The sequence below is a fragment of the Phalacrocorax carbo genome, chromosome 27 (assembly GCF_963921805.1).
Source record: "Phalacrocorax carbo chromosome 27, bPhaCar2.1, whole genome shotgun sequence".
Classification (NCBI taxonomy): Eukaryota; Metazoa; Chordata; class Aves; order Suliformes; family Phalacrocoracidae; genus Phalacrocorax; species Phalacrocorax carbo.
In genome coordinates, this window is record NC_087539.1 from 3,295,209 (window position 1) to 4,397,208 (window position 1,102,000).

At 61.8% G+C, this 1,102,000-nt stretch overlaps 22 protein-coding genes and 5 long non-coding RNA genes across 47 annotated transcripts; 8 read left to right on the forward strand and 19 right to left on the reverse strand.

Annotated features, from left to right (window-relative positions):
* Window positions 1-12,087: 12,087 nt before the first annotated feature.
* DTX3 (deltex E3 ubiquitin ligase 3) lies at window positions 12,088-17,007 on the reverse strand. The gene is made up of 5 exons (XM_064474315.1): window positions 16,893-17,007; window positions 16,051-16,118; window positions 15,037-15,725; window positions 13,503-13,720; window positions 12,088-12,529 (listed from the first exon to the last, which is right to left on the reverse strand). Exons 2-5 carry the CDS (start codon window positions 16,061-16,063, stop codon window positions 12,454-12,456), a joined length of 996 nt encoding a protein of 331 aa, XP_064330385.1. The 5' UTR covers window positions 16,064-16,118; window positions 16,893-17,007; the 3' UTR covers window positions 12,088-12,453.
* A 307-nt stretch (window positions 17,008-17,314) lies between these two features.
* PIP4K2C (phosphatidylinositol-5-phosphate 4-kinase type 2 gamma) lies at window positions 17,315-20,792 on the reverse strand. The gene is made up of 10 exons (XM_064474267.1): window positions 20,598-20,792; window positions 20,217-20,314; window positions 20,029-20,125; window positions 19,790-19,930; window positions 19,555-19,701; window positions 19,412-19,450; window positions 19,010-19,123; window positions 18,620-18,875; window positions 18,415-18,518; window positions 17,315-18,091 (listed from the first exon to the last, which is right to left on the reverse strand). The coding sequence occupies exons 1-10, from the start codon at window positions 20,742-20,744 to the stop codon at window positions 18,011-18,013; spliced, it is 1,224 nt and encodes a 407-aa protein (XP_064330337.1). The 5' UTR covers window positions 20,745-20,792; the 3' UTR covers window positions 17,315-18,010.
* An 858-nt stretch (window positions 20,793-21,650) lies between these two features.
* On the reverse strand, window positions 21,651-46,791 carry KIF5A (kinesin family member 5A). 2 transcript variants are annotated; one of them, XM_064474265.1, is made up of 30 exons: window positions 46,017-46,791; window positions 45,731-45,918; window positions 43,291-43,378; window positions 42,779-42,852; window positions 42,586-42,690; window positions 42,442-42,490; window positions 42,127-42,182; window positions 41,934-42,021; window positions 41,404-41,528; window positions 40,918-41,022; window positions 40,672-40,820; window positions 39,731-39,879; window positions 39,431-39,639; window positions 39,120-39,188; window positions 38,294-38,500; window positions 36,577-36,723; window positions 34,932-35,120; window positions 33,821-33,938; window positions 33,334-33,401; window positions 32,569-32,678; window positions 31,190-31,291; window positions 30,318-30,378; window positions 30,140-30,211; window positions 29,600-29,704; window positions 25,285-25,501; window positions 23,500-23,620; window positions 23,039-23,109; window positions 22,908-22,935; window positions 22,736-22,830; window positions 21,651-22,169 (listed from the first exon to the last, which is right to left on the reverse strand). In XM_064474265.1, the coding sequence occupies exons 2-29, from the start codon at window positions 45,857-45,859 to the stop codon at window positions 22,752-22,754; spliced, it is 3,090 nt and encodes a 1,029-aa protein (XP_064330335.1). In that variant the 5' UTR covers window positions 45,860-45,918; window positions 46,017-46,791; the 3' UTR covers window positions 21,651-22,169; window positions 22,736-22,751. The 2 variants fall into 2 exon arrangements, with proteins under 2 accessions (XP_064330335.1, XP_064330336.1); XM_064474266.1 differs by having other exon boundaries at window positions 32,569-32,675; window positions 45,731-46,791.
* A 645-nt stretch (window positions 46,792-47,436) lies between these two features.
* On the forward strand, window positions 47,437-56,886 carry DCTN2 (dynactin subunit 2). The gene is made up of 14 exons (XM_064474290.1): window positions 47,437-47,544; window positions 48,558-48,626; window positions 51,818-51,914; window positions 52,033-52,094; window positions 54,772-54,870; window positions 54,948-55,108; window positions 55,217-55,364; window positions 55,447-55,512; window positions 55,593-55,631; window positions 55,754-55,831; window positions 55,971-56,042; window positions 56,162-56,264; window positions 56,371-56,462; window positions 56,571-56,886. Exons 1-14 carry the CDS (start codon window positions 47,509-47,511, stop codon window positions 56,655-56,657), a joined length of 1,209 nt encoding a protein of 402 aa, XP_064330360.1. The 5' UTR covers window positions 47,437-47,508; the 3' UTR covers window positions 56,658-56,886.
* A 1,863-nt stretch (window positions 56,887-58,749) lies between these two features.
* Window positions 58,750-68,180, reverse strand: LOC135317820 (dynactin subunit 2-like). Its single transcript, XM_064474289.1, has 14 exons — window positions 68,082-68,180; window positions 67,003-67,071; window positions 63,722-63,818; window positions 63,542-63,603; window positions 60,766-60,864; window positions 60,528-60,688; window positions 60,272-60,419; window positions 60,124-60,189; window positions 60,005-60,043; window positions 59,805-59,882; window positions 59,594-59,665; window positions 59,372-59,474; window positions 59,174-59,265; window positions 58,750-59,065 (listed from the first exon to the last, which is right to left on the reverse strand). The coding sequence occupies exons 1-14, from the start codon at window positions 68,115-68,117 to the stop codon at window positions 58,979-58,981; spliced, it is 1,209 nt and encodes a 402-aa protein (XP_064330359.1). The 5' UTR covers window positions 68,118-68,180; the 3' UTR covers window positions 58,750-58,978.
* A 7,334-nt stretch (window positions 68,181-75,514) lies between these two features.
* On the forward strand, window positions 75,515-962,784 carry LOC135317799 (tubulin alpha-1C chain-like). 5 transcript variants are annotated; one of them, XM_064474234.1, is made up of 5 exons: window positions 957,778-957,975; window positions 961,452-961,511; window positions 961,627-961,682; window positions 961,913-961,982; window positions 962,555-962,784. In XM_064474234.1, exons 2-5 carry the CDS (start codon window positions 961,473-961,475, stop codon window positions 962,678-962,680), a joined length of 291 nt encoding a protein of 96 aa, XP_064330304.1. In that variant the 5' UTR covers window positions 957,778-957,975; window positions 961,452-961,472; the 3' UTR covers window positions 962,681-962,784. The 5 variants fall into 5 exon arrangements, with proteins under 5 accessions (XP_064330300.1, XP_064330302.1, XP_064330301.1 ...); XM_064474232.1 differs by lacking the exons at window positions 957,778-957,975; window positions 961,452-961,511 and adding an exon at window positions 75,520-75,597; XM_064474233.1 differs by lacking the exon at window positions 961,913-961,982.
* LOC135317762 (acrosin-like) lies at window positions 103,864-105,904 on the reverse strand. The gene is made up of 4 exons (XM_064474169.1): window positions 105,708-105,904; window positions 105,105-105,370; window positions 104,640-104,822; window positions 103,864-104,234 (listed from the first exon to the last, which is right to left on the reverse strand). Exons 1-4 carry the CDS (start codon window positions 105,884-105,886, stop codon window positions 103,864-103,866), a joined length of 999 nt encoding a protein of 332 aa, XP_064330239.1. The 5' UTR covers window positions 105,887-105,904.
* Window positions 207,821-210,437, reverse strand: LOC135317800 (acrosin-like). The gene is made up of 5 exons (XM_064474235.1): window positions 210,186-210,437; window positions 209,665-209,865; window positions 209,062-209,327; window positions 208,634-208,779; window positions 207,821-208,168 (listed from the first exon to the last, which is right to left on the reverse strand). The coding sequence occupies exons 1-5, from the start codon at window positions 210,254-210,256 to the stop codon at window positions 207,821-207,823; spliced, it is 1,032 nt and encodes a 343-aa protein (XP_064330305.1). The 5' UTR covers window positions 210,257-210,437.
* On the reverse strand, window positions 247,019-249,142 carry LOC135317785 (acrosin-like). The gene is made up of 3 exons (XM_064474209.1): window positions 248,692-249,142; window positions 248,264-248,409; window positions 247,019-247,798 (listed from the first exon to the last, which is right to left on the reverse strand). The coding sequence occupies exons 1-3, from the start codon at window positions 248,945-248,947 to the stop codon at window positions 247,451-247,453; spliced, it is 750 nt and encodes a 249-aa protein (XP_064330279.1). The 5' UTR covers window positions 248,948-249,142; the 3' UTR covers window positions 247,019-247,450.
* On the reverse strand, window positions 280,939-283,062 carry LOC135317784 (acrosin-like). Its single transcript, XM_064474208.1, has 3 exons — window positions 282,612-283,062; window positions 282,184-282,329; window positions 280,939-281,718 (listed from the first exon to the last, which is right to left on the reverse strand). Exons 1-3 carry the CDS (start codon window positions 282,865-282,867, stop codon window positions 281,371-281,373), a joined length of 750 nt encoding a protein of 249 aa, XP_064330278.1. The 5' UTR covers window positions 282,868-283,062; the 3' UTR covers window positions 280,939-281,370.
* LOC135317830 (electroneutral sodium bicarbonate exchanger 1-like) lies at window positions 304,214-306,837 on the reverse strand. The gene is made up of 6 exons (XM_064474306.1): window positions 306,746-306,837; window positions 306,035-306,208; window positions 305,796-305,933; window positions 305,247-305,344; window positions 304,635-304,739; window positions 304,214-304,375 (listed from the first exon to the last, which is right to left on the reverse strand). The coding sequence occupies exons 1-5, from the start codon at window positions 306,803-306,805 to the stop codon at window positions 304,652-304,654; spliced, it is 558 nt and encodes a 185-aa protein (XP_064330376.1). The 5' UTR covers window positions 306,806-306,837; the 3' UTR covers window positions 304,214-304,375; window positions 304,635-304,651.
* Window positions 406,338-408,071, reverse strand: LOC135317797 (acrosin-like). Its single transcript, XM_064474228.1, has 3 exons — window positions 407,689-408,071; window positions 407,261-407,406; window positions 406,338-406,794 (listed from the first exon to the last, which is right to left on the reverse strand). Exons 1-3 carry the CDS (start codon window positions 407,942-407,944, stop codon window positions 406,447-406,449), a joined length of 750 nt encoding a protein of 249 aa, XP_064330298.1. The 5' UTR covers window positions 407,945-408,071; the 3' UTR covers window positions 406,338-406,446.
* On the reverse strand, window positions 427,817-430,622 carry LOC135317798 (electroneutral sodium bicarbonate exchanger 1-like). The gene is made up of 6 exons (XM_064474229.1): window positions 430,545-430,622; window positions 429,834-430,007; window positions 429,595-429,732; window positions 429,046-429,143; window positions 428,434-428,538; window positions 427,817-428,174 (listed from the first exon to the last, which is right to left on the reverse strand). The coding sequence occupies exons 1-5, from the start codon at window positions 430,602-430,604 to the stop codon at window positions 428,451-428,453; spliced, it is 558 nt and encodes a 185-aa protein (XP_064330299.1). The 5' UTR covers window positions 430,605-430,622; the 3' UTR covers window positions 427,817-428,174; window positions 428,434-428,450.
* On the reverse strand, window positions 633,228-633,883 carry LOC135317811 (uncharacterized). The gene is made up of 2 exons (XR_010376454.1): window positions 633,845-633,883; window positions 633,228-633,585 (listed from the first exon to the last, which is right to left on the reverse strand). It is a non-coding gene; the product is annotated as an uncharacterized LOC135317811 (long non-coding RNA).
* Window positions 744,480-746,342, reverse strand: LOC135317789 (acrosin-like). Its single transcript, XM_064474214.1, has 3 exons — window positions 745,892-746,342; window positions 745,464-745,609; window positions 744,480-744,998 (listed from the first exon to the last, which is right to left on the reverse strand). Exons 1-3 carry the CDS (start codon window positions 746,145-746,147, stop codon window positions 744,651-744,653), a joined length of 750 nt encoding a protein of 249 aa, XP_064330284.1. The 5' UTR covers window positions 746,148-746,342; the 3' UTR covers window positions 744,480-744,650.
* LOC135317803 (electroneutral sodium bicarbonate exchanger 1-like) lies at window positions 760,526-763,356 on the reverse strand. Its single transcript, XM_064474241.1, has 6 exons — window positions 763,254-763,356; window positions 762,543-762,716; window positions 762,304-762,441; window positions 761,755-761,852; window positions 761,143-761,247; window positions 760,526-760,883 (listed from the first exon to the last, which is right to left on the reverse strand). The coding sequence occupies exons 1-5, from the start codon at window positions 763,311-763,313 to the stop codon at window positions 761,160-761,162; spliced, it is 558 nt and encodes a 185-aa protein (XP_064330311.1). The 5' UTR covers window positions 763,314-763,356; the 3' UTR covers window positions 760,526-760,883; window positions 761,143-761,159.
* Window positions 917,118-919,728, reverse strand: LOC135317763 (acrosin-like). The gene is made up of 5 exons (XM_064474170.1): window positions 919,658-919,728; window positions 919,137-919,337; window positions 918,522-918,799; window positions 918,109-918,248; window positions 917,118-917,643 (listed from the first exon to the last, which is right to left on the reverse strand). Exons 1-5 carry the CDS (start codon window positions 919,726-919,728, stop codon window positions 917,296-917,298), a joined length of 1,038 nt encoding a protein of 345 aa, XP_064330240.1. The 3' UTR covers window positions 917,118-917,295.
* Window positions 962,785-978,171: 15,387 nt separating the features above from the next.
* Window positions 978,172-979,144, forward strand: LOC135317936 (uncharacterized). The gene is made up of 3 exons (XR_010376504.1): window positions 978,172-978,230; window positions 978,461-978,530; window positions 979,103-979,144. It is a non-coding gene; the product is annotated as an uncharacterized LOC135317936 (long non-coding RNA).
* A 7,292-nt stretch (window positions 979,145-986,436) lies between these two features.
* Window positions 986,437-987,603, forward strand: LOC135317927 (uncharacterized). The gene is made up of 3 exons (XR_010376502.1): window positions 986,437-986,495; window positions 986,726-986,795; window positions 987,368-987,603. It is a non-coding gene; the product is annotated as an uncharacterized LOC135317927 (long non-coding RNA).
* Window positions 987,604-994,710: 7,107 nt separating this feature from the next.
* Window positions 994,711-995,877, forward strand: LOC135317928 (uncharacterized). The gene is made up of 3 exons (XR_010376503.1): window positions 994,711-994,769; window positions 995,000-995,069; window positions 995,642-995,877. It is a non-coding gene; the product is annotated as an uncharacterized LOC135317928 (long non-coding RNA).
* A 2,001-nt stretch (window positions 995,878-997,878) lies between these two features.
* On the forward strand, window positions 997,879-1,000,096 carry LOC135317770 (acrosin-like). The gene is made up of 5 exons (XM_064474184.1): window positions 997,879-998,057; window positions 998,395-998,660; window positions 998,943-999,088; window positions 999,554-999,807; window positions 1,000,036-1,000,096. Exons 1-5 carry the CDS (start codon window positions 997,879-997,881, stop codon window positions 1,000,094-1,000,096), a joined length of 906 nt encoding a protein of 301 aa, XP_064330254.1.
* Window positions 1,000,097-1,000,984: 888 nt separating this feature from the next.
* On the reverse strand, window positions 1,000,985-1,003,484 carry LOC135317771 (tubulin alpha-1C chain-like). Its single transcript, XM_064474185.1, has 2 exons — window positions 1,003,407-1,003,484; window positions 1,000,985-1,001,332 (listed from the first exon to the last, which is right to left on the reverse strand). The coding sequence occupies exons 1-2, from the start codon at window positions 1,003,476-1,003,478 to the stop codon at window positions 1,000,985-1,000,987; spliced, it is 420 nt and encodes a 139-aa protein (XP_064330255.1). The 5' UTR covers window positions 1,003,479-1,003,484.
* A 13,830-nt stretch (window positions 1,003,485-1,017,314) lies between these two features.
* Window positions 1,017,315-1,025,907, reverse strand: ARHGAP9 (Rho GTPase activating protein 9). Of its 4 annotated transcripts, none has more exons than XM_064474575.1 (19): window positions 1,025,476-1,025,907; window positions 1,023,990-1,024,340; window positions 1,023,268-1,023,467; window positions 1,022,209-1,022,421; window positions 1,021,648-1,021,725; window positions 1,021,330-1,021,440; window positions 1,021,189-1,021,250; window positions 1,020,563-1,020,631; window positions 1,020,336-1,020,423; window positions 1,020,083-1,020,178; window positions 1,019,647-1,019,745; window positions 1,019,427-1,019,550; window positions 1,019,223-1,019,336; window positions 1,018,692-1,018,790; window positions 1,018,533-1,018,610; window positions 1,018,354-1,018,407; window positions 1,018,128-1,018,262; window positions 1,017,940-1,018,045; window positions 1,017,315-1,017,629 (listed from the first exon to the last, which is right to left on the reverse strand). In XM_064474575.1, the coding sequence occupies exons 1-19, from the start codon at window positions 1,025,534-1,025,536 to the stop codon at window positions 1,017,449-1,017,451; spliced, it is 2,319 nt and encodes a 772-aa protein (XP_064330645.1). In that variant the 5' UTR covers window positions 1,025,537-1,025,907; the 3' UTR covers window positions 1,017,315-1,017,448. The 4 variants fall into 4 exon arrangements, with proteins under 4 accessions (XP_064330645.1, XP_064330646.1, XP_064330643.1 ...); XM_064474576.1 differs by lacking the exon at window positions 1,025,476-1,025,907 and adding an exon at window positions 1,025,037-1,025,449; XM_064474573.1 differs by lacking the exon at window positions 1,025,476-1,025,907 and adding an exon at window positions 1,024,477-1,024,998.
* Window positions 1,025,908-1,026,028: 121 nt separating this feature from the next.
* Window positions 1,026,029-1,031,238, forward strand: MARS1 (methionyl-tRNA synthetase 1). 3 transcript variants are annotated; one of them, XM_064474570.1, is made up of 22 exons: window positions 1,026,029-1,026,176; window positions 1,026,300-1,026,390; window positions 1,026,469-1,026,547; window positions 1,026,627-1,026,761; window positions 1,026,929-1,027,004; window positions 1,027,094-1,027,266; window positions 1,027,362-1,027,474; window positions 1,027,619-1,027,735; window positions 1,027,839-1,028,042; window positions 1,028,202-1,028,403; window positions 1,028,509-1,028,583; window positions 1,028,670-1,028,840; window positions 1,028,929-1,029,024; window positions 1,029,114-1,029,231; window positions 1,029,476-1,029,689; window positions 1,029,769-1,029,900; window positions 1,029,996-1,030,100; window positions 1,030,175-1,030,358; window positions 1,030,466-1,030,537; window positions 1,030,642-1,030,668; window positions 1,030,797-1,030,880; window positions 1,030,977-1,031,238. In XM_064474570.1, exons 1-22 carry the CDS (start codon window positions 1,026,074-1,026,076, stop codon window positions 1,031,127-1,031,129), a joined length of 2,724 nt encoding a protein of 907 aa, XP_064330640.1. In that variant the 5' UTR covers window positions 1,026,029-1,026,073; the 3' UTR covers window positions 1,031,130-1,031,238. The 3 variants fall into 3 exon arrangements, with proteins under 3 accessions (XP_064330640.1, XP_064330641.1, XP_064330642.1); XM_064474571.1 differs by lacking the exon at window positions 1,030,642-1,030,668; XM_064474572.1 differs by lacking the exon at window positions 1,029,996-1,030,100.
* On the reverse strand, window positions 1,031,193-1,032,715 carry DDIT3 (DNA damage inducible transcript 3). The gene is made up of 4 exons (XM_064474588.1): window positions 1,032,581-1,032,715; window positions 1,032,143-1,032,190; window positions 1,031,871-1,032,035; window positions 1,031,193-1,031,777 (listed from the first exon to the last, which is right to left on the reverse strand). The coding sequence occupies exons 3-4, from the start codon at window positions 1,032,009-1,032,011 to the stop codon at window positions 1,031,370-1,031,372; spliced, it is 549 nt and encodes a 182-aa protein (XP_064330658.1). The 5' UTR covers window positions 1,032,012-1,032,035; window positions 1,032,143-1,032,190; window positions 1,032,581-1,032,715; the 3' UTR covers window positions 1,031,193-1,031,369.
* A 148-nt stretch (window positions 1,032,716-1,032,863) lies between these two features.
* MBD6 (methyl-CpG binding domain protein 6) lies at window positions 1,032,864-1,046,957 on the forward strand. 11 transcript variants are annotated; one of them, XM_064474578.1, is made up of 10 exons: window positions 1,032,866-1,033,230; window positions 1,033,665-1,033,755; window positions 1,034,192-1,034,340; window positions 1,034,408-1,034,510; window positions 1,034,899-1,034,986; window positions 1,036,096-1,036,244; window positions 1,037,124-1,037,307; window positions 1,037,476-1,037,621; window positions 1,038,913-1,038,965; window positions 1,039,034-1,041,569. In XM_064474578.1, exons 3-10 carry the CDS (start codon window positions 1,034,228-1,034,230, stop codon window positions 1,039,296-1,039,298), a joined length of 1,101 nt encoding a protein of 366 aa, XP_064330648.1. In that variant the 5' UTR covers window positions 1,032,866-1,033,230; window positions 1,033,665-1,033,755; window positions 1,034,192-1,034,227; the 3' UTR covers window positions 1,039,299-1,041,569. The 11 variants fall into 11 exon arrangements, 10 of the variants coding, with proteins under 10 accessions (XP_064330648.1, XP_064330657.1, XP_064330650.1 ...); XM_064474580.1 differs by lacking the exon at window positions 1,033,665-1,033,755 and having other exon boundaries at window positions 1,032,867-1,033,230; window positions 1,039,034-1,039,109; window positions 1,041,436-1,046,957; XR_010376501.1 differs by lacking the exon at window positions 1,033,665-1,033,755 and adding an exon at window positions 1,038,048-1,038,501 and having other exon boundaries at window positions 1,032,864-1,033,230; window positions 1,038,913-1,039,152.
* A 4,588-nt stretch (window positions 1,046,958-1,051,545) lies between these two features.
* On the reverse strand, window positions 1,051,546-1,053,163 carry LOC135317832 (uncharacterized). Its single transcript, XR_010376464.1, has 3 exons — window positions 1,053,008-1,053,163; window positions 1,052,800-1,052,913; window positions 1,051,546-1,051,672 (listed from the first exon to the last, which is right to left on the reverse strand). It is a non-coding gene; the product is annotated as an uncharacterized LOC135317832 (long non-coding RNA).
* Window positions 1,053,164-1,102,000: the final 48,837 nt, after the last annotated feature.

Below are 1,102,000 nucleotides of genomic sequence, written 5' to 3' on the forward strand. Positions count from 1 at the left end.
ACTGTCACAGCCCCCTGTCCCCCATCCCGCTGTCCCGTCCCACTGTCACAGCCCCCTGTCCCCATCCCGCTGTCCCGTCCCACTGTCACAGCCCCCTGTCCCCATCCCGCTGTCCCGTCCCACTGTCACAGCCCCCTGTCCCCATCCCGCTGTCCCGTCCCACTGTCACAGCCCCCTGTCCCCATCCCGCTGTCCCGTCCCACTGTCACAGCCCCCTGTCCCCATCCCGCTGTCCCGTCCCACTGTCACAGCCCCCGTGTCCCCATCCCGCTGTCCCGTCCCACTGTCACAGCCCCGTGTCCCCATCCCGCTGTCCCGTCCCACTGTCACAGCCCCGTGTCCCCATCCCGCTGTCCCGTCCCACTGTCACAGCCCCGTGTCCCCATCCCGCTGTCCCGTCCCACTGTCACAGCCCCGTGTCCCCATCCCGCTGTCCCGTCCCACTGTAACAGCCCCCTGTCCCCATCCCGCTGTCCCGTCCCACTGTCACAGCCCCGTGTCCCCATCCCGCTGTCCCGTCCCACTGTCACAGCCCCCGTGTCCCCATCCCGCTGTCCCGTCCCACTGTCACAGCCCCGTGTCCCCATCCCGCTGTCCCGTCCCACTGTCACAGCCCCGTGTCCCCATCCCGCTGTCCCGTCCCACTGTCACAGCCCCCTGTCCCATCCCGCTGTCCCGTCCCACTGTCACAGCCCCCTGTCCCCATCCCGCTGTCCCGTCCCACTGTCACAGCCCCCTGTCCCATCCCGCTGTCCCGTCCCACTGTCACAGCCCCGTGTCCCCATCCCGCTGTCCCGTCCCACTGTCACAGCCCCCTGTCCCCATCCCGCTGTCCCGTCCCACTGTCACAGCCCCCTGTCCCCATCCCGCTGTCCCGTCCCACTGTAACAGCCCCGTGTCCCCATCCCGCTGTCCCGTCCCACTGTCACAGCCCCGTGTCCCCATCCCGCTGTCCCGTCCCACTGTCACAGCCCCCTGTCCCCATCCCGCTGTCCCGTCCCACTGTAACAGCCCCCTGTCCCCATCCCGCTGTCCCGTCCCACTGTCACAGCCCCGTGTCCCCATCCCGCTGTCCCGTCCCACTGTCACAGCCCCCTGTCCCCATCCCGCTGTCCCGTCCCACTGTCACAGCCCCGTGTCCCATCCCGCTGTCCCGTCCCACTGTCACAGCCCCCTGTCCCCATCCCGCTGTCCCGTCCCACTGTCACAGCCCCGTGTCCCCATCCCGCTGTCCCGTCCCACTGTCACAGCCCCCGTGTCCCCATCCCGCTGTCCCGTCCCACTGTCACAGCCCCGTGTCCCCATCCCGCTGTCCCGTCCCACTGTCACAGCCCCCTGTCCCCATCCCGCTGTCCCGTCCACTGTCACAGCCCCTGTCCCCATCCCGCTGTCCCGTCCCACTGTCACAGCCCCGTGCCCCATCCCGCTGTCCCGTCCCACTGTCACAGCCCCGTGCCCCATCCCGCTGTCCCGTCCCACTGTCACAGCCCCGTGTCCCATCCCGCTGTCCCGTCCCACTGTCACAGCCCCCTGTCCCCATCCCGCTGTCCCGTCCCACTGTCACAGCCCCGTGTCCCCATCCCGCTGTCCCGTCCCACTGTCACAGCCCCGTGTCCCATCCCGCTGTCCCGTCCCACTGTCACAGCCCCGTGTCCCCATCCTGCTGTCCCGTCCCACTGTCACAGCCCCGTGTCCCCATCCCGCTGTCCCGTCCCACTGTAACAGCCCCGTGTCCCCATCCCGCTGTCCCGTCCCACTGTCACAGCCCCGTGTCCCATCCCGCTGTCCCGTCCCACTGTCACAGCCCCGTGTCCCATCCCGCTGTCCCGTCCCACTGTCACAGCCCCCTGTCCCCATCCCGCTGTCCCGTCCCACTGTCACAGCCCCCTGTCCCCATCCCGCTGTCCCGTCCCACTGTCACAGCCCCGTGTCCCATCCCGCTGTCCCGTCCCACTGTCACAGCCCCGTGTCCCCATCCCGCTGTCCCATCCCACTGTCACAGCCCCGTGTCCCATCCCGCTGTCCCGTCCCACTGTCACAGCCCCGTGTCCCCATCCGCTGTCCCGTCCCACTGTCACAGCCCCGTGTCCCATCCCGCTGTCCCGTCCCACTGTCACAGCCCCGTGTCCCCATCCCGCTGTCCCGTCCCACTGTCACAGCCCCGTGTCCCCATCCCGCTGTCCCGTCCCACTGTCACAGCCCCCTGTCCCCATCCCGCTGTCCCGTCCCACTGTCACAGCCCCCTGTCCCCATCCCGCTGTCCCGTCCCACTGTCACAGCCCCCTGTCCCCATCCCGCTGTCCCGTCCCACTGTCACAGCCCCGTGTCCCCATCCCGCTGTCCCGTCCCACTGTCACAGCCCCGTGTCCCCATCCTGCTGTCCCGTCCCACTGTCACAGCCCCGTGTCCCATCCCGCTGTCCCGTCCCACTGTCACAGCCCCCTGTCCCCATCCCGCTGTCCCGTCCCACTGTCACAGCCCCGTGTCCCCATCCCGCTGTCCCGTCCCACTGTCACAGCCCCGTGTCCCCATCCCGCTGTCCCGTCCCACTGTCACAGCCCCGTGTCCCCATCCCGCTGTCCCGTCCCACTGTCACAGCCCCCTGTCCCCATCCCGCTGTCCCGTCCCACTGTCACAGCCCCCTGTCCCCATCCCGCTGTCCCGTCCCACTGTCACAGCCCCGTGCCCCATCCCGCTGTCCCGTCCCACTGTCACAGCCCCGTGTCCCCATCCCGCTGTCCCGTCCCACTGTCACAGCCCCCTGTCCCCATCCCGCTGTCCCGTCCCACTGTCACAGCCCCGTGTCCCATCCCGCTGTCCCGTCCCACTGTCACAGCCCCGTGTCCCATCCCGCTGTCCCCGTCCCACTGTAACAGCCCCGTGTCCCCATCCCGCTGTCCCGTCCCACTGTCACAGCCCCGTGTCCCCATTGTCCCGTCCCACTGTCACAGCCCCCTGTCCCCATCATCCTCCGCTGTCCCGTCCCACTGTCACAGCCCCGTGTCCCCATCCCGCTGTCCCGTCCCACTGTCACAGCCCCCTGTCCCCATCCCGCTGTCCCGTCCCACTGTCACAGCCCCGTGTCCCCATCCCGCTGTCCCGTCCCACTGTCACAGCCCCGTGTCCCCATCCCGCTGTCCCGTCCCACTGTCACAGCCCCGTGTCCCCATCCCGCTGTCCCGTCCCACTGTCACAGCCCCGTGTCCCATCCCGCTGTCCCGTCCCACTGTAACAGCCCCGTGTCCCATCCCGCTGTCCCGTCCCACTGTCACAGCCCCGTGTCCCCATCCCGCTGTCCCGTCCCACTGTCACAGCCCCCTGTCCCCATCCCGCTGTCCCGTCCCACTGTCACAGCCCCGTGTCCCATCCCGCTGTCCCGTCCCACTGTAACAGCCCCGTGTCCCATCCCGCTGTCCCGCCCCACTGTCACAGCCCCGTGTCCCCATCCCGCTGTCCCGTCCCACTGTCACAGCCCCCTGTCCCCATCCCGCTGTCCCGTCCCACTGTCACAGCCCCGTGTCCCCATCCCGCTGTCCCGTCCCACTGTCACAGCCCCCTGTCCCCATCCCGCTGTCCCGTCCCACTGTCACAGCCCCGTGTCCCCATCCCGCTGTCCCGTCCCACTGTCACAGCCCCGTGTCCCATCCCGCTGTCCCGTCCCACTGTCACAGCCCCCTGTCCCCATCCCGCTGTCCCGTCCCACTGTCACAGCCCCCTGTCCCCATCCCGCTGTCCCGTCCCACTGTAACAGCCCCTGTCCCCATCCCGCTGTCCCGTCCCACTGTCACAGCCCCGTGTCCCCATCCCGCTGTCCCGTCCCACTGTCACAGCCCCCTGTCCCCATCCCGCTGTCCCGTCCCACTGTCACAGCCCCGTGTCCCCATCCCGCTGTCCCGTCCCACTGTCACAGCCCCGTGTCCCCATCCCGCTGTCCCGTCCCACTGTCACAGCCCCCTGTCCCCATCCCGCTGTCCCGTCCCACTGTCACAGCCCCGTGTCCCATCCCGCTGTCCCGTCCCACTGTCACAGCCCCGTGTCCCCATCCCGCTGTCCCGTCCCACTGTCACAGCCCCATGTCCCCATCCCGCTGTCCCGTCCCACTGTCACAGCCCCGTGTCCCATCCCGCTGTCCCGTCCCACTGTCACAGCCCCCTGTCCCATCCCGCTGTCCCGTCCCACTGTCACAGCCCCGTGTCCCCATCCCGCTGTCCCGTCCCACTGTCACAGCCCCCTGTCCCCATCCCGCTGTCCCGTCCCACTGTCACAGCCCCGTGTCCCCATCCCGCTGTCCCGTCCCACTGTCACAGCCCCGTGTCCCCATCCCGCTGTCCCGTCCCACTGTAACAGCCCCGTGTCCCATCCCGCTGTCCCGTCCCACTGTCACAGCCCCGTGTCCCCATCCGCTGTCCCGTCCCACTGTCACAGCCCCGTGTCCCATCCCGCTGTCCCGTCCCACTGTCACAGCCCCCTGTCCCCATCCCGCTGTCCCGTCCCACTGTCACAGCCCCGTGTCCCCATCCCGCTGTCCCGTCCCACTGTCACAGCCCCCTGTCCCCATCCCGCTGTCCCGTCCCACTGTCACAGCCCCCTGTCCCCATCCCGCTGTCCCGTCCCACTGTCACAGCCCCGTGTCCCCATCCCGCTGTCCCGTCCCACTGTCACAGCCCCCTGTCCCCATCCCGCTGTCCCGTCCCACTGTCACAGCCCCCTGTCCCATCCCGCTGTCCCGTCCCACTGTCACAGCCCCCTGTCCCCATCCCGCTGTCCCATCCCACTGTCACAGCCCCCTGTCCCCATCCCGCTGTCCCGTCCCACTGTCACAGCCCCGTGTCCCCATCCCGCTGTCCCGTCCCACTGTCACAGCCCACTGTCCCATCCCGCTGTCCCGTCCCACTGTCACAGCCCCCTGTCCCCATCCCGCTGTCCCGTCCCACTGTCACAGCCCCGTGTCCCATCCCGCTGTCCCGTCCCACTGTCACAGCCCCCTGTCCCCATCCCGCTGTCCCGTCCCACTGTAACAGCCCCCTGTCCCCATCCCGCTGTCCCGTCCCACTGTCACAGCCCCCTGTCCCCATCCCGCTGTCCCGTCCCACTGTCACAGCCCCGTGTCCCATCCCGCTGTCCCGTCCCACTGTCACAGCCCCCTGTCCCCATCCCGCTGTCCCGTCCCACTGTCACAGCCCCCTGTCCCCATCCCGCTGTCCCGTCCCACTGTCACAGCCCCGTGTCCCCATCCCGCTGTCCCGTCCCACTGTCACAGCCCCGTGTCCCATCCCGCTGTCCCGTCCCACTGTCACAGCCCCCTGTCCCCATCCCGCTGTCCCGTCCCACTGTCACAGCCCCCTGTCCCCATCCCGCTGTCCCGTCCCACTGTCACAGCCCCCTGTCCCATCCCGCTGTCCCGTCCCACTCTAACAGCCCCGTGTCCCATCCCGCTGTCCCGTCCCACTGTCACAGCCCCGTGTCCCCATCCCGCTGTCCCGTCCCACTGTCACAGCCCCCTGTCCCCATCCCGCTGTCCCGTCCCACTGTCACAGCCCCCTGTCCCCATCCCGCTGTCCCGTCCCACTGTAACAGCCCCCTGTCCCCATCCCGCTGTCCCGTCCCACTGTCACAGCCCCCTGTCCCCATCCCGCTGTCCCGTCCCACTGTAACAGCCCCCTGTCCCATCCCGCTGTCCCGTCCCACTGTCACAGCCCCCTGTCCCCATCCCGCTGTCCCGTCCCACTGTCACAGCCCCCTGTCCCCATCCCGCTGTCCCGTCCCACTGTCACAGCCCCCTGTCCCCATCCCGCTGTCCCGTCCCACTGTCACAGCCCCGTGTCCCCATCCCGCTGTCCCGTCCCACTGTCACAGCCCCGTGTCCCATCCCGCTGTCCCGCCCCACTGTCACAGCCCCGTGTCCCCATCCCGCTGTCCCGTCCCACTGTCACAGCCCCGTGTCCCCATCCCGCTGTCCCGTCCCACTGTCACAGCCCCCTGTCCCCATCCCGCTGTCCCGTCCCACTGTCACAGCCCCGTGTCCCCATCCCGCTGTCCCGTCCCACTGTCACAGCCCCCTGTCCCCATCCCGCTGTCCCGTCCCACTGTCACAGCCCCCTGTCCCCATCCCGCTGTCCCGTCCCACTGTCACAGCCCCCTGTCCCCATCCCGCTGTCCCGTCCCACTGTCACAGCCCCGTGTCCCATCCCGCTGTCCCGTCCCACTGTCACAGCCCCGTGTCCCCATCCCGCTGTCCCGTCCCACTGTAACAGCCCCGTGTCCCATCCCGCTGTCCCGTCCCACTGTCACAGCCCCGTGTCCCCATCCGCTGTCCCGTCCCACTGTCACAGCCCCGTGTCCCATCCCGCTGTCCCGTCCCACTGTCACAGCCCCCTGTCCCCATCCCGCTGTCCCGTCCCACTGTCACAGCCCCGTGTCCCCATCCCGCTGTCCCGTCCCACTGTCACAGCCCCGTGTCCCCATCCCGCTGTCCCGTCCCACTGTCACAGCCCCGTGTCCCCATCCCGCTGTCCCGTCCCACTGTCACAGCCCCCTGTCCCCATCCCGCTGTCCCGTCCCACTGTCACAGCCCCCTGTCCCCATCCCGCTGTCCCGTCCCACTGTCACAGCCCCCTGTCCCATCCCGCTGTCCCGTCCCACTGTCACAGCCCCCTGTCCCCATCCCGCTGTCCCGTCCCACTGTCACAGCCCCCTGTCCCCATCCCGCTGTCCCGTCCCACTGTCACAGCCCCCTGTCCCCATCCCGCTGTCCCGTCCCACTGTCACAGCCCCGTGTCCCCATCCCGCTGTCCCGTCCCACTGTCACAGCCCACTGTCCCATCCCGCTGTCCCGTCCCACTGTCACAGCCCCCTGTCCCCATCCCGCTGTCCCGTCCCACTGTCACAGCCCCGTGTCCCATCCCGCTGTCCCGTCCCACTGTCACAGCCCCCTGTCCCCATCCCGCTGTCCCGTCCCACTGTCACAGCCCCCTGTCCCCATCCCGCTGTCCCGTCCCACTGTCACAGCCCCGTGTCCCCATCCCGCTGTCCCGTCCCACTGTCACAGCCCCGTGTCCCCATCCCGCTGTCCCGTCCCACTGTCACAGCCCCGTGTCCCCATCCCGCTGTCCCGTCCCACTGTCACAGCCCCGTGTCCCCATCCCGCTGTCCCGTCCCACTGTCACAGCCCCGTGTCCCATCCCGCTGTCCCGTCCCACTGTCACAGCCCCGTGTCCCCATCCCGCTGTCCCGTCCCACTGTCACAGCCCCCTGTCCCATCCCGCTGTCCCGTCCCACTGTCACAGCCCCATGTCCCATCCCGCTGTCCCGTCCCACTGTCACAGCCCCGTGTCCCCATCCCGCTGTCCCGTCCCACTGTCACAGCCCCGTGTCCCATCCCGCTGTCCCGTCCCACTGTCACAGCCCCGTGTCCCCATCCCGCTGTCCCGTCCCACTGTAACAGCCCCCTGTCCCCATCCCGCTGTCCCGTCCCACTGTCACAGCCCCGTGTCCCCATCCCGCTGTCCCGTCCCACTGTAACAGCCCCGTGTCCCATCCCGCTGTCCCGTCCCACTGTCACAGCCCCGTGTCCCATCCCGCTGTCCCGTCCCACTGTCACAGCCCCTGTCCCCATCCCGCTGTCCCGTCCCACTGTCACAGCCCCGTGTCCCATCCCGCTGTCCCGTCCCACTGTCACAGCCCCGTGTCCCCATCCCGCTGTCCCGTCCCACTGTCACAGCCCCGTGTCCCCATCCCGCTGTCCCGTCCCACTGTCACAGCCCCTGTCCCCATCCCGCTGTCCCGTCCCACTGTCACAGCCCCGTGTCCCCATCCCGCTGTCCCGTCCCACTGTCACAGCCCCTGTCCCCATCCCGCTGTCCCGTCCCACTGTCACAGCCCCTGTCCCCATCCCGCTGTCCCGTCCCACTGTCACAGCCCCGTGTCCCATCCCGCTGTCCCGTCCCACTGTCACAGCCCCCTGTCCCCATCCCGCTGTCCCGTCCCACTGTCACAGCCCCCTGTCCCCATCCCGCTGTCCCGTCCCACTGTCACAGCCCCGTGTCCCCATCCCGCTGTCCCGTCCCACTGTCACAGCCCCGTGTCCCATCCCGCTGTCCCGTCCCACTGTCACAGCCCCCTGTCCCCATCCCGCTGTCCCGTCCCACTGTCACAGCCCCTGTCCCCATCCCGCTGTCCCGTCCCACTGTCACAGCCCCCTGTCCCATCCCGCTGTCCCGTCCCACTCTAACAGCCCGTGTCCCATCCCGCTGTCCCGTCCCACTGTCACAGCCCCGTGTCCCCATCCCGCTGTCCCGTCCCACTGTCACAGCCCCCTGTCCCCATCCCGCTGTCCCGTCCCACTGTCACAGCCCCGTGTCCCCATCCCGCTGTCCCGTCCCACTGTCACAGCCCCCTGTCCCCATCCCGCTGTCCCGTCCCACTGTCACAGCCCCCTGTCCCCATCCCGCTGTCCCGTCCCACTGTCACAGCCCCGTGTCCCCATCCCGCTGTCCCCGTCCCACTGTCACAGCCCCGTGTCCCCATCCCGCTGTCCCGTCCCACTGTCACAGCCCCGTGTCCCCATCCCGCTGTCCCGTCCCACTGTCACAGCCCCCTGTCCCCATCCCGCTGTCCCGTCCCACTGTCACAGCCCCGTGTCCCCATCCCGCTGTCCCGTCCCACTGTCACAGCCCCGTGTCCCCATCCCGCTGTCCCGTCCCACTGTCACAGCCCCGTGTCCCATCCCGCTGTCCCGTCCCACTGTCACAGCCCCCTGTCCCCATCCCGCTGTCCCGTCCCACTGTCACAGCCCCCTGTCCCCATCCCGCTGTCCCGTCCCACTGTCACAGCCCCGTGTCCCCATCCCGCTGTCCCGTCCCACTGTCACAGCCCCCTGTCCCCATCCCGCTGTCCCGTCCCACTGTAACAGCCCCCTGTCCCCATCCCGCTGTCCCGTCCCACTGTCACAGCCCCGTGTCCCATCCCGCTGTCCCGTCCCACTGTCACAGCCCCGTGTCCCCATCCCGCTGTCCCGTCCCACTGTCACAGCCCCGTGTCCCCATCCCGCTGTCCCGTCCCACTGTCACAGCCCCGTGTCCCATCCCGCTGTCCCGTCCCAGTGTCACAGCCCCCTGTCCCCATCCCGCTGTCCCGTCCCACTGTCACAGCCCCCTGTCCCCATCCCGCTGTCCCATCCCACTGTAACAGCCCCGTTTCCCATCCCGCTGTCCCGTCCCACTGTCACAGCCCCCTGTCCCCATCCCGCTGTCCCGTCCCACTGTCACAGCCCCGTGTCCCCATCCCGCTGTCCCGTCCCACTGTCACAGCCCCCTGTCCCCATCCCGCTGTCCCGTCCCACTGTCACAGCCCCGTGTCCCATCCCGCTGTCCCGTCCCACTGTCACAGCCCCGTGTCCCCATCCCGCTGTCCCGTCCCACTGTCACAGCCCCGTGTCCCCATCCCGCTGTCCCGTCCCACTGTCACAGCCCCCTGTCCCCATCCCGCTGTCCCGTCCCACTGTCACAGCCCCCTGTCCCATCCCGCTGTCCCGTCCCACTGTCACAGCCCCGTGTCCCATCCCGCTGTCCCGTCCCACTGTCACAGCCCCCTGTCCCCATCCCGCTGTCCCGTCCCACTGTCACAGCCCCGTGTCCCATCCCGCTGTCCCGTCCCACTGTCACAGCCCCCTGTCCCCATCCCGCTGTCCCGTCCCACTGTCACAGCCCCGTGTCCCATCCCGCTGTCCCGTCCCACTGTCACAGCCCCGTGTCCCATCCCGCTGTCCCGTCCCACTGTCACAGCCCCCTGTCCCCATCCCGCTGTCCCGTCCCACTGTCACAGCCCCCTGTCCCCATCCCGCTGTCCCGTCCCACTGTCACAGCCCCGTGTCCCCATCCCGCTGTCCCGTCCCACTGTCACAGCCCCGTGTCCCATCCCGCTGTCCCGTCCCACTGTCACAGCCCCCTGTCCCCATCCCGCTGTCCCGTCCCACTGTCACAGCCCCCTGTCCCCATCCCGCTGTCCCGTCCCACTGTCACAGCCCCCTGTCCCCATCCCGCTGTCCCGTCCCACTGTCACAGCCCCCTGTCCCCATCCCGCTGTCCCGTCCCACTGTAACAGCCCCCTGTCCCCATCCCGCTGTCCCGTCCCACTGTCACAGCCCCCTGTCCCCATCCCGCTGTCCCGTCCCACTGTCACAGCCCCCTGTCCCCATCCCGCTGTCCCGTCCCACTGTCACAGCCCCGTGTCCCCATCCCGCTGTCCCGTCCCACTGTCACAGCCACGTGTCCCATCCCGCTGTCCCGTCCCACTGTCACAGCCCCCTGTCCCCATCCCGCTGTCCCGTCCCACTGTCACAGCCCCGTGTCCCATCCCGCTGTCCCGTCCCACTGTCACAGCCCCGTGTCCCCATCCCGCTGTCCCGTCCCACTGTCACAGCCCCGTGTCCCATCCCGCTGTCCCGTCCCACTGTCACAGCCCCGTGTCCCATCCCGCTGTCCCGTCCCACTGTCACAGCCCCCTGTCCCCATCCCGCTGTCCCGTCCCACTGTCACAGCCCCCTGTCCCCATCCCGCTGTCCCGTCCCACTGTCACAGCCCCCTGTCCCCATCCCGCTGTCCCGTCCCACTGTCACAGCCCCGTGTCCCATCCCGCTGTCCCGTCCCACTGTCACAGCCCCGTGTCCCCATCCCGCTGTCCCGTCCCACTGTCACAGCCCCCTGTCCCATCCCGCTGTCCCGTCCCACTGTCACAGCCCCGTGTCCCCATCCCGCTGTCCCGTCCCACTGTCACAGCCCCCTGTCCCCATCCCGCTGTCCCGTCCCACTGTCACAGCCCCCTGTCCCATCCCGCTGTCCCGTCCCACTGTCACAGCCCCGTGTCCCCATCCCGCTGTCCCGTCCCACTGTCACAGCCCCATGTCCCCATCCCGCTGTCCCGTCCCACTGTCACAGCCCCGTGTCCCCATCCCGCTGTCCCGTCCCACTGTCACAGCCCCCTGTCCCCATCCCGCTGTCCCGTCCCACTGTCACAGCCCCGTGTCCCATCCCGCTGTCCCGTCCCACTGTCACAGCCCCGTGTCCCCATCCCGCTGTCCCGTCCCACTGTCACAGCCCCGTGTCCCATCCCGCTGTCCCGTCCCACTGTCACAGCCCCGTGTCCCCATCCCGCTGTCCCGTCCCACTGTCACAGCCCCGTGTCCCCATCCCGCTGTCCCGTCCCACTGTCACAGCCCCCTGTCCCCATCCCGCTGTCCCGTCCCACTGTCACAGCCCCCTGTCCCCATCCCGCTGTCCCGTCCCACTGTCACAGCCCCGTGTCCCATCCCGCTGTCCCGTCCCACTGTCACAGCCCCATGTCCCCATCCCGCTGTCCCGTCCCACTGTCACAGCCCCGTGTCCCATCCCGCTGTCCCGTCCCACTGTCACAGCCCCGTGTCCCCATCCCGCTGTCCCGTCCCACTGTCACAGCCCCGTGTCCCATCCCAACCATCCCACCCCTCCATGCCCTCTCTATATCCCCGTTCCTATGCCTATCGCATCCCAGTCTGGTCTCCCATCCCAGTGTCCCCATCCTCGTGCTCCGTTTCAGTTTAACACTTGACGTCCCAGCCTCGTGTCCTACGGGAATGTCCCGTCCCAGGGTCCCATCCCAGTATCCCAAAGCTGTTTTCCACCTCAGTGTCCCCCCCCGTGTACCTTCCCAATGTCCCCATTCCAGGTACCCTCCTTGCGGCCCCATCCCCGTTTCCCCATCCAAATGTCCCATCCGCTTCTCTTTCCCAGTGCCTGAACCTAATGTTCCAACCCAGTATCCCATGCTGGTGCCCTCCACCCCCAGTATCCCCATCCCAGTGTCCCATCCCGTCATTCCCAGCCCGGTGTCCCCAGCTCAGTGTTCCCAGTTTAATGGCCCATCCCGACACCCCCAATCCAGGTCACGTCCCAGCGTCCCCATCCCGACATCCCCATCCCAGTGTCCCCAGTCTGATGTCCCATCCCTGTAGCCCCAGCCCCGCCCCCCACCCCAGTTTGGCCCCGCCCACTCCCACCCTGGGAGGGACCCCGGCGGTGGGTGGGGCACACCCCGCCCCCCGGACGCCCCTCGCAGTGTTGCATATTTTTATTGGATCAAAGTTACAGAGCGGGGGGGGGGGGGGGCGGGGGGGGATAGAAATAAAAAATAAATTAACCCCCCGCCCCCCCGGGGGCACCGACCCGCTGTGGGGCTGGGGGGGGGGGAGTGCAGAGGGCACAGGACCCCCCCCAGCCTGTCTGTCTGTCCTGGGGGGGCTGTGGGGGGTATGTACAGAGTGACACCGTCTGTCCGTCCGTGCCAGGGTGTGGGGGGGCTGCGTGGCACCGTGCCCCCCCCTCGGCAGGCCCTGGCACGCTCCTTGTGCCCCCGGCACGGGCAGCAGCTGCCAGCCGGGGGGGTCCTGCTGCCCGGGGGGGTCCTCGCCGCCCCCCAGGCTCAGTCCTCAGTGATGCCCTTGGCCCGCAGCTCCTCCTGCACCCTGGCGAGGTACGTGGGGTCGGGGTATCCGAACCTGGGGGTGGGGAGGTGTCACGTCAGTGGGGGCCACCCCCCACGGCTGGGTGCTCCTCTCCCCCCCCAGCAGCTTCACCCTCCCTGCCCAGGGAGATCCCCCCACCCCGCACCCCCAGAGCTTGTCATCAGGGTGCTCCCCTCAGCCTGCAGCTATGCCAGGGGTGATGCCCCCCCCAGCCCCCCATACCTGTCCCCGGGGTGTTGCCCCCCCACCCCAGAGCCACGCCAGGGGTGATGCCCCCCCAGCCCCCCAAAACTGGTCCCTGGGATTCCCCCCCAGCCCGAGGTTCCAGGATTCCCTGTCCCAAAATTGCACCCCAAAACCTACAGCCGCTCCAGGGGCAATACCCCCCCAGCCCCCAGGCATGCCCCCTCCCCTCCAGGGGTGCTGGCCAATGCCCCACCTGACTGTTTGGGGTCCCCCCCCACCCTACAGAGGTGCCAGGGGTGATGCCCCCCTTCTTTACCCTGTCCCAAGATTGCACCCCCCCATCTACAGCCATACTAGCAGTGATGCCCCCCCCATATCCGTGCCCAGGGATGCCCCCTTCCCCCCAGGGGTGCCAGCCAATGCCCCCCCCCGAGCATTTGGGGTGCCCCCCTAACACCAGGGGTGCCAAGGGTGATGCCCCCCCTCTCCTATACCCTTCCCAAGACTGCACCCCCAAACCTACAGCCATGCCAGGGCGATGCCCCGCCATCCCCCAGGGACGCCCCTTCCCCTCCAGGGGTGCCAGCCAATGCCCCCCCCCAAGCATTTGGGGTGCCCCCCTAACACCAGGGGTGCCAAGGGTGATGCCCCCCCTCTCCTATACCCTTCCCAAGATTGCACCCTGCAACCTACAGCCATACTAGCAGCCGTGCCCCCCCAGCCCCCACAGGGACGCCCCCTCCTCCCCAGGGGTGCCGGCCAACGCCCCCCCCCCAGCATTCGGGGTGCCCCCCAGCCCCGGGCGATGCCCCCCACGTACAGCTGGGGCCCGCCGGTGCAGTTGGTCTTGTGGTGGATGTCGTTCCAGGTGATGACGTTGGCGCGGCCGGTGGTCATGGAGGTGCCGACGGTGAAGGTGAGGCGCTGGTCGAAGGCCTTGCGGAACAGCCCCAGCACCTTGTTGCCCTCGGGGCAGTCGGGCAGGTACGCGACGCGCGTGGTGCCGGGGTACCGCACCCCCGGGTTGGGGTGCTCCACCTGCGGGGGGGGCGGCGGGGGGCGGTCAGTGCCCCGGGGGGGGCACGCCCCGACAGAGCTGGCCGTGGTGGGTGATGGCAGGGGGGGGCCGGGAGCGGTGGGCTGGGCTGGGGGCACCCGGTAGGGTTTGGGGGTACCCAGGGGTGCCAGTGACTCCCAGCAGTGTTTTGGGGGTACCCAGGGGCATCCAAGGGGCACGGAGCTGGGTCAGGGACACCCAGCACAGTTTGGGGTACCCAGGGGTGTCAGTGACTCCCAGCAGGGTTTTTGGGGTACCCAGGGGCATCCAAGGGGCACGGAGCTGGGTCAGGGACACCCAGCACAGTTTGGGGTACCCAGGGGTGTCAGTGACTCCCAGCAGGGTTTTTGGGGTACCCAGGGGCATCCAAGGGGCACGGAGCTAGGTCAGGGACACCCAGCAGGATTTTGGGGGGTACCCAGGAGTACCAGTAACTCTCAGCAGGGTTTTGGGGGTACCTAGGGGTACCCAGGGGGCATGGAGCTGGGTCAGGGACACCCGGCACAGTTTGGGGGTACCCAGGGGCACCCAGAATGGTTTGGGGGTGCCCAAGGGGGATGGGGGGGGGCAGGGCAGGACACCCCAGCAGAGCTGGGGGATTGAGGTTGGGTGGGTGGGGGGCAATGGCGTGGGGGTGGGTGAGGGGGGCAGGAGTGCTGGGCTGGCTTGGGGGCACCCAGAAGGGTCTGGGGGATACCCAGGGGCAAATAAGGGGCCAGCGTCACCCAGCAGGGTCTGGGGGGTACCCAAGGGACCCAGGGGCACTGGGTTGGGGGCACCCAACAGGGCTTTGGGGGTACTTCAGGGTGCCAGTGGCACTCAGCAGGGTTCAGGGGCACCCAAGGGTGCCCGGGGCACAGAGCTAGGGGTGGGGAGGACCCAGAAGGGTCCAGGAGTGCTAGGGGCACTGGGCTGGACTGGGGCACCCAGCAGGGTTTAGGGGTGCCCAAGGGCACAGAGTTGGGTAAGGAACACCCGCCAGGTTTTGAGGTCACCCAGGGGTGCTGGGGCACAGAACTGGGCTGGGGCACCCAGCAGGGTTCGGGGGTGCCCAAGGGGGTCAGGGACACCCAGCAGGGTTTAGGGGTACCCACTGGGTGTCAGTGACACCCACCAGGCTTTGGGGGTGCGCGGGGGAGTCAGCGACACCCAGAAGGGTTTGGGGGTGCCCAGGGGTGTCAGTCTGGCTGAGAAGCACCCACTGGGTGCCAGCAGCACCCAGCCCCTCTGGGACCACCGAGGCTGGCGGGGAGGCGGGGGGGGAGGAGGCGGGTGGGAGGCACCGGCGCCATCTTACCCCTTGGACGCCGGGCGGGAAGACGTACTGGATGATGATGGTGCCGAACTTCTCGTAGCCGGGCAGGAGGAGGCCGGCGTCCCTGGTGACCAGCATGCGCCCGTTGGGGGGCTGGTTGCCCACCAGTTGCCCATAGAAGCGCCCGCACATGGGACAGGCCGTCTTCACCTGCAGCGCCCGGGTGATGCAGTCCTCGCAGAAGGAATGTCGGCATTTCTCCAACGTCTTCATCTTCTGGATCTCCCCCAGGCAGATGGGACACTGCCGGTCGGGTTCCTCATCCCGCGAACAACCGGCTGCCGCCGCCGACCCGCCGCCGCGGCCCCCCGTCGACCCCCGGCCCCCCAAACCGGCCCCGCCGGGCTCCAGGACGGTGACACAACCCACCAACTCGCCGTGACGTTGAGTTTTTTTCTTCAACTCTTTCTCCGTTTCCTTCAATAAAGCTTTGAGGGCTTTACGGGCCGGGCAGAGCCCCCCGGGGGGGCCGGGGGGGGGCACGCAGAGCTGCAGGACGTAGATGTCGGAGGTCTCACCATCCACCATGATGCTGACCTTGGTCTCCTCCTTCAGGCGGGCCAGCTTGGCCGGGCTCTCCTTGGTCAAGAAGTCCCACACCCGCTTGGAGACCGTCACCTTGTTCTTAGCGGCCCCCCCGCAGGCCGCCATCCTGGAGAGGACAAATGACACTGCGGGGGGCGGGGGGGGGGGCCCCCCAGGTGTCAGAGCCCGGTGAGGGGCACCCAAGGGTGGCCCCGCTTGGGCCAGGGTGTCCCCCCCAGCCCCGGTGGGATGTAGTGGGGGGATATTTGCCCGCCTAAGGTGGTACCTCAAGGATTAAACCTCCCCCACCCAGAAATAAAGCCAAGGGGGTGTCACAGCCCCACGAGCACTGGGGGGGGTGGGAGCGAGGTTTGGGGTGCCCCCATCCTAGGGGAGGAGGCAGGAGCGGGGGGCTGCCCGCACGGCCCGAGGGGGGTCCCTGCACCCCGGGGTGGGGGGGGTGGCACCCACCTGGCGAGCCCATGGGGGACAGCGCGAGCTGGAGACGCCAGCGGATCAGCGGAGCCACGAGCCACAGGCTGGGGAAACACGGGGGGGGTCACACAGAGACCCCCGGCCCCCCCAGAAGACCCGACAATAACAAGGGCAGCGCAATCCACCCCCGCCCCTCCATGTCCCCAGGAGACCCTACAATAACAATTGGGCCCAGTGTCCCCCCCCACCCGGAGCAGTTGGGGGGTTACAAGCTTCTCGGTGCCCCCCCCCAGACCCCTTTGCCCCCCCAAACCCCTTCAGCACCCCAGGATTAGTGGGGGGGTGTTTACCCATCAGTGTACGGGGGGGGTCCCTACTGCTGGGGGGCTCAGAGCAGCTGCTGCCCCCTCCACGTCTCCCCTCCGGTATGGGGTCACCCCTCCCAGGGGCCTCCGTGCCGGGGAGGGGGATCGCGGGCGGTGGGGACTGATGGAGGGGGGCAGGATGGGGGGAGAGGTGAGATCCCGGGGGGGGCCGGGATGGAGCCCCGGGGGGTCCCGGGGGGGGCAGGATGTGGCTGGGGGGGGGGGGCAGGGGAATAGGCCCGGGGGGGGCTCGGAGGGCCCGGGGGGGTCCGGATGAGGCGGGGGGGGCTCGGGGGGTCCGGAGGAGGCCCGGGGCAGGGAGGGCTCCGGATGGGGTCAGCGGCGCGGGGCCGGGGACGCCGCTGCGGCCCGTTCCCGGGGCCCTAGGATGGAGCCCGGGGGCGCTCGGGGGAGGCCGGGCCGGGCCGGTGCCGCGGGCAGGCCCAGCGGAGGCCGTGCCGGTAGCAGGGCAGGAAGGGTCCCCCGTCCCCCGCCCCCCCTCCTCGGACCCACCATCGCCGGGCGGCCGCAGCATGGCGGGGCGGGGGCGGCGGGGCCGGAGCGGGGCGGCGGCGGCGGCGGCGGCGGCGGCGCGGGGGGGGCCGGGCCCTGCCCGGAGCCGCCGCGCGTCACGTGATCGCGCGGGGCGGGGCCGCCATGGCAACGGGGTGGGGGCCATGGCAACGGCGCGCGGCACGGGAGGGGCCGGCAGCGACGGAGTCCCGAGCGCGTCGCCATAGGAACGGCGCGTGATGGCGGGGCGGAGCCCCGCGGGCCGGGGCGGGGCCAAGGCGTGCGGGGCGGGGCCACGAACTCCGGGGACGGGGCGGGCCGGGCCGGTGGGCCCCGGGCGGGGGGGGGGGGGGGGGGAGGGTCCCCGCTAACCGGAAGGAGCCGGAGGCGTTCGAGGGTCCCGGTAACGGGGCAGAGCCGGGTCCGCTTCAATAATTTATTTCTCAGTACACAGTGGGGGGCGGGGAGGAGCCCCTCCCATGCGGGGTTGGGCCCTGCTGGTAACGGGGGGCAGGGGCTTGAGGACAGACACGCACCCCCCCCCGGACCCCCTCGTGCGTGGGGGGGGGGGTCACCCCTCAGAGCCCTGCACCGGCCCCCCGGGGGCGGTCATACAGGGCTGGGGTCCCCCCCATGGGAACTGGGGTCACCCCTGGGGCCTGCAGTAAAGGGGGGGCACTGATGCCCCCCAGGTCCCACATGGAGGGGGAGGGGCAAGGAATTGCCCCACCCCCCCAGCCTGGCTCAGAAGGTGGGGTCGGGGGCTGTACCCCCACCCTGGGCCCTTGCCAGAAGAGGGGTTGCTGCACCTCCCCAGGGGGGAAGAAAGGGGGTGTCCTCCCCTCACCCTGGGGCAAGTAGTGTTTGATTCCCCCCTCCCCCACCATGGGGGGGGGGGCAGATGGGTCCCAGATCCCCTGTGTTTGGGAGGGGAGCCCCAGACACCACCCCCCCACCCCCCCCAATAAAGTTAAGGCACTTGAGTAGCAAAGCCCCCGCCTGTGGCTGGGGGGGGGCCCCACACCTGTGGGGGTGACTGGGGGGCCCGAGGAGCTGTGCACACCGATGGGGGGGTCAGCACAGCCCGGGGGGGGGTCTTGGTCCGGGGGGGGCCCCCCCTAGGCGAATATGTTGGTGATGAAGTCGAGGAAGCGCTTGGCGTATTGCTCGGGGTGCACGGTGGAGATCTCCGCTCCTGCCTGGGGGGGGTGCAGGGTCAGACCCCACCAGAACCCTCCCCCGCACCACTGATCCCTCCCCTGGACACCCCCTCCCACCAAGCACCTGCAGCCCCCCTCCCCAAGACACCCCCCAATCCTCCCCCCAACAATACAGCCCCCCCCCAATAACCCTGCCAGGGGGCTGCCCCCCAGTGCCCCCCATCCCTTCCCTTTTCTACCCCCTCAGGGCTCTTAACACCCTCAATCCCCCCAAAATAAGGGAGGGTTCCCTGCCAGCCCCCCCAAATAATAAGGGGGTCCCTTCCAGCCCTGCCCCCAAGTTTGGGGGTGCCCCCCCTCACCCCGTGCTTGACAGTCTTGGCCGCGTGTGCCGCCTTCTTGCGGGCGTCGTACTGGGTGAGGACATCGATCAGCCCCATGAAGTACACCTCCCGTCGGGGGGCAGCTGGGGGGGGACAAGGGGGGGGAGGGAGGCGGTGTCAGCCCTGGGGGTGCCCCCCACACACCCCAAAGCCCCCCCCAAGCCAAACCCCCCACCCTGCTCACCCTCGGCACCGCGGAGGGCGTAGACATCAACGTAGGGGTCAAAGTCGCCGGGGCCAAGGGGGCGGTGGGAGTTGAGGTAGCTGCCGATGCCCTCGGGGGAGGTCCCATAGGAGCCCCCCCACACTGCTGTCCCCCCCTCGTCACCCCCCCCGCCCTCTTCTTCCTCCACCTCCTCCTCTTCCTCCTGCTCTGCCCGCCCCACCTCGTGGATCCCCAGCAGCAGGCTGTAGTCCATGATCTTCAGCTGCACCAGGAACTGGGGGGGCCAACCAAGAAATCATTTGGGGTGGGGGAACCCACACCGACAGGGGGGCACTCTGATGTCCCTGGGGGGGTGCACCCCCCCCGATGGCTCTCAAGGCGGGGTGCAGCCCCCCACAACTCACCCACCTCCACGTCTCTCTTGAGCTTCTCCATGAAGTCCCTCTGGTCCTCCTCGGCCACGTAGACCTTCTCGTTCTTGTTCAAGAAGTCCATGTCCTTCAGGGTGGGCAGGTCCTTGCCCTGGGGGGGGGCACACGTGGGGCAGCCCCCCCAAAAAAAGTCAGGCCGGGGGGGGGAGGAGGGCAGCCAGGGGTTCCCCAGGGATGAAGGGGACTCCCCAGAGCAGGGGACGTGGCCACGGTGGTCAAAGGGCTTGGATCTCCTGCACCAGCCACATCGTTAGGATAATGAACCATCATTATGGGGGGGCAGGTAATGAGATACCATTATGGGGGGGGCAGATAATGAAGCCTGGAAACCCCTCCCCTCAAGCCTGGGGGGGGTCAGAACGTCACCCCACCCTGGTACCTTCTCCTTGTCGCTGGCCTCTCGGGACACGAGGGAGCCCTGGAGGAAGGGGGTGAAATAGAGGTGACATGAGGCGACGGGGGTTCCAGCTGCTCCCCAAGGGGGGGGTGTCCCAGATTTGGGGGGGTGGGGTACCCCATTACCTTCAGGTCGTATTTCCTGTGGACAGGGAGGCGGTGACTGAACATGTTCCTCATGACCAGCAGGTAGGTCTCCTCACTGTCCACGCTCACCCGGTACATCCCCAGGAAGCGGGGCAGCAGTGTGCTGCCGTGGCACTGCACCACGTACTGGGGACACACACACACACGCGAGGGGGACAGTGACACGCCAGGACACACGGTGACACCCCCCCACGGAGCCCCCAGCTCGCCATACCTGGTGGTAGTGGGACAAGAGACCGTGGACGTCGGCCACGTCCTCGCTCGACAACTCCTTCGCCACCAGCGTCCGGTCGGAGGAGAGCAGGACCCGCCGGTCGCTGCCCTCCCAGTGCGGGGGGCTCCGCGTCAGCGACACCTTTTTGGGGAGGGGGACAGGGGACAAGGAGGGTGGCAGATGTCAAACGAGGGGGTTTCTGTGCTGTGGGACCCCCCCAGACGGGGCGCCACCCCCACCTGGTAGTCCTGGTCGTCGATGCCGAAGCGCTCGCGGAGGTTGCGGAAGACCTGGGGACAGTACTCCTTGAACTTGAAGTGGCTGGGTAGGTTCTCCCTGGGGATTTGGGGGTTCAGGGGAGAACCATGAGATACCGGGGCTCCCCCCGTGGGGTGGGCCCCCCACTCGTGTCCCCCCCACAGCTCACCGGTTGAAGAGGTGGTTGTTGACCTTGATTTTGGAGCTGGCTTTGAAGTCGTCGGGCAGCAGCATGACGGGCAGCGGGACCTGGCTCAGCTCGCTGATCTGGGGCGGGGGTCGAGGGTCGGGTTGGGTCCCCCAGAACCAGCACCCACCCCACACCCCGCCAAGCGTCACCCACCGGGTTCAGCGGCGACAACCGGGCCCGTTAACCCACCTCCGCTGGAGGTAACCCGGGGTGGGGGCGGTAACGGGCCGCGGTTGGCCCTGCGGGGGGGACAAAAAAGGCAGCGGACAGAAAGGGACGGGGCCGGGGTCCCGGGGGGGGGCGGGAAGGTGGGTGTCCCGGTCCTGTCCCGGGAGGGCCGCTCCCGGTGCCCGGGCTCACCTGGTGGTTGACGCCCCAGGCCAGCACGGCCAGAAGCGGGTCGGCGGCCCGCGGCACCTTCACCCGCTGCGGCACGAACCGTTTCTGCTTCTTCTTGGTCTTGGTACGCGGCGCCGCGGGCCCGGTCGCTGCCGTCGCCGCCGCCATGGCCGCCGCTTCCGCCAGACCCCTCCGCCCGCTTCCGCCCGCCTCGCCGCGGCGCCGGAAGTCGGAAGCCGCCCGCCAGAAGCCGGCTAGGACAAGCCTCGCGCATGCGCTCTGCGCCCGCAGGCCCCGCCAGGGCCGGACCCGCGTTCCCTATAGGGGACGTGTGCTCCCTATGGGGGATGTGTGTTTGCTATAGGGGACGTGTGTGATCCCTATAGGGGGGCCTGTGTTTGCTACAGGGGATGCATGTGCTCCCTACCGGGGGCAAGTGTTTGCTATAGGGTACATATGCTCCCTATAGGGGACGCGTGCTTGCTCTAGGGCGACGCGTGCTCCCACAACGGGTGGGGCTCGCTCTTGGGGTGATGCGTGGTCCCTATAGGGTGCTGTGCCTTTATTGGAACGCCCTGTGATCCCTGGAGGGGGTGTCTGTTCCCTATGGGGTAACGTGTTCCCTATAGGAACCTAGACCACCCTATGGGGCGCCGCCTGCTCCTTATGGGGCGCTGTGGGCTTCCTATGGGGGTGAGGCACTCTCCATGCTGGGGTGCCAAGTGCTCGCTATAGGGGAGCTACGTGTGGGGTGGGTCCGGCTCCAGCTGGGGAAATTGAGGGTCCCCTGGCCCCTCAACACCCCCCGCCCCCGGACTCCTGCCCCCCCCGGCCCCCCCAATCCCCCCATGGCCTCCTGCCCCCCCATTTTGCTCCATGTCCCCCTGGCTCCCCCTGATCCCCCCACGGTCCCCGCCGCCGTCTCCTCCATGTCCCCCAATATCCCACTGCCCCCCCCCACCCTGCCATGTCCCCCTGATCCCTCCATGTCCTCCCATGGTCCCTCCCGGCCCCCCACGTCCCCCCTGGCTCCCCCATGCCCCCCCAATCCCCCCACATCTCCCCAGGCTCCTCTCAGCATCTCTGGCCTTTATTGAGCCGCTCCCAGTGGCGCTGGGGCGGGACATGCAGCGCGGGGGGGGTGCGGGGGGTGGGCTGGGCCCCGAGGGACCCCACACACATGTGGGGGGGCGGGGGGGGGGCACAGCAGGTCCCGGGGACGGGGGGGGGCACAGCCGAGGTGCCAAGCAGGGGGACGTGGTGGGGAGGAGGGTGCGAGGAAGGGGGGGGTGACCCCCGTTTATGGGGCTGACCCCCACTTGGGGGGCTGGGGACGAGGGTGGGGGGGCCCAGACATTCCTCCAGGTATCGGCTTAAGGCATCTCGAAGCGGACCCCGGGCAGCACCCCCAGCCCCGGCCGGGCCCCCCCAGGAGGGTGGGGGGTCCGGGGGAGGGCCTGGCGGGGCAGGCGGCCCCCCCCGGGGACGGGCCCCCCCCTCGCCGTTGGGGTGGGACGGGGCGAGCTTGGTGGTGAGCACACAGGGCACGGAGGTGACACCGGGACATGCGAGCGGAGACGGGTCCGGCGGGACCTGGGGGGGACACGCAGGGTTGGGGGGTGCAGACTGCCCCGCCTGGGCGTCCCCGAGGTATGTGGGGGGACCCCAGACCCTGCAGGGCTCCGGGTGGGCGTGCCCAGGGGGTGTGAGGAACCCCAGGGATATGGGGACACCCAAGGGTTGGGGGCGATGCAGGGTCTTGGGGGTACCCAAAGGAGGGGGGAGTCTTAGAGTGGAGGGGTGTAGGGATTTGGGGGTACCCAAGGGATGGGGCAGTCTGGGGAGGATGGAGGGTCTTGCGGGTGCCCAAGGGTTGGGGGGGGACTGGGGGAGATGGGGGGGTCCCAAGGGGATGCAGGGAGTCCCTGGGGGATGCTGGGTAACCTCAAGGGGCGGGAGGGGACACGTGAGGTTTGGGGACCTGAGATATGGAGGGGCACCCAAGGGATATGGGGGGGAACATGGACTTTGGGGTCCCAAGGGGATGGGGGGCTCAAGGGATGTAGGGGGAACCCAAAGAACACGGGGGGATGGTGCTGGGGGGGGTGCGGGTCCCCTGGGGCACCTGAGGAATGGGGGGTGTGGGGGGTCCCCAGTACCTGGTGGGGGGGGCCATTAGCTGGCTGCCGTCTCCTGGCGCAGGGGGAAGAGCTTGGATTGCTCCTCGGCCTCGCAGGCGCAGGACAGGTCACTCCTGGGGGTGACACGGGGGTCACCCCGGGCCTGGCACCCCCCGCCCGTGGCCCCAAGACCCCCCCGGCCTCCCCTTACCTGTTATCATTGATGTCTGTCACGTTCCCTGCAAGAAAGAGCAGCAGCTCCAGGGGTGGTTACAGGGACCCCCCCCAGTGCCCCCATTGCACAACCGGGGATCCCCCCGTCCCCCCGTGGCCCCCCCTCACCGTTATCCACGTTGAGCTGCTGGTACGTGTCCGGGGGGGTGCTGGAGAGCGTGGTGGGGCCGCTGGCAAAGCTAGGGGGGCACATGAGGGTGGGGGGGACATGGGGGCATGGGGACAGAGGCCTTGAGACCCCCTGGGCACTGCTGGCACCGGGGGGGGGGCACCCCATGCCCTGCAACCCTCTACCCCCCTACAAGCCCAGTGTCCGGCCACCTCCCACAGCCCCTGCACCCCCACCCTGACCCTGCACCCCCTCCATGCCCCCCACACTCTCCCCCGAGTCCCCCCTGCACCCCCCACCCTGACCCTGCACCCCCCCGTGCTCCCCACACCCTTCATCATCCCCCCCGTGCCCCCCCATCTTTTCCCATCCCCCCCCGCGCCCCCCCCGACCCCGTATGCCCCCGTGCCCCCCTGCACCCCCCCCCGACCCCGACCCCCGCCGTGCCCCCCCCACTCACAGGCCCTGGGGGCCGGGGCCGGGCAGGGGCCCCCCCGCGGGGTACCCCTGGAAGAGGCTGTTGGTGTAGCTGAGGCCAGTGGGCGACGCCGCTGGCAACTGCCCGGGCCGCACCGGCTTGGCTGGGGGGGACGGGGGGCTGAGGGGTGCTGGCTGGCACCCGCCACCCCGGGGTCTCTCGGGGTGCCCCCTCCAGTGTCTGCGCCACCCCCCGGGCCAGGCTCCCCTGCCCCTGTGCCCCCCAGGGGGTGCGAGGCTGGGTGCCAGGCCCTGCACCCCCCACGCACCCCAGAGCAAGCCAGGTGCCTGTGCCCACCCTGCGCACCCCATGTGCTTGTTCCCCGCTGCACCCCAGGTCCCCGTGCTCACCCCCTGCACCCTGGGGTCCTGTGCCCACCCCGTGCACCCCATCTACTCGTTTTCCCCCCGCCTCCCATGCCCTGTGACCATCCCCTGCACCCCAAGTCCCCGTGCCCACCCCCCGTCCCCCAGGTCCCCCCTGCTCTCCCCGCTCCCCCCGTCCCTGTGCCCACCCCCGGTGCTCCCCTCCCCACAGGTCCCCGTGCCCACCCCCAGCCCCCCAGGTCTCTATGCCCCACTCCCCCCAGGTCCCCGCGCCCACCCCCCACCCCCCATGCCCTCCCTCTCCCGCCCCCAGGTCTCTATGCCCCACTCCCCCCAGGTCCCCGCACCCACCCCCCACCCCCCATGCCCTCCCTCTCCCGCCCCCCAGGTCCCGATGCCCCACTCCCCCCAGGTCCCCGCGCCCACCCCCCACCCCCCATGCCCTCCCTCTCCCGCCCCCCAGGTCCCGATGCCCCACTCCCCCCAGGTCCCCGCGCCCACCCCCAGCCCCCCATGCCCTCCCTCTCCCGTCCCCCAGGTCCCGATGCCCCACTCCCCCCAGGGTCCCGCGCCCACCCCCCACCCCCCATGCCCTCCCTCTCCCGCCCCCCAGGTCCCGATGCTCCACTCCCCCCAGGTCCCCGCGCCCACCCCCAGCCCCCCATGCCCTCCCTCTCCCGACCCCAGGTCCCGATGCCCCACTCCCCCCAGGTCCCCGCGCCCACCCCCCACCCCCCATGCCCTCCCTGTCCCGCCCTCAGGTCCCGATGCCCCACTCCCCCCAGGTCCCCGCGCCCACCCCCAGCCCCCCATGCCCTCCCTCTCCCGTCCCCCAGGTCCCGATGCCCCACTCCCCCCAGGTCCCCGCGCCCACCCCCCAGCCCCCCATGCCCTCCCTCTCCCGCCCTCAGGTCCCGATGCCCCACTCCCCCCAGGTCCCCGCGCCCACCCCCCACCCCCCATGCCCTCCCTCTCCCGTCCCCCAGGTCCCGATGCCCCACTCCCCCCAGGTCCCCGCGCCCACCCCCCAGCCCCCCATGCCCTCCCTCTCCCGCCCCCAGGTCCCGATGCCCCACTCCCCCCAGGTCCCCGCGCCCACCCCCCAGCCCCCCATGCCCTCCCTCTCCCGCCCTCAGGTCCCGATGCCCCACTCCCCCCAGGTCCCCGCGCCCACCCCCCACCCCCCATGCCCTCCCTGTCCCGCCCTCAGGTCCCGATGCCCCACTCCCCCCAGGTCCCCGCGCCCACCCCCAGCCCCCCATGCCCTCCCTCTCCCGTCCCCCAGGTCCCGATGCCCCACTCCCCCCAGGTCCCCGCCCCGCCCCCGCCCCGCCCCGCCCCGCCCCGCCCCCAGCCCCGCCCCGCCCCGCCCCGCCCCGCCCCGCCCCCCGCCCCGCCCCCAGCCCCGCCCCGCCCCGCCCCGCCCCGCCCCGCCCCGTACCGATGTGGGCGCTGTGGGCGCGGCGGGCGCCCCCCCGGGCCCGCACGGCCTCGCGGATCCGCTCCACCTCCTGCTGGTAGCGGCGCTTGTCGAGGCGCGCCCCCTCCTTGGCCTCCCTCAGCGCCCCCTCCAGGGCCTGCACTCGCCCAGCCGTAGCGCGCAGGCGTTTCTCCAGCTTCGGAAGCTCGCAGCGCAGGTCTGCATTGTCACGGACCAGCTGCGCGGCCGCGTCAGCGCGCCCCCGGCACCCATCGGCGCCCCCCGGCACCCATCGGTGCCCACCAGAACCCACTGGCACCTCTGGCACCCATCAGCGCCCCCCGGCACCCATCGGTGCCCACCAGAACCCACTGGCACCACTGGCACCCATCAGTGCCCACCAGAACCCACTGGCACCACCAGCACCCATCAGCGCCCCCCGGCACACCTGGCACCCATCAGTGCCCACCAGAACCCACTGGCACCTCCGGCACCCATCAGTGCCCCCTGGCACCCATCGGTGCCCACCAGAACCCACTGGCACCACCGGCACCCATCAGCGCCCCCTGGCACCCATCGGTGCCCACCAGAACCCACTGGCACCACCGGCGCCCATCAGCGCCCCCCGGCACCCATCGGTGCCCACCAGAACCCACTGGCACCACCGGCACCCATCAGTGCCCACCAGAACCCACTGGCACCACCGGCACCCATCAGTGCCCCCTGGCACCCATCGGTGCCCACCAGAACCCACTGGCACCACCGGCACCCATCAGCGCCCCCCGGCACCCATCGGTGCCCACCAGAACCCACTGGCACCACCAGCACCCATCAGCGCCCCCCGGCACCCATCAGTGCCCACCAGAACCCACTGGCACCACCAGCACCCATCAGTGCCCCCCGGCACCCATCGGTGCCCACCAGAACCCACTGGCACCACCGGCACCCATCAGTGCCCCCCGGCACCCATCGGTGCCCACCAGAACCCACTGGCACCACCGGCACCCATCAGTGCCCACCAGAACCCACTGGCACCACCGGCACCCATCAGCGCCCCCCGGCACCCATCGGTGCCCACCAGAACCCACTGGCACCACCGGCACCCATCAGCGCCCCCCGGCACCCATCGGTGCCCACCAGAACCCACTGGCACCACCGGCACCCATCAGCGCCCCCCGGCACCCATCGGTGCCCACCAGAACCCACTGGCACCACCAGCACCCATCAGCGCCCCCCGGCACACCTGGCACCCATCAGTGCCCACCAGAACCCACTGGCACCTCCGGCACCCATCAGTGCCCCCTGGCACCCATCGGTGCCCACCAGAACCCACTGGCACCACCGGCACCCATCAGCGCCCCCCGGCACCCATCGGTGCCCACCAGAACCCACTGGCACCACCGGCACCCATCGGTGCCCACCAGAACCCACTGGCACCACCGGCACCCATCAGTGCCCCCTGGCACCCATCGGTGCCCACCAGAACCCACTGGCACCACCGGCACCCATCAGCGCCCCCCGGCACCCATCGGTGCCCACCAGAACCCACTGGCACCACCAGCACCCATCAGCGCCCCCCGGCACCCATCAGTGCCCACCAGAACCCACTGGCACCACCAGCACCCATCAGTGCCCCCCGGCACCCATCGGTGCCCACCAGAACCCACTGGCACCACCGGCACCCATCAGTGCCCCCCGGCACCCATCGGTGCCCACCAGAACCCACTGGCACCACCGGCACCCATCAGTGCCCACCAGAACCCACTGGCACCACCGGCACCCATCAGCGCCCCCCGGCACCCATCGGTGCCCACCAGAACCCACTGGCACCACCGGCACCCATCAGCGCCCCCCGGCACCCATCGGTGCCCACCAGAACCCACTGGCACCACCGGCACCCATCAGCGCCCCCCGGCACCCATCGGTGCCCACCAGAACCCACTGGCACCACCGGCACCCATCAGTGCCCACCAGAACCCACTGGCACCACCAGCACCCATCAGCGCCCCCCGGCACCCATCGGTGCCCACCAGAACCCACTGGCACCTCCGGCACCCATCAGTGCCCCCCGGCACCCATCGGTGCCCACCAGAACCCACTGGCACCTCCGGCACCCATCAGTGCCCACCAGAACCCCCCAGCCCCCACCAGCACCGTCAGCACCCCTCCGCACCACCGGCACCCATCAGTGCCCCCCGGCACCCATCAGTGCCCACCAGCACCACCGGCACTCCCCCACGCTCACCAGCACCACTGCCACCATTGGCACCCACTGGCGCCCACCAACATCCACCTGCGCCCACCAGCACCCACCAGTGCCCCCCGGTACCCATCGGTGCCCACCAGAACCCACTGGCCACCCCCAGCACCATCAGCACCCCTCGGCACCACTGGCACCCATCAGCGCCCACCAGCACCCATCAGCACCCACCGGCGCCCACCCGCAACAGGGCGCCGGTCGGCACCACGCACCTGCCCGCAACGGGCACCCAGCTGCATCGGGCACCGGAGGCACCCGGCGCCCACCCGGTCCCCATGAGCGCCCACCCACAGGAGCCCCCCGCCGGCATCGAGAACCCACCCGCGCCCAGCACCCACCCACAGCGGGCGCCCGCCCGCACCCAGCTCCCAGCGGCACTGGGCGCCCACCATCGCCGGCGCCCACCGGCACCCGCTACCGGCAGCTCCAGGGTGCCTCAGAGCAACCATCCAGGCCCCCCGAGACCCCCCCAGCAGTGCCTCGGGGGGGTCCCAGCGCCCCCAGCCCCCCCAGCAGTGCCTCGGGGGGTGCCAGCCCCTCCAGCCCCCCCAGCAGTGCCTCGGGGGGTGCCAGCCCCTCCAGCCCCCCCAGCAGTGCCTCGGGGGGTGCCAGCCCCCCCAGCAGTGCCTCGGGGGGTGCCAGCCCCCCCAGCCCCCCCAGCAGTGCCTCGGGGGGTGCCAGCCCCTCCAGCCCCCCCAGCAGTGCCTCGGGGGGTGCCAGCCCCTCCAGCCCCCCCAGCAGTGCCTCGGGGGGTCCCAGCCCCCCCAGCAGTGCCTCGGGGGGTGCCAGCCCCCCCAGCCCCCCCAGCAGTGCCTCGGGGGGGGTCCCAGTGCCCCCAGCCCCCCCAGCAGTGCCTCGGGGGGTGCCAGCCCCTCCAGCCCCCCCAGCAGTGCCTCGGGGGGGTCCCAGCGCCCCCAGCCCCCCCAGCAGTGCCTCGGGGGGTGCCAGCCCCTCCAGCCCCCCCAGCAGTGCCTCGGGGGGTGCCAGCCCCTCCAGCCCCCCCAGCAGTGCCTCGGGGGGGTCCCAGCGCCCCCAGCCCCCCCAGCAGTGCCTCGGGGGGTCCCAGCCCCCCCAGCAGTGCCTCGGGGGGGTCCCAGCGCCCCCAGCCCCCCCAGCAGTGCCTCGGGGGGTGCCAGCCCCTCCAGCCCCCCCAGCAGTGCCTCGGGGGGGTCCCAGCGCCCCCAGCCCCCCCCAGCAGTGCCTCGGGGGGTGCCAGCCCCTCCAGCCCCCCCAGCAGTGCCTCGGGGGGTGCCAGCCCCTCCAGCCCCCCCAGCAGTGCCTCGGGGGGTCCCAGCCCCCCCAGCAGTGCCTCGGGGGGTGCCAGCCCCCCCAGCCCCCCCAGCAGTGCCTCGGGGGGTCCCAGCCCCCCCAGCAGTGCCTCGGGGGGGTCCCAGCCCCTCCAGCCCCCCCAGCAGTGCCTCGGGGGGTCCCAGCCCCCCCCAGCAGTGCCACCGTGGCCACATGCAGCGGTGGGGCCGTGACTGCGAAGCTGAGCTGGGGGGGGGCAGGCAGTGAGCTGGGGGGGCACCACAGCCACGCGGGGGGGGGGGAAGGCGCGGGGGGGGGCAGGAAAGTGCTGGAGATCAGGGCAGTGCCCCCTCCCCCCCCCAGCCTGGGTGGGCTCCGGGCGGCTGGGGCAGAGGGGACTTGGGGGGGGGTCTATCCCCTGCCCCACATCTATCCCTCGCGGGGGGTGTGGGGGCCCCCCACGCGTGTGCAGCCCGTGAGGGTGGGGGGGGGGGGTGTGCGGTACCTTGGACACCCAGAGATCCAGCTAGGGAGGAGGCAGCGAGGGGGGGGGCAACAGAGCGCCCATCAGCGTGTGCGCCCCCCCGGCCGTGCCACCCCGCGGAGGGGCTTTGGGGGGGGGGGAACCCCAGGATGGAGCAGGGCGCTGGGGGGGGGGGTGTGAAGCGGGGGGGGGGGCACTGGGAAAGCAAGGGGGAAGCTTACAGTACAGGGGCGCTGGGGGGTCCCTGGGGTGGGGTGGGGGCCCCCCCTTTTGCCCCCCTTTCTGGCCTCTCTTTTTTTGCCCCCCCCCCTTTCTGCCCCCCCCCCCTTGCCCCCCCCGCCCACCTGTTTGTGAACCTTTGTAAGCTGCTCCAGGTTGTTCTCAAGAAAGGAAATCTTCTGCTTCTGGGAGTGCAGCCCCCCACTGTCCTCAGGCTCCAGCTCTGCGCTCTGCGGGGGCGGGGGGCGTGGAGGGACCCCCAAGCCCGGGACGGCACCCCCCCACCTGGCCTGACACCCCCCACCTGGGGCAGGGTCCCCCCCCCCCGATGCCCAGGCTGGGAGCCCCATGGCCAACCTGGGACCCCCACCCACGCCCAAGTCTGGGACCCCCCTAACTGGGCTGACACCCCCCCACCTGGGGTGAGACACCCCCCCCCCATCTGAACTGGGGCCCCCACACTCAGGCTGGCCCCCCCACTCCCTGGCTTGGACCCCCCGTCACCCCCCTGGCCAGGAACTCCCCCCCTCTTCCCCTCAACACCCCCCTCCCATCCCTCACACCCCCCTTCCCCCCAGCTCTGCCCCCACTTTCTCCCCTTACCCCACTTTCGGCTCCTGCCGCCCCCATTTTTGGCCCCCCCCCCATTTCACCCCCTCCCTCACTTTCTTGACTCGAGTCGTGACGTCTTGAACAAACAGCTTGCGCAGGTTGTGGAGGGTCTGGAGTTCACGGGCCTGGGGCGGGGGGGGGACACGGACAGGGGGTGAGGGGGTGCACAGTGACCCCCGGACTCCCCCCGAACCCTCCCAGGCCCCCCCCAGACCCCTCCCCCCCACCTACCACGGTCTCCTCCAGCCCCTTGAGGTCCTGCTTGGACTGCTCGTGGCGCTCGTAGAGAAACCTGGGGGGAGATGGGGGGTCACCCCAAGGTTGGGGGGGGTCGCCCAAAGGATGGGGGGTCACTCCAAGGATGGGCGGGGGGTTTGGGGGTTTGGGGGGGGCTCAGGGGGGACAAGGATGCTGGGGGTGTTGCTGAGGGCTCCTGGGGGCTTGGAGGGGCCTCAGGGGTCTTGGGGGGGGGGGGGCTGGGGGCTGAAAGGGGGCCCCAAGGTGGTGCAGGGTCTTGAGGGGTGTCCCCATGGCATGGGGGGTCCTGGTAGTGTTGGGTGTCTTGGGAGGGTCCCCAAGGCTCCTGGGGGTGTTGGGGGTCCCAGGGCTTCTGGAGGTGATGCAGGGTCCTGGGGGTGTCCCCATGGGTGGGGTCCCACTGATGTTGGGAGTCCCAGGAGTGATGGGGTGGGGTCCCCAAAGCCCTTGGAGGCCCCAGGGCTCCTGGGTGTGGCACAGGGTCCTGGAGGGCATCTGTGGGGTCCTGGTGATGTTGGGGGTCCCAGGGGTGATGTGGGGGGTCCCAGGGGTAAAAGGGGGGTCATCAGGGCTCCTGGTGATGTTGGGGGTCCCAGGGCTCCTGAAGGTGGCGCAGGGTCCTGGAGGCGACGCCATGGGGTGGGGGTGGGGTGCCAGGGGTGGTGTTGGGGGTCCCGGGGGTGATGGGGGTGTCCTGGAGGTGTCAAGCAGGACACCTCAGGGGGCAGGGGTCCCAGGACTCCTGGGCGTGGAGGGGGATGCTGTGGCTCTGGGGGTCCCAGGGGTGTCAGTGGGGGCTGGGGGTGGGGCTGGGGTCTGGGGGACCCCCGGGGGTGGGGTCTCACGTGAGCTCCTGCAGCCGGGCAGCCTTGGCCCGCTCCTCGCCCCGCAGCGCCTCGTGCTCCGCGCGCAGCTTCTCCAGCTCCAGCTCCAGCTTCTGGTTCAGGCTGCGGGACGGACGGACGGACGGACGGGTGGGTGGTCAGGGGATGGACGGACAGACCCACAGGGGGACAGTTGCTGCCCACCCCCTCCACCCGGCCAGGGATGAGTCCAGGGAAGGGCTGGGGTCAGGGTCAGGGCTGGGGTCAGGGCTGGGATCCGGTTTGGGGTCAGAGTCAGGGCTGGGGTCAGGGTTGGGATCAGGTTTGGGGTCAGGGTCAGGGCTGGGGTCAGGGTCAGGGCTGGGGTCAGGGTCAGGGCTGGGGTCAGGGCTGGGATCAGGTTTGGGGTCAGGGTCAGGGCTGGGGTCAGGGTCAGGGCTGGGGTCAGGGTCAGGGCTGGGGTCAGGGCTGGGATCCGGTTTGGGGTCAGGGTCAGGGCTGGGGTCAGAGTCAGGGCTGGGGTCAGGGCTGGGATCAGGTTTGGGGCCAGGGTCAGGGCTGGGGTCAGGGTCAGGGCTGGGGTCAGGGTTGGGATCAGGTTTGGGGTCAGGGTCAGGGCTGGGGTCAGGGTCAGGGCTGGGGTCAGGGCTGGGGTCAGGGTCAGGGCTGGGGTCAGGGTCAGGGCTGGGGTCAGGGCTGGGGTCAGGGTTGGGGTCAGGGTCAGGGCTGGGGTCAGGGCTGGGGTCAGGGTCAGGGTTGGGATCAGGTTTGGGGTCAGGGTCAGGGTTGGGGTCAGGGTCAGGGCTGGGGTCAGGGCTGGGGTCAGGGTCCGGGCTGGGGTCAGGGTTGGGATCAGGTTTGGGGTCAGGGTCAGGGCTGGGGTCAGGGTCAGGGCTGGGGTCAGGGTTGGGGTCAGGGTCAGGGCTGGGGTCAGGGCTGGGGTCAGGGCTGGGGTCAGGGTCAGGGCTGGGGTCAGGGTCAGGGCTGGGGTCAGGGCTGGGGTCAGGGTCAGGGCTGGGGTCAGGGTCAGGGCTGGGGTCAGGGCTGGGGTCAGGGTCAGGGCTGGGGTCAGGGTCAGGGCTGGGGTCAGGGCTGGGGTCAGGGTCAGGGCTGGGGTCAGGGTCAGGGCTGGGGTCAGGGCTGGGGTCAGGGTTGGGGTCAGGGTCAGGGCTGGGGTCAGGGCTGGGGTCAGGGTCAGGGCTGGGGTCAGGGTCAGGGCTGGGGTCAGGGTCAGGTCTGGGGTCAGGGTCAGGGCTGGGGTCAGGGTTGGGATCAGGGCTGGTGTCAGGGTTGGGGTCAGGGCTGGGGTCAGGGTTGGGGTCAGGGCTGGGGTCAGGGCTGGGGTCAGGGTCAGGGCTGGGGTCAGGGTCAGGGCTGGGGTCAGGGCTGGGGTCACTCACTCCCGCAGCTCATCGATGGTTTTCTGCCTCTCGTTGACCTCATCCCGCAGCCGGGCCAGCTGCTTGTGCTGGGCCTCGCGCTGGCTCTCCAGCTGCAGCTCCAGCGCCTTCTGCGCCCGCCACCCTCAGCCTGGGGCTGGGACCCCCGCACGACCGCGCCCCCCCGCGACCCCCAGCAACCCACCCCCCCCACCATGACCCCCAGCACCCCCCACGACCCCCAGCAGACCTGCACCCCCACACCCCCGTGACCCCCAGCACCTCCCACGACTCCCAGCACCCCCTGCACCCCCACACCCCTGTGACACACAGCACCCCCTGCGACCCCCACATCCCCCGCACCCCACACCCCCATGACCCCCAGCATCCCCATGACCCCCAGCACTCCCCATGAGCCCCCCACCCCCCACGACACCCAGCACCCCCTCGCCAGCCCTCCCGCACCGCTTGCGACGCCCAGCACCCACCCGCCAGCCCCCCCACACCCCAACACCCCCCATGACCCCCAGCACTCCCCAGCACCCCCAGACCCCAGCTTCTCCCAGGGACCCCAGCACCCTCAGACACCGACACCTCCTGGGGACCCCCGGCACCCCCAGACCCCAGCTCCTCCCAGGGATCTTCACCCCACCTCTAGGACATGCCACGTGCCGTAAGGCCCCCCATCTGCCCCCCACCCCCTGCAGCCTTCTACACCCTTGGGGACCCTGGACACCCCCAGTGACCCCCAGGGGTGCCCTGCCCCCCTCCCCAGCACCCTCTCACCTTGACCTCATCAGTGTCCTGGGTCTCATCCTGCTCCCGCTCCTTCCGGGCCACCCCCTGCGCCGTCTCTGTGGGCCAGAGCTTGTGTTGGGGGGACAAGCCAGGGACCCCCCTGACCCCCCGAGTCCCACTGACCCCCCCCAGGCCCCTGAGCCCCTCCAGCTCCCCAGGCCACACCCTCCCCAGTCCCCAAACTCCCACAGTGCCCCCAGCCCCCAAACCCCTCTGTACCCCCCAGCCCCCTGAGCCCCACTGTGACCCCCCAGCCCCTCTGTAGCCCCCAGCCCCAAGCCCCACTGTGACCCCCACAGCCCCTCTGTACCCCCAGCCTGAGCCCACCATGGCCCCCAACCCCCAAGTGGCACTGTGCCCTCAGCCTCCCAGGGCCCCCAGCCCCACCATGGACCTCAGCCCCACTGTCACACCCCAGCCCCCCTATACCCCCTGAGCCCCCTCCATGCCCCCGAGCCCCCCCAGCCCCCCGCACCCTGAGCCTGCAGCCGGGCCAGCTCCTCGCTCAGGGCATCGTACGACTCTTCCAGGTGCCGCTTCTTCAGCTCCACCGTCTGCATGTACTCGGTCAGCGAGCGGATCTTCGCCTCGTGCTGCGGGACCAGCCTCAGCCACCGCCCCCCGGCCGGGGGCACGCAGCCACCACCCCTGCCACCCCCAGGGCCACCCTGTCACCACACCCTGGTGTCACCAAACCCCAGGCCACCAAGGCCCAGGGTCACCAACCCTGGGATCACCAAACCTTAGGGTCACCAAATGCAGGGGCCGCCTAACCCTGGGGTCACAAAATCCCAGGTTCACCAAACCCTGGGCCAACAAATGCTGGGGTCACCAAACCCTGGGTGTCACCAAGCCCCAGGGTCACCAAACCCTGGGCCAACAAATGCTGGGGTCACCAAACCCTGGGTGTCACCAAGCCCCAGGGTCACCAAACCCTGGGCCAGCAAATGCTGGGGTCACCAAACCCTGGGTGTCACCAAGCCCCAGGGTCACCAAACCCTGGGCCAGCAAATGCTGGGATCACCAAACCTTGGGTGTCACCAAGCCCCAGGGTCACCAAACCCTGGGCCAACAAACGCTGGGGTCACCAAACCCTGGGTGTCACCAAGCCCCAGGGTCACCAAACCCTGGGCCAGCAAATGCTGGGGTCACCAAACCCTGGGTGTCACCAAGCCCCAGGGTCACCAAACCCTGGGCCAACAAACGCTGGGGTCACCAAGCCCTGGGGTCGCAAAATCCTAGAGCCAACAAACCCTGGGGCTACCGAACCCTGGGGCCACCGAACCACAGGGTCACCAAACCCTGGGGCCATTAAACACCAGATTCATCAAGTGCCAGGTCCACCAAACCCTGGGGCCATCAAACCTCAGGGTCACCAAACCCTTGAGCCACCAAACCCTGGGGCCACCAAACCCTTGAGCCACCAAACCCTGGGGCCACCAAACCCTTGAGCCGCCAAACCCTGGGGCCACCAAGCCCACGGTCACCAAACTCTGCAGCCACCACAGCAGCGGCATCGCTCCTGGGAGGTGCCCGGTGGTGGCAGCCCCAGGGTCTGTCCCCAGGCGTTCCCGTCGCCAGCCCACCTGGGAGATGAGGAGCTGGCAGGAGGAGAGCTCGCGCCCGGTCACCTCCATCTTGCGGTGGCACTCCACCTGCAGGTTCTCCAGCTGCCGGCACCGCTTCACCACCGACTTCACCTCTGACTTGATCTTGCTGATGTAGAGCCGGGCGACAGTGAACTCCTCCTCGATGGCGCCGCTCACCTCCACCGGCTGGGCACGGGCACGGCACGTGGGTCAGCACGGCATGGCATGGCACGGCACGGCACGGCATGGCATGGCACAACACAGCACAGCACGGCATGGCACGGCACGGCACGGCACAGCACGGCATGGCATGGCATGGCACGGCACGGCACGGCATGGCATGGCATGGCATGGCACGGCATGGCATGGCACGGCACGGCATGGCACGGCACGGCACGGCATGGCATGGCATGGCACGGCATGGCACGGCATGGCACGGCACGGCACGGCACAGCACGGCACGGCACGGCATGGCACGGCACGGCACGGCACGGCACGGCACGGCATGGCATGGCACAACACAGCACAGCACGGCATGGCACGGCATGGCACAGCACGGCACGGCATGGCATGGCATGGCACAACACAGCACGGCACGGCATGGCACGGCACAACACAGCACGGCACGGCACGGCACGGCACGGCACGGCACAGCACGGCACGGCATGGCATGGCACGGCACAGCACGTGGGTCAGCACGGCATGGCATGGCATGGCATGGCATGGCACGGCACGGCATGGCACGGCACGTGGGTCAGCACGGCATGGCATGGCATGGCACGGCATGGCACGGCACGTGGGTCAGCACGGCATGGCATGGCACGGCATGGCATGGCATGGCACGGCATGTCACGGCACGTGGGTCAGCACGGCATGGCATGGCACGGCACAGCACGGCACGGCATGGCATGGCACGGCACGGCACGTGGGTCAGCACGGCATGGCATGGCATGGCATGGCATGGCACGGCACGGCATGGCACGGCACGTGGGTCAGCACGGCATGGCATGGCATGGCACGGCATGGCACGGCACGTGGGTCAGCACGGCATGGCATGGCACGGCATGGCACAGCACGGCACGGCATGGCATGGCATGGCATGTCATGGCATGGCACGGCATGGCACAACATGGCATAGCATGGCACGGCATGGCACGGCACGGCATGGCACGGCACGGCACGGCATGGCATGGCATGGCACGGCATGGCACAACATGGCATAGCATGGCACGTCATGGCACGGCACGGCATGGCACGGCACGGCGTGGCACGGCATGGCACAGGCATGTAGCACACATGAGTAGGACATGGCACGCGGGTCAGCACGGCACAGCACCGGCACGGCACGCACATGGGTACGACATGGCATGGGCTCTGCGGCGTGGCACGGGCACGGCGTGGCACGGGCACAGCGCACACACGGGCACAGCGTGGCACGGGCACGGCGCACACACGGGCACGGCGTGGCACGGTCACGGCGCACCACGCGTGTGAGTACAGCGTGAGGGGCGCACAGTGTGGCTACAGCACGGCGTGGCACGGCAACGGCACATGCACGGCTACGGCACGGCGTGGGTGCAGCACGGCACGAGCGCGTCCCACCCATGGGTGCAGCCTGGCAGGGGTGCCCCCCGCCCCTCACCAGCTTGATCTCGCCGTTGCCCACGATGAGGCTGAACTCGCTCAGGTCCTTCATGAGCCCGTTGAGCACCTCGGCCGCCCGCTTGCGCTGCTGCCCCCCCAGCTCCCGCACCCGCTGCAGCTCCGTCTCCAGCGACAGCGTCGTCGCCTGCGGGCACAGCGCGGTTTGGCACCCCCAGCACCCCCACCCCCAGCACCCCCTGTCCTGGCACCCCGGCACCCCGCCAGCACCCCTCCGGGCACCCATGGCATCCCCCCGAAACCCCCTGCCCTGGCACCCCAGGACCCCCAGCAACCCCCCGGGCACTGTGACACCCCCCAGCACCCCCCGCTCCATCACCCCCTGCCCTGGGACACCCAGCAGCCCCCAGCACCTCTGATCCCCCCCCAGCACCCCAAGATCCAGCCCTCTCCACCTGGGGGTGCAGCTCTTGGTCCCCTGGGAGCACCCAGTCTGGCACCCCAGTTTAAGGGGGGAGTCTCCCCATTTGGGATCTGGTTTTGGGGCGTGGGTTCCCCATCTTTGGGGTCTGGTTTGAGGGGTGGGTGTGGGTCTCCTCTATGGAGTATGTTTAGGGAAGGGGATTCCTCTTTTGGGTCTGGTCTGGGGGGTTTGGGACGGGTCCCCTCTTTGGGCTGTGTTTGGAGTGGGGGGTCCCTCTTTGTGGTCTGGTTTGGGGAGGGGGTCCCTCTTGGGCTATGATTGGAGGGGGTCCCCCTCTTTGGGGGTCTCAGTTGAGGGGTGTGTGTGTGTGTGTCCTCCTCTTTGGGGTCTGGTTTGGGGTTTAGGGGGCTCCCAGATCTGAGGCTCCTGTTTTGGGGGGTCCCTGGCCCAAAGCATCCCAGTTTGGGTCTGGGAGACCCAGTTTGGACCTGGGGGACTGGGCTCTGGGAGTTGCTGGTTCAGGGCTGGGGGTCCCAGTTTGGGTCTGGTTGGGACCTGGGGGTCCCAGTTGCCAGATCCCAGTGTGGTCCTGGGGTGCTGGTGTGGGGGTCCCAGTTTGGAGGGGCCCTGGCTCTGGGGGCCCCAGGTGGGGTGCTGATGGGGGTCCCAGATGATTTCTGGTCTGGGTCTCATTTGCCAGTCAAGGGTCCCAGTGGGGTCCCAGTGGGACTCTGAGGGTCACCAGTAGGGTTCCCAGTGGGGTTCTCAGTTGAGGAGCCACTTTGGGGATCCCAGTAGAGATCCCAGCTGGGCTGGCAACTGGGGTTCCCAGTAAGGTCCTGGTGGGGTTCCCAGTAGGGTCCTAGTGGGGTTCCCAGTTGAGGAACAAGTTTAGGGCTCCCAAAAGGGTCCAGTAGGGATCCCAATTTGGTGCCCATTGGGGTTCCCAGTAGGGTCCTAGTGGGGTTCCCTGCTGAGAACCCAGTTTGGGGGATCCCAGTGGGGTCTAGTGGGGGTCCCAGTAGAGATCCCAGCTGGGCTGGCAACTGGGGTTCCCAGTAAGGTCTTAGTGGGGTTCCCAGCTGAGGAGCCAGTTTGGGTATCCCAGTGCAGGTTCCCAGTAGGGATCCCAGTTGGGTGCCCATGGGGGTTGCCAGTAGGATCCTAGTGGGGTTCCCAGTTGAAGATCCACTTTGGGGTTCCCAGTGGGGTCTAGTGGGGTTCCCAGTAGGGATCCCAGCTGGGTGCCCATCACGCTTCCCAGTAGGATCCCACTGGGAATCCTGGTTGGGTGCCTGCTGGGGGTCCCAGCGGGGGGTCCCGGGGGGGTCACCTCGGTGCGGGCCAGCTCATCGGCCAGCCGGCGGTTGTGGCGGCCGGTGTCCTCGGCCTCCTGTGCCTTGCGGTCGTAGCTGCGTGCCAGCTCCTCCAGCGCCGCCAGCACCTCGGCCACCTCGGCGCGGGCTGCCCCGTGCTCGGCACGCAGCGCCGCCAGCTCCCGCCGCGCCGCCTCCCCGCCCCCCCGCGCCGCCGCCAGCACCTGGGGGGCCCAAAGGGGTCCAGGGAGTCAGGGTGGGTGGCCCAGAGGGGTCCCAAAGGGTCAGGAGGGCGTCAGGGTGGGTCCTGGGGGGGGGTAGGGGTCAGGGTGGAGGGGCCCACGGGGGTCCCAGGAGGGGTCCCAGAGGGGATCCAGCAGGGTCAGGTTGGGGGTTCCCAGGGGCTCAGGGTGGGGTCCCAGAGGGATCCCAAAGGGTAAAGGTGGAGCGGTTCAGGGGGGTCAGGACGGGGATCCCAGGGGGATCCTAGGGGTCAGGGTGGGCGTTCTAGAGGGGGCCCGGTGGCTCAGTTGGTGGAATCCCAGGGTAAGGGTCCCAGACAGGTCCAGCGGGTCAGATGGGGGTCCCAGGGGTCATAGTGGGGGTCCCAGAGAGGTCCCAACAGGGTCACGTTGGGAGGGTCCCAGGGGTCAGGTTGGGGTGTCCCAGGGACTTGAGTTGGAGGGGTCCAAGTGATCAGGGTGGGGATCCCAGAAGGGCCCAAGTGGGTCCCAGGGGGTCTGGATGGGGGCCCAGAGGAATCAGTCTGGGGTCCCAGCAGGGTGAGGTTACAAGGTCAGCGCCCAGAGATGGGGGCTGAGGGGGCAGGGGTGGGCCCCTCACCTCCTCCTGGTCCAGCATCTGTTGCTTGAGCTTCTCCATGATTTGGCTCTGCTGGTTGATCTCGTCGTCCTGGACGGACATGGAGGGTCAGTGCTGGCCGCCCCGAGGGGCTGGGGGCAGCAGGGGTTTCTTGGGGGGGTTCTGGAGGTTGCCAGAAGGTCCCAGGGGTCCTGGTGTGCTGAGAGTCGTGGGGGATGCTGGGGGGACTGGGAGCTCCCCAAGGGTTCTGGGGAGTCTCATGGGTCCTGGGAGGGTCCTGGCAGGTCTTTGGGGGTCCCCAGGGAACCGGGGAGGGGTCCGGGGGTCCCCACCTTGTCATCCAGCTGCTTGTAGAGCTTGCGGATCTCCTCCTCGTACTTGCGGCGCTCCTCGTCAGAGATGTGGATGACGATAGAGGAGCTGTTATCGTTGAGGGGGGTCTCGCTGGTGGGTCCCGTCTCCAGCCCCTCGCCCGTCCCCTCGCCCGTCCCGGCCTCCGCCTCGGCCCCGCTCAGCTGCTCCGTCTCCGGCACGGCCTCCCCTGGGGACACGGCCTCAGTTTCCCCATCTGGCGCTTGGGGGAGGTGGGGTGGGGTGGGGTCCCCTCCCGGACGCTGGGGTCCCCCCCTCACCACTCCGCCAGCGGCTCAGCTCGGCCTCCAGCTTCCCGATGGTCTCCTTCAGCGCCTTGTTCTTCTCCTTCTCCTTCTCATACTTCTTCTTCCACTGCTCGGCCGTCAGCTCCAGGTTCACCGACGCCGTGTTCTTGATGGTCTTGGCCCTGGACGGAGGGGGGGACCCCTCAACCGGGACCCCTGCTGCTCCCCCTTTCCAGGCAGCATCCCCCAGGGACCCCCCCTGAGATGCCCACCACAGCAACCCCCATCTCAGGGCCCACCTTCCCCCCCCACTCCCCTCCCAGGTCTGGGGATCCCTGATGCAGCTCCCTTTCCCTGCCGAGGGGTGTGGGGGGTGCTGTTGGTGGGCAGTGGGTGCTGTTGGGGGGCAGGTGGCATGCAACAGGTGTGAGGGGTGTGGTTGGAGCGCATGGGATGCTGATAGAGTGCAGCTGGGGTGCACTGGGTGCTTGGGGTGCACTTGAGGTACAAGGAGTGGAGCTGGGGTGTAATGGGTGCTCTTGGGGTGAAGTTGGGGTGCGATGAGCCTGTAGGATGCACCCGGCGTACAACAGGTGCACGGGGTGCTGTTGAGGTACAGCTGGGCTGCAATGGGTGCTGTTGGGGTGCAGTTGGGTTGTAATGGGTACACGTGGTGCCATTGGGGCGCAGTTGGGGTGCAGTTGGGGTGCAGCTGAGGTGCAGTTGGGGCACAATGGGTGCATGGGGTGTGGTTGGGGTACAGTGGGTGCATGGGGTGCTATTGGGACACAATGGATGCATGTGGTGCTGTTGAGGGGCAGTGGGTGCATGGGGCGAGTTGGGTGCAGTTGGGGTACAGCTGGCATGCAGCTGGGGTTCAACGGGTGCATGGGGTGCTGTTGGGGTCCAGCTGAGGTGCAGGGGGGTGCAGAGAGGTGCCGGGGAACCCCAACACCCCTGGCCCCGTCCCCTACCTCTGCCCAAACATGAGGGTGGACTTGGTCTCGGCGTCATTGTAGCTGGAGGGGGAGCAGCAGATGAACATGGTGGTGCGGCAGTTCCCCCCCAGCGAGTCCTGCAGGATCCGCGTCATCTTGCTGTCCCGGTAGGGCACGTAGGCCTTCTGCGGGGGGTGGCACAGGGGCTCAGTAGGGTCCCCCCCAGCCCCAGGGTCCCTGGGGCAGAGTGGGTGGGCGGGGGGGGGACACGCGGACTCTCACCGTGCCCTCGGCCAGGGCCGAGATGACATTGCCCAGCGCCGACAGCGACTTGTTGATGTTCTTGGCTTCGTCCAGCACGGCCCCCTCAGCCCCCGTCTTGCTGACCTGTGGGGCCAGGCAGCTCAGAGACCCCCACGGGACCACCCCTACTCCTGGCACCTCCACCCCAGGGACACCCCCAACCCAGGAACCCCCCCAAGACCCCCAAACTCAAGGACACCACCAGCAGAGACCCCCAATCCAGAGACCCTTCATCCAAAGACCCACCCCAGCTTGAAGACCCCTAACGCCAGTGTCCCACAGTCCCCCCACAAGGCCCCCACCCTCCCAATGTCCCCCCTGGGGACCTCCTCCACCCAAGCTCCCCCAGAGCCCCCCCAATCCCACATACCACAGCCCAGGGCTCTCCAAAGACGCCCCCCCAGTACCAACCCCGCCCCCCCCCCAAGGCCCCCCAGGGTCCCTCAGCGCCGGGGTCCCCTTGACCTTCTCGCTCCCGGCCAGGTCGACCAGGTAGAGCTTCCCGCTGAGCTTCTGCTCCGTCTCCACGTTCTCCTGCTTGATGTTGATGAGGAAGATGCTGTGGCTGCGGGAGCTGTGCTCGTTCATGTCTGTGGGCACGGGGAGAGGCTGCACGCCCACACCTCTACCTCCCGGGGACCCCCGCGGCACCCCTGCAGCATCCCACAGTGCCCCAGGGACCCCACAGTGCCCCAGGGACCCCACAGTGCCCCAGGGGTCCCCCACTGGACTCCAGGGACCCCATGATTCCCCAGGGACTCCGTGGTAGCCCAATGACTCTTGCAGCACCCCAGGGACCCCCCAATGCCCCAGGGACCCCGCAGTGCCCAGGGAACCCCATGGTGCCCCAATGACTCCTACAGCACCCCAGGGACTCCCATGGTCCCCCAGAACCTCCCATCAGCCCATAGCCTCACCAATACCCTGCACAGCAGGGACCAGCACCCCATAGTCGCCCCATCACCTGCCCCCCACCGTGTCCCCGGGACGCTCACTGGTGACAGCCACGTGCCGGTTGGATTTCCCCTCATCGATCACGTCCAGGATCTCCTCCGGGCTGGAGACGAAGCGCTCGGTGCAGCCCTGGGGGTGTGGGGAGGGTGAGCCTAGAGGTCGGCCCCAACCCCCCCCCTCTGGGGGTGCTCCTTGGGGTCCCCCACCCACGGGAACCCCTGAGCCGCTCCTCACCTTGACGTAGGGAACCCGGTTTTTGTCCTCGTGCACCGACAGGTTGGTCTTGGTCACTGGTAGGGGGGGACATGGCATGGTGGGGCTGGGGGAGTGGTGACCCCCCAACGTGCCCTAGGAGCTCCCAGGGCCATCCAGTGGCTCTCAGTGCTCCCACATACCCTTCCACTGACTCCCAGTGCTCCCCAATACCCATCCAGTGCCTCCCAGTGTTCCCCAGTGTCTCCCAGTGTTCCCCAGTGCCTCCAAGCTTCACAGTGCTCCCAATGCATCCCAATACCCACCCAGTATCTCCCAGTGCCCCCCACCACTCACTGTCCAGCAGGTCCCGGATCTTGTCCAGATAAATTTCAAAGTAAGAAACCTGGTAGGAGGGAATTGGGGGTGTCAGGGTGTGTGTGGGGGTCAGGACCCAACCTCCCAGTGCTCCCAGTGCTCCCAGTTCCCCCCAGTTCCCACCTTGATGTGGAACTCGAGGTTCTCATCCATGGCGTAGATGTGGTTGAAGATGTCCTGGGCGATGCGCGGGATGATGCCCATCTGCTGGGGGTCATGCAGCTTGCCCTGAGTGGGGGGTGGGGTGGTGAGCACCCGGGGGGTGTCAGGGCCCAGGGGGGGCTAGGCACCCCCCAAAGCCCCCCTGGCCCCTCACCTCCATGGTGTGGGTCTTGCCCGATGACGTCTGCCCGTAGGCGAAGATGGTGCCATTGTACCCAGCCAGCACATCTGTGGGGAGGGGTGAGGGTGGACAGAAGCCCCTCAGGGACCCCCAGAACCCTCAGGGACCTCATAGCCCCCCCAGACCTCGAGGCGCTCCCCCTGAGACCCCAAGGGCTCCCTGACCCCCTCCCAAGGCACCTAAGATCACCCCCAAGACCCCCAGCGATGCCCAAGGACCCCTGAGACACCCCAAAAGACCCCACGGGTAGCCCCAAACCCCCTGGAGACTGCAGAAACCCCCCAAAGTCCTGCAGAAATCCCAAGACCTCCTGGACACCCCTAAGGACCCCCTGTACAAGAGCTTCCCTTGTCCCCTCAACCTGCTCCTGTCACCTCCCAACACCCTCCAGGTCCCCATGGATCTGGGTGTCCCTGGAGGAGGGTCCCGCAGTTAGGGCCCTTCTGGGGGCCCCCCCAGGGCTCCCCCAAGCCCCTGGCCCTCACCTTTGACAATCTGCATGGCACAGGCGTGGTAGACCTGCTCCTGGGTGGTGTTGGGGGGGAAGACACGGTCGAAGACATAGGGTTTGCCCTGGAGCGGGGGGACATGGGGGTCAGCCTCCAGGAGAGACCCCCCACAAGTTGCTGGGGGCTGTGCCAGCCTCAGGGCTCCCCTTGCAGGGTGACCAGTAAGTTCCAGTGAATCCCAGTAAGGGAGGTAGGAGGTTGCTGGGAGCCTCTCAGCCCCAATCTCATACCCCACTACCCCCCCAAAACCCAAGGACCCCCCCATACACCCATGTCCCCCCATACTTCCCCCTTTAACATCAGCCCCTCTTCACTGCCAGCCCCCCACATATACCCCCTGCCCTCCCATAGGCTCCCCCCACACCCCCTCCCCTGCCCCCATACACCTCCTCAAACACCCCCATCCCCCATTCCCCACCCCCTATGCAGCTTCTCATGAGCCCCAAGCCCGCCATAGACCACCTGGGGCTCCCTGTGTACCCCACTATACCCCCAGCTCCCCCAGGCCCCCATAATCCCTGGAACACCTTAGGACCCCACACCTCCTCCAGGCCCCCCATCTACCACCCCCTCGCCCATATACCCCCCTGTACCCCAAATACTCCCCCACTCCCAGTGTACCCCATACACCCCCCGGCTCCCCTAAAAGCCACACATACCCCGGACCCCTAATCCACTCCCCACACCCCCCTCCAGACTTCACACTCTCCGTACACTCCCATATACCCTTGGACTCCCGTACACCCCCCTAGACCCCCAGAACTGCCTAGACTCCCCCATAACCTCCCCATAGACTCCCCATATACCCCCAACCCCACATACAGCCCCATATACTCCCCATACATCCCATAGGCTCAAGCCTTGCCATACAGCTCCGTACACCCGCTCATGACCCCTCAGCCCCTCCATAGGCCCCCACCGACCCCCAGATGTCCCATACAGCTCCACAGACCCCCCCATAGACCCCTCATCACCCATAGAGCAACATACAGCCCCATGCACCCCGGTAGATCCACACAGACCCCCATAGACCCCCATAGATCTCCAAAACCCCATACAGCCCCATATACCCCAAGCCCCCCCAGACCAATAGACCCCCTGCCCCCCCTATAGGCCCACCTAGACCCTCACAGTTCCTCATAGGCCCCCATAGACCCCTCAGCCCCCCATACACCCCCATAGTCCTCCATAGACCTCTCAGCCCCCCCTACACCCCCAGCCGCCCATACAACGCCATAGACTCCCCCAGCCCCCCCGTCCCCCCATACAGCCCCCTCACAGACTCCCCCAGCCCCCCATAACCCCACAGGCTCCCCCAGCCCCCCATACAGCCCCCACACCCCAGCCCCCCCACCCAAACCCCCCGTCCTCCCCCGCCCCCCCGGCCGGGAGCTGTCCAGGCCCCGGTGCTGAACCGCCGCAGCCACCGCGGGGACACGCGGACACACGGACACGGCGACAGCCGGCAGCACCGGCCCCCGCACCCCCGCCCAGCGCAACCCCCGCAGCACGGCGCAGGCACACCCGCCCCACCCGCCGCCGGTCACGCATCCCCCCCCCCCCGCACCCCCACCAACCACCCCCCGCAGCCCCTGCCGCTCACCGCCCCCCCCCCCAACAGCCCCACGCAACACCCCCGCATTGCGCCGGGACAACCGCACAGCGACACAACACCCACGGAGCCGGCACAGCCCCCACCCCCGCCCCACGGCATCCCCGGGGGACCCCGCTGCTGCCCACCCCCAAGGACCCCCCGCATTCCCTATGCCCCCGCCCCAGGGCCGGGGGGCCCAGGCCGGGCGGGCCCCTCCTTGCAGGAAAGCACGCCCCCCCCCCCCCCCCCACCCCGTACCCGGGCCCGTGCAATGGGGGGCATTATGGGGGGCCGTCTTATTGGGGGGCACTGCCGCGGTCCCTGAGCCCCCCCGCCGGTTTCACCCCCTAACAAAGGGCCGGGCCGCAGCGGGGGGTGGGGGGGCAGGATCTGCGGCAACCCGCCACCCCACCCCCCGGTGCTGCCCCCGGGGCCCGATCGTGGCCCCCCCCCCGGGGGTCAGGGCGTCTCCGCTCATTGTAAACAACACCCCCCCCCGGCACTGGGCCAGATTGGGGGAAACTGGGAGTGCCGGGAACCTTAGACAAGGAATGGGGGGGGAGGGGAGGGGCATGAGGGGGGCTGGGGAAACACCGCGGGAGGGGGTCCTGGGCCCTTTTGGGCACCGGCCACACCCAGGGCGACTCCCCCCCCCCAAAAAAAAAACCAGACTCTGCCCCCCCAATCTGATTGTCCCCTCCCCCCTGCGGCCGGTTACCCTCCACCCTGGCTATTCCCCCCCTCCCCCTCCGGCTGTGTCCCCGTCCCCGGTCCCCCCCGAGGCTGGGGGCCCCCTATGCCCCCCACCCGCCCCGCACTCACCCCCACCACCACGCTGTCGTCCCCCTGGAAGACGGGCAGGAACTTGTCCCCCCGCAGGATCTCCGCCTGGTTGAGGGGCCGGAACCGGCACAGGACCTTGATGCTGCACTCGGTGCTGGGCTCGGCCATGGCGGGAGGGGGGGGGCCCGGTGTGCGTCAGGAAGAGACTGGGGGGGGGCCTAAGGGTGCTGTTGGTACCCAAGGGTGGGGGATGTCACCCGGGGATGCTGGTTACAGCCTAAGGGTCAAGCGGTCCCCAGGGATGCGGGATGCTGTTGGGTGGTACCCAGGGATGCAGGATGCTGCCCGGGATGCGGGATGCTGCCCAGGGATGCGGGATGCTGCCCAGGGATGGGGGATGCTGCCTGGGATGCCGGCGGTCCCCAGGGATGCGGAATGCTGCCGGGTGGTACCCAGGGATGCAGGATGCTGCCCGGAGATGCGGGATACTGCCCAAGGATGCAGGATGCTGCCCGGAGATGCGGGATACTGCCCAGGGATGCAGAATGCTGCCCGGGATGCTGGGTGGTACCCAGAGATGCGGGATACTGCCCAGGGATGCAGGATGCTGCCCAGGGATGCGGGATACTGCCCAGGGATGCGGAATGCTGCCCAGGATGCTGGGTGGTACCCAGAGATGCGGGATACTGCCCAGGGATGCAGGATGCTGCCCGGGATGCCGGCGGTACCCAGGGATGCGGGATGCGACGGGAGGGCGGCGCCGGGCGGGGGATGCTCCGCAGCGCTCCTGCTGCCCCCTGCTCCAGTGACCGCGCTGCTGTCGCCACTGCAGCCCCGGTACCGGGTGATGGGGGGGGGAGAGGCCGCCCCCCCCTCCGCACGCACACGCCTCCCCCCGCCTCGCGTTAAGGTGGAGCTGCCCGCGGCTCTTAAGGTGGACGGGGATGGGGGACACGCACACGCCTCGCCCTGGGAACCGTCCCCCCAAAATGCTGATTCATTGCGGGGGGGGAGGGGGCAGCGGACCCTGTCCCGGCTGGGGAGGGGGGGTCGGCGCAGGGCCAACACCCCTCCCCCACGCGGGAAGCCAGCAGCCCTGACTCACGCCTTCTCCCTCCCCCCTCGCCCCCGGCGCTGAGGCCGGACACAATCGTGTCCTTGGTGGCCCTGCCCAGGCCCGGGGGAGCCAGGCGGGGGCACGGACGCGCAGTCAGGGTGCACCATCCCCCCCGCCCCGTGACCCCCAAAACACTCAGGAGTGCCTGCGCGGAGCTCACCCCGGGGGCACTCCCACGGGCGGGAGTGGGCAGCCCCTCCGTGTGCCCCAGCCCGTGTGCCCCCCGTCCGTGGGTACCCACCCGTGTGCCCCCCCCGGGAGAGCCCCCCGTACGTACCCACCCACCTACCCCCCGTGACCCATGGGAAACCCACCCGTGTGTCCCCCACCCGTGCGTGCCCTCCCGTGCCTCCCCCCGTGTGCCCCCCGCACCCCGCGCAGGCCCCGCCCCCGGGCCCGCCCCCGCAGGCCCCGCCCGCTGCTCTCGCGAGACTCGCCCCGCCCGCCCCGGCCCTGCTCGGCCCCGGCCCCCGTTACCGGCCCCCCTGTTACCGACCCCCCCGTTACCGGCCCCCCTGTTACCGACCCCCCCGTTACCGGCCCCCCCTCCGTTACCGACCCCCCGTTACCGAACCCCCCCTCCGTTACCGACCCCCCCGCGCGGGCCCCCCGTTACCGCCCCCCCCGTTACCGCCCCCCCCGTTACCGACCCCCCGTTACCGACCCCCCCGTTACCGACCCCCCGTTACCGACCCCGGCCATGGCCGACCCCAAGTACGCCGACCTGCCCGGCATCGTGAGTGCGGGAGCGGATCGGGGGATCGGGGGGGGGCCCTGGGGGTCTGAGGGGATCCGCGGGACCTGGGGGAGAATGAGGGGATCAGGGGGATTTGGGGGGGGGGGGTCTGAGGGAATTGGGGTGTCTGTGGGGATGGGGGGCCCTTGGGGTCTGAGGGGAGCAGGGGGACAGGGAATCAAAGGGGGTCTGAGGGGATCGGGGGAGGCTGGGAGAAAATGAGGGGATGGGGGTGATTTTGGGGAGTATGAGGGAATTGGGGGATGGGGAGTCTGACGGGAGCAGGGGGCTTGGGGGAGATTGAGGTGGTCTGAGGGGATCGGGGAGGTCTGGGGGTGTCTGAGAAGATCACAGGGGGTCTGAGGGGATCCGGGGGCCTGGGGGAGAATGAGGGGACCAGGGGGATTTGGGGGGGTCTGAGTGGGTTGTGGCGGGTCTGAGGGGATCCAGAGGGTCTGGTGGAGCTGGGGGCTCTGGGGAAACTGGGGGGATTGATGGGGACCGAGGGGCTTGGGGGGGCTCCCGGTCAGTAAATGGAGCACCTGGGGAGACTGGGGGTGTCAGGGGAATGGAGGGTGTTGGAGGGGGCACCCAGGGCGGTCGGAGGCATTTGGGGTGTCCGGGGGATCGGAGGAGGCGGGGCTGCAGTGGGTGTTTGGGGAGCTGGGGGGAAGTGGGGACTGTCTGGGGGGGGGACAGGCGTGTCGGGGGGTTGGGAGTGCCCGGGGTATTGGGGGCGATTGTGGGAGTGGGGGTACCTGCCAGGGCCCCGGGCATTTGGAGGTGTCGGGGGGACGGGGGAGGGTGTGGGGAGTTTGGGGACGTCAGGGGTGCCCAGAGGGATGTGGAGTCTTTGGGGAGACGGAGGTCGTGGGGGCAGGGAGGTGCCGCGGGTGTCCCTGGGCTGGGGGGCATCGGAAGCAGTTTGGGGCGGTTGCGGGGTATTTGATCACAAAGGGATAATAAAGCGCCGCGGAGAGCTGGGGTTTCAGCGGAGCCCGTTTCCGCCCCAGGCCTGGAACGAGCCCGACGTGTACGAGACCAGCGACCTGCCCGAGGATGACCAGGCTGAGTTCGAGGCGGTAAGGGCTGGGGGTGCCGTGCCGCGGGATGGGGGGCGAGCGACTGTGCCCGTGCCCCATCCCGCAGCCACCCGGCGCGGCGGGACCAGCACCGCCGCAGGGAAACGGCTCCTGTCCCCGCACGCGCCCCTGCGGCGCCACGTCCCCCCGTGCCGTGTGCCAGCGAGGCGGCACCCCCATCCCACAGGCTGCCGGTGCTTTGGGGGCCGAGAAGCGAGGCCGGGGCGCAGCCCCCCGCCCGTGCAGGGTGGCCGTCCCCAACCCCAGCATCCGCACCCTGCGAAATGCGGCCGAGGGCAGCGAAGCGAGCAGGGCTGGCCAGCCCCCCGGCCCCGGCCCTTGGCACAGGCGGTGCTCCATGGGCAGCACATGGAGGACGAGGGGGGCCCGTTGAGGCGGGTTCGCCCCATAACCCAGCTCCCAGCCCTGCGCCGGGGCCCATCACACCCGGGCTGTGGCCATTATCTGTGGGGCTGCCGTGCAGAGGCTTGGACGTGGGGTGACAGCGGGGCCCGTCCTCAAGGCCAGCACGGCACGAGGGGCGCAGCTGGTGCTGCGTGGTGACCCCCGGCTCTGCCAGCGAGGCTGAAAGCCGACGGGTGCTTGTGGCTCACGGCCCAGATGGCTGCCGGGTCCCCCCCGGCCCCGCTCCGCCGGCGCACGCTCCCAGTGAGGGGGCAGCCAGGCCTCGGCAGCGCACAGGCGAGACGCGGCTCCTCCCCGCGGCACAGCCAGCGTTTGTGGGGGACACGGGGTCGGTGTGTCCCCACCAGCATGGGCTGGCGTGGCACCGTACGCTGCAGGCGGGCAGGGGCACGCCAGGCACCTGGACGTGGTTATGAGGGGGGCAGAGAGATCCCTCGCAAGAGCCAGGGCATCGAGATGGACTGAAACGGGTTGTTTCCACCCAAAGTTGCCCCCGTCAGGCCTCGGTCACACCAAAACGGTGCCCAAGAATAGAGCGGCGCCGCAGCAGTGCCTCCCGCAGTGTTTTCGCTGCCCTGCGGCCCCGTTGCAGGCAGAGGGGAAGGGTTGCCGGGGTTTAAGTGCTGTCATCTCCTCTGGCGGGAGTCCCTCGCGCAGCTTCGTTGTGTTTCTTGGCTCTCACGCGCTGAACTGACCTGAGTTTCCCACCGCTCTTCCCCTCCCTGCTCCCCACCTTGCCTGGACACTAGTTTGCACAAGTAAGCCCGTTTGCTCCTTCAGTGTTGCATGCCCTTTGCGTTGCGTTTTGCATGCGGTAGATGTGCAGGGGGTCCCGTAGCTGCTGCCTGTCGCTGCGTCGCCTGGTCCCGGCTGTGGGTCACCGCGCCGTGGGGCGGAGGGGAGGCAGCCGGCAGCAGCTGTGCGTCCCCGGGTGCGACGTGGTGCTGCCGCTGCCTCCCTGCTCTCCCGTGCCCTCTTTGCATCTGCCCTGCCTGCCTGCACACGCTGCCCTCCTTGTCCTTTGGGACCCCAGGGACCCCCGGCCCCCCACGACGGGTCTGGGCCACGCCGCGCTCCCGCCCCGGCGGCCCCGTGCCCTCCCCAGCGATGCTGCCTGCGCAGAGGGGTGCTGCCCAGGGGCGGTCGCTGCCATCCCGCCGCAGCCCATCCTGCCAAGCCTTGCAGCACGCTGCGGGGCAGGCAGGGCACGGGCAGGCGAGGGAGGCCGCGCCGAGCCCCCACCCCTGCTGCGAGTGCCGCACGGGGCTGGCTGCAAAGCAGGGCACAGCTTGTGCCCCTCCTGGGACCGGCGTGGGGGTTTAGCCCCCCGGACCGCAGCTGTTGCCTCCCTCTACCCCCTGGAGCCCCGGGGAAGTGCCAGGCCTGGGGCTGCTCCGTGGGGGCCCGTCCTGCCCCAGGCTCTGCTCACATCCCCCCCAGGGGAAAGAAGCTGGAGCTGGAGGGAGGTTATCCGCGCGGGGGCTTGGCCGTGGCGCCCCCAGACTCGGGGCGCATCCTGCTCCCACGCTTTCTCTGGGCGCCTTGACCAGCCCTCGCAGCAGCCGCCACCAGGCCGTCCCCAGCCCCGGCTGCCCTGGGGCGCCCGGCTGAGGGGTCCAGCCCCCCCCGCTGCCCCCCTGTCTCACAGCCGCTGCCCCCCCACCGCTGCCCTCGCCTCCGCGCTGGCGGCCCCCGCATCCCGCATGGCTCCTGAGCCCTCGCGCGGGGCAGCGGGGCCACCCTGGCACGGCCTCGGCGCAGGGACGTGGGTGACGGCGGGCCGCGCATGGGGCCAACCTTCTAACGCGATTTTTGTCTCTCTCTCCCCCCTCTGCTCCTAACCTTGCTCTGACTTTCTCACCTCTGGGAAACACAAGGAGCTGGTAAGAGCCCGTCTGTCGGCCGCCGTAACCCTGCGCTCTGCTCGCGGGCGCTCGCCGCTGCCTCCCCCAGCCGGAGGGCTCCCCCCAACGCTGCTCCCGCTGCTCCCGCTGCTCTCACCCCTTCTTCTCCATCTGCAGTGCGCCAGGGCTCCCCAAAAGCGTGTCAGGCCACGGCCGGTTGCGGGGGCTGGAAGCGGGCTGCCGTGGCCCAGGGCAGCAGGTGGGGGGGGGTCCTTTGGGTGCCTCCCGCAGAGTCCTGCTGGGTCGGGGTCACCCGACCGCGGTGTGAGGCCAGGAGAGCCCAGACTCCCCGTCCGCACTCGCCCTGCCAGGCTCTCCAGGCTAAGCCCGTTTGCCCTTTGAGGGGTTGAAGTCCCACAACGCCCCCCGGGTGGTGGGAGCCACCCCGAAACGCGGCCGCGGGGCAGTTCCAGCCCTGCTGGGCCGGGGGCCGCCCCGGCTGCCCACGACACGTGTGGGCTCAGCAGCAGGTTGCCTGATACTGGTCGTGGGGCTGCCCGAAGGTTTCACGCCTCGCCGTACACTTGCACCTCTGGCCGCGCCACCGCGCCCTCGGGGGGGTTTCCTGCCGGCCGGGCCGGGCCGGGCCAGGGTCCGATCTCCCTGCGGCAGGCCCTGGGGATGCGCCGCGTCCCGGACAGCCCCCGCTGCCCTGGGCAGACCCTTTGCCTGGCTCTGTCCCTGCCTGTCGGTCCCTGGGGCTGTGCCTCTGTCCTGGGGGGGACGGGGCCGCCTTCGCCCCCCGTTACTGTCCATCCTCTCCCCAGTGGCCCTGGGCGGCCGCCGGCGCTGCAGGGAGGCGGCGGCTCTGCCAACGACCCCCGCGGCTGCCGCGTCCCTAATGCTGAGCGTTGTGTGCAGGAGGAGCTCACCAGCACCAGCGTGGAGCACCTCATCATCAACCCCAACGCTGCGTACGAGAAGTTCAGGGACAAGCGCCTGGGCACCAAGGGAGTGGGTGAGCCGGGGGGGCCGGGGAAGGGTGGGCTCTGGGCAGCCTGGCTCCCTGAGCCCACCCCACGGAGGGCACAGCCGCCCCGGGGTTCTGGGGTGACGCCCTGCTCTTCCTCTTCCAGACTTCTCTGACAGCGTCAGCAAGAGCAGGACAACGGGCTACGAGTCTGGGGAGTATGAAATGGTGAGTCCCGAGCGCACGGGGATGTGAGCCACCCCGGCGCACGGTCCCTCGTCCCCACCCACCCCACAGCGACGTCCCTGCCCAGGGCCACAAGTCACGCGGAATCTCGGAGCGCTGGCGGTGGGAAGGGGCCTCCGGAGGTCATCTGGTCCAAGCCCTGCTCAAGCAGGGCCACCTAGGCCTGGTTGCCCGGGACCGCGTCCAGATGGCTTCAGAATAGCTCCAAGGACGGAGACTCCACCGTCTCCCCGGGCAGCCTGTGCCAGTGCGAGGTGGCCCTCGCAGGAAAAATGTGTTCCCTGGTGTTCAGGGGGAACCTCCCGCGCTTCGGTTTGTGCCCGTGGCCTCTCTGCTCCTGGCACTGGGCACCGCTGAGACGAGCCAGGCTCCGTCCTCTCGGCGCCCTCCCTGCAGGTATTGGGAAGATCCCCCCCGGGCCGTCCCTCCTCCGGGCTGAGCAGTGCCAGCTCTCTCAGCCTTTCCTCAGAGGAGAGACGTTGCAGCCCCGTCAGCATCGCGGCGGCCACTTGTTGGACTCTCTGCGCTATGTCCGTGTCTCTCGTACTGGGGAGCCCAGCACGGGACAGGGCACGCCAGGAGCGGCCCCAGCAGTGCTGCGGAGAGGGGAAGGATCCCCTCCCTCGACCACAACGCCGCTCGTGCTGCCCAGGACATCGTTAGCCTTCTCTGCCGCATCACGTTTAGCTCGGTGCCCACCAGGGACCCGCGGCCTTTTCCACAGAGCTGCGTCCAGCTGGGGAGCCCCAGCGCATCCCGGGGCCGGGGTTGCTCCTCCCCACGAGCCGGACTTTGCACCTCCCGCCCTTGAACTCCATGAGGTTGCTGTTGGCCTGTTTCTCCAGCCTGTGCAGGTCCCTCTGGACGGCAGCACGACCCTCTGGCGCCTCAGCCCCTGCTCCCAGCGAGGGGTCTCCTGCAAACCCGCTGAGGGTTCGCCCTGCCCCATCACCCAGAGCGTTAAGGGAGATGCTAGAGAGGACCGGAGCCAGCACTGACCCCTGGCCTACACCGGTCGTTGCTGGCCCCCAACTAGACGCTGGGCCGATGCCCACCACCCTCTGTCTTGGCTGTCCGGCCATTCCACAGCACCTCACTGCCTGCTCGTCCCGCCCCGGCGTCAGCAGCTGCTCTTGGAGGAGCCCGTGGGAGACAGTGCCCGGGGCTTCCCTGAACTCCCGGTAGACAATCCCCGCTGCTCTCCTCGTCTGCCAGGCCAGTCGTTGCGTTGTAGGAGTTTATCGAGGTGGTCGGGCACGACTGCCCTCGGGGAAGCCAGGCTGATTTCTCTTGACGGTGCTTCTGTCGTTCATGCTCCTGGAAATGGTTTCCAGGAGGAGCTGCTCCATCACCTTCCCAGGGAGAAGGTGAGGCTGACCGGCCGTGGTTGCCCGGGTCCTCCCTGACCTGCTTGAAGTTGGGGGTGACATCCCGACATGACGCCAGGCTGGCGCTTCTCCCAGTGACCCGTCAGAGATGGTCACGGGTGGCCTTGCAACGCCATCAGCCAGATCCCTCAGCCCTGGCGGGTGCATCCCGTCTGTGCCCGGCGCTTCTGTCTGTCCCCTTTCCTGGAGTCTTCCCTGCCCTGACCCCTTTCCGCCAAGGCTACGTCTGCCTTGCTCCAGCCTTTCCCGCAGCCTCTGTGACCTGGGATTCCTGACGGCAGGTGGGGCTGGTGGAGGCAGAGGCAAAAGCAGCCTTCAGTGCCTCAGCCTTTCCCGCCTCCCGTGTCCCCAGGTCCCACGTCTCGTTCAGCACCGGGCCCCCATTTCCACTCGCCGTCCTTCTCTCACCTGAGCGCTTACACAAGCCCTTCTTGTTGCCTTGGACATCCCTGGCCAGGCTGAATTCCAGCTGGGTTGTGGCTTTCCTAACGCCATCCCTGGCCGCTCGGGCAATGTCTCCATCCCTCCCGGTTCCCTGCCCCTGCTCCAGGCTCTGCCTCCCTCCTTTCCGTGCCTGGCGTTGCCCAGGAGCTCCTGTTCCCCCGGGCAGCCTCCTGCCTCTCTTCCCCGACTGCCCACTCGCTGCGACGGAGCGCTCTGGAGCTTGGCGGGGGGGATGCTTGAACCTCAGCCACCTTTGTTGGGCCCCTCTTCCCTCCGTTGCCTCACGCCAGGGGACTCTGCCAAGCAGACCCTCGAAGGGGCCAGAGTCCGCTCTCCCAAAGCCCCGGGCTCTGAGCCCCCTCCTCCCCGCCCCCAGCATCCCCAGCTCCACCACCTCGTGGTCGCTGCAGCCCAGGCTGCCTTGGCCCTCCACATCCCATCCCCTCGCTGGTGAAGAGGAGCTCGGCGGAGCCCCTCTCCTCCTCGCTGGCTCCTCCCTCGGTCACTTGGAGGAGGATGTTGTCGTCGAGGCACTGATGGCCCTCCTGGACTGCTTGTGTCCCGCTGTGCTGCCCCTCCAGCAGGGCTCCCTGAAGCCCCCCATGAGGACCCGGTTCCTGGGGGCATGGGGCTGCTCCGACCTGTCTGTCGGGGGCCTCACCCGCTGGTTCTCCCTGCTCGCTCCCTTTTCTTGCCTTTTTGCGCAGGTTTGGGTGGGCACCGAGGGGAGCCGGGTACCAGCGTCCCGGCCACCCCCTGCCCTGGGTGCCTGGTGCCGCGGTCGGGCCGTGAGCCCCCGCCTGACCCCCCTCTTGCTCCCTCTGCAGCTCGGCGAGGGCCTTGGTGCCAAAGAGACGCCCCAGCAGCGGTACCGGCGGCTGCAGCACGAGGTGCAGGAGCTGGTCAGGGAGGTGGAGCAGATCCAGGTGAGCATCCCCCCTGCCCTGGGGGCCGTGGGGAGGCTGTGCCGGGGGGTGACGTGGCCGCCTTCCCCCCGCCCCAGAGCTCGGTGAAGGAGTCGGCGGCGGAGGAGGAGCTGACGCCCATGGCCTTGGCCAGGCAGGTGGAGGGCCTGAAGCAGCATCTGGTCTCCAGCCACCTGGAGAAGCTGCTGGGCCCCACCGCAGCCATCGACTTTGCGGACCCCGACGGTGCCCTGGCCAAGTGAGTGGGGTGCCGGGATTCGGGGCGCAGCGCGGGGAGCCGGGGGCGGATGCCAGCAGCCGCGCGGGGCGGTGCCGGGGCCCCGCGCCCACCTTTCCCCCTGCCCAGGCGCCTGCTGCAGCAGCTGGAGGTGGCAAAGTGCAGCAAGGCGGCGCCGGGGAAGAGCCCCGCCAAAGCCCCGGCGCCCACCGGAGACGCCGTCACCTTTGAGCTGTACTGGAGGCCAGAGCAGGAGCAGTTTGCCCAGACCGCCAAGGTGAGCGTGGGGAGGGGGGGCACGCTGCGCCTGGCCCCAAAACGGGGTGCCCTGCCGGCTCACCCCCCTCGTCTCCCCCCAGATGGCGGAGCTGGAGAAGCGGCTGGCGCAGCTGGAGGCGACGGTGCGGTGCGAGCCCGACAGCCAGGTGAGGGGCCGGGGCTCCTGCCCTGCCACGGGGCTCCTGCCCCCCGTCCTGCCCCACTGACGCACTCTCCTTCCCCGCAGAACCCGCTGCTGGTGGGGCTGAAGGGCACCAGCCTCATGGTGAGTCCGGCAGGGGCCGCGGGCACGCAGGGACCCTTTCCCCACACCCCGTGCCCATAGCAGTTGCGGGGGGCAGTGCCAGGGTGCTGCCGTGCCCCCCCTCACCTGCTCCCCCTCCCCAGGAGACCGTGCAGGTCCTGCAGGCCAAGGTCAACATCCTGGACGTGGCAGTGCTGGACCAAGTGGAGGCCCGGCTGCAGGTGAGGGGGGCGGCGGGGGGAGCTGCGCGGCGGGTGTCACGGGGCCGTGGCAGAGCCGCGGGACGGCACTGCCCGCGGCCGGGAGATCGGCGGTGGGCACTGCTGGATCTGGGGGCTCACATCTGCTCCCCCTCCCCAGAGCGTCCTGGGGAAGGTGAATGAAATCGCCAAGCACAAGGCAACCGTGCAAGACGCCGACACCCAGAGCAAGGTAAGAGCCGCTGGGGGGGCCCCCAGAGGCAACCCCGGCGTGGCGGGGGATATACGGAGCCCCCCTCCAGGCTGTGCTGACCCCCCCGCACACTCTTCTTGCCCTGCCCCGTCCCCCAGATCCACCAGATCTATGAGACGATGCAGCGCTGGGACCCCGTGGCCAGCACCCTGCCCGACGTCGTGCAGAGGCTGGTGACCCTCAGGGACCTGCACGAGCAAGGTGAGGGGCTGGGGGGGACGTTGGGGACAGTGGCCGGGCGTGACGGGGAGCAGCTCACGGGGGGCACTGCTCCCCCCCCCCCACTGAGCCTTCTCGTCCCTCCCAGCCACACGGTTCGGGCAGGTCCTCGTGCACTTGGACACCACGCAGCAGGAGATAGCCGGTGCTCTCAAGGACAACACCGTGCTGCTGGCGGAGGTGGGGCCCACCGAGACCCACCTGCTGGGGTGGAGTGGGGAGGGGCGGGGTTGGGGTCCCCCTCCTGCTCCCCCTGCTCACCCCTTCCCCACGCCCCCCCCACCCCAGGTCCAGAAGACAATGAAGGAAAACCTGGCCATCGTAGAGGACAACTTTGCGGACATCGATGCCCGCATCAAGCGGCTGCAGCAGTGAGAGCACCCTGCAGACCCCCCCCGCACCGGGCGTCCCTGCCCCCCCGGGCCCCTGGGAATCCCTCCCTCCCGCCGCAGGTACCAGCCCCTGCTTGTGGGTACCCTGGCTCTGGCCCCTGCCCAGTGTGGGGTCTGGAGGGGTCCTCCCCGCCCCTCCGTGCCCACCTCAGGGGGGGACGGGACGGTCTCTGTGCCCCCCAGCTTCACCCCAATAAATGGCTCAGCTCCAAGTGCATCGTGTCGACGTCTCCTTCGGGCTGTGGGGCACGAGTGGGGCCTGGCAGCCGCGTTTTAAATGCATCTTTTAAGGGTGTGTAACTCCCCCCTCAAGGGGAAAGCTTCGACCCACAGGGGAACGTCTGTTCTCGTCGTTGCGACCCCTGGGCAGTGGGCAGTGTTGGGGGGGCGGGGATGATCCCGAGGGGGTGGGCACGGCCCAGGCCTGGGGCGTGTGGCCCCCAGGCTGTGGGAGATGATTATTACTGGTACTGGGGGATGAGAAGGGGGGAACCTTGTTTTTGGTGAGGGAGAGGCTTGCGCTAAACTAACCCTGAGTGGATCCAGCCGTTGGGCCGCGACACCCCCCATGCCTGAGGTAATGGGGGCAGTGGGACCCCCCCCAACATGGGGCATAGGCGCTGGGGATGGACCCCGCGGCTGCCTCCCCTAGCACCAATCCAGCCTCCCCTAGCACCAATCCAGCCCCCCAGCACGGGGGATTGCCGGGAGTGGGGCCGCCAGTAACACTGGTGGGTTCAAGCCCCATGGGCAGGTGCGGGGCCATGGCCTCGCTGGGGCGACGGGGAGGTGGTGGGATGGCTGCCAGCACGGGGGGACATGGGGTGGGCAAGGCTGAGGCGCTGAGGCCACCTTTGCCTCCATCTCGACCAGCCCCACCTGCCGTCAGGAATCCCAGGTCACAGAGGCCGCGGGAAAGGCTGGAGCAAGGCCGACGTAGCCTTGGCAGGAAGGGGTCAGGGCAGGGAAGACTCCAGGAAACGGGACTGACGAAGCACCGGCACAGGTGACCCCCAAAATGACACAGGGGTCCCTGCTCGGAGCTCACCCCGGGGGCAATCCCATGGGTGGGAGTGGGGAGACCCGCCATGTGACCCAGCCCATGTGCCCTCCGAGCCTTCCCCCCCCCCCGTCTCCCCCTCCAGCACCCCACACGTGTGCTGCCCTTGTGTGGCCACCCCTGTGTCTCCCCTCCCATGCATCCCCCCCCTTGCTTCCCCCACTGAGTGCACCCCTGGGCCCTGCCATGTCCCCCTGACCCCCCCAATGGGATCTGTATCCGCACCCACCCTGCAAGCTGCTCTTGTGAAACCCATTACTGACCCCTCATTAATGTCTCCCTACTTTACTGCTCCCGTTACCGGCCCCCGGCCGCGGCTGACCCCAAGTACGCCGACCTGCCCGGCATTTTGAATGCAGGGGCGAGCTGGGGGGGATTGGGGGGGTCTGAGGGGGTCAGGGGATCTTGGAGAGAATGAGGGAATCACGGGGATCTGGGGGGTGTCTGAGGGGATCTGAGAGGATCAGACTGGGTCTGGGGGAGAATGAGGGGATTAGCAGGATTTGGAGGGGTTAGAGGGAGTCTGAGGGTGTCGAGGGGACTTGAGGGGCAGCGAAGCGAGCAGGGCTGGCCAGCCCCCCGGCCCCGGCCCTTGGCACAGGCGGTGCTCGACGGGCAGCACACGGAGGACGGGGGGGCCCGTTGAGGTGAGTTCACTCCATAACCCAACGCCAAATGACGGTGGGGTCCCGCAGCCCAGCCCTGTGCCGGGGCCCATCACACCCGGGCTGTGGCCATTATCTGTGGGGCTGCCGTGCAGAGGCTTGGCTGTGGGGTGACAGCGGGGCTGGCATGGCACAATGGGTGTTTTCCTCCAGTGCACTGGCACTTCTCCCAGTCACCATGAGTCTTCGAACATTGTCGAGAGTGGCCTTGCGATGCCATCAGCCAGACTGCACAGAGGGGCACAGGGGTTCTGGGGGTTGGTTAACTTAAGTTAAAAGAGGCATTTAAAACGCGGCTGCCAGGCCCCACTCGTGCCCCACAGCCCGAAGGAGACGTCGACACGATGCACTTGGAGCTGAGCCATTTATTGGGGTGAAGCTGGGGGGCACAGAGACCGTCCCGTCCCCCCCTGAGGTGGGCACGGAGGGGCGGGGAGGACCCCTCCAGACCCCACACTGGGCAGGGGCCAGAGCCAGGGTACCCACAAGCAGGGGCTGGTACCTGCGGCGGGAGGGAGGGATTCCCAGGGGCCCGGGGGGGCAGGGACGCCCGGTGCGGGGGGGGTCTGCAGGGTGCTCTCACTGCTGCAGCCGCTTGATGCGGGCATCGATGTCCGCAAAGTTGTCCTCTACGATGGCCAGGTTTTCCTTCATTGTCTTCTGGACCTGGGGTGGGGGGGGCGTGGGGAAGGGGTGAGCAGGGGGAGCAGGAGGGGGACCCCAACCCCGCCCCTCCCCACTCCACCCCAGCAGGTGGGTCTCGGTGGGCCCCACCTCCGCCAGCAGCACGGTGTTGTCCTTGAGAGCACCGGCTATCTCCTGCTGCGTGGTGTCCAAGTGCACGAGGACCTGCCCGAACCGTGTGGCTGGGAGGGACGAGAAGGCTCAGTGGTGGTGGGGGAGCAGTGCCCCCCGTGAGCTGCTCCCCGTCACGCCCGGCCACTGTCCCCAATGTCCCCCCCAGCCCCTCACCTTGCTCGTGCAGGTCCCTGAGGGTCACCAGCCTCTGCACGACGTCGGGCAGGGTGCTGGCCACGGGGTCCCAGCGCTGCATCGTCTCATAGATCTGGTGGATCTGGGGGACGGGGCAGGGCAAGAAGAGTGTGCGGGGGGGTCAGCACAGCCTGGAGGGGGGCTCCGTATATCCCCCGCCACGCCGGGGTTGCCTCTGGGGGCCCCCCCAGCGGCTCTTACCTTGCTCTGGGTGTCGGCGTCTTGCACGGTTGCCTTGTGCTTGGCGATTTCATTCACCTTCCCCAGGACGCTCTGGGGAGGGGGAGCAGATGTGAGCCCCCAGATCCAGCAGTGCCCACCGCCGATCTCCCGGCCGCGGGCAGTGCCGTCCCGCGGCTCTGCCACGGCCCCGTGACACCCGCCGCGCAGCTCCCCCCGCCGCCCCCCTCACCTGCAGCCGGGCCTCCACTTGGTCCAGCACTGCCACGTCCAGGATGTTGACCTTGGCCTGCAGGACCTGCACGGTCTCCTGGGGAGGGGGAGCAGGTGAGGGGGGGCACGGCAGCACCCTGGCACTGCCCCCCGCAACTGCTATGGGCACGGGGTGTGGGGAAAGGGTCCCTGCGTGCCCGCGGCCCCTGCCGGACTCACCATGAGGCTGGTGCCCTTCAGCCCCACCAGCAGCGGGTTCTGCGGGGAAGGAGAGTGCGTCAGTGGGGCAGGACGGGGGGCAGGAGCCCCGTGGCAGGGCAGGAGCCCCGGCCCCTCACCTGGCTGTCGGGCTCGCACCGCACCGTCGCCTCCAGCTGCGCCAGCCGCTTCTCCAGCTCCGCCATCTGGGGGGAGACGAGGGGGGTGAGCCGGCAGGGCACCCCGTTTTGGGGCCAGGCGCAGCGTGCCCCCCCTCCCCACGCTCACCTTGGCGGTCTGGGCAAACTGCTCCTGCTCTGGCCTCCAGTACAGCTCAAAGGTGACGGCGTCTCCGGTGGGCGCCGGGGCTTTGGCGGGGCTCTTCCCCGGCGCCGCCTTGCTGCACTTTGCCACCTCCAGCTGCTGCAGCAGGCGCCTGGGCAGGGGGAAAGGTGGGCGCGGGGCCCCGGCACCGCCCCGCGCAGCTGCTGGCATCCGCCCCCGGCTCCCCGCGCTGCGCCCCGAATCCCGGCACCCCACTCACTTGGCCAGGGCACCGTCGGGGTCCGCAAAGTCGATGGCTGCGGTGGGGCCCAGCAGCTTCTCCAGGTGGCTGGAGACCAGATGCTGCTTCAGGCCCTCCACCTGCCTGGCCAAGGCCATGGGCGTCAGCTCCTCCTCCGCCGCCGACTCCTTCACCGAGCTCTGGGGCGGGGGGAAGGCGGCCACGTCACCCCCCGGCACAGCCTCCCCACGGCCCCCAGGGCAGGGGGGATGCTCACCTGGATCTGCTCCACCTCCCTGACCAGCTCCTGCACCTCGTGCTGCAGCCGCCGGTACCGCTGCTGGGGCGTCTCTTTGGCACCAAGGCCCTCGCCGAGCTGCAGAGGGAGCAAGAGGGGGGTCAGGCGGGGGCTCACGGCCCGACCGCGGCACCAGGCACCCAGGGCAGGGGGTGGCCGGGACGCTGGTACCCGGCTCCCCTCGGTGCCCACCCAAACCTGCGCAAAAAGGCAAGAAAAGGGAGCGAGCAGGGAGAACCAGCGGGTGAGGCCCCCGACAGACAGGTCGGAGCAGCCCCATGCCCCCAGGAACCGGGTCCTCATGGGGGGCTTCAGGGAGCCCTGCTGGAGGGGCAGCACAGCGGGACACAAGCAGTCCAGGAGGGCCATCAGTGCCTCGACGACAACATCCTCCTCCAAGTGACCGAGGGAGGAGCCAGCGAGGAGGAGAGGGGCTCCGCCGAGCTCCTCTTCACCAGCGAGGGGATGGGATGTGGAGGGCCAAGGCAGCCTGGGCTGCAGCGACCACGAGGTGGTGGAGCTGGGGATGCTGGGGGCGGGGAGGAGGGGGCTCAGAGCCCGGGGCTTCGGGAGAGCAGACTCTGGCCCCTTCGAGGGTCTGCTTGGCAGAGTCCCCTGGCGTGAGGCAACGGAGGGAAGAGGGGCCCAACAAAGGTGGCTGAGGTTCAAGCATCCCCCCCGCCAAGCTCCAGAGCGCTCCGTCGCAGCGAGTGGGCAGTCGGGGAAGAGAGGCAGGAGGCTGCCCAGGGGAACAGGAGCTCCTGGGCAACGCCAGGCACGGAAAGGAGGGAGGCAGAGCCTGGAGCAGGGGCAGGGAACCGGGAGGGATGGAGACATTGCCCGAGCGGCCAGGGATGGCGTTAGGAAAGCCACAACCCAGCTGGAATTCAGCCTGGCCAGGGATGTCCAAGGCAACAAGAAGGGCTTGTGTAAGCGCTCAGGTGAGAGAAGGACGGCGAGTGGAAATGGGGGCCCGGTGCTGAACGAGACGTGGGACCTGGGGACACGGGAGGCGGGAAAGGCTGAGGCACTGAAGGCTGCTTTTGCCTCTGCCTCCACCAGCCCCACCTGCCGTCAGGAATCCCAGGTCACAGAGGCTGCGGGAAAGGCTGGAGCAAGGCAGACGTAGCCTTGGCGGAAAGGGGTCAGGGCAGGGAAGACTCCAGGAAAGGGGACAGACAGAAGCGCCGGGCACAGACGGGATGCACCCGCCAGGGCTGAGGGATCTGGCTGATGGCGTTGCAAGGCCACCCGTGACCATCTCTGACGGGTCACTGGGAGAAGCGCCAGCCTGGCGTCATGTTGGAATGTCACCCCCGACTTCAAGCAGGTCAGGGAGGACCCGGGCAACCACGGCCGGTCAGCCTCACCTTCTCCCTGGGAAGGTGATGGAGCAGCTCGTCCTGGAAACCATTTCCAGGAGCATGAACGACAGAAGCACCGTCAAGAGAAATCAGCCTGGCTTCCCCGAGGGCAGTCGTGCCCGACCACCTCGATAAACTCCTACAACGCAACGACTGGCCTGGCAGACGAGGAGAGCAGCGGGGATTGTCTACCGGGAGTTCAGGGAAGCCCCGGGCACTGTCTCCCACGGGCTCCTCCAAGAGCAGCTGCTGACGCCGGGGCGGGACGAGCAGGCAGTGAGGTGCTGTGGAATGGCCGGACAGCCAAGACAGAGGGTGGTGGGCATCGGCCCAGCGTCTAGTTGGGGGCCAGCAACGACCGGTGTAGGCCAGGGGTCAGTGCTGGCTCCGGTCCTCTCTAGCATCTCCCTTAACGCTCTGGGTGATGGGGCAGGGCGAACCCTCAGCGGGTTTGCAGGAGACCCCTCGCTGGGAGCAGGGGCTGAGGCGCCAGAGGGTCGTGCTGCCGTCCAGAGGGACCTGCACAGGCTGGAGAAACAGGCCAACAGCAACCTCATGGAGTTCAAGGGCGGGAGGTGCAAAGTCCGGCTCGTGGGGAGGAGCAACCCCGGCCCCGGGATGCGCTGGGGCTCCCCAGCTGGACGCAGCTCTGTGGAAAAGGCCGCGGGTCCCTGGCGGGCACCGAGCTAAACGTGATGCGGCAGAGAAGGCTAACGATGTCCTGGGCAGCACGAGCGGCGTTGTGGTCGAGGGAGGGGATCCTTCCCCTCTCCGCAGCACTGCTGGGGCCGCTCCTGGCGTGCCCTGTCCCGTGCTGGGCTCCCCAGTACGAGAGACACGGACATAGCGCAGAGAGTCCAACAAGTGGCCGCCGCGATGCTGACGGGGCTGCAACATCTCTCCTCTGAGGAAAGGCTGAGAGAGCTGGCACTGCTCAGCCCGGAGGAGGGACGGCTCGGGGGGGATCTTCCCAATACCTGCAGGGAGGGCGCCGAGAGGACGGAGCCTGGCTCGTCTCAGCGGTGCCCAGTGCCAGGAGCAGAGAGGCCACGGGCACAAACCGAAGCGCGGGAGGTTCCCCCTGAACACCAGGGAACACATTTTTCCTGCGAGGGCCACCTCGCACTGGCACAGGCTGCCCGGGGAGACGGTGGAGTCTCCGTCCTTGGAGCTATTCTGAAGCCATCTGGACGCGGTCCCGGGCAACCAGGCCTAGGTGGCCCTGCTTGAGCAGGGCTTGGACCAGATGACCTCCAGAGGCCCCTTCCCACCTCCAGCGCTCCGAGATTCCGCGTGACTTGTGGCCCTGGGCAGGGACGTCGCTGTGGGGTGGGTGGGGACGAGGGACCGTGCGCCGGGGTGGCTCACATCCCCGTGCGCTCGGGACTCACCATTTCATACTCCCCAGACTCGTAGCCCGTTGTCCTGCTCTTGCTGACGCTGTCAGAGAAGTCTGGAAGAGGAAGAGCAGGGCGTCACCCCAGAACCCCGGGGCGGCTGTGCCCTCCGTGGGGTGGGCTCAGGGAGCCAGGCTGCCCACAGCCCACCCTTCCCCGGCCCCCCCGGCTCACCCACTCCCTTGGTGCCCAGGCGCTTGTCCCTGAACTTCTCGTACGCAGCGTTGGGGTTGATGATGAGGTGCTCCACGCTGGTGCTGGTGAGCTCCTCCTGCACACAACGCTCAGCATTAGGGACGCGGCAGCCGCGGGGGTCGTTGGCAGAGCCGCCGCCTCCCTGCAGCGCCGGCGGCCGCCCAGGGCCGCTGGGGAGAGGATGGACAGTAACGGGGGGCGAAGGCGGCCCCGTCCCCCCCAGGACAGAGGCACAGCCCCAGGGACCGACAGGCAGGGACAGAGCCAGGCAAAGGGTCTGCCCAGGGCAGCGGGGGCTGTCCGGGACGCGGCGCATCCCCAGGGCCTGCCGCAGGGAGATCGGACCCTGGCCCGGCCCGGCCGGCAGGAAACCCCCCCGAGGGCGCGGTGGCGCGGCCAGAGGTGCAAGTGTACGGCGAGGCGTGAAACCTTCGGGCAGCCCCACGACCAGTATCGGGCAACCTGCTGCTGAGCCCACACGTGTCGTGGGCAGCCGGGGCGGCCCCCGGCCCAGCAGGGCTGGAACTGCCCCGCGGCCGCGTTTCGGGGTGGCTCCCACCACCCGGGGGGCGTTGTGGGACTTCAACCCCTCAAAGGGCAAACGGGCTTAGCCTGGAGAGCCTGGCAGGGCGAGTGCGGACGGGGAGTCTGGGCTCTCCTGGCCTCACACCGCGGTCGGGTGACCCCGACCCAGCAGGACTCTGCGGGAGGCACCCAAAGGACCCCCCCCACCTGCTGCCCTGGGCCACGGCAGCCCGCTTCCAGCCCCCGCAACCGGCCGTGGCCTGACACGCTTTTGGGGAGCCCTGGCGCACTGCAGATGGAGAAGAAGGGGTGAGAGCAGCGGGAGCAGCGGGAGCAGCGTTGGGGGGAGCCCTCCGGCTGGGGGAGGCAGCGGCGAGCGCCCGCGAGCAGAGCGCAGGGTTACGGCGGCCGACAGACGGGCTCTTACCAGCTCCTTGTGTTTCCCAGAGGTGAGAAAGTCAGAGCAAGGTTAGGAGCAGAGGGGGGAGAGAGAGACAAAAATCGCGTTAGAAGGTTGGCCCCATGCGCGGCCCGCCGTCACCCACGTCCCTGCGCCGAGGCCGTGCCAGGGTGGCCCCGCTGCCCCGCGCGAGGGCTCAGGAGCCATGCGGGATGCAGGGGCCGCCAGCGCGGAGGCGAGGGCAGCGGTGGGGGGGCAGCGGCTGTGAGACAGGGGGGCAGCGGGGGGGGCTGGACCCCTCAGCCGGGCGCCCCAGGGCAGCCGGGGCTGGGGACGGCCTGGTGGCGGCTGCTGCGAGGGCTGGTCAAGGCGCCCAGAGAAAGCGTGGGAGCAGGATGCGCCCCGAGTCTGGGGGCGCCACGGCCAAGCCCCGCGCGGATAACCTCCCTCCAGCTCCAGCTTCTTTCCCCTGGGGGGGATGTGAGCAGAGCCTGGGGCAGGACGGGCCCCCACGGAGCAGCCCCAGGCCTGGCACTTCCCCGGGGCTCCAGGGGGTAGAGGGAGGCAACAGCTGCGGTCCGGGGGGCTAAACCCCCACGCCGGTCCCAGGAGGGGCACAAGCTGTGCCCTGCTTTGCAGCCAGCCCCGTGCGGCACTCGCAGCAGGGGTGGGGGCTCGGCGCGGCCTCCCTCGCCTGCCCGTGCCCTGCCTGCCCCGCAGCGTGCTGCAAGGCTTGGCAGGATGGGCTGCGGCGGGATGGCAGCGACCGCCCCTGGGCAGCACCCCTCTGCGCAGGCAGCGTCGCTGGGGAGGGCACGGGGCCGCCGGGGCGGGAGCGCGGCGTGGCCCAGACCCGTCGTGGGGGGCCGGGGGTCCCTGGGGTCCCGAAGGACAAGGAGGGCAGTGTGTGCAGGCAGGCAGGGCAGATGCAAAGAGGGCACGGGAGAGCAGGGAGGCAGCGGCAGCACCACGTCGCACCCGGGGACGCACAGCTGCTGCCGGCTGCCTCCCCTCCGCCCCACGGCGCGGTGACCCACAGCCGGGACCAGGCGACGCAGCGACAGGCAGCAGCTACGGGACCCCCTGCACATCTACCGCATGCAAAACGCAACGCAAAGGGCATGCAACACTGAAGGAGCAAACGGGCTTACTTGTGCAAACTAGTGTCCAGGCAAGGTGGGGAGCAGGGAGGGGAAGAGCGGTGGGAAACTCAGGTCAGTTCAGCGCGTGAGAGCCAAGAAACACAACGAAGCTGCGCGAGGGACTCCCGCCAGAGGAGATGACAGCACTTAAACCCCGGCAACCCTTCCCCTCTGCCTGCAACGGGGCCGCAGGGCAGCGAAAACACTGCGGGAGGCACTGCTGCGGCGCCGCTCTATTCTTGGGCACCGTTTTGGTGTGACCGAGGCCTGACGGGGGCAACTTTGGGTGGAAACAACCCGTTTCAGTCCATCTCGATGCCCTGGCTCTTGCGAGGGATCTCTCTGCCCCCCTCATAACCACGTCCAGGTGCCTGGCGTGCCCCTGCCCGCCTGCAGCGTACGGTGCCACGCCAGCCCATGCTGGTGGGGACACACCGACCCCGCGTCCCCCACAAACGCTGGCTGTGCCGCGGGGAGGAGCCGCGTCTCGCCTGTGCGCTGCCGAGGCCTGGCTGCCCCCTCACTGGGAGCGTGCGCCGGCGGAGCGGGGCCGGGGGGGACCCGGCAGCCATCTGGGCCGTGAGCCACAAGCACCCGTCGGCTTTCAGCCTCGCTGGCAGAGCCGGGGGTCACCACGCAGCACCAGCTGCGCCCCTCGTGCCGTGCTGGCCTTGAGGACGGGCCCCGCTGTCACCCCACGTCCAAGCCTCTGCACGGCAGCCCCACAGATAATGGCCACAGCCCGGGTGTGATGGGCCCCGGCGCAGGGCTGGGAGCTGGGTTATGGGGCGAACCCGCCTCAACGGGCCCCCCTCGTCCTCCATGTGCTGCCCATGGAGCACCGCCTGTGCCAAGGGCCGGGGCCGGGGGGCTGGCCAGCCCTGCTCGCTTCGCTGCCCTCGGCCGCATTTCGCAGGGTGCGGATGCTGGGGTTGGGGACGGCCACCCTGCACGGGCGGGGGGCTGCGCCCCGGCCTCGCTTCTCGGCCCCCAAAGCACCGGCAGCCTGTGGGATGGGGGTGCCGCCTCGCTGGCACACGGCACGGGGGGACGTGGCGCCGCAGGGGCGCGTGCGGGGACAGGAGCCGTTTCCCTGCGGCGGTGCTGGTCCCGCCGCGCCGGGTGGCTGCGGGATGGGGCACGGGCACAGTCGCTCGCCCCCCATCCCGCGGCACGGCACCCCCAGCCCTTACCGCCTCGAACTCAGCCTGGTCATCCTCGGGCAGGTCGCTGGTCTCGTACACGTCGGGCTCGTTCCAGGCCTGGGGCGGAAACGGGCTCCGCTGAAACCCCAGCTCTCCGCGGCGCTTTATTATCCCTTTGTGATCAAATACCCCGCAACCGCCCCAAACTGCTTCCGATGCCCCCCAGCCCAGGGACACCCGCGGCACCTCCCTGCCCCCACGACCTCCGTCTCCCCAAAGACTCCACATCCCTCTGGGCACCCCTGACGTCCCCAAACTCCCCACACCCTCCCCCGTCCCCCCGACACCTCCAAATGCCCGGGGCCCTGGCAGGTACCCCCACTCCCACAATCGCCCCCAATACCCCGGGCACTCCCAACCCCCCGACACGCCTGTCCCCCCCCCAGACAGTCCCCACTTCCCCCCAGCTCCCCAAACACCCACTGCAGCCCCGCCTCCTCCGATCCCCCGGACACCCCAAATGCCTCCGACCGCCCTGGGTGCCCCCTCCAACACCCTCCATTCCCCTGACACCCCCAGTCTCCCCAGGTGCTCCATTTACTGACCGGGAGCCCCCCCAAGCCCCTCGGTCCCCATCAATCCCCCCAGTTTCCCCAGAGCCCCCAGCTCCACCAGACCCTCTGGATCCCCTCAGACCCGCCACAACCCACTCAGACCCCCCCAAATCCCCCTGGTCCCCTCATTCTCCCCCAGGCCCCCGGATCCCCTCAGACCCCCTGTGATCTTCTCAGACACCCCCAGACCTCCCCGATCCCCTCAGACCACCTCAATCTCCCCCAAGCCCCCTGCTCCCGTCAGACTCCCCATCCCCCAATTCCCTCATACTCCCCAAAATCACCCCCATCCCCTCATTTTCTCCCAGCCTCCCCCGATCCCCTCAGACCCCCTTTGATTCCCTGTCCCCCTGCTCCCCTCAGACCCCAAGGGCCCCCCATCCCCACAGACACCCCAATTCCCTCAGACCCCCCCCCCAAATCCCCCTGATCCCCTCATTCTCCCCCAGGTCCCGCGGATCCCCTCAGACCCCCAGGCCCCCCCCCGATCCCCCGATCCGCTCCCGCACTCACGATGCCGGGCAGGTCGGCGTACTTGGGGTTGGCCATGGCCGGGGTCGGTAACGGGGGGTCGGTAACGGGGGGGGCGGTAACGGGGGGGGCGGTAACGGGGGGTCGGTAACGGGGGCCGGGGCCGAGCAGGGCCGGAGCGGGCGCGGCGAGTCTCGCGAGAGCAGCGGGCGGGGCCCGCGCGGGGGCGGGGCCTGCGGGGGGCGGGGCCTGCGGGGGGGCGGGGCCCGCGCGGGGGCGGGGGGGGCGCTGCCGCCCTCTCGCCATCCCTCCCAGTTCCCTGCCCCTGCTCCAGGCTCTGCCTCCCTCCTTTCCGTGCCTGGCGTTGCCCAGGAGCTCCTGTTCCCCCGGGCAGCCTCCTGCCTCTCTTCCCCGACTGCCCACTCGCTGCGACGGAGCGCTCTGGAGCTTGGCGGGGGGGATGCTTGAACCTCAGCCACCTTTGTTGGGCCCCTCTTCCCTCCGTTGCCTCACGCCAGGGGACTCTGCCAAGCAGACCCTCCAAGGGGCCAGAGTCCGCTCTCCCGAAGCCCCGGGCTCTGAGCCCCCTCCTCCCCGCCCCCAGCATCCCCAGCTCCACCACCTCGTGGTCGCTGCAGCCCAGGCTGCCTTGGCCCTCCACATCCCATCCCCTCGCTGGTGAAGATGAGCTCGGCGGAGCCCCTCTCCTCCTCGCTGGCTCCTCCCTCGGTCACTTGGAGGAGGATGTTGTCGTCGAGGCACTGATGGCCCTCCTGGACTGCTTGTGTCCCGCTGTGCTGCCCCTCCAGCAGGGCTCCCTGAAGTCCCGCCTGGGTCTCTAAGGGCTCTGCCCCAAAAGAGGGATGAAAGACCCCCAGATAGGGTGGCCAGAAGACCCCCCCTACCCCCGCTCTGGGAGGCCTGGAGCTGGCTTTGATGCTTTGCCAGCGCTGCTCAGCACCAGCCAAATCATGGGGGGGTGACCAGCGCTGCACCAGCCACAGGCCGGAGACCCAGGTTCCCACCAGGGCTGCAATGGAGACAAACACCCCCCACCCAGCCAGCCCCTGCTAACAGGGCCTTCCATCTCCTGCAGCACTGTGCCCCACCAGTTCCCTGAGGTGGCAGCACTGGCTCTTCCCAGCGTCTCCCCACCATGCTGAGGGGTTGTGGGGGGTGTCTTGGAGCTGGGGGTGACCCTAAAGTCTTGCACCATGCTATCCTCCTTGGGAGGGTCCCCACAATCAGGCTGGGTGGAGGCCCCCCTTCTCCCCAGGGAACCCACCCAGCCTGTCCAGGGCCCTGCTGCCACCTCCCCAGGGTCCCCCAACCTTGCTGACCTGCAGGGTCACGTGGCGCCCCCACCCCCCAGTTTCACCTCCCATGGTGGCTGTTAGGATTTACATCCACTGGCCACTGTAACAGGGACTGTCCCGGGGAGCCACCGGTGAATGTCAGGTCTGAGGGAAGGTTTCCAGTTGCTCTTGGATTAGGTATCACGCCCAGCCTGAGCAGGGTGCCTCCAGAGAGGGACCCCTGCCCCATATTGCACCCCTGCCCCACCCATCACCCGATTGCCAAGTCCAACCCCTTCATTCCGGTCAGTGGGCTCTTGATTTCTCACTGGGTTTCACTTTTTCCGAGGTGACCTTGTTCTCTTGGGATTGGACCTGTTGCAGCGGGGCCAGAGGGGGCACAGAAATGCTCCGAGGGCCGGAGCCCCCCTGCTGCGAGGCCGGGCTGGGAGAGCTGGGGCTGTGCAGCTGGGGAAGGGGAGGCTGCGGGGAGACCTTATTGCGGCCTCCCAGTGCTCAAAGGGGGTTATAAGAAAGATGGGACAGTTTTTAGCAGGGCCTGCAGTGACAGGACAAGGGGTGACGGTTTTAAACTAAAAGAGGGGAGATTCGTACTGGATCTAAGGATAAAATATTTTACGCTGAGGGCGGTGAGACCCTGGCAGAGGCTGCCTGGGGGGTGGTGGGTGCCCCATCCCTGGCCATGTTCAAGGTCAGGCTGGCCGGGGCTCGGGGCAACCCGCTCTGGTGGGAGATGTCCCTGCTTGCGCCGGGGGTTGGACGGGGTGACCCGTAAAGGTCCCTCCCGACCCCAGCCCTGCTGTGATTCCATTAATCATTTCCTCAGTCCTTCTCGCCTTCGTCCCGCTCCCACCTGCCGGATTCTGCGAGTTTTGGGTTTGCAGTATGAGTTTTCCCAGACAGTTTGGGCTCAGCCAGCTCCTGCTGCCTGAGGCCCCAGCTCCTGCAGCTGCTGGCACTGAGCTGCTCCTGCAACCCGAGGCCCGTCAGGGAGCAGAGCATGGTTCGTCAGACTTCTGTCATGACCCCAGTGCCTCTTGCATGGGGGTCCCTGCACACCCGCACCTTGGCAGGGCAGGTCCCCTCACACCGTGGGAGCCGCGTGGGATCTGGAAGTAGCCTTTAGGCAACTCAGTAGGACCCAAAACACCCCAGTGGTATCATACATGGGCTGTTTTGCTCCCAAACCCAAGGCTGCTGCCAAGAAAAATAACTCTGTCCTGTGCAGAGCAGTAAAGTGGGGTCCTGCACAACCACCCCCCATCACATGGGGGTCCTGCACAACCACCCCTCATCACATGGGGGTCCTGCACAACCACCCCCATCACACAGGGGTCCTGCACAACCACCCCTATCGCACAGGGGACTTGCAGAACCACCCCCATCTCATGGGGGTCCTGCACAATCACCCCCATCACACAGGGGTCCTGCACAACCACCCCCATCACATGGGCGTCCTGCACAACCACCCCCAACACACAGGGTCCTGCACAAGCACTGCCATCACAGGGGGGTCCTGCACAATCCCCACCACTGCACAAGGATCCCTACATGCCAGCCCCCGTTGCACAGAGGACTTGCACACCAGCTCCCATTACACAAGGATCCCTGTGCACCCACCCCTCACCGCACAGGGGTCCCTGCACAGCCACCCCCATTGCATGGGGGTCCCCACGCGCTGACCCCACTGCACAGGGATCACTGCATGCCAACCCAATTGTGCAAGGGTCTTCGTGCACTGGGCCCCCATTGCACGGGGGTCTCCGCACACTGACATCCAGTTGCATAAGTGTCCCTGCACAATCGCCACCATTGCACGGGGGTCCCCACACACTGCCACTGCCACTGCAGGGAGTGGGGCTGGGGGGGGCTGTGTGCCCTGGGTGGGACTGGTGAGGGGAGCTGGGGAGGCTCTGTGCCCTGGGGGACAGGGAATGAGGCTGGGGGGGGCCTGTGTGCCCTGGGGACACAGGGGAGTGGGGCTGGGGGGGGCTGTGTGCCCTAGGGGGACTGGGAACTGGAGCTGGGGGGGACTGTGGTCCCCAAGGAGCTGGGGAATAGGGCTGTGAGCACTGGGTGGGACTGGGGAGTGGGGCTGGGAGTTGCATGCCAGCCTGGGGGGGCTGCAAGCTCAGAGGGGGTGCTGGGAGCTGTGGGGGTCCCACACCTTTCCCTGCCCACCCCAGTCTGCCCAGTCGCCAGCCCAGTGTCACACATGAGGAACCTCAAAGGAGCGGATTTTGCCCCCCAGCTGGACAGCCAGGAGGGCATAGAGAAGCTGCTCCTCGAGCTGAAGGTGAGCTGGGGACTGAGGGGCTCTGCTGCGGCACCGTGGGGAAGGGTGACCCTCCCCCGAGGGCCCTGGGCTGGGTGCCGGGGGTCTGACACCCTCCCCTGCCCAGAAACACCTCTTACCCTTCCAGGGCAATGCCAGCCAGGCCTCCCGGCTGCGGAAAAGCCAGGTCTGCGACAAAGTCCTGCGGCTGTGTGTCGAGCGGATGGCCGAGCCGGGGGGCTCGCCGGCACTTGCCGCCAGCGTGGCAGCCGCAGCCGAGGCAGCGTGCCAGGGCTACCTGAGCGCCGCGCCGCAGCCCGCTGCTCTACACCTGGAGAAGATCCTCTACCACCTGCTGAGGAACGTGGCCGGCCGCGGGAGCGGCGGTGCCTGCTGGAGGGTGGCCGACCTCCTCCGTGCCCGGCTGCTGACCTACCGCCCCGGCCAGGCACCCTCCAAGGACTTCGCGGCCATCGCCTACAGCAGCTTCAGCGTGCTCTGGAGAGGGGCCGACACGCTGGCCGAGCCCGACCGGCCGCAGGAGGAGGGTAGAGCCGTCCTCTTGGCCCGTCTGCGAGCCCTGCGCTTCCTCCTGCTGCGTGAGGAGTGTGGAATAATCGCTGGAGGTGACTTAGAAGTTAAACTTATGTTTCTAGATAAGGTACAGCATTGAAGAAGCTGTCAGGGTGGAGTGCAGCTGATGTGTGAGGAATCCATTCCACCGAAGTTCCCCAGTAACCACCGATGTCGGCAGTGCCAGGAGAACTTGGTGTACTGACTCCAAGAGGAGCTGTCTGGAGGGTGGAGCGGTGCGGAGGCATCGCGGCCAGGGTCAGTGAGAAATGGGAACTTGAGGTACCATGGAGCTGGCACGCTGCGTATTTGCCACCCTGGGCCAACAGTCCGTCATACTTTTGACAAAATGATGTCCTTTTGGTGAACTTTGCTCATTATAATATCATTATAGTAGCAAAACACACCTCCATCCAAAAAGTTACCCGCCTCTAAGGTGTGACCACCCCTCACTGGGCATGCGTTTGGAATTTCTTCTAGTCTACGCTTTTAAAAGTAAAGGGAGGAAAATTTACACCAATCATAATACAGGTTTGTATGACCAGAGTCACTCAAGCTCCACCTGAAAGACAAAAAATAGCATAAAATGTGTGAAGAGAAAGAGGGTGTTAGGGAAGATACCATCGCGTACCACTCTGACTTCTGGGACCTGTTGATGGGCTGAGCCTCTCTTCCCCCCCACTGGGATGCCTTTGGGTAAGACTGGAAACCTCTACAGAGTCACTTTAAATCTCTAACGCATTAGAGTCGCTTCACATTAGAGTTGCTTCATGTTTGTTCTGCGTAAATCTCTAAGGCATTGGAGTCGCCTTGTAAATCTCCATTGTGCAGAGTCGCCTCATATTCATTTAGCACACTTGTAGCCTAGCATGTCTTTGGCATTTATGTGTGTCTTGTAACCAGCAATCTTATCATCGGCAATCCAAAGAACCTGTGTATCTGTTGCTTTAATAAATTGCAATATTTGTTAATCTAGCCGTGATCGTTCTCATTGAATGCTACCGGCTGCGGCAGCTGCCAAATTAGTTACCAACAACAAATACTCTGATGAGTGGTTACTTCTACAGCCCTTAGAAAGTAAACCGTTGACCAAGTCTGAGACTAAGACTGGACTTAGCTGCACCTAGACTCCTCTCAGAGAAGGAGTTTAGAAAGCAAGGGGGTCCTGCCTGAACCTCATGACTCAGTGGTAGGGTCTCCCCCTAGCCGCTCCTCAGACTCCAACTATTAATGCAACAAAGGGGACGGGGCGGCCTTGCTGCTGCTGCAGCCCCTCTTCTTCACCTCCCAGACAGCACAGCAGGCAGCTGCCGCCTTGTACGAAGCCCAGCGGGCGCCATCCTCGGCTTTCCTCAGCCGGCAGCTCGGGGACTGCTTGCTTGCGACTCTGCGAAGGGAGGCGGCGGAGCCCCCCACCCTCCAGCAATCCCTCTGCTTCTTCGAGCTCACCCTGGAGCAGTGCCGGCATCTCTGCAAGCGCGGCCAGTACAGGGAGGCGGAGGAGGCAGTAGAGGTCGACCACGTAACGTGGTTGATCAGAGCCTCTGTGAGTAGCTGGAGGGTTCGTAACCCTGCTGCGGGCTCGGTGCTCCCCTTAATGCATCAGCAGTGTGTCCCTCTCTGGTGTCCCTGGCTGCCGGCAGTGCTCGGTGCTGCCCTGGCCCCACGAAAGCTGCTTTTCTCCTTCCCTCCCCTCTGCAGGTTCCTCCTGATGGTGTCGAAGAGAAGCTCACAGCGAAAGGGCTGCTCTATCGCAGCCTTCAGCTCTTGCCAGTGTGACCTACGATGCTTTCCAGTGCTCCCAGGTACCAGGGGCCGTACCAGTCCCTGGCACTGGGGGTGGGCGAGACCCTCGTGGTGCTGGGTGTCTTCTCCCATCAGAGGTGGTGGCACATTGGTGGGGTTGGAAGGGGCTGCTCACGCCACCCCGGGGAGGTTCTGCGGGGGCTGTGGGTCGCTGGTGGCCTCTTGCCGGCCATCCTCTCCCTCTCCCTGGAGCCGTTGCAGGCGGCGGGCTGGCTGGGTCTGGAGCGGCTGACGGCGGGCTGCAGGGCGAGCGTGGTGTGGATGCTGGAGGCACTGGAGGGGCTCCCCGAGAGCGAGCGAGCCAAGTACTTCGACGTCACCGGTCAGTGCCGTGACAGGTGGGACCAAACCCAGCTCCTCGGCCCTGTCTCAGGTCGAATGCGGTGGCAGAGCTCAGTGTCCGTGACCTGAGGGGGTTCTCTGCCACGCAGAGTATGTGGCTGGTGGGGCCAGGGCAGAGGGTGACCGTCCCTGGCTGGGTAAGGAGAGGGAGGGGTCGTTCTCTCTCCGTCGTGTCTTTAATATCTGGGTTTCCCTTGCGGCAGTGCTGTGCACGTTCAAGCTGGCCTACATCTTCCACAACCAGAACCTTCACGAGGAGGCCGGCTCTGTCCATGAGCTCTTCTGCAAGAGGCTATAGATGGCAGGTGCCTATGCATGTCCAGAGATCCCCCCGGAGAGGGTCAGCCCTTGTGTAATGCTTCTGGCAGAAACTGGGCTGAAAAGCCTGGTCCTGGTGCTCGGGGAGGAGAGGATGGGACTAGCTTTTGCTCCAGGGGTTTTGGGGATAGAAGGCTCTTTCTAATCCCTCTCTCCAGCAGCTCCTCCCTGGGCTCCGTCCATGAAGCCCCTAGACTCAAGTACCTTGCCAGGGCAGCCCCTGTTGCCTACAGGCTCCCCGGCTGCCTGCAGTGAGGGCTGGGGGTCCCTGTCCCTGTGGAGCAACAATGGGGCGTCGCAGGGGGGGGTCTGCTACTGCTACTGCTTTAGTTTAGTTTAACGGAAGTGTTTTTATTTGGGTTCTGTGACAATAAAGCTGCTGCCTTTGGCACTGTCCCCCTCATCTCTCCTGCCCCCTGTCTGAGTCCCTCCTGCCCCTGCACCCTGCTCCCCTTTGACCGCCTGGGGAGGGTCCCTGGGGCTCCTGCCCTCCTCCTCTGCTGCTGGAGGTGACCCAGAGCCCCATCCCTTGGTTTTTGGGGTTGGGGGGAACCTCAGGAGAGTGGGAAAGTGTCAGGGGGTTGTTGCGCTGCTTGCTCAGGGCTCCATCGCCATGGCAGTGCTGGGCCGTAGCCTCTGCCCCTTGGGGGGGACCCTCGATGCCCCCTCTGGGGGGGTGGGTGTGGGGTGGTTGTTAGGGCCCTGCAAGGGGGCGGCCCTGCCGCCCGCCCCCCGCCCCTTTTCGGGGCTGCTGCCTCCCGCGGTCCGGAGCGCTGCCGGCCGCCGGCCGCCAGGGGGCGCTGTGCAGCGGGGCAGCGAGAGGCGCATTGGCGCCAGAGCGTCGCGGCGGGCCAAGATGGCGGCGGGCGTGAAGGTGGTGGAGCTGGTGGTGCGGCAGGTGGAGCCGCTCCAGGGGCAGCTGGAGCAGGTGGGGCCGGTCCGGGGGTGCTGTGTGGGTCGGTCCTGCCCGGCCGGGGCTGTTGTGGGGGCGATGTGTGTGAGCGGCGTGGGCCGTGGGTCTGGGGGATGATGTTGGGGCCTGGCAGGGCTGGGAGGGCAGAGTGGCCTGTGGAGGCTGGAGGCGGTGTGTGGGAGCGGGCTGGACTGGGGGGCCTGGGGGGGAATGAGTGTGGCCAGAGTGGGCGCGGGGAAGGGGATGTTTGAGACCATGGTGGGCTGGGAGGAGTGGGGGAGAGTTACTGGACCGGGCTGGCGTGTGGGGAGTGGGGAGGGATGTGTGGGGGCAGAGTGGGCTGTTGGAACTGGGAAAGACGATGTGGGGAAGGTGACAATGGGGGTCCCTGGCAGTGGCCTGGAGAGCTCATTGCCTCTTGTGGGGATGGGGTAGAGTCGGTGCCAGCCCCAAGGAGCGATGGTGTCCCAGCCCCCTTCCTAGGGGTCCCGTGGGTTCCCCCCAGGAGGCAAAGGCAGCAGATTGTTGCTGCCAGATTATTTTGTCGGTGGGAACACGGAGCACAATGATCAGCCGCGGGGCTGGGGGGTGCCCGTGTATGGGGACAATACCGGGACACCCCAATGCCCTTGGGGGTGTTGGCATGTGTGTGTGAGCAGTGACAGGGTGCTGGGGTGTTTTTGTGGGTAGGGGGTTCCCTAACTATTACCGGCTAGCAGTGGTGACAGGAGGTGGCAGGGACATTGCCCTGCCCTGCCCCCCGGGTATTATAGGGGGCTGCGCTGGGTGCTCCTTGCCCCTCATGCTCGGCCCCGTAACAACTTGGGCATAGGGTGGCCATGGTGAGGGCCGGGCAGGGTGGCCTGGGAACATCGCATGGGCCTGGACAGCCTGGGGGTTGTGAGATTCCCGGGGCTGTGTGTGGGGCAGCGGTCTGGTGGGTGAAGGCTCCTTGCGAGTGGGGGACACCCCGTGGGGCTGGGCCTGCCGAACACTTGCACACCGCAGAGCAGGCCCTGAGGTGGGTGGATACGGGGTCCTGTGTGCCCCCGGTGTGTGTGGGGCCCAGAGCCTTTTCGCCCCCTAGCCAGGGCTTGCAGGCTGCGTGCTCCCACCGCCGACTGTCTCCCCCCTCCAGGCTCCCTGCCCCTCTGGGGTACACTGTGTGGGCCAGGCTCCCACAGACCCCCTGGGTGCCCTGGAGTCTCCCTGAGCTGCGAGGGGAACCTGCCCAGAGCAGGGAGTGGGGGGTGCCAGTGGGACCCTACTGCCGCCCTCTCCTTCGGAAAGGGAGCGCCCCTCGATGGGAGCACGGGTGGGAGCGGTTCACGGCGGTGTGGAGCGATGGCAGGGGCAGCCGCCGCTCTCACAGCGCCCTGGGCACGAGCAGCAGTGTCTGCAATGGGGGAAACTCTTCCCAAGCAGGGGGTGATGGCGGTGCTGGGACTGTGTGGGGTGGTGCAGGGGCTGGCAGAGAAAAGGGGGATTCCTCTTTCTGTGGGGACTGGGGGTGCACTGGAAGTGGGAGGGGGTGATGGGCATCCCTGCAGCGAAGGGACTGAAGTTGTCGCTGTCCCGGTGCAGGCCTTGGCTGGAGGGGACTGGGGAACCTGGGAACCCTGGGGAAGCCCAGCTCTCAGCTCTGGGGCAGTGGCGGGCTGAAAGGCTCCAAGCAGCGTTAGTGGGGGGGGCTGCCCCCAGCCGAGCCTGAGCCCCCATCTTTGCCCCCGCAGCATGAGTGCATCTCCCTCCGTGGGTTCCGTTTCCCCACAGCAGACCCCTTGGGTTGTGCTGGGCACAGGCACTGCAAGGGGCAGCTCCTGGAGCAGGAAGGAGCCGACTGTCCCCCAGTCCCTGCGGGAAGCGGCCCCTTTCCCTGAGGGCAGGTCATGCCAATGCACAGGGCGCCGTGGCTGGAAGCAGAGCTGGGGCACTCGGGCAGGTGCCTGCCCCTGCCTGCGTCCCCGAGACAAGAGTCCCCAAAGGCCTGAGACCCTGGGGTGAATATTTTCCTTCCTGGGCAACTTGGTAGCAGCTTAAATTCAGAATGACTGATGGACCTGTCTTGTTTTCTCTCCCCTTCTTCCAGACTGACCAGTGCACGAAGCTGCAGGGATTCCTGGTCTTCCACAGCTTTGGGGGCGGCACCAGCTCCAGCTTTACCTCCCTGCTCATGGAGGCCCTCTGCCTCAAGGACAGCAAGATGTCCAGGCTGGAGTTTTCCATCTGCCGAGTCCTGCAGGCCTCCACAGCCGTGGTGTTGCCCTACAACTCCATCCTGAACACCCATTCGAGCCTGGCGCGCTCATGGTGGACAACGAGGCCACAACAGGACGTTGAGAGGCTCACCTGCTGCAACCGTAGTAGGTTGATAGAGCAAATCGTGTCCTCAGCCACAGCCTCCCTGTACTTCGGTGGGGCGCTGAACGCTGGCTGAGCCAAGTGAGCGATCCTGGGCGAGGATGAACGAGCAGACAGGGAAGGGTGACGTTGTAGAGGGTGCCAGCCACAGGCTGCCTGAGCAGGGAGAACAAGCGGGTGAGGCCATCGACAGACAGGTTGGAGCAGCCCCATGTCCACAGGAACCGGGTCCTCATGGGGGGCTTCAGAGAGCCCTGCTGGAGGGGCAGCACAGCGGGACAACAAGCAGTCCAGGAGGCCCCTCAGAGCGTCGATGAGAACATCCTCCTCCAAGTGACCGAGGAGCCAACGAGGAGGAGAGGAGCTCTGCTGAGCTCATCTGCACCAGCGAGGAGGGGCTCTTGGAGATGTGGAGGGCAAAGGCTCGATGTGGAGCATGAAGGGGACGTGTGAGGTGGGTCCATGTGGGTCTCTGGGACGCGTGCTCAGCAACGGCAGTGCCCGTGGGGCAGCAGCCTTGTGTGTTTCTTGGAGGAGCTGCTGGTGGTGCCCCCGTGCAGGGGCTGAAGAGGAAGGAGCTGCCTGTGTCCTCTGGAGGTTTCGCTGGGGTCTGGAGCTCTACAGAAGCAGGAGAGGGGCCACGGGCAGCGGCTCCTGCCGACACAGCGAGGGCAGCCGCTCGTGCAGGATGGTGGAAACGGCCTCCTGCCTCCCCACTGGGCAAGAGCCAGGTCTGAGGCAGAGCGGTCGTGGGGCACACAGGCAGAAGGGAAAGCAGCAGCATCACCTCCTTCTGAACCGTCAGCTGATGTTGATTGACAAGGTCACGCACTTGTCCTACCATCACAGATTTCCTTCTAATCTTTCGAGTTTTATTTCAAAAGTACCGGGACCTCCCCGGGCGGCTCCCAAAGGCGTCCATGTCTGCCAGCTTCGGTGGTAGGACCCAGTTCAGGATGTCCCTCTAGAGCAGGACTAGGATGAAGATGGCGATCTCCAGGAAGGCAAGGAACAGAAAAAGTGTCCTGTGGGACAGGAGAGGGGTCAGGCAGAGCTGGGGCAAATTTGTCTCAGCTCTTTCCAACCAGCCAGCGTGAACGCCACCGTGGGACCTTTCCCCATGCTGGGCGCAACACTGCCCCTGCTCAGGACTGGAGTGAGGGGCCCAGGCATCTCTCTCGGCTCTAATGAACGTCTCCCTCGTGGGCCCCCAAATCCCTCCCTGTGTGCCCCCCCACTAGGAAGAGAATAAATACTGCAACGTTCCATCCCAGGCAAGTTCCCGAGATGCATAATGCCCTTGGCCCACTGGCACGAGCATCCCACTGCCCATGGAAGAGCCCCGGCACCCCAAGCCCCCAGGGCAACTCACCGCAGCCAAGAGGTGATCTGATGCCTCCTTGACACCCGCCGCTCCTCCTACAGACCAAGGCACACAGAGAGATGTGTTAGGGTGTGCGAGGCGGCCGAGGCTTGGGGGCTCAGATCCCCTCCCTTGTCCTCCTTAAGATGAGTGCTCCCCCGTGCCCTGGGCACTGTGCAGACCCTTCCCTCCCCAAGGCCCACAGCGGGGTTGTCTGTCCTACCAGCCGCACAGCCACCATCTCCTGCATCAGCGACTCCCCTGTGCCCTCTGCCTGTGCTGTCTTCCTCCTGCTACAGACACCGTGGGGTTCAGGGCTGTGAGAAGAGACCTCGGCCGGCATGGTGACCCCCCCGGGTGGCCGCTAGGGTGCTGCCCAGCCTCTGCTGGGGCTGGCACCGGGCACCCTAGCAAGCCCTTACTGCATGGACCCACCTCCCCACCCTGTCCCACCCCAGGCCTTATGGGCATGGAGGAGAGCCTGGGAGCTGCCCAGAGTTGTGCAGAGCTGCTTCCAGAAGTCCTGAGTTGCTCAGAGAGTTTTTGAGGTGCTCAGGAGAAGACAAAGGGATCTCCAGAGCAGGCGGGAGGAGCGGACAGGAGCCAGAAAGATGTCTGCAGTGGCAGACACCTGCCCAAAGCTGCTCAGCACCCTCCACCCCGCTGCCCCAGGTTTCACTCAGGGCCCCGTTGCCACTCACAAAGCTGTTGGGTCTCGGAGGCATTCCCATCTCTCCTGGAGGTGCTGGAGCTTGTTCCTGAGCAGCTGGACAAGCAGAGGATGTGGTGAGGAGTCTGTGCCATGCCCACTCTGAGGGGCCTTCCCCCCACAAGCATGTGACCCCCCCGTCCCTCCTGTCCTCAGTACCTTAATGACCTCAACCTGCTCCTTAACAGCTGTAACCAGTTCTGCGCACTGACGCCACTGCAAAGCAAGCGGGACACACTGCAGGGAGCCATGGTGTGAAAGGGCACCCCCAGTCAGTCCCCAGGGCACTGGGAGGTGAGGGCAGGGCCAGGGCGTGCTGGGAGGGAAGAGGGAACAGGAACGTCTGTCTCCAGGAGGGGCAGGGGGTGGAGGAGGCCCCCCATGACACCAGCTGGGGCCCAGTGCCAGAGTATCCAGCAACCCCCTCCAGCCCATGCCTGGCAGGCCGTTACACGCGGCTTCCCCTGACACACAAGGGAGGGTCACTCATCCCACCCCCTTCCCAAAGCCATGCTGCTGTGCCTGCCGACCCACATCAGGCTCCCCTCTGCAGCACAGCCACAGCCAGGAGCCTGGGGGACGTCCAGAGGCCCAAGCCCTCCATCACGGATGCCCTATCCCGGAGTAAATCTCCTCCCCAGCCACACCACTGACTGTGGCTGCTGGGCTGTGTGGACCCAGCACTGGCACCCCGTTCCCTGACCCTTTCAGCACACGCCTCCTTTTCCCCTCTACCTTCTGCGCCACTTGCAGGCTCGCGGCTGCTTCCATCATTGCCACATGGACGTGGGCCTGCAGGAGAGGAGGGGAAGAGGAGCTGCCGTCAGGGCACCCGGGCACTGCCACGAGTGCACTGCCCTTGGCATTATCCCCTCCCAGACCCCCTCGGGCTCTGCCTTTGCCCTCGCGTCCCCTTTCCTTCCCCGGCCCTGCAGGCGCGAGGGGCAGGCAGAGGGAGGGACCCCCAGGCCCAGCTCTGGGCACGCTCCACATCTGGACATGGTCCCGAGCAGGTGGCTCTCGCTGACCCTGCTTCAGCAGGGCCATTGGACAAGGCCAGATGATCTCCAGAGGCCCCTTCCAGCCTCAACCAGCCTGTGATTCTGTGAGCTGACCTTCATCTGGGCCACCAGCCCCTCCAGCCGCTGCAGCTCCTGGCAGTTGTTCTCGAAACACTGCGCCACAACACGGTTCTGGAAGAGGAGCCGGACACAGGCACTCAGCCCCTGGCACAGCCACAGGAGCCGCAGCTGGGGCCAGGGCAGAGGAGGGGACACTGACCTTCTGGCTGAGCTCCTGCATGGTTTCCTGCAGCTCCTGCTGCTTCTTCCCCTGCGTGGGGAAAGGAAGGGTCAGGGGCTCAGCGCTCGCAGCTGCAGCCCCTGGGGACAAGGGCAGCACTGCACACCTACCAGGCACTGCAGCAGCTCCTTGTGCCTTTTGGTCTCGGCAGAACAGCGCACCAGGCGCTCCCGGAGCTTGCGGAGCTCTTCCTTAGCCACTTCGGTCTGCATGGCTGCACCTGCGCGTCGGGAGGCAGCAGGGTGTGAGGGGCAGAGCCACGTGCCCTATCGGCAGGGACAGTGGCAGGGATGCTGCCCTACCCAGACACACAATCGTACACGGACACGCGGGTGCGCTTAGAGGAATGCACCCCCCGCACAGCTGAGCACAGCCACGCCACCCTGCTCACCTGTAGCTGTGCCCAGCACCGTGGGTGCTGCCACAGGTGCAGTCGTACGCGCGTGGGCACAGCCACGCACGACCTTGTGCTCCCCAAGCACAGGAGTACCCACGCTCTCTCACGCACCAGGCATGGCCACACACATGCACAGTCGGGGCTGCCGAGGGCTGGCATGGGAGCCTCCCCCAGAGAGGGGCACCGTCGGCCGTCTGCACACTCACACCTGCACCCCCCACCCCAAGCAGCGGTCCTGTGCACGCGTGCGCACTAGTTCTGTGCCCGGCTCGGCCTGCGCCAGCTGTGTGCTGAGCACGTGGCAGGAGGTGGTGGAGGGCATCAGGGACCGCTGAGGAGAGAAGGAGCTTCCCCTGGCCTGCTTTGCTGGGTGCCCGTGGGCCCCTCCTGCTGGCAGGGCTGCCCTGCCCTGGGGCCTCTGCGACACCTCCAGTGTCACCGTCCTGCCCTGTGAGGTCTCAACACACCTGCCCCGGCACCCCTTTCCTTTGGCTTCCCACGCACCCCAGCAGCACAGGCGTCCTCCTCGCCTGCCCTGCTACGGACCAGGCTTGCTGCCTTCCCCCATTGCTCACAGCCGCTGGCTGTGGGGACCACGGGGATGCTCTGCCCTCACCCTCCACTCCTGCGTCGGGAGCCTTCCACTGCACGGCAGACACAGGACAGCACCTTGGCGAGGACCCTCCAAACTCCTGCCCAGCAGCACTGAGCTTCTGCTCCAGATGCTCCTCAGCCCCCGGGAGCAGCCCTCTTTATACCCGCTCGGGCACCCGTGTCACAGGCGCACGGTGACACCGACGGCCACAGCTGCCCACTGTGACACGGCCGTCACCTCCCTGGGGCTGGCACCAGGACTGACGTGGGGCCCAGCCTTCCCAGTTACCGGGGAAACAGGGCACCACTCTCAGCACCCACTTATCGCTGGCAGAGCAGACGCTCTGGGGCCTGACTGAGGCGCCAGCAGAGATTCTGTGCAGAGCTGCTCACAACTTGCAAGCAGCGAGGAGCAACTGCAGCTTATTAGGTGAGGAGCGGCTCCTGGTGTTCAAGCGCTGTGGCTTCAAACCCTGCACAAACGGCTGCCCTCGCTGTGTCGGCAGGAGCCGCTGCCCGTGGCCCCTCTCCTGCTTCTGTACAGCTCCAGCCCCCAGCACAACTTCCAGTAGGACGCAGGCAGCTCCTTCCTCTTCAGCGCCCACCCAGGAACACCACCACCAGCTCCTCCACGAAACACGCAAGGCTGCTGCCCCACGGGCACTGCCGCTGCTGAGCACGTGTCCCAGAGACCCACACGGACCCACCTCGTGCTGGCCGCTCCAGACCCATGCTCACTGCAAACACGCAGCACTTCCCTCTCCCTTTCCCAGTCCCTTTCTGTGATCTTTTCCTGTGCTACCAACCCTGTTCTGATGGAAAATACCAACCCCCGGCATGGCCCTCCTGCATTTTGGGGGCAAGAAATCACTCCTCCCAACATCCTCCTCTGTTTTTTGGTGGTGGAGTCAAAATCAACCTAGAATGACTCACAAAGAGACCGGAGATGGAAAGAGCAAAGGGGACCCTCCCATTGACCTTTACATACAGAGTGATTAGAAGTAAGACACATAATAATGTGCGAGCTAATAAAAGCACAACTGGATGAAGCACTAGATTCAAAGTTCCTGTTGCTCTCGGTGACCACCAAGTAAGGTATCCCACCCATGATGTTCTCCATCCTTTTTCACTCTTTCCGGAACATGGTGCATTTCTTTTGCATCATCATAATGAACTGTAATCGGGCTTCTTTGTCCACTGTCTTGAACTTGTTTCAGCTTTAGTGGGGCACTAAAGGAAGCTTCTGGCCAATGGAACCTGGTCCTGATGGGTGACTTCCACTACGCAGACATCTGCTGGAAGAACAAGACAGCAGCTCGCATGTCATCCACCAAATTTCTGGAATGGATAGAGGGCTGTTTCCTGATACAAACGTTAGATGTGCCAACCAGGAATGAGGTACTGCTGGTCTTGTTATTCACAAACCGAGAAAACCTGCTCTGTAGTATCTCGGTTAGTGAGAGCCTTGGCTGCAGGGACCACAATATTGTGGAGTTCGGGGTCCTGCTGAGCGTGCTGAAGGTCAGCTCTAAGACAAGGGTTCTGGATCTTAGAAGAGCAAACCTCAGTGCACTCAGGGCTCAGCTGGGAGGGATTCGGTGGGAGGCTTCCATGGAATACAAAGGAGCTAGCGAGAGCTGGGAATTCTTCAAGAACTTTCTATTGGAAGCACAAAACCTGTTTATCCCCTACAAAGGAAAGGGAAGTCAGCGGAGCAAGAGGCCCCCTTGGCTCAACCGTGACCTCCTGGGTCTTCTCAAATCCAAAAGGGAAGCACAGCAGAGATGGAGAAGTGGAGGATTATCCGTTGAGAGCTACAAGAGCATTGCCAGAGTGTGCAGAGATGCAGTTAGAAAAGCAAAAGCCCAGCTCGAATTGAAACTGGCTGTAGATGTGAAAAATAACAAGAAAGGTTTCTTCAGGGGTGTCAACCATAAGCAGGAAAAGAAGGAAAACATACGACGAGACAAGATGACCTCCAGCGGTCCCTTCAAACCGCTGAGCCCCAGTGACGTGCAGAAAGTAGACTCCACAATCTGTAGGATTGTAAAGCAGGTATGTTTATTCAGCGCTGGGCAGCACGGGGGGTAGTCCCACCCAAGTCGTGCACGCCCCCGTGATAGTTTGTCTTGCATTTATACAGTAAAGCATTACATATACCTAAGATTTCCCAATACGCCTATACATATGCATGACATTTCCTCACTTCGTATTAAAATTAGCCAAAAAAAGTTATTGCCGTAGATCTTTCCCAACTGCGCTTGCGCAGTGCCTCCTCGTGGTGGTCGTCGGGGCACGTAAAGATGAAGGCTGACGGCTCCTCTTCATCACCGCTAGTAACCTTTTGGTTTTGCGCAGACTCAGTCACCTCTTGACACTTGTCCAAACTGCAAAGTAGGTTTTAGCTGGTTCTTGAGACAGTTTTCTATCCTTATCAGGAATTGCTCCTTCGCTGGTGGATTCCAGGCCTCCTTGCTAATTATTTTACACAGCGGCTAGAAAAGCGTTCCGCAACAATTACCTTTCAGCTGGATAAGCATTCAGCGATGGAACAGTTAACCTTTGGTATTGCATCTTAAAAGCCCCTTCCCCCTATCACCAGCCTGCGCAGCTCTGGGACGTGGGCAGAGGAGGGGACACCAGCCTTACTGCTGAGCATCTGCAGGGCATCGTGCGTGCCCTGGTGGTTCTCCTCCTGCATGCGGAAAGGAGAGCAGGGGCTCAGGGTCTGCAGAAACACCTCTTGGTCACCTGCAAGCGCTCCTCTCAGCCAGGAGCAGCCACCAGGCACCCGGGCACTCTCACGAGTGCACTCCCCTCCGCATTATGGCCCACACAGCTCCCCTCGGGCACTGCCTTCTCCCTCGTGCCCCCTCTCTTCTCCGGCCTCGCAGGCACCGGCCGGGGGGCGCCAGGCAGGGGCACCCTCAGGCCTAACTCTGCACACGGCCCACATCTGACCACCCTCTGCACCCAACACCCCCAGCGAGCACCACCTACCCACCCCTGCTCAACCACCCTCCTATAGGGTGCAGCAGCCAATCAGCGCCCTCCGGCCTTCTGCTCTACCAACGAGCAAGCAGCTCCTGCTGCAAGGGGCGTGGCCGCTCACACACCCATCATGGCTCCTCACAGCCGGCCCCGCCCCGTCGGCAGTGCTCCCGGGCCCCGAAGCGGCGGCAGTCACACCGGCCTCGCCCCCTCCTGGCTGCCCTCCCCCACGCCCCCCTCTGCTGCATTTGAGCCCTGCTCAGGCTCCTTTGCACGCCTTTCTGCCTTTGCTCGCTGGCGGGAGAGCAAACCTCTGCTACAGCACCGCTCTCGGGCCGAAACGGGAACCATCTCCAGCAGGAACCACTGGAAGGAGCAAACCGGCCTTGCCGGTGCTCGGTGCAACCGGCTGGATTTAGTTTTCCCTGTGAATTGTCCCCAGCTGCCTTGCTATGTTCTTCTGTGGTGTCACCACTCCCGGGTGGGGAGGCAACAAGTCCCCACCCTCAGCCTCCCCCCTGTTTGGTGGGAACAGCTCCCCACCATCGCCCTCCGCCCAGACTGTGGCAGGCAGAATAACTCCCTCCCATTGCCCAAATGCCTCGAAAATGCCCCCCAGCCACGCCGTACCCCAAGTAGGCTGACTTGCCCAGCATCATGAGTGTGGGGCCTGGCCAGGGACCGGGCCAGGGGGGTTCTGGAGGAAGCAGGACCTTGAGGGGACTAGGTACCTGGGGTACCTGAAAGGAGCGGGCTTTCTGGGGGCAACTGGCGGGATCGGGAGGGTCTGGGTAGGGGGAGCTGCGGGGGCTGGGGGTGTCTGGAGAGAACTGAGATGATGGGGTGCCTGCCGAGAAGTGAAGGCAATGGAGGGTGTGCAGGGGGGACCTGAGGAGAAGGAGGGAGGGACCGTGAGAGGAACTGAAGGGATTCGATGTGTCTGAAGAGGGGAGCTGAGGGGCCAGGGTCTGTGGGGGGGAACTGACGGGTGTGGGCTTTGACTGAAGCCTAGAGCATTACTAGGGGGAAGATGTGGATCTTCACGTCCCCCTTAGCGTGGGTCCCATGCGTACACCCCCTGGCAACAATAATCAGGGTGACACGGGAATGGCCACGCAGCTCCGCCCCGGTTGCGTCACAGGCATCCCACAAAGCCCGGCAAGTTGGTGCTCTCTGAGTGTGGCCTACATCTACATGCAGCCCAGCTCTAGGGGACACCGAGGGGGCTCAACCCCCTGCGGCTCTTCCCGAGTGACCTCCCCAGGGTGGCAGGCTGAAGCGTGGAGCACTTTGGCAGAAGGTGCCTTTGCTGCCTGCATACCTCTCGGAGAGCCGGGGGGGTGAGACGGACACCTGGAGGATGCTCTGCTGAATGTGGCTGGGTTAAAGAGCCCAACCTTCGGGTCGGGCTCTCTCCAAAGTGACTCAGAGAAGCAAGAAATTCTGCCAGCTCTCCCGTGGGACAATCTCCTTTGGGAAGGCCTGACAGTGCTCCTCGTGCTTGCTCCGGCGGAGCATCTCACCAAAGTGTCAATTTTGGTGGTAAACAAGCTACTTAAGGAGCGAATCCCACCCCCTTTACCTGGCAGGAGGCGCCACAGCTTCCTGAAGCAGAGCCAGAGACTCTGCCATAAGAGCGCTTTTTTGCCAAGGAACGCACGCTGTGGAGCCCTCCCGCCCCGGGGCCTGTGGGCACCCATCTCTTTTCCCCCAGCCCTTTCAGCACTCCCTCATTTTCCTGCTTAACCTCCTGCAGCCAGGACACCATGCGGGCACAGTGCTTTTCCACCTGCAAAACAACCGGCGTATCACCCTCGTCCCTCTCGATGCCTCTCGCTCTCTGCGCCTCATTTTCACCGGAGGCAGGCTCCAAAGTTCACAATGTCCAAGAACTGCTCCCACACAAAAGGTGCCAGCACTGAAAGCTATTGCTGGGCCTCAGCAGCCCTTGGCAGCCCTTTCACAGCCGCACCAGCAGTGGGGCTCTGCGCCTGCCTAGCCTCCCAAAACTCCACGCGTTCTCTCCCTCTCTGGCTCTCATTTTCACCAGAGACCATGGGTGTGTGCACGTGCACGGACGGCCACACCGCGTGGGCTCCAGCACAGGGCTCAAGCATCCATCCCCAACGGGATCCAGCATCCAGCCCCGAGGCGGAACCACAGCCCAGGAAGGGGAAACATAAAGAGCAGCCCTCTGCTCTAGGCCCCGCAGGCACTGGGCTTGCGGGCTCCCAAGAGCAATGGGGTCTCCCTCTTGCTCAGAGCGCAGCTGCGGCACGCGGGGGGACAGCAGGAGGAAGGGGTGGGGGCAGGGGGCAGGCAGGCAGTGACCCACGTGCTTCAGCTGCACCCTTGGAGCGGCTGCGTGCAGCGGCGCCGCGTTCAGGGCTTGGCAGGTCGGGTGGCTCCAGCCTCCACGCGACGGGGCCTTTGCCCTCGGAGGGCAAACCTGCGAGCGGCTGGAGAAGCTGGCAGGGAGCAGCCGGGGCCGTGCCGGGCGGTGGCTGTGGGGTCAGCAGGGGCGGGGCCCTGGGGACAGGGCCAGCGGCTACGAGATTGCTAGAACGAGACCCGTGGGAGCGACCGGCAACGGGGCCATGGGGAGCGCACCGCTGGGGATGGGGCCGAGGAGCCACAGGGCTGTGGGACCACCAGCGATGAGAGCCTGGGCAGGCGGGGAGACCAAGGTCATGGGGACTTTGGGGAGGGAGAAGGACACAGGGTTGGGTGCTGTGGCGTGGGATGGGCCGCGTGGGGTCCATAGGGGCTGTAAGGTGAGAGGGCAGGTGAGTACCTGCAGGGTTGTGGGGAGCTGTGGGGAGGAAGGCAGTGGAGCATGCGGGGGCCATGGGGCTGGCCTGCGAGGAAATGTGTCCCCAGTTCCTGGTGCCTCAGTACTCTCAGACTCACTTACAGGGGCTGGCCAGGACATTGCTAAAGGGTTGCCAGCCTCCAATGGTGGAGAATAAAATCTACCGTGGCCTGAGAAGACGGTGGTTCCCCCTGGTTCTACAGTGGCATCAATACCGTGCGGGGACGGAGGGCAGGAGGGAGGGCAGCTGAGGCTGGCACGCAGGGACCCAGCTTGCGGCAGGCGGCGGGGTGGCACCCAGTGCCTAGCAGCTGAGACTGGCCCTGGCCTCGAGGGTATGCAGGGACTGGCATGCGGGGCAAGACCCTCTCCGCGCGCCCCAACAAACACACCCCAGTACATGGAGGTTCAGGTAGAAAAGGCTTTATTGAGGGTGGGGGGCTGTCAGAAGGGCAGCGGCTCGTCCATGACCCTGGGGAAGATCTTTCCCATGCAATTGCCTGGTCGATGTTGGTCTCACACAGCACATGCAACAGCAGGCGGTGGAAGAGCTCGGGGTCGTACCAGGAGGCGTAGAGGACAACAGCAGCCAGAGCAAAGCCGACAGCCAGCTGCAGGCTGACCAAGAGCAGGATGAGCGTCCTGTGGGGCAGAAGAGGGATGGGAGGCAGGGCAGGCTGGATGCGTCCCAACCAGATCCTGCCTATGGGATGCAGGGTGTGTTCTGGGAGCCCCACAGCCTGCTTCCCCCGCCATTTCTCATTGCTCCCCCGGGCAGGGTGGTGCACGAGACACCGCAAGCCCAGGAAAGAGCCCTGGCTCAGGGAAAAGCAACGCTGAGCACTTCCCAGCTGCAAAGCCCACAGCCAGCCAGCTGCTCCCCAGCTTGTGAGCCCTGCTGGCTGGAGCAGGGGTCCGGCCCATGCCAGCCGCTGCCCGGGAGCGGGCCCCACGGCACCCACTGGGGACACTCACTGCAGCCAATAAATGAAGCCGCGTCTCCTCGCCAGCATGTCCCTCTCCTGCAGGTCAACACAGAGCAAGGACACTTGTCGCGCCCTGCAGCGCAGCCGGGACAGCTGGAGTCGCTCGGTGCCACTGGCCTCTGCCTCATGCAGGAGCATAGCCCGTGCGTGGCTGTGACCTCCATGGACCCCGGTTCCCAGGGAGACCCCGCTGGCCAGGGCAGGGGCTGGCACGGGCATCCCCCTTTCCAGCTGTGCTTCCACCAGCTCCGGCAGTGTAGTCCCCGGCACCTCTGCCTCCTTCTTCCTCTGCTGCTGGCTGCAGGCAACAGGGCATGGTTGGACGAGTTACAGACCTCCAGGGCCATGCATTGGGTCCCCTTCCAACCATACAGCACCCCAGGCAGGCAGGGAATGGGCTCCCCTGTCACACCGTGTGCTGCACATACCCCCCACACCATTGCCTGGCTCCAGCACTGGCAGCCCCATCGCTCTGGGTGCTGCAGAGACCGCCCTAGACACCTGTGTGGGGCGAGGGGCCCAACTCACCACATCTCCTCCTCCTCCAGTGCCTCTTCAAGACTTTTTATTTGCTGACGCAGCACCTGGGAGAAGGAAGGGTCTGAGTCCCGGAGTCCGCTGCCACCCTTCTCCAGCCCTCCCACCCCGGGGCCTGTGGGCACCCATCTCTTTTCCCCCAGCCCTTTCAGCACTACCTCAGTCCCCTGGTTAAACTCCTGCAGCCAGGACACCATGTGGGCAGAGTGCTTTTCCACCTGCAAAACCACCGGCGTATCACCCTCGTCCCTCTCCAGCCCCAGGGCCATGCCCACTTGCTGCCCCACTGCCCCAGGGCACTGGGAGACTGGGCAAATCACAGGGCCACGCATAGCGAAGGGATGGACACCCCCATCTCCTGGGGAAAATGTCCTCCCCAGTCACGCTTCTGCCCGCAGCCGCTGGCCCAGCGCAGCGAGGTGACCCTCCTTGCGCAGCGGGGCTGGACGAGACAAGATGACCTCCAGCGGCCCCTTCGAACCGCTGAGCCCCAGCCTGCGCAGCTCTGGGACGTGGGCAGAGGAGGGGACACCAGCCTTACTGCTGAGCATCTGCAGGGCATCGTGCGTGCCCTGATGGTTCTCCTCCTGCATGCGGAAAGGAGAGCAGGGGCTCAGGGTCTGCAGAAACACCTCTTGGTCACCTGCAAGCGCTCCTCTCAGCCAGGAGCAGCCACCAGGCACCCGGGCACTCTCACGAGTGCACTCCCCTCCGCATTATGGCCCACACAGCTCCCCTCGGGCACTGCCTTCTCCCTCGTGCCCCCTCTCTTCTCCGGCCTCGCAGGCACCGGCCGGGGGGCGCCAGGCAGGGGCACCCTCAGGCCTAACTCTGCACACGGCCCACATCTGACCACCCTCTGCACCCAACACCCCCAGCGAGCACCACCTACCCACCCCTGCTCAACCACCCTCCTATAGGGTGCAGCAGCCAATCAGCGCCCTCCGGCCTTCTGCTCTACCAACGAGCAAGCAGCTCCTGCTGCAAGGGGCGTGGCCGCTCACACACCCATCATGGCTCCTCACAGCCGGCCCCGCCCCGTCGGCAGTGCTCCCGGGCCCCGAAGCGGCGGCAGTCACACCGGCCTCGCCCCCTCCTGGCTGCCCTCCCCCACGCCCCCCTCTGCTGCATTTGAGCCCTGCTCAGGCTCCTTTGCACGCCTTTCTGCCTTTGCTCGCTGGCGGGAGAGCAAACCTCTGCTACAGCACCGCTCTCGGGCCGAAACGGGAACCATCTCCAGCAGGAACCACTGGAAGGAGCAAACCGGCCTTGCCGGTGCTGGGTGCAACCGGCTGGATTTAGTTTTCCCTGTGAATTGTCCCCAGCTGCCTTGCTATGTTCTTCTGTGGTGTCACCACTCCCGGGTGGGGAGGCAACAAGTCCCCACCCTCAGCCTCCCCCCTGTTTGGTGGGAACAGCTCCCCACCATCGCCCTCCGCCCAGACTGTGGCAGGCAGAATAACTCCCTCCCATTGCCCAAATCCCTCGAAAATGCCCCCCAGCCACACCTGACCCCAAGTAGGCTGACTTGCCCAGCATCATGAGTGTGGGGCCTGGCCAGGGACCGGGCCAGGGGGGTTCTGGAGGAAGCAGGACCTTGAGGGGACTAGGTACCTGGGGTACCTGAAAGGAGCGGGCTTTCTGGGGGCAACTGGCGGGATCGAGAGGGTCTGGGTAGGGGGAGCTGCGGGGGCTGGGGGTGTCTGGAGAGAACTGAGATGATGGGGTGCCTGCCGAGAAGTGAAGGCAATGGAGGGTGTGCAGGGGGGACCTGAGGAGAAGGAGGGAGGGACCGTGAGAGGAACTGAAGGGATTCGATGTGTCTGAAGAGGGGAGCTGAGGGGTCAGGGTCTGCGGGGGGGAACTGACGGGTGTGGGCTTTGACTGAAGCCTAGAGCATTACTAGGGGGAAGATGTGGATCTTCACGTCCCCCTTAGCGTGGGTCCCATGCGTACACCCCCTGGCAACAATAATCAGGGTGACACGGGAATGGCCACGCAGCTCCGCCCCGGTTGCGTCACAGGCATCCCACAAAGCCCGGCAAGTTGGTGCTCTCTGAGTGTGGCCTACATCTACATGCAGCCCAGCTCTAGGGGACACCGAGGTGGCTCAACCCCCTGCGGCTCTTCCCGAGTGACCTCCCCAGGGTGGCAGGCTGAAGCGTGGAGCACTTTGGCAGAAGGTGCCTTTGCTGCCTGCATACCTCTCGGAGAGCCGGGGGGGTGAGACGGACACCTGGAGGATGCTCTGCTGAATGTGGCTGGGTTAAAGAGCCCAACCTTCGGGTCGGGCTCTCTCCAAAGTGACTCAGAGAAGCAAGAAATTCTGCCAGCTCTCCCGTGGGACAATCTCCTTTGGGAAGGCCTGACAGTGCTCCTCGTGCTTGCTCCGGCAGAGCATCTCACCAAAGTGTCAATTTTGGTGGTAAACAAGCTACTTAAGGAGCGAATCCCACCCCCTTTACCTGGCAGGAGGCGCCACAGCTTCCTGAAGCAGAGCCAGAGACTCTGCCATAAGAGCGCTTTTTTGCCAAGGAACGCACGCTGTGGAGCCCTCCTGCCCCGGGGCCTGTGGGCACCCATCTCTTTTCCCCCAGCCCTTTCAGCACTCCCTCATTTTCCTGCTTAACCTCCTGCAGCCAGGACACCATGTGGGCACAGTGCTTTTCCACCTGCAAAACAACCGGCGTATCACCCTCGTCCCTCTCGATGCCTCTCGCTCTCTGCGCCTCATTTTCACCGGAGGCAGGCTCCAAAGTTCACAATGTCCAAGAACTGCTCCCACACAAAAGGTGCCAGCACTGAAAGCTATTGCTGGGCCTCAGCAGCCCTTGGCAGCCCTTTCACAGCCGCACCAGCAGTGGGGCTCTGCGCCTGCCTAGCCTCCCAAAACTCCAAGCGTTCTCTCCCTCTCTGGCTCTCATTTTCACCAGAGACCATGGGTGTGTGCACGTGCACGGACGGCCACACCGCGTGGGCTCCAGCACAGGGCTCAAGCATCCATCCCCAACGGGATCCAGCATCCAGCCCCGAGGCGGAACCACAGCCCAGGAAGGGGAAACATAAAGAGCAGCCCTCTGCTCTAGGCCCCGCAGGCACTGGGCTTGCGGGCTCCCAAGAGCAATGGGGTCTCCCTCTTGCTCAGAGCGCAGCTGCGGCACGCGGGGGGACAGCAGGAGGAAGGGGTGGGGGCAGGGGGCAGGCAGGCAGTGACCCACGTGCTTCAGCTGCACCCTTGGAGCGGCTGCGTGCAGCGGCGCCGCGTTCAGGGCTTGGCAGGTCGGGTGGCTCCAGCCTCCACGCGACAGGGCCTTTGCCCTCGGAGGGCAAACCTGCGAGCGGCTGGAGAAGCTGGCAGGGAGCAGCCGGGGCCGTGCCGGGCGGTGGCTGTGGGGTCAGCAGGGGCGGGGCCCTGGGGACAGGGCCAGCGGCTACGAGATTGCTAGAACGAGACCCGTGGGAGCGACCGGCAACGGGGCCATGGGGAGCGCACCGCTGGGGATGGGGCCGAGGAGCCACAGGGCTGTGGGACCACCAGCGATGAGAGCCTGGGCAGGCGGGGAGACCAAGGTCATGGGGACTTTGGGGAGGGAGAAGGACACAGGGTTGGGTGCTGTGGCGTGGGATGGGCCGCGTGGGGTCCATAGGGGCTGTAAGGTGAGAGGGCAGGTGAGTACCTGCAGGGTTGTGGGGAGCTGTGGGGAGGAAGGCAGTGGAGCATGCGGGGGCCATGGGGCTGGCCTGCGAGGAAATGTGTCCCCAGTTCCTGGTGCCTCAGTACTCTCAGACTCACTTACAGGGGCTGGCCAGGACATTGCTAAAGGGTTGCCAGCCTCCAATGGTGGAGAATAAAATCTACTGTGGCCTGAGAAGACGGTGGTTCCCCCTGGTTCTACAGTGGCATCAATACCGTGCGGGGACGGAGGGCAGGAGGGAGGGCAGCTGAGGCTGGCACGCAGGGACCCAGCTTGCGGCAGGCGGCGGGGTGGCACCCAGTGCCTAGCAGCTGAGACTGGCCCTGGCCTCGAGGGTATGCAGGGACTGGCATGCGGGGCAAGACCCTCTCCGCGCGCCCCAACAAACACACCCCAGTACATGGAGGTTCAGGTAGAAAAGGCTTTATTGAGGGTGGGGGGCTGTCAGAAGGGCAGCGGCCCGTCCATGACCCTGGGGAAGATCTTTCCCAGTGCAATTGCCTGGTCGATGTTGGTCTCACACAGCACATGCAACAGCAGGCGGTGGAAGAGCTCGGGGTCGTACCAGGAGGCGTAGAGGACAACAGCAGCCAGAGCAAAGCCGACAGCCAGCTGCAGGCTGACCAAGAGCAGGATGAGCGTCCTGTGGGGCAGAAGAGGGATGGGAGGCAGGGCAGGCTGGATGCGTCCCAACCAGATCCTGCCTATGGGATGCAGGGTGTGTTCTGGGAGCCCCACAGCCTGCTTCCCCCGCCATTTCTCATTGCTCCCCCGGGCAGGGTGGTGCACGAGACGCCGCAAGCCCAGGAAAGAGCCCTGGCTCAGGGAAAAGCAACGCTGAGCACTTCCCAGCTGCAAAGCCCACAGCCAGCCAGCTGCTCCCCAGCTTGTGAGCCCTGCTGGCTGGAGCAGGGGTCCGGCCCATGCCAGCCGCTGCCCGGGAGCGGGCCCCACGGCACCCACTGGGGACACTCACTGCAGCCAATAAATGAAGCCGCGTCTCCTCGCCAGCATGTCCCTCTCCTGCAGGTCAACACAGAGCAAGGACACTTGTCGCGCCCTGCAGCGCAGCCGGGACAGCTGGAGTTGCTCGGTGCCACTGGCCTCTGCCTCATGCAGGAGCATAGCCCGTGCGTGGCTGTGACCTCCATGGACCCCGGTTCCCAGGGAGACCCCGCTGGCCAGGGCAGGGGCTGGCACGGGCATCCCCCTTTCCAGCTGCGCTTCCACCAGCTCCGGCAGTGTAGTCCGCGGCACCTCTGCCTCCTTCTTCCTCTGCTGCTGGCTGCAGGCAACAGGGCATGGTTGGACGAGTTACAGACCTCCAGGGCCATGCATTGGGTCCCCTTCCAACCATACAGCACCCCAGGCAGGCAGGGAATGGGCTCCCCTGTCACACCGTGTGCTGCACATACCCCCCACACCATTGCCTGGCTCCAGCACTGGCAGCCCCATCGCTCTGGGTGCTGCAGAGACCGCCCTAGACACCTGTGTGGGGCGAGGGGCCCAACTCACCACATCTCCTCCTCCTCCAGTGCCTCTTCAAGACTTTTTATTTGCTGACGCAGCACCTGGGAGAAGGAAGGGTCTGAGTCCCGGAGTCCGCTGCCACCCTTCTCCAGCCCTCCCACCCCGGGGCCTGTGGGCACCCATCTCTTTTCCCCCAGCCCTTTCAGCACTACCTCAGTCCCCTGGTTAAACTCCTGCAGCCAGGACACCATGTGGGCAGAGTGCTTTTCCACCTGCAAAACCACCGGCGTATCACCCTCGTCCCTCTCCAGCCCCAGGGCCATGCCCACTTGCTGCCCCACTGCCCCAGGGCACTGGGAGACTGGGCAAATCACAGGGCCACGCATAGCGAAGGGATGGACACCCCCATCTCCTGGGGAAAATGTCCTCCCCAGTCACGCTTCTGCCCGCAGCCGCTGGCCCAGCGCAGCGAGGTGACCCTCCTTGCGCAGCGGGGCTGGACGAGACAAGATGACCTCCAGCGGCCCCTTCGAACCGCTGAGCCCCAGCCTGCGCAGCTCTGGGACGTGGGCAGAGGAGAGGACACCAGCCTTACTGCTGAGCATCTGCAGGGCATCGTGCGTGCCCTGATGGTTCTCCTCCTGCATGCGGAAAGGAGAGCAGGGGCTCAGGGTCTGCAGAAACACCTCTTGGTCACCTGCAAGCGCTCCTCTCAGCCAGGAGCAGCCACCAGGCACCCGGGCACTCTCACGAGTGCACTCCCCTCCGCATTATGGCCCACACAGCTCCCCTCGGGCACTGCCTTCTCCCTCGTGCCCCCTCTCTTCTCCGGCCTCGCAGGCACCGGCCGGGGGGCGCCAGGCAGGGGCACCCTCAGGCCTAACTCTGCACACGGCCCACATCTGACCACCCTCTGCACCCAACACCCCCAGCGAGCACCACCTACCCACCCCTGCTCAACCACCCTCCTATAGGGTGCAGCAGCCAATCAGCGCCCTCCGGCCTTCTGCTCTACCAACGAGCAAGCAGCTCCTGCTGCAAGGGGCGTGGCCGCTCACACACCCATCATGGCTCCTCACAGCCGGCCCCGCCCCGTCGGCAGTGCTCCCGGGCCCCGAAGCGGCGGCAGTCACACCGGCCTCGCCCCCTCCTGGCTGCCCTCCCCCACGCCCCCCTCTGCTGCATTTGAGCCCTGCTCAGGCTCCTTTGCACGCCTTTCTGCCTTTGCTCGCTGGCGGGAGAGCAAACCTCTGCTACAGCACCGCTCTCGGGCCGAAACGGGAACCATCTCCAGCAGGAACCACTGGAAGGAGCAAACCGGCCTTGCCGGTGCTCGGTGCAACCGGCTGGATTTAGTTTTCCCTGTGAATTGTCCCCAGCTGCCTTGCTATGTTCTTCTGTGGTGTCACCACTCCTGGGTGGGGAGGCAACAAGTCCCCACCCTCAGCCTCCCCCCTGTTTGGTGGGAACAGCTCCCCACCATCGCCCTCCGCCCAGACTGTGGCAGGCAGAATAACTCCCTCCCATTGCCCAAATCCCTCGAAAATGCCCCCCAGCCACACCTGACCCCAAGTAGGCTGACTTGCCCAGCATCATGAGTGTGGGGCCTGGCCAGGGACCGGGCCAGGGAGGTTCTGGAGGAAGCAGGACCTTGAGGGGACTAGGTACCTGGGGTACCTGAAAGGAGCGGGCTTTCTGGGGGCAACTGGCGGGATCAGGAGGGTCTGGGTAGGGGGAACTGCGGGGGCTGGGGGTGTCTGGAGAGAACTGAGATGATGGGGTGCCTGCCGAGAAGTGAAGGCAATGGAGGGTGTGCAGGGGGGACCTGAGGAGAAGGAGGGAGGGACCGTGAGAGGAACTGAAGGGATTCGATGTGTCTGAAGAGGGGAGCTGAGGGGTCAGGGTCTGCGGGGGGGAACTGACGGGTGTGGGCTTTGACTGAAGCCTAGAGCATTACTAGGGGGAAGATGTGGGTCTTCACGTCCCCCTTAGCGTGGGTCCCATGCGCACACCCCCTGGCAACAATAATCAGGGTGACACGGGAATGGCCACGCAGCTCCGCCCCGGTTGCGTCACAGGCATCCCACAAAGCCCGGCAAGTTGGTGCTCTCTGAGTGTGGCCTACATCTACATGCAGCCCAGCTCTAGGGGACACCGAGGGGGCTCAACCCCCTGCGGCTCTTCCCGAGTGACCTCCCCAGGGTGGCAGGCTGAAGCGTGGAGCACTTTGGCAGAAGGTGCCTTTGCTGCCTGCATACCTCTCGGAGAGCCGGGGGGGTGAGACGGACACCTGGAGGATGCTCTGCTGAATGTGGCTGGGTTAAAGAGCCCAACCTTCGGGTCGCGCTCTCTCCAAAGTGACTCAGAGAAGCAAGAAATTCTGCCAGCTCTCCCGTGGGACAATCTCCTTTGGGAAGGCCTGACAGTGCTCCTCGTGCTTGCTCCGGCGGACCATCTCACCAAAGTGTCAATTTTGGTGGTAAACAAGCTACTTAAGGAGCGAATCCCACCCCCTTTACCTGGCAGGAGGCGCCACAGCTTCCTGAAGCAGAGCCAGAGACTCTGCCATAAGAGCGCTTTTTTGCCAAGGAACGCACGCTGTGGAGCCCTCCCGCCCCGGGGCCTGTGGGCACCCATCTCTTTTCCCCCAGCCCTTTCAGCGCTCCCTCATTTTCCTGCTTAACCTCCTGCAGCCAGGACACCATGCGGGCACAGTGCTTTTCCACCTGCAAAACAACCGGCATATCACCCTCGTCCCTCTCGATGCCTCTCGCTCTCTGCGCCTCATTTTCACCGGAGGCAGGCTCCAAAGTTCACAATGTCCAAGAACTGCTCCCACACAAAAGGTGCCAGCACTGAAAGCTATTGCTGGGCCTCAGCAGCCCTTGGCAGCCCTTTCACAGCCGCACCAGCAGTGGGGCTCTGCGCCTGCCTAGCCTCCCAAAACTCCACGCGTTCTCTCCCTCTCTGGCTCTCATTTTCACCAGAGACCATGGGTGTGTGCACGTGCACGGACGGCCACACCGCGTGGGCTCCAGCGCAGGGCTCAAGCATCCATCCCCAACGGGATCCAGCATCCAGCCCCGAGGCGGAACCACAGCCCAGGAAGGGGAAACATAAAGAGCAGCCCTCTGCTCTAGCCCCCGCAGGCACTGGGCTTGCGGGCTCCCAAGAGCAATGGGGTCTCCCTCTTGCTCAGAGCGCAGCTGCGGCACGCGGGGGGACAGCAGGAGGAAGGGGTGGGGGCAGGGGGCAGGCAGGCAGTGACCCACGTGCTTCAGCTGCACCCTTGGAGCGGCTGCGTGCAGCGGCGCCGCGTTCAGGGCTTGGCAGGTCGGGTGGCTCCAGCCTCCACGCGACAGGGCCTTTGCCCTCGGAGGGCAAACCTGCGAGCGGCTGGAGAAGCTGGCAGGGAGCAGCCGGGGCCGTGCCGGGCGGTGGCTGTGGGGTCAGCAGGGGCGGGGCCCTGGGGACAGGGCCAGCGGCTACGAGATTGCTAGAACGAGACCCGTGGGAGCGACCGGCAACGGGGCCATGGGGAGCGCACCGCTGGGGATGGGGCCGAGGAGCCACAGGGCTGTGGGACCACCAGCGATGAGAGCCTGGGCAGGCGGGGAGACCAAGGTCATGGGGACTTTGGGGAGGGAGAAGGACACAGGGTTGGGTGCTGTGGCGTGGGATGGGCCGCGTGGGGTCCATAGGGGCTGTAAGGTGAGAGGGCAGGTGAGTACCTGCAGGGTTGTGGGGAGCTGTGGGGAGGAAGGCAGTGGAGCATGCGGGGGCCATGGGGCTGGCCTGCGAGGAAATGTGTCCCCAGTTCCTGGTGCCTCAGTACTCTCAGACTCACTTACAGGGGCTGGCCAGGACATTGCTAAAGGGTTGCCAGCCTCCAATGGTGGAGAATAAAATCTACCGTGGCCTGAGAAGACGGTGGTTCCCCCTGGTTCTACAGTGGCATCAATACCGTGCGGGGACGGAGGGCAGGAGGGAGGGCAGCTGAGGCTGGCACGCAGGGACCCAGCTTGCGGCAGGCGGCGGGGTGGCACCCAGTGCCTAGCAGCTGAGACTGGCCCTGGCCTCGAGGGTATGCAGGGACTGGCATGCGGGGCAAGACCCTCTCCGCGCGCCCCAACAAACACACCCCAGTACATGGAGGTTCAGGTAGAAAAGGCTTTATTGAGGGTGGGGGGCTGTCAGAAGGGCAGCGGCCCGTCCATGACCCTGGGGAAGATCTTTCCCAGTGCAATTGCCTGGTCGATGTTGGTCTCACACAGCACATGCAACAGCAGGCGGTGGAAGAGCTCGGGGTCGTACCAGGAGGCGTAGAGGACAACAGCAGCCAGAGCAAAGCCGACAGCCAGCTGCAGGCTGACCAAGAGCAGGATGAGCGTCCTGTGGGGCAGAAGAGGGATGGGAGGCAGGGCAGGCTGGATGCGTCCCAACCAGATCCTGCCTATGGGATGCAGGGTGTGTTCTGGGAGCCCCACAGCCTGCTTCCCCCGCCATTTCTCATTGCTCCCCCGGGCAGGGTGGTGCACGAGACGCCGCAAGCCCAGGAAAGAGCCCTGGCTCAGGGAAAAGCAACGCTGAGCACTTCCCAGCTGCAAAGCCCACAGCCAGCCAGCTGCTCCCCAGCTTGTGAGCCCTGCTGGCTGGAGCAGGGGTCCGGCCCATGCCAGCCGCTGCCCGGGAGCGGGCCCCACGGCACCCACTGGGGACACTCACTGCAGCCAATAAATGAAGCCGCGTCTCCTCGCCAGCATGTCCCTCTCCTGCAGGTCAACACAGAGCAAGGACACTTGTCGCGCCCTGCAGCGCAGCCGGGACAGCTGGAGTCGCTCGGTGCCACTGGCCTCTGCCTCACGCAGGAGCATAGCCCGTGCGTGGCTGTGACCTCCATGGACCCCGGTTCCCAGGGAGACCCCGCTGGCCAGGGCAGGGGCTGGCACGGGCATCCCCCTTTCCAGCTGTGCTTCCACCAGCTCCGGCAGTGTAGTCCCCGGCACCTCTGCCTCCTTCTTCCTCTGCTGCTGGCTGCAGGCAACAGGGCATGGTTGGACGAGTTACAGACCTCCAGGGCCATGCATTGGGTCCCCTTCCAACCATACAGCACCCCAGGCAGGCAGGGAATGGGCTCCCCTGTCACACCGTGTGCTGCACATACCCCCCACACCATTGCCTGGCTCCAGCACTGGCAGCCCCATCGCTCTGGGTGCTGCAGAGACCGCCCTAGACACCTGTGTGGGGCGAGGGGCCCAACTCACCACATCTCCTCCTCCTCCAGTGCCTCTTCAAGACTTTTTATTTGCTGACGCAGCACCTGGGAGAAGGAAGGGTCTGAGTCCCGGAGTCCGCTGCCACCCTTCTCCAGCCCTCCCACCCCGGGGCCTGTGGGCACCCATCTCTTTTCCCCCAGCCCTTTCAGCACTACCTCAGTCCCCTGGTTAAACTCCTGCAGCCAGGACACCATGTGGGCAGAGTGCTTTTCCACCTGCAAAACCACCAGCGTATCACCCTCGTCCCTCTCCAGCCCCAGGGCCATGCCCACTTGCTGCCCCACTGCCCCAGGGCACTGGGAGACTGGGCAAATCACAGGGCCACGCATAGCGAAGGGATGGACACCCCCATCTCCTGGGGAAAATGTCCTCCCCAGTCACGCTTCTGCCCGCAGCCGCTGGCCCAGCGCAGCGAGGTGACCCTCCTTGCGCAGCGGGGCTGGACGAGACAAGATGACCTCCAGCGGCCCCTTCGAACCGCTGAGCCCCAGCCTGCGCAGCTCTGGGACGTGGGCAGAGGAGAGGACACCAGCCTTACTGCTGAGCATCTGCGGGGCATCGTGCGTGCCCTGATGGTTCTCCTCCTGCATGCGGAAAGGAGAGCAGGGGCTCAGGGTCTGCAGAAACACCTCTTGGTCACCTGCAAGCGCTCCTCTCAGCCAGGAGCAGCCACCAGGCACCCGGGCACTCTCACGAGTGCACTCCCCTCCGCATTATGGCCCACACAGCTCCCCTCGGGCACTGCCTTCTCCCTCGTGCCCCCTCTCTTCTCCGGCCTCGCAGGCACCGGCCGGGGGGCGCCAGGCAGGGGCACCCTCAGGCCTAACTCTGCACACGGCCCACATCTGACCACCCTCTGCACCCAACACCCCCAGCGAGCACCACCTACCCACCCCTGCTCAACCACCCTCCTGTAGGGTGCAGCAGCCAATCAGCGCCCTCCGGCCTTCTGCTCTACCAACGAGCAAGCAGCTCCTGCTGCAAGGGGCGGGGTCGCTCACACACCCATCATGGCTCCTCACAGCCGGCCCCGCCCCGTCGGCAGTGCTCCCGGGCCCCGAAGCGGCGGCAGTCACACCGGCCTCGCCCCCTCCTGGCTGCCCTCCCCCACGCCCCCCTCTGCTGCATTTGAGCCCTGCTCAGGCTCCTTTGCACGCCTTTCTGCCTTTGCTCGCTGGCGGGAGAGCAAACCTCTGCTACAGCACCGCTCTCGGGCCGAAACGGGAACCATCTCCAGCAGGAACCACTGGAAGGAGCAAACCGGCCTTGCCGGTGCTCGGTGCAACCGGCTGGATTTAGTTTTCCCTGTGAATTGTCCCCAGCTGCCTTGCTATGTTCTTCTGTGGTGTCACCACTCCCGGGTGGGGAGGCAACAAGTCCCCACCCTCAGCCTCCCCCCTGTTTGGTGGGAACAGCTCCCCACCATCGCCCTCCGCCCAGACTGTGGCAGGCAGAATAACTCCCTCCCATTGCCCAAATCCCTCAAAAATGCCCCCCAGCCACACCTGACCCCAAGTAGGCTGACTTGCCCAGCATCATGAGTGTGGGGCCTGGCCAGGGACCGGGCCAGGGGGGTTCTGGAGGAAGCAGGACCTTGAGGGGACTAGGTACCTGGGGTACCTGAAAGGAGCGGGCTTTCTGGGGGCAACTGGCGGGATCGGGAGGGTCTGGGTAGGGGGAGCTGCGGGGGCTGGGGGTGTCTGGAGAGAACTGAGATGATGGGGTGCCTGCCGAGAAGTGAAGGCAATGGAGGGTGTGCAGGGGGGACCTGAGGAGAAGGAGGGAGGGACCGTGAGAGGAACTGAAGGGATTCGATGTGTCTGAAGAGGGGAGCTGAGGGGTCAGGGTCTGCGGGGGGGAACTGACGGGTGTGGGCTTTGACTGAAGCCTAGAGCATTACTAGGGGGAAGATGTGGATCTTCACGTCCCCCTTAGCGTGGGTCCCATGCGCACACCCCCTGGCAACAATAATCAGGGTGACACGGGAATGGCCACGCAGCTCCGCCCCGGTTGCGTCACAGGCATCCCACAAAGCCCGGCAAGTTGGTGCTCTCTGAGTGTGGCCTACATCTACACGCAGCCCAGCTCTAGGGGACACCGAGGTGGCTCAACCCCCTGCGGCTCTTCCCGAGTGACCTCCCCAGGGTGGCAGGCTGAAGCGTGGAGCACTTTGGCAGAAGGTGCCTTTGCTGCCTGCATACCTCTCGGAGAGCCGGGGGGGTGAGACGGACACCTGGAGGATGCTCTGCTGAATGTGGCTGGGTTAAAGAGCCCAACCTTCGGGTCGGGCTCTCTCCAAAGTGACTCAGAGAAGCAAGAAATTCTGCCAGCTCTCCCGTGGGACAATCTCCTTTGGGAAGGCCTGACAGTGCTCCTCGTGCTTGCTCCGGCGGAGCATCTCACCAAAGTGTCAATTTTGGTGGTAAACAAGCTACTTAAGGAGCGAATCCCACCCCCTTTACCTGGCAGGAGGCGCCACAGCTTCCTGAAGCAGAGCCAGAGACTCTGCCATAAGAGCGCTTTTTTGCCAAGGAACGCACGCTGTGGAGCCCTCCCGCCCCGGGGCCTGTGGGCACCCATCTCTTTTCCCCCAGCCCTTTCAGCACTCCCTCATTTTCCTGCTTAACCTCCTGCAGCCAGGACACCATGTGGGCACAGTGCTTTTCCACCTGCAAAACAACCGGCGTATCACCCTCGTCCCTCTCGATGCCTCTCGCTCTCTGCGCCTCATTTTCACCGGAGGCAGGCTCCAAAGTTCACAATGTCCAAGAACTGCTCCCACACAAAAGGTGCCAGCACTGAAAGCTATTGCTGGGCCTCAGCAGCCCTTGGCAGCCCTTTCACAGCCGCACCAGCAGTGGGGCTCTGCGCCTGCCTAGCCTCCCAAAACTCCAAGCGTTCTCTCCCTCTCTGGCTCTCATTTTCACCAGAGACCATGGGTGTGTGCACGTGCACGGACGGCCACACCGCGTGGGCTCCAGCACAGGGCTCAAGCATCCATCCCCAACGGGATCCAGCATCCAGCCCCGAGGCGGAACCACAGCCCAGGAAGGGGAAACATAAAGAGCAGCCCTCTGCTCTAGCCCCCGCAGGCACTGGGCTTGCGGGCTCCCAAGAGCAATGGGGTCTCCCTCTTGCTCAGAGCGCAGCTGCGGCACGCGGGGGGACAGCAGGAGGAAGGGGTGGGGGCAGGGGGCAGGCAGGCAGTGACCCACGTGCTTCAGCTGCACCCTTGGAGCGGCTGCGTGCAGCGGCGCCGCGTTCAGGGCTTGGCAGGTCGGGTGGCTCCAGCCTCCACGCGACAGGGCCTTTGCCCTCGGAGGGCAAACCTGCGAGCGGCTGGAGAAGCTGGCAGGGAGCAGCCGGGGCCGTGCCAAGACATTGCGTTTTGCACACCCGGCAAACGAATGCGCTTTTTGGGATAACAATCCCACGGTGGCGCTGAGCACCCTCCTCTCAGACCAGGCACGCTTTCGGCCCTTTTGAGTGAGTTTCTGAGCCCCTTTGTGCCCTACGCGGCTGCCTGCAGCCTCCCTTTGCAGGTGCCGGCCATGGAAGTCCTTGCCTTGCGCAGGAGCTGAATTGGACCGAAGCGTGCTTGTCTGTGAAGAATGGCAACTTTATTTCCAGAACTAAGACACCTTCAGCGTTTGCGGGCACTCGAGGAGCACGGGCAGGACAGAGCAGGCCTTAGACACGGAGGCGGCCGTTGCAGCAGCAGGCGTTGCCCCAGGGGGAAATGGTCGTGGTACACCGCAGCCTGCGCTGCGTGCTCTTCGTGCTGCTGCTCAAGCCCTTTTTCCCCTCAGGACCTGCAGGAGCTCCTGCAGCACATTAAAGAATTCCACCAGCTTCTGGCGTGGAAACGGGCAGGGCGTAAACCTGCCCGGTTGCGTTGGTGTTGGCCTCGGCCTCTGAAAGGGGGTTGAGGTGAAGCCTGGCCGTGGCGCTGGAGTAGCCGTTACTGCTGGGCGCAGGCCCATCTGCACCGAGATCCAGTCGTAAAAGTGCTGAGTGGAGGTGTAGACTCCGGGCTGTTTTGCTCTGGCACAGCCTTTCCCCCAGCTCGTCACTCCGACAAGCCAGAAGTAGTCCGCGTTGTTGTCTTTGCAGACGAGAGGACCACCGCTGTCACCCTGCAGCGGAGGATTAAGAGCGGCTTAGGGTGGTGTTGGGTGGCCTCTGCCAGCACTGTGGCTGTCTCCTCCTGTCTCTCAGCACCTGCCGGAGCTGTATTCAGCGCAGAGCACGGCTCTGCTGAGGCGCTGGAGCCTAGAGAAGCTTTTCTAGGAAGGGGCGATGGGCCTGCAAGGCAGGGCTCTCATCTCATCTCTCCACTCTGATGCTGGGTATGTGGCAGGCGGCTGTTGCAGGACCGGGATCTGCCAAGAGCATTGGCTGGGCTTTCTGGGCAGAGTCGCAGGCCTCCGGGACAAGGGGGGCACTGGGCAGGGACGTGCAGCTGGGGAAGGGGAGGTGAGCGCCAGCCCCAAGAGCGGTGGGAGGGTGACCTGGCAAGCAACGCGCACGCCAGGGTACGCCTGGGCGGTGGTGCCAGGGCTGCCTGTGCTGCTGGGGCTTGACTTGTAGCGCGCTCCCACCTGGCAGGTGTCGATGCCACCCTGCGCATAGCCGGCACACAAGTTGTGGCTGTGGATGGCCCCTCTGTACCACCAGCTGCTGTTGCAGAGGTTGACGTCAATGAGGCGGACCTTGGCCTCCTGCAGGACATCAGTCGAGCCTCCAGCTGTGAGCACAGAAAGGAATTAAGACCCAGCAGCTGGCTGCCAGTTCTCCCCCCCTCTCGGGGTGAACCCCTTCCCTAGGGCTTGGCTTTGCATCCTGAGAGGCATCGTACCGCTGCGTCCCTTCGGTCTTGCTTTGGGTAAAGGGTCAGGCCCGCCTCTCTCTAGGCGTACGTCCCCACAGCCTGACTCCGGCTTTCGCCTCTGCTGCCCGGAAGCCCAAGCCCAGTCTCCCCAGCGTGCCAAGCCTGCCCTCAGGACACGAGTACTCGTTGGGAACTCACATCTTGCAGTCGTGGAACCCCAACCACTGATGTAGCAGGCTGTCATCTCTGACACTCTCAGCGAGGCGTCAGGCACGCAGGCAAGCTGTATGTAGGAGCTGCACTGGACAGGCTGGTCCAATTCCAGCAACGCAATGTCGTTCCTCTCCGAGATACTAGTGTAGTGTTCGTGAGCCAGGAGCCGCTTAATATTGCGCACTTGGGCCTCGGGGCCCAGCTGAGTCAACCGAGTGGCCCCGATCACCACGCGCCACATGGTGATGTGCCTGGAAGGCAGATGGAGAGAGAGGTGAGGGGAGCAGAGCCACGTGCTGCAGCAGTCCAGCAGCTCCCTGCCTTCTGCTTGCCCGGGGAGAGCGGGAAGCAGCGCTACGGAGGGTGCGACTGCCCTAGCACGCCTTAGGCTGCAGGAACGTCGAGCTGGAGGCTGCTAGGAAGCAGCGGCACGAGCCCAGCCTTGTCCTGAGCAGCGTCTCAGGAGGGCTCTGCAGTGCCCAGGCACTGGGCGTACTGCAAGGAAGCGGGATGGGAGTAGCACGTGGTGCTGCGGATGTGGTACCTGCCGGTGGTGTGGGGCTGTCCCCGTTGCCTGGTCCTCCTTACCTAGCCTTGATGAAGCAGTGGGCTGCTGTGAGGACCCACTGTGGGCTGATGAGGGACCCTCCGCATATATGCCCCGTGCCTGTTTTCCCAGGATCCTGGATGCTGACGATCCAGGGCCAGGCCCCTGGCTGGGCATCTGTGCCGCCCACGACGCGCAACGTGCCGTAGTGAGAAGCCATGGGCCGGAGCCCGCAGGTCCCTCTGTAACCAGAAACTCCTTACTGTCGTGCTGGCTGGCTGGCTGGCTGCTGTTGAGGCTGAATGTCAGCCGTCTTCCCTCCCCACAAGGCGCTGCATGGCCAGCAGGGCCAGGGAACGCCGTGGGGCGTGAGTCCGTCCGCCCCAGTTCCCGTTGTAGCCCTGTAGGCGAGTTGTGCCAGCAGCCTGGGTGCCGGCGAGGAAAGGAGGCTCCCACATAGGGCTCGGGAAGCTGTGGGGCGGTCACAGAGGACAAGCGGGCACCCTCCGGTGAACGCCCTAAGGGGTGCCCCAGCTCCCTCCCCGAGCCTCGGGCCACTTACCCACAGTTGTCCCATGTGCCGTACACAGGCCAGCACGCGGCCAGCAGGACCAGGACGGCCAGCAAAGTCATTGCCGACAGCGTCACGTGGCAGCTGCAAGACCGGAGGGCTCGTCGCCACCAGTGCAGCAGGCGACGTAGTGCCCGCAGTGCTCGCGCTGCCTGCGGAGCCCTCGGCCCTGGGGCTGATGTCACAGAGTCGCTGGTTCCGGGCACTGGGCGTGGTGGGCTCTCGGGGAGGCGGGGGGAGTCATGGCGGGTTCAGAGCAGGAGGGGATGCAGAACCTGGGATCGGACACCCCCGACAGGGCCCCGTGGAACGCTCTGCTTGCAGGCTGAGGGTGTGCAGGCCCCCCCGTGGCAGGCAGCAGCGCCTGGCTCCGAGCACTGCCTGCTAAAAGCTAGCAGGAAAAACCCACTGGGGCTCTGTGCCTGCCCAGCCTCCCAAACACCCGAACGCTCTCTCCGCCTCTGCGCCTCATTTTCACCGGAGGCAGGCTCCAAAGTTCACAATGTCCAAGAACTGCTCCCACACAAAAGGTGCCAGCACTGAAAGCTATTGCTGGGCCTCAGCAGCCCTTGGCAGCCCTTTCACAGCTGCACCAGCAGTGGGGCTCTGCGCCTGCCTAGCCTCCCAAAACTCCAAGCGTTCTCTCCCTCTCTGGCTCTCATTTTCACCAGAGACCATGGGTGTGTGCACCGGCTACAAGATTGCTAGGATGAGACCCGTGGGAGCAACCAGCAACCAACTGGAACGGGGTTGCTCTCTTGCTCAGAGCGCAGTGTTTTCCTTGACGCCGAAGAAAGTAGTTGCCATTTTGAGATGCATCCCAACAAAACCTCTGAAACTGTACCGGTGTGTATTGGGAACGGATGTGCTTGGGTGAGAACCCTTTGTGAGGGTATATTTCTCAGCAATGTTACTGCAGATATAAGCAATCACTCAAATAGCTGTATCCGTGATTTTGCCAAAATTCTGGCATGCGCTTTAACTATTCAGCTCCTGTCAGGTCTCAGCATTTACTACAGTCTAACTGGACATGGTACCAAGATTTGTTCCCTACACCCATTGGAACAAACCTTACGTTGGTAAGAAAGCAATTGCAGCATGGTCATCTCTACTGATTCACAGAATCACAGAATCCCAGGTTGGAAGGGACCTCAGGGATCATCTAGTCCAACCTTTCTAGGAAGAGCGCAGTCTAGATAAGACAGCCCAGCACCCTGCCCAGACAACTCTTGAAGGTGCCCAACGAGGCCGAGTCAGCCACTTCCCTGGGGAGGTTACTCCAATGGTGACTGTCCTCACTGTGAAACACTTCCCTCTCGTGTCCAATCGGCATCTCCCCAAGAGCAACTTGTGTCCATCCCCCTTGCCCTCTCCATGGGACTCCGTGTGAAAAGGGAGTCTCCGTCTTCTTTGTTGCTACCCCTTAAGTACTGGTACGTGGTGATGAGATCCCCTCTGAGCCTCCTTTTCTCAAGGCTGAACAAACCCAGCTCTCCCAGCCTATCCTTGTATGGCAGCTGCCCAGTCCTGTGATCATCCTGGTGGCCCTTCTCTGGGCCCCTTCCAGCCTGGCCACATCCTTTTTGTACAGCGAGGACCAGAACTGCACACAGTGCTCCAGGTGTGGCCTGACCAGCGCTGAGCAGAGCGGGATAATGACTTCTTTCTCTCTGCTGGCGATGCCCTTTTTGATGCAGCCCAGCATCCCGTTGGCCTTCTTGGCCGCAGCAGCCACTGTTCCCTCATGTTGAGGCTCCCGTCCACCAGGACCCCCAGGGCCCTTTCCACAGAGCTGCCCTCCAGCCAGGTGGATCCCAGTCTGTGCTGCACTCCCGGATTATGTTTTCCCAGGTGCATGATCTTACACTCCTCCTTGTTGAACTTCATAAGGTTCCTGCTGGCCCACTCTTCCAGCCTACCCAGACCTCCCTGCAGAGCAGCTCTCCCTTCTGGAGCGTCTACTTCCCCACTCAACTTGGTGTCATCCGCAAACTTCATCAGGCTACACTGGATCCCGTTATCCAGATCACTCAGGAAGATATTGAATAACATTGGGCCCAATATCGATCCCTGGGGGGCCCCACTAGTGGCAGGTCACCACTTGGAAAAGGAGCTATTTACCACCACCCTTTGGGTGCGGCCTGTCAGCCAGGTCCCCACCCACTGCACAGACCCCTTGTCTGGGCCTTAACGCTTTAATTTCTCCAGGAGGAGACTGGGGGGGACCGTATCAAACGCCTTGGAGAAGTCCAGGCAGACAATGTCCACCGCCTGCCCCATGTCAACCAGGCAAGTCACTCTGTCATAGAAGGCCACCAGGTTTGTCAAGCACGATCTGCCTTTAGCGAACCCATGTTAACTTTTCCCAGTCAACGTGCTTCATTTGACTTGTGACGGCCCCCAGGAGGATTCATTCCATAACTTTCCCAGGGATTGAAGTAAGGCTGATGGGCCTATAGTAGCCTGGACCCTCCCGCGAGCCTTTCTTGTAGATAGGGGTAACATTTGCCTTCCTCCAGTCCTCTGGGACATCCCCCGTTCTCCACGACTTCTCAAAGATTACGGAGAGTGGCCTTGCGATGGTGTCAGCCAGCTCTCTCAACACCCTTGGGTGGATGGGTCAGGGCCCATGGATTTGTAGGGGTCAAGCTCCTGTAGTAATGCATGTACTAACTATTCCTTCACTGTTGGTGGGTCGGTGTTTGGATCAACTGGCAATTTTGTTCCCAAAGCCTGGGACGCGGCAGTGCTGGTAAAGACAGAGGTGAAGAAATTGTTGAGGACCTCTGCCTTTTCTGCCTCATTGGTGATTGACTCTCCTTTGCCATTTAAGAGTGGGCCTATGTTTTCCTTCTTTTCCTGCTTATGGTTGACACCCCTGAAGAAACCTTTCTTGTTATTTTTCACATCTACAGCCAGTTTCAATTCGAGCTGGGCTTTTGCTTTTCTAACTGCATCTCTGCACACTCTGGCAATGCTCTTGTAGCTCTCGACGGATAGTCCTCCACTTCTCCATCTCTGCTGTGCTTCCCTTTTGGATTTGAGAAGACCCAGGAGGTCATGGTTGAGCCAAGGGGGCCTCTTGCTCCGCTGACTTCCCTTTCCTTTGTAGGGGATAAACAGGTTTTGTGCTTCCAATAGAAAGTTCTTGAAGAATTCCCAGCTCTCGCTAGCTCCTTTGTATTCCATGGAAGCCTCCCACCGAATCCCTCCCAGCTGAGCCCTGAGTGCACTGAGGTTTGCTCTTCTAAGGGTTCTAAGATCCAGAACCCTTGTCTTAGAGCTGACCTTCAGCACGCTCAGCAGGACCCCGAACTCCACAATATTGTGGTCCCTGCAGCCAAGGCTCTCACTAACCGAGATACTACAGAGCAGGTTTTCTCGGTTTGTGAATAACAAGACCAGCAGTACCTCATTCCTGGTTGGCACATCTAACATTTGTATGCGTGTTTCGTGGAGGAGCTGGTGGTGGTGCCCCTGTGCAGGGGCTGAAGAGGAAGGAGCTGCCTGTGTCCTCTGGAGGTTTCGCTGGGGTCTGGAGCTCTACAGAAGCAGGAGAGGGGCCACGGGCAGCGGCTCCTGCCGACACAGCGAGGGCAGCCGCTCGTGCAGGATGTGTGTTTCTTAACACACAAGGCTGCTGCCCCACGGGCACTGCTGTTACTGAGCACGTGTCCCAGAGACCCACGTGGACCCACCTCACACGTCCCCTTCATGCTCCACATCGAGCCTTTGCCCTCCACATCTCCAAGAGCCCCTCCTCGCTGGTGCAGATGAGCTCAGCAGAGCTCCTCTCCTCCTCGTTGGCTCCTCGGTCACTTGGAGGAGGATGTTCTCATCGACGCTCTGAGGGGCCTCCTGGACTGCTTGTTGCCCCGCTGTGCTGCCCCTCCAGCAGGGCTCTCTGAAGCCCCCCATGAGGACCCGGTTCCTGTGGACATGGGGCTGCTCCAACCTGTCTGTCGATGGCCTCACCCGCTTGTTCTCCCTGCTCAGGCAGCCTGTGGCCGGCACCCTCTACAACGTCACCCTTCCCTGTCTGCTCGTTCATCCTCGCCCAGGATCGCTCACTTGGCTCAGTCAGCGTTCAGCGCCCCACCGAAGGACAGGGAGGCTGTGACTGAGGACACGATTTGCTCTATCAACCTACTACGGTTGCAGCAGTTGAGCCTCTCAACGTCCTGTTGTGGCCTCGTTGTCCACCATGAGTGCGCCAGGCTCGAATGGGTGTTCAGGATGGAGTTGTAGGGCAACACCACGGCTGTGGAGGCCTGCAGGACTCGGCAGATGGAAAACTCCAGCCTGGACATCTTGCTGTCCTTGAGGCAGAGGGCCTCCATGAGCAGGGAGGTAAAGCTGGAGCTGGTGCCGCCCCCCCAAAGCTGTGGAAGACCAGGAATCCCTGCAGCTTCGTGCACTGGTCAGTCTGGAAGAAGGGGAGAGAAAACAAGACAGGTCCATCAGTAATTCTGAATTTAAGCTGCTACCAAGTTGCCCAGGAAGGAAAATATTCACCCCAGGGTCTCAGGCCTTTGGGGACTCTTGTCTCGGGGACGCAGGCAGGGGCAGGCACCTGCCCGAGTGCCCCAGCTCTGCTTCCAGCCACGGCGCCCTGTGCATTGGCATGACCTGCCCTCAGGGAAAGGGGCCGCTTCCCGCAGGGACTGGGGGACAGCCGGCTCCTTCCTGCTCCAGGAGCTGCCCCTTGCAGTGCCCGTGCCCAGCACAACCCAAGGGGTCTGCTGTGGGGAAACGGAACCCACGGAGGGAGATGCACTCATGCTGCGGGGGCAAAGATGGGGGCTCAGGCTCGGCTGGGGGCAGCCCCCCCCACTAACGCTGCTTGGAGCCTTTCAGCCCGCCACTGCCCCAGAGCTGAGAGCTGGGCTTCCCCAGGGTTCCCAGGTTCCCCAGTCCCCTCCAGCCAAGGCCTGCACCGGGACAGCGACAACTTCAGTCCCTTCACTGCAGGGATGCCCATCACCCCCTCCCAGTTCCAGTGCACCCCCAGTCCCCACAGAAAGAGGAATCCCCCTTTTCTCTGCCAGCCCTTGCACCACCCCACACAGTCCCAGCACCGCCATCACCCCCTGCTTGGGAAGAGTTTCCCCCATTGCAGACACTGCTGCTCGTGCCCAGGGCGCTGTGAGAGCGGCGGCTGCCCCTGCCATCGCTCCACACCGCCGTGAACCGCTCCCACCCGTGCTCCCATCGAGGGGCGCTCCCTTTCCGAAGGAGAGGGCGGCAGTAGGGTCCCACTGGCACCCCCCACTCCCTGCTCTGGGCAGGTTCCCCTCGCAGCTCAGGGAGACTCCAGGGCACCCAGGGGGGCTGTGGGAGCCTGGCCCACACAGTGTACCCCAGAGGGGCAGGGAGCCTGGAGGGGAGACAGTCGGCGGTGGGAGCACGCAGCCTGCAAGCCCTGGCTAGGGGGCTGTCGTGGTTTAGCGGCAGCTCAGCCCCACACAGTCGCTCGCTCACTCCCCCACCGGTAGATGGGGGAGAGAATCAGAAGGGTAACGCTCGTGGGTTGGGATAAGAACAGTTTAATAATTAAAATTAAAAGAAAACAACAGTAGAAATGCAATGTAAAGGAGAACAACGAGAGGCGCAAAGCCCCGGGGTGGGGGGGGGGGGAGAGGGGGAAAGAACCGCCGGAACAAACTGCCCGCGCCGCAGCCGCTCGCCGCCCGCCGACCCGACGCCGCGCCGCCTCCGCGCTGGCGCTGCAACTGCCCCCCCCTCAATATATTGGTCATGGTGTCACATGGTATGGAATGAACCTGCCATTGGCCAGTCGGGGTCAGCCGTCCCCACCATGGCCCTGCCCCTCCCAGCCCCCCCCGCCACGCGGCAGAGCGCGGGAAGCTGGAAAGGTAGCCAACCCCCACAGTGAGGAGAATTAACCCCTTCTCAGCCAAAACCAGCACATGAGCTCATCTGCACCAGCGAGGAGGGGCTCTTGGAGATGTGGAGGGCAAAGGCTCGATGTGGAGCATGAAGGGGACGTGTGAGGTGGGTCCATGTGGGTCTCTGGGACGCGTGCTCAGCAACGGCAGTGCCCGTGGGGCAGCAGCCTTGTGTGTTTCTTGGAGGAGCTGCTGGTGGTGCCCCCGTGCAGGGGCTGAAGAGGAAGGAGCTGCCTGTGTCCTCTGGAGGTTTCGCTGGGGGCTGGAGCTCTACAGAAGCAGGAGAGGGGCCACGGGCAGCGGCTCCTGCCGACACAGCGAGGGCAGCCGCTCGTGCAGGATGGTGGAAACGGCCTCCTGCCTCCCCACTGGGCAAGAGCCAGGTCTGAGGCAGAGCGGTCGTGGGGCACACAGGCAGAAGGGAAAGCAGCAGCATCACCTCCTTCTGAACCGTCAGCTGATGTTGATTGACAAGGTCACACACTTGTCCTACCATCACAGATTTCCTTCTAATCTTTCGAGTTTTATTTCAAAAGTACCGGGACCTCCCCGGGTGGCTCCCAAAGGCGTCCATGTCTGCCAGCTTCGGTGGTAGGACCCAGTTCAGGATGTCCCTCTAGAGCAGGACTAGGATGAAGATGGCGATCTCCAGGAAGGCAAGGAACAGAAAAAGTGTCCTGTGGGACAGGAGAGGGGTCAGGCAGAGCCGGGGCAAATTTGTCTCAGCTCTTTCCAACCACCCAGCGTGAACGCCACCGTGGGACCTTTCCCCATGCTGGGCGCAACACTGCCCCTGCTCAGGACTGGAGTGAGGGGCCCAGGCATCTCTCTCGGCTCTAATGAACGTCTCCCTCGTGGGCCCCCAAATCCCTCCCTGTGTGCCCCCCCACTAGGAAGAGAACAAATACTGCAACGTTCCATCCCAGGCAAGTTCCCGAGATGCATAACGCCCTTGGCCCACTGGCACGAGCATCCCACTGCCCATGGAAGAGCCCCGGCACCCCAAGCCCCCAGGGCAACTCACCGCAGCCAAGAGGTGATCTGATGCCTCCTTGACACCCGCCGCTCCTCCTACAGGCCAAGGCACACAGAGAGATGTGTTAGGGTGTGCGAGGCGGCCGAGGCTTGGGGGCTCAGATCCCCTCCCTTGTCCTCCTTAAGATGAGTGCTCCCCCGTGCCCTGGGCACTGTGCAGACCCTTCCCTCCCCAAGGCCCACAGCGGGGTTGTCTGTCCTACCAGCCGCACAGCCACCATCTCCTGCATCAGCGACTCCCCTGTGCCCTCTGCCTGTGCTGTCTTCCTCCTGCTACAGACACCGTGGGGTTCAGGGCTGTGAGAAGAGACCTCGGCCGGCATGGTGACCCCCCCCGGGTGGCCGCTAGGGTGCTGCCCAGCCTCTGCTGGGGCTGGCACCGGGCACCCTAGCAAGCCCTTACTGCATGGACCCACCTCCCCACCCTGTCCCACCCCAGGCCTTATGGGCATGGAGGAGAGCCTGGGAGCTGCCCAGAGTTGTGCAGAGCTGCTTCCAGAAGTCCTGAGTTGCTCAGAGGGTTTTTGAGGCGCTCAGGAGAAGACAAAGGGATCTCCAGAGCAGGCGGGAGGAGCGGACAGGAGCCAGAAAGATGTCTGCAGTGGCAGACACCTGCCCAAAGCTGCTCAGCACCCTCCACCCCGCTGCCCCAGGTTTCACTCAGGGCCCCGTTGCCACTCACAAAGCTGTTGGGTCTCGGAGGCATTCCCATCTCTCCTGGAGGTGCTGGAGCTTGTTCCTGAGCAGCTGGACAAGCAGAGGATGTGGTGAGGAGTCTGTGCCATGCCCACTCTGAGGGGCCTTCCCCCCACAAGCATGTGACCCCCCCGTCCCTCCTGTCCTCAGTACCTTAATGACCTCAACCTGCTCCTTAACAGCTGTAACCAGTTCTGCGCACTGACGCCACTGCAAAGCAAGCGGGACACACTGCAGGGAGCCATGGTGTGAAAGGGCACCCCCAGTCAGTCCCCAGGGCACTGGGAGGTGAGGGCAGGGCCAGGGCGTGCTGGGAGGGAAGAGGGAACAGGAACGTCTGTCTCCAGGAGGGGCAGGGGGTGGAGGAGGCCCCCCATGACACCAGCTGGGGCCCGGTGCCAGAGTATCCAGCAACCCCCTCCAGCCCATGCCTGGCAGGCCGTTACACGCGGCTTCCCCTGACACACAAGGGAGGGTCACTCATCCCACCCCCTTCCCAAAGCCATGCTGCTGTGCCTGCCGACCCACATCAGGCTCCCCTCTGCAGCACAGCCACAGCCAGGAGCCTGGGGGACGTCCAGAGGCCCAAGCCCTCCATCACGGATGCCCTATCCCGGAGTAAATCTCCTCCCCAGCCACACCACTGACTGTGGCTGCTGGGCTGCGTGGACCCAGCACTGGCACCCCGTTCCCTGACCCTTTCAGCACACGCCTCCTTTTCCCCTCTACCTTCTGCGCCACTTGCAGGCTCGCGGCTGCTTCCATCATTGCCACATGGACGTGGGCCTGCAGGAGAGGAGGGGAAGAGGAGCTGCCATCAGGGCACCCGGGCACTGCCACGAGTGCACTGCCCTTGGCATTATCCCCTCCCAGACCCCCTCGGGCTCTGCCTTTGCCCTCGCGTCCCCTTTCCTTCCCCGGCCCTGCAGGCGCGAGGGGCAGGCAGAGGGAGGGACCCCCAGGCCCAGCTCTGGGCACGCTCCACATCTGGACATGGTCCCGAGCAGGTGGCTCTCGCTGACCCTGCTTCAGCAGGGCCATTGGACAAGGCCAGATGATCTCCAGAGGCCCCTTCCAGCCTCAACCAGCCTGTGATTCTGTGAGCTGACCTTCATCTGGGCCACCAGCCCCTCCAGCCGCTGCAGCTCCTGGCAGTTGTTCTCGAAACACTGCGCCACAGCACGGTTCTGGAAGAGGAGCCGGACACAGGCACTCAGCCCCTGGCACAGCCACAGGAGCCGCAGCTGGGGCCAGGGCAGAGGAGGGGACACTGACCTTCTGGCTGAGCTCCTGCATGGTTTCCTGCAGCTCCTGCTGCTTCTTCCCCTGCGTGGGGAAAGGAAGGGTCAGGGGCTCAGCGCTCACAGCTGCAGCCCCTGGGGACAAGGGCAGCACTGCACACCTACCAGGCACTGCAGCAGCTCCTTGTGCCTTTTGGTCTCGGCAGAACAGCGCACCAGGCGCTCCCGGAGCTTGCGGAGCTCTTCCTTAGCCACTTCGGTCTGCATGGCTGCACCTGCGCGTCGGGAGGCAGCAGGGTGTGAGGGGCAGAGCCACGTGCCCTATCGGCAGGGACAGTGGCAGGGATGCTGCCCTACCCAGACACACAATCGTACACGGACACGCGGGTGCGCTTAGAGGAATGCACCCCCCGCACAGCTGAGCACAGCCACGCCACCCTGCTCACCTGTAGCTGTGCCCAGCACCGTGGGTGCTGCCACAGGTGCAGTCGTACGCGCGTGGGCACAGCCACGCACGACCTTGTGCTCCTCAAGCACAGGAGTACCCACGCTCTCTCACGCACCGGGCACGGCCACACACATGCACAGTCGGGGCTGCCGAGGGCTGGCATGGGAGCCTCCCCCAGAGAGGGGCACCGTCGGCCGTCTGCACACTCACACCTGCACCCCCCACCCCAAGCAGCGGTCCTGTGCACGCGTGCGCACTAGTTCTGTGCCCGGCTCGGCCTGCGCCAGCTGTGTGCTGAGCACGTGGCAGGAGGTGGTGGAGGGCATCAGGGACCGCTGAGGAGAGAAGGAGCTTCCCCTGGCCTGCTTTGCTGGGTGCCCGTGGGCCCCTCCTGCTGGCAGGGCTGCCCTGCCCTGGGGCCTCTGCGACACCTCCAGTGTCACCGTCCTGCCCTGTGAGGTCTCAACACACCTGCCCCGGCACCCCTTTCCTTTGGCTTCCCACGCACCCCAGCAGCACAGGCGTCCTCCTCGCCTGCCCTGCTACGGACCAGGCTTGCTGCCTTCCCCCATTGCTCACAGCCGCTGGCTGTGGGGACCACGGGGATGCTCTGCCCTCACCCTCCACTCCTGCGTCGGGAGCCTTCCACTGCACGGCAGACACAGGACAGCACCTTGGCGAGGACCCTCCAAACTCCTGCCCAGCAGCACTGAGCTTCTGCTCCAGATGCTCCTCAGCCCCCGGGAGCAGCCCTCTTTATACCCGCTCGGGCAGCCGTGTCACAGGCGCACGGTGACACTGATGGCCACAGCTGCCCACTGTGACACGGCCGTCACCTCCCTGGGGCTGGCACCAGGACTGACGTGGGGCCCAGCCTTCCCAGTTACCGGGGAAACAGGGCACCACTCTCAGCACCCACTTATCGCTGGCAGAGCAGGCGCTCTGGGGCCTGACTGAGGCGCCAGCAGAGATTCTGTGCAGAGCTGCTCACAACTTGCAAGCAGCGAGGAGCAACTGCAGCTTATTAGGTGAGGAGCGGCTCCTGGTGTTCAAGCGCTGTGGCTTCAAACCCTGCACGAGCGGCTGCCCTCGCTGTGTCGGCAGGAGCCGCTGCCCATGGCCCCTCTCCTGCTTCTGTACAGCTCCAGCCCCCAGCACAACTTCCAGTAGGACGCAGGCAGCTCCTTCCTCTTCAGCGCCCACCCAGGAACACCACCACCAGCTCCTCCACGAAACACGCAAGGCTGCTGCCCCACGGGCACTGCCGCTGCTGAGCACGTGTCCCAGAGACCCACACGGACCCACCTCGTGCTGGCCGCTCCAGACCCATGCTCACTGCGAACACGCAGCACTTCCCTCTCCCTTTCCCAGGTCCCTTTCTGTGATCTTTTCCTGTGCTACCAACCCTGTTCTGATGGAAAATACCAACCCCCGGCATGGCCCTCCTGCATTTTGGGGGCAAGAAATCACTCCTCCCAACATCCTCCTCTCTTTTTTGGTGGTGGAGTCAGAATCAACCTAGAATGACTCACAAAGAGACCGGAGATGGAAAGAGCAAAGGGGACCCTCCCATTGACCTTTACATACAGAGTGATTAGAAGTAAGACACATAATAATGTGCGAGCTAATAAAAGCACAACTGGATGAAGCACTAGATTCAAAGTTCCTGTTGCTCTCGGTGACCACCAAGTAAGGTATCCCACCCATGATGTTCTCCATCCTTTTTCACTCTTTCCGGAACATGGTGCATTTCTTTTGCATCATCATAATGAACTGTAATCGGGCTTCTTTGTCCACTGTCTTGAACTTGTTTCAGCTTTAGTGGGGCACTAAAGGAAGCTTCTGGCCAACGGAACCTGGTCCTGATGGGTGACTTCCACTACGCAGACATCTGCTGGAAGAACAAGACAGCAGCTCGCATGTCATCCACCAAATTTCTGGAATGGATAGAGGGCTGTTTCCTGATACAAATGTTAGATGTGCCAACCAGGAATGAGGTACTGCTGGTCTTGTTATTCACAAACCGAGAAAACCTGCTCTGTAGGATCTCGGTTAGTGAGAGCCTTGGCTGCAGGGACCACAATATTGTGGAGTTCGGGGTCCTGCTGAGCGTGCTGAAGGTCAGCTCTAAGACAAGGGTTCTGGATCTTAGAACCCTTAGAAGAGCAAACCTCAGTGCACTCAGGGCTCAGCTGGGAGGGATTCGGTGGGAGGCTTCCATGGAATACAAAGGAGCTAGCGAGAGCTGGGAATTCTTCAAGAACTTTCTATTGGAAGCACAAAACCTGTTTATCCCCTACAAAGGAAAGGGAAGTCAGCGGAGCAAGAGGCCCCCTTGGCTCAACCATGACCTCCTGGGTCTTCTCAAATCCAAAAGGGAAGCACACCAGAGATGGAGAAGTGGAGGATTATCCGTCGAGAGCTACAAGAGCATTGCCAGAGTGTGCAGAGATGCAGTTAGAAAAGCAAAAGCCCAGCTCGAATTGAAACTGGCTGTAGATGTGAAAAATAACAAGAAAGGTTTCTTCAGGGGTGTCAACCATAAGCAGAAAAAGAAGGAAAACATACGACGAGACAAGATGACCTCCAGCGGTCCCTTCAAACTGCTGAGCCCCAGTGACGTGCAGAAAGTAGACTCCACAATCTGTAGGATTGCAAAGCAGGTATGTTTATTCAGCGCTGGGCAGCACGGGGGGTAGTCCCACCCAAGTCGTGCACGCCCCCGTGATAGTTTGTCTTGCATTTATACAGTAAAGCATTACATATACCTAAGATTTCCCAATACGCCTATACATATGCATGACATTTCCTCACTTCGTATTAAAATTAGCCAAAAAAAGTTATTGCCGTAGATCTTTCCCAACTGCGCTTGCGCAGTGCCTCCTCGTGGTGGTCGTCGGGGCACGTAAAGATGAAGGCTGACGGCTCCTCTTCATCACCGCTAGTAACCTTTTGGTTTTGCGCAGACTCAGTTACCTCTTGACACTTGTCCAAACTGCGAAGTTGGTTTTAGCTGGTTCTTGAGACAGTTTTCTATCCTTATCAGGAATTGCTCCTTCGCTGGTGGATTCCAGGCCTCCTTGCTAATTATTTTACACAGCGGCTAGAAGAGCGTTCCGCAACAATTACCTTTCAGCTGGATAAGCATTCAGCGATGGAACAGTTAACTTTTGGTTTTGCATCTTAAAAGCCCCTTCGAACCGCTGAGCCCCAGCCTGCGCAGCTCTGGGACGTGGGCAGAGGAGGGGACACCAGCCTTACTGCTGAGCATCTGCAGGGCATCGTGCGTGCCCTGATGGTTCTCCTCCTGCATGCGGAAAGGAGAGCAGGGGCTCAGGGTCTGCAGAAACACCTCTTGGTCACCTGCAAGCGCTCCTCTCAGCCAGGAGCAGCCACCAGGCACCCGGGCACTCTCACGAGTGCACTCCCCTCCGCATTATGGCCCACACAGCTCCCCTCGGGCACTGCCTTCTCCCTCGTGCCCCCTCTCTTCTCCGGCCTCGCAGGCACCGGCCGGGGGGCGCCAGGCAGGGGCACCCTCAGGCCTAACTCTGCACACGGCCCACATCTGACCACCCTCTGCACCCAACACCCCCAGCGAGCACCACCTACCCACCCCTGCTCAACCACCCTCCTATAGGGTGCAGCAGCCAATCAGCGCCCTCCGGCCTTCTGCTCTACCAACGAGCAAGCAGCTCCTGCTGCAAGGGGCGTGGCCGCTCACACACCCATCATGGCTCCTCACAGCCGGCCCCGCCCCGTCGGCAGTGCTCCCGGGCCCCGAAGCGGCGGCAGTCACACCGGCCTCGCCCCCTCCTGGCTGCCCTCCCCCACGCCCCCCTCTGCTGCATTTGAGCCCTGCTCAGGCTCCTTTGCACGCCTTTCTGCCTTTGCTCGCTGGCGGGAGAGCAAACCTCTGCTACAGCACCGCTCTCGGGCCGAAACGGGAACCATCTCCAGCAGGAACCACTGGAAGGAGCAAACCGGCCTTGCCGGTGCTCGGTGCAACCGGCTGGATTTAGTTTTCCCTGTGAATTGTCCCCAGCTGCCTTGCTATGTTCTTCTGTGGTGTCACCACTCCCGGGTGGGGAGGCAACAAGTCCCCACCCTCAGCCTCCCCCCTGTTTGGTGGGAACAGCTCCCCACCATCGCCCTCCGCCCAGACTGTGGCAGGCAGAATAACTCCCTCCCATTGCCCAAATCCCTCGAAAATGCCCCCCAGCCACGCCGTACCCCAAGTAGGCTGACTTGCCCAGCATCATGAGTGTGGGGCCTGGTCAGGGACCGGGCCAGGGGGGTTCTGGAGGAAGCAGGACCTTGAGGGGACTAGGTACCTGGGGTACCTGAAAGGAGCGGGCTTTCTGGGGGCAACTGGCGGGATCGGGAGGGTCTGGGTAGGGGGAGCTGCGGGGGCTGGGGGTGTCTGGAGAGAACTGAGATGATGGGGTGCCTGCCGAGAAGTGAAGGCAATGGAGGGTGTGCAGGGGGGACCTGAGGAGAAGGAGGGAGGGACCGTGAGAGGAACTGAAGGGATTCGATGTGTCTGAAGAGGGGAGCTGAGGGGTCAGGGTCTGCGGGGGGGAACTGACGGGTGTGGGCTTTGACTGAAGCCTAGAGCATTACTAGGGGGAAGATGTGGATCTTCACGTCCCCCTTAGCGTGGGTCCCATGCGTACACCCCCTGGCAACAATAATCAGGGTGACACGGGAATGGCCACGCAGCTCCGCCCCGGTTGCGTCACAGGCATCCCACAAAGCCCGGCAAGTTGGTGCTCTCTGAGTGTGGCCTACATCTACACGCAGCCCAGCTCTAGGGGACACCGAGGTGGCTCAACCCCCTGCGGCTCTTCCCGAGTGACCTCCCCAGGGTGGCAGGCTGAAGCGTGGAGCACTTTGGCAGAAGGTGCCTTTGCTGCCTGCATACCTCTCGGAGAGCCGGGGGGGTGAGACGGACACCTGGAGGATGCTCTGCTGAATGTGGCTGGGTTAAAGAGCCCAACCTTCGGGTCGGGCTCTCTCCAAAGTGACTCAGAGAAGCAAGAAATTCTGCCAGCTCTCCCGTGGGACAATCTCCTTTGGGAAGGCCTGACAGTGCTCCTCGTGCTTGCTCCGGCAGACCATCTCACCAAAGTGTCAATTTTGGTGGTAAACAAGCTACTTAAGGAGCGAATCCCACCCCCTTTACCTGGCAGGAGGCGCCACAGCTTCCTGAAGCAGAGCCAGAGACTCTGCCATAAGAGCGCTTTTTTGCCAAGGAACGCACGCTGTGGAGCCCTCCCGCCCCGGGGCCTGTGGGCACCCATCTCTTTTCCCCCAGCCCTTTCAGCACTCCCTCATTTTCCTGCTTAACCTCCTGCAGCCAGGACACCATGTGGGCACAGTGCTTTTCCACCTGCAAAACAACCGGCGTATCACCCTCGTCCCTCTCGATGCCTCTCGCTCTCTGCGCCTCATTTTCACCGGAGGCAGGCTCCAAAGTTCACAATGTCCAAGAACTGCTCCCACACAAAAGGTGCCAGCACTGAAAGCTATTGCTGGGCCTCAGCAGCCCTTGGCAGCCCTTTCACAGCCGCACCAGCAGTGGGGCTCTGCGCCTGCCTAGCCTCCCAAAACTCCAAGCGTTCTCTCCCTCTCTGGCTCTCATTTTCACCAGAGACCATGGGTGTGTGCACGTGCACGGACGGCCACACCGCGTGGGCTCCAGCGCAGGGCTCAAGCATCCATCCCCAACGGGATCCAGCATCCAGCCCCGAGGCGGAACCACAGCCCAGGAAGGGGAAACATAAAGAGCAGCCCTCTGCTCTAGCCCCCGCAGGCACTGGGCTTGCGGGCTCCCAAGAGCAATGGGGTCTCCCTCTTGCTCAGAGCGCAGCTGCGGCACGCGGGGGGACAGCAGGAGGAAGGGGTGGGGGCAGGGGGCAGGCAGGCAGTGACCCACGTGCTTCAGCTGCACCCTTGGAGCGGCTGCGTGCAGCGGCGCCGCGTTCAGGGCTTGGCAGGTCGGGTGGCTCCAGCCTCCACGCGACAGGGCCTTTGCCCTCGGAGGGCAAACCTGCGAGCGGCTGGAGAAGCTGGCAGGGAGCAGCCGGGGCCGTGCCGGGCGGTGGCTGTGGGGTCAGCAGGGGCGGGGCCCTGGGGACAGGGCCAGCGGCTACGAGATTGCTAGAACGAGACCCGTGGGAGCGACCGGCAACGGGGCCATGGGGAGCGCACCGCTGGGGATGGGGCCGAGGAGCCACAGGGCTGTGGGACCACCAGCGATGAGAGCCTGGGCAGGCGGGGAGACCAAGGTCATGGGGACTTTGGGGAGGGAGAAGGACACAGGGTTGGGTGCTGTGGCGTGGGATGGGCCGCGTGGGGTCCATAGGGGCTGTAAGGTGAGAGGGCAGGTGAGTACCTGCAGGGTTGTGGGGAGCTGTGGGGAGGAAGGCAGTGGAGCATGCGGGGGCCATGGGGCTGGCCTGCGAGGAAATGTGTCCCCAGTTCCTGGTGCCTCAGTACTCTCAGACTCACTTACAGGGGCTGGCCAGGACATTGCTAAAGGGTTGCCAGCCTCCAATGGTGGAGAATAAAATCTACCGTGGCCTGAGAAGACGGTGGTTCCGCCTGGTTCTACAGTGGCATCAATACCGTGCGGGGACGGAGGGCAGGAGGGAGGGCAGCTGAGGCTGGCACGCAGGGACCCAGCTTGCGGCAGGCGGCGGGGTGGCACCCAGTGCCTAGCAGCTGAGACTGGCCCTGGCCTCGAGGGTATGCAGGGACTGGCATGCGGGGCAAGACCCTCTCCGCGCGCCCCAACAAACACACCCCAGTACATGGAGGTTCAGGTAGAAAAGGCTTTATTGAGGGTGGGGGGCTGTCAGAAGGGCAGCGGCCCGTCCATGACCCTGGGGAAGATCTTTCCCAGTGCAATTGCCTGGTCGATGTTGGTCTCACACAGCACATGCAACAGCAGGCGGTGGAAGAGCTCGGGGTCGTACCAGGAGGCGTAGAGGACAACAGCAGCCAGAGCAAAGCCGACAGCCAGCTGCAGGTCACAAGAGCAGGATGAGCGTCCTGTGGGGCAGAAGAGGGATGGGAGGCAGGGCAGGCTGGATGCGTCCCAACCAGATCCTGCCTATGGGATGCAGGGTGTGTTCTGGGAGCCCCACAGCCTGCTTCCCCCGCCATTTCTCATTGCTCCCCCGGGCAGGGTGGTGCACGAGACGCCGCAAGCCCAGGAAAGAGCCCTGGCTCAGGGAAAAGCAACGCTGAGCACTTCCCAGCTGCAAAGCCCACAGCCAGCCAGCTGCTCCCCAGCTTGTGAGCCCTGCTGGCTGGAGCAGGGGTCCGGCCCATGCCAGCCGCTGCCCGGGAGCGGGCCCCACGGCACCCACTGGGGACACTCACTGCAGCCAATAAATGAAGCCGCGTCTCCTCGCCAGCATGTCCCTCTCCTGCAGGTCAACACAGAGCAAGGACACTTGTCGCGCCCTGCAGCGCAGCCGGGACAGCTGGTGTCGCTCGGTGCCACTGGCCTCTGCCTCACGCAGGAGCATAGCCCGTGCGTGGCTGTGACCTCCATGGACCCCGGTTCCCAGGGAGACCCCGCTGGCCAGGGCAGGGGCTGGCACGGGCATCCCCCTTTCCAGCTGTGCTTCCACCAGCTCCGGCAGTGTAGTCCCCGGCACCTCTGCCTCCTTCTTCCTCTGCTGCTGGCTGCAGGCAACAGGGCATGGTTGGACGAGTTACAGACCTCCAGGGCCATGCATTGGGTCCCCTTCCAACCATACAGCACCCCAGGCAGGCAGGGAATGGGCTCCCCTGTCACACCGTGTGCTGCACATACCCCCCACACCATTGCCTGGCTCCAGCACTGGCAGCCCCATCGCTCTGGGTGCTGCAGAGACCGCCCTAGACACCTGTGTGGGGCGAGGGGCCCAACTCACCACATCTCCTCCTCCTCCAGTGCCTCTTCAAGACTTTTTATTTGCTGACGCAGCACCTGGGAGAAGGAAGGGTCTGAGTCCCGGAGTCCGCTGCCACCCTTCTCCAGCCCTCCCACCCCGGGGCCTGTGGGCACCCATCTCTTTTCCCCCAGCCCTTTCAGCGCTACCTCAGTCCCCTGGTTAAACTCCTGCAGCCAGGACACCATGTGGGCACAGTGCTTTTCCACCTGCAAAACCACCGGCGTATCACCCTCGTCCCTCTCCAGCCCCAGGGCCATGCCCACTTGCTGCCCCACTGCCCCAGGGCACTGGGAGACTGGGCAAATCACAGGGCCACGCATAGCGAAGGGATGGACACCCCCATCTCCTGGGGAAAATGTCCTCCCCAGTCACGCTTCTGCCCGCAGCCGCTGGCCCAGCGCAGCGAGGTGACCCTCCTTGCGCAGCGGGGCCGGACGAGACAAGATGACCTCCAGCGGCCCCTTCGAACCGCTGAGCCCCAGCCTGCGCAGCTCTGGGACGTGGGCAGAGGAGAGGACACCAGCCTTACTGCTGAGCATCTGCAGGGCATCGTGCGTGCCCTGATGGTTCTCCTCCTGCATGCGGAAAGGAGAGCAGGGGCTCAGGGTCTGCAGAAACACCTCTTGGTCACCTGCAAGCGCTCCTCTCAGCCAGGAGCAGCCACCAGGCACCCGGGCACTCTCACGAGTGCACTCCCCTCCGCATTATGGCCCACACAGCTCCCCTCGGGCACTGCCTTCTCCCTCGTGCCCCCTCTCTTCTCCGGCCTCGCAGGCACCGGCCGGGGGGCGCCAGGCAGGGGCACCCTCAGGCCTAACTCTGCACACGGCCCACATCTGACCACCCTCTGCACCCAACACCCCCAGCGAGCACCACCTACCCACCCCTGCTCAACCACCCTCCTATAGGGTGCAGCAGCCAATCAGCGCCCTCCGGCCTTCTGCTCTACCAACGAGCAAGCAGCTCCTGCTGCAAGGGGCGTGGCCGCTCACACACCCATCATGGCTCCTCACAGCCGGCCCCGCCCCGTCGGCAGTGCTCCCGGGCCCCGAAGCGGCGGCAGTCACACCGGCCTCGCCCCCTCCTGGCTGCCCTCCCCCACGCCCCCCTCTGCTGCATTTGAGCCCTGCTCAGGCTCCTTTGCACGCCTTTCTGCCTTTGCTCGCTGGCGGGAGAGCAAACCTCTGCTACAGCACCGCTCTCGGGCCGAAACGGGAACCATCTCCAGCAGGAACCACTGGAAGGAGCAAACCGGCCTTGCCGGTGCTCGGTGCAACCGGCTGGATTTAGTTTTCCCTGTGAATTGTCCCCAGCTGCCTTGCTATGTTCTTCTGTGGTGTCACCACTCCCGGGTGGGGAGGCAACAAGTCCCCACCCTCAGCCTCCCCCCTGTTTGGTGGGAACAGCTCCCCACCATCGCCCTCCGCCCAGACTGTGGCAGGCAGAATAACTCCCTCCCATTGCCCAAATCCCTCGAAAATGCCCCCCAGCCACGCCTGACCCCAAGTAGGCTGACTTGCCCAGCATCATGAGTGTGGGGCCTGGCCAGGGACCGGGCCAGGGGGGTTCTGGAGGAAGCAGGACCTTGAGGGGACTAGGTACCTGGGGTACCTGAAAGGAGCGGGCTTTCTGGGGGCAACTGGCGGGATCGGGAGGGTCTGGGTAGGGGGAGCTGCGGGGGCTGGGGGTGTCTGGAGAGAACTGAGATGATGGGGTGCCTGCCGAGAAGTGAAGGCAATGGAGGGTGTGCAGGGGGGACCTGAGGAGAAGGAGGGAGGGACCGTGAGAGGAACTGAAGGGATTCGATGTGTCTGAAGAGGGGAGCTGAGGGGTCAGGGTCTGCGGGGGGGAACTGACGGGTGTGGGCTTTGACTGAAGCCTAGAGCATTACTAGGGGGAAGATGTGGATCTTCACGTCCCCCTTAGCGTGGGTCCCATGCGTACACCCCCTGGCAACAATAATCAGGGTGACACGGGAATGGCCACGCAGCTCCGCCCCGGTTGCGTCACAGGCATCCCACAAAGCCCGGCAAGTTGGTGCTCTCTGAGTGTGGCCTACATCTACACGCAGCCCAGCTCTAGGGGACACCGAGGTGGCTCAACCCCCTGCGGCTCTTCCCGAGTGACCTCCCCAGGGTGGCAGGCTGAAGCGTGGAGCACTTTGGCAGAAGGTGCCTTTGCTGCCTGCATACCTCTCGGAGAGCCGGGGGGGTGAGACGGACACCTGGAGGATGCTCTGCTGAATGTGGCTGGGTTAAAGAGCCCAACCTTCGGGTCGGGCTCTCTCCAAAGTGACTCAGAGAAGCAAGAAATTCTGCCAGCTCTCCCGTGGGACAATCTCCTTTGGGAAGGCCTGACAGTGCTCCTCGTGCTTGCTCCGGCGGACCATCTCACCAAAGTGTCAATTTTGGTGGTAAACAAGCTACTTAAGGAGCGAATCCCACCCCCTTTACCTGGCAGGAGGCGCCACAGCTTCCTGAAGCAGAGCCAGAGACTCTGCCATAAGAGCGCTTTTTTGCCAAGGAACGCACGCTGTGGAGCCCTCCCGCCCCGGGGCCTGTGGGCACCCATCTCTTTTCCCCCAGCCCTTTCAGCACTCCCTCATTTTCCTGCTTAACCTCCTGCAGCCAGGACACCATGTGGGCACAGTGCTTTTCCACCTGCAAAACAACCGGCGTATCACCCTCGTCCCTCTCGATGCCTCTCGCTCTCTGCGCCTCATTTTCACCGGAGGCAGGCTCCAAAGTTCACAATGTCCAAGAACTGCTCCCACACAAAAGGTGCCAGCACTGAAAGCTATTGCTGGGCCTCAGCAGCCCTTGGCAGCCCTTTCACAGCCGCACCAGCAGTGGGGCTCTGCGCCTGCCTAGCCTCCCAAAACTCCAAGCGTTCTCTCCCTCTCTGGCTCTCATTTTCACCAGAGACCATGGGTGTGTGCACGTGCACGGACGGCCACACCGCGTGGGCTCCAGCACAGGGCTCAAGCATCCATCCCCAACGGGATCCAGCATCCAGCCCTGAGGCGGAACCACAGCCCAGGAAGGGGAAACATAAAGAGCAGCCCTCTGCTCTAGCCCCCGCAGGCACTGGGCTTGCGGGCTCCCAAGAGCAATGGGGTCTCCCTCTTGCTCAGAGCGCAGCTGCGGCACGCGGGGGGACAGCAGGAGGAAGGGGTGGGGGCAGGGGGCAGGCAGGCAGTGACCCACGTGCTTCAGCTGCACCCTTGGAGCGGCTGCGTGCAGCGGCGCCGCGTTCAGGGCTTGGCAGGTCGGGTGGCTCCAGCCTCCACGCGACAGGGCCTTTGCCCTCGGAGGGCAAACCTGCGAGCGGCTGGAGAAGCTGGCAGGGAGCAGCCGGGGCCGTGCCGGGCGGTGGCTGTTGGGTCAGCAGGGGCGGGGCCCTGGGGACAGGGCCAGCGGCTACGAGATTGCTAGAACGAGACCCGTGGGAGCGACCGGCAACGGGGCCATGGGGAGCGCACCGCTGGGGATGGGGCCGAGGAGCCACAGGGCTGTGGGACCACCAGCGATGAGAGCCTGGGCAGGTGGGGAGACCAAGGTCATGGGGACTTTGGGGAGGGAGAAGGACACAGGGTTGGGTGCTGTGGCGTGGGATGGGCCGCGTGGGGTCCATAGGGGCTGTAAGGTGAGAGGGCAGGTGAGTACCTGCAGGGTTGTGGGGAGCTGTGGGGAGGAAGGCAGTGGAGCATGCGGGGGCCATGGGGCTGGCCTGCGAGGAAATGTGTCCCCAGTTCCTGGTGCCTCAGTACTCTCAGACTCACTTACAGGGGCTGGCCAGGACATTGCTAAAGGGTTGCCAGCCTCCAATGGTGGAGAATAAAATCTACCGTGGCCTGAGAAGACGGTGGTTCCCCCTGGTTCTACAGTGGCATCAATACCGTGCGGGGACGGAGGGCAGGAGGGAGGGCAGCTGAGGCTGGCACGCAGGGACCCAGCTTGCGGCAGGCGGCGGGGTGGCACCCAGTGCCTAGCAGCTGAGACTGGCCCTGGCCTCGAGGGTATGCAGGGACTGGCATGCGGGGCAAGACCCTCTCCGCGCGCCCCAACAAACACACCCCAGTACATGGAGGTTCAGGTAGAAAAGGCTTTATTGAGGGTGGGGGGCTGTCAGAAGGGCAGCGGCCCGTCCATGACCCTGGGGAAGATCTTTCCCATGCAATTGCCTGGTCGATGTTGGTCTCACACAGCACATGCAACAGCAGGCGGTGGAAGAGCTCGGGGTCGTACCAGGAGGCGTAGAGGACAACAGCAGCCAGAGCAAAGCCGACAGCCAGCTGCAGGCTGACCAAGAGCAGGATGAGCGTCCTGTGGGGCAGAAGAGGGATGGGAGGCAGGGCAGGCTGGATGCGTCCCAACCAGATCCTGCCTATGGGATGCAGGGTGTGTTCTGGGAGCCCCACAGCCTGCTTCCCCCGCCATTTCTCATTGCTCCCCCGGGCAGGGTGGTGCACGAGACGCCGCAAGCCCAGGAAAGAGCCCTGGCTCAGGGAAAAGCAACGCTGAGCACTTCCCAGCTGCAAAGCCCACAGCCAGCCAGCTGCTCCCCAGCTTGTGAGCCCTGCTGGCTGGAGCAGGGGTCCGGCCCATGCCAGCCGCTGCCTGGGAGCGGGCCCCACGGCACCCACTGGGGACACTCACTGCAGCCAATAAATGAAGCCGCGTCTCCTCGCCAGCATGTCCCTCTCCTGCAGGTCAACACAGAGCAAGGACACTTGTCGCGCCCTGCAGCGCAGCCGGGACAGCTGGAGTTGCTCGGTGCCACTGGCCTCTGCCTCATGCAGGAGCAGAGCCCGTGCGTGGCTGTGACCTCCATGGACCCCGGTTCCCAGGGAGACCCCGCTGGCCAGGGCAGGGGCTGGCACGGGCATCCCCCTTTCCAGCTGTGCTTCCACCAGCTCCGGCAGTGTAGTCCCCGGCACCTCTGCCTCCTTCTTCCTCTGCTGCTGGCTGCAGGCAACAGGGCATGGTTGGACGAGTTACAGACCTCCAGGGCCATGCATTGGGTCCCCTTCCAACCATACAGCACCCCAGGCAGGCAGGGAATGGGCTCCCCTGTCACACCGTGTGCTGCACATACCCCCCACACCATTGCCTGGCTCCAGCACTGGCAGCCCCATCGCTCTGGGTGCTGCAGAGACCGCCCTAGACACCTGTGTGGGGCGAGGGGCCCAACTCACCACATCTCCTCCTCCTCCAGTGCCTCTTCAAGACTTTTTATTTGCTGACGCAGCACCTGGGAGAAGGAAGGGTCTGAGTCCCGGAGTCCGCTGCCACCCTTCTCCAGCCCTCCCACCCCGGGGCCTGTGGGCACCCATCTCTTTTCCCCCAGCCCATTCAGCGCTACCTCAGTCCCCTGGTTAAACTCCTGCAGCCAGGACACCATGTGGGCAGAGTGCTTTTCCACCTGCAAAACCACCGGCGTATCACCCTCGTCCCTCTCCAGCCCCAGGGCCATGCCCACTTGCTGACCCACTGCCCCAGGGCACTGGGAGACTGGGCAAATCACAGGGCCACGCATAGCGAAGGGATGGACACCCCCATCTCCTGGGGAAAATGTCCTCCGCAGTCACGCTTCTGCCCGCAGCCGCTGGCCCAGCGCAGCGAGGTGACCCTCCTTGCGCAGCGGGGCTGGACGAGACAAGATGACCTCCAGCGGCCCCTTCGAACCGCTGAGCCCCAGCCTGCGCAGCTCTGGGACGTGGGCAGAGGAGAGGACACCAGCCTTACTGCTGAGCATCTGCAGGGCATCGTGCGTGCCCTGATGGTTCTCCTCCTGCATGCGGAAAGGAGAGCAGGGGCTCAGGGTCTGCAGAAACACCTCTTGGTCACCTGCAAGCGCTCCTCTCAGCCAGGAGCAGCCACCAGGCACCCGGGCACTCTCACGAGTGCACTCCCCTCCGCATTATGGCCCACACAGCTCCCCTCGGGCACTGCCTTCTCCCTCGTGCCCCCTCTCTTCTCCGGCCTCGCAGGCACCGGCCGGGGGGCGCCAGGCAGGGGCACCCTCAGGCCTAACTCTGCACACGGCCCACATCTGACCACCCTCTGCACCCAACACCCCCAGCGAGCACCACCTACCCACCCCTGCTCAACCACCCTCCTATAGGGTGCAGCAGCCAATCAGCGCCCTCCGGCCTTCTGCTCTACCAACGAGCAAGCAGCTCCTGCTGCAAGGGGCGTGGCCGCTCACACACCCATCATGGCTCCTCACAGCCGGCCCCGCCCCGTCGGCAGTGCTCCCGGGCCCCGAAGCGGCGGCAGTCACACCGGCCTCGCCCCCTCCTGGCTGCCCTCCCCCACGCCCCCCTCTGCTGCATTTGAGCCCTGCTCAGGCTCCTTTGCACGCCTTTCTGCCTTTGCTCGCTGGCGGGAGAGCAAACCTCTGCTACAGCACCGCTCTCGGGCCGAAACGGGAACCATCTCCAGCAGGAACCACTGGAAGGAGCAAACCGGCCTTGCCGGTGCTCGGTGCAACCGGCTGGATTTAGTTTTCCCTGTGAATTGTCCCCAGCTGCCTTGCTATGTTCTTCTGTGGTGTCACCACTCCCGGGTGGGGAGGCAACAAGTCCCCACCCTCAGCCTCCCCCCTGTTTGGTGGGAACAGCTCCCCACCATCGCCCTCCGCCCAGACTGTGGCAGGCAGAATAACTCCCTCCCATTGCCCAAATCCCTCGAAAATGCCCCCCAGCCACACCTGACCCCAAGTAGGCTGACTTGCCCAGCATCATGAGTGTGGGGCCTGGCCAGGGACCGGGCCAGGGGGGTTCTGGAGGAAGCAGGACCTTGAGGGGACTAGGTACCTGGGGTACCTGAAAGGAGCGGGCTTTCTGGGGGCAACTGGCGGGATCGGGAGGGTCTGGGTAGGGGGAACTGCGGGGGCTGGGGGTGTCTGGAGAGAACTGAGATGATGGGGTGCCTGCCGAGAAGTGAAGGCAATGGAGGGTGTGCAGGGGGGACCTGAGGAGAAGGAGGGAGGGACCGTGAGAGGAACTGAAGGGATTCGATGTGTCTGAAGAGGGGAGCTGAGGGGTCAGGGTCTGTGGGGGGGAACTGACGGGTGTGGGCTTTGACTGAAGCCTAGAGCATTACTAGGGGGAAGATGTGGATCTTCACGTCCCCCTTAGCGTGGGTCCCATGCGTACACCCCCTGGCAACAATAATCAGGGTGACACGGGAATGGCCACGCAGCTCCGCCCCGGTTGCGTCACAGGCATCCCACAAAGCCCGGCAAGTTGGTGCTCTCTGAGTGTGGCCTACATCTACATGCAGCCCAGCTCTAGGGGACACCGAGGTGGCTCAACCCCCTGCGGCTCTTCCCGAGTGACCTCCCCAGGGTGGCAGGCTGAAGCGTGGAGCACTTTGGCAGAAGGTGCCTTTGCTGCCTGCATACCTCTCGGAGAGCCGGGGGGGTGAGACGGCCACCTGGAGGATGCTCTGCTGAATGTGGCTGGGTTAAAGAGCCCAACCTTCGGGTCGGGCTCTCTCCAAAGTGACTCAGAGAAGCAAGAAATTCTGCCAGCTCTCCCGTGGGACAATCTCCTTTGGGAAGGCCTGACAGTGCTCCTCGTGCTTGCTCCGGCAGACCATCTCACCAAAGTGTCAATTTTGGTGGTAAACAAGCTACTTAAGGAGCGAATCCCACCCCCTTTACCTGGCAGGAGGCGCCACAGCTTCCTGAAGCAGAGCCAGAGACTCTGCCATAAGAGCGCTTTTTTGCCAAGGAACGCACGCTGTGGAGCCCTCCCGCCCCGGGGCCTGTGGGCACCCATCTCTTTTCCCCCAGCCCTTTCAGCACTCCCTCATTTTCCTGCTTAACCTCCTGCAGCCAGGACACCATGCGGGCACAGTGCTTTTCCACCTGCAAAACAACCGGCGTATCACCCTCGTCCCTCTCGATGCCTCTCGCTCTCTGCGCCTCATTTTCACCGGAGGCAGGCTCCAAAGTTCACAATGTCCAAGAACTGCTCCCACACAAAAGGTGCCAGCACTGAAAGCTATTGCTGGGCCTCAGCAGCCCTTGGCAGCCCTTTCACAGCCGCACCAGCAGTGGGGCTCTGCGCCTGCCTAGCCTCCCAAAACTCCAAGCGTTCTCTCCCTCTCCGGCTCTCATTTTCACCAGAGACCATGGGTGTGTGCACGTGCACGGACGGCCACACCGCGTGGGCTCCAGCACAGGGCTCAAGCATCCATCCCCAACGGGATCCAGCATCCAGCCCCGAGGCGGAACCACAGCCCAGGAAGGGGAAACATAAAGAGCAGCCCTCTGCTCTAGCCCCCGCAGGCACTGGGCTTGCGGGCTCCCAAGAGCAATGGGGTCTCCCTCTTGCTCAGAGCGCAGCTGCGGCACGCGGGGGGACAGCAGGAGGAAGGGGTGGGGGCAGGGGGCAGGCAGGCAGTGACCCACGTGCTTCAGCTGCACCCTTGGAGCGGCTGCGTGCAGCGGCGCCGCGTTCAGGGCTTGGCAGGTCGGGTGGCTCCAGCCTCCACGCGACGGGGCCTTTGCCCTCGGAGGGCAAACCTGCGAGCGGCTGGAGAAGCTGGCAGGGAGCAGCCGGGGCCGTGCCGGGCGGTGGCTGTGGGGTCAGCAGGGGCGGGGCCCTGGGGACAGGGCCAGCGGCTACGAGATTGCTAGAACGAGACCCGTGGGAGCGACCGGCAACGGGGCCATGGGGAGCGCACCGCTGGGGATGGGGCCGAGGAGCCACAGGGCTGTGGGACCACCAGCGATGAGAGCCTGGGCAGGCGGGGAGACCAAGGTCATGGGGACTTTGGGGAGGGAGAAGGACACAGGGTTGGGTGCTGTGGCGTGGGATGGGCCGCGTGGGGTCCATAGGGGCTGTAAGGTGAGAGGGCAGGTGAGTACCTGCAGGGTTGTGGGGAGCTGTGGGGAGGAAGGCAGTGGAGCATGCGGGGGCCATGGGGCTGGCCTGCGAGGAAATGTGTCCCCAGTTCCTGGTGCCTCAGTACTCTCAGACTCACTTACAGGGGCTGGCCAGGACATTGCTAAAGGGTTGCCAGCCTCCAATGGTGGAGAATAAAATCTACCGTGGCCTGAGAAGACGGTGGTTCCGCCTGGTTCTACAGTGGCATCAATACCGTGCGGGGACGGAGGGCAGGAGGGAGGGCAGCTGAGGCTGGCACGCAGGGACCCAGCTTGCGGCAGGCGGCGGGGTGGCACCCAGTGCCTAGCAGCTGAGACTGGCCCTGGCCTCGAGGGTATGCAGGGACTGGCATGCGGGGCAAGACCCTCTCCGCGCGCCCCAACAAACACACCCCAGTACATGGAGGTTCAGGTAGAAAAGGCTTTATTGAGGGTGGGGGGCTGTCAGAAGGGCAGCGGCCCGTCCATGACCCTGGGGAAGATCTTTCCCATGCAATTGCCTGGTCGATGTTGGTCTCACACAGCACATGCAACAGCAGGCGGTGGAAGAGCTCGGGGTCGTACCAGGAGGCGTAGAGGACAACAGCAGCCAGAGCAAAGCCGACAGCCAGCTGCAGGCTGACCAAGAGCAGGATGAGCGTCCTGTGGGGCAGAAGAGGGATGGGAGGCAGGGCAGGCTGGATGCGTCCCAACCAGATCCTGCCTATGGGATGCAGGGTGTGTTCTGGGAGCCCCACAGCCTGCTTCCCCCGCCATTTCTCATTGCTCCCCCGGGCAGGGTGGTGCACGAGACGCCGCAAGCCCAGGAAAGAGCCCTGGCTCAGGGAAAAGCAACGCTGAGCACTTCCCAGCTGCAAAGCCCACAGCCAGCCAGCTGCTCCCCAGCTTGTGAGCCCTGCTGGCTGGAGCAGGGGTCCGGCCCATGCCAGCCGCTGCCCGGGAGCGGGCCCCACGGCACCCACTGGGGACACTCACTGCAGCCAATAAATGAAGCCGCGTCTCCTCGCCAGCATGTCCCTCTCCTGCAGGTCAACACAGAGCAAGGACACTTGTCGCGCCCTGCAGCGCAGCCGGGACAGCTGGAGTTGCTCGGTGCCACTGGCCTCTGCCTCATGCAGGAGCATAGCCCGTGCGTGGCTGTGACCTCCATGGACCCCGGTTCCCAGGGAGACCCCGCTGGCCAGGGCAGGGGCTGGCACGGGCATCCCCCTTTCCAGCTGTGCTTCCACCAGCTCCGGCAGTGTAGTCCCCGGCACCTCTGCCTCCTTCTTCCTCTGCTGCTGGCTGCAGGCAACAGGGCATGGTTGGACGAGTTACAGACCTCCAGGGCCATGCATTGGGTCCCCTTCCAACCATACAGCACCCCAGGCAGGCAGGGAATGGGCTCCCCTGTCACACCGTGTGCTGCACATACCCCCCACACCATTGCCTGGCTCCAGCACTGGCAGCCCCATCGCTCTGGGTGCTGCAGAGACCGCCCTAGACACCTGTGTGGGGCGAGGGGCCCAACTCACCACATCTCCTCCTCCTCCTCCAGTGCCTCTTCAAGACTTTTTATTTGCTGACGCAGCACCTGGGAGAAGGAAGGGTCTGAGTCCCGGAGTCCGCTGCCACCCTTCTCCAGCCCTCCCACCCCGGGGCCTGTGGGCACCCATCTCTTTTCCCCCAGCCCATTCAGCGCTACCTCAGTCCCCTGGTTAAACTCCTGCAGCCAGGACACCATGTGGGCAGAGTGCTTTTCCACCTGCAAAACCACCGGCGTATCACCCTCGTCCCTCTCCAGCCCCAGGGCCATGCCCACTTGCTGCCCCACTGCCCCAGGGCACTGGGAGACTGGGCAAATCACAGGGCCACGCATAGCGAAGGGATGGACACCCCCAGCTCCTGGGGAAAATGTCCTCCCCAGTCACGCTTCTGCCCGCAGCCGCTGGCCCAGCGCAGCGAGGTGACCCTCCTTGAGCAGCGGGGCTGGACGAGACAAGATGACCTCCAGCGGCCCCTTCGAACCGCTGAGCCCCAGCCTGCGCAGCTCTGGGACGTGGGCAGAGGAGAGGACACCAGCCTTACTGCTGAGCATCTGCAGGGCATCGTGCGTGCCCTGATGGTTCTCCTCCTGCATGCGGAAAGGAGAGCAGGGGCTCAGGGTCTGCAGAAACACCTCTTGGTCACCTGCAAGCGCTCCTCTCAGCCAGGAGCAGCCACCAGGCACCCGGGCACTCTCACGAGTGCACTCCCCTCCGCATTATGGCCCACACAGCTCCCCTCGGGCACTGCCTTCTCCCTCGTGCCCCCTCTCTTCTCCGGCCTCGCAGGCACCGGCCGGGGGGCGCCAGGCAGGGGCACCCTCAGGCCTAACTCTGCACACGGCCCACATCTGACCACCCTCTGCACCCAACACCCCCAGCGAGCACCACCTACCCACCCCTGCTCAACCACCCTCCTATAGGGTGCAGCAGCCAATCAGCGCCCTCCGGCCTTCTGCTCTACCAACGAGCAAGCAGCTCCTGCTGCAAGGGGCGTGGCCGCTCACACACCCATCATGGCTCCTCACAGCCGGCCCCGCCCCGTCGGCAGTGCTCCCGGGCCCCGAAGCGGCGGCAGTCACACCGGCCTCGCCCCCTCCTGGCTGCCCTCCCCCACGCCCCCCTCTGCTGCATTTGAGCCCTGCTCAGGCTCCTTTGCACGCCTTTCTGCCTTTGCTCGCTGGCGGGAGAGCAAACCTCTGCTACAGCACCGCTCTCGGGCCGAAACGGGAACCATCTCCAGCAGGAACCACTGGAAGGAGCAAACCGGCCTTGCCGGTGCTCGGTGCAACCGGCTGGATTTAGTTTTCCCTGTGAATTGTCCCCAGCTGCCTTGCTATGTTCTTCTGTGGTGTCACCACTCCCGGGTGGGGAGGCAACAAGTCCCCACCTCAGCCTCCCCCCTGTTTGGTGGGAACAGCTCCCCACCATCGCCCTCCGCCCAGACTGTGGCAGGCAGAATAACTCCCTCCCATTGCCCAAATCCCTCGAAAATGCCCCCCAGCCACGCCTGACCCCAAGTAGGCTGACTTGCCCAGCATCATGAGTGTGGGGCCTGGTCAGGGACCGGGCCAGGGGGGTTCTGGAGGAAGCAGGACCTTGAGGGGACTAGGTACCTGGGGTACCTGAAAGGAGCGGGCTTTCTGGGGGCAACTGGCGGGATCGGGAGGGTCTGGGTAGGGGGAGCTGCGGGGGCTGGGGGTGTCTGGAGAGAACTGAGATGATGGGGTGCCTGCCGAGAAGTGAAGGCAATGGAGGGTGTGCAGGGGGGACCTGAGGAGAAGGAGGGAGGGACCGTGAGAGGAACTGAAGGGATTCGATGTGTCTGAAGAGGGGAGCTGAGGGGTCAGGGTCTGCGGGGGGGAACTGACGGGTGTGGGCTTTGACTGAAGCCTAGAGCATTACTAGGGGGAAGATGTGGATCTTCACGTCCCCCTTAGCGTGGGTCCCATGCGTACACCCCCTGGCAACAATAATCAGGGTGACACGGGAATGGCCACGCAGCTCCGCCCCGGTTGCGTCACAGGCATCCCACAAAGCCCGGCAAGTTGGTGCTCTCTGAGTGTGGCCTACATCTACACGCAGCCCAGCTCTAGGGGACACCGAGGTGGCTCAACCCCCTGCGGCTCTTCCCGAGTGACCTCCCCAGGGTGGCAGGCTGAAGCGTGGAGCACTTTGGCAGAAGGTGCCTTTGCTGCCTGCATACCTCTCGGAGAGCCGGGGGGGTGAGACGGCCACCTGGAGGATGCTCTGCTGAATGTGGCTGGGTTAAAGAGCCCAACCTTCGGGTCGCGCTCTCTCCAAAGTGACTCAGAGAAGCAAGAAATTCTGCCAGCTCTCCCGTGGGACAATCTCCTTTGGGAAGGCCTGACAGTGCTCCTCGTGCTTGCTCCGGCGGAGCATCTCACCAAAGTGTCAATTTTGGTGGTAAACAAGCTACTTAAGGAGCGAATCCCACCCGCTTTACCTGGCAGGAGGCGCCACAGCTTCCTGAAGCAGAGCCAGAGACTCTGCCATAAGAGCGCTTTTTTGCCAAGGAACGCACGCTGTGGAGCCCTCCCGCCCCGGGGCCTGTGGGCACCCATCTCTTTTCCCCCAGCCCTTTCAGCGCTCCCTCATTTTCCTGCTTAACCTCCTGCAGCCAGGACACCATGCGGGCACAGTGCTTTTCCACCTGCAAAACAACCGGCGTATCACCCTCGTCCCTCTCGATGCCTCTCGCTCTCTGCGCCTCATTTTCACCGGAGGCAGGCTCCAAAGTTCACAATGTCCAAGAACTGCTCCCACACAAAAGGTGCCAGCACTGAAAGCTATTGCTGGGCCTCAGCAGCCCTTGGCAGCCCTTTCACAGCCGCACCAGCAGTGGGGCTCTGCGCCTGCCTAGCCTCCCAAAACTCCAAGCGTTCTCTCCCTCTCTGGCTCTCATTTTCACCAGAGACCATGGGTGTGTGCACGTGCACGGACGGCCACACCGCGTGGGCTCCAGCACAGGGCTCAAGCATCCATCCCCAACGGGATCCAGCATCCAGCCCCGAGGCGGAACCACAGCCCAGGAAGGGGAAACATAAAGAGCAGCCCTCTGCTCTAGCCCCCGCAGGCACTGGGCTTGCGGGCTCCCAAGAGCAATGGGGTCTCCCTCTTGCTCAGAGCGCAGCTGCGGCACGCGGGGGGACAGCAGGAGGAAGGGGTGGGGGCAGGGGGCAGGCAGGCAGTGACCCACGTGCTTCAGCTGCACCCTTGGAGCGGCTGCGTGCAGCGGCGCCGCGTTCAGGGCTTGGCAGGTCGGGTGGCTCCAGCCTCCACGCGATGGGGCCTTTGCCCTCGGAGGGCAAACCTGCGAGCGGCTGGAGAAGCTGGCAGGGAGCAGCCGGGGCCGTGCCGGGCGGTGGCTGTGGGGTCAGCAGGGGCGGGGCCCTGGGGACAGGGCCAGCGGCTACGAGATTGCTAGAACGAGACCCGTGGGAGCGACCGGCAACGGGGCCATGGGGAGCGCACCGCTGGGGATGGGGCCGAGGAGCCACAGGGCTGTGGGACCACCAGCGATGAGAGCCTGGGCAGGCGGGGAGACCAAGGTCATGGGGACTTTGGGGAGGGAGAAGGACACAGGGTTGGGTGCTGTGGCGTGGGATGGGCCGCGTGGGGTCCATAGGGGCTGTAAGGTGAGAGGGCAGGTGAGTACCTGCAGGGTTGTGGGGAGCTGTGGGGAGGAAGGCAGTGGAGCATGCGGGGGCCATGGGGCTGGCCTGCGAGGAAATGTGTCCCCAGTTCCTGGTGCCTCAGTACTCTCAGACTCACTTACAGGGGCTGGCCAGGACATTGCTAAAGGGTTGCCAGCCTCCAATGGTGGAGAATAAAATCTACCGTGGCCTGAGAAGACGGTGGTTCCCCCTGGTTCTACAGTGGCATCAATACCGTGCGGGGACGGAGGGCAGGAGGGAGGGCAGCTGAGGCTGGCACGCAGGGACCCAGCTTGCGGCAGGCGGCGGGGTGGCACCCAGTGCCTAGCAGCTGAGACTGGCCCTGGCCTCGAGGGTATGCAGGGACTGGCATGCGGGGCAAGACCCTCTCCGCGCGCCCCAACAAACACACCCCAGTACATGGAGGTTCAGGTAGAAAAGGCTTTATTGAGGGTGGGGGGCTGTCAGAAGGGCAGCGGCCCGTCCATGACCCTGGGGAAGATCTTTCCCAGTGCAATTGCCTGGTCGATGTTGGTCTCACACAGCACATGCAACAGCAGGCGGTGGAAGAGCTCGGGGTCGTACCAGGAGGCGTAGAGGACAACAGCAGCCAGAGCAAAGCCGACAGCCAGCTGCAGGCTGACCAAGAGCAGGATGAGCGTCCTGTGGGGCAGAAGAGGGATGGGAGGCAGGGCAGGCTGGATGCGTCCCAACCAGATCCTGCCTATGGGATGCAGGGTGTGTTCTGGGAGCCCCACAGCCTGCTTCCCCCGCCATTTCTCATTGCTCCCCCGGGCAGGGTGGTGCACGAGACGCCGCAAGCCCAGGAAAGAGCCCTGGCTCAGGGAAAAGCAACGCTGAGCACTTCCCAGCTGCAAAGCCCACAGCCAGCCAGCTGCTCCCCAGCTTGTGAGCCCTGCTGGCTGGAGCAGGGGTCCGGCCCATGCCAGCCGCTGCCCGGGAGCGGGCCCCACGGCACCCACTGGGGACACTCACTGCAGCCAATAAATGAAGCCGCGTCTCCTCGCCAGCATGTCCCTCTCCTGCAGGTCAACACAGAGCAAGGACACTTGTCGCGCCCTGCAGCGCAGCCGGGACAGCTGGAGTTGCTCGGTGCCACTGGCCTCTGCCTCATGCAGGAGCATAGCCCGTGCGTGGCTGTGACCTCCATGGACCCCGGTTCCCAGGGAGACCCCGCTGGCCAGGGCAGGGGCTGGCACGGGCATCCCCCTTTCCAGCTGTGCTTCCACCAGCTCCGGCAGTGTAGTCCCCGGCACCTCTGCCTCCTTCTTCCTCTGCTGCTGGCTGCAGGCAACAGGGCATGGTTGGACGAGTTACAGACCTCCAGGGCCATGCATTGGGTCCCCTTCCAACCATACAGCACCCCAGGCAGGCAGGGAATGGGCTCCCCTGTCACACCGGGTGCTGCACATACCCCCCACACCATTGCCTGGCTCCAGCACTGGCAGCCCCATCGCTCTGGGTGCTGCAGAGACCGCCCTAGACACCTGTGTGGGGCGAGGGGCCCAACTCACCACATCTCCTCCTCCTCCAGTGCCTCTTCAAGACTTTTTATTTGCTGACGCAGCACCTGGGAGAAGGAAGGGTCTGAGTCCCGGAGTCCGCTGCCACCCTTCTCCAGCCCTCCCACCCCGGGGCCTGTGGGCACCCATCTCTTTTCCCCCAGCCCTTTCAGCGCTACCTCAGTCCCCTGGTTAAACTCCTGCAGCCAGGACACCATGTGGGCAGAGTGCTTTTCCACCTGCAAAACCACCGGCGTATCACCCTCGTCCCTCTCCAGCCCCAGGGCCATGCCCACTTGCTGCCCCACTGCCCCAGGGCACTGGGAGACTGGGCAAATCACAGGGCCACGCATAGCGAAGGGATGGACACCCCCATCTCCTGGGGAAAATGTCCTCCCCAGTCACGCTTCTGCCCGCAGCCGCTGGCCCAGCGCAGCGAGGTGACCCTCCTTGCGCAGCGGGGCTGGACGAGACAAGATGACCTCCAGCGGTCCCTTCGAACCGCTGAGCCCCAGCCTGCACAGCTCTGGGACGTGGGCAGAGGAGAGGACACCAGCCTTACTGCTGAGCATCTGCAGGGCATCGTGCGTGCCCTGATGGTTCTCCTCCTGCATGCGGAAAGGAGAGCAGGGGCTCAGGGTCTGCAGAAACACCTCTTGGTCACCTGCAAGCGCTCCTCTCAGCCAGGAGCAGCCACCAGGCACCCGGGCACTCTCACGAGTGCACTCCCCTCCGCATTATGGCCCACACAGCTCCCCTCGGGCACTGCCTTCTCCCTCGTGCCCCCTCTCTTCTCCGGCCTCGCAGGCACCGGCCGGGGGGCGCCAGGCAGGGGCACCCTCAGGCCTAACTCTGCACACGGCCCACATCTGACCACCCTCTGCACCCAACACCCCCAGCGAGCACCACCTACCCACCCCTGCTCAACCACCCTCCTATAGGGTGCAGCAGCCAATCAGCGCCCTCCGGCCTTCTGCTCTACCAACGAGCAAGCAGCTCCTGCTGCAAGGGGCGGGGTCGGTTGCGAGCGCCCTGTGCTGCGTGGCCGCTCACACACCCATCATGGCTCCTCACAGCCGGCCCCGCCCCGTCGGCAGTGCTCCCGGGCCCCGAAGCGGCGGCAGTCACACCGGCCTCGCCCCCTCCTGGCTGCCCTCCCCCACGCCCCCCTCTGCTGCATTTGAGCCCTGCTCAGGCTCCTTCGCACGCCTTTCTGCCTTTGCTCGCTGGCGGGAGAGCAAACCTCTGCTACAGCACCGCTCTCGGGCCGAAACGGGAACCATCTCCAGCAGGAACCACTGGAAGGAGCAAACCGGCCTTGCCGGTGCTCGGTGCAACCGGCTGGATTTAGTTTTCCCTGTGAATTGTCCCCAGCTGCCTTGCTATGTTCTTCTGTGGTGTCACCACTCCCGGGTGGGGAGGCAACAAGTCCCCACCCTCAGCCTCCCCCCTGTTTGGTGGGAACAGCTCCCCACCATCGCCCTCCGCCCAGACTGTGGCAGGCAGAATAACTCCCTCCCATTGCCCAAATCCCTCGAAAATGCCCCCCAGCCACACCTGACCCCAAGTAGGCTGACTTGCCCAGCATCATGAGTGTGGGGCCTGGCCAGGGACCGGGCCAGGGGGGTTCTGGAGGAAGCAGGACCTTGAGGGGACTAGGTACCTGGGGTACCTGAAAGGAGCGGGCTTTCTGGGGGCAACTGGCGGGATCGGGAGGGTCTGGGTAGGGGGAACTGCGGGGGCTGGGGGTGTCTGGAGAGAACTGAGATGATGGGGTGCCTGCCGAGAAGTGAAGGCAATGGAGGGTGTGCAGGGGGGACCTGAGGAGAAGGAGGGAGGGACCGTGAGAGGAACTGAAGGGATTCGATGTGTCTGAAGAGGGGAGCTGAGGGGTCAGGGTCTGCGGGGGGGAACTGACGGGTGTGGGCTTTGACTGAAGCCTAGAGCATTACTAGGGGGAAGATGTGGATCTTCACGTCCCCCTTAGCGTGGGTCCCACGCGTACACCCCCTGGCAACAATAATCAGGGTGACACGGGAATGGCCACGCAGCTCCGCCCCGGTTGCGTCACAGGCATCCCACAAAGCCCGGCAAGTTGGTGCTCTCTGAGTGTGGCCTACATCTACATGCAGCCCAGCTCTAGGGGACACCGAGGGGGCTCAACCCCCTGCGGCTCTTCCCGAGTGACCTCCCCAGGGTGGCAGGCTGAAGCGTGGAGCACTTTGGCAGAAGGTGCCTTTGCTGCCTGCATACCTCTCGGAGAGCCGGGGGGGTGAGACGGACACCTGGAGGATGCTCTGCTGAATGTGGCTGGGTTAAAGAGCCCAACCTTCGGGTCGCGCTCTCTCCAAAGTGACTCAGAGAAGCAAGAAATTCTGCCAGCTCTCCCGTGGGACAATCTCCTTTGGGAAGGCCTGACAGTGCTCCTCGTGCTTGCTCCGGCGGAGCATCTCACCAAAGTGTCAATTTTGGTGGTAAACAAGCTACTTAAGGAGCGAATCCCACCCCCTTTACCTGGCAGGAGGCGCCACAGCTTCCTGAAGCAGAGCCAGAGACTCTGCCATAAGAGCGCTTTTTTGCCAAGGAACGCACGCTGTGGAGCCCTCCCGCCCCGGGGCCTGTGGGCACCCATCTCTTTTCCCCCAGCCCTTTCAGCGCTCCCTCATTTTCCTGCTTAACCTCCTGCAGCCAGGACACCATGTGGGCACAGTGCTTTTCCACCTGCAAAACAACCGGCGTATCACCCTCGTCCCTCTCGATGCCTCTCGCTCTCTGCGCCTCATTTTCACCGGAGGCAGGCTCCAAAGTTCACAATGTCCAAGAACTGCTCCCACACAAAAGGTGCCAGCACTGAAAGCTATTGCTGGGCCTCAGCAGCCCTTGGCAGCCCTTTCACAGCCGCACCAGCAGTGGGGCTCTGTGCCTGCCTAGCCTCCCAAAACTCCACGCGTTCTCTCCCTCTCTGGCTCTCATTTTCACCAGAGACCATGGGTGTGTGCACGTGCACGGACGGCCACACCGCGTGGGCTCCAGCGCAGGGCTCAAGCATCCATCCCCAACGGGATCCAGCATCCAGCCCCGAGGCGGAACCACAGCCCAGGAAGGGGAAACATAAAGAGCAGCCCTCTGCTCTAGGCCCCGCAGGCACTGGGCTTGCGGGCTCCCAAGAGCAATGGGGTCTCCCTCTTGCTCAGAGCGCAGCTGCGGCACGCGGGGGGACAGCAGGAGGAAGGGGTGGGGGCAGGGGGCAGGCAGGCAGTGACCCACGTGCTTCAGCTGCACCCTTGGAGCGGCTGCGTGCAGCGGCGCCGCGTTCAGGGCTTGGCAGGTCGGGTGGCTCCAGCCTCCACGCGACAGGGCCTTTGCCCTCGGAGGGCAAACCTGCGAGCGGCTGGAGAAGCTGGCAGGGAGCAGCCGGGGCCGTGCCGGGCGGTGGCTGTGGGGTCAGCAGGGGCGGGGCCCTGGGGACAGGGCCAGCGGCTACGAGATTGCTAGAACGAGACCCGTGGGAGCGACTGGCAACGGGGCCATGGGGAGCGCACCGCTGGGGATGGGGACGAGGAGCCACAGGGCTGTGGGACCACCAGCGATGAGAGCCTGGGCAGGTGGGGAGACCAAGGTCATGGGGACTTTGGGGAGGGAGAAGGACACAGGGTTGGGTGCTGTGGCGTGGGATGGGCCGCGTGGGGTCCATAGGGGCTGTAAGGTGAGAGGGCAGGTGAGTACCTGCAGGGTTGTGGGGAGCTGTGGGGAGGAAGGCAGTGGAGCATGCGGGGGCCATGGGGCTGGCCTGCGAGGAAATGTGTCCCCAGTTCCTGGTGCCTCAGTACTCTCAGACTCACTTACAGGGGCTGGCCAGGACATTGCTAAAGGGTTGCCAGCCTCCAATGGTGGAGAATAAAATCTACCGTGGCCTGAGAAGACGGTGGTTCCGCCTGGTTCTACAGTGGCATCAATACCGTGCGGGGACGGAGGGCAGGAGGGAGGGCAGCTGAGGCTGGCACGCAGGGACCCAGCTTGCGGCAGGCGGCGGGGTGGCACCCAGTGCCTAGCAGCTGAGACTGGCCCTGGCCTCGAGGGTATGCAGGGACTGGCATGCGGGGCAAGACCCTCTCCGCGCGCCCCAACAAACACACCCCAGTACATGGAGGTTCAGGTAGAAAAGGCTTTATTGAGGGTGGGGGGCTGTCAGAAGGGCAGCGGCCCGTCCATGACCCTGGGGAAGATCTTTCCCAGTGCAATTGCCTGGTCGATGTTGGTCTCACACAGCACATGCAACAGCAGGCGGTGGAAGAGCTCGGGGTCGTACCAGGAGGCGTAGAGGACAACAGCAGCCAGAGCAAAGCCGACAGCCAGCTGCAGGCTGACCAAGAGCAGGATGAGCGTCCTGTGGGGCAGAAGAGGGATGGGAGGCAGGGCAGGCTGGATGCGTCCCAACCAGATCCTGCCTATGGGATGCAGGGTGTGTTCTGGGAGCCCCACAGCCTGCTTCCCCCGCCATTTCTCATTGCTCCCCCGGGCAGGGTGGTGCACGAGACGCCGCAAGCCCAGGAAAGAGCCCTGGCTCAGGGAAAAGCAACGCTGAGCACTTCCCAGCTGCAAAGCCCACAGCCAGCCAGCTGCTCCCCAGCTTGTGAGCCCTGCTGGCTGGAGCAGGGGTCCGGCCCATGCCAGCCGCTGCCCGGGAGCGGGCCCCACGGCACCCACTGGGGACACTCACTGCAGCCAATAAATGAAGCCGCGTCTCCTCGCCAGCATGTCCCTCTCCTGCAGGTCAACACAGAGCAAGGACACTTGTCGCGCCCTGCAGCGCAGCCGGGACAGCTGGAGTCGCTCGGTGCCACTGGCCTCTGCCTCATGCAGGAGCATAGCCCGTGCGTGGCTGTGACCTCCATGGACCCCGGTTCCCAGGGAGACCCCGCTGGCCAGGGCAGGGGCTGGCACGGGCATCCCCCTTTCCAGCTGTGCTTCCACCAGCTCCGGCAGTGTAGTCCCCGGCACCTCTGCCTCCTTCTTCCTCTGCTGCTGGCTGCAGGCAACAGGGCATGGTTGGACGAGTTACAGACCTCCAGGGCCATGCATTGGGTCCCCTTCCAACCATACAGCACCCCAGGCAGGCAGGGAATGGGCTCCCCTGTCACACCGTGTGCTGCACATACCCCCCACACCATTGCCTGGCTCCAGCACTGGCAGCCCCATCGCTCTGGGTGCTGCAGAGACCGCCCTAGACACCTGTGTGGGGCGAGGGGCCCAACTCACCACATCTCCTCCTCCTCCAGTGCCTCTTCAAGACTTTTTATTTGCTGACGCAGCACCTGGGAGAAGGAAGGGTCTGAGTCCCGGAGTCCGCTGCCACCCTTCTCCAGCCCTCCCACCCCGGGGCCTGTGGGCACCCATCTCTTTTCCCCCAGCCCTTTCAGCACTACCTCAGTCCCCTGGTTAAACTCCTGCAGCCAGGACACCATGTGGGCAGAGTGCTTTTCCACCTGCAAAACCACCAGCGTATCACCCTCGTCCCTCTCCAGCCCCAGGGCCATGCCCACTTGCTGCCCCACTGCCCCAGGGCACTGGGAGACTGGGCAAATCACAGGGCCACGCATAGCGAAGGGATGGACACCCCCAGCTCCTGGGGAAAATGTCCTCCCCAGTCACGCTTCTGCCCGCAGCCGCTGGCCCAGCGCAGCGAGGTGACCCTCCTTGCGCAGCGGGGCTGGACGAGACAAGATGACCTCCAGCGGCCCCTTCGAACCGCTGAGCCCCAGCCTGCGCAGCTCTGGGACGTGGGCAGAGGAGAGGACACCAGCCTTACTGCTGAGCATCTGCAGGGCATCGTGCGTGCCCTGATGGTTCTCCTCCTGCATGCGGAAAGGAGAGCAGGGGCTCAGGGTCTGCAGAAACACCTCTTGGTCACCTGCAAGCGCTCCTCTCAGCCAGGAGCAGCCACCAGGCACCCGGGCACTCTCACGAGTGCACTCCCCTCCGCATTATGGCCCACACAGCTCCCCTCGGGCACTGCCTTCTCCCTCGTGCCCCCTCTCTTCTCCGGCCTCGCAGGCACCGGCCGGGGGGCGCCAGGCAGGGGCACCCTCAGGCCTAACTCTGCACACGGCCCACATCTGACCACCCTCTGCACCCAACACCCCCAGCGAGCACCACCTACCCACCCCTGCTCAACCACCCTCCTATAGGGTGCAGCAGCCAATCAGCGCCCTCCGGCCTTCTGCTCTACCAACGAGCAAGCAGCTCCTGCTGCAAGGGGCGGGGTCGGTTGCGAGCGCCCTGTGCTGCGTGGCCGCTCACACACCCATCATGGCTCCTCACAGCCGGCCCCGCCCCGTCGGCAGTGCTCCCGGGCCCCGAAGCGGCGGCAGTCACACCGGCCTCGCCCCCTCCTGGCTGCCCTCCCCCACGCCCCCCTCTGCTGCATTTGAGCCCTGCTCAGGCTCCTTTGCACGCCTTTCTGCCTTTGCTCGCTGGCGGGAGAGCAAACCTCTGCTACAGCACCGCTCTCGGGCCGAAACGGGAACCATCTCCAGCAGGAACCACTGGAAGGAGCAAACCGGCCTTGCCGGTGCTCGGTGCAACCGGCTGGATTTAGTTTTCCCTGTGAATTGTCCCCAGCTGCCTTGCTATGTTCTTCTGTGGTGTCACCACTCCCGGGTGGGGAGGCAACAAGTCCCCACCCTCAGCCTCCCCCCTGTTTGGTGGGAACAGCTCCCCACCATCGCCCTCCGCCCCGACTGTGGCAGGCAGAATAACTCCCTCCCATTGCCCAAATCCCTCGAAAATGCCCCCCAGCCACGCCTGACCCCAAGTAGGCTGACTTGCCCAGCATCATGAGTGTGGGGCCTGGCCAGGGACCGGGCCAGGGGGGTTCTGGAGGAAGCAGGACCTTGAGGGGACTAGGTACCTGGGGTACCTGAAAGGAGCGGGCTTTCTGGGGGCAACTGGCGGGATCGGGAGGGTCTGGGTAGGGGGAGCTGCGGGGGCTGGGGGTGTCTGGAGAGAACTGAGATGATGGGGTGCCTGCCGAGAAGTGAAGGCAATGGAGGGTGTGCAGGGGGGACCTGAGGAGAAGGAGGGAGGGACCGTGAGAGGAACTGAAGGGATTCGATGTGTCTGAAGAGGGGAGCTGAGGGGTCAGGGTCTGCGGGGGGGAACTGACGGGTGTGGGCTTTGACTGAAGCCTAGAGCATTACTAGGGGGAAGATGTGGATCTTCACGTCCCCCTTAGCGTGGGTCCCACGCGTACACCCCCTGGCAACAATAATCAGGGTGACACGGGAATGGCCACGCAGCTCCGCCCCGGTTGCGTCACAGGCATCCCACAAAGCCCGGCAAGTTGGTGCTCTCTGAGTGTGGCCTACATCTACACGCAGCCCAGCTCTAGGGGACACCGAGGTGGCTCAACCCCCTGCGGCTCTTCCCGAGTGACCTCCCCAGGGTGGCAGGCTGAAGCGTGGAGCACTTTGGCAGAAGGTGCCTTTGCTGCCTGCATACCTCTCGGAGAGCCGGGGGGGTGAGACGGACACCTGGGGGATGCTCTGCTGAATGTGGCTGGGTTAAAGAGCCCAACCTTCGGGTCGCGCTCTCTCCAAAGTGACTCAGAGAAGCAAGAAATTCTGCCAGCTCTCCCGTGGGACAATCTCCTTTGGGAAGGCCTGACAGTGCTCCTCGTGCTTGCTCCGGCGGAGCATCTCACCAAAGTGTCAATTTTGGTGGTAAACAAGCTACTTAAGGAGCGAATCCCACCCCCTTTACCTGGCAGGAGGCGCCACAGCTTCCTGAAGCAGAGCCAGAGACTCTGCCATAAGAGCGCTTTTTTGCCAAGGAACGCACGCTGTGGAGCCCTCCCGCCCCGGGGCCTGTGGGCACCCATCTCTTTTCCCCCAGCCCTTTCAGCACTCCCTCATTTTCCTGCTTAACCTCCTGCAGCCAGGACACCATGTGGGCACAGTGCTTTTCCACCTGCAAAACAACCGGCGTATCACCCTCGTCCCTCTCGATGCCTCTCGCTCTCTGCGCCTCATTTTCACCGGAGGCAGGCTCCAAAGTTCACAATGTCCAAGAACTGCTCCCACACAAAAGGTGCCAGCACTGAAAGCTATTGCTGGGCCTCAGCAGCCCTTGGCAGCCCTTTCACAGCCGCACCAGCAGTGGGGCTCTGCGCCTGCCTAGCCTCCCAAAACTCCACGCGTTCTCTCCCTCTCCGGCTCTCATTTTCACCAGAGACCATGGGTGTGTGCACGTGCACGGACGGCCACACCGCGTGGGCTCCAGCACAGGGCTCAAGCATACATCCCCAACGGGATCCAGCATCCAGCCCCGAGGAGGAACCACAGCCCAGGAAGGGGAAACATAAAGAGCAGCCCTCTGCTCTAGGCCCCGCAGGCACTGGGCTTGCGGGCTCCCAAGAGCAATGGGGTCTCCCTCTTGCTCAGAGTGCAGCTGCGGCACGCGGGGGGACAGCAGGAGGAAGGGGTGGGGGCAGGGGGCAGGCAGGCAGTGACCCACGTGCTTCAGCTGCACCCTTGGAGCGGCTGCGTGCAGCGGCGCCGCGTTCAGGGCTTGGCAGGTCGGGTGGCTCCAGCCTCCACGCGACAGGGCCTTTGCCCTCGGAGGGCAAACCTGCGAGCGGCTGGAGAAGCTGGCAGGGAGCAGCCGGGGCCGTGCCGGGCGGTGGCTGTGGGGTCAGCAGGGGCGGGGCCCTGGGGACAGGGCCAGCGGCTACGAGATTGCTAGAACGAGACCCGTGGGAGCGACCGGCAACGGGGCCATGGGGAGCGCACCGCTGGGGATGGGGCCGAGGAGCCACAGGGCTGTGGGACCACCAGCGATGAGAGCCTGGGCAGGCGGGGAGACCAAGGTCATGGGGACTTTGGGGAGGGAGAAGGACACAGGGTTGGGTGCTGTGGCGTGGGATGGGCCGCGTGGGGTCCATAGGGGCTGTAAGGTGAGAGGGCAGGTGAGTACCTGCAGGGTTGTGGGGAGCTGTGGGGAGGAAGGCAGTGGAGCATGCGGGGGCCATGGGGCTGGCCTGCGAGGAAATGTGTCCCCAGTTCCTGGTGCCTCAGTACTCTCAGACTCACTTACAGGGGCTGGCCAGGACATTGCTAAAGGGTTGCCAGCCTCCAATGGTGGAGAATAAAATCTACCGTGGCCTGAGAAGACGGTGGTTCCCCCTGGTTCTACAGTGGCATCAATACCGTGCGGGGACGGAGGGCAGGAGGGAGGGCAGCTGAGGCTGGCACGCAGGGACCCAGCTTGCGGCAGGCGGCGGGGTGGCACCCAGTGCCTAGCAGCTGAGACTGGCCCTGGCCTCGAGGGTATGCAGGGACTGGCATGCGGGGCAAGACCCTCTCCGCGCGCCCCAACAAACACACCCCAGTACATGGAGGTTCAGGTAGAAAAGGCTTTATTGAGGGTGGGGGGCTGTCAGAAGGGCAGCGGCCCGTCCATGACCCTGGGGAAGATCTTTCCCAGTGCAATTGCCTGGTCGATGTTGGTCTCACACAGCACATGCAACAGCAGGCGGTGGAAGAGCTCGGGGTCGTACCAGGAGGCGTAGAGGACAACAGCAGCCAGAGCAAAGCCGACAGCCAGCTGCAGGCTGACCAAGAGCAGGATGAGCGTCCTGTGGGGCAGAAGAGGGATGGGAGGCAGGGCAGGCTGGATGCGTCCCAACCAGATCCTGCCTATGGGATGCAGGGTGTGTTCTGGGAGCCCCACAGCCTGCTTCCCCCGCCATTTCTCATTGCTCCCCCGGGCAGGGTGGTGCACGAGACGCCGCAAGCCCAGGAAAGAGCCCTGGCTCAGGGAAAAGCAACGCTGAGCACTTCCCAGCTGCAAAGCCCACAGCCAGCCAGCTGCTCCCCAGCTTGTGAGCCCTGCTGGCTGGAGCAGGGGTCCGGCCCATGCCAGCCGCTGCCCGGGAGCGGGCCCCACGGCACCCACTGGGGACACTCACTGCAGCCAATAAATGAAGCCGCGTCTCCTCGCCAGCATGTCCCTCTCCTGCAGGTCAACACAGAGCAAGGACACTTGTCGCGCCCTGCAGCGCAGCCGGGACAGCTGGAGTCGCTCGGTGCCACTGGCCTCTGCCTCATGCAGGAGCATAGCCCGTGCGTGGCTGTGACCTCCATGGACCCCGGTTCCCAGGGAGACCCCGCTGGCCAGGGCAGGGGCTGGCACGGGCATCCCCCTTTCCAGCTGTGCTTCCACCAGCTCCGGCAGTGTAGTCCCCGGCACCTCTGCCTCCTTCTTCCTCTGCTGCTGGCTGCAGGCAACAGGGCATGGTTGGACGAGTTACAGACCTCCAGGGCCATGCATTGGGTCCCCTTCCAACCATACAGCACCCCAGGCAGGCAGGGAATGGGCTCCCCTGTCACACCGTGTGCTGCACATACCCCCCACACCATTGCCTGGCTCCAGCACTGGCAGCCCCATCGCTCTGGGTGCTGCAGAGACCGCCCTAGACACCTGTGTGGGGCGAGGGGCCCAACTCACCACATCTCCTCCTCCTCCAGTGCCTCTTCAAGACTTTTTATTTGCTGACGCAGCACCTGGGAGAAGGAAGGGTCTGAGTCCCGGAGTCCGCTGCCACCCTTCTCCAGCCCTCCCACCCCGGGGCCTGTGGGCACCCATCTCTTTTCCCCCAGCCCTTTCAGCACTACCTCAGTCCCCTGGTTAAACACCTGCAGCCAGGACACCATGTGGGCAGAGTGCTTTTCCACCTGCAAAACCACCGGCGTATCACCCTCGTCCCTCTCCAGCCCCAGGGCCATGCCCACTTGCTGCCCCACTGCCCCAGGGCACTGGGAGACTGGGCAAATCACAGGGCCACGCATAGCGAAGGGATGGACACCCCCAGCTCCTGGGGAAAATGTCCTCCCCAGTCACGCTTCTGCCCGCAGCCGCTGGCCCAGCGCAGCGAGGTGACCCTCCTTGCGCAGCGGGGCTGGACGAGACAAGATGACCTCCAGCGGCCCCTTCGAACCGCTGAGCCCCAGCCTGCGCAGCTCTGGGACGTGGGCAGAGGAGAGGACACCAGCCTTACTGCTGAGCATCTGCAGGGCATCGTGCGTGCCCTGATGGTTCTCCTCCTGCATGCGGAAAGGAGAGCAGGGGCTCAGGGTCTGCAGAAACACCTCTTGGTCACCTGCAAGCGCTCCTCTCAGCCAGGAGCAGCCACCAGGCACCCGGGCACTCTCACGAGTGCACTCCCCTCCGCATTATGGCCCACACAGCTCCCCTCGGGCACTGCCTTCTCCCTCGTGCCCCCTCTCTTCTCCGGCCTCGCAGGCACCGGCCGGGGGGCGCCAGGCAGGGGCACCCTCAGGCCTAACTCTGCACACGGCCCACATCTGACCACCCTCTGCACCCAACACCCCCAGCGAGCACCACCTACCCACCCCTGCTCAACCACCCTCCTATAGGGTGCAGCAGCCAATCAGCGCCCTCCGGCCTTCTGCTCTACCAACGAGCAAGCAGCTCCTGCTGCAAGGGGCGTGGCCGCTCACACACCCATCATGGCTCCTCACAGCCGGCCCCGCCCCGTCGGCAGTGCTCCCGGGCCCCGAAGCGGCGGCAGTCACACCGGCCTCGCCCCCTCCTGGCTGCCCTCCCCCACGCCCCCCTCTGCTGCATTTGAGCCCTGCTCAGGCTCCTTTGCACGCCTTTCTGCCTTTGCTCGCTGGCGGGAGAGCAAACCTCTGCTACAGCACCGCTCTCGGGCCGAAACGGGAACCATCTCCAGCAGGAACCACTGGAAGGAGCAAACCGGCCTTGCCGGTGCTCGGTGCAACCGGCTGGATTTAGTTTTCCCTGTGAATTGTCCCCAGCTGCCTTGCTATGTTCTTCTGTGGTGTCACCACTCCCGGGTGGGGAGGCAACAAGTCCCCACCCTCAGCCTCCCCCCTGTTTGGTGGGAACAGCTCCCCACCATCGCCCTCCGCCCAGACTGTGGCAGGCAGAATAACTCCCTCCCATTGCCCAAATCCCTCGAAAATGCCCCCCAGCCACGCCTGACCCCAAGTAGGCTGACTTGCCCAGCATCATGAGTGTGGGGCCTGGCCAGGGACCGGGCCAGGGGGGTTCTGGAGGAAGCAGGACCTTGAGGGGACTAGGTACCTGGGGTACCTGAAAGGAGCGGGCTTTCTGGGGGCAACTGGCGGGATCGGGAGGGTCTGGGTAGGGGGAGCTGCGGGGGCTGGGGGTGTCTGGAGAGAACTGAGATGATGGGGTGCCTGCCGAGAAGTGAAGGCAATGGAGGGTGTGCAGGGGGGACCTGAGGAGAAGGAGGGAGGGACCGTGAGAGGAACTGAAGGGATTCGATGTGTCTGAAGAGGGGAGCTGAGGGGTCAGGGTCTGCGGGGGGGAACTGACGGGTGTGGGCTTTGACTGAAGCCTAGAGCATTACTAGGGGGAAGATGTGGATCTTCACGTCCCCCTTAGCGTGGGTCCCATGCGTACACCCCCTGGCAACAATAATCAGGGTGACACGGGAATGGCCACGCAGCTCCGCCCCGGTTGCGTCACAGGCATCCCACAAAGCCCGGCAAGTTGGTGCTCTCTGAGTGTGGCCTACATCTACATGCAGCCCAGCTCTAGGGGACACCGAGGTGGCTCAACCCCCTGCGGCTCTTCCCGAGTGACCTCCCCAGGGTGGCAGGCTGAAGCGTGGAGCACTTTGGCAGAAGGTGCCTTTGCTGCCTGCATACCTCTCAGAGAGCCGGGGGGGTGAGACGGCCACCTGGAGGATGCTCTGCTGAATGTGGCTGGGTTAAAGAGCCCAACCTTCGGGTCGGGCTCTCTCCAAAGTGACTCAGAGAAGCAAGAAATTCTGCCAGCTCTCCCGTGGGACAATCTCCTTTGGGAAGGCCTGACAGTGCTCCTCGTGCTTGCTCCGGCGGAGCATCTCACCAAAGTGTCAATTTTGGTGGTAAACAAGCTACTTAAGGAGCGAATCCCACCCCCTTTACCTGGCAGGAGGCGCCACAGCTTCCTGAAGCAGAGCCAGAGACTCTGCCATAAGAGCGCTTTTTTGCCAAGGAACGCACGCTGTGGAGCCCTCCCGCCCCGGGGCCTGTGGGCACCCATCTCTTTTCCCCCAGCCCTTTCAGCACTCCCTCATTTTCCTGCTTAACCTCCTGCAGCCAGGACACCATGTGGGCACAGTGCTTTTCCACCTGCAAAACAACCGGCGTATCACCCTCGTCCCTCTCGATGCCTCTCGCTCTCTGCGCCTCATTTTCACCGGAGGCAGGCTCCAAAGTTCACAATGTCCAAGAACTGCTCCCACACAAAAGGTGCCAGCACTGAAAGCTATTGCTGGGCCTCAGCAGCCCTTGGCAGCCCTTTCACAGCCGCACCAGCAGTGGGGCTCTGCGCCTGCCTAGCCTCCCAAAACTCCACGCGTTCTCTCCCTCTCTGGCTCTCATTTTCACCAGAGACCATGGGTGTGTGCACGTGCACGGACGGCCACACCGTGTGGGCTCCAGCACAGGGCTCAAGCATCCATCCCCAACGGGATCCAGCATCCAGCCCCGAGGCGGAACCACAGCCCAGGAAGGGGAAACATAAAGAGCAGCCCTCTGCTCTAGCCCCCGCAGGCACTGGGCTTGCGGGCTCCCAAGAGCAATGGGGTCTCCCTCTTGCTCAGAGCGCAGCTGCGGCACGCGGGGGGACAGCAGGAGGAAGGGGTGGGGGCAGGGGGCAGGCAGGCAGTGACCCACGTGCTTCAGCTGCACCCTTGGAGCGGCTGCGTGCAGCGGCGCCGCGTTCAGGGCTTGGCAGGTCGGGTGGCTCCAGCCTCCACGCGACAGGGCCTTTGCCCTCGGAGGGCAAACCTGCGAGCGGCTGGAGAAGCTGGCAGGGAGCAGCCGGGGCCGTGCCGGGCGGTGGCTGTGGGGTCAGCAGGGGCGGGGCCCTGGGGACAGGGCCAGCGGCTACGAGATTGCTAGAACGAGACCCGTGGGAGCGACCGGCAGCGGGGCCATGGGGAGCGCACCGCTGGGGATGGGGCCGAGGAGCCACAGGGCTGTGGGACCACCAGCGATGAGAGCCTGGGCAGGCGGGGAGACCAAGGTCATGGGGACTTTGGGGAGGGAGAAGGACACAGGGTTGGGTGCTGTGGCGTGGGATGGGCCGCGTGGGGTCCATAGGGGCTGTAAGGTGAGAGGGCAGGTGAGTACCTGCAGGGTTGTGGGGAGCTGTGGGGAGGAAGGCAGTGGAGCATGCGGGGGCCATGGGGCTGGCCTGCGAGGAAATGTGTCCCCAGTTCCTGGTGCCTCAGTACTCTCAGACTCACTTACAGGGGCTGGCCAGGACATTGCTAAAGGGTTGCCAGCCTCCAATGGTGGAGAATAAAATCTACCGTGGCCTGAGAAGACGGTGGTTCCGCCTGGTTCTACAGTGGCATCAATACCGTGCGGGGACGGAGGGCAGGAGGGAGGGCAGCTGAGGCTGGCACGCAGGGACCCAGCTTGCGGCAGGCGGCGGGGTGGCACCCAGTGCCTAGCAGCTGAGACTGGCCCTGGCCTCGAGGGTATGCAGGGACTGGCATGCGGGGCAAGACCCTCTCCGCGCGCCCCAACAAACACACCCCAGTACATGGAGGTTCAGGTAGAAAAGGCTTTATTGAGGGTGGGGGGCTGTCAGAAGGGCAGCGGCCCGTCCATGACCCTGGGGAAGATCTTTCCCAGTGCAATTGCCTGGTCGATGTTGGTCTCACACAGCACATGCAACAGCAGGCGGTGGAAGAGCTCGGGGTCGTACCAGGAGGCGTAGAGGACAACAGCAGCCAGAGCAAAGCCGACAGCCAGCTGCAGGCTGACCAAGAGCAGGATGAGCGTCCTGTGGGGCAGAAGAGGGATGGGAGGCAGGGCAGGCTGGATGCGTCCCAACCAGATCCTGCCTATGGGATGCAGGGTGTGTTCTGGGAGCCCCACAGCCTGCTTCCCCCGCCATTTCTCATTGCTCCCCCGGGCAGGGTGGTGCACGAGACGCCGCAAGCCCAGGAAAGAGCCCTGGCTCAGGGAAAAGCAACGCTGAGCACTTCCCAGCTGCAAAGCCCACAGCCAGCCAGCTGCTCCCCAGCTTGTGAGCCCTGCTGGCTGGAGCAGGGGTCCGGCCCATGCCAGCCGCTGCCCGGGAGCGGGCCCCACGGCACCCACTGGGGACACTCACTGCAGCCAATAAATGAAGCCGCGTCTCCTCGCCAGCATGTCCCTCTCCTGCAGGTCAACACAGAGCAAGGACACTTGTCGCGCCCTGCAGCGCAGCCGGGACAGCTGGAGTTGCTCGGTGCCACTGGCCTCTGCCTCACGCAGGAGCAGAGCCCGTGCGTGGCTGTGACCTCCATGGACCCCGGTTCCCAGGGAGACCCCGCTGGCCAGGGCAGGGGCTGGCACGGGCATCCCCCTTTCCAGCTGTGCTTCCACCAGCTCCGGCAGTGTAGTCCCCGGCACCTCTGCCTCCTTCTTCCTCTGCTGCTGGCTGCAGGCAACAGGGCATGGTTGGACGAGTTACAGACCTCCAGGGCCATGCATTGGGTCCCCTTCCAACCATACAGCACCCCAGGCAGGCAGGGAATGGGCTCCCCTGTCACACCGGGTGCTGCACATACCCCCCACACCATTGCCTGGCTCCAGCACTGGCAGCCCCATCGCTCTGGGTGCTGCAGAGACCGCCCTAGACACCTGTGTGGGGCGAGGGGCCCAACTCACCACATCTCCTCCTCCTCCAGTGCCTCTTCAAGACTTTTTATTTGCTGACGCAGCACCTGGGAGAAGGAAGGGTCTGAGTCCCGGAGTCCGCTGCCACCCTTCTCCAGCCCTCCCACCCCGGGGCCTGTGGGCACCCATCTCTTTTCCCCCAGCCCTTTCAGCACTACCTCAGTCCCCTGGTTAAACTCCTGCAGCCAGGACACCATGTGGGCAGAGTGCTTTTCCACCTGCAAAACCACCGGCGTATCACCCTCGTCCCTCTCCAGCCCCAGGGCCATGCCCACTTGCTGATCCACTGCCCCAGGGCACTGGGAGACTGGGCAAATCACAGGGCCACGCATAGCGAAGGGATGGACACCCCCAGCTCCTGGGGAAAATGTCCTCCCCAGTCACGCTTCTGCCCGCAGCCGCTGGCCCAGCGCAGCGAGGTGACCCTCCTTGCGCAGCGGGGCTGGACGAGACAAGATGACCTCCAGCGGCCCCTTCGAACCGCTGAGCCCCAGCCTGCGCAGCTCTGGGACGTGGGCAGAGGAGAGGACACCAGCCTTACTGCTGAGCATCTGCGGGGCATCGTGCGTGCCCTGATGGTTCTCCTCCTGCATGCGGAAAGGAGAGCAGGGGCTCAGGGTCTGCAGAAACACCTCTTGGTCACCTGCAAGCGCTCCTCTCAGCCAGGAGCAGCCACCAGGCACCCGGGCACTCTCACGAGTGCACTCCCCTCCGCATTATGGCCCACACAGCTCCCCTCGGGCACTGCCTTCTCCCTCGTGCCCCCTCTCTTCTCCGGCCTCGCAGGCACCGGCCGGGGGGCGCCAGGCAGGGGCACCCTCAGGCCTAACTCTGCACACGGCCCACATCTGACCACCCTCTGCACCCAACACCCCCAGCGAGCACCACCTACCCACCCCTGCTCAACCACCCTCCTATAGGGTGCAGCAGCCAATCAGCGCCCTCCGGCCTTCTGCTCTACCAACGAGCAAGCAGCTCCTGCTGCAAGGGGCGTGGCCGCTCACACACCCATCATGGCTCCTCACAGCCGGCCCCGCCCCGTCGGCAGTGCTCCCGGGCCCCGAAGCGGCGGCAGTCACACCGGCCTCGCCCCCTCCTGGCTGCCCTCCCCCACGCCCCCCTCTGCTGCATTTGAGCCCTGCTCAGGCTCCTTTGCACGCCTTTCTGCCTTTGCTCGCTGGCGGGAGAGCAAACCTCTGCTACAGCACCGCTCTCGGGCCGAAACGGGAACCATCTCCAGCAGGAACCACTGGAAGGAGCAAACCGGCCTTGCCGGTGCTCGGTGCAACCGGCTGGATTTAGTTTTCCCTGTGAATTGTCCCCAGCTGCCTTGCTATGTTCTTCTGTGGTGTCACCACTCCCGGGTGGGGAGGCAACAAGTCCCCACCCTCAGCCTCCCCCCTGTTTGGTGGGAACAGCTCCCCACCATCGCCCTCCGCCCAGACTGTGGCAGGCAGAATAACTCCCTCCCATTGCCCAAATCCCTCGAAAATGCCCCCCAGCCACACCTGACCCCAAGTAGGCTGACTTGCCCAGCATCATGAGTGTGGGGCCTGGCCAGGGACCGGGCCAGGGGGGTTCTGGAGGAAGCAGGACCTTGAGGGGACTAGGTACCTGGGGTACCTGAAAGGAGCGGGCTTTCTGGGGGCAACTAGCGGGATCGGGAGGGTCTGGGTAGGGGGAGCTGCGGGGGCTGGGGGTGTCTGGAGAGAACTGAGATGATGGGGTGCCTGCCGAGAAGTGAAGGCAATGGAGGGTGTGCAGGGGGGACCTGAGGAGAAGGAGGGAGGGACCGTGAGAGGAACTGAAGGGATTCGATGTGTCTGAAGAGGGGAGCTGAGGGGTCAGGGTCTGCGGGGGGGAACTGACGGGTGTGGGCTTTGACTGAAGCCTAGAGCATTACTAGGGGGAAGATGTGGATCTTCACGTCCCCCTTAGCGTGGGTCCCACGCGTACACCCCCTGGCAACAATAATCAGGGTGACACGGGAATGGCCACGCAGCTCCGCCCCGGTTGCGTCACAGGCATCCCACAAAGCCCGGCAAGTTGGTGCTCTCTGAGTGTGGCCTACATCTACACGCAGCCCAGCTCTAGGGGACACCGAGGGGGCTCAACCCCCTGCGGCTCTTCCCGAGTGACCTCCCCAGGGTGGCAGGCTGAAGCGTGGAGCACTTTGGCAGAAGGTGCCTTTGCTGCCTGCATACCTCTCGGAGAGCCGGGGGGGTGAGACGGACACCTGGAGGATGCTCTGCTGAATGTGGCTGGGTTAAAGAGCCCAACCTTCGGGTCGGGCTCTCTCCAAAGTGACTCAGAGAAGCAAGAAATTCTGCCAGCTCTCCCGTGGGACAATCTCCTTTGGGAAGGCCTGACAGTGCTCCTCGTGCTTGCTCCGGCGGAGCATCTCACCAAAGTGTCAATTTTGGTGGTAAACAAGCTACTTAAGGAGCGAATCCCACCCCCTTTACCTGGCAGGAGGCGCCACAGCTTCCTGAAGCAGAGCCAGAGACTCTGCCATAAGAGCGCTTTTTTGCCAAGGAACGCACGCTGTGGAGCCCTCCCGCCCCGGGGCCTGTGGGCACCCATCTCTTTTCCCCCAGCCCTTTCAGCACTCCCTCATTTTCCTGCTTAACCTCCTGCAGCCAGGACACCATGCGGGCACAGTGCTTTTCCACCTGCAAAACAACCGGCGTATCACCCTCGTCCCTCTCGATGCCTCTCGCTCTCTGCGCCTCATTTTCACCGGAGGCAGGCTCCAAAGTTCACAATGTCCAAGAACTGCTCCCACACAAAAGGTGCCAGCACTGAAAGCTATTGCTGGGCCTCAGCAGCCCTTGGCAGCCCTTTCACAGCCGCACCAGCAGTGGGGCTCTGCGCCTGCCTAGCCTCCCAAAACTCCACGCGTTCTCTCCCTCTCTGGCTCTCATTTTCACCAGAGACCATGGGTGTGTGCACGTGCACGGACGGCCACACCGCGTGGGCTCCAGCACAGGGCTCAAGCATCCATCCCCAACGGGATCCAGCATCCAGCCCCGAGGCGGAACCACAGCCCAGGAAGGGGAAACATAAAGAGCAGCCCTCTGCTCTAGCCCCCGCAGGCACTGGGCTTGCGGGCTCCCAAGAGCAATGGGGTCTCCCTCTTGCTCAGAGCGCAGCTGCGGCACGCGGGGGGACAGCAGGAGGAAGGGGTGGGGGCAGGGGGCAGGCAGGCAGTGACCCACGTGCTTCAGCTGCACCCTTGGAGCGGCTGCGTGCAGCGGCGCCGCGTTCAGGGCTTGGCAGGTCGGGTGGCTCCAGCCTCCACGCGACGGGGCCTTTGCCCTCGGAGGGCAAACCTGCGAGCGGCTGGAGAAGCTGGCAGGGAGCAGCCGGGGCCGTGCCGGGCGGTGGCTGTGGGGTCAGCAGGGGCGGGGCCCTGGGGACAGGGCCAGCGGCTACGAGATTGCTAGAACGAGACCCGTGGGAGCGACCGGCAACGGGGCCATGGGGAGCGCACCGCTGGGGATGGGGCCGAGGAGCCACAGGGCTGTGGGACCACCAGCGATGAGAGCCTGGGCAGGCGGGGAGACCAAGGTCATGGGGACTTTGGGGAGGGAGAAGGACACAGGGTTGGGTGCTGTGGCGTGGGATGGGCCGCGTGGGGTCCATAGGGGCTGTAAGGTGAGAGGGCAGGTGAGTACCTGCAGGGTTGTGGGGAGCTGTGGGGAGGAAGGCAGTGGAGCATGCGGGGGCCATGGGGCTGGCCTGCGAGGAAATGTGTCCCCAGTTCCTGGTGCCTCAGTACTCTCAGACTCACTTACAGGGGCTGGCCAGGACATTGCTAAAGGGTTGCCAGCCTCCAATGGTGGAGAATAAAATCTACCGTGGCCTGAGAAGACGGTGGTTCCCCCTGGTTCTACAGTGGCATCAATACCGTGCGGGGACGGAGGGCAGGAGGGAGGGCAGCTGAGGCTGGCACGCAGGGACCCAGCTTGCGGCAGGCGGCGGGGTGGCACCCAGTGCCTAGCAGCTGAGACTGGCCCTGGCCTTGAGGGTATGCAGGGACTGGCATGCGGGGCAAGACCCTCTCCGCGCGCCCCAACAAACACACCCCAGTACATGGAGGCTCAGGTAGAAAAGGCTTTATTGAGGGTGGGGGGCTGTCAGAAGGGCAGCGGCCCGTCCATGACCCTGGGGAAGATCTTTCCCATGCAATTGCCTGGTCGATGTTGGTCTCACACAGCACATGCAACAGCAGGCGGTGGAAGAGCTCGGGGTCGTACCAGGAGGTGTAGAGGACAACAGCAGCCAGAGCAAAGCCGACAGCTAGCTGCAGGCTGACCAAGAGCAGGATGAGGGGGCAGAAGAGGGATGGGAGGCAGGGCAGGCTGGATGCGTCCCAACCAGATCCTGCCTATGGGATGCAGGGTGTGTTCTGGGAGCCCCACAGCCTGCTTCCCCCGCCATTTCTCATTGCTCCCCCGGGCAGGGTGGTGCACGAGACGCCGCAAGCCCAGGAAAGAGCCCTGGCTCAGGGAAAAGCAACGCTGAGCACTTCCCAGCTGCAAAGCCCACAGCCAGCCAGCTGCTCCCCAGCTTGTGAGCCCTGCTGGCTGGAGCAGGGGTCCGGCCCATGCCAGCCGCTGCCCGGGAGCGGGCCCCACGGCACCCACTGGGGACACTTACTGCAGCCAATAAATGAAGCCGCGTCTCCTCGCCAGCATGTCCCTCTCCTGCAGGTCAACACAGAGCAAGGACACTTGTCGCGCCCTGCAGCGCAGCCGGGACAGCTGGAGTCGCTCGGTGCCACTGGCCTCTGCCTCACGCAGGAGCATAGCCCGTGCGTGGCTGTGACCTCCATGGACCCCGGTTCCCAGGGAGACCCCGCTGGCCAGGGCAGGGGCTGGCACGGGCATCCCCCTTTCCAGCTGTGCTTCCACCAGCTCCGGCAGTGTAGTCCCCGGCACCTCTGCCTCCTTCTTCCTCTGCTGCTGGCTGCAGGCAACAGGGCATGGTTGGACGAGTTACAGACCTCCAGGGCCATGCATTGGGTCCCCTTCCAACCATACAGCACCCCAGGCAGGCAGGGAATGGGCTCCCCTGTCACACCGTGTGCTGCACGTACCCCCCACACCATTGCCTGGCTCCAGCACTGGCAGCCCCATCGCTCTGGGTGCTGCAGAGACCGCCCTAGACACCTGTGTGGGGCGAGGGGCCCAACTCACCACATCTCCTCCTCCTCCAGTGCCTCTTCAAGACTTTTTATTTGCTGACGCAGCACCTGGGAGAAGGAAGGGTCTGAGTCCCGGAGTCCGCTGCCACCCTTCTCCAGCCCTCCCACCCCGGGGCCTGTGGGCACCCATCTCTTTTCCCCCAGCCCTTTCAGCACTACCTCAGTCCCCTGGTTAAACTCCTGCAGCCAGGACACCATGTGGGCAGAGTGCTTTTCCACCTGCAAAACCACCGGCGTATCACCCTCGTCCCTCTCCAGCCCCAGGGCCATGCCCACTTGCTGCCCCACTGCCCCAGGGCACTGGGAGACTGGGCAAATCACAGGGCCACGCATAGCGAAGGGATGGACACCCCCAGCTCCTGGGGAAAATGTCCTCCCCAGTCACGCTTCTGCCCGCAGCCGCTGGCCAAGCGCAGCGAGGTGACCCTCCTTGAGCAGCGGGGCTGGACGAGACAAGATGACCTCCAGCGGCCCCTTCGAACCGCTGAGCCCCAGCCTGCGCAGCTCTGGGACGTGGGCAGAGGAGAGGACACCAGCCTTACTGCTGAGCATCTGCAGGGCATCGTGCGTGCCCTGATGGTTCTCCTCCTGCATGCGGAAAGGAGAGCAGGGGCTCAGGGTCTGCAGAAACACCTCTTGGTCACCTGCAAGCGCTCCTCTCAGCCAGGAGCAGCCACCAGGCACCCGGGCACTCTCACGAGTGCACTCCCCTCCGCATTATGGCCCACACAGCTCCCCTCGGGCACTGCCTTCTCCCTCGTGCCCCCTCTCTTCTCCGGCCTCGCAGGCACCGGCCGGGGGGCGCCAGGCAGGGGCACCCTCAGGCCTAACTCTGCACACGGCCCACATCTGACCACCCTCTGCACCCAACACCCCCAGCGAGCACCACCTACCCACCCCTGCTCAACCACCCTCCTATAGGGTGCAGCAGCCAATCAGCGCCCTCCGGCCTTCTGCTCTACCAACGAGCAAGCAGCTCCTGCTGCAAGGGGCGTGGCCGCTCACACACCCATCATGGCTCCTCACAGCCGGCCCCGCCCCGTCGGCAGTGCTCCCGGGCCCCGAAGCGGCGGCAGTCACACCGGCCTCGCCCCCTCCTGGCTGCCCTCCCCCACGCCCCCCTCTGCTGCATTTGAGCCCTGCTCAGGCTCCTTTGCACGCCTTTCTGCCTTTGCTCGCTGGCGGGAGAGCAAACCTCTGCTACAGCACCGCTCTCGGGCCGAAACGGGAACCATCTCCAGCAGGAACCACTGGAAGGAGCAAACCGGCCTTGCCGGTGCTCGGTGCAACCGGCTGGATTTAGTTTTCCCTGTGAATTGTCCCCAGCTGCCTTGCTATGTTCTTCTGTGGTGTCACCACTCCCGGGTGGGGAGGCAACAAGTCCCCACCCTCAGCCTCCCCCCTGTTTGGTGGGAACAGCTCCCCACCATCGCCCTCCGCCCAGACTGTGGCAGGCAGAATAACTCCCTCCCATTGCCCAAATCCCTCGAAAATGCCCCCCAGCCACACCTGACCCCAAGTAGGCTGACTTGCCCAGCATCATGAGTGTGGGGCCTGGCCAGGGACCGGGCCAGGGGGGTTCTGGAGGAAGCAGGACCTTGAGGGGACTAGGTACCTGGGGTACCTGAAAGGAGCGGGCTTTCTGGGGGCAACTGGCGGGATCGGGAGGGTCTGGGTAGGGGGAGCTGCGGGGGCTGGGGGTGTCTGGAGAGAACTGAGATGATGGGGTGCCTGCCGAGAAGTGAAGGCAATGGAGGGTGTGCAGGGGGGACCTGAGGAGAAGGAGGGAGGGACCGTGAGAGGAACTGAAGGGATTCGATGTGTCTGAAGAGGGGAGCTGAGGGGTCAGGGTCTGCGGGGGGGAACTGACGGGTGTGGGCTTTGACTGAAGCCTAGAGCATTACTAGGGGGAAGATGTGGATCTTCACGTCCCCCTTAGCGTGGGTCCCACGCGTACACCCCCTGGCAACAATAATCAGGGTGACACGGGAATGGCCACGCAGCTCCGCCCCGGTTGCGTCACAGGCATCCCACAAAGCCCGGCAAGTTGGTGCTCTCTGAGTGTGGCCTACATCTACACGCAGCCCAGCTCTAGGGGACACCGAGGGGGCTCAACCCCCTGCGGCTCTTCCCGAGTGACCTCCCCAGGGTGGCAGGCTGAAGCGTGGAGCACTTTGGCAGAAGGTGCCTTTGCTGCCTGCATACCTCTCGGAGAGCCGGGGGGGTGAGACGGACACCTGGAGGATGCTCTGCTGAATGTGGCTGGGTTAAAGGGCCCAACCTTCGGGTCGGGCTCTCTCCAAAGTGACTCAGAGAAGCAAGAAATTCTGCCAGCTCTCCCGTGGGACAATCTCCTTTGGGAAGGCCTGACAGTGCTCCTCGTGCTTGCTCCGGCGGAGCATCTCACCAAAGTGTCAATTTTGGTGGTAAACAAGCTACTTAAGGAGCGAATCCCACCCCCTTTACCTGGCAGGAGGCGCCACAGCTTCCTGAAGCAGAGCCAGAGACTCTGCCATAAGAGCGCTTTTTTGCCAAGGAACGCACGCTGTGGAGCCCTCCCGCCCCGGGGCCTGTGGGCACCCATCTCTTTTCCCCCAGCCCTTTCAGCACTCCCTCATTTTCCTGCTTAACCTCCTGCAGCCAGGACACCATGCGGGCACAGTGCTTTTCCACCTGCAAAACAACCGGCGTATCACCCTCGTCCCTCTCGATGCCTCTCGCTCTCTGCGCCTCATTTTCACCGGAGGCAGGCTCCAAAGTTCACAATGTCCAAGAACTGCTCCCACACAAAAGGTGCCAGCACTGAAAGCTATTGCTGGGCCTCAGCAGCCCTTGGCAGCCCTTTCACAGCCGCACCAGCAGTGGGGCTCTGCGCCTGCCTAGCCTCCCAAAACTCCACGCGTTCTCTCCCTCTCTGGCTCTCATTTTCACCAGAGACCATGGGTGTGTGCACGTGCACGGACGGCCACACCGCGTGGGCTCCAGCACAGGGCTCAAGCATCCATCCCCAACGGGATCCAGCATCCAGCCCCGAGGCGGAACCACAGCCCAGGAAGGGGAAACATAAAGAGCAGCCCTCTGCTCTAGCCCCCGCAGGCACTGGGCTTGCGGGCTCCCAAGAGCAATGGGGTCTCCCTCTTGCTCAGAGCGCAGCTGCGGCACGCGGGGGGACAGCAGGAGGAAGGGGTGGGGGCAGGGGGCAGGCAGGCAGTGACCCACGTGCTTCAGCTGCACCCTTGGAGCGGCTGCGTGCAGCGGCGCCGCGTTCAGGGCTTGGCAGGTCGGGTGGCTCCAGCCTCCACGCGACAGGGCCTTTGCCCTCGGAGGGCAAACCTGCGAGCGGCTGGAGAAGCTGGCAGGGAGCAGCCGGGGCCGTGCCGGGCGGTGGCTGTGGGGTCAGCAGGGGCGGGGCCCTGGGGACAGGGCCAGCGGCTACGAGATTGCTAGAACGAGACCCGTGGGAGCGACCGGCAACGGGGCCATGGGGAGCGCACCGCTGGGGATGGGGCCGAGGAGCCACAGGGCTGTGGGACCACCAGCGATGAGAGCCTGGGCAGGCGGGGAGACCAAGGTCATGGGGACTTTGGGGAGGGAGAAGGACACAGGGTTGGGTGCTGTGGCGTGGGATGGGCCGCGTGGGGTCCATAGGGGCTGTAAGGTGAGAGGGCAGGTGAGTACCTGCAGGGTTGTGGGGAGCTGTGGGGAGGAAGGCAGCGGAGCATGCGGGGGCCATGGGGCTGGCCTGCGAGGAAATGTGTCCCCAGTTCCTGGTGCCTCAGTACTCTCAGACTCACTTACAGGGGCTGGCCAGGACATTGCTAAAGGGTTGCCAGCCTCCAATGGTGGAGAATAAAATCTACCGTGGCCTGAGAAGACGGTGGTTCCCCCTGGTTCTACAGTGGCATCAATACCGTGCGGGGACGGAGGGCAGGAGGGAGGGCAGCTGAGGCTGGCACGCAGGGACCCAGCTTGCGGCAGGCGGCGGGGTGGCACCCAGTGCCTAGCAGCTGAGACTGGCCCTGGCCTTGAGGGTATGCAGGGACTGGCATGCGGGGCAAGACCCTCTCCGCGCGCCCCAACAAACACACCCCAGTACATGGAGGCTCAGGTAGAAAAGGCTTTATTGAGGGTGGGGGGCTGTCAGAAGGGCAGCGGCCCGTCCATGACCCTGGGGAAGATCTTTCCCATGCAATTGCCTGGTCGATGTTGGTCTCACACAGCACATGCAACAGCAGGCGGTGGAAGAGCTCGGGGTCGTACCAGGAGGTGTAGAGGACAACAGCAGCCAGAGCAAAGCCGACAGCTAGCTGCAGGCTGACCAAGAGCAGGATGAGGGGGCAGAAGAGGGATGGGAGGCAGGGCAGGCTGGATGCGTCCCAACCAGATCCTGCCTATGGGATGCAGGGTGTGTTCTGGGAGCCCCACAGCCTGCTTCCCCCGCCATTTCTCATTGCTCCCCCGGGCAGGGTGGTGCACGAGACGCCGCAAGCCCAGGAAAGAGCCCTGGCTCAGGGAAAAGCAACGCTGAGCACTTCCCAGCTGCAAAGCCCACAGCCAGCCAGCTGCTCCCCAGCTTGTGAGCCCTGCTGGCTGGAGCAGGGGTCCGGCCCATGCCAGCCGCTGCCCGGGAGCGGGCCCCACGGCACCCACTGGGGACACTTACTGCAGCCAATAAATGAAGCCGCGTCTCCTCGCCAGCATGTCCCTCTCCTGCAGGTCAACACAGAGCAAGGACACTTGTCGCGCCCTGCAGCGCAGCCGGGACAGCTGGAGTCGCTCGGTGCCACTGGCCTCTGCCTCACGCAGGAGCATAGCCCGTGCGTGGCTGTGACCTCCATGGACCCCGGTTCCCAGGGAGACCCCGCTGGCCAGGGCAGGGGCTGGCACGGGCATCCCCCTTTCCAGCTGTGCTTCCACCAGCTCCGGCAGTGTAGTCCCCGGCACCTCTGCCTCCTTCTTCCTCTGCTGCTGGCTGCAGGCAACAGGGCATGGTTGGACGAGTTACAGACCTCCAGGGCCATGCATTGGGTCCCCTTCCAACCATACAGCACCCCAGGCAGGCAGGGAATGGGCTCCCCTGTCACACCGGGTGCTGCACATACCCCCCACACCATTGCCTGGCTCCAGCACTGGCAGCCCCATCGCTCTGGGTGCTGCAGAGACCGCCCTAGACACCTGTGTGGGGCGAGGGGCCCAACTCACCACATCTCCTCCTCCTCCAGTGCCTCTTCAAGACTTTTTATTTGCTGACGCAGCACCTGGGAGAAGGAAGGGTCTGAGTCCCGGAGTCCGCTGCCACCCTTCTCCAGCCCTCCCACCCTGGGGCCTGTGGGCACCCATCTCTTTTCCCCCAGCCCTTTCAGTGCTACCTCAGTCCCCTGGTTAAACTCCTGCAGCCAGGACACCATGTGGGCAGAGTGCTTTTCCACCTGCAAAACCACCGGCGTATCACCCTCGTCCCTCTCCAGCCCCAGGGCCATGCCCACTTGCTGCCCCACTGCCCCAGGGCACTGGGAGACTGGGCAAATCACAGGGCCACGCATAGCGAAGGGATGGACACCCCCAGCTCCTGGGGAAAATGTCCTCCCCAGTCACGCTTCTGCCCGCAGCCGCTGGCCCAGCGCAGCGAGGTGACCCTCCTTGCGCAGCGGGGCTGGACGAGACAAGATGACCTCCAGCGGCCCCTTCGAACCGCTGAGCCCCAGCCTGCGCAGCTCTGGGACGTGGGCAGAGGAGAGGACACCAGCCTTACTGCTGAGCATCTGCAGGGCATCGTGCGTGCCCTGATGGTTCTCCTCCTGCATGCGGAAAGGAGAGCAGGGGCTCAGGGTCTGCAGAAACACCTCTTGGTCACCTGCAAGCGCTCCTCTCAGCCAGGAGCAGCCACCAGGCACCCGGGCACTCTCACGAGTGCACTCCCCTCCGCATTATGGCCCACACAGCTCCCCTCGGGCACTGCCTTCTCCCTCGTGCCCCCTCTCTTCTCCGGCCTCGCAGGCACCGGCCGGGGGGCGCCAGGCAGGGGCACCCTCAGGCCTAACTCTGCACACGGCCCACATCTGACCACCCTCTGCACCCAACACCCCCAGCGAGCACCACCTACCCACCCCTGCTCAACCACCCTCCTATAGGGTGCAGCAGCCAATCAGCGCCCTCCGGCCTTCTGCTCTACCAACGAGCAAGCAGCTCCTGCTGCAAGGGGCGTGGCCGCTCACACACCCATCATGGCTCCTCACAGCCGGCCCCGCCCCGTCGGCAGTGCTCCCGGGCCCCGAAGCGGCGGCAGTCACACCAGCCTCGCCCCCTCCTGGCTGCCCTCCCCCACGCCCCCCTCTGCTGCATTTGAGCCCTGCTCAGGCTCCTTTGCACGCCTTTCTGCCTTTGCTCGCTGGCGGGAGAGCAAACCTCTGCTACAGCACCGCTCTCGGGCCGAAACGGGAACCATCTCCAGCAGGAACCACTGGAAGGAGCAAACCGGCCTTGCCGGTGCTCGGTGCAACCGGCTGGATTTAGTTTTCCCTGTGAATTGTCCCCAGCTGCCTTGCTATGTTCTTCTGTGGTGTCACCACTCCCGGGTGGGGAGGCAACAAGTCCCCACCCTCAGCCTCCCCCCTGTTTGGTGGGAACAGCTCCCCACCATCGCCCTCCGCCCAGACTGTGGCAGGCAGAATAACTCCCTCCCATTGCCCAAATCCCTCGAAAATGCCCCCCAGCCACACCTGACCCCAAGTAGGCTGACTTGCCCAGCATCATGAGTGTGGGGCCTGGCCAGGGACCGGGCCAGGGGGGTTCTGGAGGAAGCAGGACCTTGAGGGGACTAGGTACCTGGGGTACCTGAAAGGAGCGGGCTTTCTGGGGGCAACTGGCGGGATCGGGAGGGTCTGGGTAGGGGGAGCTGCGGGGGCTGGGGGTGTCTGGAGAGAACTGAGATGATGGGGTGCCTGCCGAGAAGTGAAGGCAATGGGGGGTGTGCAGGGGGGACCTGAGGAGAAGGAGGGAGGGACCGTGAGAGGAACTGAAGGGATTCGATGTGTCTGAAGAGGGGAGCTGAGGGGTCAGGGTCTGCGGGGGGGAACTGACGGGTGTGGGCTTTGACTGAAGCCTAGAGCATTACTAGGGGGAAGATGTGGATCTTCACGTCCCCCTTAGCGTGGGTCCCATGCGTACACCCCCGGCAACAATAATCAGGGTGACACGGGAATGGCCACGCAGCTCCGCCCCGGTTGCGTCACAGGCATCCCACAAAGCCCGGCAAGTTGGTGCTCTCTGAGTGTGGCCTACATCTACACGCAGCCCAGCTCTAGGGGACACCGAGGTGGCTCAACCCCCTGCGGCTCTTCCCGAGTGACCTCCCCAGGGTGGCAGGCTGAAGCGTGGAGCACTTTGGCAGAAGGTGCCTTTGCTGCCTGCATACCTCTCGGAGAGCCGGGGGGGTGAGACGGACACCTGGAGGATGCTCTGCTGAATGTGGCTGGGTTAAAGGGCCCAACCTTCGGGTCGGGCTCTCTCCAAAGTGACTCAGAGAAGCAAGAAATTCTGCCAGCTCTCCCGTGGGACAATCTCCTTTGGGAAGGCCTGACAGTGCTCCTCGTGCTTGCTCCGGCGGAGCATCTCACCAAAGTGTCAATTTTGGTGGTAAACAAGCTACTTAAGGAGCGAATCCCACCCCCTTTACCTGGCAGGAGGCGCCACAGCTTCCTGAAGCAGAGCCAGAGACTCTGCCATAAGAGCGCTTTTTTGCCAAGGAACGCACGCTGTGGAGCCCTCCCGCCCCGGGGCCTGTGGGCACCCATCTCTTTTCCCCCAGCCCTTTCAGCACTCCCTCATTTTCCTGCTTAACCTCCTGCAGCCAGGACACCATGCGGGCACAGTGCTTTTCCACCTGCAAAACAACCGGCGTATCACCCTCGTCCCTCTCGATGCCTCTCGCTCTCTGCGCCTCATTTTCACCGGAGGCAGGCTCCAAAGTTCACAATGTCCAAGAACTGCTCCCACACAAAAGGTGCCAGCACTGAAAGCTATTGCTGGGCCTCAGCAGCCCTTGGCAGCCCTTTCACAGCCGCACCAGCAGTGGGGCTCTGCGCCTGCCTAGCCTCCCAAAACTCCAAGCGTTCTCTCCCTCTCCGGCTCTCATTTTCACCAGAGACCATGGGTGTGTGCACGTGCACGGACGGCCACACCGCGTGGGCTCCAGCACAGGGCTCAAGCATCCATCCCCAACGGGATCCAGCATCCAGCCCCGAGGCGGAACCACAGCCCAGGAAGGGGAAACATAAAGAGCAGCCCTCTGCTCTAGGCCCCGCAGGCACTGGGCTTGCGGGCTCCCAAGAGCAATGGGGTCTCCCTCTTGCTCAGAGCGCAGCTGCGGCACGCGGGGGGACAGCAGGAGGAAGGGGTGGGGGCAGGGGGCAGGCAGGCAGTGACCCACGTGCTTCAGCTGCACCCTTGGAGCGGCTGCGTGCAGCGGCGCCGCGTTCAGGGCTTGGCAGGTCGGGTGGCTCCAGCCTCCACGCGACAGGGCCTTTGCCCTCGGAGGGCAAACCTGCGAGCGGCTGGAGAAGCTGGCAGGGAGCAGCCGGGGCCGTGCCGGGCGGTGGCTGTGGGGTCAGCAGGGGCGGGGCCCTGGGGACAGGGCCAGCGGCTACGAGATTGCTAGAACGAGACCCGTGGGAGCGACCGGCAACGGGGCCATGGGGAGCGCACCGCTGGGGATGGGGCCGAGGAGCCACAGGGCTGTGGGACCACCAGCGATGAGAGCCTGGGCAGGCGGGGAGACCAAGGTCATGGGGACTTTGGGGAGGGAGAAGGACACAGGGTTGGGTGCTGTGGCGTGGGATGGGCCGCGTGGGGTCCATAGGGGCTGTAAGGTGAGAGGGCAGGTGAGTACCTGCAGGGTTGTGGGGAGCTGTGGGGAGGAAGGCAGTGGAGCATGCGGGGGCCATGGGGCTGGCCTGCGAGTAAATGTGTCCCCAGTTCCTGGTGCCTCAGTACTCTCAGACTCACTTACAGGGGCTGGCCAGGACATTGCTAAAGGGTTGCCAGCCTCCAATGGTGGAGAATAAAATCTACCGTGGCCTGAGAAGACGGTGGTTCCCCCTGGTTCTACAGTGGCATCAATACCGTGCGGGGATGGAGGGCAGGAGGGAGGGCAGCTGAGGCTGGCACGCAGGGACCCAGCTTGCGGCAGGCGGCGGGGTGGCACCCAGTGCCTAGCAGCTGAGACTGGCCCTGGCCTCGAGGGTATGCAGGGACTGGCATGCGGGGCAAGACCCTCTCCGCGCGCCCCAACAAACACACCCCAGTACATGGAGGTTCAGGTAGAAAAGGCTTTATTGAGGGTGGGGGGCTGTCAGAAGGGCAGCGGCCCGTCCATGACCCTGGGGAAGATCTTTCCCAGTGCAATTGCCTGGTCGATGTTGGTCTCACACAGCACATGCAACAGCAGGCGGTGGAAGAGCTCGGGGTCGTACCAGGAGGCGTAGAGGACAACAGCAGCCAGAGCAAAGCCGACAGCCAGCTGCAGGCTGACCAAGAGCAGGATGAGCGTCCTGTGGGGCAGAAGAGGGATGGGAGGCAGGGCAGGCTGGATGCGTCCCAACCAGATCCTGCCTATGGGATGCAGGGTGTGTTCTGGGAGCCCCACAGCCTGCTTCCCCCGCCATTTCTCATTGCTCCCCCGGGCAGGGTGGTGCACGAGACGCCGCAAGCCCAGGAAAGAGCCCTGGCTCAGGGAAAAGCAACGCTGAGCACTTCCCAGCTGCAAAGCCCACAGCCAGCCAGCTGCTCCCCAGCTTGTGAGCCCTACTGGCTGGAGCAGGGGTCCGGCCCATGCCAGCCGCTGCCCGGGAGCGGGCCCCACGGCACCCACTGGGGACACTCACTGCAGCCAATAAATGAAGCCGCGTCTCCTCGCCAGCATGTCCCTCTCCTGCAGGTCAACACAGAGCAAGGACACTTGTCGCGCCCTGCAGCGCAGCCGGGACAGCTGGAGTCGCTCGGTGCCACTGGCCTCTGCCTCATGCAGGAGCATAGCCCGTGCGTGGCTGTGACCTCCATGGACCCCGGTTCCCAGGGAGACCCCACTGGCCAGGGCAGGGGCTGGCACGGGCATCCCCCTTTCCAGCTGTGCTTCCACCAGCTCCGGCAGTGTAGTCCCCGGCACCTCTGCCTCCTTCTTCCTCTGCTGCTGGCTGCAGGCAACAGGGCATGGTTGGACGAGTTACAGACCTCCAGGGCCATGCATTGGGTCCCCTTCCAACCATACAGCACCCCAGGCAGGCAGGGAATGGGCTCCCCTGTCACACCGGGTGCTGCACATACCCCCCACACCATTGCCTGGCTCCAGCACTGGCAGCCCCATCGCTCTGGGTGCTGCAGAGACCGCCCTAGACACCTGTGTGGGGCGAGGGGCCCAACTCACCACATCTCCTCCTCCTCCAGTGCCTCTTCAAGACTTTTTATTTGCTGACGCAGCACCTGGGAGAAGGAAGGGTCTGAGTCCCGGAGTCCGCTGCCACCCTTCTCCAGCCCTCCCACCCCGGGGCCTGTGGGCACCCATCTCTTTTCCCCCAGCCCTTTCAGCACTACCTCAGTCCCCTGGTTAAACTCCTGCAGCCAGGACACCATGTGGGCAGAGTGCTTTTCCACCTGCAAAACCACCGGCGTATCACCCTCGTCCCTCTCCAGCCCCAGGGCCATGCCCACTTGCTGACCCACTGCCCCAGGGCACTGGGAGACTGGGCAAATCACAGGGCCACGCATAGCGAAGGGATGGACACCCCCAGCTCCTGGGGAAAATGTCCTCCCCAGTCACGCTTCTGCCCGCAGCCGCTGGCCCAGCGCAGCGAGGTGACCCTCCTTGCGCAGCGGGGCTGGACGAGACAAGATGACCTCCAGCGGCCCCTTCGAACCGCTGAGCCCCAGCCTGCGCAGCTCTGGGACGTGGGCAGAGGAGAGGACACCAGCCTTACTGCTGAGCATCTGCAGGGCATCGTGCGTGCCCTGATGGTTCTCCTCCTGCATGCGGAAAGGAGAGCAGGGGCTCAGGGTCTGCAGAAACACCTCTTGGTCACCTGCAAGCGCTCCTCTCAGCCAGGAGCAGCCACCAGGCACCCGGGCACTCTCACGAGTGCACTCCCCTCCGCATTATGGCCCACACAGCTCCCCTCGGGCACTGCCTTCTCCCTCGTGCCCCCTCTCTTCTCCGGCCTCGCAGGCACCGGCCGGGGGGCGCCAGGCAGGGGCACCCTCAGGCCTAACTCTGCACACGGCCCACATCTGACCACCCTCTGCACCCAACACCCCCAGCGAGCACCACCTACCCACCCCTGCTCAACCACCCTCCTATAGGGTGCAGCAGCCAATCAGCGCCCTCCGGCCTTCTGCTCTACCAACGAGCAAGCAGCTCCTGCTGCAAGGGGCGTGGCCGCTCACACACCCATCATGGCTCCTCACAGCCGGCCCCGCCCCGTCGGCAGTGCTCCCGGGCCCCGAAGCGGCGGCAGTCACACCGGCCTCGCCCCCTCCTGGCTGCCCTCCCCCACGCCCCCCTCTGCTGCATTTGAGCCCTGCTCAGGCTCCTTTGCACGCCTTTCTGCCTTTGCTCGCTGGCGGGAGAGCAAACCTCTGCTACAGCACCGCTCTCGGGCCGAAACGGGAACCATCTCCAGCAGGAACCACTGGAAGGAGCAAACCGGCCTTGCCGGTGCTCGGTGCAACCGGCTGGATTTAGTTTTCCCTGTGAATTGTCCCCAGCTGCCTTGCTATGTTCTTCTGTGGTGTCACCACTCCCGGGTGGGGAGGCAACAAGTCCCCACCCTCAGCCTCCCCCCTGTTTGGTGGGAACAGCTCCCCACCATCGCCCTCCGCCCAGACTGTGGCAGGCAGAATAACTCCCTCCCATTGCCCAAATCCCTCGAAAATGCCCCCCAGCCACGCCTGACCCCAAGTAGGCTGACTTGCCCAGCATCATGAGTGTGGGGCCTGGCCAGGGACCGGGCCAGGGGGGTTCTGGAGGAAGCAGGACCTTGAGGGGACTAGGTACCTGGGGTACCTGAAAGGAGCGGGCTTTCTGGGGGCAACTGGCGGGATCGGGAGGGTCTGGGTAGGGGGAGCTGCGGGGGCTGGGGGTGTCTGGAGAGAACTGAGATGATGGGGTGCCTGCCGAGAAGTGAAGGCAATGGAGGGTGTGCAGGGGGGACCTGAGGAGAAGGAGGGAGGGACCGTGAGAGGAACTGAAGGGATTCGATGTGTCTGAAGAGGGGAGCTGAGGGGTCAGGGTCTGCGGGGGGGAACTGACGGGTGTGGGCTTTGACTGAAGCCTAGAGCATTACTAGGGGGAAGATGTGGATCTTCACGTCCCCCTTAGCGTGGGTCCCACGCGTACACCCCCTGGCAACAATAATCAGGGTGACACGGGAATGGCCACGCAGCTCCGCCCCGGTTGCGTCACAGGCATCCCACAAAGCCCGGCAAGTTGGTGCTCTCTGAGTGTGGCCTACATCTACATGCAGCCCAGCTCTAGGGGACACCGAGGTGGCTCAACCCCCTGCGGCTCTTCCCGAGTGACCTCCCCAGGGTGGCAGGCTGAAGCGTGGAGCACTTTGGCAGAAGGTGCCTTTGCTGCCTGCATACCTCTCGGAGAGCCGGGGGGGTGAGACGGACACCTGGAGGATGCTCTGCTGAATGTGGCTGGGTTAAAGAGCCCAACCTTCGGGTCGGGCTCTCTCCAAAGTGACTCAGAGAAGCAAGAAATTCTGCCAGCTCTCCCGTGGGACAATCTCCTTTGGGAAGGCCTGACAGTGCTCCTCGTGCTTGCTCCGGCGGAGCATCTCACCAAAGTGTCAATTTTGGTGGTAAACAAGCTACTTAAGGAGCGAATCCCACCCCCTTTACCTGGCAGGAGGCGCCACAGCTTCCTGAAGCAGAGCCAGAGACTCTGCCATAAGAGCGCTTTTTTGCCAAGGAACGCACGCTGTGGAGCCCTCCCGCCCCGGGGCCTGTGGGCACCCATCTCTTTTCCCCCAGCCCTTTCAGCACTCCCTCATTTTCCTGCTTAACCTCCTGCAGCCAGGACACCATGCGGGCACAGTGCTTTTCCACCTGCAAAACAACCGGCGTATCACCCTCGTCCCTCTCGATGCCTCTCGCTCTCTGCGCCTCATTTTCACCGGAGGCAGGCTCCAAAGTTCACAATGTCCAAGAACTGCTCCCACACAAAAGGTGCCAGCACTGAAAGCTATTGCTGGGCCTCAGCAGCCCTTGGCAGCCCTTTCACAGCCGCACCAGCAGTGGGGCTCTGCGCCTGCCTAGCCTCCCAAAACTCCAAGCGTTCTCTCCCTCTCCGGCTCTCATTTTCACCAGAGACCATGGGTGTGTGCACGTGCACGGACGGCCACACCGCGTGGGCTCCAGCACAGGGCTCAAGCATCCATCCCCAACGGGATCCAGCATCCAGCCCCGAGGCGGAACCACAGCCCAGGAAGGGGAAACATAAAGAGCAGCCCTCTGCTCTAGCCCCCGCAGGCACTGGGCTTGCGGGCTCCCAAGAGCAATGGGGTCTCCCTCTTGCTCAGAGCGCAGCTGCGGCACGCGGGGGGACAGCAGGAGGAAGGGGTGGGGGCAGGGGGCAGGCAGGCAGTGACCCACGTGCTTCAGCTGCACCCTTGGAGCGGCTGCGTGCAGCGGCGCCGCGTTCAGGGCTTGGCAGGTCGGGTGGCTCCAGCCTCCACGCGACGGGGCCTTTGCCCTCGGAGGGCAAACCTGCGAGCGGCTGGAGAAGCTGGCAGGGAGCAGCCGGGGCCGTGCCGGGCGGTGGCTGTGGGGTCAGCAGGGGCGGGGCCCTGGGGACAGGGCCAGCGGCTACGAGATTGCTAGAACGAGACCCGTGGGAGCGACCGGCAACGGGGCCATGGGGAGCGCACCGCTGGGGATGGGGACGAGGAGCCACAGGGCTGTGGGACCACCAGCGATGAGAGCCTGGGCAGGCGGGGAGACCAAGGTCATGGGGACTTTGGGGAGGGAGAAGGACACAGGGTTGGGTGCTGTGGCGTGGGATGGGCCGCGTGGGGTCCATAGGGGCTGTAAGGTGAGAGGGCAGGTGAGTACCTGCAGGGTTGTGGGGAGCTGTGGGGAGGAAGGCAGTGGAGCATGCGGGGGCCATGGGGCTGGCCTGCGAGGAAATGTGTCCCCAGTTCCTGGTGCCTCAGTACTCTCAGACTCACTTACAGGGGCTGGCCAGGACATTGCTAAAGGGTTGCCAGCCTCCAATGGTGGAGAATAAAATCTACCGTGGCCTGAGAAGACGGTGGTTCCGCCTGGTTCTACAGTGGCATCAATACCGTGCGGGGACGGAGGGCAGGAGGGAGGGCAGCTGAGGCTGGCACGCAGGGACCCAGCTTGCGGCAGGCGGCGGGGTGGCACCCAGTGCCTAGCAGCTGAGACTGGCCCTGGCCTCGAGGGTATGCAGGGACTGGCATGCGGGGCAAGACCCTCTCCGCGCGCCCCAACAAACACACCCCAGTACATGGAGGTTCAGGTAGAAAAGGCTTTATTGAGGGTGGGGGGCTGTCAGAAGGGCAGCGGCTCGTCCATGACCCTGGGGAAGATCTTTCCCATGCAATTGCCTGGTCGATGTTGGTCTCACACAGCACATGCAACAGCAGGCGGTGGAAGAGCTCGGGGTCGTACCAGGAGGCGTAGAGGACAACAGCAGCCAGAGGAAAGCCGACAGCCAGCTGCAGGCTGACCAAGAGCAGGATGAGCGTCCTGTGGGGCAGAAGAGGGATGGGAGGCAGGGCAGGCTGGATGCGTCCCAACCAGATCCTGCCTATGGGATGCAGGGTGTGTTCTGGGAGCCCCACAGCCTGCTTCCCCCGCCATTTCTCATTGCTCCCCCGGGCAGGGTGGTGCACGAGACGCCGCAAGCCCAGGAAAGAGCCCTGGCTCAGGGAAAAGCAACGCTGAGCACTTCCCAGCTGCAAAGCCCACAGCCAGCCAGCTGCTCCCCAGCTTGTGAGCCCTGCTGGCTGGAGCAGGGGTCCGGCCCATGCCAGCCGCTGCCCGGGAGCGGGCCCCACGGCACCCACTGGGGACACTCACTGCAGCCAATAAATGAAGCCGCGTCTCCTCACCAGCATGTCCCTCTCCTGCAGGTCAACACAGAGCAAGGACACTTGTCGCGCCCTGCAGCGCAGCCGGGACAGCTGGAGTCGCTCGGTGCCACTGGCCTCTGCCTCATGCAGGAGCATAGCCCGTGCGTGGCTGTGACCTCCATGGACCCCGGTTCCCAGGGAGACCCCGCTGGCCAGGGCAGGGGCTGGCACGGGCATCCCCCTTTCCAGCTGTGCTTCCACCAGCTCCGGCAGTGTAGTCCCCGGCACCTCTGCCTCCTTCTTCCTCTGCTGCTGGCTGCAGGCAACAGGGCATGGTTGGACGAGTTACAGACCTCCAGGGCCATGCATTGGGTCCCCTTCCAACCATACAGCACCCCAGGCAGGCAGGGAATGGGCTCCCCTGTCACACCGGGTGCTGCACATACCCCCCACACCATTGCCTGGCTCCAGCACTGGCAGCCCCATCGCTCTGGGTGCTGCAGAGACCGCCCTAGACACCTGTGTGGGGCGAGGGGCCCAACTCACCACATCTCCTCCTCCTCCAGTGCCTCTTCAAGACTTTTTATTTGCTGACGCAGCACCTGGGACAAGGAAGGGTCTGAGTCCCGGAGTCCGCTGCCACCCTTCTCCAGCCCTCCCACCCCGGGGCCTGTGGGCACCCATCTCTTTTCCCCCAGCCCATTCAGCGCTACCTCAGTCCCCTGGTTAACCTCCTGCAGCCAGGACACCATGTGGGCAGAGTGCTTTTCCACCTGCAAAACCACCGGCGTATCACCCTCGTCCCTCTCCAGCCCCAGGGCCATGCCCACTTGCTGCCCCACTGCCCCAGGGCACTGGGAGACTGGGCAAATCACAGGGCCACGCATAGCGAAGGGATGGACACCCCCAGCTCCTGGGGAAAATGTCCTCCCCAGTCACGCTTCTGCCCGCAGCCGCTGGCCAAGCGCAGCGAGGTGACCCTCCTTGAGCAGCGGGGCTGGACGAGACAAGATGACCTCCAGCGGCCCCTTCGAACCGCTGAGCCCCAGCCTGCGCAGCTCTGGGACGTGGGCAGAGGAGAGGACACCAGCCTTACTGCTGAGCATCTGCAGGGCATCGTGCGTGCCCTGATGGTTCTCCTCCTGCATGCGGAAAGGAGAGCAGGGGCTCAGGGTCTGCAGAAACACCTCTTGGTCACCTGCAAGCGCTCCTCTCAGCCAGGAGCAGCCACCAGGCACCCGGGCACTCTCACGAGTGCACTCCCCTCCGCATTATGGCCCACACAGCTCCCCTCGGGCACTGCCTTCTCCCTCGTGCCCCCTCTCTTCTCCGGCCTCGCAGGCACCGGCCGGGGGGCGCCAGGCAGGGGCACCCTCAGGCCTAACTCTGCACACGGCCCACATCTGACCACCCTCTGCACCCAACACCCCCAGCGAGCACCACCTACCCACCCCTGCTCAACCACCCTCCTATAGGGTGCAGCAGCCAATCAGCGCCCTCCGGCCTTCTGCTCTACCAACGAGCAAGCAGCTCCTGCTGCAAGGGGCGTGGCCGCTCACACACCCATCATGGCTCCTCACAGCCGGCCCCGCCCCGTCGGCAGTGCTCCCGGGCCCCGAAGCGGCGGCAGTCACACCGGCCTCGCCCCCTCCTGGCTGCCCTCCCCCACGCCCCCCTCTGCTGCATTTGAGCCCTGCTCAGGCTCCTTTGCACGCCTTTCTGCCTTTGCTCGCTGGCGGGAGAGCAAACCTCTGCTACAGCACCGCTCTCGGGCCGAAACGGGAACCATCTCCAGCAGGAACCACTGGAAGGAGCAAACCGGCCTTGCCGGTGCTCGGTGCAACCGGCTGGATTTAGTTTTCCCTGTGAATTGTCCCCAGCTGCCTTGCTATGTTCTTCTGTGGTGTCACCACTCCCGGGTGGGGAGGCAACAAGTCCCCACCCTCAGCCTCCCCCCTGTTTGGTGGGAACAGCTCCCCACCATCGCCCTCCGCCCCGACTGTGGCAGGCAGAATAACTCCCTCCCATTGCCCAAATCCCTCGAAAATGCCCCCCAGCCACGCCGTACCCCAAGTAGGCTGACTTGCCCAGCATCATGAGTGTGGGGCCTGGCCAGGGACCGGGCCAGGGGGGTTCTGGAGGAAGCAGGACCTTGAGGGGACTAGGTACCTGGGGTACCTGAAAGGAGCGGGCTTTCTGGGGGCAACTGGCGGGATCGGGAGGGTCTGGGTAGGGGGAGCTGCGGGGGCTGGGGGTGTCTGGAGAGAACTGAGATGATGGGGTGCCTGCCGAGAAGTGAAGGCAATGGAGGGTGTGCAGGGGGGACCTGAGGAGAAGGAGGGAGGGACCGTGAGAGGAACTGAAGGGATTCGATGTGTCTGAAGAGGGGAGCTGAGGGGTCAGGGTCTGCGGGGGGGAACTGACGGGTGTGGGCTTTGACTGAAGCCTAGAGCATTACTAGGGGGAAGATGTGGATCTTCACGTCCCCCTTAGCGTGGGTCCCACGCGTACACCCCCTGGCAACAATAATCAGGGTGACACGGGAATGGCCACGCAGCTCCGCCCCGGTTGCGTCACAGGCATCCCACAAAGCCCGGCAAGTTGGTGCTCTCTGAGTGTGGCCTACATCTACACGCAGCCCAGCTCTAGGGGACACCGAGGGGGCTCAACCCCCTGCGGCTCTTCCCGAGTGACCTCCCCAGGGTGGCAGGCTGAAGCGTGGAGCACTTTGGCAGAAGGTGCCTTTGCTGCCTGCATACCTCTCGGAGAGCCGGGGGGGTGAGACGGACACCTGGAGGATGCTCTGCTGAATGTGGCTGGGTTAAAGAGCCCAACCTTCGGGTCGGGCTCTCTCCAAAGTGACTCAGAGAAGCAAGAAATTCTGCCAGCTCTCCCGTGGGACAATCTCCTTTGGGAAGGCCTGACAGTGCTCCTCGTGCTTGCTCCGGCGGAGCATCTCACCAAAGTGTCAATTTTGGTGGTAAACAAGCTACTTAAGGAGCGAATCCCACCCCCTTTACCTGGCAGGAGGCGCCACAGCTTCCTGAAGCAGAGCCAGAGACTCTGCCATAAGAGCGCTTTTTTGCCAAGGAACGCACGCTGTGGAGCCCTCCCGCCCCGGGGCCTGTGGGCACCCATCTCTTTTCCCCCAGCCCTTTCAGCACTCCCTCATTTTCCTGCTTAACCTCCTGCAGCCAGGACACCATGCGGGCACAGTGCTTTTCCACCTGCAAAACAACCGGCGTATCACCCTCGTCCCTCTCGATGCCTCTCGCTCTCTGCGCCTCATTTTCACCGGAGGCAGGCTCCAAAGTTCACAGTGTCCAAGAACGGCTCCCACACAAAAGGTGCCAGCACTGAAAGCTATTGCTGGGCCTCAGCAGCCCTTGGCAGCCCTTTCACAGCCGCACCAGCAGTGGGGCTCTGCGCCTGCCTAGCCTCCCAAAACTCCAAGCGTTCTCTCCCTCTCTGGCTCTCATTTTCACCAGAGACCATGGGTGTGTGCACGTGCACGGACGGCCACACCGCGTGGGCTCCAGCACAGGGCTCAAGCATCCATCCCCAACGGGATCCAGCATCCAGCCCCGAGGCGGAACCACAGCCCAGGAAGGGGAAACATAAAGAGCAGCCCTCTGCTCTAGCCCCCGCAGGCACTGGGCTTGCGGGCTCCCAAGAGCAATGGGGTCTCCCTCTTGCTCAGAGCGCAGCTGCGGCACGCGGGGGGACAGCAGGAGGAAGGGGTGGGGGCAGGGGGCAGGCAGGCAGTGACCCACGTGCTTCAGCTGCACCCTTGGAGCGGCTGCGTGCAGCGGCGCCGCGTTCAGGGCTTGGCAGGTCGGGTGGCTCCAGCCTCCACGCGACAGGGCCTTTGCCCTCGGAGGGCAAACCTGCGAGCGGCTGGAGAAGCTGGCAGGGAGCAGCCGGGGCCGTGCCGGGCGGTGGCTGTGGGGTCAGCAGGGGCGGGGCCCTGGGGACAGGGCCAGCGGCTACGAGATTGCTAGAACGAGACCCGTGGGAGCGACCGGCAACGGGGCCATGGGGAGCGCACCGCTGGGGATGGGGCCGAGGAGCCACAGGGCTGTGGGACCACCAGCGATGAGAGCCTGGGCAGGCGGGGAGACCAAGGTCATGGGGACTTTGGGGAGGGAGAAGGACACAGGGTTGGGTGCTGTGGCGTGGGATGGGCCGCGTGGGGTCCATAGGGGCTGTAAGGTGAGAGGGCAGGTGAGTACCTGCAGGGTTGTGGGGAGCTGTGGGGAGGAAGGCAGTGGAGCATGCGGGGGCCATGGGGCTGGCCTGCGAGGAAATGTGTCCCCAGTTCCGGGTGCCTCAGTACTCTCAGACTCACTTACAGGGGCTGGCCAGGACATTGCTAAAGGGTTGCCAGCCTCCAATGGTGGAGAATAAAATCTACCGTGGCCTGAGAAGACGGTGGTTCCGCCTGGTTCTACAGTGGCATCAATACCGTGCGGGGACGGAGGGCAGGAGGGAGGGCAGCTGAGGCTGGCACGCAGGGACCCAGCTTGCGGCAGGCGGCGGGGTGGCACCCAGTGCCTAGCAGCTGAGACTGGCCCTGGCCTCGAGGGTATGCAGGGACTGGCATGCGGGGCAAGACCCTCTCCGTGCGCCCCAACAAACACACCCCAGTACATGGAGGTTCAGGTAGAAAAGGCTTTATTGAGGGTGGGGGGCTGTCAGAAGGGCAGCGGCCCGTCCATGACCCTGGGGAAGATCTTTCCCAGTGCAATTGCCTGGTCGATGTTGGTCTCACACAGCACATGCAACAGCAGGCGGTGGAAGAGCTCGGGGTCGTACCAGGAGGCGTAGAGGACAACAGCAGCCAGAGCAAAGCCGACAGCCAGCTGCAGGCTGACCAAGAGCAGGATGAGCGTCCTGTGGGGCAGAAGAGGGATGGGAGGCAGGGCAGGCTGGATGCGTCCCAACCAGATCCTGCCTATGGGATGCAGGGTGTGTTCTGGGAGCCCCACAGCCTGCTTCCCCCGCCATTTCTCATTGCTCCCCCGGGCAGGGTGGTGCACGAGACGCCGCAAGCCCAGGAAAGAGCCCTGGCTCAGGGAAAAGCAACGCTGAGCACTTCCCAGCTGCAAAGCCCACAGCCAGCCAGCTGCTCCCCAGCTTGTGAGCCCTGCTGGCTGGAGCAGGGGTCCGGCCCATGCCAGCCGCTGCCCGGGAGCGGGCCCCACGGCACCCACTGGGGACACTCACTGCAGCCAATAAATGAAGCCGCGTCTCCTCGCCAGCATGTCCCTCTCCTGCAGGTCAACACAGAGCAAGGACACTTGTCGCGCCCTGCAGCGCAGCCGGGACAGCTGGAGTCGCTCGGTGCCACTGGCCTCTGCCTCATGCAGGAGCATAGCCCGTGCGTGGCTGTGACCTCCATGGACCCCGGTTCCCAGGGAGACCCCGCTGGCCAGGGCAGGGGCTGGCACGGGCATCCCCCTTTCCAGCTGTGCTTCCACCAGCTCCGGCAGTGTAGTCCCCGGCACCTCTGCCTCCTTCTTCCTCTGCTGCTGGCTGCAGGCAACAGGGCATGGTTGGACGAGTTACAGACCTCCAGGGCCATGCATTGGGTCCCCTTCCAACCATACAGCACCCCAGGCAGGCAGGGAATGGGCTCCCCTGTCACACCGGGTGCTGCACATACCCCCCACACCATTGCCTGGCTCCAGCACTGGCAGCCCCATCGCTCTGGGTGCTGCAGAGACCGCCCTAGACACCTGTGTGGGGCGAGGGGCCCAACTCACCACATCTCCTCCTCCTCCAGTGCCTCTTCAAGGCTTTTTATTTGCTGACGCAGCACCTGGGACAAGGAAGGGTCTGAGTCCCGGAGTCCGCTGCCACCCTTCTCCAGCCCTCCCACCCCGGGGCCTGTGGGCACCCATCTCTTTTCCCCCAGCCCATTCAGCGCTACCTCAGTCCCCTGGTTAACCTCCTGCAGCCAGGACACCATGTGGGCAGAGTGCTTTTCCACCTGCAAAACCACCGGCGTATCACCCTCGTCCCTCTCCAGCCCCAGGGCCATGCCCACTTGCTGCCCCACTGCCCCAGGGCACTGGGAGACTGGGCAAATCACAGGGCCACGCATAGCGAAGGGATGGACACCCCCAGCTCCTGGGGAAAATGTCCTCCCCAGTCACGCTTCTGCCCGCAGCCGCTGGCCAAGCGCAGCGAGGTGACCCTCCTTGAGCAGCGGGGCTGGACGAGACAAGATGACCTCCAGCGGCCCCTTCGAACCGCTGAGCCCCAGCCTGCGCAGCTCTGGGACGTGGGCAGAGGAGAGGACACCAGCCTTACTGCTGAGCATCTGCAGGGCATCGTGCGTGCCCTGATGGTTCTCCTCCTGCATGCGGAAAGGAGAGCAGGGGCTCAGGGTCTGCAGAAACACCTCTTGGTCACCTGCAAGCGCTCCTCTCAGCCAGGAGCAGCCACCAGGCACCCGGGCACTCTCACGAGTGCACTCCCCTCCGCATTATGGCCCACACAGCTCCCCTCGGGCACTGCCTTCTCCCTCGTGCCCCCTCTCTTCTCCGGCCTCGCAGGCACCGGCCGGGGGGCGCCAGGCAGGGGCACCCTCAGGCCTAACTCTGCACACGGCCCACATCTGACCACCCTCTGCACCCAACACCCCCAGCGAGCACCACCTACCCACCCCTGCTCAACCACCCTCCTATAGGGTGCAGCAGCCAATCAGCGCCCTCCGGCCTTCTGCTCTACCAACGAGCAAGCAGCTCCTGCTGCAAGGGGCGTGGCCGCTCACACACCCATCATGGCTCCTCACAGCCGGCCCCGCCCCGTCGGCAGTGCTCCCGGGCCCCGAAGCGGCGGCAGTCACACCGGCCTCGCCCCCTCCTGGCTGCCCTCCCCCACGCCCCCCTCTGCTGCATTTGAGCCCTGCTCAGGCTCCTTTGCACGCCTTTCTGCCTTTGCTCGCTGGCGGGAGAGCAAACCTCTGCTACAGCACCGCTCTCGGGCCGAAACGGGAACCATCTCCAGCAGGAACCACTGGAAGGAGCAAACCGGCCTTGCCGGTGCTCGGTGCAACCGGCTGGATTTAGTTTTCCCTGTGAATTGTCCCCAGCTGCCTTGCTATGTTCTTCTGTGGTGTCACCACTCCCGGGTGGGGAGGCAACAAGTCCCCACCCTCAGCCTCCCCCCTGTTTGGTGGGAACAGCTCCCCACCATCGCCCTCCGCCCAGACTGTGGCAGGCAGAATAACTCCCTCCCATTGCCCAAATCCCTCGAAAATGCCCCCCAGCCACACCTGACCCCAAGTAGGCTGACTTGCCCAGCATCATGAGTGTGGGGCCTGGCCAGGGACCGGGCCAGGGGGGTTCTGGAGGAAGCAGGGCCTTGAGGGGACTAGGTACCTGGGGTACCTGAAAGGAGCGGGCTTTCTGGGGGCAACTGGCGGGATCGGGAGGGTCTGGGTAGGGGGAACTGCGGGGGCTGGGGGTGTCTGGAGAGAACTGAGATGATGGGGTGCCTGCCGAGAAGTGAAGGCAATGGAGGGTGTGCAGGGGGGACCTGAGGAGAAGGAGGGAGGGACCGTGAGAGGAACTGAAGGGATTCGATGTGTCTGAAGAGGGGAGCTGAGGGGTCAGGGTCTGCGGGGGGGAACTGACGGGTGTGGGCTTTGACTGAAGCCTAGAGCATTACTAGGGGGAAGATGTGGATCTTCACGTCCCCCTTAGCGTGGGTCCCATGCGCACACCCCCTGGCAACAATAATCAGGGTGACACGGGAATGGCCACGCAGCTCCGCCCCGGTTGCGTCACAGGCATCCCACAAAGCCCGGCAAGTTGGTGCTCTCTGAGTGTGGCCTACATCTACATGCAGCCCAGCTCTAGGGGACACCGAGGTGGCTCAACCCCCTGCGGCTCTTCCCGAGTGACCTCCCCAGGGTGGCAGGCTGAAGCGTGGAGCACTTTGGCAGAAGGTGCCTTTGCTGCCTGCATACCTCTCGGAGAGCCGGGGGGGTGAGACGGCCACCTGGAGGATGCTCTGCTGAATGTGGCTGGGTTAAAGAGCCCAACCTTCGGGTCGGGCTCTCTCCAAAGTGACTCAGAGAAGCAAGAAATTCTGCCAGCTCTCCCGTGGGACAATCTCCTTTGGGAAGGCCTGACAGTGCTCCTCGTGCTTGCTCCGGCGGAGCATCTCACCAAAGTGTCAATTTTGGTGGTAAACAAGCTACTTAAGGAGCGAATCCCACCCCCTTTACCTGGCAGGAGGCGCCACAGCTTCCTGAAGCAGAGCCAGAGACTCTGCCATAAGAGCGCTTTTTTGCCAAGGAACGCACGCTGTGGAGCCCTCCTGCCCCGGGGCCTGTGGGCACCCATCTCTTTTCCCCCAGCCCTTTCAGCACTCCCTCATTTTCCTGCTTAACCTCCTGCAGCCAGGACACCATGTGGGCACAGTGCTTTTCCACCTGCAAAACAACCGGCGTATCACCCTCGTCCCTCTCGATGCCTCTCGCTCTCTGCGCCTCATTTTCACCGGAGGCAGGCTCCAAAGTTCACAATGTCCAAGAACTGCTCCCACACAAAAGGTGCCAGCACTGAAAGCTATTGCTGGGCCTCAGCAGCCCTTGGCAGCCCTTTCACAGCCGCACCAGCAGTGGGGCTCTGCGCCTGCCTAGCCTCCCAAAACTCCAAGCGTTCTCTCCCTCTCCGGCTCTCATTTTCACCAGAGACCATGGGTGTGTGCACGTGCACGGACGGCCACACCGCGTGGGCTCCAGCACAGGGCTCAAGCATCCATCCCCAACGGGATCCAGCATCCAGCCCCGAGGCGGAACCACAGCCCAGGAAGGGGAAACATAAAGAGCAGCCCTCTGCTCTAGCCCCCGCAGGCACTGGGCTTGCGGGCTCCCAAGAGCAATGGGGTCTCCCTCTTGCTCAGAGCGCAGCTGCGGCACGCGGGGGGACAGCAGGAGGAAGGGGTGGGGGCAGGGGGCAGGCAGGCAGTGACCCACGTGCTTCAGCTGCACCCTTGGAGCGGCTGCGTGCAGCGGCGCCGCGTTCAGGGCTTGGCAGGTCGGGTGGCTCCAGCCTCCACGCGACAGGGCCTTTGCCCTCGGAGGGCAAACCTGCGAGCGGCTGGAGAAGCTGGCAGGGAGCAGCCGGGGCCGTGCCGGGCGGTGGCTGTGGGGTCAGCAGGGGCGGGGCCCTGGGGACAGGGCCAGCGGCTACGAGATTGCTAGAACGAGACCCGTGGGAGCGACCGGCAACGGGGCCATGGGGAGCGCACCGCTGGGGATGGGGCCGAGGAGCCACAGGGCTGTGGGACCACCAGCGATGAGAGCCTGGGCAGGCGGGGAGACCAAGGTCATGGGGACTTTGGGGAGGGAGAAGGACACAGGGTTGGGTGCTGTGGCGTGGGATGGGCCGCGTGGGGTCCATAGGGGCTGTAAGGTGAGAGGGCAGGTGAGTACCTGCAGGGTTGTGGGGAGCTGTGGGGAGGAAGGCAGTGGAGCATGCGGGGGCCATGGGGCTGGCCTGCGAGGAAATGTGTCCCCAGTTCCTGGTGCCTCAGTACTCTCAGACTCACTTACAGGGGCTGGCCAGGACATTGCTAAAGGGTTGCCAGCCTCCAATGGTGGAGAATAAAATCTACCGTGGCCTGAGAAGACGGTGGTTCCGCCTGGTTCTACAGTGGCATCAATACCGTGCGGGGACGGAGGGCAGGAGGGAGGGCAGCTGAGGCTGGCACGCAGGGACCCAGCTTGCGGCAGGCGGCGGGGTGGCACCCAGTGCCTAGCAGCTGAGACTGGCCCTGGCCTCGAGGGTATGCAGGGACTGGCATGCGGGGCAAGACCCTCTCCGCGCGCCCCAACAAACACACCCCAGTACATGGAGGTTCAGGTAGAAAAGGCTTTATTGAGGGTGGGGGGCTGTCAGAAGGGCAGCGGCCCGTCCATGACCCTGGGGAAGATCTTTCCCAGTGCAATTGCCTGGTCGATGTTGGTCTCACACAGCACATGCAACAGCAGGCGGTGGAAGAGCTCGGGGTCGTACCAGGAGGCGTAGAGGACAACAGCAGCCAGAGGAAAGCCGACAGCCAGCTGCAGGCTGACCAAGAGCAGGATGAGCGTCCTGTGGGGCAGAAGAGGGATGGGAGGCAGGGCAGGCTGGATGCGTCCCAACCAGATCCTGCCTATGGGATGCAGGGTGTGTTCTGGGAGCCCCACAGCCTGCTTCCCCCGCCATTTCTCATTGCTCCCCCGGGCAGGGTGGTGCACGAGACGCCGCAAGCCCAGGAAAGAGCCCTGGCTCAGGGAAAAGCAACGCTGAGCACTTCCCAGCTGCAAAGCCCACAGCCAGCCAGCTGCTCCCCAGCTTGTGAGCCCTGCTGGCTGGAGCAGGGGTCCGGCCCATGCCAGCCGCTGCCCGGGAGCGGGCCCCACGGCACCCACTGGGGACACTCACTGCAGCCAATAAATGAAGCCGCGTCTCCTCGCCAGCATGTCCCTCTCCTGCAGGTCAACACAGAGCAAGGACACTTGTCGCGCCCTGCAGCGCAGCCGGGACAGCTGGAGTTGCTCGGTGCCACTGGCCTCTGCCTCATGCAGGAGCATAGCCCGTGCGTGGCTGTGACCTCCATGGACCCGGTTCCCAGGGAGACCCCGCTGGCCAGGGCAGGGGCTGGCACGGGCATCCCCCTTACCAGCTGTGCTTCCACCAGCTCCGGCAGTGTAGTCCCCGGCACCTCTGCCTCCTTCTTCCTCTGCTGCTGGCTGCAGGCAACAGGGCATGGTTGGACGAGTTACAGACCTCCAGGGCCATGCATTGGGTCCCCTTCCAACCATACAGCACCCCAGGCAGGCAGGGAATGGGCTCCCCTGTCACACCGTGTGCTGCACATACCCCCCACACCATTGCCTGGCTCCAGCACTGGCAGCCCCATCGCTCTGGGTGCTGCAGAGACCGCCCTAGACACCTGTGTGGGGCGAGGGGCCCAACTCACCACATCTCCTCCTCCTCCAGTGCCTCTTCAAGACTTTTTATTTGCTGACGCAGCACCTGGGAGAAGGAAGGGTCTGAGTCCCGGAGTCCGCTGCCACCCTTCTCCAGCCCTCCCACCCCGGGGCCTGTGGGCACCCATCTCTTTTCCCCCAGCCCTTTCAGTGCTACCTCAGTCCCCTGGTTAAACTCCTGCAGCCAGGACACCATGTGGGCACAGTGCTTTTCCACCTGCAAAACAACCGGCGTATCACCCTCGTCCCTCTCGATGCCTCTCGCTCTCTGCGCCTCATTTTCACCGGAGGCAGGCTCCAAAGTTCACAATGTCCAAGAACTGCTCCCACACAAAAGGTGCCAGCACTGAAAGCTATTGCTGGGCCTCAGCAGCCCTTGGCAGCCCTTTCACAGCTGCACCAGCAGTGGGGCTCTGCGCCTGCCTAGCCTCCCAAAACTCCAAGCGTTCTCTCCCTCTCCGGCTCTCATTTTCACCAGAGACCATGGGTGTGTGCACCGGCTACAAGATTGCTAGGATGAGACCCGTGGGAGCAACCAGCAACCAGCTGGAACGGGGTTGCTCTCTTGCTCAGAGCGCAGTGTTTTCCTTGACGCCGAAGATAGTAGTTGCCATTTTGAGATGCATCCCAACAAAACCTCTGAAACTGTACCGGTGTGTATTGGGAACGGATGTGCTTGGGTGAGAACCCTTTGTGAGGGTATATTTCTCAGCAATGTTACTGCAGATATAAGCAATCACTCAAATAGCTGTATCCGTGATTTTGCCAAAATTCTGGCATGCGCTTTAACTATTCAGCTCGTGTCAGGTCTCAGCATTTACTACAGTCTAACTGGACATGGTACCAAGATTTGTTCCCTACACCCATTGGAACAAACCTTACGTTGGTAAGAAAGCAATTGCAGCATGGTCATCTCTACTGATTCACAGAATCACAGAATCCCAGGTTGGAAGGGACCTCAGGGATCATCTAGTCCAACCTTTCTAGGAAGAGCGCAGTCTAGATAAGACAGCCCAGCACCCTGCCCAGACAACTCTTGAAGGTGCCCAACGAGGCCGAGTCAGCCACTTCCCTGGGGAGATTACTCCAATGGTGACTGTCCTCACTGTGAAACACTTCCCTCTCGTGTCCAATCGGCATCTCCCCAAGAGCAACTTGTGTCCATCCCCCTTGTCCTCTCCATGGGACTCCGTGTGAAAAGGGAGTCTCCGTCTTCTTTGTTGCTACCCCTTAAGTACTGGTACGTGGTGATGAGATCCCCTCTGAGCCTCCTTTTCTCAAGGCTGAACAAACCCAGCTCTCCCAGCCTATCCTTGTATGGCAGCTGCCCAGTCCTGTGATCATCCTGGTGGCCCTTCTCTGGGCCCCTTCCAGCCTGGCCACATCCTTTTTGTACAGCGAGGACCAGAACTGCACACAGTGCTCCAGGTGTGGCCTGACCAGCGCTGAGCAGAGCGGGATAATGACTTCTTTCTCTCTGCTGGCGATGCCCTTTTTGATGCAGCCCAGCATCCCGTTGGCCTTCTTGGCCGCAGCAGCCACTGTTCCCTCATGTTGAGGCTCCCGTCCACCAGGACCCCCAGGGCCCTTTCCACAGAGCTGCCCTCCAGCCAGGTGGATCCCAGTCTGTGCCGCACTCCCGGATTATGTTTTCCCAGGTGCATGATCTTACACTCCTCCTTGCTGAACTTCATAAGGTTCCTGCTGGCCCACTCTTCCAGCCTACCCAGACCTCCCTGCAGAGCAGCTCTCCCTTCTGGAGCGTCTACTTCCCCACTCAACTTGGTGTCATCCGCAAACTTCATCAGGCTACACTGGATCCCGTTATCCAGATCACTCAGGAAGATATTGAATAACATTGGGCCCAATATCGATCCCTGGGGGGCCCCACTAGTGGCAGGTCGCCACTTGGAAAAGGAGCTATTTACCACCACCCTTTGGGTGCGGCCTGTCAGCCAGGTCCCCACCCACTGCACAGACCCCTTGTCTGGGCCTTAACGCTTTAATTTCTCCAGGAGGAGACTGTGGGGGACCGTATCAAACGCCTTGGAGAAGTCCAGGCAGACAATGTCCACCGCCTGCCCCATGTCAACCAGGCAAGTCACTCTGTCATAGAAGGCCACCAGGTTTGTCAAGCACGATCTGCCTTTAGCGAACCCATGTTAACTTTTCCCAGTCAACGTGCTTCATTTGACTTGTGACGGCCCCCAGGAGGATTCATTCCATAACTTTCCCAGGGATTGAAGTAAGGCTGATGGGCCTATAGTAGCCTGGACCCTCCCGCGAGCCTTTCTTGTAGATAGGGGTAACATTTGCCTTCCTCCAGTCCTCTGGGACATCCCCCGTTCTCCACGACTTCTCAAAGATTACGGAGAGTGGCCTTGCGATGGTGTCAGCCAGCTCTCTCAACACCCTTGGGTGGATGGGTCAGGGCCCATGGATTTGTAGGGGTCAAGCTCCTGTAGTAATGCATGTACTAACTATTCCTTCACTGTTGGTGGGTCGGTGTTTGGATCAACTGGCAATTTTGTTCCCAAAGCCTGGGACACGGCAGTGCTGGTAAAGACAGAGGTGAAGAAATTGTTGAGGACCTCTGCCTTTTCTGCCTCATTGGTGATTGACTCTCCTTTGCCATTTAAGAGTGGGCCTATGTTTTCCTTCTTTTCCTGCTTATGGTTGACACCCCTGAAGAAACCTTTCTTGTTATTTTTCACATCTACAGCCAGTTTCAATTCGAGCTGGGCTTTTGCTTTTCTAACTGCATCTCTGCACACTCTGGCAATGCTCTTGTAGCTCTCGACGGATAATCCTCCACTTCTCCATCTCTGGTGTGCTTCCCTTTTGGATTTGAGAAGACCCAGGAGGTCATGGTTGAGCCAAGGGGGCCTCTTGCTCCGCTGACTTCCCTTTCCTTTGTAGGGGATAAACAGGTTTTGTGCTTCCAATAGAAAGTTCTTGAAGAATTCCCAGCTCTCGCTAGCTCCTTTGTATTCCATGGAAGCCTCCCACCGAATCCCTCCCAGCTGAGCCCTGAGTGCACTGAGGTTTGCTCTTCTAAGATCCAGAACCCTTGTCTTAGAGCTGACCTTCAGCACGCTCAGCAGGACCCCGAACTCCACAATATTGTGGTCCCTGCAGCCAAGGCTCTCACTAACCGAGATACTACAGAGCAGGTTTTCTCGGTTTGTGAATAACAAGACCAGCAGTACCTCATTCCTGGTTGGCACATCTAACATTTGTATGCGTGTTTCGTGGAGGAGCTGGTGGTGGTGCCCCTGTGCAGGGGCTGAAGAGGAAGGAGCTGCCTGTGTCCTCTGGAGGTTTCGCTGGGGTCTGGAGCTCTACAGAAGCAGGAGAGGGGCCATGGGCAGCGGCTCCTGCCGACACAGCGAGGGCAGCCGCTCGTGCAGGATGTGTGTTTCTTAACACACAAGGCTGCTGCCCCACGGGCACTGCTGTTACTGAGCACGTGTCCCAGAGACCCACGTGGACCCACCTCACACGTCCCCTTCATGCTCCACATCGAGCCTTTGCCCTCCACATCTCCAAGAGCCCCTCCTCGCTGGTGCAGATGAGCTCAGCAGAGCTCCTCTCCTCCTCGTTGGCTCCTCGGTCACTTGGAGGAGGATGTTCTCATCGACGCTCTGAGGGGCCTCCTGGACTGCTTGTTGCCCCGCTGTGCTGCCCCTCCAGCAGGGCTCTCTGAAGCCCCCCATGAGGACCCGGTTCCTGTGGACATGGGGCTGCTCCAACCTGTCTGTCGATGGCCTCACCCGCTTGTTCTCCCTGCTCAGGCAGCCTGTGGCTGGCACCCTCTACAACGTCACCCTTCCCTGTCTGCTCGTTCATCCTCGCCCAGGATCGCTCACTTGGCTCAGTCAGCGTTCAGCGCCCCACCGAAGGACAGGGAGGCTGTGACTGAGGACACGATTTGCTCTATCAACCTACTACGGTTGCAGCAGGTGAGCCTCTCAACGTCCTGTTGTGGCCTCGTTGTCCACCATGAGTGCGCCAGGCTCGAATGGGTGTTCAGGATGGAGTTGTAGGGCAACACCACGGCTGTGGAGGCCTGCAGGACTCGGCAGATGGAAAACTCCAGCCTGGACATCTTGCTGTCCTTGAGGCAGAGGGCCTCCATGAGCAGGGAGGTAAAGCTGGAGCTGGTGCCGCCCCCAAAGCTGTGGAAGACCAGGAATCCCTGCAGCTTCGTGCACTGGTCAGTCTGGAAGAAGGGGAGAGAAAACAAGACAGGTCCATCAGTAATTCTGAATTTAAGCTGCTACCAAGTTGCCCAGGAAGGAAAATATTCACCCCAGGGTCTCAGGCCTTTGGGGACTCTTGTCTCGGGGACGCAGGCAGGGGCAGGCACCTGCCCGAGTGCCCCAGCTCTGCTTCCAGCCACGGCGCCCTGTGCATTGGCATGACCTGCCCTCAGGGAAAGGGGCCGCTTCCCGCAGGGACTGGGGGACAGCCGGCTCCTTCCTGCTCCAGGAGCTGCCCCTTGCAGTGCCTGTGCCCAGCACAACCCAAGGGGTCTGCTGTGGGGAAACGGAACCCACGGAGGGAGATGCACTCGTGCTGCGGGGGCAAAGATGGGGGCTCAGGCTCGGCTGGGGGCAGCCCCCCCCACTAACGCTGCTTGGAGCCTTTCAGCCCGCCACTGCCCCAGAGCTGAGAGCTGGGCTTCCCCAGGGTTCCCAGGTTCCCCAGTCCCCTCCAGCCAAGGCCTGCACCGGGACAGCGACAACTTCAGTCCCTTCACTGCAGGGATGCCCATCACCCCCTCCCACTTCCAGTGCACCCCCAGTCCCCACAGAAAGAGGAATCCCCCTTTTCTCTGCCAGCCCTTGCACCACCCCACACAGTCCCAGCACCGCCATCACCCCCTGCTTGGGAAGAGTTTCCCCCATCGCAGACACTGCTGCTCGTGCCCAGGGCGCTGTGAGAGCGGCGGCTGCCCCTGCCATCGCTCCACACCGCCGTGAACCGCTCCCACCCGTGCTCCCATCGAGGGGCGCTCCCTTTCCGAAGGAGAGGGCAGCAGTAGGGTCCCACTGGCACCCCCCACTCCCTGCTCTGGGCAGGTTCCCCTCGCAGCTCAGGGAGACTCCAGGGCACCCAGGGGGTCTGTGGGAGCCTGGCCCACACAGTGCACCCCAGAGGGGCAGGGAGCCTGGAGGGGGGAGACAGTCGGCGGTGGGAGCACGCAGCCTGCAAGCCCTGGCTAGGGGGCTGTCGTGGTTTAGCGGCAGCTCAGCCCCACACAGTCGCTCGCTCACTCCCCCACCGGTAGATGGGGGAGAGAATCACAAAGGTAACGCTCGTGGGTTGGGATAAGAACAGTTTAACAATTAAAATTAAAAGAAAACAACAGTAGAAATGCAATGTAAAGGAGAACAACGAGAGGCGCAAAGCCCCGGGGCGGGGGGGGGAAGGGAGGGGAGAGGGGGAACGAACCGCCGGAACAAACTGCCCGCGCCGCAGCCGCTCGCCGCCCGCCGACCCGACGCCGCGCTGCCTCCGCGCTGGCGCTGCAACTGCCCCCCCCTCAATATATTGGTCATGGTGTCACATGGTATGGAATGAACCTGCCATTGGCCAGTCGGGGTCAGCCGTCCCCACCATGGCCCTGCCCCTCCCAGCCCCCCCCGCCACGCGGCAGAGCGCGGGAAGCTGGAAAGGTAGCCGACCCCCACAGTGAGGAGAATTAACCCCTTCTCAGCCAAAACCAGCACATTCTCCACCCCTTATTCCATACCATTTACACCATGCCCAGGTCCCATATGATGCAATACAACCGTACCAACCACCACCCCTCCCCTTCCCATCCTTTAACATAATACACAGACATCATTCCCTTAGTTCATGGACCTTCCCTGTACAATGTCCATTAAAAATGTCCATTGAGTTCATCCAGTCCATGACTCTGGGCTCCATCTGTTGTATCAGTCTTTCCGGGTGGGAGGGATGGTGTGTGGCGTTGGGTTGCTGCATACCGAGTCAGTCATCCTTCCATCACTGCTGCACGGCTTGTTTCATAGTTGATCTTCCATGGGTTGGGAGGCTCGTACTCTGATATCATTGGTACAACACAGAGGTGACACACACTATTATATAGCAGTTCACATTGTGCCATGCAGTTCATTGACTGTTTTCACCCAAAATCAAATCCCCTTGAGGCACACATCGGATTTCTCCATCCTCCCGCACCACCCACCAAGTGCACCCAGGTCCTCGAGCAAAAGCAATCCCACGAATGGGTTTGCCTTTGCCGGAGGCAGGAAGAACCCAGACTGTGTTGCCCAGCGTACTTTTTGTGTGCACTACAGGGACTCCATCCCCTTCCACAGTACGTAGGATTTCTGACTGGGCTGGGCCAGCTCGCCTGGCAGATCCCCTCGTGTTGACTAACCACGTGGCTTTTGCTAAATGTGTATCCCAGTGCTTGAATGTCCCACCCCCCATTGCTCTCAGCGTAGTTTTTAACAGTCCATTGTACCGCTCCATTTTCCCAGAGGCTGGTGCGTGACAGGGGGTGTGATACACCCACTCAATGCCGTGCTCTTTGGCCCAGGTGTCTATGAGGCTATTTCGGAAATGAGTCCCGTTGCCTGACTCAGTTCTCTCTGGGGTGCCATGTCACCACAGCACTTGTTTCTCAAGACCCAGGATAGTGTTCCGGGCAGTGGCGTGGGGGACAGGAGATGTTTCCAGCCAGCCAGTCATTGTTTCTACCATTGTAAGCACATGGCGCTTGCCTTGGCGGGTCTGTGGGAGTGTGATATAGTCAATTTGTCAGGCCTCCCCATATTTATATTTCAGCCATCGTCCCCCATACCACAGAGGCTTTACCCGCTTCGCTTGCTTGACTGCAGCGCATGTGTCACATTCGTGGATAACCTGCGCAATAACGTCCATGGTCAAGTCCACCCCTCGATCACGAGCCCACCTGTATGTTGCATCTCTCCCTTGATGGCCTGAGGTGTCGTGGGCCCACCGAGCTAGAAATAGTTCACCCTGATGCTGCCAGTCCAGATCCACCTCAGCCACTTCAATCTTGGCAGCCTGATCCACCTGCTGGTTGTTTCGATGCCCTTCAGTGGCCCGACTCTTGGGGACGTGAGCATCCACATGCCGTACCTTTACAACCAGGTTCTCTACCCGGGCAGCAATATCTTGCCACAATGTGGCAGCCCAGATGGGTTTGCCTCTGCGCTGCCAGTTGCTTTGCTTCCACTGCTGCAGCCAGCCCCACAGGGCATTTGCCACCATCCAGGAGTCAGTAGAGAGACAGAGCACTGGCCACTTTTCCCGTTCAGCGATGTCTAAGGCCAGCTGGATGGCCTTTACCTCTGCAAACTGGCTCGATTCACCTTCTCCTTCAGCAGTTTCTGCTACTTGTCGTGTAGGACTCCATACAGCAGCCTTCCATCTCCGGTGCTTTCCCACAAGGCGACAGGACCCATCAGTGAACAGGGCATACTGCTTCTCATTTTCTGGCAGTTGGTTATACAGTGGGGCTTCTTCAGCACGTCGCACCCCCTCCTCTGGTGATAATCCAAAATCTTTGCCTTCTGGCCAGTCCATAATCACTTCCAAGATTCCTGGGTGACTGGGGTTTCCTACTCGAGCCCGCTGGGTGATCAGTGCAACCCATTTACTCCACGTAGCATCAGTTGCATGGTGTGTGGAGGGGACGTTCCCTCTGAACATCCAGCCCAGCACTGGCAGTCGGGGTGCCAGGAGCAGCTGTGCCTCAGTACCAACCACTTCTGAAGCAGCTCGGACCCCTTCATATGCTGCCAATATCTCTTTTTCAGTTGGAGTATAGCGGGCTTCGGACCCTCTGTATCTCCGACTCCAAAACCCTAGGGGTCGACCCCGGGTCTCCCCTGGTGCTTTCTGCCAGAGGCTCCAGGTAGGGCCATTCTCCCCGGCTGCAGTGTAGAGCACATTTTTTACATCTTGTCCTGCCCGGACTGGCCCAAGAGCTACTGCATGGACTATTTCTCGTTTAATCTGTTCAAAGGCTTGTCGTTGCTCAGGGCCCCATTTGAAATCATTCTTTTTCCAGGTCACTTGATAGAGAGGGCTTACGATCAGACTGTAATTTGGAATATGCATTCTCCAAAAACCCACAACGCCCAAGAAAGCTTGTGTTTCCTTTTTGCTGGTTGGTGGAGACATGGCTGCTATTTTGTTGATCACATCCATTGGAATATGACGACGACCATCTTGCCATTTGATTCCTAAGAACTGGATCTCTTGTGCGGGTCCCTTCACCTTACTTTGTTTTATGGCAAAACCAGCTTTCAGAAGGATTTGGACTATTTTCTCTCCTTTCTCAAAAACTTCTTCCGCTGTGCTGCCCCACACAATGATGTCATCAATGTACTGAAGGTGTTCTGGAGCTTCTCCCTGTTCCAGTACAGTCTGAATCAGTCCATGGCAAATGGTAGGGCTGTGTTTCCACCCCTGGGGCAGTCGATTCCAGGTATACTGGACGCCCCTCCGTGTGAAAGCAAACTGTGGCCTGCACTCTGCTGCCAGAGGGGTTGAGAAGAATGCATTAGCGATATCAGTTGTGGCATACCACTTGGCCGCCTTGGACTCCAGTTTGTATTGAAGTTCTAGCATGTCTGGCACAGCAGCACTCAACGGTGGAGTGACTTCATTCAGGCCACGGTAGTCTACTGTTAGCCTCCACTCTCCATTAGACTTCCGGACTGGCCATATGGGGCTGTTAAAGGGTGAGTGGGTTTTACTGATGACTCCTTGGCTCTCCAGTCGACGAATGAGCCCGTGGATGGGGATCAGAGAGTCTCTGTTGGTGCGATATTGCCGCCGGTGCACTGTTGTGGTGGCGATTGGCACCTGTTGTTCTTTGACCTTCAGCAACCCCACCACAGAAGGGTCCTTTGAGAGACCGGGCAAGGTAGACAGCTGTTTAGTTTCCTCCGTCTCCAAGGCGGCTACACCAAAAGCCCACTTGTAACCTTTTGGGTCCTTGAAATACCCTCTCCTGAGGTAGTCTATGCCAAGGATGCACGGAGCCTCTGGGCCAGTCACAATGGGGCGCTTCTGCCACTCATTGCCAGTGAGGCTCACTTCGGCCTCCAATACAGTTAGCTCTTGGGATCCCCCTGTCACTCCAGCAATGCTGATGGGTTCTGCCCCTATATAGTTCGATGGCATTAAGGTGCACTGTGCGCCGGTGTCCACTAAAGCTTTATACTCCTGTGGGTCGGACGTGCCAGGCCATCGGATCCACACAGTCCAGTAAGCCCGGTTATCCCTTTCCTCCACCCGGCTGGAGGCAGGGCCCCTCTAGTCCTGATCATGGCAGTCACAACTCACTTCCTGCAAATGTGAATCAGGAGTCCCTCTATTACACTTAGAAATAAAATCTGCGCTTCTACTCCTCTGTCTGGGGACTTGTTCACTGGAAATTGGAGCAGCGGCTTTCCTGGAAGAGCCTCCCTGAGTGACTGTTCTTCCTTGCAGTTCATGCACTCGTGCCTGTAGGGTCGAGGTAGGCTTGCCATCCCACCTCATCATGTCCTCTCCGTGGTCACGCAGGTAGAACCATAGGGTGGCCCGTGGTGTGTATCCCCTTCTTTGAGCCAAAGGACGCTTATTCCTAACAGCTGAGACACTGCTCTGTCGAGGTGGGGAGTAGGACAGATCTTCTTTGAGTTGCTGGACCACTTGGGATAGTTTCTCCACAGCAGAGACAAGCGAGGAAGATATATTTGTGTCGTAATCTCGGAGTCTATCTATCACCTCTGCCACCGTTGGTGTCTCGTCATCTTTCCAGGACATCACTGCCAATGAGTTGCATACGAGGATGGTGCGCTCCGTACAAACTTCCGCCACGTGGGTCGTGTGCACTCGGCTTCATCTGGATCTTTGGATGACCGTTGATCGTCCAGGTCACCATAAATCACCTCAAACACAGCTAATTCCCTTAGATACTGGATGCCTTTCTCCATAGTTGTCCATTTTCCTGGGTGATATGTAACATCTTCTTTAAAGGGATACCTTTCCTTCACTCCAGACAGGAGTCACCTCCAGAGGCTGAGGGCTTGTGGCTTTTTTCCTATTGCTTTGTCAACACCCCCTTCACCATAAAGGGATCCCAATTGTTTGGCTTCTTTTCCCTCTAGTTCCAGGCTACTGGCCCCATTATCCCAGCATCGGAGCAGCCAGGTGACAATGTGCTCACCTGAAAAACGGCTATAATCTTTTCGCATATCTCGCAACTCGCTTAAGGACAGGGATCGGGTGGTCTCTATTTCATTTATTACTTCTCCCTCCTCTCCCCGCGATGGCCCTGGTTCTTCATCATCCCGTTCTAAACGAGTTGATGTCCGCTTCCAATATTTCGTCTTGTGTATGGGGGCAACTGATACTGGTACAGGTTTATTTTCTGAGCCAGCTCCGGTACTTGTTGTGGGGGTTTGAGTGGCTGCAGTGCCTGTCGTCAGGGCTGGATTGTCTACAGTGCCAGTCACTTTGCATTTCAATCCAGAGACCTTCTCTTCCCCTTGGGGGCACTGAATGCTGTTGGGCAGGGCTCGGTATGCATGGGCCAGACCCCAGCACATTGCAGTTATCTGTGTCTCTCTGGAGTTCCCAGCACAACAACATACTTTCTCCAAATATTCTACTAGTTTTTTAGGATTCTGCACTTGTTCGGGGGTGAAACTCCAAAACACTGGGGGTGCCCACTGCCCTAGGTATTTGCCCATGCTATCCCACATGCCCTGCCACTCGTAACTATCAAGCCTCGGGGCAGATTTCTGGGTGATATTCTTAAGTTGCTTAGTCAGAACCAAAACAACCTGCCCAAAAACTAACAATAAGTGCACCTTAACCACCCAAGGATGGTCAAGATACAAAGACGTTGTTGTAACAAAGGCACAGGCATCATAGAACAAAGTTGCAAAGGTATTATTCTGTATTTCCTCCATATAAAATCTCTCAGGGGAGGAGGTATAATTTCTAATTGCCTCAACAAGGTGGTATCCGAAGTACAGTAACGGTTTCAGCAAAAACCCCAAATACCAGAAAAAGCTGAAAACGAGTGTTTGTATAACAAATCTTGTAGGCAAAACATTACTAATCACAGCAGAACACAGCAGACTCAACAAACCAACACCAATCTTTAACACCAACTGCAAGAAGGACAACATGGTGCTGTGACCAGCAGCTGTTATTGTCTCCAACCCTTGAGCCCCACGTTGGGCGCCAAAAAGACTGTCGTGGTGTAGCGGCAGCTCAGCCCCACACAGTCGCTCGCTCACTCCCCACCGGTAGATGGGGGAGAGAATCAGAAGGGTAACGCTCGTGGGTTGGGATAAGAACAGTTTAACAATTAAAATTAAAAGAAAACAACAGTAGAAATGCAATGTAAAGGAGAACAACGAGAGGCGCAAAGCCCCGGGGTGGGGGGTGGGAGAGGGGGAAAGAACCGCCAGAACAAACTGCCCGCGCCGCAGCCGCTCGCCGCCCGCCGACCCGACGCCGCGCCGCCTCCGCGCTGGCGCTGCAACTGCCCCCCCCTCAATATATTGGTCATGGTGTCACGTGGTATGGAATGAACCTGCCATTGGCCAGTCGGGGTCAGCCGTCCCCACCATGGCCCTGCCCCTCCCAGCCCCCCCCGCCACGCGGCAGAGCGCGGGAAGCTGGAAAGGTAGCCAACCCCCACAGTGAGGAGAATTAACCCCTTCTCAGCCAAAACCAGCACATGAGCTCATCTGCACCAGCGAGGAGGGGCTCTTGGAGATGTGGAGGGCAAAGGCTCGATGTGGAGCATGAAGGGGACGTGTGAGGTGGGTGCATGTGGGTCTCTGGGACGCGTGCTCAGCAACGGCAGTGCCCGTGGGGCAGCAGCCTTGTGTGTTTCTTGGAGGAGCTGCTGGTGGTGCCCCCGTGCAGGGGCTGAAGAGGAAGGAGCTGCCTGTGTCCTCTGGAGGTTTCGCTGGGGGCTGGAGCTCTACAGAAGCAGGAGAGGGGCCACGGGCAGCGGCTCCTGCCGACACAGCGAGGGCAGCCGCTCGTGCAGGATGGTGGAAACGGCCTCCTGCCTCCCCACTGGGCAAGAGCCAGGTCTGAGGCAGAGCGGTCGTGGGGCACACAGGCAGAAGGGAAAGCAGCAGCATCACCTCCTTCTGAACCGTCAGCTGATGTTGATTGACAAGGTCACGCACTTGTCCTACCATCACAGATTTCCTTCTAATCTTTCGAGTTTTATTTCAAAAGTACCGGGACCTCCCTGGGCGGCTCCCAAAGGCGTCCATGTCTGCCAGCTTCAGTGGTAGGACCCAGTTCAGGATGTCCCTCTAGAGCAGGACTAGGATGATGATGGCGATCTCCAGGAAGGCAAGGAACAGAAAAAGTGTCCTGTGGGACAGGAGAGGGGTCAGGCAGAGCCGGGGCAAATTTGTCTCAGCTCTTTCCAACCAGCCAGCGTGAACGCCACCGTGGGACCTTTCCCCATGCTGGGCGCAACACTGCCCCTGCTCAGGACTGGAGTGAGGGGCCCAGGCATCTCTCTCGGCTCTAATGAACGTCTCCCTCGTGGGCCCCCAAATCCCTCCCTGTGTGCCCCCCCACTAGGAAGAGAATAAATACTGCAACGTTCCATCCCAGGCAAGTTCCCGAGATGCATAATGCCCTTGGCCCACTGGCACGAGCATCCCACTGCCCATGGAAGAGCCCCGGCACCCCAAGCCCCCAGGGCAACTCACCGCAGCCAAGAGGTGATCTGATGCCTCCTTGACACCCGCCGCTCCTCCTACAGGCCAAGGCACACAGAGAGATGTGTTAGGGTGTGCGAGGCGGCCGAGGCTTGGGGGCTCAGATCCCCTCCCTTGTCCTCCTTAAGATGAGTGCTCCCCCGTGCCCTGGGCACTGTGCAGACCCTTCCCTCCCCAAGGCCCACAGCGGGGTTGTCTGTCCTACCAGCCGCACAGCCACCATCTCCTGCATCAGCGACTCCCCTGTGCCCTCTGCCTGTGCTGTCTTCCTCCTGCTACAGACACCGTGGGGTTCAGGGCTGTGAGAAGAGACCTTGGCCGGCATGGTGACCCCCCCCGGGTGGCCGCTAGGGTGCTGCCCAGCCTCTGCTGGGGCTGGCACCGGGCACCCTAGCAAGCCCTTACTGCATGGACCCACCTCCCCACCCTGTCCCACCCCAGGCCTTATGGGCATGGAGGAGAGCCTGGGAGCTGCCCAGAGTTGTGCAGAGCTGCTTCCAGAAGTCCTGAGTTGCTCAGAGGGTTTTTGAGGCGCTCAGGAGAAGACAAAGGGATCTCCAGAGCAGGCGGGAGGAGCGGACAGGAGCCAGAAAGATGTCTGCAGTGGCAGACACCTGCCCAAAGCTGCTCAGCACCCTCCACCCCGCTGCCCCAGGTTTCACTCAGGGCCCCGTTGCCACTCACAAAGCTGTTGGGTCTCGGAGGCATTCCCATCTCTCTTGGAGGTGCTGGAGCTTGTTCCTGAGCAGCTGGACAAGCAGAGGATGTGGTGAGGAGTCTGTGCCATGCCCACTCTGAGGGGCCTTCCCCCCACAAGCATGTGACCCCCCCGTCCCTCCTGTCCTCAGTACCTTAATGACCTCAACCTGCTCCTTAACAGCTGTAACCAGTTCTGCGCACTGACGCCACTGCAAAGCAAGCGGGACACACTGCAGGGAGCCATGGTGTGAAAGGGCACCCCCAGTCAGTCCCCAGGGCACTGGGAGGTGAGGGCAGGGCCAGGGCGTGCTGGGAGGGAAGAGGGAACAGGAACGTCTGTCTCCAGGAGGGGCAGGGGGTGGAGGAGGCCCCCCATGACACCAGCTGGGGCCCAGTGCCAGAGTATCCAGCAACCCCCTCCAGCCCATGCCTGGCAGGCCGTTACACGCGGCTTCCCCTGACACACAAGGGAGGGTCACTCATCCCACCCCCTTCCCAAAGCCATGCTGCTGTGCCTGCCGACCCACATCAGGCTCCCCTCTGCAGCACAGCCACAGCCAGGAGCCTGGGGGACGTCCAGAGGCCCAAGCCCTCCATCACGGATGCCCTATCCCGGAGTAAATCTCCTCCCCAGCCACACCACTGACTGTGGCTGCTGGGCTGTGTGGACCCAGCACTGGCACCCCGTTCCCTGACCCTTTCAGCACACGCCTCCTTTTCCCCTCTACCTTCTGCGCCACTTGCAGGCTCGCGGCTGCTTCCATCATTGCCACATGGACGTGGGCCTGCAGGAGAGGAGGGGAAGAGGAGCTGCCATCAGGGCACCCGGGCACTGCCACGAGTGCACTGCCCTTGGCATTATCCCCTCCCAGACCCCCTCGGGCTCTGCCTTTGCCCTCGCGTCCCCTTTCCTTCCCCGGCCCTGCAGGCGCGAGGGGCAGGCAGAGGGAGGGACCCCCAGGCCCAGCTCTGGGCACGCTCCACATCTGGACATGGTCCCGAGCAGGTGGCTCTCGCTGACCCTGCTTCAGCAGGGCCATTGGACAAGGCCAGATGATCTCCAGAGGCCCCTTCCAGCCTCAACCAGCCTGTGATTCTGTGAGCTGACCTTCATCTGGGCCACCAGCCCCTCCAGCCGCTGCAGCTCCTGGCAGTTGTTCTCGAAACACTGCGCCACAGCACGGTTCTGGAAGAGGAGCCGGACACAGGCACTCAGCCCCTGGCACAGCCACAGGAGCCGCAGCTGGGGCCAGGGCAGAGGAGGGGACACTGACCTTCTGGCTGAGCTCCTGCATGGTTTCCTGCAGCTCCTGCTGCTTCTTCCCCTGCGTGGGGAAAGGAAGGGTCAGGGGCTCAGCGCTCGCAGCTGCAGCCCCTGGGGACAAGGGCAGCACTGCACACCTACCAGGCACTGCAGCAGCTCCTTGTGCCTTTTGGTCTCGGCAGAACAGCGCACCAGGCGCTCCCGGAGCTTGCGGAGCTCTTCCTTAGCCACTTCGGTCTGCATGGCTGCACCTGCGCGTCGGGAGGCAGCAGGGTGTGAGGGGCAGAGCCACGTGCCCTATCGGCAGGGACAGTGGCAGGGATGCTGCCCTACCCAGACACACAATCGTACACGGACACGCGGGTGCGCTTAGAGGAATGCACCCCCCGCACAGCTGAGCACAGCCACGCCACCCTGCTCACCTGTAGCTGTGCCCAGCACCGTGGGTGCTGCCACAGGTGCAGTCGTACGCGCGTGGGCACAGCCACGCACGACCTTGTGCTCCCCAAGCACAGGAGTACCCACGCTCTCTCACGCACCGGGCACGGCCACACACATGCACAGTCGGGGCTGCCGAGGGCTGGCATGGGAGCCTCCCCCAGAGAGGGGCACCGTCGGCCGTCTGCACACTCACACCTGCACCCCCCACTCCAAGCAGCGGTCCTGTGCACGCGTGCGCACTAGTTCTGTGCCCGGCTCGGCCTGCGCCAGCTGTGTGCTGAGCACGTGGCAGGAGGTGGTGGAGGGCATCAGGGACCGCTGAGGAGAGAAGGAGCTTCCCCTGGCCTGCTTTGCTGGGTGCCCGTGGGCCCCTCCTGCTGGCAGGGCTGCCCTGCCCTGGGGCCTCTGCGACACCTCCAGTGTCACCGTCCTGCCCTGTGAGGTCTCAACACACCTGCCCCGGCACCCCTTTCCTTTGGCTTCCCACGCACCCCAGCAGCACAGGCGTCCTCCTCGCCTGCCCTGCTACGGACCAGGCTTGCTGCCTTCCCCCATTGCTCACAGCCGCTGGGTGTGGGGACCACGGGGATGCTCTACCCTCACCCTCCACTCCTGCGTCGGGAGCCTTCCACTGCACGGCAGACACAGGACAGCACCTTGGCGAGGACCCTCCAAACTCCTGCCCAGCAGCACTGAGCTTCTGCTCCAGATGCTCCTCAGCCCCCGGGAGCAGCCCTCTTTATACCCGCTCGGGCACCCGTGTCACAGGCGCACGGTGACACTGATGGCCACAGCTGCCCACTGTGACACGGCTGTCACCTCCCTGGGGCTGGCACCAGGACTGACGTGGGGCCCAGCCTTCCCAGTTACCGGGGAAACAGGGCACCACTCTCAGCACCCACTTATCGCTGGCAGAGCAGGCGCTCTGGGGCCTGACTGAGGCGCCAGCAGAGATTCTGTGCAGAGCTGCTCACAACTTGCAAGCAGCGAGGAGCAACTGCAGCTTATTAGGTGAGGAGCGGCTCCTGGTGTTCAAGCGCTGTGGCTTCAAACCCTGCACAAACGGCTGCCCTCGCTGTGTCGGCAGGAGCCGCTGCCCGTGGCCCCTCTCCTGCTTCTGTACAGCTCCAGCCCCCAGCACAACTTCCAGTAGGACGCAGGCAGCTCCTTCCTCTTCAGCGCCCACCCAGGAACACCACCACCAGCTCCTCCACGAAACACACAAGGCTGCTGCCCCACGGGCACTGCCGCTGCTGAGCACGTGTCCCAGAGACCCACATGGACCCACCTCGTGCTGGCCGCTCCAGACCCATGCTCACTGCAAACACGCAGCACTTCCCTCTCCCTTTCCCAGGTCCCTTTCTGTGATCTTTTCCCGTGCTACCAACCCTGTTCTGATGGAAAATACCAACCCCCGGCATGGCCCTCCTGCATTTTGGGGGCAAGAAATCACTCCTCCCAACATCCTCCTCTGTTTTTTGGTGGTGGAGTCAGAATCAACCTAGAATGACTCACAAAGAGACCGGAGATGGAAAGAGCAAAGGGGACCCTCCCATTGACCTTTACATACAGAGTGATTAGAAGTAAGACACATAATAATGTGCGAGCTAATAAAAGCACAACTGGATGAAGCACTAGATTCAAAGTTCCTGTTGCTCTCGGTGACCACCAAGTAAGGTATCCCACCCATGATGTTCTCCATCCTTTTTCACTCTTTCCGGAACATGGTGCATTTCTTTTGCATCATCATAATGAACTGTAATCGGGCTTCTTTGTCCACTGTCTTGAACTTGTTTCAGCTTTAGTGGGGCACTAAAGGAAGCTTCTGGCCAACGGAACCTGGTCCTGATGGGTGACTTCTACTACGCAGACATCTGCTGGAAGAACAAGACAGCAGCTCGCATGTCATCCACCAAATTTCTGGAATGGATAGAGGGCTGTTTCCTGATACAAACGTTAGATGTGCCAACCAGGAATGAGGTACTGCTGGTCTTGTTATTCACAAACCGAGAAAACCTGCTCTGTAGTATCTCGGTTAGTGAGAGCCTTGGCTGCAGGGACCACAATATTGTGGAGTTCGGGGTCCTGCTGAGCGTGCTGAAGGTCAGCTCTAAGACAAGGGTTCTGGATCTTAGAAGAGCAAACCTCAGTGCACTCAGGGCTCAGCTGGGAGGGATTCGGTGGGAGGCTTCCATGGAATACAAAGGAGCTAGCGAGAGCTGGGAATTCTTCAAGAACTTTCTATTGGAAGCACAAAACCTGTTTATCCCCTACAAAGGAAAGGGAAGTCAGCGGAGCAAGAGGCCCCCTTGGCTCAACCGTGACCTCCTGGGTCTTCTCAAATCCAAAAGGGAAGCACAGCAGAGATGGAGAAGTGGAGGATTATCCGTCGAGAGCTACAAGAGCATTGCCAGAGTGTGCAGAGATGCAGTTAGAAAAGCAAAAGCCCAGCTCGAATTGAAACTGGCTGTAGATGTGAAAAATAACAAGAAAGGTTTCTTCAGGGGTGTCAACCATAAGCAGAAAAAGAAGGAAAACATACGACGAGACAAGATGACCTCCAGCGGTCCCTTCAAACCGCTGAGCCCCAGTGACGTGCAGAAAGTAGACTCCACAATCTGTAGGATTGTAAAGCAGGTATGTTTATTCAGCGCTGGGCAGCACGGGGGGTAGTCCCACCCAAGTCGTGCACGCCCCCGTGATAGTTTGTCTTGCATTTATACAGTAAAGCATTACATATACCTAAGATTTCCCAATACGCCTATACATATGCATGACATTTCCTCACTTCGTATTAAAATTAGCCAAAAAAAGTTATTGCCGTAGATCTTTCCCAACTGCGCTTGCGCAGTGCCTCCTCGTGGTGGTCGTCGGGGCACGTAAAGATGAAGGCTGACGGCTCCTCTTCATCACCGCTAGTAACCTTTTGGTTTTGCGCAGACTCAGTCACCTCTTGACACTTGTCCAAACTGCAAAGTAGGTTTTAGCTGGTTCTTGAGACAGTTTTCTATCCTTATCAGGAATTGCTCCTTCGCTGGTGGATTCCAGGCCTCCTTGCTAATTATTTTACACAGCGGCTAGAAAAGCGTTCCGCAACAATTACCTTTCAGCTGGATAAGCATTCAGCGATGGAACAGTTAACCTTTGGTTTTGCATCTTAAAAGCCCCTTCGAACCGCTGAGCCCCAGCCTGCGCAGCTCTGGGACGTGGGCAGAGGAGAGGACACCAGCCTTACTGCTGAGCATCTGCAGGGCATCGTGCGTGCCCTGATGGTTCTCCTCCTGCATGCGGAAAGGAGAGCAGGGGCTCAGGGTCTGCAGAAACACCTCTTGGTCACCTGCAAGCGCTCCTCTCAGCCAGGAGCAGCCACCAGGCACCCGGGCACTCTCACGAGTGCACTCCCCTCCGCATTATGGCCCACACAGCTCCCCTCGGGCACTGCCTTCTCCCTCGTGCCCCCTCTCTTCTCCGGCCTCGCAGGCACCGGCCGGGGGGCGCCAGGCAGGGGCACCCTCAGGCCTAACTCTGCACACGGCCCACATCTGACCACCCTCTGCACCCAACACCCCCAGCGAGCACCACCTACCCACCCCTGCTCAACCACCCTCCTATAGGGTGCAGCAGCCAATCAGCGCCCTCCGGCCTTCTGCTCTACCAACGAGCAAGCAGCTCCTGCTGCAAGGGGCGTGGCCGCTCACACACCCATCATGGCTCCTCACAGCCGGCCCCGCCCCGTCGGCAGTGCTCCCGGGCCCCGAAGCGGCGGCAGTCACACCGGCCTCGCCCCCTCCTGGCTGCCCTCCCCCACGCCCCCCTCTGCTGCATTTGAGCCCTGCTCAGGCTCCTTTGCACGCCTTTCTGCCTTTGCTCGCTGGCGGGAGAGCAAACCTCTGCTACAGCACCGCTCTCGGGCCGAAACGGGAACAATCTCCAGCAGGAACCACTGGAAGGAGCAAACCGGCCTTGCCGGTGCTCGGTGCAACCGGCTGGATTTAGTTTTCCCTGTGAATTGTCCCCAGCTGCCTTGCTATGTTCTTCTGTGGTGTCACCACTCCCGGGTGGGGAGGCAACAAGTCCCCACCCTCAGCCTCCCCCCTGTTTGGTGGGAACAGCTCCCCACCATCGCCCTCCGCCCAGACTGTGGCAGGCAGAATAACTCCCTCCCATTGCCCAAATCCCTCGAAAATGCCCCCCAGCCACACCTGACCCCAAGTAGGCTGACTTGCCCAGCATCATGAGTGTGGGGCCTGGCCAGGGACCGGGCCAGGGGGGTTCTGGAGGAAGCAGGACCTTGAGGGGACTAGGTACCTGGGGTACCTGAAAGGAGCGGGCTTTCTGGGGGCAACTGGCGGGATCGGGAGGGTCTGGGTAGGGGGAGCTGCGGGGGCTGGGGGTGTCTGGAGAGAACTGAGATGATGGGGTGCCTGCCGAGAAGTGAAGGCAATGGAGGGTGTGCAGGGGGGACCTGAGGAGAAGGAGGGAGGGACCGTGAGAGGAACTGAAGGGATTCGATGTGTCTGAAGAGGGGAGCTGAGGGGTCAGGGTCTGCGGGGGGGAACTGACGGGTGTGGGCTTTGACTGAAGCCTAGAGCATTACTAGGGGGAAGATGTGGATCTTCACGTCCCCCTTAGCGTGGGTCCCATGCGTACACCCCCTGGCAACAATAATCAGGGTGACACGGGAATGGCCACGCAGCTCCGCCCCGGTTGCGTCACAGGCATCCCACAAAGCCCGGCAAGTTGGTGCTCTCTGAGTGTGGCCTACATCTACATGCAGCCCAGCTCTAGGGGACACCGAGGGGGCTCAACCCCCTGCGGCTCTTCCCGAGTGACCTCCCCAGGGTGGCAGGCTGAAGCGTGGAGCACTTTGGCAGAAGGTGCCTTTGCTGCCTGCATACCTCTCGGAGAGCCGGGGGGGTGAGACGGCCACCTGGAGGATGCTCTGCTGAATGTGGCTGGGTTAAAGAGCCCAACCTTCGGGTCGGGCTCTCTCCAAAGTGACTCAGAGAAGCAAGAAATTCTGCCAGCTCTCCCGTGGGACAATCTCCTTTGGGAAGGCCTGACAGTGCTCCTCGTGCTTGCTCCGGCGGAGCATCTCACCAAAGTGTCAATTTTGGTGGTAAACAAGCTACTTAAGGAGCGAATCCCACCCCCTTTACCTGGCAGGAGGCGCCACAGCTTCCTGAAGCAGAGCCAGAGACTCTGCCATAAGAGCGCTTTTTTGCCAAGGAACGCACGCTGTGGAGCCCTCCCGCCCCGGGGCCTGTGGGCACCCATCTCTTTTCCCCCAGCCCTTTCAGCACTCCCTCATTTTCCTGCTTAACCTCCTGCAGCCAGGACACCATGCGGGCACAGTGCTTTTCCACCTGCAAAACAACCGGCGTATCACCCTCGTCCCTCTCGATGCCTCTCGCTCTCTGCGCCTCATTTTCACCGGAGGCAGGCTCCAAAGTTCACAATGTCCAAGAACTGCTCCCACACAAAAGGTGCCAGCACTGAAAGCTATTGCTGGGCCTCAGCAGCCCTTGGCAGCCCTTTCACAGCCGCACCAGCAGTGGGGCTCTGCGCCTGCCTAGCCTCCCAAAACTCCAAGCGTTCTCTCCCTCTCTGGCTCTCATTTTCACCAGAGACCATGGGTGTGTGCACGTGCACGGACGGCCACACCGCGTGGGCTCCAGCACAGGGCTCAAGCATCCATCCCCAACGGGATCCAGCATCCAGCCCCGAGGCGGAACCACAGCCCAGGAAGGGGAAACATAAAGAGCAGCCCTCTGCTCTAGCCCCCGCAGGCACTGGGCTTGCGGGCTCCCAAGAGCAATGGGGTCTCCCTCTTGCTCAGAGCGCAGCTGCGGCACGCGGGGGGACAGCAGGAGGAAGGGGTGGGGGCAGGGGGCAGGCAGGCAGTGACCCACGTGCTTCAGCTGCACCCTTGGAGCGGCTGCGTGCAGCGGCGCCGCGTTCAGGGCTTGGCAGGTCGGGTGGCTCCAGCCTCCACGCGACAGGGCCTTTGCCCTCGGAGGGCAAACCTGCGAGCGGCTGGAGAAGCTGGCAGGGAGCAGCCGGGGCCGTGCCAGGACATTGCGTTTTGCACACCGGGCAAACGAATGCGCTTTTTGGGATAACAATCCCACGGTGGCGCTGAGCACCCTCCTCTCAGACCAGGCACGCTTTCGGCCCTTTTGAGTGAGTTTCTGAGCCCCTTTGTGCCCTGCGCGGCTGCCTGCAGCCTCCCTTTGCAGGTGCCGGCCATGGAAGTCCTTGCCTTGCGCAGGAGCTGAATTGGACCGAAGCGTGCTTGTCTGTGAAAACTGGCAACTTTATTTCCAGAACTAAGTCACCTTCAGCGTTTGCGGGCACTCGAGGAGCACGGGCAGGACAGAGCAGGCCTTAGACACGGAGGCGGCCGTTGCAGCAGCAGGCGTTGCCCCAGGGGGAAATGGTCGTGGTACACCGCAGCCTGCGCTGCGTGCTCTTCGTGCTGCTGCTCAAGCCCTTTTTCCCCTCAGGACCTGCAGGAGCTCCTGCAGCACATTAAAGAATTCCACCAGCTTCTGGCGTGGAAACGGGCAGGGCGCAAACCTGCCCGGTTGCGTTGGTGTTGGCCTCGGCCTCTGAAAGGGGGTTGAGGTGAAGCCTGGCCGTGGCGCTGGAGTAGCCGTTACTGCTGGGCGCAGGCCCATCTGCACCGAGATCCAGTCGTAAAAGTGCTGAGTGGAGGTGTAGACTCCGGGCTGTTTTGCTCTGGCACAGCCTTTCCCCCAGCTCGTCACTCCGACAAGCCAGAAGTAGTCCGCGTTGTTGTCTTTGCAGACGAGAGGACCACCGCTGTCACCCTGCAGCGGAGGATTAAGAGCGGCTTAGGGTGGTGTTGGGTGGCCTCTGCCAGCACTGTGGCTGTCTCCTCCTGTCTCTCAGCACCTGCCGGAGCTGTATTCAGCGCAGAGCACGGCTCTGCTGAGGCGCTGGAGCCTAGAGAAGCTTTTCTAGGAAGGGGCGATGGGCCTGCAAGGCAGGGCTCTCATCTCATCTCTCCACTCTGATGCTGGGTATGTGGCAGGCGGCTGTTGCAGGACCGGGATCTGCCAAGAGCATTGGCTGGGCTTTCTGGGCAGAGTCGCAGGCCTCCGGGACAAGGCGGGCACTGGGCAGGGACGTGCAGCTGGGGAAGGGGAGGTGAGCGCCAGCCCCAAGAGTGGTGGGAGGGTGACCTGGCAAGCAACGCGCACGCCAGGGTACGCCTGGGCGGTGGTGCCAGGGCTGCCTGTGCTGCTGGGGCTTGACTTGTAGCGCGCTCCCACCTGGCAGGTGTCGATGCCGCCCTGCGCATAGCCGGCACACAAGTTGTGGCTGTGGATGGCCCCTCTGTACCACCAGCTGCTGTTGCAGAGGTTGACGTCGATGAGGTGGACCTTGGCCTCCTGCAGGACATCAGTCGAGCCTCCAGCTGTGAGCACAGAAAGGAATTAAGACCCAGCAGCTGGCTGCCAGTTCTCCCCCCCTCTCGGGGTGAACCCCTTCCCTAGGGCTTGGCTTTGCATCCTGAGAGGCATCGTACCGCTGTGTCCCTTCGGTCTTGCTTTGGGTAAAGGGTCAGGCCCGCCTCTCTCTAGGCGTACGTCCCCACAGCCTGACTCCGGCTTTCGCCTCTGCTGCCCGGAAGCCCAAGCCCAGTCTCCCCAGCGTGCCAAGCCTGCCCTCAGGACACGAGTACTCGTTGGGAACTCACATCTTGCAGTCGTGGAACCCCAACCACTGATGTAGCAGGCTGTCATCTCTGACACTCTCAGCGAGGCGTCAGGCACGCAGGCAAGCTGTATGTAGGAGCTGCACTGGACAGGCTGGTCCAATTCCAGCAACGCAATGTCGTTCCTCTCCGAGATACTAGTGTAGTGTTCGTGAGCCAGGAGCCGCTTAATATTGCGCACTTGGGCCTCGGGGCCCAGCTGAGTCAACCGAGTGGCCCCGATCACCACGCGCCACATGGTGATGTGCCTGGAAGGCAGATGGAGAGAGAGGTGAGGGGAGCAGAGCCACGTGCTGCAGCAGTCCAGCAGCTCCCTGCCTTCTGCTTGCCCGGGGAGAGCGGGAAGCAGCGCTACGGAGGGTGCGACTGCCCTAGCACGCCTTAGGCTGCAGGAACGTCGAGCTGGAGGCTGCTAGGAAGCAGCGGCACGAGCCCAGCCTTGTCCTGAGCAGCGTCTCAGGAGGGCTCTGCAGTGCCCAGGCACTGGGCGTACTGCAAGGAAGCGGGATGGGAGTAGCACGTGGTGCTGCGGATGTGGTACCTGCCGGTGGTGTGGGGATGTCCCCGTTGCCTGGTCCTCCTTACCTAGCCTTGATGAAGCAGTGGGCTGCTGTGAGGACCCACTGTGGGCTGATGAGGGACCCTCCGCATATATGCCCCGTGCCTGTTTTCCCAGGATCCTGGATGCTGACGATCCAGGGCCAGGCCCCTGGCTGGGCATCTGTGCCGCCCACGACGCGCAACGTGCCGTAGTGAGAAGCCATGGGCCGGAGCCCGCAGGTCCCTCTGTAACCAGAAACTCCTTACTGTCGTGCTGGCTGGCTGGCTGGCTGCTGTTGAGGCTGAATGTCAGCCGTCTTCCCTCCCCACAAGGCGCTGCATGGCCAGCAGGGCCAGGGAACACCGTGGGGCGTAAGTCCGTCCGCCCCAGTTCCTGTTGTAGCCCTGTAGGCGAGTTGTGCCAGCAGCCTGGGTGCCGGCGAGGAAAGGAGGCTCCCACATAGGGCTCGGGAAGCTGTGGGGCGGTCACAGAGGACAAGCGGGCACCCTCCGGTGAACGCCCTAAGGGGTGCCCCAGCTCCCTCCCCGAGCCTCGGGCCACTTACCCACAGTTGTCCCATGTGCCGTACACAGGCCAGCACACGGCCAGCAGGACCAGGACGGCCAGCAAAGTCATTGCCGACAGCGTCACGTGGCAGCTGCAAGACCGGAGGGCTCGTCGCCACCAGTGCAGCAGGCGACGTAGTGCCCGCAGTGCTCGCGCTGCCTGCGGAGCCCTCGGCCCTGGGGCTGATGTCACAGAGTCGCTGGTTCCGGGCACTGGGCGTGGTGGGCTCTCGGGGAGGCGGGGGGAGTCATGGCGGGTTCAGAGCAGGGGGGGATGCAGAACCTGGGATCGGACACCCCCGACAGGGCCCCGTGGAACGCTCTGCTTGCAGGCTGAGGGTGTGCAGGCCCCCCCGTGGCAGGCAGCAGCGCCTGGCTCCAAGCACTGCCTGCTAAAAGCTAGCAGGAAAAACCCACTGGGGCTCTGTGCCTGCCCAGCCTCCCAAACACCCGAACGCTCTCTCCGCCTCTGCGCCTCATTTTCACCGGAGACCATGGGTGTGTGCACCGGCTACAAGATTGCTAGGATGAGACCCGTGGGAGCAACCAGCAACCAACTGGAACGGGGTCGCTCTCTTGCTCAGAGCGCAGTGTTTTCCTTGACGCCGAAGAAAGTAGTTGCCATTTTGAGATGCATCCCAACAAAACCTCTGAAACTGTACCGGTGTGTATTGGGAACGGATGTGCTTGGGTGAGAACCCTTTGTGAGGGTATATTTCTCAGCAATGTTACTGCAGATAAAGCAATCACTCAAATAGCTGTATCCGTGATTTTGCCAAAATTCTGGCATGCGCTTTAACTATTCAGCTCCTGTCAGGTCTCAGCATTTACTACGGTCTAACTGGACATGGTACCAAGATTTGTTCCCTACACCCATTGGAACAAACCTTACGTTGGTAAGAAAGCAATTGCAGCATGGTCATCTCTACTGATTCACAGAATCACAGAATCCCACGTTGGAAGGGACCTCAGGGATCATCTAGTCCAACCTTTCTAGGAAGAGCGCAGTCTAGATAAGACGGCCCAGCACCCTGCCCAGACAACTCTTGAAGGTGCCCAACGAGGCCGAGTCAGCCACTTCCCTGGGGAGATTACTCCAATGGTGACGGTCCTCACTGTGAAACACTTCCCTCTCGTGTCCAATCGGCATCTCCCCAAGAGCAACTTGTGTCCATCCCCCTTGTCCTCTCCATGGGACTCCGTGTGAAAAGGGAGTCTCCGTCTTCTTTGTTGCTACCCCTTAAGTACTGGTACGTGGTGATGAGATCCCCTCTGAGCCTCCTTTTCTCAAGGCTGAACAAACCCAGCTCTCCCAGCCTGTCCTCGTATCGCAGCTTCCCAGTCCTGTGATCATCCTGGTGGCCCTTCTCTGGGCCCCTTCCAGCCTGGCCACATCCTTTTTGTACAGCGGGGACCAGAACTGCACACAGTGCTCCAGGTGTGGCCTGACCAGCGCTGAGCAGAGCGGGATAATGACTTCTTTCTCTCTGCTGGCGATGCCCTTTTTGATGCAGCCCAGCATCCCGTTGGCCTTCTTGGCCGCAGCAGCCACTGTTCCCTCATGTTGAGGCTCCCGTCCACCAGGACCCCCAGGGCCCTTTCCACAGAGCTGCCCTCCAGCCAGGTGGATCCCAGTCTGTGCCGCACTCCCGGATTATGTTTTCCCAGGTGCATGATCTTACACTCCTCCTTGTTGAACTTCATAAGGTTCCTGCTGGCCCACTCTTCCAGCCTACCCAGACCTCCCTGCAGAGCAGCTCTCCCTTCTGGAGCGTCTACTTCCCCACTCAACTTGGTGTCATCCGCAAACTTCATCAGGCTACACTGGATCCCGTTATCCAGATCACTCAGGAAGATATTGAATAACATTGGGCCCAATATCGATCCCTGGGGGGCCCCACTAGTGGCAGGTCACCACTTGGAAAAGGAGCTATTTACCAGCACCCTTTGGGTGCGGCCTGTCAGCCAGGTCCCCACCCACTGCACAGACCCCTTGTCTGGGCCTTAACGCTTTAATTTCTCCAGGAGGAGACTGTGGGGGACCGTATCAAACGCCTTGGAGAAGTCCAGGCAGACAATGTCCACCGCCTGCCCCATGTCAACCAGGCAAGTCACTCTGTCATAGAAGGCCACCAGGTTTGTCAAGCACGATCTGCCTTTAGCGAACTCATGTTAACTTTTCCCAGTCAACGTGCTTCATTTGACTTGTGACGGCCCCCAGGAGGATTCATTCCATAACTTTCCCAGGGATTGAAGTAAGGCTGATGGGCCTATAGTAGCCTGGACCCTCCCGCGAGCCTTTCTTGTAGATAGGGGTAACATTTGCCTTCCTCCAGTCCTCTGGGACATCCCCCGTTCTCCACGACTTCTCAAAGATTACGGAGAGTGGCCTTGCGATGGTGTCAGCCAGCTCTCTCAACACCCTTGGGTGGATGGGTCAGGGCCCATGGATTTGTAGGGGTCAAGCTCCTGTAGTAATGCATGTACTAACTATTCCTTCACTGTTGGTGGGTCGGTGTTTGGATCAACTGGCAATTTTGTTCCCAAAGCCTGGGACGCGGCAGTGCTGGTAAAGACAGAGGTGAAGAAATTGTTGAGGACCTCTGCCTTTTCTGCCTCATTGGTGATTGACTCTCCTTTGCCATTTAAGAGTGGGCCTATGTTTTCCTTCTTTTCCTGCTTATGGTTGATACCCCTGAAGAAACCTTTCTTGTTATTTTTCACATCTACAGCCAGTTTCAATTCGAGCTGGGCTTTTGCTTTTCTAACTGCATCTCTGCACACTCTGGCAATGCTCTTGTAGCTCTCGACGGATAATCCTCCACTTCTCCATCTCTGGTGTGCTTCCCTTTTGGATTTGAGAAGACCCAGGAGGTCATGGTTGAGCCAAGGGGGCCTCTTGCTCCGCTGACTTCCCTTTCCTTTGTAGGGGATAAACAGGTTTTGTGCTTCCAATAGAAAGTTCTTGAAGAATTCCCAGCTCTCGCTAGCTCCTTTGTATTCCATGGAAGCCTCCCACCGAATCCCTCCCAGCTGAGCCCTGAGTGCACTGAGGTTTGCTCTTCTAAGGATTCTAAGATCCAGAACCCTTGTCTTAGAGCTGACCTTCAGCACGCTCAGCAGGACCCCGAACTCCACACTATTGTGGTCCCTGCAGCCAAGGCTCTCACTAACCGAGATACTACAGAGCAGGTTTTCTCGGTTTGTGAATAACAAGACCAGCAGTACCTCATTCCTGGTTGGCACATCTAACATTTGTATCAGGAAACAGCCCTCTATCCATTCCAGAAATTTGGTGGATGACATGCGAGCTGCTGTCTTGTTCTTCCAGCAGATGTCTGCGTAGTGGAAGTCACCCATCAGGACCAGGTTCCTTTGGCCAGAAGCTTCCTTTAGTGCCCCACTAAAGCTGAAACAAGTTCAAGACAGTGGACAAAGAAGCCCGATTACAGTTCATTATGATGATGCAAAAGAAATGCACCATGTTCCGGAAAGAGTGAAAAAGGATGGAGAACATCATGGGTGGGATACCTTACTTGGTGGTCACCGAGAGCAACAGGAACTTTGAATCTAGTGCTTCATCCAGTTGTGCTTTTATTAGCTCGCACATTATTATGTGTCTTACTTCTAATCACTCTGTATGTAAAGGTCAATGGGAGGGTCCCCTTTGCTCTTTCCATCTCCGGTCTCTTTGTGAGTCATTCTAGGTTGATTCTGACTCCACCACCAAAAAACAGAGGAGGATGTTGGGAGGAGTGATTTCTTGCCCCCAAAATGCAGGAGGGCCATGGAGGGGGTTGGTATTTTCCATCAGAACAGGGTTGGTAGCACAGGAAAAGATCACAGAAAGGGACCTGGGAAAGGGAGAGGGAAGTGCTGCGTGTTTGCAGTGAGCATGGGTCTGGAGCGGCCAGCACGAGGTGGGTCCGTGTGGGTCTCTGGGACACGTGCTCAGCAGCGGCAGTGCCCGTGGGGCAGCAGCCTTGCGTGTTTCGTGGAGGAGCTGGTGGTGGTGCCCCCGTGCAGGGGCTGAAGAGGAAGGAGCTGCCTGTGTCCTCTGGAGGTTTCGCTGGGGTCTGGAGCTCTACAGAAGCAGGAGAGGGGCCACGGGCAGCGGCTCCTGCCGACACAGCGAGGGCAGCCGCTCGTGCAGGATGTGTGTTTCTTAACACACAAGGCTGCTGCCCCACGGGCACTGCCGTTGCTGAGCACGTGTCCCAGAGACCCACATGGACCCACCTCACACGTCCCCTTCATGCTCCACATCGAGCCTTTGCCCTCCACATCTCCAAGAGCCCCTCCTCGCTGGTGCAGATGAGCTCAGCAGAGCTCCTCTCCTCCTCGTTGGCTCCTCGGTCACTTGGAGGAGGATGTTCTCATCGACGCTCTGAGGGGCCTCCTGGACTGCTTGTTGTCCCGCTGTGCTGCCCCTCCAGCAGGGCTCTCTGAAGCCCCCCATGAGGACCCGGTTCCTGTGGACATGGGGCTGCTCCAACCTGTCTGTCGATGGCCTCACCCGCTTGTTCTCCCTGCTCAGGCAGCCTGTGGCCGGCACCCTCTACAACGTCACCCTTCCCTGTCTGCTCGTTCATCCTCGCCCAGGATCGCTCACTTGGCTCAGCCAGCGTTCAGCGCCCCACCGAAGTACAGGGAGGCTGTGACTGAGGACACGATTTGCTCTATCAACCTACTACGGTTGCAGCAGGTGAGCCTCTCAACGTCCTGTTGTGGCCTCGTTGTCCACCATGAGTGCGCCAGGCTCGAATGGGTGTTCAGGATGGAGTTGTAGGGCAGCACCACGGCTGTGGAGGCCTGCAGGACTCGGCAGATGGAAAACTCCAGCCTGGACATCTTGCTGTCCTTGAGGCAGAGGGCCTCCATGAGCAGGGAGGTAAAGCTGGAGCTGGTGCCGCCCCCAAAGCTGTGGAAGACCAGGAATCCCTGCAGCTTCGTGCACTGGTCAGTCTGGAAGAAGGGGAGAGAAAACAAGACAGGTCCATCAGTAATTCTGAATTTAAGCTGCTACCAAGTTGCCCAGGAAGGAAAATATTCACCCCAGGGTCTCAGGCCTTTGGGGACTCTTGTCTCGGGGACGCAGGCAGGGGCAGGCACCTGCCCGAGTGCCCCAGCTCTGCTTCCAGCCACGGCGCCCTGTGCATTGGCATGACCTGCCCTCAGGGAAAGGGGCCGCTTCCCGCAGGGACTGGGGGACAGCCGGCTCCTTCCTGCTCCAGGAGCTGCCCCTTGCAGTGCCTGTGCCCAGCACAACCCAAGGGGTCTGCTGTGGGGAAACGGAACCCACAGAGGGAGATGCACTCATGCTGCGGGGGCAAAGATGGGGGCTCAGGCTCGGCTGGGGGCAGCCCCCCCCACTAACGCTGCTTGGAGCCTTTCAGCCCGCCACTGCCCCAGAGCTGAGAGCTGGGCTTCCCCAGGGTTCCCAGGTTCCCCAGTCCCCTCCAGCCAAGGCCTGCACCGGGACAGCGACAACTTCAGTCCCTTCACTGCAGGGATGCCCATCACCCCCTCCCACTTCCAGTGCACCCCCAGTCCCCACAGAAAGAGGAATCCCCCTTTTCTCTGCCAGCCCTTGCACCACCCCACACAGTCCCAGCACCGCCATCACCCCCTGCTTGGGAAGAGTTTCCCCCATCGCAGACACTGCTGCTCGTGCCCAGGGCGCTGTGAGAGCGGCGGCTGCCCCTGCCATCGCTCCACACCGCCGTGAACCGCTCCCACCCATGCTCCCATCGAGGGGCGCTCCCTTTCCGAAGGAGAGGGCGGCAGTAGGGTCCCACTGGCACCCCCCACTCCCTGCTCTGGGCAGGTTCCCCTCGCAGCTCAGGGAGACTCCAGGGCACCCAGGGGGTCTGTGGGAGCCTGGCCCACACAGTGTACCCCAGAGGGGCAGGGAGCCTGGAGGGGAGACAGTCGGCGGTGGGAGCACGCAGCCTGCAAGCCCTGGCTAGGGGGCTGTCGTGGTTTAGCGGCAGCTCAGCCCCACACAGTCGCTCGCTGACTCCCCCACCGGTAGATGGGGGAGAGAATCACAAGGTTAACCGTCGTGGGTTGGGATAAGAACAGTTTAACAATTAAAATTAAAAGAAAACAACAGTAGAAATGCAATGTAAAGGAGAACAACGAGAGGCGCAAAGCCCCGGGGTGGGGGGGGGGAGAGGGGGAACGAACCGCCGGAACAAACTGCCCACGCCGCAGCCGCTCGCCGCCCGCCGACCCGACGCCGCGCTGCCTCCGCGCTGGCGCTGCAACTGCCCCCCCCTCAATATATTGGTCATGGTGTCACATGGTATGGAATGAACCTGCCATTGGCCAGTCGGGGTCAGCCGTCCCCACCATGGCCCTGCCCCTCCCAGCCCCCCCCCGCCACGCGGCAGAGCGCGGGAAGCTGGAAAGGTAGCCGACCCCCACAGTGAGGAGAATTAACCCCTTCTCAGCCAAAACCAGCACATGAGCTCATCTGCACCAGCGAGGAGGGGCTCTTGGAGATGTGGAGGGCAAAGGCTCGATGTGGAGCATGAAGGGGACGTGTGAGGTGGGTCCATGTGGGTCTCTGGGACGCGTGCTCAGCAACGGCAGTGCCCGTGGGGCAGCAGCCTTGTGTGTTTCTTGGAGGAGCGGCTGGTGGTGCCCCCGTGCAGGGGCTGAAGAGGAAGGAGCTGCCTGTGTCCTCTGGAGGTTTCGCTGGGGGGCTGGAGCTCTACAGAAGCAGGAGAGGGGCCACGGGCAGCGGCTCCTGCCGACACAGCGAGGGCAGCTGCTCGTGCAGGATGGTGGAAACGGCCTCCTGCCTCCCCACTGGGCAAGAGCCAGGTCTGAGGCAGAGCGGTCGTGGGGCACACAGGCAGAAGGGAAAGCAGCAGCATCACCTCCTTCTGAACCGTCAGCTGATGTTGATTGACAAGGTCACGCACTTGTCCTACCATCACAGATTTCCTTCTAATCTTTCGAGTTTTATTTCAAAAGTACCGGGACCTCCCTGGGCGGCTCCCAAAGGCGTCCATGTCTGCCAGCTTCAGTGGTAGGACCCAGTTCAGGATGTCCCTCTAGAGCAGGACTAGGATGATGATGGCGATCTCCAGGAAGGCAAGGAACAGAAAAAGTGTCCTGTGGGACAGGAGAGGGGTCAGGCAGAGCCGGGGCAAATTTGTCTCAGCTCTTTCCAACCAGCCAGCGTGAACGCCACCGTGGGACCTTTCCCCATGCTGGGCGCAACACTGCCCCTGCTCAGGACTGGAGTGAGGGGCCCAGGCATCTCTCTCGGCTCTAATGAACGTCTCCCTCGTGGGCCCCCAAATCCCTCCCTGTGTGCCCCCCCACTAGGAAGAGAATAAATACTGCAACGTTCCATCCCAGGCAAGTTCCCGAGATGCATAATGCCCTTGGCCCACTGGCACGAGCATCCCACTGCCCATGGAAGAGCCCCGGCACCCCAAGCCCCCAGGGCAACTCACCGCAGCCAAGAGGTGATCTGATGCCTCCTTGACACCCGCCGCTCCTCCTACAGGCCAAGGCACACAGAGAGATGTGTTAGGGTGTGCGAGGCGGCCGAGGCTTGGGGGCTCAGATCCCCTCCCTTGTCCTCCTTAAGATGAGTGCTCCCCCGTGCCCTGGGCACTGTGCAGACCCTTCCCTCCCCAAGGCCCACAGCGGGGTTGTCTGTCCTACCAGCCGCACAGCCACCATCTCCTGCATCAGCGACTCCCCTGTGCCCTCTGCCTGTGCTGTCTTCCTCCTGCTACAGACACCGTGGGGTTCAGGGCTGTGAGAAGAGACCTTGGCCGGCATGGTGACCCCCCCCGGGTGGCCGCTAGGGTGCTGCCCAGCCTCTGCTGGGGCTGGCACCGGGCACCCTAGCAAGCCCTTACTGCATGGACCCACCTCCCCACCCTGTCCCACCCCAGGCCTTATGGGCATGGAGGAGAGCCTGGGAGCTGCCCAGAGTTGTGCAGAGCTGCTTCCAGAAGTCCTGAGTTGCTCAGAGAGTTTTTGAGGCGCTCAGGAGAAGACAAAGGGATCTCCAGAGCAGGCGGGAGGAGCGGACAGGAGCCAGAAAGATGTCTGCAGTGGCAGACACCTGCCCAAAGCTGCTCAGCACCCTCCACCCCGCTGCCCCAGGTTTCACTCAGGGCCCCGTTGCCACTCACAAAGCTGTTGGGTCTCGGAGGCATTCCCATCTCTCCTGGAGGTGCTGGAGCTTGTTCCTGAGCAGCTGGACAAGCAGAGGATGTGGTGAGGAGTCTGTGCCATGCCCACTCTGAGGGGCCTTCCCCCCACAAGCATGTGACCCCCCCGTCCCTCCTGTCCTCAGTACCTTAATGACCTCAACCTGCTCCTTAACAGCTGTAACCAGTTCTGCGCACTGACGCCACTGCAAAGCAAGCGGGACACACTGCAGGGAGCCATGGTGTGAAAGGGCACCCCCAGTCAGTCCCCAGGGCACTGGGAGGTGAGGGCAGGGCCAGGGCGTGCTGGGAGGGAAGAGGGAACAGGAACGTCTGTCTCCAGGAGGGGCAGGGGGTGGAGGAGGCCCCCCATGACACCAGCTGGGGCCCAGTGCCAGAGTATCCAGCAACCCCCTCCAGCCCATGCCTGGCAGGCCGTTACACGCGGCTTCCCCTGACACACAAGGGAGGGTCACTCATCCCACCCCCTTCCCAAAGCCATGCTGCTGTGCCTGCCGACCCACATCAGGCTCCCCTCTGCAGCACAGCCACAGCCAGGAGCCTGGGGGACGTCCAGAGGCCCAAGCCCTCCATCACGGATGCCCTATCCCGGAGTAAATCTCCTCCCCAGCCACACCACTGACTGTGGCTGCTGGGCTGTGTGGACCCAGCACTGGCACCCCGTTCCCTGACCCTTTCAGCACACGCCTCCTTTTCCCCTCTACCTTCTGCGCCACTTGCAGGCTCGCGGCTGCTTCCATCATTGCCACTTGGACGTGGGCCTGCAGGAGAGGAGGGGAAGAGGAGCTGCCATCAGGGCACCCGGGCACTGCCACGAGTGCACTGCCCTTGGCATTATCCCCTCCCAGACCCCCTCGGGCTCTGCCTTTGCCCTCGCGTCCCCTTTCCTTCCCCGGCCCTGCAGGCGCGAGGGGCAGGCAGAGGGAGGGACCCCCAGGCCCAGCTCTGGGCACGCTCCACATCTGGACATGGTCCCGAGCAGGTGGCTCTCGCTGACCCTGCTTCAGCAGGGCCATTGGACAAGGCCAGATGATCTCCAGAGGCCCCTTCCAGCCTCAACCAGCCTGTGATTCTGTGAGCTGACCTTCATCTGGGCCACCAGCCCCTCCAGCCGCTGCAGCTCCTGGCAGTTGTTCTCGAAACACTGCGCCACAGCACGGTTCTGGAAGAGGAGCCGGACACAGGCACTCAGCCCCTGGCACAGCCACAGGAGCCGCAGCTGGGGCCAGGGCAGAGGAGGGGACACTGACCTTCTGGCTGAGCTCCTGCATGGTTTCCTGCAGCTCCTGCTGCTTCTTCCCCTGCGTGGGGAAAGGAAGGGTCAGGGGCTCAGCGCTCGCAGCTGCAGCCCCTGGGGACAAGGGCAGCACTGCACACCTACCAGGCACTGCAGCAGCTCCTTGTGCCTTTTGGTCTCGGCAGAACAGCGCACCAGGCGCTCCCGGAGCTTGCGGAGCTCTTCCTTAGCCACTTCGGTCTGCATGGCTGCACCTGCGCGTCGGGAGGCAGCAGGGTGTGAGGGGCAGAGCCACGTGCCCTATCGGCAGGGACAGTGGCAGGGATGCTGCCCTACCCAGACACACAATCGTACACGGACACGCGGGTGCGCTTAGAGGAATGCACCCCCCGCACAGCTGAGCACAGCCACGCCACCCTGCTCACCTGTAGCTGTGCCCAGCACCGTGGGTGCTGCCACAGGTGCAGTCGTACGCGCGTGGGCACAGCCACGCACGACCCTGTGCTCCCCAAGCACAGGAGTACCCACGCTCTCTCACGCACCGGGCACGGCCACACACATGCACAGTCGGGGCTGCCGAGGGCTGGCATGGGAGCCTCCCCCAGAGAGGGGCACCGTCGGCCGTCTGCACACTCCCACCTGCACCCCCCACCCCAAGCAGCGGTCCTGTGCACGCGTGCGCACTAGTTCTGTGCCCGGCTCGGCCTGCGCCAGCTGTGTGCTGAGCACGTGGCAGGAGGTGGTGGAGGGCATCAGGGACCGCTGAGGAGAGAAGGAGCTTCCCCTGGCCTGCTTTGCTGGGTGCCCGTGGGCCCCTCCTGCTGGCAGGGCTGCCCTGCCCTGGGGCCTCTGCGACACCTCCAGTGTCACCGTCCTGCCCTGTGAGGTCTCAACACACCTGCCCCGGCACCCCTTTCCTTTGGCTTCCCACGCACCCCAGCAGCACAGGCGTCCTCCTCGCCTGCCCTGCTACGGACCAGGCTTGCTGCCTTCCCCCATTGCTCACAGCCGCTGGCTGTGGGGACCACGGGGATGCTCTACCCTCACCCTCCACTCCTGCGTCGGGAGCCTTCCACTGCACGGCAGACACAGGACAGCACCTTGGCGAGGACCCTCCAAACTCCTGCCCAGCAGCACTGAGCTTCTGCTCCAGATGCTCCTCAGCCCCCGGGAGCAGCCCTCTTTATACCCGCTCGGGCACCCGTGTCACAGGCGCACGGTGACACTGATGGCCACAGCTGCCCACTGTGACACGGCCGTCACCTCCCTGGGGCTGGCACCAGGACTGACGTGGGGCCCAGCCTTCCCAGTTACCGGGGAAACAGGGCACCACTCTCAGCACCCACTTATCGCTGGCAGAGCAGACGCTCTGGGGCCTGACTGAGGCGCCAGCAGAGATTCTGTGCAGAGCTGCTCACAACTTGCAAGCAGCGAGGAGCAACTGCAGCTTATTAGGTGAGGAGCGGCTCCTGGTGTTCAAGCGCTGTGGCTTCAAACCCTGCACAAACGGCTGCCCTCGCTGTGTCGGCAGGAGCCGCTGCCCGTGGCCCCTCTCCTGCTTCTGTACAGCTCCAGCCCCCAGCACAACTTCCAGTAGGACGCAGGCAGCTCCTTCCTCTTCAGCGCCCACCCAGGAACGCCACCAGCAGCTCCTCCACGAAACACGCAAGGCTGCTGCCCCACGGGCACTGCCGCTGCTGAGCACGTGTCCCAGAGACCCACACGGACCCACCTTGTGCTGGCCGCTCCAGACCCATGCTCACTGCAAACACGCAGCACTTCCCTCTCCCTTTCCCAGGTCCCTTTCTGTGATCTTTTCCCGTGCTACCAACCCTGTTCTGATGGAAAATACCAACCCCCGGCATGGCCCTCCTGCATTTTGGGGGCAAGAAATCACTCCTCCCAACATCCTCCTCTGTTTTTTGGTGGTGGAGTCAGAATCAACCTAGAATGACTCACAAAGAGACCGGAGATGGAAAGAGCAAAGGGGACCCTCCCATTGACCTTTACATACAGAGTGATTAGAAGTAAGACACATAATAATGTGCGAGCTAATAAAAGCACAACTGGATGAAGCACTAGATTCAAAGTTCCTGTTGCTCTCGGTGACCACCAAGTAAGGTATCCCACCCATGATGTTCTCCATCCTTTTTCACTCTTTCCGGAACATGGTGCATTTCTTTTGCATCATCATAATGAACTGTAATCGGGCTTCTTTGTCCACTGTCTTGAACTTGTTTCAGCTTTAGTGGGGCACTAAAGGAAGCTTCTGGCCAACGGAACCTGGTCCTGATGGGTGACTTCCACTACGCAGACATCTGCTGGAAGAACAAGACAGCAGCTCGCATGTCATCCACCAAATTTCTGGAATGGATAGAGGGCTGTTTCCTGATACAAACGTTAGATGTGCCAACCAGGAATGAGGTACTGCTGGTCTTGTTATTCACAAACCGAGAAAACCTGCTCTGTAGTATCTCGGTTAGTGAGAGCCTTGGCTGCAGGGACCACAATAGTGTGGAGTTCGGGGTCCTGCTGAGCGTGCTGAAGGTCAGCTCTAAGACAAGGGTTCTGGATCTTAGAAGAGCAAACCTCAGTGCACTCAGGGCTCAGCTGGGAGGGATTCGGTGGGAGGCTTCCATGGAATACAAAGGAGCTAGCGAGAGCTGGGAATTCTTCAAGAACTTTCTATTGGAAGCACAAAACCTGTTTATCCCCTACAAAGGAAAGGGAAGTCAGCGGAGCAAGAGGCCCCCTTGGCTCAACCATGACCTCCTGGGTCTTCTCAAATCCAAAAGGGAAGCACACCAGAGATGGAGAAGTGGAGGATTATCCGTTGAGAGCTACAAGAGCATTGCCAGAGTGTGCAGAGATGCAGTTAGAAAAGCAAAAGCCCAGCTCGAATTGAAACTGGCTGTAGATGTGAAAAATAACAAGAAAGGTTTCTTCAGGGGTGTCAACCATAAGCAGAAAAAGAAGGAAAACATACGACGAGACAAGATGACCTCCAGCGGTCCCTTCAAACCGCTGAGCCCCAGTGACGTGCAGAAAGTAGACTCCACAATCTGTAGGATTGTAAAGCAGGTATGTTTATTCAGCGCTGGGCAGCACGGGGGGTAGTCCCACCCAAGTCGTGCACGCCCCCGTGATAGTTTGTCTTGCATTTATACAGTAAAGCATTACATATACCTAAGATTTCCCAATACGCCTATACATATGCATGACATTTCCTCACTTCGTATTAAAATTAGCCAAAAAAAGTTATTGCCGTAGATCTTTCCCAACTGCGCTTGCGCAGTGCCTCCTCGTGGTGGTCGTCGGGGCACGTAAAGATGAAGGCTGACGGCTCCTCTTCATCACCGCTAGTAACCTTTTGGTTTTGCGCAGACTCAGTCACCTCTTGACACTTGTCCAAACTGCAAAGTAGGTTTTAGCTGGTTCTTGAGACAGTTTTCTATCCTTATCAGGAATTGCTCCTTCGCTGGTGGATTCCAGGCCTCCTTGCTAATTATTTTACACAGCGGCTAGAAAAGCGTTCCGCAACAATTACCTTTCAGCTGGATAAGCATTCAGCGATGGAACAGTTAACCTTTGGTATTGCATCTTAAAAGCCCCTTCCCCCTATCACCAGCCTGCGCAGCTCTGGGACGTGGGCAGAGGAGAGGACACCAGCCTTACTGCTGAGCATCTGCGGGGCATCGTGCGTGCCCTGATGGTTCTCCTCCTGCATGCGGAAAGGAGAGCAGGGGCTCAGGGTCTGCAGAAACACCTCTTGGTCACCTGCAAGCGCTCCTCTCAGCCAGGAGCAGCCACCAGGCACCCGGGCACTCTCACGAGTGCACTCCCCTCCGCATTATGGCCCACACAGCTCCCCTCGGGCACTGCCTTCTCCCTCGTGCCCCCTCTCTTCTCCGGCCTCGCAGGCACCGGCCGGGGGGCGCCAGGCAGGGGCACCCTCAGGCCTAACTCTGCACACGGCCCACATCTGACCACCCTCTGCACCCAACACCCCCAGCGAGCACCACCTGCCCACCCCTGCTCAACCACCCTCCTATAGGGTGCAGCAGCCAATCAGCGCCCTCCGGCCTTCTGCTCTACCAACGAGCAAGCAGCTCCTGCTGCAAGGGGCGTGGCCGCTCACACACCCATCATGGCTCCTCACAGCCGGCCCCGCCCCGTCGGCAGTGCTCCCGGGCCCCGAAGCGGCGGCAGTCACACCGGCCTCGCCCCCTCCTGGCTGCCCTCCCCCACGCCCCCCTCTGCTGCATTTGAGCCCTGCTCAGGCTCCTTTGCACGCCTTTCTGCCTTTGCTCGCTGGCGGGAGAGCAAACCTCTGCTACAGCACCGCTCTCGGGCCGAAACGGGAACCATCTCCAGCAGGAACCACTGGAAGGAGCAAACCGGCCTTGCCGGTGCTCGGTGCAACCGGCTGGATTTAGTTTTCCCTGTGAATTGTCCCCAGCTGCCTTGCTATGTTCTTCTGTGGTGTCACCACTCCCGGGTGGGGAGGCAACAAGTCCCCACCCTCAGCCTCCCCCCTGTTTGGTGGGAACAGCTCCCCACCATCGCCCTCCGCCCAGACTGTGGCAGGCAGAATAACTCCCTCCCATTGCCCAAATCCCTCGAAAATGCCCCCCAGCCACACCTGACCCCAAGTAGGCTGACTTGCCCAGCATCATGAGTGTGGGGCCTGGCCAGGGACCGGGCCAGGGGGGTTCTGGAGGAAGCAGGACCTTGAGGGGACTAGGTACCTGGGGTACCTGAAAGGAGCGGGCTTTCTGGGGGCAACTGGCGGGATCAGGAGGGTCTGGGTAGGGGGAACTGCGGGGGCTGGGGGTGTCTGGAGAGAACTGAGATGATGGGGTGCCTGCCGAGAAGTGAAGGCAATGGAGGGTGTGCAGGGGGGACCTGAGGAGAAGGAGGGAGGGACCGTGAGAGGAACTGAAGGGATTCGATGTGTCTGAAGAGGGGAGCTGAGGGGTCAGGGTCTGCGGGGGGGAACTGACGGGTGTGGGCTTTGACTGAAGCCTAGAGCATTACTAGGGGGAAGATGTGGATCTTCACGTCCCCCTTAGCGTGGGTCCCACGCGTACACCCCCTGGCAACAATAATCAGGGTGACACGGGAATGGCCACGCAGCTCCGCCCCGGTTGCGTCACAGGCATCCCACAAAGCCCGGCAAGTTGGTGTTCTCTGAGTGTGGCCTACATCTACATGCAGCCCAGCTCTAGGGGACACCGAGGGGGCTCAACCCCCTGCGGCTCTTCCCGAGTGACCTCCCCAGGGTGGCAGGCTGAAGCGTGGAGCACTTTGGCAGAAGGTGCCTTTGCTGCCTGCATACCTCTCGGAGAGCCGGGGGGGTGAGACGGCCACCTGGAGGATGCTCTGCTGAATGTGGCTGGGTTAAAGAGCCCAACCTTCGGGTCGGGCTCTCTCCAAAGTGACTCAGAGAAGCAAGAAATTCTGCCAGCTCTCCCGTGGGACAATCTCCTTTGGGAAGGCCTGACAGTGCTCCTCGTGCTTGCTCCGGCGGAGCATCTCACCAAAGTGTCAATTTTGGTGGTAAACAAGCTACTTAAGGAGCGAATCCCACCCCCTTTACCTGGCAGGAGGCGCCACAGCTTCCTGAAGCAGAGCCAGAGACTCTGCCATAAGAGTGCTTTTTTGCCAAGGAACGCACGCTGTGGAGCCCTCCCGCCCCGGGGCCTGTGGGCACCCATCTCTTTTCCCCCAGCCCTTTCAGCACTCCCTCATTTTCCTGCTTAACCTCCTGCAGCCAGGACACCATGCGGGCACAGTGCTTTTCCACCTGCAAAACAACCGGCGCATCACCCTCGTCCCTCTCGATGCCTCTCGCTCTCTGCGCCTCATTTTCACTGGAGGCAGGCTCCAAAGTTCACAATGTCCAAGAACTGCTCCCACACAAAAGGTGCCAGCACTGAAAGCTATTGCTGGGCCTCAGCAGCCCTTGGCAGCCCTTTCACAGCCGCACCAGCAGTGGGGCTCTGCGCCTGCCTAGCCTCCCAAAACTCCAAGCGTTCTCTCCCTCTCCGGCTCTCATTTTCACCAGAGACCATGGGTGTGTGCACGTGCACGGACGGCCACACCGCGTGGGCTCCAGCACAGGGCTCAAGCATCCATCCCCAACGGGATCCAGCATCCAGCCCCGAGGCGGAACCACAGCCCAGGAAGGGGAAACATAAAGAGCAGCCCTCTGCTCTAGCCCCCGCAGGCACTGGGCTTGCGGGCTCCCAAGAGCAATGGGGTCTCCCTCTTGCTCAGAGCGCAGCTGCGGCACGCGGGGGGACAGCAGGAGGAAGGGGTGGGGGCAGGGGGCAGGCAGGCAGTGACCCACGTGCTTCAGCTGCACCCTTGGAGCGGCTGCGTGCAGCGGCGCCGCGTTCAGGGCTTGGCAGGTCGGGTGGCTCCAGCCTCCACGCGACAGGGCCTTTGCCCTCGGAGGGCAAACCTGCGAGCGGCTGGAGAAGCTGGCAGGGAGCAGCCGGGGCCGTGCCGGGCGGTGGCTGTGGGGTCAGCAGGGGCGGGGCCCTGGGGACAGGGCCAGCGGCTACGAGATTGCTAGAACGAGACCCGTGGGAGCGACCGGCAACGGGGCCATGGGGAGCGCACCGCTGGGGATGGGGCCGAGGAGCCACAGGGCTGTGGGACCACCAGCGATGAGAGCCTGGGCAGGCGGGGAGACCAAGGTCATGGGGACTTTGGGGAGGGAGAAGGACACAGGGTTGGGTGCTGTGGCGTGGGATGGGCCGCGTGGGGTCCATAGGGGCTGTAAGGTGAGAGGGCAGGTGAGTACCTGCAGGGTTGTGGGGAGCTGTGGGGAGGAAGGCAGTGGAGCATGCGGGGGCCATGGGGCTGGCCTGCGAGGAAATGTGTCCCCAGTTCCTGGTGCCTCAGTACTCTCAGACTCACTTACAGGGGCTGGCCAGGACATTGCTAAAGGGTTGCCAGCCTCCAATGGTGGAGAATAAAATCTACCGTGGCCTGAGAAGACGGTTGTTCCCCCTGGTTCTACAGTGGCATCAATACCGTGCGGGGACGGAGGGCAGGAGGGAGGGCAGCTGAGGCTGGCACGCAGGGACCCAGCTTGCGGCAGGCGGCGGGGTGGCACCCAGTGCCTAGCAGCTGAGACTGGCCCTGGCCTCGAGGGTATGCAGGGACTGGCATGCGGGGCAAGACCCTCTCCGCGCGCCCCAACAAACACACCCCAGTACATGGAGGTTCAGGTAGAAAAGGCTTTATTGAGGGTGGGGGGCTGTCAGAAGGGCAGCGGCTCGTCCATGACCCTGGGGAAGATCTTTCCCAGTGCAATTGCCTGGTCGATGTTGGTCTCACACAGCACATGCAACAGCAGGCGGTGGAAGAGCTCGGGGTCGTACCAGGAGGCGTAGAGGACAACAGCAGCCAGAGCAAAGCCGACAGCCAGCTGCAGGCTGACCAAGAGCAGGATGAGCGTCCTGTGGGGCAGAAGAGGGATGGGAGGCAGGGCAGGCTGGATGCGTCCCAACCAGATCCTGCCTATGGGATGCAGGGTGTGTTCTGGGAGCCCCACAGCCTGCTTCCCCCGCCATTTCTCATTGCTCCCCCGGGCAGGGTGGTGCACGAGATGCCGCAAGCCCAGGAAAGAGCCCTGGCTCAGGGAAAAGCAACGCTGAGCACTTCCCAGCTGCAAAGCCCACAGCCAGCCAGCTGCTCCCCAGCTTGTGAGCCCTGCTGGCTGGAGCAGGGGTCCGGCCCATGCCAGCCGCTGCCCGGGAGCGGGCCCCACGGCACCCACTGGGGACACTCACTGCAGCCAATAAATGAAGCCGCGTCTCCTCGCCAGCATGTCCCTCTCCTGCAGGTCAACACAGAGCAAGGACACTTGTCGCGCCCTGCAGCGCAGCCGGGACAGCTGGAGTTGCTCGGTGCCACTGGCCTCTGCCTCATGCAGGAGCATAGCCCGTGCGTGGCTGTGACCTCCATGGACCCCGGTTCCCAGGGAGACCCCGCTGGCCAGGGCAGGGGCTGGCACGGGCATCCCCCTTTCCAGCTGTGCTTCCACCAGCTCCGGCAGTGTAGTCCCCGGCACCTCTGCCTCCTTCTTCCTCTGCTGCTGGCTGCAGGCAACAGGGCATGGTTGGACGAGTTACAGACCTCCAGGGCCATGCATTGGGTCCCTTTCCAACCATACAGCACCCCAGGCAGGCAGGGAATGGGCTCCCCTGTCACACCGTGTGCTGCACATACCCCCCACACCATTGCCTGGCTCCAGCACTGGCAGCCCCATCGCTCTGGGTGCTGCAGAGACCGCCCTAGACACCTGTGTGGGGCGAGGGGCCCAACTCACCACATCTCCTCCTCCTCCAGTGCCTCTTCAAGACTTTTTATTTGCTGACGCAGCACCTGGGAGAAGGAAGGGTCTGAGTCCCGGAGTCCGCTGCCACCCTTCTCCAGCCCTCCCACCCCGGGGCCTGTGGGCACCCATCTCTTTTCCCCCAGCCCATTCAGCGCTACCTCAGTCCCCTGGTTAAACTCCTGCAGCCAGGACACCATGTGGGCAGAGTGCTTTTCCACCTGCAAAACCACCGGCGTATCACCCTCGTCCCTCTCCAGCCCCAGGGCCATGCCCACTTGCTGCCCCACTGCCCCAGGGCACTGGGAGACTGGGCAAATCACAGGGCCACGCATAGCGAAGGGATGGACACCCCCATCTCCTGGGGAAAATGTCCTCCCCAGTCACGCTTCTGCCCGCAGCCGCTGGCCCAGCGCAGCGAGGTGACCCTCCTTGAGCAGCGGGGCTGGACGAGACAAGATGACCTCCAGCGGCCCCTTCGAACCGCTGAGCCCCAGCCTGCGCAGCTCTGGGACGTGGGCAGAGGAGAGGACACCAGCCTTACTGCTGAGCATCTGCGGGGCATCGTGCGTGCCCTGATGGTTCTCCTCCTGCATGCGGAAAGGAGAGCAGGGGCTCAGGGTCTGCAGAAACACCTCTTGGTCACCTGCAAGCGCTCCTCTCAGCCAGGAGCAGCCACCAGGCACCCGGGCACTCTCACGAGTGCACTCCCCTCCGCATTATGGCCCACACAGCTCCCCTCGGGCACTGCCTTCTCCCTCGTGCCCCCTCTCTTCTCCGGCCTCGCAGGCACCGGCCGGGGGGCGCCAGGCAGGGGCACCCTCAGGCCTAACTCTGCACACGGCCCACATCTGACCACCCTCTGCACCCAACACCCCCAGCGAGCACCACCTACCCACCCCTGCTCAACCACCCTCCTATAGGGTGCAGCAGCCAATCAGCGCCCTCCGGCCTTCTGCTCTACCAACGAGCAAGCAGCTCCTGCTGCAAGGGGCGTGGCCGCTCACACACCCATCATGGCTCCTCACAGCCGGCCCCGCCCCGTCGGCAGTGCTCCCGGGCCCCGAAGCGGCGGCAGTCACACCGGCTTCGCCCCCTCCTGGCTGCCCTCCCCCACGCCCCCCTCTGCTGCATTTGAGCCCTGCTCAGGCTCCTTTGCACGCCTTTCTGCCTTTGCTCGCTGGCGGGAGAGCAAACCTCTGCTACAGCACCGCTCTCGGGCCGAAACGGGAACCATCTCCAGCAGGAACCACTGGAAGGAGCAAACCGGCCTTGCCGGTGCTCGGTGCAACCGGCTGGATTTAGTTTTCCCTGTGAATTGTCCCCAGCTGCCTTGCTATGTTCTTCTGTGGTGTCACCACTCCCGGGTGGGGAGGCAACAAGTCCCCACCCTCAGCCTCCCCCCTGTTTGGTGGGAACAGCTCCCCACCATCGCCCTCCGCCCAGACTGTGGCAGGCAGAATAACTCCCTCCCATTGCCCAAATCCCTCGAAAATGCCCCCCAGCCATGCCGTACCCCAAGTAGGCTGACTTGCCCAGCATCATGAGTGTGGGGCCTGGCCAGGGACCGGGCCAGGGGGGTTCTGGAGGAAGCAGGACCTTGAGGGGACTAGGTACCTGGGGTACCTGAAAGGAGTGGGCTTTCTGGGGGCAACTGGCGGGATCGGGAGGGTCTGGGTAGGGGGAACTGCGGGGGCTGGGGGTGTCTGGAGAGAACTGAGATGATGGGGTGCCTGCCGAGAAGTGAAGGCAATGGAGGGTGTGCAGGGGGGACCTGAGGAGAAGGAGGGAGGGACCGTGAGAGGAACTGAAGGGATTCGATGTGTCTGAAGAGGGGAGCTGAGGGGCCAGGGTCTGCGGGGGGGAACTGACGGGTGTGGGCTTTGACTGAAGCCTAGAGCATTACTAGGGGGAAGATGTGGATCTTCACGTCCCCCTTAGCGTGGGTCCCATGCGTACACCCCCTGGCAACAATAATCAGGGTGACACGGGAATGGCCACGCAGCTCCGCCCCGGTTGCGTCACAGGCATCCCACAAAGCCCGGCAAGTTGGTGCTCTCTGAGTGTGGCCTACATCTACATGCAGCCCAGCTCTAGGGGACACCGAGGGGGCTCAACCCCCTGCGGCTCTTCCCGAGTGACCTCCCCAGGGTGGCAGGCTGAAGCGTGGAGCACTTTGGCAGAAGGTGCCTTTGCTGCCTGCATACCTCTCGGAGAGCCGGGGGGGTGAGACGGACACCTGGAGGATGCTCTGCTGAATGTGGCTGGGTTAAAGAGCCCAACCTTTGGGTCGGGCTCTCTCCAAAGTGACTCAGAGAAGCAAGAAATTCTGCCAGCTCTCCCGTGGGACAATCTCCTTTGGGAAGGCCTGACAGTGCTCCTCGTGCTTGCTCCGGCGGAGCATCTCACCAAAGTGTCAATTTTGGTGGTAAACAAGCTACTTAAGGAGCGAATCCCACCCCCTTTACCTGGCAGGAGGCGCCACAGCTTCCTGAAGCAGAGCCAGAGACTCTGCCATAAGAGCGCTTTTTTGCCAAGGAACGCACGCTGTGGAGCCCTCCTGCCCCGGGGCCTGTGGGCACCCATCTCTTTTCCCCCAGCCCTTTCAGCACTCCCTCATTTTCCTGCTTAACCTCCTGCAGCCAGGACACCATGTGGGCACAGTGCTTTTCCACCTGCAAAACAACCGGCGTATCACCCTCGTCCCTCTCGATGCCTCTCGCTCTCTGCGCCTCATTTTCACCGGAGGCAGGCTCCAAAGTTCACAATGTCCAAGAACTGCTCCCACACAAAAGGTGCCAGCACTGAAAGCTATTGCTGGGCCTCAGCAGCCCTTGGCAGCCCTTTCACAGCCGCACCAGCAGTGGGGCTCTGCGCCTGCCTAGCCTCCCAAAACTCCAAGCGTTCTCTCCCTCTCTGGCTCTCATTTTCACCAGAGACCATGGGTGTGTGCACGTGCACGGACGGCCACACCGCGTGGGCTCCAGCACAGGGCTCAAGCATCCATCCCCAACGGGATCCAGCATCCAGCCCCGAGGCGGAACCACAGCCCAGGAAGGGGAAACATAAAGAGCAGCCCTCTGCTCTAGCCCCCGCAGGCACTGGGCTTGCGGGCTCCCAAGAGCAATGGGGTCTCCCTCTTGCTCAGAGCGCAGCTGCGGCACGCGGGGGGACAGCAGGAGGAAGGGGTGGGGGCAGGGGGCAGGCAGGCAGTGACCCACGTGCTTCAGCTGCACCCTTGGAGCGGCTGCGTGCAGCGGCGCCGCGTTCAGGGCTTGGCAGGTCGGGTGGCTCCAGCCTCCACGCGACAGGGCCTTTGCCCTCGGAGGGCAAACCTGCGAGCGGCTGGAGAAGCTGGCAGGGAGCAGCCGGGGCCGTGCCGGGCGGTGGCTGTGGGGTCAGCAGGGGCGGGGCCCTGTGGACAGGGCCAGCGGCTACGAGATTGCTAGAACGAGACCCGTGGGAGCGACCGGCAACGGGGCCATGGGGAGCGCACCGCTGGGGATGGGGACGAGGAGCCACAGGGCTGTGGGACCACCAGCGATGAGAGCCTGGGCAGGCGGGGAGACCAAGGTCATGGGGACTTTGGGGAGGGAGAAGGACACAGGGTTGGGTGCTGTGGCGTGGGATGGGCCGCGTGGGGTCCATAGGGGCTGTAAGGTGAGAGGGCAGGTGAGTACCTGCAGGGTTGTGGGGAGCTGTGGGGAGGAAGGCAGTGGAGCATGCGGGGGCCATGGGGCTGGCCTGCGAGGAAATGTGTCCCCAGTTCCTGGTGCCTCAGTACTCTCAGACTCACTTACAGGGGCTGGCCAGGACATTGCTAAAGGGTTGCCAGCCTCCAATGGTGGAGAATAAAATCTACCGTGGCCTGAGAAGACGGTGGTTCCGCCTGGTTCTACAGTGGCATCAATACCGTGCGGGGACGGAGGGCAGGAGGGAGGGCAGCTGAGGCTGGCACGCAGGGACCCAGCTTGCGGCAGGCGGCGGGGTGGCACCCAGTGCCTAGCAGCTGAGACTGGCCCTGGCCTTGAGGGTATGCAGGGACTGGCATGCGGGGCAAGACCCTCTCCGCGCGCCCCAACAAACACACCCCAGTACATGGAGGCTCAGGTAGAAAAGGCTTTATTGAGGGTGGGGGGCTGTCAGAAGGGCAGCGGCCCGTCCATGACCCTGGGGAAGATCTTTCCCAGTGCAATTGCCTGGTCGATGTTGGTCTCACACAGCACATGCAACAGCAGGCGGTGGAAGAGCTCGGGGTCGTACCAGGAGGCGTAGAGGACAACAGCAGCCAGAGCAAAGCCGACAGCCAGCTGCAGGTCACAAGAGCAGGATGAGCGTCCTGTGGGGCAGAAGAGGGATGGGAGGCAGGGCAGGCTGGATGCGTCCCAACCAGATCCTGCCTATGGGATGCAGGGTGTGTTCTGGGAGCCCCACAGCCTGCTTCCCCCGCCATTTCTCATTGCTCCCCCGGGCAGGGTGGTGCACGAGACGCCGCAAGCCCAGGAAAGAGCCCTGGCTCAGGGAAAAGCAACGCTGAGCACTTCCCAGCTGCAAAGCCCACAGCCAGCCAGCTGCTCCCCAGCTTGTGAGCCCTGCTGGCTGGAGCAGGGGTCCGGCCCATGCCAGCCGCTGCCCGGGAGCGGGCCCCACGGCACCCACTGGGGACACTCACTGCAGCCAATAAATGAAGCCGCGTCTCCTCGCCAGCATGTCCCTCTCCTGCAGGTCAACACAGAGCAAGGACACTTGTCGCGCCCTGCAGCGCAGCCGGGACAGCTGGAGTTGCTCGGTGCCACTGGCCTCTGCCTCATGCAGGAGCAGAGCCCGTGCGTGGCTGTGACCTCCATGGACCCCGGTTCCCAGGGAGACCCCGCTGGCCAGGGCAGGGGCTGGCACGGGCATCCCCCTTTCCAGCTGTGCTTCCACCAGCTCCGGCAGTGTAGTCCCCGGCACCTCTGCCTCCTTCTTCCTCTGCTGCTGGCTGCAGGCAACAGGGCATGGTTGGACGAGTTACAGACCTCCAGGGCCATGCATTGGGTCCCCTTCCAACCATACAGCACCCCAGGCAGGCAGGGAATGGGCTCCCCTGTCACACCGTGTGCTGCACATACCCCCCACACCATTGCCTGGCTCCAGCACTGGCAGCCCCATCGCTCTGGGTGCTGCAGAGACCGCCCTAGACACCTGTGTGGGGCGAGGGGCCCAACTCACCACATCTCCTCCTCCTCCAGTGCCTCTTCAAGACTTTTTATTTGCTGACGCAGCACCTGGGAGAAGGAAGGGTCTGAGTCCCGGAGTCCGCTGCCACCCTTCTCCAGCCCTCCCACCCCGGGGCCTGTGGCACCCATCTCTTTTCCCCCAGCCCATTCAGCGCTACCTCAGTCCCCTGGTTAAACTCCTGCAGCCAGGACACCATGTGGGCAGAGTGCTTTTCCACCTGCAAAACCACCGGCGTATCACCCTCGTCCCTCTCCAGCCCCAGGGCCATGCCCACTTGCTGCCCCACTGCCCCAGGGCACTGGGAGACTGGGCAAATCACAGGGCCACGCATAGCGAAGGGATGGACACCCCCAGCTCCTGGGGAAAATGTCCTCCCCAGTCACGCTTCTGCCCGCAGCCGCTGGCCCAGCGCAGCGAGGTGACCCTCCTTGAGCAGCGGGGCTGGACGAGACAAGATGACCTCCAGCGGCCCCTTCGAACCGCTGAGCCCCAGCCTGCGCAGCTCTGGGACGTGGGCAGAGGAGAGGACACCAGCCTTACTGCTGAGCATCTGCAGGGCATCGTGCGTGCCCTGATGGTTCTCCTCCTGCATGCGGAAAGGAGAGCAGGGGCTCAGGGTCTGCAGAAACACCTCTTGGTCACCTGCAAGCGCTCCTCTCAGCCAGGAGCAGCCACCAGGCACCCGGGCACTCTCACGAGTGCACTCCCCTCCGCATTATGGCCCACACAGCTCCCCTCGGGCACTGCCTTCTCCCTCGTGCCCCCTCTCTTCTCCGGCCTCGCAGGCACCGGCCGGGGGGCGCCAGGCAGGGGCACCCTCAGGCCTAACTCTGCACACGGCCCACATCTGACCACCCTCTGCACCCAACACCCCCAGCGAGCACCACCTACCCACCCCTGCTCAACCACCCTCCTATAGGGTGCAGCAGCCAATCAGCGCCCTCCGGCCTTCTGCTCTACCAACGAGCAAGCAGCTCCTGCTGCAAGGGGCGTGGCCGCTCACACACCCATCATGGCTCCTCACAGCCGGCCCCGCCCCGTCGGCAGTGCTCCCGGGCCCCGAAGCGGCGGCAGTCACACCGGCCTCGCCCCCTCCTGGCTGCCCTCCCCCACGCCCCCCTCTGCTGCATTTGAGCCCTGCTCAGGCTCCTTTGCACGCCTTTCTGCCTTTGCTCGCTGGCGGGAGAGCAAACCTCTGCTACAGCACCGCTCTTGGGCCGAAACGGGAACCATCTCCAGCAGGAACCACTGGAAGGAGCAAACCGGCCTTGCCGGTGCTCGGTGCAACCGGCTGGATTTAGTTTTCCCTGTGAATTGTCCCCAGCTGCCTTGCTATGTTCTTCTGTGGTGTCACCACTCCTGGGTGGGGAGGCAACAAGTCCCCACCCTCAGCCTCCCCCCTGTTTGGTGGGAACAGCTCCCCACCATCGCCCTCCGCCCAGACTGTGGCAGGCAGAATAACTCCCTCCCATTGCCCAAATCCCTCGAAAATGCCCCCCAGCCACACCTGACCCCAAGTAGGCTGACTTGCCCAGCATCATGAGTGTGGGGCCTGGCCAGGGACCGGGCCAGGGGGGTTCTGGAGGAAGCAGGACCTTGAGGGGACTAGGTACCTGGGGTACCTGAAAGGAGCGGGCTTTCTGGGGGCAACTGGCGGGATCGGGAGGGTCTGGGTAGGGGGAGCTGCGGGGGCTGGGGGTGTCTGGAGAGAACTGAGATGATGGGGTGCCTGCCGAGAAGTGAAGGCAATGGAGGGTGTGCAGGGGGGACCTGAGGAGAAGGAGGGAGGGACCGTGAGAGGAACTGAAGGGATTCGATGTGTCTGAAGAGGGGAGCTGAGGGGTCAGGGTCTGCGGGGGGGAACTGACGGGTGTGGGCTTTGACTGAAGCCTAGAGCATTACTAGGGGGAAGATGTGGATCTTCACGTCCCCCTTAGCGTGGGTCCCACGCGTACACCCCCTGGCAACAATAATCAGGGTGACACGGGAATGGCCACGCAGCTCCGCCCCGGTTGCGTCACAGGCATCCCACAAAGCCCGGCAAGTTGGTGCTCTCTGAGTGTGGCCTACATCTACACGCAGCCCAGCTCTAGGGGACACCGAGGGGGCTCAACCCCCTGCGGCTCTTCCCGAGTGACCTCCCCAGGGTGGCAGGCTGAAGCGTGGAGCACTTTGGCAGAAGGTGCCTTTGCTGCCTGCATACCTCTCGGAGAGCCGGGGGGGTGAGACGGCCACCTGGAGGATGCTCTGCTGAATGTGGCTGGGTTAAAGAGCCCAACCTTCGGGTCGGGCTCTCTCCAAAGTGACTCAGAGAAGCAAGAAATTCTGCCAGCTCTCCCGTGGGACAATCTCCTTTGGGAAGGCCTGACAGTGCTCCTCGTGCTTGCTCCGGCGGAGCATCTCACCAAAGTGTCAATTTTGGTGGTAAACAAGCTACTTAAGGAGCGAATCCCACCCCCTTTACCTGGCAGGAGGCGCCACAGCTTCCTGAAGCAGAGCCAGAGACTCTGCCATAAGAGCGCTTTTCTGCCAAGGAACGCACGCTGTGGAGCCCTCCCGCCCCGGGGCCTGTGGGCACCCATCTCTTTTCCCCCAGCCCTTTCAGCACTCCCTCATTTTCCTGCTTAACCTCCTGCAGCCAGGACACCATGTGGGCACAGTGCTTTTCCACCTGCAAAACAACCGGCGTATCACCCTCGTCCCTCTCGATGCCTCTCGCTCTCTGCGCCTCATTTTCACCGGAGGCAGGCTCCAAAGTTCACAATGTCCAAGAACTGCTCCCACACAAAAGGTGCCAGCACTGAAAGCTATTGCTGGGCCTCAGCAGCCCTTGGCAGCCCTTTCACAGCCGCACCAGCAGTGGGGCTCTGCGCCTGCCTAGCCTCCCAAAACTCCAAGCGTTCTCTCCCTCTCTGGCTCTCATTTTCACCAGAGACCATGGGTGTGTGCACGTGCACGGACGGCCACACCGCGTGGGCTCCAGCACAGGGCTCAAGCATCCATCCCCAACGGGATCCAGCATCCAGCCCCGAGGCGGAACCACAGCCCAGGAAGGGGAAACATAAAGAGCAGCCCTCTGCTCTAGCCCCCGCAGGCACTGGGCTTGCGGGCTCCCAAGAGCAATGGGGTCTCCCTCTTGCTCAGAGCGCAGCTGCGGCACGCGGGGGGACAGCAGGAGGAAGGGGTGGGGGCAGGGGGCAGGCAGGCAGTGACCCACGTGCTTCAGCTGCACCCTTGGAGCGGCTGCGTGCAGCGGCGCCGCGTTCAGGGCTTGGCAGGTCGGGTGGCTCCAGCCTCCACGCGACAGGGCCTTTGCCCTCGGAGGGCAAACCTGCGAGCGGCTGGAGAAGCTGGCAGGGAGCAGCCGGGGCCGTGCCGGGCGGTGGCTGTGGGGTCAGCAGGGGCGGGGCCCTGGGGACAGGGCCAGCGGCTACGAGATTGCTAGAACGAGACCCGTGGGAGCGACCGGCAACGGGGCCATGGGGAGCGCACTGCTGGGGATGGGGACGAGGAGCCACAGGGCTGTGGGACCACCAGCGATGAGAGCCTGGGCAGGCGGGGAGACCAAGGTCATGGGGACTTTGGGGAGGGAGAAGGACACAGGGTTGGGTGCTGTGGCGTGGGATGGGCCGCGTGGGGTCCATAGGGGCTGTAAGGTGAGAGGGCAGGTGAGTACCTGCAGGGTTGTGGGGAGCTGTGGGGAGGAAGGCAGTGGAGCATGCGGGGGCCATGGGGCTGGCCTGCGAGGAAATGTGTCCCCAGTTCCTGGTGCCTCAGTACTCTCAGACTCACTTACAGGGGCTGGCCAGGACATTGCTAAAGGGTTGCCAGCCTCCAATGGTGGAGAATAAAATCTACCGTGGCCTGAGAAGACGGTGGTTCCGCCTGGTTCTACAGTGGCATCAATACCGTGCGGGGACGGAGGGCAGGAGGGAGGGCAGCTGAGGCTGGCACGCAGGGACCCAGCTTGCGGCAGGCGGCGGGGTGGCACCCAGTGCCTAGCAGCTGAGACTGGCCCTGGCCTCGAGGGTATGCAGGGACTGGCATGCGGGGCAAGACCCTCTCCGCGCGCCCCAACAAACACACCCCAGTACATGGAGGCTCAGGTAGAAAAGGCTTTATTGAGGGTGGGGGGCTGTCAGAAGGGCAGCGGCCCGTCCATGACCCTGGGGAAGATCTTTCCCATGCAATTGCCTGGTCGATGTTGGTCTCACACAGCACATGCAACAGCAGGCGGTGGAAGAGCTCGGGGTCGTACCAGGAGGCGTAGAGGACAACAGCAGCCAGAGCAAAGCCGACAGCCAGCTGCAGGTCACAAGAGCAGGATGAGCGTCCTGTGGGGCAGAAGAGGGATGGGAGGCAGGGCAGGCTGGATGCGTCCCAACCAGATCCTGCCTATGGGATGCAGGGTGTGTTCTGGGAGCCCCACAGCCTGCTTCCCCCGCCATTTCTCATTGCTCCCCCGGGCAGGGTGGTGCACGAGACGCCGCAAGCCCAGGAAAGAGCCCTGGCTCAGGGAAAAGCAACGCTGAGCACTTCCCAGCTGCAAAGCCCACAGCCAGCCAGCTGCTCCCCAGCTTGTGAGCCCTGCTGGCTGGAGCAGGGGTCTGGCCCATGCCAGCCGCTGCCCGGGAGCGGGCCCCACGGCACCCACTGGGGACACTCACTGCAGCCAATAAATGAAGCCGCGTCTCCTCGCCAGCATGTCCCTCTCCTGCAGGTCAACACAGAGCAAGGACACTTGTCGCGCCCTGCAGCGCAGCCGGGACAGCTGGAGTTGGTCGGTGCCACTGGCCTCTGCCTCATGCAGGAGCATAGCCCGTGCGTGGCTGTGACCTCCATGGACCCCGGTTCCCAGGGAGACCCCGCTGGCCAGGGCAGGGGCTGGCACGGGCATCCCCCTTTCCAGCTGTGCTTCCACCAGCTCCGGCAGTGTAGTCCCCGGCACCTCTGCCTCCTTCTTCCTCTGCTGCTGGCTGCAGGCAACAGGGCATGGTTGGACGAGTTACAGACCTCCAGGGCCATGCATTGGGTCCCCTTCCAACCATACAGCACCCCAGGCAGGCAGGGAATGGGCTCCCCTGTCACACCGTGTGCTGCACATACCCCCCACACCATTGCCTGGCTCCAGCACTAGCAGCCCCATCGCTCTGGGTGCTGCAGAGACCGCCCTAGACACCTGTGTGGGGCGAGGGGCCCAACTCACCACATCTCCTCCTCCTCCAGTGCCTCTTCAAGACTTTTTATTTGCTGACGCAGCACCTGGGAGAAGGAAGGGTCTGAGTCCCGGAGTCCGCTGCCACCCTTCTCCAGCCCTCCCACCCCGGGGCCTGTGGCACCCATCTCTTTTCCCCCAGCCCATTCAGCGCTACCTCAGTCCCCTGGTTAAACTCCTGCAGCCAGGACACCATGTGGGCAGAGTGCTTTTCCACCTGCAAAACCACCGGCGTATCACCCTCGTCCCTCTCCAGCCCCAGGGCCATGCCCACTTGCTGCCCCACTGCCCCAGGGCACTGGGAGACTGGGCAAATCACAGGGCCACGCATAGCGAAGGGATGGACACCCCCAGCTCCTGGGGAAAATGTCCTCCCCAGTCACGCTTCTGCCCGCAGCCGCTGGCCCAGCGCAGCGAGGTGACCCTCCTTGAGCAGCGGGGCTGGACGAGACAAGATGACCTCCAGCGGCCCCTTCGAACCGCTGAGCCCCAGCCTGCGCAGCTCTGGGACGTGGGCAGAGGAGAGGACACCAGCCTTACTGCTGAGCATCTGCAGGGCATCGTGCGTGCCCTGATGGTTCTCCTCCTGCATGCGGAAAGGAGAGCAGGGGCTCAGGGTCTGCAGAAACACCTCTTGGTCACCTGCAAGCGCTCCTCTCAGCCAGGAGCAGCCACCAGGCACCCGGGCACTCTCACGAGTGCACTCCCCTCCGCATTATGGCCCACACAGCTCCCCTCGGGCACTGCCTTCTCCCTCGTGCCCCCTCTCTTCTCCGGCCTCGCAGGCACCGGCCGGGGGGCGCCAGGCAGGGGCACCCTCAGGCCTAACTCTGCACACGGCCCACATCTGACCACCCTCTGCACCCAACACCCCCAGCGAGCACCACCTACCCACCCCTGCTCAACCACCCTCCTATAGGGTGCAGCAGCCAATCAGCGCCCTCCGGCCTTCTGCTCTACCAACGAGCAAGCAGCTCCTGCTGCAAGGGGCGGGGTCGGTTGCGAGCGCCCTGTGCTGCGTGGCCGCTCACACACCCATCATGGCTCCTCACAGCCGGCCCCGCCCCGTCGGCAGTGCTCCCGGGCCCCGAAGCGGCGGCAGTCACACCGGCCTCGCCCCCTCCTGGCTGCCCTCCCCCACGCCCCCCTCTGCTGCATTTGAGCCCTGCTCAGGCTCCTTTGCACGCCTTTCTGCCTTTGCTCGCTGGCGGGAGAGCAAACCTCTGCTACAGCACCGCTCTTGGGCCGAAACGGGAACCATCTCCAGCAGGAACCACTGGAAGGAGCAAACCGGCCTTGCCGGTGCTCGGTGCAACCGGCTGGATTTAGTTTTCCCTGTGAATTGTCCCCAGCTGCCTTGCTATGTTCTTCTGTGGTGTCACCACTCCCGGGTGGGGAGGCAACAAGTCCCCACCCTCAGCCTCCCCCCTGTTTGGTGGGAACAGCTCCCCACCATCGCCCTCCGCCCAGACTGTGGCAGGCAGAATAACTCCCTCCCATTGCCCAAATCCCTCGAAAATGCCCCCCAGCCACACCTGACCCCAAGTAGGCTGACTTGCCCAGCATCATGAGTGTGGGGCCTGGCCAGGGACCAGGCCAGGGGGGTTCTGGAGGAAGCAGGACCTTGAGGGGACTAGGTACCTGGGGTACCTGAAAGGAGCGGGCTTTCTGGGGGCAACTGGCGGGATCGGGAGGGTCTGGTTAGGGGGAGCTGCGGGGGCTGGGGGTGTCTGGAGAGAACTGAGATGATGGGGTGCCTGCCGAGAAGTGAAGGCAATGGAGGGTGTGCAGGGGGGACCTGAGGAGAAGGAGGGAGGGACCGTGAGAGGAACTGAAGGGATTCGATGTGTCTGAAGAGGGGAGCTGAGGGGTCAGGGTCTGCGGGGGGGAACTGACGGGTGTGGGCTTTGACTGAAGCCTAGAGCATTACTAGGGGGAAGATGTGGATCTTCACGTCCCCCTTAGCGTGGGTCCCATGCGTACACCCCCTGGCAACAATAATCAGGGTGACACGGGAATGGCCACGCAGCTCCGCCCCGGTTGCGTCACAGGCATCCCACAAAGCCCGGCAAGTTGGTGCTCTCTGAGTGTGGCCTACATCTACATGCAGCCCAGCTCTAGGGGACACCGAGGGGGCTCAACCCCCTGCGGCTCTTCCCGAGTGACCTCCCCAGGGTGGCAGGCTGAAGCGTGGAGCACTTTGGCAGAAGGTGCCTTTGCTGCCTGCATACCTCTCGGAGAGCCGGGGGGGTGAGACGGCCACCTGGAGGATGCTCTGCTGAATGTGGCTGGGTTAAAGAGCCCAACCTTCGGGTCGGGCTCCCTCCAAAGTGACTCAGAGAAGCAAGAAATTCTGCCAGCTCTCCCGTGGGACAATCTCCTTTGGGAAGGCCTGACAGTGCTCCTCGTGCTTGCTCCGGCGGAGCATCTCACCAAAGTGTCAATTTTGGTGGTAAACAAGCTACTTAAGGAGCGAATCCCACCCCCTTTACCTGGCAGGAGGCGCCACAGCTTCCTGAAGCAGAGCCAGAGACTCTGCCATAAGAGCGCTTTTTTGCCAAGGAACGCACGCTGTGGAGCCCTCCCGCCCCGGGGCCTGTGGGCACCCATCTCTTTTCCCCCAGCCCTTTCAGCACTCCCTCATTTTCCTGCTTAACCTCCTGCAGCCAGGACACCATGCGGGCACAGTGCTTTTCCACCTGCAAAACAACCGGCGTATCACCCTCGTCCCTCTCGATGCCTCTCGCTCTCTGCGCCTCATTTTCACCGGAGGCAGGCTCCAAAGTTCACAATGTCCAAGAACTGCTCCCACACAAAAGGTGCCAGCACTGAAAGCTATTGCTGGGCCTCAGCAGCCCTTGGCAGCCCTTTCACAGCCGCACCAGCAGTGGGGCTCTGCGCCTGCCTAGCCTCCCAAAACTCCAAGCGTTCTCTCCCTCTCTGGCTCTCATTTTCACCAGAGACCATGGGTGTGTGCACGTGCACGGACGGCCACACCGCGTGGGCTCCAGCACAGGGCTCAAGCATCCATCCCCAACGGGATCCAGCATCCAGCCCCGAGGCGGAACCACAGCCCAGGAAGGGGAAACATAAAGAGCAGCCCTCTGCTCTAGGCCCCGCAGGCACTGGGCTTGCGGGCTCCCAAGAGCAATGGGGTCTCCCTCTTGCTCAGAGCGCAGCTGCGGCACGCGGGGGGACAGCAGGAGGAAGGGGTGGGGGCAGGGGGCAGGCAGGCAGTGACCCACGTGCTTCAGCTGCACCCTTGGAGCGGCTGCGTGCAGCGGCGCCGCGTTCAGGGCTTGGCAGGTCGGGTGGCTCCAGCCTCCACGCGACAGGGCCTTTGCCCTCGGAGGGCAAACCTGCGAGCGGCTGGAGAAGCTGGCAGGGAGCAGCCGGGGCCGTGCCGGGCGGTGGCTGTGGGGTCAGCAGGGGCGGGGCCCTGGGGACAGGGCCAGCGGCTACGAGATTGCTAGAACGAGACCCGTGGGAGCGACCGGCAACGGGGCCATGGGGAGCGCACCGCTGGGGATGGGGACGAGGAGCCACAGGGCTGTGGGACCACCAGCGATGAGAGCCTGGGCAGGCGGGGAGACCAAGGTCATGGGGACTTTGGGGAGGGAGAAGGACACAGGGTTGGGTGCTGTGGCGTGGGATGGGCCGCGTGGGGTCCATAGGGGCTGTAAGGTGAGAGGGCAGGTGAGTACCTGCAGGGTTGTGGGGAGCTGTGGGGAGGAAGGCAGTGGAGCATGCGGGGGCCATGGGGCTGGCCTGCGAGGAAATGTGTCCCCAGTTCCTGGTGCCTCAGTACTCTCAGACTCACTTACAGGGGCTGGCCAGGACATTGCTAAAGGGTTGCCAGCCTCCAATGGTGGAGAATAAAATCTACCGTGGCCTGAGAAGACGGTGGTTCCGCCTGGTTCTACAGTGGCATCAATACCGTGCGGGGACGGAGGGCAGGAGGGAGGGCAGCTGAGGCTGGCACGCAGGGACCCAGCTTGCGGCAGGCGGCGGGGTGGCACCCAGTGCCTAGCAGCTGAGACTGGCCCTGGCCTCGAGGGTATGCAGGGACTGGCATGCGGGGCAAGACCCTCTCCGCGCGCCCCAACAAACACACCCCAGTACATGGAGGTTCAGGTAGAAAAGGCTTTATTGAGGGTGGGGGGCTGTCAGAAGGGCAGCGGCCCGTCCATGACCCTGGGGAAGATCTTTCCCAGTGCAATTGCCTGGTCGATGTTGGTCTCACACAGCACATGCAACAGCAGGCGGTGGAAGAGCTCGGGGTCGTACCAGGAGGCGTAGAGGACAACAGCAGCCAGAGCAAAGCCGACAGCCAGCTGCAGGCTGACCAAGAGCAGGATGAGCGTCCTGTGGGGCAGAAGAGGGATGGGAGGCAGGGCAGGCTGGATGCGTCCCAACCAGATCCTGCCTATGGGATGCAGGGTGTGTTCTGGGAGCCCCACAGCCTGCTTCCCCCGCCATTTCTCATTGCTCTCCCGGGCAGGGTGGTGCACGAGACGCCGCAAGCCCAGGAAAGAGCCCTGGCTCAGGGAAAAGCAACGCTGAGCACTTCCCAGCTGCAAAGCCCACAGCCAGCCAGCTGCTCCCCAGCTTGTGAGCCCTGCTGGCTGGAGCAGGGGTCCGGCCCATGCCAGCCGCTGCCCGGGAGCGGGCCCCACGGCACCCACTGGGGACACTCACTGCAGCCAATAAATGAAGCCGCGTCTCCTCACCAGCATGTCCCTCTCCTGCAGGTCAACACAGAGCAAGGACACTTGTCGCGCCCTGCAGCGCAGCCGGGACAGCTGGAGTCGCTCGGTGCCACTGGCCTCTGCCTCACGCAGGAGCAGAGCCCGTGCGTGGCTGTGACCTCCATGGACCCCGGTTCCCAGGGAGACCCCGCTGGCCAGGGCAGGGGCTGGCACGGGCATCCCCCTTTCCAGCTGTGCTTCCACCAGCTCCGGCAGTGTAGTCCCCGGCACCTCTGCCTCCTTCTTCCTCTGCTGCTGGCTGCAGGCAACAGGGCATGGTTGGACGAGTTACAGACCTCCAGGGCCATGCATTGGGTCCCCTTCCAACCATACAGCACCCCAGGCAGGCAGGGAATGGGCTCCCCTGTCACACCGTGTGCTGCACATACCCCCCACACCATTGCCTGGCTCCAGCACTGGCAGCCCCATCGCTCTGGGTGCTGCAGAGACCGCCCTAGACACCTGTGTGGGGCGAGGGGCCCAACTCACCACATCTCCTCCTCCTCCAGTGCCTCTTCAAGACTTTTTATTTGCTGACGCAGCACCTGGGAGAAGGAAGGGTCTGAGTCCCGGAGTCCGCTGCCACCCTTCTCCAGCCCTCCCACCCCGGGGCCTGTGGGCACCCATCTCTTTTCCCCCAGCCCTTTCAGTGCTACCTCAGTCCCCTGGTTAAACTCCTGCAGCCAGGACACCATGTGGGCAGAGTGCTTTTCCACCTGCAAAACCACCGGCGTATCACCCTCGTCCCTCTCCAGCCCCAGGGCCATGCCCACTTGCTGCCCCACTGCCCCAGGGCACTGGGAGACTGGGCAAATCACAGGGCCACGCATAGCGAAGGGATGGACACCCCCAGCTCCTGGGGAAAATGTCCTCCCCAGTCACGCTTCTGCCCGCAGCCGCTGGCCAAGCGCAGCGAGGTGACCCTCCTTGAGCAGCGGGGCTGGACGAGACAAGATGACCTCCAGCGGCCCCTTCGAACCGCTGAGCCCCAGCCTGCGCAGCTCTGGGACGTGGGCAGAGGAGAGGACACCAGCCTTACTGCTGAGCATCTGCAGGGCATCGTGCGTGCCCTGATGGTTCTCCTCCTGCATGCAGAAAGGAGAGCAGGGGCTCAGGGTCTGCAGAAACACCTCTTGGTCACCTGCAAGCGCTCCTCTCAGCCAGGAGCAGCCACCAGGCACCCGGGCACTCTCACGAGTGCACTCCCCTCCGCATTATGGCCCACACAGCTCCCCTCGGGCACTGCCTTCTCCCTCGTGCCCCCTCTCTTCTCCGGCCTCGCAGGCACCGGCCGGGGGGCGCCAGGCAGGGGCACCCTCAGGCCTAACTCTGCACACGGCCCACATCTGACCACCCTCTGCACCCAACACCCCCAGCGAGCACCACCTGCCCACCCCTGCTCAACCACCCTCCTATAGGGTGCAGCAGCCAATCAGCGCCCTCCGGCCTTCTGCTCTACCAACGAGCAAGCAGCTCCTGCTGCAAGGGGCGTGGCCGCTCACACACCCATCATGGCTCCTCACAGCCGGCCCCGCCCCGTCGGCAGTGCTCCCGGGCCCCGAAGCGGCGGCAGTCACACCGGCCTCGCCCCCTCCTGGCTGCCCTCCCCCACGCCCCCCTCTGCTGCATTTGAGCCCTGCTCAGGCTCCTTTGCACGCCTTTCTGCCTTTGCTCGCTGGCGGGAGAGCAAACCTCTGCTACAGCACCGCTCTCGGGCCGAAACGGGAACCATCTCCAGCAGGAACCACTGGAAGGAGCAAACCGGCCTTGCCGGTGCTCGGTGCAACCGGCTGGATTTAGTTTTCCCTGTGAATTGTCCCCAGCTGCCTTGCTATGTTCTTCTGTGGTGTCACCACTCCCGGGTGGGGAGGCAACAAGTCCCCACCCTCAGCCTCCCCCCTGTTTGGTGGGAACAGCTCCCCACCATCGCCCTCCGCCCAGACTGTGGCAGGCAGAATAACTCCCTCCCATTGCCCAAATCCCTCGAAAATGCCCCCCAGCCACACCTGACCCCAAGTAGGCTGACTTGCCCAGCATCATGAGTGTGGGGCCTGGCCAGGGACCGGGCCAGGGGGGTTCTGGAGGAAGCAGGACCTTGAGGGGACTAGGTACCTGGGGTACCTGAAAGGAGCGGGCTTTCTGGGGGCAACTGGCGGGATCGGGAGGGTCTGGGTAGGGGGAGCTGCGGGGGCTGGGGGTGTCTGGAGAGAACTGAGATGATGGGGTGCCTGCCGAGAAGTGAAGGCAATGGAGGGTGTGCAGGGGGGACCTGAGGAGAAGGAGGGAGGGACCGTGAGAGGAACTGAAGGGATTCGATGTGTCTGAAGAGGGGAGCTGAGGGGTCAGGGTCTGCGGGGGGGAACTGACGGGTGTGGGCTTTGACTGAAGCCTAGAGCATTACTAGGGGGAAGATGTGGATCTTCACGTCCCCCTTAGCGTGGGTCCCATGCGTACACCCCCTGGCAACAATAATCAGGGTGACACGGGAATGGCCACGCAGCTCCGCCCCGGTTGCGTCACAGGCATCCCACAAAGCCCGGCAAGTTGGTGCTCTCTGAGTGTGGCCTACATCTACATGCAGCCCAGCTCTAGGGGACACAGAGGTGGCTCAACCCCCTGCGGCTCTTCCCGAGTGACCTCCCCAGGGTGGCAGGCTGAAGCGTGGAGCACTTTGGCAGAAGGTGCCTTTGCTGCCTGCATACCTCTCGGAGAGCCGGGGGGGTGAGACGGCCACCTGGAGGATGCTCTGCTGAATGTGGCTGGGTTAAAGAGCCCAACCTTCGGGTCGGGCTCCCTCCAAAGTGACTCAGAGAAGCAAGAAATTCTGCCAGCTCTCCCGTGGGACAATCTCCTTTGGGAAGGCCTGACAGTGCTCCTCGTGCTTGCTCCGGCGGAGCATCTCACCAAAGTGTCAATTTTGGTGGTAAACAAGCTACTTAAGGAGCGAATCCCACCCCCTTTACCTGGCAGGAGGCGCCACAGCTTCCTGAAGCAGAGCCAGAGACTCTGCCATAAGAGCCCTTTTTTGCCAAGGAACGCACGCTGTGGAGCCCTCCCGCCCCGGGGCCTGTGGGCACCCATCTCTTTTCCCCCAGCCCTTTCAGCACTCCCTCATTTTCCTGCTTAACCTCCTGCAGCCAGGACACCATGCGGGCACAGTGCTTTTCCACCTGCAAAACAACCGGCGTATCACCCTCGTCCCTCTCGATGCCTCTCGCTCTCTGCGCCTCATTTTCACCGGAGGCAGGCTCCAAAGTTCACAATGTCCAAGAACTGCTCCCACACAAAAGGTGCCAGCACTGAAAGCTATTGCTGGGCCTCAGCAGCCCTTGGCAGCCCTTTCACAGCCGCACCAGCAGTGGGGCTCTGCGCCTGCCTAGCCTCCCAAAACTCCAAGCGTTCTCTCCCTCTCTGGCTCTCATTTTCACCAGAGACCATGGGTGTGTGCACGTGCACGGACGGCCACACCGCGTGGGCTCCAGCACAGGGCTCAAGCATCCATCCCCAACGGGATCCAGCATCCAGCCCCGAGGCGGAACCACAGCCCAGGAAGGGGAAACATAAAGAGCAGCCCTCTGCTCTAGCCCCCGCAGGCACTGGGCTTGCGGGCTCCCAAGAGCAATGGGGTCTCCCTCTTGCTCAGAGCGCAGCTGCGGCACGCGGGGGGACAGCAGGAGGAAGGGGTGGGGGCAGGGGGCAGGCAGGCAGTGACCCACGTGCTTCAGCTGCACCCTTGGAGCGGCTGCGTGCAGCGGCGCCGCGTTCAGGGCTTGGCAGGTCGGGTGGCTCCAGCCTCCACGCGACAGGGCCTTTGCCCTCGGAGGGCAAACCTGCGAGCGGCTGGAGAAGCTGGCAGGGAGCAGCCGGGGCCGTGCCAGGACATTGCGTTTTGCACACCGGGCAAACGAATGCGCTTTTTGGGATAACAATCCCACGGTGGCGCTGAGCACCCTCCTCTCAGACCAGGCACGCTTTCGGCCCTTTTGAGTGAGTTTCTGAGCCCCTTTGTGCCCTACGCGGCTGCCTGCAGCCTCCCTTTGCAGGTGCCGGCCATGGAAGCCCTTGCCTTGCGCAGGAGACTGAATTGGACCGAAGCGTGCTTGTCTGTGAAAACTGGCAACTTTATTTCCAGAACTAAGTCACCTTCAGCGTTTGCGGGCACTCGAGGAGCACGGGCAGGACAGAGCAGGCCTTAGACACGGAGGCGGCCGTTGCAGCAGCAGGCGTTGCCCCAGGGGGAAATGGTCGTGGTACACCGCAGCCTGCGCTGCGTGCTCTTCATGCTGCTGCTCAAGCCCTTTTTCCCCTCAGGACCTGCAGGAGCTCCTGCAGCACATTAAAGAATTCCACCAGCTTCTGGCGTGGAAACGGGCAGGGCGTAAACCTGCCCGGTTGCGTTGGTGTTGGCCTCGGCCTCTGAAAGGGGGTTGAGGTGAAGCCTGGCCGTGGCGCTGGAGTAGCCGTTACTGCTGGGCGCAGGCCCATCTGCACCGAGATCCAGTCGTAAAAGTGCTGAGTGGAGGTGTAGACTCCGGGCTGTTTTGCTCTGGCACAGCCTTTCCCCCAGCTCGTCACTCCGACAAGCCAGAAGTAGTCCGCGTTGTTGTCTTTGCAGACGAGAGGACCACCGCTGTCACCCTGCAGCGGAGGATTAAGAGCGGCTTAGGGTGGTGTTGGGTGGCCTCTGCCAGCACTGTGGCTGTCTCCTCCTGTCTCTCAGCACCTGCCGGAGCTGTATTCAGCGCAGAGCACGGCTCTGCTGAGGCGCTGGAGCCTAGAGAAGCTTTTCTAGGAAGGGGCGATGGGCCTGCAAGGCAGGGCTCTCATCTCATCTCTCCACTCTGATGCTGGGTATGTGGCAGGCGGCTGTTGCAGGACCGGGATCTGCCAAGAGCATTGGCTGGGCTTTCTGGGCAGAGTCGCAGGCCTCCGGGACAAGGGGGGCACTGGGCAGGGACGTGCAGCTGGGGAAGGGGAGGTGAGCGCCAGCCCCAAGAGCGGTGGGAGGGTGACCTGGCAAGCAACGCGCACGCCAGGGTACGCCTGGGCGGTGGTGCCAGGGCTGCCTGTGCTGCTGGGGCTTGACTTGTAGCACGCTCCCACCTGGCAGGTGTCGATGCCACCCTGCGCATAGCCGGCACACAAGTTGTGGCTGTGGATGGCCCCTCTATACCACCAGCTGCTGTTGCAGAGGTTGACGTCAATGAGGTGGACCTTGGCCTCCTGCAGGACATCAGTCGAGCCTCCAGCTGTGAGCACAGAAAGGAATTAAGACCCAGCAGCTGGCTGCCAGTTCTCCCCCCCTCTCGGGGTGAACCCCTTCCCTAGGGCTTGGCTTTGCATCCTGAGAGGCATCGTACCGCTGCGTCCCTTCGGTCTTGCTTTGGGTAAAGGGTCAGGCCCGCCTCTCTCTAGGCGTACGTCCCCACAGCCTGACTCCGGCTTTCGCCTCTGCTGCCCGGAAGCCCAAGCCCAGTCTCCCCAGCGTGCCAAGCCTGCCCTCAGGACACGAGTACTCGTTGGGAACTCACATCTTGCAGTCGTGGAACCCCAACCACTGATGTAGCAGGCTGTCATCTCTGACACTCTCAGCGAGGCGTCAGGCACGCAGGCAAGCTGTATGTAGGAGCTGCACTGGACAGGCTGGTCCAATTCCAGCAACGCAATGTCGTTCCTCTCCGAGATACTAGTGTAGTGTTCGTGAGCCAGGAGCCGCTTAATATTGCGCACTTGGGCCTCGGGGCCCAGCTGAGTCAACCGAGTGGCCCCGATCACCACGCGCCACATGGTGATGTGCCTGGAAGGCAGATGGAGAGAGAGGTGAGGGGAGCAGAGCCACGTGCTGCAGCAGTCCAGCAGCTCCCTGCCTTCTGCTTGCCCGGGGAGAGCGGGAAGCAGCGCTACGGAGGGTGCGACTGCCCTAGCACGCCTTAGGCTGCAGGAACGTCGAGCTGGAGGCTGCTAGGAAGCAGCGGCACGAGCCCAGCCTTGTCCTGAGCAGCGTCTCAGGAGGGCTCTGCAGTGCCCAGGCACTGGGCGTACTGCAAGGAAGCGGGATGGGAGTAGCACGTGGTGCTGCGGATGTGGTACCTGCCGGTGGTGTGGGGCTGTCCCCGTTGCCTGGTCCTCCTTACCTAGCCTTGATGAAGCAGTGGGCTGCTGTGAGGACCCACTGTGGGCTGATGAGGGACCCTCCGCATATATGCCCCGTGCCTGTTTTCCCAGGATCCTGGATGCTGACGATCCAGGGCCAGGCCCCTGGCTGGGCATCTGTGCCGCCCACGACGCGCAACGTGCCGTAGTGAGAAGCCATGGGCCGGAGCCCGCAGGTCCCTCTGTAACCAGAAACTCCTTACTGTCGTGCTGGCTGGCTGGCTGGCTGCTGTTGAGGCTGAATGTCAGCCGTCTTCCCTCCCCACAAGGCGCTGCATGGCCAGCAGGGCCAGGGAACGCCGTGGGGCGTGAGTCCGTCCGCCCCAGTTCCCGTTGTAGCCCTGTAGGCGAGTTGTGCCAGCAGCCTGGGTGCCGGCGAGGAAAGGAGGCTCCCACATAGGGCTCGGGAAGCTGTGGGGCGGTCACAGAGGACAAGCGGGCACCCTCCGGTGAACGCCCTAAGGGGTGCCCCAGCTCCCTCCCCGAGCCTCGGGCCACTTACCCACAGTTGTCCCATGTGCCGTACACAGGCCAGCACGCGGCCAGCAGGACCAGGACGGCCAGCAAAGTCATTGCCGACAGCGTCACGTGGCAGCTGCAAGACCGGAGGGCTCGTCGCCACCAGTGCAGCAGGCGACGTAGTGCCCGCAGTGCTCGCGCTGCCTGCGGAGCCCTCGGCCCTGGGGCTGATGTCACAGAGTCGCTGGTTCCGGGCACTGGGCGTGGTGGGCTCTCGGGGAGGCGGGGGGAGTCATGGCGGGTTCAGAGCAGGAGGGGATGCAGAACCTGGGATCGGACACCCCCGACAGGGCCCCGTGGAACGCTCTGCTTGCAGGGTGAGGGTGTGCAGGCCCCCCCGTGGCAGGCAGCAGCGCCTGGCTCCGAGCACTGCCTGCTAAAAGCTAGCAGGAAAAACCCACTGGGGCTCTGTGCCTGCCCAGCCTCCCAAACACCCGAACGCTCTCTCCGCCTCTGCGCCTCATTTTCACCGGAGGCAGGCTCCAAAGTTCACAATGTCCAAGAACTGCTCCCACACAAAAGGTGCCAGCACTGAAAGCTATTGCTGGGCCTCAGCAGCCCTTGGCAGCCCTTTCACAGCTGCACCAGCAGTGGGGCTCTGCGCCTGCCTAGCCTCCCAAAACTCCAAGCGTTCTCTCCCTCTCTGGCTCTCATTTTCACCAGAGACCATGGGTGTGTGCACCGGCTACAAGATTGCTAGGATGAGACCCGTGGGAGCAACCAGCAACCAACTGGAACGGGGTTGCTCTCTTGCTCAGAGCGCAGTGTTTTCCTTGACGCCGAAGAAAGTAGTTGCCATTTTGAGATGCATCCCAACAAAACCTCTGAAACTGTACCGGTGTGTATTGGGAACGGATGTGCTTGGGTGAGAACCCTTTGTGAGGGTATATTTCTCAGCAATGTTACTGCAGATATAAGCAATCACTCAAATAGCTGTATCCGTGATTTTGCCAAAATTCTGGCATGCGCTTTAACTATTCAGCTCCTGTCAGGTCTCAGCATTTACTACAGTCTAACTGGACATGGTACCAAGATTTGTTCCCTACACCCATTGGAACAAACCTTACGTTGGTAAGAAAGCAATTGCAGCATGGTCATCTCTACTGATTCACAGAATCACAGAATCCCAGGTTGGAAGGGACCTCAGGGATCATCTAGTCCAACCTTTCTAGGAAGAGCGCAGTCTAGATAAGACAGCCCAGCACCCTGCCCAGACAACTCTTGAAGGTGCCCAACGAGGCCGAGTCAGCCACTTCCCTGGGGAGGTTACTCCAATGGTGACTGTCCTCACTGTGAAACACTTCCCTCTCGTGTCCAATCGGCATCTCCCCAAGAGCAACTTGTGTCCATCCCCCTTGCCCTCTCCATGGGACTCCGTGTGAAAAGGGAGTCTCCGTCTTCTTTGTTGCTACCCCTTAAGTACTGGTACGTGGTGATGAGATCCCCTCTGAGCCTCCTTTTCTCAAGGCTGAACAAACCCAGCTCTCCCAGCCTATCCTTGTATGGCAGCTGCCCAGTCCTGTGATCATCCTGGTGGCCCTTCTCTGGGCCCCTTCCAGCCTGGCCACATCCTTTTTGTACAGCGAGGACCAGAACTGCACACAGTGCTCCAGGTGTGGCCTGACCAGCGCTGAGCAGAGCGGGATAATGACTTCTTTCTCTCTGCTGGCGATGCCCTTTTTGATGCAGCCCAGCATCCCGTTGGCCTTCTTGGCCGCAGCAGCCACTGTTCCCTCATGTTGAGGCTCCCGTCCACCAGGACCCCCAGGGCCCTTTCCACAGAGCTGCCCTCCAGCCAGGTGGATCCCAGTCTGTGCTGCACTCCCGGATTATGTTTTCCCAGGTGCATGATCTTACACTCCTCCTTGTTGAACTTCATAAGGTTCCTGCTGGCCCACTCTTCCAGCCTACCCAGACCTCCCTGCAGAGCAGCTCTCCCTTCTGGAGCGTCTACTTCCCCACTCAACTTGGTGTCATCCGCAAACTTCATCAGGCTACACTGGATCCCGTTATCCAGATCACTCAGGAAGATATTGAATAACATTGGGCCCAATATCGATCCCTGGGGGGCCCCACTAGTGGCAGGTCACCACTTGGAAAAGGAGCTATTTACCACCACCCTTTGGGTGCGGCCTGTCAGCCAGGTCCCCACCCACTGCACAGACCCCTTGTCTGGGCCTTAACGCTTTAATTTCTCCAGGAGGAGACTGGGGGGGACCGTATCAAACGCCTTGGAGAAGTCCAGGCAGACAATGTCCACCGCCTGCCCCATGTCAACCAGGCAAGTCACTCTGTCATAGAAGGCCACCAGGTTTGTCAAGCACGATCTGCCTTTAGCGAACCCATGTTAACTTTTCCCAGTCAACGTGCTTCATTTGACTTGTGACGGCCCCCAGGAGGATTCATTCCATAACTTTCCCAGGGATTGAAGTAAGGCTGATGGGCCTATAGTAGCCTGGACCCTCCCGCGAGCCTTTCTTGTAGATAGGGGTAACATTTGCCTTCCTCCAGTCCTCTGGGACATCCCCCGTTCTCCACGACTTCTCAAAGATTACGGAGAGTGGCCTTGCGATGGTGTCAGCCAGCTCTCTCAACACCCTTGGGTGGATGGGTCAGGGCCCATGGATTTGTAGGGGTCAAGCTCCTGTAGTAATGCATGTACTAACTATTCCTTCACTGTTGGTGGGTCGGTGTTTGGATCAACTGGCAATTTTGTTCCCAAAGCCTGGGACGCGGCAGTGCTGGTAAAGACAGAGGTGAAGAAATTGTTGAGGACCTCTGCCTTTTCTGCCTCATTGGTGATTGACTCTCCTTTGCCATTTAAGAGTGGGCCTATGTTTTCCTTCTTTTCCTGCTTATGGTTGACACCCCTGAAGAAACCTTTCTTGTTATTTTTCACATCTACAGCCAGTTTCAATTCGAGCTGGGCTTTTGCTTTTCTAACTGCATCTCTGCACACTCTGGCAATGCTCTTGTAGCTCTCGACGGATAGTCCTCCACTTCTCCATCTCTGCTGTGCTTCCCTTTTGGATTTGAGAAGACCCAGGAGGTCATGGTTGAGCCAAGGGGGCCTCTTGCTCCGCTGACTTCCCTTTCCTTTGTAGGGGATAAACAGGTTTTGTGCTTCCAATAGAAAGTTCTTGAAGAATTCCCAGCTCTCGCTAGCTCCTTTGTATTCCATGGAAGCCTCCCACCGAATCCCTCCCAGCTGAGCCCTGAGTGCACTGAGGTTTGCTCTTCTAAGGGTTCTAAGATCCAGAACCCTTGTCTTAGAGCTGACCTTCAGCACGCTCAGCAGGACCCCGAACTCCACAATATTGTGGTCCCTGCAGCCAAGGCTCTCACTAACCGAGATACTACAGAGCAGGTTTTCTCGGTTTGTGAATAACAAGACCAGCAGTACCTCATTCCTGGTTGGCACATCTAACATTTGTATGCGTGTTTCGTGGAGGAGCTGGTGGTGGTGCCCCTGTGCAGGGGCTGAAGAGGAAGGAGCTGCCTGTGTCCTCTGGAGGTTTCGCTGGGGTCTGGAGCTCTACAGAAGCAGGAGAGGGGCCACGGGCAGCGGCTCCTGCCGACACAGCGAGGGCAGCCGCTCGTGCAGGATGTGTGTTTCTTAACACACAAGGCTGCTGCCCCACGGGCACTGCTGTTACTGAGCACGTGTCCCAGAGACCCACGTGGACCCACCTCACACGTCCCCTTCATGCTCCACATCGAGCCTTTGCCCTCCACATCTCCAAGAGCCCCTCCTCGCTGGTGCAGATGAGCTCAGCAGAGCTCCTCTCCTCCTCGTTGGCTCCTCGGTCACTTGGAGGAGGATGTTCTCATCGACGCTCTGAGGGGCCTCCTGGACTGCTTGTTGCCCCGCTGTGCTGCCCCTCCAGCAGGGCTCTCTGAAGCCCCCCATGAGGACCCGGTTCCTGTGGACATGGGGCTGCTCCAACCTGTCTGTCGATGGCCTCACCCGCTTGTTCTCCCTGCTCAGGCAGCCTGTGGCCGGCACCCTCTACAACGTCACCCTTCCCTGTCTGCTCGTTCATCCTCGCCCAGGATCGCTCACTTGGCTCAGCCAGCGTTCAGCGCCCCACCGAAGGACAGGGAGGCTGTGACTGAGGACACGATTTGCTCTATCAACCTACTACGGTTGCAGCAGTTGAGCCTCTCAACGTCCTGTTGTGGCCTCGTTGTCCACCATGAGTGCGCCAGGCTCGAATGGGTGTTCAGGATGGAGTTGTAGGGCAACACCACGGCTGTGGAGGCCTGCAGGACTCGGCAGATGGAAAACTCCAGCCTGGACATCTTGCTGTCCTTGAGGCAGAGGGCCTCCATGAGCAGGGAGGTAAAGCTGGAGCTGGTGCCGCCCCCCCAAAGCTGTGGAAGACCAGGAATCCCTGCAGCTTCGTGCACTGGTCAGTCTGGAAGAAGGGGAGAGAAAACAAGACAGGTCCATCAGTAATTCTGAATTTAAGCTGCTACCAAGTTGCCCAGGAAGGAAAATATTCACCCCAGGGTCTCAGGCCTTTGGGGACTCTTGTCTCGGGGACGCAGGCAGGGGCAGGCACCTGCCCGAGTGCCCCAGCTCTGCTTCCAGCCACGGCGCCCTGTGCATTGGCATGACCTGCCCTCAGGGAAAGGGGCCGCTTCCCGCAGGGACTGGGGGACAGTCGGCTCCTTCCTGCTCCAGGAGCTGCCCCTTGCAGTGCCTGTGCCCAGCACAACCCAAGGGGTCTGCTGTGGGGAAACGGAACCCACGGAGGGAGATGCACTCATGCTGCGGGGGCAAAGATGGGGGCTCAGGCTCGGCTGGGGGCAGCCCCCCCCACTAACGCTGCTTGGAGCCTTTCAGCCCGCCACTGCCCCAGAGCTGAGAGCTGGGCTTCCCCAGGGTTCCCAGGTTCCCCAGTCCCCTCCAGCCAAGGCCTGCACCGGGACAGCGACAACTTCAGTCCCTTCACTGCAGGGATGCCCATCACCCCCTCCCAGTTCCAGTGCACCCCCAGTCCCCACAGAAAGAGGAATCCCCCTTTTCTCTGCCAGCCCTTGCACCACCCCACACAGTCCCAGCACCGCCATCACCCCCTGCTTGGGAAGAGTTTCCCCCATTGCAGACACTGCTGCTCGTGCCCAGGGCGCTGTGAGAGCGGCGGCTGCCCCTGCCATCGCTCCACACCGCCGTGAACCGCTCCCACCCGTGCTCCCATCGAGGGGCGCTCCCTTTCCGAAGGAGAGGGCGGCAGTAGGGTCCCACTGGCACCCCCCACTCCCTGCTCTGGGCAGGTTCCCCTCGCAGCTCAGGGAGACTCCAGGGCACCCAGGGGGGCTGTGGGAGCCTGGCCCACACAGTGTACCCCAGAGGGGCAGGGAGCCTGGAGGGGAGACAGTCGGCGGTGGGAGCACGCAGCCTGCAAGCCCTGGCTAGGGGGCTGTCGTGGTTTAGCGGCAGCTCAGCCCCACACAGTCGCTCGCTCACTCCCCCACCGGTAGATGGGGGAGAGAATCAGAAGGGTAACGCTCGTGGGTTGGGATAAGAACAGTTTAATAATTAAAATTAAAAGAAAACAACAGTAGAAATGCAATGTAAAGGAGAACAACGAGAGGCGCAAAGCCCCGGGGTGGGGGGGGGGGGGAGAGGGGGAAAGAACCGCCGGAACAAACTGCCCGCGCCGCAGCCGCTCGCCGCCCGCCGACCCGACGCCGCGCCGCCTCCGCGCTGGCGCTGCAACTGCCCCCCCCTCAATATATTGGTCATGGTGTCACATGGTATGGAATGAACCTGCCATTGGCCAGTCGGGGTCAGCCGTCCCCACCATGGCCCTGCCCCTCCCAGCCCCCCCCGCCACGCGGCAGAGCGCGGGAAGCTGGAAAGGTAGCCAACCCCCACAGTGAGGAGAATTAACCCCTTCTCAGCCAAAACCAGCACATGAGCTCATCTGCACCAGCGAGGAGGGGCTCTTGGAGATGTGGAGGGCAAAGGCTCGATGTGGAGCATGAAGGGGACGTGTGAGGTGGGTCCATGTGGGTCTCTGGGACGCGTGCTCAGCAACGGCAGTGCCCGTGGGGCAGCAGCCTTGTGTGTTTCTTGGAGGAGCTGCTGGTGGTGCCCCCGTGCAGGGGCTGAAGAGGAAGGAGCTGCCTGTGTCCTCTGGAGGTTTCGCTGGGGGCTGGAGCTCTACAGAAGCAGGAGAGGGGCCACGGGCAGCGGCTCCTGCCGACACAGCGAGGGCAGCCGCTCGTGCAGGATGGTGGAAACGGCCTCCTGCCTCCCCACTGGGCAAGAGCCAGGTCTGAGGCAGAGCGGTCGTGGGGCACACAGGCAGAAGGGAAAGCAGCAGCATCACCTCCTTCTGAACCGTCAGCTGATGTTGATTGACAAGGTCACACACTTGTCCTACCATCACAGATTTCCTTCTAATCTTTCGAGTTTTATTTCAAAAGTACCGGGACCTCCCCGGGTGGCTCCCAAAGGCGTCCATGTCTGCCAGCTTCAGTGGTAGGACCCAGTTCAGGATGTCCCTCTAGAGCAGGACTAGGATGAAGATGGCGATCTCCAGGAAGGCAAGGAACAGAAAAAGTGTCCTGTGGGACAGGAGAGGGGTCAGGCAGAGCCGGGGCAAATTTGTCTCAGCTCTTTCCAACCACCCAGCGTGAACGCCACCGTGGGACCTTTCCCCATGCTGGGCGCAACACTGCCCCTGCTCAGGACTGGAGTGAGGGGCCCAGGCATCTCTCTCGGCTCTAATGAACGTCTCCCTCGTGGGCCCCCAAATCCCTCCCTGTGTGCCCCCCCACTAGGAAGAGAACAAATACTGCAACGTTCCATCCCAGGCAAGTTCCCGAGATGCATAACGCCCTTGGCCCACTGGCACGAGCATCCCACTGCCCATGGAAGAGCCCCGGCACCCCAAGCCCCCAGGGCAACTCACCGCAGCCAAGAGGTGATCTGATGCCTCCTTGACACCCGCCGCTCCTCCTACAGGCCAAGGCACACAGAGAGATGTGTTAGGGTGTGCGAGGCGGCCGAGGCTTGGGGGCTCAGATCCCCTCCCTTGTCCTCCTTAAGATGAGTGCTCCCCCGTGCCCTGGGCACTGTGCAGACCCTTCCCTCCCCAAGGCCCACAGCGGGGTTGTCTGTCCTACCAGCCGCACAGCCACCATCTCCTGCATCAGCGACTCCCCTGTGCCCTCTGCCTGTGCTGTCTTCCTCCTGCTACAGACACCGTGGGGTTCAGGGCTGTGAGAAGAGACCTCGGCCGGCATGGTGACCCCCCCCGGGTGGCCGCTAGGGTGCTGCCCAGCCTCTGCTGGGGCTGGCACCGGGCACCCTAGCAAGCCCTTACTGCATGGACCCACCTCCCCACCCTGTCCCACCCCAGGCCTTATGGGCATGGAGGAGAGCCTGGGAGCTGCCCAGAGTTGTGCAGAGCTGCTTCCAGAAGTCCTGAGTTGCTCAGAGGGTTTTTGAGGCGCTCAGGAGAAGACAAAGGGATCTCCAGAGCAGGCGGGAGGAGCGGACAGGAGCCAGAAAGATGTCTGCAGTGGCAGACACCTGCCCAAAGCTGCTCAGCACCCTCCACCCCGCTGCCCCAGGTTTCACTCAGGGCCCCGTTGCCACTCACAAAGCTGTTGGGTCTCGGAGGCATTCCCATCTCTCCTGGAGGTGCTGGAGCTTGTTCCTGAGCAGCTGGACAAGCAGAGGATGTGGTGAGGAGTCTGTGCCATGCCCACTCTGAGGGGCCTTCCCCCCACAAGCATGTGACCCCCCCGTCCCTCCTGTCCTCAGTACCTTAATGACCTCAACCTGCTCCTTAACAGCTGTAACCAGTTCTGCGCACTGACGCCACTGCAAAGCAAGCGGGACACACTGCAGGGAGCCATGGTGTGAAAGGGCACCCCCAGTCAGTCCCCAGGGCACTGGGAGGTGAGGGCAGGGCCAGGGCGTGCTGGGAGGGAAGAGGGAACAGGAACGTCTGTCTCCAGGAGGGGCAGGGGGTGGAGGAGGCCCCCCATGACACCAGCTGGGGCCCGGTGCCAGAGTATCCAGCAACCCCCTCCAGCCCATGCCTGGCAGGCCGTTACACGTGGCTTCCCCTGACACACAAGGGAGGGTCACTCATCCCACCCCCTTCCCAAAGCCATGCTGCTGTGCCTGCCGACCCACATCAGGCTCCCCTCTGCAGCACAGCCACAGCCAGGAGCCTGGGGGACGTCCAGAGGCCCAAGCCCTCCATCACGGATGCCCTATCCCGGAGTAAATCTCCTCCCCAGCCACACCACTGACTGTGGCTGCTGGGCTGCGTGGACCCAGCACTGGCACCCCGTTCCCTGACCCTTTCAGCACACGCCTCCTTTTCCCCTCTACCTTCTGCGCCACTTGCAGGCTCGCGGCTGCTTCCATCATTGCCACATGGACGTGGGCCTGCAGGAGAGGAGGGGAAGAGGAGCTGCCATCAGGGCACCCGGGCACTGCCACGAGTGCACTGCCCTTGGCATTATCCCCTCCCAGACCCCCTCGGGCTCTGCCTTTGCCCTCGCGTCCCCTTTCCTTCCCCGGCCCTGCAGGCGCGAGGGGCAGGCAGAGGGAGGGACCCCCAGGCCCAGCTCTGGGCACGCTCCACATCTGGACATGGTCCCGAGCAGGTGGCTCTCGCTGACCCTGCTTCAGCAGGGCCATTGGACAAGGCCAGATGATCTCCAGAGGCCCCTTCCAGCCTCAACCAGCCTGTGATTCTGTGAGCTGACCTTCATCTGGGCCACCAGCCCCTCCAGCCGCTGCAGCTCCTGGCAGTTGTTCTCGAAACACTGCGCCACAGCACGGTTCTGGAAGAGGAGCCGGACACAGGCACTCAGCCCCTGGCACAGCCACAGGAGCCACAGCTGGGGCCAGGGCAGAGGAGGGGACACTGACCTTCTGGCTGAGCTCCTGCATGGTTTCCTGCAGCTCCTGCTGCTTCTTCCCCTGCGTGGGGAAAGGAAGGGTCAGGGGCTCAGCGCTCACAGCTGCAGCCCCTGGGGACAAGGGCAGCACTGCACACCTACCAGGCACTGCAGCAGCTCCTTGTGCCTTTTGGTCTCGGCAGAACAGCGCACCAGGCGCTCCCGGAGCTTGCGGAGCTCTTCCTTAGCCACTTCGGTCTGCATGGCTGCACCTGCGCGTCGGGAGGCAGCAGGGTGTGAGGGGCAGAGCCACGTGCCCTATCGGCAGGGACAGTGGCAGGGATGCTGCCCTACCCAGACACACAATCGTACACGGACACGCGGGTGCGCTTAGAGGAATGCACCCCCCGCACAGCTGAGCACAGCCACGCCACCCTGCTCACCTGTAGCTGTGCCCAGCACCGTGGGTGCTGCCACAGGTGCAGTCGTACGCGCGTGGGCACAGCCACGCACGACCTTGTGCTCCTCAAGCACAGGAGTACCCACGCTCTCTCACGCACCGGGCACGGCCACACACATGCACAGTCGGGGCTGCCGAGGGCTGGCATGGGAGCCTCCCCCAGAGAGGGGCACCGTCGGCCGTCTGCACACTCACACCTGCACCCCCCACCCCAAGCAGCGGTCCTGTGCACGCGTGCGCACTAGTTCTGTGCCCGGCTCGGCCTGCGCCAGCTGTGTGCTGAGCACGTGGCAGGAGGTGGTGGAGGGCATCAGGGACCGCTGAGGAGAGAAGGAGCTTCCCCTGGCCTGCTTTGCTGGGTGCCCGTGGGCCCCTCCTGCTGGCAGGGCTGCCCTGCCCTGGGGCCTCTGCGACACCTCCAGTGTCACCGTCCTGCCCTGCGAGGTCTCAACACACCTGCCCCGGCACCCCTTTCCTTTGGCTTCCCACGCACCCCAGCAGCACAGGCGTCCTCCTCGCCTGCCCTGCTACGGACCAGGCTTGCTGCCTTCCCCCATTGCTCACAGCCGCTGGGTGTGGGGACCACGGGGATGCTCTGCCCTCACCCTCCACTCCTGCGTCGGGAGCCTTCCACTGCACGGCAGACACAGGACAGCACCTTGGCGAGGACCCTCCAAACTCCTGCCCAGCAGCACTGAGCTTCTGCTCCAGATGCTCCTCAGCCCCCGGGAGCAGCCCTCTTTATACCCGCTCGGGCAGCCGTGTCACAGGCGCACGGTGACACTGATGGCCACAGCTGCCCACTGTGACACGGCCGTCACCTCCCTGGGGCTGGCACCAGGACTGACGTGGGGCCCAGCCTTCCCAGTTACCGGGGAAACAGGGCACCACTCTCAGCACCCACTTATCGCTGGCAGAGCAGGCGCTCTGGGGCCTGACTGAGGCGCCAGCAGAGATTCTGTGCAGAGCTGCTCACAACTTGCAAGCAGCGAGGAGCAACTGCAGCTTATTAGGTGAGGAGCGGCTCCTGGTGTTCAAGCGCTGTGGCTTCAAACCCTGCACGAGCGGCTGCCCTCGCTGTGTCGGCAGGAGCCGCTGCCCATGGCCCCTCTCCTGCTTCTGTACAGCTCCAGCCCCCAGCACAACTTCCAGTAGGACGCAGGCAGCTCCTTCCTCTTCAGCGCCCACCCAGGAACACCACCACCAGCTCCTCCACGAAACACGCAAGGCTGCTGCCCCACGGGCACTGCCGCTGCTGAGCACGTGTCCCAGAGACCCACACGGACCCACCTCGTGCTGGCCGCTCCAGACCCATGCTCACTGCGAACACGCAGCACTTCCCTCTCCCTTTCCCAGGTCCCTTTCTGTGATCTTTTCCTGTGCTACCAACCCTGTTCTGATGGAAAATACCAACCCCCGGCATGGCCCTCCTGCATTTTGGGGGCAAGAAATCACTCCTCCCAACATCCTCCTCTCTTTTTTGGTGGTGGAGTCAGAATCAACCTAGAATGACTCACAAAGAGACCGGAGATGGAAAGAGCAAAGGGGACCCTCCCATTGACCTTTACATACAGAGTGATTAGAAGTAAGACACATAATAATGTGCGAGCTAATAAAAGCACAACTGGATGAAGCACTAGATTCAAAGTTCCTGTTGCTCTCGGTGACCACCAAGTAAGGTATCCCACCCATGATGTTCTCCATCCTTTTTCACTCTTTCCGGAACATGGTGCATTTCTTTTGCATCATCATAATGAACTGTAATCGGGCTTCTTTGTCCACTGTCTTGAACTTGTTTCAGCTTTAGTGGGGCACTAAAGGAAGCTTCTGGCCAACGGAACCTGGTCCTGATGGGTGACTTCCACTACGCAGACATCTGCTGGAAGAACAAGACAGCAGCTCGCATGTCATCCACCAAATTTCTGGAATGGATAGAGGGCTGTTTCCTGATACAAATGTTAGATGTGCCAACCAGGAATGAGGTACTGCTGGTCTTGTTATTCACAAACCGAGAAAACCTGCTCTGTAGGATCTCGGTTAGTGAGAGCCTTGGCTGCAGGGACCACAATATTGTGGAGTTCGGGGTCCTGCTGAGCGTGCTGAAGGTCAGCTCTAAGACAAGGGTTCTGGATCTTAGAACCCTTAGAAGAGCAAACCTCAGTGCACTCAGGGCTCAGCTGGGAGGGATTCGGTGGGAGGCTTCCATGGAATACAAAGGAGCTAGCGAGAGCTGGGAATTCTTCAAGAACTTTCTATTGGAAGCACAAAACCTGTTTATCCCCTACAAAGGAAAGGGAAGTCAGCGGAGCAAGAGGCCCCCTTGGCTCAACCATGACCTCCTGGGTCTTCTCAAATCCAAAAGGGAAGCACACCAGAGATGGAGAAGTGGAGGATTATCCGTCGAGAGCTACAAGAGCATTGCCAGAGTGTGCAGAGATGCAGTTAGAAAAGCAAAAGCCCAGCTCGAATTGAAACTGGCTGTAGATGTGAAAAATAACAAGAAAGGTTTCTTCAGGGGTGTCAACCATAAGCAGGAAAAGAAGGAAAACATACGACGAGACAAGATGACCTCCAGCGGTCCCTTCAAACTGCTGAGCCCCAGTGACGTGCAGAAAGTAGACTCCACAATCTGTAGGATTGCAAAGCAGGTATGTTTATTCAGCGCTGGGCAGCACGGGGGGTAGTCCCACCCAAGTCGTGCACGCCCCCGTGATAGTTTGTCTTGCATTTATACAGTAAAGCATTACATATACCTAAGATTTCCCAATACGCCTATACATATGCATGACATTTCCTCACTTCGTATTAAAATTAGCCAAAAAAAGTTATTGCCGTAGATCTTTCCCAACTGCGCTTGCGCAGTGCCTCCTCGTGGTGGTCGTCGGGGCACGTAAAGATGAAGGCTGACGGCTCCTCTTCATCACCGCTAGTAACCTTTTGGTTTTGCGCAGACTCAGTCACCTCTTGACACTTGTCCAAACTGCAAAGTAGGTTTTAGCTGGTTCTTGAGACAGTTTTCTATCCTTATCAGGAATTGCTCCTTCGCTGGTGGATTCCAGGCCTCCTTGCTAATTATTTTACACAGCGGCTAGAAAAGCGTTCCGCAACAATTACCTTTCAGCTGGATAAGCATTCAGCGATGGAACAGTTAACCTTTGGTATTGCATCTTAAAAGCCCCTTCCCCCTATCACCAGCCTGCGCAGCTCTGGGACGTGGGCAGAGGAGAGGACACCAGCCTTACTGCTGAGCATCTGCGGGGCATCGTGCGTGCCCTGATGGTTCTCCTCCTGCATGCGGAAAGGAGAGCAGGGGCTCAGGGTCTGCAGAAACACCTCTTGGTCACCTGCAAGCGCTCCTCTCAGCCAGGAGCAGCCACCAGGCACCCGGGCACTCTCACGAGTGCACTCCCCTCCGCATTATGGCCCACACAGCTCCCCTCGGGCACTGCCTTCTCCCTCGTGCCCCCTCTCTTCTCCGGCCTCGCAGGCACCGGCCGGGGGGCGCCAGGCAGGGGCACCCTCAGGCCTAACTCTGCACACGGCCCACATCTGACCACCCTCTGCACCCAACACCCCCAGCGAGCACCACCTACCCACCCCTGCTCAACCACCCTCCTATAGGGTGCAGCAGCCAATCAGCGCCCTCCGGCCTTCTGCTCTACCAACGAGCAAGCAGCTCCTGCTGCAAGGGGCGTGGCCGCTCACACACCCATCATGGCTCCTCACAGCCGGCCCCGCCCCGTCGGCAGTGCTCCCGGGCCCCGAAGCGGCGGCAGTCACACCGGCTTCGCCCCCTCCTGGCTGCCCTCCCCCACGCCCCCCTCTGCTGCATTTGAGCCCTGCTCAGGCTCCTTTGCACGCCTTTCTGCCTTTGCTCGCTGGCGGGAGAGCAAACCTCTGCTACAGCACCGCTCTCGGGCCGAAACGGGAACCATCTCCAGCAGGAACCACTGGAAGGAGCAAACCGGCCTTGCCGGTGCTCGGTGCAACCGGCTGGATTTAGTTTTCCCTGTGAATTGTCCCCAGCTGCCTTGCTATGTTCTTCTGTGGTGTCACCACTCCCGGGTGGGGAGGCAACAAGTCCCCACCCTCAGCCTCCCCCCTGTTTGGTGGGAACAGCTCCCCACCATCGCCCTCCGCCCAGACTGTGGCAGGCAGAATAACTCCCTCCCATTGCCCAAATCCCTCGAAAATGCCCCCCAGCCATGCCGTACCCCAAGTAGGCTGACTTGCCCAGCATCATGAGTGTGGGGCCTGGCCAGGGACCGGGCCAGGGGGGTTCTGGAGGAAGCAGGACCTTGAGGGGACTAGGTACCTGGGGTACCTGAAAGGAGTGGGCTTTCTGGGGGCAACTGGCGGGATCGGGAGGGTCTGGGTAGGGGGAACTGCGGGGGCTGGGGGTGTCTGGAGAGAACTGAGATGATGGGGTGCCTGCCGAGAAGTGAAGGCAATGGAGGGTGTGCAGGGGGGACCTGAGGAGAAGGAGGGAGGGACCGTGAGAGGAACTGAAGGGATTCGATGTGTCTGAAGAGGGGAGCTGAGGGGCCAGGGTCTGCGGGGGGGAACTGACGGGTGTGGGCTTTGACTGAAGCCTAGAGCATTACTAGGGGGAAGATGTGGATCTTCACGTCCCCCTTAGCGTGGGTCCCATGCGTACACCCCCTGGCAACAATAATCAGGGTGACACGGGAATGGCCACGCAGCTCCGCCCCGGTTGCGTCACAGGCATCCCACAAAGCCCGGCAAGTTGGTGCTCTCTGAGTGTGGCCTACATCTACATGCAGCCCAGCTCTAGGGGACACCGAGGGGGCTCAACCCCCTGCGGCTCTTCCCGAGTGACCTCCCCAGGGTGGCAGGCTGAAGCGTGGAGCACTTTGGCAGAAGGTGCCTTTGCTGCCTGCATACCTCTCGGAGAGCCGGGGGGGTGAGACGGCCACCTGGAGGATGCTCTGCTGAATGTGGCTGGGTTAAAGAGCCCAACCTTTGGGTCGGGCTCTCTCCAAAGTGACTCAGAGAAGCAAGAAATTCTGCCAGCTCTCCCGTGGGACAATCTCCTTTGGGAAGGCCTGACAGTGCTCCTCGTGCTTGCTCCGGCGGAGCATCTCACCAAAGTGTCAATTTTGGTGGTAAACAAGCTACTTAAGGAGCGAATCCCACCCCCTTTACCTGGCAGGAGGCGCCACAGCTTCCTGAAGCAGAGCCAGAGACTCTGCCATAAGAGCGCTTTTTTGCCAAGGAACGCACGCTGTGGAGCCCTCCTGCCCCGGGGCCTGTGGGCACCCATCTCTTTTCCCCCAGCCCTTTCAGCACTCCCTCATTTTCCTGCTTAACCTCCTGCAGCCAGGACACCATGTGGGCACAGTGCTTTTCCACCTGCAAAACAACCGGCGTATCACCCTCGTCCCTCTCGATGCCTCTCGCTCTCTGCGCCTCATTTTCACCGGAGGCAGGCTCCAAAGTTCACAATGTCCAAGAACTGCTCCCACACAAAAGGTGCCAGCACTGAAAGCTATTGCTGGGCCTCAGCAGCCCTTGGCAGCCCTTTCACAGCCGCACCAGCAGTGGGGCTCTGCGCCTGCCTAGCCTCCCAAAACTCCAAGCGTTCTCTCCCTCTCTGGCTCTCATTTTCACCAGAGACCATGGGTGTGTGCACGTGCACGGACGGCCACACCGCGTGGGCTCCAGCACAGGGCTCAAGCATCCATCCCCAACGGGATCCAGCATCCAGCCCCGAGGCGGAACCACAGCCCAGGAAGGGGAAACATAAAGAGCAGCCCTCTGCTCTAGCCCCCGCAGGCACTGGGCTTGCGGGCTCCCAAGAGCAATGGGGTCTCCCTCTTGCTCAGAGCGCAGCTGCGGCACGCGGGGGGACAGCAGGAGGAAGGGGTGGGGGCAGGGGGCAGGCAGGCAGTGACCCACGTGCTTCAGCTGCACCCTTGGAGCGGCTGCGTGCAGCGGCGCCGCGTTCAGGGCTTGGCAGGTCGGGTGGCTCCAGCCTCCACGCGACAGGGCCTTTGCCCTCGGAGGGCAAACCTGCGAGCGGCTGGAGAAGCTGGCAGGGAGCAGCCGGGGCCGTGCCGGGCGGTGGCTGTGGGGTCAGCAGGGGCGGGGCCCTGTGGACAGGGCCAGCGGCTACGAGATTGCTAGAACGAGACCCGTGGGAGCGACCGGCAACGGGGCCATGGGGAGCGCACCGCTGGGGATGGGGACGAGGAGCCACAGGGCTGTGGGACCACCAGCGATGAGAGCCTGGGCAGGCGGGGAGACCAAGGTCATGGGGACTTTGGGGAGGGAGAAGGACACAGGGTTGGGTGCTGTGGCGTGGGATGGGCCGCGTGGGGTCCATAGGGGCTGTAAGGTGAGAGGGCAGGTGAGTACCTGCAGGGTTGTGGGGAGCTGTGGGGAGGAAGGCAGTGGAGCATGCGGGGGCCATGGGGCTGGCCTGCGAGGAAATGTGTCCCCAGTTCCTGGTGCCTCAGTACTCTCAGACTCACTTACAGGGGCTGGCCAGGACATTGCTAAAGGGTTGCCAGCCTCCAATGGTGGAGAATAAAATCTACCGTGGCCTGAGAAGACGGTGGTTCCGCCTGGTTCTACAGTGGCATCAATACCGTGCGGGGACGGAGGGCAGGAGGGAGGGCAGCTGAGGCTGGCACGCAGGGACCCAGCTTGCGGCAGGCGGCGGGGTGGCACCCAGTGCCTAGCAGCTGAGACTGGCCCTGGCCTTGAGGGTATGCAGGGACTGGCATGCGGGGCAAGACCCTCTCCGCGCGCCCCAACAAACACACCCCAGTACATGGAGGCTCAGGTAGAAAAGGCTTTATTGAGGGTGGGGGGCTGTCAGAAGGGCAGCGGCCCGTCCATGACCCTGGGGAAGATCTTTCCCAGTGCAATTGCCTGGTCGATGTTGGTCTCACACAGCACATGCAACAGCAGGCGGTGGAAGAGCTCGGGGTCGTACCAGGAGGCGTAGAGGACAACAGCAGCCAGAGCAAAGCCGACAGCCAGCTGCAGGCTGACCAAGAGCAGGATGAGCGTCCTGTGGGGCAGAAGAGGGATGGGAGGCAGGGCAGGCTGGATGCGTCCCAACCAGATCCTGCCTATGGGATGCAGGGTGTGTTCTGGGAGCCCCACAGCCTGCTTCCCCCGCCATTTCTCATTGCTCCCCCGGGCAGGGTGGTGCACGAGACGCCGCAAGCCCAGGAAAGAGCCCTGGCTCAGGGAAAAGCAACGCTGAGCACTTCCCAGCTGCAAAGCCCACAGCCAGCCAGCTGCTCCCCAGCTTGTGAGCCCTGCTGGCTGGAGCAGGGGTCCGGCCCATGCCAGCCGCTGCCCGGGAGCGGGCCCCACGGCACCCACTGGGGACACTCACTGCAGCCAATAAATGAAGCCGCGTCTCCTCGCCAGCATGTCCCTCTCCTGCAGGTCAACACAGAGCAAGGACACTTGTCGCGCCCTGCAGCGCAGCCGGGACAGCTGGAGTTGCTCGGTGCCACTGGCCTCTGCCTCATGCAGGAGCAGAGCCCGTGCGTGGCTGTGACCTCCATGGACCCCGGTTCCCAGGGAGACCCCGCTGGCCAGGGCAGGGGCTGGCACGGGCATCCCCCTTTCCAGCTGTGCTTCCACCAGCTCCGGCAGTGTAGTCCCCGGCACCTCTGCCTCCTTCTTCCTCTGCTGCTGGCTGCAGGCAACAGGGCATGGTTGGACGAGTTACAGACCTCCAGGGCCATGCATTGGGTCCCCTTCCAACCATACAGCACCCCAGGCAGGCAGGGAATGGGCTCCCCTGTCACACCGTGTGCTGCACATACCCCCCACACCATTGCCTGGCTCCAGCACTGGCAGCCCCATCGCTCTGGGTGCTGCAGAGACCGCCCTAGACACCTGTGTGGGGCGAGGGGCCCAACTCACCACATCTCCTCCTCCTCCAGTGCCTCTTCAAGACTTTTTATTTGCTGACGCAGCACCTGGGAGAAGGAAGGGTCTGAGTCCCGGAGTCCGCTGCCACCCTTCTCCAGCCCTCCCACCCCGGGGCCTGTGGCACCCATCTCTTTTCCCCCAGCCCATTCAGCGCTACCTCAGTCCCCTGGTTAAACTCCTGCAGCCAGGACACCATGTGGGCAGAGTGCTTTTCCACCTGCAAAACCACCGGCGTATCACCCTCGTCCCTCTCCAGCCCCAGGGCCATGCCCACTTGCTGCCCCACTGCCCCAGGGCACTGGGAGACTGGGCAAATCACAGGGCCACGCATAGCGAAGGGATGGACACCCCCAGCTCCTGGGGAAAATGTCCTCCCCAGTCACGCTTCTGCCCGCAGCCGCTGGCCCAGCGCAGCGAGGTGACCCTCCTTGAGCAGCGGGGCTGGACGAGACAAGATGACCTCCAGCGGCCCCTTCGAACCGCTGAGCCCCAGCCTGCGCAGCTCTGGGACGTGGGCAGAGGAGAGGACACCAGCCTTACTGCTGAGCATCTGCAGGGCATCGTGCGTGCCCTGATGGTTCTCCTCCTGCATGCGGAAAGGAGAGCAGGGGCTCAGGGTCTGCAGAAACACCTCTTGGTCACCTGCAAGCGCTCCTCTCAGCCAGGAGCAGCCACCAGGCACCCGGGCACTCTCACGAGTGCACTCCCCTCCGCATTATGGCCCACACAGCTCCCCTCGGGCACTGCCTTCTCCCTCGTGCCCCCTCTCTTCTCCGGCCTCGCAGGCACCGGCCGGGGGGCGCCAGGCAGGGGCACCCTCAGGCCTAACTCTGCACACGGCCCACATCTGACCACCCTCTGCACCCAACACCCCCAGCGAGCACCACCTACCCACCCCTGCTCAACCACCCTCCTATAGGGTGCAGCAGCCAATCAGCGCCCTCCGGCCTTCTGCTCTACCAACGAGCAAGCAGCTCCTGCTGCAAGGGGCGGGGTCGGTTGCGAGCGCCCTGTGCTGCGTGGCCGCTCACACACCCATCATGGCTCCTCACAGCCGGCCCCGCCCCGTCGGCAGTGCTCCCGGGCCCCGAAGCGGCGGCAGTCACACCGGCCTCGCCCCCTCCTGGCTGCCCTCCCCCACGCCCCCCTCTGCTGCATTTGAGCCCTGCTCAGGCTCCTTTGCACGCCTTTCTGCCTTTGCTCGCTGGCGGGAGAGCAAACCTCTGCTACAGCACCGCTCTCGGGCCGAAACGGGAACCATCTCCAGCAGGAACCACTGGAAGGAGCAAACCGGCCTTGCCGGTGCTCGGTGCAACCGGCTGGATTTAGTTTTCCCTGTGAATTGTCCCCAGCTGCCTTGCTATGTTCTTCTGTGGTGTCACCACTCCCGGGTGGGGAGGCAACAAGTCCCCACCCTCAGCCTCCCCCCTGTTTGGTGGGAACAGCTCCCCACCATCGCCCTCCGCCCAGACTGTGGCAGGCAGAATAACTCCCTCCCATTGCCCAAATCCCTCGAAAATGCCCCCCAGCCACGCCTGACCCCAAGTAGGCTGACTTGCCCAGCATCATGAGTGTGGGGCCTGGCCAGGGACCGGGCCAGGGGGGTTCTGGAGGAAGCAGGACCTTGAGGGGACTAGGTACCTGGGGTACCTGAAAGGAGCGGGCTTTCTGGGGGCAACTGGCGGGATCGGGAGGGTCTGGGTAGGGGGAGCTGCGGGGGCTGGGGGTGTCTGGAGAGAACTGAGATGATGGGGTGCCTGCCGAGAAGTGAAGGCAATGGAGGGTGTGCAGGGGGGACCTGAGGAGAAGGAGGGAGGGACCGTGAGAGGAACTGAAGGGATTCGATGTGTCTGAAGAGGGGAGCTGAGGGGTCAGGGTCTGCGGGGGGGAACTGACGGGTGTGGGCTTTGACTGAAGCCTAGAGCATTACTAGGGGGAAGATGTGGATCTTCACGTCCCCCTTAGCGTGGGTCCCACGCGTACACCCCCTGGCAACAATAATCAGGGTGACACGGGAATGGCCACGCAGCTCCGCCCCGGTTGCGTCACAGGCATCCCACAAAGCCCGGCAAGTTGGTGCTCTCTGAGTGTGGCCTACATCTACACGCAGCCCAGCTCTAGGGGACACCGAGGGGGCTCAACCCCCTGCGGCTCTTCCCGAGTGACCTCCCCAGGGTGGCAGGCTGAAGCGTGGAGCACTTTGGCAGAAGGTGCCTTTGCTGCCTGCATACCTCTCGGAGAGCCGGGGGGGTGAGACGGCCACCTGGAGGATGCTCTGCTGAATGTGGCTGGGTTAAAGAGCCCAACCTTTGGGTCGGGCTCTCTCCAAAGTGACTCAGAGAAGCAAGAAATTCTGCCAGCTCTCCCGTGGGACAATCTCCTTTGGGAAGGCCTGACAGTGCTCCTCGTGCTTGCTCCGGCGGAGCATCTCACCAAAGTGTCAATTTTGGTGGTAAACAAGCTACTTAAGGAGCGAATCCCACCCCCTTTACCTGGCAGGAGGCGCCACAGCTTCCTGAAGCAGAGCCAGAGACTCTGCCATAAGAGCGCTTTTTTGCCAAGGAACGCACGCTGTGGAGCCCTCCCGCCCCGGGGCCTGTGGGCACCCATCTCTTTTCCCCCAGCCCTTTCAGCACTCCCTCATTTTCCTGCTTAACCTCCTGCAGCCAGGACACCATGTGGGCACAGTGCTTTTCCACCTGCAAAACAACCGGCGTATCACCCTCGTCCCTCTCGATGCCTCTCGCTCTCTGCGCCTCATTTTCACCGGAGGCAGGCTCCAAAGTTCACAATGTCCAAGAACTGCTCCCACACAAAAGGTGCCAGCACTGAAAGCTATTGCTGGGCCTCAGCAGCCCTTGGCAGCCCTTTCACAGCCGCACCAGCAGTGGGGCTCTGCGCCTGCCTAGCCTCCCAAAACTCCAAGCGTTCTCTCCCTCTCTGGCTCTCATTTTCACCAGAGACCATGGGTGTGTGCACGTGCACGGACGGCCACACCGCGTGGGCTCCAGCACAGGGCTCAAGCATCCATCCCCAACGGGATCCAGCATCCAGCCCCGAGGCGGAACCACAGCCCAGGAAGGGGAAACATAAAGAGCAGCCCTCTGCTCTAGCCCCCGCAGGCACTGGGCTTGCGGGCTCCCAAGAGCAATGGGGTCTCCCTCTTGCTCAGAGCGCAGCTGCGGCACGCGGGGGGACAGCAGGAGGAAGGGGTGGGGGCAGGGGGCAGGCAGGCAGTGACCCACGTGCTTCAGCTGCACCCTTGGAGCGGCTGCGTGCAGCGGCGCCGCGTTCAGGGCTTGGCAGGTCGGGTGGCTCCAGCCTCCACGCGACAGGGCCTTTGCCCTCGGAGGGCAAACCTGCGAGCGGCTGGAGAAGCTGGCAGGGAGCAGCCGGGGCCGTGCCGGGCGGTGGCTGTGGGGTCAGCAGGGGCGGGGCCCTGGGGACAGGGCCAGCGGCTACGAGATTGCTAGAACGAGACCCGTGGGAGCGACCGGCAACGGGGCCATGGGGAGCGCACTGCTGGGGATGGGGACGAGGAGCCACAGGGCTGTGGGACCACCAGCGATGAGAGCCTGGGCAGGCGGGGAGACCAAGGTCATGGGGACTTTGGGGAGGGAGAAGGACACAGGGTTGGGTGCTGTGGCGTGGGATGGGCCGCGTGGGGTCCATAGGGGCTGTAAGGTGAGAGGGCAGGTGAGTACCTGCAGGGTTGTGGGGAGCTGTGGGGAGGAAGGCAGTGGAGCATGCGGGGGCCATGGGGCTGGCCTGCGAGGAAATGTGTCCCCAGTTCCTGGTGCCTCAGTACTCTCAGACTCACTTACAGGGGCTGGCCAGGACATTGCTAAAGGGTTGCCAGCCTCCAATGGTGGAGAATAAAATCTACCGTGGCCTGAGAAGACGGTGGTTCCGCCTGGTTCTACAGTGGCATCAATACCGTGCGGGGACGGAGGGCAGGAGGGAGGGCAGCTGAGGCTGGCACGCAGGGACCCAGCTTGCGGCAGGCGGCGGGGTGGCACCCAGTGCCTAGCAGCTGAGACTGGCCCTGGCCTCGAGGGTATGCAGGGACTGGCATGCGGGGCAAGACCCTCTCCGCGCGCCCCAACAAACACACCCCAGTACATGGAGGCTCAGGTAGAAAAGGCTTTATTGAGGGTGGGGGGCTGTCAGAAGGGCAGCGGCCCGTCCATGACCCTGGGGAAGATCTTTCCCATGCAATTGCCTGGTCGATGTTGGTCTCACACAGCACATGCAACAGCAGGCGGTGGAAGAGCTCGGGGTCGTACCAGGAGGCGTAGAGGACAACAGCAGCCAGAGCAAAGCCGACAGCCAGCTGCAGGTCACAAGAGCAGGATGAGCGTCCTGTGGGGCAGAAGAGGGATGGGAGGCAGGGCAGGCTGGATGCGTCCCAACCAGATCCTGCCTATGGGATGCAGGGTGTGTTCTGGGAGCCCCACAGCCTGCTTCCCCCGCCATTTCTCATTGCTCCCCCGGGCAGGGTGGTGCACGAGACGCCGCAAGCCCAGGAAAGAGCCCTGGCTCAGGGAAAAGCAACGCTGAGCACTTCCCAGCTGCAAAGCCCACAGCCAGCCAGCTGCTCCCCAGCTTGTGAGCCCTGCTGGCTGGAGCAGGGGTCTGGCCCATGCCAGCCGCTGCCCGGGAGCGGGCCCCACGGCACCCACTGGGGACACTCACTGCAGCCAATAAATGAAGCCGCGTCTCCTCGCCAGCATGTCCCTCTCCTGCAGGTCAACACAGAGCAAGGACACTTGTCGCGCCCTGCAGCGCAGCCGGGACAGCTGGAGTTGGTCGGTGCCACTGGCCTCTGCCTCATGCAGGAGCATAGCCCGTGCGTGGCTGTGACCTCCATGGACCCCGGTTCCCAGGGAGACCCCGCTGGCCAGGGCAGGGGCTGGCACGGGCATCCCCCTTTCCAGCTGTGCTTCCACCAGCTCCGGCAGTGTAGTCCCCGGCACCTCTGCCTCCTTCTTCCTCTGCTGCTGGCTGCAGGCAACAGGGCATGGTTGGACGAGTTACAGACCTCCAGGGCCATGCATTGGGTCCCCTTCCAACCATACAGCACCCCAGGCAGGCAGGGAATGGGCTCCCCTGTCACACCGTGTGCTGCACATACCCCCCACACCATTGCCTGGCTCCAGCACTAGCAGCCCCATCGCTCTGGGTGCTGCAGAGACCGCCCTAGACACCTGTGTGGGGCGAGGGGCCCAACTCACCACATCTCCTCCTCCTCCAGTGCCTCTTCAAGACTTTTTATTTGCTGACGCAGCACCTGGGAGAAGGAAGGGTCTGAGTCCCGGAGTCCGCTGCCACCCTTCTCCAGCCCTCCCACCCCGGGGCCTGTGGCACCCATCTCTTTTCCCCCAGCCCATTCAGCGCTACCTCAGTCCCCTGGTTAAACTCCTGCAGCCAGGACACCATGTGGGCAGAGTGCTTTTCCACCTGCAAAACCACCGGCGTATCACCCTCGTCCCTCTCCAGCCCCAGGGCCATGCCCACTTGCTGCCCCACTGCCCCAGGGCACTGGGAGACTGGGCAAATCACAGGGCCACGCATAGCGAAGGGATGGACACCCCCAGCTCCTGGGGAAAATGTCCTCCCCAGTCACGCTTCTGCCCGCAGCCGCTGGCCCAGCGCAGCGAGGTGACCCTCCTTGAGCAGCGGGGCTGGACGAGACAAGATGACCTCCAGCGGCCCCTTCGAACCGCTGAGCCCCAGCCTGCGCAGCTCTGGGACGTGGGCAGAGGAGGGGACACCAGCCTTACTGCTGAGCATCTGCAGGGCATCGTGCGTGCCCTGATGGTTCTCCTCCTGCATGCGGAAAGGAGAGCAGGGGCTCAGGGTCTGCAGAAACACCTCTTGGTCACCTGCAAGCGCTCCTCTCAGCCAGGAGCAGCCACCAGGCACCCGGGCACTCTCACGAGTGCACTCCCCTCCGCATTATGGCCCACACAGCTCCCCTCGGGCACTGCCTTCTCCCTCGTGCCCCCTCTCTTCTCCGGCCTCGCAGGCACCGGCCGGGGGGCGCCAGGCAGGGGCACCCTCAGGCCTAACTCTGCACACGGCCCACATCTGACCACCCTCTGCACCCAACACCCCCAGCGAGCACCACCTACCCACCCCTGCTCAACCACCCTCCTATAGGGTGCAGCAGCCAATCAGCGCCCTCCGGCCTTCTGCTCTACCAACGAGCAAGCAGCTCCTGCTGCAAGGGGCGGGGTCGGTTGCGAGCGCCCTGTGCTGCGTGGCCGCTCACACACCCATCATGGCTCCTCACAGCCGGCCCCGCCCCGTCGGCAGTGCTCCCGGGCCCCGAAGCGGCGGCAGTCACACCGGCCTCGCCCCCTCCTGGCTGCCCTCCCCCACGCCCCCCTCTGCTGCATTTGAGCCCTGCTCAGGCTCCTTTGCACGCCTTTCTGCCTTTGCTCGCTGGCGGGAGAGCAAACCTCTGCTACAGCACCGCTCTTGGGCCGAAACGGGAACCATCTCCAGCAGGAACCACTGGAAGGAGCAAACCGGCCTTGCCGGTGCTCGGTGCAACCGGCTGGATTTAGTTTTCCCTGTGAATTGTCCCCAGCTGCCTTGCTATGTTCTTCTGTGGTGTCACCACTCCCGGGTGGGGAGGCAACAAGTCCCCACCCTCAGCCTCCCCCCTGTTTGGTGGGAACAGCTCCCCACCATCGCCCTCCGCCCAGACTGTGGCAGGCAGAATAACTCCCTCCCATTGCCCAAATCCCTCGAAAATGCCCCCCAGCCACACCTGACCCCAAGTAGGCTGACTTGCCCAGCATCATGAGTGTGGGGCCTGGCCAGGGACCAGGCCAGGGGGGTTCTGGAGGAAGCAGGACCTTGAGGGGACTAGGTACCTGGGGTACCTGAAAGGAGCGGGCTTTCTGGGGGCAACTGGCGGGATCGGGAGGGTCTGGTTAGGGGGAGCTGCGGGGGCTGGGGGTGTCTGGAGAGAACTGAGATGATGGGGTGCCTGCCGAGAAGTGAAGGCAATGGAGGGTGTGCAGGGGGGACCTGAGGAGAAGGAGGGAGGGACCGTGAGAGGAACTGAAGGGATTCGATGTGTCTGAAGAGGGGAGCTGAGGGGTCAGGGTCTGCGGGGGGGAACTGACGGGTGTGGGCTTTGACTGAAGCCTAGAGCATTACTAGGGGGAAGATGTGGATCTTCACGTCCCCCTTAGCGTGGGTCCCATGCGTACACCCCCTGGCAACAATAATCAGGGTGACACGGGAATGGCCACGCAGCTCCGCCCCGGTTGCGTCACAGGCATCCCACAAAGCCCGGCAAGTTGGTGCTCTCTGAGTGTGGCCTACATCTACATGCAGCCCAGCTCTAGGGGACACCGAGGGGGCTCAACCCCCTGCGGCTCTTCCCGAGTGACCTCCCCAGGGTGGCAGGCTGAAGCGTGGAGCACTTTGGCAGAAGGTGCCTTTGCTGCCTGCATACCTCTCGGAGAGCCGGGGGGGTGAGACGGCCACCTGGAGGATGCTCTGCTGAATGTGGCTGGGTTAAAGAGCCCAACCTTCGGGTCGGGCTCCCTCCAAAGTGACTCAGAGAAGCAAGAAATTCTGCCAGCTCTCCCGTGGGACAATCTCCTTTGGGAAGGCCTGACAGTGCTCCTCGTGCTTGCTCCGGCGGAGCATCTCACCAAAGTGTCAATTTTGGTGGTAAACAAGCTACTTAAGGAGCGAATCCCACCCCCTTTACCTGGCAGGAGGCGCCACAGCTTCCTGAAGCAGAGCCAGAGACTCTGCCATAAGAGCGCTTTTTTGCCAAGGAACGCACGCTGTGGAGCCCTCCCGCCCCGGGGCCTGTGGGCACCCATCTCTTTTCCCCCAGCCCTTTCAGCACTCCCTCATTTTCCTGCTTAACCTCCTGCAGCCAGGACACCATGCGGGCACAGTGCTTTTCCACCTGCAAAACAACCGGCGTATCACCCTCGTCCCTCTCGATGCCTCTCGCTCTCTGCGCCTCATTTTCACCGGAGGCAGGCTCCAAAGTTCACAATGTCCAAGAACTGCTCCCACACAAAAGGTGCCAGCACTGAAAGCTATTGCTGGGCCTCAGCAGCCCTTGGCAGCCCTTTCACAGCCGCACCAGCAGTGGGGCTCTGCGCCTGCCTAGCCTCCCAAAACTCCAAGCGTTCTCTCCCTCTCTGGCTCTCATTTTCACCAGAGACCATGGGTGTGTGCACGTGCACGGACGGCCACACCGCGTGGGCTCCAGCACAGGGCTCAAGCATCCATCCCCAACGGGATCCAGCATCCAGCCCCGAGGCGGAACCACAGCCCAGGAAGGGGAAACATAAAGAGCAGCCCTCTGCTCTAGCCCCCGCAGGCACTGGGCTTGCGGGCTCCCAAGAGCAATGGGGTCTCCCTCTTGCTCAGAGCGCAGCTGCGGCACGCGGGGGGACAGCAGGAGGAAGGGGTGGGGGCAGGGGGCAGGCAGGCAGTGACCCACGTGCTTCAGCTGCACCCTTGGAGCGGCTGCGTGCAGCGGCGCCGCGTTCAGGGCTTGGCAGGTCGGGTGGCTCCAGCCTCCACGCGACAGGGCCTTTGCCCTCGGAGGGCAAACCTGCGAGCGGCTGGAGAAGCTGGCAGGGAGCAGCCGGGGCCGTGCCGGGCGGTGGCTGTGGGGTCAGCAGGGGCGGGGCCCTGGGGACAGGGCCAGCGGCTACGAGATTGCTAGAACGAGACCCGTGGGAGCGACCGGCAACGGGGCCATGGGGAGCGCACCGCTGGGGATGGGGCCGAGGAGCCACAGGGCTGTGGGACCACCAGCGATGAGAGCCTGGGCAGGCGGGGAGACCAAGGTCATGGGGACTTTGGGGAGGGAGAAGGACACAGGGTTGGGTGCTGTGGCGTGGGATGGGCCGCGTGGGGTCCATAGGGGCTGTAAGGTGAGAGGGCAGGTGAGTACCTGCAGGGTTGTGGGGAGCTGTGGGGAGGAAGGCAGTGGAGCATGCGGGGGCCATGGGGCTGGCCTGCGAGGAAATGTGTCCCCAGTTCCTGGTGCCTCAGTACTCTCAGACTCACTTACAGGGGCTGGCCAGGACATTGCTAAAGGGTTGCCAGCCTCCAATGGTGGAGAATAAAATCTACCGTGGCCTGAGAAGACGGTGGTTCCGCCTGGTTCTACAGTGGCATCAATACCGTGCGGGGACGGAGGGCAGGAGGGAGGGCAGCTGAGGCTGGCACGCAGGGACCCAGCTTGCGGCAGGCGGCGGGGTGGCACCCAGTGCCTAGCAGCTGAGACTGGCCCTGGCCTCGAGGGTATGCAGGGACTGGCATGCGGGGCAAGACCCTCTCCGCGCGCCCCAACAAACACACCCCAGTACATGGAGGTTCAGGTAGAAAAGGCTTTATTGAGGGTGGGGGGCTGTCAGAAGGGCAGCGGCCCGTCCATGACCCTGGGGAAGATCTTTCCCAGTGCAATTGCCTGGTCGATGTTGGTCTCACACAGCACATGCAACAGCAGGCGGTGGAAGAGCTCGGGGTCGTACCAGGAGGCGTAGAGGACAACAGCAGCCAGAGCAAAGCCGACAGCCAGCTGCAGGCTGACCAAGAGCAGGATGAGCGTCCTGTGGGGCAGAAGAGGGATGGGAGGCAGGGCAGGCTGGATGCGTCCCAACCAGATCCTGCCTATGGGATGCAGGGTGTGTTCTGGGAGCCCCACAGCCTGCTTCCCCCGCCATTTCTCATTGCTCTCCCGGGCAGGGTGGTGCACGAGACGCCGCAAGCCCAGGAAAGAGCCCTGGCTCAGGGAAAAGCAACGCTGAGCACTTCCCAGCTGCAAAGCCCACAGCCAGCCAGCTGCTCCCCAGCTTGTGAGCCCTGCTGGCTGGAGCAGGGGTCCGGCCCATGCCAGCCGCTGCCCGGGAGCGGGCCCCACGGCACCCACTGGGGACACTCACTGCAGCCAATAAATGAAGCCGCGTCTCCTCACCAGCATGTCCCTCTCCTGCAGGTCAACACAGAGCAAGGACACTTGTCGCGCCCTGCAGCGCAGCCGGGACAGCTGGAGTCGCTCGGTGCCACTGGCCTCTGCCTCACGCAGGAGCAGAGCCCGTGCGTGGCTGTGACCTCCATGGACCCCGGTTCCCAGGGAGACCCCGCTGGCCAGGGCAGGGGCTGGCACGGGCATCCCCCTTTCCAGCTGTGCTTCCACCAGCTCCGGCAGTGTAGTCCCCGGCACCTCTGCCTCCTTCTTCCTCTGCTGCTGGCTGCAGGCAACAGGGCATGGTTGGACGAGTTACAGACCTCCAGGGCCATGCATTGGGTCCCCTTCCAACCATACAGCACCCCAGGCAGGCAGGGAATGGGCTCCCCTGTCACACCGTGTGCTGCACATACCCCCCACACCATTGCCTGGCTCCAGCACTGGCAGCCCCATCGCTCTGGGTGCTGCAGAGACCGCCCTAGACACCTGTGTGGGGCGAGGGGCCCAACTCACCACATCTCCTCCTCCTCCAGTGCCTCTTCAAGACTTTTTATTTGCTGACGCAGCACCTGGGAGAAGGAAGGGTCTGAGTCCCGGAGTCCGCTGCCACCCTTCTCCAGCCCTCCCACCCCGGGGCCTGTGGGCACCCATCTCTTTTCCCCCAGCCCTTTCAGTGCTACCTCAGTCCCCTGGTTAAACTCCTGCAGCCAGGACACCATGTGGGCAGAGTGCTTTTCCACCTGCAAAACCACCGGCGTATCACCCTCGTCCCTCTCCAGCCCCAGGGCCATGCCCACTTGCTGCCCCACTGCCCCAGGGCACTGGGAGACTGGGCAAATCACAGGGCCACGCATAGCGAAGGGATGGACACCCCCAGCTCCTGGGGAAAATGTCCTCCCCAGTCACGCTTCTGCCCGCAGCCGCTGGCCAAGCGCAGCGAGGTGACCCTCCTTGAGCAGCGGGGCTGGACGAGACAAGATGACCTCCAGCGGCCCCTTCGAACCGCTGAGCCCCAGCCTGCGCAGCTCTGGGACGTGGGCAGAGGAGAGGACACCAGCCTTACTGCTGAGCATCTGCAGGGCATCGTGCGTGCCCTGATGGTTCTCCTCCTGCATGCAGAAAGGAGAGCAGGGGCTCAGGGTCTGCAGAAACACCTCTTGGTCACCTGCAAGCGCTCCTCTCAGCCAGGAGCAGCCACCAGGCACCCGGGCACTCTCACGAGTGCACTCCCCTCCGCATTATGGCCCACACAGCTCCCCTCGGGCACTGCCTTCTCCCTCGTGCCCCCTCTCTTCTCCGGCCTCGCAGGCACCGGCCGGGGGGCGCCAGGCAGGGGCACCCTCAGGCCTAACTCTGCACACGGCCCACATCTGACCACCCTCTGCACCCAACACCCCCAGCGAGCACCACCTGCCCACCCCTGCTCAACCACCCTCCTATAGGGTGCAGCAGCCAATCAGCGCCCTCCGGCCTTCTGCTCTACCAACGAGCAAGCAGCTCCTGCTGCAAGGGGCGTGGCCGCTCACACACCCATCATGGCTCCTCACAGCCGGTCCCGCCCCGTCGGCAGTGCTCCCGGGCCCCGAAGCGGCGGCAGTCACACCGGCCTCGCCCCCTCCTGGCTGCCCTCCCCCACGCCCCCCTCTGCTGCATTTGAGCCCTGCTCAGGCTCCTTTGCACGCCTTTCTGCCTTTGCTCGCTGGCGGGAGAGCAAACCTCTGCTACAGCACCGCTCTCGGGCCGAAACGGGAACCATCTCCAGCAGGAACCACTGGAAGGAGCAAACCGGCCTTGCCGGTGCTCGGTGCAACTGGCTGGATTTAGTTTTCCCTGTGAATTGTCCCCAGCTGCCTTGCTATGTTCTTCTGTGGTGTCACCACTCCCGGGTGGGGAGGCAACAAGTCCCCACCCTCAGCCTCCCCCCTGTTTGGTGGGAACAGCTCCCCACCATCGCCCTCCGCCCAGACTGTGGCAGGCAGAATAACTCCCTCCCATTGCCCAAATCCCTCGAAAATGCCCCCCAGCCACACCTGACCCCAAGTAGGCTGACTTGCCCAGCATCATGAGTGTGGGGCCTGGCCAGGGACCGGGCCAGGGGGGTTCTGGAGGAAGCAGGACCTTGAGGGGACTAGGTACCTGGGGTACCTGAAAGGAGCGGGCTTTCTGGGGGCAACTGGCGGGATCGGGAGGGTCTGGGTAGGGGGAGCTGCGGGGGCTGGGGGTGTCTGGAGAGAACTGAGATGATGGGGTGCCTGCCGAGAAGTGAAGGCAATGGAGGGTGTGCAGGGGGGACCTGAGGAGAAGGAGGGAGGGACCGTGAGAGGAACTGAAGGGATTCGATGTGTCTGAAGAGGGGAGCTGAGGGGTCAGGGTCTGCGGGGGGGAACTGACGGGTGTGGGCTTTGACTGAAGCCTAGAGCATTACTAGGGGGAAGATGTGGATCTTCACGTCCCCCTTAGCGTGGGTCCCATGCGTACACCCCCTGGCAACAATAATCAGGGTGACACGGGAATGGCCACGCAGCTCCGCCCCGGTTGCGTCACAGGCATCCCACAAAGCCCGGCAAGTTGGTGCTCTCTGAGTGTGGCCTACATCTACATGCAGCCCAGCTCTAGGGGACACAGAGGTGGCTCAACCCCCTGCGGCTCTTCCCGAGTGACCTCCCCAGGGTGGCAGGCTGAAGCGTGGAGCACTTTGGCAGAAGGTGCCTTTGCTGCCTGCATACCTCTCGGAGAGCCGGGGGGGTGAGACGGCCACCTGGAGGATGCTCTGCTGAATGTGGCTGGGTTAAAGAGCCCAACCTTCGGGTCGGGCTCCCTCCAAAGTGACTCAGAGAAGCAAGAAATTCTGCCAGCTCTCCCGTGGGACAATCTCCTTTGGGAAGGCCTGACAGTGCTCCTCGTGCTTGCTCCGGCGGAGCATCTCACCAAAGTGTCAATTTTGGTGGTAAACAAGCTACTTAAGGAGCGAATCCCACCCCCTTTACCTGGCAGGAGGCGCCACAGCTTCCTGAAGCAGAGCCAGAGACTCTGCCATAAGAGCCCTTTTTTGCCAAGGAACGCACGCTGTGGAGCCCTCCCGCCCCGGGGCCTGTGGGCACCCATCTCTTTTCCCCCAGCCCTTTCAGCACTCCCTCATTTTCCTGCTTAACCTCCTGCAGCCAGGACACCATGCGGGCACAGTGCTTTTCCACCTGCAAAACAACCGGCGTATCACCCTCGTCCCTCTCGATGCCTCTCGCTCTCTGCGCCTCATTTTCACCGGAGGCAGGCTCCAAAGTTCACAATGTCCAAGAACTGCTCCCACACAAAAGGTGCCAGCACTGAAAGCTATTGCTGGGCCTCAGCAGCCCTTGGCAGCCCTTTCACAGCCGCACCAGCAGTGGGGCTCTGCGCCTGCCTAGCCTCCCAAAACTCCAAGCGTTCTCTCCCTCTCTGGCTCTCATTTTCACCAGAGACCATGGGTGTGTGCACGTGCACGGACGGCCACACCGCGTGGGCTCCAGCACAGGGCTCAAGCATCCATCCCCAACGGGATCCAGCATCCAGCCCCGAGGCGGAACCACAGCCCAGGAAGGGGAAACATAAAGAGCAGCCCTCTGCTCTAGCCCCCGCAGGCACTGGGCTTGCGGGCTCCCAAGAGCAATGGGGTCTCCCTCTTGCTCAGAGCGCAGCTGCGGCACGCGGGGGGACAGCAGGAGGAAGGGGTGGGGGCAGGGGGCAGGCAGGCAGTGACCCACGTGCTTCAGCTGCACCCTTGGAGCGGCTGCGTGCAGCGGCGCCGCGTTCAGGGCTTGGCAGGTCGGGTGGCTCCAGCCTCCACGCGACAGGGCCTTTGCCCTCGGAGGGCAAACCTGCGAGCGGCTGGAGAAGCTGGCAGGGAGCAGCCGGGGCCGTGCCAGGACATTGCGTTTTGCACACCGGGCAAACGAATGCGCTTTTTGGGATAACAATCCCACGGTGGCGCTGAGCACCCTCCTCTCAGACCAGGCACGCTTTCGGCCCTTTTGAGTGAGTTTCTGAGCCCCTTTGTGCCCTACGCGGCTGCCTGCAGCCTCCCTTTGCAGGTGCCGGCCATGGAAGCCCTTGCCTTGCGCAGGAGACTGAATTGGACCGAAGCGTGCTTGTCTGTGAAAACTGGCAACTTTATTTCCAGAACTAAGTCACCTTCAGCGTTTGCGGGCACTCGAGGAGCACGGGCAGGACAGAGCAGGCCTTAGACACGGAGGCGGCCGTTGCAGCAGCAGGCGTTGCCCCAGGGGGAAATGGTCGTGGTACACCGCAGCCTGCGCTGCGTGCTCTTCATGCTGCTGCTCAAGCCCTTTTTCCCCTCAGGACCTGCAGGAGCTCCTGCAGCACATTAAAGAATTCCACCAGCTTCTGGCGTGGAAACGGGCAGGGCGTAAACCTGCCCGGTTGCGTTGGTGTTGGCCTCGGCCTCTGAAAGGGGGTTGAGGTGAAGCCTGGCCGTGGCGCTGGAGTAGCCGTTACTGCTGGGCGCAGGCCCATCTGCACCGAGATCCAGTCGTAAAAGTGCTGAGTGGAGGTGTAGACTCCGGGCTGTTTTGCTCTGGCACAGCCTTTCCCCCAGCTCGTCACTCCGACAAGCCAGAAGTAGTCCGCGTTGTTGTCTTTGCAGACGAGAGGACCACCGCTGTCACCCTGCAGCGGAGGATTAAGAGCGGCTTAGGGTGGTGTTGGGTGGCCTCTGCCAGCACTGTGGCTGTCTCCTCCTGTCTCTCAGCACCTGCCGGAGCTGTATTCAGCGCAGAGCACGGCTCTGCTGAGGCGCTGGAGCCTAGAGAAGCTTTTCTAGGAAGGGGCGATGGGCCTGCAAGGCAGGGCTCTCATCTCATCTCTCCACTCTGATGCTGGGTATGTGGCAGGCGGCTGTTGCAGGACCGGGATCTGCCAAGAGCATTGGCTGGGCTTTCTGGGCAGAGTCGCAGGCCTCCGGGACAAGGGGGGCACTGGGCAGGGACGTGCAGCTGGGGAAGGGGAGGTGAGCGCCAGCCCCAAGAGCGGTGGGAGGGTGACCTGGCAAGCAACGCGCACGCCAGGGTACGCCTGGGCGGTGGTGCCAGGGCTGCCTGTGCTGCTGGGGCTTGACTTGTAGCGCGCTCCCACCTGGCAGGTGTCGATGCCACCCTGCGCATAGCCGGCACACAAGTTGTGGCTGTGGATGGCCCCTCTATACCACCAGCTGCTGTTGCAGAGGTTGACGTCAATGAGGTGGACCTTGGCCTCCTGCAGGACATCAGTCGAGCCTCCAGCTGTGAGCACAGAAAGGAATTAAGACCCAGCAGCTGGCTGCCAGTTCTCCCCCCCTCTCGGGGTGAACCCCTTCCCTAGGGCTTGGCTTTGCATCCTGAGAGGCATCGTACCGCTGCGTCCCTTCGGTCTTGCTTTGGGTAAAGGGTCAGGCCCGCCTCTCTCTAGGCGTACGTCCCCACAGCCTGACTCCGGCTTTCGCCTCTGCTGCCCGGAAGCCCAAGCCCAGTCTCCCCAGCGTGCCAAGCCTGCCCTCAGGACACGAGTACTCGTTGGGAACTCACATCTTGCAGTCGTGGAACCCCAACCACTGATGTAGCAGGCTGTCATCTCTGACACTCTCAGCGAGGCGTCAGGCACGCAGGCAAGCTGTATGTAGGAGCTGCACTGGACAGGCTGGTCCAATTCCAGCAACGCAATGTCGTTCCTCTCCGAGATACTAGTGTAGTGTTCGTGAGCCAGGAGCCGCTTAATATTGCGCACTTGGGCCTCGGGGCCCAGCTGAGTCAACCGAGTGGCCCCGATCACCACGCGCCACATGGTGATGTGCCTGGAAGGCAGATGGAGAGAGAGGTGAGGGGAGCAGAGCCACGTGCTGCAGCAGTCCAGCAGCTCCCTGCCTTCTGCTTGCCCGGGGAGAGCGGGAAGCAGCGCTACGGAGGGTGCGACTGCCCTAGCACGCCTTAGGCTGCAGGAACGTCGAGCTGGAGGCTGCTAGGAAGCAGCGGCACGAGCCCAGCCTTGTCCTGAGCAGCGTCTCAGGAGGGCTCTGCAGTGCCCAGGCACTGGGCGTACTGCAAGGAAGCGGGATGGGAGTAGCACGTGGTGCTGCGGATGTGGTACCTGCCGGTGGTGTGGGGCTGTCCCCGTTGCCTGGTCCTCCTTACCTAGCCTTGATGAAGCAGTGGGCTGCTGTGAGGACCCACTGTGGGCTGATGAGGGACCCTCCGCATATATGCCCCGTGCCTGTTTTCCCAGGATCCTGGATGCTGACGATCCAGGGCCAGGCCCCTGGCTGGGCATCTGTGCCGCCCACGACGCGCAACGTGCCGTAGTGAGAAGCCATGGGCCGGAGCCCGCAGGTCCCTCTGTAACCAGAAACTCCTTACTGTCGTGCTGGCTGGCTGGCTGGCTGCTGTTGAGGCTGAATGTCAGCCGTCTTCCCTCCCCACAAGGCGCTGCATGGCCAGCAGGGCCAGGGAACGCCGTGGGGCGTGAGTCCGTCCGCCCCAGTTCCTGTTGTAGCCCTGTAGGTGAGTTGTGCCAGCAGCCTGGGTGCCGGCGAGGAAAGGAGGCTCCCACATAGGGCTCGGGAAGCTGTGGGGCGGTCACAGAGGACAAGCGGGCACCCTCCGGTGAACGCCCTAAGGGGTGCCCCAGCTCCCTCCCCGAGCCTCGGGCCACTTACCCACAGTTGTCCCATGTGCCGTACACAGGCCAGCACACGGCCAGCAGGACCAGGACGGCCAGCAAAGTCATTGCCGACAGCGTCACGTGGCAGCTGCAAGACCGGAGGGCTCGTCGCCACCAGTGCAGCAGGCGACGTAGTGCCCGCAGTGCTCGCGCTGCCTGCGGAGCCCTCGGCCCTGGGGCTGATGTCACAGAGTCGCTGGTTCCGGGCACTGGGCGTGGTGGGCTCTCGGGGAGGCGGGGGGAGTCATGGCGGGTTCAGAGCAGGGGGGGATGCAGAACCTGGGATCGGACACCCCCGACAGGGCCCCGTGGAACGCTCTGCTTGCAGGGTGAGGGTGTGCAGGCCCCCCCGTGGCAGGCAGCAGCGCCTGGCTCCGAGCACTGCCTGCTAAAAGCTAGCAGGAAAAACCCACTGGGGCTCTGTGCCTGCCCAGCCTCCCAAACACCCGAACGCTCTCTCCGCCTCTGCGCCTCATTTTCACCGGAGGCAGGCTCCAAAGTTCACAATGTCCAAGAACTGCTCCCACACAAAAGGTGCCAGCACTGAAAGCTATTGCTGGGCCTCAGCAGCCCTTGGCAGCCCTTTCACAGCCTCACCAGCAGTGGGGCTCTGCGCCTGCCTAGCCTCCCAAAACTCCACGCGTTCTCTCCCTCTCTGGCTCTCATTTTCACCAGAGACCATGGGTGTGTGCACCGGCTACAAGATTGCTAGGATGAGACCCGTGGGAGCAACCAGCAACCAACTGGAACGGGGTCGCTCTCTTGCTCAGAGCGCAGTGTTTTCCTTGACGCCGAAGAAAGTAGTTGCCATTTTGAGATGCATCCCAACAAAACCTCTGAAACTGTACCGGTGTGTATTGGGAACGGATGTGCTTGGGTGAGAACCCTTTGTGAGGGTATATTTCTCAGCAATGTTACTGCAGATATAAGCAATCACTCAAATAGCTGTATCCGTGATTTTGCCAAAATTCTGGCATGCGCTTTAACTATTCAGCTCGTGTCAGGTCTCAGCATTTACTACGGTCTAACTGGACATGGTACCAAGATTTGTTCCCTACACCCATTGGAACAAACCTTACGTTGGTAAGAAAGCAATTGCAGCATGGTCATCTCTACTGATTCACAGAATCACAGAATCCCAGGTTGGAAGGGACCTCAGGGATCATCTAGTCCAACCTTTCTAGGAAGAGCGCAGTCTAGATAAGACGGCCCAGCACCCTGCCCAGACAACTCTTGAAGGTGCCCAACGAGGCCGAGTCAGCCACTTCCCTGGGGAGATTACTCCAATGGTGACTGTCCTCACTGTGAAACACTTCCCTCTCGTGTCCAATAGGCATCTCCCCAAGAGCAACTTGTGTCCATCCCCCTTGTCCTCTCCATGGGACTCCGTGTGAAAAGGGAGTCTCCGTCTTCTTTGTCGCTACCCCTTAAGTACTGGTACGTGGTGATGAGATCCCCTCTGAGCCTCCTTTTCTCAAGGCTGAACAAATCCAGCTCTCCCAGCCTATCCTTGTATGGCAGCTGCCCAGTCCTGTGATCATCCTGGTGGCCCTTCTCTGGACCCCTTCCAGCCTGGCCACATCCTTTTTGTACAGCGGGGACCAGAACTGCACACAGCGCTCCAGGTGTGGCCTGACCAGCGCTGAGCAGAGCGGGATGACTTTCTCTCTGCTGGCGATGCCCTTTTTGATGCAGCCCAGCATCCCGTTGGCCTTCTTGGCCGCAGCAGCCACTGTTCCCTCATGTTGAGGCTCCCGTCCACCAGGACCCCCAGGGCCCTTTCCACAGAGCTGCCCTCCAGCCAGGTGGATCCCAGTCTGTGCCGCACTCCCGGATTATGTTTTCCCAGGTGCATGATCTTACACTCCTCCTTGTTGAACTTCATAAGGTTCCTGCTGGCCCACTCTTCCAGCCTACCCAGACCTCCCTGCAGAGCAGCTCTCCCTTCTGGAGCGTCTACTTCCCCACTCAACTTGGTGTCATCCGCAAACTTCATCAGGCTACACTGGATCCCGTTATCCAGATCACTCAGGAAGATATTGAATAACATTGGGCCCAATATCGATCCCTGGGGGGCCCCACTAGTGGCAGGTCACCACTTGGAAAAGGAGCTATTTACCAGCACCCTTTGGGTGCGGCCTGTCAGCCAGGTCCCCACCCACTGCACAGACCCCTTGTCTGGGCCTTAACGCTTTAATTTCTCCAGGAGGAGACTGTGGGGGACCGTATCAAACGCCTTGGAGAAGTCCAGGCAGACAATGTCCACCGCCTGCCCCATGTCAACCAGGCAAGTGACTCTGTCATAGAAGGCCACCAGGTTTGTCAAGCACGATCTGCCTTTAGCGAACCCATGTTAACTTTTCCCAATCAACGTGCTTCATTTGACTTGTGACGGCCCCCAGGAGGATTCATTCCATAACTTTCCCAGGGATTGAAGTAAGGCTGATGGGCCTATAGTAGCCTGGACCCTCCCGCGAGCCTTTCTTGTAGATAGGGGTAACATTTGCCTTCCTCCAGTCCTCTGGGACATCCCCCGTTCTCCACGACTTCTCAAAGATTACGGAGAGTGGCCTTGCGATGGTGTCAGCCAGCTCTCTCAACACCCTTGGGTGGATGGGTCAGGGCCCATGGATTTGTAGGGGTCAAGCTCCTGTAGTAATGCATGTACTAACTATTCCTTCACTGTTGGTGGGTCGGTGTTTGGATCAACTGGCAATTTTGTTCCCAAAGCCTGGGACGCGGCAGTGCTGGTAAAGACAGAGGTGAAGAAATTGTTGAGGACCTCTGCCTTTTCTGCCTCATTGGTGATTGACTCTCCTTTGCCATTTAAGAGTGGGCCTATGTTTTCCTTCTTTTCCTGCTTATGGTTGACACCCCTGAAGAAACCTTTCTTGTTATTTTTCACATCTACAGCCAGTTTCAATTCGAGCTGGGCTTTTGCTTTTCTAACTGCATCTCTGCACACTCTGGCAATGCTCTTGTAGCTCTCGACGGATAATCCTCCACTTCTCCATCTCTGCTGTGCTTCCCTTTTGGATTTGAGAAGACCCAGGAGGTCATGGTTGAGCCAAGGGGGCCTCTTGCTCCGCTGACTTCCCTTTCCTTTGTAGGGGATAAACAGGTTTTGTGCTTCCAATAGAAAGTTCTTGAAGAATTCCCAGCTCTCGCTAGCTCCTTTGTATTCCATGGAAGCCTCCCACCGAATCCCTCCCAGCTGAGCCCTGAGTGCACTGAGGTTTGCTCTTCTAAGGGTTCTAAGATCCAGAACCCTTGTCTTAGAGCTGACCTTCAGCACGCTCAGCAGGACCCCGAACTCCACACTATTGTGGTCCCTGCAGCCAAGGCTCTCACTAACCGAGATACTACAGAGCAGGTTTTCTCGGTTTGTGAATAACAAGACCAGCAGTACCTCATTCCTGGTTGGCACATCTAACATTTGTATGCGTGTTTCGTGGAGGAGCTGGTGGTTGACGGAAAACCAGCGGGAGACAGGCACCATCCGATGATGATCATCAAGTCTCGTTTATTGGCACTTAGCAAATATCTTTTATACCGTTCGTAAATTAGCTCATACCTATTTGCAAAAGCATAGCTCATCCTTGGCTGGGAGGTAGATGCCAACTCCTCCCATGCTTAGCTCTTGTGTTCAGCCTTGCAATTAGCAGTTACTTGTTTCTCACACTCCTTTACCGGTCAACAGCAGCTGGGCTCACACTCCCTTGTAAAACACCAGCTGGCCTCACATTCTTCTGTTGACCAACAGCTAGGCCCAAGGTTGCTCTAACTCTGAGCCTGCTTTTCTACTTCAATGCCCTCTTTCTGCTAGCCATTCCCGGGCTAGGCTCTCCCACAGGTGGTGGTGCCCCTGTGCAGGGGCTGAAGAGGAAGGAGCTGCCTGTGTCCTCTGGAGGTTTCGCTGGGGTCTGGAGCTCTACAGAAGCAGGAGAGGGGCCATGGGCAGCGGCTCCTGCCGACACAGCGAGGGCAGCCGCTCGTGCAGGATGTGTGTTTCTTAACACACAAGGCTGCTGCCCCATGGGCACTGCCGTTGCTGAGCACGTGTCCCAGAGACCCACATGGACCCACCTCACATGTCCCCTTCATGCTCCACATCGAGCCTTTGCCCTCCACATCTCCAAGAGCCCCTCCTCGCTGGTGCAGATGAGCTCAGCAGAGCTCCTCTCCTCCTCGTTGGCTCCTCGGTCACTTGGAGGAGGATGTTCTCATCGACGCTCTGAGGGACCTCCTGGACTGCTTGTTGTCCCAGTGTGCTGCCCCTCCAGCAGGGCTCTCTGAAGCCCCCCATGAGGACCCGGTTCCTGTGGACATGGGGCTGCTCCAACCTGTCTGTCGATGGCCTCACCCGCTTGTTCTCCCTGCTCAGGCAGCCTGTGGCCGGCACCCTCTACAACGTCACCCTTCCCTGTCTGCTCGTTCATCCTCGCCCAGGATCGCTCACTTGGCTCAGCCAGCGTTCAGCGCCCCACCGAAGGACAGGGAGGCTGTGACTGAGGACACGATTTGCTCTATCAACCTACTACGGTTGCAGCAGGTGAGCCTCTCAACGTCCTGTTGTGGCCTCGTTGTCCACCATGAGTGCACCAGGCTCGAATGGGTGTTCAGGATGGAGTTGTAGGGCAACACCACGGCTGTGGAGGCCTGCAGGACTCGGCAGATGGAAAACTCCAGCCTGGACATCTTGCTGTCCTTGAGGCAGAGGGCCTCCATGAGCAGGGAGGTAAAGCTGGAGCTGGTGCTGCCCCCAAAGCTGTGGAAGACCAGGAATCCCTGCAGCTTCGTGCACTGGTCAGTCTGGAAGAAGGGGAGAGTAAACAAGACAGGTCCATCAGTAATTCTGAATTTAAGCTGCTACCAAGTTGCCCAGGAAGGAAAATATTCACCCCAGGGTCTCAGGCCTTTGGGGACTCTTGTCTCGGGGACGCAGGCAGGGGCAGGCACCTGCCCGAGTGCCCCAGCTCTGCTTCCAGCCACGGCGCCCTGTGCATTGGCATGACCTGCCCTCAGGGAAAGGGGCCGCTTCCCGCAGGGACTGGGGGACAGCCGGCTCCTTCCTGCTCCAGGAGCTGCCCCTTGCAGTGCCCGTGCCCAGCACAACCCAAGGGGTCTGCTGTGGGGAAACGGAACCCACGGAGGGAGATGCACTCGTGCTGCGGGGGCAAAGATGGGGGCTCAGGCTCGGCTGGGGGCAGCCCCCCCCACTAACGCTGCTTGGAGCCTTTCAGCCCGCCACTGCCCCAGAGCTGAGAGCTGGGCTTCCCCAGGGTTCCCAGGTTCCCCAGTCCCCTCCAGCCAAGGCCTGCACCGGGACAGCGACAACTTCAGTCCCTTCACTGCAGGGATGCCCATCACCCCCTCCCACTTCCAGTGCACCCCCAGTCCCCACAGAAAGAGGAATCCCCCTTTTCTCTGCCAGCCCCTGCACCACCCCACACAGTCCCAGCACCGCCATCACCCCCTGCTTGGGAAGAGTTTCCCCCATTGCAGACACTGCTGCTCGTGCCCAGGGCGCTGTGAGAGCGGCGGCTGCCCCTGCCATCGCTCCACACCGCCGTGAACCGCTCCCACCCGTGCTCCCATCGAGGGGCGCTCCCTTTCCGAAGGAGAGGGCGGCAGTAGGGTCCCACTGGCACCCCCCACTCCCTGCTCTGGGCAGGTTCCCCTCGCAGCTCAGGGAGACTCCAGGGCACCCAGGGGGTCTGTGGGAGCCTGGCCCACACAGTGTACCCCAGAGGGGCAGGGAGCCTGGAGGGGAGACAGTCGGCGGTGGGAGCACGCAGCCTGCAAGCCCTGGCTAGGGGGCTGTCGTGGTTTAGCGGCAGCTCAGCCCCACACAGTCGCTCGCTCACTCCCCCACCGGTAGATGGGGGAGAGAATCACAAGGGTAACGCTCGTGGGTTGGGATAAGAACAGTTTAACAATTAAAATTAAAAGAAAACAACAGTAGAAATGCAATGTAAAGGAGAACAACGAGAGGCGCAAAGCCCCGGGGCGGGGGCGGGAAGGGAGGGGAGAGGGGGAACGAACCGCCGGAACAAACTGCCCGCGCCGCAGCCGCTCGCCGCCCGCCGACCCGACGCCGCGCCGCCTCCGCGCTGGCGCTGCAACTGCCCCCCCCTCAATATATTGGTCATGGTGTCACATGGTATGGAATGAACCTGCCATTGGCCAGTCGGGGTCAGCCGTCCCCACCATGGCCCTGCCCCTCCCAGCCCCCCCCGCCACGCGGCAGAGCGCGGGAAGCTGGAAAGGTAGCCGACCCCCACAGTGAGGAGAATTAACCCCTTCTCAGCCAAAACCAGCACATTCTCCACCCCTTATTCCATACCATTTACACCATGCCCAGGTCCCATATGATGCAATACAACCGTACCAACCACCACCCCTCCCCTTCCCATCCTTTAACATAATACACAGACATCATTCCCTTAGTTCATGGACCTTCCCTGTACAATGTCCATTAAAAATGTCCATTGAGTTCATCCAGTCCATGACTCTGGGCTCCATCTGTTGTATCAGTCTTTCCGGGTGGGAGGGATGGTGTGTGGCGTTGGGTCGCTGCATACCGAGTCAGTCATCCTTCCATCACTGCTGCACGGCTTGTTTCATAGTTGATCTTCCATGGGTTGGGAGGCTCGTACTCTGATATCATTGGTACAACACAGAGGTGACACACAGTATTATATAGCAGTTCACATTGTGCCATGCAGTTCATTGACTGTTTTCACCCAAAATCAAATCCCCTTGAGGCACACATCGGATTTCTCCATCCTCCCACACCACCCACCAAGTGCACCCAGGTCCTCGAGCAAAAGCAATCCCACGAATGGGTTTGCCTTTGCCGGAGGCAGGGAGGACCCAGACTGTGTTGCCCAGCGTACTTTTTGTGTGCACTACAGGGACTCCATCCCCTTCCACAGTATGTAGGATTTCTGACTGGGCAGGGCCAGCTCGGTTGGCAGATCCCCTCGTGTTGACTAACCACGTGGCTTTTGCTAAATGTGTATCCCAGTGCTTGAATGTCCCACCCCCCCTTGCTCTCAGTGTAGTTTTTAACAGTCCATTGTACCGTTCAATTTTTCCAGAGGCTGGTGCGTGATAGGGGATGTGATACACCCACTCAATGCCGTGCTCTTTGGCCCAGGTGTCTATGAGGCTATTTCGGAAATGAGTCCCGTTGTCTGACTCATTTCTCTCTGGGGTGCCATGTCGCCACAGCACTTGTTTCTCAAGACCCAGGATAGTGTTCCGGGCAGTGGTGTGGGGGACAGGAGATGTTTCCAGCCAGCCAGTCGTTGTTTCTACCATTGTAAGCACATGGCGCTTGCCTTGGCGGGTCTGTGGGAGTGTGATATAGTCAATTTGCCAGGCCTCCCCATATTTATATTTCAGCCATCGTCCCCCATACCACAGAGGCTTTACCCGCTTCGCTTGCTTGACTGCAGCGCATGTGTCACATTCGTGGATAACCTGCGCAATAACGTCCATGGTCAAGTCCACCCCTCGATCACGAGCCCACCTGTATGTTGCATCTCTCCCTTGATGGCCTGAGGTGTCATGGGCCCATCGAGCTAGAAATAGTTCACCCTGATGCTGCCAGTCCAGATCCACCTCAGCCACTTCAATCTTGGCAGCCTGATCCACCTGCTGGTTGTTTCGATGCTCTTCAGTGGCCCGACTCTTGGGGACGTGAGCATCCACATGCCGTACCTTTACAACCAGGTTCTCTACCCGGGCAGCAATATCTTGCCACAGTGCGGCAGCCCAGATGGGTTTGCCTCTGCGCTGCCAGTTGCTTTGCTTCCACTGCTGCAGCCAGCCCCACAGGGCATTTGCCACCATCCAGGAGTCAGTATAGAGAGAGAGCACTGGCCACTTTTCCCGTTCAGCGATGTCTAAGGCCAGCTGGATGGCCTTTACCTCTGCAAACTGGCTCGATTCACCTTCTCCTTCAGCAGTTTCTGCGACTTGTCGTGTAGGACTCCATACAGCAGCCTTCCACCTCCGGTGTTTTCCTACAAGGCGACAGGACCCATCAGTGAACAGGGCGTATTGCTTCTCATTTTCTGGCAGTTGGTTATACAGTGGGGCTTCTTCAGCACGTGTCACCTCCTCCTCTGGTGATATTCCAAAGTCTTTGCCTTCTGGCCAGTCCATAATCACTTCCAGGATTCCTGGGCGACTGGGGTTTCCTACTCGAGCCCGCTGGGTAATCAGTGCAACCCATTTACTCCACGTAGCATCAGTTGCATGGTGTGTGGAGGGGACGTTCCCTCTGAACATCCAGCCCAGCACTGGCAGTCGGGGTGCCAGAAGCAGCTGTGCCTCAGTACCAACCACTTCTGAAGCAGCTCGGACCCCTTCATATGCTGCCAATATCTCTTTTTCAGTTGGAGTATAGCGGGCTTCGGACCCTCTGTATCCCCGACTCCAAAACCCTAGGGGTCGACCTCGGGTCTCCCCTGGTGCTTTCTGCCAGAGGCTCCAGGTAGGGCCATTCTCCCCGGCTGCAGTGTAGAGCACATTTTTTACATCTTGTCCTGCCCGGACTGGCCCAAGAGCTACTGCATGGACTATTTCTCGTTTAATCTGTTCAAAGGCTTGTCGTTGCTCAGGGCCCCATTTGAAATCATTCTTTTTCCGGGTCACTTGATAGAGAGGGCTTACGATCAGACTGTAATTTGGAATATGCATTCTCCAAAAACCCACAACGCCCAAGAAAGCTTGTGTTTCCTTTTTGCTGGTTGGTGGAGACATGGCTGCTATTTTGTTGATCACATCCATTGGAATATGACGACGACCATCTTGCCATTTGATTCCTAAGAACTGGATCTCTTGTGCGGGTCCCTTCACCTTACTTTGTTTTATGGCAAAACCAGCTTTCAGAAGGATTTGGACTATTTTCTCTCCTTTCTCAAAAACTTCTTCCGCTGTGCTGCCCCACACAATGATGTCATCAATGTACTGAAGGTGTTCTGGAGCTTCTCCCTGTTCCAGTACAGTCTGAATCAGTCCATGGCAAATGGTAGGGCTGTGTTTCCACCCCTGGGGCAGTCGATTCCAGGTATACTGGACGCCCCTCCGTGTGAAAGCAAACTGTGGCCTGCACTCTGCTGCCAGAGGGATTGAGAAGAATGCATTAGCGATATCGATTGTGGCATACCACTTGGCCGCCTTGGACTCCAGTTCATATTGAAGTTCTAGCATGTCTGGCACAGCAGCACTCAACGGTGGAGTGACTTCATTCAGGCCACGGTAGTCTACTGTTAGCCTCCACTCTCCATTAGACTTCCGGACTGGCCATATGGGGCTGTTAAAGGGTGAGTGGGTTTTACTGATGACTCCTTGGCTCTCCAGTCGACGAATGAGCCCGTGGATGGGGATCAGAGAGTCTTGGTTGGTGCGATATTGCCGCCGGTGCACTGTTGTGGTGGCGATTGGCACCTGTTGTTCTTTGACCTTCAGCAACCCCACCACAGAAGGGTCCTTTGAGAGACCGGGCAAGGTAGACAGCTGTTTAGTTTCCTCCGTCTCCAAGGCGGCTACACCAAAAGCCCACTTGTAACCTTTTGGGTCCTTGAAATACCCTCTCCTGAGGTAGTCTATGCCAAGGATGCACGGAGCCTCTGGGCCAGTCACAATGGGGCGCTTCTGCCACTCATTGCCAGTGAGGCTCACTTCGGCCTCCAATACAGTTAGCTCTTGGGATCCCCCTGTCACTCCAGCAATGCTGATGGGTTCTGCCCCTATATAGTTCGATGGCATTAAGGTGCACTGTGCGCCGGTGTCCACTAAAGCTTTATACTCCTGTGGGTCGGACGTGCCAGGCCATCGGATCCACACAGTCCAGTAAGCCCGGTTATCCCTTTCCTCCACCCGGCTGGAGGCAGGGCCCCTCTAGTCCTGATCATGGCAGTCACAACTCACTTCCTGCAAATGTGAATCAGGAGTCCCTCTATTACACTTAGAAATAAAATCTGCGCTTCTACTCCTCTGTCTGGGGACTTGTTCACTGGAAATTGGAGCAGCGGCTTTCCTGGAAGAGCCCCCCTGAGTGACTGTTCTTCCTTGCAGTTCATGCACTCGTGCCTGTAGGGTCGAGGTAGGCTTGCCATCCCACCTCATCATGTCCTCTCCGTGGTCACGCAGGTAGAACCATAGGGTGGCCCGTGGTGTGTATCCCCTTCTTTGAGCCAAAGGACGCTTATTCCTAACAGCTGAGACACTGCTCTGTCGAGGTGGGGAGTAGGACAGATCTTCTTTGAGTTGCTGGACCACTTGGGATAGTTTCTCCACAGCAGAGACAAGCGAGGAAGATATATTTGTGTCGTAATCTCGGAGTCTATCTATCACCTCTGCCACCGTTGGTGTCTCGTCATCTTTCCAGGACATCACTGCCAATGAGTTGCATACGAGGATGGTGCGCTCCGTACAAACTTCCGCCACGTGGGTCGTGTGCACTCGGCTTCATCTGGATCTTTGGATGACCGTTGATCGTCCAGGTCACCATAAATCACCTCAAACACAGCTAATTCCCTTAGATACTGGATGCCTTTCTCCATAGTTGTCCATTTTCCTGGGCGATATGTAACATCTTCTTTAAAGGGATACCTTTCCTTCACTCCAGACAGGAGTGGCCTCCAGAGGCTGAGGGCTTGTGGTTTTTTTCCCAATTGCTTTGTCAACACCCCCTTCCCCAGAAAGGGATCCCAATTGTTTGGCTTCTTTTCCCTCTAGTTCCAGGCTACTGGCCCCATTATCCCAGCATCGGAGCAGCCAGGTGACAATGTGCTCACCTGAAAAACGGCTATAATCTTTTCGCATATCTCGCAACTCGCTTAAGGACAGGGATCGGGTGGTCTCTATTTCATTTATTACTTCTCCCTCCTCTCCCCGTGATGGCCCTGGTTCTTCATCATCCCGTTCTAAACGAGTTGATGCCCGCTTCCAATATTTCGTCTTGGGTATGGAGGCAACTGATACTGGTACAGGTTTATTTTCTGAGCCAGCTCCGGTACTTGTTGTGGGGGTTTGAGTGGCTGCAGTGCCTGTCCTCAGGGCTGGATTGTCTACAGTGCCAGTCACTTTGCATTTCAATCCAGAGACCTTCTCTTCCCCTTGGGGGCACTGAATGCTGTTGGGCAGGGCTCGGTATGCATGGGCCAGACCCCAGCACACTGCAGTTATCTGTGTCTCTCTGGAGTTCCCAGCACAACAACATACTTTCTCCAAATATTCTACTAGTTTTCTAGGATTCTGCTCTTGTTCGGGGGTGAAACTCCAAAACACTGGGGGTGCCCACTGCCCTAGATATTTGCCCATGCTAGCCCACATGCCCTGCCACTCGTAACTATCAAGCCTCGGGGCAGATTTCTGGGTGATACTCTTAAGTTGCTTAGTCAGAACCAAAACAACCTGCCCAAAAACTAACAATAAGTGCACCTTAACCACCCAAGGATGGTCAAGATACAAAGACGTTGTTGTAACAAAGGCACAGACATCATAGAACAAAGTTGCAAAGGTACAACTCTGTATTTCCTCCATATAAAATCTCTCAGGGGAGGAGGTATAATTTCTAATTGCCTCAACAAGGTGGTATCCGAAGTACAGTAACGGTTTCAGCAAAAACCCCAAATACCAGAAAAAGCTGAAAACGAGTGTTTGTATAACAGATCTTGTAGGCAAAACATTACTAATCACAGCAGAACACAGCAGACTCAACAAACCAACACCGATCTTTAACACCAACTGCAAGAAGGACAACCTGGTGCTGTGACCAGCAGCTGTTATTGTCTCCAACCCTTGAGCCCCACGTTGGGTGCCAAAAAGACTGTCGTGGTTTAGCGGCAGCTCAGCCCCACACAGCCGCTCGCTCACTCCCCCACCGGTAGATGGGGGAGAGAATCACAAGGGTAACGCTCGTGGGTTGGGATAAGAACAGTTTAATAATTAAAATTAAAAGAAAACAACAGTAGAAATGCAATGTAAAGGAGAACAACGAGAGGCGCAAAGCCCCGGGGTGGGGGGGGGGAGAGGGGGAACGAACCGCCGGAACAAACTGCCCGCGCCGCAGCCGCTCGCCGCCCGCCGACCCGACGCCGCGCCGCCACCGCGCTGGCGCTGCAACTGCCCCCCCCTCAATATATTGGTCATGGTGTCACATGGTATGGAATGAACCTGCCATTGGCCAGTCGGGGTCAGCCGCCCCCACCATGGCCCTGCCCCTCCCAGCCCCCCCTGCCACGCGGCAGAGCGTGGGAAGCTGGAAAGGTAGCCAACCCCCACAGTGAGGAGAATTAACCCCTTCTCAGCCAAAACCAGCACACCATCCCACTTCTTCATGTCCTCTCCGTGATCACACAGGTAAAACCATAGGGTGCCCCGTCGTGTGTATCCCTTCTCTTGAGCCAAGGGACGCTTACTCCTAATGGCTGAGATACTGGTCCATACTGGTGGGGAGCAGGACCTATCTTCCTTGAGTTGCTGGACCTCTCGGGACAGTTTCTCAACAGCAGAGACGAGCGAGGAAGAGAGATTCACTTCATATTCCCGGAGTCTATCAATCAACTCAGCCACCGTTGGTGTCTCGTCATCTTTCCAGGACATCACTGCCAATGAGTTTGCATACGAGGATGGTGCGCTCCGTACAAACTTCCGCCACATGGGTCGTGTGCACTCAGCTTCATCTGGATCTTTGGATGACCGTTGATCGTCCAGGTCACCATAAACCACCTCAAGCACGGCTAATTCCCTTAGATGCTGAATGCCTTTCTCCATGGTCATCCATTTTCCTAGGCGAAATACAATATCTTCTTTGAAGGGATACCTCTCTCTCACCGCGGACAGGAGCCGCCTCCAGAGGCTGAGGGCTTGTGTTCCTTTTCCAATTGCTTTATCAATGCCCCCTTCCCTAGAGAGGGATCCCAGTTGTTTGGCTTCCTTCCCCTCTAATTCCAAACTACTGGCCCCATTATCCCAGCATCGGAGCAGCCAGGTGAGAACGTGCTCACCTGAATGATGCCCGAAATCTTTCCGTATATCCCGCAACTCACTCAAGGATAGGGATCGGGTAGTTTCCGTTTCTTGTACACATGGTTCCTCCTCCTCCTCCTCTTCTCATGATGGCCCTGGTTCCTCGTAATCTCTTTCTAAACGAGTTGACCTTCTCTTCCATGATTTCTTCTTGCGTATAGGGGCGACTGATACTGGCACAGGTTGGTCCTCTGGTTTAGCTGCAATGCTTGGCACTGGGGTTGGAGTAGCTGCAGTGCCTGTCGTGGGGGTTTGGGTGGCCGCAGTGCTTGTCACTGGGGTTGGAGTAGCTGCAGTGTCTGTCGTGGGGGTTTGGGTGGCCGCAGTGCTTGGCACTGGGGTTGGAGTAGCTGCAGTGCCTGTCGTGGGGGTTTGGGTGGCCGCAGTGCTTGTCACGGGGGTTGGAGTAGCTGCAGTGCCTGTCGTGGGGGTTTGGGTGGCCGCAGTGCTTGTCACGGGGGTTGGAGTAGCTGCAGTGTCTGTCGCGGCGGGTTGGGTGGCCGCAGTGCTTGTCACGGGGGTTGGAGTAGCTGCAGTGTCTGTCGCAGCAGGTTGGGTGGTCGCAGTGCTTGTCACGGGGGTTGGAGTAGCTGCAGTGTCTGTCGTGGGGGTTTGGGTGGCCGCAGTGCTTGTCACGGGGGTTGGAGTAGCTGCAGTGTCTGTCGTGGGGGTTTGGGTGGCCGCAGTACTTGTCACGGGGGTCGGAGTAGCTGCAGTGTCTGTCGCGGCGGGTTGGGTGGCCGCAGTGCTTGTCACGGGGGTTGGAGTAGCTGCAGTCTCTGTCGCGGCGGGTTGGGTGGCCGCAGTGCTTGTCACGGGGGTTGGAGTAGCTGCAGTCTCTGTCGCGGCGGGTTGGGTGGCCGCAGTGCTTGTCACGGGGGTTGGAGTAGCTGCAGTCTCTGTCGTGGGGGTTTGGGTGGCCGCAGTGCTTGTCACGGGGGTTGGAGTAGCTGCAGTGTCTGTCGTGGGGGTTTGGGTGGCCGCAGTGCTTGTCACTGGGGTTGGAGTAGCTGCAGTCTCTGTCGTGGGGGTTTGGGTGGCCGCAGTGCTTGTCACTGGGGTTGGAGTAGCTGCAGTCTCTGTCGTGGGGGTTTGGGTGGCCGCAGTGCTTGTCACGGGGGTTGGAGTAGCTGCAGTGTCTGTCGTGGGGGTTTGGGTGGCCGCCGTGCTTGTCACGGGGGTTGGAGTAGCTGCAGTGTCTGTCGTGGGGGTTTGGGTGGCTGCTGTGCTTGTCACTGGGGTTGGAGTAGCTGCAGTCTCTGTCACGGCGGTTTGGGTGGCCGCCGTGCTTGTCACGGGGGTTGGAGTAGCTGCAGTGTCTGTCGTGGGGGTTTGGGTGGCCGCTGTGCTTGTCACGGGGGTTGGAGTAGCTGCAGTGCCTGTCGTGGGGGTTTGGGTGGCCGCAGTGCTTGTCACGGGGGTTGGAGTAGCTGCAGTGCCTGTCGTGGGGGTTTGGGTGGCCGCAGTGCTTGTCACGGGGGTTGGAGTAGCTCCCTTCTCTTTCCATTGGGGGCACTGAATAGTGTTAAATAGGGCTCGATAGGCGTGAGCCAGACCCCAGCACATGGCAGTGATTTGTATCTCTCTGGAACTGCCAGGGTGACAACATACTTCCTCCAAATGTTCTACTAATTTTCAGGATTCTGCACTGGTTCAGGGGTGAAGTCCCACGTCACGGGGGGTGCCCACCGTCTTAGGCATTTGCCCATACTATCCCACATACCCTGCCATGCATAGCTATCGAGCCTTGGGGCAGATCTCTGGGTGAGATTCTTAACTTGCTTACTAACCTTAGGCAGATCTGATACCACCTGCCAAAGCAATATCAACAGATGTATCTGGACTACACAAGGATGTTCAAGATACTGAAAAGTTGTTGTAATGAAGGAGGAGACATTATATAAGATGGTAGCCAAGGTGCCATTCTTTATTTCCTCCATAAAAAGCCTCTCAGAGGAGGAGGCGTAATTGCTAATTGCCTCCATGAGGTGGCAGCTGAAGTACAGTAAAGGCTTCCACGCAAGACCTAAATAACCGATAACGGTCAAGGCCAGTGTTTTAATAACAAGCCTCCTAGGAAAAACATCTCTAATCACTGCAGAGCACAGCAAACTGCAAAAACCAACAGCAATTTTTAACATGTACTTTACAATCGGCATGGGAAAGACTGGACAAACTAATACTGCGAGCACATGAATCAATGCTGTGACCAGCAACTGTTATTATCTCAAACCCTTCGTGCCCCACATTGGGCGCCAAAAATTGACTGTCGTGGTTCAGCCTCAGCTGGCAACTGAACACCCGGCAGCCGCTCGCTCACACCCCCCCCCACCCCTGTGGGATGGGGAAGAGAATCGGACGAGCAAAAGAACTTGTGGGTTGAGATAAGCACAGTTTAATAACTACAATAGAATGATGATGATAAATGATTATGATAATAATGACAATAATGTTACTATAATAAAATGGAAAAGGAAGGGAAAGGGAAAACAGGAAAAAACCCACAGAAACACAAGGGACACAGCCGCTCCCCCCCCGCCGACCGACGCTGCCCGTCCCCGAGCCGCGACTGCTGCCCCCTCCCCCGGCCAGCCCCTCCCAGGTGCCGCACTGGGCATGACGTTCCATGAGATGGAATATCCCTTTGGCCAGTTTGGATCCGCTCTCTCGGCTGTGCCCCCTCCCCTCCCGGCTCCTTGTGCCCCCGGCAGAGCCTGGGAAGCTGGAAATGCCCTTGGCTGGTACAAGCGCTGCCCAGCAACAGCCCAGACATCTGTGTGTTATCTCAACAGGTTTTTTTCCATGCTAATTTCAAAGCACAGCACTATACCAGCTAGAGTGAAGAGAATTAACTCTATCCCAGCTAAAACCATGACAGAGGGTTTTTCCCCCTGCCCCGTGTAATTCTCCTCTGCAGAAGGAAGCAGGAAACCCTGGCAAAACCAGGAGCCGTCCGTGGGTGTCTGGGGTAGAAAGGGGGCCGGCAGGCGGAGCGCTGGGTCCCGCCAGCCCCGCGTGTAACCAGGGTGATGAAGTGAACCAGCCGTGGATGCTGCTGTGTCCCGCAACTGAACGTTAAGTCTGGGGACAACCAGTGTATTCTTTAATCATGAATGCAATAGATAATGTGCTTCTGTCAGAACCCCGCTCCTTTCAGACTCAAAGCCTAAGTTTCAGATCCCCAAAGCCTCACCCCTAGAGCTTAGGGGCCAAACCTCTGTTTTAAGGGCTACATTACAGCCTCACGTTTAGGCAGCGGTGATTCAGGGTATAAATGGTTGGGAGTTACTGATACAGTCTAGTGCAGCTCAGCTAAGGCTGGGACCCGGAGCCAAAACCTGGCCGGGGTAAGGAGGCAGCCAAAACAAGAACAGCCTGCACGAGGACTAAAGCTTGTTGCTTTAGGGAGTCAGAGAGGCCTCGAGATTCGAAGGACCTAAACAAAGTCACGATGACGTTTGGCCTTAAGAAAAGCAGCCGTACAGAGCCACAAAGGTGAGGAACTGCAGAGCAGAGACTCAGCCAGAACAGAGCAGCCCTCACGGGCAGCACGGGCGTCATCTCAGAAGCGAGTTGGCGGGAACACAAGGGTTAAGTAGCGGACACCGGGAGGAAGAGTATGTCCTTCATCCAGAGCCCCCTGAGGAGCAGCCGGAGACACCAGCAGGCGTGGGCAAGTAACCTCTGCCTATCTGTAGCTGTTATCAGAAAGCTAATGAATGTGCCTGGGAAGCACGTACTTAACGGGCACAAAGAGACCTGCGGGGTGCCCGGTAGGAGGAGGATCCCCCGTGCAGCCGCCCCCCCCCCCGCAAATACAGAATGCTGCCTTTTAACTCTGCGCTGGTGCCACCAGGCTCAGCCCCGAGCTCGGGGACATCAAGAGCAAAACCAAAGCTGCGCCTGGAGAAGGGGCTGCGCTCGGGCACCTCGGGGAAGCCCGGGTCGCTCTGTAAACCAGCAATTGCCAAGGCAGCTGCCAGCGTGTCGCAGCCCCCTGAGGCCGGGGAGATGCAGACCCCCGCGGAGCCCGCACTTCACTACAACCCACTTGGCTTTTCCCTCCGGGGTGGGTTTCTTTTGTTCCGAAGTTGCAGAGATGCCTGGCCCGGGCTGAAACCGACCCCAGCCCCCGGCCCTGCTCCCTGCGAGGAGGGAGCGCAATCCGGCTGGGCTCTCCTTGTGCACAGGGGAGAAGGAAAACGGGGAAAACCAGCGTTCTCCTTTCTTTAGGAGGGCGATAATTGCGTTTCAGGGGCAGGGCGGCAGGGACCGGTCCCACCCGCCCAGCCCCGCAGCCAGGGCTCTTCACTGGCTCAGACCCCCACGGGAACGGAGGGTCATTGCCCAAGCGGAGGAGAGCGCAGGGCTCCCGGCCACCGGCAGCTTTCCCCTCCGGGCAGGCAGAGGCGGCGGGTCGGAGCAGCCAGCGCAGCCCCACGCTCAGAGCACAGGAAGGCAGCGTGGACAGGGCGCGCACGGGCGTCACGGGGGGAGAGCGGCAGGAAAACCCAGCCTTTGCCCCCTGCCCTTTCTCCAAGCCTCGATTTTTAGCCTCCCCTCCTTTTCAAAGAGCTAACCCAGCCTCCTCCCCCTCCGACAGTTACCGTGCCGAGCTGGCTCCGGTCAAAGTACCCTTTGCAAAACCCCATGAAAGGGGGAGTTACTGAATGCCGCCTTTGCCTGGGCCTTTACTGCTAAGGCCGGCCCTCCGGCATCTCAGCCCCCAGAGGAGAGAGCACAAATCGGGAGAAGGGAAGACTTACCAGCGGCTCAGAAGGACTGGCTCAGAGACCACCTGTGCAAACTGGGTCCTCGCCAACCCACGGGCCCCGATGGGATGCACCCACGGGTGCTGAGGGAGCTGGCGGAGGGATTCTGGCCGAGCCCCTGTGCATCATCTTTGAAAGGCCGTGGGGGACAGGAGAGGTGCCCGAGGGCTGGAGGACAGCAAATGTCACTCCAGTCCTGAAAAAGGGCAGGAAGGAGGAGCTGGGGAACTCTAAGCCAGGCAGCCTCACCTCCGTCCCTGGAGAGGGGATGGAGCACTTCATCCTGGAGGTCATCTCCAGGCACGCAGGGGACAAGAAGGTTATCAGGAAGAGTCAGCATGGATGCACCAAGGGAAGCTCATGCCTGACCAACCCGACAGCCTTCTCTGATGGCGTGACTGGCTGGGTGGACGACGGGAGAGCAGTGGGTGTTGTCAGTCTTGACTTGAGTAAGGCATTCGACAGCGTCTCCCACAGCATCCTCACAGGCAAGCTAAGGCAGTGGGGGTTGGAGGAGGGGACAGTGAGGTGGCCAGAGCCCTGGCTCAACAACAGAGCTCAGAGGGTCGTGATCAGTGGAGCAGAGCCTGGCTGGAGGCCTGTCACTAGTGGTGTTCCCCAGGGGTCTGTGCTGGGCCCAGTCCTGGCCAACATATCCATCAGTGACCTGGATGATGGGATCGAGTGTCACCTCAGCAAGTTCCCTGCCGATGCCAAGCTGGGAGGAGCGGCTGATGCACCAGAGGGCCGTGCTGCCACCCAGCGAGACCTGGCCAGGCTGGAGAGCTGGGCCCAGGGGACCTGATGAAATTCAACACGAGCACGTGCAGGGTCCTGCCCCGGGGGAGGAAGAACCCCCCGCACCGGCACAGGCTGGGGGCTGAACTGCTGGGGAGCGGCTCTCTTGAGAAGGCCCTGGGAGTGCTGGGGGGCAGCGAGGTGACCCTGAGCCAGCACCGGGCCCTTTGGGCCAGGAAGGCCAATGGTACCCAAGGATGCATGAAAAGGCGTGTGGAGCATCTCCCTTGGGAGGAAAGGCTGAGAGAGCAGGGTCTGTTCAGCCGCAGAAGAGGAGGCTGAGGGGGGATCCCATCAGTACCTATAAATATCTGAAGGGCGGGTGTCAGGGGGATGGGGCCGGGCTCTTTTCAGTGGTGGCAGCGACAGGCCAAGGGGCCACGGGCACAAGCTGGAACACGGGAAGTTCCACCTCAGTATAAGGACAAACCCCTTCCCTGTGCGGGTGCCAGAGCAGGGGCACAGGCTGCCCAGAGGGGCTGTGGGGTCCCTTCCCTGGAGACATTCACCCCCCGCCTGGACGCGGCCCTGTGCCCCTGCTCTGGGGGTGCCTGCTCGGGCAGGGGGTGGGACGGGGTGAGCTCCCGAGGGCCCTGCCAGCCCCCACCACGCTGGGATTCTGTGAAAAGCCCTCTGATGTTGGCCTTTGCTTGTGACGTGCTGCTTTCATCCTCCCAGAGCCATTTTGTATTTATATCAACTGTATATTTTCTATAACCTCATTCATCTTTATTTTCTCTCCCCTTTGCAAGGAGCGACAACCTGCTGTTGGCATCTTGGGTTGGGTCGATGCACGAAAAGGCTCCCGCAGCGGATGGGAGAAGCCGACGGCAGGAGGGGGTGCGGCCCCGTCCCAGCTGGGCACGGGGCACCGCCTGCAGATGCCAAGAGCCTGGAGCCCGTGCTGAGCCCACAGCGAGGCGCAGGGATGCAAGGGCACCTTTTCTTCCAGGTCCTCCTCTCCTCCCAGGCTCCAGAGCCACCCGACCCGACCGCGCGTGCCGGGGGTGACACCACGGCCCAGCAACCCCCCAGACTGCGAAGGGAGCACAACAACCAGCTCTGCTTGACGGCTTCTTCCTGCAAAGCGGCAGGAAAGGAAAGGCAGGAGGGAAAAAGCACCTGCCCGCTTCCCTCCTGGCTCGTCCCTCCCTGTGAGAGAAAAGGCTTTGCAAGGACAGGGGTGAAGAAGAAACCACCCAGAGTCCCCGGGAGGTAAAAGGCAGGGAAGCGGCGGAACAAGGCAGGGGACAGCCCCGGGGCGCAGAGCCCCACGCCTCACCTGCCCGCTCCCACGACCACACGCTGCACTCAAGGCGCTCCATGTTCAGTGCTCCCTTCCATTCAGGTGACAGCCAGGGGACAAGAAGGGGGCATTTCTGCACTTTGCACCTTCCCGGCCGACGGCAGAGCCAAAGCAAAGGCGAGAAATCAAAACAAGAACCAAAGGGGGCGGAACTGGAGCGCAGGCAGCAAATGCTCGTCCTTCGCCTGGGCCCAACTGCTCGGAGGGTCCTTCCGCTGCCCCGCCACGGAGGGCGTCCCTCTCGGCCCAGGGAGAGACGCGGGAGTGGACTCAAAGGAGGAGCCCGAGCCAGAGCACGAACCTTTTCGGGACGAAGAGGCAAGCGCAGAACGCGTCACACCTCACAGAAGGTGTTTGTGTACATTCAGAGTTTATATTTGGAGAAAAGAGAAAGGCGAGGAGGAATTGGAGACTGAAAAAATAGCCCTGAATGAGGGAGCGGTAGCAGCCCCTCGACCACTACAAAACCGCACCAACACACGCATGTACACACGGAGGCGTAACAACACCCAGCTCCCACGGACTGTGACGCGCCCCTCGGTTTGCTGCTCTGGGGATACTGAACGCCTGAAGCACACCCAGGGTAACCGACAACATCTGCATGGCTTTAATGGGAATCCTCCGGCTGAAGGGAAGCGGTTTCTCCCCGGGCCTGCGTCGGCACATCCCTGAGTCACGTTCTCACTCCTCTCCTTCAGAGTCAACATTCCTAGTTGTGAAAAGTGGGGCGGGGGGAAAGAGAAGAAGAGGGAGAGCGTCGTCAGCGCCAGAGCGGCCGGCTGCTGCCGATTCAGCCCCGTGTGTGGCACCAGCCCGGCAGGGAGGAGCTGGTTTGCATGCCACGGCCCCTGCTGCCTGTGCCCAGGGCCGGGCCGCTCGCTCGGCAGTGCTGGCCAGAGCACGGCACAGCCGTAGGCACGCGCCGTCGCCGCAGAGGAGCACGGTCGCCCTCACGGGCCAGCCTTTACCTCTTTCCTCCCCAGAGTCAGAGCGTTTCCCTCTTCATCGTCAGCGCCTTCCACACGGTCATGTTGGACATCTCGTCTGAGATATTAATCTCCGAAGGATCAGCCCTGCAATAAATATTGCCCAGGGCAACGCGTGATTCTGGGAACTGACGGCACCAAGTGCGTTAGCGTCGGCGAGAGGAACAGGGGGGCTCGGAGGAGCAAAGCTCAGCACAGGCACAGGGGCCTTTGCCGCGGGAGGAGGTTTGGGAGGCGAGCCCGAGAGCTGCAGAGCAACGGCTCCGTGCAACGGCTCTCGCTGCTGTGCAGCCCTGGAGCGGGCTCCTAAGCCACTGCTGCTACAGATCATGCCTGCAGCTCCTCAGCTGGAAGTACGAGGCTCTCCAGCTGCGTAAAGTCACTGACGATGAGGGTGCCCGGGCTCCAACGTGAGCTGTGCAGCCACTCTGCTTGGAGGCAGAGCCCTGCCATCGCCTCCTGCAGCCCTGATTTTCCCCCCAAGCTGACTGCTGGTGCCTAAGGGATGCTCAGGAAAGAGGCAAGTGGAGAAGATTGGGCCAAACCCCTGCAAATCCATCCTGCCAGGGGCCCTGGGCCTCCACGGGGCTTTACCTGTCACTGGGTTGCTGTGGGATATCCAAGCCGCTGGTCTCCCCCAGTTCCAGCTGAACGCAATTTGCAGCAGCAGCTGCCATCGTCTTCTGGGACTCCTGGCGTAAAAAGGGACAAATCAATTTCTCCGTCTGTGACCAAAGTGGAGAGAAACACACCAGGCGGTAAAAGCGCTGCATGTGCCCTCTCCTTGGGACCCATGGCAGCTTCAGCTCTTAGTGCAGCAGGGTATCGACCTCCGCTCCAAACGTTTTGCAAGGCTTAAAAACACTATTAGCAGCAAATCTTCCCACCGTGAGTATCATCATCATCATCTTCTTCCTCACCTTTTTTCCTCAAAGACTACTTTTTAAAATTCTCCCTCACTCAAGTGTTAAGCTCACTGCTAATTCAGGGAAAGACACGCTGAAGCTGTGGGATCCGGGCTATTGGGATCTATTTCTATTGCGTTCTGCTCCTCCCCCAACATTTCAAGACCAGCTGGGACAGAAAGAGGCCATCTCACAGCCCAAGGGAGACGTCCGGCCCCGAGCCCCCAGCAAGCGTTACCTCTTCTTCTTGGGCTTCGGTTTTGGCGTCGCCCAACCTCTGCTTCTTGCTTTCTGGCATCAGGTCATCCAGAAAGCTGAGCTCTCGCTTGGAGAAGCAGAAATCCATCACTTTGCGCACAAAAACGAGAGCCAACACCTTTGTGAGGAAGAGGGAAGATGCGGTGAGGCCAGAGGCGACGTTACATCTCCCTCCAACGCTGCAAACCTCCTGCTGCCGACACCGGCAGCGGCTCTTACCATCATGGGAAAGATGATGGCGGCACGGGACGCCTTGATGCCCCAGAGCAGGACGAGGCAGATCAGCTGGACGGTGGTGAAGAAATGCACCTTTCGCAAGGGCACGTGCCGCAGGTAGACGAAATCCGGCTGGTGTTTCGCCGGCATCCAGAACAGCTTCAAGCGATCGAAGAACTGCAAAAAGCCAAGGGGGAAAAGTTGCCACCGTGGGACTGCGGAAGGTTTCTGGCCCTGTGGAGACGCGGACGCAGTTCTCAGGGTCTCGCTTGCAAGGAGAGGTCGCGGAGCCCGCTCGCTTCCTCCTGGGAGCAGCCCCCACTTTCCCTTCGCTCCACCCAGCTTGCCCGCCAGAGCTGCCCACCAAATTGCAAGGAGTCCACGTTCTTCTCTCAGCACCATTTCTTGGCCCACCCAATCCCCCGGCAAGGATTTCCACCGGTGGCAGAAACTGCCTTCCCTTGGCACTGAATTCCCCCGCTTCCACCTCACCAAAGCCCGACCTGCCCTAAGCCGTGACACAGAGAGCCCTGACCGTGCCCGCTCCCCCAGCCCTACGCCCCTCCTGGGCCTCCCCCGAGCTGCTGCTCACACAAAACACTTTCAGCGCTTGCTCCCGGAGAGGTGTTTTCCCACGCCACTGCTTTCTGCCCGCTCCTACGGCCGGGAAATACCAGGGAGCAGGCGTGCTGCGCGCTGTAACAGAGCCCCTACCTGAATTCCTCTGAGGGACGACACACCCATGTAGAGGAAGACGCCGTAAAGCACAGGCATTGGGATGAACTGAAAACAAGAATGGAATCCTTCGTTTTGTTCTCCATCACATTTTCACTCTTACCACTCTCTTCTACGGGCACTGCCTGAAGTTGCCCAAAGCTCTGCAGCACCCACGGGCTTGGAGGTGGGTCGGATTTTAACCGGGAGAGATTTTGTGCGTGCGAGGGAGCCAACGCTCTGCTTCAGGCTGAACAGACTCTGAGTTCCCTTTTGTCACAATAAGCCTCTTTTCCAGAGAGGTGGGAGGAAAAGAGGCCACTTCACCCGTGCCACCGCGTACCGCGCTCTGTGACGGTAGAAAACCATTTCTACGTGTTCTTGTGGCAACGCGCAAAGGCGCTGGGCCTCCTTTTAGCCTAGAGATGGCATTATTTTGTGTGAGGAACATGCAAGGAAGCCCTCGGGGACCATTTCGGCGTGTTTGGCTACTTGGAATGGCTGTTCTGAGGCGCTTGCGGGAGCCAGTCGCCACCGAGAAGGTGCTGCCTGTTTGAAAGGGAGCAGAGGTACTGCTCTGAGGAGGTGCTGGAGCTTGTTCCTGAGCAGCTGGACAAGCAGAGGATGTGGTGAGGAGTCTGTGCCATGCCCACTCTGAGGGGCCTTCCCCCCACAAGCATGTGACCCCCCCGTCCCTCCTGTCCTCAGTACCTTAATGACCTCAACCTGCTCCTTAACAGCTGTAACCAGTTCTGCGCACTGACGCCACTGCAAAGCAAGCGGGACACACTGCAGGGAGCCATGGTGTGAAAGGGCACCCCCAGTCAGTCCCCAGGGCACTGGGAGGTGAGGGCAGGGCCAGGGCGTGCTGGGAGGGAAGAGGGAACAGGAACGTCTGTCTCCAGGAGGGGCAGGGGGTGGAGGAGGCCCCCCATGACACCAGCTGGGGCCCAGTGCCAGAGTATCCAGCAACCCCCTCCAGCCCATGCCTGGCAGGCCGTTACACGCGGCTTCCCCTGACACACAAGGGAGGGTCACTCATCCCACCCCCTTCCCAAAGCCATGCTGCTGTGCCTGCCGACCCACATCAGGCTCCCCTCTGCAGCACAGCCACAGCCAGGAGCCTGGGGGACGTCCAGAGGCCCAAGCCCTCCATCACGGATGCCCTATCCCGGAGTAAATCTCCTCCCCAGCCACACCACTGACTCTGGCTGCTGGGCTGCGTGGACCCAGCACTGGCACCCCGTTCCCTGACCCTTTCAGCACACGCCTCCTTTTCCCCTCTACCTTCTGCGCCACTTGCAGGCTCGCGGCTGCTTCCATCATTGCCACTTGGACGTGGGCCTGCAGGAGAGGAGGGGAAGAGGAGCTGCCATCAGGGCACCCGGGCACTGCCACGAGTGCACTGCCCTTGGCATTATCCCCTCCCAGACCCCCTCGGGCTCTGCCTTTGCCCTCGCGTCCCCTTTCCTTCCCCGGCCCTGCAGGCGCGAGGGGCAGGCAGAGGGAGGGACCCCCAGGCCCAGCTCTGGGCACGCTCCACATCTGGACATGGTCCCGAGCAGGTGGCTCTCGCTGACCCTGCTTCAGCAGGGCCATTGGACAAGGCCAGATGATCTCCAGAGGCCCCTTCCAGCCTCAACCAGCCTGTGATTCTGTGAGCTGACCTTCATCTGGGCCACCAGCCCCTCCAGCCGCTGCAGCTCCTGGCAGTTGTTCTCGAAACACTGCGCCACAGCACGGTTCTGGAAGAGGAGCCGGACACAGGCACTCAGCCCCTGGCACAGCCACAGGAGCCGCAGCTGGGGCCAGGGCAGAGGAGGGGACACTGACCTTCTGGCTGAGCTCCTGCATGGTTTCCTGCAGCTCCTGCTGCTTCTTCCCCTGCGTGGGGAAAGGAAGGGTCAGGGGCTCAGCGCTCGCAGCTGCAGCCCCTGGGGACAAGGGCAGCACTGCACACCTACCAGGCACTGCAGCAGCTCCTTGTGCCTTTTGGTCTCGGCAGAACAGCGCACCAGGCGCTCCCGGAGCTTGCGGAGCTCTTCCTTAGCCACTTCGGTCTGCATGGCTGCACCTGCGCGTCGGGAGGCAGCAGGGTGTGAGGGGCAGAGCCACGTGCCCTATCGGCAGGGACAGTGGCAGGGATGCTGCCCTACCCAGACACACAATCGTACACGGACACGCGGGTGCGCTTAGAGGAATGCACCCCCCGCACAGCTGAGCACAGCCACGCCACCCTGCTCACCTGTAGCTGTGCCCAGCACCGTGGGTGCTGCCACAGGTGCAGTCGTACGCGCGTGGGCACAGCCACGCACGACCCTGTGCTCCCCAAGCACAGGAGTACCCACGCTCTCTCACGCACCGGGCATGGCCACACACATGCACAGTCGGGGCAGAAGAGGGATGGGAGGCAGGGCAGGCTGGATGCGTCCCAACCAGATCCTGCCTATGGGATGCAGGGTGTGTTCTGGGAGCCCCACAGCCTGCTTCCCCCGCCATTTCTCATTGCTCCCCCGGGCAGGGTGGTGCACGAGACGCCGCAAGCCCAGGAAAGAGCCCTGGCTCAGGGAAAAGCAACGCTGAGCACTTCCCAGCTGCAAAGCCCACAGCCAGCCAGCTGCTCCCCAGCTTGTGAGCCCTGCTGGCTGGAGCAGGGGTCCGGCCCATGCCAGCCGCTGCCCGGGAGCGGGCCCCACGGCACCCACTGGGGACACTCACTGCAGCCAATAAATGAAGCCGCGTCTCCTCGCCAGCATGTCCCTCTCCTGCAGGTCAACACAGAGCAAGGACACTTGTCGCGCCCTGCAGCGCAGCCGGGACAGCTGGAGTTGCTCGGTGCCACTGGCCTCTGCCTCATGCAGGAGCATAGCCCGTGCGTGGCTGTGACCTCCATGGACCCCGGTTCCCAGGGAGACCCCGCTGGCCAGGGCAGGGGCTGGCACGGGCATCCCCCTTTCCAGCTGTGCTTCCACCAGCTCCGGCAGTGTAGTCCCCGGCACCTCTGCCTCCTTCTTCCTCTGCTGCTGGCTGCAGGCAACAGGGCATGGTTGGATGAGTTACAGACCTCCAGGGCCATGCATTGGGTCCCCTTCCAACCATACAGCACCCCAGGCAGGCAGGGAATGGGCTCCCCTGTCACACCGGGTGCTGCACATACCCCCCACACCATTGCCTGGCTCCAGCACTGGCAGCCCCATCGCTCTGGGTGCTGCAGAGACCGCCCTAGACACCTGTGTGGGGCGAGGGGCCCAACTCACCACATCTCCTCCTCCTCCAGTGCCTCTTCAAGACTTTTTATTTGCTGACGCAGCACCTGGGAGAAGGAAGGGTCTGAGTCCCGGAGTCCGCTGCCACCCTTCTCCAGCCCTCCCACCCCGGGGCCTGTGGGCACCCATCTCTTCCCCCAGCCCATTCAGCGCTACCTCAGTCCCCTGGTTAAACTCCTGCAGCCAGGACACCATGTGGGCAGAGTGCTTTTCCACCTGCAAAACCACCGGCGTATCACCCTCGTCCCTCTCCAGCCCCAGGGCCATGCCCACTTGCTGCCCCACTGCCCCAGGGCACTGGGAGACTGGGCAAATCACAGGGCCACGCATAGCGAAGGGATGGACACCCCCAGCTCCTGGGGAAAATGTCCTCCCCAGTCACGCTTCTGCCCGCAGCCGCTGGCCCAGCGCAGCGAGGTGACCCTCCTTGAGCAGCGGGGCTGGACGAGACAAGATGACCTCCAGCGGTCCCTTCGAACCGCTGAGCCCCAGCCTGCGCAGCTCTGGGACGTGGGCAGAGGAGGGGACACCAGCCTTACTGCTGAGCATCTGCAGGGCATCGTGCGTGCCCTGATGGTTCTCCTCCTGCATGCGGAAAGGAGAGCAGGGGCTCAGGGTCTGCAGAAACACCTCTTGGTCACCTGCAAGCGCTCCTCTCAGCCAGGAGCAGCCACCAGGCACCCGGGCACTCTCACGAGTGCACTCCCCTCCGCATTATGGCCCACACAGCTCCCCTCGGGCACTGCCTTCTCCCTCGTGCCCCCTCTCTTCTCCGGCCTCGCAGGCACCGGCCGGGGGGCGCCAGGCAGGGGCACCCTCAGGCCTAATTCTGCACACGGCCCACATCTGACCACCCTCTGCACCCAACACCCCCAGCGAGCACCACCTACCCACCCCTGCTCAACCACCCTCCTATAGGGTGCAGCAGCCAATCAGCGCCCTCCGGCCTTCTGCTCTACCAACGAGCAAGCAGCTCCTGCTGCAAGGGGCGTGGCCGCTCACACACCCATCATGGCTCCTCACAGCCGGCCCCGCCCCGTCGGCAGTGCTCCCGGGCCCCGAAGCGGCGGCAGTCACACCGGCCTCGCCCCCTCCTGGCTGCCCTCCCCCACGCCCCCCTCTGCTGCATTTGAGCCCTGCTCAGGCTCCTTTGCACGCCTTTCTGCCTTTGCTCGCTGGCGGGAGAGCAAACCTCTGCTACAGCACCGCTCTCGGGCCGAAACGGGAACCATCTCCAGCAGGAACCACTGGAAGGAGCAAACCGGCCTTGCCGGTGCTCGGTGCAACCGGCTGGATTTAGTTTTCCCTGTGAATTGTCCCCAGCTGCCTTGCTATGTTCTTCTGTGGTGTCACCACTCCCGGGTGGGGAGGCAACAAGTCCCCACCTCAGCCTCCCCCCTGTTTGGTGGGAACAGCTCCCCACCATCGCCCTCCGCCCAGACTGTGGCAGGCAGAATAACTCCCTCCCATTGCCCAAATCCCTCGAAAATGCCCCCCAGCCACACCTGACCCCAAGTAGGCTGACTTGCCCAGCATCATGAGTGTGGGGCCTGGCCAGGGACCGGGCCAGGGGGGTTCTGGAGGAAGCAGGACCTTGAGGGGACTAGGTACCTGGGGTACCTGAAAGGAGCGGGCTTTCTGGGGGCAACTAGCGGGATCGAGAGGGTCTGGGTAGGGGGAGCTGCGGGGGCTGGGGGTGTCTGGAGAGAACTGAGATGATGGGGTGCCTGCCGAGAAGTGAAGGCAATGGAGGGTGTGCAGGGGGGACCTGAGGAGAAGGAGGGAGGGACCGTGAGAGGAACTGAAGGGATTCGATGTGTCTGAAGAGGGGAGCTGAGGGGTCAGGGTCTGCGGGGGGGAACTGACGGGTGTGGGCTTTGACTGAAGCCTAGAGCATTACTAGGGGGAAGATGTGGATCTTCACGTCCCCCTTAGCGTGGGTCCCACGCGTACACCCCCTGGCAACAATAATCAGGGTGACACGGGAATGGCCACGCAGCTCCGCCCCGGTTGCGTCACAGGCATCCCACAAAGCCCGGCAAGTTGGTGCTCTCTGAGTGTGGCCTACATCTACACGCAGCCCAGCTCTAGGGGACACCGAGGGGGCTCAACCCCCTGCGGCTCTTCCCGAGTGACCTCCCCAGGGTGGCAGGCTGAAGCGTGGAGCACTTTGGCAGAAGGTGCCTTTGCTGCCTGCATACCTCTCGGAGAGCCGGGGGGGTGAGACGGCCACCTGGAGGATGCTCTGCTGAATGTGGCTGGGTTAAAGAGCCCAACCTTCGGGTCGGGCTCTCTCCAAAGTGACTCAGAGAAGCAAGAAATTCTGCCAGCTCTCCCGTGGGACAATCTCCTTTGGGAAGGCCTGACAGTGCTCCTCGTGCTTGCTCCGGTGGAGCATCTCACCAAAGTGTCAATTTTGGTGGTAAACAAGCTACTTAAGGAGCGAATCCCACCCCCTTTACCTGGCAGGAGGCGCCACAGCTTCCTGAAGCAGAGCCAGAGACTCTGCCATAAGAGCGCTTTTTTGCCAAGGAACGCACGCTGTGGAGCCCTCCCGCCCCGGGGCCTGTGGGCACCCATCTCTTTTCCCCCAGCCCTTTCAGCACTCCCTCATTTTCCTGCTTAACCTCCTGCAGCCAGGACACCATGCGGGCACAGTGCTTTTCCACCTGCAAAACAACCGGCGCATCACCCTCGTCCCTCTCGATGCCTCTCGCTCTCTGCGCCTCATTTTCACCGGAGGCAGGCTCCAAAGTTCACAATGTCCAAGAACTGCTCCCACACAAAAGGTGCCAGCACTGAAAGCTATTGCTGGGCCTCAGCAGCCCTTGGCAGCCCTTTCACAGCCGCACCAGCAGTGGGGCTCTGCGCCTGCCTAGCCTCCCAAAACTCCAAGCGTTTTCTCCCTCTCTGGCTCTCATTTTCACCAGAGACCATGGGTGTGTGCACGTGCACGGACGGCCACACCGCGTGGGCTCCAGCACAGGGCTCAAGCATCCATCCCCAACGGGATCCAGCATCCAGCCCCGAGGCGGAACCACAGCCCAGGAAGGGGAAACATAAAGAGCAGCCCTCTGCTCTAGGCCCCGCAGGCACTGGGCTTGCGGGCTCCCAAGAGCAATGGGGTCTCCCTCTTGCTCAGAGCGCAGCTGCGGCACGCGGGGGGACAGCAGGAGGAAGGGGTGGGGGCAGGGGGCAGGCAGGCAGTGACCCACGTGCTTCAGCTGCACCCTTGGAGCGGCTGCGTGCAGCGGCGCCGCGTTCAGGGCTTGGCAGGTCGGGTGGCTCCAGCCTCCACGCGACAGGGCCTTTGCCCTCGGAGGGCAAACCTGCGAGCGGCTGGAGAAGCTGGCAGGGAGCAGCCGGGGCCGTGCCGGGCGGTGGCTGTGGGGTCAGCAGGGGCGGGGCCCTGGGGACAGGGCCAGCGGCTACGAGATTGCTAGAACGAGACCCGTGGGAGCGACCGGCAACGGGGCCATGGGGAGCGCACCGCTGGGGATGGGGCCGAGGAGCCACAGGGCTGTGGGACCACCAGCGATGAGAGCCTGGGCAGGCGGGGAGACCAAGGTCATGGGGACTTTGGGGAGGGAGAAGGACACAGGGTTGGGTGCTGTGGCGTGGGATGGGCCGCGTGGGGTCCATAGGGGCTGTAAGGTGAGAGGGCAGGTGAGTACCTGCAGGGTTGTGGGGAGCTGTGGGGAGGAAGGCAGTGGAGCATGCGGGGGCCATGGGGCTGGCCTGCGAGGAAATGTGTCCCCAGTTCCTGGTGCCTCAGTACTCTCAGACTCACTTACAGGGGCTGGCCAGGACATTGCTAAAGGGTTGCCAGCCTCCAATGGTGGAGAATAAAATCTACCGTGGCCTGAGAAGACGGTGGTTCCCCCTGGTTCTACAGTGGCATCAATACCGTGCGGGGACGGAGGGCAGGAGGGAGGGCAGCTGAGGCTGGCACGCAGGGACCCAGCTTGCGGCAGGCGGCGGGGTGGCACCCAGTGCCTAGCAGCTGAGACTGGCCCTGGCCTCGAGGGTATGCAGGGACTGGCATGCGGGGCAAGACCCTCTCCGCGCACCCCAACAAACACACCCCAGTACATGGAGGTTCAGGTAGAAAAGGCTTTATTGAGGGTGGGGGGCTGTCAGAAGGGCAGCGGCCCGTCCATGACCCTGGGGAAGATCTTTCCCAGTGCAATTGCCTGGTCGATGTTGGTCTCACACAGCACATGCAACAGCAGGCGGTGGAAGAGCTCGGGGTCGTACCAGGAGGCGTAGAGGACAACAGCAGCCAGAGCAAAGCCGACAGCCAGCTGCAGGCTGACCAAGAGCAGGATGAGCGTCCTGTGGGGCAGAAGAGGGATGGGAGGCAGGGCAGGCTGGATGCGTCCCAACCAGATCCTGCCTATGGGATGCAGGGTGTGTTCTGGGAGCCCCACAGCCTGCTTCCCCCGCCATTTCTCATTGCTCCCCCGGGCAGGGTGGTGCACGAGACGCCGCAAGCCCAGGAAAGAGCCCTGGCTCAGGGAAAAGCAACGCTGAGCACTTCCCAGCTGCAAAGCCCACAGCCAGCCAGCTGCTCCCCAGCTTGTGAGCCCTGCTGGCTGGAGCAGGGGTCCGGCCCATGCCAGCCGCTGCCCGGGAGCGGGCCCCACGGCACCCACTGGGGACACTCACTGCAGCCAATAAATGAAGCCGCGTCTCCTCGCCAGCATGTCCCTCTCCTGCAGGTCAACACAGAGCAAGGACACTTGTCGCGCCCTGCAGCACAGCCGGGACAGCTGGAGTCGCTCGGTGCCACTGGCCTCTGCCTCATGCAGGAGCATAGCCCGTGCGTGGCTGTGACCTCCATGGACCCCGGTTCCCAGGGAGACCCCGCTGGCCAGGGCAGGGGCTGGCACGGGCATCCCCCTTTCCAGCTGTGCTTCCACCAGCTCCGGCAGTGTAGTCCCCGGCACCTCTGCCTCCTTCTTCCTCTGCTGCTGGCTGCAGGCAACAGGGCATGGTTGGACGAGTTACAGACCTCCAGGGCCATGCATTGGGTCCCCTTCCAACCATACAGCACCCCAGGCAGGCAGGGAATGGGCTCCCCTGTCACACCGTGTGCTGCACATACCCCCCACACCATTGCCTGGCTCCAGCACTGGCAGCCCCATCGCTCTGGGTGCTGCAGAGACCGCCCTAGACACCTGTGTGGGGCGAGGGGCCCAACTCACCACATCTCCTCCTCCTCCAGTGCCTCTTCAAGACTTTTTATTTGCTGACGCAGCACCTGGGAGAAGGAAGGGTCTGAGTCCCGGAGTCCGCTGCCACCCTTCTCCAGCCCTCCCACCCCGGGGCCTGTGGGCACCCATCTCTTTTCCCCCAGCCCATTCAGCGCTACCTCAGTCCCCTGGTTAAACTCCTGCAGCCAGGACACCATGTGGGCAGAGTGCTTTTCCACCTGCAAAACCACCGGCGTATCACCCTCGTCCCTCTCCAGCCCCAGGGCCATGCCCACTTGCTGCCCCACTGCCCCAGGGCACTGGGAGACTGGGCAAATCACAGGGCCACGCATAGCGAAGGGATGGACACCCCCAGCTCCTGGGGAAAATGTCCTCCCCAGTCACGCTTCTGCCCGCAGCCGCTGGCCCAGCGCAGCGAGGTGACCCTCCTTGCGCAGCGGGGCTGGACGAGACAAGATGACCTCCAGCGGCCCCTTCGAACCGCTGAGCCCCAGCCTGCGCAGCTCTGGGACGTGGGCAGAGGAGAGGACACCAGCCTTACTGCTGAGCATCTGCAGGGCATCGTGCGTGCCCTGATGGTTCTCCTCCTGCATGCGGAAAGGAGAGCAGGGGCTCAGGGTCTGCAGAAACACCTCTTGGTCACCTGCAAGCGCTCCTCTCAGCCAGGAGCAGCCACCAGGCACCCGGGCACTCTCACGAGTGCACTCCCCTCCGCATTATGGCCCACACAGCTCCCCTCGGGCACTGCCTTCTCCCTCGTGCCCCCTCTCTTCTCCGGCCTCGCAGGCACCGGCCGGGGGGCGCCAGGCAGGGGCACCCTCAGGCCTAACTCTGCACACGGCCCACATCTGACCACCCTCTGCACCCAACACCCCCAGCGAGCACCACCTACCCACCCCTGCTCAACCACCCTCCTATAGGGTGCAGCAGCCAATCAGCGCCCTCCGCCCTTCTGCTCTACCAACGAGCAAGCAGCTCCTGCTGCAAGGGGCGGGGTCGGTTGCGAGCGCCCTGTGCTGCGTGGCCGCTCACACACCCATCATGGCTCCTCACAGCCGGCCCCGCCCCGTCGGCAGTGCTCCCGGGCCCCGAAGCGGCGGCAGTCACACCGGCCTCGCCCCCTCCTGGCTGCCCTCCCCCACGCCCCCCTCTGCTGCATTTGAGCCCTGCTCAGGCTCCTTTGCACGCCTTTCTGCCTTTGCTCGCTGGCGGGAGAGCAAACCTCTGCTACAGCACCGCTCTCGGGCCGAAACGGGAACCATCTCCAGCAGGAACCACTGGAAGGAGCAAACCGGCCTTGCCGGTGCTCGGTGCAACCGGCTGGATTTAGTTTTCCCTGTGAATTGTCCCCAGCTGCCTTGCTATGTTCTTCTGTGGTGTCACCACTCCTGGGTGGGGAGGCAACAAGTCCCCACCTCAGCCTCCCCCCTGTTTGGTGGGAACAGCTCCCCACCATCGCCCTCCGCCCAGACTGTGGCAGGCAGAATAACTCCCTCCCATTGCCCAAATCCCTCGAAAATGCCCCCCAGCCACGCCTGACCCCAAGTAGGCTGACTTGCCCAGCATCATGAGTGTGGGGCCTGGCCAGGGACCGGGCCAGGGGGGTTCTGGAGGAAGCAGGACCTTGAGGGGACTAGGTACCTGGGGTACCTGAAAGGAGCGGGCTTTCTGGGGGCAACTGGCGGGATCGGGAGGGTCTGGGTAGGGGGAACTGCGGGGGCTGGGGGTGTCTGGAGAGAACTGAGATGATGGGGTGCCTGCCGAGAAGTGAAGGCAATGGAGGGTGTGCAGGGGGGACCTGAGGAGAAGGAGGGAGGGACCGTGAGAGGAACTGAAGGGATTCGATGTGTCTGAAGAGGGGAGCTGAGGGGTCAGGGTCTGCGGGGGGGAACTGACGGGTGTGGGCTTTGACTGAAGCCTAGAGCATTACTAGGGGGAAGATGTGGATCTTCACGTCCCCCTTAGCGTGGGTCCCATGCGTACACCCCCTGGCAACAATAATCAGGGTGACACGGGAATGGCCACGCAGCTCCGCCCCGGTTGCGTCACAGGCATCCCACAAAGCCCGGCAAGTTGGTGCTCTCTGAGTGTGGCCTACATCTACACGCAGCCCAGCTCTAGGGGACACCGAGGTGGCTCAACCCCCTGCGGCTCTTCCCGAGTGACCTCCCAAGGGTGGCAGGCTGAAGCGTGGAGCACTTTGGCAGAAGGTGCCTTTGCTGCCTGCATACCTCTCGGAGAGCCGGGGGGGTGAGACGGACACCTGGAGGATGCTCTGCTGAATGTGGCTGGGTTAAAGAGCCCAACCTTCGGGTCGGGCTCTCTCCAAAGTGACTCAGAGAAGCAAGAAATTCTGCCAGCTCTCCCGTGGGACAATCTCCTTTGGGAAGGCCTGACAGTGCTCCTCGTGCTTGCTCCGGCGGAGCATCTCACCAAAGTGTCAATTTTGGTGGTAAACAAGCTACTTAAGGAGCGAATCCCACCCCCTTTACCTGGCAGGAGGCGCCACAGCTTCCTGAAGCAGAGCCAGAGACTCTGCCATAAGAGCGCTTTTTTGCCAAGGAACGCACGCTGTGGAGCCCTCCCGCCCCGGGGCCTGTGGGCACCCATCTCTTTTCCCCCAGCCCTTTCAGCACTCCCTCATTTTCCTGCTTAACCTCCTGCAGCCAGGACACCATGCGGGCACAGTGCTTTTCCACCTGCAAAACAACCGGCGTATCACCCTCGTCCCTCTCGATGCCTCTCGCTCTCTGCGCCTCATTTTCACCGGAGGCAGGCTCCAAAGTTCACAATGTCCAAGAACTGCTCCCACACAAAAGGTGCCAGCACTGAAAGCTATTGCTGGGCCTCAGCAGCCCTTGGCAGCCCTTTCACAGCCGCACCAGCAGTGGGGCTCTGCGCCTGCCTAGCCTCCCAAAACTCCACGCGTTCTCTCCCTCTCTGGCTCTCATTTTCACCAGAGACCATGGGTGTGTGCACGTGCACGGACGGCCACACCGCGTGGGCTCCAGCACAGGGCTCAAGCATCCATCCCCAACGGGATCCAGCATCCAGCCCCGAGGCGGAACCACAGCCCAGGAAGGGGAAACATAAAGAGCAGCCCTCTGCTCTAGGCCCCGCAGGCACTGGGCTTGCGGGCTCCCAAGAGCAATGGGGTCTCCCTCTTGCTCAGAGCGCAGCTGCGGCACGCGGGGGGACAGCAGGAGGAAGGGGTGGGGGCAGGGGGCAGGCAGGCAGTGACCCACGTGCTTCAGCTGCACCCTTGGAGCGGCTGCGTGCAGCGGCGCCGCGTTCAGGGCTTGGCAGGTCGGGTGGCTCCAGCCTCCACGCGACAGGGCCTTTGCCCTCGGAGGGCAAACCTGCGAGCGGCTGGAGAAGCTGGCAGGGAGCAGCCGGGGCCGTGCCGGGCGGTGGCTGTGGGGTCAGCAGGGGCGGGGCCCTGGGGACAGGGCCAGCGGCTACGAGATTGCTAGAACGAGACCCGTGGGAGCGACCGGCAACGGGGCCGTGGGGAGCGCACCGCTGGGGATGGGGCCGAGGAGCCACAGGGCTGTGGGACCACCAGCGATGAGAGCCTGGGCAGGCGGGGAGACCAAGGTCATGGGGACTTTGGGGAGGGAGAAGGACACAGGGTTGGGTGCTGTGGCGTGGGATGGGCCGCGTGGGGTCCATAGGGGCTGTAAGGTGAGAGGGCAGGTGAGTACCTGCAGGGTTGTGGGGAGCTGTGGGGAGGAAGGCAGTGGAGCATGCGGGGGCCATGGGGCTGGCCTGCGAGGAAATGTGTCCCCAGTTCCTGGTGCCTCAGTACTCTCAGACTCACTTACAGGGGCTGGCCAGGACATTGCTAAAGGGTTGCCAGCCTCCAATGGTGGAGAATAAAATCTACCGTGGCCTGAGAAGACGGTGGTTCCGCCTGGTTCTACAGTGGCATCAATACCGTGCGGGGACGGAGGGCAGGAGGGAGGGCAGCTGAGGCTGGCACGCAGGGACCCAGCTTGCGGCAGGCGGCGGGGTGGCACCCAGTGCCTAGCAGCTGAGACTGGCCCTGGCCTCGAGGGTATGCAGGGACTGGCATGCGGGGCAAGACCCTCTCCGCGCGCCCCAACAAACACACCCCAGTACATGGAGGTTCAGGTAGAAAAGGCTTTATTGAGGGTGGGGGGCTGTCAGAAGGGCAGCGGCCCGTCCATGACCCTGGGGAAGATCTTTCCCAGTGCAATTGCCTGGTCGATGTTGGTCTCACACAGCACATGCAACAGCAGGCGGTGGAAGAGCTCGGGGTCGTACCAGGAGGCGTAGAGGACAACAGCAGCCAGAGCAAAGCCGACAGCCAGCTGCAGGCTGACCAAGAGCAGGATGAGCGTCCTGTGGGGCAGAAGAGGGATGGGAGGCAGGGCAGGCTGGATGCGTCCCAACCAGATCCTGCCTATGGGATGCAGGGTGTGTTCTGGGAGCCCCACAGCCTGCTTCCCCCGCCATTTCTCATTGCTCCCCCGGGCAGGGTGGTGCACGAGACGCCGCAAGCCCAGGAAAGAGCCCTGGCTCAGGGAAAAGCAACGCTGAGCACTTCCCAGCTGCAAAGCCCACAGCCAGCCAGCTGCTCCCCAGCTTGTGAGCCCTGCTGGCTGGAGCAGGGGTCCGGCCCATGCCAGCCGCTGCCCGGGAGCGGGCCCCACGGCACCCACTGGGGACACTCACTGCAGCCAATAAATGAAGCCGCGTCTCCTCGCCAGCATGTCCCTCTCCTGCAGGTCAACACAGAGCAAGGACACTTGTCGCGCCCTGCAGCGCAGCCGGGACAGCTGGAGTTGCTCGGTGCCACTGGCCTCTGCCTCATGCAGGAGCATAGCCCGTGCGTGGCTGTGACCTCCATGGACCCCGGTTCCCAGGGAGACCCCGCTGGCCAGGGCAGGGGCTGGCACGGGCATCCCCCTTTCCAGCTGTGCTTCCACCAGCTCCGGCAGTGTAGTCCCCGGCACCTCTGCCTCCTTCTTCCTCTGCTGCTGGCTGCAGGCAACAGGGCATGGTTGGACGAGTTACAGACCTCCAGGGCCATGCATTGGGTCCCCTTCCAACCATACAGCACCCCAGGCAGGCAGGGAATGGGCTCCCCTGTCACACCGTGTGCTGCACATACCCCCCACACCATTGCCTGGCTCCAGCACTGGCAGCCCCATCGCTCTGGGTGCTGCAGAGACCGCCCTAGACACCTGTGTGGGGCGAGGGGCCCAACTCACCACATCTCCTCCTCCTCCAGTGCCTCTTCAAGACTTTTTATTTGCTGACGCAGCACCTGGGAGAAGGAAGGGTCTGAGTCCCGGAGTCCGCTGCCACCCTTCTCCAGCCCTCCCACCCCGGGGCCTGTGGGCACCCATCTCTTTTCCCCCAGCCCTTTCAGCACTACCTCAGTCCCCTGGTTAAACTCCTGCAGCCAGGACACCATGTGGGCAGAGTGCTTTTCCACCTGCAAAACCACCGGCGTATCACCCTCGTCCCTCTCCAGCCCCAGGGCCATGCCCACTTGCTGCCCCACTGCCCCAGGGCACTGGGAGACTGGGCAAATCACAGGGCCACGCATAGCGAAGGGATGGACACCCCCAGCTCCTGGGGAAAATGTCCTCCCCAGTCACGCTTCTGCCCGCAGCCGCTGGCCCAGCGCAGCGAGGTGACCCTCCTTGCGCAGCGGGGCTGGACGAGACAAGATGACCTCCAGCGGCCCCTTCGAACCGCTGAGCCCCAGCCTGCGCAGCTCTGGGACGTGGGCAGAGGAGAGGACACCAGCCTTACTGCTGAGCATCTGCAGGGCATCGTGCGTGCCCTGATGGTTCTCCTCCTGCATGCGGAAAGGAGAGCAGGGGCTCAGGGTCTGCAGAAACACCTCTTGGTCACCTGCAAGCGCTCCTCTCAGCCAGGAGCAGCCACCAGGCACCCGGGCACTCTCACGAGTGCACTCCCCTCCGCATTATGGCCCACACAGCTCCCCTCGGGCACTGCCTTCTCCCTCGTGCCCCCTCTCTTCTCCGGCCTCGCAGGCACCGGCCGGGGGGCGCCAGGCAGGGGCACCCTCAGGCCTAACTCTGCACACGGCCCACATCTGACCACCCTCTGCACCCAACACCCCCAGCGAGCACCACCTACCCACCCCTGCTCAACCACCCTCCTATAGGGTGCAGCAGCCAATCAGCGCCCTCCGGCCTTCTGCTCTACCAACGAGCAAGCAGCTCCTGCTGCAAGGGGCGTGGCCGCTCACACACCCATCATGGCTCCTCACAGCCGGCCCCGCCCCGTCGGCAGTGCTCCCGGGCCCCGAAGCGGCGGCAGTCACACCGGCCTCGCCCCCTCCTGGCTGCCCTCCCCCACGCCCCCCTCTGCTGCATTTGAGCCCTGCTCAGGCTCCTTTGCACGCCTTTCTGCCTTTGCTCGCTGGCGGGAGAGCAAACCTCTGCTACAGCACCGCTCTCGGGCCGAAACGGGAACCATCTCCAGCAGGAACCACTGGAAGGAGCAAACCGGCCTTGCCGGTGCTCGGTGCAACCGGCTGGATTTAGTTTTCCCTGTGAATTGTCCCCAGCTGCCTTGCTATGTTCTTCTGTGGTGTCACCACTCCCGGGTGGGGAGGCAACAAGTCCCCACCCTCAGCCTCCCCCCTGTTTGGTGGGAACAGCTCCCCACCATCGCCCTCCGCCCAGACTGTGGCAGGCAGAATAACTCCCTCCCATTGCCCAAATCCCTCGAAAATGCCCCCCAGCCACACCTGACCCCAAGTAGGCTGACTTGCCCAGCATCATGAGTGTGGGGCCTGGCCAGGGACCGGGCCAGGGGGGTTCTGGAGGAAGCAGGACCTTGAGGGGACTAGGTACCTGGGGTACCTGAAAGGAGCGGGCTTTCTGGGGGCAACTGGCGGGATCGGGAGGGTCTGGGTAGGGGGAACTGCGGGGGCTGGGGGTGTCTGGAGAGAACTGAGATGATGGGGTGCCTGCCGAGAAGTGAAGGCAATGGAGGGTGTGCAGGGGGGACCTGAGGAGAAGGAGGGAGGGACCGTGAGAGGAACTGAAGGGATTCGATGTGTCTGAAGAGGGGAGCTGAGGGGTCAGGGTCTGCGGGGGGGAACTGACGGGTGTGGGCTTTGACTGAAGCCTAGAGCATTACTAGGGGGAAGATGTGGATCTTCACGTCCCCCTTAGCGTGGGTCCCACGCGTACACCCCCTGGCAACAATAATCAGGGTGACACGGGAATGGCCACGCAGCTCCGCCCCGGTTGCGTCACAGGCATCCCACAAAGCCCGGCAAGTTGGTGCTCTCTGAGTGTGGCCTACATCTACATGCAGCCCAGCTCTAGGGGACACCGAGGTGGCTCAACCCCCTGCGGCTCTTCCCGAGTGACCTCCCCAGGGTGGCAGGCTGAAGCGTGGAGCACTTTGGCAGAAGGTGCCTTTGCTGCCTGCATACCTCTCGGAGAGCCAGGGGGGTGAGACGGACACCTGGAGGATGCTCTGCTGAATGTGGCTGGGTTAAAGAGCCCAACCTTCGGGTCGGGCTCTCTCCAAAGTGACTCAGAGAAGCAAGAAATTCTGCCAGCTCTCCCGTGGGACAATCTCCTTTGGGAACGCCTGGCAGTGCTCCTCGTGCTTGCTCCGGCGGACCATCTCACCAAAGTGTCAATTTTGGTGGTAAACAAGCTACTTAAGGAGCGAATCCCACCCCCTTTACCTGGCAGGAGGCGCCACAGCTTCCTGAAGCAGAGCCAGAGACTCTGCCATAAGAGCGCTTTTTTGCCAAGGAACGCACGCTGTGGAGCCCTCCCGCCCCGGGGCCTGTGGGCACCCATCTCTTTTCCCCCAGCCCTTTCAGCACTCCCTCATTTTCCTGCTTAACCTCCTGCAGCCAGGACACCATGTGGGCACAGTGCTTTTCCACCTGCAAAACAACCGGCGTATCACCCTCGTCCCTCTCGATGCCTCTCGCTCTCTGCGCCTCATTTTCACCGGAGGCAGGCTCCAAAGTTCACAATGTCCAAGAACTGCTCCCACACAAAAGGTGCCAGCACTGAAAGCTATTGCTGGGCCTCAGCAGCCCTTGGCAGCCCTTTCACAGCCGCACCAGCAGTGGGGCTCTGCGCCTGCCTAGCCTCCCAAAACTCCAAGCGTTCTCTCCCTCTCTGGCTCTCATTTTCACCAGAGACCATGGGTGTGTGCACGTGCACGGACGGCCACACCGCGTGGGCTCCAGCACAGGGCTCAAGCATCCATCCCCAACGGGATCCAGCATCCAGCCCCGAGGCGGAACCACAGCCCAGGAAGGGGAAACATAAAGAGCAGCCCTCTGCTCTAGCCCCCGCAGGCACTGGGCTTGCGGGCTCCCAAGAGCAATGGGGTCTCCCTCTTGCTCAGAGCGCAGCTGCGGCACGCGGGGGGACAGCAGGAGGAAGGGGTGGGGGCAGGGGGCAGGCAGGCAGTGACCCACGTGCTTCAGCTGCACCCTTGGAGCGGCTGCGTGCAGCGGCGCCGCGTTCAGGGCTTGGCAGGTCGGGTGGCTCCAGCCTCCACGCGACAGGGCCTTTGCCCTCGGAGGGCAAACCTGCGAGCGGCTGGAGAAGCTGGCAGGGAGCAGCCGGGGCCGTGCCAGGCCATTGCGTTTTGCACACCGGGCAAACGAATGCGCTTTTTGGGATAACAATCCCACGGTGGCGCTGAGCACCCTCCTCTCAGACCAGGCACGCTTTCGGCCCTTTTGAGTGAGTTTCTGAGCCCCTTTGTGCCCTACGCGGCTGCCTGCAGCCTCCCTTTGCAGGTGCCGGCCATGGAAGCCCTTGCCTTGCGCAGGAGACTGAATTGGACCGAAGCGTGCTTGTCTGTGAAAACTGGCAACTTTATTTCCAGAACTAAGTCACCTTCAGCGTTTGCGGGCACTCGAGGAGCACGGGCAGGACAGAGCAGGCCTTAGACACGGAGGCGGCCGTTGCAGCAGCAGGCGTTGCCCCAGGGGGAAATGGTCGTGGTACACCGCAGCCTGCGCTGCGTGCTCTTCATGCTGCTGCTCAAGCCCTTTTTCCCCTCAGGACCTGCAGGAGCTCCTGCAGCACATTAAAGAATTCCACCAGCTTCTGGCGTGGAAACGGGCAGGGCGTAAACCTGCCCGGTTGCGTTGGTGTTGGCCTCGGCCTCTGAAAGGGGTTTGAGGTGAAGCCTGGCCGTGGCGCTGGAGTAGCCGTTACTGCTGGGCGCAGGCCCATCTGCACCGAGATCCAGTCGTAAAAGTGCTGAGTGGAGGTGTAGACTCCGGGCTGTTTTGCTCTGGCACAGCCTTTCCCCCAGCTCGTCACTCCGACAAGCCAGAAGTAGTCCGCGTTGTTGTCTTTGCAGACGAGAGGACCACCGCTGTCACCCTGCAGCGGAGGATTAAGAGCGGCTTAGGGTGGTGTTGGGTGGCCTCTGCCAGCACTGTGGCTGTCTCCTCCTGTCTCTCAGCACCTGCCGGAGCTGTATTCAGCGCAGAGCACGGCTCTGCTGAGGCGCTGGAGCCTAGAGAAGCTTTTCTAGGAAGGGGCGATGGGCCTGCAAGGCAGGGCTCTCATCTCATCTCTCCACTCTGATGCTGGGTATGTGGCAGGCGGCTGTTGCAGGACCGGGATCTGCCAAGAGCATTGGCTGGGCTTTCTGGGCAGAGTCGCAGGCCTCCGGGACAAGGGGGGCACTGGGCAGGGACGTGCAGCTGGGGAAGGGGAGGTGAGCGCCAGCCCCAAGAGCGGTGGGAGGGTGACCTGGCAAGCAACGCGCACGCCAGGGTACGCCTGGGCGGTGGTGCCAGGGCTGCCTGTGCTGCTGGGGCTTGACTTGTAGCGCGCTCCCACCTGGCAGGTGTCGATGCCACCCTGCGCATAGCCGGCACACAAGTTGTGGCTGTGGATGGCCCCTCTGTACCACCAGCTGCTGTTGCAGAGGTTGACGTCAATGAGGCGGACCTTGGCCTCCTGCAGGACATCAGTCGAGCCTCCAGCTGTGAGCACAGAAAGGAATTAAGACCCAGCAGCTGGCTGCCAGTTCTCCCCCCCTCTCGGGGTGAACCCCTTCCCTAGGGCTTGGCTTTGCATCCTGAGAGGCATCGTACCGCTGTGTCCCTTCGGTCTTGCTTTGGGTAAAGGGTCAGGCCCGCCTCTCTCTAGGCGTACGTCCCCACAGCCTGACTCCGGCTTTCGCCTCTGCTGCCCGGAAGCCCAAGCCCAGTCTCCCCAGCGTGCCAAGCCTGCCCTCAGGACACGAGTACTCGTTGGGAACTCACATCTTGCAGTCGTGGAACCCCAACCACTGATGTAGCAGGCTGTCATCTCTGACACTCTCAGCGAGGCGTCAGGCACGCAGGCAAGCTGTATGTAGGAGCTGCACTGGACAGGCTGGTCCAATTCCAGCAACGCAATGTCGTTCCTCTCCGAGATACTAGTGTAGTGTTCGTGAGCCAGGAGCCGCTTAATATTGCGCACTTGGGCCTCGGGGCCCAGCTGAGTCAACCGAGTGGCCCCGATCACCACGCGCCACATGGTGATGTGCCTGGAAGGCAGATGGAGAGAGAGGTGAGGGGAGCAGAGCCACGTGCTGCAGCAGTCTAGCAGCTCCCTGCCTTCTGCTTGCCCGGGGAGAGCGGGAAGCAGCGCTACGGAGGGTGCGACTGCCCTAGCACGCCTTAGGCTGCAGGAACGTCGAGCTGGAGGCTGCTAGGAAGCAGCGGCACGAGCCCAGCCTTGTCCTGAGCAGCGTCTCAGGAGGGCTCTGCAGTGCCCAGGCACTGGGCGTACTGCAAGGAAGCGGGATGGGAGTAGCACGTGGTGCTGCGGATGTGGTACCTGCCGGTGGTGTGGGGCTGTCCCCGTTGCCTGGTCCTCCTTACCTAGCCTTGATGAAGCAGTGGGCTGCTGTGAGGACCCACTGTGGGCTGATGAGGGACCCTCCGCATATATGCCCCGTGCCTGTTTTCCCAGGATCCTGGATGCTGACGATCCAGGGCCAGGCCCCTGGCTGGGCATCTGTGCCGCCCACGACGCGCAACGTGCCGTAGTGAGAAGCCATGGGCCGGAGCCCGCAGGTCCCTCTGTAACCAGAAACTCCTTACTGTCCCGCTGGCTGGCTGGCTGGCTGCTGTTGAGGCTGAATGTCAGCCGTCTTCCCTCCCCACAAGGCGCTGCATGGCCAGCAGGGCCAGGGAACGCCGTGGGGCGTGAGTCCGTCCGCCCCAGTTCCCGTTGTAGCCCTGTAGGCGAGTTGTGCCAGCAGCCTGGGTGCCGGCGAGGAAAGGAGGCTCCCACATAGGGCTCGGGAAGCTGTGGGGCGGTCACAGAGGACAAGCGGGCACCCTCCGGTGAACGCCCTAAGGGGTGCCCCAGCTCCCTCCCTGAGCCTCGGGCCACTTACCCACAGTTGTCCCATGTGCCGTACACAGGCCAGCACGCGGCCAGCAGGACCAGGACGGCCAGCAAAGTCATTGCCGACAGCGTCACGTGGCAGCTGCAAGACCGGAGGGCTCGTCGCGACCAGTGCAGCAGGCGACGTAGTGCCCGCAGTGCTCGCGCTGCCTGCGGAGCCCTCGGCCCTGGGGCTGATGTCACAGAGTCGCTGGTTCCGGGCACTGGGTGTGGTGGGCTCTCGGGGAGGCGGGGGGAGTCATGGCGGGTTCAGAGCAGGAGGGGATGCAGAACCTGGGATCGGGCACCCCCGACAGGGCCCCGTGGAACGCTCTGCTTGCAGGGTGAGGGTGTGCAGGCCCCCCCGTGGCAGGCAGCAGCGCCTGGCTCCGAGCACTGCCTGCTAAAAGCTAGCAGGAAAAACCCACTGGGGCTCTGTGCCTGCCCAGCCTCCCAAACACCCGAACGCTCTCTCCGCCTCTGCGCCTCATTTTCACCGGAGGCAGGCTCCAAAGTTCACAATGTCCAAGAACTGCTCCCACACAAAAGGTGCCAGCACTGAAAGCTATTGCTGGGCCTCAGCAGCCCTTGGCAGCCCTTTCACAGCCGCACCAGCAGTGGGGCTCTGCGCCTGCCTAGCCTCCCAAAACTCCAAGCGTTCTCTCCCTCTCCGCCTCTCATTTTCACCAGAGACCATGGGTGTGTGCACCGGCTACAAGATTGCTAGGATGAGACCCGTGGGAGCAACCAGCAACCAACTGGAACGGGGTCGCTCTCTTGCTCAGAGCGCAGTGTTTTCCTTGACGCCGAAGATAGTAGTTGCCATTTTGAGATGCATCCCAACAAAACCTCTGAAACTGTACCGGTGTGTATTGGGAACGGATGTGCTTGGGTGAGAACCCTTTGTGAGGGTATATTTCTCAGCAATGTTACTGCAGATATAAGCAATCACTCAAATAGCTGTATCCGTGATTTTGCCAAAATTCTGGCATGCGCTTTAACTATTCAGCTCGTGTCAGGTCTCAGCATTTACTACAGTCTAACTGGACATGGTACCAAGATTTGTTCCCTACACCCATTGGAACAAACCTTACGTTGGTAAGAAAGCAATTGCAGCATGGTCATCTCTACTGATTCACAGAATCACAGAATCCCAGGTTGGAAGGGACCTCAGGGATCATCTAGTCCAACCTTTCTAGGAAGAGCGCAGTCTAGATAAGACGGCCCAGCACCCTGCCCAGACAACTCTTGAAGGTGCCCAACGAGGCCGAGTCAGCCACTTCCCTGGGGAGATTACTCCAATGGTGACTGTCCTCACTGTGAAACACTTCCCTCTCGTGTCCAATCGGCATCTCCCCAAGAGCAACTTGTGTCCATCCCCCTTGTCCTCTCCATGGGACTCCGTGTGAAAAGGGAGTCTCCGTCTTCTTTGTCGCTACCCCTTAAGTACTGGTACGTGGTGATGAGATCCCCTCTGAGCCTCCTTTTCTCAAGGCTGAACAAACCCAGCTCTCCCAGCCTATCCTTGTATGGCAGCTGCCCAGTCCTGTGATCATCCTGGTGGCCCTTCTCTGGGCCCCTTCCAGCATGGCCACATCCTTTTTGTACAGCGGGGACCAGAACTGCACACAGCGCTCCAGGTGTGGCCTGACCAGCGCTGAGCAGAGCGGGATAATGACTTCTTTCTCTCTGCTGGCGATGCCCTTTTTGATGCAGCCCAGCATCCCGTTGGCCTTCTTGGCCGCAGCAGCCACTGTTCCCTCATGTTGAGGCTCCCGTCCACCAGGACCCCCAGGGCCCTTTCCACAGAGCTGCCCTCCAGCCAGGTGGATCCCAGCCGCACTCCCGGATTATGTTTTCCCAGGTGCATGACCTTACACTCCTCCTTGTTGAACTTCATAAGGTTCCTGCTGGCCCACTCTTCCAGCCTACCCAGACCTCCCTGAAGAGCAGCTCTCCCTTCTGGAGCGTCTACTTCCCCACTCAACTTGGTGTCATCCGCAAACTTCATCAGGCTACACTGGATCCCGTTATCCAGATCACTCAGGAAGATATTGAATAACATTGGGCCCAATATCGATCCCTGGGGGGCCCCACTAGTGGCAGGTCACCACTTGGAAAAGGAGCTATTTACCAGCACCCTTTGGGTGCGGCCTGTCAGCCAGGTCCCCACCCACTGCACAGACCCCTTGTCTGGGCCTTAACGCTTTAATTTCTCCAGGAGGAGACTGGGGGGGACCGTATCAAACGCCTTGGAGAAGTCCAGGCAGACAATGTCCACCGCCTGCCCCATGTCAACCAGGCAAGTCACTCTGTCATAGAAGGCCACCAGGTTTGTCAAGCACGATCTGCCTTTAGCGAACCCATGTTAACTTTTCCCAGTCAACGTGCTTCATTTGACTTGTGACGGCCCCCAGGAGGATTCATTCCATAACTTTCCCAGGGATTGAAGTAAGGCTGATGGGCCTATAGTAGCCTGGACCCTCCCGCGAGCCTTTCTTGTAGATAGGGGTAACATTTGCCTTCCTCCAGTCCTCTGGGACATCCCCCGTTCTCCACGACTTCTCAAAGATTACGGAGAGTGGCCTTGCGATGATGTCAGCCAGCTCTCTCAACACCCTTGGGTGGATGGGTCAGGGCCCATGGATTTGTAGGGGTCAAGCTCCTGTAGTAATGCATGTACTAACTATTCCTTCACTGTTGGTGGGTCGGTGTTTGGATCAACTGGCAATTTTGTTCCCAAAGCCTGGGATGCGGCAGTGCTGGTAAAGACAGAGGTGAAGAAATTGTTGAGGACCTCTGCCTTTTCTGCCTCATTGGTGATTGACTCTCCTTTGCCATTTAAGAGTGGGCCTATGTTTTCCTTCTTTTCCTGCTTATGGTTGACACCCCTGAAGAAACCTTTCTTGTTATTTTTCACATCTACAGCCAGTTTCAATTCGAGCTGGGCTTTTGCTTTTCTAACTGCATCTCTGCACACTCTGGCAATGCTCTTGTAGCTCTCGACGGATAATCCTCCACTTCTCCATCTCTGCTGTGCTTCCCTTTTGGATTTGAGAAGACCCAGGAGGTCATGGTTGAGCCAAGGGGGCCTCTTGCTCCGCTGACTTCCCTTTCCTTTGTAGGGGATAAACAGGTTTTGTGCTTCCAATAGAAAGTTCTTGAAGAATTCCCAGCTCTCGCTAGCTCCTTTGTATTCCATGGAAGCCTCCCACCGAATCCCTCCCAGCTGAGCCCTGAGTGCACTGAGGTTTGCTCTTCTAAGGGTTCTAAGATCCAGAACCCTTGTCTTAGAGCTGACCTTCAGCACGCTCAGCAGGACCCCGAACTCCACAGTATTGTGGTCACTGCAGCCAAGGCTCTCACTAACCGAGATACTACAGAGCAGGTTTTCTCGGTTTGTGAATAACAAGACCAGCAGTACCTCATTCCTGGTTGGCACATCTAACATTTGTATGCGTGTTTCGTGGAGGAGCTGGTGGTTGACGGAAAACCAGCGGGAGACAGGCACCATCCGATGATGATCATCAAGTCTCGTTTATTGGCAATTAGCAAATATCTTTTATACCGTTCGTAAATTAGCTCATACCTATTTGCAAAAGCATAGCTCATCCTTGGCTGGGAGGTAGATGCCAACTCCTCCCATGCTTAGCTCTTGTGTTCAGCCTTGCAATTAGCAGTTACTTGTTTCTCACACTCCTTTACCGGTCAACAGCAGCTGGGCTCACACTCCCTTGTAAAACACCAGCTGGCCTCACATTCTTCTGTTGACCAACAGCTAGGCCCAAGGTTGCTCTAACTCTGAGCCTGATTTTCTACTTCAATGCCCTCTTTCTGCTAGCCATTCCCGGGCTAGGCTCTCCCACAGGTGGTGGTGCCCCCGTGCAGGGGCTGAAGAGGAAGGAGCTGCCTGTGTCCTCTGGAGGTTTCGCTGGGGTCTGGAGCTCTACAGAAGCAGGAGAGGGGCCATGGGCAGCGGCTCCTGCCGACACAGCGAGGGCAGCCGCTCGTGCAGGATGTGTGTTTCTTAACACACAAGGCTGCTGCCCCACGGGCACTGCCGTTGCTGAGCACGTGTCCCAGAGACCCACATGGACCCACCTCACACGTCCCCTTCATGCTCCACATCGAGCCTTTGCCCTCCACATCTCCAAGAGCCCCTCCTCGCTGGTGCAGATGAGCTCAGCAGAGCTCCTCTCCTCCTCGTTGGCTCCTCGGTCACTTGGAGGAGGATGTTCTCATCGACGCTCTGAGGGGCCTCCTGGACTGCTTGTTGTCCCACTGTGCTGCCCCTCCAGCAGGGCTCTCTGAAGCCCCCCATGAGGACCCGGTTCCTGTGGACATGGGGCTGCTCCAACCTGTCTGTCGATGGCCTCACCCGCTTGTTCTCCCTGCTCAGGCAGCCTGTGGCTGGCACCCTCTACAACGTCACCCTTCCCTGTCTGCTCGTTCATCCTCGCCCAGGATCGCTCACTTGGCTCAGCCAGCGTTCAGCGCCCCACCGAAGGACAGGGAGGCTGTGACTGAGGACACGATTTGCTCTATCAACCTACTACGGTTGCAGCAGGTGAGCCTCTCAACGTCCTGTTGTGGCCTCGTTGTCCACCATGAGTGCGCCAGGCTCGAATGGGTGTTCAGGATGGAGTTGTAGGGCAACACCACGGCTGTGGAGGCCTGCAGGACTCGGCAGATGGAAAACTCCAGCCTGGACATCTTGCTGTCCTTGAGGCAGAGGGCCTCCATGAGCAGGGAGGTAAAGCTGGAGCTGGTGCCGCCCCCAAAGCTGTGGAAGACCAGGAATCCCTGCAGCTTCGTGCACTGGTCAGTCTGGAAGAAGGGGAGAGAAAACAAGACAGGTCCATCAGTAATTCTGAATTTAAGCTGCTACCAAGTTGCCCAGGAAGGAAAATATTCACCCCAGGGTCTCAGGCCTTTGGGGACTCTTGTCTCGGGGACGCAGGCAGGGGCAGGCACCTGCCCGAGTGCCCCAGCTCTGCTTCCAGCCACGGCGCCCTGTGCATTGGCATGACCTGCCCTCAGGGAAAGGGGCCGCTTCCCGCAGGGACTGGGGGACAGCCGGCTCCTTCCTGCTCCAGGAGCTGCCCCTTGCAGTGCCTGTGCCCAGCACAACCCAAGGGGTCTGCTGTGGGGAAACGGAACCCACGGAGGGAGATGCACTCATGCTGCGGGGGCAAAGATGGGGGCTCAGGCTCGGCTGGGGGCAGCCCCCCCCACTAACGCTGCTTGGAGCCTTTCAGCCCGCCACTGCCCCAGAGCTGAGAGCTGGGCTTCCCCAGGGTTCCCAGGTTCCCCAGTCCCCTCCAGCCAAGGCCTGCACCGGGACAGCGACAACTTCAGTCCCTTCACTGCAGGGATGCCCATCACCCCCTCCCACTTCCAGTGCACCCCCAGTCCCCACAGAAAGAGGAATCCCCCTTTTCTCTGCCAGCCCTTGCACCACCCCACACAGTCCCAGCACCGCCATCACCCCCTGCTTGGGAAGAGTTTCCCCCATTGCAGACACTGCTGCTCGTGCCCAGGGTGCTGTGAGAGCGGCGGCTGCCCCTGCCATCGCTCCACACCGCCGTGAACCGCTCCCACCCGTGCTCCCATCGAGGGGCGCTCCCTTTCCGAAGGAGAGGGCGGCAGTAGGGTCCCACTGGCACCCCCCACTCCCTGCTCTGGGCAGGTTCCCCTCGCAGCTCAGGGAGACTCCAGGGCACCCAGGGGGTCTGTGGGAGCCTGGCCCACACAGTGTACCCCAGAGGGGCAGGGAGCCTGGAGGGGAGACAGTCGGCGGTGGGAGCACGCAGCCTGCAAGCCCTGGCTAGGGGGCTGTCGTGGTTTAGCGGCAGCTCAGCCCCACACAGTCGCTCGCTCACTCCCCCACCGGTAGATGGGGGAGAGAATCACAAAGGTAACGCTCGTGGGTTGGGATAAGAACAGTTTAATAATTAAAATTAAAAGAAAACAACAGTAGAAATGCAATGTAAAGGAGAACAACGAGAGGCGCAAAGCCCCGGGGTGGGGGAGGGGTGGAAGGGAGGGGAGAGGGGGAACGAACCGCCGGAACAAACTGCCCGCGCCGCAGCCGCTCGCCGCCCGCCGACCCGACGCCGCGCCGCCTCCGCGCTGGCGCTGCAACTGCCCCCCCCTCAATATATTGGTCATGGTGTCACATGGTATGGAATGAACCTGCCATTGGCCAGTCGGGGTCAGCCGCCCCCACCATGGCCCTGCCCCTCCCAGCCCCCCCCGCCACGCGGCAGAGCGCGGGAAGCTGGAAAGGTAGCCGACCCCCACAGTGAGGAGAATTAACCCCTTCTCAGCCAAAACCAGCACATTCTCCACCCCTTATTCCATACCATTTACACCATGCCCAGGTCCCATATGATGCAATACAACCGTACCAACCACCACCCCTCCCCTTCCCATCCTTTAACATAATACACAGACATCATTCCCTTAGTTCATGGACCTTCCCTGTACAATGTCCATTAAAAATGTCCATTGAGTTCATCCAGTCCATGACTCTGGGCTCCATCTGTTGTATCAGTCTTTCCGGGTGGGAGGGATGGTGTGTGGCGTTGGGTTGCTGCATACCGAGTCAGTCATCCTTCCATCACTGCTGCACGGCTTGTTTCATAGTTGATCTTCCATGGGTTGGGAGGCTCGTACTCTGATATCATTGGTACAACACAGAGGTGACACACAGTATTATATAGCAGTTCACATTGTGCCATGCAGTTCATTGACTGTTTTCACCCAAAATCAAATCCCCTTGAGGCACACATCGGATTTCTCCATCCTCCCGCATCACCCACCAAGTGCACCCAGGTCCTCCAGCAAACACAATCCCACGAGTGGGTTTGCCTCTGCCTGAAGCAGGAATAACCCAGACTGTGTTGCCCAGCGTACTTTTTGTGTGCACTACAGGGACTCCATCCCCTTCCACAGTATGTAGGATTTCTGACTGGGCAGGGCCAGCTCGGTTGGCAGATCCCCTCGTGTTGACTAACCACGTGGCTTTTGCTAAATGTGTATCCCAGTGCTTGAATGTCCCACCCCCCCTTGCTCTCAGCGTAGTTTTTAACAGTCCATTGTACCGTTCAATTTTCCCAGAGGCTGGTGCGTGACAGGGGGTGTGATACACCCACTCAATGCCGTGCTCTTTGGCCCAGGTGTCTATGAGGCTATTTCGGAAATGAGTCCCATTATCTGACTCAATTCTCTCTGGGGTGCCATGTCACCACAGCACTTGTTTCTCAAGACCCAGGAGAGTGTTCCGGGCAGTGGCGTGGGGGACAGGAGATGTTGCCAGCCAGCCAGTCGTTGTTTCTACCATTGTAAGCACATGGCGCTTGCCTTGGCGGGTCTGTGGGAGTGTGATATAGTCAATTTGCCAGGCCTCCCCATATTTATATTTCAGCCATCGTCCCCCATACCACAGAGGCTTTACCCGCTTCGCTTGCTTGACTGCAGCGCATGTGTCACATTCGTGGATAACCTGCGCAATAACGTCCATGGTCAAGTCCACCCCTCGATCACGAGCCCACCTGTATGTTGCATCTCTCCCTTGATGGCCTGAGGTGTCATGGGCCCACCGAGCTAGAAATAGTTCACCCTGATGCTGCCAGTCCAGATCCACCTCAGCCACTTCAATCTTGGCAGCCTGATCCACCTGCTGGTTGTTTCGATGCCCTTCAGTGGCCCGACTCTTGGGGACGTGAGCATCCACATGCCGTACCTTTACAACCAGGTTCTCTACCCGGGCAGCAATATCTTGCCACAGTGTGGCAGCCCAGATGGGTTTGCCTCTGCGCTGCCAGTTGCTTTGCTTCCACTGCTGCAGCCAGCCCCACAGGGCATTTGCCACCATCCAGGAGTCAGTATAGAGGGAGAGCACTGGCCACTTTTCCCTTTCAGCGATGTCTAAGGCCAGCTGGATGGCCTTTACCTCTGCAAACTGGCTCGATTCACCTTCTCCTTCAGCAGTTTCTGCGACTTGTCGTGTAGGACTCCATACAGCAGCCTTCCGTCTCCGGTGCTTTCCCACAAGGCGACAGGACCCATCAGTGAACAGGGCGTATTGCTTCTCATTTTCTGGCAGTTGGTTATACAGTGGGGCTTCTTCAGCACGTGTCACCCCCTCCTCTGGTGATAATCCAAAATCTTTGCCTTCTGGCCAGTCCATAATCACTTCCAAGATTCCTGGGTGACTGGGGTTTCCTACTCGAGCCCGCTGGGTGATCAGTGCAACCCATTTACTCCACGTAGCATCAGTTGCATGGTGTGTGGAGGGGACGTTCCCTCTGAACATCCAGCCCAGCACTGGCAGTCGGGGTGCCAGGAGCAGCTGTGCCTCAGTACCAACTACTTCTGAAGCAGCTCGGACCCCTTCATATGCTGCCAATATCTCTTTTTCAGTTGGAGTATAGCGGGCTTCGGACCCTCTGTATCTCCGACTCCAAAACCCTAGGGGTCGACCCCGGGTCTCCCCTGGTGCTTTCTGCCAGAGGCTCCAGGTAGGGCCATTCTCCCCGGCTGCAGTGTAGAGCACATTTTTTGCATCTTGTCCTGCCCGGACTGGCCCAAGAGCTACTGCATGGACTATTTCTCGTTTAATCTGTTCAAAGGCTTGTCGTTGCTCAGGGCCCCATTTGAAATCATTCTTTTTCCGGGTCACTTGATAGAGAGGGCTTACGATCAGACTGTAATTTGGAATATGCATTCTCCAAAAACCCACAACGCCCAAGAAAGCTTGTGTTTCCTTTTTGCTGGTTGGTGGAGACATGGCTGCTATTTTGTTGATCACATCCATTGGAATATGACGACGACCATCTTGCCATTTGATTCCTAAGAACTGGATCTCTTGTGCGGGTCCCTTCACCTTACTTTGTTTTATGGCAAAACCAGCTTTCAGAAGGATTTGGACTATTTTCTCTCCTTTCTCAAAAACTTCTTCCGCTGTGCTGCCCCACACAATGATGTCATCAATGTACTGAAGGTGTTCTGGAGCTTCTCCCTGTTCCAGTACAGTCTGAATCAGTCCATGGCAAATGGTAGGGCTGTGTTTCCACCCCTGGGGCAGTCGATTCCAGGTGTACTGGACGCCCCTCCGTGTGAAAGCAAACTGTGGCCTGCACTCTGCTGCCAGAGGGATTGAGAAGAATGCATTAGCGATATCGATTGTGGCATACCACTTGGCCGCCTTGGACTCCAGTTTGTATTGAAGTTCTAGCATGTCTGGCACAGCAGCACTCAACGGTGGAGTGACTTCATTCAGGCCACGGTAGTCTACTGTTAGCCTCCACTCTCCATTAGACTTCCGGACTGGCCATATGGGGCTGTTAAAGGGTGAGTGGGTTTTACTGATGACTCCTTGGCTCTCCAGTCGACGAATGAGCCCGTGGATGGGGATCAGAGAGTCTCTGTTGGTGCGATATTGCCGCCGGTGCACTGTTGTGGTGGCGATTGGCACCTGTTGTTCTTTGACCTTCAGCAACCCCACCACAGAAGGGTCCTTTGAGAGACCGGGCAAGGTAGACAGCTGTTTAGTTTCCTCCGTCTCCAAGGCGGCTACACCAAAAGCCCACTTGTAACCTTTTGGGTCCTTGAAATACCCTCTCCTGAGGTAGTCTATGCCAAGGATGCACGGAGCCTCTGGGCCAGTCACAATGGGGCGCTTCTGCCACTCATTCCCAGTTAGGCTCACTTCAGCCTCCAATACAGTTAGCTCTTGGGATCCCCCTGTCACTCCAGCAATGCTGATGGGTTCTGCCCCTATATAGTTCGATGGCATTAAGGTGCACTGTGCGCCGGTGTCCACTAAAGCTTTATACTCCTGTGGGTCGGACGTGCCAGGCCATCGGATCCACACAGTCCAGTAAGCCCGGTTATCCCTTTCCTCCACCCGGCTGGAGGCAGGGCCCCTCTAGTCCTGATCATGGCAGTCACAACTCACTTCCTGCAAATGTGAATCAGGAGTCCCTCTATTACACTTAGAAATAAAATCTGCGCTTCTACTCCTCTGTCTGGGGACTTGTTCACTGGAAATTGGAGCAGCAGCTTTCCTGGAAGAGCCTCCCTGAGTGACTGTTCTTCCTTGCAGTTCATGCACTCGTGCCTGTAGGGTCGAGGTAGGCTTGCCATCCCACCTCATCATGTCCTCTCCGTGGTCACGCAGGTAGAACCATAGGGTGGCCCGTGGTGTGTATCCCCTTCTTTGAGCCAAAGGACGCTTATTCCTAACAGCTGAGACACTGCTCTGTCGAGGTGGGGAGTAGGACAGATCTTCTTTGAGTTGCTGGACCACTTGGGATAGTTTCTCCACAGCAGAGACAAGCGAGGAAGATATATTTGTGTCGTAATCTCGGAGTCTATCTATCACCTCTGCCACCGTTGGTGTCTCGTCATCTTTCCAGGACATCACTGCCAATGAGTTGCATACGAGGATGGTGCGCTCCGTACAAACTTCCGCCACGTGGGTCGTGTGCACTCGGCTTCATCTGGATCTTTGGATGACCGTTGATCGTCCAGGTCACCATAAATCACCTCAAACACAGCTAATTCCCTTAGATACTGGATGCCTTTCTCCATAGTTGTCCATTTTCCTGGGCGATATGTAACATCTTCTTTAAAGGGATACCTTTCCTTCACTCCAGACAGGAGTGGCCTCCAGAGGCTGAGGGCTTGTGGTTTTTTTCCCAATTGCTTTGTCAACACCCCCTTCCCCAGAAAGGGATCCCAATTGTTTGGCTTCTTTTCCCTCTAGTTCCAGGCTACTGGCCCCATTATCCCAGCATCGGAGCAGCCAGGTGACAATGTGCTCACCTGAAAAACGGCTATAATCTTTTCGCATATCTCGCAACTCGCTTAAGGACAGGGATCGGGTGGTCTCTATTTCATTTATTACTTCTCCCTCCTCTCCCCGTGATGGCCCTGGTTCTTCATCATCCCGTTCTAAACGAGTTGATGTCCGCTTCCAATATTTCGTCTTGTGTATGGGGGCTACTGATACTGGTACAGGTTTATTTTCTGAGCCAGCTCCGGTACTTGTTGTGGGGGTTTGAGTGGCTGCAGTGCCTGTCCTCAGGGCTGGATTGTCTACAGTGCCAGTCACTTTGCATTTCAATCCAGAGACCTTCTCTTCCCCTTGGGGGCACTGAATGCTGTTGGGCAGGGCTCGGTATGCATGGGCCAGACCCCAGCACACTGCAGTTATCTGTGTCTCTCTGGAGTTCCCAGCACAACAACATACTTTCTCCAAATATTCTACTAGTTTTCTAGGATTCTGCTCTTGTTCGGGGGTGAAACTCCAAAACACTGGGGGTGCCCACTGCCCTAGGTATTTGCCCATGCTAGCCCACATGCCCTGCCACTCGTAACTATCAAGCCTCGGGGCAGATTTCTGGGTGATATTCTTAAGTTGCTTAGTCAGAACCAAAACAACCTGCCCAAAAACTAACAATAAGTGCACCTTAACCACCCAAGGATGGTCAAGATACAAAGACGTTGTTGTAACAAAGGCACAGGCATCATAGAACAAAGTTGCAAAGGTACAACTCTGTATTTCCTCCATATAAAATCTCTCAGGGGAGGAGGTATAATTTCTAATTGCCTCAACAAGGTGATATCCGAAGTACAGTAACGGTTTCAGCAAAAACCCCAAATACCAGAAAAAGCTGAAAACGAGTGTTTGTATAACAGATCTTGTAGGCAAAACATTACTAATCACAGCAGAACACAGCAGACTCAACAAACCAACACCGATCTTTAACACCAACTGCAAGAAGGACAACATGGTGCTGTGACCAGCAGCTGTTGTTATCTCCAACCCTTGAGCCCCACGTTGGGCGCCAAAAAGACTGTCGTGGTTTAGCCGGCAGCTCAGCCCCACACAGCCGCTCGCTCACTCCCCCACCGGTAGATGGGGGAGAGAATCACAAGGGTAACGCTCGTGGGTTGGGATAAGAACAGTTTAATAATTAAAATTAAAAGAAAACAACAGTAGAAATGCAATGTAAAGGAGAACAACGAGAGGCGCAAAGCCCCGGGGTGGGGGGGGGGAGAGGGGGAACGAACCGCCGGAACAAACTGCCCACGCCGCAGCCGCTCGCCGCCCGCCGACCCGACGCCGCGCCGCCTCCGCGCTGGCGCTGCAACTGCCCCCCCCTCAATATATTGGTCAGGGTGTCACGTGGTATGGAATGAACCTGCCATTGGCCAGTCGGGGTCAGCCGTCCCCACCATGGCCCTGCCCCTCCCAGCCCCCCCCGCCACGCGGCAGAGCGCGGGAAGCTGGAAAGGTAGCCGACCCCCACAGTGAGGAGAATTAACCCCTTCTCAGCCAAAACCAGCACATGAGCTCATCTGCACCAGCGAGGAGGGGCTCTTGGAGATGTGGAGGGCAAAGGCTCGATGTGGAGCATGAAGGGGACGTGTGAGGTGGGTCCATGTGGGTCTCTGAGACGCGTGCTCAGCAACGGCAGTGCCCGTGAGGCAGCAGCCTTGTGTGTTTCTTGGAGGAGCTGCTGGTGGTGCCCCCGTGCAGGGGCTGAAGAGGAAGGAGCTGCCTGTGTCCTCTGGAGGTTTCGCTGGGGGCTGGAGCTCTACAGAAGCAGGAGAGGGGCCACGGGCAGCGGCTCCTGCCGACACAGCGAGGGCAGCCGCTCGTGCAGGATGGTGGAAACGGCCTCCTGCCTCCCCACTGGGCAAGAGCCAGGTCTGAGGCAGAGCGGTCGTGGGGCACACAGGCAGAAGGGAAAGCAGCAGCATCACCTCCTTCTGAACCGTCAGCTGATGTTGATTGACAAGGTCACGCACTTGTCCTACCATCACAGATTTCCTTCTAATCTTTCGAGTTTTATTTCAAAAGTACCGGGACCTCCCTGGGCGGCTCCCAAAGGCGTCCATGTCTGCCAGCTTCAGTGGTAGGACCCAGTTCAGGATGTCCCTCTAGAGCAGGACTAGGATGATGATGGCGATCTCCAGGAAGGCAAGGAACAGAAAAAGTGTCCTGTGGGACAGGAGAGGGGTCAGGCAGAGCTGGGGCAAATTTGTCTCAGCTCTTTCCAACCACCCAGCGTGAACGCCACCGTTGGGACCTTTCCCCATGCTGGGCGCAACACTGCCCCTGCTCAGGACTGGAGTGAGGGGCCCAGGCATCTCTCTCGGCTCTAATGAACGTCTCCCTCGTGGGCCCCCAAATCCCTCCCTGTGTGCCCCCCCACTAGGAAGAGAACAAATACTGCAACGTTCCATCCCAGGCAAGTTCCCGAGATGCATAATGCCCTTGGCCCACTGGCACGAGCATCCCACTGCCCATGGAAGAGCCCCGGCACCCCAAGCCCCCAGGGCAACTCACCGCAGCCAAGAGGTGATCTGATGCCTCCTTGACACCCGCCGCTCCTCCTACAGGCCAAGGCACACAGAGAGATGTGTTAGGGTGTGCGAGGCGGCCGAGGCTTGGGGGCTCAGATCCCCTCCCTTGTCCTCCTTAAGATGAGTGCTCCCCCGTGCCCTGGGCACTGTGCAGACCCTTCCCTCCCCAAGGCCCACAGCGGGGTTGTCTGTCCTACCAGCCGCACAGCCACCATCTCCTGCATCAGCGACTCCCCTGTGCCCTCTGCCTGTGCTGTCTTCCTCCTGCTACAGACACCGTGGGGTTCAGGGCTGTGAGAAGAGACCTCGGCCGGCATGGTGACCCCCCCCGGGTGGCCGCTAGGGTGCTGCCCAGCCTCTGCTGGGGCTGGCACCGGGCACCCTAGCAAGCCCTTACTGCATGGACCCACCTCCCCACCCTGTCCCACCCCAGGCCTTATGGGCATGGAGGAGAGCCTGGGAGCTGCCCAGAGTTGTGCAGAGCTGCTTCCAGAAGTCCTGAGTTGCTCAGAGGGTTTTTGAGGTGCTCAGGAGAAGACAAAGGGATCTCCAGAGCAGGCAGGAGGAGCGGACAGGAGCCAGAAAGATGTCTGCAGTGGCAGACACCTGCCCAAAGCTGCTCAGCACCCTCCACCCCGCTGCCCCAGGTTTCACTCAGGGCCCCGTTGCCACTCACAAAGCTGTTGGGTCTCGGAGGCATTCCCATCTCTCCTGGAGGTGCTGGAGCTTGTTCCTGAGCAGCTGGACAAGCAGAGGATGTGGTGAGGAGTCTGTGCCATGCCCACTCTGAGGGGCCTTCCCCCCACAAGCATGTGACCCCCCCGTCCCTCCTGTCCTCAGTACCTTAATGACCTCAACCTGCTCCTTAACAGCTGTAACCAGTTCTGCGCACTGACGCCACTGCAAAGCAAGCGGGACACACTGCAGGGAGCCATGGTGTGAAAGGGCACCCCCAGTCAGTCCCCAGGGCACTGGGAGGTGAGGGCAGGGCCAGGGCGTGCTGGGAGGGAAGAGGGAACAGGAACGTCTGTCTCCAGGAGGGGCAGGGGGTGGAGGAGGCCCCCCATGACACCAGCTGGGGCCCAGTGCCAGAGTATCCAGCAACCCCCTCCAGCCCATGCCTGGCAGGCCGTTACACGCGGCTTCCCCTGACACACAAGGGAGGGTCACTCATCCCACCCCCTTCCCAAAGCCATGCTGCTGTGCCTGCCGACCCACATCAGGCTCCCCTCTGCAGCACAGCCACAGCCAGGAGCCTGGGGGACGTCCAGAGGCCCAAGCCCTCCATCACGGATGCCCTATCCCGGAGTAAATCTCCTCCCCAGCCACACCACTGACGGTGGCTGCTGGGCTGCGTGGACCCAGCACTGGCACCCCGTTCCCTGACCCTTTCAGCACACGCCTCCTTTTCCCCTCTACCTTCTGCGCCACTTGCAGGCTCGCGGCTGCTTCCATCATTGCCACTTGGACGTGGGCCTGCAGGAGAGGAGGGGAAGAGGAGCTGCCGTCAGGGCACCCGGGCACTGCCACAAGTGCACTGCCCTTGGCATTATCCCCTCCCAGACCCCCTCGGGCTCTGCCTTTGCCCTCGCGTCCCCTTTCCTTCCCCGGCCCTGCAGGCGCGAGGGGCAGGCAGAGGGAGGGACCCCCAGGCCCAGCTCTGGGCACGCTCCACATCTGGACATGGTCCCGAGCAGGTGGCTCTCGCTGACCCTGCTTCAGCAGGGCCATTGGACAAGGCCAGATGATCTCCAGAGGCCCCTTCCAGCCTCAACCAGCCTGTGATTCTGTGAGCTGACCTTCATCTGGGCCACCAGCCCCTCCAGCCGCTGCAGCTCCTGGCAGTTGTTCTCGAAACACTGCGCCACAGCACGGTTCTGGAAGAGGAGCCGGACACAGGCACTCAGCCCCTGGCACAGCCACAGGAGCCGCAGCTGGGGCCAGGGCAGAGGAGGGGACACTGACCTTCTGGCTGAGCTCCTGCATGGTTTCCTGCAGCTCCTGCTGCTTCTTCCCCTGCGTGGGGAAAGGAAGGGTCAGGGGCTCAGCGCTCGCAGCTGCAGCCCCTGGGGACAAGGGCAGCACTGCACACCTACCAGGCACTGCAGCAGCTCCTTGTGCCTTTTGGTCTCGGCAGAACAGCGCACCAGGCGCTCCCGGAGCTTGCGGAGCTCTTCCTTAGCCACTTCGGTCTGCATGGCTGCACCTGCGCGTCGGGAGGCAGCAGGGTGTGAGGGGCAGAGCCACGTGCCCTATCGGCAGGGACAGTGGCAGGGATGCTGCCCTACCCAGACACACAATCGTACACGGACACGCGGGTGCGCTTAGAGGAATGCACCCCCCGCACAGCTGAGCACAGCCACGCCACCCTGCTCACCTGTAGCTGTGCCCAGCACCGTGGGTGCTGCCACAGGTGCAGTCGTACGCGCGTGGGCACAGCCACGCACGACCCTGTGCTCCCCAAGCACAGGAGTACCCACGCTCTCTCACGCACCGGGCACGGCCACACACATGCACAGTCGGGGCTGCCGAGGGCTGGCATGGGAGCCTCCCCCAGAGAGGGGCACCGTCGGCCGTCTGCACACTCACACCTGCACCCCCCACTCCAAGCAGCGGTCCTGTGCACGCGTGCGCACTAGTTCTGTGCCCGGCTCGGCCTGCGCCAGCTGTGTGCTGAGCACGTGGCAGGAGGTGGTGGAGGGCATCAGGGACCGCTGAGGAGAGAAGGAGCTTCCCCTGGCCTGCTTTGCTGGGTGCCCGTGGGCCCCTCCTGCTGGCAGGGCTGCCCTGCCCTGGGGCCTCTGCGACACCTCCAGTGTCACCGTCCTGCCCTGTGAGGTCTCAACACACCTGCCCCGGCACCCCTTTCCTTTGGCTTCCCACGCACCCCAGCAGCACAGGCGTCCTCCTCGCCTGCCCTGCTACGGACCAGGCTTGCTGCCTTCCCCCATTGCTCACAGCCGCTGGCTGTGGGGACCACGGGGATGCTCTACCCTCACCCTCCACTCCTGCGTCGGGAGCCTTCCACTGCACGGCAGACACAGGACAGCACCTTGGCGAGGACCCTCCAAACTCCTGCCCAGCAGCACTGAGCTTCTGCTCCAGATGCTCCTCAGCCCCCGGGAGCAGCCCTCTTTATACCCGCTCGGGCACCCGTGTCACAGGCGCACGGTGACACTGACGGCCACAGCTGCCCACTGTGACACGGCCGTCACCTCCCTGGGGCTGGCACCAGGACTGACGTGGGGCCCAGCCTTCCCAGTTACCGGGGAAACAGGGCACCACTCTCAGCACCCACTTATCGCTGGCAGAGCAGACGCTCTGGGGCCTGACTGAGGCGCCAGCAGAGATTCTGTGCAGAGCTGCTCACAACTTGCAAGCAGCGAGGAGCAACTGCAGCTTATTAGGTGAGGAGCGGCTCCTGGTGTTCAAGCGCTGTGGCTTCAAACCCTGCACAAACGGCTGCCCTCGCTGTGTCGGCAGGAGCCGCTGCCCGTGGCCCCTCTCCTGCTTCTGTACAGCTCCAGCCCCCAGCACAACTTCCAGTAGGACGCAGGCAGCTCCTTCCTCTTCAGCGCCCACCCAGGAACGCCACCAGCAGCTCCTCCACGAAACACGCAAGGCTGCTGCCCCACGGGCACTGCCGCTGCTGAGCACGTGTCCCAGAGACCCACACGGACCCACCTCGTGCTGGCCGCTCCAGACCCATGCTCACTGCAAACACGCAGCACTTCCCTCTCCCTTTCCCAGGTCCCTTTCTGTGATCTTTTCCCGTGCTACCAACCCTGTTCTGATGGAAAATACCAACCCCCGGCATGGCCCTCCTGCATTTTGGGGGCAAGAAATCACTCCTCCCAACATCCTCCTCTGTTTTTTGGTGGTGGAGTCAGAATCAACCTAGAATGACTCACAAAGAGACCGGAGATGGAAAGAGCAAAGGGGACCCTCCCATTGACCTTTACATACAGAGTGATTAGAAGTAAGACACATAATAATGTGCGAGCTAATAAAAGCACAACTGGATGAAGCACTAGATTCAAAGTTCCTGTTGCTCTCGGTGACCACCAAGTAAGGTATCCCACCCATGATGTTCTCCATCCTTTTTCACTCTTTCCGGAACATGGTGCATTTCTTTTGCATCATCATAATGAACTGTAATCGGGCTTCTTTGTCCACTGTCTTGAACTTGTTTCAGCTTTAGTGGGGCACTAAAGGAAGCTTCTGGCCAACGGAACCTGGTCCTGATGGGTGACTTCCACTACGCAGACATCTGCTGGAAGAACAAGACAGCAGCTCGCATGACATCCACCAAATTTCTGGAATGGATAGAGGACTGTTTCCTGATACAAATGTTAGATGTGCCAACCAGGAATGAGGTACTGCTGGTCTTGTTATTCACAAACCGAGAAAACCTGCTCTGTAGTATCTCGGTTAGTGAGAGCCTTGGCTGCAGGGACCACAATATTGTGGAGTTCGGGGTCCTGCTGAGCGTGCTGAAGGTCAGCTCTAAGACAAGGGTTCTGGATCTTAGAAGAGCAAACCTCAGTGCACTCAGGGCTCAGCTGGGAGGGATTCGGTGGGAGGCTTCCATGGAATACAAAGGAGCTAGCGAGAGCTGGGAATTCTTCAAGAACTTTCTATTGGAAGCACAAAACCTGTTTATCCCCTACAAAGGAAAGGGAAGTCAGCGGAGCAAGAGGCCCCCTTGGCTCAACCATGACCTCCTGGGTCTTCTCAAATCCAAAAGGGAAGCACAGCAGAGATGGAGAAGTGGAGGATTATCCGTCGAGAGCTACAAGAGCATTGCCAGAGTGTGCAGAGATGCAGTTAGAAAAGCAAAAGCCCAGCTCGAATTGAAACTGGCTGTAGATGTGAAAAATAACAAGAAAGGTTTCTTCAGGGGTGTCAACCATAAGCAGAAAAAGAAGGAAAACATACGACGAGACAAGATGACCTCCAGCGGTCCCTTCAAACCGCTGAGCCCCAGTGACGTGCAGAAAGTAGACTCCACAATCTGTAGGATTGTAAAGCAGGTATGTTTATTCAGCGCTGGGCAGCACGGGGGGTAGTCCCACCCAAGTCGTGCACGCCCCCGTGATAGTTTGTCTTGCATTTATACAGTAAAGCATTACATATACCTAAGATTTCCCAATACGCCTATACATATGCATGACATTTCCTCACTTCGTATTAAAATTAGCCAAAAAAAGTTATTGCCGTAGATCTTTCCCAACTGCGCTTGCGCAGTGCCTCCTCGTGGTGGTCGTCGGGGCACGTAAAGATGAAGGCTGACGGCTCCTCTTCATCACCGCTAGTAACCTTTTGGTTTTGCGCAGACTCAGTCACCTCTTGACACTTGTCCAAACTGCAAAGTAGGTTTTAGCTGGTTCTTGAGACAGTTTTCTATCCTTATCAGGAATTGCTCCTTCGCTGGTGGATTCCAGGCCTCCTTGCTAATTATTTTACACAGCGGCTAGAAAAGCGTTCCGCAACAATTACCTTTCAGCTGGATAAGCATTCAGCGATGGAACAGTTAACCTTTGGTTTTGCATCTTAAAAGCCCCTTCGAACCGCTGAGCCCCAGCCTGCGCAGCTCTGGGACGTGGGCAGAGGAGAGGACACCAGCCTTACTGCTGAGCATCTGCAGGGCATCGTGCGTGCCCTGATGGTTCTCCTCCTGCATGCGGAAAGGAGAGCAGGGGCTCAGGGTCTGCAGAAACACCTCTTGGTCACCTGCAAGCGCTCCTCTCAGCCAGGAGCAGCCACCAGGCACCCGGGCACTCTCACGAGTGCACTCCCCTCCGCATTATGGCCCACACAGCTCCCCTCGGGCACTGCCTTCTCCCTCGTGCCCCCTCTCTTCTCCGGCCTCGCAGGCACCGGCCAGGGGGCGCCAGGCAGGGGCACCCTCAGGCCTAACTCTGCACACGGCCCACATCTGACCACCCTCTGCACCCAACACCCCCAGCGAGCACCACCTACCCACCCCTGCTCAACCACCCTCCTATAGGGTGCAGCAGCCAATCAGCGCCCTCCGGCCTTCTGCTCTACCAACGAGCAAGCAGCTCCTGCTGCAAGGGGCGGGGCCGCTCACACACCCATCATGGCTCCTCACAGCCGGCCCCGCCCCGTCGGCAGTGCTCCCGGGCCCCGAAGCGGCGGCAGTCACACCGGCCTCGCCCCCTCCTGGCTGCCCTCCCCCACGCCCCCCTCTGCTGCATTTGAGCCCTGCTCAGGCTCCTTTGCACGCCTTTCTGCCTTTGCTCGCTGGCGGGAGAGCAAACCTCTGCTACAGCACCGCTCTCGGGCCGAAACGGGAACCATCTCCAGCAGGAACCACTGGAAGGAGCAAACCGGCCTTGCCGGTGCTCGGTGCAACCGGCTGGATTTAGTTTTCCCTGTGAATTGTCCCCAGCTGCCTTGCTATGTTCTTCTGTGGTGTCACCACTCCCGGGTGGGGAGGCAACAAGTCCCCACCCTCAGCCTCCCCCCTGTTTGGTGGGAACAGCTCCCCACCATCGCCCTCCGCCCAGACTGTGGCAGGCAGAATAACTCCCTCCCATTGCCCAAATCCCTCGAAAATGCCCCCCAGCCACGCCGTACCCCAAGTAGGCTGACTTGCCCAGCATCATGAGTGTGGGGCCTGGCCAGGGACCGGGCCAGGGGGGTTCTGGAGGAAGCAGGACCTTGAGGGGACTAGGTACCTGGGGTACCTGAAAGGAGCGGGCTTTCTGGGGGCAACTGGCGGGATCGGGAGGGTCTGGGTAGGGGGAGCTGCGGGGGCTGGGGGTGTCTGGAGAGAACTGAGATGATGGGGTGCCTGCCGAGAAGTGAAGGCAATGGAGGGTGTGCAGGGGGGACCTGAGGAGAAGGAGGGAGGGACCGTGAGAGGAACTGAAGGGATTCGATGTGTCTGAAGAGGGGAGCTGAGGGGTCAGGGTCTGCGGGGGGGAACTGACGGGTGTGGGCTTTGACTGAAGCCTAGAGCATTACTAGGGGGAAGATGTGGATCTTCACGTCCCCCTTAGCGTGGGTCCCACGCGTACACCCCCTGGCAACAATAATCAGGGTGACACGGTAATGGCCACGCAGCTCCGCCCCGGTTGCGTCACAGGCATCCCACAAAGCCCGGCAAGTTGGTGCTCTCTGAGTGTGGCCTACATCTACATGCAGCCCAGCTCTAGGGGACACCGAGGTGGCTCAACCCCCTGCGGCTCTTCCCGAGTGACCTCCCCAGGGTGGCAGGCTGAAGCGTGGAGCACTTTGGCAGAAGGTGCCTTTGCTGCCTGCATACCTCTCGGAGAGCCGGGGGGGTGAGACGGACACCTGGAGGATGCTCTGCTGAATGTGGCTGGGTTAAAGAGCCCAACCTTCGGGTCGGGCTCTCTCCAAAGTGACTCAGAGAAGCAAGAAATTCTGCCAGCTCTCCCGTGGGACAATCTCCTTTGGGAAGGCCTGACAGTGCTCCTCGTGCTTGCTCCGGCGGACCATCTCACCAAAGTGTCAATTTTGGTGGTAAACAAGCTACTTAAGGAGCGAATCCCACCCCCTTTACCTGGCAGGAGGCGCCACAGCTTCCTGAAGCAGAGCCAGAGACTCTGCCATAAGAGCGCTTTTTTGCCAAGGAACGCACGCTGTGGAGCCCTCCCGCCCCGGGGCCTGTGGGCACCCATCTCTTTTCCCCCAGCCCTTTCAGCACTCCCTCATTTTCCTGCTTAACCTCCTGCAGCCAGGACACCATGTGGGCACAGTGCTTTTCCACCTGCAAAACCACCGGCGTATCACCCTCGTCCCTCTCGATGCCTCTCGCTCTCTGCGCCTCATTTTCACCGGAGGCAGGCTCCAAAGTTCACAATGTCCAAGAACTGCTCCCACACAAAAGGTGCCAGCACTGAAAGCTATTGCTGGGCCTCAGCAGCCCTTGGCAGCCCTTTCACAGCCGCACCAGCAGTGGGGCTCTGCGCCTGCCTAGCCTCCCAAAACTCCACGCGTTCTCTCCCTCTCTGGCTCTCATTTTCACCAGAGACCATGGGTGTGTGCACGTGCACGGACGGCCACACCGCGTGGGCTCCAGCACAGGGCTCAAGCATCCATCCCCAACGGGATCCAGCATCCAGCCCCGAGGCGGAACCACAGCCCAGGAAGGGGAAACATAAAGAGCAGCCCTCTGCTCTAGGCCCCGCAGGCACTGGGCTTGCGGGCTCCCAAGAGCAATGGGGTCTCCCTCTTGCTCAGAGCGCAGCTGCGGCACGCGGGGGGACAGCAGGAGGAAGGGGTGGGGGCAGGGGGCAGGCAGGCAGTGACCCACGTGCTTCAGCTGCACCCTTGGAGCGGCTGCGTGCAGCGGCGCCGCGTTCAGGGCTTGGCAGGTCGGGTGGCTCCAGCCTCCACGCGACGGGGCCTTTGCCCTCGGAGGGCAAACCTGCGAGCGGCTGGAGAAGCTGGCAGGGAGCAGCCGGGGCCGTGCCGGGCGGTGGCTGTGGGGTCAGCAGGGGCGGGGCCCTGGGGACAGGGCCAGCGGCTACGAGATTGCTAGAACGAGACCCGTGGGAGCGACCGGCAACGGGGCCATGGGGAGCGCACCGCTGGGGATGGGGCCGAGGAGCCACAGGGCTGTGGGACCACCAGCGATGAGAGCCTGGGCAGGCGGGGAGACCAAGGTCATGGGGACTTTGGGGAGGGAGAAGGACACAGGGTTGGGTGCTGTGGCGTGGGATGGGCCGCGTGGGGTCCATAGGGGCTGTAAGGTGAGAGGGCAGGTGAGTACCTGCAGGGTTGTGGGGAGCTGTGGGGAGGAAGGCAGTGGAGCATGCGGGGGCCATGGGGCTGGCCTGCGAGGAAATGTGTCCCCAGTTCCTGGTGCCTCAGTACTCTCAGACTCACTTACAGGGGCTGGCCAGGACATTGCTAAAGGGTTGCCAGCCTCCAATGGTGGAGAATAAAATCTACCGTGGCCTGAGAAGACGGTGGTTCCGCCTGGTTCTACAGTGGCATCAATACCGTGCGGGGACGGAGGGCGGGAGGGAGGGCAGCTGAGGCTGGCACGCAGGGACCCAGCTTGCGGCAGGCGGCGGGGTGGCACCCAGTGCCTAGCAGCTGAGACTGGCCCTGGTCTCGAGGGTATGCAGGGACTGGCATGCGGGGCAAGACCCTCTCCGCGTGCCCCAACAAACACACCCCAGTACATGGAGGTTCAGGTAGAAAAGGCTTTATTGAGGGTGGGGGGCTGTCAGAAGGGCAGCGGCCCGTCCATGACCCTGGGGAAGATCTTTCCCAGTGCAATTGCCTGGTCGATGTTGGTCTCACACAGCACACGCAACAGCAGGCGGTGGAAGAGCTCGGGGTCGTACCAGGAGGCGTAGAGGACAACAGCAGCCAGAGCAAAGCCGACAGCCAGCTGCAGGTCACAAGAGCAGGATGAGCGTCCTGTGGGGCAGAAGAGGGATGGGAGGCAGGGCAGGCTGGATGCGTCCCAACCAGATCCTGCCTATGGGATGCAGGGTGTGTTCTGGGAGCCCCACAGCCTGCTTCCCCCGCCATTTCTCATTGCTCCCCCGGGCAGGGTGGTGCACGAGACGCCGCAAGCCCAGGAAAGAGCCCTGGCTCAGGGAAAAGCAACGCTGAGCACTTCCCAGCTGCAAAGCCCACAGCCAGCCAGCTGCTCCCCAGCTTGTGAGCCCTGCTGGCTGGAGCAGGGGTCCGGCCCATGCCAGCCGCTGCCCGGGAGCGGGCCCCACGGCACCCACTGGGGACACTCACTGCAGCCAATAAATGAAGCCGCGTCTCCTCACCAGCATGTCCCTCTCCTGCAGGTCAACACAGAGCAAGGACACTTGTCGCGCCCTGCAGCGCAGCCGGGACAGCTGGAGTTGCTCGGTGCCGCTGGCCTCTGCCTCATGCAGGAGCATAGCCCGTGCGTGGCTGTGACCTCCATGGACCCCGGTTCCCAGGGAGACCCCGCTGGCCAGGGCAGGGGCTGGCACGGGCATCCCCCTTTCCAGCTGTGCTTCCACCAGCTCCGGCAGTGTAGTCCCCGGCACCTCTGCCTCCTTCTTCCTCTGCTGCTGGCTGCAGGCAACAGGGCATGGTTGGACGAGTTACAGACCTCCAGGGCCATGCATTGGGTCCCCTTCCAACCATACAGCACCCCAGGCAGGCAGGGCATGGGCTCCCCTGTCACACCGTGTGCTGCACATACCCCCCACACCATTGCCTGGCTCCAGCACTGGCAGCCCCATCGCTCTGGGTGCTGCAGAGACCGCCCTAGACACCTGTGTGGGGCGAGGGGCCCAACTCACCACATCTCCTCCTCCTCCAGTGCCTCTTCAAGACTTTTTATTTGCTGACGCAGCACCTGGGAGAAGGAAGGGTCTGAGTCCCGGAGTCCGCTGCCACCCTTCTCCAGCCCTCCCACCCCGGGGCCTGTGGGCACCCATCTCTTTTCCCCCAGCCCATTCAGCACTACCTCAGTCCCCTGGTTAACCTCCTGCAGCCAGGACACCATGTGGGCAGAGTGCTTTTCCACCTGCAAAACCACCGGCGTATCACCCTCGTCCCTCTCCAGCCCCAGGGCCATGCCCACTTGCTGCCCCACTGCCCCAGGGCACTGGGAGACTGGGCAAATCACAGGGCCACGCATAGCGAAGGGATGGACACCCCCAGCTCCTGGGGAAAATGTCCTCCCCAGTCACGCTTCTGCCCGCAGCCGCTGGCCCAGCGCAGCGAGGTGACCCTCCTTGAGCAGCGGGGCTGGACGAGACAAGATGACCTCCAGCGGCCCCTTCGAACCGCTGAGCCCCAGCCTGCGCAGCTCTGGGACGTGGGCAGAGGAGAGGACACCAGCCTTACTGCTGAGCATCTGCGGGGCATCGTGCGTGCCCTGATGGTTCTCCTCCTGCATGCGGAAAGGAGAGCAGGGGCTCAGGGTCTGCAGAAACACCTCTTGGTCACCTGCAAGCGCTCCTCTCAGCCAGGAGCAGCCACCAGGCACCCGGGCACTCTCACGAGTGCACTCCCCTCCGCATTATGGCCCACACAGCTCCCCTCGGGCACTGCCTTCTCCCTCGTGCCCCCTCTCTTCTCCGGCCTCGCAGGCACCGGCCGGGGGGCGCCAGGCAGGGGCACCCTCAGGCCTAACTCTGCACACGGCCCACATCTGACCACCCTCTGCACCCAACACCCCCAGCGAGCACCACCTACCCACCCCTGCTCAACCACCCTCCTATAGGGTGCAGCAGCCAATCAGCGCCCTCCGGCCTTCTGCTCTACCAACGAGCAAGCAGCTCCTGCTGCAAGGGGCGTGGCCGCTCACACACCCATCATGGCTCCTCACAGCCGGCCCCGCCCCGTCGGCAGTGCTCCCGGGCCCCGAAGCGGCGGCAGTCACGCCGGCCTCGCCCCCTCCTGGCTGCCCTCCCCCACGCCCCCCTCTGCTGCATTTGAGCCCTGCTCAGGCTCCTTTGCACGCCTTTCTGCCTTTGCTCGCTGGCGGGAGAGCAAACCTCTGCTACAGCACCGCTCTCGGGCCGAAACGGGAACCATCTCCAGCAGGAACCACTGGAAGGAGCAAACCGGCCTTGCCGGTGCTCGGTGCAACCGGCTGGATTTAGTTTTCCCTGTGAATTGTCCCCAGCTGCCTTGCTATGTTCTTCTGTGGTGTCACCACTCCCGGGTGGGGAGGCAACAAGTCCCCACCCTCAGCCTCCCCCCTGTTTGGTGGGAACAGCTCCCCACCATCGCCCTCCGCCCAGACTGTGGCAGGCAGAATAACTCCCTCCCATTGCCCAAATCCCTCGAAAATGCCCCCCAGCCACGCCGTACCCCAAGTAGGCTGACTTGCCCAGCATCATGAGTGTGGGGCCTGGCCAGGGACCGGGCCAGGGGGGTTCTGGAGGAAGCAGGACCTTGAGGGGACTAGGTACCTGGGGTACCTGAAAGGAGCGGGCTTTCTGGGGGCAACTAGCGGGATCGAGAGGGTCTGGGTAGGGGGAGCTGCGGGGGCTGGGGGTGTCTGGAGAGAACTGAGATGATGGGGTGCCTGCCGAGAAGTGAAGGCAATGGAGGGTGTGCAGGGGGGACCTGAGGAGAAGGAGGGAGGGACCGTGAGAGGAACTGAAGGGATTCGATGTGTCTGAAGAGGGGAGCTGAGGGGTCAGGGTCTGCGGGGGGGAACTGACGGGTGTGGGCTTTGACTGAAGCCTAGAGCATTACTAGGGGGAAGATGTGGATCTTCACGTCCCCCTTAGCGTGGGTCCCACGCGTACACCCCCTGGCAACAATAATCAGGGTGACACGGTAATGGCCACGCAGCTCCGCCCCGGTTGCGTCACAGGCATCCCACAAAGCCCGGCAAGTTGGTGCTCTCTGAGTGTGGCCTACATCTACACTCAGCCCAGCTCTAGGGGACACCGAGGGGGCTCAACCCCCTGCGGCTCTTCCCGAGTGACCTCCCCAGGGTGGCAGGCTGAAGCGTGGAGCACTTTGGCAGAAGGTGCCTTTGCTGCCTGCATACCTCTCGGAGAGCCGGGGGGGTGAGACGGACACCTGGAGGATGCTCTGCTGAATGTGGCTGGGTTAAAGAGCCCAACCTTCGGGTCGGGCTCTCTCCAAAGTGACTCAGAGAAGCAAGAAATTCTGCCAGCTCTCCCGTGGGACAATCTCCTTTGGGAAGGCCTGACAGTGCTCCTCGTGCTTGCTCCGGCGGACCATCTCACCAAAGTGTCAATTTTGGTGGTAAACAAGCTACTTAAGGAGCGAATCCCACCCCCTTTACCTGGCAGGAGGCGCCACAGCTTCCTGAAGCAGAGCCAGAGACTCTGCCATAAGAGCGCTTTTTTGCCAAGGAACGCACGCTGTGGAGCCCTCCCGCCCCGGGGCCTGTGGGCACCCATCTCTTTTCCCCCAGCCCTTTCAGCACTCCCTCATTTTCCTGCTTAACCTCCTGCAGCCAGGACACCATGCGGGCACAGTGCTTTTCCACCTGCAAAACAACCGGCGCATCACCCTCGTCCCTCTCGATGCCTCTCGCTCTCTGCGCCTCATTTTCACCGGAGGCAGGCTCCAAAGTTCACAATGTCCAAGAACTGCTCCCACACAAAAGGTGCCAGCACTGAAAGCTATTGCTGGGCCTCAGCAGCCCTTGGCAGCCCTTTCACAGCCGCACCAGCAGTGGGGCTCTGCGCCTGCCTAGCCTCCCAAAACTCCACGCGTTCTCTCCCTCTCTGGCTCTCATTTTCACCAGAGACCATGGGTGTGTGCACGTGCACGGACGGCCACACCGCGTGGGCTCCAGCACAGGGCTCAAGCATCCATCCCCAACGGGATCCAGCATCCAGCCCCGAGGCGGAACCACAGCCCAGGAAGGGGAAACATAAAGAGCAGCCCTCTGCTCTAGGCCCCGCAGGCACTGGGCTTGCGGGCTCCCAAGAGCAATGGGGTCTCCCTCTTGCTCAGAGCGCAGCTGCGGCACGCGGGGGGACAGCAGGAGGAAGGGGTGGGGGCAGGGGGCAGGCAGGCAGTGACCCACGTGCTTCAGCTGCACCCTTGGAGCGGCTGCGTGCAGCGGCGCCGCGTTCAGGGCTTGGCAGGTCGGGTGGCTCCAGCCTCCACGCGACGGGGCCTTTGCCCTCGGAGGGCAAACCTGCGAGCGGCTGGAGAAGCTGGCAGGGAGCAGCCGGGGCCGTGCCGGGCGGTGGCTGTGGGGTCAGCAGGGGCGGGGCCCTGGGGACAGGGCCAGCGGCTACGAGATTGCTAGAACGAGACCCGTGGGAGCGACCGGCAACGGGGCCATGGGGAGCGCACCGCTGGGGATGGGGCCGAGGAGCCACAGGGCTGTGGGACCACCAGCGATGAGAGCCTGGGCAGGCGGGGAGACCAAGGTCATGGGGACTTTGGGGAGGGAGAAGGACACAGGGTTGGGTGCTGTGGCGTGGGATGGGCCGCGTGGGGTCCATAGGGGCTGTAAGGTGAGAGGGCAGGTGAGTACCTGCAGGGTTGTGGGGAGCTGTGGGGAGGAAGGCAGTGGAGCATGCGGGGGCCATGGGGCTGGCCTGCGAGGAAATGTGTCCCCAGTTCCTGGTGCCTCAGTACTCTCAGACTCACTTACAGGGGCTGGCCAGGACATTGCTAAAGGGTTGCCAGCCTCCAATGGTGGAGAATAAAATCTACCGTGGCCTGAGAAGACGGTGGTTCTGCCTGGTTCTACAGTGGCATCAATACCGTGCGGGGACGGAGGGCAGGAGGGAGGGCAGCTGAGGCTGGCACGCAGGGACCCAGCTTGCGGCAGGCGGCGGGGTGGCACCCAGTGCCTAGCAGCTGAGACTGGCCCTGGCCTCGAGGGTATGCAGGGACTGGCATGCGGGGCAAGACCCTCTCCGCGCGCCCCAACAAACACACCCCAGTACATGGAGGTTCAGGTAGAAAAGGCTTTATTGAGGGTGGGGGGCTGTCAGAAGGGCAGCGGCCCGTCCATGACCCTGGGGAAGATCTTTCCCATGCAATTGCCTGGTCGATGTTGGTCTCACACAGCACATGCAACAGCAGGCGGTGGAAGAGCTCGGGGTCGTACCAGGAGGTGTAGAGGACAACAGCAGCCAGAGCAAAGCCGACAGCCAGCTGCAGGCTGACCAAGAGCAGGATGAGCGTCCTGTGGGGCAGAAGAGGGATGGGAGGCAGGGCAGGCTGGATGCGTCCCAACCAGATCCTGCCTATGGGATGCAGGGTGTGTTCTGGGAGCCCCACAGCCTGCTTCCCCCGCCATTTCTCATTGCTCCCCCGGGCAGGGTGGTGCACGAGACGCCGCAAGCCCAGGAAAGAGCCCTGGCTCAGGGAAAAGCAACGCTGAGCACTTCCCAGCTGCAAAGCCCACAGCCAGCCAGCTGCTCCCCAGCTTGTGAGCCCTGCTGGCTGGAGCAGGGGTCCGGCCCATGCCAGCCGCTGCCCGGGAGCGGGCCCCACGGCACCCACTGGGGACACTCACTGCAGCCAATAAATGAAGCCGCGTCTCCTCGCCAGCATGTCCCTCTCCTGCAGGTCAACACAGAGCAAGGACACTTGTCGCGCCCTGCAGCGCAGCCGGGACAGCTGGAGTTGCTCGGTGCCACTGGCCTCTGCCTCATGCAGGAGCATAGCCCGTGCGTGGCTGTGACCTCCATGGACCCCGGTTCCCAGGGAGACCCCGCTGGCCAGGGCAGGGGCTGGCACGGGCATCCCCCTTTCCAGCTGTGCTTCCACCAGCTCCGGCAGTGTAGTCCGCGGCACCTCTGCCTCCTTCTTCCTCTGCTGCTGGCTGCAGGCAACAGGGCATGGTTGGACGAGTTACAGACCTCCAGGGCCATGCATTGGGTCCCCTTCCAACCATACAGCACCCCAGGCAGGCAGGGCATGGGCTCCCCTGTCACACCGTGTGCTGCACATACCCCCCACACCATTGCCTGGCTCCAGCACTGGCAGCCCCATCGCTCTGGGTGCTGCAGAGACCGCCCTAGACACCTGTGTGGGGCGAGGGGCCCAACTCACCACATCTCCTCCTCCTCCAGTGCCTCTTCAAGACTTTTTATTTGCTGACGCAGCACCTGGGAGAAGGAAGGGTCTGAGTCCCGGAGTCCGCTGCCACCCTTCTCCAGCCCTCCCACCCCGGGGCCTGTGGGCACCCATCTCTTTTCCCCCAGCCCATTCAGCGCTACCTCAGTCCCCTGGTTAACCTCCTGCAGCCAGGACACCATGTGGGCAGAGTGCTTTTCCACCTGCAAAACCACCGGCGTATCACCCTCGTCCCTCTCCAGCCCCAGGGCCATGCCCACTTGCTGCCCCACTGCCCCAGGGCACTGGGAGACTGGGCAAATCACAGGGCCACGCATAGCGAAGGGATGGACACCCCCAGCTCCTGGGGAAAATGTCCTCCCCAGTCACGCTTCTGCCCGCAGCCGCTGGCCCAGCGCAGCGAGGTGACCCTCCTTGCGCAGCGGGGCTGGACGAGACAAGATGACCTCCAGCGGCCCCTTCGAACCGCTGAGCCCCAGCCTGCGCAGCTCTGGGACGTGGGCAGAGGAGAGGACACCAGCCTTACTGCTGAGCATCTGCAGGGCATCGTGCGTGCCCTGATGGTTCTCCTCCTGCATGCGGAAAGGAGAGCAGGGGCTCAGGGTCTGCAGAAACACCTCTTGGTCACCTGCAAGCGCTCCTCTCAGCCAGGAGCAGCCACCAGGCACCCGGGCACTCTCACGAGTGCACTCCCCTCCGCATTATGGCCCACACAGCTCCCCTCGGGCACTGCCTTCTCCCTCGTGCCCCCTCTCTTCTCCGGCCTCGCAGGCACCGGCCGGGGGGCGCCAGGCAGGGGCACCCTCAGGCCTAACTCTGCACACGGCCCACATCTGACCACCCTCTGCACCCAACACCCCCAGCGAGCACCACCTACCCACCCCTGCTCAACCACCCTCCTATAGGGTGCAGCAGCCAATCAGCGCCCTCCGGCCTTCTGCTCTACCAACGAGCAAGCAGCTCCTGCTGCAAGGGGCGGGGTCGGTTGCGAGCGCCCTGTGCTGCGTGGCCGCTCACACACCCATCATGGCTCCTCACAGCCGGCCCCGCCCCGTCGGCAGTGCTCCCGGGCCCCGAAGCGGCGGCAGTCACACCGGCCTCGCCCCCTCCTGGCTGCCCTCCCCCACGCCCCCCTCTGCTGCATTTGAGCCCTGCTCAGGCTCCTTTGCACGCCTTTCTGCCTTTGCTCGCTGGCGGGAGAGCAAACCTCTGCTACAGCACCGCTCTCGGGCCGAAACGGGAACCATCTCCAGCAGGAACCACTGGAAGGAGCAAACCGGCCTTGCCGGTGCTCGGTGCAACCGGCTGGATTTAGTTTTCCCTGTGAATTGTCCCCAGCTGCCTTGCTATGTTCTTCTGTGGTGTCACCACTCCCGGGTGGGGAGGCAACAAGTCCCCACCCTCAGCCTCCCCCCTGTTTGGTGGGAACAGCTCCCCACCATCGCCCTCCGCCCAGACTGTGGCAGGCAGAATAACTCCCTCCCATTGCCCAAATCCCTCGAAAATGCCCCCCAGCCACGCCGTACCCCAAGTAGGCTGACTTGCCCAGCATCATGAGTGTGGGGCCTGGCCAGGGACCGGGCCAGGGGGGTTCTGGAGGAAGCAGGACCTTGAGGGGACTAGGTACCTGGGGTACCTGAAAGGAGCGGGCTTTCTGGGGGCAACTGGCGGGATCGGGAGGGTCTGGGTAGGGGGAACTGCGGGGGCTGGGGGTGTCTGGAGAGAACTGAGATGATGGGGTGCCTGCCGAGAAGTGAAGGCAATGGAGGGTGTGCAGGGGGGACCTGAGGAGAAGGAGGGAGGGACCGTGAGAGGAACTGAAGGGATTCGATGTGTCTGAAGAGGGGAGCTGAGGGGTCAGGGTCTGCGGGGGGGAACTGACGGGTGTGGGCTTTGACTGAAGCCTAGAGCATTACTAGGGGGAAGATGTGGATCTTCACGTCCCCCTTAGCGTGGGTCCCATGCGTACACCCCCTGGCAACAATAATCAGGGTGACACGGTAATGGCCACGCAGCTCCGCCCCGGTTGCGTCACAGGCATCCCACAAAGCCCGGCAAGTTGGTGCTCTCTGAGTGTGGCCTACATCTACATGCAGCCCAGCTCTAGGGGACACCGAGGGGGCTCAACCCCCTGCGGCTCTTCCCGAGTGACCTCCCCAGGGTGGCAGGCTGAAGCGTGGAGCACTTTGGCAGAAGGTGCCTTTGCTGCCTGCATACCTCTCGGAGAGCCGGGGGGGTGAGACGGACACCTGGAGGATGCTCTGCTGAATGTGGCTGGGTTAAAGAGCCCAACCTTCGGGTCGGGCTCTCTCCAAAGTGACTCAGAGAAGCAAGAAATTCTGCCAGCTCTCCCGTGGGACAATCTCCTTTGGGAACGCCTGGCAGTGCTCCTCGTGCTTGCTCCGGCGGAGCATCTCACCAAAGTGTCAATTTTGGTGGTAAACAAGCTACTTAAGGAGCGAATCCCACCCCCTTTACCTGGCAGGAGGCGCCACAGCTTCCTGAAGCAGAGCCAGAGACTCTGCCATAAGAGCGCTTTTTTGCCAAGGAACGCACGCTGTGGAGCCCTCCCGCCCCGGGGCCTGTGGGCACCCATCTCTTTTCCCCCAGCCCTTTCAGCACTCCCTCATTTTCCTGCTTAACCTCCTGCAGCCAGGACACCATGTGGGCACAGTGCTTTTCCACCTGCAAAACAACCGGCGTATCACCCTCGTCCCTCTCGATGCCTCTCGCTCTCTGCGCCTCATTTTCACCGGAGGCAGGCTCCAAAGTTCACAATGTCCAAGAACTGCTCCCACACAAAAGGTGCCAGCACTGAAAGCTATTGCTGGGCCTCAGCAGCCCTTGGCAGCCCTTTCACAGCCGCACCAGCAGTGGGGCTCTGCGCCTGCCTAGCCTCCCAAAACTCCAAGCGTTCTCTCCCTCTCTGGCTCTCATTTTCACCAGAGACCATGGGTGTGTGCACGTGCACGGACGGCCACACCGCGTGGGCTCCAGCACAGGGCTCAAGCATCCATCCCCAACGGGATCCAGCATCCAGCCCCGAGGCGGAACCACAGCCCAGGAAGGGGAAACATAAAGAGCAGCCCTCTGCTCTAGGCCCCGCAGGCACTGGGCTTGCGGGCTCCCAAGAGCAATGGGGTCTCCCTCTTGCTCAGAGCGCAGCTGCGGCACGCGGGGGGACAGCAGGAGGAAGGGGTGGGGGCAGGGGGCAGGCAGGCAGTGACCCACGTGCTTCAGCTGCACCCTTGGAGCGGCTGCGTGCAGCGGCGCCGCGTTCAGGGCTTGGCAGGTCGGGTGGCTCCAGCCTCCACGCGACAGGGCCTTTGCCCTCGGAGGGCAAACCTGCGAGCGGCTGGAGAAGCTGGCAGGGAGCAGCCGGGGCCGTGCCGGGCGGTGGCTGTGGGGTCAGCAGGGGCGGGGCCCTGGGGACAGGGCCAGCGGCTACGAGATTGCTAGAACGAGACCCGTGGGAGCGACCGGCAACGGGGCCATGGGGAGCGCATCGCTGGGGATGGGGCCGAGGAGCCACAGGGCTGTGGGACCACCAGCGATGAGAGCCTGGGCAGGCGGGGAGACCAAGGTCATGGGGACTTTGGGGAGGGAGAAGGACACAGGGTTGGGTGCTGTGGTGTGGGATGGGCCGCGTGGGGTCCATAGGGGCTGTAAGGTGAGAGGGCAGGTGAGTACCTGCAGGGTTGTGGGGAGCTGTGGGGAGGAAGGCAGTGGAGCATGCGGGGGCCATGGGGCTGGCCTGCGAGGAAATGTGTCCCCAGTTCCTGGTGCCTCAGTACTCTCAGACTCACTTACAGGGGCTGGCCAGGACATTGCTAAAGGGTTGCCAGCCTCCAATGGTGGAGAATAAAATCTACCGTGGCCTGAGAAGACGGTGGTTCCCCCTGGTTCTACAGTGGCATCAATACCGTGCGGGGACGGAGGGCAGGAGGGAGGGCAGCTGAGGCTGGCACGCAGGGACCCAGCTTGCGGCAGGCGGCGGGGTGGCACCCAGTGCCTAGCAGCTGAGACTGGCCCTGGTCTCGAGGGTATGCAGGGACTGGCGTGCGGGGCAAGACCCTCTCCGCGCGCCCCAACAAACACACCCCAGTACATGGAGGTTCAGGTAGAAAAGGCTTTATTGAGGGTGGGGGGCTGTCAGAAGGGCAGCGGCTCGTCCATGACCCTGGGGAAGATCTTTCCCAGTGCAATTGCCTGGTCGATGTTGGTCTCACACAGCACATGCAACAGCAGGCGGTGGAAGAGCTCGGGGTCGTACCAGGAGGCGTAGAGGACAACAGCAGCCAGAGCAAAGCCGACAGCCAGCTGCAGGTCACAAGAGCAGGATGAGCGTCCTGTGGGGCAGAAGAGGGATGGGAGGCAGGGCAGGCTGGATGCGTCCCAACCAGATCCTGCCTATGGGATGCAGGGTGTGTTCTGGGAGCCCCACAGCCTGCTTCCCCCGCCATTTCTCATTGCTCCCCCGGGCAGGGTGGTGCACGAGACGCCGCAAGCCCAGGAAAGAGCCCTGGCTCAGGGAAAAGCAACGCTGAGCACTTCCCAGCTGCAAAGCCCACAGCCAGCCAGCTGCTCCCCAGCTTGTGAGCCCTGCTGGCTGGAGCAGGGGTCCGGCCCATGCCAGCCGCTGCCCGGGAGCGGGCCCCACGGCACCCACTGGGGACACTCACTGCAGCCAATAAATGAAGCCGCGTCTCCTCGCCAGCATGTCCCTCTCCTGCAGGTCAACACAGAGCAAGGACACTTGTCGCGCCCTGCAGCGCAGCCGGGACAGCTGGAGTCGCTCGGTGCCACTGGCCTCTGCCTCACGCAGGAGCATAGCCCGTGCGTGGCTGTGACCTCCATGGACCCCGGTTCCCAGGGAGACCCCGCTGGCCAGGGCAGGGGCTGGCACGGGCATCCCCCTTTCCAGCTGTGCTTCCACCAGCTCCGGCAGTGTAGTCCGCGGCACCTCTGCCTCCTTCTTCCTCTGCTGCTGGCTGCAGGCAACAGGGCATGGTTGGACGAGTTACAGACCTCCAGGGCCATGCATTGGGTCCCCTTCCAACCATACAGCACCCCAGGCAGGCAGGGAATGGGCTCCCCTGTCACACCGTGTGCTGCACATACCCCCCACACCATTGCCTGGCTCCAGCACTGGCAGCCCCATCGCTCTGGGTGCTGCAGAGACCGCCCTAGACACCTGTGTGGGGCGAGGGGCCCAACTCACCACATCTCCTCCTCCTCCAGTGCCTCTTCAAGACTTTTTATTTGCTGACGCAGCACCTGGGAGAAGGAAGGGTCTGAGTCCCGGAGTCCGCTGCCACCCTTCTCCAGCCCTCCCACCCCGGGGCCTGTGGGCACCCATCTCTTTTCCCCCAGCCCTTTCAGTGCTACCTCAGTCCCCTGGTTAAACTCCTGCAGCCAGGACACCATGTGGGCAGAGTGCTTTTCCACCTGCAAAACCACCGGCGTATCACCCTCGTCCCTCTCCAGCCCCAGGGCCATGCCCACTTGCTGCCCCACTGCCCCAGGGCACTGGGAGACTGGGCAAATCACAGGGCCACGCATAGCGAAGGGATGGACACCCCCAGCTCCTGGGGAAAATGTCCTCCCCAGTCACGCTTCTGCCCGCAGCCGCTGGCCAAGCGCAGCGAGGTGACCCTCCTTGAGCAGCGGGGCCGGACGAGACAAGATGACCTCCAGCGGCCCCTTCGAACCGCTGAGCCCCAGCCTGCGCAGCTCTGGGACGTGGGCAGAGGAGAGGACACCAGCCTTACTGCTGAGCATCTGCGGGGCATCGTGCGTGCCCTGATGGTTCTCCTCCTGCATGCGGAAAGGAGAGCAGGGGCTCAGGGTCTGCAGAAACACCTCTTGGTCACCTGCAAGCGCTCCTCTCAGCCAGGAGCAGCCACCAGGCACCCGGGCACTCTCACGAGTGCACTCCCCTCCGCATTATGGCCCACACAGCTCCCCTCGGGCACTGCCTTCTCCCTCGTGCCCCCTCTCTTCTCCGGCCTCGCAGGCACCGGCCGGGGGGGCGCCAGGCAGGGGCACCCTCAGGCCTAACTCTGCACACGGCCCACATCTGACCACCCTCTGCACCCAACACCCCCAGCGAGCACCACCTACCCACCCCTGCTCAACCACCCTCCTATAGGGTGCAGCAGCCAATCAGCGCCCTCCGGCCTTCTGCTCTACCAACGAGCAAGCAGCTCCTGCTGCAAGGGGCGTGGCCGCTCACACACCCATCATGGCTCCTCACAGCCGGCCCCGCCCCGTCGGCAGTGCTCCCGGGCCCCGAAGCGGCGGCAGTCACACCGGCCTCGCCCCCTCCTGGCTGCCCTCCCCCACGCCCCCCTCTGCTGCATTTGAGCCCTGCTCAGGCTCCTTTGCACGCCTTTCTGCCTTTGCTCGCTGGCGGGAGAGCAAACCTCTGCTACAGCACCGCTCTCGGGCCGAAACGGGAACCATCTCCAGCAGGAACCACTGGAAGGAGCAAACCGGCCTTGCCGGTGCTCGGTGCAACCGGCTGGATTTAGTTTTCCCTGTGAATTGTCCCCAGCTGCCTTGCTATGTTCTTCTGTGGTGTCACCACTCCCGGGTGGGGAGGCAACAAGTCCCCACCTCAGCCTCCCCCCTGTTTGGTGGGAACAGCTCCCCACCATCACCCTCCGCCCAGACTGTGGCAGGCAGAATAACTCCCTCCCATTGCCCAAATCCCTCGAAAATGCCCCCCAGCCACACCTGACCCCAAGTAGGCTGACTTGCCCAGCATCATGAGTGTGGGGCCTGGCCAGGGACCGGGCCAGGGGGGTTCTGGAGGAAGCAGGACCTTGAGGGGACTAGGTACCTGGGGTACCTGAAAGGAGCGGGCTTTCTGGGGGCAACTGGCGGGATCGGGAGGGTCTGGGTAGGGGGAACTGCGGGGGCTGGGGGTGTCTGGAGAGAACTGAGATGATGGGGTGCCTGCCGAGAAGTGAAGGCAATGGAGGGTGTGCAGGGGGGACCTGAGGAGAAGGAGGGAGGGACCGTGAGAGGAACTGAAGGGATTCGATGTGTCTGAAGAGGGGAGCTGAGGGGTCAGGGTCTGCGGGGGGGAACTGACGGGTGTGGGCTTTGACTGAAGCCTAGAGCATTACTAGGGGGAAGATGTGGATCTTCACGTCCCCCTTAGCGTGGGTCCCATGCGCACACCCCCTGGCAACAATAATCAGGGTGACACGGGAATGGCCACGCAGCTCCGCCCCGGTTGCGTCACAGGCATCCCACAAAGCCCGGCAAGTTGGTGCTCTCTGAGTGTGGCCTACATCTACATGCAGCCCAGCTCTAGGGGACACCGAGGTGGCTCAACACCCTGCGGCTCTTCCCGAGTGACCTCCCCAGGGTGGCAGGCTGAAGCGTGGAGCACTTTGGCAGAAGGTGCCTTTGCTGCCTGCATACCTCTCGGAGAGCCGGGGGGGTGAGACGGACACCTGGAGGATGCTCTGCTGAATGTGGCTGGGTTAAAGAGCCCAACCTTCGGGTCGGGCTCTCTCCAAAGTGACTCAGAGAAGCAAGAAATTCTGCCAGCTCTCCCGTGGGACAATCTCCTTTGGGAAGGCCTGACAGTGCTCCTCGTGCTTGCTCCGGCGGAGCATCTCACCAAAGTGTCAATTTTGGTGGTAAACAAGCTACTTAAGGAGCGAATCCCACCCCCTTTACCTGGCAGGAGGCGCCACAGCTTCCTGAAGCAGAGCCAGAGACTCTGCCATAAGAGCGCTTTTTTGCCAAGGAACGCACGCTGTGGAGCCCTCCCGCCCCGGGGCCTGTGGGCACCCATCTCTTTTCCCCCAGCCCTTTCAGCACTCCCTCATTTTCCTGCTTAACCTCCTGCAGCCAGGACACCATGTGGGCACAGTGCTTTTCCACCTGCAAAACAACCGGCGTATCACCCTCGTCCCTCTCGATGCCTCTCGCTCTCTGCGCCTCATTTTCACCGGAGGCAGGCTCCAAAGTTCACAATGTCCAAGAACTGCTCCCACACAAAAGGTGCCAGCACTGAAAGCTATTGCTGGGCCTCAGCAGCCCTTGGCAGCCCTTTCACAGCCGCACCAGCAGTGGGGCTCTGCGCCTGCCTAGCCTCCCAAAACTCCAAGCGTTCTCTCCCTCTCTGGCTCTCATTTTCACCAGAGACCATGGGTGTGTGCACGTGCACGGACGGCCACACCGCGTGGGCTCCAGCACAGGGCTCAAGCATCCATCCCCAACGGGATCCAGCATCCAGCCCCGAGGCGGAACCACAGCCCAGGAAGGGGAAACATAAAGAGCAGCCCTCTGCTCTAGGCCCCGCAGGCACTGGGCTTGCGGGCTCCCAAGAGCAATGGGGTCTCCCTCTTGCTCAGAGCGCAGCTGCGGCACGCGGGGGGACAGCAGGAGGAAGGGGTGGGGGCAGGGGGCAGGCAGGCAGTGACCCACGTGCTTCAGCTGCACCCTTGGAGCGGCTGCGTGCAGCGGCGCCGCGTTCAGGGCTTGGCAGGTCGGGTGGCTCCAGCCTCCACGCGACAGGGCCTTTGCCCTCGGAGGGCAAACCTGCGAGCGGCTGGAGAAGCTGGCAGGGAGCAGCCGGGGCCGTGCCGGGCGGTGGCTGTGGGGTCAGCAGGGGCGGGGCCCTGGGGACAGGGCCAGCGGCTACGAGATTGCTAGAACGAGACCCGTGGGAGCGACCGGCAACGGGGCCATGGGGAGCGCACCGCTGGGGATGGGGCCGAGGAGCCACAGGGCTGTGGGACCACCAGCGATGAGAGCCTGGGCAGGCGGGGAGACCAAGGTCATGGGGACTTTGGGGAGGGAGAAGGACACAGGGTTGGGTGCTGTGGTGTGGGATGGGCCGCGTGGGGTCCATAGGGGCTGTAAGGTGAGAGGGCAGGTGAGTACCTGCAGGGTTGTGGGGAGCTGTGGGGAGGAAGGCAGTGGAGCATGCGGGGGCCATGGGGCTGGCCTGCGAGGAAATGTGTCCCCAGTTCCTGGTGCCTCAGTACTCTCAGACTCACTTACAGGGGCTGGCCAGGACATTGCTAAAGGGTTGCCAGCCTCCAATGGTGGAGAATAAAATCTACCGTGGCCTGAGAAGACGGTGGTTCCCCCTGGTTCTACAGTGGCATCAATACCGTGCGGGGACGGAGGGCAGGAGGGAGGGCAGCTGAGGCTGGCACGCAGGGACCCAGCTTGCGGCAGGCGGCGGGGTGGCACCCAGTGCCTAGCAGCTGAGACTGGCCCTGGTCTCGAGGGTATGCAGGGACTGGCATGCGGGGCAAGACCCTCTCCGCGCGCCCCAACAAACACACCCCAGTACATGGAGGTTCAGGTAGAAAAGGCTTTATTGAGGGTGGGGGGCTGTCAGAAGGGCAGCGGCCCGTCCATGACCCTGGGGAAGATCTTTCCCAGTGCAATTGCCTGGTCGATGTTGGTCTCACACAGCACATGCAACAGCAGGCGGTGGAAGAGCTCGGGGTCGTACCAGGAGGCGTAGAGGACAACAGCAGCCAGAGCAAAGCCGACAGCCAGCTGCAGGCTGACCAAGAGCAGGATGAGCGTCCTGTGGGGCAGAAGAGGGATGGGAGGCAGGGCAGGCTGGATGCGTCCCAACCAGATCCTGCCTATGGGATGCAGGGTGTGTTCTGGGAGCCCCACAGCCTGCTTCCCCCGCCATTTCTCATTGCTCCCCCGGGCAGGGTGGTGCACGAGACGCCGCAAGCCCAGGAAAGAGCCCTGGCTCAGGGAAAAGCAACGCTGAGCACTTCCCAGCTGCAAAGCCCACAGCCAGCCAGCTGCTCCCCAGCTTGTGAGCCCTGCTGGCCGGAGCAGGGGTCCGGCCCATGCCAGCCGCTGCCCGGGAGCGGGCCCCACGGCACCCACTGGGGACACTCACTGCAGCCAATAAATGAAGCCGCGTCTCCTCGCCAGCATGTCCCTCTCCTGCAGGTCAACACAGAGCAAGGACACTTGTCGCGCCCTGCAGCGCAGCCGGGACAGCTGGAGTCGCTCGGTGCCACTGGCCTCTGCCTCATGCAGGAGCATAGCCCGTGCGTGGCTGTGACCTCCATGGACCCCGGTTCCCAGGGAGACCCCGCTGGCCAGGGCAGGGGCTGGCACGGGCATCCCCCTTTCCAGCTGTGCTTCCACCAGCTCCGGCAGTGTAGTCCGCGGCACCTCTGCCTCCTTCTTCCTCTGCTGCTGGCTGCAGGCAACAGGGCATGGTTGGACGAGTTACAGACCTCCAGGGCCATGCATTGGGTCCCCTTCCAACCATACAGCACCCCAGGCAGGCAGGGAATGGGCTCCCCTGTCACACCGTGTGCTGCACATACCCCCCACACCATTGCCTGGCTCCAGCACTGGCAGCCCCATCGCTCTGGGTGCTGCAGAGACCGCCCTAGACACCTGTGTGGGGCGAGGGGCCCAACTCACCACATCTCCTCCTCCTCCAGTGCCTCTTCAAGACTTTTTATTTGCTGACGCAGCACCTGGGAGAAGGAAGGGTCTGAGTCCCGGAGTCCGCTGCCACCCTTCTCCAGCCCTCCCACCCCGGGGCCTGTGGGCACCCATCTCTTTTCCCCCAGCCCATTCAGCGCTACCTCAGTCCCCTGGTTAAACTCCTGCAGCCAGGACACCATGTGGGCAGAGTGCTTTTCCACCTGCAAAACCACCGGCGTATCACCCTCGTCCCTCTCCAGCCCCAGGGCCATGCCCACTTGCTGCCCCACTGCCCCAGGGCACTGGGAGACTGGGCAAATCACAGGGCCACGCATAGCGAAGGGATGGACACCCCCAGCTCCTGGGGAAAATGTCCTCCCCAGTCACGCTTCTGCCCGCAGCCGCTGGCCAAGCGCAGCGAGGTGACCCTCCTTGAGCAGCGGGGCCGGACGAGACAAGATGACCTCCAGCGGCCCCTTCGAACCGCTGAGCCCCAGCCTGCGCAGCTCTGGGACGTGGGCAGAGGAGAGGACACCAGCCTTACTGCTGAGCATCTGCAGGGCATCGTGCGTGCCCTGATGGTTCTCCTCCTGCATGCGGAAAGGAGAGCAGGGGCTCAGGGTCTGCAGAAACACCTCTTGGTCACCTGCAAGCGCTCCTCTCAGCCAGGAGCAGCCACCAGGCACCCGGGCACTCTCACGAGTGCACTCCCCTCCGCATTATGGCCCACACAGCTCCCCTCGGGCACTGCCTTCTCCCTCGTGCCCCCTCTCTTCTCCGGCCTCGCAGGCACCGGCCGGGGGGCGCCAGGCAGGGGCACCCTCAGGCCTAACTCTGCACACGGCCCACATCTGACCACCCTCTGCACCCAACACCCCCAGCGAGCACCACCTACCCACCCCTGCTCAACCACCCTCCTATAGGGTGCAGCAGCCAATCAGCGCCCTCCGGCCTTCTGCTCTACCAACGAGCAAGCAGCTCCTGCTGCAAGGGGCGGGGTCGGTTGCGAGCGCCCTGTGCTGCGTGGCCGCTCACACACCCATCATGGCTCCTCACAGCCGGCCCCGCCCCGTCGGCAGTGCTCCCGGGCCCCGAAGCGGCGGCAGTCACACCGGCCTCGCCCCCTCCTGGCTGCCCTCCCCCACGCCCCCCTCTGCTGCATTTGAGCCCTGCTCAGGCTCCTTTGCACGCCTTTCTGCCTTTGCTCGCTGGCGGGAGAGCAAACCTCTGCTACAGCACCGCTCTCGGGCCGAAACGGGAACCATCTCCAGCAGGAACCACTGGAAGGAGCAAACCGGCCTTGCCGGTGCTCGGTGCAACCGGCTGGATTTAGTTTTCCCTGTGAATTGTCCCCAGCTGCCTTGCTATGTTCTTCTGTGGTGTCACCACTCCCGGGTGGGGAGGCAACAAGTCCCCACCCTCAGCCTCCCCCCTGTTTGGTGGGAACAGCTCCCCACCATCGCCCTCCGCCCAGACTGTGGCAGGCAGAATAACTCCCTCCCATTGCCCAAATCCCTCGAAAATGCCCCCCAGCCACACCTGACCCCAAGTAGGCTGACTTGCCCAGCATCATGAGTGTGGGGCCTGGCCAGGGACCGGGCCAGGGGGGTTCTGGAGGAAGCAGGACCTTGAGGGGACTAGGTACCTGGGGTACCTGAAAGGAGCGGGCTTTCTGGGGGCAACTGGCGGGATCGGGAGGGTCTGGGTAGGGGGAGCTGCGGGGGCTGGGGGTGTCTGGAGAGAACTGAGATGATGGGGTGCCTGCCGAGAAGTGAAGGCAATGGAGGGTGTGCAGGGGGGACCTGAGGAGAAGGAGGGAGGGACCGTGAGAGGAACTGAAGGGATTCGATGTGTCTGAAGAGGGGAGCTGAGGGGTCAGGGTCTGCGGGGGGGAACTGACGGGTGTGGGCTTTGACTGAAGCCTAGAGCATTACTAGGGGGAAGATGTGGATCTTCACGTCCCCCTTAGCGTGGGTCCCACGCGTACACCCCCTGGCAACAATAATCAGGGTGACACGGGAATGGCCACGCAGCTCCGCCCCGGTTGCGTCACAGGCATCCCACAAAGCCCGGCAAGTTGGTGCTCTCTGAGTGTGGCCTACATCTACATGCAGCCCAGCTCTAGGGGACACCGAGGGGGCTCAACCCCCTGCGGCTCTTCCCGAGTGACCTCCCCAGGGTGGCAGGCTGAAGCGTGGAGCACTTTGGCAGAAGGTGCCTTTGCTGCCTGCATACCTCTCGGAGAGCCGGGGGGGTGAGACGGACACCTGGAGGATGCTCTGCTGAATGTGGCTGGGTTAAAGAGCCCAACCTTCGGGTCGGGCTCTCTCCAAAGTGACTCAGAGAAGCAAGAAATTCTGCCAGCTCTCCCGTGGGACAATCTCCTTTGGGAAGGCCTGACAGTGCTCCTCGTGCTTGCTCCGGCGGAGCATCTCACCAAAGTGTCAATTTTGGTGGTAAACAAGCTACTTAAGGAGCGAATCCCACCCCCTTTACCTGGCAGGAGGCGCCACAGCTTCCTGAAGCAGAGCCAGAGACTCTGCCATAAGAGCGCTTTTTTGCCAAGGAACGCACGCTGTGGAGCCCTCCTGCCCCGGGGCCTGTGGGCACCCATCTCTTTTCCCCCAGCCCTTTCAGCACTCCCTCATTTTCCTGCTTAACCTCCTGCAGCCAGGACACCATGTGGGCACAGTGCTTTTCCACCTGCAAAACAACCGGCGTATCACCCTCGTCCCTCTCGATGCCTCTCGCTCTCTGCGCCTCATTTTCACCGGAGGCAGGCTCCAAAGTTCACAATGTCCAAGAACTGCTCCCACACAAAAGGTGCCAGCACTGAAAGCTATTGCTGGGCCTCAGCAGCCCTTGGCAGCCCTTTCACAGCCGCACCAGCAGTGGGGCTCTGCGCCTGCCTAGCCTCCCAAAACTCCAAGCGTTCTCTCCCTCTCTGGCTCTCATTTTCACCAGAGACCATGGGTGTGTGCACGTGCACGGACGGCCACACCGCGTGGACTCCAGCACAGGGCTCAAGCATCCATCCCCAACGGGATCCAGCATCCAGCCCCGAGGCGGAACCACAGCCCAGGAAGGGGAAACATAAAGAGCAGCCCTCTGCTCTAGCCCCCGCAGGCACTGGGCTTGCGGGCTCCCAAGAGCAATGGGGTCTCCCTCTTGCTCAGAGCGCAGCTGCGGCACGCGGGGGGACAGCAGGAGGAAGGGGTGGGGGCAGGGGGCAGGCAGGCAGTGACCCACGTGCTTCAGCTGCACCCTTGGAGCGGCTGCGTGCAGCGGCGCCGCGTTCAGGGCTTGGCAGGTCGGGTGGCTCCAGCCTCCACGCGACAGGGCCTTTGCCCTCGGAGGGCAAACCTGCGAGCGGCTGGAGAAGCTGGCAGGGAGCAGCCGGGGCCGTGCCGGGCGGTGGCTGTGGGGTCAGCAGGGGCGGGGCCCTGGGGACAGGGCCAGCGGCTACGAGATTGCTAGAACGAGACCCGTGGGAGCGACCGGCAACGGGGCCATGGGGAGCGCACCGCTGGGGATGGGGCCGAGGAGCCACAGGGCTGTGGGACCACCAGCGATGAGAGCCTGGGCAGGCGGGGAGACCAAGGTCATGGGGACTTTGGGGAGGGAGAAGGACACAGGGTTGGGTGCTGTGGCGTGGGATGGGCCGCGTGGGGTCCATAGGGGCTGTAAGGTGAGAGGGCAGGTGAGTACCTGCAGGGTTGTGGGGAGCTGTGGGGAGGAAGGCAGTGGAGCATGCGGGGGCCATGGGGCTGGCCTGCGAGGAAATGTGTCCCCAGTTCCTGGTGCCTCAGTACTCTCAGACTCACTTACAGGGGCTGGCCAGGACATTGCTAAAGGGTTGCCAGCCTCCAATGGTGGAGAATAAAATCTACCGTGGCCTGAGAAGACGGTGGTTCCGCCTGGTTCTACAGTGGCATCAATACCGTGCGGGGACGGAGGGCAGGAGGGAGGGCAGCTGAGGCTGGCACGCAGGGACCCAGCTTGCGGCAGGCGGCGGGGTGGCACCCAGTGCCTAGCAGCTGAGACTGGCCCTGGTCTCGAGGGTATGCAGGGACTGGCATGCGGGGCAAGACCCTCTCCGCGCGCCCCAACAAACACACCCCAGTACATGGAGGTTCAGGTAGAAAAGGCTTTATTGAGGGTGGGGGGCTGTCAGAAGGGCAGCGGCCCGTCCATGACCCTGGGGAAGATCTTTCCCAGTCCAATTGCCTGGTCGATGTTGGTCTCACACAGCACATGCAACAGCAGGCGGTGGAAGAGCTCGGGGTCGTACCAGGAGGCGTAGAGGACAACAGCAGCCAGAGCAAAGCCGACAGCCAGCTGCAGGTCACAAGAGCAGGATGAGCGTCCTGTGGGGCAGAAGAGGGATGGGAGGCAGGGCAGGCTGGATGCGTCCCAACCAGATCCTGCCTATGGGATGCAGGGTGTGTTCTGGGAGCCCCACAGCCTGCTTCCCCCGCCATTTCTCATTGCTCCCCCGGCCAGGGTGGTGCACGAGACGCCGCAAGCCCAGGAAAGAGCCCTGGCTCAGGGAAAAGCAACGCTGAGCACTTCCCAGCTGCAAAGCCCACAGCCAGCCAGCTGCTCCCCAGCTTGTGAGCCCTGCTGGCTGGAGCAGGGGTCCGGCCCATGCCAGCCGCTGCCCGGGAGCGGGCCCCACGGCACCCACTGGGGACACTCACTGCAGCCAATAAATGAAGCCGCGTCTCCTCGCCAGCATGTCCCTCTCCTGCAGGTCAACACAGAGCAAGGACACTTGTCGCGCCCTGCAGCACAGCCGGGACAGCTGGAGTTGCTCGGTGCCACTGGCCTCTGCCTCATGCAGGAGCATAGCCCGTGCGTGGCTGTGACCTCCATGGACCCCGGTTCCCAGGGAGACCCCGCTGGCCAGGGCAGGGGCTGGCACGGGCATCCCCCTTTCCAGCTGTGCTTCCACCAGCTCCGGCAGTGTAGTCCCCGGCACCTCTGCCTCCTTCTTCCTCTGCTGCTGGCTGCAGGCAACAGGGCATGGTTGGACGAGTTACAGACCTCCAGGGCCATGCATTGGGTCCCCTTCCAACCATACAGCACCCCAGGCAGGCAGGGAATGGGCTCCCCTGTCACACCGGGTGCTGCACATACCCCCCACACCATTGCCTGGCTCCAGCACTGGCAGCCCCATCGCTCTGGGTGCTGCAGAGACCGCCCTAGACACCTGTGTGGGGCGAGGGGCCCAACTCACCACATCTCCTCCTCCTCCAGTGCCTCTTCAAGACTTTTTATTTGCTGACGCAGCACCTGGGAGAAGGAAGGGTCTGAGTCCCGGAGTCCGCTGCCACCCTTCTCCAGCCCTCCCACCCCGGGGCCTGTGGGCACCCATCTCTTTTCCCCCAGCCCTTTCAGCACTACCTCAGTCCCCTGGTTAAACTCCTGCAGCCAGGACACCATGTGGGCAGAGTGCTTTTCCACCTGCAAAACCACCGGCGTATCACCCTCGTCCCTCTCCAGCCCCAGGGCCATGCCCACTTGCTGACCCACTGCCCCAGGGCACTGGGAGACTGGGCAAATCACAGGGCCACGCATAGCGAAGGGATGGACACCCCCATCTCCTGGGGAAAATGTCCTCCCCAGTCACGCTTCTGCCCGCAGCCGCTGGCCCAGCGCAGCGAGGTGACCCTCCTTGAGCAGCGGGGCTGGACGAGACAAGATGACCTCCAGCGGCCCCTTCGAACCGCTGAGCCCCAGCCTGCGCAGCTCTGGGACGTGGGCAGAGGAGAGGACACCAGCCTTACTGCTGAGCATCTGCAGGGCATCGTGCGTGCCCTGATGGTTCTCCTCCTGCATGCGGAAAGGAGAGCAGGGGCTCAGGGTCTGCAGAAACACCTCTTGGTCACCTGCAAGCGCTCCTCTCAGCCAGGAGCAGCCACCAGGCACCCGGGCACTCTCACGAGTGCACTCCCCTCCGCATTATGGCCCACACAGCTCCCCTCGGGCACTGCCTTCTCCCTCGTGCCCCCTCTCTTCTCCGGCCTCGCAGGCACCGGCCGGGGGGCGCCAGGCAGGGGCACCCTCAGGCCTAACTCTGCACACGGCCCACATCTGACCACCCTCTGCACCCAACACCCCCAGCGAGCACCACCTACCCACCCCTGCTCAACCACCCTCCTATAGGGTGCAGCAGCCAATCAGCGCCCTCCGGCCTTCTGCTCTACCAACGAGCAAGCAGCTCCTGCTGCAAGGGGCGTGGCCGCTCACACACCCATCATGGCTCCTCACAGCCGGCCCCGCCCCATCGGCAGTGCTCCCGGGCCCCGAAGCGGCGGCAGTCACACCGGCCTCGCCCCCTCCTGGCTGCCCTCCCCCACGCCCCCCTCTGCTGCATTTGAGCCCTGCTCAGGCTCCTTTGCACGCCTTTCTGCCTTTGCTCGCTGGCGGGAGAGCAAACCTCTGCTACAGCACCGCTCTCGGGCCGAAACGGGAACCATCTCCAGCAGGAACCACTGGAAGGAGCAAACCGGCCTTGCCGGTGCTCGGTGCAACCGGCTGGATTTAGTTTTCCCTGTGAATTGTCCCCAGCTGCCTTGCTATGTTCTTCTGTGGTGTCACCACTCCTGGGTGGGGAGGCAACAAGTCCCCACCTCAGCCTCCCCCCTGTTTGGTGGGAACAGCTCCCCACCATCGCCCTCCGCCCAGACTGTGGCAGGCAGAATAACTCCCTCCCATTGCCCAAATCCCTCGAAAATGCCCCCCAGCCACACCTGACCCCAAGTAGGCTGACTTGCCCAGCATCATGAGTGTGGGGCCTGGCCAGGGACCGGGCCAGGGGGGTTCTGGAGGAAGCAGGACCTTGAGGGGACTAGGTACCTGGGGTACCTGAAAGGAGCGGGCTTTCTGGGGGCAACTGGCGGGATCGGGAGGGTCTGGGTAGGGGGAACTGCGGGGGCTGGGGGTGTCTGGAGAGAACTGAGATGATGGGGTGCCTGCCGAGAAGTGAAGGCAATGGAGGGTGTGCAGGGGGGACCTGAGGAGAAGGAGGGAGGGACCGTGAGAGGAACTGAAGGGATTCGATGTGTCTGAAGAGGGGAGCTGAGGGGTCAGGGTCTGCGGGGGGGAACTGACGGGTGTGGGCTTTGACTGAAGCCTAGAGCATTACTAGGGGGAAGATGTGGATCCTCACGTCCCCCTTAGCGTGGGTCCCATGCGTACACCCCCTGGCAACAATAATCAGGGTGACACGGGAATGGCCACGCAGCTCCGCCCCGGTTGCGTCACAGGCATCCCACAAAGCCCGGCAAGTTGGTGCTCTCTGAGTGTGGCCTACATCTACATGCAGCCCAGCTCTAGGGGACACCGAGGTGGCTCAACACCCTGCGGCTCTTCCCGAGTGACCTCCCCAGGGTGGCAGGCTGAAGCGTGGAGCACTTTGGCAGAAGGTGCCTTTGCTGCCTGCATACCTCTCGGAGAGCCGGGGGGGTGAGACGGCCACCTGGAGGATGCTCTGCTGAATGTGGCTGGGTTAAAGAGCCCAACCTTCGGGTCGGGCTCTCTCCAAAGTGACTCAGAGAAGCAAGAAATTCTGCCAGCTCTCCCGTGGGACAATCTCCTTTGGGAAGGCCTGACAGTGCTCCTCGTGCTTGCTCCGGCGGAGCATCTCACCAAAGTGTCAATTTTGGTGGTAAACAAGCTACTTAAGGAGCGAATCCCACCCCCTTTACCTGGCAGGAGGCGCCACAGCTTCCTGAAGCAGAGCCAGAGACTCTGCCATAAGAGCGCTTTTTTGCCAAGGAACGCACGCTGTGGAGCCCTCCCGCCCCGGGGCCTGTGGGCACCCATCTCTTTTCCCCCAGCCCTTTCAGCACTCCCTCATTTTCCTGCTTAACCTCCTGCAGCCAGGACACCATGCGGGCACAGTGCTTTTCCACCTGCAAAACAACCGGCGTATCACCCTCGTCCCTCTCGATGCCTCTCGCTCTCTGCGCCTCATTTTCACCGGAGGCAGGCTCCAAAGTTCACAATGTCCAAGAACTGCTCCCACACAAAAGGTGCCAGCACTGAAAGCTATTGCTGGGCCTCAGCAGCCCTTGGCAGCCCTTTCACAGCCGCACCAGCAGTGGGGCTCTGCGCCTGCCTAGCCTCCCAAAACTCCAAGCGTTCTCTCCCTCTCTGGCTCTCATTTTCACCAGAGACCATGGGTGTGTGCACGTGCACGGACGGCCACACCGCGTGGGCTCCAGCACAGGGCTCAAGCATCCATCCCCAACGGGATCCAGCATCCAGCCCCGAGGCGGAACCACAGCCCAGGAAGGGGAAACATAAAGAGCAGCCCTCTGCTCTAGGCCCCGCAGGCACTGGGCTTGCGGGCTCCCAAGAGCAATGGGGTCTCCCTCTTGCTCAGAGCGCAGCTGCGGCACGCGGGGGGACAGCAGGAGGAAGGGGTGGGGGCAGGGGGCAGGCAGGCAGTGACCCACGTGCTTCAGCTGCACCCTTGGAGCGGCTGCGTGCAGCGGCGCCGCGTTCAGGGCTTGGCAGGTCGGGTGGCTCCAGCCTCCACGCGACGGGGCCTTTGCCCTCGGAGGGCAAACCTGCGAGCGGCTGGAGAAGCTGGCAGGGAGCAGCCGGGGCCGTGCCGGGCGGTGGCTGTGGGGTCAGCAGGGGCGGGGCCCTGGGGACAGGGCCAGCGGCTACGAGATTGCTAGAACGAGACCCGTGGGAGCGACCGGCAACGGGGCCATGGGGAGCGCACCGCTGGGGATGGGGCCGAGGAGCCACAGGGCTGTGGGACCACCAGCGATGAGAGCCTGGGCAGGCGGGGAGACCAAGGTCATGGGGACTTTGGGGAGGGAGAAGGACACAGGGTTGGGTGCTGTGGCGTGGGATGGGCCGCGTGGGGTCCATAGGGGCTGTAAGGTGAGAGGGCAGGTGAGTACCTGCAGGGTTGTGGGGAGCTGTGGGGAGGAAGGCAGTGGAGCATGCGGGGGCCATGGGGCTGGCCTGCGAGGAAATGTGTCCCCAGTTCCTGGTGCCTCAGTACTCTCAGACTCACTTACAGGGGCTGGCCAGGACATTGCTAAAGGGTTGCCAGCCTCCAATGGTGGAGAATAAAATCTACCGTGGCCTGAGAAGACGGTGGTTCCCCCTGGTTCTACAGTGGCATCAATACCGTGCGGGGACGGAGGGCAGGAGGGAGGGCAGCTGAGGCTGGCACGCAGGGACCCAGCTTGCGGCAGGCGGCGGGGTGGCACCCAGTGCCTAGCAGCTGAGACTGGCCCTGGTCTCGAGGGTATGCAGGGACTGGCATGCGGGGCAAGACCCTCTCCGCGCGCCCCAACAAACACACCCCAGTACATGGAGGTTCAGGTAGAAAAGGCTTTATTGAGGGTGGGGGGCTGTCAGAAGGGCAGCGGCCCGTCCATGACCCTGGGGAAGATCTTTCCCAGTGCAATTGCCTGGTCGATGTTGGTCTCACACAGCACATGCAACAGCAGGCGGTGGAAGAGCTCGGGGTCGTACCAGGAGGCGTAGAGGACAACAGCAGCCAGAGCAAAGCCGACAGCCAGCTGCAGGCTGACCAAGAGCAGGATGAGCGTCCTGTGGGGCAGAAGAGGGATGGGAGGCAGGGCAGGCTGGATGCGTCCCAACCAGATCCTGCCTATGGGATGCAGGGTGTGTTCTGGGAGCCCCACAGCCTGCTTCCCCCGCCATTTCTCATTGCTCCCCCGGGCAGGGTGGTGCACGAGACGCCGCAAGCCCAGGAAAGAGCCCTGGCTCAGGGAAAAGCAACGCTGAGCACTTCCCAGCTGCAAAGCCCACAGCCAGCCAGCTGCTCCCCAGCTTGTGAGCCCTGCTGGCCGGAGCAGGGGTCCGGCCCATGCCAGCCGCTGCCCGGGAGCGGGCCCCACGGCACCCACTGGGGACACTCACTGCAGCCAATAAATGAAGCCGCGTCTCCTCGCCAGCATGTCCCTCTCCTGCAGGTCAACACAGAGCAAGGACACTTGTCGCGCCCTGCAGCGCAGCCGGGACAGCTGGAGTCGCTCGGTGCCACTGGCCTCTGCCTCATGCAGGAGCATAGCCCGTGCGTGGCTGTGACCTCCATGGACCCCGGTTCCCAGGGAGACCCCGCTGGCCAGGGCAGGGGCTGGCACGGGCATCCCCCTTTCCAGCTGTGCTTCCACCAGCTCCGGCAGTGTAGTCCGCGGCACCTCTGCCTCCTTCTTCCTCTGCTGCTGGCTGCAGGCAACAGGGCATGGTTGGACGAGTTACAGACCTCCAGGGCCATGCATTGGGTCCCCTTCCAACCATACAGCACCCCAGGCAGGCAGGGAATGGGCTCCCCTGTCACACCGTGTGCTGCACATACCCCCCACACCATTGCCTGGCTCCAGCACTGGCAGCCCCATCGCTCTGGGTGCTGCAGAGACCGCCCTAGACACCTGTGTGGGGCGAGGGGCCCAACTCACCACATCTCCTCCTCCTCCAGTGCCTCTTCAAGACTTTTTATTTGCTGACGCAGCACCTGGGAGAAGGAAGGGTCTGAGTCCCGGAGTCCGCTGCCACCCTTCTCCAGCCCTCCCACCCCGGGGCCTGTGGGCACCCATCTCTTTTCCCCCAGCCCATTCAGCGCTACCTCAGTCCCCTGGTTAAACTCCTGCAGCCAGGACACCATGTGGGCAGAGTGCTTTTCCACCTGCAAAACCACCGGCGTATCACCCTCGTCCCTCTCCAGCCCCAGGGCCATGCCCACTTGCTGCCCCACTGCCCCAGGGCACTGGGAGACTGGGCAAATCACAGGGCCACGCATAGCGAAGGGATGGACACCCCCATCTCCTGGGGAAAATGTCCTCCCCAGTCACGCTTCTGCCCGCAGCCGCTGGCCAAGCGCAGCGAGGTGACCCTCCTTGAGCAGCGGGGCCGGACGAGACAAGATGACCTCCAGCGGCCCCTTCGAACCGCTGAGCCCCAGCCTGCGCAGCTCTGGGACGTGGGCAGAGGAGAGGACACCAGCCTTACTGCTGAGCATCTGCGGGGCATCGTGCGTGCCCTGATGGTTCTCCTCCTGCATGCGGAAAGGAGAGCAGGGGCTCAGGGTCTGCAGAAACACCTCTTGGTCACCTGCAAGCGCTCCTCTCAGCCAGGAGCAGCCACCAGGCACCCGGGCACTCTCACGAGTGCACTCCCCTCCGCATTATGGCCCACACAGCTCCCCTCGGGCACTGCCTTCTCCCTCGTGCCCCCTCTCTTCTCCGGCCTCGCAGGCACCGGCCGGGGGGCGCCAGGCAGGGGCACCCTCAGGCCTAACTCTGCACACGGCCCACATCTGACCACCCTCTGCACCCAACACCCCCAGCGAGCACCACCTACCCACCCCTGCTCAACCACCCTCCTATAGGGTGCAGCAGCCAATCAGCGCCCTCCGGCCTTCTGCTCTACCAACGAGCAAGCAGCTCCTGCTGCAAGGGGCGGGGTCGGTTGCGAGCGCCCTGTGCTGCGTGGCCGCTCACACACCCATCATGGCTCCTCACAGCCGGCCCCGCCCCGTCGGCAGTGCTCCCGGGCCCCGAAGCGGCGGCAGTCACACCGGCCTCGCCCCCTCCTGGCTGCCCTCCCCCACGCCCCCCTCTGCTGCATTTGAGCCCTGCTCAGGCTCCTTTGCACGCCTTTCTGCCTTTGCTCGCTGGCGGGAGAGCAAACCTCTGCTACAGCACCGCTCTTGGGCCGAAACGGGAACCATCTCCAGCAGGAACCACTGGAAGGAGCAAACCGGCCTTGCCGGTGCTCGGTGCAACCGGCTGGATTTAGTTTTCCCTGTGAATTGTCCCCAGCTGCCTTGCTATGTTCTTCTGTGGTGTCACCACTCCCGGGTGGGGAGGCAACGAGTCCCCACCCTCAGCCTCCCCCCTGTTTGGTGGGAACAGCTCCCCACCATCGCCCTCCGCCCAGACTGTGGCAGGCAGAATAACTCCCTCCCATTGCCCAAATCCCTCGAAAATGCCCCCCAGCCACACCTGACCCCAAGTAGGCTGACTTGCCCAGCATCATGAGTGTGGGGCCTGGCCAGGGACCGGGCCAGGGGGGTTCTGGAGGAAGCAGGACCTTGAGGGGACTAGGTACCTGGGGTACCTGAAAGGAGCGGGCTTTCTGGGGGCAACTGGCGGGATCGGGAGGGTCTGGGTAGGGGGAGCTGCGGGGGCTGGGGGTGTCTGGAGAGAACTGAGATGATGGGGTGCCTGCCGAGAAGTGAAGGCAATGGAGGGTGTGCAGGGGGGACCTGAGGAGAAGGAGGGAGGGACCGTGAGAGGAACTGAAGGGATTCGATGTGTCTGAAGAGGGGAGCTGAGGGGTCAGGGTCTGCGGGGGGGAACTGACGGGTGTGGGCTTTGACTGAAGCCTAGAGCATTACTAGGGGGAAGATGTGGATCTTCACGTCCCCCTTAGCGTGGGTCCCACGCGTACACCCCCTGGCAACAATAATCAGGGTGACACGGGAATGGCCACGCAGCTCCGCCCCGGTTGCGTCACAGGCATCCCACAAAGCCCGGCAAGTTGGTGCTCTCTGAGTGTGGCCTACATCTACATGCAGCCCAGCTCTAGGGGACACCGAGGTGGCTCAACCCCCTGCGGCTCTTCCCGAGTGACCTCCCCAGGGTGGCAGGCTGAAGCGTGGAGCACTTTGGCAGAAGGTGCCTTTGCTGCCTGCATACCTCTCGGAGAGCCGGGGGGGTGAGACGGCCACCTGGAGGATGCTCTGCTGAATGTGGCTGGGTTAAAGAGCCCAACCTTCGGGTCGGGCTCTCTCCAAAGTGACTCAGAGAAGCAAGAAATTCTGCCAGCTCTCCCGTGGGACAATCTCCTTTGGGAAGGCCTGACAGTGCTCCTCGTGCTTGCTCCGGCGGACCATCTCACCAAAGTGTCAATTTTGGTGGTAAACAAGCTACTTAAGGAGCGAATCCCACCCCCTTTACCTGGCAGGAGGCGCCACAGCTTCCTGAAGCAGAGCCAGAGACTCTGCCATAAGAGCGCTTTTTTGCCAAGGAACGCACGCTGTGGAGCCCTCCCGCCCCGGGGCCTGTGGGCACCCATCTCTTTTCCCCCAGCCCTTTCAGCACTCCCTCATTTTCCTGCTTAACCTCCTGCAGCCAGGACACCATGCGGGCACAGTGCTTTTCCACCTGCAAAACAACCGGCGTATCACCCTCGTCCCTCTCGATGCCTCTCGCTCTCTGCGCCTCATTTTCACCGGAGGCAGGCTCCAAAGTTCACAGTGTCCAAGAACTGCTCCCACACAAAAGGTGCCAGCACTGAAAGCTATTGCTGGGCCTCAGCAGCCCTTGGCAGCCCTTTCACAGCCGCACCAGCAGTGGGGCTCTGCGCCTGCCTAGCCTCCCAAAACTCCAAGCGTTCTCTCCCTCTCTGGCTCTCATTTTCACCAGAGACCATGGGTGTGTGCACGTGCACGGACGGCCACACCGCGTGGGCTCCAGCACAGGGCTCAAGCATCCATCCCCAACGGGATCCAGCATCCAGCCCCGAGGCGGAACCACAGCCCAGGAAGGGGAAACATAAAGAGCAGCCCTCTGCTCTAGCCCCCGCAGGCACTGGGCTTGCGGGCTCCCAAGAGCAATGGGGTCTCCCTCTTGCTCAGAGCGCAGCTGCGGCACGCGGGGGGACAGCAGGAGGAAGGGGTGGGGGCAGGGGGCAGGCAGGCAGTGACCCACGTGCTTCAGCTGCACCCTTGGAGCGGCTGCGTGCAGCGGCGCCGCGTTCAGGGCTTGGCAGGTCGGGTGGCTCCAGCCTCCACGCGACAGGGCCTTTGCCCTCGGAGGGCAAACCTGCGAGCGGCTGGAGAAGCTGGCAGGGAGCAGCCGGGGCCGTGCCGGGCGGTGGCTGTGGGGTCAGCAGGGGCGGGGCCCTGGGGACAGGGCCAGCGGCTACGAGATTGCTAGAACGAGACCCGTGGGAGCGACCGGCAGCGGGGCCATGGGGAGCGCACCGCTGGGGATGGGGACGAGGAGCCACAGGGCTGTGGGACCACCAGCGATGAGAGCCTGGGCAGGCGGGGAGACCAAGGTCATGGGGACTTTGGGGAGGGAGAAGGACACAGGGTTGGGTGCTGTGGCGTGGGATGGGCCGCGTGGGGTCCATAGGGGCTGTAAGGTGAGAGGGCAGGTGAGTACCTGCAGGGTTGTGGGGAGCTGTGGGGAGGAAGGCAGTGGAGCATGCGGGGGCCATGGGGCTGGCCTGCGAGGAAATGTGTCCCCAGTTCCTGGTGCCTCAGTACTCTCAGACTCACTTACAGGGGCTGGCCAGGACATTGCTAAAGGGTTGCCAGCCTCCAATGGTGGAGAATAAAATCTACCGTGGCCTGAGAAGACGGTGGTTCCGCCTGGTTCTACAGTGGCATCAATACCGTGCGGGGACGGAGGGCAGGAGGGAGGGCAGCTGAGGCTGGCACGCAGGGACCCAGCTTGCGGCAGGCGGCGGGGTGGCACCCAGTGCCTAGCAGCTGAGACTGGCCCTGGTCTCGAGGGTATGCAGGGACTGGCATGCGGGGCAAGACCCTCTCCGCGCGCCCCAACAAACACACCCCAGTACATGGAGGTTCAGGTAGAAAAGGCTTTATTGAGGGTGGGGGGCTGTCAGAAGGGCAGCGGCCCGTCCATGACCCTGGGGAAGATCTTTCCCATGCAATTGCCTGGTCGATGTTGGTCTCACACAGCACATGCAACAGCAGGCGGTGGAAGAGCTCGGGGTCGTACCAGGAGGCGTAGAGGACAACAGCAGCCAGAGCAAAGCCGACAGCCAGCTGCAGGTCACAAGAGCAGGATGAGCGTCCTGTGGGGCAGAAGAGGGATGGGAGGCAGGGCAGGCTGGATGCGTCCCAACCAGATCCTGCCTATGGGATGCAGGGTGTGTTCTGGGAGCCCCACAGCCTGCTTCCCCCGCCATTTCTCATTGCTCCCCCGGGCAGGGTGGTGCACGAGACGCCGCAAGCCCAGGAAAGAGCCCTGGCTCAGGGAAAAGCAACGCTGAGCACTTCCCAGCTGCAAAGCCCACAGCCAGCCAGCTGCTCCCCAGCTTGTGAGCCCTGCTGGCTGGAGCAGGGGTCCGGCCCATGCCAGCCGCTGCCCGGGAGCGGGCCCCACGGCACCCACTGGGGACACTCACTGCAGCCAATAAATGAAGCCGCGTCTCCTCGCCAGCATGTCCCTCTCCTGCAGGTCAACACAGAGCAAGGACACTTGTCGCGCCCTGCAGCACAGCCGGGACAGCTGGAGTTGCTCGGTGCCACTGGCCTCTGCCTCATGCAGGAGCATAGCCCGTGCGTGGCTGTGACCTCCATGGACCCCGGTTCCCAGGGAGACCCCGCTGGCCAGGGCAGGGGCTGGCACGGGCATCCCCCTTTCCAGCTGTGCTTCCACCAGCTCCGGCAGTGTAGTCCCCGGCACCTCTGCCTCCTTCTTCCTCTGCTGCTGGCTGCAGGCAACAGGGCATGGTTGGACGAGTTACAGACCTCCAGGGCCATGCATTGGGTCCCCTTCCAACCATACAGCACCCCAGGCAGGCAGGGAATGGGCTCCCCTGTCACACCGTGTGCTGCACATACCCCCCACACCATTGCCTGGCTCCAGCACTGGCAGCCCCATCGCTCTGGGTGCTGCAGAGACCGCCCTAGACACCTGTGTGGGGCGAGGGGCCCAACTCACCACATCTCCTCCTCCTCCAGTGCCTCTTCAAGACTTTTTATTTGCTGACGCAGCACCTGGGAGAAGGAAGGGTCTGAGTCCCGGAGTCCGCTGCCACCCTTCTCCAGCCCTCCCACCCCGGGGCCTGTGGGCACCCATCTCTTTTCCCCCAGCCCTTTCAGCACTACCTCAGTCCCCTGGTTAAACTCCTGCAGCCAGGACACCATGTGGGCAGAGTGCTTTTCCACCTGCAAAACCACCGGCGTATCACCCTCGTCCCTCTCCAGCCCCAGGGCCATGCCCACTTGCTGCCCCACTGCCCCAGGGCACTGGGAGACTGGGCAAATCACAGGGCCACGCATAGCGAAGGGATGGACACCCCCATCTCCTGGGGAAAATGTCCTCCCCAGTCACGCTTCTGCCCGCAGCCGCTGGCCCAGCGCAGCGAGGTGACCCTCCTTGAGCAGCGGGGCTGGACGAGACAAGATGACCTCCAGCGGCCCCTTCGAACCGCTGAGCCCCAGCCTGCGCAGCTCTGGGACGTGGGCAGAGGAGAGGACACCAGCCTTACTGCTGAGCATCTGCAGGGCATCGTGCGTGCCCTGATGGTTCTCCTCCTGCATGCGGAAAGGAGAGCAGGGGCTCAGGGTCTGCAGAAACACCTCTTGGTCACCTGCAAGCGCTCCTCTCAGCCAGGAGCAGCCACCAGGCACCCGGGCACTCTCACGAGTGCACTCCCCTCCGCATTATGGCCCACACAGCTCCCCTCGGGCACTGCCTTCTCCCTCGTGCCCCCTCTCTTCTCCGGCCTCGCAGGCACCGGCCGGGGGGCGCCAGGCAGGGGCACCCTCAGGCCTAACTCTGCACACGGCCCACATCTGACCACCCTCTGCACCCAACACCCCCAGCGAGCACCACCTACCCACCCCTGCTCAACCACCCTCCTATAGGGTGCAGCAGCCAATCAGCGCCCTCCGGCCTTCTGCTCTACCAACGAGCAAGCAGCTCCTGCTGCAAGGGGCGTGGCCGCTCACACACCCATCATGGCTCCTCACAGCCGGCCCCGCCCCATCGGCAGTGCTCCCGGGCCCCGAAGCGGCGGCAGTCACACCGGCCTCGCCCCCTCCTGGCTGCCCTCCCCCACGCCCCCCTCTGCTGCATTTGAGCCCTGCTCAGGCTCCTTTGCACGCCTTTCTGCCTTTGCTCGCTGGCGGGAGAGCAAACCTCTGCTACAGCACCGCTCTCGGGCCGAAACGGGAACCATCTCCAGCAGGAACCACTGGAAGGAGCAAACCGGCCTTGCCGGTGCTCGGTGCAACCGGCTGGATTTAGTTTTCCCTGTGAATTGTCCCCAGCTGCCTTGCTATGTTCTTCTGTGGTGTCACCACTCCCGGGTGGGGAGGCAACAAGTCCCCACCCTCAGCCTCCCCCCTGTTTGGTGGGAACAGCTCCCCACCATCGCCCTCCGCCCAGACTGTGGCAGGCAGAATAACTCCCTCCCATTGCCCAAATCCCTCGAAAATGCCCCCCAGCCACACCTGACCCCAAGTAGGCTGACTTGCCCAGCATCATGAGTGTGGGGCCTGGCCAGGGACCGGGCCAGGGGGGTTCTGGAGGAAGCAGGACCTTGAGGGGACTAGGTACCTGGGGTACCTGAAAGGAGCGGGCTTTCTGGGGGCAACTGGCGGGATCGGGAGGGTCTGGGTAGGGGGAGCTGCGGGGGCTGGGGGTGTCTGGAGAGAACTGAGATGATGGGGTGCCTGCCGAGAAGTGAAGGCAATGGAGGGTGTGCAGGGGGGACCTGAGGAGAAGGAGGGAGGGACCGTGAGAGGAACTGAAGGGATTCGATGTGTCTGAAGAGGGGAGCTGAGGGGTCAGGGTCTGCGGGGGGGAACTGACGGGTGTGGGCTTTGACTGAAGCCTAGAGCATTACTAGGGGGAAGATGTGGATCTTCACGTCCCCCTTAGCGTGGGTCCCATGCGTACACCCCCTGGCAACAATAATCAGGGTGACACGGGAATGGCCACGCAGCTCCGCCCCGGTTGCGTCACAGGCATCCCACAAAGCCCGGCAAGTTGGTGCTCTCTGAGTGTGGCCTACATCTACACGCAGCCCAGCTCTAGGGGACACCGAGGTGGCTCAACCCCCTGCGGCTCTTCCCGAGTGACCTCCCTAGGGTGGCAGGCTGAAGCGTGGAGCACTTTGGCAGAAGGTGCCTTTGCTGCCTGCATACCTCTCGGAGAGCCGGGGGGGTGAGACGGCCACCTGGAGGATGCTCTGCTGAATGTGGCTGGGTTAAAGAGCCCAACCTTCGGGTCGGGCTCTCTCCAAAGTGACTCAGAGAAGCAAGAAATTCTGCCAGCTCTCCCGTGGGACAATCTCCTTTGGGAAGGCCTGACAGTGCTCCTCGTGCTTGCTCCGGCGGACCATCTCACCAAAGTGTCAATTTTGGTGGTAAACAAGCTACTTAAGGAGCGAATCCCACCCCCTTTACCTGGCAGGAGGCGCCACAGCTTCCTGAAGCAGAGCCAGAGACTCTGCCATAAGAGCGCTTTTTTGCCAAGGAACGCACGCTGTGGAGCCCTCCCGCCCCGGGGCCTGTGGGCACCCATCTCTTTTCCCCCAGCCCTTTCAGCACTCCCTCATTTTCCTGCTTAACCTCCTGCAGCCAGGACACCATGTGGGCACAGTGCTTTTCCACCTGCAAAACAACCGGCGCATCACCCTCGTCCCTCTCGATGCCTCTCGCTCTCTGCGCCTCATTTTCACCGGAGGCAGGCTCCAAAGTTCACAATGTCCAAGAACTGCTCCCACACAAAAGGTGCCAGCACTGAAAGCTATTGCTGGGCCTCAGCAGCCCTTGGCAGCCCTTTCACAGCCGCACCAGCAGTGGGGCTCTGCGCCTGCCTAGCCTCCCAAAACTCCAAGCGTTCTCTCCCTCTCTGGCTCTCATTTTCACCAGAGACCATGGGTGTGTGCACGTGCACGGACGGCCACACCGCGTGGGCTCCAGCACAGGGCTCAAGCATCCATCCCCAACGGGATCCAGCATCCAGCCCCGAGGCGGAACCACAGCCCAGGAAGGGGAAACATAAAGAGCAGCCCTCTGCTCTAGCCCCCGCAGGCACTGGGCTTGCGGGCTCCCAAGAGCAATGGGGTCTCCCTCTTGCTCAGAGCGCAGCTGCGGCACGCGGGGGGACAGCAGGAGGAAGGGGTGGGGGCAGGGGGCAGGCAGGCAGTGACCCACGTGCTTCAGCTGCACCCTTGGAGCGGCTGCGTGCAGCGGCGCCGCGTTCAGGGCTTGGCAGGTCGGGTGGCTCCAGCCTCCACGCGACAGGGCCTTTGCCCTCGGAGGGCAAACCTGCGAGCGGCTGGAGAAGCTGGCAGGGAGCAGCCGGGGCCGTGCCGGGCGGTGGCTGTGGGGTCAGCAGGGGCGGGGCCCTGGGGACAGGGCCAGCGGCTACGAGATTGCTAGAACGAGACCCGTGGGAGCGACCGGCAGCGGGGCCATGGGGAGCGCACCGCTGGGGATGGGGACGAGGAGCCACAGGGCTGTGGGACCACCAGCGATGAGAGCCTGGGCAGGCGGGGAGACCAAGGTCATGGGGACTTTGGGGAGGGAGAAGGACACAGGGTTGGGTGCTGTGGCGTGGGATGGGCCGCGTGGGGTCCATAGGGGCTGTAAGGTGAGAGGGCAGGTGAGTACCTGCAGGGTTGTGGGGAGCTGTGGGGAGGAAGGCAGTGGAGCATGCGGGGGCCATGGGGCTGGCCTGCGAGGAAATGTGTCCCCAGTTCCTGGTGCCTCAGTACTCTCAGACTCACTTACAGGGGCTGGCCAGGACATTGCTAAAGGGTTGCCAGCCTCCAATGGTGGAGAATAAAATCTACCGTGGCCTGAGAAGACGGTGGTTCCGCCTGGTTCTACAGTGGCATCAATACCGTGCGGGGACGGAGGGCAGGAGGGAGGGCAGCTGAGGCTGGCACGCAGGGACCCAGCTTGCGGCAGGCGGCGGGGTGGCACCCAGTGCCTAGCAGCTGAGACTGGCCCTGGCCTCGAGGGTATGCAGGGACTGGCATGCGGGGCAAGACCCTCTCCGCGCGCCCCAACAAACACACCCCAGTACATGGAGGCTCAGGTAGAAAAGGCTTTATTGAGGGTGGGGGGCTGTCAGAAGGGCAGCGGCTCGTCCATGACCCTGGGGAAGATCTTTCCCATGCAATTGCCTGGTCGATGTTGGTCTCACACAGCACATGCAACAGCAGGCGGTGGAAGAGCTCGGGGTCGTACCAGGAGGCGTAGAGGACAACAGCAGCCAGAGCAAAGCCGACAGCCAGCTGCAGGTCACAAGAGCAGGATGAGCGTCCTGTGGGGCAGAAGAGGGATGGGAGGCAGGGCAGGCTGGATGCGTCCCAACCAGATCCTGCCTATGGGATGCAGGGTGTGTTCTGGGAGCCCCACAGCCTGCTTCCCCCGCCATTTCTCATTGCTCCCCCGGGCAGGGTGGTGCACGAGACGCCGCAAGCCCAGGAAAGAGCCCTGGCTCAGGGAAAAGCAACGCTGAGCACTTCCCAGCTGCAAAGCCCACAGCCAGCCAGCTGCTCCCCAGCTTGTGAGCCCTGCTGGCTGGAGCAGGGGTCCGGCCCATGCCAGCCGCTGCCCGGGAGCGGGCCCCACGGCACCCACTGGGGACACTCACTGCAGCCAATAAATGAAGCCGCGTCTCCTCGCCAGCATGTCCCTCTCCTGCAGGTCAACACAGAGCAAGGACACTTGTCGCGCCCTGCAGCGCAGCCGGGACAGCTGGAGTCGCTCGGTGCCACTGGCCTCTGCCTCACGCAGGAGCATAGCCCGTGCGTGGCTGTGACCTCCATGGACCCCGGTTCCCAGGGAGACCCCGCTGGCCAGGGCAGGGGCTGGCACGGGCATCCCCCTTTCCAGCTGTGCTTCCACCAGCTCCGGCAGTGTAGTCCGCGGCACCTCTGCCTCCTTCTTCCTCTGCTGCTGGCTGCAGGCAACAGGGCATGGTTGGACGAGTTACAGACCTCCAGGGCCATGCATTGGGTCCCCTTCCAACCATACAGCACCCCAGGCAGGCAGGGAATGGGCTCCCCTGTCACACCGGGTGCTGCACATACCCCCCACACCATTGCCTGGCTCCAGCACTGGCAGCCCCATCGCTCTGGGTGCTGCAGAGACCGCCCTAGACACCTGTGTGGGGCGAGGGGCCCAACTCACCACATCTCCTCCTCCTCCAGTGCCTCTTCAAGACTTTTTATTTGCTGACGCAGCACCTGGGAGAAGGAAGGGTCTGAGTCCCGGAGTCCGCTGCCACCCTTCTCCAGCCCTCCCACCCCGGGGCCTGTGGGCACCCATCTCTTTTCCCCCAGCCCTTTCAGCGCTACCTCAGTCCCCTGGTTAAACTCCTGCAGCCAGGACACCATGTGGGCAGAGTGCTTTTCCACCTGCAAAACCACCGGCGTATCACCCTCGTCCCTCTCCAGCCCAAGGGCCATGACCACTTGCTGCCCCACTGCCCCAGGGCACTGGGAGACTGGGCAAATCACAGGGCCACGCATAGCGAAGGGATGGACACCCCCAGCTCCTGGGGAAAATGTCCTCCCCAGTCACGCTTCTGCCCGCAGCCGCTGGCCCAGCGCAGCGAGGTGACCCTCCTTGCGCAGCGGGGCCGGACGAGACAAGATGACCTCCAGCGGCCCCTTCGAACCGCTGAGCCCCAGCCTGCGCAGCTCTGGGACGTGGGCAGAGGAGGGGACACCAGCCTTACTGCTGAGCATCTGCAGGGCATCGTGCGTGCCCTGATGGTTCTCCTCCTGCATGCGGAAAGGAGAGCAGGGGCTCAGGGTCTGCAGAAACACCTCTTGGTCACCTGCAAGCGCTCCTCTCAGCCAGGAGCAGCCACCAGGCACCCGGGCACTCTCACGAGTGCACTCCCCTCCGCATTATGGCCCACACAGCTCCCCTCGGGCACTGCCTTCTCCCTCGTGCCCCCTCTCTTCTCCGGCCTCGCAGGCACCGGCCGGGGGGCGCCAGGCAGGGGCACCCTCAGGCCTAACTCTGCACACGGCCCACATCTGACCACCCTCTGCACCCAACACCCCCAGCGAGCACCACCTACCCACCCCTGCTCAACCACCCTCCTATAGGGTGCAGCAGCCAATCAGCGCCCTCCGGCCTTCTGCTCTACCAACGAGCAAGCAGCTCCTGCTGCAAGGGGCGGGGTCGGTTGCGAGCGCCCTGTGCTGCGTGGCTGCTCACACACCCATCATGGCTCCTCACAGCCGGCCCCGCCCCGTCGGCAGTGCTCCCGGGCCCCGAAGCGGCGGCAGTCACACCGGCCTCGCCCCCTCCTGGCTGCCCTCCCCCACGCCCCCCTCTGCTGCATTTGAGCCCTGCTCAGGCTCCTTTGCACGCCTTTCTGCCTTTGCTCGCTGGCGGGAGAGCAAACCTCTGCTACAGCACCGCTCTCGGGCCGAAACGGGAACCATCTCCAGCAGGAACCACTGGAAGGAGCAAACCGGCCTTGCCGGTGCTCGGTGCAACCGGCTGGATTTAGTTTTCCCTGTGAATTGTCCCCAGCTGCCTTGCTATGTTCTTCTGTGGTGTCACCACTCCCGGGTGGGGAGGCAACAAGTCCCCACCCTCAGCCTCCCCCCTGTTTGGTGGGAACAGCTCCCCACCATCGCCCTCCGCCCAGACTGTGGCAGGCAGAATAACTCCCTCCCATTGCCCAAATCCCTCGAAAATGCCCCCCAGCCACACCTGACCCCAAGTAGGCTGACTTGCCCAGCATCATGAGTGTGGGGCCTGGCCAGGGACCGGGCCAGGGGGGTTCTGGAGGAAGCAGGACCTTGAGGGGACTAGGTACCTGGGGTACCTGAAAGGAGCGGGCTTTCTAGGGGCAACTGGCGGGATCGGGAGGGTCTGGGTAGGGGGAACTGCGGGGGCTGGGGGTGTCTGGAGAGAACTGAGATGATGGGGTGCCTGCCGAGAAGTGAAGGCAATGGAGGGTGTGCAGGGGGGACCTGAGGAGAAGGAGGGAGGGACCGTGAGAGGAACTGAAGGGATTCGATGTGTCTGAAGAGGGGAGCTGAGGGGTCAGGGTCTGCGGGGGGGAACTGACGGGTGTGGGCTTTGACTGAAGCCTAGAGCATTACTAGGGGGAAGATGTGGATCTTCACGTCCCCCTTAGCGTGGGTCCCATGCGTACACCCCCTGGCAACAATAATCAGGGTGACACGGGAATGGCCACGCAGCTCCGCCCCGGTTGCGTCACAGGCATCCCACAAAGCCCGGCAAGTTGGTGCTCTCTGAGTGTGGCCTACATCTACATGCAGCCCAGCTCTAGGGGACACCGAGGTGGCTCAACCCCCTGCGGCTCTTCCCGAGTGACCTCCCCAGGGTGGCAGGCTGAAGCGTGGAGCACTTTGGCAGAAGGTGCCTTTGCTGCCTGCATACCTCTCGGAGAGCCGGGGGGGTGAGACGGCCACCTGGAGGATGCTCTGCTGAATGTGGCTGGGTTAAAGAGCCCAACCTTCGGGTCGGGCTCTCTCCAAAGTGACTCAGAGAAGCAAGAAATTCTGCCAGCTCTCCCGTGGGACAATCTCCTTTGGGAAGGCCTGACAGTGCTCCTCGTGCTTGCTCCGGCGGAGCATCTCACCAAAGTGTCAATTTTGGTGGTAAACAAGCTACTTAAGGAGCGAATCCCACCCCCTTTACCTGGCAGGAGGCGCCACAGCTTCCTGAAGCAGAGCCAGAGACTCTGCCATAAGAGCGCTTTTTTGCCAAGGAACGCACGCTGTGGAGCCCTCCCGCCCCGGGGCCTGTGGGCACCCATCTCTTTTCCCCCAGCCCTTTCAGCACTCCCTCATTTTCCTGCTTAACCTCCTGCAGCCAGGACACCATGTGGGCACAGTGCTTTTCCACCTGCAAAACAACCGGCGTATCACCCTCGTCCCTCTCGATGCCTCTCGCTCTCTGCGCCTCATTTTCACCGGAGGCAGGCTCCAAAGTTCACAATGTCCAAGAACTGCTCCCACACAAAAGGTGCCAGCACTGAAAGCTATTGCTGGGCCTCAGCAGCCCTTGGCAGCCCTTTCACAGCCGCACCAGCAGTGGGGCTCTGCGCCTGCCTAGCCTCCCAAAACTCCAAGCGTTCTCTCCCTCTCTGGCTCTCATTTTCACCAGAGACCATGGGTGTGTGCACGTGCACGGACGGCCACACCGCGTGGGCTCCAGCACAGGGCTCAAGCATCCATCCCCAACGGGATCCAGCATCCAGCCCCGAGGCGGAACCACAGCCCAGGAAGGGGAAACATAAAGAGCAGCCCTCTGCTCTAGCCCCCGCAGGCACTGGGCTTGCGGGCTCCCAAGAGCAATGGGGTCTCCCTCTTGCTCAGAGCGCAGCTGCGGCACGCGGGGGGACAGCAGGAGGAAGGGGTGGGGGCAGGGGGCAGGCAGGCAGTGACCCACGTGCTTCAGCTGCACCCTTGGAGCGGCTGCGTGCAGCGGCGCCGCGTTCAGGGCTTGGCAGGTCGGGTGGCTCCAGCCTCCACGCGACAGGGCCTTTGCCCTCGGAGGGCAAACCTGCGAGCGGCTGGAGAAGCTGGCAGGGAGCAGCCGGGGCCGTGCCGGGCGGTGGCTGTGGGGTCAGCAGGGGCGGGGCCCTGGGGACAGGGCCAGCGGCTACGAGATTGCTAGAACGAGACCCGTGGGAGCGACCGGCAACGGGGCCATGGGGAGCGCACCGCTGGGGATGGGGACGAGGAGCCACAGGGCTGTGGGACCACCAGCGATGAGAGCCTGGGCAGGCGGGGAGACCAAGGTCATGGGGACTTTGGGGAGGGAGAAGGACACAGGGTTGGGTGCTGTGGCGTGGGATGGGCCGCGTGGGGTCCATAGGGGCTGTAAGGTGAGAGGGCAGGTGAGTACCTGCAGGGTTGTGGGGAGCTGTGGGGAGGAAGGCAGTGGAGCATGCGGGGGCCATGGGGCTGGCCTGCGAGGAAATGTGTCCCCAGTTCCTGGTGCCTCAGTACTCTCAGACTCACTTACAGGGGCTGGCCAGGACATTGCTAAAGGGTTGCCAGCCTCCAATGGTGGAGAATAAAATCTACCGTGGCCTGAGAAGACGGTGGTTCCCCCTGGTTCTACAGTGGCATCAATACCGTGCGGGGACGGAGGGCAGGAGGGAGGGCAGCTGAGGCTGGCACGCAGGGACCCAGCTTGCGGCAGGCGGCGGGGTGGCACCCAGTGCCTAGCAGCTGAGACTGGCCCTGGTCTCGAGGGTATGCAGGGACTGGCATGCGGGGCAAGACCCTCTCCGCGCGCCCCAACAAACACACCCCAGTACATGGAGGTTCAGGTAGAAAAGGCTTTATTGAGGGTGGGGGGCTGTCAGAAGGGCAGCGGCTCATCCATGACCCTGGGGAAGATCTTTCCCATGCAATTGCCTGGTCGATGTTGGTCTCACACAGCACATGCAACAGCAGGCGGTGGAAGAGCTCGGGGTCGTACCAGGAGGCGTAGAGGACAACAGCAGCCAGAGCAAAGCCGACAGCCAGCTGCAGGCTGACCAAGAGCAGGATGAGCGTCCTGTGGGGCAGAAGAGGGATGGGAGGCAGGGCAGGCTGGATGCGTCCCAACCAGATCCTGCCTATGGGATGCAGGGTGTGTTCTGGGAGCCCCACAGCCTGCTTCCCCCGCCATTTCTCATTGCTCCCCCGGGCAGGGTGGTGCACGAGACGCCGCAAGCCCAGGAAAGAGCCCTGGCTCAGGGAAAAGCAACGCTGAGCACTTCCCAGCTGCAAAGCCCACAGCCAGCCAGCTGCTCCCCAGCTTGTGAGCCCTGCTGGCTGGAGCAGGGGTCCGGCCCATGCCAGCCGCTGCCCGGGAGCGGGCCCCACGGCACCCACTGGGGACACTCACTGCAGCCAATAAATGAAGCCGCGTCTCCTCGCCAGCATGTCCCTCTCCTGCAGGTCAACACAGAGCAAGGACACTTGTCGCGCCCTGCAGCGCAGCCGGGACAGCTGGAGTTGCTCGGTGCCACTGGCCTCTGCCTCATGCAGGAGCATAGCCCGTGCGTGGCTGTGACCTCCATGGACCCCGGTTCCCAGGGAGACCCCGCTGGCCAGGGCAGGGGCTGGCACGGGCATCCCCCTTTCCAGCTGTGCTTCCACCAGCTCCGGCAGTGTAGTCCCCGGCACCTCTGCCTCCTTCTTCCTCTGCTGCTGGCTGCAGGCAACAGGGCATGGTTGGACGAGTTACAGACCTCCAGGGCCATGCATTGGGTCCCCTTCCAACCATACAGCACCCCAGGCAGGCAGGGAATGGGCTCCCCTGTCACACCGTGTGCTGCACATACCCCCCACACCATTGCCTGGCTCCAGCACTGGCAGCCCCATCGCTCTGGGTGCTGCAGAGACCGCCCTAGACACCTGTGTGGGGCGAGGGGCCCAACTCACCACATCTCCTCCTCCTCCAGTGCCTCTTCAAGACTTTTTATTTGCTGACGCAGCACCTGGGAGAAGGAAGGGTCTGAGTCCCGGAGTCCGCTGCCACCCTTCTCCAGCCCTCCCACCCCGGGGCCTGTGGGCACCCATCTCTTTTCCCCCAGCCCTTTCAGCACTACCTCAGTCCCCTGGTTAAACTCCTGCAGCCAGGACACCATGTGGGCAGAGTGCTTTTCCACCTGCAAAACCACCGGCGTATCACCCTCGTCCCTCTCCAGCCCCAGGGCCATGCCCACTTGCTGCCCCACTGCCCCAGGGCACTGGGAGACTGGGCAAATCACAGGGCCACGCATAGCGAAGGGATGGACACCCCCATCTCCTGGGGAAAATGTCCTCCCCAGTCACGCTTCTGCCCGCAGCCGCTGGCCCAGCGCAGCGAGGTGACCCTCCTTGCGCAGCGGGGCTGGACGAGACAAGATGACCTCCAGCGGCCCCTTCGAACCGCTGAGCCCCAGCCTGCGCAGCTCTGGGACGTGGGCAGAGGAGAGGACACCAGCCTTACTGCTGAGCATCTGCAGGGCATCGTGCGTGCCCTGATGGTTCTCCTCCTGCATGCGGAAAGGAGAGCAGGGGCTCAGGGTCTGCAGAAACACCTCTTGGTCACCTGCAAGCGCTCCTCTCAGCCAGGAGCAGCCACCAGGCACCCGGGCACTCTCACGAGTGCACTCCCCTCCGCATTATGGCCCACACAGCTCCCCTCGGGCACTGCCTTCTCCCTCGTGCCCCCTCTCTTCTCCGGCCTCGCAGGCACCGGCCGGGGGGCGCCAGGCAGGGGCACCCTCAGGCCTAACTCTGCACACGGCCCACATCTGACCACCCTCTGCACCCAACACCCCCAGCGAGCACCACCTACCCACCCCTGCTCAACCACCCTCCTATAGGGTGCAGCAGCCAATCAGCGCCCTCCGGCCTTCTGCTCTACCAACGAGCAAGCAGCTCCTGCTGCAAGGGGCGTGGCCGCTCACACACCCATCATGGCTCCTCACAGCCGGCCCCGCCCCGTCGGCAGTGCTCCCGGGCCCCGAAGCGGCGGCAGTCACACCGGCCTCGCCCCCTCCTGGCTGCCCTCCCCCACGCCCCCCTCTGCTGCATTTGAGCCCTGCTCAGGCTCCTTTGCACGCCTTTCTGCCTTTGCTCGCTGGCGGGAGAGCAAACCTCTGCTACAGCACCGCTCTTGGGCCGAAACGGGAACCATCTCCAGCAGGAACCACTGGAAGGAGCAAACCGGCCTTGCCGGTGCTCGGTGCAACCGGCTGGATTTAGTTTTCCCTGTGAATTGTCCCCAGCTGCCTTGCTATGTTCTTCTGTGGTGTCACCACTCCCGGGTGGGGAGGCAACAAGTCCCCACCCTCAGCCTCCCCCCTGTTTGGTGGGAACAGGTCCCCACCATCGCCCTCCGCCCAGACTGTGGCAGGCAGAATAACTCCCTCCCATTGCCCAAATCCCTCGAAAATGCCCCCCAGCCACACCTGACCCCAAGTAGGCTGACTTGCCCAGCATCATGAGTGTGGGGCCTGGCCAGGGACCGGGCCAGGGGGGTTCTGGAGGAAGCAGGACCTTGAGGGGACTAGGTACCTGGGGTACCTGAAAGGAGCGGGCTTTCTGGGGGCAACTGGCGGGATCGGGAGGGTCTGGGTAGGGGGAGCTGCGGGGGCTGGGGGTGTCTGGAGAGAACTGAGATGATGGGGTGCCTGCCGAGAAGTGAAGGCAATGGAGGGTGTGCAGGGGGGACCTGAGGAGAAGGAGGGAGGGACCGTGAGAGGAACTGAAGGGATTCGATGTGTCTGAAGAGGGGAGCTGAGGGGTCAGGGTCTGCGGGGGGGAACTGACGGGTGTGGGCTTTGACTGAAGCCTAGAGCATTACTAGGGGGAAGATGTGGATCTTCACGTCCCCCTTAGCGTGGGTCCCATGCGTACACCCCCTGGCAACAATAATCAGGGTGACACGGGAATGGCCACGCAGCTCCGCCCCGGTTGCGTCACAGGCATCCCACAAAGCCCGGCAAGTTGGTGCTCTCTGAGTGTGGCCTACATCTACATGCAGCCCAGCTCTAGGGGACACCGAGGTGGCTCAACCCCCTGCGGCTCTTCCCGAGTGACCTCCCCAGGGTGGCAGGCTGAAGCGTGGAGCACTTTGGCAGAAGGTGCCTTTGCTGCCTGCATACCTCTCGGAGAGCCGGGGGGGTGAGACGGACACCTGGAGGATGCTCTGCTGAATGTGGCTGGGTTAAAGAGCCCAACCTTCGGGTCGGGCTCTCTCCAAAGTGACTCAGAGAAGCAAGAAATTCTGCCAGCTCTCCCGTGGGACAATCTCCTTTGGGAAGGCCTGACAGTGCTCCTCGTGCTTGCTCCGGCGGACCATCTCACCAAAGTGTCAATTTTGGTGGTAAACAAGCTACTTAAGGAGCGAATCCCACCCCCTTTACCTGGCAGGAGGCGCCACAGCTTCCTGAAGCAGAGCCAGAGACTCTGCCATAAGAGCGCTTTTTTGCCAAGGAACGCACGCTGTGGAGCCCTCCCGCCCCGGGGCCTGTGGGCACCCATCTCTTTTCCCCCAGCCCTTTCAGCACTCCCTCATTTTCCTGCTTAACCTCCTGCAGCCAGGACACCATGCGGGCACAGTGCTTTTCCACCTGCAAAACAACCGGCGTATCACCCTCGTCCCTCTCGATGCCTCTCGCTCTCTGCGCCTCATTTTCACCGGAGGCAGGCTCCAAAGTTCACAATGTCCAAGAACTGCTCCCACACAAAAGGTGCCAGCACTGAAAGCTATTGCTGGGCCTCAGCAGCCCTTGGCAGCCCTTTCACAGCCGCACCAGCAGTGGGGCTCTGCGCCTGCCTAGCCTCCCAAAACTCCAAGCGTTCTCTCCCTCTCTGGCTCTCATTTTCACCAGAGACCATGGGTGTGTGCACGTGCACGGACGGCCACACCGCGTGGGCTCCAGCACAGGGCTCAAGCATCCATCCCCAACGGGATCCAGCATCCAGCCCCGAGGCGGAACCACAGCCCAGGAAGGGGAAACATAAAGAGCAGCCCTCTGCTCTAGGCCCCGCAGGCACTGGGCTTGCGGGCTCCCAAGAGCAATGGGGTCTCCCTCTTGCTCAGAGCGCAGCTGCGGCACGCGGGGGGACAGCAGGAGGAAGGGGTGGGGGCAGGGGGCAGGCAGGCAGTGACCCACGTGCTTCAGCTGCACCCTTGGAGCGGCTGCGTGCAGCGGCGCCGCGTTCAGGGCTTGGCAGGTCGGGTGGCTCCAGCCTCCACGCGACGGGGCCTTTGCCCTCGGAGGGCAAACCTGCGAGCGGCTGGAGAAGCTGGCAGGGAGCAGCCGGGGCCGTGCCGGGCGGTGGCTGTGGGGTCAGCAGGGGCGGGGCCCTGGGGACAGGGCCAGCGGCTACGAGATTGCTAGAACGAGACCCGTGGGAGCGACCGGCAACGGGGCCATGGGGAGCGCACCGCTGGGGATGGGGACGAGGAGCCACAGGGCTGTGGGACCACCAGCGATGAGAGCCTGGGCAGGCGGGGAGACCAAGGTCATGGGGACTTTGGGGAGGGAGAAGGACACAGGGTTGGGTGCTGTGGCGTGGGATGGGCCGCGTGGGGTCCATAGGGGCTGTAAGGTGAGAGGGCAGGTGAGTACCTGCAGGGTTGTGGGGAGCTGTGGGGAGGAAGGCAGTGGAGCATGCGGGGGCCATGGGGCTGGCCTGCGAGGAAATGTGTCCCCAGTTCCTGGTGCCTCAGTACTCTCAGACTCACTTACAGGGGCTGGCCAGGACATTGCTAAAGGGTTGCCAGCCTCCAATGGTGGAGAATAAAATCTACCGTGGCCTGAGAAGACGGTGGTTCCCCCTGGTTCTACAGTGGCATCAATACCGTGCGGGGACGGAGGGCAGGAGGGAGGGCAGCTGAGGCTGGCACGCAGGGACCCAGCTTGCGGCAGGCGGCGGGGTGGCACCCAGTGCCTAGCAGCTGAGACTGGCCCTGGTCTCGAGGGTATGCAGGGACTGGCATGCGGGGCAAGACCCTCTCCGCGCGCCCCAACAAACACACCCCAGTACATGGAGGTTCAGGTAGAAAAGGCTTTATTGAGGGTGGGGGGCTGTCAGAAGGGCAGCGGCCCGTCCATGACCCTGGGGAAGATCTTTCCCAGTGCAATTGCCTGGTCGATGTTGGTCTCACACAGCACATGCAACAGCAGGCGGTGGAAGAGCTCGGGGTCGTACCAGGAGGCGTAGAGGACAACAGCAGCCAGAGCAAAGCCGACAGCCAGCTGCAGGCTGACCAAGAGCAGGATGAGCGTCCTGTGGGGCAGAAGAGGGATGGGAGGCAGGGCAGGCTGGATGCGTCCCAACCAGATCCTGCCTATGGGATGCAGGGTGTGTTCTGGGAGCCCCACAGCCTGCTTCCCCCGCCATTTCTCATTGCTCCCCCGGGCAGGGTGGTGCACGAGACGCCGCAAGCCCAGGAAAGAGCCCTGGCTCAGGGAAAAGCAACGCTGAGCACTTCCCAGCTGCAAAGCCCACAGCCAGCCAGCTGCTCCCCAGCTTGTGAGCCCTGCTGGCTGGAGCAGGGGTCCGGCCCATGCCAGCCGCTGCCCGGGAGCGGGCCCCACGGCACCCACTGGGGACACTCACTGCAGCCAATAAATGAAGCCGCGTCTCCTCGCCAGCATGTCCCTCTCCTGCAGGTCAACACAGAGCAAGGACACTTGTCGCGCCCTGCAGCGCAGCCGGGACAGCTGGAGTTGCTCGGTGCCACTGGCCTCTGCCTCATGCAGGAGCATAGCCCGTGCGTGGCTGTGACCTCCATGGACCCCGGTTCCCAGGGAGACCCCGCTGGCCAGGGCAGGGGCTGGCACGGGCATCCCCCTTTCCAGCTGTGCTTCCACCAGCTCCGGCAGTGTAGTCCGCGGCACCTCTGCCTCCTTCTTCCTCTGCTGCTGGCTGCAGGCAACAGGGCATGGTTGGACGAGTTACAGACCTCCAGGGCCATGCATTGGGTCCCCTTCCAACCATACAGCACCCCAGGCAGGCAGGGAATGGGCTCCCCTGTCACACCGGGTGCTGCACATACCCCCCACACCATTGCCTGGCTCCAGCACTGGCAGCCCCATCGCTCTGGGTGCTGCAGAGACCGCCCTAGACACCTGTGTGGGGCGAGGGGCCCAACTCACCACATCTCCTCCTCCTCCAGTGCCTCTTCAAGACTTTTTATTTGCTGACGCAGCACCTGGGAGAAGGAAGGGTCTGAGTCCCGGAGTCCGCTGCCACCCTTCTCCAGCCCTCCCACCCCGGGGCCTGTGGGCACCCATCTCTTTTCCCCCAGCCCTTTCAGCACTACCTCAGTCCCCTGGTTAAACTCCTGCAGCCAGGACACCATGTGGGCAGAGTGCTTTTCCACCTGCAAAACCACCGGCGTATCACCCTCGTCCCTCTCCAGCCCCAGGGCCATGCCCACTTGCTGCCCCACTGCCCCAGGGCACTGGGAGACTGGGCAAATCACAGGGCCACGCATAGCAAAGGGATGGACACCCCCAGCTCCTGGGGAAAATGTCCTCCCCAGTCACGCTTCTGCCCGCAGCCGCTGGCCAAGCGCAGCGAGGTGACCCTCCTTGAGCAGCGGGGCTGGACGAGACAAGATGACCTCCAGCGGCCCCTTCGAACCGCTGAGCCCCAGCCTGCGCAGCTCTGGGACGTGGGCAGAGGAGAGGACACCAGCCTTACTGCTGAGCATCTGCAGGGCATCGTGCGTGCCCTGATGGTTCTCCTCCTGCATGCGGAAAGGAGAGCAGGGGCTCAGGGTCTGCAGAAACACCTCTTGGTCACCTGCAAGCGCTCCTCTCAGCCAGGAGCAGCCACCAGGCACCCGGGCACTCTCACGAGTGCACTCCCCTCCGCATTATGGCCCACACAGCTCCCCTCGGGCACTGCCTTCTCCCTCGTGCCCCCTCTCTTCTCCGGCCTCGCAGGCACCGGCCGGGGGGCGCCAGGCAGGGGCACCCTCAGGCCTAACTCTGCACACGGCCCACATCTGACCACCCTCTGCACCCAACACCCCCAGCGAGCACCACCTACCCACCCCTGCTCAACCACCCTCCTATAGGGTGCAGCAGCCAATCAGCGCCCTCCGGCCTTCTGCTCTACCAACGAGCAAGCAGCTCCTGCTGCAAGGGGCGGGGTCGGTTGCGAGCGCCCTGTGCTGCGTGGCCGCTCACACACCCATCATGGCTCCTCACAGCCGGCCCCGCCCCGTCGGCAGTGCTCCCGGGCCCCGAAGCGGCGGCAGTCACACCGGCCTCGCCCCCTCCTGGCTGCCCTCCCCCACGCCCCCCTCTGCTGCATTTGAGCCCTGCTCAGGCTCCTTTGCACGCCTTTCTGCCTTTGCTCGCTGGCGGGAGAGCAAACCTCTGCTACAGCACCGCTCTCGGGCCGAAACGGGAACCATCTCCAGCAGGAACCACTGGAAGGAGCAAACCGGCCTTGCCGGTGCTCGGTGCAACCGGCTGGATTTAGTTTTCCCTGTGAATTGTCCCCAGCTGCCTTGCTATGTTCTTCTGTGGTGTCACCACTCCTGGGTGGGGAGGCAACAAGTCCCCACCCTCAGCCTCCCCCCTGTTTGGTGGGAACAGGTCCCCACCATCGCCCTCCGCCCAGACTGTGGCAGGCAGAATAACTCCCTCCCATTGCCCAAATCCCTCGAAAATGCCCCCCAGCCACACCTGACCCCAAGTAGGCTGACTTGCCCAGCATCATGAGTGTGGGGCCTGGCCAGGGACCGGGCCAGGGGGGTTCTGGAGGAAGCAGGACCTTGAGGGGACTAGGTACCTGGGGTACCTGAAAGGAGCGGGCTTTCTGGGGGCAACTGGCGGGATCGGGAGGGTCTGGGTAGGGGGAGCTGCGGGGGCTGGGGGTGTCTGGAGAGAACTGAGATGATGGGGTGCCTGCCGAGAAGTGAAGGCAATGGAGGGTGTGCAGGGGGGACCTGAGGAGAAGGAGGGAGGGACCGTGAGAGGAACTGAAGGGATTCGATGTGTCTGAAGAGGGGAGCTGAGGGGTCAGGGTCTGCGGGGGGGAACTGACGGGTGTGGGCTTTGACTGAAGCCTAGAGCATTACTAGGGGGAAGATGTGGATCTTCATGTCCCCCTTAGCGTGGGTCCCATGCGTACACCCCCTGGCAACAATAATCAGGGTGACACGGGAATGGCCACGCAGCTCCGCCCCGGTTGTGTCACAGGCATCCCACAAAGCCCGGCAAGTTGGTGCTCTCTGAGTGTGGCCTACATCTACATGCAGCCCAGCTCTAGGGGACACCGAGGTGGCTCAACCCCCTGCGGCTCTTCCCGAGTGACCTCCCCAGGGTGGCAGGCTGAAGCGTGGAGCACTTTGGCAGAAGGTGCCTTTGCTGCCTGCATACCTCTCGGAGAGCCGGGGGGGTGAGACGGACACCTGGAGGATGCTCTGCTGAATGTGGCTGGGTTAAAGAGCCCAACCTTCGGGTCGGGCTCTCTCCAAAGTGACTCAGAGAAGCAAGAAATTCTGCCAGCTCTCCCGTGGGACAATCTCCTTTGGGAAGGCCTGACAGTGCTCCTCGTGCTTGCTCCGGCGGAGCATCTCACCAAAGTGTCAATTTTGGTGGTAAACAAGCTACTTAAGGAGCGAATCCCACCCCCTTTACCTGGCAGGAGGCGCCACAGCTTCCTGAAGCAGAGCCAGAGACTCTGCCATAAGAGCGCTTTTTTGCCAAGGAACGCACGCTGTGGAGCCCTCCTGCCCCGGGGCCTGTGGGCACCCATCTCTTTTCCCCCAGCCCTTTCAGCACTCCCTCATTTTCCTGCTTAACCTCCTGCAGCCAGGACACCATGTGGGCACAGTGCTTTTCCACCTGCAAAACAACCGGCGTATCACCCTCGTCCCTCTCGATGCCTCTCGCTCTCTGCGCCTCATTTTCACCGGAGGCAGGCTCCAAAGTTCACAATGTCCAAGAACTGCTCCCACACAAAAGGTGCCAGCACTGAAAGCTATTGCTGGGCCTCAGCAGCCCTTGGCAGCCCTTTCACAGCCGCACCAGCAGTGGGGCTCTGCGCCTGCCTAGCCTCCCAAAACTCCAAGCGTTCTCTCCCTCTCTGGCTCTCATTTTCACCAGAGACCATGGGTGTGTGCACGTGCACGGACGGCCACACCGCGTGGGCTCCAGCACAGGGCTCAAGCATCCATCCCCAACGGGATCCAGCATCCAGCCCCGAGGCGGAACCACAGCCCAGGAAGGGGAAACATAAAGAGCAGCCCTCTGCTCTAGGCCCCGCAGGCACTGGGCTTGCGGGCTCCCAAGAGCAATGGGGTCTCCCTCTTGCTCAGAGCGCAGCTGCGGCACGCGGGGGGACAGCAGGAGGAAGGGGTGGGGGCAGGGGGCAGGCAGGCAGTGACCCACGTGCTTCAGCTGCACCCTTGGAGCGGCTGCGTGCAGCGGCGCCGCGTTCAGGGCTTGGCAGGTCGGGTGGCTCCAGCCTCCACGCGACAGGGCCTTTGCCCTCGGAGGGCAAACCTGCGAGCGGCTGGAGAAGCTGGCAGGGAGCAGCCGGGGCCGTGCCGGGCGGTGGCTGTGGGGTCAGCAGGGGCGGGGCCCTGGGGACAGGGCCAGCGGCTACGAGATTGCTAGAACGAGACCCGTGGGAGCGACCGGCAGCGGGGCCATGGGGAGCGCACCGCTGGGGATGGGGACGAGGAGCCACAGGGCTGTGGGACCACCAGCGATGAGAGCCTGGGCAGGCGGGGAGACCAAGGTCATGGGGACTTTGGGGAGGGAGAAGGACACAGGGTTGGGTGCTGTGGCGTGGGATGGGCCGCGTGGGGTCCATAGGGGCTGTAAGGTGAGAGGGCAGGTGAGTACCTGCAGGGTTGTGGGGAGCTGTGGGGAGGAAGGCAGTGGAGCATGCGGGGGCCATGGGGCTGGCCTGCGAGGAAATGTGTCCCCAGTTCCTGGTGCCTCAGTACTCTCAGACTCACTTACAGGGGCTGGCCAGGACATTGCTAAAGGGTTGCCAGCCTCCAATGGTGGAGAATAAAATCTACCGTGGCCTGAGAAGACGGTGGTTCCCCCTGGTTCTACAGTGGCATCAATACCGTGCGGGGACGGAGGGCAGGAGGGAGGGCAGCTGAGGCTGGCACGCAGGGACCCAGCTTGCGGCAGGCGGCGGGGTGGCACCCAGTGCCTAGCAGCTGAGACTGGCCCTGGCCTCGAGGGTATGCAGGGACTGGCATGCGGGGCAAGACCCTCTCCGCGCGCCCCAACAAACACACCCCAGTACATGGAGGTTCAGGTAGAAAAGGCTTTATTGAGGGTGGGGGGCTGTCAGAAGGGCAGCGGCCCGTCCATGACCCTGGGGAAGATCTTTCCCAGTGCAATTGCCTGGTCGATGTTGGTCTCACACAGCACATGCAACAGCAGGCGGTGGAAGAGCTCGGGGTCGTACCAGGAGGCGTAGAGGACAACAGCAGCCAGAGCAAAGCCGACAGCCAGCTGCAGGCTGACCAAGAGCAGGATGAGCGTCCTGTGGGGCAGAAGAGGGATGGGAGGCAGGGCAGGCTGGATGCGTCCCAACCAGATCCTGCCTATGGGATGCAGGGTGTGTTCTGGGAGCCCCACAGCCTGCTTCCCCCGCCATTTCTCATTGCTCCCCCGGGCAGGGTGGTGCACGAGACGCCGCAAGCCCAGGAAAGAGCCCTGGCTCAGGGAAAAGCAACGCTGAGCACTTCCCAGCTGCAAAGCCCACAGCCAGCCAGCTGCTCCCCAGCTTGTGAGCCCTGCTGGCTGGAGCAGGGGTCCGGCCCATGCCAGCCGCTGCCCGGGAGCGGGCCCCACGGCACCCACTGGGGACACTCACTGCAGCCAATAAATGAAGCCGCGTCTCCTCGCCAGCATGTCCCTCTCCTGCAGGTCAACACAGAGCAAGGACACTTGTCGCGCCCTGCAGCGCAGCCGGGACAGCTGGAGTTGCTCGGTGCCACTGGCCTCTGCCTCATGCAGGAGCATAGCCCGTGCGTGGCTGTGACCTCCATGGACCCCGGTTCCCAGGGAGACCCCGCTGGCCAGGGCAGGGGCTGGCACGGGCATCCCCCTTTCCAGCTGTGCTTCCACCAGCTCCGGCAGTGTAGTCCGCGGCACCTCTGCCTCCTTCTTCCTCTGCTGCTGGCTGCAGGCAACAGGGCATGGTTGGACGAGTTACAGACCTCCAGGGCCATGCATTGGGTCCCCTTCCAACCATACAGCACCCCAGGCAGGCAGGGAATGGGCTCCCCTGTCACACCGTGTGCTGCACATACCCCCCACACCATTGCCTGGCTCCAGCACTGGCAGCCCCATCGCTCTGGGTGCTGCAGAGACCGCCCTAGACACCTGTGTGGGGCGAGGGGCCCAACTCACCACATCTCCTCCTCCTCCAGTGCCTCTTCAAGACTTTTTATTTGCTGACGCAGCACCTGGGAGAAGGAAGGGTCTGAGTCCCGGAGTCCGCTGCCACCCTTCTCCAGCCCTCCCACCCCGGGGCCTGTGGGCACCCATCTCTTTTCCCCCAGCCCTTTCAGCACTACCTCAGTCCCCTGGTTAAACTCCTGCAGCCAGGACACCATGTGGGCAGAGTGCTTTTCCACCTGCAAAACCACCGGCGTATCACCCTCGTCCCTCTCCAGCCCCAGGGCCATGCCCACTTGCTGCCCCACTGCCCCAGGGCACTGGGAGACTGGGCAAATCACAGGGCCACGCATAGCAAAGGGATGGACACCCCCAGCTCCTGGGGAAAATGTCCTCCCCAGTCACGCTTCTGCCCGCAGCCGCTGGCCAAGCGCAGCGAGGTGACCCTCCTTGAGCAGCGGGGCTGGACGAGACAAGATGACCTCCAGCGGCCCCTTCGAACCGCTGAGCCCCAGCCTGCGCAGCTCTGGGACGTGGGCAGAGGAGAGGACACCAGCCTTACTGCTGAGCATCTGCAGGGCATCGTGCGTGCCCTGATGGTTCTCCTCCTGCATGCGGAAAGGAGAGCAGGGGCTCAGGGTCTGCAGAAACACCTCTTGGTCACCTGCAAGCGCTCCTCTCAGCCAGGAGCAGCCACCAGGCACCCGGGCACTCTCACGAGTGCACTCCCCTCCGCATTATGGCCCACACAGCTCCCCTCGGGCACTGCCTTCTCCCTCGTGCCCCCTCTCTTCTCCGGCCTCGCAGGCACCGGCCGGGGGGCGCCAGGCAGGGGCACCCTCAGGCCTAACTCTGCACACGGCCCACATCTGACCACCCTCTGCACCCAACACCCCCAGCGAGCACCACCTACCCACCCCTGCTCAACCACCCTCCTATAGGGTGCAGCAGCCAATCAGCGCCCTCCGGCCTTCTGCTCTACCAACGAGCAAGCAGCTCCTGCTGCAAGGGGCGGGGTCGGTTGCGAGCGCCCTGTGCTGCGTGGCCGCTCACACACCCATCATGGCTCCTCACAGCCGGCCCCGCCCCGTCGGCAGTGCTCCCGGGCCCCGAAGCGGCGGCAGTCACACCGGCCTCGCCCCCTCCTGGCTGCCCTCCCCCACGCCCCCCTCTGCTGCATTTGAGCCCTGCTCAGGCTCCTTTGCACGCCTTTCTGCCTTTGCTCGCTGGCGGGAGAGCAAACCTCTGCTACAGCACCGCTCTCGGGCCGAAACGGGAACCATCTCCAGCAGGAACCACTGGAAGGAGCAAACCGGCCTTGCCGGTGCTCGGTGCAACCGGCTGGATTTAGTTTTCCCTGTGAATTGTCCCCAGCTGCCTTGCTATGTTCTTCTGTGGTGTCACCACTCCCGGGTGGGGAGGCAACAAGTCCCCACCCTCAGCCTCCCCCCTGTTTGGTGGGAACAGCTCCCCACCATCGCCCTCCGCCCAGACTGTGGCAGGCAGAATAACTCCCTCCCATTGCCCAAATCCCTCAAAAATGCCCCCCAGCCACACCTGACCCCAAGTAGGCTGACTTGCCCAGCATCATGAGTGTGGGGCCTGGCCAGGGACCGGGCCAGGGGGGTTCTGGAGGAAGCAGGACCTTGAGGGGACTAGGTACCTGGGGTACCTGAAAGGAGCGGGCTTTCTGGGGGCAACTGGCGGGATCGGGAGGGTCTGGGTAGGGGGAACTGCGGGGGCTGGGGGTGTCTGGAGAGAACTGAGATGATGGGGTGCCTGCCGAGAAGTGAAGGCAATGGAGGGTGTGCAGGGGGGACCTGAGGAGAAGGAGGGAGGGACCGTGAGAGGAACTGAAGGGATTCGATGTGTCTGAAGAGGGGAGCTGAGGGGTCAGGGTCTGCGGGGGGGAACTGACGGGTGTGGGCTTTGACTGAAGCCTAGAGCATTACTAGGGGGAAGATGTGGATCTTCACGTCCCCCTTAGCGTGGGTCCCATGCGTACACCCCCTGGCAACAATAATCAGGGTGACACGGGAATGGCCACGCAGCTCCGCCCCGGTTGCGTCACAGGCATCCCACAAAGCCCGGCAAGTTGGTGCTCTCTGAGTGTGGCCTACATCTACATGCAGCCCAGCTCTAGGGGACACCGAGGGGGCTCAACCCCCTGCGGCTCTTCCCGAGTGACCTCCCCAGGGTGGCAGGCTGAAGCGTGGAGCACTTTGGCAGAAGGTGCCTTTGCTGCCTGCATACCTCTCGGAGAGCCGGGGGGGTGAGACGGACACCTGGAGGATGCTCTGCTGAATGTGGCTGGGTTAAAGAGCCCAACCTTCGGGTCGGGCTCTCTCCAAAGTGACTCAGAGAAGCAAGAAATTCTGCCAGCTCTCCCGTGGGACAATCTCCTTTGGGAAGGCCTGACAGTGCTCCTCGTGCTTGCTCCGGCGGAGCATCTCACCAAAGTGTCAATTTTGGTGGTAAACAAGCTACTTAAGGAGCGAATCCCACCCCCTTTACCTGGCAGGAGGCGCCACAGCTTCCTGAAGCAGAGCCAGAGACTCTGCCATAAGAGCGCTTTTTTGCCAAGGAACGCACGCTGTGGAGCCCTCCCGCCCCGGGGCCTGTGGGCACCCATCTCTTTTCCCCCAGCCCTTTCAGCACTCCCTCATTTTCCTGCTTAACCTCCTGCAGCCAGGACACCATGCGGGCACAGTGCTTTTCCACCTGCAAAACAACCGGCGTATCACCTTCGTCCCTCTCGATGCCTCTCGCTCTCTGCGCCTCATTTTCACCGGAGGCAGGCTCCAAAGTTCACAATGTCCAAGAACTGCTCCCACACAAAAGGTGCCAGCACTGAAAGCTATTGCTGGGCCTCAGCAGCCCTTGGCAGCCCTTTCACAGCCGCACCAGCAGTGGGGCTCTGCGCCTGCCTAGCCTCCCAAAACTCCACGCGTTCTCTCCCTCTCTGGCTCTCATTTTCACCAGAGACCATGGGTGTGTGCACGTGCACGGACGGCCACACCGCGTGGGCTCCAGCACAGGGCTCAAGCATCCATCCCCAACGGGATCCAGCATCCAGCCCCGAGGCGGAACCACAGCCCAGGAAGGGGAAACATAAAGAGCAGCCCTCTGCTCTAGCCCCCGCAGGCACTGTGCTTGCGGGCTCCCAAGAGCAATGGGGTCTCCCTCTTGCTCAGAGCGCAGCTGCGGCACGCGGGGGGACAGCAGGAGGAAGGGGTGGGGGCAGGGGGCAGGCAGGCAGTGACCCACGTGCTTCAGCTGCACCCTTGGAGCGGCTGCGTGCAGCGGCGCCGCGTTCAGGGCTTGGCAGGTCGGGTGGCTCCAGCCTCCACGCGACAGGGCCTTTGCCCTCGGAGGGCAAACCTGCGAGCGGCTGGAGAAGCTGGCAGGGAGCAGCCGGGGCCGTGCCAGGACATTGCGTTTTGCACACCAGGCAAACGAATGCGCTTTTTGGGATAACAATCCCACGGTGGCGCTGAGCACCCTCCTCTCAGACCAGGCACGCTTTCGGCCCTTTTGAGTGAGTTTCTGAGCCCCTTTGTGCCCTACGCGGCTGCCTGCAGCCTCCCTTTGCAGGTGCCGGCCATGGAAGTCCTTGCCTTGCGCAGGAGCTGAATTGGACCGAAGCGTGCTTGTCTGTGAAGACTGGCAACTTTATTTCCAGAACTAAGTCACCTTCAGCGTTTGCGGGCACTCGAGGATCACGGGCAGGACAGAGCAGGCCTTAGACACGGAGGCGGCCGTTGCAGCAGCAGGCGTTGCCCCAGGGGGAAATGGTCGTGGTACACCGCAGCCTGCGCTGCGTGCTCTTCATGCTGCTGCTCAAGCCCTTTTTCCCCTCAGGACCTGCAGGAGCTCCTGCAGCACATTAAAGAATTCCACCAGCTTCTGGCGTGGAAATGGGCAGGGCGTAAACCTGCCCGGTTGCGTTGGTGTTGGCCTCGGCCTCTGAAAGGGGGTTGAGGTGAAGCCTGGCCGCGACGCTGGAGTAGCCGTTACTGCTGGGCGCAGGCCCATCTGCACCGAGATCCAGTCGTAAAAGTGCTGAGTGGAGGTGTAGACTCCGGGCTGTTTTGCTCTGGCACAGCCTTTCCCCCAGCTCGTCACTCCGACAAGCCAGAAGTAGTCCGCGTTGTTGTCTTTGCAGACGAGAGGACCACCGCTGTCACCCTGCAGCGGAGGATTAAGAGCGGCTTAGGGTGGTGTTGGGTGGCCTCTGCCAGCACTGTGGCTGTCTCCTCCTGTCTCTCAGCACCTGCCGGAGCTGTATTCAGCGCAGAGCACGGCTCTGCTGAGGCGCTGGAGCCTAGAGAAGCTTTTCTAGGAAGGGGCGATGGGCCTGCAAGGCAGGGCTCTCATCTCATCTCTCCACTCTGATGCTGGGTATGTGGCAGGCGGCTGTTGCAGGACCGGGATCTGCCAAGAGCATTGGCTGGGCTTTCTGGGCAGAGTCGCAGGCCTCCGGGACAAGGGGGGGCACTGGGCAGGGACGTGCAGCTGGGGAAGGGGAGGTGAGCGCCAGCCCCAAGAGTGGTGGGAGGGTGACCTGGCAAGCAACGCGCACGCCAGGGTACGCCTGGGCGGTGGTGCCAGGGCTGCCTGTGCTGCTGGGGCTTGACTTGTAGCGCGCTCCCACCTGGCAGGTGTCGATGCCACCCTGCGCATAGCCGGCACACAAGTTGTGGCTGTGGATGGCCCCTCTATACCACCAGCTGCTGTTGCAGAGGTTGACGTCAATGAGGCGGACCTTGGCCTCCTGCAGGACATCAGTCGAGCCTCCAGCTGTGAGCACAGAAAGGAATTAAGACCCAGCAGCTGGCTGCCAGTTCTCCCCCCCTCTCGGGGTGAACCCCTTCCCTAGGGCTTGGCTTTGCATCCCGAGAGGCATCGTACCGCTGTGTCCCTTCGGTCTTGCTTTGGGTAAAGGGTCAGGCCCGCCTCTCTCTAGGCGTACGTCCCCACAGCCTGACTCCGGCTTTCGCCTCTGCTGCCCGGAAGCCCAAGCCCAGTCTCCCCAGCGTGCCAAGCCTGCCCTCAGGACACGAGTACTCGTTGGGAACTCACATCTTGCAGTCGTGGAACCCCAACCACTGATGTAGCAGGCTGTCATCTCTGACACTCTCAGCGAGGCGTCAGGCACGCAGGCAAGCTGTATGTAGGAGCTGCACTGGACAGGCTGGTCCAATTCCAGCAACGCAATGTCGTTCCTCTCCGAGATACTAGTGTAGTGTTCGTGAGCCAGGAGCCGCTTAATATTGCGCACTTGGGCCTCGGGGCCCAGCTGAGTCAACCGAGTGGCCCCGATCACCACGCGCCACATGGTGATGTGCCTGGAAGGCAGATGGAGAGAGAGGTGAGGGGAGCAGAGCCACGTGCTGCAGCAGTCCAGCAGCTCCCTGCCTTCTGCTTGCCCGGGGAGAGCGGGAAGCAGCGCTACGGAGGGTGCGACTGCCCTAGCACGCCTTAGGCTGCAGGAACGTCGAGCTGGAGGCTGCTAGGAAGCAGCGGCATGAGCCCAGCCTTGTCCTGAGCAGTGTCTCAGGAGGGCTCTGCAGTGCCCAGGCACTGGGCGTACTGCAAGGAAGCGGGGTGGGAGTAGCACGTGGTGCTGCGGATGTGGTACCTGCCGGTGGTGTGGGGCTGTCCCCGTTGCCTGGTCCTCCTTACCTAGCCTTGATGAAGCAGTGGGCTGCTGTGAGGACCCACTGTGGGCTGATGAGGGACCCTCCGCATATATGCCCCGTGCCTGTTTTCCCAGGATCCTGGATGCTGACGATCCAGGGCCAGGCCCCTGGCTGGGCATCTGTGCCGCCCACGACGCGCAACGTGCCGTAGTGAGAAGCCATGGGCCGGAGCCCGCAGGTCCCTCTGTAACCAGAAACTCCTTACTGTCGTGCTGGCTGGCTGGCTGGCTGCTGTTGAGGCTGAATGTCAGCCGTCTTCCCTCCCCACAAGGCGCTGCATGGCCAGCAGGGCCAGGGAACGCCGTGGGGCGTGAGTCCGTCCGCCCCAGTTCCCGTTGTAGCCCTGTAGGCGAGTTGTGCCAGCAGCCTGGGTGCCGGCGAGGAAAGGAGGCTCCCAGATAGGGCTCGGGAAGCTGTGGGGCGGTCACAGAGGACAAGCGGGCACCCTCCGGTGAACGCCCTAAGGGGTGCCCCAGCTCCCTCCCCGAGCCTCGGGCCACTTACCCACAGTTGTCCCATGTGCCGTACACAGGCCAGCACGCGGCCAGCAGGACCAGGACGGCCAGCAAAGTCATTGCCGACAGCGTCACGTGGCAGCTGCAAGACCGGAGGGCTCGTCGCCACCAGTGCAGCAGGCGACGTAGTGCCCGCAGTGCTCGCGCTGCCTGCGGAGCCCTCGGCCCTGGGGCTGATGTCACAGAGTCGCTGGTTCCGGGCACTGGGCGTGGTGGGCTCTCGGGGAGGCGGGGGGAGTCATGGCGGGTTCAGAGCAGGGGGGGATGCAGAACCTGGGATCGGACACCCCCGACAGGGCCCCGTGGAACGCTCTGCTTGCAGGCTGAGGGTGTGCAGGCCCCCCCGTGGCAGGCAGCAGCGCCTGGCTCCGAGCACTGCCTGCTAAAAGCTAGCAGGAAAAACCCACTGGGGCTCTGTGCCTGCCTAGCCTCCCAAACACCCGAACGCTCTCTCCGCCTCTGCGCCTCATTTTCACCGGAGACCATGGGTGTGTGCACCGGCTACAAGATTGCTAGGATGAGACCCGTGGGAGCAACCAGCAACCAACTGGAACAGGGTCACTCTCTTGCTCAGAGCGCAGTGTTTTCCTTGACGCCGAAGATAGTAGTTGCCATTTTGAGATGCATCCCAACAAAACCTCTGAAACTGTACCGGTGTGTATTGGGAATGGATGTGCTTGGGTGAGAACCCTTTGTGAGGGTATATTTCTCAGCAATGTTACTGCAGATATAAGCAATCACTCAAATAGCTGTATCCGTGATTTTGCCAAAATTCTGGCATGTGCTTTAACTATTCAGCTCCTGTCAGGTCTCAGCATTTACTACAGTCTAACTGGACATGGTACCAAGATTTGTTCCCTACACCCATTGGAACAAACCTTACGTTGGTAAGAAAGCAATTGCAGCATGGTCATCTCTACTGATTCACAGAATCACAGAATCCCAGGTTGGAAGGGACCTCAGGGATCATCTAGTCCAACCTTTCTAGGAAGAGCGCAGTCTAGATAAGACGGCCCAGCACCCTGCCCAGACAACTCTTGAAGGTGCCCAACGAGGCCGAGTCAGCCACTTCCCTGGGGAGATTACTCCAATGGTGACTGTCCTCACTGTGAAACACTTCCCTCTCGTGTCCAATCGGCATCTCCCCAAGAGCAACTTGTGTCCATCCCCCTTGTCCTCTCCATGGGACTCCGTGTGAAAAGGGAGTCTCCGTCTTCTTTGTTGCTACCCTTTAAGTACTGGTACGTGGTGATGAGATCCCCTCTGAGCCTCCTTTTCTCAAGGCTGAACAAACCCAGCTCTCCCAGCCTATCCTTGTATGGCAGCTGCCCAGTCCTGTGATCATCCTGGTGGCCCTTCTCTGGGCCCCTTCCAGCCTGGCCACATCCTTTTTGTACAGCGGGGACCAGAACTGCACACAGTGCTCCAGGTGTGGCCTGACCAGCGCTGAGCAGAGCGGGATAATGACTTCTTTCTCTCTGCTGGCGATGCCCTTTTTGATGCAGCCCAGCATCCCGTTGGCCTTCTTGGCCGCAGCAGCCACTGTTCCCTCATGTTGAGGCTCCCGTCCACCAGGACCCCCAGGGCCCTTTCCACAGAGCTGCCCTCCAGCCAGGTGGATCCCAGTCTGTGCCGCACTCCCGGATTATGTTTTCCCAGGTGCATGACCTTACACTCCTCCTTGTTGAACTTCATAAGGTTCCTGCTGGCCCACTCTTCCAGCCTACCCAGACCTCCCTGCAGAGCAGCTCTCCCTTCTGGAGCGTCTACTTCCCCACTCAACTTGGTGTCATCCGCAAACTTCATCAGGCTACACTGGATCCCGTTATCCAGATCACTCAGGAAGATATTGAATAACATTGGGCCCAATATCGATCCCTGGGGGGCCCCACTAGTGGCAGGTCACCACTTGGAAAAGGAGCTATTTACCAGCACCCTTTGGGTGCGGCCTGTCAGCCAGGTCCCCACCCACTGCACAGACCCCTTGTCTGGGCCTTAACGCTTTAATTTCTCCAGGAGGAGACTGGGGGGGACCGTATCAAACGCCTTGGAGAAGTCCAGGCAGACAATGTCCACCGCCTGCCCCATGTCAACCAGGCAAGTCACTCTGTCATAGAAGGCCACCAGGTTTGTCAAGCACGATCTGCCTTTAGCGAAGCCATGTTAACTTTTCCCAGTCAACGTGCTTCATTTGACTTGTGACGGCCCCCAGGAGGATTCATTCCATAACTTTCCCAGGGATTGAAGTAAGGCTGATGGGCCTATAGTAGCCTGGACCCTCCCGCGAGCCTTTCTTGTAGATAGGGGTAACATTTGCCTTCCTCCAGTCCTCTGGGACATCCCCCGTTCTCCACGACTTCTCAAAGATTACGGAGAGTGGCCTTGCGATGGTGTCAGCCAGCTCTCTCAACACCCTTGGGTGGATGGGTCAGGGCCCATGGATTTGTAGGGGTCAAGCTCCTGTAGTAATGCATGTACTAACTATTCCTTCACTGTTGGTGGGTCGGTGTTTGGATCAACTGGCAATTTTGTTCCCAAAGCCTGGGACGCGGCAGTGCTGGTAAAGACAGAGGTGAAGAAATTGTTGAGGACCTCTGCCTTTTCTGCCTCATTGGTGATTGACTCTCCTTTGCCATTTAAGAGTGGGCCTATGTTTTCCTTCTTTTCCTGCTTATGGTTGACACCCCTGAAGAAACCTTTCTTGTTATTTTTCACATCTACAGCCAGTTTCAATTTGAGCTGGGCTTTTGCTTTTCTAACTGCATCTCTGCACACTCTGGCAATGCTCTTGTAGCTCTCGACGGATAATCCTCCACTTCTCCATCTCTGGTGTGCTTCCCTTTTGGATTTGAGAAGACCCAGGAGGTCATGGTTGAGCCAAGGGGGCCTCTTGCTCCGCTGACTTCCCTTTCCTTTGTAGGGGATAAACAGGTTTTGTGCTTCCAATAGAAAGTTCTTGAAGAATTCCCAGCTCTCGCTAGCTCCTTTGTATTCCATGGAAGCCTCCCACCGAATCCCTCCCAGCTGAGCCCTGAGTGCACTGAGGTTTGCTCTTCTAAGGGTTCTAAGATCCAGAACCCTTGTCTTAGAGCTGACCTTCAGCACGCTCAGCAGGACCCCGAACTCCACAGTATTGTGGTCCCTGCAGCCAAGGCTCTCACTAACCGAGATACTACAGAGCAGGTTTTCTCGGTTTGTGAATAACAAGACCAGCAGTACCTCATTCCTGGTTGGCACATCTAACATTTGTATGCGTGTTTCGTGGAGGAGCTGGTGGTTGACGGAAAACCAGCGGGAGACAGGCACCATCCGATGATGATCATCAAGTCTCGTTTATTGGCAATTAGCAAATATCTTTTATACCGTTCGTAAATTAGCTCATACCTATTTGCAAAAGCATAGCTCATCCTTGGCTGGGAGGTAGATGCCAACTCCTCCCATGCTTAGCTCTTGTGTTCAGCCTTGCAATTAGCAGTTACTTGTTTCTCACACTCCTTTACCGGTCAACAGCAGCTGGGCTCACACTCCCTTGTAAAACACCAGCTGGCCTCACATTCTTCTGTTGACCAACAGCTAGGCCCAAGGTTGCTCTAACTCTGAGCCTGCTTTTCTACTTCAATGCCCTCTTTCTGCTAGCCATTCCCGGGCTAGGCTCTCCCACAGGTGGTGGTGCCCCCGTGCAGGGGCTGAAGAGGAAGGAGCTGCCTGTGTCCTCTGGAGGTTTCGCTGGGGTCTGGAGCTCTACAGAAGCAGGAGAGGGGCCATGGGCAGCGGCTCCTGCCGACACAGCGAGGGCAGCCGCTCGTGCAGGATGTGTGTTTCTTAACACACAAGGCTGCTGCCCCACGGGCACTGCCGTTGCTGAGCACGTGTCCCAGAGACCCACATGCACCCACCTCACACGTCCCCTTCATGCTCCACATCGAGCCTTTGCCCTCCACATCTCCAAGAGCCCCTCCTCGCTGGTGCAGATGAGCTCAGCAGAGCTCCTCTCCTCCTCGTTGGCTCCTCGGTCACTTGGAGGAGGATGTTCTCATCGACGCTCTGAGGGGCCTCCTGGACTACTTGTTGTCCCGCTGTGCTGCCCCTCCAGCAGGGCTCTCTGAAGCCTCCCATGAGGACCCGGTTCCTGTGGACATGGGGCTGCTCCAACCTGTCTGTCGATGGCCTCACCCGCTTGTTCTCCCTGCTCAGGCAGCCTGTGGCTGGCACCCTCTACAACGTCACCCTTCCCTGTCTGCTCGTTCATCCTCGCCCAGGATCGCTCACTTGGCTCAGCCAGCGTTCAGCGCCCCACCGAAGGACAGGGAGGCTGTGACTGAGGACACGATTTGCTCTATCAACCTACTACGGTTGCAGCAGGTGAGCCTCTCAACGTCCTGTTGTGGCCTCGTTGTCCACCATGAGTGCGCCAGGCTCGAATGGGTGTTCAGGATGGAGTTGTAGGGCAACACCACGGCTGTGGAGGCCTGCAGGACTCGGCAGATGGAAAACTCCAGCCTGGACATCTTGCTGTCCTTGAGGCAGAGGGCCTCCATGAGCAGGGAGGTAAAGCTGGAGCTGGTGCCGCCCCCAAAGCTGTGGAAGACCAGGAATCCCTGCAGCTTCGTGCACTGGTCAGTCTGGAAGAAGGGGAGAGAAAACAAGACAGGTCCATCAGTAATTCTGAATTTAAGCTGCTACCAAGTTGCCCAGGAAGGAAAATATTCACCCCAGGGTCTCAGGCCTTTGGGGACTCTTGTCTCGGGGACGCAGGCAGGGGCAGGCACCTGCCCGAGTGCCCCAGCTCTGCTTCCAGCCACGGCGCCCTGTGCATTGGCATGACCTGCCCTCAGGGAAAGGGGCCGCTTCCCGCAGGGACTGGGGGACAGCCGGCTCCTTCCTGCTCCAGGAGCTGCCCCTTGCAGTGCCCGTGCCCAGCACAACCCAAGGGGTCTGCTGTGGGGAAACGGAACCCACGGAGGGAGATGCACTCATGCTGCGGGGGCAAAGATGGGGGCTCAGGCTCGGCTGGGGGCAGTCCCCCCCACTAACGCTGCTTGGAGCCTTTCAGCCCGCCACTGCCCCAGAGCTGAGAGCTGGGCTTCCCCAGGGTTCCCAGGTTCCCCAGTCCCCTCCAGCCAAGGCCTGCACCGGGACAGCGACAACTTCAGTCCCTTCACTGCAGGGATGCCCATCACCCCCTCCCACTTCCAGTGCACCCCCAGTCCCCACAGAAAGAGGAATCCCCCTTTTCTCTGCCAGCCCTTGCACCACCCCACACAGTCCCAGCACCACCATCACCCCCTGCTTGGGAAGAGTTTCCCCCATTGCAGACACTGCTGCTCGTGCCCAGGGCGCTGTGAGAGCGGCGGCTGCCCCTGCCATCGCTCCACACCGCCGTGAACCGCTCCCACCCGTGCTCCCATCGAGGGGCGCTCCCTTTCCGAAGGAGAGGGTGGCAGTAGGGTCCCACTGGCACCCCCCACTCCCTGCTCTGGGCAGGTTCCCCTCGCAGCTCAGGGAGACTCCAGGGCACCCAGGGGGTCTGTGGGAGCCTGGCCCACACAGTGTACCCCAGAGGGGCAGGGAGCCTGGAGGGGAGACAGTCGGCGGTGGGAGCACGCAGCCTGCAAGCCCTGGCTAGGGGGCTGTCGTGGTTTAGCGGCAGCTCAGCCCCACACAGTCGCTCGCTCACTCCCCCACCGGTAGATGGGGGAGAGAATCACAAAGGTAACGCTCGTGGGTTGGGATAAGAACAGTTTAACAATTAAAATTAAAAGAAAACAACAGTAGAAATGCAATGTAAAGGAGAACAACGAGAGGCGCAAAGCCCCGGGGTGCGGGGGGGGAGAGGGGGAACGAACCGCCGGAACAAACTGCCCGCGCCGCAGCCGCTCGCCGCCCGCCGACCCGACGCCGCGCCGCCTCCGCGCTGGCGCTGCAACTGCCCCCCCCTCAATATATTGGTCATGGTGTCACATGGTATGGAATGAACCTGCCATTGGCCAGTCGGGGTCAGCCGTCCCCACCATGGCCCTGCCCCTCCCAGCCCCCCCCGCCACGCGGCAGAGCGCGGGAAGCTGGAAAGGTAGCCGACCCCCACAGTGAGGAGAATTAACCCCTTCTCAGCCAAAACCAGCACATTCTCCACCCCTTATTCCATACCATTTACACCATGCCCAGGTCCCATATGATGCAATACAACCGTACCAACCACCACCCCTCCCCTTCCCATCCTTTAACATAATACACAGACATCATTCCCTTAGTTCATGGACCTTCCCTGTACAATGTCCATTAAAAATGTCCATTGAGTTCATCCAGTCCATGACTCTGGGCTCCATCTGTTGTATCAGTCTTTCCGGGTGGGAGGGATGGTGTGTGGCGTTGGGTTGCTGCATACCGAGTCAGTCATCCTTCCATCACTGCTGCACGGCTTGTTTCATAGTTGATCTTCCATGGGTTGGGAGGCTCGTACTCTGATATCATTGGTACAACACAGAGGTGACACACAGTATTATATAGCAGTTCACATTGTGCCATGCAGTTCATTGACTGTTTTCACCCAAAATCAAATCCCCTTGAGGCACACATCGGATTTCTCCATCCTCCCGCACCACCCACCAAGTGCACCCAGGTCCTCGAGCAAAAGCAATCCCACGAATGGGTTTGCCTTTGCCGGAGGCAGGAAGAACCCAGACTGTGTTGCCCAGCGTACTTTTTGTGTGCACTACAGGGACTCCATCCCCTTCCACAGTATGTAGGATTTCTGACTGGGCAGGGCCAGCTCGGTTGGCAGATCCCCTCGTGTTGACTAACCACGTGGCTTTTCCTAAATGTGTATCCCAGTGCTTGAATGTCCCACCCCCCATTGCTCTCAGCGTAGTTTTTAACAGTCCATTGTACCGTTCAATTTTCCCAGAGGCTGGTGCGTGACAGGGGGTGTGATACACCCACTCAATGCCGTGCTCTTTGGCCCAGGTGTCTATGAGGCTATTTCGGAAATGAGTCCCGTTGTCTGACTCATTTCTCTCTGGGGTGCCATGTCACCACAGCACTTGTTTCTCAAGACCCAGGATAGTGTTCTGGGCAGTGGCGTGGGGGACAGGAGATGTTGCCAGCCAGCCAGTCATTGTTTCTACCATTGTAAGCACATGGCGCTTGCCTTGGCGGGTCTGTGGGAGTGTGATATAGTCAATTTGCCAGGCCTCCCCATATTTATATTTCAGCCATCGTCCCCCATACCACAGAGGCTTTACCCGCTTCGCTTGCTTGATTGCAGCGCATGTGTCACATTCGTGGATAACCTGCGCAATAACGTCCATGGTCAAGTCCACCCCTCGATCACGAGCCCACCTGTATGTTGCATCTCTCCCTTGATGGCCTGAGGTGTCATGGGCCCACCGAGCTAGAAATAGTTCACCCTGATGCTGCCAGTCCAGATCCACCTCAGCCACTTCAATCTTGGCAGCCTGATCCACCTGCTGGTTGTTCCGATGTTCTTCAGTGGCCCGACTCTTGGGGACGTGAGCATCCACATGCCGTACCTTTACAACCAGGTTCTCTACCCGGGCAGCAATATCTTGCCACAGTGTGGCAGCCCAGATGGGTTTGCCTCTGCGCTGCCAGTTGCTTTGCTTCCACTGCTGCAGCCAGCCCCACAGGGCATTTGCCACCATCCAGGAGTCAGTATAGAGACAGAGCACTGGCCACTTTTCCCGTTCAGCGATGTCTAAGGCCAGCTGGATGGCCTTTACCTCTGCAAACTGGCTCGATTCACCTTCTCCTTCAGCAGTTTCTGCTACTTGTCGTGTAGGACTCCATACAGCAGCCTTCCATCTCCGGTGCTTTCCCACAAGGCGACAGGACCCATCAGTGAACAGGGCGTATTGCTTCTCATCTTCTGGCAGTTGGTTATACAGTGGGGCTTCTTCAGCACGTGTCACCTCCTCCTCTGGTGATAATCCAAAATCTTTGCCTTCTGGCCAGTCCATAATCACTTCCAAGATTCCTGGGCGACTGGGGTTTCCTACTCGAGCCCGCTGGGTGATCAGTGCAACCCATTTACTCCACGTAGCATCAGTTGCATGGTGTGTGGAGGGGACGTTCCCTCTGAACATCCAGCCCAGCACTGGCAGTCGGGGTGCCAGAAGCAGCTGTGCCTCAGTACCAACCACTTCTGAAGCAGCTCAGACCCCTTCATATGCTGCCAATATCTCTTTTTCAGTTGGAGTATAGCGGGCTTCGGACCCTCTGTATCCCCGACTCCAAAACCCTAGGGGTCGACCCCGGGTCTCCCCTGGTGCTTTCTGCCAGAGGCTCCAGGTAGGGCCATTCTCCCCGGCTGCAGTGTAGAGCACATTTTTTGCATCTTGTCCTGCCCGGACTGGCCCAAGAGCTACTGCATGGACTATTTCTCGTTTAATCTGTTCAAAGGCTTGTCGTTGCTCAGGGCCCCATTTGAAATCATTCTTTTTCCGGGTCACTTGATAGAGAGGGCTTACGATCAGACTGTAATTTGGAATATGCATTCTCCAAAAACCCACAACGCCCAAGAAAGCTTGTGTTTCCTTTTTGCTGGTTGGTGGAGACATGGCTGCTATTTTGTTGATCACATCCATTGGAATATGACGACGACCATCTTGCCATTTGATTCCTAAGAACTGGATCTCTTGTGCGGGTCCCTTCACCTTACTTTGTTTTATGGCAAAACCAGCTTTCAGAAGGATTTGGACTATTTTCTCTCCTTTCTCAAAAACTTCTTCCGCTGTGCTGCCCCACACAATGATGTCATCAATGTACTGAAGGTGTTCTGGAGCTTCTCCCTGTTCCAGTACAGTCTGAATCAGTCCATGGCAAATGGTAGGGCTGTGTTTCCACCCCTGGGGCAGTCGATTCCAGGTGTACTGGACGCCCCTCCGTGTGAAAGCAAACTGTGGCCTGCACTCTGCTGCCAGAGGGGTTGAGAAGAATGCATTAGCGATATCAGTTGAGGCATACCACTTGGCCGCCTTGGACTCCAGTTCGTATTGAAGTTCTAGCATGTCTGGCACAGCAGCACTCAACGGTGGAGTGACTTCATTCAGGCCACGGTAGTCTACTGTTAGCCTCCACTCTCCATTAGACTTCCAGACTGGCCATATGGGACTGTTAAAGGGTGAGCGGGTTTTACTGATGACTCCTTGGCTCTCCAGTCGACGAATGAGCCCGTGGATGGGGATCAGAGAGTCTCTGTTGGTGCGATATTGCCGCCGGTGCACTGTTGTGGTGGCGATCGGCACCTGTTGTTCTTTGACCTTCAGCAACCCCACCACAGAAGGGTCCTTTGAGAGACCGGGCAAGGTAGACAGCTGTTTAGTTTCCTCCGTCTCCAAGGCGCCTACACCAAAAGCCCACTTGTAACCTTTTGGGTCCTTGAAATACCCTCTCCTGAGGTAGTCTATGCCAAGGATGCACGGAGCCTCTGGGCCAGTCACAATGGGGCGCTTCTGCCACTCATTGCCAGTGAGGCTCACTTCGGCCTCCAATACAGTTAGCTCTTGGGATCCCCCTGTCACTCCAGCAATGCTGATGGGTTCTGCCCCTATATAGTTTGATGGCATTAAGGTGCACTGTGCGCCGGTGTCCACTAAAGCTTTATACTCCTGTGGGTCGGACGTGCCAGGCCATCGGATCCACACAGTCCAGTAAGCCCGGTTATCCCTTTCCTCCACCCGGCTGGAGGCAGGGCCCCTCTAGTCCTGATCATGGCAGTCACAACTCACTTCCTGCAAATGTGAATCAGGAGTCCCTCTATTACACTTAGAAATAAAATCTGCGCTTCTACTCCTCTGTCTGGGGACTTGTTCACTGGAAATTGGAGCAGCAGCTTTCCTGGAAGAGCCCCCCTGAGTGACTGTTCTTCCTTGCAGTTCATGCACTCGTGCCTGTAGGGTCGAGGTAGGCTTGCCATCCCACCTCATCATGTCCTCTCCGTGGTCACGCAGGTAGAACCATAGGGTGGCCCGTGGTGTGTATCCCCTTCTTTGAGCCAAAGGACGCTTATTCCTAACAGCTGAGACACTGCTCTGTCGAGGTGGGGAGTAGGACAGATCTTCTTTGAGTTGCTGGACCTCTTGGGATAGTTTCTCCACAGCAGAGACAAGCGAGGAAGATATATTTGTGTCGTAATCTCGGAGTCTATCTATCACCTCTGCCACCGTTGGTGTCTCGTCATCTTTCCAGGACATCACTGCCAATGAGTTGCATACGAGGATGGTGCGCTCCGTACAAACTTCCGCCACGTGGGTCGTGTGCACTCGGCTTCATCTGGATCTTTGGATGACCGTTGATCGTCCAGATCACCATAAATCACCTCAAACACAGCTAATTCCCTTAGATACTGGATGCCTTTCTCCATAGTTGTCCATTTTCCTGGGCGATATGTAACATCTTCTTTAAAGGGATACCTTTCCTTCACTCCAGACAGGAGTGGCCTCCAGAGGCTGAGGGCTTGTGGCTTTTTTCCTATTGCTTTGTCAACACCCCCTTCCCCAGAAAGGGATCCCAATTGTTTGGCTTCTTTTCCCTCTAGTTCCAGGCTACTGGCCCCATTATCCCAGCATCGGAGCAGCCAGGTGACAATGTGCTCACCTGAAAAACGGCTATAATCTTTTCGCATATCTCGCAACTCGCTTAAGGACAGGGATCGGGTGGTGTCTATTTCATTTATTACTTCTCCCTCCTCTCCCCGTGATGGCCCTGGTTCTTCATCATCCCATTCTAAACGAGTTGATGTCCGCTTCCAATATTTCGTCTTGGGTATGGAGGCAACTGATACTGGTACAGGTTTATTTTCTGAGCCAGCTCCGGTACTTGTTGTGGGGGTTTGAGTGGCTGCAGTGCCTGTCCTCAGGGCTGGATTGTCTACAGTGCCAGTCACTTTGCATTTCAATCCAGAGACCTTCTCTTCCCCTTGGGGGCACTGAATGCTGTTGGGCAGGGCTCGGTATGCATGGGCCAGACCCCAGCACATTGCAGTTATCTGTGTCTCTCTGGAGTTCCCAGCACAACAACATACTTTCTCCAAATATTCTACTAGTTTTTTAGGGTTCTGCACTTGTTCGGGGGTGAAACTCCAAAACACTGGGGGTGCCCACTGCCCTAGGTATTTGCCCATGCTATCCCACATGCCCTGCCACTCGTAACTATCAAGCCTCGGGGCAGATTTCTGGGTGATATTCTTAAGTTGCTTAGTCAGAACCAAAACAACCTGCCCAAAAACTAACAATAAGTGCACCTTAACCACCCAAGGATGTTCAAGATACAAAGACGTTGTTGTAACAAAGGCACAGACATCATAGAACAAAGTTGCAAAGGTACAACTCTGTATTTCCTCCATATAAAATCTCTCAGGGGAGGAGGTATAATTTCTAATTGCCTCAACAAGGTGATATCCGAAGTACAGTAACGGTTTCAGCAAAAACCCCAAATACCAGAAAAAGCTGAAAACGAGTGTTTGTATAACAGATCTTGTAGGCAAAACATTACTAATCACAGCAGAACACAGCAGACTCAACAAACCAACACCGATCTTTAACACCAACTGCAAGAAGGACAACATGGTGCTGTGACCAGCAGCTGTTATTGTCTCCAACCCTCGAGCCCCACGTTGGGCGCCAAAAAGACTGTCGTGGTTTAGCGGCAGCTCAGCCCCACACAGTCGCTCGCTCACTCCCCACCGGTAGATGGGGGAGAGAATCAGAAGGGTAACGCTCGTGGGTTGGGATAAGAACAGTTTAACAATTAAAATTAAAAGAAAACAACAGTAGAAATGCAATGTAAAGGAGAACAACGAGAGGCGCAAAGCCCCGGGGTGGGGGGGGGAGAGGGGGAACGAACCGCCGGAACAAACTGCCCACGCCGCAGCCGCTCGCCGCCCGCCGACCCGACGCCGCGCCGCCTCCGCGCTGGCGCTGCAACTGCCCCCCCCCCAATATATTGGTCATGGTGTCACATGGTATGGAATGAACCTGCCATTGGCCAGTCGGGGTCAGCCGCCCCCACCATGGCCCTGCCCTCCCAGCCCCCCCCGCCACGCGGCAGAGCGCGGGAAGCTGGAAAGGTAGCCAACCCCCACAGTGAGGAGAATTAACCCCTTCTCAGCCAAAACCAGCACACCATCCCACTTCTTCATGTCCTCTCCGTGATCACGCAGGTAAAACCATAGGGTGCCCCATCGTGTGTATCCCTTCTCTTGAGCCAAGGGACGCTTACTCCTAATGGCTGAGATACTGGTCCGTACTGGTGGGGAGCAGTACCTATCTTCCTTGAGTTGCTGGACCTCTCGGGACAGTTTCTCAACAGCAGAGACAAGCGAGGAAGATATATTTGTGTCGTAATCTCGGAGTTTATCTATCACCTCTGCCACCGTTGGTGTCTCGCCATCTTTCCAGGACATCACTGCCAATGAGTTTGCATACGAGGATGGTGCGCTCCGTACAAACTTCCGCCACATGGGTCGTGTGCACTCGGCTTCATCTGGATCTTTGGAGGACCGTTGATCGTCCAGGTCACTATAAACCACCTCAAGCACGGCTAATTCCCTTAGATGCTGAACGCCTTTCTCCATGGTCGTCCATTTTCCTAGGCGAAATACAATATCTTCTTTGAAGGGATACCTCTCTCTCACCGCGGCCAGGAGCCGCCTCCAGAGGCTGAGGGCTTGTGTTCCTTTTCCAATTGCTTTATCAATGCCCCCTTCCCTAGAGAGGGATCCCAGTTGTTTGGCTTCCTTCCCCTCTAATTCCAAACTACTGGCCCCATTATCCCAGCATCGGAGCAGCCAGGTGAGAACGTGCTCACCTGAATGACGCCCGAAATCTTTCCGTATATCCCGCAACTCACTCAAGGATAGGGATCGGGTAGTTTCCGTTTCTTGTACACATGGTTCCTCCTCCTCCTCCTCTTCTCATGATGGCCCTGGTTCCTCGTAATCTCTTTCAAAACGAGTTGACCTTCTCTTCCATGATTTCTTCTTGCGTATAGGGGCGACTGATACTGGCACAGGTTGGTCCTCTGGTTTAGCTGCAGTGCTTGGCACTGGGGTTGGAGTAGCTGCAGTGCCTGTCGTGGGGGTTTGGGTGGCCGCTGTGCTTGTCACTGGGGTTGGAGTAGCTGCAGTGCCTGTCGTGGGGGTTTGGGTGGCCGCAGTACTTGTCACGGGGGTTGGAGTAGCTGCAGTGTCTGTCGTGGGGGTTTGGGTGGCCGCAGTGCTTGTCACGGGGGTTGGAGTAGCTCCCTTCTCTTTCCATTGGGGGCACTGAATAGTGTTAAATAGGGCTCGATAGGCGTGAGCCAGACCCCAGCACATGGCAGTGATCTGTATCTCTCTGGAACTGCCAGGGTGACAACATACTTCCTCCAAATGTTCTACTAATTTTCAGGATTCTGCACTGGTTCAGGGGTGAAGTCCCACGTCACGGGGGGTGCCCACCGTCTTAGGCATTTGCCCATACTATCCCACATACCCTGCCACGCATAGCTATCGAGCCTTGGGGCAGATCTCTGGGTGAGATTCTTAACTTGCTTACTAACCTTAGGCAGATCTGATACCACTTGCCAAAGCAATATCAACAGATGTATCTGGACTACACAAGGATGTTCAAGATACTGAAAAGTTGTTGTAATGAAGGAGGAGACATTATATAAGATGGTAGCCAAGGTGCCATTCTGTATTTCCTCCATAAAAAGCCTCTCAGAGGAGGAGGCGTAATTGCTAATTGCCTCCATGAGGTGGCAGCTGAAGTACAGTAAAGGCTTCCACGCAAGACCTAAATAACCGATAACGGTCAAGGCCAGTGTTTTAATAACAAGCCTCCTAGGAAAAACATCTCTAATCACTGCAGAGCACAGCAAACTGCAAAAACCAACAGCAATTTTTAACATGTACTTTACAATCGGCATGGGAAAGACTGGACAAACTAATACTGCGAGCACATGAATCAATGCTGTGACCAGCAACTGTTATTATCTCAAACCCTTCGTGCCCCACATTGGGCGCCAAAAATTGACTGTCGTGGTTCAGCCTCAGCTGGCAACTGAACACCCGGCAGCCGCTCGCTCACACCCCCCCCACCCCTGTGGGATGGGGAAGAGAATCGGACGAGCAAAAGAACTTGTGGGTTGAGATAAGCACAGTTTAATAACTACAATAGAATGATGATGATAAATGATTATGATAATAATGACAATAATGTTACTATAATAAAATGGAAAAGGAAGGGAAAGGGAAAACAGGAAAAAACCCACAGAAACACAAGGGACACAGCCGCTCCCGCCCCGCCGACCGACACTGCCCGTCCCCGAGCCGCGACTGCTGCCCCCTCCCCCGGCCAGCCCCTCCCAGGTGCCGCACTGGGCATGACGTTCCATGAGATGGAATATCCCTTTGGCCAGTTTGGATCCGCTCTCTCGGCTGTGCCCCCTCCCCTCCCGGCTCCTTGTGCCCCCCGCAGAGCCTGGGAAGCTGGAAATGCCCTTGGCTGGTACAAGCGCTGCCCAGCAACAGCCCAGACATCTGTGTGTTATCTCAACAGGTTTTTTTCCATGCTAATTTCAAAGCACAGCACTATACCAGCTAGAGTGAAGAGAATTAACTCTATCCCAGCTAAAACCATGACAGAGGGTTTTTCCCCCTGCCCCGTGTAATTCTCCTCTGCAGAAGGAAGCAGGAAACCCTGGCAAAACCAGGAGCCGTCCGTGGGTGTCTGGGGTAGAAAGGGGGCCGGCAGGCAGAGCGCTGGGTCCCGCCAGCCCCGCGTGTAACCAGGGTGATGAAGTGAACCAGCCGTGGATGCTGCTGTGTCCCGCAACTGAACGTTAAGTCTGGGGACAACCAGTGTATTCTTTAATCATGAATGCAATAGATAATGTGCTTCTGTCAGAACCCCGCTCCTTTCAGACTCAAAGCCTAAGTTTCAGATCCCCAGAGCCTCACCCCTAGAGCTTAGGGGCCAAACCTCTGTTTTAAGGGCTACATTACAGCCTCACGTTTAGGCAGCGATGATTCAGGGTATAAATGGTTGGGAGTTACTGATACAGTCTAGTGCAGCTCAGCTAAGGCTGGGACCCGGAGCCAAAACCTGGCCGGGATAAGGAGGCAGCCGAAACAAGAACAGCCTGCACGAGGACTAAAGCTTGTTGCTTTAGGGAGTCAGAGAGGCCTCGAGATTCGAAGGACCTAAACAAAGTCACGATGACGTTTGGCCTTAAGAAAAGCAGCCGTACAGAGCCACAAAGGTGAGGAACTGCAGAGCAGAGACTCAGCCAGAACAGAGCAGCCCTCACGGGCAGCACGGGCGTCATCTCAGAAGCGAGTTGGCGGGAACACAAGGGTTAAGTAGCGGACACCGGGAGGAAGAGTATGTCCTTCATCCAGAGCCCCCTGAGGAGCAGCCGGAGACACCAGCAGGCGTGGGCAAGTAACCTCTGCCTATCTGTAGCTGTTATCAGAAAGCTAATGAATGTGCCTGGGAAGCACGTACTTAACGGGCACAAAGAGACCTGCGGGGTGCCCGGTAGGAGGAGGATCCCCCGTGCAGCCGCCCCCCCCCCGCAAATACAGAATGCTGCCTTTTAACTCTGCGCTGGTGTCACCAGGCTCAGCCCCGAGCTCGGGGACATCAAGAGCAAAACCAAAGCTGCGCCTGGAGAAGGGGCTGCGCTCGGGCACCTCGGGGAAGCCCGGGTCGCTCTGTAAACCAGCAATTGCCAAGGCAGCTGCCAGCGTGTCGCAGCCCCCTGAGGCCGGGGAGATGCAGACCCCCGCGGAGCCCGCACTTCACTACAACCCACTTGGCTTTTCCCTCCGGGGTGGGTTTCTTTTGTTCCGAAGTTGCAGAGATGCCCGGCCCGGGCTGAAACCGACCCCAGCCCCCGGCCCTGCTCCCTGCGAGGAGGGAGCGCAATCCGGCTGGGCTCTCCTTGTGCACAGGGGAGAAGGAAAACGGGGAAAACCAGCGTTCTCCTTTCTTTAGGAGGGCGATAATTGCGTTTCAGGGGCAGGGCGGCAGGGACCGGTCCCACCCGCCCAGCCCCGCAGCCAGGGCTCTTCACTGGCTCAGACCCCCACGGGAACGGAGGGTCATTGCCCAAGCGGAGGAGAGCGCAGGGCTCCCGGCCACCGGCAGCTTTCCCCTCCGGGCAGGCAGAGGCGGCGGGTCGGAGCAGCCAGCGCAGCCCCACGCTCAGAGCACAGGAAGGCAGCGTGGACAGGGCGCGCACGGGCGTCACGGGGGGAGAGCGGCAGGAAAACCCAGCCTTTGCCCCCTGCCCTTTCTCCAAGCCTCGATTTTTAGCCTCCCCTCCTTTTCAAAGAGCTAACCCAGCCTCCTCCCCCTCCGACAGTTACCGTGCTGAGCTGGCTCCGGTCAAAGTACCCTTTGCAAAACCCCATGAAAGGGGGAGTTACTGAATGCCGCCTTTGCCTGGGCCTTTACTGCTAAGGCCGGCCCTCCGGCATCTCAGCCCCCAGAGGAGAGAGCACAAATCGGGAGAAGGGAAGACTTACCAGCGGCTCAGAAGGACTGGCTCAGAGACCACCTGTGCAAACTGGGTCCTCGCCAACCCACGGGCCCCGATGGGATGCACCCACGGGTGCTGAGGGAGCTGGCGGAGGGATTCTGGCCGAGCCCCTGTGCATCATCTTTGAAAGGCCGTGGGGGACAGGAGAGGTGCCCGAGGGCTGGAGGACAGCAAATGTCACTCCAGTCCTGAAAAAGGGCAGGAAGGAGGAGCTGGGGAACTCTAGGCCAGGCAGCCTCACCTCCGTCCCTGGAGAGGGGATGGAGCACTTCATCCTGGAGGTCATCTCCAGGCACGCAGGGGACAAGAAGGTTATCAGGAAGAGTCAGCATGGATGCACCAAGGGAAGCTCATGCCTGACCAACCCGACAGCCTTCTCTGATGGCGTGACTGGCTGGGTGGACGACGGGAGAGCAGTGGGTGTTGTCAGTCTTGACTTGAGTAAGGCATTCGACAGCGTCTCCCACAGCATCCTCACAGGCAAGCTAAGGCAGTGGGGGTTGGAGGAGGGGACAGTGAGGTGGCCAGAGCCCTGGCTCAACAACAGAGGTCAGAGGGTCGTGATCAATGGAGCAGAGCCTGGCTGGAGGCCTGTCACTAGTGGTGTTCCCCAGGGGTCTGTGCTGGGCCCAGTCCTGGCCAACATATCCATCAGTGACCTGGATGGTGGGATTGAGTGTCACCTCAGCAAGTTCCCTGACGATGCCAAGCTGGGAGGAGCAGCTGATGCACCAGAGGGCCGTGCTGCCACCCAGCGAGACCTGGCCAGGCTGGAGAGCTGGGCCCAGGGGACCTGATGAAATTCAACACGAGCATGTGCAGGGTCCTGCCCCGGGGGAGGAAGAACCCCCCGCACCGGCACAGGCTGGGGGCTGAACTGCTGGGGAGCGGCTCTCTTGAGAAGGCCCTGGGAGTGCTGGGGGACAAGAAGGTGACCCTGAGCCAGCACCGGGCCCTTTGGGCCAGGAAGGCCAATGGTACCCAAGGATGCATGAAAAGGCGTGTGGAGCATCTCCCTTGGGAGGAAAGGCTGAGAGAGCAGGGTCTGTTCAGCCGCAGAAGAGGAGGCTGAGGGGGGATCCCATCAGTACCTATAAATATCTGAAGGGCGGGTGTCAGGGGGATGGGGCCGGGCTCTTTTCAGTGGTGCCCAACGACAGGCCAAGGGGCAACGGGCACAAGTTGGAACACGGGAAGTTCCACCTCAGTATAAGGACAAACCCCTTCCCTGTGCGGGTGCCAGAGCAGGGGCACAGGCTGCCCAGAGGGGCTGTGGGGTCCCTTCCCTGGAGACATTCACCCCCCGCCTGGACGCGGCCCTGTGCCCCTGCTCTGGGGGTGCCTGCTCGGGCAGGGGGTGGGACGGGGTGAGCTCCCGAGGGCCCTGCCAGCCCCCACCATGCTGGGATTCTGTGAAAAGCCCTCTGATGTTGGCCTTTGCTTGTGACGTGCTGCTTTCATCCTCCCAGAGCCATTTTGTATTTATATCAACTGTATATTTTCTATAACCTCATTCATCTTTATTTTCTCTCCCCTTTGCAAGGAGCGACAACCTGCTGTTGGCATCTCGGGTTGGGTCGATGCATGAAAAGGCTCCCGCAGCGGATGGGAGAAGCCGACGGCAGGAGGGGGTGCGGCCCCGTCCCAGCTGGGCACGGGGCACCGCCTGCAGATGCCAAGAGCCTGGAGCCCGTGCTGAGCCCACAGCGAGGCGCAGGGATGCAAGGGCACCTTTTCTTCCAGGTCCTCCTCTCCTCCCAGGCTCCAGAGCCACCCGACCCGACCGCGCGTGCCGGGGGTGACACCACGGCCCAGCAACCCCCCAGACTGTGAAGGGAGCACAACAACCAGCTCTGCTTGACGGCTTCTTCCTGCAAAGCGGCAGGAAAGGAAAGGCAGGAGGGAAAAAGCACCTGCCCGCTTCCCTCCTGGCTCGTCCCTCCCTGTGAGAGAAAAGGCTTTGCAAGGACAGGGGTGAAGAAGAAACCACACAGAGTCCCCGGGAGGTAAAAGGCAGGGAAGCGGCGGAACAAGGCAGGGGACAGCCCCGGGGCGCAGAGCCCCACGCCTCACCTGCCCGCTCCCACGACCACACGCTGCACTCAAGGCGCTCCATGTTCAGTGCTCCCTTCCATTCAGGTGACAGCCAGGGGACAAGAAGGGGGCATTTCTGCACTTTGCACCTTCCCGGCCGACGGCAGAGCCAAAGCAAAGGTGAGAAATCAAAACAAGAACCAAAGGGGGCGGAACTGGAGCGCAGGCAGCAAATGCTCGTCCTTCGCCTGGGCCCAACTGCTCGGAGGGTCCTTCCACTGCCCCGCCACGGAGGGCGTCCCTCTCGGCCCAGGGAGAGACGCGGGAGTGAACTCAAGGGAGGAGCCCGAGCCAGAGCACGAACCTTTTCGGGACGAAGAGGCAAGCGCAGAACGCGTCACACCTCACAGAAGGTGTTTGTGTACATTCAGAGTTTATATTTGGAGAAAAGAGAAAGGCGAGGAGGAATTGGAGACTGAAAAAATAGCCCTGAATGAGGGAGCGGTAGCAGCCCCTCGACCACTACAAAACCGCACCAACACACGCACGTACACACGGAGGCGTAACAACACCCAGCTCCCACGGACTGTGACGCGCCCCTCAGTTTGCTGCTCTGGGGATACTGAACGCCTGAAGCACACCCAGGGTAACCGACAACATCTGCATGGCTTTAATGGGAATCCTCCGGCTGAAGGGAAGCGGTTTCTCCCCGGGCCTGCGTCGGCACATCCCGCAGTCACGTTCTCACTCCCCTCCTTCAGAGTCAACATTCCTAGTTGTGAAAAGTGGGGCGGGGGGAAAGAGAAGAAGAGGGAGAGCGTCGTCAGCGCCAGAGCGGCCGGCTGCTGCCGATTCAGCCCCGTGTGTGGCACCAGCCCGGCAGGGAGGAGCTGGTTTGCATGCCACGGCCCCTGCTGCCTGTGCCCAGGGCCGGGCCGCTCGCTCGGCAGTGCTGGCCAGAGCACGGCACAGCCGTAGGCACGCGCCGTCGCCGCAGAGGAGCACGGTCGCCCTCACGGGCCAGCCTTTACCTCTTTCCTCCCCAGAGTCAGAGCGTTTCCCTCTTCATCGTCAGCGCCTTCCACACGGTCATGTTGGACATCTCCTCTGAGATATTAATCTCCGAAGGATCAGCCCTGCAATAAATATTGCCCAGGGCAACGCGTGATTCTGGGAACTGACGGCACCAAGTGCGTTAGCGTCGGCGAGAGGAACAGGGGGGCTCGGAGGAGCAAAGCTCAGCACAGGCACAGGGGCCTTTGCCGCGGGAGGAGGTTTGGGAGGCGAGCCCGAGAGCTGCAGAGCAACGGCTCCGTGCAACGGCTCTCGCTGCTGTGCAGCCCTGGAGCGGGCTCCTAAGCCACTGCTGCTACAGATCATGCCTGCAGCTCCTCAGCTGGAAGTACGAGGCTCTCCAGCTGCGTAAAGTCATTGACGATGAGGGTGCCCGGGCTCAAACGTGAGCTGTGCAGCCACTCTGCTTGGAGGCAGAGCCCTGCCATCGCCTCCTGCAGCCCTGATTTTCCCCCCAAGCTGACTGCTGGTGCCTAAGGGATGCTCAGGAAAGAGGCAAGTGGAGAAGATTGGGCCAAACCCCTGCAAATCCATCCTGCCAGGGGCCCTGGGCCTCCACGGGGCTTTACCTGTCACTGGGTTGCTGTGGGATATCCAAGCCGCTGGTCTCCCCCAGTTCCAGCTGAACGCAATTTGCAGCAGCAGCTGCCATCGTCTTCTGGGACTCCTGGCGTAAAAAGGGACAAATCAATTTCTCCGTCTGTGACCAAAGTGGAGAGAAACACACCAGGCGGTAAAAGCGCTGCATGTGCCCTCTCCTTGGGACCCATGGCAGCTTCAGCTCTTAGTGCAGCAGGGTATCGACCTCCGCTCCAAACGTTTTGCAAGGCTTAAAAACACTATTAGCAGCAAATCTTCCCACCGTGAGTATCATCATCATCATCTTCTTCCTCACCTTTTTTCCTCAAAGACTACTTTTTAAAATTCTCCCTCACTCAAGTGTTAAGCTCACTGCTAATTCAGGGAAAGACACGCTGAAGCTGTGGGATCTGGGCTATTGGGATCTATTTCTATTGCGTTCTGCTCCTCCCCCAACATTTCAAGACCAGCTGGGACAGAAAGAGGCCATCTCACAGCCCAAGGGAGACGTCCGGCCCCGAGCCCCCAGCAAGCGTTACCTCTTCTTCTTGGGCTTCGGTTTTGGCGTCGCCCAACCTCTGCTTCTTGCTTTCTGGCATCAGGTCATCCAGAAAGCTGAGCTCTCGCTTGGAGAAGCAGAAATCCATCACTTTGCGCACAAAAACGAGAGCCAACACCTTTGTGAGGAAGAGGGAAGATGCGGTGAGGCCAGAGGCGACGTTACATCTCCCTCCAACGCTGCAAACCTCCTGCTGCCGACACCGGCAGCGGCTCTTACCATCATGGGAAAGATGATGGCGGCACGGGACGCCTTGATGCCCCAGAGCAGGACGAGGCAGATCAGCTGGACGGCGGTGAAGAAATGCACCTTTCGCAAGGGCATGTGCCGCAGGTAGACGAAATCCGGCTGGTGTTTCGCCGGCATCCAGAACAGCTTCAAGCGATCGAAGAACTGCAAAAAGCCAAGGGGGAAAAGTTGCCACCGTGGGACTGCGGAAGGTTTCTGGCCCTGTGGAGACGCGGACGCAGTTCTCAGGGTCTCGCTTGCAAGGAGAGGTCGCGGAGCCCGCTCGCTTCCTCCTGGGAGCAGCCCCCACTTTCCCTTCGCTCCACCCAGCTTGCCCGCCAGAGCTGCCCACCAAATTGCAAGGAGTCCACGTTCTTCTCTCAGCACCATTTCTTGGCCCACCCAATCCCCCGGCAAGGATTTCCACCGGTGGCAGAAACTGCCTTCCCTTGGCACTGAATTCCCCCGCTTCCACCTCACCAAAGCCCGACCTGCCCTAAGCCGTGACACAGAGAGCCCTGACCGTGCCCGCTCCCCCAGCCCTACGCCCCTCCTGGGCCTCCCCCGAGCTGCTGCTCACACAAAACACTTTCAGCGCTTGCTCCCGGAGAGGTGTTTTCCCACGCCACTGCTTTCTGCCCGCTCCTACGGCCGGGAAATACCAGGGAGCAGGCGTGCCGCGCGCTGTAACAGAGCCCCTACCTGAATTCCTCTGAGGGACGACACACCCATGTAGAGGAAGACGCCGTAAAGCACAGGCATTGGGATGAACTGAAAACAAGAATGGAATCCTTCGTTTTGTTCTCCATCACATTTTCACTCTTACCACTCTCTTCTACGGGCACTGCCTGAAGTTGCCCAAAGCTCTGCAGCACCCACGGGCTTGGAGGTGGGTCGGATTTTAACCGGGAGAGATTTTGTGCGTGCGAGGGAGCCAACGCTCTGCTTCAGGCTGAACAGACTCTGAGTTCCCTTTTGTCACAATAAGCCTCTTTTCCAGAGAGGTGGGAGGAAAAGAGGCCACTTCACCCGTGCCACCGCGTACCGCGCTCTGTGACGGTAGAAAACCATTTCTACGTGTTCTTGTGGCAACGCGCAAAGGCGCTGGGCCTCCTTTTAGCCTAGAGATGGCATTATTTTGTGGGAGGAACATGCAAGGAAGCCCTCGGGGACCATTTCGGCGTGTTTGGCTACTTGGAATGGCTGTTCTGAGGCGCTTGCGGGAGCCAGTCGCCACCGAGAAGGTGCTGCCTGTTTGAAAGGGAGCAGAGGTACTGCTCTGAGGAGGTGCTGGAGCTTGTTCCTGAGCAGCTGGACAAGCAGAGGATGTGGTGAGGAGTCTGTGCCATGCCCACTCTGAGGGGCCTTCCCCCCACAAGCATGTGACCCCCCCGTCCCTCCTGTCCTCAGTACCTTAATGACCTCAACCTGCTCCTTAACAGCTGTAACCAGTTCTGCGCACTGACGCCACTGCAAAGCAAGCGGGACACACTGCAGGGAGCCATGGTGTGAAAGGGCACCCCCAGTCAGTCCCCAGGGCACTGGGAGGTGAGGGCAGGGCCAGGGCGTGCTGGGAGGGAAGAGGGAACAGGAACGTCTGTCTCCAGGAGGGGCAGGGGGTGGAGGAGGCCCCCCATGACACCAGCTGGGGCCCAGTGCCAGAGTATCCAGCAACCCCCTCCAGCCCATGCCTGGCAGGCCGTTACACGCGGCTTCCCCTGACACACAAGGGAGGGTCACTCATCCCACCCCCTTCCCAAAGCCATGCTGCTGTGCCTGCCGACCCACATCAGGCTCCCCTCTGCAGCACAGCCACAGCCAGGAGCCTGGGGGACGTCCAGAGGCCCAAGCCCTCCATCACGGATGCCCTATCCCGGAGTAAATCTCCTCCCCAGCCACACCACTGACTGTGGCTGCTGGGCTGTGTGGACCCAGCACTGGCACCCCGTTCCCTGACCCTTTCAGCACACGCCTCCTTTTCCCCTCTACCTTCTGCGCCACTTGCAGGCTCGCGGCTGCTTCCATCATTGCCACTTGGACGTGGGCCTGCAGGAGAGGAGGGGAAGAGGAGCTGCCGTCAGGGCACCCGGGCACTGCCACGAGTGCACTGCCCTTGGCATTATCCCCTCCCAGACCCCCTCGGGCTCTGCCTTTGCCCTCGCGTCCCCTTTCCTTCCCCGGCCCTGCAGGCGCGAGGGGCAGGCAGAGGGAGGGACCCCCAGGCCCAGCTCTGGGCACGCTCCACATCTGGACATGGTCCCGAGCAGGTGGCTCTCGCTGACCCTGCTTCAGCAGGGCCATTGGACAAGGCCAGATGATCTCCAGAGGCCCCTTCCAGCCTCAACCAGCCTGTGATTCTGTGAGCTGACCTTCATCTGGGCCACCAGCCCCTCCAGCCGCTGCAGCTCCTGGCAGTTGTTCTCGAAACACTGCGCCACAGCACGGTTCTGGAAGAGGAGCCGGACACAGGCACTCAGCCCCTGGCACAGCCACAGGAGCCGCAGCTGGGGCCAGGGCAGAGGAGGGGACACTGACCTTCTGGCTGAGCTCCTGCATGGTTTCCTGCAGCTCCTGCTGCTTCTTCCCCTGCGTGGGGAAAGGAAGGGTCAGGGGCTCAGCGCTCGCAGCTGCAGCCCCTGGGGACAAGGGCAGCACTGCACACCTACCAGGCACTGCAGCAGCTCCTTGTGCCTTTTGGTCTCGGCAGAACAGCGCACCAGGCGCTCCCGGAGCTTGCGGAGCTCTTCCTTAGCCACTTCGGTCTGCATGGCTGCACCTGCGCGTCGGGAGGCAGCAGGGTGTGAGGGGCAGAGCCACGTGCCCTATCGGCAGGGACAGTGGCAGGGATGCTGCCCTACCCAGACACACAATCGTACACGGACACGCGGGTGCGCTTAGAGGAATGCACCCCCCGCACAGCTGAGCACAGCCACGCCACCCTGATCACCTGTAGCTGTGCCCAGCACCGTGGGTGCTGCCACAGGTGCAGTCGTATGCGCGTGGGCACAGCCACGCACGACCTTGTGCTCCCCAAGCACAGGAGTACCCACGCTCTCTCACGCACCGGGCACGGCCACACACATGCACAGTCGGGGCAGAAGAGGGATGGGAGGCAGGGCAGGCTGGATGCGTCCCAACCAGATCCTGCCTATGGGATGCAGGGTGTGTTCTGGGAGCCCCACAGCCTGCTTCCCCCGCCATTTCTCATTGCTCCCCCGGGCAGGGTGGTGCACGAGACGCCGCAAGCCCAGGAAAGAGCCCTGGCTCAGGGAAAAGCAACGCTGAGCACTTCCCAGCTGCAAAGCCCACAGCCAGCCAGCTGCTCCCCAGCTTGTGAGCCCTGCTGGCTGGAGCAGGGGTCCGGCCCATGCCAGCCGCTGCCCGGGAGCGGGCCCCACGGCACCCACTGGGGACACTCACTGCAGCCAATAAATGAAGCCGCGTCTCCTCGCCAGCATGTCCCTCTCCTGCAGGTCAACACAGAGCAAGGACACTTGTCGCGCCCTGCAGCGCAGCCGGGACAGCTGGAGTTGCTCGGTGCCACTGGCCTCTGCCTCACGCAGGAGCATAGCCCGTGCGTGGCTGTGACCTCCATGGACCCCGGTTCCCAGGGAGACCCCGCTGGCCAGGGCAGGGGCTGGCGCAGGCATCCCCCTTTCCAGCTGTGCTTCCACCAGCTCCGGCAGTGTAGTCCCCGGCACCTCTGCCTCCTTCTTCCTCTGCTGCTGGCTGCAGGCAACAGGGCATGGTTGGACGAGTTACAGACCTCCAGGGCCATGCATTGGGTCCCCTTCCAACCATACAGCACCCCAGGCAGGCAGGGAATGGGCTCCCCTGTCACACCGTGTGCTGCACATACCCCCCACACCATTGCCTGGCTCCAGCACTGGCAGCCCCATCGCTCTGGGTGCTGCAGAGACCGCCCTAGACACCTGTGTGGGGCGAGGGGCCCAACTCACCACATCTCCTCCTCCTCCAGTGCCTCTTCAAGACTTTTTATTTGCTGACGCAGCACCTGGGAGAAGGAAGGGTCTGAGTCCCGGAGTCCGCTGCCACCCTTCTCCAGCCCTCCCACCCCGGGGCCTGTGGGCACCCATCTCTTTTCCCCCAGCCCATTCAGCGCTACCTCAGTCCCCTGGTTAAACTCCTGCAGCCAGGACACCATGTGGGCAGAGTGCTTTTCCACCTGCAAAACCACCGGCGTATCACCCTCGTCCCTCTCCAGCCCCAGGGCCATGCCCACTTGCTGACCCACTGCCCCAGGGCACTGGGAGACTGGGCAAATCACAGGGCCACGCATAGCGAAGGGATGGACACCCCCATCTCCTGGGGAAAATGTCCTCCCCAGTCACGCTTCTGCCCGCAGCCGCTGGCCCAGCGCAGCGAGGTGACCCTCCTTGAGCAGCGGGGCTGGACGAGACAAGATGACCTCCAGCGGCCCCTTCGAACCGCTGAGCCCCAGCCTGCGCAGCTCTGGGACGTGGGCAGAGGAGAGGACACCAGCCTTACTGCTGAGCATCTGCGGGGCATCGTGCGTGCCCTGATGGTTCTCCTCCTGCATGCGGAAAGGAGAGCAGGGGCTCAGGGTCTGCAGAAACACCTCTTGGTCACCTGCAAGCGCTCCTCTCAGCCAGGAGCAGCCACCAGGCACCCGGGCACTCTCACGAGTGCACTCCCCTCCGCATTATGGCCCACACAGCTCCCCTCGGGCACTGCCTTCTCCCTCGTGCCCCCTCTCTTCTCCGGCCTCGCAGGCACCGGCCGGGGGGCGCCAGGCAGGGGCACCCTCAGGCCTAACTCTGCACACGGCCCACATCTGACCACCCTCTGCACCCAACACCCCCAGCGAGCACCACCTACCCACCCCTGCTCAACCACCCTCCTATAGGGTGCAGCAGCCAATCAGCGCCCTCCGGCCTTCTGCTCTACCAACGAGCAAGCAGCTCCTGCTGCAAGGGGCGTGGCCGCTCACACACCCATCATGGCTCCTCACAGCCGGCCCCGCCCCGTCGGCAGTGCTCCCGGGCCCCGAAGCGGCGGCAGTCACACCGGCCTCGCCCCCTCCTGGCTGCCCTCCCCCACGCCCCCCTCTGCTGCATTTGAGCCCTGCTCAGGCTCCTTTGCACGCCTTTCTGCCTTTGCTCGCTGGCGGGAGAGCAAACCTCTGCTACAGCACCGCTCTCGGGCCGAAACGGGAACCATCTCCAGCAGGAACCACTGGAAGGAGCAAACCGGCCTTGCCGGTGCTCGGTGCAACCGGCTGGATTTAGTTTTCCCTGTGAATTGTCCCCAGCTGCCTTGCTATGTTCTTCTGTGGTGTCACCACTCCCGGGTGGGGAGGCAACAAGTCCCCACCCTCAGCCTCCCCCCTGTTTGGTGGGAACAGCTCCCCACCATCGCCCTCCGCCCAGACTGTGGCAGGCAGAATAACTCCCTCCCATTGCCCAAATCCCTCGAAAATGCCCCCCAGCCACGCCTGACCCCAAGTAGGCTGACTTGCCCAGCATCATGAGTGTGGGGCCTGGCCAGGGACCGGGCCAGGGGGGTTCTGGAGGAAGCAGGACCTTGAGGGGACTAGGTACCTGGGGTACCTGAAAGGAGCGGGCTTTCTGGGGGCAACTGGCGGGATCGGGAGGGTCTGGGTAGGGGGAACTGCGGGGGCTGGGGGTGTCTGGAGAGAACTGAGATGATGGGGTGCCTGCCGAGAAGTGAAGGCAATGGAGGGTGTGCAGGGGGGACCTGAGGAGAAGGAGGGAGGGACCGTGAGAGGAACTGAAGGGATTCGATGTGTCTGAAGAGGGGAGCTGAGGGGTCAGGGTCTGCGGGGGGGAACTGACGGGTGTGGGCTTTGACTGAAGCCTAGAGCATTACTAGGGGGAAGATGTGGATCTTCACGTCCCCCTTAGCGTGGGTCCCATGCGTACACCCCCTGGCAACAATAATCAGGGTGACACGGGAATGGCCACGCAGCTCCGCCCCGGTTGCGTCACAGGCATCCCACAAAGCCCGGCAAGTTGGTGCTCTCTGAGTGTGGCCTACATCTACATGCAGCCCAGCTCTAGGGGACACCGAGGTGGCTCAACCCCCTGCGGCTCTTCCCGAGTGACCTCCCCAGGGTGGCAGGCTGAAGCGTGGAGCACTTTGGCAGAAGGTGCCTTTGCTGCCTGCATACCTCTCGGAGAGCCGGGGGGGTGAGACGGACACCTGGAGGATGCTCTGCTGAATGTGGCTGGGTTAAAGAGCCCAACCTTCGGGTCGGGCTCTCTCCAAAGTGACTCAGAGAAGCAAGAAATTCTGCCAGCTCTCCCGTGGGACAATCTCCTTTGGGAAGGCCTGACAGTGCTCCTCGTGCTTGCTCCGGCGGACCATCTCACCAAAGTGTCAATTTTGGTGGTAAACAAGCTACTTAAGGAGCGAATCCCACCCCCTTTACCTGGCAGGAGGCGCCACAGCTTCCTGAAGCAGAGCCAGAGACTCTGCCATAAGAGCGCTTTTTTGCCAAGGAACGCACGCTGTGGAGCCCTCCCGCCCCGGGGCCTGTGGGCACCCATCTCTTTTCCCCCAGCCCTTTCAGCACTCCCTCATTTTCCTGCTTAACCTCCTGCAGCCAGGACACCATGTGGGCACAGTGCTTTTCCACCTGCAAAACAACCGGCGTATCACCCTCGTCCCTCTCGATGCCTCTCGCTCTCTGCGCCTCATTTTCACCGGAGGCAGGCTCCAAAGTTCACAATGTCCAAGAACTGCTCCCACACAAAAGGTGCCAGCACTGAAAGCTATTGCTGGGCCTCAGCAGCCCTTGGCAGCCCTTTCACAGCCGCACCAGCAGTGGGGCTCTGCGCCTGCCTAGCCTCCCAAAACTCCAAGCGTTCTCTCCCTCTCTGGCTCTCATTTTCACCAGAGACCATGGGTGTGTGCACGTGCACGGACGGCCACACCGCGTGGGCTCCAGCACAGGGCTCAAGCATCCATCCCCAACGGGATCCAGCATCCAGCCCCGAGGCGGAACCACAGCCCAGGAAGGGGAAACATAAAGAGCAGCCCTCTGCTCTAGCCCCCGCAGGCACTGGGCTTGCGGGCTCCCAAGAGCAATGGGGTCTCCCTCTTGCTCAGAGCGCAGCTGCGGCACGCGGGGGGACAGCAGGAGGAAGGGGTGGGGGCAGGGGGCAGGCAGGCAGTGACCCACGTGCTTCAGCTGCACCCTTGGAGCGGCTGCGTGCAGCGGCGCCGCGTTCAGGGCTTGGCAGGTCGGGTGGCTCCAGCCTCCACGCGACAGGGCCTTTGCCCTCGGAGGGCAAACCTGCGAGCGGCTGGAGAAGCTGGCAGGGAGCAGCCGGGGCCGTGCCGGGCGGTGGCTGTGGGGTCAGCAGGGGCGGGGCCCTGGGGACAGGGCCAGCGGCTACGAGATTGCTAGAACGAGACCCGTGGGAGCGACCGGCAACGGGGCCATGGGGAGCGCACCGCTGGGGATGGGGCCGAGGAGCCACAGGGCTGTGGGACCACCAGCGATGAGAGCCTGGGCAGGCGGGGAGACCAAGGTCATGGGGACTTTGGGGAGGGAGAAGGACACAGGGTTGGGTGCTGTGGCGTGGGATGGGCCGCGTGGGGTCCATAGGGGCTGTAAGGTGAGAGGGCAGGTGAGTACCTGCAGGGTTGTGGGGAGCTGTGGGGAGGAAGGCAGTGGAGCATGCGGGGGCCATGGGGCTGGCCTGCGAGGAAATGTGTCCCCAGTTCCTGGTGCCTCAGTACTCTCAGACTCACTTACAGGGGCTGGCCAGGACATTGCTAAAGGGTTGCCAGCCTCCAATGGTGGAGAATAAAATCTACCGTGGCCTGAGAAGACGGTGGTTCCGCCTGGTTCTACAGTGGCATCAATACCGTGCGGGGACGGAGGGCAGGAGGGAGGGCAGCTGAGGCTGGCACGCAGGGACCCAGCTTGCGGCAGGCGGCGGGGTGGCACCCAGTGCCTAGCAGCTGAGACTGGCCCTGGCCTCAAGGGTATGCAGGGACTGGCATGCGGGGCAAGACCCTCTCCGCGCGCCCCAACAAACACACCCCAGTACATGGAGGTTCAGGTAGAAAAGGCTTTATTGAGGGTGGGGGGCTGTCAGAAGGGCAGCGGCCCGTCCATGACCCTGGGGAAGATCTTTCCCATGCAATTGCCTGGTCGATGTTGGTCTCACACAGCACATGCAACAGCAGGCGGTGGAAGAGCTCGGGGTCGTACCAGGAGGCGTAGAGGACAACAGCAGCCAGAGCAAAGCCGACAGCCAGCTGCAGGCTGACCAAGAGCAGGATGAGCGTCCTGTGGGGCAGAAGAGGGATGGGAGGCAGGGCAGGCTGGATGCGTCCCAACCAGATCCTGCCTATGGGATGCAGGGTGTGTTCTGGGAGCCCCACAGCCTGCTTCCCCCGCCATTTCTCATTGCTCCCCCGGGCAGGGTGGTGCACGAGACGCCGCAAGCCCAGGAAAGAGCCCTGGCTCAGGGAAAAGCAACGCTGAGCACTTCCCAGCTGCAAAGCCCACAGCCAGCCAGCTGCTCCCCAGCTTGTGAGCCCTGCTGGCTGGAGCAGGGGTCCGGCCCATGCCAGCCGCTGCCCGGGAGCGGGCCCCACGGCACCCACTGGGGACACTCACTGCAGCCAATAAATGAAGCCGCGTCTCCTCGCCAGCATGTCCCTCTCCTGCAGGTCAACACAGAGCAAGGACACTTGTCGCGCCCTGCAGCGCAGCCGGGACAGCTGGAGTTGCTCGGTGCCACTGGCCTCTGCCTCACGCAGGAGCATAGCCCGTGCGTGGCTGTGACCTCCATGGACCCCGGTTCCCAGGGAGACCCCGCTGGCCAGGGCAGGGGCTGGCACGGGCATCCCCCTTTCCAGCTGTGCTTCCACCAGCTCCGGCAGTGTAGTCCCCGGCACCTCTGCCTCCTTCTTCCTCTGCTGCTGGCTGCAGGCAACAGGGCATGGTTGGATGAGTTACAGACCTCCAGGGCCATGCATTGGGTCCCCTTCCAACCATACAGCACCCCAGGCAAGCAGGGAATGGGCTCCCCTGTCACACCGTGTGCTGCACATACCCCCCACACCATTGCCTGGCTCCAGCACTGGCAGCCCCATCGCTCTGGGTGCTGCAGAGACCGCCCTAGACACCTGTGTGGGGCGAGGGGCCCAACTCACCACATCTCCTCCTCCTCCTCCAGTGCCTCTTCAAGACTTTTTATTTGCTGACGCAGCACCTGGGAGAAGGAAGGGTCTGAGTCCCGGAGTCCGCTGCCACCCTTCTCCAGCCCTCCCACCCCGGGGCCTGTGGGCACCCATCTCTTTTCCCCCAGCCCTTTCAGTGCTACCTCAGTCCCCTGGTTAAACTCCTGCAGCCAGGACACCATGTGGGCAGAGTGCTTTTCCACCTGCAAAACCACCGGCGTATCACCCTCGTCCCTCTCCAGCCCCAGGGCCATGCCCACTTGCTGACCCACTGCCCCAGGGCACTGGGAGACTGGGCAAATCACAGGGCCACGCATAGCAAAGGGATGGACACCCCCAGCTCCTGGGGAAAATGTCCTCCCCAGTCACGCTTCTGCCTGCAGCCGCTGGCCCAGCGCAGGGAGGTGACCCTCCTTGCGCAGCGGGGCCGGACGAGACAAGATGACCTCCAGCGGCCCCTTCGAACCGCTGAGCCCCAGCCTGCGCAGCTCTGGGACGTGGGCAGAGGAGAGGACACCAGCCTTACTGCTGAGCATCTGCGGGGCATCGTGCGTGCCCTGATGGTTCTCCTCCTGCATGCGGAAAGGAGAGCAGGGGCTCAGGGTCTGCAGAAACACCTCTTGGTCACCTGCAAGCGCTCCTCTCAGCCAGGAGCAGCCACCAGGCACCCGGGCACTCTCACGAGTGCACTCCCCTCCGCATTATGGCCCACACAGCTCCCCTCGGGCACTGCCTTCTCCCTCGTGCCCCCTCTCTTCTCCGGCCTCGCAGGCACCGGCCGGGGGGCGCCAGGCAGGGGCACCCTCAGGCCTAACTCTGCACACGGCCCACATCTGACCACCCTCTGCACCCAACACCCCCAGCGAGCACCACCTACCCACCCCTGCTCAACCACCCTCCTATAGGGTGCAGCAGCCAATCAGTGCCCTCCGGCCTTCTGCTCTACCAACGAGCAAGCAGCTCCTGCTGCAAGGGGCGTGGCCGCTCACACACCCATCATGGCTCCTCACAGCCGGCCCCGCCCCGTCGGCAGTGCTCCCGGGCCCCGAAGCGGCGGCAGTCACACCGGCCTCGCCCCCTCCTGGCTGCCCTCCCCCACGCCCCCCTCTGCTGCATTTGAGCCCTGCTCAGGCTCCTTTGCACGCCTTTCTGCCTTTGCTCGCTGGCGGGAGAGCAAACCTCTGCTACAGCACCGCTCTCGGGCCGAAACGGGAACCATCTCCAGCAGGAACCACTGGAAGGAGCAAACCGGCCTTGCCGGTGCTCGGTGCAACCGGCTGGATTTAGTTTTCCCTGTGAATTGTCCCCAGCTGCCTTGCTATGTTCTTCTGTGGTGTCACCACTCCCGGGTGGGGAGGCAACAAGTCCCCACCCTCAGCCTCCCCCCTGTTTGGTGGGAACAGCTCCCCACCATCGCCCTCCGCCCAGACTGTGGCAGGCAGAATAACTCCCTCCCATTGCCCAAATCCCTCGAAAATGCCCCCCAGCCACACCTGACCCCAAGTAGGCTGACTTGCCCAGCATCATGAGTGTGGGGCCTGGCCAGGGACCGGGCCAGGGGGGTTCTGGAGGAAGCAGGACCTTGAGGGGACTAGGTACCTGGGGTACCTGAAAGGAGCGGGCTTTCTGGGGGCAACTGGCGGGATCAGGAGGGTCTGGGTAGGGGGAACTGCGGGGGCTGGGGGTGTCTGGAGAGAACTGAGATGATGGGGTGCCTGCTGAGAAGTGAAGGCAATGGAGGGTGTGCAGGGGGGACCTGAGGAGAAGGAGGGAGGGACCGTGAGAGGAACTGAAGGGATTCGATGTGTCTGAAGAGGGGAGCTGAGGGGTCAGGGTCTGCGGGGGGGAACTGACGGGTGTGGGCTTTGACTGAAGCCTAGAGCATTACTAGGGGGAAGATGTGGATCTTCACGTCCCCCTTAGCGTGGGTCCCATGCGTACACCCCCTGGCAACAATAATCAGGGTGACACGGGAATGGCCACGCAGCTCCGCCCCGGTTGCGTCACAGGCATCCCACAAAGCCCGGCAAGTTGGTGCTCTCTGAGTGTGGCCTACATCTACACGCAGCCCAGCTCTAGGGGACACCGAGGTGGCTCAACCCCCTGCGGCTCTTCCCGAGTGACCTCCCCAGGGTGGCAGGCTGAAGCGTGGAGCACTTTGGCAGAAGGTGCCTTTGCTGCCTGCATACCTCTCGGAGAGCCGGGGGGGTGAGACGGACACCTGGAGGATGCTCTGCTGAATGTGGCTGGGTTAAAGAGCCCAACCTTCGGGTCGGGCTCTCTCCAAAGTGACTCAGAGAAGCAAGAAATTCTGCCAGCTCTCCCGTGGGACAATCTCCTTTGGGAAGGCCTGACAGTGCTCCTCGTGCTTGCTCCGGCGGAGCATCTCACCAAAGTGTCAATTTTGGTGGTAAACAAGCTACTTAAGGAGTGAATCCCACCCCCTTTACCTGGCAGGAGGCGCCACAGCTTCCTGAAGCAGAGCCAGAGACTCTGCCATAAGAGCGCTTTTTTGCCAAGGAACGCACGCTGTGGAGCCCTCCCGCCCCGGGGCCTGTGGGCACCCATCTCTTTTCCCCCAGCCCTTTCAGCACTCCCTCATTTTCCTGCTTAACCTCCTGCAGCCAGGACACCATGTGGGCACAGTGCTTTTCCACCTGCAAAACAACCGGCGTATCACCCTCGTCCCTCTCGATGCCTCTCGCTCTCTGCGCCTCATTTTCACCGGAGGCAGGCTCCAAAGTTCACAATGTCCAAGAACTGCTCCCACACAAAAGGTGCCAGCACTGAAAGCTATTGCTGGGCCTCAGCAGCCCTTGGCAGCCCTTTCACAGCCGCACCAGCAGTGGGGCTCTGCGCCTGCCTAGCCTCCCAAAACTCCAAGCGTTCTCTCCCTCTCTGGCTCTCATTTTCACCAGAGACCATGGGTGTGTGCACGTGCACGGACGGCCACACCGCGTGGGCTCCAGCACAGGGCTCAAGCATCCATCCCCAACGGGATCCAGCATCCAGCCCCGAGGCGGAACCACAGCCCAGGAAGGGGAAACATAAAGAGCAGCCCTCTGCTCTAGCCCCCGCAGGCACTGGGCTTGCGGGCTCCCAAGAGCAATGGGGTCTCCCTCTTGCTCAGAGCGCAGCTGCGGCACGCGGGGGGACAGCAGGAGGAAGGGGTGGGGGCAGGGGGCAGGCAGGCAGTGACCCACGTGCTTCAGCTGCACCCTTGGAGCGGCTGCGTGCAGCGGCGCCGCGTTCAGGGCTTGGCAGGTCGGGTGGCTCCAGCCTCCACGCGACAGGGCCTTTGCCCTCGGAGGGCAAACCTGCGAGCGGCTGGAGAAGCTGGCAGGGAGCAGCCGGGGCCGTGCCGGGCGGTGGCTGTGGGGTCAGCAGGGGCGGGGCCCTGGGGACAGGGCCAGCGGCTACGAGATTGCTAGAACGAGACCCGTGGGAGCGACCGGCAACGGGGCCATGGGGAGCGCACCGCTGGGGATGGGGCCGAGGAGCCACAGGGCTGTGGGACCACCAGCGATGAGAGCCTGGGCAGGCGGGGAGACCAAGGTCATGGGGACTTTGGGGAGGGAGAAGGACACAGGGTTGGGTGCTGTGGCGTGGGATGGGCCGCGTGGGGTCCATAGGGGCTGTAAGGTGAGAGGGCAGGTGAGTACCTGCAGGGTTGTGGGGAGCTGTGGGGAGGAAGGCAGTGGAGCATGCGGGGGCCATGGGGCTGGCCTGCGAGGAAATGTGTCCCCAGTTCCTGGTGCCTCAGTACTCTCAGACTCACTTACAGGGGCTGGCCAGGACATTGCTAAAGGGTTGCCAGCCTCCAATGGTGGAGAATAAAATCTACCGTGGCCTGAGAAGACGGTGGTTCCCCCTGGTTCTACAGTGGCATCAATACCGTGCGGGGACGGAGGGCAGGAGGGAGGGCAGCTGAGGCTGGCACGCAGGGACCCAGCTTGCGGCAGGCGGCGGGGTGGCACCCAGTGCCTAGCAGCTGAGACTGGCCCTGGCCTCGAGGGTATGCAGGGACTGGCATGCGGGGCAAGACCCTCTCCGTGCGCCCCAACAAACACACCTCAGTACATGGAGGTTCAGGTAGAAAAGGCTTTATTGAGGGTGGGGGGCTGTCAGAAGGGCAGCGGCTCGTCCATGACCCTGGGGAAGATCTTTCCCATGCAATTGCCTGGTCGATGTTGGTCTCACACAGCACATGCAACAGCAGGCGGTGGAAGAGCTCGGGGTCGTACCAGGAGGCGTAGAGGACAACAGCAGCCAGAGCAAAGCCGACAGCCAGCTGCAGGTCACAAGAGCAGGATGAGCGTCCTGTGGGGCAGAAGAGGGATGGGAGGCAGGGCAGGCTGGATGCGTCCCAACCAGATCCTGCCTATGGGATGCAGGGTGTGTTCTGGGAGCCCCACAGCCTGCTTCCCCCGCCATTTCTCATTGCTCCCCCGGGCAGGGTGGTGCACGAGACGCCGCAAGCCCAGGAAAGAGCCCTGGCTCAGGGAAAAGCAACGCTGAGCACTTCCCAGCTGCAAAGCCCACAGCCAGCCAGCTGCTCCCCAGCTTGTGAGCCCTGCTGGCTGGAGCAGGGGTCCGGCCCATGCCAGCCGCTGCCCGGGAGCGGGCCCCACGGCACCCACTGGGGACACTCACTGCAGCCAATAAATGAAGCCGCGTCTCCTCACCAGCATGTCCCTCTCCTGCAGGTCAACACAGAGCAAGGACACTTGTCGCGCCCTGCAGCGCAGCCGGGACAGCTGGAGTTGCTCGGTGCCACTGGCCTCTGCCTCATGCAGGAGCATAGCCCGTGCGTGGCTGTGACCTCCATGGACCCCGGTTCCCAGGGAGACCCCGCTGGCCAGGGCAGGGGCTGGCACGGGCATCCCCCTTTCCAGCTGTGCTTCCACCAGCTCCGGCAGTGTAGTCCGCGGCACCTCTGCCTCCTTCTTCCTCTGCTGCTGGCTGCAGGCAACAGGGCATGGTTGGACGAGTTACAGACCTCCAGGGCCATGCATTGGGTCCCCTTCCAACCATACAGCACCCCAGGCAGGCAGGGAATGGGCTCCCCTGTCACACCGGGTGCTGCACGTACCCCCCACACCATTGCCTGGCTCCAGCACTGGCAGCCCCATCGCTCTGGGTGCTGCAGAGACCGCCCTAGACACCTGTGTGGGGCGAGGGGCCCAACTCACCACATCTCCTCCTCCTCCAGTGCCTCTTCAAGACTTTTTATTTGCTGACGCAGCACCTGGGAGAAGGAAGGGTCTGAGTCCCGGAGTCCGCTGCCACCCTTCTCCAGCCCTCCCACCCCGGGGCCTGTGGCACCCATCTCTTTTCCCCCAGCCCATTCAGCGCTACCTCAGTCCCCTGGTTAAACTCCTGCAGCCAGGACACCATGTGGGCAGAGTGCTTTTCCACCTGCAAAACCACCGGCGTATCACCCTCGTCCCTCTCCAGCCCCAGGGCCATGCCCACTTGCTGCCCCACTGCCCCAGGGCACTGGGAGACTGGGCAAATCACAGGGCCACGCATAGCGAAGGGATGGACACCCCCATCTCCTGGGGAAAATGTCCTCCCCAGTCACGCTTCTGCCCGCAGCCGCTGGCCCAGCGCAGCGAGGTGACCCTCCTTGAGCAGCGGGGCTGGACGAGACAAGATGACCTCCAGCGGCCCCTTCGAACCGCTGAGCCCCAGCCTGCGCAGCTCTGGGACGTGGGCAGAGGAGAGGACACCAGCCTTACTGCTGAGCATCTGCAGGGCATCGTGCGTGCCCTGATGGTTCTCCTCCTGCATGCGGAAAGGAGAGCAGGGGCTCAGGGTCTGCAGAAACACCTCTTGGTCACCTGCAAGCGCTCCTCTCAGCCAGGAGCAGCCACCAGGCACCCGGGCACTCTCACGAGTGCACTCCCCTCCGCATTATGGCCCACACAGCTCCCCTCGGGCACTGCCTTCTCCCTCGTGCCCCCTCTCTTCTCCGGCCTCGCAGGCACCGGCCGGGGGGCGCCAGGCAGGGGCACCCTCAGGCCTAACTCTGCACACGGCCCACATCTGACCACCCTCTGCACCCAACACCCCCAGCGAGCACCACCTACCCACCCCTGCTCAACCACCCTCCTATAGGGTGCAGCAGCCAATCAGCGCCCTCCGGCCTTCTGCTCTACCAACGAGCAAGCAGCTCCTGCTGCAAGGGGCGGGGTCGGTTGCGAGCGCCCTGTGCTGCGTGGCCGCTCACACACCCATCATGGCTCCTCACAGCCGGCCCCGCCCCGTCGGCAGTGCTCCCGGGCCCCGAAGCGGCGGCAGTCACACCGGCCTCGCCCCCTCCTGGCTGCCCTCCCCCACGCCCCCCTCTGCTGCATTTGAGCCCTGCTCAGGCTCCTTTGCACGCCTTTCTGCCTTTGCTCGCTGGCGGGAGAGCAAACCTCTGCTACAGCACCGCTCTCGGGCCGAAACGGGAACCATCTCCAGCAGGAACCACTGGAAGGAGCAAACCGGCCTTGCCGGTGCTCGGTGCAACCGGCTGGATTTAGTTTTCCCTGTGAATTGTCCCCAGCTGCCTTGCTATGTTCTTCTGTGGTGTCACCACTCCCGGGTGGGGAGGCAACAAGTCCCCACCCTCAGCCTCCCCCCTGTTTGGTGGGAACAGCTCCCCACCATCGCCCTCCGCCCAGACTGTGGCAGGCAGAATAACTCCCTCCCATTGCCCAAATCCCTCGAAAATGCCCCCCAGCCACACCTGACCCCAAGTAGGCTGACTTGCCCAGCATCATGAGTGTGGGGCCTGGTCAGGGACCGGGCCAGGGGGGTTCTGGAGGAAGCAGGACCTTGAGGGGACTAGGTACCTGGGGTACCTGAAAGGAGCGGGCTTTCTGGGGGCAACTGGCGGGATCGGGAGGGTCTGGGTAGGGGGAGCTGCGGGGGCTGGGGGTGTCTGGAGAGAACTGAGATGATGGGGTGCCTGCCGAGAAGTGAAGGCAATGGAGGGTGTGCAGGGGGGACCTGAGGAGAAGGAGGGAGGGACCGTGAGAGGAACTGAAGGGATTCGATGTGTCTGAAGAGGGGAGCTGAGGGGTCAGGGTCTGCGGGGGGGAACTGACGGGTGTGGGCTTTGACTGAAGCCTAGAGCATTACTAGGGGGAAGATGTGGATCTTCACGTCCCCCTTAGCGTGGGTCCCATGCGTACACCCCCTGGCAACAATAATCAGGGTGACACGGGAATGGCCACGCAGCTCCGCCCCGGTTGCGTCACAGGCATCCCACAAAGCCCGGCAAGTTGGTGCTCTCTGAGTGTGGCCTACATCTACACGCAGCCCAGCTCTAGGGGACACCGAGGTGGCTCAACCCCCTGCGGCTCTTCCCGAGTGACCTCCCCAGGGTGGCAGGCTGAAGCGTGGAGCACTTTGGCAGAAGGTGCCTTTGCTGCCTGCATACCTCTCGGAGAGCCGGGGGGGTGAGACGGCCACCTGGAGGATGCTCTGCTGAATGTGGCTGGGTTAAAGAGCCCAACCTTCGGGTCGGGCTCTCTCCAAAGTGACTCAGAGAAGCAAGAAATTCTGCCAGCTCTCCCGTGGGACAATCTCCTTTGGGAAGGCCTGACAGTGCTCCTCGTGCTTGCTCCGGCGGAGCATCTCACCAAAGTGTCAATTTTGGTGGTAAACAAGCTACTTAAGGAGCGAATCCCACCCCCTTTACCTGGCAGGAGGCGCCACAGCTTCCTGAAGCAGAGCCAGAGACTCTGCCATAAGAGCGCTTTTTTGCCAAGGAACGCACGCTGTGGAGCCCTCCCGCCCCGGGGCCTGTGGGCACCCATCTCTTTTCCCCCAGCCCTTTCAGCGCTCCCTCATTTTCCTGCTTAACCTCCTGCAGCCAGGACACCATGCGGGCACAGTGCTTTTCCACCTGCAAAACAACCGGCGTATCACCCTCGTCCCTCTCGATGCCTCTCGCTCTCTGCGCCTCATTTTCACCGGAGGCAGGCTCCAAAGTTCACAATGTCCAAGAACTGCTCCCACACAAAAGGTGCCAGCACTGAAAGCTATTGCTGGGCCTCAGCAGCCCTTGGCAGCCCTTTCACAGCCGCACCAGCAGTGGGGCTCTGCGCCTGCCTAGCCTCCCAAAACTCCAAGCGTTCTCTCCCTCTCTGGCTCTCATTTTCACCAGAGACCATGGGTGTGTGCACGTGCACGGACGGCCACACCGCGTGGGCTCCAGCACAGGGCTCAAGCATCCATCCCCAACGGGATCCAGCATCCAGCCCCGAGGCGGAACCACAGCCCAGGAAGGGGAAACATAAAGAGCAGCCCTCTGCTCTAGCCCCCGCAGGCACTGGGCTTGCGGGCTCCCAAGAGCAATGGGGTCTCCCTCTTGCTCAGAGCGCAGCTGCGGCACGCGGGGGGACAGCAGGAGGAAGGGGTGGGGGCAGGGGGCAGGCAGGCAGTGACCCACGTGCTTCAGCTGCACCCTTGGAGCGGCTGCGTGCAGCGGCGCCGCGTTCAGGGCTTGGCAGGTCGGGTGGCTCCAGCCTCCACGCGACAGGGCCTTTGCCCTCGGAGGGCAAACCTGCGAGCGGCTGGAGAAGCTGGCAGGGAGCAGCCGGGGCCGTGCCGGGCGGTGGCTGTGGGGTCAGCAGGGGCGGGGCCCTGGGGACAGGGCCAGCGGCTACGAGATTGCTAGAACGAGACCCGTGGGAGCGACCGGCAACGGGGCCATGGGGAGCGCACCGCTGGGGATGGGGCCGAGGAGCCACAGGGCTGTGGGACCACCAGCGATGAGAGCCTGGGCAGGCGGGGAGACCAAGGTCATGGGGACTTTGGGGAGGGAGAAGGACACAGGGTTGGGTGCTGTGGCGTGGGATGGGCCGCGTGGGGTCCATAGGGGCTGTAAGGTGAGAGGGCAGGTGAGTACCTGCAGGGTTGTGGGGAGCTGTGGGGAGGAAGGCAGTGGAGCATGCGGGGGCCATGGGGCTGGCCTGCGAGGAAATGTGTCCCCAGTTCCTGGTGCCTCAGTACTCTCAGACTCACTTACAGGGGCTGGCCAGGACATTGCTAAAGGGTTGCCAGCCTCCAATGGTGGAGAATAAAATCTACCGTGGCCTGAGAAGACGGTGGTTCCGCCTGGTTCTACAGTGGCATCAATACCGTGCGGGGACGGAGGGCAGGAGGGAGGGCAGCTGAGGCTGGCACGCAGGGACCCAGCTTGCGGCAGGCAGCGGGGTGGCACCCAGTGCCTAGCAGCTGAGACTGGCCCTGGCCTCGAGGGTATGCAGGGACTGGCATGCGGGGCAAGACCCTCTCCGCGCGCCCCAACAAACACACCCCAGTACATGGAGGTTCAGGTAGAAAAGGCTTTATTGAGGGTGGGGGGCTGTCAGAAGGGCAGCGGCCCGTCCATGACCCTGGGGAAGATCTTTCCCATGCAATTGCCTGGTCGATGTTGGTCTCACACAGCACATGCAACAGCAGGCGGTGGAAGAGCTCGGGGTCGTACCAGGAGGTGTAGAGGACAACAGCAGCCAGAGCAAAGCCGACAGCCAGCTGCAGGCTGACCAAGAGCAGGATGAGCGTCCTGTGGGGCAGAAGAGGGATGGGAGGCAGGGCAGGCTGGATGCGTCCCAACCAGATCCTGCCTATGGGATGCAGGGTGTGTTCTGGGAGCCCCACAGCCTGCTTCCCCCGCCATTTCTCATTGCTCCCCCGGGCAGGGTGGTGCACGAGACGCCGCAAGCCCAGGAAAGAGCCCTGGCTCAGGGAAAAGCAACGCTGAGCACTTCCCAGCTGCAAAGCCCACAGCCAGCCAGCTGCTCCCCAGCTTGTGAGCCCTGCTGGCTGGAGCAGGGGTCCGGCCCATGCCAGCCGCTGCCCGGGAGCGGGCCCCACGGCACCCCCTGGGGACACTCACTGCAGCCAATAAATGAAGCCGCGTCTCCTCGCCAGCATGTCCCTCTCCTGCAGGTCAACACAGAGCAAGGACACTTGTCGCGCCCTGCAGCGCAGCCGGGACAGCTGGAGTTGCTCGGTGCCACTGGCCTCTGCCTCACGCAGGAGCATAGCCCGTGCGTGGCTGTGACCTCCATGGACCCCGGTTCCCAGGGAGACCCCGCTGGCCAGGGCAGGGGCTGGCACGGGCATCCCCCTTTCCAGCTGTGCTTCCACCAGCTCCGGCAGTGTAGTCCCCGGCACCTCTGCCTCCTTCTTCCTCTGCTGCTGGCTGCAGGCAACAGGGCATGGTTGAATGAGTTACAGACCTCCAGGGCCATGCATTGGGTCCCCTTCCAACCATACAGCACCCCAGGCAGGCAGGGAATGGGCTCCCCTGTCACACCGTGTGCTGCACATACCCCCCACACCATTGCCTGGCTCCAGCACTGGCAGCCCCATCGCTCTGGGTGCTGCAGAGACCGCCCTAGACACCTGTGTGGGGCGAGGGGCCCAACTCACCACATCTCCTCCTCCTCCTCCAGTGCCTCTTCAAGACTTTTTATTTGCTGACGCAGCACCTGGGAGAAGGAAGGGTCTGAGTCCCGGAGTCCGCTGCCACCCTTCTCCAGCCCTCCCACCCCGGGGCCTGTGGGCACCCATCTCTTTTCCCCCAGCCCTTTCAGTGCTACCTCAGTCCCCTGGTTAAACTCCTGCAGCCAGGACACCATGTGGGCAGAGTGCTTTTCCACCTGCAAAACCACCGGCGTATCACCCTCGTCCCTCTCCAGCCCCAGGGCCATGCCCACTTGCTGCCCCACTGCCCCAGGGCACTGGGAGACTGGGCAAATCACAGGGCCACGCATAGCAAAGGGATGGACACCCCCATCTCCTGGGGAAAATGTCCTCCCCAGTCACGCTTCTGCCTGCAGCCGCTGGCCCAGCGCAGCGAGGTGACCCTCCTTGCGCAGCGGGGCTGGACGAGACAAGATGACCTCCAGCGGCCCCTTCGAACCGCTGAGCCCCAGCCTGCGCAGCTCTGGGACGTGGGCAGAGGAGAGGACACCAGCCTTACTGCTGAGCATCTGCAGGGCATCGTGCGTGCCCTGATGGTTCTCCTCCTGCATGCGGAAAGGAGAGCAGGGGCTCAGGGTCTGCAGAAACACCTCTTGGTCACCTGCAAGCGCTCCTCTCAGCCAGGAGCAGCCACCAGGCACCCGGGCACTCTCACGAGTGCACTCCCCTCCGCATTATGGCCCACACAGCTCCCCTCGGGCACTGCCTTCTCCCTCGTGCCCCCTCTCTTCTCCGGCCTCGCAGGCACCGGCCGGGGGGCGCCAGGCAGGGGCACCCTCAGGCCTAACTCTGCACACGGCCCACATCTGACCACCCTCTGCACCCAACACCCCCAGCGAGCACCACCTACCCACCCCTGCTCAACCACCCTCCTATAGGGTGCAGCAGCCAATCAGCGCCCTCCGGCCTTCTGCTCTACCAACGAGCAAGCAGCTCCTGCTGCAAGGGGCGGGGTCGGTTGCGAGCGCCCTGTGCTGCGTGGCCGCTCACACACCCATCATGGCTCCTCACAGCCGGCCCCGCCCCGTCGGCAGTGCTCCCGGGCCCCGAAGCGGCGGCAGTCACACCGGCCTCGCCCCCTCCTGGCTGCCCTCCCCCACGCCCCCCTCTGCTGCATTTGAGCCCTGCTCAGGCTCCTTTGCACGCCTTTCTGCCTTTGCTCGCTGGCGGGAGAGCAAACCTCTGCTACAGCACCGCTCTCGGGCCGAAACGGGAACCATCTCCAGCAGGAACCACTGGAAGGAGCAAACCGGCCTTGCCGGTGCTCGGTGCAACCGGCTGGATTTAGTTTTCCCTGTGAATTGTCCCCAGCTGCCTTGCTATGTTCTTCTGTGGTGTCACCACTCCCGGGTGGGGAGGCAACAAGTCCCCACCCTCAGCCTCCCCCCTGTTTGGTGGGAACAGCTCCCCACCATCGCCCTCCGCCCAGACTGTGGCAGGCAGAATAACTCCCTCCCATTGCCCAAATCCCTCGAAAATGCCCCCCAGCCACACCTGACCCCAAGTAGGCTGACTTGCCCAGCATCATGAGTGTGGGGCCTGGCCAGGGACCGGGCCAGGGGGGTTCTGGAGGAAGCAGGACCTTGAGGGGACTAGGTACCTGGGGTACCTGAAAGGAGCGGGCTTTCTAGGGGCAACTGGCGGGATCGGGAGGGTCTGGGTAGGGGGAACTGCGGGGGCTGGGGGTGTCTGGAGAGAACTGAGATGATGGGGTGCCTGCCGAGAAGTGAAGGCAATGGAGGGTGTGCAGGGGGGACCTGAGGAGAAGGAGGGAGGGACCGTGAGAGGAACTGAAGGGATTCGATGTGTCTGAAGAGGGGAGCTGAGGGGTCAGGGTCTGCGGGGGGGAACTGACGGGTGTGGGCTTTGACTGAAGCCTAGAGCATTACTAGGGGGAAGATGTGGATCTTCACGTCCCCCTTAGCGTGGGTCCCATGCGTACACCCCCTGGCAACAATAATCAGGGTGACACGGGAATGGCCACGCAGCTCCGCCCCGGTTGCGTCACAGGCATCCCACAAAGCCCGGCAAGTTGGTGCTCTCTGAGTGTGGCCTACATCTACATGCAGCCCAGCTCTAGGGGACACCGAGGTGGCTCAACCCCCTGCGGCTCTTCCCGAGTGACCTCCCCAGGGTGGCAGGCTGAAGCGTGGAGCACTTTGGCAGAAGGTGCCTTTGCTGCCTGCATACCTCTCGGAGAGCCGGGGGGGTGAGACGGACACCTGGAGGATGCTCTGCTGAATGTGGCTGGGTTAAAGAGCCCAACCTTCGGGTCGGGCTCTCTCCAAAGTGACTCAGAGAAGCAAGAAATTCTGCCAGCTCTCCCGTGGGACAATCTCCTTTGGGAAGGCCTGACAGTGCTCCTCGTGCTTGCTCCGGCGGAGCATCTCACCAAAGTGTCAATTTTGGTGGTAAACAAGCTACTTAAGGAGCAAATCCCACCCCCTTTACCTGGCAGGAGGCGCCACAGCTTCCTGAAGCAGAGCCAGAGACTCTGCCATAAGAGCGCTTTTTTGCCAAGGAACGCACGCTGTGGAGCCCTCCCGCCCCGGGGCCTGTGGGCACCCATCTCTTTTCCCCCAGCCCTTTCAGCACTCCCTCATTTTCCTGCTTAACCTCCTGCAGCCAGGACACCATGCGGGCACAGTGCTTTTCCACCTGCAAAACAACCGGCGTATCACCCTCGTCCCTCTCGATGCCTCTCGCTCTCTGCGCCTCATTTTCACCGGAGGCAGGCTCCAAAGTTCACAATGTCCAAGAACTGCTCCCACACAAAAGGTGCCAGCACTGAAAGCTATTGCTGGGCCTCAGCAGCCCTTGGCAGCCCTTTCACAGCCGCACCAGCAGTGGGGCTCTGCGCCTGCCTAGCCTCCCAAAACTCCAAGCGTTCTCTCCCTCTCTGGCTCTCATTTTCACCAGAGACCATGGGTGTGTGCACGTGCACGGACGGCCACACCGCGTGGGCTCCAGCACAGGGCTCAAGCATCCATCCCCAACGGGATCCAGCATCCAGCCCCGAGGCGGAACCACAGCCCAGGAAGGGGAAACATAAAGAGCAGCCCTCTGCTCTAGCCCCCGCAGGCACTGGGCTTGCGGGCTCCCAAGAGCAATGGGGTCTCCCTCTTGCTCAGAGCGCAGCTGCGGCACGCGGGGGGACAGCAGGAGGAAGGGGTGGGGGCAGGGGGCAGGCAGGCAGTGACCCACGTGCTTCAGCTGCACCCTTGGAGCGGCTGCGTGCAGCGGCGCCGCGTTCAGGGCTTGGCAGGTCGGGTGGCTCCAGCCTCCACGCGACAGGGCCTTTGCCCTCGGAGGGCAAACCTGCGAGCGGCTGGAGAAGCTGGCAGGGAGCAGCCGGGGCCGTGCCGGGCGGTGGCTGTGGGGTCAGCAGGGGCGGGGCCCTGGGGACAGGGCCAGCGGCTACGAGATTGCTAGAACGAGACCCGTGGGAGCGACCGGCAACGGGGCCATGGGGAGCGCACCGCTGGGGATGGGGACGAGGAGCCACAGGGCTGTGGGACCACCAGCGATGAGAGCCTGGGCAGGCGGGGAGACCAAGGTCATGGGGACTTTGGGGAGGGAGAAGGACACAGGGTTGGGTGCTGTGGCGTGGGATGGGCCGCGTGGGGTCCATAGGGGCTGTAAGGTGAGAGGGCAGGTGAGTACCTGCAGGGTTGTGGGGAGCTGTGGGGAGGAAGGCAGTGGAGCATGCGGGGGCCATGGGGCTGGCCTGCGAGGAAATGTGTCCCCAGTTCCTGGTGCCTCAGTACTCTCAGACTCACTTACAGGGGCTGGCCAGGACATTGCTAAAGGGTTGCCAGCCTCCAATGGTGGAGAATAAAATCTACCGTGGCCTGAGAAGACGGTGGTTCCGCCTGGTTCTACAGTGGCATCAATACCGTGCGGGGACGGAGGGCAGGAGGGAGGGCAGCTGAGGCTGGCACGCAGGGACCCAGCTTGCGGCAGGCGGCGGGGTGGCACCCAGTGCCTAGCAGCTGAGACTGGCCCTGGCCTCGAGGGTATGCAGGGACTGGCATGCGGGGCAAGACCCTCTCCGCGCGCCCCAACAAACACACCCCAGTACATGGAGGTTCAGGTAGAAAAGGCTTTATTGAGGGTGGGGGGCTGTCAGAAGGGCAGCGGCCCGTCCATGACCCTGGGGAAGATCTTTCCCATGCAATTGCCTGGTCGATGTTGGTCTCACACAGCACATGCAACAGCAGGCGGTGGAAGAGCTCGGGGTCGTACCAGGAGGCGTAGAGGACAACAGCAGCCAGAGCAAAGCCGACAGCCAGCTGCAGGCTGACCAAGAGCAGGATGAGCGTCCTGTGGGGCAGAAGAGGGATGGGAGGCAGGGCAGGCTGGATGCGTCCCAACCAGATCCTGCCTATGGGATGCAGGGTGTGTTCTGGGAGCCCCACAGCCTGCTTCCCCCGCCATTTCTCATTGCTCCCCCGGGCAGGGTGGTGCACGAGACGCCGCAAGCCCAGGAAAGAGCCCTGGCTCAGGGAAAAGCAACGCTGAGCACTTCCCAGCTGCAAAGCCCACAGCCAGCCAGCTGCTCCCCAGCTTGTGAGCCCTGCTGGCTGGAGCAGGGGTCCGGCCCATGCCAGCCGCTGCCCGGGAGCGGGCCCCACGGCACCCACTGGGGACACTCACTGCAGCCAATAAATGAAGCCGCGTCTCCTTGCCAGCATGTCCCTCTCCTGCAGGTCAACACAGAGCAAGGACACTTGTCGCGCCCTGCAGCGCAGCCGGGACAGCTGGAGTCGCTCGGTGCCACTGGCCTCTGCCTCACGCAGGAGCATAGCCCGTGCGTGGCTGTGACCTCCATGGACCCCGGTTCCCAGGGAGACCCCGCTGGCCAGGGCAGGGGCTGGCACGGGCATCCCCCTTACCAGCTGTGCTTCCACCAGCTCCGGCAGTGTAGTCCCCGGCACCTCTGCCTCCTTCTTCCTCTGCTGCTGGCTGCAGGCAACAGGGCATGGTTGGACGAGTTACAGACCTCCAGGGCCATGCATTGGGTCCCCTTCCAACCATACAGCACCCCAGGCAGGCAGGGAATGGGCTCCCCTGTCACACCGTGTGCTGCACATACCCCCCACACCATTGCCTGGCTCCAGCACTGGCAGCCCCATCGCTCTGGGTGCTGCAGAGACCGCCCTAGACACCTGTGTGGGGCGAGGGGCCCAACTCACCACATCTCCTCCTCCTCCAGTGCCTCTTCAAGACTTTTTATTTGCTGACGCAGCACCTGGGAGAAGGAAGGGTCTGAGTCCCGGAGTCCGCTGCCACCCTTCTCCAGCCCTCCCACCCCGGGGCCTGTGGGCACCCATCTCTTTTCCCCCAGCCCTTTCAGTGCTACCTCAGTCCCCTGGTTAAACTCCTGCAGCCAGGACACCATGTGGGCAGAGTGCTTTTCCACCTGCAAAACCACCGGCGTATCACCCTCGTCCCTCTCCAGCCCCAGGGCCATGCCCACTTGCTGCCCCACTGCCCCAGGGCACTGGGAGACTGGGCAAATCACAGGGCCACGCATAGCGAAGGGATGGACACCCCCATCTCCTGGGGAAAATGTCCTCCCCAGTCACGCTTCTGCCCGCAGCCGCTGGCCCAGCGCAGCGAGGTGACCCTCCTTGAGCAGCGGGGCCGGACGAGACAAGATGACCTCCAGCGGCCCCTTCGAACCGCTGAGCCCCAGCCTGCGCAGCTCTGGGACGTGGGCAGAGGAGAGGACACCAGCCTTACTGCTGAGCATCTGCAGGGCATCGTGCGTGCCCTGATGGTTCTCCTCCTGCATGCGGAAAGGAGAGCAGGGGCTCAGGGTCTGCAGAAACACCTCTTGGTCACCTGCAAGCGCTCCTCTCAGCCAGGAGCAGCCACCAGGCACCCGGGCACTCTCACGAGTGCACTCCCCTCCGCATTATGGCCCACACAGCTCCCCTCGGGCACTGCCTTCTCCCTCGTGCCCCCTCTCTTCTCCGGCCTCGCAGGCACCGGCCGGGGGGCGCCAGGCAGGGGCACCCTCAGGCCTAACTCTGCACACGGCCCACATCTGACCACCCTCTGCACCCAACACCCCCAGCGAGCACCACCTACCCACCCCTGCTCAACCACCCTCCTATAGGGTGCAGCAGCCAATCAGCGCCCTCCGGCCTTCTGCTCTACCAACGAGCAAGCAGCTCCTGCTGCAAGGGGCGTGGCCGCTCACACACCCATCATGGCTCCTCACAGCCGGCCCCGCCCCGTCGGCAGTGCTCCCGGGCCCCGAAGCGGCGGCAGTCACACCGGCCTCGCCCCCTCCTGGCTGCCCTCCCCCACGCCCCCCTCTGCTGCATTTGAGCCCTGCTCAGGCTCCTTTGCACGCCTTTCTGCCTTTGCTCGCTGGCGGGAGAGCAAACCTCTGCTACAGCACCGCTCTCGGGCCGAAACGGGAACCATCTCCAGCAGGAACCACTGGAAGGAGCAAACCGGCCTTGCCGGTGCTCGGTGCAACCGGCTGGATTTAGTTTTCCCTGTGAATTGTCCCCAGCTGCCTTGCTATGTTCTTCTGTGGTGTCACCACTCCCGGGTGGGGAGGCAACAAGTCCCCACCCTCAGCCTCCCCCCTGTTTGGTGGGAACAGCTCCCCACCATCGCCCTCCGCCCAGACTGTGGCAGGCAGAATAACTCCCTCCCATTGCCCAAATCCCTCGAAAATGCCCCCCAGCCACGCCTGACCCCAAGTAGGCTGACTTGCCCAGCATCATGAGTGTGGGGCCTGGCCAGGGACCGGGCCAGGGGGGTTCTGGAGGAAGCAGGACCTTGAGGGGACTAGGTACCTGGGGTACCTGAAAGGAGCGGGCTTTCTGGGGGCAACTGGCGGGATCGGGAGGGTCTGGGTAGGGGGAGCTGCGGGGGCTGGGGGTGTCTGGAGAGAACTGAGATGATGGGGTGCCTGCCGAGAAGTGAAGGCAATGGAGGGTGTGCAGGGGGGACCTGAGGAGAAGGAGGGAGGGACCGTGAGAGGAACTGAAGGGATTCGATGTGTCTGAAGAGGGGAGCTGAGGGGTCAGGGTCTGCGGGGGGGAACTGACGGGTGTGGGCTTTGACTGAAGCCTAGAGCATTACTAGGGGGAAGATGTGGATCTTCACGTCCCCCTTAGCGTGGGTCCCATGCGTACACCCCCTGGCAACAATAATCAGGGTGACACGGGAATGGCCACGCAGCTCCGCCCCGGTTGCGTCACAGGCATCCCACAAAGCCCGGCAAGTTGGTGCTCTCTGAGTGTGGCCTACATCTACATGCAGCCCAGCTCTAGGGGACACCGAGGTGGCTCAACCCCCTGCGGCTCTTCCCGAGTGACCTCCCCAGGGTGGCAGGCTGAAGCGTGGAGCACTTTGGCAGAAGGTGCCTTTGCTGCCTGCATACCTCTCGGAGAGCCGGGGGGGTGAGACGGCCACCTGGAGGATGCTCTGCTGAATGTGGCTGGGTTAAAGAGCCCAACCTTCGGGTCGGGCTCTCTCCAAAGTGACTCAGAGAAGCAAGAAATTCTGCCAGCTCTCCCGTGGGACAATCTCCTTTGGGAAGGCCTGACAGTGCTCCTCGTGCTTGCTCCGGCGGAGCATCTCACCAAAGTGTCAATTTTGGTGGTAAACAAGCTACTTAAGGAGCGAATCCCACCCCCTTTACCTGGCAGGAGGCGCCACAGCTTCCTGAAGCAGAGCCAGAGACTCTGCCATAAGAGCGCTTTTTTGCCAAGGAACGCACGCTGTGGAGCCCTCCCGCCCCGGGGCCTGTGGGCACCCATCTCTTTTCCCCCAGCCCTTTCAGCACTCCCTCATTTTCCTGCTTAACCTCCTGCAGCCAGGACACCATGTGGGCACAGTGCTTTTCCACCTGCAAAACAACCGGCGTATCACCCTCGTCCCTCTCGATGCCTCTCGCTCTCTGCGCCTCATTTTCACCGGAGGCAGGCTCCAAAGTTCACAATGTCCAAGAACTGCTCCCACACAAAAGGTGCCAGCACTGAAAGCTATTGCTGGGCCTCAGCAGCCCTTGGCAGCCCTTTCACAGCCGCACCAGCAGTGGGGCTCTGCGCCTGCCTAGCCTCCCAAAACTCCAAGCGTTCTCTCCCTCTCTGGCTCTCATTTTCACCAGAGACCATGGGTGTGTGCACGTGCACGGACGGCCACACCGCGTGGGCTCCAGCACAGGGCTCAAGCATCCATCCCCAACGGGATCCAGCATCCAGCCCCGAGGCGGAACCACAGCCCAGGAAGGGGAAACATAAAGAGCAGCCCTCTGCTCTAGGCCCCGCAGGCACTGGGCTTGCGGGCTCCCAAGAGCAATGGGGTCTCCCTCTTGCTCAGAGCGCAGCTGCGGCACGCGGGGGGACAGCAGGAGGAAGGGGTGGGGGCAGGGGGCAGGCAGGCAGTGACCCACGTGCTTCAGCTGCACCCTTGGAGCGGCTGCGTGCAGCGGCGCCGCGTTCAGGGCTTGGCAGGTCGGGTGGCTCCAGCCTCCACGCGACAGGGCCTTTGCCCTCGGAGGGCAAACCTGCGAGCGGCTGGAGAAGCTGGCAGGGAGCAGCCGGGGCCGTGCCGGGCGGTGGCTGTGGGGTCAGCAGGGGCGGGGCCCTGGGGACAGGGCCAGCGGCTACGAGATTGCTAGAACGAGACCCGTGGGAGCGACCGGCAACGGGGCCATGGGGAGCGCACCGCTGGGGATGGGGCCGAGGAGCCACAGGGCTGTGGGACCACCAGCGATGAGAGCCTGGGCAGGCGGGGAGACCAAGGTCATGGGGACTTTGGGGAGGGAGAAGGACACAGGGTTGGGTGCTGTGGCGTGGGATGGGCCGCGTGGGGTCCATAGGGGCTGTAAGGTGAGAGGGCAGGTGAGTACCTGCAGGGTTGTGGGGAGCTGTGGGGAGGAAGGCAGTGGAGCATGCGGGGGCCATGGGGCTGGCCTGCGAGGAAATGTGTCCCCAGTTCCTGGTGCCTCAGTACTCTCAGACTCACTTACAGGGGCTGGCCAGGACATTGCTAAAGGGTTGCCAGCCTCCAATGGTGGAGAATAAAATCTACCGTGGCCTGAGAAGACGGTGGTTCCGCCTGGTTCTACAGTGGCATCAATACCGTGCGGGGACGGAGGGCAGGAGGGAGGGCAGCTGAGGCTGGCACGCAGGGACCCAGCTTGCGGCAGGCGGCGGGGTGGCACCCAGTGCCTAGCAGCTGAGACTGGCCCTGGCCTCGAGGGTATGCAGGGACTGGCATGCGGGGCAAGACCCTCTCCGCGCGCCCCAACAAACACACCCCAGTACATGGAGGTTCAGGTAGAAAAGGCTTTATTGAGGGTGGGGGGCTGTCAGAAGGGCAGCGGCCCGTCCATGACCCTGGGGAAGATCTTTCCCAGTGCAATTGCCTGGTCGATGTTGGTCTCACACAGCACATGCAACAGCAGGCGGTGGAAGAGCTCGGGGTCGTACCAGGAGGCGTAGAGGACAACAGCAGCCAGAGGAAAGCCGACAGCCAGCTGCAGGTCACAAGAGCAGGATGAGCGTCCTGTGGGGCAGAAGAGGGATGGGAGGCAGGGCAGGCTGGATGCGTCCCAACCAGATCCTGCCTATGGGATGCAGGGTGTGTTCTGGGAGCCCCACAGCCTGCTTCCCCCGCCATTTCTCATTGCTCCCCCGGGCAGGGTGGTGCACGAGACGCCGCAAGCCCAGGAAAGAGCCCTGGCTCAGGGAAAAGCAACGCTGAGCACTTCCCAGCTGCAAAGCCCACAGCCAGCCAGCTGCTCCCCAGCTTGTGAGCCCTGCTGGCTGGAGCAGGGGTCCGGCCCATGCCAGCCGCTGCCCGGGAGCGGGCCCCACGGCACCCACTGGGGACACTCACTGCAGCCAATAAATGAAGCTGCGTCTCCTCGCCAGCATGTCCCTCTCCTGCAGGTCAACACAGAGCAAGGACACTTGTCGCGCCCTGCAGCACAGCCGGGACAGCTGGAGTCGCTCGGTACCACTGGCCTCTGCCTCATGCAGGAGCATAGCCCGTGCGTGGCTGTGACCTCCATGGACCCCGGTTCCCAGGGAGACCCCGCTGGCCAGGGCAGGGGCTGGCACGGGCATCCCCCTTTCCAGCTGTGCTTCCACCAGCTCCGGCAGTGTAGTCCCCGGCACCTCTGCCTCCTTCTTCCTCTGCTGCTGGCTGCATCAACAGGGCATGGTTGGACGAGTTACAGACCTCCAGGGCCATGCATTGGGTCCCCTTCCAACCATACAGCACCCCAGGCAGGCAGGGAATGGGCTCCCCTGTCACACCGTGTGCTGCACATACCCCCCACACCATTGCCTGGCTCCAGCACTGGCAGCCCCATCGCTCTGGGTGCTGCAGAGACCGCCCTAGACACCTGTGTGGGGCGAGGGGCCCAACTCACCACATCTCCTCCTCCTCCAGTGCCTCTTCAAGACTTTTTATTTGCTGACGCAGCACCTGGGAGAAGGAAGGGTCTGAGTCCCGGAGTCCGCTGCCACCCTTCTCCAGCCCTCCCACCCCGGGGCCTGTGGGCACCCATCTCTTTTCCCCCAGCCCTTTCAGCACTACCTCAGTCCCCTGGTTAAACTCCTGCAGCCAGGACACCATGTGGGCAGAGTGCTTTTCCACCTGCAAAACCACCGGCGTATCACCCTCGTCCCTCTCCAGCCCCAGGGCCATGCCCACTTGCTGCCCCACTGCCCCAGGGCACTGGGAGACTGGGCAAATCACAGGGCCATGCATAGCGAAGGGATGGACACCCCCATCTCCTGGGGAAAATGTCCTCCCCAGTCACGCTTCTGCCCGCAGCCGCTGGCCCAGCGCAGCGAGGTGACCCTCCTTGCGCAGCGGGGCCGGACGAGACAAGATGACCTCCAGCGGCCCCTTCGAACCGCTGAGCCCCAGCCTGCGCAGCTCTGGGACGTGGGCAGAGGAGAGGACACCAGCCTTACTGCTGAGCATCTGCAGGGCATCGTGCGTGCCCTGATGGTTCTCCTCCTGCATGCGGAAAGGAGAGCAGGGGCTCAGGGTCTGCAGAAACACCTCTTGGTCACCTGCAAGCGCTCCTCTCAGCCAGGAGCAGCCACCAGGCACCCGGGCACTCTCACGAGTGCACTCCCCTCCGCATTATGGCCCACACAGCTCCCCTCGGGCACTGCCTTCTCCCTCGTGCCCCCTCTCTTCTCCGGCCTCGCAGGCACCGGCCGGGGGGCGCCAGGCAGGGGCACCCTCAGGCCTAACTCTGCACACGGCCCACATCTGACCACCCTCTGCACCCAACACCCCCAGCGAGCACCACCTACCCACCCCTGCTCAACCACCCTCCTATAGGGTGCAGCAGCCAATCAGCGCCCTCCGGCCTTCTGCTCTACCAACGAGCAAGCAGCTCCTGCTGCAAGGGGCGGGGTCGGTTGCGAGCGCCCTGTGCTGCGTGGCCGCTCACACACCCATCATGGCTCCTCACAGCCGGCCCCGCCCCGTCGGCAGTGCTCCCGGGCCCCGAAGCGGCGGCAGTCACACCGGCCTCGCCCCCTCCTGGCTGCCCTCCCCCACGCCCCCCTCTGCTGCATTTGAGCCCTGCTCAGGCTCCTTTGCACGCCTTTCTGCCTTTGCTCGCTGGCGGGAGAGCAAACCTCTGCTACAGCACCGCTCTCGGGCCGAAACGGGAACCATCTCCAGCAGGAACCACTGGAAGGAGCAAACCGGCCTTGCCGGTGCTCGGTGCAACCGGCTGGATTTAGTTTTCCCTGTGAATTGTCCCCAGCTGCCTTGCTATGTTCTTCTGTGGTGTCACCACTCCTGGGTGGGGAGGCAACAAGTCCCCACCCTCAGCCTCCCCCCTGTTTGGTGGGAACAGCTCCCCACCATCGCCCTCCGCCCAGACTGTGGCAGGCAGAATAACTCCCTCCCATTGCCCAAATCCCTCGAAAATGCCCCCCAGCCACACCTGACCCCAAGTAGGCTGACTTGCCCAGCATCATGAGTGTGGGGCCTGGCCAGGGACCGGGCCAGGGGGGTTCTGGAGGAAGCAGGACCTTGAGGGGACTAGGTACCTGGGGTACCTGAAAGGAGCGGGCTTTCTGGGGGCAACTGGCAGGATCGGGAGGGTCTGGGTAGGGGGAGCTGCGGGGGCTGGGGGTGTCTGGAGAGAACTGAGATGATGGGGTGCCTGCCGAGAAGTGAAGGCAATGGAGGGTGTGCAGGGGGGACCTGAGGAGAAGGAGGGAGGGACCGTGAGAGGAACTGAAGGGATTCGATGTGTCTGAAGAGGGGAGCTGAGGGGTCAGGGTCTGCGGGGGGGAACTGACGGGTGTGGGCTTTGACTGAAGCCTAGAGCATTACTAGGGGGAAGATGTGGATCTTCACGTCCCCCTTAGCGTGGGTCCCATGCGTACACCCCCTGGCAACAATAATCAGGGTGACACGGGAATGGCCACGCAGCTCCGCCCCGGTTGCGTCACAGGCATCCCACAAAGCCCGGCAAGTTGGTGCTCTCTGAGTGTGGCCTACATCTACATGCAGCCCAGCTCTAGGGGACACCGAGGTGGCTCAACCCCCTGCGGCTCTTCCCGAGTGACCTCCCCAGGGTGGCAGGCTGAAGCGTGGAGCACTTTGGCAGAAGGTGCCTTTGCTGCCTGCATACCTCTCGGAGAGCCGGGGGGGTGAGACGGACACCTGGAGGATGCTCTGCTGAATGTGGCTGGGTTAAAGAGCCCAACCTTCGGGTCGGGCTCTCTCCAAAGTGACTCAGAGAAGCAAGAAATTCTGCCAGCTCTCCCGTGGGACAATCTCCTTTGGGAAGGCCTGACAGTGCTCCTCGTGCTTGCTCCGGCGGAGCATCTCACCAAAGTGTCAATTTTGGTGGTAAACAAGCTACTTAAGGAGCGAATCCCACCCCCTTTACCTGGCAGGAGGCGCCACAGCTTCCTGAAGCAGAGCCAGAGACTCTGCCATAAGAGCGCTTTTTTGCCAAGGAACGCACGCTGTGGAGCCCTCCCGCCCCGGGGCCTGTGGGCACCCATCTCTTTTCCCCCAGCCCTTTCAGCACTCCCTCATTTTCCTGCTTAACCTCCTGCAGCCAGGACACCATGCGGGCACAGTGCTTTTCCACCTGCAAAACAACCGGCGTATCACCCTCGTCCCTCTCGATGCCTCTCGCTCTCTGCGCCTCATTTTCACCGGAGGCAGGCTCCAAAGTTCACAATGTCCAAGAACTGCTCCCACACAAAAGGTGCCAGCACTGAAAGCTATTGCTGGGCCTCAGCAGCCCTTGGCAGCCCTTTCACAGCCGCACCAGCAGTGGGGCTCTGCGCCTGCCTAGCCTCCCAAAACTCCAAGCGTTCTCTCCCTCTCTGGCTCTCATTTTCACCAGAGACCATGGGTGTGTGCACGTGCACGGACGGCCACACCGCGTGGGCTCCAGCACAGGGCTCAAGCATCCATCCCCAACGGGATCCAGCATCCAGCCCCGAGGCGGAACCACAGCCCAGGAAGGGGAAACATAAAGAGCAGCCCTCTGCTCTAGCCCCCGCAGGCACTGGGCTTGCGGGCTCCCAAGAGCAATGGGGTCTCCCTCTTGCTCAGAGCGCAGCTGCGGCACGCGGGGGGACAGCAGGAGGAAGGGGTGGGGGCAGGGGGCAGGCAGGCAGTGACCCACGTGCTTCAGCTGCACCCTTGGAGCGGCTGCGTGCAGCGGCGCCGCGTTCAGGGCTTGGCAGGTCGGGTGGCTCCAGCCTCCACGCGACAGGGCCTTTGCCCTCGGAGGGCAAACCTGCGAGCGGCTGGAGAAGCTGGCAGGGAGCAGCCGGGGCCGTGCCGGGCGGTGGCTGTGGGGTCAGCAGGGGCGGGGCCCTGGGGACAGGGCCAGCGGCTACGAGATTGCTAGAACGAGACCCGTGGGAGCGACCGGCAACGGGGCCATGGGGAGCGCACCGCTGGGGATGGGGACGAGGAGCCACAGGGCTGTGGGACCACCAGCGATGAGAGCCTGGGCAGGCGGGGAGACCAAGGTCATGGGGACTTTGGGGAGGGAGAAGGACACAGGGTTGGGTGCTGTGGCGTGGGATGGGCCGCGTGGGGTCCATAGGGGCTGTAAGGTGAGAGGGCAGGTGAGTACCTGCAGGGTTGTGGGGAGCTGTGGGGAGGAAGGCAGTGGAGCATGCGGGGGCCATGGGGCTGGCCTGCGAGGAAATGTGTCCCCAGTTCCTGGTGCCTCAGTACTCTCAGACTCACTTACAGGGGCTGGCCAGGACATTGCTAAAGGGTTGCCAGCCTCCAATGGTGGAGAATAAAATCTACCGTGGCCTGAGAAGACGGTGGTTCCCCCTGGTTCTACAGTGGCATCAATACCGTGCGGGGACGGAGGGCAGGAGGGAGGGCAGCTGAGGCTGGCACGCAGGGACCCAGCTTGCGGCAGGCGGCGGGGTGGCACCCAGTGCCTAGCAGCTGAGACTGGCCCTGGCCTCGAGGGTATGCAGGGACTGGCATGCGGGGCAAGACCCTCTCCGCGCGCCCCAACAAACACACCCCAGTACATGGAGGTTCAGGTAGAAAAGGCTTTATTGAGGGTGGGGGGCTGTCAGAAGGGCAGCGGCCCGTCCATGACCCTGGGGAAGATCTTTCCCAGTGCAATTGCCTGGTCGATGTTGGTCTCACACAGCACATGCAACAGCAGGCGGTGGAAGAGCTCGGGGTCGTACCAGGAGGCGTAGAGGACAACAGCAGCCAGAGGAAAGCCGACAGCCAGCTGCAGGTCACAAGAGCAGGATGAGCGTCCTGTGGGGCAGAAGAGGGATGGGAGGCAGGGCAGGCTGGATGCGTCCCAACCAGATCCTGCCTATGGGATGCAGGGTGTGTTCTGGGAGCCCCACAGCCTGCTTCCCCCGCCATTTCTCATTGCTCCCCCGGGCAGGGTGGTGCACGAGACGCCGCAAGCCCAGGAAAGAGCCCTGGCTCAGGGAAAAGCAACGCTGAGCACTTCCCAGCTGCAAAGCCCACAGCCAGCCAGCTGCTCCCCAGCTTGTGAGCCCTGCTGGCTGGAGCAGGGGTCCGGCCCATGCCAGCCGCTGCCCGGGAGCGGGCCCCACGGCACCCACTGGGGACACTCACTGCAGCCAATAAATGAAGCCGCGTCTCCTCGCCAGCATGTCCCTCTCCTGCAGGTCAACACAGAGCAAGGACACTTGTCGCGCCCTGCAGCACAGCCGGGACAGCTGGAGTCGCTCGGTGCCACTGGCCTCTGCCTCATGCAGGAGCATAGCCCGTGCGTGGCTGTGACCTCCATGGACCCCGGTTCCCAGGGAGACCCCGCTGGCCAGGGCAGGGGCTGGCACGGGCATCCCCCTTTCCAGCTGTGCTTCCACCAGCTCCGGCAGTGTAGTCCCCGGCACCTCTGCCTCCTTCTTCCTCTGCTGCTGGCTGCAGGCAACAGGGCATGGTTGGACGAGTTACAGACCTCCAGGGCCATGCATTGGGTCCCCTTCCAACCATACAGCACCCCAGGCAGGCAGGGAATGGGCTCCCCTGTCACACCGTGTGCTGCACATACCCCCCACACCATTGCCTGGCTCCAGCACTGGCAGCCCCATCGCTCTGGGTGCTGCAGAGACCGCCCTAGACACCTGTGTGGGGCGAGGGGCCCAACTCACCACATCTCCTCCTCCTCCAGTGCCTCTTCAAGACTTTTTATTTGCTGACGCAGCACCTGGGAGAAGGAAGGGTCTGAGTCCCGGAGTCCGCTGCCACCCTTCTCCAGCCCTCCCACCCCGGGGCCTGTGGGCACCCATCTCTTTTCCCCCAGCCCTTTCAGCACTACCTCAGTCCCCTGGTTAAACTCCTGCAGCCAGGACACCATGTGGGCAGAGTGCTTTTCCACCTGCAAAACCACCGGCGTATCACCCTCGTCCCTCTCCAGCCCCAGGGCCATGCCCACTTGCTGCCCCACTGCCCCAGGGCACTGGGAGACTGGGCAAATCACAGGGCCACGCATAGCGAAGGGATGGACACCCCCATCTCCTGGGGAAAATGTCCTCCCCAGTCACGCTTCTGCCCGCAGCCGCTGGCCCAGCGCAGCGAGGTGACCCTCCTTGCGCAGCGGGGCCGGACGAGACAAGATGACCTCCAGCGGCCCCTTCGAACCGCTGAGCCCCAGCCTGCGCAGCTCTGGGACGTGGGCAGAGGAGAGGACACCAGCCTTACTGCTGAGCATCTGCAGGGCATCGTGCGTGCCCTGATGGTTCTCCTCCTGCATGCGGAAAGGAGAGCAGGGGCTCAGGGTCTGCAGAAACACCTCTTGGTCACCTGCAAGCGCTCCTCTCAGCCAGGAGCAGCCACCAGGCACCCGGGCACTCTCACGAGTGCACTCCCCTCCGCATTATGGCCCACACAGCTCCCCTCGGGCACTGCCTTCTCCCTCGTGCCCCCTCTCTTCTCCGGCCTCGCAGGCACCGGCCGGGGGGCGCCAGGCAGGGGCACCCTCAGGCCTAACTCTGCACACGGCCCACATCTGACCACCCTCTGCACCCAACACCCCCAGCGAGCACCACCTACCCACCCCTGCTCAACCACCCTCCTATAGGGTGCAGCAGCCAATCAGCGCCCTCCGGCCTTCTGCTCTACCAACGAGCAAGCAGCTCCTGCTGCAAGGGGCGTGGCCGCTCACACACCCATCATGGCTCCTCACAGCCGGCCCCGCCCCGTCGGCAGTGCTCCCGGGCCCCGAAGCGGCGGCAGTCACACCGGCCTCGCCCCCTCCTGGCTGCCCTCCCCCACGCCCCCCTCTGCTGCATTTGAGCCCTGCTCAGGCTCCTTTGCACGCCTTTCTGCCTTTGCTCGCTGGCGGGAGAGCAAACCTCTGCTACAGCACCGCTCTTGGGCCGAAACGGGAACCATCTCCAGCAGGAACCACTGGAAGGAGCAAACCGGCCTTGCCGGTGCTCGGTGCAACCGGCTGGATTTAGTTTTCCCTGTGAATTGTCCCCAGCTGCCTTGCTATGTTCTTCTGTGGTGTCACCACTCCCGGGTGGGGAGGCAACAAGTCCCCACCCTCAGCCTCCCCCCTGTTTGGTGGGAACAGCTCCCCACCATCGCCCTCCGCCCAGACTGTGGCAGGCAGAATAACTCCCTCCCATTGCCCAAATCCCTCGAAAATGCCCCCCAGCCACGCCGTACCCCAAGTAGGCTGACTTGCCCAGCATCATGAGTGTGGGGCCTGGCCAGGGACCGGGCCAGGGGGGTTCTGGAGGAAGCAGGACCTTGAGGGGACTAGGTACCTGGGGTACCTGAAAGGAGCGGGCTTTCTGGGGGCAACTGGCGGGATCGGGAGGGTCTGGGTAGGGGGAGCTGCGGGGGCTGGGGGTGTCTGGAGAGAACTGAGATGATGGGGTGCCTGCCGAGAAGTGAAGGCAATGGAGGGTGTGCAGGGGGGACCTGAGGAGAAGGAGGGAGGGACCGTGAGAGGAACTGAAGGGATTCGATGTGTCTGAAGAGGGGAGCTGAGGGGTCAGGGTCTGCGGGGGGGAACTGACGGGTGTGGGCTTTGACTGAAGCCTAGAGCATTACTAGGGGGAAGATGTGGATCTTCACGTCCCCCTTAGCGTGGGTCCCACGCGTACACCCCCTGGCAACAATAATCAGGGTGACACGGGAATGGCCACGCAGCTCCGCCCCGGTTGCGTCACAGGCATCCCACAAAGCCCGGCAAGTTGGTGCTCTCTGAGTGTGGCCTACATCTACATGCAGCCCAGCTCTAGGGGACACCGAGGTGGCTCAACCCCCTGCGGCTCTTCCCGAGTGACCTCCCCAGGGTGGCAGGCTGAAGCGTGGAGCACTTTGGCAGAAGGTGCCTTTGCTGCCTGCATACCTCTCGGAGAGCCGGGGGGGTGAGACGGACACCTGGAGGATGCTCTGCTGAATGTGGCTGGGTTAAAGAGCCCAACCTTCGGGTCGGGCTCTCTCCAAAGTGACTCAGAGAAGCAAGAAATTCTGCCAGCTCTCCCGTGGGACAATCTCCTTTGGGAAGGCCTGACAGTGCTCCTCGTGCTTGCTCCGGCGGACCATCTCACCAAAGTGTCAATTTTGGTGGTAAACAAGCTACTTAAGGAGCGAATCCCACCCCCTTTACCTGGCAGGAGGCGCCACAGCTTCCTGAAGCAGAGCCAGAGACTCTGCCATAAGAGCGCTTTTTTGCCAAGGAACGCACGCTGTGGAGCCCTCCCGCCCCGGGGCCTGTGGGCACCCATCTCTTTTCCCCCAGCCCTTTCAGCACTCCCTCATTTTCCTGCTTAACCTCCTGCAGCCAGGACACCATGTGGGCACAGTGCTTTTCCACCTGCAAAACAACCGGCGTATCACCCTCGTCCCTCTCGATGCCTCTCGCTCTCTGCGCCTCATTTTCACCGGAGGCAGGCTCCAAAGTTCACAATGTCCAAGAACTGCTCCCACACAAAAGGTGCCAGCACTGAAAGCTATTGCTGGGCCTCAGCAGCCCTTGGCAGCCCTTTCACAGCCGCACCAGCAGTGGGGCTCTGCGCCTGCCTAGCCTCCCAAAACTCCAAGCGTTCTCTCCCTCTCCGGCTCTCATTTTCACCAGAGACCATGGGTGTGTGCACGTGCACGGACGGCCACACCGCGTGGGCTCCAGCACAGGGCTCAAGCATCCATCCCCAACGGGATCCAGCATCCAGCCCCGAGGCGGAACCACAGCCCAGGAAGGGGAAACATAAAGAGCAGCCCTCTGCTCTAGGCCCCGCAGGCACTGGGCTTGCGGGCTCCCAAGAGCAATGGGGTCTCCCTCTTGCTCAGAGCGCAGCTGCGGCACGCGGGGGGACAGCAGGAGGAAGGGGTGGGGGCAGGGGGCAGGCAGGCAGTGACCCACGTGCTTCAGCTGCACCCTTGGAGCGGCTGCGTGCAGCGGCGCCGCGTTCAGGGCTTGGCAGGTCGGGTGGCTCCAGCCTCCACGCGACAGGGCCTTTGCCCTCGGAGGGCAAACCTGCGAGCGGCTGGAGAAGCTGGCAGGGAGCAGCCGGGGCCATGCCGGGCGGTGGCTGTGGGGTCAGCAGGGGCGGGGCCCTGGGGACAGGGCCAGCGGCTACGAGATTGCTAGAACGAGACCCGTGGGAGCGACCGGCAACGGGGCCATGGGGAGCGCACCGCTGGGGATGGGGACGAGGAGCCACAGGGCTGTGGGACCACCAGCGATGAGAGCCTGGGCAGGCGGGGAGACCAAGGTCATGGGGACTTTGGGGAGGGAGAAGGACACAGGGTTGGGTGCTGTGGCGTGGGATGGGCCGCGTGGGGTCCATAGGGGCTGTAAGGTGAGAGGGCAGGTGAGTACCTGCAGGGTTGTGGGGAGCTGTGGGGAGGAAGGCAGTGGAGCATGCGGGGGCCATGGGGCTGGCCTGCGAGGAAATGTGTCCCCAGTTCCTGGTGCCTCAGTACTCTCAGACTCACTTACAGGGGCTGGCCAGGACATTGCTAAAGGGTTGCCAGCCTCCAATGGTGGAGAATAAAATCTACCGTGGCCTGAGAAGACGGTGGTTCCGCCTGGTTCTACAGTGGCATCAATACCGTGCGGGGACGGAGGGCAGGAGGGAGGGCAGCTGAGGCTGGCACGCAGGGACCCAGCTTGCGGCAGGCGGCGGGGTGGCACCCAGTGCCTAGCAGCTGAGACTGGCCCTGGCCTCAAGGGTATGCAGGGACTGGCATGCGGGGCAAGACCCTCTCCGCGCGCCCCAACAAACACACCCCAGTACATGGAGGTTCAGGTAGAAAAGGCTTTATTGAGGGTGGGGGGCTGTCAGAAGGGCAGCGGCCCGTCCATGACCCTGGGGAAGATCTTTCCCATGCAATTGCCTGGTCGATGTTGGTCTCACACAGCACATGCAACAGCAGGCGGTGGAAGAGCTCGGGGTCGTACCAGGAGGCGTAGAGGACAACAGCAGCCAGAGCAAAGCCGACAGCCAGCTGCAGGCTGACCAAGAGCAGGATGAGCGTCCTGTGGGGCAGAAGAGGGATGGGAGGCAGGGCAGGCTGGATGCGTCCCAACCAGATCCTGCCTATGGGATGCAGGGTGTGTTCTGGGAGCCCCACAGCCTGCTTCCCCCGCCATTTCTCATTGCTCCCCCGGGCAGGGTGGTGCACGAGACGCCGCAAGCCCAGGAAAGAGCCCTGGCTCAGGGAAAAGCAACGCTGAGCACTTCCCAGCTGCAAAGCCCACAGCCAGCCAGCTGCTCCCCAGCTTGTGAGCCCTGCTGGCTGGAGCAGGGGTCCGGCCCATGCCAGCCGCTGCCCGGGAGCGGGCCCCACGGCACCCACTGGGGACACTCACTGCAGCCAATAAATGAAGCCGCGTCTCCTCGCCAGCATGTCCCTCTCCTGCAGGTCAACACAGAGCAAGGACACTTGTCGCGCCCTGCAGCGCAGCCGGGACAGCTGGAGTTGCTCGGTGCCACTGGCCTCTGCCTCACGCAGGAGCATAGCCCGTGCGTGGCTGTGACCTCCATGGACCCCGGTTCCCAGGGAGACCCCGCTGGCCAGGGCAGGGGCTGGCACGGGCATCCCCCTTTCCAGCTGTGCTTCCACCAGCTCCGGCAGTGTAGTCCCCGGCACCTCTGCCTCCTTCTTCCTCTGCTGCTGGCTGCAGGCAACAGGGCATGGTTGGATGAGTTACAGACCTCCAGGGCCATGCATTGGGTCCCCTTCCAACCATACAGCACCCCAGGCAAGCAGGGAATGGGCTCCCCTGTCACACCGTGTGCTGCACATACCCCCCACACCATTGCCTGGCTCCAGCACTGGCAGCCCCATCGCTCTGGGTGCTGCAGAGACCGCCCTAGACACCTGTGTGGGGCGAGGGGCCCAACTCACCACATCTCCTCCTCCTCCAGTGCCTCTTCAAGACTTTTTATTTGCTGACGCAGCACCTGGGAGAAGGAAGGGTCTGAGTCCCGGAGTCCGCTGCCACCCTTCTCCAGCCCTCCCACCCCGGGGCCTGTGGGCACCCATCTCTTTTCCCCCAGCCCTTTCAGTGCTACCTCAGTCCCCTGGTTAAACTCCTGCAGCCAGGACACCATGTGGGCAGAGTGCTTTTCCACCTGCAAAACCACCGGCGTATCACCCTCGTCCCTCTCCAGCCCCAGGGCCATGCCCACTTGCTGACCCACTGCCCCAGGGCACTGGGAGACTGGGCAAATCACAGGGCCACGCATAGCAAAGGGATGGACACCCCCAGCTCCTGGGGAAAATGTCCTCCCCAGTCACGCTTCTGCCTGCAGCCGCTGGCCCAGCGCAGGGAGGTGACCCTCCTTGCGCAGCGGGGCCGGACGAGACAAGATGACCTCCAGCGGCCCCTTCGAACCGCTGAGCCCCAGCCTGCGCAGCTCTGGGACGTGGGCAGAGGAGAGGACACCAGCCTTACTGCTGAGCATCTGCGGGGCATCGTGCGTGCCCTGATGGTTCTCCTCCTGCATGCGGAAAGGAGAGCAGGGGCTCAGGGTCTGCAGAAACACCTCTTGGTCACCTGCAAGCGCTCCTCTCAGCCAGGAGCAGCCACCAGGCACCCGGGCACTCTCACGAGTGCACTCCCCTCCGCATTATGGCCCACACAGCTCCCCTCGGGCACTGCCTTCTCCCTCGTGCCCCCTCTCTTCTCCGGCCTCGCAGGCACCGGCCGGGGGGCGCCAGGCAGGGGCACCCTCAGGCCTAACTCTGCACACGGCCCACATCTGACCACCCTCTGCACCCAACACCCCCAGCGAGCACCACCTACCCACCCCTGCTCAACCACCCTCCTATAGGGTGCAGCAGCCAATCAGCGCCCTCCGGCCTTCTGCTCTACCAACGAGCAAGCAGCTCCTGCTGCAAGGGGCGTGGCCGCTCACACACCCATCATGGCTCCTCACAGCCGGCCCCGCCCCGTCGGCAGTGCTCCCGGGCCCCGAAGCGGCGGCAGTCACACCGGCCTCGCCCCCTCCTGGCTGCCCTCCCCCACGCCCCCCTCTGCTGCATTTGAGCCCTGCTCAGGCTCCTTTGCACGCCTTTCTGCCTTTGCTCGCTGGCGGGAGAGCAAACCTCTGCTACAGCACCGCTCTTGGGCCGAAACGGGAACCATCTCCAGCAGGAACCACTGGAAGGAGCAAACCGGCCTTGCCGGTGCTCGGTGCAACCGGCTGGATTTAGTTTTCCCTGTGAATTGTCCCCAGCTGCCTTGCTATGTTCTTCTGTGGTGTCACCACTCCCGGGTGGGGAGGCAACAAGTCCCCACCCTCAGCCTCCCCCCTGTTTGGTGGGAACAGCTCCCCACCATCGCCCTCCGCCCAGACTGTGGCAGGCAGAATAACTCCCTCCCATTGCCCAAATCCCTCGAAAATGCCCCCCAGCCACGCCGTACCCCAAGTAGGCTGACTTGCCCAGCATCATGAGTGTGGGGCCTGGCCAGGGACCGGGCCAGGGGGGTTCTGGAGGAAGCAGGACCTTGAGGGGACTAGGTACCTGGGGTACCTGAAAGGAGCGGGCTTTCTGGGGGCAACTGGCGGGATCGGGAGGGTCTGGGTAGGGGGAGCTGCGGGGGCTGGGGGTGTCTGGAGAGAACTGAGATGATGGGGTGCCTGCCGAGAAGTGAAGGCAATGGAGGGTGTGCAGGGGGGACCTGAGGAGAAGGAGGGAGGGACCGTGAGAGGAACTGAAGGGATTCGATGTGTCTGAAGAGGGGAGCTGAGGGGTCAGGGTCTGCGGGGGGGAACTGACGGGTGTGGGCTTTGACTGAAGCCTAGAGCATTACTAGGGGGAAGATGTGGATCTTCACGTCCCCCTTAGCGTGGGTCCCACGCGTACACCCCCTGGCAACAATAATCAGGGTGACACGGGAATGGCCACGCAGCTCCGCCCCGGTTGCGTCACAGGCATCCCACAAAGCCCGGCAAGTTGGTGCTCTCTGAGTGTGGCCTACATCTACATGCAGCCCAGCTCTAGGGGACACCGAGGTGGCTCAACCCCCTGCGGCTCTTCCCGAGTGACCTCCCCAGGGTGGCAGGCTGAAGCGTGGAGCACTTTGGCAGAAGGTGCCTTTGCTGCCTGCATACCTCTCGGAGAGCCGGGGGGGTGAGACGGACACCTGGAGGATGCTCTGCTGAATGTGGCTGGGTTAAAGAGCCCAACCTTCGGGTCGGGCTCTCTCCAAAGTGACTCAGAGAAGCAAGAAATTCTGCCAGCTCTCCCGTGGGACAATCTCCTTTGGGAAGGCCTGACAGTGCTCCTCGTGCTTGCTCCGGCGGACCATCTCACCAAAGTGTCAATTTTGGTGGTAAACAAGCTACTTAAGGAGCGAATCCCACCCCCTTTACCTGGCAGGAGGCGCCACAGCTTCCTGAAGCAGAGCCAGAGACTCTGCCATAAGAGCGCTTTTTTGCCAAGGAACGCACGCTGTGGAGCCCTCCCGCCCCGGGGCCTGTGGGCACCCATCTCTTTTCCCCCAGCCCTTTCAGCACTCCCTCATTTTCCTGCTTAACCTCCTGCAGCCAGGACACCATGTGGGCACAGTGCTTTTCCACCTGCAAAACAACCGGCGTATCACCCTCGTCCCTCTCGATGCCTCTCGCTCTCTGCGCCTCATTTTCACCGGAGGCAGGCTCCAAAGTTCACAATGTCCAAGAACTGCTCCCACACAAAAGGTGCCAGCACTGAAAGCTATTGCTGGGCCTCAGCAGCCCTTGGCAGCCCTTTCACAGCCGCACCAGCAGTGGGGCTCTGCGCCTGCCTAGCCTCCCAAAACTCCAAGCGTTCTCTCCCTCTCTGGCTCTCATTTTCACCAGAGACCATGGGTGTGTGCACGTGCACGGACGGCCACACCGCGTGGGCTCCAGCACAGGGCTCAAGCATCCATCCCCAACGGGATCCAGCATCCAGCCCCGAGGCGGAACCACAGCCCAGGAAGGGGAAACATAAAGAGCAGCCCTCTGCTCTAGGCCCCGCAGGCACTGGGCTTGCGGGCTCCCAAGAGCAATGGGGTCTCCCTCTTGCTCAGAGCGCAGCTGCGGCACGCGGGGGGACAGCAGGAGGAAGGGGTGGGGGCAGGGGGCAGGCAGGCAGTGACCCACGTGCTTCAGCTGCACCCTTGGAGCGGCTGCGTGCAGCGGCGCCGCGTTCAGGGCTTGGCAGGTCGGGTGGCTCCAGCCTCCACGCGACAGGGCCTTTGCCCTCGGAGGGCAAACCTGCGAGCGGCTGGAGAAGCTGGCAGGGAGCAGCCGGGGCCATGCCGGGCGGTGGCTGTGGGGTCAGCAGGGGCGGGGCCCTGGGGACAGGGCCAGCGGCTACGAGATTGCTAGAACGAGACCCGTGGGAGCGACCGGCAACGGGGCCATGGGGAGCGCACCGCTGGGGATGGGGCCGAGGAGCCACAGGGCTGTGGGACCACCAGCGATGAGAGCCTGGGCAGGCGGGGAGACCAAGGTCATGGGGACTTTGGGGAGGGAGAAGGACACAGGGTTGGGTGCTGTGGCGTGGGATGGGCCGCGTGGGGTCCATAGGGGCTGTAAGGTGAGAGGGCAGGTGAGTACCTGCAGGGTTGTGGGGAGCTGTGGGGAGGAAGGCAGTGGAGCATGCGGGGGCCATGGGGCTGGCCTGCGAGGAAATGTGTCCCCAGTTCCTGGTGCCTCAGTACTCTCAGACTCACTTACAGGGGCTGGCCAGGACATTGCTAAAGGGTTGCCAGCCTCCAATGGTGGAGAATAAAATCTACCGTGGCCTGAGAAGACGGTGGTTCCGCCTGGTTCTACAGTGGCATCAATACCGTGCGGGGACGGAGGGCAGGAGGGAGGGCAGCTGAGGCTGGCACGCAGGGACCCAGCTTGCGGCAGGCGGCGGGGTGGCACCCAGTGCCTAGCAGCTGAGACTGGCCCTGGCCTCAAGGGTATGCAGGGACTGGCATGCGGGGCAAGACCCTCTCCGCGCGCCCCAACAAACACACCCCAGTACATGGAGGTTCAGGTAGAAAAGGCTTTATTGAGGGTGGGGGGCTGTCAGAAGGGCAGCGGCCCGTCCATGACCCTGGGGAAGATCTTTCCCATGCAATTGCCTGGTCGATGTTGGTCTCACACAGCACATGCAACAGCAGGCAGTGGAAGAGCTCGGGGTCGTACCAGGAGGCGTAGAGGACAACAGCAGCCAGAGCAAAGCCGACAGCCAGCTGCAGGCTGACCAAGAGCAGGATGAGCGTCCTGTGGGGCAGAAGAGGGATGGGAGGCAGGGCAGGCTGGATGCGTCCCAACCAGATCCTGCCTATGGGATGCAGGGTGTGTTCTGGGAGCCCCACAGCCTGCTTCCCCCGCCATTTCTCATTGCTCCCCCGGGCAGGGTGGTGCACGAGACGCCGCAAGCCCAGGAAAGAGCCCTGGCTCAGGGAAAAGCAACGCTGAGCACTTCCCAGCTGCAAAGCCCACAGCCAGCCAGCTGCTCCCCAGCTTGTGAGCCCTGCTGGCTGGAGCAGGGGTCCGGCCCATGCCAGCCGCTGCCCGGGAGCGGGCCCCACGGCACCCACTGGGGACACTCACTGCAGCCAATAAATGAAGCCGCGTCTCCTCGCCAGCATGTCCCTCTCCTGCAGGTCAACACAGAGCAAGGACACTTGTCGCGCCCTGCAGCGCAGCCGGGACAGCTGGAGTTGCTCGGTGCCACTGGCCTCTGCCTCACGCAGGAGCATAGCCCGTGCGTGGCTGTGACCTCCATGGACCCCGGTTCCCAGGGAGACCCCGCTGGCCAGGGCAGGGGCTGGCACGGGCATCCCCCTTTCCAGCTGTGCTTCCACCAGCTCCGGCAGTGTAGTCCCCGGCACCTCTGCCTCCTTCTTCCTCTGCTGCTGGCTGCAGGCAACAGGGCATGGTTGGATGAGTTACAGACCTCCAGGGCCATGCATTGGGTCCCCTTCCAACCATACAGCACCCCAGGCAAGCAGGGAATGGGCTCCCCTGTCACACCGTGTGCTGCACATACCCCCCACACCATTGCCTGGCTCCAGCACTGGCAGCCCCATCGCTCTGGGTGCTGCAGAGACCGCCCTAGACACCTGTGTGGGGCGAGGGGCCCAACTCACCACATCTCCTCCTCCTCCTCCAGTGCCTCTTCAAGACTTTTTATTTGCTGACGCAGCACCTGGGAGAAGGAAGGGTCTGAGTCCCGGAGTCCGCTGCCACCCTTCTCCAGCCCTCCCACCCCGGGGCCTGTGGGCACCCATCTCTTTTCCCCCAGCCCTTTCAGTGCTACCTCAGTCCCCTGGTTAAACTCCTGCAGCCAGGACACCATGTGGGCAGAGTGCTTTTCCACCTGCAAAACCACCGGCGTATCACCCTCGTCCCTCTCCAGCCCCAGGGCCATGCCCACTTGCTGACCCACTGCCCCAGGGCACTGGGAGACTGGGCAAATCACAGGGCCACGCATAGCAAAGGGATGGACACCCCCAGCTCCTGGGGAAAATGTCCTCCCCAGTCACGCTTCTGCCTGCAGCCGCTGGCCCAGCGCAGGGAGGTGACCCTCCTTGCGCAGCGGGGCCGGACGAGACAAGATGACCTCCAGCGGCCCCTTCGAACCGCTGAGCCCCAGCCTGCGCAGCTCTGGGACGTGGGCAGAGGAGAGGACACCAGCCTTACTGCTGAGCATCTGCGGGGCATCGTGCGTGCCCTGATGGTTCTCCTCCTGCATGCGGAAAGGAGAGCAGGGGCTCAGGGTCTGCAGAAACACCTCTTGGTCACCTGCAAGCGCTCCTCTCAGCCAGGAGCAGCCACCAGGCACCCGGGCACTCTCACGAGTGCACTCCCCTCCGCATTATGGCCCACACAGCTCCCCTCGGGCACTGCCTTCTCCCTCGTGCCCCCTCTCTTCTCCGGCCTCGCAGGCACCGGCCGGGGGGCGCCAGGCAGGGGCACCCTCAGGCCTAACTCTGCACACGGCCCACATCTGACCACCCTCTGCACCCAACACCCCCAGCGAGCACCACCTACCCACCCCTGCTCAACCACCCTCCTATAGGGTGCAGCAGCCAATCAGCGCCCTCCGGCCTTCTGCTCTACCAACGAGCAAGCAGCTCCTGCTGCAAGGGGCGTGGCCGCTCACACACCCATCATGGCTCCTCACAGCCGGCCCCGCCCCGTCGGCAGTGCTCCCGGGCCCCGAAGCGGCGGCAGTCACACCGGCCTCGCCCCCTCCTGGCTGCCCTCCCCCACGCCCCCCTCTGCTGCATTTGAGCCCTGCTCAGGCTCCTTTGCACGCCTTTCTGCCTTTGCTCGCTGGCGGGAGAGCAAACCTCTGCTACAGCACCGCTCTTGGGCCGAAACGGGAACCATCTCCAGCAGGAACCACTGGAAGGAGCAAACCGGCCTTGCCGGTGCTCGGTGCAACCGGCTGGATTTAGTTTTCCCTGTGAATTGTCCCCAGCTGCCTTGCTATGTTCTTCTGTGGTGTCACCACTCCCGGGTGGGGAGGCAACAAGTCCCCACCCTCAGCCTCCCCCCTGTTTGGTGGGAACAGCTCCCCACCATCGCCCTCCGCCCAGACTGTGGCAGGCAGAATAACTCCCTCCCATTGCCCAAATCCCTCGAAAATGCCCCCCAGCCACGCCGTACCCCAAGTAGGCTGACTTGCCCAGCATCATGAGTGTGGGGCCTGGCCAGGGACCGGGCCAGGGGGGTTCTGGAGGAAGCAGGACCTTGAGGGGACTAGGTACCTGGGGTACCTGAAAGGAGCGGGCTTTCTGGGGGCAACTGGCGGGATCGGGAGGGTCTGGGTAGGGGGAGCTGCGGGGGCTGGGGGTGTCTGGAGAGAACTGAGATGATGGGGTGCCTGCCGAGAAGTGAAGGCAATGGAGGGTGTGCAGGGGGGACCTGAGGAGAAGGAGGGAGGGACCGTGAGAGGAACTGAAGGGATTCGATGTGTCTGAAGAGGGGAGCTGAGGGGTCAGGGTCTGCGGGGGGGAACTGACGGGTGTGGGCTTTGACTGAAGCCTAGAGCATTACTAGGGGGAAGATGTGGATCTTCACGTCCCCCTTAGCGTGGGTCCCACGCGTACACCCCCTGGCAACAATAATCAGGGTGACACGGGAATGGCCACGCAGCTCCGCCCCGGTTGCGTCACAGGCATCCCACAAAGCCCGGCAAGTTGGTGCTCTCTGAGTGTGGCCTACATCTACATGCAGCCCAGCTCTAGGGGACACCGAGGTGGCTCAACCCCCTGCGGCTCTTCCCGAGTGACCTCCCCAGGGTGGCAGGCTGAAGCGTGGAGCACTTTGGCAGAAGGTGCCTTTGCTGCCTGCATACCTCTCGGAGAGCCGGGGGGGTGAGACGGACACCTGGAGGATGCTCTGCTGAATGTGGCTGGGTTAAAGAGCCCAACCTTCGGGTCGGGCTCTCTCCAAAGTGACTCAGAGAAGCAAGAAATTCTGCCAGCTCTCCCGTGGGACAATCTCCTTTGGGAAGGCCTGACAGTGCTCCTCGTGCTTGCTCCGGCGGACCATCTCACCAAAGTGTCAATTTTGGTGGTAAACAAGCTACTTAAGGAGCGAATCCCACCCCCTTTACCTGGCAGGAGGCGCCACAGCTTCCTGAAGCAGAGCCAGAGACTCTGCCATAAGAGCGCTTTTTTGCCAAGGAACGCACGCTGTGGAGCCCTCCCGCCCCGGGGCCTGTGGGCACCCATCTCTTTTCCCCCAGCCCTTTCAGCACTCCCTCATTTTCCTGCTTAACCTCCTGCAGCCAGGACACCATGTGGGCACAGTGCTTTTCCACCTGCAAAACAACCGGCGTATCACCCTCGTCCCTCTCGATGCCTCTCGCTCTCTGCGCCTCATTTTCACCGGAGGCAGGCTCCAAAGTTCACAATGTCCAAGAACTGCTCCCACACAAAAGGTGCCAGCACTGAAAGCTATTGCTGGGCCTCAGCAGCCCTTGGCAGCCCTTTCACAGCCGCACCAGCAGTGGGGCTCTGCGCCTGCCTAGCCTCCCAAAACTCCAAGCGTTCTCTCCCTCTCTGGCTCTCATTTTCACCAGAGACCATGGGTGTGTGCACGTGCACGGACGGCCACACCGCGTGGGCTCCAGCACAGGGCTCAAGCATCCATCCCCAACGGGATCCAGCATCCAGCCCCGAGGCGGAACCACAGCCCAGGAAGGGGAAACATAAAGAGCAGCCCTCTGCTCTAGGCCCCGCAGGCACTGGGCTTGCGGGCTCCCAAGAGCAATGGGGTCTCCCTCTTGCTCAGAGCGCAGCTGCGGCACGCGGGGGGACAGCAGGAGGAAGGGGTGGGGGCAGGGGGCAGGCAGGCAGTGACCCACGTGCTTCAGCTGCACCCTTGGAGCGGCTGCGTGCAGCGGCGCCGCGTTCAGGGCTTGGCAGGTCGGGTGGCTCCAGCCTCCACGCGACAGGGCCTTTGCCCTCGGAGGGCAAACCTGCGAGCGGCTGGAGAAGCTGGCAGGGAGCAGCCGGGGCCATGCCGGGCGGTGGCTGTGGGGTCAGCAGGGGCGGGGCCCTGGGGACAGGGCCAGCGGCTACGAGATTGCTAGAACGAGACCCGTGGGAGCGACCGGCAACGGGGCCATGGGGAGCGCACCGCTGGGGATGGGGCCGAGGAGCCACAGGGCTGTGGGACCACCAGCGATGAGAGCCTGGGCAGGCGGGGAGACCAAGGTCATGGGGACTTTGGGGAGGGAGAAGGACACAGGGTTGGGTGCTGTGGCGTGGGATGGGCCGCGTGGGGTCCATAGGGGCTGTAAGGTGAGAGGGCAGGTGAGTACCTGCAGGGTTGTGGGGAGCTGTGGGGAGGAAGGCAGTGGAGCATGCGGGGGCCATGGGGCTGGCCTGCGAGGAAATGTGTCCCCAGTTCCTGGTGCCTCAGTACTCTCAGACTCACTTACAGGGGCTGGCCAGGACATTGCTAAAGGGTTGCCAGCCTCCAATGGTGGAGAATAAAATCTACCGTGGCCTGAGAAGACGGTGGTTCCGCCTGGTTCTACAGTGGCATCAATACCGTGCGGGGACGGAGGGCAGGAGGGAGGGCAGCTGAGGCTGGCACGCAGGGACCCAGCTTGCGGCAGGCGGCGGGGTGGCACCCAGTGCCTAGCAGCTGAGACTGGCCCTGGCCTCAAGGGTATGCAGGGACTGGCATGCGGGGCAAGACCCTCTCCGCGCGCCCCAACAAACACACCCCAGTACATGGAGGTTCAGGTAGAAAAGGCTTTATTGAGGGTGGGGGGCTGTCAGAAGGGCAGCGGCCCGTCCATGACCCTGGGGAAGATCTTTCCCATGCAATTGCCTGGTCGATGTTGGTCTCACACAGCACATGCAACAGCAGGCGGTGGAAGAGCTCGGGGTCGTACCAGGAGGCGTAGAGGACAACAGCAGCCAGAGCAAAGCCGACAGCCAGCTGCAGGCTGACCAAGAGCAGGATGAGCGTCCTGTGGGGCAGAAGAGGGATGGGAGGCAGGGCAGGCTGGATGCGTCCCAACCAGATCCTGCCTATGGGATGCAGGGTGTGTTCTGGGAGCCCCACAGCCTGCTTCCCCCGCCATTTCTCATTGCTCCCCCGGGCAGGGTGGTGCACGAGACGCCGCAAGCCCAGGAAAGAGCCCTGGCTCAGGGAAAAGCAACGCTGAGCACTTCCCAGCTGCAAAGCCCACAGCCAGCCAGCTGCTCCCCAGCTTGTGAGCCCTGCTGGCTGGAGCAGGGGTCCGGCCCATGCCAGCCGCTGCCCGGGAGCGGGCCCCACGGCACCCACTGGGGACACTCACTGCAGCCAATAAATGAAGCCGCGTCTCCTCGCCAGCATGTCCCTCTCCTGCAGGTCAACACAGAGCAAGGACACTTGTCGCGCCCTGCAGCGCAGCCGGGACAGCTGGAGTTGCTCGGTGCCACTGGCCTCTGCCTCACGCAGGAGCATAGCCCGTGCGTGGCTGTGACCTCCATGGACCCCGGTTCCCAGGGAGACCCCGCTGGCCAGGGCAGGGGCTGGCACGGGCATCCCCCTTTCCAGCTGTGCTTCCACCAGCTCCGGCAGTGTAGTCCCCGGCACCTCTGCCTCCTTCTTCCTCTGCTGCTGGCTGCAGGCAACAGGGCATGGTTGGATGAGTTACAGACCTCCAGGGCCATGCATTGGGTCCCCTTCCAACCATACAGCACCCCAGGCAAGCAGGGAATGGGCTCCCCTGTCACACCGTGTGCTGCACATACCCCCCACACCATTGCCTGGCTCCAGCACTGGCAGCCCCATCGCTCTGGGTGCTGCAGAGACCGCCCTAGACACCTGTGTGGGGCGAGGGGCCCAACTCACCACATCTCCTCCTCCTCCTCCAGTGCCTCTTCAAGACTTTTTATTTGCTGACGCAGCACCTGGGAGAAGGAAGGGTCTGAGTCCCGGAGTCCGCTGCCACCCTTCTCCAGCCCTCCCACCCCGGGGCCTGTGGGCACCCATCTCTTTTCCCCCAGCCCTTTCAGTGCTACCTCAGTCCCCTGGTTAAACTCCTGCAGCCAGGACACCATGTGGGCAGAGTGCTTTTCCACCTGCAAAACCACCGGCGTATCACCCTCGTCCCTCTCCAGCCCCAGGGCCATGCCCACTTGCTGACCCACTGCCCCAGGGCACTGGGAGACTGGGCAAATCACAGGGCCACGCATAGCAAAGGGATGGACACCCCCAGCTCCTGGGGAAAATGTCCTCCCCAGTCACGCTTCTGCCTGCAGCCGCTGGCCCAGCGCAGGGAGGTGACCCTCCTTGCGCAGCGGGGCCGGACGAGACAAGATGACCTCCAGCGGCCCCTTCGAACCGCTGAGCCCCAGCCTGCGCAGCTCTGGGACGTGGGCAGAGGAGAGGACACCAGCCTTACTGCTGAGCATCTGCGGGGCATCGTGCGTGCCCTGATGGTTCTCCTCCTGCATGCGGAAAGGAGAGCAGGGGCTCAGGGTCTGCAGAAACACCTCTTGGTCACCTGCAAGCGCTCCTCTCAGCCAGGAGCAGCCACCAGGCACCCGGGCACTCTCACGAGTGCACTCCCCTCCGCATTATGGCCCACACAGCTCCCCTCGGGCACTGCCTTCTCCCTCGTGCCCCCTCTCTTCTCCGGCCTCGCAGGCACCGGCCGGGGGGCGCCAGGCAGGGGCACCCTCAGGCCTAACTCTGCACACGGCCCACATCTGACCACCCTCTGCACCCAACACCCCCAGCGAGCACCACCTACCCACCCCTGCTCAACCACCCTCCTATAGGGTGCAGCAGCCAATCAGCGCCCTCCGGCCTTCTGCTCTACCAACGAGCAAGCAGCTCCTGCTGCAAGGGGCGGGGTCGGTTGCGAGCGCCCTGTGCTGCGTGGCCGCTCACACACCCATCATGGCTCCTCACAGCCGGCCCCGCCCCGTCGGCAGTGCTCCCGGGCCCCGAAGCGGCGGCAGTCACACCGGCCTCGCCCCCTCCTGGCTGCCCTCCCCCACGCCCCCCTCTGCTGCATTTGAGCCCTGCTCAGGCTCCTTTGCACGCCTTTCTGCCTTTGCTCGCTGGCGGGAGAGCAAACCTCTGCTACAGCACCGCTCTCGGGCCGAAACGGGAACCATCTCCAGCAGGAACCACTGGAAGGAGCAAACCGGCCTTGCCGGTGCTCGGTGCAACCGGCTGGATTTAGTTTTCCCTGTGAATTGTCCCCAGCTGCCTTGCTATGTTCTTCTGTGGTGTCACCACTCCCGGGTGGGGAGGCAACAAGTCCCCACCCTCAGCCTCCCCCCTGTTTGGTGGGAACAGCTCCCCACCATCGCCCTCCGCCCAGACTGTGGCAGGCAGAATAACTCCCTCCCATTGCCCAAATCCCTCGAAAATGCCCCCCAGCCACACCTGACCCCAAGTAGGCTGACTTGCCCAGCATCATGAGTGTGGGGCCTGGTCAGGGACCGGGCCAGGGGGGTTCTGGAGGAAGCAGGACCTTGAGGGGACTAGGTACCTGGGGTACCTGAAAGGAGCGGGCTTTCTGGGGGCAACTGGCGGGATCGGGAGGGTCTGGGTAGGGGGAACTGCGGGGGCTGGGGGTGTCTGGAGAGAACTGAGATGATGGGGTGCCTGCCGAGAAGTGAAGGCAATGGAGGGTGTGCAGGGGGGACCTGAGGAGAAGGAGGGAGGGACCGTGAGAGGAACTGAAGGGATTCGATGTGTCTGAAGAGGGGAGCTGAGGGGCCAGGGTCTGTGGGGGGGAACTGACGGGTGTGGGCTTTGACTGAAGCCTAGAGCATTACTAGGGGGAAGATGTGGATCTTCACGTCCCCCTTAGCGTGGGTCCCACGCGTACACCCCCTGGCAACAATAATCAGGGTGACACGGGAATGGCCACGCAGCTCCGCCCCGGTTGCGTCACAGGCATCCCACAAAGCCCGGCAAGTTGGTGCTCTCTGAGTGTGGCCTACATCTACACGCAGCCCAGCTCTAGGGGACACCGAGGTGGCTCAACCCCCTGCGGCTCTTCCCGAGTGACCTCCCCAGGGTGGCAGGCTGAAGCGTGGAGCACTTTGGCAGAAGGTGCCTTTGCTGCCTGCATACCTCTCGGAGAGCCGGGGGGGTGAGACGGACACCTGGAGGATGCTCTGCTGAATGTGGCTGGGTTAAAGAGCCCAACCTTCGGGTCGGGCTCTCTCCAAAGTGACTCAGAGAAGCAAGAAATTCTGCCAGCTCTCCCGTGGGACAATCTCCTTTGGGAAGGCCTGACAGTGCTCCTCGTGCTTGCTCCGGCGGAGCATCTCACCAAAGTGTCAATTTTGGTGGTAAACAAGCTACTTAAGGAGCGAATCCCACCCCCTTTACCTGGCAGGAGGCGCCACAGCTTCCTGAAGCAGAGCCAGAGACTCTGCCATAAGAGCGCTTTTTTGCCAAGGAACGCACGCTGTGGAGCCCTCCCGCCCCGGGGCCTGTGGGCACCCATCTCTTTTCCCCCAGCCCTTTCAGCACTCCCTCATTTTCCTGCTTAACCTCCTGCAGCCAGGACACCATGTGGGCACAGTGCTTTTCCACCTGCAAAACAACCGGCGTATCACCCTCGTCCCTCTCGATGCCTCTCGCTCTCTGCGCCTCATTTTCACCGGAGGCAGGCTCCAAAGTTCACAATGTCCAAGAACTGCTCCCACACAAAAGGTGCCAGCACTGAAAGCTATTGCTGGGCCTCAGCAGCCCTTGGCAGCCCTTTCACAGCCGCACCAGCAGTGGGGCTCTGCGCCTGCCTAGCCTCCCAAAACTCCAAGCGTTCTCTCCCTCTCCGGCTCTCATTTTCACCAGAGACCATGGGTGTGTGCACGTGCACGGACGGCCACACCGCGTGGGCTCCAGCACAGGGCTCAAGCATCCATCCCCAACGGGATCCAGCATCCAGCCCCGAGGCGGAACCACAGCCCAGGAAGGGGAAACATAAAGAGCAGCCCTCTGCTCTAGCCCCCGCAGGCACTGGGCTTGCGGGCTCCCAAGAGCAATGGGGTCTCCCTCTTGCTCAGAGCGCAGCTGCGGCACGCGGGGGGACAGCAGGAGGAAGGGGTGGGGGCAGGGGGCAGGCAGGCAGTGACCCACGTGCTTCAGCTGCACCCTTGGAGCGGCTGCGTGCAGCGGCGCCGCGTTCAGGGCTTGGCAGGTCGGGTGGCTCCAGCCTCCACGCGACAGGGCCTTTGCCCTCGGAGGGCAAACCTGCGAGCGGCTGGAGAAGCTGGCAGGGAGCAGCCGGGGCCGTGCCGGGCGGTGGCTGTGGGGTCAGCAGGGGCGGGGCCCTGGGGACAGGGCCAGCGGCTACGAGATTGCTAGAACGAGACCCGTGGGAGCGACCGGCAACGGGGCCATGGGGAGCGCACCGCTGGGGATGGGGCCGAGGAGCCACAGGGCTGTGGGACCACCAGCGATGAGAGCCTGGGCAGGCGGGGAGACCAAGGTCATGGGGACTTTGGGGAGGGAGAAGGACACAGGGTTGGGTGCTGTGGCGTGGGATGGGCCGCGTGGGGTCCATAGGGGCTGTAAGGTGAGAGGGCAGGTGAGTACCTGCAGGGTTGTGGGGAGCTGTGGGGAGGAAGGCAGTGGAGCATGCGGGGGCCATGGGGCTGGCCTGCGAGGAAATGTGTCCCCAGTTCCTGGTGCCTCAGTACTCTCAGACTCACTTACAGGGGCTGGCCAGGACATTGCTAAAGGGTTGCCAGCCTCCAATGGTGGAGAATAAAATCTACCGTGGCCTGAGAAGACGGTGGTTCCGCCTGGTTCTACAGTGGCATCAATACCGTGCGGGGACGGAGGGCAGGAGGGAGGGCAGCTGAGGCTGGCACGCAGGGACCCAGCTTGCGGCAGGCGGCGGGGTGGCACCCAGTGCCTAGCAGCTGAGACTGGCCCTGGCCTCGAGGGTATGCAGGGACTGGCATGCGGGGCAAGACCCTCTCCGCGCGCCCCAACAAACACACCCCAGTACATGGAGGTTCAGGTAGAAAAGGCTTTATTGAGGGTGGGGGGCTGTCAGAAGGGCAGCGGCCCGTCCATGACCCTGGGGAAGATCTTTCCCATGCAATTGCCTGGTCGATGTTGGTCTCACACAGCACATGCAACAGCAGGCGGTGGAAGAGCTCGGGGTCGTACCAGGAGGCGTAGAGGACAACAGCAGCCAGAGCAAAGCCGACAGCCAGCTGCAGGCTGACCAAGAGCAGGATGAGCGTCCTGTGGGGCAGAAGAGGGATGGGAGGCAGGGCAGGCTGGATGCGTCCCAACCAGATCCTGCCTATGGGATGCAGGGTGTGTTCTGGGAGCCCCACAGCCTGCTTCCCCCGCCATTTCTCATTGCTCCCCGGGCAGGGTGGTGCACGAGACGCCGCAAGCCCAGGAAAGAGCCCTGGCTCAGGGAAAAGCAACGCTGAGCACTTCCCAGCTGCAAAGCCCACAGCCAGCCAGCTGCTCCCCAGCTTGTGAGCCCTTCTGGCTGGAGCAGGGGTCCGGCCCATGCCAGCCGCTGCCCGGGAGCGGGCCCCACGGCACCCACTGGGGACACTCACTGCAGCCAATAAATGAAGCCGCGTCTCCTCGCCAGCATGTCCCTCTCCTGCAGGTCAACACAGAGCAAGGACACTTGTCGCGCCCTGCAGCGCAGCCGGGACAGCTGGAGTCGCTCGGTGCCACTGGCCTCTGCCTCATGCAGGAGCATAGCCCGTGCGTGGCTGTGACCTCCATGGACCCCGGTTCCCAGGGAGACCCCGCTGGCCAGGGCAGGGGCTGGCACGGGCATCCCCCTTTCCAGCTGTGCTTCCACCAGCTCCGGCAGTGTAGTCCGCGGCACCTCTGCCTCCTTCTTCCTCTGCTGCTGGCTGCAGGCAACAGGGCATGGTTGGACGAGTTACAGACCTCCAGGGCCATGCATTGGGTCCCCTTCCAACCATACAGCACCCCAGGCAGGCAGGGAATGGGCTCCCCTGTCACACCGTGTGCTGCACATACCCCCCACACCATTGCCTGGCTCCAGCACTGGCAGCCCCATCGCTCTGGGTGCTGCAGAGACCGCCCTAGACACCTGTGTGGGGCGAGGGGCCCAACTCACCACATCTCCTCCTCCTCCAGTGCCTCTTCAAGACTTTTTATTTGCTGACGCAGCACCTGGGAGAAGGAAGGGTCTGAGTCCCGGAGTCCGCTGCCACCCTTCTCCAGCCCTCCCACCCCGGGGCCTGTGGGCACCCATCTCTTTTCCCCCAGCCCTTTCAGCGCTACCTCAGTCCCCTGGTTAAACTCCTGCAGCCAGGACACCATGTGGGCAGAGTGCTTTTCCACCTGCAAAACCACCAGCGTATCACCCTCGTCCCTCTCCAGCTCCAGGGCCATGCCCACTTGCTGCCCCACTGCCCCAGGGCACTGGGAGACTGGGCAAATCACAGGGCCACGCATAGCGAAGGGATGGACACCCCCATCTCCTGGGGAAAATGTCCTCCCCAGTCACGCTTCTGCCCGCAGCCGCTGGCCCAGCGCAGCGAGGTGACCCTCCTTGCGCAGCGGGGCTGGACGAGACAAGATGACCTCCAGCGGCCCCTTCGAACCGCTGAGCCCCAGCCTGCGCAGCTCTGGGACGTGGGCAGAGGAGAGGACACCAGCCTTACTGCTGAGCATCTGCAGGGCATCGTGCGTGCCCTGATGGTTCTCCTCCTGCATGCGGAAAGGAGAGCAGGGGCTCAGGGTCTGCAGAAACACCTCTTGGTCACCTGCAAGCGCTCCTCTCAGCCAGGAGCAGCCACCAGGCACCCGGGCACTCTCACGAGTGCACTCCCCTCCGCATTATGGCCCACACAGCTCCCCTCGGGCACTGCCTTCTCCCTCGTGCCCCCTCTCTTCTCCGGCCTCGCAGGCACCGGCCGGGGGGCGCCAGGCAGGGGCACCCTCAGGCCTAACTCTGCACACGGCCCACATCTGACCACCCTCTGCACCCAACACCCCCAGCGAGCACCACCTACCCACCCCTGCTCAACCACCCTCCTATAGGGTGCAGCAGCCAATCAGCGCCCTCCGGCCTTCTGCTCTACCAACGAGCAAGCAGCTCCTGCTGCAAGGGGCGTGGCCGCTCACACACCCATCATGGCTCCTCACAGCCGGCCCCGCCCCGTCGGCAGTGCTCCCGGGCCCCGAAGCGGCGGCAGTCACACCGGCCTCGCCCCCTCCTGGCTGCCCTCCCCCACGCCCCCCTCTGCTGCATTTGAGCCCTGCTCAGGCTCCTTTGCACGCCTTTCTGCCTTTGCTCGCTGGCGGGAGAGCAAACCTCTGCTACAGCACCGCTCTCGGGCCGAAACGGGAACCATCTCCAGCAGGAACCACTGGAAGGAGCAAACCGGCCTTGCCGGTGCTCGGTGCAACCGGCTGGATTTAGTTTTCCCTGTGAATTGTCCCCAGCTGCCTTGCTATGTTCTTCTGTGGTGTCACCACTCCCGGGTGGGGAGGCAACAAGTCCCCACCCTCAGCCTCCCCCCTGTTTGGTGGGAACAGCTCCCCACCATCGCCCTCCGCCCAGACTGTGGCAGGCAGAATAACTCCCTCCCATTGCCCAAATCCCTCGAAAATGCCCCCCAGCCACACCTGACCCCAAGTAGGCTGACTTGCCCAGCATCATGAGTGTGGGGCCTGGCCAGGGACCGGGCCAGGGGGGTTCTGGAGGAAGCAGGACCTTGAGGGGACTAGGTACCTGGGGTACCTGAAAGGAGCGGGCTTTCTGGGGGCAACTGGCGGGATCGGGAGGGTCTGGGTAGGGGGAGCTGCGGGGGCTGGGGGTGTCTGGAGAGAACTGAGATGATGGGGTGCCTGCCGAGAAGTGAAGGCAATGGAGGGTGTGCAGGGGGGACCTGAGGAGAAGGAGGGAGGGACCGTGAGAGGAACTGAAGGGATTCGATGTGTCTGAAGAGGGGAGCTGAGGGGCCAGGGTCTGTGGGGGGGAACTGACGGGTGTGGGCTTTGACTGAAGCCTAGAGCATTACTAGGGGGAAGATGTGGATCTTCACGTCCCCCTTAGCGTGGGTCCCACGCGTACACCCCCTGGCAACAATAATCAGGGTGACACGGGAATGGCCACGCAGCTCCGCCCCGGTTGCGTCACAGGCATCCCACAAAGCCCGGCAAGTTGGTGCTCTCTGAGTGTGGCCTACATCTACACGCAGCCCAGCTCTAGGGGACACCGAGGTGGCTCAACCCCCTGCGGCTCTTCCCGAGTGACCTCCCCAGGGTGGCAGGCTGAAGCGTGGAGCACTTTGGCAGAAGGTGCCTTTGCTGCCTGCATACCTCTCGGAGAGCCGGGGGGGTGAGACGGACACCTGGAGGATGCTCTGCTGAATGTGGCTGGGTTAAAGAGCCCAACCTTCGGGTCGGGCTCTCTCCAAAGTGACTCAGAGAAGCAAGAAATTCTGCCAGCTCTCCCGTGGGACAATCTCCTTTGGGAAGGCCTGACAGTGCTCCTCGTGCTTGCTCCGGCGGACCATCTCACCAAAGTGTCAATTTTGGTGGTAAACAAGCTACTTAAGGAGCGAATCCCACCCCCTTTACCTGGCAGGAGGCGCCACAGCTTCCTGAAGCAGAGCCAGAGACTCTGCCATAAGAGCGCTTTTTTGCCAAGGAACGCACGCTGTGGAGCCCTCCTGCCCCGGGGCCTGTGGGCACCCATCTCTTTTCCCCCAGCCCTTTCAGCACTCCCTCATTTTCCTGCTTAACCTCCTGCAGCCAGGACACCATGTGGGCACAGTGCTTTTCCACCTGCAAAACAACCGGCGCATCACCCTCGTCCCTCTCGATGCCTCTCGCTCTCTGCGCCTCATTTTCACCGGAGGCAGGCTCCAAAGTTCACAATGTCCAAGAACTGCTCCCACACAAAAGGTGCCAGCACTGAAAGCTATTGCTGGGCCTCAGCAGCCCTTGGCAGCCCTTTCACAGCCGCACCAGCAGTGGGGCTCTGCGCCTGCCTAGCCTCCCAAAACTCCAAGCGTTCTCTCCCTCTCTGGCTCTCATTTTCACCAGAGACCATGGGTGTGTGCACGTGCACGGACGGCCACACCGCGTGGGCTCCAGCACAGGGCTCAAGCATCCATCCCCAACGGGATCCAGCATCCAGCCCCGAGGCGGAACCACAGCCCAGGAAGGGGAAACATAAAGAGCAGCCCTCTGCTCTAGCCCCCGCAGGCACTGGGCTTGCGGGCTCCCAAGAGCAATGGGGTCTCCCTCTTGCTCAGAGCGCAGCTGCGGCACGCGGGGGGACAGCAGGAGGAAGGGGTGGGGGCAGGGGGCAGGCAGGCAGTGACCCACGTGCTTCAGCTGCACCCTTGGAGCGGCTGCGTGCAGCGGCGCCGCGTTCAGGGCTTGGCAGGTCGGGTGGCTCCAGCCTCCACGCGACAGGGCCTTTGCCCTCGGAGGGCAAACCTGCGAGCGGCTGGAGAAGCTGGCAGGGAGCAGCCGGGGCCGTGCCGGGCGGTGGCTGTGGGGTCAGCAGGGGCGGGGCCCTGGGGACAGGGCCAGCGGCTACGAGATTGCTAGAACGAGACCCGTGGGAGCGACCGGCAACGGGGCCATGGGGAGCGCACCGCTGGGGATGGGGCCGAGGAGCCACAGGGCTGTGGGACCACCAGCGATGAGAGCCTGGGCAGGCGGGGAGACCAAGGTCATGGGGACTTTGGGGAGGGAGAAGGACACAGGGTTGGGTGCTGTGGCGTGGGATGGGCCGCGTGGGGTCCATAGGGGCTGTAAGGTGAGAGGGCAGGTGAGTACCTGCAGGGTTGTGGGGAGCTGTGGGGAGGAAGGCAGTGGAGCATGCGGGGGCCATGGGGCTGGCCTGCGAGGAAATGTGTCCCCAGTTCCTGGTGCCTCAGTACTCTCAGACTCACTTACAGGGGCTGGCCAGGACATTGCTAAAGGGTTGCCAGCCTCCAATGGTGGAGAATAAAATCTACCGTGGCCTGAGAAGACGGTGGTTCCGCCTGGTTCTACAGTGGCATCAATACCGTGCGGGGACGGAGGGCAGGAGGGAGGGCAGCTGAGGCTGGCACGCAGGGACCCAGCTTGCGGCAGGCGGCGGGGTGGCACCCAGTGCCTAGCAGCTGAGACTGGCCCTGGCCTCGAGGGTATGCAGGGACTGGCATGCGGGGCAAGACCCTCTCCGCGCGCCCCAACAAACACACCCCAGTACATGGAGGTTCAGGTAGAAAAGGCTTTATTGAGGGTGGGGGGCTGTCAGAAGGGCAGCGGCCCGTCCATGACCCTGGGGAAGATCTTTCCCATGCAATTGCCTGGTCGATGTTGGTCTCACACAGCACATGCAACAGCAGGCGGTGGAAGAGCTCGGGGTCGTACCAGGAGGCGTAGAGGACAACAGCAGCCAGAGGAAAGCCGACAGCCAGCTGCAGGCTGACCAAGAGCAGGATGAGCGTCCTGTGGGGCAGAAGAGGGATGGGAGGCAGGGCAGGCTGGATGCGTCCCAACCAGATCCTGCCTATGGGATGCAGGGTGTGTTCTGGGAACCCCACAGCCTGCTTCCCCCGCCATTTCTCATTGCTCCCCCGGGCAGGGTGGTGCACGAGACGCCGCAAGCCCAGGAAAGAGCCCTGGCTCAGGGAAAAGCAACGCTGAGCACTTCCCAGCTGCAAAGCCCACAGCCAGCCAGCTGCTCCCCAGCTTGTGAGCCCTGCTGGCTGGAGCAGGGGTCCGGCCCATGCCAGCCGCTGCCCGGGAGCGGGCCCCACGGCACCCACTGGGGACACTCACTGCAGCCAATAAATGAAGCCGCGTCTCCTCGCCAGCATGTCCCTCTCCTGCAGGTCAACACAGAGCAAGGACACTTGTCGCGCCCTGCAGCGCAGCCGGGACAGCTGGAGTTGCTCGGTGCCACTGGCCTCTGCCTCATGCAGGAGCATAGCCCGTGCGTGGCTGTGACCTCCATGGACCCCGGTTCCCAGGGAGACCCCGCTGGCCAGGGCAGGGGCTGGCACGGGCATCCCCCTTTCCAGCTGTGCTTCCACCAGCTCCGGCAGTGTAGTCCGCGGCACCTCTGCCTCCTTCTTCCTCTGCTGCTGGCTGCAGGCAACAGGGCATGGTTGGACGAGTTACAGACCTCCAGGGCCATGCATTGGGTCCCCTTCCAACCATACAGCACCCCAGGCAGGCAGGGAATGGGCTCCCCTGTCACACCGTGTGCTGCACATACCCCCCACACCATTGCCTGGCTCCAGCACTGGCAGCCCCATCGCTCTGGGTGCTGCAGAGACCGCCCTAGACACCTGTGTGGGGCGAGGGGCCCAACTCACCACATCTCCTCCTCCTCCAGTGCCTCTTCAAGACTTTTTATTTGCTGACGCAGCACCTGGGAGAAGGAAGGGTCTGAGTCCCGGAGTCCGCTGCCACCCTTCTCCAGCCCTCCCACCCCGGGGCCTGTGGCACCCATCTCTTTTCCCCCAGCCCATTCAGCGCTACCTCAGTCCCCTGGTTAAACTCCTGCAGCCAGGACACCATGTGGGCAGAGTGCTTTTCCACCTGCAAAACCACCGGCGTATCACCCTCGTCCCTCTCCAGCCCCAGGGCCATGCCCACTTGCTGCCCCACTGCCCCAGGGCACTGGGAGACTGGGCAAATCACAGGGCCACGCATAGCGAAGGGATGGACACCCCCAGCTCCTGGGGAAAATGTCCTCCCCAGTCACGCTTCTGCCCGCAGCCGCTGGCCAAGCGCAGCGAGGTGACCCTCCTTGAGCAGCGGGGCTGGACGAGACAAGATGACCTCCAGCGGCCCCTTCGAACCGCTGAGCCCCAGCCTGCGCAGCTCTGGGACGTGGGCAGAGGAGAGGACACCAGCCTTACTGCTGAGCATCTGCAGGGCATCGTGCGTGCCCTGATGGTTCTCCTCCTGCATGCGGAAAGGAGAGCAGGGGCTCAGGGTCTGCAGAAACACCTCTTGGTCACCTGCAAGCGCTCCTCTCAGCCAGGAGCAGCCACCAGGCACCCGGGCACTCTCACGAGTGCACTCCCCTCCGCATTATGGCCCACACAGCTCCCCTCGGGCACTGCCTTCTCCCTCGTGCCCCCTCTCTTCTCCGGCCTCGCAGGCACCGGCCGGGGGGCGCCAGGCAGGGGCACCCTCAGGCCTAACTCTGCACACGGCCCACATCTGACCACCCTCTGCACCCAACACCCCCAGCGAGCACCACCTACCCACCCCTGCTCAACCACCCTCCTATAGGGTGCAGCAGCCAATCAGCGCCCTCCGGCCTTCTGCTCTACCAACGAGCAAGCAGCTCCTGCTGCAAGGGGCGGGGTCGGTTGCGAGCGCCCTGTGCTGCGTGGCCGCTCACACACCCATCATGGCTCCTCACAGCCGGCCCCGCCCCGTCGGCAGTGCTCCCGGGCCCCGAAGCGGCGGCAGTCACACCGGCCTCGCCCCCTCCTGGCTGCCCTCCCCCACGCCCCCCTCTGCTGCATTTGAGCCCTGCTCAGGCTCCTTTGCACGCCTTTCTGCCTTTGCTCGCTGGCGGGAGAGCAAACCTCTGCTACAGCACCGCTCTCGGGCCGAAACGGGAACCATCTCCAGCAGGAACCACTGGAAGGAGCAAACCGGCCTTGCCGGTGCTCGGTGCAACCGGCTGGATTTAGTTTTCCCTGTGAATTGTCCCCAGCTGCCTTGCTATGTTCTTCTGTGGTGTCACCACTCCCGGGTGGGGAGGCAACAAGTCCCCACCCTCAGCCTCCCCCCTGTTTGGTGGGAACAGCTCCCCACCATCGCCCTCCGCCCAGACTGTGGCAGGCAGAATAACTCCCTCCCATTGCCCAAATCCCTCGAAAATGCCCCCCAGCCACGCCTGACCCCAAGTAGGCTGACTTGCCCAGCATCATGAGTGTGGGGCCTGGCCAGGGACCGGGCCAGGGGGGTTCTGGAGGAAGCAGGACCTTGAGGGGACTAGGTACCTGGGGTACCTGAAAGGAGCGGGCTTTCTGGGGGCAACTGGCGGGATCGGGAGGGTCTGGGTAGGGGGAGCTGCGGGGGCTGGGGGTGTCTGGAGAGAACTGAGATGATGGGGTGCCTGCCGAGAAGTGAAGGCAATGGAGGGTGTGCAGGGGGGACCTGAGGAGAAGGAGGGAGGGACCGTGAGAGGAACTGAAGGGATTCGATGTGTCTGAAGAGGGGAGCTGAGGGGTCAGGGTCTGCGGGGGGGAACTGACGGGTGTGGGCTTTGACTGAAGCCTAGAGCATTACTAGGGGGAAGATGTGGATCTTCACGTCCCCCTTAGCGTGGGTCCCACGCGTACACCCCCTGGCAACAATAATCAGGGTGACACGGGAATGGCCACGCAGCTCCGCCCCGGTTGCGTCACAGGCATCCCACAAAGCCCGGCAAGTTGGTGCTCTCTGAGTGTGGCCTACATCTACATGCAGCCCAGCTCTAGGGGACACCGAGGGGGCTCAACCCCCTGCGGCTCTTCCCGAGTGACCTCCCCAGGGTGGCAGGCTGAAGCGTGGAGCACTTTGGCAGAAGGTGCCTTTGCTGCCTGCATACCTCTCGGAGAGCCGGGGGGGTGAGACGGACACCTGGAGGATGCTCTGCTGAATGTGGCTGGGTTAAAGAGCCCAACCTTCGGGTCGGGCTCTCTCCAAAGTGACTCAGAGAAGCAAGAAATTCTGCCAGCTCTCCCGTGGGACAATCTCCTTTGGGAAGGCCTGACAGTGCTCCTCGTGCTTGCTCCGGCGGAGCATCTCACCAAAGTGTCAATTTTGGTGGTAAACAAGCTACTTAAGGAGCGAATCCCACCCCCTTTACCTGGCAGGAGGCGCCACAGCTTCCTGAAGCAGAGCCAGAGACTCTGCCATAAGAGCGCTTTTTTGCCAAGGAACGCACGCTGTGGAGCCCTCCCGCCCCGGGGCCTGTGGGCACCCATCTCTTTTCCCCCAGCCCTTTCAGCACTCCCTCATTTTCCTGCTTAACCTCCTGCAGCCAGGACACCATGTGGGCACAGTGCTTTTCCACCTGCAAAACAACCGGCGTATCACCCTCGTCCCTCTCGATGCCTCTCGCTCTCTGCGCCTCATTTTCACCGGAGGCAGGCTCCAAAGTTCACAATGTCCAAGAACTGCTCCCACACAAAAGGTGCCAGCACTGAAAGCTATTGCTGGGCCTCAGCAGCCCTTGGCAGCCCTTTCACAGCCGCACCAGCAGTGGGGCTCTGCGCCTGCCTAGCCTCCCAAAACTCCAAGCGTTCTCTCCCTCTCTGGCTCTCATTTTCACCAGAGACCATGGGTGTGTGCACGTGCACGGACGGCCACACCGCGTGGGCTCCAGCACAGGGCTCAAGCATCCATCCCCAACGGGATCCAGCATCCAGCCCCGAGGCGGAACCACAGCCCAGGAAGGGGAAACATAAAGAGCAGCCCTCTGCTCTAGCCCCCGCAGGCACTGGGCTTGCGGGCTCCCAAGAGCAATGGGGTCTCCCTCTTGCTCAGAGCGCAGCTGCGGCACGCGGGGGGACAGCAGGAGGAAGGGGTGGGGGCAGGGGGCAGGCAGGCAGTGACCCACGTGCTTCAGCTGCACCCTTGGAGCGGCTGCGTGCAGCGGCGCCGCGTTCAGGGCTTGGCAGGTCGGGTGGCTCCAGCCTCCACGCGACAGGGCCTTTGCCCTCGGAGGGCAAACCTGCGAGCGGCTGGAGAAGCTGGCAGGGAGCAGCCGGGGCCGTGCCAAGACATTGCGTTTTGCACACCGGGCAAACGAATGCGCTTTTTGGGATAACAATCCCACGGTGGCGCTGAGCACCCTCCTCTCAGACCAGGCACGCTTTCGGCCCTTTTGAGTGAGTTTCTGAGCCCCTTTGTGCCCTACGCGGCTGCCTGCAGCCTCCCTTTGCAGGTGCCGGCCATGGAAGTCCTTGCCTCGCGCAGGAGACTGAATTGGACCGAAGCGTGCTTGTCTGTGAAGACTGGCAACTTTATTTCCAGAACTAAGTCACCTTCAGCGTTTGCGGGCACTCGAGGAGCACGGGCAGGCCAGAGCAGGCCTTAGACACGGAGGCGGCCGTTGCAGCAGCAGGCGTTGCCCCAGGGGGAAATGGTCGTGGTACACCGCAGCCTGCGCTGCGTGCTCTTCATGCTGCTGCTCAAGCCCTTTTTCCCCTCAGGACCTGCAGGAGCTCCTGCAGCACATTAAAGAATTCCACCAGCTTCTGGCGTGGAAACGGGCAGGGCGTAAACCTGCCCGGTTGCGTTGGTGTTGGCCTCGGCCTCTGAAAGGGGGTTGAGGTGAAGCCTGGCCGTGGCGCTGGAGTAGCCGTTACTGCTGGGCGCAGGCCCATCTGCACCGAGATCCAGTCGTAAAAGTGCTGAGTGGAGGTGTAGACTCCGGGCTGTTTTGCTCTGGCACAGCCTTTCCCCCAGCTCGTCACTCCGACAAGCCAGAAGTAGTCCGCGTTGTTGTCTTTGCAGACGAGAGGACCACCGCTCTCACCCTGCAGCGGAGGATTAAGAGCGGCTTAGGGTGGTGTTGGGTGGCCTCTGCCAGCACTGTGGCTGTCTCCTCCTGTCTCTCAGCACCTGCCGGAGCTGTATTCAGCGCAGAGCACGGCTCTGCTGAGGCGCTGGAGCCTAGAGAAGCTTTTCTAGGAAGGGGCGATGGGCCTGCAAGGCAGGGCTCTCATCTCATCTCTCCACTCTGATGCTGGGTATGTGGCAGGCGGCTGTTGCAGGACCGGGATCTGCCAAGAGCATTGGCTGGGCTTTCTGGGCAGAGTCGCAGGCCTCCGGGACAAGGGGGGGCACTGGGCAGGGACGTGCAGCTGGGGAAGGGGAGGTGAGCGCCAGCCCCAAGAGTGGTGGGAGGGTGACCTGGCAAGCAACGCGCACGCCAGGGTACGCCTGGGCGGTGGTGCCAGGGCTGCCTGTGCTGCTGGGGCTTGACTTGTAGCGCGCTCCCACCTGGCAGGTGTCGATGCCACCCTGCGCATAGCCGGCACACAAGTTGTGGCTGTGGATGGCCCCTCTGTACCACCAGCTGCTGTTGCAGAGGTTGACGTCAATGAGGCGGACCTTGGCCTCCTGCAGGACATCAGTCGAGCCTCCAGCTGTGAGCACAGAAAGGAATTAAGACCCAGCAGCTGGCTGCCAGTTCTCCCCCCCTCTCGGGGTGAACCCCTTCCCTAGGGCTTGGCTTTGCATCCTGAGAGGCATCGTACCGCTGCGTCCCTTCGGTCTTGCTTTGGGTAAAGGGTCAGGCCCGCCTCTCTCTAGGCGTACGTCCCCACAGCCTGACTCCGGCTTTCGCCTCTGCTGCCCGGAAGCCCAAGCCCAGTCTCCCCAGCGTGCCAAGCCTGCCCTCAGGACACGAGTACTCGTTGGGAACTCACATCTTGCAGTCGTGGAACCCCAACCACTGATGTAGCAGGCTGTCATCTCTGACACTCTCAGCGAGGCGTCAGGCACGCAGGCAAGCTGTATGTAGGAGCTGCACTGGACAGGCTGGTCCAATTCCAGCAACGCAGTGTCGTTCCTCTCCGAGATACTAGTGTAGTGTTCGTGAGCCAGGAGCCGCTTAATATTGCGCACTTGGGCCTCGGGGCCCAGCTGAGTCAACCGAGTGGCCCCGATCACCACGCGCCACATGGTGATGTGCCTGGAAGGCAGATGGAGAGAGAGGTGAGGGGAGCAGAGCCACGTGCTGCAGCAGTCCAGCAGCTCCCTGCCTTCTGCTTGCCCGGGGAGAGCGGGAAGCAGCGCTACGGAGGGTGCGACTGCCCTAGCACGCCTTAGGCTGCAGGAACGTCGAGCTGGAGGCTGCTAGGAAGCAGCGGCACGAGCCCAGCCTTGTCCTGAGCAGCGTCTCAGGAGGGCTCTGCAGTGCCCAGGCACTGGGCGTACTGCAAGGAAGCGGGATGGGAGTAGCACGTGGTGCTGCGGATGTGGTACCTGCCGGTGGTGTGGGGATGTCCCCGTTGCCTGGTCCTCCTTACCTAGCCTTGATGAAGCAGTGGGCTGCTGTGAGGACCCACTGTGGGCTGATGAGGGACCCTCCGCATATATGCCCCGTGCCTGTTTTCCCAGGATCCTGGATGCTGACGATCCAGGGCCAGGCCCCTGGCTGGGCATCTGTGCCGCCCACGACGCGCAACGTGCCGTAGTGAGAAGCCATGGGCCGGAGCCCGCAGGTCCCTCTGTAACCAGAAACTCCTTACTGTCGTGCTGGCTGGCTGGCTGGCTGCTGTTGAGGCTGAATGTCAGCCGTCTTCCCTCCCCACAAGGCGCTGCATGGCCAGCAGGGCCAGGGAACGCCGTGGGGCGTGAGTCCGTCCGCCCCAGTTCCTGTTGTAGCCCTGTAGGCGAGTTGTGCCAGCAGCCTGGGTGCCGGCAAGGAAAGGAGGCTCCCACATAGGGCTCGGGAAGCTGTGGGGCGGTCACAGAGGACAAGCGGGCACCCTCCGGTGAACGCCCTAAGGGGTGCCCCAGCTCCCTCCCCGAGCCTCGGGCCACTTACCCACAGTTGTCCCATGTGCCGTACACAGGCCAGCACGCGGCCAGCAGGACCAGGACGGCCAGCAAAGTCATTGCCGACAGCGTCACGTGGCAGCTGCAAGACCGGAGGGCTCGTCGCGACCAGTGCAGCAGGTGACGTAGTGCCCGCAGTGCTCGCGCTGCCTGCGGAGCCCTCGGCCCTGGGGCTGATGTCACAGAGTCGCTGGTTCCGGGCACTGGGCGTGGTGGGCTCTCGGGGAGGCGGGGGGAGTCATGGCGGGTTCAGAGCAGGGGGGGATGCAGAACCTGGGATCAGACACCCCCGACAGGGCCCCGTGGAACGCTCTGCTTGCAGGGTGAGGGTGTGCAGGCCCCCCCGTGGCAGGCAGCAGCGCCTGGCTCCGAGCACTGCCTGCTAAAAGCTAGCAGGAAAAACCCACTGGGGCTCTGTGCCTGCCCAGCCTCCCAAACACCCGAACGCTCTCTCCGCCTCTGCGCCTCATTTTCACCGGAGACCATGGGTGTGTGCACCGGCTACAAGATTGTTAGGATGAGACCCGTGGGAGCAACCAGCAACCAACTGGAACGGGGTCGCTCTCTTGCTCAGAGCGCAGTGTTTTCCTTGACGCCGAAGATAGTAGTTGCCATTTTGAGATGCATCCCAACAAAACCTCTGAAACTGTACCGGTGTGTATTGGGAACGGATGTGCTTGGGTGAGAACCCTTTGTGAGGGTATATTTCTCAGCAATGTTACTGCAGATATAAGCAATCACTCAAATAGCTGTATCCGTGATTTTGCCAAAATTCTGGCATGCGCTTTAACTATTCAGCTCGTGTCAGGTCTCAGCATTTACTACAGTCTAACTGGACATGGTACCAAGATTTGTTCCCTACACCCATTGGAACAAACCTTACGTTGGCAAGAAAGCAATTGCAGCATGGTCATCTCTACTGATTCACAGAATCACAGAATCCCAGGTTGGAAGGGACCTCAGGGATCATCTAGTCCAACCTTTCTAGGAAGAGCGCAGTCTAGATAAGACGGCCCAGCACCCTGCCCAGACAACTCTTGAAGGTGCCCAACGAGGCCGAGTCAGCCACTTCCCTGGGGAGATTACTCCAATGGTGACTGTCCTCACTGTGAAACACTTCCCTCTCATGTCCAATCGGCATCTCCCCAAGAGCAACTTGTGTCCATCCCCCTTGTCCTCTCCATGGGACTCCGTGTGAAAAGGGAGTCTCCGTCTTCTTTGTCGCTACCCCTTAAGTACTGGTACGTGGTGATGAGATCCCCTCTGAGCCTCCTTTTCTCAAGGCTGAACAAACCCAGCTCTCCCAGCCTATCCTTGTATGGCAGCTGCCCAGTCCTGTGATCATCCTGGTGGCCCTTCTCTGGGCCCCTTCCAGCCTGGCCACATCCTTTTTGTACAGCGGGGACCAGAACTGCACACAGTGCTCCAGGTGTGGCCTGACCAGCGCTGAGCAGAGCGGGATAATGACTTCTTTCTCTCTGCTGGCGATGCCCTTTTTGATGCAGCCCAGCATCCCGTTGGCCTTCTTGGCCGCAGCAGCCACTGTTCCCTCATGTTGAGGCTCCCGTCCACCAGGACCCCCAGGGCCCTTTCCACAGAGCTGCCCTCCAGCCAGGTGGATCCCAGCCGCACTCCCGGATTATGTTTTCCCAGGTGCATGACCTTACACTCCTCCTTGTTGAACTTCATAAGGTTCCTGCTGGCCCACTCTTCCAGCCTACCCAGACCTCCCTGCAGAGCAGCTCTCCCTTCTGGAGCGTCTACTTCCCCACTCAACTTGGTGTCATCCGCAAACTTCATCAGGCTACACTGGATCCCGTTATCCAGATCACTCAGGAAGATATTGAATAACATTGGGCCCAATATCGATCCCTGGGGGGCCCCACTAGTGGCAGGTCACCACTTGGAAAAGGAGCTATTTACCAGCACCCTTTGGGTGCGGCCTGTCAGCCAGGTCCCCACCCACTGCACAGACCCCTTGTTTGGGCCTTAACGCTTTAATTTCTCCAGGAGGAGACTGGGGGGGACCGTATCAAACGCCTTGGAGAAGTCCAGGCAGACAATGTCCACCGCCTGCCCCATGTCAACCAGGCAAGTCACTCTGTCATAGAAGGCCACCAGGTTTGTCAAGCACGATCTGCCTTTAGCGAAGCCATGTTAACTTTTCCCAGTCAACGTGCTTCATTTGACTTGTGACGGCCCCCAGGAGGATTCATTCCATAACTTTCCCAGGGATTGAAGTAAGGCTGATGGGCCTATAGTAGCCTGGACCCTCCCGCGAGCCTTTCTTGTAGATAGGGGTAACATTTGCCTTCCTCCAGTCCTCTGGGACATCCCCCGTTCTCCACGACTTCTCAAAGATTACGGAGAGTGGCCTTGCGATGGTGTCAGCCAGCTCTCTCAACACCCTTGGGTGGATGGGTCAGGGCCCATGGATTTGTAGGGGTCAAGCTCCTGTAGTAATGCATGTACTAACTATTCCTTCACTGTTGGTGGGTCGGTGTTTGGATCAACTGGCAATTTTGTTCCCAAAGCCTGGGACGCGGCAGTGCTGGTAAAGACAGAGGTGAAGAAATTGTTGAGGACCTCTGCCTTTTCTGCCTCATTGGTGATTGACTCTCCTTTGCCATTTAAGAGTGGGCCTATGTTTTCCTTCTTTTCCTGCTTATGGTTGACACCCCTGAAGAAACCTTTCTTGTTATTTTTCACATCTACAGCCAGTTTCAATTCGAGCTGGGCTTTTGCTTTTCTAACTGCATCTCTGCACACTCTGGCAATGCTCTTGTAGCTCTCGACGGATAATCCTCCACTTCTCCATCTCTGGTGTGCTTCCCTTTTGGATTTGAGAAGACCCAGGAGGTCATGGTTGAGCCAAGGGGGCCTCTTGCTCCGCTGACTTCCCTTTCCTTTGTAGGAGATAAACAGGTTTTGTGCTTCCAATAGAAAGTTCTTGAAGAATTCCCAGCTCTCGCTAGCTCCTTTGTATTCCATGGAAGCCTCCCACCGAATCCCTCCCAGCTGAGCCCTGAGTGCACTGAGGTTTGCTCTTCTAAGATCCAGAACCCTTGTCTTAGAGCTGACCTTCAGCACGCTCAGCAGGACCCCGAACTCCACAGTATTGTGGTCCCTGCAGCCAAGGCTCTCACTAACCGAGATACTACAGAGCAGGTTTTCTCGGTTTGTGAATAACAAGACCAGCAGTACCTCATTCCTGGTTGGCACATCTAACATTTGTATGCGTGTTTCGTGGAGGAGCTGGTGGTTGACGGAAAACCAGCGGGAGACAGGCACCATCCGATGATGATCATCAAGTCTCGTTTATTGGCAATTAGCAAATATCTTTTATACCGTTCGTAAATTAGCTCATACCTATTTGCAAAAGCATAGCTCATCCTTGGCTGGGAGGTAGATGCCAACTCCTCCCATGCTTAGCTCTTGTGTTCAGCCTTGCAATTAGCAGTTACTTGTTTCTCACACTCCTTTACCGGTCAACAGCAGCTGGGCTCACACTCCCTTGTAAAACACCAGCTGGCCTCACATTCTTCTGTTGACCAACAGCTAGGCCCAAGGTTGCTCTAACTCTGAGCCTGCTTTTCTACTTCAATGCCCTCTTTCTGCTAGCCATTCCCGGGCTAGGCTCTCCCACAGGTGGTGGTGCCCCCGTGCAGGGGCTGAAGAGGAAGGAGCTGCCTGTGTCCTCTGGAGGTTTCGCTGGGGGCTGGAGCTCTACAGAAGCAGGAGAGGGGCCATGGGCAGCGGCTCCTGCCGACACAGCGAGGGCAGCCGCTCGTGCAGGATGTGTGTTTCTTAACACACAAGGCTGCTGCCCCACGGGCACTGCCGTTGCTGAGCACGTGTCCCAGAGACCCACATGGACCCACCTCACATGTCCCCTTCATGCTCCACATCGAGCCTTTGCCCTCCACATCTCCAAGAGCCCCTCCTCGCTGGTGCAGATGAGCTCAGCAGAGCTCCTCTCCTCCTCGTTGGCTCCTCGGTCACTTGGAGGAGGATGTTCTCATCGACGCTCTGAGGGACCTCCTGGACTGCTTGTTGTCCCACTGTGCTGCCCCTCCAGCAGGGCTCTCTGAAGCCTCCCATGAGGACCCGGTTCCTGTGGACATGGGGCTGCTCCAACCTGTCTGTCGGGGGCCTCACCCGCTTGTTCTCCCTGCTCAGGCAGCCTGTGGCTGGCACCCTCTACAACGTCACCCTTCCCTGTCTGCTCGTTCATCCTCGCCCAGGATCGCTCACTTGGCTCAGCCAGCGTTCAGCGCCCCACCGAAGGACAGGGAGGCTGTGACTGAGGACACGATTTGCTCTATCAACCTACTACGGTTGCAGCAGGTGAGCCTCTCAACGTCCTGTTGTGGCCTCGTTGTCCACCATGAGTGCGCCAGGCTCGAATGGGTGTTCAGGATGGAGTTGTAGGGCAACACCACGGCTGTGGAGGCCTGCAGGACTCGGCAGATGGAAAACTCCAGCCTGGACATCTTGCTGTCCTTGAGGCAGAGGGCCTCCATGAGCAGGGAGGTAAAGCTGGAGCTGGTGCCGCCCCCAAAGCTGTGGAAGACCAGGAATCCCTGCAGCTTCGTGCACTGGTCAGTCTGGAAGAAGGGGAGAGAAAACAAGACAGGTCCATCAGTCATTCTGAATTTAAGCTGCTACCAAGTTGCCCAGGAAGGAAAATATTCACCCCAGGGTCTCAGGCCTTTGGGGACTCTTGTCTCGGGGACGCAGGCAGGGGCAGGCACCTGCCCGAGTGCCCCAGCTCTGCTTCCAGCCACGGCGCCCTGTGCATTGGCATGACCTGCCCTCAGGGAAAGGGGCCGCTTCCCGCAGGGACTGGGGGACAGCCGGCTCCTTCCTGCTCCAGGAGCTGCCCCTTGCAGTGCCCGTGCCCAGCACAACCCAAGGGGTCTGCTGTGGGGAAACGGAACCCACGGAGGGAGATGCACTCGTGCTGCGGGGGCAAAGATGGGGGCTCAGGCTCGGCTGGGGGCAGCCCCCCCCACTAACGCTGCTTGGAGCCTTTCAGCCCGCCACTGCCCCAGAGCTGAGAGCTGGGCTTCCCCAGGGTTCCCAGGTTCCCCAGTCCCCTCCAGCCAAGGCCTGCACCGGGACAGCGACAACTTCAGTCCCTTCACTGCAGGGATGCCCATCACCCCCTCCCACTTCCAGTGCACCCCCAGTCCCCACAGAAAGAGGAATCCCCCTTTTCTCTGCCAGCCCTTGCACCACCCCACACAGTCCCAGCACCGCCATCACCCCCTGCTTGGGAAGAGTTTCCCCCATTGCAGACACTGCTGCTCGTGCCCAGGGCGCTGTGAGAGCGGCGGCTGCCCCTGCCATCGCTCCACACCGCCGTGAACCGCTCCCACCCGTGCTCCCATCGAGGGGCGCTCCCTTTCCGAAGGAGAGGGCGGCAGTAGGGTCCCACTGGCACCCCCCACTCCCTGCTCTGGGCAGGTTCCCCTCGCAGCTCAGGGAGACTCCAGGGCACCCAGGGGGTCTGTGGGAGCCTGGCCCACACAGTGTACCCCAGAGGGGCAGGGAGCCTGGAGGGGAGACAGTCGGCGGTGGGAGCACGCAGCCTGCAAGCCCTGGCTAGGGGGCTGTCGTGGTTTAGCGGCAGCTCAGCCCCACACAGTCGCTCGCTCACTCCCCCACCGGTAGATGGGGGACAGAATCACAAGGGTAACGCTCGTGGGTTGGGATAAGAACAGTTTAACAATTAAAATTAAAAGAAAACAACAGTAGAAATGCAATGTAAAGGAGAACAACGAGAGGCACAAAGCCCCGGGGTGGGGGGGGGGAGAGGGGGAAAGAACCGCCGGAACAAACTGCCCGCGCCGCAGCCGCTCGCCGCCCGCCGACCCGACGCCGCGCCGCCTCCGCGCTGGCGCTGCAACTGCCCCCCCCTCAATATATTGGTCATGGTGTCACATGGTATGGAATGAACCTGCCATTGGCCAGTCGGGGTCAGCCGCCCCCACCATGGCCCTGCCCCTCCCAGCCCCCCCTGCCACGCGGCAGAGCGCGGGAAGCTGGAAAGGTAGCCGACCCCCACAGTGAGGAGAATTAACCCCTTCTCAGCCAAAACCAGCACATGAGCTCATCTGCACCAGCGAGGAGGGGCTCTTGGAGATGTGGAGGGCAAAGGCTCGATGTGGAGCATGAAGGGGACGTGTGAGGTGGGTCCATGTGGGTCTCTGAGACGCGTGCTCAGCAACGGCAGTGCCCGTGGGGCAGCAGCCTTGTGTGTTTCTTGGAGGAGCTGCTGGTGGTGCCCCCGTGCAGGGGCTGAAGAGGAAGGAGCTGCCTGTGTCCTCTGGAGGTTTCGCTGGGGGCTGGAGCTCTACAGAAGCAGGAGAGGGGCCATGGGCAGCGGCTCCTGCCGACACAGCGAGGGCAGCCGCTCGTGCAGGATGGTGGAAACGGCCTCCTGCCTCCCCACTGGGCAAGAGCCAGGTCTGAGGCAGAGCGGTCGTGGGGCACACAGGCAGAAGGGAAAGCAGCAGCATCACCTCCTTCTGAACCGTCAGCTGATGTTGATTGACAAGGTCACACACTTGTCCTACCATCACAGATTTCCTTCTAATCTTTCGAGTTTTATTTCAAAAGTACCGGGACCTCCCCGGGTGGCTCCCAAAGGCGTCCATGTCTGCCAGCTTCAGTGGTAGGACCCAGTTCAGGATGTCCCTCTAGAGCAGGACTAGGATGAAGATGGCGATCTCCAGGAAGGCAAGGAACAGAAAAAGTGTCCTGTGGGACAGGAGAGGGGTCAGGCAGAGCCGGGGCAAATTTGTCTCAGCTCTTTCCAACCAGCCAGCGTGAACGCCACCGTGGGACCTTTCCCCATGCTGGGCGCAACACTGCCCCTGCTCAGGACTGGAGTGAGGGGCCCAGGCATCTCTCTCGGCTCTAATGAACGTCTCCCTCGTGGGCCGCCAAATCCCTCCCTGTGTGCCCCCCCACTAGGAAGAGAATAAATACTGCAACGTTCCATCCCAGGCAAGTTCCCGAGATGCATAATGCCCTTGGCCCACTGGCACGAGCATCCCACTGCCCATGGAAGAGCCCCGGCACCCCAAGCCCCCAGGGCAACTCACCGCAGCCAAGAGGTGATCTGATGCCTCCTTGACACCCGCCGCTCCTCCTACAGGCCAAGGCACACAGAGAGATGTGTTAGGGTGTGCGAGGCGGCCGAGGCTTGGGGGCTCAGATCCCCTCCCTTGTCCTCCTTAAGATGAGTGCTCCCCCGTGCCCTGGGCACTGTGCAGACCCTTCCCTCCCCAAGGCCCACAGCGGGGTTGTCTGTCCTACCAGCCGCACAGCCACCATCTCCTGCATCAGCGACTCCCCTGTGCCCTCTGCCTGTGCTGTCTTCCTCCTGCTACAGACACCGTGGGGTTCAGGGCTGTGAGAAGAGACCTTGGCCGGCATGGTGACCCCCCCCGGGTGGCCGCTAGGGTGCTGCCCAGCCTCTGCTGGGGCTGGCACCGGGCACCCTAGCAAGCCCTTACTGCATGGACCCACCTCCCCACCCTGTCCCACCCCAGGCCTTATGGGCATGGAGGAGAGCCTGGGAGCTGCCCAGAGTTGTGCAGAGCTGCTTCCAGAAGTCCTGAGTTGCTCAGAGAGTTTTTGAGGCGCTCAGGAGAAGACAAAGGGATCTCCAGAGCAGGCGGGAGGAGCGGACAGGAGCCAGAAAGATGTCTGCAGTGGCAGACACCTGCCCAAAGCTGCTCAGCACCCTCCACCCCGCTGCCCCAGGTTTCACTCAGGGCCCCGTTGCCACTCACAAAGCTGTTGGGTCTCGGAGGCATTCCCATCTCTCCTGGAGGTGCTGGAGCTTGTTCCTGAGCAGCTGGACAAGCAGAGGATGTGGTGAGGAGTCTGTGCCATGCCCACTCTGAGGGGCCTTCCCCCCACAAGCATGTGACCCCCCCGTCCCTCCTGTCCTCAGTACCTTAATGACCTCAACCTGCTCCTTAACAGCTGTAACCAGTTCTGCGCACTGACGCCACTGCAAAGCAAGCGGGACACACTGCAGGGAGCCATGGTGTGAAAGGGCACCCCCAGTCAGTCCCCAGGGCACTGGGAGGTGAGGGCAGGGCCAGGGCGTGCTGGGAGGGAAGAGGGAACAGGAACGTCTGTCTCCAGGAGGGGCAGGGGGTGGAGGAGGCCCCCCATGACACCAGCTGGGGCCCAGTGCCAGAGTATCCAGCAACCCCCTCCAGCCCATGCCTGGCAGGCCGTTACACGCGGCTTCCCCTGACACACAAGGGAGGGTCACTCATCCCACCCCCTTCCCAAAGCCATGCTGCTGTGCCTGCCGACCCACATCAGGCTCCCCTCTGCAGCACAGCCACAGCCAGGAGCCTGGGGGACGTCCAGAGGCCCAAGCCCTCCATCACGGATGCCCTATCCCGGAGTAAATCTCCTCCCCAGCCACACCACTGACTCTGGCTGCTGGGCTGCGTGGACCCAGCACTGGCACCCCGTTCCCTGACCCTTTCAGCACACGCCTCCTTTTCCCCTCTACCTTCTGCGCCACTTGCAGGCTCGCGGCTGCTTCCATCATTGCCACTTGGACGTGGGCCTGCAGGAGAGGAGGGGAAGAGGAGCTGCCATCAGGGCACCCGGGCACTGCCACGAGTGCACTGCCCTTGGCATTATCCCCTCCCAGACCCCCTCGGGCTCTGCCTTTGCCCTCGCATCCCCTTTCCTTCCCCGGCCCTGCAGGCGCGAGGGGCAGGCAGAGGGAGGGACCCCCAGGCCCAACTCTGGGCACGCTCCACATCTGGACATGGTCCCGAGCAGGTGGCTCTCGCTGACCCTGCTTCAGCAGGGCCATTGGACAAGGCCAGATGATCTCCAGAGGCCCCTTCCAGCCTCAACCAGCCTGTGATTCTGTGAGCTGACCTTCATCTGGGCCACCAGCCCCTCCAGCCGCTGCAGCTCCTGGCAGTTGTTCTCGAAACACTGCGCCACAGCACGGTTCTGGAAGAGGAGCCGGACACAGGCACTCAGCCCCTGGCACAGCCACAGGAGCCGCAGCTGGGGCCAGGGCAGAGGAGGGGACACTGACCTTCTGGCTGAGCTCCTGCATGGTTTCCTGCAGCTCCTGCTGCTTCTTCCCCTGCGTGGGGAAAGGAAGGGTCAGGGGCTCAGCGCTCGCAGCTGCAGCCCCTGGGGACAAGGGCAGCACTGCACACCTACCAGGCACTGCAGCAGCTCCTTGTGCCTTTTGGTCTCGGCAGAACAGCGCACCAGGCGCTCCCGGAGCTTGCGGAGCTCTTCCTTAGCCACTTCGGTCTGCATGGCTGCACCTGCGCGTCGGGAGGCAGCAGGGTGTGAGGGGCAGAGCCACGTGCCCTATCGGCAGGGACAGTGGCAGGGATGCTGCCCTACCCAGACACACAATCGTACACGGACACGCGGGTGCGCTTAGAGGAATGCACCCCCCGCACAGCTGAGCACAGCCACGCCACCCTGCTCACCTGTAGCTGTGCCCAGCACCGTGGGTGCTGCCACAGGTGCAGTCGTACGCGCGTGGGCACAGCCACGCACGACCCTGTGCTCCCCAAGCACAGGAGTACCCACGCTCTCTCACGCACCGGGCACGGCCACACACATGCACAGTCGGGGCTGCCGAGGGCTGGCATGGGAGCCTCCCCCAGAGAGGGGCACCGTCGGCCGTCTGCACACTCACACCTGCACCCCCCACTCCAAGCAGCGGTCCTGTGCACGCGTGCGCACTAGTTCTGTGCCCGGCTCGGCCTGCGCCAGCTGTGTGCTGAGCACGTGGCAGGAGGTGGTGGAGGGCATCAGGGACCGCTGAGGAGAGAAGGAGCTTCCCCTGGCCTGCTTTGCTGGGTGCCCGTGGGCCCCTCCTGCTGGCAGGGCTGCCCTGCCCTGGGGCCTCTGCGACACCTCCAGTGTCACCGTCCTGCCCTGTGAGGTCTCAACACACCTGCCCCGGCACCCCTTTCCTTTGGCTTCCCACGCACCCCAGCAGCACAGGCGTCCTCCTCGCCTGCCCTGCTACGGACCAGGCTTGCTGCCTTCCCCCATTGCTCACAGCCGCTGGGTGTGGGGACCACGGGGATGCTCTACCCTCACCCTCCACTCCTGCGTCGGGAGCCTTCCACTGCACGGCAGACACAGGACAGCACCTTGGCGAGGACCCTCCAAACTCCTGCCCAGCAGCACTGAGCTTCTGCTCCAGATGCTCCTCAGCCCCCGGGAGCAGCCCTCTTTATACCCGCTCGGGCACCCGTGTCACAGGCGCACGGTGACACTGACGGCCACAGCTGCCCACTGTGACACGGCCGTCACCTCCCTGGGGCTGGCACCAGGACTGACGTGGGGCCCAGCCTTCCCAGTTACCGGGGAAACAGGGCACCACTCTCAGCACCCACTTATCGCTGGCAGAGCAGACGCTCTGGGGCCTGACTGAGGTGCCAGCAGAGATTCTGTGCAGAGCTGCTCACAACTTGCAAGCAGCGAGGAGCAACTGCAGCTTATTAGGTGAGGAGCGGCTCCTGGTGTTCAAGCGCTGTGGCTTCAAACCCTGCACAAACGGCTGCCCTCGCTGTGTCGGCAGGAGCCGCTGCCCGTGGCCCCTCTCCTGCTTCTGTACAGCTCCAGCCCCCAGCACAACTTCCAGTAGGACGCAGGCAGCTCCTTCCTCTTCAGCGCCCACCCAGGAACACCACCACCAGCTCCTCCACGAAACACGCAAGGCTGCTGCCCCACGGGCACTGCCGCTGCTGAGCACGTGCCCCAGAGACCCACACGGACCCACCTCGTGCTGGCCGCTCCAGACCCATGCTCACTGCGAACACGCAGCACTTCCCTCTCCCTTTCCCAGGTCCCTTTCTGTGATCTTTTCCTGTGCTACCAACCCTGTTCTGATGGAAAATACCAACCCCCTCCATGGCCCTCCTGCATTTTGGGGGCAAGAAATCACTCCTCCCAACATCCTCCTCTGTTTTTTGGTGGTGGAGTCAGAATCAACCTAGAATGACTCACAAAGAGACCGGAGATGGAAAGAGCAAAGGGGACCCTCCCATTGACCTTTACATACAGAGTGATTAGAAGTAAGACACATAATAATGTGCGAGCTAATAAAAGCACAACTGGATGAAGCACTAGATTCAAAGTTCCTGTTGCTCTCGGTGACCACCAAGTAAGGTATCCCACCCATGATGTTCTCCATCCTTTTTCACTCTTTCCGGAACATGGTGCATTTCTTTTGCATCATCATAATGAACTGTAATCGGGCTTCTTTGTCCACTGTCTTGAACTTGTTTCAGCTTTAGTGGGGCACTAAAGGAAGCTTCTGGCCAACGGAACCTGGTCCTGATGGGTGACTTCCACTACCCAGACATCTGCTGGAAGAACAAGACAGCAGCTCGCATGTCATCCACCAAATTTCTGGAATGGATAGAGGGCTGTTTCCTGATACAAATGTTAGATGTGCCAACCAGGAATGAGGTACTGCTGGTCTTGTTATTCACAAACCGAGAAAACCTGCTCTGTAGTATCTCGGTTAGTGAGAGCCTTGGCTGCAGGGACCACAATAGTGTGGAGTTCGGGGTCCTGCTGAGCGTGCTGAAGGTCAGCTCTAAGACAAGGGTTCTGGATCTTAGAAGAGCAAACCTCAGTGCACTCAGGGCTCAGCTGGGAGGGATTCGGTGGGAGGCTTCCATGGAATACAAAGGAGCTAGCGAGAGCTGGGAATTCTTCAAGAACTTTCTATTGGAAGCACAAAACCTGTTTATCCCCTACAAAGGAAAGGGAAGTCAGCGGAGCAAGAGGCCCCCTTGGCTCAACCATGACCTCCTGGGTCTTCTCAAATCCAAAAGGGAAGCACACCAGAGATGGAGAAGTGGAGGATTATCCGTCGAGAGCTACAAGAGCATTGCCAGAGTGTGCAGAGATGCAGTTAGAAAAGCAAAAGCCCAGCTCGAATTGAAACTGGCTGTAGATGTGAAAAATAACAAGAAAGGTTTCTTCAGGGGTGTCAACCATAAGCAGAAAAAGAAGGAAAACATACGACGAGACAAGATGACCTCCAGCGGTCCCTTCAAACTGCTGAGCCCCAGTGACGTGCAGAAAGTAGACTCCACAATCTGTAGGATTGTAAAGCAGGTATGTTTATTCAGCGCTGGGCAGCACGGGGGGTAGTCCCACCCAAGTCGTGCACGCCCCCGTGATAGTTTGTCTTGCATTTATACAGTAAAGCATTACATATACCTAAGATTTCCCAATACGCCTATACATATGCATGACATTTCCTCACTTCGTATTAAAATTAGCCAAAAAAAGTTATTGCCGTAGATCTTTCCCAACTGCGCTTGCGCAGTGCCTCCTCGTGGTGGTCGTCGGGGCACGTAAAGATGAAGGCTGACGGCTCCTCTTCATCACCGCTAGTAACCTTTTGGTTTTGCGCAGACTCAGTCACCTCTTGACACTTGTCCAAACTGCAAAGTAGGTTTTAGCTGGTTCTTGAGACAGTTTTCTATCCTTATCAGGAATTGCTCCTTCGCTGGTGGATTCCAGGCCTCCTTGCTAATTATTTTACACAGCGGCTAGAAAAGCGTTCCGCAACAATTACCTTTCAGCTGGATAAGCATTCAGCGATGGAACAGTTAACCTTTGGTTTTGCATCTTAAAAGCCCCTTCGAACCGCTGAGCCCCAGCCTGCGCAGCTCTGGGACGTGGGCAGAGGAGAGGACACCAGCCTTACTGCTGAGCATCTGCAGGGCATCGTGCGTGCCCTGATGGTTCTCCTCCTGCATGCGGAAAGGAGAGCAGGGGCTCAGGGTCTGCAGAAACACCTCTTGGTCACCTGCAAGCGCTCCTCTCAGCCAGGAGCAGCCACCAGGCACCCGGGCACTCTCACGAGTGCACTCCCCTCCGCATTATGGCCCACACAGCTCCCCTCGGGCACTGCCTTCTCCCTCGTGCCCCCTCTCTTCTCCGGCCTCGCAGGCACCGGCCGGGGGGCGCCAGGCAGGGGCACCCTCAGGCCTAACTCTGCACACGGCCCACATCTGACCACCCTCTGCACCCAACACCCCCAGCGAGCACCACCTACCCACCCCTGCTCAACCACCCTCCTATAGGGTGCAGCAGCCAATCAGCGCCCTCCGCCCTTCTGCTCTACCAACGAGCAAGCAGCTCCTGCTGCAAGGGGCGGGGTCGGTTGCGAGCGCCCTGTGCTGCGTGGCCGCTCACACACCCATCATGGCTCCTCACAGCCGGCCCCGCCCCGTCGGCAGTGCTCCCGGGCCCCGAAGCGGCGGCAGTCACACCGGCCTCGCCCCCTCCTGGCTGCCCTCCCCCACGCCCCCCTCTGCTGCATTTGAGCCCTGCTCAGGCTCCTTTGCACGCCTTTCTGCCTTTGCTCGCTGGCGGGAGAGCAAACCTCTGCTACAGCACCGCTCTCGGGCCGAAACGGGAACCATCTCCAGCAGGAACCACTGGAAGGAGCAAACCGGCCTTGCCGGTGCTCGGTGCAACCGGCTGGATTTAGTTTTCCCTGTGAATTGTCCCCAGCTGCCTTGCTATGTTCTTCTGTGGTGTCACCACTCCCGGGTGGGGAGGCAACAAGTCCCCACCCTCAGCCTCCCCCCTGTTTGGTGGGAACAGCTCCCCACCATCGCCCTCCGCCCAGACTGTGGCAGGCAGAATAACTCCCTCCCATTGCCCAAATCCCTCGAAAATGCCCCCCAGCCACGCCTGACCCCAAGTAGGCTGACTTGCCCAGCATCATGAGTGTGGGGCCTGGCCAGGGACCGGGCCAGGGGGGTTCTGGAGGAAGCAGGACCTTGAGGGGACTAGGTACCTGGGGTACCTGAAAGGAGCGGGCTTTCTGGGGGCAACTGGCGGGATCGGGAGGGTCTGGGTAGGGGGAACTGCGGGGGCTGGGGGTGTCTGGAGAGAACTGAGATGATGGGGTGCCTGCCGAGAAGTGAAGGCAATGGAGGGTGTGCAGGGGGGACCTGAGGAGAAGGAGGGAGGGACCGTGAGAGGAACTGAAGGGATTCGATGTGTCTGAAGAGGGGAGCTGAGGGGTCAGGGTCTGCGGGGGGGAACTGACGGGTGTGGGCTTTGACTGAAGCCTAGAGCATTACTAGGGGGAAGATGTGGATCTTCACGTCCCCCTTAGCGTGGGTCCCATGCGTACACCCCCTGGCAACAATAATCAGGGTGACACGGGAATGGCCACGCAGCTCCGCCCCGGTTGCGTCACAGGCATCCCACAAAGCCCGGCAAGTTGGTGCTCTCTGAGTGTGGCCTACATCTACATGCAGCCCAGCTCTAGGGGACACCGAGGGGGCTCAACCCCCTGCGGCTCTTCCCGAGTGACCTCCCCAGGGTGGCAGGCTGAAGCGTGGAGCACTTTGGCAGAAGGTGCCTTTGCTGCCTGCATACCTCTCGGAGAGCCGGGGGGGTGAGACGGACACCTGGAGGATGCTCTGCTGAATGTGGCTGGGTTAAAGAGCCCAACCTTCGGGTCGGGCTCTCTCCAAAGTGACTCAGAGAAGCAAGAAATTCTGCCAGCTCTCCCGTGGGACAATCTCCTTTGGGAAGGCCTGACAGTGCTCCTCGTGCTTGCTCCGGCGGAGCATCTCACCAAAGTGTCAATTTTGGTGGTAAACAAGCTACTTAAGGAGCGAATCCCACCCCCTTTACCTGGCAGGAGGCGCCACAGCTTCCTGAAGCAGAGCCAGAGACTCTGCCATAAGAGCGCTTTTTTGCCAAGGAACGCACGCTGTGGAGCCCTCCCGCCCCGGGGCCTGTGGGCACCCATCTCTTTTCCCCCAGCCCTTTCAGCACTCCCTCATTTTCCTGCTTAACCTCCTGCAGCCAGGACACCATGCGGGCACAGTGCTTTTCCACCTGCAAAACAACCGGCGTATCACCCTCGTCCCTCTCGATGCCTCTCGCTCTCTGCGCCTCATTTTCACCGGAGGCAGGCTCCAAAGTTCACAATGTCCAAGAACTGCTCCCACACAAAAGGTGCCAGCACTGAAAGCTATTGCTGGGCCTCAGCAGCCCTTGGCAGCCCTTTCACAGCCGCACCAGCAGTGGGGCTCTGCGCCTGCCTAGCCTCCCAAAACTCCAAGCGTTCTCTCCCTCTCTGGCTCTCATTTTCACCAGAGACCATGGGTGTGTGCACGTGCACGGACGGCCACACCGCGTGGGCTCCAGCACAGGGCTCAAGCATCCATCCCCAACGGGATCCAGCATCCAGCCCCGAGGCGGAACCACAGCCCAGGAAGGGGAAACATAAAGAGCAGCCCTCTGCTCTAGCCCCCGCAGGCACTGGGCTTGCGGGCTCCCAAGAGCAATGGGGTCTCCCTCTTGCTCAGAGCGCAGCTGCGGCACGCGGGGGGACAGCAGGAGGAAGGGGTGGGGGCAGGGGGCAGGCAGGCAGTGACCCACGTGCTTCAGCTGCACCCTTGGAGCGGCTGCGTGCAGCGGCGCCGCGTTCAGGGCTTGGCAGGTCGGGTGGCTCCAGCCTCCACGCGACAGGGCCTTTGCCCTCGGAGGGCAAACCTGCGAGCGGCTGGAGAAGCTGGCAGGGAGCAGCCGGGGCCGTGCCAGGACATTGCGTTTTGCACACCGGGCAAACGAATGCGCTTTTTGGGATAACAATCCCACGGTGGCGCTGAGCACCCTCCTCTCAGACCAGGCACGCTTTCGGCCCTTTTGAGTGAGTTTCTGAGCCCCTTTGTGCCCTGCGCGGCTGCCTGCAGCCTCCCTTTGCAGGTGCCGGCCATGGAAGTCCTTGCCTTGCGCAGGAGCTGAATTGGACCGAAGCGTGCTTGTCTGTGAAGACTGGCAACTTTATTTCCAGAACTAAGTCACCTTCAGCGTTTGCGGGCACTCGAGGAGCACGGGCAGGACAGAGCAGGCCTTAGACACGGAGGCGGCCGTTGCAGCAGCAGGCGTTGCCCCAGGGGGAAATGGTCGTGGTACACCGCAGCCTGCGCTGCGTGCTCTTCGTGCTGCTGCTCAAGCCCTTTTTCCCCTCAGGACCTGCAGGAGCTCCTGCAGCACATTAAAGAATTCCACCAGCTTCTGACGTGGAAACGGGCAGGGCGCAAACCTGCCCGGTTGCGTTGGTGTTGGCCTCGGCCTCTGAAAGGGGGTTGAGGTGAAGCCTGGCCGTGGCGCTGGAGTAGCCGTTACTGCTGGGCGCAGGCCCATCTGCACCGAGATCCAGTCGTAAAAGTGCTGAGTGGAGGTGTAGACTCCGGGCTGTTTTGCTCTGGCACAGCCTTTCCCCCAGCTCGTCACTCCGACAAGCCAGAAGTAGTCCGCGTTGTTGTCTTTGCAGACGAGAGGACCACCGCTCTCACCCTGCAGCGGAGGATTAAGAGCGGCTTAGGGTGGTGTTGGGTGGCCTCTGCCAGCACTGTGGCTGTCTCCTCCTGTCTCTCAGCACCTGCCGGAGCTGTATTCAGCGCAGAGCACGGCTCTGCTGAGGCGCTGGAGCCTAGAGAAGCTTTTCTAGGAAGGGGCGATGGGCCTGCAAGGCAGGGCTCTCATCTCATCTCTCCACTCTGATGCTGGGTATGTGGCAGGCGGCTGTTGCAGGACCGGGATCTGCCAAGAGCATTGGCTGGGCTTTCTGGGCAGAGTCGCAGGCCTCCGGGACAAGGGGGGCACTGGGCAGGGACGTGCAGCTGGGGAAGGGGAGGTGAGCGCCAGCCCCAAGAGCGGTGGGAGGGTGACCTGGCAAGCAACGCGCACGCCAGGGTACGCCTGGGCGGTGGTGCCAGGGCTGCCTGTGCTGCTGGGGCTTGACTTGTAGCGCGCTCCCACCTGGCAGGTGTCGATGCCGCCCTGCGCATAGCCGGCACACAAGTTGTGGCTGTGGATGGCCCCTCTGTACCACCAGCTGCTGTTGCAGAGGTTGACGTCGATGAGGTGGACCTTGGCCTCCTGCAGGACATCAGTCGAGCCTCCAGCTGTGAGCACAGAAAGGAATTAAGACCCAGCAGCTGGCTGCCAGTTCTCCCCCCCTCTCGGGGTGAACCCCTTCCCTAGGGCTTGGCTTTGCATCCTGAGAGGCATCGTACCGCTGCGTCCCTTCGGTCTTGCTTTGGGTAAAGGGTCAGGCCCGCCTCTCTCTAGGCGTACGTCCCCACAGCCTGACTCCGGCTTTCGCCTCTGCTGCCCGGAAGCCCAAGCCCAGTCTCCCCAGCGTGCCAAGCCTGCCCTCAGGACACGAGTACTCGTTGGGAACTCACATCTTGCAGTCGTGGAACCCCAACCACTGATGTAGCAGGCTGTCATCTCTGACACTCTCAGCGAGGCGTCAGGCACGCAGGCAAGCTGTATGTAGGAGCTGCACTGGACAGGCTGGTCCAATTCCAGCAACGCAATGTCGTTCCTCTCCGAGATACTAGTGTAGTGTTCGTGAGCCAGGAGCCGCTTAATATTGCGCACTTGGGCCTCGGGGCCCAGCTGAGTCAACCGAGTGGCCCCGATCACCACGCGCCACATGGTGATGTGCCTGGAAGGCAGATGGAGAGAGAGGTGAGGGGAGCAGAGCCACGTGCTGCAGCAGTCCAGCAGCTCCCTGCCTTCTGCTTGCCCGGGGAGAGCGGGAAGCAGCGCTACGGAGGGTGCGACTGCCCTAGCACGCCTTAGGCTGCAGGAACGTCGAGCTGGAGGCTGCTAGGAAGCAGCGGCACGAGCCCAGCCTTGTCCTGAGCAGTGTCTCAGGAGGGCTCTGCAGTGCCCAGGCACTGGGCGTACTGCAAGGAAGCGGGATGGGAGTAGCACGTGGTGCTGCGGATGTGGTACCTGCCGGTGGTGTGGGGATGTCCCCGTTGCCTGGTCCTCCTTACCTAGCCTTGATGAAGCAGTGGGCTGCTGTGAGGACCCACTGTGGGCTGATGAGGGACCCTCCGCATATATGCCCCGTGCCTGTTTTCCCAGGATCCTGGATGCTGACGATCCAGGGCCAGGCCCCTGGCTGGGCATCTGTGCCGCCCACGACGCGCAACGTGCCGTAGTGAGAAGCCATGGGCCGGAGCCCGCAGGTCCCTCTGTAACCAGAAACTCCTTACTGTCCCGCTGGCTGGCTGGCTGGCTGCTGTTGAGGCTGAATGTCAGCCGTCTTCCCTCCCCACAAGGCGCTGCATGGCCAGCAGGGCCAGGGAACACCGTGGGGCGTAAGTCCGTCCGCCCCAGTTCCTGTTGTAGCCCTGTAGGCGAGTTGTGCCAGCAGCCTGGGTGCCGGCGAGGAAAGGAGGCTCCCACATAGGGCTCGGGAAGCTGTGGGGCGGTCACAGAGGACAAGCGGGCACCCTCCGGTGAACGCCCTAAGGGGTGCCCCAGCTCCCTCCCCGAGCCTCGGGCCACTTACCCACAGTTGTCCCATGTGCCGTACACAGGCCAGCACGCGGCCAGCAGGACCAGGACGGCCAGCAAAGTCATTGCCGACAGCGTCACGTGGCAGCTGCAAGACCGGAGGGCTCGTCGCGACCAGTGCAGCAGGCGACGTAGTGCCCGCAGTGCTCGCGCTGCCTGCGGAGCCCTCGGCCCTGGGGCTGATGTCACAGAGTCGCTGGTTCCGGGCACTGGGCGTGGTGGGCTCTCGGGGAGGCGGGGGGAGTCATGGCGGGTTCAGAGCAGGAGGGGATGCAGAACCTGGGATCGGACACCCCCGACAGGGCCCCGTGGAACGCTCTGCTTGCAGGCTGAGGGTGTGCAGGCCCCCCCGTGGCAGGCAGCAGCGCCTGGCTCCAAGCACTGCCTGCTAAAAGCTAGCAGGAAAAACCCACTGGGGCTCTGTGCCTGCCCAGCCTCCCAAACACCCGAACGCTCTCTCCGCCTCTGCGCCTCATTTTCACCGGAGACCATGGGTGTGTGCACCGGCTACAAGATTGCTAGGATGAGACCCGTGGGAGCAACCAGCAACCAACTGGAACGGGGTCGCTCTCTTGCTCAGAGCGCAGTGTTTTCCTTGACGCCGAAGAAAGTAGTTGCCATTTTGAGATGCATCCCAACAAAACCTCTGAAACTGTACCGGTGTGTATTGGGAACGGATGTGCTTGGGTGAGAACCCTTTGTGAGGGTATATTTCTCAGCAATGTTACTGCAGATAAAGCAATCACTCAAATAGCTGTATCCGTGATTTTGCCAAAATTCTGGCATGCGCTTTAACTATTCAGCTCCTGTCAGGTCTCAGCATTTACTACAGTCTAACTGGACATGGTACCAAGATTTGTTCCCTACACCCATTGGAACAAACCTTACGTTGGTAAGAAAGCAATTGCAGCATGGTCATCTCCACTGATTCACAGAATCACAGAATCCCACGTTGGAAGGGACCTCAGGGATCATCTAGTCCAACCTTTCTAGGAAGAGCGCAGTCTAGATAAGACGGCCCAGCACCCTGCCCAGACAACTCTTGAAGGTGCCCAACAAGGCCGAGTCAGCCACTTCCCTGGGGAGATTACTCCAACGGTGACTGTCCTCACTGTGAAACACTTCCCTCCCGTCTCCAATCGGCATCTCCCCAAGAGCAACTTGTGTCCATCCCCCTTGCTCTCTCCATGGGACTCCGTGTGAAAAGGGAGTCTCCGTCTTCTTTGTCGCTACCCCTTAAGTACTGGTACGTGGTGATGAGATGCCCTCTGAGCCTCCTTTTCTCAAGGCTGAACAAATCCAGCTCTCCCAGCCTATCCTTGTATGGCAGCTGCCCAGTCCTGTGATCATCCTGGTGGCCCTTCTCTGGGCCCCTTCCAGCCTGGCCACATCCTTTTTGTACAGCGGGGACCAGAACTGCACACAGCACTCCAGGTGTGGCCTGACCAGCGCTGAGCAGAGCGGGATAATGACTTCTTTCTCTCTGCTGGCGATGCCCTTTTTGATGCAGCCCAGCATCCCGTTGGCCTTCTTGGCCGCAGCAGCCACTGTTCCCTCATGTTGAGGCTCCCGTCCACCAGGACCCCCAGGGCCCTTTCCACAGAGCTGCCCTCCAGCCAGGTGGATCCCAGTCTGTGCCGCACTCCCGGATTATGTTTTCCCAGGTGCATGATCTTACACTCCTCCTTGTTGAACTTCATAAGGTTCCTGCTGGCCCACTCTTCCAGCCTACCCAGACCTCCCTGCAGAGCAGCTCTCCCTTCTGGAGCGTCTACTTCCCCACTCAACTTGGTGTCATCCGCAAACTTCATCAGGCTACACTGGATCCCGTTATCCAGATCACTCAGGAAGATATTGAATAACATTGGGCCCAATATCGATCCCTGGGGGGCCCCACTAGTGGCAGGTCACCACTTGGAAAAGGAGCTATTTACCACCACCCTTTGGGTGCGGCCTGTCAGCCAGGTCCCCACCCACTGCACAGACCCCTTGTTTGGGCCTTAACGCTTTAATTTCTCCAGGAGGAGACTGGGGGGGACCGTATCAAACGCCTTGGAGAAGTCCAGGCAGACAATGTCCACCGCCTGCCCCATGTCAACCAGGCAAGTCACTCTGTCATAGAAGGCCACCAGGTTTGTCAAGCACGATCTGCCTTTAGCGAAGCCATGTTAACTCTTCCCAATCAACGTGCTTCATTTGACTTGTGACGGCCCCCAGGAGGATTCATTCCATAACTTTCCCAGGGATTGAAGTAAGGCTGATGGGCCTATAGTAGCCTGGACCCTCCCGCGAGCCTTTCTTGTAGATAGGGGTAACATTTGCCTTCCTCCAGTCCTCTGGGACATCCCCCGTTCTCCACGACTTCTCAAAGATTACAGAGAGTGGCCTTGCGATGGTGTCAGCCAGCTCTCTCAACACCCTTGGGTGGATGGGTCAGGGCCCATGGATTTGTAGGGGTCAAGCTCCTGTAGTAATGCATGTACTAACTATTCCTTCACTGTTGGTGGGTCGGTGTTTGGATCAACTGGCAATTTTGTTCCCAAAGCCTGGGACGCGGCAGTGCTGGTAAAGACAGAGGTGAAGAAATTGTTGAGGACCTCTGCCTTTTCTGCCTCATTGGTGATTGACTCTCCTTTGCCATTTAAGAGTGGGCCTATGTTTTCCTTCTTTTCCTGCTTATGGTTGACACCCCTGAAGAAACCTTTCTTGTTATTTTTCACATCTACAGCCAGTTTCAATTCGAGCTGGGCTTTTGCTTTTCTAACTGCATCTCTGCACACTCTGGCAATGCTCTTGTAGCTCTCGACGGATAATCCTCCACTTCTCCATCTCTGGTGTGCTTCCCTTTTGGATTTGAGAAGACCCAGGAGGTCACGGTTGAGCCAAGGGGGCCTCTTGCTCCGCTGACTTCCCTTTCCTTTGTAGGGGATAAACAGGTTTTGTGCTTCCAATAGAAAGTTCTTGAAGAATTCCCAGCTCTCGCTAGCTCCTTTGTATTCCATGGAAGCCTCCCACCGAATCCCTCCCAGCTGAGCCCTGAGTGCACTGAGGTTTGCTCTTCTAAGATCCAGAACCCTTGTCTTAGAGCTGACCTTCAGCACGCTCAGCAGGACCCCGAACTCCACAATATTGTGGTCCCTGCAGCCAAGGCTCTCACTAACCAAGATACTACAGAGCAGGTTTTCTCGGTTTGTGAATAACAAGACCAGCAGTACCTCATTCCTGGTTGGCACATCTAACATTTGTATCAGGAAACAGCCCTCTATCCATTCCAGAAATTTGGTGGATGACATGCGAGCTGCTGTCTTGTTCTTCCAGCAGATGTCTGGGTAGTGGAAGTCGCCCACCAGGACCAGGTTCCGTTGGCCAGAAGCTTCCTTTAGTGCCCCACTAAAGCTGAAACAAGTTCAAGACAGTGGACAAAGAAGCCCGATTACAGTTCATTATGATGATGCAAAAGAAATGCACCATGTTCCGGAAAGAGTGAAAAAGGATGGAGAACATCATGGGTGGGATACCTTACTTGGTGGTCACCGAGAGCAACAGGAACTTTGAATCTAGTGCTTCATCCAGTTGTGCTTTTATTAGCTTGCACATTATTATGTGTCTTACTTCTAATCACTCTGTATGTAAAGGTCAATGGGAGGGTCCCCTTTGCTCTTTCCATCTCCGGTCTCTTTGTGAGTCATTCTAGGTTGATTCTGACTCCACCACCAAAAAACAGAGGAGGATGTTGGGAGGAGTGATTTCTTGCCCCCAAAATGCAGGAGGGCCATGGAGGGGGTTGGTATTTTCCATCAGAACAGGGTTGGTAGCACAGGAAAAGATCACAGAAAGGGACCTGGGAAAGGGAGAGGGAAGTGCTGCGTGTTCGCAGTGAGCATGGGTCTGGAGCGGCCAGCACGAGGTGGGTCCATGTGGGTCTCTGGGACACGTGCTCAGCAGCGGCAGTGCCCGTGGGGCAGCAGCCTTGCGTGTTTCGTGGAGGAGCTGCTGGTGGTGCCCCCGTGCAGGGGCTGAAGAGGAAGGAGCTGCCTGTGTCCTCTGGAGGTTTCGCTGGGGGCTGGAGCTGTACAGAAGCAGGAGAGGGGCCACGGGCAGCGGCTCCTGCCGACACAGCGAGGGCAGCCGCTCGTGCAGGATGTGTGTTTCTTAACACACAAGGCTGCTGCCCCACGGGCACTGCCGTTACTGAGCACGTGTCACAGAGACCCACGTGGACCCACCTCACACGTCCCCTTCATGCTCCACATCGAGCCTTTGCCCTCCACATCTCCAAGAGCCCCTCCTCGCTGGTGCAGATGAGCTCAGCAGAGCTCCTCTCCTCCTCGTTGGCTCCTCGGTCACTTGGAGGAGGATGTTCTCATCGACGCTCTGAGGGGCCTCCTGGACTGCTTGTTGTCCCGCTGTGCTGCCCCTCCAGCAGGGCTCTCTGAAGCCCCCCATGAGGACCCGGTTCCTGTGGACATGGGGCTGCTCCAACCTGTCTGTCGGGGGCCTCACCCGCTTGTTCTCCCTGCTCAGGCAGCCTGTGGCCGGCACCCTCTACAACGTCACCCTTCCCTGTCTGCTCGTTCATCCTCGCCCAGGATCGCTCACTTGGCTCAGCCAGCGTTCAGCGCCCCACCGAAGTACAGGGAGGCTGTGACTGAGGACACGATTTGCTCTATCAACCTACTACGGTTGCAGCAGGTGAGCCTCTCAACGTCCTGTTGTGGCCTCGTTGTCCACCATGAGCGCGCCAGGCTCGAATGGGTGTTCAGGATGGAGTTGTAGGGCAGCACCACGGCTGTGGAGGCCTGCAGGACTCGGCAGATGGAAAACTCCAGCCTGGACATCTTGCTGTCCTTGAGGCAGAGGGCCTCCATGAGCAGGGAGGTAAAGCTGGAGCTGGTGCCGCCCCCAAAGCTGTGGAAGACCAGGAATCCCTGCAGCTTCGTGCACTGGTCAGTCTGGAAGAAGGGGAGAGAAAACAAGACAGGTCCATCAGTAATTCTGAATTTAAGCTGCTACCAAGTTGCCCAGGAAGGAAAATATTCACCCCAGGGTCTCAGGCCTTTGGGGACTCTTGTCTCGGGGACGCAGGCAGGGGCAGGCACCTGCCCGAGTGCCCCAGCTCTGCTTCCAGCCACGGCGCCCTGTGCATTGGCATGACCTGCCCTCAGGGAAAGGGGCCGCTTCCCGCAGGGACTGGGGGACAGCCGGCTCCTTCCTGCTCCAGGAGCTGCCCCTTGCAGTGCCTGTGCCCAGCACAACCCAAGGGGTCTGCTGTGGGGAAACGGAACCCACGGAGGGAGATGCACTCATGCTGCGGGGGCAAAGATGGGGGCTCAGGCTCGGCTGGGGGCAGCCCCCCCCACTAACGCTGCTTGGAGCCTTTCAGCCCGCCACTGCCCCAGAGCTGAGAGCTGGGCTTCCCCAGGGTTCCCAGGTTCCCCAGTCCCCTCCAGCCAAGGCCTGCACCGGGACAGCGACAACTTCAGTCCCTTCACTGCAGGGATGCCCATCACCCCCTCCCACTTCCAGTGCACCCCCAGTCCCCACAGAAAGAGGAATCCCCCTTTTCTCTGCCAGCCCTTGCACCACCCCACACAGTCCCAGCACCGCCATCACCCCCTGCTTGGGAAGAGTTTCCCCCATCGCAGACACTGCTGCTCGTGCCCAGGGCGCTGTGAGAGCGGCGGCTGCCCCTGCCATCGCTCCACACCGCCGTGAACCGCTCCCACCCGTGCTCCCATCGAGGGGCGCTCCCTTTCCGAAGGAGAGGGCGGCAGTAGGGTCCCACTGGCACCCCCCACTCCCTGCTCTGGGCAGGTTCCCCTCGCAGCTCAGGGAGACTCCAGGGCACCCAGGGGGTCTGTGGGAGCCTGGCCCACACAGTGTACCCCAGAGGGGCAGGGAGCCTGGAGGGGAGACAGTCGGCGGTGGGAGCACGCAGCCTGCAAGCCCTGGCTAGGGGGCTGTCGTGGTTTAGCGGCAGCTCAGCCCCACACAGTCGCTCGCTCACTCCCCCACCGGTAGATGGGGGAGAGAATCACAAGGGTAACGCTCGTGGGTTGGGATAAGAACAGTTTAACAATTAAAATTAAAAGAAAACAACAGTAGAAATGCAATGTAAAGGAGAACAACGAGAGGCGCAAAGCCCCGGGGTGGGGGGGGGAGAGGGGGAACGAACCGCCGGAACAAACTGCCCGCGCCGCAGCCGCTCGCCGCCCGCCGACCCGACGCCGCGCTGCCTCCGCGCTGGCGCTGCAACTGCCCCCCCCTCAATATATTGGTCATGGTGTCACATGGTATGGAATGAACCTGCCATTGGCCAGTCAGGGTCAGCCGTCCCCACCATGGCCCTGCCCCTCCCAGCCCCCCCCGCCACGCGGCAGAGCGCGGGAAGCTGGAAAGGTAGCCAACCCCCACAGTGAGGAGAATTAACCCCTTCTCAGCCAAAACCAGCACATTCTCCACCCCTTATTCCATACCATTTACACCATGCCCAGGTCCCATATGATGCAATACAACCGTACCAACCACCACCCCTCCCCTTCCCATCCTTTAACATAATACACAGACATCATTCCCTTAGTTCATGGACCTTCCCTGTACAATGTCCATTAAAAATGTCCATTGAGTTCATCCAGTCCATGACTCTGGGCTCCATCTGTTGTATCAGTCTTTCCGGGTGGGAGGGATGGTGTGTGGCGTTGGGTTGCTGCATACCGAGTCAGTCATCCTTCCATCACTGCTGCACGGCTTGTTTCATAGTTGATCTTCCATGGGTTGGGAGGCTCGTACTCTGATATCATTGGTACAACACAGAGGTGACACACAGTATTATATAGCAGTTCACATTGTGCCATGCAGTTCATTGACTGTTTTCACCCAAAATCAAATCCCCTTGAGGCACACATCGGATTTCTCCATCCTCCCGCATCACCCACCAAGTGCACCCAGGTCCTCGAGCAAAAGCAATCCCACGAATGGGTTTGCCTTTGCCGGAGGCAGGAAGAACCCAGACTGTGTTGCCCAGCGTACTTTTTGTGTGCACTACAGGGACTCCATCCCCTTCCACAGTACGTAGGATTTCTGACTGGGCTGGGCCAGCTCGCCTGGCAGATCCCCTCGTGTTGACTAACCACGTGGCTTTTGCTAAATGTGTATCCCAGTGCTTGAATGTCCCACCCCCCATTGCTCTCAGCGTAGTTTTTAACAGTCCATTGTACCGCTCCATTTTCCCAGAGGCTGGTGCGTGACAGGGGGTGTGATACACCCACTCAATGCCGTGCTCTTTGGCCCAGGTGTCTATGAGGCTGTTTCGGAAATGAGTCCCGTTGTCTGACTCATTTCTCTCTGGGGTGCCATGTCACCACAGCACTTGTTTCTCAAGACCCAGGAGAGTGTTCTGGGCAGTGGCGTGGGGGACAGGAGATGTTTCCAGCCAGCCAGTCGTTGTTTCTACCACTGTAAGCACATGGCGCTTGCCTTGGCGGGTCTGTGGGAGTGTGATATAGTCAATTTGCCAGGCCTCCCCATATTTATATTTCAGCCATCGTCCCCCATACCACAGAGGCTTTACCCGCTTCGCTTGCTTGACTGCAGCGCATGTGTCACATTCGTGGATAACCTGTGCAATAATATCCATGGTCAAGTCCACCCCTCGATCATGAGCCCACCTGTATGTTGCATCTCTCCCTTGATGGCCTGAGGTGTCATGGGCCCACCGAGCTAGAAATAGTTCACCCTGATGCTGCCAGTCCAGATCCACCTCAGCCACTTCAATCTTGGCAGCCTGATCTACCTGCTGGTTGTTTCGATGTTCTTCAGTGGCCCAACTCTTAGGGACGTGAGCGTCCACATGCCGTACCTTTACAACCAGGTTCTCTACCCGGGCAGCAATATCTTGCCCCAGTGCGGCAGCCCAGATGGGTTTGCCTCTGCGCTGCCAGTTGCTTTGCTTCCACTGCTGCAGCCAGCCCCACAGGGCATTTGCCACCATCCAGGAGTCAGTAGAGAGACAGAGCACTGGCCACTTTTCCCGTTCAGCGATGTCTAAGGCCAGCTGGATGGCCTTTACCTCTGCAAACTGGCTCGATTCACCTTCTCCTTCAGCAGTTTCTGCGACTTGTCGTGTAGGACTCCATACAGCAGCCTTCCACCTCCGGTGCTTTCCCACAAGGCGACAGGACCCATCAGTGAACAGGGCATATTGCTTCTCATTTTCTGGCAGTTGGTTATACAGTGGGGCTTCTTCAGCACGTGTCACCTCCTCCTCTGGTGATAATCCAAAATCTTTGCCTTCTGGCCAGTCCATAATCACTTCCAAGATTCCTGGGTGACTGGGGTTTCCTACTCGAGCCCGCTGGGTGATCAGTGCAACCCATTTACTCCACGTAGCATCAGTTGCATGGTGTGTGGAGGGGACGTTCCCTCTGAACATCCAGCCCAGCACTGGCAGTCGGGGTGCCAGGAGCAACTGTGCCTCAGTACCAACCACTTCTGAAGCAGCTCGGACCCCTTCATATGCTGCCAATATCTCTTTTTCAGTTGGAGTATAGCGGGCTTCGGACCCTCTGTATCCCCGACTCCAAAACCCTAGGGGTCGACCCCGGGTCTCCCCTGGTGCTTTCTGCCAGAGGCTCCAGGTAGGGCCATTCTCCCCGGCTGCAGTGTAGAGCACATTTTTTACATCTTGTCCTGCCCGGACTGGCCCAAGAGCTACTGCATGGACTATTTCTCGTTTAATCTGTTCAAAGGCTTGTCGTTGCTCAGGGCCCCATTTGAAATCATTCTTTTTCCGGGTCACTTGATAGAGAGGGCTTACGATCAGACTGTAATTTGGAATATGCATTCTCCAAAAACCCACAACGCCCAAGAAAGCTTGTGTTTCCTTTTTGCTGGTTGGTGGAGACATGGCTGCTATTTTGTTGATCACATCCATTGGAATATGACGACGACCATCTTGCCATTTGATTCCTAAGAACTGGATTTCTCGTGCAGGTCCCTTCACCTTACTTTGTTTTATGGCAAAACCAGCTTTCAGAAGGATTTGGACTATTTTCTCTCCTTTCTCAAAAACTTCTTCTGCTGTGCTGCCCCACACAATGATGTCATCAATGTACTGAAGGTGTTCTGGAGCTTCTCCCTGTTCCAGTACAGTCTGAATCAGTCCATGGCAAATGGTAGGGCTGTGTTTCCACCCCTGGGGCAGTCGATTCCAGGTATACTGGACGCCCCTCCGTGTGAAAGCAAACTGTGGCCTGCACTCTGCTGCCAGAGGGATTGAGAAGAATGCATTAGCGATATCGATTGTGGCATACCACTTGGCCGCCTTGGACTCCAGTTTGTATTGAAGTTCTAGCATGTCTGGCACAGCAGCACTCAACGGTGGAGTGACTTCATTCAGGCCACGGTAGTCTACTGTTAGCCTCCACTCTCCATTAGACTTCCGGACTGGCCATATGGGGCTGTTAAAGGGTGAGTGGGTCTTACTGATGACTCCTTGGCTCCTCAGTTGGTGAATGAGTTTATGGATGGGGATCAGAGAGTCTCTGTTGGTGCGATATTGCCGCCGGTGCACTGTTGTGGTGGCGATTGGCACCTGTTGTTCTTTGACCTTCAGCAACCCCACCACAGAAGGGTCCTTTGAGAGACCGGGCAAGGTAGACAGCTGTTCAGTTTCCTCCGTCTCCAAGGCAGCTACACCAAAAGCCCACTTGTAACCTTTTGGGTCCTTGAAATACCCTCTCCTGAGGTAGTCTATGCCAAGGATGCACGGAGCCTCTGGGCCAGTCACAATGGGGCGCTTCTGCCACTCATTGCCAGTGAGGCTCACTTCGGCCTCCAATACAGTTAGCTCTTGGGATCCCCCTGTCACTCCAGCAATGCTGATGGGTTCTGCCCCTATATAGTTCGATGGCATTAAGGTGCACTGTGCGCCGGTGTCCACTAAAGCTTTATACTCCTGTGGGTCGGACGTGCCAGGCCATCGGATCCACACAGTCCAGTAAGCCCGGTTATCCCTTTCCTCCACCCGGCTGGAGGCAGGGCCCCTCTAGTCCTGATCATGGCAGTCACAACTCACTTCCTGCAAATGTGAATCAGGAGTCCCTCTATTACACTTAGAAATAAAATCTGCGCTTCTACTCCTCTGTCTGGGGACTTGTTCACTGGAAATTGGAGCAGCGGCTTTCCTGGAAGAGCCTCCCTGAGTGACTGTTCTTCCTTGCAGTTCATGCACTCGTGCCTGTAGGGTCGAGGTAGGCTTGCCATCCCACCTCATCATGTCCTCTCCGTGGTCACGCAGGTAGAACCATAGGGTGGCCCGTGGTGTGTATCCCCTTCTTTGAGCCAAAGGACGCTTATTCCTAACAGCTGAGACACTGCTCTGTCGAGGTGGGGAGTAGGACATATCTTCTTTGAGTTGCTGGACCACTTGGGATAGTTTCTCCACAGCAGAGACAAGCGAGGAAGATATATTTGTGTCGTAATCTCGGAGTCTATCTATCACCTCTGCCACCGTTGGTGTCTCGTCATCTTTCCAGGACATCACTGCCAATGAGTTGCATACGAGGATGGTGCGCTCCGTACAAACTTCCGCCACGTGGGTCGTGTGCACTCGGCTTCATCTGGATCTTTGGATGACCGTTGATCGTCCAGGTCACCATAAATCACCTCAAACACAGCTAATTCCCTTAGATACTGGATGCCTTTCTCCATAGTTGTCCATTTTCCTGGGCGATATGTAACATCTTCTTTAAAGGGATACCTTTCCTTCACTCCAGACAGGAGTCGCCTCCAGAGGCTGAGGGCTTGTGGCTTTTTTCCTATTGCTTTGTCAACACCCCCTTCCCCAGAAAGGGATCCCAATTGTTTGGCTTCTTTTCCCTCTAGTTCCAGGCTACTGGCCCCATTATCCCAGCATCGGAGCAGCCAGGTGACAATGTGCTCACCTGAAAAACGGCTATAATCTTTTCGCATATCTCGCAACTCGCTTAAGGACAGGGATCGGGTGGTCTCTATTTCATTTATTACTTCTCCCTCCTCTCCCCGTGATGGCCCTGGTTCTTCATCATCCCGTTCTAAACGAGTTGATGCCCGCTTCCAATATTTCGTCTTGTGTATGGGGGCAACTGATACTGGTACGGGTTTATTTTCTGAGCCAGCTCCACTACTTGTTGTGGGGGTTTGAGTGGCTGCAGTGCCTGTCGTCAGGGCTGGATTGTCTACAGTGCCAGTCACTTTGCATTTCAATCCAGAGACATTCTCTTCCCCTTGGGGGCACTGAATGCTGTTGGGCAGGGCTCGGTATGCATGGGCCAGACCCCAGCACACTGCAGTTATCTGTGTCTCTCTGGAGTTCCCAGCACAACAACATACTTTCTCCAAATATTCTACTAGTTTTTTAGGATTCTGCACTTGTTCGGGGGTGAAACTCCAAAACACTGGGGGTGCCCACTGCCCTAGGTATTTGCCCATGCTATCCCACATGCCCTGCCACTCGTAACTATCAAGCCTCGGGGCAGATTTCTGGGTGATATTCTTAAGTTGCTTAGTCAGAACCAAAACAACCTGCCCAAAAACTAACAATAAGTGCACCTTAACCACCCAAGGATGGTCAAGATACAAAGACGTTGTTGTAACAAAGGCACAGACATCATAGAACAAAGTTGCAAAGGTACAACTCTGTATTTCCTCCATATAAAATCTCTCAGGGGAGGAGGTATAATTTCTAATTGCCTCAACAAGGTGGTATCCGAAGTACAGTAACGGTTTCAGCAAAAACCCCAAATACCAGAAAAAGCTGAAAACGAGTGTTTGTATAACAGATCTTGTAGGCAAAACATTACTAATCACAGCAGAACACAGCAGACTCAACAAACCAACACCGATCTTTAACACCAACTGCAAGAAGGACAACATGGTGCTGTGACCAGCAGCTGTTATTGTCTCCAACCCTTGAGCCCCACGTTGGGCGCCAAAAAGACTGTCGTGGTTTAGCCGGCAGCTCAGCCCCACACAGTCGCTCGCTGACTCCCCCACCGGTAGATGGGGGAGAGAATCAGAAGGGTAACGCTCGTGGGTTGGGATAAGAACAGTTTAATAATTAAAATTAAAAGAAAACAACAGTAGAAATGCAATGTAAAGGAGAACAACGAGAGGCGCAAAGCCCCGGGGTGGGGGGGGAAGAGGGGGAACGAACCGCCAGAACAAACTGCCCGCGCCGCAGCCGCTCGCCGCCCGCCGACCCGACGCCGCGCCGCCTCCGCGCTGGCGCTGCAACTGCCCCCCCCTCAATATATTGCTCAGGGTGTCACATGGTATGGAATGAACCTGCCATTGGCCAGTCGGGGTCAGCCGTCCCCACCATGGCCCTGCCCCTCCCAGCCCCCCCCGCCACGCGGCAGAGCGCAGGAAGCTGGAAAGGTAGCCGACCCCCACAGTGAGGAGAATTAACCCCTTCTCAGCCAAAACCAGCACATGAGCTCATCTGCACCAGCGAGGAGGGGCTCTTGGAGATGTGGAGGGCAAAGGCTCGATGTGGAGCATGAAGGGGACGTGTGAGGTGGGTCCATGTGGGTCTCTGGGACGCGTGCTCAGCAACGGCAGTGCCCGTGGGGCAGCAGCCTTGTGTGTTTCTTGGAGGAGCTGCTGGTGGTGCCCCCGTGCAGGGGCTGAAGAGGAAGGAGCTGCCTGTGTCCTCTGGAGGTTTCGCTGGGGGGCTGGAGCTCTACAGAAGCAGGAGAGGGGCCACGGGCAGCGGCTCCTGCCGACACAGCGAGGGCAGCCGCTCGTGCAGGATGGTGGAAACGGCCTCCTGCCTCCCCACTGGGCAAGAGCCAGGTCTGAGGCAGAGCGGTCGTGGGGCACACAGGCAGAAGGGAAAGCAGCAGCATCACCTCCTTCTGAACCGTCAGCTGATGTTGATTGACAAGGTCACGCACTTGTCCTACCATCACAGATTTCCTTCTAATCTTTCGAGTTTTATTTCAAAAGTACCGGGACCTCCCCGGGCGGCTCCCAAAGGCGTCCATGTCTGCCAGCTTCGGTGGTAGGACCCAGTTCAGGATGTCCCTCTAGAGCAGGACTAGGATGAAGATGGCGATCTCCAGGAAGGCAAGGAACAGAAAAAGTGTCCTGTGGGACAGGAGAGGGGTCAGGCAGAGCCGGGGCAAATTTGTCTCAGCTCTTTCCAACCACCCAGCGTGAACACCACCGTGGGACCTTTCCCCATGCTGGGCGCAACACTGCCCCTGCTCAGGACTGGAGTGAGGGGCCCAGGCATCTCTCTCGGCTCTAATGAACGTCTCCCTCGTGGGCCCCCAAATCCCTCCCTGTGTGCCCCCCCACTAGGAAGAGAATAAATACTGCAACGTTCCATCCCAGGCAAGTTCCCGAGATGCATAATGCCCTTGGCCCACTGGCACGAGCATCCCACTGCCCATGGAAGAGCCCCGGCACCCCAAGCCCCCAGGGCAACTCACCGCAGCCAAGAGGTGATCTGATGCCTCCTTGACACCCGCCGCTCCTCCTACAGGCCAAGGCACACAGAGAGATGTGTTAGGGTGTGCGAGGCGGCCGAGGCTTGGGGGCTCAGATCCCCTCCCTTGTCCTCCTTAAGATGAGTGCTCCCCCGTGCCCTGGGCACTGTGCAGACCCTTCCCTCCCCAAGGCCCACAGCGGGGTTGTCTGTCCTACCAGCCGCACAGCCACCATCTCCTGCATCAGCGACTCCCCTGTGCCCTCTGCCTGTGCTGTCTTCCTCCTGCTACAGACACCGTGGGGTTCAGGGCTGTGAGAAGAGACCTCGGCCGGCATGGTGACCCCCCCCGGGTGGCCGCTAGGGTGCTGCCCAGCCTCTGCTGGGGCTGGCACCGGGCACCCTAGCAAGCCCTTACTGCATGGACCCACCTCCCCACCCTGTCCCACCCCAGGCCTTATGGGCATGGAGGAGAGCCTGGGAGCTGCCCAGAGTTGTGCAGAGCTGCTTCCAGAAGTCCTGAGTTGCTCAGAGGGTTTTTGAGGCGCTCAGGAGAAGACAAAGGGATCTCCAGAGCAGGCGGGAGGAGCGGACAGGAGCCAGAAAGATGTCTGCAGTGGCAGACACCTGCCCAAAGCTGCTCAGCACCCTCCACCCCGCTGCCCCAGGTTTCACTCAGGGCCCCGTTGCCACTCACAAAGCTGTTGGGTCTCGGAGGCATTCCCATCTCTCTTGGAGGTGCTGGAGCTTGTTCCTGAGCAGCTGGACAAGCAGAGGATGTGGTGAGGAGTCTGTGCCATGCCCACTCTGAGGGGCCTTCCCCCCACAAGCATGTGACCCCCCCGTCCCTCCTGTCCTCAGTACCTTAATGACCTCAACCTGCTCCTTAACAGCTGTAACCAGTTCTGCGCACTGACGCCACTGCAAAGCAAGCGGGACACACTGCAGGGAGCCATGGTGTGAAAGGGCACCCCCAGTCAGTCCCCAGGGCACTGGGAGGTGAGGGCAGGGCCAGGGCGTGCTGGGAGGGAAGAGGGAACAGGAACGTCTGTCTCCAGGAGGGGCAGGGGGTGGAGGAGGCCCCCCATGACACCAGCTGGGGCCCAGTGCCAGAGTATCCAGCAACCCCCTCCAGCCCATGCCTGGCAGGCCGTTACACGCGGCTTCCCCTGACACACAAGGGAGGGTCACTCATCCCACCCCCTTCCCAAAGCCATGCTGCTGTGCCTGCCGACCCACATCAGGCTCCCCTCTGCAGCACAGCCACAGCCAGGAGCCTGGGGGACGTCCAGAGGCCCAAGCCCTCCATCACGGATGCCCTATCCCGGAGTAAATCTCCTCCCCAGCCACACCACTGACTGTGGCTGCTGGGCTGCGTGGACCCAGCACTGGCACCCCGTTCCCTGACCCTTTCAGCACACGCCTCCTTTTCCCCTCTACCTTCTGCGCCACTTGCAGGCTCGCGGCTGCTTCCATCATTGCCACTTGGACGTGGGCCTGCAGGAGAGGAGGGGAAGAGGAGCTGCCATCAGGGCACCCGGGCACTGCCACGAGTGCACTGCCCTTGGCATTATCCCCTCCCAGACCCCCTCGGGCTCTGCCTTTGCCCTCGCGTCCCCTTTCCTTCCCCGGCCCTGCAGGCGCGAGGGGCAGGCAGAGGGAGGGACCCCCAGGCCCAGCTCTGGGCACGCTCCACATCTGGACATGGTCCCGAGCAGGTGGCTCTCGCTGACCCTGCTTCAGCAGGGCCATTGGACAAGGCCAGATGATCTCCAGAGGCCCCTTCCAGCCTCAACCAGCCTGTGATTCTGTGAGCTGACCTTCATCTGGGCCACCAGCCCCTCCAGCCGCTGCAGCTCCTGGCAGTTGTTCTCGAAACACTGCGCCACAGCACGGTTCTGGAAGAGGAGCCGGACACAGGCACTCAGCCCCTGGCACAGCCACAGGAGCCGCAGCTGGGGCCAGGGCAGAGGAGGGGACACTGACCTTCTGGCTGAGCTCCTGCATGGTTTCCTGCAGCTCCTGCTGCTTCTTCCCCTGCGTGGGGAAAGGAAGGGTCAGGGGCTCAGCGCTCGCAGCTGCAGCCCCTGGGGACAAGGGCAGCACTGCACACCTACCAGGCACTGCAGCAGCTCCTTGTGCCTTTTGGTCTCGGCAGAACAGCGCACCAGGCGCTCCCGGAGCTTGCGGAGCTCTTCCTTAGCCACTTCGGTCTGCATGGCTGCACCTGCGCGTCGGGAGGCAGCAGGGTGTGAGGGGCAGAGCCACGTGCCCTATCGGCAGGGACAGTGGCAGGGATGCTGCCCTACCCAGACACACAATCGTACACGGACACGCGGGTGCGCTTAGAGGAATGCACCCCCCGCACAGCTGAGCACAGCCACGCCACCCTGCTCACCTGTAGCTGTGCCCAGCACCGTGGGTGCTGCCACAGGTGCAGTCGTACGCGCGTGGGCACAGCCACGCACGACCTTGTGCTCCCCAAGCACAGGAGTACCCACGCTCTCTCACGCACCGGACATGGCCACACACATGCACAGTCGGGGCTGCCGAGGGCTGGCATGGGAGCCTCCCCCAGAGAGGGGCACCGTCGGCCGTCTGCACACTCGCACCTGCACCCCCCACCCCAAGCAGCGGTCCTGTGCACGCGTGCGCACTAGTTCTGTGCCCGGCTCGGCCTGCGCCAGCTGTGTGCTGAGCATGTGGCAGGAGGTGGTGGAGGGCATCAGGGACCGCTGAGGAGAGAAGGAGCTTCCCCTGGCCTGCTTTGCTGGGTGCCCGTGGGCCCCTCCTGCTGGCAGGGCTGCCCTGCCCTGGGGCCTCTGCGACACCTCCAGTGTCACCGTCCTGCCCTGTGAGGTCTCAACACACCTGCCCCGGCACCCCTTTCCTTTGGCTTCCCACGCACCCCAGCAGCACAGGCGTCCTCCTCGCCTGCCCTGCTACGGACCAGGCTTGCTGCCTTCCCCCATTGCTCACAGCCGCTGGCTGTGGGGACCACGGGGATGCTCTGCCCTCACCCTCCACTCCTGCGTCAGGAGCCTTCCACTGCACGGCAGACACAGGACAGCACCTTGGCGAGGACCCTCCAAACTCCTGCCCAGCAGCACTGAGCTTCTGCTCCAGATGCTCCTCAGCCCCCGGGAGCAGCCCTCTTTATACCCGCTCGGGCAGCCGTGTCACAGGCGCACGGTGACACTGACGGACACAGCTGCCCACTGTGACACGGCCGTCACCTCCCTGGGGCTGGCACCAGGACTGACGTGGGGCCCAGTCTTCCCAGTTACCGGGGAAACAGGGCACCACTCTCAGCACCCACTTATCTCTGGCAGAGCAGACGCTCTGGGGCCTGACTGAGGCGCCAGCAGAGATTCTGTGCAGAGCTGCTCACAACTTGCAAGCAGCGAGGAGCAACTGCAGCTTATTAGGTGAGGAGCGGCTCCTGGTGTTCAAGCGCTGTGGCTTCAAACCCTGCACAAACGGCTGCCCTCGCTGTGTCGGCAGGAGCCGCTGCCCGTGGCCCCGCTCCTGCTTCTGTACAGCTCCAGCCCCCAGCACAACTTCCAGTAGGACGCAGGCAGCTCCTTCCTCTTCAGCGCCCACCCAGGAACACCACCACCAGCTCCTCCACGAAACACGCAAGGCTGCTGCCCCACGGGCACTGCCGCTGCTGAGCACGTGTCCCAGAGACCCACACGGACCCACCTCGTGCTGGCCGCTCCAGACCCATGCTCACTGCAAACACGCAGCACTTCCCTCTCCCTTTCCCAGGTCCCTTTCTGTGATCTTTTCCCGTGCTACCAACCCTGTTCTGATGGAAAATACCAACCCCCGGCATGGCCCTCCTGCATTTTGGGGGCAAGAAATCACTCCTCCCAACATCCTCCTCTGTTTTTTGGTGGTGGAGTCAGAATCAACCTAGAATGACTCACAAAGAGACCGGAGATGGAAAGAGCAAAGGGGACCCTCCCATTGACCTTTACATACAGAGTGATTAGAAGTAAGACACATAATAATGTGCGAGCTAATAAAAGCACAACTGGATGAAGCACTAGATTCAAAGTTCCTGTTGCTCTCGGTGACCACCAAGTAAGGTATCCCACCCATGATGTTCTCCATCCTTTTTCACTCTTTCCGGAACATGGTGCATTTCTTTTGCATCATCATAATGAACTGTAATCGGGCTTCTTTGTCCACTGTCTTGAACTTGTTTCAGCTTTAGTGGGGCACTAAAGGAAGCTTCTGGCCAACGGAACCTGGTCCTGATGGGCGACTTCCACTACCCAGACATCTGCTGGAAGAACAAGACAGCAGCTCGCATGTCATCCACCAAATTTCTGGAATGGATAGAGGGCTGTTTCCTGATACAAATGTTAGATGTGCCAACCAGGAATGAGGTACTGCTGGTCTTGTTATTCACAAACCGAGAAAACCTGCTCTGTAGTATCTCGGTTAGTGAGAGCCTTGGCTGCAGGGACCACAATAGTGTGGAGTTCGGGGTCCTGCTGAGCGTGCTGAAGGTCAGCTCTAAGACAAGGGTTCTGGATCTTAGAAGAGCAAACCTCAGTGCACTCAGGGCTCAGCTGGGAGGGATTCGGTGGGAGGCTTCCATGGAATACAAAGGAGCTAGCGAGAGCTGGGAATTCTTCAAGAACTTTCTATTGGAAGCACAAAACCTGTTTATCCCCTACAAAGGAAAGGGAAGTCAGCGGAGCAAGAGGCCCCCTTGGCTCAACCATGACCTCCTGGGTCTTCTCAAATCCAAAAGGGAAGCACAGCAGAGATGGAGAAGTGGAGGATTATCCGTCGAGAGCTACAAGAGCATTGCCAGAGTGTGCAGAGATGCAGTTAGAAAAGCAAAAGCCCAGCTCGAATTGAAACTGGCTGTAGATGTGAAAAATAACAAGAAAGGTTTCTTCAGGGGTGTCAACCATAAGCAGAAAAAGAAGGAAAACATACGACGAGACAAGATGACCTCCAGCGGTCCCTTCAAACTGCTGAGCCCCAGTGACGTGCAGAAAGTAGACTCCACAATCTGTAGGATTGTAAAGCAGGTATGTTTATTCAGCGCTGGGCAGCACGGGGGGTAGTCCCACCCAAGTCGTGCACGCCCCCGTGATAGTTTGTCTTGCATTTATACAGTAAAGCATTACATATACCTAAGATTTCCCAATACGCCTATACATATGCATGACATTTCCTCACTTCGTATTAAAATTAGCCAAAAAAAGTTATTGCCGTAGATCTTTCCCAACTGCGCTTGCGCAGTGCCTCCTCGTGGTGGTCGTCGGGGCACGTAAAGATGAAGGCTGACGGCTCCTCTTCATCACCGCTAGTAACCTTTTGGTTTTGCGCAGACTCAGTCACCTCTTGACACTTGTCCAAACTGCAAAGTAGGTTTTAGCTGGTTCTTGAGACAGTTTTCTATCCTTATCAGGAATTGCTCCTTCGCTGGTGGATTCCAGGCCTCCTTGCTAATTATTTTACACAGCGGCTAGAAAAGCGTTCCGCAACAATTACCTTTCAGCTGGATAAGCATTCAGCGATGGAACAGTTAACCTTTGGTTTTGCATCTTAAAAGCCCCTTCGAACCGCTGAGCCCCAGCCTGCGCAGCTCTGGGACGTGGGCAGAGGAGAGGACACCAGCCTTACTGCTGAGCATCTGCAGGGCATCGTGCGTGCCCTGATGGTTCTCCTCCTGCATGCGGAAAGGAGAGCAGGGGCTCAGGGTCTGCAGAAACACCTCTTGGTCACCTGCAAGCGCTCCTCTCAGCCAGGAGCAGCCACCAGGCACCCGGGCACTCTCACGAGTGCACTCCCCTCCGCATTATGGCCCACACAGCTCCCCTCGGGCACTGCCTTCTCCCTCGTGCCCCCTCTCTTCTCCGGCCTCGCAGGCACCGGCCGGGGGGCGCCAGGCAGGGGCACCCTCAGGCCTAACTCTGCACACGGCCCACATCTGACCACCCTCTGCACCCAACACCCCCAGCGAGCACCACCTACCCACCCCTGCTCAACCACCCTCCTATAGGGTGCAGCAGCCAATCAGCGCCCTCCGGCCTTCTGCTCTACCAACGAGCAAGCAGCTCCTGCTGCAAGGGGCGGGGTCGGTTGCGAGCGCCCTGTGCTGCGTGGCCGCTCACACACCCATCATGGCTCCTCACAGCCGGCCCCGCCCCGTCGGCAGTGCTCCCGGGCCCCGAAGCGGCGGCAGTCACACCGGCCTCGCCCCCTCCTGGCTGCCCTCCCCCACGCCCCCCTCTGCTGCATTTGAGCCCTGCTCAGGCTCCTTTGCACGCCTTTCTGCCTTTGCTCGCTGGCGGGAGAGCAAACCTCTGCTACAGCACCGCTCTCGGGCCGAAACGGGAACCATCTCCAGCAGGAACCACTGGAAGGAGCAAACCGGCCTTGCCGGTGCTCGGTGCAACCGGCTGGATTTAGTTTTCCCTGTGAATTGTCCCCAGCTGCCTTGCTATGTTCTTCTGTGGTGTCACCACTCCCGGGTGGGGAGGCAACAAGTCCCCACCCTCAGCCTCCCCCCTGTTTGGTGGGAACAGCTCCCCACCATCGCCCTCCGCCCAGACTGTGGCAGGCAGAATAACTCCCTCCCATTGCCCAAATCCCTCGAAAATGCCCCCCAGCCACACCTGACCCCAAGTAGGCTGACTTGCCCAGCATCATGAGTGTGGGGCCTGGCCAGGGACCGGGCCAGGGGGGTTCTGGAGGAAGCAGGACCTTGAGGGGACTAGGTACCTGGGGTACCTGAAAGGAGCGGGCTTTCTGGGGGCAACTGGCGGGATCGGGAGGGTCTGGGTAGGGGGAGCTGCGGGGGCTGGGGGTGTCTGGAGAGAACTGAGATGATGGGGTGCCTGCCGAGAAGTGAAGGCAATGGAGGGTGTGCAGGGGGGACCTGAGGAGAAGGAGGGAGGGACCGTGAGAGGAACTGAAGGGATTCGATGTGTCTGAAGAGGGGAGCTGAGGGGTCAGGGTCTGCGGGGGGGAACTGACGGGTGTGGGCTTTGACTGAAGCCTAGAGCATTACTAGGGGGAAGATGTGGATCTTCACGTCCCCCTTAGCGTGGGTCCCACGCGTACACCCCCTGGCAACAATAATCAGGGTGACACGGGAATGGCCACGCAGCTCCGCCCCGGTTGCGTCACAGGCATCCCACAAAGCCCGGCAAGTTGGTGCTCTCTGAGTGTGGCCTACATCTACATGCAGCCCAGCTCTAGGGGACACCGAGGTGGCTCAACCCCCTGCGGCTCTTCCCGAGTGACCTCCCCAGGGTGGCAGGCTGAAGCGTGGAGCACTTTGGCAGAAGGTGCCTTTGCTGCCTGCATACCTCTCGGAGAGCCGGGGGGGTGAGACGGACACCTGGAGGATGCTCTGCTGAATGTGGCTGGGTTAAAGAGCCCAACCTTCGGGTCGGGCTCTCTCCAAAGTGACTCAGAGAAGCAAGAAATTCTGCCAGCTCTCCCGTGGGACAATCTCCTTTGGGAAGGCCTGACAGTGCTCCTCGTGCTTGCTCCGGCGGAGCATCTCACCAAAGTGTCAATTTTGGTGGTAAACAAGCTACTTAAGGAGCGAATCCCACCCCCTTTACCTGGCAGGAGGCGCCACAGCTTCCTGAAGCAGAGCCAGAGACTCTGCCATAAGAGCGCTTTTTTGCCAAGGAACGCACGCTGTGGAGCCCTCCCGCCCCGGGGCCTGTGGGCACCCATCTCTTTTCCCCCAGCCCTTTCAGCACTCCCTCATTTTCCTGCTTAACCTCCTGCAGCCAGGACACCATGTGGGCACAGTGCTTTTCCACCTGCAAAACAACCGGCGTATCACCCTCGTCCCTCTCGATGCCTCTCGCTCTCTGCGCCTCATTTTCACCGGAGGCAGGCTCCAAAGTTCACAATGTCCAAGAACTGCTCCCACACAAAAGGTGCCAGCACTGAAAGCTATTGCTGGGCCTCAGCAGCCCTTGGCAGCCCTTTCACAGCCGCACCAGCAGTGGGGCTCTGCGCCTGCCTAGCCTCCCAAAACTCCAAGCGTTCTCTCCCTCTCTGGCTCTCATTTTCACCAGAGACCATGGGTGTGTGCACGTGCACGGACGGCCACACCGCGTGGGCTCCAGCACAGGGCTCAAGCATCCATCCCCAACGGGATCCAGCATCCAGCCCCGAGGCGGAACCACAGCCCAGGAAGGGGAAACATAAAGAGCAGCCCTCTGCTCTAGGCCCCGCAGGCACTGGGCTTGCGGGCTCCCAAGAGCAATGGGGTCTCCCTCTTGCTCAGAGCGCAGCTGCGGCACGCGGGGGGACAGCAGGAGGAAGGGGTGGGGGCAGGGGGCAGGCAGGCAGTGACCCACGTGCTTCAGCTGCACCCTTGGAGCGGCTGCGTGCAGCGGCGCCGCGTTCAGGGCTTGGCAGGTCGGGTGGCTCCAGCCTCCACGCGACAGGGCCTTTGCCCTCGGAGGGCAAACCTGCGAGCGGCTGGAGAAGCTGGCAGGGAGCAGCCGGGGCCGTGCCGGGCGGTGGCTGTGGGGTCAGCAGGGGCGGGGCCCTGGGGACAGGGCCAGCGGCTACGAGATTGCTAGAACGAGACCCGTGGGAGCGACCGGCAACGGGGCCATGGGGAGCGCACCGCTGGGGATGGGGCCGAGGAGCCACAGGGCTGTGGGACCACCAGCGATGAGAGCCTGGGCAGGCGGGGAGACCAAGGTCATGGGGACTTTGGGGAGGGAGAAGGACACAGGGTTGGGTGCTGTGGCGTGGGATGGGCCGCGTGGGGTCCATAGGGGCTGTAAGGTGAGAGGGCAGGTGAGTACCTGCAGGGTTGTGGGGAGCTGTGGGGAGGAAGGCAGTGGAGCATGCGGGGGCCATGGGGCTGGCCTGCGAGGAAATGTGTCCCCAGTTCCTGGTGCCTCAGTACTCTCAGACTCACTTACAGGGGCTGGCCAGGACATTGCTAAAGGGTTGCCAGCCTCCAATGGTGGAGAATAAAATCTACCGTGGCCTGAGAAGACGGTGGTTCCGCCTGGTTCTACAGTGGCATCAATACCGTGCGGGGACGGAGGGCGGGAGGGAGGGCAGCTGAGGCTGGCACGCAGGGACCCAGCTTGCGGCAGGCGGCGGGGTGGCACCCAGTGCCTAGCAGCTGAGACTGGCCCTGGCCTCGAGGGTATGCAGGGACTGGCATGCGGGGCAAGACCCTCTCCGCGCGCCCCAACAAACACACCCCAGTACATGGAGGTTCAGGTAGAAAAGGCTTTATTGAGGGTGGGGGGCTGTCAGAAGGGCAGCGGCCCGTCCATGACCCTGGGGAAGATCTTTCCCAGTGCAATTGCCTGGTCGATGTTGGTCTCACACAGCACATGCAACAGCAGGCGGTGGAAGAGCTCGGGGTCGTACCAGGAGGCGTAGAGGACAACAGCAGCCAGAGCAAAGCCGACAGCCAGCTGCAGGCTGACCAAGAGCAGGATGAGCGTCCTGTGGGGCAGAAGAGGGATGGGAGGCAGGGCAGGCTGGATGCGTCCCAACCAGATCCTGCCTATGGGATGCAGGGTGTGTTCTGGGAGCCCCACAGCCTGCTTCCCCCGCCATTTCTCATTGCTCCCCCGGGCAGGGTGGTGCACGAGACGCCGCAAGCCCAGGAAAGAGCCCTGGCTCAGGGAAAAGCAACGCTGAGCACTTCCCAGCTGCAAAGCCCACAGCCAGCCAGCTGCTCCCCAGCTTGTGAGCCCTGCTGGCTGGAGCAGGGGTCCGGCCCATGCCAGCCGCTGCCCGGGAGCGGGCCCCACGGCACCCACTGGGGACACTCACTGCAGCCAATAAATGAAGCCGCGTCTCCTCGCCAGCATGTCCCTCTCCTGCAGGTCAACACAGAGCAAGGACACTTGTCGCGCCCTGCAGCGCAGCCGGGACAGCTGGAGTTGCTCGGTGCCACTGGCCTCTGCCTCACGCAGGAGCATAGCCCGTGCGTGGCTGTGACCTCCATGGACCCCAGTTCCCAGGGAGACCCCGCTGGCCAGGGCAGGGGCTGGCACGGTCATCCCCCTTTCCAGCTGTGCTTCCACCAGCTCCGGCAGTGTAGTCCCCGGCACCTCTGCCTCCTTCTTCCTCTGCTGCTGGCTGCAGGCAACAGGGCATGGTTGGACGAGTTACAGACCTCCAGGGCCATGCATTGGGTCCCCTTCCAACCATACAGCACCCCAGGCAGGCAGGGAATGGGCTCCCCTGTCACACCGTGTGCTGCACATACCCCCCACACCATTGCCTGGCTCCAGCACTGGCAGCCCCATCGCTCTGGGTGCTGCAGAGACCGCCCTAGACACCTGTGTGGGGCGAGGGGCCCAACTCACCACATCTCCTCCTCCTCCAGTGCCTCTTCAAGACTTTTTATTTGCTGACGCAGCACCTGGGAGAAGGAAGGGTCTGAGTCCCGGAGTCCGCTGCCACCCTTCTCCAGCCCTCCCACCCCGGGGCCTGTGGGCACCCATCTCTTTTCCCCCAGCCCATTCAGCGCTACCTCAGTCCCCTGGTTAAACTCCTGCAGCCAGGACACCATGTGGGCAGAGTGCTTTTCCACCTGCAAAACCACCAGCGTATCACCCTCGTCCCTCTCCAGCCCCAGGGCCATGCCCACTTGCTGCCCCACTGCCCCAGGGCACTGGGAGACTGGGCAAATCACAGGGCCACGCATAGCGAAGGGATGGACACCCCCAGCTCCTGGGGAAAATGTCCTCCCCAGTCACGCTTCTGCCCGCAGCCGCTGGCCCAGCGCAGCGAGGTGACCCTCCTTGAGCAGCGGGGCTGGACGAGACAAGATGACCTCCAGCGGTCCCTTCGAACCGCTGAGCCCCAGCCTGCGCAGCTCTGGGACGTGGGCAGAGGAGAGGACACCAGCCTTACTGCTGAGCATCTGCGGGGCATCGTGCGTGCCCTGATGGTTCTCCTCCTGCATGCGGAAAGGAGAGCAGGGGCTCAGGGTCTGCAGAAACACCTCTTGGTCACCTGCAAGCGCTCCTCTCAGCCAGGAGCAGCCACCAGGCACCCGGGCACTCTCACGAGTGCACTCCCCTCCGCATTATGGCCCACACAGCTCCCCTCGGGCACTGCCTTCTCCCTCGTGCCCCCTCTCTTCTCCGGCCTCGCAGGCACCGGCCGGGGGGCGCCAGGCAGGGGCACCCTCAGGCCTAACTCTGCACACGGCCCACATCTGACCACCCTCTGCACCCAACACCCCCAGCGAGCACCACCTACCCACCCCTGCTCAACCACCCTCCTATAGGGTGCAGCAGCCAATCAGCGCCCTCCGGCCTTCTGCTCTACCAACGAGCAAGCAGCTCCTGCTGCAAGGGGCGGGGTCGGTTGCGAGCGCCCTGTGCTGCGTGGCCGCTCACACACCCATCATGGCTCCTCACAGCCGGCCCCGCCCCGTCGGCAGTGCTCCCGGGCCCCGAAGCGGCGGCAGTCACACCGGCCTCGCCCCCTCCTGGCTGCCCTCCCCCACGCCCCCCTCTGCTGCATTTGAGCCCTGCTCAGGCTCCTTTGCACGCCTTTCTGCCTTTGCTCGCTGGCGGGAGAGCAAACCTCTGCTACAGCACCGCTCTCGGGCCGAAACGGGAACCATCTCCAGCAGGAACCACTGGAAGGAGCAAACCGGCCTTGCCGGTGCTCGGTGCAACCGGCTGGATTTAGTTTTCCCTGTGAATTGTCCCCAGCTGCCTTGCTATGTTCTTCTGTGGTGTCACCACTCCCGGGTGGGGAGGCAACAAGTCCCCACCCTCAGCCTCCCCCCTGTTTGGTGGGAACAGGTCCCCACCATCGCCCTCCGCCCAGACTGTGGCAGGCAGAATAACTCCCTCCCATTGCCCAAATCCCTCGAAAATGCCCCCCAGCCACACCTGACCCCAAGTAGGCTGACTTGCCCAGCATCATGAGTGTGGGGCCTGGCCAGGGACCGGGCCAGGGGGGTTCTGGAGGAAGCAGGACCTTGAGGGGACTAGGTACCTGGGGTACCTGAAAGGAGCGGGCTTTCTGGGGGCAACTGGCGGGATCGGGAGGGTCTGGGTAGGGGGAGCTGCGGGGGCTGGGGGTGTCTGGAGAGAACTGAGATGATGGGGTGCCTGCCGAGAAGTGAAGGCAATGGAGGGTGTGCAGGGGGGACCTGAGGAGAAGGAGGGAGGGACCGTGAGAGGAACTGAAGGGATTCGGTGTGTCTGAAGAGGGGAGCTGAGGGGCCAGGGTCTGTGGGGGGGAACTGACGGGTGTGGGCTTTGACTGAAGCCTAGAGCATTACTAGGGGGAAGATGTGGATCTTCACGTCCCCCTTAGCGTGGGTCCCACGCGTACACCCCCTGGCAACAATAATCAGGGTGACACGGGAATGGCCACGCAGCTCCGCCCCGGTTGCGTCACAGGCATCCCACAAAGCCCGGCAAGTTGGTGCTCTCTGAGTGTGGCCTACATCTACATGCAGCCCAGCTCTAGGGGACACCGAGGTGGCTCAACCCCCTGCGGCTCTTCCCGAGTGACCTCCCCAGGGTGGCAGGCTGAAGCGTGGAGCACTTTGGCAGAAGGTGCCTTTGCTGCCTGCATACCTCTCGGAGAGCCGGTGGGGTGAGACGGACACCTGGAGGATGCTCTGCTGAATGTGGCTGGGTTAAAGAGCCCAACCTTCGGGTCGGGCTCTCTCCAAAGTGACTCAGAGAAGCAAGAAATTCTGCCAGCTCTCCCGTGGGACAATCTCCTTTGGGAAGGCCTGACAGTGCTCCTCGTGCTTGCTCCGGCGGAGCATCTCACCAAAGTGTCAATTTTGGTGGTAAACAAGCTACTTAAGGAGCGAATCCCACCCCCTTTACCTGGCAGGAGGCGCCACAGCTTCCTGAAGCAGAGCCAGAGACTCTGCCATAAGAGCGCTTTTTTGCCAAGGAACGCACGCTGTGGAGCCCTCCCGCCCCGGGGCCTGTGGGCACCCATCTCTTTTCCCCCAGCCCTTTCAGCACTCCCTCATTTTCCTGCTTAACCTCCTGCAGCCAGGACACCATGTGGGCACAGTGCTTTTCCACCTGCAAAACAACCGGCGTATCACCCTCGTCCCTCTCGATGCCTCTCGCTCTCTGCGCCTCATTTTCACCGGAGGCAGGCTCCAAAGTTCACAATGTCCAAGAACTGCTCCCACACAAAAGGTGCCAGCACTGAAAGCTATTGCTGGGCCTCAGCAGCCCTTGGCAGCCCTTTCACAGCCGCACCAGCAGTGGGGCTCTGCGCCTGCCTAGCCTCCCAAAACTCCAAGCGTTCTCTCCCTCTCTGGCTCTCATTTTCACCAGAGACCATGGGTGTGTGCACGTGCACGGACGGCCACACCGCGTGGGCTCCAGCACAGGGCTCAAGCATCCATCCCCAACGGGATCCAGCATCCAGCCCCGAGGCGGAACCACAGCCCAGGAAGGGGAAACATAAAGAGCAGCCCTCTGCTCTAGGCCCCGCAGGCACTGGGCTTGCGGGCTCCCAAGAGCAATGGGGTCTCCCTCTTGCTCAGAGCGCAGCTGCGGCACGCGGGGGGACAGCAGGAGGAAGGGGTGGGGGCAGGGGGCAGGCAGGCAGTGACCCACGTGCTTCAGCTGCACCCTTGGAGCGGCTGCGTGCAGCGGCGCCGCGTTCAGGGCTTGGCAGGTCGGGTGGCTCCAGCCTCCACGCGACAGGGCCTTTGCCCTCGGAGGGCAAACCTGCGAGCGGCTGGAGAAGCTGGCAGGGAGCAGCCGGGGCCGTGCCGGGCGGTGGCTGTGGGGTCAGCAGGGGCGGGGCCCTGGGGACAGGGCCAGCGGCTACGAGATTGCTAGAACGAGACCCGTGGGAGCGACCGGCAACGGGGCCATGGGGAGCGCACCGCTGGGGATGGGGCCGAGGAGCCACAGGGCTGTGGGACCACCAGCGATGAGAGCCTGGGCAGGCGGGGAGACCAAGGTCATGGGGACTTTGGGGAGGGAGAAGGACACAGGGTTGGGTGCTGTGGCGTGGGATGGGCCGCGTGGGGTCCATAGGGGCTGTAAGGTGAGAGGGCAGGTGAGTACCTGCAGGGTTGTGGGGAGCTGTGGGGAGGAAGGCAGTGGAGCATGCGGGGGCCATGGGGCTGGCCTGCGAGGAAATGTGTCCCCAGTTCCTGGTGCCTCAGTACTCTCAGACTCACTTACAGGGGCTGGCCAGGACATTGCTAAAGGGTTGCCAGCCTCCAATGGTGGAGAATAAAATCTACCGTGGCCTGAGAAGACGGTGGTTCCGCCTGGTTCTACAGTGGCATCAATACCGTGCGGGGACGGAGGGCAGGAGGGAGGGCAGCTGAGGCTGGCACGCAGGGACCCAGCTTGCGGCAGGCGGCGGGGTGGCACCCAGTGCCTAGCAGCTGAGACTGGCCCTGGCCTCGAGGGTATGCAGGGACTGGCATGCGGGGCAAGACCCTCTCCGCGCGCCCCAACAAACACACCCCAGTACATGGAGGTTCAGGTAGAAAAGGCTTTATTGAGGGTGGGGGGCTGTCAGAAGGGCAGCGGCTCGTCCATGACCCTGGGGAAGATCTTTCCCATGCAATTGCCTGGTCGATGTTGGTCTCACACAGCACATGCAACAGCAGGCGGTGGAAGAGCTCGGGGTCGTACCAGGAGGCGTAGAGGACAACAGCAGCCAGAGCAAAGCCGACAGCCAGCTGCAGGCTGACCAAGAGCAGGATGAGCGTCCTGTGGGGCAGAAGAGGGATGGGAGGCAGGGCAGGCTGGATGCGTCCCAACCAGATCCTGCCTATGGGATGCAGGGTGTGTTCTGGGAGCCCCACAGCCTGCTTCCCCCGCCATTTCTCATTGCTCCCCCGGGCAGGGTGGTGCACGAGACGCCGCAAGCCCAGGAAAGAGCCCTGGCTCAGGGAAAAGCAACGCTGAGCACTTCCCAGCTGCAAAGCCCACAGCCAGCCAGCTGCTCCCCAGCTTGTGAGCCCTGCTGGCTGGAGCAGGGGTCCGGCCCATGCCAGCCGCTGCCCGGGAGCGGGCCCCACGGCACCCACTGGGGACACTCACTGCAGCCAATAAATGAAGCCGCGTCTCCTCGCCAGCATGTCCCTCTCCTGCAGGTCAACACAGAGCAAGGACACTTGTCGCGCCCTGCAGCATAGCCGGGACAGCTGGAGTTGCTCGGTGCCACTGGCCTCTGCCTCATGCAGGAGCATAGCCCGTGCGTGGCTGTGACCTCCATGGACCCCGGTTCCCAGGGAGACCCCGCTGGCCAGGGCAGGGGCTGGCACGGGCATCCCCCTTTCCAGCTGTGCTTCCACCAGCTCCGGCAGTGTAGTCCCCGGCACCTCTGCCTCCTTCTTCCTCTGCTGCTGGCTGCAGGCAACAGGGCATGGTTGGACGAGTTACAGACCTCCAGGGCCATGCATTGGGTCCCCTTCCAACCATACAGCACCCCAGGCAGGCAGGGAATGGGCTCCCCTGTCACACCGTGTGCTGCACATACCCCCCACACCATTGCCTGGCTCCAGCACTGGCAGCCCCATCGCTCTGGGTGCTGCAGAGACCGCCCTAGACACCTGTGTGGGGCGAGGGGCCCAACTCACCACATCTCCTCCTCCTCCAGTGCCTCTTCAAGACTTTTTATTTGCTGACGCAGCACCTGGGAGAAGGAAGGGTCTGAGTCCCGGAGTCCGCTGCCACCCTTCTCCAGCCCTCCCACTCCGGGGCCTGTGGGCACCCATCTCTTTTCCCCCAGCCCTTTCAGTGCTACCTCAGTCCCCTGGTTAAACTCCTGCAGCCAGGACACCATGTGGGCAGAGTGCTTTTCCACCTGCAAAACCACCGGCGTATCACCCTCGTCCCTCTCCAGCCCCAGGGCCATGCCCACTTGCTGCCCCACTGCCCCAGGGCACTGGGAGACTGGGCAAATCACAGGGCCACGCATAGCGAAGGGATGGACAGCCCCAGCTCCTGGGGAAAATGTCCTCCCCAGTCACGCTTCTGCCCGCAGCCGCTGGCCAAGCGCAGCGAGGTGACCCTCCTTGCGCAGCGGGGCTGGACGAGACAAGATGACCTCCAGCGGCCCCTTCGAACCGCTGAGCCCCAGCCTGCGCAGCTCTGGGACGTGGGCAGAGGAGAGGACACCAGCCTTACTGCTGAGCATCTGCAGGGCATCGTGCGTGCCCTGATGGTTCTCCTCCTGCATGCGGAAAGGAGAGCAGGGGCTCAGGGTCTGCAGAAACACCTCTTGGTCACCTGCAAGCGCTCCTCTCAGCCAGGAGCAGCCACCAGGCACCCGGGCACTCTCACGAGTGCACTCCCCTCCGCATTATGGCCCACACAGCTCCCCTCGGGCACTGCCTTCTCCCTCGTGCCCCCTCTCTTCTCCGGCCTCGCAGGCACCGGCCGGGGGGCGCCAGGCAGGGGCACCCTCAGGCCTAACTCTGCACACGGCCCACATCTGACCACCCTCTGCACCCAACACCCCCAGCGAGCACCACCTACCCACCCCTGCTCAACCACCCTCCTATAGGGTGCAGCAGCCAATCAGCGCCCTCCGGCCTTCTGCTCTACCAACGAGCAAGCAGCTCCTGCTGCAAGGGGCGGGGTCGGTTGCGAGCGCCCTGTGCTGCGTGGCCGCTCACACACCCATCATGGCTCCTCACAGCCGGCCCCGCCCCGTCGGCAGTGCTCCCGGGCCCCGAAGCGGCGGCAGTCACACCGGCCTCGCCCCCTCCTGGCTGCCCTCCCCCACGCCCCCCTCTGCTGCATTTGAGCCCTGCTCAGGCTCCTTTGCACGCCTTTCTGCCTTTGCTCGCTGGCGGGAGAGCAAACCTCTGCTACAGCACCGCTCTCGGGCCGAAACGGGAACCATCTCCAGCAGGAACCACTGGAAGGAGCAAACCGGCCTTGCCGGTGCTCGGTGCAACCGGCTGGATTTAGTTTTCCCTGTGAATTGTCCCCAGCTGCCTTGCTATGTTCTTCTGTGGTGTCACCACTCCCGGGTGGGGAGGCAACAAGTCCCCACCCTCAGCCTCCCCCCTGTTTGGTGGGAACAGCTCCCCACCATCGCCCTCCGCCCAGACTGTGGCAGGCAGAATAACTCCCTCCCATTGCCCAAATCCCTCGAAAATGCCCCCCAGCCACACCTGACCCCAAGTAGGCTGACTTGCCCAGCATCATGAGTGTGGGGCCTGGCCAGGGACCGGGCCAGGGGGGTTCTGGAGGAAGCAGGACCTTGAGGGGACTAGGTACCTGGGGTACCTGAAAGGAGCGGGCTTTCTGGGGGCAACTGGCGGGATCGGGAGGGTCTGGGTAGGGGGAGCTGCGGGGGCTGGGGGTGTCTGGAGAGAACTGAGATGATGGGGTGCCTGCCGAGAAGTGAAGGCAATGGAGGGTGTGCAGGGGGGACCTGAGGAGAAGGAGGGAGGGACCGTGAGAGGAACTGAAGGGATTCGATGTGTCTGAAGAGGGGAGCTGAGGGGTCAGGGTCTGCGGGGGGGAACTGACGGGTGTGGGCTTTGACTGAAGCCTAGAGCATTACTAGGGGGAAGATGTGGATCTTCACGTCCCCCTTAGCGTGGGTCCCACGCGTACACCCCCTGGCAACAATAATCAGGGTGACACGGGAATGGCCACGCAGCTCCGCCCCGGTTGCGTCACAGGCATCCCACAAAGCCCGGCAAGTTGGTGCTCTCTGAGTGTGGCCTACATCTACACGCAGCCCAGCTCTAGGGGACACCGAGGGGGCTCAACCCCCTGCGGCTCTTCCCGAGTGACCTCCCCAGGGTGGCAGGCTGAAGCGTGGAGCACTTTGGCAGAAGGTGCCTTTGCTGCCTGCATACCTCTCGGAGAGCCGGGGGGGGTGAGACGGACACCTGGAGGATGCTCTGCTGAATGTGGCTGGGTTAAAGAGCCCAACCTTCGGGTCGGGCTCTCTCCAAAGTGACTCAGAGAAGCAAGAAATTCTGCCAGCTCTCCCGTGGGACAATCTCCTTTGGGAAGGCCTGACAGTGCTCCTCGTGCTTGCTCCGGCGGAGCATCTCACCAAAGTGTCAATTTTGGTGGTAAACAAGCTACTTAAGGAGCGAATCCCACCCCCTTTACCTGGCAGGAGGCGCCACAGCTTCCTGAAGCAGAGCCAGAGACTCTGCCATAAGAGCGCTTTTTTGCCAAGGAACGCACGCTGTGGAGCCCTCCCGCCCCGGGGCCTGTGGGCACCCATCTCTTTTCCCCCAGCCCTTTCAGCACTCCCTCATTTTCCTGCTTAACCTCCTGCAGCCAGGACACCATGTGGGCACAGTGCTTTTCCACCTGCAAAACAACCGGCGTATCACCCTCGTCCCTCTCGATGCCTCTCGCTCTCTGCGCCTCATTTTCACCGGAGGCAGGCTCCAAAGTTCACAGTGTCCAAGAACTGCTCCCACACAAAAGGTGCCAGCACTGAAAGCTATTGCTGGGCCTCAGCAGCCCTTGGCAGCCCTTTCACAGCCGCACCAGCAGTGGGGCTCTGCGCCTGCCTAGCCTCCCAAAACTCCAAGCGTTCTCTCCCTCTCTGGCTCTCATTTTCACCAGAGACCATGGGTGTGTGCACGTGCACGGACGGCCACACCGCGTGGGCTCCAGCACAGGGCTCAAGCATCCATCCCCAACGGGATCCAGCATCCAGCCCCGAGGCGGAACCACAGCCCAGGAAGGGGAAACATAAAGAGCAGCCCTCTGCTCTAGGCCCCGCAGGCACTGGGCTTGCGGGCTCCCAAGAGCAATGGGGTCTCCCTCTTGCTCAGAGCGCAGCTGCGGCACGCGGGGGGACAGCAGGAGGAAGGGGTGGGGGCAGGGGGCAGGCAGGCAGTGACCCACGTGCTTCAGCTGCACCCTTGGAGCGGCTGCGTGCAGCAGCGCCGCGTTCAGGGCTTGGCAGGTCAGGTGGCTCCAGCCTCCACGCGACAGGGCCTTTGCCCTCGGAGGGCAAACCTGCGAGCGGCTGGAGAAGCTGGCAGGGAGCAGCCGGGGCCGTGCCGGGCGGTGGCTGTTGGGTCAGCAGGGGCGGGGCCCTGGGGACAGGGCCAGCGGCTACGAGATTGCTAGAACGAGACCCGTGGGAGCGACCGGCAACGGGGCCATGGGGAGCGCACCGCTGGGGATGGGGCCGAGGAGCCACAGGGCTGTGGGACCACCAGCGATGAGAGCCTGGGCAGGCGGGGAGACCAAGGTCATGGGGACTTTGGGGAGGGAGAAGGACACAGGGTTGGGTGCTGTGGCGTGGGATGGGCCGCGTGGGGTCCATAGGGGCTGTAAGGTGAGAGGGCAGGTGAGTACCTGCAGGGTTGTGGGGAGCTGTGGGGAGGAAGGCAGTGGAGCATGCGGGGGCCATGGGGCTGGCCTGCGAGGAAATGTGTCCCCAGTTCCTGGTGCCTCAGTACTCTCAGACTCACTTACAGGGGCTGGCCAGGACATTGCTAAAGGGTTGCCAGCCTCCAATGGTGGAGAATAAAATCTACCGTGGCCTGAGAAGACGGTGGTTCCCCCTGGTTCTACAGTGGCATCAATACCGTGCAGGGACGGAGGGCAGGAGGGAGGGCAGCTGAGGCTGGCACGCAGGGACCCAGCTTGCGGCAGGCGGCGGGGTGGCACCCAGTGCCTAGCAGCTGAGACTGGCCCTGGCCTCGAGGGTATGCAGGGACTGGCATGCGGGGCAAGACCCTCTCCGCGCGCCCCAACAAACACACCCCAGTACATGGAGGTTCAGGTAGAAAAGGCTTTATTGAGGGTGGGGGGCTGTCAGAAGGGCAGCGGCCCGTCCATGACCCTGGGGAAGATCTTTCCCAGTGCAATTGCCTGGTCGATGTTGGTCTCACACAGCACATGCAACAGCAGGCGGTGGAAGAGCTCGGGGTCGTACCAGGAGGCGTAGAGGACAACAGCAGCCAGAGCAAAGCCGACAGCCAGCTGCAGGCTGACCAAGAGCAGGATGAGCGTCCTGTGGGGCAGAAGAGGGATGGGAGGCAGGGCAGGCTGGATGCGTCCCAACCAGATCCTGCCTATGGGATGCAGGGTGTGTTCTGGGAGCCCCACAGCCTGCTTCCCCCGCCATTTCTCATTGCTCCCCCGGGCAGGGTGGTGCACGAGACGCCGCAAGCCCAGGAAAGAGCCCTGGCTCAGGGAAAAGCAACGCTGAGCACTTCCCAGCTGCAAAGCCCACAGCCAGCCAGCTGCTCCCCAGCTTGTGAGCCCTGCTGGCTGGAGCAGGGGTCCGGCCCATGCCAGCCGCTGCCCGGGAGCGGGCCCCACGGCACCCACTGGGGACACTCACTGCAGCCAATAAATGAAGCCGCGTCTCCTCGCCAGCATGTCCCTCTCCTGCAGGTCAACACAGAGCAAGGACACTTGTCGCGCCCTGCAGCGCAGCCGGGACAGCTGGAGTCGCTCGGTGCCACTGGCCTCTGCCTCATGCAGGAGCATAGCCCGTGCGTGGCTGTGACCTCCATGGACCCCGGTTCCCAGGGAGACCCCGCTGGCCAGGGCAGGGGCTGGCACGGGCATCCCCCTTTCCAGCTGTGCTTCCACCAGCTCCGGCAGTGTAGTCCGCGGCACCTCTGCCTCCTTCTTCCTCTGCTGCTGGCTGCAGGCAACAGGGCATGGTTGGACGAGTTACAGACCTCCAGGGCCATGCATTGGGTCCCCTTCCAACCATACAGCACCCCAGGCAGGCAGGGAATGGGCTCCCCTGTCACACCGTGTGCTGCACATACCCCCCACACCATTGCCTGGCTCCAGCACTGGCAGCCCCATCGCTCTGGGTGCTGCAGAGACCGCCCTAGACACCTGTGTGGGGCGAGGGGCCCAACTCACCACATCTCCTCCTCCTCCAGTGCCTCTTCAAGACTTTTTATTTGCTGACGCAGCACCTGGGAGAAGGAAGGGTCTGAGTCCCGGAGTCCGCTGCCACCCTTCTCCAGCCCTCCCACCCCGGGGCCTGTGGGCACCCATCTCTTTTCCCCCAGCCCTTTCAGCACTACCTCAGTCCCCTGGTTAAACTCCTGCAGCCAGGACACCATGTGGGCAGAGTGCTTTTCCACCTGCAAAACCACCGGCGTTATCACCCTCGTCCCTCTCCAGCCCCAGGGCCATGCCCACTTGCTGCCCCACTGCCCCAGGGCACTGGGAGACTGGGCAAATCACAGGGCCACGCATAGCGAAGGGATGGACACCCCCATCTCCTGGGGAAAATGTCCTCCCCAGTCACGCTTCTGCCCGCAGCCGCTGGCCCAGCGCAGCGAGGTGACCCTCCTTGAGCAGCGGGGCTGGACGAGACAAGATGACCTCCAGCGGCCCCTTCGAACCGCTGAGCCCCAGCCTGCGCAGCTCTGGGACGTGGGCAGAGGAGAGGACACCAGCCTTACTGCTGAGCATCTGCGGGGCATCGTGCGTGCCCTGATGGTTCTCCTCCTGCATGCGGAAAGGAGAGCAGGGGCTCAGGGTCTGCAGAAACACCTCTTGGTCACCTGCAAGCGCTCCTCTCAGCCAGGAGCAGCCACCAGGCACCCGGGCACTCTCACGAGTGCACTCCCCTCCGCATTATGGCCCACACAGCTCCCCTCGGGCACTGCCTTCTCCCTCGTGCCCCCTCTCTTCTCCGGCCTCGCAGGCACCGGCCGGGGGGCGCCAGGCAGGGGCACCCTCAGGCCTAACTCTGCACACGGCCCACATCTGACCACCCTCTGCACCCAACACCCCCAGCGAGCACCACCTACCCACCCCTGCTCAACCACCCTCCTATAGGGTGCAGCAGCCAATCAGCGCCCTCCGGCCTTCTGCTCTACCAACGAGCAAGCAGCTCCTGCTGCAAGGGGCGTGGCCGCTCACACACCCATCATGGCTCCTCACAGCCGGCCCCGCCCCGTCGGCAGTGCTCCCGGGCCCCGAAGCGGCGGCAGTCACACCGGCCTCGCCCCCTCCTGGCTGCCCTCCCCCACGCCCCCCTCTGCTGCATTTGAGCCCTGCTCAGGCTCCTTTGCACGCCTTTCTGCCTTTGCTCGCTGGCGGGAGAGCAAACCTCTGCTACAGCACCGCTCTCGGGCCGAAACGGGAACCATCTCCAGCAGGAACCACTGGAAGGAGCAAACCGGCCTTGCCGGTGCTCGGTGCAACCGGCTGGATTTAGTTTTCCCTGTGAATTGTCCCCAGCTGCCTTGCTATGTTCTTCTGTGGTGTCACCACTCCCGGGTGGGGAGGCAACAAGTCCCCACCCTCAGCCTCCCCCCTGTTTGGTGGGAACAGCTCCCCACCATCGCCCTCCGCCCAGACTGTGGCAGGCAGAATAACTCCCTCCCATTGCCCAAATCCCTCGAAAATGCCCCCCAGCCACGCCTGACCCCAAGTAGGCTGACTTGCCCAGCATCATGAGTGTGGGGCCTGGCCAGGGACCGGGCCAGGGGGGTTCTGGAGGAAGCAGGACCTTGAGGGGACTAGGTACCTGGGGTACCTGAAAGGAGCGGGCTTTCTGGGGGCAACTGGCGGGATCGGGAGGGTCTGGGTAGGGGGAGCTGCGGGGGCTGGGGGTGTCTGGAGAGAACTGAGATGATGGGGTGCCTGCCGAGAAGTGAAGGCAATGGAGGGTGTGCAGGGGGGACCTGAGGAGAAGGAGGGAGGGACCGTGAGAGGAACTGAAGGGATTCGATGTGTCTGAAGAGGGGAGCTGAGGGGTCAGGGTCTGCGGGGGGGAACTGACGGGTGTGGGCTTTGACTGAAGCCTAGAGCATTACTAGGGGGAAGATGTGGATCTTCACGTCCCCCTTAGCGTGGGTCCCACGCATACACCCCCTGGCAACAATAATCAGGGTGACACGGGAATGGCCACGCAGCTCCGCCCCGGTTGCGTCACAGGCATCCCACAAAGCCCGGCAAGTTGGTGCTCTCTGAGTGTGGCCTACATCTACATGCAGCCCAGCTCTAGGGGACACCGAGGGGGCTCAACCCCCTGCGGCTCTTCCCGAGTGACCTCCCCAGGGTGGCAGGCTGAAGCGTGGAGCACTTTGGCAGAAGGTGCCTTTGCTGCCTGCATACCTCTCGGAGAGCCGGGGGGGGTGAGACGGACACCTGGAGGATGCTCTGCTGAATGTGGCTGGGTTAAAGAGCCCAACCTTCGGGTCGGGCTCTCTCCAAAGTGACTCAGAGAAGCAAGAAATTCTGCCAGCTCTCCCGTGGGACAATCTCCTTTGGGAAGGCCTGACAGTGCTCCTCGTGCTTGCTCCGGCGGAGCATCTCACCAAAGTGTCAATTTTGGTGGTAAACAAGCTACTTAAGGAGCGAATCCCACCCCCTTTACCTGGCAGGAGGCGCCACAGCTTCCTGAAGCAGAGCCAGAGACTCTGCCATAAGAGCGCTTTTTTGCCAAGGAACGCACGCTGTGGAGCCCTCCTGCCCCGGGGCCTGTGGGCACCCATCTCTTTTCCCCCAGCCCTTTCAGCACTCCCTCATTTTCCTGCTTAACCTCCTGCAGCCAGGACACCATGTGGGCACAGTGCTTTTCCACCTGCAAAACAACCGGCGTATCACCCTCGTCCCTCTCGATGCCTCTCGCTCTCTGCGCCTCATTTTCACCGGAGGCAGGCTCCAAAGTTCACAGTGTCCAAGAACTGCTCCCACACAAAAGGTGCCAGCACTGAAAGCTATTGCTGGGCCTCAGCAGCCCTTGGCAGCCCTTTCACAGCCGCACCAGCAGTGGGGCTCTGCGCCTGCCTAGCCTCCCAAAACTCCAAGCGTTCTCTCCCTCTCTGGCTCTCATTTTCACCAGAGACCATGGGTGTGTGCACGTGCACGGACGGCCACACCGCGTGGGCTCCAGCACAGGGCTCAAGCATCCATCCCCAACGGGATCCAGCATCCAGCCCCGAGGCGGAACCACAGCCCAGGAAGGGGAAACATAAAGAGCAGCCCTCTGCTCTAGGCCCCGCAGGCACTGGGCTTGCGGGCTCCCAAGAGCAATGGGGTCTCCCTCTTGCTCAGAGCGCAGCTGCGGCACGCGGGGGGACAGCAGGAGGAAGGGGTGGGGGCAGGGGGCAGGCAGGCAGTGACCCACGTGCTTCAGCTGCACCCTTGGAGCGGCTGCGTGCAGCAGCGCCGCGTTCAGGGCTTGGCAGGTCAGGTGGCTCCAGCCTCCACGCGACAGGGCCTTTGCCCTCGGAGGGCAAACCTGCGAGCGGCTGGAGAAGCTGGCAGGGAGCAGCCGGGGCCGTGCCGGGCGGTGGCTGTTGGGTCAGCAGGGGCGGGGCCCTGGGGACAGGGCCAGCGGCTACGAGATTGCTAGAACGAGACCCGTGGGAGCGACCGGCAACGGGGCCATGGGGAGCGCACCGCTGGGGATGGGGACGAGGAGCCACAGGGCTGTGGGACCACCAGCGATGAGAGCCTGGGCAGGCGGGGAGACCAAGGTCATGGGGACTTTGGGGAGGGAGAAGGACACAGGGTTGGGTGCTGTGGCGTGGGATGGGCCGCGTGGGGTCCATAGGGGCTGTAAGGTGAGAGGGCAGGTGAGTACCTGCAGGGTTGTGGGGAGCTGTGGGGAGGAAGGCAGTGGAGCATGCGGGGGCCATGGGGCTGGCCTGCGAGGAAATGTGTCCCCAGTTCCTGGTGCCTCAGTACTCTCAGACTCACTTACAGGGGCTGGCCAGGACATTGCTAAAGGGTTGCCAGCCTCCAATGGTGGAGAATAAAATCTACCGTGGCCTGAGAAGACGGTGGTTCCCCCTGGTTCTACAGTGGCATCAATACCGTGCGGGGACGGAGGGCAGGAGGGAGGGCAGCTGAGGCTGGCACGCAGGGACCCAGCTTGCGGCAGGCGGCGGGGTGGCACCCAGTGCCTAGCAGCTGAGACTGGCCCTGGCCTCGAGGGTATGCAGGGACTGGCATGCGGGGCAAGACCCTCTCCGCGCGCCCCAACAAACACACCCCAGTACATGGAGGTTCAGGTAGAAAAGGCTTTATTGAGGGTGGGGGGCTGTCAGAAGGGCAGCGGCCCGTCCATGACCCTGGGGAAGATCTTTCCCAGTGCAATTGCCTGGTCGATGTTGGTCTCACACAGCACATGCAACAGCAGGCGGTGGAAGAGCTCGGGGTCGTACCAGGAGGCGTAGAGGACAACAGCAGCCAGAGCAAAGCCGACAGCCAGCTGCAGGTCACAAGAGCAGGATGAGCGTCCTGTGGGGCAGAAGAGGGATGGGAGGCAGGGCAGGCTGGATGCGTCCCAACCAGATCCTGCCTATGGGATGCAGGGTGTGTTCTGGGAGCCCCACAGCCTGCTTCCCCCGCCATTTCTCATTGCTCCCCCGGGCAGGGTGGTGCACGAGACGCCGCAAGCCCAGGAAAGAGCCCTGGCTCAGGGAAAAGCAACGCTGAGCACTTCCCAGCTGCAAAGCCCACAGCCAGCCAGCTGCTCCCCAGCTTGTGAGCCCTGCTGGCTGGAGCAGGGGTCCGGCCCATGCCAGCCGCTGCCCGGGAGCGGGCCCCACGGCACCCACTGGGGACACTCACTGCAGCCAATAAATGAAGCCGCGTCTCCTCGCCAGCATGTCCCTCTCCTGCAGGTCAACACAGAGCAAGGACACTTGTCGCGCCCTGCAGCACAGCCGGGACAGCTGGAGTCGCTCGGTGCCACTGGCCTCTGCCTCATGCAGGAGCATAGCCCGTGCGTGGCTGTGACCTCCATGGACCCCGGTTCCCAGGGAGACCCCGCTGGCCAGGGCAGGGGCTGGCACGGGCATCCCCCTTTCCAGCTGTGCTTCCACCAGCTCCGGCAGTGTAGTCCGCGGCACCTCTGCCTCCTTCTTCCTCTGCTGCTGGCTGCAGGCAACAGGGCATGGTTGGACGAGTTACAGACCTCCAGGGCCATGCATTGGGTCCCCTTCCAACCATACAGCACCCCAGGCAGGCAGGGAATGGGCTCCCCTGTCACACCGTGTGCTGCACATACCCCCCACACCATTGCCTGGCTCCAGCACTGGCAGCCCCATCGCTCTGGGTGCTGCAGAGACCGCCCTAGACACCTGTGTGGGGCGAGGGGCCCAACTCACCACATCTCCTCCTCCTCCAGTGCCTCTTCAAGACTTTTTATTTGCTGACGCAGCACCTGGGAGAAGGAAGGGTCTGAGTCCCGGAGTCCGCTGCCACCCTTCTCCAGCCCTCCCACCCCGGGGCCTGTGGGCACCCATCTCTTTTCCCCCAGCCCTTTCAGCACTACCTCAGTCCCCTGGTTAAACTCCTGCAGCCAGGACACCATGTGGGCAGAGTGCTTTTCCACCTGCAAAACCACCGGCGTTATCACCCTCGTCCCTCTCCAGCCCCAGGGCCATGCCCACTTGCTGCCCCACTGCCCCAGGGCACTGGGAGACTGGGCAAATCACAGGGCCACGCATAGCGAAGGGATGGACACCCCCATCTCCTGGGGAAAATGTCCTCCCCAGTCACGCTTCTGCCCGCAGCCGCTGGCCCAGCGCAGCGAGGTGACCCTCCTTGAGCAGCGGGGCTGGACGAGACAAGATGACCTCCAGCGGCCCCTTCGAACCGCTGAGCCCCAGCCTGCGCAGCTCTGGGACGTGGGCAGAGGAGAGGACACCAGCCTTACTGCTGAGCATCTGCGGGGCATCGTGCGTGCCCTGATGGTTCTCCTCCTGCATGCGGAAAGGAGAGCAGGGGCTCAGGGTCTGCAGAAACACCTCTTGGTCACCTGCAAGCGCTCCTCTCAGCCAGGAGCAGCCACCAGGCACCCGGGCACTCTCACGAGTGCACTCCCCTCCGCATTATGGCCCACACAGCTCCCCTCGGGCACTGCCTTCTCCCTCGTGCCCCCTCTCTTCTCCGGCCTCGCAGGCACCGGCCGGGGGGCGCCAGGCAGGGGCACCCTCAGGCCTAACTCTGCACACGGCCCACATCTGACCACCCTCTGCACCCAACACCCCCAGCGAGCACCACCTACCCACCCCTGCTCAACCACCCTCCTATAGGGTGCAGCAGCCAATCAGCGCCCTCCGGCCTTCTGCTCTACCAACGAGCAAGCAGCTCCTGCTGCAAGGGGCGTGGCCGCTCACACACCCATCATGGCTCCTCACAGCCGGCCCCGCCCCGTCGGCAGTGCTCCCGGGCCCCGAAGCGGCGGCAGTCACACCGGCCTCGCCCCCTCCTGGCTGCCCTCCCCCACGCCCCCCTCTGCTGCATTTGAGCCCTGCTCAGGCTCCTTTGCACGCCTTTCTGCCTTTGCTCGCTGGCGGGAGAGCAAACCTCTGCTACAGCACCGCTCTCGGGCCGAAACGGGAACCATCTCCAGCAGGAACCACTGGAAGGAGCAAACCGGCCTTGCCGGTGCTCGGTGCAACCGGCTGGATTTAGTTTTCCCTGTGAATTGTCCCCAGCTGCCTTGCTATGTTCTTCTGTGGTGTCACCACTCCCGGGTGGGGAGGCAACAAGTCCCCACCCTCAGCCTCCCCCCTGTTTGGTGGGAACAGCTCCCCACCATCGCCCTCCGCCCAGACTGTGGCAGGCAGAATAACTCCCTCCCATTGCCCAAATCCCTCGAAAATGCCCCCCAGCCACACCTGACCCCAAGTAGGCTGACTTGCCCAGCATCATGAGTGTGGGGCCTGGCCAGGGACCGGGCCAGGGGGGTTCTGGAGGAAGCAGGACCTTGAGGGGACTAGGTACCTGGGGTACCTGAAAGGAGCGGGCTTTCTGGGGGCAACTGGCGGGATCGGGAGGGTCTGGGTAGGGGGAGCTGCGGGGGCTGGGGGTGTCTGGAGAGAACTGAGATGATGGGGTGCCTGCCGAGAAGTGAAGGCAATGGAGGGTGTGCAGGGGGGACCTGAGGAGAAGGAGGGAGGGACCGTGAGAGGAACTGAAGGGATTTGATGTGTCTGAAGAGGGGAGCTGAGGGGTCAGGGTCTGCGGGGGGGAACTGACGGGTGTGGGCTTTGACTGAAGCCTAGAGCATTACTAGGGGGAAGATGTGGATCTTCACGTCCCCCTTAGCGTGGGTCCCACGCGTACACCCCCTGGCAACAATAATCAGGGTGACACGGGAATGGCCACGCAGCTCCGCCCCGGTTGCGTCACAGGCATCCCACAAAGCCCGGCAAGTTGGTGCTCTCTGAGTGTGGCCTACATCTACACGCAGCCCAGCTCTAGGGGACACCGAGGTGGCTCAACCCCCTGCGGCTCTTCCCGAGTGACCTCCCCAGGGTGGCAGGCTGAAGCGTGGAGCACTTTGGCAGAAGGTGCCTTTGCTGCCTGCATACCTCTCGGAGAGCCGGGGGGGTGAGACGGACACCTGGAGGATGCTCTGCTGAATGTGGCTGGGTTAAAGAGCCCAACCTTCGGGTCGGGCTCTCTCCAAAGTGACTCAGAGAAGCAAGAAATTCTGCCAGCTCTCCCGTGGGACAATCTCCTTTGGGAAGGCCTGACAGTGCTCCTCGTGCTTGCTCCGGCGGAGCATCTCACCAAAGTGTCAATTTTGGTGGTAAACAAGCTACTTAAGGAGCGAATCCCACCCGCTTTACCTGGCAGGAGGCGCCACAGCTTCCTGAAGCAGAGCCAGAGACTCTGCCATAAGAGCCCTTTTTTGCCAAGGAACGCACGCTGTGGAGCCCTCCCGCCCCGGGGCCTGTGGGCACCCATCTCTTTTCCCCCAGCCCTTTCAGCACTCCCTCATTTTCCTGCTTAACCTCCTGCAGCCAGGACACCATGCGGGCACAGTGCTTTTCCACCTGCAAAACAACCGGCGTATCACCCTCGTCCCTCTCGATGCCTCTCGCTCTCTGCGCCTCATTTTCACCGGAGGCAGGCTCCAAAGTTCACAGTGTCCAAGAACTGCTCCCACACAAAAGGTGCCAGCACTGAAAGCTATTGCTGGGCCTCAGCAGCCCTTGGCAGCCCTTTCACAGCCGCACCAGCAGTGGGGCTCTGCGCCTGCCTAGCCTCCCAAAACTCCACGCGTTCTCTCCTTCTCTGGCTCTCATTTTCACCAGAGACCATGGGTGTGTGCACGTGCACGGACGGCCACACCGCGTGGGCTCCAGCACAGGGCTCAAGCATCCATCCCCAACGGGATCCAGCATCCAGCCCCGAGGCGGAACCACAGCCCAGGAAGGGGAAACATAAAGAGCAGCCCTCTGCTCTAGGCCCCGCAGGCACTGGGCTTGCGGGCTCCCAAGAGCAATGGGGTCTCCCTCTTGCTCAGAGCGCAGCTGCGGCACGCGGGGGGACAGCAGGAGGAAGGGGTGGGGGCAGGGGGCAGGCAGGCAGTGACCCACGTGCTTCAGCTGCACCCTTGGAGCGGCTGCGTGCAGCGGCGCCGCGTTCAGGGCTTGGCAGGTCGGGTGGCTCCAGCCTCCACGCGACAGGGCCTTTGCCCTCGGAGGGCAAACCTGCGAGCGGCTGGAGAAGCTGGCAGGGAGCAGCCGGGGCCGTGCCGGGCGGTGGCTGTGGGGTCAGCAGGGGCGGGGCCCTGGGGACAGGGCCAGCGGCTACGAGATTGCTAGAACGAGACCCGTGGGAGCGACCGGCAACGGGGCCATGGGGAGCGCACCGCTGGGGATGGGGACGAGGAGCCACAGGGCTGTGGGACCACCAGCGATGAGAGCCTGGGCAGGCGGGGAGACCAAGGTCATGGGGACTTTGGGGAGGGAGAAGGACACAGGGTTGGGTGCTGTGGCGTGGGATGGGCCGCGTGGGGTCCATAGGGGCTGTAAGGTGAGAGGGCAGGTGAGTACCTGCAGGGTTGTGGGGAGCTGTGGGGAGGAAGGCAGTGGAGCATGCGGGGGCCATGGGGCTGGCCTGCGAGGAAATGTGTCCCCAGTTCCTGGTGCCTCAGTACTCTCAGACTCACTTACAGGGGCTGGCCAGGACATTGCTAAAGGGTTGCCAGCCTCCAATGGTGGAGAATAAAATCTACCGTGGCCTGAGAAGACGGTGGTTCCCCCTGGTTCTACAGTGGCATCAATACCGTGCGGGGACGGAGGGCAGGAGGGAGGGCAGCTGAGGCTGGCACGCAGGGACCCAGCTTGCGGCAGGCGGCGGGGTGGCACCCAGTGCCTAGCAGCTGAGACTGGCCCTGGTCTCGAGGGTATGCAGGGACTGGCATGCGGGGCAAGACCCTCTCCGCGCGCCCCAACAAACACACCCCAGTACATGGAGGTTCAGGTAGAAAAGGCTTTATTGAGGGTGGGGGGCTGTCAGAAGGGCAGCGGCCCGTCCATGACCCTGGGGAAGATCTTTCCCAGTGCAATTGCCTGGTCGATGTTGGTCTCACACAGCACATGCAACAGCAGGCGGTGGAAGAGCTCGGGGTCGTACCAGGAGGCGTAGAGGACAACAGCAGCCAGAGCAAAGCCGACAGCCAGCTGCAGGTCACAAGAGCAGGATGAGCGTCCTGTGGGGCAGAAGAGGGATGGGAGGCAGGGCAGGCTGGATGCGTCCCAACCAGATCCTGCCTATGGGATGCAGGGTGTGTTCTGGGAGCCCCACAGCCTGCTTCCCCCGCCATTTCTCATTGCTCCCCCGGGCAGGGTGGTGCACGAGACGCCGCAAGCCCAGGAAAGAGCCCTGGCTCAGGGAAAAGCAACGCTGAGCACTTCCCAGCTGCAAAGCCCACAGCCAGCCAGCTGCTCCCCAGCTTGTGAGCCCTGCTGGCTGGAGCAGGGGTCCGGCCCATGCCAGCCGCTGCCCGGGAGCGGGCCCCACGGCACCCACTGGGGACACTCACTGCAGCCAATAAATGAAGCCGCGTCTCCTCGCCAGCATGTCCCTCTCCTGCAGGTCAACACAGAGCAAGGACACTTGTCGCGCCCTGCAGCGCAGCCGGGACAGCTGGAGTTGCTCGGTGCCACTGGCCTCTGCCTCACGCAGGAGCATAGCCCGTGCGTGGCTGTGACCTCCATGGACCCCGGTTCCCAGGGAGATCCCGCTGGCCAGGGCAGGGGCTGGCACGGGCATCCCCCTTTCCAGCTGTGCTTCCACCAGCTCCGGCAGTGTAGTCCGCGGCACCTCTGCCTCCTTCTTCCTCTGCTGCTGGCTGCAGGCAACAGGGCATGGTTGGACGAGTTACAGACCTCCAGGGCCATGCATTGGGTCCCCTTCCAACCATACAGCACCCCAGGCAGGCAGGGAATGGGCTCCCCTGTCACACCGTGTGCTGCACATACCCCCCACACCATTGCCTGGCTCCAGCACTGGCAGCCCCATCGCTCTGGGTGCTGCAGAGACCGCCCTAGACACCTGTGTGGGGCGAGGGGCCCAACTCACCACATCTCCTCCTCCTCCAGTGCCTCTTCAAGACTTTTTATTTGCTGACGCAGCACCTGGGAGAAGGAAGGGTCTGAGTCCCGGAGTCCGCTGCCACCCTTCTCCAGCCCTCCCACCCCGGGGCCTGTGGGCACCCATCTCTTTTCCCCCAGCCCATTCAGCGCTACCTCAGTCCCCTGGTTAAACTCCTGCAGCCAGGACACCATGTGGGCAGAGTGCTTTTCCACCTGCAAAACCACCGGCGTATCACCCTCGTCCCTCTCCAGCCCCAGGGCCATGCCCACTTGCTGCCCCACTGCCCCAGGGCACTGGGAGACTGGGCAAATCACAGGGCCACGCATAGCGAAGGGATGGACACCCCCATCTCCTGGGGAAAATGTCCTCCCCAGTCACGCTTCTGCCCGCAGCCGCTGGCCCAGCGCAGCGAGGTGACCCTCCTTGCGCAGCGGGGCCGGACGAGACAAGATGACCTCCAGCGGCCCCTTCGAACCGCTGAGCCCCAGCCTGCGCAGCTCTGGGACGTGGGCAGAGGAGGGGACACCAGCCTTACTGCTGAGCATCTGCAGGGCATCGTGCGTGCCCTGATGGTTCTCCTCCTGCATGCGGAAAGGAGAGCAGGGGCTCAGGGTCTGCAGAAACACCTCTTGGTCACCTGCAAGCGCTCCTCTCAGCCAGGAGCAGCCACCAGGCACCCGGGCACTCTCACGAGTGCACTCCCCTCCGCATTATGGCCCACACAGCTCCCCTCGGGCACTGCCTTCTCCCTCGTGCCCCCTCTCTTCTCCGGCCTCGCAGGCACCGGCCGGGGGGCGCCAGGCAGGGGCACCCTCAGGCCTAACTCTGCACACGGCCCACATCTGACCACCCTCTGCACCCAACACCCCCAGCGAGCACCACCTGCCCACCCCTGCTCAACCACCCTCCTATAGGGTGCAGCAGCCAATCAGCGCCCTCCGGCCTTCTGCTCTACCAACGAGCAAGCAGCTCCTGCTGCAAGGGGCGTGGCCGCTCACACACCCATCATGGCTCCTCACAGCCGGCCCCGCCCCGTCGGCAGTGCTCCCGGGCCCCGAAGCGGCGGCAGTCACACCGGCCTCGCCCCCTCCTGGCTGCCCTCCCCCACGCCCCCCTCTGCTGCATTTGAGCCCTGCTCAGGCTCCTTTGCACGCCTTTCTGCCTTTGCTCGCTGGCGGGAGAGCAAACCTCTGCTACAGCACCGCTCTCGGGCCGAAACGGGAACCATCTCCAGCAGGAACCACTGGAAGGAGCAAACCGGCCTTGCCGGTGCTCGGTGCAACCGGCTGGATTTAGTTTTCCCTGTGAATTGTCCCCAGCTGCCTTGCTATGTTCTTCTGTGGTGTCACCACTCCTGGGTGGGGAGGCAACAAGTCCCCACCTCAGCCTCCCCCCTGTTTGGTGGGAACAGCTCCCCACCATCGCCCTCCGCCCAGACTGTGGCAGGCAGAATAACTCCCTCCCATTGCCCAAATCCCTCGAAAATGCCCCCCAGCCACACCTGACCCCAAGTAGGCTGACTTGCCCAGCATCATGAGTGTGGGGCCTGGCCAGGGACCGGGCCAGGGGGGTTCTGGAGGAAGCAGGACCTTGAGGGGACTAGGTACCTGGGGTACCTGAAAGGAGCGGGCTTTCTGGGGGCAACTGGCGGGATCGGGAGGGTCTGGGTAGGGGGAACTGCGGGGGCTGGGGGTGTCTGGAGAGAACTGAGATGATGGGGTGCCTGCCGAGAAGTGAAGGCAATGGAGGGTGTGCAGGGGGGACCTGAGGAGAAGGAGGGAGGGACCGTGAGAGGAACTGAAGGGATTCGATGTGTCTGAAGAGGGGAGCTGAGGGGTCAGGGTCTGCGGGGGGGAACTGACGGGTGTGGGCTTTGACTGAAGCCTAGAGCATTACTAGGGGGAAGATGTGGATCCTCACGTCCCCCTTAGCGTGGGTCCCATGCGTACACCCCCTGGCAACAATAATCAGGGTGACACGGGAATGGCCACGCAGCTCCGCCCCGGTTGCGTCACAGGCATCCCACAAAGCCCGGCAAGTTGGTGCTCTCTGAGTGTGGCCTACATCTACATGCAGCCCAGCTCTAGGGGACACCGAGGTGGCTCAACACCCTGCGGCTCTTCCCGAGTGACCTCCCCAGGGTGGCAGGCTGAAGCGTGGAGCACTTTGGCAGAAGGTGCCTTTGCTGCCTGCATACCTCTCGGAGAGCCGGGGGGGTGAGACGGCCACCTGGAGGATGCTCTGCTGAATGTGGCTGGGTTAAAGAGCCCAACCTTCGGGTCGGGCTCTCTCCAAAGTGACTCAGAGAAGCAAGAAATTCTGCCAGCTCTCCCGTGGGACAATCTCCTTTGGGAAGGCCTGACAGTGCTCCTCGTGCTTGCTCCGGCGGAGCATCTCACCAAAGTGTCAATTTTGGTGGTAAACAAGCTACTTAAGGAGCGAATCCCACCCCCTTTACCTGGCAGGAGGCGCCACAGCTTCCTGAAGCAGAGCCAGAGACTCTGCCATAAGAGCGCTTTTTTGCCAAGGAACGCACGCTGTGGAGCCCTCCCGCCCCGGGGCCTGTGGGCACCCATCTCTTTTCCCCCAGCCCTTTCAGCACTCCCTCATTTTCCTGCTTAACCTCCTGCAGCCAGGACACCATGTGGGCACAGTGCTTTTCCACCTGCAAAACAACCGGCGTATCACCCTCGTCCCTCTCGATGCCTCTCGCTCTCTGCGCCTCATTTTCACCGGAGGCAGGCTCCAAAGTTCACAATGTCCAAGAACTGCTCCCACACAAAAGGTGCCAGCACTGAAAGCTATTGCTGGGCCTCAGCAGCCCTTGGCAGCCCTTTCACAGCCGCACCAGCAGTGGGGCTCTGCGCCTGCCTAGCCTCCCAAAACTCCAAGCGTTCTCTCCCTCTCTGGCTCTCATTTTCACCAGAGACCATGGGTGTGTGCACGTGCACGGACGGCCACACCGCGTGGGCTCCAGCGCAGGGCTCAAGCATCCATCCCCAACGGGATCCAGCATCCAGCCCCGAGGCGGAACCACAGCCCAGGAAGGGGAAACATAAAGAGCAGCCCTCTGCTCTAGGCCCCGCAGGCACTGGGCTTGCGGGCTCCCAAGAGCAATGGGGTCTCCCTCTTGCTCAGAGCGCAGCTGCGGCACGCGGGGGGACAGCAGGAGGAAGGGGTGGGGGCAGGGGGCAGGCAGGCAGTGACCCATGTGCTTCAGCTGCACCCTTGGAGCGGCTGCGTGCAGCGGCGCCGCGTTCAGGGCTTGGCAGGTCGGGTGGCTCCAGCCTCCACGCGACAGGGCCTTTGCCCTCGGAGGGCAAACCTGCGAGCGGCTGGAGAAGCTGGCAGGGAGCAGCCGGGGCCGTGCCGGGCGGTGGCTGTGGGGTCAGCAGGGGCGGGGCCCTGGGGACAGGGCCAGCGGCTACGAGATTGCTAGAACGAGACCCGTGGGAGCGACCGGCAACGGGGCCATGGGGAGCGCACCGCTGGGGATGGGGCCGAGGAGCCACAGGGCTGTGGGACCACCAGCGATGAGAGCCTGGGCAGGCGGGGAGACCAAGGTCATGGGGACTTTGGGGAGGGAGAAGGACACAGGGTTGGGTGCTGTGGTGTGGGATGGGCCGCGTGGGGTCCATAGGGGCTGTAAGGTGAGAGGGCAGGTGAGTACCTGCAGGGTTGTGGGGAGCTGTGGGGAGGAAGGCAGTGGAGCATGCGGGGGCCATGGGGCTGGCCTGCGAGGAAATGTGTCCCCAGTTCCTGGTGCCTCAGTACTCTCAGACTCACTTACAGGGGCTGGCCAGGACATTGCTAAAGGGTTGCCAGCCTCCAATGGTGGAGAATAAAATCTACCGTGGCCTGAGAAGACGGTGGTTCCGCCTGGTTCTACAGTGGCATCAATACCGTGCGGGGACGGAGGGCAGGAGGGAGGGCAGCTGAGGCTGGCACGCAGGGACCCAGCTTGCGGCAGGCGGCGGGGTGGCACCCAGTGCCTAGCAGCTGAGACTGGCCCTGGTCTCGAGGGTATGCAGGGACTGGCGTGCGGGGCAAGACCCTCTCCGCGCGCCCCAACAAACACACCCCAGTACATGGAGGTTCAGGTAGAAAAGGCTTTATTGAGGGTGGGGGGCTGTCAGAAGGGCAGCGGCTCGTCCATGACCCTGGGGAAGATCTTTCCCAGTGCAATTGCCTGGTCGATGTTGGTCTCACACAGCACATGCAACAGCAGGCGGTGGAAGAGCTCGGGGTCGTACCAGGAGGCGTAGAGGACAACAGCAGCCAGAGCAAAGCCGACAGCCAGCTGCAGGTCACAAGAGCAGGATGAGCGTCCTGTGGGGCAGAAGAGGGATGGGAGGCAGGGCAGGCTGGATGCGTCCCAACCAGATCCTGCCTATGGGATGCAGGGTGTGTTCTGGGAGCCCCACAGCCTGCTTCCCCCGCCATTTCTCATTGCTCTCCCGGGCAGGGTGGTGCACGAGACGCCGCAAGCCCAGGAAAGAGCCCTGGCTCAGGGAAAAGCAACGCTGAGCACTTCCCAGCTGCAAAGCCCACAGCCAGCCAGCTGCTCCCCAGCTTGTGAGCCCTGCTGGCTGGAGCAGGGGTCCGGCCCATGCCAGCCGCTGCCCGGGAGCGGGCCCCACGGCACCCACTGGGGACACTCACTGCAGCCAATAAATGAAGCCGCGTCTCCTCGCCAGCATGTCCCTCTCCTGCAGGTCAACACAGAGCAAGGACACTTGTCGCGCCCTGCAGCGCAGCCGGGACAGCTGGAGTTGCTCGGTGCCACTGGCCTCTGCCTCACGCAGGAGCATAGCCCGTGCGTGGCTGTGACCTCCATGGACCCCGGTTCCCAGGGAGACCCCGCTGGCCAGGGCAGGGGCTGGCACGGGCATCCCCCTTTCCAGCTGTGCTTCCACCAGCTCCGGCAGTGTAGTCCGCGGCACCTCTGCCTCCTTCTTCCTCTGCTGCTGGCTGCAGGCAACAGGGCATGGTTGGACGAGTTACAGACCTCCAGGGCCATGCATTGGGTCCCCTTCCAACCATACAGCACCCCAGGCAGGCAGGGAATGGGCTCCCCTGTCACACCGTGTGCTGCACATACCCCCCACACCATTGCCTGGCTCCAGCACTGGCAGCCCCATCGCTCTGGGTGCTGCAGAGACCGCCCTAGACACCTGTGTGGGGCGAGGGGCCCAACTCACCACATCTCCTCCTCCTCCAGTGCCTCTTCAAGACTTTTTATTTGCTGACGCAGCACCTGGGAGAAGGAAGGGTCTGAGTCCCGGAGTCCGCTGCCACCCTTCTCCAGCCCTCCCACCCCGGGGCCTGTGGGCACCCATCTCTTTTCCCCCAGCCCATTCAGCGCTACCTCAGTCCCCTGGTTAAACTCCTGCAGCCAGGACACCATGTGGGCAGAGTGCTTTTCCACCTGCAAAACCACCGGCGTATCACCCTCGTCCCTCTCCAGCCCCAGGGCCATGCCCACTTGCTGCCCCACTGCCCCAGGGCACTGGGAGACTGGGCAAATCACAGGGCCACGCATAGCGAAGGGATGGACACCCCCATCTCCTGGGGAAAATGTCCTCCCCAGTCACGCTTCTGCCCGCAGCCGCTGGCCAAGCGCAGCGAGGTGACCCTCCTTGCGCAGCGGGGCCGGACGAGACAAGATGACCTCCAGCGGCCCCTTCGAACCGCTGAGCCCCAGCCTGCGCAGCTCTGGGACGTGGGCAGAGGAGAGGACACCAGCCTTACTGCTGAGCATCTGCGGGGCATCGTGCGTGCCCTGATGGTTCTCCTCCTGCATGCGGAAAGGAGAGCAGGGGCTCAGGGTCTGCAGAAACACCTCTTGGTCACCTGCAAGCGCTCCTCTCAGCCAGGAGCAGCCACCAGGCACCCGGGCACTCTCACGAGTGCACTCCCCTCCGCATTATGGCCCACACAGCTCCCCTCGGGCACTGCCTTCTCCCTCGTGCCCCCTCTCTTCTCCGGCCTCGCAGGCACCGGCCGGGGGGCGCCAGGCAGGGGCACCCTCAGGCCTAACTCTGCACACGGCCCACATCTGACCACCCTCTGCACCCAACACCCCCAGCGAGCACCACCTACCCACCCCTGCTCAACCACCCTCCTATAGGGTGCAGCAGCCAATCAGCGCCCTCCGGCCTTCTGCTCTACCAACGAGCAAGCAGCTCCTGCTGCAAGGGGCGGGGTCGGTTGCGAGCGCCCTGTGCTGCGTGGCCGCTCACACACCCATCATGGCTCCTCACAGCCGGCCCCGCCCCGTCGGCAGTGCTCCCGGGCCCCGAAGCGGCGGCAGTCACACCGGCCTCGCCCCCTCCTGGCTGCCCTCCCCCACGCCCCCCTCTGCTGCATTTGAGCCCTGCTCAGGCTCCTTTGCACGCCTTTCTGCCTTTGCTCGCTGGCGGGAGAGCAAACCTCTGCTACAGCACCGCTCTCGGGCCGAAACGGGAACCATCTCCAGCAGGAACCACTGGAAGGAGCAAACCGGCCTTGCCGGTGCTCGGTGCAACCGGCTGGATTTAGTTTTCCCTGTGAATTGTCCCCAGCTGCCTTGCTATGTTCTTCTGTGGTGTCACCACTCCCGGGTGGGGAGGCAACAAGTCCCCACCCTCAGCCTCCCCCCTGTTTGGTGGGAACAGCTCCCCACCATCGCCCTCCGCCCAGACTGTGGCAGGCAGAATAACTCCCTCCCATTGCCCAAATCCCTCGAAAATGCCCCCCAGCCACACCTGACCCCAAGTAGGCTGACTTGCCCAGCATCATGAGTGTGGGGCCTGGCCAGGGACCGGGCCAGGGGGGTTCTGGAGGAAGCAGGACCTTGAGGGGACTAGGTACCTGGGGTACCTGAAAGGAGCGGGCTTTCTGGGGGCAACTGGCGGGATCGGGAGGGTCTGGGTAGGGGGAGCTGCGGGGGCTGGGGGTGTCTGGAGAGAACTGAGATGATGGGGTGCCTGCCGAGAAGTGAAGGCAATGGAGGGTGTGCAGGGGGGACCTGAGGAGAAGGAGGGAGGGACCGTGAGAGGAACTGAAGGGATTCGATGTGTCTGAAGAGGGGAGCTGAGGGGTCAGGGTCTGCGGGGGGGAACTGACGGGTGTGGGCTTTGACTGAAGCCTAGAGCATTACTAGGGGGAAGATGTGGATCTTCACGTCCCCCTTAGCGTGGGTCCCACGCGTACACCCCCTGGCAACAATAATCAGGGTGACACGGGAATGGCCACGCAGCTCCGCCCCGGTTGCGTCACAGGCATCCCACAAAGCCCGGCAAGTTGGTGCTCTCTGAGTGTGGCCTACATCTACATGCAGCCCAGCTCTAGGGGACACCGAGGGGGCTCAACCCCCTGCGGCTCTTCCCGAGTGACCTCCCCAGGGTGGCAGGCTGAAGCGTGGAGCACTTTGGCAGAAGGTGCCTTTGCTGCCTGCATACCTCTCGGAGAGCCGGGGGGGTGAGACGGACACCTGGAGGATGCTCTGCTGAATGTGGCTGGGTTAAAGAGCCCAACCTTCGGGTCGGGCTCTCTCCAAAGTGACTCAGAGAAGCAAGAAATTCTGCCAGCTCTCCCGTGGGACAATCTCCTTTGGGAAGGCCTGACAGTGCTCCTCGTGCTTGCTCCGGCGGAGCATCTCACCAAAGTGTCAATTTTGGTGGTAAACAAGCTACTTAAGGAGCGAATCCCACCCCCTTTACCTGGCAGGAGGCGCCACAGCTTCCTGAAGCAGAGCCAGAGACTCTGCCATAAGAGCGCTTTTTTGCCAAGGAACGCACGCTGTGGAGCCCTCCTGCCCCGGGGCCTGTGGGCACCCATCTCTTTTCCCCCAGCCCTTTCAGCACTCCCTCATTTTCCTGCTTAACCTCCTGCAGCCAGGACACCATGCGGGCACAGTGCTTTTCCACCTGCAAAACAACCGGCGTATCACCCTCGTCCCTCTCGATGCCTCTCGCTCTCTGCGCCTCATTTTCACCGGAGGCAGGCTCCAAAGTTCACAATGTCCAAGAACTGCTCCCACACAAAAGGTGCCAGCACTGAAAGCTATTGCTGGGCCTCAGCAGCCCTTGGCAGCCCTTTCACAGCCGCACCAGCAGTGGGGCTCTGCGCCTGCCTAGCCTCCCAAAACTCCACGCGTTCTCTCCCTCTCTGGCTCTCATTTTCACCAGAGACCATGGGTGTGTGCACGTGCACGGACGGCCACACCGCGTGGACTCCAGCACAGGGCTCAAGCATCCATCCCCAACGGGATCCAGCATCCAGCCCCGAGGCGGAACCACAGCCCAGGAAGGGGAAACATAAAGAGCAGCCCTCTGCTCTAGCCCCCGCAGGCACTGGGCTTGCGGGCTCCCAAGAGCAATGGGGTCTCCCTCTTGCTCAGAGCGCAGCTGCGGCACGCGGGGGGACAGCAGGAGGAAGGGGTGGGGGCAGGGGGCAGGCAGGCAGTGACCCACGTGCTTCAGCTGCACCCTTGGAGCGGCTGCGTGCAGCGGCGCCGCGTTCAGGGCTTGGCAGGTCGGGTGGCTCCAGCCTCCACGCGACAGGGCCTTTGCCCTCGGAGGGCAAACCTGCGAGCGGCTGGAGAAGCTGGCAGGGAGCAGCCGGGGCCGTGCCGGGCGGTGGCTGTGGGGTCAGCAGGGGCGGGGCCCTGGGGACAGGGCCAGCGGCTACGAGATTGCTAGAACGAGACCCGTGGGAGCGACCGGCAACGGGGCCATGGGGAGCGCACCGCTGGGGATGGGGCCGAGGAGCCACAGGGCTGTGGGACCACCAGCGATGAGAGCCTGGGCAGGCGGGGAGACCAAGGTCATGGGGACTTTGGGGAGGGAGAAGGACACAGGGTTGGGTGCTGTGGCGTGGGATGGGCCGCGTGGGGTCCATAGGGGCTGTAAGGTGAGAGGGCAGGTGAGTACCTGCAGGGTTGTGGGGAGCTGTGGGGAGGAAGGCAGTGGAGCATGCGGGGGCCATGGGGCTGGCCTGCGAGGAAATGTGTCCCCAGTTCCTGGTGCCTCAGTACTCTCAGACTCACTTACAGGGGCTGGCCAGGACATTGCTAAAGGGTTGCCAGCCTCCAATGGTGGAGAATAAAATCTACCGTGGCCTGAGAAGACGGTGGTTCCGCCTGGTTCTACAGTGGCATCAATACCGTGCGGGGACGGAGGGCAGGAGGGAGGGCAGCTGAGGCTGGCACGCAGGGACCCAGCTTGCGGCAGGCGGCGGGGTGGCACCCAGTGCCTAGCAGCTGAGACTGGCCCTGGCCTCGAGGGTATGCAGGGACTGGCATGCGGGGCAAGACCCTCTCCGCGCGCCCCAACAAACACACCCCAGTACATGGAGGTTCAGGTAGAAAAGGCTTTATTGAGGGTGGGGGGCTGTCAGAAGGGCAGCGGCCCGTCCATGACCCTGGGGAAGATCTTTCCCAGTGCAATTGCCTGGTCGATGTTGGTCTCACACAGCACATGCAACAGCAGGCGGTGGAAGAGCTCGGGGTCGTACCAGGAGGCGTAGAGGACAACAGCAGCCAGAGCAAAGCCGACAGCCAGCTGCAGGTCACAAGAGCAGGATGAGCGTCCTGTGGGGCAGAAGAGGGATGGGAGGCAGGGCAGGCTGGATGCGTCCCAACCAGATCCTGCCTATGGGATGCAGGGTGTGTTCTGGGAGCCCCACAGCCTGCTTCCCCCGCCATTTCTCATTGCTCCCCCGGGCAGGGTGGTGCACGAGACGCCGCAAGCCCAGGAAAGAGCCCTGGCTCAGGGAAAAGCAACGCTGAGCACTTCCCAGCTGCAAAGCCCACAGCCAGCCAGCTGCTCCCCAGCTTGTGAGCCCTGCTGGCTGGAGCAGGGGTCCGGCCCATGCCAGCCGCTGCCCGGGAGCGGGCCCCACGGCACCCACTGGGGACACTCACTGCAGCCAATAAATGAAGCCGCGTCTCCTCGCCAGCATGTCCCTCTCCTGCAGGTCAACACAGAGCAAGGACACTTGTCGCGCCCTGCAGCACAGCCGGGACAGCTGGAGTTGCTCGGTGCCACTGGCCTCTGCCTCATGCAGGAGCATAGCCCGTGCGTGGCTGTGACCTCCATGGACCCCGGTTCCCAGGGAGACCCCGCTGGCCAGGGCAGGGGCTGGCACGGGCATCCCCCTTTCCAGCTGTGCTTCCACCAGCTCCGGCAGTGTAGTCCCCGGCACCTCTGCCTCCTTCTTCCTCTGCTGCTGGCTGCAGGCAACAGGGCATGGTTGGACGAGTTACAGACCTCCAGGGCCATGCATTGGGTCCCCTTCCAACCATACAGCACCCCAGGCAGGCAGGGAATGGGCTCCCCTGTCACACCGGGTGCTGCACATACCCCCCACACCATTGCCTGGCTCCAGCACTGGCAGCCCCATCGCTCTGGGTGCTGCAGAGACCGCCCTAGACACCTGTGTGGGGCGAGGGGCCCAACTCACCACATCTCCTCCTCCTCCAGTGCCTCTTCAAGACTTTTTATTTGCTGACGCAGCACCTGGGAGAAGGAAGGGTCTGAGTCCCGGAGTCCGCTGCCACCCTTCTCCAGCCCTCCCACCCCGGGGCCTGTGGGCACCCATCTCTTTTCCCCCAGCCCTTTCAGCACTACCTCAGTCCCCTGGTTAAACTCCTGCAGCCAGGACACCATGTGGGCAGAGTGCTTTTCCACCTGCAAAACCACCGGCGTATCACCCTCGTCCCTCTCCAGCCCCAGGGCCATGCCCACTTGCTGCCCCACTGCCCCAGGGCACTGGGAGACTGGGCAAATCACAGGGCCACGCATAGCGAAGGGATGGACACCCCCATCTCCTGGGGAAAATGTCCTCCCCAGTCACGCTTCTGCCCGCAGCCGCTGGCCCAGCGCAGCGAGGTGACCCTCCTTGAGCAGCGGGGCTGGACGAGACAAGATGACCTCCAGCGGCCCCTTCGAACCGCTGAGCCCCAGCCTGCGCAGCTCTGGGACGTGGGCAGAGGAGAGGACACCAGCCTTACTGCTGAGCATCTGCAGGGCATCGTGCGTGCCCTGATGGTTCTCCTCCTGCATGCGGAAAGGAGAGCAGGGGCTCAGGGTCTGCAGAAACACCTCTTGGTCACCTGCAAGCGCTCCTCTCAGCCAGGAGCAGCCACCAGGCACCCGGGCACTCTCACGAGTGCACTCCCCTCCGCATTATGGCCCACACAGCTCCCCTCGGGCACTGCCTTCTCCCTCGTGCCCCCTCTCTTCTCCGGCCTCGCAGGCACCGGCCGGGGGGCGCCAGGCAGGGGCACCCTCAGGCCTAACTCTGCACACGGCCCACATCTGACCACCCTCTGCACCCAACACCCCCAGCGAGCACCACCTACCCACCCCTGCTCAACCACCCTCCTATAGGGTGCAGCAGCCAATCAGCGCCCTCCGGCCTTCTGCTCTACCAACGAGCAAGCAGCTCCTGCTGCAAGGGGCGTGGCCGCTCACACACCCATCATGGCTCCTCACAGCCGGCCCCGCCCCGTCGGCAGTGCTCCCGGGCCCCGAAGCGGCGGCAGTCACACCGGCCTCGCCCCCTCCTGGCTGCCCTCCCCCACGCCCCCCTCTGCTGCATTTGAGCCCTGCTCAGGCTCCTTTGCACGCCTTTCTGCCTTTGCTCGCTGGCGGGAGAGCAAACCTCTGCTACAGCACCGCTCTCGGGCCGAAACGGGAACCATCTCCAGCAGGAACCACTGGAAGGAGCAAACCGGCCTTGCCGGTGCTCGGTGCAACCGGCTGGATTTAGTTTTCCCTGTGAATTGTCCCCAGCTGCCTTGCTATGTTCTTCTGTGGTGTCACCACTCCTGGGTGGGGAGGCAACAAGTCCCCACCTCAGCCTCCCCACTGTTTGGTGGGAACAGCTCCCCACCATCGCCCTCCGCCCAGACTGTGGCAGGCAGAATAACTCCCTCCCATTGCCCAAATCCCTCGAAAATGCCCCCCAGCCACACCTGACCCCAAGTAGGCTGACTTGCCCAGCATCATGAGTGTGGGGCCTGGCCAGGGACCGGGCCAGGGGGGTTCTGGAGGAAGCAGGACCTTGAGGGGACTAGGTACCTGGGGTACCTGAAAGGAGCGGGCTTTCTGGGGGCAACTGGCGGGATCGGGAGGGTCTGGGTAGGGGGAACTGCGGGGGCTGGGGGTGTCTGGAGAGAACTGAGATGATGGGGTGCCTGCCGAGAAGTGAAGGCAATGGAGGGTGTGCAGGGGGGACCTGAGGAGAAGGAGGGAGGGACCGTGAGAGGAACTGAAGGGATTCGATGTGTCTGAAGAGGGGAGCTGAGGGGTCAGGGTCTGCGGGGGGGAACTGACGGGTGTGGGCTTTGACTGAAGCCTAGAGCATTACTAGGGGGAAGATGTGGATCTTCACGTCCCCCTTAGCGTGGGTCCCACGCGTACACCCCCTGGCAACAATAATCAGGGTGACACGGGAATGGCCACGCAGCTCCGCCCCGGTTGCGTCACAGGCATCCCACAAAGCCCGGCAAGTTGGTGCTCTCTGAGTGTGGCCTACATCTACACGCAGCCCAGCTCTAGGGGACACCGAGGTGGCTCAACCCCCTGCGGCTCTTCCCGAGTGACCTCCCCAGGGTGGCAGGCTGAAGCGTGGAGCACTTTGGCAGAAGGTGCCTTTGCTGCCTGCATACCTCTCGGAGAGCCGGGGGGGTGAGACGGCCACCTGGAGGATGCTCTGCTGAATGTGGCTGGGTTAAAGAGCCCAACCTTCGGGTCGGGCTCTCTCCAAAGTGACTCAGAGAAGCAAGAAATTCTGCCAGCTCTCCCGTGGGACAATCTCCTTTGGGAAGGCCTGACAGTGCTCCTCGTGCTTGCTCCGGCGGACCATCTCACCAAAGTGTCAATTTTGGTGGTAAACAAGCTACTTAAGGAGCGAATCCCACCCGCTTTACCTGGCAGGAGGCGCCACAGCTTCCTGAAGCAGAGCCAGAGACTCTGCCATAAGAGCGCTTTTTTGCCAAGGAACGCACGCTGTGGAGCCCTCCCGCCCCGGGGCCTGTGGGCACCCATCTCTTTTCCCCCAGCCCTTTCAGCACTCCCTCATTTTCCTGCTTAACCTCCTGCAGCCAGGACACCATGTGGGCACAGTGCTTTTCCACCTGCAAAACAACCGGCGTATCACCCTCGTCCCTCTCGATGCCTCTCGCTCTCTGCGCCTCATTTTCACCGGAGGCAGGCTCCAAAGTTCACAATGTCCAAGAACTGCTCCCACACAAAAGGTGCCAGCACTGAAAGCTATTGCTGGGCCTCAGCAGCCCTTGGCAGCCCTTTCACAGCCGCACCAGCAGTGGGGCTCTGCGCCTGCCTAGCCTCCCAAAACTCCAAGCGTTCTCTCCCTCTCTGGCTCTCATTTTCACCAGAGACCATGGGTGTGTGCACGTGCACGGACGGCCACACCGCGTGGGCTCCAGCACAGGGCTCAAGCATCCATCCCCAACGGGATCCAGCATCCAGCCCCGAGGCGGAACCACAGCCCAGGAAGGGGAAACATAAAGAGCAGCCCTCTGCTCTAGGCCCCGCAGGCACTGGGCTTGCGGGCTCCCAAGAGCAATGGGGTCTCCCTCTTGCTCAGAGCGCAGCTGCGGCACGCGGGGGGACAGCAGGAGGAAGGGGTGGGGGCAGGGGGCAGGCAGGCAGTGACCCATGTGCTTCAGCTGCACCCTTGGAGCGGCTGCGTGCAGCGGCGCCGCGTTCAGGGCTTGGCAGGTCGGGTGGCTCCAGCCTCCACGCGACGGGGCCTTTGCCCTCGGAGGGCAAACCTGCGAGCGGCTGGAGAAGCTGGCAGGGAGCAGCCGGGGCCGTGCCGGGCGGTGGCTGTGGGGTCAGCAGGGGCGGGGCCCTGGGGACAGGGCCAGCGGCTACGAGATTGCTAGAACGAGACCCGTGGGAGCGACCGGCAACGGGGCCATGGGGAGCGCACCGCTGGGGATGGGGACGAGGAGCCACAGGGCTGTGGGACCACCAGCGATGAGAGCCTGGGCAGGCGGGGAGACCAAGGTCATGGGGACTTTGGGGAGGGAGAAGGACACAGGGTTGGGTGCTGTGGTGTGGGATGGGCCGCGTGGGGTCCATAGGGGCTGTAAGGTGAGAGGGCAGGTGAGTACCTGCAGGGTTGTGGGGAGCTGTGGGGAGGAAGGCAGTGGAGCATGCGGGGGCCATGGGGCTGGCCTGCGAGGAAATGTGTCCCCAGTTCCTGGTGCCTCAGTACTCTCAGACTCACTTACAGGGGCTGGCCAGGACATTGCTAAAGGGTTGCCAGCCTCCAATGGTGGAGAATAAAATCTACCGTGGCCTGAGAAGACGGTGGTTCCCCCTGGTTCTACAGTGGCATCAATACCGTGCGGGGACGGAGGGCAGGAGGGAGGGCAGCTGAGGCTGGCACGCAGGGACCCAGCTTGCGGCAGGCGGCGGGGTGGCACCCAGTGCCTAGCAGCTGAGACTGGCCCTGGTCTCGAGGGTATGCAGGGACTGGCATGCGGGGCAAGACCCTCTCCGCGCGCCCCAACAAACACACCCCAGTACATGGAGGTTCAGGTAGAAAAGGCTTTATTGAGGGTGGGGGGCTGTCAGAAGGGCAGCGGCCCGTCCATGACCCTGGGGAAGATCTTTCCCAGTGCAATTGCCTGGTCGATGTTGGTCTCACACAGCACATGCAACAGCAGGCGGTGGAAGAGCTCGGGGTCGTACCAGGAGGCGTAGAGGACAACAGCAGCCAGAGGAAAGCCGACAGCCAGCTGCAGGCTGACCAAGAGCAGGATGAGCGTCCTGTGGGGCAGAAGAGGGATGGGAGGCAGGGCAGGCTGGATGCGTCCCAACCAGATCCTGCCTATGGGATGCAGGGTGTGTTCTGGGAGCCCCACAGCCTGCTTCCCCCGCCATTTCTCATTGCTCTCCCGGGCAGGGTGGTGCACGAGACGCCGCAAGCCCAGGAAAGAGCCCTGGCTCAGGGAAAAGCAACGCTGAGCACTTCCCAGCTGCAAAGCCCACAGCCAGCCAGCTGCTCCCCAGCTTGTGAGCCCTGCTGGCCGGAGCAGGGGTCCGGCCCATGCCAGCCGCTGCCCGGGAGCGGGCCCCACGGCACCCACTGGGGACACTCACTGCAGCCAATAAATGAAGCCGCGTCTCCTCGCCAGCATGTCCCTCTCCTGCAGGTCAACACAGAGCAAGGACACTTGTCGCGCCCTGCAGCGCAGCCGGGACAGCTGGAGTCGCTCGGTGCCACTGGCCTCTGCCTCATGCAGGAGCATAGCCCGTGCGTGGCTGTGACCTCCATGGACCCCGGTTCCCAGGGAGACCCCGCTGGCCAGGGCAGGGGCTGGCACGGGCATCCCCCTTTCCAGCTGTGCTTCCACCAGCTCCGGCAGTGTAGTCCGCGGCACCTCTGCCTCCTTCTTCCTCTGCTGCTGGCTGCAGGCAACAGGGCATGGTTGGACGAGTTACAGACCTCCAGGGCCATGCATTGGGTCCCCTTCCAACCATACAGCACCCCAGGCAGGCAGGGAATGGGCTCCCCTGTCACACCGTGTGCTGCACATACCCCCCACACCATTGCCTGGCTCCAGCACTGGCAGCCCCATCGCTCTGGGTGCTGCAGAGACCGCCCTAGACACCTGTGTGGGGCGAGGGGCCCAACTCACCACATCTCCTCCTCCTCCAGTGCCTCTTCAAGACTTTTTATTTGCTGACGCAGCACCTGGGAGAAGGAAGGGTCTGAGTCCCGGAGTCCGCTGCCACCCTTCTCCAGCCCTCCCACCCCGGGGCCTGTGGGCACCCATCTCTTTTCCCCCAGCCCATTCAGCGCTACCTCAGTCCCCTGGTTAAACTCCTGCAGCCAGGACACCATGTGGGCAGAGTGCTTTTCCACCTGCAAAACCACCGGCGTATCACCCTCGTCCCTCTCCAGCCCCAGGGCCATGCCCACTTGCTGCCCCACTGCCCCAGGGCACTGGGAGACTGGGCAAATCACAGGGCCACGCATAGCGAAGGGATGGACACCCCCATCTCCTGGGGAAAATGTCCTCCCCAGTCACGCTTCTGCCCGCAGCCGCTGGCCAAGCGCAGCGAGGTGACCCTCCTTGAGCAGCGGGGCCGGACGAGACAAGATGACCTCCAGCGGCCCCTTCGAACCGCTGAGCCCCAGCCTGCGCAGCTCTGGGACGTGGGCAGAGGAGAGGACACCAGCCTTACTGCTGAGCATCTGCGGGGCATCGTGCGTGCCCTGATGGTTCTCCTCCTGCATGCGGAAAGGAGAGCAGGGGCTCAGGGTCTGCAGAAACACCTCTTGGTCACCTGCAAGCGCTCCTCTCAGCCAGGAGCAGCCACCAGGCACCCGGGCACTCTCACGAGTGCACTCCCCTCCGCATTATGGCCCACACAGCTCCCCTCGGGCACTGCCTTCTCCCTCGTGCCCCCTCTCTTCTCCGGCCTCGCAGGCACCGGCCGGGGGGGCGCCAGGCAGGGGCACCCTCAGGCCTAACTCTGCACACGGCCCACATCTGACCACCCTCTGCACCCAACACCCCCAGCGAGCACCACCTACCCACCCCTGCTCAACCACCCTCCTATAGGGTGCAGCAGCCAATCAGCGCCCTCCGGCCTTCTGCTCTACCAACGAGCAAGCAGCTCCTGCTGCAAGGGGCGGGGTCGGTTGCGAGCGCCCTGTGCTGCGTGGCCGCTCACACACCCATCATGGCTCCTCACAGCCGGCCCCGCCCCGTCGGCAGTGCTCCCGGGCCCCGAAGCGGCGGCAGTCACACCGGCCTCGCCCCCTCCTGGCTGCCCTCCCCCATGCCCCCCTCTGCTGCATTTGAGCCCTGCTCAGGCTCCTTTGCACGCCTTTCTGCCTTTGCTCGCTGGCGGGAGAGCAAACCTCTGCTACAGCACCGCTCTCGGGCCGAAACGGGAACCATCTCCAGCAGGAACCACTGGAAGGAGCAAACCGGCCTTGCCGGTGCTCGGTGCAACCGGCTGGATTTAGTTTTCCCTGTGAATTGTCCCCAGCTGCCTTGCTATGTTCTTCTGTGGTGTCACCACTCCCGGGTGGGGAGGCAACAAGTCCCCACCCTCAGCCTCCCCCCTGTTTGGTGGGAACAGCTCCCCACCATCGCCCTCCGCCCAGACTGTGGCAGGCAGAATAACTCCCTCCCATTGCCCAAATCCCTCGAAAATGCCCCCCAGCCACACCTGACCCCAAGTAGGCTGACTTGCCCAGCATCATGAGTGTGGGGCCTGGCCAGGGACCGGGCCAGGGGGGTTCTGGAGGAAGCAGGACCTTGAGGGGACTAGGTACCTGGGGTACCTGAAAGGAGCGGGCTTTCTGGGGGCAACTGGCGGGATCGGGAGGGTCTGGGTAGGGGGAGCTGCGGGGGCTGGGGGTGTCTGGAGAGAACTGAGATGATGGGGTGCCTGCCGAGAAGTGAAGGCAATGGAGGGTGTGCAGGGGGGACCTGAGGAGAAGGAGGGAGGGACCGTGAGAGGAACTGAAGGGATTCGATGTGTCTGAAGAGGGGAGCTGAGGGGTCAGGGTCTGCGGGGGGGAACTGACGGGTGTGGGCTTTGACTGAAGCCTAGAGCATTACTAGGGGGAAGATGTGGATCTTCACGTCCCCCTTAGCGTGGGTCCCATGCGTACACACCCTGGCAACAATAATCAGGGTGACACGGGAATGGCCACGCAGCTCCGCCCCGGTTGCGTCACAGGCATCCCACAAAGCCCGGCAAGTTGGTGCTCTCTGAGTGTGGCCTACATCTACATGCAGCCCAGCTCTAGGGGACACCGAGGTGGCTCAACCCCCTGCGGCTCTTCCCGAGTGACCTCCCCAGGGTGGCAGGCTGAAGCGTGGAGCACTTTGGCAGAAGGTGCCTTTGCTGCCTGCATACCTCTCGGAGAGCCGGGGGGGTGAGACGGACACCTGGAGGATGCTCTGCTGAATGTGGCTGGGTTAAAGAGCCCAACCTTCGGGTCGGGCTCTCTCCAAAGTGACTCAGAGAAGCAAGAAATTCTGCCAGCTCTCCCGTGGGACAATCTCCTTTGGGAAGGCCTGACAGTGCTCCTCGTGCTTGCTCCGGCGGAGCATCTCACCAAAGTGTCAATTTTGGTGGTAAACAAGCTACTTAAGGAGCGAATCCCACCCCCTTTACCTGGCAGGAGGCGCCACAGCTTCCTGAAGCAGAGCCAGAGACTCTGCCATAAGAGCGCTTTTTTGCCAAGGAACGCACGCTGTGGAGCCCTCCTGCCCCGGGGCCTGTGGGCACCCATCTCTTTTCCCCCAGCCCTTTCAGCACTCCCTCATTTTCCTGCTTAACCTCCTGCAGCCAGGACACCATGTGGGCACAGTGCTTTTCCACCTGCAAAACAACCGGCGTATCACCCTCGTCCCTCTCGATGCCTCTCGCTCTCTGCGCCTCATTTTCACCGGAGGCAGGCTCCAAAGTTCACAATGTCCAAGAACTGCTCCCACACAAAAGGTGCCAGCACTGAAAGCTATTGCTGGGCCTCAGCAGCCCTTGGCAGCCCTTTCACAGCCGCACCAGCAGTGGGGCTCTGCGCCTGCCTAGCCTCCCAAAACTCCAAGCGTTCTCTCCCTCTCTGGCTCTCATTTTCACCAGAGACCATGGGTGTGTGCACGTGCACGGACGGCCACACCGCGTGGGCTCCAGCACAGGGCTCAAGCATCCATCCCCAACGGGATCCAGCATCCAGCCCCGAGGCGGAACCACAGCCCAGGAAGGGGAAACATAAAGAGCAGCCCTCTGCTCTAGCCCCCGCAGGCACTGGGCTTGCGGGCTCCCAAGAGCAATGGGGTCTCCCTCTTGCTCAGAGCGCAGCTGCGGCACGCGGGGGGACAGCAGGAGGAAGGGGTGGGGGCAGGGGGCAGGCAGGCAGTGACCCACGTGCTTCAGCTGCACCCTTGGAGCGGCTGCGTGCAGCGGCGCCGCGTTCAGGGCTTGGCAGGTCGGGTGGCTCCAGCCTCCACGCGACAGGGCCTTTGCCCTCGGAGGGCAAACCTGCGAGCGGCTGGAGAAGCTGGCAGGGAGCAGCCGGGGCCGTGCCGGGCGGTGGCTGTGGGGTCAGCAGGGGCGGGGCCCTGGGGACAGGGCCAGCGGCTACGAGATTGCTAGAACGAGACCCGTGGGAGCGACCGGCAACGGGGCCATGGGGAGCGCACCGCTGGGGATGGGGCCGAGGAGCCACAGGGCTGTGGGACCACCAGCGATGAGAGCCTGGGCAGGCGGGGAGACCAAGGTCATGGGGACTTTGGGGAGGGAGAAGGACACAGGGTTGGGTGCTGTGGCGTGGGATGGGCCGCGTGGGGTCCATAGGGGCTGTAAGGTGAGAGGGCAGGTGAGTACCTGCAGGGTTGTGGGGAGCTGTGGGGAGGAAGGCAGTGGAGCATGCGGGGGCCATGGGGCTGGCCTGCGAGGAAATGTGTCCCCAGTTCCTGGTGCCTCAGTACTCTCAGACTCACTTACAGGGGCTGGCCAGGACATTGCTAAAGGGTTGCCAGCCTCCAATGGTGGAGAATAAAATCTACCGTGGCCTGAGAAGACGGTGGTTCCCCCTGGTTCTACAGTGGCATCAATACCGTGCGGGGACGGAGGGCAGGAGGGAGGGCAGCTGAGGCTGGCACGCAGGGACCCAGCTTGCGGCAGGCGGCGGGGTGGCACCCAGTGCCTAGCAGCTGAGACTGGCCCTGGTCTCGAGGGTATGCAGGGACTGGCATGCGGGGCAAGACCCTCTCCGCGCGCCCCAACAAACACACCCCAGTACATGGAGGTTCAGGTAGAAAAGGCTTTATTGAGGGTGGGGGGCTGTCAGAAGGGCAGCGGCCCGTCCATGACCCTGGAGAAGATCTTTCCCAGTGCAATTGCCTGGTCGATGTTGGTCTCACACAGCACATGCAACAGCAGGCGGTGGAAGAGCTCGGGGTCGTACCAGGAGGCGTAGAGGACAACAGCAGCCAGAGCAAAGCCGACAGCCAGCTGCAGGTCACAAGAGCAGGATGAGCGTCCTGTGGGGCAGAAGAGGGATGGGAGGCAGGGCAGGCTGGATGCGTCCCAACCAGATCCTGCCTATGGGATGCAGGGTGTGTTCTGGGAGCCCCACAGCCTGCTTCCCCCGCCATTTCTCATTGCTCCCCCGGGCAGGGTGGTGCACGAGACGCCGCAAGCCCAGGAAAGAGCCCTGGCTCAGGGAAAAGCAACGCTGAGCACTTCCCAGCTGCAAAGCCCACAGCCAGCCAGCTGCTCCCCAGCTTGTGAGCCCTGCTGGCTGGAGCAGGGGTCCGGCCCATGCCAGCCGCTGCCCGGGAGCGGGCCCCACGGCACCCACTGGGGACACTCACTGCAGCCAATAAATGAAGCCGCGTCTCCTCGCCAGCATGTCCCTCTCCTGCAGGTCAACACAGAGCAAGGACACTTGTCGCGCCCTGCAGCACAGCCGGGACAGCTGGAGTTGCTCGGTGCCACTGGCCTCTGCCTCATGCAGGAGCATAGCCCGTGCGTGGCTGTGACCTCCATGGACCCCGGTTCCCAGGGAGACCCCGCTGGCCAGGGCAGGGGCTGGCACGGGCATCCCCCTTTCCAGCTGTGCTTCCACCAGCTCCGGCAGTGTAGTCCCCGGCACCTCTGCCTCCTTCTTCCTCTGCTGCTGGCTGCAGGCAACAGGGCATGGTTGGACGAGTTACAGACCTCCAGGGCCATGCATTGGGTCCCCTTCCAACCATACAGCACCCCAGGCAGGCAGGGAATGGGCTCCCCTGTCACACCGGGTGCTGCACATACCCCCCACACCATTGCCTGGCTCCAGCACTGGCAGCCCCATCGCTCTGGGTGCTGCAGAGACCGCCCTAGACACCTGTGTGGGGCGAGGGGCCCAACTCACCACATCTCCTCCTCCTCCAGTGCCTCTTCAAGACTTTTTATTTGCTGACGCAGCACCTGGGAGAAGGAAGGGTCTGAGTCCCGGAGTCCGCTGCCACCCTTCTCCAGCCCTCCCACCCCGGGGCCTGTGGGCACCCATCTCTTTTCCCCCAGCCCTTTCAGCACTACCTCAGTCCCCTGGTTAAACTCCTGCAGCCAGGACACCATGTGGGCAGAGTGCTTTTCCACCTGCAAAACCACCGGCGTATCACCCTCGTCCCTCTCCAGCCCCAGGGCCATGCCCACTTGCTGCCCCACTGCCCCAGGGCACTGGGAGACTGGGCAAATCACAGGGCCACGCATAGCGAAGGGATGGACACCCCCATCTCCTGGGGAAAATGTCCTCCCCAGTCACGCTTCTGCCCGCAGCCGCTGGCCCAGCGCAGCGAGGTGACCCTCCTTGAGCAGCGGGGCTGGACGAGACAAGATGACCTCCAGCGGCCCCTTCGAACCGCTGAGCCCCAGCCTGCGCAGCTCTGGGACGTGGGCAGAGGAGAGGACACCAGCCTTACTGCTGAGCATCTGCGGGGCATCGTGCGTGCCCTGATGGTTCTCCTCCTGCATGCGGAAAGGAGAGCAGGGGCTCAGGGTCTGCAGAAACACCTCTTGGTCACCTGCAAGCGCTCCTCTCAGCCAGGAGCAGCCACCAGGCACCCGGGCACTCTCACGAGTGCACTCCCCTCCGCATTATGGCCCACACAGCTCCCCTCGGGCACTGCCTTCTCCCTCGTGCCCCCTCTCTTCTCCGGCCTCGCAGGCACCGGCCGGGGGGCGCCAGGCAGGGGCACCCTCAGGCCTAACTCTGCACACGGCCCACATCTGACCACCCTCTGCACCCAACACCCCCAGCGAGCACCACCTACCCACCCCTGCTCAACCACCCTCCTATAGGGTGCAGCAGCCAATCAGCGCCCTCCGGCCTTCTGCTCTACCAACGAGCAAGCAGCTCCTGCTGCAAGGGGCGTGGCCGCTCACACACCCATCATGGCTCCTCACAGCCGGCCCCGCCCCGTCGGCAGTGCTCCCGGGCCCCGAAGCGGCGGCAGTCACACCGGCCTCGCCCCCTCCTGGCTGCCCTCCCCCACGCCCCCCTCTGCTGCATTTGAGCCCTGCTCAGGCTCCTTTGCACGCCTTTCTGCCTTTGCTCGCTGGCGGGAGAGCAAACCTCTGCTACAGCACCGCTCTCGGGCCGAAACGGGAACCATCTCCAGCAGGAACCACTGGAAGGAGCAAACCGGCCTTGCCGGTGCTCGGTGCAACCGGCTGGATTTAGTTTTCCCTGTGAATTGTCCCCAGCTGCCTTGCTATGTTCTTCTGTGGTGTCACCACTCCTGGGTGGGGAGGCAACAAGTCCCCACCTCAGCCTCCCCCCTGTTTGGTGGGAACAGCTCCCCACCATCGCCCTCCGCCCAGACTGTGGCAGGCAGAATAACTCCCTCCCATTGCCCAAATCCCTCGAAAATGCCCCCCAGCCACACCTGACCCCAAGTAGGCTGACTTGCCCAGCATCATGAGTGTGGGGCCTGGCCAGGGACCGGGCCAGGGGGGTTCTGGAGGAAGCAGGACCTTGAGGGGACTAGGTACCTGGGGTACCTGAAAGGAGCGGGCTTTCTGGGGGCAACTGGCGGGATCGGGAGGGTCTGGGTAGGGGGAACTGCGGGGGCTGGGGGTGTCTGGAGAGAACTGAGATGATGGGGTGCCTGCCGAGAAGTGAAGGCAATGGAGGGTGTGCAGGGGGGACCTGAGGAGAAGGAGGGAGGGACCGTGAGAGGAACTGAAGGGATTCGATGTGTCTGAAGAGGGGAGCTGAGGGGTCAGGGTCTGCGGGGGGGAACTGACGGGTGTGGGCTTTGACTGAAGCCTAGAGCATTACTAGGGGGAAGATGTGGATCTTCACGTCCCCCTTAGCGTGGGTCCCATGCGTACACCCCCTGGCAACAATAATCAGGGTGACACGGGAATGGCCACGCAGCTCCGCCCCGGTTGCGTCACAGGCATCCCACAAAGCCCGGCAAGTTGGTGCTCTCTGAGTGTGGCCTACATCTACATGCAGCCCAGCTCTAGGGGACACCGAGGGGGCTCAACCCCCTGCGGCTCTTCCCGAGTGACCTCCCCAGGGTGGCAGGCTGAAGCGTGGAGCACTTTGGCAGAAGGTGCCTTTGCTGCCTGCATACCTCTCGGAGAGCCGGGGGGGTGAGACGGACACCTGGAGGATGCTCTGCTGAATGTGGCTGGGTTAAAGAGCCCAACCTTCGGGTCGGGCTCTCTCCAAAGTGACTCAGAGAAGCAAGAAATTCTGCCAGCTCTCCCGTGGGACAATCTCCTTTGGGAAGGCCTGACAGTGCTCCTCGTGCTTGCTCCGGCGGAGCATCTCACCAAAGTGTCAATTTTGGTGGTAAACAAGCTACTTAAGGAGCGAATCCCACCCCCTTTACCTGGCAGGAGGCGCCACAGCTTCCTGAAGCAGAGCCAGAGACTCTGCCATAAGAGCGCTTTTTTGCCAAGGAACGCACGCTGTGGAGCCCTCCCGCCCCGGGGCCTGTGGGCACCCATCTCTTTTCCCCCAGCCCTTTCAGCACTCCCTCATTTTCCTGCTTAACCTCCTGCAGCCAGGACACCATGTGGGCACAGTGCTTTTCCACCTGCAAAACAACCGGCGTATCACCCTCGTCCCTCTCGATGCCTCTCGCTCTCTGCGCCTCATTTTCACCGGAGGCAGGCTCCAAAGTTCACAATGTCCAAGAACTGCTCCCACACAAAAGGTGCCAGCACTGAAAGCTATTGCTGGGCCTCAGCAGCCCTTGGCAGCCCTTTCACAGCCGCACCAGCAGTGGGGCTCTGCGCCTGCCTAGCCTCCCAAAACTCCAAGCGTTCTCTCCCTCTCCGGCTCTCATTTTCACCAGAGACCATGGGTGTGTGCACGTGCACGGACGGCCACACCGCGTGGGCTCCAGCACAGGGCTCAAGCATCCATCCCCAACGGGATCCAGCATCCAGCCCCGAGGCGGAACCACAGCCCAGGAAGGGGAAACATAAAGAGCAGCCCTCTGCTCTAGGCCCCGCAGGCACTGGGCTTGCGGGCTCCCAAGAGCAATGGGGTCTCCCTCTTGCTCAGAGCGCAGCTGCGGCACGCGGGGGGACAGCAGGAGGAAGGGGTGGGGGCAGGGGGCAGGCAGGCAGTGACCCACGTGCTTCAGCTGCACCCTTGGAGCGGCTGCGTGCAGCGGCGCCGCGTTCAGGGCTTGGCAGGTCGGGTGGCTCCAGCCTCCACGCGACAGGGCCTTTGCCCTCGGAGGGCAAACCTGCGAGCGGCTGGAGAAGCTGGCAGGGAGCAGCCGGGGCCGTGCCGGGCGGTGGCTGTGGGGTCAGCAGGGGCGGGGCCCTGGGGACAGGGCCAGCGGCTACGAGATTGCTAGAACGAGACCCGTGGGAGCGACCGGCAACGGGGCCATGGGGAGCGCACCGCTGGGGATGGGGACGAGGAGCCACAGGGCTGTGGGACCACCAGCGATGAGAGCCTGGGCAGGCAGGGAGACCAAGGTCATGGGGACTTTGGGGAGGGAGAAGGACACAGGGTTGGGTGCTGTGGTGTGGGATGGGCCGCGTGGGGTCCATAGGGGCTGTAAGGTGAGAGGGCAGGTGAGTACCTGCAGGGTTGTGGGGAGCTGTGGGGAGGAAGGCAGTGGAGCATGCGGGGGCCATGGGGCTGGCCTGCGAGGAAATGTGTCCCCAGTTCCTGGTGCCTCAGTACTCTCAGACTCACTTACAGGGGCTGGCCAGGACATTGCTAAAGGGTTGCCAGCCTCCAATGGTGGAGAATAAAATCTACCGTGGCCTGAGAAGACGGTGGTTCCCCCTGGTTCTACAGTGGCATCAATACCGTGCGGGGACGGAGGGCAGGAGGGAGGGCAGCTGAGGCTGGCACGCAGGGACCCAGCTTGCGGCAGGCGGCGGGGTGGCACCCAGTGCCTAGCAGCTGAGACTGGCCCTGGTCTCGAGGGTATGCAGGGACTGGCATGCGGGGCAAGACCCTCTCCGCGCGCCCCAACAAACACACCCCAGTACATGGAGGTTCAGGTAGAAAAGGCTTTATTGAGGGTGGGGGGCTGTCAGAAGGGCAGCGGCCCGTCCATGACCCTGGGGAAGATCTTTCCCAGTGCAATTGCCTGGTCGATGTTGGTCTCACACAGCACATGCAACAGCAGGCGGTGGAAGAGCTCGGGGTCGTACCAGGAGGCGTAGAGGACAACAGCAGCCAGAGCAAAGCCGACAGCCAGCTGCAGGTCACAAGAGCAGGATGAGCGTCCTGTGGGGCAGAAGAGGGATGGGAGGCAGGGCAGGCTGGATGCGTCCCAACCAGATCCTGCCTATGGGATGCAGGGTGTGTTCTGGGAGCCCCACAGCCTGCTTCCCCCGCCATTTCTCATTGCTCCCCCGGGCAGGGTGGTGCACGAGACGCCGCAAGCCCAGGAAAGAGCCCTGGCTCAGGGAAAAGCAACGCTGAGCACTTCCCAGCTGCAAAGCCCACAGCCAGCCAGCTGCTCCCCAGCTTGTGAGCCCTGCTGGCTGGAGCAGGGGTCCGGCCCATGCCAGCCGCTGCCCGGGAGCGGGCCCCACGGCACCCACTGGGGACACTCACTGCAGCCAATAAATGAAGCCGCGTCTCCTCGCCAGCATGTCCCTCTCCTGCAGGTCAACACAGAGCAAGGACACTTGTCGCGCCCTGCAGCGCAGCCGGGACAGCTGGAGTTGCTCGGTGCCACTGGCCTCTGCCTCACGCAGGAGCATAGCCCGTGCGTGGCTGTGACCTCCATGGACCCCGGTTCCCAGGGAGACCCCGCTGGCCAGGGCAGGGGCTGGCACGGGCATCCCCCTTTCCAGCTGTGCTTCCACCAGCTCCAGCAGTGTAGTCCGCGGCACCTCTGCCTCCTTCTTCCTCTGCTGCTGGCTGCAGGCAACAGGGCATGGTTGGACGAGTTACAGACCTCCAGGGCCATGCATTGGGTCCCCTTCCAACCATACAGCACCCCAGGCAGGCAGGGAATGGGCTCCCCTGTCACACCGTGTGCTGCACATACCCCCCACACCATTGCCTGGCTCCAGCACTGGCAGCCCCATCGCTCTGGGTGCTGCAGAGACCGCCCTAGACACCTGTGTGGGGCGAGGGGCCCAACTCACCACATCTCCTCCTCCTCCAGTGCCTCTTCAAGACTTTTTATTTGCTGACGCAGCACCTGGGAGAAGGAAGGGTCTGAGTCCCGGAGTCCGCTGCCACCCTTCTCCAGCCCTCCCACCCCGGGGCCTGTGGGCACCCATCTCTTTTCCCCCAGCCCTTTCAGCGCTACCTCAGTCCCCTGGTTAAACTCCTGCAGCCAGGACACCATGTGGGCAGAGTGCTTTTCCACCTGCAAAACCACCGGCGTATCACCCTCGTCCCTCTCCAGCCCCAGGGCCATGCCCACTTGCTGCCCCACTGCCCCAGGGCACTGGGAGACTGGGCAAATCACAGGGCCACGCATAGCGAAGGGATGGACACCCCCATCTCCTGGGGAAAATGTCCTCCCCAGTCACGCTTCTGCCCGCAGCCGCTGGCCAAGCGCAGCGAGGTGACCCTCCTTGAGCAGCGGGGCCGGACGAGACAAGATGACCTCCAGCGGCCCCTTCGAACCGCTGAGCCCCAGCCTGCGCAGCTCTGGGACGTGGGCAGAGGAGAGGACACCAGCCTTACTGCTGAGCATCTGCGGGGCATCGTGCGTGCCCTGATGGTTCTCCTCCTGCATGCGGAAAGGAGAGCAGGGGCTCAGGGTCTGCAGAAACACCTCTTGGTCACCTGCAAGCGCTCCTCTCAGCCAGGAGCAGCCACCAGGCACCCGGGCACTCTCACGAGTGCACTCCCCTCCGCATTATGGCCCACACAGCTCCCCTCGGGCACTGCCTTCTCCCTCGTGCCCCCTCTCTTCTCCGGCCTCGCAGGCACCGGCCGGGGGGCGCCAGGCAGGGGCACCCTCAGGCCTAACTCTGCACACGGCCCACATCTGACCACCCTCTGCACCCAACACCCCCAGCGAGCACCACCTGCCCACCCCTGCTCAACCACCCTCCTATAGGGTGCAGCAGCCAATCAGCGCCCTCCGGCCTTCTGCTCTACCAACGAGCAAGCAGCTCCTGCTGCAAGGGGCGTGGCCGCTCACACACCCATCATGGCTCCTCACAGCCGGCCCCGCCCCGTCGGCAGTGCTCCCGGGCCCCGAAGCGGCGGCAGTCACACCGGCCTCGCCCCCTCCTGGCTGCCCTCCCCCACGCCCCCCTCTGCTGCATTTGAGCCCTGCTCAGGCTCCTTTGCACGCCTTTCTGCCTTTGCTCGCTGGCGGGAGAGCAAACCTCTGCTACAGCACCGCTCTCGGGCCGAAACGGGAACCATCTCCAGCAGGAACCACTGGAAGGAGCAAACCGGCCTTGCCGGTGCTCGGTGCAACCGGCTGGATTTAGTTTTCCCTGTGAATTGTCCCCAGCTGCCTTGCTATGTTCTTCTGTGGTGTCACCACTCCTGGGTGGGGAGGCAACAAGTCCCCACCTCAGCCTCCCCCCTGTTTGGTGGGAACAGCTCCCCACCATCGCCCTCCGCCCAGACTGTGGCAGGCAGAATAACTCCCTCCCATTGCCCAAATCCCTCGAAAATGCCCCCCAGCCACACCTGACCCCAAGTAGGCTGACTTGCCCAGCATCATGAGTGTGGGGCCTGGCCAGGGACCGGGCCAGGGGGGTTCTGGAGGAAGCAGGACCTTGAGGGGACTAGGTACCTGGGGTACCTGAAAGGAGCGGGCTTTCTGGGGGCAACTGGCGGGATCGGGAGGGTCTGGGTAGGGGGAACTGCGGGGGCTGGGGGTGTCTGGAGAGAACTGAGATGATGGGGTGCCTGCCGAGAAGTGAAGGCAATGGAGGGTGTGCAGGGGGGACCTGAGGAGAAGGAGGGAGGGACCGTGAGAGGAACTGAAGGGATTCGATGTGTCTGAAGAGGGGAGCTGAGGGGTCAGGGTCTGCGGGGGGGAACTGACGGGTGTGGGCTTTGACTGAAGCCTAGAGCATTACTAGGGGGAAGATGTGGATCTTCACGTCCCCCTTAGCGTGGGTCCCATGCGTACACACCCTGGCAACAATAATCAGGGTGACACGGGAATGGCCACGCAGCTCCGCCCCGGTTGCGTCACAGGCATCCCACAAAGCCCGGCAAGTTGGTGCTCTCTGAGTGTGGCCTACATCTACATGCAGCCCAGCTCTAGGGGACACCGAGGTGGCTCAACACCCTGCGGCTCTTCCCGAGTGACCTCCCCAGGGTGGCAGGCTGAAGCGTGGAGCACTTTGGCAGAAGGTGCCTTTGCTGCCTGCATACCTCTCGGAGAGCCGGGGGGGTGAGACGGCCACCTGGAGGATGCTCTGCTGAATGTGGCTGGGTTAAAGAGCCCAACCTTCGGGTCGGGCTCTCTCCAAAGTGACTCAGAGAAGCAAGAAATTCTGCCAGCTCTCCCGTGGGACAATCTCCTTTGGGAAGGCCTGACAGTGCTCCTCGTGCTTGCTCCGGCGGAGCATCTCACCAAAGTGTCAATTTTGGTGGTAAACAAGCTACTTAAGGAGCGAATCCCACCCCCTTTACCTGGCAGGAGGCGCCACAGCTTCCTGAAGCAGAGCCAGAGACTCTGCCATAAGAGCGCTTTTTTGCCAAGGAACGCACGCTGTGGAGCCCTCCCGCCCCGGGGCCTGTGGGCACCCATCTCTTTTCCCCCAGCCCTTTCAGCACTCCCTCATTTTCCTGCTTAACCTCCTGCAGCCAGGACACCATGTGGGCACAGTGCTTTTCCACCTGCAAAACAACCGGCGTATCACCCTCGTCCCTCTCGATGCCTCTCGCTCTCTGCGCCTCATTTTCACCGGAGGCAGGCTCCAAAGTTCACAATGTCCAAGAACTGCTCCCACACAAAAGGTGCCAGCACTGAAAGCTATTGCTGGGCCTCAGCAGCCCTTGGCAGCCCTTTCACAGCCGCACCAGCAGTGGGGCTCTGCGCCTGCCTAGCCTCCCAAAACTCCAAGCGTTCTCTCCCTCTCTGGCTCTCATTTTCACCAGAGACCATGGGTGTGTGCACGTGCACGGACGGCCACACCGCGTGGGCTCCAGCACAGGGCTCAAGCATCCATCCCCAACGGGATCCAGCATCCAGCCCCGAGGCGGAACCACAGCCCAGGAAGGGGAAACATAAAGAGCAGCCCTCTGCTCTAGGCCCCGCAGGCACTGGGCTTGCGGGCTCCCAAGAGCAATGGGGTCTCCCTCTTGCTCAGAGCGCAGCTGCGGCACGCGGGGGGACAGCAGGAGGAAGGGGTGGGGGCAGGGGGCAGGCAGGCAGTGACCCACGTGCTTCAGCTGCACCCTTGGAGCGGCTGCGTGCAGCGGCGCCGCGTTCAGGGCTTGGCAGGTCGGGTGGCTCCAGCCTCCACGCGACAGGGCCTTTGCCCTCGGAGGGCAAACCTGCGAGCGGCTGGAGAAGCTGGCAGGGAGCAGCCGGGGCCGTGCCGGGCGGTGGCTGTGGGGTCAGCAGGGGCGGGGCCCTGGGGACAGGGCCAGCGGCTACGAGATTGCTAGAACGAGACCCGTGGGAGCGACCGGCAACGGGGCCATGGGGAGCGCACCGCTGGGGATGGGGACGAGGAGCCACAGGGCTGTGGGACCACCAGCGATGAGAGCCTGGGCAGGCGGGGAGACCAAGGTCATGGGGACTTTGGGGAGGGAGAAGGACACAGGGTTGGGTGCTGTGGTGTGGGATGGGCCGCGTGGGGTCCATAGGGGCTGTAAGGTGAGAGGGCAGGTGAGTACCTGCAGGGTTGTGGGGAGCTGTGGGGAGGAAGGCAGTGGAGCATGCGGGGGCCATGGGGCTGGCCTGCGAGGAAATGTGTCCCCAGTTCCTGGTGCCTCAGTACTCTCAGACTCACTTACAGGGGCTGGCCAGGACATTGCTAAAGGGTTGCCAGCCTCCAATGGTGGAGAATAAAATCTACCGTGGCCTGAGAAGACGGTGGTTCCCCCTGGTTCTACAGTGGCATCAATACCGTGCGGGGACGGAGGGCAGGAGGGAGGGCAGCTGAGGCTGGCACGCAGGGACCCAGCTTGCGGCAGGCGGCGGGGTGGCACCCAGTGCCTAGCAGCTGAGACTGGCCCTGGTCTCGAGGGTATGCAGGGACTGGCATGCGGGGCAAGACCCTCTCCGCGCGCCCCAACAAACACACCCCAGTACATGGAGGTTCAGGTAGAAAAGGCTTTATTGAGGGTGGGGGGCTGTCAGAAGGGCAGCGGCCCGTCCATGACCCTGGGGAAGATCTTTCCCAGTGCAATTGCCTGGTCGATGTTGGTCTCACACAGCACATGCAACAGCAGGCGGTGGAAGAGCTCGGGGTCGTACCAGGAGGCGTAGAGGACAACAGCAGCCAGAGCAAAGCCGACAGCCAGCTGCAGGCTGACCAAGAGCAGGATGAGCGTCCTGTGGGGCAGAAGAGGGATGGGAGGCAGGGCAGGCTGGATGCGTCCCAACCAGATCCTGCCTATGGGATGCAGGGTGTGTTCTGGGAGCCCCACAGCCTGCTTCCCCCGCCATTTCTCATTGCTCCCCCGGGCAGGGTGGTGCACGAGACGCCGCAAGCCCAGGAAAGAGCCCTGGCTCAGGGAAAAGCAACGCTGAGCACTTCCCAGCTGCAAAGCCCACAGCCAGCCAGCTGCTCCCCAGCTTGTGAGCCCTGCTGGCCGGAGCAGGGGTCCGGCCCATGCCAGCCGCTGCCCGGGAGCGGGCCCCACGGCACCCACTGGGGACACTCACTGCAGCCAATAAATGAAGCCGCGTCTCCTCGCCAGCATGTCCCTCTCCTGCAGGTCAACACAGAGCAAGGACACTTGTCGCGCCCTGCAGCGCAGCCGGGACAGCTGGAGTCGCTCGGTGCCACTGGCCTCTGCCTCATGCAGGAGCATAGCCCGTGCGTGGCTGTGACCTCCATGGACCCCGGTTCCCAGGGAGACCCCGCTGGCCAGGGCAGGGGCTGGCACGGGCATCCCCCTTTCCAGCTGTGCTTCCACCAGCTCCGGCAGTGTAGTCCGCGGCACCTCTGCCTCCTTCTTCCTCTGCTGCTGGCTGCAGGCAACAGGGCATGGTTGGACGAGTTACAGACCTCCAGGGCCATGCATTGGGTCCCCTTCCAACCATACAGCACCCCAGGCAGGCAGGGAATGGGCTCCCCTGTCACACCGTGTGCTGCACATACCCCCCACACCATTGCCTGGCTCCAGCACTGGCAGCCCCATCGCTCTGGGTGCTGCAGAGACCGCCCTAGACACCTGTGTGGGGCGAGGGGCCCAACTCACCACATCTCCTCCTCCTCCTCCAGTGCCTCTTCAAGACTTTTTATTTGCTGACGCAGCACCTGGGAGAAGGAAGGGTCTGAGTCCCGGAGTCCGCTGCCACCCTTCTCCAGCCCTCCCACCCCGGGGCCTGTGGGCACCCATCTCTTTTCCCCCAGCCCATTCAGCGCTACCTCAGTCCCCTGGTTAAACTCCTGCAGCCAGGACACCATGTGGGCAGAGTGCTTTTCCACCTGCAAAACCACCGGCGTATCACCCTCGTCCCTCTCCAGCCCCAGGGCCATGCCCACTTGCTGCCCCACTGCCCCAGGGCACTGGGAGACTGGGCAAATCACAGGGCCACGCATAGCGAAGGGATGGACACCCCCATCTCCTGGGGAAAATGTCCTCCCCAGTCACGCTTCTGCCCGCAGCCGCTGGCCAAGCGCAGCGAGGTGACCCTCCTTGAGCAGCGGGGCCGGACGAGACAAGATGACCTCCAGCGGCCCCTTCGAACCGCTGAGCCCCAGCCTGCGCAGCTCTGGGACGTGGGCAGAGGAGAGGACACCAGCCTTACTGCTGAGCATCTGCGGGGCATCGTGCGTGCCCTGATGGTTCTCCTCCTGCATGCGGAAAGGAGAGCAGGGGCTCAGGGTCTGCAGAAACACCTCTTGGTCACCTGCAAGCGCTCCTCTCAGCCAGGAGCAGCCACCAGGCACCCGGGCACTCTCACGAGTGCACTCCCCTCCGCATTATGGCCCACACAGCTCCCCTCGGGCACTGCCTTCTCCCTCGTGCCCCCTCTCTTCTCCGGCCTCGCAGGCACCGGCCGGGGGGCGCCAGGCAGGGGCACCCTCAGGCCTAACTCTGCACACGGCCCACATCTGACCACCCTCTGCACCCAACACCCCCAGCGAGCACCACCTACCCACCCCTGCTCAACCACCCTCCTATAGGGTGCAGCAGCCAATCAGCGCCCTCCGGCCTTCTGCTCTACCAACGAGCAAGCAGCTCCTGCTGCAAGGGGCGGGGTCGGTTGCGAGCGCCCTGTGCTGCGTGGCCGCTCACACACCCATCATGGCTCCTCACAGCCGGCCCCGCCCCGTCGGCAGTGCTCCCGGGCCCCGAAGCGGCGGCAGTCACACCGGCCTCGCCCCCTCCTGGCTGCCCTCCCCCACGCCCCCCTCTGCTGCATTTGAGCCCTGCTCAGGCTCCTTTGCACGCCTTTCTGCCTTTGCTCGCTGGCGGGAGAGCAAACCTCTGCTACAGCACCGCTCTCGGGCCGAAACGGGAACCATCTCCAGCAGGAACCACTGGAAGGAGCAAACCGGCCTTGCCGGTGCTCGGTGCAACCGGCTGGATTTAGTTTTCCCTGTGAATTGTCCCCAGCTGCCTTGCTATGTTCTTCTGTGGTGTCACCACTCCCGGGTGGGGAGGCAACAAGTCCCCACCCTCAGCCTCCCCCCTGTTTGGTGGGAACAGCTCCCCACCATCGCCCTCCGCCCAGACTGTGGCAGGCAGAATAACTCCCTCCCATTGCCCAAATCCCTCGAAAATGCCCCCCAGCCACACCTGACCCCAAGTAGGCTGACTTGCCCAGCATCATGAGTGTGGGGCCTGGTCAGGGACCGGGCCAGGGGGGTTCTGGAGGAAGCAGGACCTTGAGGGGACTAGGTACCTGGGGTACCTGAAAGGAGCGGGCTTTCTGGGGGCAACTGGCGGGATCGGGAGGGTCTGGGTAGGGGGAGCTGCGGGGGCTGGGGGTGTCTGGAGAGAACTGAGATGATGGGGTGCCTGCCGAGAAGTGAAGGCAATGGAGGGTGTGCAGGGGGGACCTGAGGAGAAGGAGGGAGGGACCGTGAGAGGAACTGAAGGGATTCGATGTGTCTGAAGAGGGGAGCTGAGGGGTCAGGGTCTGCGGGGGGGAACTGACGGGTGTGGGCTTTGACTGAAGCCTAGAGCATTACTAGGGGGAAGATGTGGATCTTCACGTCCCCCTTAGCGTGGGTCCCATGCGTACACCCCCTGGCAACAATAATCAGGGTGACACGGGAATGGCCACGCAGCTCCGCCCCGGTTGCGTCACAGGCATCCCACAAAGCCCGGCAAGTTGGTGTTCTCTGAGTGTGGCCTACATCTACATGCAGCCCAGCTCTAGGGGACACCGAGGTGGCTCAACCCCCTGCGGCTCTTCCCGAGTGACCTCCCCAGGGTGGCAGGCTGAAGCGTGGAGCACTTTGGCAGAAGGTGCCTTTGCTGCCTGCATACCTCTCGGAGAGCCGGGGGGGTGAGACGGCCACCTGGAGGATGCTCTGCTGAATGTGGCTGGGTTAAAGAGCCCAACCTTCGGGTCGGGCTCTCTCCAAAGTGACTCAGAGAAGCAAGAAATTCTGCCAGCTCTCCCGTGGGACAATCTCCTTTGGGAAGGCCTGACAGTGCTCCTCGTGCTTGCTCCGGCGGACCATCTCACCAAAGTGTCAATTTTGGTGGTAAACAAGCTACTTAAGGAGCGAATCCCACCCCCTTTACCTGGCAGGAGGCGCCACAGCTTCCTGAAGCAGAGCCAGAGACTCTGCCATAAGAGCGCTTTTTTGCCAAGGAACGCACGCTGTGGAGCCCTCCCGCCCCGGGGCCTGTGGGCACCCATCTCTTTTCCCCCAGCCCTTTCAGCACTCCCTCATTTTCCTGCTTAACCTCCTGCAGCCAGGACACCATGCGGGCACAGTGCTTTTCCACCTGCAAAACAACCGGCGTATCACCCTCGTCCCTCTCGATGCCTCTCGCTCTCTGCGCCTCATTTTCACCGGAGGCAGGCTCCAAAGTTCACAATGTCCAAGAACTGCTCCCACACAAAAGGTGCCAGCACTGAAAGCTATTGCTGGGCCTCAGCAGCCCTTGGCAGCCCTTTCACAGCCGCACCAGCAGTGGGGCTCTGCGCCTGCCTAGCCTCCCAAAACTCCAAGCGTTCTCTCCCTCTCTGGCTCTCATTTTCACCAGAGACCATGGGTGTGTGCACGTGCACGGACGGCCACACCGCGTGGGCTCCAGCACAGGGCTCAAGCATCCATCCCCAACGGGATCCAGCATCCAGCCCCGAGGCGGAACCACAGCCCAGGAAGGGGAAACATAAAGAGCAGCCCTCTGCTCTAGGCCCCGCAGGCACTGGGCTTGCGGGCTCCCAAGAGCAATGGGGTCTCCCTCTTGCTCAGAGCGCAGCTGCGGCACGCGGGGGGACAGCAGGAGGAAGGGGTGGGGGCAGGGGGCAGGCAGGCAGTGACCCACGTGCTTCAGCTGCACCCTTGGAGCGGCTGCGTGCAGCGGCGCCGCGTTCAGGGCTTGGCAGGTCGGGTGGCTCCAGCCTCCACGCGACGGGGCCTTTGCCCTCGGAGGGCAAACCTGCGAGCGGCTGGAGAAGCTGGCAGGGAGCAGCCGGGGCCGTGCCGGGCGGTGGCTGTGGGGTCAGCAGGGGCGGGGCCCTGGGGACAGGGCCAGCGGCTACGAGATTGCTAGAACGAGACCCGTGGGAGCGACCGGCAACGGGGCCGTGGGGAGCGCACCGCTGGGGATGGGGCCGAGGAGCCACAGGGCTGTGGGACCACCAGCGATGAGAGCCTGGGCAGGCGGGGAGACCAAGGTCATGGGGACTTTGGGGAGGGAGAAGGACACAGGGTTGGGTGCTGTGGCGTGGGATGGGCCGCGTGGGGTCCATAGGGGCTGTAAGGTGAGAGGGCAGGTGAGTACCTGCAGGGTTGTGGGGAGCTGTGGGGAGGAAGGCAGTGGAGCATGCGGGGGCCATGGGGCTGGCCTGCGAGGAAATGTGTCCCCAGTTCCTGGTGCCTCAGTACTCTCAGACTCACTTACAGGGGCTGGCCAGGACATTGCTAAAGGGTTGCCAGCCTCCAATGGTGGAGAATAAAATCTACCGTGGCCTGAGAAGACGGTGGTTCCCCCTGGTTCTACAGTGGCATCAATACCGTGCGGGGACGGAGGGCAGGAGGGAGGGCAGCTGAGGCTGGCACGCAGGGACCCAGCTTGCGGCAGGCGGCGGGGTGGCACCCAGTGCCTAGCAGCTGAGACTGGCCCTGGCCTCGAGGGTATGCAGGGACTGGCATGCGGGGCAAGACCCTCTCCGCGCGCCCCAACAAACACACCCCAGTACATGGAGGTTCAGGTAGAAAAGGCTTTATTGAGGGTGGGGGGCTGTCAGAAGGGCAGCGGCCCGTCCATGACCCTGGGGAAGATCTTTCCCAGTGCAATTGCCTGGTCGATGTTGGTCTCACACAGCACATGCAACAGCAGGCGGTGGAAGAGCTCGGGGTCGTACCAGGAGGCGTAGAGGACAACAGCAGCCAGAGCAAAGCCGACAGCCAGCTGCAGGCTGACCAAGAGCAGGATGAGCGTCCTGTGGGGCAGAAGAGGGATGGGAGGCAGGGCAGGCTGGATGCGTCCCAACCAGATCCTGCCTATGGGATGCAGGGTGTGTTCTGGGAGCCCCACAGCCTGCTTCCCCCGCCATTTCTCATTGCTCCCCCGGGCAGGGTGGTGCACGAGACGCCGCAAGCCCAGGAAAGAGCCCTGGCTCAGGGAAAAGCAACGCTGAGCACTTCCCAGCTGCAAAGCCCACAGCCAGCCAGCTGCTCCCCAGCTTGTGAGCCCTGCTGGCTGGAGCAGGGGTCCGGCCCATGCCAGCCGCTGCCCGGGAGCGGGCCCCACGGCACCCACTGGGGACACTCACTGCAGCCAATAAATGAAGCCGCGTCTCCTCGCCAGCATGTCCCTCTCCTGCAGGTCAACACAGAGCAAGGACACTTGTCGCGCCCTGCAGCACAGCCGGGACAGCTGGAGTCGCTCGGTGCCACTGGCCTCTGCCTCATGCAGGAGCATAGCCCGTGCGTGGCTGTGACCTCCATGGACCCCGGTTCCCAGGGAGACCCCGCTGGCCAGGGCAGGGGCTGGCACGGGCATCCCCCTTTCCAGCTGTGCTTCCACCAGCTCCGGCAGTGTAGTCCGCGGCACCTCTGCCTCCTTCTTCCTCTGCTGCTGGCTGCAGGCAACAGGGCATGGTTGGACGAGTTACAGACCTCCAGGGCCATGCATTGGGTCCCCTTCCAACCATACAGCACCCCAGGCAGGCAGGGAATGGGCTCCCCTGTCACACCGTGTGCTGCACATACCCCCCACACCATTGCCTGGCTCCAGCACTGGCAGCCCCATCGCTCTGGGTGCTGCAGAGACCGCCCTAGACACCTGTGTGGGGCGAGGGGCCCAACTCACCACATCTCCTCCTCCTCCAGTGCCTCTTCAAGACTTTTTATTTGCTGACGCAGCACCTGGGAGAAGGAAGGGTCTGAGTCCCGGAGTCCGCTGCCACCCTTCTCCAGCCCTCCCACCCCGGGGCCTGTGGGCACCCATCTCTTTTCCCCCAGCCCTTTCAGCACTACCTCAGTCCCCTGGTTAAACTCCTGCAGCCAGGACACCATGTGGGCAGAGTGCTTTTCCACCTGCAAAACCACCGGCGTATCACCCTCGTCCCTCTCCAGCCCCAGGGCCATGCCCACTTGCTGCCCCACTGCCCCAGGGCACTGGGAGACTGGGCAAATCACAGGGCCACGCATAGCGAAGGGATGGACACCCCCATCTCCTGGGGAAAATGTCCTCCCCAGTCACGCTTCTGCCCGCAGCCGCTGGCCCAGCGCAGCGAGGTGACCCTCCTTGAGCAGCGGGGCTGGACGAGACAAGATGACCTCCAGCGGCCCCTTCGAACCGCTGAGCCCCAGCCTGTGCAGCTCTGGGACGTGGGCAGAGGAGAGGACACCAGCCTTACTGCTGAGCATCTGCAGGGCATCGTGCGTGCCCTGATGGTTCTCCTCCTGCATGCGGAAAGGAGAGCAGGGGCTCAGGGTCTGCAGAAACACCTCTTGGTCACCTGCAAGCGCTCCTCTCAGCCAGGAGCAGCCACCAGGCACCCGGGCACTCTCACGAGTGCACTCCCCTCCGCATTATGGCCCACACAGCTCCCCTCGGGCACTGCCTTCTCCCTCGTGCCCCCTCTCTTCTCCGGCCTCGCAGGCACCGGCCGGGGGGCGCCAGGCAGGGGCACCCTCAGGCCTAACTCTGCACACGGCCCACATCTGACCACCCTCTGCACCCAACACCCCCAGCGAGCACCACCTACCCACCCCTGCTCAACCACCCTCCTATAGGGTGCAGCAGCCAATCAGCGCCCTCCGGCCTTCTGCTCTACCAACGAGCAAGCAGCTCCTGCTGCAAGGGGCGTGGCCGCTCACACACCCATCATGGCTCCTCACAGCCGGCCCCGCCCCGTCGGCAGTGCTCCCGGGCCCCGAAGCGGCGGCAGTCACACCGGCCTCGCCCCCTCCTGGCTGCCCTCCCCCACGCCCCCCTCTGCTGCATTTGAGCCCTGCTCAGGCTCCTTTGCACGCCTTTCTGCCTTTGCTCGCTGGCGGGAGAGCAAACCTCTGCTACAGCACCGCTCTCGGGCCGAAACGGGAACCATCTCCAGCAGGAACCACTGGAAGGAGCAAACCGGCCTTGCCGGTGCTCGGTGCAACCGGCTGGATTTAGTTTTCCCTGTGAATTGTCCCCAGCTGCCTTGCTATGTTCTTCTGTGGTGTCACCACTCCTGGGTGGGGAGGCAACAAGTCCCCACCCTCAGCCTCCCCCCTGTTTGGTGGGAACAGCTCCCCACCATCGCCCTCCGCCCAGACTGTGGCAGGCAGAATAACTCCCTCCCATTGCCCAAATCCCTCGAAAATGCCCCCCAGCCACACCTGACCCCAAGTAGGCTGACTTGCCCAGCATCATGAGTGTGGGGCCTGGCCAGGGACCGGGCCAGGGGGGTTCTGGAGGAAGCAGGACCTTGAGGGGACTAGGTACCTGGGGTACCTGAAAGGAGCGGGCTTTCTAGGGGCAACTGGCGGGATCGGGAGGGTCTGGGTAGGGGGAACTGCGGGGGCTGGGGGTGTCTGGAGAGAACTGAGATGATGGGGTGCCTGCCGAGAAGTGAAGGCAATGGAGGGTGTGCAGGGGGGACCTGAGGAGAAGGAGGGAGGGACCGTGAGAGGAACTGAAGGGATTCGATGTGTCTGAAGAGGGGAGCTGAGGGGTCAGGGTCTGCGGGGGGGAACTGACGGGTGTGGGCTTTGACTGAAGCCTAGAGCATTACTAGGGGGAAGATGTGGATCTTCACGTCCCCCTTAGCGTGGGTCCCATGCGTACACCCCCTGGCAACAATAATCAGGGTGACACGGGAATGGCCACGCAGCTCCGCCCCGGTTGCGTCACAGGCATCCCACAAAGCCCGGCAAGTTGGTGCTCTCTGAGTGTGGCCTACATCTACATGCAGCCCAGCTCTAGGGGACACCGAGGTGGCTCAACCCCCTGCGGCTCTTCCCGAGTGACCTCCCCAGGGTGGCAGGCTGAAGCGTGGAGCACTTTGGCAGAAGGTGCCTTTGCTGCCTGCATACCTCTCGGAGAGCCGGGGGGGTGAGACGGCCACCTGGAGGATGCTCTGCTGAATGTGGCTGGGTTAAAGAGCCCAACCTTTGGGTCGGGCTCTCTCCAAAGTGACTCAGAGAAGCAAGAAATTCTGCCAGCTCTCCCGTGGGACAATCTCCTTTGGGAAGGCCTGACAGTGCTCCTCGTGCTTGCTCCGGCGGAGCATCTCACCAAAGTGTCAATTTTGGTGGTAAACAAGCTACTTAAGGAGCGAATCCCACCCCCTTTACCTGGCAGGAGGCGCCACAGCTTCCTGAAGCAGAGCCAGAGACTCTGCCATAAGAGCGCTTTTTTGCCAAGGAACGCACGCTGTGGAGCCCTCCTGCCCCGGGGCCTGTGGGCACCCATCTCTTTTCCCCCAGCCCTTTCAGCACTCCCTCATTTTCCTGCTTAACCTCCTGCAGCCAGGACACCATGTGGGCACAGTGCTTTTCCACCTGCAAAACAACCGGCGTATCACCCTCGTCCCTCTCGATGCCTCTCGCTCTCTGCGCCTCATTTTCACCGGAGGCAGGCTCCAAAGTTCACAATGTCCAAGAACTGCTCCCACACAAAAGGTGCCAGCACTGAAAGCTATTGCTGGGCCTCAGCAGCCCTTGGCAGCCCTTTCACAGCCGCACCAGCAGTGGGGCTCTGCGCCTGCCTAGCCTCCCAAAACTCCAAGCGTTCTCTCCCTCTCTGGCTCTCATTTTCACCAGAGACCATGGGTGTGTGCACGTGCACGGACGGCCACACCGCGTGGGCTCCAGCACAGGGCTCAAGCATCCATCCCCAACGGGATCCAGCATCCAGCCCCGAGGCGGAACCACAGCCCAGGAAGGGGAAACATAAAGAGCAGCCCTCTGCTCTAGGCCCCGCAGGCACTGGGCTTGCGGGCTCCCAAGAGCAATGGGGTCTCCCTCTTGCTCAGAGCGCAGCTGCGGCACGCGGGGGGACAGCAGGAGGAAGGGGTGGGGGCAGGGGGCAGGCAGGCAGTGACCCACGTGCTTCAGCTGCACCCTTGGAGCGGCTGCGTGCAGCGGCGCCGCGTTCAGGGCTTGGCAGGTCGGGTGGCTCCAGCCTCCACGCGACAGGGCCTTTGCCCTCGGAGGGCAAACCTGCGAGCGGCTGGAGAAGCTGGCAGGGAGCAGCCGGGGCCGTGCCGGGCGGTGGCTGTGGGGTCAGCAGGGGCGGGGCCCTGGGGACAGGGCCAGCGGCTACGAGATTGCTAGAACGAGACCCGTGGGAGCGACCGGCAACGGGGCCATGGGGAGCGCACCGCTGGGGATGGGGACGAGGAGCCACAGGGCTGTGGGACCACCAGCGATGAGAGCCTGGGCAGGCGGGGAGACCAAGGTCATGGGGACTTTGGGGAGGGAGAAGGACACAGGGTTGGGTGCTGTGGCGTGGGATGGGCCGCGTGGGGTCCATAGGGGCTGTAAGGTGAGAGGGCAGGTGAGTACCTGCAGGGTTGTGGGGAGCTGTGGGGAGGAAGGCAGTGGAGCATGCGGGGGCCATGGGGCTGGCCTGCGAGGAAATGTGTCCCCAGTTCCTGGTGCCTCAGTACTCTCAGACTCACTTACAGGGGCTGGCCAGGACATTGCTAAAGGGTTGCCAGCCTCCAATGGTGGAGAATAAAATCTACCGTGGCCTGAGAAGACGGTGGTTCCCCCTGGTTCTACAGTGGCATCAATACCGTGCGGGGACGGAGGGCAGGAGGGAGGGCAGCTGAGGCTGGCACGCAGGGACCCAGCTTGCGGCAGGCGGCGGGGTGGCACCCAGTGCCTAGCAGCTGAGACTGGCCCTGGCCTCGAGGGTATGCAGGGACTGGCATGCGGGGCAAGACCCTCTCCGCGCGCCCCAACAAACACACCCCAGTACATGGAGGTTCAGGTAGAAAAGGCTTTATTGAGGGTGGGGGGCTGTCAGAAGGGCAGCGGCCCGTCCATGACCCTGGGGAAGATCTTTCCCAGTGCAATTGCCTGGTCGATGTTGGTCTCACACAGCACATGCAACAGCAGGCGGTGGAAGAGCTCGGGGTCGTACCAGGAGGCGTAGAGGACAACAGCAGCCAGAGCAAAGCCGACAGCCAGCTGCAGGCTGACCAAGAGCAGGATGAGCGTCCTGTGGGGCAGAAGAGGGATGGGAGGCAGGGCAGGCTGGATGCGTCCCAACCAGATCCTGCCTATGGGATGCAGGGTGTGTTCTGGGAGCCCCACAGCCTGCTTCCCCCGCCATTTCTCATTGCTCCCCCGGGCAGGGTGGTGCACGAGACGCCGCAAGCCCAGGAAAGAGCCCTGGCTCAGGGAAAAGCAACGCTGAGCACTTCCCAGCTGCAAAGCCCACAGCCAGCCAGCTGCTCCCCAGCTTGTGAGCCCTGCTGGCCGGAGCAGGGGTCCGGCCCATGCCAGCCGCTGCCCGGGAGCGGGCCCCACGGCACCCACTGGGGACACTCACTGCAGCCAATAAATGAAGCCGCGTCTCCTCGCCAGCATGTCCCTCTCCTGCAGGTCAACACAGAGCAAGGACACTTGTCGCGCCCTGCAGCGCAGCCGGGACAGCTGGAGTTGCTCGGTGCCACTGGCCTCTGCCTCACGCAGGAGCATAGCCCGTGCGTGGCTGTGACCTCCATGGACCCCGGTTCCCAGGGAGACCCCGCTGGCCAGGGCAGGGGCTGGCACGGGCATCCCCCTTACCAGCTGTGCTTCCACCAGCTCCGGCAGTGTAGTCCCCGGCACCTCTGCCTCCTTCTTCCTCTGCTGCTGGCTGCAGGCAACAGGGCATGGTTGGACGAGTTACAGACCTCCAGGGCCATGCATTGGGTCCCCTTCCAACCATACAGCACCCCAGGCAGGCAGGGAATGGGCTCCCCTGTCACACCGTGTGCTGCACATACCCCCCACACCATTGCCTGGCTCCAGCACTGGCAGCCCCATCGCTCTGGGTGCTGCAGAGACCGCCCTAGACACCTGTGTGGGGCGAGGGGCCCAACTCACCACATCTCCTCCTCCTCCAGTGCCTCTTCAAGACTTTTTATTTGCTGACGCAGCACCTGGGAGAAGGAAGGGTCTGAGTCCCGGAGTCCGCTGCCACCCTTCTCCAGCCCTCCCACCCCGGGGCCTGTGGGCACCCATCTCTTTTCCCCCAGCCCTTTCAGCACTACCTCAGTCCCCTGGTTAAACTCCTGCAGCCAGGACACCATGTGGGCAGAGTGCTTTTCCACCTGCAAAACCACCGGCGTATCACCCTCGTCCCTCTCCAGCCCCAGGGCCATGCCCACTTGCTGCCCCACTGCCCCAGGGCACTGGGAGACTGGGCAAATCACAGGGCCACGCATAGCGAAGGGATGGACACCCCCAGCTCCTGGGGAAAATGTCCTCCCCAGTCACGCTTCTGCCCGCAGCCGCTGGCCAAGCGCAGCGAGGTGACCCTCCTTGAGCAGCGGGGCTGGACGAGACAAGATGACCTCCAGCGGCCCCTTCGAACCGCTGAGCCCCAGCCTGCGCAGCTCTGGGACGTGGGCAGAGGAGGGGACACCAGCCTTACTGCTGAGCATCTGCGGGGCATCGTGCGTGCCCTGATGGTTCTCCTCCTGCATGCGGAAAGGAGAGCAGGGGCTCAGGGTCTGCAGAAACACCTCTTGGTCACCTGCAAGCGCTCCTCTCAGCCAGGAGCAGCCACCAGGCACCCGGGCACTCTCACGAGTGCACTCCCCTCCGCATTATGGCCCACACAGCTCCCCTCGGGCACTGCCTTCTCCCTCGTGCCCCCTCTCTTCTCCGGCCTCGCAGGCACCGGCCGGGGGGCGCCAGGCAGGGGCACCCTCAGGCCTAACTCTGCACACGGCCCACATCTGACCACCCTCTGCACCCAACACCCCCAGCGAGCACCACCTACCCACCCCTGCTCAACCACCCTCCTATAGGGTGCAGCAGCCAATCAGCGCCCTCCGGCCTTCTGCTCTACCAACGAGCAAGCAGCTCCTGCTGCAAGGGGCGGGGTCGGTTGCGAGCGCCCTGTGCTGCGTGGCCGCTCACACACCCATCATGGCTCCTCACAGCCGGCCCCGCCCCGTCGGCAGTGCTCCCGGGCCCCGAAGCGGCGGCAGTCACACCGGCCTCGCCCCCTCCTGGCTGCCCTCCCCCACGCCCCCCTCTGCTGCATTTGAGCCCTGCTCAGGCTCCTTTGCACGCCTTTCTGCCTTTGCTCGCTGGCGGGAGAGCAAACCTCTGCTACAGCACCGCTCTCGGGCCGAAACGGGAACCATCTCCAGCAGGAACCACTGGAAGGAGCAAACCGGCCTTGCCGGTGCTCGGTGCAACCGGCTGGATTTAGTTTTCCCTGTGAATTGTCCCCAGCTGCCTTGCTATGTTCTTCTGTGGTGTCACCACTCCCGGGTGGGGAGGCAACAAGTCCCCACCCTCAGCCTCCCCCCTGTTTGGTGGGAACAGCTCCCCACCATCGCCCTCCGCCCAGACTGTGGCAGGCAGAATAACTCCCTCCCATTGCCCAAATCCCTCGAAAATGCCCCCCAGCCACACCTGACCCCAAGTAGGCTGACTTGCCCAGCATCATGAGTGTGGGGCCTGGCCAGGGACCGGGCCAGGGGGGTTCTGGAGGAAGCAGGACCTTGAGGGGACTAGGTACCTGGGGTACCTGAAAGGAGCGGGCTTTCTGGGGGCAACTGGCGGGATCGGGAGGGTCTGGGTAGGGGGAGCTGCGGGGGCTGGGGGTGTCTGGAGAGAACTGAGATGATGGGGTGCCTGCCGAGAAGTGAAGGCAATGGAGGGTGTGCAGGGGGGACCTGAGGAGAAGGAGGGAGGGACCGTGAGAGGAACTGAAGGGATTCGATGTGTCTGAAGAGGGGAGCTGAGGGGTCAGGGTCTGCGGGGGGGAACTGACGGGTGTGGGCTTTGACTGAAGCCTAGAGCATTACTAGGGGGAAGATGTGGATCTTCACGTCCCCCTTAGCGTGGGTCCCACGCGTACACCCCCTGGCAACAATAATCAGGGTGACACGGGAATGGCCACGCAGCTCCGCCCCGGTTGCGTCACAGGCATCCCACAAAGCCCGGCAAGTTGGTGCTCTCTGAGTGTGGCCTACATCTACACGCAGCCCAGCTCTAGGGGACACCGAGGTGGCTCAACCCCCTGCGGCTCTTCCCGAGTGACCTCCCCAGGGTGGCAGGCTGAAGCGTGGAGCACTTTGGCAGAAGGTGCCTTTGCTGCCTGCATACCTCTCGGAGAGCCGGGGGGGTGAGACGGCCACCTGGAGGATGCTCTGCTGAATGTGGCTGGGTTAAAGAGCCCAACCTTCGGGTCGGGCTCTCTCCAAAGTGACTCAGAGAAGCAAGAAATTCTGCCAGCTCTCCCGTGGGACAATCTCCTTTGGGAAGGCCTGACAGTGCTCCTCGTGCTTGCTCCGGCGGAGCATCTCACCAAAGTGTCAATTTTGGTGGTAAACAAGCTACTTAAGGAGCAAATCCCACCCCCTTTACCTGGCAGGAGGCGCCACAGCTTCCTGAAGCAGAGCCAGAGACTCTGCCATAAGAGCGCTTTTTTGCCAAGGAACGCACGCTGTGGAGCCCTCCCGCCCCGGGGCCTGTGGGCACCCATCTCTTTTCCCCCAGCCCTTTCAGCACTCCCTCATTTTCCTGCTTAACCTCCTGCAGCCAGGACACCATGTGGGCACAGTGCTTTTCCACCTGCAAAACAACCGGCGTATCACCCTCGTCCCTCTCGATGCCTCTCGCTCTCTGCGCCTCATTTTCACCGGAGGCAGGCTCCAAAGTTCACAATGTCCAAGAACTGCTCCCACACAAAAGGTGCCAGCACTGAAAGCTATTGCTGGGCCTCAGCAGCCCTTGGCAGCCCTTTCACAGCCGCACCAGCAGTGGGGCTCTGCGCCTGCCTAGCCTCCCAAAACTCCACGCGTTCTCTCCCTCTCTGGCTCTCATTTTCACCAGAGACCATGGGTGTGTGCACGTGCACGGACGGCCACACCGCGTGGGCTCCAGCACAGGGCTCAAGCATCCATCCCCAACGGGATCCAGCATCCAGCCCCGAGGCGGAACCACAGCCCAGGAAGGGGAAACATAAAGAGCAGCCCTCTGCTCTAGGCCCCGCAGGCACTGGGCTTGCGGGCTCCCAAGAGCAATGGGGTCTCCCTCTTGCTCAGAGCGCAGCTGCGGCACGCGGGGGGACAGCAGGAGGAAGGGGTGGGGGCAGGGGGCAGGCAGGCAGTGACCCACGTGCTTCAGCTGCACCCTTGGAGCGGCTGCGTGCAGCGGCGCCGCGTTCAGGGCTTGGCAGGTCGGGTGGCTCCAGCCTCCACGCGACAGGGCCTTTGCCCTCGGAGGGCAAACCTGCGAGCGGCTGGAGAAGCTGGCAGGGAGCAGCCGGGGCCGTGCCGGGCGGTGGCTGTGGGGTCAGCAGGGGCGGGGCCCTGGGGACAGGGCCAGCGGCTACGAGATTGCTAGAACGAGACCCGTGGGAGCGACCGGCAACGGGGCCATGGGGAGCGCACCGCTGGGGATGGGGCCGAGGAGCCACAGGGCTGTGGGACCACCAGCGATGAGAGCCTGGGCAGGCGGGGAGACCAAGGTCATGGGGACTTTGGGGAGGGAGAAGGACACAGGGTTGGGTGCTGTGGCGTGGGATGGGCCGCGTGGGGTCCATAGGGGCTGTAAGGTGAGAGGGCAGGTGAGTACCTGCAGGGTTGTGGGGAGCTGTGGGGAGGAAGGCAGTGGAGCATGCGGGGGCCATGGGGCTGGCCTGCGAGGAAATGTGTCCCCAGTTCCTGGTGCCTCAGTACTCTCAGACTCACTTACAGGGGCTGGCCAGGACATTGCTAAAGGGTTGCCAGCCTCCAATGGTGGAGAATAAAATCTACCGTGGCCTGAGAAGACAGTGGTTCCGCCTGGTTCTACAGTGGCATCAATACCGTGCGGGGACGGAGGGCAGGAGGGAGGGCAGCTGAGGCTGGCACGCAGGGACCCAGCTTGCGGCAGGCGGCGGGGTGGCACCCAGTGCCTAGCAGCTGAGACTGGCCCTGGCCTCGAGGGTATGCAGGGACTGGCATGCGGGGCAAGACCCTCTCCGCGCACCCCAACAAACACACCCCAGTACATGGAGGTTCAGGTAGAAAAGGCTTTATTGAGGGTGGGGGGCTGTCAGAAGGGCAGCGGCCCGTCCATGACCCTGGGGAAGATCTTTCCCAGTGCAATTGCCTGGTCGATGTTGGTCTCACACAGCACATGCAACAGCAGGCGGTGGAAGAGCTCGGGGTCGTACCAGGAGGCGTAGAGGACAACAGCAGCCAGAGCAAAGCCGACAGCCAGCTGCAGGTCACAAGAGCAGGATGAGCGTCCTGTGGGGCAGAAGAGGGATGGGAGGCAGGGCAGGCTGGATGCGTCCCAACCAGATCCTGCCTATGGGATGCAGGGTGTGTTCTGGGAGCCCCACAGCCTGCTTCCCCCGCCATTTCTCATTGCTCCCCCGGGCAGGGTGGTGCACGAGACGCCGCAAGCCCAGGAAAGAGCCCTGGCTCAGGGAAAAGCAACGCTGAGCACTTCCCAGCTGCAAAGCCCACAGCCAGCCAGCTGCTCCCCAGCTTGTGAGCCCTGCTGGCTGGAGCAGGGGTCCGGCCCATGCCAGCCGCTGCCCGGGAGCGGGCCCCACGGCACCCACTGGGGACACTCACTGCAGCCAATAAATGAAGCCGCGTCTCCTCGCCAGCATGTCCCTCTCCTGCAGGTCAACACAGAGCAAGGACACTTGTCGCGCCCTGCAGCGCAGCCGGGACAGCTGGAGTCGCTCGGTGCCACTGGCCTCTGCCTCATGCAGGAGCATAGCCCGTGCGTGGCTGTGACCTCCATGGACCCCGGTTCCCAGGGAGACCCCGCTGGCCAGGGCAGGGGCTGGCACGGGCATCCCCCTTACCAGCTGTGCTTCCACCAGCTCCGGCAGTGTAGTCCCCGGCACCTCTGCCTCCTTCTTCCTCTGCTGCTGGCTGCAGGCAACAGGGCATGGTTGGACGAGTTACAGACCTCCAGGGCCATGCATTGGGTCCCCTTCCAACCATACAGCACCCCAGGCAGGCAGGGAATGGGCTCCCCTGTCACACCGTGTGCTGCACATACCCCCCACACCATTGCCTGGCTCCAGCACTGGCAGCCCCATCGCTCTGGGTGCTGCAGAGACCGCCCTAGACACCTGTGTGGGGCGAGGGGCCCAACTCACCACATCTCCTCCTCCTCCAGTGCCTCTTCAAGACTTTTTATTTGCTGACGCAGCACCTGGGAGAAGGAAGGGTCTGAGTCCCGGAGTCCGCTGCCACCCTTCTCCAGCCCTCCCACCCCGGGGCCTGTGGGCACCCATCTCTTTTCCCCCAGCCCTTTCAGTGCTACCTCAGTCCCCTGGTTAAACTCCTGCAGCCAGGACACCATGTGGGCAGAGTGCTTTTCCACCTGCAAAACCACCGGCGTATCACCCTCGTCCCTCTCCAGCCCCAGGGCCATGCCCACTTGCTGCCCCACTGCCCCAGGGCACTGGGAGACTGGGCAAATCACAGGGCCACGCATAGCGAAGGGATGGACACCCCCAGCTCCTGGGGAAAATGTCCTCCCCAGTCACGCTTCTGCCCGCAGCCGCTGGCCAAGCGCAGCGAGGTGACCCTCCTTGCGCAGCGGGGCCGGACGAGACAAGATGACCTCCAGCGGCCCCTTCGAACCGCTGAGCCCCAGCCTGCGCAGCTCTGGGACGTGGGCAGAGGAGAGGACACCAGCCTTACTGCTGAGCATCTGCAGGGCATCGTGCGTGCCCTGATGGTTCTCCTCCTGCATGCGGAAAGGAGAGCAGGGGCTCAGGGTCTGCAGAAACACCTCTTGGTCACCTGCAAGCGCTCCTCTCAGCCAGGAGCAGCCACCAGGCACCCGGGCACTCTCACGAGTGCACTCCCCTCCGCATTATGGCCCACACAGCTCCCCTCGGGCACTGCCTTCTCCCTCGTGCCCCCTCTCTTCTCCGGCCTCGCAGGCACCGGCCGGGGGGCGCCAGGCAGGGGCACCCTCAGGCCTAACTCTGCACACGGCCCACATCTGACCACCCTCTGCACCCAACACCCCCAGCGAGCACCACCTACCCACCCCTGCTCAACCACCCTCCTATAGGGTGCAGCAGCCAATCAGCGCCCTCCGGCCTTCTGCTCTACCAACGAGCAAGCAGCTCCTGCTGCAAGGGGCGGGGTCGGTTGCGAGCGCCCTGTGCTGCGTGGCCGCTCACACACCCATCATGGCTCCTCACAGCCGGCCCCGCCCCGTCGGCAGTGCTCCCGGGCCCCGAAGCGGCGGCAGTCACACCGGCCTCGCCCCCTCCTGGCTGCCCTCCCCCACGCCCCCCTCTGCTGCATTTGAGCCCTGCTCAGGCTCCTTTGCACGCCTTTCTGCCTTTGCTCGCTGGCGGGAGAGCAAACCTCTGCTACAGCACCGCTCTCGGGCCGAAACGGGAACCATCTCCAGCAGGAACCACTGGAAGGAGCAAACCGGCCTTGCCGGTGCTCGGTGCAACCGGCTGGATTTAGTTTTCCCTGTGAATTGTCCCCAGCTGCCTTGCTATGTTCTTCTGTGGTGTCACCACTCCCGGGTGGGGAGGCAACAAGTCCCCACCCTCAGCCTCCCCCCTGTTTGGTGGGAACAGGTCCCCACCATCGCCCTCCGCCCAGACTGTGGCAGGCAGAATAACTCCCTCCCATTGCCCAAATCCCTCGAAAATGCCCCCCAGCCACACCTGACCCCAAGTAGGCTGACTTGCCCAGCATCATGAGTGTGGGGCCTGGCCAGGGACCGGGCCAGGGGGGTTCTGGAGGAAGCAGGACCTTGAGGGGACTAGGTACCTGGGGTACCTGAAAGGAGCGGGCTTTCTGGGGGCAACTGGCGGGATCGGGAGGGTCTGGGTAGGGGGAGCTGCGGGGGCTGGGGGTGTCTGGAGAGAACTGAGATGATGGGGTGCCTGCCGAGAAGTGAAGGCAATGGAGGGTGTGCAGGGGGGACCTGAGGAGAAGGAGGGAGGGACCGTGAGAGGAACTGAAGGGATTCGATGTGTCTGAAGAGGGGAGCTGAGGGGTCAGGGTCTGCGGGGGGGAACTGACGGGTGTGGGCTTTGACTGAAGCCTAGAGCATTACTAGGGGGAAGATGTGGATCTTCACGTCCCCCTTAGCGTGGGTCCCACGCGTACACCCCCTGGCAACAATAATCAGGGTGACACGGGAATGGCCACGCAGCTCCGCCCCGGTTGCGTCACAGGCATCCCACAAAGCCCGGCAAGTTGGTGCTCTCTGAGTGTGGCCTACATCTACACGCAGCCCAGCTCTAGGGGACACCGAGGTGGCTCAACCCCCTGCGGCTCTTCCCGAGTGACCTCCCCAGGGTGGCAGGCTGAAGCGTGGAGCACTTTGGCAGAAGGTGCCTTTGCTGCCTGCATACCTCTCGGAGAGCCGGGGGGGTGAGACGGACACCTGGAGGATGCTCTGCTGAATGTGGCTGGGTTAAAGAGCCCAACCTTCGGGTCGGGCTCTCTCCAAAGTGACTCAGAGAAGCAAGAAATTCTGCCAGCTCTCCCGTGGGACAATCTCCTTTGGGAAGGCCTGACAGTGCTCCTCGTGCTTGCTCCGGCGGAGCATCTCACCAAAGTGTCAATTTTGGTGGTAAACAAGCTACTTAAGGAGCGAATCCCACCCCCTTTACCTGGCAGGAGGTGCCACAGCTTCCTGAAGCAGAGCCAGAGACTCTGCCATAAGAGCGCTTTTTTGCCAAGGAACGCACGCTGTGGAGCCCTCCCGCCCCGGGGCCTGTGGGCACCCATCTCTTTTCCCCCAGCCCTTTCAGCACTCCCTCATTTTCCTGCTTAACCTCCTGCAGCCAGGACACCATGTGGGCACAGTGCTTTTCCACCTGCAAAACAACCGGCGTATCACCCTCGTCCCTCTCGATGCCTCTCGCTCTCTGCGCCTCATTTTCACCGGAGGCAGGCTCCAAAGTTCACAATGTCCAAGAACTGCTCCCACACAAAAGGTGCCAGCACTGAAAGCTATTGCTGGGCCTCAGCAGCCCTTGGCAGCCCTTTCACAGCCGCACCAGCAGTGGGGCTCTGCGCCTGCCTAGCCTCCCAAAACTCCACGCGTTCTCTCCCTCTCTGGCTCTCATTTTCACCAGAGACCATGGGTGTGTGCACGTGCACGGACGGCCACACCGCGTGGGCTCCAGCACAGGGCTCAAGCATCCATCCCCAACGGGATCCAGCATCCAGCCCCGAGGCGGAACCACAGCCCAGGAAGGGGAAACATAAAGAGCAGCCCTCTGCTCTAGCCCCCGCAGGCACTGGGCTTGCGGGCTCCCAAGAGCAATGGGGTCTCCCTCTTGCTCAGAGCGCAGCTGCGGCACGCGGGGGGACAGCAGGAGGAAGGGGTGGGGGCAGGGGGCAGGCAGGCAGTGACCCACGTGCTTCAGCTGCACCCTTGGAGCGGCTGCGTGCAGCGGCGCCGCGTTCAGGGCTTGGCAGGTCGGGTGGCTCCAGCCTCCACGCGACAGGGCCTTTGCCCTCGGAGGGCAAACCTGCGAGCGGCTGGAGAAGCTGGCAGGGAGCAGCCGGGGCCGTGCCAGGACATTGCGTTTTGCACACCGGGCAAACGAATGCGCTTTTTGGGATAACAATCCCACGGTGGCGCTGAGCACCCTCCTCTCAGACCAGGCACGCTTTCGGCCCTTTTGAGTGAGTTTCTGAGCCCCTTTGTGCCCTGCGCGGCTGCCTGCAGCCTCCCTTTGCAGGTGCCGGCCATGGAAGTCCTTGCCTTGCGCAGGAGACTGAATTGGACCGAAGCGTGCTTGTCTGTGAAAACTGGCAACTTTATTTCCAGAACTAAGTCACCTTCAGCGTTTGCGGGCACTCGAGGAGCACGGGCAGGACAGAGCAGGCCTTAGACACGGAGGCGGCCGTTGCAGCAGCAGGCGTTGCCCCAGGGGGAAATGGTCGTGGTACACCGCAGCCTGCGCTGCGTGCTCTTCATGCTGCTGCTCAAGCCCTTTTTCCCCTCAGGACCTGCAGGAGCTCCTGCAGCACATTAAAGAATTCCACCAGCTTCTGGCGTGGAAACGGGCAGGGCGTAAACCTGCCCGGTTGCGTTGGTGTTGGCCTCGGCCTCTGAAAGGGGGTTGAGGTGAAGCCTGGCCGTGGCGCTGGAGTAGCCGTTACTGCTGGGCGCAGGCCCATCTGCACCGAGATCCAGTCGTAAAAGTGCTGAGTGGAGGTGTAGACTCCGGGCTGTTTTGCTCTGGCACAGCCTTTCCCCCAGCTCGTCACTCCGACAAGCCAGAAGTAGTCCGCGTTGTTGTCTTTGCAGACGAGAGGACCACCGCTGTCACCCTGCAGCGGAGGATTAAGAGCGGCTTAGGGTGGTGTTGGGTGGCCTCTGCCAGCGCTGTGGCTGTCTCCTCCTGTCTCTCAGCACCTGCCGGAGCTGTATTCAGTGCAGAGCACGGCTCTGCTGAGGCGCTGGAGCCTAGAGAAGCTTTTCTAGGAAGGGGCGATGGGCCTGCAAGGCAGGGCTCTCATCTCATCTCTCCACTCTGATGCTGGGTATGTGGCAGGCGGCTGTTGCAGGACCGGGATCTGCCAAGAGCATTGGCTGGGCTTTCTGGGCAGAGTCGCAGGCCTCCGGGACAAGGGGGGCACTGGGCAGGGACGTGCAGCTGGGGAAGGGGAGGTGAGCGCCAGCCCCAAGAGCGGTGGGAGGGTGACCTGGCAAGCAACGCGCACGCCAGGGTACGCCTGGGCGGTGGTGCCAGGGCTGCCTGTGCTGCTGGGGCTTGACTTGTAGCGCGCTCCCACCTGGCAGGTGTCGATGCCACCCTGCGCATAGCCGGCACACAAGTTGTGGCTGTGGATGGCCCCTCTGTACCACCAGCTGCTGTTGCAGAGGTTGACGTCAATGAGGCGGACCTTGGCCTCCTGCAGGACATCAGTCGAGCCTCCAGCTGTGAGCACAGAAAGGAATTAAGACCCAGCAGCTGGCTGCCAGTTCTCCCCCCCTCTCGGGGTGAACCCCTTCCCTAGGGCTTGGCTTTGCATCCTGAGAGGCATCGTACCGCTGCGTCCCTTCGGTCTTGCTTTGGGTAAAGGGTCAGGCCCGCCTCTCTCTAGGCGTACGTCCCCACAGCCTGACTCCGGCTTTCGCCTCTGCTGCCTGGAAGCCCAAGCCCAGTCTCCCCAGCGTGCCACGCCTGCCCTCAGGACACGAGTACTCGTTGGGAACTCACATCTTGCAGTCGTGGAACCCCAACCACTGATGTAGCAGGCTGTCATCTCTGACACTCTCAGCGAGGCGTCAGGCACGCAGGCAAGCTGTATGTAGGAGCTGCACTGGACAGGCTGGTCCAATTCCAGCAACGCAATGTCGTTCCTCTCCGAGATACTAGTGTAGTGTTCGTGAGCCAGGAGCCGCTTAATATTGCGCACTTGGGCCTCGGGGCCCAGCTGAGTCAACCGAGTGGCCCCGATCACCACGCGCCACATGGTGATGTGCCTGGAAGGCAGATGGAGAGAGAGGTGAGGGGAGCAGAGCCACGTGCTGCAGCAGTCTAGCAGCTCCCTGCCTTCTGCTTGCCCGGGGAGAGCGGGAAGCAGCGCTACGGAGGGTGCGACTGCCCTAGCACGCCTTAGGCTGCAGGAACGTCGAGCTGGAGGCTGCTAGGAAGCAGCGGCACGAGCCCAGCCTTGTCCTGAGCAGCGTCTCAGGAGGGCTCTGCAGTGCCCAGGCACTGGGCGTACTGCAAGGAAGCGGGATGGGAGTAGCACGTGGTGCTGCGGATGTGGTACCTGCCGGTGGTGTGGGGCTGTCCCCGTTGCCTGGTCCTCCTTACCTAGCCTTGATGAAGCAGTGGGCTGCTGTGAGGACCCACTGTGGGCTGATGAGGGACCCTCCGCATATATGCCCCGTGCCTGTTTTCCCAGGATCCTGGATGCTGACGATCCAGGGCCAGGCCCCTGGCTGGGCATCTGTGCCGCCCACGACGCGCAACGTGCCGTAGTGAGAAGCCATGGGCCGGAGCCCGCAGGTCCCTCTGTAACCAGAAACTCCTTACTGTCGTGCTGGCTGGCTGGCTGGCTGCTGTTGAGGCTGAATGTCAGCCGTCTTCCCTCCCCACAAGGCGCTGCATGGCCAGCAGGGCCAGGGAACGCCGTGGGGCGTGAGTCCGTCCGCCCCAGTTCCTGTTGTAGCCCTGTAGGCGAGTTGTGCCAGCAGCCTGGGTGCCGGCGAGGAAAGGAGGCTCCCACATAGGGCTCGGGAAGCTGTGGGGCGGTCACAGAGGACAAGCGGGCACCCTCCGGTGAACGCCCTAAGGGGTGCCCCAGCTCCCTCCCTGAGCCTCGGGCCACTTACCCACAGTTGTCCCATGTGCCGTACACAGGCCAGCACGCGGCCAGCAGGACCAGGACGGCCAGCAAAGTCATTGCCGACAGCGTCACGTGGCAGCTGCAAGACCGGAGGGCTCGTCGCGACCAGTGCAGCAGGCGACGTAGTGCCCGCAGTGCTCGCGCTGCCTGCGGAGCCCTCGGCCCTGGGGCTGATGTCACAGAGTCGCTGGTTCCGGGCACTGGGCGTGGTGGGCTCTCGGGGAGGCGGGGGGAGTCATGGCGGGTTCAGAGCAGGGGGGGATGCAGAACCTGGGATCGGACACCCCCGACAGGGCCCCGTGGAACGCTCTGCTTGCAGGGTGAGGGTGTGCAGGCCCCCCCGTGGCAGGCAGCAGCGCCTGGCTCCGAGCACTGCCTGCTAAAAGCTAGCAGGAAAAACCCACTGGGGCTCTGTGCCTGCCCAGCCTCCCAAACACCCCAACGCTCTCTCCGCCTCTGCGCCTCATTTTCACCGGAGGCAGGCTCCAAAGTTCACAATGTCCAAGAACTGCTCCCACACAAAAGGTGCCAGCACTGAAAGCTATTGCTGGGCCTCAGCAGCCCTTGGCAGCCCTTTCACAGCCGCACCAGCAGTGGGGCTCTGCGCCTGCCTAGCCTCCCAAAACTCCAAGCGTTCTCTCCCTCTCCGCCTCTCATTTTCACCAGAGACCATGGGTGTGTGCACCGGCTACAAGATTGCTAGGATGAGACCCGTGGGAGCAACCAGCAACCAACTGGAACGGGGTCGCTCTCTTGCTCAGAGCGCAGTGTTTTCCTTGACGCCGAAGATAGTAGTTGCCATTTTGAGATGCATCCCAACAAAACCTCTGAAACTGTACCGGTGTGTATTGGGAACGGATGTGCTTGGGTGAGAACCCTTTGTGAGGGTATATTTCTCAGCAATGTTACTGCAGATATAAGCAATCACTCAAATAGCTGTATCCGTGATTTTGCCAAAATTCTGGCATGCGCTTTAACTATTCAGCTCGTGTCAGGTCTCAGCATTTACTACAGTCTAACTGGACATGGTACCAAGATTTGTTCCCTACACCCATTGGAACAAACCTTACGTTGGTAAGAAAGCAATTGCAGCATGGTCATCTCTACTGATTCACAGAATCACAGAATCCCAGGTTGGAAGGGACCTCAGGGATCATCTAGTCCAACCTTTCTAGGAAGAGCGCAGTCTAGATAAGACGGCCCAGCACCCTGCCCAGACAACTCTTGAAGGTGCCCAACGAGGCCGAGTCAGCCACTTCCCTGGGGAGATTACTCCAATGGTGACTGTCCTCACTGTGAAACACTTCCCTCTCGTGTCCAATCGGCATCTCCCCAAGAGCAACTTGTGTCCATCCCCCTTGTCCTCTCCATGGGACTCCGTGTGAAAAGGGAGTCTCCATCTTCTTTGTCGCTACCCCTTAAGTACTGGTACGTGGTGATGAGATCCCCTCTGAGCCTCCTTTTCTCAAGGCTGAACAAACCCAGCTCTCCCAGCCTATCCTTGTATGGCAGCTGCCCAGTCCTGTGATCATCCTGGTGGCCCTTCTCTGGGCCCCTTCCAGCCTGGCCACATCCTTTTTGTACAGCGGGGACCAGAACTGCACACAGTGCTCCAGGTGTGGCCTGACCAGCGCTGAGCAGAGCGGGATAATGACTTCTTTCTCTCTGCTGGCGATGCCCTTTTTGATGCAGCCCAGCATCCCGTTGGCCTTCTTGGCCGCAGCAGCCACTGTTCCCTCATGTTGAGGCTCCCGTCCACCAGGACCCCCAGGGCCCTTTCCACAGAGCTGCCCTCCAGCCAGGTGGATCCCAGCCGCACTCCCGGATTATGTTTTCCCAGGTGCATGACCTTACACTCCTCCTTGTTGAACTTCATAAGGTTCCTGCTGGCCCACTCTTCCAGCCTACCCAGACCTCCCTGCAGAGCAGCTCTCCCTTCTGGAGCGTCTACTTCCCCACTCAACTTGGTGTCATCCGCAAACTTCATCAGGCTACACTGGATCCCGTTATCCAGATCACTCAGGAAGATATTGAATAACATTGGGCCCAATATCGATCCCTGGGGGGCCCCACTAGTGGCAGGTCACCACTTGGAAAAGGAGCTATTTACCAGCACCCTTTGGGTGCGGCCTGTCAGCCAGGTCCCCACCCACTGCACAGACCCCTTGTCTGGGCCTTAACGCTTTAATTTCTCCAGGAGGAGACTGGGGGGGACCGTATCAAACGCCTTGGAGAAGTCCAGGCAGACAATGTCCACCGCCTGCCCCATGTCAACCAGGCAAGTCACTCTGTCATAGAAGGCCACCAGGTTTGTCAAGCACGATCTGCCTTTAGCGAACCCATGTTAACTTTTCCCAGTCAACGTGCTTCATTTGACTTGTGACGGCCCCCAGGAGGATTCATTCCATAACTTTCCCAGGGATTGAAGTAAGGCTGATGGGCCTATAGTAGCCTGGACCCTCCCGCGAGCCTTTCTTGTAGATAGGGGTAACATTTGCCTTCCTCCAGTCCTCTGGGACATCCCCCGTTCTCCACGACTTCTCAAAGATTACGGAGAGTGGCCTTGCGATGATGTCAGCCAGCTCTCTCAACACCCTTGGGTGGATGGGTCAGGGCCCATGGATTTGTAGGGGTCAAGCTCCTGTAGTAATGCATGTACTAACTATTCCTTCACTGTTGGTGGGTCGGTGTTTGGATCAACTGGCAATTTTGTTCCCAAAGCCTGGGACGCGGCAGTGCTGGTAAAGACAGAGGTGAAGAAATTGTTGAGGACCTCTGCCTTTTCTGCCTCATTGGTGATTGACTCTCCTTTGCCATTTAAGAGTGGGCCTATGTTTTCCTTCTTTTCCTGCTTATGGTTGACACCCCTGAAGAAACCTTTCTTGTTATTTTTCACATCTACAGCCAGTTTCAATTCGAGCTGGGCTTTTGCTTTTCTAACTGCATCTCTGCACACTCTGGCAATGCTCTTGTAGCTCTCGACGGATAATCCTCCACTTCTCCATCTCTGCTGTGCTTCCCTTTTGGATTTGAGAAGACCCAGGAGGTCATGGTTGAGCCAAGGGGGCCTCTTGCTCCGCTGACTTCCCTTTCCTTTGTAGGGGATAAACAGGTTTTGTGCTTCCAATAGAAAGTTCTTGAAGAATTCCCAGCTCTCGCTAGCTCCTTTGTATTCCATGGAAGCCTCCCACCGAATCCCTCCCAGCTGAGCCCTGAGTGCACTGAGGTTTGCTCTTCTAAGGGTTCTAAGATCCAGAACCCTTGTCTTAGAGCTGACCTTCAGCACGCTCAGCAGGACCCCGAACTCCACAGTATTGTGGTCACTGCAGCCAAGGCTCTCACTAACCGAGATACTACAGAGCAGGTTTTCTCGGTTTGTGAATAACAAGACCAGCAGTACCTCATTCCTGGTTGGCACATCTAACATTTGTATGCGTGTTTCGTGGAGGAGCTGGTGGTTGACGGAAAACCAGCGGGAGACAGGCACCATCCGATGATGATCATCAAGTCTCGTTTATTGGCAATTAGCAAATATCTTTTATACCGTTCGTAAATTAGCTCATACCTATTTGCAAAAGCATAGCTCATCCTTGGCTGGGAGGTAGATGCCAACTCCTCCCATGCTTAGCTCTTGTGTTCAGCCTTGCAATTAGCAGTTACTTGTTTCTCACACTCCTTTACCGGTCAACAGCAGCTGGGCTCACACTCCCTTGTAAAACACCAGCTGGCCTCACATTCTTCTGTTGACCAACAGCTAGGCCCAAGGTTGCTCTAACTCTGAGCCTGATTTTCTACTTCAATGCCCTCTTTCTGCTAGCCATTCCCGGGCTAGGCTCTCCCACAGGTGGTGGTGCCCCCGTGCAGGGGCTGAAGAGGAAGGAGCTGCCTGTGTCCTCTGGAGGTTTCGCTGGGGTCTGGAGCTCTACAGAAGCAGGAGAGGGGCCATGGGCAGCGGCTCCTGCCGACACAGCGAGGGCAGCCGCTCGTGCAGGATGTGTGTTTCTTAACACACAAGGCTGCTGCCCCACGGGCACTGCCGTTGCTGAGCACGTGTCCCAGAGACCCACATGGACCCACCTCACATGTCCCCTTCATGCTCCACATCGAGCCTTTGCCCTCCACATCTCCAAGAGCCCCTCCTCGCTGGTGCAGATGAGCTCAGCAGAGCTCCTCTCCTCCTCGTTGGCTCCTCGGTCACTTGGAGGAGGATGTTCTCATCGACGCTCTGAGGGGCCTCCTGGACTGCTTGTTGTCCCACTGTGCTGCCCCTCCAGCAGGGCTCTCTGAAGCCTCCCATGAGGACCCGGTTCCTGTGGACATGGGGCTGCTCCAACCTGTCTGTCGATGGCCTCACCCGCTTGTTCTCCCTGCTCAGGCAGCCTGTGGCTGGCACCCTCTACAACGTCACCCTTCCCTGTCTGCTCGTTCATCCTCGCCCAGGATCGCTCACTTGGCTCAGCCAGCGTTCAGCGCCCCACCGAAGGACAGGGAGGCTGTGACTGAGGACACGATTTGCTCTATCAACCTACTACGGTTGCAGCAGGTGAGCCTCTCAACGTCCTGTTGTGGCCTCGTTGTCCACCATGAGTGCGCCAGGCTCGAATGGGTGTTCAGGATGGAGTTGTAGGGCAACACCACGGCTGTGGAGGCCTGCAGGACTCGGCAGATGGAAAACTCCAGCCTGGACATCTTGCTGTCCTTGAGGCAGAGGGCCTCCATGAGCAGGGAGGTAAAGCTGGAGCTGGTGCCACCCCCAAAGCTGTGGAAGACCAGGAATCCCTGCAGCTTCGTGCACTGGTCAGTCTGGAAGAAGGGGAGAGAAAACAAGACAGGTCCATCAGTAATTCTGAATTTAAGCTGCTACCAAGTTGCCCAGGAAGGAAAATATTCACCCCAGGGTCTCAGGCCTTTGGGGACTCTTGTCTCGGGGACGCAGGCAGGGGCAGGCACCTGCCCGAGTGCCCCAGCTCTGCTTCCAGCCACGGCGCCCTGTGCATTGGCATGACCTGCCCTCAGGGAAAGGGGCCGCTTCCCGCAGGGACTGGGGGACAGCCGGCTCCTTCCTGCTCCAGGAGCTGCCCCTTGCAGTGCCTGTGCCCAGCACAACCCAAGGGGTCTGCTGTGGGGAAACGGAACCCACGGAGGGAGATGCACTCGTGCTGCGGGGGCAAAGATGGGGGCTCAGGCTCGGCTGGGGGCAGCCCCCCCCACTAACGCTGCTTGGAGCCTTTCAGCCCGCCACTGCCCCAGAGCTGAGAGCTGGGCTTCCCCAGGGTTCCCAGGTTCCCCAGTCCCCTCCAGCCAAGGCCTGCACCGGGACAGCGACAACTTCAGTCCCTTCACTGCAGGGATGCCCATCACCCCCTCCCACTTCCAGTGCACCCCCAGTCCCCACAGAAAGAGGAATCCCCCTTTTCTCTGCCAGCCCTTGCACCACCCCACACAGTCCCAGCACCGCCATCACCCCCTGCTTGGGAAGAGTTTCCCCCATTGCAGACACTGCTGCTCGTGCCCAGGGCGCTGTGAGAGCGGCGGCTGCCCCTGCCATCGCTCCACACCGCCGTGAACCGCTCCCACCCGTGCTCCCATCGAGGGGCGCTCCCTTTCCGAAGGAGAGGGCGGCAGTAGGGTCCCACTGGCACCCCCCACTCCCTGCTCTGGGCAGGTTCCCCTCGCAGCTCAGGGAGACTCCAGGGCACCCAGGGGGTCTGTGGGAGCCTGGCCCACACAGTGTACCCCAGAGGGGCAGGGAGCCTGGAGGGGGGAGACAGTCGGCGGTGGGAGCACGCAGCCTGCAAGCCCTGGCTAGGGGGCTGTCGTGGTTTAGCGGCAGCTCAGCCCCACACAGTCGCTCGCTCACTCCCCCACCGGTAGATGGGGGAGAGAATCACAAAGGTAACGCTCGTGGGTTGGGATAAGAACAGTTTAATAATTAAAATTAAAAGAAAACAACAGTAGAAATGCAATGTAAAGGAGAACAACGAGAGGCGCAAAGCCCCGGGGTGGGGGGGGGGTGGAAGGGAGGGGAGAGGGGGAACGAACCGCCGGAACAAACTGCCCGCGCCGCAGCCGCTCGCCGCCCGCCAACCCGACGCCGCGCCGCCTCCGCGCTGGCGCTGCAACTGCCCCCCCCTCAATATATTGGTCATGGTGTCACATGGTATGGAATGAACCTGCCATTGGCCAGTCGGGGTCAGCCGTCCCCACCATGGCCCTGCCCCTCCCAGCCCCCCCCGCCACGCGGCAGAGCGCGGGAAGCTGGAAAGGTAGCCGACCCCCACAGTGAGGAGAATTAACCCCTTCTCAGCCAAAACCAGCACATTCTCCACCCCTTATTCCATACCATTTACACCATGCCCAGGTCCCATATGATGCAATACAACCGTACCAACCACCACCCCTCCCCTTCCCATCCTTTAACATAATACACAGACATCATTCCCTTAGTTCATGGACCTTCCCTGTACAATGTCCATTAAAAATGTCCATTGAGTTCATCCAGGCCATGACTCTGGGCTCCATCTGTTGTATCAGTCTTTCCGGGTGGGAGGGATGGTGTGTGGCGTTGGGTCGCTGCATACCGAGTCAGTCATCCTTCCATCACTGCTGCACGGCTTGTTTCATAGTTGATCTTCCATGGGTTGGGAGGCTCGTACTCTGATATCATTGGTACAACACAGAGGTGACACACAGTATTATATAGCAGTTCACATTGTGCCATGCAGTTCATTGACTGTTTTCACCCAAAATCAAATCCCCTTGAGGCACACATCGGATTTCTCCATCCTCCCGCATCACCCACCAAGTGCACCCAGGTCCTCGAGCAAAAGCAATCCCACGAATGGGTTTGCCTTTGCCGGAGGCAGGAAGAACCCAGACTGTTTTGCCCAGCGTACTTTTTGTGTGCACTACAGGGACTCCATCCCCTTCCACAGTATGTAGGATTTCTGACTGGGCAGGGCCAGCTCGGTTGGCAGATCCCCTCGTGTTGACTAACCACATGGCTTTTGCTAAATGTGTATCCCAGTGCTTGAATGTCCCACCCCCCCATTGCTCTCAGCGTAGTTTTTAACAGTCCATTGTACTGTTCAATTTTCCCAGAGGCTGGTGCGTGACAGGGGGTGTGATACACCCACTCAATGCCGTGCTCTTTGGCCCAGGTGTCTATGAGGCTATTTCGGAAATGAGTCCCGTTGTCTGACTCATTTCTCTCTGGGGTGCCATGTCACCACAGCACTTGTTTCTCAAGGCCCAGGATAGTGTTCTGGGCAGTGGCGTGGGGGACAGGAGATGTTGCCAGCCAGCCAGTCATTGTTTCTACCATTGTAAGCACATGGCGCTTGCCTTGGCGGGTCTGTGGGAGTGTGATATAGTCAATTTGCCAGGCCTCCCCATATTTATATTTCCGCCATCGTCCCCCACACCACAGAGGCTTTACCCGCTTCGCTTGCTTGACTGCAGCGCATGTGTCACATTCGTGGATAACCTGTGCAATAATATCCATGGTCAAGTCCACCCCTCGATCACGAGCCCACCTGTATGTTGCATCTCTCCCTTGATGGCCTGAGGTGTCATGGGCCCACCGAGCTAGAAATAGTTCACCCTGATGCTGCCAGTCCAGATCCACCTCAGCCACTTCAATCTTGGCAGCCTGATCCACCTGCTGGTTGTTCCGATGTTCTTCAGTGGCCCGACTCTTGGGGACGTGAGCATCCACATGCCGTACCTTTACAACCAGGTTCTCTACCCGGGCAGCAATATCTTGCCACAATGTGGCAGCCCAGATGGGTTTGCCTCTGCGCTGCCAGTTGCTTTGCTTCCACTGCTGCAGCCAGCCCCACAGGGCATTTGCCACCATCCAGGAGTCAGTATAGAGACAGAGCACTGGCCACTTTTCCCGTTCAGCGATGTCTAAGGCCAGCTGGATGGCCTTTACCTCTGCAAACTGGCTCGATTCACCTTCTCCTTCAGCAGTTTCTGCTACTTGTCGTGTAGGACTCCATACAGCAGCCTTCCGTCTCCGGTGCTTTCCCACAAGGCGACAGGACCCATCAGTGAACAGGGCGTATTGCTTCTCATCTTCTGGCAGTTGGTTATACAGTGGGGCTTCTTCAGCACGTGTCACCTCCTCCTCTGGTGATAATCCAAAATCTTTGCCTTCTGGCCAGTCCATAATCACTTCCAAGATTCCTGGGTGACTGGGGTTTCCTACTCGAGCCCGCTGGGTGATCAGTGCAACCCATTTACTCCACGTAGCATCAGTTGCATGGTGTGTGGAGGGGACGTTCCCTCTGAACATCCAGCCCAGCACTGGCAGTCGGGGTGCCAGGAGAAACTGTGCCTCAGTACCAACCACTTCTGAAGCAGCTCGGACCCCTTCATATGCTGCCAATATCTCTTTTTCAGTTGGAGTATAGCGGGCTTCGGACCCTCTGTATCCCCGACTCCAAAACGCTAGGGGTCGACCCCGGGTCTCCCCTGGCGCTTTCTGCCAGAGGCTCCAGGTAGGGCCATTCTCCCCGGCTGCAGTGTAGAGCACATTTTTTACATCTTGTCCTGCCCGGACTGGCCCAAGAGCTACTGCATGGACTATTTCTCGTTTAATCTGTTCAAAGGCTTGTCGTTGCTCAGGGCCCCATTTGAAATCATTCTTTTTCCGGGTCACTTGATAGAGAGGGCTTACGATCAGACTGTAATTTGGAATATGCATTCTCCAAAAACCCACAACGCCCAAGAAAGCTTGTGTTTCCTTTTTGCTGGTTGGTGGAGACATGGCTGCTATTTTGTTGATCACATCCATTGGAATATGACGACGACCATCTTGCCATTTGATTCCTAAGAACTGGATCTCTTGTGCGAGTCCCTTAACTTTACTTTGTTTTATGGCAAAACCAGCTTTCAGAAGGATTTGGACTATTTTCTCTCCTTTCTCAAAAACTTCTTCCGCTGTGCTGCCCCACACAATGATGTCATCAATGTACTGAAGGTGTTCTGGAGCTTCTCCCTGTTCCAGTACAGTCTGAATCAGTCCATGGCAAATGGTAGGGCTGTGTTTCCACCCCTGGGGCAGTCGATTCCAGGTGTACTGGACGCCCCTCTGTGTGAAAGCAAACTGTGGCCTGCACTCTGCTGCCAGAGGGGTTGAGAAGAATGCATTAGCAATATCAATTGTGGCATACCACTTGGCCGCCTTGGACTCCAGTTTGTATAGAAGTTCTAGCATGTCTGGCACAGCAGCACTCAACGGTGGAGTGACTTCATTCAGGCCACGATAGTCTACTGTTAGCCTCCACTCTCCATTAGACTTCCGGACTGGCCATATGGGACTGTTAAAGGGTGAGCGGGTTTTACTGATGACTCCTTGGCTCTCCAGTCGACGAATGAGCCCGTGGATAGGGATCAGAGAGTCTCTGTTGGTGCGATATTGCCGCCGGTGCACTGTTGTGGTGGCGATTGGCACCTGTTGTTCTTTGACCTTCAGCAACCCCACCACAGAAGGGTCCTTTGAGAGACCGGGCAAGGTAGACAGCTGTTCAGTTTCCTCCGTCTCCAAGGCGGCTACACCAAAAGCCCACTTGTAACCTTTTGGGTCCTTGAAATACCCTCTCCTGAGGTAGTCTATGCCAAGGATGCACGGAGCCTCTGGGCCAGTCACAATGGGGCGCTTCTGCCACTCATTGCCAGTGAGGCTCACTTCGGCCTCCAATACAGTTAGCTCTTGGGATCCCCCTGTCACTCCAGCAATGCTGATGGGTTCTGCCCCTATATAGTTCGATGGCATTAAGGTGCACTGTGCGCCGGTGTCCACTAAAGCTTTATACTCCTGTGGGTCGGACGTGCCAGGCCATCGGATCCACACAGTCCAGTAAGCCCGGTTATCCCTTTCCTCCACCCGGCTGGAGGCAGGGCCCCTCTAGTCCTGATCATGGCAGTCACAACTCACTTCCTGCAAATGTGAATCAGGAGTCCCTCTATTACACTTAGAAATAAAATCTGCGCTTCTACTCCTCTGTCTGGGGACTTGTTCACTGGAAATTGGAGCAGCAGCTTTCCTGGAAGAGCCTCCCTGAGTGACTGTTCTTCCTTGCAGTTCATGCACTCGTGCCTGTAGGGTCGAGGTAGGCTTGCCATCCCACTTCATCATGTCCTCTCCGTGGTCACGCAGGTAGAACCATAGGGTGGCCCGTGGTGTGTATCCCCTTCTTTGAGCCAAAGGACGCTTATTCCTAACAGCTGAGACACTGCTCTGTCGAGGTGGGGAGTAGGACAGATCTTCTTTGAGTTGCTGGACCACTTGGGATAGTTTCTCCACAGCAGAGACAAGCGAGGAAGATATATTTGTGTCGTAATCTCGGAGTCTATCTATCACCTCTGCCACCGTTGGTGTCTCGTCATCTTTCCAGGACATCACTGCCAATGAGTTGCATACGAGGATGGTGCGCTCCGTACAAACTTCCGCCACGTGGGTCGTGTGCACTCGGCTTCATCTGGATCTTTGGATGACCGTTGATCGTCCAGATCACCATAAATCACCTCAAACACAGCTAATTCCCTTAGATACTGGATGCCTTTCTCCATAGTTGTCCATTTTCCTGGGCGATATGTAACATCTTCTTTAAAGGGATACCTTTCCTTCACTCCAGACAGGAGTGGCCTCCAGAGGCTGAGGGCTTGTGGCTTTTTTCCTATTGCTTTGTCAACGCCCCCTTCCCCAGAAAGGGATCCCAATTGTTTGGCTTCTTTTCCCTCTAGTTCCAGGCTACTGGCCCCATTATCCCAGCATCGGAGCAGCCAGGTGACAATGTGCTCACCTGAACGACGGCTATAATCTTTTCGCATATCTCGCAACTCGCTTAAGGACAGGGATCGGGTGGTCTCTATTTCATTTATTACTTCTCCCTCCTCTCCCCGTGATGGCCCTGGTTCTTCATCATCCCGTTCTAAACGAGTTGATGCCCGCTTCCAATATTTCATCTTGGGTATGGAGGCAACTGATACTGGTACAGGTTTATTTTCTGAGCCAGCTCCGGTACTTGTTGTGGGGGTTTGAGTGGCTGCAGTGCCTGTCGTCAGGGCTGGATTGTCTACAGTGCCAGTCACTTTGCATTTCAATCCAGAGACCTTCTCTTCCCCTTGGGGGCACTGAATGCTGTTGGGCAGGGCTCGGTATGCATGGGCCAGACCCCAGCACATTGCAGTTATCTGTGTCTCTCTGGAGTTCCCAGCACAACAACATACTTTCTCCAAATATTCTACTAGTTTTTTAGGATTCTGCACTTGTTCGGGGGTGAAACTCCAAAACACTGGGGGTGCCCACTGCCCTAGGTATTTGCCCATGCTATCCCACATGCCCTGCCACTCGTAACTATCAAGCCTCGGGGCAGATTTCTGGGTGATATTCTTAAGTTGCTTAGTCAGAACCAAAACAACCTGCCCAAAAACTAACAATAAGTGCACCTTAACCACCCAAGGATGGTCAAGATACAAAGACGTTGTTGTAACAAAGGCACAGACATCATAGAACAAAGTTGCAAAGGTATTATTCTGTATTTCCTCCATATAAAATCTCTCAGAGGAGGAGGTATAATTTCTAATTGCCTCAACAAGGTGGTATCCGAAGTACAGTAACGGTTTCAGCAAAAACCCCAAATACCAGATAAAGCTGAAAACGAGTGTTTGTATAACAGATCTTGTAGGCAAAACATTACTAATCACAGCAGAACACAGCAGACTCAACAAAGCAACACCAATCTTTAACACCAACTGCAAGAAGGACAACCTGGTGCTGTGACCAGCAGCTGTTATTGTCTCCAACCCTTGAGCCCCACGTTGGGCGCCAAAAAGACTGTCGTGGTTTAGCGGCAGCTCAGCCCCACACAGCCGCTCGCTCACTCCCCCACCGGTAGATGGGGGAGAGAATCACAAGGGTAACGCTCGTGGGTTGGGATAAGAACAGTTTAATAATTAAAATTAAAAGAAAACAACAGTAGAAATGCAATGTAAAGGAGAACAACGAGAGGCGCAAAGCCCCGGGGGGGGGGGGGGGGTGGAAGGGAGGGGAGAGGGGGAAAGAACCGCCGGAACAAACTGCCCGCGCCGCAGCCGCTCGCCGCCCGCCGACCCGACGCCGCGCCGCCACCGCGCTGGCGCTGCAACTGCCCCCCCCTCAATATATTGGTCATGGTGTCACATGGTATGGAATGAACCTGGCATTGGCCAGTCGGGGTCAGCCGCCCCCACCATGGCCCTGCCCTCCCAGCCCCCCCCGCCACGCGGCAGAGCGCGGGAAGCTGGAAAGGTAGCCAACCCCCACAGTGAGGAGAATTAACCCCTTCTCAGCCAAAACCAGCACACCATCCCACTTCTTCATGTCCTCTCCGTGATCACGCAGGTAAAACCATAGGGTGCCCCGTCGTGTGTATCCCTTCTCTTGAGCCAAGGGACGCTTACTCCTAATGGCTGAGATACTGGTCCGTACGGGTGGGGAGCAGGACCTATCTTCCTTGAGTTGCTGGACCTCTCGGGACAGTTTCTCAACAGCAGAGACGAGCGAGGAAGAGAGATTCCCTTCATATTCCCGGAGTCTATCAATCAACTCAGCCACCGTTGGTGTCTCGTCATCTTTCCAGGACATCACTGCCAATGAGTTGCATACGAGGATGGTGCGCTCCGTACAAACTTCCGCCACATGGGTCGTGTGCACTCAGCTTCATCTGGATCTTTGGATGACCGTTGATCGTCCAGGTCACCATAAACCACCTCAAGCACGGCTAATTCCCTTAGATGCTGAACGCCTTTCTCCATGGTCGTCCATTTTCCTAGGCGAAATACAATATCTTCTTTGAAGGGATACCTCTCTCTCACCGCGGCCAGGAGCCGCCTCCAGAGGCTGAGGGCTTGTGTTCCTTTTCCAATTGCTTTATCAATGCCCCCTTCCCTAGAGAGGGATCCCAGTTGTCTGGCTTCCTTCCCCTCTAATTCCAAACTACTGGCCCCATTATCCCAGCATCGGAGCAGCCAGGTGAGAACGTGCTCACCTGAATGACGCCCGAAATCTTTCCGTATATCCCGCAACTCACTCAAGGATAGGGATCGGGTAGTTTCCGTTTCTTGTACACATGGTTCCTCCTCCTCCTCCTCTTCTCATGATGGCCCTGGTTCCTCGTAATCTCTTTCTAAACGAGTTGACCTTCTCTTCCATGATTTCTTCTTGCGTATAGGGGCGACTGATACTGGCACAGGTTGGTCCTCTGGTTTAGCTGCAATGCTTGGCACTGGGGTTGGAGTAGCTGCAGTGCCTGTCGTGGGGGTTTGGGTGGCCGCAGTGCTTGTCACGGGGGTTGGAGTAGCTGCAGTGTCTGTCGTGGGGGTTTGGGTGGCCGCCGTGCTTGTCACGGGGGTTGGAGTAGCTGCAGTGTCTGTCGTGGGGGTTTGGGTGGCCGCCGTGCTTGTCACGGGGGTTGGAGTAGCTGCAGTGTCTGTCGTGGGGGTTTGGGTGGCCGCAGTGCTTGTCACGGGGGTTGGAGTAGCTCCCTTCTCTTTCCATTGGGGGCACTGAATAGTGTTAAATAGGGCTCGATAGGCGTGAGCCAGACCCCAGCACATGGCAGTGATTTGTATCTCTCTGGAACTGCCAGGGTGACAACATACTTCCTCCAAATGTTCTACTAATTTTCAGGATTCTGCACTGGTTCAGGGGTGAAGTCCCACGTCACGGGGGGTGCCCACCGTCTTAGGCATTTGCCCATACTATCCCACATACCCTGCCACGCATAGCTATCGAGCCTTGGGGCAGATCTCTGGGTGAGATTCTTAACTTGCTTACTAACCTTAGGCAGATCTGATACCACCTGCCAAAGCAATATCAACAGATGTATCTGGACTACACAAGGATGTTCAAGATACTGAAAAGTTGTTGTAATGAAGGAGGAGACATTATATAAGATGGTAGCCAAGGTGCCATTCTGTATTTCCTCCATAAAAAGCCTCTCAGAGGAGGAGGCGTAATTGCTAATTGCCTCCATGAGGTGGCAGCTGAAGTACAGTAAAGGCTTCCACGCAAGACCTAAATAACCGATAACGGTCAAGGCCAGTGTTTTAATAACAAGCCTCCTAGGAAAAACATCTCTAATCACTGCAGAGCACAGCAAACTGCAAAAACCAACAGCAATTTTTAACATGTACTTTACAATCGGCATGGGAAAGACTGGACAAACTAATACTGCGAGCACATGAATCAATGCTGTGACCAGCAACTGTTATTATCTCAAACCCTTCGTGCCCCACATTGGGCGCCAAAAATTGACTGTCGTGGTTCAGCCTCAGCTGGCAACTGAACACCCGGCAGCCGCTCGCTCACACCCCCCCCCCACCCCTGTGGGATGGGGAAGAGAATCGGACGAGCAAAAGAACTTGTGGGTTGAGATAAGCACAGTTTAATAACTACAATAGAATGATGATGATAAATGATTATGATAATAATGACAATAATGTTACTATAATAAAATGGAAAAGGAAGGGAAAGGGAAAACAGGAAAAAACCCACAGAAACACAAGGGACACAGCCGCTCCCCCCCCGCCGACCGACACTGCCCGTCCCCGAGCCGCGACTGCTGCCCCCTCCCCCGGCCAGCCCCTCCCAGGTACCGCACTGGGCATGACGTTCCATGAGATGGAATATCCCTTTGGCCAGTTTGGATCCGCTCTCTCGGCTGTGCCCCCTCCCCTCCCGGCTCATTGTGCCCCCCGCAGAGCCTGGGAAGCTGGAAATGCCCTTGGCTGGTACAAGCGCTGCCCAGCAACAGCCCAGACATCTGTGTGTTATCTCAACAGGTTTTTTTCCATGCTAATTTCAAAGCACAGCACTATACCAGCTAGAGTGAAGAGAATTAACTCTATCCCAGCTAAAACCATGACAGAGGGTTTTTCCCCCTGCCCCGTGTAATTCTCCTCTGCAGAAGGAAGCAGGAAACCCTGGCAAAACCAGGAGCCGTCCGTGGGTGTCTGGGGTAGAAAGGGGGCCGGCAGGCGGAGCGCTGGGTCCCGCCAGCCCCGCGTGTAACCAGGGTGATGAAGTGAACCAGCCGTGGATGCTGCTGTGTCCCGCAACTGAACGTTAAGTCTGGGGACAACCAGTGTATTCTTTAATCATGAATGCAATAGATAATGTGCTTCTGTCAGAACCCCGCTCCTTTCAGACTCAAAGCCTAAGTTTCAGATCCCCAAAGCCTCACCCCTAGAGCTTAGGGGCCAAACCTCTGTTTTAAGGGCTACATTACAGCCTCACGTTTAGGCAGCGGTGATTCAGGGTATAAATGGTTGGGAGTTACTGATACAGTCTAGTGCAGCTCAGCTAAGGCTGGGACCCGGAGCCAAAACCTGGCCGGGGTAAGGAGGCAGCCGAAACAAGAACAGCCTGCACGAGGACTAAAGCTTGTTGCTTTAGGGAGTCAGAGAGGCCTCGAGATTCGAAGGACCTAAACAAAGTCACGATGACGTTTGGCCTTAAGAAAAGCAGCCGTACAGAGCCACAAAGGTGAGGAACTGCAGAGCAGAGACTCAGCCAGAACAGAGCAGCCCTCACGGGCAGCACGGGCGTCATCTCAGAAGCGAGTTGGCGGGAACACAAGGGTTAAGTAGCGGACACCGGGAGGAAGAGTATGTCCTTCATCCAGAGCCCCCTGAGGAGCAGCCGGAGACACCAGCAGGCGTGGGCAAGTAACCTCTGCCTATCTGTAGCTGTTATCAGAAAGCTAATGAATGTGCCTGGGAAGCACGTACTTAACGGGCACAAAGAGACCTGCGGGGTGCCCGGTAGGAGGAGGATCCCCCGTGCAGCCGCCCCCCCCCGCAAATACAGAATGCTGCCTTTTAACTCTGCGCTGGTGCCACCAGGCTCAGCCCCGAGCTCGGGGACATCAAGAGCAAAACCAAAGCTGCGCCTGGAGAAGGGGCTGCGCTCGGGCACCTCGGGGAAGCCCGGGTCGCTCTGTAAACCAGCAATTGCCAAGGCAGCTGCCAGCGTGTCGCAGCCCCCTGAGGCCGGGGAGATGCAGACCCCCGCGGAGCCCGCACTTCACTACAACCCACTTGGCTTTTCCCTCCGGGGTGGGTTTCTTTTGTTCCGAAGTTGCAGAGATGCCCGGCCCGGGCTGAAACCGACCCCAGCCCCCGGCCCTGCTCCCTGCGAGGAGGGAGCGCAATCCGGCTGGGCTCTCCTTGTGCACAGGGGAGAAGGAAAACGGGGAAAACCAGCGTTCTCCTTTCTTTAGGAGGGCGATAATTGCGTTTCAGGGGCAGGGCGGCAGGGACCGGTCCCACCCGCCCAGCCCCGCAGCCAGGGCTCTTCACTGGCTCAGACCCCCACGGGAACGGAGGGTCATTGCCCAAGCGGAGGAGAGCGCAGGGCTCCCGGCCACCGGCAGCTTTCCCCTCCGGGCAGGCAGAGGCGGCGGGTCGGAGCAGCCAGCGCAGCCCCACGCTCAGAGCACAGGAAGGCAGCGTGGACAGGGCGCGCACGGGCGTCACGGGGGGAGAGCGGCAGGAAAACCCAGCCTTTGCCCCCTGCCCTTTCTCCAAGCCTCGATTTTTAGCCTCCCCTCCTTTTCAAAGAGCTAACCCAGCCTCCTCCCCCTCCGACAGTTACCGTGCCGAGCTGGCTCCGGTCAAAGTACCCTTTGCAAAACCCCATGAAAGGGGGAGTTACTGAATGCCGCCTTTGCCTGGGCCTTTACTGCTAAGGCCGGCCCTCCGGCATCTCAGCCCCCAGAGGAGAGAGCACAAATCGGGAGAAGGGAAGACTTACCAGTGGCTCAGAAGGACTGGCTCAGAGACCACCTGTGCAAACTGGGTCCTCGCCAACCCACGGGCCCCGATGGGATGCACCCACGGGTGCTGAGGGAGCTGGCGGAGGGATTCTGGCCGAGCCCCTGTGCATCATCTTTGAAAGGCCGTGGGGGACAGGAGAGGTGCCCGAGGGCTGGAGGACAGCAAATGTCACTCCAGTCCTGAAAAAGGGCAGGAAGGAGGAGCTGGGGAACTCTAAGCCAGGCAGCCTCACCTCCGTCCCTGGAGAGGGGATGGAGCACTTCATCCTGGAGGTCATCTCCAGGCACGCAGGGGACAAGAAGGTTATCAGGAAGAGTCAGCATGGATGCACCAAGGGAAGCTCATGCCTGACCAACCCGACAGCCTTCTCTGATGGCGTGACTGGCTGGGTGGACGATGGGAGAGCAGTGGGTGTTGTCAGTCTTGACTTGAGTAAGGCATTCGACAGCGTCTCCCACAGCATCCTCACAGGCAAGCTAAGGCAGTGGGGGTTGGAGGAGGGGACAGTGAGGTGGCCAGAGCCCTGGCTCAACAACAGAGCTCAGAGGGTCGTGATCAGTGGAGCAGAGCCTGGCTGGAGGCCTGTCACTAGTGGTGTTCCCCAGGGGTCTGTGCTGGGCCCAGTCCTGGCCAACATATCCATCAGTGACCTGGATGATGGGATCGAGTGTCACCTCAGCAAGTTCCCTGCCGATGCCAAGCTGGGAGGAGCGGCTGATGCACCAGAGGGCCGTGCTGCCACCCAGCGAGACCTGGCCAGGCTGGAGAGCTGGGCCCAGGGGACCTGATGAAATTCAACACGAGCACGTGCAGGGTCCTGCCCCGGGGGAGGAAGAACCCCCCGCACCGGCACAGGCTGGGGGCTGAACTGCTGGGGAGCGGCTCTCTTGAGAAGGCCCTGGGAGTGCTGGGGGGCAGCGAGGTGACCCTGAGCCAGCACCGGGCCCTTTGGGCCAGGAAGGCCAATGGTACCCAAGGATGCATGAAAAGGCGTGTGGAGCATCTCCCTTGGGAGGAAAGGCTGAGAGAGCAGGGTCTGTTCAGCCGCAGAAGAGGAGGCTGAGGGGGGATCCCATCAGTACCTATAAATATCTGAAGGGCGGGTGTCAGGGGGATGGGGCCGGGCTCTTTTCAGTGGTGCCCAGCGACAGGCCAAGGGGCCACGGGCACAAGCTGGAACACGGGAAGTTCCACCTCAGTATAAGGACAAACCCCTTCCCTGTGCGGGTGCCAGAGCAGGGGCACAGGCTGCCCAGAGGGGCTGTGGGGTCCCTTCCCTGGAGACATTCACCCCCCGCCTGGACGCGGCCCTGTGCCCCTGCTCTGGGGGTGCCTGCTCGGGCAGGGGGTGGGACGGGGTGAGCTCCCGAGGGCCCTGCCAGCCCCCACCACGCTGGGATTCTGTGAAAAGCCCTCTGATGTTGGCCTTTGCTTGTGACGTGCTGCTTTCATCCTCCCAGAGCCATTTTGTATTTATATCAACTGTATATTTTCTATAACCTCATTCATCTTTATTTTCTCTCCCCTTTGCAAGGAGCGACAACCTGCTGTTGGCATCTCGGGTTGGGTCGATGCACGAAAAGGCTCCCGCAGCGGATAGGAGAAGCCGACGGCAGGAGGGGGTGCGGCCCCGTCCCAGCTGGGCACGGGGCACCGCCTGCAGATGCCAAGAGCCTGGAGCCCGTGCTGAGCCCACAGCGAGGCGCAGGGATGCAAGGGCACCTTTTCTTCCAGGTCCTCCTCTCCTCCCAGGCTCCAGAGCCACCCGACCCGACCGCGCGTGCCGGGGGTGACACCACGGCCCAGCAACCCCCCAGACTGCGAAGGGAGCACAACAACCAGCTCTGCTTGACGGCTTCTTCCTGCAAAGCGGCAGGAAAGGAAAGGCAGGAGGGAAAAAGCACCTGCCCGCTTCCCTCCTGGCTCGTCCCTCCCTGTGAGAGAAAAGGCTTTGCAAGGACAGGGGTGAAGAAGAAACCACCCAGAGTCCCCGGGAGGTAAAAGGCAGGGAAGCGGCGGAACAAGGCAGGGGACAGCCCCGGGGCGCAGAGCCCCACGCCTCACCTGCCCGCTCCCACGACCACACGCTGCACTCAAGGCGCTCCATGTTCAGTGCTCCCTTCCATTCAGGTGACAGCCAGGGGACAAGAAGGGGGCATTTCTGCACTTTGCACCTTCCCGGCCGACGGCAGAGCCAAAGCAAAGGCGAGAAATCAAAACAAGAACCAAAGGGGGCGGAACTGGAGCGCAGGCAGCAAATGCTCGTCCTTCGCCTGGGCCCAACTGCTCAGAGGGTCCTTCCACTGCCCCGCCACGGAGGGCGTCCCTCTCGGCCCAGGGAGAGACGCGGGAGTGAACTCAAGGGAGGAGCCCGAGCCAGAGCACGAACCTTTTCGGGACGAAGAGGCAAGCGCAGAACGCGTCACACCTCACAGAAGGTGTTTGTGTACATTCAGAGTTTATATTTGGAGAAAAGAGAAAGGCGAGGAGGAATTGGAGACTGAAAAAATAGCCCTGAATGAGGGAGCGGTAGCAGCCCCTCGACCACTACAAAACCGCACCAACACACGCACGTACACACGGAGGCGTAACAACACCCAGCTCCCACGGACTGTGACGCGCCCCTCAGTTTGCTGCTCTGGGGATACTGAACGCCTGAAGCACACCCAGGGTAACCGACAACATCTGCATGGCTTTAATGGGAATCCTCCGGCTGAAGGGAAGCGGTTTCTCCCCGGGCCTGCGTCGGCACATCCCGCAGTCACGTTCTCACTCCCCTCATTCAGAGTCAACATTCCTAGTTGTGAAAAGTGGGGCGGGGGGAAAGAGAAGAAGAGGGAGAGCGTCGTCAGCGCCAGAGCGGCCGGCTGCTGCCGATTCAGCCCCGTGTGTGGCACCAGCCCGGCGGGGAGGAGCTGGTTTGCATGCCACGGCCCCTGCTGCCTGTGCCCAGGGCCGGGCCGCTCGCTCGGCAGTGCTGGCCAGAGCACGGCACAGCCGTAGGCACGCGCCGTCGCCGCAGAGGAGCACGGTCGCCCTCACGGGCCAGCCTTTACCTCTTTCCTCCCCAGAGTCAGAGCGTTTCCCTCTTCATCGTCAGCACCTTCCACACGGTCATGTTGGACATCTCGTCTGAGATATTAATCTCCGAAGGATCAGCCCTGCAATAAATATTGCCCAGGGCAACGCGTGATTCTGGGAACTGACGGCACCAAGTGCGTTAGCGTCGGCGAGAGGAACAGGGGGGCTCGGAGGAGCAAAGCTCAGCACAGGCACAGGGGCCTTTGCCGCGGGAGGAGGTTTGGGAGGCGAGCCCGAGAGCTGCAGAGCAACGGCTCCGTGCAACGGCTCTCGCTGCTGTGCAGCCCTGGAGCGGGCTCCTAAGCCACTGCTGCTACAGATCATGCCTGCAGCTCCTCAGCTGGAAGTACGAGGCTCTCCAGCTGCGTAAAGTCACTGACGATGAGGGTGCCCGGGCTCAAACGTGAGCTGTGCAGCCACTCTGCTTGGAGGCAGAGCCCTGCCATCGCCTCCTGCAGCCCTGATTTTCCCCCCAAGCTGACTGCTGGTGCCTAAGGGATGCTCAGGAAAGAGGCAAGTGGAGAAGATTGGGCCAAACCCCTGCAAATCCATCCTGCCAGGGGCCCTGGGCCTCCACGGGGCTTTACCTGTCACTGGGTTGCTGTGGGATATCCAAGCCGCTGGTCTCCCCCAGTTCCAGCTGAATGGAATTTGCAGCAGCAGCTTCCATCATCTTCTGGGACTCCTGGCGTAAAAAGGGACAAATCAATTTCTCCGTCTGTGACCAAAGTGGAGAGAAACACACCAGGCGGTAAAAGCGCTGCATGTGCCCTCTCCTTGGGTCCCATGGCAGCTTCAGCTCTTAGTGCAGCAGGGTATCGACCTCCGCTCCAAATGTTTTGCAAGGCTTAAAAACACTATTAGCAGCAAATCTTCCCACCGTGAGTATCACCATCATCATCATCTTCCTCACCTTTTTTCCTCAAAGACTACTCTTTAAAATTCTCCCTCACTCAAGTGTTAAGCTCACTGCTAATTCAGGGAAAGACACGCTGAAGCTGTGGGATCCGGGCTATTGGGATCTATTTCTATTGCGTTCTGCTCCTCCCCCAACATTTCAAGACCAGCTGGGACAGAAAGAGGCCATCTCACAGCCCAAGGGAGACGTCCGGCCCCGAGCCCCCAGCAAGCGTTACCTCTTCTTCTTGGGCTTTGGTTTTGGCGTCGCCCAACCTCTGCTTCTTGCTTTCTGGCATCAGGTCATCCAGAAAGCTGAGCTCTCGCTTGGAGAAGCAGAAATCCATCACTTTGCGCACAAAAACGAGAGCCAACACCTTTGTGAGGAAGAGGGAAGATGCGGTGAGGCCAGAGGCGACGTTACATCTCCCTCCAACGCTGCAAACCTCCTGCTGCCGACACCGGCAGCGGCTCTTACCATCATGGGAAAGATGATGGCGGCACGGGACGCCTTGATGCCCCAGAGCAGGACGAGGCAGATCAGCTGGATGGCGGTGAAGAAATGCACCTTTCGCAAGGGCACGTGCCGCAGGTAGATGAAATCCGGCTGGTGTTTCGCCGGCATCCAGAACAGCTTCAAGCGATCGAAGAACTGCAAAAAGCCAAGGGGGAAAAGTTGCCACCGTGGGACTGCGGAAGGTTTCTGGCCCTGTGGAGACGCGGACGCAGTTCTCAGGGTCTCGCTTGCAAGGAGAGGTCGTGGAGCCCGCTCGCTTCCTCCTGGGAGCAGCCCCCAGTTTCCCTTCGCTCCACCCAGCTTGCCCGCCAGAGCTGCCCACCAAATTGCAAGGAGTCCATGTTCTTCTCTCAGCACCATTTCTTGGCCCACCCAATCCCCCGGCAAGGATTTCCACCGGTGGCAGAAACTGCCTTCCCTTGGCACTGAATTCCCCCGCTTCCACCTCACCAAAGCCCGACCTGCCCTAAGCCGTGACACAGAGAGCCCTGACCGTGCCCGCTCCCCCAGCCCTACGCCCCTCCTGGGCCTCCCCCGAGCTGCTGCTCACACAAAACACTTTCAGCGCTTGCTCCCGGAGAGGTGTTTTCCCACGCCACTGCTTTCTGCCCGCTCCTACGGCCGGGAAATACCAGGGAGCAGGTGTGCCGTGCGCTGTAACAGAGCCCCTACCTGAATTCCTCTGAGGGACGACACACCCATGTAGAGGAAGACGCCGTAAAGCACAGGCATTGGGATGAACTGAAAACAAGAATGGAATCCTTCGTTTTGTTCTCCATCACATTTTCACTCTTACCACTCTCTTCTACGGGCACTGCCTGAAGTTGCCCAAAGCTCTGCAGCACCCACGGGCTTGGAGGTGGGTCGGATTTTAACCGGGAGAGATTTTGTGTGTGCAAGGGAGCCAACGCTCTGCTTCAGGCTGAACAGACTCTGAGTTCCCTTTTGTCACAATAAGCCTCTTTTCCAGAGAGGTGGGAGGAAAAGAGGCCACTTCACCCGTGCCACCGCGTACCGCGCTCTGTGACGGTAGAAAACCATTTCTACGTGTTCTTGTGGCAATGCGCAAAGGCGCTGGGCCTCCTTTTAGCCTAGAGATGGCATTATTTTGTGGGAGGAACATGCAAGGAAGCCCTCGGGGACCATTTTGGCGTGTTTGGCTACTTGGAATGGCTGTTCTGAGGCGCTTGCGGGAGCCAGTCGCCACCGAGAAGGTGCTGCCTGTTTGAAAGGGAGCAGAGGTACTGCTCTGAGGAGGTGCTGGAGCTTGTTCCTGAGCAGCTGGACAAGCAGAGGATGTGGTGAGGAGTCTGTGCCATGCCCACTCTGAGGGGCCTTCCCCCCACAAGCATGTGACCCCCCCGTCCCTCCTGTCCTCAGTACCTTAATGACCTCAACCTGCTCCTTAACAGCTGTAACCAGTTCTGCGCACTGACGCCACTGCAAAGCAAGCGGGACACACTGCAGGGAGCCATGGTGTGAAAGGGCACCCCCAGTCAGTCCCCAGGGCACTGGGAGGTGAGGGCAGGGCCAGGGCGTGCTGGGAGGGAAGAGGGAACAGGAACGTCTGTCTCCAGGAGGGGCAGGGGGTGGAGGAGGCCCCCCATGACACCAGCTGGGGCCCAGTGCCAGAGTATCCAGCAACCCCCTCCAGCCCATGCCTGGCAGGCCGTTACACGCGGCTTCCCCTGACACACAAGGGAGGGTCACTCATCCCACCCCCTTCCCAAAGCCATGCTGCTGTGCCTGCCGACCCACATCAGGCTCCCCTCTGCAGCACAGCCACAGCCAGGAGCCTGGGGGACATCCAGAGGCCCAAGCCCTCCATCACGGATGCCCTATCCCGGAGTAAATCTCCTCCCCAGCCACACCACTGACTGTGGCTGCTGGGCTGTGTGGACCCAGCACTGGCACCCCGTTCCCTGACCCTTTCAGCACACGCCTCCTTTTCCCCTCTACCTTCTGCGCCACTTGCAGGCTCACGGCTGCTTCCATCATTGCCACTTGGACGTGGGCCTGCAGGAGAGGAGGGGAAGAGGAGCTGCCATCAGGGCACCCGGGCACTGCCACGAGTGCACTGCCCTTGGCATTATCCCCTCCCAGACCCCCTCGGGCTCTGCCTTTGCCCTCGCGTCCCCTTTCCTTCCCCGGCCCTGCAGGCGCGAGGGGCAGGCAGAGGGAGGGACCCCCAGGCCCAGCTCTGGGCACGCTCCACATCTGGACATGGTCCCGAGCAGGTGGCTCTCGCTGACCCTGCTTCAGCAGGGCCATTGGACAAGGCCAGATGATCTCCAGAGGCCCCTTCCAGCCTCAACCAGCCTGTGATTCTGTGAGCTGACCTTCATCTGGGCCACCAGCCCCTCCAGCCGCTGCAGCTCCTGGCAGTTGTTCTCGAAACACTGCGCCACAGCACGGTTCTGGAAGAGGAGCCGGACACAGGCACTCAGCCCCTGGCACAGCCACAGGAGCCGCAGCTGGGGCCAGGGCAGAGGAGGGGACACTGACCTTCTGGCTGAGCTCCTGCATGGTTTCCTGCAGCTCCTGCTGCTTCTTCCCCTGCGTGGGGAAAGGAAGGGTCAGGGGCTCAGCGCTCGCAGCTGCAGCCCCTGGGGACAAGGGCAGCACTGCACACCTACCGGGCACTGCAGCAGCTCCTTGTGCCTTTTGGTCTCGGCAGAACAGCGCACCAGGCGCTCCCGGAGCTTGCGGAGCTCTTCCTTAGCCACTTCGGTCTGCATGGCTGCACCTGCGCGTCGGGAGGCAGCAGGGTGTGAGGGGCAGAGCCACGTGCCCTATCGGCAGGGACAGTGGCAGGGATGCTGCCCTACCCAGACACACAATCGTACACGGACACGCGGGTGCGCTTAGAGGAATGCACCCCCCGCACAGCTGAGCACAGCCACGCCACCCTGCTCACCTGTAGCTGTGCCCAGCACCGTGGGTGCTGCCACAGGTGCAGTCGTACGCGCGTGGGCACAGCCACGCACGACCTTGTGCTCCCCAAGCACAGGAGTACCCACGCTCTCTCACGCACCGGGCATGGCCACACACATGCACAGTCAGGGCAGAAGAGGGATGGGAGGCAGGGCAGGCTGGATGCGTCCCAACCAGATCCTGCCTATGGGATGCAGGGTGTGTTCTGGGAGCCCCACAGCCTGCTTCCCCCGCCATTTCTCATTGCTCCCCCGGGCAGGGTGGTGCACGAGACGCCGCAAGCCCAGGAAAGAGCCCTGGCTCAGGGAAAAGCAACGCTGAGCACTTCCCAGCTGCAAAGCCCACAGCCAGCCAGCTGCTCCCCAGCTTGTGAGCCCTGCTGGCTGGAGCAGGGGTCCGGCCCATGCCAGCTGCTGCCCGGGAGCGGGCCCCACGGCACCCACTGGGGACACTCACTGCAGCCAATAAATGAAGCCGCGTCTCCTCGCCAGCATGTCCCTCTCCTGCAGGTCAACACAGAGCAAGGACACTTGTCGCGCCCTGCAGCACAGCCGGGACAGCTGGAGTTGCTCGGTGCCACTGGCCTCTGCCTCATGCAGGAGCATAGCCCGTGCGTGGCTGTGACCTCCATGGACCCCGGTTCCCAGGGAGACCCCGCTGGCCAGGGCAGGGGCTGGCACGGGCATCCCCCTTTCCAGCTGTGCTTCCACCAGCTCCGGCAGTGTAGTCCCCGGCACCTCTGCCTCCTTCTTCCTCTGCTGCTGGCTGCAGGCAACAGGGCATGGTTGGACGAGTTACAGACCTCCAGGGCCATGCATTGGGTCCCCTTCCAACCATACAGCACCCCAGGCAGGCAGGGAATGGGCTCCCCTGTCACACCGTGTGCTGCACATACCCCCCACACCATTGCCTGGCTCCAGCACTGGCAGCCCCATCGCTCTGGGTGCTGCAGAGACCGCCCTAGACACCTGTGTGGGGCGAGGGGCCCAACTCACCACATCTCCTCCTCCTCCAGTGCCTCTTCAAGACTTTTTATTTGCTGATGCAGCACCTGGGAGAAGGAAGGGTCTGAGTCCCGGAGTCCGCTGCCACCCTTCTCCAGCCCTCCCACCCCGGGGCCTGTGGGCACCCATCTCTTTTCCCCCAGCCCATTCAGCGCTACCTCAGTCCCCTGGTTAAACTCCTGCAGCCAGGACACCATGTGGGCAGAGTGCTTTTCCACCTGCAAAACAACCGGCGTATCACCCTCGTCCCTCTCCAGCCCCAGGGCCATGCCCACTTGCTGACCCACTGCCCCAGGGCACTGGGAGACTGGGCAAATCACAGGGCCACGCATAGCGAAGGGATGGACACCCCCAGCTCCTGGGGAAAATGTCCTCCCCAGTCACGCTTCTGCCCGCAGCCGCTGGCCCAGCGCAGCGAGGTGACCCTCCTTGAGCAGCGGGGCTGGACGAGACAAGATGACCTCCAGCGGCCCCTTCGAACCGCTGAGCCCCAGCCTGCGCAGCTCTGGGACGTGGGCAGAGGAGAGGACACCAGCCTTACTGCTGAGCATCTGCGGGGCATCGTGCGTGCCCTGATGGTTCTCCTCCTGCATGCGGAAAGGAGAGCAGGGGCTCAGGGTCTGCAGAAACACCTCTTGGTCACCTGCAAGCGCTCCTCTCAGCCAGGAGCAGCCACCAGGCACCCGGGCACTCTCACGAGTGCACTCCCCTCCGCATTATGGCCCACACAGCTCCCCTCGGGCACTGCCTTCTCCCTCGTGCCCCCTCTCTTCTCCGGCCTCGCAGGCACCGGCCGGGGGGCGCCAGGCAGGGGCACCCTCAGGCCTAACTCTGCACACGGCCCACATCTGACCACCCTCTGCACCCAACACCCCCAGCGAGCACCACCTACCCACCCCTGCTCAACCACCCTCCTATAGGGTGCAGCAGCCAATCAGCGCCCTCCGGCCTTCTGCTCTACCAACGAGCAAGCAGCTCCTGCTGCAAGGGGCGTGGCCGCTCACACACCCATCATGGCTCCTCACAGCCGGCCCCGCCCCGTCGGCAGTGCTCCCGGGCCCCGAAGCGGCGGCAGTCACACCGGCCTCGCCCCCTCCTGGCTGCCCTCCCCCACGCCCCCCTCTGCTGCATTTGAGCCCTGCTCAGGCTCCTTTGCACGCCTTTCTGCCTTTGCTCGCTGGCGGGAGAGCAAACCTCTGCTACAGCACCGCTCTCGGGCCGAAACGGGAACCATCTCCAGCAGGAACCACTGGAAGGAGCAAACCGGCCTTGCCGGTGCTCGGTGCAACCGGCTGGATTTAGTTTTCCCTGTGAATTGTCCCCAGCTGCCTTGCTATGTTCTTCTGTGGTGTCACCACTCCCGGGTGGGGAGGCAACAAGTCCCCACCCTCAGCCTCCCCCCTGTTTGGTGGGAACAGCTCCCCACCATCGCCCTCCGCCCAGACTGTGGCAGGCAGAATAACTCCCTCCCATTGCCCAAATCCCTCGAAAATGCCCCCCAGCCACACCTGACCCCAAGTAGGCTGACTTGCCCAGCATCATGAGTGTGGGGCCTGGCCAGGGACCGGGCCAGGGGGGTTCTGGAGGAAGCAGGACCTTGAGGGGACTAGGTACCTGGGGTACCTGAAAGGAGCGGGCTTTCTGGGGGCAACTGGCGGGATCGGGAGGGTCTGGGTAGGGGGAGCTGCGGGGGCTGGGGGTGTCTGGAGAGAACTGAGATGATGGGGTGCCTGCCGAGAAGTGAAGGCAATGGAGGGTGTGCAGGGGGGACCTGAGGAGAAGGAGGGAGGGACCGTGAGAGGAACTGAAGGGATTCGATGTGTCTGAAGAGGGGAGCTGAGGGGTCAGGGTCTGCGGGGGGGAACTGACGGGTGTGGGCTTTGACTGAAGCCTAGAGCATTACTAGGGGGAAGATGTGGATCTTCACGTCCCCCTTAGCGTGGGTCCCATGCGCACACCCCCTGGCAACAATAATCAGGGTGACACGGGAATGGCCACGCAGCTCCGCCCCGGTTGCGTCACAGGCATCCCACAAAGCCCGGCAAGTTGGTGCTCTCTGAGTGTGGCCTACATCTACATGCAGCCCAGCTCTAGGGGACACCGAGGGGGCTCAACCCCCTGCGGCTCTTCCCGAGTGACCTCCCCAGGGTGGCAGGCTGAAGCGTGGAGCACTTTGGCAGAAGGTGCCTTTGCTGCCTGCATACCTCTCGGAGAGCCGGGGGGGTGAGACGGCCACCTGGAGGATGCTCTGCTGAATGTGGCTGGGTTAAAGAGCCCAACCTTCGGGTCGGGCTCTCTCCAAAGTGACTCAGAGAAGCAAGAAATTCTGCCAGCTCTCCCGTGGGACAATCTCCTTTGGGAAGGCCTGACAGTGCTCCTCGTGCTTGCTCCGGCGGAGCATCTCACCAAAGTGTCAATTTTGGTGGTAAACAAGCTACTTAAGGAGCGAATCCCACCCCCTTTACCTGGCAGGAGGCGCCACAGCTTCCTGAAGCAGAGCCAGAGACTCTGCCATAAGAGCGCTTTTTTGCCAAGGAACGCACGCTGTGGAGCCCTCCCGCCCCGGGGCCTGTGGGCACCCATCTCTTTTCCCCCAGCCCTTTCAGCACTCCCTCATTTTCCTGCTTAACCTCCTGCAGCCAGGACACCATGCGGGCACAGTGCTTTTCCACCTGCAAAACAACCGGCGTATCACCCTCGTCCCTCTCGATGCCTCTCGCTCTCTGCGCCTCATTTTCACCGGAGGCAGGCTCCAAAGTTCACAATGTCCAAGAACTGCTCCCACACAAAAGGTGCCAGCACTGAAAGCTATTGCTGGGCCTCAGCAGCCCTTGGCAGCCCTTTCACAGCCGCACCAGCAGTGGGGCTCTGCGCCTGCCTAGCCTCCCAAAACTCCACGCGTTCTCTCCCTCTCTGGCTCTCATTTTCACCAGAGACCATGGGTGTGTGCACGTGCACGGACGGCCACACCGCGTGGGCTCCAGCACAGGGCTCAAGCATCCATCCCCAACGGGATCCAGCATCCAGCCCCGAGGCGGAACCACAGCCCAGGAAGGGGAAACATAAAGAGCAGCCCTCTGCTCTAGCCCCCGCAGGCACTGGGCTTGCGGGCTCCCAAGAGCAATGGGGTCTCCCTCTTGCTCAGAGCGCAGCTGCGGCACGCGGGGGGACAGCAGGAGGAAGGGGTGGGGGCAGGGGGCAGGCAGGCAGTGACCCACGTGCTTCAGCTGCACCCTTGGAGCGGCTGCGTGCAGCGGCGCCGCGTTCAGGGCTTGGCAGGTCGGGTGGCTCCAGCCTCCACGCGACGGGGCCTTTGCCCTCGGAGGGCAAACCTGCGAGCGGCTGGAGAAGCTGGCAGGGAGCAGCCGGGGCCGTGCCGGGCGGTGGCTGTGGGGTCAGCAGGGGCGGGGCCCTGGGGACAGGGCCAGCGGCTACGAGATTGCTAGAACGAGACCCGTGGGAGCGACCGGCAACGGGGCCATGGGGAGCGCACCGCTGGGGATGGGGCCGAGGAGCCACAGGGCTGTGGGACCACCAGCGATGAGAGCCTGGGCAGGCGGGGAGACCAAGGTCATGGGGACTTTGGGGAGGGAGAAGGACACAGGGTTGGGTGCTGTGGCGTGGGATGGGCCGCGTGGGGTCCATAGGGGCTGTAAGGTGAGAGGGCAGGTGAGTACCTGCAGGGTTGTGGGGAGCTGTGGGGAGGAAGGCAGTGGAGCATGCGGGGGCCATGGGGCTGGCCTGCGAGGAAATGTGTCCCCAGTTCCTGGTGCCTCAGTACTCTCAGACTCACTTACAGGGGCTGGCCAGGACATTGCTAAAGGGTTGCCAGCCTCCAATGGTGGAGAATAAAATCTACCGTGGCCTGAGAAGACGGTGGTTCCCCCTGGTTCTACAGTGGCATCAATACCGTGCGGGGACGGAGGGCAGGAGGGAGGGCAGCTGAGGCTGGCACGCAGGGACCCAGCTTGCGGCAGGCGGCGGGGTGGCACCCAGTGCCTAGCAGCTGAGACTGGCCCTGGCCTCGAGGGTATGCAGGGACTGGCATGCGGGGCAAGACCCTCTCCGCGCGCCCCAACAAACACACCCCAGTACATGGAGGTTCAGGTAGAAAAGGCTTTATTGAGGGTGGGGGGCTGTCAGAAGGGCAGCGGCCCGTCCATGACCCTGGGGAAGATCTTTCCCATGCAATTGCCTGGTCGATGTTGGTCTCACACAGCACATGCAACAGCAGGCGGTGGAAGAGCTCGGGGTCGTACCAGGAGGCGTAGAGGACAACAGCAGCCAGAGGAAAGCCGACAGCCAGCTGCAGGCTGACCAAGAGCAGGATGAGCGTCCTGTGGGGCAGAAGAGGGATGGGAGGCAGGGCAGGCTGGATGCGTCCCAACCAGATCCTGCCTATGGGATGCAGGGTGTGTTCTGGGAGCCCCACAGCCTGCTTCCCCCGCCATTTCTCATTGCTCCCCCGGGCAGGGTGGTGCACGAGACGCCGCAAGCCCAGGAAAGAGCCCTGGCTCAGGGAAAAGCAACGCTGAGCACTTCCCAGCTGCAAAGCCCACAGCCAGCCAGCTGCTCCCCAGCTTGTGAGCCCTGCTGGCTGGAGCAGGGGTCCGGCCCATGCCAGCCGCTGCCCGGGAGCGGGCCCCACGGCACCCACTGGGGACACTCACTGCAGCCAATAAATGAAGCCGCGGCTCCTCGCCAGCATGTCCCTCTCCTGCAGGTCAACACAGAGCAAGGACACTTGTCGCGCCCTGCAGCGCAGCCGGGACAGCTGGAGTTGCTCGGTGCCACTGGCCTCTGCCTCATGCAGGAGCATAGCCCGTGCGTGGCTGTGACCTCCATGGACCCCGGTTCCCAGGGAGACCCCGCTGGCCAGGGCAGGGGCTGGCACGGGCATCCCCCTTTCCAGCTGTGCTTCCACCAGCTCCGGCAGTGTAGTCCCCGGCACCTCTGCCTCCTTCTTCCTCTGCTGCTGGCTGCAGGCAACAGGGCATGGTTGGACGAGTTACAGACCTCCAGGGCCATGCATTGGGTCCCCTTCCAACCATACAGCACCCCAGGCAGGCAGGGAATGGGCTCCCCTGTCACACCGTGTGCTGCACATACCCCCCACACCATTGCCTGGCTCCAGCACTGGCAGCCCCATCGCTCTGGGTGCTGCAGAGACCGCCCTAGACACCTGTGTGGGGCGAGGGGCCCAACTCACCACATCTCCTCCTCCTCCTCCAGTGCCTCTTCAAGACTTTTTATTTGCTGACGCAGCACCTGGGAGAAGGAAGGGTCTGAGTCCCGGAGTCCGCTGCCACCCTTCTCCAGCCCTCCCACCCCGGGGCCTGTGGGCACCCATCTCTTTTCCCCCAGCCCTTTCAGTGCTACCTCAGTCCCCTGGTTAAACTCCTGCAGCCAGGACACCATGTGGGCAGAGTGCTTTTCCACCTGCAAAACCACCGGCGTATCACCCTCGTCCCTCTCCAGCCCCAGGGCCATGCCCACTTGCTGACCCACTGCCCCAGGGCACTGGGAGACTGGGCAAATCACAGGGCCACGCATAGCGAAGGGATGGACACCCCCAGCTCCTGGGGAAAATGTCCTCCCCAGTCACGCTTCTGCCCGCAGCCGCTGGCCCAGCGCAGCGAGGTGACCCTCCTTGAGCAGCGGGGCTGGACGAGACAAGATGACCTCCAGCGGCCCCTTCGAACCGCTGAGCCCCAGCCTGCGCAGCTCTGGGACGTGGGCAGAGGAGGGGACACCAGCCTTACTGCTGAGCATCTGCAGGGCATCGTGCGTGCCCTGATGGTTCTCCTCCTGCATGCGGAAAGGAGAGCAGGGGCTCAGGGTCTGCAGAAACACCTCTTGGTCACCTGCAAGCGCTCCTCTCAGCCAGGAGCAGCCACCAGGCACCCGGGCACTCTCACGAGTGCACTCCCCTCCGCATTATGGCCCACACAGCTCCCCTCGGGCACTGCCTTCTCCCTCGTGCCCCCTCTCTTCTCCGGCCTCGCAGGCACCGGCCGGGGGGCGCCAGGCAGGGGCACCCTCAGGCCTAACTCTGCACACGGCCCACATCTGACCACCCTCTGCACCCAACACCCCCAGCGAGCACCACCTACCCACCCCTGCTCAACCACCCTCCTATAGGGTGCAGCAGCCAATCAGCGCCCTCCGGCCTTCTGCTCTACCAACGAGCAAGCAGCTCCTGCTGCAAGGGGCGTGGCCGCTCACACACCCATCATGGCTCCTCACAGCCGGCCCCGCCCCGTCGGCAGTGCTCCCGGGCCCCGAAGCGGCGGCAGTCACACCGGCCTCGCCCCCTCCTGGCTGCCCTCCCCCACGCCCCCCTCTGCTGCATTTGAGCCCTGCTCAGGCTCCTTTGCACGCCTTTCTGCCTTTGCTCGCTGGCGGGAGAGCAAACCTCTGCTACAGCACCGCTCTCGGGCCGAAACGGGAACCATCTCCAGCAGGAACCACTGGAAGGAGCAAACCGGCCTTGCCGGTGCTCGGTGCAACCGGCTGGATTTAGTTTTCCCTGTGAATTGTCCCCAGCTGCCTTGCTATGTTCTTCTGTGGTGTCACCACTCCCGGGTGGGGAGGCAACAAGTCCCCACCCTCAGCCTCCCCCCTGTTTGGTGGGAACAGCTCCCCACCATCGCCCTCCGCCCAGACTGTGGCAGGCAGAATAACTCCCTCCCATTGCCCAAATCCCTCGAAAATGCCCCCCAGCCACACCTGACCCCAAGTAGGCTGACTTGCCCAGCATCATGAGTGTGGGGCCTGGCCAGGGACCGGGCCAGGGGGGTTCTGGAGGAAGCAGGACCTTGAGGGGACTAGGTACCTGGGGTACCTGAAAGGAGCGGGCTTTCTGGGGGCAACTGGCGGGATCGGGAGGGTCTGGGTAGGGGGAGCTGCGGGGGCTGGGGGTGTCTGGAGAGAACTGAGATGATGGGGTGCCTGCCGAGAAGTGAAGGCAATGGAGGGTGTGCAGGGGGGACCTGAGGAGAAGGAGGGAGGGACCGTGAGAGGAACTGAAGGGATTCGATGTGTCTGAAGAGGGGAGCTGAGGGGTCAGGGTCTGCGGGGGGGAACTGACGGGTGTGGGCTTTGACTGAAGCCTAGAGCATTACTAGGGGGAAGATGTGGATCTTCACGTCCCCCTTAGCGTGGGTCCCATGCGTACACCCCCTGGCAACAATAATCAGGGTGACACGGGAATGGCCACGCAGCTCCGCCCCGGTTGCGTCACAGGCATCCCACAAAGCCCGGCAAGTTGGTGCTCTCTGAGTGTGGCCTACATCTACACGCAGCCCAGCTCTAGGGGACACCGAGGGGGCTCAACCCCCTGCGGCTCTTCCCGAGTGACCTCCCCAGGGTGGCAGGCTGAAGCGTGGAGCACTTTGGCAGAAGGTGCCTTTGCTGCCTGCATACCTCTCGGAGAGCCGGGGGGGTGAGACGGCCACCTGGAGGATGCTCTGCTGAATGTGGCTGGGTTAAAGAGCCCAACCTTCGGGTCGGGCTCTCTCCAAAGTGACTCAGAGAAGCAAGAAATTCTGCCAGCTCTCCCGTGGGACAATCTCCTTTGGGAAGGCCTGACAGTGCTCCTCGTGCTTGCTCCGGCGGAGCATCTCACCAAAGTGTCAATTTTGGTGGTAAACAAGCTACTTAAGGAGTGAATCCCACCCCCTTTACCTGGCAGGAGGCGCCACAGCTTCCTGAAGCAGAGCCAGAGACTCTGCCATAAGAGCGCTTTTTTGCCAAGGAACGCACGCTGTGGAGCCCTCCCGCCCCGGGGCCTGTGGGCACCCATCTCTTTTCCCCCAGCCCTTTCAGCACTCCCTCATTTTCCTGCTTAACCTCCTGCAGCCAGGACACCATGCGGGCACAGTGCTTTTCCACCTGCAAAACAACCGGCGTATCACCCTCGTCCCTCTCGATGCCTCTCGCTCTCTGCGCCTCATTTTCACCGGAGGCAGGCTCCAAAGTTCACAATGTCCAAGAACTGCTCCCACACAAAAGGTGCCAGCACTGAAAGCTATTGCTGGGCCTCAGCAGCCCTTGGCAGCCCTTTCACAGCCGCACCAGCAGTGGGGCTCTGCGCCTGCCTAGCCTCCCAAAACTCCACGCGTTCTCTCCCTCTCTGGCTCTCATTTTCACCAGAGACCATGGGTGTGTGCACGTGCACGGATGGCCACACCGCGTGGGCTCCAGCGCAGGGCTCAAGCATCCATCCCCAACGGGATCCAGCATCCAGCCCCGAGGCGGAACCACAGCCCAGGAAGGGGAAACATAAAGAGCAGCCCTCTGCTCTAGCCCCCGCAGGCACTGGGCTTGCGGGCTCCCAAGAGCAATGGGGTCTCCCTCTTGCTCAGAGCGCAGCTGCGGCACGCGGGGGGACAGCAGGAGGAAGGGGTGGGGGCAGGGGGCAGGCAGGCAGTGACCCACGTGCTTCAGCTGCACCCTTGGAGCGGCTGCGTGCAGCGGCGCCGCGTTCAGGGCTTGGCAGGTCGGGTGGCTCCAGCCTCCACGCGACAGGGCCTTTGCCCTCGGAGGGCAAACCTGCGAGCGGCTGGAGAAGCTGGCAGGGAGCAGCCGGGGCCGTGCCGGGCGGTGGCTGTGGGGTCAGCAGGGGCGGGGCCCTGGGGACAGGGCCAGCGGCTACGAGATTGCTAGAACGAGACCCGTGGGAGCGACCGGCAACGGGGCCATGGGGAGCGCACCGCTGGGGATGGGGCCGAGGAGCCACAGGGCTGTGGGACCACCAGCGATGAGAGCCTGGGCAGGCGGGGAGACCAAGGTCATGGGGACTTTGGGGAGGGAGAAGGACACAGGGTTGGGTGCTGTGGCGTGGGATGGGCCGCGTGGGGTCCATAGGGGCTGTAAGGTGAGAGGGCAGGTGAGTACCTGCAGGGTTGTGGGGAGCTGTGGGGTGGAAGGCAGCGGAGCATGCGGGGGCCATGGGGCTGGCCTGCGAGGAAATGTGTCCCCAGTTCCTGGTGCCTCAGTACTCTCAGACTCACTTACAGGGGCTGGCCAGGACATTGCTAAAGGGTTGCCAGCCTCCAATGGTGGAGAATAAAATCTACCGTGGCCTGAGAAGACGGTGGTTCCGCCTGGTTCTACAGTGGCATCAATACCGTGCGGGGACGGAGGGCAGGAGGGAGGGCAGCTGAGGCTGGCACGCAGGGACCCAGCTTGCGGCAGGCGGCGGGGTGGCACCCAGTGCCTAGCAGCTGAGACTGGCCCTGGCCTCGAGGGTATGCAGGGACTGGCGTGCGGGGCAAGACCCTCTCCGCGCGCCCCAACAAACACACCCCAGTACATGGAGGCTCAGGTAGAAAAGGCTTTATTGAGGGTGGGGGGCTGTCAGAAGGGCAGCGGCCCGTCCATGACCCTGGGGAAGATCTTTCCCATGCAATTGCCTGGTCGATGTTGGTCTCACACAGCACATGCAACAGCAGGCGGTGGAAGAGCTCGGGGTCGTACCAGGAGGTGTAGAGGACAACAGCAGCCAGAGCAAAGCCGACAGCCAGCTGCAGGCTGACCAAGAGCAGGATGAGCGTCCTGTGGGGCAGAAGAGGGATGGGAGGCAGGGCAGGCTGGATGCGTCCCAACCAGATCCTGCCTATGGGATGCAGGGTGTGTTCTGGGAGCCCCACAGCCTGCTTCCCCCGCCATTTCTCATTGCTCCCCCGGGCAGGGTGGTGCACGAGACGCCGCAAGCCCAGGAAAGAGCCCTGGCTCAGGGAAAAGCAACGCTGAGCACTTCCCAGCTGCAAAGCCCACAGCCAGCCAGCTGCTCCCCAGCTTGTGAGCCCTGCTGGCTGGAGCAGGGGTCCGGCCCATGCCAGCCGCTGCCCGGGAGCGGGCCCCACGGCACCCACTGGGGACACTTACTGCAGCCAATAAATGAAGCCGCGTCTCCTCGCCAGCATGTCCCTCTCCTGCAGGTCAACACAGAGCAAGGACACTTGTCGCGCCCTGCAGCGCAGCCGGGACAGCTGGAGTCGCTCGGTGCCACTGGCCTCTGCCTCACGCAGGAGCATAGCCCGTGCGTGGCTGTGACCTCCATGGACCCCGGTTCCCAGGGAGACCCCGCTGGCCAGGGCAGGGGCTGGCACGGGCATCCCCCTTTCCAGCTGTGCTTCCACCAGCTCCGGCAGTGTAGTCCCCGGCACCTCTGCCTCCTTCTTCCTCTGCTGCTGGCTGCAGGCAACAGGGCATGGTTGGACGAGTTACAGACCTCCAGGGCCATGCATTGGGTCCCCTTCCAACCATACAGCACCCCAGGCAGGCAGGGAATAGGCTCCCCTGTCACACCGTGTGCTGCACGTACCCCCCACACCATTGCCTGGCTCCAGCACTGGCAGCCCCATCGCTCTGGGTGCTGCAGAGACCGCCCTAGACACCTGTGTGGGGCGAGGGGCCCAACTCACCACATCTCCTCCTCCTCCTCCAGTGCCTCTTCAAGACTTTTTATTTGCTGACGCAGCACCTGGGAGAAGGAAGGGTCTGAGTCCCAGAGGCCGCTGTGGTTGGAAGGGGTTCCAGCCCTCCCACCCCGGGGCCTGTGGGCACCCATCTCTTTTCCCCCAGCCCTTTCAGCACTACCTCAGTCCCCTGGTTAAACTCCTGCAGCCAGGACACCATGTGGGCAGAGTGCTTTTCCACCTGCAAAACCACCGGCGTATCACCCTCGTCCCTCTCCAGCCCCAGGGCCATGCCCACTTGCTGCCCCACTGCCCCAGGGCACTGGGAGACTGGGCAAATCACAGGGCCACGCATAGCGAAGGGATGGACACCCCCAGCTCCTGGGGAAAATGTCCTCCCCAGTCACGCTTCTGCCCGCAGCCGCTGGCCCAGCGCAGCGAGGTGACCCTCCTTGAGCAGCGGGGCTGGACGAGACAAGATGACCTCCAGCGGTCCCTTCGACCCGCTGAGCCCCAGCCTGCGCAGCTCTGGGACGTGGGCAGAGGAGAGGACACCAGCCTTACTGCTGAGCATCTGCAGGGCATCGTGCGTGCCCTGATGGTTCTCCTCCTGCATGCGGAAAGGAGAGCAGGGGCTCAGGGTCTGCAGAAACACCTCTTGGTCACCTGCAAGCGCTCCTCTCAGCCAGGAGCAGCCACCAGGCACCCGGGCACTCTCACGAGTGCACTCCCCTCCGCATTATGGCCCACACAGCTCCCCTCGGGCACTGCCTTCTCCCTCGTGCCCCCTCTCTTCTCCGGCCTCGCAGGCACCGGCCGGGGGGCGCCAGGCAGGGGCACCCTCAGGCCTAACTCTGCACACGGCCCACATCTGACCACCCTCTGCACCCAACACCCCCAGCGAGCACCACCTACCCACCCCTGCTCAACCACCCTCCTATAGGGTGCAGCAGCCAATCAGCGCCCTCTGGCCTTCTGCTCTACCAACGAGCAAGCAGCTCCTGCTGCAAGGGGCGTGGCCGCTCACACACCCATCATGGCTCCTCACAGCCGGCCCCGCCCCGTCGGCAGTGCTCCCGGGCCCCGAAGCGGCGGCAGTCACACCGGCCTCGCCCCCTCCTGGCTGCCCTCCCCCACGCCCCCCTCTGCTGCATTTGAGCCCTGCTCAGGCTCCTTTGCACGCCTTTCTGCCTTTGCTCGCTGGCGGGAGAGCAAACCTCTGCTACAGCACCGCTCTCGGGCCGAAACGGGAACCATCTCCAGCAGGAACCACTGGAAGGAGCAAACCGGCCTTGCCGGTGCTCGGTGCAACCGGCTGGATTTAGTTTTCCCTGTGAATTGTCCCCAGCTGCCTTGCTATGTTCTTCTGTGGTGTCACCACTCCCGGGTGGGGAGGCAACAAGTCCCCACCCTCAGCCTCCCCCCTGTTTGGTGGGAACAGCTCCCCACCATCGCCCTCCGCCCAGACTGTGGCAGGCAGAATAACTCCCTCCCATTGCCCAAATCCCTCGAAAATGCCCCCCAGCCACGCCTGACCCCAAGTAGGCTGACTTGCCCAGCATCATGAGTGTGGGGCCTGGCCAGGGACCGGGCCAGGGGGGTTCTGGAGGAAGCAGGACCTTGAGGGGACTAGGTACCTGGGGTACCTGAAAGGAGCGGGCTTTCTGGGGGCAACTGGCGGGATCGGGAGGGTCTGGGTAGGGGGAGCTGCGGGGGCTGGGGGTGTCTGGAGAGAACTGAGATGATGGGGTGCCTGCCGAGAAGTGAAGGCAATGGAGGGTGTGCAGGGGGGACCTGAGGAGAAGGAGGGAGGGACCGTGAGAGGAACTGAAGGGATTCGATGTGTCTGAAGAGGGGAGCTGAGGGGTCAGGGTCTGCGGGGGGGAACTGACGGGTGTGGGCTTTGACTGAAGCCTAGAGCATTACTAGGGGGAAGATGTGGATCTTCACGTCCCCCTTAGCGTGGGTCCCATGCGCACACCCCCTGGCAGCAATAATCAGGGTGACACGGGAATGGCCACGCAGCTCCGCCCCGGTTGCGTCACAGGCATCCCACAAAGCCCGGCAAGTTGGTGCTCTCTGAGTGTGGCCTACGTCTACATGCAGCCCAGCTCTAGGGGACACCGAGGGGGCTCAACCCCCTGTGGCTCTTCCCGAGTGACCTCCCCAGGGTGGCAGGCTGAAGCGTGGAGCACTTTGGCAGAAGGTGCCTTTGCTGCCTGCATACCTCTCGGAGAGCCGGGGGGGTGAGACGGACACCTGGAGGATGCTCTGCTGAATGTGGCTGGGTTAAAGAGCCCAACCTTCGGGTCGGGCTCTCTCCAAAGTGACTCAGAGAAGCAAGAAATTCTGCCAGCTCTCCCGTGGGACAATCTCCTTTGGGAAGGCCTGACAGTGCTCCTCGTGCTTGCTCCGGCGGAGCATCTCACCAAAGTGTCAATTTTGGTGGTAAACAAGCTACTTAAGGAGCGAATCCCACCCCCTTTACCTGGCAGGAGGCGCCACAGCTTCCTGAAGCAGAGCCAGAGACTCTGCCATAAGAGCGCTTTTTTGCCAAGGAACGCACGCTGTGGAGCCCTCCCGCCCCGGGGCCTGTGGGCACCCATCTCTTTTCCCCCAGCCCTTTCAGCACTCCCTCATTTTCCTGCTTAACCTCCTGCAGCCAGGACACCATGCGGGCACAGTGCTTTTCCACCTGCAAAACAACCGGCGTATCACCCTCGTCCCTCTCGATGCCTCTCGCTCTCTGCGCCTCATTTTCACCGGAGGCAGGCTCCAAAGTTCACAATGTCCAAGAACTGCTCCCACACAAAAGGTGCCAGCACTGAAAGCTATTGCTGGGCCTCAGCAGCCCTTGGCAGCCCTTTCACAGCCGCACCAGCAGTGGGGCTCTGCGCCTGCCTAGCCTCCCAAAACTCCACGCGTTCTCTCCCTCTCTGGCTCTCATTTTCACCAGAGACCATGGGTGTGTGCACGTGCACGGACGGCCACACCGCGTGGGCTCCAGCACAGGGCTCAAGCATCCATCCCCAACGGGATCCAGCATCCAGCCCCGAGGCGGAACCACAGCCCAGGAAGGGGAAACATAAAGAGCAGCCCTCTGCTCTAGGCCCCGCAGGCACTGGGCTTGCGGGCTCCCAAGAGCAATGGGGTCTCCCTCTTGCTCAGAGCGCAGCTGCGGCACGCGGGGGGACAGCAGGAGGAAGGGGTGGGGGCAGGGGGCAGGCAGGCAGTGACCCACGTGCTTCAGCTGCACCCTTGGAGCGGCTGCGTGCAGCGGCGCCGCGTTCAGGGCTTGGCAGGTCGGGTGGCTCCAGCCTCCACGCGACAGGGCCTTTGCCCTCGGAGGGCAAACCTGCGAGCGGCTGGAGAAGCTGGCAGGGAGCAGCCGGGGCCGTGCCGGGCGGTGGCTGTGGGGTCAGCAGGGGCGGGGCCCTGGGGACAGGGCCAGCGGCTACGAGATTGCTAGAACGAGACCCGTGGGAGCGACCGGCAACGGGGCCATGGGGAGCGCACCGCTGGGGATGGGGACGAGGAGCCACAGGGCTGTGGGACCACCAGCGATGAGAGCCTGGGCAGGCAGGGAGACCAAGGTCATGGGGACTTTGGGGAGGGAGAAGGACACAGGGTTGGGTGCTGTGGCGTGGGATGGGCCGCGTGGGGTCCATAGGGGCTGTAAGGTGAGAGGGCAGGTGAGTACCTGCAGGGTTGTGGGGAGCTGTGGGGAGGAAGGCAGTGGAGCATGCGGGGGCCATGGGGCTGGCCTGCGAGGAAATGTGTCCCCAGTTCCTGGTGCCTCAGTACTCTCAGACTCACTTACAGGGGCTGGCCAGGACATTGCTAAAGGGTTGCCAGCCTCCAATGGTGGAGAATAAAATCTACCGTGGCCTGAGAAGACGGTGGTTCCGCCTGGTTCTACAGTGGCATCAATACCGTGCGGGGACGGAGGGCAGGAGGGAGGGCAGCTGAGGCTGGCACGCAGGGACCCAGCTTGCGGCAGGCGGCGGGGTGGCACCCAGTGCCTAGCAGCTGAGACTGGCCCTGGCCTCGAGGGTATGCAGGGACTGGCATGCGGGGCAAGACCCTCTCCGCGCGCCCCAACAAACACACCCCAGTACATGGAGGTTCAGGTAGAAAAGGCTTTATTGAGGGTGGGGGGCTGTCAGAAGGGCAGCGGCCCGTCCATGACCCTGGGGAAGATCTTTCCCATGCAATTGCCTGGTCGATGTTGGTCTCACACAGCACATGCAACAGCAGGCGGTGGAAGAGCTCGGGGTCGTACCAGGAGGCGTAGAGGACAACAGCAGCCAGAGCAAAGCCGACAGCCAGCTGCAGGCTGACCAAGAGCAGGATGAGCGTCCTGTGGGGCAGAAGAGGGATGGGAGGCAGGGCAGGCTGGATGCGTCCCAACCAGATCCTGCCTATGGGATGCAGGGTGTGTTCTGGGAGCCCCACAGCCTGCTTCCCCCGCCATTTCTCATTGCTCCCCCGGGCAGGGTGGTGCACGAGACGCCGCAAGCCCAGGAAAGAGCCCTGGCTCAGGGAAAAGCAACGCTGAGCACTTCCCAGCTGCAAAGCCCACAGCCAGCCAGCTGCTCCCCAGCTTGTGAGCCCTGCTGGCTGGAGCAGGGGTCCGGCCCATGCCAGCCGCTGCCCGGGAGCGGGCCCCACGGCACCCACTGGGGACACTCACTGCAGCCAATAAATGAAGCCGCGTCTCCTCGCCAGCATGTCCCTCTCCTGCAGGTCAACACAGAGCAAGGACACTTGTCGCGCCCTGCAGCGCAGCCGGGACAGCTGGAGTTGCTCGGTGCCACTGGCCTCTGCCTCACGCAGGAGCATAGCCCGTGCGTGGCTGTGACCTCCATGGACCCCGGTTCCCAGGGAGACCCCGCTGGCCAGGGCAGGGGCTGGCACGGGCATCCCCCTTTCCAGCTGTGCTTCCACCAGCTCCGGCAGTGTAGTCCCCGGCACCTCTGCCTCCTTCTTCCTCTGCTGCTGGCTGCAGGCAACAGGGCATGGTTGGACGAGTTACAGACCTCCAGGGCCATGCATTGGGTCCCCTTCCAACCATACAGCACCCCAGGCAGGCAGGGAATGGGCTCCCCTGTCACACCGTGTGCTGCACATACCCCCCACACCATTGCCTGGCTCCAGCACTGGCAGCCCCATCGCTCTGGGTGCTGCAGAGACCGCCCTAGACACCTGTGTGGGGCGAGGGGCCCAACTCACCACATCTCCTCCTCCTCCAGTGCCTCTTCAAGACTTTTTATTTGCTGACGCAGCACCTGGGAGAAGGAAGGGTCTGAGTCCCGGAGTCCGCTGCCACCCTTCTCCAGCCCTCCCACCCCGGGGCCTGTGGGCACCCATCTCTTTTCCCCCAGCCCTTTCAGTGCTACCTCAGTCCCCTGGTTAAACTCCTGCAGCCAGGACACCATGTGGGCAGAGTGCTTTTCCACCTGCAAAACCGCCGGCGTATCACCCTCGTCCCTCTCCAGCCCCAGGGCCATGCCCACTTGCTGCCCCACTGCCCCAGGGCACTGGGAGACTGGGCAAATCACAGGGCCACGCATAGCGAAGGGATGGACAGCCCCAGCTCCTGGGGAAAATGTCCTCCCCAGTCACGCTTCTGCCCGCAGCCGCTGGCCCAGCGCAGCGAGGTGACCCTCCTTGCGCAGCGGGGCTGGACGAGACAAGATGACCTCCAGCGGCCCCTTCGAACCGCTGAGCCCCAGCCTGCGCAGCTCTGGGACGTGGGCAGAGGAGGGGACACCAGCCTTACTGCTGAGCATCTGCAGGGCATCGTGCGTGCCCTGATGGTTCTCCTCCTGCATGCGGAAAGGAGAGCAGGGGCTCAGGGTCTGCAGAAACACCTCTTGGTCACCTGCAAGCGCTCCTCTCAGCCAGGAGCAGCCACCAGGCACCCGGGCACTCTCACGAGTGCACTCCCCTCCGCATTATGGCCCACACAGCTCCCCTCGGGCACTGCCTTCTCCCTCGTGCCCCCTCTCTTCTCCGGCCTCGCAGGCACCGGCCGGGGGGCGCCAGGCAGGGGCACCCTCAGGCCTAACTCTGCACACGGCCCACATCTGACCACCCTCTGCACCCAACACCCCCAGCGAGCACCACCTACCCACCCCTGCTCAACCACCCTCCTATAGGGTGCAGCAGCCAATCAGCGCCCTCCGGCCTTCTGCTCTACCAACGAGCAAGCAGCTCCTGCTGCAAGGGGCGTGGCCGCTCACACACCCATCATGGCTCCTCACAGCCGGCCCCGCCCCGTCGGCAGTGCTCCCGGGCCCCGAAGCGGCGGCAGTCACACCGGCCTCGCCCCCTCCTGGCTGCCCTCCCCCACGCCCCCCTCTGCTGCATTTGAGCCCTGCTCAGGCTCCTTTGCACGCCTTTCTGCCTTTGCTCGCTGGCGGGAGAGCAAACCTCTGCTACAGCACCGCTCTCGGGCCGAAACGGGAACCATCTCCAGCAGGAACCACTGGAAGGAGCAAACCGGCCTTGCCGGTGCTCGGTGCAACCGGCTGGATTTAGTTTTCCCTGTGAATTGTCCCCAGCTGCCTTGCTATGTTCTTCTGTGGTGTCACCACTCCCGGGTGGGGAGGCAACAAGTCCCCACCTCAGCCTCCCCCCTGTTTGGTGGGAACAGCTCCCCACCATCGCCCTCCGCCCAGGCTGTGGCAGGCAGAATAACTCCCTCCCATTGCCCAAATCCCTCGAAAATGCCCCCCAGCCACGCCTGACCCCAAGTAGGCTGACTTGCCCAGCATCATGAGTGTGGGGCCTGGCCAGGGACCGGGCCAGGGGCGTTCTGGAGGAAGCAGGACCTTGAGGGGACTAGGTACCTGGGGTACCTGAAAGGAGCGGGCTTTCTGGGGGCAACTGGCGGGATCGGGAGGGTCTGGGTAGGGGGAACTGCGGGGGCTGGGGGTGTCTGGAGAGAACTGAGATGATGGGGTGCCTGCCGAGAAGTGAAGGCAATGGAGGGTGTGCAGGGGGGACCTGAGGAGAAGGAGGGAGGGACCGTGAGAGGAACTGAAGGGATTCGATGTGTCTGAAGAGGGGAGCTGAGGGGTCAGGGTCTGCGGGGGGAACTGACGGGTGTGGGCTTTGACTGAAGCCTAGAGCATTACTAGGGGGAAGATGTGGATCTTCACGTCCCCCTTAGCGTGGGTCCCATGCGTACACCCCCTGGCAACAATAATCAGGGTGACACGGGAATGGCCACGCAGCTCCGCCCCGGTTGCGTCACAGGCATCCCACAAAGCCCGGCAAGTTGGTGCTCTCTGAGTGTGGCCTACATCTACACGCAGCCCAGCTCTAGGGGACACCGAGGGGGCTCAACCCCCTGCGGCTCTTCCCGAGTGACCTCCCCAGGGTGGCAGGCTGAAGCGTGGAGCACTTTGGCAGAAGGTGCCTTTGCTGCCTGCATACCTCTCGGAGAGCCGGGGGGGTGAGACGGCCACCTGGAGGATGCTCTGCTGAATGTGGCTGGGTTAAAGAGCCCAACCTTCGGGTCGGGCTCTCTCCAAAGTGACTCAGAGAAGCAAGAAATTCTGCCAGCTCTCCCGTGGGACAATCTCCTTTGGGAAGGCCTGACAGTGCTCCTCGTGCTTGCTCCGGCGGAGCATCTCACCAAAGTGTCAATTTTGGTGGTAAACAAGCTACTTAAGGAGCGAATCCCACCCCCTTTACCTGGCAGGAGGCGCCACAGCTTCCTGAAGCAGAGCCAGAGACTCTGCCATAAGAGCGCTTTTTTGCCAAGGAACGCACGCTGTGGAGCCCTCCCGCCCCGGGGCCTGTGGGCACCCATCTCTTTTCCCCCAGCCCTTTCAGCACTCCCTCATTTTCCTGCTTAACCTCCTGCAGCCAGGACACCATGCGGGCACAGTGCTTTTCCACCTGCAAAACAACCGGCGTATCACCCTCGTCCCTCTCGATGCCTCTCGCTCTCTGCGCCTCATTTTCACCGGAGGCAGGCTCCAAAGTTCACAATGTCCAAGAACTGCTCCCACACAAAAGGTGCCAGCACTGAAAGCTATTGCTGGGCCTCAGCAGCCCTTGGCAGCCCTTTCACAGCCGCACCAGCAGTGGGGCTCTGCGCCTGCCTAGCCTCCCAAAACTCCAAGCGTTCTCTCCCTCTCCGGCTCTCATTTTCACCAGAGACCATGGGTGTGTGCACGTGCACGGACGGCCACACCGCGTGGGCTCCAGCACAGGGCTCAAGCATCCATCCCCAACGGGATCCAGCATCCAGCCCCGAGGCGGAACCACAGCCCAGGAAGGGGAAACATAAAGAGCAGCCCTCTGCTCTAGCCCCCGCAGGCACTGGGCTTGCGGGCTCCCAAGAGCAATGGGGTCTCCCTCTTGCTCAGAGCGCAGCTGCGGCACGCGGGGGGACAGCAGGAGGAAGGGGTGGGGGCAGGGGGCAGGCAGGCAGTGACCCACGTGCTTCAGCTGCACCCTTGGAGCGGCTGCGTGCAGCGGCGCCGCGTTCAGGGCTTGGCAGGTCGGGTGGCTCCAGCCTCCACGCGACAGGGCCTTTGCCCTCGGAGGGCAAACCTGCGAGCGGCTGGAGAAGCTGGCAGGGAGCAGCCGGGGCCGTGCCGGGCGGTGGCTGTGGGGTCAGCAGGGGTGGGGCCCTGGGGACAGGGCCAGCGGCTACGAGATTGCTAGAACGAGACCCGTGGGAGCGACCGGCAACGGGGCCATGGGGAGCGCACCGCTGGGGATGGGGCCGAGGAGCCACAGGGCTGTGGGACCACCAGCGATGAGAGCCTGGGCAGGCGGGGAGACCAAGGTCATGGGGACTTTGGGGAGGGAGAAGGACACAGGGTTGGGTGCTGTGGCGTGGGATGGGCCGCGTGGGGTCCATAGGGGCTGTAAGGTGAGAGGGCAGGTGAGTACCTGCAGGGTTGTGGGGAGCTGTGGGGAGGAAGGCAGTGGAGCATGCGGGGGCCATGGGGCTGGCCTGCGAGGAAATGTGTCCCCAGTTCCTGGTGCCTCAGTACTCTCAGACTCACTTACAGGGGCTGGCCAGGACATTGCTAAAGGGTTGCCAGCCTCCAATGGTGGAGAATAAAATCTACCGTGGCCTGAGAAGACGGTGGTTCCGCCTGGTTCTACAGTGGCATCAATACCGTGCGGGGACGGAGGGCAGGAGGGAGGGCAGCTGAGGCTGGCACGCAGGGACCCAGCTTGCGGCAGGCGGCGGGGTGGCACCCAGTGCCTAGCAGCTGAGACTGGCCCTGGCCTCGAGGGTATGCAGGGACTGGCATGCGGGGCAAGACCCTCTCCGTGCGCCCCAACAAACACACCCCAGTACATGGAGGTTCAGGTAGAAAAGGCTTTATTGAGGGTGGGGGACTGTCAGAAGGGCAGCGGCCCGTCCATGACCCTGGGGAAGATCTTTCCCAGTGCAATTGCCTGGTCGATGTTGGTCTCACACAGCACATGCAACAGCAGGCGGTGGAAGAGCTCGGGGTCGTACCAGGAGGCGTAGAGGACAACAGCAGCCAGAGCAAAGCCGACAGCCAGCTGCAGGCTGACCAAGAGCAGGATGAGCGTCCTGTGGGGCAGAAGAGGGATGGGAGGCAGGGCAGGCTGGATGCGTCCCAACCAGATCCTGCCTATGGGATGCAGGGTGTGTTCTGGGAGCCCCACAGCCTGCTTCCCCCGCCATTTCTCATTGCTCTCCCAGGCAGGGTGGTGCACGAGACGCCGCAAGCCCAGGAAAGAGCCCTGGCTCAGGGAAAAGCAACGCTGAGCACTTCCCAGCTGCAAAGCCCACAGCCAGCCAGCTGCTCCCCAGCTTGTGAGCCCTGCTGGCTGGAGCAGGGGTCCGGCCCATGCCAGCCGCTGCCCGGGAGCGGGCCCCACGGCACCCACTGGGGACACTCACTGCAGCCAATAAATGAAGCCGCGTCTCCTCGCCAGCATGTCCCTCTCCTGCAGGTCAACACAGAGCAAGGACACTTGTCGCGCCCTGCAGCGCAGCCGGGACAGCTGGAGTCGCTCGGTGCCACTGGCCTCTGCCTCACGCAGGAGCATAGCCCGTGCGTGGCTGTGACCTCCATGGACCCCGGTTCCCAGGGAGACCCCGCTGGCCAGGGCAGGGGCTGGCACGGGCATCCCCCTTTCCAGCTGTGCTTCCACCAGCTCCGGCAGTGTAGTCCCCGGCACCTCTGCCTCCTTCTTCCTCTGCTGCTGGCTGCAGGCAACAGGGCATGGTTGGACGAGTTACAGACCTCCAGGGCCATGCATTGGGTCCCCTTCCAACCATACAGCACCCCAGGCAGGCAGGGAATGGGCTCCCCTGTCACACCGTGTGCTGCACATACCCCCCACACCATTGCCTGGCTCCAGCACTGGCAGCCCCATCGCTCTGGGTGCTGCAGAGACCGCCCTAGACACCTGTGTGGGGCGAGGGGCCCAACTCACCACATCTCCTCCTCCTCCAGTGCCTCTTCAAGACTTTTTATTTGCTGACGCAGCACCTGGGAGAAGGAAGGGTCTGAGTCCCGGAGTCCGCTGCCACCCTTCTCCAGCCCTCCCACCCCGGGGCCTGTGGGCACCCATCTCTTTTCCCCCAGCCCTTTCAGTGCTACCTCAGTCCCCTGGTTAAACTCCTGCAGCCAGGACACCATGTGGGCAGAGTGCTTTTCCACCTGCAAAACCACCGGCGTATCACCCTCGTCCCTCTCCAGCCCCAGGGCCATGCCCACTTGCTGACCCACTGCCCCAGGGCACTGGGAGACTGGGCAAATCACAGGGCCACGCATAGCGAAGGGATGGACACCCCCAGCTCCTGGGGAAAATGTCCTCCCCAGTCACGCTTCTGCCCGCAGCCGCTGGCCCAGCGCAGCGAGGTGACCCTCCTTGAGCAGCGGGGCTGGACGAGACAAGATGACCTCCAGCGGTCCCTTCGAACCGCTGAGCCCCAGCCTGCGCAGCTCTGGGACGTGGGCAGAGGAGAGGACACCAGCCTTACTGCTGAGCATCTGCAGGGCATCGTGCGTGCCCTGATGGTTCTCCTCCTGCATGCGGAAAGGAGAGCAGGGGCTCAGGGTCTGCAGAAACACCTCTTGGTCACCTGCAAGCGCTCCTCTCAGCCAGGAGCAGCCACCAGGCACCCGGGCACTCTCACGAGTGCACTCCCCTCCGCATTATGGCCCACACAGCTCCCCTCGGGCACTGCCTTCTCCCTCGTGCCCCCTCTCTTCTCCGGCCTCGCAGGCACCGGCCGGGGGGCGCCAGGCAGGGGCACCCTCAGGCCTAACTCTGCACACGGCCCACATCTGACCACCCTCTGCACCCAACACCCCCAGCGAGCACCACCTACCCACCCCTGCTCAACCACCCTCCTATAGGGTGCAGCAGCCAATCAGCGCCCTCCGGCCTTCTGCTCTACCAACGAGCAAGCAGCTCCTGCTGCAAGGGGCGTGGCCGCTCACACACCCATCATGGCTCCTCACAGCCGGCCCCGCCCCGTCGGCAGTGCTCCCGGGCCCCGAAGCGGCGGCAGTCACGCCGGCCTCGCCCCCTCCTGGCTGCCCTCCCCCACGCCCCCCTCTGCTGCATTTGAGCCCTGCTCAGGCTCCTTTGCACGCCTTTCTGCCTTTGCTCGCTGGCGGGAGAGCAAACCTCTGCTACAGCACCGCTCTCGGGCCGAAACGGGAACCATCTCCAGCAGGAACCACTGGAAGGAGCAAACCGGCCTTGCCGGTGCTCGGTGCAACCGGCTGGATTTAGTTTTCCCTGTGAATTGTCCCCAGCTGCCTTGCTATGTTCTTCTGTGGTGTCACCACTCCCGGGTGGGGAGGCAACAAGTCCCCACCCTCAGCCTCCCCCCTGTTTGGTGGGAACAGCTCCCCACCATCGCCCTCCGCCCAGACTGTGGCAGGCAGAATAACTCCCTCCCATTGCCCAAATCCCTCGAAAATGCCCCCCAGCCACACCTGACCCCAAGTAGGCTGACTTGCCCAGCATCATGAGTGTGGGGCCTGGCCAGGGACCGGGCCAGGGGGGTTCTGGAGGAAGCAGGACCTTGAGGGGACTAGGTACCTGGGGTACCTGAAAGGAGCGGGCTTTCTGGGGGCAACTGGCGGGATCGGGAGGGTCTGGGTAGGGGGAGCTGCGGGGGCTGGGGGTGTCTGGAGAGAACTGAGATGATGGGGTGCCTGCCGAGAAGTGAAGGCAATGGAGGGTGTGCAGGGGGGACCTGAGGAGAAGGAGGGAGGGACCGTGAGAGGAACTGAAGGGATTCGATGTGTCTGAAGAGGGGAGCTGAGGGGTCAGGGTCTGCGGGGGGGAACTGACGGGTGTGGGCTTTGACTGAAGCCTAGAGCATTACTAGGGGGAAGATGTGGATCTTCACGTCCCCCTTAGCGTGGGTCCCATGCGTACACCCCCTGGCAACAATAATCAGGGTGACACGGGAATGGCCACGCAGCTCCGCCCCGGTTGCGTCACAGGCATCCCACAAAGCCCGGCAAGTTGGTGCTCTCTGAGTGTGGCCTACATCTACATGCAGCCCAGCTCTAGGGGACACCGAGGGGGCTCAACCCCCTGCGGCTCTTCCCGAGTGACCTCCCCAGGGTGGCAGGCTGAAGCGTGGAGCACTTTGGCAGAAGGTGCCTTTGCTGCCTGCATACCTCTCGGAGAGCCGGGGGGGTGAGACGGACACCTGGAGGATGCTCTGCTGAATGTGGCTGGGTTAAAGAGCCCAACCTTCGGGTCGGGCTCTCTCCAAAGTGACTCAGAGAAGCAAGAAATTCTGCCAGCTCTCCCGTGGGACAATCTCCTTTGGGAAGGCCTGACAGTGCTCCTCGTGCTTGCTCCGGCGGACCATCTCACCAAAGTGTCAATTTTGGTGGTAAACAAGCTACTTAAGGAGCGAATCCCACCCCCTTTACCTGGCAGGAGGCGCCACAGCTTCCTGAAGCAGAGCCAGAGACTCTGCCATAAGAGCGCTTTTTTGCCAAGGAACGCACGCTGTGGAGCCCTCCTGCCCCGGGGCCTGTGGGCACCCATCTCTTTTCCCCCAGCCCTTTCAGCACTCCCTCATTTTCCTGCTTAACCTCCTGCAGCCAGGACACCATGCGGGCACAGTGCTTTTCCACCTGCAAAACAACCGGCGTATCACCCTCGTCCCTCTCGATGCCTCTCGCTCTCTGCGCCTCATTTTCACCGGAGGCAGGCTCCAAAGTTCACAATGTCCAAGAACTGCTCCCACACAAAAGGTGCCAGCACTGAAAGCTATTGCTGGGCCTCAGCAGCCCTTGGCAGCCCTTTCACAGCCGCACCAGCAGTGGGGCTCTGCGCCTGCCTAGCCTCCCAAAACTCCAAGCGTTCTCTCCCTCTCTGGCTCTCATTTTCACCAGAGACCATGGGTGTGTGCACGTGCACGGACGGCCACACCGCGTGGGCTCCAGCACAGGGCTCAAGCATCCATCCCCAACGGGATCCAGCATCCAGCCCCGAGGCGGAACCACAGCCCGGGAAGGGGAAACATAAAGAGCAGCCCTCTGCTCTAGCCCCCGCAGGCACTGGGCTTGCGGGCTCCCAAGAGCAATGGGGTCTCCCTCTTGCTCAGAGCGCAGCTGCGGCACGCGGGGGGACAGCAGGAGGAAGGGGTGGGGGCAGGGGGCAGGCAGGCAGTGACCCACGTGCTTCAGCTGCACCCTTGGAGCGGCTGCGTGCAGCGGCGCCGCGTTCAGGGCTTGGCAGGTCGGGTGGCTCCAGCCTCCACGCGACAGGGCCTTTGCCCTCGGAGGGCAAACCTGCGAGCGGCTGGAGAAGCTGGCAGGGAGCAGCCGGGGCCGTGCCGGGCGGTGGCTGTGGGGTCAGCAGGGGTGGGGCCCTGGGGACAGGGCCAGCGGCTACGAGATTGCTAGAACGAGACCCGTGGGAGCGACCGGCAGCGGGGCCATGGGGAGCGCACCGCTGGGGATGGGGACGAGGAGCCACAGGGCTGTGGGACCACCAGCGATGAGAGCCTGGGCAGGTGGGGAGACCAAGGTCATGGGGACTTTGGGGAGGGAGAAGGACACAGGGTTGGGTGCTGTGGCGTGGGATGGGCCGCGTGGGGTCCATAGGGGCTGTAAGGTGAGAGGGCAGGTGAGTACCTGCAGGGTTGTGGGGAGCTGTGGGGAGGAAGGCAGTGGAGCATGCGGGGGCCATGGGGCTGGCCTGCGAGGAAATGTGTCCCCAGTTCCTGGTGCCTCAGTACTCTCAGACTCACTTACAGGGGCTGGCCAGGACATTGCTAAAGGGTTGCCAGCCTCCAATGGTGGAGAATAAAATCTACCGTGGCCTGAGAAGACGGTGGTTCCGCCTGGTTCTACAGTGGCATCAATACCGTGCGGGGACGGAGGGCAGGAGGGAGGGCAGCTGAGGCTGGCACGCAGGGACCCAGCTTGCGGCAGGCGGCGGGGTGGCACCCAGTGCCTAGCAGCTGAGACTGGCCCTGGCCTCGAGGGTATGCAGGGACTGGCATGCGGGGCAAGACCCTCTCCGCGCGCCCCAACAAACACACCCCAGTACATGGAGGTTCAGGTAGAAAAGGCTTTATTGAGGGTGGGGGGCTGTCAGAAGGGCAGCGGCTCGTCCATGACCCTGGGGAAGATCTTTCCCATGCAATTGCCTGGTCGATGTTGGTCTCACACAGCACATGCAACAGCAGGCGGTGGAAGAGCTCGGGGTCGTACCAGGAGGCGTAGAGGACAACAGCAGCCAGAGCAAAGCCGACAGCCAGCTGCAGGCTGACCAAGAGCAGGATGAGCGTCCTGTGGGGCAGAAGAGGGATGGGAGGCAGGGCAGGCTGGATGCGTCCCAACCAGATCCTGCCTATGGGATGCAGGGTGTGTTCTGGGAGCCCCACAGCCTGCTTCCCCCGCCATTTCTCATTGCTCCCCCGGGCAGGGTGGTGCACGAGACGCCGCAAGCCCAGGAAAGAGCCCTGGCTCAGGGAAAAGCAACGCTGAGCACTTCCCAGCTGCAAAGCCCACAGCCAGCCAGCTGCTCCCCAGCTTGTGAGCCCTGCTGGCTGGAGCAGGGGTCCGGCCCATGCCAGCCGCTGCCCGGGAGCGGGCCCCACGGCACCCACTGGGGACACTCACTGCAGCCAATAAATGAAGCCGCGTCTCCTCGCCAGCATGTCCCTCTCCTGCAGGTCAACACAGAGCAAGGACACTTGTCGCGCCCTGCAGCGCAGCCGGGACAGCTGGAGTTGCTCGGTGCCACTGGCCTCTGCCTCACGCAGGAGCATAGCCCGTGCGTGGCTGTGACCTCCATGGACCCCGGTTCCCAGGGAGACCCCGCTGGCCAGGGCAGGGGCTGGCACGGGCATCCCCCTTTCCAGCTGTGCTTCCACCAGCTCCGGCAGTGTAGTCCGCGGCTCCTCTGCCTCCTTCTTCCTCTGCTGCTGGCTGCAGGCAACAGGGCATGGTTGGACGAGTTACAGACCTCCAGGGCCATGCATTGGGTCCCCTTCCAACCATACAGCACCCCAGGCAGGCAGGGAATGGGCTCCCCTGTCACACCGTGTGCTGCACATACCCCCCACACCATTGCCTGGCTCCAGCACTGGCAGCCCCATCGCTCTGGGTGCTGCAGAGACCGCCCTAGACACCTGTGTGGGGCGAGGGGCCCAACTCACCACATCTCCTCCTCCTCCAGTGCCTCTTCAAGACTTTTTATTTGCTGACGCAGCACCTGGGAGAAGGAAGGGTCTGAGTCCCGGAGTCCGCTGCCACCCTTCTCCAGCCCTCCCACCCCGGGGCCTGTGGGCACCCATCTCTTTTCCCCCAGCCCTTTCAGTGCTACCTCAGTCCCCTGGTTAAACTCCTGCAGCCAGGACACCATGTGGGCAGAGTGCTTTTCCACCTGCAAAACCACCGGCGTATCACCCTCGTCCCTCTCCAGCCCCAGGGCCATGCCCACTTGCTGCCCCACTGCCCCAGGGCACTGGGAGACTGGGCAAATCACAGGGCCACGCATAGCGAAGGGATGGACACCCCCAGCTCCTGGGGAAAATGTCCTCCCCAGTCACGCTTCTGCCTGCAGCCGCTGGCCCAGCGCAGCGAGGTGACCCTCCTTGAGCAGCGGGGCGGGACGAGACAAGATGACCTCCAGCGGCCCCTTCGAACCGCTGAGCCCCAGCCTGTGCAGCTCTGGGACGTGGGCAGAGGAGAGGACACCAGCCTTACTGCTGAGCATCTGCTGTTTCGTGGAGGAGCTGCTGGTGGTGCCCCCGTGCAGGGGCTGAAGAGGAAGGAGCTGCCTGTGTCCTCTGGAGGTTTCGCTGGGGTCTGGAGCTGTACAGAAGCAGGAGAGGGGCCACGGGCAGCGGCTCCTGCCGACACAGCGAGGGCAGCCGCTCGTGCAGGATGTGTGTTTCTTAACACACAAGGCTGCTGCCCCACGGGCACTGCCGTTACTGAGCACGTGTCCCAGAGACCCACCTCACACGTCCCCTTCATGCTCCACATCGAGCCTTTGCCCTCCACATCTCCAAGAGCCCCTCCTCGCTGGTGCAGATGAGCTCAGCAGAGCTCCTCTCCTCCTCGTTGGCTCCTCGGTCACTTGGAGGAGGATGTTCTCATTGACGCTCTGAGGGGCCTCCTGGACTGCTTGTTGCCCCGCTGTGCTGCCCCTCCAGCAGGGCTCTCTGAAGCCTCCCATGAGGACCCGGTTCCTGTGGACATGGGGCTGCTCCAACCTGTCTGTCGATGGCCTCACCCGCTTGTTCTCCCTGCTCAGGCAGCCTGTGGCCGGCACCCTCTACAACGTCACCCTTCCCTGTCTGCTCGTTCATCCTCGCCCAGGATCGCTCACTTGGCTCAGCCAGCGTTCAGCGCCCCACCGAAGGACAGGGAGGCTGTGACTGAGGACACGATTTGCTCTATCAACCTACTACGGTTGCAGCAGGTGAGCCTCTCAACGTCCTGTTGTGGCCTCGTTGTCCACCATGAGTGCGCCAGGCTCGAATGGGTGTTCAGGATGGAGTTGTAGGGCAACACCACGGCTGTGGAGGCCTGCAGGACTCGGCAGATGGAAAACTCCAGCCTGGACATCTTGCTGTCCTTGAGGCAGACGGCCTCCATGAGCAGGGAGGTAAAGCTGGAGCTGGTGCCGCCCCCAAAGCTGTGGAAGACCAGGAATCCCTGCAGCTTCGTGCACTGGTCAGTCTGGAAGAAGGGGAGAGAAAACAAGACAGGTCCATCAGTCATTCTGAATTTAAGCTGCTACCAAGTTGCCCAGGAAGGAAAATATTCACCCCAGGGTCTCAGGCCTTTGGGGACTCTTGTCTCGGGGACGCAGGCAGGGGCAGGCACCTGCCCGAGTGCCCCAGCTCTGCTTCCAGCCACGGCGCCCTGTGCATTGGCATGACCTGCCCTCAGGGAAAGGGGCCGCTTCCCGCAGGGACTGGGGGACAGTCGGCTCCTTCCTGCTCCAGGAGCTGCCCCTTGCAGTGCCTGTGCCCAGCACAACCCAAGGGGTCTGCTGTGGGGAAACGGAACCCACGGAGGGAGATGCACTCGTGCTGCGGGGGCAAAGATGGGGGCTCAGGCTCGGCTGGGGGCAGCCCCCCCCACTAACACTGCTTGGAGCCTTTCAGCCCGCCACTGCCCCAGAGCTGAGAGCTGGGCTTCCCCAGGGTTCCCAGGTTCCCCAGTCCCCTCCAGCCAAGGCCTGCACCGGGACAGCGACAACTTCAGTCCCTTCACTGCAGGGATGCCCATCACCCCCTCCCACTTCCAGTGCACCCCCAGTCCCCACAGAAAGAGGAATCCCCCTTTTCTCTGCCAGCCCTTGCACCACCCCACACAGTCCCAGCACCGCCATCACCCCCTGCTTGGGAAGAGTTTCCCCCATTGCAGACACTGCTGCTCGTGCCCAGGGCGCTGTGAGAGCGGCGGCTGCCCCTGCCATCGCTCCACACCGCCGTGAACCGCTCCCACCCGTGCTCCCATCGAGGGGCGCTCCCTTTCTGAAGGAGAGGGCGGCAGTAGGGTCCCACTGGCACCCCCCACTCCCTGCTCTGGGCAGGTTCCCCTCGCAGCTCAGGGAGACTCCAGGGCACCCAGGGGGTCTGTGGGAGCCTGGCCCACACAGTGTACCCCAGAGGGGCAGGGAGCCTGGAGGGGAGACAGTCGGCGGTGGGAGCACGCAGCCTGCAAGCCCTGGCTAGGGGGCTGTCGTGGTTTAGCGGCAGCTCAGCCCCACACAGCCGCTCGCTCACTCCCCCACCGGTAGATGGGGGAGAGAATCAGAAGGGTAACGCTCGTGGGTTGGGATAAGAACAGTTTAATAATTAAAATTAAAAGAAAACAACAGTAGAAATGCAATGTAAAGGAGAACAACGAGAGGCGCAAAGCCCCGGGGTGGGGGGGGGGAGAGGGGGAACGAACCGCCGGAACAAACTGCCCGCGCCGCAGCCGCTCGCCGCCCGCCGACCCGACGCCGCGCCGCCTCCGCGCTGGCGCTGCAACTGCCCCCCCCTCAATATATTGGTCAGGGTGTCACGTGGTATGGAATGAACCTGCCATTGGCCAGTCGGGGTCAGCCGTCCCCACCATGGCCCTGCCCTCCCAGCCCCCCCCGCCACGCGGCAGAGCGCGGGAAGCTGGAAAGGTAGCCGACCCCCACAGTGAGGAGAATTAACCCCTTCTCAGCCAAAACCAGCACATGAGCTCATCTGCACCAGCGAGGAGGGGCTCTTGGAGATGTGGAGGGCAAAGGCTCGATGTGGAGCATGAAGGGGACGTGTGAGGTGGGTCCATGTGGGTCTCTGGGACACGTGCTCAGCAACGGCAGTGCCCGTGGGGCAGCAGCCTTGTGTGTTTCTTGGAGGAGCTGCTGGTGGTGCCCCCGTGCAGGGGCTGAAGAGGAAGGAGCTGCCTGTGTCCTCTGGAGGTTTCGCTGGGGGCTGGAGCTCTACAGAAGCAGGAGAGGGGCCATGGGCAGCGGCTCCTGCCGACACAGCGAGGGCAGCCGCTCGTGCAGGATGGTGGAAACGGCCTCCTGCCTCCCCACTGGGCAAGAGCCAGGTCTGAGGCAGAGCGGTCGTGGGGCACACAGGCAGAAGGGAAAGCAGCAGCGTCAGCTCCTTCTGAACCGTCAGCTGATGTTGATTGACAAGGTCACGCACTTGTCCTACCATCACAGATTTCCTTCTAATCTTTCGAGTTTTATTTCAAAAGTGCCGGGACCTCCCCGGGCGGCTCCCAAAGGCGTCCATGTCTGCCAGCTTCGGTGGTAGGACCCAGTTCAGGATGTCCCTCTAGAGCAGGACTAGGATGAAGATGGCGATCTCCAGGAAGGCAAGGAACAGAAAAAGTGTCCTGTGGGACAGGAGAGGGGTCAGGCAGAGCTGGGGCAAATTTGTCTCAGCTCTTTCCAACCACCCAGCGTGAACGCCACCGTGGGACCTTTCCCCATGCTGGGCGCAACACTGCCCCTGCTCAGGACTGGAGTGAGGGGCCCAGGCATCTCTCTCGGCTCTAATGAACGTCTCCCTCGTGGGCCCCCAAATCCCTCCCTGTGTGCCCCCCCACTAGGAAGAGAATAAATACTGCAACGTTCCATCCCAGGCAAGTTCCCGAGATGCATAATGCCCTTGGCCCACTGGCACGAGCATCCCACTGCTCATGGAAGAGCCCCGGCACCCCAAGCCCCCAGGGCAACTCACCGCAGCCAAGAGGTGATCTGATGCCTCCTTGACATCCGCCGCTCCTCCTACAGGCCAAGGCACACAGAGAGATGTGTTAGGGTGTGCGAGGCGGCCGAGGCTTGGGGGCTCAGATCCCCTCCCTTGTCCTCCTTAAGATGAGTGCTCCCCCGTGCCCTGGGCACTGTGCAGACCCTTCCCTCCCCAAGGCCCACAGCGGGGTTGTCTGTCCTACCAGCCGCACAGCCACCATCTCCTGCATCAGCGACTCCCCTGTGCCCTCTGCCTGTGCTGTCTTCCTCCTGCTACAGACACCGTGGGGTTCAGGGATGTGAGAAGAGACCTCGGCCGGCATGGTGACCCCCCCCGGGTGGCCGCTAGGGTGCTGCCCAGCCTCTGCTGGGGCTGGCACCGGGCACCCTAGCAAGCCCTTACTGCATGGACCCACCTCCCCACCCTGTCCCACCCCAGGCCTTATGGGCATGGAGGAGAGCCTGGGAGCTGCCCAGAGTTGTGCAGAGCTGCTTCCAGAAGTCCTGAGTTGCTCAGAGGGTTTTTGAGGCGCTCAGGAGAAGACAAAGGGATCTCCAGAGCAGGCGGGAGGAGCGGACAGGAGCCAGAAAGATGTCTGCAGTGGCAGACACCTGCCCAAAGCTGCTCAGCACCCTCCACCCCGCTGCCCCAGGTTTCACTCAGGGCCCCGTTGCCACTCACAAAGCTGTTGGGTCTCGGAGGCATTCCCATCTCTCCTGGAGGTGCTGGAGCTTGTTCCTGAGCAGCTGGACAAGCAGAGGATGTGGTGAGGAGTCTGTGCCATGCCCACTCTGAGGGGCCTTCCCCCCACAAGCATGTGACCCCCCGTCCCTCCTGTCCTCAGTACCTTAATGACCTCAACCTGCTCCTTAACAGCTGTAACCAGTTCTGCGCACTGACGCCACTGCAAAGCAAGCGGGACACACTGCAGGGAGCCATGGTGTGAAAGGGCACCCCCAGTCAGTCCCCAGGGCACTGGGAGGTGAGGGCAGGGCCAGGGCGTGCTGGGAGGGAAGAGGGAACAGGAACGTCTGTCTCCAGGAGGGGCAGGGGGTGGAGGAGGCCCCCCATGACACCAGCTGGGGCCCAGTGCCAGAGTATCCAGCAACCCCCTCCAGCCCATGCCTGGCAGGCCGTTACACGCGGCTTCCCCTGACACACAAGGGAGGGTCACTCATCCCACCCCCTTCCCAAAGCCATGCTGCTGTGCCTGCCGACCCACATCAGGCTCCCCTCTGCAGCACAGCCACAGCCAGGAGCCTGGGGGACGTCCAGAGGCCCAAGCCCTCCATCACGGATGCCCTATCCCGGAGTAAATCTCCTCCCCAGCCACACCACTGACTGTGGCTGCTGGGCTGCGTGGACCCAGCACTGGCACCCCGTTCCCTGACCCTTTCAGCACACGCCTCCTTTTCCCCTCTACCTTCTGCGCCACTTGCAGGCTCGCGGCTGCTTCCATCATTGCCACTTGGACGTGGGCCTGCAGGAGAGGAGGGGAAGAGGAGCTGCCATCAGGGCACCCGGGCACTGCCACGAGTGCACTGCCCTTGGCATTATCCCCTCCCAGACCCCCTCGGGCTCTGCCTTTGCCCTCGCGTCCCCTTTCCTTCCCCGGCCCTGCAGGCGCGAGGGGCAGGCAGAGGGAGGGACCCCCAGGCCCAGCTCTGGGCACGCTCCACATCTGGACATGGTCCCGAGCAGGTGGCTCTCGCTGACCCTGCTTCAGCAGGGCCATTGGACAAGGCCAGATGATCTCCAGAGGCCCCTTCCAGCCTCAACCAGCCTGTGATTCTGTGAGCTGACCTTCATCTGGGCCACCAGCCCCTCCAGCCGCTGCAGCTCCTGGCAGTTGTTCTCGAAACACTGCGCCACAGCACGGTTCTGGAAGAGGAGCCGGACACAGGCACTCAGCCCCTGGCACAGCCACAGGAGCCGCAGCTGGGGCCAGGGCAGAGGAGGGGACACTGACCTTCTGGCTGAGCTCCTGCATGGTTTCCTGCAGCTCCTGCTGCTTCTTCCCCTGCGTGGGGAAAGGAAGGGTCAGGGGCTCAGCGCTCGCAGCTGCAGCCCCTGGGGACAAGGGCAGCACTGCACACCTACCAGGCACTGCAGCAGCTCCTTGTGCCTTTTGGTCTCGGCAGAACAGCGCACCAGGCGCTCCCGGAGCTTGCGGAGCTCTTCCTTAGCCACTTCGGTCTGCATGGCTGCACCTGCGCGTCGGGAGGCAGCAGGGTGTGAGGGGCAGAGCCACGTGCCCTATCGGCAGGGACAGTGGCAGGGATGCTGCCCTACCCAGACACACAATCGTACACGGACACGCGGGTGCGCTTAGAGGAATGCACCCCCCGCACAGCTGAGCACAGCCACGCCACCCTGCTCACCAGTAGCTGTGCCCAGCACCGTGGGTGCTGCCACAGGTGCAGTCGTACGCGCGTGGGCACAGCCACGCACGACCCTGTGCTCCCCAAGCACAGGAGTACCCACGCTCTCTCACGCACCGGGCACGGCCACACACATGCACAGTCGGGGCTGCCGAGGGCTGGCATGGGAGCCTCCCCCAGAGAGGGGCACCGTCGGCCGTCTGCACACTCGCACCTGCACCCCCCACCCCAAGCAGCGGTCCTGTGCACGCGTGCGCACTAGTTCTGTGCCCGGCTCGGCCTGCGCCAGCTGTGTGCTGAGCATGTGGCAGGAGGTGGCGGAGGGCATCAGGGACCGCTGAGGAGAGAAGGAGCTTCCCCTGGCCTGCTTTGCTGGGTGCCCGTGGGCCCCTCCTGCTGGCAGGGCTGCCCTGCCCTGGGGCCTCTGCGACACCTCCAGTGTCACCGTCCTGCCCTGTGAGGTCTCAACACACCTGCCCCGGCACCCCTTTCCTTTGGCTTCCCACGCACCCCAGCAGCACAGGCGTCCTCCTCGCCTGCCCTGCTACGGACCAGGCTTGCTGCCTTCCCCCATTGCTCACAGCCGCTGGCTGTGGGGACCACGGGGATGCTCTGCCCTCACCCTCCACTCCTGCGTCGGGAGCCTTCCACTGCACGGCAGACACAGGACAGCACCTTGGCGAGGACCCTCCAAACTCCTGCCCAGCAGCACTGAGCTTCTGCTCCAGATGCTCCTCAGCCCCCGGGAGCAGCCCTCTTTATACCCGCTCGGGCACCTGTGTCACAGGCGCACGGTGACACTGATGGCCACAGCTGCCCACTGTGACACGGCCGTCACCTCCCTGGGGCTGGCACCAGGACTGACATGGGGCCCAGCCTTCCCAGTTACCGGGGAAACAGGGCACCACTCTCAGCACCCACTTATCGCTGGCAGAGCAGACGCTCTGGGGCCTGACTGAGGTGCCAGCAGAGATTCTGTGCAGAGCTGCTCACAACTTGCAAGCAGCGAGGAGCAACTGCAGCTTATTAGGTGAGGAGCGGCTCCTGGTGTTCAAGCGCTGTGGCTTCAAACCCTGCACAAACGGCTGCCCTCGCTGTGTCGGCAGGAGCCGCTGCCCGTGGCCCCGCTCCTGCTTCTGTACAGCTCCAGCCCCCAGCACAACTTCCAGTAGGACGCAGGCAGCTCCTTCCTCTTCAGCGCCCACCCAGGAACACCACCACCAGCTCCTCCACGAAACACGCAAGGCTGCTGCCCCACGGGCACTGCCGCTGCTGAGCACGTGTCCCAGAGACCCACACGGACCCACCTTGTGCTGGCCGCTCCAGACCCATGCTCACTGCAAACACGCAGCACTTCCCTCTCCCTTTCCCAGGTCCCTTTCTGTGATCTTTTCCCGTGCTACCAACCCTGTTCTGATGGAAAATACCAACCCCCGGCATGGCCCTCCTGCATTTTGGGGGCAAGAAATCACTCCTCCCAACATCCTCCTCTGTTTTTTGGTGGTGGAGTCAGAATCAACCTAGAATGACTCACAAAGAGACCGGAGATGGAAAGAGCAAAGGGGACCCTCCCATTGACCTTTACATACAGAGTGATTAGAAGTAAGACACATAATAATGTGCGAGCTAATAAAAGCACAACTGGATGAAGCACTAGATTCAAAGTTCCTGTTGCTCTCGGTGACCACCAAGTAAGGTATCCCACCCATGATGTTCTCCATCCTTTTTCACTCTTTCCGGAACATGGTGCATTTCTTTTGCATCATCATAATGAACTGTAATCGGGCTTCTTTGTCCACTGTCTTGAACTTGTTTCAGCTTTAGTGGGGCACTAAAGGAAGCTTCTGGCCAACGGAACCTGGTCCTGATGGGCGACTTCCACTACCCAGACATCTACTGGAAGAACAAGACAGCAGCTCGCATGTCATCCACCAAATTTCTGGAATGGATAGAGGGCTGTTTCCTGATACAAATGTTAGATGTGCCAACCAGGAATGAGGTACTGCTGGTCTTGTTATTCACAAACCGAGAAAACCTGCTCTGTAGGATCTCGGTTAGTGAGAGCCTTGGCTGCAGGGACCACAATATTGTGGAGTTCGGGGTCCTGCTGAGCGTGCTGAAGGTCAGCTCTAAGACAAGGGTTCTGGATCTTAGAAGAGCAAACCTCAGTGCACTCAGGGCTCAGCTGGGAGGGATTTGGTGGGAGGCTTCCATGGAATACAAAGGAGCTAGCGAGAGCTGGGAATTCTTCAAGAACTTTCTATTGGAAGCACAAAACCTGTTTATCCCCTACAAAGGAAAGGGAAGTCAGCGGAGCAAGAGGCCCCCTTGGCTCAACCGTGACCTCCTGGGTCTTCTCAAATCCAAAAGGGAAGCACACCAGAGATGGAGAAGTGGAGGATTATCCGTCGAGAGCTACAAGAGCATTGCCAGAGTGTGCAGAGATGCAGTTAGAAAAGCAAAAGCCCAGCTCGAATTGAAACTGGCTGTAGATGTGAAAAATAACAAGAAAGGTTTCTTCAGGGGTGTCAACCATAAGCAGAAAAAGAAGGAAAACATACGACGAGACAAGATGACCTCCAGCGGTCCCTTCAAACCGCTGAGCCCCAGTGACGTGCAGAAAGTAGACTCCACAATCTGTAGGATTGTAAAGCAGGTATGTTTATTCAGCGCTGGGCAGCACGGGGGGTAGTCCCACCCAAGTCATGCGCGCCCCCGTGATAGTTTGTCTTGCATTTATACAGTAAAGCATTACATATACCTAAGATTTCCCAATACGCCTATACATATGCATGACATTTCCTCACTTCGTATTAAAATTAGCCAAAAAAAGTTATTGCCGTAGATCTTTCCCAACTGCGCTTGCGCAGTGCCTCCTCGTGGTGGTCGTCGGGGCACGTAAAGATGAAGGCTGACGGCTCCTCTTCATCACCGCTAGTAACCTTTTGGTTTTGCGCAGACTCAGTTACCTCTTGACACTTGTCCAAACTGCAAAGTAGGTTTTAGCTGGTTCTTGAGACAGTTTTCTATCCTTATCAGGAATTGCTCCTTCGCTGGTGGATTCCAGGCCTCCTTGCTAATTATTTTACACAGCGGCTAGAAAAGCGTTCCGCAACAATTACCTTTCAGCTGGATAAGCATTCAGCGATGGAACAGTTAACCTTTGGTTTTGCATCTTAAAAGCCCCTTCGAACCGCTGAGCCCCAGCCTGCGCAGCTCTGGGACGTGGGCAGAGGAGAGGACACCAGCCTTACTGCTGAGCATCTGCAGGGCATCGTGCGTGCCCTGATGGTTCTCCTCCTGCATGCGGAAAGGAGAGCAGGGGCTCAGGGTCTGCAGAAACACCTCTTGGTCACCTGCAAGCGCTCCTCTCAGCCAGGAGCAGCCACCAGGCACCCGGGCACTCTCACGAGTGCACTCCCCTCCGCATTATGGCCCACACAGCTCCCCTCGGGCACTGCCTTCTCCCTCGTGCCCCCTCTCTTCTCCGGCCTCGCAGGCACCGGCCGGGGGGCGCCAGGCAGGGGCACCCTCAGGCCTAACTCTGCACACGGCCCACATCTGACCACCCTCTGCACCCAACACCCCCAGCGAGCACCACCTACCCACCCCTGCTCAACCACCCTCCTATAGGGTGCAGCAGCCAATCAGCGCCCTCCGGCCTTCTGCTCTACCAACGAGCAAGCAGCTCCTGCTGCAAGGGGCGTGGCCGCTCACACACCCATCATGGCTCCTCACAGCCGGCCCCGCCCCGTCGGCAGTGCTCCCGGGCCCCGAAGCGGCGGCAGTCACACCGGCCTCGCCCCCTCCTGGCTGCCCTCCCCCACGCCCCCCTCTGCTGCATTTGAGCCCTGCTCAGGCTCCTTTGCACGCCTTTCTGCCTTTGCTCGCTGGCGGGAGAACAAACCTCTGCTACAGCACCGCTCTCGGGCCGAAACGGGAACCATCTCCAGCAGGAACCACTGGAAGGAGCAAACCGGCCTTGCCGGTGCTCGGTGCAACCGGCTGGATTTAGTTTTCCCTGTGAATTGTCCCCAGCTGCCTTGCTATGTTCTTCTGTGGTGTCACCACTCCCGGGTGGGGAGGCAACAAGTCCCCACCCTCAGCCTCCCCCCTGTTTGGTGGGAACAGCTCCCCACCATCGCCCTCCGCCCAGACTGTGGCAGGCAGAATAACTCCCTCCCATTGCCCAAATCCCTCGAAAATGCCCCCCAGCCACGCCGTACCCCAAGTAGGCTGACTTGCCCAGCATCATGAGTGTGGGGCCTGGCCAGGGACCGGGCCAGGGGGGTTCTGGAGGAAGCAGGGCCTTGAGGGGACTAGGTACCTGGGGTACCTGAAAGGAGCGGGCTTTCTGGGGGCAACTGGCGGGATCGGGAGGGTCTGGGTAGGGGGAGCTGCGGGGGCTGGGGGTGTCTGGAGAGAACTGAGATGATGGGGTGCCTGCCGAGAAGTGAAGGCAATGGAGGGTGTGCAGGGGGGACCTGAGGAGAAGGAGGGAGGGACCGTGAGAGGAACTGAAGGGATTCGATGTGTCTGAAGAGGGGAGCTGAGGGGTCAGGGTCTGCGGGGGGGAACTGACGGGTGTGGGCTTTGACTGAAGCCTAGAGCATTACTAGGGGGAAGATGTGGATCTTCACGTCCCCCTTAGCGTGGGTCCCACGCGTACACCCCCTGGCAACAATAATCAGGGTGACACGGGAATGGCCACGCAGCTCCGCCCCGGTTGCGTCACAGGCATCCCACAAAGCCCGGCAAGTTGGTGCTCTCTGAGTGTGGCCTACATCTACATGCAGCCCAGCTCTAGGGGACACCGAGGGGGCTCAACCCCCTGCGGCTCTTCCCGAGTGACCTCCCCAGGGTGGCAGGCTGAAGCGTGGAGCACTTTGGCAGAAGGTGCCTTTGCTGCCTGCATACCTCTCGGAGAGCCGGGGGGGTGAGACGGCCACCTGGAGGATGCTCTGCTGAATGTGGCTGGGTTAAAGAGCCCAACCTTCGGGTCGGGCTCTCTCCAAAGTGACTCAGAGAAGCAAGAAATTCTGCCAGCTCTCCCGTGGGACAATCTCCTTTGGGAAGGCCTGACAGTGCTCCTCGTGCTTGCTCCGGCGGAGCATCTCACCAAAGTGTCAATTTTGGTGGTAAACAAGCTACTTAAGGAGCGAATCCCACCCCCTTTACCTGGCAGGAGGCGCCACAGCTTCCTGAAGCAGAGCCAGAGACTCTGCCATAAGAGCGCTTTTTTGCCAAGGAACGCACGCTGTGGAGCCCTCCCGCCCCGGGGCCTGTGGGCACCCATCTCTTTTCCCCCAGCCCTTTCAGCACTCCCTCATTTTCCTGCTTAACCTCCTGCAGCCAGGACACCATGTGGGCACAGTGCTTTTCCACCTGCAAAACAACCGGCGTATCACCCTCGTCCCTCTCGATGCCTCTCGCTCTCTGCGCCTCATTTTCACCGGAGGCAGGCTCCAAAGTTCACAATGTCCAAGAACTGCTCCCACACAAAAGGTGCCAGCACTGAAAGCTATTGCTGGGCCTCAGCAGCCCTTGGCAGCCCTTTCACAGCCGCACCAGCAGTGGGGCTCTGCGCCTGCCTAGCCTCCCAAAACTCCACGCGTTCTCTCCCTCTCTGGCTCTCATTTTCACCAGAGACCATGGGTGTGTGCACGTGCACGGACGGCCACACCGCGTGGGCTCCAGCACAGGGCTCAAGCATCCATCCCCAACGGGATCCAGCATCCAGCCCCGAGGCGGAACCACAGCCCGGGAAGGGGAAACATAAAGAGCAGCCCTCTGCTCTAGGCCCCGCAGGCACTGGGCTTGCGGGCTCCCAAGAGCAATGGGGTCTCCCTCTTGCTCAGAGCGCAGCTGCGGCACGCGGGGGGACAGCAGGAGGAAGGGGTGGGGGCAGGGGGCAGGCAGGCAGTGACCCACGTGCTTCAGCTGCACCCTTGGAGCGGCTGCGTGCAGCGGCGCCGCGTTCAGGGCTTGGCAGGTCGGGTGGCTCCAGCCTCCACGCGACAGGGCCTTTGCCCTCGGAGGGCAAACCTGCGAGCGGCTGGAGAAGCTGGCAGGGAGCAGCCGGGGCCGTGCCGGGCGGTGGCTGTGGGGTCAGCAGGGGCGGGGCCCTGGGGACAGGGCCAGCGGCTACGAGATTGCTAGAACGAGACCCGTGGGAGCGACCGGCAACGGGGCCATGGGGAGCGCACCGCTGGGGATGGGGCCGAGGAGCCACAGGGCTGTGGGACCACCAGCGATGAGAGCCTGGGCAGGCGGGGAGACCAAGGTCATGGGGACTTTGGGGAGGGAGAAGGACACAGGGTTGGGTGCTGTGGCGTGGGATGGGCCGCGTGGGGTCCATAGGGGCTGTAAGGTGAGAGGGCAGGTGAGTACCTGCAGGGTTGTGGGGAGCTGTGGGGAGGAAGGCAGTGGAGCATGCGGGGGCCATGGGGCTGGCCTGCGAGGAAATGTGTCCCCAGTTCCTGGTGCCTCAGTACTCTCAGACTCACTTACAGGGGCTGGCCAGGACATTGCTAAAGGGTTGCCAGCCTCCAATGGTGGAGAATAAAATCTACCGTGGCCTGAGAAGACGGTGGTTCCGCCTGGTTCTACAGTGGCATCAATACCGTGCGGGGACGGAGGGCAGGAGGGAGGGCAGCTGAGGCTGGCACGCAGGGACCCAGCTTGCGGCAGGCGGCGGGGTGGCACCCAGTGCCTAGCAGCTGAGACTGGCCCTGGCCTCGAGGGTATGCAGGGACTGGCATGCGGGGCAAGACCCTCTCCGCGCGCCCCAACAAACACACCCCAGTACATGGAGGTTCAGGTAGAAAAGGCTTTATTGAGGGTGGGGGGCTGTCAGAAGGGCAGCGGCCCGTCCATGACCCTGGGGAAGATCTTTCCCATGCAATTGCCTGGTCGATGTTGGTCTCACACAGCACATGCAACAGCAGGCGGTGGAAGAGCTCGGGGTCGTACCAGGAGGCGTAGAGGACAACAGCAGCCAGAGCAAAGCCGACAGCCAGCTGCAGGTCACAAGAGCAGGATGAGCGTCCTGTGGGGCAGAAGAGGGATGGGAGGCAGGGCAGGCTGGATGCGTCCCAACCAGATCCTGCCTATGGGATGCAGGGTGTGTTCTGGGAGCCCCACAGCCTGCTTCCCCCGCCATTTCTCATTGCTCCCCCGGGCAGGGTGGTGCACGAGACGCCGCAAGCCCAGGAAAGAGCCCTGGCTCAGGGAAAAGCAACGCTGAGCACTTCCCAGCTGCAAAGCCCACAGCCAGCCAGCTGCTCCCCAGCTTGTGAGCCCTGCTGGCTGGAGCAGGGGTCCGGCCCATGCCAGCCGCTGCCCGGGAGCGGGCCCCACGGCACCCACTGGGGACACTCACTGCAGCCAATAAATGAAGCCGCGTCTCCTCGCCAGCATGTCCCTCTCCTGCAGGTCAACACAGAGCAAGGACACTTGTCGCGCCCTGCAGCGCAGCCGGGACAGCTGGAGTTGCTCGGTGCCACTGGCCTCTGCCTCATGCAGGAGCATAGCCCGTGCGTGGCTGTGACCTCCATGGACCCCGGTTCCCAGGGAGACCCCGCTGGCCAGGGCAGGGGCTGGCACGGGCATCCCCCTTTCCAGCTGTGCTTCCACCAGCTCCGGCAGTGTAGTCCGCGGCACCTCTGCCTCCTTCTTCCTCTGCTGCTGGCTGCAGGCAACAGGGCATGGTTGGACGAGTTACAGACCTCCAGGGCCATGCATTGGGTCCCCTTCCAACCATACAGCACCCCAGGCAGGCAGGGAATGGGCTCCCCTGTCACACCGTGTGCTGCACATACCCCCCACACCATTGCCTGGCTCCAGCACTGGCAGCCCCATCGCTCTGGGTGCTGCAGAGACCGCCCTAGACACCTGTGTGGGGCGAGGGGCCCAACTCACCACATCTCCTCCTCCTCCAGTGCCTCTTCAAGACTTTTTATTTGCTGACGCAGCACCTGGGAGAAGGAAGGGTCTGAGTCCCGGAGTCCGCTGCCACCCTTCTCCAGCCCTCCCACCCCGGGGCCTGTGGGCACCCATCTCTTTTCCCCCAGCCCTTTCAGTGCTACCTCAGTCCCCTGGTTAAACTCCTGCAGCCAGGACACCATGTGGGCAGAGTGCTTTTCCACCTGCAAAACCACCGGCGTATCACCCTCGTCCCTCTCCAGCCCCAGGGCCATGCCCACTTGCTGCCCCACTGCCCCAGGGCACTGGGAGACTGGGCAAATCACAGGGCCACGCATAGCGAAGGGATGGACACCCCCATCTCCTGGGGAAAATGTCCTCCCCAGTCACGCTTCTGCCCGCAGCCGCTGGCCCAGCGCAGCGAGGTGACCCTCCTTGCGCAGCGGGGCTGGACGAGACAAGATGACCTCCAGCGGCCCCTTCGAACCGCTGAGCCCCAGCCTGCGCAGCTCTGGGACGTGGGCAGAGGAGAGGACACCAGCCTTACTGCTGAGCATCTGCGGGGCATCGTGCGTGCCCTGATGGTTCTCCTCCTGCATGCGGAAAGGAGAGCAGGGGCTCAGGGTCTGCAGAAACACCTCTTGGTCACCTGCAAGCGCTCCTCTCAGCCAGGAGCAGCCACCAGGCACCCGGGCACTCTCACGAGTGCACTCCCCTCCGCATTATGGCCCACACAGCTCCCCTCGGGCACTGCCTTCTCCCTCGTGCCCCCTCTCTTCTCCGGCCTCGCAGGCACCGGCCGGGGGGCGCCAGGCAGGGGCACCCTCAGGCCTAACTCTGCACACGGCCCACATCTGACCACCCTCTGCACCCAACACCCCCAGCGAGCACCACCTACCCACCCCTGCTCAACCACCCTCCTATAGGGTGCAGCAGCCAATCAGCGCCCTCCGGCCTTCTGCTCTACCAACGAGCAAGCAGCTCCTGCTGCAAGGGGCGTGGCCGCTCACACACCCATCATGGCTCCTCACAGCCGGCCCCGCCCCGTCGGCAGTGCTCCCGGGCCCCGAAGCGGCGGCAGTCACACCGGCCTCGCCCCCTCCTGGCTGCCCTCCCCCACGCCCCCCTCTGCTGCATTTGAGCCCTGCTCAGGCTCCTTTGCACGCCTTTCTGCCTTTGCTCGCTGGCGGGAGAGCAAACCTCTGCTACAGCACCGCTCTCGGGCCGAAACGGGAACCATCTCCAGCAGGAACCACTGGAAGGAGCAAACCGGCCTTGCCGGTGCTCGGTGCAACCGGCTGGATTTAGTTTTCCCTGTGAATTGTCCCCAGCTGCCTTGCTATGTTCTTCTGTGGTGTCACCACTCCCGGGTGGGGAGGCAACAAGTCCCCACCCTCAGCCTCCCCCCTGTTTGGTGGGAACAGCTCCCCACCATCGCCCTCCGCCCAGACTGTGGCAGGCAGAATAACTCCCTCCCATTGCCCAAATCCCTCGAAAATGCCCCCCAGCCACACCTGACCCCAAGTAGGCTGACTTGCCCAGCATCATGAGTGTGGGGCCTGGCCAGGGACCGGGCCAGGGGGGTTCTGGAGGAAGCAGGACCTTGAGGGGACTAGGTACCTGGGGTACCTGAAAGGAGCGGGCTTTCTGGGGGCAACTGGCGGGATCGGGAGGGTCTGGGTAGGGGGAGCTGCGGGGGCTGGGGGTGTCTGGAGAGAACTGAGATGATGGGGTGCCTGCCGAGAAGTGAAGGCAATGGAGGGTGTGCAGGGGGGACCTGAGGAGAAGGAGGGAGGGACCGTGAGAGGAACTGAAGGGATTCGATGTGTCTGAAGAGGGGAGCTGAGGGGTCAGGGTCTGCGGGGGGGAACTGACGGGTGTGGGCTTTGACTGAAGCCTAGAGCATTACTAGGGGGAAGATGTGGATCTTCACGTCCCCCTTAGCGTGGGTCCCATGCGTACACCCCCTGGCAACAATAATCAGGGTGACACGGGAATGGCCACGCAGCTCCGCCCCGGTTGCGTCACAGGCATCCCACAAAGCCCGGCAAGTTGGTGCTCTCTGAGTGTGGCCTACATCTACACGCAGCCCAGCTCTAGGGGACACCGAGGTGGCTCAACCCCCTGCGGCTCTTCCCGAGTGACCTCCCCAGGGTGGCAGGCTGAAGCGTGGAGCACTTTGGCAGAAGGTGCCTTTGCTGCCTGCATACCTCTCGGAGAGCCGGGGGGGTGAGACGGACACCTGGAGGATGCTCTGCTGAATGTGGCTGGGTTAAAGAGCCCAACCTTCGGGTCGGGCTCTCTCCAAAGTGACTCAGAGAAGCAAGAAATTCTGCCAGCTCTCCCGTGGGACAATCTCCTTTGGGAAGGCCTGACAGTGCTCCTCGTGCTTGCTCCGGCGGAGCATCTCACCAAAGTGTCAATTTTGGTGGTAAACAAGCTACTTAAGGAGCGAATCCCACCCGCTTTACCTGGCAGGAGGCGCCACAGCTTCCTGAAGCAGAGCCAGAGACTCTGCCATAAGAGCGCTTTTTTGCCAAGGAACGCACGCTGTGGAGCCCTCCCGCCCCGGGGCCTGTGGGCACCCATCTCTTTTCCCCCAGCCCTTTCAGCACTCCCTCATTTTCCTGCTTAACCTCCTGCAGCCAGGACACCATGTGGGCACAGTGCTTTTCCACCTGCAAAACAACCGGCGTATCACCCTCGTCCCTCTCGATGCCTCTCGCTCTCTGCGCCTCATTTTCACCGGAGGCAGGCTCCAAAGTTCACAATGTCCAAGAACTGCTCCCACACAAAAGGTGCCAGCACTGAAAGCTATTGCTGGGCCTCAGCAGCCCTTGGCAGCCCTTTCACAGCCGCACCAGCAGTGGGGCTCTGCGCCTGCCTAGCCTCCCAAAACTCCACGCGTTCTCTCCCTCTCTGGCTCTCATTTTCACCAGAGACCATGGGTGTGTGCACGTGCACGGATGGCCACACCGCGTGGGCTCCAGCGCAGGGCTCAAGCATCCATCCCCAACGGGATCCAGCATCCAGCCCCGAGGCGGAACCACAGCCCAGGAAGGGGAAACATAAAGAGCAGCCCTCTGCTCTAGGCCCCGCAGGCACTGGGCTTGCGGGCTCCCAAGAGCAATGGGGTCTCCCTCTTGCTCAGAGCGCAGCTGCGGCACGCGGGGGGACAGCAGGAGGAAGGGGTGGGGGCAGGGGGCAGGCAGGCAGTGACCCACGTGCTTCAGCTGCACCCTTGGAGCGGCTGCGTGCAGCGGCGCCGCGTTCAGGGCTTGGCAGGTCGGGTGGCTCCAGCCTCCACGCGACAGGGCCTTTGCCCTCGGAGGGCAAACCTGCGAGCGGCTGGAGAAGCTGGCAGGGAGCAGCCGGGGCCGTGCCGGGCGGTGGCTGTGGGGTCAGCAGGGGCGGGGCCCTGGGGACAGGGCCAGCGGCTACGAGATTGCTAGAACGAGACCCGTGGGAGCGACCGGCAACGGGGCCATGGGGAGCGCACCGCTGGGGATGGGGCCGAGGAGCCACAGGGCTGTGGGACCACCAGCGATGAGAGCCTGGGCAGGCGGGGAGACCAAGGTCATGGGGACTTTGGGGAGGGAGAAGGACACAGGGTTGGGTGCTGTGGCGTGGGATGGGCCGCGTGGGGTCCATAGGGGCTGTAAGGTGAGAGGGCAGGTGAGTACCTGCAGGGTTGTGGGGAGCTGTGGGGAGGAAGGCAGTGGAGCATGCGGGGGCCATGGGGCTGGCCTGCGAGGAAATGTGTCCCCAGTTCCTGGTGCCTCAGTACTCTCAGACTCACTTACAGGGGCTGGCCAGGACATTGCTAAAGGGTTGCCAGCCTCCAATGGTGGAGAATAAAATCTACCGTGGCCTGAGAAGACGGTGGTTCCGCCTGGTTCTACAGTGGCATCAATACCGTGCGGGGACGGAGGGCAGGAGGGAGGGCAGCTGAGGCTGGCACGCAGGGACCCAGCTTGCGGCAGGCGGCGGGGTGGCACCCAGTGCCTAGCAGCTGAGACTGGCCCTGGCCTCGAGGGTATGCAGGGACTGGCATGCGGGGCAAGACCCTCTCCGCGCGCCCCAACAAACACACCCCAGTACATGGAGGTTCAGGTAGAAAAGGCTTTATTGAGGGTGGGGGGCTGTCAGAAGGGCAGCGGCTCATCCATGACCCTGGGGAAGATCTTTCCCATGCAATTGCCTGGTCGATGTTGGTCTCACACAGCACATGCAACAGCAGGCGGTGGAAGAGCTCGGGGTCGTACCAGGAGGTGTAGAGGACAACAGCAGCCAGAGCAAAGCCGACAGCCAGCTGCAGGTCACAAGAGCAGGATGAGCGTCCTGTGGGGCAGAAGAGGGATGGGAGGCAGGGCAGGCTGGATGCGTCCCAACCAGATCCTGCCTATGGGATGCAGGGTGTGTTCTGGGAGCCCCACAGCCTGCTTCCCCCGCCATTTCTCATTGCTCCCCCGGGCAGGGTGGTGCACGAGACGCCGCAAGCCCAGGAAAGAGCCCTGGCTCAGGGAAAAGCAACGCTGAGCACTTCCCAGCTGCAAAGCCCACAGCCAGCCAGCTGCTCCCCAGCTTGTGAGCCCTGCTGGCTGGAGCAGGGGTCCGGCCCATGCCAGCCGCTGCCCGGGAGCGGGCCCCACGGCACCCACTGGGGACACTCACTGCAGCCAATAAATGAAGCCGCGTCTCCTCGCCAGCATGTCCCTCTCCTGCAGGTCAACACAGAGCAAGGACACTTGTCGCGCCCTGCAGCGCAGCCGGGACAGCTGGAGTTGCTCGGTGCCACTGGCCTCTGCCTCACGCAGGAGCAGAGCCCGTGCGTGGCTGTGACCTCCATGGACCCCGGTTCCCAGGGAGACCCCGCTGGCCAGGGCAGGGGCTGGCACGGGCATCCCCCTTTCCAGCTGTGCTTCCACCAGCTCCGGCAGTGTAGTCCCCGGCACCTCTGCCTCCTTCTTCCTCTGCTGCTGGCTGCAGGCAACAGGGCATGGTTGGACGAGTTACAGACCTCCAGGGCCATGCATTGGGTCCCCTTCCAACCATACAGCACCCCAGGCAGGCAGGGAATGGGCTCCCCTGTCACACCGTGTGCTGCACATACCCCCCACACCATTGCCTGGCTCCAGCACTGGCAGCCCCATCGCTCTGGGTGCTGCAGAGACCGCCCTAGACACCTGTGTGGGGCGAGGGGCCCAACTCACCACATCTCCTCCTCCTCCAGTGCCTCTTCAAGACTTTTTATTTGCTGACGCAGCACCTGGGAGAAGGAAGGGTCTGAGTCCCGGAGTCCGCTGCCACCCTTCTCCAGCCCTCCCACCCCGGGGCCTGTGGGCACCCATCTCTTTTCCCCCAGCCCTTTCAGCACTACCTCAGTCCCCTGGTTAAACTCCTGCAGCCAGGACACCATGTGGGCAGAGTGCTTTTCCACCTGCAAAACCACCGGCGTATCACCCTCGTCCCTCTCCAGCCCCAGGGCCATGCCCACTTGCTGCCCCACTGCCCCAGGGCACTGGGAGACTGGGCAAATCACAGGGCCACGCATAGCGAAGGGATGGACACCCCCATCTCCTGGGGAAAATGTCCTCCCCAGTCACGCTTCTGCCCGCAGCCGCTGGCCCAGCGCAGCGAGGTGACCCTCCTTGCGCAGCGGGGCCGGACGAGACAAGATGACCTCCAGCGGCCCCTTCGAACCGCTGAGCCCCAGCCTGCGCAGCTCTGGGACGTGGGCAGAGGAGGGGACACCAGCCTTACTGCTGAGCATCTGCAGGGCATCGTGCGTGCCCTGATGGTTCTCCTCCTGCATGCGGAAAGGAGAGCAGGGGCTCAGGGTCTGCAGAAACACCTCTTGGTCACCTGCAAGCGCTCCTCTCAGCCAGGAGCAGCCACCAGGCACCCGGGCACTCTCACGAGTGCACTCCCCTCCGCATTATGGCCCACACAGCTCCCCTCGGGCACTGCCTTCTCCCTCGTGCCCCCTCTCTTCTCCGGCCTCGCAGGCACCGGCCGGGGGGCGCCAGGCAGGGGCACCCTCAGGCCTAACTCTGCACACGGCCCACATCTGACCACCCTCTGCACCCAACACCCCCAGCGAGCACCACCTACCCACCCCTGCTCAACCACCCTCCTATAGGGTGCAGCAGCCAATCAGCGCCCTCCGGCCTTCTGCTCTACCAACGAGCAAGCAGCTCCTGCTGCAAGGGGCGTGGCCGCTCACACACCCATCATGGCTCCTCACAGCCGGCCCCGCCCCGTCGGCAGTGCTCCCGGGCCCCGAAGCGGCGGCAGTCACACCGGCCTCGCCCCCTCCTGGCTGCCCTCCCCCACGCCCCCCTCTGCTGCATTTGAGCCCTGCTCAGGCTCCTTTGCACGCCTTTCTGCCTTTGCTCGCTGGCGGGAGAGCAAACCTCTGCTACAGCACCGCTCTCGGGCCGAAACGGGAACCATCTCCAGCAGGAACCACTGGAAGGAGCAAACCGGCCTTGCCGGTGCTCGGTGCAACCGGCTGGATTTAGTTTTCCCTGTGAATTGTCCCCAGCTGCCTTGCTATGTTCTTCTGTGGTGTCACCACTCCCGGGTGGGGAGGCAACAAGTCCCCACCCTCAGCCTCCCCCCTGTTTGGTGGGAACAGCTCCCCACCATCGCCCTCCGCCCAGACTGTGGCAGGCAGAATAACTCCCTCCCATTGCCCAAATCCCTCGAAAATGCCCCCCAGCCACACCTGACCCCAAGTAGGCTGACTTGCCCAGCATCATGAGTGTGGGGCCTGGCCAGGGACCGGGCCAGGGGGGTTCTGGAGGAAGCAGGACCTTGAGGGGACTAGGTACCTGGGGTACCTGAAAGGAGCGGGCTTTCTGGGGGCAACTGGCGGGATCGGGAGGGTCTGGGTAGGGGGAACTGCGGGGGCTGGGGGTGTCTGGAGAGAACTGAGATGATGGGGTGCCTGCCGAGAAGTGAAGGCAATGGAGGGTGTGCAGGGGGGACCTGAGGAGAAGGAGGGAGGGACCGTGAGAGGAACTGAAGGGATTCGATGTGTCTGAAGAGGGGAGCTGAGGGGTCAGGGTCTGCGGGGGGGAACTGACAGGTGTGGGCTTTGACTGAAGCCTAGAGCATTACTAGGGGGAAGATGTGGATCTTCACGTCCCCCTTAGCGTGGGTCCCATGCGTACACCCCCTGGCAACAATAATCAGGGTGACACGGGAATGGCCACGCAGCTCCGCCCCGGTTGCGTCACAGGCATCCCACAAAGCCCGGCAAGTTGGTGCTCTCTGAGTGTGGCCTACATCTACACGCAGCCCAGCTCTAGGGGACACCGAGGGGGCTCAACCCCCTGCGGCTCTTCCCGAGTGACCTCCCCAGGGTGGCAGGCTGAAGCGTGGAGCACTTTGGCAGAAGGTGCCTTTGCTGCCTGCATACCTCTCGGAGAGCCGGGGGGGTGAGACGGCCACCTGGAGGATGCTCTGCTGAATGTGGCTGGGTTAAAGAGCCCAACCTTCGGGTCGGGCTCTCTCCAAAGTGACTCAGAGAAGCAAGAAATTCTGCCAGCTCTCCCGTGGGACAATCTCCTTTGGGAAGGCCTGACAGTGCTCCTCGTGCTTGCTCCGGCGGAGCATCTCACCAAAGTGTCAATTTTGGTGGTAAACAAGCTACTTAAGGAGCGAATCCCACCCCCTTTACCTGGCAGGAGGCGCCACAGCTTCCTGAAGCAGAGCCAGAGACTCTGCCATAAGAGCGCTTTTTTGCCAAGGAACGCACGCTGTGGAGCCCTCCCGCCCCGGGGCCTGTGGGCACCCATCTCTTTTCCCCCAGCCCTTTCAGCACTCCCTCATTTTCCTGCTTAACCTCCTGCAGCCAGGACACCATGTGGGCACAGTGCTTTTCCACCTGCAAAACAACCGGCGTATCACCCTCGTCCCTCTCGATGCCTCTCGCTCTCTGCGCCTCATTTTCACCGGAGGCAGGCTCCAAAGTTCACAATGTCCAAGAACTGCTCCCACACAAAAGGTGCCAGCACTGAAAGCTATTGCTGGGCCTCAGCAGCCCTTGGCAGCCCTTTCACAGCCGCACCAGCAGTGGGGCTCTGCGCCTGCCTAGCCTCCCAAAACTCCAAGCGTTCTCTCCCTCTCTGGCTCTCATTTTCACCAGAGACCATGGGTGTGTGCACGTGCACGGACGGCCACACCGCGTGGGCTCCAGCACAGGGCTCAAGCATCCATCCCCAACGGGATCCAGCATCCAGCCCCGAGGCGGAACCACAGCCCAGGAAGGGGAAACATAAAGAGCAGCCCTCTGCTCTAGGCCCCGCAGGCACTGGGCTTGCGGGCTCCCAAGAGCAATGGGGTCTCCCTCTTGCTCAGAGCGCAGCTGCGGCACGCGGGGGGACAGCAGGAGGAAGGGGTGGGGGCAGGGGGCAGGCAGGCAGTGACCCACGTGCTTCAGCTGCACCCTTGGAGCGGCTGCGTGCAGCGGCGCCGCGTTCAGGGCTTGGCAGGTCGGGTGGCTCCAGCCTCCACGCGACAGGGCCTTTGCCCTCGGAGGGCAAACCTGCGAGCGGCTGGAGAAGCTGGCAGGGAGCAGCCGGGGCCGTGCCGGGCGGTGGCTGTGGGGTCAGCAGGGGCGGGGCCCTGGGGACAGGGCCAGCGGCTACGAGATTGCTAGAACGAGACCCGTGGGAGCGACCGGCAACGGGGCCATGGGGAGCGCACCGCTGGGGATGGGGCCGAGGAGCCACAGGGCTGTGGGACCACCAGCGATGAGAGCCTGGGCAGGCGGGGAGACCAAGGTCATGGGGACTTTGGGGAGGGAGAAGGACACAGGGTTGGGTGCTGTGGCGTGGGATGGGCCGCGTGGGGTCCATAGGGGCTGTAAGGTGAGAGGGCAGGTGAGTACCTGCAGGGTTGTGGGGAGCTGTGGGGAGGAAGGCAGTGGAGCATGCGGGGGCCATGGGGCTGGCCTGCGAGGAAATGTGTCCCCAGTTCCTGGTGCCTCAGTACTCTCAGACTCACTTACAGGGGCTGGCCAGGACATTGCTAAAGGGTTGCCAGCCTCCAATGGTGGAGAATAAAATCTACCGTGGCCTGAGAAGACGGTGGTTCCGCCTGGTTCTACAGTGGCATCAATACCGTGCGGGGACGGAGGGCAGGAGGGAGGGCAGCTGAGGCTGGCACGCAGGGACCCAGCTTGCGGCAGGCGGCGGGGTGGCACCCAGTGCCTAGCAGCTGAGACTGGCCCTGGCCTCGAGGGTATGCAGGGACTGGCATGCGGGGCAAGACCCTCTCCGCGCGCCCCAACAAACACACCCCAGTACATGGAGGTTCAGGTAGAAAAGGCTTTATTGAGGGTGGGGGGCTGTCAGAAGGGCAGCGGCCCGTCCATGACCCTGGGGAAGATCTTTCCCAGTGCAATTGCCTGGTCGATGTTGGTCTCACACAGCACATGCAACAGCAGGCGGTGGAAGAGCTCGGGGTCGTACCAGGAGGCGTAGAGGACAACAGCAGCCAGAGCAAAGCCGACAGCCAGCTGCAGGCTGACCAAGAGCAGGATGAGCGTCCTGTGGGGCAGAAGAGGGATGGGAGGCAGGGCAGGCTGGATGCGTCCCAACCAGATCCTGCCTATGGGATGCAGGGTGTGTTCTGGGAGCCCCACAGCCTGCTTCCCCCGCCATTTCTCATTGCTCTCCCGGGCAGGGTGGTGCACGAGACGCCGCAAGCCCAGGAAAGAGCCCTGGCTCAGGGAAAAGCAACGCTGAGCACTTCCCAGCTGCAAAGCCCACAGCCAGCCAGCTGCTCCCCAGCTTGTGAGCCCTGCTGGCTGGAGCAGGGGTCCGGCCCATGCCAGCCGCTGCCCGGGAGCGGGCCCCACGGCACCCACTGGGGACACTCACTGCAGCCAATAAATGAAGCCGCGTCTCCTCGCCAGCATGTCCCTCTCCTGCAGGTCAACACAGAGCAAGGACACTTGTCGCGCCCTGCAGCGCAGCCGGGACAGCTGGAGTTGCTCGGTGCCACTGGCCTCTGCCTCACGCAGGAGCATAGCCCGTGCGTGGCTGTGACCTCCATGGACCCCGGTTCCCAGGGAGACCCCGCTGGCCAGGGCAGGGGCTGGCACGGGCATCCCCCTTTCCAGCTGTGCTTCCACCAGCTCCGGCAGTGTAGTCCCCGGCACCTCTGCCTCCTTCTTCCTCTGCTGCTGGCTGCAGGCAACAGGGCATGGTTGGACGAGTTACAGACCTCCAGGGCCATGCATTGGGTCCCCTTCCAACCATACAGCACCCCAGGCAGGCAGGGAATGGGCTCCCCTGTCACACCGTGTGCTGCACGTACCCCCCACACCATTGCCTGGCTCCAGCACTGGCAGCCCCATCGCTCTGGGTGCTGCAGAGACCGCCCTAGACACCTGTGTGGGGCGAGGGGCCCAACTCACCACATCTCCTCCTCCTCCAGTGCCTCTTCAAGACTTTTTATTTGCTGACGCAGCACCTGGGAGAAGGAAGGGTCTGAGTCCCGGAGTCCGCTGCCACCCTTCTCCAGCCCTCCCACCCCGGGGCCTGTGGGCACCCATCTCTTTTCCCCCAGCCCTTTCAGCACTACCTCAGTCCCCTGGTTAAACTCCTGCAGCCAGGACACCATGTGGGCAGAGTGCTTTTCCACCTGCAAAACCACCGGCGTATCACCCTCGTCCCTCTCCAGCCCCAGGGCCATGCCCACTTGCTGCCCCACTGCCCCAGGGCACTGGGAGACTGGGCAAATCACAGGGCCACGCATAGCGAAGGGATGGACACCCCCATCTCCTGGGGAAAATGTCCTCCCCAGTCACGCTTCTGCCCGCAGCCGCTGGCCCAGCGCAGCGAGGTGACCCTCCTTGAGCAGCGGGGCTGGACGAGACAAGATGACCTCCAGCGGTCCCTTCGAACCGCTGAGCCCCAGCCTGCGCAGCTCTGGGACGTGGGCAGAGGAGAGGACACCAGCCTTACTGCTGAGCATCTGCGGGGCATCGTGCGTGCCCTGATGGTTCTCCTCCTGCATGCGGAAAGGAGAGCAGGGGCTCAGGGTCTGCAGAAACACCTCTTGGTCACCTGCAAGCGCTCCTCTCAGCCAGGAGCAGCCACCAGGCACCCGGGCACTCTCACGAGTGCACTCCCCTCCGCATTATGGCCCACACAGCTCCCCTCGGGCACTGCCTTCTCCCTCGTGCCCCCTCTCTTCTCCGGCCTCGCAGGCACCGGCCGGGGGGCGCCAGGCAGGGGCACCCTCAGGCCTAACTCTGCACACGGCCCACATCTGACCACCCTCTGCACCCAACACCCCCAGCGAGCACCACCTACCCACCCCTGCTCAACCACCCTCCTATAGGGTGCAGCAGCCAATCAGCGCCCTCTGGCCTTCTGCTCTACCAACGAGCAAGCAGCTCCTGCTGCAAGGGGCGTGGCCGCTCACACACCCATCATGGCTCCTCACAGCCGGCCCCGCCCCGTCGGCAGTGCTCCCGGGCCCCGAAGCGGCGGCAGTCACACCGGCCTCGCCCCCTCCTGGCTGCCCTCCCCCACGCCCCCCTCTGCTGCATTTGAGCCCTGCTCAGGCTCCTTTGCACGCCTTTCTGCCTTTGCTCGCTGGCGGGAGAGCAAACCTCTGCTACAGCACCGCTCTCGGGCCGAAACGGGAACCATCTCCAGCAGGAACCACTGGAAGGAGCAAACCGGCCTTGCCGGTGCTCGGTGCAACCGGCTGGATTTAGTTTTCCCTGTGAATTGTCCCCAGCTGCCTTGCTATGTTCTTCTGTGGTGTCACCACTCCCGGGTGGGGAGGCAACAAGTCCCCACCTCAGCCTCCCCCCTGTTTGGTGGGAACAGCTCCCCACCATCGCCCTCCGCCCAGACTGTGGCAGGCAGAATAACTCCCTCCCATTGCCCAAATCCCTCGAAAATGCCCCCCAGCCACGCCTGACCCCAAGTAGGCTGACTTGCCCAGCATCATGAGTGTGGGGCCTGGCCAGGGACCGGGCCAGGGGGGTTCTGGAGGAAGCAGGACCTTGAGGGGACTAGGTACCTGGGGTACCTGAAAGGAGCGGGCTTTCTGGGGGCAACTAGCGGGATCGAGAGGGTCTGGGTAGGGGGAACTGCGGGGGCTGGGGGTGTCTGGAGAGAACTGAGATGATGGGGTGCCTGCCGAGAAGTGAAGGCAATGGAGGGTGTGCAGGGGGGACCTGAGGAGAAGGAGGGAGGGACCGTGAGAGGAACTGAAGGGATTCGATGTGTCTGAAGAGGGGAGCTGAGGGGTCAGGGTCTGCGGGGGGGAACTGACGGGTGTGGGCTTTGACTGAAGCCTAGAGCATTACTAGGGGGAAGATGTGGATCTTCACGTCCCCCTTAGCGTGGGTCCCATGCGTACACCCCCTGGCAACAATAATCAGGGTGACACGGGAATGGCCACGCAGCTCCGCCCCGGTTGCGTCACAGGCATCCCACAAAGCCCGGCAAGTTGGTGCTCTCTGAGTGTGGCCTACATCTACACGCAGCCCAGCTCTAGGGGACACCGAGGTGGCTCAACCCCCTGCGGCTCTTCCCGAGTGACCTCCCCAGGGTGGCAGGCTGAAGCGTGGAGCACTTTGGCAGAAGGTGCCTTTGCTGCCTGCATACCTCTCGGAGAGCCGGGGGGGTGAGACGGCCACCTGGAGGATGCTCTGCTGAATGTGGCTGGGTTAAAGAGCCCAACCTTCGGGTCGGGCTCTCTCCAAAGTGACTCAGAGAAGCAAGAAATTCTGCCAGCTCTCCCGTGGGACAATCTCCTTTGGGAAGGCCTGACAGTGCTCCTCGTGCTTGCTCCGGCGGAGCATCTCACCAAAGTGTCAATTTTGGTGGTAAACAAGCTACTTAAGGAGCGAATCCCACCCCCTTTACCTGGCAGGAGGCGCCACAGCTTCCTGAAGCAGAGCCAGAGACTCTGCCATAAGAGCGCTTTTTTGCCAAGGAACGCACGCTGTGGAGCCCTCCCGCCCCGGGGCCTGTGGGCACCCATCTCTTTTCCCCCAGCCCTTTCAGCACTCCCTCATTTTCCTGCTTAACCTCCTGCAGCCAGGACACCATGCGGGCACAGTGCTTTTCCACCTGCAAAACAACCGGCGTATCACCCTCGTCCCTCTCGATGCCTCTCGCTCTCTGCGCCTCATTTTCACCGGAGGCAGGCTCCAAAGTTCACAATGTCCAAGAACTGCTCCCACACAAAAGGTGCCAGCACTGAAAGCTATTGCTGGGCCTCAGCAGCCCTTGGCAGCCCTTTCACAGCCGCACCAGCAGTGGGGCTCTGCGCCTGCCTAGCCTCCCAAAACTGCACGCGTTCTCTCCCTCTCTGGCTCTCATTTTCACCAGAGACCATGGGTGTGTGCACGTGCACGGACGGCCACACCGCGTGGGCTCCAGCACAGGGCTCAAGCATCCATCCCCAACGGGATCCAGCATCCAGCCCCGAGGCGGAACCACAGCCCAGGAAGGGGAAACATAAAGAGCAGCCCTCTGCTCTAGCCCCCGCAGGCACTGGGCTTGCGGGCTCCCAAGAGCAATGGGGTCTCCCTCTTGCTCAGAGCGCAGCTGCGGCACGCGGGGGGACAGCAGGAGGAAGGGGTGGGGGCAGGGGGCAGGCAGGCAGTGACCCACGTGCTTCAGCTGCACCCTTGGAGCGGCTGCGTGCAGCGGCGCCGCGTTCAGGGCTTGGCAGGTCGGGTGGCTCCAGCCTCCACGCGACAGGGCCTTTGCCCTCGGAGGACAAACCTGCGAGCGGCTGGAGAAGCTGGCAGGGAGCAGCCGGGGCCGTGCCGGGCGGTGGCTGTGGGGTCAGCAGGGGCGGGGCCCTGGGGACAGGGCCAGCGGCTACGAGATTGCTAGAACGAGACCCGTGGGAGCGACCGGCAACGGGGCCATGGGGAGCGCACCACTGGGGATGGGGACAAGGAGCCACAGGGCTGTGGGACCACCAGCGATGAGAGCCTGGGCAGGCGGGGAGACCAAGGTCATGGGGACTTTGGGGAGGGAGAAGGACACAGGGTTGGGTGCTGTGGCGTGGGATGGGCCGCGTGGGGTCCATAGGGGCTGTAAGGTGAGAGGGCAGGTGAGTACCTGCAGGGTTGTGGGGAGCTGTGGGGAGGAAGGCAGTGGAGCATGCGGGGGCCATGGGGCTGGCCTGCGAGGAAATGTGTCCCCAGTTCCTGGTGCCTCAGTACTCTCAGACTCACTTACAGGGGCTGGCCAGGACATTGCTAAAGGGTTGCCAGCCTCCAATGGTGGAGAATAAAATCTACCGTGGCCTGAGAAGACGGTGGTTCCCCCTGGTTCTACAGTGGCATCAATACCGTGCGGGGACGGAGGGCAGGAGGGAGGGCAGCTGAGGCTGGCACGCAGGGACCCAGCTTGCAGCAGGCGGCGGGGTGGCACCCAGTGCCTAGCAGCTGAGACTGGCCCTGGCCTCGAGGGTATGCAGGGACTGGCATGCGGGGCAAGACCCTCTCCGCGCGCCCCAACAAACACACCCCAGTACATGGAGGTTCAGGTAGAAAAGGCTTTATTGAGGGTGGGGGGCTGTCAGAAGGGCAGCGGCCCGTCCATGACCCTGGGGAAGATCTTTCCCATGCAATTGCCTGGTCGATGTTGGTCTCACACAGCACATGCAACAGCAGGCGGTGGAAGAGCTCGGGGTCGTACCAGGAGGCGTAGAGGACAACAGCAGCCAGAGCAAAGCCGACAGCCAGCTGCAGGCTGACCAAGAGCAGGATGAGCGTCCTGTGGGGCAGAAGAGGGATGGGAGGCAGGGCAGGCTGGATGCGTCCCAACCAGATCCTGCCTATGGGATGCAGGGTGTGTTCTGGGAGCCCCACAGCCTGCTTCCCCCGCCATTTCTCATTGCTCCCCCGGGCAGGGTGGTGCACGAGACGCCGCAAGCCCAGGAAAGAGCCCTGGCTCAGGGAAAAGCAACGCTGAGCACTTCCCAGCTGCAAAGCCCACAGCCAGCCAGCTGCTCCCCAGCTTGTGAGCCCTGCTGGCTGGAGCAGGGGTCCGGCCCATGCCAGCCGCTGCCCGGGAGCGGGCCCCACGGCACCCACTGGGGACACTCACTGCAGCCAATAAATGAAGCCGCGTCTCCTCGCCAGCATGTCCCTCTCCTGCAGGTCAACACAGAGCAAGGACACTTGTCGCGCCCTGCAGCGCAGCCGGGACAGCTGGAGTCGCTCGGTGCCACTGGCCTCTGCCTCACGCAGGAGCATAGCCTGTGCGTGGCTGTGACCTCCATGGACCCCGGTTCCCAGGGAGACCCCGCTGGCCAGGGCAGGGGCTGGCACGGGCATCCCCCTTTCCAGCTGTGCTTCCACCAGCTCCGGCAGTGTAGTCCCCGGCACCTCTGCCTCCTTCTTCCTCTGCTGCTGGCTGCAGGCAACAGGGCATGGTTGGACGAGTTACAGACCTCCAGGGCCATGCATTGGGTCCCCTTCCAACCATACAGCACCCCAGGCAGGCAGGGAATGGGCTCCCCTGTCACACCGTGTGCTGCACATACCCCCCACACCATTGCCTGGCTCCAGCACTGGCAGCCCCATCGCTCTGGGTGCTGCAGAGACCGCCCTAGACACCTGTGTGGGGCGAGGGGCCCAACTCACCACATCTCCTCCTCCTCCTCCAGTGCCTCTTCAAGACTTTTTATTTGCTGACGCAGCACCTGGGAGAAGGAAGGGTCTGAGTCCCGGAGTCCGCTGCCACCCTTCTCCAGCTCTCCCACCCCGGGGCCTGTGGGCACCCATCTCTTTTCCCCCAGCCCTTTCAGCACTACCTCAGTCCCCTGGTTAAACTCCTGCAGCCAGGACACCATGTGGGCAGAGTGCTTTTCCACCTGCAAAACCACCGGCGTATCACCCTCGTCCCTCTCCAGCCCCAGGGCCATGCCCACTTGCTGCCCCACTGCCCCAGGGCACTGGGAGACTGGGCAAATCACAGGGCCACGCATAGCGAAGGGATGGACACCCCCATCTCCTGGGGAAAATGTCCTCCCCAGTCACGCTTCTGCCCGCAGCCGCTGGCCCAGCGCAGCGAGGTGACCCTCCTTGCGCAGCGGGGCTGGACGAGACAAGATGACCTCCAGCGGCCCCTTCGACCCGCTGAGCCCCAGCCTGCGCAGCTCTGGGACGTGGGCAGAGGAGAGGACACCAGCCTTACTGCTGAGCATCTGCAGGGCATCGTGCGTGCCCTGATGGTTCTCCTCCTGCATGCGGAAAGGAGAGCAGGGGCTCAGGGTCTGCAGAAACACCTCTTGGTCACCTGCAAGCGCTCCTCTCAGCCAGGAGCAGCCACCAGGCACCCGGGCACTCTCACGAGTGCACTCCCCTCCGCATTATGGCCCACACAGCTCCCCTCGGGCACTGCCTTCTCCCTCGTGCCCCCTCTCTTCTCCGGCCTCGCAGGCACCGGCCGGGGGGCGCCAGGCAGGGGCACCCTCAGGCCTAACTCTGCACACGGCCCACATCTGACCACCCTCTGCACCCAACACCCCCAGCGAGCACCACCTACCCACCCCTGCTCAACCACCCTCCTATAGGGTGCAGCAGCCAATCAGCGCCCTCCGGCCTTCTGCTCTACCAACGAGCAAGCAGCTCCTGCTGCAAGGGGCGGGGTCGGTTGCGAGCGCCCTGTGCTGCGTGGCCGCTCACACACCCATCATGGCTCCTCACAGCCGGCCCCGCCCCGTCGGCAGTGCTCCCGGGCCCCGAAGCGGCGGCAGTCACACCGGCCTCGCCCCCTCCTGGCTGCCCTCCCCCACGCCCCCCTCTGCTGCATTTGAGCCCTGCTCAGGCTCCTTTGCACGCCTTTCTGCCTTTGCTCGCTGGCGGGAGAGCAAACCTCTGCTACAGCACCGCTCTCGGGCCGAAACGGGAACCATCTCCAGCAGGAACCACTGGAAGGAGCAAACCGGCCTTGCCGGTGCTCGGTGCAACCGGCTGGATTTAGTTTTCCCTGTGAATTGTCCCCAGCTGCCTTGCTATGTTCTTCTGTGGTGTCACCACTCCCGGGTGGGGAGGCAACAAGTCCCCACCCTCAGCCTCCCCCCTGTTTGGTGGGAACAGCTCCCCACCATCGCCCTCCGCCCAGACTGTGGCAGGCAGAATAACTCCCTCCCATTGCCCAAATCCCTCGAAAATGCCCCCCAGCCACACCTGACCCCAAGTAGGCTGACTTGCCCAGCATCATGAGTGTGGGGCCTGGCCAGGGACCGGGCCAGGGGGGTTCTGGAGGAAGCAGGACCTTGAGGGGACTAGGTACCTGGGGTACCTGAAAGGAGCGGGCTTTCTGGGGGCAACTGGCGGGATCGGGAGGGTCTGGGTAGGGGGAGCTGCGGGGGCTGGGGGTGTCTGGAGAGAACTGAGATGATGGGGTGCCTGCCGAGAAGTGAAGGCAATGGAGGGTGTGCAGGGGGGACCTGAGGAGAAGGAGGGAGGGACCGTGAGAGGAACTGAAGGGATTCGATGTGTCTGAAGAGGGGAGCTGAGGGGTCAGGGTCTGCGGGGGGGAACTGACGGGTGTGGGCTTTGACTGAAGCCTAGAGCATTACTAGGGGGAAGATGTGGATCTTCACGTCCCCCTTAGCGTGGGTCCCATGCGTACACCCCCTGGCAACAATAATCAGGGTGACACGGGAATGGCCACGCAGCTCCGCCCCGGTTGCGTCACAGGCATCCCACAAAGCCCGGCAAGTTGGTGCTCTCTGAGTGTGGCCTACATCTACATGCAGCCCAGCTCTAGGGGACACCGAGGGGGCTCAACCCCCTGCGGCTCTTCCCGAGTGACCTCCCCAGGGTGGCAGGCTGAAGCGTGGAGCACTTTGGCAGAAGGTGCCTTTGCTGCCTGCATACCTCTCGGAGAGCCGGGGGGGTGAGACGGACACCTGGAGGATGCTCTGCTGAATGTGGCTGGGTTAAAGAGCCCAACCTTCGGGTCGGGCTCTCTCCAAAGTGACTCAGAGAAGCAAGAAATTCTGCCAGCTCTCCCGTGGGACAATCTCCTTTGGGAAGGCCTGACAGTGCTCCTCGTGCTTGCTCCGGCGGACCATCTCACCAAAGTGTCAATTTTGGTGGTAAACAAGCTACTTAAGGAGCGAATCCCACCCCCTTTACCTGGCAGGAGGCGCCACAGCTTCCTGAAGCAGAGCCAGAGACTCTGCCATAAGAGCGCTTTTTTGCCAAGGAACGCACGCTGTGGAGCCCTCCCGCCCCGGGGCCTGTGGGCACCCATCTCTTTTCCCCCAGCCCTTTCAGCACTCCCTCATTTTCCTGCTTAACCTCCTGCAGCCAGGACACCATGCGGGCACAGTGCTTTTCCACCTGCAAAACAACCGGCGTATCACCCTCGTCCCTCTCGATGCCTCTCGCTCTCTGCGCCTCATTTTCACCGGAGGCAGGCTCCAAAGTTCACAATGTCCAAGAACTGCTCCCACACAAAAGGTGCCAGCACTGAAAGCTATTGCTGGGCCTCAGCAGCCCTTGGCAGCCCTTTCACAGCCGCACCAGCAGTGGGGCTCTGCGCCTGCCTAGCCTCCCAAAACTCCACGCGTTCTCTCCCTCTCTGGCTCTCATTTTCACCAGAGACCATGGGTGTGTGCACGTGCACGGACGGCCACACCGCGTGGGCTCCAGCACAGGGCTCAAGCATCCAGCCCCAACGGGATCCAGCATCCAGCCCCGAGGCGGAACCACAGCCCAGGAAGGGGAAACATAAAGAGCAGCCCTCTGCTCTAGCCCCCGCAGGCACTGGGCTTGCGGGCTCCCAAGAGCAATGGGGTCTCCCTCTTGCTCAGAGCGCAGCTGCGGCACGCGGGGGGACAGCAGGAGGAAGGGGTGGGGGCAGGGGGCAGGCAGGCAGTGACCCACGTGCTTCAGCTGCACCCTTGGAGCGGCTGCGTGCAGCGGCGCCGCGTTCAGGGCTTGGCAGGTCGGGTGGCTCCAGCCTCCACGCGACAGGGCCTTTGCCCTCGGAGGGCAAACCTGCGAGCGGCTGGAGAAGCTGGCAGGGAGCAGCCGGGGCCGTGCCGGGCGGTGGCTGTGGGGTCAGCAGGGGCGGGGCCCTGGGGACAGGGCCAGCGGCTACGAGATTGCTAGAACGAGACCCGTGGGTGCGACCGGCAACGGGGCCATGGGGAGCGCACCGCTGGGGATGGGGACGAGGAGCCACAGGGCTGTGGGACCACCAGCGATGAGAGCCTGGGCAGGCGGGGAGACCAAGGTCATGGGGACTTTGGGGAGGGAGAAGGACACAGGGTTGGGTGCTGTGGTGTGGGATGGGCCGCGTGGGGTCCATAGGGGCTGTAAGGTGAGAGGGCAGGTGAGTACCTGCAGGGTTGTGGGGAGCTGTGGGGAGGAAGGCAGTGGAGCATGCGGGGGCCATGGGGCTGGCCTGCGAGGAAATGTGTCCCCAGTTCCTGGTGCCTCAGTACTCTCAGACTCACTTACAGGGGCTGGCCAGGACATTGCTAAAGGGTTGCCAGCCTCCAATGGTGGAGAATAAAATCTACCGTGGCCTGAGAAGACGGTGGTTCCCCCTGGTTCTACAGTGGCATCAATACCGTGCGGGGACGGAGGGCAGGAGGGAGGGCAGCTGAGGCTGGCACGCAGGGACCCAGCTTGCGGCAGGCGGCGGGGTGGCACCCAGTGCCTAGCAGCTGAGACTGGCCCTGGTCTCGAGGGTATGCAGGGACTGGCATGCGGGGCAAGACCCTCTCCGCGCGCCCCAACAAACACACCCCAGTACATGGAGGTTCAGGTAGAAAAGGCTTTATTGAGGGTGGGGGGCTGTCAGAAGGGCAGCGGCCCGTCCATGACCCTGGGGAAGATCTTTCCCAGTGCAATTGCCTGGTCGATGTTGGTCTCACACAGCACATGCAACAGCAGGCGGTGGAAGAGCTCGGGGTCGTACCAGGAGGCGTAGAGGACAACAGCAGCCAGAGCAAAGCCGACAGCCAGCTGCAGGCTGACCAAGAGCAGGATGAGCGTCCTGTGGGGCAGAAGAGGGATGGGAGGCAGGGCAGGCTGGATGCGTCCCAACCAGATCCTGCCTATGGGATGCAGGGTGTGTTCTGGGAGCCCCACAGCCTGCTTCCCCCGCCATTTCTCATTGCTCCCCCGGGCAGGGTGGTGCACGAGACGCCGCAAGCCCAGGAAAGAGCCCTGGCTCAGGGAAAAGCAACGCTGAGCACTTCCCAGCTGCAAAGCCCACAGCCAGCCAGCTGCTCCCCAGCTTGTGAGCCCTGCTGGCTGGAGCAGGGGTCCGGCCCATGCCAGCCGCTGCCCGGGAGCGGGCCCCACGGCACCCACTGGGGACACTCACTGCAGCCAATAAATGAAGCCGCGTCTCCTCGCCAGCATGTCCCTCTCCTGCAGGTCAACACAGAGCAAGGACACTTGTCGCGCCCTGCAGCGCAGCCGGGACAGCTGGAGTCGCTCGGTGCCACTGGCCTCTGCCTCACGCAGGAGCATAGCCCGTGCGTGGCTGTGACCTCCATGGACCCCGGTTCCCAGGGAGACCCCGCTGGCCAGGGCAGGGGCTGGCACGGGCATCCCCCTTTCCAGCTGTGCTTCCACCAGCTCCGGCAGTGTAGTCCCCGGCACCTCTGCCTCCTTCTTCCTCTGCTGCTGGCTGCAGGCAACAGGGCATGGTTGGACGAGTTACAGACCTCCAGGGCCATGCATTGGGTCCCCTTCCAACCATACAGCACCCCAGGCAGGCAGGGAATGGGCTCCCCTGTCACACCGGGTGCTGCACATACCCCCCACACCATTGCCTGGCTCCAGCACTGGCAGCCCCATCGCTCTGGGTGCTGCAGAGACCGCCCTAGACACCTGTGTGGGGCGAGGGGCCCAACTCACCACATCTCCTCCTCCTCCTCCAGTGCCTCTTCAAGACTTTTTATTTGCTGACGCAGCACCTGGGAGAAGGAAGGGTCTGAGTCCCGGAGTCCGCTGCCACCCTTCTCCAGCCCTCCCACCCCGGGGCCTGTGGGCACCCATCTCTTTTCCCCCAGCCCTTTCAGCACTACCTCAGTCCCCTGGTTAAACTCCTGCAGCCAGGACACCATGTGGGCAGAGTGCTTTTCCACCTGCAAAACCACCGGCGTATCACCCTCGTCCCTCTCCAGCCCCAGGGCCATGCCCACTTGCTGCCCCACTGCCCCAGGGCACTGGGAGACTGGGCAAATCACAGGGCCACGCATAGCGAAGGGATGGACACCCCCATCTCCTGGGGAAAATGTCCTCCCCAGTCACGCTTCTGCCCGCAGCCGCTGGCCCAGCGCAGCGAGGTGACCCTCCTTGAGCAGCGGGGCTGGACGAGACAAGATGACCTCCAGCGGCCCCTTCGAACCGCTGAGCCCCAGCCTGCGCAGCTCTGGGACGTGGGCAGAGGAGGGGACACCAGCCTTACTGCTGAGCATCTGCAGGGCATCGTGCGTGCCCTGATGGTTCTCCTCCTGCATGCGGAAAGGAGAGCAGGGGCTCAGGGTCTGCAGAAACACCTCTTGGTCACCTGCAAGCGCTCCTCTCAGCCAGGAGCAGCCACCAGGCACCCGGGCACTCTCACGAGTGCACTCCCCTCCGCATTATGGCCCACACAGCTCCCCTCGGGCACTGCCTTCTCCCTCGTGCCCCCTCTCTTCTCCGGCCTCGCAGGCACCGGCCGGGGGGCGCCAGGCAGGGGCACCCTCAGGCCTAACTCTGCACACGGCCCACATCTGACCACCCTCTGCACCCAACACCCCCAGCGAGCACCACCTACCCACCCCTGCTCAACCACCCTCCTATAGGGTGCAGCAGCCAATCAGCGCCCTCCGGCCTTCTGCTCTACCAACGAGCAAGCAGCTCCTGCTGCAAGGGGCGTGGCCGCTCACACACCCATCATGGCTCCTCACAGCCGGCCCCGCCCCGTCGGCAGTGCTCCCGGGCCCCGAAGCGGCGGCAGTCACACCGGCCTCGCCCCCTCCTGGCTGCCCTCCCCCACGCCCCCCTCTGCTGCATTTGAGCCCTGCTCAGGCTCCTTTGCACGCCTTTCTGCCTTTGCTCGCTGGCGGGAGAGCAAACCTCTGCTACAGCACCGCTCTCGGGCCGAAACGGGAACCATCTCCAGCAGGAACCACTGGAAGGAGCAAACCGGCCTTGCCGGTGCTCGGTGCAACCGGCTGGATTTAGTTTTCCCTGTGAATTGTCCCCAGCTGCCTTGCTATGTTCTTCTGTGGTGTCACCACTCCCGGGTGGGGAGGCAACAAGTCCCCACCCTCAGCCTCCCCCCTGTTTGGTGGGAACAGCTCCCCACCATCGCCCTCCGCCCAGACTGTGGCAGGCAGAATAACTCCCTCCCATTGCCCAAATCCCTCGAAAATGCCCCCCAGCCACACCTGACCCCAAGTAGGCTGACTTGCCCAGCATCATGAGTGTGGGGCCTGGCCAGGGACCGGGCCAGGGGGGTTCTGGAGGAAGCAGGACCTTGAGGGGACTAGGTACCTGGGGTACCTGAAAGGAGCGGGCTTTCTGGGGGCAACTGGCGGGATCGGGAGGGTCTGGGTAGGGGGAGCTGCGGGGGCTGGGGGTGTCTGGAGAGAACTGAGATGATGGGGTGCCTGCCGAGAAGTGAAGGCAATGGAGGGTGTGCAGGGGGGACCTGAGGAGAAGGAGGGAGGGACCGTGAGAGGAACTGAAGGGATTCGATGTGTCTGAAGAGGGGAGCTGAGGGGTCAGGGTCTGCGGGGGGGAACTGACGGGTGTGGGCTTTGACTGAAGCCTAGAGCATTACTAGGGGGAAGATGTGGATCTTCACGTCCCCCTTAGCGTGGGTCCCATGCGTACACCCCCTGGCAACAATAATCAGGGTGACACGGGAATGGCCACGCAGCTCCGCCCCAGTTGCGTCACAGGCATCCCACAAAGCCCGGCAAGTTGGTGCTCTCTGAGTGTGGCCTACATCTACACGCAGCCCAGCTCTAGGGGACACCGAGGTGGCTCAACCCCCTGCGGCTCTTCCCGAGTGACCTCCCCAGGGTGGCAGGCTGAAGCGTGGAGCACTTTGGCAGAAGGTGCCTTTGCTGCCTGCATACCTCTCGGAGAGCCGGGGGGGTGAGACGGCCACCTGGAGGATGCTCTGCTGAATGTGGCTGGGTTAAAGAGCCCAACCTTCGGGTCGGGCTCTCTCCAAAGTGACTCAGAGAAGCAAGAAATTCTGCCAGCTCTCCCGTGGGACAATCTCCTTTGGGAAGGCCTGACAGTGCTCCTCGTGCTTGCTCCGGCGGACCATCTCACCAAAGTGTCAATTTTGGTGGTAAACAAGCTACTTAAGGAGCGAATCCCACCCCCTTTACCTGGCAGGAGGCGCCACAGCTTCCTGAAGCAGAGCCAGAGACTCTGCCATAAGAGCCCTTTTTTGCCAAGGAACGCACGCTGTGGAGCCCTCCCGCCCCGGGGCCTGTGGGCACCCATCTCTTTTCCCCCAGCCCTTTCAGCACTCCCTCATTTTCCTGCTTAACCTCCTGCAGCCAGGACACCATGCGGGCACAGTGCTTTTCCACCTGCAAAACAACCGGCGTATCACCCTCGTCCCTCTCGATGCCTCTCGCTCTCTGCGCCTCATTTTCACCGGAGGCAGGCTCCAAAGTTCACAATGTCCAAGAACTGCTCCCACACAAAAGGTGCCAGCACTGAAAGCTATTGCTGGGCCTCAGCAGCCCTTGGCAGCCCTTTCACAGCCGCACCAGCAGTGGGGCTCTGCGCCTGCCTAGCCTCCCAAAACTCCAAGCGTTCTCTCCCTCTCTGGCTCTCATTTTCACCAGAGACCATGGGTGTGTGCACGTGCACGGACGGCCACACCGCGTGGGCTCCAGCACAGGGCTCAAGCATCCATCCCCAACGGGATCCAGCATCCAGCCCCGAGGCGGAACCACAGCCCAGGAAGGGGAAACATAAAGAGCAGCCCTCTGCTCTAGCCCCCGCAGGCACTGGGCTTGCGGGCTCCCAAGAGCAATGGGGTCTCCCTCTTGCTCAGAGCGCAGCTGCGGCACGCGGGGGGACAGCAGGAGGAAGGGGTGGGGGCAGGGGGCAGGCAGGCAGTGACCCACGTGCTTCAGCTGCACCCTTGGAGCGGCTGCGTGCAGCGGCGCCGCGTTCAGGGCTTGGCAGGTCGGGTGGCTCCAGCCTCCACGCGACAGGGCCTTTGCCCTCGGAGGGCAAACCTGCGAGCGGCTGGAGAAGCTGGCAGGGAGCAGCCGGGGCCGTGCCAAGACATTGCGTTTTGCACACCAGGCAAACGAATGCGCTTTTTGGGATAACAATCCCACGGTGGCGCTGAGCACCCTCCTCTCAGACCAGGCACGCTTTCGGCCCTTTTGAGTGAGTTTCTGTGCCCCTTTGTGCCCTACGCGGCTGCCTGCAGCCTCCCTTTGCAGGTGCCGGCCATGGAAGTCCTTGCCTTGCGCAGGAGCTGAATTGGACCGAAGCGTGCTTGTCTGTGAAGACTGGCAACTTTATTTCCAGAACTAAGTCACCTTCAGCGTTTGCGGGCACTCGAGGAGCACGGGCAGGACAGAGCAGGCCTTAGACACGGAGGCGGCCGTTGCAGCAGCAGGCGTTGCCCCAGGGGGAAATGGTCGTGGTACACCGCAGCCTGCGCTGCGTGCTCTTCATGCTGCTGCTCAAGCCCTTTTTCCCCTCAGGACCTGCAGGAGCTCCTGCAGCACATTAAAGAATTCCACCAGCTTCTGGCGTGGAAATGGGCAGGGCGTAAACCTGCCCGGTTGCGTTGGTGTTGGCCTCGGCCTCTGAAAGGGGGTTGAGGTGAAGCCTGGCCGCGACGCTGGAGTAGCCGTTACTGCTGGGCGCAGGCCCATCTGCACCGAGATCCAGTCGTAAAAGTGCTGAGTGGAGGTGTAGACTCCGGGCTGTTTTGCTCTGGCACAGCCTTTCCCCCAGCTCGTCACTCCGACAAGCCAGAAGTAGTCCGCGTTGTTGTCTTTGCAGACGAGAGGACCACCGCTGTCACCCTGCAGCGGAGGATTAAGAGCGGCTTAGGGTGGTGTTGGGTGGCCTCTGCCAGCGCTGTGGCTGTCTCCTCCTGTCTCTCAGCACCTGCCGGAGCTGTATTCAGCGCAGAGCACGGCTCTGCTGAGGCGCTGGAGCCTAGAGAAGCTTTTCTAGGAAGGGGCGATGGGCCTGCAAGGCAGGGCTCTCATCTCATCTCTCCACTCTGATGCTGGGTATGTGGCAGGCGGCTGTTGCAGGACCGGGATCTGCCAAGAGCATTGGCTGGGCTTTCTGGGCAGAGTCGCAGGCCTCCGGGACAAGGGGGGCACTGGGCAGGGACGTGCAGCTGGGGAAGGGGAGGTGAGCGCCAGCCCCAAGAGCGGTGGGAGGGTGACCTGGCAAGCAACGCGCACGCCAGGGTACGCCTGGGCGGTGGTGCCAGGGCTGCCTGTGCTGCTGGGGCTTGACTTGTAGCGCGCTCCCACCTGGCAGGTGTCGATGCCACCCTGCGCATAGCCGGCACACAAGTTGTGGCTGTGGATGGCCCCTCTATACCACCAGCTGCTGTTGCAGAGGTTGACGTCAATGAGGTGGACCTTGGCCTCCTGCAGGACATCAGTCGAGCCTCCAGCTGTGAGCACAGAAAGGAATTAAGACCCAGCAGCTGGCTGCCAGTTCTCCCCCCCTCTCGGGGTGAACCCCTTCCCTAGGGCTTGGCTTTGCATCCTGAGAGGCATCGTACCGCTGCGTCCCTTCGGTCTTGCTTTGGGTAAAGGGTCAGGCCCGCCTCTCTCTAGGCGTACGTCCCCACAGCCTGACTCCGGCTTTCGCCTCTGCTGCCCGGAAGCCCAAGCCCAGTCTCCCCAGCGTGCCAAGCCTGCCCTCAGGACACGAGTACTCGTTGGGAACTCACATCTTGCAGTCGTGGAACCCCAACCACTGATGTAGCAGGCTGTCATCTCTGACACTCTCAGCGAGGCGTCAGGCACGCAGGCAAGCTGTATGTAGGAGCTGCACTGGACAGGCTGGTCCAATTCCAGCAACGCAATGTCGTTCCTCTCCGAGATACTAGTGTAGTGTTCGTGAGCCAGGAGCCGCTTAATATTGCGCACTTGGGCCTCGGGGCCCAGCTGAGTCAACCGAGTGGCCCCGATCACCACGCGCCACATGGTGATGTGCCTGGAAGGCAGATGGAGAGAGAGGTGAGGGGAGCAGAGCCACGTGCTGCAGCAGTCCAGCAGCTCCCTGCCTTCTGCTTGCCCGGGGAGAGCGGGAAGCAGCGCTACGGAGGGTGCGACTGCCCTAGCACGCCTTAGGCTGCAGGAACGTCGAGCTGGAGGCTGCTAGGAAGCAGCGGCACGAGCCCAGCCTTGTCCTGAGCAGCGTCTCAGGAGGGCTCTGCAGTGCCCAGGCACTGGGCGTACTGCAAGGAAGCGGGATGGGAGTAGCACGTGGTGCTGCGGATGTGGTACCTGCCGGTGGTGTGGGGCTGTCCCCGTTGCCTGGTCCTCCTTACCTAGCCTTGATGAAGCAGTGGGCTGCTGTGAGGACCCACTGTGGGCTGATGAGGGACCCTCCGCATATATGCCCCGTGCCTGTTTTCCCAGGATCCTGGATGCTGACGATCCAGGGCCAGGCCCCTGGCTGGGCATCTGTGCCGCCCACGACGCGCAACGTGCCGTAGTGAGAAGCCATGGGCCGGAGCCCGCAGGTCCCTCTGTAACCAGAAACTCCTTACTGTCGTGCTGGCTGGCTGGCTGGCTGCTGTTGAGGCTGAATGTCAGCCGTCTTCCCTCCCCACAAGGCGCTGCATGGCCAGCAGGGCCAGGGAACACCGTGGGGCGTGAGTCCGTCCGCCCCAGTTCCCGTTGTAGCCCTGTAGGCGAGTTGTGCCAGCAGCCTGGGTGCCGGCGAGGAAAGGAGGCTCCCACATAGGGCTCGGGAAGCTGTGGGGCGGTCACAGAGGACAAGCGGGCACCCTCCGGTGAACGCCCTAAGGGGTGCCCCAGCTCCCTCCCCGAGCCTCGGGCCACTTACCCACAGTTGTCCCATGTGCCGTACACAGGCCAGCACACGGCCAGCAGGACCAGGACGGCCAGCAAAGTCATTGCCGACAGCGTCACGTGGCAGCTGCAAGACCGGAGGGCTCGTCGCCACCAGTGCAGCAGGCGACGTAGTGCCCGCAGTGCTCGCGCTGCCTGCGGAGCCCTCGGCCCTGGGGCTGATGTCACAGAGTCGCTGGTTCCGGGCACTGGGCGTGGTGGGCTCTCGGGGAGGCGGGGGGAGTCATGGCGGGTTCAGAGCAGGGGGGGATGCAGAACCTGGGATCGGACACCCCCGACAGGGCCCCGTGGAACGCTCTGCTTGCAGGCTGAGGGTGTGCAGGCCCCCCCGTGGCAGGCAGCAGCGCCTGGCTCCGAGCACTGCCTGCTAAAAGCTAGCAGGAAAAACCCACTGGGGCTCTGTGCCTGCCTAGCCTCCCAAACACCCGAACGCTCTCTCCGCCTCTGCGCCTCATTTTCACCGGAGGCAGGCTCCAAAGTTCACAATGTCCAAGAACTGCTCCCACACAAAAGGTGCCAGCACTGAAAGCTATTGCTGGGCCTCAGCAGCCCTTGGCAGCCCTTTCACAGCCGCACCAGCAGTGGGGCTCTGCGCCTGCCTAGCCTCCCAAAACTCCAAGCGTTCTCTCCCTCTCTGGCTCTCATTTTCACCAGAGACCATGGGTGTGTGCACCGGCTACAAGATTGCTAGGATGAGACCCGTGGGAGCAACCAGCAACCAACTGGAACAGGGTCACTCTCTTGCTCAGAGCGCAGTGTTTTCCTTGACGCCGAAGATAGTAGTTGCCATTTTGAGATGCATCCCAACAAAACCTCTGAAACTGTACCGGTGTGTATTGGGAACGGATGTGCTTGGGTGAGAACCCTTTGTGAGGGTATATTTCTCAGCAATGTTACTGCAGATATAAGCAATCACTCAAATAGCTGTATCCGTGATTTTGCCAAAATTCTGGCATGCGCTTTAACTATTCAGCTCGTGTCAGGTCTCAGCATTTACTACAGTCTAACTGGACATGGTACCAAGATTTGTTCCCTACACCCATTGGAACAAACCTTACGTTGGTAAGAAAGCAATTGCAGCATGGTCATCTCTACTGATTCACAGAATCACGGAATCCCAGGTTGGAAGGGACCTCAGGGATCATCTAGTCCAACCTTTCTAGGAAGAGCGCAGTCTAGATAAGACGGCCCAGCACCCTGCCCAGACAACTCTTGAAGGTGCCCAACGAGGCCGAGTCAGCCACTTCCCTGGGGAGATTACTCCAATGGTGACTGTCCTCACTGTGAAACACTTCCCTCTCGTGTCCAATCGGCATCTCCCCAAGAGCAACTTGTGTCCATCCCCCTTGTCCTCTCCATGGGACTCCGTGTGAAAAGGGAGTCTCCGTCTTCTTTGTTGCTACCCTTTAAGTACTGGTACGTGGTGATGAGATCCCCTCTGAGCCTCCTTTTCTCAAGGCTGAACAAACCCAGCTCTCCCAGCCTATCCTTGTATGGCAGCTGCCCAGTCCTGTGATCATCCTGGTGGCCCTTCTCTGGGCCCCTTCCAGCCTGGCCACATCCTTTTTGTACAGCGGGGACCAGAACTGCACACAGTGCTCCAGGTGTGGCCTGACCAGCGCTGAGCAGAGCGGGATAATGACTTCTTTCTCTCTGCTGGCGATGCCCTTTTTGATGCAGCCCAGCATCCCGTTGGCCTTCTTGGCCGCAGCAGCCACTGTTCCCTCATGTTGAGGCTCCCGTCCACCAGGACCCCCAGGGCCCTTTCCACAGAGCTGCCCTCCAGCCAGGTGGATCCCAGTCTGTGCCGCACTCCCGGATTATGTTTTCCCAGGTGCATGACCTTACACTCCTCCTTGTTGAACTTCATAAGGTTCCTGCTGGCCCACTCTTCCAGCCTACCCAGACCTCCCTGCAGAGCAGCTCTCCCTTCTGGAGCGTCTACTTCCCCACTCAACTTGGTGTCATCCGCAAACTTCATCAGGCTACACTGGATCCCGTTATCCAGATCACTCAGGAAGATATTGAATAACATTGGGCCCAATATCGATCCCTGGGGGGCCCCACTAGTGGCAGGTCACCACTTGGAAAAGGAGCTATTTACCAGCACCCTTTGGGTGCGGCCTGTCAGCCAGGTCCCCACCCACTGCACAGACCCCTTGTCTGGGCCTTAACGCTTTAATTTCTCCAGGAGGAGACTGGGGGGGACCGTATCAAACACCTTGGAGAAGTCCAGGCAGACAATGTCCACCGCCTGCCCCATGTCAACCAGGCAAGTCACTCTGTCATAGAAGGCCACCAGGTTTGTCAAGCACGATCTGCCTTTAGCGAACCCATGTTAACTTTTCCCAGTCAACGTGCTTCATTTGACTTGTGACGGCCCCCAGGAGGATTCATTCCATAACTTTCCCAGGGATTGAAGTAAGGCTGATGGGCCTATAGTAGCCTGGACCCTCCCGCGAGCCTTTCTTGTAGATAGGGGTAACATTTGCCTTCCTCCAGTCCTCTGGGACATCCCCCGTTCTCCACGACTTCTCAAAGATTACGGAGAGTGGCCTTGCGATGATGTCAGCCAGCTCTCTCAACACCCTTGGGTGGATGGGTCAGGGCCCATGGATTTGTAGGGGTCAAGCTCCTGTAGTAATGCATGTACTAACTATTCCTTCACTGTTGGTGGGTCGGTGTTTGGATCAACTGGCAATTTTGTTCCCAAAGCCTGGGACGCGGCAGTGCTGGTAAAGACAGAGGTGAAGAAATTGTTGAGGACCTCTGCCTTTTCTGCCTCATTGGTGATTGACTCTCCTTTGCCATTTAAGAGTGGGCCTATGTTTTCCTTCTTTTCCTGCTTATGGTTGACACCCCTGAAGAAACCTTTCTTGTTATTTTTCACATCTACAGCCAGTTTCAATTCGAGCTGGGCTTTTGCTTTTCTAACTGCATCTCTGCACACTCTGGCAATGCTCTTGTAGCTCTCGACGGATAATCCTCCACTTCTCCATCTCTGGTGTGCTTCCCTTTTGGATTTGAGAAGACCCAGGAGGTCATGGTTGAGCCAAGGGGGCCTCTTGCTCCGCTGACTTCCCTTTCCTTTGTAGGGGATAAACAGGTTTTGTGCTTCCAATAGAAAGTTCTTGAAGAATTCCCAGCTCTCGCTAGCTCCTTTGTATTCCATGGAAGCCTCCCACCGAATCCCTCCCAGCTGAGCCCTGAGTGCACTGAGGTTTGCTCTTCTAAGGGTTCTAAGATCCAGAACCCTTGTCTTAGAGCTGACCTTCAGCACGCTCAGCAGGACCCCGAACTCCACAATATTGTGGTCACTGCAGCCAAGGCTCTCACTAACCGAGATACTACAGAGCAGGTTTTCTCGGTTTGTGAATAACAAGACCAGCAGTACCTCATTCCTGGTTGGCACATCTAACATTTGTATGCGTGTTTCGTGGAGGAGCTGGTGGTTGACGGAAAACCAGCGGGAGACAGGCACCATCCGATGATGATCATCAAGTCTCGTTTATTGGCAATTAGCAAATATCTTTTATACCGTTCGTAAATTAGCTCATACCTATTTGCAAAAGCATAGCTCATCCTTGGCTGGGAGGTAGATGCCAACTCCTCCCATGCTTAGCTCTTGTGTTCAGCCTTGCAATTAGCAGTTACTTGTTTCTCACACTCCTTTACCGGTCAACAGCAGCTGGGCTCACACTCCCTTGTAAAACACCAGCTGGCCTCACATTCTTCTGTTGACCAACAGCTAGGCCCAAGGTTGCTCTAACTCTGAGCCTGCTTTTCTACTTCAATGCCCTCTTTCTGCTAGCCATTCCCGGGCTAGGCTCTCCCACAGGTGGTGGTGCCCCCGTGCAGGGGCTGAAGAGGAAGGAGCTGCCTGTGTCCTCTGGAGGTTTCGCTGGGGTCTGGAGCTCTACAGAAGCAGGAGAGGGGCCATGGGCAGCGGCTCCTGCCGACACAGCGAGGGCAGCCGCTCGTGCAGGATGTGTGTTTCTTAACACACAAGGCTGCTGCCCCACGGGCACTGCCGTTGCTGAGCACGTGTCCCAGAGACCCACATGCACCCACCTCACACGTCCCCTTCATGCTCCACATCGAGCCTTTGCCCTCCACATCTCCAAGAGCCCCTCCTCGCTGGTGCAGATGAGCTCAGCAGAGCTCCTCTCCTCCTCGTTGGCTCCTCGGTCACTTGGAGGAGGATGTTCTCATCGACGCTCTGAGGGACCTCCTGGACTGCTTGTTGTCCCACTGTGCTGCCCCTCCAGCAGGGCTCTCTGAAGCCTCCCATGAGGACCCGGTTCCTGTGGACATGGGGCTGCTCCAACCTGTCTGTCGATGGCCTCACCCGCTTGTTCTCCCTGCTCAGGCAGCCTGTGGCTGGCACCCTCTACAACGTCACCCTTCCCTGTCTGCTCGTTCATCCTCGCCCAGGATCGCTCACTTGGCTCAGCCAGCGTTCAGCGCCCCACCGAAGGACAGGGAGGCTGTGACTGAGGACACGATTTGCTCTATCAACCTACTACGGTTGCAGCAGGTGAGCCTCTCAACGTCCTGTTGTGGCCTCGTTGTCCACCATGAGTGCGCCAGGCTCGAATGGGTGTTCAGGATGGAGTTGTAGGGCAACACCACGGCTGTGGAGGCCTGCAGGACTCGGCAGATGGAAAACTCCAGCCTGGACATCTTGCTGTCCTTGAGGCAGAGGGCCTCCATGAGCAGGGAGGTAAAGCTGGAGCTGGTGCCGCCCCCAAAGCTGTGGAAGACCAGGAATCCCTGCAGCTTCGTGCACTGGTCAGTCTGGAAGAAGGGGAGAGAAAACAAGACAGGTCCATCAGTAATTCTGAATTTAAGCTGCTACCAAGTTGCCCAGGAAGGAAAATATTCACCCCAGGGTCTCAGGCCTTTGGGGACTCTTGTCTCGGGGACGCAGGCAGGGGCAGGCACCTGCCCGAGTGCCCCAGCTCTGCTTCCAGCCACGGCGCCCTGTGCATTGGCATGACCTGCCCTCAGGGAAAGGGGCCGCTTCCCGCAGGGACTGGGGGACAGTCGGCTCCTTCCTGCTCCAGGAGCTGCCCCTTGCAGTGCCCGTGCCCAGCACAACCCAAGGGGTCTGCTGTGGGGAAACGGAACCCACGGAGGGAGATGCACTCGTGCTGCGGGGGCAAAGATGGGGGCTCAGGCTCGGCTGGGGGCAGCCCCCCCCACTAACGCTGCTTGGAGCCTTTCAGCCCGCCACTGCCCCAGAGCTGAGAGCTGGGCTTCCCCAGGGTTCCCAGGTTCCCCAGTCCCCTCCAGCCAAGGCCTGCACCGGGACAGCGACAACTTCAGTCCCTTCACTGCAGGGATGCCCATCACCCCCTCCCACTTCCAGTGCACCCCCAGTCCCCACAGAAAGAGGAATCCCCCTTTTCTCTGCCAGCCCTTGCACCACCCCACACAGTCCCAGCACCGCCATCACCCCCTGCTTGGGAAGAGTTTCCCCCATTGCAGACACTGCTGCTCGTGCCCAGGGCGCTGTGAGAGCGGCGGCTGCCCCTGCCATCGCTCCACACCGCCGTGAACCGCTCCCACCCGTGCTCCCATCGAGGGGCGCTCCCTTTCCGAAGGAGAGGGCGGCAGTAGGGTCCCACTGGCACCCCCCACTCCCTGCTCTGGGCAGGTTCCCCTCGCAGCTCAGGGAGACTCCAGGGCACCCAGGGGGTCTGTGGGAGCCTGGCCCACACAGTGTACCCCAGAGGGGCAGGGAGCCTGGAGGGGGGAGACAGTCGGCGGTGGGAGCACGCAGCCTGCAAGCCCTGGCTAGGGGGCTGTCGTGGTTTAGCGGCAGCTCAGCCCCACACAGTCGCTCGCTCACTCCCCCACCGGTAGATGGGGGAGAGAATCACAAAGGTAACGCTCGTGGGTTGGGATAAGAACAGTTTAATAATTAAAATTAAAAGAAAACAACAGTAGAAATGCAATGTAAAGGAGAACAACGAGAGGCGCAAAGCCCCGGGGGGGGGGGGGTGGAAGGGAGGGGAGAGGGGGAACGAACCGCCGGAACAAACTGCCCGCGCCGCAGCCGCTCGCCGCCCGCCGACCCGACGCCGCGCCGCCTCCGCGCTGGCGCTGCAACTGCCCCCCCCTCAATATATTGGTCATGGTGTCACATGGTATGGAATGAACCTGCCATTGGCCAGTCGGGGTCAGCCGCCCCCACCATGGCCCTGCCCCTCCCAGCCCCCCCCGCCACGCGGCAGAGCGCGGGAAGCTGGAAAGGTAGCCGACCCCCACAGTGAGGAGAATTAACCCCTTCTCAGCCAAAACCAGCACATTCTCCACCCCTTATTCCATACCATTTACACCATGCCCAGGTCCCATATGATGCAATACAACCGTACCAACCACCACCCCTCCCCTTCCCATCCTTTAACATAATACACAGACATCATTCCCTCAGTTCATGGACCTTCCCTGTACAATGTCCATTAAAAATGTCCATTGAGTTCATCCAGTCCATGACTCTGGGCTCCATCTGTTGTATCAGTCTTTCCGGGTGGGAGGGATGGTGTGTGGCGTTGGGTTGCTGCATACCGAGTCCGTCATCCTTCCATCACTGCTGCACGGCTTGTTTCATAGTTGATCTTCCATGGGTTGGGAGGCTCGTACTCTGATATCATTGGTACAACACAGAGGTGACACACAGTATTATATAGCAGTTCACATTGTGCCATGCAGTTCATTGACTGTTTTCACCCAAAATCAAATCCCCTTGAGGCACACATCGGATTTCTCCATCCTCCCGCACCACCCACCAAGTGCACCCAGGTCCTCGAGCAAAAGCAATCCCACGAATGGGTTTGCCTTTGCCGGAGGCAGGAAGAACCCAGACTGTGTTGCCCAGCGTACTTTTTGTGTGCACTACAGGGACTCCATCCCCTTCCACAGTATGTAGGATTTCTGACTGGGCAGGGCCAGCTCGCCTGGCAGATCCCCTCGTGTTGACTAACCACGTGGCTTTTGCTAAATGTGTATCCCAGTGCTTGAATGTCCCACCCCCCATTGCTCTCAGCGTAGTTTTTAACAGTCCATTGTACCGCTCCATTTTCCCAGAGGCTGGTGCGTGACAGGGGGTGTGATACACCCACTCAATGCCGTGCTCTTTGGCCCAGGTGTCTATGAGGCTATTTCGGAAATGAGTCCCGTTGCCTGACTCATTTCTCTCTGGGGTGCCATGTCACCACAGCACTTGTTTCTCAAGGCCCAGGATAGTGTTCCGGGCAGTGGCGTGGGGGACAGGAGATGTTGCCAGCCAGCCAGTCGTTGTTTCTACCATTGTAAGCACATGGCGCTTGCCTTGGCGGGTCTGTGGGAGTGTGATATAGTCAATTTGTCAGGCCTCCCCATATTTATATTTCAGCCATCGTCCCCCATACCACAGAGGCTTTACCCGCTTCGCTTGCTTGACTGCAGCGCATGTGTCACATTCGTGGATAACCTGCGCAATAACGTCCATGGTCAAGTCCACCCCTCGATCACGAGCCCACCTGTATGTTGCATCTCTCCCTTGATGGCCTGAGGTGTCGTGGGCCCACCGAGCTAGAAATAGTTCACCCTGATGCTGCCAGTCCAGATCCACCTCAGCCACTTCAATCTTGGCAGCCTGATCTACCTGCTGGTTGTTTCGATGTTCTTCAGTGGCCCAACTCTTAGGGACGTGAGCGTCCACATGCCGTACCTTTACAACCAGGTTCTCTACCCGGGCAGCAATATCTTGCCACAATGTGGCAGCCCAGATGGGTTTGCCTCTGCGCTGCCAGTTGCTTTGCTTCCACTGCTGCAGCCAGCCCCACAGGGCATTTGCCACCATCCAGGAGTCAGTATAGAGAGAGAGCACTGGCCACTTTTCCCGTTCAGCGATGTCTAAGGCCAGCTGGATGGCCTTTACCTCTGCAAACTGGCTCGATTCACCTTCTCCTTCAGCAGTTTCTGCTACTTGTCGTGTAGGACTCCATACAGCAGCCTTCCATCTCCGGTGCTTTCCCACAAGGCGACAGGACCCATCAGTGAACAGGGCATACTGCTTCTCATTTTCTGGCAGTGTGTTATACAGTGGGGCTTCTTCAGCACGTCGCACCCCCTCCTCTGGTGATAATCCAAAATCTTTGCCTTCTGGCCAGTCCATAATCACTTCCAAGATTCCTGGGTGACTGGGGTTTCCTACTCGAGCCCGCTGGGTGATCAGTGCAACCCATTTACTCCACGTAGCATCAGTTGCATGGTGTGTGGAGGGGACGTTCCCTCTGAACATCCAGCCCAGCACTGGCAGTCGGGGTGCCAGGAGCAGCTGTGCCTCAGTACCAACCACTTCTGAAGCAGCTCGGACCCCTTCATATGCTGCCAATATCTCTTTTTCAGTTGGAGTATAGCGGGCTTCGGACCCTCTGTATCCCCGACTCCAAAACCCTAGGGGTCGACCCCGGGTCTCCCCTGGTGCTTTCTGCCAGAGGCTCCAGGTAGGGCCATTCTCCCCGGCTGCAGTGTAGAGCACATTTTTTACATCTTGTCCTGCCCGGACTGGCCCAAGAGCTACTGCATGGACTATTTCTCGTTTAATCTGTTCAAAGGCTTGTCGTTGCTCAGGGCCCCATTTGAAATCATTCTTTTTCCAGGTCACTTGATAGAGAGGGCTTACGATCAGACTGTAATTTGGAATATGCATTCTCCAAAAACCCACAACGCCCAAGAAAGCTTGTGTTTCCTTTTTGCTGGTTGGTGGAGACATGGCTGCTATTTTGTTGATCACATCCATTGGAATATGACGACGACCATCTTGCCATTTGATTCCTAAGAACTGGATCTCTTGTGCGGGTCCCTTCACCTTACTTTGTTTTATGGCAAAACCAGCTTTCAGAAGGATTTGGACTATTTTCTCTCCTTTCTCAAAAACTTCTTCCGCTGTGCTGCCCCACACAATGATGTCATCAATGTACTGAAGGTGTTCTGGAGCTTCTCCCTGTTCCAGTACAGTCTGAATCAGTCCATGGCAAATGGTAGGGCTGTGTTTCCACCCCTGGGGCAGTCGATTCCAGGTATACTGGACGCCCCTCCGTGTGAAAGCAAACTGTGGCCTGCACTCTGCTGCCAGAGGGGTTGAGAAGAATGCATTAGCGATATCAGTTGTGGCATACCACTTGGCCGCCTTGGACTCCAGTTTGTATTGAAGTTCTAGCATGTCTGGCACAGCAGCACTCAACGGTGGAGTGACTTCATTCAGGCCACGGTAGTCTACTGTTAGCCTCCACTCTCCATTAGACTTCCGGACTGGCCATATGGGACTGTTAAAGGGTGAGTGGGTTTTACTGATGACTCCTTGGCTCTCCAGTCGACGAATGAGCCCGTGGATGGGGATCAGAGAGTCTCTGTTGGTGCGATATTGCCGCCGGTGCACTGTTGTGGTGGCGATTGGCACCTGTTGTTCTTTGACCTTCAGCAACCCCACCACAGAAGGGTCCTTTGAGAGACCGGGCAAGGTAGACAGCTGTTCAGTTTCCTCCGTCTCCAAGGCGGCTACACCAAAAGCCCACTTGTAACCTTTTGGGTCCTTGAAATACCCTCTCCTGAGGTAGTCTATGCCAAGGATGCACGGAGCCTCTGGGCCAGTCACAATGGGGCGCTTCTGCCACTCATTGCCAGTGAGGCTCACTTCGGCCTCCAATACAGTTAGCTCTTGGGATCCCCCTGTCACTCCAGCAATGCTGATGGGTTCTGCCCCTATATAGTTCGATGGCATTAAGGTGCACTGTGCGCCGGTGTCCACTAAAGCTTTATACTCCTGTGGGTCGGACGTGCCAGGCCATCGGATCCACACAGTCCAGTAAGCCCGGTTATCCCTTTCCTCCACCCGGCTGGAGGCAGGGCCCCTCTAGTCCTGATCATGGCAGTCACAACTCACTTCCTGCAAATGTGAATCAGGAGTCCCTCTATTACACTTAGAAATAAAATCTGCGCTTCTACTCCTCTGTCTGGGGACTTGTTCACTGGAAATTGGAGCAGCAGCTTTCCTGGAAGAGCCTCCCTGAGTGACTGTTCTTCCTTGCAGTTCATGCACTCGTGCCTGTAGGGTCGAGGTAGGCTTGCCATCCCACCTCATCATGTCCTCTCCGTGGTCACGCAGGTAGAACCATAGGGTGGCCCGTGGTGTGTATCCCCTTCTTTGAGCCAAAGGACGCTTATTCCTAACAGCTGAGACACTGCTCTGTCGAGGTGGGGAGTAGGACAGATCTTCTTTGAGTTGCTGGACCACTTGGGATAGTTTCTCCACAGCAGAGACAAGCGAGGAAGATATATTTGTGTCGTAATCTCGGAGTCTATCTATCACCTCTGCCACCGTTGGTGTCTCGTCATCTTTCCAGGACATCACTGCCAATGAGTTGCATACGAGGATGGTGCGCTCCGTACAAACTTCCGCCACGTGGGTCGTGTGCACTCGGCTTCATCTGGATCTTTGGATGACCGTTGATCGTCCAGGTCACCATAAATCACCTCAAACACAGCTAATTCCCTTAGATACTGGATGCCTTTCTCCATAGTTGTCCATTTTCCTGGGCGATATGTAACATCTTCTTTAAAGGGATACCTTTCCTTCACTCCAGACAGGAGTCGCCTCCAGAGGCTGAGGGCTTGTGGCTTTTTTCCTATTGCTTTGTCAACGCCCCCTTCCCCAGAAAGGGATCCCAATTGTTTGGCTTCTTTTCCCTCTAGTTCCAGGCTACTGGCCCCATTATCCCAGCATCGGAGCAGCCAGGTGACAATGTGCTCACCTGAAAAACGGCTATAATCTTTTCGCATATCTCGCAACTCGCTTAAGGACAGGGATCGGGTGGTCTCTATTTCATTTATTACTTCTCCCTCCTCTCCCCGTGATGGCCCTGGTTCTTCATCATTCCGTTCTAAACGAGTTGATGTCCGCTTCCAATATTTCGTCTTGTGTATGGGGGCAACTGATACTGGTACAGGTTTATTTTCTGAGCCAGCTCCGGTACTTGTTGTGGGGGTTTGAGTGGCTGCAGTGCCTGTCCTCAGGGCTGGATTGTCTACAGTGCCAGTCACTTTGCATTTCAATCCAGAGACCTTCTCTTCCCCTTGGGGGCACTGAATGCTGTTGGGCAGGGCTCGGTATGCATGGGCCAGACCCCAGCACATTGCAGTTATCTGTGTCTCTCTGGAGTTCCCAGCACAACAACATACTTTCTCCAAATATTCTACTAGTTTTTTAGGATTCTGCACTTGTTCGGGGGTGAAACTCCAAAACACTGGGGGTGCCCACTGCCCTACGTATTTGCCCATGCTATCCCACATGCCCTGCCACTCGTAACTATCAAGCCTCGGGGCAGATTTCTGGGTGATATTCTTAAGTTGCTTAGTCAGAACCAAAACAACCTGCCCAAAAACTAACAATAAGTGCACCTTAACCACCCAAGGATGGTCAAGATACAAAGACGTTGTTGTAACAAAGGCACAGGCATCATAGAACAAAGTTGCAAAGGTACAACTCTGTATTTCCTCCATATAAAATCTCTCAGGGGAGGAGGTATAATTTCTAATTGCCTCAACAAGGTGGTATCCGAAGTACAGTAACGGTTTCAGCAAAAACCCCAAATACCAGAAAAAGCTGAAAACGAGTGTTTGTATAACAAATCTTGTAGGCAAAACATTACTAATCACAGCAGAACACAGCAGACTCAACAAACCAACACCAATCTTTAATACCAACTGCAAGAAGGACAACATGGTGCTGTGACCAGCAGCTGTTATTGTCTCCAACCCTCGAGCCCCACGTTGGGCGCCAAAAAGACTGTCGTGGTGTAGCGGCAGCTCAGCCCCACACAGTCGCTCGCTCACTCCCCACCGGTAGATGGGGGAGAGAATCAGAAGGGTAACGCTCGTGGGTTGGGATAAGAACAGTTTAACAATTAAAATTAAAAGAAAACAACAGTAGAAATGCAATGTAAAGGAGAACAACGAGAGGCGCAAAGCCCCGGGGTGGGGGGTGGGAGAGGGGGAAAGAACCGCCAGAACAAACTGCCCGCGCCGCAGCCGCTCGCCGCCCGCCGACCCGACGCCGCGCCGCCTCCGCGCTGGCGCTGCAACTGCCCCCCCCTCAATATATTGGTCAGGGTGTCACGTGGTATGGAATGAACCTGCCATTGGCCAGTCGGGGTCAGCCGTCCCCACCATGGCCCTGCCCCTCCCAGCCCCCCCCGCCACGCGGCAGAGCGCGGGAAGCTGGAAAGGTAGCCGACCCCCACAGTGAGGAGAATTAACCCCTTCTCAGCCAAAACCAGCACATGAGCTCATCTGCACCAGCGAGGAGGGGCTCTTGGAGATGTGGAGGGCAAAGGCTCGATGTGGAGCATGAAGGGGACGTGTGAGGTGGGTGCATGTGGGTCTCTGGGACGCGTGCTCAGCAACGGCAGTGCCCGTGGGGCAGCAGCCTTGTGTGTTTCTTGGAGGAGCTGCTGGTGGTGCCCCCGTGCAGGGGCTGAAGAGGAAGGAGCTGCCTGTGTCCTCTGGAGGTTTCGCTGGGGGCTGGAGCTGTACAGAAGCAGGAGAGGGGCCATGGGCAGCGGCTCCTGCCGACACAGCGAGGGCAGCCGCTCGTGCAGGATGGTGGAAACGGCCTCCTGCCTCCCCACTGGGCAAGAGCCAGGTCTGAGGCAGAGCGGTCGTGGGGCACACAGGCAGAAGGGAAAGCAGCAGCATCACCTCCTTCTGAACCGTCAGCTGATGTTGATTGACAAGGTCACGCACTTGTCCTACCATCACAGATTTCCTTCTAATCTTTCGAGTTTTATTTCAAAAGTACCGGGTCCTCCCTGGGCGGCTCCCAAAGGCGTCCATGTCTGCCAGCTTCGGTGGTAGGACCCAGTTCAGGATGTCCCTCTAGAGCAGGACTAGGATGATGATGGCGATCTCCAGGAAGGCAAGGAACAGAAAAAGTGTCCTGTGGGACAGGAGAGGGGTCAGGCAGAGCCGGGGCAAATTTGTCTCAGCTCTTTCCAACCAGCCAGCGTGAACGCCACCGTGGGACCTTTCCCCCTGCTGGGCGCAACACTGCCCCTGCTCAGGACTGGAGTGAGGGGCCCAGGCATCTCTCTCGGCTCTAATGAACGTCTCCCTCGTGGGCCCCCAAATCCCTCCCTGTGTGCCCCCCCACTAGGAAGAGAACAAATACTGCAACGTTCCATCCCAGGCAAGTTCCCGAGATGCATAATGCCCTTGGCCCACTGGCACGAGCATCCCACTGCCCATGGAAGAGTCCCGGCACCCCAAGCCCCCAGGGCAACTCACCGCAGCCAAGAGGTGATCTGATGCCTCCTTGACACCCGCCGCTCCTCCTACAGGCCAAGGCACACAGAGAGATGTGTTAGGGTGTGCGAGGCGGCCGAGGCTTGGGGGCTCAGATCCCCTCCCTTGTCCTCCTTAAGATGAGTGCTCCCCCGTGCCCTGGGCACTGTGCAGACCCTTCCCTCCCCAAGGCCCACAGCGGGGTTGTCTGTCCTACCAGCCGCACAGCCACCATCTCCTGCATCAGCGACTCCCCTGTGCCCTCTGCCTGTGCTGTCTTCCTCCTGCTACAGACACCGTGGGGTTCAGGGCTGTGAGAAGAGACCTTGGCCGGCATGGTGACCCCCCCCGGGTGGCCGCTAGGGTGCTGCCCAGCCTCTGCTGGGGCTGGCACCGGGCACCCTAGCAAGCCCTTACTGCATGGACCCACCTCCCCACCCTGTCCCACCCCAGGCCTTATGGGCATGGAGGAGAGCCTGGGAGCTGCCCAGAGTTGTGCAGAGCTGCTTCCAGAAGTCCTGAGTTGCTCAGAGGGTTTTTGAGGCGCTCAGGAGAAGACAAAGGGATCTCCAGAGCAGGCGGGAGGAGCGGACAGGAGCCAGAAAGATGTCTGCAGTGGCAGACACCTGCCCAAAGCTGCTCAGCACCCTCCACCCCGCTGCCCCAGGTTTCACTCAGGGCCCCGTTGCCACTCACAAAGCTGTTGGGTCTCGGAGGCATTCCCATCTCTCTTGGAGGTGCTGGAGCTTGTTCCTGAGCAGCTGGACAAGCAGAGGATGTGGTGAGGAGTCTGTGCCATGCCCACTCTGAGGGGCCTTCCCCCCACAAGCATGTGACCCCCCCGTCCCTCCTGTCCTCAGTACCTTAATGACCTCAACCTGCTCCTTAACAGCTGTAACCAGTTCTGCGCACTGACGCCACTGCAAAGCAAGCGGGACACACTGCAGGGAGCCATGGTGTGAAAGGGCACCCCCAGTCTGTCCCCAGGGCACTGGGAGGTGAGGGCAGGGCCAGGGCGTGCTGGGAGGGAAGAGGGAACAGGAACGTCTGTCTCCAGGAGGGGCAGGGGGTGGAGGAGGCCCCCCATGACACCAGCTGGGGCCCAGTGCCAGAGTATCCAGCAACCCCCTCCAGCCCATGCCTGGCAGGCCGTTACACGCGGCTTCCCCTGACACACAAGGGAGGGTCACTCATCCCACCCCCTTCCCAAAGCCATGCTGCTGTGCCTGCCGACCCACATCAGGCTCCCCTCTGCAGCACAGCCACAGCCAGGAGCCTGGGGGACGTCCAGAGGCCCAAGCCCTCCATCACGGATGCCCTATCCCGGAGTAAATCTCCTCCCCAGCCACACCACTGACTGTGGCTGCTGGGCTGCGTGGACCCAGCACTGGCACCCCGTTCCCTGACCCTTTCAGCACACGCCTCCTTTTCCCCTCTACCTTCTGCGCCACTTGCAGGCTCGCGGCTGCTTCCATCATTGCCACATGGACGTGGGCCTGCAGGAGAGGAGGGGAAGAGGAGCTGCCATCAGGGCACCCGGGCACTGCCACGAGTGCACTGCCCTTGGCATTATCCCCTCCCAGACCCCCTCGGGCTCTGCCTTTGCCCTCGCGTCCCCTTTCCTTCCCCGGCCCTGCAGGCGCGAGGGGCAGGCAGAGGGAGGGACCCCCAGGCCCAGCTCTGGGCACGCTCCACATCTGGACATGGTCCCGAGCAGGTGGCTCTCGCTGACCCTGCTTCAGCAGGGCCATTGGACAAGGCCAGATGATCTCCAGAGGCCCCTTCCAGCCTCAACCAGCCTGTGATTCTGTGAGCTGACCTTCATCTGGGCCACCAGCCCCTCCAGCCGCTGCAGCTCCTGGCAGTTGTTCTCGAAACACTGCGCCACAGCACGGTTCTGGAAGAGGAGCCGGACACAGGCACTCAGCCCCTGGCACAGCCACAGGAGCCGCAGCTGGGGCCAGGGCAGAGGAGGGGACACTGACCTTCTGGCTGAGCTCCTGCATGGTTTCCTGCAGCTCCTGCTGCTTCTTCCCCTGCGTGGGGAAAGGAAGGGTCAGGGGCTCAGCGCTCGCAGCTGCAGCCCCTGGGGACAAGGGCAGCACTGCACACCTACCAGGCACTGCAGCAGCTCCTTGTGCCTTTTGGTCTCGGCAGAACAGCGCACCAGGCGCTCCCGGAGCTTGCGGAGCTCTTCCTTAGCCACTTCGGTCTGCATGGCTGCACCTGCGCGTCGGGAGGCAGCAGGGTGTGAGGGGCAGAGCCACGTGCCCTATCGGCAGGGACAGTGGCAGGGATGCTGCCCTACCCAGACACACAATCGTACACGGACACGCGGGTGCGCTTAGAGGAATGCACCCCCCGCACAGCTGAGCACAGCCACGCCACCCTGCTCACCTGTAGCTGTGCCCAGCACCGTGGGTGCTGCCACAGGTGCAGTCGTACGCGCGTGGGCACAGCCACGCACGACCTTGTGCTCCCCAAGCACAGGAGTACCCACGCTCTCTCACGCACCGGGCACGGCCACACACATGCACAGTCGGGGCTGCCGAGGGCTGGCATGGGAGCCTCCCCCAGAGAGGGGCACCGTCGGCCGTCTGCACACTCACACCTGCACCCCCCACCCCAAGCAGCGGTCCTGTGCACGCGTGCGCACTAGTTCTGTGCCCGGCTCGGCCTGCGCCAGCTGTGTGCTGAGCACGTGGCAGGAGGTGGTGGAGGGCATCAGGGACCGCTGAGGAGAGAAGGAGCTTCCCCTGGCCTGCTTTGCTGGGTGCCCATGGGCCCCTCCTGCTGGCAGGGCTGCCCTGCCCTGGGGCCTCTGCGACACCTCCAGTGTCACCGTCCTGCCCTGTGAGGTCTCAACACACCTGCCCCGGCACCCCTTTCCTTTGGCTTCCCACGCACCCCAGCAGCACAGGCGTCCTCCTCGCCTGCCCTGCTACGGACCAGGCTTGCTGCCTTCCCCCATTGCTCACAGCCGCTGGGTGTGGGGACCACGGGGATGCTCTGCCCTCACCCTCCACTCCTGCGTCGGGAGCCTTCCACTGCACGGCAGACACAGGACAGCACCTTGGCGAGGACCCTCCAAACTCCTGCCCAGCAGCACTGAGCTTCTGCTCCAGATGCTCCTCAGCCCCCGGGAGCAGCCCTCTTTATACCCGCTCGGGCACCCGTGTCACAGGCGCACGGTGACACTGATGGCCACAGCTGCCCACTGTGACACGGCTGTCACCTCCCTGGGGCTGGCACCAGGACTGACGTGGGGCCCAGCCTTCCCAGTTACCGGGGAAACAGGGCACCACTCTCAGCACCCACTTATCGCTGGCAGAGCAGACGCTCTGGGGCCTGACTGAGGCGCCAGCAGAGATTCTGTGCAGAGCTGCTCACAACTTGCAAGCAGCGAGGAGCAACTGCAGCTTATTAGGTGAGGAGCGGCTCCTGGTGTTCAAGCGCTGTGGCTTCAAACCCTGCACAAACGGCTGCCCTCGCTGTGTCGGCAGGAGCCGCTGCCCGTGGCCCCTCTCCTGCTTCTGTACAGCTCCAGCCCCCAGCACAACTTCCAGTAGGACGCAGGCAGCTCCTTCCTCTTCAGCCCCTGCACGGGGGCACCACCACCAGCTCCTCCATGAAACACGCAAGGCTGCTGCCCCACGGGCACTGCCGCTGCTGAGCACGTGTCCCAGAGACCCACACGGACCCACCTCGTGCTGGCCGCTCCAGACCCATGCTCACTGCAAACACGCAGCACTTCCCTCTCCCTTTCCCAGGTCCCTTTCTGTGATCTTTTCCTGTGCTACCAACCCTGTTCTGATGGAAAATACCAACCCCCGGCATGGCCCTCCTGCATTTTGGGGGCAAGAAATCACTCCTCCCAACATCCTCCTCTGTTTTTTGGTGGTGGAGTCAGAATCAACCTAGAATGACTCACAAAGAGACCGGAGATGGAAAGAGCAAAGGGGACCCTCCCATTGACCTTTACATACAGAGTGATTAGAAGTAAGACACATAATAATGTGCGAGCTAATAAAAGCACAACTGGATGAAGCACTAGATTCAAAGTTCCTGTTGCTCTCGGTGACCACCAAGTAAGGTATCCCACCCATGATGTTCTCCATCCTTTTTCACTCTTTCCGGAACATGGTGCATTTCTTTTGCATCATCATAATGAACTGTAATCGGGCTTCTTTGTCCACTGTCTTGAACTTGTTTCAGCTTTAGTGGGGCACTAAAGGAAGCTTCTGGCCAACGGAACCTGGTCCTGATGGGTGACTTCCACTACGCAGACATCTGCTGGAAGAACAAGACAGCAGCTCGCATGTCATCCACCAAATTTCTGGAATGGATAGAGGGCTGTTTCCTGATACAAATGTTAGATGTGCCAACCAGGAATGAGGTACTGCTGGTCTTGTTATTCACAAACCGAGAAAACCTGCTCTGTAGTATCTCGGTTAGTGAGAGCCTTGGCTGCAGTGACCACAATATTGTGGAGTTCGGGGTCCTGCTGAGCGTGCTGAAGGTCAGCTCTAAGACAAGGGTTCTGGATCTTAGAACCCTTAGAAGAGCAAACCTCAGTGCACTCAGGGCTCAGCTGGGAGGGATTCGGTGGGAGGCTTCCATGGAATACAAAGGAGCTAGCGAGAGCTGGGAATTCTTCAAGAACTTTCTATTGGAAGCACAAAACCTGTTTATCCCCTACAAAGGAAAGGGAAGTCAGCGGAGCAAGAGGCCCCCTTGGCTCAACCATGACCTCCTGGGTCTTCTCAAATCCAAAAGGGAAGCACACCAGAGATGGAGAAGTGGAGGATTATCCGTCGAGAGCTACAAGAGCATTGCCAGAGTGTGCAGAGATGCAGTTAGAAAAGCAAAAGCCCAGCTCGAATTGAAACTGGCTGTAGATGTGAAAAATAACAAGAAAGGTTTCTTCAGGGGTGTCAACCATAAGCAGAAAAAGAAGGAAAACATACGACGAGACAAGATGACCTCCAGCGGTCCCTTCAAACTGCTGAGCCCCAGTGACGTGCAGAAAGTAGACTCCACAATCTGTAGGATTGCAAAGCAGGTATGTTTATTCAGCGCTGGGCAGCACGGGGGGTAGTCCCACCCAAGTCGTGCACGCCCCCGTGATAGTTTGTCTTGCATTTATACAGTAAAGCATTACATATACCTAAGATTTCCCAATACGCCTATACATATGCATGACATTTCCTCACTTCGTATTAAAATTAGCCAAAAAAAGTTATTGCCGTAGATCTTTCCCAACTGCGCTTGCGCAGTGCCTCCTCGTGGTGGTCGTCGGGGCACGTAAAGATGAAGGCTGACGGCTCCTCTTCATCACCGCTAGTAACCTTTTGGTTTTGCGCAGACTCAGTTACCTCTTGACACTTGTCCAAACTGCAAAGTAGGTTTTAGCTGGTTCTTGAGACAGTTTTCTATCCTTATCAGGAATTGCTCCTTCGCTGGTGGATTCCAGGCCTCCTTGCTAATTATTTTACACAGCGGCTAGAAAAGCGTTCCGCAACAATTACCTTTCAGCTGGATAAGCATTCAGCGATGGAACAGTTAACCTTTGGTTTTGCATCTTAAAAGCCCCTTCGAACCGCTGAGCCCCAGCCTGCGCAGCTCTGGGACGTGGGCAGAGGAGAGGACACCAGCCTTACTGCTGAGCATCTGCGGGGCATCGTGCGTGCCCTGATGGTTCTCCTCCTGCATGCGGAAAGGAGAGCAGGGGCTCAGGGTCTGCAGAAACACCTCTTGGTCACCTGCAAGCGCTCCTCTCAGCCAGGAGCAGCCACCAGGCACCCGGGCACTCTCACGAGTGCACTCCCCTCCGCATTATGGCCCACACAGCTCCCCTCGGGCACTGCCTTCTCCCTCGTGCCCCCTCTCTTCTCCGGCCTCGCAGGCACCAGCCGGGGGGCGCCAGGCAGGGGCACCCTCAGGCCTAACTCTGCACACGGCCCACATCTGACCACCCTCTGCACCCAACACCCCCAGCGAGCACCACCTACCCACCCCTGCTCAACCACCCTCCTATAGGGTGCAGCAGCCAATCAGCGCCCTCCGGCCTTCTGCTCTACCAACGAGCAAGCAGCTCCTGCTGCAAGGGGCGTGGCCGCTCACACACCCATCATGGCTCCTCACAGCCGGCCCCGCCCCGTCGGCAGTGCTCCCGGGCCCCGAAGCGGCGGCAGTCACACCGGCCTCGCCCCCTCCTGGCTGCCCTCCCCCACGCCCCCCTCTGCTGCATTTGAGCCCTGCTCAGGCTCCTTTGCACGCCTTTCTGCCTTTGCTCGCTGGCGGGAGAGCAAACCTCTGCTACAGCACCGCTCTCGGGCCGAAACGGGAACCATCTCCAGCAGGAACCACTGGAAGGAGCAAACCGGCCTTGCCGGTGCTCGGTGCAACCGGCTGGATTTAGTTTTCCCTGTGAATTGTCCCCAGCTGCCTTGCTATGTTCTTCTGTGGTGTCACCACTCCCGGGTGGGGAGGCAACAAGTCCCCACCCTCAGCCTCCCCCCTGTTTGGTGGGAACAGCTCCCCACCATCGCCCTCCGCCCAGACTGTGGCAGGCAGAATAACTCCCTCCCATTGCCCAAATCCCTCGAAAATGCCCCCCAGCCACACCTGACCCCAAGTAGGCTGACTTGCCCAGCATCATGAGTGTGGGGCCTGGTCAGGGACCGGGCCAGGGGGGTTCTGGAGGAAGCAGGACCTTGAGGGGACTAGGTACCTGGGGTACCTGAAAGGAGCGGGCTTTCTGGGGGCAACTGGCGGGATCGGGAGGGTCTGGGTAGGGGGAGCTGCGGGGGCTGGGGGTGTCTGGAGAGAACTGAGATGATGGGGTGCCTGCCGAGAAGTGAAGGCAATGGAGGGTGTGCAGGGGGGACCTGAGGAGAAGGAGGGAGGGACCGTGAGAGGAACTGAAGGGATTCGATGTGTCTGAAGAGGGGAGCTGAGGGGTCAGGGTCTGCGGGGGGGAACTGACGGGTGTGGGCTTTGACTGAAGCCTAGAGCATTACTAGGGGGAAGATGTGGATCTTCACGTCCCCCTTAGCGTGGGTCCCATGCGTACAACCCCTGGCAACAATAATCAGGGTGACACGGGAATGGCCACGCAGCTCCGCCCCGGTTGCGTCACAGGCATCCCACAAAGCCCGGCAAGTTGGTGCTCTCTGAGTGTGGCCTACATCTACATGCAGCCCAGCTCTAGGGGACACCGAGGTGGCTCAACCCCCTGCGGCTCTTCCCGAGTGACCTCCCCAGGGTGGCAGGCTGAAGCGTGGAGCACTTTGGCAGAAGGTGCCTTTGCTGCCTGCATACCTCTCGGAGAGCCGGGGGGGTGAGACGGCCACCTGGAGGATGCTCTGCTGAATGTGGCTGGGTTAAAGAGCCCAACCTTCGGGTCGGGCTCTCTCCAAAGTGACTCAGAGAAGCAAGAAATTCTGCCAGCTCTCCCGTGGGACAATCTCCTTTGGGAAGGCCTGACAGTGCTCCTCGTGCTTGCTCCGGCGGAGCATCTCACCAAAGTGTCAATTTTGGTGGTAAACAAGCTACTTAAGGAGCGAATCCCACCCCCTTTACCTGGCAGGAGGCGCCACAGCTTCCTGAAGCAGAGCCAGAGACTCTGCCATAAGAGCGCTTTTTTGCCAAGGAACGCACGCTGTGGAGCCCTCCCGCCCCGGGGCCTGTGGGCACCCATCTCTTTTCCCCCAGCCCTTTCAGCACTCCCTCATTTTCCTGCTTAACCTCCTGCAGCCAGGACACCATGCGGGCACAGTGCTTTTCCACCTGCAAAACAACCGGCGTATCACCCTCGTCCCTCTCGATGCCTCTCGCTCTCTGCGCCTCATTTTCACCGGAGGCAGGCTCCAAAGTTCACAGTGTCCAAGAACTGCTCCCACACAAAAGGTGCCAGCACTGAAAGCTATTGCTGGGCCTCAGCAGCCCTTGGCAGCCCTTTCACAGCCGCACCAGCAGTGGGGCTCTGCGCCTGCCTAGCCTCCCAAAACTCCAAGCGTTCTCTCCCTCTCTGGCTCTCATTTTCACCAGAGACCATGGGTGTGTGCACGTGCACGGACGGCCACACCATGTGGGCTCCAGCACAGGGCTCAAGCATCCATCCCCAACGGGATCCAGCATCCAGCCCCGAGGCGGAACCACAGCCCAGGAAGGGGAAACATAAAGAGCAGCCCTCTGCTCTAGCCCCCGCAGGCACTGGGCTTGCGGGCTCCCAAGAGCAATGGGGTCTCCCTCTTGCTCAGAGCGCAGCTGCGGCACGCGGGGGGACAGCAGGAGGAAGGGGTGGGGGCAGGGGGCAGGCAGGCAGTGACCCACGTGCTTCAGCTGCACCCTTGGAGCGGCTGCGTGCAGCGGCGCCGCGTTCAGGGCTTGGCAGGTCGGGTGGCTCCAGCCTCCACGCGACAGGGCCTTTGCCCTCGGAGGGCAAACCTGCGAGCGGCTGGAGAAGCTGGCAGGGAGCAGCCGGGGCCGTGCCGGGCGGTGGCTGTGGGGTCAGCAGGGGCGGGGCCCTGGGGACAGGGCCAGCGGCTACGAGATTGCTAGAACGAGACCCGTGGGAGCGACCGGCAACGGGGCCATGGGGAGCGCACCGCTGGGGATGGGGCCGAGGAGCCACAGGGCTGTGGGACTACCAGCGATGAGAGCCTGGGCAGGCGGGGAGACCAAGGTCATGGGGACTTTGGGGAGGGAGAAGGACACAGGGTTGGGTGCTGTGGCGTGGGATGGGCCGCGTGGGGTCCATAGGGGCTGTAAGGTGAGAGGGCAGGTGAGTACCTGCAGGGTTGTGGGGAGCTGTGGGGAGGAAGGCAGTGGAGCATGCGGGGGCCATGGGGCTGGCCTGCGAGGAAATGTGTCCCCAGTTCCTGGTGCCTCAGTACTCTCAGACTCACTTACAGGGGCTGGCCAGGACATTGCTAAAGGGTTGCCAGCCTCCAATGGTGGAGAATAAAATCTACCGTGGCCTGAGAAGACGGTGGTTCCGCCTGGTTCTACAGTGGCATCAATACCGTGCGGGGACGGAGGGCAGGAGGGAGGGCAGCTGAGGCTGGCACGCAGGGACCCAGCTTGCGGCAGGCGGCGGGGTGGCACCCAGTGCCTAGCAGCTGAGACTGGCCCTGGCCTCGAGGGTATGCAGGGACTGGCATGCGGGGCAAGACCCTCTCCGCGCGCCCCAACAAACACACCCCAGTACATGGAGGTTCAGGTAGAAAAGGCTTTATTGAGGGTGGGGGGCTGTCAGAAGGGCAGCGGCCCGTCCATGACCCTGGGGAAGATCTTTCCCATGCAATTGCCTGGTCGATGTTGGTCTCACACAGCACATGCAACAGCAGGCGGTGGAAGAGCTCGGGGTCGTACCAGGAGGCGTAGAGGACAACAGCAGCCAGAGCAAAGCTGACAGCCAGCTGCAGGCTGACCAAGAGCAGGATGAGCGTCCTGTGGGGCAGAAGAGGGATGGGAGGCAGGGCAGGCTGGATGCGTCCCAACCAGATCCTGCCTATGGGATGCAGGATGTGTTCTGGGAGCCCCACAGCCTGCTTCCCCCGCCATTTCTCATTGCTCCCCCGGGCAGGGTGGTGCACGAGACGCCGCAAGCCCAGGAAAGAGCCCTGGCTCAGGGAAAAGCAACGCTGAGCACTTCCCAGCTGCAAAGCCCACAGCCAGCCAGCTGCTCCCCAGCTTGTGAGCCCTGCTGGCTGGAGCAGGGGTCCGGCCCATGCCAGCCGCTGCCCGGGAGCGGGCCCCACGGCACCCACTGGGGACACTCACTGCAGCCAATAAATGAAGCCGCGTCTCCTCGCCAGCATGTCCCTCTCCTGCAGGTCAACACAGAGCAAGGACACTTGTCGCGCCCTGCAGCGCAGCCGGGACAGCTGGAGTTGCTCGGTGCCACTGGCCTCTGCCTCACGCAGGAGCATAGCCCGTGCGTGGCTGTGACCTCCATGGAGCCCGGTTCCCAGGGAGACCCCGCTGGCCAGGGCAGGGGCTGGCACGGGCATCCCCCTTTCCAGCTGTGCTTCCACCAGCTCCGGCAGTGTAGTCCCCGGCACCTCTGCCTCCTTCTTCCTCTGCTGCTGGCTGCAGGCAACAGGGCATGGTTGGACGAGTTACAGACCTCCAGGGCCATGCATTGGGTCCCCTTCCAACCATACAGCACCCCAGGCAGGCAGGGAATGGGCTCCCCTGTCACACCGTGTGCTGCACATACCCCCCACACCATTGCCTGGCTCCAGCACTGGCAGCCCCATCGCTCTGGGTGCTGCAGAGACCGCCCTAGACACCTGTGTGGGGCGAGGGGCCCAACTCACCACATCTCCTCCTCCTCCAGTGCCTCTTCAAGACTTTTTATTTGCTGACGCAGCACCTGGGAGAAGGAAGGGTCTGAGTCCCGGAGTCCGCTGCCACCCTTCTCCAGCCCTCCCACCCCGGGGCCTGTGGGCACCCATCTCTTTTCCCCCAGCCCTTTCAGTGCTACCTCAGTCCCCTGGTTAAACTCCTGCAGCCAGGACACCATGTGGGCAGAGTGCTTTTCCACCTGCAAAACTACCGGCGTATCACCCTCGTCCCTCTCCAGCCCCAGGGCCATGCCCACTTGCTGCCCCACTGCCCCAGGGCACTGGGAGACTGGGCAAATCACAGGGCCACGCATAGCGAAGGGATGGACACCCCCAGCTCCTGGGGAAAATGTCCTCCCCAGTCACGCTTCTGCCCGCAGCCGCTGGCCCAGCGCAGCGAGGTGACCCTCCTTGAGCAGCGGGGCTGGACGAGACAAGATGACCTCCAGCGGCCCCTTCGAACCGCTGAGCCCCAGCCTGCGCAGCTCTGGGACGTGGGCAGAGGAGAGGACACCAGCCTTACTGCTGAGCATCTGCGGGGCATCGTGCGTGCCCTGATGGTTCTCCTCCTGCATGCGGAAAGGAGAGCAGGGGCTCAGGGTCTGCAGAAACACCTCTTGGTCACCTGCAAGCGCTCCTCTCAGCCAGGAGCAGCCACCAGGCACCCGGGCACTCTCACGAGTGCACTCCCCTCCGCATTATGGCCCACACAGCTCCCCTCGGGCACTGCCTTCTCCCTCGTGCCCCCTCTCTTCTCCGGCCTCGCAGGCACCGGCCGGGGGGCGCCAGGCAGGGGCACCCTCAGGCCTAACTCTGCACACGGCCCACATCTGACCACCCTCTGCACCCAACACCCCCAGCGAGCACCACCTACCCACCCCTGCTCAACCACCCTCCTATAGGGTGCAGCAGCCAATCAGCGCCCTCCGGCCTTCTGCTCTACCAACGAGCAAGCAGCTCCTGCTGCAAGGGGCGTGGCCGCTCACACACCCATCATGGCTCCTCACAGCCGGCCCCGCCCCGTCGGCAGTGCTCCCGGGCCCCGAAGCGGCGGCAGTCACACCGGCCTCGCCCCCTCCTGGCTGCCCTCCCCCACGCCCCCCTCTGCTGCATTTGAGCCCTGCTCAGGCTCCTTTGCACGCCTTTCTGCCTTTGCTCGCTGGCGGGAGAGCAAACCTCTGCTACAGCACCGCTCTCGGGCCGAAACGGGAACCATCTCCAGCAGGAACCACTGGAAGGAGCAAACCGGCCTTGCCGGTGCTCGGTGCAACCGGCTGGATTTAGTTTTCCCTGTGAATTGTCCCCAGCTGCCTTGCTATGTTCTTCTGTGGTGTCACCACTCCCGGGTGGGGAGGCAACAAGTCCCCACCTCAGCCTCCCCCCTGTTTGGTGGGAACAGCTCCCCACCATCGCCCTCCGCCCAGACTGTGGCAGGCAGAATAACTCCCTCCCATTGCCCAAATCCCTCGAAAATGCCCCCCAGCCACACCTGACCCCAAGTAGGCTGACTTGCCCAGCATCATGAGTGTGGGGCCTGGCCAGGGACCGGGCCAGGGGGGTTCTGGAGGAAGCAGGACCTTGAGGGGACTAGGTACCTGGGGTACCTGAAAGGAGCGGGCTTTCTGGGGGCAACTGGCGGGATCGGGAGGGTCTGGGTAGGGGGAGCTGCGGGGGCTGGGGGTGTCTGGAGAGAACTGAGATGATGGGGTGCCTGCCGAGAAGTGAAGGCAATGGAGGGTGTGCAGGGGGGACCTGAGGAGAAGGAGGGAGGGACCGTGAGAGGAACTGAAGGGATTCGATGTGTCTGAAGAGGGGAGCTGAGGGGTCAGGGTCTGCGGGGGGGAACTGACGGGTGTGGGCTTTGACTGAAGCCTAGAGCATTACTAGGGGGAAGATGTGGATCTTCACGTCCCCCTTAGCGTGGGTCCCATGCGTACACCCCCTGGCAACAATAATCAGGGTGACACGGGAATGGCCACGCAGCTCCGCCCCGGTTGCGTCACAGGCATCCCACAAAGCCCGGCAAGTTGGTGCTCTCTGAGTGTGGCCTACATCTACATGCAGCCCAGCTCTAGGGGACACCGAGGTGGCTCAACCCCCTGCGGCTCTTCCCGAGTGACCTCCCCAGGGTGGCAGGCTGAAGCGTGGAGCACTTTGGCAGAAGGTGCCTTTGCTGCCTGCATACCTCTCGGAGAGCCGGGGGGGTGAGACGGACACCTGGAGGATGCTCTGCTGAATGTGGCTGGGTTAAAGGGCCCAACCTTCGGGTCGGGCTCTCTCCAAAGTGACTCAGAGAAGCAAGAAATTCTGCCAGCTCTCCCGTGGGACAATCTCCTTTGGGAAGGCCTGACAGTGCTCCTCGTGCTTGCTCCGGCGGACCATCTCACCAAAGTGTCAATTTTGGTGGTAAACAAGCTACTTAAGGAGCGAATCCCACCCCCTTTACCTGGCAGGAGGCGCCACAGCTTCCTGAAGCAGAGCCAGAGACTCTGCCATAAGAGCGCTTTTTTGCCAAGGAACGCACGCTGTGGAGCCCTCCCGCCCCGGGGCCTGTGGGCACCCATCTCTTTTCCCCCAGCCCTTTCAGCACTCCCTCATTTTCCTGCTTAACCTCCTGCAGCCAGGACACCATGTGGGCACAGTGCTTTTCCACCTGCAAAACAACCGGCGTATCACCCTCGTCCCTCTCGATGCCTCTCGCTCTCTGCGCCTCATTTTCACCGGAGGCAGGCTCCAAAGTTCACAATGTCCAAGAACGGCTCCCACACAAAAGGTGCCAGCACTGAAAGCTATTGCTGGGCCTCAGCAGCCCTTGGCAGCCCTTTCACAGCCGCACCAGCAGTGGGGCTCTGCGCCTGCCTAGCCTCCCAAAACTCCAAGCGTTCTCTCCCTCTCTGGCTCTCATTTTCACCAGAGACCATGGGTGTGTGCACGTGCACGGACGGCCACACCGCGTGGGCTCCAGCACAGGGCTCAAGCATCCATCCCCAACGGGATCCAGCATCCAGCCCCGAGGCGGAACCACAGCCCAGGAAGGGGAAACATAAAGAGCAGCCCTCTGCTCTAGGCCCCGCAGGCACTGGGCTTGCGGGCTCCCAAGAGCAATGGGGTCTCCCTCTTGCTCAGAGCGCAGCTGCGGCACGTGGGGGGACAGCAGGAGGAAGGGGTGGGGGCAGGGGGCAGGCAGGCAGTGACCCACGTGCTTCAGCTGCACCCTTGGAGCGGCTGCGTGCAGCGGCGCCGCGTTCAGGGCTTGGCAGGTCGGGTGGCTCCAGCCTCCACGCGACAGGGCCTTTGCCCTCGGAGGGCAAACCTGCGAGCGGCTGGAGAAGCTGGCAGGGAGCAGCCGGGGCCGTGCCGGGCGGTGGCTGTGGGGTCAGCAGGGGCGGGGCCCTGGGGACAGGGCCAGCGGCTACGAGATTGCTAGAACGAGACCCGTGGGAGCGACCGGCAACGGGGCCATGGGGAGCGCACCGCTGGGGATGGGGCCGAGGAGCCACAGGGCTGTGGGACCACCAGCGATGAGAGCCTGGGCAGGCGGGGAGACCAAGGTCATGGGGACTTTGGGGAGGGAGAAGGACACAGGGTTGGGTGCTGTGGCGTGGGATGGGCCGCGTGGGGTCCATAGGGGCTGTAAGGTGAGAGGGCAGGTGAGTACCTGCAGGGTTGTGGGGAGCTGTGGGGAGGAAGGCAGTGGAGCATGCGGGGGCCATGGGGCTGGCCTGCGAGGAAATGTGTCCCCAGTTCCTGGTGCCTCAGTACTCTCAGACTCACTTACAGGGGCTGGCCAGGACATTGCTAAAGGGTTGCCAGCCTCCAATGGTGGAGAATAAAATCTACCGTGGCCTGAGAAGACAGTGGTTCCGCCTGGTTCTACAGTGGCATCAATACCGTGCGGGGACGGAGGGCAGGAGGGAGGGCAGCTGAGGCTGGCACGCAGGGACCCAGCTTGCGGCAGGCGGCGGGGTGGCACCCAGTGCCTAGCAGCTGAGACTGGCCCTGGCCTCGAGGGTATGCAGGGACTGGCATGCGGGGCAAGACCCTCTCCGCGCGCCCCAACAAACACACCCCAGTACATGGAGGTTCAGGTAGAAAAGGCTTTATTGAGGGTGGGGGGCTGTCAGAAGGGCAGCGGCCCGTCCATGACCCTGGGGAAGATCTTTCCCAGTGCAATTGCCTGGTCGATGTTGGTCTCACACAGCACATGCAACAGCAGGCGGTGGAAGAGCTCGGGGTCGTACCAGGAGGCGTAGAGGACAACAGCAGCCAGAGCAAAGCCGACAGCCAGCTGCAGGCTGACCAAGAGCAGGATGAGCGTCCTGTGGGGCAGAAGAGGGATGGGAGGCAGGGCAGGCTGGATGCGTCCCAACCAGATCCTGCCTATGGGATGCAGGGTGTGTTCTGGGAGCCCCACAGCCTGCTTCCCCCGCCATTTCTCATTGCTCCCCCGGGCAGGGTGGTGCACGAGACGCCGCAAGCCCAGGAAAGAGCCCTGGCTCAGGGAAAAGCAACGCTGAGCACTTCCCAGCTGCAAAGCCCACAGCCAGCCAGCTGCTCCCCAGCTTGTGAGCCCTGCTGGCTGGAGCAGGGGTCCGGCCCATGCCAGCCGCTGCCCGGGAGCGGGCCCCACGGCACCCACTGGGGACACTCACTGCAGCCAATAAATGAAGCCGCGTCTCCTCGCCAGCATGTCCCTCTCCTGCAGGTCAACACAGAGCAAGGACACTTGTCGCGCCCTGCAGCGCAGCCGGGACAGCTGGAGTTGCTCGGTGCCACTGGCCTCTGCCTCACGCAGGAGCATAGCCCGTGCGTGGCTGTGACCTCCATGGACCCCGGTTCCCAGGGAGACCCCGCTGGCCAGGGCAGGGGCTGGCACGGGCATCCCCCTTTCCAGCTGTGCTTCCACCAGCTCCGGCAGTGTAGTCCCCGGCACCTCTGCCTCCTTCTTCCTCTGCTGCTGGCTGCAGGCAACAGGGCATGGTTGGACGAGTTACAGACCTCCAGGGCCATGCATTGGGTCCCCTTCCAACCATACAGCACCCCAGGCAGGCAGGGAATGGGCTCCCCTGTCACACCGTGTGCTGCACATACCCCCCACACCATTGCCTGGCTCCAGCACTGGCAGCCCCATCGCTCTGGGTGCTGCAGAGACCGCCCTAGGCACCTGTGTGGGGCGAGGGGCCCAACTCACCACATCTCCTCCTCCTCCAGTGCCTCTTCAAGACTTTTTATTTGCTGACGCAGCACCTGGGAGAAGGAAGGGTCTGAGTCCCGGAGTCCGCTGCCACCCTTCTCCAGCCCTCCCACCCCGGGGCCTGTGGGCACCCATCTCTTTTCCCCCAGCCCTTTCAGTGCTACCTCAGTCCCCTGGTTAAACTCCTGCAGCCAGGACACCATGTGGGCAGAGTGCTTTTCCACCTGCAAAACCACCGGCGTATCACCCTCGTCCCTCTCCAGCCCCAGGGCCATGCCCACTTGCTGCCCCACTGCCCCAGGGCACTGGGAGACTGGGCAAATCACAGGGCCACGCATAGCGAAGGGATGGACACCCCCATCTCCTGGGGAAAATGTCCTCCCCAGTCACGCTTCTGCCCGCAGCCGCTGGCCCAGCGCAGCGAGGTGACCCTCCTTGCGCAGCGGGGCCGGACGAGACAAGATGACCTCCAGCGGCCCCTTCGAACCGCTGAGCCCCAGCCTGCGCAGCTCTGGGACGTGGGCAGAGGAGGGGACACCAGCCTTACTGCTGAGCATCTGCAGGGCATCGTGCGTGCCCTGATGGTTCTCCTCCTGCATGCGGAAAGGAGAGCAGGGGCTCAGGGTCTGCAGAAACACCTCTTGGTCACCTGCAAGCGCTCCTCTCAGCCAGGAGCAGCCACCAGGCACCCGGGCACTCTCACGAGTGCACTCCCCTCCGCATTATGGCCCACACAGCTCCCCTCGGGCACTGCCTTCTCCCTCGTGCCCCCTCTCTTCTCCGGCCTCGCAGGCACCGGCCGGGGGGCGCCAGGCAGGGGCACCCTCAGGCCTAACTCTGCACACGGCCCACATCTGACCACCCTCTGCACCCAACACCCCCAGCGAGCACCACCTACCCACCCCTGCTCAACCACCCTCCTATAGGGTGCAGCAGCCAATCAGCGCCCTCCGGCCTTCTGCTCTACCAACGAGCAAGCAGCTCCTGCTGCAAGGGGCGTGGCCGCTCACACACCCATCATGGCTCCTCACAGCCGGCCCCGCCCCGTCGGCAGTGCTCCCGGGCCCCGAAGCGGCGGCAGTCACACCGGCCTCGCCCCCTCCTGGCTGCCCTCCCCCACGCCCCCCTCTGCTGCATTTGAGCCCTGCTCAGGCTCCTTTGCACGCCTTTCTGCCTTTGCTCGCTGGCGGGAGAGCAAACCTCTGCTACAGCACCGCTCTCGGGCCGAAACGGGAACCATCTCCAGCAGGAACCACTGGAAGGAGCAAACCGGCCTTGCCGGTGCTCGGTGCAACCGGCTGGATTTAGTTTTCCCTGTGAATTGTCCCCAGCTGCCTTGCTATGTTCTTCTGTGGTGTCACCACTCCCGGGTGGGGAGGCAACAAGTCCCCACCCTCAGCCTCCCCCCTGTTTGGTGGGAACAGCTCCCCACCATCGCCCTCCGCCCAGACTGTGGCAGGCAGAATAACTCCCTCCCATTGCCCAAATCCCTCGAAAATGCCCCCCAGCCACACCTGACCCCAAGTAGGCTGACTTGCCCAGCATCATGAGTGTGGGGCCTGGTCAGGGACCGGGCCAGGGGGGTTCTGGAGGAAGCAGGACCTTGAGGGGACTAGGTACCTGGGGTACCTGAAAGGAGCGGGCTTTCTGGGGGCAACTGGCGGGATCGGGAGGGTCTGGGTAGGGGGAACTGCGGGGGCTGGGGGTGTCTGGAGAGAACTGAGATGATGGGGTGCCTGCCGAGAAGTGAAGGCAATGGAGGGTGTGCAGGGGGGACCTGAGGAGAAGGAGGGAGGGACCGTGAGAGGAACTGAAGGGATTCGATGTGTCTGAAGAGGGGAGCTGAGGGGTCAGGGTCTGCGGGGGGGAACTGACGGGTGTGGGCTTTGACTGAAGCCTAGAGCATTACTAGGGGGAAGATGTGGATCTTCACGTCCCCCTTAGCGTGGGTCCCATGCGTACACCCCCTGGCAACAATAATCAGGGTGACACGGGAATGGCCACGCAGCTCCGCCCCGGTTGCGTCACAGGCATCCCACAAAGCCCGGCAAGTTGGTGCTCTCTGAGTGTGGCCTACATCTACATGCAGCCCAGCTCTAGGGGACACCGAGGTGGCTCAACCCCCTGCGGCTCTTCCCGAGTGACCTCCCCAGGGTGGCAGGCTGAAGCGTGGAGCACTTTGGCAGAAGGTGCCTTTGCTGCCTGCATACCTCTCGGAGAGCCGGGGGGGTGAGACGGACACCTGGAGGATGCTCTGCTGAATGTGGCTGGGTTAAAGAGCCCAACCTTCGGGTCGGGCTCTCTCCAAAGTGACTCAGAGAAGCAAGAAATTCTGCCAGCTCTCCCGTGGGACAATCTCCTTTGGGAAGGCCTGACAGTGCTCCTCGTGCTTGCTCCGGCGGAGCATCTCACCAAAGTGTCAATTTTGGTGGTAAACAAGCTACTTAAGGAGCGAATCCCACCCCCTTTACCTGGCAGGAGGCGCCACAGCTTCCTGAAGCAGAGCCAGAGACTCTGCCATAAGAGCCCTTTTTTGCCAAGGAACGCACGCTGTGGAGCCCTCCCGCCCCGGGGCCTGTGGGCACCCATCTCTTTTCCCCCAGCCCTTTCAGCACTCCCTCATTTTCCTGCTTAACCTCCTGCAGCCAGGACACCATGCGGGCACAGTGCTTTTCCACCTGCAAAACAACCGGCGTATCACCCTCGTCCCTCTCGATGCCTCTCGCTCTCTGCGCCTCATTTTCACCGGAGGCAGGCTCCAAAGTTCACAATGTCCAAGAACTGCTCCCACACAAAAGGTGCCAGCACTGAAAGCTATTGCTGGGCCTCAGCAGCCCTTGGCAGCCCTTTCACAGCCGCACCAGCAGTGGGGCTCTGCGCCTGCCTAGCCTCCCAAAACTCCAAGCGTTCTCTCCCTCTCTGGCTCTCATTTTCACCAGAGACCATGGGTGTGTGCACGTGCACGGACGGCCACACCGCGTGGGCTCCAGCACAGGGCTCAAGCATCCATCCCCAACGGGATCCAGCATCCAGCCCCGAGGCGGAACCACAGCCCAGGAAGGGGAAACATAAAGAGCAGCCCTCTGCTCTAGCCCCCGCAGGCACTGGGCTTGCGGGCTCCCAAGAGCAATGGGGTCTCCCTCTTGCTCAGAGCGCAGCTGCGGCACGCGGGGGGACAGCAGGAGGAAGGGGTGGGGGCAGGGGGCAGGCAGGCAGTGACCCACGTGCTTCAGCTGCACCCTTGGAGCGGCTGCGTGCAGCGGCGCCGCGTTCAGGGCTTGGCAGGTCGGGTGGCTCCAGCCTCCACGCGACAGGGCCTTTGCCCTCGGAGGGCAAACCTGCGAGCGGCTGGAGAAGCTGGCAGGGAGCAGCCGGGGCCGTGCCGGGCGGTGGCTGTGGGGTCAGCAGGGGCGGGGCCCTGGGGACAGGGCCAGTGGCTACGAGATTGCTAGAACGAGACCCGTGGGAGCGACCGGCAACGGGGCCATGGGGAGCGCACCGCTGGGGATGGGGCCGAGGAGCCACAGGGCTGTGGGACCACCAGCGATGAGAGCCTGGGCAGGCGGGGAGACCAAGGTCATGGGGACTTTGGGGAGGGAGAAGGACACAGGGTTGGGTGCTGTGGCGTGGGATGGGCCGCGTGGGGTCCATAGGGGCTGTAAGGTGAGAGGGCAGGTGAGTACCTGCAGGGTTGTGGGGAGCTGTGGGGAGGAAGGCAGTGGAGCATGCGGGGGCCATGGGGCTGGCCTGCGAGGAAATGTGTCCCCAGTTCCTGGTGCCTCAGTACTCTCAGACTCACTTACAGGGGCTGGCCAGGACATTGCTAAAGGGTTGCCAGCCTCCAATGGTGGAGAATAAAATCTACCGTGGCCTGAGAAGACGGTGGTTCCGCCTGGTTCTACAGTGGCATCAATACCGTGCGGGGACGGAGGGCAGGAGGGAGGGCAGCTGAGGCTGGCACGCAGGGACCCAGCTTGCGGCAGGCGGCGGGGTGGCACCCAGTGCCTAGCAGCTGAGACTGGCCCTGGTCTCGAGGGTATGCAGGGACTGGCATGCGGGGCAAGACCCTCTCCGCGCGCCCCAACAAACACACCCCAGTACATGGAGGTTCAGGTAGAAAAGGCTTTATTGAGGGTGGGGGGCTGTCAGAAGGGCAGCGGCCCGTCCATGACCCTGGGGAAGATCTTTCCCATGCAATTGCCTGGTCGATGTTGGTCTCACACAGCACATGCAACAGCAGGCGGTGGAAGAGCTCGGGGTCGTACCAGGAGGCGTAGAGGACAACAGCAGCCAGAGCAAAGCCGACAGCCAGCTGCAGGCTGACCAAGAGCAGGATGAGCGTCCTGTGGGGCAGAAGAGGGATGGGAGGCAGGGCAGGCTGGATGCGTCCCAACCAGATCCTGCCTATGGGATGCAGGGTGTGTTCTGGGAGCCCCACAGCCTGCTTCCCCCGCCATTTCTCATTGCTCCCCCGGGCAGGGTGGTACACGAGACGCCGCAAGCCCAGGAAAGAGCCCTGGCTCAGGGAAAAGCAACGCTGAGCACTTCCCAGCTGCAAAGCCCACAGCCAGCCAGCTGCTCCCCAGCTTGTGAGCCCTGCTGGCTGGAGCAGGGGTCCGGCCCATGCCAGCCGCTGCCCGGGAGCGGGCCCCACGGCACCCACTGGGGACACTCACTGCAGCCAATAAATGAAGCCGCGTCTCCTCGCCAGCATGTCCCTCTCCTGCAGGTCAACACAGAGCAAGGACACTTGTCGCGCCCTGCAGCGCAGCCGGGACAGCTGGAGTTGCTCGGTGCCACTGGCCTCTGCCTCACGCAGGAGCATAGCCCGTGCGTGGCTGTGACCTCCATGGACCCCGGTTCCCAGGGAGACCCCGCTGGCCAGGGCAGGGGCTGGCACGGGCATCCCCCTTTCCAGCTGTGCTTCCACCAGCTCCGGCAGTGTAGTCCCCGGCACCTCTGCCTCCTTCTTCCTCTGCTGCTGGCTGCAGGCAACAGGGCATGGTTGGACGAGTTACAGACCTCCAGGGCCATGCATTGGGTCCCCTTCCAACCATACAGCACCCCAGGCAGGCAGGGAATGGGCTCCCCTGTCACACCGTGTGCTGCACATACCCCCCACACCATTGCCTGGCTCCAGCACTGGCAGCCCCATCGCTCTGGGTGCTGCAGAGACCGCCCTAGACACCTGTGTGGGGCGAGGGGCCCAACTCACCACATCTCCTCCTCCTCCAGTGCCTCTTCAAGACTTTTTATTTGCTGACGCAGCACCTGGGAGAAGGAAGGGTCTGAGTCCCGGAGTCCGCTGCCACCCTTCTCCAGCCCTCCCACCCCGGGGCCTGTGGGCACCCATCTCTTTTCCCCCAGCCCTTTCAGTGCTACCTCAGTCCCCTGGTTAAACTCCTGCAGCCAGGACACCATGTGGGCAGAGTGCTTTTCCACCTGCAAAACCACCGGCGTATCACCCTCGTCCCTCTCCAGCCCCAGGGCCATGCCCACTTGCTGCCCCACTGCCCCAGGGCACTGGGAGACTGGGCAAATCACAGGGCCACGCATAGCGAAGGGATGGACACCCCCAGCTCCTGGGGAAAATGTCCTCCCCAGTCACGCTTCTGCCCGCAGCCGCTGGCCCAGTGCAGCGAGGTGACCCTCCTTGAGCAGCGGGGCTGGACGAGACAAGATGACCTCCAGCGGCCCCTTCGAACCGCTGAGCCCCAGCCTGCGCAGCTCTGGGACGTGGGCAGAGGAGAGGACACCAGCCTTACTGCTGAGCATCTGCAGGGCATCGTGCGTGCCCTGATGGTTCTCCTCCTGCATGCGGAAAGGAGAGCAGGGGCTCAGGGTCTGCAGAAACACCTCTTGGTCACCTGCAAGCGCTCCTCTCAGCCAGGAGCAGCCACCAGGCACCCGGGCACTCTCACGAGTGCACTCCCCTCCGCATTATGGCCCACACAGCTCCCCTCGGGCACTGCCTTCTCCCTCGTGCCCCCTCTCTTCTCCGGCCTCGCAGGCACCGGCCGGGGGGCGCCAGGCAGGGGCACCCTCAGGCCTAACTCTGCACACGGCCCACATCTGACCACCCTCTGCACCCAACACCCCCAGCGAGCACCACCTACCCACCCCTGCTCAACCACCCTCCTATAGGGTGCAGCAGCCAATCAGCGCCCTCCGGCCTTCTGCTCTACCAACGAGCAAGCAGCTCCTGCTGCAAGGGGCGTGGCCGCTCACACACCCATCATGGCTCCTCACAGCCGGCCCCGCCCCGTCGGCAGTGCTCCCGGGCCCCGAAGCGGCGGCAGTCACGCCGGCCTCGCCCCCTCCTGGCTGCCCTCCCCCACGCCCCCCTCTGCTGCATTTGAGCCCTGCTCAGGCTCCTTTGCACGCCTTTCTGCCTTTGCTCGCTGGCGGGAGAGCAAACCTCTGCTACAGCACCGCTCTCGGGCCGAAACGGGAACCATCTCCAGCAGGAACCACTGGAAGGAGCAAACCGGCCTTGCCGGTGCTCGGTGCAACCGGCTGGATTTAGTTTTCCCTGTGAATTGTCCCCAGCTGCCTTGCTATGTTCTTCTGTGGTGTCACCACTCCCGGGTGGGGAGGCAACAAGTCCCCACCCTCAGCCTCCCCCCTGTTTGGTGGGAACAGCTCCCCACCATCGCCCTCCGCCCAGACTGTGGCAGGCAGAATAACTCCCTCCCATTGCCCAAATCCCTCGAAAATGCCCCCCAGCCACACCTGACCCCAAGTAGGCTGACTTGCCCAGCATCATGAGTGTGGGGCCTGGCCAGGGACCGGGCCAGGGGGGTTCTGGAGGAAGCAGGACCTTGAGGGGACTAGGTACCTGGGGTACCTGAAAGGAGCGGGCTTTCTGGGGGCAACTGGCGGGATCGGGAGGGTCTGGGTAGGGGGAGCTGCGGGGGCTGGGGGTGTCTGGAGAGAACTGAGATGATGGGGTGCCTGCCGAGAAGTGAAGGCAATGGAGGGTGTGCAGGGGGGACCTGAGGAGAAGGAGGGAGGGACCGTGAGAGGAACTGAAGGGATTCGATGTGTCTGAAGAGGGGAGCTGAGGGGTCAGGGTCTGCGGGGGGGAACTGACGGGTGTGGGCTTTGACTGAAGCCTAGAGCATTACTAGGGGGAAGATGTGGATCTTCACGTCCCCCTTAGCGTGGGTCCCATGCGTACACCCCCTGGCAACAATAATCAGGGTGACACGGGAATGGCCACGCAGCTCCGCCCCGGTTGCGTCACAGGCATCCCACAAAGCCCGGCAAGTTGGTGCTCTCTGAGTGTGGCCTACATCTACACGCAGCCCAGCTCTAGGGGACACCGAGGTGGCTCAACCCCCTGCGGCTCTTCCCGAGTGACCTCCCCAGGGTGTCAGGCTGAAGCGTGGAGCACTTTGGCAGAAGGTGCCTTTGCTGCCTGCATACCTCTCGGAGAGCCGGGGGGGTGAGACGGACACCTGGAGGATGCTCTGCTGAATGTGGCTGGGTTAAAGAGCCCAACCTTCGGGTCGGGCTCTCTCCAAAGTGACTCAGAGAAGCAAGAAATTCTGCCAGCTCTCCCGTGGGACAATCTCCTTTGGGAAGGCCTGACAGTGCTCCTCGTGCTTGCTCCGGCGGAGCATCTCACCAAAGTGTCAATTTTGGTGGTAAACAAGCTACTTAAGGAGCGAATCCCACCCCCTTTACCTGGCAGGAGGCGCTACAGCTTCCTGAAGCAGAGCCAGAGACTCTGCCATAAGAGCGCTTTTTTGCCAAGGAACGCACGCTGTGGAGCCCTCCCGCCCCGGGGCCTGTGGGCACCCATCTCTTTTCCCCCAGCCCTTTCAGCACTCCCTCATTTTCCTGCTTAACCTCCTGCAGCCAGGACACCATGCGGGCACAGTGCTTTTCCACCTGCAAAACAACCGGCGTATCACCCTCGTCCCTCTCGATGCCTCTCGCTCTCTGCGCCTCATTTTCACCGGAGGCAGGCTCCAAAGTTCACAATGTCCAAGAACTGCTCCCACACAAAAGGTGCCAGCACTGAAAGCTATTGCTGGGCCTCAGCAGCCCTTGGCAGCCCTTTCACAGCCGCACCAGCAGTGGGGCTCTGCGCCTGCCTAGCCTCCCAAAACTCCAAGCGTTCTCTCCCTCTCTGGCTCTCATTTTCACCAGAGACCATGGGTGTGTGCACGTGCACGGACGGCCACACCGCGTGGGCTCCAGCACAGGGCTCAAGCATCCATCCCCAACGGGATCCAGCATCCAGCCCCGAGGCGGAACCACAGCCCAGGAAGGGGAAACATAAAGAGCAGCCCTCTGCTCTAGCCCCCGCAGGCACTGGGCTTGCGGGCTCCCAAGAGCAATGGGGTCTCCCTCTTGCTCAGAGCGCAGCTGCGGCACGCGGGGGGACAGCAGGAGGAAGGGGTGGGGGCAGGGGGCAGGCAGGCAGTGACCCACGTGCTTCAGCTGCACCCTTGGAGCGGCTGCGTGCAGCGGCGCCGCGTTCAGGGCTTGGCAGGTCGGGTGGCTCCAGCCTCCACGCGACAGGGCCTTTGCCCTCGGAGGGCAAACCTGCGAGCGGCTGGAGAAGCTGGCAGGGAGCAGCCGGGGCCGTGCCAGGACATTGCGTTTTGCACACCGGGCAAACGAATGCGCTTTTTGGGATAACAATCCCACGGTGGCGCTGAGCACCCTCCTCTCAGACCAGGCACGCTTTCGGCCCTTTTGAGTGAGTTTCTGAGCCCCTTTGTGCCCTACGCGGGTGCCTGCAGCCTCCCTTTGCAGGTGCCAGCCATGGAAGCCCTTGCCTTGCGCAGGAGACTGAATTGGACCGAAGCGTGCTTGTCTGTGAAGACTGGCAACTTTATTTCCAGAACTAAGTCACCTTCAGCGTTTGCGGGCACTCGAGGAGCACGGGCAGGACAGAGCAGGCCTTAGACACGGAGGCGGCCGTTGCAGCAGCAGGCGTTGCCCCAGGGGGAAATGGTCGTGGTACACCGCAGCCTGCGCTGCGTGCTCTTCATGCTGCTGCTCAAGCCCTTTTTCCCCTCAGGACCTGCAGGAGCTCCTGCAGCACATTAAAGAATTCCACCAGCTTCTGGCGTGGAAACGGGCAGGGCGTAAACCTGCCCGGTTGCGTTGGTGTTGGCCTCGGCCTCTGAAAGGGGGTTGAGGTGAAGCCTGGCCGTGGCGCTGGAGTAGCCGTTACTGCTGGGCGCAGGCCCATCTGCACCGAGATCCAGTCGTAAAAGTGCTGAGTGGAGGTGTAGACTCCGGGCTGTTTTGCTCTGGCACAGCCTTTCCCCCAGCTCGTCACTCCGACAAGCCAGAAGTAGTCCGCGTTGTTGTCTTTGCAGACGAGAGGACCACCGCTGTCACCCTGCAGCGGAGGATTAAGAGCGGCTTAGGGTGGTGTTGGGTGGCCTCTGCCAGCGCTGTGGCTGTCTCCTCCTGTCTCTCAGCACCTGCCGGAGCTGTATTCAGCGCAGAGCACGGCTCTGCTGAGGCGCTGGAGCCTAGAGAAGCTTTTCTAGGAAGGGGCGATGGGCCTGCAAGGCAGGGCTCTCATCTCATCTCTCCACTCTGATGCTGGGTATGTGGCAGGCGGCTGTTGCAGGACCGGGATCTGCCAAGAGCATTGGCTGGGCTTTCTGGGCAGAGTCGCAGGCCTCCGGGACAAGGGGGGCACTGGGCAGGGACGTGCAGCTGGGGAAGGGGAGGTGAGCGCCAGCCCCAAGAGCGGTGGGAGGGTGACCTGGCAAGCAACGCGCACGCCAGGGTACGCCTGGGCGGTGGTGCCAGGGCTGCCTGTGCTGCTGGGGCTTGACTTGTAGCGCGCTCCCACCTGGCAGGTGTCGATGCCACCCTGCGCATAGCCGGCACACAAGTTGTGGCTGTGGATGGCCCCTCTATACCACCAGCTGCTGTTGCAGAGGTTGACGTCAATGAGGTGGACCTTGGCCTCCTGCAGGACATCAGTCGAGCCTCCAGCTGTGAGCACAGAAAGGAATTAAGACCCAGCAGCTGGCTGCCAGTTCTCCCCCCCTCTCGGGGTGAACCCCTTCCCTAGGGCTTGGCTTTGCATCCTGAGAGGCATCGTACCGCTGCGTCCCTTCGGTCTTGCTTTGGGTAAAGGGTCAGGCCCGCCTCTCTCTAGGCGTACGTCCCCACAGCCTGACTCCGGCTTTCGCCTCTGCTGCCCGGAAGCCCAAGCCCAGTCTCCCCAGCGTGCCAAGCCTGCCCTCAGGACACGAGTACTCGTTGGGAACTCACATCTTGCAGTCGTGGAACCCCAACCACTGATGTAGCAGGCTGTCATCTCTGACACTCTCAGCGAGGCGTCAGGCACGCAGGCAAGCTGTATGTAGGAGCTGCACTGGACAGGCTGGTCCAATTCCAGCAACGCAATGTCGTTCCTCTCCGAGATACTAGTGTAGTGTTCGTGAGCCAGGAGCCGCTTAATATTGCGCACTTGGGCCTCGGGGCCCAGCTGAGTCAACCGAGTGGCCCCGATCACCACGCGCCACATGGTGATGTGCCTGGAAGGCAGATGGAGAGAGAGGTGAGGGGAGCAGAGCCACGTGCTGCAGCAGTCCAGCAGCTCCCTGCCTTCTGCTTGCCCGGGGAGAGCGGGAAGCAGCGCTACGGAGGGTGCGACTGCCCTAGCACGCCTTAGGCTGCAGGAACGTCGAGCTGGAGGCTGCTAGGAAGCAGCGGCACGAGCCCAGCCTTGTCCTGAGCAGCGTCTCAGGAGGGCTCTGCAGTGCCCAGGCACTGGGCGTACTGCAAGGAAGCGGGGTGGGAGTAGCACGTGGTGCTGCGGATGTGGTACCTGCCGGTGGTGTGGGGCTGTCCCCGTTGCCTGGTCCTCCTTACCTAGCCTTGATGAAGCAGTGGGCTGCTGTGAGGACCCACTGTGGGCTGATGAGGGACCCTCCGCATATATGCCCCGTGCCTGTTTTCCCAGGATCCTGGATGCTGACGATCCAGGGCCAGGCCCCTGGCTGGGCATCTGTGCCGCCCACGACGCGCAACGTGCTGTAGTGAGAAGCCATGGGCCGGAGCCCGCAGGTCCCTCTGTAACCAGAAACTCCTTACTGTCGTGCTGGCTGGCTGGCTGGCTGCTGTTGAGGCTGAATGTCAGCCGTCTTCCCTCCCCACAAGGCGCTGCATGGCCAGCAGGGCCAGGGAACGCCGTGGGGCGTGAGTCCGTCCGCCCCAGTTCCTGTTGTAGCCCTGTAGGCGAGTTGTGCCAGCAGCCTGGGTGCCGGCGAGGAAAGGAGGCTCCCACATAGGGCTCGGGAAGCTGTGGGGCGGTCACAGAGGACAAGCGGGCACCCTCCGGTGAACGCCCTAAGGGGGGCCCCAGCTCCCTCCCCGAGCCTCGGGCCACTTACCCACAGTTGTCCCATGTGCCGTACACAGGCCAGCACACGGCCAGCAGGACCAGGACGGCCAGCAAAGTCATTGCCGACAGCGTCACGTGGCAGCTGCAAGACCGGAGGGCTCGTCGCCACCAGTGCAGCAGGCGACGTAGTGCCCGCAGTGCTCGCGCTGCCTGCGGAGCCCTCGGCCCTGGGGCTGATGTCACAGAGTCGCTGGTTCCGGGCACTGGGTGTGGTGGGCTCTCGGGGAGGCGGGGGGAGTCATGGCGGGTTCAGAGCAGGGGGGGATGCAGAACCTGGGATCGGACACCCCCGACAGGGCCCCGTGGAACGCTCTGCTTGCAGGGTGAGGGTGTGCAGGCCCCCCCGTGGCAGGCAGCAGCGCCTGGCTCCGAGCACTGCCTGCTAAAAGCTAGCAGGAAAAACCCACTGGGGCTCTGTGCCTGCCCAGCCTCCCAAACACCCGAACGCTCTCTCCGCCTCTGCGCCTCATTTTCACCGGAGACCATGGGTGTGTGCACCGGCTACAAGATTGCTAGGATGAGACCCGTGGGAGCAACCAGCAACCAACTGGAACGGGGTCGCTCTCTTGCTCAGAGCGCAGTGTTTTCCTTGACGCCGAAGAAAGTAGTTGCCATTTTGAGATGCATCCCAACAAAACCTCTGAAACTGTACCGGTGTGTATTGGGAACGGATGTGCTTGGGTGAGAACCCTTTGTGAGGGTATATTTCTCAGCAATGTTACTGCAGATATAAGCAATCACTCAAATAGCTGTATCCGTGATTTTGCCAAAATTCTGGCATGCGCTTTAACTATTCAGCTCGTGTCAGGTCTCAGCATTTACTACAGTCTAACTGGACATGGTACCAAGATTTGTTCCCTACACCCATTGGAACAAACCTTACGTTGGTAAGAAAGCAATTGCAGCATGGTCATCTCTACTGATTCACAGAATCACAGAATCCCAGGTTGGAAGGGACCTCAGGGATCATCTAGTCCAACCTTTCTAGGAAGAGCGCAGTCTAGATAAGACGGCCCAGCACCCTGCCCAGACAACTCTTGAAGGTGCCCAACGAGGCCGAGTCAGCCACTTCCCTGGGGAGATTACTCCAATGGTGACTGTCCTCACTGTGAAACACTTCCCTCTCGTGTCCAATCGGCATCTCCCCAAGAGCAACTTGTGTCCATCCCCCTTGTCCTCTCCATGGGACTCCGTGTGAAAAGGGAGTCTCCGTCTTCTTTGTCGCTACCCCTTAAGTACTGGTACGTGGTGATGAGATCCCCTCTGAGCCTCCTTTTCTCAAGGCTGAACAAATCCAGCTCTCCCAGCCTATCCTTGTATGGCAGCTGCCCAGTCCTGTGATCATCCTGGTGGCCCTTCTCTGGGCCCCTTCCAGCCTGGCCACATCCTTTTTGTACAGCGGGGCCAGAACTGCACACAGTGCTCCAGGTGTGGCCTGACCAGCGCTGAGCAGAGCGGGATAATGACTTCTTTCTCTCTGCTGGCGATGCCCTTTTTGATGCAGCCCAGCATCCCGTTGGCCTTCTTGGCCGCAGCAGCCACTGTTCCCTCATGTTGAGGCTCCCGTCCACCAGGACCCCCAGGGCCCTTTCCACAGAGCTGCCCTCCAGCCAGGTGGATCCCAGTCTGTGCCGCACTCCCGGATTATGTTTTCCCAGGTGCATGATCTTACACTCCTCCTTGCTGAACTTCATAAGGTTCCTGCTGGACCACTCTTCCAGCCTACCCAGACCTCCCTGCAGAGCAGCTCTCCCTTCTGGAGCGTCTACTTCCCCACTCAACTTGGTGTCATCCGCAAACTTCATCAGGCTACACTGGATCCCGTTATCCAGATCACTCAGGAAGATATTGAATAACATTGGGCCCAATATCGATCCCTGGGGGGCCCCACTAGTGGCAGGTCACCACTTGGAAAAGGAGCTATTTACCAGCACCCTTTGGGTGCGGCCTGTCAGCCAGGTCCCCACCCACTGCACAGACCCCTTGTCTGGGCCTTAATGCTTTAATTTCTCCAGGAGGAGACTGTGGGGGACCGTATCAAACGCCTTGGAGAAGTCCAGGCAGACAATGTCCACTGCCTGCCCCATGTCAACCAGGCAAGTCACTCTGTCATAGAAGGCCACCAGGTTTGTCAAGCACGATCTGCCTTTAGCGAAGCCGTGTTAACTCTTCCCAATCAACGTGCTTCATTTGACTTGTGATGGCCCCCAGGAGGATTCATTCCATAACTTTCCCAGGGATTGAAGTAAGGCTGATGGGCCTATAGTAGCCTGGACCCTCCCGCGAGCCTTTCTTGTAGATAGGGGTAACATTTGCCTTCCTCCAGTCCTCTGGGACATCCCCCGTTCTCCACGACTTCTCAAAGATTACGGAGAGTGGCCTTGCGATGGTGTCAGCCAGCTCTCTCAACACCCTTGGGTGGATGGGTCAGGGCCCATGGATTTGTAGGGGTCAAGCTCCTGTAGTAATGCATGTACTAACTATTCCTTCACTGTTGGTGGGTCGGTGTTTGGATCAACTGGCAATTTTGTTCCCAAAGCCTGGGACGCGGCAGTGCTGGTAAAGACAGAGGTGAAGAAATTGTTGAGGACCTCTGCCTTTTCTGCCTCATTGGTGATTGACTCTCCTTTGCCATTTAAGAGTGGGCCTATGTTTTCCTTCTTTTCCTGCTTATGGTTGATACACCTGAAGAAACCTTTCTTGTTATTTTTCACATCTACAGCCAGTTTCAATTCGAGCTGGGCTTTTGCTTTTCTAACTGCATCTCTGCACACTCTGGCAATGCTCTTGTAGCTCTTGACGGATAATCCTCCACTTCTCCATCTCTGGTGTGCTTCCCTTTTGGATTTGAGAAGACCCAGGAGGTCATGGTTGAGCCAAGGGGGCCTCTTGCTCCGCTGACTTCCCTTTCCTTTGTAGGGGATAAACAGGTTTTGTGCTTCCAATAGAAAGTTCTTGAAGAATTCCCAGCTCTCGCTAGCTCCTTTGTATTCCATGGAAGCCTCCCACCGAATCCCTCCCAGCTGAGCCCTGAGTGCACTGAGGTTTGCTCTTCTAAGTGTTCTAAGATCCAGAACCCTTGTCTTAGAGCTGACCTTCAGCACGCTCAGCAGGACCCCGAACTCCACAATATTGTGGTCCCTGCAGCCAAGGCTCTCACTAACCGAGATCCTACAGAGCAGGTTTTCTCGGTTTGTGAATAACAAGACCAGCAGTACCTCATTCCTGGTTGGCACATCTAACATTTGTATCAGGAAACAGCCCTCTATCCATTCCAGAAATTTGGTGGATGACATGCGAGCTGCTGTCTTGTTCTTCCAGCAGATGTCTGCGTAGTGGAAGTCACCCATCAGGACCAGGTTCCGTTGGCCAGAAGCTTCCTTTAGTGCCCCACTAAAGCTGAAACAAGTTCAAGACAGTGGACAAAGAAGCCCGATTACAGTTCATTATGATGATGCAAAAGAAATGCACCATGTTCCGGAAAGAGTGAAAAGGGATGGAGAACATCATGGGTGGGATACCTTACTTGGTGGTCACCGAGAGCAACAGGAACTTTGAATCTAGTGCTTCATCCAGTTGTGCTTTTATTAGCTCGCACATTATTATGTGTCTTACTTCTAATCACTCTGTATGTAAAGGTCAATGGGAGGGTCCCCTTTGCTCTTTCCATCTCCGGTCTCTTTGTGAGTCATTCTAGGTTGATTCTGACTCCACCACCAAAAAACAGAGGAGGATGTTGGGAGGAGTGATTTCTTGCCCCCAAAATGCAGGAGGGCCATGGAGGGGGTTGGTATTTTCCATCAGAACAGGGTTGGTAGCACAGGAAAAGATCACAGAAAGGGACCTGGGAAAGGGAGAGGGAAGTGCTGCGTGTTTGCAGTGAGCATGGGTCTGGAGCGGCCAGCACGAGGTGGGTCCGTGTGGGTCTCTGGGACACGTGCTCAGCAGCGGCAGTGCCCGTGGGGCAGCAGCCTTGCGTGTTTCGTGGAGGAGCTGGTGGTGGTGCCCCCGTGCAGGGGCTGAAGAGGAAGGAGCTGCCTGTGTCCTCTGGAGGTTTCGCTGGGGTCTGGAGCTCTACAGAAGCAGGAGAGGGGCCACGGGCAGCGGCTCCTGCCGACACAGCGAGGGCAGCCGCTCGTGCAGGATGTGTGTTTCATAACACACAAGGCTGCTGCCCCACGGGCACTGCTGTTACTGAGCACGTGTCCCAGAGACCCACGTGGACCCACCTCACACGTCCCCTTCATGCTCCACATCGAGCCTTTGCCCTCCACATCTCCAAGAGCCCCTCCTCGCTGGTGCAGATGAGCTCAGCAGAGCTCCTCTCCTCCTCGTTGGCTCCTCGGTCACTTGGAGGAGGATGTTCTCATCGACACTCTGAGGGGCCTCCTGGACTACTTGTTGTCCCGCTGTGCTGCCCCTCCAGCAGGGCTCTCTGAAGCCTCCCATGAGGACCCGGTTCCTGTGGACATGGGGCTGCTCCAACCTGTCTGTCGATGGCCTCACCCGCTTGTTCTCCCTGCTCAGGCAGCCTGTGGCTGGCACCCTCTACAACGTCACCCTTCCCTGTCTGCTCGTTCATCCTCGCCCAGGATCGCTCACTTGGCTCAGCCAGCGTTCAGCGCCCCACCGAAGTACAGGGAGGCTGTGACTGAGGACACGATTTGCTCTATCAACCTACTACGGTTGCAGCAGGTGAGCCTCTCAACGTCCTGTTGTGGCCTCGTTGTCCACCATGAGTGCGCCAGGCTCGAATGGGTGTTCAGGATGGAGTTGTAGGGCAGCACCACGGCTGTGGAGGCCTGCAGGACTCGGCAGATGGAAAACTCCAGCCTGGACATCTTGCTGTCCTTGAGGCAGAGGGCCTCCATGAGCAGGGAGGTAAAGCTGGAGCTGGTGCCGCCCCCAAAGCTGTGGAAGACCAGGAATCCCTGCAGCTTCGTGCACTGGTCAGTCTGGAAGAAGGGGAGAGAAAACAAGACAGGTCCATCAGTAATTCTGAATTTAAGCTGCTACCAAGTTGCCCAGGAAGGAAAATATTCACCCCAGGGTCTCAGGCCTTTGGGGACTCTTGTCTCGGGGACGCAGGCAGGGGCAGGCACCTGCCCGAGTGCCCCAGCTCTGCTTCCAGCCACGGCGCCCTGTGCATTGGCATGACCTGCCCTCAGGGAAAGGGGCCGCTTCCCGCAGGGACTGGGGGACAGCCGGCTCCTTCCTGCTCCAGGAGCTGCCCCTTGCAGTGCCTGTGCCCAGCACAACCCAAGGGGTCTGCTGTGGGGAAACGGAACCCACGGAGGGAGATGCACTCATGCTGCGGGGGCAAAGATGGGGGCTCAGGCTTGGCTGGGGGCAGCCCCCCCCACTAACGCTGCTTGGAGCCTTTCAGCCCGCCACTGCCCCAGAGCTGAGAGCTGGGCTTCCCCAGGGTTCCCAGGTTCCCCAGTCCCCTCCAGCCAAGGCCTGCACCGGGACAGCGACAACTTCAGTCCCTTCACTGCAGGGATGCCTATCACCCCCTCCCACTTCCAGTGCACCCCCGGTCCCCACAGAAAGAGGAATCCCCCTTTTCTCTGCCAGCCCTTGCACCACCCCACACAGTCCCAGCACCGCCATCACCCCCTGCTTGGGAAGAGTTTCCCCCATTGCAGACACTGCTGCTCGTGCCCAGGGCGCTGTGAGAGCGGCGGCTGCCCCTGCCATCGCTCCACACCGCCGTGAACCGCTCCCACCCGTGCTCCCATCGAGGGGCGCTCCCTTTCCGAAGGAGAGGGCGGCAGTAGGGTCCCACTGGCACCCCCCACTCCCTGCTCTGGGCAGCTTCCCCTCGCAGCTCAGGGAGACTCCAGGGCACCCAGGGGGTCTGTGGGAGCCTGGCCCACACAGTGTACCCCAGAGGGGCAGGGAGCCTGGAGGGGAGACAGTCGGCGGTGGGAGCACGCAGCCTGCAAGCCCTGGCTAGGGGGCTGTCGTGGTTTAGCGGCAGCTCAGCCCCACACAGTCGCTCGCTCACTCCCCCACCGGTAGATGGGGGAGAGAATCACAAGGGTAACGCTCGTGGGTTGGGATAAGAACAGTTTAACAATTAAAATTAAAAGAAAACAACAGTAGAAATGCAATGTAAAGGAGAACAACGAGAGGCGCAAAGCCCCGGGGTGGGGGGGGGAAGGGAGGGGAGAGGGGGAATGAACCACCGGAACAAACTGCCCGCGCCGCAGCCGCTCGCCGCCCGCCGACCCGACGCCGCGCCGCCTCCGCGCTGGCGCTGCAACTGCCCCCCCCTCAATATATTGGTCATGGTGTCACATGGTATGGAATGAACCTGCCATTGGCCAGTCGGGGTCAGCCGTCCCCACCATGGCCCTGCCCCTCCCAGCCCCCCCCGCCACGCGGCAGAGCGCGGGAAGCTGGAAAGGTAGCCGACCCCCACAGTGAGGAGAATTAACCCCTTCTCAGCCAAAACCAGCACACCATCCCACTTCTTCATGTCCTCTCCGTGATCACACAGGTAGAACCATAGGGTGCCCCGTCGTGTGTATCCCTTCTCTTGAGCCAAGGGACGCTTACTCCTAATGGCTGAGATACTGGTCCGTACTGGTGGGGAGCAGGACCTATCTTCCTTGAGTTGCTGGACCTCTCGGGACAGTTTCTCAACAGCAGAGGCGAGCGAGGAAGAGAGATTCGCTTCATATTCTCGGAGTCTATCAATCAACTCAGCCACCGTTGGTGTCTCGTCATCTTTCCAGGACATCACTGCCAATGAGTTGCATACGAGGATGGTGCGCTCCGTACAAACTTCTGCCACATGGGTCGTGTGCACTCGGCTTCATCTGGATCTTTGGAGGACCGTTGATCGTCCAGGTCACCATAAACCACCTCAAGCACGGCTAATTCCCTTAGATGCTGAATGCCTTTCTCCATGGTCATCCATTTTCCTAGGCGAAATACAATATCTTCTTTGAAGGGATACCTCTCTCTCACCGCGGACAGGAGCCGCCTCCAGAGGCTGAGGGCTTGTGTTCCTTTTCCAATTGCTTTATCAATGCCCCCTTCCCTAGAGAGGGATCCCAGTTGTCTGGCTTCCTTCCCCTCTAATTCCAAACTACTGGCCCCATTATCCCAGCATCGGAGCAGCCAGGTGAGAACGTGCTCACCTGAATGACGCCCGAAATCTTTCCGTATATCCCGCAACTCACTCAAGGATAGGGATCGGGTAGTTTCCGTTTCTTGTACACATGGTTCCTCCTCCTCCTCCTCTTCTCATGATGGCCCTGGTTCCTCGTAATCTCTTTCTAAACGAGTTGACCTTCTCTTCCATGATTTCTTCTTGCGTATAGGGGCGACTGATACTGGCACAGGTTGGTCCTCTGGTTTAGCTGCAGTGCTTGGCACTGGGGTTGGAGTAGCTGCAGTGCCTGTCGTGGGGGTTTGGGTGGCCGCAGTGCTTGTCACGGGGGTTGGAGTAGCTGCAGTGTCTGTCGTGGGGGTTTGGGTGGCCGCAGTGCTTGTCACGGGGGTTGGAGTAGCTGCAGTGTCTGTCGTGGGGGTTTGGGTGGCCGCAGTGCTTGTCACGGGGGTTGGAGTAGCTGCAGTGTCTGTCGTGGGGGTTTGGGTGGCCGCTGTGCTTGTCACGGGGGTTGGAGTAGCTGCAGCGTCTGTCGTGGGGGTTTGGGTGGCCGCCGTGCTTGTCACGGGGGTTGGAGTAGCTGCAGTGTCTGTCGCAGCAGGTTGGGTGGCCGCAGTGCTTGTCACGGGGGTTGGAGTAGCTCCCTTCTCTTTCCATTGGGGGCACTGAATAGTGTTAAATAGGGCTCGATAGGCGTGAGCCAGACCCCAGCACATGGCAGTGATTTGTATCTCTCTGGAACTGCCAGGGTGACAACATACTTCCTCCAAATGTTCTACTAATTTTCAGGATTCTGCACTGGTTCAGGGGTGAAGTCCCACACCACAGGGGGTGCCCACTGTCTTAGGCATTTGCCCATACTATCCCACATACCCTGCCACGCATAGCTATCGAGCCTTGGGGCAGATCTCTGGGTGAGATTCTTAACTTGCTTACTAACCTTAGGCAGATCTGATACCACCTGCCAAAGCAATATCAACAGATGTATCTGGACTACACAAGGATGTTCAAGATACTGAAAAGTTGTTGTAATGAAGGAGGAGACATTATATAAGATGGTAGCCAAGGTGCCATTCTGTATTTCCTCCATAAAAAGCCTCTCAGAGGAGGAGGCGTAATTGCTAATTGCCTCCATGAGGTGGCAGCTGAAGTACAGTAAAGGCTTCCACGCAAGACCTAAATAACCGATAACGGTCAAGGCCAGTGTTTTAATAACAAGCCTCCTAGGAAAAACATCTCTAATCACTGCAGAGCACAGCAAACTGCAAAAACCAACAGCAATTTTTAACATGTACTTTACAATCGGCATGGGAAAGACTGGACAAGCTAATACTGCGAGCACATGAATCAATGCTGTGACCAGCAACTGTTATTATCTCAAACCCTTCGTGCCCCACGTTGGGCGCCAAAAATTGACTGTCGTGGTTCAGCCTCAGCTGGCAACTGAACACCCGGCAGCCGCTCGCTCACACCCCCCCCACCCCTGTGGGATGGGGAAGAGAATCGGACGAGCAAAAGAACTTGTGGGTTGAGATAAGCACAGTTTAATAACTACAATAGAATGATGATGATAAATGATTATGATAATAATGACAATAATGTTACTATAATAAAATGGAAAAGGAAGGGAAAGGGAAAACAGGAAAAAACCCACAGAAACACAAGGGACACAGCCGCTCCCCCCCCGCCGACCGACACTGCCCGTCCCCGAGCCGCGACTGCTGCCCCCTCCCCCGGCCAGCCCCTCCCAGGTACCGCACTGGGCATGACGTTCCATGAGATGGAATATCCCTTTGGCCAGTTTGGATCCGCTCTCTCGGCTGTGCCCCCTCCCCTCCCGGCTCCTTGTGCCCCCCGCAGAGCCTGGGAAGCTGGAAATGCCCTTGGCTGGTACAAGCGCTGCCCAGCAACAGCCCAGACATCTGTGTGTTATCTCAACAGGTTTTTTTCCGTGCTAATTTCAAAGCACAGCACTATACCAGCTAGAGTGAAGAGAATTAACTCTATCCCAGCTAAAACCATGACAGAGGGTTTTTCCCCCTGCCCCGTGTAATTCTCCTCTGCAGAAGGAAGCAGGAAACCCTGGCAAAACCAGGAGCCGTCCGTGGGTGTCTGGGGTAGAAAGGGGGCCGGCAGGCGGAGCGCTGGGTCCCGCCAGCCCCGCGTGTAACCAGGGTGATGAAGTGAACCAGCCGTGGATGCTGCTGTGTCCCGCAACTGAACGTTAAGTCTGGGGACAGCCAGTGTATTCTTTAATCATGAATGCAATAGATAATGTGCTTCTGTCAGAACCCCGCTCCTTTCAGACTCAAAGCCTAAGTTTCAGATCCCCAAAGCCTCACCCCTAGAGCTTAGGGGCCAAACCTCTGTTTTAAGGGCTACATTACAGCCTCACGTTTAGGCAGCGATGATTCAGGGTATAAATGGTTGGGAGTTACTGATACAGTCTAGTGCAGCTCAGCTAAGGCTGGGACCCGGAGCCAAAACCTGGCCGGGATAAGGAGGCAGCCGAAACAAGAACAGCCTGCACGAGGACTAAAGCTTGTTGCTTTAGGGAGTCAGAGAGGCCTCGAGATTCGAAGGACCTAAACAAAGTCACGATGACGTTTGGCCTTAAGAAAAGCAGCCGTACAGAGCCACAAAGGTGAGGAACTGCAGAGCAGAGACTCAGCCAGAACAGAGCAGCCCTCACGGGCAGCACGGGCGTCATCTCAGAAGCGAGTTGGCGGGAACACAAGGGTTAAGTAGCGGACACCGGGAGGAAGAGTATGTCCTTCATCCAGAGCCCCCTGAGGAGCAGCCGGAGACACCAGCAGGCGTGGGCAAGTAACCTCTGCCTATCTGTAGCTGTTATCAGAAAGCTAATGAATGTGCCTGGGAAGCACGTACTTAACGGGCACAAAGAGACCTGCGGGGTGCCCGGTAGGAGGAGGATCCCCCGTGCAGCCGCCCCCCCCCCGCAAATACAGAATGCTGCCTTTTAACTCTGCGCTGGTGCCACCAGGCTCAGCCCCGAGCTCGGGGACATCAAGAGCAAAACCAAAGCTGCGCCTGGAGAAGGGGCTGCGCTCGGGCACCTCGGGGAAGCCCGGGTCGCTCTGTAAACCAGCAATTGCCAAGGCAGCTGCCAGCGTGTCGCAGCCCCCTGAGGCCGGGGAGATGCAGACCCCCGCGGAGCCCGCACTTCACTACAACCCACTTGGCTTTTCCCTCCGGGGTGGGTTTCTTTTGTTCCGAAGTTGCAGAGATGCCTGGCCCGGGCTGAAACCGACCCCAGCCCCCGGCCCTGCTCCCTGCGAGGAGGGAGCGCAATCCGGCTGGGCTCTCCTTGTGCACAGGGGAGAAGGAAAACGGGGAAAACCAGCGTTCTCCTTTCTTTAGGAGGGCGATAATTGCGTTTCAGGGGCAGGGCGGCAGGGACCGGTCCCACCCGCCCAGCCCCGCAGCCAGGGCTCTTCACTGGCTCAGACCCCCACGGGAACGGAGGGTCATTGCCCAAGCGGAGGAGAGCGCAGGGCTCCCGGCCACCGGCAGCTTTCCCCTCCGGGCAGGCAGAGGCGGCGGGTCGGAGCAGCCAGCGCAGCCCCACGCTCAGAGCACAGGAAGGCAGCGTGGACAGGGCGCGCACGGGCGTCACGGGGGGAGAGCGGCAGGAAAACCCAGCCTTTGCCCCCTGCCCTTTCTCCAAGCCTCGATTTTTAGCCTCCCCTCCTTTTCAAAGAGCTAACCCAGCCTCCTCCCCCTCCGACAGTTACCGTGCCGAGCTGGCTCCGGTCAAAGTACCCTTTGCAAAACCCCATGAAAGGGGGAGTTACTGAATGCCGCCTTTGCCTGGGCCTTTACTGCTAAGGCCGGCCCTCCGGCATCTCAGCCCCCAGAGGAGAGAGCACAAATCGGGAGAAGGGAAGACTTACCAGCGGCTCAGAAGGACTGGCTCAGAGACCACCTGTGCAAACTGGGTCCTCGCCAACCCACGGGCCCCGATGGGATGCACCCACGGGTGCTGAGGGAGCTGGCGGAGGGATTCTGGCCCAGCCCCTGTGCATCATCTTTGAAAGGCCGTGGGGGACAGGAGAGGTGCCCGAGGGCTGGAGGACAGCAAATGTCACTCCAGTCCTGAAAAAGGGCAGGAAGGAGGAGCTGGGGAACTCTAAGCCAGGCAGCCTCACCTCCGTCCCTGGAGAGGGGATGGAGCACTTCATCCTGGAGGTCATCTCCAGGCACGCAGGGGACAAGAAGGTTATCAGGAAGAGTCAGCATGGATGCACCAAGGGAAGCTCATGCCTGACCAACCCGACAGCCTTCTCTGATGGCGTGACTGGCTGGGTGGACGACAGGAGAGCAGTGGGTGTTGTCAGTCTTGACTTGAGTAAGGCATTCGACACCGTCTCCCACAGCATCCTCACAGGCAAGCTAAGGCAGTGGGGGTTGGAGGAGGGGACAGTGAGGTGGCCAGAGCCCTGGCTCAACAACAGAGGTCAGAGGGTCGTGATCAGTGGAGCAGAGCCTGGCTGGAGGCCTGTCACTAGTGGTGTTCCCCAGGGGTCTGTGCTGGGCCCAGTCCTGGCCAACATATCCATCAGTGACCTGGATGATGGGATCGAGTGTCACCTCAGCAAGTTCCCTGCCGATGCCAAGCTGGGAGGAGCGGCTGATGCACCAGAGGGCCGTGCTGCCACCCAGCGAGACCTGGCCAGGCTGGAGAGCTGGGCCCAGGGGACCTGATGAAATTCAACACGAGCACGTGCAGGGTCCTGCCCCGGGGGAGGAAGAACCCCCCGCACCGGCACAGGCTGGGGGCTGAACTGCTGGGGAGTGGCTCTCTTGAGAAGGCCCTGGGAGTGCTGGGGGGCAGCGAGGTGACCCTGAGCCAGCACCGGGCCCTTTGGGCCAGGAAGGCCAATGGTACCCAAGGATGCATGAAAAGGCGTGTGGAGCATCTCCCTTGGGAGGAAAGGCTGAGAGAGCAGGGTCTGTTCAGCCGCAGAAGAGGAGGCTGAGGGGGGATCCCATCAGTACCTATAAATATCTGAAGGGTGGGTGTCAGGGGGATGGGGCCGGGCTCTTTTCAGCGGTGCCCAGCGACAGGCCAAGGGGCCACGGGCACAAGGTGGAACACGGGAAGTTCCACCTCAGTATAAGGACAAACCCCTTCCCTGTGCGGGTGCCAGAGCAGGGGCACAGGCTGCCCAGAGGGGCTGTGGGGTCCCTTCCCTGGAGACATTCACCCCCCGCCTGGACGCGGCCCTGTGCCCCTGCTCTGGGGGTGCCTGCTCGGGCAGGGGGTGGGACGGGGTGAGCTCCCGAGGGCCCTGCCAGCCCCCACCATGCTGGGATTCTGTGAAAAGCCCTCTGATGTTGGCCTTTGCTTGTGACGTGCTGCTTTCATCCTCCCAGAGCCATTTTGTATTTATATCAACTGTGTATTTTCTATAACCTCATTCATCTTTATTTTCTCTCCCCTTTGCAAGGAGCGACAACCTGCTGTTGGCATCTCGGGTTGGGTTGATGCACGAAAAGGCTCCCGCAGCGGATGGGAGAAGCCGACGGCAGGAGGGGGTGCGGCTCCGTCCCAGCTGGGCACGGGGCACCGCCTGCAGATGCCAAGAGCCTGGAGCCCGTGCTGAGCCCACAGCGAGGCGCAGGGATGCAAGGGCACCTTTTCTTCCAGGTCCTCCTCTCCTCCCAGGCTCCAGAGCCACCCGACCCGACCGCGCGTGCCGGGGGTGACACCACGGCCCAGCAACCCCCCAGACTGCGAAGGGAGCACAACAACCAGCTCTGCTTGACGGCTTCTTCCTGCAAAGCGGCAGGAAAGGAAAGGCAGGAGGGAAAAAGCACCTGCCCGCTTCCCTCCTGGCTCGTCCCTCCCTGTGAGAGAAAAGGCTTTGCAAGGACAGGGGTGAAGAAGAAACCACCCAGAGTCCCCGGGAGGTAAAAGGCAGGGAAGCGGCGGAACAAGGCAGGGGACAGCCCCGGGGCGCAGAGCCCCACGCCTCACCTGCCCGCTCCCACGACCACACGCTGCACTCAAGGCGCTCCATGTTCAGTGCTCCCTTCCATTCAGGTGACAGCCAGGGGACAAGAAGGGGGCATTTCTGCACTTTGCACCTTCCCGGCCGACGGCAGAGCCAAAGCAAAGGCGAGAAATCAAAACAAGAACCAAAGGGGGCGGAACTGGAGCGCAGGCAGCAAATGCTCGTCCTTCGCCTGGGCCCAACTGCTCGGAGGGTCCTTCCACTGCCCCGCCACGGAGGGCGTCCCTCTCGGCCCAGGGAGAGACGCGGGAGTGAACTCAAGGGAGGAGCCCGAGCCAGAGCACGAACCTTTTCGGGACGAAGAGGCAAGCGCAGAACGCGTCACACCTCACAGAAGGTGTTTGTGTACATTCAGAGTTTATATTTGGAGAAAAGAGAAAGGCGAGGAGGAATTGGAGACTGAAAAAATAGCCCTGAATGAGGGAGCGGTAGCAGCCCCTCGACCACTACAAAACCGCACCAACACACGCACGTACACACGGAGGCGTAACAACACCCAGCTCCCACGGACTGTGACGCGCCCCTCAGTTTGCTGCTCTGGGGATACTGAACGCCTGAAGCACACCCAGGGTAACCGACAACATCTGCATGGCTTTAATGGGAATCCTCCGGCTGAAGGGAAGCGGTTTCTCCCCGGGCCTGCGTCGGCACATCCCGCAGTCACGTTCTCACTCCCCTCATTCAGAGTCAACATTCCTAGTTGTGAAAAGTGGGGCGGGGGGAAAGAGAAGAAGAGGGAGAGCGTCGTCAGCGCCAGAGCGGCCGGCTGCTGCCGATTCAGCCCCGTGTGTGGCACCAGCCCGGCGGGGAGGAGCTGGTTTGCATGCCACGGCCCCTGCTGCCTGTGCCCAGGGCCGGGCCGCTCGCTCGGCAGTGCTGGCCAGAGCACGGCACAGCCGTAGGCACGCGCCGTCGCCGCAGAGGAGCACGGTCGCCCTCACGGGCCAGCCTTTACCTCTTTCCTCCCCAGAGTCAGAGCGTTTCCCTCTTCATCGTCAGCGCCTTCCACACGGTCATGTTGGACATCTCCTCTGAGATATTAATCTCCGAAGGATCAGCCCTGCAATAAATATTGCCCAGGGCAACGCGTGATTCTGGGAACTGACGGCACCAAGTGCGTTAGCGTCGGCGAGAGGAACAGGGGGGCTCGGAGGAGCAAAGCTCAGCACAGGCACAGGGGCCTTTGCCGCGGGAGGAGGTTTGGGAGGCGAGCCCGAGAGCTGCAGAGCAACGGCTCCGTGCAACGGCTCTCGCTGCTGTGCAGCCCTGGAGCGGGCTCCTAAGCCACTGCTGCTACAGATCATGCCTGCAGCTCCTCAGCTGGAAGTACGAGGCTCTCCAGCTGCGTAAAGTCACTGACGATGAGGGTGCCCGGGCTCAAACGTGAGCTGTGCAGCCACTCTGCTTGGAGGCAGAGCCCTGCCATCGCCTCCTGCAGCCCTGATTTTCCCCCCAAGCTGACTGCTGGTGCCTAAGGGATGCTCAGGAAAGAGGCAAGTGGAGAAGATTGGGCCAAACCCCTGCAAATCCATCCTGCCAGGGGCCCTGGGCCTCCACGGGGCTTTACCTGTCACTGGGTTGCTGTGGGATATCCAAGCCGCTGGTCTCCCCCAGTTCCAGCTGAACGCAATTTGCAGCAGCAGCTTCCATCATCTTCTGGGACTCCTGGCGTAAAAAGGGACAAATCAATTTCTCCGTCTGTGACCAAAGTGGAGAGAAACACACCAGGCGGTAAAAGCGCTGCATGTGCCCTCTCCTTGGCACCCATGGCAGCTTCAGCTCTTAGTGCAGCAGGGTATCGACCTCCGCTCCAAATGTTTTGCAAGGCTTAAAAACACTATTAGCAGCAAATCTTCCCACCGTGAGTATCACCATCATCATCATCTTCCTCACCTTTTTTCCTCAAAGACTACTCTTTAAAATTCTCCCTCACTCAAGTGTTAAGCTCACTGCTAATTCAGGGAAAGACACGCTGAAGCTGTGGGATCCGGGCTATTGGGATCTATTTCTATTGCGTTCTGCTCCTCCCCCAACATTTCAAGACCAGCTGGGACAGAAAGAGGCCATCTCACAGCCCAAGGGAGACATCCGGCCCCGAGCCCCCAGCAAGCGTTACCTCTTCTTCTTGGGCTTTGGTTTTGGCGTCGCCCAACCTCTGCTTCTTGCTTTCTGGCATCAGGTCATCCAGAAAGCTGAGCTCTCGCTTGGAGAAGCAGAAATCCATCACTTTGCGCACAAAAACGAGAGCCAACACCTTTGTGAGGAAGAGGGAAGATGCGGTGAGGCCAGAGGCGACGTTACATCTCCCTCCAACGCTGCAAACCTCCTGCTGCCGACACCGGCAGCGGCTCTTACCATCATGGGAAAGATGATGGCGGCACGGGACGCCTTGATGCCCCAGAGCAGGACGAGGCAGATCAGCTGGATGGCGGTGAAGAAATGCACCTTTCGCAAGGGCACGTGCCGCAGGTAGATGAAATCCGGCTGGTGTTTCGCCGGCATCCAGAACAGCTTCAAGCGATCGAAGAACTGCAAAAAGCCAAGGGGGAAAAGTTGCCACCGTGGGACTGCGGAAGGTTTCTGGCCCTGTGGAGACGCGGACGCAGTTCTCAGGGTCTCGCTTGCAAGGAGAGGTCGTGGAGCCCGCTCGCTTCCTCCTGGGAGCAGCCCCCAGTTTCCCTTCGCTCCACCCAGCTTGCCCGCCAGAGCTGCCCACCAAATTGCAAGGAGTCCACGTTCTTCTCTCAGCACCATTTCTTGGCCCACCCAATCCCCCGGCAAGGATTTCCACCGGTGGCAGAAACTGCCTTCCCTTGGCACTGAATTCCCCCGCTTCCACCTCACCAAAGCCCGACCTGCCCTAAGCCGTGACACAGAGAGCCCTGACCGTGCCCGCTCCCCCAGCCCTACGCCCCTCCTGGGCCTCCCCCGAGCTGCTGCTCACACAAAACACTTTCAGCGCTTGCTCCCGGAGAGGTGTTTTCCCACGCCACTGCTTTCTGCCCGCTCCTACGGCCGGGAAATACCAGGGAGCAGGCGTGCCGCGCGCTGTAACAGAGCCCCTACCTGAATTCCTCTGAGGGACGACACACCCATGTAGAGGAAGACGCCGTAAAGCACAGGCATTGGGATGAACTGAAAACAAGAATGGAATCCTTCGTTTTGTTCTCCATCACATTTTCACTCTTACCACTCTCTTCTACGGGCACTGCCTGAAGTTGCCCAAAGCTCTGCAGCTCCCACGGGCTTGGAGGTGGGTCAGATTTTAACCGGGAGAGATTTTGTGTGTGCAAGGGAGCCAACGCTCTGCTTCAGGCTGAACAGACTCTGAGTTCCCTTTTGTCACAATAAGCCTCTTTTCCAGAGAGGTGGGAGGAAAAGAGGCCACTTCACCCGTGCCACCGCGTACCGCGCTCTGTGACGGTAGAAAACCATTTCTACGTGTTCTTGTGGCAATGCGCAAAGGCGCTGGGCCTCCTTTTAGCCTAGAGATGGCATTATTTTGTGGGAGGAACACGCAAGGAAGCCCTCGGGGACCATTTTGGCGTGTTTGGCTACTTGGAATGGCTGTTCTGAGGCGCTTGCGGGAGCCAGTCGCCACCGAGAAGGTGCTGCCTGTTTGAAAGGGAGCAGAGGTACTGCTCTGAGGAGGTGCTGGAGCTTGTTCCTGAGCAGCTGGACAAGCAGAGGATGTGGTGAGGAGTCTGTGCCATGCCCACTCTGAGGGGCCTTCCCCCCACAAGCATGTGACCCCCCCGTCCCTCCTGTCCTCAGTACCTTAATGACCTCAACCTGCTCCTTAACAGCTGTAACCAGTTCTGCGCACTGACGCCACTGCAAAGCAAGTGGGACACACTGCAGGGAGCCATGGTGTGAAAGGGCACCCCCAGTCAGTCCCCAGGGCACTGGGAGGTGAGGGCAGGGCCAGGGCGTGCTGGGAGGGAAGAGGGAACAGGAACGTCTGTCTCCAGGAGGGGCAGGGGGTGGAGGAGGCCCCCCATGACACCAGCTGGGGCCCAGTGCCAGAGTATCCAGCAACCCCCTCCAGCCCATGCCTGGCAGGCCGTTACACGCGGCTTCCCCTGACACACAAGGGAGGGTCACTCATCCCACCCCCTTCCCAAAGCCATGCTGCTGTGCCTGCCGACCCACATCAGGCTCCCCTCTGCAGCACAGCCACAGCCAGGAGCCTGGGGGACGTCCAGAGGCCCAAGCCCTCCATCACGGATGCCCTATCCCGGAGTAAATCTCCTCCCCAGCCACACCACTGACTCTGGCTGCTGGGCTGTGTGGACCCAGCACTGGCACCCCGTTCCCTGACCCTTTCAGCACACGCCTCCTTTTCCCCTCTACCTTCTGCTCCTCTTGCAGGCTCGCGGCTGCTTCCATCATTGCCACTTGGACGTGGGCCTGCAGGAGAGGAGGGGAAGAGGAGATGCCATCAGGGCACCCGGGCACTGCCACGAGTGCACTGCCCTTGGCATTATCCCCTCCCAGACCCCCTCGGGCTCTGCCTTTGCCCTCGCGTCCCCTTTCCTTCCCCGGCCCTGCAGGCGCTAGGGGCAGGCAGAGGGAGGGACCCCCAGGCCCAACTCTGGGCACGCTCCACATCTGGACATGGTCCCGAGCAGGTGGCTCTCGCTGACCCTGCTTCAGCAGGGCCATTGGACAAGGCCAGATGATCTCCAGAGGCCCCTTCCAGCCTCAACCAGCCTGTGATTCTGTGAGCTGACCTTCATCTGGGCCACCAGCCCCTCCAGCCGCTGCAGCTCCTGGCAGTTGTTCTCGAAACACTGCGCCACAGCACGGTTCTGGAAGAGGAGCCGGACACAGGCACTCAGCCCCTGGCACAGCCACAGGAGCCGCAGCTGGGGCCAGGGCAGAGGAGGGGACACTGACCTTCTGGCTGAGCTCCTGCATGGTTTCCTGCAGCTCCTGCTGCTTCTTCCCCTGCGTGGGGAAAGGAAGGGTCAGGGGCTCAGCGCTCGCAGCTGCAGCCCCTGGGGACAAGGGCAGCACTGCACACCTACCAGGCACTGCAGCAGCTCCTTGTGCCTTTTGGTCTCGGCAGAACAGCGCACCAGGCGCTCCCGGAGCTTGCGGAGCTCTTCCTTAGCCACTTCGGTCTGCATGGCTGCACCTGCGCGTCGGGAGGCAGCAGGGTGTGAGGGGCAGAGCCACGTGCCCTATCGGCAGGGACAGTGGCAGGGATGCTGCCCTACCCAGACACACAATCGTACACGGACACGCGGGTGCGCTTAGAGGAATGCACCCCCCGCACAGCTGAGCACAGCCACGCCACCCTGCTCACCTGTAGCTGTGCCCAGCACCGTGGGTGCTGCCACAGGTGCAGTCGTACGCGCGTGGGCACAGCCACGCACGACCCTGTGCTCCCCAAGCACAGGAGTACCCACGCTCTCTCACGCACCGGGCATGGCCACACACATGCAGAGTCGGGGCAGAAGAGGGATGGGAGGCAGGGCAGGCTGGATGCGTCCCAACCAGATCCTGCCTATGGGATGCAGGGTGTGTTCTGGGAGCCCCACAGCCTGCTTCCCCCGCCATTTCTCATTGCTCCCCCGGGCAGGGTGGTGCACGAGACGCCGCAAGCCCAGGAAAGAGCCCTGGCTCAGGGAAAAGCAACGCTGAGCACTTCCCAGCTGCAAAGCCCACAGCCAGCCAGCTGCTCCCCAGCTTGTGAGCCCTGCTGGCTGGAGCAGGGGTCCGGCCCATGCCAGCTGCTGCCCGGGAGCGGGCCCCACGGCACCCACTGGGGACACTCACTGCAGCCAATAAATGAAGCCGCGTCTCCTCGCCAGCATGTCCCTCTCCTGCAGGTCAACACAGAGCAAGGACACTTGTCGCGCCCTGCAGCACAGCCGGGACAGCTGGAGTTGCTCGGTGCCACTGGCCTCTGCCTCATGCAGGAGCATAGCCCGTGCGTGGCTGTGACCTCCATGGACCCCGGTTCCCAGGGAGACCCCGCTGGCCAGGGCAGGGGCTGGCACGGGCATCCCCCTTTCCAGCTGTGCTTCCACCAGCTCTGGCAGTGTAGTCCCCGGCACCTCTGCCTCCTTCTTCCTCTGCTGCTGGCTGCAGGCAACAGGGCATGGTTGGACGAGTTACAGACCTCCAGGGCCATGCATTGGGTCCCCTTCCAACCATACAGCACCCCAGGCAGGCAGGGAATGGGCTCCCCTGTCACACCGGGTGCTGCACATACCCCCCACACCATTGCCTGGCTCCAGCACTGGCAGCCCCATCGCTCTGGGTGCTGCAGAGACCGCCCTAGACACCTGTGTGGGGCGAGGGGCCCAACTCACCACATCTCCTCCTCCTCCAGTGCCTCTTCAAGACTTTTTATTTGCTGACGCAGCACCTGGGAGAAGGAAGGGTCTGAGTCCCGGAGTCCGCTGCCACCCTTCTCCAGCCCTCCCACCCCGGGGCCTGTGGGCACCCATCTCTTTTCCCCCAGCCCTTTCAGTGCTACCTCAGTCCCCTGGTTAAACTCCTGCAGCCAGGACACCATGTGGGCAGAGTGCTTTTCCACCTGCAAAACCACCGGCGTATCACCCTCGTCCCTCTCCAGCCCCAGGGCCATGCCCACTTGCTGCCCCACTGCCCCAGGGCACTGGGAGACTGGGCAAATCACAGGGCCACGCATAGCGAAGGGATGGACACCCCCATCTCCTGGGGAAAATGTCCTCCCCAGTCACGCTTCTGCCCGCAGCCGCTGGCCCAGCGCAGCGAGGTGACCCTCCTTGAGCAGCGGGGCTGGACGAGACAAGATGACCTCCAGCGGTCCCTTCGAACCGCTGAGCCCCAGCCTGCGCAGCTCTGGGACGTGGGCAGAGGAGAGGACACCAGCCTTACTGCTGAGCATCTGCGGGGCATCGTGCGTGCCCTGATGGTTCTCCTCCTGCATGCGGAAAGGAGAGCAGGGGCTCAGGGTCTGCAGAAACACCTCTTGGTCACCTGCAAGCGCTCCTCTCAGCCAGGAGCAGCCACCAGGCACCCGGGCACTCTCACGAGTGCACTCCCCTCCGCATTATGGCCCACACAGCTCCCCTCGGGCACTGCCTTCTCCCTCGTGCCCCCTCTCTTCTCCGGCCTCACAGGCACCGGCCGGGGGGCGCCAGGCAGGGGCACCCTCAGGCCTAACTCTGCACACGGCCCACATCTGACCACCCTCTGCACCCAACACCCCCAGCGAGCACCACCTACCCACCCCTGCTCAACCACCCTCCTATAGGGTGCAGCAGCCAATCAGCGCCCTCCGGCCTTCTGCTCTACCAACGAGCAAGCAGCTCCTGCTGCAAGGGGCGGGGTCGGTTGCGAGCGCCCTGTGCTGCGTGGCCGCTCACACACCCATCATGGCTCCTCACAGCCGGCCCCGCCCCGTCGGCAGTGCTCCCGGGCCCCGAAGCGGCGGCAGTCACACCGGCCTCGCCCCCTCCTGGCTGCCCTCCCCCACGCCCCCCTCTGCTGCATTTGAGCCCTGCTCAGGCTCCTTTGCATGCCTTTCTGCCTTTGCTCGCTGGCGGGAGAGCAAACCTCTGCTACAGCACCGCTCTCGGGCCGAAACGGGAACCATCTCCAGCAGGAACCACTGGAAGGAGCAAACCGGCCTTGCCGGTGCTCGGTGCAACCGGCTGGATTTAGTTTTCCCTGTGAATTGTCCCCAGCTGCCTTGCTATGTTCTTCTGTGGTGTCACCACTCCCGGGTGGGGAGGCAACAAGTCCCCACCCTCAGCCTCCCCCCTGTTTGGTGGGAACAGCTCCCCACCATCGCCCTCCGCCCAGACTGTGGCAGGCAGAATAACTCCCTCCCATTGCCCAAATCCCTCGAAAATGCCCCCCAGCCACACCTGACCCCAAGTAGGCTGACTTGCCCAGCATCATGAGTGTGGGGCCTGGCCAGGGACCGGGCCAGGGGGGTTCTGGAGGAAGCAGGACCTTGAGGGGACTAGGTACCTGGGGTACCTGAAAGGAGCGGGCTTTCTGGGGGCAACTTCGGGATCGGGAGGGTCTGGGTAGGGGGAGCTGCGGGGGCTGGGGGTGTCTGGAGAGAACTGAGATGATGGGGTGCCTGCCAAGAAGTGAAGGCAATGGAGGGTGTGCAGGGGGGACCTGAGGAGAAGGAGGGAGGGACCGTGAGAGGAACTGAAGGGATTCGATGTGTCTGAAGAGGGGAGCTGAGGGGTCAGGGTCTGCGGGGGGGAACTGACGGGTGTGGGCTTTGACTGAAGCCTAGAGCATTACTAGGGGGAAGATGTGGATCTTCACGTCCCCCTTAGCGTGGGTCCCACGCGTACACCCCCTGGCAACAATAATCAGGGTGACACGGGAATGGCCACGCAGCTCCGCCCCGGTTGCGTCACAGGCATCCCACAAAGCCCGGCAAGTTGGTGCTCTCTGAGTGTGGCCTACATCTACACGCAGCCCAGCTCTAGGGGACACCGAGGTGGCTCAACCCCCTGCGGCTCTTCCCGAGTGACCTCCCCAGGGTGGCAGGCTGAAGCGTGGAGCACTTTGGCAGAAGGTGCCTTTGCTGCCTGCATACCTCTCGGAGAGCCAGGGGGGTGAGACGGCCACCTGGAGGATGCTCTGCTGAATGTGGCTGGGTTAAAGAGCCCAACCTTCGGGTCGGGCTCTCTCCAAAGTGACTCAGAGAAGCAAGAAATTCTGCCAGCTCTCCCGTGGGACAATCTCCTTTGGGAAGGCCTGGCAGTGCTCCTCGTGCTTGCTCCGGCGGACCATCTCACCAAAGTGTCAATTTTGGTGGTAAACAAGCTACTTAAGGAGCGAATCCCACCCCCTTTACCTGGCAGGAGGCGCCACAGCTTCCTGAAGCAGAGCCAGAGACTCTGCCATAAGAGCGCTTTTTTGCCAAGGAAAGCACGCTGTGGAGCCCTCCCGCCCCGGGGCCTGTGGGCACCCATCTCTTTTCCCCCAGCCCTTTCAGCACTCCCTCATTTTCCTGCTTAACCTCCTGCAGCCAGGACACCATGCGGGCACAGTGCTTTTCCACCTGCAAAACAACCGGCGTATCACCCTCGTCCCTCTCGATGCCTCTCGCTCTCTGCGCCTCATTTTCACCGGAGGCAGGCTCCAAAGTTCACAGTGTCCAAGAACTGCTCCCACACAAAAGGTGCCAGCACTGAAAGCTATTGCTGGGCCTCAGCAGCCCTTGGCAGCCCTTTCACAGCCGCACCAGCAGTGGGGCTCTGCGCCTGCCTAGCCTCCCAAAACTCCAAGCGTTCTCTCCCTCTCTGGCTCTCATTTTCACCAGAGACCATGGGTGTGTGCACGTGCACGGACGGCCACACCGCGTGGGCTCCAGCACAGGGCTCAAGCATCCATCCCCAACGGGATCCAGCATCCAGCCCCGAGGCGGAACCACAGCCCAGGAAGGGGAAACATAAAGAGCAGCCCTCTGCTCTAGCCCCCGCAGGCACTGGGCTTGCGGGCTCCCAAGAGCAATGGGGTCTCCCTCTTGCTCAGAGCGCAGCTGCGGCACGCGGGGGGACAGCAGGAGGAAGGGGTGGGGGCAGGGGGCAGGCAGGCAGTGACCCACGTGCTTCAGCTGCACCCTTGGAGCGGCTGCGTGCAGCGGCGCCGCGTTCAGGGCTTGGCAGGTCGGGTGGCTCCAGCCTCCACGCGACAGGGCCTTTGCCCTCGGAGGGCAAACCTGCGAGCGGCTGGAGAAGCTGGCAGGGAGCAGCCGGGGCTGTGCCGGGCGGTGGCTGTGGGGTCAGCAGGGGCGGGGCCCTGGGGACAGGGCCAGCGGCTACGAGATTGCTAGAACGAGACCCGTGGGAGCGACCGGCAACGGGGCCATGGGGAGCGCACCGCTGGGGATGGGGCCGAGGAGCCACAGGGCTGTGGGACCACCAGCGATGAGAGCCTGGGCAGGCGGGGAGACCAAGGTCATGGGGACTTTGGGGAGGGAGAAGGACACAGGGTTGGGTGCTGTGGCGTGGGATGGGCCGCGTGGGGTCCATAGGGGCTGTAAGGTGAGAGGGCAGGTGAGTACCTGCAGGGTTGTGGGGAGCTGTGGGGAGGAAGGCAGTGGAGCATGCGGGGGCCATGGGGCTGGCCTGCGAGGAAATGTGTCCCCAGTTCCTGGTGCCTCAGTACTCTCAGACTCACTTACAGGGGCTGGCCAGGACATTGCTAAAGGGTTGCCAGCCTCCAATGGTGGAGAATAAAATCTACCGTGGCCTGAGAAGACGGTGGTTCCGCCTGGTTCTACAGTGGCATCAATACCGTGCGGGGACGGAGGGCAGGAGGGAGGGCAGCTGAGGCTGGCACGCAGGGACCCAGCTTGCGGCAGGCGGCGGGGTGGCACCCAGTGCCTAGCAGCTGAGACTGGCCCTGGCCTCGAGGGTATGCAGGGACTGGCATGCGGGGCAAGACCCTCTCCGCGCGCCCCAACAAACACACCCCAGTACATGGAGGTTCAGGTAGAAAAGGCTTTATTGAGGGTGGGGGGCTGTCAGAAGGGCAGCGGCTCGTCCATGACCCTGGGGAAGATCTTTCCCAGTGCAATTGCCTGGTCGATGTTGGTCTCACACAGCACATGCAACAGCAGGCGGTGGAAGAGCTCGGGGTCGTACCAGGAGGCGTAGAGGACAACAGCAGCCAGAGCAAAGCCGACAGCCAGCTGCAGGCTGACCAAGAGCAGGATGAGCGTCCTGTGGGGCAGAAGAGGGATGGGAGGCAGGGCAGGCTGGATGCGTCCCAACCAGATCCTGCCTATGGGATGCAGGGTGTGTTCTGGGAGCCCCACAGCCTGCTTCCCCCGCCATTTCTCATTGCTCCCCCGGGCAGGGTGGTGCACGAGACGCCGCAAGCCCAGGAAAGAGCCCTGGCTCAGGGAAAAGCAACGCTGAGCACTTCCCAGCTGCAAAGCCCACAGCCAGCCAGCTGCTCCCCAGCTTGTGAGCCCTGCTGGCTGGAGCAGGGGTCCGGCCCATGCCAGCCGCTGCCCGGGAGCGGGCCCCACGGCACCCACTGGGGACACTCACTGCAGCCAATAAATGAAGCCGCGTCTCCTCGCCAGCATGTCCCTCTCCTGCAGGTCAACACAGAGCAAGGACACTTGTCGCGCCCTGCAGCGCAGCCGGGACAGCTGGAGTTGCTCGGTGCCACTGGCCTCTGCCTCATGCAGGAGCATAGCCCGTGCGTGGCTGTGACCTCCATGGACCCCGGTTCCCAGGGAGACCCCGCTGGCCAGGGCAGGGGCTGGCACGGGCATCCCCCTTTCCAGCTGTGCTTCCACCAGCTCCGGCAGTGTAGTCCCCGGCACCTCTGCCTCCTTCTTCCTCTGCTGCTGGCTGCAGGCAACAGGGCATGGTTGGATGAGTTACAGACCTCCAGGGCCATGCATTGGGTCCCCTTCCAACCATACAGCACCCCAGGCAGGCAGGGAATGGGCTCCCCTGTCACACCGGGTGCTGCACATACCCCCCACACCATTGCCTGGCTCCAGCACTGGCAGCCCCATCGCTCTGGGTGCTGCAGAGACCGCCCTAGACACCTGTGTGGGGCGAGGGGCCCAACTCACCACATCTCCTCCTCCTCCTCCAGTGCCTCTTCAAGACTTTTTATTTGCTGACGCAGCACCTGGGAGAAGGAAGGGTCTGAGTCCCGGAGTCCGCTGCCACCCTTCTCCAGCCCTCCCACCCCGGGGCCTGTGGGCACCCATCTCTTTTCCCCCAGCCCTTTCAGTGCTACCTCAGTCCCCTGGTTAAACTCCTGCAGCCAGGACACCATGTGGGCAGAGTGCTTTTCCACCTGCAAAACCACCGGCGTATCACCCTCGTCCCTCTCCAGCCCCAGGGCCATGCCCACTTGCTGCCCCACTGCCCCAGGGCACTGGGAGACTGGGCAAATCACAGGGCCACGCATAGCGAAGGGATGGACACCCCCATCTCCTGGGGAAAATGTCCTCCCCAGTCACGCTTCTGCCCGCAGCCGCTGGCCCAGCGCAGCGAGGTGACCCTCCTTGAGCAGCGGGGCTGGACGAGACAAGATGACCTCCAGCGGTCCCTTCGAACCGCTGAGCCCCAGCCTGCGCAGCTCTGGGACGTGGGCAGAGGAGAGGACACCAGCCTTACTGCTGAGCATCTGCGGGGCATCGTGCGTGCCCTGATGGTTCTCCTCCTGCATGCGGAAAGGAGAGCAGGGGCTCAGGGTCTGCAGAAACACCTCTTGGTCACCTGCAAGCGCTCCTCTCAGCCAGGAGCAGCCACCAGGCACCCGGGCACTCTCACGAGTGCACTCCCCTCCGCATTATGGCCCACACAGCTCCCCTCGGGCACTGCCTTCTCCCTCGTGCCCCCTCTCTTCTCCGGCCTCGCAGGCACCGGCCGGGGGGCGCCAGGCAGGGGCACCCTCAGGCCTAACTCTGCACACGGCCCACATCTGACCACCCTCTGCACCCAACACCCCCAGCGAGCACCACCTACCCACCCCTGCTCAACCACCCTCCTATAGGGTGCAGCAGCCAATCAGCGCCCTCCGGCCTTCTGCTCTACCAACGAGCAAGCAGCTCCTGCTGCAAGGGGCGGGGTCGCTCACACACCCATCATGGCTCCTCACAGCCGGCCCCGCCCCGTCGGCAGTGCTCCCGGGCCCCGAAGCGGCGGCAGTCACACCGGCCTCGCCCCCTCCTGGCTGCCCTCCCCCACGCCCCCCTCTGCTGCATTTGAGCCCTGCTCAGGCTCCTTTGCACGCCTTTCTGCCTTTGCTCGCTGGCGGGAGAGCAAACCTCTGCTACAGCACCGCTCTCGGGCCGAAATGGGAACCATCTCCAGCAGGAACCACTGGAAGGAGCAAACCGGCCTTGCCGGTGCTCGGTGCAACCGGCTGGATTTAGTTTTCCCTGTGAATTGTCCCCAGCTGCCTTGCTATGTTCTTCTGTGGTGTCACCACTCCCGGGTGGGGAGGCAACAAGTCCCCACCCTCAGCCTCCCCCCTGTTTGGTGGGAACAGCTCCCCACCATCGCCCTCCGCCCAGACTGTGGCAGGCAGAATAACTCCCTCCCATTGCCCAAATCCCTCGAAAATGCCCCCCAGCCACACCTGACCCCAAGTAGGCTGACTTGCCCAGCATCATGAGTGTGGGGCCTGGCCAGGGACCGGGCCAGGGGGGTTCTGGAGGAAGCAGGACCTTGAGGGGACTAGGTACCTGGGGTACCTGAAAGGAGCGGGCTTTCTGGGGGCAACTGGCGGGATCGGGAGGGTCTGGGTAGGGGGAGCTGCGGGGGCTGGGGGTGTCTGGAGAGAACTGAGATGATGGGGTGCCTGCCGAGAAGTGAAGGCAATGGAGGGTGTGCAGGGGGGACCTGAGGAGAAGGAGGGAGGGACCGTGAGAGGAACTGAAGGGATTCGATGTGTCTGAAGAGGGGAGCTGAGGGGTCAGGGTCTGCGGGGGGGAACTGACGGGTGTGGGCTTTGACTGAAGCCTAGAGCATTACTAGGGGGAAGATGTGGATCTTCACGTCCCCCTTAGCGTGGGTCCCATGCGCACACCCCCTGGCAACAATAATCAGGGTGACACGGGAATGGCCACGCAGCTCCGCCCCGGTTGCGTCACAGGCATCCCACAAAGCCCGGCAAGTTGGTGCTCTCTGAGTGTGGCCTACATCTACACGCAGCCCAGCTCTAGGGGACACCGAGGGGGCTCAACCCCCTGCGGCTCTTCCCGAGTGACCTCCCCAGGGTGGCAGGCTGAAGCGTGGAGCACTTTGGCAGAAGGTGCCTTTGCTGCCTGCATACCTCTCGGAGAGCCGGGGGGGTGAGACGGCCACCTGGAGGATGCTCTGCTGAATGTGGCTGGGTTAAAGAGCCCAACCTTCGGGTCGGGCTCTCTCCAAAGTGACTCAGAGAAGCAAGAAATTCTGCCAGCTCTCCCGTGGGACAATCTCCTTTGGGAAGGCCTGACAGTGCTCCTCGTGCTTGCTCCGGCGGAGCATCTCACCAAAGTGTCAATTTTGGTGGTAAACAAGCTACTTAAGGAGCGAATCCCACCCCCTTTACCTGGCAGGAGGCGCCACAGCTTCCTGAAGCAGAGCCAGAGACTCTGCCATAAGAGCGCTTTTTTGCCAAGGAACGCACGCTGTGGAGCCCTCCCGCCCCGGGGCCTGTGGGCACCCATCTCTTTTCCCCCAGCCCTTTCAGCGCTACCTCATTTTCCTGCTTAACCTCCTGCAGCCAGGACACCATGTGGGCACAGTGCTTTTCCACCTGCAAAACAACCGGCGTATCACCCTCGTCCCTCTCGATGCCTCTCGCTCTCTGCGCCTCATTTTCACCGGAGGCAGGCTCCAAAGTTCACAATGTCCAAGAACTGCTCCCACACAAAAGGTGCCAGCACTGAAAGCTATTGCTGGGCCTCAGCAGCCCTTGGCAGCCCTTTCACAGCCGCACCAGCAGTGGGGCTCTGCGCCTGCCTAGCCTCCCAAAACTCCAAGCGTTCTCTCCCTCTCTGGCTCTCATTTTCACCAGAGACCATGGGTGTGTGCACGTGCACGGACGGCCACACCGCGTGGGCTCCAGCACAGGGCTCAAGCATCCATCCCCAACGGGATCCAGCATCCAGCCCCGAGGCGGAACCACAGCCCAGGAAGGGGAAACATAAAGAGCAGCCCTCTGCTCTAGGCCCCGCAGGCACTGGGCTTGCGGGCTCCCAAGAGCAATGGGGTCTCCCTCTTGCTCAGAGCGCAGCTGCGGCACGCGGGGGGACAGCAGGAGGAAGGGGTGGGGGCAGGGGGCAGGCAGGCAGTGACCCACGTGCTTCAGCTGCACCCTTGGAGCGGCTGCGTGCAGCGGCGCCGCGTTCAGGGCTTGGCAGGTCGGGTGGCTCCAGCCTCCACGCGACAGGGCCTTTGCCCTCGGAGGGCAAACCTGCGAGCGGCTGGAGAAGCTGGCAGGGAGCAGCCGGGGCCGTGCCGGGCGGTGGCTGTGGGGTCAGCAGGGGCGGGGCCCTGGGGACAGGGCCAGCGGCTACGAGATTGCTAGAACGAGACCCGTGGGAGCGACCGGCAGCGGGGCCATGGGGAGCGCACCGCTGGGGATGGGGACGAGGAGCCACAGGGCTGTGGGACCACCAGCGATGAGAGCCTGGGCAGGTGGGGAGACCAAGGTCATGGGGACTTTGGGGAGGGAGAAGGACACAGGGTTGGGTGCTGTGGCGTGGGATGGGCCGCGTGGGGTCCATAGGGGCTGTAAGGTGAGAGGGCAGGTGAGTACCTGCAGGGTTGTGGGGAGCTGTGGGGAGGAAGGCAGTGGAGCATGCGGGGGCCATGGGGCTGGCCTGCGAGGAAATGTGTCCCCAGTTCCTGGTGCCTCAGTACTCTCAGACTCACTTACAGGGGCTGGCCAGGACATTGCTAAAGGGTTGCCAGCCTCCAATGGTGGAGAATAAAATCTACCGTGGCCTGAGAAGACGGTGGTTCCGCCTGGTTCTACAGTGGCATCAATACCGTGCGGGGACGGAGGGCAGGAGGGAGGGCAGCTGAGGCTGGCACGCAGGGACCCAGCTTGCGGCAGGCGGCGGGGTGGCACCCAGTGCCTAGCAGCTGAGACTGGCCCTGGCCTCGAGGGTATGCAGGGACTGGCATGCGGGGCAAGACCCTCTCCGCGCGCCCCAACAAACACACCCCAGTACATGGAGGTTCAGGTAGAAAAGGCTTTATTGAGGGTGGGGGGCTGTCAGAAGGGCAGCGGCTCGTCCATGACCCTGGGGAAGATCTTTCCCATGCAATTGCCTGGTCGATGTTGGTCTCACACAGCACATGCAACAGCAGGCGGTGGAAGAGCTCGGGGTCGTACCAGGAGGTGTAGAGGACAACAGCAGCCAGAGCAAAGCCGACAGCCAGCTGCAGGCTGACCAAGAGCAGGATGAGCGTCCTGTGGGGCAGAAGAGGGATGGGAGGCAGGGCAGGCTGGATGCGTCCCAACCAGATCCTGCCTATGGGATGCAGGGTGTGTTCTGGGAGCCCCACAGCCTGCTTCCCCCGCCATTTCTCATTGCTCCCCCGGGCAGGGTGGTGCACGAGACGCCGCAAGCCCAGGAAAGAGCCCTGGCTCAGGGAAAAGCAACGCTGAGCACTTCCCAGCTGCAAAGCCCACAGCCAGCCAGCTGCTCCCCAGCTTGTGAGCCCTGCTGGCTGGAGCAGGGGTCCGGCCCATGCCAGCCGCTGCCCGGGAGCGGGCCCCACGGCACCCACTGGGGACACTCACTGCAGCCAATAAATGAAGCCGCGTCTCCTCGCCAGCATGTCCCTCTCCTGCAGGTCAACACAGAGCAAGGACACTTGTCGCGCCCTGCAGCGCAGCCGGGACAGCTGGAGTTGCTCGGTGCCACTGGCCTCTGCCTCACGCAGGAGCATAGCCCGTGCGTGGCTGTGACCTCCATGGACCCCGGTTCCCAGGGAGACCCCGCTGGCCAGGGCAGGGGCTGGCACGGGCATCCCCCTTACCAGCTGTGCTTCCACCAGCTCCGGCAGTGTAGTCCCCGGCACCTCTGCCTCCTTCTTCCTCTGCTGCTGGCTGCAGGCAACAGGGCATGGTTGGATGAGTTACAGACCTCCAGGGCCATGCATTGGGTCCCCTTCCAACCATACAGCACCCCAGGCAGGCAGGGAATGGGCTCCCCTGTCACACCGTGTGCTGCACATACCCCCCACACCATTGCCTGGCTCCAGCACTGGCAGCCCCATAGCTCTGGGTGCTGCAGAGACCGCCCTAGACACCTGTGTGGGGCGAGGGGCCCAACTCACCACATCTCCTCCTCCTCCTCCAGTGCCTCTTCAAGACTTTTTATTTGCTGACGCAGCACCTGGGAGAAGGAAGGGTCTGAGTCCCGGAGTCCGCTGCCACCCTTCTCCAGCCCTCCCACCCCGGGGCCTGTGGGCACCCATCTCTTTTCCCCCAGCCCTTTCAGTGCTACCTCAGTCCCCTGGTTAAACTCCTGCAGCCAGGACACCATGTGGGCAGAGTGCTTTTCCACCTGCAAAACCACCGGCGTATCACCCTCGTCCCTCTCCAGCCCCAGGGCCATGCCCACTTGCTGCCCCACTGCCCCAGGGCACTGGGAGACTGGGCAAATCACAGGGCCACGCATAGCGAAGGGATGGACACCCCCATCTCCTGGGGAAAATGTCCTCCCCAGTCACGCTTCTGCCCGCAGCCGCTGGCCAAGCGCAGCGAGGTGACCCTCCTTGAGCAGCGGGGCTGGACGAGACAAGATGACCTCCAGCGGCCCCTTCGAACCGCTGAGCCCCAGCCTGCGCAGCTCTGGGACGTGGGCAGAGGAGAGGACACCAGCCTTACTGCTGAGCATCTGCAGGGCATCGTGCGTGCCCTGATGGTTCTCCTCCTGCATGCGGAAAGGAGAGCAGGGGCTCAGGGTCTGCAGAAACACCTCTTGGTCACCTGCAAGCGCTCCTCTCAGCCAGGAGCAGCCACCAGGCACCCGGGCACTCTCACGAGTGCACTCCCCTCCGCATTATGGCCCACACAGCTCCCCTCGGGCACTGCCTTCTCCCTCGTGCCCCCTCTCTTCTCCGGCCTCGCAGGCACCGGCCGGGGGGCGCCAGGCAGGGGCACCCTCAGGCCTAACTCTGCACACGGCCCACATCTGACCACCCTCTGCACCCAACACCCCCAGCGAGCACCACCTACCCACCCCTGCTCAACCACCCTCCTATAGGGTGCAGCAGCCAATCAGCGCCCTCCGGCCTTCTGCTCTACCAACGAGCAAGCAGCTCCTGCTGCAAGGGGCGTGGCCGCTCACACACCCATCATGGCTCCTCACAGCCGGCCCCGCCCCGTCGGCAGTGCTCCCGGGCCCCGAAGCGGCGGCAGTCACACCGGCCTCGCCCCCTCCTGGCTGCCCTCCCCCACGCCCCCCTCTGCTGCATTTGAGCCCTGCTCAGGCTCCTTTGCACGCCTTTCTGCCTTTGCTCGCTGGCGGGAGAGCAAACCTCTGCTACAGCACCGCTCTCGGGCCGAAACGGGAACCATCTCCAGCAGGAACCACTGGAAGGAGCAAACCGGCCTTGCCGGTGCTCGGTGCAACCGGCTGGATTTAGTTTTCCCTGTGAATTGTCCCCAGCTGCCTTGCTATGTTCTTCTGTGGTGTCACCACTCCCGGGTGGGGAGGCAACAAGTCCCCACCCTCAGCCTCCCCCCTGTTTGGTGGGAACAGCTCCCCACCATCGCCCTCCGCCCAGACTGTGGCAGGCAGAATAACTCCCTCCCATTGCCCAAATCCCTCGAAAATGCCCCCCAGCCACACCTGACCCCAAGTAGGCTGACTTGCCCAGCATCATGAGTGTGGGGCCTGGCCAGGGACCGGGCCAGGGGGGTTCTGGAGGAAGCAGGACCTTGAGGGGACTAGGTACCTGGGGTACCTGAAAGGAGCGGGCTTTCTGGGGGCAACTGGCGGGATCGAGAGGGTCTGGGTAGGGGGAGCTGCGGGGGCTGGGGGTGTCTGGAGAGAACTGAGATGATGGGGTGCCTGCCGAGGAGTGAAGGCAATGGAGGGTGTGCAGGGGGGACCTGAGGAGAAGGAGGGAGGGACCGTGAGAGGAACTGAAGGGATTCGATGTGTCTGAAGAGGGGAGCTGAGGGGTCAGGGTCTGCGGGGGGGAACTGACGGGTGTGGGCTTTGACTGAAGCCTAGAGCATTACTAGGGGGAAGATGTGGATCTTCACGTCCCCCTTAGCGTGGGTCCCATGCGTACACCCCCTGGCAACAATAATCAGGGTGACACGGGAATGGCCACGCAGCTCCGCCCTGGTTGCGTCACAGGCATCCCACAAAGCCCGGCAAGTTGGTGCTCTCTGAGTGTGGCCTACATCTACATGCAGCCCAGCTCTAGGGGACACCGAGGTGGCTCAACCCCCTGCGGCTCTTCCCGAGTGACCTCCCCAGGGTGGCAGGCTGAAGCGTGGAGCACTTTGGCAGAAGGTGCCTTTGCTGCCTGCATACCTCTCGGAGAGCCGGGGGGGTGAGACGGCCACCTGGAGGATGCTCTGCTGAATGTGGCTGGGTTAAAGAGCCCAACCTTCGGGTCGGGCTCTCTCCAAAGTGACTCAGAGAAGCAAGAAATTCTGCCAGCTCTCCCGTGGGACAATCTCCTTTGGGAAGGCCTGACAGTGCTCCTCGTGCTTGCTCCGGCGGAGCATCTCACCAAAGTGTCAATTTTGGTGGTAAACAAGCTACTTAAGGAGCGAATCCCACCCCCTTTACCTGGCAGGAGGCGCCACAGCTTCCTGAAGCAGAGCCAGAGACTCTGCCATAAGAGCGCTTTTTTGCCAAGGAACGCACGCTGTGGAGCCCTCCCGCCCCGGGGCCTGTGGGCACCCATCTCTTTTCCCCCAGCCCTTTCAGCGCTACCTCATTTTCCTGCTTAACCTCCTGCAGCCAGGACACCATGTGGGCACAGTGCTTTTCCACCTGCAAAACAACCGGCGTATCACCCTCGTCCCTCTCGATGCCTCTCGCTCTCTGCGCCTCATTTTCACCGGAGGCAGGCTCCAAAGTTCACAATGTCCAAGAACTGCTCCCACACAAAAGGTGCCAGCACTGAAAGCTATTGCTGGGCCTCAGCAGCCCTTGGCAGCCCTTTCACAGCCGCACCAGCAGTGGGGCTCTGCGCCTGCCTAGCCTCCCAAAACTCCAAGCGTTCTCTCCCTCTCTGGCTCTCATTTTCACCAGAGACCATGGGTGTGTGCACGTGCACGGACGGCCACACCGCGTGGGCTCCAGCACAGGGCTCAAGCATCCATCCCCAACGGGATCCAGCATCCAGCCCCGAGGCGGAACCACAGCCCAGGAAGGGGAAACATAAAGAGCAGCCCTCTGCTCTAGCCCCCGCAGGCACTGGGCTTGCGGGCTCCCAAGAGCAATGGGGTCTCCCTCTTGCTCAGAGCGCAGCTGCGGCACGCGGGGGGACAGCAGGAGGAAGGGGTGGGGGCAGGGGGCAGGCAGGCAGTGACCCACGTGCTTCAGCTGCACCCTTGGAGCGGCTGCGTGCAGCGGCGCCGCGTTCAGGGCTTGGCAGGTCGGGTGGCTCCAGCCTCCACGCGACAGGGCCTTTGCCCTCGGAGGGCAAACCTGCGAGCGGCTGGAGAAGCTGGCAGGGAGCAGCCGGGGCCGTGCCGGGCGGTGGCTGTGGGGTCAGCAGGGGCGGGGCCCTGGGGACAGGGCCAGCGGCTACGAGATTGCTAGAACGAGACCCGTGGGAGCGACCGGCAACGGGGCCATGGGGAGCGCACCGCTGGGGATGGGGCCGAGGAGCCACAGGGCTGTGGGACCACCAGCGATGAGAGCCTGGGCAGGCGGGGAGACCAAGGTCATGGGGACTTTGGGGAGGGAGAAGGACACAGGGTTGGGTGCTGTGGCGTGGGATGGGCCGCGTGGGGTCCATAGGGGCTGTAAGGTGAGAGGGCAGGTGAGTACCTGCAGGGTTGTGGGGAGCTGTGGGGAGGAAGGCAGTGGAGCATGCGGGGGCCATGGGGCTGGCCTGCGAGGAAATGTGTCCCCAGTTCCTGGTGCCTCAGTACTCTCAGACTCACTTACAGGGGCTGGCCAGGACATTGCTAAAGGGTTGCCAGCCTCCAATGGTGGAGAATAAAATCTACCGTGGCCTGAGAAGACGGTGGTTCCCCCTGGTTCTACAGTGGCATCAATACCGTGCGGGGACGGAGGGCAGGAGGGAGGGCAGCTGAGGCTGGCACGCAGGGACCCAGCTTGCGGCAGGCGGCGGGGTGGCACCCAGTGCCTAGCAGCTGAGACTGGCCCTGGCCTCGAGGGTATGCAGGGACTGGCATGCGGGGCAAGACCCTCTCCGCGCGCCCCAACAAACACACCCCAGTACATGGAGGTTCAGGTAGAAAAGGCTTTATTGAGGGTGGGGGGCTGTCAGAAGGGCAGCGGCTCGTCCATGACCCTGGGGAAGATCTTTCCCAGTGCAATTGCCTGGTCGATGTTGGTCTCACACAGCACATGCAACAGCAGGCGGTGGAAGAGCTCGGGGTCGTACCAGGAGGCGTAGAGGACAACAGCAGCCAGAGCAAAGCCGACAGCCAGCTGCAGGCTGACCAAGAGCAGGATGAGCGTCCTGTGGGGCAGAAGAGGGATGGGAGGCAGGGCAGGCTGGATGCGTCCCAACCAGATCCTGCCTATGGGATGCAGGGTGTGTTCTGGGAGCCCCACAGCCTGCTTCCCCCGCCATTTCTCATTGCTCCCCCGGGCAGGGTGGTGCACGAGACGCCGCAAGCCCAGGAAAGAGCCCTGGCTCAGGGAAAAGCAACGCTGAGCACTTCCCAGCTGCAAAGCCCACAGCCAGCCAGCTGCTCCCCAGCTTGTGAGCCCTGCTGGCTGGAGCAGGGGTCCGGCCCATGCCAGCCGCTGCCCGGGAGCGGGCCCCACGGCACCCACTGGGGACACTCACTGCAGCCAATAAATGAAGCCGCGTCTCCTCGCCAGCATGTCCCTCTCCTGCAGGTCAACACAGAGCAAGGACACTTGTCGCGCCCTGCAGCGCAGCCGGGACAGCTGGAGTTGCTCGGTGCCACTGGCCTCTGCCTCACGCAGGAGCATAGCCCGTGCATGGCTGTGACCTCCATGGACCCCGGTTCCCAGGGAGACCCCGCTGGCCAGGGCAGGGGCTGGCACGGGCATCCCCCTTTCCAGCTGTGCTTCCACCAGCTCCGGCAGTGTAGTCCCCGGCACCTCTGCCTCCTTCTTCCTCTGCTGCTGGCTGCAGGCAACAGGGCATGGTTGGACGAGTTACAGACCTCCAGGGCCATGCATTGGGTCCCCTTCCAACCATACAGCACCCCAGGCAGGCAGGGAATGGGCTCCCCTGTCACACCGGGTGCTGCACATACCCCCCACACCATTGCCTGGCTCCAGCACTGGCAGCCCCATCGCTCTGGGTGCTGCAGAGACCGCCCTAGACACCTGTGTGGGGCGAGGGGCCCAACTCACCACATCTCCTCCTCCTCCTCCAGTGCCTCTTCAAGACTTTTTATTTGCTGACGCAGCACCTGGGAGAAGGAAGGGTCTGAGTCCCGGAGTCCGCTGCCACCCTTCTCCAGCCCTCCCACCCCGGGGCCTGTGGGCACCCATCTCTTTTCCCCCAGCCCTTTCAGTGCTACCTCAGTCCCCTGGTTAAACTCCTGCAGCCAGGACACCATGTGGGCAGAGTGCTTTTCCACCTGCAAAACCACCGGCGTATCACCCTCGTCCCTCTCCAGCCCCAGGGCCATGCCCACTTGCTGACCCACTGCCCCAGGGCACTGGGAGACTGGGCAAATCACAGGGCCACGCATAGCGAAGGGATGGACACCCCCATCTCCTGGGGAAAATGTCCTCCCCAGTCACGCTTCTGCCCGCAGCCGCTGGCCCAGCGCAGCGAGGTGACCCTCCTTGCGCAGCGGGGCCGGACGAGACAAGATGACCTCCAGCGGCCCCTTCGAACCGCTGAGCCCCAGCCTGCGCAGCTCTGGGACGTGGGCAGAGGAGAGGACACCAGCCTTACTGCTGAGCATCTGCGGGGCATCGTGCGTGCCCTGATGGTTCTCCTCCTGCATGCGGAAAGGAGAGCAGGGGCTCAGGGTCTGCAGAAACACCTCTTGGTCACCTGCAAGCGCTCCTCTCAGCCAGGAGCAGCCACCAGGCACCCGGGCACTCTCACGAGTGCACTCCCCTCCGCATTATGGCCCACACAGCTCCCCTCGGGCACTGCCTTCTCCCTCGTGCCCCCTCTCTTCTCCGGCCTCGCAGGCACCAGCCGGGGGGCGCCAGGCAGGGGCACCCTCAGGCCTAACTCTGCACACGGCCCACATCTGACCACCCTCTGCACCCAACACCCCCAGCGAGCACCACCTACCCACCCCTGCTCAACCACCCTCCTATAGGGTGCAGCAGCCAATCAGCGCCCTCCGGCCTTCTGCTCTACCAACGAGCAAGCAGCTCCTGCTGCAAGGGGCGGGGTCGCTCACACACCCATCATGGCTCCTCACAGCCGGCCCCGCCCCGTCGGCAGTGCTCCCGGGCCCCGAAGCGGCGGCAGTCACACCGGCCTCGCCCCCTCCTGGCTGCCCTCCCCCACGCCCCCCTCTGCTGCATTTGAGCCCTGCTCAGGCTCCTTTGCACGCCTTTCTGCCTTTGCTCGCTGGCGGGAGAGCAAACCTCTGCTACAGCACCGCTCTCGGGCCGAAACGGGAACCATCTCCAGCAGGAACCACTGGAAGGAGCAAACCGGCCTTGCCGGTGCTCGGTGCAACCGGCTGGATTTAGTTTTCCCTGTGAATTGTCCCCAGCTGCCTTGCTATGTTCTTCTGTGGTGTCACCACTCCCGGGAGGGGAGGCAACAAGTCCCCACCCTCAGCCTCCCCCCTGTTTGGTGGGAACAGCTCCCCACCATCGCCCTCCGCCCAGACTGTGGCAGGCAGAATAACTCCCTCCCATTGCCCAAATCCCTCGAAAATGCCCCCCAGCCACACCTGACCCCAAGTAGGCTGACTTGCCCAGCATCATGAGTGTGGGGCCTGGCCAGGGACCGGGCCAGGGGGGTTCTGGAGGAAGCAGGACCTTGAGGGGACTAGGTACCTGGGGTACCTGAAAGGAGCGGGCTTTCTGGGGGCAACTGGCGGGATCGGGAGGGTCTGGGTAGGGGGAGCTGCGGGGGCTGGGGGTGTCTGGAGAGAACTGAGATGATGGGGTGCCTGCCGAGAAGTGAAGGCAATGGAGGGTGTGCAGGGGGGACCTGAGGAGAAGGAGGGAGGGACCGTGAGAGGAACTGAAGGGATTCGATGTGTCTGAAGAGGGGAGCTGAGGGGTCAGGGTCTGCGGGGGGGAACTGACGGGTGTGGGCTTTGACTGAAGCCTAGAGCATTACTAGGGGGAAGATGTGGATCTTCACGTCCCCCTTAGCGTGGGTCCCATGCGTACACCCCCTGGCAACAATAATCAGGGTGACACGGGAATGGCCACGCAGCTCCGCCCCGGTTGCGTCACAGGCATCCCACAAAGCCCGGCAAGTTGGTGCTCTCTGAGTGTGGCCTACATCTACATGCAGCCCAGCTCTAGGGGACACCGAGGTGGCTCAACCCCCTGCGGCTCTTCCCGAGTGACCTCCCCAGGGTGGCAGGCTGAAGCGTGGAGCACTTTGGCAGAAGGTGCCTTTGCTGCCTGCATACCTCTCGGAGAGCCGGGGGGGTGAGACGGCCACCTGGAGGATGCTCTGCTGAATGTGGCTGGGTTAAAGAGCCCAACCTTCGGGTCGGGCTCTCTCCAAAGTGACTCAGAGAAGCAAGAAATTCTGCCAGCTCTCCCGTGGGACAATCTCCTTTGGGAAGGCCTGACAGTGCTCCTCGTGCTTGCTCCGGCGGAGCATCTCACCAAAGTGTCAATTTTGGTGGTAAACAAGCTACTTAAGGAGCGAATCCCACCCCCTTTACCTGGCAGGAGGCGCCACAGCTTCCTGAAGCAGAGCCAGAGACTCTGCCATAAGAGCGCTTTTTTGCCAAGGAACGCACGCTGTGGAGCCCTCCCGCCCCGGGGCCTGTGGGCACCCATCTCTTTTCCCCCAGCCCTTTCAGCGCTACCTCATTTTCCTGCTTAACCTCCTGCAGCCAGGACACCATGTGGGCACAGTGCTTTTCCACCTGCAAAACAACCGGCGTATCACCCTCGTCCCTCTCGATGCCTCTCGCTCTCTGCGCCTCATTTTCACCGGAGGCAGGCTCCAAAGTTCACAATGTCCAAGAACTGCTCCCACACAAAAGGTGCCAGCACTGAAAGCTATTGCTGGGCCTCAGCAGCCCTTGGCAGCCCTTTCACAGCCGCACCAGCAGTGGGGCTCTGCGCCTGCCTAGCCTCCCAAAACTCCAAGCGTTCTCTCCCTCTCTGGCTCTCATTTTCACCAGAGACCATGGGTGTGTGCACGTGCACGGACGGCCACACCGCGTGGGCTCCAGCACAGGGCTCAAGCATCCATCCCCAACGGGATCCAGCATCCAGCCCCGAGGCGGAACCACAGCCCAGGAAGGGGAAACATAAAGAGCAGCCCTCTGCTCTAGCCCCCGCAGGCACTGGGCTTGCGGGCTCCCAAGAGCAATGGGGTCTCCCTCTTGCTCAGAGCGCAGCTGCGGCACGCGGGGGGACAGCAGGAGGAAGGGGTGGGGGCAGGGGGCAGGCAGGCAGTGACCCACGTGCTTCAGCTGCACCCTTGGAGCGGCTGCGTGCAGCGGCGCCGCGTTCAGGGCTTGGCAGGTCGGGTGGCTCCAGCCTCCACGCGACAGGGCCTTTGCCCTCGGAGGGCAAACCTGCGAGCGGCTGGAGAAGCTGGCAGGGAGCAGCCGGGGCCGTGCCGGGCGGTGGCTGTGGGGTCAGCAGGGGCGGGGCCCTGGGGACAGGGCCAGCGGCTACGAGATTGCTAGAACGAGACCCGTGGGAGCGACCGGCAACGGGGCCATGGGGAGCGCACCGCTGGGGATGGGGCCGAGGAGCCACAGGGCTGTGGGACCACCAGCGATGAGAGCCTGGGCAGGCGGGGAGACCAAGGTCATGGGGACTTTGGGGAGGGAGAAGGACACAGGGTTGGGTGCTGTGGCGTGGGATGGGCCGCGTGGGGTCCATAGGGGCTGTAAGGTGAGAGGGCAGGTGAGTACCTGCAGGGTTGTGGGGAGCTGTGGGGAGGAAGGCAGTGGAGCATGCGGGGGCCATGGGGCTGGCCTGCGAGGAAATGTGTCCCCAGTTCCTGGTGCCTCAGTACTCTCAGACTCACTTACAGGGGCTGGCCAGGACATTGCTAAAGGGTTGCCAGCCTCCAATGGTGGAGAATAAAATCTACCGTGGCCTGAGAAGACGGTGGTTCCGCCTGGTTCTACAGTGGCATCAATACCGTGCGGGGACGGAGGGCAGGAGGGAGGGCAGCTGAGGCTGGCACGCAGGGACCCAGCTTGCGGCAGGCGGCGGGGTGGCACCCAGTGCCTAGCAGCTGAGACTGGCCCTGGCCTCGAGGGTATGCAGGGACTGGCATGCGGGGCAAGACCCTCTCCGCGCGCCCCAACAAACACACCCCAGTACATGGAGGTTCAGGTAGAAAAGGCTTTATTGAGGGTGGGGGGCTGTCAGAAGGGCAGCGGCTCGTCCATGACCCTGGGGAAGATCTTTCCCAGTGCAATTGCCTGGTCGATGTTGGTCTCACACAGCACATGCAACAGCAGGCGGTGGAAGAGCTCGGGGTCGTACCAGGAGGCGTAGAGGACAACAGCAGCCAGAGCAAAGCCGACAGCCAGCTGCAGGCTGACCAAGAGCAGGATGAGCGTCCTGTGGGGCAGAAGAGGGATGGGAGGCAGGGCAGGCTGGATGCGTCCCAACCAGATCCTGCCTATGGGATGCAGGGTGTGTTCTGGGAGCCCCACAGCCTGCTTCCCCCGCCATTTCTCATTGCTCCCCCGGGCAGGGTGGTGCACGAGACGCCGCAAGCCCAGGAAAGAGCCCTGGCTCAGGGAAAAGCAACGCTGAGCACTTCCCAGCTGCAAAGCCCACAGCCAGCCAGCTGCTCCCCAGCTTGTGAGCCCTGCTGGCTGGAGCAGGGGTCCGGCCCATGCCAGCCGCTGCCCGGGAGCGGGCCCCACGGCACCCACTGGGGACACTCACTGCAGCCAATAAATGAAGCCGCGTCTCCTCGCCAGCATGTCCCTCTCCTGCAGGTCAACACAGAGCAAGGACACTTGTCGCGCCCTGCAGCGCAGCCGGGACAGCTGGAGTTGCTCGGTGCCACTGGCCTCTGCCTCACGCAGGAGCATAGCCCGTGCGTGGCTGTGACCTCCATGGACCCCGGTTCCCAGGGAGACCCCGCTGGCCAGGGCAGGGGCTGGCACGGGCATCCCCCTTACCAGCTGTGCTTCCACCAGCTCCGGCAGTGTAGTCCCCGGCACCTCTGCCTCCTTCTTCCTCTGCTGCTGGCTGCAGGCAACAGGGCATGGTTGGATGAGTTACAGACCTCCAGGGCCATGCATTGGGTCCCCTTCCAACCATACAGCACCCCAGGCAGGCAGGGAATGGGCTCCCCTGTCACACCGGGTGCTGCACATACCCCCCACACCATTGCCTGGCTCCAGCACTGGCAGCCCCATCGCTCTGGGTGCTGCAGAGACCGCCCTAGACACCTGTGTGGGGCGAGGGGCCCAACTCACCACATCTCCTCCTCCTCCTCCAGTGCCTCTTCAAGACTTTTTATTTGCTGACGCAGCACCTGGGAGAAGGAAGGGTCTGAGTCCCGGAGTCCGCTGCCACCCTTCTCCAGCCCTCCCACCCCGGGGCCTGTGGGCACCCATCTCTTTTCCCCCAGCCCTTTCAGTGCTAACTCAGTCCCCTGGTTAAACTCCTGCAGCCAGGACACCATGTGGGCAGAGTGCTTTTCCACCTGCAAAACCACCGGCGTATCACCCTCGTCCCTCTCCAGCCCCAGGGCCATGCCCACTTGCTGCCCCACTGCCCCAGGGCACTGGGAGACTGGGCAAATCACAGGGCCACGCATAGCGAAGGGATGGACACCCCCATCTCCTGGGGAAAATGTCCTCCCCAGTCACGCTTCTGCCCGCAGCCGCTGGCCCAGCGCAGCGAGGTGACCCTCCTTGAGCAGCGGGGCTGGACGAGACAAGATGACCTCCAGCGGCCCCTTCGAACCGCTGAGCCCCAGCCTGCGCAGCTCTGGGACGTGGGCAGAGGAGAGGACACCAGCCTTACTGCTGAGCATCTGCGGGGCATCGTGCGTGCCCTGATGGTTCTCCTCCTGCATGCGGAAAGGAGAGCAGGGGCTCAGGGTCTGCAGAAACACCTCTTGGTCACCTGCAAGCGCTCCTCTCAGCCAGGAGCAGCCACCAGGCACCCGGGCACTCTCACGAGTGCACTCCCCTCCGCATTATGGCCCACACAGCTCCCCTCGGGCACTGCCTTCTCCCTCGTGCCCCCTCTCTTCTCCGGCCTCGCAGGCACCGGCCGGGGTGCGCCAGGCAGGGGCACCCTCAGGCCTAACTCTGCACACGGCCCACATCTGACCACCCTCTGCACCCAACACCCCCAGCGAGCACCACCTACCCACCCCTGCTCAACCACCCTCCTATAGGGTGCAGCAGCCAATCAGCGCCCTCCGGCCTTCTGCTCTACCAACGAGCAAGCAGCTCCTGCTGCAAGGGGCGGGGTCGGTTGCGAGCGCCCTGTGCTGCGTGGCCGCTCACACACCCATCATGGCTCCTCACAGCCGGCCCCGCCCCGTCGGCAGTGCTCCCGGGCCCCGAAGCGGCGGCAGTCACACCGGCCTCGCCCCCTCCTGGCTGCCCTCCCCCACGCCCCCCTCTGCTGCATTTGAGCCCTGCTCAGGCTCCTTTGCACGCCTTTCTGCCTTTGCTCGCTGGCGGGAGAGCAAACCTCTGCTACAGCACCGCTCTCGGGCCGAAACGGGAACCATCTCCAGCAGGAACCACTGGAAGGAGCAAACCGGCCTTGCCGGTGCTCGGTGCAACCGGCTGGATTTAGTTTTCCCTGTGAATTGTCCCCAGCTGCCTTGCTATGTTCTTCTGTGGTGTCACCACTCCCGGGTGGGGAGGCAACAAGTCCCCACCCTCAGCCTCCCCCCTGTTTGGTGGGAACAGCTCCCCACCATCGCCCTCCGCCCAGACTGTGGCAGGCAGAATAACTCCCTCCCATTGCCCAAATCCCTCGAAAATGCCCCCCAGCCACACCTGACCCCAAGTAGGCTGACTTGCCCAGCATCATGAGTGTGGGGCCTGGCCAGGGACCGGGCCAGGGGGGTTCTGGAGGAAGCAGGACCTTGAGGGGACTAGGTACCTGGGGTACCTGAAAGGAGCGGGCTTTCTGGGGGCAACTGGCGGGATCGAGAGGGTCTGGGTAGGGGGAGCTGCGGGGGCTGGGGGTGTCTGGAGAGAACTGAGATGATGGGGTGCCTGCCGAGGAGTGAAGGCAATGGAGGGTGTGCAGGGGGGACCTGAGGAGAAGGAGGGAGGGACCGTGAGAGGAACTGAAGGGATTCGATGTGTCTGAAGAGGGGAGCTGAGGGGTCAGGGTCTGCGGGGGGGAACTGACGGGTGTGGGCTTTGACTGAAGCCTAGAGCATTACTAGGGGGAAGATGTGGATCTTCACGTCCCCCTTAGCGTGGGTCCCATGCGTACACCCCCTGGCAACAATAATCAGGGTGACACGGGAATGGCCACGCAGCTCCGCCCCGGTTGCGTCACAGGCATCCCACAAAGCCCGGCAAGTTGGTGCTCTCTGAGTGTGGCCTACATCTACATGCAGCCCAGCTCTAGGGGACACCGAGGTGGCTCAACCCCCTGCGGCTCTTCCCGAGTGACCTCCCCAGGGTGGCAGGCTGAAGCGTGGAGCACTTTGGCAGAAGGTGCCTTTGCTGCCTGCATACCTCTCGGAGAGCCGGGGGGGTGAGACGGACACCTGGAGGATGCTCTGCTGAATGTGGCTGGGTTAAAGAGCCCAACCTTCGGGTCGGGCTCTCTCCAAAGTGACTCAGAGAAGCAAGAAATTCTGCCAGCTCTCCCGTGGGACAATCTCCTTTGGGAAGGCCTGACAGTGCTCCTCGTGCTTGCTCCGGCGGAGCATCTCACCAAAGTGTCAATTTTGGTGGTAAACAAGCTACTTAAGGAGCGAATCCCACCCCCTTTACCTGGCAGGAGGCGCCACAGCTTCCTGAAGCAGAGCCAGAGACTCTGCCATAAGAGCGCTTTTTTGCCAAGGAACGCACGCTGTGGAGCCCTCCCGCCCCGGGGCCTGTGGGCACCCATCTCTTTTCCCCCAGCCCTTTCAGCACTCCCTCATTTTCCTGCTTAACCTCCTGCAGCCAGGACACCATGCGGGCACAGTGCTTTTCCACCTGCAAAACAACCGGCGTATCACCCTCGTCCCTCTCGATGCCTCTCGCTCTCTGCGCCTCATTTTCACCGGAGGCAGGCTCCAAAGTTCACAATGTCCAAGAACTGCTCCCACACAAAAGGTGCCAGCACTGAAAGCTATTGCTGGGCCTCAGCAGCCCTTGGCAGCCCTTTCACAGCCGCACCAGCAGTGGGGCTCTGCGCCTGCCTAGCCTCCCAAAACTCCAAGCGTTCTCTCCCTCTCTGGCTCTCATTTTCACCAGAGACCATGGGTGTGTGCACGTGCACGGACGGCCACACCGCGTGGGCTCCAGCACAGGGCTCAAGCATCCATCCCCAACGGGATCCAGCATCCAGCCCCGAGGCGGAACCACAGCCCAGGAAGGGGAAACATAAAGAGCAGCCCTCTGCTCTAGGCCCCGCAGGCACTGGGCTTGCGGGCTCCCAAGAGCAATGGGGTCTCCCTCTTGCTCAGAGCGCAGCTGCGGCACGCGGGGGGACAGCAGGAGGAAGGGGTGGGGGCAGGGGGCAGGCAGGCAGTGACCCACGTGCTTCAGCTGCACCCTTAGAGCGGCTGCGTGCAGCGGCGCCGCGTTCAGGGCTTGGCAGGTCGGGTGGCTCCAGCCTCCACGCGACAGGGCCTTTGCCCTCGGAGGGCAAACCTGCGAGCGGCTGGAGAAGCTGGCAGGGAGCAGCCGGGGCCGTGCCGGGCGGTGGCTGTGGGGTCAGCAGGGGCGGGGCCCTGGGGACAGGGCCAGCGGCTACGAGATTGCTAGAACGAGACCCGTGGGAGCGACCGGCAACGGGGCCATGGGGAGCGCACCGCTGGGGATGGGGCCGAGGAGCCACAGGGCTGTGGGACCACCAGCGATGAGAGCCTGGGCAGGCGGGGAGACCAAGGTCATGGGGACTTTGGGGAGGGAGAAGGACACAGGGTTGGGTGCTGTGGCGTGGGATGGGCCGCGTGGGGTCCATAGGGGCTGTAAGGTGAGAGGGCAGGTGAGTACCTGCAGGGTTGTGGGGAGCTGTGGGGAGGAAGGCAGTGGAGCATGCGGGGGCCATGGGGCTGGCCTGCGAGGAAATGTGTCCCCAGTTCCTGGTGCCTCAGTACTCTCAGACTCACTTACAGGGGCTGGCCAGGACATTGCTAAAGGGTTGCCAGCCTCCAATGGTGGAGAATAAAATCTACCGTGGCCTGAGAAGACGGTGGTTCCGCCTGGTTCTACAGTGGCATCAATACCGTGCGGGGACGGAGGGCAGGAGGGAGGGCAGCTGAGGCTGGCACGCAGGGACCCAGCTTGCGGCAGGCGGCGGGGTGGCACCCAGTGCCTAGCAGCTGAGACTGGCCCTGGCCTCGAGGGTATGCAGGGACTGGCATGCGGGGCAAGACCCTCTCCGTGCGCCCCAACAAACACACCCCAGTACATGGAGGTTCAGGTAGAAAAGGCTTTATTGAGGGTGGGGGGCTGTCAGAAGGGCAGCGGCCCGTCCATGACCCTGGGGAAGATCTTTCCCAGTGCAATTGCCTGGTCGATGTTGGTCTCACACAGCACATGCAACAGCAGGCGGTGGAAGAGCTCGGGGTCGTACCAGGAGGCGTAGAGGACAACAGCAGCCAGAGCAAAGCCGACAGCCAGCTGCAGGCTGACCAAGAGCAGGATGAGCGTCCTGTGGGGCAGAAGAGGGATGGGAGGCAGGGCAGGCTGGATGCGTCCCAACCAGATCCTGCCTATGGGATGCAGGGTGTGTTCTGGGAGCCCCACAGCCTGCTTCCCCCGCCATTTCTCATTGCTCCCCCGGGCAGGGTGGTGCACGAGACGCCGCAAGCCCAGGAAAGAGCCCTGGCTCAGGGAAAAGCAACGCTGAGCACTTCCCAGCTGCAAAGCCCACAGCCAGCCAGCTGCTCCCCAGCTTGTGAGCCCTGCTGGCTGGAGCAGGGGTCCGGCCCATGCCAGCCGCTGCCCGGGAGCGGGCCCCACGGCACCCACTGGGGACACTCACTGCAGCCAATAAATGAAGCCGCGTCTCCTCGCCAGCATGTCCCTCTCCTGCAGGTCAACACAGAGCAAGGACACTTGTCGCGCCCTGCAGCGCAGCCGGGACAGCTGGAGTTGCTCGGTGCCACTGGCCTCTGCCTCACGCAGGAGCATAGCCCGTGCGTGGCTGTGACCTCCATGGACCCCGGTTCCCAGGGAGACCCCGCTGGCCAGGGCAGGGGCTGGCACGGGCATCCCCCTTTCCAGCTGTGCTTCCACCAGCTCCGGCAGTGTAGTCCCCGGCACCTCTGCCTCCTTCTTCCTCTGCTGCTGGCTGCAGGCAACAGGGCATGGTTGGACGAGTTACAGACCTCCAGGGCCATGCATTGGGTCCCCTTCCAACCATACAGCACCCCAGGCAGGCAGGGAATGGGCTCCCCTGTCACACCGTGTGCTGCACATACCCCCCACACCATTGCCTGGCTCCAGCACTGGCAGCCCCATCGCTCTGGGTGCTGCAGAGACCGCCCTAGACACCCGTGTGGGGCGAGGGGCCCAACTCACCACATCTCCTCCTCCTCCAGTGCCTCTTCAAGACTTTTTATTTGCTGACGCAGCACCTGGGAGAAGGAAGGGTCTGAGTCCCGGAGTCCGCTGCCACCCTTCTCCAGCCCTCCCACCCCGGGGCCTGTGGGCACCCATCTCTTTTCCCCCAGCCCATTCAGCGCTACCTCAGTCCCCTGGTTAACCTCCTGCAGCCAGGACACCATGTGGGCAGAGTGCTTTTCCACCTGCAAAACCACCGGCGTATCACCCTCGTCCCTCTCCAGCCCCAGGGCCATGCCCACTTGCTGCCCCACTGCCCCAGGGCACTGGGAGACTGGGCAAATCACAGGGCCACGCATAGCGAAGGGATGGACACCCCCATCTCCTGGGGAAAATGTCCTCCCCAGTCACGCTTCTGCCCGCAGCCGCTGGCCCAGCGCAGCGAGGTGACCCTCCTTGAGCAGCGGGGCTGGACGAGACAAGATGACCTCCAGCGGCCCCTTCGAACCGCTGAGCCCCAGCCTGCGCAGCTCTGGGACGTGGGCAGAGGAGAGGACACCAGCCTTACTGCTGAGCATCTGCGGGGCATCGTGCGTGCCCTGATGGTTCTCCTCCTGCATGCGGAAAGGAGAGCAGGGGCTCAGGGTCTGCAGAAACACCTCTTGGTCACCTGCAAGCGCTCCTCTCAGCCAGGAGCAGCCACCAGGCACCCGGGCACTCTCACGAGTGCACTCCCCTCCGCATTATGGCCCACACAGCTCCCCTCGGGCACTGCCTTCTCCCTCGTGCCCCCTCTCTTCTCCGGCCTCGCAGGCACCGGCCGGGGGGCGCCAGGCAGGGGCACCCTCAGGCCTAACTCTGCACACGGCCCACATCTGACCACCCTCTGCACCCAACACCCCCAGCGAGCACCACCTGCCCACCCCTGCTCAACCACCCTCCTATAGGGTGCAGCAGCCAATCAGCGCCCTCCGGCCTTCTGCTCTACCAACGAGCAAGCAGCTCCTGCTGCAAGGGGCGGGGTCGGTTGCGAGCGCCCTGTGCTGCGTGGCCGCTCACACACCCATCATGGCTCCTCACAGCCGGCCCCGCCCCGTCGGCAGTGCTCCCGGGCCCCGAAGCGGCGGCAGTCACACCGGCCTCGCCCCCTCCTGGCTGCCCTCCCCCACGCCCCCCTCTGCTGCATTTGAGCCCTGCTCAGGCTCCTTTGCACGCCTTTCTGCCTTTGCTCGCTGGCGGGAGAGCAAACCTCTGCTACAGCACCGCTCTCGGGCCGAAACGGGAACCATCTCCAGCAGGAACCACTGGAAGGAGCAAACCGGCCTTGCCGGTGCTCGGTGCAACCGGCTGGATTTAGTTTTCCCTGTGAATTGTCCCCAGCTGCCTTGCTATGTTCTTCTGTGGTGTCACCACTCCCGGGTGGGGAGGCAACAAGTCCCCACCCTCAGCCTCCCCCCTGTTTGGTGGGAACAGCTCCCCACCATCGCCCTCCGCCCAGACTGTGGCAGGCAGAATAACTCCCTCCCATTGCCCAAATCCCTCGAAAATGCCCCCCAGCCACACCTGACCCCAAGTAGGCTGACTTGCCCAGCATCATGAGTGTGGGGCCTGGCCAGGGACCGGGCCAGGGGGGTTCTGGAGGAAGCAGGACCTTGAGGGGACTAGGTACCTGGGGTACCTGAAAGGAGCGGGCTTTCTGGGGGCAACTGGCGGGATCGGGAGGGTCTGGGTAGGGGGAGCTGCGGGGGCTGGGGGTGTCTGGAGAGAACTGAGATGATGGGGTGCCTGCCGAGAAGTGAAGGCAATGGAGGGTGTGCAGGGGGGACCTGAGGAGAAGGAGGGAGGGACCGTGAGAGGAACTGAAGGGATTCGATGTGTCTGAAGAGGGGAGCTGAGGGGTCAGGGTCTGCGGGGGGGAACTGACGGGTGTGGGCTTTGACTGAAGCCTAGAGCATTACTAGGGGGAAGATGTGGATCTTCACGTCCCCCTTAGCGTGGGTCCCATGCGTACACCCCCTGGCAACAATAATCAGGGTGACACGGGAATGGCCACGCAGCTCCGCCCCGGTTGCGTCACAGGCATCCCACAAAGCCCGGCAAGTTGGTGCTCTCTGAGTGTGGCCTACATCTACATGCAGCCCAGCTCTAGGGGACACCGAGGTGGCTCAACCCCCTGTGGCTCTTCCCGAGTGACCTCCCCAGGGTGGCAGGCTGAAGCGTGGAGCACTTTGGCAGAAGGTGCCTTTGCTGCCTGCATACCTCTCGGAGAGCCGGGGGGGTGAGACGGCCACCTGGAGGATGCTCTGCTGAATGTGGCTGGGTTAAAGAGCCCAACCTTCGGGTCGGGCTCTCTCCAAAGTGACTCAGAGAAGCAAGAAATTCTGCCAGCTCTCCCGTGGGACAATCTCCTTTGGGAAGGCCTGACAGTGCTCCTCGTGCTTGCTCCGGCGGAGCATCTCACCAAAGTGTCAATTTTGGTGGTAAACAAGCTACTTAAGGAGCGAATCCCACCCCCTTTACCTGGCAGGAGGCGCCACAGCTTCCTGAAGCAGAGCCAGAGACTCTGCCATAAGAGCGCTTTTTTGCCAAGGAACGCACGCTGTGGAGCCCTCCCGCCCCGGGGCCTGTGGGCACCCATCTCTTTTCCCCCAGCCCTTTCAGCACTCCCTCATTTTCCTGCTTAACCTCCTGCAGCCAGGACACCATGTGGGCACAGTGCTTTTCCACCTGCAAAACAACCGGCGTATCACCCTCGTCCCTCTCGATGCCTCTCGCTCTCTGCGCCTCATTTTCACCGGAGGCAGGCTCCAAAGTTCACAATGTCCAAGAACTGCTCCCACACAAAAGGTGCCAGCACTGAAAGCTATTGCTGGGCCTCAGCAGCCCTTGGCAGCCCTTTCACAGCCGCACCAGCAGTGGGGCTCTGCGCCTGCCTAGCCTCCCAAAACTCCAAGCGTTCTCTCCCTCTCTGGCTCTCATTTTCACCAGAGACCATGGGTGTGTGCACGTGCACGGACGGCCACACCGCGTGGGCTCCAGCACAGGGCTCAAGCATCCATCCCCAACGGGATCCAGCATCCAGCCCCGAGGCGGAACCACAGCCCAGGAAGGGGAAACATAAAGAGCAGCCCTCTGCTCTAGCCCCCGCAGGCACTGGGCTTGCGGGCTCCCAAGAGCAATGGGGTCTCCCTCTTGCTCAGAGCGCAGCTGCGGCACGCGGGGGGACAGCAGGAGGAAGGGGTGGGGGCAGGGGGCAGGCAGGCAGTGACCCACGTGCTTCAGCTGCACCCTTGGAGCGGCTGCGTGCAGCGGCGCCGCGTTCAGGGCTTGGCAGGTCGGGTGGCTCCAGCCTCCACGCGACAGGGCCTTTGCCCTCGGAGGGCAAACCTGCGAGCGGCTGGAGAAGCTGGCAGGGAGCAGCCGGGGCCGTGCCGGGCGGTGGCTGTGGGGTCAGCAGGGGCGGGGCCCTGGGGACAGGGCCAGCGGCTACGAGATTGCTAGAACGAGACCCGTGGGAGCGACCGGCAACGGGGCCATGGGGAGCGCACCGCTGGGGATGGGGCCGAGGAGCCACAGGGCTGTGGGACCACCAGCGATGAGAGCCTGGGCAGGCGGGGAGACCAAGGTCATGGGGACTTTGGGGAGGGAGAAGGACACAGGGTTGGGTGCTGTGGCGTGGGATGGGCCGCGTGGGGTCCATAGGGGCTGTAAGGTGAGAGGGCAGGTGAGTACCTGCAGGGTTGTGGGGAGCTGTGGGGAGGAAGGCAGTGGAGCATGCGGGGGCCATGGGGCTGGCCTGCGAGGAAATGTGTCCCCAGTTCCTGGTGCCTCAGTACTCTCAGACTCACTTACAGGGGCTGGCCAGGACATTGCTAAAGGGTTGCCAGCCTCCAATGGTGGAGAATAAAATCTACCGTGGCCTGAGAAGACGGTGGTTCCGCCTGGTTCTACAGTGGCATCAATACCGTGCGGGGACGGAGGGCAGGAGGGAGGGCAGCTGAGGCTGGCACGCAGGGACCCAGCTTGCGGCAGGCGGCGGGGTGGCACCCAGTGCCTAGCAGCTGAGACTGGCCCTGGCCTCGAGGGTATGCAGGGACTGGCATGCGGGGCAAGACCCTCTCCGCGCGCCCCAACAAACACACCCCAGTACATGGAGGTTCAGGTAGAAAAGGCTTTATTGAGGGTGGGGGGCTGTCAGAAGGGCAGCGGCCCGTCCATGACCCTGGGGAAGATCTTTCCCATGCAATTGCCTGGTCGATGTTGGTCTCACACAGCACATGCAACAGCAGGCGGTGGAAGAGCTCGGGGTCGTACCAGGAGGCGTAGAGGACAACAGCAGCCAGAGCAAAGCCGACAGCCAGCTGCAGGCTGACCAAGAGCAGGATGAGCGTCCTGTGGGGCAGAAGAGGGATGGGAGGCAGGGCAGGCTGGATGCGTCCCAACCAGATCCTGCCTATGGGATGCAGGGTGTGTTCTGGGAGCCCCACAGCCTGCTTCCCCCGCCATTTCTCATTGCTCCCCCGGGCAGGGTGGTGCACGAGACGCCGCAAGCCCAGGAAAGAGCCCTGGCTCAGGGAAAAGCAACGCTGAGCACTTCCCAGCTGCAAAGCCCACAGCCAGCCAGCTGCTCCCCAGCTTGTGAGCCCTGCTGGCTGGAGCAGGGGTCCGGCCCATGCCAGCCGCTGCCCGGGAGCGGGCCCCACGGCACCCACTGGGGACACTCACTGCAGCCAATAAATGAAGCCGCGTCTCCTCGCCAGCATGTCCCTCTCCTGCAGGTCAACACAGAGCAAGGACACTTGTCGCGCCCTGCAGCACAGCCGGGACAGCTGGAGTTGCTCGGTGCCACTGGCCTCTGCCTCATGCAGGAGCATAGCCCGTGCGTGGCTGTGACCTCCATGGACCCCGGTTCCCAGGGAGACCCCGCTGGCCAGGGCAGGGGCTGGCACGGGCATCCCCCTTTCCAGCTGTGCTTCCACCAGCTCCGGCAGTGTAGTCCCCGGCACCTCTGCCTCCTTCTTCCTCTGCTGCTGGCTGCAGGCAACAGGGCATGGTTGGACGAGTTACAGACCTCCAGGGCCATGCATTGGGTCCCCTTCCAACCATACAGCACCCCAGGCAGGCAGGGAATGGGCTCCCCTGTCACACCGTGTGCTGCACATACCCCCCACACCATTGCCTGGCTCCAGCACTGGCAGCCCCATCGCTCTGGGTGCTGCAGAGACCGCCCTAGACACCCGTGTGGGGCGAGGGGCCCAACTCACCACATCTCCTCCTCCTCCAGTGCCTCTTCAAGACTTTTTATTTGCTGACGCAGCACCTGGGAGAAGGAAGGGTCTGAGTCCCGGAGTCCGCTGCCACCCTTCTCCAGCCCTCCCACCCCGGGGCCTGTGGGCACCCATCTCTTTTCCCCCAGCCCATTCAGCGCTACCTCAGTCCCCTGGTTAACCTCCTGCAGCCAGGACACCATGTGGGCAGAGTGCTTTTCCACCTGCAAAACCACCGGCGTATCACCCTCGTCCCTCTCCAGCCCCAGGGCCATGCCCACTTGCTGCCCCACTGCCCCAGGGCACTGGGAGACTGGGCAAATCACAGGGCCACGCATAGCGAAGGGATGGACACCCCCATCTCCTGGGGAAAATGTCCTCCCCAGTCACGCTTCTGCCCGCAGCCGCTGGCCCAGCGCAGCGAGGTGACCCTCCTTGCGCAGCGGGGCTGGACGAGACAAGATGACCTCCAGCGGCCCCTTCGAACCGCTGAGCCCCAGCCTGCGCAGCTCTGGGACGTGGGCAGAGGAGAGGACACCAGCCTTACTGCTGAGCATCTGCAGGGCATCGTGCGTGCCCTGATGGTTCTCCTCCTGCATGCGGAAAGGAGAGCAGGGGCTCAGGGTCTGCAGAAACACCTCTTGGTCACCTGCAAGCGCTCCTCTCAGCCAGGAGCAGCCACCAGGCACCCGGGCACTCTCACGAGTGCACTCCCCTCCGCATTATGGCCCACACAGCTCCCCTCGGGCACTGCCTTCTCCCTCGTGCCCCCTCTCTTCTCCGGCCTCGCAGGCACCGGCCGGGGGGCGCCAGGCAGGGGCACCCTCAGGCCTAACTCTGCACACGGCCCACATCTGACCACCCTCTGCACCCAACACCCCCAGCGAGCACCACCTACCCACCCCTGCTCAACCACCCTCCTATAGGGTGCAGCAGCCAATCAGCGCCCTCCGGCCTTCTGCTCTACCAACGAGCAAGCAGCTCCTGCTGCAAGGGGCGGGGTCGGTTGCGAGCGCCCTGTGCTGCGTGGCCGCTCACACACCCATCATGGCTCCTCACAGCCGGCCCCGCCCCGTCGGCAGTGCTCCCGGGCCCCGAAGCGGCGGCAGTCACACCGGCCTCGCCCCCTCCTGGCTGCCCTCCCCCACGCCCCCCTCTGCTGCATTTGAGCCCTGCTCAGGCTCCTTTGCACGCCTTTCTGCCTTTGCTCGCTGGCGGGAGAGCAAACCTCTGCTACAGCACCGCTCTCGGGCCGAAACGGGAACCATCTCCAGCAGGAACCACTGGAAGGAGCAAACCGGCCTTGCCGGTGCTCGGTGCAACCGGCTGGATTTAGTTTTCCCTGTGAATTGTCCCCAGCTGCCTTGCTATGTTCTTCTGTGGTGTCACCACTCCCGGGTGGGGAGGCAACAAGTCCCCACCCTCAGCCTCCCCCCTGTTTGGTGGGAACAGCTCCCCACCATCGCCCTCCGCCCAGACTGTGGCAGGCAGAATAACTCCCTCCCATTGCCCAAATCCCTCGAAAATGCCCCCCAGCCACACCTGACCCCAAGTAGGCTGACTTGCCCAGCATCATGAGTGTGGGGCCTGGCCAGGGACCGGGCCAGGGGGGTTCTGGAGGAAGCAGGACCTTGAGGGGACTAGGTACCTGGGGTACCTGAAAGGAGCGGGCTTTCTGGGGGCAACTGGCGGGATCGGGAGGGTCTGGGTAGGGGGAACTGCGGGGGCTGGGGGTGTCTGGAGAGAACTGAGATGATGGGGTGCCTGCCGAGAAGTGAAGGCAATGGAGGGTGTGCAGGGGGGACCTGAGGAGAAGGAGGGAGGGACCGTGAGAGGAACTGAAGGGATTCGATGTGTCTGAAGAGGGGAGCTGAGGGGTCAGGGTCTGCGGGGGGGAACTGACGGGTGTGGGCTTTGACTGAAGCCTAGAGCATTACTAGGGGGAAGATGTGGATCTTCACGTCCCCCTTAGCGTGGGTCCCATGCGCACACCCCCTGGCAACAATAATCAGGGTGACACGGGAATGGCCACGCAGCTCCGCCCCGGTTGCGTCACAGGCATCCCACAAAGCCCGGCAAGTTGGTGCTCTCTGAGTGTGGCCTACATCTACATGCAGCCCAGCTCTAGGGGACACCGAGGTGGCTCAACCCCCTGCGGCTCTTCCCGAGTGACCTCCCCAGGGTGGCAGGCTGAAGCGTGGAGCACTTTGGCAGAAGGTGCCTTTGCTGCCTGCATACCTCTCGGAGAGCCGGGGGGGTGAGACGGCCACCTGGAGGATGCTCTGCTGAATGTGGCTGGGTTAAAGAGCCCAACCTTCGGGTCGGGCTCTCTCCAAAGTGACTCAGAGAAGCAAGAAATTCTGCCAGCTCTCCCGTGGGACAATCTCCTTTGGGAAGGCCTGACAGTGCTCCTCGTGCTTGCTCCGGCGGACCATCTCACCAAAGTGTCAATTTTGGTGGTAAACAAGCTACTTAAGGAGCGAATCCCACCCGCTTTACCTGGCAGGAGGCGCCACAGCTTCCTGAAGCAGAGCCAGAGACTCTGCCATAAGAGCGCTTTTTTGCCAAGGAACGCACGCTGTGGAGCCCTCCCGCCCCGGGGCCTGTGGGCACCCATCTCTTTTCCCCCAGCCCTTTCAGCACTCCCTCATTTTCCTGCTTAACCTCCTGCAGCCAGGACACCATGCGGGCACAGTGCTTTTCCACCTGCAAAACAACCGGCGTATCACCCTCGTCCCTCTCGATGCCTCTCGCTCTCTGCGCCTCATTTTCACTGGAGGCAGGCTCCAAAGTTCACAATGTCCAAGAACTGCTCCCACACAAAAGGTGCCAGCACTGAAAGCTATTGCTGGGCCTCAGCAGCCCTTGGCAGCCCTTTCACAGCCGCACCAGCAGTGGGGCTCTGCGCCTGCCTAGCCTCCCAAAACTCCAAGCGTTCTCTCCCTCTCTGGCTCTCATTTTCACCAGAGACCATGGGTGTGTGCACGTGCACGGACGGCCACACCGCGTGGGCTCCAGCACAGGGCTCAAGCATCCATCCCCAACGGGATCCAGCATCCAGCCCCGAGGCGGAACCACAGCCCAGGAAGGGGAAACATAAAGAGCAGCCCTCTGCTCTAGCCCCCGCAGGCACTGGGCTTGCGGGCTCCCAAGAGCAATGGGGTCTCCCTCTTGCTCAGAGCGCAGCTGCGGCACGCGGGGGGACAGCAGGAGGAAGGGGTGGGGGCAGGGGGCAGGCAGGCAGTGACCCACGTGCTTCAGCTGCACCCTTGGAGCGGCTGCGTGCAGCGGCGCCGCGTTCAGGGCTTGGCAGGTCGGGTGGCTCCAGCCTCCACGCGACGGGGCCTTTGCCCTCAGAGGGCAAACCTGCGAGCGGCTGGAGAAGCTGGCAGGGAGCAGCCGGGGCCGTGCCGGGCGGTGGCTGTGGGGTCAGCAGGGGCGGGGCCCTGGGGACAGGGCCAGCGGCTACGAGATTGCTAGAACGAGACCCGTGGGAGCGACCGGCAACGGGGCCATGGGGAGCGCGCCGCTGGGGATGGGGACGAGGAGCCACAGGGCTGTGGGACCACCAGCGATGAGAGCCTGGGCAGGCGGGGAGACCAAGGTCATGGGGACTTTGGGGAGGGAGAAGGACACAGGGTTGGGTGCTGTGGCGTGGGATGGGCCGCGTGGGGTCCATAGGGGCTGTAAGGTGAGAGGGCAGGTGAGTACCTGCAGGGTTGTGGGGAGCTGTGGGGAGGAAGGCAGTGGAGCATGCGGGGGCCATGGGGCTGGCCTGCGAGGAAATGTGTCCCCAGTTCCTGGTGCCTCAGTACTCTCAGACTCACTTACAGGGGCTGGCCAGGACATTGCTAAAGGGTTGCCAGCCTCCAATGGTGGAGAATAAAATCTACCGTGGCCTGAGAAGACGGTGGTTCCGCCTGGTTCTACAGTGGCATCAATACCGTGCGGGGACGGAGGGCAGGAGGGAGGGCAGCTGAGGCTGGCACGCAGGGACCCAGCTTGCGGCAGGCGGCGGGGTGGCACCCAGTGCCTAGCAGCTGAGACTGGCCCTGGCCTCGAGGGTATGCAGGGACTGGCATGCGGGGCAAGACCCTCTCCGCGCGCCCCAACAAACACACCCCAGTACATGGAGGTTCAGGTAGAAAAGGCTTTATTGAGGGTGGGGGGCTGTCAGAAGGGCAGCGGCCCGTCCATGACCCTGGGGAAGATCTTTCCCAGTGCAATTGCCTGGTCGATGTTGGTCTCACACAGCACATGCAACAGCAGGCGGTGGAAGAGCTCGGGGTCGTACCAGGAGGCATAGAGGACAACAGCAGCCAGAGGAAAGCCGACAGCCAGCTGCAGGCTGACCAAGAGCAGGATGAGCGTCCTGTGGGGCAGAAGAGGGATGGGAGGCAGGGCAGGCTGGATGCGTCCCAACCAGATCCTGCCTATGGGATGCAGGGTGTGTTCTGGGAGCCCCACAGCCTGCTTCCCCCGCCATTTCTCATTGCTCCCCCGGGCAGGGTGGTGCACGAGACGCCGCAAGCCCAGGAAAGAGCCCTGGCTCAGGGAAAAGCAACGCTGAGCACTTCCCAGCTGCAAAGCCCACAGCCAGCCAGCTGCTCCCCAGCTTGTGAGCCCTGCTGGCTGGAGCAGGGGTCCGGCCCATGCCAGCCGCTGCCCGGGAGCGGGCCCCACGGCACCCACTGGGGACACTCACTGCAGCCAATAAATGAAGCCGCGTCTCCTCGCCAGCATGTCCCTCTCCTGCAGGTCAACACAGAGCAAGGACACTTGTCGCGCCCTGCAGCGCAGCCGGGACAGCTGGAGTTGCTCGGTGCCACTGGCCTCTGCCTCATGCAGGAGCATAGCCCGTGCGTGGCTGTGACCTCCATGGACCCGGTTCCCAGGGAGACCCCGCTGGCCAGGGCAGGGGCTGGCACGGGCATCCCCCTTACCAGCTGTGCTTCCACCAGCTCCGGCAGTGTAGTCCCCGGCACCTCTGCCTCCTTCTTCCTCTGCTGCTGGCTGCAGGCAACAGGGCATGGTTGGACGAGTTACAGACCTCCAGGGCCATGCATTGGGTCCCCTTCCAACCATACAGCACCCCAGGCAGGCAGGGAATGGGCTCCCCTGTCACACCGGGTGCTGCACATACCCCCCACACCATTGCCTGGCTCCAGCACTGGCAGCCCCATCGCTCTGGGTGCTGCAGAGACCGCCCTAGACACCTGTGTGGGGCGAGGGGCCCAACTCACCACATCTCCTCCTCCTCCAGTGCCTCTTCAAGACTTTTTATTTGCTGACGCAGCACCTGGGAGAAGGAAGGGTCTGAGTCCCGGAGTCCGCTGCCACCCTTCTCCAGCCCTCCCACCCCGGGGCCTGTGGGCACCCATCTCTTTTCCCCCAGCCCTTTCAGTGCTACCTCAGTCCCCTGGTTAAACTCCTGCAGCCAGGACACCATGTGGGCACAGTGCTTTTCCACCTGCAAAACAACCGGCGTATCACCCTCGTCCCTCTCGATGCCTCTCGCTCTCTGCGCCTCATTTTCACCGGAGGCAGGCTCCAAAGTTCACAATGTCCAAGAACTGCTCCCACACAAAAGGTGCCAGCACTGAAAGCTATTGCTGGGCCTCAGCAGCCCTTGGCAGCCCTTTCACAGCCGCACCAGCAGTGGGGCTCTGCGCCTGCCTAGCCTCCCAAAACTCCAAGCGTTCTCTCCCTCTCCGGCTCTCATTTTCACCAGAGACCATGGGTGTGTGCACCGGCTACAAGATTGCTAGGATGAGACCCGTGGGAGCAACCAGCAACCAACTGGAACGGGGTCGCTCTCTTGCTCAGAGCGCAGTGTTTTCCTTGACGCCAAAGATAGTAGTTGCCATTTTGAGATGCATCCCAACAAAACCTCTGAAACTGTACCGGTGTGTATTGGGAACGGATGTGCTTGGGTGAGAACCCTTTGTGAGGGTATATTTCTCAGCAATGTTACTGCAGATATAAGCAATCACTCAAATAGCTGTATCCGTGATTTTGCCAAAATTCTGGCATGCGCTTTAACTATTCAGCTCGTGTCAGGTCTCAGCATTTACTACAGTCTAACTGGACATGGTACCAAGATTTGTTCCCTACACCCATTGGAACAAACCTTACGTTGGTAAGAAAGCAATTGCAGCATGGTCATCTCCACTGATTCACAGAATCACAGAATCCCAGGTTGGAAGGGACCTCAGGGATCATCTAGTCCAACCTTTCTAGGAAGAGCGCAGTCTAGATAAGACAGCCCAGCACCCTGCCCAGACAACTCTTGAAGGTGCCCAACGAGGCCGAGTCAGCCACTTCCCTGGGGAGATTACTCCAATGGTGACTGTCCTCACTGTGAAACACTTCCCTCTCGTGTCCAATCGGCATCTCCCCAAGAGCAACTTGTGTCCATCCCCCTTGTCCTCTCCATGGGACTCCGTGTGAAAAGGGAGTCTCCGTCTTCTTTGTTGCTACCCCTTAAGTACTGGTACGTGGTGATGAGATCCCCTCTGAGCCTCCTTTTCTCAAGGCTGAACAAACCCAGCTCTCCCAGCCTATCCTTGTATGGCAGCTGCCCAGTCCTGTGATCATCCTGGTGGCCCTTCTCTGGGCCCCTTCCAGCCTGGCCACATCCTTTTTGTACAGCGAGGACCAGAACTGCACACAGTGCTCCAGGTGTGGCCTGACCAGCGCTGAGCAGAGCGGGATAATGACTTCTTTCTCTCTGCTGGCGATGCCCTTTTTGATGCAGCCCAGCATCCCGTTGGCCTTCTTGGCCGCAGCAGCCACTGTTCCCTCATGTTGAGGCTCCCGTCCACCAGGACCCCCAGGGCCCTTTCCACAGAGCTGCCCTCCAGCCAGGTGGATCCCAGTCTGTGCCGCACTCCCGGATTATGTTTTCCCAGGTGCATGATCTTACACTCCTCCTTGCTGAACTTCATAAGGTTCCTGCTGGCCCACTCTTCCAGCCTACCCAGACCTCCCTGCAGAGCAGCTCTCCCTTCTGGAGCGTCTACTTCCCCACTCAACTTGGTGTCATCCGCAAACTTCATCAGGCTACACTGGATCCCGTTATCCAGATCACTCAGGAAGATATTGAATAACATTGGGCCCAATATCGATCCCTGGGGGGCCCCACTAGTGGCAGGTCGCCACTTGGAAAAGGAGCTATTTACCACCACCCTTTGGGTGCGGCCTGTCAGCCAGGTCCCCACCCACTGCACAGACCCCTTGTCTGGGCCTTAACGCTTTAATTTCTCCAGGAGGAGACTGGGGGGGACCGTATCAAACGCCTTGGAGAAGTCCAGGCAGACAATGTCCACCGCCTGCCCCATGTCAACCAGGCAAGTCACTCTGTCATAGAAGGCCACCAGGTTTGTCAAGCACGATCTGCCTTTAGCGAAGCCATGTTAACTCTTCCCAATCAACGTGCTTCATTTGACTTGTGACGGCCCCCAGGAGGATTCATTCCATAACTTTCCCAGGGATTGAAGTAAGGCTGATGGGCCTATAGTAGCCTGGACCCTCCCGCGAGCCTTTCTTGTAGATAGGGGTAACATTTGCCTTCCTCCAGTCCTCTGGGACATCCCCCGTTCTCCACGACTTCTCAAAGATTACGGAGAGTGGCCTTGCGATGGTGTCAGCCAGCTCTCTCAACACCCTTGGGTGGATGGGTCAGGGCCCATGGATTTGTAGGGGTCAAGCTCCTGTAGTAATGCATGTACTAACTATTCCTTCACTGTTGGTGGGTCGGTGTTTGGATCAACTGGCAATTTTGTTCCCAAAGCCTGGGACACGGCAGTGCTGGTAAAGACAGAGGTGAAGAAATTGTTGAGGACCTCTGCCTTTTCTGCCTCATTGGTGATTGACTCTCCTTTGCCATTTAAGAGTGGGCCTATGTTTTCCTTCTTTTCCTGCTTATGGTTGACACCCCTGAAGAAACCTTTCTTGTTATTTTTCACATCTACAGCCAGTTTCAATTCGAGCTGGGCTTTTGCTTTTCTAACTGCATCTCTGCACACTCTGGCAATGCTCTTGTAGCTCTCGACGGATAATCCTCCACTTCTCCATCTCTGCTGTGCTTCCCTTTTGGATTTGAGAAGACCCAGGAGGTCATGGTTGAGCCAAGGGGGCCTCTTGCTCCGCTGACTTCCCTTTCCTTTGTAGGGGATAAACAGGTTTTGTGCTTCCAATAGAAAGTTCTTGAAGAATTCCCAGCTCTCGCTAGCTCCTTTGTATTCCATGGAAGCCTCCCACCGAATCCCTCCCAGCTGAGCCCTGAGTGCACTGAGGTTTGCTCTTCTAAGATCCAGAACCCTTGTCTTAGAGCTGACCTTCAGCACGCTCAGCAGGACCCCGAACTCCACAATATTGTGGTCACTGCAGCCAAGGCTCTCACTAACCGAGATACTACAGAGCAGGTTTTCTCGGTTTGTGAATAACAAGACCAGCAGTACCTCATTCCTGGTTGGCACATCTAACATTTGTATGCGTGTTTCGTGGAGGAGCTGGTGGTGGTGCCCCTGTGCAGGGGCTGAAGAGGAAGGAGCTGCCTGTGTCCTCTGGAGGTTTCGCTGGGGTCTGGAGCTCTACAGAAGCAGGAGAGGGGCCATGGGCAGCGGCTCCTGCCGACACAGCGAGGGCAGCCGCTCGTGCAGGATGTGTGTTTCTTAACACACAAGGCTGCTGCCCCACGGGCACTGCTGTTACTGAGCACGTGTCCCAGAGACCCACGTGGACCCACCTCACACGTCCCCTTCATGCTCCACATCGAGCCTTTGCCCTCCACATCTCCAAGAGCCCCTCCTCGCTGGTGCAGATGAGCTCAGCAGAGCTCCTCTCCTCCTCGTTGGCTCCTCGGTCACTTGGAGGAGGATGTTCTCATCGACGCTCTGAGGGGCCTCCTGGACTGCTTGTTGCCCCGCTGTGCTGCCCCTCCAGCAGGGCTCTCTGAAGCCCCCCATGAGGACCCGGTTCCTGTGGACATGGGGCTGCTCCAACCTGTCTGTCGATGGCCTCACCCGCTTGTTCTCCCTGCTCAGGCAGCCTGTGGCTGGCACCCTCTACAACGTCACCCTTCCCTGTCTGCTCGTTCATCCTCGCCCAGGATCGCTCACTTGGCTCAGTCAGCGTTCAGCGCCCCACCGAAGGACAGGGAGGCTGTGACTGAGGACACGATTTGCTCTATCAACCTACTACGGTTGCAGCAGGTGAGCCTCTCAACGTCCTGTTGTGGCCTCGTTGTCCACCATGAGTGCGCCAGGCTCGAATGGGTGTTCAGGATGGAGTTGTAGGGCAACACCACGGCTGTGGAGGCCTGCAGGACTCGGCAGATGGAAAACTCCAGCCTGGACATCTTGCTGTCCTTGAGGCAGAGGGCCTCCATGAGCAGGGAGGTAAAGCTGGAGCTGGTGCCGCCCCCAAAGCTGTGGAAGACCAGGAATCCCTGCAGCTTCGTGCACTGGTCAGTCTGGAAGAAGGGGAGAGAAAACAAGACAGGTCCATCAGTAATTCTGAATTTAAGCTGCTACCAAGTTGCCCAGGAAGGAAAATATTCACCCCAGGGTCTCAGGCCTTTGGGGACTCTTGTCTCGGGGACGCAGGCAGGGGCAGGCACCTGCCCGAGTGCCCCAGCTCTGCTTCCAGCCACGGCGCCCTGTGCATTGGCATGACCTGCCCTCAGGGAAAGGGGCCGCTTCCCGCAGGGACTGGGGGACAGCCGGCTCCTTCCTGCTCCAGGAGCTGCCCCTTGCAGTGCCTGTGCCCAGCACAACCCAAGGGGTCTGCTGTGGGGAAACGGAACCCACGGAGGGAGATGCACTCATGCTGCGGGGGCAAAGATGGGGGCTCAGGCTCGGCTGGGGGCAGCCCCCCCCACTAACGCTGCTTGGAGCCTTTCAGCCCGCCACTGCCCCAGAGCTGAGAGCTGGGCTTCCCCAGGGTTCCCAGGTTCCCCAGTCCCCTCCAGCCAAGGCCTGCACCGGGACAGCGACAACTTCAGTCCCTTCACTGCAGGGATGCCCATCACCCCCTCCCACTTCCAGTGCACCCCCAGTCCCCACAGAAAGAGGAATCCCCCTTTTCTCTGCCAGCCCTTGCACCACCCCACACAGTCCCAGCACCGCCATCACCCCCTGCTGGGGAAGAGTTTCCCCCATCGCAGACACTGCTGCTCGTGCCCAGGGCGCTGTGAGAGCGGCGGCTGCCCCTGCCATCGCTCCACACCGCCGTGAACCGCTCCCACCCGTGCTCCCATCGAGGGGCGCTCCCTTTCCGAAGGAGAGGGCGGCAGTAGGGTCCCACTGGCACCCCCCACTCCCTGCTCTGGGCAGGTTCCCCTCGCAGCTCAGGGAGACTCCAGGGCACCCAGGGGGTCTGTGGGAGCCTGGCCCACACAGTGCACCCCAGAGGGGCAGGGAGCCTGGAGGGGGGAGACAGTCGGCGGTGGGAGCACGCAGCCTGCAAGCCCTGGCTAGGGGGCTGTCGTGGTTTAGCGGCAGCTCAGCCCCACACAGTCGCTCGCTGACTCCCCCACCGGTAGATGGGGGAGAGAATCACAAGGTTAACGGTCGTGGGTTGGGATAAGAACAGTTTAACAATTAAAATTAAAAGAAAACAACAGTAGAAATGCAATGTAAAGGAGAACAACGAGAGGCGCAAAGCCCCGGGGCGGGGGGGGGAAGGGAGGGGAGAGGGGGAACGAACCGCCGGAACAAACTGCCCGCGCCGCAGCCGCTCGCCGCCCGCCGACCCGACGCCGCGCCGCCTCCGCGCTGGCGCTGCAACTGCCCCCCCCTCAATATATTGGTCAGGGTGTCACATGGTATGGAATGAACCTGCCATTGGCCAGTCGGGGTCAGCCGTCCCCACCATGGCCCTGCCCCTCCCAGCCCCCCCCGCCACGCGGCAGAGCGCGGGAAGCTGGAAAGGTAGCCGACCCCCACAGTGAGGAGAATTAACCCCTTCTCAGCCAAAACCAGCACATTCTCCACCCCTTATTCCATACCATTTACACCATGCCCAGGTCCCATATGATGCAATACAACCGTACCAACCACCACCCCTCCCCTTCCCATCCTTTAACATAATACACAGACATCATTCCCTTAGTTCATGGACCTTCCCTGTACAATGTCCATTAAAAATGTCCATTGAGTTCATCCAGTCCATGACTCTGGGCTCCATCTGTTGTATCAGTCTTTCCGGGTGGGAGGGATGGTGTGTGGCGTTGGGTTGCTGCATACCGAGTCAGTCATCGTTCCATCACTGCTGCACGGCTTGTTTCATAGTTGATCTTCCATGGGTTGGGAGGCTCGTACTCTGATATCATTGGTACAACACAGAGGTGACACACACTATTATATAGCAGTTCACATTGTGCCATGCAGTTCATTGACTGTTTTCACCCAAAATCAAATCCCCTTGAGGCACACATCGGATTTCTCCATCCTCCCGCACCACCCACCAAGTGCACCCAGGTCCTCGAGCAAAAGCAATCCCACGAATGGGTTTGCCTTTGCCGGAGGCAGGAAGAACCCAGACTGTGTTGCCCAGCGTACTTTTTGTGTGCACTACAGGGACTCCATCCCCTTCCACAGTACGTAGGATTTCTGACTGGGCAGGGCCAGCTCGCCTGGCAGATCCCCTCGTGTTGACTAACCACGTGGCTTTTGCTAAATGTGTATCCCAGTGCTTGAATGTCCCACCCCCCATTGCTCTCAGCGTAGTTTTTAACAGTCCATTGTACCGCTCCATTTTCCCAGAGGCTGGTGCGTGACAGGGGGTGTGATACACCCACTCAATGCCGTGCTCTTTGGCCCAGCTGTCTATGAGGCTATTTCGGAAATGAGTCCCGTTGTCTGACTCATTTCTCTCTGGGGTGCCATGTCACCACAGCACTTGTTTCTCAAGACCCAGGATAGTGTTCCGGGCAGTGGCGTGGGGGACAGGAGATGTTTCCAGCCAGCCAGTCATTGTTTCTACCATTGTAAGCACATGGCGCTTGCCTTGGCGGGTCTGTGGGAGTGTGATATAGTCAATTTGTCAGGCCTCCCCATATTTATATTTCAGCCATCGTCCCCCATACCACAGAGGCTTTACCCGCTTCGCTTGCTTGATTGCAGCGCATGTGTCACATTCGTGGATAACCTGCGCAATAACGTCCATGGTCAAGTCCACCCCTCGATCACGAGCCCACCTGTATGTTGCATCTCTCCCTTGATGGCCTGAGGTGTCGTGGGCCCACCGAGCTAGAAATAGTTCACCCTGATGCTGCCAGTCCAGATCCACCTCAGCCACTTCAATCTTGGCAGCCTGATCCACCTGCTGGTTGTTTCGATGCCCTTCAGTGGCCCGACTCTTGGGGACGTGAGCATCCACATGCCGTACCTTTACAACCAGGTTCTCTACCCGGGCAGCAATATCTTGCCACAATGTGGCAGCCCAGATGGGTTTGCCTCTGCGCTGCCAGTTGCTTTGCTTCCACTGCTGCAGCCAGCCCCACAGGGCATTTGCCACCATCCAGGAGTCAGTATAGAGAGAGAGCACTGGCCACTTTTCCCGTTCAGCGATGTCTAAGGCCAGCTGGATGGCCTTTACCTCTGCAAACTGGCTCGATTCACCTTCTCCTTCAGCAGTTTCTGCTACTTGTCGTGTAGGACTCCATACAGCAGCCTTCCATCTCCGGTGCTTTCCCACAAGGCGACAGGACCCATCAGTGAACAGGGCATACTGCTTCTCATTTTCTGGCAGTGTGTTATACAGTGGGGCTTCTTCAGCACGTCGCACCCCCTCCTCTGGTGATAATCCAAAATCTTTGCCTTCTGGCCAGTCCATAATCACTTCCAAGATTCCTGGGTGACTGGGGTTTCCTACTCGAGCCCGCTGGGTGATCAGTGCAACCCATTTACTCCACGTAGCATCAGTTGCATGGTGTGTGGAGGGGACGTTCCCTCTGAACATCCAGCCCAGCACTGGCAGTCGGGGTGCCAGGAGCAGCTGTGCCTCAGTACCAACCACTTCTGAAGCAGCTCGGACCCCTTCATATGCTGCCAATATCTCTTTTTCAGTTGGAGTATAGCGGGCTTCGGACCCTCTGTATCCCCGACTCCAAAACCCTAGGGGTCGACCCCGGGTCTCCCCTGGTGCTTTCTGCCAGAGGCTCCAGGTAGGGCCATTCTCCCCGGCTGCAGTGTAGAGCACATTTTTTACATCTTGTCCTGCCCGGACTGGCCCAAGAGCTACTGCATGGACTATTTCTCGTTTAATCTGTTCAAAGGCTTGTCGTTGCTCAGGGCCCCATTTGAAATCATTCTTTTTCCGGGTCACTTGATAGAGAGGGCTTACGATCAGACTGTAATTTGGAATATGCATTCTCCAAAAACCCACAACGCCCAAGAAAGCTTGTGTTTCCTTTTTGCTGGTTGGTGGAGACATGGCTGCTATTTTGTTGATCACATCCATTGGAATATGACGACGACCATCTTGCCATTTGATTCCTAAGAACTGGATCTCTTGTGCGGGTCCCTTCACCTTACTTTGTTTTATGGCAAAACCAGCTTTCAGAAGGATTTGGACTATTTTCTCTCCTTTCTCAAAAACTTCTTCCGCTGTGCTGCCCCACACAATGATGTCATCAATGTACTGAAGGTGTTCTGGAGCTTCTCCCTGTTCCAGTACAGTCTGAATCAGTCCATGGCAAATGGTAGGGCTGTGTTTCCACCCCTGGGGCAGTCGATTCCAGGTATACTGGACGCCCCTCCGTGTGAAAGCAAACTGTGGCCTGCACTCTGCTGCCAGAGGGGTTGAGAAGAATGCATTAGCGATATCAGTTGTGGCATACCACTTGGCCGCCTTGGACTCCAGTTTGTATTGAAGTTCTAGCATGTCTGGCACAGCAGCACTCAACGGTGGAGTGACTTCATTCAGGCCACGGTAGTCTACTGTTAGCCTCCACTCTCCATTAGACTTCCGGACTGGCCATATGGGACTGTTAAAGGGTGAGTGGGTTTTACTGATGACTCCTTGGCTCTCCAGTCGACGAATGAGCCCGTGGATGGGGATCAGAGAGTCTCTGTTGGTGCGATATTGCCGCCGGTGCACTGTTGTGGTGGCGATTGGCACCTGTTGTTCTTTGACCTTCAGCAACCCCACCACAGAAGGGTCCTTTGAGAGACCGGGCAAGGTAGACAGCTGTTTAGTTTCCTCCGTCTCCAAGGCGGCTACACCAAAAGCCCACTTGTAACCTTTTGGGTCCTTGAAATACCCTCTCCTGAGGTAGTCTATGCCAAGGATGCACGGAGCCTCTGGGCCAGTCACAATGGGGCGCTTCTGCCACTCATTGCCAGTGAGGCTCACTTCGGCCTCCAATACAGTTAGCTCTTGGGATCCCCCTGTCACTCCAGCAATGCTGATGGGTTCTGCCCCTATATAGTTCGATGGCATTAAGGTGCACTGTGCGCCGGTGTCCACTAAAGCTTTATACTCCTGTGGGTCGGACGTGCCAGGCCATCGGATCCACACAGTCCAGTAAGCCCGGTTATCCCTTTCCTCCACCCGGCTGGAGGCAGGGCCCCTCTAGTCCTGATCATGGCAGTCACAACTCACTTCCTGCAAATGTGAATCAGGAGTCCCTCTATTACACTTAGAAATAAAATCTGCGCTTCTACTCCTCTGTCTGGGGACTTGTTCACTGGAAATTGGAGCAGCAGCTTTCCTGGAAGAGCCTCCCTGAGTGACTGTTCTTCCTTGCAGTTCATGCACTCGTGCCTGTAGGGTCGAGGTAGGCTTGCCATCCCACCTCATCATGTCCTCTCCGTGGTCACGCAGGTAGAACCATAGGGTGGCCCGTGGTGTGTATCCCCTTCTTTGAGCCAAAGGACGCTTATTCCTAACAGCTGAGACACTGCTCTGTCGAGGTGGGGAGTAGGACAGATCTTCTTTGAGTTGCTGGACCTCTTGGGATAGTTTCTCCACAGCAGAGACAAGCGAGGAAGATATATTTGTGTCGTAATCTCGGAGTCTATCTATCACCTCTGCCACCGTTGGTGTCTCGTCATCTTTCCAGGACATCACTGCCAATGAGTTGCATACGAGGATGGTGCGCTCCGTACAAACTTCCGCCACGTGGGTCGTGTGCACTCGGCTTCATCTGGATCTTTGGATGACCGTTGATCGTCCAGGTCACCATAAATCACCTCAAACACAGCTAATTCCCTTAGATACTGGATGCCTTTCTCCATAGTTGTCCATTTTCCTGGGTGATATGTAACATCTTCTTTAAAGGGATACCTTTCCTTCACTCCAGACAGGAGTCGCCTCCAGAGGCTGAGGGCTTGTGGCTTTTTTCCTATTGCTTTGTCAACACCCCCTTCACCATAAAGGGATCCCAATTGTTTGGCTTCTTTTCCCTCTAGTTCCAGGCTACTGGCCCCATTATCCCAGCATCGGAGCAGCCAGGTGACAATGTGCTCACCTGAAAAACGGCTATAATCTTTTCGCATATCTCGCAACTCGCTTAAGGACAGGGATCGGGTGGTCTCTATTTCATTTATTACTTCTCCCTCCTCTCCCCGCGATGGCCCTGGTTCTTCATCATCCCGTTCTAAACGAGTTGATGTCCGCTTCCAATATTTCGTCTTGGGTATGGAGGCAACTGATACTGGTACAGGTTTATTTTCTGAGCCAGCTCCGGTACTTGTTGTGGGGGTTTGAGTGGCTGCAGTGCCTGTCGTCAGGGCTGGATTGTCTACAGTGCCAGTCACTTTGCATTTCAATCCAGAGACCTTCTCTTCCCCTTGGGGGCACTGAATGCTGTTGGGCAGGGCTCGGTATGCATGGGCCAGACCCCAGCACATTGCAGTTATCTGTGTCTCTCTGGAGTTCCCAGCACAACAACATACTTTCTCCAAATATTCTACTAGTTTTTTAGGATTCTGCACTTGTTCGGGGGTGAAACTCCAAAACACTGGGGGTGCCCACTGCCCTAGGTATTTGCCCATGCTATCCCACATGCCCTGCCACTCGTAACTATCAAGCCTCGGGGCAGATTTCTGGGTGATATTCTTAAGTTGCTTAGTCAGAACCAAAACAACCTGCCCAAAAACTAACAATAAGTGCACCTTAACCACCCAAGGATGGTCAAGATACAAAGACGTTGTTGTAACAAAGGCACAGGCATCATAGAACAAAGTTGCAAAGGTACAACTCTGTATTTCCTCCATATAAAATCTCTCAGAGGAGGAGGCATAATTTCTAATTGCCTCAACAAGGTGGTATCCGAAGTACAGTAACGGTTTCAGCAAAAACCCCAAATACCAGAAAAAGCTGAAAACGAGTGTTTGTATAACAGATCTTGTAGGCAAAACATTACTAATCACAGCAGAACACAGCAGACTCAACAAACCAACACCGATCTTTAACACCAACTGCAAGAAGGACAACATGGTGCTGTGACCAGCAGCTGTTGTTATCTCCAACCCTTGAGCCCCACGTTGGGCGCCAAAAAGACTGTCGTGGTTTAGCCGGCAGCTCAGCCCCACACAGCCGCTCGCTCACTCCCCCACCGGTAGATGGGGGAGAGAATCACAAGGGTAACGCTCGTGGGTTGGGATAAGAACAGTTTAATAATTAAAATTAAAAGAAAACAACAGTAGAAATGCAATGTAAAGGAGAACAACGAGAGGCGCAAAGCCCCGGGGTGGGGGGGGGGAGAGGGGGAACGAACCGCCGGAACAAACTGCCCGCGCCGCAGCCGCTCGCCGCCCGCCGACCCGACGCCGCGCCGCCTCCGCGCTGGCGCTGCAACTGCCCCCCCCTCAATATATTGGTCAGGGTGTCACGTGGTATGGAATGAACCTGCCATTGGCCAGTCGGGGTCAGCCGTCCCCACCATGGCCCTGCCCCTCCCAGCCCCCCCCGCCACGCGGCAGAGCGCGGGAAGCTGGAAAGGTAGCCGACCCCCACAGTGAGGAGAATTAACCCCTTCTCAGCCAAAACCAGCACATGAGCTCATCTGCACCAGCGAGGAGGGGCTCTTGGAGATGTGGAGGGCAAAGGCTCGATGTGGAGCATGAAGGGGACGTGTGAGGTGGGTCCGTGTGGGTCTCTGGGACACGTGCTCAGCAACGGCAGTGCCCGTGGGGCAGCAGCCTTGCGTGTTTCGTGGAGGAGCTGCTGGTGGTGCCCCCGTGCAGGGGCTGAAGAGGAAGGAGCTGCCTGTGTCCTCTGGAGGTTTCGCTGGGGGCTGGAGCTCTACAGAAGCAGGAGAGGGGCCATGGGCAGCGGCTCCTGCCGACACAGCGAGGGCAGCCGCTCGTGCAGGATGGTGGAAACGGCCTCCTGCCTCCCCACTGGGCAAGAGCCAGGTCTGAGGCAGAGCGGTCGTGGGGCACACAGGCAGAAGGGAAAGCAGCAGCATCACCTCCTTCTGAACCGTCAGCTGATGTTGATTGACAAGGTCACGCACTTGTCCTACCATCACAGATTTCCTTCTAATCTTTCGAGTTTTATTTCAAAAGTACCGGGACCTCCCTGGGCGGCTCCCAAAGGCGTCCATGTCTGCCAGCTTCAGTGGTAGGACCCAGTTCAGGATGTCCCTCTAGAGCAGGACTAGGATGATGATGGCGATCTCCAGGAAGGCAAGGAACAGAAAAAGTGTCCTGTGGGACAGGAGAGGGGTCAGGCAGAGCCGGGGCAAATTTGTCTCAGCTCTTTCCAACCACCCAGCGTGAACGCCACCGTGGGACCTTTCCCCATGCTGGGCGCAACACTGCCCCTGCTCAGGACTGGAGTGAGGGGCCCAGGCATCTCTCTCGGCTCTAATGAACGTCTCCCTCGTGGGCCGCCAAATCCCTCCCTGTGTGCCCCCCCACTAGGAAGAGAATAAATACTGCAACGTTCCATCCCAGGCAAGTTCCCGAGATGCATAATGCCCTTGGCCCACTGGCACGAGCATCCCACTGCCCATGGAAGAGCCCCGGCACCCCAAGCCTCCAGGGCAACTCACCGCAGCCAAGAGGTGATCTGATGCCTCCTTGACACCCGCCGCTCCTCCTACAGGCCAAGGCACACAGAGAGATGTGTTAGGGTGTGCGAGGCGGCCGAGGCTTGGGGGCTCAGATCCCCTCCCTTGTCCTCCTTAAGATGAGTGCTCCCCCGTGCCCTGGGCACTGTGCAGACCCTTCCCTCCCCAAGGCCCACAGCGGGGTTGTCTGTCCTACCAGCCGCACAGCCACCATCTCCTGCATCAGCGACTCCCCTGTGCCCTCTGCCTGTGCTGTCTTCCTCCTGCTACAGACACCGTGGGGTTCAGGGCTGTGAGAAGAGACCTCGGCCGGCATGGTGACCCCCCCGGGTGGCCGCTAGGGTGCTGCCCAGCCTCTGCTGGGGCTGGCACCGGGCACCCTAGCAAGCCCTTACTGCATGGACCCACCTCCCCACCCTGTCCCACCCCAGGCCTTATGGGCATGGAGGAGAGCCTGGGAGCTGCCCAGAGTTGTGCAGAGCTGCTTCCAGAAGTCCTGAGTTGCTCAGAGGGTTTTTGAGGTGCTCAGGAGAAGACAAAGGGATCTCCAGAGCAGGCGGGAGGAGCGGACAGGAGCCAGAAAGATGTCTGCAGTGGCAGACACCTGCCCAAAGCTGCTCAGCACCCTCCACCCCGCTGCCCCAGGTTTCACTCAGGGCCCCGTTGCCACTCACAAAGCTGTTGGGTCTCGGAGGCATTCCCATCTCTCTTGGAGGTGCTGGAGCTTGTTCCTGAGCAGCTGGACAAGCAGAGGATGTGGTGAGGAGTCTGTGCCATGCCCACTCTGAGGGGCCTTCCCCCCACAAGCATGTGACCCCCCGTCCCTCCTGTCCTCAGTACCTTAATGACCTCAACCTGCTCCTTAACAGCTGTAACCAGTTCTGCGCACTGACGCCACTGCAAAGCAAGCGGGACACACTGCAGGGAGCCATGGTGTGAAAGGGCACCCCCAGTCAGTCCCCAGGGCACTGGGAGGTGAGGGCAGGGCCAGGGCGTGCTGGGAGGGAAGAGGGAACAGGAACGTCTGTCTCCAGGAGGGGCAGGGGGTGGAGGAGGCCCCCCATGACACCAGCTGGGGCCCAGTGCCAGAGTATCCAGCAACCCCCTCCAGCCCATGCCTGGCAGGCCGTTACACGCGGCTTCCCCTGACACACAAGGGAGGGTCACTCATCCCACCCCCTTCCCAAAGCCATGCTGCTGTGCCTGCCGACCCACATCAGGCTCCCCTCTGCAGCACAGCCACAGCCAGGAGCCTGGGGGACGTCCAGAGGCCCAAGCCCTCCATCACGGATGCCCTATCCCGGAGTAAATCTCCTCCCCAGCCACACCACTGACTGTGGCTGCTGGGCTGCGTGGACCCAGCACTGGCACCCCGTTCCCTGACCCTTTCAGCACACGCCTCCTTTTCCCCTCTACCTTCTGCGCCACTTGCAGGCTCGCGGCTGCTTCCATCATTGCCACTTGGACGTGGGCCTGCAGGAGAGGAGGGGAAGAGGAGCTGCCATCAGGGCACCCGGGCACTGCCACGAGTGCACGGCCCTTGGCATTATCCCCTCCCAGACCCCCTCGGGCTCTGCCTTTGCCCTCGCGTCCCCTTTCCTTCCCCGGCCCTGCAGGCGCGAGGGGCAGGCAGAGGGAGGGACCCCCAGGCCCAGCTCTGGGCACGCTCCACATCTGGACATGGTCCCGAGCAGGTGGCTCTCGCTGACCCTGCTTCAGCAGGGCCATTGGACAAGGCCAGATGATCTCCAGAGGCCCCTTCCAGCCTCAACCAGCCTGTGATTCTGTGAGCTGACCTTCATCTGGGCCACCAGCCCCTCCAGCCGCTGCAGCTCCTGGCAGTTGTTCTCGAAACACTGCGCCACAGCACGGTTCTGGAAGAGGAGCCGGACACAGGCACTCAGCCCCTGGCACAGCCACAGGAGCCGCAGCTGGGGCCAGGGCAGAGGAGGGGACACTGACCTTCTGGCTGAGCTCCTGCATGGTTTCCTGCAGCTCCTGCTGCTTCTTCCCCTGCGTGGGGAAAGGAAGGGTCAGGGGCTCAGCGCTCGCAGCTGCAGCCCCTGGGGACAAGGGCAGCACTGCACACCTACCAGGCACTGCAGCAGCTCCTTGTGCCTTTTGGTCTCGGCAGAACAGCGCACCAGGCGCTCCCGGAGCTTGCGGAGCTCTTCCTTAGCCACTTCGGTCTGCATGGCTGCACCTGCGCGTCGGGAGGCAGCAGGGTGTGAGGGGCAGAGCCACGTGCCCTATCGGCAGGGACAGTGGCAGGGATGCTGCCCTACCCAGACACACAATCGTACACGGACACGCGGGTGCGCTTAGAGGAATGCACCCCCCGCACAGCTGAGCACAGCCACGCCACCCTGCTCACCTGTAGCTGTGCCCAGCACCGTGGGTGCTGCCACAGGTGCAGTCGTACGCGCGTGGGCACAGCCACGCACGACCTTGTGCTCCCCAGGCACAGGAGTACCCACGCTCTCTCACGCACCGGACATGGCCACACACATGCACAGTCGGGGCTGCCGAGGGCTGGCATGGGAGCCTCCCCCAGAGAGGGGCACCGTCGGCCGTCTGCACACTCCCACCTGCACCCCCCACCCCAAGCAGCGGTCCTGTGCACGCGTGCGCACTAGTTCTGTGCCCGGCTCGGCCTGCGCCAGCTGTGTGCTGAGCACGTGGCAGGAGGTGGTGGAGGGCATCAGGGACCGCTGAGGAGAGAAGGAGCTTCCCCTGGCCTGCTTTGCTGGGTGCCCGTGGGCCCCTCCTGCTGGCAGGGCTGCCCTGCCCTGGGGCCTCTGCGACACCTCCAGTGTCACCGTCCTGCCCTGTGAGGTCTCAACACACCTGCCCCGGCACCCCTTTCCTTTGGCTTCCCACGCACCCCAGCAGCACAGGCGTCCTCCTCGCCTGCCCTGCTACGGACCAGGCTTGCTGCCTTCCCCCATTGCTCACAGCCGCTGGCTGTGGGGACCACGGGGATGCTCTGCCCTCACCCTCCACTCCTGCGTCGGGAGCCTTCCACTGCACGGCAGACACAGGACAGCACCTTGGCGAGGACCCTCCAAACTCCTGCCCAGCAGCACTGAGCTTCTGCTCCAGATGCTCCTCAGCCCCCGGGAGCAGCCCTCTTTATACCCGCTCGGGCACCTGTGTCACAGGCGCACGGTGACACTGATGGCCACAGCTGCCCACTGTGACACGGCCGTCACCTCCCTGGGGCTGGCACCAGGACTGACGTGGGGCCCAGCCTTCCCAGTTACCGGGGAAACAGGGCACCACTCTCAGCACCCACTTATCGCTGGCAGAGCAGACGCTCTGGGGCCTGACTGAGGCGCCAGCAGAGATTCTGTGCAGAGCTGCTCACAACTTGCAAGCAGCGAGGAGCAACTGCAGCTTATTAGGTGAGGAGCGGCTCCTGGTGTTCAAGCGCTGTGGCTTCAAACCCTGCACAAACGGCTGCCCTCGCTGTGTCGGCAGGAGCCGCTGCCCGTGGCCCCTCTCCTGCTTCTGTACAGCTCCAGCCCCCAGCACAACTTCCAGTAGGACGCAGGCAGCTCCTTCCTCTTCAGCGCCCACCCAGGAACACCACCAGCAGCTCCTCCACGAAACACACAAGGCTGCTGCCCCACGGGCACTGCCGCTGCTGAGCACGTGTCCCAGAGACCCACACGGACCCACCTCGTGCTGGCCGCTCCAGACCCATGCTCACTGCGAACACGCAGCACTTCCCTCTCCCTTTCCCAGGTCCCTTTCTGTGATCTTTTCCTGTGCTACCAACCCTGTTCTGATGGAAAATACCAACCCCCGGCATGGCCCTCCTGCATTTTGGGGGCAAGAAATCACTCCTCCCAACATCCTCCTCTGTTTTTTGGTGGTGGAGTCAGAATCAACCTAGAATGACTCACAAAGAGACCGGAGATGGAAAGAGCAAAGGGGACCCTCCCATTGACCTTTACATACAGAGTGATTAGAAGTAAGACACATAATAATGTGCGAGCTAATAAAAGCACAACTGGATGAAGCACTAGATTCAAAGTTCCTGTTGCTCTCGGTGACCACCAAGTAAGGTATCCCACCCATGATGTTCTCCATCCTTTTTCACTCTTTCCGGAACATGGTGCATTTCTTTTGCATCATCATAATGAACTGTAATCGGGCTTCTTTGTCCACTGTCTTGAACTTGTTTCAGCTTTAGTGGGGCACTAAAGGAAGCTTCTGGCCAACGGAACCTGGTCCTGATGGGTGACTTCCACTACGCAGACATCTGCTGGAAGAACAAGACAGCAGCTCGCATGTCATCCACCAAATTTCTGGAATGGATAGAGGGCTGTTTCCTGATACAAATGTTAGATGTGCCAACCAGGAATGAGGTACTGCTGGTCTTGTTATTCACAAACCGAGAAAACCTGCTCTGTAGGATCTCGGTTAGTGAGAGCCTTGGCTGCAGGGACCACAATATTGTGGAGTTCGGGGTCCTGCTGAGCGTGCTGAAGGTCAGCTCTAAGACAAGGGTTCTGGATCTTAGAAGAGCAAACCTCAGTGCACTCAGGGCTCAGCTGGGAGGGATTCGGTGGGAGGCTTCCATGGAATACAAAGGAGCTAGCGAGAGCTGGGAATTCTTCAAGAACTTTCTATTGGAAGCACAAAACCTGTTTATCCCCTACAAAGGAAAGGGAAGTCAGCGGAGCAAGAGGCCCCCTTGGCTCAACCATGACCTCCTGGGTCTTCTCAAATCCAAAAGGGAAGCACACCAGAGATGGAGAAGTGGAGGATTATCCGTCGAGAGCTACAAGAGCATTGCCAGAGTGTGCAGAGATGCAGTTAGAAAAGCAAAAGCCCAGCTCGAATTGAAACTGGCTGTAGATGTGAAAAATAACAAGAAAGGTTTCTTCAGGGGTGTCAACCATAAGCAGAAAAAGAAGGAAAACATACGACGAGACAAGATGACCTCCAGCGGTCCATTCAAACTGCTGAGCCCCAGTGACGTGCAGAAAGTAGACTCCACAATCTGTAGGATTGCAAAGCAGGTATGTTTATTCAGCGCTGGGCAGCACGGGGGGTAGTCCCACCCAAGTCATGCGCGCCCCCGTGATAGTTTGTCTTGCATTTATACAGTAAAGCATTACAGATACCCAAGATTTCCCAATACGCCTATACATATGCATGACATTTCCTCACTTCGTATTAATATTAGCCAAAAAAAGTTATTGCCGTAGATCTTTCCCAACTGCGCTTGCGCAGTGCCTCCTCGTGGTGGTCGTCGGGGCACGTAAAGATGAAGGCTGACGGCTCCTCTTCATCACCGCTAGTAACCTTTTGGTTTTGCGCAGACTCAGTCACCTCTTGACACTTGTCCAAACTGCAAAGTAGGTTTTAGCTGGTTCTTGAGACAGTTTTCTATCCTTATCAGGAATTGCTCCTTCGCTGGTGGATTCCAGGCCTCCTTGCTAATTATTTTACACAGCGGCTAGAAAAGCGTTCCGCAACAATTACCTTTCAGCTGGATAAGCATTCAGCGATGGAACAGTTAACTTTTGGTTTTGCATCTTAAAAGCCCCTTCGAACCGCTGAGCCCCAGCCTGCGCAGCTCTGGGACGTGGGCAGAGGAGGGGACACCAGCCTTACTGCTGAGCATCTGCAGGGCATCGTGCGTGCCCTGATGGTTCTCCTCCTGCATGCGGAAAGGAGAGCAGGGGCTCAGGGTCTGCAGAAACACCTCTTGGTCACCTGCAAGCGCTCCTCTCAGCCAGGAGCAGCCACCAGGCACCCGGGCACTCTCACGAGTGCACTCCCCTCCGCATTATGGCCCACACAGCTCCCCTCGGGCACTGCCTTCTCCCTCGTGCCCCCTCTCTTCTCCGGCCTCGCAGGCACCGGCCGGGGGGCGCCAGGCAGGGGCACCCTCAGGCCTAACTCTGCACACGGCCCACATCTGACCACCCTCTGCACCCAACACCCCCAGCGAGCACCACCTACCCACCCCTGCTCAACCACCCTCCTATAGGGTGCAGCAGCCAATCAGCGCCCTCCGGCCTTCTGCTCTACCAACGAGCAAGCAGCTCCTGCTGCAAGGGGCGTGGCCGCTCACACACCCATCATGGCTCCTCACAGCCGGCCCCGCCCCGTCGGCAGTGCTCCCGGGCCCCGAAGCGGCGGCAGTCACGCCGGCCTCGCCCCCTCCTGGCTGCCCTCCCCCACGCCCCCCTCTGCTGCATTTGAGCCCTGCTCAGGCTCCTTTGCACGCCTTTCTGCCTTTGCTCGCTGGCGGGAGAGCAAACCTCTGCTACAGCACCGCTCTCGGGCCGAAACGGGAACCATCTCCAGCAGGAACCACTGGAAGGAGCAAACCGGCCTTGCCGGTGCTCGGTGCAACCGGCTGGATTTAGTTTTCCCTGTGAATTGTCCCCAGCTGCCTTGCTATGTTCTTCTGTGGTGTCACCACTCCCGGGTGGGGAGGCAACAAGTCCCCACCCTCAGCCTCCCCCCTGTTTGGTGGGAACAGCTCCCCACCATCGCCCTCCGCCCAGACTGTGGCAGGCAGAATAACTCCCTCCCATTGCCCAAATCCCTCGAAAATGCCCCCCAGCCACACCTGACCCCAAGTAGGCTGACTTGCCCAGCATCATGAGTGTGGGGCCTGGCCAGGGACCGGGCCAGGGGGGTTCTGGAGGAAGCAGGACCTTGAGGGGACTAGGTACCTGGGGTACCTGAAAGGAGCGGGCTTTCTGGGGGCAACTGGCGGGATCGGGAGGGTCTGGGTAGGGGGAACTGCGGGGGCTGGGGGTGTCTGGAGAGAACTGAGATGATGGGGTGCCTGCCGAGAAGTGAAGGCAATGGAGGGTGTGCAGGGGGGACCTGAGGAGAAGGAGGGAGGGACCGTGAGAGGAACTGAAGGGATTCGATGTGTCTGAAGAGGGGAGCTGAGGGGTCAGGGTCTGCGGGGGGGAACTGACGGGTGTGGGCTTTGACTGAAGCCTAGAGCATTACTAGGGGGAAGATGTGGATCTTCACGTCCCCCTTAGCGTGGGTCCCACGCGTACACCCCCTGGCAACAATAATCAGGGTGACACGGGAATGGCCACGCAGCTCCGCCCCGGTTGCGTCACAGGCATCCCACAAAGCCCGGCAAGTTGGTGCTCTCTGAGTGTGGCCTACATCTACACGCAGCCCAGCTCTAGGGGACACCGAGGGGGCTCAACCCCCTGCGGCTCTTCCCGAGTGACCTCCCCAGGGTGGCAGGCTGAAGCGTGGAGCACTTTGGCAGAAGGTGCCTTTGCTGCCTGCATACCTCTCGGAGAGCCGGGGGGGTGAGACAGACACCTGGAGGATGCTCTGCTGAATGTGGCTGGGTTAAAGAGCCCAACCTTCGGGTCGGGCTCTCTCCAAAGTGACTCAGAGAAGCAAGAAATTCTGCCAGCTCTCCCGTGGGACAATCTCCTTTGGGAAGGCCTGACAGTGCTCCTCGTGCTTGCTCCGGCGGACCATCTCACCAAAGTGTCAATTTTGGTGGTAAACAAGCTACTTAAGGAGCGAATCCCACCCCCTTTACCTGGCAGGAGGCGCCACAGCTTCCTGAAGCAGAGCCAGAGACTCTGCCATAAGAGCGCTTTTTTGCCAAGGAACGCACGCTGTGGAGCCCTCCCGCCCCGGGGCCTGTGGGCACCCATCTCTTTTCCCCCAGCCCTTTCAGCACTCCCTCATTTTCCTGCTTAACCTCCTGCAGCCAGGACACCATGCGGGCACAGTGCTTTTCCACCTGCAAAACAACCGGCGTATCACCCTCGTCCCTCTCGATGCCTCTCGCTCTCTGCGCCTCATTTTCACCGGAGGCAGGCTCCAAAGTTCACAGTGTCCAAGAACTGCTCCCACACAAAAGGTGCCAGCACTGAAAGCTATTGCTGGGCCTCAGCAGCCCTTGGCAGCCCTTTCACAGCCGCACCAGCAGTGGGGCTCTGCGCCTGCCTAGCCTCCCAAAACTCCAAGCGTTCTCTCCCTCTCTGGCTCTCATTTTCACCAGAGACCATGGGTGTGTGCACGTGCACGGACGGCCACACCGCGTGGGCTCCAGCACAGGGCTCAAGCATCCATCCCCAACGGGATCCAGCATCCAGCCCCGAGGCGGAACCACAGCCCAGGAAGGGGAAACATAAAGAGCAGCCCTCTGCTCTAGCCCCCGCAGGCACTGGGCTTGCGGGCTCCCAAGAGCAATGGGGTCTCCCTCTTGCTCAGAGCGCAGCTGCGGCACGCGGGGGGACAGCAGGAGGAAGGGGTGGGGGCAGGGGGCAGGCAGGCAGTGACCCACGTGCTTCAGCTGCACCCTTGGAGCGGCTGCGTGCAGCGGCGCCGCGTTCAGGGCTTGGCAGGTCGGGTGGCTCCAGCCTCCACGCGACAGGGCCTTTGCCCTCGGAGGGCAAACCTGCGAGCGGCTGGAGAAGCTGGCAGGGAGCAGCCGGGGCCGTGCCAGGACATTGCGTTTTGCACACCGGGCAAACGAATGCGCTTTTTGGGATAACAATCCCACGGTGGCGCTGAGCACCCTCCTCTCAGACCAGGCACGCTTTCGGCCCTTTTGAGTGAGTTTCTGAGCCCCTTTGTGCCCTGCGCGGCTGCCTGCAGCCTCCCTTTGCAGGTGCCGGCCATGGAAGTCCTTGCCTTGCGCAGGAGCTGAATTGGACCGAAGCGTGCTTGTCTGTGAAGACTGGCAACTTTATTTCCAGAACTAAGTCACCTTCAGCGTTTGCGGGCACTCGAGGAGCACGGGCAGGACAGAGCAGGCCTTAGACACGGAGGCGGCCGTTGCAGCAGCAGGCGTTGCCCCAGGGGGAAATGGTCGTGGTACACCGCAGCCTGCGCTGCGTGCTCTTCGTGCTGCTGCTCAAGCCCTTTTTCCCCTCAGGACCTGCAGGAGCTCCTGCAGCACATTAAAGAATTCCACCAGCTTCTGGCGTGGAAACGGGCAGGGCGTAAACCTGCCCGGTTGCGTTGGTGTTGGCCTCGGCCTCTGAAAGGGGGTTGAGGTGAAGCCTGGCCGCGACGCTGGAGTAGCCGTTACTGCTGGGCGCAGGCCCATCTGCACCGAGATCCAGTCGTAAAAGTGCTGAGTGGAGGTGTAGACTCCGGGCTGTTTTGCTCTGGCACAGCCTTTCCCCCAGCTCGTCACTCCGACAAGCCAGAAGTAGTCCGCGTTGTTGTCTTTGCAGACGAGAGGACCACCGCTGTCACCCTGCAGCGGAGGATTAAGAGCGGCTTAGGGTGGTGTTGGGTGGCCTCTGCCAGCACTGTGGCTGTCTCCTCCTGTCTCTCAGCACCTGCCGGAGCTGTATTCAGCGCAGAGCACGGCTCTGCTGAGGCGCTGGAGCCTAGAGAAGCTTTTCTAGGAAGGGGCGATGGGCCTGCAAGGCAGGGCTCTCATCTCATCTCTCCACTCTGATGCTGGGTATGTGGCAGGCGGCTGTTGCAGGACCGGGATCTGCCAAGAGCATTGGCTGGGCTTTCTGGGCAGAGTCGCAGGCCTCCGGGACAAGGGGGGCACTGGGCAGGGACGTGCAGCTGGGGAAGGGGAGGTGAGCGCCAGCCCCAAGAGCGGTGGGAGGGTGACCTGGCAAGCAACGCGCACGCCAGGGTACGCCTGGGCGGTGGTGCCAGGGCTGCCTGTGCTGCTGGGGCTTGACTTGTAGCGCGCTCCCACCTGGCAGGTGTCGATGCCACCCTGCGCATAGCCGGCACACAAGTTGTGGCTGTGGATGGCCCCTCTATACCACCAGCTGCTGTTGCAGAGGTTGACGTCAATGAGGTGGACCTTGGCCTCCTGCAGGACATCAGTCGAGCCTCCAGCTGTGAGCACAGAAAGGAATTAAGACCCAGCAGCTGGCTGCCAGTTCTCCCCCCCTCTCGGGGTGAACCCCTTCCCTAGGGCTTGGCTTTGCATCCTGAGAGGCATCGTACCGCTGTGTCCCTTCGGTCTTGCTTTGGGTAAAGGGTCAGGCCCGCCTCTCTCTAGGCGTACGTCCCCACAGCCTGACTCCGGCTTTCGCCTCTGCTGCCCGGAAGCCCAAGCCCAGTCTCCCCAGCGTGCCAAGCCTGCCCTCAGGACACGAGTACTCGTTGGGAACTCACATCTTGCAGTCGTGGAACCCCAACCACTGATGTAGCAGGCTGTCATCTCTGACACTCTCAGCGAGGCGTCAGGCACGCAGGCAAGCTGTATGTAGGAGCTGCACTGGACAGGCTGGTCCAATTCCAGCAACGCAATGTCGTTCCTCTCCGAGATACTAGTGTAGTGTTCGTGAGCCAGGAGCCGCTTAATATTGCGCACTTGGGCCTCGGGGCCCAGCTGAGTCAACCGAGTGGCCCCGATCACCACGCGCCACATGGTGATGTGCCTGGAAGGCAGATGGAGAGAGAGGTGAGGGGAGCAGAGCCACGTGCTGCAGCAGTCCAGCAGCTCCCTGCCTTCTGCTTGCCCGGGGAGAGCGGGAAGCAGCGCTACGGAGGGTGCGACTGCCCTAGCACGCCTTAGGCTGCAGGAACGTCGAGCTGGAGGCTGCTAGGAAGCAGCGGCACGAGCCCAGCCTTGTCCTGAGCAGTGTCTCAGGAGGGCTCTGCAGTGCCCAGGCACTGGGCGTACTGCAAGGAAGCGGGGTGGGAGTAGCACGTGGTGCTGCGGATGTGGTACCTGCCGGTGGTGTGGGGATGTCCCCCTTGCCTGGTCCTCCTTACCTAGCCTTGATGAAGCAGTGGGCTGCTGTGAGGACCCACTGTGGGCTGATGAGGGACCCTCCGCATATATGCCCCGTGCCTGTTTTCCCAGGATCCTGGATGCTGACGATCCAGGGCCAGGCCCCTGGCTGGGCATCTGTGCCGCCCACGACGCGCAACGTGCCGTAGTGAGAAGCCATGGGCCGGAGCCCGCAGGTCCCTCTGTAACCAGAAACTCCTTACTGTCCCGCTGGCTGGCTGGCTGGCTGCTGTTGAGGCTGAATGTCAGCCGTCTTCCCTCCCACAAGGCGCTGCATGGCCAGCAGGGCCAGGGAACGCCGTGGGGCGTGAGTCCGTCCGCCCCAGTTCCCGTTGTAGCCCTGTAGGCGAGTTGTGCCAGCAGCCTGGGTGCCGGCGAGGAAAGGAGGCTCCCACATAGGGCTCGGGAAGCTGTGGGGCGGTCACAGAGGACAAGCGGGCACCCTCCGGTGAACGCCCTAAGGGGTGCCCCAGCTCCCTCCCCGAGCCTCGGGCCACTTACCCACAGTTGTCCCATGTGCCGTACACAGGCCAGCACACGGCCAGCAGGACCAGGACGGCCAGCAAAGTCATTGCCGACAGCGTCACGTGGCAGCTGCAAGACCGGAGGGCTCGTCGCGACCAGTGCAGCAGGCGACGTAGTGCCCGCAGTGCTCGCGCTGCCTGCGGAGCCCTCGGCCCTGGGGCTGATGTCACAGAGTCGCTGGTTCCGGGCACTGGGCGTGGTGGGCTCTCGGGGAGGCGGGGGGAGTCATGGCGGGTTCAGAGCAGGGGGGGATGCAGAACCTGGGATTGGACACCCCCGACAGGGCCCCGTGGAACGCTCTGCTTGCAGGGTGAGGGTGTGCAGGCCCCCCCGTGGCAGGCAGCAGCGCCTGGCTCCGAGCACTGCCTGCTAAAAGCTAGCAGGAAAAACCCACTGGGGCTCTGCGCCTGCCTAGCCTCCCAAACACCCGAACTCTCTCTCCGCCTCTGCGCCTCATTTTCACCGGAGGCAGGCTCCAAAGTTCACAATGTCCAAGAACTGCTCCCACACAAAAGGTGCCAGCACTGAAAGCTATTGCTGGGCCTCAGCAGCCCTTGGCAGCCCTTTCACAGCCGCACCAGCAGTGGGGCTCTGCGCCTGCCTAGCCTCCCAAAACTCCACGCGTTCTCTCCCTCTCTGGCTCTCATTTTCACCAGAGACCATGGGTGTGTGCACCGGCTACAAGATTGCTAGGATGAGACCCGTGGGAGCAACCAGCAACCAACTGGAACGGGGTCGCTCTCTTGCTCAGAGCGCAGTGTTTTCCTTGACGCCGAAGAAAGTAGTTGCCATTTTGAGATGCATCCCAACAAAACCTCTGAAACTGTACCGGTGTGTATTGGGAACGGATGTGCTTGGGTGAGAACCCTTTGTGAGGGTATATTTCTCAGCAATGTTACTGCAGATATAAGCAATCACTCAAATAGCTGTATCCGTGATTTTGCCAAAATTCTGGCATGCGCTTTAACTATTCAGCTCCTGTCAGGTCTCAGCATTTACTACGGTCTAACTGGACATGGTACCAAGATTTGTTCCCTACACCCATTGGAACAAACCTTATGTTGGTAAGAAAGCAATTGCAGCATGGTCATCTCCACTGATTCACAGAATCACAGAATCCCAGGTTGGAAGGGACCTCAGGGATCATCTAGTCCAACCTTTCTAGGAAGAGCGCAGTCTAGATAAGACGGCCCAGCACCCTGCCCAGACAACTCTTGAAGGTGCCCAACGAGGCCGAGTCAGCCACTTCCCTGGGGAGATTACTCCAATGGTGACTGTCCTCACTGTGAAACACTTCCCTCTCGTGTCCAATCGGCATCTCCCCAAGAGCAACTTGTGTCCATCCCCCTTGCCCTCTCCATGGGACTCCGTGTGAAAAGGGAGTCTCCGTCTTCTTTGTTGCTACCCCTTAAGTACTGGTACGTGGTGATGAGATCCCCTCTGAGCCTCCTTTTCTCAAGGCTGAACAAACCCAGCTCTCCCAGCCTATCCTTGTATGGCAGCTGCCCAGTCCTGTGATCATCCTGGTGGCCCTTCTCTGGGCCCCTTCCAGCCTGGCCACATCCTTTTTGTACAGCGGGGACCAGAACTGCACACAGTGCTCCAGGTGTGGCCTGACCAGCGCTGAGCAGAGCGGGATAATGACTTCTTTCTCTCTGCTGGCGATGCCCTTTTTGATGCAGCCCAGCATCCCGTTGGCCTTCTTGGCCGCAGCAGCCACTGTTCCCTCATGTTGAGGCTCCCGTCCACCAGGACCCCCAGGGCCCTTTCCACAGAGCTGCCCTCCAGCCAGGTGGATCCCAGCCGCACTCCCGGATTATGTTTTCCCAGGTGCATGACCTTACACTCCTCCTTGTTGAACTTCATAAGGTTCCTGCTGGACCACTCTTCCAGCCTACCCAGACCTCCCTGCAGAGCAGCTCTCCCTTCTGGAGCGTCTACTTCCCCACTCAACTTGGTGTCATCCGCAAACTTCATCAGGCTACACTGGATCCCGTTATCCAGATCACTCAGGAAGATATTGAATAACATTGGGCCCAATATCGATCCCTGGGGGGCCCCACTAGTGGCAGGTCACCACTTGGAAAAGGAGCTATTTACCAGCACCCTTTGGGTGCGGCCTGTCAGCCAGGTCCCCACCCACTGCACAGACCCCTTGTCTGGGCCTTAACGCTTTAATTTCTCCAGGAGGAGACTGTGGGGGACCGTATCAAACGCCTTGGAGAAGTCCAGGCAGACAATGTCCACTGCCTGCCCCACGTCAACCAGGCAAGTCACTCTGTCATAGAAGGCCACCAGGTTTGTCAAGCACGATCTGCCTTTAGCGAAGCCATGTTAACTTTTCCCAGTCAACGTGCTTCATTTGACTTGTGATGGCCCCCAGGAGGATTCATTCCATAACTTTCCCAGGGATTGAAGTAAGGCTGATGGGCCTATAGTAGCCTGGACCCTCCCGCGAGCCTTTCTTGTAGATAGGGGTAACATTTGCCTTCCTCCAGTCCTCTGGGACATCCCCCGTTCTCCACGACTTCTCAAAGATTACGGAGAGTGGCCTTGCGATGATGTCAGCCAGCTCTCTCAACACCCTTGGGTGGATGGGTCAGGGCCCATGGATTTGTAGGGGTCAAGCTCCTGTAGTAATGCATGTACTAACTATTCCTTCACTGTTGGTGGGTCGGTGTTTGGATCAACTGGCAATTTTGTTCCCAAAGCCTGGGACGCGGCAGTGCTGGTAAAGACAGAGGTGAAGAAATTGTTGAGGACCTCTGCCTTTTCTGCCTCATTGGTGATTGACTCTCCTTTGCCATTTAAGAGTGGGCCTATGTTTTCCTTCTTTTCCTGCTTATGGTTGACACCCCTGAAGAAACCTTTCTTGTTATTTTTCACATCTACAGCCAGTTTCAATTCGAGCTGGGCTTTTGCTTTTCTAACTGCATCTCTGCACACTCTGGCAATGCTCTTGTAGCTCTCGACGGATAATCCTCCACTTCTCCATCTCTGGTGTGCTTCCCTTTTGGATTTGAGAAGACCCAGGAGGTCATGGTTGAGCCAAGGGGGCCTCTTGCTCCGCTGACTTCCCTTTCCTTTGTAGGGGATAAACAGGTTTTGTGCTTCCAATAGAAAGTTCTTGAAGAATTCCCAGCTCTCGCTAGCTCCTTTGTATTCCATGGAAGCCTCCCACCGAATCCCTCCCAGCTGAGCCCTGAGTGCACTGAGGTTTGCTCTTCTAAGATCCAGAACCCTTGTCTTAGAGCTGACCTTCAGCACGCTCAGCAGGACCCCGAACTCCACAGTATTGTGGTCCCTGCAGCCAAGGCTCTCACTAACCGAGATACTACAGAGCAGGTTTTCTCGGTTTGTGAATAACAAGACCAGCAGTACCTCATTCCTGGTTGGCACATCTAACATTTGTATGCGTGTTTCGTGGAGGAGCTGGTGGTTGACGGAAAACCAGCGGGAGACAGGCACCATCCGATGATGATCATCAAGTCTCGTTTATTGGCAATTAGCAAATATCTTTTATACCGTTCGTAAATTAGCTCATACCTATTTGCAAAAGCATAGCTCATCCTTGGCTGGGAGGTAGATGCCAACTCCTCCCATGCTTAGCTCTTGTGTTCAGCCTTGCAATTAGCAGTTACTTGTTTCTCACACTCCTTTACCGGTCAACAGCAGCTGGGCTCACACTCCCTTGTAAAACACCAGCTGGCCTCACATTCTTCTGTTGACCAACAGCTAGGCCCAAGGTTGCTCTAACTCTGAGCCTGATTTTCTACTTCAATGCCCTCTTTCTGCTAGCCATTCCCGGGCTAGGCTCTCCCACAGGTGGTGGTGCCCCCGTGCAGGGGCTGAAGAGGAAGGAGCTGCCTGTGTCCTCTGGAGGTTTCGCTGGGGTCTGGAGCTCTACAGAAGCAGGAGAGGGGCCATGGGCAGCGGCTCCTGCCGACACAGCGAGGGCAGCCGCTCGTGCAGGATGTGTGTTTCTTAACACACAAGGCTGCTGCCCCACGGGCACTGCCGTTGCTGAGCACGTGTCCCAGAGACCCACGTGGACCCACCTCACACGTCCCCTTCATGCTCCACATCGAGCCTTTGCCCTCCACATCTCCAAGAGCCCCTCCTCGCTGGTGCAGATGAGCTCAGCAGAGCTCCTCTCCTCCTCGTTGGCTCCTCGGTCACTTGGAGGAGGATGTTCTCATCGACGCTCTGAGGGGCCTCCTGGACTACTTGTTGTCCCGCTGTGCTGCCCCTCCAGCAGGGCTCTCTGAAGCCCCCCATGAGGACCCGGTTCCTGTGGACATGGGGCTGCTCCAACCTGTCTGTCGATGGCCTGACCCGCTTGTTCTCCCTGCTCAGGCAGCCTGTGGCTGGCACCCTCTACAACGTCACCCTTCCCTGTCTGCTCGTTCATCCTCGCCCAGGATCGCTCACTTGGCTCAGCCAGCGTTCAGCGCCCCACCGAAGGACAGGGAGGCTGTGACTGAGGACACGATTTGCTCTATCAACCTACTACGGTTGCAGCAGGTGAGCCTCTCAACGTCCTGTTGTGGCCTCGTTGTCCACCATGAGTGCGCCAGGCTCGAATGGGTGTTCAGGATGGAGTTGTAGGGCAACACCACGGCTGTGGAGGCCTGCAGGACTCGGCAGATGGAAAACTCCAGCCTGGACATCTTGCTGTCCTTGAGGCAGAGGGCCTCCATGAGCGGGGAGGTAAAGCTGGAGCTGGTGCCACCCCCAAAGCTGTGGAAGACCAGGAATCCCTGCAGCTTCGTGCACTGGTCAGTCTGGAAGAAGGGGAGAGAAAACAAGACAAGTCCATCAGTAATTCTGAATTTAAGCTGCTACCAAGTTGCCCAGGAAGGAAAATATTCACCCCAGGGTCCCAGGCCTTTGGGGACTCTTGTCTCGGGGACGCAGGCAGGGGCAGGCACCTGCCCGAGTGCCCCAGCTCTGCTTCCAGCCACGGCGCCCTGTGCATTGGCATGACCTGCCCTCAGGGAAAGGGGCCGCTTCCCGCAGGGACTGGGGGACAGCCGGCTCCTTCCTGCTCCAGGAGCTGCCCCTTGCAGTGCCTGTGCCCAGCACAACCCAAGGGGTCTGCTGTGGGGAAACGGAACCCACGGAGGGAGATGCACTCGTGCTGCGGGGGCAAAGATGGGGGCTCAGGCTCGGCTGGGGGCAGCCCCCCCCACTAACGCTGCTTGGAGCCTTTCAGCCCGCCACTGCCCCAGAGCTGAGAGCTGGGCTTCCCCAGGGTTCCCAGGTTCCCCAGTCCCCTCCAGCCAAGGCCTGCACCGGGACAGCGACAACTTCAGTCCCTTCACTGCAGGGATGCCCATCACCCCCTCCCAGTTCCAGTGCACCCCCAGTCCCCACAGAAAGAGGAATCCCCCTTTTCTCTGCCAGCCCTTGCACCACCCCACACAGTCCCAGCACCGCCATCACCCCCTGCTTGGGAAGAGTTTCCCCCATTGCAGACACTGCTGCTCGTGCCCAGGGCGCTGTGAGAGCGGCGGCTGCCCCTGCCATCGCTCCACACCGCCGTGAACCGCTCCCACCCGTGCTCCCATCGAGGGGCGCTCCCTTTCCGAAGGAGAGGGCGGCAGTAGGGTCCCACTGGCACCCCCCACTCCCTGCTCTGGGCAGGTTCCCCTCACAGCTCAGGGAGACTCCAGGGCACCCAGGGGGTCTGTGGGAGCCTGGCCCACACAGTGTACCCCAGAGGGGCAGGGAGCCTGGAGGGGAGACAGTCGGCGGTGGGAGCACGCAGCCTGCAAGCCCTGGCTAGGGGGCTGTCGTGGTTTAGCGGCAGCTCAGCCCCACACAGTCGCTCGCTCACTCCCCCACCGGTAGATGGGGGACAGAATCACAAGGGTAACGCTCGTGGGTTGGGATAAGAACAGTTTAACAATTAAAATTAAAAGAAAACAACAGTAGAAATGCAATGTAAAGGAGAACAACGAGAGGCGCAAAGCCCCGGGGTGGGGGGGGGGAGAGGGGGAACGAACCGCCGGAACAAACTGCCCGCGCCGCAGCCGCTCGCCGCCCGCCGACCCGACGCCGCGCCGCCTCCGCGCTGGCGCTGCAACTGCCCCCCCCTCAATATATTGGTCATGGTGTCACATGGTATGGAATGAACCTGCCATTGGCCAGTCGGGGTCAGCCGTCCCCACCATGGCCCTGCCCCTCCCAGCCCCCCCCGCCACGCGGCAGAGCGCGGGAAGCTGGAAAGGTAGCCGACCCCCACAGTGAGGAGAATTAACCCCTTCTCAGCCAAAACCAGCACATGAGCTCATCTGCACCAGCGAGGAGGGGCTCTTGGAGATGTGGAGGGCAAAGGCTCGATGTGGAGCATGAAGGGGACGTGTGAGGTGGGTCCATGTGGGTCTCTGGGACGCGTGCTCAGCAACGGCAGTGCCCGTGAGGCAGCAGCCTTGTGTGTTTCTTGGAGGAGCTGCTGGTGGTGCCCCCGTGCAGGGGCTGAAGAGGAAGGAGCTGCCTGTGTCCTCTGGAGGTTTCGCTGGGGGCTGGAGCTCTACAGAAGCAGGAGAGGGGCCACGGGCAGCGGCTCCTGCCGACACAGCGAGGGCAGCCGCTCGTGCAGGATGGTGGAAACGGCCTCCTGCCTCCCCACTGGGCAAGAGCCAGGTCTGAGGCAGAGCGGTCGTGGGGCACACAGGCAGAAGGGAAAGCAGCAGCATCACCTCCTTCTGAACCGTCAGCTGATGTTGATTGACAAGGTCACGCACTTGTCCTACCATCACAGATTTCCTTCTAATCTTTCGAGTTTTATTTCAAAAGTACCGGGACCTCCCTGGGCGGCTCCCAAAGGCGTCCATGTCTGCCAGCTTCGGTGGTAGGACCCAGTTCAGGATGTCCCTCTAGAGCAGGACTAGGATGATGATGGCGATCTCCAGGAAGGCAAGGAACAGAAAAAGTGTCCTGTGGGACAGGAGAGGGGTCAGGCAGAGCTGGGGCAAATTTGTCTCAGCTCTTTCCAACCAGCCAGCGTGAACGCCACCGTTGGGACCTTTCCCCATGCTGGGCGCAACACTGCCCCTGCTCAGGACTGGAGTGAGGGGCCCAGGCATCTCTCTCGGCTCTAATGAACGTCTCCCTCGTGGGCCCCCAAATCCCTCCCTGTGTGCCCCCCCACTAGGAAGAGAACAAATACTGCAACGTTCCATCCCAGGCAAGTTCCCGAGATGCATAATGCCCTTGGCCCACTGGCACGAGCATCCCACTGCCCATGGAAGAGCCCCGGCACCCCAAGCCCCCAGGGCAACTCACCGCAGCCAAGAGGTGATCTGATGCCTCCTTGACACCCGCCGCTCCTCCTACAGGCCAAGGCACACAGAGAGATGTGTTAGGGTGTGCGAGGCGGCCGAGGCTTGGGGGCTCAGATCCCCTCCCTTGTCCTCCTTAAGATGAGTGCTCCCCCGTGCCCTGGGCACTGTGCAGACCCTTCCCTCCCCAAGGCCCACAGCGGGGTTGTCTGTCCTACCAGCCGCACAGCCACCATCTCCTGCATCAGCGACTCCCCTGTGCCCTCTGCCTGTGCTGTCTTCCTCCTGCTACAGACACCGTGGGGTTCAGGGCTGTGAGAAGAGACCTCGGCCGGCATGGTGACCCCCCCCGGGTGGCCGCTAGGGTGCTGCCCAGCCTCTGCTGGGGCTGGCACCGGGCACCCTAGCAAGCCCTTACTGCATGGACCCACCTCCCCACCCTGTCCCACCCCAGGCCTTATGGGCATGGAGGAGAGCCTGGGAGCTGCCCAGAGTTGTGCAGAGCTGCTTCCAGAAGTCCTGAGTTGCTCAGAGGGTTTTTGAGGTGCTCAGGAGAAGACAAAGGGATCTCCAGAGCAGGCAGGAGGAGCGGACAGGAGCCAGAAAGATGTCTGCAGTGGCAGACACCTGCCCAAAGCTGCTCAGCACCCTCCACCCCGCTGCCCCAGGTTTCACTCAGGGCCCCGTTGCCACTCACAAAGCTGTTGGGTCTCGGAGGCATTCCCATCTCTCCTGGAGGTGCTGGAGCTTGTTCCTGAGCAGCTGGACAAGCAGAGGATGTGGTGAGGAGTCTGTGCCATGCCCACTCTGAGGGGCCTTCCCCCCACAAGCATGTGACCCCCCCGTCCCTCCTGTCCTCAGTACCTTAATGACCTCAACCTGCTCCTTAACAGCTGTAACCAGTTCTGCGCACTGACGCCACTGCAAAGCAAGCGGGACACACTGCAGGGAGCCATGGTGTGAAAGGGCACCCCCAGTCAGTCCCCAGGGCACTGGGAGGTGAGGGCAGGGCCAGGGCGTGCTGGGAGGGAAGAGGGAACAGGAACGTCTGTCTCCAGGAGGGGCAGGGGGTGGAGGAGGCCCCCCATGACACCAGCTGGGGCCCAGTGCCAGAGTATCCAGCAACCCCCTCCAGCCCATGCCTGGCAGGCCGTTACACGCGGCTTCCCCTGACACACAAGGGAGGGTCACTCATCCCACCCCCTTCCCAAAGCCATGCTGCTGTGCCTGCCGACCCACATCAGGCTCCCCTCTGCAGCACAGCCACAGCCAGGAGCCTGGGGGACGTCCAGAGGCCCAAGCCCTCCATCACGGATGCCCTATCCCGGAGTAAATCTCCTCCCCAGCCACACCACTGACGGTGGCTGCTGGGCTGCGTGGACCCAGCACTGGCACCCCGTTCCCTGACCCTTTCAGCACACGCCTCCTTTTCCCCTCTACCTTCTGCGCCACTTGCAGGCTCGCGGCTGCTTCCATCATTGCCACTTGGACGTGGGCCTGCAGGAGAGGAGGGGAAGAGGAGCTGCCATCAGGGCACCCGGGCACTGCCACGAGTGCACTGCCCTTGGCATTATCCCCTCCCAGACCCCCTCGGGCTCTGCCTTTGCCCTCGCGTCCCCTTTCCTTCCCCGGCCCTGCAGGCGCGAGGGGCAGGCAGAGGGAGGGACCCCCAGGCCCAGCTCTGGGCACGCTCCACATCTGGACATGGTCCCGAGCAGGTGGCTCTCGCTGACCCTGCTTCAGCAGGGCCATTGGACAAGGCCAGATGATCTCCAGAGGCCCCTTCCAGCCTCAACCAGCCTGTGATTCTGTGAGCTGACCTTCATCTGGGCCACCAGCCCCTCCAGCCGCTGCAGCTCCTGGCAGTTGTTCTCGAAACACTGCGCCACAGCACGGTTCTGGAAGAGGAGCCGGACACAGGCACTCAGCCCCTGGCACAGCCACAGGAGCCGCAGCTGGGGCCAGGGCAGAGGAGGGGACACTGACCTTCTGGCTGAGCTCCTGCATGGTTTCCTGCAGCTCCTGCTGCTTCTTCCCCTGCGTGGGGAAAGGAAGGGTCAGGGGCTCAGCGCTCGCAGCTGCAGCCCCTGGGGACAAGGGCAGCACTGCACACCTACCAGGCACTGCAGCAGCTCCTTGTGCCTTTTGGTCTCGGCAGAACAGCGCACCAGGCGCTCCCGGAGCTTGCGGAGCTCTTCCTTAGCCACTTCGGTCTGCATGGCTGCACCTGCGCGTCGGGAGGCAGCAGGGTGTGAGGGGCAGAGCCACGTGCCCTATCGGCAGGGACAGTGGCAGGGATGCTGCCCTACCCAGACACACAATCGTACACGGACACGCGGGTGCGCTTAGAGGAATGCACCCCCCGCACAGCTGAGCACAGCCACGCCACCCTGCTCACCTGTAGCTGTGCCCAGCACCGTGGGTGCTGCCACAGGTGCAGTCGTACGCGCGTGGGCACAGCCACGCACGACCCTGTGCTCCCCAAGCACAGGAGTACCCACGCTCTCTCACGCACCGGGCATGGCCACACACATGCACAGTCGGGGCAGAAGAGGGATGGGAGGCAGGGCAGGCTGGATGCGTCCCAACCAGATCCTGCCTATGGGATGCAGGGTGTGTTCTGGGAGCCCCACAGCCTGCTTCCCCCGCCATTTCTCATTGCTCCCCCGGGCAGGGTGGTGCACGAGACGCCGCAAGCCCAGGAAAGAGCCCTGGCTCAGGGAAAAGCAACGCTGAGCACTTCCCAGCTGCAAAGCCCACAGCCAGCCAGCTGCTCCCCAGCTTGTGAGCCCTGCTGGCTGGAGCAGGGGTCCGGCCCATGCCAGCCGCTGCCCGGGAGCGGGCCCCACGGCACCCACTGGGGACACTCACTGCAGCCAATAAATGAAGCCGCGTCTCCTCGCCAGCATGTCCCTCTCCTGCAGGTCAACACAGAGCAAGGACACTTGTCGCGCCCTGCAGCACAGCCGGGACAGCTGGAGTTGCTCGGTGCCACTGGCCTCTGCCTCATGCAGGAGCATAGCCCGTGCGTGGCTGTGACCTCCATGGACCCCGGTTCCCAGGGAGACCCCACTGGCCAGGGCAGGGGCTGGCACGGGCATCCCCCTTTCCAGCTGTGCTTCCACCAGCTCCGGCAGTGTAGTCCCCGGCACCTCTGCCTCCTTCTTCCTCTGCTGCTGGCTGCAGGCAACAGGGCATGGTTGGACGAGTTACAGACCTCCAGGGCCATGCATTGGGTCCCCTTCCAACCATACAGCACCCCAGGCAGGCAGGGAATGGGCTCCCCTGTCACACCGTGTGCTGCACATACCCCCCACACCATTGCCTGGCTCCAGCACTGGCAGCCCCATCGCTCTGGGTGCTGCAGAGACCGCCCTAGACACCTGTGTGGGGCGAGGGGCCCAACTCACCACATCTCCTCCTCCTCCAGTGCCTCTTCAAGACTTTTTATTTGCTGACGCAGCACCTGGGAGAAGGAAGGGTCTGAGTCCCGGAGTCCGCTGCCACCCTTCTCCAGCCCTCCCACCCCGGGGCCTGTGGGCACCCATCTCTTTTCCCCCAGCCCTTTCAGCGCTACCTCAGTCCCCTGGTTAACCTCCTGCAGCCAGGACACCATGTGGGCAGAGTGCTTTTCCACCTGCAAAACCACCGGCGTATCACCCTCGTCCCTCTCCAGCCCCAGGGCCATGCCCACTTGCTGCCCCACTGCCCCAGGGCACTGGGAGACTGGGCAAATCACAGGGCCACGCATAGCGAAGGGATGGACACCCCCAGCTCCTGGGGAAAATGTCCTCCCCAGTCACGCTTCTGCCCGCAGCCGCTGGCCAAGCGCAGCGAGGTGACCCTCCTTGCGCAGCGGGGCTGGACGAGACAAGATGACCTCCAGCGGCCCCTTCGAACCGCTGAGCCCCAGCCTGCACAGCTCTGGGACGTGGGCAGAGGAGAGGACACCAGCCTTACTGCTGAGCATCTGCAGGGCATCGTGCGTGCCCTGATGGTTCTCCTCCTGCATGCGGAAAGGAGAGCAGGGGCTCAGGGTCTGCAGAAACACCTCTTGGTCACCTGCAAGCGCTCCTCTCAGCCAGGAGCAGCCACCAGGCACCCGGGCACTCTCACGAGTGCACTCCCCTCCGCATTATGGCCCACACAGCTCCCCTCGGGCACTGCCTTCTCCCTCGTGCCCCCTCTCTTCTCCGGCCTCGCAGGCACCGGCCGGGGGGCGCCAGGCAGGGGCACCCTCAGGCCTAACTCTGCACACGGCCCACATCTGACCACCCTCTGCACCCAACACCCCCAGCGAGCACCACCTACCCACCCCTGCTCAACCACCCTCCTATAGGGTGCAGCAGCCAATCAGCGCCCTCCGCCCTTCTGCTCTACCAACGAGCAAGCAGCTCCTGCTGCAAGGGGCGTGGCCGCTCACACACCCATCATGGCTCCTCACAGCCGGCCCCGCCCCGTCGGCAGTGCTCCCGGGCCCCGAAGCGGCGGCAGTCACACCGGCCTCGCCCCCTCCTGGCTGCCCTCCCCCACGCCCCCCTCTGCTGCATTTGAGCCCTGCTCAGGCTCCTTTGCACGCCTTTCTGCCTTTGCTCGCTGGCGGGAGAGCAAACCTCTGCTACAGCACCGCTCTCGGGCCGAAACGGGAACCATCTCCAGCAGGAACCACTGGAAGGAGCAAACCGGCCTTGCCGGTGCTCGGTGCAACCGGCTGGATTTAGTTTTCCCTGTGAATTGTCCCCAGCTGCCTTGCTATGTTCTTCTGTGGTGTCACCACTCCCGGGTGGGGAGGCAACAAGTCCCCACCCTCAGCCTCCCCCCTGTTTGGTGGGAACAGCTCCCCACCATCGCCCTCCGCCCAGACTGTGGCAGGCAGAATAACTCCCTCCCATTGCCCAAATCCCTCAAAAATGCCCCCCAGCCACACCTGACCCCAAGTAGGCTGACTTGCCCAGCATCATGAGTGTGGGGCCTGGCCAGGGACCGGGCCAGGGGGGTTCTGGAGGAAGCAGGACCTTGAGGGGACTAGGTACCTGGGGTACCTGAAAGGAGCGGGCTTTCTGGGGGCAACTGGCGGGATCGGGAGGGTCTGGGTAGGGGGAGCTGCGGGGGCTGGGGGTGTCTGGAGAGAACTGAGATGATGGGGTGCCTGCCGAGAAGTGAAGGCAATGGAGGGTGTGCAGGGGGGACCTGAGGAGAAGGAGGGAGGGACCGTGAGAGGAACTGAAGGGATTCGATGTGTCTGAAGAGGGGAGCTGAGGGGTCAGGGTCTGCGGGGGGGAACTGACGGGTGTGGGCTTTGACTGAAGCCTAGAGCATTACTAGGGGGAAGATGTGGATCTTCACGTCCCCCTTAGCGTGGGTCCCACGCGTACACCCCCTGGCAACAATAATCAGGGTGACACGGGAATGGCCACGCAGCTCCGCCCCGGTTGCGTCACAGGCATCCCACAAAGCCCGGCAAGTTGGTGCTCTCTGAGTGTGGCCTACATCTACACGCAGCCCAGCTCTAGGGGACACCGAGGGGGCTCAACCCCCTGCGGCTCTTCCCGAGTGACCTCCCCAGGGTGGCAGGCTGAAGCGTGGAGCACTTTGGCAGAAGGTGCCTTTGCTGCCTGCATACCTCTCGGAGAGCCGGGGGGGTGAGACGGACACCTGGAGGATGCTCTGCTGAATGTGGCTGGGTTAAAGAGCCCAACCTTCGGGTCGGGCTCTCTCCAAAGTGACTCAGAGAAGCAAGAAATTCTGCCAGCTCTCCCGTGGGACAATCTCCTTTGGGAAGGCCTGACAGTGCTCCTCGTGCTTGCTCCGGCGGACCATCTCACCAAAGTGTCAATTTTGGTGGTAAACAAGCTACTTAAGGAGCGAATCCCACCCCCTTTACCTGGCAGGAGGCGCCACAGCTTCCTGAAGCAGAGCCAGAGACTCTGCCATAAGAGCGCTTTTTTGCCAAGGAACGCACGCTGTGGAGCCCTCCCGCCCCGGGGCCTGTGGGCACCCATCTCTTTTCCCCCAGCCCTTTCAGCACTCCCTCATTTTCCTGCTTAACCTCCTGCAGCCAGGACACCATGTGGGCACAGTGCTTTTCCACCTGCAAAACAACCGGCGTATCACCCTCGTCCCTCTCGATGCCTCTCGCTCTCTGCGCCTCATTTTCACCGGAGGCAGGCTCCAAAGTTCACAATGTCCAAGAACTGCTCCCACACAAAAGGTGCCAGCACTGAAAGCTATTGCTGGGCCTCAGCAGCCCTTGGCAGCCCTTTCACAGCCGCACCAGCAGTGGGGCTCTGCGCCTGCCTAGCCTCCCAAAACTCCACGCGTTCTCTCCCTCTCTGGCTCTCATTTTCACCAGAGACCATGGGTGTGTGCACGTGCACGGACGGCCACACCGCGTGGGCTCCAGCACAGGGCTCAAGCATCCATCCCCAACGGGATCCAGCATCCAGCCCCGAGGCGGAACCACAGCCCAGGAAGGGGAAACATAAAGAGCAGCCCTCTGCTCTAGGCCCCGCAGGCACTGGGCTTGCGGGCTCCCAAGAGCAATGGGGTCTCCCTCTTGCTCAGAGCGCAGCTGCGGCACGCGGGGGGACAGCAGGAGGAAGGGGTGGGGGCAGGGGGCAGGCAGGCAGTGACCCACGTGCTTCAGCTGCACCCTTGGAGCGGCTGCGTGCAGCGGCGCCGCGTTCAGGGCTTGGCAGGTCGGGTGGCTCCAGCCTCCACGCGACAGGGCCTTTGCCCTCGGAGGGCAAACCTGCGAGCGGCTGGAGAAGCTGGCAGGGAGCAGCCGGGGCCGTGCCGGGCGGTGGCTGTGGGGTCAGCAGGGGCGGGGCCCTGGGGACAGGGCCAGCGGCTACGAGATTGCTAGAACGAGACCCGTGGGAGCGACCGGCAACGGGGCCATGGGGAGCGCACCGCTGGGGATGGGGCCGAGGAGCCACAGGGCTGTGGGACCACCAGCGATGAGAGCCTGGGCAGGCGGGGAGACCAAGGTCATGGGGACTTTGGGGAGGGAGAAGGACACAGGGTTGGGTGCTGTGGCGTGGGATGGGCCGCGTGGGGTCCATAGGGGCTGTAAGGTGAGAGGGCAGGTGAGTACCTGCAGGGTTGTGGGGAGCTGTGGGGAGGAAGGCAGTGGAGCATGCGGGGGCCATGGGGCTGGCCTGCGAGGAAATGTGTCCCCAGTTCCTGGTGCCTCAGTACTCTCAGACTCACTTACAGGGGCTGGCCAGGACATTGCTAAAGGGTTGCCAGCCTCCAATGGTGGAGAATAAAATCTACCGTGGCCTGAGAAGACGGTGGTTCCGCCTGGTTCTACAGTGGCATCAATACCGTGCGGGGACGGAGGGCAGGAGGGAGGGCAGCTGAGGCTGGCACGCAGGGACCCAGCTTGCGGCAGGCGGCGGGGTGGCACCCAGTGCCTAGCAGCTGAGACTGGCCCTGGCCTCGAGGGTATGCAGGGACTGGCATGCGGGGCAAGAACCTCTCCGCGCGCCCCAACAAACACACCCCAGTACATGGAGGTTCAGGTAGAAAAGGCTTTATTGAGGGTGGGGGGCTGTCAGAAGGGCAGCGGCCCGTCCATGACCCTGGGGAAGATCTTTCCCAGTGCAATTGCCTGGTCGATGTTGGTCTCACACAGCACATGCAACAGCAGGCGGTGGAAGAGCTCGGGGTCGTACCAGGAGGCGTAGAGGACAACAGCAGCCAGAGCAAAGCCGACAGCCAGCTGCAGGCTGACCAAGAGCAGGATGAGCGTCCTGTGGGGCAGAAGAGGGATGGGAGGCAGGGCAGGCTGGATGCGTCCCAACCAGATCCTGCCTATGGGATGCAGGGTGTGTTCTGGGAGCCCCACAGCCTGCTTCCCCCGCCATTTCTCATTGCTCCCCCGGGCAGGGTGGTGCACGAGACGCCGCAAGCCCAGGAAAGAGCCCTGGCTCAGGGAAAAGCAACGCTGAGCACTTCCCAGCTGCAAAGCCCACAGCCAGCCAGCTGCTCCCCAGCTTGTGAGCCCTGCTGGCCGGAGCAGGGGTCCGGCCCATGCCAGCCGCTGCCCGGGAGCGGGCCCCACGGCACCCACTGGGGACACTCACTGCAGCCAATAAATGAAGCCGCGTCTCCTCGCCAGCATGTCCCTCTCCTGCAGGTCAACACAGAGCAAGGACACTTGTCGCGCCCTGCAGCACAGCCGGGACAGCTGGAGTCGCTCGGTGCCACTGGCCTCTGCCTCACGCAGGAGCATAGCCCGTGCGTGGCTGTGACCTCCATGGACCCCGGTTCCCAGGGAGACCCCGCTGGCCAGGGCAGGGGCTGGCACGGGCATCCCCCTTTCCAGCTGTGCTTCCACCAGCTCCGGCAGTGTAGTCCCCGGCACCTCTGCCTCCTTCTTCCTCTGCTGCTGGCTGCAGGCAACAGGGCATGGTTGGACGAGTTACAGACCTCCAGGGCCATGCATTGGGTCCCCTTCCAACCATACAGCACCCCAGGCAGGCAGGGAATGGGCTCCCCTGTCACACCGTGTGCTGCACGTACCCCCCACACCATTGCCTGGCTCCAGCACTGGCAGCCCCATCGCTCTGGGTGCTGCAGAGACCGCCCTAGACACCTGTGTGGGGCGAGGGGCCCAACTCACCACATCTCCTCCTCCTCCAGTGCCTCTTCAAGACTTTTTATTTGCTGACGCAGCACCTGGGAGAAGGAAGGGTCTGAGTCCCGGAGTCCGCTGCCACCCTTCTCCAGCCCTCCCACCCCGGGGCCTGTGGGCACCCATCTCTTTTCCCCCAGCCCTTTCAGTGCTACCTCAGTCCCCTGGTTAAACTCCTGCAGCCAGGACACCATGTGGGCAGAGTGCTTTTCCACCTGCAAAACCACCGGCGTATCACCCTCGTCCCTCTCCAGCCCCAGGGCCATGCCCACTTGCTGCCCCACTGCCCCAGGGCACTGGGAGACTGGGCAAATCACAGGGCCACGCATAGCGAAGGGATGGACACCCCCATCTCCTGGGGAAAATGTCCTCCCCAGTCACGCTTCTGCCCGCAGCCGCTGGCCCAGCGCAGGGAGGTGACCCTCCTTGCGCAGCGGGGCCGGACGAGACAAGATGACCTCCAGCGGCCCCTTCGAACCGCTGAGCCCCAGCCTGCGCAGCTCTGGGACGTGGGCAGAGGAGAGGACACCAGCCTTACTGCTGAGCATCTGCGGGGCATCGTGCGTGCCCTGATGGTTCTCCTCCTGCATGCGGAAAGGAGAGCAGGGGCTCAGGGTCTGCAGAAACACCTCTTGGTCACCTGCAAGCGCTCCTCTCAGCCAGGAGCAGCCACCAGGCACCCGGGCACTCTCACGAGTGCACTCCCCTCCGCATTATGGCCCACACAGCTCCCCTCGGGCACTGCCTTCTCCCTCGTGCCCCCTCTCTTCTCCGGCCTCGCAGGCACCGGCCGGGGGGCGCCAGGCAGGGGCACCCTCAGGCCTAACTCTGCACACGGCCCACATCTGACCACCCTCTGCACCCAACACCCCCAGCGAGCACCACCTACCCACCCCTGCTCAACCACCCTCCTATAGGGTGCAGCAGCCAATCAGCGCCCTCCGCCCTTCTGCTCTACCAACGAGCAAGCAGCTCCTGCTGCAAGGGGCGTGGCCGCTCACACACCCATCATGGCTCCTCACAGCCGGCCCCGCCCCGTCGGCAGTGCTCCCGGGCCCCGAAGCGGCGGCAGTCACGCCGGCCTCGCCCCCTCCTGGCTGCCCTCCCCCACGCCCCCCTCTGCTGCATTTGAGCCCTGCTCAGGCTCCTTTGCACGCCTTTCTGCCTTTGCTCGCTGGCGGGAGAGCAAACCTCTGCTACAGCACCGCTCTTGGGCCGAAACGGGAACCATCTCCAGCAGGAACCACTGGAAGGAGCAAACCGGCCTTGCCGGTGCTCGGTGCAACCGGCTGGATTTAGTTTTCCCTGTGAATTGTCCCCAGCTGCCTTGCTATGTTCTTCTGTGGTGTCACCACTCCCGGGTGGGGAGGCAACAAGTCCCCACCCTCAGCCTCCCCCCTGTTTGGTGGGAACAGCTCCCCACCATCGCCCTCCGCCCAGACTGTGGCAGGCAGAATAACTCCCTCCCATTGCCCAAATCCCTCGAAAATGCCCCCCAGCCACACCTGACCCCAAGTAGGCTGACTTGCCCAGCATCATGAGTGTGGGGCCTGGCCAGGGACCGGGCCAGGGGGGTTCTGGAGGAAGCAGGACCTTGAGGGGACTAGGTACCTGGGGTACCTGAAAGGAGCGGGCTTTCTGGGGGCAACTGGCGGGATCGGGAGGGTCTGGGTAGGGGGAGCTGCGGGGGCTGGGGGTGTCTGGAGAGAACTGAGATGATGGGGTGCCTGCCGAGAAGTGAAGGCAATGGAGGGTGTGCAGGGGGGACCTGAGGAGAAGGAGGGAGGGACCGTGAGAGGAACTGAAGGGATTCGATGTGTCTGAAGAGGGGAGCTGAGGGGTCAGGGTCTGCGGGGGGGAACTGACGGGTGTGGGCTTTGACTGAAGCCTAGAGCATTACTAGGGGGAAGATGTGGATCTTCACGTCCCCCTTAGCGTGGGTCCCACGCGTACACCCCCTGGCAACAATAATCAGGGTGACACGGGAATGGCCACGCAGCTCCGCCCCGGTTGCGTCACAGGCATCCCACAAAGCCCGGCAAGTTGGTGCTCTCTGAGTGTGGCCTACATCTACACGCAGCCCAGCTCTAGGGGACACCGAGGGGGCTCAACCCCCTGCGGCTCTTCCCGAGTGACCTCCCCAGGGTGGCAGGCTGAAGCGTGGAGCACTTTGGCAGAAGGTGCCTTTGCTGCCTGCATACCTCTCGGAGAGCCGGGGGGGTGAGACGGACACCTGGAGGATGCTCTGCTGAATGTGGCTGGGTTAAAGAGCCCAACCTTCGGGTCGGGCTCTCTCCAAAGTGACTCAGAGAAGCAAGAAATTCTGCCAGCTCTCCCGTGGGACAATCTCCTTTGGGAAGGCCTGACAGTGCTCCTCGTGCTTGCTCCGGCGGACCATCTCACCAAAGTGTCAATTTTGGTGGTAAACAAGCTACTTAAGGAGCGAATCCCACCCCCTTTACCTGGCAGGAGGCGCCACAGCTTCCTGAAGCAGAGCCAGAGACTCTGCCATAAGAGCGCTTTTTTGCCAAGGAACGCACGCTGTGGAGCCCTCCCGCCCCGGGGCCTGTGGGCACCCATCTCTTTTCCCCCAGCCCTTTCAGCACTCCCTCATTTTCCTGCTTAACCTCCTGCAGCCAGGACACCATGTGGGCACAGTGCTTTTCCACCTGCAAAACAACCGGCGTATCACCCTCGTCCCTCTCGATGCCTCTCGCTCTCTGCGCCTCATTTTCACCGGAGGCAGGCTCCAAAGTTCACAATGTCCAAGAACTGCTCCCACACAAAAGGTGCCAGCACTGAAAGCTATTGCTGGGCCTCAGCAGCCCTTGGCAGCCCTTTCACAGCCGCACCAGCAGTGGGGCTCTGCGCCTGCCTAGCCTCCCAAAACTCCACGCGTTCTCTCCCTCTCTGGCTCTCATTTTCACCAGAGACCATGGGTGTGTGCACGTGCACGGACGGCCACACCGCGTGGGCTCCAGCACAGGGCTCAAGCATCCATCCCCAACGGGATCCAGCATCCAGCCCCGAGGCGGAACCACAGCCCAGGAAGGGGAAACATAAAGAGCAGCCCTCTGCTCTAGGCCCCGCAGGCACTGGGCTTGCGGGCTCCCAAGAGCAATGGGGTCTCCCTCTTGCTCAGAGCGCAGCTGCGGCACGCGGGGGGACAGCAGGAGGAAGGGGTGGGGGCAGGGGGCAGGCAGGCAGTGACCCACGTGCTTCAGCTGCACCCTTGGAGCGGCTGCGTGCAGCGGCGCCGCGTTCAGGGCTTGGCAGGTCGGGTGGCTCCAGCCTCCACGCGACGGGGCCTTTGCCCTCGGAGGGCAAACCTGCGAGCGGCTGGAGAAGCTGGCAGGGAGCAGCCGGGGCCGTGCCGGGCGGTGGCTGTGGGGTCAGCAGGGGCGGGGCCCTGGGGACAGGGCCAGCGGCTACGAGATTGCTAGAACGAGACCCGTGGGAGCGACCGGCAACGGGGCCATGGGGAGCGCACCGCTGGGGATGGGGCCGAGGAGCCACAGGGCTGTGGGACCACCAGCGATGAGAGCCTGGGCAGGCGGGGAGACCAAGGTCATGGGGACTTTGGGGAGGGAGAAGGACACAGGGTTGGGTGCTGTGGCGTGGGATGGGCCGCGTGGGGTCCATAGGGGCTGTAAGGTGAGAGGGCAGGTGAGTACCTGCAGGGTTGTGGGGAGCTGTGGGGAGGAAGGCAGTGGAGCATGCGGGGGCCATGGGGCTGGCCTGCGAGGAAATGTGTCCCCAGTTCCTGGTGCCTCAGTACTCTCAGACTCACTTACAGGGGCTGGCCAGGACATTGCTAAAGGGTTGCCAGCCTCCAATGGTGGAGAATAAAATCTACCGTGGCCTGAGAAGACGGTGGTTCCGCCTGGTTCTACAGTGGCATCAATACCGTGCGGGGACGGAGGGCAGGAGGGAGGGCAGCTGAGGCTGGCACGCAGGGACCCAGCTTGCGGCAGGCGGCGGGGTGGCACCCAGTGCCTAGCAGCTGAGACTGGCCCTGGCCTCGAGGGTATGCAGGGACTGGCATGCGGGGCAAGACCCTCTCCGCGCGCCCCAACAAACACACCCCAGTACATGGAGGTTCAGGTAGAAAAGGCTTTATTGAGGGTGGGGGGCTGTCAGAAGGGCAGCGGCCCGTCCATGACCCTGGGGAAGATCTTTCCCAGTGCAATTGCCTGGTCGATGTTGGTCTCACACAGCACATGCAACAGCAGGCGGTGGAAGAGCTCGGGGTCGTACCAGGAGGCGTAGAGGACAACAGCAGCCAGAGCAAAGCCGACAGCCAGCTGCAGGCTGACCAAGAGCAGGATGAGCGTCCTGTGGGGCAGAAGAGGGATGGGAGGCAGGGCAGGCTGGATGCGTCCCAACCAGATCCTGCCTATGGGATGCAGGGTGTGTTCTGGGAGCCCCACAGCCTGCTTCCCCCGCCATTTCTCATTGCTCCCCCGGGCAGGGTGGTGCACGAGACGCCGCAAGCCCAGGAAAGAGCCCTGGCTCAGGGAAAAGCAACGCTGAGCACTTCCCAGCTGCAAAGCCCACAGCCAGCCAGCTGCTCCCCAGCTTGTGAGCCCTGCTGGCCGGAGCAGGGGTCCGGCCCATGCCAGCCGCTGCCCGGGAGCGGGCCCCACGGCACCCACTGGGGACACTCACTGCAGCCAATAAATGAAGCCGCGTCTCCTCGCCAGCATGTCCCTCTCCTGCAGGTCAACACAGAGCAAGGACACTTGTCGCGCCCTGCAGCGCAGCCGGGACAGCTGGAGTCGCTCGGTGCCACTGGCCTCTGCCTCACGCAGGAGCATAGCCCGTGCGTGGCTGTGACCTCCATGGACCCCGGTTCCCAGGGAGACCCCGCTGGCCAGGGCAGGGGCTGGCACGGGCATCCCCCTTTCCAGCTGTGCTTCCACCAGCTCCGGCAGTGTAGTCCCCGGCACCTCTGCCTCCTTCTTCCTCTGCTGCTGGCTGCAGGCAACAGGGCATGGTTGGACGAGTTACAGACCTCCAGGGCCATGCATTGGGTCCCCTTCCAACCATACAGCACCCCAGGCAGGCAGGGAATGGGCTCCCCTGTCACACCGTGTGCTGCACGTACCCCCCACACCATTGCCTGGCTCCAGCACTGGCAGCCCCATCGCTCTGGGTGCTGCAGAGACCGCCCTAGACACCTGTGTGGGGCGAGGGGCCCAACTCACCACATCTCCTCCTCCTCCAGTGCCTCTTCAAGACTTTTTATTTGCTGACGCAGCACCTGGGAGAAGGAAGGGTCTGAGTCCCGGAGTCCGCTGCCACCCTTCTCCAGCCCTCCCACCCCGGGGCCTGTGGGCACCCATCTCTTTTCCCCCAGCCCTTTCAGTGCTACCTCAGTCCCCTGGTTAAACTCCTGCAGCCAGGACACCATGTGGGCACAGTGCTTTTCCACCTGCAAAACCACCGGCGTATCACCCTCGTCCCTCTCCAGCCCCAGGGCCATGCCCACTTGCTGCCCCACTGCCCCAGGGCACTGGGAGACTGGGCAAATCACAGGGCCACGCATAGCGAAGGGATGGACACCCCCATCTCCTGGGGAAAATGTCCTCCCCAGTCACGCTTCTGCCCGCAGCCGCTGGCCCAGCGCAGGGAGGTGACCCTCCTTGCGCAGCGGGGCCGGACGAGACAAGATGACCTCCAGCGGCCCCTTCGAACCGCTGAGCCCCAGCCTGCGCAGCTCTGGGACGTGGGCAGAGGAGGGGACACCAGCCTTACTGCTGAGCATCTGCGGGGCATCGTGCGTGCCCTGATGGTTCTCCTCCTGCATGCGGAAAGGAGAGCAGGGGCTCAGGGTCTGCAGAAACACCTCTTGGTCACCTGCAAGCGCTCCTCTCAGCCAGGAGCAGCCACCAGGCACCCGGGCACTCTCACGAGTGCACTCCCCTCCGCATTATGGCCCACACAGCTCCCCTCGGGCACTGCCTTCTCCCTCGTGCCCCCTCTCTTCTCCGGCCTCGCAGGCACCGGCCGGGGGGCGCCAGGCAGGGGCACCCTCAGGCCTAACTCTGCACACGGCCCACATCTGACCACCCTCTGCACCCAACACCCCCAGCGAGCACCACCTACCCACCCCTGCTCAACCACCCTCCTATAGGGTGCAGCAGCCAATCAGCGCCCTCCGCCCTTCTGCTCTACCAACGAGCAAGCAGCTCCTGCTGCAAGGGGCGTGGCCGCTCACACACCCATCATGGCTCCTCACAGCCGGCCCCGCCCCGTCGGCAGTGCTCCCGGGCCCCGAAGCGGCGGCAGTCACGCCGGCCTCGCCCCCTCCTGGCTGCCCTCCCCCACGCCCCCCTCTGCTGCATTTGAGCCCTGCTCAGGCTCCTTTGCACGCCTTTCTGCCTTTGCTCGCTGGCGGGAGAGCAAACCTCTGCTACAGCACCGCTCTCGGGCCGAAACGGGAACCATCTCCAGCAGGAACCACTGGAAGGAGCAAACCGGCCTTGCCGGTGCTCGGTGCAACCGGCTGGATTTAGTTTTCCCTGTGAATTGTCCCCAGCTGCCTTGCTATGTTCTTCTGTGGTGTCACCACTCCCGGGTGGGGAGGCAACAAGTCCCCACCCTCAGCCTCCCCCCTGTTTGGTGGGAACAGCTCCCCACCATCGCCCTCCGCCCAGACTGTGGCAGGCAGAATAACTCCCTCCCATTGCCCAAATCCCTCAAAAATGCCCCCCAGCCACACCTGACCCCAAGTAGGCTGACTTGCCCAGCATCATGAGTGTGGGGCCTGGCCAGGGACCGGGCCAGGGGGGTTCTGGAGGAAGCAGGACCTTGAGGGGACTAGGTACCTGGGGTACCTGAAAGGAGCGGGCTTTCTGGGGGCAACTGGCGGGATCGGGAGGGTCTGGGTAGGGGGAGCTGCGGGGGCTGGGGGTGTCTGGAGAGAACTGAGATGATGGGGTGCCTGCCGAGAAGTGAAGGCAATGGAGGGTGTGCAGGGGGGACCTGAGGAGAAGGAGGGAGGGACCGTGAGAGGAACTGAAGGGATTCGATGTGTCTGAAGAGGGGAGCTGAGGGGTCAGGGTCTGCGGGGGGGAACTGACGGGTGTGGGCTTTGACTGAAGCCTAGAGCATTACTAGGGGGAAGATGTGGATCTTCACGTCCCCCTTAGCGTGGGTCCCACGCGTACACCCCCTGGCAACAATAATCAGGGTGACACGGGAATGGCCACGCAGCTCCGCCCCGGTTGCGTCACAGGCATCCCACAAAGCCCGGCAAGTTGGTGCTCTCTGAGTGTGGCCTACATCTACACGCAGCCCAGCTCTAGGGGACACCGAGGGGGCTCAACCCCCTGCGGCTCTTCCCGAGTGACCTCCCCAGGGTGGCAGGCTGAAGCGTGGAGCACTTTGGCAGAAGGTGCCTTTGCTGCCTGCATACCTCTCGGAGAGCCGGGGGGGTGAGACGGACACCTGGAGGATGCTCTGCTGAATGTGGCTGGGTTAAAGAGCCCAACCTTCGGGTCGGGCTCTCTCCAAAGTGACTCAGAGAAGCAAGAAATTCTGCCAGCTCTCCCGTGGGACAATCTCCTTTGGGAAGGCCTGACAGTGCTCCTCGTGCTTGCTCCGGCGGACCATCTCACCAAAGTGTCAATTTTGGTGGTAAACAAGCTACTTAAGGAGCGAATCCCACCCCCTTTACCTGGCAGGAGGCGCCACAGCTTCCTGAAGCAGAGCCAGAGACTCTGCCATAAGAGCGCTTTTTTGCCAAGGAACGCACGCTGTGGAGCCCTCCCGCCCCGGGGCCTGTGGGCACCCATCTCTTTTCCCCCAGCCCTTTCAGCACTCCCTCATTTTCCTGCTTAACCTCCTGCAGCCAGGACACCATGTGGGCACAGTGCTTTTCCACCTGCAAAACAACCGGCGTATCACCCTCGTCCCTCTCGATGCCTCTCGCTCTCTGCGCCTCATTTTCACCGGAGGCAGGCTCCAAAGTTCACAATGTCCAAGAACTGCTCCCACACAAAAGGTGCCAGCACTGAAAGCTATTGCTGGGCCTCAGCAGCCCTTGGCAGCCCTTTCACAGCCGCACCAGCAGTGGGGCTCTGCGCCTGCCTAGCCTCCCAAAACTCCACGCGTTCTCTCCCTCTCTGGCTCTCATTTTCACCAGAGACCATGGGTGTGTGCACGTGCACGGACGGCCACACCGCGTGGGCTCCAGCACAGGGCTCAAGCATCCATCCCCAACGGGATCCAGCATCCAGCCCCGAGGCGGAACCACAGCCCAGGAAGGGGAAACATAAAGAGCAGCCCTCTGCTCTAGGCCCCGCAGGCACTGGGCTTGCGGGCTCCCAAGAGCAATGGGGTCTCCCTCTTGCTCAGAGCGCAGCTGCGGCACGCGGGGGGACAGCAGGAGGAAGGGGTGGGGGCAGGGGGCAGGCAGGCAGTGACCCACGTGCTTCAGCTGCACCCTTGGAGCGGCTGCGTGCAGCGGCGCCGCGTTCAGGGCTTGGCAGGTCGGGTGGCTCCAGCCTCCACGCGACGGGGCCTTTGCCCTCGGAGGGCAAACCTGCGAGCGGCTGGAGAAGCTGGCAGGGAGCAGCCGGGGCCGTGCCGGGCGGTGGCTGTGGGGTCAGCAGGGGCGGGGCCCTGGGGACAGGGCCAGCGGCTACGAGATTGCTAGAACGAGACCCGTGGGAGCGACCGGCAACGGGGCCATGGGGAGCGCACCGCTGGGGATGGGGCCGAGGAGCCACAGGGCTGTGGGACCACCAGCGATGAGAGCCTGGGCAGGCGGGGAGACCAAGGTCATGGGGACTTTGGGGAGGGAGAAGGACACAGGGTTGGGTGCTGTGGCGTGGGATGGGCCGCGTGGGGTCCATAGGGGCTGTAAGGTGAGAGGGCAGGTGAGTACCTGCAGGGTTGTGGGGAGCTGTGGGGAGGAAGGCAGTGGAGCATGCGGGGGCCATGGGGCTGGCCTGCGAGGAAATGTGTCCCCAGTTCCTGGTGCCTCAGTACTCTCAGACTCACTTACAGGGGCTGGCCAGGACATTGCTAAAGGGTTGCCAGCCTCCAATGGTGGAGAATAAAATCTACCGTGGCCTGAGAAGACGGTGGTTCCGCCTGGTTCTACAGTGGCATCAATACCGTGCGGGGACGGAGGGCAGGAGGGAGGGCAGCTGAGGCTGGCACGCAGGGACCCAGCTTGCGGCAGGCGGCGGGGTGGCACCCAGTGCCTAGCAGCTGAGACTGGCCCTGGCCTCGAGGGTATGCAGGGACTGGCATGCGGGGCAAGACCCTCTCCGCGCGCCCCAACAAACACACCCCAGTACATGGAGGTTCAGGTAGAAAAGGCTTTATTGAGGGTGGGGGGCTGTCAGAAGGGCAGCGGCCCGTCCATGACCCTGGGGAAGATCTTTCCCAGTGCAATTGCCTGGTCGATGTTGGTCTCACACAGCACATGCAACAGCAGGCGGTGGAAGAGCTCGGGGTCGTACCAGGAGGCGTAGAGGACAACAGCAGCCAGAGCAAAGCCGACAGCCAGCTGCAGGCTGACCAAGAGCAGGATGAGCGTCCTGTGGGGCAGAAGAGGGATGGGAGGCAGGGCAGGCTGGATGCGTCCCAACCAGATCCTGCCTATGGGATGCAGGGTGTGTTCTGGGAGCCCCACAGCCTGCTTCCCCCGCCATTTCTCATTGCTCCCCCGGGCAGGGTGGTGCACGAGACGCCGCAAGCCCAGGAAAGAGCCCTGGCTCAGGGAAAAGCAACGCTGAGCACTTCCCAGCTGCAAAGCCCACAGCCAGCCAGCTGCTCCCCAGCTTGTGAGCCCTGCTGGCCGGAGCAGGGGTCCGGCCCATGCCAGCCGCTGCCCGGGAGCGGGCCCCACGGCACCCACTGGGGACACTCACTGCAGCCAATAAATGAAGCCGCGTCTCCTCGCCAGCATGTCCCTCTCCTGCAGGTCAACACAGAGCAAGGACACTTGTCGCGCCCTGCAGCACAGCCGGGACAGCTGGAGTTGCTCGGTGCCACTGGCCTCTGCCTCACGCAGGAGCATAGCCCGTGCGTGGCTGTGACCTCCATGGACCCCGGTTCCCAGGGAGACCCCGCTGGCCAGGGCAGGGGCTGGCACGGGCATCCCCCTTTCCAGCTGTGCTTCCACCAGCTCCGGCAGTGTAGTCCCCGGCACCTCTGCCTCCTTCTTCCTCTGCTGCTGGCTGCAGGCAACAGGGCATGGTTGGACGAGTTACAGACCTCCAGGGCCATGCATTGGGTCCCCTTCCAACCATACAGCACCCCAGGCAGGCAGGGAATGGGCTCCCCTGTCACACCGTGTGCTGCACATACCCCCCACACCATTGCCTGGCTCCAGCACTGGCAGCCCCATCGCTCTGGGTGCTGCAGAGACCGCCCTAGACACCTGTGTGGGGCGAGGGGCCCAACTCACCACATCTCCTCCTCCTCCAGTGCCTCTTCAAGACTTTTTATTTGCTGACGCAGCACCTGGGAGAAGGAAGGGTCTGAGTCCCGGAGTCCGCTGCCACCCTTCTCCAGCCCTCCCACCCCGGGGCCTGTGGGCACCCATCTCTTTTCCCCCAGCCCATTCAGCGCTACCTCAGTCCCCTGGTTAAACTCCTGCAGCCAGGACACCATGTGGGCAGAGTGCTTTTCCACCTGCAAAACCACCGGCGTATCACCCTCGTCCCTCTCCAGCCCCAGGGCCATGCCCACTTGCTGCCCCACTGCCCCAGGGCACTGGGAGACTGGGCAAATCACAGGGCCACGCATAGCGAAGGGATGGACACCCCCATCTCCTGGGGAAAATGTCCTCCCCAGTCACGCTTCTGCCCGCAGCCGCTGGCCCAGCGCAGGGAGGTGACCCTCCTTGCGCAGCGGGGCCGGACGAGACAAGATGACCTCCAGCGGCCCCTTCGAACCGCTGAGCCCCAGCCTGCGCAGCTCTGGGACGTGGGCAGAGGAGAGGACACCAGCCTTACTGCTGAGCATCTGCGGGGCATCGTGCGTGCCCTGATGGTTCTCCTCCTGCATGCGGAAAGGAGAGCAGGGGCTCAGGGTCTGCAGAAACACCTCTTGGTCACCTGCAAGCGCTCCTCTCAGCCAGGAGCAGCCACCAGGCACCCGGGCACTCTCACGAGTGCACTCCCCTCCGCATTATGGCCCACACAGCTCCCCTCGGGCACTGCCTTCTCCCTCGTGCCCCCTCTCTTCTCCGGCCTCGCAGGCACCGGCCGGGGGGCGCCAGGCAGGGGCACCCTCAGGCCTAACTCTGCACACGGCCCACATCTGACCACCCTCTGCACCCAACACCCCCAGCGAGCACCACCTACCCACCCCTGCTCAACCACCCTCCTATAGGGTGCAGCAGCCAATCAGCGCCCTCCGGCCTTCTGCTCTACCAACGAGCAAGCAGCTCCTGCTGCAAGGGGCGTGGCCGCTCACACACCCATCATGGCTCCTCACAGCCGGCCCCGCCCCGTCGGCAGTGCTCCCGGGCCCCGAAGCGGCGGCAGTCACACCGGCCTCGCCCCCTCCTGGCTGCCCTCCCCCACGCCCCCCTCTGCTGCATTTGAGCCCTGCTCAGGCTCCTTTGCACGCCTTTCTGCCTTTGCTCGCTGGCGGGAGAGCAAACCTCTGCTACAGCACCGCTCTCGGGCCGAAACGGGAACCATCTCCAGCAGGAACCACTGGAAGGAGCAAACCGGCCTTGCCGGTGCTCGGTGCAACCGGCTGGATTTAGTTTTCCCTGTGAATTGTCCCCAGCTGCCTTGCTATGTTCTTCTGTGGTGTCACCACTCCCGGGTGGGGAGGCAACAAGTCCCCACCCTCAGCCTCCCCCCTGTTTGGTGGGAACAGCTCCCCACCATCGCCCTCCGCCCAGACTGTGGCAGGCAGAATAACTCCCTCCCATTGCCCAAATCCCTCGAAAATGCCCCCCAGCCACACCTGACCCCAAGTAGGCTGACTTGCCCAGCATCATGAGTGTGGGGCCTGGCCAGGGACCGGGCCAGGGGGGTTCTGGAGGAAGCAGGACCTTGAGGGGACTAGGTACCTGGGGTACCTGAAAGGAGCGGGCTTTCTGGGGGCAACTGGCGGGATCGGGAGGGTCTGGGTAGGGGGAACTGCGGGGGCTGGGGGTGTCTGGAGAGAACTGAGATGATGGGGTGCCTGCCGAGAAGTGAAGGCAATGGAGGGTGTGCAGGGGGGACCTGAGGAGAAGGAGGGAGGGACCGTGAGAGGAACTGAAGGGATTCGATGTGTCTGAAGAGGGGAGCTGAGGGGTCAGGGTCTGCGGGGGGGAACTGACGGGTGTGGGCTTTGACTGAAGCCTAGAGCATTACTAGGGGGAAGATGTGGATCTTCACGTCCCCCTTAGCGTGGGTCCCACGCGTACACCCCCTGGCAACAATAATCAGGGTGACACGGGAATGGCCACGCAGCTCCGCCCCGGTTGCGTCACAGGCATCCCACAAAGCCCGGCAAGTTGGTGCTCTCTGAGTGTGGCCTACATCTACACGCAGCCCAGCTCTAGGGGACACCGAGGGGGCTCAACCCCCTGCGGCTCTTCCCGAGTGACCTCCCCAGGGTGGCAGGCTGAAGCGTGGAGCACTTTGGCAGAAGGTGCCTTTGCTGCCTGCATACCTCTCGGAGAGCCGGGGGGGTGAGACGGACACCTGGAGGATGCTCTGCTGAATGTGGCTGGGTTAAAGAGCCCAACCTTCGGGTCGGGCTCTCTCCAAAGTGACTCAGAGAAGCAAGAAATTCTGCCAGCTCTCCCGTGGGACAATCTCCTTTGGGAAGGCCTGACAGTGCTCCTCGTGCTTGCTCCGGCGGACCATCTCACCAAAGTGTCAATTTTGGTGGTAAACAAGCTACTTAAGGAGCGAATCCCACCCCCTTTACCTGGCAGGAGGCGCCACAGCTTCCTGAAGCAGAGCCAGAGACTCTGCCATAAGAGCGCTTTTTTGCCAAGGAACGCACGCTGTGGAGCCCTCCCGCCCCGGGGCCTGTGGGCACCCATCTCTTTTCCCCCAGCCCTTTCAGCACTCCCTCATTTTCCTGCTTAACCTCCTGCAGCCAGGACACCATGCGGGCACAGTGCTTTTCCACCTGCAAAACAACCGGCGTATCACCCTCGTCCCTCTCGATGCCTCTCGCTCTCTGCGCCTCATTTTCACCGGAGGCAGGCTCCAAAGTTCACAATGTCCAAGAACTGCTCCCACACAAAAGGTGCCAGCACTGAAAGCTATTGCTGGGCCTCAGCAGCCCTTGGCAGCCCTTTCACAGCCGCACCAGCAGTGGGGCTCTGCGCCTGCCTAGCCTCCCAAAACTCCACGCGTTCTCTCCCTCTCTGGCTCTCATTTTCACCAGAGACCATGGGTGTGTGCACGTGCACGGACGGCCACACCGCGTGGGCTCCAGCACAGGGCTCAAGCATCCATCCCCAACGGGATCCAGCATCCAGCCCCGAGGCGGAACCACAGCCCAGGAAGGGGAAACATAAAGAGCAGCCCTCTGCTCTAGGCCCCGCAGGCACTGGGCTTGCGGGCTCCCAAGAGCAATGGGGTCTCCCTCTTGCTCAGAGCGCAGCTGCGGCACGCGGGGGGACAGCAGGAGGAAGGGGTGGGGGCAGGGGGCAGGCAGGCAGTGACCCACGTGCTTCAGCTGCACCCTTGGAGCGGCTGCGTGCAGCGGCGCCGCGTTCAGGGCTTGGCAGGTCGGGTGGCTCCAGCCTCCACGCGACGGGGCCTTTGCCCTCGGAGGGCAAACCTGCGAGCGGCTGGAGAAGCTGGCAGGGAGCAGCCGGGGCCGTGCCGGGCGGTGGCTGTGGGGTCAGCAGGGGCGGGGCCCTGGGGACAGGGCCAGCGGCTACGAGATTGCTAGAACGAGACCCGTGGGAGCGACCGGCAACGGGGCCATGGGGAGCGCACCGCTGGGGATGGGGCCGAGGAGCCACAGGGCTGTGGGACCACCAGCGATGAGAGCCTGGGCAGGCGGGGAGACCAAGGTCATGGGGACTTTGGGGAGGGAGAAGGACACAGGGTTGGGTGCTGTGGCGTGGGATGGGCCGCGTGGGGTCCATAGGGGCTGTAAGGTGAGAGGGCAGGTGAGTACCTGCAGGGTTGTGGGGAGCTGTGGGGAGGAAGGCAGTGGAGCATGCGGGGGCCATGGGGCTGGCCTGCGAGGAAATGTGTCCCCAGTTCCTGGTGCCTCAGTACTCTCAGACTCACTTACAGGGGCTGGCCAGGACATTGCTAAAGGGTTGCCAGCCTCCAATGGTGGAGAATAAAATCTACCGTGGCCTGAGAAGACGGTGGTTCCCCCTGGTTCTACAGTGGCATCAATACCGTGCGGGGACGGAGGGCAGGAGGGAGGGCAGCTGAGGCTGGCACGCAGGGACCCAGCTTGCGGCAGGCGGCGGGGTGGCACCCAGTGCCTAGCAGCTGAGACTGGCCCTGGCCTCGAGGGTATGCAGGGACTGGCATGCGGGGCAAGACCCTCTCCGCGCGCCCCAACAAACACACCCCAGTACATGGAGGTTCAGGTAGAAAAGGCTTTATTGAGGGTGGGGGGCTGTCAGAAGGGCAGCGGCCCGTCCATGACCCTGGGGAAGATCTTTCCCAGTGCAATTGCCTGGTCGATGTTGGTCTCACACAGCACATGCAACAGCAGGCGGTGGAAGAGCTCGGGGTCGTACCAGGAGGCGTAGAGGACAACAGCAGCCAGAGCAAAGCCGACAGCCAGCTGCAGGTCACAAGAGCAGGATGAGCGTCCTGTGGGGCAGAAGAGGGATGGGAGGCAGGGCAGGCTGGATGCGTCCCAACCAGATCCTGCCTATGGGATGCAGGGTGTGTTCTGGGAGCCCCACAGCCTGCTTCCCCCGCCATTTCTCATTGCTCCCCCGGGCAGGGTGGTGCACGAGACGCCGCAAGCCCAGGAAAGAGCCCTGGCTCAGGGAAAAGCAACGCTGAGCACTTCCCAGCTGCAAAGCCCACAGCCAGCCAGCTGCTCCCCAGCTTGTGAGCCCTGCTGGCTGGAGCAGGGGTCCGGCCCATGCCAGCCGCTGCCCGGGAGCGGGCCCCACGGCACCCACTGGGGACACTCACTGCAGCCAATAAATGAAGCCGCGTCTCCTCGCCAGCATGTCCCTCTCCTGCAGGTCAACACAGAGCAAGGACACTTGTCGCGCCCTGCAGCGCAGCCGGGACAGCTGGAGTCGCTCGGTGCCACTGGCCTCTGCCTCACGCAGGAGCATAGCCCGTGCGTGGCTGTGACCTCCATGGACCCCGGTTCCCAGGGAGACCCCGCTGGCCAGGGCAGGGGCTGGCACGGGCATCCCCCTTTCCAGCTGTGCTTCCACCAGCTCCGGCAGTGTAGTCCCCGGCACCTCTGCCTCCTTCTTCCTCTGCTGCTGGCTGCAGGCAACAGGGCATGGTTGGACGAGTTACAGACCTCCAGGGCCATGCATTGGGTCCCCTTCCAACCATACAGCACCCCAGGCAGGCAGGGAATGGGCTCCCCTGTCACACCGTGTGCTGCACATACCCCCCACACCATTGCCTGGCTCCAGCACTGGCAGCCCCATCGCTCTGGGTGCTGCAGAGACCGCCCTAGACACCTGTGTGGGGCGAGGGGCCCAACTCACCACATCTCCTCCTCCTCCAGTGCCTCTTCAAGACTTTTTATTTGCTGACGCAGCACCTGGGAGAAGGAAGGGTCTGAGTCCCGGAGTCCGCTGCCACCCTTCTCCAGCCCTCCCACCCCGGGGCCTGTGGGCACCCATCTCTTTTCCCCCAGCCCATTCAGCGCTACCTCAGTCCCCTGGTTAAACTCCTGCAGCCAGGACACCATGTGGGCAGAGTGCTTTTCCACCTGCAAAACAACCGGCGTATCACCCTCGTCCCTCTCCAGCCCCAGGGCCATGCCCACTTGCTGCCCCACTGCCCCAGGGCACTGGGAGACTGGGCAAATCACAGGGCCACGCATAGCGAAGGGATGGACACCCCCAGCTCCTGGGGAAAATGTCCTCCCCAGTCACGCTTCTGCCCGCAGCCGCTGGCCCAGCGCAGGGAGGTGACCCTCCTTGAGCAGCGGGGCTGGACGAGACAAGATGACCTCCAGCGGCCCCTTCGAACCGCTGAGCCCCAGCCTGCGCAGCTCTGGGACGTGGGCAGAGGAGGGGACACCAGCCTTACTGCTGAGCATCTGCGGGGCATCGTGCGTGCCCTGATGGTTCTCCTCCTGCATGCGGAAAGGAGAGCAGGGGCTCAGGGTCTGCAGAAACACCTCTTGGTCACCTGCAAGCGCTCCTCTCAGCCAGGAGCAGCCACCAGGCACCCGGGCACTCTCACGAGTGCACTCCCCTCCGCATTATGGCCCACACAGCTCCCCTCGGGCACTGCCTTCTCCCTCGTGCCCCCTCTCTTCTCCGGCCTCGCAGGCACCGGCCGGGGGGCGCCAGGCAGGGGCACCCTCAGGCCTAACTCTGCACACGGCCCACATCTGACCACCCTCTGCACCCAACACCCCCAGCGAGCACCACCTACCCACCCCTGCTCAACCACCCTCCTATAGGGTGCAGCAGCCAATCAGCGCCCTCCGGCCTTCTGCTCTACCAACGAGCAAGCAGCTCCTGCTGCAAGGGGCGTGGCCGCTCACACACCCATCATGGCTCCTCACAGCCGGCCCCGCCCCGTCGGCAGTGCTCCCGGGCCCCGAAGCGGCGGCAGTCACACCGGCCTCGCCCCCTCCTGGCTGCCCTCCCCCACGCCCCCCTCTGCTGCATTTGAGCCCTGCTCAGGCTCCTTTGCACGCCTTTCTGCCTTTGCTCGCTGGCGGGAGAGCAAACCTCTGCTACAGCACCGCTCTCGGGCCGAAACGGGAACCATCTCCAGCAGGAACCACTGGAAGGAGCAAACCGGCCTTGCCGGTGCTCGGTGCAACCGGCTGGATTTAGTTTTCCCTGTGAATTGTCCCCAGCTGCCTTGCTATGTTCTTCTGTGGTGTCACCACTCCCGGGTGGGGAGGCAACAAGTCCCCACCCTCAGCCTCCCCCCTGTTTGGTGGGAACAGCTCCCCACCATCGCCCTCCGCCCAGACTGTGGCAGGCAGAATAACTCCCTCCCATTGCCCAAATCCCTCGAAAATGCCCCCCAGCCACACCTGACCCCAAGTAGGCTGACTTGCCCAGCATCATGAGTGTGGGGCCTGGCCAGGGACCGGGCCAGGGGGGTTCTGGAGGAAGCAGGACCTTGAGGGGACTAGGTACCTGGGGTACCTGAAAGGAGCGGGCTTTCTGGGGGCAACTGGCGGGATCGGGAGGGTCTGGGTAGGGGGAACTGCGGGGGCTGGGGGTGTCTGGAGAGAACTGAGATGATGGGGTGCCTGCCGAGAAGTGAAGGCAATGGAGGGTGTGCAGGGGGGACCTGAGGAGAAGGAGGGAGGGACCGTGAGAGGAACTGAAGGGATTCGATGTGTCTGAAGAGGGGAGCTGAGGGGTCAGGGTCTGCGGGGGGGAACTGACGGGTGTGGGCTTTGACTGAAGCCTAGAGCATTACTAGGGGGAAGATGTGGATCTTCACGTCCCCCTTAGCGTGGGTCCCACGCGTACACCCCCTGGCAACAATAATCAGGGTGACACGGGAATGGCCACGCAGCTCCGCCCCGGTTGCGTCACAGGCATCCCACAAAGCCCGGCAAGTTGGTGCTCTCTGAGTGTGGCCTACATCTACACGCAGCCCAGCTCTAGGGGACACCGAGGGGGCTCAACCCCCTGCGGCTCTTCCCGAGTGACCTCCCCAGGGTGGCAGGCTGAAGCGTGGAGCACTTTGGCAGAAGGTGCCTTTGCTGCCTGCATACCTCTCGGAGAGCCGGGGGGGTGAGACGGACACCTGGAGGATGCTCTGCTGAATGTGGCTGGGTTAAAGAGCCCAACCTTCGGGTCGGGCTCTCTCCAAAGTGACTCAGAGAAGCAAGAAATTCTGCCAGCTCTCCCGTGGGACAATCTCCTTTGGGAAGGCCTGACAGTGCTCCTCGTGCTTGCTCCGGCGGAGCATCTCACCAAAGTGTCAATTTTGGTGGTAAACAAGCTACTTAAGGAGCGAATCCCACCCCCTTTACCTGGCAGGAGGCGCCACAGCTTCCTGAAGCAGAGCCAGAGACTCTGCCATAAGAGCGCTTTTTTGCCAAGGAACGCACGCTGTGGAGCCCTCCCGCCCCGGGGCCTGTGGGCACCCATCTCTTTTCCCCCAGCCCTTTCAGCACTCCCTCATTTTCCTGCTTAACCTCCTGCAGCCAGGACACCATGCGGGCACAGTGCTTTTCCACCTGCAAAACAACCGGCGTATCACCCTCGTCCCTCTCGATGCCTCTCGCTCTCTGCGCCTCATTTTCACCGGAGGCAGGCTCCAAAGTTCACAATGTCCAAGAACTGCTCCCACACAAAAGGTGCCAGCACTGAAAGCTATTGCTGGGCCTCAGCAGCCCTTGGCAGCCCTTTCACAGCCGCACCAGCAGTGGGGCTCTGCGCCTGCCTAGCCTCCCAAAACTCCAAGCGTTCTCTCCCTCTCTGGCTCTCATTTTCACCAGAGACCATGGGTGTGTGCACGTGCACGGACGGCCACACCGCGTGGGCTCCAGCACAGGGCTCAAGCATCCATCCCCAACGGGATCCAGCATCCAGCCCCGAGGCGGAACCACAGCCCAGGAAGGGGAAACATAAAGAGCAGCCCTCTGCTCTAGCCCCCGCAGGCACTGGGCTTGCGGGCTCCCAAGAGCAATGGGGTCTCCCTCTTGCTCAGAGCGCAGCTGCGGCACGCGGGGGGACAGCAGGAGGAAGGGGTGGGGGCAGGGGGCAGGCAGGCAGTGACCCACGTGCTTCAGCTGCACCCTTGGAGCGGCTGCGTGCAGCGGCGCCGCGTTCAGGGCTTGGCAGGTCGGGTGGCTCCAGCCTCCACGCGACAGGGCCTTTGCCCTCGGAGGGCAAACCTGCGAGCGGCTGGAGAAGCTGGCAGGGAGCAGCCGGGGCCGTGCCGGGCGGTGGCTGTGGGGTCAGCAGGGGCGGGGCCCTGGGGACAGGGCCAGCGGCTACGAGATTGCTAGAACGAGACCCGTGGGAGCGACCGGCAACGGGGCCATGGGGAGCGCACCGCTGGGGATGGGGCCGAGGAGCCACAGGGCTGTGGGACCACCAGCGATGAGAGCCTGGGCAGGCGGGGAGACCAAGGTCATGGGGACTTTGGGGAGGGAGAAGGACACAGGGTTGGGTGCTGTGGCGTGGGATGGGCCGCGTGGGGTCCATAGGGGCTGTAAGGTGAGAGGGCAGGTGAGTACCTGCAGGGTTGTGGGGAGGAAGGCAGTGGAGCATGCGGGGGCCATGGGGCTGGCCTGCGAGGAAATGTGTCCCCAGTTCCTGGTGCCTCAGTACTCTCAGACTCACTTACAGGGGCTGGCCAGGACATTGCTAAAGGGTTGCCAGCCTCCAATGGTGGAGAATAAAATCTACCGTGGCCTGAGAAGACGGTGGTTCCCCCTGGTTCTACAGTGGCATCAATACCGTGCGGGGACGGAGGGCAGGAGGGAGGGCAGCTGAGGCTGGCACGCAGGGACCCAGCTTGCGGCAGGCGGCGGGGTGGCACCCAGTGCCTAGCAGCTGAGACTGGCCCTGGCCTCGAGGGTATGCAGGGACTGGCATGCGGGGCAAGACCCTCTCCGCGCGCCCCAACAAACACACCCCAGTACATGGAGGTTCAGGTAGAAAAGGCTTTATTGAGGGTGGGGGGCTGTCAGAAGGGCAGCGGCCCGTCCATGACCCTGGGGAAGATCTTTCCCAGTGCAATTGCCTGGTCGATGTTGGTCTCACACAGCACATGCAACAGCAGGCGGTGGAAGAGCTCGGGGTCGTACCAGGAGGCGTAGAGGACAACAGCAGCCAGAGCAAAGCCGACAGCCAGCTGCAGGTCACAAGAGCAGGATGAGCGTCCTGTGGGGCAGAAGAGGGATGGGAGGCAGGGCAGGCTGGATGCGTCCCAACCAGATCCTGCCTATGGGATGCAGGGTGTGTTCTGGGAGCCCCACAGCCTGCTTCCCCCGCCATTTCTCATTGCTCCCCCGGGCAGGGTGGTGCACGAGACGCCGCAAGCCCAGGAAAGAGCCCTGGCTCAGGGAAAAGCAACGCTGAGCACTTCCCAGCTGCAAAGCCCACAGCCAGCCAGCTGCTCCCCAGCTTGTGAGCCCTGCTGGCTGGAGCAGGGGTCCGGCCCATGCCAGCCGCTGCCCGGGAGCGGGCCCCACGGCACCCACTGGGGACACTCACTGCAGCCAATAAATGAAGCCGCGTCTCCTCGCCAGCATGTCCCTCTCCTGCAGGTCAACACAGAGCAAGGACACTTGTCGCGCCCTGCAGCGCAGCCGGGACAGCTGGAGTCGCTCGGTGCCACTGGCCTCTGCCTCACGCAGGAGCATAGCCCGTGCGTGGCTGTGACCTCCATGGACCCCGGTTCCCAGGGAGACCCCGCTGGCCAGGGCAGGGGCTGGCACGGGCATCCCCCTTTCCAGCTGTGCTTCCACCAGCTCCGGCAGTGTAGTCCCCGGCACCTCTGCCTCCTTCTTCCTCTGCTGCTGGCTGCAGGCAACAGGGCATGGTTGGACGAGTTACAGACCTCCAGGGCCATGCATTGGGTCCCCTTCCAACCATACAGCACCCCAGGCAGGCAGGGAATGGGCTCCCCTGTCACACCGTGTGCTGCACATACCCCCCACACCATTGCCTGGCTCCAGCACTGGCAGCCCCATCGCTCTGGGTGCTGCAGAGACCGCCCTAGACACCTGTGTGGGGCGAGGGGCCCAACTCACCACATCTCCTCCTCCTCCAGTGCCTCTTCAAGACTTTTTATTTGCTGACGCAGCACCTGGGAGAAGGAAGGGTCTGAGTCCCGGAGTCCGCTGCCACCCTTCTCCAGCCCTCCCACCCCGGGGCCTGTGGGCACCCATCTCTTTTCCCCCAGCCCATTCAGCGCTACCTCAGTCCCCTGGTTAAACTCCTGCAGCCAGGACACCATGTGGGCAGAGTGCTTTTCCACCTGCAAAACCACCGGCGTATCACCCTCGTCCCTCTCCAGCCCCAGGGCCATGCCCACTTGCTGCCCCACTGCCCCAGGGCACTGGGAGACTGGGCAAATCACAGGGCCACGCATAGCGAAGGGATGGACACCCCCATCTCCTGGGGAAAATGTCCTCCCCAGTCACGCTTCTGCCCGCAGCCGCTGGCCCAGCGCAGCGAGGTGACCCTCCTTGCGCAGCGGGGCTGGACGAGACAAGATGACCTCCAGCGGTCCCTTCGAACCGCTGAGCCCCAGCCTGCGCAGCTCTGGGACGTGGGCAGAGGAGAGGACACCAGCCTTACTGCTGAGCATCTGCAGGGCATCGTGCGTGCCCTGATGGTTCTCCTCCTGCATGCGGAAAGGAGAGCAGGGGCTCAGGGTCTGCAGAAACACCTCTTGGTCACCTGCAAGCGCTCCTCTCAGCCAGGAGCAGCCACCAGGCACCCGGGCACTCTCACGAGTGCACTCCCCTCCGCATTATGGCCCACACAGCTCCCCTCGGGCACTGCCTTCTCCCTCGTGCCCCCTCTCTTCTCCGGCCTCGCAGGCACCGGCCGGGGGGCGCCAGGCAGGGGCACCCTCAGGCCTAACTCTGCACACGGCCCACATCTGACCACCCTCTGCACCCAACACCCCCAGCGAGCACCACCTACCCACCCCTGCTCAACCACCCTCCTATAGGGTGCAGCAGCCAATCAGCGCCCTCCGGCCTTCTGCTCTACCAACGAGCAAGCAGCTCCTGCTGCAAGGGGCGTGGCCGCTCACACACCCATCATGGCTCCTCACAGCCGGCCCCGCCCCGTCGGCAGTGCTCCCGGGCCCCGAAGCGGCGGCAGTCACGCCGGCCTCGCCCCCTCCTGGCTGCCCTCCCCCACGCCCCCCTCTGCTGCATTTGAGCCCTGCTCAGGCTCCTTTGCACGCCTTTCTGCCTTTGCTCGCTGGCGGGAGAGCAAACCTCTGCTACAGCACCGCTCTCGGGCCGAAACGGGAACCATCTCCAGCAGGAACCACTGGAAGGAGCAAACCGGCCTTGCCGGTGCTCGGTGCAACCGGCTGGATTTAGTTTTCCCTGTGAATTGTCCCCAGCTGCCTTGCTATGTTCTTCTGTGGTGTCACCACTCCTGGGTGGGGAGGCAACAAGTCCCCACCTCAGCCTCCCCCCTGTTTGGTGGGAACAGCTCCCCACCATCGCCCTCCGCCCAGACTGTGGCAGGCAGAATAACTCCCTCCCATTGCCCAAATCCCTCGAAAATGCCCCCCAGCCACACCTGACCCCAAGTAGGCTGACTTGCCCAGCATCATGAGTGTGGGGCCTGGCCAGGGACCGGGCCAGGGGGGTTCTGGAGGAAGCAGGACCTTGAGGGGACTAGGTACCTGGGGTACCTGAAAGGAGCGGGCTTTCTGGGGGCAACTGGCGGGATCGGGAGGGTCTGGGTAGGGGGAACTGCGGGGGCTGGGGGGTGTCTGGAGAGAACTGAGATGATGGGGTGCCTGCCGAGAAGTGAAGGCAATGGAGGGTGTGCAGGGGGGACCTGAGGAGAAGGAGGGAGGGACCGTGAGAGGAACTGAAGGGATTCGATGTGTCTGAAGAGGGGAGCTGAGGGGTCAGGGTCTGCGGGGGGGAACTGACGGGTGTGGGCTTTGACTGAAGCCTAGAGCATTACTAGGGGGAAGATGTGGATCTTCACGTCCCCCTTAGCGTGGGTCCCATGCGTACACCCCCTGGCAACAATAATCAGGGTGACACGGGAATGGCCACGCAGCTCCGCCCCGGTTGCGTCACAGGCATCCCACAAAGCCCGGCAAGTTGGTGCTCTCTGAGTGTGGCCTACATCTACATGCAGCCCAGCTCTAGGGGACACCGAGGTGGCTCAACCCCCTGCGGCTCTTCCCGAGTGACCTCCCCAGGGTGGCAGGCTGAAGCGTGGAGCACTTTGGCAGAAGGTGCCTTTGCTGCCTGCATACCTCTCGGAGAGCCGGGGGGGTGAGACGGACACCTGGAGGATGCTCTGCTGAATGTGGCTGGGTTAAAGAGCCCAACCTTCGGGTCGGGCTCTCTCCAAAGTGACTCAGAGAAGCAAGAAATTCTGCCAGCTCTCCCGTGGGACAATCTCCTTTGGGAAGGCCTGACAGTGCTCCTCGTGCTTGCTCCGGCGGAGCATCTCACCAAAGTGTCAATTTTGGTGGTAAACAAGCTACTTAAGGAGCGAATCCCACCCCCTTTACCTGGCAGGAGGCGCCACAGCTTCCTGAAGCAGAGCCAGAGACTCTGCCATAAGAGCGCTTTTTTGCCAAGGAACGCACGCTGTGGAGCCCTCCCGCCCCGGGGCCTGTGGGCACCCATCTCTTTTCCCCCAGCCCTTTCAGCACTCCCTCATTTTCCTGCTTAACCTCCTGCAGCCAGGACACCATGTGGGCACAGTGCTTTTCCACCTGCAAAACAACCGGCGTATCACCCTCGTCCCTCTCGATGCCTCTCGCTCTCTGCGCCTCATTTTCACCGGAGGCAGGCTCCAAAGTTCACAATGTCCAAGAACTGCTCCCACACAAAAGGTGCCAGCACTGAAAGCTATTGCTGGGCCTCAGCAGCCCTTGGCAGCCCTTTCACAGCCGCACCAGCAGTGGGGCTCTGCGCCTGCCTAGCCTCCCAAAACTCCAAGCGTTCTCTCCCTCTCTGGCTCTCATTTTCACCAGAGACCATGGGTGTGTGCACGTGCACGGACGGCCACACCGCGTGGGCTCCAGCGCAGGGCTCAAGCATCCATCCCCAACGGGATCCAGCATCCAGCCCCGAGGCGGAACCACAGCCCAGGAAGGGGAAACATAAAGAGCAGCCCTCTGCTCTAGGCCCCGCAGGCACTGGGCTTGCGGGCTCCCAAGAGCAATGGGGTCTCCCTCTTGCTCAGAGCGCAGCTGCGGCACGCGGGGGGACAGCAGGAGGAAGGGGTGGGGGCAGGGGGCAGGCAGGCAGTGACCCACGTGCTTCAGCTGCACCCTTGGAGCGGCTGCGTGCAGCGGCGCCGCGTTCAGGGCTTGGCAGGTCGGGTGGCTCCAGCCTCCACGCGACAGGGCCTTTGCCCTCGGAGGGCAAACCTGCGAGCGGCTGGAGAAGCTGGCAGGGAGCAGCCGGGGCCGTGCCGGGCGGTGGCTGTGGGGTCAGCAGGGGCGGGGCCCTGGGGACAGGGCCAGCGGCTACGAGATTGCTAGAACGAGACCCGTGGGAGCGACCGGCAACGGGGCCATGGGGAGCGCACCGCTGGGGATGGGGCCGAGGAGCCACAGGGCTGTGGGACCACCAGCGATGAGAGCCTGGGCAGGCGGGGAGACCAAGGTCATGGGGACTTTGGGGAGGGAGAAGGACACAGGGTTGGGTGCTGTGGCGTGGGATGGGCCGCGTGGGGTCCATAGGGGCTGTAAGGTGAGAGGGCAGGTGAGTACCTGCAGGGTTGTGGGGAGCTGTGGGGAGGAAGGCAGTGGAGCATGCGGGGGCCATGGGGCTGGCCTGCGAGGAAATGTGTCCCCAGTTCCTGGTGCCTCAGTACTCTCAGACTCACTTACAGGGGCTGGCCAGGACATTGCTAAAGGGTTGCCAGCCTCCAATGGTGGAGAATAAAATCTACCGTGGCCTGAGAAGACGGTGGTTCCCCCTGGTTCTACAGTGGCATCAATACCGTGCGGGGACGGAGGGCAGGAGGGAGGGCAGCTGAGGCTGGCACGCAGGGACCCAGCTTGCGGCAGGCGGCGGGGTGGCACCCAGTGCCTAGCAGCTGAGACTGGCCCTGGCCTCGAGGGTATGCAGGGACTGGCATGCGGGGCAAGACCCTCTCCGCGCGCCCCAACAAACACACCCCAGTACATGGAGGTTCAGGTAGAAAAGGCTTTATTGAGGGTGGGGGGCTGTCAGAAGGGCAGCGGCCCGTCCATGACCCTGGGGAAGATCTTTCCCAGTGCAATTGCCTGGTCGATGTTGGTCTCACACAGCACATGCAACAGCAGGCGGTGGAAGAGCTCGGGGTCGTACCAGGAGGCGTAGAGGACAACAGCAGCCAGAGCAAAGCCGACAGCCAGCTGCAGGCTGACCAAGAGCAGGATGAGCGTCCTGTGGGGCAGAAGAGGGATGGGAGGCAGGGCAGGCTGGATGCGTCCCAACCAGATCCTGCCTATGGGATGCAGGGTGTGTTCTGGGAGCCCCACAGCCTGCTTCCCCCGCCATTTCTCATTGCTCCCCCGGGCAGGGTGGTGCACGAGACGCCGCAAGCCCAGGAAAGAGCCCTGGCTCAGGGAAAAGCAACGCTGAGCACTTCCCAGCTGCAAAGCCCACAGCCAGCCAGCTGCTCCCCAGCTTGTGAGCCCTGCTGGCCGGAGCAGGGGTCCGGCCCATGCCAGCCGCTGCCCGGGAGCGGGCCCCACGGCACCCACTGGGGACACTCACTGCAGCCAATAAATGAAGCCGCGTCTCCTCGCCAGCATGTCCCTCTCCTGCAGGTCAACACAGAGCAAGGACACTTGTCGCGCCCTGCAGCGCAGCCGGGACAGCTGGAGTCGCTCGGTGCCACTGGCCTCTGCCTCACGCAGGAGCATAGCCCGTGCGTGGCTGTGACCTCCATGGACCCCGGTTCCCAGGGAGACCCCGCTGGCCAGGGCAGGGGCTGGCACAGGCATCCCCCTTTCCAGCTGTGCTTCCACCAGCTCCGGCAGTGTAGTCCCCGGCACCTCTGCCTCCTTCTTCCTCTGCTGCTGGCTGCAGGCAACAGGGCATGGTTGGACGAGTTACAGACCTCCAGGGCCATGCATTGGGTCCCCTTCCAACCATACAGCACCCCAGGCAGGCAGGGAATGGGCTCCCCTGTCACACCGTGTGCTGCACGTACCCCCCACACCATTGCCTGGCTCCAGCACTGGCAGCCCCATCGCTCTGGGTGCTGCAGAGACCGCCCTAGACACCTGTGTGGGGCGAGGGGCCCAACTCACCACATCTCCTCCTCCTCCAGTGCCTCTTCAAGACTTTTTATTTGCTGACGCAGCACCTGGGAGAAGGAAGGGTCTGAGTCCCGGAGTCCGCTGCCACCCTTCTCCAGCCCTCCCACCCCGGGGCCTGTGGGCACCCATCTCTTTTCCCCCAGCCCATTCAGCGCTACCTCAGTCCCCTGGTTAAACTCCTGCAGCCAGGACACCATGTGGGCAGAGTGCTTTTCCACCTGCAAAACCACCGGCGTATCACCCTCGTCCCTCTCCAGCCCCAGGGCCATGCCCACTTGCTGCCCCACTGCCCCAGGGCACTGGGAGACTGGGCAAATCACAGGGCCACGCATAGCGAAGGGATGGACACCCCCATCTCCTGGGGAAAATGTCCTCCCCAGTCACGCTTCTGCCCGCAGCCGCTGGCCAAGCGCAGCGAGGTGACCCTCCTTGAGCAGCGGGGCCGGACGAGACAAGATGACCTCCAGCGGCCCCTTCGAACCGCTGAGCCCCAGCCTGCGCAGCTCTGGGACGTGGGCAGAGGAGAGGACACCAGCCTTACTGCTGAGCATCTGCAGGGCATCGTGCGTGCCCTGATGGTTCTCCTCCTGCATGCGGAAAGGAGAGCAGGGGCTCAGGGTCTGCAGAAACACCTCTTGGTCACCTGCAAGCGCTCCTCTCAGCCAGGAGCAGCCACCAGGCACCCGGGCACTCTCACGAGTGCACTCCCCTCCGCATTATGGCCCACACAGCTCCCCTCGGGCACTGCCTTCTCCCTCGTGCCCCCTCTCTTCTCCGGCCTCGCAGGCACCGGCCGGGGGGCGCCAGGCAGGGGCACCCTCAGGCCTAACTCTGCACACGGCCCACATCTGACCACCCTCTGCACCCAACACCCCCAGCGAGCACCACCTACCCACCCCTGCTCAACCACCCTCCTATAGGGTGCAGCAGCCAATCAGCGCCCTCCGGCCTTCTGCTCTACCAACGAGCAAGCAGCTCCTGCTGCAAGGGGCGTGGCCGCTCACACACCCATCATGGCTCCTCACAGCCGGCCCCGCCCCGTCGGCAGTGCTCCCGGGCCCCGAAGCGGCGGCAGTCACACCGGCCTCGCCCCCTCCTGGCTGCCCTCCCCCACGCCCCCCTCTGCTGCATTTGAGCCCTGCTCAGGCTCCTTTGCACGCCTTTCTGCCTTTGCTCGCTGGCGGGAGAGCAAACCTCTGCTACAGCACCGCTCTCGGGCCGAAACGGGAACCATCTCCAGCAGGAACCACTGGAAGGAGCAAACCGGCCTTGCCGGTGCTCGGTGCAACCGGCTGGATTTAGTTTTCCCTGTGAATTGTCCCCAGCTGCCTTGCTATGTTCTTCTGTGGTGTCACCACTCCCGGGTGGGGAGGCAACAAGTCCCCACCTCAGCCTCCCCCCTGTTTGGTGGGAACAGCTCCCCACCATCGCCCTCCGCCCAGACTGTGGCAGGCAGAATAACTCCCTCCCATTGCCCAAATCCCTCGAAAATGCCCCCCAGCCACACCTGACCCCAAGTAGGCTGACTTGCCCAGCATCATGAGTGTGGGGCCTGGCCAGGGACCGGGCCAGGGGGGTTCTGGAGGAAGCAGGACCTTGAGGGGACTAGGTACCTGGGGTACCTGAAAGGAGCGGGCTTTCTGGGGGCAACTGGCGGGATCGGGAGGGTCTGGGTAGGGGGAGCTGCGGGGGCTGGGGGTGTCTGGAGAGAACTGAGATGATGGGGTGCCTGCCGAGAAGTGAAGGCAATGGAGGGTGTGCAGGGGGGACCTGAGGAGAAGGAGGGAGGGACCGTGAGAGGAACTGAAGGGATTCGATGTGTCTGAAGAGGGGAGCTGAGGGGTCAGGGTCTGCGGGGGGGAACTGACGGGTGTGGGCTTTGACTGAAGCCTAGAGCATTACTAGGGGGAAGATGTGGATCTTCACGTCCCCCTTAGCGTGGGTCCCACGCGTACACCCCCTGGCAACAATAATCAGGGTGACACGGGAATGGCCACGCAGCTCCGCCCCGGTTGCGTCACAGGCATCCCACAAAGCCCGGCAAGTTGGTGCTCTCTGAGTGTGGCCTACATCTACACGCAGCCCAGCTCTAGGGGACACCGAGGTGGCTCAACCCCCTGCGGCTCTTCCCGAGTGACCTCCCAAGGGTGGCAGGCTGAAGCGTGGAGCACTTTGGCAGAAGGTGCCTTTGCTGCCTGCATACCTCTCGGAGAGCCGGGGGGGTGAGACGGACACCTGGAGGATGCTCTGCTGAATGTGGCTGGGTTAAAGAGCCCAACCTTCGGGTCGGGCTCTCTCCAAAGTGACTCAGAGAAGCAAGAAATTCTGCCAGCTCTCCCGTGGGACAATCTCCTTTGGGAAGGCCTGACAGTGCTCCTCGTGCTTGCTCCGGCGGAGCATCTCACCAAAGTGTCAATTTTGGTGGTAAACAAGCTACTTAAGGAGCGAATCCCACCCCCTTTACCTGGCAGGAGGCGCCACAGCTTCCTGAAGCAGAGCCAGAGACTCTGCCATAAGAGCGCTTTTTTGCCAAGGAACGCACGCTGTGGAGCCCTCCCGCCCCGGGGCCTGTGGGCACCCATCTCTTTTCCCCCAGCCCTTTCAGCACTCCCTCATTTTCCTGCTTAACCTCCTGCAGCCAGGACACCATGTGGGCACAGTGCTTTTCCACCTGCAAAACAACCGGCGTATCACCCTCGTCCCTCTCGATGCCTCTCGCTCTCTGCGCCTCATTTTCACCGGAGGCAGGCTCCAAAGTTCACAATGTCCAAGAACTGCTCCCACACAAAAGGTGCCAGCACTGAAAGCTATTGCTGGGCCTCAGCAGCCCTTGGCAGCCCTTTCACAGCCGCACCAGCAGTGGGGCTCTGCGCCTGCCTAGCCTCCCAAAACTCCAAGCGTTCTCTCCCTCTCTGGCTCTCATTTTCACCAGAGACCATGGGTGTGTGCACGTGCACGGACGGCCACACCGCGTGGGCTCCAGCACAGGGCTCAAGCATCCATCCCCAACGGGATCCAGCATCCAGCCCCGAGGCGGAACCACAGCCCAGGAAGGGGAAACATAAAGAGCAGCCCTCTGCTCTAGCCCCCGCAGGCACTGGGCTTGCGGGCTCCCAAGAGCAATGGGGTCTCCCTCTTGCTCAGAGCGCAGCTGCGGCACGCGGGGGGACAGCAGGAGGAAGGGGTGGGGGCAGGGGGCAGGCAGGCAGTGACCCACGTGCTTCAGCTGCACCCTTGGAGCGGCTGCGTGCAGCGGCGCCGCGTTCAGGGCTTGGCAGGTCGGGTGGCTCCAGCCTCCACGCGACAGGGCCTTTGCCCTCGGAGGGCAAACCTGCGAGCGGCTGGAGAAGCTGGCAGGGAGCAGCCGGGGCCGTGCCGGGCGGTGGCTGTGGGGTCAGCAGGGGCGGGGCCCTGGGGACAGGGCCAGCGGCTACGAGATTGCTAGAACGAGACCCGTGGGAGCGACCGGCAACGGGGCCATGGGGAGCGCACCGCTGGGGATGGGGCCGAGGAGCCACAGGGCTGTGGGACCACCAGCGATGAGAGCCTGGGCAGGCGGGGAGACCAAGGTCATGGGGACTTTAGGGAGGGAGAAGGACACAGGGTTGGGTGCTGTGGCGTGGGATGGGCCGCGTGGGGTCCATAGGGGCTGTAAGGTGAGAGGGCAGGTGAGTACCTGCAGGGTTGTGGGGAGCTGTGGGGAGGAAGGCAGTGGAGCATGCGGGGGCCATGGGGCTGGCCTGCGAGGAAATGTGTCCCCAGTTCCTGGTGCCTCAGTACTCTCAGACTCACTTACAGGGGCTGGCCAGGACATTGCTAAAGGGTTGCCAGCCTCCAATGGTGGAGAATAAAATCTACCGTGGCCTGAGAAGACGGTGGTTCCCCCTGGTTCTACAGTGGCATCAATACCGTGCGGGGACGGAGGGCAGGAGGGAGGGCAGCTGAGGCTGGCACGCAGGGACCCAGCTTGCGGCAGGCGGCGGGGTGGCACCCAGTGCCTAGCAGCTGAGACTGGCCCTGGCCTCGAGGGTATGCAGGGACTGGCATGCGGGGCAAGACCCTCTCCGCGCGCCCCAACAAACACACCCCAGTACATGGAGGTTCAGGTAGAAAAGGCTTTATTGAGGGTGGGGGGCTGTCAGAAGGGCAGCGGCCCGTCCATGACCCTGGGGAAGATCTTTCCCATGCAATTGCCTGGTCGATGTTGGTCTCACACAGCACATGCAACAGCAGGCGGTGGAAGAGCTCGGGGTCGTACCAGGAGGCGTAGAGGACAACAGCAGCCAGAGCAAAGCCGACAGCCAGCTGCAGGTCACAAGAGCAGGATGAGCGTCCTGTGGGGCAGAAGAGGGATGGGAGGCAGGGCAGGCTGGATGCGTCCCAACCAGATCCTGCCTATGGGATGCAGGGTGTGTTCTGGGAGCCCCACAGCCTGCTTCCCCCGCCATTTCTCATTGCTCCCCCGGGCAGGGTGGTGCACGAGACGCCGCAAGCCCAGGAAAGAGCCCTGGCTCAGGGAAAAGCAACGCTGAGCACTTCCCAGCTGCAAAGCCCACAGCCAGCCAGCTGCTCCCCAGCTTGTGAGCCCTGCTGGCTGGAGCAGGGGTCCGGCCCATGCCAGCCGCTGCCCGGGAGCGGGCCCCACGGCACCCACTGGGGACACTCACTGCAGCCAATAAATGAAGCCGCGTCTCCTCGCCAGCATGTCCCTCTCCTGCAGGTCAACACAGAGCAAGGACACTTGTCGCGCCCTGCAGCACAGCCGGGACAGCTGGAGTTGCTCGGTGCCACTGGCCTCTGCCTCATGCAGGAGCATAGCCCGTGCGTGGCTGTGACCTCCATGGACCCCGGTTCCCAGGGAGACCCCGCTGGCCAGGGCAGGGGCTGGCACGGGCATCCCCCTTTCCAGCTGTGCTTCCACCAGCTCCGGCAGTGTAGTCCCCGGCACCTCTGCCTCCTTCTTCCTCTGCTGCTGGCTGCAGGCAACAGGGCATGGTTGGACAAGTTACAGACCTCCAGGGCCATGCATTGGGTCCCCTTCCAACCATACAGCACCCCAGGCAGGCAGGGAATGGGCTCCCCTGTCACACCGTGTGCTGCACATACCCCCCACACCATTGCCTGGCTCCAGCACTGGCAGCCCCATCGCTCTGGGTGCTGCAGAGACCGCCCTAGACACCTGTGTGGGGCGAGGGGCCCAACTCACCACATCTCCTCCTCCTCCAGTGCCTCTTCAAGACTTTTTATTTGCTGACGCAGCACCTGGGAGAAGGAAGGGTCTGAGTCCCGGAGTCCGCTGCCACCCTTCTCCAGCCCTCCCACCCCGGGGCCTGTGGGCACCCATCTCTTTTCCCCCAGCCCTTTCAGCACTACCTCAGTCCCCTGGTTAAACTCCTGCAGCCAGGACACCATGTGGGCAGAGTGCTTTTCCACCTGCAAAACCACCGGCGTATCACCCTCGTCCCTCTCCAGCCCCAGGGCCATGCCCACTTGCTGCCCCACTGCCCCAGGGCACTGGGAGACTGGGCAAATCACAGGGCCACGCATAGCGAAGGGATGGACACCCCCATCTCCTGGGGAAAATGTCCTCCCCAGTCACGCTTCTGCCCGCAGCCGCTGGCCAAGCGCAGCGAGGTGACCCTCCTTGAGCAGCGGGGCTGGACGAGACAAGATGACCTCCAGCGGCCCCTTCGAACCGCTGAGCCCCAGCCTGCGCAGCTCTGGGACGTGGGCAGAGGAGGGGACACCAGCCTTACTGCTGAGCATCTGCGGGGCATCGTGCGTGCCCTGATGGTTCTCCTCCTGCATGCGGAAAGGAGAGCAGGGGCTCAGGGTCTGCAGAAACACCTCTTGGTCACCTGCAAGCGCTCCTCTCAGCCAGGAGCAGCCACCAGGCACCCGGGCACTCTCACGAGTGCACTCCCCTCCGCATTATGGCCCACACAGCTCCCCTCGGGCACTGCCTTCTCCCTCGTGCCCCCTCTCTTCTCCGGCCTCGCAGGCACCGGCCGGGGGGCGCCAGGCAGGGGCACCCTCAGGCCTAACTCTGCACATGGCCCACATCTGACCACCCTCTGCACCCAACACCCCCAGCGAGCACCACCTACCCACCCCTGCTCAACCACCCTCCTATAGGGTGCAGCAGCCAATCAGCGCCCTCCGGCCTTCTGCTCTACCAACGAGCAAGCAGCTCCTGCTGCAAGGGGCGGGGTCGGTTGCGAGCGCCCTGTGCTGCGTGGCCGCTCACACACCCATCATGGCTCCTCACAGCCGGCCCCGCCCCGTCGGCAGTGCTCCCGGGCCCCGAAGCGGCGGCAGTCACACCGGCCTCGCCCCCTCCTGGCTGCCCTCCCCCACGCCCCCCTCTGCTGCATTTGAGCCCTGCTCAGGCTCCTTTGCACGCCTTTCTGCCTTTGCTCGCTGGCGGGAGAGCAAACCTCTGCTACAGCACCGCTCTTGGGCCGAAACGGGAACCATCTCCAGCAGGAACCACTGGAAGGAGCAAACCGGCCTTGCCGGTGCTCGGTGCAACCGGCTGGATTTAGTTTTCCCTGTGAATTGTCCCCAGCTGCCTTGCTATGTTCTTCTGTGGTGTCACCACTCCCGGGTGGGGAGGCAACAAGTCCCCACCTCAGCCTCCCCCCTGTTTGGTGGGAACAGCTCCCCACCATCGCCCTCCGCCCAGACTGTGGCAGGCAGAATAACTCCCTCCCATTGCCCAAATCCCTCGAAAATGCCCCCCAGCCACACCTGACCCCAAGTAGGCTGACTTGCCCAGCATCATGAGTGTGGGGCCTGGCCAGGGACCGGGCCAGGGGGGTTCTGGAGGAAGCAGGACCTTGAGGGGACTAGGTACCTGGGGTACCTGAAAGGAGCGGGCTTTCTGGGGGCAACTGGCGGGATCGGGAGGGTCTGGGTAGGGGGAGCTGCGGGGGCTGGGGGTGTCTGGAGAGAACTGAGATGATGGGGTGCCTGCCGAGAAGTGAAGGCAATGGAGGGTGTGCAGGGGGGACCTGAGGAGAAGGAGGGAGGGACCGTGAGAGGAACTGAAGGGATTCGATGTGTCTGAAGAGGGGAGCTGAGGGGTCAGGGTCTGCGGGGGGGAACTGACGCGTGTGGGCTTTGACTGAAGCCTAGAGCATTACTAGGGGGAAGATGTGGATCTTCACGTCCCCCTTAGCGTGGGTCCCATGCGTACACCCCCTGGCAACAATAATCAGGGTGACACGGGAATGGCCACGCAGCTCCGCCCCGGTTGCGTCACAGGCATCCCACAAAGCCCGGCAAGTTGGTGCTCTCTGAGTGTGGCCTACATCTACACGCAGCCCAGCTCTAGGGGACACCGAGGTGGCTCAACCCCCTGCGGCTCTTCCCGAGTGACCTCCCCAGGGTGGCAGGCTGAAGCGTGGAGCACTTTGGCAGAAGGTGCCTTTGCTGCCTGCATACCTCTCGGAGAGCCGGGGGGGTGAGACGGACACCTGGAGGATGCTCTGCTGAATGTGGCTGGGTTAAAGAGCCCAACCTTCGGGTCGGGCTCTCTCCAAAGTGACTCAGAGAAGCAAGAAATTCTGCCAGCTCTCCCGTGGGACAATCTCCTTTGGGAAGGCCTGACAGTGCTCCTCGTGCTTGCTCCGGCGGAGCATCTCACCAAAGTGTCAATTTTGGTGGTAAACAAGCTACTTAAGGAGCGAATCCCACCCCCTTTACCTGGCAGGAGGCGCCACAGCTTCCTGAAGCAGAGCCAGAGACTCTGCCATAAGAGCGCTTTTTTGCCAAGGAACGCACGCTGTGGAGCCCTCCCGCCCCGGGGCCTGTGGGCACCCATCTCTTTTCCCCCAGCCCTTTCAGCACTCCCTCATTTTCCTGCTTAACCTCCTGCAGCCAGGACACCATGTGGGCACAGTGCTTTACCACCTGCAAAACAACCGGCGTATCACCCTCGTCCCTCTCGATGCCTCTCGCTCTCTGCGCCTCATTTTCACCGGAGGCAGGCTCCAAAGTTCACAATGTCCAAGAACTGCTCCCACACAAAAGGTGCCAGCACTGAAAGCTATTGCTGGGCCTCAGCAGCCCTTGGCAGCCCTTTCACAGCCGCACCAGCAGTGGGGCTCTGCGCCTGCCTAGCCTCCCAAAACTCCACGCGTTCTCTCCCTCTCTGGCTCTCATTTTCACCAGAGACCATGGGTGTGTGCACGTGCACGGACGGCCACACCGCGTGGGCTCCAGCGCAGGGCTCAAGCATCCAGCCCCAACGGGATCCAGCATCCAGCCCCGAGGCGGAACCACAGCCCAGGAAGGGGAAACATAAAGAGCAGCCCTCTGCTCTAGCCCCCGCAGGCACTGGGCTTGCGGGCTCCCAAGAGCAATGGGGTCTCCCTCTTGCTCAGAGCGCAGCTGCGGCACGCGGGGGGACAGCAGGAGGAAGGGGTGGGGGCAGGGGGCAGGCAGGCAGTGACCCACGTGCTTCAGCTGCACCCTTGGAGCGGCTGCGTGCAGCGGCGCCGCGTTCAGGGCTTGGCAGGTCGGGTGGCTCCAGCCTCCACGCGACAGGGCCTTTGCCCTCGGAGGGCAAACCTGCGAGCGGCTGGAGAAGCTGGCAGGGAGCAGCCGGGGCCGTGCCGGGCGGTGGCTGTGGGGTCAGCAGGGGCGGGGCCCTGGGGACAGGGCCAGCGGCTACGAGATTGCTAGAATGAGACCCGTGGGAGCGACCGGCAACGGGGCCATGGGGAGCGCACCGCTGGGGATGGGGCCGAGGAGCCACAGGGCTGTGGGACCACCAGCGATGAGAGCCTGGGCAGGCGGGGAGACCAAGGTCATGGGGACTTTGGGGAGGGAGAAGGACACAGGGTTGGGTGCTGTGGCGTGGGATGGGCCGCGTGGGGTCCATAGGGGCTGTAAGGTGAGAGGGCAGGTGAGTACCTGCAGGGTTGTGGGGAGCTGTGGGGAGGAAGGCAGTGGAGCATGCGGGGGCCATGGGGCTGGCCTGCGAGGAAATGTGTCCCCAGTTCCTGGTGCCTCAGTACTCTCAGACTCACTTACAGGGGCTGGCCAGGACATTGCTAAAGGGTTGCCAGCCTCCAATGGTGGAGAATAAAATCTACCGTGGCCTGAGAAGACAGTGGTTCCGCCTGGTTCTACAGTGGCATCAATACCGTGCGGGGACGGAGGGCAGGAGGGAGGGCAGCTGAGGCTGGCACGCAGGGACCCAGCTTGCGGCAGGCGGCGGGGTGGCACCCAGTGCCTAGCAGCTGAGACTGGCCCTGGCCTCGAGGGTATGCAGGGACTGGCATGCGGGGCAAGACCCTCTCCGCGCGCCCCAACAAACACACCCCAGTACATGGAGGTTCAGGTAGAAAAGGCTTTATTGAGGGTGGGGGGCTGTCAGAAGGGCAGCGGCCCGTCCATGACCCTGGGGAAGATCTTTCCCAGTGCAATTGCCTGGTCGATGTTGGTCTCACACAGCACATGCAACAGCAGGCGGTGGAAGAGCTCGGGGTCGTACCAGGAGGCGTAGAGGACAACAGCAGCCAGAGCAAAGCCGACAGCCAGCTGCAGGTCACAAGAGCAGGATGAGCGTCCTGTGGGGCAGAAGAGGGATGGGAGGCAGGGCAGGCTGGATGCGTCCCAACCAGATCCTGCCTATGGGATGCAGGGTGTGTTCTGGGAGCCCCACAGCCTGCTTCCCCCGCCATTTCTCATTGCTCCCCCGGGCAGGGTGGTGCACGAGACGCCGCAAGCCCAGGAAAGAGCCCTGGCTCAGGGAAAAGCAACGCTGAGCACTTCCCAGCTGCAAAGCCCACAGCCAGCCAGCTGCTCCCCAGCTTGTGAGCCCTGCTGGCCGGAGCAGGGGTCCGGCCCATGCCAGCCGCTGCCCGGGAGCGGGCCCCACGGCACCCACTGGGGACACTCACTGCAGCCAATAAATGAAGCCGCGTCTCCTCGCCAGCATGTCCCTCTCCTGCAGGTCAACACAGAGCAAGGACACTTGTCGCGCCCTGCAGCGCAGCCGGGACAGCTGGAGTTGCTCGGTGCCACTGGCCTCTGCCTCACGCAGGAGCATAGCCCGTGCGTGGCTGTGACCTCCATGGACCCCGGTTCCCAGGGAGACCCCGCTGGCCAGGGCAGGGGCTGGCACGGGCATCCCCCTTTCCAGCTGTGCTTCCACCAGCTCCGGCAGTGTAGTCCCCGGCACCTCTGCCTCCTTCTTCCTCTGCTGCTGGCTGCAGGCAACAGGGCATGGTTGGACGAGTTACAGACCTCCAGGGCCATGCATTGGGTCCCCTTCCAACCATACAGCACCCCAGGCAGGCAGGGAATGGGCTCCCCTGTCACACCGTGTGCTGCACATACCCCCCACACCATTGCCTGGCTCCAGCACTGGCAGCCCCATCGCTCTGGGTGCTGCAGAGACCGCCCTAGACACCTGTGTGGGGCGAGGGGCCCAACTCACCACATCTCCTCCTCCTCCAGTGCCTCTTCAAGACTTTTTATTTGCTGACGCAGCACCTGGGAGAAGGAAGGGTCTGAGTCCCGGAGTCCGCTGCCACCCTTCTCCAGCCCTCCCACCCCGGGGCCTGTGGGCACCCATCTCTTTTCCCCCAGCCCTTTCAGTGCTACCTCAGTCCCCTGGTTAAACTCCTGCAGCCAGGACACCATGTGGGCAGAGTGCTTTTCCACCTGCAAAACCACCGGCGTATCACCCTCGTCCCTCTCCAGCCCCAGGGCCATGCCCACTTGCTGCCCCACTGCCCCAGGGCACTGGGAGACTGGGCAAATCACAGGGCCACGCATAGCGAAGGGATGGACACCCCCATCTCCTGGGGAAAATGTCCTCCCCAGTCACGCTTCTGCCCGCAGCCGCTGGCCAAGCGCAGCGAGGTGACCCTCCTTGCGCAGCGGGGCTGGACGAGACAAGATGACCTCCAGCGGCCCCTTCGAACCGCTGAGCCCCAGCCTGCGCAGCTCTGGGACGTGGGCAGAGGAGAGGACACCAGCCTTACTGCTGAGCATCTGCAGGGCATCGTGCGTGCCCTGATGGTTCTCCTCCTGCATGCGGAAAGGAGAGCAGGGGCTCAGGGTCTGCAGAAACACCTCTTGGTCACCTGCAAGCGCTCCTCTCAGCCAGGAGCAGCCACCAGGCACCCGGGCACTCTCACGAGTGCACTCCCCTCCGCATTATGGCCCACACAGCTCCCCTCGGGCACTGCCTTCTCCCTCGTGCCCCCTCTCTTCTCCGGCCTCGCAGGCACCGGCCGGGGGGCGCCAGGCAGGGGCACCCTCAGGCCTAACTCTGCACACGGCCCACATCTGACCACCCTCTGCACCCAACACCCCCAGCGAGCACCACCTACCCACCCCTGCTCAACCACCCTCCTATAGGGTGCAGCAGCCAATCAGCGCCCTCCGGCCTTCTGCTCTACCAACGAGCAAGCAGCTCCTGCTGCAAGGGGCGGGGTCGGTTGCGAGCGCCCTGTGCTGCGTGGCCGCTCACACACCCATCATGGCTCCTCACAGCCGGCCCCGCCCCGTCGGCAGTGCTCCCGGGCCCCGAAGCGGCGGCAGTCACACCGGCCTCGCCCCCTCCTGGCTGCCCTCCCCCACGCCCCCCTCTGCTGCATTTGAGCCCTGCTCAGGCTCCTTTGCACGCCTTTCTGCCTTTGCTCGCTGGCGGGAGAGCAAACCTCTGCTACAGCACCGCTCTCGGGCCGAAACGGGAACCATCTCCAGCAGGAACCACTGGAAGGAGCAAACCGGCCTTGCCGGTGCTCGGTGCAACCGGCTGGATTTAGTTTTCCCTGTGAATTGTCCCCAGCTGCCTTGCTATGTTCTTCTGTGGTGTCACCACTCCCGGGTGGGGAGGCAACAAGTCCCCACCCTCAGCCTCCCCCCTGTTTGGTGGGAACAGCTCCCCACCATCGCCCTCCGCCCAGACTGTGGCAGGCAGAATAACTCCCTCCCATTGCCCAAATCCCTCGAAAATGCCCCCCAGCCACACCTGACCCCAAGTAGGCTGACTTGCCCAGCATCATGAGTGTGGGGCCTGGCCAGGGACCGGGCCAGGGGGGTTCTGGAGGAAGCAGGACCTTGAGGGGACTAGGTACCTGGGGTACCTGAAAGGAGCGGGCTTTCTGGGGGCAACTGGCGGGATCGGGAGGGTCTGGGTAGGGGGAGCTGCGGGGGCTGGGGGTGTCTGGAGAGAACTGAGATGATGGGGTGCCTGCCGAGAAGTGAAGGCAATGGAGGGTGTGCAGGGGGGACCTGAGGAGAAGGAGGGAGGGACCGTGAGAGGAACTGAAGGGATTCGATGTGTCTGAAGAGGGGAGCTGAGGGGTCAGGGTCTGCGGGGGGGAACTGACGGGTGTGGGCTTTGACTGAAGCCTAGAGCATTACTAGGGGGAAGATGTGGATCTTCACGTCCCCCTTAGCGTGGGTCCCACGCGTACACCCCCTGGCAACAATAATCAGGGTGACACGGGAATGGCCACGCAGCTCCGCCCCGGTTGCGTCACAGGCATCCCACAAAGCCCGGCAAGTTGGTGCTCTCTGAGTGTGGCCTACATCTACACGCAGCCCAGCTCTAGGGGACACCGAGGTGGCTCAACCCCCTGCGGCTCTTCCCGAGTGACCTCCCCAGGGTGGCAGGCTGAAGCGTGGAGCACTTTGGCAGAAGGTGCCTTTGCTGCCTGCATACCTCTCGGAGAGCCGGGGGGGTGAGACGGACACCTGGAGGATGCTCTGCTGAATGTGGCTGGGTTAAAGAGCCCAACCTTCGGGTCGGGCTCTCTCCAAAGTGACTCAGAGAAGCAAGAAATTCTGCCAGCTCTCCCGTGGGACAATCTCCTTTGGGAAGGCCTGACAGTGCTCCTCGTGCTTGCTCCGGCGGACCATCTCACCAAAGTGTCAATTTTGGTGGTAAACAAGCTACTTAAGGAGCGAATCCCACCCCCTTTACCTGGCAGGAGGCGCCACAGCTTCCTGAAGCAGAGCCAGAGACTCTGCCATAAGAGCGCTTTTTTGCCAAGGAACGCACGCTGTGGAGCCCTCCCGCCCCGGGGCCTGTGGGCACCCATCTCTTTTCCCCCAGCCCTTTCAGCACTCCCTCATTTTCCTGCTTAACCTCCTGCAGCCAGGACACCATGCGGGCACAGTGCTTTTCCACCTGCAAAACAACCGGCGTATCACCCTCGTCCCTCTCGATGCCTCTCGCTCTCTGCGCCTCATTTTCACCGGAGGCAGGCTCCAAAGTTCACAATGTCCAAGAACTGCTCCCACACAAAAGGTGCCAGCACTGAAAGCTATTGCTGGGCCTCAGCAGCCCTTGGCAGCCCTTTCACAGCCGCACCAGCAGTGGGGCTCTGCGCCTGCCTAGCCTCCCAAAACTCCACGCGTTCTCTCCCTCTCTGGCTCTCATTTTCACCAGAGACCATGGGTGTGTGCACGTGCACGGACGGCCACACCGCGTGGGCTCCAGCACAGGGCTCAAGCATCCATCCCCAACGGGATCCAGCATCCAGCCCCGAGGCGGAACCACAGCCCAGGAAGGGGAAACATAAAGAGCAGCCCTCTGCTCTAGGCCCCGCAGGCACTGTGCTTGCGGGCTCCCAAGAGCAATGGGGTCTCCCTCTTGCTCAGAGCGCAGCTGCGGCACGCGGGGGGACAGCAGGAGGAAGGGGTGGGGGCAGGGGGCAGGCAGGCAGTGACCCACGTGCTTCAGCTGCACCCTTGGAGCGGCTGCGTGCAGCGGCGCCGCGTTCAGGGCTTGGCAGGTCGGGTGGCTCCAGCCTCCACGCGACAGGGCCTTTGCCCTCGGAGGGCAAACCTGCGAGCGGCTGGAGAAGCTGGCAGGGAGCAGCCGGGGCCGTGCCAGGACATTGCGTTTTGCACACCGGGCAAACGAATGCGCTTTTTGGGATAACAATCCCACGGTGGCGCTGAGCACCCTCCTCTCAGACCAGGCACGCTTTCGGCCCTTTTGAGTGAGTTTCTGAGCCCCTTTGTGCCCTACGCGGCTGCCTGCAGCCTCCCTTTGCAGGTGCCGGCCATGGAAGCCCTTGCCTTGCGCAGGAGCTGAATTGGACCGAAGCGTGCTTGTCTGTGAAGACTGGCAACTTTATTTCCAGAACTAAGTCACCTTCAGCGTTTGCGGGCACTCGAGGAGCACGGGCAGGACAGAGCAGGCCTTAGACACGGAGGCGGCCGTTGCAGCAGCAGGCGTTGCCCCAGGGGGAAATGGTCGTGGTACACCGCAGCCTGCGCTGCGTGCTCTTCATGCTGCTGCTCAAGCCCTTTTTCCCCTCAGGACCTGCAGGAGCTCCTGCAGCACATTAAAGAATTCCACCAGCTTCTGGCGTGGAAACGGGCAGGGCGTAAACCTGCCCGGTTGCGTTGGTGTTGGCCTCGGCCTCTGAAAGGGGGTTGAGGTGAAGCCTGGCCGTGGCGCTGGAGTAGCCGTTACTGCTGGGCGCAGGCCCATCTGCACCGAGATCCAGTCGTAAAAGTGCTGAGTGGAGGTGTAGACTCCGGGCTGTTTTGCTCTGGCACAGCCTTTCCCCCAGCTCGTCACTCCGACAAGCCAGAAGTAGTCCGCGTTGTTGTCTTTGCAGACGAGAGGACCACCGCTGTCACCCTGCAGCGGAGGATTAAGAGCGGCTTAGGGTGGTGTTGGGTGGCCTCTGCCAGCACTGTGGCTGTCTCCTCCTGTCTCTCAGCACCTGCCGGAGCTGTATTCAGCGCAGAGCACGGCTCTGCTGAGGCGCTGGAGCCTAGAGAAGCTTTTCTAGGAAGGGGCGATGGGCCTGCAAGGCAGGGCTCTCATCTCATCTCTCCACTCTGATGCTGGGTATGTGGCAGGCGGCTGTTGCAGGACCGGGATCTGCCAAGAGCATTGGCTGGGCTTTCTGGGCAGAGTCGCAGGCCTCCGGGACAAGGGGGGCACTGGGCAGGGACGTGCAGCTGGGGAAGGGGAGGTGAGCGCCAGCCCCAAGAGCGGTGGGAGGGTGACCTGGCAAGCAACGCGCACGCCAGGGTACGCCTGGGCGGTGGTGCCAGGGCTGCCTGTGCTGCTGGGGCTTGACTTGTAGCGCGCTCCCACCTGGCAGGTGTCGATGCCGCCCTGCGCATAGCCGGCACACAAGTTGTGGCTGTGGATGGCCCCTCTATACCACCAGCTGCTGTTGCAGAGGTTGACGTCAATGAGGCGGACCTTGGCCTCCTGCAGGACATCAGTCGAGCCTCCAGCTGTGAGCACAGAAAGGAATTAAGACCCAGCAGCTGGCTGCCAGTTCTCCCCCCCTCTCGGGGTGAACCCCTTCCCTAGGGCTTGGCTTTGCATCCTGAGAGGCATCGTACCGCTGCGTCCCTTCGGTCTTGCTTTGGGTAAAGGGTCAGGCCCGCCTCTCTCTAGGCGTACGTCCCCACAGCCTGACTCCGGCTTTCGCCTCTGCTGCCCGGAAGCCCAAGCCCAGTCTCCCCAGCGTGCCAAGCCTGCCCTCAGGACACGAGTACTCGTTGGGAACTCACATCTTGCAGTCGTGGAACCCCAACCACTGATGTAGCAGGCTGTCATCTCTGACACTCTCAGCGAGGCGTCAGGCACGCAGGCAAGCTGTATGTAGGAGCTGCACTGGACAGGCTGGTCCAATTCCAGCAACGCAATGTCGTTCCTCTCCGAGATACTAGTGTAGTGTTCGTGAGCCAGGAGCCGCTTAATATTGCGCACTTGGGCCTCGGGGCCCAGCTGAGTCAACCGAGTGGCCCCGATCACCACGCGCCACATGGTGATGTGCCTGGAAGGCAGATGGAGAGAGAGGTGAGGGGAGCAGAGCCACGTGCTGCAGCAGTCCAGCAGCTCCCTGCCTTCTGCTTGCCCGGGGAGAGCGGGAAGCAGCGCTACGGAGGGTGCGACTGCCCTAGCACGCCTTAGGCTGCAGGAACGTCGAGCTGGAGGCTGCTAGGAAGCAGCGGCACGAGCCCAGCCTTGTCCTGAGCAGTGTCTCAGGAGGGCTCTGCAGTGCCCAGGCACTGGGCGTACTGCAAGGAAGCGGGATGGGAGTAGCACGTGGTGCTGCGGATGTGGTACCTGCCGGTGGTGTGGGGCTGTCCCCGTTGCCTGGTCCTCCTTACCTAGCCTTGATGAAGCAGTGGGCTGCTGTGAGGACCCACTGTGGGCTGATGAGGGACCCTCCGCATATATGCCCCGTGCCTGTTTTCCCAGGATCCTGGATGCTGACGATCCAGGGCCAGGCCCCTGGCTGGGCATCTGTGCCGCCCACGACGCGCAACGTGCCGTAGTGAGAAGCCATGGGCCGGAGCCCGCAGGTCCCTCTGTAACCAGAAACTCCTTACTGTCCTGCTGGCTGGCTGGCTGGCTGCTGTTGAGGCTGAATGTCAGCCGTCTTCCCTCCCCACAAGGCGCTGCATGGCCAGCAGGGCCAGGGAACGCTGTGGGGCGTGAGTCCGTCCGCCCCAGTTCCTGTTGTAGCCCTGTAGGCGAGTTGTGCCAGCAGCCTGGGTGCCGGCAAGGAAAGGAGGCTCCCACATAGGGCTCGGGAAGCTGTGGGGCGGTCACAGAGGACAAGCGGGCACCCTCCGGTGAACGCCCTAAGGGGTGCCCCAGCTCCCTCCCCGAGCCTCGGGCCACTTACCCACAGTTGTCCCATGTGCCGTACACAGGCCAGCACACGGCCAGCAGGACCAGGACGGCCAGCAAAGTCATTGCCGACAGCGTCACGTGGCAGCTGCAAGACCGGAGGGCTCGTCGCCACCAGTGCAGCAGGCGACGTAGTGCCCCGCAGTGCTCGCGCTGCCTGCGGAGCCCTCGGCCCTGGGGCTGATGTCACAGAGTCGCTGGTTCCGGGCACTGGACGTGGTGGGCTCTCGGGGAGGCGGGGGGAGTCATGGCGGGTTCAGAGCAGGGGGGGATGCAGAACCTGGGATCGGACACCCCCGACAGGGCCCCGTGGAACGCTCTGCTTGCAGGCTGAGGGTGTGCAGGCCCCCCCGTGGCAGGCAGCAGCGCCTGGCTCCGAGCACTGCCTGCTAAAAGCTAGCAGGAAAAACCCACTGGGGCTCTGTGCCTGCCCAGCCTCCCAAACACCCGAACGCTCTCTCCGCCTCTGCGCCTCATTTTGCCCGGAGGCAGGCTCCAAAGTTCACAATGTCCAAGAACTGCTCCCACACAAAAGGTGCCAGCACTGAAAGCTATTGCTGGGCCTCAGCAGCCCTTGGCAGCCCTTTCACAGCCGCACCAGCAGTGGGGCTCTGCGCCTGCCTAGCCTCCCAAAACTCCACGCGTTCTCTCCCTCTCCGGCTCTCATTTTCACCAGAGACCATGGGTGTGTGCACCGGCTACAAGATTGCTAGGATGAGACCCGTGGGAGCAACCAGCAACCAACTGGAACAGGGTCACTCTCTTGCTCAGAGCGCAGTGTTTTCCTTGACGCCGAAGATAGTAGTTGCCATTTTGAGATGCATCCCAACAAAACCTCTGAAACTGTACCGGTGTGTATTGGGAACGGATGTGCTTGGGTGAGAACCCTTTGTGAGGGTATATTTCTCAGCAATGTTACTGCAGATATAAGCAATCACTCAAATAGCTGTATCCGTGATTTTGCCAAAATTCTGGCATGCGCTTTAACTATTCAGCTCCTGTCAGGTCTCAGCATTTACTACAGTCTAACTGGACATGGTACCAAGATTTGTTCCCTACACCCATTGGAACAAACCTTACGTTGGTAAGAAAGCAATTGCAGCATGGTCATCTCCACTGATTCACAGAATCACAGAATCCCAGGTTGGAAGGGACCTCAGGGATCATCTAGTCCAACCTTTCTAGGAAGAGCGCAGTCTAGATAAGACGGCCCAGCACCCTGCCCAGACAACTCTTGAAGGTGCCCAACGAGGCCGAGTCAGCCACTTCCCTGGGGAGATTACTCCAATGGTGACTGTCCTCACTGTGAAACACTTCCCTCTCGTGTCCAATTGGCATCTCCCCAAGAGCAACTTGTGTCCATCCCCCTTGTCCTCTCCATGGGACTCCGTGTGAAAAGGGAGTCTCCGTCTTCTTTGTTGCTACCCTTTAAGTACTGGTACGTGGTGATGAGATCCCCTCTGAGCCTCCTTTTCTCAAGGCTGAACAAACCCAGCTCTCCCAGCCTATCCTTGTATGGCAGCTGCCCAGTCCTCTGATCATCCTGGTGGCCCTTCTCTGGGCCCCTTCCAGCCTGGCCACATCCTTTTTGTACAGCGGGGACCAGAACTGCACACAGTGCTCCAGGTGTGGCCTGACCAGCGCTGAGCAGAGCGGGATAATGACTTCTTTCTCTCTGCTGGCGATGCCCTTTTTGATGCAGCCCAGCATCCCGTTGGCCTTCTTGGCCGCAGCAGCCACTGTTCCCTCATGTTGAGGCTCCCGTCCACCAGGACCCCCAGGGCCCTTTCCACAGAGCTGCCCTCCAGCCAGGTGGATCCCAGTCTGTGCCGCACTCCCGGATTATGTTTTCCCAGGTGCATGACCTTACACTCCTCCTTGTTGAACTTCATAAGGTTCCTGCTGGCCCACTCTTCCAGCCTACCCAGACCTCCCTGCAGAGCAGCTCTCCCTTCTGGAGCGTCTACTTCCCCACTCAACTTGGTGTCATCCGCAAACTTCATCAGGCTACACTGGATCCCGTTATCCAGATCACTCAGGAAGATATTGAATAACATTGGGCCCAATATCGATCCCTGGGGGGCCCCACTAGTGGCAGGTCACCACTTGGAAAAGGAGCTATTTACCAGCACCCTTTGGGTGCGGCCTGTCAGCCAGGTCCCCACCCACTGCACAGACCCCTTGTCTGGGCCTTAACGCTTTAATTTCTCCAGGAGGAGACTGGGGGGGACCGTATCAAACGCCTTGGAGAAGTCCAGGCAGACAATGTCCACCGCCTGCCCCATGTCAACCAGGCAAGTCACTCTGTCATAGAAGGCCACCAGGTTTGTCAAGCACGATCTGCCTTTAGCGAAGCCATGTTAACTTTTCCCAGTCAACGTGCTTCATTTGACTTGTGACGGCCCCCAGGAGGATTCATTCCATAACTTTCCCAGGGATTGAAGTAAGGCTGATGGGCCTATAGTAGCCTGGACCCTCCCGCGAGCCTTTCTTGTAGATAGGGGTAACATTTGCCTTCCTCCAGTCCTCTGGGACATCCCCCGTTCTCCACGACTTCTCAAAGATTACGGAGAGTGGCCTTGCGATGGTGTCAGCCAGCTCTCTCAACACCCTTGGGTGGATGGGTCAGGGCCCATGGATTTGTAGGGGTCAAGCTCCTGTAGTAATGCATGTACTAACTATTCCTTCACTGTTGGTGGGTCGGTGTTTGGATCAACTGGCAATTTTGTTCCCAAAGCCTGGGACGCGGCAGTGCTGGTAAAGACAGAGGTGAAGAAATTGTTGAGGACCTCTGCCTTTTCTGCCTCATTGGTGATTGACTCTCCTTTGCCATTTAAGAGTGGGCCTATGTTTTCCTTCTTTTCCTGCTTATGGTTGACACCCCTGAAGAAACCTTTCTTGTTATTTTTCACATCTACAGCCAGTTTCAATTCGAGCTGGGCTTTTGCTTTTCTAACTGCATCTCTGCACACTCTGGCAATGCTCTTGTAGCTCTCGACGGATAATCCTCCACTTCTCCATCTCTGGTGTGCTTCCCTTTTGGATTTGAGAAGACCCAGGAGGTCATGGTTGAGCCAAGGGGGCCTCTTGCTCCGCTGACTTCCCTTTCCTTTGTAGGGGATAAACAGGTTTTGTGCTTCCAATAGAAAGTTCTTGAAGAATTCCCAGCTCTCGCTAGCTCCTTTGTATTCCATGGAAGCCTCCCACCGAATCCCTCCCAGCTGAGCCCTGAGTGCACTGAGGTTTGCTCTTCTAAGGGTTCTAAGATCCAGAACCCTTGTCTTAGAGCTGACCTTCAGCACGCTCAGCAGGACCCCGAACTCCACACTATTGTGGTCACTGCAGCCAAGGCTCTCACTAACCGAGATACTACAGAGCAGGTTTTCTCGGTTTGTGAATAACAAGACCAGCAGTACCTCATTCCTGGTTGGCACATCTAACATTTGTATGCGTGTTTCGTGGAGGAGCTGGTGGTTGACGGAAAACCAGCGGGAGACAGGCACCATCCGATGATGATCATCAAGTCTCGTTTATTGGCAATTAGCAAATATCTTTTATACCGTTCGTAAATTAGCTCATACCTATTTGCAAAAGCATAGCTCATCCTTGGCTGGGAGGTAGATGCCAACTCCTCCCATGCTTATCTCTTGTGTTCAGCCTTGCAATTAGCAGTTACTTGTTTCTCACACTCCTTTACCGGTCAACAGCAGCTGGGCTCACACTCCCTTGTAAAACACCAGCTGGCCTCACATTCTTCTGTTGACCAACAGCTAGGCCCAAGGTTGCTCTAACTCTGAGCCTGCTTTTCTACTTCAATGCCCTCTTTCTGCTAGCCATTCCCGGGCTAGGCTCTCCCACAGGTGGTGGTGCCCCCGTGCAGGGGCTGAAGAGGAAGGAGCTGCCTGTGTCCTCTGGAGGTTTCGCTGGGGTCTGGAGCTCTACAGAAGCAGGAGAGGGGCCATGGGCAGCGGCTCCTGACGACACAGCGAGGGCAGCCGCTCGTGCAGGATGTGTGTTTCTTAACACACAAGGCTGCTGCCCCACGGGCACTGCCGTTGCTGAGCACGTGTCCCAGAGACCCACATGGACCCACCTCACACGTCCCCTTCATGCTCCACATCGAGCCTTTGCCCTCCACATCTCCAAGAGCCCCTCCTCGCTGGTGCAGATGAGCTCAGCAGAGCTCCTCTCCTCCTCGTTGGCTCCTCGGTCACTTGGAGGAGGATGTTCTCATCGACGCTCTGAGGGGCCTCCTGGACTGCTTGTTGTCCCGCTGTGCTGCCCCTCCAGCAGGGCTCTCTGAAGCCCCCCATGAGGACCCGGTTCCTGTGGACATGGGGCTGCTCCAACCTGTCTGTCGATGGCCTCACCCGCTTGTTCTCCCTGCTCAGGCAGCCTGTGGCTGGCACCCTCTACAACGTCACCCTTCCCTGTCTGCTCGTTCATCCTCGCCCAGGATCGCTCACTTGGCTCAGCCAGCGTTCAGCGCCCCACCGAAGGACAGGGAGGCTGTGACTGAGGACACGATTTGCTCTATCAACCTACTACGGTTGCAGCAGGTGAGCCTCTCAACGTCCTGTTGTGGCCTCGTTGTCCACCATGAGTGCGCCAGGCTCGAATGGGTGTTCAGGATGGAGTTGTAGGGCAACACCACGGCTGTGGAGGCCTGCAGGACTCGGCAGATGGAAAACTCCAGCCTGGACATCTTGCTGTCCTTGAGGCAGAGGGCCTCCATGAGCAGGGAGGTAAAGCTGGAGCTGGTGCCGCCCCCAAAGCTGTGGAAGACCAGGAATCCCTGCAGCTTCGTGCACTGGTCAGTCTGGAAGAAGGGGAGAGAAAACAAGACAGGTCCATCCGTAATTCTGAATTTAAGCTGCTACCAAGTTGCCCAGGAAGGAAAATATTCACCCCAGGGTCTCAGGCCTTTGGGGACTCTTGTCTCGGGGACGCAGGCAGGGGCAGGCACCTGCCCGAGTGCCCCAGCTCTGCTTCCAGCCACGGCGCCCTGTGCATTGGCATGACCTGCCCTCAGGGAAAGGGGCCGCTTCCCGCAGGGACTGGGGGACAGCCGGCTCCTTCCTGCTCCAGGAGCTGCCCCTTGCAGTGCCCGTGCCCAGCACAACCCAAGGGGTCTGCTGTGGGGAAACGGAACCCACGGAGGGAGATGCACTCGTGCTGCGGGGGCAAAGATGGGGGCTCAGGCTCGGCTGGGGGCAGCCCCCCCCACTAACGCTGCTTGGAGCCTTTCAGCCCGCCACTGCCCCAGAGCTGAGAGCTGGGCTTCCCCAGGGTTCCCAGGTTCCCCAGTCCCCTCCAGCCAAGGCCTGCACCGGGACAGCGACAACTTCAGTCCCTTCACTGCAGGGATGCCCATCACCCCCTCCCACTTCCAGTGCACCCCCAGTCCCCACAGAAAGAGGAATCCCCCTTTTCTCTGCCAGCCCTTGCACCACCCCACACAGTCCCAGCACCGCCATCACCCCCTGCTTGGGAAGAGTTTCCCCCATTGCAGACACTGCTGCTCGTGCCCAGGGCGCTGTGAGAGCGGCGGCTGCCCCTGCCATCGCTCCACACCGCCGTGAACCGCTCCCACCCGTGCTCCCATCGAGGGGCGCTCCCTTTCCGAAGGAGAGGGCGGCAGTAGGGTCCCACTGGCACCCCCCACTCCCTGCTCTGGGCAGGTTCCCCTCCCAGCTCAGGGAGACTCCAGGGCACCCAGGGGGTCTGTGGGAGCCTGGCCCACACAGTGTACCCCAGAGGGGCAGGGAGCCTGGAGGGGAGACAGTCGGCGGTGGGAGCACGCAGCCTGCAAGCCCTGGCTAGGGGGCTGTCGTGGTTTAGCGGCAGCTCAGCCCCACACAGTCGCTCGCTCACTCCCCCACCGGTAGATGGGGGAGAGAATCACAAGTTTAACGCTCGTGGTTGGGATAAGAACAGTTTAACAATTAAAATTAAAAGAAAACAACAGTAGAAATGCAATGTAAAGGAGAACAACGAGAGGTGCAAAGCCCCGGGGTGGGGGGGGGAGAGGGGGAACGAACCGCCGGAACAAACTGCCCGCGCCGCAGCCGCTCGCCGCCCGCCGACCCGACGCCGCGCCGCCTCCGCGCTGGTGCTGCAACTGCCCCCCCCTCAATATATTGGTCATGGTGTCACATGGTATGGAATGAACCTGCCATTGGCCAGTCGGGGTCAGCCGTCCCCACCATGGCCCTGCCCCTCCCAGCCCCCCCCGCCACGCGGCAGAGCGCGGGAAGCTGGAAAGGTAGCTGTTATGATTAATTTAGCCTTCAAAGGAATTTTAATCAAAGTATACAATTTATTGAATAGAGACAAGCAAGCAGCGCTGGATGCACGGGGGATCCTTCCGCCTAACGTGCATACCGTCATACGATACTACAGGGTTTATATTCAGTTACTTAATTAGTAACAATTAGTAAAAACACGCCTAAGTTTACACTCTTTGGTCAGTGATAAGCATTCCACTTGCCGTTGGTCAGCCGTATTTAAATTAGCCACGCTTGCCATGTAGATGAGCACGCATGCTCTTTACAGGTGTGGGGGGGCAAGTCTTTTTGGTCCTGAATTGGGTCGGTGGTCGCAATCTCCCCCTGCCGGAATTACCTTTCCCCCAGTTTTCATGCTTCAGCGCCTCCTGAGCCAAGAAGTTCCCTGTTATCACTGCTGGCTGATTTGTGGCCTTCCCTTATCTTCTTTCTCTCCTTTGTAGCAAGATGTTTCCACTGTTAGTCCTTGAAGTTACTGAGTTGTATCCTTTTAGGAGGCCTCTTGACAGTGAAGCATTCATTGCTAATGCCGTCTTGTCTGGCCTAAGCATTATTTATTATCTTGTTAAAATTCTCAGATGTTAGTTTCTACTCCTAACTAAAATTCTTTCTTAACAATTAACTACACAAATTGTCAATCAACATCCCAACCATTAAGACAGTTAACAATTCAATTGAACACTGAACGGCCTCTCCGTTACACAAGCACAAACAGAACGGTCAAATGCTAGAGGGTCACACTTCACCGTGTGACTCTAGCATTGTTCCATATTGACACGAATCAGACGAACACATTTTACAATCCCTCATCTTTTCTTTTTATGGCATTGATTCGTGTTTTTGTTTCCAATCTAGTCAATACTTGCTGAATTGGTATCAATTTTGGGTCTTCTTTTGTCTTTATTATCATCAAGGAATGAGTTTTCGTTTCCCTTGTTTCTGGATCAACAGGTATTGCAGTTATCTGCATTCCTTGTATAACCGAGTGTATTAGTCTAGTAAAACAGGGTATTAAACGTGGAATTACTAACAGTCCTCCACATATCCCCAGTACAGCTATTCCAATTTTAGTAAGCCAATTACCATCCATAAAGTTCTACCCTAATTCTCCTAGATTGATTCCATTCCAAGTTTGAACTGGGACGTGTGCGATTTTCTTAATTTCTTTTACAAGTTCATTTACAGCTTTTCCTTCATCATCTATTTCTAGACAACAGTTACTAAGGTTAAATTCTCCACACACTCCTCCTTCTTGTGCTAGCAAATAATCCAAAGCTAAGCGGTTTTGATACAAAGCAGTTCTCATTTTGGTGTTCTGTTTTGCAATTAATCCAAGTGCATCTCCAGTCTTATTTACAACTATTTCTACCACAGCCTGTAATCTAATTATTCTATTTAACATATATATATTGGGGTCCTGTAGCCCCAAGATCCATCTTCTGCCCATGTAGCTGGATCATAATAAGCAATAATCCTCTCCGGAGGCCATTCATTATCTTTCCAATTTCCAATTTGTAAGCTCCGCTTATGACGTTTTTTTTTTTTTTCTTAACTCATCAGCCTCAACATACACTTGGACTCCCAGTCGCTCTCCCCGACTTATGGGTAACAGGAAAAAACTGGGTCTTATAGTTCCCAATACACAAGATCCTGTCCAATTCTTTGGCAAATATGCATAAGCCAGTTTGCCGCAAATCCAATACTGTCCTTCAGGAGTTGGCCAACCTTTTGGTATATTTGTTCCATTGGTCCAATTCTTAGATTGATCATTCATCTCCAGTGGGTTTCCCCACTTATCCCAATTGTTCTGAGTTTCATTCCATAGGTAACCTCCCTCACACTCTAGATTACCTACTGGTCTTCCATTGTCTTTTAGATTCTGCCAGCAACTCCTTCCAATTATACTCGTCTGAAGCACCCATTGTTGTTTCCTATTACCCTTTCCCATTGTTTTCCAGACTTGGGGGTTACTTATATTGCTCTCCATAGCCTCCCATGGCCATCGTTCACCCTGGTTTGTCCCACCACAAACATAACAATTGGTTACATTCAGTGACTTCGCAATGTTTTCAGCAAGATTTACAAATAGATTTTTAGCAACTGTGGGAATTTCATATTTTACCCCTGTTTCTATTTCATGATAAAATGCTATAACCTTACTTGTTCCAATTAGTCTTCCTACTTCCGAATTTGTTTTCATTTCTACCCAATATTGGTAAGGGAGTTCTTTTGGATCATAGCATACGGTCCTGTTACCTTCTCTGCATAAAGCATACTGGGTCAGATTATGAATGCAGCTTCTTATTTCCTGGCCTTTACAGTCGTAGACAGTATGATATACCAAAGCTTGGGAACTTATCCGTCCCCTTCTAGTGGTTATCACACATTGACTGCAGTTGTTTGTCACAGCCAGGGTTAAGGAACTCACCCCAAGCAGGGCTAGAAGAGGTCCGGTAAGGGCCATAGTGATTGGCGGTCACGGCCCAAAGGGGTTGCAGCCCTTGGCAGACCTTTTCAAACCACAGCACCAGTTCCCTATCCGGTCTTGCCCTCTTCCATAATCTTAAGGGGTGTCCTTTCCTGAGTTACCTCAATGTATTTAAGGATTCGTATGCTATGTCTGAAAGAAATCCAGGGTATACCATGGATAGCCTATTGCTATTCCCAGGAACCAATATTTAACTGATCCTTGTTATTGACATATTGTCTCCCCTAATGGGTATTCATTTAGGAGCTTCTCCGTTTACCAATTCTACAGGAGTAGTCACAATAAAATTCCCACAGCAACTTAGCTTATGTTCCTTGACGATGTCCTCATCAGGTTCTTCTGATGGTTAGCTTAGTTTCTCCGGGTTCAGATGTGACTGTCTACTCCTTCACTGGACCTTTCACTCGCGACACATGTGTCCACCCTTTTTCAGCAGTTCTCACAGCCGTTTCTGTAGTTAATAAAACAAGGAAAGGTCCTTCCCAAAGGGGAGATAAGTTTCTTTCTTTCCATGTTTTTATTAGAACCTTATCTCCTGGTTCTAACTGATGAATTGCAAATCCTAAAGGTGGTGTCTGGGCCACCATCCCAATCTCCCTTAATTCTTTTAATCTTTTTCCAATGGTAATTATATATTTTTGGATACTATGGTCTTCAATTATATTATTCCTCAAAGGCATCCCTTGAAAGTAGGGCATGCCATATAACATCTCATATGGTGATAATCCAGTCTCACTGTATGGTTTAGTTCTTATATTTAACAGTGCCAATGGTAAGCATTTCGTCCAAGGCAATTGTGTCTCAATCATTAATTTAGCCAATTGTTGTTTTATTGTTTGATTCATTCTTTCTACTTTCCCCGAACTTTGTGGGTGCCATGGAGTGTGGTATTCCCACTGAATGCCTAAAGATTGACATAATAGTTTTATTATTCTGGAAGTAAAGTGTGTGCCCTGGTCAGAATCAATGTACTGGATTATCCCATATCTAGGTATCAAATGTTCCAATAAAATTTTTACCACCATCTGTGCTGTAGCCCGTGCTACAGGGTAAGCCTCTACCCATTGTGTCAAATGATCTACTATTACCAATAAATATTTTATTCTCCCTACTTTAGGTAGTTCAGTAAAATCTATTTGTACTTTCTCGAAAGGTCTGTAAGCTGTTTTTCTCCCTCCTATTGCTACTTGTCGAAACACTTTCTTATTTACCTTTTGACAAGTTAAGCATCCTTGTGTAATCTGCTTTGCTATTTCAAAAATCCCAATACAGCCAAATTGTTTAAGGAAATGATCACTTAACGCCTTTGTACCCCAATGTGTTTGCGCATGCAAACGTTCCAATATTTGTCTGGCATAGGCTTTCGGCAGAATTTCTCTCCGGTCAGGCAATATCCATTTTCCTTGTTCTAACTTAGCCCCTATTTTTTCCATTTTTATCTTTTCTTCAGGGGTAAACTTCTTCTCTTTCTCCTCCTGTGTTTTTTTGCTGATGTCCTCCTGTGTTTGTACTACATTAATTTTAGCGGCCCTAGTTCTCAGGGCTGCTTCCTGGGCCTCTTTATCCGCTAAATTATTCCCTCGAGTTCGGTAATCTAATCCTTTTTGGTGTCCTCTCACATGTACCACTGCTATTTCCTTTGGTTCTCTTAATGCTTTTAAAATTTTTACTATTAATTCTTGATGTATTAGATTTCTCCCGTGAGTATTAATTAAACCTCTTTCTTCCCAAATTTTCCCAAAAGTATGGACTACCCCATATGCGTATTTAGAATCTGTAAATATAGTCCCGCTTTTGCCTTTTAATAATTCCAGGGCCCTACAGAGGGCATACAGCTCACAAGCTTGAGCTGACCATGATGGACTCAGGGGTCCTGACTCCACAAGTTCTAGGTCCTTATTAATTATTGCATATCCTGATTTTCTTTTCCCTTCCACCACTCGGGAGGAACCATCTATAAATAGTACCTCCCCATCTTCCAACTCAGTATCCCTTAAATCTGGCCTCACCTTAGTCTGGGTCTCAATTACCTCTAAACAATTATGTTGTAATTCCTTCTCTGATGACTCTCCAAACAAAAATTGTGCTGGATTCTGGGCAGAAGTCACCCTCAATTCTAAATCAGGGGAGTCTACTAGTATTGCTTCATACTTTAGGATCCGGCTGTCTGTTAACCATTTTTCTGCCTTCTGCTGTAAAATATTTCTGACATTGTGTGGGGTATACACCTTTAAAGGAGCACTAAAAGTAATTTTTCGAACTTCCTCTATTAATAAGGCTGTGGCAACCAGAGCTTGGAGGCAAGCAGGCCATCCTCTGCTTACTGGATCAAGCAACTTAGAGCAATACCCCACAGGTTTTTTGATTCCTGCCCAGTCCTGAGTAAGAACTCCATATGCTGTCTGGTTTGATGTATTTACAAAAAGATAGAAAGGTTTTTCTAAATCTGGGAGGCTCAATACAGGTGCTTGTATTAATGTCTTTTTTATTTCCTCGAATCTCTGGTCATCTTCTATGTACCACTTGAGTTGGTTATTAGTTAATTTCTCATATAGGAATTTTACCTTTTCACTATAATTTTCAAGCCACGGTCTACAGTATCCTAATAATCCCAATATTTGTCGAATTTCCTTTTTAGTTTGTGGGGGTCTCAAGGATAGAATCCCAGATATCCTATCAGGATCTAGCTTCTTCCTTCCTTTACTCAGCCAATGTCCTAAGTATTTTACTTCCTGTTCCACAAACTGTAGCTTTGATCGGGACACCTTCAATCCCTTCTCCCCCAGAAAATTTAACAATTTAATGGTGGCCTCTCGGGTCCCCTCTTCAGTTTCTCCTGCTACTAATAAATCATCCACATATTGTAATAATTTTACCTCCTTGGGTAATGTAAAATCTTGTAAGATTTTCTCTAAAGTTTGTCCAAATAGATTTGGTGACTCTGTAAACCCCTGTGGTAGCACAGTCCATCTTAATTGTTGTTTTCGTCCTGTTTCGGGGTCCTCCCACTCAAAGGCAAAATAATTTCTGGATTCCTCATCCAGAGGACAGGCCCAAAAAGCATCCTTTAAATCTATTACACTATACCAAGTATATCTAGGAGAAATATGACTCAGTAAAGTGTAAGGATTTGCCACCACAGGGAACTTAGTGATCGTTCGCTGATTTACAGCTCTTAAATCCTGTACCATTCTGTATGAGCCATCCGGCTTCTTTACAGGGAGGATGGGTGTATTATGGGGTGACATACATGGTTCCAAAGTTCCTTTTTCCAGAAGTCTGTCAACTACAGGTTTTAATCCTTTTCGGCCCTCCCTGGGTATAGGATATTGCTTGATTCTAATTGGGCGATAAGGATCTATAATTTGAACACTTATGGGGTCCATTTCTATCTTTCCAATTTCCCCTTCTTTATACCACACTGAGGGGTTAACAGCTTCTTCGTCTTTTTGTGTTAAAGTGTATAATTTAATCTGCAATTTATCTCCTTTACTCTGAATGCCCAAATTTAACTTCAAAATCAAATCCCTTCCTAATAAATTGTACTCCGCTTCAGGGAGCAAAAGTAAATCATTAAGGCAAATTTTCTTTTCTGTCTCTATTTCTACATCTTTCAAAATTGGTACTTTAAAAGGTTCTCCTTTTGCCCCAACTACAGACATATAGCTCTTCCCTTTTTCTATTCCTTTTGGAAGTTTTTGAATGGTTGATTTCTCAGCTCCTGTATCTACTAAAAATAAAACTTCCTCTTTATGGGGACCAATTAATAATTTTATCAAGGGCTCTGTTGATGTTGGAGTCCCCAGAAGATACAGCCCCTGACACCCCTATTCTTCTTTAAACATTCTCTCATCTTGTTCCCGTTTTCGGCAGTTCTTCTGAACGTGTCCTCTCTTGTTACAGTAGTAACAGACGGGAGTTGTAAATCTCTCTCGGTAAGGTTGTCGCGGGGGTGTCTGCTCTATTTTTTTTTCCCTTTTCTCTCCAGACGGAGTCTTATTTTTCTGACTTTCTCTTACTGCTGCTACAAAAATTTTTGCTTTTGCTTTCTGTTTTTCTTCATCCCTTCTAACATAAACTTTTTGGGCTTCTCTAAGTAACTCCTCTAATCCTCTTTCTTGCCAGTCTTCCAGCTTTTCTAATTTCCTTCTTATATCCCCCCAAGATTTAGCTACGAATTGTGTTCTAAGGATTGCGGTCCCAGCCACTGTATTCGGATCAATTCCAGAATACATTTGTAAGCTTTTCCTCAACCTCTCCAACCATTCTGTTGGAGATTCTTCTTTTCCTTGTTGTTCATTAAATGCTTTATTAATGTTTTGCCCTCGGGGAACCGCTTCCCTTATTCCCTGTATGATTAACGTTCTCAAATCCCTCATATTCTGTCTTCCTTGAGGTTGTTGATGATCCCATTGGGGATCCACATTTGGCCATTTCTGATCTCCCGGGAGCCCTGCCTGATTCTGTCTTTCCCAAATCCTTATTCCAACTTGTCTAATCATTCCCCTTTCTTCAGCAGTAAATAGGATTCCTAAAATGGACTGTATTTCTTCCCAGGTATAAGTATTGGGGCCTAGGAATTGATCTAGTTTTTCAGATACTCCGAGGGGATCATCTAATAGGGTCCCCATTTCTTTCTTAAAGTTTCTTACATCTGTGGTATTTAATGGGACTGCCACAAACCCGATGCCTCCCTGATTGCCTCCGAGGGGTACTTCTCGTAAGGGATATAGACAAGCCCCCTCAGATATGGCAGTCCTACTTCTCGTACATGCAGCCGGTGGTTTATCTAATTCTGGTGCTGTTGGTGGGGGAGGCAGGGATAACAGTGGGACTGGTGGAGATACTACGGCCACTGGAGGGGAAGCCGCTGCCAGAGGTGAATTATTAGGATATGGGGGCGGCAGGTTATCCAGTGGTTCCCATTTATCATCTTTTTCCTTTCCTTTTTCATTTTTATCTCCTTCTTCTTCCTCAAAGTTTTAATCTCTTTTCTTTAATGTAAGTATTGAGGCTGGAAAAGGACGTGAAGTCCTGATCCATAATTCTGCATATTCACTTTCCTCCTGACTAAAAGGTTCCTTTGAATTAACATATATATTCAAGGCCTGGCAAATCCAGTCTTCAAAAGATCCAAAAACAGGCCAAAAGACAAGTGGTCTTAAAGGTTTCTTCGGCCATTCAACCATACAATATTGAACCAATTTTAATTTACTTTTTCCTTTTCTGGGGCCCCTTTCATTCCAATTTCTAATCATTATTCCCAATGGACTTTCTGATGGTATGTCTGGTAATTTGCTCCCTTTCTTCTGGTCCTGGGTCCTCGAATTTGTCTGACCCATCTAGGAATTTTACTGTGGCAATTCCTACAGCCCTTGGTTACCGGTAAGAGTGTCTTGCAGGGGGTTTAGGACCTATCACCCACCCACGAATCCTATAGGAATCGCTTCGGTCCTTCACCGGCCAAGTCCCTCGCGGGAGATTGGAACCGCGGTTAGAAGACCTCCACAATCACTTCAGAACTAGGTTCTGTCTCAGTCACACTCTTACACACACAGGCAACCGAATCCCACCCAACCAAACGGTATACAACCTAAATCCTTACGACTCCGTCGTCTTCGTTTGGATCTTCGCGCGCAGAATTACGGGCAAAACAAACTGCTGCAGCCGGCAAGGGAGCTTATAAAAATAAATTCCTTGCTTGTCCCTGTTCGGGTTCAGGATGGCGTTAGCCCTGACCCAACCTGACCAGGAGCCACCGAATGGTGGGGCGCCCCTCCTAGATCAAGTCAGAATTCAGGAACCAAGACCATCCCGGACGAGCCCCCAATTGTTATGATTAATTTAGCCTTCAAAGGAATTTTAATCAAAGTATACAATTTATTGAATAGAGACAAGCAAGCAGCGCTGGATGCACGGGGGATCCTTCCGCCTAACGTGCGTACCGTCATACGATACTACAGGGTTTATATTCAGTTACTTAATTAATAACAATTAGTAAAAACACGCCTAAGTTTACACTCTTTGGTCAGTGATAAGCATTCCACTTGCCGTTGGTCAGCCGTATTTAAATTAGCCACGCTTGCCATGTAGATGAGCACGCATGCTCTTTACAGGTGTGGGGGGGCAAGTCTTTTTGGTCCTGAATTGGGTCGGTGGTCGCAATCTCCCCCTGCCGGAATTACCTTTCCCCCAGTTTTCATGCTTCAGCGCCTCCTGAGCCAAGAAGTTCCCTGTTATCACTGCTGGCTGATTTGTGGCCTTCCCTTATCTTCTTTCTCTCCTTTGTAGCAAGATGTTTCCACTGTTAGTCCTTGAAGTTACTGAGTTGTATCCTTTTAGGAGGCCTCTTGACAGTGAAGCATTCATTGCTAATGCCGTCTTGTCTGGCCTAAGCATTATTTATTATCTTGTTAAAATTCTCAGATGTTAGTTTCTACTCCTAACTAAAATTCTTTCTTAACAATTAACTACACAAATTGTCAATCAACATCCCAACCATTAAGACAGTTAACAATTCAATTGAACACTGAACGGCCTCTCCGTTACACAAGCACAAACAGAACGGTCAAATGCTAGAGGGTCACACTTCACCGTGTGACTCTAGCATTGTTCCATATTGACACGAATCAGACGAACACATTTTACAGTAGCCGACCCCCACAGTGAGGAGAATTAACCCCTTCTCAGCCAAAACCAGCACATTCTCCACCCCTTATTCCATACCATTTACACCATGCCCAGGTCCCATACGATGCAATACAACCGTACCAACCACCACCCCTCCCCTTCCCATCCTTTAACATAATACACAGACATCATTCCCTTAGTTCATGGACCTTCCCTGTACAATGTCCATTAAAAATGTCCATTGAGTTCATCCAGTCCATGACTCTGGGCTCCATCTGTTGTATCAGTCTTTCCGGGTGGGAGGGATGGTGTGTGGCGTTGGGTCGCTGCATACCGAGTCAGTCATCCTTCCATCACTGCTGCACGGCTTGTTTCATAGTTGATCTTCCATGGGTTGGGAGGCTCGTACTCTGATATCATTGGTACAACACAGAGGTGACACACAGTATTATATAGCAGTTCACATTGTGCCATGCAGTTCATTGACTGTTTTCACCCAAAATCAAATCCCCTTGAGGCACACATCGGATTTCTCCATCCTCCCGCATCACCCACCAAGTGCACCCAGGTCCTCGAGCAAAAGCAATCCCACGAATGGGTTTGCCTTTGCCGGAGGCAGGAAGAACCCAGACTGTGTTGCCCAGCGTACTTTTTGTGTGCACTACAGGGACTCCATCCCCTTCCACAGTATGTAGGATTTCTGACTGGGCAGGGCCAGCTCGCCTGGCAGATCCCCTCGTGTTGACTAACCAGGTGGCTTTTGCTAAATGTGTATCCCAGTGCTTGAATGTCCCACCCCCCATTGCTCTCAGTGTAGTTTTTAACAGTCCATTGTACCGCTCCATTTTCCCAGAGGCTGGTGCGTGACAGGGGGTGTGATACACCCACTCAGTGCCGTGCTCTTTGGCCCAGGTGTCTATAAGGTTGTTTCGGAAATGAGTCCCGTTGCCTGACTCATTTCTCTCTGGGGTGCCATGTCGCCACAGCACTTGTTTCTCAAGACCCAGGATAGTGTTCCGGGCAGTGGCGTGGGGGACAGGAGATGTTGCCAGCCAGCCAGTCGTTGTTTCTACCATTGTAAGCACATGGCGCTTGCCTTGGCGGGTCTGTGGGAGTGTGATATAGTCAATTTGTCAGGCCTCCCCATATTTATATTTCAGCCATCGTCCCCCATACCACAGAGGCTTTACCCGCTTCGCTTGCTTGACTGCAGCGCATGTGTCACATTCGTGGATAACCTGTGCAATAACATCCGTGGTCAAGTCCACCCCTCGATCACGAGCCCACCTGTACGTTGCATCTCTCCCTTGATGGCCTGAGGTGTCATGGGCCCACCGAGCTAGAAATAGTTCACCCTGATGCTGCCAGTCCAGATCCACCTCAGCCACTTCAATCTCGGCAGCCTGATCCACCTGCTGGTTGTTCCGATGTTCTTCAGTGGCCCGACTCTTGGGGACGTGAGCATCCACACGCCGTACCTTTACAACCAGGTTCTCTACCCGGGCAGCAATATCTTGCCACAGTGCGGCAGCCCAGATGGGTTTGCCTCTGCGCTGCCAGTTGCTTTGCTTCCACTGCTGCAGCCAGCCCCACAGGGCATTTGCCACCATCCAGGAGTCAGTATAGAGACAGAGCACTGGCCACTTTTCCCGTTCAGCGATGTCTAAGGCCAGCTGGATGGCCTTTACCTCTGCAAACTGGCTCGATTCACCTTCTCCTTCAGCAGTTTCTGCTACTTGTTGTGTAGGACTCCATACAGCAGCCTTCCACCTCCGGTGCTTTCCCACAAGGCGACAGGACCCATCAGTGAACAGGGCGTATTGCTTCTCATTTTCTGGCAGTTGGTTATACAGTGGGGCTTCTTCAGCACGTGTCACCTCCTCCTCTGGTGATAATCCAAAATCTTTGCCTTCTGGCCAGTCCATAATCACTTCCAAGATTCCTGGGTGACTGGGGTTTCCTACTCGAGCCCGCTGGGTGATCAGTGCAACCCATTTACTCCACATAGCATCAGTTGCATGGTGTGTGGAGGGGACGTTCCCTCTGAACATCCAGCCCAGCACTGGCAGTCGGGGTGCCAGGAGCAGCTGTGCCTCAGTACCAACCACTTCTGAAGCAGCTCGGACCCCTTCATATGCTGCCAATATCTCTTTTTCAGTTGGAATATAGCGGGCTTCGGACCCTCTGTATCCCCGACTCCAAAACCCTAGGGGTCAACCCCAGGTCTCCCCTGGTGCTTTCTGCCAGAGGCTCCAGGTAGGGCCATTCTCCCCGGCTGCAGTGTAGAGCACATTTTTTACATCTTGCCCTGCCCGGACTGGCCCAAGAGCTACTACATGGACTATTTCTCGTTTAATCTGTTCAAAGGCTTGTCGTTGCTCAGGGCCCCATTTGAAATCATTCTTTTTCCAGGTCACTTGATAGAGAGGGCTTACGATCAGACTGTAATTTGGAATATGCATTCTCCAAAAACCCACAACGCCCAAGAAGGCTTGTGTTTCCTTTTTGCTGGTTGGTGGAGACATGGCTGCTATTTTGTTGATCACATCCATTGGAATATGACGACGACCATCTTGCCATTTGATTCCTGAGAACTGGATTTCTCGTGCAGGTCCCTTCACCTTACTTTTATGGCAAAAACCAGCTTTCAGAAGGATTTGGACTATTTTCTCTCCTTTCTCAAAAACTTCTTCCGCTGTGCTGCCCCACACAATGATGTCATCAATGTACTGAAGGTGTTCTGGAGCTTCTCCCTGTTCCAGTACAGTCTGAATCAGTCCATGGCAAATGGTAGGACTGTGTTTCCACCCCTGGGGCAGTCGATTCCAGGTGTACTGGACGCCCCTCCGTGTGAAAGCAAACTGTGGCCTGCACTCTGCTGCCAGAGGGGTTGAGAAGAATGCATTAGCGATATCAGTTGTGGCATACCACTTGGCCGCCTTGGACTCCAGTTTGTATTGAAGTTCTAGCATGTCTGGCACAGCAGCACTCAACGGTGGAGTGACTTCATTCAGGCCACGGTAGTCTACTGTTAGCCTCCACTCTCCATTAGACTTCCGGACTGGCCATATGGGACTGTTAAAGGGTGAGCGGGTTTTACTGATGACTCCTTGGCTCTCCAGTCGACGAATGAGCCCGTGGATGGGGATCAGAGAGTCTCTGTTGGTGCGATATTGCCGCCGGTGCACTGTTGTGGTGGCGATTGGCACCTGTTGTTCTTTGACCTTCAGCAACCCCACCACAGAAGGGTCCTTTGAGAGACCGGGCAAGGTAGACAGCTGTTCAGTTTCCTCCGTCTCCAAGGCGGCTACACCAAAAGCCCACTTGTAACCTTTTGGGTCCTTGAAATACCCTCTCCTGAGGTAGTCTATGCCAAGGATGCACGGAGCCTCTGGGCCAGTCACAATGGGGCGCTTCTGCCACTCATTGCCAGTGAGGCTCACTTCGGCCTCCAATACAGTTAGCTCTTGGGATCCCCCTGTCACTCCAGCAATGCTGATGGGTTCTGCCCCTATATAGTTCGATGGCATTAAGGTGCACTGTGCGCCGGTGTCCACTAAAGCTTTATACTCCTGTGGGTCGGACGTGCCAGGCCATCGGATCCACACAGTCCAGTAAGCCCGGTTATCCCTTTCCTCCACCCGGCTGGAGGCAGGGCCCCTCTAGTCCTGATCATGGCAGTCACAACTCACTTCCTGCAAATGTGAATCAGGAGTCCCTCTATTACACTTAGAAATAAAATCTGCGCTTCTACTCCTCTGTCTGGGGACTTGTTCACTGGAAATTGGAGCAGCAGCTTTCCTGGAAGAGCCTCCCTGAGTGACTGTTCTTCCTTGCAGTTCATGCACTCGTGCCTGTAGGGTCGAGGTAGGCTTGCCATCCCACCTCATCATGTCCTCTCCGTGGTCACGCAGGTAGAACCATAGGGTGGCCCGTGGTGTGTATCCCCTTCTTTGAGCCAAAGGACGCTTATTCCTAACAGCTGAGACACTGCTCTGTCGAGGTGGGGAGTAGGACAGATCTTCTTTGAGTTGCTGGACCTCTTGGGATAGTTTCTCCACAGCAGAGACAAGCGAGGAAGAGATATTTGTGTCGTAATCTCGGAGTTTATCTATCACCTCTGCCACCGTTGGTGTCTCGTCATCTTTCCAGGACATCACTGCCAATGAGTTGCATACGAGGATGGTGCACTCCGTACAAACTTCCGCCACATGGGTCGTGTGCACTCGGCTTCATCTGGATCTTTGGATGACCGTTGATCGTCCAGGTCACCATAAATCACCTCAAACACAGCTAATTCCCTTAGATACTGGATGCCTTTCTCCATAGTTGTCCATTTTCCTGGGCGATATGTAACATCTTCTTTAAAGGGATACCTTTCCTTCACTCCAGACAGGAGTGGCCTCCAGAGGCTGAGGGCTTGTGGCTTTTTTCCTATTGCTTTGTCAACACCCCCTTCCCCAGAAAGGGATCCCAATTGTTTGGCTTCTTTTCCCTCTAGTTCCAGGCTACTGGCCCCATTATCCCAGCATCGGAGCAGCCAGGTGACAATGTGCTCACCTGAACGACGGCTATAATCTTTTCGCATATCTCGCAACTCGCTTAAGGACAGGGATCGGGTGGTCTCTATTTCATTTATTACTTCTCCCTCCTCTCCCCGTGATGGCCCTGGTTCTTCATCATCCCGTTCTAAACGAGTTGATGCCCGCTTCCAATATTTCGTCTTGGGTATGGGGGCAACTGATACTGGTACAGGTTTATTTTCTGAGCCAGCTCCGGTACTTGTTGTGGGGGTTTGAGTGGCTGCAGTGCCTGTCGTCAGGGCTGGATTGTCTACAGTGCCAGTCACTTTGCATTTCAATCCAGAGACCTTCTCTTCCCCTGGGGGGCACTGAATGCTGTTGGGCAGGGCTCGGTATGCATGGGCCAGACCCCAGCACATTGCAGTTATCTGTGTCTCTCTGGAGTTCCCAGCACAACAACATACTTTCTCCAAATATTCTACTAGTTTTTTAGGATTCTGCACTTGTTCGGGGGTGAAACTCCAAAACACTGGGGGTGCCCACTGCCCTAGGTATTTGCCCATGCTAGCCCACATGCCCTGCCACTCGTAACTATCAAGCCTCGGGGCAGATTTCTGGGTGATACTCTCAAGTTGCTTAGTCAAAACCAAAACAACATGCCCAAAAACTAACAATAAGTGCACCTTAACCACCCAAGGATGGTCAAGATACAAAGACGTTGTTGTAACAAAGGCACAGACATCATAGAACAAAGTGGCAAAGGTACAAAACTGTATTTCCTCCATATAAAATCTCTCAGGGGAGGAGGTATAATTTCTAATTGCCTCAACAAGGTGGTATCCGAAGTACAGTAACGGTTTCAGCAAAAACCCCAAATACCAGAAAAAGCTGAAAACGAGTGTTTGTATAACAGATCTTGTAGGCAAAACATTACTAATCACAGCAGAACACAGCAGACTCAACAAACCAACACCAATCTTTAACACCAACTGCAAGAAGGACAACATGGTGCTGTGACCAGCAGCTGTTGTTATCTCCAACCCTTGAGCCCCACGTTGGGCGCCAAAAAGACTGTCGTGGTTTAGCGGCAGCTCAGCCCCACACAGCCGCTCGCTCACTCCCCCACCGGTAGATGGGGGAGAGAATCAGAAGGGTAACGCTCGTGGGTTGGGATAAGAACAGTTTAACAATTAAAATTAAAAGAAAACAACAGTAGAAATGCAATGTAAAGGAGAATAACGAGAGGCGCAAAGCCCCGGGGTGGGGGGGGGGAGAGGGGGAACGAACCGCCGGAACAAACTGCCCGCGCCGCAGCCGCTCGCCGCCCGCCGACCCGACGCCGCGCCGCCTCCGCGCTGCCGCTGCAACTGCCCCCCTCAATATATTGGTCATGGTGTCACGTGGTATGGAATGAACCTGCCATTGGCCAGTCGGGGTCAGCCGTCCCCACCATGGCCCTGCCCCTCCCAGCCCCCCCCGCCACGCGGCAGAGCGTGGGAAGCTGGAAAGGTAGCCAACCCCCACAGTGAGGAGAATTAACCCCTTCTCAGCCAAAACCAGCACATGAGCTCATCTGCACCAGCGAGGAGGGGCTCTTGGAGATGTGGAGGGCAAAGGCTCGATGTGGAGCATGAAGGGGACGTGTGAGGTGGGTGCATGTGGGTCTCTGGGACGCGTGCTCAGCAACGGCAGTGCCCGTGGGGCAGCAGCCTTGTGTGTTTCTTGGAGGAGCTGCTGGTGGTGCCCCCGTGCAGGGGCTGAAGAGGAAGGAGCTGCCTGTGTCCTCTGGAGGTTTCGCTGGGGTCTGGAGCTCTACAGAAGCAGGAGAGGGGCCACGGGCAGCGGCTCCTGCCGACACAGCGAGGGCAGCCGCTCGTGCAGGATGGTGGAAACGGCCTCCTGCCTCCCCACTGGGCAAGAGCCAGGTCTGAGGCAGAGCGGTCGTGGGGCACACAGGCAGAAGGGAAAGCAGCAGCATCACCTCCTTCTGAACCGTCAGCTGATGTTGATTGACAAGGTCACGCACTTGTCCTACCATCACAGATTTCCTTCTAATCTTTGGAGTTTTATTTCAAAAGTACCGGGACCTCCCCGGGCGGCTCCCAAAGGCGTCCATGTCTGCCAGCTTCGGTGGTAGGACCCAGTTCAGGATGTCCCTCTAGAGCAGGACTAGGATGAAGATGGCGATCTCCAGGAAGGCAAGGAACAGAAAAAGTGTCCTGTGGGACAGGAGAGGGGTCAGGCAGAGCCGGGGCAAATTTGTCTCAGCTCTTTCCAACCACCCAGCGTGAACGCCACCGTGGGACCTTTCCCCCTGCTGGGCGCAACACTGCCCCTGCTCAGGACTGGAGTGAGGGGCCCAGGCATCTCTCTCGGCTCTAATGAACGTCTCCCTCGTGGGCCCCCAAATCCCTCCCTGTGTGCCCCCCCACTAGGAAGAGAATAAATACTGCAACGTTCCATCCCAGGCAAGTTCCCGAGATGCCTAATGCCCTTGGCCCACTGGCACGAGCATCCCACTGCCCATGGAAGAGCCCCGGCACCCCAAGCCCCCAGGGCAACTCACCACAGCCAAGAGGTGATCTGATGCCTCCTTGACACCCGCCGCTCCTCCTACAGGCCAAGGCACACAGAGAGATGTGTTAGGGTGTGCGAGGCGGCCGAGGCTTGGGGGCTCAGATCCCCTCCCTTGTCCTCCTTAAGATGAGTGCTCCCCCGTGCCCTGGGCACTGTGCAGACCCTTCCCTCCCCAAGGCCCACAGCGGGGTTGTCTGTCCTACCAGCCGCACAGCCACCATCTCCTGCATCAGCGACTCCCCTGTGCCCTCTGCCTGTGCTGTCTTCCTCCTGCTACAGACACCGTGGGGTTCAGGGCTGTGAGAAGAGACCTCGGCCGGCATGGTGACCCCCCCCGGGTGGCCGCTAGGGTGCTGCCCAGCCTCTGCTGGGGCTGGCACCGGGCACCCTAGCAAGCCCTTACTGCATGGACCCACCTCCCCACCCTGTCCCACCCCAGGCCTTATGGGCATGGAGGAGAGCCTGGGAGCTGCCCAGAGTTGTGCAGAGCTGCTTCCAGAAGTCCTGAGTTGCTCAGAGAGTTTTTGAGGTGCTCAGGAGAAGACAAAGGGATCTCCAGAGCAGGCAGGAGGAGCGGACAGGAGCCAGAAAGATGTCTGCAGTGGCAGACACCTGCCCAAAGCTGCTCAGCACCCTCCACCCCGCTGCCCCAGGTTTCACTCAGGGCCCCGTTGCCACTCACAAAGCTGTTGGGTCTCGGAGGCATTCCCATCTCTCCTGGAGGTGCTGGAGCTTGTTCCTGAGCAGCTGGACAAGCAGAGGATGTGGTGAGGAGTCTGTGCCATGCCCACTCTGAGGGGCCTTCCCCCCACAAGCATGTGACCCCCCCGTCCCTCCTGTCCTCAGTACCTTAATGACCTCAACCTGCTCCTTAACAGCTGTAACCAGTTCTGCGCACTGACGCCACTGCAAAGCAAGCGGGACACACTGCAGGGAGCCATGGTGTGAAAGGGCACCCCCAGTCAGTCCCCAGGGCACTGGGAGGTGAGGGCAGGGCCAGGGCGTGCTGGGAGGGAAGAGGGAACAGGAACGTCTGTCTCCAGGAGGGGCAGGGGGTGGAGGAGGCCCCCCATGACACCAGCTGGGGCCCAGTGCCAGAGTATCCAGCAACCCCCTCCAGCCCATGCCTGGCAGGCCGTTACACGCGGCTTCCCCTGACACACAAGGGAGGGTCACTCATCCCACCCCCTTCCCAAAGCCATGCTGCTGTGCCTGCCGACCCACATCAGGCTCCCCTCTGCAGCACAGCCACAGCCAGGAGCCTGGGGGACGTCCAGAGGCCCAAGCCCTCCATCACGGATGCCCTATCCCGGAGTAAATCTCCTCCCCAGCCACACCACTGACTCTGGCTGCTGGGCTGCGTGGACCCAGCACTGGCACCCCGTTCCCTGACCCTTTCAGCACACGCCTCCTTTTCCCCTCTACCTTCTGCGCCACTTGCAGGCTCGCGGCTGCTTCCATCATTGCCACATGGACGTGGGCCTGCAGGAGAGGAGGGGAAGAGGAGCTGCCATCAGGGCACCCGGGCACTGCCACGAGTGCACTGCCCTTGGCATTATCCCCTCCCAGACCCCCTCGGGCTCTGCCTTTGCCCTCGCGTCCCCTTTCCTTCCCCGGCCCTGCAGGCGCGAGGGGCAGGCAGAGGGAGGGACCCCCAGGCCCAGCTCTGGGCACGCTCCACATCTGGACATGGTCCCGAGCAGGTGGCTCTCGCTGACCCTGCTTCAGCAGGGCCATTGGACAAGGCCAGATGATCTCCAGAGGCCCCTTCCAGCCTCAACCAGCCTGTGATTCTGTGAGCTGACCTTCATCTGGGCCACCAGGCCCTCCAGCCGCTGCAGCTCCTGGCAGTTGTTCTCGAAACACTGCGCCACAGCACGGTTCTGGAAGAGGAGCCGGACACAGGCACTCAGCCCCTGGCACAGCCACAGGAGCCGCAGCTGGGGCCAGGGCAGAGGAGGGGACACTGACCTTCTGGCTGAGCTCCTGCATGGTTTCCTGCAGCTCCTGCTGCTTCTTCCCCTGCGTGGGGAAAGGAAGGGTCAGGGGCTCAGCGCTCGCAGCTGCAGCCCCTGGGGACAAGGGCAGCACTGCACACCTACCAGGCACTGCAGCAGCTCCTTGTGCCTTTTGGTCTCGGCAGAACAGCGCACCAGGCGCTCCCGGAGCTTGCGGAGCTCTTCCTTAGCCACTTCGGTCTGCATGGCTGCACCTGCGCGTCGGGAGGCAGCAGGGTGTGAGGGGCAGAGCCACGTGCCCTATCGGCAGGGACAGTGGCAGGGATGCTGCCCTACCCAGACACACAATCGTACACGGACACGCGGGTGCGCTTAGAGGAATGCACCCCCCGCACAGCTGAGCACAGCCACGCCACCCTGCTCACCTGTAGCTGTGCCCAGCACCGTGGGTGCTGCCACAGGTGCAGTCGTACGCGCGTGGGCACAGCCACGCACGACCCTGTGCTCCCCAAGCACAGGAGTACCCACACTCTCTCACGCACCGGGCACGGCCACACACATGCACAGTCGGGGCTGCCGAGGGCTGGCATGGGAGCCTCCCCCAGAGAGGGGCACCGTCGGCCGTCTGCACACTCACACCTGCACCCCCCACTCCAAGCAGCGGTCCTGTGCACGCGTGCGCACTAGTTCTGTGCCCGGCTCGGCCTGCGCCAGCTGTGTGCTGAGCATGTGGCAGGAGGTGGTGGAGGGCATCAGGGACCGCTGAGGAGAGAAGGAGCTTCCCCTGGCCTGCTTTGCTGGGTGCCCGTGGGCCCCTCCTGCTGGCAGGGCTGCCCTGCCCTGGGGCCTCTGCGACACCTCCAGTGTCACCGTCCTGCCCTGTGAGGTCTCAACACACCTGCCCCGGCACCCCTTTCCTTTGGCTTCCCACGCACCCCAGCAGCACAGGCGTCCTCCTCGCCTGCCCTGCTACGGACCAGGCTTGCTGCCTTCCCCCATTGCTCACAGCCGCTGGCTGTGGGGACCACGGGGATGCTCTGCCCTCACCCTCCACTCCTGCGTCGGGAGCCTTCCACTGCACGGCAGACACAGGACAGCACCTTGGCGAGGACCCTCCAAACTCCTGCCCAGCAGCACTGAGCTTCTGCTCCAGATGCTCCTCAGCCCCCGGGAGCAGCCCTCTTTATACCCGCTCGGGCAGCCGTGTCACAGGCGCACGGTGACACTGACGGACACAGCTGCCCACTGTGACACGGCCGTCACCTCCCTGGGGCTGGCACCAGGACTGACGTGGGGCCCAGCCTTCCCAGTTACCGGGGAAACAGGGCACCACTCTCAGCACCCACTTATCGCTGGCAGAGCAGACGCTCTGGGGCCTGACTGAGGCGCCAGCAGAGATTCTGTGCAGAGCTGCTCACAACTTGCAAGCAGCGAGGAGCAACTGCAGCTTATTAGGTGAGGAGCGGCTCCTGGTGTTCAAGCGCTGTGGCTTCAAACCCTGCACAAACGGCTGCCCTCGCTGTGTCGGCAGGAGCCGCTGCCCGTGGCCCCTCTCCTGCTTCTGTACAGCTCCAGCCCCCAGCACAACTTCCAGTAGGACGCAGGCAGCTCCTTCCTCTTCAGCGCCCACCCAGGAACACCACCAGCAGCTCCTCCACGAAACACACAAGGCTGCTGCCCCACGGGCACTGCCGCTGCTGAGCACGTGTCCCAGAGACCCACACGGACCCACCTCGTGCTGGCCGCTCCAGACCCATGCTCACTGCGAACACGCAGCACTTCCCTCTCCCTTTCCCAGGTCCCTTTCTGTGATCTTTTCCCGTGCTACCAACCCTGTTCTGATGGAAAATACCAACCCCCGGCATGGCCCTCCTGCATTTTGGGGGCAAGAAATCACTCCTCCCAACATCCTCCTCTGTTTTTTGGTGGTGGAGTCAGAATCAACCTAGAATGACTCACAAAGAGACTGGAGATGGAAAGAGCAAAGGGGACCCTCCCATTGACCTTTACATACAGAGTGATTAGAAGTAAGACACATAATAATGTGCGAGCTAATAAAAGCACAACTGGATGAAGCACTAGATTCAAAGTTCCTGTTGCTCTCGGTGACCACCAAGTAAGGTATCCCACCCATGATGTTCTCCATCCTTTTTCACTCTTTCCGGAACATGGTGCATTTCTTTTGCATCATCATAATGAACTGTAATCGGGCTTCTTTGTCCACTGTCTTGAACTTGTTTCAGCTTTAGTGGGGCACTAAAGGAAGCTTCTGGCCAACGGAACCTGGTCCTGATGGGTGACTTCCACTACCCAGACATCTGCTGGAAGAACAAGACAGCAGCTCGCATGTCATCCACCAAATTTCTGGAATGGATAGAGGGCTCTTTCCTGATACAAATGTTAGATGTGCCAACCAGGAATGAGGTACTGCTGGTCTTGTTATTCACAAACCGAGAAAACCTGCTCTGTAGGATCTCGGTTAGTGAGAGCCTTGGCTGCAGGGACCACAATAGTGTGGAGTTCGGGGTCCTGCTGAGCGTGCTGAAGGTCAGCTCTAAGACAAGGGTTCTGGATCTTAGAACCCTTAGAAGAGCAAACCTCAGTGCACTCAGGGCTCAGCTGGGAGGGATTCGGTGGGAGGCTTCCATGGAATACAAAGGAGCTAGCGAGAGCTGGGAATTCTTCAAGAACTTTCTATTGGAAGCACAAAACCTGTTTATCCCCTACAAAGGAAAGGGAAGTCAGTGGAGCAAGAGGCCCCCTTGGCTCAACCATGACCTCCTGGGTCTTCTCAAATCCAAAAGGGAAGCACACCAGAGATGGAGAAGTGGAGGATTATCCGTCAAGAGCTACAAGAGCATTGCCAGAGTGTGCAGAGATGCAGTTAGAAAAGCAAAAGCCCAGCTCGAATTGAAACTGGCTGTAGATGTGAAAAATAACAAGAAAGGTTTCTTCAGGGGTGTCAACCATAAGCAGGAAAAGAAGGAAAACATACGACGAGACAAGATGACCTCCAGCGGTCCCTTCAAACTGCTGAGCCCCAGTGACGTGCAGAAAGTAGACTCCACAATCTGTAGGATTGCAAAGCAGGTATGTTTATTCAGCGCTGGGCAGCACGGGGGGTAGTCCCACCCAAGTCGTGCACGCCCCCGTGATAGTTTGTCTTGCATTTATACAGTAAAGCATTACATATACCTAAGATTTCCCAATACGCCTATACATATGCATGACATTTCCTCACTTCGTATTAAAATTAGCCAAAAAAAGTTATTGCCGTAGATCTTTCCCAACTGCGCTTGCGCAGTGCCTCCTCGTGGTGGTCGTCGGGGCACGTAAAGATGAAGGCTGACGGCTCCTCTTCATCACCGCTAGTAACCTTTTGGTTTTGCGCAGACTCAGTTACCTCTTGACACTTGTCCAAACTGCGAAGTTGGTTTTAGCTGGTTCTTGAGACAGTTTTCTATCCTTATCAGGAATTGCTCCTTCGCTGGTGGATTCCAGGCCTCCTTGCTAATTATTTTACACAGCGGCTAGAAAAGCGTTCCGCAACAATTACCTTTCAGCTGGATAAGCATTCAGCGATGGAACAGTTAACTTTTGGTTTTGCATCTTTAAAGCCCCTTCGAACCGCTGAGCCCCAGCCTGCGCAGCTCTGGGACGTGGGCAGAGGAGAGGACACCAGCCTTACTGCTGAGCATCTGCAGGGCATCGTGCGTGCCCTGATGGTTCTCCTCCTGCATGCGGAAAGGAGAGCAGGGGCTCAGGGTCTGCAGAAACACCTCTTGGTCACCTGCAAGCGCTCCTCTCAGCCAGGAGCAGCCACCAGGCACCCGGGCACTCTCACGAGTGCACTCCCCTCCGCATTATGGCCCACACAGCTCCCCTCGGGCACTGCCTTCTCCCTCGTGCCCCCTCTCTTCTCCGGCCTCGCAGGCACCGGCCGGGGGGCGCCAGGCAGGGGCACCCTCAGGCCTAACTCTGCACACGGCCCACATCTGACCACCCTCTGCACCCAACACCCCCAGCGAGCACCACCTACCCACCCCTGCTCAACCACCCTCCTATAGGGTGCAGCAGCCAATCAGCGCCCTCCGGCCTTCTGCTCTACCAACGAGCAAGCAGCTCCTGCTGCAAGGGGCGGGGTCGGTTGCGAGCGCCCTGTGCTGCGTGGCCGCTCACACACCCATCATGGCTCCTCACAGCCGGCCCCGCCCCGTCGGCAGTGCTCCCGGGCCCCGAAGCGGCGGCAGTCACACCGGCCTCGCCCCCTCCTGGCTGCCCTCCCCCACGCCCCCCTCTGCTGCATTTGAGCCCTGCTCAGGCTCCTTTGCACGCCTTTCTGCCTTTGCTCGCTGGCGGGAGAGCAAACCTCTGCTACAGCACCGCTCTCGGGCCGAAACGGGAACCATCTCCAGCAGGAACCACTGGAAGGAGCAAACCGGCCTTGCCGGTGCTCGGTGCAACCGGCTGGATTTAGTTTTCCCTGTGAATTGTCCCCAGCTGCCTTGCTATGTTCTTCTGTGGTGTCACCACTCCCGGGTGGGGAGGCAACAAGTCCCCACCTCAGCCTCCCCCCTGTTTGGTGGGAACAGCTCCCCACCATCGCCCTCCGCCCAGACTGTGGCAGGCAGAATAACTCCCTCCCATTGCCCAAATCCCTCGAAAATGCCCCCCAGCCACACCTGACCCCAAGTAGGCTGACTTGCCCAGCATCATGAGTGTGGGGCCTGGCCAGGGACCGGGCCAGGGGGGTTCTGGAGGAAGCAGGACCTTGAGGGGACTAGGTACCTGGGGTACCTGAAAGGAGCGGGCTTTCTGGGGGCAACTGGCGGGATCGGGAGGGTCTGGGTAGGGGGAGCTGCGGGGGCTGGGGGTGTCTGGAGAGAACTGAGATGATGGGGTGCCTGCCGAGAAGTGAAGGCAATGGAGGGTGTGCAGGGGGGACCTGAGGAGAAGGAGGGAGGGACCGTGAGAGGAACTGAAGGGATTCGATGTGTCTGAAGAGGGGAGCTGAGGGGTCAGGGTCTGCGGGGGGGAACTGACGGGTGTGGGCTTTGACTGAAGCCTAGAGCATTACTAGGGGGAAGATGTGGATCTTCACGTCCCCCTTAGCGTGGGTCCCATGCGTACACCCCCTGGCAACAATAATCAGGGTGACACGGGAATGGCCACGCAGCTCCGCCCCGGTTGCGTCACAGGCATCCCACAAAGCCCGGCAAGTTGGTGCTCTCTGAGCGTGGCCTACATCTACATGCAGCCCAGCTCTAGGGGACACCGAGGTGGCTCAACCCCCTGCGGCTCTTCCCGAGTGACCTCCCCAGGGTGGCAGGCTGAAGCGTGGAGCACTTTGGCAGAAGGTGCCTTTGCTGCCTGCATACCTCTCGGAGAGCCGGGGGGGTGAGACGGCCACCTGGAGGATGCTCTGCTGAATGTGGCTGGGTTAAAGAGCCCAACCTTCGGGTCGGGCTCTCTCCAAAGTGACTCAGAGAAGCAAGAAATTCTGCCAGCTCTCCCGTGGGACAATCTCCTTTGGGAAGGCCTGACAGTGCTCCTCGTGCTTGCTCCGGCGGACCATCTCACCAAAGTGTCAATTTTGGTGGTAAACAAGCTACTTAAGGAGCGAATCCCACCCCCTTTACCTGGCAGGAGGCGCCACAGCTTCCTGAAGCAGAGCCAGAGACTCTGCCATAAGAGCGCTTTTTTGCCAAGGAACGCACGCTGTGGAGCCCTCCCGCCCCGGGGCCTGTGGGCACCCATCTCTTTTCCCCCAGCCCTTTCAGCACTCCCTCATTTTCCTGCTTAACCTCCTGCAGCCAGGACACCATGTGGGCACAGTGCTTTTCCACCTGCAAAACAACCGGCGTATCACCCTCGTCCCTCTCGATGCCTCTCGCTCTCTGCGCCTCATTTTCACCGGAGGCAGGCTCCAAAGTTCACAATGTCCAAGAACTGCTCCCACACAAAAGGTGCCAGCACTGAAAGCTATTGCTGGGCCTCAGCAGCCCTTGGCAGCCCTTTCACAGCCGCACCAGCAGTGGGGCTCTGCGCCTGCCTAGCCTCCCAAAACTCCAAGCGTTCTCTCCCTCTCTGGCTCTCATTTTCACCAGAGACCATGGGTGTGTGCACGTGCACGGACGGCCACACCGCGTGGGCTCCAGCACAGGGCTCAAGCATCCATCCCCAACGGGATCCAGCATCCAGCCCCGAGGCGGAACCACAGCCCAGGAAGGGGAAACATAAAGAGCAGCCCTCTGCTCTAGCCCCCGCAGGCACTGGGCTTGCGGGCTCCCAAGAGCAATGGGGTCTCCCTCTTGCTCAGAGCGCAGCTGCGGCACGCGGGGGGACAGCAGGAGGAAGGGGTGGGGGCAGGGGGCAGGCAGGCAGTGACCCACGTGCTTCAGCTGCACCCTTGGAGCGGCTGCGTGCAGCGGCGCCGCGTTCAGGGCTTGGCAGGTCGGGTGGCTCCAGCCTCCACGCGACAGGGCCTTTGCCCTCGGAGGGCAAACCTGCGAGCGGCTGGAGAAGCTGGCAGGGAGCAGCCGGGGCCGTGCCAGGACATTGCGTTTTGCACACCGGGCAAACGAATGCGCTTTTTGGGATAACAATCCCACGGTGGCGCTGAGCACCCTCCTCTCAGACCAGGCACGCTTTCGGCCCTTTTGAGTGAGTTTCTGAGCCCCTTTGTGCCCTGCGCGGCTGCCTGCAGCCTCCCTTTGCAGGTGCCGGCCATGGAAGTCCTTGCCTTGCGCAGGAGCTGAATTGGACCGAAGCGTGCTTGTCTGTGAAAACTGGCAACTTTATTTCCAGAACTAAGTCACCTTCAGCGTTTGCGGGCACTCGAGGAGCACGGGCAGGACAGAGCAGGCCTTAGACACGGAGGCGGCCGTTGCAGCAGCAGGCGTTGCCCCAGGGGGAAATGGTCGTGGTACACCGCAGCCTGCGCTGCGTGCTCTTCATGCTGCTGCTCAAGCCCTTTTTCCCCTCAGGACCTGCAGGAGCTCCTGCAGCACATTAAAGAATTCCACCAGCTTCTGGCGTGGAAACGGGCAGGGCGTAAACCTGCCCGGTTGCGTTGGTGTTGGCCTCGGCCTCTGAAAGGGGGTTGAGGTGAAGCCTGGCCGTGGCGCTGGAGTAGCCGTTACTGCTGGGCGCAGGCCCATCTGCACCGAGATCCAGTCGTAAAAGTGCTGAGTGGAGGTGTAGACTCCGGGCTGTTTTGCTCTGGCACAGCCTTTCCCCCAGCTCGTCACTCCGACAAGCCAGAAGTAGTCCGCGTTGTTGTCTTTGCAGACGAGAGGACCACCGCTGTCACCCTGCAGCGGAGGATTAAGAGCGGCTTAGGGTGGTGTTGGGTGGCCTCTGCCAGCACTGTGGCTGTCTCCTCCTGTCTCTCAGCACCTGCCGGAGCTGTATTCAGCGCAGAGCACGGCTCTGCTGAGGCGCTGGAGTCTAGAGAAGCTTTTCTAGGAAGGGGCGATGGGCCTGCAAGGCAGGGCTCTCATCTCATCTCTCCACTCTGATGCTGGGTATGTGGCAGGCGGCTGTTGCAGGACCGGGATCTGCCAAGAGCATTGGCTGGGCTTTCTGGGCAGAGTCGCAGGCCTCCGGGACAAGGGGGGCACTGGGCAGGGACGTGCAGCTGGGGAAGGGGAGGTGAGCGCCAGCCCCAAGAGTGGTGGGAGGGTGACCTGGCAAGCAACGCGCACGCCAGGGTACGCCTGGGCGGTGGTGCCAGGGCTGCCTGTGCTGCTGGGGCTTGACTTGTAGCGCGCTCCCACCTGGCAGGTGTCGATGCCGCCCTGCGCATAGCCGGCACACAAGTTGTGGCTGTGGATGGCCCCTCTGTACCACCAGCTGCTGTTGCAGAGGTTGACGTCAATGAGGCGGACCTTGGCCTCCTGCAGGACATCAGTCGAGCCTCCAGCTGTGAGCACAGAAAGGAATTAAGACCCAGCAGCTGGCTGCCAGTTCTCCCCCCCTCTCGGGGTGAACCCCTTCCCTAGGGCTTGGCTTTGCATCCTGAGAGGCATCGTACCGCTGCGTCCCTTCGGTCTTGCTTTGGGTAAAGGGTCAGGCCCGCCTCTCTCTAGGCGTACGTCCCCACAGCCTGACTCCGGCTTTCGCCTCTGCTGCCCGGAAGCCCAAGCCCAGTCTCCCCAGCGTGCCAAGCCTGCCCTCAGGACACGAGTACTCGGGAACTCACATCTTGCAGTCGTGGAACCCCAACCACTGATGTAGCAGGCTGTCATCTCTGACACTCTCAGCGAGGCGTCAGGCACGCAGGCAAGCTGTATGTAGGAGCTGCACTGGACAGGCTGGTCCAATTCCAGCAACGCAATGTCGTTCCTCTCCGAGATACTAGTGTAGTGTTCGTGAGCCAGGAGCCGCTTAATATTGCGCACTTGGGCCTCGGGGCCCAGCTGAGTCAACCGAGTGGCCCCGATCACCACGCGCCACATGGTGATGTGCCTGGAAGGCAGATGGAGAGAGAGGTGAGGGGAGCAGAGCCACGTGCTGCAGCAGTCCAGCAGCTCCCTGCCTTCTGCTTGCCCGGGGAGAGCGGGAAGCAGCGCTACGGAGGGTGCGACTGCCCTAGCACGCCTTAGGCTGCAGGAATGTCGAGCTGGAGGCTGCTAGGAAGCAGCGGCACGAGCCCAGCCTTGTCCTGAGCAGCGTCTCAGGAGGGCTCTGCAGTGCCCAGGCACTGGGCGTACTGCAAGGAAGCGGGATGGGAGTAGCACGTGGTGCTGCGGATGTGGTACCTGCCGGTGGTGTGGGGCTGTCCCCGTTGCCTGGTCCTCCTTACCTAGCCTTGATGAAGCAGTGGGCTGCTGTGAGGACCCACTGTGGGCTGATGAGGGACCCTCCGCATATATGCCCCGTGCCTGTTTTCCCAGGATCCTGGATGCTGACGATCCAGGGCCAGGCCCCTGGCTGGGCATCTGTGCCGCCCACGACGCGCAACGTGCCGTAGTGAGAAGCCATGGGCCGGAGCCCGCAGGTCCCTCTGTAACCAGAAACTCCTTACTGTCGTGCTGGCTGGCTGGCTGGCTGCTGTTGAGGCTGAATGTCAGCCGTCTTCCCTCCCCACAAGGCGCTGCATGGCCAGCAGGGCCAGGGAACGCCGTGGGGCGTGAGTCCGTCCGCCCCAGTTCCTGTTGTAGCCCTGCAGGCGAGTTGTGCCAGCAGCCTGGGTGCCGGCGAGGAAAGGAGGCTCCCACATAGGGCTCGGGAAGCTGTGGGGCGGTCACAGAGGACAAGCGGGCACCCTCCGGTGAACGCCCTAAGGGGTGCCCCAGCTCCCTCCCCGAGCCTCGGGCCACTTACCCACAGTTGTCCCATGTGCCGTACACAGGCCAGCACACGGCCAGCAGGACCAGGACGGCCAGCAAAGTCATTGCCGACAGCGTCACGTGGCAGCTGCAAGACCGGAGGGCTCGTCGCGACCAGTGCAGCAGGCGACGTAGTGCCCGCAGTGCTCGCGCTGCCTGCGGAGCCCTCGGCCCTGGGGCTGATGTCACAGAGTCGCTGGTTCCGGGCACTGGGCGTGGTGGGCTCTCGGGGAGGCGGGGGGAGTCATGGCGGGTTCAGAGCAGGAGGGGATGCAGAACCTGGGATCGGACACCCCCGACAGGGCCCCGTGGAACGCTCTGCTTGCAGGCTGAGGGTGTGCAGGCCCCCCCGTGGCAGGCAGCAGCGCCTGGCTCCGAGCACTGCCTGCTAAAAGCTAGCAGGAAAAACCCACTGGGGCTCTGTGCCTGCCCAGCCTCCCAAACACCCGAACGCTCTCTCCGCCTCTGCGCCTCATTTTCACCGGAGACCATGGGTGTGTGCACCGGCTACAAGATTGCTAGGATGAGACCCGTGGGAGCAACCAGCAACCAACTGGAACGGGGTCGCTCTCTTGCTCAGAGCGCAGTGTTTTCCTTGACGCCGAAGAAAGTAGTTGCCATTTTGAGATGCATCCCAACAAAACCTCTGAAACTGTACCGGTGTGTATTGGGAACGGATGTGCTTGGGTGAGAACCCTTTGTGAGGGTATATTTCTCAGCAATGTTACTGCAGATATAAGCAATCACTCAAATAGCTGTATCCGTGATTTTGCCAAAATTCTGTCATGCGCTTTAACTATTCAGCTCCTGTCAGGTCTCAGCATTTACTACAGTCTAACTGGACATGGTACCAAGATTTGTTCCCTACACCCATTGGAACAAACCTTACGTTGGTAAGAAAGCAATTGCAGCATGGTCATCTCCACTGATTCACAGAATCACAGAATCCCAGGTTGGAAGGGACCTCAGGGATCATCTAGTCCAACCTTTCTAGGAAGAGCGCAGTCTAGATAAGACGGCCCAGCACCCTGCCCAGACAACTCTTGAAGGTGCCCAACGAGGCCGAGTCAGCCACTTCCCTGGGGAGATTACTCCAATGGTGACTGTCCTCACTGTGAAACACTTCCCTCTCGTGTCCAATCGGCATCTCCCCAAGAGCAACTTGTGTCCATCCCCCTTGTCCTCTCCATGGGACTCCGTGTGAAAAGGGAGTCTCCGTCTTCTTTGTCGCTACCCCTTAAGTACTGGTACGTGGTGATGAGATCCCCTCTGAGCCTCCTTTTCTCAAGGCTGAACAAATCCAGCTCTCCCAGCCTATCCTTGTATGGCAGCTGCCCAGTCCTGTGATCATCCTGGTGGCCCTTCTCTGGGCCCCTTCCAGCCTGGCCACATCCTTTTTGTACAGCGGGGCCAGAACTGCACACAGTGCTCCAGGTGTGGCCTGACCAGCGCTGAGCAGAGCGGGATAACGACTTCTTTCTCTCTGCTGGCGATGCCCTTTTTGATGCAGCCCAGCATCCCGTTGGCCTTCTTGGCCGCAGCAGCCACTGTTCCCTCATGTTGAGGCTCCCGTCCACCAGGACCCCCAGGGCCCTTTCCACAGAGCTGCCCTCCAGCCAGGTGGATCCCAGTCTGTGCCGCACTCCCGGATTATGTTTTCCCAGGTGCATGATCTTACACTCCTCCTTGCTGAACTTCATAAGGTTCCTGCTGGCCCACTCTTCCAGCCTACCCAGACCTCCCTGCAGAGCAGCTCTCCCTTCTGGAGCGTCTACTTCCCCACTCAACTTGGTGTCATCCGCAAACTTCATCAGGCTACACTGGATCCCGTTATCCAGATCACTCAGGAAGATATTGAATAACATTGGGCCCAATATCGATCCCTGGGGGGCCCCACTAGTGGCAGGTCACCACTTGGAAAAGGAGCTATTTACCAGCACCCTTTGGGTGCGGCCTGTCAGCCAGGTCCCCACCCACTGCACAGACCCCTTGTTTGGGCCTTAACGCTTTAATTTCTCCAGGAGGAGACTGGGGGGGACCGTATCAAACGCCTTGGAGAAGTCCAGGCAGACAATGTCCACCGCCTGCCCCATGTCAACCAGGCAAGTCACTCTGTCATAGAAGGCCACCAGGTTTGTCAAGCACGATCTGCCTTTAGCGAACCCATGTTAACTCTTCCCAATCAACGTGCTTCATTTGACTTGTGACGGCCCCCAGGAGGATTCATTCCATAACTTTCCCAGGGATTGAAGTAAGGCTGATGGGCCTATAGTAGCCTGGACCCTCCCGCGAGCCTTTCTTGTAGATAGGGGTAACATTTGCCTTCCTCCAGTCCTCTGGGACATCCCCCGTTCTCCACGACTTCTCAAAGATTACGGAGAGTGGCCTTGCGATGGTGTCAGCCAGCTCTCTCAACACCCTTGGGTGGATGGGTCAGGGCCCATGGATTTGTAGGGGTCAAGCTCCTGTAGTAATGCATGTACTAACTATTCCTTCACTGTTGGTGGGTCGGTGTTTGGATCAACTGGCAATTTTGTTCCCAAAGCCTGGGACGCGGCAGTGCTGGTAAAGACCGAGGTGAAGAAATTGTTGAGGACCTCTGCCTTTTCTGCCTCATTGGTGATTGACTCTCCTTTGCCATTTAAGAGTGGGCCTATGTTTTCCTTCTTTTCCTGCTTATGGTTGATACCCCTGAAGAAACCTTTCTTGTTATTTTTCACATCTACAGCCAGTTTCAATTCGAGCTGGGCTTTTGCTTTTCTAACTGCATCTCTGCACACTCTGGCAATGCTCTTGTAGCTCTTGACGGATAATCCTCCACTTCTCCATCTCTGGTGTGCTTCCCTTTTGGATTTGAGAAGACCCAGGAGGTCATGGTTGAGCCAAGGGGGCCTCTTGCTCCACTGACTTCCCTTTCCTTTGTAGGGGATAAACAGGTTTTGTGCTTCCAATAGAAAGTTCTTGAAGAATTCCCAGCTCTCGCTAGCTCCTTTGTATTCCATGGAAGCCTCCCACCGAATCCCTCCCAGCTGAGCCCTGAGTGCACTGAGGTTTGCTCTTCTAAGGGTTCTAAGATCCAGAACCCTTGTCTTAGAGCTGACCTTCAGCACGCTCAGCAGGACCCCGAACTCCACACTATTGTGGTCCCTGCAGCCAAGGCTCTCACTAACCGAGATCCTACAGAGCAGGTTTTCTCGGTTTGTGAATAACAAGACCAGCAGTACCTCATTCCTGGTTGGCACATCTAACATTTGTATCAGGAAACAGCCCTCTATCCATTCCAGAAATTTGGTGGATGACATGTGAGCTGCTGTCTTGTTCTTCCAGCAGATGTCTGCGTAGTGGAAGTCGCCCATCAGGACCAGGTTCCGTTGGCCAGAAGCTTCCTTTAGTGCCCCACTAAAGCTGAAACAAGTTCAAGACAGTGGACAAAGAAGCCCGATTACAGTTCATTATGATGATGCAAAAGAAATGCACCATGTTCCGGAAAGAGTGAAAAGGGATGGAGAACATCATGGGTGGGATACCTTACTTGGTGGTCACCGAGAGCAACAGGAACTTTGAATCTAGTGCTTCATCCAGTTGTGCTTTTATTAGCTCGCACATTATTATGTGTCTTACTTCTAATCACTCTGTATGTAAAGGTCAATGGGAGGGTCCCCTTTGCTCTTTCCATCTCCGGTCTCTTTGTGAGTCATTCTAGGTTGATTCTGACTCCACCACCAAAAAACAGAGGAGGATGTTGGGAGGAGTGATTTCTTGCCCCCAAAATGCAGGAGGGCCATGGAGGGGGTTGGTGTTTTCCATCAGAACAGGGTTGGTAGCACGGGAAAAGATCACAGAAAGGGACCTGGGAAAGGGAGAGGGAAGTGCTGCGTGTTTGCAGTGAGCATGGGTCTGGAGCGGCCAGCACGAGGTGGGTCCGTGTGGGTCTCTGGGACACGTGCTCAGCAGCGGCAGTGCCCGTGGGGCAGCAGCCTTGTGTGTTTCGTGGAGGAGCTGCTGGTGGTGTTCCTGGGTGGGCGCTGAAGAGGAAGGAGCTGCCTGCGTCCTACTGGAAGTTGTGCTGGGGGCTGGAGCTGTACAGAAGCAGGAGAGGGGCCACGGGCAGCGGCTCCTGCCGACACAGCGAGGGCAGCCGTTTGTGCAGGGTTTGAAGCCACAGCGCTTGAACACCAGGAGCCGCTCCTCACCTAATAAGCTGCAGTTGCTCCTCGCTGCTTGCAAGTTGTGAGCAGCTCTGCACAGAATCTCTGCTGGCGCCTCAGTCAGGCCCCAGAGCGTCTGCTCTGCCAGCGATAAGTGGGTGCTGAGAGTGGTGCCCTGTTTCCCCGGTAACTGGGAAGGCTGGGCCCCACGTCAGTCCTGGTGCCAGCCCCAGGGAGGTGACGGCCGTGTCACAGTGGGCAGCTGTGTCCGTCAGTGTCACCGTGCGCCTGTGACACGGCTGCCCGAGCGGGTATAAAGAGGGCTGCTCCCGGGGGCTGAGGAGCATCTGGAGCAGAAGCTCAGTGCTGCTGGGCAGGAGTTTGGAGGGTCCTCGCCAAGGTGCTGTCCTGTGTCTGCCGTGCAGTGGAAGGCTCCCGACGCAGGAGTGGAGGGTGAGGGCAGAGCATCCCCGTGGTCCCCACAGCCAGCGGCTGTGAGCAATGGGGGAAGGCAGCAAGCCTGGTCCGTAGCAGGGCAGGCGAGGAGGACGCCTGTGCTGCTGGGGTGCGTGGGAAGCCAAAGGAAAGGGGTGCCGGGGCAGGTGTGTTGAGACCTCACAGGGCAGGACGGTGACACTGGAGGTGTCGCAGAGGCCCCAGGGCAGGGCAGCCCTGCCAGCAGGAGGGGCCCACGGGCACCCAGCAAAGCAGGCCAGGGGAAGCTCCTTCTCTCCTCAGCGGTCCCTGATGCCCTCCACCACCTCCTGCCACGTGCTCAGCACACAGCTGGCGCAGGCCGAGCCGGGCACAGAACTAGTGCGCACGCGTGCACAGGACCGCTGCTTGGGGTGGGGGGTGCAGGTGCGAGTGTGCAGACGGCCGACGGTGCCACTCTCTGGGGGAGGCTCCCATGCCAGCCCTCGGCAGCCCCGACTGTGCATGTGTGTGGCCATGTCCGGTGCGTGAGAGAGCGTGGGTACTCCTGTGCTTGGGGAGCACAAGGTCGTGCGTGGCTGTGCCCACGCGCGTACGACTGCACCTGTGGCAGCACCCACGGTGCTGGGCACAGCTACAGGTGAGCAGGGTGGCGTGGCTGTGCTCAGCTGTGCGGGGGGTGCATTCCTCTAAGCGCACCCGCGTGTCCGTGTACGATTGTGTGTCTGGGTAGGGCAGCATCCCTGCCACTGTCCCTGCCGATAGGGCACGTGGCTCTGCCCCTCACACCCTGCTGCCTCCCGACGCGCAGGTGCAGCCATGCAGACCGAAGTGGCTAAGGAAGAGCTCCGCAAGCTCCGGGAGCGCCTGGTGCGCTGTTCTGCCGAGACCAAAAGGCACAAGGAGCTGCTGCAGTGCCTGGTAGGTGTGCAGTGCTGCCCTTGTCCCCAGGGGCTGCAGCTGCGAGCGCTGAGCCCCTGACCCTTCCTTTCCCCACGCAGGGGAAGAAGCAGCAGGAGCTGCAGGAAACCATGCAGGAGCTCAGCCAGAAGGTCAGTGTCCCCTCCTCTGCCCTGGCCCCAGCTGCGGCTCCTGTGGCTGTGCCAGGGGCTGAGTGCCTGTGTCCGGCTCCTCTTCCAGAACCGTGCTGTGGCGCAGTGTTTCGAGAACAACTGCCAGGAGCTGCAGCGGCTGGAGGGGCTGGTGGCCCAGATGAAGGTCAGCTCACAGAATCACAGGCTGGTTGAGGCTGGAAGGGGCCTCTGGAGATCATCTGGCCTTGTCCAATGGCCCTGCTGAAGCAGGGTCAGCGAGAGCCACCTGCTCGGGACCATGTCCAGATGTGGAGCGTGCCCAGAGCTGGGCCTGGGGGTCCCTCCCTCTGCCTGCCCCTCGCGCCTGCAGGGCCGGGGAAGGAAAGGGGACGCGAGGGCAAAGGCAGAGCCCGAGGGGGTCTGGGAGGGGATAATGCCAAGGGCAGTGCACTCGTGGCAGTGCCCGGGTGCCCTGATGGCAGCTCCTCTTCCCCTCCTCTCCTGCAGGCCCACGTCCATGTGGCAATGATGGAAGCAGCCGCGAGCCTGCAAGTGGCGCAGAAGGTAGAGGGGAAAAGGAGGCGTGTGCTGAAAGGGTCAGGGAACGGGGTGCCAGTGCTGGGTCCACGCAGCCCAGCAGCCAGAGTCAGTGGTGTGGCTGGGGAGGAGATTTACTCCGGGATAGGGCATCCGTGATGGAGGGCTTGGGCCTCTGGACGTCCCCCAGGCTCCTGGCTGTGGCTGTGCTGCAGAGGGGAGCCTGATGTGGGTCGGCAGGCACAGCAGCATGGCTTTGGGAAGGGGGTGGGATGAGTGACCCTCCCTTGTGTGTCAGGGGAAGCCGCGTGTAACGGCCTGCCAGGCATGGGCTGGAGGGGGTTGCTGGATACTCTGGCACTGGGCCCCAGCTGGTGTCATGGGGGGCCTCCTCCACCCCCTGCCCCTCCTGGAGACAGACGTTCCTGTTCCCTCTTCCCTCCCAGCACGCCCTGGCCCTGCCCTCACCTCCCAGTGCCCTGGGGACTGACTGGGGGTGCCCTTTCACACCATGGCTCCCTGCAGTGTGTCCCGCTTGCTTTGCAGTGGCGTCAGTGCGCAGAACTGGTTACAGCTGTTAAGGAGCAGGTTGAGGTCATTAAGGTACTGAGGACAGGAGGGACGGGGGGGTCACATGCTTGTGGGGGGAAGGCCCCTCAGAGTGGGCATGGCACAGACTCCTCACCACATCCTCTGCTTGTCCAGCTGCTCAGGAACAAGCTCCAGCACCTCCAGGAGAGATGGGAATGCCTCCGAGACCCAACAGCTTTGTGAGTGGCAACGGGGCCCTGAGTGAAACCTGGGGCAGTGGGGTGGAGGGTGCTGAGCAGCTTTGGGCAGGTGTCTGCCACTGCAGACATCTTTCTGGCTCCTGTCCGCTCCTCCCGCCTGCTCTGGAGATCCCTTTGTCTTCTCCTGAGCGCCTCAAAAACCCTCTGAGCAACTCAGGACTTCTGGAAGCAGCTCTGCACAACTCTGGGCAGCTCCCAGGCTCTCCTCCATGCCCATAAGGCCTGGGGTGGGACAGGGTGGGGAGGTGGGTCCATGCAGTAAGGGCTTGCTAGGGTGCCCGGTGCCAGCCCCAGCAGAGGCTGGGCAGCACCCTAGCGGCCACCCGGGGGGGGTCACCATGCCGGCCGAGGTCTCTTCTCACAGCCCTGAACCCCACGGTGTCTGTAGCAGGAGGAAGACAGCACAGGCAGAGGGCACAGGGGAGTCGCTGATGCAGGAGATGGTGGCTGTGCGGCTGGTAGGACAGACAACCCCGCTGTGGGCCTTGGGGAGGGAAGGGTCTGCACAGTGCCCAGGGCACGGGGGAGCACTCATCTTAAGGAGGACAAGGGAGGGGATCTGAGCCCCCAAGCCTCGGCCGCCTCGCACACCCTAACACATCTCTCTGTGTGCCTTGGCCTGTAGGAGGAGCGGCGGGTGTCAAGGAGGCATCAGATCACCTCTTGGCTGCGGTGAGTTGCCCTGGGGGCTTGGGGTGCCGGGGCTCTTCCATGGGCAGTGGGATGCTCGTGCCAGTGGGCCAAGGGCATTATGCATCTCGGGAACTTGCCTGGGATGGAACGTTGCAGTATTTGTTCTCTTCCTAGTGGGGGGGCACACAGGGAGGGATTTGGGGGCCCACGAGGGAGACGTTCATTAGAGCCGAGAGAGATGCCTGGGCCCCTCACTCCAGTCCTGAGCAGGGGCAGTGTTGCGCCCAGCATGGGGAAAGGTCCCAACGGTGGCGTTCATGCTGGCTGGTTGGAAAGAGCTGAGACAAATTTGCCCCAGCTCTGCTTGACCCCTCTCCTATCCCACAGGACACTTTTTCTGTTCCTTGCCTTCCTGGAGATCGCCATCATCATCCTAGTCCTGCTCTAGAGGGACATCCTGAACTGGGTCCTACCACCGAAGCTGGCAGACATGGACGCCTTTGGGAGCCACCCGGGGAGGTCCCGGTACTTTTGAAATAAAACTCCAAAGATTAGAAGGAAATCTGTGATGGTAGGACAAGTGCGTGACCAAGGGTCAATCAACATCAGCTGACGGTTCAGAAGGAGGTGATGCTGCTGCTTTCCCTTCTGCCTGTGTGCCCCACGACCGCTCTGCCTCAGACCTGGCTCTTGCCCAGTGGGGAGGCAGGAGGCCGTTTCCACCATCCTGCACGAGCGGCTGCCCTCGCTGTGTCGGCAGGAGCCGCTGCCCGTGGCCCCTCTCCTGCTTCTGTAGAGCTCCAGCCCCCAGCGAAACCTCCAGAGGACACAGGCAGCTCCTTCCTCTTCAGCCCCTGCACGGGGGCACCACCAGCAGCTCCTCCAAGAAACACACAAGGCTGCTGCCCCACGGGCACTGCCGTTGCTGAGCACGTGTCCCAGAGACCCACATGGACCCACCTCACACGTCCCCTTCATGCTCCACATCGAGCCTTTGCCCTCCACATCTCCAAGAGCCCCTCCTCGCTGGTGCAGATGAGCTCAGCAGAGCTCCTCTCCTCCTCGTTGGCTCCTCGGTCACTTGGAGGAGGATGTTCTCATCGACACTCTGAGGGGCCTCCTGGACTGCTTGTTGTCCCGCTGTGCTGCCCCTCCAGCAGGGCTCTCTGAAGCCCCCCATGAGGACCCGGTTCCTGTGGACATGGGGCTGCTCCAACCTGTCTTTTGATGGCCTCACCTGCTTGTTCTCCCTGCTCAGGCAGCCTGTGGCTGGCACCCTCTACAACGTCACCCTTCCCTGTCTGCTCGTTCATCCTCGCCCAGGATCGCTCACTTGGCTCAGCCAGCGTTCAGCGCCCCACCGAAGGACAGGGAGGCTGTGGCTGAGGACACGATTTGCTCTATCAACCTACTACGGTTGCAGCAGTTGAGCCTCTCAACGTCCTGTTGTGGCCTCGTTGTCCACCATGAGTGCGCCAGGCTCGAATGGGTGTTCAGGATGGAGTTGTAGGGCAACACCACGGCTGTGGAGGCCTGCAGGACTCGGCAGATGGAAAACTCCAGCCTGGACATCTTGCTGTCCTTGAGGCAGAGGGCCTCCATGAGCAGGGAGGTAAAGCTGGAGCTGGTGCCGCCCCCAAAGCTGTGGAAGACCAGGAATCCCTGCAGCTTCGTGCACTGGTCAGTCTGGAAGAAGGGGAGAGTAAACAAGACAGGTCCATCAGTAATTCTGAATTTAAGCTGCTACCAAGTTGCCCAGGAAGGAAAATATTCACCCCAGGGTCTCAGGCCTTTGGGGACTCTTGTCTCGGGGACGCAGGCAGGGGCAGGCACCTGCCCGAGTGCCCCAGCTCTGCTTCCAGCCACGGCGCCCTGTGCATTGGCATGACCTGCCCTCAGGGAAAGGGGCCGCTTCCCGCAGGGACTGGGGGACAGTCGGCTCCTTCCTGCTCCAGGAGCTGCCCCTTGCAGTGCCTGTGCCCAGCACAACCCAAGGGGTCTGCTGTGGGGAAACGGAACCCACGGAGGGAGATGCACTCGTGCTGCGGGGGCAAAGATGGGGGCTCAGGCTCGGCTGGGGGCAGCCCCCCCCACTAACGCTGCTTGGAGCCTTTCAGCCCGCCACTGCCCCAGAGCTGAGAGCTGGGCTTCCCCAGGGTTCCCAGGTTCCCCAGTCCCCTCCAGCCAAGGCCTGCACCGGGACAGCGACAACTTCAGTCCCTTCACTGCAGGGATGCCCATCACCCCCTCCCACTTCCAGTGCACCCCCAGTCCCCACAGAAAGAGGAATCCCCCTTTTCTCTGCCAGCCCTTGCACCACCCCACACAGTCCCAGCACCGCCATCACCCCCTGCTTGGGAAGAGTTTCCCCCATCGCAGACACTGCTGCTCGTGCCCAGGGCGCTGTGAGAGCGGCGGCTGCCCCTGCCATCGCTCCACACCGCCGTGAACCGCTCCCACCCGTGCTCCCATCGAGGGGCGCTCCCTTTCCGAAGGAGAGGGCGGCAGTAGGGTCCCACTGGCACCCCCCACTCCCTGCTCTGGGCAGGTTCCCCTCCCAGCTCAGGGAGACTCCAGGGCACCCAGGGGGTCTGTGGGAGCCTGGCCCACACAGTGTACCTGTCATGGTTTCAGCTGCGATAGAGTTAATTTTCTTCACTCTAGCTGGTATAGTGCTGTGCTTTGAAATTAGCATGGAAAAAAACCTGTTGAGATAACACACAGATGTTTAGGCTGTTGCTGGGCAGCGCTGATACTAGTCAAGGACATGTCTAGCTTCCCATGCTCTGCTGGGTGCACAAGAAGCCGGGAGGGGAGGGGGCACAGCTAAGGGAGCGGATTCAAACTGACCAAAGGGATATTCCATATCATGTAACGTCATGCCCAGTATGCTACCTGGGAGGGGCTGGCCGGGGGAGGGAGGGAGCAATCGCGGCTCGGGGACGGGCAGCGTCGGTCGGCGGGTGGTGAGCGGTTGTATCGTTCGTGTTTCTGCGTTTTTGTTCCCTGTTTTCCCTTTCCTCCCTTTTCCCTTTTATTATATTAACCTTACTGTCATTATTATCATAATCATTTATCATCATCATTCTATTGTAGTTATTAAACTGTGCTTATCTCAACCCACAAGTTCTGTTGCTCGTCCGATTCTCTTCCCCATCCCACAGGGGTGGGGGGGGGTGAGCGAGCGGCTGCGTGGTGTTCAGTTGCCAGCTGAGGCTGAACCACGACAGTCTATTTTTGGCGCCCAACGTGGGGCGAGAAGGGTTTGAGATAATAACAGTTGCTGGTCACAGCATTGATTAATCTGCTCGCAGTATTAGCTTGTCCAGTCTTTCCCATGCTGATTGTAAAGTACATGTTAAAACTTGCTGTTGGTTCTGTCAGTTGGCTGTGCTCTGCAGTGATTAGAGATATTTTGCCTAGGAGACTTGTTATTAAAACACTGGCCTTGACTGTTATCAGTTATTTAGGTTTTGCATGGAAGCCGTTACTGTACTACAGCTACCACCTCATGGAGGCAATTAGCAATTATACCTCCTCCTCTGAGGAGTTTTTTATGGAGGAAATACAGAATGGCACCGTAGCTAATATCTTATGTAATGTCTCCTCCCTCCTTACAACAACTTTTCAGTATCTTGAACATCCTTGTGTAGTTAAGATACATCTGTTGATATTGCTTTGGCAAGTGGTATCAGATCTGTCTAAGGTTAGTAAGCAAGTTAAGAATATAATCCAGAGATCTGTCCCAAGGCTTGATAGCTATGCGTGGCAGGGTATGTGGGATAGTATGGGCAAATGCCTAAGACGGTGGGCACCCCCCGTGACGTGGGACTTCACCCCTGAACCAGTGCAGAATCCTGAAAAATTAGTAGAACATTTGGAGGAAATATGTTGTCACCCTGGCAATTCCAGAGACATACAGATCACTGCCATGTGCTGGGGTCTGGCTTATGCCTATCGAGCCCTATTTAACACTATTCAGTACCCCCAAGGGAAAGAGAAAGGAACTACTCCGACCCCCGTGACAAGTACTGCGGCCACCCAAACCCTCACGACAGACACTGCAGCTACTCCAACCCCAGCGACAAGCACTGCGGCCACCCAAACCCCCACGACAGACACTGCAGCTACTCCAACCCCCGTGACAAGCACTGCGGCCACCCAAACCCCCACGACAGACACTGCAGCTACTCCAACCCCAGTGCCAAGCACAGCAGCCACCCAAACCCTCACGACAGACACTGCAGCTACTCCAACCCCAGCGACAAGCACTGCGGCCACCCAAACCGCCGTGACAGAGACTGCAGTTACTCCAACCCCGGTGATGAGCACTGTGGCCACCCAACCTGCCGCGACAGAGACTGCAGCTACTCCAACCCCGGTGATGAGCACGGCGGCCACCCAACCCGCCGCAACAGAGAATGCAGTTACTCCAACCCCGGTGACGAGCACTGCGGCCACCCAAACCCCCACGACAGACACTGCAGCTGCTCCAACCCCCGTGACAAGCACGGCGGCCACCCAACCCATTGCGACAGATACTGCAGCTGCTCCAACCCCGGTGATGAGCACGGCGGCCACTCAAACCCCCACGACAGGCACTGCAGCTACTCAAACCCCAGTGCCAAGCGTTGCAGCTGAACCAGAGGACCAACCTGTGCCAGTATCAGTCGCCCCTATACGCAAGAAGAAATCATGGAAGAGAAAGTCAACTCGTTTAGAAAGAGATTACGATGAACCAGGGCCATCACGAGAAGAGGAGGAGGAGGAGGAACCATGTGTACAAGAAACGGAAACTACCCGATCTCTATCCTTGAGTGAGTTGCGGGATATACGGAAAGATTTCGGGCGTCATTCAGGTGAGCACGTTATCACCTGGCTGCTCCGATGCTGGGATAATGGGGCCAGTAGTTTGGAATTAGAGGGGAAGGAAGCCAAACAACTGGGATCCCTCTCTAGGGAAGGGGGCATTGATAAAGCAATTGGAAAAGGAACACAAGCCCTCAGCCTCTGGAGGCGGCTCCTGGCCGCGGTGAGAGAGAGGTATCCCTTCAAAGAAGATATTGTATTTCGCCTAGGAAAATGGACGACCATGGAGAAAGGCGTTCAGCATCTAAGGGAATTAGCCGTGCTTGAGGTGGTTTATGGTGACCTGGACGATCAACGGTCCTCCAAAGATCCAGATGAAGCCGAGTGCACACGACCCATGTGGCGGAAGTTTGTACGGAGCGCACCATCCTCGTATGCAAACTCATTGGCAGTGATGTCCTGGAAAGATGACGAGACACCAACGGTGGCTGAGTTGATTGATAGACTCCGGGAATATGAAGCGAATCTCTCTTCCTCGCTCGTCTCTGCTGTTGAGAAACTGTCCCGAGAGTTCCAGCAACTCAAAGAAGATATGTCCTACTCCCCACCAGTACGGACCAGTATCTCAGCCATTAGGAGTAATCGTCCCTTGGCTCAAGAGAAGGGATACACACGACGGGGCACCCTATGGTTTTACCTGCGTGATCACGGAGAGGACATGAAGAAGTGGGATGGAAAACCTACCTCAGCCTTAGAGGCGCGGGTACGTGAGCTGCAAGGGAGAACAATTACTCAGGGGAGTTTCTCCAGGAGAGCTGCTGCCCCAGTTTCCCGTAAGCAATTCTCTAGACAGAGGAGCAGAAGTGCTGATGGCCTGACTGATCTTAACAGAGACACCCGTGATTCATATCTACCGGAAGTGAGTGATGAATACTATGATCAGGACTAGGGGGGCCCTGCCTCCAGCCAGGTGGAGGAAAGGGATAACCGGGTTTACTGGACTGTGTGGATCCGATGGCCTGGCACATCTGACCCACAGGAATATAGAGCTTTAGTGGACACCGGTGCACAGTGTACCTTGATGCCATCAAACTATATAGGGGCGGAACCCATCAGCATTGCTGGAGTGACAGGGGGATCCCAAGAGCTAACTGTATTGGAGGCCGAAGTGAGCCTAACTGGCAATGAGTGGCAGAAGCACCCCATTGTGACTGGCCCCGAGGCTCCGTGCATCCTTGGCATAGACTATCTCAGGAGAGGGTATTTCAAGGACCCAAAAGGTTACAAGTGGGCTTTTGGTGTAGCTGCCTTGGAGACGGCGGAAATTAAACAGCTGTCTACTTTGCCTGGCCTCTCAAAGGACCCTTCTGTGGTGGGGTTGCTGAAGGTCAAAGAACAACAGGTGCCGATCGCCACCACAACAGTGCACCGACGGCAATATCGCACCAACAGAGACTCTCTGATCCCTATCCACGGGCTCATTCGTCGACTGGAGAGCCAAGGAGTCATCAGTAAAACCCACTCACCCTTTAACAGCCCCATATGGCCAGTCCGGAAGTCTAATGGAGAGTGGAGGCTAACGGTAGACTATCGTGGCCTGAATGAAGTCACTCCACCGTTGAGTGCTGCTGTGCCAGACATGCTAGAACTTCAATATGAACTGGAGTCCAAGGCAGCCAAGTGGTATGCCACAATCGATATCGCTAATGCATTCTTCTCAATCCCTCTGGCAGCAGAGTGCAGGCCACAGTTTGCTTTTACTTGGAGGGGGGTCCAGTACACCTGGAATCGACTGCCCCAGGGGTGGAAACACAGCCCTACCATTTGCCATGGACTGATCCATAATGCTTTGGAACAAGGTGGAGCTCCCGAACACCTACAATACATTGATGACATCATCGTGTGGGGCAATACAGCAGAAGAAGTTTTTGAGAAAGGGAAGGAAATAGTTCAAATCCTCCTGAAAGCTGGTTTCGCCATAAAACAAAGTAAAGTTAAGGGACCTGCACGAGAAATCCAGTTCTTAGGAATCAAATGGCAAGATGGTCGTCGTCAGATCCCCATGGATGTGATCAACAAAATAACAGCCATGTCTCCACCAACCAGCAAAAAGGAAACACAAGCTTTCTTGGGCGTTGTGGGTTTTTGGAGAATGCATATTCCACACTACAGCCTGATCGTAAGCCCCCTCCATCAAGTGACCCGGAAAAAGAATGATTTCAAATGGGGCCCTGAACAACAACAAGCCTTTGAACAGATTAAACGGGAAATAGTTCATGCAGTAGCTCTTGGGCCAGTCCGGGCAGGACAAGATATTAAAAATGTGCTCTACACTGCAGCCGGGGAGAATGGCCCCACCTGGAGCCTCTGGCAGAAAGCACCAGGGGAGACCCGAGGTCGACCCCTAGGGTTTTGGAGTCGGGGATACAGAGGGTCCGAAGCCCGCTATACTCCAACTGAAAAAGAGATATTGGCAGCATATGAAGGGGTTCGAGCTGCTTCAGAAGTGGTTGGTACTGAGGCACAGCTGCTTCTGGCACCCCGACTGCCAGTGCTGGGCTGGATGTTCAAAGGAAATGTCCCCTCTACACACCATGCAACTGATGCTACGTGGAGTAAATGGGTTGCACTGATCACCCAGCGGGCTCGAGTAGGAAACCCCAGTCGCCCAGGAATCTTGGAAGTGATTATGGACTGGCCAGAAGGCAAAGATTTTGGAATATCACCAGAGGAGGAGGTGGCACGTGCTGAAGAAGCCCCACTGTATAACCAACTGCCAGAAGATGAGAAGCAATATGCCCTGTTTACTGATGGGTCCTGTCGCCTTGTGGGAAAGCACCGGAGATGGAAGGCTGCTGTATGGAGTCCTACACGACAAGTAGCAGAAACTGCTGAAGGAGAAGGTGAATCGAGCCAGTTTGCAGAAGTAAAGGCCATCCAGCTGGCCTTAGACATCGCTGAACGGGAAAAGTGGCCAGTGCTCTGTCTCTATACTGACTCCTGGATGGTGGCAAATGCCCTGTGGGGCTGGCTACAGCAGTGGAAGCAAAGCAACTGGCAGCGCAGAGGCAAACCCATCTGGGCTGCCGCACTGTGGCAAGATATTGCTGCCCGGGTAGAGAACCTGGTTGTAAAGGTACGGCGTGTGGATGCTCACGTCCCCAAGAGTCGGGCCACTGAAGAACATCGAAACAACCAGCAGGTGGATCAGGCTGCCAAGATTGAAGTGGCTGAGGTGGATCTGGACTGGCAGCATAAGGGTGAACTATTTCTAGCTCGGTGGGCCCATGACACCTCAGGCCATCAAGGGAGAGATGCAACATACAGGTGGGCTCGTGATCGAGGGGTGGACTTGACCATGGACGTTATTGCGCAGGTTATCCACGAATGTGAAACATGTGCTGCAATCAAGCAAGCGAAGCGGGTAAAGCCTCTGTGGTATGGGGGACGATGGCTGAAATATAAATATGGGGAGGCCTGGCAAACTGACTACATCACACTCCCACAGACCCGCCAAGGCAAGCGCCATGTTCTCACCATGGTAGAAGCAACCACCGGCTGGCTGGCAACATCTCCTGTCCCCCACGCCACTGCCCGGAACACCATCCTGGGTCTCGAAAAACAAGTCCTGTGGCGACATGGCACCCCAGAGAGAATTGAGTCAGATAATGGGACTCATTTCCGAAACAACCTTATAGACACCTGGGCCAAAGAGCACGGCATTGAGTGGGTGTATCACATCCCCTATCACGCACCAGCCTCTGGAAAAATCGAAAGATACAATGGACTATTAAAGATGACACTGAGAGCAATGGGGGGTGGAACATTTAAACACTGGGATACACATTTAGCAAAAGCCACCTGGTTAGTCAACACAAGGGGATCTGCCAGGCGAGCTGGCCCGGCCCAATCAGAATCCTTACGTACTGTGGAAGGGGATAGAGTCCCTGTAGTGCACATAAAAAATATGCTGGGCAAGACAGTCTGGGTTATTCCTGCTTCCAGCAGAGGCAAACCCACTCGTGGGATTGCGTTTGCTCGAGGACCTGGGTGCACTTGGTGGGTGATGCAGGAGGATGGAGGAGTTCGGTGTGTACCCCAGGGGGATTTAATTCTGGGTGAAAACAGCCAATGAACTGAATAATATGCTGTTAATTGTAATATGATGTTGTATGTCATCACTACTATGGTTGCATCAGTGGAATGTTATCATGGTGGGAATCTCCCAATTAATGATAATAGCAAATGGACTTTCAATGGAACCGAGCAAAGTGCAGCAGTGAGAGAACACGAACTACCAGTGCAGCGGTGATGGAACAAGGACTGACATGCAACAACCTGACCCCACGCACACCGCCGCACCGAAGGACCCTTACAAGAGATGAAATCCAAAGTCATGGACTAAATGAACTCAGTGGACATTTCACAAGCATTCTACAGGGGTGTTCCATAAACTAGTGGAATGATAAATGAAAATCTGTATATATATATATATTGTTAAAGGATAAGAAGATGGATAAGGATTATTGAAGTTGTACTGAATAGTATGGGACCTGAGCATGATGTCAATGATATGGAATAAGGGGTGGATACTGTCATGGTTTCAGCTGCGATAGAGTTAATTTTCTTCACTCTAGCTGGTATAGTGCTGTGCTTTGAAATTAGCATGGAAAAAAACCTGTTGAGATAACACACAGATGTTTAGGCTGTTGCTGGGCAGCGCTGATACTAGTCAAGGACATGTCTAGCTTCCCATGCTCTGCTGGGTGCACAAGAAGCCGGGAGGGGAGGGGGCACAGCTAAGGGAGCGGATTCAAACTGACCAAAGGGATATTCCATATCATGTAACGTCATGCCCAGTATGCTACCTGGGAGGGGCTGGCCGGGGGAGGGAGGGAGCAATCGCGGCTCGGGGACGGGCAGCGTCGGTCGGCGGGTGGTGAGCGGTTGTATCGTTCGTGTTTCTGCGTTTTTGTTCCCTGTTTTCCCTTTCCTCCCTTTTCCCTTTTATTATATTAACCTTACTGTCATTATTATCATAATCATTTATCATCATCATTCTATTGTAGTTATTAAACTGTGCTTATCTCAACCCACAAGTTCTGTTGCTCGTCCGATTCTCTTCCCCATCCCACAGGGGTGGGGGGGGGTGAGCGAGCGGCTGCGTGGTGTTCAGTTGCCAGCTGAGGCTGAACCACGACAGTACCCCAGAGGGGCAGGGAGCCTGGAGGGGAGACAGTCGGCGGTGGGAGCACGCAGCCTGCAAGCCCTGGCTAGGGGGCTGTCGTGGTTTAGCGGCAGCTCAGCCCCACACAGTCGCTCGCTCACTCCCCCACCGGTAGATGGGGGAGAGAATCACAAAGGTAACGCTCATGGGTTGGGATAAGAACAGTTTAATAATTAAAATTAAAAGAAAACAACAGTAGAAATGCAATGTAAAGGAGAACAACGAGAGGCGCAAAGCCCCGGGGGGGGGGGGGTGGAAGGGAGGGGAGAGGGGGAACGAACCGCCGGAACAAACTGCCCGCGCCGCAGCCGCTCGCCGCCCGCTGACCCGACGCCGCGCCGCCTCCGCGCTGGCGCTGCAACTGCCCCCCCCTCAATATATTGGTCATGGTGTCACATGGTATGGAATGAACCTGCCATTGGCCAGTCGGGGTCAGCCGTCCCCACCATGGCCCTGCCCCTCCCAGCCCCCCCCGCCACGCGGCAGAGCGTGGGAAGCTGGAAAGGTAGCCGACCCCCACAGTGAGGAGAATTAACCCCTTCTCAGGCAAAACCAGCACATTCTCCACCCCTTATTCCATACCATTTACACCATGCCCAGGTCCCATATGATGCAATACAACCGTACCAACCACCACCCCTCCCCTTCCCATCCTTTAACATAATACACAGACATCATTCCCTTAGTTCATGGACCTTCCCTGTACAATGTCCATTAAAAATGTCCATTGAGTTCATCCAGGCCATGACTCTGGGCTCCATCTGTTGTATCAGTCTTTCCGGGTGGGAGGGATGGTGTGTGGCGTTGGGTTGCTGCATACCGAGTCAGTCATCCTTCCATCACTGCTGCACGGCTTGTTTCATAGTTGATCTTCCATGGGTTGGGAGGCTCGTACTCTGATATCATTGGTACAACACAGAGGTGACACACAGTATTATATAGCAGTTCACATTGTGCCATGCAGTTCATTGACTGTTTTCACCCAAAATCAAATCCCCTTGAGGCACACATCGGATTTCTCCATCCTCCCGCATCACCCACCAAGTGCACCCAGGTCCTCGAGCAAAAGCAATCCCACGAATGGGTTTGCCTTTGCCGGAGGCAGGAATAACCCAGACTGTTTTGCCCAGCGTACTTTTTGTGTGCACTACAGGGACTCCATCCCCTTCCACAGTATGTAGGATTTCTGACTGGGCAGGGCCAGCTCGGTTGGCAGATCCCCTCGTGTTGACTAACCACGTGGCTTTTGCTAAATGTGTATCCCAGTGCTTGAATGTCCCACCCCCCATTGCTCTCAGCGTAGTTTTTAACAGTCCATTGTACCGTTCAATTTTCCCAGAGGCTGGTGCGTGACAGGGGGTGTGATACACCCACTCAATGCCGTGCTCTTTGGCCCAGGTGTCTATGAGGCTATTTCGGAAATGAATCCCGTTGTCTGACTCAGTTCTCTCTGGGGTGCCATGTCGCCACAGCACTTGTTTCTCAAGACCCAGGATAGTGTTCTGGGCAGTGGCGTGGGGGACAGGAGATGTTTCCAGCCAGCCAGTCGTTGTTTCTACCATTGTAAGCACATGGCGCTTGCCTTGGCGGGTCTGTGGGAGTGTGATACAGTCAATTTGCCAGGCCTCCCCATATTTATATTTCAGCCATCGTCCCCCATACCACAGAGGCTTTACCCGCTTCGCTTGCTTGACTGCAGCGCATGTGTCACATTCGTGGATAACCTGCGCAATAACGTCCATGGTCAAGTCCACCCCTCGATCACGAGCCCACCTGTATGTTGCATCTCTCCCTTGATGGCCTGAGGTGTCATGGGCCCACCGAGCTAGAAATAGTTCACCCTGATGCTGCCAGTCCAGATCCACCTCAGCCACTTCAATCTTGGCAGCCTGATCCACCTGCTGGTTGTTCCGATGTTCTTCAGTGGCCCGACTCTTGGGGACGTGAGCATCCACATGCCGTACCTTTACAACCAGGTTCTCTACCCGGGCAGCAATATCTTGCCACAGTGTGGCAGCCCAGATGGGTTTGCCTCTGCGCTGCCAGTTGCTTTGCTTCCACTGCTGCAGCCAGCCCCACAGGGCATTTGCCACCATCCAGGAGTCAGTATAGAGACAGAGCACTGGCCACTTTTCCCGTTCAGCGATGTCTAAGGCCAGCTGGATGGCCTTTACCTCTGCAAACTGGCTCGATTCACCTTCTCCTTCAGCAGTTTCTGCTACTTGTCGTGTAGGACTCCATACAGCAGCCTTCCATCTCCGGTGCTTTCCCACAAGGCGACAGGACCCATCAGTGAACAGGGCGTATTGCTTCTCATTTTCTGGCAGTTGGTTATACAGTGGGGCTTCTTCAGCACGTGTCACCTCCTCCTCTGGTGATAATCCAAAATCTTTGCCTTCTGGCCAGTCCATAATCACTTCCAAGATTCCTGGGCGACTGGGGTTTCCTACTCGAGCCCGCTGGGTGATCAGTGCAACCCATTTACTCCACGTAGCATCAGTTGCATGGTGTGTGGAGGGGACGTTCCCTCTGAACATCCAGCCCAGCACTGGCAGTCGGGGTGCCAGGAGAAACTGTGCCTCAGTACCAACCACTTCTGAAGCAGCTCAGACCCCTTCATATGCTGCCAATATCTCTTTTTCAGTTGGAGTATAGCGGGCTTCGGACCCTCTGTATCCCCGACTCCAAAACCCTAGGGGTCGACCCCGGGTCTCCCCTGGTGCCTTCTGCCAGAGGCTCCAGGCAGGGCCATTCTCCCCGGCTGCGGTGTAGAGCACATTTTTTGCATCTTGTCCTGCCCGGACTGGCCCAAGAGCTACTGCATGGACTATTTCTCGTTTAATCTGTTCAAAGGCTTGTCGTTGCTCAGGGCCCCATTTGAAATCATTCTTTTTCCGGGTCACTTGATAGAGAGGGCTTACGATCAGACTGTAATTTGGAATATGCATTCTCCAAAAACCCACAACGCCCAAGAAAGCTTGTGTTTCCTTTTTGCTGGTTGGTGGAGACATGGCTGCTATTTTGTTGATCACATCCACGGGGATCTGACGACGACCATCTTGCCATTTGATTCCTGAGAACTGGATTTCTCGTGTGAGTCCCTTAACTTTACTTTGTTTTACGGCAAAACCAGCTTTCAGGAGGATTTGAACTATTTTCTTCCCTTTCTCATAAACTTCTTCCGCTGTATTGCCCCACACAATGATGTCATCAATGTACTGAAGGTGTTCTGGAGCTTCTCCCTGTTCCAGTACAGTCTGAATCAGTCCATGGCAAATGGTAGGGCTGTGTTTCCACCCCTGGGGCAGTCGATTCCAGGTATACTGGACGCCCCTCCAAGTGAAAGCAAACTGTGGCCTGCACTCTGCTGCCAGAGGGATTGAGAAGAATGCATTAGCGATATCAGTTGTGGCATACCACTTGGCCGCCTTGGACTCCAGTTTGTATTGAAGTTCTAGCAGTCTGGCACAGCAGCACTCAACGGTGGAGTGACTTCATTCAGGCCACGGTAGTCTACTGTTAGCCTCCACTCTCCATTAGACTTCCGGACTGGCCATATGGGGCTGTTAAAGGGTGAGTGGGTCTTACTGATGACTCCTTGGCTCCTCAGTTGGTGAATGAGTTTATGGATGGGGATCAGAGAGTCTCTGTTGGTGCGATATTGCCGCCGGTGCACTGTTGTGGTGGCGATTGGCACCTGTTGTTCTTTGACCTTCAGCAACCCCACCACAGAAGGGTCCTTTGAGAGACCGGGCAAGGTAGACAGCTGTTCAGTTTCCTCCGTCTCCAAGGCAGCTACACCAAAAGCCCACTTGTAACCTTTTGGGTCCTTGAAATACCCTCTCCTGAGGTAGTCTATGCCAAGGATGCACGGAGCCTCTGGGCCAGTCACAATGGGGCGCTTCTGCCACTCATTGCCAGTGAGGCTCACTTCGGCCTCCAATACAGTTAGCTCTTGGGATCCCCCTGTCACTCCAGCAATGCTGATGGGTTCTGCCCCGATATAGTTCGATGGCATTAAGGTGCACTGTGCGCCGGTGTCCACTAAAGCTTTATACTCCTGTGGGTCGGACGTGCCAGGCCATCGGATCCACACAGTCCAGTAAGCCCGGTTATCCCTTTCCTCCACCCGGCTGGAGGCAGGGCCCCTCTAGTCCTGATCATGGCAGTCACAACTCACTTCCTGCAAATGTGAATCAGGAGTCCCTCTATTACACTTAGAAATAAAATCTGCGCTTCTACTCCTCTGTCTGGGGACTTGTTCACTGGAAATTGGAGCAGCGGCTTTCCTGGAAGAGCCTCCCTGAGTGACTGTTCTTCCTTGCAGTTCATGCACTCGTGCCTGTAGGGTCGAGGTAGGCTTGCCATCCCACCTCATCATGTCCTCTCCGTGGTCACGCAGGTAGAACCATAGGGTGGCCCGTGGTGTGTATCCCCTTCTTTGAGCCAAAGGACGCTTATTCCTAACAGCTGAGACACTGCTCTGTCGAGGTGGGGAGTAGGACAGATCTTCTTTGAGTTGCTGGACCTCTTGGGATAGTTTCTCCACAGCAGAGACGAGCGAGGAAGAGAGATTCACTTCATATTCCCGGAGTCTATCAATCAACTCAGCCACCGTTGGTGTCTCGTCATCTTTCCAGGACATCACTGCCAATGAGTTTGCATACGAGGATGGTGCGCTCCGTACAAACTTCCGCCACGTGGGTCGTGTGCACTCGGCTTCATCTGGATCTTTGGATGACTGTTGATCGTCCAGGTCACCATAAATCACCTCAAACACAGCTAATTCCCTTAGATACTGGATGCCTTTCTCCATAGTTGTCCATTTTCCTGGGCGATATGTAACATCTTCTTTAAAGGGATACCTTTCCTTCACTCCAGGCAGGAGTCGCCTCCAGAGGCTGAGGGCTTGTGGCTTTTTTCCTATTGCTTTGTCAACGCCCCCTTCCCCAGAAAGGGATCCCAATTGTTTGGCTTCTTTTCCCTCTAGTTCCAGGCTACTGGCCCCATTATCCCAGCATCGGAGCAGCCAGGTGACAATGTGCTCACCTGAAAAACGGCTATAATCTTTTCGCATATCTCGCAACTCGCTTAAGGACAGGGATCGGGTGGTCTCTATTTCATTTATTACTTCTCCCTCCTCTCCCCGCGATGGCCCTGGTTCTTCATCATCCCGTTCTAAACGAGTTGATGCCCGCTTCCAATATTTCATCTTGTGTATGGGGGCAACTGATACTGGTACAGGTTTATTTTCTGAGCTAGCTCCGGTACTTGTTGTGGGGGTTTGAGTGGCTGCAGTGCCTGTAGTCAGGGCTGGATTGTCTACAGTGCCAGTCACTTTGCATTTCAATCCAGAGACCTTCTCTTCCCCTTGGGGGCACTGAATGCTGTTGGGCAGGGCTCGGTATGCATGGGCCAGACCCCAGCACACTGCAGTTATCTGTGTCTCTCTGGAGTTCCCAGCACAACAACATACTTTCTCCAAATATTCTACTAGTTTTTTAGGGTTCTGCACTTGTTCGGGGGTGAAACTCCAAAACACTGGGGGTGCCCACTGCCCTAGATATTTGCCCATGCTATCCCACATGCCCTGCCACTCGTAACTATCAAGCCTCGGGGCAGATTTCTGGGTGATATTCTTAAGTTGCTTAGTCAGAACCAAAACAACCTGCCCAAAAACTAACAATAAGTGCACCTTAACCACCCAAGGATGGTCAAGATACAAAGACGTTGTTGTAACAAAGGCACAGACATCATAGAACAAAGTTGCAAAGGTATTATTCTGTATTTCCTCCATATAAAATCTCTCAGGGGAGGAGGTATAATTTCTAATTGCCTCAACGAGGTGGTATCCGAAGTACAGTAACGGTTTCAGCAAAAACCCCAAATACCAGATAAAGCTGAAAACGAGTGTTTGTATAACAGATCTTGTAGGCAAAACGTTACTAATCACAGCAGAACACAGCAGACTCAACAAACCAACACCGATCTTTAACACCAACTGCAAGAAGGACAACATGGTGCTGTGACCAGCAGCTGTTATTGTCTCCAACCCTCGAGCCCCACGTTGGGCGCCAAAAAGACTGTCGTGGTTTAGCCGGCAGCTCAGCCCCACACGGTCGCTCGCTCACTCCCCCACCGGTAGATGGGGGAGAGAATCAGAAGGGTAACGCTCGTGGGTTGGGATAAGAACAGTTTAACAATTAAAATTAAAAGAAAACAACAGTAGAAATGCAATGTAAAGGAGAACAACGAGAGGCGCAAAGCCCCGGGGTGGGGGGGGGAGAGGGGGAACGAACCGCCAGAACAAACTGCCCGCGCCGCAGCCGCTCGCCGCCCGCCGACCCGACGCCGCGCCGCCTCCGCGCTGGCGCTGCAACTGCCCCCCCCTCAATATATTGGTCAGGGTGTCACGTGGTATGGAATGAACCTGCCATTGGCCAGTCGGGGTCAGCCGTCCCCACCATGGCCCTGCCCCTCCCAGCCCCCCCTGCCACGCGGCAGAGCGCGGGAAGCTGGAAAGGTAGCCGACCCCCACAGTGAGGAGAATTAACCCCTTCTCAGCCAAAACCAGCACATGAGCTCATCTGCACCAGCGAGGAGGGGCTCTTGGAGATGTGGAGGGCAAAGGCTCGATGTGGAGCATGAAGGGGACGTGTGAGGTGGGTCCATGTGGGTCTCTGGGACGCGTGCTCAGCAACGGCAGTGCCCGTGGGGCAGCAGCCTTGTGTGTTTCTTGGAGGAGCTGCTGGTGGTGCCCCCGTGCAGGGGCTGAAGAGGAAGGAGCTGCCTGTGTCCTCTGGAGGTTTCGCTGGGGGCTGGAGCTCTACAGAAGCAGGAGAGGGGCCACGGGCAGCGGCTCCTGCCGACACAGCGAGGGCAGCCGCTCGTGCAGGATGGTGGAAACGGCCTCCTGCCTCCCCACTGGGCAAGAGCCAGGTCTGAGGCAGAGCGGTCGTGGGGCACACAGGCAGAAGGGAAAGCAGCAGCATCACCTCCTTCTGAACCGTCAGCTGATGTTGATTGACAAGGTCACGCACTTGTCCTACCATCACAGATTTCCTTCTAATCTTCCGAGTTTTATTTCAAAAGTACCGGGACCTCCCCGGGCGGCTCCCAAAGGCGTCCATGTCTGCCAGCTTCGGTGGTAGGACCCAGTTCAGGATGTCCCTCTAGAGCAGGACTAGGATGAAGATGGCGATCTCCAGGAAGGCAAGGAACAGAAAAAGTGTCCTGTGGGACAGGAGAGGGGTCAGGCAGAGCCGGGGCAAATTTGTCTCAGCTCTTTCCAACCAGCCAGCGTGAACGCCACCGTGGGACCTTTCCCCATGCTGGGCGCAACACTGCCCCTGCTCAGGACTGGAGTGAGGGGCCCAGGCATCTCTCTCGGCTCTAATGAACGTCTCCCTCGTGGGCCCCCAAATCCCTCCCTGTGTGCCCCCCCACTAGGAAGAGAACAAATACTGCAACGTTCCATCCCAGGCAAGTTCCCGAGATGCATAATGCCCTTGGCCCACTGGCACGAGCATCCCACTGCCCATGGAAGAGCCCCGGCACCCCAAGCCCCCAGGGCAACTCACCGCAGCCAAGAGGTGATCTGATGCCTCCTTGACACCCGCCGCTCCTCCTACAGGCCAAGGCACACAGAGAGATGTGTTAGGGTGTGCGAGGCGGCCGAGGCTTGGGGGCTCAGATCCCCTCCCTTGTCCTCCTTAAGATGAGTGCTCCCCCGTGCCCTGGGCACTGTGCAGACCCTTCCCTCCCCAAGGCCCACAGCGGGGTTGTCTGTCCTACCAGCCGCACAGCCACCATCTCCTGCATCAGCGACTCCCCTGTGCCCTCTGCCTGTGCTGTCTTCCTCCTGCTACAGACACCGTGGGGTTCAGGGCTGTGAGAAGAGACCTCGGCCGGCATGGTGACCCCCCCCGGGTGGCCGCTAGGGTGCTGCCCAGCCTCTGCTGGGGCTGGCACCGGGCACCCTAGCAAGCCCTTACTGCATGGACCCACCTCCCCACCCTGTCCCACCCCAGGCCTTATGGGCATGGAGGAGAGCCTGGGAGCTGCCCAGAGTTGTGCAGAGCTGCTTCCAGAAGTCCTGAGTTGCTCAGCAGGTTTTTGAGGTGCTCAGGAGAAGACAAAGGGATCTCCAGAGCAGGCAGGAGGAGCGGACAGGAGTCAGAAAGATGTCTGCAGTGGCAGACACCTGCCCAAAGCTGCTCAGCACCCTCCACCCCGCTGCCCCAGGTTTCACTCAGGGCCCCGTTGCCACTCACAAAGCTGTTGGGTCTCGGAGGCATTCCCATCTCTCCTGGAGGTGCTGGAGCTTGTTCCTGAGCAGCTGGACAAGCAGAGAATGTGGTGAGGAGTCTGTGCCATGCCCACTCTGAGGGGCCTTCCCCCCACAAGCATGTGACCCCCCGTCCCTCCTGTCCTCAGTACCTTAATGACCTCAACCTGCTCCTTAACAGCTGTAACCAGTTCTGCGCACTGACGCCACTGCAAAGCAAGCGGGACACACTGCAGGGAGCCATGGTGTGAAAGGGCACCCCCAGTCAGTCCCCAGGGCACTGGGAGGTGAGGGCAGGGCCAGGGCGTGCTGGGAGGGAAGAGGGAACAGGAACGTCTGTCTCCAGGAGGGGCAGGGGGTGGAGGAGGCCCCCCATGACACCAGCTGGGGCCCAGTGCCAGAGTATCCAGCAACCCCCTCCAGCCCATGCCTGGCAGGCCGTTACACGCGGCTTCCCCTGACACACAAGGGAGGGTCACTCATCCCACCCCCTTCCCAAAGCCATGCTGCTGTGCCTGCCGACCCACATCAGGCTCCCCTCTGCAGCACAGCCACAGCCAGGAGCCTGGGGGACGTCCAGAGGCCCAAGCCCTCCATCACGGATGCCCTATCCCGGAGTAAATCTCCTCCCCAGCCACACCACTGACTGTGGCTGCTGGGCTGCGTGGACCCAGCACTGGCACCCCGTTCCCTGACCCTTTCAGCACACGCCTCCTTTTCCCCTCTACCTTCTGCGCCACTTGCAGGCTCGCGGCTGCTTCCATCATTGCCACTTGGACGTGGGCCTGCAGGAGAGGAGGGGAAGAGGAGCTGCCATCAGGGCACCCGGGCACTGCCACGAGTGCACTGCCCTTGGCATTATCCCCTCCCAGACCCCCTCGGGCTCTGCCTTTGCCCTCGCGTCCCCTTTCCTTCCCCGGCCCTGCAGGCGCGAGGGGCAGGCAGAGGGAGGGACCCCCAGGCCCAGCTCTGGGCACGCTCCACATCTGGACATGGTCCCGAGCAGGTGGCTCTCGCTGACCCTGCTTCAGCAGGGCCATTGGACAAGGCCAGATGATCTCCAGAGGCCCCTTCCAGCCTCAACCAGCCTGTGATTCTGTGAGCTGACCTTCATCTGGGCCACCAGCCCCTCCAGCCGCTGCAGCTCCTGGCAGTTGTTCTCGAAACACTGCGCCACAGCACGGTTCTGGAAGAGGAGCCGGACACAGGCACTCAGCCCCTGGCACAGCCACAGGAGCCGCAGCTGGGGCCAGGGCAGAGGAGGGGACACTGACCTTCTGGCTGAGCTCCTGCATGGTTTCCTGCAGCTCCTGCTGCTTCTTCCCCTGCGTGGGGAAAGGAAGGGTCAGGGGCTCAGCGCTCGCAGCTGCAGCCCCTGGGGACAAGGGCAGCACTGCACACCTACCAGGCACTGCAGCAGCTCCTTGTGCCTTTTGGTCTCGGCAGAACAGCGCACCAGGCGCTCCCGGAGCTTGCGGAGCTCTTCCTTAGCCACTTCGGTCTGCATGGCTGCACCTGCGCGTCGGGAGGCAGCAGGGTGTGAGGGGCAGAGCCACGTGCCCTATCGGCAGGGACAGTGGCAGGGATGCTGCCCTACCCAGACACACAATCGTACACGGACACGCGGGTGCGCTTAGAGGAATGCACCCCCCGCACAGCTGAGCACAGCCACGCCACCCTGCTCACCTGTAGCTGTGCCCAGCACCGTGGGTGCTGCCACAGGTGCAGTCGTACGCGCGTGGGCACAGCCACGCACGACCCTGTGCTCCCCAAGCACAGGAGTACCCACGCTCTCTCACGCACCGGGCACGGCCACACACATGCACAGTCGGGGCTGCCGAGGGCTGGCATGGGAGCCTCCCCCAGAGAGGGGCACCGTCGGCCGTCTGCACACTCACACCTGCACCCCCCACCCCAAGCAGCGGTCCTGTGCACGCGTGCGCACTAGTTCTGTGCCCGGCTCGGCCTGCGCCAGCTGTGTGCTGAGCACGTGGCAGGAGGTGGTGGAGGGCATCAGGGACCGCTGAGGAGAGAAGGAGCTTCCCCTGGCCTGCTTTGCTGGGTGCCCGTGGGCCCCTCCTGCTGGCAGGGCTGCCCTGCCCTGGGGCCTCTGCGACACCTCCAGTGTCACCGTCCTGCCCTGTGAGGTCTCAACACACCTGCCCCGGCACCCCTTTCCTTTGGCTTCCCACGCACCCCAGCAGCACAGGCGTCCTCCTCGCCTGCCCTGCTACGGACCAGGCTTGCTGCCTTCCCCCATTGCTCACAGCCGCTGGCTGTGGGGACCACGGGGATGCTCTGCCCTCACCCTCCACTCCTGCGTCAGGAGCCTTCCACTGCACGGCAGACACAGGACAGCACCTTGGCGAGGACCCTCCAAACTCCTGCCCAGCAGCACTGAGCTTCTGCTCCAGATGCTCCTCAGCCCCCGGGAGCAGCCCTCTTTATACCCGCTCGGGCACCCGTGTCACAGGCGCACGGTGACACCGACGGCCACAGCTGCCCACTGTGACACGGCCGTCACCTCCCTGGGGCTGGCACCAGGACTGACGTGGGGCCCAGCCTTCCCAGTTACCGGGGAAACAGGGCACCACTCTCAGCACCCACTTATCGCTGGCAGAGCAGACGCTCTGGGGCCTGACTGAGGCGCCAGCAGAGATTCTGTGCAGAGCTGCTCACAACTTGCAAGCAGCGAGGAGCAACTGCAGCTTATTAGGTGAGGAGCGGCTCCTGGTGTTCAAGCGCTGTGGCTTCAAACCCTGCACAAACGGCTGCCCTCGCTGTGTCGGCAGGAGCCGCTGCCCGTGGCCCCTCTCCTGCTTCTGTACAGCTCCAGCCCCCAGCACAACTTCCAGTAGGACGCAGGCAGCTCCTTCCTCTTCAGCGCCCACCCAGGAACACCACCAGCAGCTCCTCCACGAAACATGCAAGGCTGCTGCCCCACGGGCACTGCCGCTGCTGAGCACGTGCCCCAGAGACCCACACGGACCCACCTCGTGCTGGCCGCTCCAGACCCATGCTCACTGCGAACACGCAGCACTTCCCTCTCCCTTTCCCAGGTCCCTTTCTGTGATCTTTTCCTGTGCTACCAACCCTGTTCTGATGGAAAATACCAACCCCCTCCATGGCCCTCCTGCATTTTGGGGGCAAGAAATCACTCCTCCCAACATCCCCCTCTGTGTTTTGGTGGTGGAGTCAGAATCAACCTAGAATGACTCACAAAGAGACCGGAGATGGAAAGAGCAAAGGGGACCCTCCCATTGACCTTTACATACAGAGTGATTAGAAGTAAGACACATAATAATGTGCGAGCTAATAAAAGCACAACTGGATGAAGCACTAGATTCAAAGTTCCTGTTGCTCTCGGTGACCACCAAGTAAGGTATCCCACCCATGATGTTCTCCATCCTTTTTCACTCTTTCCGGAACATGGTGCATTTCTTTTGCATCATCATAATGAACTGTAATCGGGCTTCTTTGTCCACTGTCTTGAACTTGTTTCAGCTTTAGTGGGGCACTAAAGGAAGCTTCTGGCCAACGGAACCTGGTCCTGATGGGTGACTTCCACTACCCAGACATCTGCTGGAAGAACAAGACAGCAGCTCGCATGTCATCCACCAAATTTCTGGAATGGATAGAGGGCTGTTTCCTGATACAAATGTTAGATGTGCCAACCAGGAATGAGGTACTGCTGGTCTTGTTATTCACAAACCGAGAAAACCTGCTCTGTAGTATCTCGGTTAGTGAGAGCCTTGGCTGCAGGGACCACAATATTGTGGAGTTCGGGGTCCTGCTGAGCGTGCTGAAGGTCAGCTCTAAGACAAGGGTTCTGGATCTTAGAAGAGCAAACCTCAGTGCACTCAGGGCTCAGCTGGGAGGGATTCGGTGGGAGGCTTCCATGGAATACAAAGGAGCTAGCGAGAGCTGGGAATTCTTCAAGAACTTTCTATTGGAAGCACAAAACCTGTTTATCCCCTACAAAGGAAAGGGAAGTCAGCGGAGCAAGAGGCCCCCTTGGCTCAACCGTGACCTCCTGGGTCTTCTCAAATCCAAAAGGGAAGCACACCAGAGATGGAGAAGTGGAGGATTATCCATCGAGAGCTACAAGAGCATTGCCAGAGTGTGCAGAGATGCAGTTAGAAAAGCAAAAGCCCAGCTCGAATTGAAACTGGCTGTAGATGTGAAAAATAACAAGAAAGGTTTCTTCAGGGGTGTCAACCATAAGCAGGAAAAGAAGGAAAACATAGGCCCACTCTTAAATGGCAAAGGAGAGTCAATCACCAATGAGGCAGAAAAGGCAGAGGTCCTCAACAATTTCTTCACCTCTGTCTTTACCAGCACTGCCGCGTCCCAGGCTTTGGGAACAAAATTGCCAGTTGATCCAAACACCGACCCACCAACAGTGAAGGAATAGTTAGTACATGCATTACTACAGGAGCTTGACCCCTACAAATCCATGGGCCCTGACCCATCCACCCAAGGGTGTTGAGAGAGCTGGCTGACACCATCGCAAGGCCACTCTCCGTAATCTTTGAGAAGTCGTGGAGAACGGGGGATGTCCCAGAGGACTGGAGGAAGGCAAATGTTACCCCTATCTACAAGAAAGGCTCGCGGGAGGGTCCAGGCTACTATAGGCCCATCAGCCTTACTTCAATCCCTGGGAAAGTTATGGAATGAATCCTCCTGGGGGCCGTCACAAGTCAAATGAAGCACGTTGACTGGGAAAAGTTAACATGGCTTCGCTAAAGGCAGATCGTGCTTGACAAACCTGGTGGCCTTCTATGACAGAGTGACTTGCCTGGTTGACGTGGGGCAGGCGGTGGACATTGTCTGCCTGGACTTCTCCAAGGCGTTTGATACGGTCCCCCACAGTCTCCTCCTGGAGAAATTAAAGCGTTAAGGCCCAGACAAGGGGTCTGTGCAGTGGGTGGGGACCTGGCTGACAGGCTGCACCCAAAGGGTGCTGGTAAATAGCTCCTTTTCCAAGTGGTGACCTGCCACTAGTGGGGCCCCCCAGGGATCGATATTGGGCCCAATGTTATTCAATATCTTCCTGAGTGATCTGGATAACGGGATCCAGTGTAGCCTGATGAAGTTTGCGGATGACACCAAGTTGAGTGGGGAAGTAGATGCTCCAGAAGGGAGAGCTGCTCTGCAGGGAGGTCTGGGTAGGCTGGAAGAGTGGGCCAGCAGGAACCTTATGAAGTTCAGCAAGGAGGAGTGTAAGATCATGCACCTGGGAAAACACAATCCGGGAGTGCAGCACAGGCTGGGATCCACCTGGTTGGAGGGCAGCTCTGTGGAAAGGGCCCTGGGGGTCCTGGTGGACGGGAACCTCAACATGAGGGAACAGTGGCTGCTGCGGCCAAGAAGGCGGGATCCTGGGCTGCATCAAAAAGGGCATCGCCAGCAGAGAGAAAGAAGTCATTATCCCGCTCTGCTCAGCGCTGGTCAGGCCACACCTGGAGCACTGTGTGCAGTTCTGGTCCCCGCTGTACAAAAAGGATGTGGCCAGGCTGGAAGGGGCCCAGAGAAGGGCCACCAGGATGATCAGAGGACTGGGCAGCTGCCCAGGATAGGCTGGGAGAGCTGGGTTTGTTCAGCCTTGAGAAAAGGAGGCTCAGAGGGGATCTCATCACCACGTACCAGTACTTAAGGGGTAGCAACAAAGAAGACGGAGACTCCCTTTTCACACGGAGTCCCATGGAGAGGACAAGGGGGATGGACACAAGTTGCTCTTGGGGAGATGCCGATTGGACACGAGAGGGAAGTGTTTCACAGTGAGGACAGTCACCATTGGAGTAATCTCCCCAGGGAAGTGGCTGATTCGGCCTCGTTGGGCACCTTCAAGAGCTGTCTGGGCAGGGTGCTGGGCCGTCTTATCTAGACTGCGCTCTTCCTAGAAAGGTTGGACTAGATGATCCCTGAGGTCCCTTCCAACCTGGGATTCTGTGATTCTGTGAATCAGTGGAGATGACCATGCTGCAATTGCTTTCTTACCAACGTAAGGTTTGTTCCAATGGGTGTAGGGAACAAATCTTGGTACCATGTCCAGTTAGACTGTAGTAAATGCTGAGACCTGACAGGAGCTGAATAGTTAAAGCGCATGCCAGAATTTTGGCAAAATCACGGATACAGCTATTTGAGTGATTGCTTATATCTGCAGTAACATTGCTGAGAAATATACCCTCACAAAGGGTTCTCACCCAAGCACATCCGTTCCCAATACACACCGGTACAGTTTCAGAGGTTTTGTTGGGATGCATCTCAAAATGGCAACTACTTTCTTCGGCGTCAAGGAAAACACTGCGCTCTGAGCAAGAGAGTGACCCTGTTCCAGTTGGTTGCTGGTTGCTCCCACGGGTCTCATCCTAGCAATCTTGTAGCCGGTGCACACACCCATGGTCTCCGGTGAAAATGAGGCGCAGAGGCGGAGAGAGCGTTCGGGTGTTTGGGAGGCTAGGCAGGCACAGAGCCCCAGTGGGTTTTTCCTGCTAGCTTTTAGCAGGCAGTGCTCGGAGCCAGGCGCTGCTGCCTGCCATGGGGGGGCCTGCACACCCTCACCCTGCAAGCAGAGCGTTCCACGGGGCCCTGTCGGGGGTGTCCGATCCCAGGTTCTGCATCCCCTCCTGCTCTGAACCCGCCATGACTCCCCCCGCCTCCCCGAGAGCCCACCACGCCCAGTGCCCGGAACCAGCGACTCTGTGACATCAGCCCCAGGGCCGAGGGCTCCGCAGGCAGCGCGAGCACTGCGGGGCACTACGTCGCCTGCTGCACTGGTCGCGACGAGCCCTCCGGTCTTGCAGCTGCCACGTGACGCTGTCGGCAATGACTTTGCTGGCCGTCCTGGTCCTGCTGGCCGTGTGCTGGCCTGTGTACGGCACATGGGACAACTGTGGGTAAGTGGCCCGAGGCTCGGGGAGGGAGCTGGGGCACCCCTTAGGGCGTTCACCGGAGGGTGCCCGCTTGTCCTCTGTGACCGCCCCACAGCTTCCCGAGCCCTATGTGGGAGCCTCCTTTCCTCGCCGGCACGCAGGCTGCTGGCACAACTCGCCTACAGGGCTACAACAGGAACTGGGGCGGACGGACTTACGCCCCACGGCGTTCCCTGGCCCTGCTGGCCATGCAGCGCCTTGTGGGGAGGGAAGACGGCTGACATTCAGCCTCAACAGCAGCCAGCCAGCCAGCCAGCACGACAGTAAGGAGTTTCTGGTTACAGAGGGACCTGCGGGCTCCGGCCCATGGCTTCTCACTACGGCACGTCGCGCGTCGTGGGCGGCACAGATGCCCAGCCAGGGGCCTGGCCCTGGATCGTCAGCATCCAGGATCCTGGGAAAACAGGCACGGGGCATATATGCGGAGGGTCCCTCATCAGCCCACAGTGGGTCCTCACAGCAGCCCACTGCTTCATCAAGGCTAGGTAAGGAGGACCAGGCAACGGGGACAGCCCCACACCACCGGCAGGTACCACATCCGCAGCACCACGTGCTACTCCCATCCCGCTTCCTTGCAGTACGCCCAGTGCCTGGGCACTGCAGAGCCCTCCTGAGACGCTGCTCAGGACAAGGCTGGGCTCGTGCCGCTGCTTCCTAGCAGCCTCCAGCTCGACGTTCCTGCAGCCTAAGGCGTGCTAGGGCAGTCGCACCCTCCGTAGCGCTGCTTCCCGCTCTCCCCGGGCAAGCAGAAGGCAGGGAGCTGCTGGACTGCTGCAGCACGTGGCTCTGCTCCCCTCACCTCTCTCTCCATCTGCCTTCCAGGCACATCACCATGTGGCGCGTGGTGATCGGGGCCACTCGGTTGACTCAGCTGGGCCCCGAGGCCCAAGTGCGCAATATTAAGCGGCTCCTGGCTCACGAACACTACACTAGTATCTCGGAGAGGAACGACATTGCGTTGCTGGAATTGGACCAGCCTGTCCAGTGCAGCTCCTACATACAGCTTGCCTGCGTGCCTGACGCCTCGCTGAGAGTGTCAGAGATGACAGCCTGCTACATCAGTGGTTGGGGTTCCACGACTGCAAGATGTGAGTTCCCAACGAGTACTCGTGTCCTGAGGGCAGGCTTGGCACGCTGGGGAGACTGGGCTTGGGCTTCCGGGCAGCAGAGGCGAAAGCCGGAGTCAGGCTGTGGGGACGTACGCCTAGAGAGAGGCGGGCCTGACCCTTTACCCAAAGCAAGACCGAAGGGACCCAGCGGTACGATGCCTCTCAGGATGCAAAGCCAAGCCCTAGGGAAGGGGTTCGCCCCGAGAGGGGGGGAGAACTGGCAGCCAGCTGCTGGGTCTTAATTCCTTTCTGTGCTCACAGCTGGAGGCTCGACTGATGTCCTGCAGGAGGCCAAGGTCCGCCTCATTGACGTCAACCTCTGCAACAGCAGCTGGTGGTACAGAGGGGCCATCCACAGCCACAACTTGTGTGCCGGCTATGCGCAGGGTGGCATCGACACCTGCCAGGTGGGAGCGCGCTACAAGTCAAGCCCCAGCAGCACAGGCAGCCCTGGCACCACCGCCCAGGCGTACCCTGGCGTGCGCGTTGCTTGCCAGGTCACCCTCCCACCGCTCTTGGGGCTGGCGCTCACCTCCCCTTCCCCAGCTGCACGTCCCTGCCCAGTGCCCCCCTTGTCCCGGAGGCCTGCGACTCTGCCCAGAAAGCCCAGCCAATGCTCTTGGCAGATCCCGGTCCTGCAACAGCCGCCTGCCACATACCCAGCATCAGAGTGGAGAGATGAGATGAGAGCCCTGCCTTGCAGGCCCATCGCCCCTTCCTAGAAAAGCTTCTCTAGGCTCCAGCGCCTCAGCAGAGCCGTGCTCTGCGCTGAATACAGCTCCGGCAGGTGCTGAGAGACAGGAGGAGACAGCCACAGCGCTGGCAGAGGCCACCCAACACCACCCTAAGCCGCTCTTAATCCTCCGCTGCAGGGTGACAGCGGTGGTCCTCTCGTCTGCAAAGACAACAACGCGGACTACTTCTGGCTTGTCGGAGTGACGAGCTGGGGGAAAGGCTGTGCCAGAGCAAAACAGCCCGGAGTCTACACCTCCACTCAGCACTTTTACGACTGGATCTCGGTGCAGATGGGCCTGCGCCCAGCAGTAACGGCTACTCCAGCGCCACGGCCAGGCTTCACCTCAACCCCCTTTCAGAGGCCGAGGCCAACACCAACGCAACCGGGCAGGTTTGCGCCCTGCCCGTTTCCACGCCAGAAGCTGGTGGAATTCTTTAATGTGCTGCAGGAGCTCCTGCAGGTCCTGAGGGGAAAAAGGGCTTGAGCAGCAGCATGAAGAGCACGCAGCGCAGGCTGCGGTGTACCACGACCATTTCCCCCTGGGGCAACGCCTGCTGCTGCAACGGCCGCCTCCGTGTCTAAGGCCTGCTCTGTCCTGCCCGTGCTCCTCGAGTGCCCGCAAACGCTGAAGGTGACTTAGTTCTGGAAATAAAGTTGCCAGTTTTCACAGACAAGCACGCTTCGGTCCAATTCAGCTCCTGCGCAAGGCAAGGACTTCCATGGCCGGCACCTGCAAAGGGAGGCTGCAGGCAGCCGCGTAGGGCACAAAGGGGCTCAGAAACTCACTCAAAAGGGCCGAAAGCGTGCCTGGTCTGAGAGGAGGGTGCTCAGCGCCACCGTGGGATTGTTATCCCAAAAAAGCGCATTCGTTTGCCCGGTGTGCAAAACGCAATGTCCTGGCACGGCCCCGGCTGCTCCCTGCCAGCTTCTCCAGCCGCTCGCAGGTTTGCCCTCCGAGGGCAAAGGCCCTGTCGCGTGGAGGCTGGAGCCACCCGACCTGCCAAGCCCTGAACGCGGCGCCGCTGCACGCAGCCGCTCCAAGGGTGCAGCTGAAGCACGTGGGTCACTGCCTGCCTGCCCCCTGCCCCCACCCCTTCCTCCTGCTGTCCCCCCGCGTGCCGCAGCTGCGCTCTGAGCAAGAGGGAGACCCCATTGCTCTTGGGAGCCCGCAAGCACAGTGCCTGCGGGGGCTAGAGCAGAGGGCTGCTCTTTATGTTTCCCCTTCCTGGGCTGTGGTTCCGCCTCGGGGCTGGATGCTGGATCCCGTTGGGGATGGATGCTTGAGCCCTGTGCTGGAGCCCACGCGGTGTGGCCGTCCGTGCACGTGCACACACCCATGGTCTCTGGTGAAAATGAGAGCCAGAGAGGGAGAGAACGCTTGGAGTTTTGGGAGGCTAGGCAGGCGCAGAGCCCCACTGCTGGTGCGGCTGTGAAAGGGCTGCCAAGGGCTGCTGAGGCCCAGCAATAGCTTTCAGTGCTGGCACCTTTTGTGTGGGAGCAGTTCTTGGACATTGTGAACTTTGGAGCCTGCCTCCGGTGAAAATGAGGCGCAGAGAGCGAGAGGCATCGAGAGGGACGAGGGTGATACGCCGGTTGTTTTGCAGGTGGAAAAGCACTGTGCCCACATGGTGTCCTGGCTGCAGGAGGTTAAGCAGGAAAATGAGGGAGTGCTGAAAGGGCTGGGGGAAAAGAGATGGGTGCCCACAGGCCCCGGGGCGGGAGGGCTCCACAGCGTGCGTTCCTTGGCAAAAAAGCGCTCTTATGGCAGAGTCTCTGGCTCTGCTTCAGGAAGCTGTGGCGCCTCCTGCCAGGTAAAGGGGGTGGGATTCGCTCCTTAAGTAGCTTGTTTACCACCAAAATTGACACTTTGGTGAGATGGTCCGCCAGAGCAAGCACGAGGAGCACTGTCAGGCCTTCCCAAAGGAGATTGTCCCACGGGAGAGCTGGCAGAATTTCTTGCTTCTCTGAGTCACTTTGGAGAGAGCCCGACCCGAAGGTTGGGCTCTTTAACCCAGCCACATTCAGCAGAGCATCCTCCAGGTGTCCGTCTCACCCCCCCGGCTCTCCGAGAGGTATGCAGGCAGCAAAGGCACCTTCTGCCAAAGTGCTCCACGCTTCAGCCTGCCACCCTGGGGAGGTCACTCGGGAAGAGCCGCAGGGGGTTGAGCCACCTCGGTGTCCCCTAGAGCTGGGCTGCATGTAGATGTAGGCCACACTCAGAGAGCACCAACTTGCCGGGCTTTGTGGGATGCCTGTGACGCAACCGGGGCGGAGCTGCGTGGCCATTCCCGTGTCACCCTGATTATTGTTGCCAGGGGGTGTACGCATGGGACCCACGCTAAGGGGGACGTGAAGATCCACATCTTCCCCCTAGTAATGCTCTAGGCTTCAGTCAAAGCCCACACCCGTCAGTTCCCCCCCGCAGACCCTGACCCCTCAGCTCCCCTCTTCAGACACATCGAATCCCTTCAGTTCCTCTCACGGTCCCTCCCTCCTTCTCCTCAGGTCCCCCCTGCACACCCTCCATTGCCTTCACTTCTCGGCAGGCACCCCATCATCTCAGTTCTCTCCAGACACCCCCAGCCCCCGCAGCTCCCCCTACCCAGACCCTCCCGATCCCGCCAGTTGCCCCCAGAAAGCCCGCTCCTTTCAGGTACCCCAGGTACCTAGTCCCCTCAAGGTCCTGCTTCCTCCAGAACCCCCCTGGCCCGGTCCCTGGCCAGGCCCCACACTCATGATGCTGGGCAAGTCAGCCTACTTGGGGTCAGGTGTGGCTGGGGGGCATTTTCGAGGGATTTGGGCAATGGGAGGGAGTTATTCTGCCTGCCACAGTCTGGGCGGAGGGCGATGGTGGGGAGCTGTTCCCACCAAACAGGGGGGAGGCTGAGGTGGGGACTTGTTGCCTCCCCACCCGGGAGTGGTGACACCACAGAAGAACATAGCAAGGCAGCTGGGGACAATTCACAGGGAAAACTAAATCCAGCCGGTTGCACCGAGCACCGGCAAGGCCGGTTTGCTCCTTCCAGTGGTTCCTGCTGGAGATGGTTCCCGTTTCGGCCCGAGAGCGGTGCTGTAGCAGAGGTTTGCTCTCCCGCCAGCGAGCAAAGGCAGAAAGGCGTGCAAAGGAGCCTGAGCAGGGCTCAAATGCAGCAGAGGGGGGCGTGGGGGAGGGCAGCCAGGAGGGGGCGAGGCCGGTGTGACTGCCGCCGCTTCGGGGCCCGGGAGCACTGCCGACGGGGCGGGGCCGGCTGTGAGGAGCCATGATGGGTGTGTGAGCGGCCACGCCCCTTGCAGCAGGAGCTGCTTGCTCGTTGGTAGAGCAGAAGGCCGGAGGGCGCTGATTGGCTGCTGCACCCTATAGGAGGGTGGTTGAGCAGGGGTGGGTAGGTGGTGCTCGCTGGGGGTGTTGGGTGCAGAGGGTGGTCAGATGTGGGCCGTGTGCAGAGTTAGGCCTGAGGGTGCCCCTGCCTGGCGCCCCCCGGCCGGTGCCTGCGAGGCCGGAGAAGAGAGGGGGCACGAGGGAGAAGGCAGTGCCCGAGGGGAGCTGTGTGGGCCATAATGCGGAGGGGAGTGCACTCGTGAGAGTGCCCGGGTGCCTGGTGGCTGCTCCTGGCTGAGAGGAGCGCTTGCAGGTGACCAAGAGGTGTTTCTGCAGACCCTGAGCCCCTGCTCTCCTTTCCGCATGCAGGAGGAGAACCATCAGGGCACGCACGATGCCCTGCAGATGCTCAGCAGTAAGGCTGGTGTCCTCTCCTCTGCCCACGTCCCAGAGCTGCGCAGGCTGGGGCTCAGCGGTTCGAAGGGGCTTTTAAGATGCAAAACCAAAGGTTAACTGTTCCATCGCTGAATGCTTATCCAGCTGAAAGGTAATTGTTGCGGAACGCTTTTCTAGCCGCTGTGTAAAATAATTAGCAAGGAGGCCTGGAATCCACCAGCGAAGGAGCAATTCCTGATAAGGATAGAAAACTGTCTCAAGAACCAGCTAAAGCCTACTTTGCAGTTTGGACAAGTGTCAAGAGGTGACTGAGTCTGCGCAAAACCAAAAGGTTACTAGCGGTGATGAAGAGGAGCCGTCAGCCTTCATCTTTACGTCCCCTGACGACCACCACGAGGAGGCACTGCGCAAGCGCAGTTGGGAAAGATCTACGGCAATAACTTTTTTTGGCTAATTTTAATACGAAGTGAGGAAATGTCATGCATATGTATAGGCGTATTGGGAAATCTTGGGTATCTGTAATGCTTTACTGTATAAATGCAAGACAAACTATCACGGGGGCGTGCACGACTTGGGTGGGACTACCCCCCGTGCTGCCCAGCGCTGAATAAACATACCTGCTTTGCAATCCTACAGATTGTGGAGTCTACTTTCTGCACGTCACTGGGGCTCAGCGGTTTGAAGGGACCGCTGGAGGTCATCTTGTCTCGTCGTATGTTTTCCTTCTTTTTCTGCTTATGGTTGACACCCTGAAGAAACCTTTCTTGTTATTTTTCACATCTACAGCCAGTTTCAATTCGAGCTGGGTTTTTGCTTTTCTAACTGCATCTCTGCACACTCTGGCGATGCTCTTGTAGCTCTTGACGGATAATCCTCCACTTCTCCATCTCTGGTGTGCTTCCCTTTTGGATTTGAGAAGACCCAGGAGGTCATGGTTGAGCCAAGGGGGCCTCTTGCTCCGCTGACTTCCCTTTCCTTTGTAGGGGTTAAACAGGTTTTGTGCTTCCAATAGAAAGTTCTTGAAGAATTCCCAGCTCTCGCTAGCTCCTTTGTATTCCATGGAAGCCTCCCACCGAATCCCTCCCAGCTGAGCCCTGAGTGCACTGAGGTTTGCTCTTCTAAGGGTTCTAAGATCCAGAACCCTTGTCTTAGAGCTGACCTTCAGCACGCTCAGCAGGACCCCGAACTCCACAATATTGTGGTCCCTGCAGCCAAGGCTCTCACTAACCGAGATACTACAGAGCAGGTTTTCTCGGTTTGTGAATAACAAGACCAGCAGTACCTCATTCCTGGTTGGCACATCTAACGTTTGTATCAGCAAACAGCCCTCTATCCATTCCAGAAATTTGGTGGATGACATGCGAGCTGCTGTCTTGTTCTTCCAGCAGATGTCTGCGTAGTGGAAGTCACCCATCAGGACCAGGTTCCGTTGGCCAGAAGCTTCCTTTAGTGCCCCACTAAAGCTGAAACAAGTTCAAGACAGTGGACAAAGAAGCCCGATTACAGTTCATTATGATGATGCAAAAGAAATGCACCATGTTCCGGAAAGAGTGAAAAAGGATGGAGAACATCATGGGTGGGATACCTTACTTGGTGGTCACCGAGAGCAACAGGAACTTTGAATCTAGTGCTTCATCCAGTTGTGCTTTTATTAGCTCGCACATTATTATGTGTCTTACTTCTAATCACTCTGTATGTAAAGGTCAATGGGAGGGTCCCCTTTGCTCTTTCCATCTCCGGTCTCTTTGTGAGTCATTCTAGGTTGATTCTGACTCCACCACCAAAAAACAGAGGAGGATGTTGGGAGGAGTGATTTCTTGCCCCCAAAATGCAGGAGGGCCATGCCGGGGGTTGGTATTTTCCATCAGAACAGGGTTGGTAGCACGGGAAAAGATCACAGAAAGGGACCTGGGAAAGGGAGAGGGAAGTGCTGCGTGTTTGCAGTGAGCATGGGTCTGGAGCGGCCAGCACGAGGTGGGTCCGTGTGGGTCTCTGGGACACGTGCTCAGCAGCGGCAGTGCCCGTGGGGCAGCAGCCTTGCGTGTTTCGTGGAGGAGCTGCTGGTGGCGTTCCTGGGTGGGCGCTGAAGAGGAAGGAGCTGCCTGCGTCCTACTGGAAGTTGTGCTGGGGGCTGGAGCTGTACAGAAGCAGGAGAGGGGCCACGGGCAGCGGCTCCTGCCGACACAGCGAGGGCAGCCGTTTGTGCAGGGTTTGAAGCCACAGCGCTTGAACACCAGGAGCCGCTCCTCACCTAATAAGCTGCAGTTGCTCCTCGCTGCTTGCAAGTTGTGAGCAGCTCTGCACAGAATCTCTGCTGGCGCCTCAGTCAGGCCCCAGAGCGTCTGCTCTGCCAGCGATAAGTGGGTGCTGAGAGTGGTGCCCTGTTTCCCCGGTAACTGGGAAGGCTGGGCCCCACGTCAGTCCTGGTGCCAGCCCCAGGGAGGTGACGGCCGTGTCACAGTGGGCAGCTGTGGCCGTCGGTGTCACCGTGCGCCTGTGACACGGGTGCCCGAGCGGGTATAAAGAGGGCTGCTCCCGGGGGCTGAGGAGCATCTGGAGCAGAAGCTCAGTGCTGCTGGGCAGGAGTTTGGAGGGTCCTCGCCAAGGTGCTGTCCTGTGTCTGCCGTGCAGTGGAAGGCTCCCGATGCAGGAGTGGAAGGTGAGGGCAGAGCATCCCCGTGGTCCCCACAGCCAGCGGCAGGGCGAGGGAGTGGATGGGGGTCTGTGTGTGGCTGTGAGCAGTGGGGGGAAGGCAGTAGCCTGGCCGGGCTGCCTGGGAAGCTGGGGCAGTGCCATGTGTGAGCGGGCGTATGTCTGTGACAGGGAATCTGATGGTTCCCCATTCCTGCAGGCAGCAGACGCTGTGGGGACTCCTCAAGGAGCCAGCAGAGATTCTGTGCACAGCTGCACACAACTGGCAAGCAGCAAGGAGCTACTGCAGACTATGGTAGGTGTGGAGTGGCTCCCGGTACATGTGGGTCGGGGCTGCAGACCCTGAGCCCTTGCTCTCCTTCCTGTGTGCAGGAGGACAAATATCAGGACCTGGACGATGCCGTAGAGACGCTCAGCAGAAAGGCTGGTATCCTCTCCTCTGCCCACGTCCCAGAGCTGCGCAGGCTGGGGCTCAGCGGTTCGAAGGGGCCGCTGGAGGTCATCTTGTCTCGTCCAGCCCCGCTGCTCAAGGAGGGTCACCTCGCTGCGCTTGGCCAGCGGCTGCGGGCAGAAGCGTGACTGGGGAGGACATTTTCCCCAGGAGCTGGGGGTGTCCATCCCTTCGCTATGCGTGGCCCTGTGATTTGCCCAGTCTCCCAGTGCCCTGGGGCAGTGGGGCAGCAAGTGGGCATGGCCCTGGGGCTGGAGAGGGACGAGGGTGATACGCCAGTTGTTTTGCAGGTGGAAAAGCACTGTGCCCACATGGTGTCCTGGCTGCAGGAGTTTAACCAGGGGACTGAGGTAGTGCTGAAAGGGCTGGGGGAAAAGAGATGGGTGCCACAGGCCCCGGGGTGGGAGGGCTGGAACCCCTTCCAACCACAGCGGCCTCCGGGACTCAGACCCTTCCTTCTCCCAGGTGCTGCGTCAGCAAATAAAGACTCTTGAAGAGGCACTGGAGGAGGAGGAGATGTGGTGAGTTGGGCCCCTCGCCCCACACAGGTGTCTAGGGCGGTCTCTGCAGCACCCAGAGCGATGGGGCTGCCAGTGCTGGAGCCAGGCAATGGTGTGGGGGGTATGTGCAGCACCCGGTGTGACAGGGGAGCCCATTCCCTGCCTGCCTGGGGTGCTGTATGGTTGGAAGGGGACCCAATGCATGGCCCTGGAGGTCTGTAACTCGTCCAACCATGCCCTGTTGCCTGCAGCCAGCAGCAGAGGAAGAAGGAGGCAGAGGTGCCGGGGACTACACTGCCGGAGCTGGTGGAAGCACAGCTGGTAAGGGGGATGCCCGTGCCAGCCCCTGCCCTGGCCAGCGGGGTCTCCCTGGGAACCGGGGTCCATGGAGGTCACAGCCACGCACGGGCTATGCTCCTGCGTGAGGCAGAGGCCAGTGGCACCGAGCAACTCCAGCTGTCCCGGCTGCGCTGCAGGGTGTGACAAGTGTCCTTGCTCTGTGTTGACCTGCAGGAGAGGGACATGCTGGCGAGGAGACGCGGCTTCATTTATTGGCTGCAGTGAGTGTCCCCAGTGGGTGCCGTGGGGCCCGCTCCCGGGCAGCGGCTGGCATGGGCCGGACCCCTGCTCCAGCCAGCAGGGCTCACAAGCTGGGGAGCAGCTGGCTGGCTGTGGGCTTTGCAGCTGGGAAGTGCTCAGCGTTGCTTTTCCCTGAGCCAGGGCTCTTTCCTGGGCTTGCGGCGTCTCGTGCACCACCCTGCCCGGGGGAGCAATGAGAAATGGCGGGGGAAGCAGGCTGTGGGGCTCCCAGAACACACCCTGCATCCCATAGGCAGGATCTGGTTGGGACGCATCCAGCCTGCCCTGCCTCCCATCCCTCTTCTGCCCCACAGGACGCTCATCCTGCTCTTGGTCAGCCTGCAGCTGGCTGTCGGCTTTCCTCTGGCTGCTGTTGTCCTCTACGCCTCCTGGTACGACCCCGAGCTCTTCCACCGCCTGCTGTTGCATGTGCTGTGTGAGACCAACATCGACCAGGCAATTGCACTGGGAAAGATCTTCCCCAGGGTCATGGACGGGCCGCTGCCCTTCTGACAGCCCCCCACCCTCAATAAAGCCTTTTCTACCTGAACCTCCATGTACTGGGGTGTGTTTGTTGGGGCGCGCGGAGAGGGTCTTGCCCCGCATGCCAGTCCCTGCATACCCTCGAGGCCAGGGCCAGTCTCAGCTGCTAGGCACTGGGTGCCACCCCGCCGCCTGCCGCAAGCTGGGTCCCTGCGTGCCAGCCTCAGCTGCCCTCCCTCCTGCCCTCCGTCCCCGCACGGTATTGATGCCACTGTAGAACCAGGCGGAACCACCGTCTTCTCAGGCCACGGTAGATTTTATTCTCCACCATTGGAGGCTGGCAACCCTTTAGCAATGTCCTGGCCAGCCCCTGTAAGTGAGTCTGAGAGTACTGAGGCACCAGGAACTGGGGACACATTTCCTCGCAGGCCAGCCCCATGGCCCCCGCATGCTCCACTGCCTTCCTCCCCACAGCTCCCCACAACCCTGCAGGTACTCACCTGCCCTCTCACCTTACAGCCCCTATGGACCCCACGCGGCCCATCCCACGCCACAGCACCCAACCCTGTGTCCTTCTCCCTCCCCAAAGTCCCCATGACCTTGGTCTCCCCGCCTGCCCAGGCTCTCATCGCTGGTGGTCCCACAGCCCTGTGGCTCCTCGGCCCCATCCCCAGCGGTGCGCTCCCCATGGCCCCGTTGCCGGTCGCTCCCACGGGTCTCGTTCTAGCAATCTCGTAGCCGCTGGCCCTGTCCCCAGGGCCCCGCCCCTGCTGACCCCACAGCCACCGCCCGGCACGGCCCCGGCTGCTCCCTGCCAGCTTCTCCAGCCGCTCGCAGGTTTGCCCTCCGAGGGCAAAGGCCCCGTCGCGTGGAGGCTGGAGCCACCCGACCTGCCAAGCCCTGAACGCGGCGCCGCTGCACGCAGCCGCTCCAAGGGTGCAGCTGAAGCACGTGGGTCACTGCCTGCCTGCCCCCTGCCCCCACCCCTTCCTCCTGCTGTCCCCCCGCGTGCCGCAGCTGCGCTCTGAGCAAGAGGGAGACCCCATTGCTCTTGGGAGCCCGCAAGCCCAGTGCCTGCGGGGGCTAGAGCAGAGGGCTGCTCTTTATGTTTCCCCTTCCTGGGCTGTGGTTCTGCCTCGGGGCTGGATGCTGGATCCCGTTGGGGATGGATGCTTGAGCCCTGTGCTGGAGCCCACGCGGTGTGGCCGTCCGTGCACGTGCACACACCCATGGTCTCTGGTGAAAATGAGAGCCAGAGAGGGAGAGAACGCTTGGAGTTTTGGGAGGCTAGGCAGGCGCAGAGCCCCACTGCTGGTGCGGCTGTGAAAGGGCTGCCAAGGGCTGCTGAGGCCCAGCAATAGCTTTCAGTGCTGGCACCTTTTGTGTGGGAGCAGTTCTTGGACATTGTGAACTTTGGAGCCTGCCTCCGGTGAAAATGAGGCGCAGAGAGCGAGAGGCATCGAGAGGGACGAGGGTGATACGCCGGTTGTTTTGCAGGTGGAAAAGCACTGTGCCCACATGGTGTCCTGGCTGCAGGAGGTTAAGCAGGAAAATGAGGGAGTGCTGAAAGGGCTGGGGGAAAAGAGATGGGTGCCCACAGGCCCCGGGGCGGGAGGGCTCCACAGCGTGCGTTCCTTGGCAAAAAAGCGCTCTTATGGCAGAGTCTCTGGCTCTGCTTCAGGAAGCTGTGGCGCCTCCTGCCAGGTAAAGGGGGTGGGATTCGCTCCTTAAGTAGCTTGTTTACCACCAAAATTGACACTTTGGTGAGATGGTCCGCCGGAGCAAGCACGAGGAGCACTGTCAGGCCTTCCCAAAGGAGATTGTCCCACGGGAGAGCTGGCAGAATTTCTTGCTTCTCTGAGTCACTTTGGAGAGAGCCCGACCCGAAGGTTGGGCTCTTTAACCCAGCCACATTCAGCAGAGCATCCTCCAGGTGTCCGTCTCACCCCCCCGGCTCTCCGAGAGGTATGCAGGCAGCAAAGGCACCTTCTGCCAAAGTGCTCCACGCTTCAGCCTGCCACCCTGGGGAGGTCACTCGGGAAGAGCCGCAGGGGGTTGAGCCACCTCGGTGTCCCCTAGAGCTGGGCTGCATGTAGATGTAGGCCACACTCAGAGAGCACCAACTTGCCGGGCTTTGTGGGATGCCTGTGACGCAACCGGGGCGGAGCTGCGTGGCCATTCCCGTGTCACCCTGATTATTGTTGCCAGGGGGTGTACGCATGGGACCCACGCTAAGGGGGACGTGAAGATCCACATCTTCCCCCTAGTAATGCTCTAGGCTTCAGTCAAAGCCCACACCCGTCAGTTCCCCCCCGCAGACCCTGACCCCTCAGCTCCCCTCTTCAGACACATCGAATCCCTTCAGTTCCTCTCACGGTCCCTCCCTCCTTCTCCTCAGGTCCCCCCTGCACACCCTCCATTGCCTTCACTTCTCGGCAGGCACCCCATCATCTCAGTTCTCTCCAGACACCCCCAGCCCCCGCAGCTCCCCCTACCCAGACCCTCCCGATCCCGCCAGTTGCCCCCAGAAAGCCCGCTCCTTTCAGGTACCCCAGGTACCTAGTCCCCTCAAGGTCCTGCTTCCTCCAGAACCCCCCTGGCCCGGTCCCTGGCCAGGCCCCACACTCATGATGCTGGGCAAGTCAGCCTACTTGGGGTCAGGTGTGGCTGGGGGGCATTTTCGAGGGATTTGGGCAATGGGAGGGAGTTATTCTGCCTGCCACAGTCTGGGCGGAGGGCGATGGTGGGGAGCTGTTCCCACCAAACAGGGGGGAGGCTGAGGGTGGGGACTTGTTGCCTCCCCACCCGGGAGTGGTGACACCACAGAAGAACATAGCAAGGCAGCTGGGGACAATTCACAGGGAAAACTAAATCCAGCCGGTTGCACCGAGCACCGGCAAGGCCGGTTTGCTCCTTCCAGTGGTTCCTGCTGGAGATGGTTCCCGTTTCGGCCCGAGAGCGGTGCTGTAGCAGAGGTTTGCTCTCCCGCCAGCGAGCAAAGGCAGAAAGGCGTGCAAAGGAGCCTGAGCAGGGCTCAAATGCAGCAGAGGGGGGCGTGGGGGAGGGCAGCCAGGAGGGGGCGAGGCCGGTGTGACTGCCGCCGCTTCGGGGCCCGGGAGCACTGCCGACGGGGCGGGGCCGGCTGTGAGGAGCCATGATGGGTGTGTGAGCGGCCACGCCCCTTGCAGCAGGAGCTGCTTGCTCGTTGGTAGAGCAGAAGGCCGGAGGGCGCTGATTGGCTGCTGCACCCTATAGGAGGGTGGTTGAGCAGGGGTGGGTAGGTGGTGCTCGCTGGGGGTGTTGGGTGCAGAGGGTGGTCAGATGTGGGCCGTGTGCAGAGTTAGGCCTGAGGGTGCCCCTGCCTGGCGCCCCCCGGCCGGTGCCTGCGAGGCCGGAGAAGAGAGGGGGCACGAGGGAGAAGGCAGTGCCCGAGGGGAGCTGTGTGGGCCATAATGCGGAGGGGAGTGCACTCGTGAGAGTGCCCGGGTGCCTGGTGGCTGCTCCTGGCTGAGAGGAGCGCTTGCAGGTGACCAAGAGGTGTTTCTGCAGACCCTGAGCCCCTGCTCTCCTTTCCGCATGCAGGAGGAGAACCATCAGGGCACGCACGATGCCCTGCAGATGCTCAGCAGTAAGGCTGGTGTCCTCTCCTCTGCCCACGTCCCAGAGCTGCGCAGGCTGGGGCTCAGCGGTTCGAAGGGGCTTTTAAGATGCAAAACCAAAGGTTAACTGTTCCATCGCTGAATGCTTATCCAGCTGAAAGGTAATTGTTGCGGAACGCTTTTCTAGCCGCTGTGTAAAATAATTAGCAAGGAGGCCTGGAATCCACCAGCGAAGGAGCAATTCCTGATAAGGATAGAAAACTGTCTCAAGAACCAGCTAAAGCCTACTTTGCAGTTTGGACAAGTGTCAAGAGGTGACTGAGTCTGCGCAAAACCAAAAGGTTACTAGCGGTGATGAAGAGGAGCCGTCAGCCTTCATCTTTACGTGCCCCGACGACCACCACGAGGAGGCACTGCGCAAGCGCAGTTGGGAAAGATCTACGGCAATAACTTTTTTTGGCTAATTTTAATACGAAGTGAGGAAATGTCATGCATATGTATAGGCGTATTGGGAAATCTTAGGTATATGTAATGCTTTACTGTATAAATGCAAGACAAACTATCACGGGGGCGTGCACGACTTGGGTGGGACTACCCCCCGTGCTGCCCAGCGCTGAATAAACATACCTGCTTTGCAATCCTACAGATTGTGGAGTCTACTTTCTGCACGTCACTGGGGCTCAGCGGTTTGAAGGGACCGCTGGAGGTCATCTTGTCTCGTCGTATGTTTTCCTTCTTTTTCTGCTTATGGTTGACACCCTGAAGAAACCTTTCTTGTTATTTTTCACATCTACAGCCAGTTTCAATTCGAGCTGGGCTTTTGCTTTTCTAACTGCATCTCTGCACACTCTGGCGATGCTCTTGTAGCTCTTGACGGATAATCCTCCACTTCTCCATCTCTGGTGTGCTTCCCTTTTGGATTTGAGAAGACCCAGGAGGTCATGGTTGAGCCAAGGGGGCCTCTTGCTCCGCTGACTTCCCTTTCCTTTGTAGGGGTTAAACAGGTTTTGTGCTTCCAATAGAAAGTTCTTGAAGAATTCCCAGCTCTCGCTAGCTCCTTTGTATTCCATGGAAGCCTCCCACCGAATCCCTCCCAGCTGAGCCCTGAGTGCACTGAGGTTTGCTCTTCTAAGGGTTCTAAGATCCAGAACCCTTGTCTTAGAGCTGACCTTCAGCACGCTCAGCAGGACCCCGAACTCCACAATATTGTGGTCCCTGCAGCCAAGGCTCTCACTAACCGAGATCCTACAGAGCAGGTTTTCTCGGTTTGTGAATAACAAGACCAGCAGTACCTCATTCCTGGTTGGCACATCTAACATTTGTATCAGGAAACAGTCCTCTATCCATTCCAGAAATTTGGTGGATGTCATGCGAGCTGCTGTCTTGTTCTTCCAGCAGATGTCTGCGTAGTGGAAGTCACCCATCAGGACCAGGTTCCGTTGGCCAGAAGCTTCCTTTAGTGCCCCACTAAAGCTGAAACAAGTTCAAGACAGTGGACAAAGAAGCCCGATTACAGTTCATTATGATGATGCAAAAGAAATGCACCATGTTCCGGAAAGAGTGAAAAAGGATGGAGAACATCATGGGTGGGATACCTTACTTGGTGGTCACCGAGAGCAACAGGAACTTTGAATCTAGTGCTTCATCCAGTTGTGCTTTTATTAGCTCGCACATTATTATGTGTCTTACTTCTAATCACTCTGTATGTAAAGGTCAATGGGAGGGTCCCCTTTGCTCTTTCCATCTCCGGTCTCTTTGTGAGTCATTCTAGGTTGATTCTGACTCCACCACCAAAAAACAGAGGAGGATGTTGGGAGGAGTGATTTCTTGCCCCCAAAATGCAGGAGGGCCATGCCGGGGGTTGGTATTTTCCATCAGAACAGGGTTGGTAGCACAGGAGAAGATCACAGAAAGGGACCTGGGAAAGGGAGAGGGAAGTGCTGCGTGTTCGCAGTGAGCATGGGTCTGGAGTAGCCAGCACGAGGTGGGTCCGTGTGGGTCTCTGGGACACGTGCTCAGCAGCGGCAGTGCCCGTGGGGCAGCAGCCTTGCGTGTTTCGTGGAGGAGCTGCTGGTGGTGTTCCTGGGTGGGCGCTGAAGAGGAAGGAGCTGCCTGCGTCCTACTGGAAGTTGTGCTGGGGGCTGGAGCTCTACAGAAGCAGGAGAGGGGCCACGGGCAGCGGCTCCTGCCGACACAGCGAGGGCAGCCGTTTGTGCAGGGTTTGAAGCCACAGCGCTTGAACACCAGGAGCCGCTCCTCACCTAATAAGCTGCAGTTGCTCCTCGCTGCTTGCAAGTTGTGAGCAGCTCTGCACAGAATCTCTGCTGGCGCCTCAGTCAGGCCCCAGAGCGTCTGCTCTGCCAGCGATAAGTGGGTGCTGAGAGTGGTGCCCTGTTTCCCCGGTAACTGGGAAGGCTGGGCCCCACGTCAGTCCTGGTGCCAGCCCCAGGGAGGTGATGGCCGTGTCACAGTGGGCAGCTGTGGCCGTCGGTGTCACCGTGCGCCTGTGACACGGGTGCCCGAGCGGGTATAAAGAGGGCTGCTCCCGGGGGCTGAGGAGCATCTGGAGCAGAAGCTCAGTGCTGCTGGGCAGGAGTTTGGAGGGTCCTCGCCAAGGTGCTGTCCTGTGTCTGCCGTGCAGTGGAAGGCTCCCGATGCAGGAGTGGAAGGTGAGGGCAGAGCATCCCCGTGGTCCCCACAGCCAGCGGCAGGGCGAGGGAGTGGATGGGGGTCTGTGTGTGGCTGTGAGCAGTGGGGGGAAGGCAGTAGCCTGGCCGGGCTGCCTGGGAAGCTGGGGCAGTGCCATGTGTGAGCGGGCGTATGTCTGTGACAGGGAATCTGATGGTTCCCCATTCCTGCAGGCAGCAGACGCTGTGGGGACTCCTCAAGGAGCCAGCAGAGATTCTGTGCACAGCTGCACACAACTGGCAAGCAGCAAGGAGCTACTGCAGACTATGGTAGGTGTGGAGTGGCTCCCGGTACATGTGGGTCGGGGCTGCAGACCCTGAGCCCTTGCTCTCCTTCCTGTGTGCAGGAGGACAAATATCAGGACCTGGACGATGCCGTAGAGACGCTCAGCAGAAAGGCTGGTATCCTCTCCTCTGCCCACGTCCCAGAGCTGCGCAGGCTGGGGCTCAGCGGTTCGAAGGGGCCGCTGGAGGTCATCTTGTCTCGTCCAGCCCCGCTGCTCAAGGAGGGTCACCTCGCTGCGTTGGGCCAGCGGCTGCGGGCAGAAGCGTGACTGGGGAGGACATTTTCCCCAGGAGCTGGGGGTGTCCATCCCTTCGCTATGCGTGGCCCTGTGATTTGCCCAGTCTCCCAGTGCCCTGGGGCAGTGGGGCAGCAAGTGGGCATGGCCCTGGGGCTGGAGAGGGACGAGGGTGATACGCCGGTGGTTTTGCAGGTGGAAAAGCACTGTGCCCACATGGTGTCCTGGCTGCAGGAGTTTAACCAGGGGACTGAGGTAGTGCTGAAAGGGCTGGGGGAAAAGAGATGGGTGCCACAGGCCCCGGGGTGGGAGGGCTGGAACCCCTTCCAACCACAGCGGCCTCCGGGACTCAGACCCTTCCTTCTCCCAGGTGCTGCGTCAGCAAATAAAGACTCTTGAAGAGGCACTGGAGGAGGAGGAGATGTGGTGAGTTGGGCCCCTCGCCCCACACAGGTGTCTAGGGCGGTCTCTGCAGCACCCAGAGCGATGGGGCTGCCAGTGCTGGAGCCAGGCAATGGTGTGGGGGGTACGTGCAGCACACGGTGTGACAGGGGAGCCCATTCCCTGCCTGCCTGGGGTGCTGTATGGTTGGAAGGGGACCCAATGCATGGCCCTGGAGGTCTGTAACTCGTCCAACCATGCCCTGTTGCCTGCAGCCAGCAGCAGAGGAAGAAGGAGGCAGAGGTGCCGGGGACTACACTGCCGGAGCTGGTGGAAGCACAGCTGGTAAGGGGGATGCCCGTGCCAGCCCCTGCCCTGGCCAGCGGGGTCTCCCTGGGAACCGGGGTCCATGGAGGTCACAGCCACGCACGGGCTATGCTCCTGCGTGAGGCAGAGGCCAGTGGCACCGAGCAACTCCAGCTGTCCCGGCTGCGCTGCAGGGTGTGACAAGTGTCCTTGCTCTGTGTTGACCTGCAGGAGAGGGACATGCTGGCGAGGAGACGCGGCTTCATTTATTGGCTGCAGTGAGTGTCCCCAGTGGGTGCCGTGGGGCCCGCTCCCGGGCAGCGGCTGGCATGGGCCGGACCCCTGCTCCAGCCAGCAGGGCTCACAAGCTGGGGAGCAGCTGGCTGGCTGTGGGCTTTGCAGCTGGGAAGTGCTCAGCGTTGCTTTTCCCTGAGCCAGGGCTCTTTCCTGGGCTTGCGGCGTCTCGTGCACCACCCTGCCCGGGGGAGCAATGAGAAATGGCGGGGGAAGCAGGCTGTGGGGCTCCCAGAACACACCCTGCATCCCATAGGCAGGATCTGGTTGGGACGCATCCAGCCTGCCCTGCCTCCCATCCCTCTTCTGCCCCACAGGACGCTCATCCTGCTCTTGGTCAGCCTGCAGCTGGCTGTCGGCTTTCCTCTGGCTGCTGTTGTCCTCTACGCCTCCTGGTACGACCCCGAGCTCTTCCACCGCCTGCTGTTGCATGTGCTGTGTGAGACCAACATCGACCAGGCAATTGCACTGGGAAAGATCTTCCCCAGGGTCATGGACGGGCCGCTGCCCTTCTGACAGCCCCCCACCCTCAATAAAGCCTTTTCTACCTGAACCTCCATGTACTGGGGTGTGTTTGTTGGGGCGCGCGGAGAGGGTCTTGCCCCGCATGCCAGTCCCTGCATACCCTCGAGGCCAGGGCCAGTCTCAGCTGCTAGGCACTGGGTGCCACCCCGCCGCCTGCCGCAAGCTGGGTCCCTGCGTGCCAGCCTCAGCTGCCCTCCCTCCTGCCCTCCGTCCCCGCACGGTATTGATGCCACTGTAGAACCAGGCGGAACCACCGTCTTCTCAGGCCACGGTAGATTTTATTCTCCACCATTGGAGGCTGGCAACCCTTTAGCAATGTCCTGGCCAGCCCCTGTAAGTGAGTCTGAGAGTACTGAGGCACCAGGAACTGGGGACACATTTCCTCGCAGGCCAGCCCCATGGCCCCCGCATGCTCCACTGCCTTCCTCCCCACAGCTCCCCACAACCCTGCAGGTACTCACCTGCCCTCTCACCTTACAGCCCCTATGGACCCCACGCGGCCCATCCCACGCCACAGCACCCAACCCTGTGTCCTTCTCCCTCCCCAAAGTCCCCATGACCTTGGTCTCCCCGCCTGCCCAGGCTCTCATCGCTGGTGGTCCCACAGCCCTGTGGCTCCTCGGCCCCATCCCCAGCGGTGCGCTCCCCATGGCCCCGTTGCCGGTCGCTCCCACGGGTCTCGTTCTAGCAATCTCGTAGCCGCTGGCCCTGTCCCCAGGGCCCCGCCCCTGCTGACCCCACAGCCACCGCCCGGCACGGCCCCGGCTGCTCCCTGCCAGCTTCTCCAGCCGCTCGCAGGTTTGCCCTCCGAGGGCAAAGGCCCCGTCGCGTGGAGGCTGGAGCCACCCGACCTGCCAAGCCCTGAACGCGGCGCCGCTGCACGCAGCCGCTCCAAGGGTGCAGCTGAAGCACGTGGGTCACTGCCTGCCTGCCCCCTGCCCCCACCCCTTCCTCCTGCTGTCCCCCCGCGTGCCGCAGCTGCGCTCTGAGCAAGAGGGAGACCCCATTGCTCTTGGGAGCCCGCAAGCCCAGTGCCTGCGGGGGCTAGAGCAGAGGGCTGCTCTTTATGTTTCCCCTTCCTGGGCTGTGGTTCCGCCTCGGGGCTGGATGCTGGATCCCGTTGGGGATGGATGCTTGAGCCCTGTGCTGGAGCCCACGCGGTGTGGCCGTCCGTGCACGTGCACACACCCATGGTCTCTGGTGAAAATGAGAGCCAGAGAGGGAGAGAACGCTTGGAGTTTTGGGAGGCTAGGCAGGCGCAGAGCCCCACTGCTGGTGCGGCTGTGAAAGGGCTGCCAAGGGCTGCTGAGGCCCAGCAATAGCTTTCAGTGCTGGCACCTTTTGTGTGGGAGCAGTTCTTGGACATTGTGAACTTTGGAGCCTGCCTCCGGTGAAAATGAGGCGCAGAGAGCGAGAGGCATCGAGAGGGACGAGGGTGATACGCCGGTTGTTTTGCAGGTGGAAAACCACTGTGCCCGCATGGTGTCCTGGCTGCAGGAGGTTAAGCAGGAAAATGAGGGAGTGCTGAAAGGGCTGGGGGAAAAGAGATGGGTGCCCACAGGCCCCGGGGCGGGAGGGCTCCACAGCGTGCGTTCCTTGGCAAAAAAGCGCTCTTATGGCAGAGTCTCTGGCTCTGCTTCAGGAAGCTGTGGCGCCTCCTGCCAGGTAAAGCGGGTGGGATTCGCTCCTTAAGTAGCTTGTTTACCACCAAAATTGACACTTTGGTGAGATGGTCCGCCGGAGCAAGCACGAGGAGCACTGTCAGGCCTTCCCAAAGGAGATTGTCCCACGGGAGAGCTGGCAGAATTTCTTGCTTCTCTGAGTCACTTTGGAGAGAGCCCGACCCGAAGGTTGGGCTCTTTAACCCAGCCACATTCAGCAGAGCATCCTCCAGGTGTCCGTCTCACCCCCCCGGCTCTCCGAGAGGTATGCAGGCAGCAAAGGCACCTTCTGCCAAAGTGCTCCACGCTTCAGCCTGCCACCCTGGGGAGGTCACTCGGGAAGAGCCGCAGGGGGTTGAGCCCCCTCGGTGTCCCCTAGAGCTGGGCTGCATGTAGATGTAGGCCACACTCAGAGAGCACCAACTTGCCGGGCTTTGTGGGATGCCTGTGACGCAACCGGGGCGGAGCTGCGTGGCCATTCCCGTGTCACCCTGATTATTGTTGCCAGGGGGTGTACGCATGGGACCCACGCTAAGGGGGACGTGAAGATCCACATCTTCCCCCTAGTAATGCTCTAGGCTTCAGTCAAAGCCCACACCCGTCAGTTCCCCCCCGCAGACCCTGACCCCTCAGCTCCCCTCTTCAGACACATCGAATCCCTTCAGTTCCTCTCACGGTCCCTCCCTCCTTCTCCTCAGGTCCCCCCTGCACACCCTCCATTGCCTTCACTTCTCGGCAGGCACCCCATCATCTCAGTTCTCTCCAGACACCCCCAGCCCCCGCAGCTCCCCCTACCCAGACCCTCCCGATCCCGCCAGTTGCCCCTAGAAAGCCCGCTCCTTTCAGGTACCCCAGGTACCTAGTCCCCTCAAGGTCCTGCTTCCTCCAGAACGCCCCTGGCCCGGTCCCTGGCCAGGCCCCACACTCATGATGCTGGGCAAGTCAGCCTACTTGGGGTCAGGTGTGGCTGGGGGGCATTTTCGAGGGATTTGGGCAATGGGAGGGAGTTATTCTGCCTGCCACAGCCTGGGCGGAGGGCGATGGTGGGGAGCTGTTCCCACCAAACAGGGGGGAGGCTGAGGGTGGGGACTTGTTGCCTCCCCACCCGGGAGTGGTGACACCACAGAAGAACATAGCAAGGCAGCTGGGGACAATTCACAGGGAAAACTAAATCCAGCCGGTTGCACCGAGCACCGGCAAGGCCGGTTTGCTCCTTCCAGTGGTTCCTGCTGGAGATGGTTCCCGTTTCGGCCCGAGAGCGGTGCTGTAGCAGAGGTTTGCTCTCCCGCCAGCGAGCAAAGGCAGAAAGGCGTGCAAAGGAGCCTGAGCAGGGCTCAAATGCAGCAGAGGGGGGCGTGGGGGAGGGCAGCCAGGAGGGGGCGAGGCCGGTGTGACTGCCGCCGCTTCGGGGCCCGGGAGCACTGCCGACGGGGCGGGGCCGGCTGTGAGGAGCCATGATGGGTGTGTGAGCGGCCACGCCCCTTGCAGCAGGAGCTGCTTGCTCGTTGGTAGAGCAGAAGGCCGGAGGGCGCTGATTGGCTGCTGCACCCTATAGGAGGGTGGTTGAGCAGGGGTGGGTAGGTGGTGCTCGCTGGGGGTGTTGGGTGCAGAGGGTGGTCAGATGTGGGCCGTGTGCAGAGTTAGGCCTGAGGGTGCCCCTGCCTGGCGCCCCCCGGCCGGTGCCTGCGAGGCCGGAGAAGAGAGGGGGCACGAGGGAGAAGGCAGTGCCCGAGGGGAGCTGTGTGGGCCATAATGCGGAGGGGAGTGCACTCGTGAGAGTGCCCGGGTGCCTGGTGGCTGCTCCTGGCTGAGAGGAGCGCTTGCAGGTGACCAAGAGGTGTTTCTGCAGACCCTGAGCCCCTGCTCTCCTTTCCGCATGCAGGAGGAGAACCATCAGGGCACGCACGATGCCCTGCAGATGCTCAGCAGTAAGGCTGGTGTCCTCTCCTCTGCCCACGTCCCAGAGCTGCGCAGGCTGGGGCTCAGCGGTTCGAAGGGGCTTTTAAGATGCAAAACCAAAGGTTAACTGTTCCATCGCTGAATGCTTATCCAGCTGAAAGGTAATTGTTGCGGAACGCTTTTCTAGCCGCTGTGTAAAATAATTAGCAAGGAGGCCTGGAATCCACCAGCGAAGGAGCAATTCCTGATAAGGATAGAAAACTGTCTCAAGAACCAGCTAAAACCTACTTTGCAGTTTGGACAAGTGTCAAGAGGTAACTGAGTCTGCGCAAAACCAAAAGGTTACTAGCGGTGATGAAGAGGAGCCGTCAGCCTTCATCTTTACGTGCCCCGACGACCACCACGAGGAGGCACTGCGCAAGCGCAGTTGGGAAAGATCTACGGCAATAACTTTTTTTGGCTAATTTTAATACGAAGTGAGGAAATGTCATGCATATGTATAGGCGTATTGGGAAATCTTGGGTATCTGTAATGCTTTACTGTATAAATGCAAGACAAACTATCACGGGGGCGTGCACGACTTGGGTGGGACTACCCCCCGTGCTGCCCAGCGCTGAATAAACATACCTGCTTTGCAATCCTACAGATTGTGGAGTCTACTTTCTGCACGTCACTGGGGCTCAGCGGTTTGAAGGGACCGCTGGAGGTCATCTTGTCTCGTCGTATGTTTTCCTTCTTTTTCTGCTTATGGTTGACACCCTGAAGAAACCTTTCTTGTTATTTTTCACATCTACAGCCAGTTTCAATTCGAGCTGGGCTTTTGCTTTTCTAACTGCATCTCTGCACACTCTGGCGATGCTCTTGTAGCTCTTGACGGATAATCCTCCACTTCTCCATCTCTGGTGTGCTTCCCTTTTGGATTTGAGAAGACCCAGGAGGTCATGGTTGAGCCAAGGGGGCCTCTTGCTCCGCTGACTTCCCTTTCCTTTGTAGGGGTTAAACAGGTTTTGTGCTTCCAATAGAAAGTTCTTGAAGAATTCCCAGCTCTCGCTAGCTCCTTTGTATTCCATGGAAGCCTCCCACCGAATCCCTCCCAGCTGAGCCCTGAGTGCACTGAGGTTTGCTCTTCTAAGGGTTCTAAGATCCAGAACCCTTGTCTTAGAGCTGACCTTCAGCACGCTCAGCAGGACCCCGAACTCCACAATATTGTGGTCCCTGCAGCCAAGGCTCTCACTAACCGAGATCCTACAGAGCAGGTTTTCTCGGTTTGTGAATAACAAGACCAGCAGTACCTCATTCCTGGTTGGCACATCTAACATTTGTATCAGGAAACAGCCCTCTATCCATTCCAGAAATTTGGTGGATGACATGCGAGCTGCTGTCTTGTTCTTCCAGCAGATGTCTGCGTAGTGGAAGTCACCCATCAGGACCAGGTTCCGTTGGCCAGAAGCTTCCTTTAGTGCCCCACTAAAGCTGAAACAAGTTCAAGACAGTGGACAAAGAAGCCCGATTACAGTTCATTATGATGATGCAAAAGAAATGCACCATGTTCCGGAAAGAGTGAAAAAGGATGGAGAACATCATGGGTGGGATACCTTACTTGGTGGTCACCGAGAGCAACAGGAACTTTGAATCTAGTGCTTCATCCAGTTGTGCTTTTATTAGCTCGCACATTATTATGTGTCTTACTTCTAATCACTCTGTATGTAAAGGTCAATGGGAGGGTCCCCTTTGCTCTTTCCATCTCCGGTCTCTTTGTGAGTCATTCTAGGTTGATTCTGACTCCACCACCAAAAAACAGAGGAGGATGTTGGGAGGAGTGATTTCTTGCCCCCAAAATGCAGGAGGGCCATGCCGGGGGTTGGTATTTTCCATCAGAACAGGGTTGGTAGCACGGGAAAAGATCACAGAAAGGGACCTGGGAAAGGGAGAGGGAAGTGCTGCGTGTTCGCAGTGAGCATGGGTCTGGAGCGGCCAGCACGAGGTGGGTCCGTGTGGGTCTCTGGGACACGTGCTCAGCAGCGGCAGTGCCCGTGGGGCAGCAGCCTTGCGTGTTTCGTGGAGGAGCTGGTGGTGGTGTTCCTGGGTGGGCGCTGAAGAGGAAGGAGCTGCCTGCGTCCTACTGGAAGTTGTGCTGGGGGCTGGAGCTCTACAGAAGCAGGAGAGGGGCCACGGGCAGCGGCTCCTGCCGACACAGCGAGGGCAGCCGTTTGTGCAGGGTTTGAAGCCACAGCGCTTGAACACCAGGAGCCGCTCCTCACCTAATAAGCTGCAGTTGCTCCTCGCTGCTTGCAAGTTGTGAGCAGCTCTGCACAGAATCTCTGCTGGCGCCTCAGTCAGGCCCCAGAGCGTCTGCTCTGCCAGCGATAAGTGGGTGCTGAGAGTGGTGCCCTGTTTCCCCGGTAACTGGGAAGGCTGGGCCCCACGTCAGTCCTGGTGCCAGCCCCAGGGAGGTGACGGCCGTGTCACAGTGGGCAGCTGTGGCCGTCGGTGTCACCGTGCGCCTGTGACACGGGTGCCCGAGCGGGTATAAAGAGGGCTGCTCCCGGGGGCTGAGGAGCATCTGGAGCAGAAGCTCAGTGCTGCTGGGCAGGAGTTTGGAGGGTCCTCGCCAAGGTGCTGTCCTGTGTCTGCCGTGCAGTGGAAGGCTCCCGATGCAGGAGTGGAAGGTGAGGGCAGAGCATCCCCGTGGTCCCCACAGCCAGCGGCAGGGCGAGGGAGTGGATGGGGGTCTGTGTGTGGCTGTGAGCAGTGGGGGGAAGGCAGTAGCCTGGCCGGGCTGCCTGGGAAGCTGGGGCAGTGCCATGTGTGAGCGGGCGTATGTCTGTGACAGGGAATCTGATGGTTCCCCATTCCTGCAGGCAGCAGACGCTGTGGGGACTCCTCAAGGAGCCAGCAGAGATTCTGTGCACAGCTGCACACAACTGGCAAGCAGCAAGGAGCTACTGCAGACTATGGTAGGTGTGGAGTGGCTCCCAGTACATGTGGGTCGGGGCTGCAGACCCTGAGCCCTTGCTCTCCTTCCTGTGTGCAGGAGGACAAATATCAGGACCTGGACGATGCCGTAGAGACGCTCAGCAGAAAGGCTGGTATCCTCTCCTCTGCCCACGTCCCAGAGCTGCGCAGGCTGGGGCTCAGCGGTTCGAAGGGGCCGCTGGAGGTCATCTTGTCTCGTCCAGCCCCGCTGCTCAAGGAGGGTCACCTCGCTGCGCTGGGCCAGCGGCTGCGGGCAGAAGCGTGACTGGGGAGGACATTTTCCCCAGGAGCTGGGGGTGTCCATCCCCTCGCTATGTGTGGCCCTGTGATTTGCCCAGTCTCCCAGTGCCCTGGGGCAGTGGGGCAGCAAGTGGGCATGGCCCTGGGGCTGGAGAGGGACGAGGGTGATACGCCAGTTGTTTTGCAGGTGGGAAAGCACTGTGCCCACATGGTGTCCTGGCTGCAGGAGTTTAACCAGGGGACCGAGGTAGTGCTGAAAGGGCTGGGGGAAAAGAGATGGGTGCCACAGGCCCCGGGGTGGGAGGGCTGGAACCCCTTCCAACCACAGCGGCCTCCGGGACTCAGACCCTTCCTTCTCCCAGGTGCTGCGTCAGCAAATAAAGACTCTTGAAGAGGCACTGGAGGAGGAGGAGATGTGGTGAGTTGGGCCCCTCGCCCCACACAGGTGTCTAGGGCGGTCTCTGCAGCACCCAGAGCGATGGGGCTGCCAGTGCTGGAGCCAGGCAATGGTGTGGGGGGTATGTGCAGCACACGGTGTGACAGGGGAGCCCATTCCCTGCCTGCCTGGGGTGCTGTATGGTTGGAAGGGGACCCAATGCATGGCCCTGGAGGTCTGTAACTCGTCCAACCATGCCCTGTTGCCTGCAGCCAGCAGCAGAGGAAGAAGGAGGCAGAGGTGCCGGGGACTACACTGCCGGAGCTGGTGGAAGCACAGCTGGTAAGGGGGATGCCCGTGCCAGCCCCTGCCCTGGCCAGCGGGGTCTCCCTGGGAACCGGGGTCCATGGAGGTCACAGCCACGCACGGGCTATGCTCCTGCATGAGGCAGAGGCCAGTGGCACCGAGCAACTCCAGCTGTCCCGGCTGCGCTGCAGGGTGTGACAAGTGTCCTTGCTCTGTGTTGACCTGCAGGAGAGGGACATGCTGGCGAGGAGACGCGGCTTCATTTATTGGCTGCAGTGAGTGTCCCCAGTGGGTGCCGTGGGGCCCGCTCCCGGGCAGCGGCTGGCATGGGCCGGACCCCTGCTCCAGCCAGCAGGGCTCACAAGCTGGGGAGCAGCTGGCTGGCTGTGGGCTTTGCAGCTGGGAAGTGCTCAGCGTTGCTTTTCCCTGAGCCAGGGCTCTTTCCTGGGCTTGCGGCGTCTCGTGCACCACCCTGCCCGGGGGAGCAATGAGAAATGGCGGGGGAAGCAGGCTGTGGGGCTCCCAGAACACACCCTGCATCCCATAGGCAGGATCTGGTTGGGACGCATCCAGCCTGCCCTGCCTCCCATCCCTCTTCTGCCCCACAGGACGCTCATCCTGCTCTTGGTCAGCCTGCAGCTGGCTGTCGGCTTTCCTCTGGCTGCTGTTGTCCTCTACGCCTCCTGGTACGACCCCGAGCTCTTCCACCGCCTGCTGTTGCATGTGCTGTGTGAGACCAACATCGACCAGGCAATTGCACTGGGAAAGATCTTCCCCAGGGTCATGGACGGGCCGCTGCCCTTCTGACAGCCCCCCACCCTCAATAAAGCCTTTTCTACCTGAACCTCCATGTACTGGGGTGTGTTTGTTGGGGCGCGCGGAGAGGGTCTTGCCCCGCATGCCAGTCCCTGCATACCCTCGAGGCCAGGGCCAGTCTCAGCTGCTAGGCACTGGGTGCCACCCCGCCGCCTGCCGCAAGCTGGGTCCCTGCGTGCCAGCCTCAGCTGCCCTCCCTCCTGCCCTCCGTCCCCGCACGGTATTGATGCCACTGTAGAACCAGGCGGAACCACCGTCTTCTCAGGCCACGGTAGATTTTATTCTCCACCATTGGAGGCTGGCAACCCTTTAGCAATGTCCTGGCCAGCCCCTGTAAGTGAGTCTGAGAGTACTGAGGCACCAGGAACTGGGGACACATTTCCTCGCAGGCCAGCCCCATGGCCCCCGCATGCTCCACTGCCTTCCTCCCCACAGCTCCCCACAACCCTGCAGGTACTCACCTGCCCTCTCACCTTACAGCCCCTATGGACCCCACGCGGCCCATCCCACGCCACAGCACCCAACCCTGTGTCCTTCTCCCTCCCCAAAGTCCCCATGACCTTGGTCTCCCCGCCTGCCCAGGCTCTCATCGCTGGTGGTCCCACAGCCCTGTGGCTCCTCGGCCCCATCCCCAGCGGTGCGCTCCCCATGGCCCCGTTGCCGGTCGCTCCCACGGGTCTCGTTCTAGCAATCTCGTAGCCGCTGGCCCTGTCCCCAGGGCCCCGCCCCTGCTGACCCCACAGCCACCGCCCGGCACGGCCCCGGCTGCTCCCTGCCAGCTTCTCCAGCCGCTCGCAGGTTTGCCCTCCGAGGGCAAAGGCCCTGTCGCGTGGAGGCTGGAGCCACCCGACCTGCCAAGCCCTGAACGCGGCGCCGCTGCACGCAGCCGCTCCAAGGGTGCAGCTGAAGCACGTGGGTCACTGCCTGCCTGCCCCCTGCCCCCACCCCTTCCTCCTGCTGTCCCCCCGCGTGCCGCAGCTGCGCTCTGAGCAAGAGGGAGACCCCATTGCTCTTGGGAGCCCGCAAGCCCAGTGCCTGCGGGGCCTAGAGCAGAGGGCTGCTCTTTATGTTTCCCCTTCCTGGGCTGTGGTTCCGCCTCGGGGCTGGATGCTGGATCCCGTTGGGGATGGATGCTTGAGCCCTGCGCTGGAGCCCACGCGGTGTGGCCGTCCGTGCACGTGCACACACCCATGGTCTCTGGTGAAAATGAGAGCCAGAGAGGGAGAGAACGCGTGGAGTTTTGGGAGGCTAGGCAGGCGCAGAGCCCCACTGCTGGTGCGGCTGTGAAAGGGCTGCCAAGGGCTGCTGAGGCCCAGCAATAGCTTTCAGTGCTGGCACCTTTTGTGTGGGAGCAGTTCTTGGACATTGTGAACTTTGGAGCCTGCCTCCGGTGAAAATGAGGCGCAGAGAGCGAGAGGCATCGAGAGGGACGAGGGTGATACGCCGGTTGTTTTGCAGGTGGAAAAGCACTGTGCCCGCATGGTGTCCTGGCTGCAGGAGGTTAAGCAGGAAAATGAGGGAGTGCTGAAAGGGCTGGGGGAAAAGAGATGGGTGCCCACAGGCCCCGGGGCGGGAGGGCTCCACAGCGTGCGTTCCTTGGCAAAAAAGCGCTCTTATGGCAGAGTCTCTGGCTCTGCTTCAGGAAGCTGTGGCGCCTCCTGCCAGGTAAAGGGGGTGGGATTCGCTCCTTAAGTAGCTTGTTTACCACCAAAATTGACACTTTGGTGAGATGCTCCGCCGGAGCAAGCACGAGGAGCACTGTCAGGCCTTCCCAAAGGAGATTGTCCCACGGGAGAGCTGGCAGAATTTCTTGCTTCTCTGAGTCACTTTGGAGAGAGCCCGACCCGAAGGTTGGGCTCTTTAACCCAGCCACATTCAGCAGAGCATCCTCCAGGTGTCCGTCTCACCCCCCCGGCTCTCCGAGAGGTATGCAGGCAGCAAAGGCACCTTCTGCCAAAGTGCTCCACGCTTCAGCCTGCCACCCTGGGGAGGTCACTCGGGAAGAGCCGCAGGGGGTTGAGCCACCTCGGTGTCCCCTAGAGCTGGGCTGCGTGTAGATGTAGGCCACACTCAGAGAGCACCAACTTGCCGGGCTTTGTGGGATGCCTGTGACGCAACCGGGGCGGAGCTGCGTGGCCATTCCCGTGTCACCCTGATTATTGTTGCCAGGGGGTGTGCGCATGGGACCCACGCTAAGGGGGACGTGAAGATCCACATCTTCCCCCTAGTAATGCTCTAGGCTTCAGTCAAAGCCCACACCCGTCAGTTCCCCCCCGCAGACCCTGACCCCTCAGCTCCCCTCTTCAGACACATCGAATCCCTTCAGTTCCTCTCACGGTCCCTCCCTCCTTCTCCTCAGGTCCCCCCTGCACACCCTCCATTGCCTTCACTTCTCGGCAGGCACCCCATCATCTCAGTTCTCTCCAGACACCCCCAGCCCCCGCAGCTCCCCCTACCCAGACCCTCCCGATCCCGCCAGTTGCCCCCAGAAAGCCCGCTCCTTTCAGGTACCCCAGGTACCTAGTCCCCTCAAGGTCCTGCTTCCTCCAGAACCCCCCTGGCCCGGTCCCTGGCCAGGCCCCACACTCATGATGCTGGGCAAGTCAGCCTACTTGGGGTCAGGTGTGGCTGGGGGGCATTTTCGAGGGATTTGGGCAATGGGAGGGAGTTATTCTGCCTGCCACAGTCTGGGCGGAGGGCGATGGTGGGGAGCTGTTCCCACCAAACAGGGGGGAGGCTGAGGGTGGGGACTTGTTGCCTCCCCACCCGGGAGTGGTGACACCACAGAAGAACATAGCAAGGCAGCTGGGGACAATTCACAGGGAAAACTAAATCCAGCCGGTTGCACCGAGCACCGGCAAGGCCGGTTTGCTCCTTCCAGTGGTTCCTGCTGGAGATGGTTCCCGTTTCGGCCCGAGAGCGGTGCTGTAGCAGAGGTTTGCTCTCCCGCCAGCGAGCAAAGGCAGAAAGGCGTGCAAAGGAGCCTGAGCAGGGCTCAAATGCAGCAGAGGGGGGCGTGGGGGAGGGCAGCCAGGAGGGGGCGAGGCCGGTGTGACTGCCGCCGCTTCGGGGCCCGGGAGCACTGCCGACGGGGCGGGGCCGGCTGTGAGGAGCCATGATGGGTGTGTGAGCGGCCACGCCCCTTGCAGCAGGAGCTGCTTGCTCGTTGGTAGAGCAGAAGGCCGGAGGGCGCTGATTGGCTGCTGCACCCTATAGGAGGGTGGTTGAGCAGGGGTGGGTAGGTGGTGCTCGCTGGGGGTGTTGGGTGCAGAGGGTGGTCAGATGTGGGCCGTGTGCAGAGTTAGGCCTGAGGGTGCCCCTGCCTGGCGCCCCCCGGCCGGTGCCTGCGAGGCCGGAGAAGAGAGGGGGCACGAGGGAGAAGGCAGTGCCCGAGGGGAGCTGTGTGGGCCATAATGCGGAGGGGAGTGCACTCGTGAGAGTGCCCGGGTGCCTGGTGGCTGCTCCTGGCTGAGAGGAGCGCTTGCAGGTGACCAAGAGGTGTTTCTGCAGACCCTGAGCCCCTGCTCTCCTTTCCGCATGCAGGAGGAGAACCATCAGGGCACGCACGATGCCCTGCAGATGCTCAGCAGTAAGGCTGGTGTCCTCTCCTCTGCCCACGTCCCAGAGCTGCGCAGGCTGGGGCTCAGCGGTTCGAAGGGGCTTTTAAGATGCAAAACCAAAGGTTAACTGTTCCATCGCTGAATGCTTATCCAGCTGAAAGGTAATTGTTGCGGAACGCTTTTCTAGCCGCTGTGTAAAATAATTAGCAAGGAGGCCTGGAATCCACCAGCGAAGGAGCAATTCCTGATAAGGATAGAAAACTGTCTCAAGAACCAGCTAAAACCAACTTTGCAGTTTGGACAAGTGTCAAGAGGTAACTGAGTCTGCGCAAAACCAAAAGGTTACTAGCGGTGATGAAGAGGAGCCGTCAGCCTTCATCTTTACGTCCCCTGACGACCACCACGAGGAGGCACTGCGCAAGCGCAGTTGGGAAAGATCTACGGCAATAACTTTTTTTGGCTAATTTTAATACGAAGTGAGGAAATGTCATGCATATGTATAGGCGTATTGGGAAATCTTAGGTATCTGTAATGCTTTACTGTATAAATGCAAGACAAACTATCACGGGGGCGTGCACGACTTGGGTGGGACTACCCCCCGTGCTGCCCAGCGCTGAATAAACATACCTGCTTTGCAATCCTACAGATTGTGGAGTCTACTTTCTGCACGTCACTGGGGCTCAGCAGTTTGAAGGGACCGCTGGAGGTCATCTTGTCTCGTCGTATGTTTTCCTTCTTTTTCTGCTTATGGTTGACACCCTGAAGAAACCTTTCTTGTTATTTTTCACATCTACAGCCAGTTTCAATTCGAGCTGGGCTTTTGCTTTTCTAACTGCATCTCTGCACACTCTGGCGATGCTCTTGTAGCTCTTGACGGATAATCCTCCACTTCTCCATCTCTGGTGTGCTTCCCTTTTGGATTTGAGAAGACCCAGGAGGTCACGGTTGAGCCAAGGGGGCCTCTTGCTCCGCTGACTTCCCTTTCCTTTGTAGGGGATAAACAGGTTTTGTGCTTCCAATAGAAAGTTCTTGAAGAATTCCCAGCTCTCGCTAGCTCCTTTGTATTCCATGGAAGCCTCCCACCGAATCCCTCCCAGCTGAGCCCTGAGTGCACTGAGGTTTGCTCTTCTAAGATCCAGAACCCTTGTCTTAGAGCTGACCTTCAGAACGCTCAGCAGGACCCCGAACTCCACAATATTGTGGTCCCTGCAGCCAAGGCTCTCACTAACCGAGATACTACAGAGCAGGTTTTCTCGGTTTGTGAATAACAAGACCAGCAGTACCTCATTCCTGGTTGGCACATCTAACGTTTGTATCAGGAAACAGCCCTCTATCCATTCCAGAAATTTGGTGGATGACATGCGAGCTGCTGTCTTGTTCTTCCAGCAGATGTCTGCGTAGTGGAAGTCACCCATCAGGACCAGGTTCCGTTGGCCAGAAGCTTCCTTTAGTGCCCCACTAAAGCTGAAACAAGTTCAAGACAGTGGACAAAGAAGCCCGATTACAGTTCATTATGATGATGCAAAAGAAATGCACCATGTTCCGGAAAGAGTGAAAAAGGATGGAGAACATCATGGGTGGGATACCTTACTTGGTGGTCACCGAGAGCAACAGGAACTTTGAATCTAGTGCTTCATCCAGTTGTGCTTTTATTAGCTCGCACATTATTATGTGTCTTACTTCTAATCACTCTGTATGTAAAGGTCAATGGGAGGGTCCCCTTTGCTCTTTCCATCTCCGGTCTCTTTGTGAGTCATTCTAGGTTGATTCTGACTCCACCACCAAAAAACAGAGGAGGATGTTGGGAGGAGTGATTTCTTGCCCCCAAAATGCAGGAGGGCCATGGAGGGGGTTGGTATTTTCCATCAGAACAGGGTTGGTAGCACAGGAAAAGATCACAGAAAGGGACCTGGGAAAGGGAGAGGGAAGTGCTGCGTGTTTGCAGTCAGCATGGGTCTGGAGCGGCCAGCACGAGGTGGGTCCGTGTGGGTCTCTGGGGCACGTGCTCAGCAGCGGCAGTGCCCGTGGGGCAGCAGCCTTGCGTGTTTCGTGGAGGAGCTGCTGGTGGTGTTCCTGGGTGGGCGCTGAAGAGGAAGGAGCTGCCTGCGTCCTACTGGAAGTTGTGCTGGGGGCTGGAGCTGTACAGAAGCAGGAGAGGGGCCACGGGCAGCGGCTCCTGCCGACACAGCGAGGGCAGCCGTTTGTGCAGGGTTTGAAGCCACAGCGCTTGAACACCAGGAGCCGCTCCTCACCTAATAAGCTGCAGTTGCTCCTCGCTGCTTGCAAGTTGTGAGCAGCTCTGCACAGAATCTCTGCTGGCGCCTCAGTCAGGCCCCAGAGCGTCTGCTCTGCCAGCGATAAGTGGGTGCTGAGAGTGGTGCCCTGTTTCCCCGGTAACTGGGAAGGCTGGGCCCCACGTCAGTCCTGGTGCCAGCCCCAGGGAGGTGACGGCCGTGTCACAGTGGGCAGCTGTGGCCGTCGGTGTCACCGTGCGCCTGTGACACGGGTGCCCGAGCGGGTATAAAGAGGGCTGCTCCCGGGGGCTGAGGAGCATCTGGAGCAGAAGCTCAGTGCTGCTGGGCAGGAGTTTGGAGGGTCCTCGCCAAGGTGCTGTCCTGTGTCTGCCGTGCAGTGGAAGGCTCCCGATGCAGGAGTGGAAGGTGAGGGCAGAGCATCCCCGTGGTCCCCACAGCCAGCGGCAGGGCGAGGGAGTGGATGGGGGTCTGTGTGTGGCTGTGAGCAGTGGGGGGAAGGCAGTAGCCTGGCCGGGCTGCCTGGGAAGCTGGGGCAGTGCCATGTGTGAGCGGGCGTATGTCTGTGACAGGGAATCTGATGGTTCCCCATTCCTGCAGGCAGCAGACGCTGTGGGGACTCCTCAAGGAGCCAGCAGAGATTCTGTGCACAGCTGCACACAACTGGCAAGCAGCAAGGAGCTACTGCAGACTATGGTAGGTGTGGAGTGGCTCCCAGTACATGTGGGTCGGGGCTGCAGACCCTGAGCCCTTGCTCTCCTTCCTGTGTGCAGGAGGACAAATATCAGGACCTGGACGATGCCGTAGAGACGCTCAGCAGAAAGGCTGGTATCCTCTCCTCTGCCCACGTCCCAGAGCTGCGCAGGCTGGGGCTCAGCGGTTCGAAGGGGCCGCTGGAGGTCATCTTGTCTCGTCCAGCCCCGCTGCTCAAGGAGGGTCACCTCGCTGCGCTGGGCCAGCGGCTGCGGGCAGAAGCGTGACTGGGGAGGACATTTTCCCCAGGAGCTGGGGGTGTCCATCCCCTCGCTATGTGTGGCCCTGTGATTTGCCCAGTCTCCCAGTGCCCTGGGGCAGTGGGGCAGCAAGTGGGCATGGCCCTGGGGCTGGAGAGGGACGAGGGTGATACGCCAGTTGTTTTGCAGGTGGGAAAGCACTGTGCCCACATGGTGTCCTGGCTGCAGGAGTTTAACCAGGGGACCGAGGTAGTGCTGAAAGGGCTGGGGGAAAAGAGATGGGTGCCACAGGCCCCGGGGTGGGAGGGCTGGAACCCCTTCCAACCACAGCGGCCTCCGGGACTCAGACCCTTCCTTCTCCCAGGTGCTGCGTCAGCAAATAAAGACTCTTGAAGAGGCACTGGAGGAGGAGGAGATGTGGTGAGTTGGGCCCCTCGCCCCACACAGGTGTCTAGGGCGGTCTCTGCAGCACCCAGAGTGATGGGGCTGCCAGTGCTGGAGCCAGGCAATGGTGTGGGGGGTACGTGCAGCACACGGTGTGACAGGGGAGCCCATTCCCTGCCTGCCTGGGGTGCTGTATGGTTGGAAGGGGACCCAATGCATGGCCCTGGAGGTCTGTAACTCGTCCAACCATGCCCTGTTGCCTGCAGCCAGCAGCAGAGGAAGAAGGAGGCAGAGGTGCCGGGGACTACACTGCCGGAGCTGGTGGAAGCACAGCTGGTAAGGGGGATGCCCGTGCCAGCCCCTGCCCTGGCCAGCGGGGTCTCCCTGGGAACCGGGGTCCATGGAGGTCACAGCCACGCACGGGCTATGCTCCTGCATGAGGCAGAGGCCAGTGGCACCGAGCAACTCCAGCTGTCCCGGCTGCGCTGCAGGGTGTGACAAGTGTCCTTGCTCTGTGTTGACCTGCAGGAGAGGGACATGCTGGCGAGGAGACGCGGCTTCATTTATTGGCTGCAGTGAGTGTCCCCAGTGGGTGCCGTGGGGCCCGCTCCCGGGCAGCGGCTGGCATGGGCCGGACCCCTGCTCCAGCCAGCAGGGCTCACAAGCTGGGGAGCAGCTGGCTGGCTGTGGGCTTTGCAGCTGGGAAGTGCTCAGCGTTGCTTTTCCCTGAGCCAGGGCTCTTTCCTGGGCTTGCGGCGTCTCGTGCACCACCCTGCCCGGGGGAGCAATGAGAAATGGCGGGGGAAGCAGGCTGTGGGGCTCCCAGAACACACCCTGCATCCCATAGGCAGGATCTGGTTGGGACGCATCCAGCCTGCCCTGCCTCCCATCCCTCTTCTGCCCCACAGGACGCTCATCCTGCTCTTGGTCAGCCTGCAGCTGGCTGTCGGCTTTGCTCTGGCTGCTGTTGTCCTCTACGCCTCCTGGTACGACCCCGAGCTCTTCCACCGCCTGCTGTTGCATGTGCTGTGTGAGACCAACATCGACCAGGCAATTGCACTGGGAAAGATCTTCCCCAGGGTCATGGACGGGCCGCTGCCCTTCTGACAGCCCCCCACCCTCAATAAAGCCTTTTCTACCTGAACCTCCATGTACTGGGGTGTGTTTGTTGGGGCGCGCGGAGAGGGTCTTGCCCCGCATGCCAGTCCCTGCATACCCTCGAGGCCAGGGCCAGTCTCAGCTGCTAGGCACTGGGTGCCACCCCGCCGCCTGCCGCAAGCTGGGTCCCTGCGTGCCAGCCTCAGCTGCCCTCCCTCCTGCCCTCCGTCCCCGCACGGTATTGATGCCACTGTAGAACCAGGCGGAACCACCGTCTTCTCAGGCCACGGTAGATTTTATTCTCCACCATTGGAGGCTGGCAACCCTTTAGCAATGTCCTGGCCAGCCCCTGTAAGTGAGTCTGAGAGTACTGAGGCACCAGGAACTGGGGACACATTTCCTCGCAGGCCAGCCCCATGGCCCCCGCATGCTCCACTGCCTTCCTCCCCACAGCTCCCCACAACCCTGCAGGTACTCACCTGCCCTCTCACCTTACAGCCCCTATGGACCCCACGCGGCCCATCCCACGCCACAGCACCCAACCCTGTGTCCTTCTCCCTCCCCAAAGTCCCCATGACCTTGGTCTCCCCGCCTGCCCAGGCTCTCATCGCTGGTGGTCCCACAGCCCTGTGGCTCCTCGGCCCCATCCCCAGCGGTGCGCTCCCCATGGCCCCGTTGCCGGTCGCTCCCACGGGTCTCGTTCTAGCAATCTCGTAGCCGCTGGCCCTGTCCCCAGGGCCCCGCCCCTGCTGACCCCACAGCCACCGCCCGGCACGGCCCCGGCTGCTCCCTGCCAGCTTCTCCAGCCGCTCGCAGGTTTGCCCTCCGAGGGCAAAGGCCCTGTCGCGTGGAGGCTGGAGCCACCCGACCTGCCAAGCCCTGAACGCGGCGCCGCTGCACGCAGCCGCTCCAAGGGTGCAGCTGAAGCACGTGGGTCACTGCCTGCCTGCCCCCTGCCCCCACCCCTTCCTCCTGCTGTCCCCCCGCGTGCCGCAGCTGCGCTCTGAGCAAGAGGGAGACCCCATTGCTCTTGGGAGCCCGCAAGCCCAGTGCCTGCGGGGGCTAGAGCAGAGGGCTGCTCTTTATGTTTCCCCTTCCTGGGCTGTGGTTCCGCCTCGGGGCTGGATGCTGGATCCCGTTGGGGATGGATGCTTGAGCCCTGTGCTGGAGCCCACGCGGTGTGGCCGTCCGTGCACGTGCACACACCCATGGTCTCTGGTGAAAATGAGAGCCAGAGAGGGAGAGAACGCTTGGAGTTTTGGGAGGCTAGGCAGGCGCAGAGCCCCACTGCTGGTGCGGCTGTGAAAGGGCTGCCAAGGGCTGCTGAGGCCCAGCAATAGCTTTCAGTGCTGGCACCTTTTGTGTGGGAGCAGTTCTTGGACATTGTGAACTTTGGAGCCTGCCTCCGGTGAAAATGAGGCGCAGAGAGCGAGAGGCATCGAGAGGGACGAGGGTGATACGCCGGTTGTTTTGCAGGTGGAAAAGCACTGTGCCCACATGGTGTCCTGGCTGCAGGAGGTTAAGCAGGAAAATGAGGGAGTGCTGAAAGGGCTGGGGGAAAAGAGATGGGTGCCCACAGGCCCCGGGGCGGGAGGGCTCCACAGCGTGCGTTCCTTGGCAAAAAAGCGCTCTTATGGCAGAGTCTCTGGCTCTGCTTCAGGAAGCTGTGGCGCCTCCTGCCAGGTAAAGGGGGTGGGATTCGCTCCTTAAGTAGCTTGTTTACCACCAAAATTGACACTTTGGTGAGATGCTCCGCCGGAGCAAGCACGAGGAGCACTGTCAGGCCTTCCCAAAGGAGATTGTCCCACGGGAGAGCTGGCAGAATTTCTTGCTTCTCTGAGTCACTTTGGAGAGAGCCCGACCCGAAGGTTGGGCTCTTTAACCCAGCCACATTCAGCAGAGCATCCTCCAGGTGTCCGTCTCACCCCCCCGGCTCTCCGAGAGGTATGCAGGCAGCAAAGGCACCTTCTGCCAAAGTGCTCCACGCTTCAGCCTGCCACCCTGGGGAGGTCACTCGGGAAGAGCCGCAGGGGGTTGAGCCCCCTCGGTGTCCCCTAGAGCTGGGCTGCATGTAGATGTAGGCCACACTCAGAGAGCACCAACTTGCCGGGCTTTGTGGGATGCCTGTGACGCAACCGGGGCGGAGCTGCGTGGCCATTCCCGTGTCACCCTGATTATTGTTGCCAGGGGGTGTACGCATGGGACCCACGCTAAGGGGGACGTGAAGATCCACATCTTCCCCCTAGTAATGCTCTAGGCTTCAGTCAAAGCCCACACCCGTCAGTTCCCCCCCGCAGACCCTGACCCCTCAGCTCCCCTCTTCAGACACATCGAATCCCTTCAGTTCCTCTCACGGTCCCTCCCTCCTTCTCCTCAGGTCCCCCCTGCACACCCTCCATTGCCTTCACTTCTCGGCAGGCACCCCATCATCTCAGTTCTCTCCAGACACCCCCAGCCCCCGCAGCTCCCCCTACCCAGACCCTCCCGATCCCGCCAGTTGCCCCCAGAAAGCCCGCTCCTTTCAGGTACCCCAGGTACCTAGTCCCCTCAAGGTCCTGCTTCCTCCAGAACCCCCCTGGCCCGGTCCCTGGCCAGGCCCCACACTCATGATGCTGGGCAAGTCAGCCTACTTGGGGTCAGGTGTGGCTGGGGGGCATTTTCGAGGGATTTGGGCAATGGGAGGGAGTTATTCTGCCTGCCACAGTCTGGGCGGAGGGCGATGGTGGGGAGCTGTTCCCACCAAACAGGGGGGAGGCTGAGGGTGGGGACTTGTTGCCTCCCCACCCGGGAGTGGTGACACCACAGAAGAACATAGCAAGGCAGCTGGGGACAATTCACAGGGAAAACTAAATCCAGCCGGTTGCACCGAGCACCGGCAAGGCCGGTTTGCTCCTTCCAGTGGTTCCTGCTGGAGATGGTTCCCGTTTCGGCCCGAGAGCGGTGCTGTAGCAGAGGTTTGCTCTCCCGCCAGCGAGCAAAGGCAGAAAGGCGTGCAAAGGAGCCTGAGCAGGGCTCAAATGCAGCAGAGGGGGGCGTGGGGGAGGGCAGCCAGGAGGGGGCGAGGCCGGTGTGACTGCCGCCGCTTCGGGGCCCGGGAGCACTGCCGACGGGGCGGGGCCGGCTGTGAGGAGCCATGATGGGTGTGTGAGCGGCCACGCCCCTTGCAGCAGGAGCTGCTTGCTCGTTGGTAGAGCAGAAGGCCGGAGGGCGCTGATTGGCTGCTGCACCCTATAGGAGGGTGGTTGAGCAGGGGTGGGTAGGTGGTGCTCGCTGGGGGTGTTGGGTGCAGAGGGTGGTCAGATGTGGGCCGTGTGCAGAGTTAGGCCTGAGGGTGCCCCTGCCTGGCGCCCCCCGGCCGGTGCCTGCGAGGCCGGAGAAGAGAGGGGGCACGAGGGAGAAGGCAGTGCCCGAGGGGAGCTGTGTGGGCCATAATGCGGAGGGGAGTGCACTCGTGAGAGTGCCCGGGTGCCTGGTGGCTGCTCCTGGCTGAGAGGAGCGCTTGCAGGTGACCAAGAGGTGTTTCTGCAGACCCTGAGCCCCTGCTCTCCTTTCCGCATGCAGGAGGAGAACCATCAGGGCACGCACGATGCCCCGCAGATGCTCAGCAGTAAGGCTGGTGTCCTCTCCTCTGCCCACGTCCCAGAGCTGCGCAGGCTGGGGCTCAGCGGTTCGAAGGGGCTTTTAAGATGCAAAACCAAAGGTTAACTGTTCCATCGCTGAATGCTTATCCAGCTGAAAGGTAATTGTTGCGGAACGCTTTTCTAGCCGCTGTGTAAAATAATTAGCAAGGAGGCCTGGAATCCACCAGCGAAGGAGCAATTCCTGATAAGGATAGAAAACTGTCTCAAGAACCAGCTAAAACCTACTTTGCAGTTTGGACAAGTGTCAAGAGGTAACTGAGTCTGCGCAAAACCAAAAGGTTACTAGCGGTGATGAAGAGGAGCCGTCAGCCTTCAACTTTACGTGCCCCGACGACCACCACGAGGAGGCACTGCGCAAGCGCAGTTGGGAAAGATCTACGGCAATAACTTTTTTTGGCTAATTTTAATACGAAGTGAGGAAATGTCATGCATATGTATAGGCGTATTGGGAAATCTTGGGTATCTGTAATGCTTTACTGTATAAATGCAAGACAAACTATCACGGGGGCGTGCACGACTTGGGTGGGACTACCCCCCGTGCTGCCCAGCGCTGAATAAACATACCTGCTTTGCAATCCTACAGATTGTGGAGTCTACTTTCTGCACGTCACTGGGGCTCAGCGGTTTGAAGGGACCGCTGGAGGTCATCTTGTCTCGTCGTATGTTTTCCTTCTTTTTCTGCTTATGGTTGACACCCTGAAGAAACCTTTCTTGTTATTTTTCACATCTACAGCCAGTTTCAATTCGAGCTGGGCTTTTGCTTTTCTAACTGCATCTCTGCACACTCTGGCGATGCTCTTGTAGCTCTTGACGGATAATCCTCCACTTCTCCATCTCTGGTGTGCTTCCCTTTTGGATTTGAGAAGACCCAGGAGGTCATGGTTGAGCCAAGGGGGCCTCTTGCTCCGCTGACTTCCCTTTCCTTTGTAGGGGTTAAACAGGTTTTGTGCTTCCAATAGAAAGTTCTTGAAGAATTCCCAGCTCTCGCTAGCTCCTTTGTATTCCATGGAAGCCTCCCACCGAATCCCTCCCAGCTGAGCCCTGAGTGCACTGAGGTTTGCTCTTCTAAGGGTTCTAAGATCCAGAACCCTTGTCTTAGAGCTGACCTTCAGCACGCTCAGCAGGACCCCGAACTCCACAATATTGTGGTCCCTGCAGCCAAGGCTCTCACTAACCGAGATCCTACAGAGCAGGTTTTCTCGGTTTGTGAATAACAAGACCAGCAGTACCTCATTCCTGGTTGGCACATCTAACATTTGTATCAGGAAACAGCCCTCTATCCATTCCAGAAATTTGGTGGATGACATGCGAGCTGCTGTCTTGTTCTTCCAGCAGATGTCTGCGTAGTGGAAGTCGCCCACAAGGACCAGGTTCCGTTGGCCAGAAGCTTCCTTTAGTGCCCCACTAAAGCTGAAACAAGTTCAAGACAGTGGACAAAGAAGCCCGATTACAGTTCATTATGATGATGCAAAAGAAATACACCATGTTCCGGAAAGAGTGAAAAAGGATGGAGAACATCATGGGTGGGATACCTTACTTGGTGGTCACCGAGAGCAACAGGAACTTTGAATCTAGTGCTTCATCCAGTTGTGCTTTTATTAGCTCGCACATTATTATGTGTCTTACTTCTAATCACTCTGTATGTAAAGGTCAATGGGAGGGTCCCCTTTGCTCTTTCCATCTCCGGTCTCTTTGTGAGTCATTCTAGGTTGATTCTGACTCCACCACCAAAAAACAGAGGAGGATGTTGGGAGGAGTGATTTCTTGCCCCCAAAATGCAGGAGGGCCATGCCGGGGGTTGGTATTTTCCATCAGAACAGGGTTGGTAGCACGGGAAAAGATCACAGAAAGGGACCTGGGAAAGGGAGAGGGAAGTGCTGCGTGTTCGCAGTGAGCATGGGTCTGGAGCGGCCAGCACGAGGTGGGTCCGTGTGGGTCTCTGGGACACGTGCTCAGCAGCGGCAGTGCCCGTGGGGCAGCAGCCTTGCGTGTTTCGTGGAGGAGCTGCTGGTGGTGTTCCTGGGTGGGCGCTGAAGAGGAAGGAGCTGCCTGCGTCCTACTGGAAGTTGTGCTGGGGGCTGGAGCTCTACAGAAGCAGGAGAGGGGCCACGGGCAGCGGCTCCTGCCGACACAGCGAGGGCAGCCGTTTGTGCAGGGTTTGAAGCCACAGCGCTTGAACACCAGGAGCCGCTCCTCACCTAATAAGCTGCAGTTGCTCCTCGCTGCTTGCAAGTTGTGAGCAGCTCTGCACAGAATCTCTGCTGGCGCCTCAGTCAGGCCCCAGAGCGCCTGCTCTGCCAGCGATAAGTGGGTGCTGAGAGTGGTGCCCTGTTTCCCCGGTAACTGGGAAGGCTGGGCCCCACGTCAGTCCTGGTGCCAGCCCCAGGGAGGTGACGGCCGTGTCACAGTGGGCAGCTGTGGCCGTCGGTGTCACCGTTCGCCTGTGACACGGGTGCCCGAGCGGGTATAAAGAGGGCTGCTCCCGGGGGCTGAGGAGCATCTGGAGCAGAAGCTCAGTGCTGCTGGGCAGGAGTTTGGAGGGTCCTCGCCAAGGTGCTGTCCTGTGTCTGCCGTGCAGTGGAAGGCTCCCGATGCAGGAGTGGAAGGTGAGGGCAGAGCATCCCCGTGGTCCCCACAGCCAGCGGCAGGGCGAGGGAGTGGATGGGGGTCTGTGTGTGGCTGTGAGCAGTGGGGGGAAGGCAGTAGCCTGGCCGGGCTGCCTGGGAAGCTGGGGCAGTGCCATGTGTGAGCGGGCGTATGTCTGTGACAGGGAATCTGATGGTTCCCCATTCCTGCAGGCAGCAGATGCTGTGGGGACTCCTCAAGGAGCCAGCAGAGATTCTGTGCACAGCTGCACACAACTGGCAAGCAGCAAGGAGCTACTGCAGACTATGGTAGGTGTGGAGTGGCTCCCGGTACATGTGGGTCGGGGCTGCAGACCCTGAGCCCTTGCTCTCCTTCCTGTGTGCAGGAGGACAAATATCAGGACCTGGACGATGCCGTAGAGACGCTCAGCAGAAAGGCTGGTATCCTCTCCTCTGCCCACGTCCCAGAGCTGCGCAGGCTGGGGCTCAGCGGTTCGAAGGGGCCGCTGGAGGTCATCTTGTCTCGTCCGGCCCCGCTGCTCAAGGAGGGTCACCTCGCTGCGTTGGGCCAGCGGCTGCGGGCAGAAGCGTGACTGGGGAGGACATTTTCCCCAGGAGCTGGGGGTGTCCATCCCTTCGCTATGCGTGGCCCTGTGATTTGCCCAGTCTCCCAGTGCCCTGGGGCAGTGGGGCAGCAAGTGGGCATGGCCCTGGGGCTGGAGAGGGACGAGGGTGATACGCCGGTGGTTTTGCAGGTGGGAAAGCACTGTGCCCACATGGTGTCCTGGCTGCAGGAGTTTAACCAGGGGACCGAGGTAGTGCTGAAAGGGCTGGGGGAAAAGAGATGGGTGCCACAGGCCCCGGGGTGGGAGGGCTGGAACCCCTTCCAACCACAGCGGCCTCCGGGACTCAGACCCTTCCTTCTCCCAGGTGCTGCGTCAGCAAATAAAGACTCTTGAAGAGGCACTGGAGGAGGAGGAGATGTGGTGAGTTGGGCCCCTCGCCCCACACAGGTGTCTAGGGCGGTCTCTGCAGCACCCAGAGCGATGGGGCTGCCAGTGCTGGAGCCAGGCAATGGTGTGGGGGGTATGTGCAGCACCCGGTGTGACAGGGGAGCCCATTCCCTGCCTGCCTGGGGTGCTGTATGGTTGGAAGGGGACCCAATGCATGGCCCTGGAGGTCTGTAACTCGTCCAACCATGCCCTGTTGCCTGCAGCCAGCAGCAGAGGAAGAAGGAGGCAGAGGTGCCGGGGACTACACTGCCGGAGCTGGTGGAAGCACAGCTGGTAAGGGGGATGCCCGTGCCAGCCCCTGCCCTGGCCAGCGGGGTCTCCCTGGGAACCGGGGTCCATGGAGGTCACAGCCACGCACGGGCTATGCTCCTGCATGAGGCAGAGGCCAGTGGCACCGAGCAACTCCAGCTGTCCCGGCTGCGCTGCAGGGTGTGACAAGTGTCCTTGCTCTGTGTTGACCTGCAGGAGAGGGACATGCTGGCGAGGAGACGCGGCTTCATTTATTGGCTGCAGTGAGTGTCCCCAGTGGGTGCCGTGGGGCCCGCTCCCGGGCAGCGGCTGGCATGGGCCGGACCCCTGCTCCAGCCAGCAGGGCTCACAAGCTGGGGAGCAGCTGGCTGGCTGTGGGCTTTGCAGCTGGGAAGTGCTCAGCGTTGCTTTTCCCTGAGCCAGGGCTCTTTCCTGGGCTTGCGGCGTCTCGTGCACCACCCTGCCCGGGGGAGCAATGAGAAATGGCGGGGGAAGCAGGCTGTGGGGCTCCCAGAACACACCCTGCATCCCATAGGCAGGATCTGGTTGGGACGCATCCAGCCTGCCCTGCCTCCCATCCCTCTTCTGCCCCACAGGACGCTCATCCTGCTCTTGGTCAGCCTGCAGCTGGCTGTCGGCTTTGCTCTGGCTGCTGTTGTCCTCTACGCCTCCTGGTACGACCCCGAGCTCTTCCACCGCCTGCTGTTGCATGTGCTGTGTGAGACCAACATCGACCAGGCAATTGCACTGGGAAAGATCTTCCCCAGGGTCATGGACGGGCCGCTGCCCTTCTGACAGCCCCCCACCCTCAATAAAGCCTTTTCTACCTGAACCTCCATGTACTGGGGTGTGTTTGTTGGGGCGCGCGGAGAGGGTCTTGCCCCGCATGCCAGTCCCTGCATACCCTCGAGGCCAGGGCCAGTCTCAGCTGCTAGGCACTGGGTGCCACCCCGCCGCCTGCCGCAAGCTGGGTCCCTGCGTGCCAGCCTCAGCTGCCCTCCCTCCTGCCCTCCGTCCCCGCACGGTATTGATGCCACTGTAGAACCAGGCGGAACCACCGTCTTCTCAGGCCACGGTAGATTTTATTCTCCACCATTGGAGGCTGGCAACCCTTTAGCAATGTCCTGGCCAGCCCCTGTAAGTGAGTCTGAGAGTACTGAGGCACCAGGAACTGGGGACACATTTCCTCGCAGGCCAGCCCCATGGCCCCCGCATGCTCCACTGCCTTCCTCCCCACAGCTCCCCACAACCCTGCAGGTACTCACCTGCCCTCTCACCTTACAGCCCCTATGGACCCCACGCGGCCCATCCCACGCCACAGCACCCAACCCTGTGTCCTTCTCCCTCCCCAAAGTCCCCATGACCTTGGTCTCCCCGCCTGCCCAGGCTCTCATCGCTGGTGGTCCCACAGCCCTGTGGCTCCTCGGCCCCATCCCCAGCGGTGCGCTCCCCATGGCCCCGTTGCCGGTCGCTCCCACGGGTCTCGTTCTAGCAATCTCGTAGCCGCTGGCCCTGTCCCCAGGGCCCCGCCCCTGCTGACCCCACAGCCACCGCCCGGCACGGCCCCGGCTGCTCCCTGCCAGCTTCTCCAGCCGCTCGCAGGTTTGCCCTCCGAGGGCAAAGGCCCTGTCGCGTGGAGGCTGGAGCCACCCGACCTGCCAAGCCCTGAACGCGGCGCCGCTGCACGCAGCCGCTCCAAGGGTGCAGCTGAAGCACGTGGGTCACTGCCTGCCTGCCCCCTGCCCCCACCCCTTCCTCCTGCTGTCCCCCCGCGTGCCGCAGCTGCGCTCTGAGCAAGAGGGAGACCCCATTGCTCTTGGGAGCCCGCAAGCCCAGTGCCTGCGGGGGCTAGAGCAGAGGGCTGCTCTTTATGTTTCCCCTTCCTGGGCTGTGGTTCCGCCTCGGGGCTGGATGCTGGATCCCGTTGGGGATGGATGCTTGAGCCCTGTGCTGGAGCCCACGCGGTGTGGCCGTCCGTGCACGTGCACACACCCATGGTCTCTGGTGAAAATGAGGCGCAGAGGCGGAGAGAGCGTTCGGGTGTTTGGGAGGCTGGGCAGGCACAGAGCCCCAGTGGGTTTTTCCTGCTAGCTTTTAGCAGGCAGTGCTCGGAGCCAGGCGCTGCTGCCTGCCACGGGGGGGCCTGCACACCCTCACCCTGCAAGCAGAGCGTTCCACGGGGCCCTGTCGGGGGTGTCCGATCCCAGGTTCTGCATCCCCCCCTGCTCTGAACCCGCCATGACTCCCCCCGCCTCCCCGAGAGCCCACCACGCCCAGTGCCCGGAACCAGCGACTCTGTGACATCAGCCCCAGGGCCGAGGGCTCCGCAGGCAGCGCGAGCACTGCGGGCACTACGTCGCCTGCTGCACTGGTCGCGACGAGCCCTCCGGTCTTGCAGCTGCCACGTGACGCTGTCGGCAATGACTTTGCTGGCCGTCCTGGTCCTGCTGGCCGTGTGCTGGCCTGTGTACGGCACATGGGACAACTGTGGGTAAGTGGCCCGAGGCTCGGGGAGGGAGCTGGGGCACCCCTTAGGGCGTTCACCGGAGGGTGCCCGCTTGTCCTCTGTGACCGCCCCACAGCTTCCCGAGCCCTATGTGGGAGCCTCCTTTCCTCGCCGGCACGCAGGCTGCTGGCACAACTCGCCTACAGGGCTACAACAGGAACTGGGGCGGACGGACTCACGCCCCACGGCGTTCCCTGGCCCTGCTGGCCATGCAGCGCCTTGTGGGGAGGGAAGACGGCTGACATTCAGCCTCAACAGCAGCCAGCCAGCCAGCCAGCAGGACAGTAAGGAGTTTCTGGTTACAGAGGGACCTGCGGGCTCCGGCCCATGGCTTCTCACTACGGCACGTTGCGCGTCGTGGGCGGCACAGATGCCCAGCCAGGGGCCTGGCCCTGGATCGTCAGCATCCAGGATCCTGGGAAAACAGGCACGGGGCATATATGCGGAGGGTCCCTCATCAGCCCACAGTGGGTCCTCACAGCAGCCCACTGCTTCATCAAGGCTAGGTAAGGAGGACCAGGCAAGGGGGACAGCCCCACACCACCGGCAGGTACCACATCCGCAGCACCACGTGCTACTCCCATCCCGCTTCCTTGCAGTACGCCCAGTGCCTGGGCACTGCAGAGCCCTCCTGAGACACTGCTCAGGACAAGGCTGGGCTCGTGCCGCTGCTTCCTAGCAGCCTCCAGCTCGACGTTCCTGCAGCCTAAGGCGTGCTAGGGCAGTCGCACCCTCCGTAGCGCTGCTTCCCGCTCTCCCCGGGCAAGCAGAAGGCAGGGAGCTGCTGGACTGCTGCAGCACGTGGCTCTGCTGCCCTCACCTCTCTCTCCATCTGCCTTCCAGGCACATCACCATGTGGCGCGTGGTGATCGGGGCCACTCGGTTGACTCAGCTGGGCCCCGAGGCCCAAGTGCGCAATATTAAGCGGCTCCTGGCTCACGAACACTACACTAGTATCTCGGAGAGGAACGACATTGCGTTGCTGGAATTGGACCAGCCTGTCCAGTGCAGCTCCTACATACAGCTTGCCTGCGTGCCTGACGCCTCGCTGAGAGTGTCAGAGATGACAGCCTGCTACATCAGTGGTTGGGGTTCCACGACTGCAAGATGTGAGTTCCCAACGAGTACTCGTGTCCTGAGGGCAGGCTTGGCACGCTGGGGAGACTGGGCTTGGGCTTCCGGGCAGCAGAGGCGAAAGCCGGAGTCAGGCTGTGGGGACGTACGCCTAGAGAGAGGCGGGCCTGACCCTTTACCCAAAGCAAGACCGAAGGGACACAGCGGTACGATGCCTCTCAGGATGCAAAGCCAAGCCCTAGGGAAGGGGTTCACCCCGAGAGGGGGGGAGAACTGGCAGCCAGCTGCTGGGTCTTAATTCCTTTCTGTGCTCACAGCTGGAGGCTCGACTGATGTCCTGCAGGAGGCCAAGGTCCGCCTCATTGACGTCAACCTCTGCAACAGCAGCTGGTGGTACAGAGGGGCCATCCACAGCCACAACTTGTGTGCCGGCTATGCGCAGGGCGGCATCGACACCTGCCAGGTGGGAGCGCGCTACAAGTCAAGCCCCAGCAGCACAGGCAGCCCTGGCACCACCGCCCAGGCGTACCCTGGCGTGCGCGTTGCTTGCCAGGTCACCCTCCCACCGCTCTTGGGGCTGGCGCTCACCTCCCCTTCCCCAGCTGCACGTCCCTGCCCAGTGCCCCCCTTGTCCCGGAGGCCTGCGACTCTGCCCAGAAAGCCCAGCCAATGCTCTTGGCAGATCCCGGTCCTGCAACAGCCGCCTGCCACATACCCAGCATCAGAGTGGAGAGATGAGATGAGAGCCCTGCCTTGCAGGCCCATCGCCCCTTCCTAGAAAAGCTTCTCTAGGCTCCAGCGCCTCAGCAGAGCCGTGCTCTGCGCTGAATACAGCTCCGGCAGGTGCTGAGAGACAGGAGGAGACAGCCACAGCGCTGGCAGAGGCCACCCAACACCACCCTAAGCCGCTCTTAATCCTCCGCTGCAGGGTGACAGCGGTGGTCCTCTCGTCTGCAAAGACAACAACGCGGACTACTTCTGGCTTGTCGGAGTGACGAGCTGGGGGAAAGGCTGTGCCAGAGCAAAACAGCCCGGAGTCTACACCTCCACTCAGCACTTTTACGACTGGATCTCGGTGCAGATGGGCCTGCGCCCAGCAGTAACGGCTACTCCAGCGCCACGGCCAGGCTTCACCTCAACCCCCTTTCAGAGGCCGAGGCCAACACCAACGCAACCGGGCAGGTTTGCGCCCTGCCCGTTTCCACGCCAGAAGCTGGTGGAATTCTTTAATGTGCTGCAGGAGCTCCTGCAGGTCCTGAGGGGAAAAAGGGCTTGAGCAGCAGCATGAAGAGCACGCAGCGCAGGCTGCGGTGTACCACGACCATTTCCCCCTGGGGCAACGCCTGCTGCTGCAACGGCCGCCTCCGTGTCTAAGGCCTGCTCTGTCCTGACCCCTCTCCTGTCCCACAGGACACTTTTTCTGTTCCTTGCCTTCCTGGAGATCGCCATCTTCATCCTAGTCCTGCTCTAGAGGGACATCCTGAACTGGGTCCTACCACCAAAGCTGGCAGACATGGACGCCTTTGGGAGCCGCCCGGGGAGGTCCCAGTACTTTTGAAATAAAACTCGAAAGATTAGAAGGAAATCTGTGATGGTAGGACAAGTGCATGACCTTGTCAATCAACATCAGCTGACGGTTCAGAAGGAGGTGATGCTGCTGCTTTCCCTTCTGCCTGTGTGCCCCACGACCGCTCTGCCTCAGACCTGGCTCTTGCCCAGTGGGGAGGCAGGAGGCCGTTTCCACCATCCTGCACGAGCGGCTGCCCTCGCTGTGTCGGCAGGAGCCGCTGCCCGTGGCCCCTCTCCTGCTTCTGTAGAGCTCCAGCCCCCAGCGAAACCTCCAGAGGACACAGGCAGCTCCTTCCTCTTCAGCCCCTGCACGGGGGCACCACCAGCAGCTCCTCCAAGAAACACACAAGGCTGCTGCCCCACGGGCACTGCCGTTGCTGAGCACGTGTCCCAGAGACCCACACGGACCCACCTCACACGTCCCCTTCATGCTCCACATCGAGCCTTTGCCCTCCACATCTCCAAGAGCCCCTCCTCGCTGGTGCAGATGAGCTCAGCAGAGCTCCTCTCCTCCTCGTTGGCTCCTCGGTCACTTGGAGGAGGATGTTCTCATCGACGCTCTGAGGGGCCTCCTGGACTGCTTGTTGTCCCGCTGTGCTGCCCCTCCAGCAGGGCTCTCTGAAGCCCCCCATGAGGACCCGGTTCCTGTGGACATGGGGCTGCTCCAACCTGTCTGTCGATGGCCTCACCCGCTTGTTCTCCCTGCTCAGGCAGCCTGTGGCCGGCACCCTCTACAACGTCACCCTTCCCTGTCTGCTCGTTCATCCTCGCCCAGGATCGCTCACTTGGCTCAGCCAGCGTTCAGCGCCCCACCGAAGGACAGGGAGGCTGTGGCTGAGGACACGATTTGCTCTATCAACCTACTACGGTTGCAGCAGGTGAGCCTCTCAACGTCCTGTTGTGGCCTCGTTGTCCACCATGAGTGCGCCAGGCTCGAATGGGTGTTCAGGATGGAGTTGTAGGGCAACACCACGGCTGTGGAGGCCTGCAGGACTCGGCAGATGGAAAACTCCAGCCTGGACATCTTGCTGTCCTTGAGGCAGACGGCCTCCATGAGCAGGGAGGTAAAGCTGGAGCTGGTGCCGCCCCCAAAGCTGTGGAAGACCAGGAATCCCTGCAGCTTCGTGCACTGGTCAGTCTGGAAGAAGGGGAGAGAAAACAAGACAGGTCCATCAGTAATTCTGAATTTAAGCTGCTACCAAGTTGCCCAGGAAGGAAAATATTCACCCCAGGGTCTCAGGCCTTTGGGGACTCTTGTCTCGGGGACGCAGGCAGGGGCAGGCACCTGCCCGAGTGCCCCAGCTCTGCTTCCAGCCACGGCGCCCTGTGCATTGGCATGACCTGCCCTCAGGGAAAGGGGCCGCTTCCCGCAGGGACTGGGGGACAGCCGGCTCCTTCCTGCTCCAGGAGCTGCCCCTTGCAGTGCCCGTGCCCAGCACAACCCAAGGGGTCTGCTGTGGGGAAACGGAACCCACGGAGGGAGATGCACTCGTGCTGCGGGGGCAAAGATGGGGGCTCAGGCTCGGCTGGGGGCAGCCCCCCCCACTAACGCTGCTTGGAGCCTTTCAGCCCGCCACTGCCCCAGAGCTGAGAGCTGGGCTTCCCCAGGGTTCCCAGGTTCCCCAGTCCCCTCCAGTCAAGGCCTGCACCAGGACAGCGACAACTTCAGTCCCTTCACTGCAGGGATGCCCATCACCCCCTCCCAGTTCCAGTGCACCCCCAGTCCCCACAGAAAGAGGAATCCCCCTTTTCTCTGCCAGCCCCTGCACCACCCCACACAGTCCCAGCACCGCCGTCACCCCCTGCTTGGGAAGAGTTTCCCCCATTGCAGACACTGCTGCTCGTGCCCAGGGCGCTGTGAGAGCGGCGGCTGCCCCTGCCATCGCTCCACACCGCCGTGAACCGCTCCCACCCGTGCTCCCATCGAGGGGCGCTCCCTTTCCGAAGGAGAGGGCGGCAGTAGGGTCCCACTGGCACCCCCCACTCCCTGCTCTGGGCAGGTTCCCCTCGCAGCTCAGGGAGACTCCAGGGCACCCAGGGGGTCTGTGGGAGCCTGGCCCACACAGTGCACCCCAGAGGGGCAGGGAGCCTGGAGGGGAGACAGTCGGCGGTGGGAGCATGCAGCCTACAAGCCCTGGCTGGGAGGGAAAGGCTCTGGGCCCCACACACACCGGGGGCACACAGGACCGTGTATCCACCCACCTCAGGGCCTGCTCTGCGGTGTGCAAGTGTTCGGCAGGCCCAGCCCCACGGGGTGTCTCCCACTCGCAAGAAGCCTTCACCCACCAGACCGCTGCCCCACACACAGCCCCGGGAATCTCACAACCCCCAGGCTGTCCAGGCCCATGCGATGTTCCCAGGCCACCCTGCCCGGCCCTCACCATGGCCACCCTATGCCCAAGTTGTTACGGGGCCAAGCATGAGGGGCAAGGAGCACCCAGCACAGCCCCCTATAATACCCGGGGGGCAGGGCAGGGCAATGTCCCTGCCACCTCCTGTCACCACTGCTAGCCGGTAATAGTTAGGGACCCCCCTACCCACAAAAACACCCCAGCACCCCATCACTGCTCACACACACATGCCAACACCCCCAAGGGCATTGGGGTGTCCCGGTATTGTCCCCATACACGGGCACCCCCCAGCCCCACGGCTGATCGTTGTGCTCCGTGTTCCCCCCGACAAAACAATCTGGCTTTGGATGTGCACCTGCTGCCTTCGCCTCCCGGGGGGAACCCACGGGACCCCTGGGAAGGGGGCTGGGACACCATCGCTCCTTGGGGCTGGCACCGACTCTACCCCATCCCCACAAGAGGCAATGAGCTCTCCAGGCCACTGCCAGGGACCCCCATTGTCACCTTCCCCACATCGTCTTTCCCAGTTCCAACAGCCCACTCTGCCCCCACACATCCCTCCCCACTCCCCACACGCCAGCCTGGTCCAGTAACTCTCCCCCACTCCTCCCAGCCCACCATGGTCTCAAACATCCCCTTCCCCGCGCCCACTCTGGCCACACTCATTCCCCCCCAGGCCCCCCAGTCCAGCCCGCTCCCACACACGGCCTCCAGCCTCCACAGGCCACTCTGCCCTCCCAGCCCTGCCAGGCCCCAACATCATCCCCCAGACCCACGGCCCACGCCGCTCACACACATCGCCCCCACAACAGCCCCGGCCGGGCAGGACCGACCCACACAGCACCCCCGGACCGGCCCCACCTGCTCCAGCTGCCCCTGGAGCGGCTCCACCTGCCGCACCACCAGCTCCACCACCTTCGCGCCCGCCGCCATCTTGGCCCGCCGCGACGCTCTGGCGCCAATGCGCCTCTCGCTGCCCCGCTGCACAGCGCCCCCTGGCGGCCGGCGGCCGGCAGCGCTCCGGACCGCGGGAGGCAGCAGCCCCGAAAAGGGGCGGGGGGCGGGCGGCAGGGCCGCCCCCTTGCAGGGCCCTAACAACCACCCCACACCCACCCCCCCAGAGGGGGCATCGAGGGTCCCCCCCAAGGGGCAGAGGCTACGGCCCAGCACTGCCATGGCGATGGAGCCCTGAGCAAGCAGCGCACCAACCCCCTGACACTTTCCCACTCTCCTGAGGTTCCCCCCAACCCCAAAAACCAAGGGATGGGGCTCTGGGTCACCTCCAGCAGCAGAGGAGGAGGGCAGGAGCCCCAGGGACCCTCCCCAGGCGGTCAAAGGGGAGCAGGGTGCAGGGGCAGGAGGGACTCAGACAGGGGGCAGGAGAGATGAGGGGGACAGTGCCAAAGGCAGCAGCTTTATTGTCACAGAACCCAAATAAAAACACTTCCGTTAAACTAAACTAAAGCAGTAGCAGTAGCAGACCCCCCCCTGCGACGCCCCATTGTTGCTCCACAGGGACAGGGACCCCCAGCCCTCACTGCAGGCAGCCGGGGAGCCTGTAGGCAACAGGGGCTGCCCTGGCAAGGTACTTGAGTCTAGGGGCTTCATGGACGGAGCCCAGGGAGGAGCTGCTGGAGAGAGGGATTAGAAAGAGCCTTCCATCCCCAAAACCCCCGGAGCATTTTAAAGGGAGGAACAGATACGCCCCGGGACCCAAACAGAGTGAATACCAACCCCCGTTGCACAAGGGTCCCTTCACAACCACCACCATTGCACGGGGGTCCTTGCACAGCCACCCCCGTTGCACGAGCCACAAGCCTGGTCAGCCGCAGGGGATATTTGAATGGGGCACGTGGCAGGGAAAACTTCAGAGCAGGGATTTGGGGGTCATGCCAGGAGCAAAAGCTAGTCCCATCCTCTCCTCCCCCAGCACCAGGACCAGGCTTTTCAGCCCAGTTTCTGCCAGAAGCATTACACAAGGGCTGACCCTCTCCGGGGGGATCTCTGGACATGCATAGGCACCTGCCATCTATAGCCTCTTGCAGAAGAGCTCATGGACAGAGCCGGCCTCCTCATGAAGGTTCTGGTTGTAGAAGATGTAGGCCAGCTTGAACGTGCACAGCACTGCCGCAAGGGAAACCCAGATATTAAAGACACGACGGAGAGAGAACGGAGAGACCCGGCCAGCCCGCCGCCTGCAACGGCTCCAGGGAGAGGGAGAGGATGGCCGGCAAGAGGCCACCAGCGACCCACAGCCCCCGCAGAACCTCCCCGGGGTGGCGTGAGCAGCCCCTTCCAACCCCACCAATGTGCCACCACCTCTGATGGGAGAAGACACCCAGCACCACGAGGGTCTCGCCCACCCCCAGTGCCAGGGACTGGTACGGCCCCTGGTACCTGGGAGCACTGGAAAGCATCGTAGGTCACACTGGCAAGAGCTGAAGGCTGCGATAGAGCAGCCCTTTCGCTGTGAGCTTCTCTTCGACACCATCAGGAGGAACCTGCAGAGGGGAGGGAAGGAGAAAAGCAGCTTTCGTGGGGCCAGGGCAGCACCGAGCACTGCCGGCAGCCAGAGACACCAGAGAGGGACACACTGCTGATGCATTAAGGGGAGCACCGAGCCCGCAGCAGGGTTACGAACCCTCCAGCTACTCACAGAGGCTCTGATCAACCACGTTACGTGGTCGACCTCTACTGCCTCCTCCGCCTCCCTGTACTGGCCGCGCTTGCAGAGATGCCGGCACTGCTCCAGGGTGAGCTCGAAGAAGCAGAGGGATTGCTGGAGGGTGGGGGGCTCCGCCGCCTCCCTTCGCAGAGTCGCAAGCAAGCAGTCCCCGAGCTGCCGGCTGAGGAAAGCCGAGGATGGCGCCCGCTGGGCTTCGTACAAGGCGGCAGCTGCCTGCTGTGCTGTCTGGGAGGTGAAGAAGAGGGGCTGCAGCAGCAGCAAGGCCGCCCCGTCCCCTTTGTTGCATTAATAGTTGGAGTCTGAGGAGTGGCTAGGGGGAGACCCTACCACTGAGTCATGAGGTTCAGGCAGGACCCCCTTGCTTTCTAAACTCCTTCTCTGAGAGGAGTCTAGGTGCAGCTAAGTCCAGTCTTAGTCTCAGACTTGGTCAACGGTTTACTTTCTAAGGGCTGTAGAAGTAACCACTCATCAGAGTATTTGTTGTTGGTAACTAATTTGGCAGCTGCCGCAGCCGGTAGCATTCAATGAGAACGATCACGGCTAGATTAACAAATATTGCAATTTATTAAAGCAACAGATACACAGGTTCTTTGGATTGCCGATGATAAGATTGCTGGTTACAAGACACACATAAATGCCAAAGACATGCTAGGCTACAAGTGTGCTAAATGAATATGAGGCGACTCTGCACAATGGAGATTTACAAGGCGACTCCAATGCCTTAGAGATTTACGCAGAACAAACATGAAGCAACTCTAATGTGGAGCGACTCTAACGCATTAGAGATTTAAAGTGACTCTGTAGAGGTTTCCAGTCTTACCCAAAGGCATCCCAGTGGGGGGGAAGAGAGGCTCAGCCCATCAACAGGTCCCAGAAGTCAGAGTGGTACGCGATGGTATCTTCCCTAACACCCTCTTTCTCTTCACACATTTTATGCTATTTTTTGTCTTTCAGGTGGAGCTTGAGTGACTCTGGTCATACAAACCTGTATTATGATTGGTGTAAATTTTCCTCCCTTTACTTTTAAAAGCGTAGACTAGAAGAAATTCCAAACGCATGCCCAGTGAGGGGTGGTCACACCTTAGAGGCGGGTAACTTTTTGGATGGAGGTGTGTTTTGCTACTATAATGATATTATAATGAGCAAAGTTCACCAAAAGGACATCATTTTGTCAAAAGTATGACGGCCTGTTGGCCCAGGGTGGCAAATACGCAGCGTGCCAGCTCCATGGTACCTCAAGTTCCCATTTCTCACTGACCCTGGCCGCGATGCCTCCGCACCGCTCCACCCTCCAGACAGCTCCTCTTGGAGTCAGTACACCAAGTTCTCCTGGCACTGCCGACATCGGTGGTTACTGGGGAACTTCGGTGGAATGGATTCCTCACACATCAGCTGCACTCCACCCTGACAGCTTCTTCAATGCTGTACCTTATCTAGAAACATAAGTTTAACTTCTAAGTCACCTCCAGCGATTATTCCACACTCCTCACGCAGCAGGAGGAAGCGCAGGGCTCGCAGACGGGCCAAGAGGACGGCTCTACCCTCCTCCTGCGGCCGGTCGGGCTCGGCCAGTGTGTCGGCCCCTCTCCAGAGCACGCTGAAGCTGCTGTAGGCGATGGCCGCAAAGTCCTTGGAGGGTGCCTGGCCGGGGCGGTAGGTCAGCAGCCGGGCACGGAGGAGGTCGGCCACCCTCCAGCAGGCACCGCCGCTCCCGCGGCCGGCCACGTTCCTCAGCAGGTGGTAGAGGATCTTCTCCAGGTGTAGAGCAGCGGGCTGCGGCGCGGCGCTCAGGTAGCCCTGGCACGCTGCCTCGGCTGCGGCTGCCACGCTGGCGGCAAGTGCCGGCGAGCCCCCCGGCTCGGCCATCCGCTCGACACACAGCCGCAGGACTTTGTCGCAGACCTGGCTTTTCCGCAGGCGGGAGGCCTGGCTGGCATTGCCCTGGAAGGATAAGAGGTGTTTCTGGGCAGGGGAGGGTGTCAGACCCCCGGCACCCAGCCCAGGGCCCTCGGGGGAGGGTCACCCTTCCCCACGGTGCCGCAGCAGAGCCCCTCAGTCCCCAGCTCACCTTCAGCTCAAGGAGCAGCTTCTCTATGCCCTCCTGGCTGTCCAGCTGGGGGGCAAAATCAGCTCCTTTGAGGTTCCTCATGTGTGACACCGGACTGGCAACTGGGCAGACTGGGGTGGGCAGGGAAAGGTGTGGGACCCCCACAGCTCCCAGCACCCCCTCTGAGTTCGCAGCCCCCCCAGGCTGGCATGTAACTCCCAGCCCCACTCCCCAGTCCCACCCAGTGCTCACAGCCCTATTCCCCAGCTCCTTCGGGACCACAGCACCCCCCAAGCTCCAGTCCCCGGTCCCCCTAGGGCACACAGCCCCCCCAGCCCCAATCCCCTGTGTCCCCAGGGCACACAGGCCCCCCCCAGCCTCATTCCCTGTCCCCCCAGGGCACAGAGCCTCCCCAGCTCCCCTCACCAGTCCCACCCAGGGCACACAGCCCCCCCCAGCCCCACTCCCTGCAGTGGCAGTGGCAGTGTGTGGGGACCCCCGTGCAATGGTGGCGATCGTGCAGGGACACTTCTGCAACTGGATGTCAGTGTGCAGAGACCCCCGTGCAATGGGGGCCCAGTGCACGAAGACCCTTGCACAATTGGGTTGGCATGCAGTGATCCCTGTGCAGTGGGGTCAGCGCGTGGGGACCGCCATGCAATGGGGGTGGCTGTGCAGGGACCCCTGTGCGGTGAGGGGTGGGTGCACAGGTGTCGTGGTTTAGCCGGCAGCTCAGCCCCACACAGTCGCTCGCTCACTCCCCCACCAGTAGCTGGGGGAGAGAATCAGAAGGGTAACGCTCGTGGGTTGGGATAAGAACAGTTTAATAATTAAAATTAAAAGAAAACAACAGTAGAAATGCAATGTAAAGGAGAACAACGAGAGGCGCAAAGCCCCGGGGGAGGGTGGAAGGGAGGGCAGAGGGGGAACGAACCGCCGAAACAAACCGCCCGCGCCGCAGCCGCTTGCCGCCCGCCGACCCGACGCCGCGCCGCTCCCGAGCTGCAACTGCCCCCCCTCAACATACTGGTCATGGTGTCACGTGGTATGGAATGAACCTGCCATTGGCCAGTCGGGGTCAGCCGCCCCCACCATGGCCCCGCCCCCACCATGGCCCCGCCCCTCCCAGCCCCCCCCCCCGCCACACGGCAGAGCGCGGGAAGCTGGAAAGGTAGCCGACCCCCACAGTGAGGAGAATTAACCCCTTCTCAGCCAAAACCAGCACAGTCTTCACAAGTATCCATTACGCTTGATGGAGCCCTGCTTTCCTGGAGATGGCTGAACACCTGCCTGCCATTGGGAAATATTGAAGAAACTCCTTGTTTTGCTTTGCTTGCGTGCTTGGCTTTTGCTTTACTTATTAAACTGTCTTTATCTCAACCCACAAGTTTTCTCACTTTTACTCTTCTAATTCTCTCCCCCATCCTGCCAGTTGGGGACTGAGTGAGCGGCTGTGTGGTGCTTAGTTGCTTACTGGGGCTAAACCACCACAGTCCTTTTTGGCACCCAATATGGGGCTCGAAGGGTTTGAGATAATGACAGATTTGATTGGAATGCACTAGATTAAATTTATAGCTGTTATTGCTGTTTAGTTATTAATGGGCACGCTCCTGTGCTTCCCATGGGGCTTGCTTGTCCCACTGTATATTAGAGTCTAGTGCTCATTAGTGGCTGCTTTCTGCTTTCGCTGCTTGCTATACTGCTGTACTGCTTATCGTCTTACTCTGTTGTGCCTGGGAACATTTTGATAACAGCGATGGCCAGGCACCTGGGCTGGCAGATGGCCAGAACATCGCTGCTGTTTCTGTGCTGCTGTACTTGACAGGCTGGAACTCCAGTGTGAACTCGAGTTGAATGGACTGTGACCTGTGGATGAGTCTGCATGGGAGCAGGACACCCCAAAGTGTCTGTGGCTGTGAATAAGTCCACACCAGAGCAGATATATCTCAAAGCATCTGTGGCCGTGGTTATGTCTGTGCTGCAGCAGAAATACCTCTGAAGGAATTGTGGCCCAAGGATAAGTCCACACTGGAAAAGGTACACCTCAAAGTATCTGTATCTGTGGATAAGTCCATGCTTTAGCAGGTATGCCTTGAAACATCAGTGGTTGTGTGAGGTAATGCTGGAGCACATCAAAGCACGTGGCCCTGGATAAGCCCATGACAGAGCAGGTATGCCCTTGGAAGGACTGCAGCCATGGGCAAGGCTGTGTTGGAGCAGGTTTACTTCTGAAGGGACTGTGGCTGTGGTTAAGGCCACACTGGAGCAGGCATACCTCTAAAGGCATTGTGGCCCATGGGGAAGGCCATGCTGGAACAGGTGCACCTCACGGCGACTGTGGCTGTGGATAAGTCTGTGTTGCAGCAGACAAACCCCTGGAGAGACTGTGGCTCACAGATAAGAGTTCACTTGGAGTAGGTACGCCCATAAGGGTCTGCAGTCTGTGGATAAGTCCAAGCTGGAGCAGGGGCAAGGGGAGGAGTTCTGTCTAGTCTTCACTCGTAACCTCTCTCTTCACCCCTCCCGAGTTGATGGACAGCAGGATGGAGACCAGGGGGATACAGTCCCTCACAGTGTAAGGGAAGATCAGGTTCATGACCGCCTGAGGAACCTCGATATACTAAAGTCTATGGGACCTGATGAGGTGCATCCCAGAGTCCTGAGGGAATTGGCTGATGTAGTTGCCAAGCCATTCTCCATGATATTTGAAAAGTCATGGCAGTCAGGTGAAGTCCCTGGGGACTGGAAAACGGGAAACATTTTGCCCATCTTTAAGAAGGGTAGAAAGGATGACCCTGGGAGCTATTGTCCTGTCAGCCTCACCTCTGTGCCTGGGAAGATCATGGAACAGATCCTCCTATAAGCTATGCTAAGGTACATGGAGGACAGGGAGGTGACTCGAGGCAACCAGCATGACTTCACCAAGTGAAAGTCCTGCCTGACCAGCCTAGTGGCCTTCTATGATGGAGTGACTACATCTGTGGACAAGGGAAAAGCTATGGATGTCATCCATCTGGGCTTCTGTAAGGCCTTTGACACAGTCCCCCACAGCATCCTTCTCTATAAACTGGAGAGATAACGGATTTTATGGGTGCACTGTTCAGTGGATAAGGAACTGGCTGGATGGTCGCATCCAGAGGGTAGTGGTCAATGGCTTGATGTCCAGATGGAGACCGGTGATGAGTGGCATCCCTCAGGGGTCTGTACTGGGACCAGCACTGTTTAATATCTTCATCAATGACATCAACGACAGTGGGATTGAGTGCCCCCTCAGCAAGTTTGCAGATGACACTGAGCTGAGCAGTGCAGTTGACATACCTGAGGGACGGGATGTCATCTGGAGAGACCTGGACAAGCTGTAGAGTTGAGCCTGTGAGAACCTCATGAGGTTCAACAAGGCCAAGTGCAAGGTTCTGCACCTGGGTCGGGGCAACCCCTGGTATCAATACAGGCTGGGGGATGAAGAGATTGAGAGCAGACCTGCAGAGAAGGGCTTGGGGGTACTGGTGGACAAAAAGCTGGACATGGTGGGAGATGTGGCAGTCAGAGGCCATCTTGGGCTTAGTGACCATGATATGATTGAGTTCTCAATCCTTAGTGAAGTAAGAAGTGGGGTCAGCAGAACCACTACCAGAGGGCAGATTTTGGCCTGTTCAGGACACTGCTTGAGAGAGCCTCTTGGGAGGAAGTCCTGAAGGGCAAAGCAGTCCAGGAAGGCTGGGCTTTCTTCAATAAGGAAGTCTTGCAGGTGCAGGAGCAGGCTGTCCCCAAGTGCCACAAATGAACCAGCGGGGAAGATGACCAGCCTGGCTGAACAGGGAGCTTTTGCTGGCACTCAGGAAAAAAAGGAGAGTCTACCACTTTTGGAAGAAGGGGCATCCAACACAAGAAGAGTACAGAGGCTTCGTAGGTCTTGCAGAGAGAAAATTAGGCAAGCAAAAGCCCAGCTAGAACTCAACCTGGCCACTGATGTAAGGGATAACAGAAAATGTTTTTACAAATGCATTAACAACAAAAAAAAGAACGAAAGATAATCTTCATCCACTATTGGATGCAGAGGGGAGTATAGCCGCCAAGGATGAGGAAAAGGCTGAGGTACTAAATGCCTTCTTTGCCTCAGTCTGTAACAGTCAGACCAGTTATCCCCCTGAGCTGGAAGGCAGGGGCAGGGAGCGGAATAAACTCCCCATAATCCAGGAGGAAGCAGTTTATGGCCTGCTGCTCCACCTGGACACTCACAGTTCTATGGGGCTGGGTGGGACCCACACAAGTCTGCTGAGGGAGCTGGCAGAGGAGCTTGCCAAGCCACTCTCCATCATTTCTCAGCAGTCCTGGCTAACAGGGAAGGTCCCAGATGACTGGAGGCTTGCTGATGTGATGCATATTTACAAAAAGGGCCAGAGAAGGATCTGGGAAACTACAGGCCAGTCAGCCGGACCTCGGTACCGGGGAAGGTTATGGAGTTGTTCATCTTGAGTGAGCTCACAAAGCATGTGCAGGACAACCAGGGGTCACCCAGGTGACCCAGTCAGCATAGCTTCATGAAAGGCAGGTCCTGCCTGACCAACCTGATCTCCTTCTGTGACGGGGTGACCCACCTGGTGGACAAGGGAAAGGCAGTGGATGTTATCTACCTGGACTTTAGCAAAGCCTTTGGCACTGTCTCCCACAGCATCTTACTGGAGGATCTGGCACCTCATGGCTTGGACGGGTGTACTTTTCTCTGAGTAAAAGCTGGCTGGATGGCCGAGCCCAGAGACTTGTGGTGAAAGGAGCTAAATCCAGTTGGTGGCCAGTCATGAGCAGGGTTCCCCAGGGCTCAGTGTTGGGGCCAGTCTTGTTCAATATCTGTATCTATGAGCTGGATTAGGGGATTGAGTGCAGACAACACCAAGTTGGGCGGGAGTGTTGATCTGCTTGAGGGTAGGAAGGCTCTGTAAGGGTACCTGAACAGGCTGGATCGGTGGGCCAAGGTCAATTGTATGAGGTTTAACAAGGCCAAGTGCCGGGTCCTGCACTTGGGTCACAACAACCCCAGGCAACACTATAGGCTTGGGGAAGAGTGGCTGGAAAGTGCCCAGCGGAGAAGGACCTGGTGGTGTTGGTTGACAGCTGGCTGAGCATGAGCCAGCAGTGCCCAGGTGGGCAACAGCTTCTGGGATTGTGTCAGCAATAGTGTAGTACCCCTGTGCTCAGCGCTGGTGAGGCTGCACCTCGAATCCTGTTTTGGATTTGGAATCCTGTTCTATTTTGGGCCCCTCAGGACAAGAAGGACATTGAGGTGCTGGAGCATGTGCAGAGAAGGGCAGCGGAGCTGGGGCAGGGTCTGGAGAACAAGTCTGATGGGGAGTGGCTGAGGGAGCTGGTGGTGTTTAACCTGGAGAGGAGTAGGCTGAGGGGAGACCTTCTCGCTCTCTGCAACTACCTGAAAGGAGGCTGTAGTGAAGTGGGGGTTGGTCTCTTCCCTCAGGTCACTAGTGACAGAACGAGAGGAAGCCGCTTCAAGCTGTGTCAGGAGAGGTTTAGGTTGGATATTAGGAAAAATTTCTTCACTGAAAGAGTGGTCAGGCATTTGAACAGGCTGCCCAGAGATGTGGTTGAGTCACCATCCCTGGAGGTATTTAAAAGATGTGTAGATGCAGCACTTCAGGGCATGGTTTAGGAGACATGGTAGCGTTGAGTTGACAGTTGGACTTGATGATCCTAGAGGCCTTTTCTAACCTTAATTACTCTATGATTCTATGAGCCAACAATGTGCACGTGCAGCCTAGAAAGCCAACTGTATCCGGGACTGCATCAAAAGCAGCATGCCCTGTAGGTTGGGGGTGGTGATTCTGCCCCTCTACTCTGCTCTGGTGAGACCCCACCTGCAGTACTGTGTCCAGCTCTGGTGCCTTCAGCACAAGAAGGGCATGGAACTGTTGGAGCAGGTCCAGAGGAGGGCTACAAAAATGATCTGAGGGCTGGAGCACTTCTCCTATGAAGAAAGGCTGAGAGAGTTGGGATTGTTCAGCCTGGAGAAGAGAACGCTGCAGGGAGACCTTACTGTGGCCTTTCAGTACTTAAAGGGGGACTGTAGGAAGGATGGGGGCAACCTCTTTGGCAAGGCCTGTTGTGGCAGGTTGGTGGTGGACTACTGTTTCTTTTTTTTTCATCACTTGTTTTTCTTGGTTTTGTTTTTCATTCTTTCTTTCTTTCTCTCTCTTCTTTTTTAAATTCTTATTAAACTGTCTTTATTTCAACCCATAAGTCTCTGCACTTTTACCCTTCCAATTCTCTCCCCCATCCCATTGGATGGGTGGTATAAGCCAGTGGCTGCCTACAGGGTTAACTCACAACACCCACACCCAGGGGACTGGTGGGTTGGGTTGTGCCTGGCATCATGTCTGCCTGCAGTGACCCCCTCTCAGGAGGTCCCTGTTGCTTGGGGGCATCTTGAGCCCCCAGTCCTGTTAACCTGAGGAAACCAAGGCATGGGCTGAGGGTGTGTCCCCTCTCCCACCCATATACCCTTGGAGACCAGGCATCCGGCTTATATCTGGGGTCCTGCAGATCCCTTCCAGCCAGGGTGGGTAGAGGGAGCTGTGCACCCCTCCCACCTGGGCCCTGCAAGCAGTTCAGGTGGGCCCACTGAGGAGCCAGGGTGGGGGCACTGCAGGCTTCATTCGTGCTGCTGGCAGGTCTGGTCTGGCTGTAGGTGCCCACAGGGCTGTGCTCAGTGCCAGGACTGCTGTATGTGTCCTTAAGTCCTTACTAGGGTGGGGGCTATGGCAGACAGCTTTGCCCTCGGCATGAGGAGGGCTGTGGGAGGCAGAGTTTAGGGGTGGGGGGCAGAGCTTATCTGGGTGTTGCACAGTGGGAGACCTCTGGGACCCCCATGTCGCATGTGACAGAGCCTGCATGATGCCAGGGCATGCATAGCATGGATATGCAGGCAGAAGATCTGTGGGGTGGCATCACCTCCACACACCCCACACCGTGCGCCCCATCTCTACAGGGGGGATCAGACACTTCTCCAATACCACTCTGTGGCTGCCTGATGTGGGGGAGAGCAGCTGGTCTCCTGGGAGGAAACTTGTACTTTGGGGCCTGTGGGAGAGCAGGTACTTGTGTGGCAATGTCTGTGCAAGGGCATGCATGCAAAAGTGCATGTGTGCAAGGGTGTATGTGCGGGGCGGGGTGTGCAGATGAGGCAGTGGGAGTGAGGGCACACGTGCACGCATGCTTGCACCAAGCAGCATGGGAGTGCATGCATGTGGGCACACTGGGTCTGTGCTTACAGGTGGAATGGGCGTGCGCACACCAGATGTGTGTGAGCAGGGCACCAGTGTACATTTGAATGTATGTCCTTGGTGTGCCCCTGATGGGGAGAGGGTATGGGTGCAGTGGGGGCTCCCAACATCTTCCACACCCCTTCGCCATACCCAGTGACCCAGGCCATCCCCATCCCAAGGGCTAAGTCCCTGGGGTGCCCTTTGCCTGTAGGGCTGAGGGGGCGCTGCTGCACACCCCGACCCAAGGTGTGACCCTGCAGGGTGGGGTCCCCTGGTGGTGGGGGCCACTGGCCTCAGGTGTTTTCTCACCTACAGATTGCAGAATCACAATACAGTAGGGGTTGGAGGGGACCCCTGGAGATTGTCTTGTCCAACTGCCCTTCCTGGAACAGGCACACCCAAAGCAGGGTGCACAGGACTGATTCCAGGCAGGCATGAATGTCTCCAGGAAAGGAGACTCCACAGCCTCTCTGGGCAGCCTGTTCCACTGCTCTGGCACCCTAACCATGAGAAAAAAGTTCTTTACTTTTAGGTGGAACTTCCCGTGTTCCATCTTGTGCCCTTTTCCCCTTGTCCTGTCATTGGGCACCACTGAAATGAGTGGTCCCATTCTCATGACACCCGCCCTTCAGATATTTATAAGCGTTGATCAGATCCTCCCTCAGTCTTCTCTTCTCCAGGCCGAACAAACCCAAGTCTCTCAGCCTTTCCTCATAAGGGAGATGCTCCAGTCCCCTGATCATCTTCATAGCTCTCCACTGGACTTGCTCAAGCAGTTCCCTGTCCTTCTTGAACTGGGGGGCCCAGAACTGGACACAGTACTCCAAATGTGGCCTCACTAGGGTGGAGTAGAGAGGGAGGATAACCTCCCTCGACTGGCCAGCCTCACTCCTTTTAATGCACCCCAGGACACCATTGGCCTCCTTGGCAGATGGAGACCCTGGGGCAGGCAAGGGCTGGATACAAGACCTGAGCTCTACCCATACACTCTGTCACTTGGGGGGATCCAGGGATGCTCCTCCCTGGAATGAGGGTAAGAGTAGCAGTGGGAGGAGATATCGGGAGGGAGCCCAGGCATTTAGGTGCTAAGGATTCAGCCTGTCTGTCCATCTCCACCATCACCATCCTTGACCACCTGGTTCCTTCTTCTGCTGCAGCTCTGGCTCCTGACGATGCCAGCAAGAATGTGCCAAGCCAGGCCATGGTCCTTCCAGCACCCCGAATTGCCCTGGGCAGAGCCCTGCTTTCAGCACCCCAGGTCTATGAGGAAGGGGAGCCTGGGAGCCGCGTGCCCAGCCAGTTATGTCGGGGGTACAGGGCTAGGGGAGCTGCGCTGGAGTTGGAGGGGACCCAGAGCTGCTCTCTCATTGCTGACGGGGAGCTGGTGTGGGGGAGGACAGGGCAATGCTTTCCCTGTGCCTGGTGTGGGGAAAACCTTCAAGCCCTGGCACCATCTGCACATCCACAGTGGTAAGCCCACAACCCCCCACCCCATACAGTGCATCCATCACCCCTTCCATCACTCTAAGCCTGCCTGAGCCTCATAGCATGAGGCCCCCCCATTCCCTAAAAAATCCCATCCTTTACACCCTTTGCTGCCCCATGGCCACCCATCAGCCCCCCGCCTGGTGCCTCTGAACCACTCCCCTGAGGCAAGCAGTCCTACTGCTGTGCTGGCTGCCAGAAATGCTTCTCCCACTCCAGCTCCTACACCAGCCACCTGCACACCAGCTGGTGTCTCCTAGGACTCCCTCCATCCTCTGGGACACCCACCCAGTGCAGGATGGGACCCTGGCACCAAGATCTCTTGGGGGTGCTAAGGCTCTATAGCACAGGCACCAGCCACTGCTTGGAGCCAGGGCTGCCCTGCCATACCAGTTGAAACCCCTGGGCATCGATGGATCCCACCCAGCCCCTCAAAAGCCTCTGGATCAGTCCCTGCCCAAAGCAGGGCTGGTGTCTCCCTGGGAGCCCCCCAGGATCCAGCTGTGCCCCCCAGGACCCTGTGCTTCCCAAGTCTCCTCTGTCACCCCTTCTGCCCCTTCTTGCCTGGAGCTCTTGGGCCCTGCCTGCCCTGGGCCAAGAACAGATCCAGTGAACACTGCTGCCTGGGAACTGGGAGTGGCTGGTACAACTGGTCAGCTGGGGTCTTGGAGCACTGGGAAGCTGGGAGGGCACTTGGTGAATGCAGAAGAGCAGGTGGTGGCACTGGGTCCTGGGGGCACACTGGGATGGGAACCAGTGAACTGGGGGGACAGGGAGGGTGCTGGGGCCCTGAAGGGGGCTGGGGACCACTGGGAGGCCCAGGGGAATGGTAACCCTGATGGGGTTCCATATCCTGACAGCTCCCATATCCACTGACCATTGCATCCTGCAGGCAGGAGTCTTGGTGGTACTGGCCACCCCAGGGTCTGCAGGGGCTGGTGGTGGCTGCAGTGGAGTGTGGGCACCCTGGAGCACACCCTGGCAAGACTCCCACCTCTGGTATGACTGGATCCTGCCCTGGCACTGGCTGTGCCTGCAGAGCTGGGGGACTTTGCTGGGGTGGGGGGCTGATGGTGACAGATATGAATTTAACAAATGGTAGAAATAAATCAGCACTGTAATGACCTCTGGAAGATGTATGGGGCATGGAAGGGGGCTGAGGGAAGGGCATTTGGAGGCTGCCATATGCCTGGATGATAGTGTTGTCTGTGGAGGAGATGGGAGGTGGGTGGCTCTCGGTGCCGCAGACCCCCCCCAACCCTGGTCAGAGCAGGAGGTGCTGTCAGTCCCAGAGAAGATGCCTGTTTACTGCAGAGTCAAAGGTACATGGGGCAGGGAGGACTTGGGTGGGATAGGAAGGGGCACTGGTAGCCAGTGCACGCATGCCTGGCTTGGGTGGGGGGGACCAGGCTCAGGAGGGTGCAGGAAAGATGCGGTCAAAGTGTGCCAGCAGCAGCTCCACAGCTTGGTTCTGCTGGGCCATGCCTGCTGCCAGGCTGCCCGGCTCCCGCTCCGGCCGCAGCAGCGTTGGCCCGAACACGATGCCGATGTTCTGGCGTGTCATTCGGTTGACATCTACCCGCTCCATCACCCTGGGGATGCACAGGGTTGGGGGGTGGTCCTATGCACCCCATCCAGCCCTGGTCCTCCCTGCATTACCCTGGGTTTGTACGGGGTTGGGGCGGTCCCATGCCACCACACCCAGCCCTGGTCCTCCCTCCAACACCCCAGGGGGTCCATGTGCCAGGGCTCCATCACTCTGGTAGGGCCTAATCCTGCTCCCCCCGTGGCATACCAGGGCCATCCGATACCCCGCCAGCTACCCCATAGCCCATCCACCTGTGGGGCAGCTCTGGGCCCACCCCGCAGCTTCCCCCAGCCTGGGAGTGGCCCTCCTCTTACCGGCAGAGGTGAGCCAGGAGGTAGCGCAGGGTGGCATAGTTGGCAGGGGGCAGGCTCTGCACCAGTTCAGCCACCCGCTCCACCTGCTCCTGGGGGTCCGGCAGCTCTGGGAGGGAGCCACAGCAGTCAGACACAGTGGCCCCAACCCAGCACCCATAGACATGGGAAGCTCTGCAGGCGGCACTTACTGACAGCTTCAATGAAGGGGTCGAAGAGCCCGTAAGGCACCAGGGGCTCGGGCAGCTCCCGGAAGAAGAGCTTGAGGGCACCGGTCACCACATGGACATCACTCCATTCAGGGTCTGCCAGGCTGAGCCGCTCCTCTGGGAGGAATGGGGAGGGTCAGCTTGTGCCTGGGCCTGCCAAAGCCCCAGCACCACCAGGGCCTGCCCCTGCCCAGCCACCATGGCTGACCTTGGCACAGCTGCTCAGGGAAGACATAGCGCCCGTCTGAGGTCACGGCTCGCTCTGCAGGGACAAAAGAGGGTTCATGGGGGGAGAAGATGCCTTCCCCCATCACTGGCCATGTACTCCAACACAGTTCCCCTGTCCCCACCCAGCACCCCCATTCTGTGCTCCCCCAGGCCCTTCACCCCGGTCCACAGCAAAACGCAGCTTCTGGATCACGGACAGGTTCCCGTTGACCCGGTAGATCCCATCAACGTCAAGGCCTGGGGACAGTGATGGGGGTGAGACATGGTGGGGGAAGTCCATGCCAGCGGTGGGGGTTATGCCAGCTGGGAGGACCCTACCTCTCTCCTCAACGGCCTCCACACACAGCCGGACAAAGCGAGGCACAGTGGTACTCTCCCGCTGGCACAGGGCCTCCAGGCGGCACCCAAACACCTGGTCTGGGAGAGGGCAGTGCTGGGGCAAACAGATGTGGGAGCACTGGGACTCGGCAAGGGGCAAATGGGGCTGGGAGGGACGGGGTACGGGGACCAGGAGGGAATGCTGAGGACTGGGAAGGTGCACAGGGACTGAGGGGGGATTCTGAGACTGGGGAAGTGGGGGACAACAGACACTGGGATCGGGAGGGGGACAGGGACCAGGAGGGGATGCTGGGGCTTGGGAGGGACACTGGGACCAGAGGGTGCACAGGGACTCAGGGCAGGAACACTTGGCGGGGCAAGGGACTGGGACCCATTGGGGACAGGCAGCCAAGGCTCAATGGAGCACTCAGGCACCCACTTTGGGGGCAGAGGGAGGATGTGGGAGGGTTTGGGAGTGTCACAAGGTTGTGGTGGGACTTGGGGGGAGGTCCTGCAGCTGGGGGGCCCCACCTCGAATAAGCCCCTTCTCCTGCAGGCTCTGGAGTGGGGGCCGCTTGACGATGAAGCGCCTCAGCTTACTCTTCACCCGCTTTTTCTCTGAGGCGTTGGGGGTGTGGGGGGCACCTAGGGGCACAGCGGGCCCCGGGGGGCGGTCAAGGGCACAGTGATGCCAGCCCTGAGGCCTGCTCCCTTGCCTTGGTCCCCCAATGCTACCTGGAGTCCCGGCCCCCTCAGTCACCCGTGGTGCCTCATCCTCGTCCCCGCTGAGCTCCACTAGGTCCCCGATGTCCCCCTGGTGCAGCCACCCCACTGGCACATCCACGGGGTTCTCCAGGTCCTGTGGGGGGGTGGAGTAGTGGACAGGGACAGCTGGGGATGCCAACAGGGCTGGGGGCAGCCATGGGGCAATGCCTGCCCCCCTGCAGGCACTCACCAGCCGGCGGATGACCCCCCGGATGGCCCGGGCCCACTCCTGGATGGTGGCCTCTTGGTCTGACTGCAGCAGGAACTCGTTACCGGTCACAGTGCGGAGCTGGTGGGGGGATAACAGGATGGGGGTGGGCAGGGACCCCTGGGGACCTCTACAGGGGCCAGGGAGACCCAGGCACTCCAGGGGTGCTCTGCTCTATCCCCCCTGGGGGGGTCCAGGGGTGCCCCTAACCCAAGGAGGTCCCTACACTGCACCACCATGCCCCAGGGGAGTATGTGAGTGGCACCACTTTGTCCCATTTTGGGGGTTCCTGGACATGCTGGGCTGTGGGGCTGTATTTAGTGGACCCCTGTGATGCCCAGACTCTTATCCCCTCATGCCCTGGGCTGTGCACTTTAGGCATTCCCATATTCCCAGCCTGGAGTCCCACTCCACTCACATGGATGACGTTCTTCTTGCTGGAGAGGTCCCGGGCCCAATCCAGGGCAGCCCCCCGCAAGTCCACGCTGCTCTCGGGGCGGCTACTCACAGGGCACTGGGGGGCACCAGGTGTTACAAGTGCACTGTCCCCCTTGCGTCTCCACAGCACCCTGTATTCCTTCACAGCCCTCTACCCATGCTGCCCCCCCCGTACCTCCCGATGCTCCAGCACTCTCCCACTGTCCCAGCCCACCCCCGTGCCCCCCACTCACCCAGGCAGTGGGTGCCGGCCCCTTGGGCTCCTTGTAGAAGATGAGGCTGTTCCCGGCCAGCACCACCCAGGAGACCCCCCAGCTCTTCCTGGGGGCAGCAGGTGAGGGGCACCCCCAACCCCAGCCAGGGCTGGGGCCAGGTTTGGGTGCCCCCTACCCCAGCAGAGCCCCACACAGGCCTGGGGCACCATTTGGCCACTGCCAGCACCCCAGATCCTCCCTCTCACCTGGCACAGCTGCAAGAGCCTTTGTGTGCCAGGGACATTGCTTGCCTGGGTCCCCTCAGCTGTGAAGAGCTATGGGCCAGGCTGGCACTCCCTCCCTAGACTGGAATGCCCGCCCCCAACTAGCACAGCTCCCCTGCCATAAACTCCCCACCCCAGGCTGGCATGGCCCCCTCAACTTGGCAGAAACCTTCTGCTCACCCCCCCCCGCCCCATCCTGGCATTAACCCCCAGCCCGGCACAGCCCCCTGCACCCGGACCCGCCCTCAGGACCCCAGCCCGCCACAGCCCCCTGCACCCGGACCCGCCCTCAGGACCCCAGCCCGCCACAGCCCCCTGCACCCGGACCCGCCCTCAGGACCCCAGCCCGCCACAGCCCCCTGCACCCGGACCCGCCCTCAGGACCCCAGCCCGCCACAGCCCCCTGCACCCGGACCCGCCCTCAGGACCCCAGCCCGGCACAGCCCCCTGCACCCGGACCCGCCCTCAGGACCCCAGCCCGGCACAGCCCCCTGCACCCGGACCCGCCCTCAGGACCCCAGCCCGCCACAGCCCCCTGCACCCGGACCCGCCCTCAGGACCCCAGCCCGCCACAGCCCCCTGCACCCGGACCCGTCCCCGGCCCGCACCTGAGCTTCCTTCCCCCCTCAGCGATCTTGGTCCTGTTGAGCTGCCCGGCCTTCTGCACCTCCTGTGAGTACACGGTCAGTGCTGCCCGGTCCCCTAGCGCCGCTCAGCCCGCGGACACTCCCCGTCCCGGCGTAACTCACGTTGGGCAGGGCGGGGGCGCAGGGCCGGGGCTTGGCTGTGGTCAGGGCGGGCTGGGGGGCGGCTGCCCGGTCCTCCATGCTGCAGTGCTCAAGGGTCTGGCCATGGCTTACCTGCGGTGGGGGGACAGTGTGGGCAGCACAGCCCAGGCCCTCCCTGGTGCCCCTATACCCTTCTCAGTGTCCTCCACTATCCATCCATGCCTTGACCCCCTCCCGTGCCACCCAGTGCCCCCCCATTCTCCCTCCTCTCCAGCTCCCTCCCATCCTTCCCCCTCCCTGTGCCTCTGCCCCCCTCAAAGCCCTTGTCCCCCAGCTCACAGTGCCACTGGGGACCCCGGCTTCCCTGGAACTCCAGCATGTGGTGGTCCTGAGGGGCTCAGTAGGGGGGGTCAGGCCCTGCAGGGGACATGGATCAGCCTCAGGGGTTGGTATGGCCAGGATCCCCAGGACTGGGCCGTCCACAGCAATTAGCGCTGGCAGTGCCAGCCACCCAGTGGGGCTGCGCCAGGGACAAGGTGGGGCAGTGAGGGGGGCCTGGAGGGTTCTGAGGGAGTCAGGTGGGGCGGTAGTGGGGCCACATGGAGAGGGTGGGAAGGAAATATTGGGGGGATAAATTGGGAGTATTGATGAGTCACAGGGGCCACTGTGGAAGGCAAAAGGTGGGGGCAGGAGGGCGATATAGTGGACATTGGGGGACACGGGGGACACGATGCGTGGGCATTGGTGGGGACACTTTGGGGGCATGGGGAGTATGGAGGACAGTGGGATGGATGCTGGCGGGGAAGTGGGGGGGACGGGGGGGCATGGGGGTGTGCAGATACAGCTGGCGGGGAGGCTGCCAGGTCCCCAGTACTCCCCAGGGCTGCCCTCCATGCCTACCGCTTCCCGGTGCCGCCGGGGGGGTTTCCAGGAGGTTGTGCCCGTCTGGGGGTTGTAGAAGAAGCTGCGACCGGTGCTGGGGTCCAAGTGACGCTCCCAGGACCCCAAAATCTGGAGGGGGGGCCCGGCTGGCGCTGGGGGCTCAGCCTGGCCCCCGGCCCGCTGCAGCTCCTCTACGTTGCAGTAGATCATGGCGGCTCCCCGGGGGGACACCTTGGGGGACAGATCCTAGACTGGGTGTGGGGCATATGGACAATGCCCATAGTGTACCCCCAGCCCCATGCTGTGCCTCCCCTGCCCCGCCCCCAGCCTCATCCCCTGCCCAGCCTTAGCAGTATCCAGTGTCCCCTTGCCCTGCCCCAGCCCCCCGCGTTCTCCCCGCAACCTGCTCAGCCCGGATCAGGGTTTTGCAATCCCTCCCCGAGAGCCGTTTGCCGCCATCGCTCCCCCCGCCCCCTCCGGCAGCCCTGACATCACCCCCCCACCTCCGGTGCTCCCCCGGCCCGGGCACGGCGCCCCGCTCCCACCTGCGGCCCCGCAGCACTGGCCTCCCTTGTCCTCCCCCCGACCCTGCTGCGGGCGGTGCGGCCCCCCGGCCCCCCCGCCGCACTTCCTCCGCTGCCCCACGGCGACGAGGAAGCGGCGGCTGCGAGGGCGGGGTTGGAGGGTGCTGGGGTGCAGGGGGGGTGGGGGGGTGTAGGGAGTGGATCAGAGGTACGAAGTTTGGGGGTGGAGGTGGGTGATGCAGAGGGTGAACCTGGAGGGTGCAGAAGGTGTGAGGTTGGGGGATGCAGAAGGTGCAGATGGGTGATGCAGGAGCATGAGGTTGGGGGATGCAGGTGGGTGGTATATTAGGGTGAGGTTGGGGTGTGCAGGAGGTGCAGGGGGGTGATGCAGGAGGGTGTAGGGGTACAGGGAGGGGACACAGGTTGGAGATGCAGGGTGCGGGTTGAAGGAAGGAGGGTGCAAACGCTGGGGTGTGTGTGGGGATAGGGAGCACTGGTGAGGCTGCAGGAGCTTGGAGGGGTGTCCTCTGGGGGCCACCTGGCTCCCACTCACCCCAGTGCTCTGGGCCAGCAGCTCCTGCTGGGACTGGCACCATGGCAGGGCTGGGGAGGGGGTGGGCAGGGCCCCCTCTGCCAGCTGGCTTGTGCTAATGCAGCGGCCCACAGGGCAGGTGCGGGTCAGCGTGGCCTCTGGTGGGGGGGGTGGGGGTGGGCCACGAAGGTCCTCCAGTGAGTGGTACTGTGGTGGAAGGCCTGGGGGAAGAAAGGATGTTAGCCACCAGCCCAAAATGATGCTCCGGGTTACAGGTGGGTGGTAGAGAGCCCCACCCCTGGGCCCCAACCCTGTTTTGCCCAGTGCCGCCCTGCTGCCAGCACTGTTAGCCCCATGTCCCTGGTGTCTCCCAGTGCTGGCAGTCCTGTGCCCCTTCCACCTGCACTCTCAGTCCTTTGGTCCCCATCGTCCCTCACAGGTGTCTCCCAGCGCTATGCCCTCAATGGGTCCTCCAGCCCTTTCCCCCCAGTGCCCCCTTATCCTGCACCCTTAGTGTCCCCAGCCCCAGAGCCCTGATCTTCCCCCAGCCTTGTGCACCCAGACCCACAGCCCAGGACTCCCAGTGGTGTGTCTCCCAGCCTTGTACATCTAGTGTCCCTTCATCCTATGCCCCCAACTGCTTGCCCCCACCTCAGTGCCCCGTGGCTCCATTCTCCTAGTGTCCTGCCATCCTGTGTCTCCCTGCCCCATGGCCCCAGCATGTGCCCCCCAGCTCTGCTCACCCGTGCCCACTGGACGGCTGGGGGGCAGTGTGCTCCGTCTCCCGGTGTCACCAGGGTCCAGCTCAGCCACGTAGGTAGCAGGGACGAAGAAGGGCCGAGCCCAGCGGGGCTCACTAGCCCGTCTCACCTGCCACCAGTCCTCGTTGGCTTTGTGGAGCAGCAGGAACTGCTCACCAGCAGCTATGGCCACATGCCGCCCATCCTCAGCACGGTACGTGTAGTTGTAGAGGGCACGCAGCACCACAGCCGGCTCGGTGCGCCGCCACCGGTGGCCCTCCAGCCGCCACCGCCCTGCCAACATCCTCACCCAGCTCGGGGCGCCTGGGCACACTACAGCCTGGCCCTCACCGTCTGCAGGGCACAGGACTTGGGTCAGGATGGAGGTGCCTGATGTGCCATGGCTGGCATGGCCCCAGGCTGTGGTGGAAGGGGGCTGAGCAGTGCCACGGATGGCAGCAGGGACCCTGCCTACAGGGCCAGGACTCACCAGACAACGTTGTGCCCCATGGCCATGCTGCATCCCACAGAATGTGCTCCACGGCCACGGCAATGCCCCCTGGCCAGGCTGTGTCCCATGGCCATGAATTCCCCCCAGCCATGGCAATGCCCCATGGCAATCCTGTCCACAAGCAGTGGAGGGACCACATGCTGCCCCAGTTCCTGGTCCTGGGGGAGCCAATGCCTGGCACTGGGGTACAGGGGACTGGGGGGACCAGAGAGGCTGGGGGTGCTGGCGCAGCCAGGGCTCAGGGACCCACAGGAAACCCAGCAGCTGCTGCAGCAGGAAGCAGCGAGGCTGCGGCTTCCTCATGCCACCCAGCACGGGGCTGGGGGTGGTGCTGGGGGGCTTCAGCTCCACGGCTCCATGGACTCCGGTCCCCTGGTCCCCATCTCACAGCCCTGCAGTTCCCCATCCCTGGTCCCTGTCCCAAGGCCCCCTGCCCCATATTCCTTGGTCCTCAGCCCTACAGCCTTAGGCTCCCAGAGCCCCAGCTCCATGGCCCTACAGCCCCCAAACTTGTCCCCCCAGCTAAGAGATCCACTCACCATCTTTGGGGCACCACTGTGGTTGGCAGGAACTGATGCCAGGACAGAGGGGTGGCAGGGGCTGCCATGGGGTGGAAGTGGAGGACCCTGGTGTCCCGCACGCACCCAGGCAGCAGAGCACCCACGGGGTGCAGGGGTTAGAGCCCGCAGCCCTGCTCGGCCCTAAGCGCCTCTCAGCTCCGTGCTGCCGGGAGGGGTCAGAAGTGGGGAGGCGGGGCAATTGGGGTAATCTCACTCCCCCGGCGTGGGGGGGAGCAAATCAGCTTTGCCACAGGGGAGGACCCCAGCCCGGCTGTGTCTCACCCCGTTCCCGAACGCCGCCCCCGCTTCCCGTCGCTCTTTCTGCCCCACCGGTCCCCGGGGCACCGGCGGGGGGCGGGGCTCGCGGCTCACAGGGCTGCGCCTGCCCCCCCAGTGCCCCCCCCCCCCCCCGCCCCACCTGGTCGTGCCTGGGTCGGGCCAGCCGCGGCGGCGGCAGCGGGGACACCTCCCCGGGCCATGTGACAGGGCGAGACGGGGCGCTCCGGGGCGGGACGGGAGAGCGGCGGGTCTGCCGGGAAGGGGGAGCGCCCCGGTGGGAGCGGGCACTCGAACGCCGGGGTCCCGCAAGCGGCGGGGGGGGGCTGCTGCGCAGGCAGTGCGGGGACGGGCGGGGGAGCGCCCCGCTCCACGGCAGGGCCCGCGCCTGGGTGGGGGAGAGAGAAGCAGGATACGGGGGGGGGGGTCGGGGGGGGCTCGTGTGACGTGGAGCGCCGTGCTGCCGGGCGGCTTCGGCACCGGCCCGTGGCACCGGGGCCCCGCTGCGCGGCGGGAGCGGAGGACGCTGCCGTGCGGCCCCGCCCGGCGGCCGTAGCAGCCCCTGCGAGCCGGCTCCCGTGTCGTCACGGCGACAGCGCCGGCGGCGCTCTCGCGAGAGTTTGGGCGGGAGGGCGCGGGCCGCTGCCGCGCGGGGCATTGTGGGGGCTGTAGTGCGGCGGCGGCGGGTCGCTGGGTCCCGGCGTGCCCCGCGCGCGGCCCCGTTGCATCAGCGCGCGGCCATGCGGCTGCGGCTGGCGGCGGGCGGGCCCGCCGCGCTGAAGGTGCTGGCAGCTGCCGGGGCCGCCGCCGCCCCGGTGCGGCTCGACTGGAACGACCCCTTAGGTGAGACCGCCGCGGCGGTGGCTGCCGCGATCCCCTCCCCTCGGCGGCAGGGACCTGCCCACACCGGCCCCGGTGATCCACCCGCCTCGGCGGGGGCTGACGGGCCCGCTCCCCCCCCTGCAGAGCGGCCCCTCGCCCCGCTGAGTCCCCCGTGGGTGCCCGCCCTGGAGCTGGACAGTGGCACCGTCCTCTTCTCCCCCAACGCCATCTGCCAGTGAGTACCGAGTACCGGGGGGGCGGGGGGGCGGCCCCACAGCCTCCAGTTTTGCCCTCCCCTCCTCAAACCCCCCAGGTTCTTCTTCCTGGCCGGCGGGGAGGAGCCCACCGACCTCACCAACCAGTGGCTGGAGTGGGAGGCCACTGAGCTGCAGGTGGGTGCCTCAGGGTGTGGCGGCTTCTCTGCCTCGCAGCGCCCGGCCTGCCTGACCCCTTCTGTCTGTCTGCTCCCAGCCGGCCGCCTCAGCTGCCCTGTATGCGCAGCTGGTGCACGGCAAGAAAGGGCTGGAGGCAGTGGAGGCCCTGGGGAAGTTGCTGGCCCACATAGAGCAGAACTTGTCTAGGAGAGGCACTCCCTACCTCGCTGGGGTGAGTGGGACTGGGAGGTGGGGGGAGCCCTGCTCCCTGGGGGAGACCACTGGTGGGGGCTGGGCCCTGCTCCCTGCAGAACTGAGCTTGCTGCTGCCTGCCTGGAGACAGAGCCCTAAGCTTGGGTTGAGGCTTCCTCGAGGCCTGACTCTGCTTCTCTGGCCCAGGACACCAAGTCAGTGGCTGATGTGGTTGTGTGGGGTACCTTGTTTCCTGTCCTCCAGGATGAGACCAGCCTGCCAAGTAAGAATGAAGTAGGAGTACTGAGGGGGAGTGTTCCTTGTGTTCCTATGTCTGTAAGAGTCATGCTACTCTCTCTCATGTCCCCCAAGCTGAGCTACAGCAGCTGAGGATGTGGTTCCGGAGCATGACGCTCTCAGAGGCCTGCAGGAAAGCTGCTGACTCTGTTCTGATGCCCAGGGCACTGCTGGAGTTCAAGTCCTACCTGCAGAAGCAGCCTCCGCCCTCCCTGGCCATGGAGAGAGCCACCAGTAACGAGCCCGAGGTACAGCCCTGGCCCAGCAATGGGCCCCTGTGGGGCCCCTGTGGGGCTCTGGCAACAGGCATGCAGACCCTCACTGGGACCAGCCTTCCCTGCAGGAGGAAGAAGGTTCTGAGCGTGCCCTGACAGAGGAGGAAATCACAGCTGCTGCAGATGCCTGGGCCCATGGTGCTGCAGGACTGCCCAAGCCCTGGCAGCCTCAGAAACCTGTGTGAGTCCCAAGATGACAGCAGGGCTGGCTGCCCCAGAGCTCCGAGGGGCCTGGCTGAGGCTCCCAGGTTGATGCCGCATTGTTCTAAGGTGGGGTGGCCCTGTTGCTCTTTGTGCCTGCTCTGACTGCCCCTGTGCATGCCAGGCTGCCAGTGGAGGGCATGAGGAATGTCCTGATAACCAGCGCTCTGCCCTATGTGAACAACGTGCCCCACCTTGGCAACATCATTGGCTGTGTCCTCAGTGCTGACACCTTTGCCAGGTGAGACCCAGCTGCAGGAAAGCTCCCAGGTGCCAGGGGATCATTGTGGGGGGGCTGTACTGCCCCCAACACCTGCACGGGTGTCACAGGTCCCTGCCTGCAGGTATTGCCGCCTGCGGAACTGGAACACGCTGTATGTGTGTGGCACAGACGAGTACGGCACAGCCACTGAGACCAAGGCAGTGGAAGAGGGGCTGACACCCCAGGAGATTTGCAACAAGTACAATGCCATCCATGCGGACATCTACCGCTGGTTTGACATCTCCTTTGACTACTTTGGCCGCACCACCACACCATACCAGACCATGTGAGCGGCTGCATCCTCCAGGGGCTCAGATGGAGGAACTGGTGCTGGGGAATGTTGGAGGGAACCCCGGCGGACCTGGCTGAGGGTGCTCTTTGGCTCTCCAAGGATTTCCTGGCTGCTGATGGGGGCTGCCCCACTCCTCTTCCTCTCCTGTCCCAGGATTGCCCAGGACATCTTCCAGCGCCTGCTGGCCCGTGGTTTCCTGCTGCAAGACACTGTGGAGCAGCTGCGATGTGAGGACTGCCAGCGGTTCCTGGCTGACCGCTTTGTGGAGGGCACCTGCCCCTTCTGCAGCTATGAGGAGGCACGGGGGGACCAATGTGACAAATGTGGCAAACTCATCAATGCTGTGGAGCTGAAGGTGGGACAGGATCCCTCTGGGCATCACCCCACAATCCCCCTGCTCTGCCTGGGACCCCCAGCCTTGTCCTGGGCTCCCTCAAACCCATGTTTTTCCTTCTGACAGAATCCGCAGTGCAAGCTCTGCAAGGGCATCCCTGTGGTGAAACCCACTCAACACCTCTTCCTGGATCTACCCAAGGTGAGCTTCATCCCTGGGGGAGTGGGGAGGGGAGGGGATGGGGCACCCCCTGATACCACTGGCCATCCCCATGTATTCCCCTGCAGCTGGAGGAGCGGCTGGAGCCCTGGCTGGAGCAGTCGTGGGCCACAGGGGACTGGACGGCCAATGCTCGCTACATCACTCGCTCCTGGATCCGGGACGGGCTCAAACCCCGCTGCATTACTCGTGACCTCAGGTGGGGCACACCTGTACCCCTTGATGGCTTCCGTGACAAGGTGGGTCCCACCTGGCCCTTTGTTTGCAGTGTCTGTCCCCACGTGCCCTGCCTGGGAGTCCCCAGCTCATGTATCACTCTCCCCCCAGGTTTTTTATGTGTGGTTTGATGCTCCCATTGGCTACTTGTCCATTACAGCCAACTACACTGACCAGTGGGAGAGGTGGTGGAAGAACCCACAGCAGGTATGAGCCTGGCGCTGCTGCAGGGTGGAGGCAGGGACAGAGCTGGATGCTGGGGTCCACTGATGTGTGTCCCCCCCTCTGTCTACCAGGTTGAGCTCTACAATTTCATGGCCAAGGACAATGTCCCTTTCCACAGTGTCATATTCCCCTGCTCACTCCTGGGTGCTGAGGACAACTACACACTGGTGAACCACCTCATTGCTACAGGTACTGTGCGGTCACCAGGGATCGGGGGGGTCTCCACACTTTCCTGCTTTCTCTCAGTGCTGGGAACAGTCCAGTCTGTCCTGCACAGGCATAGAACTGTGTCTACCCTCCTTGACTTGGAAGCCCCTTTGAGCTCGGTGTGAGTCTATGAGCACTTTGACAGTGTTGTGGGGCTCTTCCCTGCCTGGGAGAGTGCCGGACCCATGCTTGGGCCCCATGGTGGTCTTTCTCCTGCCCTCCCCAGAGTACCTGAACTACGAGGATGGGAAGTTTTCCAAGAGCCGGGGTGTGGGAGTGTTCGGGGACATGGCCAAGGATACAGGCATCCCTGCGGACATCTGGCGCTTCTACCTGCTGTATGTGCGGCCCGAAGGGCAAGACAGTGCCTTTTCCTGGAGCGACCTCATGCTCAAGAACAACTCAGAGCTGCTGAACAACCTGGGCAACTTCATCAACAGGTTCTGGGGGATGCTGGTGGTGGCAGGGGCCATCTCTGTCCCCAGGCTGTGCTCATGCCTACTCCACCTCTGTTCCCAGAGCTGGCATGTTTGTGTGCAAGTTCTTTGGTGGTGCTGTCCCCAACATGATCCTGACACTGGATGACAAGCGGCTCTTGGCCCATGTCACCCTGGAGCTGCGCCAGTACCACCAGCTGCTGGAGAAAGTGCGGTGGGTAGCTGAAATCCTGGGGCTGAATTGTGAGGGTGGGAAGGCAGACACCTGACCTACAGCAGGTGCTCAGCCCCCCCGTACCCCTCCACCAGCATCCGTGATGCCCTGAGATGTATCCTTAGCATCTCTCGCCATGGCAATCAGTACATCCAGGCGAACGAGCCCTGGAAGCGGATCAAGGGGGATGAAAAGGACAGGTAGGGACAGATGGGGAGCTGGGCAGGGGGCAAGTCTGGGAGCTGGCATTGATGGGAGGTTTCCTGCCCCACAGGCAGCGTGCAAGCACAGTGACTGGCATAGCAGTGAACATGGCTTCCATGCTGGCTGTACTGTTACAGCCCTACATGCCTGGTGTCAGCTTGGCCATCCAGGAGCAGCTTTGCATCCCCCCGGACTGCTTCGTCATGAGCCACAATTTCACCTGCACCCTGCCCCCTGGGCATCGCATTGGCACTGTAGGTGTGGGGGAGTGGGAAGGCGGGCTGTGCCCCTCCAGGCAGTGCATGGGTGCCACTGGGGGTGCTGGCCCTGCAGGGATGACCCTTTTTCTTCCTGGATCCAGGTGAGCCCCCTTTTCCAGAAGCTGGAGAATGACCAGGTTGAGGCCCTGCGCAAGCACTTTGGTGGAGGGCAGGTGAGCAGGGGCTGCAGTGCCCCTGCAGCTCTCCCACCTTGGGCACCTCCTAGCCGCTCCACCTCTGCTTTCTGTCCCTTCTTACTTGCTGTCTCCTTTCCCAGCCTGAAAACCTTGCTGTAGAGCCCCAGGTAACTCCCTGGCACTGTCTCAGGGGTGCTACAGCAACCCACCCCTCTCCAGCGTGAGAGTGGCAGGTGCAGAGCTCTGCCCCTGTGGACTGGGAGCAGAACTCACACTTACTTCTGGCCTTCCACAGGCCAAACAGACCCCTCCAGCCTCAGAACCTGCTCCAGGTGACCCCCAGCTGATCCAAGAGCTGACAGAGGAGGTGGCCAAGCAGGTGAGTGGCAGGGGTGTATATGTGGTGTCTAGCCCTGTCTTGCCCTTTCCTCCCCCAGCCGCCCTTATCACCTCCCACCCCCCCCACCTGCCCCAGGGCAACCATGTACGGCAGCTGAAGGCCAACAAGGCAGAGAAAGCCCAGGTCGATGCAGAGGTGGCCAGGCTGCTGGAGCTGAAACAGCAGCTGGCACTAGCGGAAGGCAAAAGCCCCAAAGGAGCTGTGCCCAAGGGGAAGCGGAAGAAGTAGCATCTGGCTCCCCTGTGCTGGGGAGCAACCCCAGTGCTACCCAGAGACTCGACTGGGCTGTACTGGTGGTTACATGCATGTAATAAAATGCAAAAACTGTACAATTGCATATGGAAGTGGTGCCCTCCCTATGGCATCAGTCTATGCCAGCGGGGCAGTGCCCCTCCAGTTCATGTCCACCCCCCGGTCCACAGGGGCAGCAGAGTCCTTGCCCCACAGACTGCAGGGCAGCGTTGGTGCCTAAGCACAGCGGAGGTTCACAATGCGGTCAATGAGGGCTGCCCGTGTGCGCTCCACCTCTGCACTGAGCTGCCGGATCTCTTCCCGGAGCTGCTCGTTGCGGGCTGTCAGCTCCAGCACCCGCTGCTCATTCGCCCACTCCCGGCGCTTGGCCAAGTCCCTGCTTGCCACCATGCCACTGCACCTCTTCCTCTTCACCCCACGCCCTGCAGCTGCCCCCGCCTCATTCTCTTCTGTGCCCAGCTGGGGTGGGGAGCTCCAGCTAGAGGCAGAGCCCAGCACTCCCGCTGGCTCCGTGCCAGATGTGTGCTCTGGTCCCAGCAGCTCAGCAGTCAGGGCAGCATCTGGGTTGCAGCCCTCTGGGCCACTGCCAGCCCCCTCTGTGTCCCACAGTGGAGCAAGCTCTGCCTGCAGGGAGAGAGGAGTCGTCAGGCCCAGACACCCCCTGCCCTATTCCCCCCCCCCCCCCCGCCCCGGGGTGTTCCTGGCCCCTCAGCTCACCTGCTCAGCCCCCCAGGGTGGGGAGGGCCCGCTGGGCTCTGCTGCTGCCAGCACCTCCTGCAGGTCCTGGTACCAGGCTTCCAGCTCCCAGCTGGGCAGGGCACCAGTGGGTCCCCCTGCAGGCAGCCCCTCCGCTGCCATGGTCACCTCCGGGCCAGTGCCGCGCTGTGGGGAGCAGTGAGTCAGGCCGGGACTCGCGGCGCCGGGGTACTGCTCCCTGCAGGGGGGGCCGGCCCCGACAGCCCCAGGGTGCCACCCCAGCCCCTTCTTACCTGCTCTCAGGTGTGGTGGTCGACAAGGACGCACTTCCTCCTGGAAGCCTGGGGAGGGAGGGGAGCAGGGTCAGCATCCGCCCCCACCATGGCGGCACAGCAAGTGGAGAATTCCCGGGGGTCGGAGCCCCTGCCCCACTCTCTGGGGTGCCGCCAGCTCGGGGAACGAGGGAGCTGCGACCCGGGTACAGTGCCCCACAGCCCCGCACCAGGGGGTGCTGCGCCCCGAGCACCGTTCTCAGACAAGGGCGGCCTGCGAGGTCTCCGGCAGCCCCACTGTCCCGACTGGGACCCCGACTGGGACCCCGACTGGGACCCCGACTGGGACCCCGACTGGGACCCCGACTGGGACCCCGACTGGGACCCCGACTGGGACCCCGACTGGCCGAACGCCTCAGTCTCGGCCTCCCTCCACCCCCAGCCCGGCTCCACGCGCACCTTCCTAGGCGTCCCCGGCTCCCCACGGCCCCGGCCCAAGCGCTGCCCCACGGTCATCCTCGCCCGCATCGCCTCGCACCGCTCAGCTCCCACTAATGCCGCCGCCCGCACCCCTTTTAAGGGTCCTGGCGTGACGCAACGCTCGCGCGGGCCGCAGCCAACGAGCGCCCACAGCGCCGTGACGCACCGGGAGGCGCGAGCCAATGGGGAGCGGGCGGGTGGGGCGCGCGCAACCGCCCAGGGGGTAGGAGCCGCTCCGGCGGGGTGCGCGCCTCCGGTGAGTCACGCGGGCGGATGATGCAATATCTGGAAACCGGCCCCACCCTGCCTTAAAGGGCCCGCAGCGCCACAACGGGGCAGGGCTGGGATGAGTGGCGGCAGCCTCGTACAGTCCCGGGGAGCGCCAGGGGCCTGGCGCGGCCCCGGTGACTTCCCAGGGCACGGGCAGCACGGCCCCGACACTTCCCCCCGTATCCCGGGGCGCTCCCGGCGCTGCCCCGCGCGGGGCACGCCGGGATCGGGCCCCCCGCCGCGCGCAGGCGCGGTGCGCAGGCTGCCCCACCTCTCGGCGGGGCCCGGCAGGACCGGGGACCCGGTGCCCTGTGCCGCGGCGTCCAGCCCAGCTCCGCCGGCCGCCGCCATGACCGCAGGTGGGTGCGGGTGGGTGCGGGTGGGTTGGGGCGCCCTGTCCTCTCGCCTCCTGCCCACCCCGCGCGGGGCGCCCATCCCCCACCCGTGCCCCTGGACACGCACCCGCGTGGTCCCCCGGTCCCACGGGCCGCCCCAGCAGCGCCCACCCCCCGGCCGGGGGCGGGGGTTGTCACGGGAGGGACCCGCTCCCCCCAGCCCACTATGGCTGGTGCTTGGGCTCGTCCCTGCCCCACCCTGCGTGTCGCTGCGGGGAGCGAAAGCACACTCGGGATTCTGGGGAGGTGGTCAGGGCGGCGGGGCTCCTTGTCTAGAGGAGGTGTCTGGATGCCTGGGTGTTGCGTGTTCCACCCCCCGCACTTCCCCACTCCCGCACCCTCTGGCCCGTGGGGCCCTGCGTGGCTGCTGCCGTGTGTTGAATCTCTCTGCCGCTCAGAGACCTGCAGGGTACCGTCGGGGCAGCAACCGCGGGCGCCGCAGCCCACCGGCCGCGGGCTTGACGCTGGGATGTTCGCAGGGATAAGCAGGTGCGAGGTGTACCCACCCCCCCGCACCCCTAGCTAGTGCTGATGCCCCCCCGGCCCCCCCTGCCCCACCGGGGATTAGGGCCAGCAGCAGCTGTTTGCCTTTTAGCTGCGGTTCATCGGGTGTTTTATAGGTCACTGTTCTCTCCTGCCTGTGAGGGGACACGGGGATTAACAGGACGGAGGGCTGGTGTGGGGGGAGGGCTGGCAAAGGTCGGGGGGGCAGCCACTGCCCCCAGTCCTGCTCTACTTCCCTGGGCAGATGACTTCTTTCTTCAGACCCCTGTGGTCCTGCCCCGTGGCCCCTGGGCACCCTCTGGGGGCTCCTTCTGCTGCCTTATGGCTCTGAGCACCCCTGGTCCCCCCCAGCCCTTCCCTAGTGCCCTGGCACCCCCAGTCCTGCCGAGTCCTATTGGCCCATTTGTTTTCCCCCTGCCAGCACCCACCGCAGGCGTTTGTGTGACGAGGGGGCACAATGAGCAGCAGCGATGACTGCACCAGAAGAGAGCAACCCACGTGCCCGTTGGCTGGGCCTGTGCCTGTGGGTTGGGAGCGTAAGGTGGAGGAGGGCTCCGTGTGCTACATCAGGTAGGAGCAGCCCCTGATGCCCACCCACTCCCCTCCCTGATGCCGGCTCGCCACCTCTGCCACCCAGCCCTAGCGGCACCACGCTGACTTCGCTGGAACAGACTTGTGCCGACCTCCTGGCTGATGGGACTTGCAAGTGTGGCCTCGAGTGTCCACTCAACATGCACATGGTGTGGGGTGGGGTGGATCAGGGGGACTGGGGGGGGTGCTGTACTGGGGGCACTCCCCAGACATGGTGGGATGCAAGGGATTGCCTTGGCTGTAGGAGGGGGGTATACGGCTGCCCTGTGCTGGTGGGTCTTTTTGTCCCTGTGGGGTAGCCAGTTGTTACTCACAGCCTGCCCTGTCCCTGCAGGTGTTTAACTTCAACCCAGGGGCGGTGGTGGCTGGGCGAGGGACCCCTGGGGCCAAGGGCCAGCAGGACATGACCAAACTCTGCAATCACTACTGGAAAACAGCGGCCATGGCCGTGCTGTACCATAGCATGGAGGGTGTCCCAGGCCCCTGCCACACAGGCACAGGTACCAGGGTACCCTGCCCATGCTTATCTTTCCTCAGGGTCCCGCTGGTGTATCTGCCTTGTCCGCGTTACCCCATGCATCTCCTGGTCATGCCTGTCCAGACCCAGATGTTTCCTGTGTATCTTGTAAGTCCTGGGTTCTTACCGCCCATCCCAGTCCACTCGGTGCCCTCCTGGTTTCCCCACATTTCCCAGGGCTCCCCCATCTTCCCTGTCACATCCTGCCCCCCTGATCTTTCCTGTCCCCCACCTTCCCAATCCATCCCAGTTTAGAGATACGGGTGCCTATGCCCTGCTGGTGCCCACTTGACCCCTGCGTCCCTGTGGTTCCCTACAGGTCCTGGCCTGACCCTGCTGTTCTCAGCAGAGGGGCACCTGGCCACAACCCCCAGCACCAGCATCCCCCTGCCCAGCACTGTTGGCAGCTTCCTCAGGGTCCCCTTGGGAGCAAAGACCCTGGAGGCCACATATGCCCCCACAGGGACCTGGCTCATCACCCCACCCTTTCTGCAGCCCCACGACATCATCTCCAGGGCCAATGGCAGCCCCAAGGACCGCCCACCTGCTAGCCCCTGCTTTGGCCTCTGCTTGTCCCCACCAGATGCAGTGACCCCCCCCCAGATCTCCTGTGGTGCCCCTTGCTGAGGGCACCTGGAGCCAGCGCCCCGCAGGCAGGAATAGCAGCTGGCCAGCCCCATTGCAGGGGGTGACTGGAGAAAGCCCAGAGCCGGAGGGCCAGGGCCGTGCCTGCCGGCCACCACCAGTGGCCCCCAGGCAGGCAAGGTCGACCTTCCTGTCAGTGATGCCTTAACCAGCCAAAGCAGCAATAACCTGCCAGTGCCCTTAGATGCTGTCCCCGAGGGCAGAGGCTTTTTATGGCTGCCACCAGCAAGCACCCCTCTTCCTGCCAGCAGCCTGCTGAGCTTGGCTGCCAAGCTGGGAAGCCCCAACCCTGCACCTGCCCCTGTACTCTTTACCCGTCTGCCCACTCCCCCCTGGGATGCTGCTTTCTCTTGTGGGTGAGTGGGCCCTGGGCAGGGGGGCCCAGTGCCCCTGGTGCCCTGAGCCCCAGGACCTGGCAGCTCACAGAGTGCCCCCTGAGCCCAAAGGGATGCACCCACCGGTGACTGAGCAGCCTCTTGCAGACCTGCTGAGCCTGCTGGGTACTCAGGGTACTGGGGTTGGAAGCCCGGGGGGCTCAGCCTCCCCCTGGTCTCCCTGCCTGCTACTGACAGCTCGCCCTGCCCTGGCACCGGGCTCCTGCCCACTGGCTGGGACTTCAGCGGGCAGCTCCTGGGTCTCTTCAGGCACCCAGCAGCATCTTCCGAACCCACCTCAGGGACCTCCCTGCAGTCAAAAGCCTCTGGCCGTAACGGCAGCCCAGGTATGTGGGGCAATGCCAGTGGGGCCGGGCAGTTGGCGGGGAACAGGGGTGCAGCAGATGTCCCTCGATCAACCAGGGGCGGACCATGCCCAGGATGGCTGCAGCAGTGGTGCTGGGGGGTTTCCTGCCCTGAGGGAGCCCCTTGTGGCTGTGGGGCCAGGTGGGAGGCACGGGGACCTGTCCCCGAGGGCTGCGTGCTGCTGCCCAGCCAGCCCCTGATTCTCTCCACACTGCCTGCCTCGCTCGCCCTCCACCCTGTGCTGCTGGCTGGGCCCCCTTGAGCCTGCCCCTGCTGCCCCCCCGGTGAGACTGGCCCCTTTGCTCCCTGGAAATAGGGGGATTGCTTCAGGGTAGGGAGGAGAGGGGTTGGGGGGGCCCTTGCAGGGAGGAGGTTGATGAAGGGGAGTTCCCCCTCTACTAAGGGAGAGGGACCATAGGTGAAGCTATTTCCCCCCTCTAGGAGCAAGGGTGATGGTACCTGGGGGGATTTGCCCCTACCAATAGCTGCCCTGTGGTATTGGGTGTGTATTTAACCCTGGGGAAGAGGAAGGAGTGTATTTGCCTGCGGTGCAGTAGCAGGAAAACATCATCCCAAGGCACTGGCAGGAGGTGTGTTTGCCCCAGGGAGGAGAGTGGTGGAAGGTATTAGCACCCAGAGTGGGGCAGAGAAGTAGCTGCCCCTGGGGAGGAAGGTGGGGATATGTATGTGCCCCTGGGAGAGCAGAGACTTTGCCCGGGGGAGGAGGGTGCAAGAGGTTGCTTGCCCCTAGGGCATGGGAGGAGGATGAGGAGGACGGGTTGGTTTTGTCCTGGCAGCGAGGCCTGGGGTTGTCTCTGCCCCATGTTTTGGATGTGCCCCCAACTTGCCCCTCTTGCCAGCAGTCCAGCCTTGCCAGCCCCTCCAGCCCCTCTGTGGTACCTACCTCAACTGGCACCCCCGCCATAACTACTGAGGCCCCGTGCAGGGAGGGCCGGGCCCCCAACAGCCCCATGGGCACCCTGGAGCACCTCAACTTGCTGGGACCCCATCTGGGCAGCTCCCTGCTCAGTGCCGTGCTGCTGGGTGAGTGGGGTTGGGGAGCTGGGTGCCTCGGGAGCACCTCAGGGCTTTGGTGGAGGGACTGCTTGGATGAGGGGTGCTTGTGCTCAGGGGGGTACTGGGGGCATGCTGGGGGGCAGGGGGTGCCCCTGGTACCTGGGTAGTATCTTGCCTTTCACTCGTCCCCCCCAGGCAACCTACTGCCGCTTAGCCCCCTCCTCCAGCATTGCCCACTGCTGCTCCCCACGCTGTCCCCCCTGGGACTGTTGCTGGGCCTGGGCCAGGGCTCCCAGCTGGGCACCACTAGCCCCCTGGCCAGACTGCTCCAGAGCCTGCAGGTGGGCTGCTGGGGTGGGGACACGAGGGGCCAGGAGGGCTGGAAGGGCCCTGGGGTTTTGGGGAGGACATATGGGGGTGGTGGGGCCTGGAGGTTTTGAATAGTAGTTTGCAAAGGGCATGGGAGGACATGGGAAAGGATGGGGCGGGGGGCAGGCTAGGGTTCTCGGGATGTAAAGGAGGGACTTGGGGACCATGTGAAGTCTGGGGCTTTTAGGAGGATGGGAGGTTTCGGACTGTTGGTATGACATGGGAGTCCTGGGGGTGATGGGGATCAAAGGGAACAGGCGAATGGTGGAGTGCAGGGAGGATATAGGGACTCACAGGGATGGGATGGGCAGGAAGGAGGGTATGGGGGTTGTATGGGACAAAAGGGGATGTGGGGCACACAATGGGAGGGTTTGCTGACCCTCACTGCTCCCCTGCAGCTGGGCCCCAGGTTTGGCTCCCCTGAGAAGTCGGCAACACCATTCAGTCCCAGTGCTGGAGGCTCCCCAAGCCCTCCTGCACCTCCCAGCCTTCCCAAGGACACCCCAAGTGCCTTAGAGCCCCCTGCACCCTGTCAGGCTGAGCCGGGCAGCTCCAGACCCAGTGGGGGTGCCCAGGTGTGCCCTACCTCACGGCCCCCCCTCAAGGGGCCGCTGGTCGGCTGAGAGGCTCAACAGGGAGACAGCATCCCTTTGTGGGCCCCCCAGCCCCAAGAGCTGCCGGCGTGGGGCTGGCCAGGGGGGCTGGGGCACTCAGCGGCACTTCAACGGGCAGGTGGGTGACAGGGGTGAGAAGGGGCTTCCACCCGCAGCCCCCCTGGCCCCCCATCCTGCCCGGCACTGCACTGGGGACATCCCAGCAGCTGAGCAGCAGCTCAGAGTGGAGGTGATCAAGGTACTGGGAGATACTGAAGAGCACTGGATCCTGCTGGGGGGATACTGGGAGCCCACGGGCTGGATATAAGGACCAGCTGGGTGTCAGTGGGGATGTACTGGGAGGTACTGGGTACAACCTTTGGGTGCTGTTGTGGGTATACTGGGGGGCATTATATGCTACTGGGATGTATTGGGGGGGCACTGGGAATGTGTGCTGGGGTGGGGCATATCATGGGGGAGCAATAGGGAGATATTGGGACCCACTGGGTACATTGGGGGGTCTGGGAGAGCGACTGGGAGGGCAGTGGGAGTAGGTGCTAGGGTGAAGCCGGGGGGAACCAAGGCTGTGGGAAGTGTAAGGAAGCACTGGGTGGACTGGGAGATGCACTGTGGTACTGGGGTCCCCCATGCTGACCCCTTCCTCGCACAGGGGAACTCCCTGTGTCTGTGCCCATCCTGCCAGAGCTGGAGGAGGAAGGCCAGGTGAGTGCAGGGGACATGGGGGGCTTTATCACTTCCCCCCACCCCACCTGACCCCTTGGTTCTTGCAGCACCCCCCAGCCCAGCAGCCACCTGGAGACACTGCAACGGAGGGGGCTCAGCACCAATCTGTGGGCTGGCCCCACCGTAAGTGGGGACAGGGACACTGGGAGGGGGGTGGGGGGAACCGAGAGGGGAAGGGAGACTGGGGTAGGGGCATCCACCCCCATGTCCTCCATAATCTGCACACACACCCCTCCCCAGGTGGACGTGGCTGTGGCTTGGTGCCCATGGCCTGGGTGCCCTGTCAACTGCCAGAGGAAGCTGCTGACATGACAGTGCTGGGGTGGGGGCACCCCTAGCATTCACCTATGGATGAGGGGGGTCACAGCCCCCTCCCTGCTGCAGGCCACAGGCACCCCCAGCACATCTTGTCTTGGCTGCGGGCATGTCCTGGTGGTCTGGGTCCCCACCCCGGCAGTGGGGGGAAGGAGGCTCCACTGGAGTGGGGGGTTACTCCAAGCACAGGGCAACAGCCCCCTCCCCAGATGAAGCACCTCTGAAGCCATTTTCCATATGGGGTAGGTCAACAGTACACCCACCTGGGAAGCCCTCATGCTGGGGGGACAGAATTGGTGCTAGGGGATGCACCTGGGGGGGCCCTCCCTGCCCTGGGGGGTGTGCTGCCCCCACCTTCTCTTCACCTCCAGCCTGGGGGTGTTGTGGCCCCATGGCCAGATCTGCTCAGGGTTAGTTTAGCATGAGGCTCTACCCCACCAAAAATGAAGTTCCCCCTCTTCCCCTCCCCCAGTACCAGCAATAATCATCTCCATCAGCCTGGGGGCATGTGCCCTGCCCCGGTGTGTCAATGAGGAGATGAGATGTTCCCCTGTGGGTCGCAGCTTTCTGATAGTGCAAGGAGGAGGCTGCAGGGGAAGGGGGCTGGAGGGGATTATGCACTCTTAAAAGATGCATTTAAAACCCAGCGGCTAGGCCCTGCTTGTGCCCTAAGGAGATGCTGATATAGACACGCTTTGAGCTGGGTTGTCTGTTGATGTAAATTCAGGTGGGGGGGGTCACAGAGATCCCCCCTGGGTGGGAATGGAGGGGAGGGATGGATTCCCAGGGGCTTGCAGGGCCTGGGGGGGGGGGGAACAGGGAAGTCTGGGGGGTCTCTGGGGTGCTCTCACTTCTGCATCCCCTTTATGCAGACTTCTGTGGCAGCGAACTTGTTTTCTGCAATGGCCAAGTTTTCCATCATTCTGTCTGTAATCTGTAGGGGGATGAGGGAGGAAGGAGGGTGAGCGGGGGGGGGCAGGATGGGGAGCCCATCCCATCCATCCCAGTGTGTGCTGGTGGGACCCATCTCCACTGTCAGCACAGCATTCTTCTAGAGCATCAGCTGCTACCTGCACAGTGTCCAGGACTTGCCCAAACTGTGCAGGAATGAGTTTTGTGGCTGGGAGGGAGGCAAAAGCTCAGTACCACATGGTGCTGGTGTGCCCTCCGAAATGTCCTCAGTCACACCACACCACTGTTCCCAGCATCCCTTCCAGCCTCTCACCTTGCTTGGCTCTGTGGGTCACCAGGGGTGGAGGCAGCAGTGAGCCACTGCAGGCAGTTCCTAGCATGGGGGTGGCCAATGGAGAGGTTCTTGCCTCCTTGCACTTCCCAGAGGTGAGAAAGTTGGAGCACGGTTAGGAGAAGAGGGGAGAGAGATGGAAAGTTAGGTTTGTCCCATGCATGGGCCACCATCACCCACATCTGGTGCCAGGGTTGCCCACCAGCCCTGTGCATCATAGAATCAGAACCATTAAGGTCGGAAAAGACCCTTAAGAGCATTGAGTCAAACTGCTGACCTATCACTGCCAAGTCCATCACTAAACCATAGCCTCAAGCACCACATCTACCCTTCTAAATACTTCCAGGGATGGTGACTTCACCACGTCCCTGGGCAGCCTGTTCCAATGCCTGACAACCCTTTTGGTGAAGAATTTTTTCCTAATATACAACCTAAACTTCCCCTGGCACAGCTTGAGGCCATTTCCTCTCATCCTATTGCTTGTTACTAGGGTGAAGAGACTGACCCCCACCTCGCTACAACCTCCTTTCAGGTGGTTGTAGAGAGCGATAAGGTCTCCCCTCAGCCTCCTCCATACTAAACAACCCCAATTCCCTCAGCTGCTCCTCATAAGACTTGTTCTCTAGGCCCTTCACCAACTTTGTTGCCTTTCTCTGGACACGCTCCAGCACCTCGATGTCCTTGTAGTGAGGGGCCCAAAAACTGCACACAGTACTTGAGGTGTGGCCTCACCAGTGCTGAGCACAGGGGCACTATCACCTCCCTGCTCCTGCTGGCCACACTATTCCTGATACAAGCCAGGACACCATTGGCCTTCTTGGCCGCCTGAGCACACTGCCGGCTCATGCTCAGCCAGCTGTCAACCAACACCCCCACGTCCTTTTCCTCCAGGCAGCTCTCCAGCCACTCCTCCCCAAGCCTGTAGCATTGCCTGGGGTTGTTGTGACTCAAGTGCAGGACCTGTCCCTTGGCCTTGTTGAATCTCATACCGTTGGCTCCGGCCCAACGACTCAGCCTGTCCAGGCCCCTCTGTAGGGCCTTCCTGCCCTCCAGCAGATCAACACTTCCACTCAGCTTGGTGTCATCTGCAAACTTACTGAGGGTGCCCTCGATCCCCTCATCCAGATCATCAGTGAAGATATTGAACAGGGCTGGCGCAAACACTGAGCCCTGGGGAACACCACTCGTGACCAGCCGCCAACTGGTTTTGACTCCATTCACCACCACTCTCTGGGCTTGGCCATCCAGCCAGTTTTTAACCCAGTGCAGAGTGCACTTGTCCAAGCCATGAGCAGCCAGCTTCTCCAGGAGAATGCTGTGGGAGGCAGTGTCAAAGGCCTTACCAAAGTCCAAGTAGACAACATCTAATCTACAGCCTTCCCCATATCCACTAAGCAGGTCACCTTATCATAGAAGGACACCAGGTTAGCGAGGCAGGACCTCCCTTTCATAAACCCATGCTGCCTGAGCCTGATCCCCTGGGTGTCCTGCATGTGCTGCGTAATGGCATTCAAGATGATTTGCTCCATGACCTTTCCCGGCACCAAGGTGAGGCTGACAGGCCTGTAGTTCCCCGGATCCTCCTTCTGAACCTTCTTGTAGATGGGTGTCACATTTGCTAGTTTCCAGTCATCTGGGACCTCCCCGGTTGACCAGGACTCCTGATAAATGATGGAGAGTGGCTTGGTGAGCTCCTCTGCCAGCTCCCTCAGTATCCTCAGGTGGATCCCCTCTGGCCCCATGGACTTGTGAACATCCAGGTGAAGGAGCAGGTCAGTGACTGCCACCTCTTCAACAACTAGAACTTCATTCTGCATACCATCTCCATCTCCCAGCACAGGGGCCTGACAACCCTGAGGATAACCAGTCTGACTATTAAAGACTGAGGCAAAGAAAGCATTAAGTACCTCAGCCTTCTCCTCATCTTTCCTGGCAAGGTTACCTTCTGCATCCAACAAAGGAGGGAGATTCTCCCTGGCCCTTCTTTTGTCACTGATATATTTATAAAAACATTTTTTGTTATCTTTAATGGTGGCGGCCAGTTTAAGTTCCAGCTGTGCCTTCGCCTTCCTAATCTTTTCCCTGCATACCCTCACAACATCCTTGTAGTCCTCTTGAGTCACCTGCCCCTTCTTCCAAAGGCAGTAAGCTCTCCTTTTTTCTTGAATTCCAGTCAAAGCTCACTATTCAGCCGAGCCAGCCTTCTCCCCCGCCTGCTCGACTTACGGCCCATGGGGACGGCCTGCTCCTGCGCCTTTGAGACTTCCTTCTTTAATAACATCCAGCCTTCCTGGACTCCTTTGCCCTTCAGGACTGCCTCCCAAGGGACTCTGTTAACCGGGCTCCTTAACAATCCAAAGTCTGACGTCCAGGGTAGTGGTTTTGCTGACCCTCTTCCTTCTGCAAGAATCAAAAACTATCATGTCATGGTTGCTGAGCCCAAGACAGCCTCTGACCACCACATCACCCACCAGCCCTTCTCTGTTAATAAACAGCAGGTCCAGTGGGGCACCTCCCCTGGTTGGCTTGCTTAGCAGTTGCATCAGGAAGTTATCTCCCACACACTCCAGGAATCTCCGAGACTGCTTTCTCTCTGCTGTGTTGTATTTCCAGCAGATATCTGGTAAGTTGAAGTCTCCCATTAGAACTAGGGCTAGAGATTGTGAGACTTCAACCAACTGCTTGTAGAGTACTTCATGTGTCTCCTCATCCTGGTTGGGTGGTCTATAACAGACTCCAGCCAGGATGTCTGCCTTGTTGGCCTTCCCCCTGACCCTTACCCATAAGCACGCAACCTTATCATTACCGTCATTGAGTTCTAGACAGTTAAAACACTCTAACATACAAGGCTACCCCTCCACCTCTCCTTCCTTGCCTGTCCCTTCTAAAGAGCTTGTAGCCATCCATTGCAGTGCTCCAGTTGTGTGAGTCGTCCCACCATGTTTCCGTGATGGCGACCACATCATAGGTTCCCTGACGTGTGATGGCTTCCAGCTCCTCCTGTTTATTGCCCATGCTGCGTGCATTGGTATAAATGCACTTCAATTGATCTATTGGTCTCTTCAACACAGGTATGCCACCCCTAGGCTCGTTCCTAGCAAGCCTGGTTTTATCCCCTTCCCTCTTCATATCTAGTTTAAAGCTTTCTCAACGAGGCCTGCTAACTCCTGGGCCAGAATCCATTTCCCCCTTTGGGACAGGTGAACCCCATCTGTCTCCAGCAGGCCTGGGGCCATGTAAACTGCCCCATGCTCAAAAACACCAAAATTCCACTGCTGGCACCAGCCTCTGAGCCACGTGTTAACGATCTGGGACTTCCTGTTCCTTTCCGTATGCCTCCTGGCTACCGATGGGATGGAGGAAAACACTACCTGCGCTCCTGATCCTTCAAGTAATCGCCCCAGTTCTCTAAAGTCCCTTTTGATTGTCTTTGCACCTCTCTCAGCTACCTCATCACTGCCGACCTGGACAGCCACTAGCGGATAATAATCGGATCCTTTTACTAGCCTAGGGAGCTTCCTGGTAATGTCTCTTACCCTTGCCTCAGGGAGGCAGCAGACTTCCCTATGGGATGGGTCCGGCCAGCATATCGGGCCCTCTGTTCCCCCCAGAAGGGAGTTGCCTACGACAATTACCCTTCATTTTTTTCTTACCACTGGCTCTTGTAATGCGTGGGGCTGACTGGTTCCCTCTAGTCAACCCCTTGGGTGGGTGGATCACTCTCTGTATCTTTGTCCTCCTGGCCCTCAGGCTCCAGAGCCCCATACCTGTTCTGTAAGGGCACCTGTGGGGGTGAAGTCGGCCAGGAGAGGATTCCCCTACTGCGCTGAGCAGGGATCTGTATCCATCCTCTGTCTCTTGGGTCCCCTCCCTCTGCCTGGCAGCACGAGGGCAGGGGGCCACTCCTTCTCTTGATGCTTCTATCTGGTGTGCTTGTCTCAGGGATGGTAGGAAGTGACTCCACCAGTCTATCTCCCTCTCACATTCCTTGATACTCCTCAGTCTTGCAACATCCTCTTTCAGCTCTGCCACCATGCTGAGCAGATCCTCCACCTGCTCACACCTCATGCAGGTCCTGTCTTGGGAGCGCTCCATGACTGGAGCAAGGCTCTGGCACTCCCTGCAGCCAGAGACCTGGGTGGCTGCATGTTTTAGTGAGAGTTCTGTCTGCGTTGCCACATGCCTCCTGGCGATAGCTCTTGTCTGAGCAGAGACCGTGGCTAAATCTTTTCCGGGAGAGCATAGACCACGAGGCGAGCTTGCCAGCTGCCTGATCGCCCTGCCTGCACAAACTGCCATGCAAACTGCCATGCCATGCCCTTCCTGATGCACCACGCCCTGTTTGCCCATCCTGTTTGCCGCGCTCCCTAGGGAGCCGTTTAAATCTCCCACCATTGCCCCAGCAGCACCCAAGCCCTGTCTGCCGCACTCGCGAGAGCAGACGGTTGTTTTTGGCGCGACAGCCCCACCGGGCTCTTTATCGGGTTCCCTGGCACAGGAAACCCCTGTTTCTACCCCAATCTAGCGCCCAGTTGCAGGACTTACCGCTGCTGCTGCTGCGTGCCTTGCCAAGCATTGGCTCAGGAGCCATATGGAGGGGTGTGGGGGGGCTGCCAGCATGGAGGCAAGGGTGGCAGCAGGGTCAGTGGCTGCACTAGGAGGGGCAGCAGTGGGCTGGGACCCTTGGCTGATCACCTCAGGGCTCACAATTTCATACTCCCTGGGCTTGTAGCCTACTGTCAGCCTTGCTGATGCTGCCAGAGAAATCCGGAAGAGTGTAGGGGCTTGCCCCAATGTGTGAGGGTGGCTGTGCCCACCACAGAGTTGGCTCAGTGACTCGGGGTCCTCCCAGACAAGCCTTGCCCAGCCTCCCGGCTCACCCCCGCACTTGGTGCCCAGGTACTTGTCCCTGAAGTGCTCGTAGGCAACGTTGGGGTTGATGATGAGGTGCTCAGCAAAGATGCTGATGAGCTCCTGCACACACTACCCAATGTTAAGGAGGTGGTAGCTGTGAGGGTTTCTTGGCAGAACTGCCTCCTCTCTGCTCCAGCCTTTAAAGAAGCTGCCAAAGCAAGGTAATGTTCACCATTTTGTTACTAACAATGAAGCAAAACCATCTGTTGGAGAGTGTCTTTATGGGATGCTTTAAACCAAGACACAGAGCTGTTTTACAGCCCACAATACCTTTCACTACATTGAGGCGCTGTCAGAGTTTATAAAGAGCTGTAACAAGAGATGTCACTTAGCAAAGATCTGCCATTGGTGAAAGGTCTCTCAGCCTCGAGGAGACCCTGAGAGGTGTCCCAGCTCAAGGGAAGATCACTGCCGTGCAGCCACTCTGCCTAGCTCAAAGAAGGCTCACTTAGGCTGTCGTATTTATGGAATAAAGTGGTTGGCTTGTAGTCAAATTACATGCCATGGAAAATGTATGCATGAGACTTCTGTACTCACAACTTTGTTCCTTGAGAAATGAGTCTTGGAAAAGCCACCCGCTATTCATGTGTTAATTGCATGATCGGTGTTCCAAGCCCATATGCATTGATGCTCTCCATGCTGCACTGTTCCTTTGTGGGTTTTCAGAGAGCAGGTTGGAACTAGAGGAGTCCTTGGCCTGGTGACACCTAGGCCTTCACCTCCTTTGGAGCCTGTACCAAACTACTGCTAGTTTGGTTGAGTCAAGTGCGTCTGTCACACAGGAGCGCAGGGCCCTGGCTTCTGTAGCTGCTTATGTTCTCATATCTGCACACCTTCACATTGTTTTGGAGTTTGCAGCACTCAGTAAACACCACCCCAGAACAAATCTAGAATGTAATGTCTCATTATACTACATTTTGTGTAAGGGGTTTTAAATTATTTTAGTAAGAAAGAACAAACAGCATATTGTACCAAAGACAATTATCTCTTGATTAGACTCAGGTTTAAGTAAGGATATAGCTCAGTGCATGTGCAATTCTTAAATAGAAAATTACTTTCCACTTCCCTGTTGAATTTTTGACACAAGGTTAGCGAGTCCACAGTTGATCCACTAGCTCTGTATAGGTTCCCATCTGTGGGTAATTTTGTCTCTGCAGTGGTGGATGTTCTGTTGGTGGTGGGAGGGTTTCCTGTTTCTGTTTCTACACCAGTTGCAGCTTTCAGGTGAGACTGATGGTTCCAAGTCAGATTTTCACCTTTACCGCTGAGAAAGATTAGCAATACCAAAAATGGCTCCCACCACAAAGGAGATAAGTAATCCTTTCTTTTATGTACTTTTACCCAACGTAATTCCCTAGATTGAAGGTGTGCAGAGCCCCTTCTAGAGGTTGTGTTTGCTGGGCATGGGCCTGGTTGTATTTTAGTAATTTCTGAACCTGTAAATATATTGGGTCATATTGTCATTTCCAACTAATAAACTTTTATGAATGGGTACATCAGTTCTGGGGAGTTGTATGAGTTTTTTCTGTTTTGGTTTACTGGCAACTCAGCCCCAGACAATCGCTCGCTCACTCCCCCACCGGTGGGATGGGGGAGAGATTCAGAAGGGTAAAGCTCGTGGGTTGAGATAAGAACAGTTTAATAATTAAAATAATAATAATAATAATAAAAAAACCAACAGAAATGCAATGGAAAGGAAAACAACGAGAGGTGCGAAACCCGGGGCAGGGGGGAAGAGAGGAGGAGGATGAACCACCGGAACAAAATGCACGTGATGCAACTGCTCACTGCGTGCTGACCCAACATCCGCACCCCTTCCTGAGTTGCAACTGCCCCCCCTCAATATACTGGTCATAGTGGAACATGGTATGGAATGAACATCCCATTGGCCAGTCGGGGTCAGCCGTCCAGGCTGTGGCCCTGCCCCTCCCAGCCCCGCCCGCCACGCGGCAGAGCGCGGGAAGCTGGAAAGGTAGCCGACCCCCACAGTGAGAAGAATTAACCCCTCCTCAGCCAAAACCAGCACATTCTCCACCCCTTATTCCATACCATTTACACCATGCCCAGGTCCCATATGATGCAATACAACCGTACCAACCACCACCCCTCCCCTTCCCATCCTTTAACATAATACACAGACATCATTCCCTTAGTTCATGGACCTTCCCTGTACAATGTCCATTAAAATGTCCATTGAGTTCATCCAGTCCATGACTCTGGGCTCCATCTGTTGTATCAGTCTTTCCGGGTGGGAGGGATGGTGTGTGGCGTTGGGTTGCTGCATACCGAGTCAGTCATCCTTCCATCACTGCTGCACGGCTTGTTTCATAGTTGATCTTCCATGGGTTGGGAGGCTCGTACTCTGATATCATTGGTACAACACAGAGGTGACACACAGTATTATATAGCAGTTCACATTGTGCCATGCAGTTCATTGACTGTTTTCACCCAAAATCAAATCCCCTTGAGGCACACATCGGATTTCTCCATCCTCCCGCATCACCCACCAAGTGCACCCAGGTCCTCGAGCAAAAGCAATCCCACGAATGGGTTTGCCTTTGCCGGAGGCAGGAAGAACCCAGACTGTGTTGCCCAGCGTACTTTTTGTGTGCACTACAGGGACTCCATCCCCTTCCACAGTATGTAGGATTTCTGACTGGGCAGGGCCAGCTCGCCTGGCAGATCCCCTCCTGTTGACTAACCATGTGGCTTTTGCTAAATGTGTATCCCAGTGCTTGAATGTCCCACCCCCCATTGCTCTCAGCATAGTTTTTAACAGTCCATTGTACCGTTCAATTTTCCCAGAGGCTGGTGCGTGACAGGGGGTGTGATACACCCACTCAATGCCGCGCTCTTTGGCCCAGGTGTCTATGAGGTTATTTCGGAAATGAGTCCCGTTGTCTGACTCATTTCTCTCTGGGGTGCCATGTCACCACAGCACTTGTTTCTCAAGACCCAGGATAGTGTTCTGGGCAGTGGCGTGGGGGACAGGAGATGTTGCCAGCCAGCCAGTCGTTGTTTCTACCATTGTAAGCACATGGCGCTTGCCTTGGCGGGTCTGTGGGAGTGTGATATAGTCAATTTGCCAGGCCTCCCCATATTTGTATTTCAGCCATCGTCCCCCATACCACAGAGGCTTTACCCGCTTCGCTTGCTTGACTGCAGCGCATGTGTCACATTCGTGGATAACCTGCGCAATAACGTCCATGGTCAAGTCCACCCCTCGATCACGAGCCCACTGTATGTTGCATCTCTCCCTTGATGGCCTGAGGTGTCATGGGCCCACCGAGCTAGAAATAGTTCACCCTGATGCTGCCAGTCCAGATCCACCTCAGCCACTTCAATCTTGGCAGCCTGATCCACCTGCTGGTTGTTCCGATGTTCTTCAGTGGCCCGACTCTTGGGGACGTGAGCATCCACATGACGTACCTTTACAACCAGGTTCTCTACCCGGGCAGCAATATCTTGCCACAGTGCGGCAGCCCAGATGGGTTTGCCTCTGCGCTGCCAGTTGCTTTGCTTCCATTGCTGCAGCCAGCCCCACAAGGCATTTGCCACCATCCAGGAGTCAGTAGAGAGATAGAGCACTGGCCACTTTTCCCGTTCAGCGATGTCTAAGGCCAGCTGGATGGCCTTTACTTCTGCAAAGTGGCTCGATTCACCTTCTCCTTCAGCAGTTTCTGCTACTTGTCGTGTAGGACTCCATACAGCAGCCTTCCACCTCCGGTGCTTTCCCACAAGGCGACAGGACCCATCAGTGAACAGGGCGTATTGCTTCTCATTTTCTGGCAGTGTGTTATACAGTGGGGCTTCTTCAGCACGTGTCACCTCCTCCTCTGGTGATAATCCAAAATCTTTGCCTTCTGGCCAGTCCATAATCACTTCCAAGATTGCTGGGCGACTGGGGTTTCCTACTCGAGCCCACTGGGTGATCAGTGCGACCCATTTACTCCATGTAGCATCACTTTCTGCTAATCCCACCTGGCACTGCTTGTTGATCTCCCGAGTGCGGGTGGCCTTGAAGAGCTCTTGGCGCACAACGGGCACCCAGCCTCTGTTCGCACCATACCTGATCGTCACTCATGGGCTCTTCCCTGAGCCCGTCTGACTGTACGCCGGCAGAGTGGCGTTATAACAGTGCTAGGTGCTCTCCAGCACTCCCCGACCATGATCACCAAAGACCTCTCTCTAACAAACCATTAAGTGCCTCCTCTTCATAAGCGAGCAAGCAAACGCACACACAAGCACTGCTCTCTGGCAGGAGAGCCCTCACTAACAGTTTAAATTAGCAATCAAGACTGGCAAGCACACTTGACAGTAACACTGAGTTCCAGGATGACAGAAATGTAGAAAAAATCTAGCCACTGCTTCACACCAGGAAAGTGATAAATGCCGGTCTTTTGCGTTACGCTGACATGAATGTTAGTAACAGGAGATAAAGGAACTGACCGGCCTCCAGCTGCGTATCAGTGACAGCTGCTTCCAGTTGGTTCTTTGACTCAAAGCTTACCTGGCCCATGAAATGGTTGGATCCTGCGGAGATGACCATGCCGTTCTCGTCCTTTAGGAAGCTCCTCTGAGACCAATAGGTTGGATCAGAAGCAAAGGCTTTCCTGTGCCCTGGATTCCTAGGGTCACACACGCTTGTGCTGTCGCTGTTCACAGAAGTCACACACCTCCTTCCTGCATCCTTCTTTTTCTGTGTATTAACATTACAGTTGTAGTATCAAACTACCAGCAATCAGGCTTTCACTAATAATTCATGGTTTTGTCTGGGTTTAAACCCAGTTCAACAGCAAGGCACACCACACCGATGGCTGCTGTGGGATGAGCCTGCTCTTGAGCCATGCCGGGTGATGCACAGCCCAGGAGTGAGTGACCTGAACCAACAGGCACACCAGGAACCACCACTTGCATTTTTCCCTCTACCTCACGTATGGGTCACCCACACAGCACAGTGCATTGGAAAACGCTTTTTATTGGAGGAACAGCTGTAATTCAGAAGGAACCGCAGAACATTTCTCTCCAAGCATCCAAAGGCACTCATTATCTTGACTGCTTTGGTGAGAACAGCATTCCTGCAATGGAAACCTTCAAGTTTTGCACAGAAGACAAAAGTACCAACAACATAAGAAACAAATGCAATCTTACTACATGAAATTCTATTATTTCATAGTATTTTCTGATTGGCCTAGACTAAGAAGTTACAAGCATCGCCTAACAACTCACAAGAGGCTATGGGCTGGCTTCTGCCTGGAGCTTATTTCTTCCCCACCAGAAGCTAGTTATGGTTGGTAACATGGGAAGGGATGAAATTGCAGCAAATAAATGGAGTGCGCTGACAACCCTGAGAGTCATCTTCCATGAGAAGGGGTTCTGATGGGGGATTAAACTACTTAGTTATCTATGGCCTTATTTGCATGCTGGGCATGTTCTTGTAAGATCTGTCCAAGGTCTTGGTCTTTTCTCATGACAAAAGGAGAGTAGAGAAGGACAGTAACTGACCTTCATTGCCCTCAAGTCCAAATATACCAGAATTGAGGTTCATTTGGCCCTACCACCTGTAGGAAAATCATCCGACAACTACTGGCCTCTTTTCTGCTCTTTGTCATTCTGCCTGTTTTTAAGTAAAAGAGGCAGAAACAAAGCAGAAACATGGCAGCAAGTGGGAAGAGATCACTATTTGATCACACAATCAAGTCTAGCAAGATGTGTACACCAATAGCTTGATGATAATCATTGTTTTAGTTTCAGCTCTCCTAAATTCTCTAAACACATTTACCATAATATAAATATATGTATTTTGCATAGCAAACATTATCATAACAGAAAAACTCTCTCTCAACTGGGTTTCTGCTCGTTTCCTACCCATAACTCTCTATACTTTGACCAATACACGACTGCTGAAAGGTGCTCTTGGAGGTGCATTTCCTGCATTGGCTTGTTTTGTTACTGTCGAGAACGGCTTTGCTCTTGCGGCTGTCGAGCAAGAGGGAAAAACAATATCAGCCTTGTGTAATCAAAGTGATGGTTAGTTGTGCCTTATATTCCCCCCTGAAAAATTACCTTCTCTTGGGATAAATGAAGGCAAATGGTAAGGCTTCGTTCTCTCTACAGCCAGATGCCTCTCAACTCTAGGAAGGATCTTGCCATGTTGGCCTGATAGAGAATTTCTGGCAACTGCTCTCTGTCTCCAGTGAGGATCACAATCATTCTGATGAATGAAAGGCGTAAAGCAAGAAGTTAAATAATTACAAGGAGTTCATTGCACAGAACTCTAGGTGCTATTTCAAATTAGTGAATACGTTTCCTCTACAGGTGCAGTAAAATACACCCCCTGCACAGAGCGGCAGCCAGTTCTGCCCATCAGCGCACACCAGCTTCACCCGGAATTTTTAGCCAAGTGGAAGGAAGACTAGAATAATAACAGAACCTACAACTTTAAGGTAAAACCATTCCGGCACTCTGCAGAACCTTATTCTGGCACACTTGTCAGCACCCACAAGTTACAAATGGCTGACAAAATAGCAGGCTTTCCCTTGTTTTTCCTGAAATGCCACTGTCTGAGGTGACTGAATATACAGGGCAATGGTGGATTACATTGGACAAAAGGAAGTGAGTTTTAAAATGAGGAAGAGAAAGCTACTTACACACCCCTTCCCCCTGGATGAAAGCTTTCAAATGCAGGACCTGAACCTTCAAAAACCACCCCATAAGTTTACTTCCCTGGAAAACAGCAAATGTATCACAGAACCACAACAGAAGTTCACATAACACAAAATTTGACCTGGCTATTTTGAGATACAGAAGTTAGGTAAGAATTTCTGTCCTAAAAGAGGTAAAATGAAAGTTGTGGAATTGCAGACCTCACGCTATAACTTGAGGAAATAATAAAAAGAACAACCCATGATGCAAATGTTGCCTGTGGGTTGGCACCCAGAGTTGCATGCAAGATACAAGAGATGACATACAACACACTCTTCATTCCACAGTGACCCAAACAATTTCCAATAATCCGAACCCTACATTACATACACCTCTGAATAACTGAATGGTAAGAGTGGCTGACAGGGAAGACACTTATTTAATCCTCAGACACAAACAAACTATTTGGAGTGGAGTTGACAATGTCTGTAACACTGAATTTCCAACTTCACAGAGTAGCTTTGGGGAAGTGAAATTTTCAGTTTGAATTTTAGGTTCAGCTGTAGCGTAAGGAACTTATTCCTAGAATTTCAAGGAAAGGTGTGAAAAACAAAGCGGGATTTTTGTCTGTAGTCTCAAAACCGGTTAGTAACCCCTAAGAGAAACTTGCACACTTAGCAGAACTTTCACACTTACTGTAAGGTTAACATTCATCGCCTGGTTCAGCTGTAGTGCTGCCATACAGTTGACACGCTGCAGATGCTGGACTAAAAGAATTTCATGATTCCGTAAAAATTTCTCCAAACACTTCTAGGAGAAATAACACATTTTAAAACATATATGATGATCCTGCCTCTTCTTTTTGCAAAGAGGGGATTAAGATTTTTTTCTTGCCCACACTTACTTGTTCAGAGTCTGTGAAAGGCAGCTTCAGGAAGTCTCCCACTAGTCCCACCTCCTGACAGATGTCATACATGTCTTTTAATAGCTCTTCCTCCTTTAACTTAGTGGTGTCTTCCTGCAGCAGACCCCAAGCCTCCACCATGCACCTGTAATTAATTTTTTGAGACGTAAAGGCATATTAATAGTGTCACCAAAAAGATGCCCCACAAGTATTGTGCTCAAAGTTTAAAGGAAATTTAGGGGACTGTGATTTCTAGTGTTTGTTCTCCACCTTTCACAGTATTTGAATGCCAAAATGGTGGCATATATTTCTTTACCTATTGGACAACAGCACAGTGAGGAAAATCTGCACTTCACTACAGCTTGAGAACGATGGCTTCATTGTCTGTATGTATCTGAGGGCTCGCCCATGCTGTCCTTGGCACACGAGGGACTGAAGGATTCACACGTCTTGCCACGACACAGGTTTGGTTGCAGCTGGTTCAATGAACAGGGCCAGGGAGTTCTGCAGAAGTTAGAGATCAGGTTTGTTAAGATATATGTACACACATGCATGCAACAAAGCTATTCAAAAGTGTCTTCAGTGAGGGTGAATGTCTGTTGAATAAATGTAGATGATGACTAATGAAGGACTTGATACCGGACAGGTAAATATAAATTCTGAAGTATCTGCAGAAAAAAATTCAGTGATCCATACAGAACAAAGGGATTCTTTTGAAAGGAGTGATTCACACATGGCTAGGATAACCAAATCTCCATATGCAAACATCACTTCTTATAAATACAAGTTATTCTCCCAGGCAAAGAGGTTATATTAACATTGTGACAGGCACAGAACAACCTTCAGCATCAGAAGGAGCATGAATTATATTGAAAAGTCACTTTTGTGGTCTTCTGTCTCAAATCTTGCTGCCAGGATGGTAGTTTTAATATTTAAAGTATCCAAACCACTGCTTTTGAGGAAGTGCTCAATTGCTCTGCTGAAAACAACCTAAACAGATGGCTTTGGCAATTCACATGGCAAGCATTATTAACATTGACTACTTCTTTGTCTTAATCCATTTCCTGTCAATGTAATTAAAACCAACTAGCAAATCATCACATATTGCTGAAGGTGCTGCTGAAGCGGTATTACAAAAAAGGTTCCCATGTTTTATCACCTGTTATTAGCTAAGCACAAATTTTTTAAAGTCATTTGGTAGATCATAGCATTGTATAGCAATATATGCCTAACTAAACTGTCACATACTTACTTCATAGTCCTTGTGGTCTAGAAGCCAAAACCCTTTAATCAGCTTCACAAAACTCCAAGGGATGGCAAAGGCAGCTGCGAAGGAGTTGATTGAAGTTTCTGTTTTTTTCCAAAAGGAATGCATGATATCTAGCAGCAAATAAATTATCTGATATTAAGTATCTAATTAAGGCTAATAAATTTACAAGAACAACAATATATCACATGAAATAATCACATTAAATAATATTGTTACTATTATAAATATAATATTAATAAATAATAAAATGTAATAAGAATATAATAGTGGTAGGACGCCTGGCCGGACCATATTAAGTGTTGCGCAGATGACCGAAAGTGACCGGCTGGATCATATTAAGTGCCGCAACAATGACCGGAAGTGCCCAGCCAGGCGCCATTAAGTGTTGCGCCGACTACCGGAAGTGCCCGGTCGGACGCCATTAAGTGTTGCACAGACGACCGGAAGTGCCCGGTGGTACCCCATTAAGTGTTGCGCAGACGACTGCAAGTGCCCGGCCGAAGCATATTAACTTTTGTGCCGAAGACTGGAAGTGCCCGGCCGGAGGCCATTAAGTGTTGCGCAGAGGACAGGAAGTGCCTGGCCAGACCCATTAAGTGTTGCGCCAACGACCGGAAGTGCCCAGCCGTACACGATTAACTTCTGCGGTGAATACCGGAAGTGACCGGCCGGATGTCAATAAGTGTTGCACCGATGACGGGAAGTGCCCGGCCGGACCCCATTAACTGTTGCGCTGACTACCGGAAGGGCCCGGCCAGCCGTCATTAAGTGTTGCGCAGACGACCGAGAGTACTCGGCCGGACCACATTAAGCGTTACGCCGATGACCGGAAGTGCCTGGCTGGACCCCATTAAGTGTTGCACCGATGACGGGAAGTGCCCGGCCAGACCACATTAAGTGTTGTGCTGACTACCGGAAGTGACCGGCCGGACATCATTAAGTGTTGCGCAGACGAGTGAGAGTACTCGGCTGGACCACATTAAGTGTTACGCCGATGACCGGAAGTGCCTGGCCGGACCCCATTCAGTGTTGCAGCGACGACAGGAAGTGGCTGGCCGGACCCCATTCAGTGTTGCGCCGACGACCAGAGGTGCCTGTGTGGACGCCATTAAGTGTTGCACAGACGACTGGACGTGCCCAACCGGACGCCAGTAAGTGTTGCGCAGACGACCGGAACTGCCTGGCCGGACCATATTAAGTGTCGCGCTGACTACCGGAAGTGCCCCAGTGGACCCCATTAAGTGTTGCGCCGACTACCGGATGTGCCCGGTTGGATGCCATTAAGTGTTGCGCCGACGACTGGAACTGCCCGGCCGGACCCCATTAAGTGTGGCGCCGACAACCAGAAGTGCCCGTGTGGACGCCATTAAGTGTAGCACAGACGACCAGAAGTGGCCGGTTGGACTCATTAAGTGTTGCGCAGACGACGGGAAGTGCCCGGCCGGACCCCATTAAGTGTTGTGCCGACTACCAGAACTACCCGCCCGGTCTATATTAAGTGTTGCTCCGATGACCGGAATTGCCCGGCCGGACCCCATTAAGTGTTGCGCAGCCGATCGGACGTGCCCAGTGGGACGCCATTAAGTGTTGCGCAGATGACTGGAAGTGCCCGGCCGAAGCATATTAAATGTTACAAGGAAGACTGGAAGTGCCTGGCTAGACGCCATTAAGTGTTACGCTGATAAGCGATAGTGCATCAACGGACCCCATTAAGTGTTGCGTAGACAACCAGAAGTACCCAGCCGGACCATGCTAAGTGTTGCGCAGACGACCGGATGGATGTGCCTGGACGGACCCCATTAGGTGTTGCACAGACCACCGGAACTGCCTGCCCGGTCCATATTAAGTGTTGTGTAGACGACCGGAAGTGCCTGGCCGGACCCATTAAGTGTTGCGCCGACTACCAGAATTGCCCACTGGACCCCATTAAGTGTTGCGCCGACGACCGGAAGTGCCTGGCCGGACCTCATTAAGTGTTGCGCTGACAACCGGAAGTGCCTGGACGGACATCATTACGTGTTGCGCTGACTACCGGAAGTGCCCGGATGGACGTCATAAACTGTTGCGCTGACCACCAAGATTGCCTGGCCGGACCCCATTAAGTGTTGCGCCGATGACCGGAAGAGCCCTGCTGGACCCCATTCAGTGTTGCACCGACGACCAGAAGTGCCTGTGTGGACCCCATTAAGTGTTGCACAGATGACCGGAAGTGGCCGGTTGGACCCATTAACTGTTGCGCCGATGACCGGGTATGCCTGGACGGACCCCATTAGGTGTTGCGCCATCAAGCGAAACTGCCCAACCGCTCCATATTAAATGTTGTGTAGACGACCAGAAGTGCCTGGCCGGACCCATTAAGGGATGCGCCGACTACCAGAATTGCCCACTGGACCCCATTAAGTGTTGCGCCGACTACCAGAACTGCCCGGCCGGACCCCATTAAGTGTTGCACTGATGAGCAGTAGTGCCCAGCCGGACCCCATTAAGTATTACGCCGACTACTGGAAGTGTCCGGCCGGACACCATTAACTGTTGCACTGACTACCGGAAGAGCCTGGCCGGACCCCTTTAAGTGTTGCGCAGCCGACCGGAAGTGCCCAGCTGTACACGATTAACTTTTGCGCCGATGACCGGAAATCCCGGCCAGACCCCATGAAGTGTTGCACCGACTACCGGAACTGCCCCGCCAACGCCATTAACTGTTCCGCGGACTACCGGAAGTGCCCAGCCGGACCCCTTTAAGTGTTGGTCAACTACCGGAAGTGCCTGGCCGGACCCCCTTAAGTGTTGCGCAGACGACCGGAAGTGCCTGACCGGACCTAATTAAGTGTTGTGCAGACGACTGGAAGTACCCGGCTGGACCGCATTTAGTGTTTTGCCTACTACCGGAAGTGCCCGGCCAGACCCCATTATGTGTTGCGCAGATGACCGGACTTGCCCGGTGGGACGCCATTAAGTGTTGCGCAGACTACCGGAAGTGCCCAGCTGGACCATATTAAGTGTTGTGCAGATGACTGGAAGTGCCCAGCCGGACCATATTAAGTATTCCGCAGACGACCGGAAGTGCCCGGCCGGACTCCATTAAGTGTTGTGCCAACGACGGGAAGTGCCCAGCCGGACCCTCTTAAATGTTGTGCAGATGACAGGAAATGACCGGCCAGACCCCATTATGTTTTGTGCAGACGAAAGGAAGTGCCTGGCCGGAGACCATTAAGTTTTGCGCAGACTACCGGAAGTGCCTGGACAGACCCCATTAAGTTTTGCGCCGAGCAGCGGAAGTGGCTGGCCGGACACCATTAAGTGTCGTGCAGACGACCAGAAATGTTCGGAGGGAGCCCATTAATTGTTGCACAGATGACCAGAAATGCCCAGCCAGATGCCATTAAGTATTGCACCGAATAACAGAAGTGCCTGGCCGGACCTCATTAAGTGTTGCGCCAACGCCCAGAAGTGGTGGCCGCACCATATTAAGTGTTGCGCAGATGACCGGAAGTAGCCGGCCGGAACCCATTAAATGTTTCGCCGATGACCGGAAGTCCCCGGACGGACCACATTAAGTGTTGCACAGTGCACTAGAAGTGCCCAGCCGGACCCCATTAAGTGTTGTGCAGAGGACAGGAAGTGCTCCACCGGACCCCATTAAGTGTTGCGCAGAGGAAAGGAAGTGCCCGGCCGGACGCCATTAAATGTTGCACCGACTACCAGAGGTGCCCAGTCGCACCCCATTAAGTGTTGCGCAGATGACCGGAAGTACCCGGCCGAAGCATATGAAATGTTGTGACGAAGACTGGAAGAGCCCGGTTGGATGCCATTAAGTGTTGCGCAGACGACCGGACGTGCCCAGTCGGACACCATTAAGTGTTGCGCAGACGACAGGAAGTGTCCAGCCAAATCATATTAAATGTTGCGATGAGGACTGGAAGTGCCCTACCGGACCCCATTAAGTGTTGCGCAGACGACCAGAAGTGCCCAGCCAGACCTTATTAAGCGTTGCGCCGACTACCGGAAGTGCCTGGCCGAACCCCATTCAGTGTTACACCAACTACCGGAAGTGCCCGGCCAGACCCCATTAACTGTTGCACCGATTACCGGAAGTGGCTGCCCGGACCATATTAAGTGTTGCGCAGAGGACAGGAAGTGCCCAGCTGGACCATATTAAGTGTTGTGCAGATGACCGGAAGTGGCTGGACGGACCATATTAAGTGTTGTGCAGGCGACGAGAAGTACCTGGCCGGACACATTAAGTGTTGCGCCAACGACTGGAAGTGGCCGGCTGGACCCCATTACGTGTTTTGTAGATGACCAGAAGTGCCCGGCCAGATGCCATTAAGCATTGCACCGACTACCGGAAGTGCCCGGCCGAACCCCATTCAATGTTGTACTGACTAATGGAAATGCCCGGACGGACCCCATTAAGTGTTGCATAGACCACCAGATGTGCCCGGCCAGACGACATTAAGTGTTGCGCCAATGACCGGAAGTGCCCAGCCGGACCCTATTCAATGTTGCGCTGACGACCGGTAGTGCCCGGCCGGACCCCATTATGTATTGCGCAGATGAGCAAACACGCCCGGCCGGACAATATTAAGTGTTGTGTCAACAACCGGAAGTGCCCGGCCAGACCCCATTCAGTGTTGCACCGACTACCGGAAGTGCCCGGACAGACCCCATTAACTGTTGCGCCGATGAGCGGACGTGCCTGGCTGGAGACCATTAAGTTTTGCGCAGACGACCAGAAGTGCCTGGACACAACCCATTAAGTTTTGCGCTGACTACCAGAAGTGCCTGGCCGGACTTCATTAAGTGTTGCGCAGACGACTGGAAGTGGTGGCCTGACCATATTAAGTGTTGTACAGTGAACTAGAAGTGCCCGGACGGAACCCATTATGTATTGCGCAGATGACCGGAAGTTCCAGGCCAGACGCCATTAAGTGTTGCACCGACGACCAGAAGTACCCAGCCGGACCCCATTAGGTGTTGCGCAGAAGACCGGAATTGCCCGGCCGGACCCCATTAAGTTTTGCGCAGATGACCGGAAGTACCCGGACAGACCCCGTTATATTTTGCACCGAGTAGCGGAAGTGACTGGCCGCAACCCATTAAGTGTTGCGCAGACGACCGGAAATGCCCAGCCAGACGCCATTAAGTTTTGCACCGGGTACCAAAAATGCCCGGCTGGACCTCATTATGTGTTGCGCAGATGACCGGAAGTGTCTGGCTGGACACTATTAAATGTTGCGCAGAGGACAGGAAGTGCCCGGCCAGACGCCATTAAGTGTTGCGTCGACGACCAGATGTGCCCTACCGGACCATATTAAGTGTTGCGCCAACTACTGGAAATGCCCGGCCGGACGCCATTAGGTGTTGCGCTGACTACCGGAAGTGGCTGCCCGGACCATATTAAGTGTTGCGCAGAGGACAGGAAGTGTCCAGCCGGACCATATTAAGTGTTGCGCAGACCACCAGATGTGCCCGGCCGGACCCCATTATGTGTTGCGATGAGGACTGGAAGTGCCCTACCGGACCCCATTAAGTGTTGAGCAGACGACCGGAAGTGCCCGGCCGGACCCCATTATGTGTTGCGCAGACGAGCAAACATGCCCGGCCGGACAATATTAAGTGTTGTGTCAACAACCGGAAGTGCCCGGCTGGACCCCATTCAGTGTTGCACCGACTACCGGAAGTGCCCGGACGGACCCCATTAACTGTTGCGCCGATGAGCGGACGTGCCTGGCTGGAGACCATTAAGTTTTGCGCAGACGACCAGAAGTGCCTGGACACAACCCATTAAGTTTTGCGCCGAGTAGCGGAAGTGGCTGGCCGCAACCCATTAAGTGTTGCACAGACGACCATAAATGTTCGGAGGGACCCCATTAAGTGTTGCGCTGAGGACCGGAAGTGCCCAGCTGGTCCTCATTAAGTGTTTTGTAGACAAAAGGAAGTGCCCGGCCGGACCCTATTAAGTGTTGCGCCTATGACCGACAGTTCCTGGCTGGACCCCATTAAGTGTTGCACTGACGACTGGAAGTGCTCTTGCAGACCCCATTAAGTGTTGCGCAGATGACCGGAAGTGCCTGGCCAGAACCCATTAAATGTTTCGCCGATGACCTGAAGTCCCCGGACGGACCGCATTAAGTGTTGCACAGGGCACTAGACGTGCCTGGCCGAACCCCATTCATTGTTGCTCTGACTACCAGAAGTGCCCGGACAGACCCTATTAAGTGTTGTGCAGACGACCGGACGTGCCCGTCCGGAGACCATTAAGTGTTGCGCAGACGACAGGAAGTGCCCGGACAGACCCCATTAAGTTTTGCGCCAAGTAGCGGAAGTGGCTGGCCGCAAGCCATTAAGTGTTGCACAGACGACCGGAATTGCCCACCCAGACGCCATTAAGTGTTGCGCCGACTAACAGAAGTGCCCGGCCGGACCTCATTAAGTGTTGCGTAGCCGACAGGACGTGCCCGGCCGGACCCCATTAAGTGTTGCGCCGACTACCGAAAGTGGTGGCCTGACCATATTAAGTGTTGTACAGTGAACTAGAAGTGCCCGGACGGAAACCATTAAGTGTTGCGCAGACGACCTGAAGTTCCCGGCCGGCCGCCAATAAGTGTTGCACCGACGACCAGAAGTACCCAGCCGGACCCCATTAGGTGTTGCGCAGAAGACCGGAAGTGCCTGGCCGGACCATATTATGTGTTGCGCAGAGGACAGGAATTGCCTGACCGGACCATATTAACTGTTGCGCAGACGACCAGAAGGGCCCGGCCGGACCTCATTAAGTGTTGCTCAGCCGACCGGACGTGCCCGGCCAGACACCATTAAGTGTTGCACAGACGACAGGAAATGCTCGGCCGGACCCCATTAAGTGTTCTGTAGACAACCGGTAGTGCCTGGCGGGACCCTATTAAGTGTCGCGCCGATGACTGGAAGTGCTCGTGCAGACCCCATTAAGTGTTGCACCGACTACCGGAAGTGGTGGCCGGACAATATTAAGTGCTGCACAGACGACTGGAAGTGCCAAGCCAGACCTTATTGTGTTGCGCCGACTACCGGAAGTGCCCGGACAGACCATGCTTAGTGTTGTGCAGTCGAGCGTATGTGCCTGGCTGGACCATGTGAACTGTTGCGCTGACTACTGGAATTGCCCAGCTGGAATCCTTTCAGCATTGCACAGATGAAAGAAACTGCCCGGTCGGACCCATTAAGTGTTGCGCAGATGACCGGATGTGCCTGGCCAGTACCCAATAAATGTTTTGCCGATGACCTGAAGTCCCCGGACGGACCACATTAAGTGTTGCACAGTGCACTAGAAGTGCCCAGCTGGACCCAATTAAGTGTTACGCCGACGACCAGAAGTAGCCGGCTGGATCATATTAAGTGTTGCGCCAACGACCGGAAGTGCCCAGCCAGACCCCCTTAAGTGTTGTGCAGATGACTGGAAGTGCTCGACCGGACCTCATTAAGTGTTGCGCAGAGGACAGGAAGTGCCCAGCCGGACTCCATTAAGTGTTGCGCCGACGACCAGATGTGCCCAGCCGGACCATATTAAGTGTTGCGCTGACTAACGGACGTGCCTGGTTGGACCCCATTCAGTGTTGCGCCGACTACCGGAAGTGGTGGCCGGACCATATTAAGTGTTGCCCAGTGGACTAGAAGTTCCCAGACACAACCCACTTACTGTCAGCACTCGCCATTGTGGGAGGCAGGAGTCAACCCTCGAGGACTGGAAGCAAATTCCATCTGGCAGACTGACTTTACTGAATGTCCACAGTTGGCCCCCGGACGGCACCTGGCAGTTACAATTGATACTTATAGTGGAGTCATCATGGCTACTCAACATCGGAAGCAGACCGCAACGCACTTGACTGCGCATTGGACCACGGTGATGGCGTGGCTTGGAAAGCCTACCGAGATAAAAACAGATAATGGACCATGCTTTCGGGCTCGAAGTAGCGAAGAATGGTGTAAAGCTTGGAATATTGTATTAAAACACGGCATTGCTTACAATAGCACAGGGCAGGCAGTAGTAGAACGCGCTCATCGCACCTTGAAAGCAAAAATAATACAGCTTGGGGAGGGGGAGGGGTACAAGGGAACTATACCCGTAGCAGCTCAGCAAACTATTTTAATGCGTGCATTATATTCGCTTAATCATTTTATACGCGGGCAGGAGCAAGTTACAGCAGTGGAGAAGCACTTTGGCAAAGCCCAAGCAGGCGAGCGCTATCCGCAGGTACGAGTAAGGTTCCCAGGCAGTGAGCAATGGGAGAGAGGATGGAAACTGGGATGCCTGGGGAGGGGCTACGCCGCGGTTGAGAATGAAGGGCGCATAGAATGGGTGCCTGCAAAGTGTGTGAAAGCAGAACTGTGCAAGGATGTACAATGAATAATCCCGTTCTGAGTTGTCTCTTTGCAGGGTCTGCTGACATGGATCCTCATGCTAGCCGTACCATTGGGAAAAGAAATGAGCTCCTTGACACGATCACAAGCAATATTGCAACGAGAGCGACACTGGGAAAGGGCAGCAAAAGAGGGATATAAACTGGAACTGGATAGTAATAATTGGGGGGATCTTGTTGTGTGTAGTAACCATGGTTACTTGTGGGCTGCCATTGTTATGCTGTGTTATAAGACAACTCAAAGAGCGCCTGCGAGCGTTACATGAATATAGACCTGACCGCAATATGTATCCGCTTACGCAAGTAGCTTTGTAGAATTTTAGTAGCATGGGGAGGGGGAGATGTAGGGGAATAGACAGGGATCGGCGACCGGAAGATCACGGGCTGTGACGGAAAGATAGACTCCTCCCCATAGGAGTGGCAGGAACAGGAACCGCAAGAGCTATATAAGCGTGTGATGCAGCCAAATAAACGGACATTTTGTATCCATCATGTTGATGTCTGTGCATCACTGTCCCCAGGGTGGGTAGAGCCCTGTGTCCCGGAGGTATGCGGCCCAAGATAAGGTCTCCCATAGAAGCGTACAGCTACATACTGGTCTGGCCCATACTGGTCTATATTGGTCCGGTCCATACTGGTCTATATTGGTCCGGTCCATACTGGTCTATATTGGTCCAGTCCATAATGGGCTATATTGGTCCAGTCCATATAGGGCTATATTGGTCAGGTCCATATACGGCTATATGGGTCCAGTCCATATAGGACTATATTGGTCAGGTCCATATAGGGCTATATGGGTACGGTCCATATAGGGCTATATTGGTCCGGTCCATATAGGGCTATATTGGTCTGTTCCACACTGGGCTATATTGGTCCGGTCCATATAGGGCTATATTTTTCGGGTCCATACTGGGCTATATTAGTCCGCTCCATACTTGGCTATATTAGTCCGGTCCATATAGGGCTATATTAGTCCGGTCCATACTTGGCTATATTGGTCCGGTCCATATAGGGCTATATTAGTCCGGTCCATACTGGGCTATATTGGTCCGGTCCATATAGGGCTATATCGGTCTGGTCCATATAGGGTTATATTTTTCCAGTCCATATAGGTTTATATGGGTCCGGTCCATATTAGGCTATATTGGTCCGGTCCATATAAGGCTATATAGGTCCGGTCCATATAGGGGTATATTGGTCCGGTCCATACTGGGCTATATTTTTCCGGTCCATATAGGGCTATATTGGTCCGGACCATATAGGGCTATATTAGTCCGTTCCATATAGGGCTATATTGGTCCGGTCCATATTGGGCTATATTGGTCTGGTCCATACTGGGCTATATTTTTCCGGTCTCCATATAGGGCTATATTTCCCCAGTTCATATAGGGCTATATTGTTCCGGTCCATATAGGGCTATATTGGTCTGGTCCATTTAGGGCTATATTAGTCCGGTCCATATAGGGCTATATTGGTCTGTTCCATATAGGGCTATATTGGTCTGTTCCATATAGGGCTATATTGGTCCGATCCATATAGGGCTATATTGGTCTGGGCCATATAGGGCTATATTGGTCCGGGCCATATAGGATTATATGGGTCTGGTCCATACTGGGTTATATTGGTCCGGTCCACATAGGGCTATATTTTTCTGGTCCATATAGGGCTATATTGGTCCAGTCGATATAGGGTTATATGGGTCCGATCCATATTGGGCTATATTGGTCTGGTCCATATAGGTCTATATTAGTGTGGTTCATTGTCGTGGTTCAGCCTCAGCTGGCAACTGAACACCACGCAGCCGCCCGCTCACACCCCCCCAACCCTGTGGGATGGGGAAGAGAATCGGACGAGCAAAAGAACTTGTGGGTTGAGATAAGCACAGTTTAATAACTACAATAGAATGATGATGATAAATGATTATGATAATAATGACAGTAATGTTAATATAATAAAAGGGAAAAGGAAGGAAAGCGAAAACGGGGAAAAACCGCAGAAACACGAACGATACAACCGCTCACCACCCGCCGACCGACGCTGCCCGTCCCCGAGCCGCGATTGCGCCCCCCCTCTCCCAGCCAGCCCCTCCCAGGTACGGCACTGGGCATGACGTTACATGATATGGAATATCCCTTTGGTCAGTTTGAATCCGCTCCCTTAGCTGTGCCCCCTCCCCTCCCAGCTTCTTGTGCACCCAGCAGAGCATGGGAGGCTAGACATGTCCTTGACTAGTATCAGCACCGCCCAGCAACAGCCTAAACATCTGTGTGTTATCTCAACAGGTTTTTTTCCATGCTAATTTCAAAGCACAGCACTATACCAGCTAGAGTGAAGAAAATTAACTCTATCCCAGCTGAAACCATGACATCCATATAGGGCTATATTGGTCCGGTCCATACTGGTCTATATTGGTCCGTTCCATATAGGGATATATTTTTCCGGTCCATATAGGGCTAGATAGGTCCGATCCATATAAGGCTATTTTGGTCCGGTCCATATAGGGCTATATTGGTCTGGTCCATATAAGGTTATATGGGTCCGGTCCATATAGGGTTATATGGGTCTGGTCCATATAAGGTTATATGGGTCCGGTCCATATAGGGTTATATGGGTCTGGTCCATACAGGGCTATATTGGTCTGCTCAATATAGAGTTATATTGTTCCGGTCCATGTAGGGCTATATTGGTCCGGTCCATATAGGGCTCTATTGGTCCAGTCCATATAGGGCTATATTGGTCCGGTCTATATACGGCTGTATGGGTCCGTTCAATTATGGGCTATATTTTTCCAGTCCATATAGGTCTGTATTTTTCTGGTCCATATAGGGATATACTTTTTTCGGTCCATATAGGGCTATATTGGTCCAGTCCATACTGGGCGATATTGGTCCGGTCCATATAGGGCTATATTGGTCTGGTCCATATAGAGTTATATTGGTCCATTCCATATAGGGATATATTGGTCCGGTCCAGATAGGGCTATATTGGTCCGGGCCATATAGGGCTATATTGTTCTGGTCCATACTGGGCTATATAGGTCCGATCCATATAGGGCTATATTGGTCTGGTCCATACAGGGCTTTATTGGTCCGGTCCATATAGGGCTATATTGGCCTGGTCCATTCTGGTCTATATTGTTCCGGTCCATATAGGGCTATATTGGTCTGGTCCATATAGGGATATATTGGTCCGTTCCATATAGGGCTATATTGGTCCGGTCCATATAGGGCTATATTGGTCCGTCCATATAGGGCTATATTGCTCTGGTCCATATAGGGTTATATTGGTCCAGTCCATAGTGGGCTATATTTTTCCGGTCTATATAGGGCTATATTAGTCCAGTCCATATAGGTTTATGTGAGTCCGATCCATACCGGGATGCCGGATCCAGTCAGTTTTTTGCCGCGGCGGCCCGTTCCGGGGCTGCCGGAGCCGGTCCGTTTTTGCCGCGGCGGCCCATTCCGGGGGGGCCGGACCCGGTCCGCTTTTTTGCCGCGGCGGCCCGTTCCGGGGGGGCCGGACCCGGTCCGGTTTTTTGCCGCGGCGGCCCATTCCGGTGGGGCCGGACCCGGTCCGGTTTTTTGCCGCGGCGGCCCGTTCCGGGGGTGCCGGATCCGTCTGGTTTTTTGCCGCGGCGGCCCGTTCCGGGGGTGCCGGACCCGGTCCGGTTTTTTGCCGCGGCGGCCCGTTCCGGGGGTGCCGGATCCGTCCGGTTTTTTGCCGCGGCGGCCCGTTCCGGGGGTGCCGGACCCGGTCTTTTTTTTGCCGCGGCGGCCCGTTCCGGGGGTGCCGGGTTCAGTCGGCTTTTTGCCGCGGCGGCCCGTTCCGGGGGGGCCGGACCCGGTCCGGTTTTTGCCGCGGCGACCCGTTCCGGGGGGGCCGGGGCCGGTCCGGTTTTTGCCGCGGCGACCCGTTCCGGGGGGGCCGGGGCCGGTCCGGTTTTTTGCCGCGGCGGCCCATTCCGGGGGTGCTGGACCCGGTCCGTTTTTTTGCCGCGGCGGCCCGTTCCGGGGGGGCCGTGTCCCGTCCGTTTTCTGCCGCGGCGGCCCATTCCGGGGGTGCCGGACCCGGTCCGGTTTTTTGCCGCGGCGGCCCGTTCCGGGGGGGCCGTGTCCCGTCCGTTTTCTACCGCGGCGGCCCGTTCTGGGGGTGCCGGACCCGGTCCGGTTTTTTGCCGCGGCGACCCGTTCCGGGGGTGCCGGGTCCCGTCGGCTTTTTGCCGCGGCGGCCCATTCCGGGGGTGCCGGGTTCCGTCGGCTTTTTGCCGCGGCGGCCCGTTCCGGGGGTGCCGGGTCCCGTCGGCTTTTTGCCGCGGCGGCCCATTCCGGGGGTGCCGGGTTCCGTCGGTTTTTTGCCGCGGCGGCCCGTTCCGGGGTGCCGGACCCGGTCGGTTTTTTGCCGCGGCGGCCCGTTCCGGGGGTGCTGGACCCGGTCCGTTTTTTGCCTCGGCGGCCCGTTCCGGGGGTGCTGGACCCGGTCCGTTTTTTGCCTCGGCGGCCCGTTCCGGGGGTGCCGGACCAGGTCCGTTTTCTGCCGCGGCGGCCCGTTCCGGGGGTGCCGGACCCGGTCCTTTTTTTTGCCGCGGCGGCCCGTTCCGGAGGGGGCCGGACCCGGTCCTTTTTTTTGCCGCGGCGGCCCGTTCCGGGGGTGCCGGGTCCCGTCGGTTTTTTGCCGCGGCAGCCCGTTCCGGGGGTGCCGGACCCGGTCCGTTTTTTTGCCGCGGCGGCCCGTTCCGGGGGAGCCGGGTCCCGTCGGTTTTTTGCCGCGGCGGCCCGTTCCGGGGGTGCCGGATCCGTCCGGTTTTTTGCCGCGGCGGCCCGTTCCGGGGGGGCCGGACCCGGTCTTTTTTTTGCCGCGGCGGCCCGTTCCGGGGGTGCCGGGTTCCGTCGGCTTTTTGCCGCGGCGGCCCGTTCCGGGGGTGCCGGGTCCCGTCGGTTTTTTGCCGCGGCGGCCCATTCCGGGGGTGCCGGACCCGGTCCGGTTTTTGCCGCGGCGGCCCGTTCCGGGGGTGCCGGGTCCCGTCGGCTTTTTGCCGCGGCGGCCCATTCCGGGGGTGCCGGGTTCCGTCGGCTTTTTGCCGCGGCGGCCCGTTCCGGGGGGGGCCGTGTCCCGTCCGTTTTCTGCCGCGGCGGCCCATTCCGGGGGTGCCGGACCCGGTCCGTTTTTTGCCGCGGCGGCCCGTTCCGGGGGGGCCGTGTCCCGTCCGTTTTCTACCGCGGCGGCCCGTTCTGGGGGTGCCGGACCCGGTCCGGTTTTTTGCCGCGGCGACCCGTTCCTGGGGGGCCGAGTCCCATCGGCTTTTTGCCGCGGCGGCCCGTTCCGGGTGTGCCGGATCCGGTCCGGTTTTTTGCCGCGGCGGCCCATTCCGGGGGTGCTGGACCCGGTCCGTTTTTTGCCGCGGCGGCCCGTTCCGGGGGTGCCGGACGCGGTATTTTTTTTGCCGCGGCGGCCCGTTCCGGAGGGGGCCGGACCCGGTCCTTTTTTTTGCCGCGGCGGCCCATTCCGGGGGTGCTGGAGCCGGTCCGTTTTTTGCCGCGGCGGCCCGTTCTGGGGTTGCCGGACCCGGTCCGGTTTTTGCCGCGGCGGCCCGTTCCGGGGGTGCGGACCCGGTCCGTTTTTTGCCGCGGCGGCCCGTTCTGGCGTTGCCGGACCCGGTCCGGTTTTTGCCGCGGCGGCCCGTTCCGGGGGTGCCGGGTCCCGTCGGTATTTTGCCGCGGCGGCCCGTTCCGGGGGTGCCGGGTCCCGTCGGTTATTTGCCGCGGCGGCCCGTTCCGGGGGTGCCGGATCCGGTCCGGTTTTTTGCCGCGGCGGCCCGTTCCGGGGGGGCCGGGGCCGGTCCGGTTTTTGCCGCGGCGGCCCATTCCGGGGGGGCCGGGGCCGGTCCGGGTTTGCCGCGGCGGCCCGTTCCGGGGGTGCCGGGTCCCGTCGGTTTTTTGCCGCGGCGGCCCGTTCCGGGGGTGCCGGATCCGGTCCGGTTTTTTACCGCGGCGGCCCGTTCCGGGGGGGCCGGACCCGGCCGGTGTTTTGCTGCGGCGGCCCGTTCCAGGGGAACGGACCCGGTCGGTTTTTTGCCGCGGCGGCCCGTTCCGGGGGTGCCGGACCCGGGCCGGTTTTTTGCCGCGGCGACCCGTTCCGGGGGTGCCGGGTCCCGTCGGTTTTTTGCCGCGGCGGCCCGTTCCGGGGGTGCCGGACCCGGGCCGGTTTTTTGCCGCGGCGACCCGTTCCGGGGGTGCCGGGTCCCGTCGGCTTTTTGCCGCGGCGGCCCATTCCGGGGGTGCCGGGTCCCGTCGGTTTTTTGCCGCGGCGGCCCGTTCCGGGGGTGCCGGGTCCCGTCGGTTTTTTGCCGCGGCGGCCCGTTCCGGGGGTGCCGGACCCGGTCGGTTTTTTGCCGCGGCGGCCCGTTCCGGGGGTGCCGGGTCCCGTCGGTTTTTTGCCGCGCCGGCCCGTTCCGGGGGGGCCGGATCCGGTCCGGTTTTTTACCGCGGCGGCCCATTCCGGGGGTGCTGGACCCGGTCCTTTTTTTGCCGCGGCGACCCGTTCCGGGGGGGCCGAGTCCCGTCGGCTTTTTACCGCGGCGGCCCGTTCCGGGGGTGCCGGATCCGGTCCGGTTTTTTGCCAAGGCGACCCGTTCCGGGGGGGCCGGACTCTGTCGGTTTTTTGCCGCGGCGGCCCGTTCCGGGGGTGCCGGGTTCCGTCGGCTTTTTGCCGCGGCGGCCCGTTCCGGGGGGGCCGGATCCGGTCCGGTTTTTTGCCGCGGCGGCCCGTTCCGGGGGGGCCGGATCCGGTCCGGTTTTTTGCCGCGGCGGCCCGTTCCGGGGGGGCCGGGGCCGGTCCGGTTTTTGCCGCGGCGGCCCATTCCGGGGGTGCCGGACCCGGTCCGGTTTTTTGCCGCGGCGACCCGTTCCGGGGGGGCCGGACTCTGTCGGTTTTTTGCCGCGGCGGCCCGTTCCGGGGGTGCCGGGTTCCGTCGGCTTTTTGCCGCGGCGGCCCGTTCCGGGGGGGCCGGACCCGCTCCGGTTTTTGCCGCGGCGACCCGTTCCGGGGGTGCCGGGTCCCGTCGGCTTTTTGCCGCGGCGGCCCATTCCGGGGGTGCCGGACCCGGTCCGGTTTTTTGCCGCGGCGACCCGTTCCGGGGGTGCCGGGTTCCGTCGGCTTTTTGCCGCGGCGGCCCGTTCCGGGGGTGCCGGACCCGGTCCGGTTTTTGCCGCGGCGGCCCGTCCGCGGGTGCGGACCCGGTCCGTTTTTTGCCGCGGCGGCCCGTTCCGGGGGTGCCGGACCCGGTCCGGTTTTTGCCGCGGCGGCCCGTTCCGCGGGTGCGGACCCGGTCCGGTTTTTGCCGCGGCGGCCCGTTCCGCGGGTGCGGACCCGGTCCGTTTTTTGCCGCGCCGGCCCGTTCCGGGGGGGCCGGGGCCGGTCCGGTTTTTTGCCGCGGCGGCCCATTCCGGGGGGGCCGAGTCCCGTCGGCTTTTTGCCGCGGCGGCCCGTTCCGGGGGTGCCGGATCCGGTCCGGTTTTTTGCCGCGGCGGCCCGTTCCGGGGGTGCTGGACCCGGTCCGTTTTTTGCCGCGGCGGCCCGTTCCGGGGGTGCCGGGTTCCGTCGGCATTTTGCCGCGGCGGCCCGTTCCGGGGGGGCCGGATCCGGTCCGGTTTTTTGCCGCGGCGGCCCGTTCCGGGGGGGCCGGGTCCCGTCGGTTTTTTGCCGCGGCGGCCCGTTCCGGGGGGGCCGTGTCCCGTCGGTTTTTTGCCGCGGCGGCCCGTTCCGCGGGGGCAGGCCCCGGTCGGTTTTTTACCGCGGCGGCCCGTTCCGGGGGTGCTGGACCCGGCCGTTTTTTCCCGCGGCGGCCCATTCCGGGGGTGCTGGACCCGGTCCGTTTTTTGCCGCGGCGGCCCGTTCCGGGGGGGCCGAGTCCCATCGGTTTTTTGCCGCGGCGGCCCATTCCGGGGGTGCCGGATCCGGTCCGTTTTTTGCCGCGGCGGCCCGTTCCGTGGGTGCCGGACCCGGTCCGTTTTTTGCCGCGGCGGCCCGTTCTGGGGGGGCCGAGTCCCGTCGGCTTTTTGCCCCGGCGGCCCGTTCCGGGGGTGCTGGACCCGGTCCGTTTTTTGCCGCGGCGGCCCGTTCCGGGGGGGCCGGACCCGGTCCTTTTTTTTGCCGCGGCGGCCCGTTCTGGGGTTGCCGGACCCGGTCCGGTTTTTGCCGCGGCGGCCCGTTCCGGGGGTGCGGACCCGGTCCGTTTTTTGCCGCGGCGGCCCGTTCCGGGGGTGCCGGGTTCCGTCGGTTTTCTGCCGCGGCGGCCCGTTCCGGGGGAGCCGGGTCCCGTCGGTTTTTTGCCGCGGCGGCCCGTTCCGGGGGTGCCGGGTTCCGTCGGCTTTTTGCCGCGGCGGCCCGTTCCGGGGGGGCCGGACCCGGTCCGGTTTTTGCCGCGGCGGCCCGTTCCGGGGGGGCCGGGGCCGGTCCGGTTTTTGCCGCGGCGGCCCGTTACGGGGGGTGCCGGACCCGGTCGGTTTTTTGCCGCGGCGGCCCGTTCCGGGGGTGCCGGACCCGGTCCGGTTTTTTGCCGCGGCGGCCCGTTCCGGGGGTGCTGGACCCGGCCGTTTTTTGCCGCGGCGGCCCGTTCCGTGGGGGCCGAGTCCCATCGGCTTTTTGCCGCGGCGGCCCGTTCCGGGTGTGCCGGATCCGGTCCGGTTTTTTGCCGCGGCGGCCCATTCCGGGGGTGCTGGACCCGGTCCGTTTTTTGCCGCGGCGGCCCGTTCCGGGTTTGCCGGACCCGGTCCGTTTTTTGCCGCGGCGGCCCGTTCCGCGGGGGCCGGGTCCCGTCGGTTTTTTGCCGCGGCGGCCCATTCCGGGGGTGCCGGACCCGGTCGGTTTTTTGCCGCGGCGGCCCATTCCGGGGGTGCTGGACCCGGTTCTTTTTTTGCCGCGGCGGCCCGGTCCGGGGGTGCCGGGTCCCGTCGGCTTTTTACCGCGGCGGCCCGTTCCGGGGGTGCCGGATCCGGTCCGGTTTTTTGCCGCGGCGACCCGTTCCGGGGGGGCCGGACTCTGTCGGTTTTTTGCCGCGGCGGCCCGTTCCGGGGGTGCCGGGTTCCGTCGGCTTTTTGCCGCGGCGGCCCGTTCCGGGGGGGCCGGATCCGGTCCGGTTTTTTGCCGCGGCGGCCCGTTCCGCGGGGGCCGGGTCCCGTCGGTTTTTTGCCGCGGCGGCCCGTTCCGGGGGTGCCGGGTCCCGTCGGTTTTTTGCCGCGGCGGCCCGTTCCGCGGGGGCAGGCCCCGGTCGGTTTTTTTACCGCGGCGGCCCATTCCGGGGGTGCTGGACCCGGCCGTTTTTTCCCGCGGCGGCCCATTCCGGGGGTGCTGGACCCGGTCCGTTTTTTGCCGCGGCGGCCCGTTCCGGGGGGGCCGAGTCCCATCGGTTTTTTGCCGCGGCGGCCCATTCCGGGGGTGCCGGATCCGGTCCGTTTTTTGCCGCGGCGGCCCGTTCCGGGGGTGCCGGACCCGGTCCGTTTTTTGCCGCGGCGGCCCATTCCGGGGGGGCCGAGTCCCGTCGGCTTTTTGCCGCGGCGGCCCGTTCCGGGGGTGCCGGATCCGGTCCGTTTTTTTTGCCGCGGCGGCCCATTCCGGGGGTGCTGGACCCGGTCCGTTTTTTGCCGCGGCGGCCCGTTCCGGGGGTGCCGGGGCCGGTCCGGTTTTTGCCGCGGCGGCCCGTTCCGGGGTGCGGACCCGGTCCGTTTTTTGCCGCGGCGGCCCGTTCCGGGGGTGCCGGGTTCCGTCGGTTTTCTGCCGCGGCGGCCCGTTCCGGGGGTGCCGGGTTCCGTCGGTTTTCTGCCGCGGCGGCCCGTTCCGGCGGTGCCGGGTCCCGTCGGTTTTTTGCCGCGGCGGCCCGTTCCGGGGGTGCTGGACCCGGTCCGTTTTTTGCCGCGGCGGCCCGTTCCGGAGGGTGCCGGACCCGGTCCTTTTTTTTGCCGCGGCGGCCCGTTCGGGGGGGCCGGACCCGGTCCGGTTTTTTGCCGCGGCGGCCCGTTCGGGGGGGCCGGACCCGCTCCGGTTTTTGCCGCGGCGACCCGTTCCGGGGGGGCCGGGGCCGGTCCGGTTTTTGCCGCGGCGGCCCGTTCCGGGGGTGCCGGGTCCCGTCGGCTTTTTGCCGCGGCGGCCCATTCCGGGGGTGCCGGGTTCCGTCGGTTTTTTACCGCGGCGGCCCGTTCCGGGGATGCCGGACCCGGTCGGTTTTTTGCCGCGGCGGCCCGTTCCGGGGGGGCCAGTTCCGTCGGTTTTTTGCCGCGGCGGCCCATTCCGGGGGGGCCGGACCCGGTCCAGTTCTTTGCCGCGGCGACCCGTTCCGGGGGTGCCGGACCAGGTCCGTTTTCTGCCGCGGCGGTCCGTTCCGGGGGTGCCGGACCCGGTCCTTTTTTTTGCCGAGGCGGCCCGTTCAGGGGGTGCGGACACGGTCCTTTTTTTTGCCGCGGCGGCCCGTTCCGGGGGGGGCCGGGTCCCGTCGGTTTTTTGCCGCGGCGGCCCGTTCCGGGGGTGCCGGGTCCCGTCGGTTTTTTGCCGCGGCGGCCCGTTCCGGGGGTGCCGGACCCGGTCCGGTTTTTTGCCGCGGCGGCCCGTTCCGGGGGGGCCGGACCCGGTCCGTGTTTTGCTGCGGCGGCCCGTTCCAGGGGAACGGACCCGGTCGGTTTTTTGCCGCGGCGGCCCATTCCGGGGGTGCTGGACCCGGTCCGGTTTTTTGCCGCGGCGACCCGTTGCGGGGGTGCCGGGTCCCGTCGGTTTTTTACCGCGGCGGCCCGTTCCGGGGGTGCCGGACCCGGTCCGTTTTTTTGCCGCGGCGGCCCGTTCCGGGGGGGGCCGGACCCGGTCGGTTTTTTCCCGCGGCGGCCCGTTCCGGGGGTGCCGGACCCGGTCGTTTTTTTGCCGCGGCGGCCCGTTCCGGGGGGTGCCGGGTTCCGTCGGCTTTTTGCCGCGGCGGCCCGTTCCGGGGGTGCCGGGTCCCGTCGGTTTTTTGCCGCGGCGGCCCGTTCCGGGGGGTGCCGGACCCGGTCGGTTTTTTGCCGCGGCGGCCCGTTCCGGGGGTGCCGGGTCCCGTCGGTTTTTTGCCGCGGCGGCCCGTTCCGGGGGTGCCGGACCCGGTCCGTTTTTTTTGCCGCGGCGGCCCGTTCCGGGGGGGCCGGATCCGGTCCGGTTTTTTGCCGCGGCGGCCCATTCCGGGTGTGCCGGATCCGGTCCGTCTTTTGCCGCGGCGGCCCGTTCCGGGGGTGCCGGACCCGGTCCGTTTTTTGCCGCGGCGGCCCGTTCCGCGGGGGCCGGGTCCCGTCTGTTTTTTGCCGCGGCGGCCCATTCCGGGGGTGCCGGACCCGGTCGGTTTTTTGCCGCGGCGGCCCGTTCCGGGGGTGCCGGGTCCCGTCGGTTTTTTGCCGCGCCGGCCCGTTCCGGGGCTGCCGGATCCGGTCCGGTTTTTTGCCGCGGCGGCCCATTCCGGGGGTGCTGGACCCGGTCCTTTTTTTGCCGCGGCGGCCCATTCCGGGGGGGCCGAGTCCCGTCGGCTTTTTACCGCGGCGGCCCGTTCCGGGGGTGCCGGATCCGGTCCGGTTTTTTGCCGCGGCGGCCCATTCCGGGGGTGCCGGATCCGGTCCGGTTTTTTTGCCGCGGCGACCCGTTCCGGGGGGGCCGGACTCTGTCGGTTTTTTGCCGCGGCGGCCCGTTCCGGGGGTGCCGGGTTCCGTCGGCTTTTTGCCGCGGCGGCCCGTTCCGGGGGTGCCGGATCCGGTCCGGTTTTTTGCCGTGGCGGCCCGTTCCGGCGGGTCCGGATCCGGTCCGGTTTTTTGCCGCGGCGGCCCGTTCCGGGGTGCCGGACCCGGTCGGTTTTTTGCCGCGGCGGCCCGTTCCGCGGGGGCCGGGTCCCGTCGGTTTTTTGCCGCGGCGGCCCGTTCCGGGGGTGCGGACCCTGTCCGTATTTTGCCGCGGCGGCCCGTTCCGGGGGGGCCGTGTCCCGTCGGTTTTTTGCCGCAGCGGCCCTTTCCGCGGGGGCAGGCCCCGGTCGGTTTTTTACCGCGGCGGCCCGTTCCGGGGGTGCTGGACCCGGCCGTTTTTTCCCGCGGCGGCCCGTTCCGGGGGTGCGGACCCTGTCCGTATTTTGCCGCGGCGGCCCGTTCCGGGGGGGCCGAGTCCCGTCGGCTTTTTGCCGCGGCGGCCCGTTCCGGGGGTGCTGGACCCGGTCCGTTTTTTGCCGCGGCGGCCCGTTCCGGGGGTGCTGGACCCGGTCCGTTTTTTGCCGCGGCGGCCTGTTCCGGGGGTGCTGGACCCGGTCCGTTTTTTTGCCGCGGCGGCCCATTCCGGGGGTGCTGGACCCGGTCCGTTTTTTGCCGCGGCGGCCCGTTCCGGGGGGGGCGGAGCCGGTCCTTTTTTTTGCCGCGGCGGCCCGTTCTGGGGTTGCCGGACCCGGTCCGGTTTTTGCCGCGGCGGCCCGTTCCGGGGGTGCGGACCCGGTCCGTTTTTTGCCGCGGCGGCCCGTTCCGGGGGTGCCGGGTTCCGTCGGTTTTCTGCCGCGGCGGCCCGTTCCGGGGGGGCCGGGTCCCGTCGGTTTTTTGCCGCGGCGGCCCGTTCCGGCGGTGCCGGGTCCCGTCGGTTTTTTGCCGCGGCGGCCCGTTCCGGGGGTGCCGGATCCGGTCCGGTATTTTGCCGCGGCGGCCCGTTCGGGGGGGGCCGGACCCGCTCCGGTTTTTGCCGCGGCGACCCGTTCCGGGGGGGCCGGGGCCGGTCCGGTTTTTGCCGCGGCGGCCCATTCCGGGGGTGCCGGACCCGGTCCGGTTTTTTTGCCGCGGCGACCCGTTCCGGGGGGGCCGGACCCGGTCCGTTTTCTGCCGCGGCGGCCCGTTCCGGGGGTGCGGACCCGGTCCGTTTTTTGCCGCGGCGGCCCGTTCCGGGGGGGGCCGGATCCGGTCCGGTTTTTTGCCGCGGCGGCCCATTCCGGGGGTGCTGGACCCGGTCCTTTTTTTGCCGCGGCGGCCCGTTCCGGGGGGGCCGAGTCCCGTCGGCTTTTTGCCGCGGCGGCCCGTTCCGGGGGTGCCGGATCCGGTCCGGTTTTTTGCCGCGGCGGCCCATTCCGGGGGTGCTGGACCCGGTCCGTTTTTTGCCGCGGCGGCCCGTTCCGGAGGGTGCCGGACCCGGTCCTGTTTTTTGCCGCGGCGGCCCGTTCCGGGGGTGCCGGGTTCCGTCGGTTTTTTGCCGCGGCGGCTCGTTCCGGGGGGTGCCGGGTTCCGTCGGTTTTTTGCCGCGGCGGCTCGTTCCGGGGGGGCCGGGTCCCGTCGGTATTTTGCCGCGGCGGCCCGTTCCGGGGGGGCCGAGTCCCGTCGGCTTTTTGCCGCGGCGGCCCGTTCCGCGGGTGCGGACCCGGTCCGTTTTTTGCCGCGGCGGCCCGTTCCGGGGGGGCCGGGTCCCGTCGGTTTTTTGCCGCGGCGGCTCGTTCCGGGGGGGCCGGGTCCCGTCGGTATTTTGCCGCGGCGGCCCGTTCCGGCGGTGCCGGGTCCCGTCGGTTATTTGCCGCGGCGGCCCGTTCCGGGGGTGCCGGGTCCCGTCGGTTTTTTGCCGCGGCGGCCCGTTCCGTGGGTGCCGGGCCCGGTCCGGTTTTTTGCCGCGGCGGCCCGTTCCGGGGGGGCCAGTTCCGTTGGTTTTTTACCGCGGCGGCCCGTTCCGGGGGTGCCGGACCCGGTCCGGTTTTTTGCCGCGGCGGCCCGTTCCGGGGGTGCCGGACCCGGTCCGTTTTCTGCCGCGGCGGCCCGTTCTGGGGGTGCCGGGTCCCGTCGGTTTTTTACCGCGGCGGCCCGTTCCGGGGGTGCCGGGTCCCGTCGGTTTTTTGCCGCGGCGACCCGTTCCGGGGGGGCCGGATCCGGTCCGTTTTTTTCCCGCGGCGGCCCGTTCCGGGGGGGCCGAGTCCCGTCGGTTTTTTGCCGCGGCGACCCGTTCCGGGGGTGCCGGGTCCCGTCGGTTTTTTGCCGCGCCGGCCCATTCCGGGGTTCCGGACCCGGTCCGTTTTCTGCCGCGCCGGCCCGTTCCGGGGGTGCCGGGTCCGATCGGTTTTTTGCCGCGGCGGCCCATTCCGGCGGTGCCGGACCCGGTCCGTTTTTTGCCGCGGCGGCCCGTTCCGGGGGGGCCGGATCCGGTCCGGTTTTTTGCCGCGGCGGCACGTTCCGGGTGTGCCGGATCCGGTCCGGTTTTTTGCCGCGGCGGCACGTTCCGGGGGTGCTGGACCCGGTTCGGTTTTTGCCGCGGCGGCCCGGTCCGGGGGTGCCGGGTCCCGTCGGTTTTTTGCCGCGGCGACCCGTTCCGGGGTGCCGGACCCGGTCGGTTTTTTGCCGCGGCGGCCCGGTCCGGGGGTGCCGGACCCGGTCCGTCTTTTGCCGCGGCGGCCCGTTTCGCGGGGGCCGGGTCCCGTCGGTTTTTTGCCGCGGCGGCCCGTTCCGGGGGTGCCGGACCCGGCCGGTTTTTTCCCGCGGCGGCCCGTTCCGGGGGGTGCCGGACCCGGTCGGTTTTTTGCCGCGGCGGCCCGTTCCGGGGGTGCCGGACCCGGCCGGTTTTTTCCCGCGGCGGCCCGTTCCGGGGGTGCCGGACCCGGTCGGTTTTTTGCCGCGGCGGCCCGTTCCGGGGGTGCCGGACCCGGTCGGTTTTTTCCCGCGGCGGCCCGTTCCGGGGGTGCCGGGTCCCGTCGGTTTTTTGCCGCGGCGGCCCGTTCCGGGGGTGCCGGATCCGGTCCTTTTTTTGCCGCGGCGGCCCGTTCCGGAGGGGGCCGGACCCGGTCCTTTTTTTTGCCGCGGCGGCCCATTCCGGGGTGCCGGCTCCGGTCCGTCTTTTGCCGCGGCGGCCCGTTCCGGGTGTGCCGGACCCGGTCCGTTTTTTGCCGCGGCGGCCCGTTCCGGGGGTGCCGGGTTCCGTCGGTTTTTTGCCGCGGCGGCCCGTTCCGGGGGTGCCGGGTTCCGTCGGTTTTTTGCCGCGGCGGCCCGGTCCGGGGGGGCCGGGTCCCGTCGGTTTTTTGCCGCGGCGGCCCGTTCCGGGGGTGCCGGATCCGGTCCGGTTTTTTGCCGCGGCGGCCCGTTCCGGGGGTGCCGGACCCGGTCCGGTTTTTGCCGCGGCGGCCCATTCCGGGGGTGCCGGACCCGTTCGGTTTTTTGCCGCGGTGGCCCGTTCCGGGGGTGCCGGGTCCCGTCGGTTTTTTGCCGCGGCGGCCCGTTCCGGGGGGGCCGGGTTCCGTCGGTTTTTTACCGCGGCGGCCCGTTCCGGGGGTGCCCGGCCCGGTCCGTTTTTTGCCGCGGCGGCCCCTTCCGTGGGTGCCGGAATCTGTCGGTTTTCTGCCGCGGCGGCCCGTTCCGGGGGGGCCGGGTCCGATCGGTTTTTTGCCGCGGCGGCACGTTCCGGGGGTGCGGACCCGGTCGGTTTTTTGCCGCGTCGGCCCGTTCCGGGCGTGCCGGGTCCGGTCGGTTTTTTGCCGCGGCGGCCCATTCCGGGGGTGCTGGACCCGGTCCGTTTTTTGCCGCGGCGGCCCGTTCCGGGGGGGCCGAGTCCCATCGGCTTTTTGCCGCGGCGGCCCGTTCCGGCGGGACCGGACCCGGTCCGTTTTTTGCTGCGGCGGCCCGTTCCAGGGGAACGGACCCGGTCGGTTTTTTGCCGCGGCGGCCCATTCCGGGGGTGCCGGACCCGGTCCGGTTTTTTGCCGCGGCGACCCGTTCCGGGGGGGCCGGGTCCCGTCGGTTTTTTGCCGCGGCGGCCCGTTCCGGGGGTGCCGGATCCGGTCCGGTTTTTTGCCGCGGCGGCCCGTTCCGTGGGTGCCGGACCCAGTCGGTTTTTTGCCGCGGCGGCCCGTTCCGCGGGGGCCGGGTCCCGTCGGTACTTTGCCGCGGCGGCCCGTTCCGGGGGGGCCGAGTCCCGTCGGCTTTTTGCCGCGGCGGCCCGTTCCGCGGGTGCGGACCCGGTCCGTTTTTTGCCGCGGCGGCCCGTTCCGGGGGGGCCGGGTCCCGTCGGTTTTTTGCCGCGGCGGCTCGTTCCGGGGGGGCCGGGTCCCGTCGGTATTTTGCCGCGGCGGCCCGTTCCGGCGGTGCCGGGTCCCGTCGGTTATTTGCCGCGGCGGCCCGTTCCGGGGGTGCCGGGTCCCGTCGGTTTTTTGCCGCGGCGGCCCGTTCCGTGGGTGCCGGGCCCGGTCCGGTTTTTTGCCGCGGCGGCCCGTTCCGGGGGGGCCAGTTCCGTTGGTTTTTTACCGCGGCGGCCCGTTCCGGGGGTGCCGGACCCGGTCCGGTTTTTTGCCGCGGCGGCCCATTCCGGGGGTGCCGGACCCGGTCCGTTTTTTTGCCGCGGCGGCCCGTTCCGGGGGTGCGGACCCGGTCCTTTTTTTTGCCGCGGCGGCCCGTTCCGGGGGTGCCGGGTTCCGTCGGTTTTTTGCCGCGGCGGCCCGTTCCGGGGGGGGCCGGGTCCCGTCGGTTTTTTGCCGCGGCGGCCCGTTCCGGGGGGGCCGGACCCGGTCCTTTTTTTTGCCGCGGCGGCCCGTTCCGGGGGTGCGGACCCGGTCCTTTTTTTTGCCGCGGCGGCCCGTTCCGGGGGTGCCGGGTTCCGTCGGTTTTTTGCCGCGGCGGCCCGTTCCGGGGGGGGCCGGGTCCCGTCGGTTTTTTGCCGCGGCGGCCCGTTCCGGGGGTGCCGGGTCCCGTCGGTTTTTTGCCGCGGCGGCCCGTTCCGGGGGTGCCGGATCCGGTCCGGTTTTTTGCCGCGGCGGCCCGTTCCGGGGGGGCCGGACCCGGTCCGTGTTTTGCTGCGGCGGCCCGGTCCGGGGGTGCTGGACCCGGTCCGTTTTTTGCCTCGGCGGCCCGGTCCGGGGGTGCCGGGTCTCGTCGGTTTTTTGTCGCGGCGGCCCGTTCCGGGTGTGCCGAACCCGCTCCGTTTTTTGCCGCGGCGGCCCGTTCCGGGGGTGCCGGATCCGGTCGGTTTTTGCCGCGCCGGCCCGTTCCGGGGGTGCCGGACCCGGTCCGTTTTCTGCCGCGGCGGCCCGTTCCGGGGGTGCCAGACCCGGCCGGTTTTTTGCCGCGGCGACCCGTTCCGGGGGGGCCGGACCCGGTCCGTTTTTTGCCGCGGCGGCCCGTTCCGGGGGTGCCGGGTCCGGTCGGTTTTTTGCCTCGCCGGCCCGTTCCGGGGGTGCCGGACCCGGTCCGGTTCTTTGCCGCGGCGGCCCGTTCCGGGGGTGCCGGACCCGGTCCGGTTCCTTGCCGCGGCGCCCCGTTCCGGGGTGCCGAAGCCGGTCCGTTTTTTGCCGCGGCGGCCCGTTCCGGGGGTGCCGGACCCGGTCCGTTTTCTGCCGCGGCGGCCCGTTCTGGGGGTGCCGGGTCCCGTCGGTTTTTTACCGCGGCGGCCCGTTCCGGGGGTGCCGGGTCCCGTCGGTTTTTTGCCGCGGCGACCCGTTCCGGGGGGGCCGGATCCGGTCCGTTTTTTCCCGCGGCGGCCCGTTCCGGGGGGGCCGAGTCCCGTCGGTTTTTTGCCGCGGCGACCCGTTCCGGGGGTGCCGGGTCCCGTCGGTTTTTTGCCGCGCCGGCCCATTCCGGGGTTCCGGACCCGGTCCGTTTTCTGCCGCGCCGGCCCGTTCCGGGGGTGCCGGGTCCGATCGGTTTTTTGCCGCGGCGGCCCATTCCGGCGGTGCCGGACCCGGTCCGTTTTTTGCCGCGGCGGCCCGTTCCGGCTGGGCCGGATCCGGTCCGGTTTTTTGCCGCGGCGGCACGTTCCGGGTGTGCCGGATCCGGTCCGGTTTTTTGCCGCGGCGGCACGTTCCGGGGGTGCTGGACCCGGTTCGGTTTTTGCCGCGGCGGCCCGGTCCGGGGGTGCCGGGTCCCGTCGGTTTTTTGCCGCGGCGACCCGTTCCGGGGTGCCGGACCCGGTCGGTTTTTTGCCGCGGCGGCCCGGTCCGGGGGTGCCGGACCCGGTCCGTCTTTTGCCGCGGCGGCCCGTTTCGCGGGGGCCGGGTCCCGTCGGTTTTTTGCCGCGGCGGCCCGTTCCGGGGGTGCCGGACCCGGCCGGTTTTTTCCCGCGGCGGCCCGTTCCGGGGGTGCCGGACCCGGTCGGTTTTTTTGCCGCGGCGGCCCGTTCCGGGGGTGCCGGACCCGGCCGGTTTTTTCCCGCGGCGGCCCGTTCCGGGGGTGCCGGACCCGGTCGGTTTTTTGCCGCGGCGGCCCGTTCCGGGGGTGCCGGACCCGGTCGGTTTTTTCCCGCGGCGGCCCGTTCCGGGGGTGCCGGGTCCCGTCGGTTTTTTGCCGCGGCGGCCCGTTCCGGGGGTGCCGGATCCGGTCCTTTTTTTGCCGCGGCGGCCCGTTCCGGAGGGGGCCGGACCCGGTCCTTTTTTTTGCCGCGGCGGCCCATTCCGGGGTGCCGGCTCCGGTCCGTCTTTTGCCGCGGCGGCCCGTTCCGGGTGTGCCGGACCCGGTCCGTTTTTTGCCGCGGCGGCCCGTTCCGGGGGTGCCGGGTTCCGTCGGTTTTTTGCCGCGGCGGCCCGTTCCGGGGGTGCCGGGTTCCGTCGGTTTTTTGCCGCGGCGGCCCGGTCCGGGGGGGCCGGGTCCCGTCGGTTTTTTGCCGCGGCGGCCCGTTCCGGGGGTGCCGGATCCGGTCCGGTTTTTTGCCGCGGCGGCCCGTTCCGGGGGTGCCGGACCCGGTCCGGTTTTTGCCGCGGCGGCCCATTCCGGGGGTGCCGGACCCGTTCGGTTTTTTGCCGCGGTGGCCCGTTCCGGGGGTGCCGGGTCCCGTCGGTTTTTTGCCGCGGCGGCCCGTTCCGGGGGGGCCGGGTTCCGTCGGTTTTTTACCGCGGCGGCCCGTTCCGGGGGTGCCCGGCCCGGTCCGTTTTTTGCCGCGGCGGCCCCTTCCGTGGGTGCCGGAATCTGTCGGTTTTCTGCCGCGGCGGCCCGTTCCGGGGGGGCCGGGTCCGATCGGTTTTTTGCCGCGGCGGCACGTTCCGGGGGTGCGGACCCGGTCGGTTTTTTGCCGCGTCGGCCCGTTCCGGGCGTGCCGGGTCCGGTCGGTTTTTTGCCGCGGCGGCCCATTCCGGGGGTGCTGGACCCGGTCCGTTTTTTGCCGCGGCGGCCCGTTCCGGGGGGGCCGAGTCCCATCGGCTTTTTGCCGCGGCGGCCCGTTCCGGCGGGACCGGACCCGGTCCGTTTTTTGCTGCGGCGGCCCGTTCCAGGGGAACGGACCCGGTCGGTTTTTTGCCGCGGCGGCCCATTCCGGGGGTGCCGGACCCGGTCCGGTTTTTTGCCGCGGCGACCCGTTCCGGGGGGGCCGGGTCCCGTCGGTTTTTTGCCGCGGCGGCCCGTTCCGGGGGTGCCGGATCCGGTCCGGTTTTTTGCCGCGGCGGCCCGTTCCGTGGGTGCCGGACCCAGTCGGTTTTTTGCCGCGGCGGCCCGTTCCGCGGGGGCCGGGTCCCGTCGGTTTTTTGCCGCGGCGGCCCGGTCCGGGGGGGCCAGTTCCGTCGGTTTTTTGCCGCGGCGGCCCGTTCCGGGGGTGCCGGGTCCCGTCGGTTTTTTGCCGCGGCGGCCCATTCCGGGGGTGCCGGACCCGGTCCGGTTTTTTGCCGCGGCGGCCCGTTCCGGGGGGTGCCGGACCCGTTCGGTATTTTGCCGCGGCGGCCCGTTCCGGGGGTGCCGGACCCGGTCCGGTTCTTTGCCGCGGCGGCCCGTTCCGGGGGTGCCGGACCCGGTCCGGTTCTTTACCGCGGCGGCCCGTTCCGGGGGTGCTGGACCCGTTCCGTTTTTTGCCGCGGCGGCCCCTTCCGGGGGGGCCGAGTCCCATCGGCTTTTTGCCGCGGCGGCCTGTTCCGGGGGTGCTGGACCCGTTCCGTTTTTTGCCGCGGCGGCCCCTTTCCGGGGGTGCCGGGTTCCGTCGGTTTTTTGCCGCGGCGGCCCGTTCCGGGGGTGCCGGTTCCGTCGGTTTTTTGCCGCGGCGGCCCGGTCCGGGGGGGCCGGGTCCCGTCGGTTTTTTGCCGCGGCGGCCCGTTCCGGGGGTGCCGGTTCCGTCGGTTTTTTGCCGCGGCGGCCCGGTCCGGGGGGGCCGGGTCCCGTCGGTTTTTTGCCGCGGCGGCCCGTTCCGGGGGTGCCGGGTCCCGTCGGTTTTTTGCCGCGGCGGCCCGTTCCGGGGGTGCCGGATCCGGTCCGGTTTTTTGCCGCGGCGGCCCGTTCCGGGGGTCCGGACCCGGTCCGGTTTTTGCCGCGGCGGCCCATTCCGGGGGTGCCGGACCCGGTCCGTTTTTTGCCGCGGTGGCCCGTTCCGGGGGTGCCGGGTCCCGTCGGTTTTTTGCCGCGGCGGCCCGTTCCGGGGGGGCCAGTTCCGTCGGTTTTTTGCCGCGGCGGCCCGTTCCGGGGGGGCCGGATCCGGTCGGTTTTTTGCCGCGGCGGCCCGTTCCGGGGGTGCCGGGTCCCGTCGGTTTTTTGCCGCGGCGGCCCGTTCCGGGGGGGCCGGATCCGGTCCGGTTTTTTGCCGCGGCGGCCCGTTCCGGGGGTGCCGGGTCCCGTCGGTTTTTTGCGGCGCCGGCCCGTTCCGGGGTTGCCGGATCCGGTCCGGTTTTTTGCCGCGTCGGCCCGTTCCGTGGGTGCCGGACCCGGTCCGTTTTTTGCCGCGGCGGCCCGTTCCGCGGGGGCCGGGTCCGGTCCGGTTTTTTGCCGCGGTGGCCGGTTCCGGGTGTGCCGGACCCGGTCCGGTTCTTTGCCGCGGCGGTCCGTTCCGGGGGTGCCGGACCCGGTCCGGTTCTTTACCGCGGCGGCCCGTTCCGGGGGTGCTGGACCCGGTCCGTTTTCTGCCGCGGCGGCCCGTTCCGGGGTGCCGGAATTGGTCCGCTTTTTGCCGCGGCGGCCCATTCCGGGGTGCCGGAGTCGGTCCGTTTTTTGCCGCGGCGGCCCATTCCAGGGTGCCGGGGCTGGTACGTTTTTTGCCGCGGTGGCCCATTCCGGGGTTCCGGAATTGGTCCGTTTTTTGCCGCGGCGGCCCATTCCGGGGTGCCGGGGCCGGTCCGTTTTTTGCCGCGGCGGCCCATTCCGGTGTGCCGGGGCCGGTCCGTTTTTTGCCGCAGCGGCCCATTCCGGGGTGCCGCCGTCGGTCCTTTTTTTGGCCGTGGCGGCCCATTCCGGGGTGCCGGAGCCGGTCCGCTTTTTGCCGCGGCGGCCCATTCCGGGGTGCCGGACCCGGTCCGTTTTTTGCAGCGGCGGCCCATGCCGGGGTGCCTGGTGCGGTCCGTTTTTTGCCGCGGCGGCCCATTCCGGGGTGCCGGAGCCGGTCCGTTTTTTGCCGTGGCGGCCCATTCCGGGGTGCCGGAATTGGTCCGTTTTTTGCCGCGGCGGCCCATTCCGGGGTGCCGGGACCCGGTCCGTTTTTTGCCGCGGCGGCCCATGCCGGGGGTGCCGGAATTGGTCCGTTTTTTTGCCGTGGCGGCCCATTCCGGGGTGCCGGAGTCGGTCCGTTTTTTGCCGCGGCGGCCCATTCCGGGTTGCCGGGGCCGGTCCGTTTTTTGCCGCGGTGGCCCATTCCGGGGTGCCGGACCAAGTCCGTTTTTTGCCGCGGCGGCCCGGTCCGGGGTGCCGGGGCCAGTCCGTTTTTTGCCGCGGCGGCCCATTCCGGGGTGCCGGTGCCGGTCCGTTTTTTGCCGCGGCGGCCCATTCCGGGGTGCCGGAATTGGTCCGTTTTTTGCCGCGGCGGCCCATTCCGGGGTGCCAGAATTGGTCCGTTTTTTGCCGTGGCGGCCCATTCCGGGTTGCCGGACCCGGTCCGTTTTTTGCCGCGGCGGCCCATTCCGGGGTGCCAGAATTGGTCCGTTTTTTGCCGTGGCTGCCCATTCCGGGGTGCCGGACCCGGTCCGTTTTTTGCCGCGGCGGCCCATTCCGGGGTGCCGGACCCGGTCCGTTTTTTGCCGCGGCGGCCCATTCCGGGTTGCCGGGGCCGGTCCGTATATTGCCGCGGCGGCCCATTCCGGGTTGCCGGGGCCGGTCCGTTTTTTGCCGCGGCGGCCCATTCCGGGGTGCCGGACCCGGTCCGTTTTTTGCCGCGGTGGCCCATTCCGGGGTGCCGGACCAAGTCCGTTTTTTGCCGCGGCGGCCCATTCCGGGGTGCCGGAGCCGATCCGCTTTTTGCCGCGGCGGCCCATTCCGGGGTGCCGGAACAAGTCCGTTTTTTGCCGCAGCGGCCCATGCCGGGATGCCGGGTCTGGTCCGTTTTTTGCCGCGGCGGCCCATTCCGGGGTGCCGGAATTTGTCCGTTTTTTGCCGCGGAGGCCCATTCCGGGGTGCCGGACCTAGTCCGTTTTTTGCCGCGGCGGCCCATTCTGGGGTGCCGGCGCCGGTCCATTTTTTGCCGCGGCGGCCCATTCCGGGGGTGCCGGGGCCGGTCCGTATTTTGCCGCGGCGGCCCATTCCGGGGTGCCGGGGCCGGTCCGCATTTTGCCGCGGCGGCCCATTCCGGGGTGCCGGACCCGGTCCGTTTTTTGCCGCGGCGGCCCATTCCGGGGTGCTGGCACCGGTCCGTTTTTTGCCGCGGCGGCCCATTCCGGGGTGCCGGTGCCGGTCCGTTTTTTGCCGCGGCGGCCCATTCCGGGGTGCCGGGGCCGGTCCGTTTTTTGCCGCGGCGGCCCATTCCGGGTTGCTGACTCCGGTCCGTTTTTTGCCGCGGCGGCCCATTCCGGGGTGCCGGAGCCGGTCCGTTTTTTGCCGCGGCGGCCCATTACGGGGTGCCGGAATTGGTCCGTTTTTTCCCGCGGCGGCCCATTCCGGGGTGCCGGAGCCGGTCCGTTTTTTGCCGCGGCGGCCCATGCCGGGGTGCCGGAGCCGGTCCGTTTTTTGCCGTGGCGGCCCATTCCGGGGTGCCGGACCCGGTCCGTTTTTTGCCGCAGCGGCCCATTCCGGGGTGCCGGCGCCGGTCCGTTTTTTGCCGCGGCGGCCCATTCCGGGGTGCCGGAATTGGTCCGTTTTTTCCCGCGGCGGCCCATGCCGGGGTGCCTGGGGCGGTCCGTTTTTTGCCGCGGCGGACCATTCCGGGGTGCCGGCGCCGGTCCGTTTTTTGCCGCGGCGGCCCATTCCGGGGTGCCGGCGCCGGTCCGTTTTTTGCCGCGGCGGCCCATTCCGGGGTGCCGGGGCCGGTCCGTTTTTTGCCGTGGCGGCTCATTCTGGGGTGCTGGACCCGGTCCGTTTTTTGCCGCGGCGGCCCATTCCGGGGTTCCGCCGCCGGTCATATTTTTGCCGCGGCGGCCCATTCCGGGGTGCCGGCTCCGGTCCGTTTTTTGCCGCGGCGGACCATTCCGGGGTGCCGGGGCCGGTCCGTTTTTTGCCGCGGCGGCCCATTCCGGGGTGCCGGCGCCGGTCCGTTTTTTGCCGCGGTGGCCCATTCCGGGGTGACGGACCAAGTCCGTTTTTTGCCGCGGCGGCCCATTCCGGGGTGTCGGACCCGGTCCGTTTTTTGCCGCGGCGGCCCATGCCGGGGTGCCGGAACCGGTCCGTTTTTTGCCGCGGCGGCCCATTCCGGGGTGCCGGGGCCGGTCCATTTTTTGCCGCGGCGGCCCATTCCGGCGTGCCGGGGCCGGTCCTTTTTTTGCTGCGGTGGCCCATTCCGGGTTGCTGACTCTGGTCCGTTTTTTGCCGCGGCGGCCCATTCCGGGGTGCCGGAGCCGGTCCGTTTTTTGCCGCGGCGGCCCATGCCGGGGTGCCGGCTCTGGTCCGTTTTTTGCCGCGGCGGCCCATTCCGGGGTGCCGGACCCGGTCCTTTTTTTGCCGCGGCGGTCCATTCCGGGGTGCCGGGGCCGGTCCGTTTTTTGCTGCGGCGGGCCATTCCGGGGTGCCGGACCCGGTCCGTATTTTGCCGCAGCGGCCCATTCCGGGGTGCCGGCTCTGGTCCGTTTTTTGCCGCGGCGGCCCATTCCGGGATGCCGGACCCGGTCCGTTTTTTGCCGCGGCGGCCCATTCTGGGGTGCCGGCGCCGGTCCGTTTTTTGCCGCGGCGGCCCATTCCGGGGTGACGGACCAAGTCCGTTTTTTCCCGCGGCGGCCCATTCCGGGGTGCCGGGGTGCCGGTCCGTTTTTTGCCGCGGCGGCCCATTCCGGGGTGCCGGACCAAGTCCGTTTTTTGCCGCGGCGGCCCATGCCGGGGTGCCGGGGCCGGTCCGTTTTTTGCCGCGGCGGCCCATTCCGGGGTGACGTACCAAGTCCGTTTTTTGCCGTGGCGGCCCATTCCGGGGTGCCGGGGCCGGTCCGTTTTTTGCCGCGGTGGCCCATTCCGGGGTGCCGGGGCCGGTCCGTTTTTTGCCGCGGCGGCCCATTGCGGGGTGCCGGACCCGGTCCGTTTTTTGCCGCAGAGGCCCATTCCGGGGTGCCTGGGGCCGGTCCGTTTTTTGCCGCGGCGGCCCATTCCAGGGTGCCAGGGCTAGTACGTTTTTTGCCGCGGTGGCCCATGCCGGGGTGCCGGCTCCGGTCCGTTTTTTGCCGCGGCGGCCCATTCCGGGGTGCCGGCGCCGGTCCGTTTTTTCCCGCGGCGGCCCATTCCGCGGTGACGGACCAAGTCCGTTTTTTGCCGCAGCGGCCCATTCCGGGGTGCCGGGGCGGTCCGTTTTTTGCAGCGGCGGCCCATTCTGGGGTGCCGGACCCGGTCCGTTTTTTGCCGCGGCGGCCCATTCCGGGGTGCCGGACCCGGTCCGTTTTTTGCAGCGGCGGCCCATTCCGGGGTGCCGGGGCCGGTCCGTTTTTTGCCGTGGCGGCCCATTCCGGGTTGCCGGACCCGGTCCGTTTTTTGCCGCGGCGGCCCATTCTGGGGTGCCGGAATTGGTCCGTTTTTTGCCGCGGCGGCCCATTCCGGGGTGCCGGCGCCGGTCCGTTTTTTGCCGCGGCGGCCCATTCCGGGGTGCCGGGGCCGGTCCGTTTTTTGCCGCGGCGGCCCATTCCGGGGTGATGGACCAAGTCCGTTTTTTGCCGCAGCGGCCCATTCCGGGGTGCCGGCTCCGGTCCGCTTTTTGCCGCGGCGGCCCATGCCGGGGTGTCGGACCCGGTCCGTTTTTTGCCGCGGCGGCCCATTCCGGGGTGCCGGGGCCGGTCCATTTTTTGCCGCGGCGGCCCATTCCGGCGTACCGGGGCCGGTCCTTTTTTTGCTGCGGTGGCCCATTCCGGGTTGCTGACTCTGGTCCTTTTTTTGCCGCGGCGGCCCATTCCGGGGTGCCGGAGCCGGTCCGTTTTTTGCCGCGGCGGCCCATTCCGGGGTGCCTGGGCCGGTCCGTTTTTTGCCGCGGCGGCCCATTCCGGGGTGCCGGACCCGGTCCTTTTTTTGCCGCGGCGGCCCATTCCGGGGTGCCGGGGCCGGTCCGTTTTTTGCTGCGGCGGCCCATTCCGGGGTGCCGGACCCGGTCTGTTTTTTGCCGCGGCGGCCCATTACGGTGTGCCGGACCAAGACCGTTTTTTGCCGCGGCGGCCCATTCCGGGGTGCCGGACCTGGTCCGTTTTTTGCCGCGGCGGCCCATTCCGGGGTGCCGGAATTGGTCCGTTTTTTGCCGCGGCGGCCCATTCCGGGGTGCCGGCGCCGGTCCGTTTTTTGCCGCGGTGGCCCATTCCGGCGTGCCGGGGCCGGTCCTTTTTTTTGCCGCGGCGGCCCATTCCGGGGTGCCAGGGCCGGTCCGTTTTTTGCCGCGGCGGCCCATTCTGGGGTGCCGGCGCCGGTCCGTTTTTTGCCGCGGCGGCCCATGCCGGGGTGCCGGCGCCGGTCCGTTTTTTGCCGCGGCGGCCCATTCCGGGGTGCCGGGGCGGTCCGTTTTTTGCCGCGGCGGCCCATGCCGGGGTGCCTGGGGCGGTCCGTTTTTTGCCGCGGCGGCCCATTCCGGGGTGCCGGCGCCGGTCCGTTTTTTGCCGCGGCGGCCCATTCCGGGGGTGCCGGGGCCGGTCCGTTTTTTGCCGCGGCGGCCCATGCCGGGGTGACGGACCAAGCCTGTTTTTTGCCGCGGCGGCCCATTCTGGGGTGCCGGGGCCGGTCCGTTTTTTGCCGCGGTGGCCCATTCCGGCGTGCCGGCTCCGGTCCTTTTTTTGCCGCGGCGGCCCATTCCGGCGTGCCGGGGCCGGTCCGTTTTTTGCCGCGGCGGCCCATTCTGGGGTGCCGGCGCCGGTCCGTTTTTTGCCGCGGCGGCCCATTCCGGGGTGCCGGCGCCGGTCCGTTTTTTGCCGCAGCGGCCCATTCCGGGGTGCCGGGGCCGGTCCGCTTTTTGCCGCGGCGGCCCATTCCGGGGTGCCGGGGCCGGTCCGTTTTTTGCCGCGGCGGCCCATGCCGGGGTGCCGCTGCCGGTCCTTTTTTTGCCGCGGTGGCCCATGCCGGGGTGCCGGCTCCGGTCCGTTTTTTGCCGCGGCGGCCCATTCCGGGGTGCCGGGGCCGGTCCGTTTTTTGCCGCGGCGGCCCATTCCGGGGTGCCGGAATTGGTCCGTTTTTTCCCGCGGCGGCCCATTCCGCGGTGACGGACCAAGTCCGTTTTTTGCCGCAGCGGCCCATTCCGGGGTGCCGGGGCCGGTCCGTTTTTTGCAGCGGCGGCCCATTCTGGGGTGCCGGCTCCGGTCCGTTTTTTGCCGCGGCGGCCCATTCCGGGGTGCCGGACCCGGTCCGTTTTTTGCAGCGGCGGCCCATTCCGGGGTGCCGGCGCCGGTCCGTTTTTTGCCGTGGCGGCCCATTCCGGGTTGCCGGACCCGGTCCGTTTTTTGCCGCGGCGGCCCATTCCGGGGTGCCGGAATTGGTCCGTTTTTTGCCGCGGCGGCCCATTCCGGGGTGCCGGAGCCGGTCCGCTTTTTGCCGCGGCGGCCCATTCCGGGCTGCCGGACCAAGTTCGTTTTTTGCCGCGGCGGCCCATTCCGGGATGCCGGACCCGGTCCGTTTTTTGCCGCGGCGGCCCATGCCGGGGTGACGGACCCGGTCCGTTTTTTGCCGCGGCGGCCCATTCCGGGGTGCCGGAGCCGGTCCGTTTTTTGCCGCAGCGGCCCATTCCGGGGTGCCGGACCCGGTCCGTTTTTTGCCGCGGCGGCCCATTCTGGGGTGCCGGGGCTGGTCCGTTTTTTGCCGCGGCGGCCCATTCCGGGGTGCTGGGTCCGGTCCGTTTTTTGCCGCGGCGGCCCATTCCGGGGTGCCGGGGCCGGTCCGTTTTTTGCCGCGGCGGCCCATTCTCGGGTGCTGGAGCCGGTCCGTTTTTTGCCGCAGCGGCCCATTCCGGGGTGCCGCCGCCGGTCCGTTTTTTGCCGCGGCGGCCCATTCCGGGGTGCCGGCTCCGGTCCGTTTTTTGCCGCGGCGGCCCATTCCGGGGTGCCGGGGCCGGTCCGTTTTTTGCCGCGGCGGCCCATTCCGGGGTGCCGGGGCCGGTCCGTTTTTTGCCGCAGCGGCCCATGCCGGGGTGCCGGAATTGGTCCGTTTTTTGCCGCGGCGGCCCATTCCGGGGTGCCGGACCAAGTCCGTTTTTTGCCGCGGCGGCCCATTCCGGGGTGCCGGAGCCGGTCCGTTTTTTGCCGCGGCGGCCCATTCTGGGGTGCCGGACCCGGTCCGTTTTTTGCCGCGGCGGCCCATGCCGGGGTGACGGACCCGGTCCGTTTTTTGCCGCGGCGGCCCATTCCGGGGTGCCGGGGCCGGTCCGTTTTTTGCCGCGGCGGCCCATTCTCGGGTGCTGGAGCCGGTCCGTTTTTTGCCGCGGCGGCCCATTCCGGGGTGCCGCCGCCGGTCCGTTTTTTGCCGCGGCGGCCCATTCCGGGGTGCCGGCTCCGGTCCGTTTTTTGCCGCGGCGGCCCATTCCGGGGTGCCGGGGCCGGTCCGTTTTTTGCCGCGGCGGCCCATTCCGGGGTGCCGGGGCCGGTCCGTTTTTTGCCGCAGCGGCCCATGCCGGGGTGCCGGAATTGGTCCGTTTTTTGCCGCGGCGGCCCATTCCGGGGTGCCGGACCAAGTCCGTTTTTTGCCGCGGCGGCCCATTCCGGGGTGCCGGAGCCGGTCCGTTTTTTGCCGCGGCGGCCCATTCTGGGGTGCCGGACCCGGTCCGTTTTTTGCCGCGGCGGCCCATGCCGGGGTGACGGACCCGGTCCGTTTTTTTGCCGCGGCGGCCCATTCCGGGGTGCCGGAGCCGGTCCGTTTTTTGCCGCAGCGGCCCATTCCGGGGTGCCGGACCCGGTCCGTTTTTTGCCGCGGCGGCCCATTCTGGGGTGCCGGGGCCGGTCCGCTTTTTGCCGCGGCGGCCCATTCCGGGGTGCCGGGGCCGGTCCGTTTTTTGCCGCGGCGGCCCATGCCGGGGTGCCGCTGCCGGTCCTTTTTTTGCCGCGGCGGCCCATGCCGGGGTGCCTGGGGCGGTCCGTTTTTTGCCGCGGCGGCCCATTCCGGGGTGCCGGGGCCGGTCCGTTTTTTGCCGCGGCGGCCCATTCCGGGGTGCCGGCGCCGGTCCGTTTTTTCCCGCGGCGGCCCATTCCGCGGTGACGGACCAAGTCCGTTTTTTGCCGCAGCGGCCCATTCCGGGGTGCCGGCTCCGGTCCGTTTTTTGCAGCGGCGGCCCATTCTGGGGTGCCGGCTCCGGTCCTTTTTTTGCTGCGGCGGCCCATTCCGGGGTGCCGGACCCGGTCCGTTTTTTGCAGCGGCGGCCCATTCCGGGGTGCCGGCGCCGGTCCGTTTTTTGCCGTGGCGGCCCATTCCGGGTTGCCGGACCCGGTCCGTTTTTTGCCGCGGCGGCCCATTCCGGGGTGCCGGAATTGGTCCGTTTTTTGCCGCGGCGGCCCATTCCGGGGTGCCGGACCAAGTCCGTTTTTTGCCGCGGCGGCCCATTCCGGGGTGCCGGGGCCGGTCCGTTTTTTGCCGCGGCGACCCATTCCGGGGTGCCGGACCCGGTCCGTTTTTTGCCGCGGCGGCCCATGCCGGGGTGACGGACCCGGTCCGTTTTTTGCCGCGGCGGCCCATTCCGGGGTGCCGGAGCCGGTCCGTTTTTTGCCGCAGCGGCCCATTCCGGGGTGCCGGACCCGGTCCGTTTTTTGCCGCGGCGGCCCATTCTGGGGTGCCGGGGCTGGTCCGTTTTTTGCCGCGGCGGCCCATTCCGGGGTGCTGGGGCCGGTCCGTTTTTTGCCGCGGCGGCCCATTCCGGGGTGCCGGGGCCGGTCCGTTTTTTGCCGCGGCGGCCCGTTCTCGGGTGCTGGAGCCGGTCCGTTTTTTGCCGCAGCGGCCCATTCCGGGGTGCCGCCGCCGGTCCGTTTTTTGCCGCGGCGGCCCATTCCGGGGTTGCCGGCTCCGGTCCGTTTTTTGCCGCGGCGGCCCATTCCGGGGTGCCGGGGCCGGTCCGTTTTTTGCCGCGGCGGCCCATTCCGGGGTGCCGGGGCCGGTCCGTTTTTTGCCGCAGCGGCCCATGCCGGGGGTGCCGGAATTGGTCCGTTTTTTGCCGCGGCGGCCCATTCCGGGGTGCCGGACCAAGTCCGTTTTTTGCCGCGGCGGCCCATTCCGGGGTGCCGGAGCCGGTCCGTTTTTTGCCGCGGCGGCCCATTCTGGGGTGCCGGACCCGGTCCGTTTTTTGCCGCAGCGGCCCATGCCGGGGTGACGGACCCGGTCCGTTTTTTGCCGCGGCGGCCCATTCCAGGGTGCCGGAGCCGGTCTGTTTTTTGCCGCGGCGGCCCATTCCGGGGTGCCGGGGCCGGTCCGTTTTTTGCAGCGGCGGCCCATGCCGGGGTGCCGGAACCGGTCCGTTTTTTGCCGCGGCGGCCCATTCCGGGGTGCCGAAGCCGGTCCGTTTTTTGCCGCGGCGGCCCATTCCAGGGTGCCGGACCCGGTCCGTTTTTTGCCGCGGCGGCCCATTCTGGCGTGCCGGGGCCAGTCCGTTTTTTGCCGTGGCGGCCCATTCCGGGGTGCCGGGGCCGGTCCGTTTTTTTGCCGCGGCGGCCCATTCCGGGGTGCCGGCGCCGGTCCGTTTTTTCCCGCGGCGGCCCATTCCGCGGTGACGGACCAAGTCCGTTTTTTGCCGCAGCGGCCCATTCCGGGGTGCCGGGGCCGGTCCGTTTTTTGCAGCGGCGGCCCATTCTGGGGTGCCGGACCCGGTCCGTTTTTTGCCGCGGCGGCCCATTCCGGGGTGCCGGGGCCGGTCCGTTTTTTGCAGCGGCGGCCCATTCCGGGGTGCCGGCGCCGGTCCGTTTTTTGCCGTGGCGGCCCATTCCGGGTTGCCGGGGCCGGTCCGTTTTTTGCCGCGGCGGCCCATTCCGGGGTGCCGGAATTGGTCCGTTTTTTGCCGCGGCGGCCCATTCCGGGGTGCCGGCGCCGGTGCGTTTTTTGCCACGGCGGCCCATGCCGGGGTGCCGGAATTGGTCCGTTTTTTGCCGCGGCGGCCCATTCCGGGGTGCCGGACCAAGTCCGTTTTTTGCCGCGGCGGCCCATTCCGGGGTGCCGGACCCGGTCCGTTTTTTGCCGCGGCGGCCCATGCCGGGGTGCCGGACCAGGTCCGTCTTTTGCCGCGGCGGCCCATTCCAGGGTGCCGGAGCCGGTCCGTTTTTTGCCGCAGCGGCCCATTCCGGGGTGCCGGACCCGGTCCGTTTTTTGCCGCGGCGGCCCATTCCGGGGTGCCGGGGCCGGTCCGTTTTTTGCCGCGGCGGCCCATTCTGGGGTGCTGGAGCCGGTCCGTTTTTTGCTGCGGCGGCCCATTCCGGGGTGCCGCCGCGCCGGTCCTTTTTTTGCCGCGGCGGCCCATTCCGGGGTGCCTGCTCCGGTCCGTTTTTTACCGCGGCGGCCCATTCCGGGGTGCCGCCGCCGGTCCGTTTTTTGCCGCGGCGGACCATTCCGGGGTGCCGGACCCGGTCCGTTTTTTGCCGCGGCGGCCCATTCCGGCGTGCCGGGGCCGGTCCGTTTTTTGCCGCGGCGGCCCATTCCGGGGTGACGGATCAAGTCCGTTTTTTGCCGCGGCGGCCCATTCCGGGGTGCCGGAATTGGTCCGCTTTTTGCCGCGGCGGCCCATTCCGGGGTGCCGGAGTCGGTCCGTTTTTTGCCGCGGCGGCCCATTCCAGGGTGCCGGGGCTGGTACGTTTTTTGCCGCGGTGGCCCATTCCGGGGTTCCGGACCAAGTCCGTTTTTTGCCGCGGCGGCCCATTCCGGGGTGCCGCCGTCGGTCTTTTTTTTGGCCGCGGCGGCCCATTCTGGGGTGCCGGAGCCGGTCCGCTTTTTGCCGCGGCGGCCCATTCCGGGCTGCCGGACCAAGTCCGTTTTTTGCCGCAGCGGCCCATGCCGGGGTGCCGGACCCGGTCCGTTTTTTGCCGCGGCGGCCCATGCCGGGGTGACGGACCCGGTCCGTTTTTTGCCGCGGCGGCCCATTCCGGGGTGCCGGAGCCGGTCCGTTTTTTGCCGCAGCGGCCCATTCCGGGGTGCCGGACCCGGTCCGTTTTTTGCCGCGGCGGCCCATTCTGGGGTGCCGGGGCTGGTCCGTTTTTTGCCGCGGCGGCCCATTCCGGGGTGCTGGGTCCGGTCCGTTTTTTGCCGCGGCGGCCCATTCCGGGGTGCCGGGGCCGGTCCGTTTTTTGCCGCGGCGGCCCATTCTCGGGTGCTGGAGCCGGTCCGTTTTTTGCCGCAGCGGCCCATTCCGGGGTGCCGCCGCCGGTCCGTTTTTTGCCGCGGCGGCCCATTCCGGGGTGCCGGCTCCGGTCCGTTTTTTGCCGCGGCGGCCCATTCCGGGGTGCCGGGGCCGGTCCGTTTTTTGCCGCGGCGGCCCATTCCGGGGTGCCGGGGCCGGTCCGTTTTTTGCCGCAGCGGCCCATGCCGGGGTGCCGGAATTGGTCCGTTTTTTGCCGCGGCGGCCCATTCCGGGGTGCCGGACCAAGTCCGTTTTTTGCCGCGGCGGCCCATTCCGGGGTGCCGGAGCCGGTCCGTTTTTTGCCGCGGCGGCCCATTCTGGGGTGCCGGACCCGGTCCGTTTTTTGCCGCGGCGGCCCATGCCGGGGTGACGGACCCGGTCCGTTTTTTGCCGCGGCGGCCCATTCCGGGGTGCCGGGGCCGGTCCGTTTTTTGCCGCGGCGGCCCATTCTCGGGTGCTGGAGCCGGTCCGTTTTTTGCCGCAGCGGCCCATTCCGGGGTGCCGCCGCCGGTCCGTTTTTTGCCGCGGCGGCCCATTCCGGGGTGCCGGCTCCGGTCCGTTTTTTGCCGCGGCGGCCCATTCCGGGGTGCCGGGGCCGGTCCGTTTTTTGCCGCGGCGGCCCATTCCGGGGTGCCGGGGCCGGTCCGTTTTTTGCCGCAGCGGCCCATGCCGGGGTGCCGGAATTGGTCCGTTTTTTGCCGCGGCGGCCCATTCCGGGGTGCCGGACCAAGTCCGTTTTTTGCCGCGGCGGCCCATTCCGGGGTGCCGGAGCCGGTCCGTTTTTTGCCGCGGCGGCCCATTCTGGGGTGCCGGACCCGGTCCGTTTTTTGCCGCGGCGGCCCATGCCGGGGTGACGGACCCGGTCCGTTTTTTGCCGCGGCGGCCCATTCCGGGGTGCCGGAGCCGGTCCGTTTTTTGCCGCAGCGGCCCATTCCGGGGTGCCGGACCCGGTCCGTTTTTTGCCGCGGCGGCCCATTCTGGGGTGCCGGGGCCGGTCCGCTTTTTGCCGCGGCGGCCCATTCCGGGGTGCCGGGGCCGGTCCGTTTTTTGCCGCGGCGGCCCATGCCGGGGTGCCGCTGCCGGTCCTTTTTTTGCCGCGGCGGCCCATGCCGGGGTGCCTGGGGCGGTCCGTTTTTTGCCGCGGCGGCCCATTCCGGGGTGCCGGGGCCGGTCCGTTTTTTGCCGCGGCGGCCCATTCCGGGGTGCCGGCGCCGGTCCGTTTTTTCCCGCGGCGGCCCATTCCGCGGTGACGGACCAAGTCCGTTTTTTGCCGCAGCGGCCCATTCCGGGGTGCCGGCTCCGGTCCGTTTTTTGCAGCGGCGGCCCATTCTGGGGTGCCGGCTCCGGTCCTTTTTTTGCTGCGGCGGCCCATTCCGGGGTGCCGGACCCGGTCCGTTTTTTGCAGCGGCGGCCCATTCCGGGGTGCCGGCGCCGGTCCGTTTTTTGCCGTGGCGGCCCATTCCGGGTTGCCGGACCCGGTCCGTTTTTTGCCGCGGCGGCCCATTCCGGGGTGCCGGAATTGGTCCGTTTTTTGCCGCGGCGGCCCATTCCGGGGTGCCGGACCAAGTCCGTTTTTTGCCGCGGCGGCCCATTCCGGGGTGCCGGGGCCGGTCCGTTTTTTGCCGCGGCGACCCATTCCGGGGTGCCGGACCCGGTCCGTTTTTTGCCGCGGCGGCCCATGCCGGGGTGACGGACCCGGTCCGTTTTTTGCCGCGGCGGCCCATTCCGGGGTGCCGGAGCCGGTCCGTTTTTTGCCGCAGCGGCCCATTCCGGGGTGCCGGACCCGGTCCGTTTTTTGCCGCGGCGGCCCATTCTGGGGTGCCGGGGCTGGTCCGTTTTTTGCCGCGGCGGCCCATTCCGGGGTGCTGGGGCCGGTCCGTTTTTTGCCGCGGCGGCCCATTCCGGGGTGCCGGGGCCGGTCCGTTTTTTGCCGCGGCGGCCCGTTCTCGGGTGCTGGAGCCGGTCCGTTTTTTGCCGCAGCGGCCCATTCCGGGGTGCCGCCGCCGGTCCGTTTTTTGCCGCGGCGGCCCATTCCGGGGTGCCGGCTCCGGTCCGTTTTTTGCCGCGGCGGCCCATTCCGGGGTGCCGGGGCCGGTCCGTTTTTTGCCGCGGCGGCCCATTCCGGGGTGCCGGGGCCGGTCCGTTTTTTGCCGCAGCGGCCCATGCCGGGGTGCCGGAATTGGTCCGTTTTTTGCCGCGGCGGCCCATTCCGGGGTGCCGGACCAAGTCCGTTTTTTGCCGCGGCGGCCCATTCCGGGGTGCCGGAGCCGGTCCGTTTTTTGCCGCGGCGGCCCATTCTGGGGTGCCGGACCCGGTCCGTTTTTTGCCGCAGCGGCCCATGCCGGGGTGACGGACCCGGTCCGTTTTTTGCCGCGGCGGCCCATTCCAGGGTGCCGGAGCCGGTCTGTTTTTTGCCGCGGCGGCCCATTCCGGGGTGCCGGGGCCGGTCCGTTTTTTGCAGCGGCGGCCCATGCCGGGGTGCCGGAACCGGTCCGTTTTTTGCCGCGGCGGCCCATGCCGGGGTGCCGGGGCCGGTCCGTTTTTTGCCGCGGCGGCCCATTCCAGGGTGCCGGACCCGGTCCGTTTTTTGCCGCGGCGGCCCATTCTGGCGTGCCGGGGCCAGTCCGTTTTTTGCCGTGGCGGCCCATTCCGGGGTGCCGGGGCCGGTCCGTTTTTTGCCGCGGCGGCCCATTCCGGGGTGCCGGCGCCGGTCCGTTTTTTCCCGCGGCGGCCCATTCCGCGGTGACGGACCAAGTCCGTTTTTTGCCGCAGCGGCCCATTCCGGGGTGCCGGGGCCGGTCCGTTTTTTGCAGCGGCGGCCCATTCTGGGGTGCCGGACCCGGTCCGTTTTTTGCCGCGGCGGCCCATTCCGGGGTGCCGGGGCCGGTCCGTTTTTTGCAGCGGCGGCCCATTCCGGGGTGCCGGCGCCGGTCCGTTTTTTGCCGTGGCGGCCCATTCCGGGTTGCCGGGGCCGGTCCGTTTTTTGCCGCGGCGGCCCATTCCGGGGTGCCGGAATTGGTCCGTTTTTTGCCGCGGCGGCCCATTCCGGGGTGCCGGCGCCGGTGCGTTTTTTGCCACGGCGGCCCATGCCGGGGTGCCGGAATTGGTCCGTTTTTTGCCGCGGCGGCCCATTCCGGGGTGCCGGACCAAGTCCGTTTTTTGCCGCGGCGGCCCATTCCGGGGTGCCGGACCCGGTCCGTTTTTTGCCGCGGCGGCCCATGCCGGGGTGCCGGACCAGGTCCGTCTTTTGCCGCGGCGGCCCATTCCAGGGTGCCGGAGCCGGTCCGTTTTTTGCCGCAGCGGCCCATTCCGGGGTGCCGGACCCGGTCCGTTTTTTGCCGCGGCGGCCCATTCCGGGGTGCCGGGGCCGGTCCGTTTTTTGCCGCGGCGGCCCATTCTGGGGTGCTGGAGCCGGTCCGTTTTTTGCTGCGGCGGCCCATTCCGGGGTGCCGCCGCGCCGGTCCTTTTTTTGCCGCGGCGGCCCATTCCGGGGTGCCTGCTCCGGTCCGTTTTTTACCGCGGCGGCCCATTCCGGGGTGCCGCCGCCGGTCCGTTTTTTGCCGCGGCGGACCATTCCGGGGTGCCGGACCCGGTCCGTTTTTTGCCGCGGCGGCCCATTCCGGCGTGCCGGGGCCGGTCCGTTTTTTGCCGCGGCGGCCCATTCCGGGGTGACGGATCAAGTCCGTTTTTTGCCGCGGCGGCCCATTCCGGGGTGCCGGAATTGGTCCGCTTTTTGCCGCGGCGGCCCATTCCGGGGTGCCGGAGTCGGTCCGTTTTTTGCCGCGGCGGCCCATTCCAGGGTGCCGGGGCTGGTACGTTTTTTGCCGCGGTGGCCCATTTCGGGGTTCCGGACCAAGTCCGTTTTTTGCCGCGGCGGCCCATTCCGGGGTGCCGCCGTCGGTCTTTTTTTTGGCCGCGGCGGCCCATTCTGGGGTGCCGGAGCCGGTCCGCTTTTTGCCGCGGCGGCCCATTCCGGGCTGCCGGACCAAGTCCGTTTTTTGCCGCAGCGGCCCATGCCGGGGTGCCGGCTCTGGTCCGTTTTTTGCCGCGGCGGCCCATTCCGGGGTGCCGGAATTGGTCCGTTTTTTGCCGCGGCGGCCCATTCCGGGGTGCCGGGGCCGGTCCGTTTTTTGCCGCGGCGGCCCATTCCGGGGTGCCGGGGCCGGTCCGTTTTTTGCCGCGGCGGCCCATTCCGGGGTGCCGGAGCCGGTCCGTTTTTTGCCGTGGCGGCCCATTCCGGGGTGCCAGCTCTGGTCCGTTTTTTGCCGCGGCGGCCCATTCCGGGGTGCCGGGACCCGGTCCGTTTTTTGCCGCGGCGGCCCATTCCGGGGTGCCGGAATTGGTCCGTTTTTTGCCGTGGCGGCCCATTCCGGGGTGCCGGAGTCGGTCCGTTTTTTGCGGCGGCGGCCCATTCCGGAGTGCCGGGGCCGGTCCGTTTTTTGCCGCGGTGGCCCATTCCGGGGTGCCGGACCAAGTACGTTTTTTGCCGCGGCGGCCCATTCCGGGGTGCCGGGGCCGGTCTGTTTTTTGCTGCGGCGGCCCATTCCGGGGTGCCGGGGCCGGTCCGTTTTTTGCCGCGGCGGCCCATTCCGGGGTGCCGGAGCCGGTCCGTTTTTTGCCGCAGCGGCCCATTCCGGGGTGCCGGAATTGGTCCGTTTTTTGCCGCGGCGGCCCATTCCGGGGTGCCAGAATTGGTCCGTTTTTTGCCGTGGCTGCCCATTCCGGGGTGCCGGACCCGGTCCGTTTTTTGCCGCGGCGGCCCATTCCGGGCTGCCGGGGCCGGTCCGTATATTGCCGCGGCGGCCCATTCCGGGTTGCCGGGGCCGGTCCGTTTTTTGCCGCGGCGGCCCATTCCGGGGTGCCGGACCCGGTCCGTTTTTTGCCGCGGCGGCCCATTCCGGGGTGCCGGACCAAGTCCGTTTTTTGCCGCGGCGGCCCATTCCGGGGTGCCGCCGTCGGTCCGTTTTTTGCTGCGGCGGCCCATTCCGGGGTGCCGGAGCCGATCCGCTTTTTGCCGCGGCGGCCCATTCCGGGGTGCCGGAACAAGTCCGTTTTTTGCCGCAGCGGCCCATGCCGGGATGCCGGACCCGGTCCGTTTTTTGCCGCGGCGGCCCATTCCGGGGTGCCGGAATTTGTCTGTTTTTTGCCGCGGCGGCCCATTCCGGGGTGCCGGACCTAGTCTGTTTTTTGCCGCGGCGGCCCATTCTGGGGTGCCGGCGCCGGTCCATTTTTTGCCGCGGCGGCCCATTCCGGGGTGCATGGGCCGGTCCGTTTTTTGCCGCGGCGGCCCATTCCGGGGTGGCGGAGCCGGTCCGCATTTTGCCGCGGCGGCCCATTCCGGGGTGCCGGACCCGGTCCGTTTTTTGCCGCGGCGGCCCATTCCGGGGTGCTGGCACCGGTCCGTTTTTTGCCGCGGCGGCCCATTCCGGGGTGCCGGCGCCGGTCCGTTTTTTGCCGCGGCGGCCCATTCCGGGTTGCCGGGGCCGGTCCTTTTTTTGCTGCGGTGGCCCATTCCGGGTTGCTGACTCCGGTCCGTTTTTTGCCGCGGCGGCCCATTCCGGGGTGCCGGAGCCGGTCCGTTTTTTGCCGCGGCGGCCCATTACGGGGTGCCGGAATTGGTCCGTTTTTTGCCGCGGCGGCCCATTCCGGGGTGCCGGACCCGGTCCGTTTTTTGCCGCGGCGGCCCATGCCGGGGTGCCGGGGCCGGTCCGTTTTTTGCTGCGGCGGCCCATTCCGGGGTGCCGGGGCCGGTCCGTTTTTTGCCGCAGCGGCCCATTCCGGGGTGCCGGCTCTGGTCCGTTTTTTGCCGCGGCGGCCCATTCCGGGGTGCCGGACCCGGTCCGTTTTTTGCCGCGGCGGCCCATTCCGGGGTGCCGGAATTGGTCCGTTTTTTCCCGCGGCGGCCCATGCCGGGGTGCCTGGGGCGGTCCGTTTTTTGCCGCGGCGGCCCATTCCGGGGTGCCGGCTCCGGTCCGTTTTTTGCCGCGGCGGCCCATTCCGGGGTGCCGGCGCCGGTCCGTTTTTTGCCGCGGCGGCCCATTCCGGCGTGCCGGACCCGGTCCGTTTTTTGCCGCGGCGGCCCATTCCGGGGTGCCGGCGCTGGTCCGTTTTTTGCCGCGGCGGCCCATTCCGGGGTGCCGGGGCCGGTCCGTTTTTTGCCGCGGTGGCACATTCTGGGGTGCTGGAGCCGGTCCGTTTTTTGCCGCGGCGGCCCATTCCGGGGTGCCGCCGCCGGTCATTTTTTTGCCGCGGCGGCCCATTCCGGGGTGCCGGCTCCGGTCCGTTTTTTGCCGCGGCGGACCATTCCGGGGTGCCGGGGCCGGTCCGTTTTTTGCCGCGGCGGCCCATTCCGGGGTGCCGGGGCCGGTCCGTTTTTTGCCGCGGCCGCCCATGCCGGGGTGCCGGGGCCGGTCCGTTTTTTGCCGCGGTGGCCCATTCCGGGGTGACGGACCAAGTCCGTTTTTTGCCGCGGCGGCCCATTCCGGGGTGCCGGTGCCGGTCCGTTTTTTGCCGCGGCGGCCCATTCTGGGGTGCCGGACCCGGTCCGTTTTTTGCCGCGGCGGCCCATGCCGGGGTGACGGACCCGGTCCGTTTTTTGCCGCGGCGGCCCATTCCAGGGTGCCGGAGCCGGTCTGTTTTTTGCCGCGGCGGCCCATTCCGGGGTGCCGGGGCCGGTCCGTTTTTTGCAGCGGCGGCCCATGCCGGGGTGCCGGAACCGGTCCGTTTTTTGCCGCGGCGGCCCATGCCGGGGTGCCGCGGCCGGTCCGTTTTTTGCCGCGGCGGCCCATTCCGGGGTGCCGGGGCCGGTCCGTTTTTTGCCGCGGCGGCCCATTCTGGCGTGCCGGGGCCAGTCCGTTTTTTGCCGTGGCGGCCCATTCCGGGGTGCCGGGGCCGGTCCGTTTTTTGCCGCGGCGGCCCATTCCGGGGTGCCGGCGCCAGTCCGTTTTTTCCCGCGGCGGCCCATTCCGCGGTGACGGACCAAGTCCGTTTTTTGCCGCAGCGGCCCATTCCGGGGTGCCGGGGCCGGTCCGTTTTTTGCAGCGGCGGCCCATTCTGGGGTGCCGGACCCGGTCCGTTTTTTGCCGCGGCGGCCCATGCCGGGGTGCCGGGGCCGGTCCGTTTTTTGCAGCGGCGGCCCATTCCGGGGTGCCGGCGCCGGTCCGTTTTTTGCCGTGGCGGCCCATTCCGGGTTGCCGGACCCGGTCCGTTTTTTGCCGCGGCGGCCCATTCCGGGGTGCCGGAATTGGTCCGTTTTTTGCCGCGGCGGCCCATTCCGGGGTGCCGGTGCCGGTCCGTTTTTTGCCACGGCGGCCCATGCCGGGGTGCCGGAATTGGTCCGTTTTTTGCCGCGGCGGCCCATTCCGGGGTGCCGGACCAAGTCCGTTTTTTGCCGCGGCGGCCCATTCCGGGGTGCCGGGGCCGGTCCGTTTTTTGCCGCGGCGGCCCATTCCCGGGTGCCGGACCAAGTCCGTTTTTTGCCGCGGCGGCCCATGCCGGGGTGACGTACCAAGTCCGTTTTTTGCCGCAGCGGCCCATTCCGGGGCGCCGGGGCCGGTCCGTTTTTTGCCGCGGCGGCCCATTCCGGGGTGCCGGGGCCGGTCCGTTTTTTGCCGCGGCGGCCCATTCCGGGGTGCCGGGGCCGGTCCGTTTTTTGCCGCAGAGGCCCATTCCGGGGTGCCTGGGGCTGTCCGTTTTTTGCCGTGGCGGCCAATTCCGGGGTGCCGGGGCCGGTCCGTTTTTTGCCGCGGCGGCCCATTCCGGGGTGCCGGAATTGGT

What these genes read in the sequence shown, in the direction of transcription:
- DDIT3 (XM_064474588.1), bottom strand. Translation starts at nt 1,032,011, where the DNA reads ATGGCAGCGGAGGGGCTGCCTGCAGGGGGACCCACTGGTGCCCTGCCC. An exon ending in CACCCTGGGGGGCTGAGCAG is followed by an intron (nt 1,031,778 to 1,031,870) that starts GTGAGCTGAGGG and finishes CTCTCCCTGCAG; the next exon opens with GCAGAGCTTGCTCCACTGTG.
- LOC135317797 (XM_064474228.1), bottom strand. Translation starts at nt 407,944, where the DNA reads ATGTGGCGCGTGGTGATCGGGGCCACTCGGTTGACTCAGCTGGGCCCC. An exon ending in GGGTTCCACGACTGCAAGAT is followed by an intron (nt 407,407 to 407,688) that starts GTGAGTTCCCAA and finishes CTGTGCTCACAG; the next exon opens with CTGGAGGCTCGACTGATGTC. An exon ending in GTGGCATCGACACCTGCCAG is followed by an intron (nt 406,795 to 407,260) that starts GTGGGAGCGCGC and finishes CCTCCGCTGCAG; the next exon opens with GGTGACAGCGGTGGTCCTCT.
- KIF5A (XM_064474265.1), bottom strand. Translation starts at nt 45,859, where the DNA reads ATGGCCGAGCCCAGCACCGAGTGCAGCATCAAGGTCCTGTGCCGGTTC. An exon ending in AGGACACTGATGAGGTCAAG is followed by an intron (nt 32,679 to 33,333) that starts GTGAGAGGGTGC and finishes TGGCGGGCGCAG; the next exon opens with AAGGCGCTGGAGCTGCAGCT. An exon ending in GCAGCTCAACGTGGATAACG is followed by an intron (nt 22,936 to 23,038) that starts GTGAGGGGGGGC and finishes TCTTTCTTGCAG; the next exon opens with GGAACGTGACAGACATCAAT.
- LOC135317770 (XM_064474184.1), top strand. Translation starts at nt 997,879, where the DNA reads ATGGCTTCTCACTACGGCACGTTGCGCGTCGTGGGCGGCACAGATGCC. An exon ending in GCGGCATCGACACCTGCCAG is followed by an intron (nt 999,089 to 999,553) that starts GTGGGAGCGCGC and finishes CCTCCGCTGCAG; the next exon opens with GGTGACAGCGGTGGTCCTCT. An exon ending in ACACCAACGCAACCGGGCAG is followed by an intron (nt 999,808 to 1,000,035) that starts GTTTGCGCCCTG and finishes CCTGTCCCACAG; the next exon opens with GACACTTTTTCTGTTCCTTG.
- LOC135317784 (XM_064474208.1), bottom strand. Translation starts at nt 282,867, where the DNA reads ATGTGGCGCGTGGTGATCGGGGCCACTCGGTTGACTCAGCTGGGCCCC. An exon ending in GGGTTCCACGACTGCAAGAT is followed by an intron (nt 282,330 to 282,611) that starts GTGAGTTCCCAA and finishes CTGTGCTCACAG; the next exon opens with CTGGAGGCTCGACTGATGTC. An exon ending in GTGGCATCGACACCTGCCAG is followed by an intron (nt 281,719 to 282,183) that starts GTGGGAGCGCGC and finishes CCTCCGCTGCAG; the next exon opens with GGTGACAGCGGTGGTCCTCT.
- LOC135317785 (XM_064474209.1), bottom strand. Translation starts at nt 248,947, where the DNA reads ATGTGGCGCGTGGTGATCGGGGCCACTCGGTTGACTCAGCTGGGCCCC. An exon ending in GGGTTCCACGACTGCAAGAT is followed by an intron (nt 248,410 to 248,691) that starts GTGAGTTCCCAA and finishes CTGTGCTCACAG; the next exon opens with CTGGAGGCTCGACTGATGTC. An exon ending in GTGGCATCGACACCTGCCAG is followed by an intron (nt 247,799 to 248,263) that starts GTGGGAGCGTGC and finishes CCTCCGCTGCAG; the next exon opens with GGTGACAGCGGTGGTCCTCT.
- LOC135317789 (XM_064474214.1), bottom strand. Translation starts at nt 746,147, where the DNA reads ATGTGGCGCGTGGTGATCGGGGCCACTCGGTTGACTCAGCTGGGCCCC. An exon ending in GGGTTCCACGACTGCAAGAT is followed by an intron (nt 745,610 to 745,891) that starts GTGAGTTCCCAA and finishes CTGTGCTCACAG; the next exon opens with CTGGAGGCTCGACTGATGTC. An exon ending in GTGGCATCGACACCTGCCAG is followed by an intron (nt 744,999 to 745,463) that starts GTGGGAGCGCGC and finishes CCTCCGCTGCAG; the next exon opens with GGTGACAGCGGTGGTCCTCT.
- PIP4K2C (XM_064474267.1), bottom strand. Translation starts at nt 20,744, where the DNA reads ATGGCGGCGGCGACGGCAGCGACCGGGCCCGCGGCGCCGCGTACCAAG. An exon ending in CCTGGGGCGTCAACCACCAG is followed by an intron (nt 20,315 to 20,597) that starts GTGAGCCCGGGC and finishes CCCCCGCCCCAG; the next exon opens with ATCAGCGAGCTGAGCCAGGT. An exon ending in TCGACGACCAGGACTACCAG is followed by an intron (nt 19,931 to 20,028) that starts GTGGGGGTGGCG and finishes CTCCCCAAAAAG; the next exon opens with GTGTCGCTGACGCGGAGCCC.
- MBD6 (XM_064474578.1), top strand. Translation starts at nt 1,034,228, where the DNA reads ATGAGCAGCAGCGATGACTGCACCAGAAGAGAGCAACCCACGTGCCCG. An exon ending in AGATGTTTCCTGTGTATCTT is followed by an intron (nt 1,034,987 to 1,036,095) that starts GTAAGTCCTGGG and finishes TGCTACTGACAG; the next exon opens with CTCGCCCTGCCCTGGCACCG. An exon ending in AGCTGGAGGAGGAAGGCCAG is followed by an intron (nt 1,038,966 to 1,039,033) that starts GTGAGTGCAGGG and finishes TGGTTCTTGCAG; the next exon opens with CACCCCCCAGCCCAGCAGCC.
- LOC135317800 (XM_064474235.1), bottom strand. Translation starts at nt 210,256, where the DNA reads ATGACTTTGCTGGCCGTCCTGGTCCTGCTGGCCGTGTGCTGGCCTGTG. An exon ending in CACTGCTTCATCAAGGCTAG is followed by an intron (nt 209,328 to 209,664) that starts GTAAGGAGGACC and finishes TCTGCCTTCCAG; the next exon opens with GCACATCACCATGTGGCGCG. An exon ending in GCGGCATCGACACCTGCCAG is followed by an intron (nt 208,169 to 208,633) that starts GTGGGAGCGCGC and finishes CCTCCGCTGCAG; the next exon opens with GGTGACAGCGGTGGTCCTCT.
- LOC135317771 (XM_064474185.1), bottom strand. Translation starts at nt 1,003,478, where the DNA reads ATGGCGGCGGGCGCGAAGGTGGTGGAGCTGGTGGTGCGGCAGGTGGAG. An exon ending in TCCAGGGGCAGCTGGAGCAG is followed by an intron (nt 1,001,333 to 1,003,406) that starts GTGGGGCCGGTC and finishes CCCTTCTTCCAG; the next exon opens with ACTGACCAGTGCACGAAGCT.
- LOC135317762 (XM_064474169.1), bottom strand. Translation starts at nt 105,886, where the DNA reads ATGGCTTCTCACTACGGCACGTTGCGCGTCGTGGGCGGCACAGATGCC. An exon ending in CACTGCTTCATCAAGGCTAG is followed by an intron (nt 105,371 to 105,707) that starts GTAAGGAGGACC and finishes TCTGCCTTCCAG; the next exon opens with GCACATCACCATGTGGCGCG. An exon ending in GTCAAGCCCCAGCAGCACAG is followed by an intron (nt 104,235 to 104,639) that starts GCAGCCCTGGCA and finishes CACCACCCTAAG; the next exon opens with CCGCTCTTAATCCTCCGCTG.
- LOC135317820 (XM_064474289.1), bottom strand. Translation starts at nt 68,117, where the DNA reads ATGGCCAACCCCAAGTACGCCGACCTGCCCGGCATC. An exon ending in AGTCTGGGGAGTATGAAATG is followed by an intron (nt 60,865 to 63,541) that starts GTGAGTCCCGAG and finishes CTCCCTCTGCAG; the next exon opens with CTCGGCGAGGGCCTTGGTGC. An exon ending in ACGCCGACACCCAGAGCAAG is followed by an intron (nt 59,475 to 59,593) that starts GTAAGAGCCGCT and finishes CCCGTCCCCCAG; the next exon opens with ATCCACCAGATCTATGAGAC.
- DTX3 (XM_064474315.1), bottom strand. An exon ending in TCCCGCCCGGCGTCCAAGGG is followed by an intron (nt 13,721 to 15,036) that starts GTAAGATGGCGC and finishes CCCCCCCCGCAG; the next exon opens with GTGGAGCACCCCAACCCGGG. An exon ending in TGCACCGGCGGGCCCCAGCT is followed by an intron (nt 12,530 to 13,502) that starts GTACGTGGGGGG and finishes CCCCACCCCCAG; the next exon opens with GTTCGGATACCCCGACCCCA.
- LOC135317798 (XM_064474229.1), bottom strand. Translation starts at nt 430,604, where the DNA reads ATGCCTGTGCTTTACGGCGTCTTCCTCTACATGGGTGTGTCGTCCCTC. An exon ending in CCATCATCTTTCCCATGATG is followed by an intron (nt 429,733 to 429,833) that starts GTAAGAGCCGCT and finishes TTCCTCACAAAG; the next exon opens with GTGTTGGCTCTCGTTTTTGT. An exon ending in CCACAGCAACCCAGTGACAG is followed by an intron (nt 428,539 to 429,045) that starts GTAAAGCCCCGT and finishes TATTTATTGCAG; the next exon opens with GGCTGATCCTTCGGAGATTA.
- LOC135317803 (XM_064474241.1), bottom strand. Translation starts at nt 763,313, where the DNA reads ATGCCTGTGCTTTACGGCGTCTTCCTCTACATGGGTGTGTCGTCCCTC. An exon ending in CGTCCCTCAGAGGAATTCAG is followed by an intron (nt 762,717 to 763,253) that starts GTAGGGGCTCTG and finishes GGCTTTTTGCAG; the next exon opens with TTCTTCGATCGCTTGAAGCT. An exon ending in CCACAGCAACCCAGTGACAG is followed by an intron (nt 761,248 to 761,754) that starts GTAAAGCCCCGT and finishes TATTTATTGCAG; the next exon opens with GGCTGATCCTTCGGAGATTA.
- LOC135317799 (XM_064474230.1), top strand. Translation starts at nt 75,526, where the DNA reads ATGGCGGCGGGCGTGAAGGTGGTGGAGCTGGTGGTGCGGCAGGTGGAG. An exon ending in TCCAGGGGCAGCTGGAGCAG is followed by an intron (nt 75,598 to 77,671) that starts GTGGGGCCGGTC and finishes CCCTTCTTCCAG; the next exon opens with ACTGACCAGTGCACGAAGCT.
- MARS1 (XM_064474570.1), top strand. Translation starts at nt 1,026,074, where the DNA reads ATGCGGCTGCGGCTGGCGGCGGGCGGGCCCGCCGCGCTGAAGGTGCTG. An exon ending in GCACTCCCTACCTCGCTGGG is followed by an intron (nt 1,026,762 to 1,026,928) that starts GTGAGTGGGACT and finishes TCTCTGGCCCAG; the next exon opens with GACACCAAGTCAGTGGCTGA. An exon ending in TTGATGGCTTCCGTGACAAG is followed by an intron (nt 1,028,841 to 1,028,928) that starts GTGGGTCCCACC and finishes CTCTCCCCCCAG; the next exon opens with GTTTTTTATGTGTGGTTTGA.
- LOC135317763 (XM_064474170.1), bottom strand. Translation starts at nt 919,728, where the DNA reads ATGACTTTGCTGGCCGTCCTGGTCCTGCTGGCCGTGTGCTGGCCTGTG. An exon ending in CACTGCTTCATCAAGGCTAG is followed by an intron (nt 918,800 to 919,136) that starts GTAAGGAGGACC and finishes TCTGCCTTCCAG; the next exon opens with GCACATCACCATGTGGCGCG. An exon ending in TGCAAGATGTGAGTTCCCGA is followed by an intron (nt 918,249 to 918,521) that starts GTACTCGTGTCC and finishes TCACAGCTGGAG; the next exon opens with GCTCGACTGATGTCCTGCAG.
- ARHGAP9 (XM_064474573.1), bottom strand. Translation starts at nt 1,024,636, where the DNA reads ATGTGGTCCCTCCACTGCTTGTGGACAGGATTGCCATGGGGCATTGCC. An exon ending in GGAGAAGGGGCTTATTCGAG is followed by an intron (nt 1,018,791 to 1,019,222) that starts GTGGGGCCCCCC and finishes GCCCTCTCCCAG; the next exon opens with ACCAGGTGTTTGGGTGCCGC. An exon ending in GCGTTTTGCTGTGGACCGGG is followed by an intron (nt 1,018,408 to 1,018,532) that starts GTGAAGGGCCTG and finishes TTGTCCCTGCAG; the next exon opens with AGCGAGCCGTGACCTCAGAC.
- LOC135317830 (XM_064474306.1), bottom strand. Translation starts at nt 306,805, where the DNA reads ATGCCTGTGCTTTACGGCGTCTTCCTCTACATGGGTGTGTCGTCCCTC. An exon ending in CCATCATCTTTCCCATGATG is followed by an intron (nt 305,934 to 306,034) that starts GTAAGAGCCGCT and finishes TTCCTCACAAAG; the next exon opens with GTGTTGGCTCTCGTTTTTGT. An exon ending in CCACAGCAACCCAGTGACAG is followed by an intron (nt 304,740 to 305,246) that starts GTAAAGCCCCGT and finishes TATTTATTGCAG; the next exon opens with GGCTGATCCTTCGGAGATTA.
- DCTN2 (XM_064474290.1), top strand. Translation starts at nt 47,509, where the DNA reads ATGGCCGACCCCAAGTACGCCGACCTGCCCGGCATC. An exon ending in CCTGGGCACCAAGGGAGTGG is followed by an intron (nt 51,915 to 52,032) that starts GTGAGCCGGGGG and finishes TTCCTCTTCCAG; the next exon opens with ACTTCTCTGACAGCGTCAGC. An exon ending in AGTCTGGGGAGTATGAAATG is followed by an intron (nt 52,095 to 54,771) that starts GTGAGTCCCGAG and finishes CTCCCTCTGCAG; the next exon opens with CTCGGCGAGGGCCTTGGTGC.